This window comes from Lissotriton helveticus, chromosome 6 (assembly GCF_964261635.1).
Source record: "Lissotriton helveticus chromosome 6, aLisHel1.1, whole genome shotgun sequence".
In the NCBI taxonomy this organism is placed as follows: Eukaryota; Metazoa; Chordata; class Amphibia; order Caudata; family Salamandridae; genus Lissotriton; species Lissotriton helveticus.
Genome location: NC_136067.1, coordinates 1,859,618,798 through 1,860,772,230, shown reverse-complemented (window position 1 = coordinate 1,860,772,230; position 1,153,433 = coordinate 1,859,618,798). Strand labels below are relative to the sequence as shown.

General features: G+C 43.8%; 1 long non-coding RNA gene across 1 annotated transcript; it reads left to right on the top strand.

Annotated features, from left to right (window-relative positions):
• The first annotated feature begins 639,748 nt into the window (after positions 1 to 639,748).
• LOC144761927 (uncharacterized) lies at positions 639,749 to 1,153,185 on the top strand. Its single transcript, XR_013595953.1, has 3 exons — positions 639,749 to 639,828; positions 857,197 to 857,259; positions 1,153,121 to 1,153,185. It is a non-coding gene; the product is annotated as an uncharacterized LOC144761927 (long non-coding RNA).
• The last annotated feature ends 248 nt before the right edge of the window (positions 1,153,186 to 1,153,433 follow it).

The following is a 1,153,433-nucleotide window of genomic DNA, read 5'->3' as shown; positions in this document are numbered from 1 at the left end:
GATAGTGTTGGTTTTCATTACTGTTCCGCAAAGAGCTGCTCAGGTGTTACAGAGAGTCGTGGAGCTCCACGTTGCCGGTCGTCACTGGCAGTCACTCTAGCGTTATCAGTCGGGTTCATCAGAGCTTTGTGTTGGCAGTCGTCGCAGGTGGCCGAAACAGGTCCAGGGAAAACCTGGCTTGGCAGTTTGGGCTGGACTGTTCCCATGAGGCACAGGGTCAAGACAAATTTGCATATAGCTGGGTCTGAATGGGGTGGCGAAGTGAGCTAAAGAACGAGGATGGATTCAACCCAGATCTATGACTAGGGGGGAGTGTCTGAAAAGTTTTAGCGCTCTGTCCATCATCTCCTTGTGTTTGCTTTGTTCACCCTAAGTTGGCAGGTTATGCCCAGACGTGGGCCCCTGGCTCACTTTGCCACTGGATTCAAGCTAGCCTGGCTGATGAGGGGTGTCACACCGAAACCAGTCCCAGGATGCTTGTTTCCGGGCCAGGAAAGACCTGGCTTGGCAGTTCGGGCTGGACTGTTCTCATGAGGCACAGGGTCCAGACTAATTTGCATATAGCTGGGTCTGAATGGGGTGGCGAAGTGAGCTAAAGAACGATGATGGATTCAACCCAGACCTGTGACTGAAGGTGAGTGTCTGAAAAGTTTCAGCGCTCCATCCATCATCTCCTTGTGTTTGCCAGAGTCTTGTTACGAACTGGCCTGTTCATGATCGCGAAGAGCCCATAACTTCAGGATTTTACCTTTCTTCACAGCAGGAGGTCAGTTGTTGCCATCCAAGGGTCCAGGTCTTGGGGAGGCACCTCTTGGGGATCAGAAACTCACTCCAGCAGAGGCTAGCAGGGCTCAGGCAGGTCCAGTTGTAGCGGCCAGTGCAGCAGATCAGACAGGCAGTTGCAGAGAGGCCTCTGGAGTTTGTTGTCTCCTGTAGCTCAGACAGGAGGTCAGACAACTGACCCTTGGAGTCACTCATGTTAGAGCAAGTCAGTATTCGAGCATCAGGGCAGCCCTCTGGTGGTCAAGATAGACCACAAGCAGCAGGGCAGTCCTTTGGGTATCAAAGCCGGCCTCAAACATCAGGGAAGTCCTCTGGGGATCAAGGCAGTTCTTATATAATGTTCAAAGGTCCAGGAGTGTACTGAAGAGTGACTCTGGAGGTTCTTGGTCCCCATTCTCAATTTCTGGGCTCTTTATTAGAGGCCATAGCTCCCTTATGGCTCCAATATTCACACTTCACTATTTCAGGGGACTTGAATTGCCATGTTGATGATGCAAATCATGGTGCAGCTATTTCCCTTGTCGATCAGTTAGCAGCCCTAAATCTTGACCAATTGGTGACTGGCCAACACATCAAGCCGGTCATATGCTTGACCTAATTTTTACAAATCTGCAGCCCCTTTGGGCAGGTAATCCGGAAGTACAGTTATGGTTGGACCATAAATTTGTCCCGTTAACTTTGGCATTGATTCTTTTTAAATCTTGCAATCGATGCATTGAAAGGACGGATACCAATATCCATCTTGGCGTAAATTACTTTGAACCTCCTTCACTCAATGGCTGTCTTGTTCCTCTTTTTCTCTCACTGGAGATGTATTCAAGGATCTAGATTGTTTTAATCATTGTCGCACTGAGCCTATTGATGATGTAGTGCCTCAAGGGCCTTGCATCAGAAGAAGTGGACTAACTTGTAGTGTAGTTCCTATATTCCCAATAGGCTCTGTGCATTGGAATAATATAAACAGCAGTGTAGACGTAGGACTGAGGTTGACTAGGTCTCTACTGACTATATTAGACTTAATTAGTTTTGCCAGCTAGCTCAGAGGTCACTAGAAACTTTGTCGAATAAACAAGGAGGAGTTTAACTTCCCTGGATAGAGAAGAAGGGATTAGCTTCTGACAACCATATAACATGACAACTTTGCTCCCTCAGAATAAGAGTGTATCTCTAGAGTCGTGTGAAAACAATAGACAGCTATTTTACTCAGTCAATCGTGCATACTTAGTTTCACCAGAGTGCAGAGAAATAGAGAGACGGGCGTTTTCAATAGAAGGTGTTATTTATTGAACAGTCTTCTTTCTCATGCAAGAGAAATGAATTGCCATAATTCCAATACTTATTATAAAGTAAAGTGCGTACAGTAAAAGTAGTATTATGAAATAATACTGTAAAAGCATTAATATGGTTTCTTAGCCATATGATACTTTAAAATAGATAAAATATATACATACATAAAAACATTGACTAACGTACTCAACTGGTGCTTGTAATCTACGCCTACCCCGGTGTACCTGACCTAAGCCTAATACATGGGAAGGAGTAAGTAAGTTGCAGTTTAAGTTAAGTTGGGTTTTGCCAAGAAATCTGAATCAAGAATTCTCTCAAGGGTTTAGTCAGCTCCGTACCTGGGTAATAGAAAGCAGGAGGTCTGGTATCTCTCTCTCAGGACTCGATATCCCAGCAACCCGCAAGGGCGGCTGGAAACACCGGAGCTGGATATTCTTGGCTGGAGAAAACGACAGCGTCTTTCTCAGTGCGTCAAAAGGGAGGGGCGGCGTCCGTGGGCTCTTGCATCAGCTGGGCTCTCGGGCAAGTAGATAGCCGCTCTGCTCCAAACCACCGTGTGTTTGCTTAAGGCAACATTGGTATATTTATACCTGAAAGGTGCCGGGTTTGACGTAAGGTTGGACATAAGACGTCAATAAAGATGTCACTAAGAACTGGCCGCTCTTTCAGCTCGCAGGAGTTCTAGGACAAATCAAAACAGAAGCATGGGGATTTCCCAGGTTGCTGGAGGTTTGCTTTGTTTAAAGAACGCGTTGTACTTTCTAGGAGTCTGGGGAAGTAGCCTTGCTTAAGTTTGGACTGCATGGGCTATGACTAAATGTGGATATGATTCTTATGTCTTTATAAGGATATTATTTATTATAGCCATACAAGGGCATACATTAGGAATATCGAATTAGGGTCCTAGATAGAAATACAACAAACTCAGCCCCCTGGTTTTCATCCTCCCTGGCTAAAGAACATCTGGGCTACAGACAGCTAGATCACTTGTGAAGAGCATCATACTCTGAGGCTGATAGAACAGTATACTAAATTGCCTTGAAAATACCATAAATTCATCTTAGAGACAAAAAGAATGCACTTTTTTTTTAACAGCGAAGTGGCTAAGAATGATTCTTGTGCGAACTTCCAAATTTACAAAGGTTTTCTCCAGACCCCAAGTTGTTTACCGGTTCCCAACTTGTCACAAGAATTGTGTGACAAGTTGACAGATTTTTTGATCAGAAGATCAATACCATCTGTGCTGGTTTTATTACTAATTGTCATCCTGAGGATGTCAAAATTAAGGTCTTGTTAGCCGATCCTATGGCCTCCTCATTCGCTGGTGTCAATTTGATACCCTTGGAGTATTTCGAACTGACTATTAGATACTATAATCCAGGTTCCCTGTTAGCCTCCTATCATCCTTCGGTCCTCAAAAAGGCTATTGTGGTTATTAACCCAACTGTGAATTCCATTCTCAATCATTCGCTTTTCTCCGCTTTTGTTCCAGATAAATGGAAGTTAGCGCTCAAATACCGTGTTCCCTAGGGCATATCCAACCTTTATTTAATCTATATATGACCACCCTAATAACTTTTATCAAATCCTTTGGGACCTCCGTTATGTCTTAGGTGGATGATACCCAATTTATCTTGCCTGAGCTCGTGATAGGAACTCTTTCACTTCTGAGCTTTATTTTAAAATGTGCTTCTCTGAGGTGGTTAGGCAGATGAACCTGAAATTCTTAAATTGTACAGCAGAGAAAATGGAACTTTTTCAATCTGGAAAAACTTGACAAGCCTCCTTCTTTTGCCAAGCTAGTAAGGAATTGGTGGATTTAGTTTGATATCGATCTATCTTTTCACCAACAGGTCAACTCAGTCTCAGGGACTTGCTTCTCTGTAATTAAGTCCCTCAAAAAGTTTTTATAATTTCTTCCCCTCTCACATAGAAACAGTTGTTGATGCCTTGGTGACCTCAAGAGTGGACTGTTACCTTGGTGACCTCAAGACTGGACTGTAGCAATAGTCTATATTTGGGTCAGTCTAAATATTTAACCAGGAAGCTGCAAGCCTTCCAAAATGCGGCAGTCGGATTGACTCTAAAACTGCTCCGTATCAGTTATACCACTGTGGGTCTTCGCCACCTTCATTGACTTCCTGTTGAAAAATTGATTTTATTTAAATCCTTAGCTATTGCTTGTTAGGCAGTTCATCATATGGGCTTAAGTTTTGTCAGATTGCTTTTCACCGTATGCCCACCTTAGATAGTTAGATAGTTAAGATACACCAAGAACAGATTACTAGGAATCCCCGGGTTCAGGTTATAAACCAGAGGGGGTAGAGCTGTCTCAGTTCTAGGGCTGTACTTGGAAAGACCATCCGCTTACCGTCAAATCAGCTCACAACGTTCAGGTTTTTAGAAAGTTTCTGAAAACTTGGATGTTCTCCCTGCGTTAACTGTATCTCTTTGTTTCCTCTTATTTTATTGTGGTTGTGGACAAAAATTCTTTGTTCTCAGATGGCAGCACTGAAATACCCCTTGGGGTGATGGCTTGTGCTTTATGAATGCCATTCATTCATTAATTCATTCATGCCGGCCTTTGAAGTTGGTGGATTCCCTATACTAACCCAACACCTGGTTCTGGGCAGTTCTTACCTTCCCTCGTCAAGGCTCCAGGAAGTTTAGGGTGACAAAAGACTGGTGCCTGATTCCTTTGTATGTGCTGGAGGCAAAGTCCTTTGAAATGTACGTGGGATTAGGTACAGCTCCATGCCCAACCATCCTGGCAGGATGCCCAACCCTGCCCACACTCACTCCCCTTTTGTCTCACTGTCTGGGAGGAATACACAGGCCCGAAAGGCCGAGCCATTTACAGTCATGTGACCCAGGACACTGGCAGAAGGCACAAATGCTTAGGAAAAGTAAATGACAACTTTTGAAAAGTGGCATTTTCAGAATTGTGACTTAAAATCCAACTTTACCATTAAAGAATTTTAAATTACAATTCCTTTGAGGGTTAACATCATATTTCTAGCTGCTCCCAAAGAAAAGTTATCATTTATTAAAAGTAATAAGGAAACCCTGTGTTAGTTAATGGGAGAGATAGGCCTTACAGTGGTGAAAAATTACCTTAGGAGTTTTTCACTACTAAGGGGCCGATTCCGATCTCGCTCGGAAGGGCTCCTAGCAGGATCCGCCAGTTGCGAGTCTGAGTCAAACCGTGATTTCCGTGCGACTCGTACAGTTGTACAAGCGAGCAAGTACAATGTGATAATCGCCTCGCTACCCGACATACTCTTACCCGTCAGCGATGCCTTCCGAGCAACTCAAAGATGTCCGGCGAGTACGGCACAATGCGTTCGATTACCGGCCGGCCAAGTTCCATGTGTGTTGTGAGCAGCAGGTGTGAGTCAGAGCCTCTGGCTCGAAAAAGCTCTGGGAAGCGTACTTCGGGGGCCTGTGCCGAACCCCCCTTCACCCGGGGCCCTACGTCTGGGACAGCGGGGGGACCCATGGATCCCCCTCACCCATGCATGTACGTTGCGGTTGTCACCGACACCTCCCCACAACAGGGGGCGCCCTTTTCCGCAACGTACCTTTTTTGTCAATGGCAGCCTTTGTACGCAACATACAACAGGCTCCCATTGTCTTCAATGGGGCTCCCAGCGACCCGAGTCTGTCAGTGCATACTCGTATCGTGCTCGGGCGCTCGGAGCCCCAGAGCATGAGCTGGTCGGAAAGCCCTCCGGATCCAAGCCGTGCGGATAGTAAACTCAAATGTCCTGCTTTATAAAATCTCCCGTACCATGCCTTATGGGTATGGGATTTTAAGCCCTACCTTAGGGATGCCTTTAATAAGTAATACATAGGAATGTGTTGTTCTGGCACAATGTTTATTTTGCCAGGTTGAAATGGCAGTTTAAAACTGCACTGCAGGCTGCAGTTCCAGGCCTGAGACATGTTTTAAAAGGCTACTTGCGTGGGTGGCACAATGAGTACTTCAGTCCCATTAGTAGCTTTTAAGTTACATGAAGTGCCATTTACTGGAGACTTACATGTAAATTAAATGTACCATTCAGGTGGATGCCAATTGTACCATGCTTTAAGGCATGAGCTCAGGCACTTAAGGCAAGAGCACAAGTACTTTACCACTGGTTAGCAGGGAAAAAGTGCATAGAGCCCTAAAGCCAACAGAAACAAGCTCAGTAACAGAAGTAAAAAATCTGAAGGAGGCCCTGCAAAAGTGTCCAGGGCCAACAGTCAGTCTCTTGGGAAGGTGTGCTTCTTTATCCAGTGAGACCAGTTCCCACCTCAGGAACTTTCCCCACCATGGGTGGAGTCTGTATCATCCTGGTGATGTTTTGGTGCTATGGTATGCTATTTATCTATTTGAAAAGTTTTATAAAGCGTGATCAAGACCCTTATGGGTATCAGAGTGCTGTACAGATGGTGCAAATGGTGTAGTTAAGTCCACACACTGTCAAACAAAGGGGGAAAACAAACATGCTATGGTATTCTATGTGAATTTCTAAATCACAAGGCTACCCGTAGACTTCCCAGCGCTGGCTAAGACATAGTGTTGCTCGGGACAAGTAGAGAAGCACAGTGGGGCTATTAATGTAGATACAGCCATGCTTTTAGCCTTTTTCGAAACTGTGATTTGTTGTTTAGGCACCTTAATTCTAAGGGGAATGTGTTCCAAAATTTGGGGTTGAGATATGAAAAGGACCTACCGACCCATCGGACCTTGTGATTTCTAGGTACCTTCAAGAATCAACCCGTAGAGGATCTGAAAGCCCTACTGAGGGAGGAGGGGGTCAAGAGTTCCCTTATAGTGCCTCCTTTGATGTTAAGGCCTCCATATGCCAGACAGAGGGCACAACAGTGATGGATATTCTGGCCACCGAAATATAAATCCCAAAGGATATAATAGGATTGATATTTCGGCAGATGGGATATCCGTCACTCTTGTGACAGAGTAACCCGTCCGCTGAGATCTAAATCAGGCCCAGAGTGTTTTAAATTGCACCCCTGCCTCAATGGGGAGCCAGTGCAGATAAGCTAGAACACTTTATGCTGAGGCAAATTGTGTGTCTTTGTGTAGGATCCTTGCTGGCACATTTTGGACAACCTACAGACTTTTGATGACATATTTGGGGAGCCTATTTAGAGAGAGTTCCAGTAGTACAACCGTGAGAGATCAAGGGATTACACCACAATTCCTCTGGACACACTCTGGATAATGTCCTGGATTTTGCAGAGTTTTCTGAGGTTGCCAAAACAAGTTAACACAAGTTTTGTGGCATGTGTATCCATGGAAAGGGACTTGTCCAGCCATATCCCAAGGTTTTTGATAGGGGAGGAGGGGATGGGTGGATTGGCCAAACATTCTTGCCACTCTGAAGGTGGTTCAGGGCTAGGCCTGTTTCCCAGAATCATCAGCTAAGTCTTTTCCCTGTTCAGTTTTAAGCATCCACTTAGATACATTTTCCAAGCAGGGAGACAGTTGATGGGACTCTGAGCCTTTTCAAGGGGCAAGGGAGACAACCAATTGTGTGTTGTGAGCTTATGATACGATTGACAGCCCAAACTCCTGAACAATATTTGCCAATGAGCGCATGTACAGGTTAAAATGTATTGGGCTGAGGGCACAACCCTGCGGGACCACACACTTCAAGGGAAGGGTGTCAGAGTAGCATGAAGTCTCACAAATTTGGGAAGATCTGTTCTTCAAAACTGAGGTGAGCCAATTAAGAGCGCAGCTCTTTATTACAGCTTCACCCATTCTGTACATAAGTGTCTCATGGTCAACCCTGTTGAACGCTGCGCTTAGGTCCAGGAGGATGATAGCAGCTGTAAAAATATATCCTGTAGACGGAGCACAGATTGTCCGTGAAGCTAATGCGAATAATTAAAGCTAATCAAAAGCATTCGTCTGTTGTAAAAAGTGTGCTCAGGAGCCAAAAAAGAGCAAGTCACGAGATTAAAGAGAAGCCAAAATTTTCCGCTATGCCTGCTAAGGGGCACATATAGACGTCGAAAATCTTAGGGCTCAGAGATCCTTCAGAGGCAAAGCAAATATTTATTGAAATGATCATTATCCTTTGCTTAGGTAGCGTGGGCAGAGGTTGCAGGTTTATTCTCAGAACTGTTTTTCAAGGGTGCTAAGCTGATTCAACACCAATAATGCAGTCAACAAATAGAGAATGTAGAAACAATCCAATTTCATAAAATTAAAGAGAAATTTATTGACTAATACTTAAGAAAAACACACTGGAAAGTTTAGGGCCACCATTATTTAGCAAAGTAGCTCAGTCAGGAGCCTAAGCCGGTCTCCAATAGCATTTCAAAATGTCCCCACTGAGAGATAAAGAGCATAAAATAGGTCTCTCTATCAAACAGGTTCCTTCCACTCAAACGCTTCCACTTCTTTGCCATAAGACTAACATTACCTCATCTGGCAAACAATTAAACATCCACTTCTTCTTCCAAGTGTATGGTTTTTAATATTTCTTTCAACCTGACTGTAGTTTTTCTTCTCCCTGTTGCCCTGCATGGCCCATTTGTTCTTTCAGTTCATTATAAAACCCATAAATAAAACCAATTTACAAAATCTTTTAAACAAATGTAAATTGGAGTCACAGTTAAAATGGGCTACTAAGGAAATCCTACAAATCAATCAAAAAAATAAAAGTTATGAACAAATGACTGTGTTTCCATGGATCTTATCATCAGAGCCTTAGTACAAATAAAACATAATAAAACTTTTGAATATACGTGGTCTGAGATTGATTGGCTGCTAGGTCTGGCAAAGATAGTTATCTTCATTATGAATTTTGATCAAGTACAATCTTTACCTGCATGTTCCATGGGTGCTTTGAGGTTGGATAAACACTTGGAGCTCCTACGGTGAAGAAGAAATCTAACCCTGAAAAAGCTCCAAGCAGTAAAACGGTTTGTACGATAGCAAGTGATTGATGCTAGAGCATCAGTTCCAGTGCCCTGCATTTTTTGCTCCTGTTGCTGGACCAGAGTATCAGGACAGTAGACTGAGGAAGAATGCTGTTCCATCACTTTGGACAAAGTTGTCGGCAGTTTGCTTTGGGAGATTTGTGAGAGTATGAGAAGGACTAGAGTAAGAGGAGTTGCTGGAGGAGGCGCATGAGTCTGCATCGTGGTCAGTCAGTTGCAGGTACTTTTGTCCTGTTCAAGTCAATGCAAGAATAACAAAACTCTAATGCTTGGAATTATGCACTACCCGATCATGACATGAAGCACAAGACCTTTAAGCTTCAGATCTGCTCGCTGCAGTCTCTTGAACATTTGAATGTCACAGTGACCAGATGACCTCAGGATATCATGCGCTTGAGTCTCTCCACAGCATGCCAGAATGGCAATACAGAAGTCAAGACCATTGCTTTGGCTCAACATTTAAATTTTTATCTTGTTCCAGGTCTGCTACAGAGCTCAACAAGGCTAGCAAGGTCCTCACTGAGAATACTGGATTTAATATAATAAAGGGTGCCAGTTACAAGCTTTTGCTGAAGAAACTCCCACTTTCAGCACTAGGTGACCTTTGCAAAATGCAGAGAGAGTTATATTTAGACATGATTCACTGTAATCCCAAGTAGACAGAGAAGAGGTCATTTATTTTGGATAAGAGCTAATATGCATCTTTTTCCAGTTTTGTTGTCCTTCAGTGTCATTCCATGTTGTGAAGCAAGCAGAGGTCTTGCTAATAAATAAGATTTAACATGGTTAATGCAGACACTGTAGATATCACTATACAGTCAAGGTTCCTCACAAGCTTGAATCAAGACTGGACAGACTCCTCCCTCCATACTTCTAAGGAAGTCTGTTATTAACTATGTTTAATATTAGGAACATGGAACACGCAGGTGTCCACTAGTTCCTAAAGCTGTTTTATTCTAAATAGCCATATTTTGCTAATTAATGATTATTAATCCACCCATTTCCTCTTCTATGAGTGGTTTCATTCTAAATAAAAGCATATTTTTCAAGATGAATAGAGACTTCATCACAGCAGTTTCCAACCTGTAGGCTGCCTCATGATGTACATTTTCTATGGATCCCTTAAAGATCCCCTTAACTAAAGTCCACTATCAAGTTATGTTTATTGAGCATGTGGTTTTAACCTTAGCACTTCACTTGTTTTCTTGATTTTGATAAATAAATGAAATTAGTTAGGCTCGGTATTAACTCTGCACATTTAAAATATTTACTTTCCTAATGTATGCATCTTATCATACATATGTTATATTAGATAAAAACAATCCCACTTGTGGGGGTGTGGCCACTCGTGGACAAAGATGGACGCGAACTAGCGCAACTCTGCTAGTCCCCAGTGTTCGCCGTAATTAATCCACCTAGCAGATCCCTCTTTGCCAGATAACAGAGCAGCATAAGATATCGAGCGGCTGGAGAGGCGGGCAAGGCCGATCCCGACATCCTAGAGTGCTCGGAACGCCGCGCTCTACATCAAGGCCCAGACTCATCCGCAAGCCGAGGGCTTGCATGCTCAGCCGGGCCACGTGGAAGCAGTCTGAATCCGTATCCCTGATCGTTGGAAGACAAACAAGCACTCTCTTGGTCTCTGAAAGGTCTTGTTGCCGGACCCATCGTCTGGAGACCTGGCGAGGGATTCGGCAGCCTTCCGTCCCTGCTAGTGCGCTGGACCAGAAGCTGCCAAACAGTTGGTAGCGGGGGGAGCGGAGTGAGTTCCCGGCGAGGCCACAGTGTACGGCAGAGAAACATTCGACAGTTAGCTGACTATCCCTAAGTGCGCACTGCCCTGGAAGGAACACAGGAGCTGCCTACCACCTACTGAAGCCCTCGGACAAGGTGAGAGGGTCCGGTAGTTAAGGGCGAGAGACCAGGGGACTGGTGAGCATGGGCCGTGACCAGAGACTATCACATTAAGCGATTTCTGACAGACTGTCTCATTGTTAAACCCTTCCTCTGCCACAATAAAAGTGCTCCATAGCTGGGTGGAAGCGGCCACATGAGCCAGGCAGAGGACGAAATTAGGAGGAGTGGTGAAACAGAGTGATAGCACCTAAGAACAGCCAGAGTCACCCGAACGCCTACTCCCTTGCCCTCTCCAGCCCTCACCGTGGAGTGCAGAGCGACGACCTGTGGGGATCTGCATACCACAAGTGAAGGGGGCACATACACACCAGCTTTGTTCTGGTCCTCCTCCCCCAGGCCTGGCACTAGCAGCAGCAACCTCGGCGGCCACATGTAGAGAAGTTAAATAGAACCCATTTCAGCTGTGAACATACTCCTGGGGTAGTGCAGCAGCCCTGGACGGCCCCCCTCCTGCACGAGAACTGGTCCTTCCCCCTCCGGTGGACCTGACGCAGCCTCCGATACATAGACCTAGAAGGTACGAAAACTCACTGCAGCTTTGCAAAGGAAGCTGGCACTCTCATCCCTGGGGTGAACCCAGAAAGGCCGCGTGGGGCACGCAGTGGTTGCGCTCCATAGGCAGGCAGCGAGTAATAGCCCAGGGGACCGTCGTACCGAGACAGAGTGTAAGGCTGTTCACTCTCGCCCTGTCATCCGGGGTGGCGTCCAGCAATGCCCGGTAATAAAAGCGCCAAGAACAGCCACCGAATCAAGCTTGATCACTATGCTATGTCCAAAACTTTGAGCTTGGAAGGACAGCTGGGACCAGAGGCCAGGCAGAGACTACAAGAGGAGACAGAGGACCTCTCGCTGAAAGACATCATGGGGCCATTCACTGGATTGCGCACTTCACTCCAGACTAGAAGGGATACAATAACGACTGAAGTCACGCTCATCAGTGCAGATCTCCATAAAATGAATGACTGGGTTAAACAATGGAAGTCGCTGCAGCCACCCTTCACTGAGACTCCAAAACAATGCAACAACAGCTTATGCAACTGCAGGAAGTAAGCAAGACGCTGGAAAGTAAACTCGATGACTATGAAGGCAGGTCACACCGAAATAACATCAGAATTATTGGAGTGCCAGAAAGGGCGGAGGGACTCACCCTGGGCTTATTAGTTGAAGACCTAATCATCAAGCACCTCCAGCCCAAGAATCTTTCCAACTTTTTCTCACTGGAAAGGGCGCATCGAGTCCCGGGAAGAAGGCCAAGACTGGGAGCTCCCCCTAGACCATTGCTAGGGAGACTGTTCAACTTAGAGACCAAGATGTGATTCTGCAAACTGTCCGTACGGTTCCACCGACTAAGGGGCCGATTATGATAGCGTTTTTTCCGCATCCTCCGGGCCGGCGGAAGTATCTGCCGGCCCGGAGGATGCGGAAAAACCGCTGCGGAGACTTCAAAGGCCCCCAGGGGTTAGGATGGCTAGGGAGTCAGGAAGACCGTTCGCCGCTTTTCCGCCGCGGTCGCCTTCCGACCGCGGCGGAAAAGCTCTAACATGTCTGTCAGACACCGCCAGGCATATTAGGATGTCTGCTGTTCCATGCCTTTCCACGGCTGCATTTCTGCCGTGGAAAGGCATACGGACTTTTGTTTGGGGGCCCGTTGCGGGCCCCCAGGGGTGAAGGGGGATTGGGGGTGCACATGGGGGGTACCTATGGTACCCCCCTGCCTTTGCGTGCACGAAGCGGCAGGCACCGCGCAGTGCCTGCCGCTTTGTGCATGCAAATGCACTGTTGTCATTTTTTTACATTGCAGCGGGTGCTGCTTCAAGCAGCACCCGCCGCAATGTAAAAAATACAGGATGTGACCGCCAGGGTGGCGGTCACATCCTAATTGCCATGGAGCGACCACCGCTGCCCATGTGGATGGTCCCTCTTACTCAGGGGTGTCCGTCCGCCATCATAATCGACCCCTAAGTTTGAGAATAGTGTTGTGACCTTATTCGCTGATTGCACCATGACTGTACAGAAACTGAGAAGCTCGTTCCAAGATGCCAAAACTCAACTTAGAGAAAAGGGCCTGAAATATTCAATGTTGTTTCCTGCCAAGCTTTGGGTGGAGGTGGAGGGCAAAATATGGTTCTTCGACAACTCTGAGTTGGCGCAAAAATGGATCGATGGGTGGAGACCTGTCATTAGAAATATTACTCAATATCGAAGGGAGAAATCCCCTAAACAGCGCAATGGACTGGAGGGGCCACAGGGACCAACACCTGATGACAGGGATCCGGAAGAAGAATAACCCTGTATGAACACTAGCGACTTGCTGATGGTGCATACAGGACCAAGGAACTTGACCAGATACAGTGGCTGGTGATATCTCCAGCACATCCGAAGTATGAGCTAAGTGACACTTGGTTCATACCAATAAGTATTGTGAGTATATGTTATCCTCTATGGCACAGTAACAGCGGGCACGGTCCCACAGCAGGCACTCCCGTCACTCTTACGTTAGCTATCAATGGGGCGAATGGCGCTCTGCAGAGTTGGTGATTGGGGCAGTTTTGAGCCCAGAATGCAGGGAAGCTGGGACGGGGTTGGGGAAGTTCGTTTTGTTTACAGAGTAGTTTAGATGACAGCCACACAGAGCAGAAATGGGTCCAACAAGCTTACACACCATCGCTTGATGACAAACAAGGGTCTCCCACTATGGAGGGCTTACGCACATGAAGGACGAAGCACTCCGCCTTTTTTCCATGTGAATAAATCGCTAGGGTCCTTAGGCACGGTTGGAACATGTTAAATGACAGGAGAATTAGACTATTGTCCTTGAATGTAAATGGTCTAGGCGACAAGCTCAAAATATGTAAAACGACATGCTCCGGACGTTGTTCTCCTACAGGAGACCCATTGGTGGGAAACACGTGTATTGCCTTGACACAATGGGGATATAAGCTAATAGCTCACTCAGCTTTCACCACTGGCTCCAGAGGAGTCGGAATACTTATAATGAAGAATTTCCTGATGTCTGTAGACCGGATCTGGATCGACAAACAGCGAACATATGTTGCAGTTACAGGGACCTAGGAGGGTAAAACACTCACACTAGCATACATATACATTCCGCCGGGCCTCCAGCCCTGGCCTTTAAGGACTTGGGAAATTTCCTTCTCGCCTTTCCGGATGGGAGGCTCGTGATAGGTGGAGACTTTAATTTGATAGTCTCGGGGAAACTTGATCCTTTCCCTCCGAGGGAGGTGCCCCTCCACGCATACACAAATACATGACTTTCTGGGTGCAATGGGACTGACTGATGTCTGGCGCACACTGAATCCTGCTGAGAGACAGTTTACTTTTCACTTCGGAGCTCATAACTCACTCTCAAGAATTGATTGTATCATAGTGCCTGCAGGTCAGACAGGACAAGTTAAAGAGGTGTGCCACCTAGCGAGGGGTATATCGGACCACTCCCCAATCTGGGAAGGGCTGGGGGTAGGCAAAGCACAGGCAGGGAGAATTGCTCCAATAAATACTTAGTATTTGAAGAACCCCGCAATTAAAACTAAAATGATGCTTGGCATTGATCAGTACTTTCAAGAAAATGAGGGCTCTGTAGAATCTGCCCTGTCACTCTGGGAAGCATTTAAAACTGTGACTAGGGGGCAGGCGATCTCTCTGATCTAGGGAAGCAGGAAGTAGAAAAATGCACCGCTAATCAGGTTGGAATCCGATATTCTTGAGTTAGAAAAAGAGTCTGGAGTGCAGGGTTCGAAGAAGAACGAACACCTACTGAAACTAAAAATGAAAGACTATAAAGATCTATCAACGGACGCAGCACAGGCCCAACATAGAACAGTGCTCTGTAAAGTCTATGAAGCAGGGAATACAGTGGGGAAATTATTAGCTTGGCTTGACCACAGAGAGCAAACTAATAGACTGGTAGTCGAATTAACAGATGGACCAGATAAGCAGATCAAAGACCCCCAGGCAATCGTGGATGAGTTTGCTGAACATTTTAAGAGAAATTATAAATCTCCTGTGGCTTACACAGAGGAAGAGCCGAAGTCCTTATTATCAGAGATGCAAATACCGACCCTATCACCTGATGACCTTGAGACACTAGATAGTGACCTTATTACCATAGAAGTTGAATGGGCTATAAGCGACCTGCAATCCGGTAAGGCGATGGGCCTCAATGGCTTGAACTGTACAAACTTGCCCCTAGCAAAGTAGCGCCCCACCTCACCGGAATGCATCTGGCAGAGAAACATCGATTACAACGCGGGATTACATTGCGATGCCATTACATCGCGATGCCATTACATTGCGGTGTTTACAACGTAAGTCGTTACAACGACTTGCGCTGGATTGCGCTCTAGGACAAGGAATAGTATAATTTACTATCCAACACCTTCCCTACTGTACGTAGACTGGAGTTGGAATAGTAAATTATACTACTCCTAAGTCCAGGGCCCTCCAACGCAAGTTGCATTGTAAAAACCACGATGTAAATGTATGCGTTGTAACGTCATACATCCATCTGGCGAGCCGTGAACAGGGTAGACTCCACCCTGCTCAGAGATTGGCTACTATTGTGGTCATCCACAAGGATGGTAAGCCTAAACAGAAATGTTCTTCTTAGACCAATATGATTACTCAACGCTGAGGTCAAAATCTTGGGAAAACTACTGGCTACCCGACTGCTCCCCATTATAACCAAGCTTGTGCACCCAGATCAAACCGGCCTTTATGCCCTCAAGAAGCACCTCACTTAATATCCGACGTTTGCACGCAGTTCTGAGCAGATCAGATACTCTACGAGAAGATGCAGTGGTGGTTTCCTTGGATACCTCCATCGCTTTTGATACCATTGAATGGCCATACATGTATGCGGTCCGCAAGAGGATGGGATTTGGCCCTTAATTCTTAAGCTGGATACAACTTTTATATATATATATTTATAAATATATATATATATATATATATATATATTTATTTATTTTTATTTGAAAGGTTTTATATAGCGCTGGCTAGACCCGGAGGTATCAGACCATAGTTGCTGGTTACATCGTTACAAAGGTTATACAGTTATTAGAGCATAGCTACATAGTTACATGTTCGGTCGAGACAAACAATAAGGGCATATGCGTAAGGGAAAAAGTAGGCAAGTGGAGCGATTCAGGGGAGAGGGAGTAGGAGCAGGGGAAGTAGACAGAGAATGAAGGAGGGAAAGAGGAGGGGGAGGGTGAGAGACACAACATGAAAGAAGAGGGGGAGGGTAAAAGGGAGCACAAACCGGTAGACGAGTAAAAGCAGCATCCAAAGTCCAGTAAGCTTTGATCCCAACTCAGATGTGAGAGGCTCCCTTTACACAGTGGACTCTCTCAGAGGGGTCTCTGAGACTCCAAGCCCTACCTACTGGATCCTTCCCCAAAAAGGGGAGAGGGAGTGCTTTGGCAAGGTGCGCCATACCATTCCTCAGCTGTGAGTGGCTCCCTTAGCGCTGTGTACTCTCTCAGAGGGGTCACTGAGACTCCAGAGTAAAAGTAGTTGGATCTTTTCCCAACAAGGGGAGAATGAATGCTTCAGGGCACAAGTCCTAAAAAAAAAAAAAGTGGGGGGACACTCCAAGTTAGGTGGTGTCACCGGAAGTGACGTCACAACAGGAAGTGGCGTAACGGAATGTAGTCCCCTCTCATTAACAAAGGTTACAAGGCAGGGGCAGGTTCAAAGGGCAAGGATATGGGGGCAGGTTCAAATGGCATGAGCAGCTCAATGAAAAACGGTAATCACCAGCTCATGCTGCCTTTCGTGGAGGGTTTTGTTGAGGGGTGTGGTGATATCCAGATTAGACTACATGAATGTAGTCTCCACTGGGCTTCCTTCCTGCTAAATGTGCAGGAAGAATCGCTTGAATATACTTGACCTCTAGAGCAGGTGGTGGTTAATAAGCGAAAATCACCAATATTTACCCTCGAGGGGATACTCAACGGGGCTGTCCTCTGTCCCCACTCCTATTTGCTCTGATGCTTGAGCCATTGGCATGGTGGATACGGAAAAAGATCCAGTCATGAGTGGCCTAAGGTGGTCAGAGGGCTGGGAAGATCACATCTCATTGTATGCGCATGGCTTCTATTGTACTTGGCCTCGCCGGAAACCTCCTCGATAGGGCGCTTAAAATCTTCACCAATTTTTGGAAATATTCTATCTACACCATACTGGGTAAAAACCGTCATATATGTGCTGAGAGGGGGTATCCCCCCATCCCAACCGTATCCAATTGAAGAGACAAAAGAGGGCTTCAAATACTTGGGGATATTCGTCACTAAAGATTCTGCGCTATATTATGATCGTCACCTTCTGCCTCCGCTGCAGCAACTAAGGAGCGATGGCAAACTCTGGAAATCTCTCCCTTTGTCTTTACTAGGCCGAGCTGCATATTTCAAAATGATGTCCCTGCCGTGATTCCCATATATAACCTGCAGAATTCGCTGAACCCGATACATGCAGATTATTTCAGGGCTATTGAAAGGGAACAAAGAGAACTCTTGTGGGAACGGGAAGCCCCCTCGTATAGCCATGCATACGTTAATAAAGGAATGGTATGATGGTGGCATTGGGTTACCAGATATATGGTGGTATTATTGAGCAGCACACCTGGCAGCAATAAACCAAGATATATACAGACCCCAAGGCAACCCTAGATACAACATGGATCGGTGGCTTCTCCCTTATGGTAGTTATGTTAAGGCATTATATTCTAACTCAACAAAATTGCATGTGACTGGTCCCGCCGCTCACGCGGTTCAAATAAGGCATACTGCAAACAAAAGTGTCGGTGGGACGGGGACAACCACACAGATGACCCCGCTATGGGATTCAGATAGATTCAGCACATTGAGGAATACCAAGGGTTTTGACAAATGGGATATGATTGGGATCTCACGAGTGGAAGACCTATTGAAGAAGTGGTTCCCTTTGCACAGCTGCAGAAGGAATATGAGCTCGCAGACACAGAATATTTTAGGTATTTGCAAATAAGGCATGTCTTGCAGGCGGTCATCCCGAGGAGAGAGTCTCTTGCAGAGTCCACCCCATTCTAAGATAGAATCCTTGATGGGCACATGCCCCAGGAAGTGTGTTGCCGGGAGGGTACATTCATCCATATCATATGGGAGTGTGTGTACATTCAGCGGTACTGGTTGGCAGTGACTCGCTGTATGGGAGAAGTTTTGGGAACCCAGATAGAGATTGGGGCGGGACTGGGCCTCCTAAATATTTGGGGACCCACTGACCTTGGTAGTAAAGCAAAGACCAGGGTGACACTGGGAATGACAATAGCAAAACGTAACATTGCCAGGTTTTGTGGTGCACAGAAGGCGCCTACACCTACGGCTTGGAAGAAAGACCTAGATTGGTGTATGTTGACTAAGCGAACATTATACTAATCAAGGGGCTGCCCAAAAGAAATGGTCACAAATATGGGAGAAATGGCATGAATACAGGGGACTCATCTGTAAACGGCCACGAGCGATTAATCCCTAAGTCCATGACTCAGATTGAGTAGCTAACCTGGGGACCTCTGCACTAGAGAAAGGATAGGTAGCATGGGGTGGTAAAAGACTCATATCAGGTTTCATGCAATGCTTTGTACAAATGTATGACTTTTATTGTCTTATGTCAGATTTGTCATCAATAAAAAGATTTATAAAAAATAAAAAAAACAATCCCACTTAAGGATCTGAGATAGGAATGAATGAGATAAAAACAGTGTTGATGTAATGGAGTGCAAAAATCACTTTCTGAAATCATTTCTGATAAAGCAAAATTTTAAGACAAAAGGGGTGCTTTTCAGACCTGATGGCCCTTTTTAGGGACCATTAGCACTGTCATTTCCCCTCACGGAACTAATGTTACTTGCATTTTCAACAGCCTAAATGTTCCTCAGTTAACTAGCATGCCATGGGAAATGGATGACAACAATTTGTTCTAATCTTCTTTCAATCACCAAACAATTCCTCTCCTTATTGATCCAGCCGAATTTTCCCAACAACTAACTGCATGCAGATTTAAATGTTCCTTGTGTCCCTTCTATATAGAATTTCTACTTTAAAAAGAATTCCAATATCTCCCAATTTTCCAAATGCTCATCAGGCCTGGCCAAAAAGCATACACACTAGTCACCAAAACTACAATGAGGGGAAGAGGTAAAAATGTCACCTCAACTCGGGTAAGTGAAGCCTGTCCAGAGTATGCTCACTTACCTCCTCAAGATTGCTTCTCTTCTGAGATCACTGGTGAGCACTGAGTAGGTGAAACTTCAGGCAGTAAGGGAATACACCATTCATTATTGGATCTATGAGTGGAGTAGGGGCTGGATGAAAGAGGTCTTGTTTCATCTTAGTTTTCACACCACTCCACCATGTACCAGGCTCTAGAGTTGTGGAACAAAATCAAGTAGCTTAACATGTCAAACTACATAAAGGTAAATTAAACCCTCCCAACCCTTAACAATACAAATCCACCCACATTAGGCAATCTTTTACTCCAGGGAGCCCAGCCTCACATTTTGGCATTAGTGGTCTAATTTCACCGCATACCTTCTTTAGATAAGCTTTTCTCATTGCCTTAATCACTTTTGTTTTCAACAGACTGAACAGTTCTCAGGATATTTCTACTGTGTCCCTCAATTTAACACATTGCATGAGCTGTAGGCAATTTTCTCAGAATACAAAATAGTAGTACCCACATATGGTTACTTCTAACATTCCCACCTTTTGGTAATGTTTATCAACTCATAACTCTTTTTGTCTATTAACCAGCTATAGTAGGCATGCCCTAACCTGTTTGGACATCCACTCAGATTTAAATGTGATATGTGTGCATTGCAAACATGATATTTACAATGTCTTTCAAAAACCTCTGTTCACTTCACTTTTGCCACCTCTCTTATACTTGCCTACAATGTCTTGTTCTATATAGCATACAAGGGGCAGGGCATAGAGAGTGGAAAAATAATAATACCCCTTTAACAGAAGTTTTTTTAAATGTATTTTTTCAGCAGCATTCTTTAATTTGTGATCTTAGTAGCCGAAATAAAATCACTTTTATGTTGTTTTCATTTATAATGATCTATCTTGACCACTGCTTACCAAGAACTGTATGTGTCTCTATGCAGACAGCGGTACTTTACTCGCAATACAATCTCTATGAAGACACCTTTAGTGGATTTGTAGTCATACTTCTTTCTAAAGTGTCTTTTAGGCCATCTTGTTGCTGACAGTAGCACTGAAATATATGTTGTCTCTGCAATGTCTGCGAGGATGCTTGTAGTCTGTCAGTGCACCTGTTGTGCAATGTAATATATAATGCTATTCCTCTGATGTCATGTAATATCTCAAGTTAAGTAATCAATAATTTCTTCTTGATGCTATGCGCAGTAAATGGGATGTGTATTTTAACATAAAGTGTTTTATTCGGTTTTTCCTCCTACTTTTAATTAATGTTTTCATGGATCCTTTTATGTTTTTTTCTGTCATTTGTAACTGTTTATAACAGCTAATAATAATGTCCCTAATGTTTCGTTTTTTCCAGTGAATTTTAGCTTAGTAATAATGTACTTTACAGTAGCTTATATTTGAATGTAACCTAAGCCCCAGTGCTTCGTTCCTTAGTACATGCAGGACACAGGGCTTGGCCTTCATCAGGGACCTCTGCCCTGTAATGCTACCCTTGGTACCTATTTTGCATGGCTGGTGTTCTTTTCTAGCAAAGAATATGAATAGTGTAGTTTTAGGCCATGTCCTGTGGTCAGTAATCTGACCCTTGGCATACACTTGCTCTGAGTGTGGCCTTAAGATGTGTCATCTGATAATGCCCATTCCCAGTGCTTGTTGTGTAGATCCATTATTCATGCCCAATAGGCACTTGGCATATGGTATGGCCTTCTGCCACCTCATGTGCCCATACATTTTGCCCCTCAGTACCATCTGAGTAGTAACTGTAGCCAAGTTCCAGGGTCTTCCCAGATTATTCACCTTTTTCTGGAAATTATTACTGCTGGCTTTAGAACTCTATGAACTTTGCCACTGCTCAACAGTAGTAAAGTGTCCGTGCTACCCCTCTAACTGTGTTGTACATTGGAACTCCCTATTTGGGCTATTTATCTTCCCAATAAATCTATTGTAAATGGGGCTTTCAGTGTGTGTAAAACATCGAAAGTTAATTACCAATATATGGACTGCAGTGTGTAGTTACACCACCCAAATGTTTGACAAAAATATATTTCTACCAGGAGCACCACTGTGCTCTGGCTTGGCTGCACATTCATTGTACAGTAGTGATACATGGCAGGGACAACTGCACTTGACAAGTAGAAAATGACTATTTTTAATATTAATTAGTAACTCCTAATAAATTCCTTGTAATCCTGCAGGGCATAACAATAGGATGCACTGCGTATTCGGGTTAGTGTTTCCTCACAATGAAATAAATCCCAAACCTGACCTTTCCCTAATAGTCCTAGCTGGGATTAAAATCTTTATTTTCTATCTTCACTTAGCAAAGGGTCAGAAAAATGCTTTAAAGTTATTCCTCACTTATTTTCTGAAATCTGTATTAATGGTGAAAGCAGATGTTTGATAACGTAATCAGAAAAGTAACGTTTTAAAAATGTACTTTAGGCTACCCGAGCCGGAACTGTCTTAAAACCGTTTGACACTCATCACACCTCCAGAGCTGGAATACACACCCTTCCCTGGAAGAGTTCACTTATCTGACTCAAGGGACAATGGCTGGCCTATGCGCCCAGGAAAAGCCTGTGGGTGTCAACTGATGATCACTTAGCAGAGATTAGCTATCTGGGAATGGGCTGGAGCAGTTGGCAGAACACAGGGAAACCTTAGTACTTCCTCTTTTGATTTGGAGATGCCAAGGAGGGCTTCTTCTGTTCATTCCCTGGACCCTCCGATACACACTCCCACCAAAATAGGAGGGAAAACCACAGCTAACCCTGTCAGGAAGGGGAGTAGGCTAGAAGATAAAGCCAGGCCTGCCTGGTGGCAGCTGGAAACATGCTATCTCAAAACAGGGACTCCTGGTTAATTTTGTAGTAAGGCAAAGAGGAAGCGCAACAAAAGGAGGAGGGGCACTGTGGGGACATCGTTAGAAGTGGGCAGTAGAATTTCTCTGATTACTGGTTAGTGCACAGGATAAATCTGGCACCTTCATCGCCACCTCCTCAAAACATTCCTAGACCTGATAAGGTCTGACTGAAATAGGAAGCCCTGCTGGAAGAACAATCCTGACTTCTGACTCCTTGCTCTTTCTGTAAGAAAAGGACTCACTCAAGGACTAAAGAACAACTGAATCCTGTTGGTACCAAGGAACTTGAACTGCTCTCTAGGGGTCAGGTGGATGGCATTCTGTTAACCGAATTTAGTTACACAAAAAGCAGAAGCACTCCTAACTCTAAGGGCCCCATTAGGATGTCGGGCGGATTGCCTCCGCCAGGGTGGCGGTGGCCACCGCCACCCTGGCGGAGGCAATCCGCCCGACAAGCACTCTCGTTTTCCCCTCCGCCAGATTAGGATGGCGGAGGGGACAGCGGCGAACGGAAAAAACGTCCGCCGCTTTACCGCCGCGGTCGCCTTGCGACCGCGGCGATAATGGATTAATATGGTGGCGGTGTCCAATGGACACCGCCAACCATATTACAATAGCACCAAATAGAGGCCTTTCCGCGGCGGCAATGCCGCCACGGAAAGGCAGGCGGGGATTGCTGCGGGGCCCCCCTGCAGGGCCCCCAGGTTGCCACCACTGTTGGGGGGCACATGGGGGGTACCTATGGTACCCCCCCACATTTGCATATGCAAAGCGGCAGGCACCGCGCAGTGCCTGCCGCTTTGCATATGCAAATGCAAAAAAGCTATTTTAGCATTGTGGCGGGCGGTGCACAGTGCACCGCCCGCCACAATGCTAAAACTACAGGATGTGCCCGCCACTGTGGTGGGCACATCCTAATTCTCCCCACGGGACCCCCACCCTTATGGCGGGCGGTCCCGTTCCCCACTATGGTGACGGGCGGACAAAGTCCGACCGTCATCATAATGACCCCCTTAGAGAGCCCAGCTGACTAAAAAGAATTAGACCATGCAGGAGACCTAGTTAGTGAGAGAATTGATGTCCAGAAGCCTGGCTCGAGTAGGTAGGGCTGCGGGACTGACAGTAAGAGGCTTTCCTTGCAGTTAGAGGCTTAGGCTGAAGGTAAAACCTGTGATCAGAATAACCTGTATGGTCAGCACAGTCAGCCTGAAATTCGGCCTACATGTTAGTCCACTACGAACTGCTGTCTTTCCATAGTGCTTGACACTTTTTCTAGGCATCTTTGGCTTTAAATATATTAATTAATAAATCCAGTTCGTATCCAACTATATTGATTATCTTGGTGTCTTTTTGCTCATTAAATTATTCTCTATTTTTCAAAATTAGTTTGTGCTATATTCTTTATAATTAAATTTAAAATTGTTAGTACGGCTTGAACTTAGGACACACCTCCCTAGGTATTGCCTGCTGCTTGTGCCGTAGCTACCAGGGGTTGAGCAGAGATTCTCTCAGGGTTGTGTTTTAACCTAACCAGAATGGGTTTAATGAGTTAGCAGGGGCGCTTCCCGACAAATTATTAACCCCATTTCAGACCACTGCTTTTAGATATCCCAGTGGGCACTTTCCTCATTGAAAGTTTTCTTCCATGCCTTGTACCTTGTTCTGTTACCACAGAGACTACATTATCGAGTCTGGTACAATGGAGATCTGCCCAAGGGTTACTTCGGATCACAATCCCATACTTATGTCATTTAAAATATCAGCCGAGTGAAGGAGACTTAGGTCCTTTTCGTACACCGATATCTACTTTCAGATGAGGAGTTTGTAACCCAGATGAAGAGACATTTGAAGGAATTCCTTGAAACAAATATTGATTGAGCCTCACCTACTGTAGTGTGGGACACGGGCAAGGCCAGTATTAGGGGATTTTCCCAGCAATATATCTGGAGACAGAATGGTGAACTTAAGAAGGAAACAGAAAAGACTATCTTCAATATTCTTATGGTAGAGAATCAACAAGCAGAGGCACTTCTTAAGGGCTCCCCAAGCGCAGAGGATCTGGGGTATATTTTAATTGGCTTTAAGGGGCCTATTATGATTGCGGATTTCCCGCATCCTCCGGGCCGGCGGAAGCCACCGCCGGCCCGGAGGATGCGGGAAAACCGCCGTGGAGCCTAGAAAGACCCACCGCCAAATTAGGATGGCTGGTGGGTCTTGCATTCAGTCTGCAGCTTTTCCGCCGCTGTCGCCTTCCGACCGCGGCGGAAAAGCTATAACATGGCCGGCAGTGTCTATCAGACACCGCCAGCCATATTATGATGGTGTAAAATGTATGCTTTTCCGCGGCGGCTTTTCTGCCGTGGAAAAGCATACGGACCTTCACTTCGGGTGCCCTTTGCGGGCCCCCTGGGTGAAGGGGGGGTGGGGGGTGCACATGGGGGGTACCTATGGTACCCCCCTGCATTTGCTTGAACAAAGGAGCAGGCACCGCACGGTGCCTGCCGCTTTGTGCACGCAAATGCGGAGCATGCATTTTTAACATTGTGGCGGGTGCATCTTGAAGCTGCACCCGCCGCAATGTTAAAGATAGAGGATGTGACCGCGACCCTGGCGGTCACATCCTAATCTGCACGGAGGGAACGCCACAGCCCATGCGGACGTTCCCTCCTACTCTGGGGTCGCGGACGGACTCAAGTCCGTCCGCGATCCTAATCGACCCCAATGTCTGCATTGAAAAAGACATTCAGGGAAAAAAGCATAGCTAAACTAAATAAATATCGACTATCTCAATACGAGAGCAGAGAAAAATTGGGAAGATCTTAGCATTTAGGGTAGCAGACGATAAAGCTAAGACTTTCATAAAAGCGATTAAATGGTCTAATAATGTGGTTAATGAGAACCCAAGCCAGATATTAGAGCAATTCGCTAATTACTATTTGGAATTGTATACTCCTGAGAATCGATCGGAATTGGGTGATATAAATAGGTACCTACTGACTAATTTAGTGAATAGGAGGGGGGACGAAATCTCTGAATCATTGATGGCTGATATCCCGAGATTAAATTAGCAATTGCTGCCTTGCCTTCTGGTAAAGCATCAGGAGAAGATTCAATAACCCTCGACCTATATAAGATTTGTATGTATGAACTACTCTCACTTTTTAATCAAGTGATCAGCTTTATTGGGGCAGGAGGAAAGGTCCCTGACTCATGGAACATCACACAGATTGTCTTTTTTTTTTTTTTAAAACAAGCCATCGGAAGAATGTGGGCCATATAGGCCAATATCGCTCATAAACATAGACGCAAAAATTTTTGCTAAAATCTTGGTGACTCGTCTTGCCCCGATATTGCCTGATCTGGTGTATTCTCAACAACATGGCTTTATTTTGGGGAGGGATACTACGGCTAATGTAAACATGGCCGTAACAGCTTTGGATGTTGCAAGGACAAAATCAACCCCACTCAGTATGATTTTATTAGATGCTGAGAAAGCTTTCGACCGAGTGGGGTGGGATTTTCTCTAGGCCACATTATTTGCATCTGGCATCAAAGGCAAGTTCATGCAATGGGTCAAAGCTCTATATGACCATCCTACTGCAAAAATCATATATGCCGCACTACAATCTCCCATTTTTTCAATCTCTCATGGCACTCGTCAGGGGTGCCCTTTATCACCCTTATTGTTTGCGTTATCGATAGAGCCATTTATTCTTGCCCTGCAAAATCAGTCCCGGATAAGACCTTTTGCATTTGGGACGAATAGTCTTAAAGTTACAGCGTATGCAGACGACATCGCAGTATTTTCAACTGATGCTGATGAAGCACTAAAGGGGATAGTCGAGGAGGCTGAGAGGTTTGGCGCAATCTCTGGCTATAAATTAAACACAAATAAAACTCAAGTCATACTGAACTATAAACCCCCCAACTCCAGTTCCAGGAGTTTGCAGTGTTGCTACTTATTTAGGGGTTAGAATATCTGCTAGAATAGAAAAGATAGTGGTACTAAACTATGAGACACTACTGAAAGAAACTGCTAAATCACTTAAGAAATGGCATAAAGTGCCTATGGGTATCAGTGGGCGAATAAATATAATAAAAAGGAAAATTCTGCCCAAATTCCTCTATATGTTCAGGTCTATTCCTTTACGAGTGAATAATTCTTTTTTTAAACACTTGGATGGGGTTTGTAGTACTTTTATATGGGGTTATAAAAAAGTGCGACGAGCTATCGACCTATTGAAGCTTCCATTTAATCAGGGGGGCTCGATTTTCCTGATTTTAAATTATACTTCTGGGCAGCTTTCTTGGGCCCTCTCCGTAGCTTAATAAATCCCATGAGTAATACTTTTTTCCCCATAAATTTATGTTAGGGGTAGCCTAAAATATGTTCCTATTTAGAACTAATGACCCAAATTATTACAAGCGGGTCAAATTTAAGACTGCTCGTGATAGCATAACTATCTGGCGTGCTGTTATGGCCAAATGTAATACATTGTTTTATCATACCAAACTTCCCTTGTGGGACAATCCAGGCCTCCCAGAAAGTTTTCACGATGTAGTGGGAAAGCGATGGGCTAGTACTGGGATTAAATATCTAGGGGATTTGTATGGGTATAATGGGATAATTACATTCAAAAGACTAAAGATTTTATATAATCTCTCAGAAAACGTGCAATTTAAATATTATCAGATTCTAGATTATTTTATACGTACTATGAAATTGGTAAATGTTCTGGACTCTGATATATGGATCTGTTTTTACGGAGCTAATGATCAATCATTGATTAGCATAGGGTATAAAAGTCTAAACACCTATAAGGCAGATGACTGTGCTAGACTAGCAGATCGTTGGAGTCAAAGCATGGGGACAACAATTTCAGCTGACACTATCTCGCATGCTTTAGGCAGTATTAATAGGTCTGTACATTCATCTGATCTGAAGCTGCAGCAGTATAAAACTATATATTTATTATATTATACACCCTAAAGAATATCTAAATGGGCATCTAACAACTTTGCTGGTGATCGGACAAAGTGCCCAAAATGCCAACTACGAGCAGCTGATTTAAAACATATGTTTTTTTTATGCCCCAAGCTAGCAGAATTTTGGCAGAAGGTGACTCAAATAATGTCCCAGAATCTGGGGAGTCCAATAATGCTATCAGTAGCAGATGTAATGATGAGCGGACAGAATATGAGATCTAACCGGATCACTGACATAATATCGACGGACATAATATCGACTACCAAAAATATCGGCGACAAAATATCGACAGAAAAAATATCGAGTTTCTATCTACAAACAGGTAAGTACTAAAATATCGAGTCAAAAATATTGTTTAAAAAATGTAGTTTGTAAAAATATCGAATTTCTTAAAAACAATGTTAAATAAAAAATAAAAAAATTAATAACTAAAATACACTTAAAATACTTAAATTACATTAAACTTATTAAATAATTAATTAAAGTTATAAAAAAATGAAATACAATCATATTTATTAAAACATATATATATATAGTAACATGATATAAATAAAAAATATGCAATATTATTACCGTAGGATAGCGGAAGTGTTAAAATTACTATTCCCACTCCAGAGACTGCAACAGTAGGGAAAGCGTTGGATAGCGTAGGGGGTAAAAATTACTATTCCCACTCCAAAGAGTGCAACAGTAGGGAAAGCGTTGGATAGCGTAGGGGTAAAAATTACTATTCCCACTCCAATGAGTGCAACAATAGGGAAAGCGTTGGATAGCGTGGGGTAAAAATTACTATTCCCACTCCAGAGAGTGCAACAGTAGGGAAAGTGTTGGATAGAGTAGGGGTAAAAATTACTATTCCCCCCCAAAGAGTGCAACAGTAGGAAAAGCGTTGGATGGCGTAGGGGTAAAAATTACTATTCCCACTCCAGAGAGTGCAACAGTAGGGAAAGCGTTGGATAGCGTAGGGGTAAAAATTACTATTCCCACTCCAAAGAGTGCAACAGTAGGGAAAGCGTTGGATAGCGTAGGGGTAAAAATTACTATTTCCACTCCAGAGAGTGCAACAGTAGGGAAAGCGTTGGATAGCGTAGGGGTAAAAATTACTATTCCCACTCTAGTGAGTGCAACAGTAGGTTAAGTAAATACTTCATATATAATTAAAAAAATAGATATATTAATATCTATAAAAAATTAATTAAAAGTAATTACCAATTTAATATAATATAATAATTAATCAATTAGAAATACAAATTAAAATAAATTATTACAATTAGTTACCTATTAATACAAATGAATTACAAATTAACAATTAATTAATTAGCAATTAAAAATTAATTAACAATGAATTCAAAATAAATACCAATAAATAAATTTACATATTTAATTAATTATAATTAAATTACTTCCCACCCTATTCCCCTATAAACCCACAACCCGCTACAGAATTAAATAACGCAAAAATTAAATAACATAAAATTCATTAATTTAAATAAATTATAACATAAATACACACTTTTTACACATATAATAACATAAAAAACACTATAAAAAATTCAATATTATTAAAAATTTGATAATTTTAATAACCTATAATATATACTTCGATATTTTGACTCTATATTTTAAAAATTTGATATTACATTACTTACCTTAAAAACGATATTTTTGATGACTATATTCTGTCCATTCGATATTTTGTCCATTCTATATTTTGAAGTCGATATTTTGTCCATTCGATATTTTGAAATCGATATTTTGTCTGTTTACCTATCTAACCACGCGGGTTTTATTACGATCTTAATAGTTTGTGCTAGGCTTACAATTGCTCGGGTTTGGATCTCACGTGGTCCTCCGTCAGCTTTAGAATGGTGGGGACTGGTTAAAGAGACACATGATATGGAACTAGCATTATTTAAAGTGAGGGGTACCCGCTCATTGGGAAAATTCAAGAAAATTTGGGGGTCATTGTTCTAAGACTAAAGGAATATCACTGTATAATTAGGATGTTTTTTTTTCGAAACTGAAATTTTCTTTCCCGTTCTTTTTGTTATATATTTACTTTTTGGTTAGTTTTTCCTGAAATGTATTATGCTTTGTTATTGTTGTTACTACTTATTTGGACTGCTTAATAAAGAAAATATTTTTATACTTTTGGCATTGACTCATGTTGGTAAATAAAAATAAAAAAATAAAAAAACACAGAGACTCCAGATATATTTTTTTTATCATGAGTAAGAAAAAAGCTGCATACAATTTTCAGTATTTTGTTTGTAGCAGCCTCATTCAAAGAATGCCACTTTGGTGACCATTCTGTTCTCTTCTGTGACCAAAGGCAAATAGCTAGCAGATTATTCCTGCCAGCATCATTGATGGTTCAGATATCTGCTCCAGCTAATTTGTTATCTGCCATTCTGACAAAGATTTACCAGAGACTGAAATTTCTCTTTTAGAGATGTTAGCTCAGTTTGTGGACTACAACCATACCTGTGAGTGTCTAAGCGCTGAAGGCTATGAAAGCCCACTCTCCCAAGCCCACTCTCCCTTGAGAACCCTTTTGAAGCATCACCTAAAATGAACCACAACCCTCCAGATTGGACATTAGAGGTTAACCCCCTTAGTGCAGAGGACAACCCGTTGGCAACCTGTTGACTCCTACAACACTCCCTTCATAGTGAGGAGGTCATCAATGGGATGTCCTTGTACATGTAAAGAAAATGTTCCTATTAAAATCATCAGAAGCATTATCTTTTCAGAAATCAAAAAGCTTCCCTTGCATCCTGAGTTTTTTTTTTAGTTTTGCTATAACACCATCATGCACAGCATGCCGGCGTCACAGTAAAATAAAAGTTAAAGCAGGCTGTGCTAATGGTGTAGTCTGCTTTCATTGTACTCTGTGCCAGGGGCATAACTCCGCTACAAGCACAATTCAGCATGTGTAAATCAGCTTCCTTCCCAACACTGCCTTTCCCTAGTGAAAAGCAAACTAGACACCTGGAAATAAAAAGGCTCTACTTTTTTCTGGGGGAAGTGTTCCCTATGGGTTTTGGCCTGTGCTTACCCCAAACCTGGCCTCAACAGTTTTTCTGCCACCTGTGAGGGGAGATAAAGGGTGTATACCCCCAATCTACCCTATGAAGGAACCAAAAGCCCACAAGATGCTATGGTAGGAGAATGGCACAGCATTTTTGGGAGGATGCGGCCCCTGTGGGCATGGCCCAGTACTCCCTCCAAACTAGGCTGCAACACTCTTTATGCCCCCTCTTGGGGGTAGAAAGGGCATGTTTACCCCAGTCTTCCCTGCTACGGGCAGAAAGCCAAGGAATGAAAACAACACTGCTTCTTTTCAGTGGGAGAGCCTCCATGCAAATGGGACTGTGCTCCTCTACATCCCCTGCTATACCAGTCTCTCTGCCATCCTAGGGCCAGATAAGGGGTGTGTACCACCAATCTGCCCTCATGGGATACCGTTTTTTCTTTCAGAAAAGAATATGAGGTGTGGGTGGCCCACTCTGGTGTTGAGCCTGTCTCTCACCCAATACCCCAACAGTCTTCACCCCACCTGGGGCATAGCATTCCCACATGGTAAGCAAGAGCAAATTTGGATTATTTTGGGTAATCATTTTAACATATGAACTGTCAGAGTAGGGGTGAACCTAAATTTCCGTTTACTTACCTTGATGAATGGCTGCACTATTTGGACCCAGCCTGGAAAACCTACAAAACACAGGCATTTTTAAAAAAAACTAGACACCCAGGTGACTCCAGGGTGGTGGACCTTACGGAAATCCCACTATATTATCATAGCAAGAATGCTCTGCAAACCTCAAACTTTCCATAAAGTAATGCATTTTCCTCACAAATGTGTGACATAAGGTTCCAGAATCTGCAAGAATCCACAAAATTCCTACCACCATACAACCCAGCATTTCCACACATGTCCAGATAAAAACAGTGCCCCCGTTATGAGACTGGTTCTAGTGCCCGTGATACGAAATACCTAAAACACAACATGCAGAAATCAGAAATAGGGGCCGTTGTGGCATTTGGGTCTAGGCTTGGTAACCACCCAAACAAAAATACAGAACCAAGGGGCATATTACCAAGCTATGGCTATAATTATCGCTAAACTTGGTTAGCGGCCAAAATAATATCCTGAGCTTCGCCTATTTTTATCGCTTAGGAGCCTTGATATTATCAAGGTTTATCTCCTAAGCGATAAAAATCGTCCGAAATGCATGAATATTGCTGAAAAGTCAGTGATATTCATGCATTACCGAGAAAATGCTCTCAGCAATGTTATCCACCTACCATTGGATAACATGGCTAAGAACTGCTCTGGGCAGGCGTTAGCTTTTGGAGATAATCGCGCTTAGCGCGATTATTTCCAAAAGTTGGTAATAGGGGATAGCGATGTTAGCGACTGTTTCCAGTCGCTAACATCTTGGCACGCCCACTTTGCATGTCATTAGCGATAATTATCGCTGACATGCAAAGTGGGCCCCTAAATGCCCGCTATCGCCTATTAGCTGTCGCTAACCTGTGTTAGCGACAGCTAGGTAATAGGGCGATTAAATTATCGCTGCTTTAGCGGGAAAAATTCCCGCTAAAGCGGCGATAAGGCCCTTGGTAATATGCCCCCAAGACATTTCTGAAAAGTAGACACCTAAGGGAGTGCCTTGTCTTACTCACTATGCTCTGCAAACTACAAACTTTGCTTAAAATCATACATTTTCCTCACATTTCTTTGACAGAAAATTCCGGGATCTGCTGGCACTATTCCACTTGTTTGGCTGGGCTTAGTGCCCCCAACCGTAACTGATCAAATCAGGGACAATCTGAGTCCTTGCTAAGAACATTTGCAAGATGTTTTGGGTAAGAAAATGTCTCTGGATCAATGACAGGCACACCACCATGGACTCCCCTGGGTGTCTAGTTTTCATAAGTGCCTGGAAGGCTGTCGAGCCCAGGCACAAAATCTAGAGCTACTCAAATAGCAAAAAAAAAGGTTTATCTTTAAGTGAAAAAATGTGCTCTGTCCATGTTGCTTCTTGAGGTCTTTCCTACCATGGGCTTTGTGCCCAACCACACAACTGGGACAGAGTTTTTATCAGGACAAGTGTGGGAATGCTGGGGAGTTGGAAATTTGGGGATTCTCACGGAGTTTGGGAACTTTCTCTCACAGAAAAGTGAGGAAAATGCATGTTTTATTGCCTATGTTTGAGGTTTGAGGGTTATTTTGGGTAAGATAAATTAGGGGTAACCACGCAAGACAGACCACCCTGGATTTCTCTAGGTGTCTAGTATTCAAAAATACCTGGGTTTGGTAGGTTTCTCTGCACGGCAGCCAATCGCAGTCACAAAATCCGCAGCTGTATTTATAGGGAACAAATATTGCTTTTGATAGGTGAAATGTGATATCTCAAAGTTGCATTTTTAGGTGTTTTGTGTCCCACGCGATAGACCCAGCCGCACAAGTGCTGTAACATTTTTATTGTGAGATGTGTGGGAATTCAGAATAGTCGAACATTTGTTATTATTGGATTTCTCTGCATTTATTGCTTCAAAATGTAAGCTAGTGTGCAAGAGAGAAGACATTTTGCAAAATGCCTTCTGAAATACTTGATAGTATGGGTAATCCAAATTTGAGAGGTGTACAAATAACCACTGTTACTAAACTAAGTATTTTGTGCACATTTAAGAAATACATTATCCATTTTTCTTTCATTATAGATTACCATATGAATTTATGTCTGGTTGGTACACAATAACAATTCATTATAAGCAGCAGCTCAATTGTTGGCTTTCTGTATTGTGTGTTTTAGGAGAGCATTTGAACAATATATATCTCCATGACCAGAATGGTATGTCATCTGTCGGATGTATATTGCTTTTGTAAATTGCCTGTCATCTCAAGCACTTGAAAATATTGTCACAATGTCTATTTTTTCTTACTCATTTTAATATTTTTTTATTTAAATGATTAGTTTATATGGGAACATCTTGAGAGATTATTAGAAATTGGGGTCTCTAATTGGCAGAGGTATGCACCTTTGTCCAAGTAGGGAACCTTGCTTCTAGTCAGTGTAAGGGAGTTGCACACTTTAGATAACCCCTGCTTACCCCCTTGGTAGCTTGGCAATATGTAAAGTATTTGTACCCAAAACACACAGTAACACAGCTAAAACACCACAAATGGATACAACATCAGTAAAAATATAAAGTATCTTTATGTAAACCAAACAAGACTAAAACAACACAAATTCAACATACATGTATCAAGTTATCACTTTAAAACAGTTACTTCAAAAATAGAACTTGTAGAAACAAAATAGCTCCACCGGGGTCTATTATGACATTGTGACAGGCATAAATCCAATGTACTGTGTCTACTGCGATGGGCGCGGAGTAGGGCACAGAGTCATACAGACCCCCAAACAACAGCACCTTAGAAACAAAGTCTATGGACGATGCACGGAATCGAGGTTAGGCGTCAGTGCTGAGGCGAAGTAGGTTACCTTCTGCCACGGGGGAGGCGAGGCCTCGAGTCCGTGAGGAGGCAAGGTGTTGTGTCCAGTACAGGGAAGTTAGGATGCGGGGGCAGCTAGGCACCAGTTCCGGTGAGGCTATGCAACGTCGAAGTCACCCTCGTTGGTTATCGGCTCCGCAATAACGTAATGCTGGCGACAGGCAGTGATGGTGCGAGCACTGCTCACTAGAAGGCCGGTAAATGCAGGCATCGGCAGCCATCACAAGGCGTCAGAGCTGCGGTGCAGGAGGGGTGGTGCATTGTGCACTTTACGAGCGGTGCCCGCAGCCTTGGTGCAGGTCACTGCGTCACAAGCGACATTGTTGAATGCTTTGGAGTTGTTATTCCTTCTTTGCAGCACCAACCACAAACTTCTCAGGGCCCAGGAACTGGAATAGGCACCCTTTTCAATACAGGAGTCCACAGAGGAGTACAGGTGCTGGTCAGAGGGTACAGGTGAAGTTTTCTGTCCCTAAGACTTCAGAACAGGAAACCAGCACACACAAGCCTACTGGATCTGTCCGCGGCCTTTGACACGGTCCATCATGACATCTTGATGGACCATTTAAAGGAATGTGGGATGCATGCCAAAGCTTGGGATCTGTTAAGATCTTTTCTGTCCAACAGAAAACAAATTGTTGCTTTGGGTGACTACCAGTCCAAACCGCTGTCATTACCTTGTGGGGTCCCTCAGGGGTCCTCCTTGAGTCTGACCCTTTTTACTGTGTACGTCTGATCCCTGGCCCCTATTATCAGAACATTTGGGTTTGGTCTCCCCTCGTATGATGATGACACCCCACCTAAATGGTTGTTCCAGTGGTATACACCGAAAAGATCACTTCGCTCACTAAGGGCCAAGCTGATTTAAATGCCGCACACAAAAAAAGTTCTGTGGGGTGGCAGAAGTTTTGTCGTAGGTGCAGCAAAAGCATGGAATGCCCTTTCGTTCCACCTAAGGAATGCCACGGGTCTTCCAGCCTTTAGGAAGGGCTTAAAGACCTGGCTTTTTGCTGAATAAACCTCATCTCCTCCAAACTCTTGCCTTCAGCATAAGTAATTAGCGCCAGGACACCCACGGGTAACCGCTGCGCTTTAAAAATACGATTAACATAACATAACAAGCCCTTGGAGATTCTTCTTCAAGCAGGTTCATGGCAAAGTTCCAGTCTGTCCTCTCCTTGGCAGAATCAGCCACTGCAACCCAACCCAGTAACGCACACACAGCAAAAGGAGGACGCACTCCTTACAGCTCTCCAGCTCTTCTCATTGGCAGAGGTTCCCTTTTGAGTCCAGAAGTGATCTAATTATCTGAAGTTTAAGGTCCAATACTTATACCCCATTGTCTCTTTGTTCTCTTCGTGGTAAGGATCTCTGAGCCCAGTGCAAACCAGCTCTTTGGTCTCTCTGGCCCAGCTTCACTATAGGAGGGGGGGACAGCATTGTGCAGAGGAGACACTGCCTATTCAGGTGATAGTGAAAACTCCTCCAAAAACTCTAAATGCAGACCAGGGCTGTTTAGCCCACCTATGAGTCACTCAGGAAAGGCAGGACACTCCTCAACCCCCATTGAGACTGTCTACAGTGGATGCACAACCCCAGCCCCTGTCACTTCAAAACCAGGCGGTCAATACACAAACAGCTGAGGCACACAGAATGGTTAAACAAGAAAATGCCTACTTTCTGAAAGTAACCATTAATATAAATGGGGTAACCCAATAAGTCCCGGACCTGGGTATCTTACAGTATCAAACAACAATGGTCTAAAGGACTCGAGTTTTTTCTTAGTCTCACATTAAATCCACATTTTTTCAATCGAGAAAGCAACAAACCCAACTGAATCAAATATAAGGGTAATTTATTTTCCACTTATATGCATTATAAATATTCTTTTTCATATACTACAAGGTCATGTCAGTTGCCCCGAGGGGAGCGTGCAAAAAGAGAAAAAAGAATTAGATCGGATTTAGTGATAAAGACAAAAAAGGGGGGAAAATTTGTAAAGCGTGTGACATAAAATCAATCCAACAATTCAACAAAAAGGATCAATAATCATCCTAACAAATAGACCTGACCTAACCGCAATTCAACCATATATTTTTATCAATTTGTCAAAACCTATAATTAGGGGGTCAATTTGCACAAGAGACGGGGATTATATAGGTCCAGGTCGGGGGATTATTATGCGTCGACGTTTCGACTCGACTTAAGGCCAATGGTGGATTAAGCCTGGGCCGGGCGAGTCTTCATCAGGACTACAGCGGGCAACCTTATATCATGTAGAATGACCCCTGACGTTGAGGAATTCACTCTGTTGAATTTTCTTCATATATACACATATATATTAATTCTCAGTTAATGAAAACATCCACCTGTATGGTTATGTGTCCACAGAAAAATATCCAAGATAATAAAGAAGTATCATTTCTGTCTTAATGCTCCTTTTACTGAATATTTTATTTGCTTGAGGCACCTGCTTGGGCACCGAAGGCTGTGTCTAAATGTATCAATAACCGGATTAATGCGGTAGTGTAGAAATCTTCTCCCGTTATTCAATTTTGCTTTCTGAAAGTGGCATTTTCAAACCGTCACTTTAAAAACCAACCTTACTAAAAGATGTGTTGTTAAATTCTGAGTTCAGAGAGCCTAAAATTAATTTCCCTATCTTGCCCTAATTGAAAGTTATACTTGTAAGATTATACAAAGCAACTTCCATGTTAGCCTATGGGACAGATAGCCTTTCAACAGTGAAAAATTAAATACACAGTAGTTCACTATCAGGACACGTCACACACACCAGTACATGTCCTACCTTTCATGTATACTGCACCCTGCCCATGGGGGTAACTTTGGCCTACCTTAGGGGTTCTTTACATGTAAGAAAAGGGAAGGTTAGGGCCTGGCATGACAGTTCAAAACTGCACGCACAGACACTGCATTGGCAGGTTTGAGATACTTTTAGAGGGCTGCTTATGTGGGTGGCACAAGCAGTGCTGCAGGCCCACTAGTAGCATTTGATTTACTGGCATAGGGCATAAGCAGTGCACGTTACTAGGGACTTACCAGTAAATCAAATATGTTAATCATGTATGACCAATCATAATAACAAGTTACACAGGGAGCACTTGCACTTTGACACTGGTCAGCAGTGGCAAAGTGCCTAAAGCATCTAAGCCAGCAAAAACTAACCCAGCATACCATCAAAAACACAGGCGATAGAGGCAAAAAGTCAGGGGTAACCACGCCAAGGAAGCCAAGTCTAACATGGATCCTCACAAATGACCCCCTTGTTGAATGCAGAATTGTGTCTACTTTTCGTACATCAATAGCTTTCTGGGATTACCCACGGGTTTCACCCTCTTTTCACCACAAACTGCAAGTAGGTTGAAACCACAAGATGTAGGAAAAAAGCCCAAAAGTGTGGTAAAAAATGTTTTTATACAGCTGTGCTTCCTCTTCAAAGCTGGAAAAATGGTAATCTTAGCGCAGCAAAACGTAGAAAAAAACCATACACTTTCTTGGGCAGCACTTTTTTCCTATTTTTCGCAAATAAATTAGCTATGTTTTGGCAATTTTCTTCCTTCCCTGTTGAGGACTCCAGAATGTTGGACATAGACTGCAAATTTGGTGTGGATACTTTATGTGGAAAAAAGTTAAGACGGCGTTAGCACGAAGTACCCCAAATAAATCAGTTAAAGGAGAAAGTTACTCTTTCCAAGCAAGCATACTTTTGTTCCTCTTTTTTCTGACAAAGTAAATGAAAGTTGTATTTGTGAAAGTTAATCATTTTTGGTGAAAAGTCCTCCTTCCAAATCAGGACATGACATAACCGTTATGGCACAATAAGTGTTTATGAAATTCCTCTCCACCTCCAAATATGTTGGCATGAACTTGTCCATGAGAATTACTGTATAAATAAAGGTAGCACTTACTCCAACAGTCAGTGGCTCTAAACATTTGTACTGTGCATACTTTATAAATGACTCTTCCCTAGGCCTGCCACCTCACTTTTGGAGCTCTCTTACTTATGAGTAAAACTTAAGGTCTTTCTCTTTCTTTGAAACTTTCAGAACGCTGCCGGGTACAACAGTGGCTGTGCAGGCTGGGAAATAAGTAAAGGTGTTTCTCTTGCTACCTCTTTGTGCTGTCTGGGTCAGGAGAATGATAGCAGCAGTGCCTGTTTCTGAGGGCTCAGCTTACCGGATGCATATTGTGACTATAATGCTGCTACCACCATGCTCCTCTGGCACTCTGAGGCCCTCCTAATCCTGTCCAAAATATAGACAACACCAGACAGCCCTATTTCTAGGGCACATTCCTGAGTGAAGTTTAATGCGAGACCACTTTTATGAAAGATAATGGCACACAAGTAGACCTTATTTGTTAGGGGAACTAGGAAAATAAGTTGATAGATAGTGCAGGTAAGAAAGGGCAACTCAATTCTGATGTAATTGTACACAGAACTTCTTGAGTGAGAGTCAAAGTGAAAAATCAAGAGTCTTGGGGTTAGTTTACAGATATGTCCCACAGGTACCATGAAACTTCAAGAGAGTCCTTCACCTGTGGTAGTCTTCCGAGAATTTGAGCTCACCCTTCACAAATCTCATGGAGATTAATCCTTATAACCAAAATACCTTATTGAAAGAATCTCACAAGCACAAAGGACAACTCTCTGAAATTCTTTACTTCTCTCCTTAAAAATCGCACATAACTTGGTAAGATTCAGAACACAGTCTGCATTCAACTCCATACTAGACACCATGGGCCAAATGTACAAAGCATTTTTCTGGTTGTAAATGTCTCGAATTGCAAAATCTGGACATTTTGCAACTTGGAAGAATGCCTTTTCAAATGTACAAAATGTGATTTGCATTCGTGCTTCAATATTTGGAAGGGGCGTGCTTTCGTAGTCTATTACAAATACTGAATCGGTGGGGTGTGTATTACTGTTGTACGAACAAATACCAGTCACACAACAGTAATACTTTACCACCATTTTAAAAGTGGTGGTTACCCATTCATTAATTGGAAGGAAAAATATTTTTTAAGAGCAGGCAATGGTCCCACAGACCACTGCCTACTCTTAAAAAATGAAACTTCGAAGTTTAATTTTTTTCTTTTTAAACACATCCAGTGTTCCTTTAAGGAAAATGAACTGCATTAAAAGAAATAAGATTGCTTTATTTAAAAGCAATCTCAGGCATTGTGGTCTGTTGATCTCAGCAGGCAGTGATGGCTATGATTACTAATGGGTCTCAAATTGTGACCTAGCACATTATTATACATGAAGTAGGTCTATTTGTGGCCCTCTAGGAATTGGTAATGAAATTTAAAAGAGTTCCATACATTAGGATTAACGATTTCCTGATTGCGATTCACAGGAAATTGTAATTAGGAAATCTCTATCCTATCTTTGTACATCTGGCCCCATTTTTCCACACAGTTTTATGATCATTTCAATATATCTGCTGTTAACTGGTCAGATGCAAAAGATCGGATTAGTTCTTTTTGGAGTTCACTTTGGCTTTTTTATATGTCACTCAGTGTTGCAAGATAGCATGCCATTGAATTTGAGGACTCACAGAGGACGTATGATATGACTCAGGGAGAGGTATTTAGATATCTGCAGATTAGACACGCCCTCACCACAGCTATCCAGGACATGGCAGATATACCAGACTCGTCCCCTCTGGAAGACAGGCTTCTTGATGGCCCACTGCTCATTAAGGCCATATCACTCACATACAAAAAACTCTGTAATAACCTACCAGACACTTTTCACAAACTCCCGGAGAAATGGCAACTGGACTTAGGTCCGATAGATGACGATGACTGGCAGGCGGCACTCATGTCCCCTCATGAGGCAGCCATAGCACTGCGGCAAACACTTATTCAACTAAAAATCCTACACAGATCATACCTCACGGGAACAACCCTTGCAAGGATAGGCTCCAGAGCCAGTGCAACATGCCTTAGAGGGTGTCAACAAGACGCATCTTTTTACCATATGATATGGGACTGCTCAGGAGTGAGACCTCTTTGGGAGGGGGCCACGGAGAGTATGCTAGAAGCCTTGGAGAAAGAACACACCCCTACACCTCGGCTGGGTCTTTTAAATGTATGGGGGCCAACAGACCTGATGGTAACTGAACAACAATTTATGGCGCTGGGCTACACGTTGGTCAAGAGGGAGATAGTGAGGAAATGGGGAGTGGCAGACAGTCCCTCGCTCAGGATGTGGACCAGGGAACTTGATAAGTGTATGATTGCGGAAAAAGAGGTGTTCAAAGTAAGAGGGTGCCCCCAAAAAAATGGGACAAGAAGTGGGGCAAATGGAATGCCTATCAAGGTAATTTGTGTGTGTCCCCAAAAACAGAACTGGAATTGCAACGTACAAAACGAAGATGGCAAGTTACACCTAAATGTATTACATAAGAGTACTGTTATGCATGATGAAATATGCCAATTATCTCTTGATTCTGCACGTGATTTGTTATTGTTCAAACTCAATAAAAAGATTTTTTTTAAAAATAAAAGATAGCATGCCATGATATAGTAATATTGATTGTATCAAATCTGGGATTGGATTAAATGATTACCTGTCGATATACAGAGCATTCTCTTTTCGTATGCCCGAAGTAATTATGGAAAAATAAATATGCCAGCCAAGTAAACCTATCAAATTCCTTTGTTTCAACACAATATGCAAACGTATTAAGGCCACTGTTTGAAACTGGGTTGCTGGTTGACTGGGGTGTGAGCCCTGGTCAAGCAACAGCCACAATCCCTTGCAGGGTAAACCACAAAAAGTCACTAAATGAACCTGTGCTTAACCCTGGGTAGCTTGGCATAAAAGCAGTCAGGCTTAACTTAGAGGCAATGTGTAAAGCATTTATGCAGCACTCAAACAGTAATAAAGTGAAAACACAAAACAAGAAAAATTCCAAAACAATTTAGAAAAGAGAGTACATTTTAATGAATTATTTGACACCAAAATGGAAAACATCCAATCAGTAAAAACCAGAGATATGAATCTTTAAAGTTTTAGTAAAAACTAGCATCTAAAATTTAAAAGTGCCAACCACGGACATCTAGTCACGTGAGAATGGGTCAAAGTCGAAAGCTAAGGCCGACCGCGATGGAGTGCGATTTGGATGGAAGAAGTGGATTGGTCCCAGTCAGTGCTTTCCTTCGGACTTGGAAAAATATTTGAAGAAAAATGTCTCTAGGAATGTCTTAGGAGGGCGTATCATTGCGGATGGCCCTGGAGCGAAACCACAGTAAAGATTTTTACCTTCAGACTTAGGGCCTGCTTCTAATGCAGTTTGGAATTTATTCCGACCAAATCGGTTTGGGAATGTTTTCCGACCGACTCGGATCGGGAGAGTCCGACCGACCGATTACAATACATCCGGATGCTTCCAGATACGATTCAGTCGGAGTCCTATTGACTTCAATGGGAGCCTATGTTCCAATCGAATGCATAGGCTCCCATTGAAGAAAGGGGTGGCTGGGGAAAAGCGGGCACCCTGTGGCGGGCACCCCCAGGTGCCTGCCACACTGTGCATGACTGGTAAGGAGGGACCCATGGGTACCCCCACGGGCCTGATTGGTAAGACTTCGGGTGCAGGGGGGGCCGCTATGGGCCCCCAAAGTCTGATTCCGACTGCTAATTCGAGTCAGATGGCACGATTTGGAAAGGCTGTCCAAATCCAGCATCATAACTAATCGTTCAGAACCGCATCCCATAGAGATCCCATAGAGTACGGCTCGGTCATTCCGAAGGCCATCAGGTTCGGATTAGGATATTTCTAACGCCTAACTCGCATCATAATCCGTCAGTCAGAAACATTTCTGATATTGTCGGAAATATACTTTTCTGATCCGATTGGGACAGAGCAAATGCTGTTAGGAGGGCTTCCAAACTGCATCAGAATCAATCAATCAATCAATCAAGAAATTTGTATAGCGCGCTACTCACCTGGAGGGTCTCAAGGCGCCTTGGGGGGGGGGGGGGGGGGTCCGCTACTGCTCGAACAGCCAGGTCTTGAGTTGCTTCCTGAAGGAGAGGTGGTCTTGGGTAAGACGGAAGTGGATGGGGAGGGAGTTCCAGGTCTTGGCTGCCAGGTAGGAGAAGGATCTTCCTCCCATGGTGGCTTTTCGGATGCGTGGAATGGCGGCGAGGGCGTGGCTGGTCGATCGAAGTTGGCGGGTGGGAGTGTAGAAGGTCAGGCGGTTGTTGAGGTACCTGGGGCCTAGGTCGTGGAGGGCTTTGTGTGCGTGGGTGAGGAGGCGGAACATGATTCTTTTGCTGACGGGGAGCCAGTGCAGGTCTTTCAGGTGTCCGGAGATGTGGCTGTGGTGGGGGATGTCCAGGATGAGTCGTGCGGAGGCGTTCTGGATGCGTTGGAGTCTTTTCTGCAGTTTGGCTGTGGTTCCGGTGTAGAGGGTGTTTCCGTAGTCCAGTCGGCTGGTGACAAGTGCCTGGGTGACCGTCTTCCTGGTTTTGGTGGGGATCCAACGGAAGATCTTTCGGAGCATGCGTAGGATGTTGAAACATGAAGACGAGACGGCGTTGACTTGTCTGGTCATCGACAGGGAGGAGTCCAGGATGAAGCCTAGGTTGCGTGCGTGGTCCGTTGGTTTGGGTGCGCTGCCTAGAGCCGGGGGCCACCAGGAGTTGTCCCAGGCAGATGGTGATGGTCCAAGGATGAGGACTTCCATCTTGTCTGAGTTCAGTTTCAAACGGCTGTTCTACATCCACTCGGCTACTTCTTTCATTCCTTTGTGCAGGTTGGTTCTGGCGGTGGCGGGGTCGTTGGTGAGGGAGAGGATCAGCTGGGTGTCGTTGGCGTAGGAGATGATGTTGAGGTTGTGTTGGCGTGCGATGGCTGCGAGCGGGCTCATGTACACGTTGAAGAGGGTGGGGCTGAGTGATGATCCTTGTGGTACGCCGCAGATGACTTCGGTGGCCTCTGATCTGAACGGGGGAGGCGGATTCTCTGGGTCCTTCCGGCGAGGAACGAAGTGATCCACTCCAGTGCCTTCTCTTGGATTCCGACGTTGCTGAGGCGTTGTGCTAGGGTGCGGTGGCAGACAGTATCGAACGCTGCGGAGAGGTCCAGGAGGATGAGGGCCGCTGTTTCCCCATTGTCGAGTAGGGTTCGGATGTCGTCGATGGCTGCGATGATAGCGGTCTCGGTGCTGTGATTGGCTCGGAAGCCGGACTGTGAGTGGTCGAGGGATCCGTTCGTCTCGAGGAAGGCGGCCAGCTGTCTGTTGACGGTCTTCTCGATGACTTTGGCAGGAAACGGAAGGAGCGAGATGGGGCGATAGTTCTTGAGGTCGGTGGGGTCTGCTGATGGTTTCTTCAGGAGGGCGCTGAGTTCGGCGTGTTTCCAGCTCTCCGGGAAGGTGGCGGTGTTGAAGGAGCAGTTGATGATGTCCCGGAGTTGAGGCGCGATGACGGAAGCGACCTTGTTGAAGACGTGGTGGGGGCATGGGTCGGTCGGTGATCCGGAGTGGATGGTGTTCATCGTGCGGATGGTGTCTTCAGTGCTGGCCGGGGTCCAGTCGTGGAGGGTGGTGGTGGGGGGCGTCGGTTCTGTGGTGGGGTGCGGCTCTGTTCGCCAAAGCTGTTGTGTATGTCTGCGATCTTGCTGTAGAAGAACGTTGCGAGTGAGTCGCAGAGGTCTTGTGTGGGTGTGATGTCGTTGTTTCCGGCGCTGGGGTTGGAAAGCTCTTTGACGATGCTGAAGAGCTCCTTGCTGTTGTGTGCGTTGTTGTCTAGTCGTTCCTTGAATGCTGTCTTCTTGGTGGTGTGGATCAGTTGGTGGTGTTTGCGGGTGGCGTGCTTGAGGGCGGCCATGTTGTCTGTGGTCGGGTTCTTTCGCCAGGCATTCTCGAGGGTACGGCAGTTCTTCTTGGAGTTCTTGAGGTCCTCGTTGAACCACGGGGCTTTCTTGCTTCCGGGCCTGCTGGGAGGGGTTTTCAGGGGTGCGAGGTCATCGGCGCAGTTGGTGATCCACTGTGCGAGGTTGAGGGCTGCTTGGTTGGGGTCCGTTGATCTGTCGGGAGGGTTCTGATTCAGTGATGTGGTGAGCTGGTCGGTGGTGATCTTGTTCCAGTTCCTGCGGGGGGCCTGTTGCGGGATGTGGTGGGTAGTGGTCTTTCTGAAGCTGAAGTGGACGCAGCTGTGGTCTGTCCAGTGGAGTCCGGTGGAATGGCTGAAGGAGATGTGCTTGCTGGAGGAGAAGATTGGGTCAAGCGTGTGTCCGGCGTAGTGGGTGGGGGTGTTTACCAGTTGCTTGAGTCCGAGGTTGGCGAGGTTGTCCAGAAGGGTGGTGGTGTTGTTGTCGTTGTCGTTCTCCAGGTGGAAGTTGAGGTCCCCTAGGAGGATGTAGTCAGCGGAGGGGAGGGCGTTTGGGCTGATGAAGTCTGGGATGTCTTCGCTGATTTGTGTGCGGGGTCCTGGGGGTCTGTAGATGAGGGTTCCTCTGAGTGTTGTCTTGGGGTCGGTGTGTATCTGGAAGTGGAGATGTTCAGCGGCTGTGTGGGTGTCTTCGAAGTTGGTCGTGATGCGGATGGTGTTCTTGTGGACGATGGCGATGCCTCCTCCAGTCTGGTTGAAGCGGTCTCTCCGGGTGATCTTGTATCCGTCCGGGATGGCTATGGCGATGTCGGGTGCTGAGGAGGCGTTCATCCAGGTCTCCGTGAGGAAGGCGACGTCCGGAGATGTGGTGTCGAGCAGGTTCCATAGTTCCACGGCGTGTCTGTGGACGGATAGGGTGTTGAGCAGGATGCACTTCAGGTGGTTGCTGTTGGTGCTTGGCTTGGCGGGTGCGGGTGGGTTGCAGGTCCGGATGCAGGCAAACTAGCAGGAGTGGCAGGTGAAGGGTCCGTGGCTGCGTCCTGGGATGGCTTGGTGGCAGCCGGGGAGGCGTCCGGGATTGAGTGCGCTGAGGGTGGGGGCGTCGTACGTCCGGTGGGTGGGATGGCATCTGCGAGGGCCAGGGGGTCTGGCACTGGGCACGGTACTGGCGCGGACGGGTGCAGACGGGCTTGCCTTTGGCGCGCCCGCTGCGCGCACACGCGGACTCTGCCATAAGTGGAGAGTGGAGGGGGCGGAGCGAGGGAGGAGCAGCTGGGAGGCGGGAGCGGGGTGGCGAGTGGGGAGGGGAGCGGTGATGCTGGAGGGAGCGGGAGTGGGGCCGCGGGGGAGCAGCGGCAGGGAGCGGGGTGGGTCGGCAGTGGAGGCACAGGAGCGAGATGGGGCACAGCAGAGGACAGATACAGCACAAAAAATCAGGGGCGCACAGGACAGGCAAAAGAGATACGGCACAATAATATCAGGGGCAAAGAGGACAGATACGGCACGATAATATCAGGGGCACAGAGGACAGGCAGAACAGATACGGCACAATAATATCAGGGGCACAGAGGATGATGCTAAACAACAATTACGGCACAATACTTATCAGGGGCACAGAGGACGAACTGGCAGCGGCAGTGGCGGCGGATACCGGGACCCTCGGGGTGGGCCACGCGGCGGGAGGAGCGACCGGCTCTGACCAGGTCAGGCCAGAATCAGCCCCTTGTCGCTGAAATGGAAGTCAAAAATCTCGAGTAGAGCCAGGAGAGGGCTGTAGCTGAAGACTGTTCCACAAGAGGAGACACCTAATTGGCAAAGGACTGTTGGAAAGGATTTGCGGTTGTGGAGAAGAAAGTTGCGGAGAAGCTGCAAAGTCAATCAAAATGGCGATACACCATGGGCAGAAATGCGATCAGGTTGGTCCCAGTTTTCGGGTTCGCAGAGCACTTTTTGGCCAAATGGTCTAAGACCTCTGTTTTGCTAATTGGCCATCTGGGCACATTTATAACTACCCAACTAAGGGTCCCGGACTGGAGGGAAAACTCTTGCGGATTCAGGACTCACTCTGGCTGGGTCCAGGTGCTTCAAGGTGGTGGGAGCCCTTTGTGTCCCTGTGACTCTGAACAGGAGGCCAGCAAACTAGCCCTTGGAGTCTCACTTCTGGTAGTCCAGGGTGCAGGAAAAGAGGTAGGGCTGGCCTCTGAGGGTTCAAGACGGGCTCCAGGCAGCAAAGCAGTCCTTCCAGGCACAGCAGCGATCTAGCAGAGTGCACAGCAGGTCACTACAACTGGCAGTCCTCTGAGAATCCTTCCACACATCCAGTAGTGAACTGAAGAGTGGGTCTGAAGGTGCTGGTGCCCTCCTTCTGGCAGGTAGGAGAAGTTTCTAAAAGGTTCTTTGTAGTGCCTGGAATATCCTGACTGGCTCCAAACTGGCTGCAGTGACGATACAGGGTTGTTAAGCGCTTTATGTGAAGGCAGGGCACAGGCCATTCAGGTGTAAGTGGGGCTGTGCTCAGCTCCACCACCACATCCTGCCAATGCTTGTCCATTGAAGCATACCTAAACCCTCTATCATGTTACTGTCTGGGAGGAAGTCACAAAGTCTAACTGTCAGCTACACCCAGTCATTTGACCCAAGACAGGCTACAGCCACAAAAGGCTAGAGGCTGGGTTTTCAAAAGTGTAATTAACAATCGTACTTTACCATTAAAGAGGGTTTGTAAATATAGTTTCATATGTACTAAATATGACTTATCCACCAGCTCCCATTTGGAAATTACAGCTTATTAAATAAAATGAGGAATCCCCAATGTTGTCCAATGGGAGGGGTAGACCTCACAATAGGGAATTTGGGAGTTTTTCACTACCAGGACCAGTAAAACATAAAAGTGCACGTCCAACCTTTCATTTACACAACACCCTGCCCTATGGGCTACCTAGGGCCTACCTTATATGTATTATAGGGGGAGTTTGAGGCCAGAGTACAAGCACTTTAGCATTGGTTAGCAATGGTAAAGTGCACAGAGTCCGAAAGCTAACAAAACAAATTCAGCAAAAATAGGAGAAGGAAGGCAAAAGGTTTGGGGGTGACCCAGCAGAGAGGGCCTGGTTCAACAGCCACATGATTAACTCACTATGGTAATGATTACATTAAATAGTTGGATGAGGACATCTTCAGCAAAAACAAAACACACAAATTCCCAAAGCCAACAGTTTATGGTTCTAGTGTGGTATTTTCACACTGTTATGGATTTTATTGTGAGGGTTTCCAATGTATGTACATTAGGCAGATGTGCACAGAATGTAAAGCATAATAAATAGATATCATGCATACTGTGATAAATTCACAGGCATATTTTGGAATTAAAACTTTTTGCACATCTTTACCCAACGGTGTTCTTATTTGAGCAACAGCATTATAATACTAAGTTATCTTAAAGATAGCCCTGTTTTCGTTTTGGGCTCCAAATCTGAATTTCAATTTCAGGGATTTGAGATAAGGTATTCAGTTAAGCTGACAGGTAAAGGACTCTGGTGAAATATATTGCAGGAAATATATCTTTGTTTCATCTTTGGAAACTTGTTTTGCGAATAATTTCCATTTACAAACAGCACTATGAAAATGAATATATCTGTAAAAGTAGGTGTTTGTGGGTGTATTTTTTTTACAGTTGTAAGCATGTATGTGTTTTTTTGCTATGGTAATTAAAGGCAACTTGCCTTCCCACAATATTTAATCGGAAAGTATTAAAAACGCCCAATACATAAAAATTTGGATATGTTTCAGCTGAAAAGCAAGTCGATTGAATAGCTTTAATAAACAGGAATCTAGGTCAACTAAATTAGAACTCCATCCTTACTTTGCCACATGTTTTTGTGTTAATTTAAAGATGGACAATATATTATTTCATATGCCATTAATCCACTGTTGCTATTTACCACTGTAGAAGTCACTGTATTGGTCTTCCTAGGGCGTTATGTTGTATTTGTTTTTCTACATACTATTTTGTTTACTTTGAGTTGCATGTTTTTCAAAGCTTCTGTTTTTTGAGACCATGTGTAATATCTATCTGTGTCAGTATTCCTAATTTTGCGATACAGGTATGCTTTCTGCAGGTCTGCACTCACAGAAGATACCTTTACACACCTTTTCCTCAACTATGGTCGAGATTTTGAGGGACTGACATTAGAACTTTTTTTTAATTTTTTTATTTCGATGAGTTCATATGTTTTCTCAAGCTCTTATTTTCCACCCCTAGTCACACTAATTATATTTTTCTCCGTTTGATTATTTCTCATTTAGGCGGTTCTCTGTTGCAGTGTTCTTTCATGGTCCCATGTGTCTTGCTATTTGTGTTTCAGAATCGTGCCCTAGGGTTATAGTCGGTCTCTTGATGTATGCACCACTTCTTAATTTACAGTGTACCAAATTACTGATAGCAAAGCTTTCTAGAAATGTATGGCCCATTGGTCATTAAGAACCATGACAGACTTCGAGCCTGTCAATGAGCCTATCTTTAATAGAAGAAAGAACAATTCAATTCAATTTAATTTTTATTGATATAGATCTCTTTCGTAATTCTGTTTGTATACATAAAATATTTTAACACCTTCGCTACGGTGGCTATTCCACCGCAGCGCTAAGGGGGCGGGGTGGCGCAGGCGCGTCGGGCGGGCTATGACTGAACCGCTCCGTCATCAGCACAGCGCCACCGCGGCTGATGACGGAGCGGTTCCGTCATCAGCGTCGAAGAGGTTAACCCTTAATATGAAAATCACAGACATTTAAAATAAAAATAAAGCACATTTCATCATTTGTACAATTTATAGTAAACAAATTCTTTCTTATTATCCAATTGCATGCAGGCTACTTCGGGAAAATAAAGGAATGTTAAGCTGCCACACTCCCATCTTTCCGATCATGGGACATGCAGCCCTGTTGATCATGGTGGACCTGTCCGCAGCAGCGTAGAGTATATTATTCAGCTAAATAACTAAATAACTAAGTAATAGGAATATCCAAACTAGTGAATGCTGATACTTCTTCCATGAACTGGTTCACATCTTTCATGACAGTCAAAAACAAGTGTGTTGAAGTAGGACTGTTATTGTCAGGTCAAAACTGAGCCTGATTCATTTACCATCAGGCAGCCCTTTGTTTACAACCCATTATGTACCATCATCAATGGCTACACTCTAGACTATCAGCGGTACGCTCATGACACTGAATGGTCTACCAGAGAGTCTTAACCAACCCAAGATTAGCAGTTCCTCTGACTGCCTCTTCGAGATGGCACAGCCACCTTCAACTTTAAGGAGCTTAAACATTGACTTCTGTCTTATGTCAAAAATCGGTAGGACTGTGGGACATGTTCTCCTAGAAGCACATTCTTAGAAGTAGAAATACAGCTTTTTTGTAAACAAAGGGGCTTGTTAACAAATGCATTTGTGAGTACAGATAGTAGTATTATATTTGTATGTGCTCTAATAGGTCTTTAGCAATTGGCCCAAAACGTCCAGCTCCCCATAAATCGCCTCGAAACGTCCAACTCTTTCTTAATAAAAGTGCAAAGAGGGCACAGTCCTTTTTATATGTCTAAACTATACATGAATATTCATTGGATATTCCAATCAATTTCAATCCTGTTTTAAATCTTTTGTGGCCACATCACAAATGCAAGTAAAAGAATGTAGAAGCTTGCAGTACTAAATGGGCCATATCATACAGAGCTGCTCTGGCTCAGCACAGAGCAGGGCACCTTCATCTCTGCATTTGATGTGTCTAAAGTTCCTATATATTACTCAGAAAATCTCTTAGTTAATGAATGAACGCTGGACAGCACAGGGGCGGAAACTGAGAAGTAATCCTTGTTCACTGTTTCTTAATTGTGCTGTCTGCATTTCCTGCACTATCTCACTGAAATTCCGAGTTATAGGTAATAACTTTAGACGGTATGCAGACAGACTATCGAGTTGGAAATGTCGACTTACACAAATATTGAGTTGAACATATTGTGACACAGAAATATCGATAACAAGAATATTGTGGTCAAGAATATCGATTTTAAGGTATGAAATATTGTTCCTAAAAATATCAAATTCATTAATATTGTTTGCAAAAATATAGTTATTTAAAATATTGATTATTTCATTAGTGTTATGTATTTTAGTATGTATTTTGAATGTATGTGATCTATTTTTTTGTATACGTATTTTTTTATAATATCTGTTAAATTTTTTGTTGCTGTCAATTTTATTGTAAATACATTTTTCATTTTTTAGTTCCATAGCGGGTTGTGGGTTTACAGGGGAGTAGGGTGTGAAGTAATTTAATTATAATAAATGAATGATTATGTTTATTTAGTAATAGTTATTTAATTGAGATTTTTTTAGTGTTAATTGTGGGTAGTAATTTATTAATACTTAATTATTGATTGGCCGTTCATTAATATTAATTAATTAATTGGTTATTAATTATGGTAATCGTGTTTATTTTAGGAGAGGGTTGTGGGGTTTATAGGGGTAAAGGGTGGGAAGTCATTTAATTATCATAAATTAATGATTTATTACATTTATTAATATTTATTTAATTTATATTGTAGGAATTAATGTATTATAAATTGGTTGTTAATTATTATGCATTTATTAATTAGTAATTAATTATGTTAATTGTGTCATTTTTTTAGGAGCGGGTTGTGGTGTTTATAGGGTTAAAGGGTGGGTAGTAATTTATTATTTATTAATTAATAATTATTTGTTAATGAATGCTAAAAAAAAGGAAGGGAAGAGGCACCAAAGTACTAAAGACCCCTTCAGTTTCCAAAGGTGCGAGTGGGGTATATATATTTGGCAATTCTAACTCTAACACCCTTGCCAAATCCCCCGCTGCCACTGCCACTTCCCCGCTGTCTTTATGCGATATTAGCACTCTACTGAAAGATCAATTGACAGCCCTACTTGAGCCGATCCTTCAAAGGTTAGACTCAGTGGATAGTAGACTTTTAAAGATAGAAGAGGCACTAATGAAACCACCCCAAGTAATCCAGACAAATCCTGGCAGACAGGTTCCACCGTGTACGATGCCAGTTAGTATAGGGGTTATCCATAGGGATCAGGGTGGTTTCAACGCACATGTACCAATGGTGGAGGGAGGTAACCACCATGTTGGGAGGTCTAGGAGTCCTACTGTGGCAGCAGCAAGTATGGACAAATCCTTACCCACAAGAAGGCCATTAGAACAGGAGGGGCGACAGAAGTTGGCAGCTATGGGTAATGAGGGGTTAAACTGGAAATGCCCTTTTCTTAATCTACCCCCGGAAGCTACCCTGTATACAGTAATTCTTGCCAATGTCCCACCGTTAGCAAATGGATCTTTCGAACATTGGTCAACCCTAAAAAATAAAGCCCTTCACTATCTAAATAAACAAACTGATTTGGGGGACGCCCTTTTCCAGGAGTTTAAAATGGTTAGACGCATAGAGTGGGTGGGCCATAGTACTAAGACCATGCCAGTGGATTGTGTGGTTGTGAGTTTTAGATCTCCAGGCCTGGTTGGCCACATCCTTGATGTGGCTAGTTATGCTCACTTTGATAAGGCCGCTATTGGTATTCTCCCCCTCGGTTTCTTCTACAAACAACATCATCCTCCCAGACCGAGGGGTACACGAGGATCACAGGAAGTTTCCTTTAGGCCCGACCATACCATCCAGCTTAGCAATCGATATGACGCCCTCTCAACAATTGAAGAAATAGATTGACTGGGGTTGTTTGAACAGGATGGGCTAGTGAGTGGAGACAGGGAGGAGTCTGACGGGGTTACACTGGAACCTGATAACCGAGTGGTTAATCGAGTAGAGTGTATTGTTCCCCCTACCCCACTATCTCCCATGGCAATGACGGCTGCTATACACCATGTGGTGAAAGCTCATGTAGCTGGTATATTAGATCCTGCTTCCTGGAAAATTTCAATGGTTATTTCGTCATGGAATATAGCAGGGTTGGAACCCAAGGTTGTCTCACTTGATTGGTCACTATATATAGAAGGCAGTTATATATGGGCATTCCAAGAAACTTGGTCAATAGAGCCTGTATTTCATGCTGGCTACTTAAGTTTTACAAAACCAGCAACCAAGAGCCAAAGGGGGAGATCAGTGGGTGGTCTAACGTGTTGGGTATGGCAGTGTGAGGGGATTACTGTAGAGGAGGTTTACTTTGATAGCCCAGATATCCAGGTTATTAGAGTCAAATCACAAAAAGGTCTTGATTTATTATTATTCAATGTTTATGCAAGAGGACAGCTGGGTGGTAGGTGCTCACCGGTAATTGCTGCACTGGAGTCCTTTTTAGCAGATGGTTTACATAATGCCAACATTATAATAGCAGGAGACTTTAATACCTGTTTTGAGCCTCTGGGTACAGTAGATGATAGCCTGAGTAATGTGGTCGATGAGCACTGGGGTGTGCCCCAACTGGCCGTCCCTCCCATTAAGAATGGTCTGAGGCTACCCTTCAACTCAAAGGGCTCTGTTTAGAATGGGGCCTTAGGGCGGTCAATGGTAGGACCGCGTCCGATGCTCAGGGGGTGCCGACTTTTGATAATGGTTGCTTCAAAAACCGTATTGATTACATCCTAGTGAGCGTTGAGGTGTGGCACAGGTTCTGGATATGGTAGTCCAAAGCCGTCCAGAAAGTGACCACAACCCACTGGTGGTTCTTACTTGGAATGATAAGAGCTTCTGTAGCAAACCACTTTTGGGGGACACTACATGCCCCCCCCAAATAGTTGTGGCGAATGATTTGCGAAGGGTTCGGTGGGCGAAGGTAGCACTTGACGAAAGCAAAGTCCAAGGGATTCGGACCCTAATTTTGGGGTCATCAAAGGAGTTACATGAATGCAGTAACCAAGGGGCCCTCAATATTAATTTACCTAAGATTTATAATAAGTTATTTGTTGGATTAAAGGAGTTCTTCAATAATAGCAAGTCTACTAGGAAGGATACCACCTACAAACCTAAAACTTGGTATAACGATTCATGTAGGTCTGCCCATAAGGCCCTAGTTGAAGCTATTAAAAAAAGGAACTATAGCTCTATTAAACAGTCCAGGATCGCTTATAAATCTACCCTCCACAAGGCAAAGAAACTTTGGGATGAGGAGCGCTGGCAGGATTTACTTGCAGCTTGTAAAGGCAGGAATTTGACCCAGTTTTGGCAACTGATAAAATGGGGAAATGGGCAAAGGATTAATGTTCCCTCTAATAATGTGGAACCGCAGCAGTGGGTTGCATATTTTGAATCACAATTTACGAAGGGGACAAGTAGCGAGATTCCTGTCCCGCCCTTAACCCCAGATACAACTCTGCTATTTAATACCAAAGAGGTTGAGGTAGTTTTAACGGCTATTCCTAGCGGCAAGGCTCCCGGGCCGTATGGGATTCCAGCCGACTTGTTTAAGCAGGAACCTGACCTCTGGATCCCGTATATCACAAATTTAATTAATGCCATAGCAGGGGGAGCACCAATTCCAGCATCCTGGTGTGGAGCGGAAATAATTCTAATTGATAAGAAAGGTGATCGTTCCATGCCGGCTAACTATAGGCCTATAAGCCTTATTAATGCTGTACAGAAGATCATAGCAAGAGTTATTCTGGGCAGGATCCAGTCGTGGATGCTCGATGAGAACATTCTTACCCCGCTGCAGGCAGGGTTCCGGGCCCACATGGGGACCCTTGACCAAGCTTTTAGATTTGTCTTGTTATACTGGAAGGAGGTCCTGCTGGGAAAAGGTATGATTTTCGCTGCATTCGTAGATTTAAAATCTGCGTTAGACCTGGTCCCAAGATCTGTGGAATGTTTTGCTGGGGCTGGGGATGCCTAAGGAATTGGTTTCCTTATTGATAAGGCTTCATAGTTCTAATTATGCTCAGGTCCGCTGGGGCACACCAGGGGAGGTCACCGAGAAATTTGCAGTAGGGAAGGGCGTCCGTCAAGGGGGTGTGCTCGCCCCCACTATATTTTATTTATTTATTAATGGGGTCGTGCGCTATTTTGAAAACTACCTTACGGACGCGCCCATGCTTGCCGGCCACAGGGTACCCCTGCTCATGTTCGCAGACGATACCTTGATTTTAGCCAAAACGAGGCAGGGGCTTTAACTGGCCCTGTCTCGTTTTGAGGAGTTCTGCAGCGATCATGACCTGGTGGTCAATGTTGAGAAGACTTAATTTATGGTTTTGCACGGGGCAAGGCCTGTAACTTCAAGAGTCTTCATGAGCGGAAGGCTCTTGGAGCAGACAAATGTCTTCACATACCTGGGCGATACCTTTGGCGAAAGATTGAGTTGGTCGCCACAATTGAAGCTAATGGCGCTTAAACATTCACAATTATCAGGCGCACTAATTAAGGAACATAGGCAGTCACTCACTAAGCCTATAGCCCCTGTTGTTAAAGTGTACAATTCAAAAATAATGCCCGCAATTCTTTATGGAGCAGAGATACGGGGAGCCAGTAACCCGTACCCACTTGCACTAGCTCAGAGTAAATTCTTAAGATCAACTGTGGGCCTCCCAAAATCTACACCACGTATCCCGCTTCTGTTAGATCTGGGTTGTCATGCCATAGAGGACATTGCACGATACAGGATGTTGGTTTCTTAGCATAAAATCTTTACTTACAGATAGGGGGATGAGGGACTTGTGGGATTGTCCAGAGTCTGCTGAATTTCCAACTATAGAAATGCTTAGAGCAGCTTACTGGAATCTCATTAAAATTAGGAGGTTCTCTGCTTTAGTTAGCCCCTCCCTGACTAGCGAATTCTGTGAGTTTAAAGACGAACCTAGTATGGAAAGCTACTGGGATTTAATAACGAAACCTAGGGATCGTAAGCTTTACCATCAGTTTCGAGTTCAGTCTCTCCCATTAAAGAAGTTCATGTGTAATTGGGAAACTGGTTCAGGGGACAAATGCCCGTTTTGTCCTGAATATATTGAAAACATTGGGCATCTCCTTTACGGTTGTCCTGCTTACCATGAACCACGCAATAAGTGGCTTAAAAACTCTATGCAGATCCCTGGGAACCAGTTCAGCCCTGTATGCTAAAAGACTGCTGAAAATTGGCTGTAATGACATTCTAGTTGTAGGGGTTGCTAAATTTTTGAGTTGGTCGTGGGCCATCCGGGAGAAAAATAGGGGCGCTCTTACTGTTGGGTAGACCTATCCTTGAATGTGGTATTTTACGAATTGATGTCTTGGTCTTTTAATACAAGTTTTTAATTGAAAAGTCCATGAATGCGATATATTTAATCTGGTCTTATTGAATATTTTAATATGTAATACTTGCTATTTATATTTTTAGCGTGAATAGGTATTTTTTCATAGTGTTTAAGGTGTATTATATGGAATATGTACCTGTATTGTATGTCTTTTAGGATGAATATCGCAATAAAGACTTATTGAATTGAATGCTAATTAACTAATTACAATTTAAATATGGCAATTGTGTAATTAATTTTAGATGTGAGTTATGGGGTTTATTGTGGTAATGGGTGGAAAGTAATTTATTTGTAATGAATCATTAGGTAGTTGTTAGTTGATATTCATTTATTATTTTACAATTTGTTATGGAAATGTTGCATTGATTTTTAGGTGTGGGTTGTGGGGTTTATAGGGGTAGAGGGTGGAACGTCATTTATGTTTAATTAATAATGATCATTACTATTAATTCATCAATTGATAATTAGGGTAATTGTTTATTTTTCGTGTGTGAGTTTGGGTTTTATAGGTGTAATGTTTGGGTAGTAAATTCATTTGTATCTATTTTAATACATTTTTAATTCATGATATTTCTTTAATTGATAGTTAATTATGTTAATTATGTAGGTACATTTTTTTAAATGTAGATGTGTGTTGTGAATAGTGTGGTGTTATAGGGTAGGAAATCAAAAAGATTACATTTATGTACTAATTAATGTTTTTGTATAGATAGTTTCTAATTAAAAATAGTTTATTTGTTTGTAAAATATTTTTAAATGTATTTAATATAATATTGGTAGGCATTTGTCATATCTATGTAACATTATAATGTGTCTATTTTTTAGATTTTTTTAAATATTATTATATATTTTTCATTTGTTTTTAAATATTTTTTGTTGGTGAGATTTTGTTTGTTTTTAATTTTGAACTGGCTTGGCTGAGTGAACTAAAGAATGGTGATGGATTAAAGCCAGATCAGTTGACTGGGGGTGAGTGTTTGATTTGTTCAAACGCTCCGTCCATCATCCCCTTTTGTATCGCTTTGTTCGCCCTAAGTGTGGCAGGGTATACTCAGACGTGAGTCCCTTGTTCACTTGGCCACTGGATTCAAGGTAGCCTGGCTGATGAGGATTATGAATCCGAAACCGGTCCCAGGATGCTTGTTTCCGGTCCAGGGAAGACATGGCTTGGCAGTTCGGGCTGGACTGTTCCCATAAGGCACAGAGTCAGACTGATTTGCATATAGCCATGTCTGAACTGGGGTGGCTGAGTGAACTAAAGAATGGTGATGGATTAAACCCAGATCAGTTGACTGGGGGTGAGTGTTTGATTTGTTCAAACGCTCTGTCCATCATCCCCTTTTGTATCGCTTTGTTCGCCCTAAGTGTGGCAGGGTATACTCAGACGTGAGTCCCTTGTTCACTTGGCCACTGGATTCAAGATAGCCTGGCTGATGAGGATTATGAATCCGAAACCGGTCCCAGGATGCTTGTTTCCGGTCCAGGGAAGACATGGCTTGGCAGTTCGGGCTGGACTGTTCCCATAAGGCACAGAGTCAGACTGATTTGCATATAGCCATGTCTGAACTGGGGTGGCTGAGTGAACTAAAGAATGGTGATTGATTAAACCCAGATCAGTTGACTGGGGGTGAGTGTTTGATTTGTTCAAACGCTCCGTCCATCATCCCCTTTTGTATCGCTTTAATTTTGAACTAACGGAGTAGGAATATACATTTTTACCCAATACGAGAAGGGGCCCCCTGAGCTAAATGTAAGGGAGACTAGCAGGGGATAGAAGACCAAAGACCAGAGGAGATAAGTCTGCCCTATATATTTTAATTAAAGGCTCATAAAGAGTCCAACAATTTTCATAAGCACATAAATTAGCTCACTGTTATTTAAGCCCGCCACATTTTAATTCTTCACACATTGCTTGAAAAAATATATCATTTTATTTTCATTGGTCAGGATATCAGTGTTATTCAATAAATATAACAAAACATAGTTCAAAAGTATACAAATCACAAAAATTTCATCACAATACAGAAAATTATTACAATACATAAACCCCACAATACCCACTCATCTTTCATTCATCATCACAGAATCAATCCACTAAACTTGCCTCACATTCCATCAGTCATACCAGTTAACAAAACATATAGGCCTCAGTACACATGGTGCAATTATATACTGAGGTTGTCCTGCGGAATCCTCTCAGCAACTGGCTGAGGAAACAAGATGGTAATAGCAGGACAAAAAATTCACCACGCCGACGTGCGTTTCAGTGCCAGGCCATATCTACGGCCGCACCTTCGTCAGGGCATGTAAACGATGGGGAGTGGAGGGGGCAATATATCACTGTGATAAACAGAAAAAACATTTTAGACGCATATATAGGCCTATAGGCCTTTTCTTCTTTTTCACATGCACATGACTTTAGAGTATTATGCTTAATAAACATTTAGGTTTGAAACAGAATCAACCGTGTCAGCTTCAAAAATTCATTTTATTTAATTAAACAGTCCTCATTTTTTTAAAATAAAATAATATGCATTTGTGTGTATGTACAAAATAAATTTCAAACAGTGCATACCATGAGCTCAAACCGTGCATAAACTGGATTAATATATATTTTTAGAACAACAAAAAGGATCTATTGTCGGCCCCGTGGGGTCACAGAACACAGGAACCCTTAAAGAAGCAGAACCGGACTCACTCATTCATGCAGTCATTGGGTCAGGATAAACAAGAAAAAGAAGAAAGACATACATATGTGGAAAGAAAGGGTGACATTTCACAATTATAAAACTGGTGCCTGCCATGTTGTGCATGGAACATGCAACCCCCACCCCCCAGAGTCCATGGGGGCCCGCAACGAGGCCCCCAAGCAGACTCCGCATGCCTATCCGTGGCAGCATTCCCAAAAGCACATTGTAATATGGCTGGCGGTGTCTGAAAGACATCGGCACCATATTGCAGCCTTTTCCGCCCGGTCACAAGTCGCCCGGGGCGGAAATGCGGTGGACCTTCTTTCTGTCCGCCGCAGACCCCCCAACCATTCTAATATGGCGGGGGGTCCTTTCAGCAGGGATGGCGGGCAGATCGCCCCCGCCGGGCTGGCGTGGCTACCGCCGGCCCGGCGGGGGCGATCCACCCGTCATCCTAATGGGGCCCTCACTGTTGCACTCGCTGAAGTGGAGAATTTAAGTTTAAAGACTTTTACATAGCTTAATGTTTTCGTTTATAATATAATGTTTTTTAATTAGATTTTATGTTATTGGTGTATGTATTTATATATATATATATATATTCACTGAAAAAACCATAGGTTATAGACCATATATAGTTAGGAATTAGCATTTACAAAACCTTGAAAATTCACTGAAAAAACCATAGGTTATAGACCATATATAGTTAGGAATTAGCATTTAAAAAACCTTATTTTACTCACACAAAACCATTGAAATTCCATATATAGTTAGTTGCACTAACTATATATCGCGCACCCGCAATCCACTGCTGATCATGTCACATATTACATCATTCATGACATGGTCAGTGACATCACTGATGACATCACTGATGACATCTCAAATGACATCACTGATGACATCACTGATGACAACATCCAGTGACTGTATGTTTCTGTAAAGTTAAAATATGTCTTACATATTGAAGAATGAGTGGATGTATAAGTGTCTGGATGAAGGATTTAGTAGGTGCGTGACTGACTGTATGAGTGAGTGATTAAATGTGTCTCACTGAATGCATGGGTTAGTGACTAAACTGTCTTAATTTGTGCATCATTATGTCTGTTGTTCTGTAAACTGCTGCATGTGTTGATCATTAGCTATACGAGAGGCTATATGTGTTATTAATTGGTTGCCCAAGTATTTCTATGGGAGATTGAGTTTGTGTGGGGGTGGCTGGAAGGTGTGTGACTCTATGCATAGATGTGTGAGCAGTTTATTCACTAGGTGTATGAGTTCAAGAGTGCATGTGGAAACAGCTACATGGGCAGTTGACTGTGTGCATGAGTGTATTGATGAGTGAATGGATATCTCAATGCTACATGTCATAGTAAGTACATATGTAAAACACAGTACATGTGAGAGTTGGCATATATAAATAACTGTGCATGAGAGCCACTGAATGAGTGAGTGGTTGTATCGATTATTGTGAACTTGTATCAGGGATTGTATAAGAGAGTAAATATGTGTTAGTATATGTTTCAATAAGTAAGGTGTGTTTAACTGTTTAGTTGAAGAAATGGAGGTGAGATTGTTTCTTTGCATGACTGACTGGGTGTGTGAGTAACTCCATGGATGAGTGGCAGTGTGTGAGTGTCTGTATACACTGAGTGTATCTAAGGTTATATTAGAGTCTGAAGAGATTTATCGTATTAGCACAAGAATGATGTCAAATGAGATGTCATCAGTGATGTCATCAGTGATGTCATTTGAGATGTCATCAGTGATGTCATCAGTGATGTCACTGACCATGTCATGAATGATGTAATATGTGACATGATCAGCAGTGGATTGCGGGTGCGCGATATATAGTTAGTGCAACTAACTATATATGGAATTTCAATGGTTTTGTGTGAGTAAAATAAGGTTTTTTAAATGCTAATTCCTAACTATATATGGTCTATAACCTATGGTTTTTTCAGTGAATTTTCAAGGTTTTGTAAATGCTAATTCCTAACTACATATGGTCTATAACCTATGGTTTTTTCAGTGAATTTTCAAGGTTTTGTAAATGCTAATTCCTAACTACATATGGTCTATAACCTATGGTTTTTTCAGTGAATTTCAATGGTTTTTTAATAGCAAATATCATAAGCTGTTGAATGTCAAGTACGTGGTAAGTGAAAACATTTTCGTGTTTATGCACACTGATCTGCTTTGAATGGTGCCCCCCCCCCTCATTTCTATTAGGAGTACTCTCTCTTTGCAGATAGTGAAAGGTAGTTAACGCAGGCCTTTGCCCCCGTTGTAATCCGTCGTGCCTGCTTCTCTCTCCATTTGATTGATTGTTATCCAAGTATTTACTGTTTTAGAATTAGTTCTCTTTGGTTCATTCTCTATTTACAAACAAACACAGAGTCGCAATACTCTGTTTAGTCTTTGCAGATAACGAAAAATCGTGTAAAAAAAAAGAAAAGGAATCGAGCAAAATCAGTAGGCCACTAATGGGATCTCTTTTTGACCTCGCTAAAATAGAAACATTAGGAACAACCCCTCATTACAAATACAAAACTAGTGAGATGAACTGAACTCCACACAATGATGGCTGCAAAACAGCTCGGCTCCGCCACCCACCCCGCCCAAAATAACGATAAAGAACGGCTGCCATGATTGGTTGCGGAATGACCACGACGGAGCTACGAAATGGTGCTGCTCTCATGCTAACCCCAGCTTCAGTCTGAAACATCCAGAAACACTGTAGACTACCAATTCGATCAGTTCCGGTAGCGCCCCAATGTAACCCGGTAGAGAAGAACTAGCCCTCCCCTCTTTGACTGATGGTTCTTGTTGCCTGTCCCTTCTGTTGTCATTTAACAGAACTATTTAGCCTGCTGAAAGGGGTTGTGTTCCGACCGCTGGTTGGTGGAGACATTTTGACTATATTCTGTACCTGCGTTGTCGCGTAATGCGTCATATGACGCGCCGCGTTAGCGCATCCGGAAGTCATCCGGGGCGCGCAGCGCGTAACGTCAGCATAACAAGTCATGTGACTTGTTAATAAAACTTTTCATTGGTTCATTTTACTTTTCTTATTGTAATGATGAAAGGCTTAGTCATATGACCTAAAAATTACGCTTTTCATTACTTCCGAACATTATTTTTTCTTAAATATATGTTATAATGTTCCAGACTAATGTACTTTCCCGGAAATTTTACAACTGTCCTGCAAGTAAAATATATTCTTTTTTCGAGAAAAAGAGCGTTTCTTCGTCCCATGACGGAGCCGTTGAGCAAAAGAGGGTCGACCTGCTGTCTTAGTCGCCGATACGCCTGAATATGAGATTCTTATCGATCACTTTATGTTGCAGGAATAAAAAACACAACAGCCCTTGACCCTTTATCTTTACTGCGTTCCTTCGTATTATACCTTTTACCCTTCATGTAATTGGTCTGCTTTATTTCACTTGCCTTTTAATGATTCTAAAACAGTCACTATTATTAAAAACTTTACCAATGTATATACTACTACCATGTTTTCTTTTAAAAACCTTTATTGTGAAAATTTCATTATACAAATACGAGCCTATAACCACGTGGGCCTGCCACAGAGCAAACTGTAATCGTATATGATGAGTAGACATTTACACTGTAGAGGAACGTAACGGGCGGGCCATTAGGTTGCAAGAACTAAGGTGTCTAACAGTTACGGAATCGGTGGACGTACATTTTATAATTAAAATACGACAGGGCCAGTTACAATAAAATTATCTAGATATACATTTGCGGGCAAGTACCATGGGTGACGTTAATTCGAACTTTCAATAGTACAGTAATCAATAACACATCAGAACTTAATATCAATAGGGATGTCGAAATATTCAATCAATTCTCGTCCCCGCCCGCCATGTGCTTCAAAACTGCATACGTATCTCGTGATTTCAAGGTTCTGCAACCAGTACACAACAAGGAGTTACGAGTCCCATTTATTCCGGCACCATTTTGGGCGAGGACGGGCAGGTCCAGGATATAGTCAAAATGTCTCTACCAACCATCGACTATGATGATGTTCATATGCTGTATTTATTAGAGTAACACTCATCTGTCCACATGAAATTAATTTGCCACAATCTAAACATGTCATTTTAATCTTTCCAAAGTTCTTCTAAATATTTGGGACCGTTTCCCTTGCCTCTGAAGCTCTCAGTGCCACTTCTTTGATGAATGTACTAGCAGGTCAGGGGTTCTCCTCCAAATCTCTCTTTTATGCAGCACTATAATTAATTGGTGCCACCTCTCCATATGACGATGCATGGTATAGTTACCACAACTATATTTTTTTTCGGTTCCTCTGGAGAGTTCATCGTGGCAGATGAAGCATGTAACGTACCGGGCATTTACCTTTTTTTGCATGTACAGGAAAGGAAAAAAAAATCGAGCGTCCGAGTTCTAAGGTGTCCCAGGGCCATTTTAGTGGACCAGGCCCAAATCCAAAGAACAGCCATCTCACAGGCTAATGGGGCGACCCACGCCGACTTTCAGCATTGTAGAATGACCACACCAGTACAGCAACTTGCTAGACATCACCTCGGTGCCATCCAGATCTCGGCGCCCCACTGCAGATGAAGTGCCTCTCAACTATGAAACCACCACGGTGACATCCGGTTCTTGGCGCGTTGTGCTGCCTTCGGCCTATTCGCACATCGGTCCGCTACTGACGCCATCTCACAGGCTAATGGGGCGACCCACGCCGAGTTTCAGCATTGTAGGATGACCACACCAGTACAGCAACTTGTGCCATCCGAATCTTGGCATCTCAACGCCTAGTAGTATCTTCCATACAAAAAATATTGTTACGCTGCCTTTGGCCCCATTCGCACATCAGTCCGCACCTTAGACATCACCTCGGTGCCATCCGGATCTTGGCATCTCAGCGCCTTGTGGTGTCAGTCAGAAAATATTGTTGCGCTGCCTTTGGCCCCATTCGCACATCGGTCTGCTACTGACGCCATCTCACAGGCCAACGGGGCGCCCCACGCCGACTTTCAACATTGTAGGATGGCCACAGAAGTGCGACAACTTACTAGACACCACCTCGGTGCCATCCGGATCTTGGCGCGTTGTGCTGCCTTCGGCCTATTCGCACATCGGTCCGCTACTGACGCCATCTCACAGGCCAACGGGGCGCCCCACGCCGACTTTCAGCATTGTTGGATGGCCACACCAGTGCGGCAACTTACTAGACACCACCTCGGTGCCATCCGAATCTTGGCGCGTAGTGAAGCTGCAGCAGCTGCAAATAAGCTTCAGACAGTGTTACAACCGCTGTTCAGAACTCTCAACTATGACACCACCTCGGTGCCATCCGGATCTTGGCGCGTTGTGCTGCCTTCGGCCTATTCGCACATCGGTCCGCTACTGACGCCATCTCACAGGCCAACGGGGCGCCCCACGCCGACTTTCAGCATTGTTGGATGGCCACACCAGTGCGGCAACTTACTAGACACCACCTCGGTGCCATCCGGATCTTGGCGCGTTGTGCTGCCTTCGGCCTATTCGCACATCGGTCCGCTACTGACGCAAACTCACAGGCCAACGGGGCGCCCCACGCCGGCTTTCAGCATTGTAGGATGGCCACACCAGTGCTGCAACTTGCTGGACACCACCTCGGTGCCATCCGGATCTTGGCGCGTTGTATTGCCTTCGGCCTATTCGCACATCGGTCCGCTACTGACGCCGCCTCACGTGCCAACGTATTTTCTCCGCATTTTATACCCTATGCCGCATAACAGGCCATGTGACTTGTTTATAAAACTTTTCATTGGTTCATTTTACTTTTGGTTTCCTAATGATGGAAGGCTTGATCATATGACCTAAAAACAACACTTTTCATTGGATGAAAACTTTTTTTTTTTCCCAAACGATGAAAGCCCCACCTTGTTTCTGGATGTTTCAGACTAAACTGGTGTCAGCATGAGAGCACCACCATCTCGTAGCTCCATCGTGGTCATTCCGCGAGCAATCATGGCAGCCGCTCCCCACCAGAAGCCTGCAGGAGTCGGGGCCCCCAAAACTTTTGATGAATTCTCAAGGCGGAGGGGACGCTTTCGAGAATGGGGTCCAAGACCTAGCAGACAAGCGTCCGATTTCCAAGGTGTCCCAGGGCCATTTCAGTGGACCAGGCCCAAAAAGGAAAGAGCCTGCCGCCATTTTGAGAGTCCTGTGACAGCCGCCTATCGCTGCACCGCAAGAGTGGGCGCAACTCAGCTGAATTGCGGCTTTTGACACAGTGGACCAAAAACGGACGGAATGGCAACTGAAACGGTAAAGGGGCGCCCCACTACAACAGATGACACTCCACCTGGAGAGGCCCGTTCACGCCGCCTCCCCCGGGGCGCCTCACGCCGTTATTCGGAGCAGCATTGTAGGATACCAAAACCAGTGCGGCAACTTACTGGACATCACCTTGGTGCCATCGTTCTGCTGCCTTGGAACTATTCGCACAACAGTTTGCTACTGATGACCCACCCCCCGCGACGCCCCACGCCGTTATTTGCTGGGTGGCAACTTACTAGACATCACTTTCGTGTCATCTAGATTTCGGCGCGTTCTGCTGCCTTGGAACTATTCGCACAACAGTTTGCTACTGATGACCCACCCCCCGCGACGCCCCACGCCGGAAATCTGGACGTTGTGCTGCGTTGGGACTATTCGCACAGCCGACCGCTACTTCGTTGTTTTTCCCTAAAAATGTTTATATGTTATTACTATTTTTGTTTTCTTGTATATATTTATAAATTATTAAAGTTTTATAATCTTACTACTTTGTCGGAGTGCTATATATTTTTAATGTGACACATAATTGTAAAAACTTTGATGTACAAAGAGTCATCCCTGGAATCTTCCGCTTCACGCTCGGTCCCCTCCCCAATCACAATACAGGATGGTTTTCAGATAATAGCAACGCTTCTGCTGTGACGGATCTCATCGAGTGTGGGCCTTGATCTACTATAACTCCTTTGAAGAGGGGTGATTCTTTACAGCTGTGGCCATAAACTACATCTGCAGGGCTAGCTGATAGCCTAGGACCGGCCTGGACAATCGGACACAGAGGAAAAGGAGTGTCAGAGGGTGCGGTAGTGAATAGGGCGAAAGGGAGGTGTCGGGCGGGCACAGGGTGTGATTCTCAGGGAAGAGCAGCGCAGATGGGGGGAGGTTTATTACCCATGCATAAGACAGAGAGCGGGGGTGACCACTGCCTGGGTGAGATGCTTGCGAGGGTGGGGAGCCATGCTAAGGATCGACAGCGTGCACAGAGTGGGTCTGGTCAAGGCATCTAAAATGGCTGCCGTGCACGACAAAAGTGTGGCATTTGAAAAAAGACAAGATGGCGCAGACAATGTTTTTCAACACTTCCTGATTTCCTTCGAATCGAACGTTAACAGACGTTGGGGCATATTACCAAAGTTAAGCGATATTTATCCCTAACGATGCATTGCAAAGATTTTTTTACCGTCAGAAATTATCGCAGATAAACCTTGCTATTATCAAGGTTTATCGCAAATACGATAAAAAACGACCGCAATGCATTAATATCGCTGAAAACTCAGCGATATTCATGCATTACCGAGCTAATGCTCTTAGCCATGTTATCCACCTCCCATTGGATAACATGGCTAAGAACTGCTCAGGGCAGCTGTTACTTTTTGGAGATATTCGCGCTTATCTCGAATATTTCCAAAAGTTGATAATAGGAGATAGCGATGTTAGCGACTGTTTCCAGTCGCTAACATCTTGGCATGCCCACTTTGCATGTCATTAGTGATAAATATCACTCACATGCAAAGTGGGGCCCTAGATGGTCGCTATCTCCTACTAGCCGTCGCTAACTGGTGTTAGCAACAGCTAGGTAATACAGATATAATTTTATCTCCGCGAAGCGGAGCGCTGTTACAGATATATATCTTGTTTTTGAACGTTAATTTCTCAAAATGCACTGAAGCACATATATTGAGACCTAGCAAAGGCACATCGGGCTACCAGTCCCTAATATTTTACTAAGTTTCGTGCAAATCCATTCAGCCGTTCGATTAATATTATTATTTTTTTTTTTTTGCCCCGCGGGGCCCTTTTAAAACCTCCACATCAAACCTAGGGGGTCAGCGAGGATCTACTATGCCCCCTTATGGTCATTTGCCCCTTCGCTTTGGCCTCCTCTTGTCTCTCGATCCTACCGACAGACAAGATGGCGGCCGCTACGTACTGTTTGGAATGTTTACAGACACCGGAGAGCCAATCAGCTTCGCTTCGCAAAGCTCCGTAACGCGAAAAGTACGCGAAGCGGAGCGCTGTTACAGATATATATCTTGTTTTTGAACGTTAATTTCTCAAAATGCACTGAAGCACATATATTGAGACCTAGCAAAGGCACATCGGGCTACCAGTCCCTAATATTTTACCAAGTTTCGTGCAAATCCATTCAGCCGTTCGATTATTATTATTATTTTTTTTTTTTGCCCCGCGGGGCCCTTTTAAAACCTCCACATCAAACCTAGGGGGTCAGCGAGGATCTACTATTCCCCCTTATGGTCATTTGCCCCTTCGCTTTGGCCTCCTCTTGTCTCTCGATCCTACCGAGAGACAAGATGGCGGCCGCTACGGACTGTTTGGAATGTTGACAGACGCCGGAGAACCAATCAGCTTCGCTTCACAAAGCTCCGTTGCGCGAAAAGTACGCGTCCTGGAGCGCTGCCCGGTCCGCTGTTACAGATATATATCTTTTTTTAAACGTTAATTTCTCAAAATCCACTGTAGCACATATATTGAGACCTACAAAAGGCACATCGGGCTACCAGTCCCTACAATTTTGCCAAGTTTCGTGCAAATCCATTCAGCCGTGCGGGCTAAAAGTGAGGCCAACCGCCCTATGGAAAACTCAATGTTAAAAACACGTTTTGGGACCCCCCTTTTTTCTCGACCCCCCCTGGACGAACCCCCCCCCAATTTTCAGGGGCTGCTCAGAAACAAAATGTGCCATTTTCCTGAAAATTTCAGCCAATTCCGTCCACAAACGCCAAAGTTATTAGACATAGAATTTTCAAAAAACCCATAGAGAAAAAATCCTAACTATATATACCTACTGGCGACCGCCAGTAGGTAATATATATATATATATATATATATATATCCAAAAACTTGCAGGGTTGCACTCATTGGAAGAAGCCACTCGAGGAAGAAGTATTTTCAACAAATTTATTCAGCAGTCTGTGCACACGAATAGTTCAGGTGCTGATCATCAACTGTTCTAGCTGGACCGGTTTCGAGAGCGAAGCTCCCTTCTTCTGCAGCATTCTCAGACAGGTAGGTGAGCAAAGTTCAAAACGCACACGCTTCATAATGTGCATCCGCCCCTGGGCGTGGTTACACACAAGGCATCCTGGCTCTTGTAGTCCGGCGTTCGTGTCTTTTCCTAGTGGGCTTGCTTCACTGTTCCACATATGTCAAATGTTCATCACTTGTGGGTAGATGCCAAGCACAGGAACTTCCGTGCCCCACTCTATGGCTGCCAAACGAAAAGACGGGCGTTTCCTGCACACGCCTGCCTGCTCCTCGAGCCTTTTCAAACACTTAAGTATGAAAGGCTCCGTTCTTAAAGAAAGGGCGGTGGGCTTCATTCCGCGACCGTGACAGGCCGCAAACATCCAAAAACTTGCAGGGTTGCACTCATTGGAAGAAGCCACTCTAAGAAGAAGTATTTTCAACAAATTTATTCAGCAGTCTGTGCACACGAATAGTTCAGGTGCTGATCATCAACTGTTCTAGCTGGACCGGTTTCGAGAGCGAAGCTCCCTTCTTCTGCAGCATTCTCAGACAGGTAGGTGAGCAAAGTTCAAAACGCACACGCTTCATAATGTGCATCCGCCCCTGGGCGTGGTTACACACAAGGCATCCTGGCTCTTGTAGTGCGGCGTTCGTATCTTTTCCTAGTGGGCTTGCTTCACTGTTCCACATATGTCAAATGTTCATCCCTTGTGGGTAGATGCCAAGCACAGGAACTTCCGTGCCCCACTCTATGGCTGCCAAACGAAAAGACGGGCGTTTCCTGCACACGCCTGCCTGCTCCTCGAGCCTTTTCAAACACGAGCTTTTCATACTACCCACAAGGGATGAACATTTGACATATGTGGAACAGTGAAGCAAGCCCACTAGGAAAAGACACGAACGCCGCACTACAAGAGCCAGAATGCCTTGTGTGTAACCACGCCCAGGGGCGGATGCACGTTTTGAACTTTGCTCACCTACCTGTCTGAGAATGCTGCAGAAGAAGGGAGCTTCGCTCTCGAAACCGGTCCAGCTAGAACAGTTGATGATCAGCATCTGAACTATTCGTGTGCACAGACTGCTGAATAAATTTGTTGAAAATACTTCTTCCTCGAGTGGCTTCTTCCAATGAGTGCAACCCTGCAAGTTTTTGGATATATATATATATATATATATTTATTTGTAAATTGTTTTATATACAATTATAAAATAAATTAAAATAAATAGCTTATTAATTGTTTTAAAGTAAATATATATATATTACATGTTATATACGTATGTTTAAGGTTTTTTAATTAAATGTATTTGTTATATTCGTTAAAATATATATTAAATCTAATTAATTTTTTTAAAGTAAATTTTATTATTTAATATATTTAATAGTATTTTTATACATATATCAAAATCGATATTTTGTACAACTATTTTTTTACATCAATATTTTTTCTCTCGCTATTTTTATACTAACCATTATAAATATAGGATTTTGATATTTTTTACATCGATATTTATCACTCAATATTTGTGTATGGGGATACTTTGATTTATTCTTTCAGTGAACCACTTTAGACACTGCAAATGTTAAAACTAGGTGCATGTCTCTTCAGGAAAGGGCCCGAGGAGCACTACTTTATCTACTGCAAAATGCAGGTAAGAATTAGTCTATGTGTTAATCTATAATTTTTTTTGGGTGTTAAAGATATTACTTCAACTAGGCAGACTCTTTAATCTATGGTAAGGAAACCAGAAACCAGTGGTGGCTTACCTGCTTTTTCAGTGGTGAGGCGGGGGCGGATGGGGGTGGTCACAGGCGCATGGGGGTCACAGAGGGATCATGCGAGGATGCGCAAAACAAACAGAAAATTAAAGTAAATTAACGTACCTTCCCACAGGGTCCCTCGTCTCTGTCCCATGCTTCAGGAATCAGTAGGCACAGCCAGGCCCCATTGCAGCGTTGTGATTGGTTTTGAACGTCCTGGTTTGACGCTCAATCAGGGAATGGGGGCCTGGGAATGTTTTCCATGGAGGCTGTAATGCAGCCTGCATGGAGAATGGGGAAAATGCGCATGACTGGTTTGGGCGGCCCAAGAGGGCCGACCAAACAGTTACTGCACACTTATGAGTGTGCAAACCACTCTTTCCCTGCTCCAAGAGCAGACCAGCCCCCCATCTGCCTGCCCACAAAGCAGCGAAAACATGAAATGATGATAACTGAAAGATATTATCATTTTATGTTTTCTCTTCTTACACTGCTTGAAAACAGTAGGGTGACGGTCTTCCACCATAGCGGAGGAGCCGCCACTGTCGGAAACTCTGTCAGAACATGAGAATATCAACCAGGCTATCCAGAGAGGAGTTCTGATTGAATTAAAAGGAGGGATATTTATTGTGATGGTCATAAAATAAACATCCCCAAATGGTTCTAGAAATAAAGTTGCAACCAGAACACAAACATTCTTTATCACAGACTGTCAAAGCAGTGTTAGAAAATATGGGCTTACTTGGACCTGACACTTTTAGCTGGGTCACACAAAGACTTTTGCCTTCTGTTACTGAATCCGTTTTTGTTTGCCTTCGGACTCTATGCACCTCTTCCCGTCAACCAGTGGTAAAGGGCTTGGGCTCTCTCCCTAAAACAAGGTGCAATTGATAAACACCTTAATGGTACCTTTAATTTATTTGTAAGTCTCTAATAAATGATACTACAGACCGAACTGCCAAGCCATGTCTTCCCTGGACCGGAATCAAGCATCCTAGGACCGGATTCTGGCTATCAGCCGTCTTCAGCCAGGATAGCTTGACTCCAGTGGCTTGGCAGTTCGGTCTGGACTGTTCCCATGAGGCACAGGGTCAAGAATGATTTGCATATGGCTATGTCTGAACTGGGGTGGCGTGGTGAGCAAAATAACGATGGATTAAACCCAGATCTGTGACTCTGAGTGAATGTTTTGCCAATGTGCAACATTCCGTCCATCACCTTGTGTGTTTTGCTTTTCACCCTATGTGGAAAGGGTATGCCCAGACGTGATTCTCGTCCGTACTGCGCCAGTGGAGTCAAGCTATCCTGGCTGAAGACGGCTGATAGCCAGAAACCGGTCCGAGGATGCTTGATTCCGGTCCAGGAAAGACATGGCTTGGCAGTTCGGTCTGGACTGTTCCCATGAGGCACAGGGTCAAGAATGATTTGCATATGGCCATGTCTGAACTGGGGTGGCGTGGTGAGCAAAATAACGATGGATTAAACACCTATCTGTAACTGGGGGTGAATGTTTTACCAAAGTGCAACATTCCGTCCATCACCTTGTGTGTTTTGCCAGTCATCTCATCAGTGAGAGCACCTCCTAAAAGAAAATGCAAAAATCCTGAGGTTTGGTCTCCTCGTGACTACGAACGGGTTGATTTGCACCGAAACTCTGCTGCCTGCTACGGCCCTCAACGCGAAGGTCCAATGAGTCCTGATCTTCGCACGGACAGTCGCCGTCATTGACGATGTTCAGTGCGAGAACTGCGCTTCATGCTACAAGAACGAGAACCAGCAACAACTGCTAACGCAAAACTCCAGTGACAACTGGCTCTTTGTGCTACAGCTACCACTGTCTGCCACAATTTAAATGCTCTTAGCGCCGATAGCCCCCTGCTATCACCCTCCTTTAACATGAATGAAACTGTTCCCGATGGACTTAATGTAACTCTTCAGCAGGACTAACCTAGTCCCTTTACTCAACCTATGCTCCATTGTGGTCGGCCTGTACTTGTAAGTTTCCCCATGTCTAGTGTGACCAGATAATATTGATTGGAACTTTCTGCTTCTTGGCACTAATTTTAATTAAAACTTTATAATTCAATATCTTTGATTCTACTGATTGGGTTTTTGTGTTTCTGGTATAATTTTGTTAATTAAAATTAACAGTACTGTTCTAAATTGGTTTGGGATTTTTTTGTGTTGTGCTTTATTACTGTTTATGTGCTGCATAAATACTTTATACGTTGCCTCTAAGTAAAACCTGAATGCTTAGAGCCAAGCAATCAGGGGGCACGTGCAAGGTATTTTATATATTATATTTTTATTAGGATACAACAAAAAGCCAAAGGGTTTTGACCCGATGTGGTTTTGATCATGGTTGGCATAGCCTGTTTTTTTAAATTGTTATTTCAGTATCCTGTAGACGTTTATTTCACAAATGTACACTTTTGGGGGGTTTATTTGAGACAAAAATTATGTAAATTGTTTCCAATGATTCATCATCATATTTTGTGGCTGTACTTTAATTGTGCTTATTCAGTTATACCACTTAGTGACCTTATGATCACAGCGGAGGGCTTATTAATAGTTAGAGTTCCGCAGACATTACATTTAATCGGCCATTTCTCAATTTTTTGTTTGATTTTTATCCCCCAATCCTTTCCCATTTTTACTTTGATTTGTTGTAATTTTACCCTCCATTTGCATATTCATAATCTGTGTATCCAGAACATACATTAATTTCAATAGTTTATATATTAGCGATCTTTATCTCCTAATTATTAATATTACATTACAACTCATTTATTGCAATTTTATTATTTTTGAATTTATAATTTTTGGCCCCAACTATACCAATATTAAATTGAGGGCCTTTAGTATAATATTTCTTACATCTCACTTAACTTTGGTTCTTTCCTAAAGATTTAATGAGATATTGCTTTCATTCAAATTATACTTCATTCCTTTCGATTCTAATGTACATGCAGTACTGCATCTGCATTAAGTCCAAATGGGGACATGTGTGTAGTGTGATAACATATTTGGATTCCGAATGTCTTAACCTGCATGCTCTGCCCCAACTCCCTCATGTCATGGTTGCTTGCATAATGTTTAGCTACTGCATATGCTTAATCCATGTAACTGTGCATTTTAAATGTCTTATCGTGTCTGTTTTCATGTTTTCTTGTTTTGTCCAATTTTACAGACCTTGTTTTTATTGCATTTCCAGAAGCCTTCTCTTTAATTTACCGTCTAATTTCTTAAGTCTAATTTTCCATATAATGCTGTCCTACGAAAGCCCCTAATTGAAGTTCCTTCTCTGTAGAATACTTGTCAACGTACTGCAGAGTTTTCTCATTGTCATTATGATCTTCAAATTATTCCAAAGCCTTCTAAATATTTGTTTAATTTTCTGTAATTGTCTGAAATATGTTAATATTATTTAGTTTTGTTATGTTCCATCAGTAGAGCTGGGTCAAAATTAGCCTTTTCTTTCTTCATTATCAATATAGCCTGTTTGTGTGTTTTTTGGGCCGTTTTGAAACCTTTAATAATGATAGTTTCTGCTTTTTCCTTAGTAGGTTTGAAGTATCCTGTGTTAAATGAGCAGTTTCGTTGCATTTCAAGCATTTGCCCATTATGGGATACTCCACTTCAAAACAGTTTGATGGAAATGTTCAGCATGCAACATTTTATTGGTAGCTATTTCTTTCCAGTGCAATGTTGTATCAATAGAATTTATTTCGAAATAGATCAAACTGAACACTAGGTAAACCTTCTCTGTGCTAATATGACATACGAAGTTTAGGTTTGTTAATGCCGTATCCCATATGATGAAAAGATTGTCGATGTATAGTAACCAAGTTACTATTTTCTCCACATCATCCTCATTTTGTTCACTAGAGGCCAGTCATTCTTAACCTTTTTATTTCTGTGGACCCCAACTGCTGCACTATTGGAAGCCAGGGACGCCTAAGCAATTTTCATGACTTGAATCTAAAAACAGTAAATAAAATGCAGACAGAAGTATATCTGAATCAAATTGAATATTTGATTTATTTAAAATAAAATATGTGAAAATCAAAATGCTAATAGGAATGTTGGGGTTTTTCTAAATTTTGTTTTATTTCTAAAAGACAGCATGATTCGCTAGACTCTAACTCCTAACTTTGTCTTTTTACCTCATAATGCTTGATCTCAATTTGTCAGCTCATAACAGTGCTGCATTAATTCATTCACAAATATTGCATTCCAAATTCCTTTTTCTGTACTTGCCGTACTCCCACAAATCAAGATAAAGATACCAACTTACTTTTTAGTTTCCATTTTCAAATTCCTTTGCATTTACAAAGTGTTTTAAAACTTTAAATTTTCATTGTGTTTTGCTTTTTTATGTATATGCACTTTATTAATCTGCTAATATTATGTAACTTACAGTTGTCAATCTCCTGAGTAGGTGTCACAGAACACCAGGGATTCACAGACAACAGGTTAGGAACCACTGCTGTTGGCCATCTCCTTCTCCCATCACTCCATTGTCAAAGCCACATAAATTGGGAAGGAGATGCTCTTTGCAGTTCTGTATAGTTTTTAAGTGTGATAACTGAATAGGATAATGTTTTTGTCAAACATATTGCAATGATGTGTAGCATCATATTTATATGCTCCAATCTTCTCATAGTTCTCTGTTTGAGGAAATAGTGATTTGCTTTTAAACCAATCTTATGTTTAATTGATGTGTACAATGAAGCAACATCTAATGTAAACAAAATGTTAAGTCTCAGAGCATGCTTTCTGAAGGCTCTGGGAGATTAGGACCCTCAGGATGGCCCCAGGGACACCAACCTGGCAGGATTCGTTTTTTAATGGGGTGGAGGTATGGGCGCTCGAGCCTTCTAAAGGCCGCGGGACCTCATCCACCTGAGCCAATTATATTTTTTAAGAGGAGCAGGGTGTGGGGCCCCTCACCCCAAGCCTCTTAAGGGTCCAGGGTCCCCATCTCCAGGACCCAAATTATTTTGGAGGGTTAGGGAGCATGATGTTGCTTTCCATGAACCTCTTAAGGGCCCTGGGCCGGTGTGATTTATTTTTTATTTTTATGGGTGGTGTGCAGCCTCTTTCCCAAACCTTTTAAAGGTCCTGGGTACCCCATCCTAATTATTGAATGCCTATTTAGGGGCAGGGTCATGTGGCCACTCTCTCTTGGCTATCATCTGGTTCTTGGGTTCACATTCCCTAGGACCGCAAAACTTGAATATTGTGTAGGTGCCCTAAGCCCACCCAGGGCACTCACAGCCATAGGTGCAGCAAGAGTTGGCTTGAGTGGTTTGCTCCTACCTGGTGGGAACAGCGTACCTTTGCTTCCTCTGGGCCGGAGCAAGCATGTGTACCTTGCCTGCAAGAGCAAGGGTGGGGAGATGACATTTTCCCTACCTGTGCTCTTGCTGGCAGGGAACTCCAGTGTCTCGTGGGACTTCTGCCATTAGGCTCCAGGGCCCATACCTGGCCCAGGAAGGGGCCCCCTCACCCCATTTCCCCCCCAAAAAAACCATAGGGTCTGGGGATGGGATTCAATGAGGAGGCCTCATGCCCCCCTCCCCATTGAAAACCTAATCAGCCCTGGAAATGGTTCTGTGGGGCCTTTAGAAGACTGTGGGTGTGGGGCGACATGCCAAAAATATTAAAATTGGACCTGGATATGGGGTCCTTATCTGGCCCAGGGAGTGGGGCCAAAGCCTCAAAAACAAATTGGCCCTGGGAGATGGAGTTCAGTAACCATGAGAAGTCTTGCAATGTTCTCCAAAATAGGTGGAAATGTTACACATTTAACAGATCTAACATCACCAAGAAGACTCTTGTTTAAACAGCCATTCGTCCAAGTGGGGAGCCCATGCCAAATACCCCTGCCTGTGAGACTTTCTGACAAAACACCATTTAGTTCACTGGGAGGGATGACAAATGAGTGGTTGCCAGGAGATTGCTCAAGGGGAGACAACTCTGCCTCATGTAGGATTTCATCTGTGTGAGAAGATGAAGAGAAGACTGAAGCTGCGCTTAGGTCAAAGGATGGAACAGAATCCCAGTTGCCTTTCTTGTTCCATGCTTGCCGGTTTCCTTAAACTGGCATCTGTGGCATTTTTTGTTGTACCTTGGGAATTGCAATGCAAACAGCTGCCCATTGAGGGATATTGATGGCTGGCAGTAAGGTGTTCTGTGAAGTGTCACCATCAGTGAGGCCATCAATCTCCTCTTCCTCTGTGGTGTTGGTGGATGCTGAGATGGCAGCTTTCAGGAGTAGTGCTTTTTCTCCTGGAACTGCACATCAACATTTCCTTGTGGATTGAATGGCACAATCAGCAGGCTGATTGTCCCCATATTTTGCAATGTAAGAGAAATGAGAGGTTATATAGTGATATTTGAAAGTATGTCGTCATACTGTATACAAGTCTTACTGTAACTTAAAAGAAAGAATGAATCTTTGAAATAGATGGGACATAACCGCTACATATGTTTATATGCAGTACTTTTCATGGAGTCTGTTGACATGAGGTGGTACTGTGTCTTAAATAGCACAGCTACATGTGCTTGCTTTGTGGAAGGACCTTGTGACAGCAGCTGACCCTTAAAGCAGTGGCTGCTGAAAAGAATAATGTGAAACTTTAGAATTATGGCAGTGTGACTAGGGACAACTCGAATAGGTGTGTCTGAGTCAACTTGTGTCATGCTGATAAAGGCAAAAGTAGACATGGCATATTCCTTTCACCTGGACAAACTGATAAATGGACAGGCATTTGGTTGAGAGGAGAGATGGATCTATGAGATGTAAATGGATGTATATAGGATTATACCAAAAATGGCCACAGACTTAACTAACAGACATGTGACAGGGAACTGAAGTGCTCTTGTTGGATGTCCCTTGACGTGGACCAATACTTTGGCTGCAGTGTAGACACCAGTGGGCATTGTGTAACTTAAACTGTAGAGATATACTCATACCAAGTATTGAAGCATGTAACACAAACAGTATCTGGGTATTTGAACTTGTCAGTGTTACACAATGACTGAACATCCACATAATTTCTTGATTTTCCCATCTATCCCTGTACCAGGTCAAATATCCCCCAGAAGGTCTGTGTGCTTAATGTTTCTTTTCATATCAAAGTTAATCCTGGATTCTCCACCAGATCAATGAAGCCAATTCCCACAAAATACAGTTGAGTCAAATCAAAAAATTATACCAGCTGCCATTGATCATTAAGCACCTCATACTTTGAGGTCATATAGTGACATTTCAAATAGTTTAGGTGGAGTTCCACACTCTGAATTATTCCAGATATTTATCACTTCTGAATTGTCCTGGCAAGTCACACCATGTTAATGGGACATTCCATATCACACCTTTCTTACTTAAGCAAGGGTGCAAGAGACTTGTCTAAGCATTCACATGCCTCAGAGAGGATAACAAGATACTTAACTATGCATTGTATACAGTACTGGATTGGCACTCATGAAATGGTTCATTGCTTTATAATCTCTGAAGCCACTCAAAAAAACAATGGTGCAAAACTGCTTTTTATTTCAAAATGTTCTTAGGGAACTTTCTGTAGTAACATATTTTACAGATCAAGTTATCTGAGCATGCACTTTGATGTGGCCATACTTTGTCTCCTTTTACCAGTATGTAATTCGAAGATGCCAGTGAGGACCTCTATATGCAAAAGATGTCCTTCAGATGGTAGGAAGGACCAGCACTGTATGCCGGGATGTTAGACAAATGTTAAATATGAACACTGTATATCAACATCTCCATTCTCATAAAATGTCAGAGATGTCTGACAAATGTCAATGATTGTCCACTAGATATTGAGGGGCAGGCCATCAGATGGGAGGGGTAGCCATCACATACGAGGGATGTCTATCAGATAACAAAATTGCCTATATGGTGCCAGGGGACACAACAATATCTCAGGAATTATATCAGATGTTATAGATAGTTACCATCACCACATGACAGGATGGCTCTTCATATGGCAGTGGTGCCCAAATTAAACCATGCCTTGCCCAACATATACAAAGGATGCCATGGGTGTGACTATAGTTTAGAAATATCTTGCATATTTCTCAAATGCTGCCCATATGTAAGGCATGGCCACCAGAAGTCAAGGTTTACAGCCCCCCATATAACCTGGATAGGCACAACACTCCAGCATTGCTCATCATCATTCACCATTTCCAATGTATGCCCATCATCCTTTACCGTAACACTCGAACATATATAGAGGCACACAAACATATACACATGCAGTTTGATCGCAGTTGGTGGTATTAATTCTAGGTACTGGCGCCACACAGGAAAGTCCACCTATGTTATTCTAAATAGATAATTCTTGGGACGGTGCTATAAGGAGAAGAGAACCACTCTCCCTCTTCTAAAGTTGGCTAGGGCCACTCATAACTTATAAACTCCTTAGCACACGTTTGATAGTTCAAATGATATACATGTATTTCACCATACAAACAAAATGCAATTTAAATAAGTAGATCCTTATTGGTCAAGGTATTCTTTGGTGTTGTTATTTATTTCAGGAGACGTCACCGCCAACACGTCTTTCGTCGTTACGGGAATGTAACCCACGACTTTCTCAAGGCTGTTAGGTAAAGAAAAACGAGCATTGTAACTTATCGATCTGATAGACATATGGCATTGCGAACATTCATAACTATTAAGATACTGTTATTTAGAGACGTTTTAACATTGTTGATGAGATACAGTGGTGTTCAACATAGTACAGTTTCGATATAAAGTGCATTGACTCTTTGTTGTTAACGATGCATTTTTAGAAAAAGTACAACTCGTGATTAACATGATGTCTTCTGTAAAAACAGAAGGTCTATGGCCCATTTAAAAAAATATGGAGAAACCAGTGTTTTAACTTTCACCGTGCCGTGCACATGTCAGCATGCAAAACGATCAAATGTCAAGGAATAGTGCTTCTAAGTTTTAGTTGGACTTGTGATAACAGGCATAGTGTAAGAAAAATTTAGGGTACCTAGTCTTCTTTATATTGTTGTTTCTGTATTAAAAAGAAATGACATAGAAATTAGGCACCGACCTCAATTAAAAGTAGGCGTCTTGTCAGTTTGAGTTCTTGTGTTTAATCAGTATTCCATGTACTCACAGTAGTTGAGGTGATAATTCCAACCCTCAAGGGGTTCTATTAGGGGACCTTATTCGGATCTCGTGATTCTGGTTGAGGTATTCAGTATTATGATTTTCAAATGTTCAGCTGTAATTCAATCGATACATCCAATTACAGGTCTGTCAAAGTTTTTCTTATCTATATTAAATAACGTTTTATTTGGTTCGTATTCGGGATCTCTATGTTATGTATATAATCCGATTTCATATTTATCAAAGCCGTGTGCCCATATATTTGATGGTCAACTGTTCAGGGAGTCAGTAACCTCCAGATTGAACAGATACGTTGTTACTATTTTTTAAGAGAATTTTGTGCCAAGTAATCTTCGCTTAATGCAATGAGGTAACACACGTTCCCGTTTTAAAGTGGAACATTTTATTCTCGTGTTTCGCCTCAATTAGTTGTTATTTCGGATCTGTAAAATACATAGTTACTTCGAAGTATTAAGGGCGGGAGGGATCGTTAGCAGCGCATTAGCATTTCAAGGAGCTACAAGTCTTTTTCCATGTTTCTACAAAAAACCCCGCATCTCGCTAACCGCGTTACATTTATTATTTCGGGTTTATGCAGACTCGCACACTTTCTTACCATTCGCTGTAACTTTTGGTGATTCGATTCCGTCCCCTCTGCCATGTATGTGAAGCAGTCCCTGCCGGTAGTTTTAGTGGACTATAAGTAACACCGGGTTACGTGCTGGACCACGTGATCAGAAGCACTTCCGGTGTATCGAATTGGCACCTAAATGTAGTTTTACTTAGTTTCCAGTGTTATCCGTGGCGGCCATCTTATCCTGTCATCTATGTATATTTACTTAGAGGTCCCGAGTATTAAAGATGTGGTAATACTTTAAGTGCTTCTGATCACTCATATACAGACTTATCAGGGCATTCAACCCTTGCGGACCCCATGAATGTTAGATTACATACTCACACATAGTCAACCGGTTTTGTTGGTTTTTTGGATATTTGTAATGTAGTAGGGTTTGAGGAAGCTGTGATTTGATTCCATCTCTGTCACTCCTAGGTAGAGCTCAAAGTCTTGGGTAATACCCAGGTTTATCTGGGAAGCAGTACCTTCTGTTGATTGCCCATTCCCTGCTTCTGTTGGGCATCATAGTTTATAAATGATTGTGTTGTTTATCTGGGAATCATTAGTTGCAGCAACTCCTCTCCATTATCAACTTTAAAGACTTTGAACAATATTATTTCACTGTACTTGGATCGACCTCATAGATTTTGGGTAATGCTGTGAATCCTCTTGAAAATGATGCCTCCACCAATCATCATCTGATCTCCATAGTTCTTTTAACTGCTATTGCAAGTGAGATTGGGAAGCATCACCTTCCTTTGGGAGCATCCATGCCCCTTCTGAATGGATATCAAAGTACTTTAGGTAATGCCGCTGTAAGCGGAAAGCTGTGTCTTCCTTTGATTTGCCCTATCCTCTCCTGGGATGGATACATACTTTTTGTGTAATATTGTGCCTGTTTGCAGCCATTCTACTTATGGGTGGACTTTATACATTGTTGGAAAAACAGCTGTAGAAGGGTGAGTACAAACTCTCTCTTTGTTGGTCAAACACATACATTTTCATTTGATTACTAACCTTTTCACTCTACTGTTCTGCTAGTTGCGCTCAATCCACCAACATGTGTGCTCATGCTTTGGTGTCCTGAATAGACTTAATAGTGTTTAGGTTTACAGCAGCATCTGTATTGGTGAACTTTTGTATTCTCTTAGTCAAATCTCTCTTCCCAAAAACATGCATACCTGATGGATATTCTCCTATTCCAGTGAGTGAAACTATTAAGCAGGTATCTGTGATCTAATAGTCTCCTCTATGGTGCTCTGCAGTATCACATTCCTACGTACACTTTCTAAGAGTCACCCTCTACCTCACTTCCTCTATCTTATCTATCAATGCCTGATCATCTCTTTCTCCTTTGGCTGTCTCTGATCCTCTTCTATCACCAAGCACCCTCCTTCACACTTCCTTCTATGCGTACACACTCAGTGCCTCACCCAGTACCACCATTAGACCATATACCTCTCCCTATTATCTCTTTCTTTCCCTTAATTATTTCTGCATCTTATCTTTCTCTTCCCTTTAATAAACCTCACTCCACTTACAGTGTAGAATCAAATGTCTACTACTAGGCCATGTCATTGTCCTCTAGCATTTACTCTACTACTCCACCACGTATTTACTCCTTTCTTGGAAAACTGACTCCCAGCAAAAACCTCTTATCCTGTCTTGCTCCCATAATGTAACTAAGGGCATCATTATGATGGTGGGCCGACTTTGTCCGCCTTCCACCACAACGGCAAACAGGACCGCCCGCAAGAGGTGTGGCAGTCCTGCAATGGCAATTAGGATGCCACCGCCACGGTGCCGGTGGCATCCTACATATATTACATTGTGGCGGGCGGTGCTGTAAGCAGCACCCGCCACAATGCAATGTATGCCTGTTGTGCACTGGCATGCACAACGTGACAGGCACTGCGCGGTTTTGGGGGATACCATAGGTAACCCCCAAGTGCAGCCCCCCACCCCTCTGGGGGCCCGCAACAGGCCACCAAAGCAAAAACCGATGACGCCATGGAAAGGTTATTCTCTGCCTACATCATAATATGGATGGAGGTGTCTTGCAGACACCGCCACCATATTGTGTCCCTTTTCCACCCGGTCGTGAATTAGACAGGCAGAAAAGAGGCAGACGGTCTTTCCGTCCACCGTGGTGCCCCAGCCATACTAATATGGCGGGGGGAGAACCAGGGACATTAGGCGGGCGGATCACCACCGCTGGGCCGGCGGTGGCGATCTGCCTGCCATCATAATAAGCCCTAAGTGTCTTCCTTATCCCATTTCAGAACCTACTCTTCCATGCTTTCATCACTCCTGTTAGACCTGATTTTCTTGGCATGGTTTTCCTCAAACTTTTTGCCTTTACACCTCCTGTTTGCTAGAATTGTTTTTCTTGGCTTTAGGACTCTGCACTTTACCCCTGTTAACCAGTGCTTAAGGGCTTGTGCTCTCTCTTTTAAACAAGGTGAAAGTGGCCTATACATGATTGGCACATTAAATGTACTTGTAAGACAATCGTAAATGGTAATAGCCAATTAGCCACGTAATCTGCATTTTCAACGTTTCTAAACCAAACGATCTCTTGTATTTTATTGTTCAATTTAGTTTTTATTAAAATGTATTGTTCTGAGGAATAGGGAAATGAATTGATGTTGATTTTGGGAAAGTGCCTTGAATCTAATGAAGTGTTTCCTTTGCTTATTTGCATTTTAATTGTCAGCATTTTCTTAATACTTTTCTGGCACACGTGCACTCTATTTGAGACTGCTTCCTGACCGGGTTTTCTGCTTTTTTACTCTCAGGTTAGTGGTGTAGAAGCCAGCCCTCCCACCCTCACAGTTGTGGTGCTGGGGAAGATCACCTAACACTTTGCAGAACTTGACATTTTTACATTGTTAGGCGTACCTTTCAGAACGGCCACCTTGGTCTTGGGGCGCTGTAGTCTTTCCTCCGGGCCAATGCCATGTGTAGGCCAGGCTGTATTAAGATAGGGGTTGGTGTCGTGCAGCCAAAGAGCCAAGTAATCTTTATTGTTAACTTTCCTAAACCAAACGATCCTTTGTATTTTATTGTTAATCATAGTTTTTATTAATGTTTACTCTTCTGAGGCATAGGCAAATGATTTGATGTTGATTTTGAGAAATCTGCCTGGAATCTGATGAGCTGTTTCCTTTGCTTATTTGCATTTTCATTATCAGCGTTTTCTTAATACTTTACAGGCACACAAGAACTTTATTTAGGTTTGCTTCTAGACCGGGTTTTTACTCTCTTATTCTCCCGAGTTGGTGGTGGGGAAGCCAGCCCCCCATCACAATTGTTGTGGTTGGGCAGGGTTGGGATCAGGTAACACTTCGTGGGACTTGATATTTTTCCATTGTTGGGCATACCATTTAGAATGGCAATCTTGTCTTGGCACACTATAGTGTTTCCTCCTGCCCGATGCCATGTGTTGGCCGGGCTACATTAAGAAGACATGCCTCTCCATGGACGCAATAGGCCTGGTTGATAGTTGAAGTTTGCTTCACCCAGATCAAAAGCCGTATACCTTCCACTCGGGGGCACACAACAGTCTTTCGCGACTGGACTACTGTCTAGTCCCTGCCGCACAAGCGTCCTACATAACAGAAGTCACACACTTGGCCAGAGGCATCTCAGATCACTCTCCTCTGTGGGTCCAAATAGTTGTAACTCAGGCCACTCCAGGGAGGGTGGCCCTCATCAATCCTTGGTATCTGCATAATCCCAAAATTCGCAAAGACCTCATTGCTACGCTAGATGAATACTTCACAAATAATGTGGGGTCGGTATCCTCTTCCCGGTCCCTGTGGGAGGCCTTCAAAACTGTTATCAGGGGTCAGGCTCTGTCCTTGATAACTGGCTCTAAAAGGGAGAAGCAGAGGGAGGTGGTGGAGCTGGAGACTGAAATTAGTAGGTTGGAGGGAGAGTTGGAACCGGGGGTAACGCATGCTAAACTTCATCTGTTGAGCCTGAAGCAACACGACTACAAGGAACTGGTCACTGACAGGGCTAAGGCTCTTTGCAGGGAACAGCAGGGCAGGCTCTATGACCTAGGGGATAAGGCTGGGAAGCTTATCGCATGGCTGGATAAGAAAGAATGGGCTAGCCGTCTTGTCCCAGAGCTCCTAACGGGGGCAGGGGTATCACTTACCGAACCACAGGACATAGTAGATAAGTTTGCGGACCACTTTCAGATGGTTTACGAATCAGTGTCCCCTCACTCAGAAACTGATTCCCAGGTATTACTCCGGTACATACAGCTCCCATGTCTTTCCCCTGAAGATCGGGACTATATGGATAGCCCACAAGCAGCAGACGAGATTGCCCAAGCAATCCGTTCATTAAATTCTGGAAAGGCACTAGGCCCCAACGTGCTTCCTATTGAACTCTACAAACTAAAACCGGACAAACTAGCACCTTATCTGAAAGCAATGTTTGGGGAATTTAGAGATAAAGGGGTATTACCCAGTGAACAGAGAGTGGCTACTGTGGTCGTGATTCATAAGGAGGGCAAGACTAAAACGGACTGCGCCTCGTACAGACCTACCTCTCTTTTAAATGCTGAACCGAAGATCCTGGCCAAGCTCCTTGCAAATAGACTGGTGAAAGTGATCAGCAGTCTGGTACACCCCGATCAATAGGGCTTTATGCCCCATAGGAATACGGCCCTGAAATTTGCATGGACTGCACGGAGTGATAGACAGAGTTCACACTCTGCGGGAGCCAGCCATATTCGCGTCGCTCGACGCAACAATGGCCTTCGACACAATTGAATGGCCCTATCTGTGGGCTGTCTTGGCCAAATTTGGGTTCAACCCCAAATTCCTCGGGTGGGTGCATCGTTTATACACAGCACCGCTCGCCCAAGTAGTGGTAAACAACAGAGTCTCAACTCCGTTCTTGCTTGGTCGGGGCAGCCGTCAGGGCTGCCCGCTGTCCCCCCTTCTCTTTTCTCTGGCCTTGGAGCCTCTTGCTGCCTGGATACTTTGGGAGCCAATGATTAGGGGCATGAGGTGGTCCTCCGTATGGGAGGATCGCATATCTTTATATGCAGATGACATTTTGCTTTACCTGACCTCTCCCCGTAAGTCCCTTATTGTGATCCTCGATGTCCTGGCCTCCTTTGGGAAATATTCGGGACTCTCAATCAATTGGGAGAAATCCTTATTGTTTGTATTGAGTGTACAGATCAACACAGAAGGGTTCAAATATTTGGGAGTCTTTGTCTCTCTGGTCTCGGTTAGGTATGCCCGGAGTCTCCTTCCCCCCCTGCAGAGGCTTAAGAGTGACATTACCAACTGGAGGAAGCTTCCTCTTTCGTTGTTGGGTAGGGCAGCCCTCTTTAAGATGATGGCTCTGCCTCGTTTTCTCTATGCCTTGCAGAATACCTTGGATGTGCCAGCTGGCTACTTCCGTGAGATTGAGAGCTTTCAGCGGAGTCTGCTATGGGATGGCAGACCCCGCAGCGCTCTGAACAAACTAACACTTACTTGATATGATAGGGGCATTAGCCTCCCGGATATCAGAAGATACTATTGGGCCTCCCAGCTGGCTGCGATTAACCACGGCACATATGGTCAAGTTGATGATCCAGGATATGCCATGGATTGATGGCTTCTCCCCGGGGATAGGGATAGCAGGGCCCTCTATTTCCGACCAAAGAAACTGGCATAACAGAGACAACGAAACATGCATTCCAGATCTGGCATGATGCCACGAGTTCCCTAGGTTGGAGGGACAAATTGACCATGGCCACTCCGCTCTGGGACCTCCGAGAGACTAGGTAAGCTCTGGAGGACAAAAGGTTTCGATAAGTGAGACCTTATAGGTATCTCCACTGTCAAGGATATCTGGGGGAAGGGGAGGATTAAATCCTTCGAGGAAATACAGGAGGAATATGAACTAGCAAACGCCAAATACTTCCGCTATGTACAAGTCTGGCACTCACTTCTCTCAGTATTGCCCGGAGGTATGGAGCCCCCAGAGGCCTCACCTCTGGAGGATAGAATACTGGATGGCCACCTTTCCGAAAAAACAATCTCCTTGATTTATAAAAAACTAATCAACCACAAAGCTGATCCCCTTGAGGCGTTAAGGGAGAAATGGGTACAAGATGGGGTAGAGCTGGATGATGAAGATTGGCAGATAGCAGTGCCATCCCCAAGGGAAGTTGCCATCCCAACCCGCCTGAGATGAGTCAAGTTTAAGATTCTACATAGGATCTACATCACGGGACCCCGACTGGTACGCATTGGACTGTCGGACATGGGGCTATTTAAACGACAATGTGGTCTCGCAGGTACCTTTATGCATATAAGTGTGGAGAAGTGTGGCTCAATGGTTAGAGCGGCAGACCCTGATGCAGAGGTCTAGCCCGGGACCAGGGTTCAATTCCCCGCCTCGGCGGGTCTTGGGCTCAAACATTCCACGGACCTGATAATTCTCGCCTCGGTGCCTATTCCAATCATGGAGTCCCACTCTGCAACTCTGGGCAATAGCTTGCTTAATCTCCACAACGGCCCCCACAACGCTAAGGATGCCTGGCCTCCACCTTGGGGGTGCCCAGGAGTGGACAACTCACAGGGAAAGCCAGGATGGGTTCCACAGCGATATTCGTACAAGCGCCTTGAGACCCTTGCGGGTGAGTAGTGCGCTATACAAGTATCAATTTACATTACATATCATCTGGGAGTGTACACACATTACCACCTACTAAAGGAAAACAGGGTGCATTTAAAAAAAGAAAATGAAACGTTTTCGTTTCATTTTATAAGGGCAGGTAGTAGTCCCTGGGACCACTGCCTGCCCTTTAAAATTATTTTCCCCTTAGTTTGCAAAGGGGAAGTCGTCCCCAGGGACCCCTTCCCTTTTGCGGCCCCATTACCACCCTCTTGAAGAGGGTGGCAATTTGTGAGTGTTTTGCGCCCGCAATTGCGAACGCAAAACATTCGTACATGGACTTGCGCTCGCTATTAGGAAGGGGACACCCCTTCCTAATAGCGACTCACAATACACTATTTTGCGACTCTCAAATTTTTGCGAGTCTCAAAATAGCCTTTGTACATTGCCCATGCTGTTTTTGCATGCAGAAACGGGTTCGCAAACCCGTTTGCGCATGCAAAAACAGTCGTACATCTGGCCCAATATCCATATCTGTCTTCCTATTATAGTGTCCTAAACAAGTCCAAGATCTCTAATGGATGTAGGTTATGGCAGTCTTAGTTTTATATATCTTTCTGTAAAAAAGTATCAAACCCACTTGCAGACCCTCCTTCCCCGTGGCCCTTATGTTTGGCAGTCTTTGCCAAATCTGTCTCCTCTTACTGCCGCTAGACCCTGCAGCATCATATACCTTCACCACATTATTTCACAAAACGCCTCTGCAGCGTTCAGTGTTGAACATGTTCAGTAGCCATGGTTAAAGGGCAGAGATCTTCTCCTTTAACTGTCCCCCCCATGTCATCTCTCCGATACCAAATGGCATATATTATTTATAAGGGTGGGCGGCCAGCTACGCTCCGTGCACGGAGTGCACGTAGTGCACGTAGTGCCGTCTCCTACGCATTTTGCGTAGCGGGCGTAGCCAGGCGGCACTACGCGCGCTCCGCAGATGGTGTGTAGCCGGCCGCCACCCGCCTCCCTCCCGCCCTCCCTAAATACTTACATAAAAGGATAGTAAGCTTTTAAAAATACTTACCTTGTCTGCCGCGTCCCCGGGGCTCCCTCTCGCCGTCCCGCGATTCGCGCCGCCATTTCAGATACTAATGCGCATGCGCGGGCGGCCGCGCATGCGCATTTCTCATGAGAAATGCGCATGCGCATTAGTATCTGAATCGGTGGCGGCGCGAATCGCGGGACGGCGAGAGGGAGCCCCGGGGACGCGGCAGACAAGGTAAGTGTTTTTAAAAGCCTTCTATCCTTTTATTTAAGTATTTAGGGAGGGCGGGAGGCAGGCGGGCAGCGCGTAGTGGGGCTACGCGGAGTGCGCGGGTGGGCGTAGTTCTGTGCCCACTTCGCGTAGCTCCGCGGAGCCCCACTCCGCACACTACGCCCAGGGTTAATTATTTACACCGCTTTCTCTGCAGTGTTTAACAACCATAGATTGGACATTAAGATCTTCTACCCTTACTGCCTCTCCCCTGCCTTGCAACCAATCAATCATTTGAGCACTGTGCATAGACCTCAATGGATTGTGAGACCCGATGTCATCATCAACAGGAATGTCCACTTTGTAAACGCTAAAGTTGAAGCGTCTTATGTAAGGGTGCCTCTCAGTTCCTTCGAAATGAGGGGCTTCATACATTGTCTCACCATGATTTAAAATTTGCACCTAAGAAAGCAAGATGCACTATTGAATTAAAGCCTTTAAAATGTCATGACATGAAGCTAAAGAAAAAGTTGAATGTTAGCGCAGACAGCAAGTAGGGGATAGGATACCCAAGAAGGCTTCCCTGGAAAGAAATTATCCTTGGAATGGAGGTTGAACAAACACCTAGGGGCATGGAGGTTGAACAAACACCTAGTAACAAACCATTCACACACATGTTGAAATAGCAACATTTATACTGAAAAGTGTCACATCTCTAGTCTTTCTCTAAGTACTAAAGTTACACCACAGAAATAAGGTCCAAGAGGTAAGCTGACCTAGCAGTTTGGGCTGAGCTCTTCTTATTGGAGGAGGACTAATTCTGATTTGTATAAGGTTGTCCCTGTTTGAAGTGGTATACTAAGGGAAAAACAATGGCCTTGAATACTGAGGTGCAATTGCCAGAGGCAGAGACGTTTGCAGGAATTCCACTCATTACCTTTGTGTATTATTAAGTCCATCTCCTGCCACATATGAGTCTTAACCCCTCCTGACATATTGTTGTCAGATGTAAGCAAAATGGATAATGAGAGGAGGGAGAATGTTGCAGAATTTCTAATAATCTGGAATTGATAGCCATCAATCATAGAAACTTCTACAAGGGAATGTGATACACTGGGACAGTAATGTAGTGAATAATGTGTATGTCGGTGTGAGGAACATAACAGCAATGGAGCAGTCTGTTTACTTCCAAGTAGAAGCTAAGTAAAAAGATATAATCAAGAATCAACATACTCCTCAACATACCAGAGTCATACATTAGACCCCATCAGACTAAACGCCAATTGATATGTCACGCCATAATCCACTGCAGCATATTCTAAAAAGACAGGGTGACCCAATATTCCATATAAGATATGAGATTTGGGTATCTATATATTAACAAGACACTGTTCCACATGAAGAGTTAAATTGTGAACGGTTATCATTTAAGAATAAATGTGGAGGCCATCAGGGAAACATTCAACTAAACGGAAGATATATTAAACGGGCTGTGTTTCCAAAGGGTTAATTGATATATTCCTCAACTACTTATCATTTATATACACAAATCCTCATAAACATTGTTGACAAGAAAATAATTTATAGGCTTCACACAAACAGAAGCAGTAGGCTCCAAAGCAAAATGTTAATTTGTGTGTATTGATATAATTTATCAATGCAATCCAAAATGAATAATAATGCAATCTTTCTGCCAACATATATTCCATGACTCTGCACTCTTCACTTTATCATATCATAACCTTTCATTCCAAAGATAATATCCAAATAATCAGCCATAAAAGAGTAGTATCTAGAAAGAACATGTACAAATTATGTGAATAGATGTGCAGTTAAAATAAAAATTCTTGTTAATGTATTATAAATAAACTATTGAGAGACAAGTGTAAAACAACATTAAAAAACAATAACGTATACATGATGGATCTGACTTATCAGTTGGATATAGTAAACAAATATGCTTTCCACTAGGGTATATAATATCAGTGAGGAAAATACAATTATTAACAAACTGCGATCCTTAAAATTCCATTTATAATAGTATAACTGTACATGACATAAGCATGTTCCTCATCTTCCATAATAATGGTTGTATCTAATCTGCCAAACTAATAAGGAGTTAAATTGTTTAAGTCATAATGATCAATTTTTGAATATGTTTTATCAAATTTACATCTATAGTGTTTTTATAGGTAATACTCAATAAAGAGATTATATGTTTTTAATTTAATTTATTGAAAGCTACTATAAAAATTAATAAAAATATGAATCAGATTCTACCATGCTGTATTGAAGGATTTACATATGCCTTCATCAATAGTAGATATTTAATAAGATTGTTATTCAGCTTCAAATTAAGACTGGGAACTCATTATAATCGATCGATCCGGGCAGTGGATGTGGACAGAGTAGGTCCGAAGGCGGGCGGTCGTCCAGGAGCTAAGGGCCCGGACGTGAAGGTTTCCCCCTGCCACTAGCCCAAGGGGCGCTACCATTATCTACAGAGTATTTACCTGTCTCTCATGTTCTGGAGAGGCCGTAGGAGACAACATTTGTGCATTATTGCACAGTTAAGGTTGTATATCTGTCTCTGCCCACTCCATATGGTGTTGACTCCTTAGTGTGTGTCATCCATGGAGTGAGGATGTAATTCCTTTTTCTTGGTCCTGATGAATGCTGAGCTGATTATTGGCTCACCAGCAGAAACATGTTGACCTTTCTTATTAATTTTGTTTAGGACTTGCAGGTTCAAATTAACCTAACCACATATAAGTCCGCTATTTTTTCACTGGTTTTAATAGAGCTAGAACTACCCTCGCAATAAAGTTTTGTTCGAGGAGTAGTCCATGCTCTTTTTAAACTCACAATCTTTATCACACTTTGGAATTTTTTCCTTCTAAAAAAGAACCCAATGAAGACAATGGCTACCAACATTTGTGGGTGCCTGAGGGTTCTTTTCTTTTCACGTTGCATGTTCAATTAACCTACCCCTACTTGGTTTCCGTACTTGTCCTGGTGGTATGAACTGTCATTACTCCATGACCTAGTTTTCCTTTATTGATGCGGTCACTCTTCTGTTGATGTTTACTGTTGCTATTGAGGGGTTTAAGAGTGTCCTTCTGACCCTTTCTCTCTAGTTGATTACATTTATTTGCTTTAATACAATCCTCCTTCCCTCTTTAGTACATACAGAAACCTCTAAATAAAACATTCCTCTAGCATTCCTCTAGCATTCAGAATGGTCTGGTCTAGATCTTTTTACACGCACACATGTGCTTAGCCACATACATACACAGACCAAATACACACACACATGCCTAGAACAATGTTGTGGAACATCATGTATTTCTGATGTGGACTTCAGCTCCTTTAATTCTAGTATTATCAATCAGAACCCCTCCCCCCGCTATCCCTTTGTATAATTAGAGGATTTGTTTCCTTCATTTGGGGGACACCATGGCCTTATGATAACCTGGGGGAAATCGCTTTAAGTAAATCCTATGAGCCACCATGGGCACAAGAAGATATAGTTACACATTTGTAAGATATTAGACCAGTGACAGAGCAATCAGACGGAAGGCATATCTAATGCATAGACAGATTTAGTGACAGTACAGTGCACCATAACAATTGAACCCATCGCTGGGTGTTTCACTGTGCCAAGTAGGCTCACAAGGCAAACAAGGGGCAATAAACAGCATTTCTGTAAAAGCAAATGTGCTCAGCACAATAGTGTTAAGAATTGTGGCACTTAATCTCCAAGTATTTTTCTTACATTGAAAGTAATTATCTCTCTCAATAGTTGATATGGTTTTAGGATTCAAAGTCAAGTGTTGTTTTGTGGCACTTAACTTTATTATTAAAATACAACATTTGTTTCATATCTTGGATGAGGATGTGCTGAGTAAAACATAAAGCCCAGCATTTTGAAAAATACTACAAATTGAGCTGGTTATTAAGTGGCTGTTTAATTATGGCGTTTGGGACAGGTGAAATTCACCACAGTGTTTTCTTCTGCCAGATGCATATGTACCAAGAAGCTGAGTGGGTCTGGCTTTGTGCAGACAATTTCAATTTTTTTAACCTTTTAAGAATTAATCCATCAAAGTCAACTATGTCTCAAATTTAAATAGTTAAAAATGTTCACACAAAATTGCTGTTATGTTAAATTGTCAATGTAACCTAGAAAGCATCTTCTGTTACTAGAAAATAACTTTAAACTTCAGAACTTAATGAACATTTCATTGGGTTATAAATTGCCAAAGGTTATGGAATGTTTGACTTCCAAATATCATGTTGTATAAGGAAGCATTTATTCTGTAGTAATTATCAGAGTGACTCTTTTGGGAGAACAAGACTTGCTGTTTGTTTGCTATCATGCCCAGTATCATTGAATCTATCAATTTCTTGTCAGTTCTTTGCCTAGAAATACATATATTTGTTCCTGGAAATAGAGCAATTACTTCAATACTCAGTTTGTGGCTAGAAACCTTAGCATAGAAGGAAGACTGAGAGCAAATTATAGGGGAGATCAATGTTGTAGCAGAAGCCTTTTTTTCAACATAATACGTTAAACTTTCCTGAAATACTTGGAATATAGAGAGAAGTCATTTTCTGTTTTTCTTCAACAAGTATGGAAATATGGTATATAGAAACATGGAACTAGCTTGGCTACAGAGGGAGAGATGATATACAGGAGTGGAAGATTATCTCAAGAAGTTTGTTCCTGATGCTTTAAGAAGCTTGTGTTTAATCAGAATAGGGTTTATCTCATTTATTGGTTGTGTGTTATTTGTGCTGATATGTTGTTGGAAGATGGAGAAAAAAAGGAAGATTCTCTGTTTCGAGGTTTTGGGTCCTGACTGAGGGATCCTACCCATTGTGCGTTATAGGAAACAGGCTAGTCACATTCATTGCGCATGTGTGATTTCTGCTGATGTGTTGCTGATGATCACGTTTTTCTTGGCTGCAGTTAATTTACGATACCTCTAAATATCTAGGTCTTTACAAGGTAACAGAAGTTTTCTAGGTTTGGTTTAGTTCTGCTACCACTTGCCGGTGACGAGCAGCCCCTACTCCAGACCAAACACAGGTTGCCCTCTATAGGGGCCCCTGAGTCCTCTTACACCCCGAGCTTAACCTTAAGAACCCACCTCCACCAGGTAGATGATTTTAAATTGCTATTATGTACAACACCTTTTTGCTGTCCAGATAGTGCTATAACAACTCTACTTACACACTACTAACCTAAAGTACTGAAGTCTTTGTGAGACTACCCAGTTCCCATAACACTGCCCATGTGATTAGCCTTCCTGAACATACGCAAGGCAAACCCTGCCAAATTCAAGCATGCACTGTGTATTCTTCCCAGCTCTATTTGGTATTAGTAAATGTTAATTTTAAACCAGAAATGGAATAAACACAGTTTTACCTGAGTATGTAACAGTACTTTGTTATGCTCTTAGGGACATAAGCAAAATGCACGTCTAACACCACCGGCTGCTCCATTTTGCTCTGGAGCAAAATTTCAGTTTTTATGCCAATTGCCCTGTGATGTTTGTTCTATTGCTTATTCTCCTAGATAATAAAAATGGTGCTGAGAGTGCATTTCAAAGCAGGACACATGAATAGGGACAGCATACAGGAGTAGGAAGACTGCTGCATTATACCTGTGTTCTGTGACATGTGTCTTACCAGAGGAGAATGAGAGTCCTGGGAAGCCCCTTCTTTGTGACCACTCTCACCAGTGGTTCCGATATATATATATATATATATATATATATATATATATATATATATATATGACTGCTCCAAGGTGCCCACGTGGCAGGAAAGCACCCCAGATCCAGCAATGCCTGTAGATGCCCCAGTAGAGGAAAATGCGGCCAGACGCGTTTCGAGTTCATCTCTTTTTCAATGGCCGTTCACCTATGTCCTACGGCCGTGCCCCGCCTTACATACGCTGCTGCTGCCTCCTGATAGGCGAGTGTGTTACAGGCAGTCCCCACAGAATTGTGGTTAATGTAGTGCGGCACAAAATAATACCCTGGATGGGTGCCGTAAGTTCAGGATCCCTCAGCCGCGAGGAGAGCACCACCGCCCATATTACAGCGGGTCGTCAGCTGGGGATCTCCCCAGTTTTTCGAGGGAAACAGCGCCGACAAAGATGCTCACAGAGAGGTCAGCCCATCCAGGGCGTGCATGAGGGATCCTGAACTTACGGCACCCATCCAGGGTATTATTTTGTGCCGCACTACATTAACACACTCGCCTATCAGGAGGCAGCAGCAGCGTATGTAAGGCGGGGCACGGCCGTAGGACATAGGTGAACGGCCATTGAAAAAGAGATGAACTCGAAACGCGTCTGGCCGCATTTTCCTCTACTGGGGCATCTACAGGCATTGCTGGATCTGGGGTGCTTTCCTGCCACGTGGGCACCTTGGAGCAGTCATTTTTACGCGGCTGGTCCAGCCGCGAGGAGAGCACCACCGCCCATATTACAGCGGGTCGTCAGCTGGGGATCTCCCCAGTTTTTCGAGGGAAACAGCGCCGACAAAGATGCTCACAGAGAGGTCAGCCCATCCAGGGCGTGCATGAGGGATCCTGAACTTACGGCACCCATCCAGGGTATTATTTTGTGCCGCACTACATTAACCACAATTCTGTGGGGACTGCCTGTAACACACTCGCCTATCAGGAGGCAGCAGCAGCGTATGTAAGGCGGGGCACGGCCGTAGGACATAGGTGAACGGCCATTGAAAAAGAGATGAACTCGAAACGCGTCTGGCCGCATTTTCCTCTACTGGGGCATCTACAGGCATTGCTGGATCTGGGGTGCTTTCCTGCCACGTGGGCACCTTGGAGCAGTCATTTTTACGCGGCTGGTCCAGCCGCGAGGAGAGCACCACCGCCCATATTACAGCGGGTCGTCAGCTGGGGATCTCCCCAGTTTTTCGAGGGAAACAGCGCCGACAAAGATGCTCACAGAGAGGTCAGCCCATCCAGGGCGTGCATGAGGGATCCTGAACTTACGGCACCCATCCAGGGTATTATTTTGTGCCGCACTACATTAACCACAATTCTGTGGGGACTGCCTGTAACACACTCGCCTATCAGGAGGCAGCAGCAGCGTATGTAAGGCGGGGCACGGCCGTAGGACATAGGTGAACGGCCATTGAAAAAGAGATGAACTCGAAACGCGTCTGGCCGCATTTTCCTCTACTGGGGCATCTACAGGCATTGCTGGATCTGGGGTGCTTTCCTGCCACGTGGGCACCTTGGAGCAGTCATATATATATATATATATACATATTACCTACTGGCGGTCGCCAGTAGGTATATATAGTTAGGATTTTTTCTCTATGGGTTTTTTGAAAATTCTATGTCTAATAACTTTGCCGTTTGTGGACGGAATTGGCTGAAATTTTCAGGAAAATGGCACATTTTGTTTCTGAGCAGCCTTTGAAAATTTGGGGGGGGTTCGTCAAGGGGGGGCCGAGAAAAAAGGGGGGTCCCAAAACGTGTTTTTAACATTGAGTTTTCCATAGGGCGGTTGGCCTCACTTTTAGCCCGAACGGCTGAATGGATTTGCACGAAACTTGGCAAAATTGTAGGGACTGGTAGCCCGATGTGCCTTTTGTAGGTCTCAATATATGTGCTCCAGTGGATTTTGAGAAATTAACGTTTAAAAAAAGGTATATATCTGTAACAGCGGACCGGGCAGCGTCCCAGGACGCGTACTTTTCGCGCAACGGAGCTTTGTGAAGCGAAGCTGATTGGTTCTCTGGCGTCTGTCAACATTCCAAAAAGTCCGTAGCGGCCCCCATCTTGTCTCTCGGTAGGATCGAGAGACAAGAGGAGGCCAAAGCGAAGGGGCAAATGACCATAAGGGGGAATAGTAGATCCTCGCTGACCCCCTACGTTTGATGTGGAGGTTTTAAAAGGGCCCCGCGGGGCAAAAAAAAACCAAAATAATAATAATCGAACGGCTGAATGGATTTGCACGAAACTTGGCAAAATATTAGGGACTGGTAGCCCGATGTGCCTTTGCTAGGTCTCAATATATGTGCTCCAGTGGATTTTGAGAAATTAACGTTAAAAAAAAGATATATATCTGTAACAGCGCACCGCTTCGCGTACTTTTCGCGTTACGGAGCTTTGCGAAGCGAAGCTGATTGGCTCTCCGGTGTCTGTAAACATTCCAAACAGTACGTAGCGGCTGCCATCTTGTCTCTCGGTAGGATCGAGAGACAAGAGGAGGCCAAAGCGAAGGGGCAAATGACCATAAGGGGGCATAGTAGATCCTCGCTGACCCCCTAGGTTTGATGTGGAGGTTTTAAAAGGGCCCCGCGGGGCAAAAAAAAATAATAATAATAATAATCGAACGGCTGAATGGATTTGCACGAAACTTGGTAAAATATTAGGGACTGGTAGCCCGATGTGCCTTTGCTATGTCTCAATATATGTGCTTCAGTGCATTTTGAGAAATTAACGTTCAAAAACAAGATATATATCTGTAACAGCGCTCCGCTTCGCGGAGATAAAATTATATCTGTATTACCTAGCTGTTGCTAACACCAGTTAGCGACGGCTAGTAGGAGATAGCGACCATCTTGGGTCCCACTTTGCATGTGAGTGATATTTATCACTAATGACATGCAAAGTGGGCATGCCAAGATGTTAGCGACTGGAAACAGTCGCTAACATCGCTATCTCCTATTATCAACTTTTGGAAATATTCGAGATAAGCGCGAATATCTCCAAAAAGTAACAGCTGCCCTGAGCAGTTCTTAGCCATGTTATCCAATGGGAGGTGGATAACATGGCTAAGAGCATTAGCTCGGTAATGCATGAATATCGCTGAGTTTTCAGCGATATTAATGCATTGCGGTCGTTTTTTATCGTATTTGCGATAAACCTTGATAATAGCAAGGTTTATCTGCGATAATTTCTGACGGTAAAAAAATCTTTGCAATGCATCGTTAGGGATAAATATCGCTTAACTTTGGTAATATGCCCCAACGTCTGTTAACGTTCGATTCGAAGGAAATCAGGAAGTGTTGAAAAACATTGTCTGCGCCATCTTGTCTTTTTTCAAATGCCACACTTTTGTCGTGCACGGCAGCCATTTTAGATGCCTTGACCAGACCCACTCTGTGCACGCTGTCGATCCTTAGCATGGCTCCCCACCCTCGCAAGCATCTCACCCAGGCAGTGGTCACCCCCGCTCTCTGTCTTATGCATGGGTAATAAACCTCCCCCCATCTGCGCTGCTCTTCCCTGAGAATCACACCCTGTGCCCGCCCGACACCTCCCTTTCGCCCTATTCACTACCGCACCCTCTGACACTCCTTTTCCTCTGTGTCCGATTGTCCAGGCCGGTCCTAGGCTATCAGCTAGCCCTGCAGATGTAGTTTATGGCCACAGCTGTAAAGAATCACCCCTCTTCAAAGGAGTTATAGTAGATCAAGGCCCACACTCGATGAGATCCGTCACAGCAGAAGCGTTGCTATTATCTGAAAACCATCCTGTATTGTGATTGGGGAGGGGACCGAGCGTGAAGCGGAAGATTCCAGGGATGACTCTTTGTACATCAAAGTTTTTACAATTATGTGTCACATTAAAAATATATAGCACTCCGACAAAGTAGTAAGATTATAAAACTTTAATAATTTATAAATATATACAAGAAAACAAAAATAGTAATAACATATAAACATTTTTAGGGAAAAACAACGAAGTAGCGGTCGGCTGTGCGAATAGTCCCAACGCAGCACAACGTCCAGATTTCCGGCGGGGGGTGGGTCATCAGTAGCAAACTGTTGTGCGAATAGTTCCAAGGCAGCAGAACGCGCCGAAATCTAGATGACACGAAAGTGATGTCTAGTAAGTTGCCACCCAGCAAATAACGGCGTGGGGCGTCGCGGGGGGTGGGTCATCAGTAGCAAACTGTTGTGCGAATAGTTCCAAGGCAGCAGAACGATGGCACCAAGGTGATGTCCAGTAAGTTGCCGCACTGGTTTTGGTATCCTACAATGCTGCTCCGAATAACGGTGTGGGGCGCCCCGGGGGAGGCGGCGTGAACGGGCCTCTCCAGGTGGAGTCTCATCTGTTTTAGTGGGGCGCCCCTTTACCGTTTCAGTTGCCATTCCGTCCGCTTTTGGTCCACTGTGTCAAAATCCGCCATTCAGCTGAGTTGCGCCCACTCTTGCGGTGCAGCGATAGGCGGCTGCCACAGGACTCTCAAAATGGCGGCAGGCTCTTTCCTTTTTGGGCGTGGTCCACTGAAATGGCCCTGGGACACCTTGGAAATCGGACGCTTGTCTGCTAGGTCTTGGACCCCATTCTCGAAAGCGTCCCCTCCGCCTTGAGAATTCATCAAAAGTTTTGGGGGCCCCGACTCCTGCAGGCTTCTGGTGGGGAGCGGCTGCCATGATTGCTCGCGGAATGACCACGACGGAGCTACGAGATGGTGGTGCTCTCATGCTGACGCCAGTTTAGTCTGAAACATCCAGAAACAAGGTGGGGCTTTCATCGTTTGGGGGGAAAAAAAAGTTTTCATCCAATGAAAAGTGTTGTTTTTAGGTCATATGATCAAGTCTTCCATCATTAGGAAACCAAAAGTAAAATGAACCAATGAAAAGTTTTATAAACAAGTCACATGACCTGTTATGCGGCATAGGGTATAAAATGCGGAGAAAATACGTTGGCACGTGAGGCGGCGTCAGTAGCGGACTGATGTGCGAATAGGCCGAAGGCAATACAACGCGCCAAGATCCGGATGGCACCGAGGTGGTGTCCAGCAAGTTGCAGCACTGGTGTGGCCATCCTACAATGCTGAAAGTCGGCGTGGGGCGCCCCGTTGGCCTGTGAGTTTGCGTCAGTAGTGGACCGATGTGCGAATAGGCCGAAGGCAGCACAACGCGCCAAGATCCGGATGGCACCGAGGTGGTGTCTAGTAAGTTGTCGCACTTCTGTGGCCATCCTACAATGTTGAAAGTCGGCGTGGGGCGCCCCGTTGGCCTGTGAGATGGCGTCAGTAGCGGACCGATGTGCGAATGGGGCCAAAGGCAGCGCAACAATATTTTCTGACTGACACCACAAGGCGCTGAGATGCCAAGATCCGGATGGCACCGAGGTGATGTCTAAGTTGCGGACTGATGTGTGAATGGGGCCAAAGGCAGCGTAACAATATTTTTTGTATGGAAGATACCACTAGGCGTTGAGATGCCAAGATTCAGATGGCACTGAGGTGATGTCTAGCAAGTTGCTGTACTGGTGTGGTCATCCTACAATGCTGAAACTCGGCGTGGGTCGCCCCATTAGCCTGTGAGATGGCGTCAGTAGCGGACCGATGTGCGAATAGGCCGAAGGCAGCACAACGCGCCAAGATCCGGATGTCACCGTGGTGGTTTCATAGTTGAGAGGCACTTCATCTGCAGTGGGGCGCCGAGATCCGGATGGCACCGAGGTGATGTCTAGCAAGTTGCTGTACTGGTGTGGTCATCCTACAATGCTGAAACTCGGCGTGGGTCGCCCCATTAGCCTGTGAGATGGCGTCAGTAGCGGACCGATGTGCGAATAGGCCGAAGGCAGCACAACGCGCCAAGATCTGGATGTCACCGTGGTGGTTTCATAGTTGAGAGGCACTTCATCTGCAGTGGGGCGCCGAGATCCGGATGGCACCGAGGTGATGTCTAGCAAGTTGCTGTACTGGTGTGGTTATTCTACAATGCTGAAAGTCGGCGTGGGGCGCCCCATTAGCCTGTGAGATGGCGTCAGTAGCGGACTGATGTGCGAATGGGGCCAAAGGCAGCGCAATAATATTTTCTGAAGAGAAGACACCAAAAGGTGCTGACATTCCAAGATCCGGATGGCACCGAGGTGGTGTCTAAGTTGCGGACTGATGTGCGAATGGGGCCAAAGGCAGCGTAACAATATTTTTTGTATGGAAGATACCACTAGGCGTTGAGATGCCAAGATTCGGATGGCACTGAGGTGATGTCTAGCAAGTTGCTGTACTGGTGTGGTCATCCTACAATGCTGAAACTCGGCGTGGGTCGCCCCATTAGCCTGTGAGATGGCGTCAGTAGCGGACCGATGTGCGAATAGGCCGAAGGCAGCACAACGCTCCAAGATCCGGATGTCACCGTGGTGGTTTCATAGTTGAGAGGCACTTCATCTGCAGTGGGGCGCCGAGATCCGGATGGCACCGAGGTGATGTCTAGCAAGTTGCTGTACTGGTGTGGTCATCCTACAATGCTGAAACTCGGCGTGGGTCGCCCCATTAGCCTGTGAGATGGCGTCAGTAGCGGACCGATGTGCGAATAGGCCGAAGGCAGCACAACGCGCCAAGATCCGGATGTCACCGTGGTGGTTTCATAGTTGAGAGGCACTTCATCTGCAGTGGGGCGCCGAGATCCGGATGGCACCGAGGTGATGTCTAGCAAGTTGCTGTACTGGTGTGGTTATTCTACAATGCTGAAAGTCGGCGTGGGGCGCCCCATTAGCCTGTGAGATGGCGTCAGTAGCGGACTGATGTGCGAATGGGGCCAAAGGCAGCGCAATAATATTTTCTGAAGAGAAGACACCAAAAGGTGCTGACATTCCAAGATCCGGATGGCACCGAGGTGGTGTCTAGCAAGCTATGCAGTTGAGTTGTGTGCGCACTTGCGGCGAATAGGTCGAAGGCAGCATAACAATGTTTTCTGAATAGGAGACACCACAAGGCGTTGAGATTCGGTTACCACCGAGGTGATGTCTAGCAAGTTGCCGCACTGGTGTGGCCATCCTACAATACTGCTCCGAATAACGGCGTGGGGTGCCCGAAGGGGGGGGGAGCCAGCGTGAATGGGCCTTCCTAGGTGGAGGCTCGTCTGCTGTAGTGGGGCGCCCCTTTACCGTTTCAGTTGCCATTCAGCTGAGTTTCGGCTGCTCTTGATGCTACAGCGACAGGCGGCTGCAAGAGGACTCTCAAAATGGCGGCCTGTTCTTTGGATTTGGGCCTGGTCCACTAAAATGGCCCTGGGACACCTTAGAACTCGGACGCTCGATTTTTTTTTCCTTTCCTGTACATGCAAAAAAAGGTAAATGCCCGGTACGTTACACGCTTCATCTGCCACGATGAACTCTCCAGAGGAACCGAAAAAAAATATAGTTGTGGTAACTATACCATGCATCGTCATATGGAGAGGTGGCACCAATTAATTATAGTGCTGCATAAAAGAGAGATTTGGAGGAGAACCCCTGACCTGCTAGTACATTCATCAAAGAAGTGGCACTGAGAGCTTCAGAGGCAAGGGAAACGGTCCCAAATATTTAGAAGAACTTTGGAAAGATTAAAATGACATGTTTAGATTGTGGCAAATTAATTTCATGTGGACAGATGAGTGTTACTCTAATAAATACAGCATATGAACATCATCATAGTCGATGGTTGGTAGAGACATTTTGACTATATCCTGGACCTGCCCGTCCTCGCCCAAAATGGCGCCGGAATAAATGGGACTCGTAACTCCTTGTTGTGTACTGGTTGCAGAACCTTGAAATCACGAGATACGTATGCAGTTTTGAAGCACATGGCGGGCGGGGACGAGAATTGATTGAATATTTCGACATCCCTATTGATATTAAGTTCTGATGTGTTATTGATTACTGTACTGTTGAAAGTTCGAATTAACGTCACCCATGGTACTTGCCCGCAAATGTATATCTAGATAATTTTATTGTAACTGGCCCTGTCGTATTTTAATTATAAAATGTACGTCCACCGATTCCGTAACTGTTAGACACCTTAGTTCTTGCAACCTAATGGCTCGCCCGTTACGTTCCTCTACAGTGTAAATGTCTATTCATCATATACGATTACAGTTTGCTCTGTGGCAGGCCCACGTGGTTATAGGCTCGTATTTGTATAATGAAATTTTCACAATAAAGGTTTTTAAAAGAAAACATGGTAGTAGTATATACATTGGTAAAGTTTTTAATAATAGTGACTGTTTTAGAATCATTAAAAGGCAAGTGAAATAAAGCAGACCAATTACATGAAGGGTAAAAGGTATAATACGAAGGAACGCAGTAAAGATAAATGGTCAAGGGCTGTTGTGTTTTCTATTCCTGCAACATAAAGTGATCGATAAGAATCTCATATTCAGGCTTATCGGCGACTAAGACAGCAGGTCGACCCTCTTTTGCTCAACGGCTCCGTCATGGGACGAAGAAACGCTCTTTTTCTCGAAAAAAGAATATATTTTACTTGCAGGACAGTTGTAAAATTTCCGGGAAAGTACATTAGCCTGGAACATTATAACATATATTTAAGAAAAAATAATGTTCGGAAGTAATGAAAAGCGTAATTTTTAGGTCATATGACCAAGCCTTTCATCATTACAATAAGAAAAGTAAAATGAACCAATGAAAAGTTTTATTAACAAGTCACATGACTTGTTATGCTTACGTTACGCGCTGCGCGCCCCGGATGACTTCCGGATGCGCTAACGCGGCGCGTCATATGACGCATTACGCGACAACGCAGGTACAGAATATAGTCAAAATGTCTCCACCAACCAGCGGTCGGAACACAACCCCTTTCAGCAGGCTAAATAGTTCTGTTAAATGACAACAGAAGGGACAGGCAACAAGAACCATCAGTCAAAGAGGGGAGGGCTAGTTCTTCTCTACCGGGTTACATTGGGGCGCTACCGGAACTGATCGAATTGGTAGTCTACAGTGTTTCTGGATGTTTCAGACTGAAGCTGGGGTTAGCATGAGAGCAGCACCATTTCGTAGCTCCGTCGTGGTCATTCCGCAACCAATCATGGCAGCCGTTCTTTATCGTTATTTTGGGCGGGGTGGGTGGCGGAGCCGAGCTGTTTTGCAGCCATCATTGTGTGGAGTTCAGTTCATCTCACTAGTTTTGTATTTGTCATGAGGGGTTGTTCCTAATGTTTCTATTTTAGCGAGGTCAAAAAGAAATCCCATTAGTGGCCTACTGATTTTGCTCGATTCCTTTTCTTTTTTTTTACACGATTTTTCGTTATCTGCAAAGACTAAACAGAGTATTGCGACTCTGTGTTTGTTTGTAAATAGAGAATGAACCAAAGAGAACTAATTCTAAAACAGTAAATACTTGGATAACAATCAATCAAATGGAGAGAGAAGCAGGCACGACGGATTACAATGGGGGCAAAGGCCTGCGTTAACTACCTTTCACTATCTGCAAAGAGAGAGTACTCCTAATAGAAATGAGGGGGGGGGCACCATTCAAAGCAGATCAGTGTGCATAAACACGAAAATGTTTTCACTTACCACGTACTTGACATTCGACAGCTTATGATATTTGCTATTAAAAAACCATTGAAATTCACTGAAAAAACCATAGGTTATAGACCATATATAGTTAGGAATTAGCATTTACAAAACCTTGAAAATTCACTGAAAAAACCATAGGTTATAGACCATATATAGTTAGGAATTAGCATTTAAAAAACCTTATTTTACTCACACAAAACCATTGAAATTCCATATATAGTTAGTTGCACTAACTATATATCGCGCACCCGCAATCCACTGCTGATCATGTCACATATTACATCATTCATGACATGGTCAGTGACATCACTGATGACATCACTGATGACATCTCAAATGACATCACTGATGACATCACTGATGACATCTCAAATGACATCACTGATGACATCACTGATGACATCTCAAATGACATCACTGATGACATCACTGATGACATCATCCAGTGACTGTGTGTTTCTGTAAAGTTTAAATATGTTTGATATATTGAAGAATGAGTGGATGTATAAGTGTCTGGATGAAGGATTTAGTAGGTGCGTGACTGACTGTGAGTGAGTGAATAAATGTGTCGTACTAAATGCATGGGTTAGTGACTAAACAGTCTGAATGTGTGCATCAGTATGTCTGTTGTGATGTAAACTGCTGCATGTGTTGATCATTAGCTATACGAGAGGCTATATGTGTTATTGATTGGTTGCCCAAGTATTTGTATGGGAGATTGAGTTTGTGTGGGGGTGGCTGGGAGGTGTGTGACTCTGTGCATAGATGTGTCAGCAGTTGATTCACTAGGTGTATGAGTTCAAGAGTGCATGTGGAAACAGCTACATGGGCAGTTGACTGTGTGCATGAGTGTATTGATGAGTGAATGGATATCTCAATGCTACATGTCATAGTAAGTACATATGTAAAACACAGTACATGTGAGAGTTGGCATATATAATTAACTGTGCATGAGAGCCACTGAATGTGTGAGTGGCTGTATGGATCATTGTGAACTTGTATCAGGGATTGTGTAAGAGAGTAAATATGTGTTAGTATATGCTTGAATAAGTAAGGTGTGTATAACTGTATAGTTAAGGAAATGGAGGTGAGATTGTTTCTTTGCATGACTGACTAGGTGTGTGAGTAACTCCATGGATGAGTGACAGTGTGTGAGTGTCTGTATACACTGAGTGTATCTAAGGTTATATTAGAGTCTGAAGAGGTTTATCGTATTAGCACAAGAATGATGTCAAATGAGATGTCATCAGTGATGTCATCAGTGATGTCATTTGAGATGTCATCAGTGATGTCATCAGTGATGTCACTGACCATGTCATGAATGATGTAATATGTGACATGATCAGCAGTGGATTGCGGGTGCGCGATATATAGTTAGTGCAACTAACTATATATGGAATTTCAATGGTTTTGTGTGAGTAAAATAAGGTTTTTTAAATGCTAATTCCTAACTATATATGGTCTATAACCTATGGTTTTTTCAGTGAATTTTCAAGGTTTTGTAAATGCTAATTCCTAACTATATATGGTCTATAACCTATGGTTTTTTCAGTGAATATATATATATATATATATATATGTATATATATATATATATATATATATATATATATATATATATATATATATATATATATATATATATATATTCACTGAAAAAAACATACGTTTGACACACGTTATAGTTAGAAATTAGCATTTAAAAAACCTTAGAAGTTCACTGAAAAAACCATAGGTTTTACACCAGTTATAGTTAGCTGGACATTTTACTCATACAAAACCATTGAAATTCCCCCGTTATAGTTAGTAGCCCGCAATCCACTGCTGATGATGTCACATATTACATCATTCATGACATGGTCAGTGACATCACTGATGACATCTGACACTGAAGGGAGTGAAGGTAAGAGAAGTGGACTGACGGTGAGGGAAGGGGTATGAGGGTGAGGGAAGTAGGGTAATAGAAAGTGAGAGATGGGAAGTGAGGGAGAGAGAAGTGGAGTGAGGGAATGGAGGAACTTAGAAAAGGGGAGTGAGAGAAGGGGAGGAAAGAATGGAGTGAGAGAAGGAGAGCGAGGGGGAGTGAGGAAAAGGGAGCGGGAAATTGAAAGGGTCAAAAATACAGACAGGAGAAAGTGGAGTGGGGAAGGGTAGTGATGGTGAGTGAAGGGCAGTGACACTTAGGGAAGGTGTATGAGGGTGAGGGAAGGGAAAGAGAGAGAAGGAAGGAGATTAAGAGAGAGGAAATGGGACTAAGGGATAAAGTAGGAGTGAAGGAAACAGAAAGAGAAAGATAGGAAAGGTGAGGGAGAGAAAGAGAGAGAGAGAGTGAGAGAGAAAGAGAGGGAGAGCAAGTGACTGAAAGGGAGTAAGGCGGTTAGACTGAGTGAGATAGAAGGAGAGAGGGAGAGAGAAATGGAGTGAAGGGGAGTGTGGGACTAAAGGAATGGGAGTTAGCAAAAGTGAATGAGGAAAGAGGAGTAAGGGAAAGGGACTGACAGATGGAGTGAGGGAAAGAGAGTGAGGGGGAGTGAGAGAAGTGGAGTGAGTGAAAGAGAGAGTGAGGGATGATATGAAGGAAAAAGAGTAAGGGGAGAGTGAGAAGAGACTGAGCGATACAGTAAGACAAGGGTAGTGCTGGAGGAAGATAGGAAAGAGAAGTGAGGGACAGAGAGGGAAAAGACAAAGTTGTAAAGGTGTAAAGGTGAATAAAGAGGAGTAAGGAGAATGAGGAAAGGAGAGTCAGATGAAGAAAAGGAAGGTGAGTAAAAGAGAGAGTGAAGAAAAAGGAATGAGAGAAAGAGAAATAATAGTGATGAAAAGGTATTTGTTGCTTGTCATCCTCACCTTATAAATAATGACAAGTTATTAGTACTTTTTATTATAAATATAGTATCTGTGGAAGACAAGAAAAAGCATAGTTATAATCTATAATTCACAATACAAAAGAAAGTAGAAGTGAAAGAAACAGAAAGGGAAAGAAAAGAAGGGCGAGGGAGAGAGAGAGAGAGGGAAAGAGTGAGACAGAGAGGGAGAGCAAGTGAATGACAGGGAGTGAAGTGGTTAGAGTGAGTGAGACAGAGGGAGAGAGAAGAGGAGTGAAGGGGAGTGAGAGACTAAAGGAATGAGAGTTAGCAAAAGGGAATGAGGAAAGGGGAATAAGGGAAGGGTATTGTCGGGTGGAGTAAGTGAAAGAGAGTGAGGGTGAGTGAGGGAATAGATGCAAGAGAAAGGGAATAGGACTGATGCACAGTGAGGAGAACATGAAGTGGGGGAAGAGGACTCAGATTGAATGAAGGGCAGTAACAGTGAGGGAAGGGATATAAGATTGAGGGAAGGGAGTGATTGAAAAAGAAGCATCTTTATAGAAAGAGAGAGAAATCAAAAGGAAGAGTAGTGAAGAGAGAGGGAGACAGTGAAATAGACAAACAGAAGGAGAGTGAGGGAGTGTGAAGGAATAAATCAGTTATAGTGACTGAGACAGAGGAAGATATTTAGACACAGATGGAGGAAAAGAGAGTGAGGGAGGGACTAAAGGAAGGGAACTGAGCGAAAGAGAGTGAGGGAGTGAGAGAAGTGGAGTGAGTGAAGGTGAATAAGGGATGATGTTATGGAAAGAGAGTAAGGGGGAGTGAGAAGAGACTAAGCGATACAGCAATACAAGGGTAGTGATGGAGGAAGATAGGAAAAAAAAGTGAGACACAGACAAGGAAAGAGGGAGTTGGACAAGGTGAGTGAGGGTGAAGAGAGAGTACTGATAGTGACAGAAAGACTGTAAAAGTGAATGAAGGGCAGTAATGAGAATGAGAAAAGGAGACTAAGATGAGTAGAGGAAGGGGAGTAAGAGAGAGATTAAAGAATGGAAAAGAGAAAAAGAGAAGTAATAGAGTGAAGTAAAAGTATTTTCTGTTTGTCATACTTACCTTATAAATAATGCCAACTCAAAAGAATATTTTTATATAAATATAGTATCTGTGGAAGAGAAGAAAATTGAGTTATAATATATATTTCATAATACAAAACAAAGTAGAAGTGAAAAAACAGAAAGGGAAAGAAAGAAAGGGTGAGGGAGAAACACAGAGGGAGAGAGTGAGAGAGAAAGAGAGAGAGAGAAGTGACTGACAGGAAATGAAGTGGTTAGACTGAGTGAGACAGGGGGAGAGAGGGATAGAGAAGTGGAGTGAAAGGAGTGAGAGATTAAAGGAATGAGAGTTACCAAAAGGGATTGAGGTACGGGGAATAAGGGAAGGGGATTGACGGATGGAGTGAGTGAAAGAGTATGAGGGAGAGTGAGAGAATGGTTGCAGGAGAAATGGAATGAGAGGCGATGCAGAGAGAAGAGAACATGAAGTGGAGGAAGAGGACTCAGATTGAATGAAGGGCAGTGACGTGACAGTGAGGGAAGGGATATATGGGTGAGGAAAGGGGAGTGATGGAAAAAAAAGCATATTAAGAGAAAGGAAAAAGAAGTAAGCGAGAGAGAAGGATTTATGGAAAGAGAGAGAAAAGAAAAGGAAGACTGGTGGAGCGAGAGGGAGACAGTAAAAGAGAGAAACAGAGGGAGAGTGACGGACTGTGAGGGAGTAAACCAGTTATAGTGACTGACACAGAGGAACAGACTTAGAGACGGATGGAGGAAAGGGGAGTGAATGAAAGGGAGTGAGGAAGTGAAAGAAGTGAAGAGAGTGAAGGTCACTGAGGGATGATGTGAAGGAAAGAGAGTAAGGGGCAGTGAGAAGAGACTGATCGATACAGCAAGACAAGGGTAGTGATGGAGGAAGATAGGAAAGACAAGTGAGGGACAGACAGGAGAAAGAAGGAGTTGGACAAGATGAGTGATGGTGAAGGAAGAGTACTGATGGTGAGAGGAGTGTAAATTAGGAGTGAATTAAGGGGAGTAAGTAGAATGAGGGAAGAGGAGTAAGATGAGGAAAGGTAAGGAGTAAGAGAGAGAGTGAAGAAAAGATAGAAAGTAAGAAAGTGATGAAAAAGTATTTTTTGTTTGTCGTACTTACCTTATATATATAATATCTGTGGAAGAGAATAAACAATTGAGTTATAATATATATTTCACAATACAAAATACAAAATAATTTGTATAATATGTTATATAGTTTATTTTGCTGTTCTCAGAATATATTGAATTTCATTAAAACTGTGAGTTCAATACTACTCATCATATGACAGCGGGCAAAAAAAAACACAATCAAAAAGATTGTGTTTAAAAAACCCATACAACGTTTCAATAAATAATGTAAAAATAGGAAAAAACATATCTTAAATATTTTCTTCCAAACACCAATTTTTTACGTAAATATCAACAATCACAAAGTAATAAAATATTATTACTTCTTTTTTATACTCTCTAAGTAAAGTTATGTACAAACATATATTAACAACATTTACCCGAAATACTCATTTTTCATTGATATACTTTTCCACATGGCCAAATAGTATATGGAAAGTCCTTTGTTTGGAAGTTACTTTTAATAGTACTCTTAAACTTCCTTTTCCCGACCTTCTGAATCAAAAGCTCCAACGTCTTTTCTATCATCTAACAATAGTTATATCTCCACCCGATGCTATTTATCTTGTACATAGAATCTTAAACAACCAGTAAGCTATCAGAATCTCAACATCATGTGGTATGCTGATGACACTCTGCTCATCCTTTATCTTAGCAAGGAGCTGTATACCATTAAAATAAACTTCTTTAAGAGAATCAAAAATGTCAACAACATCTACAACAACTATAACTAGTCTAAAACACCTCTGCCTCACTCATGATCAACATTTCCTGTAATACTCATATCACTCACTATGTGATACACTTACACTACCTCTATGACAAGTACAAGTTTTTTTGTATCTTGATCACCCTCACTCACAAAGTAATTCTCAACAGCAGACTAACCTTTTTTAACAGTACTAATCTTCCTAGGCCAATTATTTCCCCTAAAATTTGGGTTGTAAAAACACTAGGTAAGAATTTGGTAAGTCAAAAGGCAAACGTTGTTTAAAAGTCAATTGAGTATCATTAAAAAGTGTCCAGCCTATTGGACATTTTAAATAAGCCGTGTAATGTCCTGATGTTGTAGAAGGACCATCATGGAAAATAATTCCTACAGTTACAAAAGTTCTTCCAGAAATTGATAATTGAGAAGCCACAACATTTTTAATTAAAGTTGTCAATTTTGTTCCATCAGTTCTACATCGTTGGAGCATTAAAATTACATACTGTCCATATCTTTGTATAAATAATGTTGATAACATTTGTGAGTTACATTGGGTATAGACCATGTTTTGATTTGCTTCTCTAACTAGAATATTAAAAGACGCTGATTTGCAGTCTGGTAACATCAAAAATATAAATCTTTCAGTGTCTATTTCAGTACTACTTAAAAACGAACAATTGTCACAGTCATGTTGCCATTTATAAAAAAGGCCAAAAAGATTTTCAATATCCATACCTTCATCTTGCTATACAACAAGCATATACATAAGAAATTCCTGACTGAATATTCTGTGAACATTGATTTAGACCAGAACATATGTCTAAAACATTTCGAATATCAGAAACACTTTCTATTTTTGTTTTATCACTGCTACATTTCTCAAAGACGGAATTCAACAAACAACAAAATCTTTGATCCCGATTTTCAACAATCTGTTGTTGTAAAGTTTGAAGAAAAAAAAACAACATTAACCACTACATTAGCATAGCAGTTGACACCAGAACTGTTTTCAAACTGAAATCCAACAACCTCTTCAATACTATCCTTTTTCTTTTTGCTTACAATTACTGGTTCTTCTAGTTTTTTTTTCTCTACAACCTTGCTACAATTTTTCTCATATCTTCTTTTTCGACCTACCACAAGCTTTTCAAATAAAGTATATTGAGGTAAATTTGGAGCATATTCTCTTCTTAACCTAATATACTCTTTCACACAATTTAGATCTGCACTAATCTTTGTCTCATCAAAATCAATCAAGATTAATCCAGATAAAGTTCTGACTCGAGATAAAGCAACATATGCCATACCCTCCTTGAACACAGTACTTCCAATATTCACCAAAGCACTATCTACACTTAAACCTTGAGATTTATGAATAGTCACCGCATATGCCAAACAAACAGGAAACTGTTTTCAGCGGACATATAAATCTTTTACAAGCAAAAATCGAGTCGAACAACTACTCAATTGTTGTACTTCTTCAATTTCATCAAATTTGATTTTCAAAAATTCAATATCATCTCTATTTGGGTAATTCACAAAATCAACAACATGACCCATTGCCCCACTTACTAAACCTCTTTCCACATGTAAATTACGTAGTAAAATTATCTGTCAATTTAAACATGCATACAGATTCTTTTCTAAACCAGCCGTTTTAGATATTGATTTGTCTAAAGAATCCAATTTTGACTTCAACTTTTCTGACAAAATAATAGTAGCTCCTTCATGCTCTAGTCTATCAATAGGTTCCAGTTTTATAATTTCTTGATTTTCTAACTTTAACATTTTTTCATTGAAGATTGAACATTCTTGCAGAGTTGGTATCAAGCATATCACTGATTTATTTTCAGCAATTTTTCTATATATATTCTCTGAGTGAATATTTTCGTTTGGAAACAAATTTGAAAGTAATTGTGCATGTAAAGCTTCTTTGCCATGTTCACTCACTTTTCCAATTCTTATATCTTGAAGAATTCTTTTATAATCAGCATCCTTTTCCTGTCGCATATTTTGAATGAGTTCTGTATATTTGAAATATAACCATATATTAACATTTCCAATGCTTCCCAGGCACTTTCTGGTATCTTCATGTGTAACGTTTTAAACACTGGTTGTCCTTTCACAGGAGTTAGCTGTAGTAGATCTCCAAAAATGATGACGTGTTTGCCTCCAAATAACACATCATACTCTGTTTTAAGAATTTGTTGCATTCTTAAATGCACAAAAGCAAGCATTAAATTTGATACCATGCGTACCTCATCAATAATGAGAAGTTTCATTTTTTTCAGGACTCTGGAAACTTCACAACAAGCTTCTCCAGATAGCTTGTGGTATTCTAATTTATTTTCGTGCTCCACTGGCAGCATCAATAAACGATGTAAAGTAATCCCTTTAATGTTATGTGCTGCTAACCCAGTTGGAGCGGTAACAACACAAGAGAGTGACGACTCAGTTCTTTTCTGTAGATAAGTTGCAATTGCGTTAATTAGAAAACTTTTTCCAGTTCCTGCTTCTCCACTCACGTACAGTCGGACAGGTTTAAATGACGTACATGAGCACTCTTTTTTCATGACATAAACCATGCTCAATCTGCTCTGTCACTTCATCGTATATTTGTTTTTGCTCAACATTTAGTTGTTTTTCCAATTCTTCTAAGTTTATTACATCCTCCTGAGCTTGTTCCATTGCTCTTTCCACCTCTTCCATGGCAGTGGCTGCTTCATTTTGGATAATTGGTCGTCCTGGTGGATCCTGACTCAACGAAGCAGAACTTTGACTGTCTTGAGAACTGTCTCTAGCAATCTCTGCTGCAATTGTAGTCTCTTGCTGTATTTCCTCGTTCAACATTTGTAGATAATTAGTCAAAACAGGACATTCTATAGTGTTTTTGGTTGCGTTGAATGAATCTTCATAACTGAGAAAATCTCCAAGTAGTTCCTCTTCTGTACGCCATGGCTTAAAGAGTTGCAAAAGAGCTAAATAGTAAAATTCCCTTTTGTCAGGAGTTTTGCAACTCAGTTTTCGATGATTAATCAAATGTCCTTTTCTTTGTTTCACCAGACATCCTTCAGATCCAATCACAGCATATACACCTTAAATGATAGCTTCTGTAATATTCCTCTTAAAAGTATAGCTTTGCAGTACTTCATAGAGACAAACGTTCTCAAGATGATTACTTCTATTTGGATAGTATGTATCCAACATATTTGTCTTCAAAATATCTGTACTGTTTGGTTCTTTCTCTGCTAAATACTCAATTTCTTGTACAGATTTCAAAACTCGGTTTCTTGTTCTTGCAAGACCTAAACTCACCCAGATGATTGTTCTAGATTTGGCATATAGACTTACAGATGATAATCGATCTGAACATTCATATGCTCCAATTTCTCGATGAGACAACATCTTCAAACTGTAGCTGTACAATTTCTTACTTAGGCTCTTTTCATGAGAAATTTCCTCCCACATTTCCTTTAGTTCTGTCTTTTCAGATTTCGTAATGTAAGACGTTACATATCGAGCCACAGCAATGGAGTTGTCTGCAACATATTGAATATCCATGTTAGCATTTCACATGGACAAAATGACTGGGTTATAGTAATTTATGTATTTTGACTCTTCATTTCTTCTTAAGTTGTAGGTATTTTTCGCTGACTTTCTTGTGACAGTATGTCACAATGATGACATAAAATTGTTCACTCTTCCTTTTGATATTACTGGTCGTGGAAATCCAAAACAACATTTTGTGTAGAACTTGTTCTTTGATTTGTACTTTCGGCGACAGTATTCCCCACAACGATGGGTTTGAAACCTTAAGACTTGATGTTTTAAATTGTTTTGTTCTGTACTTTTAGGAACAGCACATGTAGAATACTGTTCAATAAAACTCATCACTGTGTCATCCGAATCTGTTCCAAATTTGGGGGCATCTTTGATCCATAGCGGCATATGTATGTGAGGAGCACCTCTTGCTTGATACTCCTTTCTCCAAAAGAAAGCCAGAACCTCTCCAAGAGGAGGATTTGTTTTAGTTTGTAATAAAAGACATCATAGCTTTAAATCTATGATTGAAATACCTTCATACATTAATTGGATCCAAAAGCACAGTTCTCCAGCTGTCTTGTATTCTATATGTTCTATGTTTGCATTTGCCTCTCGAAGAAATTGAAGTAAGTCTTCCCAAGCATACTCAGCACAGCTTAGAGTAAGGAACCATGTAGGAGTTCCTAAGTTTCTTAGCATACATTTCAAATCCCCATGACGAAGGTACCAATACTCGTTAGTACCACGCTGACATGCCATGAGATTAATTAGCTGAGATTCCAAAACAGTGTCTTTCTGTTGGACTTTATCCATAAAGTCCCTTGCCGAAACATTTTGCAGATGTACTCCACTTTTTAGTATATGGTTCACTGCATAAGAAAGTCCAGACAAGTCACTCTCAAACAGAAGATGAAACAAATATGGAATACATTGGCAAAACTTTGGTTCTTCTGCATATAATCTTGATGTCCGGTATTGGGATGCAGGAATCTCCACAGGTCGGTCATCACATCGTCCACCTTGACCTATTGGAAATAACTGCGGAAAACAACGAGCTTCCAAGCTTTCTTCCCATACACTAATGGGACTTCCTTTTGCTTCTTTCATTTGGAATAACTCAATAGCATTCCCCATTACTTCTTTGGATGCAGAGGTACAACACTATAATGTTCATAAATTTGTTCACTTATGGACACATCCACTTTTTCAATTTGCCCAGCTGACAAATCACTGTCCTCTTCTACAGTTGTTTCCTCTTCTCCTACATATACATTTTTGTAGTATTGATTGTTTTTTTACCAAATACAACGTTGCCTTTTTCACTTTCCTAACATCCACTAATTCTTGCCAGATTTTCTTACTCTTTGTAAGAACACCATTAACTAGAATAACTAGAGGTTCCTCTTTCACTTTTTCTACACCAATTGTTTCAATATTTTTCTTTAAATCTAGAGGCAAATAGACAACTCATCCCTTTAATCCTCTCTGTAAATCTGAAGGAGGCAATTTCCCTGTCTTAGGCTCCATGCGAACAATAGCCTAAAATGGATGCACACATTGAATCAGAATAGACTCATAGCTATTTAAATCCATCAGTTCAGAAGGAATATTTACCAACTCAAGATTATTATGTACAGCTCTAGCAGGCATTTTGTTATCATTTAATTTATTATAACAATATTTACAAATACTTTTATCTGAACCCAAATCAAAACAATTCTCTACCAACAAATAAGTTGCAAAATCCTTCCACTCATTATTATTTTCCTTTTCACTTTTTACATATAAATCAACTCACCTAGTCTGATTCCTATAATGAGTTCGTCGACAACACAGACAAGAAAAGTTTGGCCTTTCACCTGAAATGACCTTAAACCTTGTAATTTCTTGGTCAAAATTTTCTGTACTAAAATTCTGTACATTTTCTTCCACATTTCCTTCTATTACTGTATCAGTTTCTGCACTGTCCTCTTTTTCACGAAAGTAACTAACCTCAATTTCTTCACAAATGTTCTTTAGATCTAATACAGATCCATGCAAAAGAACACTGTTTAACTGTTTTAGCTTGGTGCTGGACTTTTTGCATAATACAACCTTCTCACTAATTTCCTCACTTCAGTATGATGCACTGCTAACATCCTAAAATGGTGACAAACACTCTGGCATACTTTTCTAGAAAGACAAGCCAGAGAACGCCCTTGCAAACCCGTTTTTTCTCTCAGTCTGCAAGGATCTAATTCTTGCAATATCTTAATCTTTTGTTTAAGACTTTTCTTAGTATACTTACGTAAGAAATTGCGAAACAAATCAATTGAATCCTTTTGTACACTACAAATACTACTACAATTCCAAGTGTACACTGGACCCTTAGGACGTCTCCCTAAAACTTCATCAGCTAACACCTCTTCTGCATTTCTAGGCACAATTTTCTCTTTTTCAATCGGACAACCGTCCTTCACCTTATATGCTCGACCACTGGTGTCAACTGCATGCAACAAATTATTAGTTTCAAAGTAAGTCTCTTCATTAAAAAATGTCTCACAACTTGAACTATGCTTCCATTCTCCAGAAAAATCATTCCAAAAATTAGTTCTATTAATTAGTCTTTTCCACTTACTTTTCGCTTTCAAAACATTGATTGCCTTGTCTAGTGTACAAATTCTTTTGATTACTAAAATATACAACTTATTTTTTATTTTTTTTATTTCAAACGCCTAATCAACAATACTCTCAATGTTTTACTTTTTCTTATAAAAAGCTGTTTTCCTTTTACAATTCTTTACATTTTTTAATAAATTTAAACCTACTCTGTTATAAAACATTCTCTTGCGAATTTGAACAAACTGTTTTTTTCATCTATTACTATAGACAATTTGATCATCACATACTTTTCCAACTTTTTTTGGGGGTCTGGTTTTTCTTTGTAGTTACAGATAACTTTTTTCTTTTGCACATTATCCACACTTTTTTTCCTTTGTGTTAATTTCCTTATAAATTCCTTTGTTGTCTTACCAGGAGCATTCGTCTTTTTCTCCGTACATTGTTGTTTAGATAAATTTTGTAATTGTGTTTTCTTGGAAATGTAAGCCTGTTTATATTTTTTTCTTTTTGCATTCTTAGTAGGCATGTTGGTTTTTCTTTCTGAAGATAATAACAATCTATTGTGAAGAAAATAAAACATGTTATAGACCTCTACTAACATACTACATAGCAATTAGAACAACTATATGATGTAAACACTTGTTCACTTCATAAGTAAGTTTAAGGTACTGCAACAAGTGTCTGAGCAGAGTAGGAAATCATGCAGTGAGTGCTGTTTCTGAGTTTAGGGCAGGGCAGTGGTGTTTCAACATTATAGGGGAATTTGCTGAGAATGGTGTTTCATGGTTCAGAACAGTGCAGTGGTGTTTATGGCGTGATAGGGGTTCGTGGTGGGATTGATATTTCTGACTTTAGAGCAATACAGTTGTGTGTAGGCAGTGTATGGTATCAAGCAAGGGCTACGAGTAAAAAGCACTGGATGTCTAACTCACTCCATGAGTACATGTATTTCCATGTCTTAAAACACATACACCGAGCAAGTGACCTAACACAATATTTAAAAAACACACTGACTTGCATTCTAAATGAAAAAAGATAGAAATATGACTTGAAATTCACTGAAATGATTACTACATGTTACAGAAGGAGTTGGTATGGCATTTCTACAGCACAACGAGGATCTTCAGTACACAGCATGGAAACTATTTGCAAATTAAGAGGCCTGACAGGCGTACTGCATAGCAGTTTCTAGCACTACAAATCCTAAAGCCTGACTCACTTCATCAGAACATGTATTCCCATATTTTTAAGCACATCAACTACCCAAATTATTACAATAGTACAAAAAGACTCTCTCGAATCATTTTTAATTCTAAATCATAACTTTATTCTTCAAACATTTCATACTGTAATAAAACATCCAGCATGATTTCATCTGTAATTTCGTTTGCATCCTCCTCAACTTCAAAGTTTGCAACTTGAAACTCAATCTCATCTACTACTTCTACCAAGTCAATGTCCAAACTTTGATCAAAAAATCACTGCTTAAATCTCCTTCTCCATTATCTTGTGTATCAATGTTGTCTTCCAAAGGTACATTTAAGTCCTCTATGACTTCGTTGGTAATTTCAAAATTGACTTGAAAGTTGTCCTGATTTTGATCCATTATATATAGTACAATGTTGCTGGTCCTTGCAAAAAAATAAAATCACTTAATTATATCATTTTCACTAATAGATAATAAAACACTACCTTTATCATCTTCATAAGTACACGTATTCCCATATTTTTAAACACATCAACTAAGCAAATTATTCTGCCACATACTTCTGAAATGAAAACTGACTCACACTGTGATCTTAGACACATAACACTATCCCTTGCAATTCAGGAAAATGATTACTACAAAGAAAGGGAGTATTGCTGGGAGTATTCTTTCAGGGTTTACAGCACTGCAGTTGTGTTGCAAGAGTTTAGAATATTTTTCTAGGAATAGAGTTTCAGGGTTTAGGACAAAGAAGTGAAGTTCAAGAAGTGTAGAGAGTAAAGGTGAGACTGAGAATGTACAAATGAAAATTCACTGAAATGATTACTACATGCTACAGAGACAGTTTCTTTTGCATTTCAACAGCACACCCAGCATCTAAATTGCACACCAGAAACACAATTTAAAAATTAAGAGGCCTGAGACACATACTGCATAGGACTTTCTACAACTACATCACCTAAATCATGACTCACTTCATGATTTAGGTGATTTAGCATATAGAGGGGGAGATAGTGAAGACAGAGACAAAATGGTACAGGCAGAGGGTGCGAGACTACAGGCAGAGAAGGGAAAGATTTAACATGGTAGCGCTGTCTAATACACACCACCAGCCATATCATAATAGGCCTCTACAGATGCACATGAGAGGGTGCAGGCAGAGGTTGCAGGCAGAGGGAGAGGGATGGTGCAGACAGAAAATGAGATAATGCAGGCAGAGACTAAACTAGTACAGGCAGAGCATAGATGGTGCAGGGCTGCATGCAGAGAGACATATGGTGCAGTCAGAGAAAAAATGGTGCAGGGAGAGGGTAAGATGGTTGAAGCAGAGACACAGATAGTGGAAGCAGACACAGACATGGTACACACAGAGGATAAAATGGTACAACAGAGAAGAAATGCTGGAAACAGTGAGAGAAATGTTACATGCAGAAGCTAATTGGAGCACACAGAGGGGGAGATAGTGAAGACAGAGATAAAATGGTACACGCAGAAGGTGCGAGACTACAGGCAGAGAGGGGAAAGATTTAACATGGTAGCGCTGTCTAATACACACCAGCAGCCATATCATAATAGGCCTCTACAGATGCACATGAGAGGGTGCAGGCAGAGGATGCAGGCAGAGAGAGATGGTTGGTGCAGACAGAAAATTAGATAATGCAGGCAGAGACTAAACTGGTACAGGCAGAGGATAGATGATGATTGGCTGCAGGCAGAGGGCCAGATGGTGCAGTCAGAGAAAAGATAGTGCAGAGAGAGGGTGAGATGGTTCAAGCAGAGACACAGATAGTGCAAGCAGACACAGACATGGTACACACAGAGGATAAAATGGTACAACAGAGAAGAAATGCTGGAAACAGTGAGAGAAATGTTACATGCAGAGGCTAATTGGAGCAGACAGAGGGGGAGATAGTGAAGACAGAGATAAAATGGTAAAAGCAGAAGGTGCGAGAGTACAGGCAGACAAGGAAAAGATTTAACATGGTAGCACTGTCTAATACACACCAGCAGCCATATCATAATAGGCCTCTGCAGATGCACATGAGAGGGTGCAGGCAGAGGGTGCAGGCAAAGGGAGAGGGATAGTGCAGACACAAAATACATTTCCAATTAACAGCACTATCTCTATACCAGCATTTACTCAAAACATGAGACACAATATCAAAATAAAGAGTACCCTATAAGCAGAGAGATGCTAACTGTGAGGAGACAAAGGTAACATTATAGAAAGAGGTGCAAATATAATTCTTTAATTTACACAGTGTGATCCTAGTCAAAAATTTTAAAACCATACATTTTACCAAAACACATATACCACAGTAAATCGTTTAAGACACAGAACACAGCCCATGTAAATGAGTACTACATTACAGTGCAGAAACCTGAGTCATTTCCAAAATACATTTCCAATATGCACCATTAGTTTTTTGCCAGCATTACATCCAAACATGAGACACAATGCAAGAAGAAAGAGGCCCAATATACTTGTAAATCTGCCCAAAAGTGTATACAGCACTCTATCTATATTAAGTGATTCATTGCTAAGAGGAGGTCTAATAAAACAGAGAGTATTATGAAGAAAGTAGAGGAGGGAGTATAAAAAGAAAGGGGAACATTAGAGGACAGAAAAGACAACCACAACAGAGAGAACACAAGAAACAGTTAAAAAAAATAGCACTCTGAAGAAAGACAAGAAAAAAAAGGAAAGAGTGGAAATTTCAGAAAACAAAGGACAGTATAAGCAGAGAGAGGTAGACTGTGAGGACATACAGGGGAGATTGTAGAAAAAGATCAAAATGTAATTCTTTCATGTAGACAGACACTCAGTGTGATCCTGGACCAAAAATTAAAAACCATACATTACAACCAAAAACAATACATGATGCAGGGATGCAGGCAGATGAGAGTTGCTGCAGACAAAGGGTAGATAAAACAGAGACAGGTTAATATGGTTCACACAGAGAGACAAATGGTGCACACAGACACAGAGATAATGCACACAAAGGGATAACATGGTACAGCAAGAAAGAAATGCTGCAAACAGAGAAAGAAATGTTACATGCAGAGGGGAGATGAAACACAGAGAGAGGGAGATAATACATGCAGAGAGAAAATGGTACAGAAAGAGGGTGAAAAGCTGCAGGCAGAAAGAGAAAAGTAAATATTCTGCCAGAATCTTCTGAAATGAATACTGACTCACACTGTGATCTTAGACACATAACAGAAATCCTTGCAATTCAGTCAAATGATTACTACAGTGAAGGGGGGGTCTTGCTAGTAGTGTTGTATAAAGAGAGCAAGGGTGAGGGAGAGAGAAAGAGGGAGACAATTAGAGGGAAGGAATAAACAAAAGGAAGTAAATCAGATGCAGAGAGGGAGTTAGAAAAGAGGAGTAAAGGAAAGGGATAATAACAGTGAGGAAAGAGATATGAGGGTGAGGAAAGGAGAGTGAGAGAAAAAAAGCATATTAAGAAAAAGGATTAAGGAGTAAGTGAAACAGAAGGATTTATAGAAAAAGAGAGGAAGGCAAAAGAACAGTGGAAGAGGGAAAGGAAGACAGTGAGAGAGAGTGAAAGAGAGGGAGAGTGAGTAACTTCCACATTAGAACACATTTTTATTATTAACTTAAAGTGCACAACATATATCCCCTTACAAATTAATAACTCACCTTTAAAAATGCTTTTGAAGATTTAGAACAGTGTCAATCACACACCAGATTTTCTTAAGCAGAATCTCTGAAATGTACCTCAGACACTGCAACCACAAAATGGCCCTGATTCCCTCTAATTTTTCACACATATCCATGTACATAACGAATGAAATTTCTTCCCACACAAATTCAAAACCAAACTAACATTTTAATTGGTTGTACATTTCAACACTTTCAAACTCACTTGAGGGTCGATTCCGATCCGGTAAAATAATCCGGCGTACGAATCGTATTCGTAGCCGATTCCGTACGAATGGGAAACTACCGTCCGACCAGCGAATTCCGATCCGTTTCAGTTGATTTCCGTACGATTTGCTACGACCCGTACGAATGACATTCGTTTACCCGTACGAATAAGCCTCGTGCAGACCACCGTACGAATCGTTATCACTCCGTACAAACTCACTATTCCGATTCAGAACGAAATGCCTGAGCGAGATACGTACGGGCCAAAGTATTCACGCTTCAACATTGATTCGTACGGGACATTCGCCTCACTGCAAGCTCCACCAATACATACTACACGCACACCCCTCGGCCAAGCCTACGCGAACCCCCCCCGCCAACGGCCCGTACCACTCACTCGCACGCACAAGTACGACACGCACCCCCCCCCAACAAGCCTACGCGAACACCCCCACCCGCCAACGGCCCGTACCACTCACTCGCACGCACAAGTACGACACGCACACCCCCCCAACAAGCCTACGCGAACACCCCCACCCGCCAACGGCCCGTACCACTCGCACGCACAAGTACGACAGGCACACCCCCCCAACAAGCCTACGCAAACACCCCCACCCGCCAACTGCCCGTACTACTCACTCGCACGCACAAGTATGACACGCACCCCCCCAACAAGCGTACGCGAACACCCCCACCCGCCAACGACCCATACCACTCACTCGCACGCACAAGTACGACACGCACACCCCCCCAACAAGCGTACGCGAACACCCCCACCCACCAACGGCCCGTACCACTCACTCGCACGCACAAGTACGACACGCACACCCCTCGGCCAAGCCTACGCGAACCCCCCCACCCGCCAACGGCCCGTACCACTCACTCGCACGCACAAGTACGACACGCACACCCTCCCAACAAGCCTACGCGAACACCCCCACCCGCCAACGGCCCGTACCACTCACTCGCACGCACAAGTACGACACGCACAGCCACCCAACAAGCCTACGCGAACACCCCCACCCGCCAACGGCCCGTACTACTCACTCGCACGCACAAGTACGACACGCACACCCCCCCAACAAGCGTATGCGAACACCCCCACCCGCCAACGGCCCGTACCACTCACTCACATGCACAAGTACGACACGCACACCCCTCGGCCAAGCCTACGCGAACACCCCCACCCGCCAACGGCCCGTACCACTCACTCGCACGCACAAGTACGACACGCACAACCCCCCAACAAGCCTACGCGAACACCCCCACCCGCCAACGGCCCGTACCACTCACTCGCACGCACAAGTACGACACACACACCCCCCCAATAAGCCTACGCGAACACCCCCACCCGCCAACGGCCCATACTACTCACTCGCACGCACAAGTACGACACGCACCCCCCCAACAAGCGTACGCAAACACCCCCACCCGCCAACGGCCCGTACCACTCACTCGCACGCACAAGTACGACACGCACACCCCTCGGCCAAGCCTACGCGAACCCCCCACCCGCCAACGGCCCGTACCACTCACTCGCACGCACAAGTACGACACGCACACCCCCCAATAAGCCTACGCGAACACCCCCACCCGCCAACGGCCCGTACTACTCACTCGCACGCACAAGTACGACACGCACCCCCCCCAACAAGCGTACGCGAACACCCCACCCGCCAACGGCCCGTACCACTCACTCGCACGCACAAGTACGACACGCACACCCCTCTGCCAAGCCTACGTGAACCCCCCCACCCGCCAACGGCCCGTACTACTCAAACGCACGCACAAGTACCGCACGCACACATAACGCCAACACCAAAACGACCACAAGGACCTTGCTAACGAGTCGCACTACCACACTGAACATGTCTCCTGTGTACACACCTTTGACAATCAATGTCCTGGTCACAGCCAAGCAGCCAAACAGAGGACAACACCAACCTCCACCCCATATAACACCCACCCCAACAATTCAAATTAAGCCACACCCACCATTTGACCAATAAAAGGGACCACACATACAACCCATCATCCTTTGCAACATACCCATTCTTGCGAGGAAACTGAGAGCACACAAACTATTGCAGACACATACCTTCACACATACACCCTATCTCATCTACACCCACACCACCCCCTTCACATTCTGACCCAAACACCCTCATTCATACACACCATCAACCCCTCAATCACATACACTACACACCATGACCACACACAAGAATCCAAAATTCCCTAACCCGGAGATGGAGATACTTACTGATGAAGTCATCAGAGTCGAGCCGCAGCTGTTTGGCGCATTGGTCAGACAGACCAGCCTGGCAGAAAGAACACGCCTGTGGGAGAGGATTGTAGACCGGGTCAATGCTGTTGCACCCATCAGGCGCACCAGGGATGAATGCCAGGCCAGGTGGTACGATCTGCGGAGGATGGTGAAGAAAAAGATGGCACAGGATTACGCCAATGCACACCACACTGGAGGCGGTGGTCCCCGCAGACCTCCTGTATACCAGCCCTGGGAGGAGAAGGTCATGGTCCTACTGCCAGCGGTGGGAGTACATGGAATAGAAGAAGCCATTGAGTCTGGTGAGTGTACAAAAAACACAAGTTACATGGGTAGACTAACAACAGTGCCCAGCAGCATGGGGTGGGTGGCCATGAGTCCAAGCAGTACACTACCAAATGGTGGTAGTTGCAAGGGGGAGGCACATAGGGTGCAATGTGTAGGGTAAGAGGCTGCTCTCATGCCATATGTCCCAGGGACACACACAAGCATAATGACCAATGCACAGGGATAGGTAAATATCACACAAGATACAACACCACAGCTTCTAAATATTTACTATTTGCTGACACACCTTACAGAGATGCATCATTTTGTGACAAAGTAAGGCAGTGTAGCAAGAGAGCAAGCACAATGTGCCTGTCTCCATCCCTGTCTCGCCCTCTGTCTCTGTCGCCCTCTCCCTCTTTCTCCCTCTCCCTCTGTCTCCCTCTGTCTCTGTCGCCCTCTACCTCTGTCTCCCTCTCCCTCTGTCTCCCTCTGTCTCTGTCTCCCTCTCCCTCTGTTGGCCTCTGTCTCTGTCTCCCTCTGTCGCCCTCTCCCTCTGTCTCCCTCTGTCTCTGTCGCCCTCTCCCTCTGTCTCCCTCTGTGTCTGTCTCCCTCTCCCTCTGTCTCCCTCTCCCTCTGTCGGCCTCTGTCTCTGTCTCCCTCTGTCTCTGTCGCCCTCTCCCTCGGTTGCCCTCTCCCTCTGTCTCCCTCTGTCTCTGTCTCCCTCTGTCGGCCTCTGTCTCTGTCTCACTCTGTCTCTGTCGCCCTCTCCCTCAGTCGCCCTCTCCCTCTGTCTCCCTCTGTCTCTGTCGCCCTCTCCCTCGGTTGCCCTCTCCCTCTGTCTCCCTCTGTCTCTGTCTCCCTCTCCCTCTGTCGGCCTCTGTCTCTGTCTCCCTCTGTCGGCCTCTGTCTCTGTCTCCCTCTGTCGGCCTCTGTCTCTGTCTCCCTCTCCCTCTGTCTCCCTCTCCCTCAGTCGCCCTCTCCCTCTGTCTCCCTCTGTCTCTGTCGCCCTCTCCCTCGGTTGCCCTCTCCCTCTGTCTTCCTCTGTCTCTGTCTCCCTCTGTCGGCCTCTGTCTCTGTCTCACTCTGTCTCTGTCGCCCTCTCCCTCAGTCGCCCTCTCCCTCTGTCTCCCTCTGACTCTGTCGCCCTCTCCCTCTGTCTCCCTCTGTGTCTGTCTCCCTCTCCCTCTGTCTCCCTCTCCCTCTGTCGGCCTCTGTCTCTGTCTCCCTCTGTCTCTGTCGCCCTCTCCCTTGGTTGCCCTCTCCCTCTGTCTCCCTCTGTCTCTGTCTCCCTCTGTGTCCCTCTCCCTCTCCCTCTGTCTCCATCAGTCAGTGTTCGTCCCTCTGTCACCTCAAAGCACATCCCTGGGGCACACACACAGTTGCTCACAAGCACTGCACAGGCCTCACAAACTCCATAGAGCAGAATGTTAAGGGATGTCTCACAAGTACCAGCAAACATCTGCTATGTGCCTGTAAGACACCCACCATTTGCTGTCAACACTGTACTGTGTCAGGACACACATCTCAGAAAGCTCTGTAGTACACAATGGGCACAGGTGTAGGCAGCACAAGTCCCTCCTGTGCTCATTGCAAACACAAACACCAGGACAAGGTCACACATCCTGTGCACAAACACAAATCCATCATTATGGCAGCATGCCACATGAGGGGACAGCCAAATCATGAACAATGGACGCTTGCAATTCACAAACAAAGTAATAGCATGGCCTGTTGTACACACCCCTTACAGAAACTCATCCCCGGGGGACAGGCGTTGTATTGCAACACTGTCCCAATTGCCATGTACCACAACAAAACACGTACTCATATGAATATGCATACAACTCATACATGCACATAACAGAAGCTCCAGTCCATTGTGCCCCTCTAAAAAAGCACGTGCCCCATCTCATTACCTTTGTGGATGTACATAAGTACCAACATGGACATGGGTATTGACAAGGTGATGCGTCTTAGAGAAGTGCCAAGTTCTAAAGCCATGATCTAGAAGTGGGTGTACAGGTCCAGCGGTGTTGGCATTGTTTGGCCAGCATGGAACAGCAAAAGACATCCAAAGTAGTAGCTGACATGCTAAATAATGATGCTCTGTCTCTTACATCAACATGCTGCATCTAAACTCTGTGCATGCTTGACGCACACATAAGAATTTTCACCGTATCCAGGATGTTGCGTGAAACTTACAAATGCTTTACACGTGTGGTGCCGGCAACACAAGACACAGCAATGGCTGTGTCAGTCATTGTCAAGAGATTGGAAGAATGTAAAAACCCCATCGTACAATTGTGTTTTTCTACCACTAAATACACAACTGTACAATGTCAACAATGTATAGCTTGTGGAACAGTGATGCTGATAATGGATAACCAAACCACATGTCACTTGATATTGCCTTAACAGTGTCTGTCTCTCCCACACACAGGGCAACGTGCGGATCTCCCCCCCAGCCAGGGGGGCCAAGGATCCCAGTCCCAGGCTCAGCAGGACCCAGACCCCACCGGCAGCGCCGTCCCTCAACGCACTGTGGATGACCCCAACCAACCTGGCTCCTCTGGATCCCAAACCCCTGCAGCAACTGTACCAGCTACATCTCTGCCAACCACCGGACCTATTCCCACCACATCCCAGCAGACAGGTCAGAGCCCTGCCCATGATTCACAAGAGAGCCAGTCTGAAAATGAGGGACACCCTTTGTCGGGCGCCCCTGAGGTTGGTGACAACCTCCACCCTCCCAGCACTCGGGGGGCCCGTCGATCGGATGTGCCCACAAGCGCAGGCCGTGCTCATGTGGGTCAGGGTGGTGGGAGTGGCGCAAGGCGGAGGCGAGAATCTGGCCAGTCAGCTGCAGGACCCGGTATGGCTGAACTCACCAACATCCTTGAGGCATACCGGCGGGACACCAGTGAGGTAAGCCAGCTTGCGGAGACCCTCAACCAGCTCAGAGAACAGCAGGCAGAGCAAATAGCCAGGCAAGACCTGCATTATGGACGGGTGGAGGCACACCAGGCTCAGCTCTTGATGGTGCATAGGGACATTGTCCATGTGCTACGTCAGATGGCTGCCAACATGCAGCCCCCTCCCTCTGTCACAAGGCCAGCAACATCACGGCAAAGTGCAACACCAGCCACAGGGAGGGAGGAGAGGGAGGAGGAGGAGGAACCCTCTGACGTAGCGTCCCATGCACCGTCCATGCCTGCACATGAGGGTCCCCCAAGGAAGGTGGGTCGTCCACGGCGAAGACGTTGAGGGCCTGTGGCCCATGGACTTCTCCCAGGACACTGGACCTGGCATATAGCCCCTGGGTGCAACAGCATCCCCTATGAGACTCTCCCACATGGACTTGCTGGTCCCAGTCTGCCCAATGATGTCAGGCACTGTGGGCTGGACTCTGTTGACTGAAATTGTAAGGCATCTCATCTCCAGCTGTGAATTTTGGATTCCCCCCCTATCTGTACAGCACCTATTCACGTTTCATGCACAAGATCACCCAATAAATAATGTAAACATCATACGCATTTGGTGAGTAATCTTTGAAACAACATACATGTATATGTGTCTGCAAATGTCAAAAATGCAAGGTATACAACAAACAGCAGTCATCCACACACTTGGATCAGAATCTGAGTGAGGACACACATTGGTCAGAAATTTCCACAAACTACATTCATGGATGGTAAGACACACCTGTGTGGGACAGTCAATGCTGGAGGGGGGATTGAATCCCAATACTGCTAGCACAGGCAGGCCCAGGAGAGTCACTTTGAGGAGTACATGTCAGTGTCACAAAAGTAGTAGTCCATGTAGGGAGTACCTACAACTGTGTCCTCAGGTATGTGAGCTACCATCAGCATGATGCATTACTGTGTATGTGATTAATGCCGCATAGGATAACGGTGGCAGGACAGACTGTGGGCAATGGGCTGGAGCACTCTAGACAAGCACACCTGATTAGGTGACCTACCCCTATGGAGCTACAAGTACTATACTACTGTAATGGGAGCAACGCATACAGAACAACGACACACATCAGACAAATACCTACCCCTGAATGGCCAAATCACACCACACCCAAGAGACAGGGTCATGGTGTGTGTCCCATGTGCCAACTTGACTGACTGTGACAGCAATGTTGAAGTGGTGTGAGCATGTTGTGTTCTGGCACGTGACTGTAAGCTAACAGTTTTCTGATCTAGTGGTGTTGACAAGCTAACACTGTGCCTATGTAAGGTGTGTGTGTGTTGGACACGGCACATGACCTGGTGGTACGTAGACCCAATGTCATGTGAATCTGCATAGTCGTGCCAGTATGTGTTCCACACACACACATAGCAGCAGCTATGGCCGAGTACAAAGCATTTTTATAGCACTAGGGTGAATGTCTGGTGTTGTCTGTGTGTAGGGTGGCAGGAGCATGCTCTATTAATGGATGGAAGGAGGGTCATCCTGTAGGTGTCTGTGTTCCTGGATAGTGTGCGCTGCATGTTGGCTGTGTATGCAGCTGCAGCAATGAGTGAAGACATGACGGCAGGAGGGGTGTGACTAATTGCTAAACAAACACATAACACAAGGGCACCCGCAATGCACAAAGTGACATGTGGATGTGAAGGCAGGAGTGTCTGCCTCACTCAGGATCACTGACAACAAAATGGGGCACAAGACACACAGCGTCAGCAGGTGTATACAAGAGCTAGTGTGTTCAAATCCAAACTGCACCAACAAAGACATCTACCTCACACACAACATAGTATTCTAGCCTTCACCCACCCCATGCGTGTGGTCAATATACAGTTACACACCTAACAATCATGAGGTAACTACGTTCAAAATAGTATATGTGCACATTAGACGGACATGTGTGTTGAGCCCCAAGCAGGCACTATATTCTGTAGGAGTCAGACGTCATGCACAACATGATAATTTACATTGTGAGCCCATGGAGCTTTCACAAACATACATGTGCATTGTCAATAAGTCCAATTTACACTAATCATGATGTCACCTGTAATGCCGCTTTACGAATACCTACAAGGCTGTCAACGACTGGCCGTACCTTTCTTCATCAGAGTGGTGTGATGCTCTAAGGGTTCCACCTCCAAATAGCCCATTGGTCTGAGTACAAACAACAGACACAAAAGGGTGATCAGGCGAGGGAAGGAGAGGATGGGAACTGCTGGGAGGGAGACCTGAAACAGAGGCAAATAAGCATTAGGACAACATTCTCATGTCACAGACACTTCAAAAACCTCATTAGCTACACTGTACCAGTCACACCTGTGAAGTGTACTGTCTGGTGAAAAATAATGATGATTAATCATGCCATCACATGAGATACGATGCTGTGACACAGACACATAAAAACTGGGACAGTCTGTCATCCATTAGAGTCATGTGTAACGCTCACAAGTGAGCACCCATGCAAAAAGATCTATGTAGTATAAACACATTCCCAGGCACAGATGAGGTGGATCTCAGTAACAAATGGAAACATATGGAAATCCAACTACCGCTAACACTAAAGTCTGTATCTGATATTGGATAGCCATAAGGGCCATGTAGGCTAACTTGAGCAAATCCACTACAGCTGTTAGTATCACATATGATGAGGAAGCTAATGATCGACATGCAATGAAGGCAGTCTGTAGCCAGTCTTTTGGTGTGTCAAGTATGCATCACAATGCTAAACATGATATGCATGTACAATATATATTAAGTGCAAGTGATGTCCATCCAAGCTACATAATCAGACCCTACCATAGCACAGTAATGATGCCGGCGACCAGAGATTCATGTGAATGACCGCACTCCACTGGTGCAACACAAAAATTCACATATGCATCTTTCACAATTTTTACTTAGTCACGCTAAACATACATGGCATCATGTGCATCTAAACATCACTGCTACTCACTGTGAAGGCTGGCGTAGCAGTATTCTCAACCTGCACTGAGGTAACGACATGACAGTGACATGATATACTGCTGCAAGGGGCAATGCATCCATGTTAACTGATTCACAGGACAGTTGTCTTAAGATGTGGAACATACACTGGGCAACACCGACACCACATGGTTTCATGGTAATCACACTGGACTGCCCCACAAGCTGGAGGTGAGGATCCATTCACATTCTAATGCACACAGTGAGGCTGCAATCCCCCACAGAGTCCGTGGTTGTGACCTCTGACACAATGTCATGCCATGGTATGTGCAATGTTGCTGTGGCAATGTCTACACACATTGATGCATTCACCAGAGTATCAAAGTACAACAGATGACAGAAGGGGTGACTATCCTGTCATGGGAGTGGCCATACATGTCATAAGGTACATAATGGAGTAGCATGTATGCAAGGTGACACTACATGCACATGAACATGTACCACACGTTTCTACACATACCAACGCTAAACAGCCTCATATGAGTCCTTACCCAAATTGACTTCTCAACATGTCCAAGCATGCTCCGTTGATGTGGCTGACGTTGCAATCATAATGAGCAGTAGCAGGATGACCACGATGTACCCCAACGGACAACAGGCAGGGCGAGCTGTGGATGAGAGTGGCACACAAGGGGTCAAGTTCTGTATAATGTCATTTTGTCAATGTCTGTTGAATAGCCAGATGTAGTATGACACCTGTACATTCCAAGTGCACACATAGCACGTATGTGTGTAGCATTACAACTGAACATGTGACACAGCACAACACACATCCAAGTGATCTTGCTTACAGTCTGTTGCATACACAGCATGCTACCCATGCAACTCTATAGTCCATCTTTTACATAAAAGATGAAATGACTCACCATCATGAAAAGAAGTTGCGGATGAGGTGACCGCGGATATCATCTTTACCCTCCTCGTCACTGGCATCCTGGCCAAGGCCTTCATCCTCAACGGGCGGATTTTCCAGCTCATCAGGATCCAGGTAGAGTGGCACAGCCTTCTCCACTGCCATGTTGTGTAGCATGCAGCACACGGTGAAGATGTCACACACCTTGCGTGGGCTGTATTGGAGGGCTCCGCCTGTCTTGTCCAGGCACCTGAACCGGCTCTTCAGGAGTCCAAAGGTCCGTTCGATCACCTGCCTGGTCTTCACATGAGCATTGTTGTAACGCTGGTCTGCAGCTGTCCTGGGGTTGCGTAGCGGAGTCATTAGCCACGGCATGTTTGGATATCCAGCGTCTCCTGCAATTTGACATCATGTACAAGAGTGAATCATATGATGCAGATCATGAAGTTGTGACATACTGACATACAGAGCTCACAGTGTATACTCACCAACTAGACATGCCCGGTGGTTGTGCAGCTGCAGCATCATCTGTGGTACCCTGCTACGCCTCATGATGAAAGCATCGTGGCACGATCCTGGATAACGTGCACAAACATGTGAGATAATCATGTTGGCAAGACACACCACCAGGGCATTTATCGAGTGGTAGTGTTTCCTGTTGCGATACGCTTGCTCCTGAGCCTGTGGTGGGACAAGAGTAACATGTGTACCATCAATTGCACCAATTACATGTGGCATGCGGCCCAGGGCATAGAATTTCCCCTTGACATCTGTCAACTCTTCTGGAGTAGGGAATGTAATGAATTCATCAACGTGGAGCAACATTGCTCCCAAAACATCACCCAATACCCGGCTAAACATGGTCTGAGACATCCCTCCCACATCAGCTATGGTAAATTGGAAGGTACCTGTGGCAAAGAAATGGAGGGCTGCCATCACCTTTGCCTTGGGTGTCAGTGCAGTAGGATACCTGTGGCGTGGTTGTAGGTGAGCCTCAAGCCTGCCCGCCAGGTCCTTGATCAACTGTCTGCCGAACCTATATCGACGGATGCAGTTGCGCTCCCTCATGGCTTCCAAGTCAGGCAACGGCCTTTCCAGAGGGGGTGCTCTGCAAGACACAATTTTAAGGAAATGTCTACAACTGTCTGACTAAGACTATAACAATGTACATGGCACAAGCAACACTGCTTCAAATAATGTAGACAATTTGGAGTGTGGCGTGGGATACACACTGATGCCAGCTCCCACACACTCCTCCGTGGCGAAGGAAATACCTGTAGTGTGTGGAATGGATGTGACATGCATACAAACGATCAGATGGAAAGGTCTTAGTGAGCATGACAATGTATCATGTCAGTGAGACACGTCATGTCAATGTCAGTAGGAGGTTGTCTGCACATCCAGATGGCTGACTGCAATACACACACACACCACATGTGCCATCATTTGCACTGTTCAGCCTTAGTCATGTTGCGGTGTGTACTTTCAGTGACAATTACATGACCATCATCATACAGCATGATAATTACATTTGTCACTGATGGTCTGTGATGCCATCACACATGTGAACGGGTCATTAACACACGTGGCATGGTGTGTGTACATTAGTCACCCTGCCATCACAGCAAGGACACAACATAGATGCTCCTACATCAGATGCACAGAACTTTCAAGGACTAGTTACTTACCTTTTGTAAACCAATATCTGTAAGGAACAGTAGGCAGTAGCAAAGTGTCACATTTCAATACATACATAGCTTAGGACTAATTAGCCTCCCTGGGTGCCATCGATCTGACCAGTGAGTGGTGGCTATCCAGGCCACACCAGAACAAAACCAGTGTTGTAGATTGGCATCCGACAAGGGCGTGGCCACGTTTTGGCCGTACCTACAACACATACACTGGCAGCTGTTACACAAACATATCCCACAGAGAGTGTGGGTAGCAGGCAAAGATGGATGTCAAGTAGCTAAACATCACTCCCAGAGTCAGGGAGGATGATGACATCTTTGCGTAGTGCCTGGACCTCTTGGATAACCTATACAGCGTAGCTAACGGGAATGTGTTCTGTGGTTTTGAGGCCTGGATGCAGATGCTTCCTGGGATGGGGTGGTAGGACAGGGAACATGGTCAGTCCGGGTAGGGCAGTGGGGGTCTGACAACGTGCCTATCTACAGACAAACATGCTGCGTGGCTGTACATGCTTGCCAATATACATACAGTACTTTCATCAAGATAGGCATGCAGAGGCTCAGCGTAGCGTTAGTGTAGTTGAAGGACCTGAGTGACAAGTTGGTCCTCACCGCAGCAACAGGGAGATGAAGGGCCATGGTTCCAACCGCCCACATAAACACTACACTGAACGTTGCCCAATCATCCAAATACATCTTTTGAGTTGAGACATCACCAGTGTCTGCCTAGGTGTCCACAACACTCGCATCCCCCTGTCCACCTGTCCTGTGGTCTTGGGACTGACACTCACGTGCCAGTGGGTCTTCATTACCCTCCCAATACTCATTAGCGCCAATTGTAATGAGGTGTGGCCAGCTCATTGATGTTTACATTCCCATGCAGCATTAAGAGCGGTGTTCTGCCACACAGTTACCACAGCGGAGCCGTACAGTGTGTAGTATCGGGGCCAGCACCACCCCAGAATGGCGCCACGGCTGACACCTGGGGGAGATCTGGCAGTGAGGTTGTGAGTTGAACCAGCGGGGACCAGGATGAACATTCCGATCATGTCTGTCACAGCGGTTCTGGGACGTATGCACCGCCTGCGTCCGTCACTCAGCGAGTGATGGCGTCAGGGGCATATCAACAGAGGCGCAACTGCCCCCAGACGGGTACGGTGGGCCAGAAGCTGACGCTGAGTCAGTGGGCGGGGTGAGGGACATCATGGACATGAGGAAGTGCACTTACTCCTCCTGTGTCACATGCAGGGCTGGGACCGTAGGTCGTGGTGCTGGCTACGACGGCTGCAATTCTGATGGAGCCGTGTGGTCGCTGTCACCCTAATCCCATGCAGCATTGCACTTGCATCGTGGTTATTTGTTAATGCAATTACACATCTCTGACTTCTTTTGTTTACCTGACGAGTTTGGCCTGGGGAATGATGTACTAATAAGGGGCTCACATGTCTCCACACCCACACACATGCACTTGTCCTACATCCCAACCATGAGCTATTGTGGTGCTGTGCCAACTGCTGGAGTCTGAGTGGCTTGTGGGACATATCACACCTGGATTCATATGTCTGGTCCCCGCAATTGGAGCAGCTCTTGTTGTTGTGACTGACGTGAAAACCGTGGAGACACAGACGGTGAGGGTCACTCACCAACATGATGCGTTTTCATTCCTCACAGGCTTTGTAAGTGACATCCCTATTGGCACGGTCTTGAGTATGACAATAAAAGGTAAATGCTCAGAAGTGTTAGTACAATGATTTAGGGTACAAAATGTGTAAGCTTTAACTTAGACCGGACCTGCGTTGGTGTTGAGAAACAAACAGAGGACCTGACGTGTGCACGCAGAGGTGACATATGACTACTCAGATAACGTCATCAGGGCACACACAACGCCAAGGATATTTGCAGAGCCAGAGGATTTACACACCAACACACAAGTGTACGGTATTACGGAAATTGCCATGTCCAGGATGACATGTGGGGATATTCTGAGGTGAGTAATACTTTACTGACCTGTTCATGGCATATGCTAACAGCATGCACAATGTAGCACATGGCACACACATGACGTGGTCACACAGGGTCATGCTGTGCGGCTATGACACCTCTGTGACAGTGGGCATGTTCCTGTCATCATGTGCCAGTTCCCTGTACTGAATTGTGGGCCATTCGAGTGTTCATGTGCCTCGCTACATGTTGCTGACGTTAATCGGGTTGAAATTGTTGAATGCATGTAATGCACATGTGCATCATGATTGATGACATGTTGTGCAAGCTATTCACACATCAACTGAGGCACAGGGTCACAATCCCTGTGCTTCTTCAATGTCTGCCACACCTGGCACATACTGATGTATGTGTGCCATGCTGATGTATGCATCCACATGGTTGACATGAGTGTAGACTACATCCCTGCTGTGTGATTTCCTGGTGTAACTCTCCCAATGGTGACATGAAGGTGGACAGGGACGCAGCCTACACAATCGTTCACTTGACCATGTCTGACGCAATGTACCCCAATGGTACGTGCGTGTGTACGCATCGTTTCCCTATCGCATTTCGGCTCTATGCGAGCTAAGCGTACCCCAATGGTACGTGCATGTGTACGCATCGTTTCCCTATCGCATTTCGGCTCTACGCGACCTAAGCGTACCCCAATGGTACGTGCGTGTGTACGCATCGTTTCCCTATCGCATTTCGGCTCTACGCGAGCTAAGCGTACCCCAATGGTACGTGCGTGTGTACGCATCGTTTCCCTATCGCATTTCGGCTCTACGCGAGCTAAGCGTACCCCAATGGTACGTGCATGTGTCGGCCTCGTTTCCCTATCGCATTTCGGCTCTACGCGACCTAAGCGTACCCCAATGGTACGTGCGTGTGTACACATCGTTTCCCTATCGCATTTCGGCTCTACGCGAGCTAAGCGTACCCCAATGGTACGTGCGTGTGTACGCATCGTTTCCCTATCGCATTTCGGCTCTACGCGAGCTAAGCGTACCCCAATGGTACGTGCATGTGTCGGCCTCGTTTCCCTATCGCATTTCGCTCTACGCGACCTAAGCGTACCCCAATGGTACGTGCGTGTGTATGCATCGTTTCCCTATCGCATTTCGGCTCTACGCGAGCTAAGCGTACCCCAATGGTACGTGCATGTGTCGGCCTCGTTTCCCTATCGCATTTCGGCTCTACGCGACCTAAGCGTACCCCAATGGTACGTGCGTGTGTACGCATCGTTTCCCAAATCGCATTTCGGCTCTACGCGAGCTAAGCGTACCCCAATGGTACGTGCGTGTGTACGCATCGTTACACCATTCAATGTGTAGCATTGGCAATGGCAATGTCACCGTACTTGTGTGTGAATTTTAAAAAATGCATAGGGAACAACTAGGGGAACAGTGTACTGTTCAAAATGCAACCAGGTTGTCATGGATACAGAGTTTTTTTAAACTCCTACAGGTGTCCTGGAAGAATCAGTTAGGAAAAAGTATACAATGTTGCGAAAGTTGTTGTTCAGCTCTGGCTCTATTTTCAAACCATGCATATGTGTGACATGGGCTTAGGTGTGATGTGATTGGATGGAACATAGGATGCAAATTATGGTGGCCTATCACACACTACTCCTTGGACTCACAGACCCTCTGCAGCACAGATATAAGGCAGCATGTGGCTGTGGGAGGGCACTTGCCTGCACAACATTGGTGTGCTACCCACAGCTGCTGTCTCTGAATCCTCTGGACCCTGATTAGCTGAACATGGAGAGGGCACCTGCATTCACTGATGGTGAGAACAAGGCCCTGCTGGATGCCCTCCTGCCAAACTTCAGCAAGCTGTATGGGAGACCAGAGGATCAGGTGAGTGATGTGTGCAATACCTTGGAGTGTGCACCTGTTGTGTGTGTGACATCATAGCCACTGTGTAGTAATAGTGGATAGATGCAATGTTGTTGTGAGTGAGTGCCAGGGTGCACAGTGTTGTTAGAAGAGAGTTATTTGTTGTAGTGTGGTGTGTGACAGCATGTCACGTGCTGCATTGCACCCAGATATAGCATATATTGTTCAGTGAGTGCCATGCTCAAAGAGTGTTTTGCAGCCCTCATGTCATCTGTAGAATTTCAATGTCATGCAAAGCAGTTGTGTTTGCACACAGGCCACATACTCCTGGACAATGATGCAAATGTGTGTGCCATACGTTGCCCTGTTGTCCTCATGTATTTTGTGCACATATGGGTGTCTTGGGAACATGCACCAGGTATACTGATGTTCTGTAACTTTACATTTGTGACAGGTATCTGCCTATGAGAAGGGTGAAATCTGGGTGGACATCGCCAGGGCTGTCCGGAGAGAGGGGGGGCCTCACAGGAGGCTTCGAAACATAAAGAAGAGGTGGCAGGACATCCGGTGCTGGAGCCGCCGCATCGCCCGAGTCCAGCTGAAGCTGGAAGCTCCACGCCGGCATGGCGGCAGCCGCCAACTCACCCCCAACATGCTCCGGGTCCTGGAAGTGGTGTTCCCAGACCTCCATAGGCAGTTGCAGGAGGGACAGCAGCACGAAGGGGGTAGGTACATGTCTGTTTGTAGTCATGTGTGTGTGAAATGGTACCTGAAGAGCTCTAAGGCATGGTCACACTCCCATAGTTTGAGTGGTGTGGTCAGACAGGCAGTTCATGCATTGGAATTTGATTGTCCCTCTGTCAGCAGCTGCTTCTTTACATGCCTTGCCCTACTCCACATTAGAGGTTTGCTTTGGCTAATGCTTGTTTTTGACTTGTACTCCTATGGTGCAGTGTCTCAGATTGCATCTTCCTTTGCACATCATCATGTTGTAGGGGGGTATGTGACACCTGTTCGTACCTTAAATGTAGCACCACATGTGCACTATGTCTGCCCTTCTTCATATTGTGGCACTGTTCTTGAGTCTCAACAAGTGTTTTATGCACAAGTCAGCCTCAGTGGCCTTTGTCCATGGTACACTTTCTAATTATCTTGTGTTAGCTACAGGTGCACAATGTACATGTGCTATATTTTGGGCTTCTGCATACTCACACTGGGCAGTGCGTGTGTGCATATTCTCAACATCTGTTGCATGTTCTTTGTACATAGTATTGATGGTCTGCCACACAATGTGACTTTGGATGTACAAAGCGGTGATGGCAGTGTGAGGTGATGGAAGACTTGTTTCAGGTCCCAGGATGGCATCACATGGCAGTTCGCCCAGGACTTTTCTAATGTGGCACAGAGTCAAAGCGAATCAAACATGACCAGGTCTTGATTTGGGTGGCAGGGTTGGCTAATGAACTGTTATGCATCATCAGCTATCCTGTTGTCAGGCAGTTGATCATGATTGTGTCTCTCATACAAGTATTTTCCTTGCCTATACCTTGTCTCCTACCTTACATTGAGCGTTGTGTCTCTGACATTTCTCCACAAGTAGAATTGTCATTATGAAGAGTTCTGTATCATGTGACTCATGATGCATGCCATGTTGAGGAATGAGGCCAAATGATTTGCAGCTGATATGTCTGATGTGTACAGGTGACCGATATGTTTTCTTTCTTCTCCTTGCTCACTGCATCATCATCTGAATCTGGAGGAGACACAGGCGCGGACCAGGCGGAGGGACACACCGACAGTGCCACCTGCTTTGAGGTTTCAGAGGGAGGCAGTGGCACAGAGTGGGAGGAGAGTCTGCAGGCCGGACGACATGTGACTGACACATCTTACCATGCCGACGAATCCGAGACAGACTCTCAGGAGGGGGGGGAATATGCAGCAATGGTCACTCCTTCATCTTTGGCTGCCCTCCCCTCCTCCAGTCCCATCTCCAACCTCCCAGTCCTTGGTGTGCCTAGGGTCCGTGCTAGCCCCCGTGTCTCCTTTGTTCCCGGCACCGCAGCCCCTGCCCCTGTGTCCCCTGCTGCCCTCAGTGCTGAGACAGTGGACCTACTCCGGCAGATTGCAGTAGGTCAGACATCCATGCTGTCTGTCCTCCATGGACATACACAACTGATGACACAGGTGGTGTCGTTCATGGAGGGCATGTCATCAGCCATGTCTGATCTGCGTCGGAGTGTGGCTGCCATTGAATCAACACTGACGGCACCTCTCTACACCCAGCAGCATCTGTCCCCCCCCTCCTTCAGAGCCATCCACCTCTGCCTCTCACATACCTACACAGCATACACGCACACGCCACAGGTCAGACACACCCAGGGCACACACACAGCATAAGAAGCTCAAAGCTCCACGCACACAGTCTCAAGGGCAAGTAGGCACACCCACAGGGAGAGGGGAGACACCTCACACACGCATCCACACACCCAATAGGACAGACTCACAGCCCTGTACCTCCACCCCCAATGTGTCCCCGGGGTTCAGGTGGTAGTTTTTCCGCCCTGGCTGAGGTGTGCAGCCAGGTTTTTGAATCTACTTTCGGCGAAGCCCCAACCAGTGTGGATGAATCCACTACACCTGCACCCACTCCACCTGTCCTTCCCTCTCCTGTCCATGCGGTGCCGGAAGATTCCACAGATGGTGCCCCCATAGTCAGCACAGCTGATTAAACGCCATGTGCAGGCAGGTTTGGGTGAGATGACACCCATGGAGGCACAAACTGTTGCAGAGACTCTATAGGACTGGCCATTGGCCTTTAATGAGCGAGGACTCTCATTTGCTTTTCTTTTGTGATTCCGCTGAATAAAGCTAATTTTTTCCTTTTCAGATTTGTAGTTTGTGTGATAATGTCTGTGACTGCTGGGTGCCTGGGAGCTGGTGTGATGTTCACATTTAGGTCTACTAAAATGAGTCTATCTCCTGAGGGTAATGAGGTTGACAATGGTATGTTTTTGATGTACGAGCTGGGCAGTGGTGGGCACTCTGATGCTGGGCAGTGGTGGGCACTCTGATGCTGGGCAGTGGTGGGCACTCTGATGCTGGGCAGTGGTGGGCACTCTGATGCTGGGCAGTGGTGGGCACTCTGATGCTGGGCAGTGGTGGGCACTCTGATGCTGGGCAGTGGTGGGAAGTGGTGGGCACTCTGATGCTGGGCAGTGGTGGGCACTCTGATGCTGGGCAGTGGTGGGCACTCTGATGCTGGGCAGTGGTGGGCACTCTGATGCTGGGCAGTGGTGGGAAGTGGTGGGCACTCTAATGCTGGGCAGTGGTGGGCACTCTGATGCTGGGCAGTGGTGGGCACTCTGATGCTGAGCAGTGGTGGGCACTCTGATGCTGGGCAGTGGTGGGCACTCTGATGCTGGGCAGTGGTGGGCACTCTGATGCTGGGCAGTGGTGGGAAGTGGTGGGCACTCTGATGCTGGGCAGTGGTGGGCACTCTGATGCTGGGCAGTGGTGGGCACTCTGATGCTGGGCAGTGGAGGGCACTCTGATGCTGGGCAGTGGTGGGCACTCTGATGCTGGGCAGTGGTGGGAAGTGGTGGGCACTCTGATACTGGGCAGTGGTGGGCACTCTGATGCTGGGCAGTGGTGGGCACTCTGATGCTGGGCAGTGGTGGGCACTCTGATGCTGGGCAGTGGTGGGCACTCTGATGCTGGGAAGTGGTGGGCACTCTGATGCTGGGCAGTGGTGGGAAGTGGTGGATGTGTTTACTTTACACCAGTTAGACAAACGTTGATATAGCAGTCGTATGTCCCATACGTCTATTGCACTGGTGATGTGCGGTGACTTACCATACCCCGTGGTCGATGACGTAGGTGCGGCCTGTCACCGTATTACACTAGTGTTGTGCGGTGACGTACCGTACCCCGAGCTGGATGACGTACATGCGGCACGTATAACACTGGTGGAGTGCGGTGACGTACCGTACCCCGAGCTGGATGATGTACATGCGGCACGTATAACACTGGTGGAGTGCGGTGACGTACCGTACCCCGAGGTCGATGACGTAGGTGCGGTACGTCTCCGTATTACACTGGTGTTGTGCGGTGACGTACCGTACCCCGAAGTCGATGACGTAGGTGCGGTACGTCTCCGTATTACACTGGTGTTGTGCGGTGACGTACCGTACCCCGAAGTCGATGACGTAGGTGCGGTACGTCTCCGTATTACACTGGTGTTGTGCGGTGACGTACTTTACCCCGAAGTCGATGACGTAGGTGCGGTACGTCTCCGTATTACACTGGTGTTGTGCGGTGACGTACCGTACCCCGAGGTCGATGACGTAGGTGCGGTACGTCTCCGTATTACACTGATGTTGTGCGGTGACGTACAGTACCCCGAAGTCGATGACGTAGGTGCGGTACGTCTCCGTATTACACTGGTGTTGTGCGGTGACGTACAGTACCCCGAAGTCGATGACGTAGGTGCGGTACGTCTCCGTATTACACTGGTGTTGTGCGGTGACGTACCGTACCCCGAAGTCGATGACGTAGGTGCGGTACATCTCCGTATTACACTGGTGTTGTGCGGTGACGTACCGTACCCCGAAGTCGATGACGTAGGTGCGGTACGTCTCCGTATTACACTGGTGTTGTGCAGTGACGTACCGTACCCCGAGCTGGATGACGTACATGCGGCACGTATAACACTGGTGGAGTGCGGTGACATACCGTACCCCGAGGTCGATGACGTAGGTGCGGTACGTCTCCGTATTACACTAGTGTTGTGCGGTGACGTACCGTACCCCGAGCTGGATGACGTACATGCGGCACGTATAACACTGGTGGAGTGCGGTGACGTACCGTACCCCGAGCTGGATGATGTACATGCGGCACGTATAACACTGGTGGAGTGCGGTGACGTACCGTACCCCGAGGTCGATGACGTAGGTGCGGTACGTCTCCGTATTACACTGGTGTTGTGCGGTGATGTACCGTACCCCGAAGTCGATGACGTAGGTGCGGTACGTCTCCGTATTACACTGGTGTTGTGCGGTGACGTACCGTACCCCGAAGTCGATGACGTAGGTGCGGTACGTCTCCGTATTACACTGGTGTTGTGCGGTGACGTACCGTACCCCGAGCTGGATGACGTACATGCGGCACGTATAACACTGGTGGAGTGCGGTGACGTACCGTACCCCGAGGTTGATGACGTAGGTACGGTACGTCTCCGTATTACACTGGTGTTGTGCGGTGACGTACCGTACCCCGAAGTCGATGACGTAGGTGCGGTACGTCTCCGTATTACACTGGTGTTGTGCGGTGACCTACCGTACCCCGAGCTGGATGACGTACATGCGGCACGTATAACACTGGTGGAGTGCGGTGACGTACCGTACCCCGAGGTCGATGACGTAGGTGCGGTACGTCTCCGTATTACACTGGTGTTGTGCGGTGACGTACCGTACCCCGAAGTCGATGACGTAGGTGCGGTACGTCTCCGTATTACACTGGTGTTGTGCGGTGACGTACCGTACCCCGAAGTCGATGACGTAGGTGCGGTACGTCTCCGTATTACACTGGTGTTGTGCGGTGACGTACCGTACCCCGAGCTGGATGACGTACATGCGGCACGTATAACACTGGTGGAGTGCGGTGACGTACCGTACCCCGAGGTCGATGACGTAGGTGCGGTACATCTCCGTATTACACTGGTGTTGTGCGGTGACGTACAGTACCCCGAAGTCGATGACGTAGGTGCGGTACGTCTCCGTATTACACTGGTGTTGTGCGGTGACGTACCGTACCCCGAAGTCGATGACGTAGGTGCGGTACATCTCCGTATTACACTGGTGTTGTGCGGTGACGTACCGTACCCCGAGCTGGATGACGTACATGCGGCACGTATAACACTGGTGGAGTGCGGTGACGTACCGTACCCCGAGGTCAATGACGTAGGTGCGGTACGTCTCCGTATTACACTGGTGTTGTGCGGTGACGTACCGTACCCCGAAGTCGATGACATAGGTGCGGTACGTCTCCGTATTACACTGGTGTTGTGCGGTGACGTACCATACCCCGAGCTGGATGACGTACATGCGGCACGTATAACACTGGTGGAGTGCGGTGACGTACCGTACCCCGAGGTCGATGACGTAGGTGCGGTACGTCTCCGTATTACACTGGTGTTGTGCGGTGACGTACCGTACCCCGAGCTGGATGACGTACATGCGGCACGTATAACACTGGTGGAGTGCGGTGACGTACCGTACCGTACCCCGAGGTCGATGACGTAGGTGCGGTACGTCTCCGTATTACACTGGTGTTGTGCGGTGACGTACCGTACCCCGAAGTCGATGACGTAGGTGCGGTACGTCTCCGTATTACACTGGTGTTGTGCGGTGACGTACCGTACCCCGAAGTCGATGACGTAGGTGCGGTACGTCTCCGTATTACACTGGTGTTGTGCGGTGACGTACCGTACCCCGAGATGGATGACGTACATGCGGCACGTATAACACTGGTGGAGTGCGGTGACGTACCGTACCCCGAAGTCGATGACGTAGGTGCGGTACGTCTCCGTATTACACTGGTGTTGTGCGGTGACGTACCGTACCCCAAAGTCGATGACGTAGGTGCGGTACGTCTCCGTATTACACTGGTGTTGTGCGGTGACGTACCGTACCCCGAGATGGATGACGTACATGCGGCACGTATAACACTGGTGGAGTGCGGTGACGTACCGTACCCCAAAGTCGATGACGTAGGTGCGGTACGTCTCCGTATTACACTGGTGTTGTGCGGTGACGTACCGTACCCAGAGCTGGATGACGTACATGCGGCACGTATAACACTGGTGGAGTGCGGTGGCGTACCGTACCCCGAGGTCGATGACGTAGGTGCGGTACGTCTCCGTATTACACTGGTGTTGTGCGGTGACGTACCGTACCCCGAAGTCGATGACGTAGGTGCGGTACGTCTCCGTATTACACTGGTGTTGTGCGGTGACATACCGTACCCCGAAGTCGATGACGTAGGTGCGGTACGTCTCCGTATTACACTGGTGTTGTGCGGTGACGTACCATACCCCGAGCTGGATGACGTACATGCGGCACGTATAACACTGGTGGAGTGCGGTGACGTACCGTACCCCGAGGTTGATGACGTAGGTGCGGTACGTCTCCGTATTACACTGGTGTTGTGCGGTGACGTACAGTACCCCGAAGTCGATGACGTAGGTGCGGTACGTCTCCGTATTACACTGGTGTTGTGCGGTGACGTACCGTACCCCGAAGTCGATGACGTAGGTGCGGTACATCTCCGTATTACACTGGTGTTGTGCGGTGACGTACCGTACCCCGAAGTCGATGACGTAGGTGCGGTACGTCTCCGTATTACTCTGGTGTTGTGCGGTGACGTACCGTACCCCGAGCTGGATGACGTACATGCGGCACGTATAACACTGGTGGAGTGCGGTGACATACCGTACCCCGAGGTCGATGACGTAGGTGCGGTACGTCTCCGTATTACACTGGTGTTGTGCGGTGACGTACCGTACCCCGAAGTCGATGACGTAGGTGCGGTACGTCTCCGTATTACACTGGTGTTGTGCGGTGACCTACCGTACCCCGAGCTGGATGACGTACATGCGGCACGTATAACACTGGTGGAGTGCGGTGACGTACCGTACCCCGAGGTCGATGACGTAGGTGCGGTACGTCTCCGTATTACACTGGTGTTGTGCGGTGACGTACCGTACCCCGAAGTCGATGACGTAGGTGCGGTACGTCTCCGTATTACACTGGTGTTGTGCGGTGACGTACCGTACCCCGAAGTCGATGACGTAGGTGCGGTACGTCTCCGTATTACACTGGTGTTGTGCGGTGACGTACAGTACCCCGAAGTCGATGACGTAGGTGCGGTACGTCTCCGTATTACACTGGTGTTGTGCGGTGACGTACCGTACCCCGAGGTCGATGACGTAGGTGCGGTACGTCTCCGTATTACACTGGTGTTGTGCGGTGACGTACAGTACCCCGAAGTCGATGACGTAGGTGCGGTACGTCTCCGTATTACACTGGTGTTGTGCGGTGACGTACCGTACCCCGAAGTCGATGACGTAGGTGCGGTACATCTCCGTATTACACTGGTGTTGTGCGGTGACGTACCGTACCCCGAGCTGGATGACGTACATGCGGCACGTATAACACTGGTGGATTGCGGTGACGTACCGTACCCCGAGGTCAATGACGTAGGTGCGTTACGTCTCCGTATTACACTGGTGTTGTGCGGTGATGTACCGTACCCCGAAGTCGATGACGTAGGTGCGGTACGTCTCCGTATTACACTGGTGTTGTGCGGTGACGTACCGTACCCCGAAGTCGATGACGTAGGTGCGGTACGTCTCCGTATTACACTGGTGTTGTGCGGTGACGTACCGTACCCCGAGCTGGATGACGTACATGCGGCACGTATAACACTGGTGGAGTGCGGTGACGTACCGTACCCCGAGGTCGATGACGTAGGTGCGGTACGTCTCCGTATTACACTGGTGTTGTGCGGTGACGTACCGTACCCCGAAGTCGATGACGTAGGTGCGGTACGTCTCCGTATTACACTGGTGTTGTGCGGTGACGTACCGTACCCCGAGCTGGATGACGTACATGCGGCACGTATAACACTGGTGGAGTGCGGTGACGTACCGTACCGTACCCCGAGGTTGATGACGTAGGTGCGGTACATCTCCGTATTACACTGGTGTTGTGCGGTGACGTACCGTACCCCGAAGTCGATGACGTAGGTGCGGTACGTCTCCGTATTACACTGGTGTTGTGCGGTGACGTACCGTACCCCGAAGTCGATGACGTAGGTGCGGTACGTCTCCGTATTACACTGGTGTTGTGCGGTGACGTACCGTACCCCGAGATGGATGACGTACATGCGGCACGTATAACACTGGTGGAGTGCGGTGACGTACCGTACCCCGAAGTCGATGACGTAGGTGCGGTACGTCTCCGTATTACACTGGTGTTGTGCGGTGACGTACCGTACCCCGAGCTGGATGACGTACATGCGGCACGTATAACACTGGTGGAGTGCGGTGACGTACCGTACCCCGAAGTCGATGACGTAGGTGCGGTACGTCTCTGTATTACACTGGTGTTGTGCGGTGACGTACCGTACCCCGAAGTCGATGACGTAGGTGCGGTACGTCTCCGTATTACACTGGTGAAGTGCGGGAGTGTGTGGTGCAACGTACCCAGACATGACAGTCGTGCAATGGAGATGTGCCCGTGTGGCAACACGTACAGGTATGTTGGAGTTCGTTGTACTCACCTTCTGCGCCGTCGTCGGTTTCTAAATACGAGGTGGTGGGCGTACAGGATAGGGATGACACGGACGATGGCGTTCATGTCCTGCTTGTCATGTACCGGGTGCCGGTTTTGTCGGAGTGTGGGTTTACGGTAGTTTAGAGCTCTCGTAGCAAAAGAGCCGTACGGAGTGTGTTCAACACGGATCGTACTTCCTGGGTCGGAAGGCACGGTCTATTTACGTACGGACGCTGCGTGGTGCGTCAGCCGACTGCAATTCGTATGGATCTCTGATTTGTACGGTGTTTTTTACGAGTCGTACGGAGTGACGCTTTAATTTGTGATCGTACTTGCTGAATCGTACGGGGACGCCTACAGGTGCGATTCGTATGGGGAAAAACGCTCCAAACAGCAATTCGTAGCGCTTTTTACCGGATCGGAATCGACACCATAATGTTCAACCTTCCCCCACTGCTCTCTCTGCCTGTTACCATGGTAACTCTCCATAGAAAACCTATCTGAATTCAAAAGGTGAAAAGTTCATCACTCAATGTTGCAAACCAACCCAGCAAGTGTGTTTAACTTCTCAATATTCCAGCTTATCCTGTGCAATGTTCTTTTCAATGACTTTTTCTAAACCAATAGTATTATTCCTTTTAAAAACCAGTAGTATGCACCCTAGTTTTCAATGTTAAACTATTAGAAACCACCAATAATTTCTTTTTTTTTTCAAGTGCACTGAATCTCATCCACATTTTTTTCTAAACTCCAACTTTTCAAACTGCCATTTCATTTCCAGAGCCCATCTGAGTACAACCAGATCTGCCTTCAAGATGCTTAGAGTGTGGATTGTAGGACACAGTTTTATTTTCTGGAGTGAAAGGTATGCAGCAAATAGATGCTTTTTCAACCTTGGTTTACCAAATGTGGATATTATGTGGATTGGCCATAGAGGATTGAGATGTCACCAATTGATGCCATTGGTAAAATCCTTTTTGCATCTCCCACACCCTGACCTCATAATTGTGCACTGTGGGCAATTGATGTCACTTTTTCCTCAAACTGCCTTTGTATATTCTAATATATGCCAAAGGCAAAAATGGAACTGGTCCAACCAATATTGTCCGCAGATAGAGAAAGCAAGGACACATGTGAATAAGTCTGTTTCTGCTTTCCTCAGAGACAATGGTATGGGTTCTATGTACCACAACAACTTGCGTTACAACATGCAAGGCATCTATAGGAGAGATGGTGTACATTTCACAGATGAGGGGAACATAGTCTTCCTTAAAACTTTAGACTCTGCATCGGTACAAAAAACACTCAATGTTAGAGCCAACCAACATCTAAACACTTAAACTTAAACTGTCTTTTTTTGGGTTTTTTTTTTCACCGTGCTCGCACCTCGCGATTTAAAAAAAAAAAAAAGTTTTTTTTGCCCTTCGGGGTCCTTCAGGGACCCCCTGAGAAGGACTAGGGGGTTGGGGAGACTCTACCCTGCCCCCTTTTCATGTTCTCCACTTTCGTTTTTCACTCTCTTGTGCCTCGAGGGTGCGTGCACCGTGCGCGCACCACGCGGTTAAAAAAAAAATATATAATAATTTCTTTTGGCCTACGGGGTCCTTCAGGGACCCCCTGAAAAAGCCTACGGGGTCAGGGACCTCTACCCTGCCCCCTTTTCATGTTCTTCACTTTTATTTTGCCCTCTTTTCAGCCTCACACTGACAAAATTGCAGCCAACACTTCCTGGTTACCACCGAATCGAATGTTCACAGTCGTCTAACAGCAAATCAGAATTCCGCTCGCACACAACCGATGCGCGCACCGTGCGTGCACGGGTGCACGAACGGTGCGCGCTTATAGATATATAATTTTTTTCACATTTGATTTTCTCAACAACTACTGGAGGGATTTACACCATTTAACCGCTTGGATGCTAAGGTACCTGATATTCTCCCATGCAATTTCCATTGAAATCAATGGAAACTCCATGACGAGCTGAGCTCGTCATGAGCGTCGAAGGGGTTAAACAAAAGGGCGATCTGCGAATCAGACTCTACCATTTTGGCAAATTTCTTGTAATTCCGTTCAGCCGTTCGGGCTGTAGCCGTGTCTAATCGTCCTATGGAAAATAACATGGGGAAAACTTGTTTTGGGACCCCCCTTTTTTTCTCAGCCCCCCCACTTCACCAATCCCCCAAAACGTTCAAGGAAGGAGCAGAGCGGAGCGGGCCATCTTCTTTGAGAAATTCACAAAGATTCATCAACCGGCGCCAAAGTTATTTCCAATAGAATGTTGCTGATTTCCTATGGAAACTAAGTCCTAACTATAACTACCTACTGGCGACTGCCAGTAGGTAATATATATATATATATATATATATATATATATATATATATATATATATATATATATATATACATGTATATTTGATATTTTTCAATCTAATGACATATTTCAACTCCAGCTGTCATAGTGTGTATATGTACATTGTATCGTCAGCTGTCTTAGTTGTTTTGGTCTGTCACCTCCACATTCTTGTTCATTTACCATGTCAATGCCATAATATGTTCTTCAGTTGCTTTCATGGGATTTCAATTGGTGTTTAGCTATCACATAATTGGCAACCTGTGTGCTCCAGAATTATTTTATTTAGGGCTCATGTTGTGCTGCTAACATATTTAGCAAACAAGCAAGTGTTCTACTGGAAGGAAAAATCCAAACAAAATGTCTATTCAAAAGGACATGGATATGCTGTTGACCTGTAGTCTAAGACAATTTCTTGTTTAAAGGAAAACATTTCATACAACCCATTGCAGGTGTTTTTCCTTTTGTATTTTGAATTATAAATGCAAAAGACCGAACATCTCATAGTGTATAAGCAAATACAGAAAGGTGCACCCAGTGACGGTGCAGTGGAAAAGTTATTATCAGTGAGCCATGACAACAAAAGTTGCATAGAAAGATCAATATATTTACAAAATGTACAAAATATACCAAGACTGCACATCCACTTGGATTGTTTAGTTAAGCAAGTGAAACCCAAAGTTCTAAAATATTGGAGATTGTATCCAAGAATAAATTTCAAGGGTGGGCATAAACCATGTTTCAACCCCTTGATTGGGTGACTCCTCTAGGGTCTTCATCAGGACAAAAACAAAGGTAGACACCAGACATGAAGTAATCAGTGGCAAGTTTCCATAAAAGAAATCCCGCTCAAATTTCTTTCTGTTCGAGAGGACAGCAAGGCCATAGTGTACTAGTCCGTGGCAGGAACAAATCTCATCTGCGTCAGAAGGGAGAAACATTTCTCTGTTTCCTTGTTCTAGGTATTTAAGGGTGCCCCTTCCTTTTCTGCCAACATATTTGAGGCCACTTTCACATTTAAAGATATATACACCACACATTAAGATTTATAAGTTTTCCTCTGTTTCATAGTTATAAATTGACTGTTACCATCCATGATTTGTCTCATATTTTTACCAATCTCTCATGTCTTACTTACAGCTGCAGCAGTTCACAACTCTATTTTGGGAATTATCCAACCAATTTGTTTTTGATTTATTTGAAAAATTACTTTTAACCAACTCGCTTTTCTATATGTTTGTGATCCTTAGTGTTGGTCCAAGTCTCTCCTTGATATCTAGATCATTGCAAACTAATGATGTTAATGACTTGACGGCATTGCTGCACCTTAAAATCAATCTTATCATCCTATTGTCTGTCCCATGGAGATTTCTTTCTTTCTTTCTGTAAAGTAATTAAGATTTGCATCTGTGTTGTATGTCTTAATCGTTCCAAACCTTTTTTCACATCAGTCAAATGAAAGCCTCCATTGATGAATCTTTAGGACACTTCTCTACATCTATTTGTCAGATCTTCATTGCTCGAGGAGATTCTCCTCATCCATAATAGCTCCCCATATAGAATGCTCTTAATTAGTGGTCTAGGGGAAAGCTTTCACCATGAAGAATACTAATGGTTGATATGGGTTTCCTCCATACTGTGGTTTCAATCCTGTTATTTTGAATGTAGACTATTACATCCAGGAAATCTATTCTTACTTTACTTGTGACACATGTAAACTCTAAGCTATGGATCTTATTATTCAAGATGTCGAAGTATTCCAGAAACTCTTCCTGTGTACCAAACCATATTATAAATAAGTCATTGATATATTTTGACCATAAAATGATTTTCTCCAAATGTTTTTCATTCTCCGGGCCCCAGGCTACTTCTTTTTCCCACCAACACATGGTGGTATTGGCAAAGCTAAAATAAAAAAGAAATGATCATAGCAGTTCCCCACCTTAGGCAAAATTCTATCACAGCCAATAACATTTGAGAGTGTCATAGTTATCCCACATTTCTTTGTGTTAAGAACTGCGTGCATACCTGCAAGCCAATATCATGTTGAAAGGAGGTATAATGTGAGACATCAATTGTCATTGTGCCACGTGATATTGATTACAATTCTGAGTAAATCCCCCATATCTCTTTTGTAATAGCCCAATGTCTTCACCATAGGTGCTAGATAATTATTTACATATATTAATACCTTTTCATACAAAGAACCAGATGCTGAAGCAATTGGTCTCCCTTGTGGGTTAACCCGAGTCTGAAGTATCTTTGGGTGAAAATAAATTGTAGATAATACTGGATTGGAAGTTAATAAATATTTGTATTCATCATCATTAATCAGGTTTTCCCTGTGCCATTCTTTCAATTGTTCTTCCAATGTTTTTATCAACTTGCCTATAGGGTTGTGATCTAATCTCATGTAGTTTCTTTCATTACTCAACTGATGCATTACCTCTATTATAATCTTTCGTATTCTAAAGTACATTATTGCCTCCTTTGTCCACTGTGTTATGAATATTTTCTCATTGTCAATGATATTTTTGAGAACAGCTCTTTCTTTAATGTCCAGATTCTCTTTGTTTCCTGGTTGTCACTGATGTTTTAATTTGTTATGGCCTGCTAATACTAATTTTACATATGTGTTACATAGTAAATAAACTAGAGCTACTGCCTTTGGACTAACTTTTCATAGTAAACAGATCAGAACTATGGCATTTGAAATATCTTTTCTGAGTGAACCAATCAGTCTCCCTGTCTACAGATTTTATCAATACCAGGTCAGTATAACTAACTTAGGCCTACTATACTGTGGATAGATTGTTGCCTTCTGAGAATACAGTTAAATATTTACAACTGTGTACAAAATGACCTTTTAGAAATGCATACAAAATTACCATTAGCAGAGCAAAATATTATCTGTACTAAGATTACGTAGCAAGGATCCTTACAGTTTAAGTTTACTATACCCATGGCTTGGCAAAAGGGGTAACCAACACCAAAACCCTGGCCTGTGAGATTCCATGTAACAAAATACCCATCTGTAGACTTTAATACAGAGTAATAACAATCCACCCTTAAATGCCTATTAACGTTAACATATGCATTTTACCCGGGCCAGACTGGGAACAGCAGCCAGCCCTGGCAGGTTGCTGCTCGACTGGCCCGGGACTGAGTCTGGGGGGGTGCTAGCAAAAAGGACCGCTCCCGCTTTTCTTACAGGGGGGTGATATTGTAGCACTGCTGCAAAACCGGCTCCCAGTGAGAAAACGGGCCAGCGGGCAAAAAAACGGCCCCACCCTTCCTGCCCACCGGGGAAATGTCCGGTGCCCACTGCGGCCATTCGGCCCTGAATTTTATAATAAAAATGCCATGCCTACTGCCTTTATCGTGACATTTCATAACAAACAATGAGGTATAAATCTGTTTCAATGGCTTGTCACCATAACCAACTCAGGCCTACTGTTTTGGGCATATTCTTTCTCACAATGCAACTATCAGCTATACTGTAATAACATCACAAATCTGTACAAAAGGACAGTTGTCAAAACAATATAGAATCCCTCCTTAGAGACCCAAGGAGATATTATCGTAGTGCACATCTACTGTCCCCACTGTTGTCTGGATAAGTCACCAACACTAAAACCTTTGCCTACCACAGTAGACTGTAAGAGTTCATAAACAATATACATGCTTGCAGGCTTTAGCGCAGTGTAAAAAGAATTCACCCTTAAAAGCCTGTTGCCTTTAGCAGATGCCTTTCGCAATAATTAAATCAAACCTACTGGCCTTCTCATAACATTTGCCAATATGCAGATCAAGCTTATGGAATCCTGCATCACTTTTCCCAGTGAACCAATAAGGTTGATAGCCTTTCCCATTGTTTGACACCTACACAGGCATATTATAGTGCATATAATCTGGTTACCATGCTGCATACAGTAATATAATTACAAATATGTAGAAAAACACAGTTTGCAAAATAATATATGTTAGAAATTGGGTTTCTGATTGGCAGAGGCATGCACGCTGTCTAAGCAGGATAACAATCCTAGTCAGGGTACGTGTAGTAAACACTAAAGATTTACCTGTATTGACCCTCTGGTAGCACCTGTGCTTACCCTTTGGTTGCTTGGCACAGAGCAGTCAGGCCTACCTAAAGAGACAAAGTGTAAAGTGTTTTTGCACACACACACACACACACACACACACACGGTAGTTCAAGTTCAAGTTCAAGTTCAAAAATTTGTATAGCGCACTACTCACCCAGAGGGTCTCAAGGCGCTTGGGGAGGGGGGTACATTACTTATCGAATATCCAAGTTTTTAGTTGCTTTCTGAAGGAGAGGTGGTTCTGTGTAAGGTGGAGGTGGGTGGGGAGAGAATTCCAGGTCTTGGCCGCTAAGTAGGAGAAGGATCTTCCCCCCATGGTGGATCTATGGATGCGCGGAATTGCGGCGAGGGCTTGATTGGAAGATCGTAGTTGGCGGGTGGGGGTGTAGAAGGACAGTCGCGTGTTGAGGCATTCGGGTCCTAGGTCGTAGAGGGCTTTGTGTGCGTGGGTGAGGAGACGGAACGTTATTCTCTTGTTGACGGGGAGCCAGTGGAGATCTTTGAGGTGGCCGGAGATGTGAGCTTGGCGGGAGATGTCTAAGATGAGTCTGGCTGATGCGTTTTGGATGCATTGGAGTTTTTTCTGTAGTTTGGCTGTGGTTCCGGCGTAAAGGGTGTTTCCGTAATCCAGTCGGCTTGCGACCAGTGCGTGGGTGACCGTCTTTCTTGTTTCGGTGGGGATCCAGCGGAAGATTTTCTTGGGCATGCGTAGGGTGTTGAAGCATGATGATGAGACGGCGTTGACTTGTCTGGTCATCGAGAGGGAGGGGTCCAGGATGAAGCCTAAGTTACGTGCGTGGTCCGTAGGTATGGGTGCCGTTCCCAGGGTCGGTGGCCACCATGAGTCGTCCCAGGCCGCGGGGGATGAACCTAAGATGAGGACTTCCGTTTTGTCCGAGTTCAGTTTTAAACGGCTGTTCTTCATCCACTCGGCTACTTCTTTCATTCCTTCGTGTAAGTTGGTTTTGGCGGTGTTTGGGTCTTTGGTGAGGGAGAGGATCAGCTGGGTGTCGTCTGCGTAGGAGATGATGTTGAGGTTGTGTTGGCGTGCGATGGACGCGAGGGGACTCATGTATATGTTGAAGAGGGTGGGACTGAGTGATGATCCTTTTGGTACGCCGCAGATGACTTCGGTAGCCTCTGATCTGAAAGGGGGAGGCGGACTTTCTGGGTTCTTCCGGCGAGGAACGAGATGATCCAGTCCAATGCTTTTCCTTGTATTCCGACGTTGCTGAGGCATTGTATGAGGGTGCTATGACAGACTGTGTCGAATGCTGCGGAGAGGTCCAGTAGGATGAGGGCCGCTGTTTCTCCGTTGTCCAGTAGAGTTCGAATGTCGTCTGTTGCTGCGATGAGGGCGGTTTCGGTGCTGTGTTTGGCTCGGAAGCCAGACTGTGAGGGGTCGAGGGATTTGTTGGATTCGAGGAAGGCGGCAAGCTGACTGTTGACGGCTTTCTCAATGACTTTGGCAGGGAAAGGGAGTAGTGAGATGGGGTGGTAGTTCTTAAGTTCAGTGGGGTCTGCTGTGGGTTTCTTCAGAAGGGCGCTGAGTTCGGCATTTTTCCAGCTTTCCGGGTAGGTAGCGGAGTTGAAGGAGCAGTTGATGACATCACGGAGATGGGGTGCGATAATGGAGTCTGCTTTGTTGAAAATGTGATGGGGACATGGGTCGGTTGGCGATCCTGAGTGAATGGAGTTCATTAGGCGAACGGTGTCTTCAGTGGTGATTGGGTTCCAGGCGCGAAGGTTGTTAGAGGGCGGTTTAGGTTCGGAGGTGGGTGGAGAGGACTGGTCATCTGACTGGATTCCAAAGCTGTTATGTATGTCGGCGATTTTGTGAAAACACAAAATGACGGCGTTACGGCGGTAACAGTGAAAACACCACAAAAGTACTCCAAACTACTTTAGAAAAATATCCAATATGTATCTAAGTAAAACAAGAACAGAATAATAAAAATCCACATACACACATCAAGATATGGATTTTGCAAGATTAAATCAAAATACAGTGCAAAGAAATCATTATCTCCAACTGGGGCTATTTAATCGTGCTTGGCAGGGGCAAACCCAAAAGTTCAGTCCGACTGCAATGGAGAATGGGCAGGATACAGGAGTCATGCAGACTCACTGACAGAACTTTGGATGCATCGAAGCTCAGTGACTATGCATTGAAAAATGGAGGGGATGCGCTGCTGTCAAAGGCAATGCGTCGGTTCTTATGCCGTTGATGTGTCAATGTCAAGAACGACGTGTGGTGCTCCAAAGGGTCAATATTGAACTGCTGGACTTTATCGTGATGCACTGGCATGACCCACACAGGGCCAGGAATGCATCGGGATGGTGCACTGCAGGCATCGGCGATATAGGGCCAGGGACTCACGCAGCAGCGGAGAATCGGAGGATCTGCATTGGCAAAGTTGGGCTGTGTTGTAAGATGAGGGCGCAGTGTCACACAGCTGATGAGCGGTGTCCATGGCTTCAGTGCAGGCAGCGGCATTGTGTCAATATCACAGGGAAGGCACCGTTTCCAAACGGCGCTTCACTTTCGATGCGTTGGTTTCTTGGCTTGCAGCACCAACCACTCACTTCTAAGGGCCTACAACTGGATTTGGCAGCACTTGGCAGAACAGGACTCCCAGCAGAGGAGCCCAGGTGCTGGTAGCAACATGCAGGTGACGTCTTTGCTATTTCCTAGACTTCAGGAAGAGGTGGCAAGCCCAACAAGCCCTTGGCAAACCTTTAGAGATGCAGGTGTAGAGATCATGTCCAATCCTCTCACTCCAGGCAACAAGCAGCAGGGAGCACACCAACACAGCAAAGTGGCAGTTCCTCCTGGCAGCAAAATAGGTCTTCTACCTGGTAGAATGTCCTCAGTTCCAGAAGTGTTCTGAGTATATGGGTACTTATACCATTTTAGCCTTTGAATTAGGGAGATTTCAAAGAAAGGTCTTTGTAATGTGCAAGGCCCTGCCCTTTCCTGCCCTGGCTTCCAGACACACTACAACTAGTGTGTAGGGATAGACACAGCCCTATTCAGGTGCAAGTGTCAGCTGCTCCTTGTCACTGCTCATGAAGACCCATCAGCATGGTGATGGGCCACTAGGATATGCAGGGCATACCACAGCTCCCTTTGTGTGTGACTGTCTGGAGGGAATGCACAAAGGCTAGCTGTCACCTGACCCAGATATTCATTCTAGAGATAGGTGAAGGCACAGAATGGTCAAGGTATAAAAATGCCAATTGTCTATAGGTGGCATCTTCAGACCTGCAATTTAAAAGCCAACTTCTCAAAATGATGTGGGTGGCACAACCAGTGCTGCAGGCCCACTTGTAGCATTTGATTTACAGTCCCTGGGTACATGTAGTGCATGGTACTATGGACTTATCAGTAAATCAGATTTACCAATCATGGAAAAAACAAATGCCATTACATTTTAGTGGCAGAGCACATGCACTTTAGCACTGGTCAGCAGTGAAAAAGTACACGGAATCCTAAAGCCAGTAAAAATGATGTTCTGCGCATAATCCAAACAGGAGGTCAGAATGCAAAAGATCATGGGAAACCATGCCAAAAGATGCCAGGTCTAACAATATTTACCCCCTCCCCCCTTTAAGGTATGTCCTAACAAGAATTATCAAAGTGAAAACTCACAACTTTTGGTAGAATGTGAGGCTCACTATTATAATCTGTGAGATTACATGTAACAAAATAATTGGCTATGGCCTGTGACTCATTGTTATAACAAGCCACTGTTAAAGGCCTATTAATTTAATAAAAATGCTTTTCACAATAAATAAGTTACGCGTAAGCCTTTGTCATACCTTTTCATAAAATCCTGATTAGACTTGTGGCATTGAAAATAACTTTTCTCAGTTAACTATAAGCAACTCAGTCGTACTGTTTTGGGCATAGCCTTTCTCATAAAGCTACCAGCATATCTTCCATATCGACAATGTGTCACAGGGGTAACCAACATTACAACCCTGGACTTTTACAGCAATCTGTGATGTTCCATATAAGAAAATTCTTCTCTGCAGGCTTTCATATAGAGTAATAACAAACCACCCGTAAATTGATTGATGGTGATATACGATTTTCACAATAAATATGATCAGTTCAAAATACTTTATTTGATTATAAATATCATATCCTAAAAGTTTCAATACAATAAATACAAACAGGTTAAAATATCATAGAGTTGCAGTGATGCACAGCTGATTAAAAAAAAGGCATACATTAAATTTGGATAGTATTTGTAAAACAATATAATCCAGGCATACATCTGTTCAATTAATACTTATTAAGCATTGGGATTATCAAACTTTTGTTTAAAATAAACCAAACATAGAAACAAATGTAAAATGCAAAATTGTCCACAAATACGTTGGTCCTAATGCCTTTATCATGGCATTTTATAATAATCAGATGCCATGACCATTAGCATGCCACCATAGCCACACCCAGTCCCGTTGTGTTGAGTATAAGATTTATCACAAGCTGAATTATGCAATGCCAGCACTCTTTCCAATGGAAGCAATCCGCTTCAGAGCAATCAAATCATGTACTCATGGGAGCCAACCTCTTCGTGAAGGCCAAGCCTCTCTCTCAGTGGTATTCTGAAAGTTCTTTTTTAGTGATCATATAAAGTCACGCAACAGATGGGTTTTGAAGCCAGCCCTAAAAATGCATTCAGTCAAATGATAGGATAGTATAAAAATTGGCTGTCAGACTCACAAAATTGCAGACAAGCATGGCAGACTAAATGGCTACAAGATAACATCCGATGCAATCTTAAGGGGGCATTCACTCATTTGAATGGGGGTGTGATATCATGAAAATGAGAGAATCTTTTGTGCTTGTGCCTATGCCGCATTACAGATGCAGGTGCAAAGTTAAAGAAGCCATCAGGAGACACAATGATTGTGTGCCACATACAGGTGTCACACGGTCAGTGCACCCTGGGGAGCGCCTCGTGAAATTAATAGAAGTGGCTCATAGGGACTCCCAGGACTCCTTCTGCAGGTGGGTGCAGGTGCTCACTGTACCTGCCTGGAGATGGATCTCTGACACCTTGTTAAATTATGCTGGGTTGTGACCTGCACATTAAAAGTCAGACCAGTGACTTCAAAGAACCCTCTCAGCTTTCATTATTAAGAGGTATAGCATTTCATACAACCAAACACTCCTTGACATTGTCTTATTTTCGTCACCAACAATCCAATGAGAACACTCATATTCTTGGACTAGGCCAATTGCTTTACCATCCCTGTCTCCCTGCTCAGCAACCCACTAACAGATAAAGGTCAACCCAAATAGAAGACCAAACCTGCAGATTCTTCAAAGTCTTCTCCACAGGAAACCTAATCCTTGAACTCATCTTTCGCACTTTCAGCTCCACGTCCAACGCCAACACCCGTCTAAACAATTTCCACACTTTTTTGGAAAGCTTTTAATTGAGGTAAATATCCACACCCCAATTAAAATACTCAAGTGCACGCCAAAAGGCTTCAGCACTCTGGTGCTCTAAAGACTTTGCTGACAATAAGTAACCTATATGCACACAGAAAAAAAGTGGAAGACAAACAGAACTCTAGTTAACCACATAATACTGTAGTCCCTCTGCCCAATGCTCATATAGCTCATCACATCAGTCAAAGCAAAGTTCTGTACCAACACCTTCAATGAATCTGATATATCTAAGGTTTTATACTATGCATCTTCCCTGTTTCGCTGCCTCTGCTGCTCCCCCAGTGTGAATGGGTTGGGTAGAATGTTGGTGTGGATGGTGATGTCATTGGAAGATTGGAATGTGAGGATTGTTGTGAGATGGAGTGTCGTTTGGATACTGGGCTGAGCAGCAGGGAGGCTGCTCTTGGTGGCGCCTTATTTACTGGAAAAGCTACATAACATCTAAGAACAATAAACGTATTTATCTGTAACTTAACCACGTCTACTGGAACTCCTTCCTATGATACCACATGAATTGGCGACGAGGATGGGATCAAACACTATGCATGAGGACTGAGTTCATGTTACCTTTAAGGAATTTTCATTCAAGATTATACTTATAAAAGAACCCTCTCAAGGATTGTGCGCCCTGCTGCCCCAATAGTGTCCAGATTCACCGGACAGCCCATCATATACTGGGCAGATGCTTCCTGTTTCTGGTTACATCCACTTCAATTTAAGAGGCAAACCTTCAACAACAATAAAAATGGTGGGGACCTGACATTTACAAAGATTGGCACTACATCAAACAACCCACAGACTGGGCATAAATTGAACTGAAGTAGAGTGAGCTAACTGCCACATCATGCAAGTACAATAATGCGGTGTACAGTGACTGTTAGGAATTGCTGCACTGGATTGGTGTCTCGTGTCCTGCTACTTTAATTAACTTTGTTTTGAGGCAAGCAGCAAACCACGACACACAGCTGTGTACAAGTAAGCATGATTTATACATTGGGAACTGAATGCAACTATGGTGCATGTCATTTGATGTGATGTTCAGTGAGAATTTATTTGCTACCATCATGCATGGATATTGCAAGCACACAGGCTGCTCAGTTTCTAAGTTAAACTACTTTAGTCCGCCGTTTTGTTTTAAATTGAGACCAGTTGGGAGCCTGGGCCGTTTGGAGCACGTGCAATCTTTTCAAACGGAGACACGAGTCAAGGTTTGCACACACGAGCCTACCTTCTGCTTCAGGTCGTGTGGAGCTTCTTTTCCTTTGTCATTATTGCTATGCAGCTCTTGGACTGTTGTGGAACACTTGCCAGCTGCAACGCACCTTACGCCATCCTGCGTAACATCATTGGTGTGCCGCAATCTTGCGGTTCGAGTTTTCAAGCAAACTCCGGGGTTATGAAGTTTCTCATAGGATCCAACCTGCTTCAGTCATATGCCAATCACGTGTATATCTTTTAAAGCTGATGTCAGATTATTTTGTGAGTACTTTATGTGAAGCTGCGACTTGTTGAGCCTACTTCGTTTTCTGCTTTGTGTTTGCCATGTCTCTTATGTTATGCCACGTTGGACACCCATCGTTCTTTCTGTTTGCCAATATTCTGGTACTAACTTCTCGCTTTGACTTCAGTGGAGCCATATGTATCTGAGCTACTTTTGGAGACATTATTTTCTGCCTACAGCTTTACCGCCTTCTGATTAGAGACGCTTTGCAGTTTTCCTCTCTGCGTTTCTCTTTTTCACCTTCATGTGCTGAACTTCATGTCATGATTGGTACTTAGACAACGTGTTTTGCTGTCTCATTTTGGCTCCCATAATTACAGCGTTTTTACTATTATGCATTTTTTGTTGCTTCTCGCACCTGCATTTTCTTTCCATCTCTATTTCTTACCATTTCACTTATACTATTCATGGGTTCTCTATTGATACAATATGTTGATCTTCATTTGTTTACTGTAGTACTACCATTATATTTCTGTTTATTCCTGCTACTTATTTCATGATAGTTTGTTTCTACTACATTGACATTTACATATGACAGTACGGTTAACATTTATCTTTATCTGAATTGCAGGTATTTCGTTTTTCTTTCTCCTTGGTTGTCAGTGGGTATCTTTTGCTCCTTTACCTGATATACTTTTACTATGCATTTTTTTGCTCTTGTGTACTACTGGTTGAATATGTGTTTCTCTTAGTTTTCTTTCCTGCGTAGTCTCATTTTGAGGTGTGTCTGCACCATTTATCTTCTGTGAGGTGCGGTCCACCTAGAAACCTCTCTTCTTTGTGTTTTCTGTTTGGAGATTTCCCTTACATCTGTGGATTGTAGATCTCCCTTACTGTATGGTTGGGTGTATGCCACCCATTGCGCGCTTTCTGGTTGGGTGTCAATCACCTGTTGCTTGCTTTATGTTTGGGTGTCAGCCACCCGTTGCTTGTTTCTGGTTGGGTGTTAGTCACCTGTTGCTTGCTTTATGTTTGGGTGTCAGCCACCCGTTACTTGCTTTCTTGTTGGGTGTCTGTCACCTGTTACTTGCTTTCTGTTTGGGTGTCAGCCACCCGTTGCTTGTTTCTGGTTGGGTGTTAGTCACCTGTTGCTTGCTTTATGTTTGGGTGTCAGCCACCCGTTACTTGCTTTCTTGTTGGGTGTCTGTCACCTGTTACTTGCTTTCTGTTTGGGTGTCAGCCACCCGTTGCTTGCTTTCTTGTGTGGGTGTAAGCCACACTTTGCTTGCTTTCTGGTTGGGTGTATTCTCAGCCCCTGCGTATTTTCTGGTTCAGTTGATTTCTCCAGGGTTTTTCACTTTTGGAGTTTGGTTTGTGTTTTTTCTTCTTTTTCTGTGGTCCGGGTTCCCTATTTTTCTGCGCCAGTCTGGCCAGCCGTTGTGGTTTTGGTGGTAACTTGGAGCACTCTTTTCTTGTTTATTTTCATAGAATTTTGTCTCTTATTTAGCTATGTCTCTCTCTCCTTCTCGTTGGTGTTTTTTACATCATCTTTCTTTTTGAAATTTGCTGGTTCCATTTTTGCTCTGCTAAGGAAGAAGATGTGTGTCTTATCTTTCATTGTTTTCCATTTCCTCCTTGCATCTTGCTGCATTTTTATGCATAGTTGCAGTTTAAGTGCCTTGTGTAGTTCGCAAAATTCTGTTTGCAATTTTGCATTTGCGATATCTTCTTATGCAAGTTTTCTTTTTGGTAACTGTAATTTTCTTCTTATATTCTAGTATTTTGCGTTTCCTATTTAATGCTGTTTTCTACTTGTATTTCATTACATTTTCTCTTGCAAGTTTCTTTTGTATCATTGTATTGTTTCTTCTTATATCTGCTAAATTTGTGTGTATTATATAAAGGGGGAAGGTGTGTTATATCTAATGTTTTATACTATGCATCTTCCCTGTTTCTCTTCCTCTGCTGCTCAGTCATTGTGAATGTGTTGGGTAGAACGTTGGTGTGGATGGTGATGTTATTTGAATGTGAGGGTTGCTGGGAGGTGGAGTGGCCGTTGGATCCTGGGCTGAGCAGCAGGGATCCTGCTCCTGGTGGGTCCTTATTTACGTCTTTACTGGGAAACCTACATAACATCTAAAAACAATAAACGTATTCATCTGTAACCTAGCCACGTCTACTAGAACTCCTTCCTATGATACAAAATAATTCCTCAGCAGAAGCAGAATGCTTTAAAGGCTACCAAGCACCGCATCAACTCTCTGCCAGACCAACCTATTTCTTTCTTCACAGAAATGTTCAATGCCATTAATATTGTGTTCAGTGTAAAAATACAGAACACCTGACAGCACTTTGGCAACACCAAACCTGCTTAAGCTATTACACGCATGCCACCCCATAAAATTCCACAATGGTCTACATTCAAAACCTATCAGTTGCAGATCTCACCAACATACGTAACTCCCTCAAATTCATTAAGATGATGTATTACCCTCATCCTTTATCAAGGCTCTCTATGGGGACACTTTCTCAGCCCTACTCACTACTGTCAATACCTCCCTAACTCAAGGCATCTTTCTAGAATGTATAAGACAGAGCTGATCTAGCCACTCCTTAAGAACCCTTCACTAGATCCTGATGACCCTGCCAACTTCCAGCCCATCACTTACCTACCATTCATCCCCAAGGTGAGTGATAAAGCAGTGTATGCTCAACTCCAATATCACATCAATGATAACCGGCTGCTGCATGGCTACCAAATCGGCTTCAGACCATGCTGCAGAACAGACACCGCTACCTTAGACATCATACACAATGCCTTACTGACCAAAGATTAAAGTGACCCATGCCTCCTGATATCACTGGACCTCTAAGCTGTCTTCAACATTGTCGACCATCCCACCACAGAGTATCATTGGGGTTCCTTGGCAGTGTCCTTCACTGTTTCTCCACCTATCTTTCCAACAACAACAGTTTGTTCACTTGAGGATCTCCAGGTCTCAGATGATCACTATCACCTGCAGCGCTCCCCATGGTTCCATACAATCTCCTGTCGTCTTCAGCCTCTACAGGACGCTTCTTGATGCTCTGCTCCAAAATAACTGCATCAAGATTCACCAATATGCAGATGACGCAAAACTTTACTCGAAAGTATCTTCTTCATCAATCTTCCAACACCTGAAACACAGCCTGCATATCAGCCACACCTGGAACAACCAAAGTAGAAATACTATTATTTGCCAAGAACAAGAAACAAGAAACAGTACACACCTGTCTTAATAACATGAAACTTGACAGCTTCGAACCCCAACTTTTAACGAATGTCACGTCCCTTGAGCCAGATGTACGACCCGCCAATTAGCGAGTCGCAAACTGCAGTGCATATGCAGCTCTCAATTTGCGACTCTCTTATTGGGATGCCCAACAGTGTCTGAGACACTGTTTGCGTTTCCCAATGGGGTTGCAAATTGCATGCCTCATGCATGTTAATGGGGCAAGCGCCATTTGCGACCCCATTGGGAATGGTTGGCACTCCCAGGGATGGTGGCCTGCTGGGGTCAGCCGATTTCCATGTCTGGGACTGGTTTTAAATAAAAAAAATTTTTTTAATGCAGCATGTTTTCCTTACAGTAAAACGGAATGCATTTAAAAAATAATATTGAAACTTTTCAGGACCACTGCCTGCCTTTAAAAAATATTTGTGCATGCATTCACAAAGGAGTCCCCTGGGTACCCCTTCGCTTTGCGAGTGCTGTACCACCCTTCTGAGTAGGGTAGTAAACTGCGAGTGTTTTGCGACTGCAATTGCGGTCGCAACACATTCTTACATAGCTTAAGAGGTTGCTATTAGAAAGAGATGCCCCTTCATAATAGCGAATCGCTAACCCTATTTTGCGAGTCGCAAAATAGGATTAGTACATGGGCTACAGGAGTTTTGCAGGCGCAAACAGGCCCACAACCCATTTGCGCCCGCAAAAAACCTTTGTACATCTGGCCCTTGGCTTCACCTGGACACCAACCATACGCTGAAGGAATACATTACCCAAAAAGCAAAGGTGGCCACATACAAGCTCTCTCCTCTAAAGAAGGTGAAACTATTTCTTACAAAAAAGTGACATCAGATCCTTCGTTCAAGCTCTTATACTCTCACATCTTGATTTTGGTAATGCCCCGCTCCAAGGCCTCCCAGACTCCACACTGTAACCCCTTAACGGCATCCCACAAGCCACAGTATGTCTCATCAATGACATGAAGAAATACCATCATATTACCCCTATCATAATTAAACTGCATTGGCTCTCCTTGCTGACCCACACATATTCTATCTAACCACCCAGGATCTGGACCATCATCCACGAAGGCAGACATCAGGCCTACCCTAATGCTACTTCAATTTAGAAAGAGTTGAAGACCCACCTCTTGCATTAACTGTTTACCACCCAGTCAATCAATCAATCAATCATGCCATTTGTATAGCGCACTACTCACCCGGGAGGGTCTCAAGGCGCTTCCTCTCCTAACACGTGTTGACTTTATGCTTGTCTTGCACAGCCCTGCTCTGCTTTTTGGCTAGGTTTGCACTATGGAAAACAAACACAAGTAGATAATGGACGAAGCACGTTCCCAAGATGCTTGTTTCTTGTCCGGGGAAGACCTGGCCTGGCAGTTCGGGCTGGACTGTACCCATTAGGAACAGGGTCAAGACTGATTTGCATATGGCTGGGTCTGAACAGGGGTGGCGAAGTGAGCTAAAGAACAATGATGGATTCAACCCAGATCTGTGACTGGGGTGAGTGTCTGATAGGTTTCAGTGCTCCGTGCATCATCTCCTTGTGTTCGCTTTATACTATAGAAATGCTGTATACATACAATACAATGCTTAGTCACAGTCTAAGTCGAGTGCACAGACCCAGGTTTGCTCAGTGGTGCAGAGTGGGACGCGGCATCATATCAATAATACAGCCTCTGGACCAAATTAGTTAGTAGGACACAATACATCAAACTTATCTGAGTTGCATTTACCAGACAATAATGATCTAGGTTACAGAAATACCGTGTTCAGTGGGATATAAGCTTAGCTAATGATGGTAAACTATACAAAGGCAGAGCAACATTGATTTTCTTGGTTAGGTGAACTATGTCGCAAAAGTATTAAAAACAGGAAAAAATAAATATTAATGAAGATGCAAAAAAATTTAAAGCAATGAATTAAGTATTTATTCTACAGTTAGCTACAGCATATTCATTTCATGCAGTGCTTCGTTTATGCCATCTGATTTGCTGCAGGGTCAACGCATTTCTTTTAGTACAAATGTGTAATTGTTTCTTACTAAATATTTACATTTATATACCAGTTATGTGTTGAAAATTATTTGGTAGAATCATACTTTGCTGGTAGTCTTTCATTCATTTAATTTTTCTATTGTAATTGAGTCAAACAAATGTGTGCAAAACATAAAAATACTCCAAGTGCATAACAATGATCTGGGGCATAAACAAATGTAGTGACCTATAATTTTCCCTCTTATGTAAGAAACCCCTTATTCTTTGCAGATATAGGCAGTCTCTACCTACCATGCGCTGTGCCTTTGAAAGTACTGTGCATCCATTTAAATGCAGATTTTTAGTTTCCTCCAGGGAGCCCTCGATGTCTCTTTCGTTTGAACCTCTTGCAGTTGGAAAATAAATGAAGATTCTCCTACAAACACAATTCAATTTATAGTCTGTTTCTCAGAACAAAGCCTTCACCATTTTAGAAAGTACTTATTGCCTTACATATTAAATGTACTGTAAAATGGGAATTGCCTCTTGCCAAGACACTGCACGTAGTCTGCCTTGCTGTACACTGTGTGTGCTTTTAGCAGTTGACACTTGTACCTCAGAGAGTTTGATTTCTTTTACTGGTTTTCCCATCCATTTTATCAAAAGAGCAAGACAATCATCTTCGAGTTTTCCAGTCTAGGTTTACCGTGATTATTCAATTATGGACGCTCACTACCTGGTTACATCCAGCTGTGGAAGCTATGTAGAATGGGGCCTGTGTGGTCTTATGTACTGTTAACTCTCTCCTCCCTGTATTATCCTAGTTCAGGTAAAAGAGAAAGGTGAATTGAAAAGAAAGGCCCGACTCTTGGCCTGATAGCTAAAAACACTCTCTTCTGAAGAAGAGACAGACATCATTTTTATCAGTGTTGTCTTCCTACAGGAATATGTCCACCCACACCCTTTAATTCTGTTTTTCATGTTGTACTTTTGTTATTAAAAACTTAAGAACCCAGATTCAAATGTTCACAAATCATTTAATACCCTATTGCACACTTTCATGAATATGAGAACAACTTACTAAAGCTGAAAAAAAATGCAGAAGGAAGATGGTTACTGCTTTACATACCTAACACATAACCTTTTTACTTTTGTCGGGCCCCAAAAAATCATTGCGAGAAGTCAGGAACCCTGCATAAGTGATTTCTAAGGTAGGAACCTGAAAACAATGCTCAGAAATACAGTAAGAGGTGTGCATCAAACAAATACACAAATTATGTAAATGTGTTTAATTCAGGAACAAAAATTCAGAAATAGGAATTTTCATTTTAATGAGAGGGTTGAAGCTTGTCAATATATGGTTTTAATTCTAAAAGATGAAACAAGATGTTAGACTCTGGCGTCACTCTTAATCTTGTTTGCTCTTTTTTTGTCAACTCTTCATTGTTTTATTTCAAGCCACCAGTCCTACGTACGAGATTGTGTTTGATGTACTTACGCTGCTCCCACGAATCAAGTTAAGCATACCAAATTAATTTTTAGCCTTCAATTTCAAATAACTTCACATTTACAGAGGATTGCCAAATGTTAAACTTTCTAGCTTGCTTTTTTTATGTGTATAAACGTATTATTCTTTTAAAATTACTTAATTTTGTACACTGTTGCTGACCCCCTAAGTAGGTGTCCGCAACGCATACTTAGGGGGCACCGCGGACCTCAGGTTAAGAATCACTGCATTAGAGTTAATAAGATGCTCGGTAGCTACACAAGATCACAATTTCTATTTGAGTTTGGGAAAATTGAATGTGCTTTCCTTTCGAAAGACCTGTCCTGGCTTTGCGTGTGGTTGTTTCTTTATAGCTTATGCAATTGATTATCCTACATTTATCTTAAAAAAAGAGCACGACAAGAAATCCAACATGATGTTACAGAATAGATCTGCTGCGCTCGCTGCTCTTCAGGGAAATATAAGGTTGCAGGCATCATTTCATGCCCTGCGTGTTTTCGAACATAAATCAAAGAAATTGGCGGGTAGTTACAGATGCTCATGGAGGCTGTAATGATAATAAACATGTGCAGTATATATATTTTTTCCCAAGCTGCTGTACTCTGAAAGGCCGCTGAAGCCAGCATTTTGCTCTAACAATTGAACTTAATTACAGAGCATTTCCTTACCAGTTAGGCTGGCTTTCCATAGCAGGAATACGCTTGTACTGCATCCTTTGCACCTGGTTTCCAACACGTGAATGTGTTTTTGGAGAAAAGGAACCGCTAAATATACTGAATTCAGCATCTGTAACAGTTGATGCATTTCAAACGTTCTGGTACAGATTTACTTTTTTGTTATTGCAAACACATTCCCTGAAAAGAAATTTGATCAAAGCAGAAAAGCCAAAGTGTTGAATTTTGTATGCATTTTATATTTTTAGCCTTTCTTTTTGTTTGCTCTAATCGTGCTCTGCTGCAGGGCCCACGAGCCTACACCTGGTACACAAAGGAGAAAAAAACTGGGAAGAGAACCCAGTGGATCTATCACTCCCTCTTAAAGCTGAAACGCACATAATCTATTTCTTGATAAATCTCATCATTCCACTTATATTTTGCGGCGTCGCACCTATGATATATGCTGATACCATAGGCATGGGCGTCCACAGACATTTTTTCAGGGGGAGCATGATTTAAAAAAAATTCAAGATCGCGCTGCTGGTATTATACCTGCAAAAAGAACAATTGATAGACAGAATGCAGAACAATGTCATACATTCACTCCAGTACAGAGATCTGGGCCTAAATCCATCGTTTTTTTTGCTCACCATGCCTTTCCAGTTTGGACCCAGCCATATGCAAATCAGTCTTGACCCTGCGCCCAATGGGAACAGTCCAGCCTGAACTGTCTGGCCAGGTCCTTCCTGGACTGGAAATAAGCATCCTAGGACCAGTTTCTGGCTTTCAGCCCTCATTAGCCAGGATAGCTTGACACCAGTGGCATGGTGAGCACAGGATCCACGTCTGGGCATACCCGTCTCACTTGGGGTGACAAATGCAAAAAGAACAATTGATGGACAGAATGCAGAACAATGTCATACATTCACCCCAGTACAGAGATCTAGGCCTAAATCCATCGTTTTATTTGCTCACCATGCCATTCCAGTTTGGTATTATACCAGCTGTGCAATCTTTAATTTTTTTTAAAGGGCAAGTGAAAAATCCAGATCTGGGGGGTGGGGGGAGGCAATCCCCATGTCCCCCTTTGCGGACGCCCATGACTGTAGCCCTTGTGGATATGGAACTACTGATATGGCCTCATACTTATAGTGGAAGAGATGGCTTAGGCCTCCCGCAGGAGACAATGCTTATTGAGGAAGTTTTTGTTAGTGCCTCTGACAATGTGTTTAGCAAAGCAGAAGACCTGTATAGTTCATGTAAGCATTTCTACAGGACAAATGCAACAAAACAAGTGATGCTCATGAAACCCAAGCCCAATGCATTCAACCAACCAAAGAGGAAGGGCACCCAAGGAATTGACAAGCAAAATGACACAAGACTACAAATCAAGCAGTCAAAAAAGCATGATCTATGACAGCGGAGTGCAGTAGTGGATGATCGTATCCTGCTGGTGTCATACATAGCCATACCATCAATGAAAATCACAAATAGCAAATTTTGTAGGGAGAAGTTGCAAGTAGGTTTTGAAGAGCAGCTGGAGTTTAGATTTCCATAACTGAGTTTCCAAAACACTCATATCCTACTATGTGCTCTTTAATTCTAAATCACATTACTCCTTAAATACTCTTTCACGGCTATTTTGGTGTCTCAGTTGTGCTTAAAAGTTTAAACCTAGTGAGATCCTAGGACATGCAGTAAACAAGCCCACATATAACAAAATCAAAAGATAAATAACCTACTGTCCAGACAAGGCTTACCATAACTCCAGTTTAAATGTTGGTGGACTTCTAGTAAGCAGATATTGAAGGTCACATTAAATGCTATGAGTGGTCAAAACAGTACTATAAGTTTCCATATGTGTCTTTTCAAAAAGAACTGGATGAGGTGGCAGGTCAGGAGGCTTTATGGTTTAGGTACTCCACCCCCTCTGATCATCTTGGCTAAAAAAGTCTTGTTGATTTTTTTTTTTTTAAATTGAATCGAAGGAGGGTGCTACAAAGGCAAATGTAGGATGCAGCAACATCACTCCATTAATTCTTGTGATAGTAAACCAAAGCAAAATTATTGGTAGGTGGTGATACGGCTTGATCCTACAATATTAATATCGACAAAAGATAAAGTTGAATAGCTTGGACAAATATGTACTGTCAAGTTGCCAAGGTGCATCACAAACTGAGTCAAAAGTTGTCTGATGTTTTCACATCGGCATAATTGTTTATAAAGTTTTCTTGGGACTCTGCAAACAGATAGATGAAAGTAAATGTTCTGGACTTAAGTGAGCTCATCTTTAGGTCTAGAGGAGCCACTGGGATGAGTTCCCAAATCCATATCTCCCTTTCACAACTTTAGGGGTTTCTCAAAGCTCACCAGGGCATCCAGACACATGAGCAGCTAACCAGTCCCACAACTCCCACAGCAATGCAGAAGGGATCACTAGTCCTAGTGATTAAGTCAGAGATGCAGGCATTTTGACGCTGTGAGCCTTAAATACTATGCAGATTCTTAGGCAAGCAACAAATTCTTCAGCCGTCAAGAAGGCTTCCGTACTGAAAACATGTTCCTTGTGCAAAATTGTATAAAAATACAGTAATCGCTGATGCCTTGCAATTTGCAGCAAAAAAGGGGGTGGCGATGAACAGAGTGCCTGAATTAAGCAGACCACTCTGACCCAGTCAAAAGATCAGGGCTTGATCCATCACCGTTTTTTAGCTCACTGCACCATCCCAGCTCAGAACTTGGCTATATGCAAATTAGTCTGTTCCTGTCCCAGTGCATGATGGGAACAGGGCAAACCAAACTACCAAGCCAATTCTTATACTGGGAAGGAAACAAGCTTCCGGGGACCGGTTTCTGCCATTTCAGGCGTCGTCGGCCCGGCTTGCTTGAATCCTGATGGTGCAATGAGCAAGGGACTCACATCTGAGTATACCCTTCCACGCTTATGGTGGACAAAATGATTCAGAAAAGGGGGTGGCGATGAACAGAGTGCCTGAATTAAGCAGACCACTCTGACCCAGTCCAAAGATCAGGGCTTGATCCATCACCGTTTTTTAGCTCACTGCACCATCCCAGCTCAGAACTTGGCTATATGCAAATTAGTCTGTTCCTGTCCCAGTGCATGATGGGAACAGGGCAAACCAAACTACCAAGCCAATTCTTATACTGGGAAGGAAACAAGCTTCCGGGGACCGGTTTCTGCCATTTCAGGCGTCGTCGGCCCGGCTTGCTTGAATCCTGATGGTGCAATGAGCAAGGGACTCACATCTGAGTATACCCTTCGACGCTTATGGTGGACAAAATGATTCAGAAAAGGGGGTGGCGATGAACAGAGTGCCTGAATTAAGCAGACCACTCTGACCCAGTCCAAAGATCAGGGCTTGATCCATCACCGTTTTTTAGCTCACTGCACCATCCCAGCTCAGAACTTGGCTATATGCAAATTAGTCTGTTCCTGTCCCAGTGCATGATGGGAACAGGGCAAACCAAACTACCAAGCCAAACAACCATAGCTGCTCAGGCTAACTCGCCTCTGACGTATTTAGCCTGATTTTCATGCTTGGCAACCGAAGCGAGAATTCTGAATTTCCTAAGTCAGCAACTGGAAGTTACTGTTCTTGTATCTTTTCTCCAAGGACATTTGCGCTCTTCACATTAGAAAACTGTGCACCTACCGTAGTAACTCAGTCTCAGTTCCCTTTTGCTGTTTTAGCGTAAAATGTCTATAAAAACACACACATGTAGAAGAGGATAGGACGAGCACCATTGAATGCCCAACTGTAATGAGGGGGAACCTTTGACGCTTTGCATAGCAATATCATATTGTGTTTGTGTTGCTTAAAAAAATATTTTAAGTAGGCTTGTGAGATATTTTTCTTTGACAATTGTGCCACGGTTTGACAGTAATTAAATAGGGTTATTACAAACTTTATAAATGAAAATTGATGCCTGTAAGTACACAGATGACACTGTTATGCCAATAACAGCTTCAGGATACCTCGAACAATTTACCATATACTGGTATTATATGTTGAGATTTTTGGATCTGTGCTTTAATGGATATCCATTGTATCCGAATAAAGATTTTGAATTGAATTGAATTGAATAACAGCTTAAGGATACCTAAACAATTTGCCTTACTGCATCTTCAAATCGCACACCCTAAAAGAACTGGAATTGTTTCTGGAAAAAAACACAATGCTTATATGGTGTTCACCTACCTATCAGCATAACAAAACAAAGTTGAGGTCTCAGAGTCATGGGCAAGCCACTCTACCGCATATTCTTATGAATTGAGTCAATTTGTTCACCCACATGGTGTGGCATGCGTTATCCTAAGATCCTCCCACCTGGTACTAGACGGCATCCTAATACGTGGTTGTCTGTGTGTCATTCTGACACGAGATTCTTGGTGGTATCTCTTCGTGCTCGAGTGCTGGCAAACTGGAACTACCAGGAGGTTGCCGTACATTAAAAAACACTGTTAGCTCATGAAGAACAAATTATTTTTCCAATACAGTCTACATCTTCCATCAAGAACAACATAGATTGTAAAAGTAGATTTCTTCAAGTCTTTGAGTTTTTATTCCTTGCTGTGACACTCTAAAATAGACACCTCTCACCATTTGCAAATAAAGTTTCGTGCAGAGTGGCGCCATCGCTACTATGAGGACTTACCCTTTCCTCGGACATTCTTGAAGGGGACTCAACCGGCCTACTTCTTGCCAGTCTTTGTCACCCAGGAGAAGTTTAAAGGAAATTAAGAGAACCTGTATTGATATCAAAGTATTGGCTAACTTACCTCCACAGGAACTCAGTAAATTCCTCCCTAGTGAGCCAACATGCATTGAACCCCAACATACCATGCTTTCCTGTTGTTCCCCTTCCTGTTGTAATATCAAGGAGAATATTATATCGTAAAACCCACTTTGGGACAGCTAGAGGTGCCATTTTTTGACAGTGCGGGCTCTAGTTCTTCTATGTCACATGCATATAATGCTGTGCCGACGATGCATGTACTTGCGCAGCGGGCATGCCACTTGTGTGTCAAAGGCAAGCCTGTCTGGGCCGTCAGGGTCCCGAAAGCGGTCAGACACAGCCACTCTGTCAATGGCCCCACAGCAGGTATGTTGTCATTTGCTTCAATAGGGACTTATTTTTGGCTTAGTCCCTGCACAAAGATGTACTCTGCAATGCCCACCCCTTTCACTAAAGGACTGCTACTCTTGTCTTCAATGCACGTAAAACCTCCACTACGGGATACTGTCACTACCACTACCTCTGAAGGTAGTAAAAGTAATATTCAGTTCTCTGCTGCCTTGAATAATGACTGCAAAAACATGCTGGCAATATTTTTGACTTCCTGAGTGAAGAAACTTGACTGAAACGTGGCTATCTGAGTCGTCCAACCCCACAATTGCTAGAAGGACTGCCTGAGCAGAAAGGTAGGCGGGGAAGCTTTGGTGTACAAGGACGACTATGACTTCCTGCCAATCCCTACTGATGACCTTGAAGAAGTAGAGGTGCTGAACTTCCACCTCACCCCGTCTCCCCATTAGTGGCCGGGGATTTTATTTACAGACCCCCCCAGGCCCTGCAGGACCTTTCTTTGAATCTGTGTGCAATGTCCTTACTCATTGGGCACTAATATATGCATATTTTATAATATTGGGGTATTTCAATTTACATGTGGATAAAGTAGAAATGGTTGCTCTATCAGAAGCCATGTCATCTTTAGAGCTTACCCAACATGTGTTCAGGCTTACACATCAAGCAGGTCAAGTATTGGACCAAACTTTCTCCAACGTCATCCTGCAAATAGAAGTGCCAAAAGTTTGGATGAATCATTTCATGATCAAGTTTAGCTGGCCTGTCTTAGCAAAAATGCAATCCCTGACAGTCAGAGCTCCATTTACCTTAAGAGCATTTCATAGAGTTCAGCCATTGGAATGTATTCGCTATCTGGATGAGTGCCTCCTCTCTCTGGCTTAGTTGAGAATGACGGCAGCCTTCTTGACAGCTTGATCCGTAATACATCCAATAAGCTTGCACCAGTTTCTTCTTGTACATTCTGTAGAAATAAGCTACCTGGCCCCTGTGTCACAGACAGTCTCAGGAATGAGAAGAAACACTGCAAATTATTGAAGACACAATGATGCAAAAACTGCAATGCTAATGCCAAGGTCATTTATAAGGCATCTCTTAAAAAATATTATGCAAAAGGCAAAATAGTTAAGAACATGCACTTTGAGGATAGGATAGAGGAAGCAGGCAACAATTCAAGTGACATTTTCAGAGTTGTAAAAATCTTTATGTCCCCGGAGGCCTGTGCCAGAGTCCATCAACCTTCAGCGGAATGGTGTGATCAGCTGGCTTCTTCATTTCAAAATAAGATTTCAACTATCCAAGCTTGCCTTTTCTCTGGCACTCAGTTGGAAGAGAGTCTGATGGACATAGTACGCTCTAGTTCAGCCACTACAACTAAGGCTACACTTTCTAGGTTCTAGCCTATCCCCTTGGAAGGGTCACTGGCAGCTATATGTAGCCTTAAATTGAGATCTCCATCAGATCCCTGCTCTCCTAACCTGTTAGCATTTGAGGCAAACACCATTAACCCATTGGCCAAGTAGATGCTTATTGCTTTGCTGTCCACAGCAACAGTCCCCTTTTCCTGGAAGCAGGCTAAAATCCTGACCCTGTTAACAAAAAACCTAGGCGGACCCTAGTGAGAAGTCCAACTTTATGCCAATATCCTTACTGCTGGCCCTGTCTAAAGAGCTGGAAAATTTTGTAAATCAACTGCTCTTCCAGTTTATTGAAATCAATGATCTGCTCCATCCTAGACAGTCTGACTTTAGACCTAATTTCATAATGGAGAAGGCACTAATGGAAGTCACTGAATATATCAGAGATGCTGGGGGAAAGTCCATGCTGATAATGTTAGACCTTCGAGTGGCTTCAATATGGTCCCCCACTCCAGACTTCAAGCACGTCTCCAAACTATAGGGATTGGTGGACAAGCCTTGCACTGGCTAGCATCCTTTTCAGGGGTAGAGGACAGGAAATATGGGTCCCTCCTTTTTCTTCAAGATCCTCTGAGCAGACAGTGGAGGTGCCTTAGGGCTCTGCTTTGAGCCCCACACTATTTAAGGTGTACTCTATCCCTCTAGCCCGGTTGGCGGAGGCCTTAGGGGTAAAAGTGATCTCATATGCTGATGACTCTAAGCTGCTATTCTCCTGTCGGAGAGGAGAAGAGATCCCTCAACCTGTCTTACAGCTGTATTTCACAGGATGGCCAACCATCGGACGCGGTGATTTGGCCGTAAGATGTGTGCGTAACGCTTTGTTGCTCATTTGTAAAATTACATTGCCTAAAGTGACTTGCCAGCTTTTAATCTGTGTTTTTACCTACTTGGCAAACTTTCTTCTCCACTGCTCCTGACCCCGTTCCGACGCGGCAAGTGCCGATTGTTCGGAGGGTCTCATAGTGAGCATCACAACTTCGGCCTGCTCCCTCACTTCCGGTAGGTTAGCGGGCCAGTTGTTATCGTTATCAGGACTACTAAAATGGAAACTAGATGGAGGCGCAGCGGACGTGCGCAGCGGGTGCGCCAAAGGCAAGCCCTTTTGCGCCCGTCCGCTCCCAGTCGGGACCAGGGACCAGTTATAATGCCCAACTGACCACCTACACCTCCGCTGACCTCCACAACTTACAGCACAACTGGCCCATTAGTGCTAATGCCAGGACAGCTGCCATGAAAGAAGGGATCCTTGTTTCTAGAACTACACCCCCTGAATATCACACCCAATGTATTAAGCGGGATTCCCTCTCCCCCCACAAGGATTCCCCGATGCCCACTAACCCTAACACCCCGATTGCAGGTCCCCTTGCTATCACCTATTTAAACACGCCCTCCATGGTGAAGCATCAGCTTGAGATCTTTCAATTGCTTGACGCTGACAACCCTGATATTTTACTCCTATCGGAAACCTGGCTCACAGGTGATTCCACCCCCGACATCCTTGCAGCAATACCGTCTGGTTATTACATACTCCAAACTAATAGGGTGCCGGGTAGACCAGGGGGTGGAGTAGCAGCTATTATTCATCAAAAACACAAATTTACCAGCCTAGTAATCTATAGTCTTCCCCGTGTCGATAGTCTTATTCTGAAATTTGTCTCCCCCAAGTTCTCCTTCATCTGTGCCCTTTTCTACCGATCCCCTGATCATATGCCCCTGTTCCCTCAGCTCTTCGGTGAATGAATCTCCCAGCTAGTCATCAACCATGCCAGGATCATTATCCTTGGCGATTTCAACTACAGGCCCTCAAACACTCGTGAAAGCATCTCTTCGGTAGAGTTCTCGGACCTTCTTCTAGGCATGAATTTCACCCAACATGTCCACAAAGCTACTCACGCTAAACGGCAAATTCTGGACCAAGTCTGGACCTCCAACATTGATATTACTCTCCCCCTAGTCTCTCCCTGCTCCTGGTCTGATCATTCCCTTATCTCCTTTTTCATGGCTTACACCCCCTCCATTATGCCGCCTTTAGCAGGTAACCTCTTGGCTAGAAATTGGAAACGGGCTAATATGGGCGAATTCCACGCACTGCTAAGAGCCACTGCTCCCAATGAACAGGTCCCCATCTCTCGCCAGGCCTCTAACCTCGATAGCTGGCTAGAATCAGCCAGTGACAAGGTTGCCCCTCTGAAAAAAATTAAAATCAAACGCCCCCACGACGCTGGTTCTCTGAGGACCTAAAAAAGGAAAAGCTGGTCCTCAGGCAGGCAGAGTGCCGTTGGCGGCGAGCCTATGCCCCCAATGAGAAAACGGCTTATGTAGCCCTGTTAGAACATTACAAAAACTCCATCCTTCAGACTAATTCGGCCTACTTCTCGCAAAAAATCACCAACTCATCCGCAAAGGCCAAAGATATTTTCTCAATCGTCAATGAACTCACACAACCTGACCGGATGACTGCTAAATCCGTCCCTGAAAAAACACTATGTGACTCACTGAACTCTTTCTTTATCAACAAAATTACTTCTATTAAGTACAATATCCCTACCCCCACTTTCCCCACCATCCCTCTCACATCCTGTAAGAACCCCTTCACGCTGGATCACATTCCCCTGATCTCTAGGAAAGAGTTCTTGACTCTACTGAACAAAGTGGGATCTGGCTCTCCTAATGATTGTTCCCCCCCCACATTCTGAAAGAGGCCTTTCTCGCCTGTCCTGATCCTCCGCTCTTACTCCTTAACAACTCTCTGAAATCTGGCATTGTTCCGGATACTTTTAAATGCGCCGTAGTTGTCCCCATATTGAAAAAACCCAACGCAGATCCCTCGGTGCTGAGTAACTTTCGCCCCATTTCTCTGCTCCCCTACCTCAGCAAAATATTAGAGGCCCATGTTACAAACTGCCTCAGCTCATGTATTGAGCATTCCCAGTTTCTCGACCCCCAACAGGCAGGCTTCAGGCCAGCACACTCCACAGAATCTGTCATTTTGGCAGTAATGGACGAGCTTAGGAGTGGAGCCGATAAAATCATCGCCCAGACCCTGATGCTCCTGGATTTATCGGCGGCTTTTAACACGGTCGATCATGAACTTCTGGTCGACCGTGTCAACAATGCTGGCATTCAGGGTCTGACCCTCAAGTGGATCAGATCCTTTTTACATCGTCGCTTCCAGGCGGTCCGTCTGTCTACCTTCTCAGCAGGGAAAACAAAACTGACCTGTGGGGTCCCTCAGGGCTCTGCTTTATCGCCCCTCTTATTTAATCTATATATGCAACCCCTGATTGTCTTCCTACGCAACAGCCCAGTCGCAATCTTCAATTATGCAGACGACCTCCGGTTGGTATTTAGGGGCCGATTAGGATGGCGGACGGACTTGCGTCCGTCCGCCACCCCTGAGTAGGAGGGACCGTCCGCATGGGCAGCGGCGGTCCCTTCATGGCAATTAGGATGTGACCGCCACCCTGGCGGTCACATCCTGTATGTTTTACATTGCGGCGGGTGCTGCTTGAAGCAGCACCCGCCGCAATGTAAAAAACGAAAGCTGTGCATTTGCATGCACAAAGCGGCAGGCACCGTGCGGTGCCTGCCGCTTCGTGCACGCAAAGGCAGGGGGGTACCATAGGTACCCCCCATGTGCACCCCCCACGCAACCTTCACCCAGGGGGCCCGCAACGGGCCCCCAAAGTGATTGTCCGTATGCTTTTCCACGGCGGAAAAGCCGCCGCGGAAAAGCATTACTTTCCCTACATCCTAATATGGCTGGCGGTGTCTGATAGACACCGCCAGCCATGTTAGTGCTTTTCCGCCGTGGTCGCCTTCCGACCGCGGCGGAAAAGCGGCGGACACATTGTGAGACCCACCAGCCATCCTGATTTGGCGGTGGGTCTTTCAGGCCTCCTCGGCGGATTTCCCGCATACTCCGGGCCGGCGGTGGCTTCCGCCGGCCCGGAGTATGCGGAAAATCCGCCATCATAATGACCCCCTAAATCTCGATTCCACCAATGCATCCATTAGTAATTTTCAATCTACTATGATTCTTCTTAGTGAATGGATGTATTCCAGTCAATTGAAACTCAATCCCGACAAGACAGAGCTTGTCTTGACTGGAGGGCCCACTAACCCGTGGAATTCCAATTTTTGGCTGTCATCCCTGGGCATTCCACCTCGCCCAGCAGACTCTGTAAAAAGTCTCGGTGTCATCATTTGTAATGACTTGTCTCTGAAGCTACAGATCAATGCTGTAGTTTCCTCGTGCTTCTTCCATCTCCGTAGAATTCGGAAAATCTGCAGGTTTCTGACAACGGAAGCCCTCACACTTGTTATCATGGCCCTGGTCACCTCTCGCATTGACTATGCAAACGCTCTCTATGTTGGCATTCCAGCCTACCAGCTTCACCACCTACAACTTGTGCAAAATCAGGCAGCTAGGCTCATTTTCCGCCAACCTAAGCACCAACATGTCACCCCCCTGCTGAAGAACCTCCTTTGGCTCCCGGTAGCCAAACGTTGTGTTTTTAAACTTGGCTGTACCATCTTCAAAGCACTTGCTGGTCAGGGCCTGTCTTCATCTCTTCCAGGATCCAACGGTATGTCCCCTCCCGTGATCTTCGCTCCTCTTACCATAATCTGCTCATCATCCCTGTCTTCAAACGTTAAAAACATGGTGGTCTCAGGTTTTACTTTCTGGCCCCCCGTTTTTGGAACTCCCTTCTGAATGAGCTGAGACTAGTAACCAGCTACACCCTTTTCAGAACTCTCTTTAAAAATGTTCTGTTCCTGCAAGCCTATGAATAAAGCCCCACAAATCTTTCTGCCATTCTCCTTCCGCTCCTAGCGCCATGATGCTTGGTGTCCGTGCGCTGTACAAATAATTTTAACTTAACATGACATAACATTAACTAAAATGTAATGCAGACAAAACCGAAATACTATTCATCTGTCCTAACTCACTGGAAACATGGCATAACTTTTGGTCTGAAGATGCCCCCACCCCCGGTCCTCAGTGGGGAATAATTAAGAACTTGGGTGTCAAATTCGACAACTGCTTATCCTTCCAACCACAAATCAAATCTGTGGTAAGTATATGTTTTGAGTTACTGTGTATGCTAAAAATCTTTCTGCATTTCCTTTCATTATCTGCAAAAGAAGTCAGTCATCCAGGCTCTTATAACCTCTAGGCTGGACCTTGGGAATGTCCTATATTTGGAACTTCCTAACTATCTGCCCTACAGACTTCAGGTTCCAGCCCGCATTCTTTTTAGCCTACCTCCGAGAATGCATGTGTCCTGTAAGCTTCACTGGCTCCCATTAAGGAAGAGAATTCCCTTTACTTTTGGTCCACAAAGAACTACATCATACAGGTGCAGGCTACCGTAGGACAATAATCAGCTTTTGTGTCCCCTCTAGAAACCTGCTGTCAGCTAGTAGCCTTCTGGCTGAGATCCTTAAGACTCGCTGAATTAGAACTGGCGGTCAGGCCTTCTCCTAACATGGGCCATATGCATTGAACAAACTTCCTCTTTTTTTTTATGCAGAGGTTTATATAGAGCAAACTAGACCCGAACCGAATCAGGTATCAGAGCGCTTTACATAGCACTAGTTATGTTACATGAGGACGGACACACACTCTTGAGTTACGCTCAGTGGATGCCATCTCACTGTTCAAGAAAAAGCGAAAAACCTGGGTTTTTAAACAAGAGTAAACGGTCTGACTGTATTCTGTACAGTGACAGATTAGCGCAGCATCTGGACACTCCTTGGAATAGCGGTGAGCTTTAAAAGTAACATTTCAGGGCCATATTTCGTCATGAACATCACTACATCCCCAAACATGGTGTGGTTACCATGATATACCTTCCCAGACAATCAGTCCGAGTGCAAGACTACTGAAGTGGAAGTTGGTTCCTAATTTGTTTTGCCACTGCTCTAAAACCCTTATTAAAGTCTGTGTGATTATACTGTAACAAATCTGTACTTATGCAAAGACTTGCAGCTGGTTCCCAACAAGTGTGTTACCTAGAGCAAGAGGACTGCATTGGTGTTTTGAGCACCACACTTCTTTTAACTTTTTTGAAGAGCTCATTAATGTTCACAGTAAGCCTGTATGGGATGCATTCTATCCTATGTTAGCCATTTATATTAGTGTACTGGATGAATTAGATGAGTGAATAAAGTGCTGTGAAATGTGTAACTTTAATGAAGGGAAAACATGCCCATAATGCTTAGAATTTAATTCACCACTCCTTTCACATTGGAAAACATTTTTAAGGGTTCAGGAATCCTAAATGTAAGTTTCACAGGACTTCAAGTTTCCACTGGTCTGACAGCTAGGTCCTCTGCAGAATCTATAGGTTTGTGATGTAGAGGTGAGGACTGGTCACCTAAGCAGATGTTTATGCTGCTCCACTGGGCTCATGAAGGAGACCAAGAACACAAAGCAAGAGTCCCCCTCCTGTCAGTGATTCATGGGGGAGACCCTCAGATGCAGGACAAGAGCAGCATCTCCTGCCGGCATGGCCGTGTTGGTCTCTTGGGTGTGGCTCTCTGTCTTTTGTGTAGTTGGGTTGTTTGTGTTTTTTGTTTGCCTGATCTCGAAAGTTCTTGTTCTATTTCCAAGCTTACTAGTTTAAAAGGAGAAGGACTTTGGGCCTGATTTATGGTTGTTATATAGGTTATTCTATCACAAATGTGTAGATATCCCATCTGCCTTATTGCAAGTGCCACATAATGTAATGGACTAGTAATAAGATGAATAGGATATCTGCCACATTTGTGGTGGAGTCCCCATCCACCAAACTCTGAATAGGGTCCTTTGATTGAAACAGGACTTTCAGCATCACCAGGAAAAGGAGCATACAGCAGATGCGCATCAGAGTTTGTGTTTAACCTCTTTGAAAGATTACTGCTGATATTGAACCTTCCTAATATAAACCAGAAGGACCACTGTGCTGTGTGATTCTTACTGAAGAGACTCCAAAATCAAACCACGTTATCCCTTCCTCTGTAGTTTAAAATTCTGACAATCAAAGGCTGAGGCATCTACTTTAGAAGGAGAAGATGGTGAACCCACTCTACAAGAACACCTGATGGAAACCTGTCTCATGGAATGATTTCTTACAGCTACTATTCCACATAGTATTCTGGATTGCCACCATTGGCCACCCCCAGGAATCCTAGGAAGCACAAGTTATTCCTCCTAGCACTCCACTTTCCATCCTCTTCATCCTCTACTCATGCCCTCAGTCTAGTCACCTTTGTTTGCAATTTCTCCAGGACGTCTTGCAGAGTCCTCCAACTCAGATAGGCATTATTATGGTGTTTCTAATGCATTGCTATACTATGGTTACATTCAGTTCAGTCTTGCTAATCTTTGTCTCTTGTGCTGGCTGTGACGACTGCATGTCTTCTTATATGATAATATTCATGGAGGATGGAGAACATCTTTGCAACCACCGTACCATCAGGAGAGGGATCAGTCTTCGGAGAAGTGCTGGCATTTACTTAAAGTTCATTTTTGACCAATTTGCCTTGGTATAGATGTGTCCTACACTCTTCTTCACCGTTTTCATGTCTAAATATTTACAGGATCTCCCAATGTCACCAGCAACACGACGGGGTCTACCTGGAGGGCCACAGATGCTTTCTCTTCTGGTGCAAAGCTGTCATTTCCATTGGCAGAAGCATGATTAGATAGCAAGAGTTATTGTGGAAATGTAGCTATCCACCAGTAAGCAACGATTTCATAGCAGTAAAAACCTCTTCAACCACTTCACTAAACTACCAACATGAGATGACCTTCTCCTGAGGATTATGTCTTAAGGATGACAAAAATATCTAGATGCCAAAAGCTCTACTTGCTGGTCCCCACTGTTGATTGGTTTGCTAATGGGTCATGGGTACACCACCCTTCCGGGTCAGCAAGCAACATCTCCAGTGTGGTAGGGAAAGGCACTTTTCCGCAGTCTCAGTCCAACCAGCAATGGTTGACAACTCCTTGTGACTGACTGCCAAGCGATTTAACCACTTGGATGCTAAGGTGTTTTATGGCTCCGCATGCAATTTCCATTGAAATCAATGGAAACTCCATGACGAGTTACCCTTGTCATTAGCACTGAAGGGGTTAAACATGGGGGGGCATGTGCAGCCGGATTGACACCCTTCTTGTCCAACAGGCTCCTCTTCAGCAGGGCGTGGGGTTTCCCACAGCCAAGTCGTCAAGAGTTTAAATAGGTGTTCTACTCCATTTTAGCTCTGCAGATTCCCCCCTCAACACAGCAGGGAGGGCAGGATGCCAACAGTCAGACCACCAAATGCTCCTGGGACCAGACCCTCCTGTTGACAAGAATAAAAGCACCCTCCTTCAGCCATTCAAGGCATCTCCAGCCATGAACTACAAGATGAAAAGCAGCCGAGCCTCCCAGATTTCCCTACAGGTGCATGGCAGTGTGTGCAGCTCACAAGGGCACATTCAGTTCTCTAGAGGTGGTGTCAACTTGGTCTTCCAAGTGCTGCACCATTTTAGGCCTCTGTCTCCCACTCTGCCACCAGAACGTTCTGTGAGCCCCTCCTCTTACTACCCAGAAAGGCTCTGCCACAGGCAAACAGGTGTAGGGTGGAACCTCTGGCATGCCAGTCTGCTGATTCCCAAAGGAGAAGAAGCTCTAAGAAATCAGTGTTAATTCTATCTCCTGGCCTTCCTCCTGTTTATTGCTTTGTCAGGCTGCACATCATTCAGGATCTGTCAGGGAGTACCAAAACCATCCTGGGTTAACCACTGAATATTCCAGTGTAACATACCCTCGATGGAGGATATATGAGCAGCTGAAGACCATCAAATCCCTCCAGGATTACATAATGAGCACATTCTAGGGTAACATTTCAATGCTTAACATCAGTCTTGGGCCTTGTGGGAAGACGATTGTGTAGGATGTCTGGGTCCACCATGTTGCTCTTGCCAACCATGCCTACAAAACTTGCAGTGTATTTGATGAGATAAGGAATAAATGTTAAAGATTGCTGTAAGTGTTGTCATTGACCTACTTAATATGGGACTGTTGGAAGGGTATTTATCAGTAGGTGCAGGTAAGTACCTACAGCTGGTAATAACAACAAATTCAAATATTAGGTCCAGTCGAGTCTCAAAAAATGAATCCTTTCTCAGTCCTTGGTAGCTTGACAGACTAGCAGTCAGGCTTAACCCCTTCGCTGCTTTGACTCCCCCCCGCCCCCTCCCCCTCGTGCTAAGCCTTTTTTGCCTATTTGGGGTAGTTTGCCCTTAGGTCCCTGTAACATTTTGACCACATAAGGTATCCACACCAAATTTGCGCCCTTTTCTTCCAACATCATGCGGATTCGAAAGGTACCCAGGGTTTGTGAATTCCCCTACAGGGGACCCAGCAATTAGAATAAATACAGCTACATTTTTTTTGAAAAATGGGAAAATAGTGCTGCAAATGAAAGTCTCTGTTTTTTTCCCTGCAAATGGTATCAACAAAGGGTTTGTGGGGTTGAAATCACCATTTTCATAGCTTTTAGTAGCTATTAGGGACAGACAGACTTATGTCTGAAAACCAACAGTTTTTACACATTTTTGACATTTTACTGGGACATAGCCTGTTTTTGCTATTTTTTGTGCTTTCAACCTTCTTCCAGTTATTAGTAGAAATGGGTATGAAAGCAATAATGGATCCTGAAAAGCTATACATTTTAGAAAAGTAGACAAAATTCTTAATTCAGCAAGGGGTCATTTGTGTAGATCCTTAAAGGTTTCTTTCTAGAAACTAACAGTTGAATATAGGAAAAATTGAAAATTTGTTGAAAAAAACAGCCATTTACGCCGTTTTCAACTGTAACTTCTTCTAATTAGACCCTAAGAAAACACTATGGGGTAGGGTGGGCTTTCTGCCCCCGCGGGGGCAGATCAGGGGCTATTGCCCCCATCTGCCTTCTGGGGAGGCTGAAAGTCTTTTGATTTCTTTGGGGGTAGGGTGGGGGCATTTGCATGCCCATTCTGGGCTGCCCCCACCCCAGGCCTATAAAAAAATATAATCCCTGGCATCTAGGGTGAATTCTGCCCCCCCGGGGGGGGGCAGAAAGACTGGTAAATGTGTGGGGGGGAGGGGTGTGGGCACTGGCTTGCTCACATTGGGCAACCCCCACCCCTAATTTAGATTTAAAACAAAATCTATGGCAGAGCTAGGGTTCAAAATCTACAGCTAGGCACTTTGCAAAAAAAAGGGTATGTTTTCACTGTGAAAATGTGGTGTGTCCACGTTGCGTTTTGGGACGTTTCCTGTCACGGGCACTAGGCCTACCCACACAAGTGAGGTACCATTTTTCTTGGAAGACTTTGGGGAATGCGGGGTGGGTAGAATTTTGCGGATCCACGCAGATTCCCAAATTTCAACCTCAGAAATGTGAAGAAAATGTGTTTTTATGGGACAAATTTTGACGTTTGCAAGGGATTCTGGGTAACAGAACCTGTGGAGAGCCAGACAAGTCACCCCATCCTGTATTCCCCTGGGTATCTAGATTTAAAAAATGTATAGGTTTGCTACGTTTCCCTAGGTGCCTGCAGAGCTAGGGTTCAAAATCTACAGCTAGGCACTTCGCAAAAAAAGGGTCCGTTTTTGCTGTGAAAATATGGTGTCCATGTTGTGTTTTGAGCCGTTTCCTGTCACTGGCACTAGGCCTACCCACACAAGTGAGGTACCTTTTTTATTGTGAGACATTAGAGAATGCGGGGTGAGTGGACTTTTGTGGATCCACGCAGATTCCAGAACTTTCCACCACAGAAATGTGAAGAAAATGTGTTGTTTTTTTGCAAAGTTTGAGGTTTGCAAGGGATTCTAGGTAACAGGTCCTGTTGGGAGCCAGACAAGTCACCCCATCCTGGGTTCCCCTGCATGTCTAGTTTTAAAAAATGTATAGGCTTCCCTAGCTGCCGGCAGAGCTAGTGTTCAAAATCTACAGCTAGGAACTTTGCAAAAAAAAAGGTCCGTTTTTACGGTAAAAATGTGTTGTGTCCACGTAGCGTTTTAGGCCATTTCCTGTCACGGGCACTAGGCCTACCCACACAAGTGAGGTACCATTTTTTTCATAAGACTTTGGGGAATGCGTGGCGGGTTTGTGGATCCATGCAGATCCCAGAACTTTCCATCACGGAAATGTGAGGGTAATGGTTTTTTTTTAACTAACTTTAAGGTTTGTAAGGGATTCTGGGTATCAGAACCTAGTGAGAGCCACACAAATCCCCCAGCCTGGATTCCCCTCAGAGTCTAGTTTTTAAAAATATAAAGGTTTGCTATGTTTACCTAGGTGCAGGCTTCGCAAGGACCCAAAATCTACAGGTAGGCACATTCCGAAAAAAGTCAATGCCTTTTTGGCTTTCTGCCGCCCTGGGCTAGGGGGAAATTGGGGGATATTGCCCCAATATGCCCCCGAGAGGGGCAGAAAGACTGTGGCTATTCTTTTGGGGGGTCGGGGCATTGGGGTGGCCATTCTGGTCAGCCCCCACGCCTTTGTATAAAAAAGTCAGCATAATCGGTGGCACATAGTGGACTGTTTGCCCCCCCGGGGGGCAGATCAGAGGCTACTGCCCCCAGCTACCTTCTGGGAGGGGCAGAAAGACTGTGGCATCTTTTGTGGGATGGTTGGGACATTGGCATGCCCATTCTTGGCAGCCCCCACCCCAAACTTTGGAGCAAAAAAAATCCCTGGTGGCTAGTGTGCTTTCTGCCCCTGAGGGTGCAGATAAAGTGCTATAGCCCCATCTGCCTCCCAGGGGGGTGCGGAAAGACTGTAAAAAAAAATTCGGGGTGGGTCATTGACATATCCTTTCTGGTTAGCCCTCACCCTGACCTATATAAAAATAAAAATATCTGGTGCTTAGTAAGTTAGAGTAACTTTATTGTACAGTTAATTAAAACTCACAATTTTTTTAAAATACACAGCTTAAAAGGAGGTATATATCAAGGTTAAACGTAATTATCAAAGATTAAAATTCGCTGATCGCCATGTTTTGCGGTAGTATACAAAGTTCATGTTTCCAATTTACTTTTTAATGCTGTTTGTATGAGTTGCAGTCCCAGTATTAACTCTGGTGCTCTGTCTGCCTAATGGTCTGCTTCCTCATTTTGCTTTTTCTTGAGTCTTTCCGTCGCTGCATCAAAGAATTTTGAGAGATGGCAGTTTAATTGGGTCTCCTGCGGGTTAAAACATAATTTGACTGCCTGTCTGCAGGTTCTGGTACCCTTCTGATTCCATATTGCACATAGTAAGGATCTCCTTTTAGCCAATATGCCTGGGCAAATACATATTATATGGGATAAATCTTCAGATCCAACTCCACAAAGACGGCAAGTCTGATCATCTTGATTCCTTTTCCATGGTGCCAGATGAGGGATGATTGGTAAGACACCAAGCCGCAGCTTTAGAAATTTTTCTTTTGTCTTCTGTTTGAATCCATGATCCAAATAAGCTTGAGGCTTAAGTGTTTTGTAGTCATTTAGGACTATCCATCCATGTGCCCTCTTTGCTAGAGCATACTTATCTTCTGTTAGAGATATTATTTTTGTTACTTTGGTTACTACCTTTTTGAAGCTCTTATGATCTGTTGGCGTGTCCCAGAGATCGGTCAATTTGAGTCTTTCTAATGATTCCATCAGATACTCTCTAACAAGGGATCGTTTTCGTCGTTGCAGCTCAATCCAAAGATGGGCATTTAAGGTACCTTGCTCTGCGTTTCTAATCTTGTGCCAGCATTTTATGTAACTGCCCCTTCTTTCCACGGTTTGCTTTTGGAGACTGAATTCGAGGCATATTTGGGCTGGAGATACATAGCTGGGTAGCTGAAAGATGGATCTGTAGGTTTTACTGATCATTTTATCGAGGATCGGCGCATCTTTTCCAAGAGTTGATTCACTCCCATAGGTCAGCATAGGTTGAAGACGAGCTCTTAGTACTTGTAGTAGCGGTTCGAGCGTACAATCAGGCAGTACTTTCTTCAGGGGCTTCATCGCAAGATAACTCATGATGCCTTTTGGTGCTTAGTGGGCTTTCTGCCCCCCCCTGGGGGCAGATCAGGGGCTATTGCCCCCATTTGCCTTCTGGGGAGGATCAAAGTTTTTTGTTTTCCTTGGGGGTAGGGTGGGGGCATTTGCATGCCCATTCTGGGCAGCCCCCACCCCAGGCCTATAAATAAATATAATCCCTGGCATCTAGGTTGAATTCTGTCCCCTGGGGGGGCAGAAAGACTGTAATTGTGTGAGGGGTGGAGGGGTGTGGGCATTGGCATGCCCATATTGGGCAACCCACACCCCTAATTTAGATTTAAAACAAAATCCCTGGTATCTAGTGGGATTTCTGCCCGCACCAGAGGGATTCCCTGTGCCATTTGCGGGGATGGCCGGTGGCCGTCCTGTGCACATGAGCACTGGTGCGTTGGATTCCCCCCTGCCGTCTGATGCACAGAAGGGGTTAAATTCAGAGACAGGTGAGTAAATATTTAATATCACCAAAACAATAAATAGGTAAAAGACACAACACAGTAAAAATCCAACACCAATTTATAAAAATAGAGACTTTTTTATTTTTAAAATGCCACCAAAACAACAAAAACGCAATGTAGGGAATTTTTAAAGTTTAAATTAAAAAAATTCCTTTCTAGCGCCTAAAAGTATTAGGGTGGAGGAGCGTGGCTCCACTGCTTTCTTGCAGTGTGAGAAGCAGAAACATAAAATGGTATTTTAAATAAAATGTTATGTTTCTGCTTCTCGCACTTCAAGAAAGCAGAAGGGTATGCTTGGTTGGGGGCGGGCGGGTGTGGAGGAGTAGCTTGCCCACTGCTGTAGGCCTTGACTGTTTGGTCGGCCCTCTGGGGGTGACCAAACCAGTCTTGCGCACTCTGGATTTTCTCTATGTAGGCTGCATGCAGCCTACATAGAGAAAATGACCTCCCCATAGGCGTCCGGCTGGGTGCCGTCCTCACCAATCACAATGCTGCCATTGCAGCGTTGTGACTGGCTTAGGGGAGGGGAGGGAGGATGCCTTCTTCCGGTTCCTGTTGAGCAAGAAAGCAGCAGGAAAACAAGAGATCTGGCCAGGAGCGGAGGTGGTGCGGGACCCGGTAAGGTACTTTTAAAAAAAAGTTTTTTAAATTCCCCCATGCAAACCCCCGCAGTTGTCCCCCACCCGCGAGTCATGCCTGTGCCTCAACCGGTCGTTTTCTATCAAGACAGTTAAATAGAGGTAGTTGAACAGAAAAAATTTCTCTAAGCAGAAGCAGACAAGTTCTAGAGCTGATCTCCAGAGCCCACAAAGTACATACACATATAAGTATATACTAAAGTATATACAAGAGGTCTCGAATGCTACACCTAAAAAATGTTCTTTCTCTTTAGTAAGAGGGCTCTATCTCCTCCTTGGTTCTAAATATGGTTTTCTTTGATCCATCTGATCCTGAACGCGACTCCATTGTTAAAGATTGTGGTTTAATTCTGTTTATGCTGCATATGTTTCCACACCAAACTGTTCGAATCGGAAGCAACTCTTTTTAGTTTCTTCAATTTACTCGCCTCTGTATATATTTGGTGTTGTTCTAATTTAGTTCCCATTTCATCCAGAATTATCTTTAATTCATTCTTAACTTATTGATTTTCCCAAAATGTTTTCATTTTACCAGTGTTAAACATTAAGCTATCCCTTTCTTTCACAAGTTCCTCAATAGTAAACATGTTCAGGTCAAATGAAGATTATTTGAGAATCAAGCAGCAGAGTCATGCACCAGTTTTTTGGTATAGTGGGGAACCGCGTTTACAACGCAACTTTTACAACGCAGTACCTTTACCACGCAACTTTTACAACGCAAGTCGTTACAATGACTTGCGCTGGGGGGCGCTCTAGGATAGGGAATGGTTAATTTACTATGCAAAACCTTCCCTACTATCCACGGGGACTGGAGTTGGAATAGTAAATTAAACTATTCACTATCCAGCACTCCCCAACGCAAGACGTTGTAACGACTTGCGTTGTAAAAGTTGCGTGGTAAAGGCATGCGTTGTAAAAGCATGCGTGGTAATGACATACATCCGGTATAGTCGTTTAGTTTTTGCACAATGATCGGGAACCCCTGACCATGTGGCATTCATTTCAATCAATCAATTGTTATCTTTATTCGTCCAAGAAGATATCAGACCATAAAAGCACAATACACCAAATATAATAAATAAGACAATACCTTAGAAACAGGGTTCCAAACACTTACATGTGGAATTCATTTTAATTGTAGGGTACTCCACCAATGTCACTGTGTTTAGTTGTTGATTATTGCTTTAGTTTTAATACATATTCAAAGTGTTTCAAATGTGCTTGTACCTTCAGTTTTGTGGAGAGAAGTTGCTAATGTGTTCACATATATTTCACCTCATTCTCTGTGCAGCCAAATACTCAGACTTGTGTACTTTCATCCTCACCTTCTTTAGTTGCCATTTATTAAAGTGGAGGCTGAGAAAGTTTATAGTGGATCCAAAAATGTATAAACTTTAACTCTTTACCTGCATGGCTTTTAATCAGACAAATAATATTTATATTAGTTTCCAGTGATGTCTCAAACCTACTTATACCATTAGGCTGGACGCTACTCTCTCTACACATTATAGTGTGGACTTCTTTCCACTCCTTAGGTGCGCTTGTCTGTAAGGGCACAATTGTACCTTTGATTTGAATATTTGACTATTTATTACATTTATTGAATTAATCCTCATCAGGTTATCACTTTAAGTTAACGAATGTTCCTCAACATATTTTTGGACAATCACAACCTATTACAGAGCTAAATGTTAACCCCCTCACCCTCTTTTTTAAGGCTACAATTTTGGTATGTTTAATCCCGCACTCCAATTTTGCATTTAAGTATGATCTTAGGTGTCACTCTCACTTTCATTACTACCAGGCATTTCACCTGCTTATCTTTTCTGGTCTCCTATATGTCCATGGGACATTTTATGTATTTCTTTTATTTCTGACTTTTTGGAATGTTATTCAAGGTAACAAGAGAAAGCAAATTCCTTCTTTATTTGTTCAAGGCTCATGGTATTTAACTGTGCAATTCTTACTCAACAAAAATACTGCAGTTACTGTTACATATATATAAACAGTATTTCTTCTCATAGCATTCAGTTTTGTTGGGCCTGTAATGACACACAGAAGTGAGGGTGGTAAGGTTCCACTGCCCTCCTTACGGATTTAATAGGACATTTTGTTCATGATCTCCAGGTTCATTTTCCACAGTAACACTGTATTTCCTTATTACAACATGCAAATGACAGCTATGTTCTGATTGGATACAATCCTTTAGAAACCTGTGATCATTCACAGACAGAAGAGCCGGATTATTAGTACTGAGGTAATTCCATGAACTGGCTCCATCAGAATTACATGTCCAGAGGATTTCCCAGAGGATTTACCACAGCACAAGTAAATTACGCCCACAGACTCTGGCTACTGAAAGCAACCACAATCTCTGGGTGCAACCCTAGGGGTAATGAGAAATTACTAGGAAATGGAAAGTGGATTTACTAGTTTTCTTGGTAATCTCTCATTTTTTTTTTTTTTTATTTATTGGCATTTAACAGACATACAATGTCTAAACTATGAAAATACAAACAAATAGACAATTGCACTACAATATCCCATGTACAGACTGTTACATATCTGAGTTTTTGAAGGTATACATTCTACAACAAGGCAATAATACATCATTAGTCCACTTGATGCGTTTGCAAATATGCAACTAGGAAGTCCCAGTAGTCTTTGGGTTTCGCCCTTGTTGGCAGCTCTTCTTCATAGGTTTTCAAGGTGTCCTTGCAGTATGTCAGGTCTGTTCACCACTGTTTGACCCTTGGGGCCTGTTTACTACCCCAACAAAGCAACACCTGGCGTTTGGCCACCAACAAGGCTATTACACAGAATTTTTTTTTAACCACTCTTACATTTGACCCTAGATCTAGCAAACAGGTATGTACCGAGCATTCAAGTTCAGCACCCAACATTTCCCCCAGTACTTTGGTCACTTCTGCCCAATAGTGGGCCACATGACCATGCTAAATGCAAGAAATCTGCATTGTCTGCTCTACATCTTTGGCATCTGGACTCAGTTCTCAAACCCGTACCTACAGAGCCTTGCCGGGGTGTAATAAGTTTGGTGCAAGTATTTATAATGCAGCATTCATGAATTCCCATTAGGTGTCAGCAGGTCTGTCATTGAACATGTGGTAAACCATTCCTCCTCCGTCAGTGGTACAGTCAAACAGTCATTCCATCTCCCCAGCGCTTCGCACTCAGTATCCGCTAATTCTTCCTGCAATGTAGTGTAAAGTTTAGACACTATGTGTTGGTGCCCCGGAGTGGTGATAAGTAACTGCAGTGTATCCAGTTGTGGTGGTTCTTCGTGGTATGAGGGGTACAACTTTGTAATCGCACCCTGCAATCTAAACAGCAGTGTTTGATTACTGATATATGATGAATCCTCGATCTTTTTAAACATACCATCACAATACAGATCACCCATTTTATCTATTCCCCCCCTGGTGCAATAGTTTCATACCAACCTCTTCTTGAGTGACGGACAGTTCAGGATGTTTATGTAGCAGTAGAGATGGAGCATATAGTGGTAACTTGTTAGCTTTGCGGCCTATTATTCACCATGCTGTATTCGTAGTGTCTATTGTGTTTATGTCCTTGCGGTGTAACGGAGGTCTTTTGTGCGTTATGACGGCATCCAATGGGATTGGTGCCGCATCACCCTCCTCAATCGCAACATGTGTTATGAAAGGGGGTCTATGATATAAGAAATGTGCATACTGTGCTTGTGCACATAATAATAGAGTAGAAAATCCGGCACTCTAAATCCTCCTTGTGAGTACGGTAGTGTCATATTACATAATTTGATTCTGGCATGTTTTCCTTCCCATATGAGTTTAAGTACCATTGAGGAGATTCTACGAAAGACTTCTGTTGGGGGTTTAATCGGGACGTTATTAAATAAATATAGCAGTTTCGGTAAGACCACCATCTTTATGATAGCTAATCTGTCTGCCAAGGACAGAGGCAGTTGAATCCATCACGCTATCTTGTCCTCTAGCGCATCAATTGCTCTGCCGTAGTTCGTTCGAATCACTTCCTCTGGGCCACGATGGAACCAAACCCCCAAATATCGAATCGGTTCCTCCTGCCATTCTAGCGATAGTATGTGGCGTGTGGGAATGTTGTCTCTGTTAAGGGTATAATAATTGACTTAGCCCAATTTATTTTCAGACCGGAATACTGTCCAAATTTGATGTATTCCCTGAGAAGAGGGTTCAAATGACTCTCCGGGTATCGGACATACAACATTATGTCGTCCGCGTAAAGTGAAATATGCAGGGGTCTCTGCGGGAATTGTAATGCTGAGTAGTGGTGATTTTGTCTGATTTTGCAAGCCAGTGGCTCAAGCACTATTGCAAATAATAAGGGCGACAGCGGACATCCCTGCCTGGTTCCTCTAGTGATTGTTATGGGATCTGAGATCTATTTGTTGACCTTAATACGAGCTAACGGAGCTGTGTACAGCAATTTCACCCATTGAAGGAATATTTGGGGGAAGCCCATCCTGATCAATACCGCATGCAGATACCCCATTCTATTGAATCAAATGCTTTAGCAGCGTCTAAAAGGATCGATGTTGCTTTAGTAGATGGGCACATATAATGAGACAGTGCGAACAGCGTTCTGGTGTTATGGGCTGTAGAGCGAGCGGGAATAAATCCAGATTGGTCTGGCAAAATTAGGACAGTCAACAGGGGCTGAAATCTGGTGGCTAATAGTTTGGCTAAAATTGTAGTGTCCACATTTATCAAAGACAGTGGTCTATACGAATCACAATACTCCGGGTCTTTGTTGGGTTTTAAAAGTGTGATCAACATAGCCTCCATCAGTGTCAACAGTAATATCTACTTTTCATGTGCATCCCCGTATAGTTCAACTAAGTGAGGTGCAAATTTATCCGCAAATGTTTTATAAAATTTGCAAGTGAAACCATCAGGGCCTGGCGCCTTGCCATTAGGCAATGACTTTATGACTTCTGTCACCTCTTCTACTGTGATTGGTTTTGCCAAACAGTTTCTACGCACATCAGATAACCACGCTATGGTTACATCCGCCAGATATGCTAAAATTTCCTCTGTGCTTACGGAATGCTGTGTGGTATATAAGTTGCTGTATGTGGTCATAAATTCCTGAAGTATTTCCTGCGTGTCATGTTTAAGGTCACCGTTCACATCCCTGATAGCCTTTACCAACTGAGGGGCATGCCCTGAACAGATTTTGTCAGCCAGCGCCTTACCTGGCCTACCACCATCCCCATAGGCTCTTGCTATCTGTCTTTTCATTACATATCTAAGTTCGTCATCAGCATATGTTTGATATTCCGTCAGCAGAACTCTTATATCCCCAGTACCTTAGTAGAGCCTGTATGCCCATAGTCTAGCTCTAACGCAAATTTTTTTTCTTCTTGCTGTGCTAGTTGTCTCCTTATATCCCGCAATATGCCTGCAGCAGTACTAATACATATACCTCTAATTGTGGCCTTAAAAGCTTCCCACAAAATCCCCGGGTCCTCTGTGCTCGGCTGTTTTAACTTAAAGTAGTCTGTTATAGCCTGACTGATTGTATCTGTGTATACTGGATCCAGCAGTGCTTTTGCGTTAAACCGCCAACTGTATGGTGGCAACATATAATGTGGCATTGTGATAGTCAGCATGACCGGAATGTGATCCAATAGTGTCCTAGCTAAACGTTGCACAGAGTACGCCCATAACTAAGCATGGGCGTAAAATCCGTTCCGCTTGCGGAATTTGCGAATTTTTGACAAATTCGCGTTCCGCGAATCGTGCGAATTTGTCAAAAAATTCGCAATTCGCAAGCTTGCGTATTTTTTTGCTTGTTCGTGAGACTTTTTGTCCGCGAGCACGCAAAAACAGACGCGAACACACAATTGCAAAACGCGAGCATGCAACTAGCCCATGTACGACCGCATGGGTAACCTCGCGGTAGCCGTGCTGAAAAAATCCCGCGAACACGCAAAAAGCCCCGCGAACATGCAACAAAAAAAATTCACAAATTTGTGGATTTCGCAGACCGCGAATTCGTGCAAAAGCAAATTCGCGGTCCGCGAAATCCACAAATTTTGCCCATACTTACCCATAACATGACATCGTCAGAAACTAACCAATAGTCAATACGTGACCAACTATTATTTGCCACCGAGACATGCGTGGCGCGTGGCTTCTAGCGCCGCAGGATGTAGGAATCTCCAGATATCAGTTATTCTGTTTATAGCCATAATCTCTTTCATTTAACCCAGAGCTCTCCTATGTGGTCCAGTTGTCGTCCCTGAACGGTCCATGGCATTCTGCAGTGCAATGTTGAAGTCACCTCCCCAAATTATCAGAATGTCGGGTAATGCACATCATTTTCTCTCTAGAGCACTATAGAAATCAGGATCATCAATGTTCGGTCCATATGTGTTAATTATAGCTAGTTTACTTCCTCTCAGTATGGCTGTTATTATTACATAGCGCCCAATTATATCAGAATCAGTGGTGTCTATATAGAACTGTATACCCTTTTTGACCAATATAATAACCCCCCTAGCATAAGAGGAATATGATGACATGTGCACTGATTCCGCCCAGCATCGCCCCACAGTACTAGTGCTTGTTGGCACCATATGTGTCTCCTGCAGGAGAGCTATATCTATCTGGTGATGGTCTAGGTATGCAAATATTTGACATATCTTTTTCGGGTTGTTCAGTCCCCTTACATTCCAAGTTAACAAAGATAATTTCTTTGAACGTGATGATTCAGTAGACATTTTCAAACCATGCAATTATACATGTCCAATCTTGACACTTGTAGTACACCAAATATTCAATCACCAAAGTGGATCTATTAATATAGCATTGCATAGCATGAGAATGTAACACAGCAATGTCTCTCAAGCGCATTGGTCTAAAAACAAAACGTGCCCAAAGTCCCACCCCCCTCCCACTTCAGCAACCCAACTATGCCAAAGACATGATCCCCTGAACAACATAACTTAACTTTAGATGGGGAACACCTGCTTGGGGGGTTCACCGAGGTCACACAACTCCATCCAACTTAATTGATGTGGGCAGGTATTTTATATAACTACGAGAACATTCCCCGCTACACCACCCGCATATGAGGTAATACTTAGTCATATCTTCCATCGTAGGCATCCAGTGTGCAACATGAAAAGCACTGGAAACATATAGTACAATGTGCATCAATCATATGGATGTCTATTAAACAGTTACTGTGTAATAACATATACTTAACAATCCTTATAACGCAGACGTTACCAAATCCACAGTTTGGGAGTTATAAACAACCCACTGGTGCAGCTGTATTTCCATGATCCTGGCACAGGGCCGCCAGGCGGCATCACCCTTTAGACAGCGGCCTACCTGCAGTCAGGCAGTGCGCCGTTGGGCACCTCGCAGCAACATCGTCGCACAGGAAGATTCATAGTGGAGGACGTCACTTCGTCGTAACATCGGTGCCCCCATTCACAGCCCGACCATATTGAAGTATTGCAGACAATAGACAGTTTATTTATTCTGAATGCGGATGTTGTTCTTCTCTGTGTCGTTCTTTCTGCCTGGAGCTGATTTTCTTAAGATAGTCCTGCGCGGCCCTTGGTGTTTGCAAGAATGTGGCTCGACCTTCGTGGGTAACCCTCAGTTTGGCCAGGTACCGCATGGCATATTCTATTCCCATGTCTCGCAGTTTCTTTTTCATGGGATTGAACTCCTTTCTTGCCAGCTGGACCGTCATCATGAAATCTGGATAAACTCCAGATTATTGCCCTGATTGTTTATCTTCTGTTTTTCACGAGCCATTCTGAGTATTGCATCTCGATCCCTATAATTAAGCACTCGTGCTATTATAGGTCGTGGAGGAACACCTGGCTTGGGTCTTGGGGCTAGAGATCAGTGTGCATGTTCAATTAGGAAAACAGATGAGAGTTGTTCCATACCAAACACATTGTGAATAAGCTCCTCTATATACGTTTTCATTTTGCCCGTGTTGGTGGACTTCGGTATGCCCGCTATTCAAACGTTGTTCCTGCGGAAATGTGCTTCCAAGTCCTCCGCCTTGTTCTTTATGGTTTCTAGCATTTTGTCAATTTCTTTGCATTTTGTGGTCCTGCCACGTGATTCGTCCTCCACCACAGATATTCGCATCTCAGCTTCGACTAAACGCTCTCCATGTTTATTTAGCTTTGCAGCCATATTATCAACCCGTAGTGTGATGGTGTCCAGCTTACCGTTAATGTCTTGCAGACTTTGTTTGATAGCTTGTAACACCCCTTCCATGCCGGCATTAGATCCCACATCAGTATCCGGCTTCGCGTCTGCTGTAGCCGTGGAGGTTTTTGTGGTTTTTTTCGCTTCAAAAGTCAATTTAGGTTGCTGTTTGTCTGGCTTACCCATGGTGACTTAACGCTATTCAGAAGCGATAGACTCTGGACACCAACTAGGCACTTTGTGCTGACCAATCCAGGCTCAAATTCCACACCTGGAAGGCCACCGGCACCCTGGCTCCACGCTTCGTCACGCTCAAAATCACCCCGTTAGGCCATCAGTGCACACCACGTGTCAAAGAGGTGCAACGCCAGATCTCGTATGGGGATTTCGTGTAGAGTATCACACCCGTTATTAAATCCGCACAATGGGCATCGGCACTCCATTATTCTCCACAGCTTCAGCCGAATAAAAGGGGGAAGTGCAGATCACAGGGCCCTTCTTTTGTTTCCCACGCAGCCTGCTCACTGTCAGCTTCATGCACAGTTATATGTTGTTTGTGTTGAGCGCTATCGCCAGGGCATCGGCATCTTAAGATCCTCTAGGCTGGCACTGATAATGACAATGACCACTGCCGGGTTCCGCTCCCCCACTAGGTCAAAGTGCGCTGCAAGTGTCCATTAGTGTAGTTGCCAGGGATCGATGTCAGGGGCATCCGCTATGCTTGCAACAGACGCTTCACGAAATGCTCATAATTTTCCGAATTTTGTTTGTCTGCCATTTTGAACTGTACGCGCTGTATCCTAAGTGTCTACACAATATATACCACGTACAGGTGCTACATCGGGGAATAAATCGTGACACACAAACCCCCTCACCACAAAAAATTTATGACCGGAAACATGTCTAGCAGGCACCAACTTGTGTGCAATGCTCGATGTATTGTTCTGTGCTGTTCCTTTATGCCGCGATACGTACTTTGCTCAGCGCGGGCACCACCATCTTGTCAGCACCGAGTAACGGCCCCCGAATCACAGCGCCTCCCGATAGTAAATATCCACCAACGTTGGTCACAATTACATCAGGTCTTCATGCTCGTATGCCATACCGTAAGGCAATGCTACATCAGTCGGCACAAGCGCTTACCAGGATCACCCCACTTAGCGCACATCGGCATTTAGTAGACTGTCTGTCCACCATCACAGATTTCGAGTTACATCACAACCCAGCGCATTTCGCTCGCGCTTGCCATTCCATGCAGCAAGATCTGCTCAGTCGTTTGTAGGGCTGCCGGAGTCCCGTTTGACTCTGCAAGGGGTATCACGGGCACTCACAGCCTTGCGTTCCGTGCACTAGCGCCGTCCTGCTTCGTTTCCTGTTAGGGCTCCGCCATCTTGTCTCCACCTGGAACGCCACCCAGCCCGCGATTCTTCCTCCTTTTGGCAAATTTCTCCGCGTTTAAATACAGTGCTACTGCTCACACCCGGTGCTCAACACCTTCCGATTGCCATATTCGCCGCTTGGTGAAGGTTACATGTCCTGTAATCGCTGCGATGTCGATAATTATTCCCTGCCCGGCGGAGCTGTCTCAGAGAGCAGCCACCCCTCTAGCGCCCCCTGGTAATCTCTCATTTCTTAGTACATGGTAATTCCACACCTTAGGCGTTTACTGTAGTCCTAGTATTGGTAACTCCACAGTTGTGCCACAATAGGTTGTAGCTTTTGTTTATGGATAATTTGTAAAGACCCCATATGTGAATTTGGGATGTAACCTGGCTGCTTCAAGAGCTGGTTCAAAAATATCCCAAATGTAAGTCGTTCATATCGCTTCTTGGGACACAGAGCTATTGTCATTGTTGTGAGGTAGACCAGGGAGGTCATCTTCCTTGCCTTGTTTGTGATCTGTAGAACCTTCCAGATGTTATCTGCGTCTTTTTAATCCCTTATAGTGAACCTTTATTCCTGGCCTTGAGCGCAGAAATTAAGGCTTCAGGCGGCCTGGGCAAACTTTAAATTATGCCAGTGTAACTCACAAAATTTTGGGAATTTCAAATTGACCTTGTTTGGTGAAATTCCTTAACTTACTCCTTTACACCACATCACGTATTTTCGCTGTTCTTAGCAAAATGAAAGCACGTGAACTCTGGGCCATATGTATGAAGCAAATTCGCATTCGCGAATGCGAATTAGCAAAATTATATGTATGAAGTAAAATCTGGTGCAAAATAAGGAATCGCAAAATTTGCTATTCCTTATTTTGCAATTGCATTTAATGAATTGCAAATTCTGCGATTCCTTAAATGCAATGTATGAAGCCAAAAAAATTAGCAAAATGCCCTTAAGGAATCGCAAATTACCACCAACTTCTAGTTGGTGGTAAGTTGCGATTTCCTTGAAAAATGCACATTTCAGCATTTTTCAAAGTGCCATGTTACGCACATACATGCCCTTAGGGCATGTATGTGCGCCACATGTGCACCCATGCATATTTCAGGGGTGCAACAGGGTGTCCTTTGGACACCCCTGCATCCTTGAAATTATTCTCAATTTGCGATTTTCAAATTGCGAATCGCAAAATTGAGAATACCTTCCCATTCATTCCGATGGGCCTCCTGGCCCATAGAAATGAATGGGAAAGTATTCCTTAATTGCGATTCGCAATTTGAAAATCGCAATTAAGGAATACTAAGAATTCGCTAAAAAAAGCGAATTGGTACATACATACCAATTTGCGATTCTGAAATAGCGATGTCTTAAATATCACTATTTCTGAATCGCAAATCGGTACCTTCATACATATGGCCCTAAGTGAGCTAAAATATAGCGCTCAATGACGGATTGCATTTTGCATAATTACCCATAATTTTGCATACTTTTCCTGCAGTTTTGCATAGATACGCGAAAGCAAATTACGCAAATTTAGCACACCCCTGTTTCAATCCATACCGTTTACTTTAACAATATGTTTGTGCGTGTACAGAAATATGATGAAATGTAAATTTCAAGAATATACTGAAAGTCTGGGATTTTCCACAGTCATCTTTTTATCATTTTCATGCCCTAAAACTATAAGCTTCAAACCTACGCAGTGCTTCACTTACTGAATTCACAAGATAAATGCTTAAAAAGTAATTCAAAATCTAAACTGCTACCTTTCCTTTTTTAATTTAAGAACATAAAGGTGTCCACTTTTTAGTAATCCTTCTCTCTCATTATTCGCACCTATCAACAAAGTAGGCCATCTTTGTTTACTGAAAGCAAAACAACGTTTTTTTTAGCTGTGTTTAAATATTTAACGTTCAAGTCCTTGAATACCTTCATCCACGTTTTGCTTTTAAACACAATTGTCAATTTGCCGTACATTGCACAAATGTGCTCTTGGCCTAATGTTAGTTTTTGTGTGAGTGTTTATCGGTATTTGTATTGATATTTTAAGAGTTATTTATTATTTATAGAGGGCTGTGCAACCTGCGTAAAGTTCAATTCCACGTATTACAGTAGAAAACAGATTACAGTTGATGGAAAACAGTAATTGCTTCTTCTTATATCATCAGAGGTAGGGTTGTCAAAACACTTCAAGGGCTACAAAGTCAGGAAACGTGTACAGTGTGGGAGTCAATTCACTAAAATGCCAGGGATAACGGAAGTGACCTCATATAACCTTTGATTCACTAATGGCATAATAAAGTGGGTCTCTTATTCAAGCGTTGTGTCTCATCAGCCTACTATTTTCTGCATAGGGGTTAGGAAAGAATAGTGTAGACACTATAGGAGGTAAAGATGGCTTAAGGCCAACTGCAGTGGAGCGCAGCTGGCCTTAATCTGGTCCAGATCAGAGAGTTCCCTTCACATATAAAAAAATTCTCAAGAAGGTAGAATCCTCAGCAGGGCAAGACTGCAGGCTGAATTTTAAGATTAGCTCATCCATCATGAGTTTAACCCCTTAGCTGCGGCGGCTAGTCCGCTGCAGCGCTAGAAGGGAGAGGGGCTGCGCGGCGCTCCCGTACTCGTGACGGAACCGCTCCGTCACGAGCCTCGGGTGGGCTGTGCTTGTGACGGAGCGGTTCCGTCATGGCCCCGCCCGCTCAATAGAATGCGGGCCATGACGGAACCACTCTGTCACCAGCGCAGCCCACCCAAGGCTCGTGACGGAGCGGTCCCGTCACGAGCATGGAACGCGTTAAAGAGGACATGGTATCAGTGAAGCCATCGACAAAGTGTCATGTATTCCTATAGGTTCTGAATCGATCCCCCTATTCCTGACCCTATTCTGGTTAAACTAACTATCAAGTTAACTAACAGTCAGCCCATGAGGCAAGAAAAGCCCCCATGATGCAGATACCGTTATCTGACGCAGTCACACTACGGCACAGGAACGTGTTATCTGATTAGGTCATAACGCTTGAGATCTAATTAGACAAGCGACATTCCTCCAGCCCCTGATAAGGCATACGACGTTCTCATAACAAATCAAACCTATGACAACCTGGAAAATCCGTGCGGCCATTGTTTTGATTTCACAGAGAACTTCAGTAAAAGAATGTGCTAACGAGCAAGTCGTATGACATCTTTATTGACGCATCTATGTCCATCCTTACGTCAATCTCGGCACCTTTAAGGTATAAATATTGCCGATCTTGCCCTATGCAAACACACGCGTGGTGACGAGACGGAGCAGCCATACTTGCCGAAGCCCAGAAGCAGAGCAGACCCCGCTGGCAGCAGCCCCGCCTTCCTGACGCGCTGAGAGACGCGCTGCTATCTCTTGCCGAGAGACCCAGCACCGGCGCTTTCGGGCAGCCCTCGCAGGCAGCCTGGAATATCGAGACCAGAGAAAGAGATACCATTCCTCATTCATCCTAACTTCCAGGTACAGAACTGAATAACCCCTCACAGAGAATTCTTTAGTTATTCACTTGGCAAAAACAAACTTAACTTAAACTGTAACTTTCTATTCCCGCCCACGCATTAGACTTAGGTCAGGTACACGGGATAGGCGTATTTAGAAACACCAGTTGAGTACGTTTAGTCAAATGTATATGTGTATGTAAATATATTTTAATCATTTTAAACATCATATGGCTCAGAAACCATATCAATGTTTTTACAGTATTATTTTATACTATTGCTTTTAATGTATGCACTTTACTTAACTATAAGTATTGCAATAATATCGATCCATTTCTCTTGTACGAGAAAAGAGACTGATCAATAAATAACACCTTTTTATTGAACACGCCCGTCTCTTCCTTTTCTCTACAATCTGATGAGACTAAGAATGCACGTACTGACTGAGTAAAATAATTGCCTTGTGCTCACACGACTCTGGAGATACACTCTTGATTAGGGGAGAGCAAAGTTGTCATGTTCTATGGTTGTCAGAAACTAAATCCCTTCTTGTCTAATCAGGGGAGTTAATTCTTTCCTGAACATTCGAGAAAGTTTCTAGCGAACTCTGAGCTACGCTGGCAAACCCAAAACTTAAGTCTAGTATCGACAGTAGTAGACCTAGTTAACGTCTGGCCTAGGCCTTTACTGCTGTAGGTATTATTCCAATGCGCAGAGCCTATTGGGAAGATAGGAACTACACTACATGGCGCCCAACGCGTTTGGAAAGGGCGATAAAACTAACGTAAGACATTTAGAGTAACTCAGTCGTGCTTTCTCACTCAGACCCCTTTTCCCAAATACTCCAAAGACGTCTGGAGTGGGTGAAAGGTAATATCCTCCAAAACCTCGCAGGAGGGAACTCCAATGTAAGGTTCTTGGTTTAGTCAACGTTGAAGGATACACTGTTCCAAAATATTGTGCATCTAATCTTTGTTCCATAAGAAACCTGATCTGCAAACAAAAAAAATAACCTTTCTAACAGTAAAATGTCAGAAAGTGATGACGAAAGAGAGGCAGTTAGATTAGCAGCTGAAATAGTAGCAGCTGATACTGCAGCACTAGATGCGGACGGGGATATAATACTCATCCCGGTCGCCAAAAGGAAATCTATAACCTTAAAACTTATAGAAAATGGACTGACACCTAGAGGTGGCACAGTCATATTCGTAATTGAGGCACACGAATATCGGCAGACAGAGGTATACTATACATGGATACATTTTCCAGCAGCAAATGCTGTAACAAAGTACTTCCACTATTACAAAATAGAGGTTCCACCCGACATTTACACTCCTTTCGAGGAGGTGGAAGTACCACTCAAATTCCAAGAGCATTTGCTCTTATTTGATGGCGCCCTAATACATAATAATCACATCACCAGGCTCGGTCCTTTAGGTAGACCAGGAGCAACGTGGCCGGTCTTAGCCGGATACACACCACACCCAGACATCGAAGGAATGTCTACTGGAGAGCTGTTAACACAGCTAAAACAACTACTAAAAATTCATAGACAATTAGTCCAGTATGTAATGCGGACTTCAACAATTCAGCCAGCGATTAAACTTCCACAGCTGACCCCTCACCAGGGGAACACAAATAAAATCACACCACAGAACATTCAATCCTGCCTAGGTAAAGTTCCGGCTAAACGGGAACAGATACCATTCTGGTTGGCACAGAAAATCACCCAAATAGAGGCGGTGTTTCCTGACACCACCCCGCTAGAAAAACACAGGATTCTGACTATATGTCTCCCAATGGGAATCGCACCACACATAGAGGACTGTGACACTTGGGGTACAGTCTTTGCTTCAATCTACACAAAAACGCACGGTGTTCCATCCATTTCGGTAATACCAGATGTGCTAAAACAAATTCAAGATGAATACGGTCCAGAACCAGCTTTAACTCTTGGTATGAAATTACTGAAAGACTTCAAGCAGGTCTCGGCTATATTATTAGCCAATATAAAAGGTGAAGCAGCAAACGTGGCGATCCGCCAGAGGTTAAAAGAGACAGATATAGCAGACCAACCAGCTGAAATTGCCAGAATCATAGAAAAATCCTATGAAGAACTAGGTAGAGATAGTTTAGGTGGAATACCAGTAAAACCGCAACTGACTGAAAGTCCAGAAAAAATATTTTTTAATAATAATTCACCAAAAAAGAACTGGGATGGAAACAAACAATCCAATCCAAAAGAAAAGAAATTCCAGTCCCGAGGAAGGTCTCCTAGGCGAAGGGAGAAATCTCCGAACCAGAGACACAGGTCACCCCAGAGTGACCCCTCTGGGAAAAGATATAACCTTAGAAATAGGGATAATATTAAAAAACCTGATAGATATCAAGACATTGATACACGTCCCTCTCAATCTTTTCAGACTTCCTCGCAGAAATCGGAAAGAAGAGGACGATCAGAACAAAGAGAAGAGCACGCCAAGTCCAAAGACAAGGAACCTGCTCAACAAAAAAAGAAATTACAATTTCCAAAAAAGAAGGTAGCCAGTATCAAGGTAGTTAACAATGCCGAGAATACTGAGGACACAACTGAAAAACGGAGAGTGGGCTCAGACAATGCTAGACAGCGCAGCAGAAGTGAGCATAGCTCGCAAAGTCCTTATGAATCATCTGGAGACAGTGGACACGAATGAATATCTTCAAGTGGAAACTGCAGACACCAGAGTTAGCAAACCCCACAAGATATACGAGATAACATTACGTATAGAGGGAGATAAGACTAGGAAAATAAGGGGACTATTTTGGGATAACCTCTCCAAGGGTTATGACATCCTTCTAGCTGAAAAAGACTGGCCACCAGAGTTTGTCAGGGAGTGCCCTCATGGCGAAGAAGTAATTATGCCTGCCTTCTCGAATCAAATCCCGATTCATAAAAAATACACACTTGCTAGAAAGTGGGCAGTGGCCTTAGCACCTGCTTTATATAAAAATCATGTAGGATGGGATGAGGATTCTCCTCCTCACAAAATCCAGTTAAAATCGCAACCTACTGCACAAAGGCAGTACCCAATTAAGCAAGAAGCTAAAAAACAGGTAAATGAAATACTAGATCAGCTAGAATACGAGGGGGTGATTGAAACTTGCACCTCACAAATGAACAATCCTTTGTTTCCGGTCTCCAAACCAGACAATTCATATCGTCTAGTTTTGGATTACCGACACCTTAACACATGTTGCAAAAGCTTTGCGGTGCAAAACTCACACAGTGCTGCACTAATGAATAACATAGTGCGCAAAAACAACCTTGGACATCTCCAATGGATTCTTTTGTCAAAACATAGCACCAGAGAGCAGATATTTAACTGCATTCTCAGTAAATGGCACTCAAAAGCAATTTTGTCGGTTAGCCCAGGGGTACAAGAACAGCCCGGGGGTATTCTCAGCGAGAGTAACAGAATTACTACAATTATATGATAATGAAGCATTATCTTATGTCGATGACATTTACTTAACAGATGATGACTTGGATACTCACTTGAAAAGAGTGAACACCATAATACTTGGGTTCGCAGCAGAGGGTTACAAATTCAACTTTAAAAAGTCCAGAATTGCCCATCTGACAGTCCTGTTCTTTGGATATGAATTATCAAGTATAGCCTGGTTGACAATTTTCTAAAGAACTAGAAGAATTAAAAAATCTAAAATATGAAAAGACGTATCCTCTACCAATCGACATTCTGCCTCTACGACATTACGCCTGTGTAATCTATACAGACGGACATGCTCAACCCTCCGTTGGGGGAGAACATGCATACAACCCCACATGTGAGATTACAAAAGAAGTGTGGCGCGGAGGTAAACTAAGACCTCTATTAACAAAAACACACTCAGTTGAAACTAATTCAGAACTACAAACTGAAATAATAGCATTAAAAATGGCGCTAGATAATGCGGATCGCGAATTCCCGACACTTATAGTGTCAGATTCATATTACTGCGTCAAAGCATATAACAAGGATTTGCAGACATGGATTCAGAACGGTTACAAAGATGACACAGATGCACCAATAAAGCAGAAATTGCTCTGGGAACAAATAGCTCTTTTACAAAAAGAACTACCAAAGACTCACGTGACACACTCACTGAGTCATCAGCGTGATGGCGTTCACGTTGTAGGGAATTCATTGGCTGAAACAGCCGCAGCGGCAGCCACTAAACCGGCTCCCGTAGATCGAAAAAAGCGTACATTAAAATACATTGACGGTGAAACAATGCTGGCGGTGAAAACGTCGTCAAAAGGCGACTGCTCAGCGTTACCGATCAACTATCCACTCAATTATACATACATAATCGATGCAAACTCCTTCCCTTTTGCTCGAATCCCTGGAGTGGGGGATAGAGTGATTCCAAACATGGACAGGAGAAGCTTGTTAATCGCAGACGCACACATGGGCGAGGGTCACAGACACCTCAAACTGAAAGATTCTCTGGAAGAATTACAATCACGGTACTGGTGGCCAGGCATGAGCCTGCATTACACCATGTTTGTAAAAAACTGCCCAAACTGCAACAGAGATCGCAGTGGGGAGAGAAACAGTTTAATACCTCGTCGTATCAAGGCAGATAATATGACCAATAAAAAGAAGGGCTTGCGATTAACATATACAGGCTAGTTTCCACTTATAATGTAGATCACCAGCACTCGGCTGACGTCCGGACTGTTATACAAAGATTTGCGAGTCTAAATGGCATATACGCTAAGAGCATGTTACGTTTGACCATAATCTTCACTCTAGCCCTCCGGCCGGGGGGGAAACATGGCCAAATGAGCACAGCCCAGCGGGAATCTTCTCACTTCCTTCCTGAGGGTACGGGATGGTGTAAAGAAAAAACCAAGGCAGAAAGCAATCTATAATGGAAAGGATATTAGGTTCGGGAGCTGGGTGGGTCAAACATCTAATAAGTGTCCAACGTAGTCTAAATAACTTGCCAAGAAATTCTCTGAAGGGATTCAGTCCGTACGAATTATTATTTGGAACTAGAATGATTATATCTGACCTCGACAGTCAGACTTCAGTGGTTAAAGAAAAAAGCTTTGATGTCAAAGACCGTTTGGCTATTTTGCAGGACTTAAACAAAACAAGAAAAGACCTGAGCAACATACAGTTGAAACAACAGCCAACAACCACTGAAGAATCACCACCTGTCCCAGCAAGACCTGTCTGGATTCCAAAAGTCGGGGATCTAGTCAGGGAGAAGATCGCGGTAAAGAAGGAATTTGGGCCTTCTTACAGAAAAGCAGTTCCTGTCTTGTCTGTCAACGGGACAAGATCAGTTGTACTACCGCCACTTGCTGGTAAAAAGGAGAACCGAGTTGTATCCATCGACCTGGTAAAACCACAACATGTGGCCGATAACAAACAGTAGGCCAAGTAGACTCCCAATAAGTAGCAGAACACCAAGGTTTGCTACCAGTACAGAGGTCCTAACAAAGAGGCTCATCACATTCGAAACGCCTACAGAAGAACAACAAGGACTATGCAACGATGCAATAGAACTCAGACCTCTGAAAACCCAAATAAAAACATTTAGCAGAGACACACCAATCTATAATGAAGTACCAAGTGAAAATGCAAGAAACAAAAATCCTGAAGCAATTGGAACAATTGACAGAACTGCATCCGGCTACTTCATCAACTTCGATGATTCCTCTGAAAGCCTCAGTGAATCAAAGACACAGCCATCATCAAAATCCTTTAAAGACAAAGCTAAGGAACTTTTGAACCAACTGAAAGAAACATATCTGATTTCTCCATGGATTGAATTTTGGGTGGGTTTTGGTGCATTTATCCTCATACTTTGGCTCATCATGGTATTAACTTTGGGACGCTTCATTGAGGGAAAATATGCTAAAATGGACACAGCAAGTCAGAACATCAACTTGGTCCTCAAACCACACACATCTTCACACGTCGAGAAAAGAGAACTTTCTTCAGCCAACTTCACAGCCAATCCTATACCTGGTGGGGTAGCCTGGGACAACACTGACTATGAAATTTATGGTCCGGTCGAGATCCTGAAATATCCACACCAAATCAAGATCTCCTTGAGTGACTTTGCAAAACCAAACTCATTTGCTGATGATTGGGACTTCGAAAGCATTAATTACATGATGTCTGACTTAGTAATGTCTGCTAAATGTACAAAACATGATTATTTGCAAGGTTCTACAAATTATGATAGTATGTATTGCTATAACCACTATGGTAACCATTTTTTACATAAATCTGCACAACCTAGAAATGTTTTAAATTATAATCAATGGGAACATTGTGCAACACCTCCAAAAGGGAGCTCAAGAACTGTTTACGACAAATATTCATATTTTTCAGGTTTTAACACAAGTAATGCTGAAACATTTTATTTTAAATTGTCAAACAAGACAGGGATGAAAACCATGATAACCAACACAAAGTTGATATATTCAGATTCATTCTTCGAAGAAATGAATACTTTTGGATTTGATTATTGGGACAAAAATGTTGATTTGAAAAGTGTTTGGGGTACAAAGGAATGGCAAGTACAGGGTTTAGAAGCTTTGTTTAGAGCTTGCATGATCCCAGAACAAATGATATTTTTAAATGACACTGTTCAACAAACCACCTGTCTTGGCCTAGCCAAAATCAAAGATTTAAATAAACCGTCTATTCCAAAGCCAACAATGTTTAGCAATCACTCTGATACAGATGAAGAGATAGACGTAAACCATATATTAAACCAAAACAGAACACATCCTAATTGGAAACAATGGTTGATCTGGCCCACAGATACAAATAACTGTCAAGACAGATTCCTGAATAAAACACAGGGGTTCAAAATGACCAGGCCAGACCCTAGATATCCCCAAAGACATCACCTAGGGATAATAACAACCTACAGTGTGGCCAAATTATGCCTTCAGTGGCTACAAACTTCCACACTGCCTGAAATTAAGCAACACCTAACTTTACTTACTGATGGTGCTGACTTGCGTGATTTCATAATGGGACCACGCAAACAGCGTCAAAAGCGTTTCATAGCAGCCTCTGTATATGCAGCATACAATGAGGCCTGGAAGGTTAATCAAATTGAAACAGCAGAGAGAATACGGGAAATAGACCGTATTAATTTGGAAAAATCACTTTCTGTAGTGGACAATGGGTTAATGACTCTGTCCTCCAGAATTTTTTCTTTGGACAGCATTGTGTCGTCAGCAATCGATATATTATCGCAAGACTTACTGTTATTACAACATGGTCAGTCACAATTGCGTTCTATTTTACAGCTTGACTGGACGTTACAAAATCTGCGTTCAGGCTATGTGCCTTGGCGTTTAATCAACACAACGTCACTATTCCAAATCTTTAACCTTACTGATAGACAAATCGGTATGGCGCAAAAGGGTGCTGATTATACAATCTTGAGCATTGAAAAACTAGAAAGATTACCAATGACAATGTCAGAACGACCTGTCAGTGAATGGATAATCCACGGAATCATAAATATTCCAATCTCAACCTTCAGGTTTCAATACTGCCAAAAATATATACAGGCTGGCATGTACGAGAAATTGGGAAAGGGGTACCTTAAAACAACTTGGAACCTGCCCTATTCGCATGCATGTGTCAGTAATAAAGGACAGAAAGTGTTTCTTAGTGGCAACAATTGTGCTATGTCACTAAGCGGCACGCTTCTGTGTAACGGAATTAGTTTGCATGGAGCCTGTGAAGGGAATTCATACAACCTTTCATGTCACCAGCAAGGCGCACCTGCAACCGAAATAGAACCATTCTTTCAAAGACTCTATAATGGGAGTTGCATTCTTATTGTAGACCGCAAATGTTGTAGTCTTATGCCCGGGACTCCTTATCTAGTCACTACGACTGCGAAGGTCAAGTGCTGTGGACGTTCTTTGTTCCCCAGCTCCTTTCCAGACAGGGAGGCAAGGGCATGGCCCAGTTTGAAAATTACTTCTATTCGAATAGATACTTTAAGCAGAATGAAAACAGTGCTTCTTCAGACGCCTACAAGGCTCACGTCATCAAAAGAAACGTATGATCTACAAGTCGCAAGGATGACTGCAGAGTTACATACATTATTATCGACTAATTCCCCCGTACATTTCGCGGAAATCCTGAGCGAAATCTTAAATATTTCTGATACCACTGGGGTCTCAAAGGTATTTAAGACAGTATTTTCGATGGCATTAACACCATTCAAAGCCATACTGGGTATTTTTCCAGATTTCGTCCATTCGATTTTTGGCGGACTTCCCCTGATACTGGGACTAATTGCAGGAATCCTATTCTTAGTCCTTATTTTTCGTTATGGCAACCCATGTCACAGATCAAACTCTCGCGACAATGGAAGATACAATCCTAGCCATTGGATACCGGGACCGGATATCAAAAATCCTGTGACTATCCAGGCTTAGAGACCTGAACATGACTTGGTTTCTATCATTTCGACCAATGTGGCAAAGATGTGTTTTACCTGTATTGAGATGTCTGCTATGCGGAAAAGAATGCGTGTTAGACACCTGTCTGACGCTACAATCGGATGCGCCAGTGGATGCAGATACATTGTTGGTTCCTACCAAGGTTCACGCTTTGTGCTGCCCTCAAAGGCTGCCAATCCTGATGACGGCATTCGTGGAATCTTCACCACTACGATTGAAGAGTAGTGAAGTTCAAGATGAAAGCAGCATTAATCAGGTACGACCTTCTGTCAGCAATGCGAATCAGAATGTCAATGGAGACAATCATGCGCACGAATGCATGGTTACACCTATTTCCGACTTAGTGGAACTTTCCCATGAAGCTGTTGACAGTTTTTTCGAAAGCCTTAATGATATGATGTTCTCTCCAGAACAGAAATAGAGACTTTTGAGCAAGCTCGCACACGCGTTCCCTGAATTCGGCCTTCAACTTTGAAAATAAAGTCACATGAACAATTTTTCCCACCAGTTCACGGACAACAATTTTTTTAACAGCCCCAAATTATTTTTTTACAAAATTTTCGGGACACTTATCTTCTGCTTAAAGTAAGAAACTATTCCTAGAGAACTAAGATTTCTATTTTTAGATACTTTATAAACTTTAGTTGCCCGCTGGTATGTTCACAAATATTTTATTATGTGATGAAATGGTCTCGAACTTTCTTTCTGTATAGCCATATTAAGAGCCATTTCATGTGTATTTCTCATATACCAAATAAGCAATAATGTCTACAAATGCGTGTTTACTTTAGCGTTTAATTCATAGCTTAAGTGCATACAATATATATGACTGCAATTTTTCAGTATATTTGAAAATTTCAAAATGCATTTATGTATTTTGGGGTGGTGAGGTATACACTATACTCTATAGTATGTTGTACTATGTTATACTATGCATAGATTAGTAAATATGACCATAGTTAGCGTGGAGTGGGTGTCATGTATTCCTATAGGTTCTGAATCGATCCCCCTATTCCTGACCCTATTCTGGTTAAACTAACTATCAAGTTAACTAACAGTCAGCCCATGAGGCAAGAAAAGCCCCCATGATGCAGATACCGTTATCTGACGCAGTCACACTACGGCACAGGAACGTGTTATCTGATTAGGTCATAACGCTTGAGATCTAATTAGACAAGCGACATTCCTCCAGCCCCTGATAAGGCATACGACGTTCTCATAACAAATCAAACCTATGACAACCTGGAAAATCCGTGCGGCCATTGTTTTGATTTCACAGAGAACTTCAGTAAAAGAATGTGCTAACGAGCAAGTCGTATGACATCTTTATTGACGCATCTATGTCCATCCTTACGTCAATCTCGGCACCTTTAAGGTATAAATATTGCCGATCTTGCCCTATGCAAACACACGCGTGGTGACGAGACGGAGCAGCCATACTTGCCGAAGCCCAGAAGCAGAGCAGACCCCGCTGGCAGCAGCCCCGCCTTCCTGACGCGCTGAGAGACGCGCTGCTATCTCTTGCCGAGAGACCCAGCACCGGCGCTTTCGGGCAGCCCTCGCAGGCAGCCTGGAATATCGAGACCAGAGAAAGAGATACCATTCCTCATTCATCCTAACTTCCAGGTACAGAACTGAATAACCCCTCACAGAGAATTCTTTAGTTATTCACTTGGCAAAAACAAACTTAACTTAAACTGTAACTTTCTATTCCCGCCCACGCATTAGACTTAGGTCAGGTACACGGGATAGGCGTATTTAGAAACACCAGTTGAGTACGTTTAGTCAAATGTATATGTGTATGTAAATATATTTTAATCATTTTAAACATCATATGGCTCAGAAACCATATCAATGTTTTTACAGTATTATTTTATACTATTGCTTTTAATGTATGCACTTTACTTAACTATAAGTATTGCAATAATATCGATCCATTTCTCTTGTACGAGAAAAGAGACTGATCAATAAATAACACCTTTTTATTGAACACGCCCGTCTCTTCCTTTTCTCTACAATCTGATGAGACTAAGAATGCACGTACTGACTGAGTAAAATAATTGCCTTGTGCTCACACGACTCTGGAGATACACTCTTGATTAGGGGAGAGCAAAGTTGTCATGTTCTATGGTTGTCAGAAACTAAATCCCTTCTTGTCTAATCAGGGGAGTTAATTCTTTCCTGAACATTCGAGAAAGTTTCTAGCGAACTCTGAGCTACGCTGGCAAACCCAAAACTTAAGTCTAGTATCGACAGTAGTAGACCTAGTTAACGTCTGGCCTAGGCCTTTACTGCTGTAGGTATTATTCCAATGCGCAGAGCCTATTGGGAAGATAGGAACTACACTACAGAAGAAAAGCTCCAAGCACGAAAAGTCAGGAGTTCTCACCCAGGAAGTCGTCAATGTCAATCGGATGCTGCTCGGGATCAGCACTGTGAAGATTTCTACTTTTGGATTTAGATTATTTTCTGAAAGTTGAATTCCTTCAGTGGGGCAAGAATGCAGGCTGTAGCTAGAGAGGGTTCTACGCCATTGGATGCTGGTTGGTGTCAGGATCCTTGGTGAAATCAGGTCCACCTTCACGGATCAGCTTGGCAGATTGGTCCTGGTCTCCTCTCAGTTCTCCAGGCAAAAAAGTTTTGATAACGTTTGTCCCATGTTTTGGGTTTAGCAGGAGGAGTCCTCTCTGATACCGGCCATAGGTTCCACAACCTGGGGAACAGCACTTGGGGGTCATTACTGAATACAACAGAATCCACCAGCAGGATACAGGGCAGTTCCAGTTTAAACTGGTCAGCTGGGCTCTTCCAGCATTAGACTTCTTCTAGCTTTTGCATCTGTGTAAATTAACAGGAGGTCAGCCAACTTAGGGCCATATGTAGGTAATCTCTATTTACCGATTCTTAAATACCGAATTTTACCGATTTCGGTATTTAAGAATCGGTAAATATTATGTAGGTAAAAATTCAGTAAATTTTACCGAATCGTTAATATTTGGTATCACTGATTCGGTATTTACCAATTCGGTAATTCCCATTCATTCCTATGGGCCTGAAGGCCCATAGGAATGAATGGGAAGCCATTCACTATTACCTATTCGGTAAATACTGAATCGGTAATAGGGGGAACATATTCAAGGGTGGCAGGGTGTCACATTGACACCCTGTTGCTCCCCTGAATCGTGCATGTATGTCTGCCACATGGCACTTTTAAAAAAAGCACAAAATTGCTTTTTTAAAGGTTTCCGATATTTACCACCAACTTGTAGTTGGTGGTAAATAACGAATCCTTAAATCAAAAATGCACTCACTTGAGTGCTCCCTATATAGAATTTGAAGGATTCGGTAATTTATCGATTCCTTAAATTACAGAATCAGTAAATTACTGAATCCTTAAATCCAGCCACCTACATTAAAAAAAGCTAAATACTGGTCGGTAACGGCAAATTTACCGATTTTCGGCCGTTATGGACCGGTATTAAACTACCTACATATGGAACTTACTCTTGGAGTCCACTTCTTTGCCTGGGTACATGTGGGAGCAGGTTCCAGCCCTTTTGGTTCTCCTCACAACTCTCAGCAGCAACTGAAGTCCTTCTTCTGTCTTCCACATGTCCAGTAGTGTTCTGAAGAAGGTACCCAGGGGTGCCATATTTATAACTGACAATAGCTGGCACCAGCTTGTGGGTAGAGGTGACTCCTCTCCCTCGTTGACTAATAGAGAGAAAGTTCCCAAGGGCAACCCTATCCATTTTTGAAGCAGTTCCTGTGTGCCTGCCAGCAAACAATCACACAATGCACTTCTCTAACCAAAACTAACATGACAGAAGCTTTCTTCTACACTGAAAACTGTTTTGGGGCCTTGTCACTGTAATGATGTTTTCAATTAAAACTTTAAATGTCCTACTTTTAAATACCATGCCCCCTGCCTTATTTGGCATTAAGGCAAACTAAGGGGTGACTTATTGTTATTTAATAGTGGAATTTAGTCCTGTTGAAAGGGGTTGACAGGTCGAGTTTGTAGTTAAAACCCACACAGCGAGGTGACTGGTGACATGTCTGCAGTCATGTTTTGCATTGTCACTTTAATGGCGGCACAAAAGCAACATTTAACTTACAGACCCTAGGTACATTTTGTACTAGGGACTTGTAGGAAAGTTGGGTGTGCCAATTAGGAGTATAGTCGGTTTCACCATGTTTTAGGGTCAAAGCAAGTGCACTGGGACCTGGTTTAGCAGAGTCCCAGTGCTTAGAGGAAACAAACAAAGCAGCATCAGTCCTAAAAAATATTGTGGCGATCATGTAAAAAGAGGCCTTTTCTTTCATAATAGATGGGTTGCCTTGAATAAATATGTTCTCCCAAACACATTTTTTTCCTAAGATGTTCTTTGGAGAGGTTTAGATTTTTAAGAGAAAACATTGCATAGATTTGTGAACCATTTCCATTATGGCATTCTTAGCATCGTCAAGAAAAAAACAAAGAAATTAAGCAGAGAATTACTCAGAACTAGGTTGTGACCAAAATAGATTGTGTTTATAAAGTTGGTAGGGTTAACATTCTCTCCTAGTCAAGTGACTAAGCTCTTCACCTCTCTTCTAGTGAAGATAAGAATCATTATAAACCACCTGGAACTGAGGAAGACTGTGAGGACATAACACTATTTAAGCAGCTTGACCAGAGTATAAATTAATTAATTAATTTCTACTACTGCTATCATACTATCTAATCTGCTTATCGCCCACTAGAAGGTCAGTCAACTGACTCTTGGAGTCGACTTATTTGTCCTGGCTGCGTGCGGGAGCAAATCCAGCCCTTAGGGTTCTCCTCACAGCTCTCAGCAGTGGTGTGAGTCCTATCTTCTACAGGTCCTGTAGTGTTCCTAAGAAGGTACACAGGGGTGCCACATTTATGACTGGCAATAGATGCCACTAGTTTGTACTAGATGTATTTGTTGTGCACATGCCTGGTTTGAAAGTGCCACTGGCATGAAGTATAATGCATAATAATCTGTACACGTACTACCACATTATTAATCTCTTTAAGCTGCACCAGAATTGAAATCTATTCTTGGACTACCAGTGTTGTATACCTTAGTGCTCATTACATTATTTAATAAGTAAAGTCCACATTTGTAAAGCGCACAATCACCCGTAAGGGTCTCTAGGCGCTGGGGGGCCGTCGGGAAGATTAAGCGAGCTATTGCCCAGAGTCACATGGTGCTGGGCTAACCTGCCGCCGGAGCCGGGGATCGAACCGTGGTCCCCAGATTCCAGCGTCAGTCGCCCTGGCCGCGGCGCCACACCTCTCCCTCGTAATGAAACATAAGCCTCTCTGGAATATACTATGGCTGATTGCATAATGACGGGCCATGTGTTGCTTCATTGCTGACCCATCACATTAAATATTATAGCTGTCTCTATAATGTCAGCCTTATGGGTTGCTCCCTACTGCTTCTGGGTGAATCTCACATAACAAGAACCATTGTTGATTTTATGGTGCCCAAACCTATGGGTTGCTCCCTGTCACTGTCTAGGTGTTCAGCTTCCGCATATGCTATGACTGATAGCATAGTATTTACTACTGATGGCTGTATCAATCAATCAATCAATCACAGCATTTGTATAGCGCGCTACTCACCCGGAAAGGTCTCAAGGCGCTTAGGGGAAGGGGTCCACTACTGCTCGAACAGCCAGGTCTTGAGTTGTCTCCTGAAGGCGAGGTGGTCCTGGGCCAGCCGGAGGTGGATGGGGAGGGAGTTCCATGTCTTGGCCGCCAGGTAGGAGAAGGATCTGCCTCCGGCGGTGGCTCTTCGGATGCGTGGTACGTTGGCGAGGGCGTGGCTGGTTGACCGTAGCTGGCGGGTGGGCGTGTAGAAGGTCAGGCGGTCGTTGAGGTACTTGGGGCCCAGGTTGTGGAGAGACTTGTGTGCGTGGGTGAGGAGCCTGAACGTGATCCTCTTGTCAACGGGGAGCCAGTGCAGGTCCCTTAGGTGGCCGGAGATGTGGCTGCGTCGGGGGATGTCCAGAATGAGACGGGCGGATGCGTTCTGGATGCGTTGGAGTCGTTTCTGTAGCTTGGCTGTGGTTCCGGCGTAGAGGGTGTTTCTGTAGTCCAGTCGGCTGGTGACGAGGGCCTGGGTGACCGTCTTCATTGTTTCGGTCCGGATCCATCGGAAGATCTTGCGAAGCATGCGAAGGGTATGGAAGCATGATGAGGATACGGCGTTCACTTGTCTGGTCAGCGAGAGGAAGGAGTCCAGGATGAAGCCCAGGTTGCGTGCGTGGTCGGTTGGCTTGGGGGCGGTGCCCAGGGCAGGGGGCCACCAGGAGTCATCCCAGGCGGAGGGTGATGGTCCCAGGATGAGGACTTCCGTCTTGTCTGAGTTCAGTTTCAGACGGCTGTTCTTCATCCACTCGGCAACGTCTTTCATCCCTTCGTGTAGGCTGGTTCTGGCGGAGTCGGGGTCTCTGGTGAGGGAGAGGATCAGCTGGGTGTCGTCGGCATAGGAGATGATGTTGAGGTTGTGTTGGCGTGCGATGGCGGCTAGAGGTCTCATGTAGATGTTGAAGAGGGTGGGGCTGAGTGATGATCCTTGCGGGACTCCACAGATGACTTCGGTGGCCTCGGATCGGAACGGGGGAGGCGGACTCTCTGTGTTCTTCCGGCGAGGAATGAGATGATCCACTTCAGTGCCTTCTCTTGGATGCCGGCGTTGGACTAGGGTGCGGTGGCAGACAGTGTTGAATGCTGCGGAGAGGTCCAGGAGGATGAGTGCCGCTGTTTCCCCATTGTCGAGCAGGGCTCGGATGTCGTCGGTGGCTGCGATGAGGGCGGTCTCGTGCTGTGGTTGGCTCTGAAACCAGACTGTGAGGGGTCGAGGGATCCGTTCGACTCGAGGAAGGCGGCAAGCTGTTTGTTGACGATCTTCTCGATGACTTTGGCCGGAAAAGGGAGGAGCGAGATGGGTCGGAAGTTTTTGAGGTCGGTGGGGTCCGCTGTTGGTTTCTTCAGTAGGGCGCTGAGCTCGGCATGCTTCCAGTTCTCCGGGAAGGTGGCGGTGTTGAAGGAGGTTTTGATGATGTCCCGGAGTTGGGGTGCGATGGTGGAGTCGGCCTTGTTGAAGATGTGGTGGGGGCAGGGGTCGGTTGGAGAGCCGGAGTGGATGGTGTTCATCGTGCGGGCTGTGTCTTCGGTGGTCACCGTTGTCCAGGTGCGGAGGGTGGCAGTGGGGTTCGTTGGTTCGGTGGGTGGGTGCGTGGATGGTGCGCCAAAACTGTTGTGGATGTCGGCAATCTTGCAGTGGAAGAACGAGGCGAGGGAGTCGCAAAGATCTTGTGAAGGGGTGATGTAGTTGTTGCCGGTGCTGGGGTTTGAGAACTCCTTGACGATGCTGAAGAGCTCCTTGCTGTCATGGGCATTGTTGTCGAGTCGCACCTTCAGTGATTTCTTCTTGGTGGTGCGGATGAGCTGGTGGTGCTTGCGGGTGGCGTGTTTGAGGGCGGTCATGTTGTCAGTGGTCCGGTCGTGGAGCCAGGCTTTCTCGAGGGTGCGGCAGGTCTTCTTGGAATCCTTGAGTTCGTCGGTGAACCAGGGGGCTTTTTTGCTTCTGGGTCTGCTGGGAGGGTTCTTCAATGGTGCGAGGTCATCGGCGCAGGCGGTCAGCCACTGCGTGAAGTTGCGGGCTGCTTCGTTGCCGTCCGATGTGCTGGCGGAGGGGTTCTGGCTGAGGGAGGTGGTGAGCTGGTCGGCGGTGATCTTGCTCCAGCTCCTGTGAGGAACCTGTTGCGGATGGTGGTGGGTTGTGGTTTTTCTGAATCTGAAGTGGACGCAGCTGTCGTCGGTCCAGTGGAGTTCGGTGGAGTGGCTGAAGCTGATATGCTTGCTGGATGAGAAGACGGGATCAAGCGTGTGGCCGGCGTAGTGGGTGGGGGTGTTGACCAGTTGCTTGAGGCCGAGGTTGGCGAGGTTGTCCAGCAGGGTGGCGGTGTTGCGGTCCTTGTTGTTCTCCAGGTGGAAGTTGAGGTCCCCTAGGAGGATGTAGTCGGCGGAGGGCAGGGCGTGTGGGCTGATGAAGTCTGTGATGTCTTCACTGAATTGTGTGCGTGGTCCTGGAGGTCTGTAGATGAGAGTGCCTCTGAGGGTCGTCTTTGGGTCGGTGTGAATCTGGAAGTAGAGGTGTTCGGCGGTGGCGAGGGTGTCGTCGGCGTCGGTCGTCATGCGGATGGTGTTCTTGTGGACGATGGCGATGCCTCCTCCGGTCTGGTTGATGCGGTCCCTCCTGATGATCTTGTATCCGTCCGGGATGGCGATGGCGATGTCGGGGGCTGAGGAGGCGTTCATCCATGTTTCAGTGAGGATGGCGATGTCTGGTGATGTTGTATCGAGGAGGTTCCAGAGTTCTACGGTGTGTCTGTGGACGGAGCGGGTGTTGAGCAGGATGCACTTGAGGTCGTTGCTGGAGTTTGGCTTGGCGGGCGTGGCGCAGGATCGGAGGCAGGTGAACTTGCAGGTTGTGCAGGTGAAGGGTCCGTGAGTGCATCTTGGGGCGGCTCGGCAGCAGGTGGGGTTTCGGCCGGTATTGAGGCGTTGAGGGCCGCGGTGTCGTAGGTCTGTCGGGTCGACTTGCATCGGTGGGGACCAGGGGTCCTGGCACTGGGTGCGGGCCAGGCGCGGACGGGCGCAGACGGGCTTACCTTTGGCGCGCCTTCGGCGCACAATCGGCGCGCCCGCTGCGCGTGACCACTGCGCGTACGCGCGGTCGCCATTTATGGCGAAGTGGGAGGGAGGGAGGAGCAGCTGGGAGGCGGGAGCGGGGAGGGCACAAAACGAAAAGGGGGCGTGGCCACTTGGACGGCGGCGGGAAGCGGGGAGCGGGGCTGGCACAGGGGGACTAAATAACAGGCAACAATACAATAACGTGCAGGGGACAGCAGCTAACAACAGTCAAAGGCAAAAAACAGTTAGGAAACGAAGAGTAATTCACATACACGCAAAGTGCGGCGGAGGGGCAGGGAACAGTCAGGCTGGCACAACGAGGCTGCGGGCAGCAGCGAGGCGAGGGGCACACACACAGCTGGTGGCCGTGCCATGCGGGGGTGTCCTGGGGACAGGTCACACTCACCTGCGCCGCGCGGTCGCCATTTATGGCCAAGTGGGAGGGAGGGAGGAGCAGCTGGGAGGAGGGAGCGGGGAGGGCACAAAATGAAAAGGGGGCGTGGCCGCTTGGACGGCGGCGGGAAGCCGGGAGCGGGGCTGGCACAGGGGGACTAAATAACAGGCAACAATACAATAACGTGCAGGGGACAGCAGCTAGCAACAGTCAAAGGCAAAAAACTGTTAGGAAACGAAGAGTAAATCACATACACGCAAAGTGCGTCGGAGGGGCAGGGAACAGTCAGGCAGGCACAACAAGGCTGCGGGCAGCAGCGAGGCGAGGGGCACACACACAGCTGGTAGCCGTGCGGCGCGGGGGTGTACTGGGAACATGCCCATTCGCATACCAATGCCACCTGTCATCCCAGAGTGGACTTCTCAGGCATATACTACGGCTGCTGATATTTACATTTCATTATCTGTAGCTCAGCGGTGGACCCAGTGAAACATAGACTATGGCTAGTAGAATAATGTTCATTCCTACTGGTTGCTCCCAGGTGGAATCTTAGGATTATGGCTGGAGGACATTACTATGGGTTGCTCTTCTGCAGCTCTTTCGTAGACTCTAAAGCATATACTTCAGATAATGCAAAGGGCTGCACCCCAAAGGGTGACATTATCTCACCTATGGACACATACTATTGTGACTATAGACAATGTGCCCCTAACTGTAACACACAGTCCATTCAGAAAGAATTAGAAAGCAGAAATACATGCACCACTAGTCTTTTCTCGCACTCTATCTGACACCCACTCGTGGTTGCAGCTACACAATTGCTGTAACGCATAGTTAGGTTTCGTAACCTGGCGAGGGGCGAAGCCACTCCCAGATCGAAATCTGTTGTTTCTAATAGTGAGGTTAGGACAGCCTCTGTTTCCAATTGGCTAGCTCCATAAATGGAGGCTAGCCATTGGGAGGCAGAGGCTGTCAATCGCGTTTTCTCTCGAAAACGCGATTCGGGGCGTTTCTGGTGCTTTTTTTAAGCCCCGCCCCTTTGTCCCGGGCCGCGCTGCCATTGGCTGCCGGCCCGGGACACCCCCGTGACGTCATTCCCGGGCCGCGCTGTGATTGGCTGCCGGCCCGGGACACCCCCGTGACGTCAGCCAATCACAGCGCGGCCCGGGACCTGACTTGTTTTCCCTTGTTCTGTGTATTCGGCTGTTCTACATGTTTGGTTCAATAACCGTTGCATTGAGTCTGATTTTATTTCCCACAGTGGTGATTTGCAGCTGCAGCAGCCCGCACCGCCGCGTGAGTAATCGGAGCAGAGAAAGTATTGCCGGGGTATAATTGGTCTTACAGAGCTCTCAAGCATTAATTCCTAGAAATGCTTGGTGCAAGTGGATTCCCGGCTGTCCAGCCAGCGCCTATCAATCGTGCCCTGTGTTTATTAGGCCTTCCGTCCACATTGATCGATCCCGGAGACGGGCCAGACTTTTGTTCCCTAGCGCTTCCCGCACCAGGCAGCGAGGCCCCTACACCACCACCACCGGAGGACTGGGCGTCTGGGGGGTGGAGCGTCTCGGTTCCGGGGCCGCGGCACATGTCGCCGCCTCGCCCCCAGGGATCGTGCGCTTCGTACCTGGGGGGCCGTAGAGTGTTCTCCCGCATCGCCCCTCCGGTCTCTGTACCGCCTTAGCTCCGGTGCTCGCGGCGAACTGCGGGCGGCGGCTACTGCCGGTGCCCTTGTGCAGCAGCAGCTCCTCTCCCGCCGGGAGACAGGGCTGGCGGGGAGAGGCTGTGGCGGCAATCACCCCCCCCTCTAGCGGCACCATCCCCGCCAGCAGCACACTCACAACGCATACCGCCTGCACTCAGCCCATGTGGCGATCACACGAAGCACCCTCTCAGCCGCGCTCACCGGTTTAAATCCCATACACGCCCTTCAGAGTAGAAGACCTGTTAAGCCACAGGCCTGAGCGTGAACTGTAATTAGAAAATGCAATTAAAATATAATTTAACATTTTGTTGTGGAGTTTTTTTATTCATTGATTTTTGTAGGTGGGCAATATCAGTTTATAGAGTCCTGGGGAAACTTGATACCAGGTTGCACGTAGTAAATGGCTCCATGTCAGTCTCATGTACGCTGGATCGTACTGCTGTACTTTTCCCTTAAACGTGGATTTTGTGTGTACGTTTAGTGGTGCGGTTTCAAAAACTTTATTCACTTTGAAAGCTTGTGATATGTAGATTTCTTTTTCGTATCTGTTTTGCTTCCAGTGGTTGACGGGAACTAACCACGTATTTTTTCTTCCATTTAACCGTTCTCTGGTTTCGTTATGTTGTTCCGGAAATTAAAAGTGCATTTTGCCTACTAAATGCTCTGACTTTAAGCGTGTCTTAACAACAAGGTCAGCCTTTTGGAAAGGAGAAAGGGCTTCTGTCACAAAACAGATGAGCTGGAACGGCAAAGACCTTTAGGAGACTACTCATAGTGAGAGCTTATAGGAGTTGTTTATGTTCTATTATTAGTCGATCGGTATGGATGCATAAGGATGGAGTACCAGAAGACCTGTTGTATTGGGGTACCATTTCATTTACATTATGTTTTACATTTTTGGAAGGAATTTTTTTTCAGTTTGTGGAAATATAAAAGACACATTTCTTGTTTTAAATAAACACTTCGTATATTTTACAAATATGTCCGTTACCTCAAGTGGCAGGCCTTGTTACTAGGAATAGGTAGGTTTAGGTTGGAGGGAATTCTTTTTTGGAGAGGTGTGATTGTGGGACCTGTAATTCCCCTGTGCCCTCAATGGTTTTGTGATTAGAGTCTGGTTGTTTATGTATTGTCTGCTCGTGGAATAATATCGGTATTGTCACAAAGTATGTACTGAATAGCAGTTTCTTTGTCAATTTATTGGGCAATTTTGGATATTTTCGGACACTATGTCATGTCCCATATTTTGGGAGCTAATCTTGAGTAAACTTGCCCAATATTTTGTGTGTTTGAACTTGAGGATTTCAAGTGTGAGGTTTACAATACTAGCTTGGTATATGGCTCTGTTTTTTTGCCAGCTTGTCTAAGAGTGCTGCTGCTTTAAATCAGCAGTCAGCCGCCCATGGATTTATTTTATTTTATACGTTTTATATATAGCTAGCTACATAGGTGCATAACATAGCATGACAGAGGGATCAGACACCTTAAAGGCCATCGTCATGCGCGCCTTGAATGGAAATGGTGGGCAATTACGTAATTTCTCTGTTAATCGTACGCAGTGGCGGGAGGGGGCGGAACTTCGTGCCAGGCATCAGGTGTTTTGGGGGCAGTGGCCTCCCCCTTGCCCCCTTCTACCTGCGGCCGCAGCTCTACTACGTCTACGCCACTGATTATACTCGCTGCTTGAGCCTGGCACTGACAGCCTGCTTACAACATACGATGGCAAGAAGAAGGCCTTGTCTGCTTGAAAAAGGTAAGGCTACTAACGGCTGCAGAGTTTTTTTTTTTGGTTTGCAACTTCTGCAATTTTTTGCAATTTAACAAAGGTCGCGAAATTCTTTTCAGTTTCCTGCTTGTGCATAGAAATTCTCCACAAAAGATAAACTTGCAGAAACAGTTTCTAAAAACATTTTCGAGTCTGTAGTTGAAAGCTTTGCAGCAGGGTGAGCTTTCAAAGAAATGTCCGACACACATTTTACAGCTTTGCTGTGTCTGATTAGAGCGGCCATGTTTTTTGAAATGCCGAAAAACAATTAGTGGAAAAGGCCTATTGAAAAACTTTGCAACCTTCAAGGAGGGAGAAAATAAAAATGAACTACACAAAACTTTGCTGGCGGAAAGACACCTCCTTGGGAAATGTGTGTGTGTGGCTCTGTGTGTGTGTGTGTGTGTGTGTGTGTGTGTGCAAATGCAATAGGTCTCGCATTTGCGAGAGATTAAGCTATTGGCATTGTAAATGACAATGCCATTTATTTATCTGTTTTCAAATCCAACACATTAATAAACAAGCATTTACAATGCAACGGTTTCGCCTTTGGAAAAGTTAGAGCTATTGGCAATGTAAAGGACAATGCCATTTATTTATCTGTTTTCAAAACCAACACATAAATACAAATGTTGTCATTTACAATGCCAATAGCTCAAACTTTTCCAAAGGCGAAACCGTTGCATTGTAAATGCTTGTTTTTATATATTGCTTCAATTTCATGCGACGGATGCCTAGTTTGTATTATTTTGTATTTTGAGCAAGTGTTGTGGAGGCGTCCTAGCCACTTACACGTGCCCCCACTGGCTTGCTCGGGCCTTAAGAAGTTCTTGTCATAAAGGGTCCCTAAACTCCCCACAATGATGGCCAGTAACCTGCCGAAAGTAAAAAGAAACGTGTGTGGTGCCAATATCTTTAGCCTTGTATGTCGCAGCAGTGCTAGCTGGCAACTGACAGCTATCATAAAACTGCTGGAAGCTCCCTTGTGTGCACAGTGCATCTATGCTTATTGCGCAAAGTTGTAAAGTGTGCTTTGCTGTGCCGAGCTGGCATCAGATGAAACGTGATGCTCTGGTTTTCGGTAAATGTTTCTTTCCGCAGGCTGCAGAGATCAGCTGCCTCCACAGTGTACACAAACCTCCCTGCTCGCTTAGCAGGGCTGCTGGACGCGAGACTCCCCGCGCGCTCCGGTTCACCCAGGAAGTGCCCTTCGGATCTTCCCATTCCGCGTGTGCATGCTCTAATGAGACCAGCGCCGCTCCGATCCCTGCTGCAGGGACGTTCCTCGGGACGCCGTGTTCTTGAAGCTGCTCCAAACTCTCGGAACACGCGAACTGTAAGTAGACGTGCTTTGGTCTGTAGTGACGGAGTGTACTCTGGAAAGGACCTGGTGACAAGCCGCAGCAGGGAAGGTTTTGACAGACTGTACGCCTTTCCTTTGATGTCGTTTTCTTAAGTACCACTGTCAAAGCGTTCCTTCTGCTACATCCACTCTTCGCTCTGCTGCGAGGTCTCTCTAACTATTGGCGGGTATCAGTTAGCTTTTTAAGGTGATTGGGTGTTTTATTTAAATCTCGTTTTCTTTAACCCACTCCACAACGAAGGGCTACATTCAACACCTGTGTCCTGCAGCTGGACTAAAATCTTGCATATATTTACTGCCTTTTGGGAAATATTGAATGACTCGGCTGCTTTCTTAACCCGTCATTGTTCCATAAACAGGGCTTTGAAGCGCAGCTATAGTTTAGCTTTGAGTTGACACTGACCCCTCTGCACCCACTGGACATATGTGTTTTTGACTCAAAGACACAGGTCCAAATACCAGAGCATCCACCCAGATTTGCGTCGTTTTAGTCTTAACCCCTCCGTAGTTGACGGGATGTTTTCCAATGAGTTAGGGTATGACGTTCATTCCTTGTCAATAGTGGCAGTGGACCACGCGGGATAAATGTGCACTGTGCGAATATTGCAGTTATGCTATGTAGTAGCATGCTGTGATACGCTCTGCTGGAGTATGTTATTCTGTGTTTTGTCATGCAATGTCGTTTTCTAGACAAAAATTATTTTAGTCTTCGTTCCATATTTCATGTTATGTCATGTTATGTTATGTTGTAAGAGTTATTCTAGTCTTGGTTCCTTATGTCATTTTATGCCATGTGTTGTTATGTTGTAAGAGTTATTTTAGTCTTGGTTCCATATGTCATGTTATGTGGTAAGAGGTATTCTAGTCTTGGATTCTTATGTCATGGTATGTTGTGAGCGTTATTCTAGTCCTGGTTCCTTATATCATGTTATGTTGAAAGAGGTATTTTAAACTTGGTCCCTTATGTCATGTTATCATGTTATGTTGTAAGAGTTATTCTATTCTTGGTTCCTTAGGTCATGTTATCTCATGTTATGTTGTAAGAGTTGTTCTAGTCTTTCCATATGTCATGTTATGTTGTAAGAGCTATTCTAGACTTGGTTCCATATGGCATGTTATGTCGCAATAGTTAATCAAGTCCTGGTCGCTTATGTCATGTTAAGTTGTAAGAGTTAATCTAGTCTTTGTTCCATAGGTCATGTTATGTCAAGTTATAGCATACGAGTTATTGTAGTCTTGGTTATTTATGGCATGTTATGTTGTAAGACGTATTGCAGGCTTGGTTCCTTACGTCATGTTATGTTGTAAGAGTTATTGCAGGCTTGGGTCCACATGTCATGTTATGTCATGTTATGTTGTAGGAGTTACTCGAGTATTGTTTCCATATGTCATGCTATGTTGTAAGAGTTATTCTAGTCTTGGTTACTTATGTCATGTTATGTTGTGAGACCTATTCTAAAAACAAAAGTTGATGGACAGTATGTAGAACGATGTCATACATTCACCCCAGTACAGAGATCTGGGCCTAAATCCATCGTGAGACCTATTCTAGTCTTTGTTTCATGTGTCATGTTATGTTGTAGGAAATATAGTCTTGGTTACTTATATCATGTTATGTTGTATGAGTTATTCTAGTCTTGGTTCCTTATGTCATGTTAAATTGTAAGTGTTATTCTAGTCTTGGTTCCATATGTTATGTTATATCAAGTTATGGCGTACGATGTATTCTAGTCTTGGTTATTTATATCATGATATGTTGTAAGAGATATTCTAGTCTTGGTTCCTTATGTCATGTTATCTTGTAAGAGCTATTCTAGTCTTGGTTCGATATGTCATGTTATGTTGTAAGAGGTATTGCAGTCTTGGTTCCATATGTCTTGTTATGTAGTTGAAGTTGAAGTTGGGGCAATTTATAAAGCGCACGTTTACCAAAAAAGGTTTCATGGCGCTAATCGTGTGCAACTCATGTATACAACTTAGACTTCAAACGCTCTAATGAATAGCCAGGTCTTCAAGCCTTTGCGTAATTCCAAATATGATGGAGAGAAACGTAAGTAGTCAGGTAGGGCATTCCAGAACCTGGGCGCCAAAAAGGAGAAACACGACCCCCCATGTTTCTTCCTGATAAAACGAGGGACGACCAAAAGATTTTTTGATGACGACCGCAGAGGCCTAGAAGGAGTGTAGGCTAAGAGCCTAGATGCCATGTAATGGGGAGCTAAGCCCGCCAGAGACGTAAAAATGAGGCACCCTAGTTTGAATTGGCATCTATGGGTGACCGGCAGCCAATGCAATTGTCTGAGAAGAGGGAGGGCAGGATGGAATCTGGACCGACTGTAGATCAACCTAGCAGCCTGATTTTGGATAAGCTGAAGACGGCGCAACTCGTAGGCAGGGATGCCAAGATACAAAGAATTGGCATAGTCCACCTTAGAAATTACAAGGGCCAAGAGGATGACCTTCAGAGCATCAATGGTAAAAAAGCGAGAAACTTTCCGAATCATACGGAGAGACAGGAAGCAGGAGGAGACAATCATGCTAATCTGAGTGTGCATCGACAGATCATCACTGATTTTGATGCCCAAACTTTTCACAGATTTAGATCCAGAGGGAGCAGGACCAAGAGAGGAAGGCCAAAAATTAGAGCACCAAGGATTAGGTGAACCGCCGATCAAGACGAGTTCCGTCTTGTCGGGATTCAGCTTTAAATGGTTCGTACACATCCAATCGTGGATAAAAATCATAGTGTTCTGAAAATAAGAGACAGAATCAGGGGAAGCAGAAAGAGAAAAAATAAGTTGGAGGTCATCAGCGTAATTAAACACTGTGACCTCCTGACGACGCAAAGCATAAATTAAAGGAAAAATATAAAGATTAAAGAGGAGGGGAGAGAGAGCGGAACCCTGGGGAACACCACAAGTGACCGCACGGGGGGAGGAGCAGAAAGGAGACAGCCGCACCGCCTGTTGGCGATTATCCAAGAACGAGGAGATCCAACTTAAGGCAACATCTGAAATGCCAGCGCATCTGACACGGTCGACCAACAGAGAGTGGTCGACCGTGTCAAACGCCGCCTATAGATCGAGGAGTATCAAAGCCTGGGAAGAGCCGTGGTCAGCACTCACTCTTAGATCATCCAAGACCGAAAGAATAACTGCTTCGGTCGAATGGGTAGGCCGAAAGATGGCCTGGTAAGGATCTAGATAATTGGAGGCTTCAACATAAGAACTCAAACATTGAGTTACATGTCTCTCCAACACCTTGCCCAAAAAAGGGAGCAAGGAGATGGGACGGAAGTTAGAAGAGACAGTAGGATCGGCACCTACCTTTTTCAAGACCGGTACGATCTTAGCGGATTTAAAAATATTGGGGACAACACCTGATGACAAAGATTTGTTAAGCAGGGCAAGAGGAGGGTCAGGGCAGATTGAAAAAACCTGCCGAAGGATGTGTGCGGGACAGCTATCAGTAGGAGAGCCTGATTTTGTAGACTTCACTAAACTGATAAAAGTCTCCGTCGAGATAGGCGGAAAGCGGGTAAACAAGTGAGTACTAAGGGGGGGAGGGGGAGGATCAAAAGAAGAGGAGGGGAGGGCAATGTGTTGTTTTATTATAGAGATTTTTGTGAAAAAGAAATCCTGAAGAGAGTCACATAAATCTTGAGATGGTTGAGGTTTAGCAATCACTCTATCTAGTTTACATAGGCTATTATGTCATGTTATGTCGTAAGAGTTATTCTAGTCTTGGTTGCTTATGTCATGTTATGGTGTAAGAGTTATTGTAGTCTTGGTTCTTTATGTCACGTTACCTCATGTTATGGTATAAGAGTTATTGAAGTGTCATTGGTTCCACATGTCATGTTATGTCATGGTATGTCATAAGAGTTGTTCTAGTCTTGGTTCCATATGTCATGTTATGTTGAAAGAGTTATTCTAGTATTGGTTCCATCCGTCGTTATGTTGTAAGAGTTATTTTAGTCTTGGTTCCATGTGTCATGTTATGTTGTAAGTTATTCGAGTCTTGGTTCCATGTGTCGCGTATGTCATGCTATGTTGTAAGAATTATTATAGTCTTGGTTCCATGTGTCATGTTATGTTGTAAGAGTTATTCTAGTCTTGGTTCCATATGTCATGCTATGTTGTAAAAGTTATTCTAGTCTTGGTTCCTTTTGTCATGTTATGTTGTAAGAGTTAATCTAGTCTTGGTTCCTCAGTTCCTTATGCCATGTTATGTTGTAAGAGTTATTCCAGTCTTGGTTCCATATGCCATGTTATGTTGTAAGAGTTATTTTAGTCTTGGCTCTTTATGTCATGGTATGATGCAAGAGCTATTTTAGTCTTGATTGGATATCATGCTGTGTGTCTTGAGGGTGTTTCTGTGTCTTCTGCCTGTTCATTTAAGTTATTTTGCCTATACTTCACTCTGAGTGGACTTTCCCTTCAAACACTGTTTATGTCCCAGGCACCGCCGGCCACAATAAGGATCTAAGAAAAAATACGAGTTTAAAAGAGATAGGTTTACTACCTTTGCAAGTCTCATAAGTCACTTGATGGATATCTGATGCAAGCCACAGAAACCCATATAGGCACCTACTCACTCAGTCAGACCGCACCGAGTCCACTTTTCCTGCGAAAGCAAACACAAACACCCAGCGCCTGTTCTATGCATTTTTAATTGGCAACAATGCGCATGTTTAAAAGATGCATGTGGCCCCGGATAGGCTGATTGATGGCTAGCGAGCGGTTACTTAAGAGCCAGCCCAGTGAGCCCCGCAGACAGGCTGCATTCCGTTTAACTAGTGCATGTAAAATCTGGTAACCATGGCTTCAGCCTGCTATCTGCGGCGTGCGACGGCTTGTAGTAAACAATACAAATGAGCCGGGCTAGCAGAGGCAACCAGACATGAAATGATTTTAATAGAAATTACGGTAAAGGTCATGTGATACACTGTCTGATTGTGTTCATCATTAAAGGGGACGTGTCTCCATTCCCTCCGGTTCACTCCAAAGATCCTGCAGGCTGTTTTGCAATGAGCACTTTCGTTGATGAAAATAAAGTGCATTCCAGTTCATCACTGTCCGACAATTTAATGCGGCTAGAACTGAGCGGGGGACATTCTAAGAACTGCGCAGTTATGTCTTTTTTAGAAAATGCCCTACCACTTCAGAATACGTGCGTAACTAAAAAAACAAATGTACAATCCATTTTAAGTGGGAGAGGGCATTTCCGGGGGCAGTGCCCGCATGCAATGGCTAAACGTGTATTTTGTGGCAGGTGTAACTTTAGATGCAAGGTTGGCTGTCAGTGTGATCATGCCTGCACTTTAGGATGGAAGCACTCACCAATTGCCCTCTCTCCCCGGCTCCTGTTCAGGATGTTTTTGATGTGTTCCTTTCTCTCTAACTACAGGGCCCCTGAGTTGATGGAGTCGATGTTGTCGAATTCCTAAGCTAACCAGTTGGATTGCACCTCCTGCCTCTTCCTCCACAACCCCAAACTTCCTGTCTCTTTATCTCACTCTTGCAGTTTCGTTTGCACCACTTTCTCTCATGTTCTCTGTTTTCCTATCCCGTTCTTCCTCATTCTTTCTCACTTTCGTGCCTTTCGCTCTCTTGTTCTGAGTGAAAGCCCAATGAGAAAATGTAAGTGTCGTTCCCAAAAATGAGTACCGCTGCTGACCACTGGCAACCACTGACGCACAGGGCCGGACTGGGAACAGCAACAAGCCCTGACAGATTGCTGCTGATGGGTCCTGGGAGCGGCTGGGGGTGAGGGGGGGGGGGCAGTAGAGGGCTAGGCGGGGTGCTAGTAAGAAGCACCACTCCCGCTTTTGTTACAGGGGGCTGATATTGCAGCACTGCAAACAAGCCCCCACGGCCACAAAACCAGCCCCCACCCCTTCGGCCCACCAGAGAAACACCCGGTGCCTGCTATGGCCAGGCCGAAAACCGCCCCTCACCCCTCCGATCACCGGAGAAATGCCCGGTGTTCGCTATGACCAGGCCGGCCCTGCTGATGCACATTAAGCAATGGGTCGGATCCGTCTCCACATTATTGGATTAAGTATGTACCTGCCTTTACAATGTGAGTTGGTTAACAATAGGCATTTGCTTTCAACACCTGCACTTCTTTTATGTCTTGCTAGAGACCGCTTTTGGTGTTTTGCAGATACCAAGTTATCAGTTGGGCAAATAAGTACAATAAGAAGTATAGTGATGGAGTGGGTTTTTGATCGAATCTCTTCATCATTGGCTGTGATATGGCATGGGGTGTGGCACTAGAGGCTGTACATCATGTTGGGTAACAGCAAAAATGGCCCCTTCTTCCTCTCACTGGTGCGGGCTGGGGGGCTAACGTCCTTGTTCCATCATGCGCCCTACGTGTTGCCGGGGCACTAGGGCTCTTGGAGGTAGTGATTTGCATAGAATCACATGATTTTTGGTCTTAGATTACTGCTGAGAAAAAAACTTTACCGCCTCGAGGGTTAGAACTGTAGTCAATAAACCACATCTACACTTCACAGGATTAGAAGTACAAATATTGGACATGAACTTCAGTAGCACAAGATTCCTTACCATCAGAGGAGCATTCTTGACATAGTTAAAGCAGAAGTATGGCCAAATTCCTCTATAATCAGCAGTACAACACCACATGCAGTATCAATAGATTGCTGAAGCGGTGACTCCATGTGTTTAGGACTGTGGGGTCATATGCACGCTGGGCCTTGCCTAGGTTTCCAGCCTGAGAATAGAATTTATTTCTCAGCAGTTTAGGCTACAAATGTCATTAATAGCTGTGCCTTATGAAACTAATTCACAATTCTATGTAGGAAGAAGTGGATTGGTGACTGGTCCATTTCAATTTTACCTACTTTGGTCTGGAATACTCCCTCTCTGAATGTACAACTCCTACATAACTATCTTGCACTCAGGCAGGGCAGTAAAACTATATTGTTATCAGAACCACAATCTGTGTGTTGTTGTCTGGGAAGGAAGCTATGGTTTTTCACTCTTCAGTGCTAACGTTTTACTTGATAGAACTTTGGAAATAAGCTATACGATAGTGCAACAACCATCACTGCAAACGATCTTATCCTTTGCATGAAAAGACGAGCACAATGAAGGAAAACCTTGTACTCATTACTCGTGATCACATCCTCTAGGAAAACCACCCACAGCCTAACACTTGTTGTAGCTCCCTCTACAGCTTACAGAGCAGATGCTACCTTCTCCCTGTATAACAATGGAATTAGCCTCATCCAGTCTTCAGACTCAAAGCTTGCTCTATTCAATGAAATTTTCTCTAACATCAGAAATGCGGTTATCAACAACCAGTATACCCCCTCCCAAACCCATCATAATCCAACAGATTACACATACAATTCTTAAATAGTGTAATCACTTATATGTGATTCTTCCAATGCTCCACACCTCTCACCTCCTTTCGTCACCATGGTGACGTAGTTACATAACACTAACCCCTCACCTCTTATGCTAAAGCATAAGCTCCCCTCAGTGAATCGCCAGACTGAGTTCCACCCACACGTTTCCTGCTTAGCAGTAAATGCAGAAATACTCATCCACGCTTGTAACACATCTGCCCCACTAGTCCATCATCTCCCAAAATCTCCAACTCTGATTTTAGTAGCTTCCCTATGACACTCTCCATGGTCCACTTAACTTTAAACTCGGAGACTGAACCCGCCCCTATGAACAGCAACACAACCTGTATGTCCCCTGTGATCTTACACAGCCAGCCTCTAAGTTATCTTCCACCATCCCTTAAACCCTACCCTAGAGCGAACCCACCCACTTCTCAGTTGGATCTCCATGACCAGAGTTATCCCAACACCACAGTCTTAGGCACCATTACCCGAGCCCACTCTCTCAAAACATGACAGCGCTCTCCCACACTTCACTGGAATGCAGACTCAATAAGCTCTCACAGGACTTGCATCAACTTAAGGATGATTTACAGAGCCTTATCAACATCACTTTAGAACTCACTAATAAGAATTGGCCCAACAGGATTCTAGGAAGACCTGTAACATCCATGCCCAATCTACCTCCTCCCTCACTAGGTGACCTTCACACCTCCCTACCAAATCGATCGTCACAATCACTACTGCTCCTTACCCAAAATGGAATTCCACTCCTTTTCGGAATAACCCCACTAGACTAGTTAGGACCTTAGACCCTATATCAGACAGTGACCTTAATGCTCTCTTTCGCACCAATAATTCTCCATCTTCGGACCACTCTGTACAAATCCAAACAATCTCTTCCAACCCACTCAGAGTACCGAGGATCAACTCTGGATCTGTTAACAACTCAAACCTCATGCAAATCTCCATCACTCAGTCTACTTCAGTTGACACTATTTCTCATCTGATGCATGCTACTCAATTGCAGATTAGCTGTCAAACATGCAGCAGACATTGCTGACCTCATTCTTACAAATTATCTTGAATTTATCATTCGTACTGAGACATGGCTTAACAATTCCTCCTCAACTCTCATTGACCTTCTAGATCCTCCCGACAAAGCAGGGGGTGGTATCGCCTGCATCCTCTGCATCACTTAAATCTCTTTATAAATTGAATGATGGTATGTATTTTAAGTATATGCAAATTCAAGATTTTTTAGTCCGGAAAATGAAAATCAAAGAAATTTGTTAGTCGGATACTCTAAAATGTCTGTATTCTGATCGGACTAAATCACTTATTAGTGAAAGCTACTGTTATTTAAGTCAGGGCAAGGCGGATGACTGCGGCAAATTAGCATCTAAATGGTCGAATAGGTTGGGATTAAACATAACCCCTAATTAGATATCTGCTTCTCTCTCCCAAATCAATCAGGTGGTCCAGTCCTCTAATATAAGATTACAATTCTATAGAACCATCTGTCAATTATACTACACTCCTCAAAGAATTTCCAGCTGGGCATTAGTTAATCGATCAATTGAACGCACAAGATGTCCTAAATGTGATCTAGAGGCCGCCGATATAGGGCATATGCTCTTTTCTTGCCCTGCGTTATCTGAGTTCTGGAAGGGAATAGAAGGTGCTCTAATTAGGAAGCAAATTATATTCCCGCCTCTATCAGCTCATCTGATTCTACTAGATTTGCAGGAAATAAATAGTCCAAATAAAGATTTTAATTCTATTTTATTTGCGTGTGCAAGACTAATAATAGCTAGGTCGTGGATTTCTTCAGAACCTCCTCATGTTATGGAGTGGTGGGTCTTAGTAAATGAAATACATACAATGGAGGTAGCATTAGCAAGGCTAAGGGGACCTAGATCACTGGGAAAAAGAGAGAAAATTTGAGGAATGTTTTTCTGATTAGTTGAATATAATGTAATTCCAAAAGGCTGCTGAGACCACTTCAACATGCATTTATCGTTCTGTTTTTTATTTCGTTAATTCACTATGTTTTTTCTCTTTTCTTAATGAATTCCTCTGTATTAGTAACTAGTATAGGAAAACTTTACCCTATGTTATGAATTATAATGTATTTGTTTTACTATCCTCTTGCAATAACAATAAAAATGTCAAAAAAAAGCAAACAAAGAAAAATGTTTGTGTGGTATTCGCTGCTCTAGAGGTCTTATGTATTTTGGACCAGATGCCTTTCCAAAGTGAGAGTGGCCAGCATACCGCAAATACTTTTTCTCAGGCCTCTTCAGTTTTTGTTTTCTGTCTATCAGTGTCGATGCCTTGTAGGTGTTTGTAAATAGTAGAGGCTTTGGGTTTGGTCATTAACAGGGCATGAAGTCGTAAAGAGGATTCTGTGTTATTGGAGGTAGCAGACATGTCAGGGAGATGGGAATAGGCTTCCAATACAGCTCGTTTAAGTATATTATATTTATGAATAAAGGAAGTCGGTAAGTTGAATACCTGCATGAGTGTAACGAAAGGCAAAAATTCTGAATTTAAGAATAACTGATGAATCCATAGCAAACCCCTGTCTCTCCAAGTATAAAAGAGTCTATTATGGATCAATAAATCTTTATTATGCCAAATTGTGGAATTCAAAAAGGAATCTTTAGAATCAAGAGTAGAGTGAGAAGGCAAGTCAAACAATTTGGAAGTATACTTCAGTACAGGAGTGGAAATGGACTGCTGCTTGCGTGAAAAAGAAAGATATTCACAAAATGAGTAAGGAGACATAAACAGGCGCTCAATTGAAGTCCAGAGAGGGCATTCATCTACAGAGTCAAGCAACCACAGAGAGGCCTGGCGCAGCAAGAAAGCTTTGTGATAAGCCTGGAATTCTGGAAAGTTAACTCCACCTTCTGTTTTAGGACGGATTAGTTTTGATAAAGACATTTGAGATTTCTTGTTATTCCATAAGAAAGAGGATAATATTTAATACATGTTTTTTATTAGTTTGTAAGTAATGGGGATTGGAATATTCGAGATAGTGTATAATACTATGGGTGATAGCATAATCTTTATGGTGTCCAAGCTGCCCCACCAAGACAAATAAAGTGGATGCCATACAGAAGTCAGTTCTGTGATCTTTTCAAGGCACTTATTCGTACATAAAGTTTCTGTTTCTGAGATTGAGGGTGTAAAATGTAAACCTAAATATTTAATATGATTTGGACTGCATTTAAATTGAAAAGCTTGACATTGTGAGCTAAAAGTGTGTTTTGTTAGCGGTAGTATTTCGCACTTATCATTGTTTAATTTGTATCCGTAAATAAGTGAAAACGATTTCACCTCCGCTAAAAAGGTGGGAATTGATTCTTCTGGCTTGGACAAAAAAAAGTAGAATATCATCAGCATAGGCTGCAAGTTTGACGTGGACATTTGGTGTTTGAAATCCTTAAACATTTGGGCTTTGACGTAATTTGGATAAAAATGGCTCAAAGGCCAAGTTAAAAAGGAAAGGAGAAAGAGGACAACCCTGGCGTACCCCTCTGTCTAAGTAAAAAAACGAGAAAATTAAGCCATTGGCACAGATTGCTATGTGAGGATTAGAGTAGAGAAGAAATAGTAAATTTATAAAATTAGGGCTAAATCCAAACCATTCAAGGGTATAAAATAAATATTTCCACTCAACTCTATCAAAAGCCTTTTCGGCATCCAATGCAATTGCCGCCAAAGGATGGTCAAGATGCGAAGACTCAGATAAAATTTCAAAAAAGAGCCATGTGTTGTCTGTAATGACTCACCCTTCGTCAAAGCCAGATTGTTCCTTACCCACTAATTTTGGGAGGCAAGAGTCAAGGCGTATAGCTAAGGCTTTAGAGAAAATGTTATAGTCAATATTGACCAGCGAAATAGGTCTGTAGTTTTTACAATATTTAGAGTATTTACCTTCTTTAGGGATAAGACAGATATGAGCTTCGTAAAATGATCCAGAAGAATTTTTTGAGGTGCAAAAGAAATTTATAAGTGGATGTAGTTGTTAGGATATGGTCTAGTCACCTTTCTATGACCATGCTGCATGCATCACATGACTTACCTGGTAGGGGTTAAATGCGGTCCACGCCCCTTTATCCCTGCTTGGTTTATTTTCCATGTTGGGTTTTGCTCGCTCCAGGTCTTAGCTTTAGTCTTTGTCTTATTGGATTTAGGACTCCAGTGTGGTGTTCACTGGCTCGTGAGCACTGTTCCTGATCCTTTCCTGCATTGGTTCCTGTTCCCTGGCCATGTGTTTCTTTATTTTTTTTGCTCCCCTTCCCCTTTACCCGTATATTACTCTATTTTCCTTCGGAACATTTAGGGGGTTACTGGGGCTCCAGTACCCCGCTTTGGGATCTGTGTGGTTCCGAGGACTCCCGACGGGGCTAGGTTGTGCTCTGTGGTTCCGCTTCCTGATCTGACACGCCGGAGAGTGTACGAGTAGCTGTTTGGACTTCCGCATCTTGGGGAACCATCTCTCTCGTTGTGTGAACAATTTGGTCCTTTTTTGGATTCCCATTCCCGGCACGGCGTTAGCAGCTGCTGCGCCTTGGCCCCGAGTTTTGATTCCCTTTCCTTATGGTCATTTCCCTGTTCCCCTTCGAACTACGGGGGGTTTTTATGTCATACTATACGACTTTTTCCCCTATTAAGAATCTGAGACGGGTGGGGAGTATTGCTTACTCCATTTAGCGTTGCATTGCCGGAAACCCCAACAACTATATTCCGGACATATAAGCACTCCACCTGGACTTTCGGAGACCTCATATACCGGTAAGGAAGTCATCTTTTTGCGATTTTCATGTATGGGTGCAGTGTGGTCATAAGAAGGGAGGGATTCTGTCAGTGTTTAGTATCCCGTGGTAATCTAGTGTTTTGTTTTAGGATCAGTTGTATGGTGGCAGTACAGACTCTCCAGGGGTTCCAACGCTACAATCTGCTGTCTCCTCGTTTTTCTTCCCTTGTCTTATTTTCCCACCCTCTCCCGGTGCTCCTCTGTTTGCTCATTGTATTTGTTCAGTGTGCGACAATGGGGCAAGGGTAGTGGATTGGGCCATACTTCATTCCCACAGTGTTTTGGGCATTGAGGCGAAAAACAACAGTAGTTTGGGTATTAAAAGCGTAGAAAAATGGGTATAAAATTCAATGGTAAAGCCATCCGGGCCAGAAGCTTTATCTTTTTTGAGATTCTGAAGGGCTTTTAGAAGTTCATGCTGGGAAAAGTCCTATTCTAAGGGGGAAAGATGCAAAGGGGCCTGTTGAGGCTTTTGGATGTTAGAGAATAATTGCCATAGTAAATGATCAGTAGGTTGGATTTCTGATGAGTATAAAGATTTGTGGAAGAGAGAGAATTCATGTAAAATTTCAGCATGTTTGAATTTTAAGACTGAGTGCTCATCGAAGACAGATTCAATGTTTAGTCTGTTTTGGCTAAAATTTTTCCTGCTTTGTTTTTACCTCCATAAACTTTTGCGCTAGAATTTAATAAATAAAGTGAAGCATCTTCTGTTGATTTTTTGTTAGACTTCATCCTAGCGTTAATGAGGGTCTTTAAACATTCTTCTGAGTGTGATGTGTAATATGAATGTTCTAATGCCTTAATGTCTTGGAGAAGGTCTTTAGTAATTTTACGCGCAGCTTTTCATTTCCTTGCCACATAATTTAAAATAAAATCTCGTGCTGATGCCTTAAAGGCATCCCAAATGATTGCGGGAGATAAGGAGTCTGTGTTATTCCTTTCAAAATATTCCGTAGAGAATGAAACAAAAGGCGTCATGAAATTGGGGTCTAAAAGGAGTGCATTATTGAAACGCCATCTTCTAGGAGCATTATTCCTGGGGAGTATGTCAAAGCCAATAGAAACCGGTGCATGATTCGATAAGAGAATAGGTCCAATTTCTGCATAAGTAAGGGACTGTGAAATGTTATGAGATACAAAGACATAGTAAATTCTTGATTGGGTATGGTGGGCTGAGGAATAGAAGGAATATTCTCTAGTAGTCGGGTTGCAAAGGCGCCAAGCGTCAAGTAATTTATGTTGATGAATAGTGTGAGTAAAAGATTTATGTGACTTTTTTGGTACAAAGGATACTTTTGAATTTCTATCTAAAAAGGGGTCAAACACATGGTTACAGTCTCCAGCCAAGATAAAATTATCTTCAATACATTGAGAAATATGCTTTGCCAAAGCAGGCCAAAAAGAAGTATCTCCACCTGTGGGTGCATAAACATTAAGAAGAGAAACTAGAACACCTTTTAGTGATAGTTTAACAATGAGCCATCTCCCTTCATCATCTGATTCTTGCGATAACAATGTATCTGGTAAGGATTTATGGCATAGTATCACCACTCCATTTCGTTTGCAAGCCCCTGGGAAAAAAAGGCTCAGCCACCCTGCCCCTTTTCAATGTTAGAGATCTGTAACGTGGGTTTCCTGTAAGAAAACAAAATCAGCATTCAATTTAGTCAAGTGTGATAAAACTCTTTGTCTCTTGATAGGAGAATTTAGACCCCTAATGTTCCATGAAACTAATTTAAGGGACATGAGATATTAAAGTGGAATGATAAAAACAGCAAAAAGTAACAATCCAATTCAGTAAGATAAAAAATAGAACTGCAAAAGAATGATCCAAGCTTGCAGTGCAGAAAGCCAATACATTGCAAAAACATTGTATAGCATTAGAAGAGATAGAAAAAAGAAAAGAGAGTGAAATACATTTAGGACATTGATGAATATAGAAAGTAAATAAGCAGAAACAAGAAAAAGTGAAAGAATCAGAAATGGAAAGATCCAAATTTCAAACACCAAAGTCCAGTTCATTGCAAAAATGTTGGTTAGCATTATAAGAGATATGAAAGAGAAGAAGAAGGAAAGTAAGTTCACAGCATTGAAATATAGGCAATAGATAAACATATATAGAAATGGAGAAAGAAAATAGTCATACGAAAAGAAATTTGTGAAGAGATTAGATGGTAAACGAAAAAGGTAGAAGAATATAGTGCAATACACAAAACAAAAGATACATGAAAGAACAACTCAATAACGTAGGAAATGACAAAGTCAGAAGAGAAGAACAAGAAAAAATCCGCAGAAGATGAAGAAACATGAGGAGATAAATAATATAAGACAAAACAGAGAACAAAAGACAAAACAAACAACATACCTACACGAAGGGAACAATAATGATGGAGGGGTAGGCGGAACCACATGAAGCAAACGAAACATCCAGTGAGGACTGGACTGAACCTGAAAGGGAGCACGCCAAACACAAATGTAACTGCAGAGGCAAAAGAGAAATTAGATGATCAGAATAAAATTAGTTAATACAATAATCATAAACATTGAAGAAGTAACTTTTCACAAGTAGCATTGTTCGAGAACCACTGAAATGCAGAACCAATATATATCTATATCTATATATATATATATATATATATATATAGATATATATTTAAAACCAAAGTTTTCCGGAGCGCCGCAGCTTGTCACAGCTTCCCCCAGGAACACAAATATATATATATATATATATATATATATATATATATATATATATATATATATATATATATATATATATATATATATATATATATATATATATATATATATATATATACAACAGTATAAATCCTGCAATCAAAAAGAAAATGACCACTTAAATACATGACTTAGGTAAATCAAGTAACATGTAAGGATGGTGGTCTTGAAGAGTCCATAAGATCTTTCTTGTGTGCATTAATGAAGCTTTGCAGATGCACTGGGTCATCGTATGAAGCAGTTTTTTTGTTGTAGGTGACTTTAAACAAGCACGATGAAAAAGGCCATATCGGGCACCCATGGAACTAAGGGCTGGTCTCAGATCAAGGAAGGCTTTGCATCTTGATGCCGTGGCTTTACAATAATCCTGTGCAAAGAATAATGTAGCAACAGACCAAGACATTTTTTGAATAGCCCTGGCAGCAGCTAGAACCTTCAACAGATCTCCAGAAAGTACAAAATAACACCTCTTGGCCTCTGTGAAGACGAAACATTAGTGGCAATGCGACCCAGTCTATGAGCGGGTTGTATATTTAACATAGTTCCTTCTGGCAAATGAAGAAACTGAGGAAGAAAAAATTTAAAGACAGCAATAGGATCTGTACCTTCCACGCCTTCTGCCAAATTGTAAATGTGCATGTTATTTCTCCTGTTACAGTTTTCAAGGTCCTCAACTTGTTTGTTTAGAGATGATACTTGAGATTGTAAGGAGGTGACACATTTGGTGGTATTGTGAAAGGAAGAAATATTCTGTTCCACTGTTGTGAGTCTCGTGTCTAGCTGCGACCAGTTATCTGATAGGATTTGCAATTTGGTGTTTGTTTCCTCTACAAAAGGTCTAAGAGCTCTTATTTCCTGAAGTATTAATTCCAATGAAACTGGGGAAGCTGGTTTGGGTGGTGAGGGGGGATCTTTTCTAAATGTTTCACATTGGATTTTCCTGTTGCTGACTGTATGAGCTCCATATTTGTGTTGCACTGGTCTGTAACAAGGACCTCCAGATTTTCCGGCTTAGAGAATTCAGAAAAAACTGTTGAATTTTTGATGAAGATACACTTTTGTTTTGGAATAGTAGAAAGGGTACCTTTTATTCTGCCATCAAACTATAATATCAAAAGTCCAGAAATAGATATAAACTTTAAACGTAAGGATGCCAGTAAAGAGGAGTAAAAGCAGGCTGAAGAGGTGTATAGCTGAGCGGGATACCGTTTTCAGAATGGATGTCGAAGACCAGACAGTCCCAAAAATATTAAGAACCTTTAAATGACCAGAGTTCGTTAGTCACCGCCACACAATAAGCACTTGAATTAATTGAGAAAGTAGAGTAAGTCGTATGAGTCAAAAAAGCATCACATATGTAAAAAGTGTTCTATGTAGGACTGCACAATGCAATATTTATAAAGCTAGTGCGTCTCTCTCAATGTTAAAAAATAATCACACAAAATTTAAAGATGAAACACAAGATGGCGGACTTAACCACATCACCTCATTACCTGTAGAGAAAGTGGAGTAAAACTAGGTTGTCGCACCACATTAGACCCTTGCTGAGGGAAGAAAAGACATTGCCCAAACATGAGGACGTCTAAAAAACATGTTGGTAGTAAACAATGAGATTCAGCAATGGTACATATCAGGATTTGTTATGACCGTTGTTGTAAGGATGCCCTCTCACTGTCTGAAGGATTCCTTACTCCCCAATCAGCACTTGCGCATTAAACGTGTCGTTTCAGCATGAAAATCACAGCAAAGAGAAAAAAAGAGTGCAAGGAAAGCTTTAAATAAGTGGTGCACAGAAGGAGAAGGAGAGTACTTTCGAAAAACATGTACTTCTCTCGTTCCTCAGAGAGTTTGTGGCAGAGATATGAAGAAGTTCAAAATGGCTGCCATAACCTTAAGAAGCAAAAAAACAGTGAGATAATGAGGAGGAGAAAAAGATAAACTTCACTCTAACAAAGTGCTTCTGAAAATGGGCATTAAGCTTTAAGCGCTATGCTGAAATTAGATGCAGCATTGAAAAAAGTAATTTGCTCTGCGATTAAGGGAAAGTGAACGCTCTTGGCGTTAATTGCTAAAACAAAATGGGGGACACGATATGGCGGAGTCGCCTCTGAGTGCTCACCCTGAAATTGTGGTGATTGCAGTGTCAGTAAGCCTCCAAAAAGGCTCACAACCTCTTCATGAGCCTTTCACACACAGGCTCCGTTGATATTCCTCGCACGGAGAATCCTCGGAGCGCGTCCCTGCCGGCTCGGAGCCAGAGCCCCACCGAAGTGTCGCCATGCCCATTAGGTGCCAAGCCAGGCCCCCATGGCTTTCACCTCTATACCGTGTCCAGCAGTACCAGTGAAACTTAGATAGGTTGAAGCTCTATTCCAGAATATCGAGGTTTAGTAGACTGTAAGCTCAACAGGGTTGTTTTGCTTTCCAAATATATGAAGTGGTGGTGAATTGATGGTTCTTGACACATGTGTGCAGACTGCAGCAGTTTACGAACCCTAAACTAGTAAACACAAGAGGGTAGACCAGTCATCTTATGAGGACTAGTATGGCTAAGACAGCACAGACAAAGAGTATATCACTTTTTATATTACCATTAAGTGTTTTTCTAGCAATGGTTTGAAGTATGTTGACCATATCTCTTTGACGGTCTGGTGAAGTTTGGAACCAAGCTATACAACAATTAAATCTGGTTTTAGGCTCCATAACTTGAAGAATCTGAGTTGTATTAAATTTTTAGTTTGTTACCTCTGCCCAGCCGAAGACCCTTTGCCAAATTCGAAATAGCAGAGAAAGCTGCATTGAGGTTGGAGTTGAGAATTGCAGTATTGTCTGCATAAGTGAAACCTTCTGTGGCGTTGTCCAAACACCTGAACAGAGTTATAGTTACTGATTATTTAATTAGAAGAATAAGTTAGTGGTTCAATATATTGAATGGAAAGTCCCAGAGGTGCTAAACAGTCTTGTTGGGTACCCCACAAAGGGCCCTATTATGATGGCGGACGGACTTGCGTCCGTCCGCCACCCCTGAGTAAGAGGGACCGCCCGCATGGGCAGCGGCGGTCCCTCCATGGCAATTAGGATGTGACCGCCACCCTGGCGGTCACATCCTGTATTTTTTACATTGAGGCGGGTGCTGCTTGAAGCAGCACCCGCCGCAATGTAAAAAATGAAAGCAGTGCATTTGCATGCACAAAGCGGCAGGCACCGCGCGGTGCCTGCCGCTTCGTGCACGCAAAGGCAGGGGGGTACCATAGGTACCCCCATGTGCACCCCCCACCCCCTTTCACCCAGGGGGCCCGCAACGGGCCCCCGAAGTGAATTTCTGTATGCTTTTCCACGGCGGAAAAGCCGCCGCGGAAAAGCATGTGATTCCCTCCATCCTAATATGGCTGGCGATGTCTGATAGACACCGCCAGCCATGTTAGTGCTTTTCCGCCGCGGTCGGAAGGTGACCGCGGCAGAAAAGCTGCGGACGGAATTCAAGACCCACCAGCCATCCTAATTTGGCGGTGGGTCTTTGGAGGCTCCGCAGCGGTTTTCCTGCATCCTTCGGGCCGGCGGTGGCTACCGCCGGCTCGGAGGATGTGGGAAAACCACGATCATAATCGGCCCCTTAGTGTGGAATGAAGTAGAGAGAGAGCGCAACTAACACAGAGCATATCGACCAGGTGATCATGTAGTGCCATTGTTATTACAACATAGGCTGTATTACGCTTTTTCATTGTTTGCACTGGGCGAACCTTTTAAAGGTGCGCCGGGCACAAACAATAAAAATACACCCTATTAGGATGAATGTGCTGCCCCAGGGCATCCTTGAATTCGAGCTGTCCTGGGGGCAACACGTTCATGTGATAACATGAAGCAGCTGCTTGCAGCCGCTCCGTTGCTTCCGATTGCAGACGGCAACCCACCTGCACTTTTGAAGGGGATAAGAAATCTCCTTGCAGACGGGTTCAGTCAGTGACTGCACCTGCCTGCAAGGGGATATTTGGGGTCCATAGGACCCCCTTTGCCCCCTTGAGAGGGCTGCTCTCAGGGGGCACACTCACAGTGCAAAACCTAGAAGGTGAGTGCACTCCCTTAGAGCGTCTTTGCCTCTGGACCCGCATCTGTAATATGGCATGAGCACAGAGGCAAAGGATTTCTTTCCTTTGCATAGGGCACCTCCATTTGCAAATGAGAGAACGCCCCCTCAAGGTAGCGCTGACACTTTAAGTGCACCAGCCTTAACAGTATTGCTGAAGGGGACACCCAGGCGTCTGCGTTCCCTTCTGTAATACCAAAGTGCCTCTGGGGTGTGCAAAGCGGGCACAAGCCCCAGTTACACCGCCGGGGCACTTACTTTGATACGGCCCCAGATGTAATTATGCACCTACTAAGATCTCTAGTACATTTTGAGGAAGATGAACAACTATGATAGTGAAATCTGTTTTAATTTGCAAATTCTAGAAGGTCTGTGACAGTAACAAGTGAGGAATCCTGGAGAGCTTTGATCTAAAACAAATGTTATCTCTAAAGATCCTTGTGGCAATGCTTTTAACTGTGATAGAGCTTTTTGAAACACTGACTAGCATATGATCCACATTTGGAATACAGAAGAGGGAACTTATCACCTTGTAGTGTAAGTGGTGTGGCAAATTATAAGTTAAATAAGAAAAAGGAATATGGAAGAGATTGTTCATCCCTTCATAACACCACATTTCAATGTATCTGTTTTTCTTCTGAAAAAGGTGGAATAGCCAATTGATCCACCAAAATGCTTCATTGACAATATTGTTAGGGTCAGTGTTTACAATCAATCACAGTCAGCATCTTAGATAATATGGAAATGACAAGCTCTGTTTTCATTCATGTATTATTTTATATGTTGTGACGATTTTTCCAAAAAAGTGATGGGCGATTAATGTATATTTAGAATATTTTCTTTATAATAAATATACACTAGAGTACTGGGGTTAATGTGCTTACTTGTTTTTTTTTAATGGGATTTTGTTGATATGTAATATTGAAAGTGTGATCTCCTAATTTCACTGCACGTCACACTGAAATTAATTTAAAGCAACAGGACACTTGATGCTTCATACTAAAGATTCTATTAAAACAAGTTAGCAGATGTAGTTAGTTACGTTGCAATAGTAACATATCACTTGAGCGATGGTCTTTAGATCTTGTCACTTTGTTTTGGAACTTTTGCTCTGTTAATACTGTGGAACTTGGCAATTTATATTTATGAAATTCCATGAAATCCTGTCACATGTTTTCTCTGTGTCTACAAGATGGCTCCATGTTTTTTAGGGAATGTGGAGATGTTAGCACATTGTCAAGTACCAGGATTAACTTCCAAATCCAGCCCATAATGCATTACCTTTAGTACAAATGAAGCAATGATCTCCTGGAATCTTTTGTAAACCTCTTATGGAGCCTGTTCTCCCTATCAGCTTTGTTGTTTGAACTCTGTGCCATTCCCTTATGTAATTATATAGGGCTAATTGTTTAAAATAATATTTCTCTTGCTTTTTCAATATTGAAGAAACTGTCTTGTCTCCTAAGCACTCACTTTGTGCTCTTCATGATATGGATCAGTATTTTAACATGGGTACACATCCTGAATAGAGGAGCTTTTACTCAGTTCTTTTCCTCCGTTATCTTTAACTGATTTAATTAGCCCAAGAGATTTTGTTACCACAGCTGGATGGAGTATTAGATTGACTCGTATGAACTGTGACCAATCTGTGATTGTTCTGCCAGAGTCCTTCTTGAAGTTGTACACTAAACTGAGCTATAATCACTTTGATTTGATATAGGGTTGAATTTGCTGCTTGCAACTGTTGGCTCTTCAGCTGGTAATGCTGTATTTGTAATAATCTTAACCTATTTAGATGGGTTTGATGAATGAGCCTCAGCATATCACAAATTGAATAACTGCTGCTGAGATCTTGTACCAAACATTAACTGCATTTCCGGACAATATAGATCTCACATCTACTAAGTTTAGCTAACCTGAAGTGATCAGCCTGTTTGTGTAACTACGATCATAAATCAAGATTACAGAGCTAGCTGCAACTAAAATTCCAAAGTCTAACTTTACAGGCCTTGCCATTCCCAGTGATGTCATTTGACATGTCATCAGTGATGTTATCAATGACGTCACAGAACATATCATGTGTGATGTAATGTGTGAGGTCATAAACCGTGCATGGCAAGGCCACAAATTATGGTTACTCTAGTTAACCATGACTGGTGAATTTCAGTGTTTTTTAAGTTATTAAAATGTTACATCTGACATTTTCACTTAACTATAACACCACATTGTTTTTTTCAGTTAATTTCTGAGCTATTTAAGGTGAAGTGAACTATCATTCCCATACCGAACTGTAATGCCCATTTAACCTTTGGCTCTGTCAGTGAAGTGAATTTCTTGGGTTTCATTAACGTAAAGTAAGATTTTATTACCATACCTAACTTTGCCACCTCAGGGACATGGTCCTCAATTAAATGTATTGGAGTGAAGGCTGTTTTGAGGCTTACAAAAAGAAGCACATATAAGGGGTGATACCAGATTTTAGTTAAAGTATGAATCATTTGTTTGTGGTGTGATAGTAATTTTAGGAATGAATTCTGTTGAGTGCTCAGATAAATTTACCCTGCGAAAGATGCTGACCATCTGCTTGGATTTGATGAACCATGTTTCAGAGACAATGTTGTCTGTCATGATTTTTATCATAGAGGTTATGAAAGGTACTCAAGAAGCTAAAATGAAAGCATATTTTCTAAAAGTTCTGACTATCTTTTCTAGGCATGTGAGAATAATGTCTGATATTTTGAGCATAACCTGTGCTTCCAAAAGCAGTAGGTGATTCCCTAGCTTTCTTCTGTAGCTTCAGTATACAGTGTTGTAATAAACAACTAGAGTGCTAGCATTCTGCATTTATGGCAGAAATGTGGCACCCTGAACACCATCTTGATGGAATCTAGGCTGTAAAACTGAAAACATTTTCTTTAGAAACTAACAAAATGAGATTGTTTTGTCAATGAAATTATGGTTAGTGAAATGAGGACACATTTTCTCTAATTTCTCAGATATATTCCTCATGAATGTTAGATAAAAGTCTGGTATGCTGAGTGAAATGTGTACTTCCAACATCAGCAACAGCCTGCCATTTCTTTCCCTAGTATTCTACTGTAGCTTTAGTATGGAGCTCTAATGAGCCACTAAAGCACACCTGAGCACCACTTTGATGCAACCAAAGCTGTGAAACTGAACAACTAGAGCGATAACATTTGCTACAGAGTAGACAGCAGTAAACACACAAAATGTAGGGGTCATTTTTTGCATTTAAATTATGGTTAGTTCACTAGGAAGCTAAAATGACACACATTTTCTATGAGTTTTAAAATGTCTTCCTCATCCATGTCAGTAAAAGATTCCGAAATGGAGAGAAAAACATATTCTTCCAAAAACAACAGTAGTCTGTCACTCATCTTCCTAATGATCAACTGAAGCTTTACCACAGAATTCTAAAGAACAGCTTGAGCACCAACATTCTGTATTTTCAAAACTGTGGCACACCTGAACACCATCTTGATGGAATCAAAGCTGTAAAACTGAAAGTAACTTACTAGATAGTATGCTGTGGTAAATTAACAAAACAAGCATAGTGCTCTAGAAACCTAAAATTACGACACATTTTCTGTGAATTTTCCAACATCTTCCTCATCCATTTCAGTAAAACATTTTGGCACGCAGATAGAAATACGTACTTTAAATACTAGCCGCAGTCTGTCAGAGAACCCTGTAGTAATTAATTGCAATGTCACCACAGAGCTGTTATGAACAAGTAGAACGCCAACAGTTCATTTTCAAGACGAAAGTGAGATATCCCTGAATGCCACTTTTTTGGAATAGGAGCAGCTGAATTTAAAGCCTTTCCTGGGAAGAAGTCTAAAGCACATGAGCATTGTTATGTTAATGCAGGTATGAAACCAGTGTGTCAAAAATGTGAGGGGATGTAAAGGCATAACATATTTTTAAAGGGTTAAAACAGTTAAAGAGGAATATATCTGCAGATGTACATAAGTATAGCATCCCCTTTCCACATCTGTTTGCTCAGCCTATACAAACAGACAGTGCTCTAATGATGCAAGCAGGGAAACATATCTGAATATTTCTCCTGCCTGCAGGAAACAGCATTTTCAGCTGCTCCCTCGGGGCAGGAGCAATGCCGGCTCCCACTGGATGCGGAGATCCAGCCAAGAAAGGGTGGATGACATGGAGCCCACACAGGGTACCCACATAATCCTCGATTGGGGCCATGGGGGGTGTCTCAAGACCCCATGGCCCCAATCGTGGATTATGTGGGTACCCTGTGTGGGCTCCATGGCATCCACCCTTTCTTGGCTGGGCCTGGAGGGATGTGTGTCCCCTACCCCATAAATCCAGTTGTGGGCCCAAAATGGTCTCAGGGAGGGGGGCCATGTACCTCCATCTCCTAAAGGGCCTAATGGGATGGGGTCACCCGGAGCCAAAATCAGCCCAGTGAGGGGGACATGTGCCCCCCACAAAATGTAATGGGCCCTGGATTATAGGGTCCCCGGGGCCATAATCAGCCTAGGGAGGGGGCTGTGTGCCCCCCATGTGGGTTAGCTGCCTGTGGTGGGTTGCACATGGGGACGAGCTACAGACCAGGCCTTGTGACCAAACACAGCTGAAGGCTGTGCACCGCATGGGGTTAGCTGCATGTGAGGGGTTGGCTGCAGGTCCTGGGGCCGACCCACCATGTTGAGTTGGTTTCATGCAGGGGGTTGGCCTTGGCCTGGCATTAGGCTGGGCCCTGGGGCCAAACCGCCACCATGCACAAGGTAAGGTTTACTGCATACAGGGGGTTGACTGCAGGCCCTATGGCCATCCCCCACTGTGCACGACCAATGGATGTGGTAGTTGGATTAACATATGGTAATTTAATATTACTTTATGTTATAAAAGCACTAGAAATTCACTGAAAAATTAAAACTTATAGAGACGTTATAGTTAGGAAATAGAATCAAGGTTTACAGGGACGTTAAAGTTAGGTTCAGATTTTACACACACTCTGTGGAAGTCCGTGAAGTGGGAGAAAAATTCTGCCGTGTTACACACAGTTCCAACAGCGGCAGAGTCTGTTAAGTCATGCTGCTCGCATTGAATTTTAGCTTCAGGAGTATGTTAGCGTGAACGGCACTACACATCTCGCCAGAGGGTGCTTTCTGCTGCTCGAGTAGGCATTGCGGTACAAAAGGGGGTGGTGATGGACGGGGCATCTGAACCAATCAAACACTCACACCCAGTCAAAAGATCTGGGTTTAATCCATCACCGTTCTTTAGCCCACTCTGCCACCCCAGTTCAGACATGGCCATATGCACCCCCTTTTGTACCGAGTAGGCATTGGGGCAGCTTCCCCAATGCGAATAGCAGATTTCTCAATGTGAGCGGTTGCAATCTTCCACTACCGCCTATGATGAAATATCTCGCTTGGAGGAGGTCAAGTATGTGATTTTGTTTACAAGCGCTCGCCAACTTACAGATGACGAGCTGCCCAAGAGAAAAAACTCCTCTCTGCATCACTTTGCAGAACTTTTTGGAACTCTGCACACTGCAAGGAGCGCGGTGTGGGCAAAAATCTGTGAATTCCGCATGTGGAGCAGAATTCCTTGCCCACCCTTATCCAAAACAATAGAAGATCAGCAGTTATCTCAAGTAACAATATCTCGTGCCCTAAGGTAACTATAACTCACGCCCTCCCCATGTACTGCTAATGACCTCACATACTGCATCACTAAACATCTTTTATGACATCATTAATAGTGTCACTGCAACATTTGCTGTAAAATTATTGATCAGAATGCTGTGAATGGGGGGTTCAAGGTATGGTTTGCAAAACACATGTCCTCCTAATGAATTATAAGTGTGTAGAGGTACTGAACACATTATAACTCTTTGTATTCAGGAGTAAGTCTGTATGCAGGTGACAGTTGACATATGTCCAGTATGCTTGATACAAGTTTTTATGTTCTGCAAAAAACATTTCCAACAAGGCAAACATTCTACAGAGTAGATACTAATGACTGTAAGCAGCCTTGAGTATTTTTGACTGAATCGTTTCAGCATGACAATTTCTACATAAGATAAACAACTGTGCGCACCAAGTACTAGCCTATGTACATGTGCTTGATTAGATTCCGGGATGGGCTACCTGTCAATTTTTCACCATAGTAGCGTAGTAGCACCGAGACACCCTCGGGTATTTGAGTGCTTTATAAATCTCAAAAATAAATAATAAATACATAGTATGAAGGCCGCTGGTAGTGTGACCTTCAGCACCTTCAAACCTTGGGTATTGTAAGTGAATAGTCTCTCTTTGGACAACGTTTGCATAGAGTGAACAATGTTTTTAGTAGATACTTTTTAATGCTGTGTGGTGTATCTCTCATGGGTGTTTCACTGACTGGAAACAGTGTGCTGCAGTGTAAGCTCTCTCCAGAAAGTAACCATTGTTTATAATACCCACTTTTCTAGTCTTATCCACTTGACTTCTTACTGTGGGTTTGGTGACTGTGAAGAGTTTGATACTGGTAAAGCCTGTCAAGTTGAGTATCTGGAGGAACTTACTTTTATTTAAAGTGAAGTTATATACAGAATGAAGATAGTGTGTAGTAGGGGTTACCCATTTACGTGTGGTTGATTGTTAAGATGAACTTGACTACCCGTGAAGAGTTGGGTATAGGGTCTATGTTGTATTGTATCACTAGCTTGCTCCACCTAAGGGTGTGGTATGTGTGAGCTATTTGCCACTGACTTTCAAAACTCTAATGCCATAATCCTTTATATAGTAATTTGTACAGACGTAGCGTGGATGACTTAATAAGTGATATCATCAGTGATGTCATCAATGATGTCATTTGAGATGCCATCAGTGATGTCATTGAACATGTCATGAGTGATATAGAATGTGAGGGCATAAGCAGTGCATGGCTTGGGCACAGGTTATAGTTAGCTGTGCTATCACTGGTGAATTTCTTTGGTTTTGTGAGTTCAGAGCGTTATGTTGGCACTGACTATAACTTTAACATCACTTTAACCACTGTTTTTTTGTCAGTGAACTGCCAAGGTTTTTTTAAAAACATAATCACATCTTTTTATCTCATCTAACTATTATATCACTTTAACCTTTAACCTATGTTTTTCAGTGAATTCCTATTTTTTTTAACACAAATATTATTTTATTGCTGTACGTAAAGCCAACCTCTGCTGCAAAGGGCCTTGACCTTTGGCCAAACCAGTTGGGTTGGTCGTGCATGGTGGGGGGTTGGTTTCACAACATAGTCTGCTGTCAGACCTTGAGGTCAACCCCTTGTGCCCTGCTTCCAAGGTCTTGCAAGCACCTAACCCCCTGCTAAAGGAAGGGGTCGCACAGCCTCCTCACCAAGCCACCACTGGACCTGGGTAACCCCATGGCCATTTGTTTTTTAAAAAGAGGAGGGAGTGTGTGCATCCCCTCTTCCCATGTCACTATTGGCCTTGGGGACCCCACCCCTGGGATTGAAAACATTATTATATGGGAGGGGGACAGGTAGGCCCTCTCCCGAGCATTAAGAGGCCCCGGGTCCAAATACATTAATATTAGGGGAGGGGACATTTGGCCCCCCTCACCCAGGCCAAATGGGCCCCTAGGGTCCCATGTCGTCTCCCAGAGTCAAATACTTTAACATAAGGGAAGTGGGATGCACGGACCCTCTCACCAAGCCCAAATAGGCCCATGGACCTTATAGCATGGGGCTATATTTTAATTCTCCCAGAAAATAAATAGGCTGTGCATACCCCATCCTCTGGGCGAAAATGAAATTAAAAAGGGGAGGAGGCATGAGGCACCCTCCTTGAGCCTCAATGTACCTGGGGGACCCCATCCCTCAGGGCCAAATGCAGTTAAATAGTGGGATGGGTAGTGCAGCCCCCCTTCCCGAGCCTCATTAGGCCACAGGGACCCCATTTCCCAGGGTCAAATGCAATTCTTAATGGAAGGGGTGAATGTAATCCCCTCCTAGAGCCTTCTTTGCCACTGGGGACCCCATCCTCTGGGGCCAGAGGTGCGTTCCCCAGTGTACACCAAGGGCACCCATCAATCAGCACGGTGAGGGCTGCAGGGGGAGCACCAGGGCCCCATGGTCCAAGCTTGATCCCCGCATGGTGTAGGAACCGACATTGCTCCGACCCTGAGGGAGCAGCTATTTTTGCTTGTTCCTTTTGGATGGGAGCAATATCTGTTCTCTTTCCCTGCCTAAGTAGTGTGGGCAGGAAAACAGAAGTTGGCTCCCAACCAGCAGGAGCATGTTTACATTTTACAGCTGGCTGGGGGGTTGACATGCTTTCCCTGTCTGCATTGCTGCAGACAGGGAATGAATGTTTGCTCCCGCTTGGCAGGAGATTTGAAAATGCTCTCACCAGGCAGGAGCCGGCATATGTTTCCCTGTCATGCTAGTGCAAGCAGGGGAACTATTCTGTCTCATGGATAGTCTTCCCGGGACATAGTAATTGAGCCCGGGGGATGGGTTCCCTGGGACCTACAAAGGCTCGGGAGGGGGTCTCATGTTTTTTACTACATTTTGGCACCTGGGGATCAGGTCTCCAAGGTCCTCATTCACTCCCTCTCCCTAAATATGTATTTAAAAATTAGCAGACCGGCATTTTTTTTTGCCCCGAATCCTGTGGGATGACTGCAAAAAACATCAGATTTTTTGGGGGCCTCTGGGGGGCGGGGGTCCCTCGGGGGCCCCACATGACCTACGGGGCAGGGTATCCTTACCCTGCCCCTTATGTTATTTGGAATTTTATACTTCAGAACAGGGGACTAAGTCCCCGAGTCCAGTAATGGCTGCCAGCAACATTTTTCTCATGTTGCTGGAGCGAATTGATCCTTAAGATACATTTCTCTGGGACAATCAGAAGGCTATATTTTTAAAAATTGGGTTCTAGGGACTCTCGTGAAAGTCCCTCAAACCCATCCATCCAGATATACAAAGGGAAACATCCATTACAACACAGTCATTACAATGACCTACATTTACAAGACAACTGTTATAACACAACTGCCTTTACATCGCATGCCATTACAATGCATGCCATAACAACGCATGTCACTGCAATGCATGCCATTACAACTCATACCAGTACAATGCATGCCTTTACAATGCATTATAAGGTAAGAAATTGAGATTTTTTTAGTATTAGGGTGGGTATGGGTGTTGTTGTGGTACATGAGAATAGTACACTAACTAACACTTTCCCTACTGTTGCACTCACTGGAGTGGGAATAGTAATTTTTACCCCCTCCAACAGTTAATAATTGTTATCCCTACACTATCTAACACTTACCTTACTGTTGCACTCACTAGAGTGGGAATAGCAATTTTTACCCCTACACTATCCAATACTTACCCTACTGTTGCCCTAAAAGTACTATGCGCTGTAATGGTATGCGTTGTAATGGAATGCGTTGTAATAGTAGTTTTAAAAAATGCTTTGCAATGGCATGCGTTGTAAAATCATGCAATGTAATGGTATTTCCGATGTAAAGACTGTGTAGTAATTGCATGCACTGTAATGTCATATATTCATATACGATTATTTTTTATCCTTACTTTTTGAAAAACTACTAAACGGTTTTAAACCAAACCACAAACAGCACAATCTATCGACCAAGATATAGCTTTCTGCAACATTTTATGTCATTCTGTTTAGCTGTTTTTGCGATAGTGCTTGTTGAAGAAGTCTATGAAAATGCATGTGGATTTTGCATTTTGAGACTCCCCCTTTTTCTCATCCCTGCTTGGCATATCAATCACCCTAAAACTTTCCATGCACAAATTATGCAACAAAGAACAATTTTTTAGAAAGTTTAATGAAGATTAGTGAATCTCTGAGACAATCAGAAGGCTATATTTTTAAAAACTGGGTTAGAGGGACTCTCGTGAAAGTCCCTCAAACTCATCCATCCAGATACACAAAGGGAAACATCCATTACAACACAGTCATTACAATGACCTACCTTTACAAGGCAACTGTTACAACGCAACTGCCTTTACATCGTATGCCATTACAATGCATGCCATAACAACGCATGTCACTGCAATGCATGCCATTACAACACATACCAGTACAATGCATGCCATTACAATGCATTATAAGGTAGGTCACTGAGGCGGGAGATAAATTACTGTGTAGCTGCCTGGAAAATGTTTGCCTGGGAGCATTTGAGTCAGTACCTCTGAAGAAGTTGGAATACGAAACGCGTCAGGCTGACTTTTTGAAGCTGCTGCTGTATTTGCATCCATTTCGCAGGATGCTTTCTACAATGAATAAAAGCTGAATTCCTTACCTTGCTCGTGGGCTCCTCTACTTTGCAGGCAAACTTTGTGTTTGGATTGGAGCAGCGTGCCTGAGCCGCGGAGGTAGCCCTGGGGCTGTCTCAGACCACCACGGAGACGCTTTACAACGCCACCGGTATGGGAGCAAGGAGCTATTGTAGGAAGGTGATGACAGCTGCGAAGTCGAGATGTGATGAAGCACACCCCACTGTGGTTTAATTGAACAATATTAGGACTCCGAGGCAGGCGACTCACTAGAGAAAGACAGGACACTACATATACCATGAGGCCATCTCTTGGGACACGCCCACTGAGGCGGGAGTTAAATTACTGTGTAGCTGCCTGGAAAATGTTTGCCTGGGAGCATTTGAGTCAGTACCTCTGAAGAAGTTGGAAAACGAAACGCGTCAGGCTGACATTTTGAAGTTGCTGCTGTATTTGCATCCATTTTGCAGGATGCTTTCTACAATGAATAAAAGCTGAATTCCTTACCTTGCTCGTGGGCTCCTCTACTTTGCAGGCAACTTCTTGTTTGGATATATATATATATATATATATATATATATATATATATATATATATATATATATATATATATATATATATATATATATATGTGTGTGTGTGTGTGTGTGTGTGTGTGTGTGTATGTATATATCTATATTCACTGAAAAAAACATAGGTTTCAGAGATGTTATAGTTAGGAATTAGCATTTAAAAAACCTTAGAAATTCACTGAAAAAAACATAGTTTTCAGGGCTGTTATAGTTAGCTAGACATATCACTCGTACAAAACCTTTGAAATTCCTGATCACTGATGACATCTCAAATGACATCACTGATGATATCACTGATGACATCATCCAGTGAATGTGGTTTGGTTTGATATTTAAATATGTATTATATATATAGCAATCTGCATTGAAGAATGAGTGGATGTATAAGTGTCTGGATGGAGGATTTACTAGAGGTGTGATTGACTGTTTAAATTACTAATTCAAAGTGTCTCCATAAATATATGGGATGTGAATAAACTATGTGAATATCTGTATCAATCTGTCTCTTGTTGTGTAAACTACTGCATAAGTTGGTTACTAGCTACGTGAAAGTCTACATTAGTTATTGATTAGTTAACTGAGTATTTCTATGGCAGAGTGAATATGTGTGTGGTTAGGTGGGTGGTGTGTGATTGTCCAAAGATGTGTGAATAGTTGATTTAGTAGGTATATGAGGTTAAGACTGCATGTGGAAACAGTTGTTTGGGTGAATGAATGTCTTTATGGGTGTTGTTATGAGCAAATATATCTCTCAATGGTACATGTCCAACAAAGTAGAAAAATAAAAGGCGGTGTATGTGACAGTTGTATAAAAATAAGTATACATAAGACTCCGTGATTGTATGAGTGACTGTATGTATAACTGTATACTTGTAATAGTGATTTTATGAGACACTAAGGGGGTCATTAGGATGGCGGACGGACTTTGTCCGTCCTCCATCCTATCGTGGGCATGGACTGTCCGCCATAAGGGCGGAGGTCCCGTGCCTCGAATTAGGATGCACCCGCCACAGTGGTGGGTGCATCCCGCATTTTTTACATTGCGGCGGGCAGTGCTAAAAGCCGCAATGCCAAAAATGCATGTTGTGCGTTTCAAAGCACAACATGACAGGCACCGCGCGGTGCCTCCCATGTTGTACTTTGAAACGCAGGGGGGTACCATAGGTACCCCCCGATGTGCACCCCCCACAGCCCCTTCACCATGGGGGCCCACAACGGGCCCCAAAGCAAAGACCGTATGCCTTCCGCCACGGAAAGGCATTCCCCGAAGCACATCCTAATATGGCTGGCGGTGGCTGATAGACACCGCCACCATATTAGCCCTGTTCCTCCACGTCGCCATCCTAATGTGGCGGGGGGTTATTTCTGTGAGGATGGCGGACGGATTGCCCCCACCGGGCCGGCAGTGGCTACCGCCAGCCCGGCGGGGGCAATCCGTCCTCCGGCCTAATCGACCCCTAAGTATGAGTTATTATCTATAAGAGTATTGGAAGTGGTGCTTGTATAAATGTGTAGCTGAGTAAATGTAAGTATGATCAATTGTTTGCATAAGTGAGTAGGATGACTGCATAAGTGAATAGGATGAGTGCGGGTGTGTAATGTCCATATAGGTGTATAAGTATATTTGATAGTGTTCTATTGATCTTTATCAGCATGTATGAGTGAATCTATAGGTAAATGATTAGATGTATGTGTAGATCTAGGAAACACTGAGTGGGTTTTTAGAAACTTGTATTGGTGAGTCAATGGTTTCAAATATGGTACTCTGTATTTTATAGTGAGTGATGAAAGTTTATACTAGTGTATGATGAGGTGTATCAGATTGTCATGTGGATGATGTCATCAGTGATGTCATTTGAGATATCATCAGTGATGTCACTGACCATGTCATGAATGATGTAATATGTGACATCATCAGCAGTGGATTGCGGGCGCGCGTGTTATAATTAGTAGAACTAACTATAACGGAGGAATTTCAATGGTTTTGTACGAGTGATATATCCAGCTAATTATAACAGCCTTGAAACCTATGGTATTTTCAGTGAATTTCAAAGGTTTTTTAGATGATAATTTTTAAATGTAATAATAGTTATATATTTTTTTTGATACTGGTTTTCTACATTTTTACGTATTTTATTTTTTAAATGACATTATATATTTTTAATTTAAATGGAAAAAAAATGTTTTTTAAATATTAAAACAGAAATATTTTTTTTTGTTCAATATTTTTATTTTAATATATTTATATTATTTTCTTCGCGCACCCAAAGCGTACCTTTATCGATTGCTGCGCGGAACCTAGCTGCCATTTTAGAAATGTTGGGAAGGATCCACGTAGGGTGTGCAACGGGTACGTATTTTCGTGTGTGATCGCTATGCGACCGGTACGCGACTCCCACGCATTCGCGACACATGCGCATTACTATATGCGACGCTAACGCACTTCCGTGTGACGTCATATGCGTATTCGGCGTGGTGGGTTTTTCACCTTTCCAGAGGGGCAGAAAAAAGTGAATGCCACCAAAGTAACCTGAAAAATCTGCTAGCGTGTCGTGTCCCGAGGTAGCCCTGACAAAAAATACTCTTGCGGGACTGCCTTGATCTATAAGCACCTGAGGACTCAGCACCCAGTGAATTTGGCTTGTGAGGAGTGCAGGAGAGCACAACAGAACTCTCCACCTGCAGTGCCTGGTACCTCTGGCAGTTCCACATCACCATCACCACCGGACATACATCCTGAATTTGCTCAACTTAAGCAGCACTGCGTCGTGCAATAAACTAATATCGTACGGAGAGCAATCTGTTGACGCAGTGTGTGCTGTGCTGGGCAATCATCTTTTGCTTGCTTTTTTGTTGAGAATAGCTGTTAATTCCTGAAGTTTTCTGGTTTTTTTCATTTTTTTTTAAAATACCAAAAAATAACAAAATCGTCCAAAAAATACAAAAAAATATAAAAGCAAAAAAAGTAGAAAAAAAAGTTCTTCTCAGAACTAGCTTCTCGGGTTAAAGAAAGAACTATATTTGTATGTTAATGTGTGAAAGTTTGTTTGAATGTATGTGTATAGCTTAATTGACTGAAAGAATGCATTAGTAGTGTATGGTGAACGTATAAATGCAGAACTATAAGTTTGTTTATTAGTTAGGGGACTGCATAGGGGTTTGAAGCAGTCCATGTGCTAAGGCCTGGCTCCCTGCATGAGTACTTGGGTACTGACTGAATGATTAGAGTACTGCAAGGAGAGTACCTGAGTGAATTTATAGTTAGGGGACTGCATAGGGGTTTGAAGCAGTCCATGTGCTAAGGCCTGGCTCCCTGCATGAGTACTTTGGTACTGACTGAATGATTAGAGTACTGCAAGGAGAGTACCTGAGTAAATTTATAAGTGGTTGCGTTTTGCCGCAGTGAATGGATTAATACATGGTGCTGAATTTGTCACTAGAGGAGTGTAAGGGGAGTGACAGGGTTTTGCTGGAAGTGTAAGGATACTGACTAGGGAATTGAGGTGTGAAAGACAAGTGTGTAGGTGGTTAGAGGACTGCATGCATAGTGGATAGGGGTTTGAAGCAGTTCATGTGCTAAGGCCGGGCTCAGTGCATGAGTACTTAGACACTGACTGAATGATTAGAGTACTGCAAGGAGAATGCCTGGGTGAATTTATAACTGGTTGGCTTTTGGCCCTGTGAATGGATTAGTACCTGGTGCTGAATGGGTCCCTAGAGGAGTGCAAGGGGAGTGACAGGGTGTTTGCTGGAAATGTATGGATACTGACTGGGGAATTGAAGTTGTGTAAGACAAGTGTGTAGATGGTTGGAAGACTGCATGCATAGTGGATAGGGGTTTGAAGCAGCCCAAGTGCTAAAGCCTGGGTCACTGGATGAGTACTTAGGTACTGACTGAATGATTAGAATACTGCAAGGAGAGTGCCTGGGTGAATTTATAAGTGGTTGGGTTTTGGCGCAGTGAATGGATTAGTACATGGTGCTCAATGGGTCAGTAGAGGAGTGCAAGTGGAAGAGGTTTTTAAGCAGTCATGTGTCAGGAAAGAGATGAAGTAACCACATGCTGCTGTCACAATGATTACACAAGTGGACATAGACTCACAGTGTGATTCTAGACAAACAAGACTATTCCCTGGACTTTACCAGTAGAGACTCACTTGTCTGGAAGGGGTAAGGTAACGGCATACATTCTACATATTTCACTTCTGCACTCTAGTGAGAATGCCTGACTCATTCTGCTAATGCATAAGCAATGACTGGCTTCTAATACTACTGAAACTTGACAACAGTATAGCTTTTTAAGCAGTTCTGTGTCAGCAAAGATATGAAGTAACCACATGCTTCTGTCACAATGGTTGCACAAGTGCACACAGACTCACAGTGTGATTCTAAACAAGCAAGACTATTCCCTGGACTTTAGCAGGGAAAACACCGTAGTCTAATTAAAAACAAAGGCACCACATACAACACCTCTCAAATTAATAACTCACCTTTCAAATTTATTTGTAGATTAAGAAGTATCTGAATCACAAACCAGATTTTCGTATACAGAATGTCTGTAGTGCACTGCTCTTAGCAAAGCCAAAAAATTGCAAACTTTCCCTCATTCTGCACACTTGTACATGTAAATATCAAATCACATTGCTTCCCACAATTATTCAAAAGCTGACACATATTTCTATTGCTTACACATTTCATCCCTTTCCAATTGACATAACTTTGTACCCTACCCCCATTCTGCGTAATGCCTGTTACCATAGTAACAGTTCATTGAACACTCAACTGAACACACAGGTCACAAGTTCCGCACACAATGTTGCAAATCCAAACAGCAAGGCTGCTTGACTTATCAAAATATTAGCTTATCATATGTAATGTTCCTTTCAAACAGTTGTTATTAACCAATAAGAAACATGCTTTTAAAACACACAAACATGCACCCTATTTTCAGTCTATAATGTTCTCAAACAGCCAATCTTTTCTCTTCTTTTTTTAAAACATCATCTTATCCACCATTTTAGAAAAATCTTAGTTTTCAAACTGCCCATTTCACATACAGACACCTTCTGAGTGCATCTAGACCTCCCTTCAAGATGCTTAGAGTGTGGATTGTAGGACACAGCTATATTTTCTAGTTGAAAAGGTATTCTGAAAGCAGAGCTATTGACAAAGATTTAGCTTTGCCAAATGTAGACATTAAATGGATTGACAGAGATGATTAAAGGGGCACCAATTGATGCCATTGGTTAAATCATTTTTGCATCTCCAACACTGGGGTAGGTCTGGAAATGCTTATGAAGGACACCTTTGGAGAATTGATGTCACTTTTCCCCAAAACTGCCTTTGTCTATTCTAACATATGCCAAAGACAGAAATGGAACTGGTCCACTCAATTTTGTCCGTAGATTGAGAAAGCTTGGAAACATTTCAATAAAGCTGTTTCTGCTTATCTCAGAGATTATAGAATGGGGTCCATTTACAACAACAATCTGCATTTCAATATGGACGGCATCTATAGGAGAGATGGTGTACATTTTACAGATGAGGGTAACAGAGTCTTCCTCACCAACTTTAGACTCTGCATCTGTACCTACTTGTAGGTCCCAAAATCTTCCAATAAACACAAGGGCTTTTTTTAGAGCCACCCAAGATCTAAACACATAAGCTTGATGTATATTTGTAAACATTTACTTTTTTTGCATGGAGTCACTCACCCAGTGCGTTTTGGAGTTGCGCACCCAATGCGTTCACACCAGGGGCCGCGCTGGGAGTCGTGCACCCAGTGCATGCACACCAGGGGGCAGCTCTGAGCGCCGTGCTGGGTGCGCGCCTCCTAATTTCACTGTAAAAAGTTTTTTTAGCTCCTATCACTAATTTGTATTCTCCCTGGGGACCACATCTCCCGGTGCCTATATACAACGCTGGGGACCATGAGGGGAGCTTCAATGCCCCCACGGTCCCACTGGCTCCCTGCGTCTTTCAGGAGCCGGCATTGTTTTTCCATATTGGCAGCTGCTAACATGCAACTCCCCGTGTGGAAAAGCAATCAGGTTTGCATTTTGAAAGAGAGAGCAGGTTTCCCTACTCTCTCTTTCAAAATCCAAAACAAGTTTGCTATGGCAGGGTGGAAGCCGCAAGGCTCCGGCCCTGCCATAGCAAACTGTAGTGTCCCGGGGGTGGGCACCCCGAGACACTGCAGGAGCCAGCCCTGGCGGGTGGCAGTCCACAGGGCCAACATTGGCTCCAGGAGGGGGGCCACGCAGCCCCCTCCCAAATAATGCAAAGCCCCGGGGGGTGGTGGTCCCCGGGGCTTGAGGGTCCCCGGGGACCATTGTATAGCGTTTCAGGATCTGAGCGAAATTTACAGATTCATGCCCTTATATAGGTACAATTCACATTGCCCTTATATAGGAATACAAATCATAACCATATTTAGACATAACCCATGCAGTCCAAATACAGGCATGGCTACTTCCACTCGTTCCAAAAAGCCACAACGATTTCTTGGAAAACTCGGCTTTAGCAGTCAGGGACATCCTCTTTCTTGAATATTGATTCGTCCAAGAACTCATGGAGTTTTCAAAGAGCCACCATTCCCTTGGGATTCTTTGATGACGTTATTATGCCCGACTTTACGTCAAACTAGGCACTTTCAAGGTATAAATATGCCTGCACTTGCCCTATCCAACACACGGTGGTTCGGAGCAGCTTGACTATCTACTTGCCCGACGCAGCTCGCTACAGCAAGTGCCGAAGGAAGCCGACCCCTCCAACTGACTCACTGATCGAGAAGCTGTCCTTTCTCTGGCTGAGAATCCAGCTCTAGTGTTTCCAAGCTTCCCTTGCGGGGTGTTGGGAAATTGAGTCCTGAGACAGAGAATACCAGACTTCCTTCATTCTAAAACCAAGGTACGGAGCTGATTAGAACCTAAGAGAAATCTTGGATAGATTCTTGGCAAATAAAAACTAAACCTATGCAACACCACACTTACTTCTTCCCTCGTACTAGACTTAGGTTAGGTATATTGGGGTAGGCATATTTTAGAAGCACCAGTTGAGTACTTTTAGCCTTTGTTATTTATGTATGTATTTATCTATGGTTTAGAAACCATACAATGCTTTTACAGTATTCTTTTATAATACTCTTCTTACTATACGCATTATAATTTGCAAACAGATTGTAGCAGTTCACTTTACTTGCATGAGAAAGAAGACTGTTCAATAAATCCTTCCATTGAAAATGCCCGTCTCTCTATTTCCCTGCACCTCTGATGAAACGAAGCATGCACGATTGACTGAGTAAAATATCTATCTATTGTTTCCACGACTCTGAATATACGTTTATACTTGGGGAAACAAAGTTGTCATGTTTATGCGGTTGTCAGAAACGAATCCCTTTTTGTGTATTCGAGAAAGTGTCTAGTGACCTCTGAACTACCTGGCACTCACAATTAAGTCTAATATATTCGATAGAGACCTAGTCGACCTCAGTCCTACGTCAAATCTATAGGATATATTATTCCAATGCGCAGAGCCTATTGGGAATATAGGAACTACACTACTTGGCGCCCAACATTTGGTAAGGCACTAATTTAACGCAAGATACTAGAGTAACTCAGTCGTGCTTTTCACAGAGACACCTTTTTCCAGTAAAATACTCCAATAGACGTCTGGAGTGGGTAAAAGGATAAAATATCCGCCATAACTTAGTAGGACGAAAATCCTATGTATTAGTTTTTTGGTTTGTTCAACGTTGAAGGATACCGTGTTCCAAAATATTGTGCACCTTATCTTTGTTTCCTGGAAACTTGCTCTGCAAACTTTCAGTCACCAAAACGGCCGACGAGGATAATCCTGGGGCTAATGGAACTGAAGCGTCTACAGCTCAACCAGGTTTAGACGTTACAGGTTTCCAACAAAATGACCCGGATGCGATAATCATCCTGGAAAACTTAAGTCAAACCATCACTATAAAGGTTATAAGAAATGGCCTATCATCAAGAGGTGGTAGGGTAATTTTTGTCATAGAGGCACATGAATATCGACAGACAGAGGTATTCTATTCATGGATAATCTTCCCTGAAGAAAATGCAGTATTGCATGTATTTCACTTCTACAAAGTAGAGGATCATCCAACGGAATACGTTCCTTTCGAGGACATTGAAATTCCACTAACTTACCAAGAGCATCAGCTCTGGTTTAAAGCTGCGCTACAACATCAAAATCACATTACCAGGCTCGGTCCACTAGGTAGACCAGGAGCAACATGGCCGGTACTAGCCATTTATACACCACATCCTGACATTGAAGAAATGTCAAGTGAAGAACTATTAGTTCAACTAAAACAACTAATAAAAATACATAGACAATTGGTTCAATATGTCATGCGGACTTTAACAGTCGAACCTCCTATAAGGATTCCACAGCAAACCCCTCACCAGGGGAACACAAATAAAATCACACCACAGACTATACAATCAGTTATTGGTAAATTGCCCGCAAAATGGGAACAAATTCCATTCTGGATAGCTCAAAAAATTACTCAAATTGAGGCAGTATTTCAGGATACTACCCCTCATGAGAAACACAGAATTTTAACAATCTGTTTACCAATGGGGATCGCACCATACCTGGAGGACTGCCACACTTGGGGTACAGTCTTTGCTGCAATCTACACAAAAACACATGGTGTTCCGTCTATGGCGGTTATGCCAGATGTCCTGAAACAGATTCAAAATGAATACGGGACAGAGCCTGCTTTAAATCTTGGTATGGAATTACTGAAAGATTTCAAACAGGTCTCAGCTATGATACTAGCTTATATTAAAGGTGAAGCAGCATCCGTGGTGATCCGCCAAAAAAAAGAGAAATTGATATAACTGAACAACCATATGAACTGGCCAGAATAATTGAAAAATCCTATGAAGAACTAGGTAGAGATAGTTTGGGTGGGAAACCAGTAAAGCCCCAACTAACAGAGAGTCCTGAAAAGGCCTTCAATAAAAACACTCTCACTACTCCTAAAAAGAAGTGGGAAAATACTAAAAAACTTCTAATGAGAAGCTTTCTCAGTCCCGAGGAAAGTCTCCTCAAAAGGAGCCCTCTGAAAAGAGGTATAACCTCAGGAACAGGGATAATTTGGGAAAACCTGATAGATATCAAGATACTGATACACGTTCCTCTCATACCTTTCAGACTTCCTCATGGAAATCGGAAAGAAGAGGACGGTCAGAACACAAGGAAGAACACGTGAAGTCCAAAGACGATCGACACGTTCCAAAAAATAAGAAAATCCAATTCACCATAAAGAAGGTAGCAGGTCTTAAAATCAGACATGCCGAGGATATTGAGGACACAACTGAAGAACGGGAAGTGGGCCCGGACAATACTGGACAGCGCAGCAGAAGTCATCAGATCCCGCAAGATCGTGAAGGATCATCTGGAGACAGTGGACTTGAATGAGTACATTCAAGCTGAAACAGCCGATACCAGGGTTAGTGCACCCCATAAGTTATATTAAGTAACGCTCCGGATGGAAGGGGACATAACTAGAAAAATGAGAGCACTCTTTTGGGAGAACCTCTATAAGGGTTATGACATTCTTTTAGCTGAAAAAGACTGGCCACCAAAATTTGTCAGGGAGTGCTCACATGGCGAAGACATCATTATGCCAGCCTTCTCTAATCATATTCCAATTCACTTAAAATATACCTATGCCAGAAAATGCTCTCTAGCCCTGGCTCCAGCATTATATAAAAATCATGTAGGATGGGATGAGGATTCCCCTCACCATAAAATCCAGTTATAAACTCAACCAACTGCACAAAGGCAGTATCCAGTTAAGCAAGAAGCTAAAAAACGGGTCAGGGAGATATTAGATCAACTTGAATACCAAGGGGTGATTTAAACATGCACCTCGTCAATGAACAATCCTTTGTTTCCTGTCTCCAAACCAGACAATACATATCGTCTAGTTTTATTTATCTATTATTTTGAAAGTTTTATATAGCGCGAACAAGATCTTTGCAGATAACAGAGCGCTTTACACAGGCAAGTGCATGGGTAGGGAAACGAGGGAGCATAGTTGGAAGGTAGGTCATCACGGTAAAGTAAATAGTACAACTATTACAGATAGTACAGATATGAGGTAGTATGGTATAGTGGGAGGTGGGTCATCAAATCAATGTATATAGTACACATATCACAAATAATACAGATATGAGGGAGCATGAACAATTAGGTAGCTCAATAATACAAGTAAAACACATGTGCATAACAATCGGACCGGTAATACTGATCGACGCAGAGTAAATCAAACGTAGTAGTTCAAGTGTATTTAGCCATGAGGATACTTTTGACTTCTTTCTTAAAAAGAAGAGTGGAGTAGATGAGTCTGGTTTCAGGAGGGAGTGAGTTCCAGATCCTGGGCGCCATTCCTGAGAAGGAGCGTTTGTAGGTTTTTTCCTTCCGGAATCTTCGAGGCTTCAGCAGCAGATTGTTTGTACTTCTGGTGGTTCTGGACCCGCCAGAAATTGTCAACTTCTGTGTGAGGTAGCCGGGTGATTTCAGGTGTATAGCCTTGTGCGTCATGCAGGCAATTTTCAGCTGTATTCTGGCTTCAAGAGGCAACCAGTTCAGGGATTTAAAGTCAGGGGAGATATGTGAATGTTTTTTAGATCCAGTGATGAGTCTTGCTGCCGCATTTAGTGAGGCTCTGAGGGGTGCAGTTGTAGTTAGGGGGAGGCCGCAGAGGGCCACGCTGCCGTAGTCTATGCGAGGGATGACTAGTGCTTGTACTGCAGTTTGGAAGTCTTTGGCTGGGAGGAAGGGTTTAAGTTTCCTCAGGGTATTTATTTGAAAGTTCGCCCCCTTAGTTGCCTTGCTGATATGCTGCTGCATGTTGAGGTTGGTGTCAAGTGTTATGCCTAAAGATTTTGCTGAATCCACAATGGTCGGTTGGACATTGAGTGCTGTTAGTTGCTTTAGCCATGCTTGTGTGGTAGATATTTTCGTGGGAGGTGAGATCAGGAGGAACTCAGTTTTCATAGCATGGAGTTTGAGGTGGTTATCGGCCAGCCAAGATTGGGTGCTTCTGATCGTTGAGTTCAGACGCATGATGTCTTTGGGGGATTGTAGCTTGAGATATAGTTGAGTGTCATCGGCGTACATGTGAAAGTGTACATTGGATGCTTGTAGCAGGGTGGTGAGAGGTTCCATAACTAAGTTGAATAAAGTGGGGGATAGGCATGAACCTTGGGGGACACCTAACGTAACAGGTACTGAAGAGGACATCAAGTTTTTGCTCTTGAATTTTTGAGACCGGTCGTGTAGAAAGGAAGTGAACCACTGAAGAACAGTCCCAGAGAAACCCATTCTTGTGTTTAAGAGTTCGAGTAATTTCTCATGTTTCACCGTGTCGAATGCTGACAAGAGGTCAAGAAGGATGAGGAGGCAGGTATCATTTTGATCTAAAATTTGGAGGGCGTCGTCAATTATGTGAGTCATAGCAGTTTCAGTGCTGTGCCCCGCTCGGAAGCCTGATTGATGAGGGTTGAGGAGATCAGACTGTTCAATGTGCTTTGTCAGTTGAAGTTGGACGCATTTTTCCAACAGTTTGGCGAGAGTGGGAATGTTGGTAATCGGACGGTAGTTGTTTAGATCAGTGGGGTTGGCTGTTGGTTTCTTCAGTAAAGGTGTAACTTGTCCAACTTTGAGGGAGTCAGGGATGGTTCCTTGTTGGAGTGAGCTATTGATAATTTTAGTCCAGAGTGGGAGGAGCAAAGGGGTGAAGTCTTTTACGGCGTTAGCAGGAAGAGGGTCAGTGAGGTGGTTGGATGGTTTCAGGGTGCTGAGTACTCTGTCAATTTCTTCTTCAGAGTAGGTGTCAAAGGATGACCATGTCGCATTGTTTTTTAATTCATTGGGTGTTATGCAGTGGGGCTTTGAGTAAAGGCTTGCGTCAATGAGGAGATCGCTCCTTATGTTGTCAGTTTTTTTGTTAAAGAAAGCAGAGAAATCTTCACAGGAAGGACCAGTGCCCATAATGTCAGCAGCTGGGGGTTGTTCCTTAGATTGTGATCTGATTAGCTCAAACAGTTTACTTGGACAGTTTTTTGCTTGGTCGAGCTGGAGTCTGAAGAATTCTGATTTTGAGCGTTTTATTTTCCTGAAGTAGGCGTTTCTCTTTTTCTTCAGAATTTTTAGGTGCACTGCCGAGGGAACAGCTCTCCAGGTGCGCTCTGCCATTCGCATAGCCCGCCTGTCTTCATTGAGACTCCCGTTGTACCAGGGGTTGGAGATCTTGGTGGAGACTCTTTTCAGTTGCAACGGTGCAGCCTCATTGATTATTGAGGCCATGGTGTTAAGATAGTGGTCCGTTAAGTACTGAACGTCAGTAACTCCGGTAGGGGGGAGTAGGAGATTGCAGCTGTTAGGGGGTAGAGAGTTAGGATTGAGTTTCCTCAGGTCTCTTTTCCAAAATTTGGGCATGGAGTATTGGACCGGGATACGTTTAACTTTTTCCTTGATGAAGAATGTGACAATATGGTGGTCTGACCAGTCACAAGGTTGGATTGAATCAAGTTGAGTAGTGCCTTCTTTGGAGATGACAAGGTCGAGGATAGAGCGTTTGTCATGTGTCGGGCTGTTGCATATTTGTGTGAGGTCAGAAGCGTTAAGGAAATTTTTGAGGCTATTAACCACTGCGTCACTGCAGTCATTCCAGTGAAGATTGTAATCGCCAAGGTAGATTTGCGTGTTTTGCCGTCCTGAGTTGATTGACATTGTGTCCATGAGTTGTTGGGAGAAGATGAAGTTGTCCCCAGGAGGGTGGTATATGATGTGTAGTGAGCATACAGGTTTGTTTTCACTGATGACATCAAGGCAGAAGTATTCACAGGAGGTAAGAGAAGGAGCGGTGACTTTATTAATTGAGAGGTTGCTCTTGTAAATGCATGCGATTCCGCCGCCTGTCTTATTGGACCTGTCAAGTCTAATGATGCAGTAGTTGGGGGGGACTAGGATATCCATGATAGGAGTGGAGGATTCAGTTAGCCATGTTTCAGTTAGGATGGCTAGGTCAAGGTCCAGATACATGATGAGGTCAGCGACCTCCGACGAGTGTTTTTGGGCCGATCTACAGTTGAGAAGTGTGCATTTGAGTCTGGGGGTGCAAGGGGAGGAGGAGGGGTATATAGTGAGAGGGACTTTAGTGAGGTTGTTGGGCACGGAGCCTCTGTTGTTATGCGTGGGGTGTCTGAGATGGTTAGAAAGAATCGTAGGAATGGACAGGTGTGTGGTGGTTAAGGCGTTTTGGGTTGCCGGGACATATGTGCGGAGTAAGGTATGTATGTCGAGGTCCGAGAGAGTCTTGATAGTGCGCTGGGGGCGGTTGGAGGTATTGCGAGAGGGGATAGAGGTCCAATGTAAGGGGTGAGTAGGATGTGTCTTGATAGTGCGCTGGGGGCGGTTGGCGGTATTGCAAGAGGGGATAGAGGTCCAATGTAAGGGGTGAATAGGATGTGAGGGTGGGTTGTTGTTTCGTTCAGGAGTGGTGGTGAGAGGGGGGTGTCTGGGGTGCGTGAGGAGTAACTCTTTGAGGGTGTGGAGTTCTTCATTCACTTGGAGGAGGGTGGTCATGATTGTGTCCAGCGTGCAGTTGGGTAAGGAGTTGGGGGGGCACTGAGGGAGAGCACTTGTCTAAGCGACTGGAGTATGGGGGGAAAGGGGTGGGGGTTTTATTGAGGTGATTGGAGGTGAATTTGGAGTAGGGGGTGTCAGTGAGTGTGTTGGAGTTCGCGTAGGTAGCAGCGATGTTGGGGGGGAGGAGTGAGAAGATAAGTGACGGTGTTGGTGTTGTTGGATAGGGAATCAATGAAAGGAGGGGTGAGGCAATTACGAGACGTGTGGAGTCTGGTTGTTGCGGGGGTGGAAGTGTAGTACAAGGGAGTGAGAGTGGGGGGGAGAGGTTGAGGGAGGAGTGGGGGCCTGGAGTGGCGGGAGTGCAAAGAGTGGGGGGGAACAGTTGAGGGAGGAGTGAGGGCTAGGAGTGGCGGGAGTGCAGGGAGTGGTGGGGGAGATGTTGAGGGAGGGGTGACGGTCAGGAGTGGCTTGAGTGCAAGGAGTGGGGGGGGAGATGTTGAGGGAGGAGTGGGGGCCAGGAGTGGCTTGAGTGCAGAGAGTGGGGGGGAGAGGTCAAGGGGGGAGTGGGGGCTAGGAGTGGGGGGAGTGCAGGGAGTGGCGGGGGTGGGCAAAGTGGGGGGGAGATGGGATGGGAGAGAGTCGTGTTGTGAGGGTCAGAAGCGGTGGGTTGTTCAGAGACGCTAGTTGGAAGTGTGGAGTTCTGGTTCAATTGGAGTGGAGTATGAGTGGAGGTCCGAGGATTGGAGAGGTGCTCTTTGAAAGTGGGGAACAGGTTGTCGAGTAGTTCCAGGTTCCTGTCTGTGGATTGCATTAGGACAACCCCGTTATTGTAGATAGTAATGGTGGTTCTGCCTGGGAAGAGTTGGGATGGTGTGATGGAGAGTGTTAGGCCATGAGCGGATTTCCTGGTGGAGGAGACGTTGAGTAAGGTGAGGAACGCTTTTCTCCATTGAGCTCTGCGTGTGGTGTGGAAGATGATATCGGTGTTCAGGGATCCATTGACCGGTGAGAAGTAGGTGTCGGCAAAGGGGGTTTCAGGGTGGGACCTCAGGAAGTTGTGTTTAAAGCGTTTAGCGGCTTTTTTGGTGAGTGTGGGTGGGTAGTTGATTTTATATGTGTGCTTGCCGATGGGATTCATGTTGGGATGGCGGTATGGGTGGGTGTGGGAGGGTGAACAGTAGAGATATACAAGAGCAGAGGTAAAAGCAAACAGTAAATTACATGGGTCAAAAGTGACACTAGTGGGGGATCAAAATATATGAGGTAGCAATCAGTGCATTACATGAATAAAAAGTGAAATGGGAGCAGCTTACACAAATGTACAGTAAACAAATAGAAGTATACTACTGATGAAATATTGGAACAAAGTACAGATGCCAACAGAAAGTTAATGAGTCAAAAGTGACACTAGTGAGCAGCCAGGAATATATGAGGTAGCGATCGGTGCAAAAAGTGAGATTGGGTGCAAGTTACAAAAAAAAAGAAATATCCAAAGTACAATTAGAAGTATAATACTGCAATAAAAGGCAGACACTCTATCACAAGAGTATACACATATATACCCATACACATAAGAGTATACATGTATATATATATATATACACACAAGAATATACGAGGTAGCGAGCGGTGCACAAAAGTTATACTTATATATATAAGAGTATACATGCATATATATACATATACACACGAATATATGAGGTAGTGATCGGTGCAAAAAGTGAATTGGGTGCAGGTTACAAAAAAAAAAAAAAAAAGAAATATCCAAAGAACAAGTAGTAGTATAACACTGCAATAAAAGGCAGACACTCTATCACAAGAAGGTGTAGTTATAGTGCTATGTAGAGTGCGCGATAGTTGATATTAGCCTAGAGAAGTCCAGTTCTTATGGTAGGGTCAGGTAGTGTGAATGACTAGTCCATGATGGCCGCCAAAGAGAGAGACCAGTCTAAGATGGCAGCCAAATAGGGGAGATAGAGACAGTAGTCCTCTGTTTGTCGTTGTTGCTTCGAGAACAGGGAAGGGTAGTTTCACTTTCTAATTGAGCAAGCCCAATTCCTAGCTTGCTGGAAGTGAGTCTTATCTCTATTTTTGGTGGTCTTGTGTGGAGGAGTTAGGTTGAGGAGCCTCGTGGGCATCGGAGGTGCAGGAGGAGATTTATAGCTACAGTTTTATGACCCCAGCCATTTTGAACAAAGGATGTTTAACCAATGTGGGCAATCGAGTGGGGTGAAGTAAATACCTTTATGTAGTTTCTGCTCAGCATGTACGTTGATGTAGACAGCAGAGATTTGCAGCTGTCAAGGGTCTAGCCAGGGAGTGCACAGCTGCGGTGTGCATTGACTTCTGGCAGGTTGAAGGCTAATCTTCATCGAGCGCGGCCAGAGCGACTGAGCTGCAGCCCCTCCCGCCTCGGTAGGGGATGTTGTGTGTTTCCCATCTGCCTCAGCTCCTCAGCTCCCCTGGGCGGCGGCACAGCACCGCTGTTCGCATCCAGCTCCCGGTGCAGATGGGGGCAAGCTCCAGTCGCCCGTCGTCCCCAGAGATCCCGTCTGCCTCAGGGCTCCACTCCGGCAAGCTCCAGTCGTCCGTCGTCCCCAGAGATCCTGTCTGCCTCAGGGCTCCACTCCGGCAGCTCCCTGGGCGGCGGCGCCACACCTCCGACCGCATCCAACTCACGGTGCAGACCGGGCCAGAGATCCAACCACTGATCCGACCAGAGATCCGACCACAGGCTCCATGCAGCGTCACAGCCGGCTAACCCGCGACCGGCGTTCACAGGCGGTGGCAGGCAGCACTTCTCCGCTGCCCCCGGGCTGCACGGTAGTGGCTGCAGCCCCGGTAGGCAGTCTACAGGCGCTCACAGCAATCCCAGCAGGTCGCACGGAAAGCAGTCACGCCAGCATCCACCGCAAGCTCACCCCCACCGTCCAGGGCTCCGCCGATGCTCCAGTGAGAGTTAGAGTTGCAGGGGTCCAGCCGCCAAAACTGCAGGTACGTGATAATCTTCGATCAATCCAGTTACTTTTCAAAATCCAGTTACTTGTGGTACATCCAGTTACTTGTTAATATTCCAGTTACTTTTTTTCCTCGACGTAGATGGGTGCTATCCGGGATAATTCCATGCAAGGGATCCCCAGCACTGGGAGCTCTGGACTAGAGCTCCTACCAGGCGGTCATCTTGCCTATGGACTACAGACATTTAAACTCTTGTTGCAAAACCTTTGCAGGACAAAATGCACCCAGTGTAGAACTAATGAGTAACATTGTGCCTAAAAAATATAAAACAACATTAGATATTTCTAACGGTTTCTTCTATTAAAACATTGCACCTGAAAGCAGGTACTTGACCGCCTTCTCAATCATGGGGACACAACGTCACTTCTGTCGTCTCCACCAGGGATTCAAGAATAGTTATTTTCAGCCTGAGTAACATAGTTACTACAAACGTATGATAATAAGGAGTTATATTATGTCGATGACATTTATCTAACAGACAATGACTTCGACATGCACCTGAACAGAGTGAATACCATTATACTTGGAGTCGCCTCTGAAGGGTACAAATTCAACTTTAAAAAATCAAGAATTGACCACCTCAACGTCCTTTTTCTAGGATACGAGTTATCAAGTGAAGGCAAAAGCCTGGCAGCCAACTTTTTGGAAAATGTGCGCTGCTCCAACCTCCAAAAATGCTGAAAAACTTACAGTCAATTCTAGGTTTCCTGAATTTTGGAAGAACATGCATTCTAAATTACGCAGAAAGGGTTAAACCTCTCTACGAATTAATCAAACCTGATTTCAAAACTACTAATTGGACTCAAAAACACACAGAAATTCTGTGTTCAGTGCAAACAGACATGTTAGTAACATCACATTTACAGACACGCGTAAACGTACGCAACCTTGTATACAGAACAATCCCAGAAAGATCCGGATTCACATACTTAATCTTTAATGAAGGTGAAAAAGGACCAATTGCTTACAAATCACACTTGTATACACAAGCTGAAATGAAATTCACTTCTACAGAATTTTTTTTGACAGCGGTTCAAACTGCAGTAGCAAAAGAGAGAGCTCTGGCACAGGGTAAACGCATAATGGTCGTTACTCCTGTACCTGCCTTAGAGGCAGTGACAAAAGCAAGCATTCTAAATGCAAAGGATTTACATCAAGATTGATACAATGGGCTAACTCTCTTGCTGCAACAGACTTTGAATAAATTTTTGACCCCTACTTGAAAACACAAGAATTTTTACAATACGAACAAGAATGTCCTCTGCCAGCTGAGATTCTGTCTCTAGAACAGTACGAATGTGTAATTAATACAGACGGATCAGCACATCCCGCAATTGGGGGTAAACAAGGTTATTGTGCTGCATGTGCGATCATTAAAGGTCACTTGCGCGATGGTAAATTCCGACCTATGGTAACAAAAACGCAATCTCTCGGAGAATGTACAGCTTAGCGAGCTGAACTACAGGCATTCAAGATGGCGCTTGAAAATACTGAATGCAATTTCCCCACACTTATAGTGTGCGATTCGTATCACTGCATTCCATCTTACAATGAATACTTGCAGAAGTGGATTCAAAACGGTTTCAAAGATGCAAAGGGTGGCACAATCAAACATAGGCTGCTTTGGGAAGAAGTAGTTCAATTACAGAAAGAACTACAAAAGACTCACGTGATCCATACACTGAGTCATCAGCGTGATGGCATTCACGTTGAAGGGAATTCATTGGCTGATGAAGCCGCGAAGGCAGCTGCAATCACTCAAGGGCTTGCCTCTGCACACGCAGGTGTTTCCGCCACAGTGTCATTATTAAAACAAAGACACTGGTGGCCGCGCATGAGGAAACAGACCAGAAACTATGTGTTGAAATGTGAAATCTGACAGAAAATGAATGCTTCAACAGTGAAACGCCCGGCACAGACGCCCCTTTTAATTTCAGATAAACCATTAGCGTGCATTTACCTGGACCACTGTGGTCCCTTACAGAGGGGTGGTAACTACAAATATATCATGGTCGCAGTGGATTTATGCTCAAGATTAATTTGGATGTGGCCTCAGCACTCAGCTGACGCCCAAACTTATAAAAGATATGTGATTCTTTATCGGCACATACACAGTTGGCACGCTACATTCTGACCAGGGTCCTGCGTTTAGCTCCAAGGCTCCAAAGCTTACAAAGAGGCCATGGCCAATCTGGACCTTGCATTGCGATATTCTAGTCCATTCCATCCTGAGGGAAAATCTGCAGTGGAAATAAAAAACCGGGACATAAAGCAATCTATAACAGGTAGGGTATTAGGCTCAGGTAAAACATCTAATAAGTGTCCAACGTAGTCTAAATAATCTGCCAAGTAATTCTCTGGGTGGAATCACTCCATATGAAACATTTTTGATACTAGAATGCTTGTCCAGGATCTTGATCATCACACTTCAGTGGTAGAACAAAAACCCTTTGATATCAAAGACCATTTGACTTAAATGAAACAAGGAGAATTCAAAGCAACACATTAAAGAAGCCAATGACCACTGAAGAAAAACCACCTGTCCCAGCAAGGCCTGTCTGGATTCCAAAGATTGGGGATCTAGTCAGAGAAAAGATCGTGGACAAGAAGGAATTTGGGCCTTCTTACAGAAAACCAGTACCTGTGCTAGCAATCCATGGATCAAGAACAATGTTACTGCCACCCCTTGCTGGAAGAAAGGAGAACAGGTTCATATCTATCGACCTGGTCAAACCACATCATGTGGCCAATAATAAGTAGTAGGCCCAGTGAACTACAAAGATGTAGCAGGCGACCAAATCTTGCTACTATCCAAGAGGTTCAAACTGTGAGACTCATCGCCTTTGAAGAATCTCCAGTGAAGCATTGTGTTGAGCTCTTGAGGCGGAAGCCGGGAGCGAGCTAAATTTTAAAATTACTTATTGTCACTTGATACTTGTGTTTTTAACTACTCACCCTCACTGGCAACGAGTTGTCCAAGGCAGCGGATCTAGTGCTGACGCGGCAACACAACCCAACACTCCTTGGCACCATCACGCCAAGCCCAGAGGCCACGCCCCTTTCTGAGGCCACGCCTCCCTGGTCGCCAGCTAACGGTAGTATAAATAATGTGTATATTCCGGACGCGCAGCGGACGAGCGCAGCGGGCGTGACGGTTGCGCGCCGAAGGTAAGCCAAAGGTAAGCCCGTCTGCGCCCGTCCGCGACCGACCGAGGTCAAGGGCCACTCCCCCTGCTCAGTCATCAAGCCAAATCATCACCTACAATTCCCAATCCCTTCGTCTATTAAACCAGGCAGCTAAGCCACCCTGCCTACACGCATGGGACCCATCTATAAAACATCCTGTCTGCAACCATTGTGGCTTTCATTTTGCACTTCATCTGTCAATGAAACCCACAACATACACTATGCTTCTGCTCAACTGCCGCTCACTCCCCAAACACTCCACGGAAATCTCCCTAATGTTAGAGGAAATAAGCCCAGACATCCTCTTCGTCACAGAGACATGGCTGCAGGAACACTCAGAACCCGATCTGGTACAAGCACTTCCGCCTGGATACCAAATACTCCGCCGTGACCGTAAAAAAGGAATTGGCGGCGGCCTAGCAGTAATCTATAAAGCAGACTACGAAGTCACCAGCACCCCCGTGCATCTTCCAGACAGTGAATGTCTTCCTTTCTTTATAAAACTCAGCCCCACTCATACCTTTTCGGGTATGCTCATATACCGCCCGCCAGGGTCACAGGGTCAATTTCTCTCTAACCTTGCCCCGATAGCTGCAAACCTTGCACTCAGCTCTGCGAACTTTACAATCCTGGGCATCCTCAACATCCATTTGGATGACACAAACGACCCCACCACCAGAGAACTGTCCTTTAGCCTACATGCCCTTGATTTACATCAACTTGTCCCTGGGCCCACTCACCAAAAAGGCCATCTCTTAGACCCCATCTTCAGCAACTGCCCCAACCTTCACGTTAAAAACCCTTCCCCCCTTCCCTGGTCTGATCACTTTCTCATCCCATTCACCTGGACCCTTCCCTATCACCCCCCTCCTAAACCCCCGACGATTCAACAGTCACGCAACTGGCAAAAAATCCCCCTACCGGATTGGCAGGATTCCTTACAGTGCACAAAACCCATTAACTCATCCAATCCCATCCAGGGCAACGAGAATTATAACAGATGGATTACTAGCTCCTTAGATCTAGTACTCCCACTAAAAAGTATCCATCCCAAGAGGGGCAATCCAACAGCCCCATGGTACACGACTGATCTACGGGAGGCCAAACGTGCCTGCAAACGAATCGAGAGGAAATGGCGCCTCGACTATCTTCCAGCAGATAAAGCCAGCTATAGAGCAGCTATTAAAAAATATAAAGTAGATATCCAACTAGCGCAGGCCAAATACTCCGAACAAAAGATAGATAAAGCAGCGTCTAGACCCAAGGAGATCTACCGGATAGCTAAATCCCTCCTGCACCTTCCCGAGAACCCAAAGGTGTACAACAATACCCAGACCCATTGCGAGGAAATAGCGGAGTTCTTTCATCATAAAATAGAAGTCATCAACTCCTCTTTCCCTCACTCTGCCACCTCGCCCAGAGACTCCACCGACCTAGGCCCCACGACAGTCCCACTCAACGCTCTTAATAGCCTCCCGGCACTAGACCTAATCAACCTAGAAAAAATCATGGGACAGGTCAAATCTGGATCACCCACTGATCCAGCTCCCCCGAGGGTTCTCACCCCGATAACCAGACAGATATCACCCACCATCGAAGACCTGCTCAATTCCTCCCTCCATACTGGCATCGTCCCGCCCCTATGGAAAAGAGCTATGGTCAAAGCCTTATTAAAAAAAAACAGCCTTGATCAATCCAATCCTTCTAACTATCGACCTATCTCCCTCTTACCTTGGCTCAGCAAACTTCTCGAGAAGTACGTCAATTCTGTCTTGACCGACTTCCTGGAATCTAACAACATACTGGACCCCACCCAGACGGGCTTCAGGCCTCGTCATGGAACAGAGACTGCCCTGATTGCAGTGACGGAGGAGGCAAGAAGGATCTTGGACAGTGGCGGGTCTACGGCCATCGTCCTACTCGACCTGAGTGCCGCCTTCGACACTGTAAATCACAGCATCCTACTCCACCGCCTTGGTTTGATAGGAGTGTCAGGAACAGCACTCACTTGGATGAGATCCTTCCTCACAGACAGATCCTTCTGAGTATTTTAGAGGGAGTTCACCTCCTCCAGTAAACCTCTTAATTGTGGAGTGCCTCAGGGCTCCTCCCTAAGTCCCACCCTTTTTAATGTTTACCTCAGTCCTCTAGCTGACGTTGTCCGCCCCTTCGGTGTGAAAATTGTCACCTATGCGGACGACACGCAGCTGGTGGTAGCGTTGGATCCCCCCCTCAACTTCCACCACAGCCTTCACAAATGCTTGGAAGCTGTCGCCGCCTGGATGTCGGGTTCCTATTTAAAACTTAACGGGGATAAAACAGAGGTAATGCTCCTTGGAAATAACATCACGAAATCCATTGATCCCATCTGGCCCCTCTGTTTAGGTGACCCCCCGCAACCCAAGGAGCAAATCAAGAGTCTAGGCATCTGGCTCGACCAAACTCTCACCTTCAACTACCAAGCAACCAAGCTTGCTGCCACCTGCTTCGGGCTGATGAGACTACTTCGAAAAATTCTCCCTCTCCTACCGCTCCACTCAAGACGGATCATGGTCCAAGGATTAATTCTTTCGTGTCTCGACTGCGGTAACACCCTATATCTTGGCGCCCCACAGTCCACACTCACCAAACTTCAAATCATTCAAAACTGCGCGGCAAGAATCCTTTTGAACATCCCTCGTCGAACCTCAGTCAAAGCCGGATTGAAAGACCTCCACTGGCTCCCTGTGAGAGCCAGAATCAAATTCAAGAGCATGTGCATTGCACATCGCTCTTATTGGGGAACAGGCCCTTCCATCAATCGCCCCTTAGTGAAAGCCTATCTTCCCACCCGCCCCCTCAGATCCGCGACCTCCCACCTCACCTCAGTACCACGCATTAGAAGAGCCAGATGTGGAGGCCGCTCGCTTTCTTACAATCTGGCCAAGACTTGGAACTCTCTCCCCCTCCCTATCAGATCAGAATCCAATCTGCTCATCTTCCGAAAACTTCTAAAAACCTGGCTTTTTAATCGGACTTCGATCTAATTTTTTCTCTGTTCCTCAAATTCTAGCCTCTTCTGCTTAACCCACTATTTTTCTTCTACAGCGCTGGGACGCCCTTGGGTAGCTATTGCGCTATATAATTTCTCATTCCATTCCATTCCATACCATTCCAAAAAATAAGGACTAAGCAATAAAGCAATGGAACTTGTGCCTCTTGAGACCCAAATAACAGTTCGTTAAGACATTCCAGTCTACAATGATGTAGCATCTGACTATACTAATATGACAAGGGATCCAGTAGCTCCAGTGATTTCAAGTAATCCGGATGCAATACCTACAATTGACAGAACTGCTTCTGGCTATTTCATTAACTTTGATACGTTTTCTCAGGATCCCAGTGAGCCTGACACGACGCCAGCAAATAAAACTTTTAAAGAACAAGTAACAGAACTTTTTCAGCAACTTGACAAAACCTGGTTTCACCATGGGTTGAATTTTGGATTGTGCTAGGTGTACTTTTTCTCCTACTTTGGCTAATTCTTGTATTGATTATGACATTTATGGCCCTGCAGAGCTGTTGAAGATTCCACATCAATTCAAGGTTTCCTTGAGTGACTTTGTTTCACCGAGCACATTTTCTTCTGATAGGGACTTTAAGACTGTTAATAATATGATGTCAGACTTAGAGATGTCAGCAAAATTCACAAAACATGAATACTTAGAAGGTTCATCAGATTATGAACAAATGTACTGTTATAATTACTGTGGTCATCATAGCACAAATCTGCAAACCCTAGAAATGTATATACTTTCAATCAATGGGAACCTTGTCCAAAGCCACCAAAAGGTAGCTCAAAAACATTCTATGAAAAATGACCATACTTCTCAGGTTTTAATACCTCAAATCCGGAAACTTTTTTCTTTAAAAATGTTAATAAGACAGGAATGAAAAGTTAGTTGACTAATACTAACCAAATTTATTCTGCAGCCTTTTATGCCCAGCTGTCCTCGTTAGGTTTTGACTTTTGGAGCGACAACATTGAAACAAAAACTGTCTGGTGCACAAAAGACTGGCAGGTGCAGGGACTAGAAGCTTTATTTAGAGCCTGCATTATCCCTGAACAAATAATGCGAATTTGATCTTTATTGTTTAGTTAATTAAAACCATAACAAACTTTCTTTACTATATCCTCACCAAGGATAAACTAACCTAAACAGAAAAATCAATTAGACATTAATTAAAATAAAAGCGAATTCCAATAATAATTTTCTTAAAACCATTAAAATAAAAGCTTCCTTCAGGCTTAGTCCTCAGTCTTGATAATTCTTAAGTGTTACATAGTCAATGACGTATTTGCTTTCAAACCTTTTTCAAAGGCCAACAAAAACTTTACCATCTTACAGTTCATTTGAGGAGGTGTTGAGTCCAGGTCTCCGTTTACTGCTGTCCTGCATGTGCGTATTCTCTTGACCAGAAAGATGTTCTTCAAGAACAGCGCACGCTCCCTACTCAGCTTTTTACAAGACATACTATGTGAATTAAATCTTCCTTAGTGTAACCGCAGAGGCAACAATCAGTAGATTCAACGTGCTTCCATGTTGGACCGTCAGCAAGAGTTGGAAATCTGCCGAAACGCAAAGCCATCAATCTTTTTTTGATAAATATAGAATAAGTTGTATCCAAGTAGGCCGCTGGAGTAAGAGTTTTGTAACTGTTGTTGACTGTCCATGAATGGGATCGATGAGAAAAAATGTCTTTGTCTGTGATCAACGAGTGAAATTTAGCGGCTTTATTTAATGCCTGTTTAAATGAGGTAAACGATAAATTTTTATCCCATAAGTTGGTAGTGCAAGTTAGCTCCAATGCACGGGACAGAACTTTATTTGCCTCTGAGTTTTTTTGTATTTCCAGCTCCTGCCATAGGAATTTATTAAGATTATTATTGTTGATGGCATTTTCCTTTATTCGGTACCAGACCTTGATGCAAGTGTACAGTCTACCCAACGATTCATTCAATATTCTGAATTCTAGCCACATTTGCGCTGGTGATGCAGACCTTGGAAGTTGGAAGACCCTTTTATAAATTTGAGTAATTAGATTGTTTAAAAATTTCGAATCCTTACCATGCATTGCAACACTTGCGAAAGCTAAAGTGGGTAACGTTTTACTTGCAATCACAGTTAAGAGCGGTTTTAACGATGGGCCTTCCAATTTTTTTGACAATGTGCAAAATGCGAATTGTAAGGCTCCTGCTCTTTTCGTTAAATAATTTTTCTGCTCATTTAAGGCAAGATTGTCATCAATGTAATAACCCAGGTATTTATAATAGGATACCCTTTCCAGATGTTTTCCTTCATAGAGCATATTATAATGTACATAGTTCTGGTTTTGGATGAGTTAAGAGCCAGATTATTGGTAGTCAGGAAATGTGAGGTTACTGTTAGCAGCCTAGAGGTTACTGTTAGCAGCCTAGACAGTCCAATTTTCGTTAAACTCAGAAGCACAGTATCGTCTGCGTATGCCAGGTGAGTAAGTTGAAAGTTGCCCAATTTCGGAGAGTGTGCATTACAATTATCAAATTCATCGGAAAGAGCAGAAATAAATAAATTAAATAAATGTGGAGCCAGGACGCAACCCTGTTTTTGTCCAATTGTGGTATGCACTTTTCTAGATAAGCGGGATCCATCCCCTAGTTTTACTTGCGTCCATGTGTCTGACTAAAATAACAACAGGCCCTTTAATATGCTCTCCGGAATCGCCCATGCTCTTAGCTTTGCCCACAACAGGTTCCGATCCACACTATCAAAGGCCGCTTGCAGATCAATAAAGCACAGGTGCAAGTCCTGTTTTGTGCGCTGACATCTTTCTGCGATCATTGTAATTGATAGAATGTTTGAAGTTGTTCCGATCCCCTCTCTGAACCCGGTTTGATTTATGGGAATCAGTTCTTTTTCACTCGACCAGTTTACCAGATCTTTTAGGACTAACGATGCAAAGTATGTAGCTTCCACATCACGTAGTGATATTAATCGGTAGTTGAGTGGATTAGATCTGTCTCCACCTTTCGATATGGGCATAATTATGGATCCTTGCCAGCTATCCGGAACTTGGTTGTTAATCTGCACATCTGCAAATAGTTTCTCGAAGTGTAAGCTCCAATAGTCAGGTGCTTGTATGTAGGTAGCTTGCGGAATACCATTTGGCCCCGGTGCCCCATTACTTTTGCCCTTTTTGATTAATTTTTTAATCTCATCCACGGAATAAGTACCATATCTAGCCTTAGGTAAAGCTGTTTCAATTGGGACTATTGTTAAGGGGAGACCACAGTCCCCTTCTTCTTCAGTTATAGATTTGTTAGGATTTTTCAAGGCGAGTTGTTTCCCTGGAAGTTTGGATAAGTTTTCTTTGAATTTTGACGAGAGAAAAGTAACCCATTCTGATTCCTGCACGTTGGAAGTAATAATATTTCGGAGTCTTGTTAATTGATTTATTATTTTCCAAAATGTATTTGAATTTGGGACCTTGGTACTGTAAAGCAATTTAGACCAAAAGCTCTTGTTTTTCCTTTTAGTAAATTCCCAGGCTTCTTTTTTGTATCTTTTTTTTGTTGCAGAAATATATCCAATTGGCGTCCATCTTTGTCTAGCAACTGCAGCTTCTTATGGGCTTTACGCAAATCCCTTCTTAAGTCTAGCAACGCCTTCGGCAATTTACTATTTGGACCGAATCTCTTTGCCTTTGAATCTGATAATTTCCTTTTTGTTTTTAATTTCTCCAAGAAGAGGGAGCATGCTTGTATCCTATTCGTTGGAGCGTTCCCTAAATCGTCCAGCATCTTCTCTATTATCGAGAACCATTCATTTTTATTTGTATTCATCCAGATTATACGTTTTGGATTAATTGTCCCTAATTGGCCCACTACTATGTACAATGGCTGGAATCTTTCTATGAAGAAGTTGAGTTTAATGTGTTGCATCCCATGGTCACTCAAGGGGGTGTATTCGATATAAAAACTCACTAGTAAGGGGATTAATTAAAGACTCATGATGGTAAAGTCCAATATTGATTGGGCATGTGGGCCATAGTAAGTTTTTTTGGGCGGACGATCTTCCTCATACCTACCATTCAGGACTCGCATGCCTAAATATTCAAGGTCTGTAACTAGTTGAATGCCGATTTGGTCCTTGCGAGTCCTCACCCCTCCTTGGAACTGTTGGGGAACACACCAATACATGTTGTCTGCTGATAATATTTCGTCTTCCTCTGGGGAGAATATCAAATTTGAATTGAAATCACCAGTTACTATTATGTTCCCGGATGGTTCTGTGCTGCGAAGGTCCAATATTACTTTGCATAGTAAAGCATTTTTTATTTTTTTAACTCAGAGTTTGGGTTGAGTATAATAATTGATCAAGATTGTCGTCTTATTATTGGCAACATTAAATTCTGAAAATGTAATTATTGGATACTTGAATCGGGTGACTTAAGCTGTTCCGAATTGATTTTTAAACCTGCCGACACATAAACAGAAACACCACCTATGGCACGGCCATAGTTTTTGCTTTTTTCTGCAGCAACCGTATAGTGAATGTAACCGGCTAACGGAAGTTCTTCCTGCATCCACGTTTCTTGCAAGGCGATTATATCACAGGTAGCCCACTCATGTATGGCAAGTCCATCCTCTAACAACTTTTTGGCTCCTGCGATGTTCCATGATAGTACATGAATACCATCACTTGCTGCTTGATTTACCTTGTTTCTAATTGGTCAGATCTTCCGTTTATCATTTAGCAGACTAGGAAGCCATTTCCAATGATCCATTGTTAATTGTGACTCCCGAACTCTTTCTACTTCCTCCTCTTCCTGAATGGAAGAAGTGTCGCTTCTGCCTTTTGCGTTATGTAAAATTGAGTAGACTGACAATTGAGGAGTTTGTTTGTCCCGATTCCTGGTAAGTAGCTTTCTGGAGGATTTTTTTTAGAGGAAACGGGTAACGTGGGATACTGGGCAATGATAGTTGTATGCCCCATGGTAAAAATAGGTCTGAGCTTCCTAATATCAGTTGCACTATTCCTGGAGATTTCCAAGTAGTCAATGTTTGTTCATTTGTTTCTTCATTGACCCGTCTTAAAAATTGGACTGATTCTAGATCTGAAGATTTGATTTTACTTAAGACCCTAATTTCTGCCAAAAGTTTCATGATGTTGCTCCTATTCAGTATGTCGTGACCACCCTGAGACTTATACTCCGGTGTCCAGATGATTTGAAGGAGATCTTCTCCAGGCTTAGGAGCGCCTGTTTTTAGTTCATTACCATCCATCCTATTCGGTTGCATAATTTCCTTATTCGTTATGCTAAAACTTAATTTACCCTGGTTCGAATTGCTCTGTGTTCCTGATGTAGATCTTAATGAATGGCATTGGGGTATTTCTTTGATGGCTTTAGCTCCCGTTTCTGTTGCTATTTGTAATGAAGGTCGATTCCTTTGCCGCTACTTTTCTGCAGATTGCCGTATGTGATTGGCTAATTCCGCAATGTAAAACCCCTTCAGTACCGGCTAAGTTGTTTGCCACTTGCAAGACTTGAGGATTAAAAATAGTTGTAATCTCAGATGATTTTATATGCCCCTCTGCATTATGACTTCCCGGGGCTGGAGGATTATCTTGGTATGAAATGCTTTTCAGGGTAATTTTAGGATGTATGATCTCTTCGCTTCGAAGATCGATGTTTTTTTTCCTGGTTTGTTGTTTTGTTTAAATTTTCAGCAGAGCAAGTGATCAATGTGTCATTGACTCTTGAGTGCTCATTCTGCTGATTTAACCTCGTGTTTTTGTGGCTTACCGCGCTTCCTAATGGTTGGGAAGCCTCGTGTTCCTTCTTGATCATTGATTCGGCGATGTAGGACTGATCGTCTCTTCCTGTAGTTTCCATTGTGTTTTCCGGTGTATTATCCACTTTTGATATTTTTGCGTTAGTTTTTGAAAAGATGGGGTATGTTCTAGTGCCAGACTGTGGACCTGCGTCGCATTTCTTATTCCTGGTTTCCGTTCTTTTTTCCTTTGTCTCTTTGTCAGCATTTGCTTTTCAGGTTCTAAAGCAATAGCCTCGGTCAAATCAATTTCAATGATGTTGTCCCCTCTTATATCGTTTTCAGGCTTAGAAATTTGGTCTTTGTTAGTTTGCCCTAAAGATGGATCATTATCAGTTGTTTGCTTCTTAATTATGGGTGATCCCAGTCGTGCTGTCTCGGGAGCAGGACTGATGAAACGTTTATTTAGAGTAAGTATCTGTTCTAGTATGATTGGTAAAAAACTCAATTTATCAAGAACAGGTCCACAGGTACAGATTGGTTGAGCCTGAGGTTGAGGCTGAAAGGAGGTTGTTTGTGCTCTTATAATTAAATTATTAAGATTGTCCAATTTTGTATTTATCCCGGCAATATAAGATGCAATTATATTCATTAAGTCAATTTGAATATCAAGTTTATCCGATTGCATAATTAAGGTTGTCGTAGATGTTTGTAATGCTTGTAAAAGTGGAGCTACAAAATCCGGAGTCCCATCATACTTGGTGAAGTTTGCCTTGGCCTCACTATTTGTTGATTTATTACCCCTCTCATTTGCTGCCGGTGATGTGTTTTCTCCGAGGTCCGTTGGCATTTGTTGACTTTCTTTATAACACAGGCCTGGGGGTTGAAGATTCACCTCGTTGCTTCCCTTGTCAACCGCTACTAGGGCCTTTTCATTAACTAGATATTTATCAGCCGGTGGTTCATTCACAGAGTTCACCATGTGGCATTGATTAGGCCCGAGATGGGTAGACTTCTCAGAGCTTACAAATGACGATTGTATATGACTTTGGTGATTTTTACTCGTTACTTCCGGACTTGGGCTAGAAGTTTTTGTATTTACAGGAGGCTCATGTTGCGTAGATATTCTCTTAAAATCATCACAGACCGAGTGTACTATCGCTGTGATCATTTGGGTTCTTTTTACCACAATTGGATTTTTTTTGTAATTTGAATTTTCAATAGATCAAGCCCGTTTGGTAAGGCACCGTTTTCGCTGAGTTGAAGGTTTAGGTTCGCAGAAGATGTCGAATGAATAACGTCGTCAGACAGCTGCTAAACTATTTAAGGGAACTATAAGAGTTACTAAACCCGAAACATCTGCTGTTGAGGCGAACAGTGCGGACCCAGGGTCCTTCAAAAATTGAAAGCGTAAATTCTGTGTGAGGCTTTTGTTTGAGGCGGATTTTTCAAATAAAGAGGCTATTGGTGAGATTAATGGGTTTTTTAGGGTGTTGTTTGACTTATTGGCGTTTGTTTAATCAATTCTTCTCCATTTTGCAAGACCCTTTGGGGCTGTTGACCTTTCCCCCGGAGCCTTCCTGACTTTGCCGGACCGCATTATTGCTTGCTCTTAGGCTCCGGCGCCGAATGCCAAATGACCAAATATTCCAATAGCCAAATTCCAAGGGATATGCACGGGTTACCCCCCTTACGTGTGCCGGCCAGCTGCCTCCCGGCGCAACTACAGGGGAAGAAGATCTAACCGTGACTCTTCCGCTTCCTAGATGTTTTAGGATTGCACACTTGTCACTTGTCAAATGCTGGAACCTGGGGTTCGCAGACTGGTGCACTCGCTATTAGCTTTTAGCTGTTTGCGGGGATATACGACTACAAGGGGCAGGGGAGCAAGGGAGCGAGTTCTAGGCTAATCATGTCTGTGCTTCCACAAATGCCACGCGTGCCAACCAGCTTATAACTCCGCACCCAGCACCACAATATACAGTTTAATCATCTGCACAGCCCCGAAAATAAAGGGTTATGACTGCCCTCACTGGATCAGCTCCCCGATCATCCCAAGACGCTCCAGGCTTGCGGTAGTCCCCTCTTGTGCTGCTTACCGAATTCACCACCGGATTCTCCACCGTGATCTCCACAGCTGAGGCTTTGTTTGAAAATGGCAATGGTTATGGCAGTTCACAAAACCCGTTTTCAGCTTCCGGAACTCCTGAACTCCTGAGCTGCAGCCCAAACTCGCTCAGGCTTTCGACTTATGTCTCCGTCTGCGGCCTTACAGAGATGCTGCTGCTGTCCCCCTCCCTACTGGCTTCCACTGCCTTCCACTGACTTGCCTCCTTGCCTCCTTGCAGGAAGCCAGGAGCAGGGAACCGGGAGCCGGGGCCGGGAGGCGTGACCAGGGAGTTGACTGCACACTGCTCGCTGTTTGCTATTGTGGAGAATGGCGACTGGCTACTGGAATTCCGGATCTCGCTGCTCTCAACTGCTCTCTGCCATCTAGAGGTCTGAGGCGCAGCGTGATGGAACAGCAGTAGGGTGTTCTTCTAGTCCAGCTCCTTAGCTTTCCAGCTCACACCATCAAAATGCGGCAAAGAAAATTCACAAAAGCAAAACACTTCATGCTGCACGTGGCTCAGATAGAATGGGCACCGTGTTTGAGCCCCACCGCCTCCCGTGAAGGCTCGAAGGGACCGTTTCCCGCAGGGAAAAGGCTGCAAGACGATGCCTCACTGATTCTCGCCACCACTCGCGGCCCCGGCTTGTGTCACACGCTGCCGCTCACCTCCACACAAAGTCCTTGCTGCTCCTCACTGCCGCTACTGCTGCTGCTGCTACCGCCCTCCACCCACCGCCACGCTACATGCGGCTGGGCAGGGCTGGGCCGGGCTGAGTCTTCTGCGGCTCGCGGCTCCTCACTGCTGCCGCCGTTGCTGCTGCTACCGCCCTCTGCCTGCCGCCGTACTACACGCGGCTGGGCTGGGCTGGGTCTCCCGCGGCTCGCAACTGCTCTCTGCTGCCACTGCAACTGTTGCTACCGCGCCAGGCTGGGTCTCCTGCGGCTCTCACTGCCCACTCAGAGCAAGGAGGCTGGCGGGCAGAATCACCGGCGGATTCACCGTGGGTTCACCGCGCACTCCCCCGACTCTGGTGGCCACTTCTGACTCACGACACGCCTCAGCACCAGCACCACAGCAGCACGGCACAGCTCGGCACAGCTCGTCAAACAGAGAGAAAACCTGTACAAATAATGCTTTTGAACGACACTGTGCAACAGACATCCTGCCTTGGCCTGGCCAAGATAAAAGATTTAAACAAACCGTCCATACCTACACCTGATAGTAAGAACACTACAGAGGGAGGGGTCGACGTAAAAACTATTTTACTTAAAAACAGAACTGATCCTGATTGGAAAAAAATGGTTAATCTGGCCCACAGACACAAACAACTGTCAAGATAGATTGCTGAACAAGAGACAAGGGTTTACACTCACTAGGCCAGATCCAAGATATGTCCAGAGACATCATCCAGGGATAGTAACAACATACAGTATAGGAAAACTGTGCATTGACTGCCTACAAAAATCCACACTAACAGAGGTAAAACAACACTTATCTTTACTTAAAGATGGCGTTGATTTAAGGGACTTCTTACAAGGTCCTGCGAAACAGAGTCATAAACGTTTTATATACGCTGGTATATCTGCCATTTATAATGAAGCTTACAAAGCGACACAAGCAGAGACTGCAGAACGAATACGAGAAATTGATCGTATTAATTTAGAGAAAGCTCTCTCTGTAGTTGACAATGGGTTAACGGCTCTGTCATCCAGAATTTATTCTTTGGACAGCATAGTATCCTCTGCCATAGACATAATGGAACAGGACTTGCTCATGCTATAGCATGGACAGTCACAATTACATTCTATAATGCTTTTAGGCTGGACATTACAAAATCTTCGTTCTGGATATGTGCCATGGCGTCTAATCAACACCACGTCATTGTTTTCTGTATTTAACCCTACAGATAAACAAATCACTCTGGCACAAACAGGAGCAGACTATACGGCGCTGAGCATTGAAAAACTGGAATGATTACCATTAACTGTTTCAGAAAAACCTGCAACAGAATGGCTAATACATGGGACAATCATGTATGAAAGGTTGGGTAAAGAATACATTAAGTCAACCTGGGAATTACCATATACACACAGATGTTGGAGTGGGGGAAAAGAAGTATTTCTTAGTGGTATTAACTGCAAAAGCGCACTAAGCGGTACACTTTTATGTCAGGGTATTAATTTACATGGAGCCTGTGACTGTTCTTCAACCAACTTATCCTGCCACCTGCAAGGTTCTCCAGCTGCAGTGATAGATCCAATTTTTAGGCAGCTTTCTAACGGAAGCTATATTATGTTTAATGATCACAGCTGCTGTGGCATGTTGCCAGGAATAGCTTATCTCGTAACTGTGTCAGCCAGGATCACTTGTTGTATGCAAGTATTGTTTCCTAAAACTAAGACAGACGGGGAGTCGCCATTATGGCCTTCACTGAACATCTCTCCTATTCGAATTGATACCTTAAGCAGAATGAAAGCCATTCTTTTACAAAAAAATGGTGCCACTGAACTCGTCCAAAGAGACGTATGAACTACAAGTTGCAAGGTCTTCTGCAGAGATACATGCACTTGTATCCACAAACTGCCCTGTACATTTCATAGAAATGTTAGGTCATATCTTAAACATGTCTGATACCAGTGGTATTGTACATGTATTTAAGAAAGTTTTTTTGGCACTGTTAGCACCTTTAGAAGCAGTCCTCGGCATATTTCCAAATTTTGTGCACTCTGTGTTCGGCAGCCTGCCTCTCATTTTGGGACTCGTAGCAGGAATACTATTCTTGTTCCTTCTGCTCCGATATGGCAAGTCCGGTCACCATCGACACTAGGTTACCATAGAAACACTCTCCTGGCAATGAAGTGTTATGAGCGCATGATACAGATTCTGGGCTTGGCTCATTTGAGAGATCTGAATACCACATGGTTTCTATCATTCTGACCAATCTGGCAAGATTGCATCTTACCTGTTCTACAATGCCTGCTATGTGGAGAAGAATGCGTGTTGGACATCAGTCTTACACTTCCATCAGAACTGCCAACGGATGTTGATACTTTGCATGGTTCAGTAACGGCCCATGCATTGTGTTGTCCCCAGCGGCTACCAATCCTGATGACGGCACTCGTTGAGATCTCACAGACGCAATCTGCTGACGGTGAGATACGTGGATCGACAGGCACACAGGTACCATCACCATCTCCATCGAACATTGCTAATGCGGCTAATGCTGACGGCGATGCTTCACCTTTTTGTGCAATCGGTTTACTTAATGAAGTGGTCCAACTTTCACCTACTATGGTAGACAAATTCTTTACCAGCTTAGAAGATTTGATGTTTTCTCCAAACAACGAGAATGACTTTTGAAGTTAGCACACACCGTTCTATCGGACTCTGTGTTCGACCTTCACTTTTCAAAACAAAACTTCCTACTTTAGAACTCTATTTTGCTGTGATTTGACTTTTTCCAGAATTGAACTCTTTTTATGGCTCAAAATAGGCTGCTTAAAGTAGAACTATTCTTAGAGAACAAGAATTCTTTGAAACACTTCCAAGAGACAATATTTGACCTTGTCCACAACCTAAACAGTTTATATATTCTGTCATGGAATGGTCTCGACCTTTTTCTGTATTGAAGAACCGTTTCATAAATCTACTTTCATGATTCATTCAGATAGCATTGCCAACATCATACTGTATGATTTGAATGGAATCATTTCTTTTAAAATGCGTACAACACAAATGCTCATCTTTCGTGTACAACCATTTCAAATCCATTTTATGTATTTTGGGAGGGATTTTTACACATCAGGCTTTAGATATGTTTTAAATGCTTAGAATTTAGTAAAATCAAACATAATAAAGTGGAGTGGGTGTTGTATAGCGTTTTAGGACACAAGCGAAATTTACAGATTCATGCCCTTATATAGGTACAATTCACATTGCCCTTATATAGGCATAGAAATCATAACCATATTTAAACATAGCCCATGCTGTCCAAATACAGGCATGGGTACTTCCACTTGTTCCAAAAAGCCACGACGATTTCTTGGAAAACTCGGCTTCAGCAGTCAGGGACATCCCCTTGCTTGAATATTGATTTGTCCAAGAACTCATGGAGTTTTCAAAGAACTACCATTCCCTTGGGATTCTTTGATGACGTTATTATGCCTGACTTTACGTCAAACTAGGCACCTTCAAGGTATAAATATGCCTACCCTTGCCCTAGCAAACACACGGTGGTTCGGAGCAGCTCGACTATCTACTTGCCCGACGCAGCTCACTACAGCAAGTGCCGAAGGAAGCCGACCCTCCAGCTGATGCACTGATCGAGAAGCTGTCCTTTCTCTTGCAGAGAATCCAGCTCCAGTGTTTCCAAGCTCCCCTTGCGGGGTGTTGGGAAATCGAGTCCCGAGACAGAGAATACCAGACCTCCTTCATTCTAAAACCAAGGTACAGAACTGATTAGACCCTAAGAGAAATTTTGGATAGATTCTTGGCAAACAAAAACTAAACCTATGCTATACCACACTTACTTCTTCCCTCATACTTGACTTGGGTTAGGTACATTGGGGTAGGTGTATTTTAGAAGCACCAGTTGAGTACTTTTAGCCTTTGTAATTTATGCATGTATTTATCTATGGTTTAGAAACCATACAATGCTTTTACAGTATTATTTTATAATACTCTTCTTACTGTACGCATTATACTTTGCAACCAGTATTACGATTGTAGCAGTTCCCTTTACTTGCATAAGAAAGAAGACTGTTCAATAAAGCCGTTTATTGAAAACGCCCGTCTCTCTATTTCTCTGTACCTCTGATGAAACTAAGCATGCACGATTGACTGAGTAAAATATCTATCTGTTGTTTCCACGACACTAAAGATACGTTTATTCTTGGGGAAAACAAAGTTGTCATGTTTATGCGGTTGTCAGAAACTAATCCCTTCTTGTGTATTCGAGAAAGGTTCTAGTTACCTCTGAGCTACCTGGCAATCACAATTAAGTCTAATATATTCGATAGAGACCTAGTCGACCTCAGTCCTACGTCAAATCTATAGGATATATTATTCCAATGTGCAGAGCCTTTTGGGAAAATAGGAACTACACTACAGGACCCCCTACTTTAAATATTTGGTGCCTCAGGGAGGTGGCGGTGCCCGGGTCATGTGGGGGACTCCAGCCCCCCCACACAGGTTTATTTTTTTCTAAAAAGAAGCCCCGGGGTGGCGTTCCCCGGCGCTGCTGGGGGGCCGTGAGCCCCGACAAATAAATAAAGCCCTAGGGGTCGTGGTCCCCATGGCTTGGGGGGCCTTGGAGGTCCCCACCTATTTAAAATAAAAGCCCCGGGGTGGCAGGGACTGCGGGGAGGGGGTGGCCGGGCTATGGGGAGGGCTGTGTTCCTCCCCGCAAATATTTGTAGAAAGCCCCCAGGGGTGGCGGTCCCCAGGGCAGTGTGGGGGGACTGGGGCCCCCCACACAATTTTTTAAATGCCCCGGGGACCTGGCCCACCCGAGGGCTTTAATTAAACGAAGCCCGGGAGCCCACACTTCATTTATTTTATTTCTCATCAGGATCTGTGCTTTTTCTTTCTTTTAAAAAGAAAAATAATTTTGGGGCCCTGGGGGTCCTTGTGGGACCCCCTAAGGAGGTCTAGGGGGTCAGTATTTCTACCCTGCCCCCTTTTTGCGTTTTGCGCTCTTGTTTTCCTAATTTCTTGTGCCTCAGTTCTACCGAGGAACAAAATGGCTGCCAACAATTCCTGGTTTGGAGTGTTGACAGCCAATTAACATAAAGCTCAGCTCGTGATCGCGTGGGTGCACGCAGGGTGCGCAGATCCACCATGGCCATAGATATCAATATCTTTATTCCTTAATTTCTCAAAAACTACTAAACAAATCTACACCATTTTTAAAAAGGTCGCTTTCTCAACTAAGCAGTACCTCTTTGCCAAATTTGGTGTAATTCCGTTCAACAGTTTTTGCTATAACAGTGTCTAAAGTTTCCTATGGGAAAATGAATTTTTTCACCACTATTTTTTGATTTTCTCAGGAACTACTGAATGGATTTTAAACAAAAGGGCACTTTCTGAACCAAGGGCTACTGTTTCGCAAAATTTGGTGTAATTCCGTTCAGCAGTTCGGGCTGTAGCCGTGTCTAAAATTTCCTATGGGGAAAACGTGTTTTGAGACCCCCCTTTTTACTCGCCCCCCCTTGACGAATCACCCTCAAGCTTCCAGGATAGGAGCGGACTGGAGCGCCTCCCGAGTCTTGAAAGTTTTGCAAAGATTCGTCAATCAGCGCCAAAGTTATTGCAAATAGAATGTTGCGGATTTCCTATGGAAAATAGATCCTAACTATAACTACCTACTGGCAACTGCCAGTAGGTAATATACATATATATATATATATATGAAGCTGGTCGCCCAAAGCGTGACGGGGGTCATCTGCAAAAGCGCCTCTGGATAGCGCTGTAATTTGTACACACAACTCCTTCCAAACGAAAGAAGACAGCGACCCAGGAGGAAACGGTGGAAACACTGGTTTAATGACACAGATGCGAATGCATTTCGGCAGCCATTCTGCCTTCCTCAGCGCCCAAAGCGTCCTACCAGCGAGATGTCATGCTGCAGGTGAGTCCCTCTTTTAAACGCCTGCTAATGCAGGCCAGCTCCACCCCTAGGGTTAGTTCCCACACCTGTGTAAAATCCCGCATGTAGTGCAGGACTACAGATCCCAGAATGCAACCAAGTGGAGCCTGGAACCTAGGTGCAGGAGGATACCGTTAATGGTGAAATGTCAAAGCGGGGGGGCAGGGAACAGCGTGAGCCTCTGGAGTTGCTGTGATGGAAATACCGCTTTGGCTCATCCCCTGCTTCAATGACTTTTTGGTGTACGTGGCTGTGACGGTATTGGGGGACCGGAGGAGGCACCGGACAACTGGCACACCAAAGCGGTATTTCCATCACAGCAACTCCAGAGGCTCACGCTGTTCCCTGCCCCCCCGCTTTGACATTTCACCATTAACGGTATCCTCCTGCACCTAGGTTCCAGGCTCCACTTGGTTGCATTCTGGGATCTGTAGTCCTGCACTACATGCGGGATTTTACACAGGTGTGGGAACTAACCCTAGGGGTGGAGCTGGCCTGCATTAGCAGGCGTTTAAAAGAGGGACTCACCTGCAGCATGACATCTCGCTGGTAGGACGCTTTGGGCGCTGAGGAAGGCAGAATGGCTGCCGAAATGCATTCGCATCTGTGTCATTAAACCAGTGTTTCCACCGTTTCCTCCTGGGTCGCTGTCTTCTTTCGTTTGGAAGGAGTTGTGTGTACAAATTACAGCGCTATCCAGAGGCGCTTTTGCAGATGACCCCCGTCACGCTTTGGGCGACCAGCTTCACTGGAATTCGGACTCCTGCAGTCCGGTTTAATTTGCCAGCGTTTGTTGGACAGGCTGGAAGCCCGCCACCGAAGCCGAGGAGAAAAGCGAGCAGTTTTGGAATGGACAATTTCATGCTGGGTAGAACACATTGTGGCTCATCCCCTGCTTCAATGACTTTTTGGTGTACGTGGCTGTGACGGTATTGGGGGACCGGAGGAGGCACTGGACAACTGGCACACCAAAGCGGTATTTCCATCACAGCAACTCCAGAGGCTCACGCTGTTCCCTGCCCCCCCGCTTTGACATTTCACCATTAACGGTATCCTCCTGCACCTAGGTTCCAGGCTCCACTTGGTTGCATTCTGGGATCTGTAGTCCTGCACTACATGCGGGATTTTACACAGGTGTGGGAACTAACCCTAGGGGTGGAGCTGGCCTGCATTAGCAGGCGTTTAAAAGAGGGACTCACCTGCAGCATGACATCTCGCTGGTAGGACGCTTTGGGCGCTGAGGAAGGCAGAATGGCTGCCGAAATGCATTCGCATCTGTGTCATTAAACCAGTGTTTCCACCGTTTCCTCCTGGGTCGCTGTCTTCTTTCGTTGGGAAGGAGTTGTGTGTACAAATTACAGCGCTATCCAGAGGCGCTTTTGCAGATGACCCCCGTCACGCTTTGGGCGACCAGCTTCACTGGAATTCGGACTCCTGCAGTCCGGTTTAATTTGCCAGCGTTTGTTGGACAGGCTGGAAGCCCGCCACCGAAGCCGAGGAGAAAAGCGAGCAGTTTTGGAATGGACAATTTCATGCTGGGTAGAACACATTGTGGCTCATCCCCTGCTTCAATGACTTTTTGGTGTACGTGGCTGTGACGGTATTGGGGGACCGGAGGAGGCACCGGACAACTGGCACACCAAAGCGGTATTTCCATCACAGCAACTCCAGAGGCTCACGCTGTTCCCTGCCCCCCCGCTTTGACATTTCACCATTAACGGTATCCTCCTGCACCTAGGTTCCAGGCTCCACTTGGTTGCATTCTGGGATCTGTAGTCCTGCACTACATGCGGGATTTTACACAGGTGTGGGAACTAACCCTAGGGGTGGAGCTGGCCTGCATTAGCAGGCGTTTAAAAGAGGGACTCACCTGCAGCATGACATCTCGCTGGTAGGACGCTTTGGGCGCTGAGGAAGGCAGAATGGCTGCCGAAATGCATTCGCATCTGTGTCATTAAACCAGTGTTTCCACCGTTTCCTCCTGGGTCGCTGTCTTCTTTCGTTTGGAAGGAGTTGTGTGTACAAATTACAGCGCTATCCAGAGACGCTTTTGCAGATGACCCCCGTCACGCTTTGGGCGACCAGCTTCACTGGAATTCGGAGTCCTGCAGTCCGGTTTAATTTGCCAGCGTTTGTTGGACAGGCTGGAAGCCCGCCACCGAAGCCGAGGAGAAAAGCGAGCAGTTTTGGAATGGACAATTTCATGCTGGGTAGAACACATTGTGGCTCATCCCCTGCTTCAATGACTTTTTGGTGTACGTGGCTGTGACGGTATTGGGGGACCGGAGGAGGCACCGGACAACTGGCACACCAAAGCGGTATTTCCATCACAGCAACTCCAGAGGCTCACGCTGTTCCCTGCCCCCCCGCTTTGACATTTCACCATTAACGGTATCCTCCTGCACCTAGGTTCCAGGCTCCACTTGGTTGCATTCTGGGATCTGTAGTCCTGCACTACATGCGGGATTTTACACAGGTGTGGGAACTAACCCTAGGGGTGGAGCTGGCCTGCATTAGCAGGCGTTTAAAAGAGGGACTCACCTGCAGCATGACATCTCGCTGGTAGGACGCTTTGGGCGCTGAGGAAGGCAGAATGGCTGCCGAAATGCATTCGCATCTGTGTCATTAAACCAGTGTTTCCACCGTTTCCTCCTGGGTCGCTGTCTTCTTTCGTTTGGAAGGAGTTGTGTATATATATATATATATAGATATTCCACAAGTTGTTGCTTCTGGTAGGCCGAGAGCTCACCTTCCGTATTCCACAACAAAGAGCCGACCCAAAGATTGCTGGTGCAAAGAAAGTTTATTCCAATAGAGCCAGCGCTGCCGCCATGACGCGTTTCGCCTCCAGGGAGGCTTGATCACATGACAAACTACACAAGCTTGATGAAGCTATTTAAAGTGACAGTGCAATTAATGAAATCATAGGCATGGACAAAATACTATACAATAGGAGCGCCGCTGCGGTGCAAAAAATAGTCAAAAAGTGCTTACAATGAACCACAAATATAAATGACCATTTGCACATTCCAAAAAATCATGTAACCCGACTTTTTAGAAAGAAGAGCATGTTAATAGGGGAAAATTCATATGAGAGAAAAAAAGCAAACAAATTGATATATTTACATGATAATCAACATTATCTATGTACAACTATTGTTCGCTTTCATAGAAAAGAACCCTCTTTAAAAACAATCGCTCTTCAATCAAATGCAGCAGCGTTAGTCAAATGCCTTCGATAATTAATTCTCTGGAATAAAGCCCAAGTGGGCATGTCACATTTGAAAGACTGGAATAGTCAAAAAAGTGCAAAAAGGAGATAGTGCAAAAATCATTAAAGTGCTAGTAGTTATTTAAAATTATCCAATATTAAAAACATGTGCCAACAATCTAAACCATTCTAAAAGAATCAATTCATCATTGAATACAGTTATATGATACAGAAAAGGGAAATATGTACACAGATCAATGAGTAAATTGCACCCGGACAGGTCTTAATAAGAAACTCCAAAGTCCTATAAACAAGTATAAAGATCTTCTCTATCGTTGAGACCGTTTGGGTGCTTGGTGTTGAGCTCCAAGATGTATCTCGTCTCGAGAAGACGGAGTTTGGCCTCATGGTCTCCTCCTCTCCTTGAAGGTTCAACACAGTCAATTAGGAAAAATTGGAGTTTATCAGGGACACCAAAGTGTTTCTCCTGAAAATGCCTGGCAACCGGGTAGTTCTGATCGTGCCCTGTTATTGCTCGTATGTGCTGAAGTATGCGCTTGTGGGCGGGCAGCTTAGTGCTGCCCACATATTGAAGCCCACAAGGGCATTCCAACACATAAATAGCAAACTCAGTTTTGCAGTTAAGCCATTTAGTAATGGGGGTTGGATGTTGTTGGAAGGTGCTTTGGAAATGGGTTCTGTTGGTGCCCTGGCGGCAGGCTTTACATTGGGGGCATGTTTTAAAGCCTTTCCTTAATGTCCCCCAAGTAGTAGAGATCTTGGGCTCTAAGGTGTTACTCACCAAGGTTTTGGACATGGAAGGGGACTTCCTGAAGGTCAGGATGGGTTTGGTACCAATATTGGGACCAATTACAGGGTCACTGCGGACCAAATTCCAATTTTTATTTATGATTTTACGCAAAGCTCCATGCTGACGATTAAAAGCTAGAATAAGTCGTGGAGCACTCATTTGTCCCTCTTCTGAAATGGAATTCACCATGTTATCTCTCCTAGATTTGGGAATAAGAGCCTCTTGCCTGCTTGTAGAGTTAGAACGCCGAATAGCTTTCGTAATAACATCTAAGGAATAGCCCCTTTCAAGGAAACGTCCTTTGCATGCCTCTTGTGCGATAGCACATTCGGCATCAGTGCTGCAAATCCGCCGGATTCGAAGCATTTCCCCGAAAGGAATGCTTATATATAGATATATGTATATATATATATATCTATATAGATATATATATACATATATATCTATATAGATATATATATATTCACTGAAAAAAACATAGGTTATAGACCATATATAGTTAGGAATTAGCATTTACAAAACCTTGAAAATTCACTGAAAAAACCATAGGTTAGAGACCATATATAGTTAGCTGGACATTTTATTGACATAAAACCAATGAAATTCCATATATAGTTAGTTGCACTAACTATATATCGCGCACCCGCAATCCACTGCTGATGATGTCACATATTACATCATTCATGACATGGTCAGTGACATCACTGATGACATCACTGATGACATCTCAAATGACATCACTGATGACATCACTGATAACAACATCCAGTGATTTTTTGTTTCTGTAAAGTTTAAATATGTCTTACATATTGAAGAATGAGTGGATGTGTAAGTGTCTGGACGAAGGATTTAGTAGGTGCATGACTGACTGTATGAGTGAGTGATTAAATGTGTCTCACTGAGTGCATGGGTTAGTGACTAAACTGTCTTAATTTGTGCATCATTATGTCTGTTGTTCTGTAAACTGCTGCATGTGTTGATCAGTAGCTATATGACTAACTATATGGGTTATTGATTGATTGCCCAAGTATTTGTATGGGAGACTGAGTGTGTGTGTGGCTAGCTGGGAGGTGTGTGACTCTGTGCAGATCAATGTGTACTTGTATCAATGATTGTATAAGAAGGTAAGTATGTGTTAGTATATGTTTGAAAATGTAAGGTGCTCTATGTTTAACTGTATAGACAAGAAAATGGAAGTGTCATTGATTCTTTACAGGACTGACTAGGTGTGTGAGTAACTCCATGGATGAGTGGCAGACTGTGAGTGTCTGTATAGGTGTATGAGTGCATATGATAGTGTTGTAAAGATGAGTGATTGTATGTATGAATGATTGTATGGGTGAATGAGTGAAGGTGTGTGTAGACGTAGCAATCAGTGAGTGCGTACGTAGTAACTAGTATTGGTGTGTCAATGGTTTCAAAAATTATACTCTGTATTTAACACTGGGTGAAACAGAGATTATATTAAAATGTGAGGAGATGCATTGTATTGTCACATGAATGATATCATCAGTGATGTGGTCATTGATGTCAAATGAGATGTCATCAGTGATGTCATCAGTGATGTCATTTGAGATGTCATCAGTGATGTCATGAGTGATGTCACTGACCATGTCATGAATGATGTAATATGTGACATCATCAGCAGTGGATTGCGGGTGCGCGATATATAGTTAGTGCAACTAACTATATATGGAATTTCATTGGTTTTATGTCAATAAAATGTCCAGCTAACTATATATGGTCTCTAACCTATGGTTTTTTCAGTGAATTTTCAAGGTTTTGTAAATGCTAATTCCTAACTATATATGGTCTATAACCTATGGTTTTTTCAGTGAATTTTCAAGGTTTTGTAAATGCTAATTCCTAACTATATATGGTCTATAACCTATGTTTTTTTCAGTGAATTTTCAAGGTTTTGTAAATGCTAATTCCTAACTATATATGGTCTATAACCTATGGTTTTTTTCAGTGAATTTCAATGGTTTTTTAATAGCAAATATCATAAGCTGTCGAATGTCAAGTACGTGGTAAGTAAAACAGTTTTCGTGTTTATGCACACTGATCTGCTTTGAATGCTGCCCCCCACCCCTCATTTCTATTAGGAGTACTCTCTCTTTGCAGATAGTGAAGGGTAGTTAACGCAGGCCTTTGCCCCCGTTGTAATCCGTCGTGCTGCTTCTCTCTCCATTTGATTGATTGTTCTCTTTGGTTCATTCTCTATTTACAAACAAGCACAGAGTCGCAATACTCTGTTTAGTCTTTGCAGATAGCGAAAAATCGTGTAAAAAAACAAAAGGAATCGAGCAAAATCAGTAGGCCACTAATGGGATCTCTTTTTGACCTCGCTAAAATAGAAACATTAGGAACAACCTGTTGAAAATAGCAATGTGTATGTACATAAGCGGCGTTCATTTGTGTTCACAGTACCCCTTGTTGATTGTTTGAATCGAGCATTGAATTGTTCGAAGTTGGTTCTCTTAAGGATCTTCTCTGCCTGCAAACAAGGAAGAATAGGAATATTCTCTCTCCCTTTGCAGATAGTGAAGGGTAGGTAACGCAAGCCTTTAACACATCGTACCTATTTCATTCCTCATTGATTGATTGATTGTCCGAACATTGACTGTTTGGGAATTAGTTCTTTTTGGAGGTATTCCCTGTTTGCAAATAAACGTAGGAAAATCTTTGCAAGTAGTGAAAGGGTAGGTAATGCGGACCTTTCTCCCCCGTTGTAATCTGTCATGCCTATCTACTCCCCACTGATTGATGCACCTGTTTCACCCGGACCATTTACTAGAGATATCTGGCCCAACAAGAGAGCAACCCTAGTGAAAAGTACATATGCAATAATAACGAAGTGATCACTGTATCCTGTTAACAGAAACTTTAGCATGAAACAACCTGGAAAGAAAAGAATAGGAAAACGAAAATCAGTAGGCCACTGATGAACTTTTTATTAAATAACAAACAAAGAAACGATAACAATACGTAATGATAAAACCTATTATTGTCCTAGAAACAAGAAACGTTAGAAGTAAGCCCGTAATAAGAAACCTGAAAACATCGCCCCTCACTGCCCCAAAACGTGTCTGTCCCACCGCCTGCCACGGCCAAATAACGGCAAACTGGGAAAGATAGAAGTCAGCAGACATCCGCCCCATTCTAGAAACTTCCAAAGGGCAACAGGTTTTCGGCTACGCCCAGCCGGAAGCAACACATATAAGGCGGGTCCTGCTGCCACGCCTCGGAGATCATCACGTAGGGTGTAGCCAGAGGAGAGGCCGAGGCCGAGGCCAGCGGGACCCGGCCAGGGGGATTGACAACGCTGGAGAGTTGCAGGGGGGGGAATGTCCGTGTCCTCGACCCTCCCCTCTCTCTCCCAGTCCGGCCGCGGTGGCCCTTGACAGTTTCAGGTAGTCCCGCCACATTCTCTACCAGTCCGGCCACCAACGGCCGGGGCCGATGGGATCCGGCTGCAGCCGATAAACCAAGGAACCCGTTCATGGGGCCAGAGCAAGGGGCGTCCGGCCGACATCCACCGGAAGCCCGGCCCGAAGACGGACGGGACACTTCTTCTTTCTTGAATAATGGCTGCGACAACACTGGGGGGGATGTCTTGCACATGCCTCCGACCACCCCCCCCCTCGTCCTCATCGCCTGGTCCGGCCATAACAAATCTCAAGCGAGACGCCGTGGGGTGCACTGGGAGGGAGAGACGGTGCGAACAGGCCTCTCCCGCCTCCCCAGTGGAGGCTTCCCACCTGCACCCTCAGCGCTCCAGGCGCCCGGAAAAGGGTTCTTCCACGGTGGCGATGCTGCAACGTCTCGCCCGGCAGGGTGGAACCCGTCCGCTCATTTGACCCCGCGATCGCCAGGAGCTACCGAACTCTCAAAATGGCGATCGACGTGGCAAGAGCGGGCCCAGCATAAAGAAATGGCCCGGTCACTGGTTGACTCCACCACAGTAGTCCTCCACGACCTTGAAGATTCTAGAGGAGCCGCGGGAGTCTCCGACCCCCGCAGACACCCCCGATGGGGAATGACTGCCATGATCGCCCGTGGAGTGACGAAACTGTATCCGCGGGACGTCGGCGCTCCCATGCTGGCGCCAGCCTCACTTTGAATTACTAGAATCCTGCAAACCTCAGTTCCGGTGAAAGCACACTGTGACCCGGTAGGAAAAATTGTTGCACCCCCTCCCCTTTTTGACTGATAGTTCAAACCACCGATCCTTTCCTTTGCCCTTTTACCAGAACTTTGGACTGCCTCCCCCTCTTTTACATTTTCTAGAGAAAACAAAACATTAACCACTACATTAGCATAGCAGTTGACACCAGAACTGTTTTCAAATTGAAAACCAACAACATCTTCAACAGAATCCTTTTTGTTTCTGCTGTGACCCTGCTACAGCACAGGCATTGTCCCCAGCAGTAATTCTGCAATGCCGGTAAAAATACCTGTGCTGCCTACTGGACTCACTCACCCCCGCGGCGCCCCACGCCGTTATTTGCTGGGCGGCAACTTACTAGACATCACCTTTGTGCCATCTAGATTTCAGCGCGTTCTGCTGCCTTGGAACTATTCGCACAACAGACTGCTACTGACGACCCACCCCCAGGCAACATCTTCTGAATTTTCATAATTTGAAAGAACTAGTAACATGTCCTCATCAGGAATTTCCTCATGAAAAGTCTGCAATGATGATTCTTGTAACTCTATGGTCTCCAAACATTCGATAAATTCGCCATCAAGAGATTGATCAAAAAAATCATTCAAGTCATCTCCTCCTTGTGAGAAAATTTCATTATTGGTGCTGTCAATTTCAATAAATGTATTGGATAATTCAAAAGAAATTGCCACGGTCTCTTCGTTGTTTAAATGTTTTTACTGTTTTTCTTTTGTTGTATATATTTATAAGTTATTAAAGTTTTATAATCCTACTACTTTGTTGGAGTGCTATATATTTTTAATGTGACACATAAATGTAAAAACTTTGATGTACAAAGAGTCATCCCTGGAATCTTCCGCTTCAGGCTCGGTCCCCTCCCCAATCACAATACAGGATGGTTTTCAGATAGTAGGAACACGTGTGGTGTGACGGATCTCATCGGGTGTGGGCCTTGATCTACTATAACTCCTTTGAAGAGGGGCGATTCTTTACAGCTGGGGCCATAAACTACATCTGCAGGGCTAGCTGATAGCCTGGACAATCGGACAGAGAGGAAGAGGAGTGTCAGAGGGTGCGGTAGTGAATAGGGCGAAAGGGAGGTGTCGGGCGGGCACAGAGTGTGATTCTCAGGGAAGAGCAGCGCAGATGGGGAGAGGTTTATTGCCCATGCATAACACAAGGAGCGGGGGTGCCCAGTGCCTGGGGAAGATGCTTGCGAGGGTGGGGAGCCATGTTACGAATCGACAGCGTGCAGAGAGTGGGTCTGGTCAAGGCATCTAAAATGGCTGCCGTGCACGACAAAAGTGTGGCATTTCAAAAAAGGCAAGATGGCGCAAACAATGTTTTTCAACACTTCCTCATTTCCTTCGAATCGAACGTTAACAGACGTTGGTGCATATTACCAAAGTTAAGCGATATTTATCGCTAACGATGCTTACCAACGAATTTTTTACCGCTAAGCATCGTCAGAAATTATCGAAGATAAACCTTGCTATTATCAAGGTTTATCGCAAATGCGATAAAAAACGACCGCAATGCATTAATATCGCTGAAAACTCAGCGATATTCATGCATTACCGAGCTAATGCTCTTAGCCATGTTATCCACCTCCCATTGGATAACATGGCTAAGAACTGCTCAGGGCAGGTGTTAGTTGTTAGAGATATTCGCGCTTAGCGCGAATATCTCCAAAAGTTGGTAATAGGAGATATATATCTTGCATGTTGTAATGCAAATTATTTTGGTATATGGAACTCATACCATAATCTCTCAGGAAAGCAGAAACTGATCCTTTTGGGACCGCCTGAGAAGGCCTAGGGGGTGAGGGGTACTCTACTTTGCCCCCTTTTCACGTTCCGAACTATTTTATTTTACTCTCTTCTGTAATTACACAAAATAGCAGCGATAAGATGCATCAGAGACACACAGTGAGAGAAAGGAGGCCGGAGATGAAGAAGAGATGTCAAATACACATTGGAGATAATATAGTGGGAGAAGGGAAGTAAATATGAGTAAACTTACCATGTAACATAAAAATGTTGCACTCTATACTATAAGTCTCATTTTATACTACAATCACTTCGCTACAACCTCATAAATTAAAAATAAAAATGAATAATGTCTCAAACAATTTTTGATTTCTAAATATAAATTTATTCTTCTGAATTTTCTAAATTTGAAAGAACTAGTAACATGTCCTCATCAGTAATTTCCTCTTCAATCATCTCATCTGGAATCTCCTCATTAAAAGTCTGCAATGATGATTCTTGTAACTCTATGGTCTCCAAACATTCGATAAATTCGCCATCAACAGATTGATCCAAAAAATCATTCAAGTCATCTCCTCCTTGTGACAATATTTCATTATTGGTGCTGTCAATTTCAATCAATGTAGTGGAATCATTCAAGTCATCTCCTCCTTGTGACAATATTTCATTATTGGTGCTGTCAATTTCAATCAATGTAGTGGACAATTCAAAAGAAATTACCACGGTCTCTTCATTGTGAGCCATTTTATTTTCAAATTGCTTGCTGTAAATTGCAGAAAAAAATAATCACTTTCATTTATCGTTTTTAGTAATACATAATATAAAACTAACTTTATCAAGTATTTAGTATAACAGAAGGACTGCAAATAAATAACAGAAAACATTTTTCAAATTATCTTCAAGTGTACAACATAGTTCCCCTTACAAATTAACAACTCACCTTTTTAAAAGTAGGAGAAGTGTTAGTACTGTGTAAATCAAACACCAGAAATTCACCACCAAAAATTCCTCACAAATGTACCTCAGACAGTAGTATCACAAAATGGCTGTGGTTTCCTCTCATTTGAGATATATACATAACCAATTAACTTTCATCACACACAAATACAAAACCAAAGTAACATTTTAATTGGTTCTAAATTTCAACACTTTCAAATGTGTTTTCCCCATGCAATTTTCCATAGGACATTTACATACGTCTACAGCCTGAATGGCTGAACGGAATTACACCAAACTTGGCAAAATGGTACATCAAACCTAAGAGGTCAGGAAGGATCTACTATGCCCCCTTATGGTCATTTGCCCCTTCGCTTTGGCCTCCTCTTGTCTCTCGATCCTACAGAGAGACAAGATGGCGGCCGCTACGGACTGTTTGGAATGTTTACAGACGCCGGAGAACCAATCAGCTTCGCAAAGCTCCGTAACGCGAAAAGTACGCGAAGCGGAGCGCTGTTACAGATATATATCTTTTTTTGAACGTTAATTTCTCAAAATCCACTGGAGCACATATATTGAGACCTAGCAAAGGTACATCGGGCTACCAGTCCCTAATACTTTGCCAAGTTTCGTGCAAATCCATTCAGCCGTTCGATTATTATTATTATTTATTTTTTTTGCCCCGCGGGGCCCTTTTAAAACCTCCACATCAAACCTAGGAGGTCAGCGAGGATCTACTATGCCCCCTTATGGTCATTTGCCCCTTCGCTTTGGCCTCCTCTTGTCTCTCGATCCTACCGAGAGACAAGATGGCGGCCGCTACGGACTGTTTGGAATGTTCACAGACGCCGGAGAACCAATCAGCTTCGCTTCACAAAGCTCCGTACCGCGAAAAGTCCGCGAACCGGAGCGCTGCCCGGTCCGCTGTTACAGATATATATCTTTTTTTGAACGGTAATTTCCCAAAATCCACTGAAGCACATATATTGAGACCTAGCAAAGGCACATCGGGCTACCAGTCCCTACAATTTTGCCAAGTTTCGTGCAAATCCATTCAGCCGTTCGGGCTAAAAGTGAGGCCAACCGCCCTATGGGAAACTCAATGTTAAAAACACGTTTTGGGACCCCCCTTTTTTCTCGGCCCCCCCTTGACGAAACCCCCCCAAATTTTCAGGGGCTGCTCAGAAACAAAATGTTCCATTTTCCTGAAAATTTCAGCCAATTCCGTCCACAAACGCCAAAGTTATTAGACATAGAATTTTCAAAAATCCCATAGAGAAAAAATCCTAACTATATATACCTACTGGCGACCGCCAGTAGGTAATACACACACACACACACACATACAGATATAAGAGTATAGGGGCACCCACTGATGGATATTTATAGTTAGGACCATGTTCCCAAAGGAAAAGCACGTTTTGGTTGGATAATAACTTTGGCAACATTTGCCAAATATTCATTAAACTTTACAAAATAATTGTTAATCTGACTGCACTCCTTCCTGGAAACTTTTGGGGTGATCCATCAAGAGGGGACTGAGAGAAAGGGGATCTTAAAGCGTGTTTTTCCTATTCCTGTTTTCATAGGGAAATTGGACACAGCTACAGCCAAAACGCAATTACACCAAAATTAGCAGAAAACTAGATCTTGGTCCAGAACGTGTGTTTTTTTAATTCTGTTCAGTAGTTTTAGAGATATTAAGGACAAAATAAATATGGATATTTCATGTTGCGGAGGATCAGAAGAGCTGACAGATCTTAAGATAAGATCTGACTTGCACCACAATAACAAAGATGTGGTGCTAGCCATTTTAGGACTTGGGTATTCTGTACCCTGTCCTGAAAAAAGGTTAAAAAAACATACAAGGTTTCAGGGTAGGGATATGCTCCCCTAGGCCTAGTGGGTGGGTCTCAGAGGAAACCCACTGGGGTCAAAAACATTTTACTGTGGTGAAATAAAAAGAAACAAAAAGTGCACTTTAAATAAAACCCTGGGGTGGGCCAGGACCTGAAATTGCAGATTTGATCATTCTTTGGGGTGAGGCATGTGGTCCCCCTCCCCGAGCTGCTTCTGACCCTGGCAATCCCAAACCCGGTGGCTGCATTTATTTAAATGGGGAGGGAGGGTGCAACCCCCACACTCTGAGCTTTTTGAGGCTCCAGGGACCCCATCCTCTGGGCAGCTATTTAATATGTATTGTAGGGGGGTGTACACTCCCCCTCACTGAACATCTATGACGCCCGAGGAACCCATCCCCATAGCAGTTGTTTTAAAATTAGTGGAGGGGCCATGCGCCCCTCTCCCCAACCAATACTATGGCCCCGGGGATCCCATTCCCCAAGGCCAGCACCCTTGTGGTGTCCTGGGGACCCCAACGCCCAGGACACCCTCTTTTATCTGACGGGCAAATAAGTCTTGTGTGCCTCCACCCGACGGGAGCAGAAAGACTCTCACCAGGTAGGAGCACAAAACCTACTCCCTGCCTGCACTTTTACAGGCAGAGAAACCAGGAATTGCTTCCTCCCGGTGGGAGCAAGAAAAGAAGTTGCTCCCACAATGCAATGCTCCTGTCTCATATGGGATGGGTATTGGCAGAGGACCGGTGGGGCTTGCGGGGGTCTTGGGGCTCTCCCTACAGGCCCCAAAGACAAAAATGCTCTGGCATAGCCCTGGTGGTCACCCAAGTTTATAAAAAACAAAAACAAGTTGATGGCTCCTGCTTGCCCACGGGGCTGCTTGCAGGGAGTCAGCGGGGGTCTGGGGTTCCCCTGGTCGACGCAGCAAAAATGTTAAGACATGTGTGTACTAGGTGGGCACCAGGAGACCCCAAAAAGTAAAAAAAAGAATTAGAAAAAGAATTGGCAAGAGCCGCTCATTTATTATTCACTGCTCTGGCATGGGAGTTTCACATAATGCTCTGTAAGGGCTTGTTTGTGATTTTTGTTTGGATCCAGGTGATGTCTCTAGAAGGCATAAGGGCATCTCTAACATATTTTAATGTTGTGGTAAGCTGCAGATAGTGCAGCAGCCCCTCAACAAAATAAAAGAAACAGTGAGCCTGCTGGGTCATTAAATCCATGACTGCATGTTTGTTTGAAAGCTCTCTGAGTTGGAGTTCTATGTTCTGCAGCTGGATTGCTCGGCCCTCATGTGTTGTATCTTTTTATGGCTGCATTTTGTGGCCTGAAAATGTTTAAAAGAAAAACGCGGACATATTGTTAAAAAAATAAATAGTAACAAAATGTTGACAATAATTTTTATTAAACATGCAAAGTGAGTCAAAGAAATATACATGTGATTATAAATATTTGTGACTGTTTGACCCAAACAATAGGTCTGCTTTTTATATGTTGATATGCTGACCCCTTGATAAAACCAATATTCCCACGTTTGGTGTTCTGACCCTTTGAAAAAGTCAGTAAGTTCTGCCTTACTTAAAATAACACACCTTTTAACGCTCTCACCATACACTGCTAACATCTGAAATTAAATCACTAATGACAACACTGTATATGTGGGGCACAAGTTATAGTTAATTTAGAGTATGAATTGTTCTTACTTGAGATAACTATAACTGGTAAATTTCAGTGGTTTTGTTTGTTTGTAGTGGTACATTTTAACTGACATTTTCACCTAACTATAAAATCTCTATGAATTTCTAAGTTAAAAATATATATATTAAGTAACATACTATTACAATTCCTAGCGTCCCTTTCACCTTTGTTTTTTTCAGTGAATATATGTAATACACCTGATGTAGTTTAGTGAACTAAATAACTTGCACCCCAATCATGCACTGGTTATGACCTCACATGTTACATCACTCAATAATTATTAAAGGATATTATTGATGGCATCACTCATGGCATCTCAGTCATAGCTTTAGACCAGACCCTGCATCCAATCTGCATCAGTATTTGGACTCAGTGCCTTAGCTCTGGCTAGACCCTGCATTAAACTTCCCCTGCACACAATTTTCTTCCATGCTTAGGGCATATTTGGCCCAGGGCTCAGCCTGCAGCCTGGGTCTGCACCCACTCCTCCACAAATGGTCAACCTGCACTATTGAGAGACTTTGGACATGCACAGTGGAGGTCGTCTGAAAGACGTAGCGTAACAGCAGACCCTACACCCAAAATTGGATATAGGTTGGGCATTGGGCTTGCCTATGTCCAGACCATGTCCCCAATTCTCTGCATGCGGTCAACTATGCTGTCCACGTTCTTCTAATATGCAGTGTGTGGGGTTGGCCACAAGGCTTTGCCTGTGGCATGGCCACCCACCCTTCCAAGACCACCTAGCATCCTACTGGCTCAGCATTCAGCCCTTCACAGCAAGGTATGACCAAAGGATCTGTTGTTCAAGGGTGTTCTACAGCCAGTTCTCCGCAACTGACTTACCCCTACTGCACCAATCATTTATTGGGCAAATACAAGTAATAAGACAATGACATCCACGAAAGGTGCTTCAGTCCCGAACCATCCAATTTCTTTTGCATCTTCCAAAAGCTTATTGATAAGGTTTTGAGACCAGTCATTAATTTAGGTTGTTGTGTTGCTCGTTCTCAAAGTCTATAGCAAACTGTCAGACTCATTGGATTGTTTCATTAGAAATTTCAACAATGCTGTTATTTAATTAAAATCACCGATGTCATCAATGATGTCAATTAATATGTTATGAGTGATGCAATGTGTGAAGTCATAAGAAGTGCATGATAGGGGGGCAAGTTATAGTTAGTTCACTAAACTTTAACTGGTGCATTCAGTGGCTTCTGGGTTTGCGACCATGTAATCATAGGTAAATCACAATTTCCATAGGAAGAGCGTTTTTTGTTTTGCTAATAATGTTGGCACAGTTTGAAGAATCTTCACAAAACTTTACAAATAAAAAGTTCATCCACCTCAGCTCCTTCCTTGAATGTTTCAGGATAATCCATCAAGTGTCTCAAGTCTTTTGTCTCGGATGGAAGTTGTCTCTAAAGCCATTATTTGGCTGACTGATACAGCTCCAGGCCCTGGCATGGTCCCATCTGACCTATTTGAACTGGAGAGCAGTTTTTTGGCACCTCTATTCACCAAGAATTTAAATGCTTCTTAGATCAGCGAGCACTCCCTCCGGGTCACATTCTATAATAATTCCTTTTTTTAAGAAAGGTAACAAGAATGATCCCCACTGCTACAGGCCTACCTCGATAGATTCTACAGTAAAGGTTCTTGGGTGAATTATTTTATTCAGAATTACGGCTTATGAGGTCTCTTTCCTCAGTTTTTGACTGTACTTCAAAACTGGGGAAGAACACTCTGCAAAAGTTGCTAAAGATAAAAACTGCACAATGGATATTAGCAGTATCATATGTTAGCGGAGTTTGAGGGTTTGTGGATACTTCGCCACAGCAAATTGTTATGAACACTTTTATTAGACGGTTATTGGCCCTTAACCTAAACACTTCATCTCTTATGACCAATGAAAAACTAGGCCTGGGTTACATCTCAGACATGCTCATCCTTTGCTCCTTGATGAAATGGCTTAACAAGTGGATTAAACCTGAAGGTTAAGCAAAATAGATTTTTTAAGGGGCTGCTAGGATACCATGGCTGAAGTATGTTGAATCTGGGGTTGGGATTTTTTGCTACCCAGAACTGTTTTCTCCTCCTGAGTGTATAAAGAAATCCGAATGAAATAATGTCCTTGCTCTTAAAAAGGTCAAAGGAGAGCCTACAAAATTGAACAACTATTCGGTTGGTGCCTACTCTCTGGTGAAAACAACATTGTTTTTTGAAACATAGTTGATCTTTGTTACTAACACTAATCACCTCTTTCTCCTGACTAGCTTTATAATCTGGTTCTTTGTTTATTAGCTGTCCCATAAGGCTGGAGAGAAGTGAAAGATTTAGCCCCGGTGCACGTGCGAAGGCTCCTAAATAGGTCATGTTTTGTGACTATTATGCTGAAGTATATATTCAGATTATTTTACCTTTGTTAATTGGCTTGAATTTTACTCAGGTCAGGTCTGCCATGACGTATTTACAGATGTTAAGAACTGAAAACACATGTTTTTATATTGTTGGTTTTTAAATGGAGCAATAAAAAAAGTCACTAATGAGCAACTAACTGTTTTAAGGGATGTGCATGTAGTACATGTTCTTCTATGGTTCGCTTGAAACTGATATAATTATTATGAACAAATGAATGAATGAACTGTCAAGTCGGGGCCAAGAAAAACGGATAGTCCCATAAGGGGTTTCCCCATGCATTTTCCATAGGAAACATTAGACGTAGCTACAGCAAAAACAGTGAGTAGAATTATAGACACTTTGGAAGAAATATAGAAATATTTCTTTAACCCAAAAGCATTCTTTTTGTGATTTGGTATAAATCTGTTTAGTAGTTTTTGAGAAATTAAGGTTTAAAATTTAGAATTATATGGTGTTGAGGGACTCCTGTGGGACCGTCAGATCAAAATATAAGATCTGATTGGCTGGCGACAACACCAACAAATATGTTTGGCAGCCATTTTATGATGAGAGGACTCAGCTCATGAGTCCTGGAAAAAAAACATTTAGATTGGTACCATGACCCTGCAGGAATCTCTTTTTAAAAAAGGCATGACTATCCTTTTCCAGTAAAATATAGGGAGCAGTACCTAGAGGGGTGGTATATGACTTTTAAAAAAATATGTAATGTGGGGAGGGGGGCATGTGTACGTACCCCTTCCTGAGCCAGTTATTGGCCCAGGTACCCAATCCCCTCAAGCCTGAGCAATATATGTTGGTGTGGAGGCATTTTGTCCTTTTTAGTGCCCCAAGTCTGTGCAGGGGCACTATCTACATGTTTCCAGTGTTGTGGGGGCTGTATGAAATGCAGCAGGCCCCCAGAAATTATTTTAAAGTAACCAGTTGTTTCCAAGGGTCTATAGAATGTGACCCCAGGAAACGGTGATGTTTTTATGCATTCCCAGAAGTACAGCATTTGCTCTTCAAATTGGAACTTCAGGGCCATCTTGTGGTTGATAATGTGGCTGCATTATGTGGCCTGAGGAGGTTAAAAGAAAGACTCTAACATGTGTTTATCATTATTGTCAGGAAAACGGTTTATTGTGTGGTTGAGAAATCTCACCATTTTATAAACTCTCTCCTGTTCTTGGTCCAGTCAGATTTGTTTGAAAAACAGTAGCTCAACCCAGGGTAGCTGTGGCTCTGAGCAGTCAGGCTTTATCAAAGGAACAAGTGTAAAGGTTTAAGAAGTTTCAAAACAGTTGAATAAAAACGAAACAAGGCTCAATAAAAGCCTAATACCCATTTATAAACAGAGGTTGTATATTTATCTTTAAATTGACACCTCAGCAACAAAATTCCACTGGAGGGTTTCAGAGATATGAATTTTTAAGGTAACAATAAATCACTCCCTTGTAATTCAGTGCAATAAATATTATAATGGACCGCACTTGTGATCAAACTTTGGTAAACTTTTACGAAGTGGTAAACTACTACTCTGGTCCACTTTGGGTGACCAACAACCGGCAGGGAAAAAGTCACACAGGCAAAAGGGGCTTGGTTGAGCAGTTAACTCGCCATCAAAGAAGTCTCCTGTCCAGTTCCAGGTTCTATGGACAGACCTCCATAGACTTCAATGGAGAGGTCCTGATGCAATGTGTACAGAAAACTGAAGATGCTTAAGGATGCTTCGGATGCTGATCCGGTGACAGAGGTCTTCCTGGGACTACTGTCATGTATTCCTATAGGTTCTGAATCGATCCCCCTATTCCTGACCATATTCTAGTTAAACAAACCAACAAGTTAACTAGCAGTCAGCCCATGAGGCAGAAAACCCCCATGATGCAGATACCGTTATCTGACGCAGTCACACTACGGCACAGGAACGTGTTATCTGATTGGGTCATAACACTTGCGATCTAATTAGACAAGCGATATTCCTCCAGCCCCTGATAAGGCATACGGAGTTCTCATAACAAATCAAACCTATGACAACCTGGGCAAAACCCTGCGGCCATTGTTTTGATTTCACCGAGAACTTTAGTAAAAGAATGTGCTAACGAGCAAGTCGTATGACATCTTTATTGACGTATCTATGTCCATCCTTACGTCAATCTCGGCACCTTAAAGGTATAAATATTACCGATCTTGCCATATGCAAACACACGCGTGGTGACGAGACGGAGCAGCCATACTTGCCGAAGCCCAGAGCAGAGCAGACCCCGCTGGCGCAGCCCCGCCTTTCTGACGCGCTGAGAGATGCGCTGCTTTCTCCTGCCGAGAATTCCAGCCCCGGCGTTTCTGGGTAGCCCTCGCAGGCAGCCTGGAATATCGAGACCAGAGAGAGAGATACCATTCCTCATTCATCCTAAATTCCAGGTACAGAACTGAATAACCCCTCACAGAGAATTCTTTAGTTATTCACTTGGCAAAAACAAACTTAACTTAAACTGTAACTATCTATTCCCGCCCACGTATTAGACTTAGGTCAGGTACACGGGGTAGGCGTATCTAGAAACACCAGTTGAGTACGTTTAGTCAAATGTATATGTGTATATAATATATTTTATTCATTTTAAAACATCTTATGGCTTAGAAACCATATCAATGTTTTTACAGTATTATTTTATACTATTGCTTTTAATGTATGCACTTTACTTAACTATAAGTATTGCAATAATATCGATCCATTTCTCTTGTATGAGAAAAGAGACTGATCAATAAATAACACCTTTTTATTGAACACGCCCGTCTCTTCCTTTTCTCTACATTCTGATGAGACTAAGAATGCACGTACTGACTGAGTAAAATAATTTGCCTTTTGTTCACACGACTCTCGAGATTGACTCTTGATTAGGGGAGAGCAAAGTTGTCATGTTCTATGGTTGTCAGAAACTAAATCCCTTCTTGTCTAATCAGGGAAGTTAATTCCTCCTTGAACATTCGAGAAAGTTTCTAGTGAACTCTGAGCTACGCTGGCAAACCCAAAACTTTAAGTCTAGTATCGACAGTAGTAGACCTAGTTAACGTCTGGCCTAGGCCTTTACTGCTGTAGGTATTATTCCAATGCGCAGAGCCTATTGGGAAGATAGGAACTACACTACATGGCGCCCAACGCGTTTGGAAAGGGCGATAAAACTAACGTAAGACATTTAGAGTAACTCAGTCGTGCTTTCTCACTCAGACCCCTTTTCCCAAATACTCCAAAGACGTCTGGAGTGGGTGAAAGGTTATATCCGCCAGACCTCGCAGGAGGGAACTCCTATGTATGGTTCTGGGTATAGTCAACGTTGAAGGATAAACAGTTCCAAAATATTGTGCATCTAATCTTTGTTTCCATAAGAAACCTGATCTGCAAACAAACAAAATAACCTTCAGGACAGTAAAATGTCAGAAAATGAAGAAGAAAGAGAGGCAGTTAGATTAGCAGCTGACATAGCAGAAGCTGATACTGCACTACAAAATGCAGACCCGGATATAATACTCATCCCGATCTTTAAAAGAAAATCTATAACCTTGAAACTTATAGAAAATGGACTGACACCTAGAGGTGGCACAGTCATATTCGTAATTGAGGCACACGAATATCGGCAGACAGAGGTATACTATTCATGGATACATTTTCCAGCAGCAAATGCTGTAACAAAGTACTTCCACTATTACAAAAGAGAGGAACCTCCTAATGAGTACACTCCTTTCGAGGAGGTGGAAGTACCACTCAAATTCCAAGAGCATTTGCTCTTATTTGATGGCGCCCTAAAACATAATAATCACATCACCAGGCTCGGTCCTTTAGGTAGACCAGGAGCAACGTGGCCGGTCCTAGCCGGATACACACCACATCCAGACATCAATGGGATGTCTGCAGCAGAGCTGTTAACACAGCTAAAACAATTAATAAAAATTCATAGACAATTAGTTCAGTATGTGATGCGGACTTCAACAATTCAGCCAGCGATTAAACTTCCACAGCTGACCCCTCACCAGGGGAACACAAATAAAATTACACCACAGAACATCCAATCCTGCCTAGGTAAAGTACCGGCTAAACGGGAACAAATACCATTCTGGTTGGCACAGAAAATTACCCAAATAGAGGCGGTGTTTCCTGACACCACCCCGCTAGAAAAACACAGGATTCTGACTATCTGTCTCCCAATGGGAATCGCACCACACATAGAGGACTGTGACACTTGGGGTACAGTCTTTGCTTCAATCTACACAAAAACGCACGGTGTTCCATCCATTTCGGTGATACCAGATGTGCTAAAACAAATTCAAGACGAATACGGTCCAGAACCTGCTTTAACTCTTGGTATGAAATTACTGAAAGACTTCAAGCAGGTCTCGGCTATATTATTAGCCAACATAAAAGGTGAAGCAGCCAACGTGGCGATCCGCCAGAGGTTAAAAGAGACAGATATAGCAGACCAACCAGCTGAAATTGCCAGAATCATAGAAAAATCCTATGAGGAACTAGGTAGAGATAGTTTAGGTGGAATACCAGTAAAACCGCAACTGACTGAAAGTCCAGAAAAAATATTTTTTAATAATAATTCACCAAAAAAGAACTGGGATGGAAACAAACAATCCAATCCTAAAGAAAAGAAATTCCAGTCCAGAGGAAGGTCTCCTAGGCGAAGAGAGAAATCTCCGAACCAAAGACACAGGTCACCCCAGAGTGACCCCTCTGGGAAAAGATATAACCTTAGAAATAGGGATAATATAAAAAAACCTGATAGATATCAAGACATTGATACGCGTCCCTCTCAATCTTTTCAGACTTCCTCGCAGAAATCGGAAAGAAGAGGACGATCAGAACAAAGAGAAGAGCACGCCAAGTCCAAAGACAAGGAACCTGCTCAACTAAAAAAGAAATTACAATTTCCAAAAAAGAAGGTAGCCAGTATCAAGGTAGTTAACAATGCCGAGAATACTGAGGACACAACTGAAAAACGGAGAGTGGGCTCAGACAATGCTAGACAGCGCAGCAGAAGTGAGCATAGCTCGCAAAGTCCTTATGAATCATCTGGAGACAGTGGACACGAATGAATATCTTCAAGTGGAAACTGCAGACACCAGGGTTAGCAAACCTCACAAGATATACGAGATAACATTACGTATAGAGGGAGATAAGACTAGGAAAATAAGGGGACTATTTTGGGATAACCTCTCCAAGGGTTATGACATCCTTCTAGCTGAAAAAGACTGGCCACCAGAGTTTGTCAGGGAGTGCCCTCATGGCGAAGAAGTAATTATGCCTGCCTTCTCAAATCAAATTCCAATTCATAAAAAATACACACTTGCTAGAAAGTGGGCAGTGGCTCTAGCACCTGCTTTATATAAAAATCATGTAGGATGGGATGAGGATTCTCCTCCTCACAAAATCCAGTTAAAATCACAACCTACTGCACAAAGGCAGTACCCAATTAAGCAAGAAGCTAAAAAACAGGTAAATGAAATACTAGATCAGCTAGAATACCAGGGGGTGATTGAAACTTGCACCTCACAAATGAACAACCCTTTGTTTCCGGTCTCCAAACCAGACAATTCATATCGTCTAGTTTTGGATTACCGACACCTTAACACATGTTGCAAAACTTTTGCAGTACAAAACTCACACAGTGCTGCACTAATGAATAACATAGTGCGCAAAAAATACAAAACAACCTTAGACATCTCTAATGGATTCTTTTTTCAAAACATAGCACCAGAGAGCAGATATTTAACTGCATTCTCAGTAAATGGCACTCAAAAACAATTCTGTCGGTTAGCCCAGGGGTACAAGAACAGTCCGGGGGTATTCTCAGCGAGAGTAACAGAATTACTACAACTATATGATGATGAAGCATTATCTTATGTCGATGACATTTACTTAACAGATGATGACTTGGAGACTCACTTGAAAAGAATGAACACCATAATACTTGGGTTCGCTGCAGAGGGTTACAAATTCAACTTTAAAAAATCCAGAATTGCCCATCTGACAGTCCTGTTCTTAGGATATGAATTATCAAGCGAAGGCAAAAGCCTGGCTGACAATTTCCTAGAGAAATGTGCCGTACTCCAAGCACCTAGAACACTAAAAAACCTACAGTCGATTCTAGGCTTCCTAAATTTCGGAAGAACATACATTGCAAATTACGCGGAAAGGGTCAAACCCCTTTATGATCTAATTAAACCAGATTTTAAAAAATCCAATTGGACTCAAATACACACAGAAATTCTGAGATCCTTACAAACAGACATGCTATTTAAAACAAAATTAGAAACACGTGATAACACACGCAATCTTGTGATTCGAGTCATCCCAGGGAGATGCGGATTCACATACCTGACCTCTAATGAGGGGGAAAAGGTACCAATTGCATTCAAATCACACTTGTACACTAAGGCTGAAATGAAATTTAGCCCAACGGAAAAAATTCTTACAGCAACACAGACAGCTATAGCAAAAGAACGAGCCCTGGCACAAGGTAAACGAATAATAATCGTGACACCAATACCAGCCCTAGAGGCGGTAACAAAGGCAAGCATCCCAAATGCTAAAGCACTCCATCCGAGATGGATACAATGGGCTAATTCTCTTGCTGCAACAGACGTGGTGTACGAATTTGATCCTTACTTAAAAACACAAGAATTTCTCCAATATGAATTTGAATGTCCTCCGCCAACCGAAATTCTGCCTCTAGACCACTACGGCTGTATAATATATACAGACGGATCAGCACAACCCGCAGTGGGGGGTAAGCAAGCTTACAGTGCTGCGTGTGCGATCGTTAAAGGTCGCTGGCACGAAGGAAAATTTAAACCAGCAATCACTAAAACACAATCTTTAGGAGATTGTACAGCTCAGCGAGCTGAACTACTGGCGTTCAAGATGGCGCTTGAAAATACCGATCGAGAATTCCCCACACTCATAGTGTGCGATTCGTATTATTGCGTTCAGTCTTACAATGAATACTTGCAGATCTGGCTTCAGAATGGTTTCAAGGATGCGAAAGGTGGCACAATCAAGCATAAAATGCTCTGGGAACAAGTAGTTCTTTTACAAAAAGAACTACCAAAGACTCACGTGATACACACACTGAGTCATCAACGTGATGGCGTTCACGTTGCAGGGAATTCATTGGCTGATGAGGCCGCGAAGGCAGCTGTGCAAACGGCTTCCGTAGCTGCCGTCACCCGGTCAAAAACTAAAATAGACAGCGAAATATTACAAGCTGTCAGCGCTTCAGAAAAGGATTCGATAGAACCACTCCCTAAAGGCTTTCCAGTAAAATACTCATACTTAACTGATGCAAACAATGTTCCTTTTGCTCGAATCCCTGGAGTGGGGGATAGGGCAATTCCAAACATGGAACATAGGTTAGGACTAATAATAGCGGCACATGAAGGGCTTGCTTCTATTCATGCTGGCGTCTCAGCCACAGTATCATTATTAAAACAGAGATACTGGTGGCCACAAATGAGAAGACAAACAAGGAACTATGTTCTAGAATGTGAAATATGTCAAAAAATGAAAGTATCAACGGTGAGACGTCCAGCGCAGACGCCCCTTCTAATCTCGGATTAACCATTAGCCTGTGTTTATCTAGACCACTGCGGTCCCTTACAAAGGGATGGTAACTATAAATATATCTTGGTCGCAGTGGATTCATGCACGAGATTCATATGGATGTGGCCCCAGCGAACGGCTGATGCCAGAACTGTTATAAAAGATTTGCGAGTCTTTATCGGCACATACGCAATTGGCATGCTGCATTCGGACAATGGTCCTGCTTTTAGCTCTCGGGCTTATAAGGAGGCCATGGTCAGCATGGGCGTGCAATTGCGGTACTCTTGTCCATTTCACCCTGAGGGGAACGGAATTGTTGAAAGAAAAAACCGTGACATAAAGCAATCTATAACGGCAAAGGTATTAGGTTCGGGAGCTGGGTGGGTCAAACATCTAATAAGTGTCCAACGTAGTCTCAATAACTTGCCAAGAAATTCTCTGAAGGGATTCAGTGCGTACGAATTATTATTTGGAACTAGGATGATGATCTCTGACATTGATAGTCAGACTTCAGTGGTGAAAGAAAAAACCTTTGATATCAAAGACCGTTTGGCTATTTTGCAGGACTTAAACAAAACAAGAAAAGACCTGAGCAACATAAAGTTGAAACAACAGCCAACAACCACTGAAGAACCACCACCTGTCCCAGCAAGACCTGTCTGGATTCCAAAAGTCGGGGATCTAGTCAGGGAAAAGATCGCGGTAAAGAAGGAATTTGGGCCTTCTTACAGAAAAGCAGTTCCTGTCTTGTCTGTCAACGGGACAAGATCAGTTGTACTACCGCCACTTGCTGGTAAAAAGGAGAACCGAGTTGTATCCATCGACCTGGTAAAACCACAACATGTGGCCGATAACAAACAGTAGGCCAAGTGGACTCCCAATAAGTAGCAGAACACCAAGGTTTGCTACCAGTACAGAGGTCCTAACGAAGAGGCTCATCACATTCGAAACGCCTACAGAAGAACAACAAGGACTATGCAACAATGCAATAGAACTAAGACCTCTGAATACCCAAATAAAAACATTTAGCAGAGACACACCAATCTATAATGAAGTACCAAGAATGCAAGAAACAGTAATCCTGAAGCAATTGGAACAATTGACAGAACTGCATCCGGCTACTTCATTAACTTCGATGATTCCTCTGAGGGCATCAGCGAATCAAAGACACAGCCATCATCAAAAACCTTTAAAGACAAAGCTAAGGAACTCTTGAAACAACTGAAAGAAACATATCTGATTTCCCCATGGATTGAATTTTGGGTGGGTTTTGGTGCATTTATCCTCATACTTTGGCTCATCATGATACTAACTTTGGGACGCTTCATTGAGGGAAAATATGCAAAAATGGACACAGCAAGTCAGAAAATCAACTTGATCCTCAAACCACACACATCTTCACACATCGAGAAAAGAGAACTTTCTTCAGTCAACTTCACAGCCAATCCGATAACGGGTGGGGTAGCCTGGGACAACACTGACTATGAAATTTATGGTCCGGTCGAGATCCTGAAATATCCACACCAAATTAAGATCTCATTGAGTGACTTTGCAAAACCAAACTCATTTGCTGATGATTGGGACTTCGAAAGCATTAATAATATGATGTCTGACTTAGTAATGTCTGCTAAATTTACCAAACATGATTATTTGCAGGGTTCTACAAATTATGACAGTATGTATTGCTATAACCACTATGGTAACCACTTTTTACATAGATCTGCACAACCTAGAAATGTTTTAAAGTATAATCAATGGGAACATTGTGCAACACCTCCAAAAGGGAGCTCAAGAACCGTTTACGACAAATATTCATATTTTTCAGGTTTTAACACAAGTAATGCTGAAACATTTTATTTTAAATTGTCGAACAAGACAGGAACCAAAACCATGATAACCAACACAAAATTGTTATATTCAGACTCATTTTTTGAACAAATGAATACTTTTGGATTTGATTATTGGGACAAAAATGTTGAATTGAAAAGTGTTTGGGGTACAAAAGAATGGCAAGTACAGGGTATAGAAGCTTTGTTTAGAGCCTGCATGATCCCAGAACAAATGATATTTTTAAATGACACTGTTCAACAGACCACCTGTCTTGGCTTAGCCAAAATCAAAGATTTAAATAAACCGTCTATTCCAAAGCCAATAATGTTTAGCAATAACTCTGATACAGGTGAAGATATAGACGTAAACCATATATTAAACCAAAACAGAACACATCCTGATTGGAAACAGTGGTTGATCTGGCCCACAGATACTAATAACTGTCAAGACAGATTCCTGAACAAAACACGGGTTCAAAATGACCAGGCCAGACCCTAGATATCCTCAAAGACATCACCCAGGGATAATAACCACCTACAGTGTGGGCAAATTATGCCTCCAATGGCTACAAACTTCCACACTGGCAGAAATTAAGCAACACCTAACTTTACTTACTGATGGTGCTGACTTGCGTGATTTCACTTTGGGACCACGCAAACAGCGTCAAAAGCGTTTCATAGCAGCCTCTGTATATGCAGCATACAATGAGGCCTGGAAGGTTACTCAAATTGAAACAGCAGAGAGAATACGGGAAATTGACCGTATTAATTTGGAAAAATCACTTTCTGTAGTGGACAATGGGTTAATGACTCTGTCCTCCAGAATTTTTTCTTTGGACAGCATTGTGTCTTCAGCAATCGATATATTATCGCAAGACTTACTGTTATTACAACACGGTCAGTCACAATTGCGTTCTATTGTACAGCTTGGCTGGACGTTACAAAATCTGCGTTCAGGCTATGTGCCTTGGCGTTTAATCAACACAACGTCACTATTCCAAATCTTTAACCTTACTGATAGACAAATCAGTATGGCGCAAAAGGGTGCTGATTATACAATCTTGAGCATTGAAAAACTAGAAAGATTACCAATGACAATGTCAGAACGACCTGTCAATGAATGGATAATACATGGGATAATAAATATTCCAATCTCAACCTTCAGGTTTCAATACTGCCAAAAATATATACAGGCTGGCATGTACGAGAAATTGGGAAAGGGGTACCTTAAAACAACATGGAACCTGCCCTATTCACATGCATGTGTCAGTAATAAAGGACAGAAAGTGTTTCTTAGTGGCAACAATTGTGCGATGTCACTGAGTGGCACACTTCTGTGTAACGGAATTAGTTTGCATGGAGCCTGTGAAGGGAATTCATACAACCTTTCATGTCACCAGCAAGGCGCACCTGCAACAGAAATAGAACCATTCTTTCAAAGACTCTATAATGGGAGTTACATTCTTATTGTAGACCGCAGATGTTGTAGTCTTATGCCCGGGACTCCTTATCTAGTAACTACTACTGCGAAGGTCAAGTGCTGTGGACGCACATTGTTCCCCAGCTCCTTCCCAGACAGGGAGGCAAGGGCATGGCCCGATTTGAAAATTACTTCTATTCGAATAGATACTTTAAGCAGAATGAAAACAGTCCTTCTTCAGACGCCTACCAGGCTCTCGTCATCAAAAGAAACGTATGATCTACAAGTCGCAAGGACGACTGCAGAGATACATACATTATTATCTACTAATTCCCCCGTACATTTCGCGGAAATCCTGAATGAAATCTTAAATATTTCTGATACCAATGGGGTCTCAAAGGTATTTAAGACAGTATTTTCGATGGCATTAACACCATTCAAAGCCATACTGGGTATTTTTCCAGATTTCGTCCATTCGATTTTTGGCGGACTTCCCCTGATCCTGGGACTAATTGCAGGAATCCTATTCTTAGTCCTTATTTTTCGTTATGGCAACCCATGTCACAGACAAAACTCTTGCGACAAGGGAAGAAACAATCCTAGCCATTGGATACCGGGACCGGATATCAAAAATCCTGGGACTCTCCCGGCTTAGAGACCTGAACATGACTTGGTTTCTATCATTTCGACCAATGTGGCAAAGATGTGTTTTACCTGTATTGAGGTGTCTGCTATGCGGAGAAGAATGCGTGTTAGACACCTGTCTGACGCTACAATCAGATGCGCCGATGGATGCAGAAACATTGTTGAGCCCGATCAAGGTTCATGCTTTGTGCTGCCCTCAAAGGCTACCAATCCTGATGACGGCATTCGTGGAAGCTTCACCACTACGATTGATGGGTAGTGAAGTTCAAGATGAAAGCAGCATCGAACAGGTACGACCTTCTGTCAGTAATGCAAATCAGAATGTCAATGGAGACAATCATGCGCAAGAATGCATGATTACACCTATTTCCGAGTTAGTGGAACTTTCCCAGGAAGCTGTTGACAGTTTTTTCGAAAGCCTAAATGATATGATGTTCTCACCCGAATAGAAATAGAGACTTTTGAGCAAGCTCGCACACGGCGTTCCCTGAATTCGGCCTTCAACTTTAAAAATAAAGTCACATGAACATTTTCGCTCCAGTTCACGGACAGCAGTTTTTCCAGCAGCCCCAAATATTTTTGCATATTTTTCGGGACACTATCTTCTGCTTAAAGTAAGAACTATTCTTAGAGAACTAAGGTTTCTAAATTTTAGATAGCTTATAGACATTGGCTGCCCGCTGGCATGTTCATAAAGATATTTTATTCTGTGATGGAATGGTCTCGAAACTTTTTTCTGTAAGAAACCATTTCATGTGTAATTCTCATATACCAAATAAGCAATAATGTATACAAATGCGATTACTTTGGCATTTTTCTACAGCTTGAGTGCATACCATATATATATGTCTGCAATTTTTTTCAGTATATTTGAAAATTTCAAAATGCATTTATGTATTTTGGGGTGGTAAGGTATACACACTACTCTATAGTATGTTGTACTATGTTATACTATGCCTAGATTAGTAAATATGTCCATAGTTAGCGTGGAGTGGGTGTCATGTATTCCTATAGGTTCTGAATCGATCCCCCTATTCCTGACCCTATTCTAGTTAAACAAACCAACAAGTTAACTAGCAGTCAGCCCATGAGGCAGAAAACCCCCATGATGCAGATACCGTTATCTGACGCAGTCACACTACGGCACAGGAACGTGTTATCTGATTGGGTCATAACACTTGCGATCTAATTAGACAAGCGATATTCCTCCAGCCCCTGATAAGGCATACGGAGTTCTCATAACAAATCAAACCTATGACAACCTGGGCAAAACCCTGCGACCATTGTTTTGATTTCACCGAGAACTTTAGTAAAAGAATGTGCTAACGAGCAAGTCGTATGACATCTTTATTGACGTATCTATGTCCATCCTTACGTCAATCTCGGCACCTTAAAGGTATAAATATTACCGATCTTGCCATATGCAAACACACGTGTGGTGACGAGACGGAGCAGCCATACTTGCCGAAGCCCAGAGCAGAGCAGACCCCGCTGGCGCAGCCCCGCCTTTCTGACGCGCTGAGAGACGCGCTGCTTTCTCCTGCCGAGAATTCCAGCCCCGGCGTTTCTGGGTAGCCCTCGCAGGCAGCCTGGAATATCGAGACCAGAGAGAGAGATACCATTCCTCATTCATCCTAAATTCCAGGTACAGAACTGAATAACCCCTCACAGAGAATTCTTTAGTTATTCACTTGGCAAAAACAAACTTAACTTAAACTGTAACTATCTATTCCCGCCCACGTATTAGACTTAGGTCAGGTACACGGGGTAGGCGTATCTAGAAACACCAGTTGAGTACGTTTAGTCAAATGTATATGTGTATATAATATATTTTATTCATTTTAAAACATCTTATGGCTTAGAAACCATATCAATGTTTTTACAGTATTATTTTATACTATTGCTTTTAATGTATGCACTTTACTTAACTATAAGTATTGCAATAATATCGATCCATTTCTCTTGTATGAGAAAAGAGACTGATCAATAAATAACACCTTTTTATTGAACACGCCCGTCTCTTCCTTTTCTCTACATTCTGATGAGACTAAGAATGCACGTACTGACTGAGTAAAATAATTTGCCTTTTGTTCACACGACTCTCGAGATTGACTCTTGATTAGGGGAGAGCAAAGTTGTCATGGTCTATGGTTGTCAGAAACTAAATCCCTTCTTGTCTAATCAGGGAAGTTAATTCCTCCTTGAACATTCGAGAAAGTTTCTAGTGAACTCTGAGCTACGCTGGCAAACCCAAAACTTTAAGTCTAGTATCGACAGTAGTAGACCTAGTTAACGTCTGGCCTAGGCCTTTACTGCTGTAGGTATTATTCCAATGCGCAGAGCCTATTGGGAAGATAGGAACTACACTACACTACTCCTTGGTCAACGAGCATGCTGAGCAACTTTGGCCACAGGGGTCAATGTCCTTTGAAGTTCGGTTGAAGTCCAGCCAAAAAACAGTTGCCATTAGTCTACTGGTCTCTAGTTACAGTGAAACCAGTGGTTCCCTATAACGGGTGATAACAGCGACCAAACTGCACTCCGACGACTCTCCCAGGCCCATCATACTCGTATACAACTTTTAAAAGTCGGACCTCCGTCTCACAGGCTGCAGGTTGGTGGTCAGCAGCGGTCAGGTGTTCTTGGCTATCAACTTACCAATACAGGCTTTTTCAGCTCTTGTGGCCCTTTAGTTGTGAAAGGACGTCAGCCAACTGGCCTTTGGAGTCACTTCTTCTGTCTGCCACATGGGGACTACTTTTCCTCAAGCAGGGCACCACAGGCACAGTCCTCTCTTAGCTAGCCCAAGGAGCAGCAGTTGCAGGTCAGTCTTGGTGCATCCTCTCTTTAATGGGTCCAGGAAATAGCAGGGCAGTCCTTCTTCAGTCCACTCTTCAGTAAAGACATGATCTGAGGTCTGGGTACTAGGGGTGCTACTTTTATGCCCATTACAAGCCCAGATGATGGGTTCTAACTAACCAATTGGGCTACCAGGTCCCTCCCACTTTATGACAACTTCCAGCGAAGGGTGGCATCTAGCTATCCCAGAAAGCACTATTCTGTGAAAGAGCTCCACACACCAAGGGAAGGGTTCTGCCATGCTGAAAGTGGACTCAACATGGCAGAACCCTTCTATTGGTGTGTGGAGCTCTTAGCCCATCCCAGCGTTGTGGGTACTTGAGTGCTGCACTTCTTTTGAAAAACAGGTTTAACATTGGATTTTTCCCACTTATTTCAGCCGTTGTGCAACAACAAAAGAGCAGCTCCCCCTGCTGTGTGGTCCCCATTTTCTCTTAATCGTCAGCTTCCCTCTTAAAGCTCACCTTTTGGTATTACACCTTCTTTAACCTGTCTGCCCGGGGAAAGTCACACTCTTAAAACCAGCAACATCCGTCTAAAGACTTGGGGGTGATCATGCAAAAACCCATTTCTTCACAGTTGTGTTGTATAAAAATGCTTTATTTAAAATTTGTTGTTACACATTGCAGTGGCTAATACTAGTGTCTTTGACTATTTTGGACCACTTGCAATCTATTCAGTTAAGCCTCATTAGCTGAGATCAGAAGAGCATTGTGGCTTAGCACTAGCGCCTGGATGAGGGTTTTCAAATGGTCAGAGGAAGAAAGGGAAATACCCTCCTAAGGATTCTTAACACATGAAAGCAGGCGCCGATGGTAGTTGAAGCGTGCGCCTTTATTATCAATTTCTGGTCCAAGCGGACGCCCAGGTCTTTGACCACAAATCAAGTGATTTTGGATTGTATGGTTTTAATGCCGAATTCTAACATATGATTACTGTTTTATTAAGGTTGGAATTTGTTGACACAGGCAATAGGATTGTCTCCATATATTGATGTTGTGGCCCCGTAGCAAAGCCAATAAGCTTGCCTTGTATTTTGATGCTGTTGCCCCTTGCCAAAGTCAATGGACCTGCCTTTTATATACTGATGTGGTGGCCCCTTGACAAAGTCAGTAGAGCTGCCTTTTTTTTAAATGACACCCCTTCATACTGTGATGAGTGCTCCCATTGGGTGGTCGTGCATGAGGGGGAGGTTAGGCCGCCCCCAGTGGGGTTGCCCTGTCCACAACAGGCCAGTGACTATATCCAGTTATAGATACTACTGTACCCAGTTAGAGTTAGAAATTGACTGAAGAAACACAAAGGTTAAAGTGACTTTATAGTTAAGTGAAAATGCCTGTTAAAAATACCATTTTAAACTAATAGAAATACTGAAATTAACCAGTTATAGTTTACCGAGCTAGCTATAACTTGTGCCCCGGCCATGCACTGCTTATGACCTTGCATATTACATCACTCATGACATGTTCAATTACATAATTGATGCCATCACTGATGGGATATTGGAGTTTCCACATTTCAGTTACTTTACAGCTGTGCCCTTCAGTGTATGACGCCTGCCCTGGTATTGGTGTCCAGGGTGAGTGCAGAGCTTGAAACTTCTTGCCTTTCAGTAGATTGGCTGCCATGCCCTTCAGTTGTTGAAGCTTGCCCTGCCATTTGTTTCCAGGGTGGAGAGGGGCTTTGTGTTTCCACCTTTCAGTGGCTTCGTAGTCAGGCATTTCCCTCATTGAACTTGGCCTGGTGTTGATGTTTAGGGTATGAGGGGTGGTGCCTGAAGGTTGTTCCCTTTGGTGGCTTTGCAACAGGCTCTCTGTTCATGAGGCATGCTGTGGCATTGGTGTTCTGGAGTCAAAGGAAACTTGGTTGTTCCACCTTTTGGTGGTTTCATAGCCAGGCCTTTCAATCTATGAAGCTTGCCCTGACATTGACATTCCAAGGTGGGGGAAGCTCGGTGCTTCATCCTTTTAGCAGCTTCGTACCAAGTCCCTTCAGTCCATGAAGCTTGCCATGGCATTGGTGTGCAGGGGTGAAGAAGAGCTTGGCAGTTTCCTCACCAAACTTGGGGCTAGATGTAGGTAATTGCAATTTTCTGACTCTTAAATGCTGAATTTTACCGAATCGGTAAATGCTATGTAGGTAATAAATTGGTATTTTATACCGATTCGGTAAAATTCGGAATCGGACATTCGGTATTTACCGAATCGGTATTTACCGAATCAGTATTTCCCGAATCGGTATGTACCGAATCGGTATTCCCCATTCATACCTATGGGCCTTTTGGCCCATAGGAATGAATGGGAAATACCGAATCGGTAAATACCGATTCGGTAAATACCGAATCGGAAAACCGAATCGGAAAGCAAACAAAAGTGAAACTTAAGTAGGCAGCCAATCAGGTGCTACCACCCTCCCCCTCCCTACCAGGCAGTGGCTACACAGGCAGCTGCAACTAATTAGAAGCTTCTGGAAAGGCAGTTGGAGCAGAGAGTCCCTGAGCAGCAGAAAGAGTTTTGTGCACTTTTAAATCTGAAAAATAGCAAGCAGCAAAGACAAAGAGCAGCCAGAGAGGAAGAGGAAACTTAAATTCAGCAGCATGGAGCTGCAGGTCCTTGTTGAGGAGGTGGTGAAGGTGCACCAAAAATTGTTTGGCAGGCAGTCCCTCACTGTGGCTGAATCTGCCAAAAGGAAACTCTGTCTGGACATACTTGACAAAGTGAATGCAGTTGGAGTGACTACCGGAGACATAGAGGACCTGAAAAAGAGGTGCTACGACCTCAGGAGCCTAACAAAAAAAAAATTGGCTGAACACCACAAGCAGGCAACCAAAACTGGCGGAGGGAAGAACCCAGCACCCCCCCTTACTGACCTGGAGGAGATGGTGGCCTCAACCATAGAACCTGACAGTGTCTGCGGACTGAGAGAAGTAGACAGCTCAGCCAGAGCTGCAAGCAGAAAAGGTAGGATGCATGCACAGCAATCCCCCCACACCCTCATCCTTCCCTTTACCCTTAGTGGCTAAGTGAACCCCAGTCCAGTACTGTTGGCACTATACAGGAGCAATGCATCATGGGACATGTAGTCATGAAATGAAAGACTATGTCATACATCACAGCAACCAGCAAGTTAGGAAAATGATTGCAGACAGAATGAAGCGTAGGCAACATGTACAATGTTCAAGTGATAAGATTTAATTGTAGTGTCTGTGAGACAGTAGCGCTTAGCTAATGTACGCTCATATGTCCACAGGCGACACATCTCGCAGGCGTTCCCAGGAGATTGAAGGCACTGCACCAGAGAGGGATGAGAGTCAGGAGCCAGGTCAAAGTGCACAGAATGTATCACAGGACACAGGTGCACCAAGTAGCCATCCTCCTTCCCAAGACATAGAAATTGCTCCAGAGTTGAAGGCGTCCCCAGAACGTTCACAATCCCCTCTGTTGCTGTCATTCCCAGAAATGCCAGCATGACTGCAAGATACAACACCTGCATCACAACCAAGCAGGAGGCATGTTGTGGCCCCACTAATGGAAATGGAGTCATCAGCAGTGGACATGGAGGGGGAAGACACACACACCTTGCCTGGGGATGGTAGCTCTGCCACACTGCAGTCCAGGGCAGAGGTGACCCGTACTGGCGCAAGATGCCGCAGAGTCCAAGAAAGCAGTGTAGCTGCACGTGTGGAGGGTTCAAGTGTGTTCTGTGGCCTGGAGGGGAGCATGGTAAAAATCCAGAGGATGCAGGGAAAGGCCATCATGTCTTGCCAACGCCAAATGAGGAACCTGAACAACAACATGGAAGACATGGGAAAGGGCATCAGGGAACTAGTACATGTCAACAAAGAGATGACTGCAGGGATGCGTGAAATGTCACAATCGGTGCAGCTCCTGTGCACCAAACTAGACAATGAAATTGCATCAAGGCGCAAGGAAAAGCAGCGTGCGCATCAACAAAATAAAGCCATCAACCGCCTGGCCACAGCCACATATCTGCTATGCAGGAGAAGCATAAACATGCAGTAACAAAACAGTAATGAGGTCACTAGGGGCATAGCCAGGATGACCAGTGCTCTTGAGGTGCTGATAAATGCACAAACAGCACAAACTGCTGCTCTGGATGTGCCAGAGAGTGAAGGGAGCACAAGTAGGAGCATCATGGCAAGCCCCCTTGTCGTAGAGACAAGGAGGAGCAGCAGGCGCCACGCTGAGGCTACAGCCCAAACGCCAAGTGAGCACAGCGAGCACGAAACATCTGGCACTGGTAGGCATGGACGCAAATGAGTATTTTAGTTAATGGGGAAGTGACCCAGGACTCACAGCATCGAATGTAAATAATTTGTGTTGCACATTTGTGCTTTAGAAACCTACGTAGTGACACAATTAAACTACATTGGGTGCATACTCCACCTGTCTGTGTCTCTTTACTTACTTTAAAAAAGTTGCATGTGAACTCTTCCCGTCTGTGTCTGCCATCAGTTGGTGTTGCAACTCCAGCTGTGTGTGGTTCAGGCAGTGCTTGTTCGTCATCATGGTCCTCATAATCAGATAAATCCACTTCGGTGCCCTTCTTAACCGCAAAGTTGTGCAACATTGCACAGGCTGCAATCATCTTGCAGCAGGTGACTGGTGTGTACTGGCGGGCCCCTCCACTTTTATATAGGCACCGGAACCTGCTCTTCCACAAACCAAAGGTGCGCTCCACAATGTTCCTGGTAGATTTGTGTGCCCTGTTGTATCTCCTCTGGCTGGGTGTTGAAGGGTTGAGGTAGGGTGTAAGGATGAAGGACCGGAGGGCATATGCACTGTCCCTTATTTGTAACATAAAAAAAAACATTACTCACATGCACACAAACACATCCTTCTACAATATGTATCAAGGGAGTTTCACACAGTGTGTTACCTAGCAAGTATCCTTCGCCAAATTCCCCCGCTGTCGGGCGTGCGTAGATCCCACTGTTTTGAAAGATGTAAGAGTCGTGGGTACTCCCGGGAAATTTGGAAACTATGTCCGTGATGATGTACTTTGAATCACAGATCACCTGTACATTTATGGTGTGGGTGGACTTCCTGTTCCTATAAATGTACTCAGTGGCAGCAGGTGGACATATTGGTATGTGGGTGCCATCAATACAGCCAATGATATTGAGAAAATGCGCCATCTGATAAAAGTCTGTCTTGGTCCTGAGCAGTTCTGCATGCGTTGCAGGGAAGCTGATGTAATACTGCATTCTCTGAAACATGGCGTCTAGAAATTTCTTTAAAAAACGGGACAGGCAGCTCTGGGACACCCCACCTACCGCAGCAACCACACTCTGATAACTCCCAGATGCAAGCAGGTGTAGGCTGCACAGCACCTGCACATGGGGAGGGATGGCGTGCGCCCTTGGGGTTATGTGGTCCAACAGTGGGTGGAGGTCCCTGATAAGGTCCAGGATGGTTTGGGGGTCTAGCCTGTACCTTTGTAGGATCTCTGGCTCAGTTAGTTGGAATAGGGTGATCCTCTGCCTGTAGACCTGCTCCTCCCTTCTCCAGACCCTCTCTCCTTCTGCCTGTAGCCGTAGCCGCCTCGCAATTACGTAGAATGCCGCCATTCTGGTGAAACTGTTGCATTTTGGGCCCATTTTTATAGCCTGCACCTGGTTACCACCTGATTTCAATCCATGGTTAATACCGACTCTTAAATACCGAATTTGCTGCAAATTTGGTATTTAAGAGGTCACCTACATCTCAATAGTCATTTTTACCATTTCTTAATTTCCGAATTGGTAAATTTACCGATTCGAAAATGTTACCAATTCGGTGAATTTACCGATTCGGTAAATTTACCGATTCGGTAAGGTTTCCGAATCGGTAAATTTACCGAATCGGTAAATTTACTGATTCGGACGTTTTTGTGTCCCCTACATCTCAAAAGCCAAATACCGGTTGGTAAAGGCCAAAAATCGGTATTTTCAGCCTTTACCGACCGGTATTTGGTTACCTACATCTGGCCCTTGGTGATTTTGCAGCCAGGCCCTTCACTCTTTAAAGCTTGCCCTGGAGTTTGTGTTCTGAGATAGGGGCAGTTCTGCCATTTGTTTGTTTCTCAACTGGTCCATTAGTCCATGAAGCTTGCCCTGGCATTGGTATAACTGTGGACGGTTACTGCCTTTGACTGTGCACAGTACAGTTTCCTCAAGTCCAGGAAGCTTGACCTGGTGCATGCGTATTAGTTGCAGTGTTACTGCCTTTGCCCATGCACATCTGGGCACCGCCAGTCCAGGAATCTTGTCCTGGTGTGGTTATACCGAGTGGGTTGTAAATACTTGTGCCCTTGCAGCAGAGCTGGCCCTCTCAAGTGCAGGAAGCTTAGCCTGGTATGGGTGTAAATGATGGGCCCTAACTACCTTTTACCTTGAGCAGCTGGACCCATCCAGTCTGGGGAGCTTTCCCTGGTTTGGTTGTACAAAGTTGGTGGAAATATGGCAGAAATTGCTTGTGCCCATGCACAGTTGTGCTCCTCGTGTATGGGCAGCCTTCCATGGTGTGGTTTCCCTCAGCGGCAGCTGGCTCAGGTAAGCGTGGTGAGGCAGACGATGGAATATGTATTATTTATTTATTCGATTTTACCTATTCCGTCATATGTTGACTTCACCCCCACCCACCCCTTCCAACTCACCGCATTTACGTGTGCCGGCCGCCGCTGGTTGCACTGGGTGGCTGGTAACTTGGTGGCAACTGATTTTGCCCATATGAAACTTTGTTCCCTCCAGTCCAGGAAACTTGCCTGTACCTGGTGGGCAGTAGCTTGGCAGTTCCTGACTTTTATTGGAGGCAGTTGGGCTATTCAGTCCATAAAGTTGCATTGACATTCAGGTACCAGGTGGAGGAAGGGAGCATGTATCGCAGATCCAAAGGGGGTCTGGCTGTTTTTTTAATTCAATTACAAGGCAAGTCACTCTACTGTCCCCCGGGGTGACCAGGGCGTGCTCACACTGCCCCTTTATGCACCCTTTCATTTTTTTTTCAGGACTCAGACTGCGTCCCCAATCCATCTAATGGCTGCCATAACACTTTCTTTCAGCAACCAATTAGATTCTTTTGGATCTGTTGATCCTCCGCAGGATCCCCAGCTCCAACATGAGTGGTGATATTAAAAGCTCCCTTGGTCAATAGTTTTTGTTTATTTTTTATGTTATGAATTTGAGGATTCTGCAGATCATCAACTGTCAAGATAGCTTAGCTTTGTCTTAATTTTAACACATTCATGCCCAACTTGAACCTCTCTTTAAATGCTGATTTCTCAAAAACCACTGAACAGATTTACATCAAACCAAATAAAATCAAAGACCTTGAGTAAAGTTTTAACTTTGTCTCAAGTTTGGGGTAATTACACTTGTTTCTCTATAGGAGAACAAATCTTCCTGTGGGAATTAAAATGGTAAATCACACTTTTGTTCCCCACTCCCATCCTTTATCTTTGCCCCTTCATTGACAGATCAGCACTAAACTTTGCATGAAGGAGCCAAAGTGTATGAACTTTTTTGTTGGAATGTTTCATGCACATTGGAAGTGTTTCCCCATGGAGAACAAAAATATATAGGCATTTGTACAGTGGGCTTCATTTCCCAGTGTGAAGATATTCACAGTGCATATGTCAGCAGTTGGACATTTTTGCGAGTTCTACTGGAAATGTTTGTGAATTCCTCAGAAAAGTTATGAGTAGGGAGCTACCCTTTCTGTCAGGAAAAGGATTGGGTCGACAATTGTGTGAAAACGGAGTACCTTTTCCTGATTGTACCTTATGTGCGGTGCGCCTAACCCCTTTGGGGTGACCACCTACGTGAAAGAGATTATGCAGTATTGTCTAGGTTACCAAATTTACAGCGTGAAATATCAAACCCTTCTGTGTGATGGGGGACCATATATGAATCAAAGACTTTTTTTTTTTTTTTAATTTTCATACGTTTATTAATAAAATGTTGTTAAAAAGATCATAGTATCACAATACTGTTACATGAAAAAACACTGTAAGATATATATTCAATTAATACAAAAAATATTTATAACACATTCACTAAAACAATTTTAAGTTTAAAAACTGCTTGTATAGCAATGTTTACCAAAGACATATTTATACATAATAGTAGAACAATATCTTAAGAGGAACAAAACTGTCGACGCGGCGTTTCGGTGCCTCTTTTATTCTTGCACCTTCTTCAGGACTCGTTCCCTGACTGATCACATCTACAAAAACATATATCATAAAGCATTTCATTAGGTCCCATCTTATAGCATCGATTACACTTTCTTTGTACATCATTAATTGCATCCTAATATTTGGTAACCTATACATTGACTTGTGCATAAACTCACTAAAGACTTCCTTCAACGTCCTTCACTGTCTGTTATCATTTCTTGTAGACAGATTGACTAGTGGGCAGGATAATAGTGTATTTGTCTTACATCAACACTAATGACTGGCTCAGTTTTCTTTACTTTCCAGGACAGTCCTATTTCAAACCCCTTTCTCAGATCTTTTCATTTTATCTGCATAATAATTTCTCACGGGTCCATTTAACCCTTTAGGTGCTGCCGTCGGCCAACGGTCGTCACGGGCACTACCTCCCCAGTGCTGCGTGCGACCGCTGGACGTCCAGTTCAGCACTGGATAATGGACAGCGCAGCACTGGGGAGGTTTGTTTACTAGCTCCTAAGGTGTTAATATGACCCTGGGGATTGGGTTAAGGTTTCTTTTGCTTAACTGTATCTATCCGCCCATCTCTGTTTCTCAACTTACCCAGGTAATATCCCCTGGATCTTTTTGCTCTAGTTTTATGAGTCCTTTTAGCATCTGCTCATATTTTTCATTCCCTTTGTTTCTATGGAATTTCTGTTTTTAGGGCGAGACAAAAAAGAGCATGTTTTGGTTTTTGCTTAGATCTTCTGTTACATTCAATGTGGGTTTTATGGTTCTACCCCAGTTTTATTACCTTACCACTCGATATTCTCGGTCTTTATTCAGAGTGTATGGAATTTGACCACTTCAGTACTACAAGGCAAAAAAACATGTATTTTTCTATTTATGTTCAATCAATCGCTTAATTCAGCACTCTTTACTTCAGTAATTTACTGGTAGGCCTACAGATTCCTTACCGGTCCTATTTCCATTTATTTTTTGGTCATAAGGAGGACGCCTCTGGGAGCTCCCTTTTGATGTTTCTTCTCCTTTCTCCGTCTAGGGATGGAATTATCTTATTAGTGTCACTCTCCTTTCACTAAGCTTAATCAAGTGTGTCCCATTATTGTTTTAACTCTTACCTTACTGGATGACAAGAGTTACTTTTAATTTACTTCACTCTTATATGTATAGATCCACTCTGGGGTTGGGAATCTTTTTGTTGAAGCCTTTTGACTTGGCTTGTACTTCTAAAAAAGACAAATGTTTTTAAGCTCTATCAGAAAAGTCTGTCCTTAGCATTTTCTTGCTTGCTGCGCACTATTTACCCCATCCCTACTTACTTGATGGTGGGAGCTGAACTGCGTGGCGTCCTCCTTGCCTTCTGAGTCTTCTCGATCTAAACAGACTTGCTCCTCTCTGGTTTTTATACCTGCAGTGATTGGCTGATTAGTACCACCTGGCCATTGTTGGTTAGTGCATTTATTTGGCGTCCTCACTACGGACGCCATCTTATAGTGGGTTCGAATTCTTGGTCACTAATAGGGGTTTATACTGAATCTATTTGTATTAGAGCTCCCTATAGCCAGCTCAACCTTCTAATTAATATCCCCATTGTTTTTCGTTTTAGTGACCCATTTCGAGATTCAGCCGAAATCTATGTGAATTCCTCAGATACATATATTGACACTCATGGGGAGTAATATCTCCATCGGTGTATATGTTTGATGATTCTACGAGATTCGGGATGCCAATGTTTTGCACCGTATGCATAATGATTTAGCATGCTGGTATTTTGTACTAGACTATATGCACTACATTTCATATTTGTATGAAAGTTGTTTCACTTATATGGAACGTTAATATTATCGTTGCTTATTGCATATGAATAAAGAAGGATGTTAAATTCGGGGGTAAAAAGTGGTAAGTTAGTGAATACTATATATATATATATATATATGTATATATATATATATATATATATACATATATATATATATATATATATATAGTTTTTATGTTGGTAGTAAAGTGAATTGATATAGCTATTTCCTCTGAAAATTGAAATAGAAGTTAGACATGTGCACTCGTATACACAAACATGGCTTATGCACATTGGCTCATAATGACATTAAATCCAATTATAATCACCCCTCTTCTGACAAGCCTTTTTATAGCCCTCAGCATGATTGGCTTCCATAAATGATGTGCTAATGAGGCTGGAGTGCAGGTCACAAGTCCCCAAGCATGTGTTAGCAGGCGGTGGACTTAACCCATCAGTTGAAATAAAGGTTAGTACACCAACTGCATCGACACTTCAAAGTCTCCAGTTAGATTTCTTCAGTAACTCAATTATCCACGCCATAGATATGTCTGATGAACAATCTGTGGCACAGCTAATATTACCGCATGGCAGTTCCCAGCTCTGGAATTTTTTCACTTCTGTAAAATTACATTGGTTGATCCTCAGCATGTGCTCCATAAATTGCTTTTCCAGGAACAGCAATTGCTATTTACCAACATCAGAAATGTGTGGATTCTGCGTGTGTGGCATGTAAAGGTTGTGAACTTGTTTCACGTCTCTCCCCGAGTTTTTTTTAACCGCAGTGTTGCTTTTCAGTTGACACTTGCTAGGGATCCTGTTGATGTTCCACTGTCTGGAAGCTATTGAGTGTTGACTTTTCCATAAATAGTGTGATCTAAAATGCAGAGAGGCTGGATTACTAACACCACTCACCCTAAGTAATTGAATACAGTCTCTGTTCCTTGACACTCGTGCGCGGTGTAGTGTGAGTAAGCTGGTGACTTTATAAGAGCAAGAGCAGAAATAGGCTGTGAAGGCAAGGCAGGTCTTAAAAAAGCAGCTGCGGCTATTTTCTGTACAAACGAGGAAGCCAGTGTTTTGCGATATTTATACTTGAATAAAGGAAGTCTACACGTCTTTATTACTATTCAGAGGATTATAAATACTTTAAATGAGTGGTGGAAAGGGGAGATCAGCATTTTATACACCATTAACAGAGTAAAGGAAATTCAACTAATTGTAAGAACTTACCCATGGGATAAAAAATATTTCTTAGGATATCAGTGAGTTCTGTTATTACCTAAGTAAGATCTGCCTATATGCCATGAACTATGTATGTCACACAGCCCTTCAACACTTATATGTCCCTGCCAATGTAGTAAAATATGATTGGCATGATTTTTGGAGTATTGCCGATTTGGAGCCCTATTTAGCACAGGGTGGTAATGTGAAACCTGCTATAAGATTTTAGTTCTTTTTAGAGGTCCCAGATAATGGTCATTCCCCCTGCGGAGGTTCCTCCGGTGCTGACATGGGGTCAGAGATAACTCCTTCTCGATGTATGGAGTGTGATTAGCACCAATTATGCAGAGTTAATTCCGTGAATGACCTCCACTGTAAGGATGATGGGCCGCCAGTGGTAGAATGTTAGAGAGTCCAGGTGCCACGTGTAAATAGGAATAGCGATGTCCAGGTAGCGATTCCATCCAAATCGTTATTTGGAAATCGCGATTCCTCATGTATGAAACTTTTAGTTTCATACTTGCGATTCCTTGCGGCTCCCAAATCGACCTATCCCATGAATATTAATGTTTCTGCCCCATTAGTAATTGCAGCCATCACAGGGATGGTGGCCCTCTGAGGTTGGCAGATCATCATATATATGATTGTGTTGAAGTATATATGTATTTTTTACTAAAATAAAAAATGAAATTTTTTGTTTTCATTTAAGAGCCGGCAGTGGTCCATGGGACAAATGGGGAAAGGGTCCCATGAGAACCGCTTCCAATTTGCAAATGCATTGCCACCTACTTTGTGCTGGGAATGAATTGTGAATATTTTGCGACCGCATTTCGGTCACCAAACATTTGTACATACCAATGAGATGCAGTATTGGGAAGGGATGCCCAAATACCGAATTGAAAAACCCAAATTGCGATTCGGTAACGAGTTACCAAACCGCAATTTTGGCTTTGTACATTTCAAAAGGCATTTCTCTTGTCTCAAACGGGCCGATTCTGCGATTCAACCTGTTTATATTTGGAAAAATGCTTCATACATATGGCCCCAGATGTATTGGCATAGATAGCTTTCCAAACAGGCTTTGGTAGGCTTGCTACCAGAGTTTTTCATCCTAAATCGGTTTCTCTCTTGATAGAGACAAACACTTTGATAGCAAACCCTCTGCCACTAAGACAAAAAATTCAGAATGCAGCGTATTTTCCTGTGCCGTTGTGGCGGAGGGACTAATTCTTTCATAACGGAAGACAATATAAAGCAGAAACTTGACTAGCAAGATTTTAAATCTGGCTGCAAGATGCTGCAAGTTCCTTCCAATATCCCTCCTCCCAGTGAACCTTGCCCAAATATGATAGGCAATACCTTTATAAAGGCAAAATCATGAACTCTCCAAGATAACCAATCAGATTTCAGAAAATCATGTTCAAATTGAGACTAGAAGATTACATAAAGTAATATTTCTTAGAGCACTGATGCCTTTATTTACGGTTCTTTGACTCAAAGTGCATCTCTGTATTTTTAAAAGTCTAATCAGTAGTAGGGGTTAGCATCGGAGCTGGTTTGAAGTGACAATTATTTTCTTTGTAGAGGAGAGTTTTGAGACTTGATAAACAGTGGACAGAAATTGAATGATGATAACATAAAGATACATTGAAACGTTTTTAATGTGATTTTATGAGTTTCATATTATTTTCAATAATCACTTATACTTCTAAATTTAAATAAATAAAGTAAATTCAGCTGCACCTATTCATACTGCAAGAACCATATGGTCAATAACTTGTTTTTGAAATTTCTCAGGAGCCTGATTTTATGTGCATTCTGATTATATCTAGTAGGAGCATAACCATTATTATGACTGTCTTCGACTGCTTTTTGTTACAATAAAGCTCCACATTTCTGTTGACCCTTGAGTTACTTCTCACAGTATCTATAAAAACGCAAGTATCAAGCAGACAACGATCTGCTCTTGATGAAATGTTTGTCAAGCACATAATACACCCCTCCTGTACTTTTCTAAGGATATTACAAGGCTCAGTTCCTTTATAAGGTCGTGGAAATCCAAACTCCCTATGAAGACTTGGATGTTTTCAACCACTAGTCTCTCAACAGGTTAAAGGTTTGGAAGGGATGCAGGTAAGTAGGTCAATCAAAGAAAGAACCTCTTTAACATCCTTGCTTTGACTTGAGTATGCTAAGTGAGGCTAAAAGGATGTACTCCCTTTCAGTCCTAGTGAACTCTTAGATTCTCTGTCTCCAGTTTCAACAGGTGTAGCACCAGTTCTTGGCCCTGAGTGAGGGAGGAGACCTCATCTAAATAGAGGGGTGGTCTAGAGAGAGCCAGATACCTTCTGATGGAAGAATAGCTTAGCCATTACACAGTAAATTGATGCAAAAGCAGGTGGGCATAATACAAGATAGCATAGGGACCAGTCACTGGCTAGTGCACAGAATATGACTGTCACCTCACTATCACCTCCTCAGAACATTCATGAAGATGGCCGGCTGGTAGGAGCTCTCCGGAGATGCTCCAAACGCTTGGGATTCCTATCCTTGTAATATCCCTGTTAGCAGCAGTCACTCTATCGGAAAAGAACGCCCAAGAGTAACAGGATATTTTTCGCTTCGTTTGGAGCCTATCGCACTTGACCCTGGTCACAATTCCTACCTTATCTCGGACACCGGAGTGGACGAACGGCTGGACGCCATTGTCGAGACGGATTATCGGTGGGCAGGCTAGACAGTCCACCGGCTCATGGCAAGCCTCAGAGTCCCCATGTCGAGTCTGCAGCGGGTCCATTTCCTGCTTTGATTCCTACAGAGCGAGATCTTGGATCCAGTTCTGGCCACTCTCGGATGCGACTTTGGCGGGCCCCTGCGACCCCCCGGACGAAGCTGCAGCGGGACCAGTGCGCACTGACTTCCTCAGTTCGAGCTTTCGGGGGCCAGGTCAACTGATCGCCGATGAGGCTGTGGCAGGCCCTGTGACCCTGGATGCAGCAGCAGCTGGTCTATTGCGCTCTGCAATTGTTACGGGCGAAGGTTTAGGCCTCAGATCGGGCTGATCTACTCCTTGCGGCTACAGGAAGGAAACCGGTCCCAGCCCCGCCCCCCCATCTGGATTAGCACACAATAACGCCGATAGCGCGTTGGCTCAGATTCATATGTCTGAAGCTTTCCTCATCTTCAAGGATTTTTTCACTTGGCGACCATGGCAGCATAACCCTCGTTCACCCCTGGATGCACATGAGCTGGACTGCAATTCGTTCAGACGATTAGGAAAATGAGTGCAGCGGCGGCTGCCTTAACGGTACCAGTGCTTTTTGTATTTTCTTTTTTATTGTTGTCCTGTCCCCATTTTTATTTTCGATAGAACCTTACACTTAATTGGAGGGCAGTGGAACTGGACATTATTTCCCAAAATGGCTGATTGCATGAAACAACAGGGACAAAGGGGCCACGTCCATTCATTGGCCTCTCCTCAAAGTGATTAGCAGCAACTACTTCAACTGAAATAGGACTTTCCTCTGGTCAATCCCAGCTCCCTCTCTGTCCCCCTAACCTCTATAACAGAAGTAGGATACATCATTCAAACAGATAAAGAACTACTCTGCCTTTACCTACTCCCTAACAGAAATAGGTCCTGTCCTTGAAACAAACATAGGACTACGATTCCAATTCCTTCTCCTCTCTAAGCTGTCGGCCATCTTGGACTAGTCTCTACCATCCTCAGACTAACCTCTTGGCAGGCAATCTTGGAACATTCTCTACATCTGTTACCCCCCCACTTAACGATTTCTCTTCCCTCCCTTTAGTATCGGCCCTTTCCAACCTGTTTTAACCAATCGCAGCATAGCCCCTCTAACGAGTATTATCTAGTCCCATGATAGCCCCTAATGTCCGACTATTCTGAGACTAGACCCTCAGCAGGCAAGCTCGGAACCCTCTCTTCAGCTGCTAATCCCTCTTTTCTTGCCTCTCTCTTCCCTCCCTATAGTATCGGACCTCTACAACAACTATTTCTTGACTATTCTTAAGACAACCACACTTGATACCTCATTCACACTCCCCCCAGCTGCCCCCCCACCTCCATAGTTCTACACACTCACAGCACCCTCACCCACACCATATCTATGGAACTCTCCGGCACCCACACATACATTATCAGATACCCCCCCAAGCTCTCAAAAAAATCTTCCAAAAACTTCAAACACAACTTTCTGAAATCCCAACCAGAAACACCCTTTGCAGACCCTTATTTTTCACCCCGCATTGGACGCATGACCAACGACATCATCTTCTACACTAAACGCAGAGCGCAATGGAGGAAAGCCTTCCATGCCCTTCTCACAGTCTCCTCTTCAAGGAAGTCCGCACATGGTCTTATGATGACCATTTCTCCATCACAACTCTTCCAAGCGATAGCAACCATCACTATCTACAGCAATGGCATTATTCTCATCCAGTCCACAGATTCTAGCCTTAACCTATTTGATACTTTGTTTCCCACCATTAAAGAGAATGTAGCCAATTTACTGACCCCCTCCCAACCCACCCCCACTCCCAACACCCAATCTATTGCTTCTCCCACTCAGTCCCACACCTTCCCACCCCCTACACTCTTGACTCCTGGATCCCCAGAACCACACTCCACCCTGAACCAATGTACCCCACCCCACAACACACACGCCCTTTCTACATTTATCCACACTGGTTCCCCCAGCCCTCCTCCGCCTCTCACACCACCACACATTCAGCTCCAACCCCCCTACACCTCAAACACCGAGTTGCCCAGAGTCTGACGCAACCCTCAAGCCCCCTATTCCACCTCACAACATACATCTCCTCCCACCATATAGCCCCCTCCCCTCCATCACCCCCCTTCCATCCCTCACACCCAGCTCGCCTCCTTCTCCCACACCACCAACACTCCCCCTCGCTACCCTTGCTCCCCCTTCCTCTACACCCCTCCTCCTCTCTCACCTTAGCTCCTCTCCTCTGCTCACATCAGCACACGCCAGCCCTCCACACCTTGCCCCCCCTCCACCTCCACCCCGCCTTCCAACACCACCCCAAGCTCCCCCTCTTCCTATACCACCCCAAGTCTCCTGTTCTCCTGTACCACCCTCCCCTTCCGCATCACCCCCCCCTCTCCCCATCACGACAATTACCTACGTAACTACTAGGGAAACTCCCACCCCTACCCCTCCTCCTCCTCCTCCTCCACCCTCCCTAACATCCCCCACACCTACGTCTAACTCACACCTAACACTCTACCCTCCCCCCACCCATACCCTTCCCATGCACCCATTGAACCGAATCAACTCTCCTCAACCTACCCTTGGCTCTCCCACTACCCCCACTACTACTGTCCCTAACGACACTCTTGACAAGATCATGTCCACCCTTCACCAAATCAAAGACGAGCTTCAAACATTCAAATTACTTTTCGCAAGCCAACTTAGGCTCTCCACCTAGTACCGTGTTATCCCGCAAGCACCCCAACCATCCCATACTCCCTCACAAACTCATCCCCCCTCATTGTACTTCTATCCCTGCCCCTAATTCTTCCAACCGCCCTCTCCGCTGCACCAATCCTTGGACATGATATGACCTATGGGCTCTACTACATTCCTACGAATCCGCTCCCACCACCCACATAGCCACTACTCATCTCTCCATCCCTACCATCCAGTCAAACCCTCACACGCACCCCTCCCAAAATAGCTCACCACTGTCCTCTCACCTTCCTATCCCCACCATCCTCTCCAACCCTAACAGGCCCCCCACTCAAAATACTAGAGGCACCATCTCTAACAATTTGAAAGCAGTCACCCTCACATTGGACCCCGCCACCTCCCTCCTTAGCCCACGGCTCAAATGCACATTACTTAACTGCAGATCTGCCCCCAGACACGCATCTAACATAGCCGACCTCATTATCGCACATGACCTAGACCTTACCATACTCACCGAAACCTGGCTAACTGAATCCTCATCCCCCCTCATCGACATTTTAGTTCCCCCAAACTATCACATCATTAGATTAGATAGGACCGGCAAAACAGGAGGTGGGATAGCATGCATTTATCGCAGTAGCCTTTCAGTAACCAGTGCCATCTCCCCTACATTCTCCTCTTGTGAACACTTCTGCCTCGACGTCAACAGCGAGGGCAATCCAGTATGCTCTCTACATATTATCTACCACCCACCTGGTGACAACCTCACCTTCACTGAACACCTCATGGACATGATCACAACTAACTCGGGTTGTCAAAACAACAAATATTCCTTGGTGACTTCAACCTTCATTGGAACGATCAGAACGACTTATTGGTTAACAGTTTCAAAAACTTCCTCAAAACCTTAGACCTAACCCAAATCTGCAACAGCCCTACTCATGACAAAGGCTCTATCCTTGACCTCATTATCTCCAAAGATCACACCACCCAACTTGACTCAATCCAACCTTGTGAATGGTCCGACCACCACATTATCACATTCTTCATCAATGAACTGGTGAAACTTCACCCAGCCCAATACACCAAACCCAAGGTATGGAAAAGAGACTTAAGGAATCTAAATCCTATCTCCTCACCCTCCCCCAGCTACAACCTACTCATACCCCCCTCTGGCATCGACGACGTCCAGGTCCTTACCGAGCACTACCTCAACTCAATGACTACGATAATCAACGAGGTTGCCCCCCCTCAGTTAAAGAAAATCTCTTCCAAAAGCTCAAAGCCGTGGTATGACAGTCTGCTTAACAAGGATAGACGAGACATGAGACTAGCAGAACGCAATTGGAGATCCACCCCATCAGCTACGCTCCTCAACACTCTGAGGAAAAAAAGAAATGCTTACTTCAGAAAAATCAAACGAACAAAAGCAAATTTCTTTAGCCAGCAACTAGACCAAGCAAAAAACCGACCAAAAAAAGCTATTTGAACTAATCAAAACTCAATCCAAAGATGAACCACAACGAGTGCATAGTGCAACCAGCATGCTACCATCCTGTGAAGAATTCTCTACCTTCTTTAACACAAAAACAATCAACATCAAGAAAGATCTCCTCACAGATCTTAACCTATTCTCTAACCCCAGCAGCAAAACACCCGCCAAACTAAAAAAACAATGCTACTTGGGAATCCTTTGATACTTACATGGAAGATTCTATAGGCAAGATCCTAGGTACCCTGAAGCCCTCTAACCACCTCTCGGATCCTCTACCTGCAAACGCCGTAAAGGGCTTTAGCCCATGGCTTCTCCCCCTCTGGACCAAAATCATTAATAGCTCTCTCCAACAAGGAGTTATCCCAGACTCCCTCAAAGTGGGACAAGTATCACCCATACTCAAGAAACCCACAGCTGACTCTACTGACCTCAATAACTACCGCCCCATCACTAATATCCCTACCTTAGCCAAACTGTTAGACAAATGTGTCCACCTCCAACTGACTAAACACATCACTCACTTTGACCTCCTCAACCAACATCAATCCGGCTTCCGTGCAGGACACAGCACAGAATCAGCCATGACTCACATTATTGATGACGCACTCCAAATTCTAGACCAAAACAGCACCTGCCTCCTCATCCTACTTGACCTCTCATCTGCATTCGATACGGTCAAACACGAGAACCTACTCGATCTCTTGCATATCAGAATGGGCATCTCTGGGACAGTACTCAAATGGTTCACCTCCTTCCTACATAACCGGACCCAGAAATTCAAAACTAATAACACCCTGTCCACACCTGTTCCAGTACACTTGGTGTCCCGCAAGGTTCCTCTCTATCACCGACCCTGTTCAACTTAGTCATGGAGCCACTCACCGCACTGCTTCATGCCTCTAATGTGCAATTCCACATGTATGCGGATGATACCGAACTCTACCTAAAACTACAATCCCCTGAAGACCTCAAACTTCTCAACTCAACACTTAAAGACACACAAACATGGCTGGCAGAGAACCATCTCAAACTTAATGCCCTAAAAACAGAATTCCTCCTAATAGCACCCCCCCCGCCAAAATCCCCATCGCCCAGGACTGGCTTAAACACCTCACTGCCTTCAACGTCCAACCTATCATTGTAGACTCAGCCAAATCCTTAAGCATCACCCTCGACTCCAATCTCAATATGCAACGACATATCAGCAATGCAACCAAGGGAGCTAATTTCCAAATCAACACTTTGAGAAAACTGAAACCCTTCCTTCCAGCTAACGACTTTAGAACTGCCGTTCAAGCACTAGTTATCCCTCGGATTGACTATGGAATTACCGCCCTCTGTGGGCTCCCTCTATCAACAACCGCACCATTAAGAGCCTCCATCAATGCTGCAGCAAGTCTCATAACCGGATCAAAAAAACTCTCCCACATCTCTCCGGACTTAAAACCTCTGAATTGGCTTCCGCTCGAAACCAGAATACACCTGAAAATCGCATGCATTACTCACAAAGCCTTACATCACAGCTCGCCCAGCTACATTGCTCAAAAATTGACAATCTCAGGAGGCTCAAGAGGCACAAGAAGCTCAGAAACTCTCCTTTTGAAACCACAAAAATTCCACAAGAAAAAAAACTTACCAGCGTTCCTTCTCAAGGATGGCCCCCAGGATCTGGAATGCCCTCCCGCCAGAAACGAGAATCATCTCATCCACTGCTTCCTTCAAAAAAGAAGTCAAAGCTATCCTCATGGATAAATTTACCTGAACGTTAACTTTGCATTTTCTGTTTGCCTGTTTGCCTCCTCATTGTATTTCAGTTGCGTTCTAATTTCCTATGTATGCTCGAATTGCCTTATTAATTTGTCTTTATTGCACTCTCCTCTCACATGTATGTAAAGCGCTCTGATATCTGCAAGGATCTTGTTCGCGCTTTACAAAACTCTGAAAATAAATAAAATAAATAAATGGACCTGGAAAGACTACTCTTAAAGAAAAGTGCACTGCTGGAAGCAAGAAGACACGATGACTCCTGATTCCTGATAGAACCCAGGGAATGGAACTTCTCCTCAAAGGTCATGTATCTGACCTCCTGACTGGCTGCTTTGGAAGAACTCCTGATTTCAAGAAGGGTCAACCGACCTATGATGACTGTGCCCTCCAGCAGCCCTGTGCTGTAGAGAGACCTGCTGCTTAGAAGCCTGCACCTGGAACCTGAGACCTACAAGAGTGGGCACAAGGAACCTTCCCAGCAGTTGGAGAAAAGTGGGATGTTTCATTTCTCCACAGGATTGGGACAAGGTGCTGAGGTATGCCCCGGGGAAAGACACACCCATGGAAGGTAAGAAAAACAGCCTTGTCTTGAATGGAGCTTTCTGGTGTGCTGAGAATGGGCTCAGAGAGACGTGGCTGTAAATTATTCCGCCCTGCCTGGTTTTTAGATCCAAAAAGTGACTAAGGGCTTGATTTAGATTTCAGTGAACAAGTTACTCTGTCACAAACGTGACAGATATTTCATCAGCTGTATTAGAAGTGCACTATATCCAATGGCACTTGTAATATGTTTGAAGGTAATACTTGCCATGTTTGTAATGGAGTAATCTATCCCCTGAACTCTAAATCAGGCCCAAAGTCTGAAGGTGCAACTTTGGTACTCGTTGAGGCAGAGGGACCTCTACAGCTACAAAATCCAACATCATCCTGCTAAAAGCTTTTGCCAGCATAACCAGAGGCTTTAGCGGAATCCCCTGCACAAAGCATCCAACTTCAACAGAATAACTAATAGTGTGTGCAGTAATCTTTTAGCAGCTTCTGAAAGGACACATTGTTTCTTCAATTTTGGGGGCCAGGTATATGAAGGGGACACATTCAATGTCTTCAGAATTGTCTTCTGCTTAAGGAGAGTCATGGATTTCTGTAACTAATATCTTCAATGCACAGGCAGTTCCATCGACATTGACCATGTACTTAAATACCCCTGAGTGCTGGTCCATAGGTTAGTTACCCGGTACAGTTTTCTAACAAGTATATTCAGTAAAATCAAAACTGCTTCAACAGTGCCCCAACCCAGCGTTAGGTCACAGCACTGGCAGCCGCTCACAGTGATGGGAGAAAGGTTGTGTTGCATGTAGGTAGCACTGTCTGCAGAGGCATGAGGCTACCTCTGAAGAAGCAGTGCCTTCCCTGACACAGCCTGGTGAGGGCTCACTTGCAGTGTCTAGGGGCTGAGATAACCTGAGGCAGTGTTTTGTGATGGTGTAATGGGAAATTCTAAATGTCTCAGTTACTCTCAACCACAGAGGACTTTCTCTGAATCTGCATTGTCAAGAAAACAGCCCAGTACACTAGCTGATAATAGGGATTTGAGCTTTTAATGGTATTGATGATATCTTTTTGGCCTGATGTTTTATCGCAGAGCTATTAAGCCTGAACAACTTAATTCGTTTTTATTTTTTAAAAGGGCAGCCTACAACATATGTCTGCTGCTTTTTTAATTATAACATATAGTTTTAACGATGTTTAAGGAAACCAGGGGCAGCTACTATTAGAGGTAATTACTTGATTTCTGCACCTTGTAGTGAATCGTAAGGAGAACCCACCAGGGAACTTTTCTCCACTATACTAATGCATTTAATGAAGCACTTATTCTGCCACCAGACTCACATGTGGGTGAAACACTTAAAAAAGACATACAGTGGCACCTAGTGATCTTCAAAAGTAGTGAGGTGAAAGTGCTGCATCCAAACCCGCCCATCATCTTGTAGGGGGTTTGTAACTTGGTGGCGTATCCCCCTTGAGAACATTTTTAAAAATGGGGCATGAATCGTGAATTTTATCAGGCAATTTTCAGATACATTTGCTTCAAAGCCACAAACCAAGAAAGGTCTCTCGCGAAATATCCCACCACATTAATGGTGTGCAAGCAAGCCTTATTCTAGCTAGGATTGTTGGGGATTCATCCTGCCCCAGAAACCTTTAAGAAAATAGTGATGACACTGTGCATATTTCAGCACAAATTCTCCACAACTATCCATACTAATATTATACAGAGAGAGCCCAAACCTTTGAGGCGGGTAATCTCAGTAACCACAGCACCAATCACAACACCCAATACAGCATTGGAAAGGGCAGTTGCAGCAGGAGGACATAGGCTATGCAGACGGCCACCATTTTTTTTTTTTTTTTGCAGAGTTTTAAACAGCGCGAACTTGACCCGAACTGAATCAGGTATCAGAGTTACGTTACATGAGGACACACATTCATTTTTGTTAGGCACGGGGAGATTAAGTGATTTGCCCAGAATCACAGGATGTTTGGCGTCGTTACCAAGACTCAAACCCAGATCCCCAGGTCCGAGGTCGAGCGCCTTAGTCGTTAGGCCAACTCCTCTATACATTTAAAAGGTAAAAGAACCGTGCCAGCAAAGTAGTCCCTTGTGGGCGTGTCTGTGTTGTGCTGTGGGCGTGGGCTGGGGGCGTGACTAACGTTGGGGGCATGTGGTACGCCCATCACATTGTGGGCATGTGCTGGGGCGTGACAAATGTTGGGGGCGTGACAAACGCTGGGGGCGTGTGTCCGCCCTTCATGCCATGTGAGTCGTACATACAAGCGCCAATTACATTGCTGCGCAGCATCAAGGGTCACGCTGGGGACGTGAGAAACGCTGGGGGGCGTGTGTCTGGCCTTCATGCCACGTGAACGCAATTGCGCCGCATCAAGGGGCACGCTGGGGGCATGAGAAACGCTGGAGGCGTGTGCTACGTTCCGCCCTTCATGCCATGTGGGTTGTACATTAATCAGAAGATCGTCTGCTGTGGCCGTGTGCTGGGGGCATGACAAACGCGTTCACCTGGAGGCCTGGTAAGTAACGTTACTGCAGCCTCTCCTGCGCGCTGTTACTGAACTCTCTCATTCAACGAAATTACACGCGCCTGCTACCATCAACCAGGTCTCTAGCCGGGCTCAGTACACTAATTACACGCACCTGATAACATCAACCAGGGCTGCAGCTGGCCCTCAAGCGGGGGAACACGCGCCTGCTAACATCAAACAGGTCTGCATCTGGGCCTCAAGCGGTGGAACACGCAAATGAGCATGTCTTCGGGTACAATTGCTGCAGCCTCTCCTACTAGCTGTCACTCAACTCTCTCATTAAACCGATTTACCCGCGGCGGATAACTCTCTCATTCAACGACATTACACGTGCCTGCTACCATCAACCAGGGCTGTAGCCGGGCTCAGACGGCGGATCACTACAGCAATTACACGCGCCTGCTAACATCAACCAGGGCTGCAGCTGGGCCTTCTCCGTCCCTATTCTAATGAAACAACATTTTTTGTCTACAGCTAGATTTTAAAATAAATTGCCCTTGCCAAATACACACATTACACACATTCTATTTCATACCCGGACAACGTCGGGACGGGCTGCTAGTATATATATATAGAGAGAGGCATAGGTGATGAAGGTAGTTTAGAAAAAGCATTTCCACATGGCCTCCCATTTTTCACAGCCTCTTCCTTCACATCTACATTCTGCTTCCTTTGACTTTCCACCCAAATTTTTCTATGTAGATTTTCAATCATATGTTGTGCCCAAAAATCTCATTCGGAGGAGCAGGGTGGTGTTAGGCCTGGCTTTTACAGTGGGTTTAGCCCCAGACTTTTTGCTTTGTGGCCTACTGTTTTTGTTGATTTTATGACACTGGGCCTGTAAATCAAATGCTGCTACTGGGCTGCAGCACCGATTGTGCCACCCACACAAGCAGCCTGTAAATGTAACTCAGGCCTGCCATTGCAGAGCATGTATGGAGTCTGGTACTGCCATGTCGACTTGGCAAGTGCACACACTTGCCAGTCCCTAACCTTCACTTTTCTTTCATCTTAGTCACCCCTAAGGTAGGCCCGAGGTATCCCTGTAGGATGGTGCAGTATATGTGAAAGGTAGGACATGCCCTGATGTGTGTGGCATGTCCTGATAGTGAAATACTGGCAATTCTGTTTGTCACTATTGTAAGGCTATCTGTTCCCATAGTATAGAATGGAGAGTTTGCCTATAACAACTTATAAGCATAACTGCTCCTGGGAACCAGATAGGAAAAGAAAGTTTAGTGTGCCTGAAATCAGAATGTTAAAATGCATCTTTTAGTGAGGGTGATTTTTAAATTCTGTGTTTGAAAATAACACTTTTAGAAAGTAGATATTTTCTTGCATAGCCATCCAGTCTGCCTCATTCAACGAAATTACACGCACCTGCTACCATCAACCAGGTCTCTAGCCGGGCTCAGTACACTAATTACACGCGCCTGATAACATCAACCAGGGCTGCAGCTGGCCCTCAAGCGGGGGAACACGCGCCTGCTAACATCAAACAGGTCTGCATCTGGGCCTCAAGCGGTGGAACACGCAAATGAGCATGTCTTCGGGTACAATTGCTGCAGCCTCTCCTACTATCTGTCACTCAACTCTCTCATTAAACGGATTTACCCGCGGCGGATAACTCTCTCATTCAACGACATTACACGTGCCTGCTACCATCAACCAGGGCTGTAGCCGGGCTCAGGCGGCGGATCACTACAGCAATTACACGCGCCTGCTAACATCAACCAGGGCTGCAGCTGGGCCTTCTCCGTCCTTATTCTAATGAAACAAAATTTTTTGTCTACAGCTAGATTTTAAAATAAATTGCCCTTGCCAAATACACACATTACACACATTCTATTTCATAACCGGACAACGTCGGGACGGGCTGCTAGTATATATATAGAGAGAGAGGCATAGGTGATGAAGGTAGTTTAGAAAAAGCATTTCCACATGGCCTCCCATTTTTCACAGCCTCTTCCTTCACATCTACATTCTGCTTCCTTTGACTTTCCACCCAAATTTTTCTATGTAGATTTTCAATCATATGTTGTGCCCGAAAATCTCATTCGGAGGAGCAGGGTGGTGTTAGGCCTGGCTTTTACAGTGGGTTTAGCCCCAGACTTTTTGCTTTGTGGCCTACTGTTTTTGTTGGTTTTATGACACTGGGCCTGTAAATCAAATGCTGCTACTGGGCTGCAGCACCGATTGTGCCACCCACATAAGCAGCCTGTAAATGTAACTCAGGCCTGCCATTGCAGAGCATGTATGCAGTCTGGTACTGCCATGTCGACTTGGCAAGTGCACACACTTGCCAGTCCCTAACCTTCACTTTTCTTTCATCTTAGTCACCCCTAAGGTAGGCCCGAGGTATCCCTGTAGGATGGTGCAGTATATGTGAAAGGTAGGACATGCCCTGATGTGTGTGGCATGTCCTGATAGTGAAATACTGGCAATTCTGTTTGTCACTATTGTAAGGCTATCTGTTCCCATAGTATAGAATGGGGAGTTTGCCTATAACAACTTATAAGCATAACTGCCCCTGGGAACCAGATAGGAAAAGAAAGTTTAGTGTGCCTGAAATCAGAATGTTAAAATGCATCTTTTAGTGAGGGTGATTTTTAAATTCTGTGTTTGAAAATAACACTTTTAGAAAGTAGATATTTTCTTGCATAGCCATCCAGTCTGCCTCTGCTAGGATGTATATTGACTGTCTGGCGTTCGAGTGACAGGGGCTGGGGATGTGCAGTGGCTCCGGAGTGTCTGGATGAGTCAGCACTAGGCTTAATAGGCCTGGTCTGCATTTGGAGTGTTGGGAGGAGTAGCACCCGTGGTGTGTCTGGAGCCAGGGCTCACACTGACAATGGAGGTTGTTGTGCACTTGCAAAGTGCCCCCAGAACTGGTTTGGACAGGACCCAGAGCCCTGGGCCAGGAGAGAACAATAAGATGTATTGTATAAAAAGAGGAACTCAGACCCCATCCCTTCTGGGAAATCAAGAGGAACCTTTGCCAAGGGGAAGAGCTGGTGAAACTGAGGAGGAATACTGCCCCTGTGCTGGTTGTTGACTGGGGTTGGCCTGCAGTGGCTACTTTCTGCCAAGGGAAGGGAAAACTATTTGCTGTGTCCCCTGCTTGAGGAAGCTCTCCAAGGGCTTGAAACTGAGGTTGCCTCCTGTTCTGAAATCTCAGGGACACAAAGACTTCACCACCAACTCCCCTGAACTTTCTTGCTGGGAGTTCTGACCTGCTAAGAGGTGCCTTCTGTTGTTTTGAACCTCTGGCGGCTGTTTGCCACTGAGAGCTGGAAAAGTAACGCAACTTCGAGAAGCACGACGCATCCGCAACTGTTTCCGATGCACCGTCAAAGAAATCGTCGCAGTGCCTGTCTGAGGCTTGAAAAATCACTGCAGGCTGCATCGAGTACACCGATCTCTGAAGTCCGAGATCATGGCTCTGATTCCGACGCAAGGCCTGCAGTGCGGCTGAAAGCGCCCACGCATCATCACGGATCATCGCATCGCATCGAGGCGCCAAGTCTGTCCCATCATTAGGGGATGCAGTAAGGAACTGATGCATCACCTTCCCACGCAGTAAGAAACTGACGCATCACCTCCCCTGCACAGCAGTAAGGAACTGACGCATCACCTTCCCCGGAGCAAGGAACCGAGGCATCACCTTCCCCGAGTGTAAGGAACCGATGCATCACCTTCCCTGCAACCCTTTTTGTTTGTGTGCACAACGCATCCAAGCTACTTTATGTGAAAAGTGTTACATCTGCAATTTGATTTGAACTGAACTATTTCTACCATTTGAAAGTCATATTTTTATTACTGTATTGTGGTTTTTTCTTGTTTTAGTCTTGTTTGGTTTAGATAAAGATTACTTATTTTGCTAAACTGGTGTGTCCATTTGTAGTGTTTTCACTGTATTACTGTATGTGTTCACAAATGCTTTACACACTGCCTCTGAGATAAGCCTGTCTGCTCGTGCCAAGCTACCAAGGGGTGAGCAGGGGTTATTTTTGAAGTGTATCCCCCTTACCCTGACTAGAAGCAAGGGTCCCTATTTCGACAAAGGTACCTCCCTCTGCCAACTAGAGACCCCCATTTTTAACAGATTGGAAAATATGTAACTACATGAATCTCTCGATTTCAGGCCTATGGTTGCAAGTTACAGCATTTACAGGCTGATGCAGCAGTACTATCTCTCATGTTATGGGTGCCTTACAGGTTTCTACGGCAGATAGATTACATCAATCATAGTGGCTAAGGGCATAACATAGAGAGAAACAATGCTTACTACTGAAATGTAACAATGAAATATATATTTTTAAGTCCAGTAATTTTGTCCCTTAACATCAGCTTTACCGTTTATGCAAATCAACATGTTTTGCTATTGCATACACACTTTTCGTTATGGAAAAATACGTTATGATCCCTGAAGCAAAACCTATTTCTTTCATGAAAAATCACAAACTTTAAATCTTCAAATACCATTGATTTTTTTTTGTAAATGCACCACAAACATGAGTTTAATGTTTTCATAAATTACCCACATGTATTACTGTCTGAAAGTCAATTTAGGACCATTTTACGCCATGGATGTCCTCAATGTGAAAGGAATTAACACTTTTATGCCAAGAACATTCTTATGTCAGATGTACTGTGACTTCTAAAAACATACAAAGAATTACCAGCCTATTGCTGGTATCAGCAATATACCAAGCATGGTCACCATCATGCTATGGATGAACACGAAATGCCATGAAATACCACCATTATATAAGAGCCAGCATTATACCAGGGGTGGGCAGCGTCATGCCACCTAAGCCCACAGTATGACAAGAATTCAGATCACTATGTCACGTCCAGCATTGTACAGGAGTGGGCACCGTCCTGCCACGTATGCACACAGTCTACCAGGCATTGCCGCAATTATGCCAAGAACTCTGTTCTACTAGGTTTGTCCCATCAACTGGTCACCATACAAACAAATACAGGTGCTTGTTCATACACTGAAATACAAATGCATACGCATACACAGGCACAGAGTTGCGCACACACACAAACTCAGAGATGTTAACACATAAATACACAGACACGTACTCCCCTCTGTATTTAAGAATATTTTCTGTGTACAATTAACCTTCTGAAAAGTCCCACTTAGCTAGCTTTTGGATTGCGCCCCCTTAAATGGCCTCCTTTTTTTTTTTACTAGGGCCATGTTTCCGCATAAGATGCCATGCATCACACTAATAGGGTGACAGTGTAGGGTCTACAACTCAGGCAATCACCAAGTGGCTATAAGTTGTGCACAGGGCTTGTCGTTGATTTTGCGGAACTTGTTTAATAGAGCATCTGTTCAATTGTACTTTTAACATGTTGCCCAGGGCTAAACTTAGACCACTGCACCATCAGCCTCCATGTTTTCCTCTCACTTCAAGGTTCTGGTGCTGCACTGCAGAGGTGGTAGTGCATGACATTCATCCCTCTGATAGAGTGGAAAAAATGTGGGTAGTGTGGGTCAGATGATTTTCTGATGCTGCCCATTAATAGCATAGCTGGCCCACTCAGAAGTGTGAGTAACGTCACCTTAAAAGTGTCACAGTGTGTTGATATGTCCCAAGTACTGTGTGGCTATTAGCCGCCGGCCTTTCTCTACTTTTGATGTGAGCTCTGTGCAAAGCAAGCACTTCAAAGAGTTTAGCTGACCAAGCCTGAGTCAGAATCAGAAAAAAACTATTGTATTTAAAAACAGTAAATCGTAAAAATACAGAAGAGATAAAATACATTGATAGACCGTCACCTGCAGTTTCTCTTTAAGAGACCATTTGAACGAGTCATCGAAAATATGGCAGCAGTTATTAACTTTCGAATAGAATAATAATGTTATTCACTGTGCATTTGATGTGGCGTGTACCTGTACCGCGCTGCATGCTGGGTAGGGAGTAGTCGAAGTAACTGGAGCTCAGTGTCCTGAGCTCTCGTAAAACCCGTGAAATGTGACTGCCCCAGGCTAGCTGCTGTTTGAAGACATATTGCGTTCCCTGATCAAATGGAAAAAATGACAAGTGCCGTCATATCGAGAAGGCAGCTGGGTAACGTGGACATGTGCCATCGCCGGAGTTCACATGGCTGTCCCTGCTGGACCGTGCAAAGCCCGAGCAGGGCAACTGCAGATTCCCTCGGCCTTTAAATGGTTCTACAGACATCTGCTCAGAGCCGAGGCCCAGGAGATGGAGCCGCAGCAAGAAGTTTATACAGACCAGGCTACTGTTCAATTTCTAAAACTCCCTTGTTCATTTGTAAACGCATATCGATTGCTGGGGGAAGAAATGTCAAAAACTCAATTATAACAAGTGTGCGGATGCAATGCTGCGTTCATTTCGAGTCAAACATTTAAACATCAATCATCCTCTTGGGGCTATGGAAGGGGTACGAATTGATTGATACAACTTTTTGGGACTGCCAGTTTGAATTGCATGTTTATCCGCTAACACTATGAATTAGAATTAAGTGTGTCACCAACCTTCTCTCTTCTGTGGCATCTGAGTCATTATCATTTCAGATTTTTATTTTTGAATGCTTCGTCCTCATTTACCTACTTTAGAACCTGTCCTGAATGTACCGTTTCAAAGCGGTTGATTGGAGTTTGATAAAGGTAGTGTGAGTTGATATGAAGGCCATGATGTTGCTGCTTTGAAGTGTGCACCTGTACCTATTATTATTATTATTACGACTTGTAAAGCGCACGGCTACCCCCAGCGTGGATGTCCCGTCGCTAGCAGCAGCAGGGATGGCAATAGCACTGTGGTTCAGGGGAGGCAAAACCGCCAGGTTTTCAAAGTTTTATTGAACAATCTCTCTGTCTTGGCTTTCCTAATGTGTAGAGGCACGGTGTTCCACATTGTAGCCGTTTTTACAGAGAACGAGCATCCATCAATTCTAGCTTTTTTGTATCGAGTTGATAGGTGGTTCTTAGGGCCCTAATCTGAGTGTACTTCTGTATTCTTACTTTCAGATAGTTAGGACCTTTCTCCCTCAGAGCCCTATATGTTATGGTTAGTGCTTTGAACTCGATTCTTTTCTTTATTGTAAGCCAGTGCAGGCTTCGTAGGTGGGGGAGATATGGTGGCGGAGTGGAACGTTCCTGATCAGCCTTGCAGCCGAGTTTTGGATGATCTGTAGTTTCCTGATTAGATATGCAGGGAGGCCTAAATACAGACTGTTGGCATAGTCCAATGGTGAGGTGATCAGAGCATGCACCACTGTCTTCCTACTGTCCATCGGGAGAAAATGGAGGAACCTTTGTAAGGTTTTTAGTTTCTAAAAACATTGGGAGGAGATATGATTGACCTGTGCTTTGCCAACCTGTCTCACTTGGTGTTCTGCATGGCTCCATCCTCTCCCCTACCTTATTTAACCTATTCACGGAACCTCTCACCCTCATTCTTAAACAAGCTAAAATAGACTACCACCTCTATGCGGATGACACCCAGCTATACTACAGGATTAAATCTCGCAATGACATCCTTCACCTCAACGAGACCCTGATGAAAATACAAGCTTCATCTTAATCATCTCAAACTAAACCAAAAAAAACCTGAAATATCCTTTTCACTCCTAAAAACAACTCCCTCCCCATTCACCTCTGGATCAAGGATATTACAGCTCTCAACTGCCCCCTCTCCCCCTCGAATACGGTCAAAATCCCTAGCATCAGCATTGACTATAGCATGAATCCCATCCCACACATCAAAAATGCCGCCAAGGGTGCCCTCTTCACCCTCCACCTCCTCAAAAAACTCAAACCTTTCATACCAGCTGACGACTTTAAAACCATTGTCCAATCGTTTGTCCTCTCCTGTATTGACTATGGTAACGCCACACTCGCTGGCACCCCCAAAGCCCACCTAGCACCGCTCAAATCTGTCCTCAACCTTGCCGCCAGACTTATCTCCGATTGTAAAAAATTCGACCACATCTCTCCGGTCCTAAAAAACCTCAACTGGCTCCCAATAGAAGGCAGATCCACCTACAAGATTGCATGTATCACTCACAAAGCCCTTCACATAAGCACCCCCTCCTACCTGGCTGAGAAACTGCAAAAAGCGGGGTGCTCCAGGTCCCTGAGAAGCACCAACTCCCTTGTCCTAATCCCTCCCAGACTCAAGCACAAAAAAAAACAATCTTGTGCTTTTTATGGTAACGCCCCTACGATCTGGAACTCTCTCCCCAAAGATCTTCGATGCAACCCCTCCTACCCTCTCTTCAAAAAGAGACTGAAAATCCTCCTTCACAACAAATACTGGGGATCGTAACCTCACTGGTGTCTGTCTCTCTCTACACTCCTTCCTCCCTGATTCTCGCCTCCTCCTCAACCCCTTAACATCCCATTCTTCAACTACAGAGGCAAGAGGGGCAAGATAAACGTTAAAAAGAGTTGGGCTCAGTGCCGAACCTTGCGGCACACCGCATGTAAGGGCTTTCGCCGAAGAAATGTGGGGATGGAGGGAGATTAGCTGGTACCTGTCTTCAAGGAATGATTTGAACCAGGCAAGTATGATACCCGCCACTCCCATCATTTCCAGTCTTTTTATCAGTATCCGGTGGCAGACCGTGTCAAAGGCCGCAGAGAGATCCAGTAGCACCAGCATTGCACAGTTTCCTTGGTCTACTGTGGCGCGCAGGGTCTCTGCCACCTCCAACAGAGCTGTCTCTGTACTATAGCCAGCCCGAAGCCTGACTGGGAGTCATGTAGGAGGGAATTTGACTCCAGGTAGGCCGATCTCTGTCTCTGGACCTCTTTCTCCAGAATTTTCGAGGGTACGGGGAGTAAAGAGATCGGTCTGTAATTTATGACAATGGCAGAGTCAGCATTCTCCTTCTTTAAGATAGGTCTAACATGTCCTGTCTTCCAGGATGCAGGAAAGGAGCCTGATCTCAAGGAGGAATTCCAAATAGAGTTCAGGATCGGGTTAAGGCATGTGGCTAGTAACTTAAAATACCTGGCTGGATAAGGGTCGGTAGGTGAACCTGATCCTATGCTCGTTAGATCAGCCAGTGCAGCATTCAAACTAAAAGGGCAGAATTCTGACCAGTAGTTAGGTGATTAGGAAAGGCTAGGGGGTTTATCTATCTGATCCCACTGTGGAAAGGAAGTAGAAATTGCCTGGATTTTCTCCTGGAAATAGTTGGCTAGATCGTCAGAGAGAGTGACTGAAGGGGTAACCAAGCTCTTTAGTGCCCGTTGTTTGACAAATCCATGCACTAGGTTAAAAATCTCTTTGGTGGAGTTTTTGGAGGGTTTGATGTGTTCTGCAATGTAATCCCTAATAGCATGACATTTCAGTTTCTTAAATTTCTTTAGCTTTATTTTAAATTTATTTTTTGCTGCATTATCGTAGTTTTTCCTCCATGCACGCACAAGATTTTTGCATGCACTTTTAAATGCCTGGAGTTCCGTAAAGAACCAGGGGACGGAGGGTTCATTCCTAGTGCACTTTGTAGGCTTCATAGGGATAATATTATCTAGCACAGATGTGACCGAGTGGAGAAAAGTGGAGTTATCCTGGCTGGGGTCGCCTATAAACTCGGGGAGGGTGTTCAATAGTTCTGCTTCTAGGGATTCTAGTTCAAGTTTATTCCAATTTCTTCCAGTCTCATAGGTTAGATCCTCCTGTTTAGGGCTGAGGCTGCGGGTCAGATTCAAAGGTATAAGTCAGTGGTCTGACCAGGTTAACTGTAGAGGTACTTTGACCTCTAGGGATCAATCATTAGTAAAGATTAGATCCAGTATGTGTACAGCTTTATGTGTGGATAGAGTAACTTTTTGTATTAAGTTTAACCCTTGGAGAGTATCTGTCATTTTGGAGGCGAGGGGGCCCTTTCCATTGTCCATATGGACATTGAAGTCAATACACAAATATATCCTGAGCTTGAATCTGCACAAATAAATGTCCTTAATAAATCAGAACAAAACAGACGATCTTCTATTTATTCCTTCATTTATTCTTCACAATTATATTCCGAACTTGGTCCTATCCAACACGTGTTTCGTCTTTTTTGGTGTCAACCACAGACTTCGTCAGGGCTATTTCAAATATGGGACTCTGTTTCATAATAAAAGTTCCCAAACTCTGCGTATTTGTTGGGGCACAGTAATCAGGTGGTGAAATGTAACCTCTTCATTGTTGTCTTCAATACCAAAGTCCTCTAACATCAATCTCTATCTTCATCGATGTTTCTGCATGTGAAGAACCGGCGTGTTGCTCTATAATGTAGAGAATTTTCCCTACTGGCTGGCTGATGGTGGATGACCATTACCTTATCCTTTGAGCTATTTTTGGAGTGCTATCTTACTGTTTTTCAACTCAGCGCAATTATCACCCAGTCATCTGGCCGCTATTGTATTGGACATTGAAGTACCCTAGTACCGTAAGATTGGCATACGTCAGTGAGAGATCTGCAATATTATCATATAGACCAGGAAGGTGCACTGCCGGAGAGTCCAGTGGTCTATATACTAATATTCTGGAGAAGGATGAAGTACAAGAGAATTTTATACAATACAGAAGGGCCTCGATCAACCCCACATGCTCTATTTTTTGTGAGTGATTGTTCAGTCCTCCCTCAGTATTATCGCAATTCCCCCTCCCAGTCTGTTATTTTCTCTGTTAGGTGTCACTATCCTATATCCCTGTGGAATTGCCATGGATATGTCCGGGTTGTTACTGTTTCTTAGCCAGGTCTCCGTTAGGAACATTATATCCCAGTGCTCAGAGACAAGGGAAACCCAGACGTCTTCCATGTGTTTGGGAAGAGATCTACAGTTGACTAGCAAGTTGTAGGTGCACTCCAGGTCCACTGTAATGCCCTTAATGATTGTTGTGTCAAACTTGAAGGAGCAGAGTTTGCAATCCTCCAAGAAATCAGCACCAAGCTCCAGATGAGAGGCATTATCACATCTGTGTGGCCTAAGTGCTTTTAGTTGTTTGGCGGACCAGGTTAATCTGGGCCGGGGAGCAGGATTGAAATGGGCAGCATGACTGGCGCTGGCCGCGTTACGGATGGTGACGGGTGCAGACAGGCTTGCCTTATGCTTGCCAGTTACAGGAAGTGAGGAGATGTAGTGAGCCTGGTAAAACACCCTCCGTATATTCGGCGCTTGCCGTGACGGACCGGGGTGGGGGCAGTGAAAGGTGAGTAGGATCGCAAATACAGGTACCAACTTCAAAGTTAAATTCCCCTTTTTCTAAATGACGCAGTTAAAATGCAGTTAATTTCAAACAAAACGCTATCAGCAGCGCTAAGTAGTCTCCCTACTGCCCCTGAGTCCACGTAAGTAAGACTGCTGTTTTTAAGGGCTGTGTAGCGGGAGCAACTGACCCGCTCACCAGCCGGAAGCCTAGTTACAGGAAGTGAGGAGATGTAGTGAGCCCGGTAAAACACCCTCCGTACAATCGGCACTTGCCGTGACGGACCGGGGTGCGGGCAGTGAAAGGTGAGCAGGATCCCAAATACAGAAACCAACTTCAAAGTTAAATTTCCCTTTTTTTAAACGACGCAGTTAAAATGCAGGTAAAATTCAAACAAAACGCTATCAGCAGCGCTAAGTAGTCTCCCTACCGCCATTAATTGACACATTTAGTGCATTAGTCCTTAGAAATGGTACTACATGTAACCAGGGCCTGTAAATTGAATGATACTAGTGTGCCTGCAGCACTCATTGTGACACCCACTTAAGTAGCACTTTAACATGCCTCAGGCCTGCGACAGCACCTGTAGTGCAGTTTTAAACTACCATTTCGACTTGGTGAAATAAACCTTTTACCAGGCCAAAACCTTTTTTTTTGCATATAAGCCACCTCTAAGGAAGTTTCTTACAGTTCCAAGGCCAAGGTACAGAGTACTTAGAATGTAGTATATGTGTGCTTAAGTTTTAGTTGTCCTGGCAGTGAAAAACTAATAAAGTTATTTTTCACTGTGGCAGGGGCTGTCTCTCACATTAACTTACACTGGATTACCCTATTACATTTAATAAGTGCGAACTTTGGATTGGGGTCAGATAGAGATATGATGGTTAGACTCAAACAGATTGTAATTTAAATGGTACAGTCACATTTTAAGTCACAGTTCTGAAAATGATACTTTTAGAAAATTGCCATTTTCTTGTCCCAATACCTCCTGCCAGTACCCTGGGTTACATGATTGTGAATGGCTCTGCTGTTGGGGTTTGTGTATTCCTCCCTGGCAGTGCCATCTTTGCTCTTTTACTGAAATGGAATTCATGGTTTTGGGCAGATTCACAAAGTTATGCGAGAGTATGTAAAAGAGCAGGGTTGCCATGAAACCCTCCCTAGCAGTTTGAGCATGAGGTGATGGGAGCTGGTGCAAGTGGGCGATTCTGTGTTTGTGCATTTTAATTGTTGCTATTCCTTATTTAACTTTGATTGGAACAACCTCTTGCAGGGATTGAGTGAAAGGTGGACAGATCAAATGAAGGCGAAGTGGAGAGAGGATAGATGGATGGAGAGATGGATGTACAGATGCAGAAGTGGCTGAAAAAGAATGAAGGACTGAGAAAAAGTTGTATTGAGTAAAGGATGGATGGATGGATCGAAGGTTTGATTGATGCAGAGACTGATAGGTGAATATTGAAAGGATTGAGGACAAAAGGAAGGTTGAGAGATGGATAATGTATGAGAGAAAGAATAGTGCGTGACTTGGCGGAAGTGAGAAGGAAGTAAGGATCAGTGAAAAAAGGTAGGAAAAAAACAAGGATGAAGAGAAGGAAGGATGGATGATTAAAAAGGATGGATGATGGAAAAACTATGGAAAGATGAAACTGAAGAAGGAAATCAAGATGGAAAAAGAGATTAAGAAGGATGGTGAAAAGGAATAAAAAATACTGAAAGAAGGATGGAGAATGAGGCAAAGATGAATGAAACCACAAGGCAAGGAGGAAGACAAAATGTAAAACAACTTAGTGAAAAATGTAAAAAGAGTAAGAAGAAAAAGAGGAATTTGTAGAAAAGGTGGAAGAGAGTTAAGAAGGAGTGCAAAGATAAAAGAGAACAGGAAAAAAACACAAATGAAAACCACCATAAAAACGAAAGATATAGACTTTTTTTTTACTAAAGTATCTTGTGTTATTTTTAGGTCTGGGTTTGGCAGTACAGATGGATCTAGAGTTTCTAAAATACTTACAGTGTAGTTTTGTGTCTACTTCCTGTAACCATTGGCTTTCTTATTGTCAGCATCTTTGAGGCCTTGAGACTGCCAGTCATGCTCAGCGCTGATTCTTACTCGCCTAGTACGACTAACTTTTTGGGTGTTTATTTCCAAGTCCCATCAAGTGCTTGCATTGTAAAGCATGACTGAGAATTTTACATTTTAAAATTACAGTCTAAAATATCAATATCAAAAGTATTTTTATGTTATACCTACATTCTGTACTGAAAAACATTTTTTATTATTCATTTTTAGTTGTATCAAACATTGTATCACCTTTTTGAGCGGCACTATTTGAGTTTGTTTTTAGCATATTGAGACTCCTTACCCGAAGATGGCCACCCTGGTCTTTTTTGCCCTCTTGGAGTCAGTATCTTCTAATACGGAAAAATGAAAAGTCAAAATATTGCTTTCCTTTTTTTACATACGTGTCACTTTTCATTCCTTTCTCCTACAACCCTCTTTTGTTCCTCCATCACGCCACTCTCTCTTTACGTGTGTCATTCTCTCACTCTCTCATGTATCCCAAACCCCATACCACTACTATGTTCCCCAAATTAACCCTTGCTTGACTACTGTAGCCCTCCTTGCATCATCTGACACCTCTTTTACTATACCTTCTATCCTTCTGCTTTCCTTCCGAATCCAAATAACTGACTAACATATCAACCACTTAAAATTTACTTGCATGTTTCACTATACTAATTCAACACTAATCCTCAATGGGTTCCGAAGTAGCGTGCTACTCGCCGAAAAGCGCTTTGACGCCTCGTCAAGGGTAGTAAGTGCTATACAAATGCAATTACAATACAATACAATGCAATTCCTCATTCCTCCCACTTGTCAATCTCTCTCATTGCGCCTTCTTTTCCTGCCCTCCTTACTGAGTGTGGGACCACAGTCCTCTTGTTTGCCCCTCCTTCTCTGAGGCTTAATTTTTGCTTTAATTTTCCAGGGCCATTGGTCAGACTTAGTCACATCTCCATGTTCAGCCTTCTGTTTCAAAATATGTAGAAGTACATTTTTATAAGTTTCCAAAATAACATAAAGAAAAGACTGTCACAGAACACTCTCGTAATAATATTGCTGCCACGAAAGAGGTTGGTTTGCTGTGTATTTAATCTGTGCGGTTGATGTGTAAGTCTTTAATAAAGGTGACCCTGTCTTCATTCCAGTCCTGTTTTTATTTCTGAGGGAAATGAAGGTTCATGTGTACGACAAGGGCTGTATTTAAGCCTCCATTGCCACCTGACCGTCATCTCCTGGACCTCTCCGCTGCCTTCGACACCGTCTGCCACCGCACACTACGCACACTCTTCCACATCGCAGGGATCCGAGACAAGGCCCTGGAATGGACCACCTCCTTCCTCTCTGGCAGAATCCAAAGCATCCGCCTCTCCCATTCCGATCCAAAGCCTCCAAGATCATCGGCGGCATAACCCAGGGATCATCCTTCAACCCGACACTGTTCAACATCTACATGGCCCTGCTCGCACAAGTCGCCCAACAGCATGGCCTCAACATAATCTCCTATGCCAACGACACTCAACTAATCCTCTCCCTCACAAAGGACCCCCTCACTGCCAAATCCAACCTCCACGAAGGAATGAAGGCTGTCGCCGACTGGATGAAGATCAGCCGAGTGAAGCTGAACACGGACAAGATGGAGATCCTCATTCTCGGCTCCAACCCTTCAGCCTGGGACGACTCCTGGTGGCCTACGGCACTGGGAGCAGCCCCGACACCCACCGACCACACACGCAACCTTGGAGTCATCCTCGACTCAACACTCTCCATGACCAAGCAAGTCAACTCAGTCTCCTCCTCCTGCTTCAACACCCTCCTCCTGCTCCGCAATATCTACAGGTGGATCCTGACAGATACAAAAACACAGTCACCCAGGTCCTCGTCAGTAGCAGACTCGACTATGGAAAGGCCCTCTACGCGGGAGCCCCGGCCAAGCTCATCAAATGACTGCAACGCATTCAAAACGCCTCTGCACGCCTGATCCTCGACCTACCATGCCTCAGCCCCATCACCCCTCACCTGAAAACCCTGCACTGGCTCCCCATCAACAAGAGGATTTCCTTCAAGCTCCTCATCCATGCACACAAGGCCCAGCCTACCTCAACAGACAACTCTTCTTCTACATCCCCAACCGCCAGCTCCGTTCCGCCGACCTCGCCCTCGCCACCATCCCTCGCATCTGAAGAACAGCCACCGGCGGCAGATCCTTCTCCCACCTTGCGGCCAAGACCTGGAACACCCTCCCACTGAGCCTACGACAGACCCAGGACCTGCTGACCTTCAGGAGGCTACTCAAGACCTGGCTGTTCGACCAGTAGCGCCTTCCCCCTTTTTTTCCCCCAGCACCTTGAGACCCTCACGGGTAAGTAGTGCGCTCTACAAATTCTTGATTGATTGATTGATTGAATCATGAACAGAGCTATCGCGAAACTAAGGGAGCAGTTTTCATTTCTTAGATTTGTCTGCCTTTAATGAGTTAGCATGGTGTTTCCTTCTGGAAAAACCATACTGTTATACTGTTTTGAGCTCTGCGTAGCTCAAACCCGTGGGGCTTTGTGGAGTGTTCTCCAGGTAGAGCATTCATGATGTCACGGGGTTCCATTGTATTTGAATTGTGCCATGGCAGTTGTATGCTGTGCCTGGCTGGTGATGGGATGAAGGGGTTTTACTTTCCTGATAGAATTAACGTCTGAACTTCAACCCCAACTGCTGCCCTTATTATTCACTACACATACCTAAATCTTTGCCAATATTTGTTTATAAAACTGTTTACTCATGGTTAACTACGAATGAAAAGATGTAGCCACATTCACAAGGAGTAACCATATATGCATTATTTGCCATTTAATCAATTAACCAGATTTTCACAGTTTAAAAGAATAGAAGTACCGGACATACCATTAATGACCATGTTTCAAAATAGCTACCCATATGACCCGACACGTATGAGGCAATTTAATTTCATTAACCAATACTCTGAACTTCTTTAATACAGTATGGTAGACAGCACAACTAGAAAATTGAGGCAAGAGTCAATATAAATACAGTGCATGGCTCATCATAAAATATAAAGCAATTTAAGTGCTTAATCATATAATCTTGAGGATGAACAGATAAATCAGAGAAGACTTAACGTTACGGTCACTAAAATCGTGAGGATCAGATTGCCTCTTAAATTTGATTTCAAATTTGAAAATAAACTTTGCCCAATATCTGATATGGAAATAGAGTGAAAAATGTGGGTGATGTCATTAACATGATCTATCACACAGAATCATAGGTATAGGATACGTTCTTATGCCTGTTGTGTCCTACTCTTCCATACATCCCCTTCGATCAGCTTGAAGCAGTGGTTGTACTCTGGTAAATTCCAAAGGTGACTACAGCTAGATAAATGTGATGTCGTCTAGAGCTGCCGACTTGGAGCTGGGAAACCAAGGTTCTAGTCTGAGGACGACTGCACATCCTGTGAATCTGGGCAAATCACTTAATCTTCCTGTGCCTACCAAAAAAAAGTAAAAAATTAATGTGTACTTGTGTAACGTAATTGGTGCTCATGTAAATTGCTCCAATACCTTCGGGTCGAGTTTGCGCTTTATAAATCTGTAAAAAATGATTAAAAATACAGAGCCAATTTAAATGGGGCTGACACAATTCTAATCCGATAGACTGGAGTGTGTTGGCTGGGTGTTGTTTGGAACCTTCTAACTTCCAAATAATTGCATTTAGTGAGTTGCTTTGTACTATTGGGCAGAAACACATTCTTCTAAGCAGTAGTTCAACCACCTATTCTTTCCTTTAGTAACAAAGTGTTGACCATAACCTCTCATGGGCTGATTTTAGGACTCAACTGCCTGTCAAAGGCACTAATAGTAGTGTTAATCCTCAATGCTCTTCTCCTCTGAAGGGTAAGACTAGGGGTAGTCGGAATGTTTCATTACGTCCACGTAATTTGGTGACTGCGTTAATCTTGCGTTTTCTCCACGTTGCAGATTTGTTTTCCTGTGATGCTCCAGAAATCAGAACAAGATGTGGCGTCTTCTGACGCCATTTTCTAACACGGCCGGTCGCTCTCAGAGTGCTGCTTTTCAAGTAAATTTGCTGCAGCTGAAGTACATTTTCAACTTGAGCGGTAGCAAAATAAACTCAAATGACTGTGCGCTCTTGCACACTGCATGGTGTCATTCATGCTGATTTTTCAGCACTGCCCCCAGTACTGGCGCTAAATTGCAGCACGAGCAGTTCAGCATGCATATTTCCACCCGTTGGCAGAACTCAGTGGAATCTCGCAGGGTTTTTATGTAACCCCGCACATTCTGTCCACCCCTATTTAAGACAGGACATAGGACGTAAATTGTATTACTAAATGTTAGAGATCAATATCTTGTTGGACAAGTGAAATTCCATGATTTTTTGCCCTAATGCTACTGGACCTATTGGGAACTTTTGATCAATCATTAACATTTGCAGAACCGCCAAATGAAAATGGGACATACTCTTTTTGCACCTAGCACACCCAGAAGGTGTTTTTGTGGTTGGTATCATCACCATGAATGAGGGTGTACCATAATGCTCAGCCCTGTTGTGAGACAGTTTTAGCATACTTGGCCCTGTTTTCTGATATCCTAGACACCTATCATATTGGTAATCAATTTTGTGCCAGTTGCACCCTGAGCTATTTTGAGAATGTATAGGGCCCTGGGCATTGACTGATTTTTAACCCTCCAATGTGGAGCATTTAGAATTAGAAGCCAGAGCAGAATGTAAGTCAACATCTACAGAGTAAAAATTTGAATAACAACTTCTTGGAATTCTGTGTAATTCCATTACTTTCAAAAGAATGTTTTGTCAATTTTATGTTTGTTATAAAATATGTAAGTATACTTAAAATCTAAACCTCCTCCATATAGAGATGTTTATGTATAGGCCATACATTATAGGGCCTAATTGATTTTGGCACTACATTGGTGGAGCTCTCTTTGTTGAGACTGTGTATGTCTGCATTGATCTTGTCTAGAGTCGGATTTTGCATATAAAACATATATAAAGTATGTATAATTATATAGTTTGTTGTTGTTGCATTTTACACAGTAATTATAGGGCACATGGATTGTCCTTAAAAGTGGAAATTACTCTAATTTCTGCATTGCAATGGATTCTATCACTTTCTCCTGGATATGAGTGGGTTAGAATTATTTTGACTAAACACAGATTTCAAAGGCTGTGACTTTGGAGAACAGAACTATATCCGATTTACAGAATAAGTACAGGTTAAAACATTTGGTCAGCACTGAAAATTCTCACATTTAGTAGATCATAAAGGCAAGACATTTCTCAGGTTACACAAATTGTACAGGTTGAGGGAGAAATACTTCAGGTTACAGATGGTTTTAGGCTCAGGCATCAGAGCTATCCCCTGGGTTTCCAAGATTACTAAGTCTGTAGAAACACAGGTACCAGATGTATCTATGTATGTATGAATGTGTTGATATTTATATAACATGAGCTTAGCACGATAGTTGCAACGTGCAGATCATAGGGTACGATCAATGGTCCCTGATTGGTTATTATTGAGTGCTGAAGTAGTGTGTCCTGAAAAGATGAAACAACTGAGCTACACAATGCCTTCTACAGATCTCTTTGGCTTTGTATGGGAAACCTATTCTTTCAGGCTACTTGGGCTGTATAAGCTACAACACCGTGTATAGGAACAATCTATTAGCTATACTAATTGCAAAGGCTGAGCCATTAGGCAGCACCGACATTAGCTCAATTATACATGTCTTACCAGTTCTAGTAGTAATCATCCAGGTAACAGAAAACTTTAAGTTTGGTCATTGAAGGGGTCCCTTGTGCTACAAAGATTGTACAGATGGAACAGCTGTTACCCATATTGCACAGATTTTTCAATCTTCGGACAGCAAATCTAGCCCTCTGGTTTCAGAGGACTTGTCTGCAAAGGTCTTATACAGAATCCAACATGTTAAACAGATCTGTTTAGCACATGATTTGAACAGCAAATATGTGTCTTGCATTGCACATATCTTGGTGCCTCAAAAAGTGACCTACCAGCAAAACTATCTCTAAGACCACATAGATCTTAGGGCCATATGTATCAAGATACACTTTTGCGATTCTTAAATAGCGATTTTTAAGGAATCGCTATTTGAGAATTGCAAAATGGTATTGTTGTAGAAATTCTCTATTTTTTGGCGATTTCTTAAAATTCCTTAATTACGATTAGCAAATTGCTAATCGCAATTAAGGAATAATTTCCCATTCATTTCTATGGGCCAGGAGGCCCATAGGAATGAATGTGAAATTATTCTCAATTTGCGATTCGCAATTTGCTAATCGCACATTGAGAATAATTTCAAGGGTGCAGGGGGGTCCAAAGGACACCCTGTTGCACCCGTGAAATAAGCATGGGTGCACATGTGGTGCACATACATTCCCTAAGGGCATGTATGTGCATCACATGGCACTTTGAAAAAGGCAAAAATGGGTATTTTCCAAGAATTTCGCAAATTACAACCAACTTGAAGTTGGTGGTAATTTGCGATTCCTTAGGGACAATTAGCAATTTCTTTTTTGCATCATACATTGCATTTAAGGAATCGCAAATTTTGCGATTTGTTAAATGCAATCGCAAAATAAAGAATCGCAAATTTGCGATTTCTTATTTTGCAGTGAAATTTGCTACATACATACCATTTTTCTCAAATGAGTTCGCAAACCCCGAAATTCTGCGAATTTCGGCGTTTGCGAACCCATTTGAGCTTCATACATCTGGCCCTTAGTCTCCTATTTATGACAACTGAGCTGTTGCTCAGTTTACAGAGGTCTTAGGTCCTCAAACTTTCAACAGCAAAGCTACTTCTAGGTTACACAATAGGTACAGTAAATGGACAATGCAACAGCCCAAGCATCTGACAGCTAAGCAATCTCTACACAGAGCCTAGAGGCTCAGTCCTCTGAAATAGGATTCATCCTTCGAGATATTAAAATACTACAGTCTCAGAAAAAAGAGAGCAAATCTTTGTTACAGAGATCTTATGCTCTCAGAACTCTGAAATTAAAGTCTACTTTTGCAATTGGGTTTCACCCATTTAGTACGTCTGAACTTTTGTGCTTTTTGAACACCTGTTTTTGAACATTTCACTATGGGTGGTAAATTGCTTGCACATGTCTACAGCTAGTGTACGGCTTCTAAGTTAAAGCCACTGTTACACAGCTAAGGTAGGGACACTTGATTGGGTACACATAAACACTTGTTTAGACTCCTGTGCATACAAGTGTGGTATGCGCATGTGAGCATGCCTGTAGCCTGGTCCCGAGGCGGTAATGCAAAGTTAGATATTGACGTTGGATAGGCCTTATAATATTAGTGGGCACTCATAGATAAGATCAGTAGAGTTTTTATCTGCAGTGTCATAGTATTACACATATGGGGGAATCTGCCCTAAAGGGCGGTGTTGTTTCCCTTAGGCCTACAAAGTCCAATAGGTTATCAAACTGGGGTGAAACATGTGTGCCAAGTTTGAATATGAAAGTTCCAAGAACCTACATGTACACATTATGGGTCATCCAGAATTGTTATATTTCTTTGGCTCAGGATCAGATTTCAGGCCATTTGTCACCTTCCTGGGCCAAGTCAATTACTCCATTCCCCAGTAGAGGGAACAAAGGCCTCCCCACCCAAAAGGAGCAAATAATAGTGCTTCACTTCATGAGGAGGAAGGGGTGGGGAAGAAACTCTGCATCTGTTATTAGCTGCCTCACTGTGCCAGTGTTGGGACAGCCACGGTCCACTAAGCAAAGGAGGAGGTCCAGACAACTGATGCCACATAGAAGGGGGCTCCCCTTTGAAGATTTGGTAGGAAAGTCTCTGGCAGTATTGTCAATTAAGGGTGGAGCTTAGGTTGAGCTGGTGTTTAGAGCCCCTCACCAGGAGACAACTGAACCTAATAACGTTGACATTGACTCATCGGGCGTGAGATATCCACTTTTAAAAGATTTGACCTTTGACCCCCAAGCATGTGATGGAGCATGTGGGGCTCCACTGCATTTTGAGAGAGAACCCCCACGGTGTGCCTGGGCACGTGGGTCAGCACACGATTAATTAATTATTAATTTTGAGAGAGCGGTATGTGCGGTTCCCTCTCTCCAGACTTCCGTTAGGCCCAGGGACCCCATCCCCTGGGCAAGACGCCCCATCCCCTGGGCCAGGCGCATGTGAGATAGTACTAGGGATCCCATTCCCTGGAGACCCACAAATCCAGAGATGAGGTGCTGCCTCCTGCTCCCCATGACTGGGTGTAGCTAGGAGGCAAGCAACAGCCTGCCCAAAAGTACGTGGATGGGGAAAGGTGCACAAAGCTCCTGTGTCAGAATGAAAACAATGTGGGCCAGACAGGTACCAGTCCGGAATTAGGCAAGTGGGGTCCCTGCGCTGTCCTAACACTGGCAAACGGCTGGAGGGCCCTGGGTGGGGTCAAGGCAGCCCTTAAAAAGGCAAAAAAACCAAAGAAAAGCTGCGCAGACCCATGCGCAGGAAAGGAACGTGGCGGAAACCACTAATAACATATGCATTGATCCTGGCTGGGAGCACCCCATAATGCTCTTCGAATGTCATTTTGCACATATTCCGCTGCTCATGATGTCTCCAGGATGGCAGAGGTACCACCAACTCATTTCTTGGGGCTGCAGGACCCCCCAAGACATGGGTCCCCCAGAGTTCACTTTTAAATTTAACCCGGTGTATTCCAGGTCAAAGGAAACATGGCCTGGGGGATTTGTTTTTTATTTATAAAACACTTGTAGGGAGTGCAGTGACCCTTAGGGGTAAAGTCTCAACATGTTATTTTGATTCTAAATGCTTTATTTGCCATATATTATTGACATGATAAACATTGCAATGCTTTATTGATTATAATATTTGCATATAAGCATGCCCACTAATTACAGTTGTATGATAGAGCTCTTTAACATGTGGTTATTGATCTTTTTAATGTATTAACTTCCAACAAAGTCAATGGGCTTGCCTTATATGTTGATGTGATGACCCTTTTGACAAAGACAATAGGCCTGTTTCGACGGACACCCCCTTATATAATGCGATGTTCTAAGGGGTCATTGGCCATTTGGGGTCAAATGTGATTTCAGAATGTCAACAAAAGTATTTCTATATGCCTGATGGATATATTTGTAAGTTAAGGTATATTACCTAGTAGTATGTGTGTAATAGATCTACTTAAGTTATATAATTGTGTTTCAAGGAATGATTACAAGCCCATATCACTTCCCCTGAGTAGGCCTTGGACTGCTCTGCTTCGCTACCCAGAGAGAGTCAAGTACTACAGTGAGGTGCTTAGTTTCAAGTAATGAGAAATTGTGGACCTATTATTTGTGCAGACCTCACATCCTGCCCACCTAAAAACCCAATGACTTACATTAACTCTTAGACTACTGAGCTGACTCAGGCTCAGACCTCAAACAACAGATCAATTCCTCAGGTAACAGTGAATCCATGAGCCCAGAGGTCAGACTGCAAAGCTATTTCATAGATAATGCAGACCTTACAGGCTTAGGATTTAGACATCAAACCTATTCCTCAATACACAAAGATCCTATAGACAACTTTCTCACACAGAACAGCTATCCATCACGTTGCAAATATCCAATATGTCCACAGTTCATACAACAAAGCCATTACAATCATTAGCAAATGAACTATGACAATGGTGGTGCTGAGAGTTTTACTACACACTGCAGTGACCTTAATCACCCACCAACATGTTTCAGTTTTTGTTCTGTTTTTATCGTTGTTGTCTTTACAATAGCAGGCCAATTTTATTGCAATTTGACCGACTGACAAAAATTGCTGGGGTCTGCTTATGGTGCATATAACTTACAGGTCACCTTCGGACTGTGAATCTGTTCTCCGGTAGCACACATCTTACAGGTTCAAAACTTTGACGACGGACCTGTTCCTTGGATTGTTAACAATTTAGAGACTCATTCTTCTAACACCAATTCCACGCCTAAGGTTACATTAACTTTATAGACTCAGGTTTATGGCAATGCAGCTATCCTTCTGTTACTAATTTAGCGATATGTCTAGACTTCCTTGAAGACAACTGTCGTAAGTGCCTATACTGAATTGTGGGGCACTGTTCTGGATTCCAAGCTTCCAAAGGCTAAAAAACGTTTCAAGAAATGTAACTTGCCCTGAGTAATAAATGTCAAAGACAAACAGATCAGTGTCCAATATATTTCAAATAATTGTGCAAGGGGTAGGAATACCTAGTATCACAGCATTCAGGACAGTAAGACATAGTGGTTTTTTAAAGGGTATTAAATAGTTATATATTCACTTGATGCATTGTATACAGGTTAGACATCAGGAATGCAACTTTCCTTCATTTTGACATCAGGGCACCGATCAGCTCTTCATGCCTCCTTCGCATCCAGGTTGGCTCAGCACTCCCCCATCTACAATCATACCTAAGAATCAGACTATTAAAGCATCATATCTTTGCTTTATCCATTGATTTGCATTTTCAAAGCCTTTGCTTCCTGATTATTTGCTCTGAGGTAGTTGTTTCAATGTGTTGCACCTTATAAAAATCCAAAATAAAACAAATAAATAAGGGTCTGAGGTACTATTATTCCATTTGCAAAAGGTGTTTGGATTTTGTCACTGACGTTATGCAAATCGATTAGTATTTTCTGAATCAACCTATATACTTGTTCAGTTAAAAAAATACCAAATCACAAACGGTCTAAGAAGGATCTGCTTAATTAATATTCATTAGGAAGGTTGCATTTGCAACACCCTCATCACAGGGATGGAGGTCCACCAACACCAGACCACTATCCCTATGACTGCATTCCAAAACGGAACACTTTGTTATAAGCAACAGAAAAGAGTCCTGTTTTTGTAAAAATTCAGGTTCCCTTGACCACAGTCCACTCCCCCTGAGGTTGTCAACATGATTCCCAAAGGGATAGCGGTCCTAAGAGGACCACTTACCCTTTGTAGATCAATTACCACTGGAACTCAGAGATTGGTAACTCTTCAATGGCTTGAGATCGCAATTGTGGTCTTAAACAATTGTTACATTTGTTTCCGAATCAAAACAAGAGAGAGACACCTCTTTCACACTCTCATATTTGCGATTTGGAAAGGATCGCAAGACTCCTTTTATGAGTTGAAGACAATTTTCAGACTCTTAACAGGGCTTTTGTACAGAAAGAAAAGCACTTTTGCTATTGTAAAATGTCTTTGTATATCAGGCCCCAGCTTGTATTCTTGTATTCTTGAAGGTCGAATGACCAAGAGATAGGGTTTCAACTAGTTGGAGAAACAGGTGCATTTATTTTATGTCCAGCTTTGACATTTCCGATCAAACTGTAATTCAGTAGCTTCTGAACATATTGCTCTTTCAGAAAAGCAGTCATCATGTGTCTTTTTAATTGTTCACCGTGTTGCCCACTTAACACATAACACATGAGGCAAAGTTATAGTTAGCGTTTATCACGTTCTGTGTGCCAGGGAATTATTAGGTACATACTGTGTGCCTTGTGAATGTCAGATCAAATTAAAGCTCTGTGGTCAGCTGCCATGAGCTGAGACTCCACAACTCGTTAGAACAGTCTGCTCACCTCAGTGTCCTATATCTGATCGCCTTCAGACTTCTCTGCACCTCCTCACATGTTCCTCAGCACTTACACAAATACCCTGACACCATCAACACTCTGGTCAAACAACTGCTAATCTTGCGATCAGTGGTGTAGCAAGACCTTTTGCTGCCTGCATGTAAGAGGGGGGAGTGCTGGCGATTCCTGTCCTTGCCTCCCCACGACCACCGCAGGTAACAACGGTGAAAGGGCTGCCCGGGGGGGTCTGCCCTCCTACATCCCCACCCCCCTTTTTACGCCACTGCATGGGATCGAAAAATATCCCAGACTCTCAATTCACAAAATCACAAAATTTACTCTGCATTGCATACTGTTCAACCAGGCAGATGTCATCTCAGCAAATTTATTCAGTTTGGTAATACTTTCTCTTCCTGTGGTAGAGCTCACCACCTCCACAAAAGCCCACCTTCCTGCATCCTCTTTGCCATGGGACTTTGTAACATTTGGCTCATCAATAAGATTTGTTCGGTAATTGATCAGATTAAGGGCCATCCCTAATCCATTGTCATAACATTTACACAAAAGCCTTTCATTTTCCTAGGTCTATGCATGAGCAGCTGATCTAGTCCATTTTTCTTTGAATTCTGAGAATTGTAGACTTGAATTTATAATAGAATGAAATGTACTACTATTCCCAGAATGCACATGACAGAAACTGGGATGGATGAGAGGCTCAAGTCTCAGAAACTTGACTACTTGAATATATTTGCCTTCAGCAAGACCCATACCACTATTATTCTAAAAGTAATATTTCGTGTTCAAATCATTATAGGCATAGCATACTTTAATAGAAGTTTTGTATATAATCTGTAAAATAAGCCAGTCGTTTAAGATAGACACATTATGTATGATTGGAGGCTGTTCTGGTCGTATAAAAAGAAGCAATGTATCGCTGTCCATCAAAAGTAGGTGAATGTCTTCCTTAAGGAAAATATATTGTTCATAAGCTGAATGTAATACGCTTCAGCTGGCATTCTACACTGGCCCGGGCTCTAACGCGCAGTGCATCTATCTGAGGGTTTCCATTATTGTCTGATTAAATGTTTCTGTCTAGAATCAGGGGGATGTGACATGTTTTATAGTAAGTGGGGTGATGTAGAGCTCCTTCTCAATAAAAGCAGCTGCCTCCTACATTAGCAGACTCCCCTAATGGATAACAGCATCAACAGTTTGTGCTTTAGTTTTTAGAGATGCCAGGAAATATTTAATGATCTTGCATTAAAGCTAAACTCGCTCATGAATGGAAAGTGAGATGGAAGAATTCATGTTAGGATATTTTTATTATTTTTGTAATTTATTTAAAAAATACAGGCTGCTTGGCTGGCGTTTAACTAATTTGCGGTACCACGGATCTAGGTACTGGGTTCTTCCTAACTTGTGGGTTTGAAATTGTTGATGTCTCCCTCAAGAAACCAGAAAGCCTAGTTAATACCATTTTGAAGAAGCTGGGATGGAAAGGCAGGCTGTCCGACTATGCCTGTAAAAGGACCTCAACTCTTTCAAAGAGCAGCCCAGCTGCTATCATTTCCAGAGACTCTTTTAGTTTCTGACACTAAGAGTTTTCTCTCTTAGTGTCAAATGTCCATGGAGGTCGCTAATATTAGATACTGCTGATTATAATCAGAAACATTTCCAATTTTAACATGCGTGCAAACACCTGTAAACGCACCTGTTTATCGCCTTCTTATCAACACCTGATCCAGGTAAGGCAAGACATGTTTCAATTAGCATGTCAGTGATGAGAAGACGTCTCATCTGACTCGTGTCTTTCATATAGCCATAACACTTTATAGCCATAACACTGGATATAACCATAACACTTTACATGGTGGGAATTTGAGAGGCAAGTATGCTACGGAAAAATGTTTTTGGATAAAACGTCAGGACTTGCAAAACGTCCTCCTGGTGATAAAGCAATTCTCTGAAAGCACTCACCAGATGCGAAAGACGTCCAGCGAGGAAAGCCTTATCTCAGCAAGGCCTTTGGCCTTGCAGCTGGGAATGGTTTTCTGCTCCAGAGCTCTAAAGTGTTTCTGGTTCAGGAGTGAGTAGCTAATCCAATCCAGGTTTGCTACTTCCATCCTGGGATTTGTTGTCCTGATTTTATATCCTGGGAGAAACAGGACTACAAATCCCTGACCACAAAGAAAAATCATGACTTTGTTGTATGGTACCAAGTTAGTATATCCTTTAAAGGAAGGCCGGTTCTACTATTTGTGGGGCCCTGGGCAGAATAGAAGCATGCGAGGCCCCTGTAAATTGTAACATCACAGGAAGTGGCATCAGTTGACCATTCATTTTCTGTGATTGTGTAAGCAGCTTTGCAAGAAGCTGCTTACCTAGTATGGCTATAACTACACTATACATAATAACCCTAATAAAATAAGTATATGATATGATAACTCCGACGTTTACTAATTGTTTCCTGATTAGTGCTTGATTAACATTTGACTACATATACAATAGCAATTGAAGTGGATCCCCTGCCCTCCCTTTAGGCAAGTGAAGTTCAGGATAATGCATTTGTTATTCAACAGGCAAGGGGTGATTGAACAATAAACACAATAGACCTGACTGTGAAGGACATAATTATATTTCTTATATAGAGCCGGTGGTGGGGGACAGCTTCCTCAACCCAACCACTGTTTTTTCCCAATTACCACTCTTATCCAGTCCTAAATGTCCTAAAAATTATTTTTATATAGACACACGTTTATCAGTCCACCCCATGTAGCTATACCCCCTCATGAAAGGTGTATACATACAAAACATTATGTGAGGGTGAGAAAGTACCTCATGTAAGTGACACCAGCCGAGCTACCGGTACGTTCTCACCAGTTTGCCCATGATTCTCATCATTGTTACTTTCTCACCCATGAGAAAAAAAGGAAAGTGTCCAGTGTAAAAAATAGAAGGCGAAAAACAATAATGTGTTTGTGTCAAACAAGACCCCGTAATGTGAAAACGAGAAACACTTTACTCCAACTAAAATTGACATGAGACTCACATATGCAAGATCCTAGTTTTATTTAAAGCTGTGAGCCTACTCAAGATTAAAAGCAAACTGTATGTTGTAGACCACTTTAGGATGGGTCAACATGTTTCATTGCCTGTCTTCTGTTGCGGCAATTTCGTCAGGTCTCGAGGTTAAAGTTCACCTCACTGGACTTCAAATTTTAGAAGAAGGGTGACAAGTGGTAGCCCATGAAAATCATACCAGCTTCCCACCATGTAAGGGGGTGTCCTTTAGCTGTAAGTCCCCCGGTAGCACCGTACGTTGTCGTTAGTATACCGCGTTTGCATGTATACTGCACTCTGTCTCTTCCCAGCTCCATGGGGTGATTCAACACAAAGAGATACGTGTTAGATTAGGTTAGTGACCTGCACAAACTACAGAAAGCAACAGAGAGCAGAGATTGCAAAAGGTAAGAGAAGAGGACACAATCTCATAAACAGGTGGGGTGGCTAACACATTAGTAGGCAGAAACATCAGAGGCTGGCCCACGCCTGCACAGTGCCTAACCAGTGCAATTACTCTCAAACCCAATTTTTAAGAAATGCAAAGAGCTGAACTAACTTCAAGATATGCACAAGAGATGTAAAAAAATGGACAACAATGTGTGACCAGGGAAAAATGACTCCCAAAAGCTACACTGGGAGCCAGTGACTAAAGATGCAAATAATATTTTAAAGCAACAAAACAAGAGAGACCTTCTATAGTTCACTCCGTGCAGTTTACAACTCTAAGGAAACTTAGCAACATGGCATAGGTAGGCTGTGGAGCTGGTGAGTGACTTTTGAAAGGGCGAGATTTTGATCGATACCTTATATCTATTGATCTAAACCTCGATCTGGTCGACTGAACCTTTATTGCCTGTCTGTAAGGAAAGAAAGTGCACCTCTCTGCAAGTTAGTTCACCCAATAAAGGACTCTGCTCCCAAAGATCACAGACAACTTCTAGCTTTCAAAAGTTTATTGTAAAGATATGATAAGCTGCAAATACAGACATCTCAGAATGAGATTCACGAGATACACAGGTCCAATTACATACATGTGCTCTCGGAAAGCCCTCAGACGAGCAACGGAAATCACTAACACAAGTTCTAAGAATAATAAAGCTATCAGCATTGACGCATATCTCTCCTTCATTTAAGTTGGAGGAAAAGCACAGGTTAGGCTGTCCCTACCCTGCTCTAGATGGTATCCCTACTTAACCAAATCCCAACCTAACAAAGGTGTCAGCAGTGAATGACCCCCAAGGGAAGTCACCCACTCTAAGTCTCTTGGTGAAAACCTATAGTTCTCCAGTCATGACCCCTCTCTGCCTACCCATCCGCTCTCTAAAGGGTCCTCAGGTCTCTGCTCTAACTCCACCCAGGGGTGCTGTCCCTAATACAAAACAGTCAACAACATTTGAGACGCCCCTTGCGAGACGCCCCTCACGTGATGTAGCTTCTGGCTTTTTCCATGATGCTTTGTATGGGGCCTCATACGTTAGAGTTGACCTTGCTTCTCAGACTCTTCTCCGGCCCGCTGATACCCCTCAAACATTCCAGAACCCTCCTCCATGTCTGGGCCGTCTACTGAACAGACCTCTATTCATTCATTTATAATTGGATCCCCCCTCTTCCTTTGCAGACAGATATCTGCAGCCAAGAACCCAACTCTCATAGACTTCTAAAAAGGCTTGCAACATTTCTCAGCCCAGACATGTACGTATAAATCAATGTTAAAACATTTCAGGCCTACAATATTTCTCTTCATGATTATAGCATTCAACTTCTTTATTAATTAAAGCATGTTAATATTCTTATTCTATTATTCAGTAAACATTTCTATAAATCATGGCCTATTTAAAGCAATGACCAAAACATTAATACAATCTGTGTCGTGAAAAGAAACACCTTCCCTTTTAGCTCTGGCCCTGAGGCCTACCACATTCTGCGTTTAACCACCTACCATCTTACATTTTAACAGCTACACGACATGGATTCAGAAATAATCACATCTACTAAAATCATATAATGTCACACATTTCTGTATTAGTTCCACTTCTACTTAAATCTCTACATTAGCTATACATTCAGAATATAATTACAGATACTATTAGCACTCATGGCATTTCTCCTCATGATTTGTGCTTACTACAGATAAGTGTGATGTACTCATACATTTAAGTCAGTTTGCGCTCTCTCAGTTCCCCCCTTTGATGACCTCTCGGGGTCATCACTAACATTTAAACTGCAGTTATTGCTGGCATTCTCTGCGCTTCCAGAGCCCTCAGGCTCCTGTACTGATTATCTTGTATGGCAGCCAATCTCTGCAGCTGTTCTCTTTGGGCCCTTTCTGACCTTCTTGCTCTGTACCATTTGAATACCCTCACCAATCCCCACAATATAATCCCACAGATCAATATTATGATGATGGGTTTTAGGATATACCACACAAAGCTTTTGCCTAAGGTGGAAATCCACCCTCCAACTTCACTCATTCCGTGGCCCACCTTTTCCCAGACATTTTCTCTACTCAAGTCTTCGATCTCCTTGTGAATACTAGTTATGTTCCTAATAACTTTCTCAAGGGGCTTCGAATTGTCTGGAATGTAAGTGCAACATTCCTGGACCTTCAAAGCCTTACAGACTCCGCCCTCTTTTGCTAGTAGGACATCTAATGCAAGACGGTTTTGAAGAACCATAGCCCTTATCGATTGCATCTCTCCTTCTACCAGCATTAAGGACTGAGCAGTGCTGGCAGACAACCTGTCGACAACTGTTGCCAGTCGTCTAATTTTAACATCATTAAGGATTACTCCCAAAAGAGGGAACATAGCTCCAAAGACATCTCCAACCATTTCTGCATCGCCTACATCTCTCCTTCCCCTCGAAGATGTCTTGCCCTCAATGATCACTAAGTCTTGTGCATGATATATTTTGGGGAAGACAATTGCCAGGTAACATGATCCATACCAGTTGTCAGGTAGTCTCACATAGGCATTTCTTCCACATACAAAATACACATTTGGAATCACTTGCATTCCCTTCAGGAAATCTTTAGTATAGTACTCTAGATTGAAAGCATGTTCACAGTCGACTTCTCCAACGTATACATTTTCATAATACGTTTTGGCTCGGTGAAGACATAGCTTTCCTCTCTGCGTCTTATCTAAAGCTATTGGACCACTACTACCCTTTCTCTTGTGTGCCTTCTCTTCCTCGGTCCAATCTGTTTTCCATTGTCCTGATTTTTTCAAAATCTTTTGTCTCCTGTAACGATCATCCACCTGCCCTATGAACTTCTTCTCGACTTCTGACACCTTGCATGTCAGGTTATTTCTACGGGCATGTGAAGTATCCAAGGTAATCCAAGGAATGAAGAACTTGGCCAATCTGTCTTCACTCTTCCAGTAGTCCCATTTGTTCATCTGCTTATAATTTGGGACTTCTGGCAACACTGAATCATAATTGGAGAAATAGTATTCGAAGCTATCTCTCTCATAAAATATACTAAGCAATAAGCTACATGTAATGCCATATGTTAGCGGGAGGTGATGATATCGAATTCCTTCATCTACAGACGCCGGCAACTGCATGCAGACGTAGCAATCCTTAACCTCCATGGCATCCACGTATTCATATAAGAGTTTAGCATAAGCATTTGACCTAAAGTCTCCTTGGGACTCATCTACGTGTAATCTGCGGGCTTCTGCAGCTAATAACGCTTTCTCTTGAGTGTTTTCCCCTTTCTCACCAGCAACAGTAGGTGTAAGCGTTTCTACAGAATTCACATCTGTTACCTTTGCCTCTTCCTCATGTCCCTTTACATAAGAAATTGTTACCACTAAAGCTATTAATATTATCACTCCTACTATTAGTGTACCTATTATACATTTAGCTCTGCGGTTCTGGGTGCCGGCCTCCATTTCGTCAGACAATATAGCTCTCTCTTATCTTAGCAAAAAGTTCTTTTCCTCTCGTTCCTTTACAGTCTCTTTTAATCCTTTTGTCTTTAGAATCCACACAACTGGAAGCTGACAACCTTCTTCGCAAAAGTCCTTTAACAGTTCAATAAAGACAACCCTAGCCCTTCTCCATCAACTCAAGGGAAGTTCCCTAAAATTCTCTGCTTCCTGGGCGCTAGGTAATCTTCTTTTTCTGCTTGCTTTATTTACAAAGTCCTTTAACAGTCTACTATCAAGCCTGTGCCTGCAGCTTCAATAGCATAGTTCAGTATTTCCAAACGAAGATTGTGCTCTTCATGTGCTGTTATCGTTGTACCAAAGTCGGGGAATTGCAATTCTGAAAGAAACATGTGTTTTAACTTGCTGAGGCGGGGAGGTCTGGGGAGCATGAATGTTAGTGACCCTTCTTGTTCGACACCGGGTACCATCAGTCGTATTTCCACGGTGATAATGGGCTCAGAACTGGACACCACCACCGCTCGGATCCTCCCTGTCTCCGGTTTCACAGACATTTGTCGCCAGATATGTCCACTCAGGTGTGGAGTATCTTCTGTTAGGCACACGCACTCTTCTTGACCTTCTTCGGTCGGGTGCTTCAGCGCCCTGAGCACCTTCTTCTTGGTCTGAGTCTTCTGATATCGGAGGAAGGGTTACCTCTGGAGTTGACCTCAGGCTAGAGCTCCTTCTTCGCGGCCAATTAGCTTCTCCACGTGCCCTTCTACTCCTTCTCCTTCTTGTCTGTTCTCGCTCTCTCTCAGACCTGTCAGGGTCTGACTCGTACTCCCAGCTACTTTCTCCTTCTGTAGCGTCTTCCGTTTCGCTGTTGTACTGACCGTCCTCAGCTTGGTCAGACTCGTTCCCTGCTTCCGCTGGCACCTCTACAGCTTGGCTAGCCCCCTCTATGGCTTCTCGGTCCTCTGCTGGACGTCTATCCGAGAGAGGAGCTGTTTCTTCCAGAGGTGCTGGAACCCTTCGCGTATGTGACGCGTGGATCCAATTGGGCAGGCCTCCCACCTTCACAGCTGTGTTCGTAATCAGGATGATCTGGAAGGGCCCACGCCAACGAATATCCAAGCAGCTTCTTCTCACATGTTTTTTCACCAGGACCCAGTCCCCAGGGTACAGGTCATGGCAAGGGCCCTGGCACGCTGGAACCTCGGCAGCCTGCACCTGAAGGGACACAGAACGAATGGCGTCAGACAGCCCCTTACAATAGTCCAGGATCATATCATCTGTGATATTTAACAGTGCAGTAGCTGGGACAGATGGCAGCCTCATTGCTCTCCCCATTAACACCTCATGTGGTGATAACCCCGTTCTTCTGTCTGGGGTACTACGAAGGCTCATGAGAACCAATGGCAGGGCATCAGGCCAACTCAGGGTCGTTGAGGAACAAACTTTGGCTATTCTGGCCTTGATTGTGCCATTGATCTGCTCCACAATTCCTGAGGCTTCTGGTCGGTAACTGCAATGCAACTTCTGGTCAATATTTAATGCTACACAAATCATCTTCACAAGCTCGCTGTTAAAATGTGTTCCCCTATCTGATTCCAAAAAGGCCGGCACCCCGAAGCGCGGAATGAGTTCCCTGAGCAGTAACTTGGCCACTGTGAGGGTGTCGCACCTACGTGTAGGGTATGCCTCAACCCATCTGGAGAACACACAAACAACCACCAGGACATAGCGGAGGCGGTTGCACCTTGGCATTTCAATGAAATCTATCTGCATTCGATTGAATGGACCTCCAGACCTTCCTATGTGACTTAGTGCAACTGGTGTTCTTTTTCCTACATTCAGCTGCTGGCAGGTCACACAACGCTGGCACACTGCTTCTGCTGCTATTCTAAACTTAGGATTGTACCAAGTTTGTCTAAACACTCTCAGCATAGCATCTCTCCCTAAGTGTACGGGACCATGTATGAGTCTAGCCATTGGACTCACCATCTCATTGGGCAACACTGCTCTGCCGTCTGCTGAGACCCAAAAATGGGACTCACCCATTACACATCCTGCCTTTTCCCATGTTTCTTTTTCAGAATCAGGAGCATTTTCTTGCATGTTTGACAGTTCATCCCAAGTATCAACAGTTTCCAGTATCATGGCTAATTCAGTTCTTACATTTATTCCGCCCACTTCCACCTCTGTGAAAGAGTACCCTTGTTCCGCGCAATACCGTGCAACTTCATCTGCATATCTATTGCCTTTTGAAACAAAGTCCTCATTTCTGGTATGTGCGGTGCACTTTACAACTGCGATACCTGCTGGGCATTGCAACGCCTCTAACAACAGGCGCACAAACTCTCCATTGCGAATGGGAGAGCCTGAAGAGGTCATGAAACCTCTTTGAGACCATAACTGCCCGTAATCATGAACTACCCCATAACCATATTGGCTGTCGGTGTATATGGTGACTCGAATTTGATTGCTCGCCAAGCAAGCACGTGTCAGGGCAATAATCTCGGCTACCTGAGCGGAGTGTACTCCTTCCAGGCACCCAGCTTCCACAACTCCAGTAATTGTACAAACAGCATAAGCTGCTCTCAACTGCCCAACCTCGTCTCTTACACATGAGCCATCGACAAAGAAAATTTCATCTGGGTCAGTCAGTGGCTCATCTACGATGTCGGGTCTGGGTTTGGTGCATAGTTCAGTCACATCAAGGCAGTCATGGTCTGTACATTCATCATCATCCTCGATATCATTTGGAAGTGGCATCAAGGTAGCAGGGTTCAAAACAGAGCATCTCTTGAGGGTCACATTCTCTGCAGCAAGAATAACTTGCTCATAGCGCGTGAGCCTGCTGTTGGTCAGATGCTGTGTTTTGGTCCTGGTCATCAACAGTTCAACAGAATGGGGCACGCACACCTCTAACGGGTGCCCCATGACGATATTTTCACATCTCTCAATGCTGACACCCGTTGCAGCAACGGATTTGAGACATCCGGGCAACGCTGCGGCTACTGGGTCTAAAGTAGCCGAGAAATAAGCAACTGGTCTACGGGCATTCCCATGGATTTGGACTAACACAGACAACGCGCAACCTTCTCTCTCACAACAGTAAAGAAAAAATTGTTTATTGTAATCAGGCATTCCCAATGCCGGAGCACGACACAGGTCCTCTCGCAGCTGTAGGAATGCCATCAAACAGTCTTTGTCCCATGGTACCGGGTCGCTCACCTCTTTGTGCGTCAGTTTTTGCAAGGGCTTTGCTTTCAGTGAAAAGTTCACGATCCACTGTCGGCAATAACCCACCATCCCTAGGAACATCCTGACCTCTCTCTGTGTCTTAGGCGCATTCATTTTCATGATCGCCTCTATCCTGTCTGGTGACACCTTTCGTTTGCCTTTCTCTATTCTGTGTCCCAAGTACTGCACTTCTGTCAGGCAGTACTGCAATTTTCCCGGGGACACCTTGTGCCCATTGGCAGCTAGGTGATTTAACAAAGCAATGGAGTCTTCCCTGCAAGCTTCTTCTGTTTCTGACGCCACAAGGAGGTCGTCTATGTACTGGACCAGAACTGACTTCTGGGGCAGCACTAGACTTTCAAGATTTTTCTTCAACAGCTGGTTAAAGATCGATGGGCTCTCTGTATACCCCTGAGGGATACGACACCATGTTAGGACGCGATTTTCCAGCTTAAATGCGAAAAGAAAATGGCTCTCTTCGTCCAGGGGGATCGAAAAGAAAGCCTGACAAAGATCGATCACAGTGAACCACTCAGCTTGGAATGGAATCTGAAACAGTATCACTGATGGATTCGGTACCACTGGACAACATGAAACGACTATGTTATTAATCTTTCGAAGGTCCTGTACTATCCGAAATTTCCCATTTGGTTTCTGCAGACCCATAATCGGGGAGTTGCATGGACTACCCACGATTTCTTTCAGTATTCCCTGTTTAATCATGGACTCGATCACGGGTTTTATGCCTGCAATCGTTTCTGGAGTCAATTTATATTGGGGTGTTCTTGGGAACTCAGCATGCGGTTTCACTACAATTTTCACTGGGTCCACCCCTTTTACCAATCCAATCTCTTCCCCAGTGAAATCCCATACTTCTGATGCCACTGTCTCTCTCAAGTCCCAGGGGAGCTCATCTACTGTTAAAGTAGGATACAGCTCCACGCATATTCTTGAGTTTGCAACTTTGAAGTCTGCATCATCATCATTGGTCAATACCTCCACTCCCTGAGGTGTACAGTATATAGTACAATTCAATTTACACAACAGGTCTCTCCCTAGCAGACACACAGGACTTGAATCGCAAACCACAAACTGGTGCTCATCGCTGTACTTCCCTATTTTCACCTGTACCGGTTCTGTCAATTGGCTGGTTATTCTCCTGTTTGCGACCCCTACCACCTGTATGGTCTCTCCAGACATGGGCAGGTCTGGAACTGCAGCTGATCTGATCGTGGATCTAGTGGCTCCTGTGTCCACCAGAAATGTCGTGGGGCACCCTGCTACTTCTGCTTCCACATAGGGTCCCCTCTGGTCCACCTCCAAGGCTGCCCCGAGAGTGCAGTCCTCTCTCTCCACTCTCTGTCCGGTTAATGGGTCCACATAATAGCACTCTTCCCCTTCTACAAACAGGGGCATTTGTCTATAGGTTTTACCCATAGTCCCTACTCGAGGAGGTTGCGGGAACTGGGCTCGGGGAGGAGCCCCCCCCCCTTTGAGCACCTTTCCTTGGTATGGCGTTCCCCCTCTTGTAGGCGCGCTCTGGACCTCTTCCTCCTCTATCTCTTGTTCTCCTATCTCTACATTGTAGGGACACTCGCGTTTCCAATGCCCCACCTCGTTACACTGGTGGCACCTAGTCGTTTTCTTCAAGGCAGCTATATCTATTCTGGGTCTAAAGGTGGAACTCTCCTCATTGCCCTTGTTCTGACTGTACTGCTTCTTTCCTCCTGTACCTGTTCCTTGCTGCTGTTGCTGTTGTCCCCCCTTCCCTGCTGCCTGCATCTGTACCACCATCAACTTTTCTTTTAGTTTCTTAGCCTTGGAGTCTATCTCATCACAGCAGTACCTGGCATATCTCAGTATTTCGTCTAGCGGTTTAGTTTGCCAACAAATCGAGTGTTGCTGAATCATTAAACTAATATCCGGTCTCAGTCCCAGGACGAACTTGGACACAAATTGCCCTATGTCTTTTGGATCCATTACATCCAAGCCGCTATACTGTTTAAACGCCTTCAGCAATCTCTCGTAATATTCGTGGACTGTCTCTTTGGGTTCCTGTCTTGTTCGGTCTATTCTGACCCAATCTATGTCTTGCATTGGCACTTTCTCTTTCAGCCAAGTCATCACTCTCTCGAATTTTGCCATCACAATCTCGGACGGCCCATTAGTCTTAGCATCTCTCTCTGGCTCCGTTATGGGCCACTCAGCGCTAACCTTGCATGCTGTCCACAGATCTCCTGGTACTACAATGTCAAACAGCGTGTTCAGATCTATCCATAGGACCTTTGAGATTTTTACAAATCTCTCCACTTGCTTGTACCACTCCACTGGGTTTTCCCGTAATTTGGGGAAGGAGGTGGTAAAAGCAGCTAAATCTCCCCTACTCCAAGGGACATGTACATAGTTCCCATTTGCGACTTCACGCAAAGGGTAAGCTTCTATTCCCTGCTGTCCTGGTGTCATACCAATCGTGCTTCTCCTGCCGGTCCCTTTCTTGGACCACCTCTCTTCCCACTTATCTAGTGCCCTCCATGTCCTTATTCCAGTGATCAGTTCCCTTATATGCGTTTTCAGCCCAATCGTTCTCCTCTCATCTAGGTCTCGATCTGTGTAATGTAGCCTGTGGTTACCCTGTAATGCTTTGGTTCTTGACAAGTCCACCATATATTTGCCTGCTAGTTCGACTAACTTCTCATGGACTGCTCTCGCTTTTCGAGTAATGTCCTTTGCCATATACAGTATTTCATCCTGTTCATACATTTCCATTCTTTCTAAAGGCAGGGTACCATCTACCATGTCATCCAGGTCTGACCTTAAACTGGCGACATCGAGTCTCTTGGCTTTTATCTCAGCTCGCAATATGTCTTTCGAAGGGGGCTCACTGGTCTCCCTACCATCCCAACTTCGAGCTCTACGTTTGGGCTCGGGAGAGTTAATGGGTGCCCTCCCTTGCTCCCATCTCTCCAGGTCCCATGCTCGGCCATCCGATCTTGGAAGGTGATGGAACACGGGCCTGTTACCCCTACTCTTGCTCTGCCCACTCTCTTCTTCTTCTCTCCTCTCACCGCACACCTCTCTGTTATTTTCCCTCTGGTCGCTACTCTCCCTTTGCCTAGTTTCGCTCAGTATCCGATACGATCCTTCCTGGTTCCCCATATTCCCTGGGCTGCGCTCATTTCCGTCCTCACAGGGTCTATGGTGCGACCTCTCACAACTCCCATTCAGTTCTCTGGTGCCGGGCACACAGTGTGGACACTTAAAGCTGTTTCTGTACTCTTGCGCTCTCCTCTCCTCTTCACTGAGTATTGGGCGCGCCACCCCTCCACTCCCGGGGCCCCCGTTTTCCAGGTCTGTTCTACCTCCACTCCGGGCCCAATGGGTGACTCCCCTATTATCTCTCTCTCTACAGTCCCACTCCGGGCTGCTCTCCCCAGCCCCGCAGTGAGTCCGAGCTCGGCTGTCCTGACTTTCCCTTTCAGCTTCCGCAGCTATGATGCTCTTTTGAGCCTTCACTGCCTCATCCCACTGCTTCATGTACTCATTTAGCTCTTGAAAGGATTTTCGTCCAGATCCCCTCAGATCCACTGGCCATCTAGGGCCCCCAGGATCTCCTCCTGGGTCCCCTGCTGTGTGCATCGGGGTGCTCCATTCTCTCGGTATCGGCACCTGACTTGGGGAATTGATCGTATCGTTCCTTCTTGCCTTCTCTGCTCTTTCTCTGTCTTTCCGTACCCGTTCTTCCCCTCTTGCTCTCTCTTGGTCATATATCGATATTATAGGACCTATGGTAACAGGTACCTGTAGTGCATCTGGTAATGGGTAGGATGTGGCGCTTTCCGTTTCCGGCGCTCTTTGTACCACAAACCTCCCTACTACCTGTTGCACCTGACTAGGCTGGGACAGCTCTTTCTTTGCCTCAGGATCCCACTCTGAACTGGGAAGCGGTCTATGCTCTCCTGCATTGCCCCCCTTTTCTCCTTCACTATTCTCGACCTCTCCCCCTGCTCTATTATACGGGGGTGGCCTGTCTGTCAATAATCTGTTTATCAGGCTGTCCTCTGTTTCGCTCTCATCATCTTCTTCTAGGGGGCTTTTATTTACGGGCACCTCTAACACTGGGTACAGTTTATTTACTTCCATGTTATGCACTCTCCATCTTTTAGCATCCGCATCCCACCTGGCATCCTGTACTGCCCTTACCGATCGTTTCACCCTTTCTTGTCGTCTGTTCATATTCTTTTCATGCGCTGCCCTAATCCATGCATCAAGAGCTTCAAACTGGGTCGGTCTAGGCAAGGGTCTCATTGAGGTCATGACTGATTTTAATCGATGTAACACCTCTAATCTGAACGTCCCGTACTTCGGGAACGTCAGTTCCTCATTTCCTTCAGTAATCTTACTCCACTCTGATATCCAAAGGATCGTATGCAGCCCAACATTCACTGCCATATAACGAGCTGGCGTACCCTCCGGCGGGGCTTCTTCCCCTTCATACGATCCCCGCTTCTCTTTTTTAAACACCGCTTTCAGCCATTTAAAACACTTCATAATTATGCGCACAATATCCAGCCTCGCTACTCTGTTTACTTCCTGATGACAATCCACCAATCCTGTCGCGGCTTTGCTAGCTTGGCCTATCGCAGCGCGGTCTTTCTCCGGTCGGCCAATCACGTCGCGACCCTGTCTGACGTCTTTGCTAGCTGGCCTATCACAGCGCGGTCTTTCTCCGGTCGGCCAATCACGTCGCGACACTTTCTGACGTCACTTTTCTCCGCTTCGCAGCAGCACCCCTCCTTTCTCAACTCGTCTCCCGGTTATGCATGCGTCCCATTCATACACCGAAAAATGACTACTTCCGACCAAGCGGTCACTTCTCTCGACTGTACGTCCACAGTCTATCTGTAATTGTCAACACAACTGACGAAATGTCTATCGTCTCTCTGATAGGTTGCTTACACACACAGTAACTTCCGACCAGCGTCCGTTACTCACGCACTCACTCTTACGGTCCCCCTATCTCGGTCTTTCGGGTGATCAATGGTACCTCATGACCCCCTTCACACTAGTTGACGATTACTCTGGGTGTCCGATACACCTGAACCACTTAAGCTCTCCTTGAACTTAAGATTTCCACCGGTTGCGCGCGCTCACAACCTGTTCCACAGTCACTCTACAGACATTCAACTCCGCCAGACATTACAACATAGATACAATACAAAACACCGCAATCTAACACGCATAACCCTTTATACTCACTCTCGACCGATACTGCTGCTTTTTCTGTCTCACGTCATCCGGATCTTCTCCAGCGGGCTGTTCTTCCGATCATCGATCTCTAGGGGCCTTGGGGTAAGCTAACCTGGCCTAGGTCACCGTCCTCAAGAAGGCAACCATCCTCTATAGCTACCAACTGAAAGGGCGAGATTTTGATCGATACCTTATATCTATTGATCTAAACCTCGATCTGGTCGACTGAACCTTTATTGCCTGTCTGTAAGGAAAGAAAGTGCACCTCTCTGCAAGTTAGTTCACCCAATAAAGGACTCTGCTCCCAAAGATCACAGACAACTTCTAGCTTTCAAAAGTTTATTGTAAAGATATGATAAGCTGCAAATACAGACATCTCAGAATGAGATTCACGAGATACACAGGTCCAATTACATACATGTGCTCTCGGAAAGCCCTCAGACGAGCAACGGAAATCACTAACACAAGTTCTAAGAATAATAAAGCTATCAGCATTGACGCATATCTCTCCTTCATTTAAGTTGGAGGAAAAGCACAGGTTAGGCTGTCCCTACCCTGCTCTAGATGGTATCCCTACTTAACCAAATCCCAACCTAACAAAGGTGTCAGCAGTGAATGACCCCCAAGGGAAGTCACCCACTCTAAGTCTCTTGGTGAAAACCTATAGTTCTCCAGTCATGACCCCTCTCTGCCTACCCATCCGCTCTCTAAAGGGTCCTCAGGTCTCTGCTCTAACTCCACCCAGGGGTGCTGTCCCTAATACAAAACAGTCAACAACATTTGAGACGCCCCTTGCGAGACGCCCCTCACGTGATGTAGCTTCTGGCTTTTTCCATGATGCTTTGTATGGGGCCTCATACGTTAGAGTTGACCTTGCTTCTCAGACTCTTCTCCGGCCCGCTGATACCCCTCAAACATTCCAGAACCCTCCTCCATGTCTGGGCCGTCTACTGAACAGACCTCTATTCATTCATTTATAATTGGATCCCCCCTCTTCCTTTGCAGACAGATATCTGCAGCCAAGAACCCAACTCTCATAGACTTCTAAAAAGGCTTGCAACATTTCTCAGCCCAGACATGTACGTATAAATCAATGTTAAAACATTTCAGGCCTACAATATTTCTCTTCATGATTATAGCATTCAACTTCTTTATTAATTAAAGCATGTTAATATTCTTATTCTATTATTCAGTAAACATTTCTATAAATCATGGCCTATTTAAAGCAATGACCAAAACATTAATACAATCTGTGTCGTGAAAAGAAACACCTTCCCTTTTAGCTCTGGCCCTGAGGCCTACCACATTCTGCGTTTAACCACCTACCATCTTACATTTTAACAGCTACACGACATGGATTCAGAAATAATCACATCTACTAAAATCATATAATGTCACACATTTCTGTATTAGTTCCACTTCTACTTAAATCTCTACATTAGCTATACATTCAGAATATAATTACAGATACTATTAGCACTCATGGCATTTCTCCTCATGATTTGTGCTTACTACAGATAAGTGTGATGTACTCATACATTTAAGTCAGTTTGCGCTCTCTCACTTTCAAAAAAGCTAGTGTAATTCCAGAGATTAATAGTTTAAAAAATTTGAAGTCAAATGTCTCTAATATTTGAGAAGACACTTGCTATATTAGCAGAGGCGCCAGAACCATGCTGCTCAACTCATATTTAGCCTAAGAAGTAATGACCAAATTGTTCCTGCCTCAAGTAAATTCATTGGATCTTGGTTGAAGAGATAATTCAATGCCAGACCCTTCAAGACCATTTCCATCATCACAGTCACTCCAATCACGTACCAGGCTACCCAACTAAACACTTTTTCAACAATGCAAGTTGTGCCTCTCCATTCCTACTGGCTAACTACTCATATGGTCTCGTTGATTGGCACATCACTCTATGTGCATTAATGTACTTGATGGAATTCTCCCCTCGCAGATCTTTCCAAATTTCTGAGAATTCTTGCTACTCTGACGCCCTTCTCCTGAAATGTGGGATCCCGCCGGGATCGGCCCTCAGCCCCACCCTTTTTGACCACGCTATGTAAAACGGCTGAAAAGACAAGGTGGACCCTGCGTGGCACCTACACTCTAGACTCATCCACCAAAAATGAAAGACCAAGCACTTAGCTTTAATGTCATAGAGATACCCATCTAGTGGTAGAATTGCACATTGATAACCTGGAAGATCTAGGCTCAATCCCGGCATCCCTACTTAACTCATGGGTATGCACTCCCGAATGTTTAAATAGCAGTTATATTCAGCATCTCTATTTTTCTTTCCAAATACATCGGTTTTTGATTTTACATCTATACCGATCACATGGAGACAAGTTTTGACCAACCAGCAGCGCTCAGAAAAGTCCTTTCATCGCTGTGAAGTACACCTGTAATACACAGAAAATAAAGCAAGGACACCTGGGCCTTCAATGTGTGTTAGTTGTAATTCCCGAGGTGCCTTCGACAGATGAGTTCTGGCAGAGTTCGTCCCATGAAAAAAGGCCTGGATTTTGGAAAATACCTGTGGAAATTGGTGCAGTAACATCGATTCCCATTTCTTAGAGTTCAAGGTAATTTCGGATGCAGAATGACTGCATTGGAATTACCAATGAGGGCCTTGGAGTTGTATTTTCCTGAGAGATATCAATAAAGACCACAGTAACACTCTTTTTTAGTAAACTGTATTTGTTTCATGCAAATCCAATGCTAGCTATTAAGATGTTAAACACATGCCCAACGTAATGGGCCTCATACCGAGTGCCCCAGACCCACACCTAGTCGGTCTGCACCCCCTGAGTTAATTTTACTAGGATTCCTATTACCTTCTTATGTACAGAGTAAACTGATAATCTGAGTAGAACCATTGGGTTCCAGTAAAAAAAAAGGGAATTACCAGGTCCGAGCCTGGCTCTTTAGGTAATTCCCCATTCCTTCTTGCAGTTTCTGCCAGATTTTATTTCTGTTTTAAACAGTGGGTAGCAGCGGCGGCTTCCAGCTATGGAGGGGGAGGGGGGGCACATGGGGGCAAAAATATATAACTAAATTCATGCCGACATGCTTTACATTATCATTTTAAAGTTAAAATGTTTAAACGGTAACGTAATGCATGTCAGCGATTTAGGGCATAAAAAAACATAAAATACATTTAGAAAAATGAAATAAAACACACTTACCTTGCTGCATGTCCTCGCTATGTCCTGGTGTTCTCTCCTCGGGCCCAGCAACTCCCCTAACCAATCCTGGCACTGCTCTCATGCTGTTAACCAGCATGAGAGCAGTTCCAGGACTGGATGGAGCAGGCTCTCTCAGCACTCCAATGGGGCTTTGCGGGGGGTGGCCGACCGGAGGGAGGCTCGCCCCCCCCCCGGGATTTTGGGGCACCGGGAGGAAGGGGAGGGGAGGAATAAAATGGGACACAGGAAGGGACTTTGGGCTGGTTGGGCTGGGCGGCGGTTTTTGGGCTCCTTTTGGGCTGGGAGGGTTAATAAGCGGCCATTTTGGGTCACTGGTCACCATTTCATGGGACAGTGACCCAGCAGCCGGGGGGCTCGGAGTATTTTGTAGAGTTTTGGGCTTAGTATTGTTTTAGTGTCGGTTTTGTGGAGGGCAATCGGGTTGTTAGGGCGTCTGGGGATAGCGGCGGTGCTAGGGGAAGTTCGCGAGGACTTGGGTGCCGGTGCAGTGCGAGGTGACGGGCTGTGGTGCGAGGAGGCGGCGGGTTGGCGGCGAGGTACCTGGAAGATGGCGGCAGAATCGCTGTCGGATCCCCGGGTTCGTGAGGCGCTGCGCCTTCTCGGCGAGGCAGGCAGGACGGACCTTCTCCGCAGCGACCTCATGGTAAGGCCACCGCGGCGCGCTGCAGATGGCGCCGCGGCGGCAGTGGCGGCTTGCGAGCCGCCTAGATCACGTGCGCGGAAGGGGAGGGGGCGGGAGCACAGAAAAGAACAGCGCGCGGTGGCGGACAGAGAGTGGCTGGGGCGGCGAAGAGAGGAAGGGGGCCGGGACAACAACGCGGCGGCCGGATAAGGCGCCTTTGAAGTTCGTGACAGGCGCGGATGGCCTGGGGGGGGCGGGGGGAGGCGGGGGGGTGCAGGGAGGAGCGCTGGTGCCCAATGTCGAGGTTGTGAGAGGTGAAGGGGGTACAGGTGGGGAAATGGCGGCGCGCGGGGCAAAACGCTGCACCAAGGGAGGGGGGGTGGGAAGGGGACAGGCGGTGAGTGAGGGAGAGGGAGGGGTGCATGGTCAGGTGGAGGGGGCGGAGGGGGCCGGGAGGGGGACGGAGGGGGAAGAAGGAGTGGGGCTGGGGGTGGGGCCGGGGGGCAATGGGGGAGGTGGAGGCAGGGGGGCAGGGAGTGACAGGGGGGGAATCGCCAGTCCTGATTGAGGAGTCGGAGGGGGGGGGAGAGGAGGGAGATGGAGGTGAGAGTGAGCTGGGGGGGAGGATTCCGCAGATGACGACATTGTGCCTCCCAGTAGGGGGGGGCTCCCCACGGGGCGGGGGGCGGGGTGCGCGGCACGGAGGGGGTGCGAGGGGTGGCAGTGGGGGGCAGTCCGGGGGTCCGGGCATGCATCAATGGTTGGGGGCGGACGGTGGATGGGGGAGGGGGCAGGGGGGGCCTGGCGGGGGGGGTTACGGGGCAGGTGGAGCGGCAGGGGGTAGCGGAGGGGAGACGTTGGGATGGGGCGGTTGGGGGGATTCACGGGGGGGCGCGTGGGAGGGGCAGGGCGGGGCAGGGAGCTGGGGGTGGGGTGAGAGTGGGTGGGGGGGGCGTCCAGCGCGACGAGGAGGGCATTCTGCGGCGGGGGGGAGTGGTGGCTGGGGAGGTAGCAGAGAGGGTTTTGCCCCGGCATGCTGGACTTCCCCGTTTTTCTCTTGGCAGGAGCAGTTGGGTAGGGGCTCGGGTGAGCAGCATGCGGCTCCACCCCGCCGAGTGGATGGGCCGACTCTGCCTAGTACGGGCGGTCGCGCTCCAACGAGGGACCTGGTGTGGACAGACGACCGATGGATGGGCCATAGCTCTCCGACGCCCCCCTCCCGATGGGTCGATCCGGCCGCCGGGGGACGGGGATGAAGCAACGATGTGACGGGTTACTCAGCTTACCACCACGAGAGTAGGAGGAGAGTGAGTGTGGACCTAGGTACTTTAATGAGGGAGTGTAGGGAGAAGGCAGGTCTAAGCAGGGTGTCCACGGGAAGGGTTTTTGCTGTCGGAGAGGGGAGTGCGGAGATGGAGTCAGAGGAAGAGGGGGAGCTGCGGGAGGACGGGGGGGAGGTCAGTATTGTTGTTGGCAGTGTTTTGCAGGAATGCCCCCGGCAAGTGGTGCCGCGAGTCCCCCCAGCTGAAATGGTTAGGCGGCGGGATCCGGTGCGGACGCCAGCCTTGACGCCAGGTAAGACCAGTACGGGGTCGGGGAGTGGCTTGGGCGCGCCTCATGGAGGCAAGGCGGGTGGAAGTAGGGATGGCAGTTGCCAAGTGTCGGTGGGGACGGATGCTGTGGGTGGTGATGAGGTGAGACTGGTGAAGGGTAGGTATGTGATGGATGCCGGGGTGTGTACGGAGGCAGATGGCGCGGCGTCGGGGAGTTCGGGGACGGGCGTGGCGGCTGGCAGGTCGACGGCGGCGGGCGGCGGGGCGAAGGAGAGCTGCGAGGTTCCGGTCAAGAAGCTGCCGTACATGGGGGTAGCGAAGCCATTGGGGGCGCATTTGTCGATGGCAACTAGGGAAAAGATATGGAAGGGGGAGTACGTGGAGATTTTGAAGTTGCTCCACCGGCAATTGATGGCCAAGGAAGGGTCGAAAGAGGAGGAGCAGGAATTGGCGAGGCGGCCGAAAGTGCCGGTTACTATCGAGAATTGGTTGGCGGCTTTCTTGATTTATGCGAGCGTGTACTGTGAGAAGTACCCTGACAGGGCGGTCGCGCTGTTTAAATACATGGATGTGGTGCGGCGGGCGCAAGTGACCTACGGGGGCAATGCTTGGTCGCATTACGATGAGGAGTTCCGGGCGCGCATGGCGTCCGACCCGGAGGCTAAGTGGGGGGAGTTGGACGCGGACCTGTACCAGCAGACGATGAGTGGGGCGAAATGTGGCCGCACTATCTACACGGCCAGTGGCTTGCCGCTGGCTCCTCCCCCCTTTTCGGCCCGCCCCACCCGTGGGGGGGTGGGAACGGGGGGAGCCGGGAGCAGTCCCGGCTTTGGGACATGCTGGGATTTTAACAGGGGTTCCTGTCTCCGGCAGACGTGCCGCTTTCGGCATGAGTGCTCCGCTTGTGGAAAACGTCACCCAGAGGCGCGATGCTGGGGCTTTGGGGAGGCCCCTCACAGGGTCAATTCCCGGCTCCCGTGCCCGGCAGGGGGAGGGGAGGGGGTAGGGGGGGAGCGAGTACCATGGGAAAAGGCTCGTACACCGGTTAGGCTGGATCGGCTGGAACCTTTCTTAGAGGCGTATCCGCGGGCGGATGATGCGACGGTGCTGCGTCGGGGTTTCAGGGAGGGTTTCCGGTTGGGGTACGAGGGTCCGCGGATCGCTCGATGGGCGGAGAACCTGAAGTCCGTGAACGCACACAAGGGTATCATCCGGGAGAAGCTCTTCAAGGAAGTGAAAGAGGGGAGGATGGTGGGACCTTTCGAGGTTGCGCCGTTGAGAGATTTGATCATTTCACCCATTGGTGTGGTCCCAAAGAAAGAGCAAGGTCAATTCCGCCTGATTCAACATCTCTCATGGCTGGGGCATTGCTGGGGCATTTGAATTTGGCGTGCCGCGTTGTGCGAGCGGGGCGGATCTTTTGTCGGCGGTTGGGATTGGCCTTGTCCGGTTTGTCGCTGCCTCACCATCACGTACGGCTATCGGCGGGCGCGAGAGAAGATCTGTGCATGTGGTTGGCCTTTTTGGAACGATTCAACGGTGTTCCCATGGCGCCCCCGGAGGAGTGGGAGTGGGATGTGACGATGTCATCGGATGCGGCGGGAGTCAGAGGTTTTGGACTCTACTGGGCGGGCCGGTGGTGCGCGGAATAATGGCCGGAGCAATGGCAGGCGGGGGGGAGAAGCATTGCTTTCTTGGAATTGTTCCCGCTAGTGGTGGCTGTGACAGTGTGGGCGCGTGAGTTGGCGCACAGGCGCGTGTTGTTCAAGGTGGACAATATGTCGGTGGTGCAGGTGGTGAACCGGCAGTCTGCGAGGGAGCCCCAGGTGCTAAAGCTGATGCGCGTGTTCGTGTTGAGGTGCTTGGTACACAATATCTTGTTTCGGGCTCAGCATGTGCCGGGAGTGGACAATGACATTGCGGATGCTTTGTCTCGTCAACAGTGGCAGAGGTTCCATGGGCTAGCCACGGAGGCGGCGGCGGTCAAGACGGAGGTGCCGGAGGAGATGTGGTTGGTGGGAGAGCGCGGGTCGTTCAATTGGTGAGGTCGTCCATGGCAGCGTCCACGTGGAGGAGTTGCGAACAGGCCTGGCTGGAGTTTCTGCGTTTTGGAGCGGTAAGGCAGCGGGACAAGTGGCGTCGGGAAGAGCAGGTGGTGCAATTCGTGCTGGGGTTAATGGACAAAGGTCTGGCGAAAGTGACAATTGCGGGTAAACTGGCAGGTTTGGCGTTCATGGGCAAGCTTTGGTGGGGTTATGCCCCCTCGGCGGGTGAATTGGGAGGGCGTCTTTTGGAGGGTTGGGAGAGAGAGAGAGGGGCTCAGGTGCGGAGGAGACGGCCAATTACAGAGGCGATGTTGGAAGGACTGGTGGGCTGTTTACCGGTAGTGTGCAGAGATCAGGAGGAGACGGTGCGGTTTTCCACATTGATGTCATGGATGTATTTCGGGGCCTTTCGGGTGTCGGAGTTGGGGGGTTTGAAGGGGCGGGCGGGGCTGACGTGGGGGGAAGTGGAGTTCCGAGGCAGGGAGGTCGCAGTGCGGCTTCAACGTTCCAAGACTGATCAGCGAGGGAGGGGTACTTGGGTGTTGCTGGGTCCTGGGGGAACAGAGGCGGTGTGTCCAGTGGAGTGGGGGAGACGGCTGGCGGACAGAGGGGTGCAGGTTGGGGCGGAGGTGTTTGGCAGGAGAGAGGCGGGACGAGTGACGGCTGCACAGTTGTTATGGGTCCTGCGGCACGCCCTGCGGTGTATGGGTGAGGATCCGAAAGACTTCGGGACGCATTCGTTTCGCATCGGGGCGGCGCCGGAGGCGGCGCGTAAAGGTTGGGGGAAGGAGGAAATTAAACACTTGGGACGATGGAAATCGGACTGTTATAAGACGTATGTCAGGTTGCGAGGGGTAGTGGTGGACTAAGCTGGATTTTAGATTTGCTGCTCATATATGTTTCTTTCCAGGTGCGGTGGCGGGGCCTACAGCGGCAGCAGTGTCTATATACGTGGTGGGCCATTCTTTTGTAAAGAGAGCGGAGAAGGCTGAGTGGGAAAAATACAGGAACCTTAACCTTGAATTGGATGAGCAATTGTTTAGGTGTCATTGGAGGGGTAAAGGGGGCATGCGTTGGCACGAGTTGGTGCCGGTGTTGAATAACGTTGTGCGGGGAGGGGTGTGCCCAGATGTTTTGGTGGTTCATCTGGGGGAAAACGACCTGGTTCAGTGTAAGGGACTGGCACTGGTAAAGCAGATGAGGAGGGATTTAATAGAGATCAGGAGGCAGTGGGCGGGGTGTTACGTCATCTGGTCGGAGTTTATACCTAGGAGATGTTGGAGGGGAGCGGAGAGACCAGGGGCTATTGACAGGACTAGGAGGAAGATTAACAGGGAGATGAGGGCTTTTTGTGAGAAGGAAGGGGTAGGTAGAATGGAGCATCTGGAACTGAGGTATGGGGCAGTCTACTTTTTTATGGAGGATGGGGTACATTTGTCGAGATATGGGATGGAGCTCTATATTGTACAACTGAAGGAAGCATTGGATCGGGCAATAGGGGTGCAAAGGTATCCGAAGGTGCAAGGGTCCTAGGGGGGGGGTCGAAAGCGGTAGGGGGCTTTCGAGTGGCGCTTTTCCCTAGTTATAATGGGGGGGTAGGATAGGAGGAAGGAGCTTTACTGGTTGAAGGGGAGGGAGTGTATATATGGCAGATGTTAAAACAGTTGAGGCAGGCGTTTGGGTAACTGATAAGGATTTTGATGATGTTGTCGGGGAACTGTTTAGGGGTGGGGGTGGGGGTATTGGTCAGGTATATGTATATTTAGTTAGGCCTAGTTTTGTACGGCAAAGGCCAAGGTTGGGGTATGTTTTCAGGATGCACCTGTTTTCCAATAAAAGCGGCCTTTATCACACCTTACACCTGTGTCCGGTCGGTTCTTCCCCTCCCCGTCTCCCGATGGGCCCCAATGGGGCTTTGCGGGGGGTGGCCGACCGGAGGGAGGCTCGCCCCCCCGGGGATTTTGGGGCACCGGGAGGAAGGGGAGGGGAGGGGAGGAATAAAATGGGACACAGGAAGGGACTTTGGGCTGGTTGGGCTGGGCGGCGGTTTTTGGGCTCCTTTTGGGCTGGGAGGGTTAATAAGCGGCCATTTTGGGTCACTGGTCACCATTTCAAGGGACAGTGACCCAGCAGCCGGGGGGCTCGGAGTATTTTGTCCCACCCGCCCTCCCTTAGGATGGGGGGGGTTCCTTTCTTTTCTTCTCTCCAAGGTTGGGAAAATTAAGGGGGTTTTTGTTGGTTGCAGGTGCTTTCTGTGTTAGGGTTGAAAAGTGTTGTCGCTGGAGCAGGTGCTGGAGAATTTTATATAGGATGGCGCTTTTCCCTAGTTATAATGGGGGGGTAGGATAGGAGGAAGAGCTTTACTGGTTGAAGGGGAGGGAGTGTATATATGGCAGATGTTAAAACAGTTGAGGCAGGCGTTTGGGTAACTGATAAGGATTTTGATGATGTTGTCGGGGAACTGTTTAGGGGTGGGGGTGGGGGTATTGGTCAGGTATATGTATATTTAGTTAGGCCTAGTTTTGTACGGCAAAGGCCAAGGTTGGGGTATGTTTTCAGGATGCACCTGTTTTCCAATAAAAGCGGCCTTTATCACACCTTACACCTGTGTCCGGTCGGTTCTTCCCCTCCCCGTCTCCCGATGGGCCCCAAAGAGCACTGGAGGCCTTTGCTCGGTCTTAACCCAGCTGTCCAGCAGTCCAGGACAGCTGGGTTGAGAGATTTAAAGTACACATGTCTGGCTGGCTGTCACAAGAGGGCCGGCCGAAGAGACAGGCACTCTCTAAAGTGCCCAGCCCATCACTCCTCCCTGTTGCTGCCTGTCAGCAGCGGCCCGCCCCGGTTTGAGACTTGGCTCGGGACCGGGGTTTGCAGAGTCAATGAAAAATAAAACGTAATAATGTCTATTACCATTTTTATTTTTCATCTGGGAACATTTTAACTAGGGGGCAACGCTCCTCCGCCTTAACAGAGTAGCTGCCCCTGATGGACAGTTGTGGGGGAAACAAGACAGTTCCACTGTGCTTCTGCGGAACTCTAATGTTTGATGGACCGTGCAATCCCAGTTATGGGGCCCATTAGGATTAAAAGTTCCATTCATAATAAGGGGTTTTCTGTAGAACAGCTTCACTGTACTTGGAAAGAAGACCCTTGCATTCAGAGAAAATATTGATGAGATATCAGAATAAAACGAGTAACGGTGTTTCTTTGCATCAAAACACATTTCTATGGAAGGCCATACCTTATTACATAACTAACATTGACTTTCTCGTGCATCCAGTATAAAAATATAGTACTCACCTGAATCTGTTGCTTATCTGTACAATGAATAGTGCACAGAAGCCCTCTCTGGTAGTGTTGGCGTTGTATAGGAAAGTGGATAACTAGTTGGCTGTAGTGCCCTGATTAGATCCAAGAGAAAAAACAAATCAGAAAACGAATTGAAGAAATATATTTGGTTAATTCAGAAAGATAAAAATTGTGGAAACTGACTGCTTTCGGGTGTGGAAAGTTTAACTTTCAATTTGCACATAGGGAAGGAAAAAATCAATGTATAAAAAGCCGGAAACTTAGAATTGGAAAAAAAATGAAGCTGTTTCCATGTTTACCAGATTCCCCAGACAGTATATTTTGTCACCTGGTGAATGCTTTGGCCTTTGACTTGTACATAAAGATGTGTCATGATAGATACCGGGGTGTTTTGAATGATAATGAAGAGGCTCTTGCCTGTTGGCAGACCTGTTGAGTCTTTAACTGCCCCCTGGGGATGTCCAATGTGTTGTAGGGCTGGTATTTCTGACAGCTTGTCTCGAGACATCAACACCATAGGCGCTGATGCACATCCCTGAAACAGAAATCCGCCGAATTCGACCGTCACAACAATATGTGGCTCGGTGTGCAATGTGTTCGGAATTTAAATGTTCAACTTTCAATTTGGGTTTTATCAGTGTATAATTTTAATCTATTTTAATAGCTATGCTTAGGAAGTCAGTATGCAAAGAACACACACGTTAATATCTAATATATGTTTGAATGAAGGGAGCAATTATGGTTATGGACTATAGTCAGCATTATTCGCTTTAAAACAGTTTCACTTCCCCACTCCACCAATATGAGGCCTCTATTAACAGATGTGAAATGATCGTCTGCAATTCATGTCATGTAGATAGTTTATTCCTATTAACATTAGGTAGGGCAATGTTGGAAGTCTCCAGACCATACTTCACCTACTAAACTTCAAAATGTGATTTTGGGGGCTAGAATAATAAAGATGTACTCTTGATTGAGTGGTGGGTGGATGGGATTTGGGATTTGTATTCAGGGCGGTTTTGTTGAGTGCTGATATACCGTGTTCATGATGTGTTGTGTTTTTGCATTACCGTTGTAGCGTTGTGATTTATTGATGAGTTTTTTGTTGGTATTGATGTGTTTTTGTTGAGTTCTATTACTGTTTTGGTGATGTTTTGCTGTGCCAGTATTGTGTTTTGGTATTGTTGTATTGGCATTGAGTGTCTTTGTCTTATTTCTGAGTTATAATTTAGTTGACTTTTGCTGTGTAGTGCTTTGAAAGTCGTGTCGTAATTATGTTGGAGTTTGATCTTTCCTTTGGTGTTGTTTTGTTGGTAGGTTATTTGTGTATTGCAATTACCCTGTTGTATTGCTGTGGTGGTATTCTGTGGGTGTGCGTTGGTGAGTGATGTTATTCAATTATGAAAAATGAACAAAGTACATGATAGGAAAAATGGTTGTTGAATTATTTTTCGCGTATGTATGCGTGAGCTTGCATGTGTGGGTACGTGTGTGATATTGTTACTCTCATTTCAACAATTATCTATGCAATGAAAAATAGGGAGGTCATATAGCACAGTGTGAATTTAAATGGTTCAGTTTAAAAATACTAGGTTTCTTAAAAACTAACATTTATTTTGCATTGCAGTTAGAGTGTACCAGGTGTACCAAACCTTATAATAGCTGTAAAAAACATAATTGAATTGGAGAGGGTGACCAAGAAGGCGAATGGGGGCCCTGTCCAATGTGCCATCATTCAGCAGGGCCCTTATAGGAAGTATGTGACTCCGATGTTATTTGGGTTTATTGTCTATGTGACTCAACAGTTGGAGGGAGTGAATGGTATTGAAACTGGTCTGCAAAAATCCACAACTTTAGAGACATCACTGTGACCCACGAATGATGATCAGTAAATTGGAGGTGCGCACTTCCACCACAAATTACTGCTAATGCATCTTTTAAGACAATCATGTTTGGAGGATGCTTGTATTGAGTTCATCATAACAAAACAAGAACACTTTTAGTGAGATGCTTTAAAGAGTACATCATTTTCAGCATAGAAATTAGACAAATCCATCATCCGACAGTCTACCTTTGCATGTCTGTTGTTTCTTGGTCACTTGCTGTCTAGGCGCTCCTCAAGTTATGCTCAATTAGATTGCAACTCTTCTAAACTCCTCCTCTGAGTCGTCAAGCTCCCCACTCTTTAATCTTCATACAAGTTCCAGTCCTGCATGATTAAGTCCTTCTTGCATCTGTTTTGACATTTTAACTATTGCCAGGCTCTATTCTAATTCTGCTTCATAGTTAACTCATGAAACACCAGGTTATCCTCTACGAACAGGAAGATCCAGCTAAAACAAGTATGTCTGCAATCAAGAATACAACTAAGGTAGTTTGAATACCTTTGAGGGATTTTAGGTCTTGCTTGACATTGCAGCTGTCACCATATGTCCAAACGAGCTGCCAGGAGCACTACAAAGAGGGACTGTGGCACCACCCAGGTTTTGGTTCATCTGAGTACAGTTTCTGATTTGTCAAAAGCTGTGTGCTTCCACAGGAAGAGTGCTTACCCTCCAAACAGATGTGATCATTTATCCAGCTCAGTGATCCAGGCTCTGTATCTAGCAAAGCTATTGTGTTTGGCATTTCAGGTCACACACATGCCCTTTAAGGTCAGACAAATACCACTGCAATGCTATTAAAACATTCTCTTAGATAATTAGATAATTATGATGGCTGTTTTTCTTCGATTGCCAAGTATGAAAACGTATGCTTAGTAGAGCGTGGTTTTGTTGGCATTGATGGCAAGCCAAAGATCAAGACTTTAAGCTAGATTGTTTTTTATCATGAAACATTCCAATGAAATCTGTGGGCCTGACATTGATATTTCTTAACCCCTTCGGGGCTGATGACGAGCTCAGCTCGTCATGGGTGTAACCTGCGCTACGCGGATGACGAGCTGAGCTCGTCACGTAACGCGGGTTTTATTAAAACGCAGCGCGCAGCGGGAAAACCGCTAGCGCGCATGCGGTTAAAGGGTAAGTTAAGTTCAATGTGCATTTAAGGGTGGATTTTGTCACATGGAATCTCGTGAATGCAAAGCCAGTCTGGCATATCTAGAACGCTAACCCTACGAGATGGCACTCAGATTCAACCAAGAAAATGGTGGAGCTCCTGTCTGCCAGCGAGCGAGGTAAATAAAACAAATTTACCACTAAAATGCCAAGTACAAGCCACAAAACATTCAGGTAGTCTTAATATTCCCCCAACAGACTATTTCAGAATGTTAATGACCCAATTTCAAAAAGTGCAGAGTCTAAATTAAAAGTAGATTCATGGTGATGGGATTTCATGCAGTCTCTCAGAGTATGGTGATCAGTATCCGCCTCAGCACACTTGAGTTGAAAGTGCACTAAAGCATAAACATTTGTGATAAAACATTATGAGAACAGCAGTAGGATCCCCATATTTATTGTGAAAAGCATTTGTCAAAGCCAGTAGGCTTTAATGTTGAGTTGCTGTCATGCTGTGTTGCTGGCAGTAGCCAGGTATTTTGTTGCATTAAACCTCACAGATTGCTATAGTAGGTAAGAGTTTTGGTTTCTGTCAAATCCTGTGGGAAACCTTGGGGTGGTGAAGATTTTCATCATGATAATCTTTGTTAGGCCGTTTTGAGAGAGGTTGTATATTGTTTTGCAAACTGTAATTATGTACATATATGTAATTTTATAACTGTGTACATGAAAGATACTAGCATGTGCACAATTCAGAAAGTTATGGTGTCAGCCAATGTTAAAGGTTACGGACCTTATCGACTTCAATGGGAAAGGTATGCCATATTCCAGATGTTTCAACTATTTATTATGAAACTTTATGACAAAACCAGTAGGTGTGATTTACTTACTGTGAAAAGCATGTGTTCAAGGCAATAGGATTTTCAGTAATTCAAGTATTTTGGTATATGGAATCTCATGGATTACCATGATAGGCAAGGATTTAGGTGTTGGCGACCAACCCAAACCAGCCATGGCGATAAAAGTTGTGCATTATGATAATCCTTATTAGGACCTGTTAGAAATGTAATTCTTGATTTGAAGGCGGTGAGAATCCACTGAGAATCTATTTCAAATAATAATCCCAATCTCTTTCAGACTGAAACACAAAAGTCACTAAATAAACATTTGCTTAACCCTTTTGGTAGCTTGGCACACAAGCAATTATGGTTAGGCTAAAGGCAATAAAGTGAAAATAGAGTAAACTTTAACAAATGAAATTACCCCAAAACTGGAAAAATATATTCAGTAGAACCAGAGTTATGAGTTTTTCAAGTTTTAGATAAAAATAGCTCCAAAAGCCACAAAGCACCATCTGCGGGTATCTAGTCACCCTTGAACCGGGACAATGTTACAAGTTCAGGCTAACTGGAATGGAGCACTGTCTGGTTACAGGAGAAGGTTTGTCCCGGTGGAAACTTTACCTTCTCATTTTGATGTGAAGATGGTGTGGCGCGGCTCTGCTGGGCTCTGTGTCAAACTGTGTTAGATCTTTTGAGACTTTCAGTCAGGAGCTGTGTGACTCCGCGGGGCTCTGCATCACTGCTTATCAGATCTGGAGAATCCACTGATTAGAAGTTGTGCGGTGCTGTGTTGGAAGGCTTTGCATCGGATCCAGAGAAGCCATTGATCAAGACCTGTATAGTGCTGCAATGCCAGGTCCTTCGTTGCTCTGCACCGTTCTGTGTCAGATCCAGTGAAACATTTAGTTAAGCAAGTGTTCAGACTCCAACCAAGGGTTCAGGACATTGAGATCAAAGTCCATCAGAGGGGATCAGGTCAGATCCAGTTGGGTCAGGTCCGCTGGAAAGCAGGAAAGGCCTCTGGAAGCTTGCTGTGTCCCTATAGCTCACACATGAGGTTAGCCAAGTGACACTTGGAATCAGATTTGTGGTCCCCGGTTCAAATCAAGCAGGTCCAGTCTTCCTTCTTCAGACAACGGGGCAGTCATTCTACTGAATCTTCCCAGGTCCATAAGTGTTCCGAATTCATGTTCTAAGGATGTCACTTATATGCTTAGTGCCAGTCTCTGGGTGAGGGGGGGGACAACCCTTTTTCTAACTCTAAAATTGGTTCTGGTCATTTTTCCCCTTTCCCTGAATTTGTCTCCAGACTGATATGCTTTTTCTTAAGTCAGGAACTGGCAGGGTACAAAAGCCCAGGCTATCCTGCTCAGGAGAATAACACCTCTCCCCACACCCAATGCCCTTTTATACAGTGACTGGGATGAATACACATCACACCACAGGAGAACCATTAACTGTCATGTGACCCTGGACACTGACAGAAAGACATATCTGGTTTGGCAGGAAAATGGCAACTTTCTAAAAGCATAATTTTCATTGTAGTGATTTAAAATCTGACTTTACCTTTAAAGAGGCATTTATTTTACAATTAAAAGGAGTGAAAATTGTATTTTTCTTGCTGCTCCTATACAGATGTTATCAGTTAAGAAATATAATAAGGTAAACCTGTATTAGTCTATGTGAGGCTAGCCTTGCTGCAGTGTAAAACGACATTGGAGATGTTTCACTGCTAGGACATGTAAAACCTTAAGTATGCATGTTCTAGCTTTTTAAATACCATGCACCCTGCCATAGGAGCATCTAGAGCCTACCCGAGGGGTGACTTATAAGTATTTAAAGGAAGGTTTAGACCTGGCCAAAGGTTTACTTTGCAAGCTCAAAATGGCAGTTTTAAAACTGTCCCCACAGGTTGCAGTGGCAGGCCTGAAACATGTTTTGCAGTGCAACTTTAGTGGGTGGCACAATTTATGCTGCATCCCTCTTGTAGTATTTAGGCTCAGGGGAACATGTAGAACCATATATTAAGGACGTAAAGGTAAATTAAATGTATCAATCGAGTGTATGGCAATTTAACCAGGTTTAAAAGGAGAGAGCACAAGCACTTTACCCGTGGTTAGCAGGAATAAAGGTTGTAGAGTCCTAAATCCCAAAAAACTGGTTCAGGAAAAATAGGGTAGTGAAGGCAAAAAGCTGGGATGATCCTGCAGAAAGGTTTAATTTCCAACAAGTTCTCTTAGGAGAGAGAATATTTTGCTTTGTCAACTGCAATTGTGTATATATTTGTAATTTTAATGATGTATTCTGGTGGTTGCATTGTTGGGAAATCCTACACTCAGTACAGAAGACCTGAGTTAGTGATGGTGACAAGCCTATGATAAGAACGAGAGGTCTGATTGGTGCACTTAGAAAAGTTATGTCAAACACTATAGGTTCCATCTATTTATTATGAAAGTGGATGACAAAAGTAGTAGGTATGGCTTATTTACTGTGCATAATATAAATAAATATTTAATTTTCCCTCGTGGTCGTGTCTCAAAATACTCCCCTCACCTGGTCCAACGGCCCCACCGCTCTTACCTGCAATGGCCGCGGCTGAAGAAGAGAGAGTAGGACAGCACCATATCTATTTAGAGATAGAGCTGTATCTCGCTCCCACCGTGTGTTTGCACACTTTATGCTGCCTTGCACCACGCACACATCTTTGCACTAAACTGTCCTGGTAGTTTTGTGATGCTGAAATACTTCATACATTTTCTTTGAAGTTGTCCTCTAGGTCTGAGCCACAGCAACTTAGGGAAAATGTAGTATTCATCATCTAAACCTGCTTTTTATTTTTTAATAAATGGTGCCCTTATGTTCATACAATACATTCAGTAAAAGTGGTCACAATTTTTGCGCACCAAATTTTACCAAATACAATTGTTTTTGCGAACCGATATGTTGGTTTGCAAAATTCTGATTCTTAGGAGGTCACAATTTGACCTACCTTATTAATCTGCATGAGGTAGTGCATAAATTGCGACCCACTACAAATCACTGACATCACAGGGATGGTGGTGTCCTGCTGAAGTCAGCAGACCAACAAGTCTGTGACTGCTTTTAAATAAAGCTTTTTTTATAATGCAGCCTGCTTTCCTTTAAAGAAAAACTGGATATGTTTAAAAAATAAAAAGAAAAGTTTCAAAAACTTTCTTTGAGGAGTAAATAGTTGTCCCAGGCACCACTACCTACTCTTAAAAATGTTTTTTACCTCACTGAAAAAGGGGAAGAAGTCCTTAAGAGACCCCTTCCTGTTTTAGAGTGGGATATCACCTTTTTTGAGTCATCAATAGCCTATCAATGATATGCAACTGCAACTGCGGACTCAACCCAATGGTACATACTATCAGAAATCGCAAATAGGAAGAGACACTTTAAACACGTCCCTTTCAATTTGCCATTTAGTATATAGTCACAAACTTGTTTTGCGATTAAGCAACAAGTGACCTAAATGTACTTTGGGTTTTAAATATACCGAAATGCTACTTTGGAAACACAAAGGCTCTGAATCTGTGTATCAGAACCTTTGCAACCTCAAAATAGCTTTTGGTCCTGGAATATGTAACATTGTGGGAGCCCATACCAATCACCGCCTCTAGTTAATAATTCAGTTCTCATAATAGTATGCAGGATGTTACCCAGTTTGTGATGTATATGATATCCGTTGGGCACCGGTGCATTATCAAAACGTGGTGTCAAATCACAGGGCTTGGTTGGAATGATGTTCTCAAAAGACTTTGGGATGCTGTAGGCAATCTCCCTATAACCTCTTTAGAGGGCTAAGCATGTACAAATGTACAAGCTAAGTATGGCGTGCTGTATATTGGTAGTATCCAAAGCCTCCACAGCTGCTGCACAATAAACTCCCTAACAAAACAGATGACCAGTAACACAGAGAATGGTGTCTGTGGTACTACCAAAGGAGATACTTTCACATAGTGGGATTCCCAGAGATTTGAAGCTGCAAAACGTACTCTGACCCTCTGAGGAACATTGTGCACTTGAAATCCCATTTTCATTTTTAAATGTCATGTCTTAGACCCAATAGTTACATTCATCAGAGCTAGAATACTCTTCTCCCTCAAAGCAGATCTTTGCACTTACAATGGCAATAAGTGCATTGTTTGCCTATGTAAAGTGAGGGAGTATGTCCTCAATATGTGGTATATAGCGACACGAGAAGGGAGGTGAGCAGCTTTGTTTTTGTTCTCTGCCTAGTTTAAGATTCCTCTATTTTGAACTATGCACACAGACAGTAGAGACTGAATGATAGTCCAGTATTATAGTTGATTTAAAACCAGCACTCATGCCGGGTAGCCTGGGACAGACGTATGCGGTAATGGGATTGGAGCACTGCTAGAACCATCTAGAAGTTTGTTTGTAGATAGTGCTTTCAACAACAAAGTTGGATATGAATAATTTTATAATGCCTTAGTACAAGATGATTATGCCAGCCAGCTCTGTGCAGAGCTATCACCTGTCATACCAAAGAACACAGTTAGAATAAATGCAAAATGTTTTCACAACAGCAGCCTCTGAATACTAGAGAGTGTTTGCACAGAACTCACCCAACAATATGCTTTGTGTATTTGGTGTATGACTATTGTAAGTTCTGATGAATCACTGCATGAGTGGCTGGACCTTTGTCTCAATGGCAGAATGTGCTGCATCTTTGTATCCGGGATCACTGGTGGGTCCCCTGGTCAGTCACTGATTCTTTCACTGGCACAGGCCAATCCTTCCTGAAATCAGATGATGTTGACCCTCCATTTCGTTTGTGAAGGCAGCCGGGCAGTGCTAAATGAGGTGAAGCATGACTTCCATGAGGTATTTGCAGACCAGGTGAAGTGAGGTTTGGACTAATTGATATTCAGCTTATATTTCCACAGAGAAAATCTGCTGATCAAATGCCAAAGTTATACTGGAGAACAATTGTATTTAGATAGAGATAAATCAGGAGAAATGACCTAACTGAACTTGCTTCTTTCAGTAGATTAGTTGATGATGGTGTGGACGTCAGCTCTGTGTTTTTACACACTGCAATTATTCTATTAGAACTGATAAATAAGACCTCATGTCAGGACATGTATATTCTGATAATTGTGTATTTCATATCAAGTGATTGCTAATGCATCAAAAGGATGTGCAGGAAGACGTCTGAACCATTGCCCCTCCTCCTACCCATTTCCATTTTATCTTCATGTCTTCAGCTTGTTTCTCACTGACAGGCCAGGACAGGTAAGATGAGATGCTTGCATATGATTCAAATAGAGATTTAACTAGAGAAGGTGATATTTTTCTTGCGGCTTACATTTCCACTATTCTGAATTGGGGGTGTCCAAGCTGTATGGAGAATTTTAAATTAGACAGACGTACACTACTAAAATTGCTGCATTTTGATTAGCTCCTGGCTGGTCAATATCTGCTCAGGAGATTCATAGGTCGTACCTAGACATTCTTCATTACATCTTCTTCTCGTAACAGCTGCCTGTGAAGATAACATAATTCTAATAAAGAACTAGAATATACACCAAGCTCACAGAGTGTCAAGGAATACAGCTTTAGAATCATTTACTCTCCTGTACATAAGACTGCATGTTTGCGTTAATTTTTTCTGTCTCTGGTGTTACAAGTTCCTTGAAAAAATGAGTATTAAAAACATTCCTTTCCATGTATTGGTGTTATATATGTAAAGTGTCCTCAGTCTGTGAAAATTGTGAAGTCTAGGGACTGTTTTCATTGTCATTTAAAATAGCATCATTGTTGTTTTGTCTGATTTAAAATATTTATCATTTTGTTTTATGTAATGATCTTCAACCGGAACTTTTCATAAGGAATATAGAAAGTAGTTTTTATTGTCAAATATATGTTTGTAAATATGGTTTGTTGTTTCTTTATAGTTACTCACAATAACAATTAGTTTGAAGCTAGTGCATTTCCATGCAGTGAAACAGAACTACTGACAACAGGATTTGGAAAAAAGTAAAAAGAACAGAAATAAACATGCAAATAGCAAATGCTTCAGTGTGTATTATTACCCATTGGAACACATCTCCATGATATTAGCTCTGTTAGAAATGGGATTTCTGGTTGGCTAGGCATGCGCCTAAGCCAGGCAGAAACCACCACTCAAGTCAGAGCATGGGAGTTACACGCTGAAGATAACCCCTGCTCACCTCCGTGGTAGCTTGACACGAGCAGTCAGGCTTATCCCAGAGGCAATGTGTAAAGTGTTTACACAACACACACACACAGCAGCAACACACTAGGCACACCACAAAAGAAACTCCTCACAAGGTTATATAAAATAAATAGCCTTTGTATTATCCAAAACACATTAGAATCATAATCACACAAACACACTGTGCTAACCATTGCGCAGCATTTATTATTATTATTCCAAACATACCAAACTTGACCACGCTGCTCCTCTCATATCAGGAATTACCGCTGAAACACTTATCAGGGAATCCCCAATGTATTCCTATGACAGGGCAGCCTCACAGCAGTGAGAAACCCAAAATGGCTGCTTGTCACTACCAGGACATGTAGCACACTTAAGGAACATGTCCTACCTTTTACCTACAATGCACCCTGCCCATAGGGCTAGCTAGGGCCTACCTGAGGGGTGAGTGACATGCAGTAATAGTGGGGCCACAGACGTGGCACACACTTTAGGTGTCACCTCACAGCAGCAGTAACACTGCCCACACAGGCCCTGCAATGGCAGAGGCCTGAGACAGGTTTGAAAGGCTACTTTGGTGGGTGGCGCAATCAGTGCTGCAAGCCCACCAGTAGCATTTAATTTACTGGCCCTGGGTATCTGAGATACCACTTTACAAGGGACTGACAGGTAAATTAAATATGCCAAACAGGTGTAGACCAACCTTACCATGTTTACCACAGAGAGCACACTCACTTTACACTGGACAGCAATGCTAAAGTGCCAAGAGGCCAGAACCACCAACACCATCTCGGAAAAAAGTCTAGGGCCAACAAGCTCTCTCTGTAAATTGCTTCCTGCACCTTGAAACAAATTCAGTCACATAAATGTAAATGAATGATTTAAAATTCCTTGTTGTTAATGAAAATGTTACTAATTTAAAATGAAGGAGGTATTGAGCTAAGATGTTAGCTTGAGTAAACACTTATAGAAAGACGATGATGGATCCTCTTTTGAACTTTTTTTAGAACCTTTAAAAAGTATTACGCTTCTAATTTCTAACTCCATATACCTCCCCTCACATTTTTTAACCAACTGGTTTCATATTGCATTAACACATTAATGTTCAATTACTTCAGTCTGCTCCACAGGAAATGCTTTAAGTTATTAAGCTGATATTCCAGCAACACGGCATTCATCTGTGCCTCATATTTGTAGAATGTTAGCGCTCTCGTTGCTCATTAGAACTCTGTGGTGAAGCTGCAGTAGAACACTGGGAATCACCTGACAAATTGCTGCTGCTCTTGAAAGTGCATGTGTTATTCCGCATATCAGATATTTTCTCACAGGGCTGAGGACAATATCTGTTAAATATTATGAAAAAATCAGGAGAGAAAACAGTTTTGTCTGAAAAATGGTTCATCAAATCCCACCGAAGGATCAGCATTTTTCATTGGGTAAAATCACCTTAGAATTCAGCACAATTCTAAAATTAGTATGACATGACTAGCAAATGATATATATTCTAACAACATCTGTATCACCCTATATACTTGTTCCTTTTCGTTATCCTCAAAACAGGCATTCACTACAATCATTTCACAGGGATAACAATTGCAGTCTCATAACCATAAAAAACAAAATCCAGCAGGGATGCTGTATTAAATATTCCACCTAAGTAGTCTCATCCGACAAACTCTTTTGTGAGTTTCAACCTGCATTGTAAGAGTCTGATTTGTTGAAGCAATATTATCCAATGGAAAGGGCACTTCTAGGTAGTTATTGACCAGTTGGAGTAGGGACCTTGGCTTCACCTTGCGCCCCTCAGGCTCCAGCCCCTTCAATAACTACCTGGGAGTACCCTCACCCATTGGATAATATTGCTTAATTAGAACATTATAATACTGAGAGCTCAATTAAAGACAATGGACTGGCTCAAAGCTAATAATGGATGGGGTAGGCCTTTCTCTCTAACATTCCAATGTTTTTCTTTGTGTTCAACCCCTTTTAATTTAGAGCATTGTACTTTATTGGATGGAATGTTCTAATAGCCTTATAGGCATCGGGCTATTGGAGTTGATAAAAAGCCTCTCCCTTGTTTTAGGCCCTCACTTGCAGCTCATGCAAGGATAAAAAAAATAACTAGAAATGTAAGAGAGATTTGGGCTACATGAAGATGAAATTCAGAACATGTTCAGGGAGTAATTGATGGTTGATAGTTGAATATCTCTGGGACATGTGGTTTACCAAAATCTGCCCTTGACCGTCATACACCCCCTTTAAATGCATCCCCCTTAAATATACAATCCTTCATACTCTCCGCCCCCTGGATTCCTCTCTGCAGTACCTGTCAGTTACCCACAGGGAGAGACTAAAGCTTCCTGGCCTTCCCCTGAAGCTCTGGGAAGGCTCAGGCATCTTCTTCATCCACTGCAGACCTGACCTTCCTCCTAACATTTTGTCAGGGGAAAAAGGGGGAATTTCTCACTAGTGCTAACTTCGCTATCTGTGATTTAAATGAAGAGTTTGTACTTTTCATGCTACTCTTGGTAGTTGCTGTACATTCAGAAGATAACTCAAATGCAACATTCCGAACTTTCCTTGAGTGTCAGTTTTTAATATGAAGCAAATAGCATTACATACAGGTTACTGAAAGTATTGTCCCAATAAGGTGCTGATAAATGTGTAGCATTTGTTTTGAGAAGGCCCAAGCTTATTTTTTAGCATTTTAACAGACTGATTGGACATCAAATGTAAATAATATATGTTGCACAACAAATTCTGAGCTGTGTTGATGTAGAATGTAGAATTTACTGCCCTTCTGGTGCATATGGATTGTGCAAATGCTCATGATTGTCCACATCTTTAACTATGTTAACCTTCATATCCTGCTTTTTATCCCAGTTATGCAAACATTTATATAAAGACTGCTTTGAATTAAGGGCTTAAATTAAGAATATCAAGAATCCAATTATTCCTATGAGGTCAATATAATCTAAACTAAGGCATGTACATACCAGTATGATTGTTGCATACTTGGTTTCAGAATCTGCCAAAGAAGAGCATGGGACTTGTGACGGGAAGAAAAATGTTATAAAACCAGGCCCTCACTGATAGGAGGCCCAGTTGTAGAAGATATGCAGGGTTTATCACAATACCCCAGGAGACTGCAGCCAGCAGGCACACCCATTAGATAAAACAGTATATTAGCAACACCACACATTTGCACCAACTGAGTTCATTGATGATCTCTGCCTATAGGCTTCATTGATGCCTACAAGATATTTAGAACAAGCTTCTCGTGTTTGATATTGCAGAATAGACCCAAATATGAATTCAAAGACTGCATTTTGTATTCACGTGAAGTACTACTCACATACCACAAAAGACTATTAGGTAAGCCTATGGCTGGAGAGTTCTGCCTTGCCTACTTTTACTACGCAGTGATCTCCACCCCGGGGCAGAGATCTCCACACAGGGCAGGCTCTAGGCCTGTGCGACTGGTGCCACCGCATTGGGTGCTGAGGTCAGAAGGGAGCCCCCCATTTGCAAGTGTATTATGGTTTTAAAAGCACCTGTTGTCACATTCCTTGCCTCCAGCAATCTACTGGCAACAATAAAAATGTCAAGGTTGATTAATGTTTGTGCTGGAGAGAGATTGAAGTTTTGTCTAGGGGAAGTTTTGACTCATGGTAAGGTAGCGCAGAGGGTTAATATGCCTACTCCAAAGAACATGTGCCATGCAGATCACAAAGTGCAAATTACATAAATAGGTCAGAGAGTTAATGCTTTTATCAAAGAGCTATTTTGTTACTCGCAGTTTGTAAGTTAAAATTCTAATATAGAACAGTGAGCTATGAACTGTGATCAAAGAGCTGCTTGCAAACTGCAAGGTATAGATTAGAGTTTATGAATTATTCCCAGGCTTTCATTATCTTAATGTTGCAAAAAGGTTTCATTTGGGTAGAAATCAATTCTTATTAGTAAAGACAACCCCCAACCACGGTGTTATGTTTTAAATTCTGAGTTTGTGCTTCTCCAGACCAAGCACTCGAAAACTATACTGCCTACCATTATAGATGCCATGTGACTCCAAAACCTTGTAGTCCTTTGTCTTATGTAACAGTTCCTATTCACTGATTTACACACATATGATTGATTGTCTCTGAGTAATGTGTGTGTGATGCAAAGTGCTCTGACACCCTACACTGGTATGAGTGGCGCTATGAAACAAATTAAATGCATCTGAGAGAGAGTGGTTCTGTAGACTTGAGTGGCACTGTTAAAGGGTGTTAGTGAGAGAATCCATGGTGGTGGTCATAGAGGGATGCCAACCGGGCACCACAAGTGCTAAAGCCAGACCTGTCTCCACATACACAGGTATCCTTTTTCGTGGTAAATGTTGGAGGGAGAAGTGGCTGGGAAATGGCCTCAGCCCATACACAAATAACTGCACACTAGCCTTTTGTGACCCCACACTAAGTGGAGCCAGGGTAGGGAGTCAGCAAATTCTAGAACCAGATGCGGGAGGAAGTCTGGAAATTTCTCCAACTTCAAAGCTAGCAGCAGGTATAAATATTAGACCCTCAGACCAACTCTACAGATTACTTCCGGACGACTCAGAAGAAGTACTGCTCTGCTCCCCTGCTATAAGAAGGACTGCCCTTCTGCCCTGCTACCTAAGGAAGTAAGGCTGGATCTTCTACTTTTGAGAACCACCAGATTAACTCTCAGGGTTGGCTGACTGGCCTCCTGTCCTTAGCTACCGGGAGATAGGAAGCTTCAGAGACCCGCAGAGAACTGCAACTGCCCAGCTGCCCCAACTCAACAGGACCTGCCTGTGTCCTCCTGCTGGCCTCTGCTGAAGTGAGTTCTGATCCCCAAGCGGTACCCTCTAGGGCCTAGACCCTTGGCTGGCATCAGAGTGTACTTCTCCTGGCCCAACTATGTTTTTCCTCAGGATGGATGACACTCAACGCAACATGACACAGTACCTCACATTGCAGTCCTTGCAGCTCCTCAACTGAACTGATGCAGTGTGCGACAACTCTACACAGGCCCTCGTATCGCAGCCTTCGTAGCTCCTCATTGAAACCAACGATTTGCGAAGCAACACCCTGCATCATGGACATGAGGTGCAATTCTTAATGGGGCTAACCAAGTCCCTGTATCCGTACCCACTCTAATGCAGTCCAAAGTGCAAACAGATACCATAGTTGGTGCTTTGTGCTTTTAGGCGCTATACTTAACTTAAAACTTTGAAATTGTATATGTGCTGTTCCACTAATTGGATTTTTATTATTTTGGTGTCAATTTATTAACCCTAATTATCTTCTCAATTGGTGGAAACATTTACTTGTCTTGTGTTTTCACTTTATTGCTGTTTGTGTGTTGCATAAATACTTTACATGTTACCTTTGACTTCTTTTGTGCCGAGGTATCAGAGGGTTAAGCACAGGTCACTTTAGTGACTGTTTGTGGCTCACCCTGAGAAGGATTGTTGCTGTTGCTTGAGAAGGGCTCACAACCCCCTCAACCAACAACCCACTTTCTCATAGGTAGCATAATAAAGTTGATGATCCACAGCAAAAAGGCACCAGATGTTGGTTACATAGGTTGTCTGCACTAGGTCAGGGTTAAGGATGGTGATTCAGTGTGGCATAGAAATTACCTATTTGTAGGGTGGCAGGCTTAATGGTTCAAAATGAACCTTTCAGGAATTAATTGATGATTTTGTGGCAGCAGAGCTGACTCAGCATATCATGAGCTGTAGAAAACCCCAAACCCTATCAGACTGAAGAAAATGTAACTGTTGTTTGGCCATTGAAGACATATACAGAATAGTGATAGTAAATATCTTAGTTTTGATGAACATCTGATGACTTACTGGATATGTTTACAGATATGCAGCCCATCGCAAAGTTCAACAAGCAAGAGCTGCATTAGACAAATATTAAAATGTATTTTCAGTGCCATACAAACACAGCCAATCACATGTCTTACATATAACCCATTAATGCTATTTGGGACTATAACTGATGTCATATGCAGGACCCTCCTTTACTAGAAATGATGTGCTTCCGCTCAGTGATTCTTCATGATGCCATGTACAGGTATGAAACCACAAAATTCTTGATACATGTGGTCATCACTGTGCAAAGATGGGGCATCACATATTAGATTAAATACAATGTTTGCGGAGTCCTTTGGTGATGTCCCCATTATTTACACCAAAAACATCTAACTGCAACAAATCACTTTGAAATCACATTGCAAAGTAATAGATTGGTGACAATTGACTAGGTATGGCTGCACCCACTCCCTTGTTGGGTCCTAGCTAATGGAAGGTACTCAGTGAAAGTGACTGGTACACATCAAATGGTTTGCACCCATGTCAGCGATATCCTATGTTCTATACACAGGGATTTGAGTTCTGACTAGCCTCCTAGAGGGGTAAAGCATTTTCACATCTGCCCCTGGGATGAACACTTGTGAATGGCTAAGTAATTGCTGAAAGGCTAGTGGTGTACACACAGTAATCTCAGCAAGCACCATAAGGATTGTTTATGCAGTTTCAAAAATATGCTATGATAATCATTATTGACTAGATTAAAGCATTTAAGAACTTTAACATCAGCAAAGGTGGAAAGATTCATTGCCATCACTGTGGATACTGGGATGTCATGATTGGTAGACAACTTCTGGAGGGAGATAATGAAAATAATTTTTGAGTGGAAAGAAGAGTCTATGTTAGGGTATTCAGTCTAGGGTCCACTAGGGTCCACAAAAATAAACCCTAAGAGCTGCACCATGTCAAAGTTGAGAATATTGTACGTCTGGTGCTGTTCTGGATGTTATAGAGGGACTGCAGGGTGATGAACACCAAACACCATCAATCTCAGGAAGTTGAGGCATGTTAATTACTGGCATCATATGAATAATTTCTGGATATTTGCAATAATGGCAACAAAGCTTCCGTAAACCTTTTGTGATGAAGTCTTAAAATTCACTGCCTATACATTTTAAAGTCATTCAATGTATAGGTAAGTGAGAGGCAATGCAGAATTTCTATGTTCTTGATTTTTCAGATCTGAGAAGAAGACATTGAATGAAAACTGCCCATCAGTAATTTTAAAGCACTTTTCTGGCTCAACAACTTTAAATTGTATCTTGACGTACACTACAATTTATGAAAGTAAATTACTTCATGACTCTTACTAATATAAAGTGCTTAGGTGGCTTTTTATGACCATAATAATCTACATAAATGGATTAACTAAAGCTTAGGCAAGTGGTATAATGAAGTCATCACAGACCACTGCATTGTGAAAAGGTCTAGTACTACTAAGGGCCAAATATGATTTACTATGGTATTCACCATTACCCCCTCCCAACACATGTGATTCCCTAGCCTTTTGTTACACACTAATTTTGTTCACATTCTCTCCTCAACTGGAAGATAATACTGCATGTAAGAAATTGGGTTACTGGTTGAGGTGGGTGAACACCTTCTTAAGCAGCAACCACAATTCTACTCATGGTGAAGTCACAAGCAAACACTAAATTAACCTTTGCTCAACCCTTGGATAGCTTGGCACAGAGCAGTCAAGCTTAACTCAGAGGCAATGTGTAAAGTATGTGTGCAGCACTTTAAACAGTAACACAGTGAAAACACACCACAAAAGGAGCCCACGACAGAATTAGAAAAACATTTTTATACATAAACAAGACCAAAATGACAAAAATCCAATCAGTAGACCAGGAGATATTCAATTTTTAAAATGTTAGTAAAAATAGCACCAAAAGGTGTAAAGCGCCAACAGTGGATATCTGGTCTCACTCGACCGGGAAAAAGTCACAAGTTCAGGCCGACCACAGTGGGGTGCGAGCCGGCTACAGGGACCCAATAAGACAGAGTACCTTAAACCCTGATTTGCGGATCGTTGAGAGGATATTCTTCAGAGATGGGTCACGGAGCCAAAGCGATGCATCGGTTCTCAGATGCGTCGAGGTTGCGATGCGAGGTTCTGATGTGTCGAGGATCCCGTTGACGAGGGCTTGAAATAAGAAGTCCAGAGTGAAAGATACCACACACATTTGGGACAATGCAGCAGTTCCAAAGTGCTGCGAGGCTACAATGTGGAATTTGTCATCATTGTCGAGGCTGCTGTGATGAAGATGCTAGGATCTGTGCCTAAGATGTCTTTAGCCCTCATATTTGACTCAAAGGCTTAATTGTGCATGTACTGTTACCTGGGGCATCACAAAAACAGTTTAAAAGATTCCAGGTTATGTAAATTGCAGAAGCTAAGCTGATCTTCAGGGTTCCCAGATTCTTCTTCCACACCCTCTCTTCAAGGCCCTAAAATGGCTGCATGTAGAAGTTCACCTTAAAATACACTAATTAGTGCATACAGCCCTTCATGACACATCACCTTTTTTTCTGAAAAAACATTTTACGTGCTACACCCCTCCTTCCCCCCCCCCTCTCTCTCTCTTGCTGGTCACCCATGGTCTTCTAACTCTGATCTTTTGATGATTCCCCATTTTTGTCATCAGAGATCAGAGGGTACTCCTTTAATGCCCTTTCCTACGTCATGGCTTTCTTCTGGAGGAGTCTTTAGTCTATTGCTTCCTTTACATTAAGCCCTAGAAGTTTTTTTGCAATGTATTGTCCCGTCTTCCTCTGACTTCTTGGCTGTTGTTTACACCATGAACCCCTTATGGGATGTAGGTACTCTCTAAAAGAAACAAGTAAATGAAAGCTTAGTATAGCATAACAAACAATGCAGCACATTTGCCAGTATAACTTTCCAGATAAAAAAGTGAAAATGTGTCTCTATAACAGTATTCTTGTATTTGCAGTGATTATTTTGTCTTCTCTAGATTTCTGAAGAAATCCTGACGTATTCCTGTATATGTGTGCAAATTATAGATCGCCAAAAGTACTTAGAAGGATGCATGTTTCTGCATACAGAAATATATGTAGTGTAAATATCCATTTGCATTCTCTTCTTAATGAGAAAAATATTTTTTATGGTGGGAAAATACCTTACTGTAAAGCCTCAGTAATTTATGTGGATGTTCCCCCATTACAACTCCTATAACACCCTCACTTCCACATGAGTATGTGTCCAATCAATTTTGAGAGGAATAACTCCCTGCAAACTGTTGGGAATTTACAAAAAATGCTTGTTTGTGATTGTTCTCCAGCTTTTACAGATGGACTTACCCAGGAACACCCACAACCCCACCACCTGCAACTACATTTGCTCTCAGGGAAATTCCACCATTTCCATGAGCATAAATCCTATTTGCAAGGTAGAGTCCCAATTAGAATCAGGGATGGGATTTACAATGGGAAAATACTATTTTTAGCATCACTAAAGTGTGCTTAGGTGTGCGAGCTATTTAATATTGTAACCCTATGTGCTCAAATTACCGAAATCTTACATCTTTAATTTGTGTTGAAACAAATAGGATGCTGCTTCCTTTCGTTTTGTGCAAAAACAACAGTTGATGGACAGAATGCAGAACAATGTCATATATTCACCCCAGTACAGAGATCTGGGCCTAAATCCATCGTTTTTTTGCTCACCACACCACTCCAATTCAGACATGGCCATATGCAAATCAGCCTTGACCCTGTGCCTCATGGGAACAGTCCAGCCCGAACTGCCAAGCCATGTCTTCCTTGGACCGGAATCAAGCATCCTAGGACCGGTTTCTGGCTATCAGCCGTCTTCAGCCAGGATAGCTTGACTCCAGTGGTGTGGAGAGCACGGAACTCACGTCTGAGCATACCCTTCCCACTCAGGGTGACAAAAGCAAAAACAACAGTTGATGGACAGAATGCAGAACAATGTCATACATTCACCCCAGTACAGAGATCTGGGCCTAAATCCATCGTTTTTTTGCTCACCACACCACTCCAATTCAGACATGGCCATATACAAATCAGCCTTGACCCTGTGCCTCATGGGAACAGTCCAGCCCGAACTGCCAAGCCATGTCTTCCTTGGACCGGAATCAAGCATCCTAGGAACGGTTTCTGGCTATCAGCCGTCTTCAGCCAGGATAGCTTGACTCTAGTGGTGTGGAGAGCATGGGACTCACGTCCATCATCTTGTTTGTTTTGCTGTTCACCCTATGTGGGAAGGGTATGCCCAGACGTGGGTCCCCAGCTCACTACGACTCTGGAGTCAAGCCATCCTGGCTGAAGACGGCTGATAGCCAGAAACCGGTCCTAGGATGCTTGATTCCGGTCCAGGAAAGACATGGCTTGGCAGGTCGGGCTGGACTGTTCCCATGAAGCACAGGGTCAAGACTGATTTACATATGGCCATGTCTGAACTAGGGTGGCTTGGTGAGCAAAATAACGATGGATTAAACCCAGATCTGTGACTGGGGGTGAATGTTTTGCCATTGTGCAACATTCCGTCCATCATCTTGTTTGTTTTGCTGTTCACCCTATGTGGGAAGGATATGCCCAGACGTGGGTCCCTTGCTCACTACGCCACTGGAGTCAAACTACCCTGGCTGAAGACGGCTGATAGCCAGACACCGGTCCTAGGATGCTTGATTCTGGTCCAGGAAAGACATGGCTTGGCAGTTCGGGCTGGACTGTTCCCATGAGGCACAGGGTCAAGACTAATTTGCATATGGCCATGGCTGAACTAGGGTGGCTTGGTGAGCAAAATAATGATGGATTAAACCCAGATCTGTGACTGGGGGTGAATGTTTTGCCATTGTGCAACATTCCGTCTATCATCTTGTTTGTTTTGCTGTTCACCCTATGTGGGAAGGGTATGCCCAGACGTGGGTCCCTTGCTCACTACGCCACTGGAGTCAAGCTATATTGGCTGAAGACGGCTGATAGCCATAAAGCGGTCCTAGGATACTTGATTCCGGTCCAGGAAAGACATGGCTTGGCAGTTCGGGCTGGACTGTTCCCATGAGGCACAGGGTCAAGACTAATTTGCATATGGCCATGTCTGAACTAGGGTGGCTTGGTGAGCAAAATAACGATGGATTAAACCCAGATCTGTGACTGGGGGTGAATGTTTTGGCATTGTGCAACATTCCGTCCATTATCTTGTTTGTTTTGCTGTTCACCCTATGTGGGAAGTGTATGCTCAGACGTGGGTCCTTTGCTCACTACGACACTGGAGTCAGCTATCCTGGCTGAAGACGCCTGATAGCCAGAAACCGGTCCTTGGATGCTTGATTACGGTCCAGGAAAGACATGGCTTGGCAGTCGGGCTGGACTGTTCTCATGAGGCACAGGGTCAAGACTGATTTGCATATGGCCATGTCTGAACTAGGACGGCTTGGTGAGCAAAATAACGATGGATTAAACCCAGATCTGTGACTGGGGGTGAATGTTTTGCCATTGTGCAACATTCCGTCTATCATCTTGTTTGTTTTGCTGTTCACCCTATGTGGGAAGGCTATGCCCAGACGTGGGTCCCTTGCTCACTACGCCACTGGAGTCAAGCTATCCTGGCTGAAGACGGCTGATAGCCAGAAACCGGTCCTAGGATGCTTGATTCCGGTCCAGGAAAGACATGGCTTGGCAGTTCAGGCTGGACTGTTCCCATGAGGCACAGGGTCAAGACGATTTGCATATGCCCATGTCTGAACTAGGGTGGCTTGGTGAGCAAAATAACGATGGATTAAACCCAGATCTGTGACTGGGGGTGAATGTTTTGCCATTGTGCAACATTCCGTCCATCATCTTGTTTGTTTTGCTCTCCTTTCATTTTGTGACACCCCTTTGAGCAGAAAGTCTATGCTACCTGTCAAAGCAGAAGGCACAATCCTAGTCAGGGTAAGCTAGCACAGTGAAAGATAACCTGTGCTCACCCTCTTGTAGCTTGGCACAGAGCAGACAGGTGTATCTAACGAGGCAAACTGTAAAGTGTTTGTGCAACACACACCCTAAGTAACATAATGAATACACCACAAAAAGACTCCACACAGGTTCATAAAAATAGTTTTTATATTATAAACAAAACAAGCCCAAAAGGAAAAAAACTATGTATAGAAGTTATAGATAATTATTAATTTTAAGAGAATAAATGCAGGAAAGCACTTAGAAGCAAGGAGCTTACTTTAGGTCGGGCAAAGTCAAAGTCCAGGCTGACCTTGCCAAAGCACAGGAAGGCTACGGGACCCATACAGGCCTTGGTGAACAAATTACCTTTCCTAGTCACAAGCAAAGAGATGTGTTGCTCTTCTCCATGCAGTGAAGGGGATGCGTCAGTTCTGATGATGGGTCGAGACTCATCGAGTGATGTGCCGGATTCTACCACGCAGTCGAGGGGATACATTGATCACATCAAGCTGCCAACGTGGTGATACGATGTCTGATGCATCGGTCTCTGGAGGCAAAGTGCTGGTTCCGATGTGATGTGCCGATTTTACTTCTGCAACTGGGTCGATGCACCGGTTCTGTCACACAGACACGAGATGTGTCGAAATCTGTGTTTCAAGTATCTCGACCAAGCAACAGAAAGCAAGCCAAAAATCCTTTGGAGATCACTTGGAGGGAAAGCAGAGTCTAGCTCTCCTTCAGTAGAGTAAGAGAGCAGCAGACAGCAGGGCAACAAACAGAAAAGCAGGCCTTCCAGATCAGCAGTCCAGTTGAGTCCTTTACGCAGCACAGAAGTTCCGTTCAAGATCCAGAAGTGTCTGATTTTGGAGGGTCAGAGACCCAGTACTTATACCGAAAAGTGCCTTGATGTGGTGGGTGAATTCAAAGTAGCTCTCTGAAGTGCACAGGTTCCCCTTACAGCTTAGTCCTGTCTGCCAGGCTATCTATGGGGGAGTAAATCAGTCCTTTTGTATGGGGCCAGGACACTACCTATTCAGGTGAAGTGTTAGCCCATCCTTTCCATCCTGCCCAGATAAGGTCATCAGAATGCAGATGTTTATAGATGGGTACTCAGACACACCTATACTTCCTGTGTTGTGGCTGTCTATCGGGAATGCACAAAGTATAGTTGTCACCCAACCCACACGTGTAATGGAGATAGGCTGTTAGGCACACAGAGCAGCAAGTGCATAAAAATGTCAACATTCTAAAAGTAGCATTTCTAAAACAGTAATGTTAAATACAACTTCACCAGTAAGGAGGATCTATTATTACCATTCCAAAGGTTTGGACCATGAAAAAGCACTCCTCTCTGGTCAGGATTTATAGCTTAAAAGTGTATTAATGAATTCCAAATGATAACCTACGAGAGGAGTAGGTCTCACAGTAGTGAAAAATAAAATAGGCTGCTTGTCACTACTAGCACAAGTCCTATCTTTTATTTACATTTCACCCTGCCCTTCGGGGTGACTGTAATAAAAGGCAGGTTTAAGGATTGGCAAGTCGTTTTAAATGCCAAGTTGAAGGGGCAGTAAACTGCACACACAGGCACTGAAGTGGCAAGTCTGAGACATGTTTTAAATGCTACTTCTGTGGGTGGCACAATCAGTGCTGAAGCCCACTAGTATCATTTAAGGTACATGGTATACCACCTTACAAGGGACTTACAAGTAAATCAGGTATACACCAATTACACACATGTTTAGGGAAGAAGCACATGCACTTTAGCACTGATCAGCAGTGGTAAAGTACTCAGAGTTCCAAGGCCAACAAAAAGATGTAGCAAAACAAGGAGGTAAAAAGCAAAAAGACAGAAGACCACCCTAAGGCTGACAGGTCTAACATATAGGTTTTAAATGCAGGCACTATTACATTTTACCTTTATGTCTTCACTTTCATTTTCAAGTTGTGTATTTTGTGTACTTCCTTTCTCAATACTTTAATCTTATATCATGATTATATCCATTACATGATAGCTAAATAAGTCATATATTCTTAGATAGATTGCTAATTATCAGTCTAATGTATGACTTTGACTTACACGTTGACTTACACTTATTTTTAGCACTCTGTAATGTGGTGCAACCATATTACATGCAATATATTGTTGTTCAACCATTTATGACAGGATAATTGTGTTTGCAAACGAAGAGGACAATTAAGTGCCTAGCATTATGAAGAAATCAGGGTTCTCTTCCCAGGAATTTTACTTATTTCCAATTACACACTTGATAAAATATTAACATAAAAGACTACATGCTGCTTGGTATATTAGCACCCCTTACCACACAGAGACAGGATTGCTGAAGCAAACAAAAAATACCCAGTTTGGCAGTTCACTGTACATTTCACTTACTCAATGCTTTCAATGCTGTCCATTCACCCTGTAGTTTTACTGTAGATGCTTGAGAGCAGCTGGTTTTAAGTGGTATTGCTGTGCTCTACACTACCTGTATGACTCGACATTTTTCAGTACGAATGCTAGGTCTATTTTTAGATGTGGCACGGAGACAGTTTTAGCTGTTTCACCAGGTTTTATAATCACAAAATCCTGAATAAAAAATGTACAAATGTGATTAACATGAGGAGGGTGGGCGCACACTGCCTTAGGGGGTGCTGGAAATGCTGCCCAAAGAATTTCTCAGGTCTCTGTACCACTCGCTGGGTGCAGGTGCAACACAGGAGGAGGGTGGGCGTACACTGCCTCACACCCCAGCACTCAGTTTTTACTGATGCTTCATAGTAAATGCAGTGCATGATAACACTTACTTTGGTGACAGGCTTTAGTTTTTCACCCTTGTTGGTGCAGCCAGTGCTGTGTATCTTTAAACATGTGTTGCAGAATAGTTGTCCTTCTTCAGTAGGGAGCAATACATTTTCTTAGGCGCAGGTGCATCAACCAGAGCCTATTAGCTCCAGGGAGCCTTTTCAAACAGGAGGAGGGTGGGCGCACACTGCCTCATATCCCAGCACTCAGTTTGCCCCGATGCATCATACTAAATGCAGTGCATGATAACACTTACTTCGGTGACAGGCTTTAGTTTTTCACGCTTGTTGGTGCAGCCAGTGCTGTGTATCTCTAGACATGTGTTTCAGGATAGTTGTCCTTCAGTAGAGAGCAACACATCTCTCAGGGGGTGCTGGAAATGCTGCCCAAAGTCTTCTCAGGTCTTGGCACCACTCGCTGGGTGCAGGTGCATCAACCAGAGCTCGTCAGCTCATTAGCTCAAGGGAGCCTTTTCAAACAGGATGAGGGTGGGCGCACACTGCCTCGCATCTCAACACTCAGTTTGCCCCGATGCATCATAGTAAATGCAGTGCATGATAACACTTTCTTCGGTGTGAGGCTTTAGTTTTTAACCCTTGTTGGTGCAGCCAGTGCAGTGTATCTCTAGACATGTATTTCAGGATAGTTGTCCTTCTTCAGTAGAGAGCAACACATTCTCTTAGGGGGTGCTATAAATGCTGGCCAAAGTCTTCTCAGGTTTTTGTACCACTCGCTGGTCGCAGGTGCATCAACCAGAGCTCGTAAGCTCATTAGCTCTGGGGAGCCTTTTCAAATAGGAGAAGGGTGGGGGCACACCAGATGACTTTCGTTTTTATCTCTACTGATGAAGGATAATATCCAGAAACACATGTGTCTAGAGATTAACAGCACTAACCTGCACCATCTTTGGTGAAACACTTCAGCAAAGTTTCAAGTAAGCATTTAAACTGAACTTCACTTACCAGGATGCTGAGGGGTGAACTGTGCTGGTAGGTGAAGCAGTGTGCTCCCATCCCCCTTCTGTTTCCAAATGCTCCCTTCAGCCACTGAGCTGATGAGCTCTTGGTGGTGCACCTGTGTGCTAGGGAGAGGTACAGAGACCTGAGAGTAGTGTGGCAGCTTTCTCAGCAACCCCAGATGAATTCCGTTTTTATCTCTACTGAGGAAGGATAATATCCAGAAACACATGTGTCAAGAGATTAACAGCACTAACCTGCACCAACTTTGGTGAAACACTTCAGCAACATTTCAAGTAAGCATTTAAACTGAACTGCATTTACTAGGATGCTGAGGGGTGAACTGTGCTGGGTGGTGAAGCAGTGTGCTCCCATCCCCCAAACGGGATTAATATAGAGGGGTCATGTGTCAGCCTTCTTCGTTCGTTGGTCTGTTCAAATATTCACATTTTGCTTCCTCGCACCAAAGCAAACAGCATGATGCCATGTGTCACCCAACTCTAGCCACTGGCCATCTTGCTCTGTGAAAGATGGCATTTTGACTTACCATATGTGCACATCTGGCTAAAAATAGGGGCACATCACTCCAGCAGTGGTGGTCCATCAGTTTAACTTAGCAATGCTTTTTTCCCTTATTAAATCATTTTTTATGCAGTAGTCTTTCTTATTGGTTTAAGCCTTATCTGTGGGTTACTGGGATTCAAACCCAACAGTAACTTATCTTCGCATCAATTATTTTCCTTTGATGTGTGTTAAAAACAAAAAGATTACTATATTTTCTACTTACACCTGCTGGGAAGCACCAGAGGGGTTCTATTAAAATCATATGTGATAGTTTATTTTACATGTAGGCGATGGTACGTGTTCTATTTTTTTGGCATTTGCTTAAATTCAGAAAGGAAATAAATCACCTGTCACACCAGCTTGCCAAGGCCTGGGCGATTGGCTTGACCAGTGCTTGTTCGTTTGCTGTTCTGCCTTTCTCGCACAGAAGGTAATGTTTGACCCAAACATGAGCCTTTAGAATGACAGCCACTTACATCAGTCTTTGTAGATTTCATGCATAAGTGAGGGGATGGATGTGATTTACTGAGCTGTAAGCTGCCTGGAGCACGCTGAAGGAAATGCGAAAATGTTCACCAAAAATGATTCACCTCACTGCTCTTTAACTTTCCAAATGACGTTACAGCTTCGTTAGGCTCACAGCCCTGCGTGGGGATTTTAGCACTTCAAGGTAATTGTTTCAAACTGTATTTTAATCCTTCACTTGCTGTATTGTTTCTGTTTCCGAACATATGTACAATAGGGTGAATGGGAGATAAGTTTGCAAAACGACTTCTTTTATCTTCACAAACGCAATTTTATTTGTATTTCAAACACTTTAAATGTAATTTCTTACAGCCAAATTAGCACAGGTTGGGCTAGTAATGGCATGAAAATCAAGGGCGGTGGAAAAGAAAGTACGTATGTATTTCCTCTTGTTTATGTATAGGATGTTACAGAAAGCATTTAGTAACTAGGAATGCGCAGAACTGAAAAGCTTGAGTACAGGATTGTACAGGGAATACTTAACAAGTAGAGTGCATAGAGATGTATGACATTCTTTGCATCTTCTCACACACAGAAGGGGAGAGGGTCTACACGAAACTCCACCACCCCGAACCCCCTAAGTCAATGTAATATACACAAAAGAGGGGTGGAGAAGACAGGAAAACAAATCAAAAGTCTACAAGCAGTGGCACACTTGTGTATGATGAAAAACTGCCCTCACTCACACACAATGTGTGTGACATGCTTCATCATCGGGTCTGCTACGACGCCCCGGGCGTGGCTACGCTACGGGCGGAGCATAGGGAGGGGGAACAAATAATACAAAAAACAATGTGCAACACGGGACTGAAGGTGGCAACAGTGTTCACAAACAAAAACAACAAATCAAAACTGGGTACAGTGATAGAACAGAAAATTGCAGTAGGGAATAGTGGAATTAAAAGTTGCTCCTGGTTACCAAATATAACTTTATTGATAGGTTCCAAGGTCAGGATTAAAAATAAATGGATGGTAGTGCTAAGATAGGGTGTTAGGACCCCTTAGCGCCCCTCCTTTACTGCTACAGTCAACATGTTTCGACCTATGTGTACCTTCGGATAATAGGTCACCTCGGTCTTCTTCAGGACATCTTACTGTCCCAGTCTCCTGTGATACCCCATATACCTTAATTAGGTGTTACAAGGGTATTAGTGACTCTTGCCCATCAATATAAGGCAATGTTGAGGGAGTTCCGCCAACACGGTGACATAACGAGTTTATTGAAACATACCGCTTGACCTGGCGTATAGAAGGTGAGGTCCCAAAGAACACAACTGTTCAGATGAAATGCTCCCGCACGATTTGTGCCCTTCTCAGACACGCCGCGGCATAGGTCGAAACATGTTGACTGTAGCAGTATATGATTCTTTATCAGATATACTTGCCAGAAAACAACTATATACAGCTATGCACTATGTCAATGTACATAGTAAGGCTCAGCAAACGGTAGTCTTCTAGAGAAAAAACTCTTCATTCATTTACTATTGTGCTTAGCAGAGGCAGCTGGGAATTAGAGCAGGGGAGTGCGGGGGGGAACCACACATGCACACTCACTCTGACCTATGCATTCACTCACACACCCTTTCACATCACACACTCAGATATACACATACATTCATGGAGACATACACACATGCCCATTCACATCACATCACACATTCATATATTCACCTACATTCATACTTGCACACACACCACACATTAAACAAAAACATAACACTTAACTTCAGCAGGATCTCTGGAGGGAAGCTTTGGAGGTTCCAGGAGGATTGGGACTACACCTTCTCTAATTGGCTGACCTTAGGTCAGCCAGTGAGAGAATGCAGCAGCCTCTCACTCTCACAGAGTGGGATCATTGAGAATTGTTGACCACACCCACTCTGAGCCAATCTGTCAGTGATAGACACTTGGCACCCAGGTCCCAGTCTATCACTGATGCTCCAACTCATCATGAGGGGGAGGACCTTGAGGTACTTTGCCAGGCTGAAATGGTCACACCTTCAGGAGCTGTTACATCTTCAGCCCAGCAAAGTTCAGCTCAGGCACCTGCGCATTTAGACCATGTCTAGCCCCAAACTGCCTGACCTTTGCTCAGAGTGACAGACACTGTTTATGCCAACCAAAAGGTGTAGGGCGTGGCCCCCCTCCGCCCTTAAGAACAGGCCTTTTTTTGGCACTTAGGAGAGCTGTGTTGAAGAAAAAATTCTCAGAGAAAATGTCAGCATATATTTTCTAACTTATCTAAGTTCTATGAGAGTGAAAACTATTTCCTTAAACGACGAACATTGTCTCCAATTTTGTATAAAAACGTTGCACTGGTGACGGTAAACTGGGGATCTTTGCAAGTTCTGAAGCTCCGCGAAGGCTGAAAATCATGAAGTACACAAAATTCAACAGGCAAATAGAAACCTTTGCATACCACTATAAGTATCCTGTGGTAAAGATAATGCTTTCTAACTAAGAGCATTAAGATATTGCTGCACCCACTTCCCCACTCAATTTGACGAAGGTCACGATATTTATGTCATTACTGCAAGCATTTTGTTAAGCGTTGGGACTCATGAGTAGTGTGGCCTATATAGATGCTATGACAGAATAGACAGATAGATAGATAGATAGATAGATAGATTGATAGATAGATAGATAGATAGATAGATAGATAGATAGATAGATAGATAGATAGATAGATAGATAGATAGATAGATAGATAGATAGATAGATATATAGATAGATAGATAGATAGATAGATAGATAGATAGATAGATAGATAGATAGATAGATAGATAGATAGATAGATAGATAGACAGATAGATAGTCCATATCAATGCTTTTCCAAACTATACATTTTGAATACCTATAACATGAGGTAAACATGAACAATACACCTAGCCAGACTCAGAAGTTTGAAGAAGTCTGAAGATTCTTATTTTGTGGCTTGGAATGACCATCTCACATCTTCTTCCCTTCTGAAAGCTGATATTCACAGCAAAAAGACAACTTTTGCAAGAAGTGTTTTGTACGTCTCCTCCTAAGGTTGCAACAATCTTGTGAAATCTGGTGGCTGGGTTATAAAAAGCGCCTGCTCATCTCGGTTGTTTCCTGGCGATAAAAACCTACCTCTGTTTCACTGATTTTTAAGGATTTCTGATTCTGATCCATTGCATTCTAAACCCTTTTTAGTTTTGAATTAACCTTGAGCTATCATTCTTAGGTAGCTCATATTCTAGTTCATGCTTCAGGAAGGGTATGACATAGTGACGTAGAATATCTTGTTCATGCAACAGAGAACACCTCTGCACACGCTGAGTGCAAGTGATGAGTTTGTTCACCTTATATGTTGCAATACTGTACTTGCACCTGTGCCTAACCTAAAAATGTATAACTCCAACCCAGCAACTACAGGGGTTTGCAACCGCCCAATTTATAATCAGGCTCCTAGTCTTGTAACGTTTTCCATTTCACTGACACCAGATTTGCCTCAATATCGTAATGTCCTGAAACAGATTGAAAATAATTTTAAAATGCAACATTTTTACTTATTCAGTGCTGCTTTTTTTACAGAATCAGATTTATTTTATTGGCATTACACGATTGGCGTGTGTAATTTGAATTACACTGCAGAATCGAATCCGGGAAAGACAGCTGATGCAGTGTTTTGCATTACAACCTACAAAAATGTTGTTTGTTCATGATTTGTTGTGTAGCGTTTGCTCCTCTTTCACACAGCAGAACAAAGCTATCTGCATAAACACACTTGCCTGGAAGATAGGAAGAAAAGTATGCATAAAATGGCTCAACAAAAAACACTGGAAGTCAGAGGCTGAGGAGTTGGCTTTGCTTTGCTTCTTTCAGCCGATGGGTTCTGCATGAAAACCCAGTCAACCATAATGTGCTGTAGGCTGTTTGAGTACAACAGTATGCTACGGACTGCAAAGTTAATGCAGTTAATATTCAACTGAACTTTTGGGGGGTTGGTAATCCCTCAGGCATGCTTAGTAGAAAGGGCAAGCATATTTTTAGCAGCTGGAATCAGACTGCAGCGAGTGAACAACAGTGTGTGTTAAACCATGCAAATGTTGCACAATTTTAGCAAAGCTCAAGAAAAGCAATTTTTTTTCAAAATGTCCGCCGTGCTGAGCTCTGCCTTTCCCAACCAACCGTTTTTGACGGCATATTTGGCTAACAACTGCCCGCCAGAGGTAATTCATACATTTTCCTGCGGTGATAAATCTATTTGCAGCCTGCACATTTAGAGGGTTGTTTAATTGGGAGCTAACAGCATCTTCAATCTCAGACACTTATATTGTTCTTAAATAGGTTTGGCACCTCTCCCTGCATGACCTCATGCACAAACCTGGAATTGGAAGGGTTGCAGAAGTTATTCTCGGCGGCTGGTGTACTTTCATAAAACTGAAGCCGCAACTGAATGGTGAGGGCGCAGTTCATTCAGAGGCGGGGTGTGCAAAGTTGTGAAGTTTTATGTCGTGAACTCCGGGCAATTGCCTAAAATACCACAATTACTAATCTAGTTGGTCAAAGTTTTCTGCATGAGAGTTGTCACTTAAAAACCCTCAATGCACTGTCAATTTTGATTTATTTGAGAAGAAAATTTTCTGCAACCTCATGTCTTTGTCAACGATATGAGGAAAACAGTTTTAAACTTAACTCGTGCAGAAAGAAAATGGCACATGCATTTTCGTTGTCCACAGCACTCATTTTGCCAGTTTCTGTGGAAAGTATGCCACTTCATAAACTTAGGAAATGCAGGAAACTCAACCAAAAATGTGTGCTATGCTGAATTTTTCTGAAGTTCTAACAACCTTGCACATCCCCAGTTCAGAGTGGGTTGCGTTGCAATACTGAGCCCAAAACAGTACTACAGACTCACACTGTGAGTCAGGGGGAGTTACGACCTGTAGTGGGCCACTGAGTTTCAGTCCATGTCAAAAATTTCAGGATCAAAAATTGACTAATGTGAAGAGAGCAGAAGACAAATGGCAACAGTAAGCTGCTGCATCAAGGCGCTATGAGTTGCCAGACGGACCAAAGCATGACATTCACTTGCACAGTGTTGTTTACCTGTGTGTCTGCTGAAAGCACTTCTTCCTTGAGTAGGAAAGTAGAGTGCCTATAGCAGCGCTATCTGATGTAGTTCCAGGAAGACTGGGCTTGTGGCAGGTTTTCAGGATCGCCTATGGCAGCGTTGTCCAACGTAGTTCCAGGAAAGATGGGCTCACATCAGGTTTTCTGGATTTCATATGGCAGCACTGACGAGCGTAGGTCCAAGGATGGCTGGGCTCATGGCAGGTTTTCAGGATCGCTTATGGCAGCGCTGTCCAAAGTAGTTCCAGGATGGTTAGGCTCACATCAGGTCATCAGGATTGTCCATAACAGCGCTGTCCAACGTAGTTCCAGGAAGGCTGAGCTCACATCAGTTTGTCAGGATCGCTATGGCAGCGGTGTCCAATGTAGATCCAGGATGGCTGGGCTCATGTCAGTTTTTGAGGATCGCCTTTGGCAGAGCTGTCCAAGGTAGGTCCAGGATGGCTGGTCTCATGTCAGGTTTTCAGGATTGTCTCTACCAGTTTTATCCAATGTCGGTCTAGGGCGGATCAGTTCACATCATGTTTTCAAGATTGCCCATTCCTCCACCATAGGCCCTGGAAGGCTTGGCTCATCTCAGGTTTTCAGGATTGCCTATAGCAGCGATGTACAATGTAGATCCATGGGGGTTGGGCTCATGTCAGGTTTTCAGGATAAACACTTATTTGTAAATATATCGAATTGATAGTGTTTTAGAATATCTACTTTTTAATGGTGGCCACCTGAGAGCTCTTCAGTAGCAAGATGATGGAATTCAGTTGCAACTTTGATATGCCTTCACTGAAAATGATTGCCTATATCAATGACTATGGGTGATTTGGGGTGTGGAGGATGACAGATGTTAGGGATGCACTGTAGAAGTGAAGTGTGATGTCTGATTACAGAACTCTAGTGCCCTGATTGTAAGTTGGAGGTTGTGCTGCCAGGTGGAGGTCAAGGAACAGCTATAACACTGCATGTCCATTGCATGCGTTTTCAGGGCAGCATATTATGATGTCATCATTTCTGCCCCTGCTTGCAGCACAGACCTGTTTGTACAATGAAAATTAATAAACCTGCATGCCTGGTTTCAGGCCACACTACCTATTATCAGGTTGGAGCATCATTCCCCAAAAACTGGAGGCATGCACTTCTGTTGAAGTGTGCAAAGTAACTTGAAATTTCACAATGCACTAGGACAATTTCGCAAAATTACACCTTCAGAGCGAAATTTGGTTTGGCAGTAGCTTGCATGACCTTTTTTTAAGCAAGCGTCACGTTGCATAAAATAGTCTCTCAAGATATAGGTGACTGGTATCTTAAAAAATTTTTAGCGGTGGTCGCACTTGCTTAAAATAAAACGTGCAAAATTGTGTAATGTGAAATTTTGAGACTTTCTAGAATTTCACACAATAGTAAATTCAAGAACTTGACTAATTTGGCAGTGCTAGAAATGGAGTCTCTAGTTGGCAGAGGTATGCACCATTTCCAAGTAGGCACCCACACTCTAGTCAGGGTAAGTGTAGCACACACTAAAAGTTTACCTGTGCTCACCCTCTTGCAGCTTGGCACAGAGGAGTCAGGCTAAACTAATGAGGCACTGTGTAAAGTATTTGTGCGCACACACATATTAATACAATGAAAACACCACAAAAGCACTCCACACCAGTTTAGAAAAATAGCCAATATTTATCTGAGCAAAACAAGACCAAAATGTCAAAATTTCAGGATACACAAGTCAAGATATTAATTTGCAAAGACTGAATCAAAATGCAGTGCTTAGACATCAATAGCTCCAACTGGAACTATCGGGTCACACTAGATCAAGGGCAAATCCAAAAGTTTAGTCCGACTGTGATGGAGTGCTGATCACATACAGAAGTCAAGCAGGCCCCCTCACAGTATCTTGGATGTCTTGGAAATCGAAGACAATGTGTGGCGCAGAGGAGGTGAGGATTCGTGAATGCAGGTGATGTGTTGGTTCCTGAAAGCGATGCAAGGCCATTGAAGCAAAAACATTGTTCCAAGTAGTTAACTCCTTGGCCAACCCCCCATCCTGTCCGGCTACTGAGCCTTCCCAGGAGCTATGTAATTCCGTAGCCAATTTATTTTCCTCCAAATTGGTTAATATATACTCAGCTTTTACCACTAAATATCAACCAAAGGAGTCTCATCCAGACTCTGCACCGCCTACTCTGCGACTCATTTTTTCCAATTTCTGCACAGTATCCAGGGAACATATTAGCAAACTTATCACCTGCATTAGGTCAGGCTCTCCCTTAGACCCATGCCCGCCTACCATACTCAAACTTATTAATGAGGATATCACTCTCCCCCTAATGGACATCTGTAATTCCATGTTCCTAACAGGGTCCTACCCGGACATATGGAAAAAGGCAGTGATTAAGCCGCTGATAAAAAAAACCTCCCTTGACCCTTTAGACGGCGCAAGCTACATACCAATTGCTTGCCCCCCCTTTCCATCTAAAATATTCGAATCCATCATGAATCAGCAGCTTAATATATATGTGTTGAACTTGGCAAGGGTGATTAAACAACAAGGACTGAGCCTAACCACCTATGCGGACGACACCCAACTGGTGGTGGCGGTGCACAAGGACGGGCCAGCTGTGGCAACTGGATTTCAGGAGGGGATGCTCGCCATCGGTTCTTGGATGGCGAGTAATTGCTTAAAGTTAAACTCGGACAAAACCGAGGTCATGACCTTTGGAAACCTTCTGCCAAATTGGTCTTCCATCTGGTGGCCAAGTGAAATAGGCCTTCCACCAGTGCCAGTCACTAAGGTCAGAAACCTCGGGATCATGTTCGATAACAAGCTGCTGTTTAAACAACATGTGAACTCAGTGGTATCCGCCTCCTTTCACATGTTAAGGAAAATCAAGAAAATACTTCCATACCTTCCTCCATCTGCAGGAAAAACGTTGATCTCCACGCTTGTATTTTCCAAGCTGGATTATGGCAATGCCCTGTTCCAGAATGCTCAGGAACAGGTGCTCCACAAATTAAAATCGATTCAGAATGCGGCAGCGAGAGTTTTGCTTGGCATCCCCAAACGCCAACCAACCTCAGCGGCCATACGTCAACTGCACTGGCTAAGGGTCGGAAACAGGATTAAATTCAAAGCGCTCTGCATCACCTACAAGGCAATGCACAATGTAGGATCAAAGTTTCTGAGGAATGCATTTCACATCTACACCCCCAGCAGATCGTTGAGATCTGCCTCGTCATGTCTTCTCTCAGTACCCCGTACGAGAACCTCCACTTGGGGAGACAGACGTTTCTTAGTGGCAGCCTCCAAACTTTGGAATTCGCTTCCTTTGTCCCTCAGACGCAGTCCCACTCTCACCAGCTTTCGTAGACTGCTCAAGACATGGCTATTTGACCAGTGATTCTTTCAGCGTGCTTTGTCCTGGGAAATAAATGCGCCGAGACACCTCCGGGTATTTGTGCGCAATACAAATCACAAAAACATAAACATAAACGCCCGGGGAGGATGCGTTGCGCAGAGGTGGTGATGTGACGGTTGCTGGTGCGTGGGCTCGGTTCCTGAAGGCAACGCGATGTCTATGATGCATAGATGTCAATAGATTGATGCATCGATTCTATGGCGTCAAAGTCAAACAGCTGGGCTGAAGGTGATGCATCAATTGAAAGCCACGCAAGTTCGGGGCTGCATTGAAGCGAGGCGTCACAGACTTCGGTGAAGAGGTGCTCGAGACTTATGCAGTGGCGGTTCTTCAGAGGCGCTGCAACAAAGTCGGGGCTACATTATACGTCACGGTTGATACATCACGCTCTTGGCAAGCAGGATCTACAGCTTTGGTGCAGGCAGCGGCAATGCAGTGATTTCCTTGGGATGCTCCAGTTCCAAACTGATGCTTTGGAACTGATGTGTCGATTTCTTGGTTGCAGCACTAAATTCACCTCGAAGGGTCCAGGACTAGATTTGGCACCACTTGGCAAGGCAGAACTCACAGCAGAAGAGCCCAAGTGCTGGTGGCAAGATGCAAGAGAAGCCTTTGATTTCCCTGAGACTTCAGTAACAGGAGTCAAGCTCAGTCAAGCCCTTGGAGAACCTATAGAAAGCAGGATGCAGAGAGTAAGTCCACTCCTCTCACTCGTAGGCAAGAAGCAGCAGGCCGACACAGCAAAGCAAGCAGCGAAGTGGCAGTCCCTCTGAGCAGCACAACAGCTCTTCTTCCTGGGAGATTGTCCTCAGCCCAGAAGTGTCTTGAGTATATGGTGTCAGAGGTGTGTCCTCATGTAACGTAACTGGTGCTATGTAAAGCGCTCTGATACCTGATTCGGTTCGGGTCTAGTTCGCGCTATATAAAACTCTGCACAAAAAAAAAAAGAGGTCAGCAGTTATATCCATTTGGCCCTTTGAAGTAGGGAGACTACAACAAAAGGTATTTGTAGTGCACAGGACCTCTACCCTCGTTGCCCTGGCTCCAGACACACTACAGGGGGTATAAAGCTCTTTGTGAGGGGACAGGCACAGCCCTATACAGGCGCAAGTGTCAACTCCTCCCACCACTCTATCTGAGGAAAACCCATCAGCCTTGTTATGGGCCATAAGGATATGTAGGGAACAACTCAACTCTCTTTTTGTGTGACTGTCTAGAGTGAATTCACAAAGCTCAACTGTCATCCAACCCAGATGTGCATTTTTAGGAAAGGCAGAGGCACAGAATGGTTAAAGTAAGAAAATACCAACTTTCTAAAAGTGGCATTTTCAGATCTGCAATTTAAAAACTAACTTCATTAAAATAAATATTTTTAAATTGTGAGTCCAGAGACACCAAACTCCAGTTTTCTATCTGCTCCCAATTGGAAGTTGCACTTGTACAGTGGTACAAGGCAGCTTCCATGCTAACCTATTGGAGAGGTGGGCCTTGCTGTAGTGAAACACAAATGTAGCAGTTTTCCACTACCAGGACATATAAAACCTAAAAACACATGTCCTACCTTTTAAATACACTGCACTTTGCCCATGGGGCTGCTGAAGGTCTACGTTAGGGGTGACTTACCTGTAATAAAAGGAAGGTTTGGGACTGGCAAGTCAGTGAACTTGCCAGGTTGACATGTCAGTTTAAAACTGCACACAGGCTTTGCAGTGGCAGGCCTGAGACATTTTTGAAGAGCTGCTCTTGTGTGTAGCACAATCGTTGCTGCTGGGCCCCTAGTAGCATTTGATTTACAGGCCCTGGGCACATGTAGCACACTGTACTAGAGACTTATTCATAAATCAAATATGCCAATCATAAAAAAACACATTTCATTGCATTTTGGACTCAGAGCTAATCTACTTTAGCACTGGTCAGCAGAGGTAAAGTGTCCAGATTCCTAAAACCAGCAAAAACGAAGTACAGCACACAGTCATAAACAGGACATCAGAAGCAAAAAGACAGAGGAAACCATGCCAAAAGATGCAGGTCTCACAAGTAGGAACAACCCAAATTTCTCCTGGCATATTTTAAGGTGTCATATTTTGAATTTTAAAAAAATCCACTTGTGAGCACCTAAACAGGGGATGCCCATGTGCCCATAATTGACAAAAATAATTTTAAAACAAATGACGGTTGTACAAAGCAATCTGCTAATGTTTGTGTTGCAGTTTGGCACGAACATAATTTGCAGTCGTTAATGTGTTGTTCAAGGGTGACAGGTGGTTGGTATGAAGGCGTTGCCTCTGCAGATATCAGGACAATGCTGCAAGTGGAAATGTAGCTCAAACTGGCCTCTGTGTGGGAGGTGAGGGGATTCCTCCAATGCTATTGTGGGTCAAATGACAACGTTGGGGTGGTTATGTTGCTTTTCCCACACAGCACCCCATTTATAGTTAGGGACATGAGGCCAGGTCACAAACATTTTTGACTGTCACCATTTTATGTCCTGGGCGGTAGCTTAAGCCAGTGCTTAGTGCAAACACCTGTTACCACTGTATTATGAAAGCAGGTTTGTGAAGGTGGTAAAGTGTGGGAAACATGTTTGTGTATATTGCTCTGTGATGTGTTCGCTTATTTTTTGTGATTTGTTTTTTTTGTGCTGCAATATTGCACTATGATGTTGTATTGTACTGTGGTTGGTGTGTTGTGTTCTATTTTGACTGTTCCATGTTTTTTTTAGTTGTGTTACGGTGCTTTGTGTGTGTTATAGTGTGATCTTCTGTTGGATACTTTAGATACGTCAATATGTGCAGCTGCATTTCAAGCTAAAAGCAGCACATGCCTTGAAAGTCTGTTCAACAAGCAACCACTTACCACTGTCTATGGTTGTAAAATAGCGCTGCTTCAGCTCTTCGTCTATATAAGTCACCAGCCAGCCTAAAACTGTGACCGGGCGGCACCTGTCTTAAATTAGCTCTTCCAATTAGCACTGTCTCAAATTAGCCCTTCCAGTGTTATGTAATATGACGGGAATATTACCGTAAGAGCAGGGAAGAGTGATATCGGTTGGTGAGAGGGAGCAGGACTTGACTGAAGGTAAAAACTGCAGAAGACAAAACTTTTCAAATCGTTACATAACACACTCTACACGGGTCGCTGGCTACGAGGTTACATTAAGATTCTTTGGGCCTCATTTATGAGAAATGACGCATCGCTGCGTGAAAGCAGCGATGCGTCACTTCTCAGTGCGCACTCCTTGCAACATACCTGATGCGTCATATTTAATGTATGACGCATCATGTCGCAAGGAGTATTGCTGACGTATCTGTAAGCGCAAAAGTGACGCATTGCTGGAGTGTGCCACAAAAGTGACGCAACTCCAGCAATGCTTCCTTTCACATGGGGCAAACCCCATGTGAAAGGGCTTGCGTCAGTCTTACGCCTGCTGTGAGGCAGGCGCAAGATTTTGATGCAACGGTGTCCTAGAAGTTTTCACTGCGTAACTTCTACGACCCTTTCTTGCGTCAATACGCCCCCTTTGCATACATTATACCTGGCGCAGGTATAATGTGGCGCAGGGGTTTACAAAGTGGCGCATCTACCTAGATGCGTCACTTTGTAAATATGGCGCAAGAAGGCGCATTGTTTACGCCACTGGTGCGTCACAAAAGTGACGCAAGGGCTCATAAATGAGGCCCTTTGTATTTACTTTTGTCCCATGTAGATAACGTGAATTTTGTCCCTCGTGGGCATCCGTGGACTTCACAAACTATTTTCCAGTCATGGTGCGCCCGAGCCACTGTGTAGTGACTTATGCTTGTTTAAGAACCTTCACCTGACTTTTGCTTTTCAACCATAAGAGGCGTTTCCATTTTACATCACACACGACTGGACAAAGTGTTTGAGTCTGGCGAGTGTCGGATTCCCAGTCAGAATGGCTGGCCTCGCCTGCAGCTGTGAGAGCACTTCATGTGCCTTTGGCGCGGCACCTTTGCCACGCCTGTTCAACAGTGACTTTTCAGTGCCATTCTGCTGTATAAATGGATAGTGCTCAGGCAGCTTTGAATCGATGACATGTTGCCTGATTCGGGACTTCGGCCATTCTGTGCCGTGGACGTGGTACCTGTTGCTCCGGCTGTGGATGGCTGGACAAACTCCGCTACCGGGCCACCGCGCGGACAGCCAATTAGCAGTAAAAGCTAATCAGCGCACTTCAAGGCAGTAGTCAGCAATAAATACGAGCCTCTGAATCTAAATGTTTGCGCTCGCTGCGTGCGCACGAGCAGCTTGCTATTTGCATATGCGAAGCTTGTTATGACAATTTCCGGAAGTGATTTGTTAACGATCGAGTTCTCAGAGCAGCTCTAAATCGGCGCGCGAAGCAGGCCCGAGTGCCGCGGCCCTTCACTCAGCCCGCCGATTTACTGAACATATTTGGCGCGTTCTGGAGCGGGAGGAGAACTAGCCATCAGCGTGATAAAATTTAGGACAGCTGGGACGCTTTGCGAGGAGGGCTTTGGCTCCACGGTTCAAGTAATCACAATAGCAGCTCTATTTAGCCTTTGGCTGGGCAGCCTTGGCAGAGCACAATGAGAAATAATTATTTCATAGCTTGCGTGTTTGTCCCTTAACAAGTCAAATGCCCCATGCATCAGAGCTTGTATAAACATTGCTGCTCTGAGTCAGTAGGCGAGTGCGGTGTCTGCTCTTGCAAAGTTATTACATATTGTCAGTGTGAAACTCTTACTTTTGAGGCGGTTAAGTAAAAAAGTGGAGGTTGAAGCTGGTGGAAAAGGGTCTTCAGAAAAAGCCAGGTAGCCCAGCATCAGGTGTGCACCTTTAGCTAGTCCTGGCTTTGCAGTCTTGCAATTTTTAGGTCCACACGCATGATGTAAGAATCAAAACGTTCCAGCATTCAATGTAGTGTTCATTAATAAAAAATAAAAAAGCAAGCGGAAGGTGCCACATTACGGGCAACCACTTAGAAGCTATAAGATCATTGGTTGTCATGTGGCACACTCTCACACTTCCGTTAAAGGATTGCTTGACACTAACACCAGTGGCGGCTGCCACAGAATAGTATGGGTGAGACGGGCAAGAGCGGAGGCTCTAGAAAATAAAATGTCACCTACAGGGCCGGACTGGCTACCGGGCAGTTAAGGATGCTGCCGAGCTGCTGCCTGATTTTATTGCAGTGGAGGCTGATTTCGTCCATGGAGACCTGCGTGTGCTGCGAAATACTGAAAGCAAAACGAATTTTGTTTAGCTCACGAAGGTCTCCATTAACGAATTCACCCCCCAGCTCAGCAGCATTCCTAACTGCCCGGTAGCCAGTCCGGCCCTGGTCACCTACCTGAATGCCAGCTGGTGCCTCTCCTCCGTCCTCTTCTGTTGACGCACGGATGTCCACAAGCTGCCCTAAGCAAATCATGACACTGCTGTCAGCACCATGACAGTAATGTCGTGATTGGTCTGAGCGGCCTGGTTCGGTGCTCAGACAAGGAGTGGGAGGGAGCTTGTGCATGTTCTCCACCCAGCTGTGCAATACAGCCGGGTGGAAGAATGCTAAGTGGCCATGTCTGTTTAACCGGCCCAAGATGGCTGGCCAAACCGTAATGCACACGTAAGTGCACCAACCAATCCTCCTCACTGTGACGACAGCCCAGCCCAGCCCCGCCCCACCCGCTCCATAAAGTCAACAAAACTGCCTCAGTACAGAAAAATAAAATGATAATAATAAAGTGTTATGATTTTATTTTTCCTTTTTGTACTGCTCAAAGAGCAGTGGGGTGGTGTTCCTCTGCCTCAGCAAGGACCCGCTGCTGACTAACACAATAAACAAGAGTGGAAGTCATAGGCTGTTCCCATCGAACGATTTGAAAGGATGTATCTAGGCCCATAGTACAGAAACTGCATGTGGATAAAACAGCTGTTCAGCCTCATTTTCTATAACTTGTAGCAATTTGGTATTACAGAAAGGGCTGCAGTTGCTTATGCTGTTCCTTTTGCCATATGGATAAAACAGGTGCCAAATTAGGGCAAGGGTAAGCTAAGGAAGCATTCCCTCATTACATGGGGGCTGACCATACGCAAATATGGGAATGCTCTTTCCCCTGCAAATGTGCCGTATTGGAGATACTCGCAAAAAGAACTATTGATGGACAGAATGCAGAACAATGTCATACATTCACCCCAGTACAGAGATGTGGGCCTAAATCCATCGTTTTTTTGCTCACCATGCCATTCCTAATTTGGACCCAGCCATATGCAAATCAGTCTTGACCCTGCGCCCAATGGAACAGTCCAGCCCGAACTGCCAGGCCAGGTCCTCCCTGGACTGGAAACAAGCATCCAAGGACTGGTTTCGGGGTTTCACCCCTCTTCAGCCAGGACAGCTTGATTCCAGTGGCATGGAGAGCACGGGACTCACGTCTGAGCATCGCCTTCCCACTCGGGGTGACAAATGCAAAAAAGAACTATTGATGGACAGAATGCAGAACAATGTAATACATTTACCCCAGTACAGAGATCTGGGCCTAAATCCATCGGTTTTTGCTCACCATGCCTTTCCAGTTTGGACCCAGCCATATGCAAATGATTCTTGACCCTGCGCCCAATGAGAACAGTCCGGTCCGAACTGCCAGGCCAGGGCCTCCCTGGACGGGAAACAAGCATCCTAGGACCGGTTTTGGGGTTTCACTCCTCTTCAGCCAGGATAGCTGGATTCCAGTGGCATGGAGAGCACAGGACTCACGTCTGAGCATACCGGTCCCGCTCGGGGTGACAAATGCAAAAAGAACTATTGATGGACAGAATGCAGAACAATGAAATGTATTGGAGACACTGGTGCAAACCATTTTTCATAAGGCCTAATGAATGTTCACCAAATATGAAGTGGTGCAGTCAAGGCACCCCCTAAAAGCACACATGAGGAAGGGGTATGTTGGTTCCAGGGATTTTCCAGGAATTTTCCCAGAGACAGGTGGTATCACACACCACACCTGTCTTTGGGGGATGTTATGTTATACGAATTTGTAGAGTGCAGCTAATCACCCATGAGAGTATTCAGGCACTGAGTAGTGATGGCCTGAAGGGGGAGGAGGAGATCATGCATGTTTTGTCTGGAAGAGCCATGTCATGAGGTTCCTTTGGAAATCCATGAGGGAGGGGGAGAGTCTGAGGTGTTTCGGTAGGATGTTCCAGGCCTTGGCTGCGAGGTATGAGAAGACGCGTCCTTCACTTCTGGTCTTCTTGATGCGGGGAAGGTGTGCTCTTGCCTGGGATGCAGATCAAAGGTGTCTGGTGGGTTGGTAGAAGTTGAGGTGGTGGTTGAGGTAAGCTGGATAGGTGTTGTGGATAGCTTTGTATGTGTGGGTGAGTATCTTGAACATACATCTTTCCTGGACTGGGAGCCAGTGGATATTGTTGAGGTATGGAGAGATGTGGGTATTTCACAGGATGTCCAGGATGAGTCATGTGGCAATTTTCTGGACGGTTTGGAGTGGGCATAGGATATAACTGGGATTCGGAGGTAGAGGGTGTTCCCATAATCACGTTTACTTATTATAAGAGCCTGGATGACTGTCTGTTTGGTGCTCAGTGTGATCCACTTGAAAATCTTGCGTAGCATTCACAGGATATGGAAGCATGATGAGTAGACGGCGTTGATCTATCTGCTCATGGAGAGGGGTGTCCAGGTTGATCCTGGGGTTCTTGGCATGGTCCACAGGGTTGGGTGGGGGACCAAGTTGGAAGCCCACCAAGAGGCATCCCAAGTGGTTGTTGCCTAAGATTAGAACTTCGGTTTTGTCTGTGTTGAGCTGGAGGCAGTTGTTTTTCATCCAAGCAGCGACGTTTCTCATGCAGGTGGTGAAGGTTGAGGATCACTACCGCCCTCAATATGCTGCCAGGTACTCTACATTGGACAGCCATTTCTTAACACTTGCCTGCTTTTGCTCCCTTTTTAAAGACATCTGTTCCTAGTGCAGGTGTGAGCTCACACCTGCACTAGTAACAGAACAACCTGGATGAGCTACTTATGCATGGTGCATCTGCAATCTCCCTTTTTAAGGTCAAAACCGTAGGGGGACTTTCAGGCTACTGGGCATGTTTGTTTCATGACAGGATGGGGGCCGGTATTACTGCAAGTTGGGGGAGTTTTCGTTGCTGAGAATCAGGACTGGATGATTCCCAGCAACGAAAACGGTCCCCACTCTATCATAAAACAAAAATGTCAGGTAGGCCAGTACCTCCATTACAGCCCTGTTTAAGGCTTGGGTTGACAGGATAGGTTTCTGCAACCTCTGTTGTTATCAATTCTATAATGTATATATAGAATGGGCTTTGGTTGAGCCCAGAGCAGTAAAATCTCTCTCACCGCATGCTATTGGGGGTTTGGTGTATGATTCTGCCTCATATGGAGTGTTTGTATTGTAATACATGAGGGACTGTTATACAGCTCAAAAGTATACAAAATCATTACACATTAAATGTTATATCTGAAAAATGCATTGTGTATAAAAAGCTATTTTTTTGATTTTCAATACAACAGGCTGCTTTTTTATTAATATTTTAGTTGGGACTCAAAATGCAAGCCAAATCTATTGCTTTTTCCAAACTTTGTTTAATGTTCACTTCCCATCAATGCACACTATGGGGCAGATGTATGACCGTTTTTTGTGGTCGCAAACGGTAATTCGGCCCGTTTGCGACCGCAAAATTGGTCAGCCCCATGTACAAACTATATTTTGCTAGTCGTTAACCTATTAGCGACTCGCAAAATATGGTTTACAACTCGCTATAAGGAAGGGGCGTGCCAAGGGAGTCCCGCTATTAGGAAGGGGCGTGCCAAGGGCGTCCCTTCCTAATAGTGAGTCTGACTGTAATGTATGATTGTTTTGCGACCTCATTTGCGGTCGCAAAACACTCGCAAAGTACCACCCCTTTCACCCTTTGTGAATGGGTGTGAAAATATAGCTGAAAAGTTTCATGTACCTTTTTTAAATGCATCTCGTTTTCCTTTGAGGAAAACGGGATGTATTTAAAAAAAGAAAAAACTGCTTTATTAAAAAAGTAGTCACAGACATGGTGGTTTGCTGACCCCAGCTCCCAAAAACAGAGGAATTTTGAAGTAGTTTTCAGTCTTACATGAACTAATGAAAGATTTACCTTCAGGATCCATGTTACCCGCCTGTTACAGCATCCCAGTAGTACTTCTAAATACGTCTCTGAATTCAAAAAACATTCGGAACTTTACTCAATTGGGCGTAATGTACAACAGTAAATATCCAGCTTTTTTTGAGACACTGGCTCTTGGTGGAAGAACTCTTCTTTAAGAGATCCTCTTTGGGTGACTTTCGCTTTTAACATGCCTTGATCACAGTGTTACTTACATCTCCTGCCTTTAAAAGATACTTTCCATCGAGTAATAAGAAAGCAACTATTTTTAGATAGCACTAGCTGCCACTGTTTTTGACGTTTCTAAGCGATGTAAACAACAGGTGTTTCCATCCCCTACCTTAAATGTGAGCGGGTTGATGAAGGAGAAACTGTGCAGTTTTAATAAGTTCCATTTCTTACCGCGTTGTTGAAAAAGATAATCAGCAGTCACGCCATGCACGGGCATGAATTTCTAAATGTAAATGAGATTCACACAGTCATTTATTTACATTTGTTTTCAGCACAACAAATGAGACATCACGTAGCTTCATAATTTCCCGTGACCGAGCCGCCAGCATGCGGTGTGTAATTTACCATGATTTAAGATGCTTATCTCTCAGTATCCTGCATCAGTATCTGATGAGGGGTATTTTTGCAGTTGCATTTTCCATGCTCTTGCTTGTCTCTGCTGGATTTTCCTGTGGCGAGAACACACAGACATCAATTGGCTGTACGTTGAGACAATGCTGAAGGCAGCTCAGTGGGTGGAGCTGTACTGTAGTATAAGACGATGCTGAATGCAGCACGGTGGGGGGGGGGAGGGGGCTGCACTGACATGCTGACAGGTCCTCGCTTTATTCTTTTGCGCGATGTGTTCGATATGGGCAGTGCCACTGGTGAGTTGCTGATCAGAGATGACGAGTTTGCATCACTCATCTGCGCCAATGAGGTACAAGTAGTTAGCAATATTTCACTCATGATAGTATGATAACAGTAAATGGGCAGATCATTTCACACAGAACAGCTGTAGATTTTTACAGTCACCGTTTCAGGGAAGTTAATGCTTGGATTGCAGTCCTAAGAGCCTAATTACGAGTTTGGCGGTCCAAGGAATCACCAAACTCGTGGTAGAGGAGTGGTGGTGGTCGAGGACCGAGCACCAGTGGTCCGACAGCCAAATTACAACTTCGGTTTACAGATCGCCATAGGACCACCGTAACCAACAGGGATCTGTGATCCCTGGCAGTGCTACGACGGTCTGAGGAGCGTAATATGCTGGCGGTGCTGCTGCGGGACCGCCAAGAATATTAGGAGTTTCCTCACTGAAACAGATTTCATGGCCTGAGGATGCAAGCAGGCGGGCACATGGTGTCCCCCTCCCTGTTTGCATGTACCTCCTTTCCTGTGAGTCTTGGACTGCACTGTCCATGCTGTGCAGCAAGTAGCTTTGACGTACCCATTGCGGTGCCTTTTTAAAGGGCACCACATGGAAAATCCATGTGGCCCAGGCCCTGAGCTGAGGCAACCACTGCCTGCTATTGGTAGCATTGAATCACAACACACATGTGTTTACGGGCACTATTGTGTCACCTTATAAACCTGAAGAACAGAGGGAGCGAAGTTCTACAAGGCAGAAGGTTGTACCTTCTTGACATTGTGCCCCCAGGCTCACATGGTAAGTATAGTCCCCAAAACTGTTCTGGTCTAGGGAAGTCCCTATATTGTCTGCATCTTTCATCCCCACTGTATGCGCCACAGCAGCAGTCCCTTCAGTTTGGCTGTCGATATGCCGCAATGTCTTTGGACCATATTGCAAAACACGGCACATCAAGTGTCCACAAGCACACATCAGTTCAATGCATAATAACCAAGCATTTCTGAATGATCAAATGAAGAGTATAATCTACACCATTCATGCAAGTTAAGACCCAGATTTACTAAGGACTTGCGTTCTTTTTGTCACGTAGACATCACATAGCTTCATAATTTCCCTTCATCAGGTTCTCGCAAGGGAACATACGCCCTGAAATGAGATCTATAAGTCCAGAAAAGTGGCTATTTGTGCTGCTTTGTGTGACTTTGTAAAGAAATGTAACTCAACACAGCAGCTTGGGGTGCACTATGTGCATTACTTTATGTAGTGGTAGTCGTTCCATGGGTGGAGCAAGGATATTCCACTGCATTCTCACATGGAATTTGACACGATCCCATATTTGCTAAAGATCGTAAACCTGGGAATTCACCTAAATGTTTCACCTTCCATAGAGAGGTGTAAGAAGGAGAATATTTTGTATTTCTCCTTCGTTCCTCTTTCTATTAATGTTGCATTCTGCATCCACATGGAAATAGTTAATTGCCTCTTTTGTTGTTTTTGCACACAAACAATCCTGCCTGAAACACAGGTACTTGGCAGCCTCAATTGCACCAGTGCAGGTACAGATGTTAAAGAGGAACACATTTCAATATATATGGTCCTATCTAGCCCTCCCCAGTTCAGACAACACAGTGCAGCAACTTTGCTTCTCCCCTGCGTGATCTTTTAGTAAATATGCCCCAAGATCTCTTCTGTAATTTCAATATAAGTCTCAGTGGTGCAGACAACACTAACAGGGTGATTTACACCCTTGGGCAGAAATTAGGTTAAAAACTTCCCAAGCTTTTTATGTCACAATTATAGATCTGTAGAAAACATTGAGAATAACCATTGTACTACGGAATATCAAAGGCAGAAAATCATAACAAGAATATCAAGGGACAAAATATTGAAGAGGTAAGTGAACAGAGGAGGATTACTATTCATAACTCCACATCTACTTACCATGAAGATATATATATATAAATGTCTGGAACCCGCCTCAGTTTCAGGGGGCCCTGAACAGTAGAGGTATTCCACCTCTGTCTGGGCATTTTGCATCTCGCATTTTAGCCCCTGCTCACATGGACGCGCTGACACAGGGGCTGTGGCGATACGAGGGGACTCGAGGGCAGACTTGATGTTTGGGGGACTGCCATTGCCATCATCGGGTCCTGCTTCAGGTGCCGTAGTGGAGATTCAACCCCACACTCTCCCTATTCCACCGGCCTGGGTCACTCTTAACATGTGGCATCCTGGGAGTGGTAGTTCAGGATTGACCAACGAACTTCCACAGGTACTTTCCATTGCTCGAGGGAGGGGCGGACCTACGCCAGTTACATCTAGGCAGCAGGAACTCACGAAACAACAGGATTGCATTGGGTGCAGGGCACTGAAGAAGGCTCTCCATGCCGAAATGCATTTGCCGCCACCCTAGCTGTTTTTTGAACAATATAGCCTGTCCAACCTGTTCCCCTCTGGGTCCTGCTTCGTTCATTCTTGGAGGAAGGTTTTGCGATATATATATATATATATATATATATATATATGTATGTGTCTATATATATATATATATATATATATATATATATATATGTATGTATGTATGTATGTATGTATATATATATATATATATCTCACCAAAGTACGCATGTAGAGTTACATAGAAAATATGTTCAAACGTATCTTTTGACATTTTGGCCCTCCATATTCTCGTTACAATATTGTGTCCAGTCGAAATTCTGCCTTCCATATTCATAACCTACACCAGGTTAAAGAAAGAGAAGAATTGCGTATTCTTAGGAATCACTTAGTGGTTAGTTACACTTTTAAAGTTCACAATGCTAAATAAAGAGCCGCTGTACATTTTACATTTTGATATCCTTTTAATATAGTAGTCTCATCTATAATTCAGGCTCTGAATATGACGGAGGCAAGATGGCGCCCACGCGAGTGAACGCGTAAGCTCACCTCTCCTGCCGGTCCTACAGGGATACTGACAGAGGAACTTTAAACGCGTTTATACTACAAAAAAGAAAGCTGGAAAGGAATATTCGCTGGGCGGACGTTATTAAAGACTCACGTTTTCGGAATCTTCGTTTTGGAGGAGGATAGCGGACAGCGGAGGCGGCGGCCAATGTTGGAAAAGTTCTCGGCGTTCTTTCTCAGGTCCATCAGGTGCCGACGCGCTTGGTGGGCGGTATCCCTTGCAGCTGTTGGCGGTTTTCGGAAATCAAACAGCTCCGCCACCCGAGAGCTGGGAAGAGAGAGCAGCGGATTTATAATGCCCCGAAGGGAACCCGCGGAAAACAGCGGGCTCAGGAGGCAGTCGGCGTCGAGGCTGACTCTGATGGAAATAAGAAAGCTGCCAAGAGCACGGGAGCAGCGGAGCGGAAAATGAACGATGCCGGTAAGGGTAAAACTACTGGCGTCAATAGAACCATACCAGCAATTCTTTCCACCGCTGAAGAGAAACGAAAAGGAAAAAGACTCCGGTGGAGGTCGCACAGTTCAATGCCTGTACCACAGAGGTCGCACCAGAGACCGAGGGGGCAGAAACCATTGATGGCAGTGAGGTGTTGCAAGCCACTAATGTATCACTTAGAATTGACAATGTATCAGTTTATACCCCAGGTTCAGAGAATGTGCTTTGTCAGAGTAAAGAACTTTTTAGCAGCAAGATAAGTGAAGCTGTACAAGAGGATAATTTACAAAAAAGGGCAGGCTCTGACTCATGGGCAAATACAACTACAACTACAGGCACAGGTGCAATTACAGACACAGCCAAAATTACAGGCAATGGATGGGGAGTCTGGGGATTTTTACTCCCTGTCTGAAAATTCTGCTTCATCATGTGAAGATTTAGCATCGCAGTATTCGAAACAGATGCGTATGGCAGATGATAGTGATTTTGAGCTAGAAGATTACGGTGATTTTACTGAAGACAGCCCTGCAACAGTGCAGGAAAGAGGAGAGTCAGCAATGGAGAAAGGGGCTGAAGGAATGAATCAACTGTATTCTGTTAATGATGGGGCAAAAGCACTCACTGAAGAGGATATTACTCTAACAACGATTTACCAAACAATCCTGTCCCATAAGGATAAAACAGAACAGGAGAGTCAAAGAATACAGAATTCTTGTCGGAAGTTATAGAACTCAATAAGGCGATTGGCAAAATCCCAATCCGATTTTGGGGAAAGATTTACGGAAGTTGAAACAAGGATTTCAAATATTGAAGATGAACTCGTTCAACAGAAGGCTGCCACAGAGCTATTGAGCACCAATAAGGAAGATATTCAGTGGAAAATGGCGGACTTCGAAAATCGCGCTCGTCGCAATAATTTGAGACTCATGCAGATTCCGGAAGGGAAAGAGGGGCAGGACTCTCGTAAATTTATTGTAGTGTTATTTAAAACTGCTTTTCCTGAAATTACAAAATGGAATTGGGAGAGAGAAATTGAAAGGGCACATAGATATCTGTTTAATATCCGTCTGCGCCCAGTGTAAGTGGAGTCTAGACCTAGGCCTTTTCTTATCTCATTTAACAGTTTTCTTGCTAGGGAGGATGTGTTTTTGAATACTAGGCCTAATAGGAAAGGAACGGGGGATGGCTTTGAATTTTACGCTGCACCTAATTTTTGTAAATACACAATGGCGAGTCGATGGCAACCCTCCCAGTTGATCACCCAATTTCAGAGTAAAGGCGCTAAACTCAAAATTATTTATAAAGAGAACACACGTTTTTTTTACAAATGCGGTAGCTGCGAAAGATTTCCTATATTCTATGCAGCCCTAGCAGGATGCGTTGTTATAATTAGTACACATAGCTCAAATTATGGGTTTTCTTTTTCACTCTCATCGGACTATGGCCAATTTCTTTTCACCTATATCGTTTTCTCTTTTTGCTCTCAATTTCCAGGTATTTTACTTATCAGTGTCCCTGTGAGGAAAGGCAGGGGGTTTCGTGAAGCTTTACATCTACAGGACCATCAGTCCTAACGCCTCGGTAAGGGGGGGGAAGGCTGGGTTGGGGAAGGGCGGAAGAGAGTTTGGGGAGGGGGGCTTGGGGGGGGTTTGCAGTGTGGTGGGGAAAAAAGGGGTAAAATCTACGGGTGGGGCAAGAGATAACACAAAAGAAATTTGTAAAATAGTCATTAGCTGCTTAAGGCTGTATGGAACAATGTGTACAATGTGTATATCAAATATGATTTATTATGATGTCGTGTAGTATTAAAATTTGTTCCCTAATTGTGTCAGGTCTCAATAATGCAAATAAGAGGAAGAGGGTTGCAGCTGAAATTCGATACATACAACCAGATATTTTATGTCTGCAGGAGACACACTTATCAAGAAATAACAAACATTTAGTAGCAGATTTAGGATATTCACTAATCTCGGCTTCAGAACAAACATCGATGACCCGGGGAGTCATGATATTGTCTAAGCCACAATTCTGTATAGTTTTTCGTAGCTTAACTGACAAATGGGGAAGGTGGGCTATAACAGAACTAAAGATCGGTGGCTCACAAGCTACTCTATGTTCAATTTATGGATCCAATTTGGACGAGGCAGAGGTTTTGGAGGAGTTGAACATAGAACTGGCAACTTGGGCATCACCCCTGATTATATGTGGTGATATTAATATCAATCTGAGTACGCAAGAGTTAGCGGGGGGGCCTGAAAACTACACAGGACGTAAACCCCGGGTGTTTAAAGCTCTTCATAATCTTTTAGTTGATCTTGGTCTAGTTGACGCCTGGAGTAATCTTCATCCTACTAGCCCGGGATACACTTTCTACTCCTTCCCTCATATGAAAATGGCCTGATTAGATTATTTCTTCACTCCTTTGTCGTTATTAACTGGGGCAAATGTCCAATTATTTCCAAGAATATCGTCCGATCATGCTCCAATCCTAATTGAAATACCTGATTTAAAGATTAAACCCATACGGCAAGGTTTTACCTTTGATAGAAAACTATGTCTGGATGACGAATTTAAAACTTACATGTCAAACTGGATAACGGAATTTTTTAATTTTAATTTGCATTCCACTAGCATTGATATTATATGGGAGTCATTCAAAGCGTGTTTCAGAGGTGAAGTCTTGAGTTATGGGAATTTTCATCAGAAAAAGTTAAGGGTAGAAATGTGAGATCTTTATTCTGAATTAAGAATTGCAGAAGAGAATTTAACAAAAGAGATTAAAAAACAATTAATCAAGGGAATATCTCGGATTTTGAGGATACAGTGGCCCGCTGTCGGGCCAAAATATCGGGGGTTTGGAGCAGCGAGCTGGCTAAGAAATATTCGGTATACAAAAGACAATCTCATGAGTATGGGGAAGCAATAGGGAGATGTCCGGCCTTACGGTTAAGGATGCAGGAAACCTCAAGACTTATAGTCAGCTTAAAAGATCAGAACGGAAACTTACGTCATGAACCAGAGAAGATTTTAGATATTTTTCAGCAATTTTACACAGAACTATATACACAGCAGAAGGTTTTGGGAGCAGACCTAATAGTAGACCAGGGGAGTTTTACACAACTAGAGGCTAGTGAGAAGGAATGGTTGGATAATCCCTTCACCATGGAAGAACTAGAGAATGCCATAAAATGTTTGGCTTATGGGAAGACTGCTTTACCCGATCTTATTCCGGGAGAAGTTTATAAACTCTTTTTTGGTCAACTAAAAGATATAATGTTAGAAACTTTTAGAGCAGCGCAGTTAGGTAATGCACCGAAATCATGGGATGATGCCTCCATTGTGGTCTTCATTAAGAAGGGTAAGCCTCCGGAGCTCCCTGGATCATATCGCCCGATTTCTCTGCTTAAGTGTGATAGTAAACTCTACTCCAAAATTCTCGCTAATCGTATTTAAACAATTATCACCCCACGCCGGGCCCCATGCTCTGGAGACCTTTGAGGCCCTTACCAGCCTCAACCTAACTCAACAGATCACCTCGGCTACCCATATTAAGGGCCACATCTTGGACCAGATATGGTCCCAAAATCTGACCGTCTCTCCCCCACTCGTCTCCCACTGCACCTGGTCAGACCACTACTTAGTGGATACTACCCTCACTGTCAGTGGCAAAATGTCCATCCCACTAATGGCAGGCGGCCTCTCTCGCAAATGGAACTCCCACGACTCCAAAGGCCTGCTCGTGACCCTCTCCGAGACCCGACCCACTCTCAACCTGCCCACCAACACCAGTATTGACGAGCTGGACTGTGAGATTGACACCTGGCTGAAGTCAGCTAGTGACATTTTTGCCCCCCTTACCAAATTTCCCCCGACCAGACACCACAACTCCCACAGATGGTTCACGGATGACCTAAAAAAACTCAAACTGAAAGTGCGCCAGCTGGAAAGGACATGGAGACGTAATTACTCTGAAGCTGACAGACTGCAATACACCCTAGCCCGGAAAGATTACAAATTCGCAATCTCTTCTGCCAAATCATCTCACTTCTCCAACCGAATCTCCTCTTCGGACAACAAATCTAAAGAAGTGTTCCGCATCATGAACGAACTCACCTCTGATGATAGAACTCTTCCAGGTCAAACCCCACCCCAAGCAACCTGTGATGCCCTCAATCAATTCTTTGTCGAGAAAATCAATAAAATCAAGGCCTCAATCACCACCTCTCCCCGGACTCCCTTCTCTGATACCCCCCGCAACAATTCATCTGTATGTACTGATTTCCCGGCCCTCAACTCTGCTTCCCTGGCCCAGCTTGCGTCCCAGGTAAAATCAGGCTCCCCGAACGACGTCTGCCCTCCCCCGATCCTGCAGAGCATCTGCCATTCCCTACCCGAATGTATTCTACCTCTGTTGAACGGCTCGCTCAGCACTGGCACCGTTCCCAGCTCTTTCAAAGAGGCCATCTTAGTCCTGCTACTGAAAAAACCTGGCGCGGACCCAGCAGACTTGTCCAATTTCCGTCCCATCTCGCTCCTACCCTTCCTGTCCAAAATAATCGAGGCACATGTCATCCAATGCCTCTCCAAATTTATCGAGTCATCTGGCTACCTGGAATCCAACCAGGCTGGTTTCCAGTCTACCTTTTCTACGGAGGCTGTCATTTTCGCCGTCCTTGACACGCTGAGGAGGAACGCCGACACAGGGACCCTCCAGGCCCTCATACTCCTGGACCTATCGGCTGCGTTCGACACGGTGGACCACAACATCTTGCTCCACCATGTCGAACAGGCCGGCATCCAAGGCCTCGCCCTGAGCTGGATACAATCATTCTTGTCCGGAAGATCTCAGGCCGTCCGGCAGGGCCCCAACACCGCGCCCAAAACCCCCACGACTTGCGGTGTCCCCCAAGGTTCTTCCCTGTCACCCCTATTGTTTAACCTTTACCTCCGGCCCCTACTTCACTCTCTCCACAACTGGGATATCACAGTATATAACTATGCCGACGACTTGCAGATCATTTTCCCCCTTAACTCCCAGAACGCGGTAGCCAACTTCCACGCCGCCATGGCTCATATACAGGAATGGATGAGCTTCAACCATTTGAAATTGAACCCCGGGAAAACAGAGCTCCTCCTCCCGGGCTCCAGCCCCTCTGCCTGGGGGGCGCACTTCTGGCCCACGGAACTGGGCACCCGAACCAACTCCCGCGAACACCGTAAAGAGCCTCGGCGTGACCATCGAAGCCGAACTCTCCCTTCGATCTCAAGTCGGTTCTGTGGTTTCATCCTGTTCCTTTCAACACCGCAAGATCCGCAAAATGAGTCACTTACTCCCCCCTGCTGCACTAATCCAAGTGATCGTTTCCTTAGTGCTTTCCCGCTTGGACTTTTCCAACTCCCTCTACCATGGCCTCCCCAAATCACTTCTCCACCGCCTACAGGTAGTCCAGAACCAAGCAGCCCGCCTCATTTACAAATCCCCCAAATGGCAATCGGCCAAACCACTGCTGCATAAATTACACTGGCTGCCTATAGAGCAGAGAGTGGCCTTCAAGGTGGGCTGCCTCACGTTCAGAGCACTTCACGGCACCAGCCCCGCCTTCATAACCTCACTCATCCATCCTTACCGCCCCACTCTCTTCCCACCTTCACAAGCTTGTCGTGCCCAAAACAAGAACCAACAAATTCGGTGGACGAAGGTTTGCCCTCCTGGCCCCAAAGTTCTGGAATCCCCTCCCTCTGACCATTAAATCTAGCAGCTCCCTCCTTAATTTTAGGAAGCAGCTTAAAACCTTCCTCTTCCCTCCAGCCTGCTAATCTCGTAATCTCCCAGTCTACATCTCACCTCTGTCCTACAGCGCCAGGAAACTCATGGTGTCAGTGCGCTTTATAAATGTCACTTAATAATAATAATAATAGTTTCAATAAATCAACATGGATTCATTCCTAATGGAGGAACTGGCACACACATAAATAAAGTTATTACGGTATTTGATATCGCTCAAGCAGAAAAATGTGAATTAGGACTGATATTACTAGACGCTGAGAAAGCGTTTGACTGTGTAGAGTGGCATTATTTATGGGAGGTTATGCGTAGAGCAGGGTTTGGAGAAAAATTCTTAACGGCTATTCAGGTATTATACTCTTCCCCAAATGCAAGAATAGCCGCTATGGGTTTGAAATCTGAAATGATTAAAATTACAAGAGGGACAAGGCAGGGATGTCCCTGCTCCCCATTGCTTTTTGCTCTATTTATAAACCCTTTTATAGAAAGATTATCTAATATTCCGCGAATAAAACCATTCATTGTGCAAAACATCTCGCACTCAGTATTTGCATATGCGGATGATATTGCGGTGGCTACAGTGGACCCGGTTGAGGCTCTAGCAGAGATTGAGCAACTGGCTTATGAATTCAGTCTAGCCTCAGGATTTAAATTAAATGCTTCAAAAACTCAAGTCTTATGTACGGATAACATTCTAATGTTTGATTCCAGAGTAGTTTCTGAAGTCACTTACCTGGGTATCAAGATCAAGACAACCATGATAGACATAGTAGATGTCAACTGGGTGACCACACTACAACACATAAAACAATCTCTAGACAGATGGGGACGCCTTCAATTAACACTAATCGGAAGAGGAAATATCATAAAGATGAGTATTTTATCAAAAGCACTATATCTATTTAGAGCCATTCCTCTGGAGATACCTTTAATATATCTGCAACAACTGCAATCCCTATGTCCGAGATTTCTCTGGGCTCCGGGGAAACCACGGCGTGCCATGAGATTCATGACACTTCCTGTCGAAAGAGGGGGACGGGCTATTCCAGACTTTATTTTGTATTTTCATATTTGCTTTTTGCAAAGAATGCGTCTGTTATTGACGGGGGGAGCAGATAGACGAAATTGCTGAAGCACCATCCATATTCCAGCTACTTCTAGGGAATCACGCTAGAAGGTGTCTATTTAGAGAACTTGAAGGCAATTACTATAAAATAACTTGATTCAAAGTATTGGATTCGGCATTTAAAGTCTGGAGCAAGGTATCTAGAATGATAAATCTAGGGAAATTAACATATTATACACCCTTGAACGCTAACAAAATACTTCCATCCGTATTTTGGGATTCGGCAGCTAGAGATTGATCGCAAAAGGGCATTGTGCAAATTTAGTATCTGTTTGAATCAGGAGGGCTTATGTTAACATATGAAAATCTAGTTACAAGATATCATTTGACTAATACTCAGTTCTTTAAATATCTCCAGGTTCGCGATTTTTTAACCCGAAAACATATCCAGCCGGTACCCAATGCCTTAGTTGAGGCGATTCGCTCTCAGAAAAAAATTGGTGGCCTATATAAAATACTGCTAGAATATAGATCTGATGACTTACAGAAACATAATACATACTGGCAATCTACGTTGGGGGAACCAGATTTGTTGATAGAGGATGCTATTTTGATATCTAAAGAAGCTTTTTTGTCTGCCAATTTAAAGGCTCCATTTTTTAAAACTTTGTTTAGATTATACTACACTCCAGATCGTATGATTAAATGGTGCACTCAATATGACGGTAAATGTTTTCGCTGTGGGTAGCGATAGCTTGCATATATTTTTTTAGCTGTGTTACGCTGCATATATATATATATATATATATATATATATATATATATATATATATATATATGTATTACCTACTGGCGGTCGCCAGTAGGTATATATAGTTAGGATTTTTTCTCTATGGGTTTTTTGAAAATTCTATGTCTAATAACTTTGGCGTTTGTGGACGGAATTGGCTGAAATTTTCAGGAAAATGGCACATTTTGTTTCTGAGCAGCCCTTGAAAATTTGGGGGGGGTTCGTCAAGGGGGGGCCGAGAAAAAAGGGGGGTCCCAAAACGTGTTTTTAACATTGAGTTTTCCATAGGGCGGTTGGCCTCACTTTTAGCCCGAACGGCTAAATGGATTTGCACGAAACTTGGCAAAATTGTAGGGACTGGTAGCCCGATGTGCCTTTTGTAGGTCTCAATATATGTGCTCCAGTGGATTTTGAGAAATTAACGTTTAAAAAAAGATATATATCTGTAACAGCGGACCGGGCAGCGCTCTGGTTCGCGGACTTTTCGCGCAACGGAGCTTTGTGAAGCGAAGCTGATTGGTTCTCCGGCGTCTGTCAACATTCCAAACAGTCCGTAGCGGCCGCCATCTTGTCTCTCGGTAGGATCGAGAGACAAGAGGAGGTCAAAACAAAGGGGGAAATAACTATAAGGGGGCATAGTAGATCCTCGCTGACCCCCTAGGTTTGATGTGGAGGTTTTAAAAGGGCCCCGCGGGGCAAAAAAAAAACAAAATAATAATAATCGAACGGCTGAATGGATTTGCACGAAACTTGGCAAAATATTAGGGACTGGTAGCCCGATGTGCCTTTGCTAGGTCTCAATATATGTGCTCCAGTGGATTTTGAGAAATTAACGTTCAAAAAAAGATATATATCTGTAACAGCGCTCCGCTTCGCGTACTTTTCGCGTTACGGAGCTTTGCGAAGCTGATTGGTTCTCCGGCGTCTGTCAACATTCCAAACAGTCCGTAGCGGCCGCCATCTTGTCCCTCGGTAGGATTGAGAGACAAGAGGAGGCCAAAGCGAAGGGGGAAATGACCATAAGGGGGCATAGTAGATCCTTCCTGACCTCTTAGGTTTGATGTACCATTTTGCCAAGTTTGGTGTAATTCCGTTCAGCCATTCAGGCTGTAGACGTATGTAAATGTCCTATGGAAAATTGCATGGGGAAAACACATTTGAAAGTGTTGAAATTTAGAACCAATTAAAATGTTACTTTGGTTTTGTATTTGTGTGTGATGAAAGTTAATTGGTTATGTATATATGTCAAATGAGAGGAAACCACAGCCATTTTGTGATACTACTGTCTGAGGTACATTTGTGAGGAATTTTTGGTGGTGAATTTCTGGTGTTTGATTTACACAGTACTAACACTTCTGCTACTTTTAAAAAGGTGAGTTGTTAATTTGTAAGGGGAACTATGTTGTACACTTGAAGATAATTTGAAAAATGTTTTCTGTTATTTATTTGCAGTCCTTCTGTTATACTAAATACTTGATAAAGTTAGTTTTATATTATGTATTACTAAAAACGATAAATGAAAGTGATTATTTTTTTCTGCAATTTACAGCAAGCAATTTTAAAATAAAATGGCTCACAATGAAGAGACCGTGGCAATTTCTTTTGAATTGTCCAACACATTGATTGAAATTGAGAGCACCAATAATGAAATATTGTCACAAGGAGGACATGACTTGTATGATTCCATTAGATTGATTGAAATGGACAGCACCAAGAATGAAATATTGTCACAAGGAGATGACTTGAATGATTCCACTACATTGATTGAAATTGAGAGCACCAATAATGAAATATTGTCACAAGGAGGAGATGGCTTGTATGATTCCATTAGATTGATTGAAATGGACAGCACCAATAATGAAATATTGTCACAAGGAGGAGATGACTTGAATGATTCCACTACATTGATTGAAATTGAGAGCACCAATAATGAAATATTGTCACGAGGAGATGACTTGAATGATTCCACTACATTGATTGAAATTGACAGCACCAATAATGAAATATTGTCACAAGGAGGAGATGACTTGAATGATTTTTTTGATCAATCTCTTGATGGCGAATTTATCGAGTGTTTGGAGACCATAGAGTTACAAGAATCATCATTGGAGACTTTTAATGAGGACATTGCTGATGAGGACATGTTACTAGTTCTTTCAAATTTAGAAAATTCTGAAGAATAAATTTATATTTAGAATTCAAAAATTGTTTGAGACATTATTCATTTTTATTTTTAATTTATGAGGTTGTAGCGAAGTGATTGTAGTATAAAATGAGACTTATAGTATAGAGTGCAACATTTTTATGTTACATGGTAAGTTTACTCATATTTACTTCCCTTCTGCCACTATATTATCTCCAATGTGTATTTGACATGTCTTCTTCATCTCCGGCCTCCTTTCTCTCACTGTGTGTCTCCGATGCATCTTATCGCTGCTATTTTGTGTAATTACAGAAGAGAGTAAAATAAAATAGTTCGGAACGTGAAAAGGGGGCAAAGTAGAGTACTCCTCACCCCCTAGGCCTTTTTAGGCGGTCCCAAAAGGATCAGTTTCTGCTTTCCTGAGAGATTATGGTATGAGTTCCATATACCACAATAACTTGCATTACAACATGCAAGATATCTATCTCCTATTACCAACTTTTGGAGATATTCGCGCTAAGCGCGAATATCTCCAAAAAGTAACACCTGCCCTGAGCAGTTCTTAGCCATGTTATCCAATGGGAGGTGGATAACATGGCTAAGAGCATTAGCTCGGTAATGCATGAATATCGCTGAGTTTTTAGCGATATTCATGCATTGCGGCCGTTTATTATCGCATTTGCGATAAACCTTGATAATAGTAAGGTTTATCTTCGATAATTTCTGACGATGCTTAGTGGTAAAAAATTGGTTGGTAAGCATCGTTAGCGATAAATATCGCTTAACTTTGGTAATATGCCCCGTCTGTTAACGTTCGATTCGAAGGAAATGAGGAAGTGTTGAAAAACATTGTCTGCGCCATCTTGCCTTTTTTGAAATGCCACACTTTTGTCGTGCACGGCAGCCATTTTAGATGTCTTGACCAGACCCACTCTCTGCACGCTGTCGATTCGTAGCATGGCTCCTCACCCACGCAAGCATCTTCCCTAGGCACTGGTCACCACCGCTCTCTGTCTTATGCATGGGCAATAAACCTCCCCCCATCTGCGCTGCTCTTCCCTGAGAATCACACTCTGTGCCCGCCCGACACCTCCCTTTCGCCCTATTCACTACCGCACCCTCTGACACTCCTCTTTCTCTGTGTCCGATTGTCCAGGCTATCAGCTAGCCCTGCAGATGTAGTTTATGGCCCCAGCTGTAAAGAATCACCCCTCTTCAAAGGAGTTATAGTAGATCAAGGCCCACACCCGATGAGATCCGTCACACCACACGTGTTCCTACTATCTGAAAACCATCCTGTATTGTGATTGGGGAGGGGACCGAGCCTGAAGCGGAAGATTCCAGGAATGACTCTTTGTACATCAAAGTTTTTACAATTATGTGTCACATTAAAAATATATAGCACTCCAACAAAGTAGTAGGAATATAAAACTTTAATAACATATAAATATATACAACAAAACAAAAACAGTAAAAACATTTAAACAACGAAGAGACCGTGGCAATTTCTTTTTAATTATCCAATAGATTTATTGAAATTGACAGCACCAATAATGAAATATTCTTGTCAGTAGCGGTCTGTTGTGCGAATAGTTCCAAGGCAGCAGAACGCGCTGAAATCTAGATGGCACGAAAGTGATGTCTAGTAAGTTGCCGCCCAGCAAAAAACGGCGTGGGGCGCCGCGGGGGTGAGTGAGTCCAGTAGGCACCACAGCTATTCTTACCGGCATTGCAGAATTACTGCTGGGGACAATGCCTGTGCTGTAGCAGGGTCACAGCAGAAACAAAAAGGATTCTGTTGAAGATGTTGTTGGTTTTCAATTTGAAAACAGTTCTGGTGTCAACTGCTATGCTAATGTAGTGGTTAATGTTTTGTTTTCTCTAGAAAATGTAAAAGAGGGGGAGGCAGTCCAAAGTTCCGTTAAAAGGGCAAAGGAAAGGATCGGTGGTTTGAACTATCAGTCAAAAAGGGGAGGGGGTGCAATAATTTTTCCTACCGGGTCACACTGTGCTTTCACCGGAAGTGAGGTCTGCAGGATGCTAGTAATTCAAAGTGAGGCTGGCGCCAGCATGGGAGCGCCGACGTCCCGCGGATACAGTTTCGTCACTCCACGGGCGATCATGGCAGTCATTCCCCATCGGGGGTCGGAGACTCCCGCGGCTCCTCTAGAATCTTCAAGGTCGTGGAGGACTACGGTGGTGGAGTCAACCAGTGACCGGGCCATTTCTTTATGCTGGGCCCGCTCTTGCCAGGTCGACCGCCATTTTGAGAGTTCGGCAGCTACCGGCGATCGCGGGGTCACATGAGCGGACGGGCTCCACCCTGCCGGGCGAGACGTTGCAGCATGGCCACAGTGGAAGAACTGTTTTCCGGGCGCCTGGAGCGCTGAGGGTGCAGCTGGGAAGTCTCCACCTGGGGAGGCGGGAGAGGCCTGTTCGCACCGTCTCTCCCTCCCAGTGCACCCCACGGCGTCTCGCTTGAGATTTGTTATGGCCGGACCAGGCGATGAGGACGAGGGGGGGGTCGGAGGCATGTGCAAGACATCCCCCCCCAGTGTTGTCGCAGCCATTATAAAAGAAAGAAGTGTCCCGTCCGTCTTCGGGCCGGGCTTCCGGTGGATGTCGGCCGGACGCCCCTGGCTCTGGCCCCATGAACGGGTTTCTTGGTTTATCGGCTGCAGCCGGATCCCGTCGGCCTCGGCCCCCCGACCGTTGGTGGTCGGACCGGAAGAGCATGTGGCGGGACTACCTGCAACTCTCAAGGGCCACCGCGGCCGGACTGGGAGAGAGAGGGGAGGGTCGAGGAGACATTCCCCCCCCCTGCAACTGTTCAGCGTTGTAAAGGCAATCCCCTGGCCGGGTCCCGCTGGCCTCGGCCTCTCCTTCGGCTACACCCTACGTTAGGATCTCCTGGCCGAGGCGTGGCAGCAGGACCTGCCTTATATGGGCTGCTCCCGGCTGGGCGTATCCGGAACCCTGCCCCACCGTGGAAGTTTCCAGAGTGGGGGTGGATGTTCTACTGACTTGCATTTTCCCTAGTCTATCGATTTTTTTGGCGTGGCAGGCGGTGGGACAGCGAGGGGTGATTTGGTTTCTCTTACTGTTTTTCTGGTCTCTCACCACTGGCATATTTTAACGTTTTCTTGTTTCTAGGACATTAATAGGTTTTATCATTACGTTATGTTATCGTTTCTTTGTTCGTTGTTTAATAAAAGTTCATGTTCATCAGTGGCCTACTGATTTTCGTTTTCCTATTTTTTTCTTTCCAGGTTGTTTCATGGTAAAGTTTCTGTTAACAGGATACAGTGATCACTTCGTTATTATTGCATATGTCCTTTTCACTAGGGGTGCTCTCTGGTCGGGCCAGATGACGTATCTCTAGTAAATGGTCCGGGTGAAAAAGGTGCATCAATCAGTGGGGAGTAGATAGGCATGACAGATTACAACGGGGGAGAACGGTCCGCATTACGTACCCTTTCACTACTTGCAAAGATTTTCCTACGTTTATTTGCAAACAGGGAATACCTCCAAAAAGAACTAATTCCCAAACAGTCAATGTTCGGACAATCAATCAATCAATGAGGAATGAAATAGGTACGACGTGTTAAAGGCTTGCGTTACCTACCCTTCACTATCTGCAAAGGGAGATAGAATATTCCTATTCTTCCTCGTTTGCAGGTAGAGAAGATCCTTAAGAGAATTAACTTCGAACAATTCAATGCTCGATTGAAACAATCAACAAGGGGTACTGTGAACACAAATGAACGCCGCTTATATACATACGCATTGCTATTTTCAACAGGTTGTTCCTAATGTTTCTATTTTAGCGAGGTCAAAAGAGATCCCATTAGTGGCCTACTGATTTTGCTCGATTCCTTTTGTTTTTTTACACGATTTTTCGCTATCTGCAAAGACTAAACAGAGTATTGCGACTCTGTGCTTGTTTGTAAATAGAGAATGAACCAAAGAGAACAATCAATCAAATGGAGAGAGAAGCAGGCACGACGGATTACAAAGGGGGCAAAGGGCTGCGTTAACTACCCTTCACTATCTGCAAAGAGAGAGTACTCCTAATAGAAATGAGGGGTGGGGGGCAGCAATCAAAGCAGATCAGTGTGCATAAACACGAAAATGTTTTTACTTACCACGTACTTGACATTCGACAGCTTATGATATTTGCTATTAAAAAACCATTGAAATTCACTGAAAAAACCATAGGTTATAGACCATATATAGTTAGGAATTAGCATTTACAAAACCTTGAAAATTCACTGAAAAAACCATAGGTTATAGACCATATATAGTTAGGAATTAGCATTTACAAAACCTTGAAAATTCACTGAAAAAACCATAGGTTATAGACCATATATAGTTAGGAATTAGCATTTAGAAAACCTTATTTTACTCACACAAAACCATTGAAATTCCATATATAGTTAGTTGCACTAACTATATATCGCGCACCCGCAATCCACTGCTGATGATGTCACATATTACATCATTCATGACATGGTCAGTGACATCACTGATGACATCACTGATGACATCTCAAATGACATCACTGATGACATCACTGATGACATCTCATTTGACATCAATGACCACATCACTGATGATATCATTCATGTGACAATACAATGCATCTCCTCACACTTTAATATAACCTCTGTTACACCCAGTGTTAAATACAGAGTATAATTTTTGAAACCATTGACACACCAATACTAGTTACTACATACGCACTCAGTGATTCCTATGTTTACACACACATTCACTCATTTACCCATACAATCATTCATACATACAATCACTCATCTTTACAACACTATCATATGCACTCATACACCTATACAGACTCTCACACTCTGTCACTCATCCATGGAGTTACTCACACACCTAGTCAGTCCTGTAAAGAATCAATCACACTTCCATTTTCTAATCTATACAGTTAAACATAGAGCACCTTACATTTTGAAACATATACTAACACATAATTACTCTCTTATACAATCATTGATACAAGTACACATTGATCTGCACAGAGTCACACACCTCCCAGCCAGCCACACACACACTCAGTCTCCCATACAAATACTTGGGCAATCAATCAATAACCCATATAGTTACTCATATAGCTACTGATCAACACATGCAGCAGTTTACAGAACAACAGACATAATGATGCACAAATTAAGACAGTTTAGTCACTAACCCATGCACTCAGTGAGACACATTTAATCACTCACTCATACAGTCAGTCACGCACCTACTAAATCCTTCATCCAGACACTTCTACATCTACTCATTCTTCAATATGTAAAACATATTTAAACTTTACAGAAACACACAGTCACTGGATGATGTCATCAGTGATGTCATCAGTGATGTCATTTGAGATGTCATCAGTGATGTCATCAGTGATGTCACTGACCATGTCATGAATGATGTAATATGTGACATCATCAGCAGTGGATTGCGGGTGCGCGATATATAGTTAGTGCAACTAACTATATATGGAATTTCAATGGTTTTGTGTGAGTAAAATAAGGTTTTCTAAATGCTAATTCCTAACTATATATGGTCTATAACCTATGGTTTTTTCAGTGAATTTTCAAGGTTTTGTAAATGCTAATTCCTAACTATATATGGTCTATAACCTATGGTTTTTTCAGTGAATATATATATATATATATATATATATATATATATGCTCCAAATGTCCAAGCATTCACTGCTTCCACCATATCGAGAGTTGCGTCGTCACCAAGAGACTCCTTGAACTGAGTCTTGCTTACTCCTCCATTAAACGACCACGCCGTGTGAGATTTTCAAAAGGATTTCTTTATTTAGCCGCTGCCATACGCGTTTCGACTACACAGTAGCCTTGGTCACTGGTTACGGTTTTGAAAAGCGCGCGGCCATTATTTAACCCCTTCCACACTCATGACGAGCTGGGCTCGTCATGCAGTAGCCTCCCAGCACGCTCATGACGAGCCCAGCTCGTCATGAATAATGGGTTTTTGCATATTCCAGCACAGGGCTGGAACTCATCGAGCATCGATGTGGTTAAAAAAAAACATTCATGCAACGTCATCGGGACTACCTGTCAATCGACAGGAAAGACAGACTTTCAATTTGCTTTGTTCGTGAATGTCGTATTACACATATGTCTCAACTTAAATAAATCCATTTTAAAAGAATTCATTGCGTGTATCAATACATTAATTTAAGCATAACTATACGTTTGTTGAATTATACGGTGCATGTGATACTAAAATTCAACTCTATGTCAACAAAACTTTATCGACACTGACAAGCAACTCTGAAAATGCACTCTGAGCATTAATATTCTGCGCTCGCTTCCTAAATATCAAGCAATCTCGCCCACGTGGGCCTGCCGAATAATGTATAATCGGTTGTACCATCATAGAATAGACCATAATGTACCAAACAATTGGGATATTATACTCCCCATTAACAATCAACCTTATCGGCATATTTAAAAAAAGAAGCTTTTTCATTATTGCGCAGTGAGTTGTTACATACACATACACCAATTGCACCTTATAAGTGACTCTAATAATGCTCAAGTGAGCTAACATATAGATTATGAATTTATAAACAAACCGGCACTACGATCATTTTCAAACAGTTGTTGACTGCCAAGTGTAATTCACATTATAAAAAGTACTGTCCACAAAATTATACCAGATCAAAATAAATATTAACAGTATTTACAGCAGATGCTACTTGTCGTTACCGACTGACTGAAATCATAAGTGTCTGTGCAAATCTTCTTCAATATTCAGACCGTTAGGTTGCTTAGTGTTTAGCTTGATTATATATCGTGATTCAAGCCTCCTCAACTTATTGAGTCTATTGCCCCCTCTTTGACTAGCTGGAATAGAGTCAATTACACAATATGTCAGTCCTTTTATATCCTTATTGTGCATTATTTCAAAATGCCTGGCTACAGGATAAGCCCTGTCCACATTTTTTATCGCTCGCAGGTGTTGTAATATCCTTTTGTAGGCTTCGTTGATTGTGCTGCCCACGTATCGAAGCCCGCAAGGGCACTCGAGAACGTAGATAGCATAGTCAGTCTTGCATGTATATTTGTTCTTTATCTTTTCCCTTCTATTGGAAAGGCCCAATCTGTACGTACTACAGTTTACGCCATGATTACACGCCTTACATTTTGTACACTTAACGAAACCGTTTTTGTCAAGCCAAGTCTTTTTGGGTTGGGGTTTCTTCGAAGTGTTACTTACTAAACAGTCTTTTTATATATATATATATAATTCAGGCTCTGTTTTCTTTGCTACAGTGTTCATAGTTTATTTTCCATGTTCCATCCATGTTGCTTTCATGTCCTGTTATCTTCTCAGAAGTGTAACCGTCTACTTCTGACATACTGAGAGTTAGTATGCATGATACATTTATGTGGATTTGGTACGATGTTTATGTACAGTTTGAAACAGCTTTGTGCTATCTGCAAACCCAAGTCAGGAGACATATGTATTTTTTGTAGCGCTCACATGAAGTAAGTCGTGGGTGGAAGCTGTGGCGATGGCTGGACTGTAGTATGGCGGATGTGTTTAAATGCTGGTGACAAAGGGGCTGGTTGAGAGTTTGGCAGTCTTACCGGCAGACTTCCACGGCGGCGGTCTTTTGCCGGCCGTATTACAAATCTTCCATGGATCTGGCAGTGTTTAGGCGGTAGACTCATGGCGGTGGCACGCTTCAGCTCAGGCAATGAGCTGGAAGCCAATCCTGACCATACTGCGGTGTCTCTAGTCAGTCGACGCACTGTTTTCTTGCATTCAGTTGTGCAAGTGAAACATTGCATGCACTCAACCTGGAGTTATTAAAGGGCACTGCATGAGCACCAGCTACATTACACATGGGCACATTCACCTTCAAACCATTTCTTCAGCTCATTCCCTGCCTTTCTTCTGACCATCGCATGGCAGTGTCTCTGCCAGGAACAGGTAGGCGGAAAGGCTGGTTGTAAATAGACTGGCAGTGTGCTGCATGGGAGCACCTCCATGTGCCACCTCTTCCATCGGGTAGCTGAAATGTCAGTGGTGGGCGTGGTCTTGCGGCAGTCTCACTACACAGATCGTAATTAGGTGGTCGGACAACCGAGGAGGCAGCTGTCGGACTGCCGAAAATGCGATGGCTGTCCTAAGACCGTCTTTTCAATCAGGTCCAAAGTAGCATAGAAAATCGCTACCAATATGTATACACCTAAACATACAAATACAACTATCATAAAAAAATAAGAGTAGAGGCATTCCCCCACTGGACTTGGTGCACGTCTGACTGATAGGACCAAAGAAGGAGCCTGTGCAGGTGACATTTCTACTTGCAGCAGGGCAGGGCCATCTGCAGTATATGAAGTTCCTGTGCACGGCACAACCGGTCTTCCTGCCAGAATAACAAAATACTCCCCCACACCCAGACCATTGCCTGTGCTCTGGGAGCAGGTTTCACACCTATCAGGGCCATTCACCAGCTGGGTGATAATTGGAGACCGATGAAAATTAGACATCAGGATCTCAGGAAGGGAAAAAAATAACTTCCTACAAGTACCTTTTCCTTAATATTTATTCAAAATCCAACTTGACCATTGAGTTGGAATTTTAATAAATGTTGAAAATTGTTGTCTAATCATTTTTCTAGCTGGTCCTTAGTCCGAGATTGCTGAATTAATACTGACTATTGCTTCAACTGTTTCTCTACGAACCAGTCAAACCCAATAGCCTTTAGGTGCTGGTGACTGTGATGACGTTTTAACTTTGAGTTTCTACATATACTACTTTTAAATATCATGCATCCTGCCTTGTTGGCTACAAGGCCTACATAGGGGTGACTTATTAATATTTAAAAGAAAGGTTTTCTCCTATCAAACAGGGTTTAGTTTGATAGGCTGAGCTTCAGAGTTAAACTGCAGCTCCCAGACTGCAGGGGCAGGTTAGGAGGCATGTTCGTGTGGTCACACTAGTGGATGGCAAAGTAATGTTGTAGTCCATGTGTAACATTTAACTTTCCACATGATCTGCATACTTTAGACAGCATATACTTTGGCCTTATCAGAAAGTTACATATGCCAATTATGGTTTTAGTCAATGTTGACAAGTTTTAGAAGTCAGAGCAAATCGCCCTGGTGAGCAGTGTCCAACTTCACAGTCAAAACAACCTGAAGCATCTCTTCACAAATAAATAGGTGAGACCGCATAAAAAAGGCACTTGTTCTCAATAAGGTTCATGGTGAAGCAACATTGTAGCACAACTGCCTGACAAGGATGCATGAAATACAGGAAAGTTATACTCAACAGTTCAAAATGAGCGCCATATCTACAAATAAAATGAGAGTTTCAAAAGGTCTGGAAAATGTTTTGTTGGCCGGTCCCATCATGCAGTGTATTTTCAGATAAGCAAAATGTTTTGCCAGGCGACACTTACACTCTGTGACCACCTGCTAGCCTTTCCTTCCTTGAAATAAACTCTATGAGTGGTTTTGGAGTATTACGCCACTGCACACACCAAGTCCTGAACAGTAAGCAATGCATCCTGACAGGTAGGCACTGTAGATCTTCTCCAGTGGGCTAGTTTACAAACCTTCAAAACTACTACAGAAGTAGCCTACCCCTTTTCCCTATGACTGGATTCCGTCATACAAAAATAATATATAAAAAATCATTGAAAGAAATGTACAAATCAATGAAGGAAGCTAGGAGAGATTATATAGCTAAATGTATTAAAATTGAAGAAAAACCTGACAAGGCCATTTTTAAGGTTGTAAACGCTTTCCTTAAACCTCGCGAGTTGATGAACTACGCACAACCTTCGGGGCATTATGTGAGAAAATATCGGATTTTTTGGCCAACAAAATCCGTATGGTCTACAATTGCTTTTTGGCAAGAGTCAAAACAGTCAAATCAGATATAATGATAAGGAAAACACCTAGACCTTCCTTCTCAGAATTCATTTTGATCTCACAGAAGGAGGCACTGGCAGCAATCCAGTCCTGTAAGTCAGGTTCACCAGAGGACCCATGCCCTCCTAAACTGTGGAAAGAGCTGGATAACTCCTCCTTCCAGGTGATATCTGAAATTTGGAACACATCCCTCAATACCGGCATCTGTCCTGATCTATGGAAGCACGCCACTCTCCTCCCCCTCAAGAAGAAACCCAATGCTGATTCAGGAGAACTGAATAACTACAGACCGATATCTCTGCTACCTGCACCAGCTAAGATGCTTGAAAAGATGGTGCAAAGACAACTGGCCAATTTGATTGAGAGACACGACACCCTGCACGACACCCAATCTGGCTTCCGCGCAGGTTTCAGCGCTGATAGAGGTGGCAGATTCAATCAGGCTGGCGCTGGCTTCAGGGGCATCAGCCATGCTGGTGCTCCTAGATCTTTCAGCAGCATTTGATACGGTGGACCACTTTGATACGGTTGTCCAGTGCCTCTCGGACACGGGGATAGAGGGCACAGTCCTGGCATGGCTAAAATCTTTCCTTCATAAGAGCACGCAGAGAGTGGCGCTTCAACCGCATAAGTCCAATCGCAAGCACTTATGGTGCGGGGTTCCGCAGTGGTCAGCCTTGAGCCCACTGCTTTTTAACATTTATCTGGCCCTTCTATTTTTGCTGATTGCCAACTAGGGGGTGAAGGTGATCTCCAACGCAGATGATACCCAGCTGGTATTTCCTTTCAAAGATCTGTCTAGTGATTCTTTTGAGAACTGTAAGAGCTGCTTAAAAGATATAGCTCAATGGATGAATAACAATAAACTCAAGTTGAATGCAGACAAAATGGTGGCGCTGTTTTTTGGTAAAAATCAACCCTCCCCTGCAGGCTGTGCAAAAAATCTGGGAGTAAAATGGCAAGCGAGCCTCTCTTTTTCGGCTCAAATTCAGCAGGTGACTGGTGCATGCTTTAGCAATCTGAGAAACCTGCGAAAAGTCATACACCTTTTGCCTGAAAACTGTCGTTGGGTCGTCATCCATGCCACAGTCACCTCTCGCTCGGACTACGTGAATGGCCTTTATCTAGGCCTACCGGCGTACCAGATAAAGAAATTGCAAACTGTCCAGAATGCGGCTGCAAGAGTGATCAAACGTGTTCCATTTAGACAGCACATCTTTCCGCATCTTAAAGAATTGCACTGGTTGCCGATCGCTAATAGAATAGAATTTAAGGCCTTAACCCTAGCCTTTTGGGCATTCCATGGATAATGTGCCTGCTCTCTGAAGCTGAGGCTAGGTGTGCACAAGCTGTCTCGGATTTCTCAGGTCTAATTCTCTGAACCTGCTATGCACCCCCCAGGTTATGAAAGTTCGGATGGGTGGCAGATCGTTCACGGTCAGGGCGTCCATGATTTGGAATCCCTTGCTCAGCGCCCTGCACCAGGTTACCTTGTAAACACAATTTAGGAAAGCAGTCAAAACATGGCTTTTTATTCAGGAATAGTCTCCTGGACCCAGTATGCCTTTGTGCGCCACCTGTTGCTATAGCGTCGGGACACCTCTTTGGAGGTAGCTGTTTGCCCTCTATAAATGGCATACTTAATATAAGCCTCATAAAACGTACACTTCATTGTATTTTAAATGACTTTGCTGCATTAGCTGTACCTACGCCCAACATGAAAGCGCAATCACATGGTGCCCCACCAGCGGCTCCTAGATAGGCTTTCAGCAGTTGGGATTACAGGCCTGGTCTGGAAATGGATTAAATCCTTTCTGGATTACCGCTCACAACAGGTCTGTATGGCCTCTTGTGCCTCCTCTGTCAGGAACTTGCTACCGGGGTGCCACAGGGCTCCACCATAAGCCCCCTCCTTTTTAATATCTACCTGACTCCGCCAGTCTATCTGGTGGAGGAGCTGGGCGCTAAAGTGATAGCGTACGCTGATGACACGCAGCTGCTCCTTACCTGGGGTGGCTCTGACTTGAATACTGGTGCTGCCCAGACGTGTCTAGCCTCAGTATTTTAATGGCTTCCCTCAAATGTAACAGGATAAATCGGAGGTCCTCCTTTATGGCCAGTTCCCTGATGACTTCAGAACCCGCGTGTGGCCTCCGGACCACCCCAGCCCGCAGTCCGAAGGAAGGCCAGCAAAAAACCTGGGTATCTGGTTTAATGAGGGCCTACGATTCAGCGACCATATAAAAAAAACTGACGAGGGTCTGCTTTGGCACTCTCAAAGCACTCAGAAAAAATGTTTTCCTTTTCTCCCGAGAGCAGCCAAGGAGACAGTCACCCGTGCTCTGATCCTGTCTAGACTGGATTATGCTAATGCTCTGTTCCTGGGGCTGCCGGGCTATTTGCTGTGCAGGCTCCAAATTATTCAGAACGCCGCAGCCAGGCTTCTCTTCAATGCCCCAACGAGATCCAGCGCGCAGCAGTATCTACGGGAATTACACTGGCTACCGGTGTCTCAGTGGGTGCAGTTCAAAGCGATTACTCTAGCCCACAGGGCTCTTCATGGTCTGGACCCTCCCTACCTTAGGAAGCGTTTTGCTTCCTATGTGCCAAATCGCCCTCTGCGCTCAGCGGGGCAACGCCGGATGGTCGTTCCTCGCTTCCACAGAGTGCGGTTGGGGGGCCAGTCTATCTCTGTCAAGGCTGCTGAGGCATGGAATGCGCTTCCTCTTGATCTCCAATTCATCTCGGAGTTTCAGCTCTTTAAGAAGCAGCTTAAAACACATTTGTTCAGCATGATCCGCTAATTTGATTCTAGCTTCTACCCCTGCTCTCCCTCGCGCCAGGACACTCTAGAGTAACAGTGCACGCTACAAATGCAATATAACATAACATCAGTGATAGGAATCATCGGCGATCTGATAATTCATACTTTGAATTCCATATGTCAACAGTTCAAACATTATATGTATCAATATGCATAATCACATGATTTCGTTTAGAGTCGAACAAGCAAGAATCAAACAAATATTATATATAAAAAATGATAAAGTTATCTATACATGAAACACCACTGCATATAAGAATAAAATGAGCATATCAAATTGAAATTTATTCAAGAAAACCCTCCATGATATATGTTTTACCAACCAACTGAAAATTTTGTGATAGCCATTTAGAAAATTCAGTAAAGGTACAATGAATGATATCAGTGACCGTCCCATTTATATGATTTTCATTTAACCAAGCAGGAGCGTAAGCTGATTAATAATTACACAAGTATATAATATAAACATTTGTCCACTTGGGTTGTATTATTGTTTTTGGGAATAGTTTTCAATGTAATCTGCTAATTTTATTCTTATACATATATACAATGTTTGAAAATGGTGTTTCCATGCAGTTGTGTATTGCTTAGCATGGGTATGTGTTGATATAGGTGTATTGCATCTAGTTATTGTGTCATTGCAGGTTTGTAGTGACTTATCAGTTTTGTAGCTGCTCATGCTGTGTCAGAAAATGTCAGCTTCTAATAAATCTAGCTTGTATTTCTGTGTGCTTTGCATCTGCCACCCTCAATCCACAATAATATCAACTGCTTGAGTTTTCATGCAACTTTGCACTTTGTTTATAATGTAGTGCCTTATATTTGCTATTCAAAATATTGGAATTCATATCACACCTATGCCCAATGTCAACAGAGCACTGGCTACACCCTCACCAGGCTCTATGTAAGTGTCAGGCACCAAATAATAGCATTGGCAAGGGTATGCTCTTTGCCCTCACCAGCCTGCCTGTGTATGCATAGCACTTGGTTTTTGACTCATGTAGATCATGTTGCATCAGTGGAGTGTTGTGTCTGCCCACACCGAGTTTGGAGTTGATGTTCTCATAGGTGTTCACAATTCTCCAACATTCACAAACATTGAGGAGAGAAGTGCTTCTGGCTCTGCAGAGGGCAGAACTGACTATGTAGGCTAGTGAGTGGCAGGTAGGGCAGGGTACAGTGGTCTACTAGGGTCATCAAGTGGATGGAGGCAAGGTGCAGACCCTCCAGGCGAAGATTGAAACCATTCCGGCTTGGGAACTCCACAAGACTCAGACAGAGGTGAGAGCCTTTGTAGACCTCAGCGGCTGCTAGAGGACATTCGTCAAGAGGTGTTGAAACCTTGACAAAGCTGACTTCCAAACTAGAAACCATGTGAGGTGATCTGAAGAGGGGCATGCCAGATAGCATTTGACACCTTGAAGGACACCTTGAAGGAGACCATGTGAACAGCACCCATGCTCAAGGCCCCTGACGTTTCCCGAGAAATATTTGTCCTGACAGACACCTCAGAGTATGGCAAAGGGTCCGTGCTCACACAGTTAAACGAGGGCGATCATCTTGTAGCCTTCACCAGTAGGAGCCTACGTCCCCAGGAACAGATGTGGAGAGCAATAGAGAGGGAAGCGTTTGCAGTGATCTTTGCACCAAAGAAGCTGAGACCATAGTTGTTTGGTGCTCACGTCTGGGTTCAGACAGACCACAGACCCCTCTGATGGTAATGCAGATGAGGGGTGAAAATCACAAACTGTTGAGGAGGTCCATCTCCCTACTGGAAATTAACTTTATGGTGGAACATTGTCTTGGAACAGACCACACCATTGTTTATGGTCTCTCCAGGTTCTTCCGCTTTAGTGAAGATAATGCTCAAAGATTTGGGTAGTTCTCTCCACTTTCAGCTGGAGGGGGACACGTGTTAGACCTGGCATCCTTGACGTGGTCCCCCCTGACGTTTTGCTTCAGATCTCATGTTTTCGCTGGCCATAGGACTTTGCACACTTTGCAGCTGCTTAAGAGTGGTAAAGTGCTTGTGCTCGCTGCTTAAAACAGTGTAACATTGGCTTAGACCTAGTTGACATATTTAATTTACTTAAAGGGGCACTACATGTGCCCAGGGCCAGTAAAGTAAATGCTGCTAGTGGCTGGCAACACTGATTGTGCCACCCACTTATGTAGCGCTTTAAACATGTCTCAGACCTGACATTGCAGAACCTGTGTGTGCAGTTTAAACTGCCATGTCAAGCTGGCAAAATAAACTTTTGCCAGGCCCAAACTTTACATTTTTATACATACACATCACCCCTAGTCTAGGCCCTGCAGAGCCTACAGGCAGGGTGCAGTGTGTTTAAAATATATATTATGTACTTTTACGTTTTACATGTCCTGGTAGTGAAAAACTCCTAAAGTCGTTTTTCACTGCTGCAAGGCCTATCTCGCCCATAGGATAACATTGGAGTTTCCTTATTGCATTTTATATGTGTAATTTCCAAATGGGCAGAGATCCTTGGTTCATATTTGTTGTCTGATTCAAAGGCGTATGTCTAGAAGCTTCTCCCCACTTCAAAGGCACAACTGTGTATAAAAGAAGGACCTCAGACACCACCACTTCACAACACTTCTGGACCTTCAGATACTCTCCCAGGACGAAGGACTGCTATTCTGCTGAAAGGACTGCCACTGTGTTGGACTGGTACTCTGAAGGAGCTCCAAAGCTACTTTGATGCTGCCTTGCTGTGCTGACCAGCTGACTTCTGTCCTCTTGCATGGAACGGAACAACTGGACCTGGAACCCAACTTGAACCCCTTGATTCAAAAGGCTACTGTCCTGATCTGAACGTCGGGGACACAACAGGTTCCGTAGACTACTTTAGGGAGTTCTTGTCCCCCAAGAGGTGCCTCCTAGGTCCTGGACCCTTGATGTGGCTTTAGAGCTTATAAATTCCAGCTTTTGGACTCTTCACAACTACGAATGGGCCAAGTTGCACATGAACCGTGCCTCTCGCACTAAAAATCAGAGCAAACTGCTGCCAGCCTGATCTTTGCACAGCAGCATTGACCGCTGCTGGGGCACCGCTAGCACAAAGCACCAGCCCGCCTGTCCACGACACCCGGCCTGCTCCTCGCACCATGCCATTTACTGACCGTGACATTCTCCCTGCTATTCACTAGCCCATTCAACGCGAACAGAAGTCCTGGCACAAAGCTTGAGAAGGTAAAACCTCAGCAGGACTAATCTGGGGCTGTATCTGACCCATGTTCCATCGTGGTTGGTTTGAACATTTGACTTTGACCAGGTTCAGTGCGACCAGATAGCCAAGGTTGGCGCCTTATGCTTTTAGGTGCTATATTGCAATGTATTCTTTAAAAATTCATAAATCCTGTCCTACTGATTGGAGTTTTGTCGTTTTGGTCTTGTTTTATTTATTGCATTTGGCTCTATTTTTTTTAACCATGTCTGGTATCTTTTATGTGGTGTTTTCATTGTTTTACTGTTCGAAGTGTTGCACAAATACTTTACACGCTGCCTCTAATTTAAGCCTGACTGCTCTGTGTCAAGCTACGAGGGGTGAGCACAGGTTCATTTGGGCTTTGCTTATGCCTTACCCTGACTCAGATTGTGGTTGCCGCTTGACCAGGGCACACACCCCAGTCAACCATTAAACCAATTTTTAACAGACTGTTTTCCAAACAAAATCACAAATTCAAATACCAAGTTTGAGTAAACGAGTTATTAATTGGGGTGGATGGTAGTCAGATAGGCATTAGGGCCCAGATGTAGGTAAATGCCATTTACCGATTCATAAATACCGACTCATACCGAATCGGTATTCCTGAATCGGTAAATGGTATGTAGGTAAAAAATCGGTAAAAGATACCGACTCGGTCTGAGTCGGAAACCCAAATCGGCAACCACCGAATCGGAAAAATCCGAATCGGTAAATACCGAGTCGGTGATACGCATGCACCCCTATGGGCCACATGGCCCATAGGAATGAATGGGAGTCACCGAATCGGAGAAATGCGAGGCTGAAAAAACCGACTCGGTATTTACCGAATCGGTATTTACCGACTCGGGATTTTGAAAAATGCCATGTCAGCCTGCCAACCAATCAGGGACAGCCTACACACCCCACAACCAAGGCCCTGTGATTCCAACCAATTAGAGTGAAGCACCCCACCCCAGCACCTGGGTGTGGCCACACCCATGCAGGTGGAAACCAACAGAACAAACAAATCTTCAGAGGTGAGAGGAGCACAGCATCCAGAGGCAAGCAGAGTGACAGAATGGAGGTACAGGAAGGCCAAAAGGAAGGTTGTGAGCGAAAAAGGAAGACAAAGTTCAGCCAAGAGGAACTACAGGTGGCTGTGGAAGAGATAGTAGCCCACTATCCCAAAATTTTTGGGAGGCAGTCTCTGCATGTTGCAGAGACTGTGAAAAGGAACACTTGGATTGCAATTCAGGCAAAAGTCAATGCCATAGGTGTCACCCACCGGGATATAGAGGACATCAAGAAGAGGTGGTACGAACTGCGAATTGTGACAAAGAAGAAGATTGCTGGCCAGAAAAAGGATGCTGGTCTGACTGGAGGTGGCAGGAGCAAAGCACCCAAACTTACACCGATAGAGGAGCTAGTGGAAAGCACCATGGAGGCAGAATGCATCCATGGGATTGGAGACCTGGATAGCACAGCGAAAGCAACCAAAAAACAAGGTAAGAGGCATGTTCCCACATCCACCCCCACCAACCCCAACCCCTACCCCACTGTGTACACTCATCACACTGCAGATGAGCTCATACTCACTAACAGCAATGCATCATGGTAGACGTAGTCATGTAAACAGAGATGCAAGGTGTGCAGACTATTTTATTGAGAGACACACACACATGAACAACAACATTGACCCTATGTCAATTTGTTTCTGCAGGAGAGTCCTCACGCAGTTCTGTTCCACCGAGGGAGGAGAGTGCAGCACCAACTAAGAAAGGGCATAAAGCAAAGAGGAAAAGTTGTGAGAGTGCAGTTGAAGGAGGAAACGATCACGCCCAGGAGCCATCAACTCCTGTCCGAGCCACAACACCTGTCCCACTGTCCCCTCTGTTGTTCGGATCACCTGAGCTCACAAACACACCCATACCAATGTCCAGAGGGTCCTTGCCGGGAGGGGAAAGTAGGCATGCGGAGCCCCCGCATAGGATCCTGCAGACCTCTGAATCAGAGGATGAGGAAGATGTGCCCCAAACTAGTGCAACAGTGGCTGACAGGCCAAGACCAACAATTCCAGCAGCAGGCGCTGCACACACCAGTGTCCTTGGCAGGAGGGCACGTGAGGGTGGGGAGGGCCAGGAAGGGGGGAGCGTCTTCTGCGGCCTGGAGGGCACAATGGTAAAAGTGCAGCGCCAGCAGGCCAAATCAATGCAAGCCATGCATAGGCAGGTCCGTTGTATCAACACCAAAATGTCCAGGTATACACCCGTTACAACGGATCTTTTACTCCGCACTACCATTACAACGCGACTTTTACTCCGCATACCATTACAACGCATTGCGCTGGGGGGCGCTCTAGGATAGGGAATAAGTATAATTTACTATCCAACACCTTCCCTAGGGTCCACGGGGACTGGAGTTAGAATAGTAAATTATACTTACCACTATCCAGCGCCCCAAGGCGCTATGCGTTGTAACGGTATGCGGAGTAAAAGTCGCGTTGTAATGGTCTGCGGAGTAATAGTATGCGTTATAACGTCATACATCCAAATGTCCAACATGGACAAGGGCATAAGCCAAATGGCATCTAGCCTGGAGCAAATGGCAGAAGGGATCACAGACATTTCGACATACTTGGGAGTCCTGTCGGACAAGTTAGACAGGGATCATCTCCAGCGTGCCAAGGAATATCAGTACATGCGCCAACATACTAAGGCCATGAACAGGTTTGCTAACAATACAGCTCTCCTCTGCAGACGCTCAATTTCTATGCAGGAAGCATTAGTGCACTGCTGCACTGACTTAACACGGGGCATGGGTAGAGTGACCTCTGCGGTGGAGCAGATGCTGAACTCCAACACAGTCAATGCTGGTGACACGGGTGTGGAGGAGACTGAGGGGTCAACCAGCAGGAGTGGCTCTAGTACACCTGTACAGGAGGTGCGCAGGAGCGGGAGGCACAACCAAGCTGAGTCAGGCACCAGCAGGGAATTGGAAGGTCAGGCACCAAAATCCCGCAATGTAGTGCGAGGACGCAAGCACTGACCTATGTGGAAGATTGACTCTACTGCACACAGTGACTGGAACTGAGAAGGTGCAGCCAGTGACATTCACGTACATTCATGGATCCTCTTCAGTTGTTACAATGATGATGTAGTGCTGATTAAACTATACATGTCATGTAGTAAACCTGTGTATGTGTCATACTTTACCTAGAAATAGCGTTGTGTTATATCTGTCCGTCTCATTCTACCATCTAGTGCTGCTGGTCCTGTTGCCTGGGGCTCTGCACGTTCTTGGTCGTCATCTATGTCCTCATGATGGGTCATCTCAACCTCTGTGCCTTCCTTGGTAGCAAGATTATGCAAGATGGCACAGGTCACTATTATTTTGCAACACAGGATGGGGGTGTACTGTCGCGCACCTCCACTTTTGTGGAGGCACCGGAACCTGCTCTTCAGGAGTCCAAAGGTTCTCTCCACTACATTGCGGGTGGACCTGTGTGCCACATTGTATCGCCTTTCTGGTCTGGTGGTTGGGTTCAGGTACGGTGTCAGCACAAAGGAACGCAGGGCATATGCACTGTCACCTGGGAGAGAACAAGAGGTACATGAGTTACATTCACATTGCACATTTAGATGAGGTCTACTTGAGGGTGTGTACAACTTTTTTACCTAGCAGATATCCATCTCCAAAATCTCCATTCAATAGCCTGGTGTATATTCCGCTGTTCTGGAATATGTAGGAGTCATGCGTGCTGCCAGGGAATTTGGCAACTATGTCTGTGATGATGTTCCCTGCATTGCATATCACCTGCACGTTGATGCAGTGCGTCATCTTACGGTTTCGGTATATGTGTTCGGTGGCTGCAGGTGGGCATAGGGGAATGTGGGTGCCATCGATGCAGCCTATCACATGCGGGAAGTGTGCCAGTACATAGAAGTCTGTTTTAGTTTTGGCAAGTTCCGCAGGTGTGTCAGGGAACTGTATGTAATGTCCCATTCTCTGAGTCATGACATCCAGGAATTTCCTGAAGAAACGGGACAGACAGCTCTGGGATACACCTCCTACTGCAGCTATCACACTCTGGTAGCTCCCAGAGGCAAGCAGGTGTATGCTACACAGCACCTGGACATGGGGAGGGATGGCGTGGGCCCTGGGTGTTGGATGATCCAGGTATGGGTGGAGATCCCTTATTAGGGCCATGATGGTCCTGGGGTGCAGCCTGTACCTCTGGAGTATCTCAGGCTCAGTCAATTGGAACAGAGTGATCCTCTGCCTGTACACCTGCTCCTCCCTTTGCCATACCCTCTGACCTGCAGCCTGTAGCCTTCGCCTCCTCGCAATCACATAGAGTGCCGCCATTTTGCCAACAGTGTTGCATTTTGGGCCCTTTTTATAGCCTGCACCTGGTTACCACCTGCTTTCAGTCCATGGTAATTACCGACTCTTAAATACCGATTTTTGTTGAAATCGGTATTTTTTTCCTTTCCTACATCTCGATGGGCATTTTTTCCGATTTCTTATTTACCGATTCGGTAAATAAGGACTCGGTAAATAAGGTGTTGGGGAATACCGACTCGGTAAATATGTTATCGGTAAATACAGATTCGGTATTTTACCGACTCATATTTTCCGATTCGGTACATTTTAGACACCTACATCCCGTTTTCTAATTACCGGTCGGTAACGGCCGATTTTACCGATTTTGGGCCGTTACCGACCGGTATTCGCCTACCTACATCTGGCCCTTGGTGAGGTCCTATTTAAGATCTTGGTTGTGGCAGGAAAACCTCTCAATGAGAGAAGGTCACATTTCATGCCAAAGGAAGTCCTCTCACTAGCGGGAAACTTTTGGCACCTTTGCCTAGCCAAGGCTTCTACCTTCAGACTTACTGTCCTTTTTGGATCTCGAAACGTGGTTCAGCTGTGGAGATTCTCCTAGCGAGGGAATCCTGTTTCTGCAACCCAAATGCTACGTGCCTTGGGTGGACCAACTTGGAAGGTTTGTCTCAGTCCTCCAGAGGTCTTGAAGTCCAAAAATGTCTCACGTTTTCAGGGATGTTAGGAGAAGTTCAATTTTACATACCAAGGATCCCAGGTCCCCAGGAACAGCACTTGAGGGTCAAGACTTACCACAGCAGAGGCCACCTGCATGATCCAGGTCAGGTCCAGTGGTACTGGTCAGCTGGGATTTTCAGGTAAAGGCCTCTTGTAGCTTGAGGTGGCCCTGTGGTTTACGCAGAAGCTCAGACAACACTCCCTTGGAGTCCACTTCTTTGTACTGGGTAGAAGTGGGAGATGATACAGACCTCCATTTATGTTATGTTATTAAATCTTTTGTATCGCGCTCTGCTACTACAGAGTATCCTGGTGCAGTGAGTTTTAGACAAGGAGAGTGTCAGAACATAGCATTTAATCTCACATGTCTCAAACAGCAGATGCAGCCCTTATTCTGTACTTCTACATTTTCAATAGTGTTCTAAGATGCATGTCAGGGAATGCCACGTTTATGCCTGGCACTAGCTTGTGAGTGGGGTGGATTCTGGCTCCTCACTAACTAATAGGGAATAGGCATCCCGGGGTAACCCTGCCCATGTTTGCTGCAGTTCCTGTGTGCCCTACTGTGAGCAATCCCACTGTGCTCCTCACTCATTAATTTAAAATACATCCCTTCTCCCCTTGCGCACAGTCTGGGTGCCCACCCAGAGGTAATGAGCAGTCACCTCCTCCTTGGTCACTCCAAACTAGTTCTGGGGGAGGCCTTTCCCCACTTGACTTGATGCCTGCCTGACAGGGTAAAAGAAGGAGCCTGTGCAGGTGTCATTTCTACTTGCAGTAGGTCAGGGCTATCTGCAGTAAATGAAATTTCTGTGCACTGCACAACTGGTCTTCCTGCCAGAATAACAAAATACTCTCCCACACCCAGAGCATTGTCTGTGCTCCGGTAGCAGGTTTCACACCTATCAGGACCATTCACCAGTTGGGTGAAACTTAGAGACTGATGCAAATTAGACTGGAGGAGCTTTAGGAAGGGAAAAAACTTCCCACAAGTACCATTTCCTTAATATTTATTCAAAATCCAACTTGACCATTGAGTTGGTCTTTTAATAAATATTGAAAATTGTTGTTTAATAATTTTTCTAGCTGGTCCCATATCTGAGATTGCAGAACTAATACTGAATATGGCTTTGTTAGAAATGGGATTTCTGTTAGGCTAGGGCAAGGGCCGAAGCCAGGCAAAAATCTCCACTCTAGTCAGGATAAGGGAGTTACACTCCTAAAATAACCTCTGCTCACCCCCTTGGTAGCTTGGCACGAGAAGTCAGGCTTATCTTAGAGGCAGTGTGTAAGGCATTTGCACATAACCCACAGTAATACAGTGTGCGCACTACAAAAGGACACCACACCAGTTTACAAAAATATTCTATATTTTTAAATAATTAAAACAAGACTAAAAATGACAAAAATCCACAATACTTTATGAATAAAAAAGTCTGTGGGTATCAAAATAAGTTTCAAACAAAGTTCCTCGATGTCGATAGCTCCGTCCCGGGCTACCACGGCATCGTGAACAACAAATCCAACAGTTCTGGCTGCTCGCTGGGTCACGGGTCAGCTACTGTGTCAGAAAGACTCGCAAACAGTACCTGTGAGAAATGCAGGGCGATGAGGCCCTCGAAGTCACTCGCGTTGCAGGTCGAGCTCCTCTCTGATGGAATCAGGAGCACTGGCGTCGGCAGACGTCGGGTGCTATGGTGCGAAGTGTAGCGGTAAGGCATGTGGTGCCCCCAGGTCGCGATACAAGCACCAACTCGGTGGCGGCTTTGGATGGTGCAGTCGATGAGACCAGGGTCTAAGTGCGAGATGAAGGCGTTGCTCGTCACTGTGCCAGCAGGTCACTGTGCAAGCAGCGGTGTCGTCATTGCTGAAGCGCTGTCGTCGGCTGACGAGTGGGAGTCGATGGTGCCGGCATCGGTGGGCCAAGGCTGTGCTGCGGGATGAGGGCGGTGCTTTATGTGACTTATGGGTGATGCCCTCGAACCAAGGTGCAAGCAGCGGCGTTGATTTCGCGTGAAGCAGCAGCGTCGGGAAGTCCAAGGTGTCCTCGTGAAGCAAGGCGGTGTGGAGTGCGGCACCCACAGGTCGTGGTGAGAGCAGTGGCTCGATGGCAGCATCAACAGGCATTGTCAGTGAGACCCAGATCGTGGTGCGGCATTGCGGTGGTGTGCTCTGTGGTGCCAAGGCTTCAGTGTGAAGCAAGGCGGTGCAGAGTGCGGTGCCCACAGGTCGCGGTGCAAGCAGCAGCTCGGTGGCAGCATCAACAGGCGTCGGTGAGACCAAGGCTGCGGTGTGGTGTTGCGGCGGTGCCCACTGCGGTGCCTTCAGGACACGGAGTCGGCAGCGGCGTCATAGACGTCATCGAGTTGCTTTTCCTATGATACATCACAAAACACACAGTACCCAGTGCTGCGGGCAGAAGAGCTTGAAGTCTTTGCTGTTCCTGAGACTTCGTGAACAGGGGCAAGCTCTACTTCAAGCCCTTGGAGAGACTCACAAAATAAGTTGCAGAAAGTCCAGTCCAGGCTTTTCACTGCCCAAGACAGAAGCAACCACTGCAGGTCAGCCCAGCAAAGCACACAGCAAAGTGATAGTTCCTCCTCACAGCTTTTCCAGCTCTTCTTCTTGGCAGTCTTCTTGATCAAGATGACTTCAGGCATACTAAATTCGAATTTCTACCTTGTTCCCTGGGTCAGTTTAGGATTATAAGATGTTATAATCAAACTGCCCATTCTGGCCTATGCGAACAGGTAGCCTTGCAGTAGTGAAAAACTAAATGGGCTGTAATTCACTGTCAGGACATACCACACACACCAGTGCATGTCCTACCTTTCACATACAGTGCGCCCTGCCCACAGGGGTACTTTGGGCCTACCTTAGGGGTGCCTGACATGTAAGAAAAGGGAAAGTTAGGGACTGGCCAGTGTGTGCACGGGCCAAGGCGACATGACAGTTACAAACTGCACGCAGACTCTGCAATGGCAGGTCTGAGGTACCTTTTCAGGACTACTCTCGTGGGTGGCACAATCAGTGCTGCAGACCCACAAGCAGCATTTTGACTCACAGGCCCTGGCACACTCAGTGCACTTTACTAGGGACTAACAAGTAAATCAAATATCCAATCGTGGAAACACCAATTGACACAGAGAGCACCTGCACTTTACCATTGATCAGCAGTGCGAAAAGTGCGCAGAAACGTTACACCAGCAAAAACAGAGTAAAAACCGGGAGGTCAGAAAGCAAAAACTCGCCAAAAGATGCCAAGTCTAACAGGCTTCAAGTGTTTCTCTATGAACCAGGCATCCTTCCTTCAGTTAAATAGTTTTTGGGTGCTGGTGACTGTGATGACGTGTTAGCTTTAAATTTGGCTACAAAGACTACATAGGGGTGACTTAATAATATTTCAAAGAAAGGTTTTCTCCTATCAAAAAGAGTTTAGTTTGATAGGTGGAGCTGCAGTGTTAAACTGCTGCTGCCAGGCTGCAGGGGCAGGCCTGGAGGCTTGTTCGCGTGGTCACACTAGTGGGTGGCACAGAAGAGTTGTAGTCCATGGATAACATTTAACTTTCCACATGATCGGCATACTTTAGGCAACATATACTTTGGCCTTATAAGACAGTTACATATGCCAATTACAGTTTTAGTACATTTTGACAAGTTTTAGGAGTCAGAGCAAATGGGCCAGGTGGGCAGTGTCCCACTTCAAAGAGTCAGAACAACCAGCAGCATCTCTTCACATATGAATAGGTGAGACCACATAAAAAGGCACTTGTTCTCAATAAGGTTCAAGGTGAAGCAACATTGTAGCACAACTGCCTGGCAAGGATTCATGAAATACAGGAAATATATACTCAACAGTTCAAATTGGGCGCCATATCTCCAAACAAAATGAGAGTTCCAAATGGTCTGGAAAATGTAACTTTCTTGGCAGGTCCCATCATGCAGTGTATTTTCACAAAAGCAACATCTTTCTCTAGGCGGCACTGACACTCTGTGGCCCCCTGCTAACCCTTCCTTCTTTGAAATAAACTCTGTGTGAGGTGTTTTGGAGTATTATGCCATTGCACACACCAAGTCTTCAACAGTAAACAATGCATCCTTATAGGTAGGCACTGTAGATCTCCTCCTGTGGTCTAGTTTATTAACCTTCAAATCTACTACAGAAGTAGCCTACCACTTTTCCCTATGACTGGATTCCGTCATATCTTTTTCGTCTTTTCCCTACACGTGCACGGAATCTTATGTGGAAAATGGTCCCCACTAGCAAGTCTGCTGCACCTCAAACACCTTGTCAAAAGAGAGAACACAAAAAGTCATGCTTAAGGCAAAATTAGCACTCAATGTGTGGGCACAAGCCATGGAAGAGGTGAAACAACATGCCATGTATCAACACTATATAGTAACATGCACACTAATTGTAAGGATTCTTAGCGTGGCTTTGGGCAGACATGATTGACAGCATGGACAGCCACTTCGAAGTTGATCTAATTTCCGTATGTTTTAGTTTCTAAAAATAAAGAAAGGATACAGATTACTTTCTCTATCTATTTCTGTATAAAAATCAGAAAAAAGCATCATAACTGTGAGCCTAATCTTTCTTCATAAGATTTCTTCAAAAACAGCATTACTACTTATATCTACAGTCAACTACCAGTTTAAGAATTAATGCCAACATCTATGTATGTGGCACAACTTTAGGGTGGAATCGTTCTCATTGGGGGTTGGGTTTACCACAGGGCCCAAACTCAAGAATGTTATGCAATTTTCAAGAGTTGGCTACTACAAAAAGAACTTATTTGCAGACAACAATAGGTGGTCACAGTACACCTAGCATCCTGTACTGAACGGTAGAAAAGCTTTAGAAACAAATGTTTACAAAACTAATCCCTCTTTGTTATTTTTTTTATCTTGTAATCTGTTCTACAAAGGTTTGTTGATATGTTCATGAATCATGTATGGAGTAGTCTTCATTCTGCCTCCCCCTTAAAGTCTGTTGTAAGAATGGCAGCCCTTCTGGGTCCATCCCTGCTTATTTGTTTAGAATTCATTCCTCATGTGAGCTTGGGATCCTTCTTCCCTCTTTTAAGGGTATTAGCTGAACCATCCTACCTCCCCATATAGAAGTACAATGAGTTGTCTGCACTAGCACCTGAAGACGGAACTCCAAAAACTCCCACATAGACCACAGTATGTAAACTATTTTGTAGACATAGCTAATGAAAATGTTTAAAGTTGTACTAGGCATGTAGCTATAGTTTTCACCTACTACCACAAGAAGTAGGTTATGATTTGTGCGTAAAGGTAAAGGAGCTTTCCCATCTCCCAGTGAGGGGTGTGTGGTATTTGTGTGGGAAATTGAACATTGTGTAACCTTCTTGCATATGCAAGTAGCGTCGTCAACACATTCTTCGACCATATATAGATGCAAATTTACATGACTCAAAGACAAATAGAATAGCAGTTCATACACTGGCAGGCAGACACACAGAACTCATTCATTCATGCGAGGAACTCAAAGCTTAACTCTCATTCATACAGGCACTTGTGGTTCACTCCCTCCCCCCAGGTATTGCCGCTGTTCTAAGAATTCCTCACCAAAGCGAGAGGCGCCTCCTCTCACTCTGGCTGTAACAGACTAGAAGGTGCCTAAATCTGCAGAGTAGCAACAGGAAGCCAGCAGTGAGATGGCATGGGAACATCTGAACTGGTGGGAGTTCCCTATGTCTTAAGTCCCCTATGGATCGACATGAAATGGCATGCATAGAGTCTATGACTGAGACACATGTTGCTTTCTGACTTAAATATGTGGGCCAAGTCGAGAGCAGACTCACACGTGGACACTAGACCAGTGTGCAAACCAATGGCATATGTCACTCGTCAACATTTAGAAACCATATTGCTGTTGACACACAGTGTGTCATGCACTTTCTACCTTACCAGAGGTTTGGACAGCTGGATTCCTATGACTTCTACGTCATCTGCCCCTTCACATGTCATTATACTGAGGTTAGGTTATTCACAGGAATTGTGAATGATAGTGGCCCTGACCTGGTTCAATTATGGACCATTCAGCCATTGGCTTCAGGAGTGGTCTCACTGCTGCCTAGGTTCTCCAAGGTGGTTGGGCCAGTGTCCTGAAGAGCTGCCCTTTGCATCTGAGACATATTTGAACACTGGAATCTTCAAAGCATTCTTGCTAACGTTCTGAAACCCTTCCACTGCAGGAGCACACATACATTGTGACTCTTCTAGCCTACATTTTACTCCAGACATGGCCCAGTAATACCTGATTACCTCATTACCACTTCTGTCCTCAGGATGTATTGAATGTCTTCATGGGCTCACCAGGGGTGATTGGTCATAGGCCATCAGACTGACTGCATCTCTTGCAAACACTTTCTCAACATCTCACACATCCTTCACGGAAGACACTTTACACATAGGGTGTGAATCACAAAGAAAGTGAGAATATTATGGCCTGGAACCTATACCTGTGTGTCATTTTATGACTTTCATGAATTTGCAAACATTCCCATGCATACCTCAGGAAAGCTGTGCCAATCGCAAGCTTCCGGACATACTTCTGGAAAGGCCATGGGACATTTCCAGTGAGATTTGTTTCCGGCTGCGCAGAATTCTGGATAGCAGACTATTCCACACAGGAGAAATATCATTCCTTTGGAACATATTTTTTCTCATGAGGAAAATACTTTTACCATGGAGAAACTCCTTCCTCCCAAATTTGAGGTTAATCAATTCTCCTTCCCATCCTAAAAAGGGGTTTACACCAGTGCTTGGTTATCCTAAAAATCCTACCATTTCCAAAGTTGAAAGGGGAATGAGAGGAGTATGTGGATTCCCACAAAGTTACATGTTTGTGGTGTTCATGAAGATCCAAGGCTAATTATGCCTTCAAATTGAAGTTTTCTCTCCCATTTGGTAAGGTTCACAGGAGCACTGGTTGTGGTGATCGCTTCACATGTAAATGGGCTTATGTCTGTCAAGTAACCCTTTGTGAATCACTGGCATGCTTAAAAATGTTAATTCAGCAAGGTTGGGGATCAATTGACTGCTATCATCACCAATCAATATTGCCCGGTGCATACATCAAAGATGTCCATTATCCCCACTGTTTTTTGAAATAGTGACAGAACCTTTAATTAGCATTCTGAAGAATAGACACCAAAAGAGAGGGCTGTGTTTCGGGAGGAGAAGACATTTTGCATCCCTATACGTTGATGACGTTATAGTATATATAAAACACCCTGCAGTCAATTTGAGCCCTGACTTGCATGAGATAATGAGATTTGGAATGTCCTCTGGACCTCAAAATAACTAGGGCAAGTCACAGATGATACCACTAACAAGCAATATGCCACATCCAGCATCTGAATTTCTACTAATGTAGTGTGACCCCCCTACACGATACCTGGGAATACAGATGCATAGGGATCCCACACTGGTTTTACAAGCCAATTAAGATCCAGTTGTCCAGAGACTGAAAATCTATGTGCAACGCTGGGCTCCGTTCTAGCTTTACATAGCTGGGGGAATAGCAATATTACAAATGATTTATCTCCCATGGATGCAATACCTCTTTATCAATATTCCACAACTACTCACCAAGGCCATTTTCAACATTATCTGCTCTATCAGTATAAATTTTGTATTGGCTAATAAACACCCCAGAATATGTTGGGCTATACTAACCCCCACCTTATGCCAGTGGTGGTATTGCCGCCCCTGAGATAAAGTTCTATTATCCAGTGGACCACGCCAAATATTACTTCCATTAGATGCATTCCCAATATTGCCTACTGTCGGATCCAAATGAGCAGAAATTGTTGGGTGACACAACATTATTTACCTTCCCTGCAGCATCTCAGAGCTGACTAACACCACACTCCGATATCATTTTATGCATATCGCAAACCTGAAGCTACCTCATGCACAACGAGGTGTGGACAGTTTCTTTTTACCTTGGATCCCTTCTCTAAATAACCCAATCCTACCAGTGGTGTAACACAAGCCCCCATGGTGCAGAGAGGACCGAGCTTCAGGGCCCCCCCTTGTCACTGTGCACAGGAGGCGGGCCCCCTGGCCTGAGAGCTACTGACTGTGTCTGGAGTGCGGTGGGTCCTCCAAGTACATGTACTTCGCAGGGGGGTCCCCTGAAGTTTCGTTACACCACTGTTTTATACTGGTATCCTACGAACCAAAAGCATGACAACAATTAGCCTTCTTCACTATCAATACATTGGGCAACCGTTTCCAAAATGGTAAGTACCTGACACCAGAGGCCTTTTAACAGAAGGGTGGCACCACTCCCGTTGATGTATTCCTATTCTGGCATATCAAACAAACACTACAAATCCATTTTGCACACTTTCCAGATACACCACCCACCTTCCCAGCATTAACACTTGCTTTTGGAGCCACATCCCCTCGGGGATTAATAACTAAACTGTGTAATACAGCAGCGGAGACTCTCATGATCCCAGAACTGGTAGCTCAGGAGAAATGGATGTGAGGCTTAAATATGATGCTTAGCAACACTACTTGAAAAGACTGTTGCAGCAGATCCACATAATATAACTGAACAGCAGACATAATTTCTACATATATTACATTACACTCCTGCACAATTACACGTGATAGTTCTCAGATATTCTCTCCAGGACCTGACTACTACCACATACCATGGGCCAATTTTAGATTATGAAAATACTTTTAGAAATAACTATGATCCTCCTTCCTCCCTCCTTCCCTACTACAAGCATTACTGGGATGTGCTACAAACATCCCTAAACAATCCAGGTGATTTGCAAATCCGGCTCTCCTACTCGCAAAATGTAGGGCCGCTATGAGATGGCGAGGGATCCTGCCCCCAAGGATACAGAGTGGATAAATGACCTTGTCTACTGCAAAGACAACATGGATAGCTATACCACCTCTCTCCCTCACACCTCACGTCCCATAGACATCTGACTCCCACTCCATTCATATTTACTCTCACAAGGTACCTATCCCTCTCTTAATTCATACTGACTAAATTGGACACAGAAGCTATGCTAACCTGGCTATGATCACCAATACTGCATGTTGTTATGGTGAATATATAAAGACTGCCTTGGTATACTACCCCCACCAGTTGGAGGGCTGTACCTCAGTGTATCAATCATGGAAACCCAGTCTGTAACTAATATAAACAATTGAACATTGACATTAAATTGTTTATGGTTTTTATACACATTTTGAAGATGCAAAAATCAAATAAAAAGGGAATTTCAGCTGTTATCACATGTAATGCTGAATTTAGCCATAACAGTTACCTTCGTGATGCAAAATTGTCTGAAAAAACTAACATTTTTTTAAGAGGATGTGACAATCTGTTTCACAAGTAACACTTTTGTAAGTATTAATTTGTTAAAATATTTTATGAATGATAGTATCTACTCAAGTAGTAAGCATGTTGCAATAAAATATCTGAGGTTTGTTTAGGGTAGTCATTATGTTTTTTCCATGTTTTTCCCATTATTTGTCCCATTTACCCCATACCCATGTATCTCCAATGAGCATGTTTATATTCTTGTTTGATGTAGGTACTACGGCAAAGTCTTCAACTGCTCTATGTTCTTCGTCAATGAATGCATCTATGTGCAGAGAATAGACGGATTCCATTCTTTACTAAATTGCCCGTTTCATTTTCAGAACTTCTGGGAGAAGCAGACGATTTTGCCAATACAACATGTAAAGGTAAACATCTTTAAAGTATTTATCATGAAAAGATTCACCGATATGATGAAGTATATAGATTTTACTATTGGGTAATGTTATGGTTTTGAATCATATAAATATATTTTTAGATGGTGCAAAAAAAGAGGGCAAATCCATTTTGCGCCAGGCTCCGAAAAAGTTAGTTTTACAACAAGCATAGCATAAGGCCCGTTGCATGATATTTTGCACTAATAGCAACATTGAAACCAACTGATGTTACAGTACTTGGGCTCCTGATGTAAGGAGAAACTAACAATGTAATATTGCTTTATATTCCAAGTCTGACAAATGAAACTGAGTATAAATAGTCACTTGTTCCACCCCTTGTACGTAGGCTGCAAATATAAAGCCCAATTCTTAAAAACCTTTGCACACCTGAGTTCACGTAATTTGCACATTGACACATCATTACCTTTATTTACATTGGTCCACTCGCCTTCTTGAATCACAGCTGAAGGGGGTTTACCCTCACAAATGGAATTTGCTCACAGAAATTCTGCATGGTGGAGTTTACGTGTGAGTACACCTAGGATTAGAGGTGGTTTAACTGCTCACGATGGGTCCCACCAGTGAAAGTTGGGGAACACCCACGGACAAGCACTTTTAGGGGTGATCGTACAACAGTTGCAGGGAGTTTCCTCTCCTCGAATGGAGTGCATGTAGAAGTGTTCCTGAAAAGTGTGCAGGTGAGAGTAACGTAGGGTCTCCAAACAGTAGCTCAAGAACTACTGTAGCTTTCCAGCTACTTCTGAGTAGCTCACCTGTGTGCAGCCTAGCTTATTACATTAGAAAGTTTTTGCTTGGTTGAATTGATATACATGTAAAAAAATGGAGATTATACATCACTAACAACATTAGTAGCTCTCAATGAGTTTCATTGAACATAAGTAGCGCTCAGTACAGAAAAGATTTGAGATCGCTGGTAAACACAAAATCGATGAGCGGGTAGATAAAGTGATTCCACGATAGTGAATTGCAAGTGCACATTTCTTTTTTGTGTTATATCTCAGTATACAAAAGTATTTAGACCTTTTACATTTCCCCATGCTGAAATAATCATGTTCATGCATACCTTTTGGAATGTGCAGTGGGTCTAAATAATAGGAGTAATCCTGGAATTTTTTGAGAATTTCTAGAAAGTGGAAAATAAAGTGCGAATATAAGTGAGCCAACGCTGAATAGTTTGCTCAGTTCTAATGCCTGTATCGATGAATGATTTATTCTGTCTGTTGAAAAAAGCATTTCTCCTTTCTATACTTAGGAAGCAGCAATTATGATGAAAAATCGAATAAAGAGTTAGCATTTGTCTTCTACAGTGTAAGTCACAAATTAAATGTCTTGAGGAGGGATATTGAATACCTAAACTGGCTGCAGTATCTTGATTTTGATTTCCTAATCTACATAGAATCCAAATTTAATGGTAAATTTTATAAACACGTGGAAATGTAACATCACGATGAAATGAATGTGGCAAAATTCTACACTCCGATCGCAAACCGAGTTTCATGTATTCTAGTCAAAGACCTGCAAAGCACTAGAATATGGTGAGTGTCATGATTTTCAAATACAAGAATGATGGTATGAGACCCTTGAAATAATTACTTGTATGCCTCTAGCTCAGCAATGCAGAAAGTGTTGACAGCTGCTCCAGCCACACCACTAAATGATCATGGCCTACTTCAGTTTTCATTGAAAGCATCTAGATGGGCACTGAACATTAAGAAGTACCACTACAACCTTTCACAGTATATAAACATTCAAGGTTGGGAAGCAAATTTCCTTTCGACATGAGGAGATGTCATTAATCGTCTTTGATCAAGCTATTCAATTAATGCTTTAAAAGTTTGAAAGAAATGGTACTACACGTATTTGTATCAACCCTTTAGGAGTGTGTAGGCCGAACATTAATAAACATTATTTTAGGAATGTCCCCGTTTTTCTCATTTAGTTGGCTTTTGTGCATTTGCACCACCCATATCTAATACTCATTAAGTGGCTATTGGAAAACCTTTAGTTTTCTGCATCTCTACAATCCATGCAGGGTCTTGTAGACTACATGAATGTCCATGACATTCGTCTTTACCTGACTTAGATATGTTTTACTGCCATTCTCATGATCACAATGTCCTGCAATGGGACATCTAGGAAACATTTAGGGATATATTTATTATGTTTTTATTCAAATGCAATTCAGCAGTTTAAAATGCCATGCTGTAGTGTTAAAGGAAGAGGGCAGAATAGCAAATGATCTACTAAGATATGGTGCTATTTCTCTCTGCTCACGCACTTTAGGCTGCCTGGCACGTATGAACACACTCTTGCACCACAATGCAAGAGTATGAGCGTGATCTCAAGCATAGATTTGACATTGGGAGGGTGCTCTTCTAGTACAAAATGCTATGCTTTGATAAATGTAATACTTCCCACTTTATATGTGTGCTGTACAGTCCAGCACAGAAGCAAAATACATCTTTTCTACAATATTACTCCAGTGTAGAGGAAGCATACATTGTTTACAAAAGTCTTTCCTTTTTTAGTACACAGATCTTTGCATCAAAATCAGTGAGTGATTTTATGAGAATGCCCAAGTATCAACCATGGTCCACACCATTGAGGCAAAGTAGTGAACAGTGCTGCTTTGCATTACTTTCTAATGCAAAACAAGCTTGCACTGGAAAGTAAATCTTAATTCTAAACTTTGCCCTGATTTGTGTCACTTTTCTGATGCAAACCTAGTTTTAAGTGTTAATGAATCAGAATTCCCCTCCAAGTTCCTTTGTGGGGGCTGTGTTACACAGTCTGACATATTTTACACCAAACTTGTAATCCTCCTTTAACAAAAAAAGCAGCTATAAGTTCCAGAATTCTAAGAGAAAATAAGACTGAATGAATTACTCACATCTTTCATAGGAAAATTGTTCTGGTCTTTATTGGGATCCCCCAGCTGTACATTAGAAGGGTAATGGAAGCCATCTTGATGGTCAGTGCGCTTACAAATGCACACCGTCTGTTTCTTCATACCACTGTATGCTAACGGATCCCCTCAGTGACTTGTAATATCCTTAGAACGTACCATTGGGGGTACATTATTCTCTATATAACTTCCCTAGATATGGATGCAGGGACTAGTAAGCATCTTAAATTTCTTCTGAATGCTGGATTTCAAAAGCATGCTCCGCCTGCTGCTACATGTAGATTTGCAATGGATTCTCTACATGTTTACAAACACACATCTCCTTCAGAGGTTCTGCTTGGCGATAATCACAAAGTTACTGGGGTTATTTGTTTCCACTGTTCATAGATCTCTTGTGAAAGTGGATCCTGCAGCTGTTCACAAATATTCTAATTGTTCCAAATTTGCAACTTGCAAAACATCTACTGGATTAGTGTATAACACACTGATGACCTGTTCTAGAGTTGAGTGTCAGAAATGTGTGAAGTTCTAGATTTTATGGAGAATGCACTAATGACATTTCCTCCACCATACCATTATGAGTAGAGACAACTCCACAATGATTTTCTTTCTGATTTAGCTTTTTCTTTGCAAATAGAAGGGTCTACCATTAACACCCTACCCTAAAACAGGCCATAAGATTTCAGCATTACTTTTTATATGTTCAGGTATACTCTCAGCACAGTCAGCGTTTGTATTAATTGGCAGAGCCAGAAAAGAGAACTAGAATATTCATAGTCCAGCCAAAGAAAATATGGTTTGGATTATGCAGATGGAGAAACCTAATCCAATTTACGCACAATAAAAAAGCAGAAAAGGCATGGCCATTAACAAGCTTACTCTTGCTGGGGTCTGAGAAAACTTAGGATAGTTGTGTAAGGTTCAAGCAGCACAAAAACATCATTCATTTTTCACTTGAATCCAAATTACGTTGGGGAAGGGGGGCTTTTAGTGGATCAATCATCCTGTTACATTCTACAGAATCCACCATCAATGAATCTGTTGTACTGCATTCTTCAAGACCCTGTTGGCAACAATGAAATGTTTATTAGTACTTGAGAAGGGGAGGAGTAAGACTGAAAACCCAGCACATAACATACAAGAGTTCAGACCATATATTACATCAGATTTGAATCATTAATAAAGCATTGATAACTCTATAATTAGTTTGAAAACCTTTGTAAACATTCTGGCTAAATTTCCATTACCTTGCAAACTTTTTTGCAGATAGCATTCTGTAGGGATTTTTATTTGCTAAGTCCCTAACTACAACTTGGGCGGTATTGGGGGAATGGTAAATTTTCATGTTCACTGTTCCAAAACCCCCATGCCATCCAATCATGAATTAAAGCCCATTGAATGGGGTAAAAATACCTACTTATTTTACCAGGCTTAATATCACACAACATTGCCAAAATGGACAGGTAGTAAATGTATGCAGAGACCTCTGGAGGAGTGTTTGGTGTAGGACGGGATCAGTAAAGTAGGAGAGGGCAAGCAAAGATCTTTTCAGGTAGGGGGGAGAATGTTATCTTTCCCTGTCAGAAACAAATATGAATTAGGCTTACCAGCTGGAAAAAGCAGGTCTGCTTTTCCCTCGCTCAGAAAAACTAGATATGTAAAATACAACCAACCCATAATCAGGTAAAAACTTTCTCCAGTTGTGCTTCCAATCTTAACTGATGCGCAGATGACTCTACACCTCTGAGGCCTTCACTGAGAATGTTATTGACTGTACACCTCATGTATCATCACTCAAGAGCACTGATTACCTCTAAGGAAAGAGATGATTACCATATTGCCTTTCAAGCAAATTTCATATCTACACAATCCTGCAATTCCCTTCTCAGCCTAATCAGCTTTCCAACCCCATCATCTACAATACTCTATGTTGCCCTAAACCCTAAATGCTCTCCTTCTAAATGCTCTAACCCAAGAATCTTAGTCTTATCAACTGCACTAGCTTACAAGCTGCTCCCATATACCAGCACCAGCCAATCTTTAGAATGCATGCTTTATATCAGATGAGAAAATGCACCATGCAGAAATTGCCACTCTTATCACTGATGGTGATCTTGGTGTCACATAATCATGAATCACTATACAGTCACAAGTCATCAGACTCACTAGTTCCCCGCAGCTAGAAAATCATACCTACTGGCAGACAACACAAATCAATAGGAGGTGTGGCATTAAAAGGTCATAAACAAAATTTAATTTCAAATAAATATTGTGTCCGGAATATTGTTTACAAAAATGATGCCCAGTTGGAGTTAAAAATGAAAAATTTACAACGGGGGTGACATTTTTGTAAATTATATTTAGGAAACAATGTTTCGGTCAGACCATATTTTTGCTAACTATTTCTGATATACAAAACTCAATCATAGTTATCACTGTCATTCAAAGCGACACATTGATTTGTTAATCTGTACCCACCACAAACTTCATCTCCCTTGAATAACATATATACGATATGTATTTAAAAGCACACCCTGTCACTGAAGCATTTCTCCACACTGAAATAAGAGATGTTATTTATGAATGCCCTAAAATAGCTATCTCACAATTTATCTAATAACCACTTTCTACCCAACATAACTGAACACCAATATAAGTGAACGGTTCTCATAATATGTAACCTCCTGCCAAAAGCTGTCACCCAGCACGCCAGCACAACCTCAACATCATCTCCTACGCCGACGACACCCAGCTGATCCTCTCCCTCACCAACGACCCCGCCACCGCCAGAGCCAACCTACACGAAGGGATGAAAGAGGTAGCCAAATGGATGAAGAACAGCCGCCTGAAACTGAACTCGGACAAGACGGAAGTCCTCATCCTGGGTTCCTCACCCTCCACCTGGGATGACTCCTGGTGGCCCCCCACCCTAGGCAGCGCACCCAAACCAACAGACCACGCACGCAACCTGGGCTTCATCCTGGACTCCTCCCTCTCCATGACCAGACAAGTCAACGCCCTCTCCTCGTCGCGCTTCAACATCCTACGCATGCTACGCAAGATCTTCCGGTGGATCCCCACCGAGACCAGGGAGACGGTCACCCAGGCCCTCGTCACCAGCCGACTGGACTACGGCAACGCCCTCTATGCCGGAACCACCGCCAAACTCCAGAAGAGACTCCAGCGGATCCAGAACGCCTCGGCACGACTCATCCTGGACATCCCCCGTCGCAACCACATCTCCGGACACCTGAGAGACCTGCACTGGCTCCCGGTCAACAAGAGAATCACCTTCCGTCTCCTCACCCACGCACACAAAGCCCTGCACAACCAAGGCCCAGGATACCTCAACAGCCGCCTCAACTTCTACGCTCCCAAACGCCAGCTTCGATCGACCGGCCACGCCCTCGCCGCCGTCCCCTGCATCCGAAGAGCCACCACAGGGGGAAGGTCCTTCTCCTACCTCGCCGCCAAGACTTGGAACTCCCTCCCGACCCACCTCCCCCTGACCCAGGACCACCTCGCCTTCAGGAAGCAGCTCAAGACCTGGCTGTTCGAGCAGTAGCAGACCCCCCCGCCCCTAGCGCCTTGAGACCCTCCGGGTGAGTAGTGCACTATACAAATGCTTTGATTGATTGATTGATTGATTGACCCAAAAAACATCTATTCTGGGTATATTATCCTGAACTGGGACCAAACAGTAGGTACAAATCTTACATTTGCCTTGGGTACATAGGAAATGATCTGATTCTGCATTTCAATATTTTAAGATGTTTTTGCAATGTTTTTTGACTCCTAAAATGACATTCCTAATGGATACCAACTCAGTTGTTCAAATACTGAATCAAAATCATATGTGCAAATGCTTTAATAATAATAATAATTAATACTGATTTTTATAAAAGCGCGAACAGCTACCTCGCATGGAGGTGTCCCGGCGCTGAAGAGAAACCGCAGCATCATAGAGGAAAGGCAGGAGGAGGTACTAGACTATCTGCGCAAAGAGCCAGGTCTTTAAGAGTTTCCTAAAGATGGCTTCTGACGAGGCAGATTGGATGACAGGGGGGAGGGAGTTCCAAAGCTTCGCAGTGCCTACCGAGAAAGATCTGCCTCCGAGTCTCGCCCTTCTCACTCGTGGTATAGCCAGTAGGATCTGCGAGTTAGAGTGCAGGTGTCTCTCTTGATGGTAGCGGGGGAGTCGGAGTTTAAGATAATTGGGACAGTTCCCTTTTTGTGCTCTGTACGCTAGAGTGAGTACTTTGAATTTAACTCTGCTAGCCACTGGAAGCCAATGCAATTCGTGAAGATGCGGAGAGATATGATGTTTGAAAGGCACGTGTTTTATCAATCTCGCAGCCGCATTCTGCACGCTCTGCAGGCGTTGTGTCAGATATTTCGGGAGGCCAAGATAGAGGCCGTTTGAGTAATCCAGCCTGGATGTGACCGTCGCATGGACCACCGATTTGCGACAATCAGTAGGTAGAAGAGAGAGGAATTTTCGGAGGTTGCGGAGTTTATAGTGGCAGCTAGAGGTGATATGTTGTATATGAGAGGAGAAAGAGAGCGTCTCGTCCCACCATACACCCAAATTTTTTGCCTTGGAGCCAGGGGTGGGGGCAGGACCCATTTTGGTAGGCCACCAAAGGTCATGGGGGGGAGGGGTACTTTTCCCAAAGAATAGTACCTCGGTTTTGCTAGCATTCAATTTTAACTTGTTGGTATTCATCCATCTGGCAACGTCACAAAGACAGCCTTTTATTTTACTGAACGCTGATTCTGACATCTCAACTTATGGGAAGACTAGTTGCGTGTCATCCGCATACGAAATCGCCTTGACCCCCCATTTGGAGATCAAGGTAAAAAGTGGGGCCAGATAAACATTAAAAAGTAGCGGGCTAAGGGCGGACCCTTGCGGGACGCCACACCACAGTTGTTTAGGTTCAGAGGAAAAAGCACCCAGAGCTACTTTCTGAGAGCGGTTCGTCAAGGTAGGAGTGCAACCAACTCAGTGCCATGTCCTCTAAGCCGATATCCTTCAATCTAAGCAACAATCTACCGTGATCCACAGTATCGAAGGCGGCAGATAGATCCAGGAGCACCAGCATGGCCGATGCTCCTGAATCCAGCGACCACCTGATTGACTCTGCTACCTCAATGAGGGCAGTTTCAGTGCTGAAACCAGCCCTGAAACCGGACTGTGTTTCGTGTAAAATGCCTCTTTTTTCGATGAAACTATTAAGTTGCCGTTGGATGAGTTTTTCGAGCATTTTACCCGGGGCTGCTAGTAGGGAGATGGGGCGGAGATTGCTCAGATCATCGGGGGCGCCATTTGTTTTTTTTTTCAATGGGAGAAGAGTGGCATGTTTCCAACAGTCGGGAAACGTGCCAGTCTCGATAGACATGTTCCAGATGTGTAGAAGTGGCTCCACCGTAGCATCCGACATTCTTTTCCATAGTTTGGGAGGACAGGGATCATCAGGAGCACCAGATTTGCATTTGAGTAGTTCTTTCTGTGCCTCCTCATAAGTGATTGGGAGGAACCGAGTGAGGGGAGGGGTAGACATCTCGATGATATCATGATCTGCCATATTTGTTGGCTCGGAGGGGGTGAAGGAATTATAGACCTTCCGGATTTTTTGGTCAAAGAAAACCGAGATATCCTCACACAGTTTACTGGAGGGAATAATTTCAGTTTCGATGGCCTTGGGTTTGAGGAAGGACTGAACTATTTTAAAAATCTCTTTACTGGGTTGTTCCGCTTGTTGAATAGAGGATATGAAGAATAGTTTTTTTGCTTTTTTTATAGAGTGATGAAGACTATGTAGGGCTTTTTTATAGCAGTTTTTTGCAGATTCAGAGTAACTAGCCCGCCACTGACGTTCTAGTCTTTTGCATTTGCTTTTTTCTGCTATCAGTTCTGCAGAGAACCAGGGAGCAGACGGGGATTCTCTTCGAGAAGTGGCTATTTTGGGTGGAGCAATAGAATCTACTGTACTACTAATCCAGTGATTCAGTCGTATTGCATCAGAATTCACATCTGTTGATAATAGAGGAAGGGCGGCTGCTAGTGCTGGACATAGGGTCTCGGTGGATAAGTTATCCCAGTTCCTTCACACGTACGTGCGTTTTCCTGTTGTACGAGAGCAAGCGGGGAAAGAGATTAGGAAGGGGACGAGGAAATGATCTGTCCAAAGAAGTGGCAGCGGGGGTTTAGTTGTAGTATCCGGAATGTTAGAGAAAATGAGGTCCAACATATGGCCTGCCTGGTGCGTGGTACCGGAGGTAATTAGAGCTAGATTAGCTGATTGAAGTGCATTAATGAGTTGGGAAGCCAGTGGACAGTCAGATCTGTCTGCATGAACATTAAAGTCACCCACTACTATATAGTGTTGGTGAGAGAGAGTGTTTTGGACTATGAAATCCATAAGTTCATGAGTATGAGATAGAGGACAGTCCGGGGGTCTATATATAACCAGGCCAGCCAGGGACGTTTGAGGGTTGATTTGGAGGCAGAAGTGTAGTCCCTCTATGCCGGCGAGGATGGTAGGAGTGGAGGAGGACAAGGTGTATTTATCTTTAAAGATAATCGCAACTCCGCCACCTCTTCTGTTCTTCTCTCTATTTGAGAAGCTTAAAGTGAAGCCGAGCGGGACAGCTAGAGCAATGGAGGCAAGGTTTTCTTCGTTGAGCCACGTTTCGGTAAGAAATAGGGCGTCCCACTCGGCGTCAGCTAGCAGCAGATTAATATCATCTGCATGTTTCGGCAGGGATCTGCAATTCAGTAACCCTGCTATAAAGAGGGAGGAGGGAGTGTTGGCCGAACGATAGAGGGATGTTTTTGGGTAGGAGTTTGCTGAGATTAAAACGTCACATAGAGGCTTGTTGCACCGTAAGCAGAAGGGGGGGAGGTCCGAAGTGGAAAGGTCAAGCCTGGGAGCCTGACAGTGATTGGCAGGGTTAAAAGATAAAAGTTCGTTACTAGACCAGACTATCCTTCTTGTGGGGGAGCGGTCATAGGCAGCGTGGCCGGCGCCGGGCGCAGACCGGTCGCGAACGGGCGCAGACGGGCTTGCCTTAGGCGCGCCTTCGGCGCGCAAACGGCACGCCCGTTGCGCTCGTCCGCTGCGCTTCCGGGGTAAACACATTTTTGTACAGGGAGGGGGGCGTGGCCCGATGGGGTGGGCGTGAGCGCAATGGATTCCCCTCAGCTGGCGTCAGCGCTGAGAACCGCTGAGCAGGAGAAGGGCAGATCGTTTTAAAAGTACACAGTATTGGTCACAGGTAATATTTTAAAACATTTAAAAGTCAAACACAATTTCTCCCGGCTTCCGCCTCAGGAGCATGCAATTTCTCAAAGACGCACTAGTGTCTCAGCGCGAGGTTTAAATACTTTTGCAAGGGGGCGTGGCCCGATGGGGTGGGCGTGAGCGCAATGGATTCCCCTCAGCTGGCGTCAGCGCTGAGAACCGCTGAGCAGGAGAAGGGCAGATCGTTTTAAAAGTACACAGTATTGGTCACAGGTAATATTTTAAAACATTTAAAAGTCAAACACAATTTCTCCCGGCTTCCGCCTCAGGAGCATGCAATTTCTCAAAGACGCGCTAGTGTCTCAGCGCGAGGTTTAAATACTTTTGCAAGGGGGCGTGGCCCGATGGGGTGGGCGTGAGCGCAATGGATTCCCCTCAGCTGGCGTCAGCGCTGAGAACCGCTGAGCAGGAGAAAGGCAGATCGTTTTAAAAGTACACAGTATTGGTCACAGGTAATATTTTAAAACATTTAAAAGTCAAACACAATTTCTCCCGGCTTCCGCCTCAGGAGCATGCAATTTCTCAAAGACGCGCTAGTGTCTCAGCGCGAGGTTTAAATACTTTTGCAAGGGGGCGTGGCCCGATGGGGTGGGCGTGAGCGCAATGGATTCCCCTCAGCTGGCGTCAGCGCTGAGAACCGCTGAGCAGGAGAAGGGCAGATCGTTTTAAAAGTACACAGTATTGGTCACAGGTAATATTTTAAAACATTTAAAAGTCAAACACAATTTCTCCCGGCTTCCGCCTCAGGAGCATGCAATTTCTCAAAGACCTTTGCAACTGAAATCTGGTAGCATCATATTGAATTTTTCTGACCCTCAAGTTGGTGTCATAGCCCATTCGCAAAAGGGAAGGTGTCCTCTGGTGATTTGTACCCCTACGCTATCCAACACTTTCCCTACTGTTCTACTCTCTGGAGTGGGAATAGTAATTTTTACCCCTCTGAAATCCAAGACTTTACCTACTTTTGCGCTCTCTGGAGTGGGAATAGTAATTTTTACCCCTACGACAACCAACACTTTACCTACTGTTGCACTCACTGGAGTGGGAATAGTAATTCTTACTCCTCCGCTATCCAACATTTTTCTTACAATTGCGCTCTCTGGAGTGGGAATAGTAATTTTTACCCCTATGCTATCCAACACTTTCCCTACTGTTGCGCTTTCTGGAGTGGGAGTAGTAATTTTTACCCCTCCTCTATCCAACTCTTTCCCTACTGTTGCACTCACTGGAGTGGGAATAGTAATTTTACCCCACCGCTATCCAACACTTTCCCTACTGTTGCACTCACTGGAGTGGGAATAGTAATTTTTACCTCTCCGCTATCCAACACTTTAACTACTGTTACACTCTTTGGAGTGGGAATAGTAATTTTTACCCCTCCGCTATCCAACACTTTCCCTACCGTTGCACTCTCTGGAGTGGGAATAGTATTTTTTACCCTTCCGCTATCCAACCCTTTCCCTACTGTTGCACTCACTGGAGTGGGAATAGTAATTTTTACCCCTAAGCTATCTAAAAGTTTCCCTACTGTTGCACTCTCTGGAGTGGGAATAGTAATTTTTACCCCTACGCTATACAACACTTTCCCTACTGTTGCACTCACTGGAGTGGGAATAGTCATTTTTTATCCTTCGTTATCCAACACTCTTCCTACTGTTGCATTTATTGGAGTGGGAATACTAATTTTTACCACTCCACTATCCAACACTTTCCCTAGAGTTGCACTCACTGGAGTGGGTATAGTAATTCTATACCCTCCGCTATCCAATATTTTCTCTACTGTTTCAGTTAATGTAGTGTAAAATGTATTTAAAAAATATTTTAAAACATTAAGGGGTCTATTAGTATAGTGGGCCCGTATGGTGGTGGCGATCTACCCGCCATTTCCCACCATCCCCCTACCATTACCCTCTGCCATATTACGTTGGCGGGGGAACCCTGGCGGACGGAAAGACCGTCTACCGGTTTTCCGCCTGTCGAACAGGCGACAGGGCGGAAAAGGGCTTCAATATGGTGGCGTGTTTGCAAGACACCGGCATCCATATTAGGATGAATGCAGAGACGTGCCTTTCCAGGTAAAGACATGCAGTATCTGCCGTAGGGGGCCTGTTGCAGGCCCCCAGGGTGTTCGGGGGTGGGAGATGCACTCAGGAGTACATATAGTACCCCGCTACATTGGCATGGATAAGGTGGCAGGCACCGCGCCGTGCCTATCACCTCAGGCATGCCAATGCACAAGCTGCATTTACAGCATTGTGATGGGTGAATGGGGGATGCCACCCCCACAGTGGCCGTGGCATCCTAATGGCCACAGCAGGAGCGCCGCACCTCTAGCGGACGGTCCCGTTCACAATTACGGTGGAAGGCATACTTTGTCCGCCCGCCATCGTAATAGGGCCCTATATATTGTTATTGAAAAAAATATATATATATTTTTTTATGTTATTGGTGTATGTGTCTATATATGGAATTATAATTTTTAACGTTTCTATCAATTTATAATTCATTTCAATAATTATTTATCCATATTATTAAGTAAATATATATATTATATTTTATATATATGTATGTTTAATTTATTTTTACATTATATGTGTTACTTATAATTTTAACAATTTTCTCATAATTCTAACTATGTTTTTTAATTATATTTATTATTTCCTTTATTGTACATTATTGTTTTAACATTTAAAAAATGATATTTTTAACAACGATGTAGATGTTATGTAGAAAGGAATTTGATATTCTTGACAACAATATTTTTGCATCGATATTTTTGTACCTCGATATTTTTAATGTCGATATTCTGTCAGTTATTCATCCATACAACCGATTAACATTATTTAAGCAAATATAAGTAAACGAAAACACTCACTGATAATCCTAGGTTTTCTAATACATGTGCATAGGTTACTCACTTTGAAGTAACATAATCTGCAAGTTTTACAGGTATTCTCTTTTGGCGCACGCTTCTTTAGTGACTCCAATCCCGATGCCTTCTCATCATTACATTTAACCACCTTATTCCCATTCCATTTATTTTCATCTTCCAGGACTACCATAAATCTACCAGCTTCCACCACCTTTCGTTTCACAGACCATTTTGATGTTCTCTTTTTTTCCACCACTCAGCAATCTGACACACAGCCAATCGCCGGCCTTCAAAGGCAATGTTTTTCCTACAGTGCCAATGTTTTTCTATCACATAGGTTATCTCCATACGTGCTCTTTTTTTCACAATCTGTCGCAGTTGCTCTACATAAACCTCCAATGTTTTTTCTATTCACATCCAATTGGGAACTGCTTTGGAAAATGGCATGCAGCCTCTCAGCAATACAAAGGCTGCTACCTTTGTAGTGGAATGTGGTGTGATTCTATTGCTCCAAACCAATTTTTTTTAGCTCTTTCAATTGAGACCACTCTGCACTGCCATCTGCACATTCTCCCCTAAAACCCTGTTGAACCTTTCTACAAGACCATTTTCCCAGGGATGCCCTATTGTATTCTTCCTGTGTTTCACTCCATTCATCCTGCGGTATTCTTCAAATTCTCTAGACACAGCTGTTGTCAGTAATGACTTCATCTGAGTACCTTTCCCTACAAAATACTTCCTCTTAAAATTCCACAATCACCTTGGATTTCACTCCACTCACCAAAGCCACCTCTGGCCACTTTGAAAAGGAATCCATCTAACAATATGACACTCTTTCTTTCACTTCCTCTCAATTCAAAAAGACCACACAGACCCATTGCTACCTTCTGCCATGCCCTCTCTGGACGTTGTAGAGGAATTACGGGGGGTTCCCTTGAAACATGACTATTGACAAGAAACCGGCCACCAGAAATTCAGTCTTACCTTTCTCTTTATGGAGGACATGCCACCATGCCTGTCATGTAAAGTCTCCTATACTCTCTTCCTCAAAGCCCTTGGCACCAACAAATTGCTGAAACACATAACAATGCCAACCAGGAGCAACAGCCCGGGCTAAACTAGTTTGTAGTTGGACAGTCCAGGATGTACATACTGCTTCCAGGACCCAGGTTGTAGTAAAAGCACTTCAGTCCTCTGCATTTCATCAGCCACTTCTATGGCCTGCCTCTATTCTTCCTCAGTGATAGCCTTCTGACTGCAAATCTCCACATCAGCCACTACACCATCATTGTCTTCATCAGCTTCCTCTGCAGGTATTGGAAACCAGGACGGACAGTAGGAATTAACATTTTTCACTAATGGAAGATAGCAAGCAGTCAACACAAATTTCTGCAATCTATACATTCACTTAGCATTCCGAGACATGGCTCTACCCACGCCCCTTGTGGTAAACAAGTCCACCAGAGGCTTATGGTCTGTCCCAAGCTCAAATTCTGTGCCTCACACATAATTCCGAAAGTGTTGAACCTAGCCACCAATAAGCTAGTGCCTCTTTCTCAATGGTGGAGTACTTCTTTTCTCCAACTCTAAGCTTTTGGGAGGCAACTTCGACAATCCGTTCTTGCCCCTTTTCCACTTACATCTGGAAAGAACTGCAAGGTGATGTAGTCTCCTAAGAGGCTGTAGATTTTGCCCAATGGGTTAGAGCTCAACAATTCATTTGCAAGTGACAGGTCTTTCTCTTCTCAATGACTGGTGTCGGGCAAGGACCTGACTTCCCAAGATATCAGGGCACCATGCCTTTCATGTAATGTCTCCTACACTCTCTTCCTCAAGGCCCTTGGCACCAACAAATTGCTGCCACGCATAACAATGCCAACCAGGAGCAACAGCCCGGGCCAAACTAGTTTGTAGTTGGACATTCCAGGATGTAGATACTGCTTCCAGGACCCAGGTTGTAGCAAAAGCACTTCAATCCTCTGCATTTCATCAGCCACTTCAATGGCCTGCCTCTATTCTTCCTCAGTGATAGCCATCTGACTACAAATCTCCACATCAGCCATTACACCATCATTGTCTTCATCAGCTTCCTCTGCAGGTATTGGAAACCAGGACAGACAGTAAGAATTAGCATTTTTCACTAATGGAAGATAGCAAGCAGTCAACACAAATTTCTGCAATCTATACATTCACTTAGCAATCCGAGACATGGCTCTACCCACGCCCCTTGTGGTAAACAAGTCCACCAGAGGCTTATGGTTGTCCCAAGCTCAAATTCTGTGCCTCACACATAATTCCGAAAGTGTTGAACCTAGCCACCAATAAGCTAGTGCCTCTTTCTCAATTGTGGAGTACTTCTTTTCGCCAACTCTCAGCATTTGGGAGGCAACTTCGACAATCCGTTCTTGCCCCTTTTCCACTTACATCTGGAAAGAACTGCAAGGTGATGTAGTCTCCTAAGAGGCTGTAGATTTTACCCAATGGGTTAGAGCCCAACAATTAATTTGCAAGTGACAGGTCTTTCTCTTCTCAATGACTGGTGTCGGGCAAGGACCTGACTTCCCATGATATCAGGGCACATTGAGGTTATGCTTGTGCAGTGTTTACACCCAGAGTTTATAAGAGTATGTTGGTTGTGAGGGAGGTGGGGAGGGGAATGGGGTGGTATTTGGTCCCCCTTTGGCTGAAATGTGTCAGAGGAAGTCCTGTGTATTCTGCCTATCGGTGGGAGGGAGGGGGGGATTTAGGGCAAATCTTGGGACCTGTAGTGTTGTGTTGGGGAGCTCCTACATTCTGATGGCACTCTGATATTGTGAGGTGGCAGACATGGCTTGCTCAGTGTTCCAGATAACTACTAGAAATACCCCTGCAAAACACAGGGACTAAGTTCAAGTTCCTCACCTAGAAGGTGGGCGGGTTGAATTGGCAACAGAAATGCGATAGACTGCATGCCTACTTAAAAAGATATTGGGATGCAGTAGCCTTCTTACAGGAAATGCACTTCCCTCTGGAGGACTGCATCAGTTGCTTGAGGAAAAGACGCGGGGGTCAAGTGTACACCACTTCCTATTCTGGGTTCACACTGGAGTTCTTATAGAGGTAGCCGCTGGTGTTTCATTTCGGCTGATGCATGTCCAGATAGAACCTCAGGGGCAGATATAGTGTGTTGGTGGGAAGGTTGGACGCCCACAAACTTCCACATTGATGTATATGCACCTAATGTGGACAGTGGTGACTATTTTATGCTGGGGCTGGCAGCAGCCCAAGGCCATATGGAGAAGGAGGACATTATGGCTGGAGACTTTAGTTGTGTGCAAGACGGCGAGGTTGACAGGTCCCCACCCAGGGAAGGCACTAAACCCAGTATGACCTCAACACTTAAGCAGAAGATGGTGAGTGTAGGGTTGGTTGATATATGATGAATACAGGATCCATGGACACCAGTGTATTCCTGCAATACCCCAGCAGTAGACACACATAGTAGATTCAACTACTTCCTCATAGAGGCAGTACAGCATGTGACTGGTTCTATACGCAACAGGCGATAAAGTGGGTATTCATGGACCATCTCACAGGGGTATAGGCTGCACCCTGACAGTCTGCTGAAGTCTTTGATCACTGAGTATATAGCAGAACTGTCACTACCATGGCTTTCAGCGGAGGAGTGAGTTGAGCTTGGGACAAGGCTGTCTAAGTAGGAACTCCTCTGGGCAAAAGACTCCCTGATGATCACCAGGGCTCCAGTAGGGGATGGCCTTCCAGCCAAAATTCTATAAGACCTTTCCTGGTACCTTAACCGACAAGTTGTTGCTGGTGTACTTTGAGGCATTGGAGAGAGGAGTGCTTCCAGACTCCATGAGAGAGGCACTCATGGTTTTGGTGCCGAAAACGGGGAAGGATCTGTGGAGGCTGCCTACTACCATCGACTCTACACGTTGAATGTGGACCACAAAATACTCCGACATGATCTAGTGGCATGCCTGCTGATACACCTCCCGCTAATGGTCCATGCAAACTAGTTGGGGTTCATTCCACCCCTGGAACACACTATACAATAGGCCACTCTTACCTCACGTACAATCAATATGTCTTCGCCTTCCTGGATATAGAACAGGCCTTTGATTCTGTGAGCTGGGAATATGTCTGGATGGTGTTGCCGAGAGTGGGGTTGGGGCGCAGATAAGTCCAGTGGATCAAATTGGAATATGAACTGCTTGTGTCATGTATTCAGACCGGGTTATTTGTCTCGCCCGGGATTCTATTCCAGAGGGGCACGCATCAGGGGTGCCCGCTGTCTACCTTGGTGTTCCCCCTGGCGATGGAGCCATTGGCATGTCTCCTCCACCAGATAGTGCATGGTTAAGGGATTCCTATAGGCTGGACACTGCATGTTGTCTTGATATACTCGATGGTATACCTGCATCAGCCAGCCATATCAGTCCCAATTCTGTTGACCACTATAAGGGAATTTGGAGAACTATTGGTGCTCCACGTATAACATTCAAAACCAGTCATGCTCCCTCTGTGGCAGTTAAATGAATACCTCAGGCATCACTTCCGGAGTTGGGCTAAGGTGGAGGGCAGACAGTGTTAAATATCTGGGGATGCACATAGCACACAACATTCAACAGAGTCACGACCTGAACCTAGGGAGGGTCATATGCAGCCTCTGACCTTCTAACGACTTTTTGGAACTCGTTAAAACTGTCCCTGATGGGGAAAATAGCACTAGTCAAAAAGGGGGTGCTGCCAAGTTGCCTACATATTTAGCAGCAAATCATGTATGAGATTCTTCAGCGTGAGTTCCGAGAATTGGATCGGCTGTTGGTGGAGCTCCTTTGGACCAGGGAGAGTGGGAGTGTGGGACTGAGTACACTAAGCTAGAATGGGAGAAGGAGGTGGAGCTACCAGACCTTGAGCTCTACCACTTGACAGCTCAGTTGAAGGATGCGGGTCACTGGCTTAATGAGGGAGGGAATTGGGAAAAGTCTCTTCTAGATTGTACACACAACAAGCATACTCTTGGGGCCCTGTTGTTGAGAGGGAAAAGAATACCTCAGTCCTTGCCACATGTGATCTGACTGGCGTGCAGCTCTGGCAGAGAGCAGTTCATGGAGTGATAAGAAGTGTGCCATATGTTCCAGAATTAGATATCTGAATAGTCCAGGCCTTTGTAAAGATTGCGCAGACTATGGCTGTTTGATCTATATCCTGCAGCCCGATTTATTACCATGCAGGAAGAGTTGAAGGTATCTGGGTTGGGCCTGGGCAATTCTTCCAATATGCAAAAATAGTGGCCACAGCCGGGCAATATGGCCTTCGTTCCCAAATGCCCCTTAAACCACAGAGACGATTTTCTCCATACTCTTATTGGCAGGGGGTCGAAAACGAATCACTGACAGAATATCGACTCTAAGAATATCGACCTACAGATACATCGACCTTGAATATCGAAGGTAAGTATATCGACATCCTATCTACAACAAGGTAAGTACAAAAATATCGAAACTAAAATATCGATGTTAAAAATATAGTAGTTAAAAATATCGTTTTTTTCAGTTAAAAATAAATTTGTTAAATAAAGTAAATAATACTAATAAATAAAATAAATAGTTAAAAATATTTAATATTGTTTAAAATTAATAAATGATACATATTTAATAATAAAACATTCATTAAACATATACATAAAATATATAATATATACTTACCTAATAATAACTTTTAATAATTATTGTAATTACTTATATATTATTTATAAATACTATAAATTACATATACCTACAAAATATTCTACATTTATTAAATACTAAAATAATACAAAAATATTAAATAAAAAATAAATAAAACTTCTATTTAAAGTCCAAAAAATACTACAGTATTTAAAATATTGGATAGCGTAGAATGTAAAATTACTATTCCCACTCCAAAAAATGCAACAGTAGGGAAAACGTTGGATAGCGGGTGGGTAAAAATTACTATTCCAACTCCAGAGTGTGAAACAGTAAGGAAAGCGTTGGATAGCGTAGGGGTAAAAATTACTATTCTCACTCCAAAGAGTGCAACAGTAGGGTAAAGCGTTGGATAGCGGGAAGGTAAGAATTACTATTCCCACTCCAGAGTGTGAAACAGTAGGGAAAGCGTTGGATAGCGTAGCAGTAAAAATTACTATTCCCACTCCAGAGAGTGCAACAGTAGGGAAAGCGTTGGATAGCGGATAGGTAAAAATTACTATTCCCACTCCAGTGAGTGGAACAGTAGGGAAAGCGTTTGATAGCGTAGGGGTAAAAATTACTATTCCAGCTCCAGAGAGTGCAACAGTAGAGAAAGCGTTGGATAGCGGGTGAGTAAAAATTACTATTCCCACTCCAGTGAGTGCAACAGTAGGGAAAGCGTTGGATAGCGGGAAAGTAAAAGTTACTATTCCCACTCCAGAGAGTGCAACAGTAGGGAAAGCGTTGGATAGCGTAGGGGTAAAAATTACTATTACAACTCCAAAGTGTGAAACACTAGGGAAAGCATTGGATAGCATAGGGGTAAAAATTACTATTCCCACTCCAAAGAGTGCAACACTAGGGAAAGCGTTTGATAGCGGGTGGGTAAAAATTACTATTCCCACTCCAGTGAGTGCAACAGTAGAGAAAGCGTTGGATAGCGTAGGGGTAAAAATTACTATTCCCACTCCAAAGAGTGCAACAGTAGGGAAAGCGTTGGATAGCGTAGGGGTAAAAATTACTATTCCCACTCCAGTGAGTGTAACAGTAGGGAAAGCGTTGGATAGCGTAGGGGTAAAAATTACTATTCCCACTCCAGTGAGTGTAACAGTAGGGAAAGCGTTGGATAGCGGGGGGTAAAAAGTACTATTCCAACTCCAGAAAGTAAAACAGTAGAGAAAACGTTGAATAGCGTAGGGGTAAAAATTACTATTCCCACTCCAGTGAGTGCAACAGTAGGGAAAGTGTTGGATAGCATAGAAATGAAATATAACATACTTATAAATAATGTTTGTATTTAAAGTATTTAATAATTTAAATTTGAAACCAACATCACTTACAAATACCCATTAATAATTATTAAAAACATAATTACAATTGAATAATTTATTAACAATAAATTAACAATAAATACCAATACATAATAATTAATCAATATTAGTTGCCAAATAATAAATATTGAACAATGAAATAATTTTCAAAACAAAACACATATTTATTATTAAAAATTGATTAGCAATTAAAAAACTTTAAAAAATAAAAATATTTTTGTACCAAAAAATACTTTTTATAAATCATTAATTACTAATTATTAAAAAATAGTTTCCAATTAAAATAAATTCCTTACCAATTAAAAAAAGTTAATTACCAATTACAAACATTAATAACCAATTACAAACATTAATGATCAATTAAAAAAATTAATTACCAATTCAAATAATTAATTGCCAATTATTAATTAATTAAAAATCAATTTATCAATACCAATAAATTAAAATAAATAATTGTTTGATTACAATTAAAATACTTCCCACCCAATTCCCCTATAAACCCACTAACCGCTACAAAACTTAAATGCAAAAATTAATTAAAATTAATTTGTAATTCCTAAAAAATAATAATTCATTTAATATATTTAAATTACTTCCCACCCTATTCCCCTATAAACCCAGAACCCGCTCCAGTACTAAAACATTAAATTAACTTTAAAATATCATTATTAATATATAAAAATAGTACACATGTAATTTTAAACAAGTAAAATACTTATCAAAAAACATATAACACGTACATATTAAATACATAATAAAATACATAATTTTTATTTATTTATTTATTTTACTGATTTGTAGAGCGCATGGCTGCCCGTGAGCGTCCCAGTGCTAAATGACAAGAACCAGCTGTAGTTGGACCTCACGGGAATAGCCAAGTTTTAAGTGCTCTGCGAAATGAGAGAAGATTGGGTTGGGCTCTGATGTTTGGGGGTAGAGTAATACAAATATAATATAAAATATAAAAATAAAATATAAAAATAGTAATACAAATATCGATATTAGTAACATCAAAATTAGTAACATCGATATATTTGATATCGATATTACTGACTTCGATATTACATCGATATAAATAAATTCGATATTACTTACCTTAGGGTCGATATTCTGTCCAACGATATTCTTGACCTCGATATTCTTTACCTTCGATATTGCAGACTCGATATTTCGGTAGGTCGACATTACAAACTCGATATTTAGACTGTGTACCGTCGCAAACTGATCACACAACTATATTGAATTCTTTGGGTAAAAAAACAGGCGGCACCTTTGAGGGTCGAGGATGCCTGCCAGTGAATCAGTGATGACCCTATAACTGCTATAGAATGGCATAACATACATGACGGAGTCCACAGGCTGTTGATTAATGCACTGTTTAAGCTGGTGCACTATATAATACACATAGTTTACCACTCCCCCAAGTGAATACCTACTATTCATTATCATAATCTTTATTCGATTTTATGGATAAAATCACAAAAGCAAAAACAACAGTTGATGGACAGAATGCAGAACAATGTCATACATTCACCCCAGTACAGAGATCTGGGCCTAAATCCATCTTTTTTTTGCACTCCACACCACCCCAGTTCAAACATGGCCGTATGCAAATCAGCCTTGACCCTGTGCCTCATGGGAATAGTGTAGCCCGAACTGCCAAGCCATGTCTTCCCTGGACCAGAATCAAGCATCCTAGGACCGGTTTCTGTCTATCAGCCGTCAACAGCCAGGATAGCTTGACTCCAGTGGTGTGGAGAGCACAGGACTCAAGTCTGAGCATACCCGTCCCACTCTGGGTGACAAATGCAAAAACAACAGTTGATGGACAGAATGCAGAACAATGTCATACATTCACCTCAGTACAGAGATCTGGGCCTAAATCCATCGTTTTTTTGCACTCCACACCACCCCAGTTCAAACATGTTCATATGCAAATCAACCTTGACCCTGTGCCTCATGGGAACAGGCCAACCCGAACTGCCAAGCCATGTCTTCCCTGGATCGGAATCAAGCATCCTAGAACCGGTTTCTGGCTATCAACCGTTATCAGCGAGGATAGCTTGACTCCAGTGGTGTGGAGAGCACGGGACTCACGTCTAAGCATACCCGTCACACTCGGGACAAGTCATTTAAAAACAGGATACAGAATATGAGTATCATAGTCATTTGTATTTTAAAACTCCCACGAGAAAACGTACCAGTAAAACAATTAAAAGGTGAATTCAACAACTGTAAGAAAAGTAAGGTTGGCCTAACTTGGTTAAAGTTGAGCGGTAATAAAATTGGGCGTATAAAATGATTTCACAGGTAATTATATTTTGGGTGAAGGTCGTATATACACCTTCTAACCCCCGCACTTTAGAATAGACGATGGCAGGACTTTGACTGTGCTCGTTATGCTACTATCTTTGCGTGGCACCGTGCCTGTTAGAAATGGGATTTCTGGTTGGCTAAGGCTTGCGCCAAAGTCAGGCAGAAACCACCATTCCTAAGTTAGGGTAAGGAAGTCACCCGCCAAGACAACCCCTGCTCACCCTCTTGGTAGCTTGGCACAAGCAGTCAGGCTTATCTCGGAGGTGATGTGCAAAGCATTTGCGCACGCACCCACCAGCAACAACCTCCAGGGCCCCCACAAAAGGAACTCCACACAAGGTATATGTAAAAATAGCCTTTGTATTGAAAAACACATTAGATAGGAACACACACTTTACAATGTGCCAGAGGCACGGGCAGAATTTACAGGGGACTATGTACACAGGACAGGGCCACATGGACCACTGTCAGGAATAAGCACTTGGTAAAGAAATAGCACCTTTAGAACATAGAACTTAGAAGTTTCACACATGATGCATAGAACATTCAAAGGTGTAAGGAACAAAGCACATGATGCATCAACAACACATTCAGAGGTGCAGGAGAAACACATGATGCATAAACATACATTCAGCGGTGTAAGGAACAAGGCACATGATGCATCAACAACACATTCAGAGGTGCAGGAGAAACACATGATGCATAAACATACATTCAGAGGTGTAAGGAACAAGGCACATGATGCATCAACAACACATTCAGAGGTGCAGGAAAGAACAATTGCGCAAATCTCACATGAGCCCACTACCTGTGGCAGTCCCTAGACCAACTGGCCTCTCTAGGGCTAGGACGCCCTGTGTCCCCAAATGTCAGGACAGGCTGCAGGTAGCCAAGAGCAAACCTAAACGTGGCAGCTGCCCATGAAGTGCTGGGCAGCTGTAGATGATGGGGCCAACGTTGAAGACTCGCAGGCTCTGAACACAAATGCCAACGGTGGGGACTCGGGGCTCTGGGACCAATATCTTGCAGGCAGGAGGGGGAGGGCACTGGCAATGTGCCCCGATGCCCCCTCTAACTAAAATGGCCTCCGGAGCCTTCTCGTGGGCTCTACTGAACAATGCCCCTGTCGGTGGAGCGGCCCGCTATCAATCGCGGCCGCTCTGCTTTCCATTGGGAGGCCCCAGCCCTCCTTCACTCACCGGCTCTGGCAGCGGCTGTCGGAGGAGAGCTCCCGCTCCTCGGGACCCTCCGTTGCTGCGGACGGCTCTTCTCTCTTCCCCGGGGCTCCCCCTTCGCTCAGGAGCCTTGGAACGGACACCGCAGGCTGCTTCCTGCTCCCTCGCTCCTCCCCAGCCAATCCGAGCGCGGCGCTGGTGCGGGGACCAATCCCAGCGCGGCGTGGCTCGTGACGCTGCGGGCAGGCTTCTCGGGGGTCGGGGACACTCGGGCTTCCGGCGGTGAACTCGGGGGGACGATGAGGGGTAGGCTCCCTCGAGAATCAATAAAATAAGAATGCAGCAAGGTAGGCACTCGCTGGGGGTCCAGGAGACCTACACATGACGGGGAAAATGCCGGGTGGGCACCGGCTCGACAAAAAAAGCGCTCTCAGCGCTACGGCAGAAATGAAGCGCTCCCAAGTGCTAGACAGGAGGAACAGCGCTCTCAAGCGCCAAGGGCCAACGGAAAGCGCTCCCAAGCACTAGGTACACAAAAAGCACTCTCAAGCACCAGGGGCCAAAGGAAAGCGCTCCCAGGCGCTAGGGCAACAGAAAACAGCGAAGTCCTTAAGGAGTCCAGGACCTCAGCAGTCCAGGGGCTGGGCAGGGCCCAGGGAGGAAAGCCTTCCCCTGGGCCCAAGCAGCAGCATGCCCCTGGTAGATTCGAGTTGGGAACAAGAACATTTGACAAGAGGTCACAGCCTCCTTTTATACAGAGACATCCTTTGTCTAAAGGTGCAGGGTGGGGGAAAAACCAGGGGCAGCTGGTTTGGGAGCCCTCTTGATGTGCTCAGCCCCTCACTCTATTCACTGGCAGGGCTAGGGTCGTTAGACGCACCACAGGGGGCGGAGCCAGCATTGTGTGGGGAAAGCCCAGCCCTATTCAGGACCCAGGTGCACTCCTCCCCAGCCATCAGCATGCTAATCTCACACTCACCACCGGGCAGACCCATCCAGACTCCTGGAGCTAGGCTCACCAGCCAGCTCCAGCCAATCACAAGCCAGACACAAATTACACAAACATGCCAACTTCTAGAAGTGGCACTTCCACACTAGACACAATCATGCCGCATACATCTTCTCGCAGCATTTAATCACACGAGTCCGCACATACCAGACTCGAGCCTGCACACCCCACGCATCAGGAACTACCAGGGACACATACATTCCCCATGCATTCCTATGGGAGGCAGGCCAACCTCACTACACGCACTTTCCACTGGGACACAGTGAAAGTGCGCAGAAACCAAGACATCGCTATAATTATTTAATAACACCAGGCAAAATGTCCAAGGGTGAACCTGCCAGAAGGGCCAAGTCCAACACAACCCCCTTCCAGCCAAAACGCAGGGTAGGCCAATCACCACTGTGATGGACTTCCCTGCTTTGGGCGATAGAACACGGACGCGGGCCCGTACTGCAGGGACACCCTTCGGTTCTACGCCACGTTGATCCATAAGACAAGCACATACTTAAAAAAAACAGGCCCAACTAGGCTACCCCATTGGTACTCCTTAGTTGTCCATGGCTAGGACCAGGCCCTAGGCCACCCAGATACCACTGGTCCCTGCCAATCCACAGAGTGGGGGGTAGTAACCCCTGGCCTACACTAGCCACTCTCCACTCCCTTTCTCAGTGTAGTTCCAAACTACCACTGATCCTTCAACCTAGGGTCCGCACCCTCAGGCTGACCAGAGGTCACGGGCAAGAATGCCCCACCCTACCTCTACTTCTGAAGCACCCTCCAGAACACAACTCTCCCACCTGGAGTCCACATTCACCGGATGCACAGGGGTCAGACTCCCTCTGACCCCCTTCCAGAATTCTCCACACTCCCAACTGGAGCGGTACTGCCAGGCAACAGAACTACTGAAACCCTGTTCACTGATGTTCCACATTCTTCAAACACTCTGGGAGATCTTCCTCAAATGACCTATTGGTACAGCCTAGGCCCCGACCTGACTTTCCCTTCCGAAACATTCCAGGCCCTGAAACTGGGTTTCGGGCACCTGGAGACACGCTGTCCCACCCACTCCTTCTACTCTTGAGACAGGACGTGAGCCCCTACACCAAGACCTAGCTGGGCTACACTGAACCTCTTCCACCACACTGGGCTGGAAGACACCTCAGCCACTCCTTTTGGAATCACTCCATACCCTATGTCTCTCTCCTCCCAGAACCTTACCAACCCCAAAATCCTGTCTCTAAACAGACCACAGAAATCAAAAGCAGGCTCCACTTCTGCAGACGTTCTTGGGAAAAGTTTAACACACGGAACTTAGGTATCTGAGCAAAACAAGAGCACACAAGTATTCAACAAGGTCCGCATCCAGAGAACTCACACCATTCATCCACACACGCCCCCCCCAGACTGGTAAGGCAGTTTCTACCACCCCTGATTTCTCAACCTGACCACACGTGACACAGGTACCATTACTCCAGGAAAGGGACAGGGAACACACACATTGGACACATTTTCGCTGCCACCACTGGATCCCACCCTCTTGGTGAATCCAGAAAACACATTTCCACAGAAATGAAATTTTTAGCAAACTTAAAAACAATAATCCCCTTTCCATGTGACCATCTAAAATGCAGAGTTTTGCAGTGAGGTCAGTTATCGCTGTGTTACTGCGCAAACACAAGTCCAAATTCCACTGCTAGCCAACAATGTTAGAAATGGGATTTATGGTTGGCTAAGGCTTGCGCCAAAGTCAGGCAGAAACCACCATTCCTAAGTTAGGGTAAGGAAGTCACCCGCCAAGGCAACCCCTGCTCACCCTCTTGGTAGCTTGGCACGAGCAGTCAGGCTTATCTCGGAGGCGATGTGTAAAGCATTTGCGCACGCACCCACCAGCAACAACCTCCAGGGCCCCCCACAAAAGGAATTCCACACAAGGTATATGTAAAAACAGCCTTTGTATTGAAAAACTCATTAGATAGGAACACGTACTTTACAATGTGCCTGAGGCTCGGGCAGAATTTACAGGGGACTATGCACACAGGACAGGGCCACATGGACCACTGTCAGGAATAAGCACTTGGTAAAGAAATAGCACTTTTAGAACATAAAACTTAGAAGTTTCACACATGATGCATAGAACATTCAGAGGTGTAAGGAACAAAGCACATGATGCATCAACAACACATTCAGAGGTGCAGGAGAAACACATGATGCATAAACATACATTCAGCGGTGTAAGGAACAAGGCACATGATGCATCAACAACACATTCAGAGGTGCAGGAGAAACACATGATGCATAAACATACATTCAGAGGTGTAAGGAACAAGGCACATGATCCATCAACAACACATTCAGAGGTGCAGGAAAAAACAATTGCGCAAAACTCACATGAGCCACTACCTGTGGCAGTCCCTAGGCCAACTGGCCTCTCTAGGGCTAGGACACCCTGTGTCCCCAAATGTCAGGACAGGCTGCAGGTAGCCAAGAACAAACCTAAACGTGGCAGCTGCCCACGAATGCTGGGCAGCTGTAGATGATGGGGCCAACGTTGGAGCCTCGCAGGCTCTGAACACAAATGCCAACGGTGGGGACTCGGGGCTCTGGGACCAATATCTCGCAGGCAGGAGGGGGCGGGCACCGGCAATGTGCCCCGACACCCCCTCTAACTAAAATGGCCCCCGGAGCCTTCTCGTGGGCTCTACTGAACAATGCCCCTGTCGGTGGAGCGGCCCGCTATCTATCACGGCCGCTCTGCTTTCCATTGGGAGGCCCCAGCCCTCCTTCACTCACCGGCTCTGGTGGCGGCCGTCGGAGGAGAGCTCCCGCTCCTCGGGACCCTCCGTTGCTGCGGGCGGCTCTTCTCTCTTCCCCGGGGCTCCCCCTTTGCTCGGGAGCCTTGGGCCGGACACTGCAGGCTGCTTCCTGCTCCCTCGCTCCTCCCCAGCCAATCCGAGCGCGGCGCTGGTGCGGGGACCAATCCCAGCCCGGCGCGGCTTGTGACGCTGCGGGCAGGCTTCTCGGGGGTCGGGGACACTCGGGCTTGCGGTGGTGAACTCGGGGGGACGATGAGGGGTAGGCTCCCTTGAGAATCAATAAAATAAGAATGCAGCGAGGTAGGCACTCGCTGGTGGTCCAGGAGACCTACACATGACGGGGCAAATGCCGGGTGGGCACTGGCTCGACAAACAAAGCGCTCTCAGCGCTACGGCAGAAATGAAGCGCTCCCAAGCACTAGACAGGAGGAACAGCGCTCTCAAGCGCCAGGGGCCAAAGGAAAGCGCTCCCAAGCGCTAGGTACACAAAAAGCACTCTCAAGCGCCAGGGGCCAAAGGAAAGCGCTCCCAGGTGCTAGGGCAACAGAAAACAGCAAAGTCCTTAAGGAGTCCAGGACCTCAGCAGTCCAGGGGCTGGGCAGGGCCCAGGGCGGCAAGCCTTCCCCTGGGCCCAAGCAGCAGCATGCCCCTGGTAGATTCGAGTTGGGAACAAGAACATTTGACAAGAGGTCACAGCCTCCTTTTATACAGAGAAATCCTTTGTCTAAAGGTGCAGGGTGGGGGAAAAATCAGGCGCAGCTGGTTTGGGAGCACTCTTGATGTGCTCAGCCCCTCACTCTATTCACTTTCAGGGCTAGGATCGTTAGACGCACCACAGGGGGCGGAGCCAGCATTGCGTGGGGAAAGCCCAGCCCTATTCAGGACCCAGGTGCACTCCTCCCCAGCCATCAGCATGCTAATCTCACACTCACCACCGGGCAGACCCATCGAGACTCCTGGAGCCAGGCTCACCAGCCAGCTCCAGCCAATGACGAGCCAGGCACAAATTACACAAACATTCCAACTTCTAGAAGTGGCACTTCCACACTAGACACAATCATGCCGCATACATCTTCTCGCAGCATTCAATCACACGAGTCCGCACATACCAGACTCGAGTCTGCACACCCCACGCATCAGAAACTACCAGGGACACATACATTCCCCATGCATTCCTATGGGAGGCAGGCCAACCTCACTACACGCACTCAGAGTGCGCACGCACTTTCCACTGGGACACAGTGAAAGTGCGCAGAAACCAAGCCATCACTATAATTATTTAATAACACCAGACAAAAAGTTCAAGGGTGAACCTGCCAGAAGGGCCAAGTCCATCAGTGCCTAATTAACTGACTGCTGGAAAAGGGTGCCTAATTAACTTGCTGCCGGAGACGGGTGCTGCTCGATCTTAATCTTAGCACGCCCATTAGGACTGTTCCATGCCTTTGTGGTGTTTTAAGATTCAGGATTTTATTTTGAGTTATTGCCTGCAGGAATTAATTTCAACCTCCCCTTAATGCCCCCTACGCATAAGCCTGTCCTATCTATTCTTCCCCACTTCATGAATACACGTATTTAGATGACAGTGGATGTTCTGTATCTTGACCCTTATAGCCCATGAACTCTCATTGGAGGCTGTATGAACTGTTTGTGTTCATCTAATCTCTACTTGTATTGGAACTCATCCAAACCATTGTTTTATTGTAACAGAAGCCCAGTACCTACTTGAATATGGTCTTCAACCAGGAGATGGTTATTTCTAAATATATAAAATAAATTGCGCCCTGAAGAAGGAGCTTGTTGATATACATGGGATCTCCGAAACGCGCGTCGGCGCTTTTTTCTCACTTGTCATGTACTGTATTTCATCACAATTTGCATTGTTTAGCTTATCTATTGTTGGTTTTTTCCTTCATGTGGTGATTGGGGTGGTTACATGTATATTTACTCATAGGTACCCTACAATATTATTTTGCTGGGCTGAAGTCTTGTTTTATTGAATATGTGTTATGTCTTATGCATTATTTAAGAAAATGCAGAAAAATGCATAGAAAAATATGAAGATTTATGTATTTTGATAAAGAAATGAACTATATAAAAAAAATCTTTTATAAAAATATATTTGGTCTGAGGGAGCCTTTTATTAATGGACTCATTGCCAATATTAGATTTATATGCTTGAGGGGAGTTTTTGTGTGCTTTGGTTTAATTATATTTTGGGCACCTACTATATATCCAACTAGGAACCTGGATTGTGGGCGATGTGGGGGTTTGATGGCCGACATCTTCCATGTGGTTTGGAGGTTCCCAGCTATTTCTAAATTTTGGGTAGAGGTGTTAGCTCAGCACAATGAGTCTGCAGATTGGGATGTTCCACTCATGAATAAACAGTGCCTATTGGGTCCACTCCTTGACACACCCAAGAGGAAGTTGAGTAGGAAATGTATTGATGCTTGGCCTCGTGTTGGTTAAAAGGCGTATTGCCATAACTGGCTAAGCCCACGCCTCCCCTTATGTCAGGAATGGTGCAGAGACTTGCTGGAATGGATGGGAGCAGGGAAAGTGCATATGAGAAAGATGAGAAGAGATAAAAAGGTAGTAGATGACCTGATCTAATGGGGAGCTATAATACTGGCCCAAATGGACCCTTCCAATACCAGGCTCCTGTGAAGGACTCACCATACGCCAATTGACAGTTGGTGATGGGTGGATGGTGAAGGCCCAAGATACAGGTAGGCAGGGCGCCTGATACAGGTGGGGAATTGACTGAATATATCTGCTTAAGGATACAATGAAGGTTGACAGAGACAGTACTTTGATCATGATGGCCAGACAGACAGACGGGAGCACGGGGGATTTAGTAATTGTTCTTTGTTATTGACTTGCTCTACACTAAGTAGATCCTGCTTTGTGTAAACTGGCATGGTATATTACATTGCATATAATATTGATCTAAACATAATCCTGAGACCACATTAGCTGCTGTACAGTCCAGTATTCTGTCCATGATATTGTATTTGAAGAAATGCCAATAAAAACAAATTTAAAAAATAATAATTTGAAGCCCTTTGCAGGGGCTTTTTTGTGCTCCCTTGTCTCAGCAATGCACACTAAACGAGCAGCTTGACTGGTTTCTGGAGGCTTTTCTATTTAATGTATGTTGCCTCAAGCTTCATGTCCTGTTTTAGATTCCTAGTTTTTTTCTTCACCCTGGTGCTTTGTGTCCACTTCAGCATCTGGTGCTGCAATGTTCAGTGCCTACAGGGGAAGCCATAAGGCCCCCGTGACCCTGCCGCCCCTTCTCACATTTATCCCACTGTTAGTGCAGCATTCAGAAACCAACACCATTCATGTGTTCCCTGACTGTGATCAGCGCAGGAAATGAGATATTGGTGGTGTGCTTCCCTCTCCTCGCAGAAACGGCCACACGGTGAGGGATCAGCACACCACCACAAGGGGAGCTCCACTTTGTCTTCTTTGCTACCAATAGATGGGTTCCCTCTAGGCAGCTTTTTTCTGTGTCTGGCCACAGGGGATGGTTTTCCTGAGCCGTAGATCTTCTATTCATGGGGGCCCTCGCACGCCCCATCCAATATTGAAATTAAATATAAATTAGGATGTGCCAGCCCTTATTTTGGCCCTTTCAAGGGGAATATTTAGAATTTTGGTAAAGAGCTAGGTGCTCAGTTTCCTGATTTTCAGCCGGGTCCCCTGTAGAGCAGGGCTTCTGATGAGGTTTTTCCAGCCCTCCAGGTACAATTTCACAGATATTGTGCTTACTTTGCTAGTTTTCACAAGCTCTGCCTGCCAGGAGTAGTTTCTTGAGGATTCCTGGCCTCTAAACATTTCTTTGACAAGAAGCTTGATTTTAAGGCTCACTTCACTAGGCCTGTCCTCTGCTTGTGCTTCTCATGCTCTCTCCTGCTTGGGGCACATCTTCCAGAGGCCCTCCACAGCCACCGCGTAGAACACACTCCCTGCTGCACTCTTGGGTCCCAAAGCCTCTTGGCTAATTACAGGAGACCTGTGTGTCAGTGGAGTCAGGGGCTAGTCCACAGAAGTCCTAGAGGCACCATCCACGGTCCCCTGGCAGGTCCCTCCAGATGGCTCATTTCTCCTACTTTGACTCAGGGGGCATAAGGGGGGCAGTAGCCCTGGATAGACCTATCCTAGTCCTAGGTGCCAACTGAAGTTTCAAAGTCCTAAACTCCATCCTTTCAGAGGGTCAGAGGTCTTCCAACTTCCCGCTGGCTATTATTCTGTCGTCCCTGCTCCCAGGTCCAGTGATTTCTTAAGTGTATATCTCTTGTTCAGGGGTTATTAAATGGGGATGGATAGTTCTAGAAGCCAGGCACCCCTGGCCAAACCTCGGTGGCCACATCATTAATCCATCCCACCCCATAGTCACCTGCACTGCTTTCTGGAGATTTAAAGATGGCAAATTTGAAGAGGTCTATAGAAAGAACTTTCCTGGGATCCTCCGCCTCGCATCCAACTGACAGCTGCCTGATAACTTCCCAACCAAAAATTCAAAGGGGAGCCTTTACTGTCTTTGTCTCCAAATGTCTGGCGTTCTTCCTTTGTTTCCATGGGCTTGGACTTGTCCAGACTTGGTGCCATGTGAACAGTTTAGTAACATATGCACCCCTTTCTTTCCCAGGAACTGGAATAAGTACAGCAAAACTAGCTCTAGTGAGTGGGGTGAGCTTTGACATTCCTGCTGGCCAGAAGAGTAATGAATCTGGCCCAGTAGGGGAAGGAAATAGGCCTGGAAACTCATTATGGCTGAACGAAGGACTTTGATAATTCTTGAAGTGCTATAGGAGTACTGATATCACAAATGTGACAGCATCTGCACTCGGTGTACCTGTTTACCCTGAAATTGATACCTGACAGTTATCACTAGGACTAAGTAGGGCAAAACTGGGCAGTAGCGCAGATTTCACATATAAGGTACAATGCAGTGAGCACACAGCCTTTTCAGTAATCACTACAGATGTACATTATGTACACCCACACACATTATAAGGAATACCCCAGGTCATTAGCAATCCTTGAAAAGCCTCTTCTGTGACTGGCTGTGTGTGTGCAGATACACATGCATGGGCTCGTGTGCTCACATGTAACCAATCCAGAATCGCTTACCCAGTTCTTAAGCAGAGTTCCTTATCTAAAAAAGCAGACTCTGGTAGTTAGCACCCTCAGTCAATTTTCCACAAAAGTTACCGTGATTGAGACTCAGTTGGTAGATTCACTCACAATAAAGGTCCAAACCTGGGTATTTAGAAAGCAAAAACTCTGGGGGGAATAACTGTGCAGAACCTATTCTAAAGTTGCCTATCTACTCATGACAAGACTAAGTCCATTGTGATGGATGTGTGGAATCCATGTTTACCTGCAGAGTAATATTAGAGAAGTTGTTTGTGCTCCTGATCCAAAAATCTGGTCCTGAGCTGGGAAAATGGTTTTTGGGGCTAGTGAGGCTTGAGTTTACTGTGATCAGTGTGCTTTACCTTTTGCAAAACTATCTCCTGGAGGTTTTGTGCCTGGAACATGTCCTGTGAAAACAGAGGGATCTGCTGGCCTGTGGCATATTACCATTTTAACTGGCTATAGTAGGCCATGGGGGGATATCAAATGTCAAATCTAGGGAAAAGTAAAAAGGTTTATTAAACTTGCAAAAAATAGTAATATATTTGTATGTTAAATATTAATGTAAACAACATAAAAAAGTTCCAACTTTAATAACTTACTTTAAATATGAAATGCAAATATTTTGAATATACTAAAATAAATTACAATTATTTACTGAAGGTAAAATTAAAAAACATCTAATTATATTTGATTTTAAGAACTAATAATTATTGAAAGTGAATGATGTATTGAATTATTTTGAAGTAATGAAATTGCATTTTAATAAAATTCGATGCCACATAATTTTTTACATTCAGAAAGGTTATTACCATATATTACAAACAAATAACAAAATGTTTTATTTTTAGATATTTTTTAACATTGAAATAAATGTACTTATATGTTTAACTATTTTAAATGTTAAAATTCCTGTGGGGTTTCATTTTAAGACCCTGCTTCTATTATTGTCTTTCGGGGTGTTTCAGTACCAGTGGTTGGCCTTGTGTGGTGCTGGACTTACACGTTCTCTACTGTTTTGGGTCCTTTTTGGCTGTAGTAACTTTAGAGGTGCCGTTTGTGAACAGGAATGGGCTTACTCTTTTGGGGGTGGGTGCACATCCCTCCATTAACCCCTCTTTTCCCATCCCTTAGCCTTTCGCCTTTAGTAGTAAATATTCACCATTTTCCAGGCTTACTGATGCCAAGTTACAGTATGATGCCCCATAGGAAAACAACTTACTATTATTTTTAAGTCTTATAAAATAATATCCTGAAGCACCAGTTGTACTTCAGCAGCCTTTCACTATAACATAACTATAACTATAGCATCACAGGTCCTATAAAATAACATTTAGTCCCTTTTATTACTGGTTTTTGAAAACCAAGTTATGGTAAAGCGGGGTGTGTTGATACTTAAAGAGTTTTGTTTTTACAATGCTTGTTTTCTACAACTGTCTTGGTTACTTTCAGACGTGCTCCCCAAATTGCCTGCCTCATCACAGGGGGCCATTAGCGCACAAACCCAGCTCAACTATAAACATGTCTGTCACTCATGCCAGGACTAAAACCATCTCTCTTTTCTGTCAAAGCAGACATCAGCCCCCCCTCAGCAGACCAAGGAAAAGCTGGGGTTACTATCTGTTCATGGGTTTCGACACAAATTTCAGTGGCACATGCAAAACAGATGCAAGTATCTGCGAAGCAGACATTTGTGATTTGTGGCTTTGAATTTGCCCACTCCTCTATTTGAATCTTCGCACAATTTATTATTTATACATGAGGCAAAGCCAAACATTGCAATGTAGGTGAGACGGTGATCATATTTTGAATGTGATACTGGAATTCGAGGTATACTTTCCTTAGAGAATTGTAGCAAATCACCGTGACGGGGACTGTTGACAATAGATTAAGGCAACCGGCCGTGACTCGTGGGTGATGCTTTCCACGCTTTTCTCACCCAGTGGGACACATTCTAAGTCATACAAATGCATCCTTTTAGCGCCGTGGAAACACGAAGTCGCGCCTTGCGTTTTACCAAACGCTGTCAACTCCACAACCACAACAGCGCCTTGCACTCAGGCACCCTGAGCGAAACAAAACAAATATAAAAAGGCCATACGGGGATGGATTCCTGGCACGGCCTTTCTCTTTCTGTCGTGAATACTGAACCAACCAGACGTGCGCCATGTTGTCAGGCAGCGCTTGTTTCTCAGATTCGCTTAGAATGCTTTTCTAAGTCCGGAAATCAAATAAAGAAATTCCAATATCTGTACATGTTGCACTTGTTGTCCATGCCAATTAAACTGAGTTTTGGGAGAGTTGGCAGCTGGCGCGAACCTGCAGAGCGATGTACATTCCTGCCATTAATGAGAGTGAAATAAACTGGTGCTTCAAGTGCTGTGATGCAGTCCAGGGCAGATCTGCCAAAGCAATCTCTGTTTCTCCTTCTTATGCACATCAAACATTAATAACCCGCATTGTAGTTTCTTTGGCAGGTGGTGCACACTGCTATCTGATAAGTTGATTTAACAGACGTTTCAAAACCAGGCCAAGGAAAACCTTTGATGAAGTGACTATCTCGTTCTTGACAGGACTGCTACATAATTTTCATCATCTGGATATAAATGCAGTTTGACCTCTGAATGCTAAATTGCGTGTCTTAATTACATTATGAAGCAGACACCATTCCAGGTACCGGAAGGAGGGTTCATTTAACAACTGTAAACACAGACACAGAATAATATGATGCACTAATTAGTCAACATGCATACATCAGCTTCAAACGCAACTTTGCATTTTCTGTTTAAAATAAAAAGAGATGTGTATATTTAGAATACTCTCAAAAGGCAATTAAAGCCAAGAATAGACATGTCAGTGTTCACAGGAAATTGAGTTTTCTTTCACTTTGGAGTTCCTTTGCTTTCTGTAATTGATCAATGGTGCTCTTTTTGAGGGCCACTCCCCTCGTGCTGACTCTGACTATGATGTCTCTGTACTAAATTCTACTTATATGATTGCAGGAGTTCTTTCTGATTTGGGTTCTTGCATCACCTTGCTAGTCACAGGCTCTCAAAGAACTACATTTAAACTCTACAGTCCTCCCCTTTGCGGCCAAAGTCACCGAGAGATTCGGAAAAGCCGAGCTGACCACCTTTTTCGAAGATAACGCCACCCTAGACACCTCCCAGCCCGGATTCCGCAGCAACCATAGCACCGAGACCGCCCTCCTCGCCGCCACCGATGACATCCGCATGCTACTCGGGCCACACTGCGGCCCTCATCCTACTAAACCTCTCCGCAGCCTTCAACACCGTCTCACATCGCACTCTCGCAGCCAGACTCCACGACGTTGGGATACAAGGAACCGCCCTCAACTGGATCCAATCCTTTTTCTCCGGCAGAACCTAGAGGATCAGACTCCCACCCTTCCTCTCCAAACCCAGAGAGATCAACAGCGAAGTACCCCAAGGATCCTCGCTCAGCCCCACGGTCTTCAACATCTACATGGCCCTCCTCGCCGCCATCGTCAGACAGCATGGGCTCAGCATAGTATCATATGCCGACGACACCCAGCTCATTCTCTCCCTCACGAAGAATCCCAAATACACCAGACTCTGCTTCCAGGAAGGAATGAAGGACGTCACAGCCTGGATGAACAACAGTTGCCTGAAGCTCAACTCGGAGAAGACAGAGGTCCTCATCCTTGGACCCTCCACAGCTTCGGACAACACCTGGTGGCCCTCCAACCTCGGGAACCCACCCACCCCATCAGACCATGCCCAGAACCTCTGCATCATCCTTGACTCCTCTCTCAGCATGACCCGCCAGATCAACTCCTTCACCGCCACCAGCTTCAACTGCCTCCGCATCCTCCGCAAGACCTTCTAAGGGATCCCCCTTGAATGCAGAAAGACCGTCAACCACGCACTCTTAACCAGCAGACTGGACTACAGCAATGCCCTCTACGCCGGAATCAACAGAACTCTGCTACACAACCGCCAAACCATCCAGAACACCGCAGCCAGACTCGTCCTCGGAACCCCTCGGCACGAACACATGACCCAACACCTACGAGACATCCATTGGCTCCCCGTCGAGAAGAGAGTAACTTTCAGACTTCTCACCCATGCCTACTAATCCGTCAACAACATCGGACCCAAATACCTCAACAAGAGAATCTCCTTCCACATCCCAAAAGGAACCTCTGCTCCATCGACCTCACCCTGGCAGGAACCCCTTGCATCCGCAGAAACAGAGCAGGCGGAAGAGTCTTCTCCTACATAGCAGCCAAGGCCTGGAACGATCTCTCAGTCAACATCAGGCGCTCTCCTACTCTGCACACTAGAGTGCCTCAAGACCTGGCTCTTTGACTGACCTGGAGCTGCACCTCACCCCCCCCCCCACAGTTCCTTGAGACCCTCACAGGTGAGTAGCGCGCTTTATGAAACTCTGATTGGTTGATTGATTGAGAGTTTGAATGCATTAAACTAGTTTCTTTCACAATAAACGTGACAATGCAACTGAGATTGTTAAATCTGGGTACAAATTACATACATTTTGCACCAACATTTGCACCGATTTTGCCAATGTAATAACATCTGGCCCAGGAGCAAACAATGACATTTATATATATTTTTGTTATAGTTTTATATAGCGCAAACTTGACCCGAGGGTATCAGAGCTCTTTACATGAGCACCAGTTGCGTTACACAAGGACACATTCATTTTTGTTAAGCACGGGGAGATTAAGTGATTTGCCCAGAATCACAGGATGTTGAGTGTCATTGTCGAGACTCGAACCCAGTTCTCCAGACTTGAGATCGACCGCCTTAGCCGTTAGGATATTCAGCGAATGCGCAGAGCAAAATTGTATACTTGCCTGTGTTGGCGCAAATATTTATTCTGCACCTCAGTCAGTTCAAATGCTTCAGCACAGTTGCATTAAACTTGTGCAAAAATGATGAGGTCTGGCGAGTATCTTCTGTACTCTGGTCACCATCATATTTGGATGTCATGTGGGCAGTTTTAGTCTGGAATCCTAAAATAGCTTAACAACAGAGCTTAAAACCACATTACTTTCTGCCTTAAGGTGGCCGTGCTTGTCAGAAGCTTGAACTGAAAGTTGTAGTAGGGGGAGTCTGTCTCTGCAACTCTCACTGGCCTCACTAGAAGGGGCCACATTGGGCCCGTGCCCCAGGCCCATCTGCCCCACGCCCTTTTCGCCCGAACACCACAGCTATTAACTATTAGAGACAAAAAGCAGACACCGCACCTTGCCAGCATATAATGCTCAACCACCCATCACTGCACAGATGCGATTGTTTGAGGAAATAAATGAATCTACATGTTTACTTAGAATGTTGAAATATGATTATTTCGGTGTTTAGATATCTGGTATCTATCTATAGATAGATACACAAATACATGCAATGCCACGTTTAAACATTGTAAGCACACGCATATATCACACACACACACACACACACACACACACACACACACACACCACACACACACACACACACACACATATTCTTCATGACTGCCTTTTGCAGTTGGCCCTCGCAACTTTATCTGTGGCCCTTTGTCTACCCCTCCACCTCTAAAACAATCCCTTCTAAAAATGCCACTGGCTGCTCCTAAGCACCCCTTATTTATAACCGCTAAATTTACTATGGACTTTATATCAACACCTCCTGGCCAGTCAGTCTCAGTGCACTCGAGTTATTAGATATTTTTTTTGTGCCACAAAATAAGTACTCTGGGTTGAATGTCACGTTTAGTACTGCCTGCGCTCTCACCTTCCTTCATCACTCCCTGGCATCAGACAAGTGCAGGAAATTCAGTAATGTCAAAGATATGTTGATGACTCCATGGTTTGGGGTTCATTTATTTTCCTCACTTCCAGCACAACGGACCTTTCTGTGGGCATGGATGGCGAATCAAGAAACTGCTAAGGATAGCGGATGTGACTTCACATGACCTTTTAACCCCTGATGATGTCACAGGAAGTGACATCACACGACCTTTGGCGTGGCGGCATCACAGGAAGTGCCATCATGTGACCATTGGACTCCCATGACATCATACGAAGTGACTGCACAACCTTTTGGCCTAGTGCTATCACAGGAAGTGACACATCTGACCTTTTATATCTCTATCAGATATAAATGACATACACTATCAAGAAACATATTTAGTGAAATACACTACGAAGAAACATATTTTAGGCAAATCCTATTGAAAATGCTCCCTCATATACAGAGTTGAGATAATTGGTTAACAATCTTTTAAATAGTGTGCATCAATGGAAAATATGCTGGCCAAGTTGAAATCTACCAATATCAAATACGTGTCCATGGGCATACAATGCTCAGTATTACTTCCATTTCCAATTTGTTTTAGTAACAAAAAAACCATGTCGTGATATCTGTAGATCAAGTGCCATTTATGGCAGGTCATGCTCGTCAAGCTACCTTTCTTTCCAAGTTGTAGTATACACCCTTCCCCAGCTGAGAAGCCTTTGCGCTCACCCAGGTTTCTATGATTAATTTCTTTTCCATATTAATGTGCACGTCACAGATACAGTACTTGTGTCAATCAATAGTATGCGTGTTCCCTATTTAACCTACTGACTGTATTTTAGAGAGTTGAGAAAAGGTGGGCAACAGATTGAGCGGCAAGTTATTAGCTAGGCGAGGGTCATCTAGCTGGTGCAAAGGTAGATATTACACATATGGAAAAAGATACAGGCTGCCACGCTGACGCTTTGAGAGTGTGTCAAGTCATACTTTGATGGCTGAAATTCAAGAGGCTGATAGATGGAGCCATTATTATAATGCTCCTTGGCTTCTTTGAATATGTGAAATAACTGACTGGGTGTTAAATTGTTGCCGGGCTAACAGGAAACACAGAGACCAAGAGTTCACATGCCCCCAGATAGAATATTGTCAGCTGACATGAGTAGCTGTGGTTCTGAGGATGATTGAGTATACAGTTGTGAAGAGACTGACTCGTGGGTGACATTGATGCTTGTCTAGCATGAAATTAAGGTGGTGACTGACAGGGCTGCCTATAAGGTTTACATGTATCTGAATAGGATATCGGTGGATACAAAAATAGTTTCAGTACTGATGGTTGGTCCAATGCTACTTGGTCGCCTAGACAAGAATGAACTGATTGGATGGCAACTTATTGCATGACTATCAGGCAACAAAGAAGAACATGCATAAGTGGTCAATCCTGTTTATGTGGCCACGGTCAGAATGCTGGATTGTGCTAGAAGTTGCAATCCTTAAAGATGCTGGTTGGTCACACTCTGAGCGCCCCATGGCCAAACCAGGAACTAAAAGCATCCCAATTGTCATATGAGCTCCCATTCTGCTTAGAACTAGGGAGTGAGCTGACCGCTGAAAAGGGGTTTAAGGAAGGTCCTCCCACTTAAAAAAAAAAAAAACATGGTATAATTGCCAACATAAACAAAAGATCTTGGATGTCAGCAAGCCCTTAATAAGAACTAAAGACATTTATGAACACTGACTGGGGAGAAAAGGTCAGGCACGCAGAAGGAACACATGATCCAATGAGATGGCAAAACAGAGGGCTATGGTAGAGGGCCCTACCTGGCACATCATGTAGCCCTGAGGCAGCAAAGGCCCTAAGACAACCTCACAAACACAGAGAAGTTCTAGCCATGTGGCCGCATTTGACATATTGTACTTTTACAAAAAAGTTAAATTCAGACTTGAGCATGTGTCTCCACCTAGGGGCATTAAAATATGCATTTTAGCCATAAAGATAGACCCTCAAGCGAGGGTTCAGGATCAACACAGTCCACACAACGCCACATCTCCTTTCATGCAGATAAAAATCACACCAACCGAGCCAACTCATAACGGGGCTATCCAAAAAACTCCACATGCAGTGGTTCCCTCCAAGCTTGCCAGCACACATAGATACGCATAAGACACCAAAGCCCTCCTCAGACCGCTTGCAATTCTGTGCAAATCCCCAGAGCAGTGCATGAACCTTCCTTCCACACAGTCCACAACATTACAAGTTAACATCAATGGCAGATGTGCACTACAATAATGACAACATTATTATAACAGTGCAGCAGAGTTAGAAGTATTTGTGTTGGAGATGTTGCCACTCCCCAAGCACGACAGTAAATACGCATTTTTATTTCTTTATTATTTACAGTTTGAATATTAAAACCATGATTTTATTTTCCCACTCCAAAATAGTTTGAGAGCCCATGAGAGAGAGTACATAAGAACAAAGAAGAAATGAGAGTTACAGGGAATGTGAGGGGAAGGAGAGTGACACATTCGGGAACAAATAGTGAAGAACAAAAAGAGGAAATCAAGAAATTGGAGAGAAAGAATCAGAGGATCACAAATGGGAGATAAAGAGGTCAAGGTAAGAAAGTTGCATGAGGAAGCTGAAGAAGGAAGAAACGTGAAAGGGAAGAAAAAGACAAATGGAGACACCAGAAATAAGACATGGACAAGGGGGGAAATAAATAATGATTGAAAGAGAGGCTGATGAGTGAAATAGAAACATTTAATGGAAACATTGAACCAAAAGAAAGGACATCAGTGAGAAAGAAAAACATGAGGAATAGAAAAAAATGGCTTTCATAAAGTAGAACTCATGGACAAATGAGAAGTGGAATAAACAGAGAAGTGAATGGTAAATGAATAAGAGGGTTTGCAAGGTAGGAGTGAAATATTTGAGTAGTTAAAAGCAAATTGGAGGGAGCGAAACAGCGAGTGAAGAGATGAGAAACAGAATGAAGCCTAAAACTGTGAGGTAGTGAAAGAAAGGGGAGAGAGATAATAGCAACAGAAAAAGAACTGAAATATAAAGGAGAAAAAAAGTTGGGTTGAATGAAAAGAGGGTTTGAAAACTTGGGGCAGAGAAGCTGCAAGAACGTGGTTTATTAGCTGGGGTGGATTGAGGTTCACCAGATGTAATAATAAAAGCACTGTCTTGTTAGGTCCAGTTGGAGGTTTTCAGTAATTTCAGCTCAATCCATGGTAGCTACGGCACAGGGCAGGCAGGCATAAATTAGAGAAAACATGTAAAACATTTAGTAACATAAAAACAGTTAAAAGTCAAAACATCAACAAAATTAAACTAACATGACTAAAATCCAACAAGACAAATCAAAGATATATATTTTAAACATTTTAGTAAAAATAGTGACAAAAGGTGCAAAGTGACAATTATAGTCAATAGTCACAGTAGACTGGCTCCTAGGTACGATTTCAGGCCAACTTCAATGGAGCATGTGTCAGATGCTCCAACGAGGTTTGATGCATTCAGAGGTTTTGCCTTTGGGACTTACGGCCTGATTTAATTTTTGGCAGACAGAGTAGTTTCTGTTGATTTGACAGAGGAATTAAGGTTCGGCAGGCCATGACTGCACCTGACAAATTTAGAAATGACCACTAAGCATACGATGATTTATAAAGCATTGGCAGGAACTGGTGTCACAGCAGTTAATGTCAATGCTTTTTAAACTTTGGCACATAGTTTATGTAAACATTATGGAGCCATCTGTCAAACGTATTGTTTTTAATTTTTAAAAAGAAAACGCTGAAAAAGGAGTTATCGCTTATAGCGAGGGGGACATTATACATTTTTGACTGCCCCTTACTGCCAGGATTTTCTGGGTGGTGTTGGACAGTGAAAACTGACCTGTGTGTCCATCCATCTAAATTAGGTGGGTAGACATAGAGGTCAGCCTCCGGTGGCCTTTACTCTATCAGGACATCAAAGAACTGTAACCATGACAGAGATGGGAAAGTCTCCACCATGGTTACACCTATGGTCCACATGCATATAAATCTGGCGGGCGGTGGTGGTAAGTATACTCCATTAACATTACAATGGAGTATTGTTGCCACCAACATTTAAATCAACCCCTAAATCATTTCCTGGGCATCAAGGTCTTCAGCAGGGCAAGGCAGCAGGCTGTATTCAAGGAGGGCTCCATGGCATCAGACAGGGGAAATCCTGTTTTGTCAGCCCAGTGAGGTCTCACCTTGAGCAGATTGACTTGGTAGGTTTGTCCTCTGGAGGTCTTAAAGACAAAGCTAAGGGTCCCAGAATCTCAGAAACATGCCTGAGAGTCAAGACTCACTCCAGCAGAGGGCACCAACAGTGCCCATGCCAGGTCTAGTTTGGTACTAGTCAGTAGGTACTTCCGGAGAATAGATTCTAGCAGCTTGCTGTGTCCCTGTTGCCACACAGGCAGTCTGCCAACTGACCCTTGGATTCCTCTTCTTTGGCCCGGTACACGTGGAAGCAGTTCTAGCTCTTCAGCTCTCCTCAAAGGTTGAAATAGCAGGTTCAGTGTTTCTTCTGTTCTCCCAGAGGTCCAGAATATTATGACAACTGTGCCTTTGGGTGCCACATTTATGCCTAGCACTAGCTTGAGTGTGGGAGTACCTCCCTGTCCCTCCCTAACTAATAGGGTTAACATTTTCCATGGGCAGTCCTTATCCTACCCATCTTTACAGGTTTTCCTATGTACCCTACTTCAAACAATCCCACAGTGATTCTCACTCATGAAATCAAAGATGGATAAACTCTTCTCCCCTTGTGCAGAGCCTCTGTGCCCACCCGAGACGTCGTCTGGTCAATGAGCAGCCTCCCTTTGTATCACTCCAAGGATTCCAAACCAGTTCTGGGGGCAACTTTCCCCCCACTTGGTTTGGTGCCTGCTTGACTGCGAGGACAAAGGAAGGGGCTTGTTCAGGTGTCACCTGACATCTGCTTGGGACAGGGAAGGACCTTTAGAAGTACATTAGGTTCCTGGGCACAGCCCATCTGGTCTTCCTGTCATGCAAACAAAAATACCTCCCCACACCCAGGTCATTGTTTCTGCTCTGGGTACAGTCTTCACACCTTGCTAGGGCTATTCACTAGGGTGAGATTTGAAAGCTATTGCAAACTAGTCTGCAGGAGCTTCTGGCAGGGAAAAGGCCAATTTCTATAAGTTTGTTTTGCTTGCTATTTTTTAATAATCTGACATCATCATTAAGATGGACTTTTAATAAATATTAAGAAGTGATTTTCATTTGTCAAAAAGGATCATTTTGACAGGTCAGTCTGCAGTTTTAAAACTTCAGCCGGGCTACAGTGTTAGGTCTGCTGTCATGTTTGTCTTATCACTGTAGTGCTCTAGTCTATAGGTGACATTTTTTTTCTCCATGCCATGGTGCTATGGCTTTATAGTAAGGTTTGATAGGTCATGTTGGAGTAAGCCAATTTTAGAGGTCAAAGCATATCCACTCATACGTTGTTAATAGTGTCCCAGTGCACATAGTGAAAAAAACAGCAGCATCAGTCCTCAACAAATGGGGAACTTTCTCACAGAAACTGAAAGGGAGTGAAAGAGGAGGGGAAACAAAAGGGTGACAGAGTGTTATAATATCAAACATTTGTCGACCTTCACACGTAAAGCCATTGCATTCCGGGCCCATGTCATAAAATTAAACATCAGATCTGTGTACATTTTTTGGAGGGTGACACAGGTATTAACTCTGGAATGGAGATCTGGAATGGAGAGGGGAATGTATATTTTTTTATCTACAGCAGACTCATCTATTTCATTGATCACCTCCCGATGTATCACATGCTCATTTATAATACCTATATCGCAGATGGAGGATAACAGTGTCACTGCCACATACTGGGAACCCCAAAACTTTCACTAGGGCAATCCGAATTCTGACTTAATGACTTTCCTGCACTTGTCTGATACTCTACAAATACCTTTTCAGCATTCATGAGTAACTCAATCCCTTGTTGTGAATGTTCACAAATGTTATTTTACTCTTAACCAATTCCCACATGAAATCAATTCAGGGTTATAGAGGTCTTTAAGCACTCACTGGTAGTCCAGGCAGGAATATGATGTTTCACAACTTTAGCACAGCAGGACAGGTGTCAGCTGGGGTAAGAATGGAGACAGAGGAACACTAACAATTTCTATGACTCCCCTGAACTGGAAAGCAGTTGTGAAGCCTGAGCGCTGCAACTTCTTTTTAAAATAAAATGACACATTCTTCCCAAGTTCCATTGGTCGAACATGTCTTTTTAAAGTGGAATTTGGGGCTCAGTGTGCCCTGCAGTGTGCTCTGGCAAGCACCAAGAAACTAGCCTGTCTATAAAAGGGCCAAACTAGCAAGCCCAAACAAAGCAACCATACTTGAGGTAGCATTTAGGGACAATTAGTTGGAGCTGGACTGAAATGCCATGGTCCTATTTGTGACTGATGTGGCCTGACGGCTAGAGCGGTCGACCTCGAAGCCGGGAAACCATGTTCGAGTTTCTGCAGGGATGCTCAACATCCTGTGATTCTGGGCAAACCCCTTAACCTCCCTGTGCCCAACAAAAAGGAATGTGTCCATCTGTGACGCAACTGGTGCTCATGTAAAAGCGCTCTGATACCTTCGGTTCAAGGTCACGTTATATAAAGCTCCGGTAAAAAAATCCCTTATTTGCTACCAAGGCAACAACCATTCTATTTGCCCTGTAAGTTTGTACCACCATTTACATACCTTCCCATGCTTCCACAAAAAACACTTTCCATGGGAGCACACCATCTCCCTGAAGGGTGACTCACTCTGTATGTGTCTTGTAGGACTCTGCCTGGCCCACGTCTCCCATCTGCTGTTGCTGTAACATTGCAGGCAGCACCTCCATGTCTGTAGGGCCTCACCAATGCTAGTCTTTGGGTACTCTGTTACCAGAGCTGGTCTCCGGCCTTCTCACTAGATTTGGCACCCACCTTCTTCCCCTTACATTTCTCCAGGTCTCTGTACCCTACACCTAGAGACAAGATCTCCAGACACCTGTCTTTGGTGTGCCTTGGACAGCCAGCGCCCATGGCTCTTTTCTCAACTGTGAAAGCTCACTGCGAAGGATGCAATCTATGGGCATGTAGGGACTGACAATTACCCTTCTCCGATCAAGTATCCCTTCCCAGTCTAAGGATACCATGGCCACTGGGCTAACAGATTTTCACCTATGGGCATTTTTTAACCTGCACACCTGTCCTGGAAGGTAGAGTTAGGGGGTAAACAGCTTTTCCATTGCCATAATCTGACTAGCACGGGTATCCCACAGAGCAGTGGTTGGGACTCCTTTCACTGTAACCCTCTGGAAGTGATACCTACCAGTCTCAGGAATCACCAGCTTACCGTCATTGAACTTATTCCGGTACTCCTCTGGTGTAAGACCAAACATCTGCATAGAGAACCTTTCACGTGTGTGTGTGTACGAGTCAGTGACCTCCTCCTCCAGAGTCAGGGGTGTATCCCTCTTCATTGAATGTACCAAATTCTGCAATAATGCTCCTAGTGCTGCCTGTCCGCCCTGCGCATTCTTAATGCTTTCTCATAGGAAGCGAACCATTTGTCACTATCATCCTCACCACAAGGCTAGAAATGAATATACCCTTTGCTTTGGAAAGTGAGAGGTCTGTGGACCTTGTGAAGACACTTCACTATTGCAGCTAGTATCTTCGTTGTACTGCACAAGTCCCCATCTGGCCTCTTTTTTCCTCTAAAATAAACTTATTTTCCTCCAGTGCTAGCTTCTTCTCCTCCAGGGCTGTATGTGCCTGTTTGGCCCAAAGCTTCTTTGCTGACTGCTTGTTGCTGTACTCTATCTGGATTAGGCTGTCACTCCCATCCCTAGAAGGTGCACTAGACAGGCCATTATGAGACGAGTTATACCCCGCCCCTCCTCTTTGTAGGTTTTCTAAATCTCTTCATGCTCCTCTGAGTTGGTGTATAGTTAGTGGACCTCCTGCTAGGCCCTGAGGCTTTTGTGTAAAAGCTCCTTCCTAGATTTCTTTCCCAACTTCAGCCCTCTCTGTTTGCACATGCTCCTCTATTCTGCAATTTCAAGGCACTCCATGGTAGACAGATCCACATCCATGTTCCCAAAAGAACTTACGGTCAAATAATGAACTCAACAATAATTTAGAAAAATTAAGAATGGCCCAATCTAAAACCTTCTGCCAATTAAAAAACAAATTATAATTTTTTTACTGTCAGTTAAATTTAAGGATTTTTAATTTCAAACTGTAGAACTGAGGGGTGCTTCTAAAACCAAGTTCTGGGTCCCACCTCAGAACACCAATGTAAGAAAGTGAATTAGTAGTTGGAGTGGATTGGAGTCCACCACCAGTAATAAAGTCACAAATTTGCTAGATCCAGGGAAAGGTTTCAACAACTTAAACCTGAGCTTAACCCCTGCTAGCAATTGCACAGAGCACAGTAGCTTTTCTTAGAGAAAATGTGTGAAGCAATTAGAAACACCAAAACAATAAAAAAAAATCAAAAACAGGACACAATAAAAATCCCACATCAATTTATTGAAATAGAGTAAAATTTAATAAACAAAATTACACCAAAGGAACACAAATCCTGTAAGGGGAACCAGAGATAAACATTTTAGAGAATTAAAGAGAAAATAGTACCAAAAACCCAATGATTGTCTATGGTCACATAAACTGGGCCCTAGACAAGATTTCAGACTGCCCACAACGGGGCACTGGTCAGATCTGCTGCCAAGCAAGTTCATTCCAGTCAGAGATTGTACCTTGGGATTTAGTTTTTAAATGGAAGTCGAAACCCTCCAGCAGGGCAAGATTGCAGGCTGTGTCTGAGGAAGACTTCCAAGGCAACATAGTCGCTAAACAAGGTCCCACTGATGACTCTGATTTTGGTGGGGAAAGCTCCAAGCTGCAAAATTCAAATATCATGCATAGGGAAGTCATCTAATTTGCAGGATAGTTTTGATACCTTTGTGTGTTCAAGACTACTACATGAGGACTTAGGGACTGATTCAAGTCCTGGCGAATGGCCTGTGTTCCACATGGGCGGCAGAGTAATTACTGCAGGGACCCTGGTGGACACACCCAGTGGTCTTTGGACCTTAGGGACAACAGTTCTTCAACAGTCCTTCGCGGACTCCCGGAGGGACGCGCTGGGGCTGCAGTGGCCCTGCAGCGCACTCCTGCTCCGGCGCCCGCCTGCATTAGCGGACTCCCGGAGGGACGCGCTGGGGCTGCGGTGGCCCGGCGGCGAACCCTGGCTCTGGCGTCCGCACGGTGGGAGGCCCAGCAAGAAGCCTCCTCCGAGATTGGAGAGATCCCGCTGGAGTCCGTCCCAGCCCGGCCTAGCGCCTGCTTCTCACTGCGCCGAGCTCCCGCTGTTCCCTCCCCCCTGGGGCTACCGGATCTGCTCCGATACCCGTGCCTCATTCCTGCCTCATTTTAGACCGGCGCCTGCCGCCCACGGCGTTGAGCCCCCGCAGACGTCCCGACGAGGCCCTGGACACGGCAATCACAGGATCTGTTGAAAGCCTGTCCTCCCCACAGAAAGCAGTTTCGGTTTCGCTTTTTGGAGGTCGCCTGCTTTTAACCTGCAAATCACTCTGTGGTAAGCTCAAGGCTCCCTATTTCTATCACTGTAAGGATCCAGTGCTAGCCTCTAAGCTTCTATTGGATCATGAAAATTACCTACTCGTTCTGCCCTCACTCAATGCCTGACTTTAAAATGGCGCTGCCTCATTTCCCTACTGTTCTCTACTGTTCTACTGGGTACCATTGTTTATAGTATAGATCACTACCTCAACTAACCCTGCCTACACGAGGGCACTTCTGAACTTTACCCCTTTAGCCTCTAAAGTGTCGATCCCCAACGATCATGGCACCTCCTGGCTTGTCGTCAACAGGAGAAAATTCCTACATGCTGATCTACCCCCTAAACTCTCCAAAACTGCAGCGCAATCCTTCAAGCATGCCACCCTAAAGAGACACCCTGAGACGCTGATATCTGGCCTACGCTCTAACCCAGGCAATGGCAAGTGCATAAATGACCTCATCTTCTTCTCCAGAAGGACAGCCGCCTGGCGCAAAACCCTGACACTCCTTCTTAACGTTCGCTCTAACAGAAACATCCCGCACGGCACCAAACTCACTATTGCTCCCTCTTCCACCCTGCGAGCCGACCTCACTATCACCCTCTACAAAAATGGCATCATTCTGATTCAAGCCTCTACCACCATTTCACGCTCCTCAGTAACCATGTGCATGACTCAAATAGGGTGTCTAACACCTACTCCAATTACCTACTGTCCTGCCAGTCCACCAAGCCCGATCACCTGCACACCCCGCCAAGGGTCTCCACTACAGATCTCCCCATCCCCCCTAGCATGCCAACTGACCTCGACCATAGACTATCCCTGACACTCCCGATTGCCACCCTCCCAGCACTCCCCACCTATGGGGTGACTAGCACGCTCTCACTGACCCCAGACGCAATCCATACTAACCACACTATGACTCCCAACACAGATCACTCTCATCAGTACAGCTTGCCCTCTGGCAACCCCAGTAGAACCGCCAGACCTCCTACCTCCTCCCAAAATGTTTTCCATCAAATACGCGAGCTAGGTACTCCAAAGACACCGGAATCTGCTCAAACCAACCTACCTTCCCCTGCACCCTTACTTGCCGCCTTGACTGTTCCTGAACCTCGGCCCCTTTGCCCACAAGCACCTGAAGCTCTTACTGATCTTGAAACTCACACTCCAAAGCGACCAAACTAACCCAGAGCATCCATAGCTCCATTCAGGACCTTATGAACCTCCTTCACCTGGCCGAGCTCTCCCTTGCTAACCTCAAGTCACCTCATTTCTCCCCCCCACTGATCACCGAGCCTCCCAAGCGCCCACTACCGCTACCTCTGAGACATCTCCGCCCGCGTAAACATCTCGGCCAACTCTCAGAGGAGGAATCCCGTGCTCTTGCACTCTCCTACACCTCTTCCACCAAGACCTCTCACCCTCCTGACCCTACGGGAAACAAAATCCCAGCCACCCTCCAAGACCACAACTCTGCCCCTACCATACCTTGTCCGCAAAGCACAAGTCCGGGTTACCCCATCAGCACGGTCTCCATTAACCCCAACAAGCCACCTACCCTTCATGACAGAAGCGTGATTGAAAGGAACCTCGTGCCGGTAGCCTTGACCACCCAGACCCCGGTCACCTCTCCTGACATCCCCTTATCTGGTCTCTTTATCAACTGCCGTTCAGCAGTCAAGCATGCCGCTGATATTGCTGACCTCATCCTGAACAAAAACTAGCCCTAGCTATACTAACAGAATCTTGGCTAAACGAATACTCCTCCCCTTGCCTGGACTTATTAGTTCCCCCTAACTACAATATTGCTAGACTAGACAGACGCTCCCACAAGAAAGGTGGAGGCATTGCCTGCATCTATCGATCCTCCCTCCTTGTCACTGAACTCTTGGCAGACTGCACTGACTCCTGCGAATATCTCACGCTCTCCATCTGCAGCAGCTCACTTCATCTCTGCAACTTACACATCTTCTCCACCCTCCAGGCTCCAACGACTCCTTCAAAGATCACCTCTTGGAAATCATCACAACTAAGATTTCCTCCAAAGCTAAAGAGATTTTCCTGGGTGATTTCAACCTGCACTGGAATGACTCTGAAGACCCCCGCGTCAACGCTATCAAAAGCCTACTAACTGACCAAGCCCTAAACCAAGCCTGTTCTCAGCCAACTCACTCAAAAGGGGCCATCCTTGACTGGATCATTTCTAAGGAATCCTACGTCAAGCTTATCTCCATAGACCCATGTAACTGGTCTGATCACCACTCCATCGCCTTCATTTTGCCTGGGACCCGCAAATCTAAGACTTTGCAACCGGTGATCCCCAAACGCTGGACTAGAGATACTAAAACCTTCAACCTTACGGAACTGGAGGCTCGCTGCAAGCTTGACCTCCTACCACCTCCGCACATAACTGCGGTCAGAGACCTAAATAAGCATTACTCATCAACTATCTCAATTATTCTGGACGACCTTGCCCCTCTAAAGCTAAAAAGAACACAAATCAAAGACAGGAATCCTTGGTTCACAGGTTCCCTCAACATGGAGAGGAGGTCCCTACGGCAATGTGAAAGAAACTGGAGACAGCACCCCTCTGCGACGCATCTTAAACTTCTCCGCCAGGCGAGAAACTCCTATAACAAGCACATCCTCCATTCAAAAAAAGAATATTTCAGATCTGAACTGGGCAACGCCAAGAATAGACCCCGTAAACTCTTTGAACTGGCCAAACACCAATCTAACAAACTGGCTAAAACACCTAAAGAATCTCCCAAATCTCTAATTTCATCAGAGGAATTCTCCTCGTTCTTCACGGATAAAATCACAGCGTTAGGAACTGAACTCAGTACCGCCGCCTACTCACAACCCCTTCCTGACCTGCCCCCTTTCCCCGCACCACCCCCTATGGCCTCTCCTAAAAACAAAGCCTGTTGGTCTGACTTTGAATATTATGACGAAGATTCCATCTCCAAAATCCTCTCTACCCTAAAACCAAACAATCACTTTAATGACCCCCTACCCTCCAACTGCCTCGATGGTGCCTCGCAATTCATTGTCCCTTGCTGGACTGCAATAATAAACGCCTCTCTCCAACAGGGATCGATTCCGGACCCCTTGAAAGCTGGCCAAGTCCTCCCCATCTTAAAAAAAAAGCACTGGATCCATCCTCCCCCGAAAATTTCAAACCCATCTCCAATATCCCGCTACTAGTCAAAGTACTCGAGAAATGCGTACAGCTACAACTAAGTCAGCACATCAGTAACTTCCACCTACTTGATGACTTCCAATCTGGGTTTAGACCGGGGCATAGCACTGAAACCACTATGCTCCACATCGTGGATGATGCCCTCCAAGCACAAGATTCCTGATTAACGGCAACCTATCAGCTCCCTCTCCGGTTACGGTTGGAGTCCCCCAAGGATCAACCCTGTCCCCACCCTCTTTAATCTTTATTTAGAGCCACTCACTGAAGTTCTTCGTACCGCCAACATTTCCTACCACATGTACGCGGACGATACCCAAATATACATCAATATCTCTTCATTGGAGGAGATTCTCTCCCTGAACGAGACCTTGAAAATGACTGTCCAGTGGCTAGCCGCTAACCAACTAAAACTCAAAGAATGCAAAGAAAACTGAATTTCTCCTAATCTCCCCTTCTAAAGCCAACCCTGAGATTCAGACGTGGATCAAGGCCATCACAGCACTAAACTGCCCGCCGACCATCGTGGACTCTGCTAAATCTTTGGGCTTAATCCTAGACTGTAATTTGAACATGCGGGATCACATCAACTCAATGGCTAAAGCAGCTAGATTCCACTTGATCTATCTTTGGAAACTGAAACCATTCATGGAAGATTCTGACCTAAAAATGCAAGCACTAGTCATCTCCAGACTGGAATATGGGTTGCTCCACCCTCACTGGTCTACCCAAGATCTCCCTTGCACCCTTGAAAGCTTGCCTCAACGCGGCTGCCAGACTACTCACTGGCACAAGGAAATTCGACCACATCTCTCCACATTTGAAAGCACTGAACAGGCTCCCCATAGAGGTCAGAATTCAGCTGAAACTGGCATGCATCACTCATAAGGCTCTTTACTCAAACTCCCCTGCTTATCTGGCACAAAAACTAGTGATATCTGGAAGAAGCAGGAACTCCAGGTCCACCAGAAACCTCTTAATCCAACCTGCCCTCCACAAGAAAAAAAGAACCTATAATAGGGCATTCACTGGGGCAGCCCCTAGAATCTGGAACTCCTTCCCACCCAACATCAGAAGAATCCCCTCTCTCGCACTTTTCAAGAAGAAGGCTAAAACCTTCCTCTTGGGTAAATTCCTCGTCTAATTGCCTGACATACCTGTTCAACTCCAAGGCTGACCTGGTCTGTATGTTTCGCGTGAAATCTGATGCCATTTGTTGTCTGGAGGTGCATGTTGCAGCATCTCTATGTGATTGTCACCATATTTGTGCCTTTGATCTTCTTAAATAAGTCTGTTGCTCCTCAGACTAGTGCTTCTCCGTTAGACCTCCAACTCTTTTCGCAGAGAACATTCGGGTTCCTCATTTTTACTTTTACTGTTTACTATGTTATTCCTATTTTTTTTTGCTGACTTTAATATGATTGCATTTGTACTGTGTATCACTAGCATTCCCATGTTCCCTACAACCCGGAACATCGCCATCCCCCTGTACAGTTCTGTATGTATCTCATTGCACCTTAACGTTGTTTGTACTCCTCTGTATATCCTGTAAAGCGCTCTGATACCCTCACGGGTCAAGTTCACGCTCTATAAAACACTAAAAATAAAATTAAAAAATTAAAAAATCATGAATCACTCCAGTAGTGGCCACCAGCCGGGTATAGTCCAGGTCAAGTTGCTGCTTGTCAGCTTGTTGCTGCAGAGAAAAGGCCTTTTGCACAGTGTTGTGTCTCTGTAGCCACAAAATAGGTAAACCAAATGAACTTTGGAGTCCATTTCTTTGTCCTGGGTACAAGTACAAGTGGAAGCAGGTCCAGCCCCTCAGGTCTCCTCACAGGTATCAAAGTGTACTTGTAATCATTCTATTTTTCCATGTTCAAAAAGAGTGTTCTGAAGAGGGTGCCTTTGCGTACCACCTTTATGGTTGCCACTTGCGAATGGTTAGGAGTGACACCTGGCTTGCCCCTAACCAACTGAGTAGAAGTTCCCAGCAGCAACCCTACTGACTTTTGCAGAAGTTTCTCTTTGTCCTACTGTAAACAGTTCACAGTACACCTTACTCCTGAAATCTAAAATGAGGGAACTTGTCCCACCTTTTGCTCCAAGAATTTCAGTTACCATGATTACCTAAAGCATCACTTAGTAGTTTGTTCCCCGTCTTGAGATGCTTTCATATGAGGTTTAAGTGCTTTAGAATTTTGCAAGTGGTGGGGTGTGCCTCTAAACTTTTGGGTCCAGCTGTAGTATTCTAGTTAGAGAACTGTGGGCCAGATGTAGGTAATTCTAATTTACCGATTCATAAATACCGAATTTTACCGATTCGGTATTTATGAATCGGTAAATATGAAGGAGGGAGATGTAGGTAATTCTCAAATTTGAATTACCGAATCGGTAACATTCGGTATTTACCGATGCCCATTGATTCCTATGGGCCTTGAAGCCCATAGGAATCAATGGGCAATACCGATTCGGTAATTACCGAATCGGTAAATACCGAATCCTGCAAGGGTGCAGGGGGTGTCACTTTGACACCCTCTAGCACCCCAAATACAGGCATGTGTGACATGTGGCACACAGACATGCCCTAAGGGCATGTCTGTGTGTCACATGGCACAGGTGTGCATGCACAGATGTGCATGCACACCTGTATTCAGTATTTTACCACCCAATAGGATTGGGTGGTAAAATACCGACTCTTAAGGGCCTGTGGCACTCTTAGGAGTGTCACCTACATCTGGGATTTACCGAATCGGTAAAATTACCGATTCAGTATTTTACAGAATCGGTAAATTTACAGATTCGGTAAATTTACCGATTCTGTAAAATGATGGCCCCTACATGCCAAATCCTAAATACCAGTCGGTAATGGCTGAATTCGGCCGTTACCGATTGATATTTCGTGACCTACATCTGGCCCTGTGACACAGAGATTGCCTTCAACTTTTACCTCCTTGCATGCAAGAATGCTGGGCCAAATGAGTGGTTGGGAATTGCCCCAGGTGTACTGATAGTACCAAACAGCACACTGCGAGTCAGGTTTAAAGGAGAATGGCGGTGAACCAACTGGATTCATCATGTGTTCCTATGCTGGCATAGTAATTATCATAATTTGAGTGAGAGGGATATGTAGAAGTGCTGAAACTAAAGGCGGGGAAGATGCTGCAACTTCCTCAGATAACATTAGTATAGTTCAAATGAACCATCTGCAGTGTTTTCAGAAACAGAATATTAAATATCAGGCAAATTATTGTTACAAACTTCTGCCAGATATTTAATATGGAGATCTTTTTTTACTTCTAAGTGAGGGATATTTATAACTCTAATTTACTCACAATGTTACTGGAGTGGAAATGTGTGTTTAAGCAGAAGGCAATTACGGCATGACAAAGATTTTCCAATATTTATAGCAATAGAATACTTTTACAGAACCCTCTTCAGATGGCCACTGGGCAAGCAGGAGCTACTGGGCTCCACTGTGGAAGTTCAAGCATTTTACTGCTGATGTCCCAGGGCCCAATCTACTATGGGTCTTGAGGAACTGTGGCAAGTCCCATTTCAGCAGTTGGTTATGCAGGTATAGCAGTCCAAGACATCTCAGGGGAGATAGATGCAGGGCGTGGGTACACGTTCACAATTCAAAATATGTTCAGTAGTAGCAATAAATGATTGCCCAGCCAAATACTTAATTTGATGAAAAAAGGAGTATTTAACTATGAACATAAAGTGAAATGCAACTGTTAACGCGGGGTTTCTGGTCTCTGGTTACCTTACCAGATCCCTAATCCTGTCGACTGAATCGTTGGTACCTGTCATTGAGTAAAAGACAATCTACTACTAGGTTAGTCAATTAGGAAATTAAACCACTCTAAAGAACCACTTACCACTGGGAAAGGTTAAAAAGTTTTAATTCAAAGTCAAAAGTATCTGGAGATACAAACATCTCAGAATAAGATTCAAAAGGTATACAGGTATTAGTACAAAAAGGTACTCTCTGAATATTCTCAATCGGCAAAAGGAAATTATCAAAACTATCTCAAAAAGCATAAGTGTTGCAAGAATCGCTGTGAGTTGCAACTTGAGAGTCATTTACAGAAAAGAAAAATATAAGTTAGTCTGTCCCTACACTAGACTAAGTGACATCCCTACTTAACAAGATCTTTACCTAAAAAGGTGTCAGCAGTGGTGACTTCCAAAGAAGATCACACACTTCCCTTAGTCTTTGTCTCCAAATTGAAGTCTTTTAGTTCTCTATCTGCCTACCCATCCGCTCTCTTAGGCTCCTCAGATCATCTGCTCTAACTCTACCCCGGGGTGCTATCCCTAATACAAAATTACATTTCCAATAGGAACGCCCATGTCGACGCCTCTCACGTGGTGCAGTTTTGAGCGGCAAACTCCGTACTGGTGCTCCTCTGGACTCTTCATTAAAGTTGACCTTGCTTCCCAGGCTTCTTCTTCAGCGAGACAGTACCCCCTAAAATTCCTGAAGACTCCTCCAGGCCTGCGCCTGGCTCTCTTGAACAAAGGAACCATTCATCATGGTACTGATTAGGGCTCCTCGCACCTGCGACAGACACATGTACTGTGGGCCTCAAATTCCAACCTCCACCATATCTCAGACCATAAAACATGTGTAAGAATTCTCAGTTAGTGCCTAGCACATCTTTCCCCTAACGAGCACATTTTAGATCAAAGAGAATGACTTGGTCTTTTCAGGCCTAGTTGATTTACACAAAGCGGTTTCTGTCTTCTAAAACATTTCCTTTCTTTGGTTTAAACAGTATTTAACTAACACGTATTACTATAATATAATGCAACACATCTATATAAAACATATATTTTAATACTATGCCTAATAATACATTTGCACTCAAATGACATTAGAATCCACGTCACTAAAAGTGTAGCAGCATCTTTCGTTTCCTGTGAAATGCCATGTGTCCTACACATTTTCATGGCTTGCAGAATTACATTTCGTTTTCACTTAGTCATCTAACGTGTGACTCCAACATCATTTTAACATTTCTACAACCTCTACATTAGTTTTCCACACTTATATATGCATCTATTCTAATTAAAACAAACACTCATATATTTTCACTATATAAATTGACACTCTTGTATATTCCACACTAAGCTGATACTACGTGCTTGTAAATATGGTGTACTTATACATTTTTCAGATTTGTGCTCTCTCAGTCCCCCCTTTGATGACTTTCAGGAGTCATCACCATCAAAACAACATCCCTAAAATGTAGGATCTTTCAGATTGAAGTTGTTGCAATACCCCCTCGTTTCATTGTCTCTAGAGCCTTCAGACTCTTATATTGTGTATCCTGCATCGCAGTCAATCTTTTCTCCTGTTCCCTCATGGATCTCTGCAACCTGTTTGCTCTATACCATTGGTACAGTCGCACCAATCCCCACAAAGTGATTACACAAATCACAATTATGATGATGGGTTTCAATATGTACCAAACGATACCCTTTCCTAGGTTGGCAAACCAACCTCCAACTTTACCCATTCCTTGGCCTACTTTTTCCCACACATTTATCTTTGTCAGATCCTCAATTTCGTGATGAATCGCAGTAATATTTCGTATGTACTTCTCTAAAGGTTTTGAATTGTCTGGAATGTAAGTGCAACATTCCTGGACCTTCAAAGCCTTACAGACTCCGCCCTCCTTGGCTAACAGAACATCTAAAGCAAGTCGGTTCTGAAGAACCATTGCCCTTATCGATTGCATCTCTCCCTCCACTAGCATTAAGGATCTAGCAGTACTGGCAGATAACCTATCTACGACTGTAGCCTATCTTCTAATTTTGATGTCATTCAGTATCAATCCCAAGAGAGGGAATGCAGCACCAAATACATCCCCAACTACCTCTTCAGCACCTAGATCTCTTCTCCCTCTTGTTGGTATTCCTCTCTTTGTCGTTTCTAAATTCTCAACATGGTATATTTTGGGGAAGACAATTGCTAAATAGCATGATCCGTACCAATTATCTGGTAGTTTCACATATGCATTTCTTCCACATACAAAATATACATTTGGGATTGCTTGCATCTCCTTCAAAAAGTCCTTGGAGTAGTACTCCAATTGGAAAGCATGTTCACAACTGACTTGACCTACATACAGATTCTTATAATAGGAGTAACTTCTGTGAATGCACAGTTTCCCCCGTTTCTCCTTGTCTAAAGCAATTGGACCAAAGCTACCCTTTCTTTGCTGTATCCTTTCTTCCTTGGTCCAATCTGTTTCCCATTGTCCTGAAGCGTTTAGAATCTTTTGCCTCCTATATCTAGTATCCACCTGCCCTATAAACTTTTTCTCAATTTCTGACACTTGACAAGTCAGATTATTTCTTCGGGCATGTGAAGTATCTAACGTTTTCCATGGAATGAAAAATTTCTGTAACCTGCCTTCGCACTTGTAATAGTCCCACTTATTCAGATGCTTATAATTTGGGACCTCTGGCAATGTCGAGTCAAAATTCGAGAAATAATACTCGAACCCATCTCGTCCATAGAATATACTCAGCAACAAACTACATGTGATTCCATACGTCAATGGAAGATGATGGTATCTGATACCCTCCTCCACAGAAGCTGGTAATTGCATACAAACGTAGCAATTCTTCGCCTCCATGACATCAATGTATTCGTATAACAACTTGGCATAAGCATTTGACCTAAAGTTCCCCTGTGATTCGTCAACATGTAATCTTTTGATCTCAGCATCTAGCAAAGCCTTTTCTTTCTCAGTGTTTTCTCCTTTTACCTCAGCAACAGTGGTAGGCTTTGGTGTTGATGCTTTCTTTGTTTCTAATCTTGCCTTTGTTTCATTTTCATGTCCCACTATATATGATACTGTAACTACTAAAACTATAAGAGAAATCACTACCACTAAAAGTGTGCCTACTATGCATTTTGCCCTGCGGTTCGGGTTGCCAGTCTCCATGATCTCAAACAGTGTAGCTCTGGTCGTCGTTCCCAGCAAAGTCTCTTACTTCTTCTCAATGTCCTTTTTGCTTTGCACAGAGACTCTCTTCATTTGAACCACACTTGGAAGCTGACAATTCTCTCCCGCAAGAACAGTCATTAAGTTCTGTAGCAATAGACAACCCTAGCCCTTCTCCATCCACTAAAAGGGAAGTCCCTAATTCTTTCTTCTTCCACTCGGCGCTAGGTTATCTTCCAATCAATATTTACAAAGTTCTTTACAAAGTCTTTTTAGCAATCTGAAACTATGCGTGTTCCCAGAAGTTCCACCACCAGCTCAAATATTTCCATACGGAGAAGGACTCCCTCCAGTATTGGACTCCTTGAACAGCAACACGGAAACTCAACAGTCTCAAATATCAATTTTCTTATTCCACTCAGGAGAGGAGGATAGACGATGTTGAGTGTCAGCAGTCTTTCGACCTCCAATCCTGGCAACAGGAACCTTATTTCCACTGTGATGATTGGGTCAGTTCTGGTCAGGGTCACTTCCCTCACCCTCCCAACTCTGCGTCCCTCGGACATCTGCAGCGAGGTAGGTCCACTCAGGTGTAGAGTATCTTCTGCTAGCCACTCGTACTCTCCTTGATTTCCTTAGACCCTCCTGCTCTTGGTCCGATACTTCTTCTTCCAGATCCGAGTCTTCGGATATAGGAGCAAGAGTTTCTTCTCGAGCTAGCTTCAGGCTCGGCCTCCTTCTTCTTTCAGGCCAAGTAGCTGCCCCACTTCTTGTTCTCCTATTGCTTTCCCTCCTGCTAGGTTCCTGATCACTCTGTTCCTGATCTGTTTCCAAGTCACATTCACAACAGCTCTCTCCTTCTGTTGCAGCTTCAGTGTCGCTACCGTCTTGCCCTTCTTCTTCTGGATCGGCAACGCTCCCAACTTCTTCAGACACCCCCACAGCTTGACTGATCCCCTCTAATGGTTCACCATCTTCAGCTGGATTCTCATCTGCGAGAGGAGCTGTTTCTTCCAGGGGTGCTGGAACTGTTCGGGTGTGGGAAGCGTGTATCCAATTCGGCAGGCCTCCACACTTGACAGCCGTATTCGTGGTCAGTATGACCTGAAAAGGTCCTCTCCAGCGCACGTCTAGGCAGTTTTTCCGGACGTGTTTCTTCACCAGCACCCACTCTCCTGGGCACAGGTCATGACACAACTCTCTTGAAGATGGGACCTCAGCAGCCTGCACCTGGAAGGACACAGAATGAATGGCGTCAGACAGTCCTTTGCAGTAATCCAGGATCAGGTCATCTGTAATGTTTAATAGTGTCGCAGTTGGTACAGAAGGAAGCCTCATTGCCCTCCCCATCAGCACCTCGTGTGGAGAGAGACCTGTCCTCCGGTCGGGTGTGCTGCGCATGCTCATCAACACTAAAGGCAAAGCATCTGGCCAACTCAAGGAAGTTGAAGAACACACTTTGGCAATTCGACACTTTAGTGTCCCGTTTATCTGCTCCACAATTCCTGAAGCCTCTGGTCGATAGCTACAGTGCAACTTCTGATCAATGTTCAATGCGGCACAGAGCATCTTCACAATTTCACTGTTAAAATGTGTTCCTCGATCAGATTCCAGAGAGCCTGGCACCCCGTAGCACGGGATCAATTCTCTAAGTAACAGTTTTGCTACGGTGAGTGTATCGCATCTACGTGTAGGGTATGCCTCGACCCACCTGGAAAATATGCATACAACCACCAACACATACCTAAGGCGATTGACCCTTGGCATTTCAATAAAATCCAATTGCATTCTGTTGAAAGGCCCCCCAGACCTCCCAATGTGACTCATGGTAACTGGTGTTCTTTTCCCTACATTCAGTTGCTGACATGTGACACATCTCCTACAGACTGCTTCTGCTGCAATCCTGAACTTTGGGCAATACCAAGTTTGCCTAAATACTCTCAGCATGGCATCCCTTCCTAAGTGTGTTGGACCATGTATTTGTCGTGCCATTGGATTCACTAATTCCTCCGGTAACACTGCTCTTCCATCTGCTGAAACCCAAAAATCCATTTCACTTCTCACACAACCTGCTACTTCCCAGGACTTTTTCTCTGACTCGGGTGCATTTTCTTGCATTTGTTTCAGATCTTCCCATGTATCTACGGTCTCTAATATCATATTGACTTCTGTTTTTTCCTTTGCCCCGCCTACTTCCACCTCCGTGAAAGTATACCCTTGCTCCGCACAATAGCGGGCAACTTCATCTGCATATCTGTTTCCTTGTGACACAAAATCTGTATATTTAGTGTGAGCTTTACACTTGACCACTGCAATTTCAGCTGGACCTTGCAATGCTTCTAACAGTAGTCGTACAAATTCCCCATTTCTGATTGGCGAACCAGAGGAGGTCATGTAACCCCTCTGAGACCACAATTGCCCGAAATCATGAACTACACCGAAACCATATTGGCTATCGGTATAGATGGTGACTCTCTTTTTGCTACCTGCTATACAGGCACGTGTCAATGCAATGATTTCTGCTACCTGAGCGGAGTGTACTCCTTCCAGGCAAGCGGCTTCCACAACTCCCGTAATGGTGCAAACAGCATAAGCTGCTCTCAACCGACCAGTATCGTCTCTTAAACATGAGCCATCAACAAAGTAAATTTCATCAGGGTCGATCAACGGCTCATCCACAATATCTGGTCTGGGCTTCGTGCATAGTTCAGTCACATCTAGGCAATCGTGATCTTCACATTCTTCGCCTTCTATATCATTAGGAAGTGGCATCAATGTAGCAGGATTCAAGACCGAGCACCTCTTAAGGGTCACGTTCTCTGCAGCAAGAATAACTTGCTCATAGCGCGTGAGCCTACTATTGGTCAAGTGCTGCGTCTTGGTCCTTGTCATTAACAATTCTACCGAATGCGGTACATACACCACTAATTGGTGTCCCATCACGATGTTCTCACACCTCTCAATGCTGACACCTGTTGCAGCAACGGATTTGAGACATCCGGGCAACGCTGCGGCTACCGGATCTAATGTAGCCGAAAAATATGCAACTGGTCTACGGGCATTTCCGTGTACTTGCACCAACACTGATAACGCACATCCTTCTCTTTCACAGCAGTATAATGAGAAAGTCCTCTCATAATCTGGCATTCCCAAAGCCGGAGCACGACACAAATCCTCTCTCAGTTGTAGGAACGCCATTAGGCACTCGTTGTCCCATGGTACCGGATCACTCACCTCCTTGTGCGTCAGTTTCTGTAAAGGTTTTGCTTTCAGTGAAAAGTTAGCTATCCACTGTCGGCAGTAACCAACCATTCCTAAGAACATCCTAACTTCTCTCTGTGTCGTTGGCGCATTCATTTTCATGATGGCCTCTATCCTGTCTGGAGACACCTTGCGCTTCCCCTTCTCTATTCGGTGACCCAGATACTGTACTTCTGTCAGACAGTACTGTAATTTGTTCGGAGATACCTTATGTCCATTCTCAGCTAAATGATTCAGTAAAGCAACGGTGTCTTCCTTACAAGCTTCCTCTGTTTTTGACGCAACAAGTAGGTCGTCTATGTACTGGACCAGAACCGAGTTCTGTGGCAATACCAGACTTTCAAGGTTCTTCTTCAACAGCTGACTGAAGATCGAAGGGCTATCTGTGAACCCTTGTGGGATTCGACACCATGTTAAGGCGCGATCTTCCATTTTAAATGCGAAAAGATACTGACTGTCCTCATTTAATGGGATGGAAAAGAAGGCTTGACAAAGGTCTATCACTGTAAACCACTCAGCTTGGAATGGTACTTGAAACAGTATCACTGATGGATTCGGTACCACTGGACAACATGAAACCACAATGTTGTTAATCTTTCGAAGGTCCTGAACTATTCTGAACTTCCCACTAGGTTTCTGCAAACCCATAATCGGGGAGTTACATGGACTACCCACGATTTCTTTCAGTATTCCCTGTTGAATCATTTAATCAATCACAGGTTTTATTCCTGCAATTGTTTCTTGGGACAGTTTATACTGAGGCGTTCTTGGAAATTCAGCGTTCGGTTTTATCATGATCTTTACTGGTTCCACCCCTTTAATCAGTCCTATCTCTTCCCCAGTAAAATCCCATACTTCAGCTGAGACAGCATCTCTTAGGTCCCAAGGAAGGTCTTCCACAGTCAGAGTAGGATACAGTTCTATACATGTTTTCTCATTGGCAATCTTAAAGGTAGCATCATCATCTGCGGTCTGTACCTCCACACCCTGAGGTGTGCAGTATATGGTGCAATTCAATTTGCACAACAAGTCCCTCCCTAACAGACATACAGGACTAGAATCACATACCACAAACTGATGTTCATTTGTGTAATTCCCTATTTTCACTGACACTGGTTCTGTCAAAGGACTAGTCATCCTTCTATTTGCGACTCCAACCACTTGAATTGTTTCCCCCGACATTGGTAGGTCAGGAACCACTGCTGATCTCAGAGTTGATCGAGTAGCTCCAGTATCCACCAAGAATGTCATCGGGCACCCTGCTACCTCTGCCTCAACAAATGGCCCTCTCTGATCTACTTCTAGAACTGCCCCGAGGGTACAGTCCTCTTCTCTGTTCACACGTTGACCGGTCATTGGGTCAATGTAATAAAATTTTTCTTCTTCAATAAAAAGAGGCATTTGTTTATAGACTTTTCCCCCTGTCGCGATCTTTGGTGGCTGTGGAAACTGAGCTTGTGGAGCCGAAGTCCCCCTTTTGACCACCTTGCTTCCTGGGACTGTCGCCCTTTGAACTGGAACCTCCTGAACTTCCTGTTCTAATTCTAGTTCTCCACTTTCAGGGTTAAAGGGACACTCGCGTCTCCAATGTCCCACCTGGTGACACTGGTGGCACTTTGTCGTTTTCTTTAAAGTGGCAAAATCTATTCTAGGTCTTTGACTTTCTTCACTATCCTTGTTCTGACCATTTGACTTCCGTCCCATTGTCCCCGTTCCCTGTTTCTGCTGTCCGCCCTTTCCGGCTGACTGCATCTGTACCACCATCAGCTTCTCCTTAATTTTCTTTGTCTTGGAATCTATCTCATCGCTACAGTATCTGGCATACCTTAAAATTTCATCTAGTGGTTTGTTTTGCCAACAAATTAAATGTTGCTGAATCATCAAACAAATATCAGGTCTCAACCCCAAAACAAACTTTGACACAAACTGTCCTATATCTTTGGGATCCATTACATCGAGTCCACTGTATTGTTTGAATGTTTTCAACAACCTTTCATAGAACTCATGAACTGTCTCCTTTGGTTCTTGTCTTGTTCGGTCTATTTTTACCCAATCTATGTCCTGGGGTGGTACCTTATCTTTCAGCCAAGCTATTACCCTTTCATACTTTTGCATGACAATTTCAGACGGTCCATTTGTCTGAGCATCCCTCACTGGTTCAGTAGTTGGCCATTCAACACTAGTCTTGCAAGATGTCCACAAGTCAGATGGGACCACAATGTCAAACAAAGTGTTCAAATCAATCCATAATACTTTCGAGATCTTTACAAACCTTTCTACCTGCTTATACCACTCTACTGGATTGTCCCTTAACTTCGGAAATGAGTTGGTAAATGCAGCTAAATCTCCTCTACTCCAGGGTACATGTACATAATTCCCATTCGATATTTCTCGCAAAGGGAATGCCTCCATCTGCATTACCCTTCCTTCAGGAGACATCACACTTGTGCTCCTCCTGACAGAACCCCTTTTGGACCATCTCTCTTCCCATTTGTCCAGATCTCTCCACACTCTTATTCCGGCTATCAACTCCCTAATGTGTGTTTTTAATCCTGTAGTTCTCTTCTCATCTAAGTCTTGATCTGAATACTGCAACCTATGGTTACTCTGTAATGTCCTCGTTTTGGACAAGTCTACCATGTACTTGTCTGCCAGTCCAGACAGTTTCTCATGAATTGCCCTTGCCTTTCGGGTAACATCCTTTGCTATGAACAGTAACTCATCCTGTTCATACAAGTCAATCCTTTCTAAGGGCAACGTCCCATCTATTATCTCATCCAGGTCAGATTTTAAGCTAGTGACATCGAGTCTTTTGGCCTTTATTGCAGCTCTCAGTATACTAGTTCTAAGGGGTCCATTCACATCTCTCCCATCCCAGCTCCGAGTCCTACGTCTAGGCTCAGGCGAGTTATGGGGAGTCCTCCCTTGTTCCCATCTCTCCAGGTCCCATGCAGTTCCATCCTCTCTGGGTGTATGGTGAAACACTTTCCCATTTCTCGTAGTCCCACCAGTCCCATCCTGCATGATTTCCCTAGATGCATGGTAAGACATTCCATTTATCCCCCTGTCCTCGTCATTTGCTGGTGGTCCCTGATCTCTCGACCCATGGCAAGATCCTTCACTGTTCCCCGTGCTCCCGTGACTCCAGTGCTGTATACTCTCATTAGGTGCATGGTGCGTACATCTAAACCTCTCTCTGTATTCTTGAGTCCGCTGATCTCCCTCGCTTTGGATGAGACGAGGTGTCTCTCCACATCTTGTACTCCTCTCCCTGCTCTCTTGCTCATTCCCACCGTCAGTATGACGTATAACCCCTACTACCAAGAGAAATATTTGGAAAACCCTCATAAACGTTGTGTATAACGTAAGCGGTATATGTTGTTGGCCGCCCCACACAAACGTTATGGCAGTAGTCATTGGGTTTAACAATTTGTAAATTGCCAGCCTCAGAAATGTCAAAAAAGAGCCTCAAATCAACCCAGAGAAAACCTCTTGACAACTTTTGAAAAAGCGGAGAACAAGGACCTCATGACCTGCGTCACAACATTTGGACCTGCATCATATCAGGTTAACAAACTTATAAGCAAGAATTGGCACATTGTAAACACCGGAAAGTTCAACTGGCCAAAACCTCGTTTTGCGAATAGACGAACAAAGAATCTGCGTGACATGCTGGTACATACCCGCCCAAAACAAATGAATCCAACCAATCCTATCAGGAATACCAACATGACACCAGTGACGGGCCATTACCCATGTGGCTCCTGCACTGCCTGCACATCCACCTCAATGTCAAAGACTCTACAGCTGTCTGCAACATTCACTTGGACCCAAAAGCAACACAGTAATTGTAACACCTCGCACGTGATCTATATGATCACCTGTCCCTGCGACAAGAAATATATTGGGATGACTTGCAGGAAGGTTAAACTACGCATAGGGGAACATAAAAGCAACATTCGCTTACACAAGAATACGACCAAGCTCTGTACACACTTCACAGAACAGAAACACAAAATTGAGGACTTGAAGTGGACAGTTATTGAAAGAATACCAGACACAACACCCAATGCTGATAAAGTATTATATGAAAAGGAACAGCGTTGGGTGGACCGCCTTAAGACCAATCAGATCGGTCTAAATGATGATATTTGCTGGCACCACTTTGCACGCTAACAGACCCCAAAAAAGAACTACTTTTTCTGCAGTACGAAAGTCACGAGATTTAGTTTTGTAAATATACGTGATATCCATATTTCAGTGTCATAATTCATTTTTTCAATTTTTATAAATAACGCCATGATAATTACCACATCGTTTTGGAGTTTACTTATAATTGACTTCGAGCGTAAAAAACAAATTTTACATTGTTCTTTTACTTAGTCCTAACTCGTTCTCACCTTGCTATAAGTCCCATTTCTATTTTCATGAAATGCCCTGTAAAAACGCCATTGAAAGCGTGCTCTTGGCGTCCAGGAGGCAGAGTCAGCACAAGACGCGGCACACTTCCAAAGCGGGTGAGTTTCTTCCCGCCTTTGCTAGCGGTGATTCGCCAAGATACGGCACTGTACTAACTTAAGCCTGCTATCATTATAGCCTGGGACAATGTCCTTTCCTCCTGATGAAACCTTGATTCTTCATTTTTAAGGTAAGACCTCACCTGAGGTAACTCGGATCGTCTCTCTGCGATCAACATGGATTAAGATACAATCCCCTTTCTTTACCTTCCCTTGTTTTTTACCTCCGTTAGGTTTATATGAAAGCTCACCTAACTAGAGGTATGTCACAGTTTATGAATTGATTTGGTTACTGCATTATTGTCATCACTAAAGTCACAGACTCACTATGCAAACGCTAGTTCCTCCGTTAGGTTTAATAGCTTACCTAACTAGAGGTATGTCACAGTCTATGAATTAATTTAGGTACTGTACTATTATCATCACTAAGTTACAGACCTACTATGCAAACGCTAGTTTCTTGCCAGTCGCCACCCATTACTCGCCATTAATGTCCCCATTAACCTGTTTCCTTATGTCTCAATTGAGCTTTTACAAAAACAGTATCTAGTTCTGTGTATTAACCATTTCCTGAATATTGGATAAATGCTAGGAGTGACCCCACCTTTCTCTTTAATAATTTTTAGGTGACCTCATATACCGCAAACAGAAGGGTAAGACTAATAAGTTTAAAAATCTACCCATCAACATCACAAGTAGTGATATGTTTTTCTTTTTGTGTTAAATGTTGTATTTGTCCTGACGAATGCTCTTAGACCACCCTGGCCAACAGAGCAGAAACATGTCGACGTTCTTGCAAAACTATTAATCATATGCTATGGATACCTAACTTCCTGCGAGCATACCCAACCTTTTTTAACCTAGCGGTCCAGCGATACTATTAAAGAGTATCTATGTCGTCTGGAAGCTTTTTTAACAAAACCCTTTTTGCACACTCTCAGTGGGGTAACTCTAAATTCTCTGGAGACTGCCACAAAACCAGAGAACGCCTCGGGTGAGGCTGGCAATTTACAAATTGTTAAACCCAATGACTACTGCCATAACGTTTGTGTGGGGCGGCCAACAACATATACCGCTTACGTTATACACAACGTTTATGAGGGTTTTCCAAATATTTCTCTTGGTAGTAGTGGTTACAAGTGTCCTATCCACCTTTGATTAATCCTGCCTAATTCTGGGGAACAGATAGGACAGCTATTCCTCTTCCCTCATCTTGATGAACTTGACGTATAACCCCTCTACTCTCCGGCCTGTTACCTTCACACTCTTGACTACTTGCACTAGCCCCGCAGTGAGACAATGTTCCGTTGCCTCGGCTTCCCCATTCTGCTTCTGTTCTAGGTCTGCTGGTTGGTGCTTCTGTGGACCCCTCCCATTCTCTCAAATCGACCCTCAGCTCCTTAAAGGATTTCGGACGTGGTCCCCTTAGGTCCATCGGTCCTCTTTGACCCCCCTGCTCTGTTGCGGGACTCACTGTCGGTTCGAATGGGGTGTTCCACGTTACCGGTCCTGGCAATTGCTTCCAGGCATTTGTCGTGTCATTCCTCCTCTCCATCTCAACCCTTTCTCTGTCTAACCGTATCTGTTCTTCCTCTCTCACATTCTCTGGGTTGTAAATCGATACTATGGGTCCTATGGTAACAGGTACTTGGAGAGCATCTGGCAATCCAAAAGTTTCAGCCCTCTCTGCGGTTGGCGTTTTCTGTACCACAAACCTTCCGACTACACTCTGTGCTGTACTATGTTGAGGTGTCTCCCCACCTTTGATAGGTGTCCATTCCGATATAGGAAGAGGTACATACCCCTCTATGGCAGCCCCATCTTCCCTTGCGAGTCCTCTACTTTCAATCTCCCCAACTCTCGGAGGCGGTCTATCTATCAGCAATCTATTTATCAAGTTGTCCTCCGAGTCGCTCTCCTCGTCCTCTTCCATGAGGTTCTTTCCTCCTGCCACCTCTCTCACTGTGTACAACTTATCCACCTCAATAGCCTGTACCCTCCACCTCTTGGCGTCCTCATCCCATTTGGAATCTCGCACTGCTCTTACTGATCGCGTCAGCCTTTCTTGACGCCTATTCAGATTCCTGTCGTGCGCCGCCCTAATCCATGCGTTAAGGGCCTCAAACTGGGTCGGTCTAGGCGGGGGTTTCAATGCGGACATGGTTGCTTTTAACCAATGTAACACCTCTAATTTAAACGTCCCATACTTTAGGAACGACATTTCCTCATTCCCTTCCGTAAGCTTGTTCCAAACTCCAATCCATAATATCGTATGCAGCCCAACATTCGCTGCCATATAATGAGCTGGTGTACCCTCTGGCGGTGCCTCTTGCCCGTAAAAAGACTCTCTCCTTTTTCTTTTAAACATATCCTTCAAACATTTAAAACACTTCATTTTCAATCTACTAGTTTCTGTTTTCTCCGGTTTGTTTACTTCCTGATGACAATCCACCAATCTCAGCTCGGTTCTCGCCAACTGGCCTATCAGAACGCGATTTCTCACTGACGTCGCACCAGCCGCCCAATCCCGTCGCGGCTCTTGCCGACGTCACACCAACCGTCCTATCGCGTCGCGGCTCTTCACTATCCACCCTATCTCAGCTCTTGCCGACGTCACTCGTCCCCCTTCGCAGCAGTTCCCCTCCTTTCTCAGCTCGTCTCCGCGTTTATGCATGCGTCCCATTCATACTTCGAAAAATGATTACTTCCGTCCAAGCGATCACTTTTCTTTGACTGCACGCCCACAGTCAATCTGTAATTGTCACCTTAACTGGCGAAATGTCTTTCCGTTTACGTCCAGACAATCGCCTTCTCTGATAGGTTACTTACACACGGCAACTTTCGACCTGCGTCCGTTGCCCACACACACTCACACGTTCCCCCTATCTCGGTTCCACGGACGATCAATGGTACCTCATGACCCCCGTACTATGGTTGACAACTACTCTGAGTGTTCGATACACCCGGACCACTTAAGCTCTACCTTGAACTTAAGATTTTTACCAGGTTGCGCGCGCTCACAACCTTCTCACAATCACGCTACAGGCATTCAACTCCGCAAGACATTACAATACAAATACAACACAAAACACCGCAATCTGTTCACGCATGACCCTTGTTATACTCACTCTCCTCCGATACTGCTGCTTTTCTCGCACCGTCAGCACCCTCTTCGGCACGCGATTCTTCCGCTGCTCATCTCTCGATGTCTAGCTCTAGGGGCCTTGGGGTAAGCTAACCTAGTCTAGATTACCTTCCTCAAGAAGATAACCATCCTCTGCTACCAACTGTTAACGCGGGGTTTCTGGTCTCTAGTTACCTTACCAGATCCCTAATCCTGTCGACTGAATCGTTGGTACCTGTCATTGAGTAAAAGACAATCTACTACTAGGTTAGTCAATTAGGAAATTAAACCACTCTAAAGAACCACTTACCACTGGGAAAGGTTAAAAAGTTTTAATTCAAAGTCAAAAGTATCTGGAGATACAAACATCTCAGAATAAGATTCAAAAGGTATACAGGTATTAGTACAAAAAGGTACTCTCTGAATATTCTCAATCGGCAAAAGGAAATTATCAAAACTATCTCAAAAAGCATAAGTGTTGCAAGAATCGCTGTGAGTTGCAACTTGAGAGTCCTTTACAGAAAAGAAAAATATAAGTTAGTCTGTCCCTACACTAGACTAAGTGACATCCCTACTTAACAAGATCTTTACCTAAAAAGGTGTCAGCAGTGGTGACTTCCAAAGAAGATCACACACTTCCCTTAGTCTTTGTCTCCAAATTGAAGTCTTTTAGTTCTCTATCTGCCTACCCATCCGCCCTCTTAGGCTCCTCAGATCATCTGCTCTAACTCTACCCCGGGGTGCTATCCCTAATACAAAATCACATTTCCAATAGGAACGCCCATGTCGACGCCTCTCACGTGGTGCAGTTTTGAGCGGCAAACTCCGTACGGGTGCTCCTCTGGACTCTTCATTAAAGTTGACCTTGCTTCCCAGGCTTCTTCTTCAGCGAGACAGTACCCCCTAAAATTCCTGAAGACTCCTCCAGGCCTGCGCCTGGCTCTCTTGAACAAAGGAACCATTCATCATGGTACTGATTAGGGCTCCTCGCACCTGCGACAGACACATGTACTGTGGGCCTCAAATTCCAACCTCCACCATATCTCAGACCATAAAACATGTGTAAGAATTCTCAGTTAGTGCCTAGCACATCTTTCCCCTAACGAGCACATTTTAGATCAAAGAGAATGACTTGGTCTTTTCAGGCCTAGTTGATTACACAAAGCGGTTTCTGTCTTCTAAAACATTTCCTTTCTTTGGTTTAAACAGTATTTAACTAACACGTATTACTATAATATAATGCAACACATCTATATAAAACATATATTTTAATACTATGCCTAATAATACATTTGCACTCAAATGACATTAGAATCCACGTCACTAAAAGTGTAGCTGCATCTTTCGTTTCCTGTGAAATGCCATGTGGCCTACACATTTTCATGGTTTGCAGAATTACATTTCGTTTTCACTTAGTCATCTAACGTGTGACTCCAACATCATTTTAACATTTCTACAACCTCTACATTAGTTTTCCACACTTATATATGCATCTATTCTAATTAAAACAAACGCTCATATATTTTCACTATATAAATTGACACTCTTGTATATTCCACACTAAGCTAATACTACGTGCTTGTAAATATGGTGTACTTATACATTTTTCAGATTTGTGCTCTCTCACAACATACACAAATAAAACAAACAGACCTTCTGACTTCAACTCTCTCGTGGTGGATACGCAGGTGCCTGAGTCCCACTTCACTCAATCTAATGCTAGTGATTATATCCCATTCACAACAGGCGACATTCAGGTTAGACCCCACTATTGATATGAGTTCTAGACCCCACTCCGACTCTCTTAAACATCAAAAGTGTTTTCGCACCCACTGCGCTAAATGGCAGAACAAGTTCACCTGGGCTTTTGGGCCTGTGATCATTCTTACCTGCTTCCATGAGAATGCTCTGTCAGAGTCTCTGGGAGGATTCCACTTTAGAGTATCACGAAGTTCCGCAGTGACTGAAAAGTGTTGAGTTGGCAGTCCAAGGTGCTTCGTCCATTGACATGGTAAGTTCCTCTGATCTTTCTCACAGGCAGAAGGACGATTGCTCAGGTTCGGATGTGGCTGTCGGGCTTGGGCACTCTCAGATCACAACGGCGTCCTTCTTTCTCAGCATTGACTAAACAAGGTAACAACTCTTGCTCTCCAATGTGGCTCCCGCTGAAATATGGGGTTGCCGACTTCACTCCGTACATGTGCAGTACCCAGATCGACACAGCAGTAATGCAATTTTACAATGCCTCCCACTGGCACACAAATTTGCTGACTACCTGCACATGGGCGAAGACCTGATCGGTGGAGCAGCAGCGAGCTTCATGGTGGCCCCTTCTGGTATACATAGTCAGTGTCTTGAATCTGCCAAGGGGTGATGGACCAATCGGTGCAACAGTCGCTACCCCACACCTCGTGATTTGGAGCCACTTGCAAGGATCCCCCACTGGACCTTGCTGCATCCAAATGCTCTCCTTTTCCTCACGTCTCACAATGGTCTTGGCAAGCAGGCAGGCGCTGAAGCTCCAGGCTCCAGGGCACATCATCTTGGATTCCCTTGGGTGTTGTCCCCTCACCAAGCTTGGCAGACCTTAGACCCCAGCACTGGACACAGGTAGAAGTCTTGTATAGCTTTTACTCCTCCTCACAAAGCCAGATTGGTTTATTGGCAGCTGACATTTTTTGTGGACCTATGGCAGTTTGGTGTCTGAGTCTTTGAGGTTTTTTTGGAAGCCTGCTCACATACCATGGGAGTGACTAGAGGATCACATCTCAATGTCAGCCACAATAATATGTGCATCAAAAGGTTACCACAGGGCCCTGGCCCTACTCGTTATGTTTCTCTGATCAACCCAATCATCGTCCTAAGATCTGCCCAGGTGCCTTTCAGTGACCTCTATCTGAATCCAAGTGCACCCTTTGAAGAGTAAAAAGGGGCATGGCTCTTCCTTCCTCCAGTGTGTGTCCCATGCAGCTCTCAGCAATGCAGTAATCCACAAATCTATCTGGGGGACATCTACTAACTTCTCATGCTCCTCCAGTCAGCCCTGGATCTTCCAAAACGGAACCCAAAGTCTTCCATGTATTGTACAACTCGCAGGCAAACATACACCAGGCACACTTTTGCAACCACACGCACGCTGCACAGCATTACATACTAACTTGATGTAGGTCAAGGATAGTAACTCCTTCACCTCAGCTGCGATCTTCATCCTCACACACTCTGTAGATCAGTGTTCTAGACATGTAATCTGAGAACTGATATGACAAGTAATATATTGTTGTTACAGGGTCGGGGATCCTGTTTTTAATCACTATTTCTCTCTTTTTAGTCTTTATTCACAGGAGGAAAGGAAGGGGCCCATTCACCAGCAATCACCAGCACGGGCTTCCTACCCTTTCTCTCCTCGAGCACAGGAATATTTTGAGTCACTCCGGTAACCTTCAGTGTGAGGACGGCAGTGTACATTCATTTTGGACAGACATGTGTAGTCGATATTGCACTCATCAATTTCCATGTGTACTAATAACCAGTCAGTACTGCAGTATTTGGATTTACAGGTGCACACCAGATATATACCATGATTTGCATTTAGGACAGTAGGCACTTGCCAATACTGGTCGTTTTGTTGGCACATACACTTGTCAAATAATGGACACTTTGCTACGTATTTTTACCATGACCCATGAGAGTATGAGGACTCCTATTGTGTGTAAATGGTTTGTTGACAACAGGCAAACCATATTTTTGCCTGGTCACTAGTCCACTGGGACATTGGGGTTCAATAACACTGGATGGACCACCGCTAGTGCGTCAGTAATGGTGTATGGCTTTGGTGACTTCATTTGGGGGTATAACGAGCCTTCATTCGCCGATCTGCTGCTCATGACACAGTTCTTGTAAATACGCTATTCATGCACACGTGACCACTGTCAACCGGCGTTTAATTTTTGACATGCACTTGCATTAGCTAGACACTGGGCTGCCTTTGGGTCACATGCAGACTGAGACATTTATGCAATCACATTTCGTGGTGTACACAGGATGACAATCAGAATGTCATGACTTCCATTTTGGAGGAGGCTATCACGAACATTGACATTGTTTTTTGCATTGTGTCAAATATGTTTCAAGTGCCATGCTGCAATACTTTATTTTCAAGCAGTGCTGATTCATAACTGCATACTTAGACATTTATTTATCTGTTTACCTATATTTTATCCATTCCACTAAGAACTGTGTGAGTCATCTCTCGCTGTTTAATACCTCACACTATTTATGTTGCCGGTATTGGATGTTCTTTTCACGTGATCAAGCCTTTGGATAGGTGAAACGCGTTGTAATTAAACAGCAGTAATCCTCGTTGACGCTGGGTCTTTCTATATATATATATATATATATATATATATATATATATATATTCAAAATCCTTTCACAAAAGTCGTACATACGCTCTCAGGAAAATGAGTCCAAACCCACAAATACTGGAACACAGGTTTATTCCACACAACGCGTTTCACCTTGCGGCTTGTTCACGTGTAGAATTTGCCAAGACCAAACACAGTGATAAAGTTACTCGCGAACATAGACAAAGGACCAATGGACATACGGGTCAAAAGTCGGCAATAGACGGTCGCCATCTTGAGTTAGTCAAATTTACATCAAATTTCACAGAATATGTTAAATAATGAGTACATGATTGCATTGCTCATATTAATAAAGCATTATATTATCAGAAGACTCAATGGCAAGTGCGCATTCCTAGCGAAAGTGGCAAGCATGTACATTGTTATGATGTGTCTATCCTCATGACGATGACTCATATCGACAGTCAAATTCTCCTGGCAAGTGCCCAGTCACATAGACAATGATACAGAAAAGAAGAATCACTCGTTGTCCAGTCTGAAATGTTCACAAATATTACAAAAGTGAATAACATACGTGGTCTCAACTAAGGAGTGCAAAGGTTAGGTACGCCCGTGCGGGTGAATGTTCGTGAAGTGGGCCCCTTCCTTTCCTCCTACAGAAAGAAAAAGAAAAGATAAAGTGAGAAAAAGATAAAATAACAAATTAAAGGAAACTGATCTCATATTAATCACATAATTTACATAATCATTTAATGTCTAGAAAGCACATTAAACATACAGAAAACCCAATTTCTAAAAACATACAGAAGGTCAAATGTATGTCATTCTTTCAGATGTATTGCCAGTTCCTCATCCATGTTGAGCCCACCCGGGGTTTTACTCTGGAAATCAATTATATAACGTGATTCTTTCTTTCTCAGAGCCAACACTCTATCACCCCCTCTTGGTTTCATGGGGATATGTTCCAAGATCATATAACTGCAGTCAGAGGTGTTGGAAAAGTGTTGCCGTTCAAAATGCCTAGCCACAGGGTACTTGGGATCGTGATTGGTTATGGCTTGGAGATGTTCAAGAACACGTTTCTTGGCAGCACATGTAGTGCTGCCAATGTACCAAAGGCCACAAGTACACATAATGACATAAATAACAAAAGTCATCCCACATGTCAGGAATTGTGTCAATTTTTTGGTTACCCCATTGTAAGTCACCGTATTCCTGTAAGTGCTGTTTTTGCAGGCCTTGCAGTGGCCACATGGGTAAAAACCGACTAAACCATGTTGTGTACTGGGTGAGAGGCTCGTCACATCGTTTCTTACCACCAGATCCCGTATATTTCTGCTGCGTCTATACGTGATATTGGGTCTTTCAGGTATAGAATTACCCAGTACAGTATCTGTTTTAAGGATATCCCAGTTTTTAGTGATAATCCTTTTAACTCGCTGGGAGTCAGAATTGAAAGTGAGGATCATCCGTGTGACATCCGATTCTTGAGAGTGAATCTCGGATTTGTCAGCCAGAGTGTCACTTCTGTCAACACCTGCTACTCGTTTGAGTGCTTTGTTCAAACCCATTGTGGGTACCCCCTTTTGGAAAATCTATCAATGATGTTGATAGTCTCCACCTCAAATGTTGACTTAGAATTACAGTTCCTCTTTGCCCTCAGCAGTTCACCATATGGTATGCTCCATTTCAGTGATTCAGGGTGACTGCTGAGGGCATGTAGGATACTGTTACCAGCGGTGGCTTTCCGAAATAGCGAGGTATGTATGGTGTTGTTTACAATATCCAATTTGAAATCAAGATATTCAGTTGTGACACTGCTGATGTTACCGGACAAATGGATGTTGAAACTATTGGTGTTCAATTTCTCAATAAAGGATTCCGCTTCCTCCCTGGTGCCACTCCACACAATGAACAAAACGTCAATGTAGCCGAGCCACATGACGATTTTGGTCAGATCCGCCGATAGGGTCGTGCTTGCAAAAATCTTCTGTTCCCAAAACCCCATGAAGAGATTCGCGAAGCTCGGTGCAAAGCACGGCCCCATCGCAGTACCCTTGATCTGCCTGTAGAGGGCGCCATTGAAGGAGAAAATGTTGTTTTGGAGACAAAATAATATCATCTCAACAACCATTTTGGTGTGTTCCCTGTATCTCAGTGCACGGTTTGACAAAAAGTGCTCACATGCATCAATGCCCTGTTGGTGGTCAATAATGGTATACAGGGAATGAACATCCAACACCACAAACAGATAATCTGAGCACCAATCTAGATTCTCAATACGGCCTAGGAAGTCTTTCGTGTCTCTGATGTAACTGGGTAGTTGACAAACATATTCCCTCAGGAAGAAGTCGACATATTTAGAGATATGTTCCCCGACACTTCCTATGGAAGACACGATAGGGCGTCCAGGAGGTTTAGTATCGTGTTTGTGGATCTTAGGTAATAGATACAAGATTGGGAGTTTAGGGTAGTCTCTTTTAAGATAGCAGTACTCCTCCCACGTTAGTAAACCTTTATCCTTCCAATTCACAAGTTTATCCCAGATAGAAGTGATACTTTGGTTGTAGATCTGGTTGGTCACAGGTATATAAAAGTTTAGATCGCTCAGTTGTCGCATAGCTACACTAATGTAATCCTCCCTTTGTAGAATCACTATATTGCCCCCCTTATCCGCAGGACGGATAACTAGAGAGGTGTCATCTTGGAGGCTTTTAAGGAATTTACGTTGGTTAGAGGATAGATTATTCTGGTTCCTGTCATTCATTTTCCCACATTTGCGCCTAAGGTCAGTCAGCCCCATAACCATACATTCATGAAAAGTATCTACACTATCATGAGGAAGTATTGGCATGAAAGTAGATTTCATTCTGAACTCTGTTTTGGCAGATGCGCCATGTTCTAGCTGCATATCATTCAACACTTGTGTCGTGCTCATGTGTGCATAAGTGGTGACATCAGGAGTATCCAACTCCGCTATAGTAACCAGAGCATCTACATCACCAATCTCAAAATTCAAATCATTGACATAAGTATCAGTATTAGACACAGGTCTAACATTTTGTCCCAGTCTTTTAAGTTTGTGCCATTTCTTTAGTTTAAGTTTGCGCACAAACTTGAAAGTATCAATCCTAGTGTCGGTATAGTTAAAATGTGATGAGGGACAGAAGGATAACCCCAAACACAGAGTTCTTTTTTCATAGTCAGTTAACTTTTTCTTAGATAAATTCACAATTGTTTTATTTACCATTGTGGCATCCATTAGTATGTTTTGTTGGAGCGCGTTGTACAATTTCCCATGGCGTCCTTTGTTTTGTCGATGTTCCCAGCGTTGTTTGAGCCGTTTTTTGCGGTTGCGGCGTTTCCCCTTGTCTTGCCTCGTCCGCATCCTCTTCCCCTTGGTGTTGGTGATGCATGTTCTCTCGCATTCTGCCGATCCTGTTGCATCACCCTGAACTCGTCTAAAAAATTGACTTGTTTTCTGGAGGTGGTTTCATCTCCGGACACGCTACCTTCTGTGATGTCAGACTCAGTTTCACTCAGGATGTTACTTTCATTGTGGTTACTATTGGTAGAGTCAATGTTCGAATGCTGGGATTGGTTCCTGTATAGATGATCATACTTCCTACTGAAAGTGAGAATCCTGCCACATTCATAATCGGCATAGTCTCTGTTCATTTTCCTTTGTTTTCTTAGTTTGATATCTTCCTCATATTTGTTTAAACGTTCCTTCATGTTGTCAAGCGTTTTTTTCAGTGCATCTTTGTCCATTGCTTGTGTTAATTCCTCTACAATTGCCTGGATCTGTTTAATAGATCTTCTCTATCCGACCATGCAAATTTAATTAGAATTTCCATCATTATACGTGAACTCGCAGCTGAATGATCTGACCACTCTTTCAACATTGCAGGGTTGGGTGTCTCATATGTAGGAGTTATGAATATCCTGAGACCTCGAGGTGCCATGGCTTGGTCCACATAATTTTGGAGTGAGATAGCTTCCCACCATTTGGATAATTCCATGCGTCTGAGTTTCTCCAACTTTTTGATCTTTTCATCTAGGCTTTGTTTTTGAGGATCTGAACTCTTTGTTCTATTCATGTTAGTAGAATTATTGGGTTTTCGGCTGAAGAGAGTCAAGGCAGCCGCCCTCCTCTGCGCTTCTTCTTCCATGCTGGTATTAGGTTAAATCCAAAAATAACCTGTGTTTAATTAATCATCAGTCTTGTGTGTTGATCAGTGGGTAAGTGACTCACGATCCCCTCTCTGGAAATAGAGAGTTCCCCTTGCCAGACAACGTTCCTTACAGCAACGATTCAGGATGATGCTATAGTTTGTTTAAAGACACACGTGTGTATTTATGCCGGCTGTCACACACAAATAAATAAACTCAAACCGAAAAAAGTCTTCACATTCAAGACGTGTTGCCGGTTGAATGCCAGTCGACCACACAACTAAACGATCCACCCTTGTATAACACACAGTCGTACCCACATGCAGTCTCTCACCGCACCCGGACCGTTAACCCCGGAGGCAGACGCGAAGGCTAGCACGGTGTGCGTACCCAACGCTGTCTCAGAAAGGACGGATTAGAGTGCGAAAAGACTTACCAGGGGGTCGACTCGCCGTGTGTATTTTCAGGTGTGGTCGAAAGTGTCGATTTCCTTAGCGTCCACGTAGCGGCCGGTCCAGTGTATCCCTAGTTTTGGAAACAAACACAAAGGGGCTCCTGCCGAGATACTGGGACCCAATGAGGGGTGGCGTACACTCCGGTGGAGCGTGCCGGTAATCGTAATTCAAAATCCTTTCACAAAAGTCGTACATACGCTCTCAGGAAAATTAGTCCAAACCCACAAATACTGGAACACAGGTGTATTCCACACAACGCGTTTCACCTACATATATATATATATCACCAACAATCCTGAATCAAGGTACTGCTTCCTTGACCATCCCAGGTACAGACCACAAACGCGCAGAAAATTCAAATCATAAGTGCTTTATTCCTCCGTGTATCAGCATGACGCGCTTCGGCTGTGTTACCACAGCCTTGTTCACATGACCCTCTGGATTTTTTTCAAGTGTTTAAATAGTGACTTCCTGTTTCGACTGGTCACATGGCTATGGAGCTAGACAAAATACTATTACAGTACATAGTAATTCTACCTGGATCTAGCATCGTCCTGATTGAAGTTTATAAGTAAATAATTAAAAAAATATATATAAATAACAACAACTAATTCAGGACTATATGCACCACACAAACTCAGTTTAAACTCTGTGCAACATAGTAAAAACAATGAATGCCATTCTTTTCTCATACTATATACACAGATTCTGTAATTGATTGATATGTTATCAAATTGAAGCCCAATGGCTGTGGTGCTATATATGTAAACATCATACATCAGATCCTAAGCTCCAAACGTTTTTGCCATATGACTTCATCAAATAATAAAGTGCTCATGCTATGAGTTCTTAAAGTGCAAAATAGTGCAAAGTGCAAAATGCCATAGATATAATGATATTAAAAACTTCTCATATCAAAATTCCAGGATTAAAAAATGTCTATCAAATTTACTATTAGTCGGTGATAAAAACATCATAGCTTCAACTTCCAACACCCTACGCGTGTTTATAGATGCTTAAATAACGTGCAAGTCCATGAATCATTTGAGCTGACCTTTTATTTCTCACATTCATAGAGGCCAGTCCTACTTCATTTTGCATATAGCCAGGTTCTGAGCTGGGATGGGGCAGTGAGATAAATAACGGTGATGGATCAAGCCCTGATCTTTGGACTGGGTAAGAGTGGTCTGCTTAATTCAGACACTCTGTTCATCACCACCCCCTTTTCTGAATCATCAGTCCTACTTCAATAGCATCATTATATACTGCTAACTCTGATACCCCTCTTATTAAAGTGCAAGTGCATGCTGATGAGATGACCTCTTATTTTTCTCATTGAAAGAGGCCAGCCCTACGTCAATAATATCTTTTTGTATTGCTAACTCTGATGCCCCTCTTAATGTGCTGATTTTACATATATTTGTCAGACCTTTCAGCTACTGATGTTACCTATCTCTAATCCTAGAGTTAGGGTTTAGGGGAAATATGAACTCTACTTGCAGAGACAACATGTGTCAACCATATGCCCACTGGATAAGATGAAATAATGATCCTGGCATAAGTTCTGCAAGTGTTATCCCACTGATCTTAATGCATATACTGTTAGTCGTGCATATACATCTGGGGATTATGCTCCCATACCCTCCTGATTAGAGAAAGTTATGTAGGTCTTCCCCCGTGTTCAGAACTTTAGGGATCCTGGTGTCCAGTAAGAGTTTGGATTCTAACTGCCTGAGTTGTTTTTTCTCTGTTCCCCCCTTATACTTTTGGGTACAGAGTCAATGATATAATAACTCAGGTCATTCAGATTTTTATTGTGGACCAGGCTGAAATATCGGGCTACTGGATAACTATCATTAGAGTTGACAATTGCCCTTAAATGCTGCAGAATACGATTAAAAACCTGCAGTTTCGTGCTGCCAATATATTTCAACCTGCATTGTATTGTATTGTATTGTATTGTAATGTAAGGGGTGCTTATAGAGCGCACTGACACCATGGGTTTCCTGGCGCTGGGCGGACATGGAGAGTACAGAGGGACTAGACAGATTGAGGGAAGAGCCAGGTTTTTAGAAACTTACGAAAAAGGATCAAAGAGTTAGAAACTTTAAGAGAAGGGGGAAAAGAATTCCAAAGCTTGGGGGCCAGGTATGCAAATCTCCGGCCTCCAGATCTACAGAGTTTATAAGAGGGAACAGTGAGAAGGTGAAGATAGGAGGATCTCAGATTCCGGGGCGGACAATAGGGTGTAATCAGAGATTTCACAAACGCGGGACAAGGCCCGGTTTGCGATTTGAAAACAAGACAGCCGATCTTGAAGGCAGACCTGGCAGTGACGGGGAGCCAATGGAGTTTGACATGTACATTCTAATACATAAACAGCATACTCAGTGCGGCAATTATATAGTCCTTGGATCTTAATAGGACTATTGTCAAATGCTGTGTGGTATTCACTGGTGTTCACACCAAATTTGCATGCTCTGCAGGATATGCATTTATGAAACCCAGCCTTATTAGATAGCAAATTAGTGGAACTGATCACCTCCGGACTGGATTTCACAAGTGCATCCCTCATAGAGGGTGTACTTCTAAAGGTGATAGCTGGTTCATTAGGTAATAGTTGGGCTAGGGTTATATCTCTTTTCAGCAATGGCCAATGTTTTTTGATGATCCCCCGGACTTTCCTTTCTTCAGTATTGAAAGTCGTAATCAATCTGATCTGCACTTGTTTAACGGTGGGATCTGATATACCTGTCATAGTACTTCTCTTCCTAGATCCTGTCAAGTTATTCAGGCATTCTTCTCTACTATGACTGTTGGCCTTATTCCTAGCTTGCTCTAACACCTTAGGACAATATCCCCGGGCAAGAAATCTGTCATGAGCTTCTTTCTGACATATTTCTAAATCCACCTCAGAGCTGCAAATTCTGCGCATTCTTAAGAATTCCCCATACGGTATACTGCGGATCAGGTGCCCTGGATGTGTATTGAATTCCCGGCTGTTTTCTTCCTAGGCAACTTAGTCTGAATTACATTGTTAGTCACATAAATTTCCACATCTAGAAACTGGATATTTGTTTTTTCTTATTTCTGCCGTGAACTGGAGATTCAGATCATTATTATTAATTGCCTCAACGAAATTTCTGGCTGATTGTTACGTGCCTTTCCATATCATGCAGATGTCATCAATAAATCTCCAAAAATGGATTTCATTTGACTCATACAGTAGTTTGTGTGTCCCCCTGAGGACATGTTCCTCCCACCACCCAACATGTAAACAAGCATAGGTTGGGGAGAAACATGCCCCCATCGGGACACCCCTCCTTTGCTGATAAATTTCTTTATTAAAAAGTGAAAAAAGTTGTTGTTCAGACTCAGCTCTATCATTCTTAAAATCATTGCATTATGCTGTCTATAAGTAATGCTATGCTGGTCTAAAAAGTACTTCACTGCTGTGAGTCCATCCGCATGTCTAATGCTGGTGTAAAGTGCACATATACCTAAAGCAATTAAAACATAATCATCTTTCCATTCAATGTTTTCAAGCTTAGACAGGAAATGTCCAGTATCTTTTATGAACGATGGTAAGTCTTCCACAAAATCATGTAAAAATAGTCTACATATTTAGAGACCGCCTCCAAGAGGCTCCTTTGGGCAGAGATGATGGGACGCCCAGGGATTGGTGATACCTCTTTGTGGATCTTGGGAATAAAATATAGGGTCGGGATCACTGGAAAATCATTTTTGAGGAAACTGTGTTCATGCTTACTCAATAATCCCTCCCTTTTCCATTTTTTAAATTCTTTATGTACAATGTCTTTAAGGCATTTGATGTTATTAAAAGAGCCCTTACTGTAGCACTCTTCATCACTCAGATGCCGCCTTGCTTCTTCCATGTACATGCTGCGTGGCCAGATTACGATATTGCCACTTTTACAGGCTTTATTGATAATGAGATTGGAGTTATTTCTAAGTTTTTTCATGAGCGTTGCATATTATTTCTCCATGTACTTATAACGTTTCTCTTTCTTGGAGGTTACACATTGCAAATCTTTGAACTCTTCCACTACAATATCATTAAATGCATCAAGTGTGTCTCTGGGCATTAGCGGAATAAAGGTGGACGGTGGTTTGAAATCGGTGCTACACAGGCTATTTATGTTGATACCCATAGCATGCAGATCTTCCTGTATGGACCTATCACAAAATTCCTCTTCAGTTGCCAATGCCTGTGCTGTTCTCAAAGCATTGACATCTCGTGCTTGAAATTTACTGCTAGGTTGTGATGTGATATTTATGGTGTTAGCCTGGTCCTGCACTTTAGCCAATTTATAGTGTTTTTTTAGCTTGATTTTCCGTATGAATTTAAAAACATCAATGCGTATATATATATCGCAGCACTCGGTCATACAGCAGCATCCATGCTAAGACGGAGACGGACCACTTAGATTGGTGCCAACATAAAATATTTATTCGCCTGCTCGGTCCTGACGCGTTTCTGCTCGGTGTGAGCCTTGATCACATGATATATATAGATATATTACCTACTGGCGGTTGCCAGTAGGTAGTTATAGTTAGGACCTATTATCCATAGGAAATCCGCAACATTCTCTTGGCAATAACTTTGGCGTTGATTCATGAATCTTCTTGAAATTGTCCAAGCTTTTGGCCAGCTCAGTTCTGCTCCTTCCCTGAAAGTTTGGGGGTGAATGGTGAAGCGGGGGCTGAGAAAAAAGGGGGTCCCAAAACATGTTTTCCCCATGCAATTTAACATAGGACCTTTAGCCACGGCTACAGCTCGAATGGCTGAACAGAATTACACCAAATTTGGCAGATAGGTAGTCCTCAGTTCCGACTTGTGCCTTTCGCGTATCTGGTGTCAATCTGTTCAGTAGTTTCTTTGAAAATTACGGTTAAAGTAATTTATATATCTATTGGTGCGGAGGATCCACGGATTGTGCGAGGATTGGTCTCGTAGGATAAGCACACCGTCCCGATCACACGCCCAATTCTAATTGGCTGTCAAGCGGTTGTAAACATTCGAAATCAAGAACTGTTGGCAGCCATTTTGTGCCTCGGTAGAAGCGAGGCTGAGGAAGTCATTGAAATCTGTGTGGAACATTTGAAAAGGGGGCAGGGTAGACACACCCTGACCCCCTAGGCCTGCTCAGGGGGTCACATAATAACCAGTAGTGCAAAAAAGTAAGATAGCATTTTTCTTTTTAGAAAAAAGTGGCGGGATGCGCGCATTTCGCTGCCGAAAAAAAAGAAGCATGTATTTTTGTGATATAAATCAAGCTTATGTGTATAGATGTTGGGTGGCTCTAAAAAGAGCCCTTGTGTTTAGAGATTTTAGTACTTACAAGCAAGTACCGATGCAGAGTCTAAAGTTCATGAGAAAGACTCTGTTCCCTTCATCTGTAAAATGTACAGTATCTATCCTATAGATGCCATGCATTTTGAAACGCAGATTTTTGTGGTATATGGACACCATTCTATAGCCTAGGAGAAAAATAGAAACAGATTTATTCACATTTTTTCCTAGCTTTCTCAATCTGTGGACAAAATAGATTGGAGTAGTTCCATTTCTGCCTTTGGCATATGTTAGAATAGACAAAGGGAGTTTGGGGAAAAGTGAAATTAAAACAGAAAAGAAACGATTGGTTGTTTGACAACATTCTACACAGAAAAACAGGGTGGATGTTTTTGATTTTTAAAAGCATGATTCTTATTGGTTATCAGAACATGATTGAGAGTAACATTACGTAGGATAAGGTAGTATATTGAGAAGTCGAGCACACTTGCTGTTTTTTTTAGCAACATTGTGTGATAAACTTTTGCGTTCTCCGGGAGCCAGTATTGCTTTGTTGCATGGGTAGATGCTAATTTGTATATGGAAATGAAATCTGCTTTGGATTTTGAAAGTGAGAATAGATTTCACTGCTCAGTCTTTCAAAATGCAACCTATGTTTGCTATGGGAGGGTGAGAGTCGTGAGGGTCCCGCTCTGTCGAAGCAAACAGCAGTACAGCGGGGATAGGCACCCCCGGACACTGCAGGAGCCGGTCGTAGTAGTTTCCAGGGCCCTCGAGGGAACCAGGTAGAGGGCCACGTAGTCTGCCTCCCATAATACACAAATTCCCGGGGGTGGTGATTCCCGGAGCTTGAGGGGGGTTGTTGAGGCTCACAGACTTGTAATTTTGTAGGGGGGTTGGATGCGAAAGTGGTGCAAGGGGGTTGTAAATCTGGTACAGTGTTTTGTTTTACTTTGCTATCCTTTCTGTCATGTAGAGGTTCCAGGGTAAATATAACGGTTTCTGTACAGTCAGTACCTTTTAACCCTACCCCCAAACGGCTTTCTGCCTGTAACTATAGTAACAGTTCATGGAAGACTTACGTGAGCACAGATGTTATAAGTTCACCACACTATGTTCCTAATGGCATTGTACTTTTTATTCTTCTGAATTGGAACCGTAAGTTGTAGCTATACACTCTGGTAAAGATCTGGTGAAGAACTAGCCTCAGAATTATACTTCAAATTATAAATATAATTTCTGTTGTGGACTGCTACCCCCACAACAACAAAAAAGACATATGTACTTTTTTTATTAACTTTTATTAAAACAATAAATAACTGGAAGTATAACTAAATGATAATAATACAATAAATAACTAGAACCATAACTTTAACAAAACAATATAACAAACAAAATATAATATGGACTCCAATAGAAGTAGTGTAGTTAATCTGCAAAAGAAAAAAGAAAATTAGTGTTTAAAATGAGATCGAAGTGACTAAATGAGGTCACACATTACAAGTCAAAGTAACACTTGACGATATTTTCTATTTTTCTAATGTGTGCAGTGTACCTGATAGATTTCACTTATCTTATAGGCTTGCATTCAAACGGTGTCTGTATAAAAGTGCCTAGTGCGTCATATTTATATTACAGTTGAACAGGTCTTTAAAATGATTCACAGATGAGACAGAATTAGGTGAGAGATGAAGTCATTATGCAGGACAATATTTTTTAGGGCTTATTTACAAAACTTTTGTGCCACTTTTGTGTTACTTTTCTCATGTTGAAAGTGACGCAAAAGTGGTGCAAGGAGTTTGTAAATAAGCTCTTTTATTTCTAATGCATTTAATTGGAAGTATTGAATATCTAGGCTGGCCTGCCTACCTTGTGTAAACACTGTGGCCAACAGAGTTCACAACTTGAACTCCGCTTTGGTTTGTTACTTGCCGGATATGCAAGACTGCTTTCAAGAGGAGACGCAATAAAGAGTACTGGTGTGGAACTGCAAGTATGCAGAAGGACTTGAGGACTAAGAATCGGGTCAACTTTGAGAGGGAAGAGTTAAGGATATTGAGAGAGGCTCCTTTTGCTTCATGAGAAGGCCCAAGTACAAGTGGAGCAACACCGTCAACCTCTACTGCACAGCCCAATATTCGTCCCCAATTTGGAACCCTTTAGGAGAAAAAGTAAGAAGGTTGGGAGCTTTGTATGCCATCCTAATACCTAATCATCCATAGTTATACAGAGATCCACCCTGTATCAGACTCACACATACAAGTGTGAATTGGACATTATCTGATACCAAAAACCCCTCAAGTACTTATATCTGTTACTTTTTAACTTCGCCGACTACTCATATTGAGAGTATTTACCTTAACGTTATCCATTAAAAATTTGTGAATCTCCATGGTTCAGACAACTAGTAAATGCCATATTTGAAACATCGGTGTAATCAGCTGGAAGAGGAGGATATACTTTTTTCAACCTCTGCAATTTGCTGCTGCTTTTATGTAACATTCTGCAAACTGAAAAAAGAGTTAACATCTATATGTTGTACATATGTCCAAGATTAATTTTAATGTACATAAAAACATTTGTTCTCAATAGGATTGGGGTTGAAAAGCAATCATCAGAGGTTATATTTGGCAAGCAAAATAGGAAATAGCATTGCATTATACAAATGTTAGGCCGAGATTGGTCACTCACTTCATTTACAAACTCCTGGCCTTGATCTGATAGCACAAGGAGAGCAGTCAGTGGATCTGGTATGTCGAGTGGTTGACCACCATCTGGTATACTGCATGGGCAGGAATAAACAGCTTGTGGCGACCAGTTCGTCTCATGGTTGAGATATCTGTATAATGAGATAGAACAGGGGTTCAAACCAAGTTTAAGGTTATTAAAAAACTTGGAGAGCATTGTAAAATACAAGATTGGTCAATCGATTACATGTGAACTGCATGGGGAGGAAGCAGCACATGGCGCACTACTTACAAAATTAAAGGTGGCAGGATTAAGTGATTTGCCTAGAAACATCGCCTACCCAGGTAAGGTATTGGAGGTATAAGAGCTGGAAACCATGCTAAAAAACACTATTGCCGAAAACATTACTTTTGCAATGCATGGGGCACGTGACACACTACTTACATGAGAAAAACTACATCTCATTAAGTTGAACAGCATGTAGCATACTTTTGCGGGAACGGCTACGTGGCGCTTGGCAAATTAAAGAAACGTGGCAGGATTAAGTGATTTGCACAGAACTAAGGATAGCAAATCAAGTTTAACGTTATTGAAAAACATGGAGAGTATTGTAAAATACAACATTGGTCAATAGATTACATGTGAACTGCATGAGAAGGAAGCAGCATGTGGTGCACTACTTACAAAATTAAAGGCGGCAGGATTAAGTGATTTGCCTAGAAACGTTGCCTACCAAGGTAAGGTATTGGAAGTATAAGAGCTGGAAACCGTGCTAAAATACACTATTGCTGAAAACATTACTTTTGCAATGCATGGGGCACGTGGCGCACTACTTACACAAGAACAACGGCATCGCATTAAGCTGAAGAGCAGAAGGCACACTGCCGCGGGAATGGCCACGTGGCGCTTGGCAAATTAAAGAAACATGGCCGAATTAAGTGATTTGCACAGAACTAAGGATAGCAAATCAAGTTTAACGTTATTAAAAAACATGAATTGCGTGCTAAAATTCAACGTTGATCAATTGATTACATGTGCATTGCATGAGGAGGAAGCAGCATGTGGCGCACTACTTACAAAATGAAAGGCTGCAGGATTAAGTGATTTGCCTAGAAACATCGCCCACCAAGGTAAGATATTTGAGGTATAAGAGCTGGAAATCGTGCTAAAATACACTATGGCAAAAAACATTACTTTTGCAATGCATGGGGCACGTAACGCACTACTTACACGAGAAAAACTACATCGCATTAACTTGAACAGTACGTAGCACACTGATGCGGGAAGGGCCTTGTGGCACTTGGCAAATTAAAGTAACGTGGCAGGATTAACGGATTTGCACAGAACAAAGGATAAGAAATCAAGTTTAACATTATTAAAAAACATGGAGAGCGTGCTAAAATACAACATTGGCCAATCGATTACATGTGCACTGCATGGGGAGAAAGCAGCACGTGGCGCACTACTTACAAAATTGAAGGCGGCAGGATTAAGTGATTTGCTCAGAAACAAAAGTTACGAAGTCAACTTTAACAATATAAAAAAGTAGGAAAGCGTGCTTAAAAACAACATTGTCAAATCGAACACACATTGCTTTTCCGCGGTATTTAAAGATCATTCAGATTAATTAATTTAATTATTCTTTAAAAAAGTGCTCATCTACAAAGAAGTGGATGCGAACACTATCAATGGCTGTGACTGCGGAATAGGAAAAGTTCGAGAAGGTTGGCAGGTTATAAATGCTTTGGAGAAGGATGATTGGTTGAGCATGATGTCACTGGGTGTGAGAGCTGTCATTGGGCATGTTGTAATTGAGAATGCGCAAAAAAATGAAATATGTTAGGGGTACATAGCCAGACGGTGGGACGTATTGTGCTCATATGTATTATTAACACGGATGCGCTACCACAAACGTGCATGTGCAAAGTGAAGGCAACTCCTAGGTGGTACATACACAGATGGACTTCGGATGTCGATAGAACACCGGCTCCCGCAGGAGGCCGGGAGCCGGTGGGACAGTGGGGGAATTGATGTCGCGATTGCAAGCAGCGCTACTACTATTGCGCGCCACTAACCTGAGAACTTCTTGATCAGCAGGAACGATGCGATGAATGTCCTTCTGACTTATCTGAACACCGCACCCAGTGGTGTTTTTAAGAACACCTCCGGAATGGGTATTTGCGAGAAGCCGGGAGGATAAGGCGCAGGGGGGCACACGGATCGATGGGAGGGTCCTCGGGGTCTGATACGGCAGAATCCGTAGTGAAGGGACGTACTGCAGCGTGGAAATATAAAGGACAGGTATAAGTCCCAGTTCCACAATAGTACACTTCCTTCCCCGACCCCAATCTCTGGCACTTACCAAGGAACACTTCAGAAGTTCTATTAAGGAAATAACAACAGGTTCCTTCGTCCTCTGCGAATGGTGAGAAAGTTATTCGTCACTTTCTCGTAATGGCAGGATTCTCTTAGTCTCGGCTTTACCCCGGGGATAGCGGAAAAGTAGTTTCAATCCGTGTATTTTGCTTCCTCAATACAGCTTGAGAAACAAAGGAATATGTCTTAGCACACTCTACCAAGCTACACACACAACGCTTGGTAATCCGAATGCGCAGCAGGATGCTAGCAGGATTTTGGACAAACAATAAACAGAGAGTAGAAGAACGATCCCGTTCTCCTAGGTTTATACTTGCAGTTGGTCGGAAGTTACTTCACTCCATTGACCACGCTGGCTTTTGATCAGACAAAGGGCTTGAACTAGGCTGGCCACGCAGGCTCTTGATCGGCGATGATTTCCTTGAGACTGAACACGCAGGCTCTTGATCGGCGATGATTTTCTCACTCACACTCCGGCGGGGATCACCATCCGCCTCAACCAAAACCAAGAAAACAATTGTCAAGCGCCGATCTGTTTCCAAGGAGGAGTTATATAAGGCTCCGCCTTCTTTCCTTTTCTCCAGCGCCGCTTGGCCTTCTGGGACATGTAGTTTACAGGGATCCCTCGTACTTGTTTCCCTTTCCTACTGTCCTTCGCTGCGTCTGTGTATGCGATCATGACAGAACCCCCTCTCGAGGACTGCCGACTCGGCGGTCGACCCGGTTTCCCAGGGAACTGCTCGTGAAAGGCGGCTACCAAATCAGGGCAATGCAAATGATCAGCGGGTTCCCATGTTCTGTCCTCCGGACCATACCCTTTCCAATCTACCAGATACTGAATCCGGCCATGCAAAATACGGGAGTCCAGGACGTGTTGCACTTCGTATTCCTCCTGGCCATCCACCTCCAGAGCGGGGGGCCGTACTGGCAATCGTATGTTCAAGGGGCAAGGTTTGAGGAGGGACACATGGAACACCGGATGTATGGACCAGGAAAGCGGAAGAGACAACCTCGTGGCCACTGAGTTCACCACCTCACTGATGCTGTAAGGCCCCACAAACTTAGGTTTAAGTTTATTTACACCTTTTAAATGAATGTTCTTCGTGGAGAGCCACACCTTGTCCCCAACCTGATATGTCGGCTCCTCGGACCTCCTGCGATCCGCAAATAGTTTATGAGCTGCTTGCGCCTTCTCCAAACAATGTCTTACATCTATAAGGATGGCTCTCAGATGGGCATGATGTTCCTGAATGGAGGGAACCAAGGATTCCGCAGGCCAGTCGAATGGAAGCATATTTGGATGGAAACCATACAGGCAGAAAAAGGGGGAACACCCCAGGGTGGTATGAACTGCATTGTTATATGCGAACTCCGCCAACCACAAAAGGGTGGTCCAATCCGAAGCATTTTGCATGGTGAAACAGCGGAGGTACTGTTCAAGCGTTTGGTTCAGCTGTTCGGTTTTTCCGTCCGTCTGCGGATGATAGCTAGACGACAGACGGGCATCGATTTGCAAGATGGCACAGAGTGCCTTCCAGAAATGTGACGTAAACTGCGTGCCACGATCAGTTATAATCACGCTGGGCAAACCGTGAGCACGTACTATGTGTTGCAGAAATACCTTGGCCAATTCCACAGAAGTAGGTAAACCCGGCAAAGAAATGAAATGCCCCATTTTCGTAAGATGGTCTACGACCACCAGAACCACGGTTTGCTGAGCGCAGGGAGGCATCTCCACTATAAAATCCATGGATAAGGTGTGCCAAGGTTTAGGAGGAATGGGCAACGGACAGAGACGACCTGCTGGTTTGGTATGAACCGATTTACCCTGGGCACAAATCGCACAGGTTTGCACGTACTCCTTTACGTCGGTTCGAACCTCCTTCCACCAGAAGGAACGTTCTACATTAGCCGTGGTCTTGAATATCCCCATATGTCCGCTTAATGCTGAGTCATGTGCCCACTTCAGGGCTTGTTGCTGCAATTGTTTCTGGGGGACATATAACGCCTGGTAATGGTACGCCAAGTCATTCTCCACATGTCGATGGTCCGGGTCTTCCTGGATCCAAGAAGCGATATCAAGACCGGCGATGGCTACTTTCAGATCCTCCAGAAAGTCCGCAGATGATACGAGAGCGAGGGATGCACTGTGGTTGTCAGCTTCCTGGAGGATAAAAGGAGGTTCTCCGAGTTCAACAGCATCCTCGACTCCCAAACGGGATAAGGCATCCGCCTTCCCATTGCGTGACCCTGGCCTGTACTTAATGACGAAATCAAAATCGGAAAAAAACAAAGTCCATCGGAGCTGCCTCGGAGTCAAGGCCTTCGCCGTTTTGAGGAACAACAAGTTGCGATGATCAGTGATAATTTCCACCGTGTGACACGCACCGAGGAGATAATGTCGCCACTCCTCGCAGGCTCTTTTGATCGCCAAGAGCTCTTTATCAGTGATAGTGTAATTAATCTCACAGGGTGTGAGTTTTCTCGAATAGTAGGCCACTGGGTGCAGCTGTCCGGTTTTGGGATGCCTTTGTGATAAGATGCCTCCGAGGGCAGATTGAGAGGCATCGGTCTCCAGGACATATGGCAGCTGAGGATCAGGGTGCCGGAGAATGGGGGCTTGCGTAAATCTGCGTTTGAGGAGTTGAAATGCCTGGTCTGCTTCAGTTCCCCATACAAACGGGACGTTTTTTCGCAGGAGGGATGTGATGGGTTGAATAGTTTTAGAAAAGTCTTGAATAAAGCGCCGGTAGTAATTGGCAAAGCCAAGAAAGCTCTGAACTGCCTTAACATTGTGTGGAGTTTTCCAGTTAAGGATTACCTCGACTTTACTGGTGTCCATCCGGAACCCTTGGGCGTCTATGATATATCCCAAGAAGGCGACCTGCTGCACATGGAAAAGACACTTCTCCAACTTGGCGTATAACGAATTTTGTTGTAATTTTCGTAGTACGGTCTTTACATGGACAACATGTTCCGCCATAGTTGTTGAGTAAATCAGGATGTCGTCTATGTATACCACACCGTATGTTTCCAGACATCCTCGCAGAACTTCGTCCATGAAGAATTGGAAGGCAGCAGGGGCGTTGCATAGACCAAAGGGCATTACCCGGTATTCAAATAAACCAAATTTGGTTCGGAATGCCGTCTTCCATTCATCCCCCTTCTGTACGCGAACAAGGTGGTACGCTCCCCGGAGATCGAGTTTCGTGAAGTATTTCGCACCCTTCAACTGGTCCATCAAAACCGGGATGAGGGGAAGAGGATAACGGTTTTTTATCGTCACTTTGTTAATCGCACGATAGTCTATGCAGGGTCTCAACTCATCGCAATCCTTCTTGGAAATGAAAAACATGGGTGACGATGCAGGGGACGTAGAGTGGCGGATAAACCCTGTAGCAAGGTTGTCATCTATATATGACTTCAAATACTGGGTTTCCTTCTCCGTTAAGGCATAAACCCTACTGCAAGGGATATCGGCCCCCGGAATGAGGTCAACACGGCAGTCGTAGACCCGATGAGGTGGTAAGTGGGCGGCCTTTTGTTTGTCGAACAAGGCCTTATACTCTTGGTATTCGACGGGCAGCACCGTGACACAACAGAACCTTTCAAATGTACAGGCGTTCGCCAGATAGGAGGCCGATGAGGGTACAGAGAGGGATGGTAAAGGTTCGTGGGTTCTGCAATGTTCCTTGCAAAATGGAGAGGTCATGTTGACCGTACGAGCTGACCAACTGACTAAAGGATCATGTAACGTAAGCCACGGCATTCCCAAGATGAGTCGGAACTGCGGGGCGTCTATCAGGTCGAACTGGATGTGTTCCCGGTGATCCTCACCAAACTCCATTAACAAAGAAAGGGTGTTGTAAACCACCGGGCCTGAAGAAAGGATGGTTCCGTCAACTGCCTTTACCGTCTCGGGGCGTAGCTTTTTCTCGCACGGGATGCCCATCCTTAACGCGAAATCCTGGTCGATATAATTACCAGTGGCCCCTGAGTCGAGAAGGGCATCAACTTGCAAGGGATCGTTGGTAGCTATCCAGAGAGTCACACTTAGATTTATATGGGCCACTGCGGGATGAAGGGTATTGGCAAGAACAGGGGAGATCATAGGAAACTGGTATCTCGAATCGGAGACCTCCTTCGAACTCGAGATCTTCAGTTTTCCGACGGTTCGGCTTCCTTCTGTGTTGCCTGGACTCGGGGAAGAGTAGAGCGCCCGGGAACGTAATTCCTGGCTCTGCATTCCTTGATAAAATGTCCTCCTTTCCCACAATATAGGCACAGTTTCAGGCGTCGTCTTTTGTCTTTTTCTTCTGTAGTAAGGGGGCCTCGAACCCCCCCAATTTGCATGGGTTTGGCTTCGTCAGACACCTTAGGTTTGTCTTCTCCTCCGGATCTAGATCGAATGGGGGGATAGTAGAAACGGTTCTCTCCCCTTGGTTTTTCCCCTCGTCTTTCCAGCAGGCGATGATCTAACTGAACCGTCAGATCAATGAATTCAGATACCGTAGTAGGTAGTTGCACCACCTGAGCAAGAACATCCTTCAGTTCTCCTCGTAACCCTTGATAAAAAAGGGAAATCCGTTTTTCCGCTGGCCAATCAGTTTCCACCAGCAAGCGATTGAAGGTCGTGATATAGGTTAATAAATCCTGTGAACCTTGTTTGAGAGTCATGATTTCCCGGTCAAGGGTGAGCATATGGGATTTTCGATCGAAGAGTTTTCTCAACTCCATACAAAAATCAGAGAAATTATGCAATACAGGGTCGTCTCGCTCCAATAAGGGAATTGTCCAGCTCGAGGCATTCCCACCCATGTAGGACATCATAAACGCCGTTTTCACTGCTTCCTCCTGAAAGACTACGGGTTTACACAGGAAATGAAGCCGGCATTGGTTCAAAAATGTTTCGAACTTTCGAGGATCCCCGAAAAACCTCTCCGGGGGGGCTAAAGGAATCCCTTGGTTCTGGATCACTTGAACCGTTGGTAGTGCTTCCGTGCCTACCGCTGGAGTAGATAAGGGCAAGAAGAACCCCCCGGGTCGGGAAGAGGAGGGCGGTGGTAATGTGGCCGGTTTGAGTATGGGCCTGACTACTGGCTCCTTCTGTGCCAGGTCAGACATGTCTTTACGCAGTTGGGCCACCTCTAGATATAATGCTTGGTTCTCGGCACGAGAGGTGATGACCCCCTGTCGTAGATCCGAGAAGCTCTCCAACAGTGAAGCGAGAGTAGCGTCGGTATCCATCGTCCGGGCTGAAACGTATTCTTGAGCTTGACAATCTGTCGCGATTGCAAGCAGCGCTACTACTATTGTGCGCCACTAACCTGAGAACTTCTTGATCAGCAGGAACGATGCGATGAATGTCCTTCTGACTTATCTGAACACCGCACCCAGTGGTGTTTTTAAGAACACCTCCGGAATGGGTATTTGCGAGAAGCCGGGAGGATAAGGCGCAGGGGGGCACACGGATCGATGGGAGGGTCCTCGGGGTCTGATACGGCAGAATCCGTAGTGAAGGGACGTACTGCAGCGTGGAAATATAAAGGACAGGTATAAGTCCCAGTTCCACAATAGTACACTTCCTTCCCCGACCCCAATCTCTGGCACTTACCAAGGAACACTTCAGAAGTTCTATTAAGGAAATAACAACAGGTTCCTTCGTCCTCTGCGAATGGTGAGAAAGTTATTCGTCACTTTCTCGTAATGGCAGGATTCTCTTAGTCTCGGCTTTACCCCGGGGATAGCGGAAAAGTAGTTTCAATCCGTGTATTTTGCTTCCTCAATACAGCTTGAGAAACAAAGGAATATGTCTTAGCACACTCTACCAAGCTACACACACAACTCTTGGTAATCCGAATGCGCAGCAGGATGCTAGCAGGATTTTGGACAAACAATAAACAGAGAGTAGAAGAACGATCCCGTTCTCCTAGGTTTATACTTGCAGTTGGTCGGAAGTTACTTCACTCCATTGACCACGCTGGCTTTTGATCAGACAAAGGGCTTGAACTAGGCTGGCCACGCAGGCTCTTGATCGGCGATGATTTCCTTGAGACTGAACACGCAGGCTCTTGATCGGCGATGATTTTCTCACTCACACTCCGGCGGGGATCACCATCCGCCTCAACCAAAACCAAGAAAACAATTGTCAAGCGCCGATCTGTTTCCAAGGAGGAGTTATATAAGGCTCCGCCTTCTTTCCTTTTCTCCAGCGCCGCTTGGCCTTCTGGGACATGTAGTTTACAGGGATCCCTCGTACTTGTTTCCCTTTCCTACTGTCCTTCGCTGCGTCTGTGTATGCGATCATGACAATTGAAGACCCTCGCACGGTCCCCAACGCTGACGGCCATAACAAATAAATAAAAAAAGGCCGTCCCCGGGGAATGGGGTCCCCGGGGACTTGAAGTGGCTTCAGTAGGGGGGTGTGCAGCTCTCCTCCATAAAATATTAATATGTAATTAGCCGTGCCCTGGGGGGTGGTGGACTCGGTGCCCGGAATTGACCACGGGAGGGGCGACACTCGGACCCATTCCCATAAAAAAATGTAATATGGATACTCCGCTTATTGTCATCGTACCATAAGCGCAGCCTTACGATCACGCGCTGAATGCTAATTGGCTGTCAAGTGCTTGTCAACATTTGAAACTTGAAACTGTTGGCAGCCATTTTATGCCTCGGTAGAAGGGAGGCTGAAGAAGCGTGTGAAATGTGAGTTTAAAACGTGAAAAGGGGAAGGGTAGACACACCCAGACCCTCTAGGTCTGCTCAGGTGGTTCCACAAGGACCTCCTTGGCCCCTAATTTTTCATTTTGTTGGTAAAATCGGGGGGTGCGCATATGATCCTCGCATTCTAGCGATATTAAACAAAAAAAGAGACGTGGGCTTCCGCGCATCTTTGGTAATTTGCATTCTTTCAACTGTTTAGAGGTAATGCAGCAGTGCTGGATTCAGGATCCACCCCTGAGTAAGAAAAAGTAATAATAACACTATTTACTTGCTAAGTGAATTTCCTTTCATAGGCTGACATTGACTGGTTTCAGTTGCAAATTCTTCTAAGTGTGCAGTTTTTGAACTTTAAAATATTCACCTTAAGTCATCCGAAGAACGAATTCTGATGTATTCATTTGTTATCAGGGGAGAAACCAGTGCTGCATCTTTTAGCCCAACACTGACCCTGAAAAGTAGTTCCAAGCATACTTACAAGTAACTTGTATTTCCTTCCATAGGAATCCCATTCCTATAAAAAAAAAAATGAATACATTTAGATTTGCGGGTCAGGCTCTAGGGGATGGGGTTCAGGGCCCCAAAAAAATATAAAGGATGGGGGCCACAGAATGTAATGTAATTTAAAAATAAAATATCTAAAAATAAATAGTTTTAAAGAAAATTAGTAAATCAGTATCAAAAAAAAATATAAGAATAAATATATTTAAAAATTGTCATTTACAAAACCTTTAAAATTCACTGAAAAAAACATAGGTTTCGACATGTTATAGTTAGGAATTAGCATTTAAAAAACCTTTGAAATTGACTGAAAAAAACATAGGTTTCAGACATGTTATAGTTAGGAATTAGCATTTAAAAAATCTCAGAAATTCACTGAGAAAACCACAAGTTTCAGGGGTGTTATAGTTAGTTGGACACTCCTACAAAACCATTGAAATTCCCCTGTTATAGTTAGTTGTACTAACTATAACCCACGCGCACGCAATCCACTGCTGATGATGTCACATATTACATCCTTCATGACATGGTCAGTGACATCACTGATGACATCACTGATGAAATCTCCAATGACATCACTGATCACATCATCCAGTAAATGTGGTTGCTTCGTTATTTAAATAAGTATTATATATATATATATATTCACTGAAAAAACCATAGGTTATAGACCATATATAGTTAGGAATTAGCATTTACAAAACCTTGAAAATTCACTGAAAAAACCATAGGTTATAGACCATATATCGTTAGGAATTAGCATTTAAAAAACCTTATTTTACTCACACAAAACCATTGAAATTCCATATATAGTTAGTTGCACTAACTATATATCGTGCACCCGCAATCCACTGCTGATGATGTCACATATTACATCATTCATGACATGGTCAGTGACATCGCTGATGACATCACTGATGACATCTCAAATGACATCACTGATGACATCACTGATGACATCATCCATTGACTGTGTGTTTCTGTAAAGTTTAAATATGTTTTACATATTGAAGAATGAGTAGATGTATAAGTGTCTGGATGAAGGATTTAGGTGCGTGACTGACTGTATGAGTGAGTGATTAAATGTGTCTCACTGAGTGCATGGGTTAGTGACTAAACTGTCTTAATTTGTGCATCATTATGTCTGTTGTTCTGTAAACTGCTGCATGTGTTGATCAGTAGCTATATGAGCAACTATATGGGTTATTGATTGATTGTCCAAGTATTTGTATGGGAGACTGAGTGTGTGTGTGGCTGGCTGGGAGATGTGTGACTCTGTGCAGATCAATGTGTACTTGTATCAATGATTGTATAAGAGAGTAAGTATGTGTTAGTATATGTTTGAAAATGTAAGGTACTCTATGTTTAAATGGAAAATGGAAAAAATAGAAAATGGAAGTGTGATTGATTCTTTACAGGACTGACTAGGTGTGTGAGTAACTCCATGGATGAGTGGCAGAGTGTGAGTGTCTGTATAGGTGTATGAGTGCATATGATAGTGTTGTAAAGATGAGTGATTGTATGTATGAATGATTGTATGGGTGAATGAGTGAATGTGTGTGTAGACGTAGGAATCAGTGAGTGCGTATGTAGTAACTAGTATTGGTGTGTCAATGGTTTCAAAAATTATACTCTGTATTTAACACTGGGTGTAACAGAGGTTATATTAAAGTGTGAGGAGATGCATTGTATTGTCACATGAATGATATCATCAGTGATGTGGTCATTGATGTCAAATGAGATGTCATCAGTGATGTCATCAGTGATGTCATTTGAGATGTCATCAGTGATGTCATCAGTGATGTCACTGACCATGTCATGAATGATGTAATATGTGACATCATCAGCAGTGGATTGCGGGTGCACGATATATAGTAAGTGCAACTAACTATATATGGAATTTCAATGGTTTTGTGTGAGTAAAATAAGGTTTTTTAAATGCTAATTCCTAACGATATATGGTCTATAACCTATGGTTTTTTCAGTGAATTTTCAAGGTTTTGTAAATGCTAATTCCTAACTATATATGGTCTATAACCTATGGTTTTTTCAGTGAATTTCAATGGTTTTTTAATAGCAAATATCATAAGCTGTCGAATGTCAAGTACGTGGTAAGTAAAAACATTTTCGTGTTTATGCACACTGATCTGCTTTGAATGCTGCCCCCCCCCTCATTTCTATTAGGAGTACTCTCTCTTTGCAGATAGTGAAGGGTAGTTAACGCAGGCCTTTGCCCCCGTTGTAATCCGTCGTGCCTGCTTCTCTCTCCATTTGATTGATTGTTCTCTTTGGTTCATTCTCTATTTACAAACAAGCACAGAGTCGCAATACTCTGTTTAGTCTTTGCAGACACCGAAAAATCGTGTGAAAAAACAAAACGAATCGAGCAAAATCAGTAGGCCACTAATGGGATCTCTTTTTGACCTCGCTAAAATAGAAACATTAAGAACAACCCCTCATGACAAATACGAAACTAGTGAGATGAACTGAACTCCACACCATAATGGCTGCAATACAGCTCGGCTCCGCCACCCACCCCGCCCAAAATAACGATAAAGAGCGGCTGCCATGATTGCTCGCGGAATGGCCACGACGGAGCTACGAAATGGTGGTGCTCTCATGCTAACGCCAGCTTCAGTCTGAAACATCCAGAAACACTGTAGACTACCAATTCGATCAGTTCCGGTAGCGCCCCAATGTAACCCGGTAGAGAAGAACTAGCCCTCCCCTCTTTGACTGATGGTTCTTGTTGCCTGTCCCTTCTGTTGTCATTTAACAGAACTATTTAGCCTGCTGAAAGGGGTTGTGTTCCGACCGCTGGTTGGTGGAGACATTTTGACTATATTCTGGACCTGCGTTGTCGCGTAATGCGTCATATGACGCGCCGCGTTAGCGCATCCGGAAGTCATCCGGGGCGCGACGCGCAGCGCGTAACGTAAGCATAACAGGTCATGAGACTTGTTAATAAAACTTTTCATTGGTTCATTTTACTTTTCTTATTCTAATGATGAAAGGCTTGGTCATATGACCTAAAAATTACGCTTTTTATTACTTCCGAACATTATTTTTTCTTAAATATATGTTATAATGTTCCAGGCTAATGTACTTTCCCGGAAAATTTACAACTGTCCTGCAAGTAAAATATATTCTTTTTTCGAGAAAAAGGGCGTTTCTTCGTCCCATGACGGAGCCGTTGAGCAAAAGAGGGTCGACCTGCTGTCTTAGTCGCCGATACGCCTGAATATGAGATTCTTATCGATCACTTTATGTTGCAGGAGTAGAAAACACAACAGCCCTTGACCATTTATCTTTACTGCGTTCATGCGTATTATACCTTTTACCCTTCATGTAATTGGTCTGCTTTATTTCACTTGCCTTTTAATGATTCTAAAACAGTGACTATTATTAAAAACTTTACCAATGTATATACTACTACCATGTTTTCTTTTAAAAACCTTTATTGTGAAAATTTCATTATACAAATACGAGCCTATAACCACGTGGGCCGGCCACGGAGCAAACTGTAATCGTATATGATGAGTAGACATTTACACTGTAGAGGAACGTAACGGGCGGGCCATTAGGTTGCAAGAACTAAGGTGTCTAACAGTTGCGGAATCGGTGGACGTACATTTTATAATTAAAATACGACAGGGCCAGTTACAATAAAATTATCTAGATATACATTTGCGGGCAAGTACCATGCGCGACATTAATTCGAACTTTCAATAGTACAGTAATCAATAACACATCAGAACTTAATATCAATAGGGATGTCGAAATACTCAATCAATTCTCGTCCCCGCCCGCCATGTGCTTCAAAACTGCATACGTATCTCGTGATTTCAAGGTTCTGCAACCAGTACACAACAAGGAGTTACGAGTCCCATTTATTCCGGCGCCATTTTGGGCGAGGACGGGCAGGTCCAGGATATAGTCAAAATGTCTGTACCAACCATCGACTATGATGATGTTCATATGCTGTATTTATAGAGTAACACTCATCTGTCCACATGAAATTAATTTGCCACAATCTAAACATGTCATTTTAATCTTTCCAAAGTTCTTCTAAATATTTGGGACCGTTTCCCTTGCCTCTGATGCTGTCAGTGCCACTTCTTTGATGAATGTACTGGCAGGTCGGGGGTTCTCCTCCAAATCTCTCTTTTATGCAGCACTATAATTAATTGGTGCCACCTCTCCATATGACGATGCATGGTATAGTTACCATAACTATATTTTTTTTCGGTTCCTCTGGAGAGTACATCGTGGCAGATGAAGCGTATAACGTACCGGGCATTTACCTTTTTTTGCATGTAGAGGAAAGGAAAAAAAAATCGAGCGTCCGAGTTCTAAGGTGTCCCAGGGCCATTTTAGTGGACCAGGCCCAAATCCAAAGAACAGGCCGCCATTTTGAGAGTCCTGTTGCAGCCGCCTGTCGCTGTAGCATCAAGAGCGGCCAAAACTCAGCTGAATGGCAACTGAAACGGTAAAGGGGCGCCCCACTACAGCAGACGAGCCTCCACCTAGGAAGGCCCGTTCACGCCGCCTCCCCCCCCCCCCTTCGGGCACCCCACGCCGTTATTCGGAGCAGTATTGTAGGATGGCCACACCAGTGCAGCAACTTGCTAGACACCACCTCGGTGGTAACCGAATCTCAGCGCCTTGTGGTGTCTTCTATTCAGAAAACATTGTTGTGCTGCCTTCGACCTATTCGCCGCAAGTGCGCACGCAACTCAGCTGCATAGCTTGCTAGACACCACCTCGGTGCTAACCGAATCTCAGCGCCTTGTGGTGTCTTCTATTCCAAAAATATTGTTGCGCTGCCTTTGGCCCCATTCGCACATCGGTCCACTACTGACGCCATCTCACAGGCCAACGGGGCGCCCCACGCCGACTTTCAGCATTGTAGAATGGCCACACCAGTGCACCTTACTAGACACCACCTCGGTGCCATCCGGATCTTGGAATCTCAGCGCCTTGTGGTGTCTTCTATTCAGAAAATATTGTTGCGCTGCCTTTGGCCCCATTCGCACATCGGTCCGCTACTGCCGCCATCTCACAGGCCAACGGGGCGCCCCACGCCGACTTTCAGCATTGTAGGATGGCCACACCAGTGCACCTTACTAGACACCACCTCGGTGCCATCCGGATCTTGGAATCTCAGCGCCTTGTGGTGTCTTCTATTCAGAAAATATTGTTGCGCTGCCTTTGGCCCCATTCGCACATCGGTCCGCTACTGACGCCATCTCACAGGCTAATGGGGCGCCCCACGCCGAGTTTCAGCATTGTAGGATGGCCACACCAGTACAGCAACTTGCTAGACATCACCTCGGTGCCATCCGGATCTTGGCATCTCAGCGCCTTGTGGTGTCTTCTATTCCGAAAATATTGTTGCGCTGCCTTTGGCCCCATTCGCACATCGGTCCGCTACTGACGCCATCTCACAGGCCAACGGGGCGCCCCACACCGACTTTCAACATTGTAGGATGGCCACACCAGTGCGGCAACTTACTAGACACCACCTCGGTGCCATCCGGATCTTGGCGCGTTGTGCTGCCTTCGGCCTATTCGCACATCGGTCCGCTACTGACGCAAACTCACAGGCCAACGGGGCGCCCCACGCCGACTTTCAGCATTGTAGGATGGCCACACCAGTGCTGCAACTTGCTGGACACCACCTCGGTGCCATCCGGATCTTGGCGCCTTGTGTTGCCTTCGGCCTATTCGCACATCGGTCCGCTACTGACGCGAACTCACAGGCCAACGGGGCGCCCCACGCCGACTTTCAGCATTGTAGGATGGCCACACCAGTGCTGCAACTTGCTGGACACCACCTCGGTGCCATCCGGATTTTGGCGCGTTGTGTTGCCTTCGGCCTATTCGCACATCGGTCCGCTACTGACGCCGCCTCACGTGCCAACGGATTTTCTACGCTTTTTATACCCTATGCCGCATAACAGGTCATGTGACTTGTTTATAAAACTTTTCATTGGTTCATTTTACTTTTGGTTTCCTAATGATGGAAGGCTTGATCATATGACCTAAAAATAACACTTTTCATTGGATGAAAACTTTTTTTTTTCCCAAACGATGAAAGCCCCACCTTGTTTCTGGATGTTTCACACTGAAGCTGGCGTCACCATGAAAGCACCACCATCTCGTGGCTCCGTCGTGGTCATTCCGAGAGCAATCATGGCAGCCGCTCCCCACCAGAAGCCTGCAGGAGTCGGGCCCCCCAAAACTTTTGTTGAATCCTCAAGGCGGAGGGGACGCTTTCGAGAATGGGGTCCAAGACCTAGCAGACAAGCGTCCGATTTGCAAGGTGTCCCAGGGCCATTTCAGTGGACCAGGCCCAAAAAGAAAAGAGCCTGCCGCCATTTTGAGAGTCCTGTGGCAGCCGCCTATCGCTGCACCGCAAGAGTGGGCGCAACTCAGCTGAATTGCGGCTTTTGACACAGTGGACCAAAAGCGGACGGAATGGCAACTGAAACGGTAAAGGGGCGCCCCACTACAACAGACGAGACTCCACCTGGAGAGGCCCGTTCACGCCGCCTACCCCCCCCGGGGCGCCCCACGCCGTTCTTCGGAGCAGCATTGTAGGATACCAAAACCAGTGCGGCAACTTACTGGACATCACCTTGGTGCCATCGTTCTGCTGCCTTGGAACTATTCGCACAACAGTTTGCTACTGATGACCCACCCCCCGCGACGCCCCACGCCGGATGCCGAAATCAGTGCGGCACCCAGGCAACATCACCTGGGTGCCGTCCAGAAATCTGGACGTTGTGCTGCGTTGGGACTATTCGCACAGCTGACCGCTACTTCGTTGTTTTTCCCTAAAAATGTTTATATGTTTTTACTGTTTTTGTTTTGTTGTATATATTTATAAGTTATTAAAGTTTTATAATCTTACTACTTTGTTGGAGTGCTATATATTTTTAATGTGACACATAATTGTAAAAACTTTGATGTACAAAGAGTCATCCCTGGAATCTTCCGCTTCAGGCTCGGTCCCCTCCCCAATCGCAATACAGGATGGTTTTCAGATAGTAGGAACGCGTGTGCTGTGACGGATCTCATCGAGTGTGGTCCTTGATCTACTATAACTCCTTTGAAGAGGGGTGATTCTTTACAGCTGGGGCCATAAACTACATCTGCAGCTGATAGCCTAGGACCGGCCTGGACAATTGGACACAGAGGAAAAGGAGTGTCAGAGGGTGCGGTAGTGAATAGGGCAAAAGGGAGGTGTCGGGCGGGCACAGGGTGTGATTCTCAGGGAAGAGCAGGGAAGAGCAGCGCAGATGGGGGGAGGTTTATTACCCATGCATAAGACAGAGAACGAGGGTGACCAGTGCCTGGGGGAGATGCTTGCGAGGGTGGGGAGCCATGCTAAGGATCAACAGCGTGCAGAGAGTGGGTCTGGTCAAGTCATCTAAAATGGCTGCCGTGCACAACAAAAGTGTGGCATTTGAAAAAAGGCAAGATGGCGCAGACAATGTTTTTCAACACTTCCTGATTTCCTTCGAATCGAACGTTAACAGACGTTGGGGCATATTACCAAAGTTAAGCGATATTTATCCCTAACGATGCTTAGCAACGAATTTTTTACCGCTAAGCATCGTCAGAAATTATCGCAGATAAACCTTGCTATTATCAAGGTTTATCGCAAATGCCATAAAAAACGACCGCAATGCATTAATATCGCTGAAAACTCAGCGATATTCATGCATTACCGAGCTAATGCTCTTAGCCATGTTATCCACCTCCCATTGGATAACATGGCTAAGAACTGCTCAGGGCAGGTGGTAGCTTTTGGAGATATTCGCGCTTAGCGCGAATATCTCCAAAAGTTGGTAATAGGAGATAGCGATGTTAGCGACTGTTTCCAGTCGCTAACATCTTGGCATGCCCACTTTGCATGTCATTAGTGATAAATATCACTGACATGCAAAGTGGGGCCCAAGATGGTCACTATCTCCTACTAGCGGTCGCTAACTGGTGTTAGCAACAGCTAGGTAATACAGAGATAATTTTATCTCCGCGAAGCGGAGCGCTGTTACAGATATATATCTTTTTTTGAACGTTAATTTCTCAAAATCCACTGAAGCACATATATTGAGACCTAGCAAAGGCACATCGAGCTACCAGTCCCTACAATTTTGCCAAGTTTCGTGCAAATCCATTCAGCCGTTCGATTATTATAATTATTTATTTTTTTTGCCCCGCGGGGCCCTTTTAAAACCTCCACATCAAACCTAGGGGGTCAGGGAGGATCTACTATGCCCCCTTATGGTCATTTGCCCCTTCGCTTTGGCCTCCTCTTGTCTCTCGATCCTACCGAGAGACAAGATGGCGGCCGCTACGGACTGTTTGGAATGTTTACAGACGCCGGAGAACCAATCAGCTTCGCAAAGCTCCGTTACACGAAAAGTACGCGAAGCGGAGCGCTGTTACAGATATATATCTTTTTTTGAACGTTAATTTCTCAAAATCCACTTGAGCACATATATTGAGACCTAGCAAAGGCACATCGGGCTTCCAGTCCCTACAATTTTGCCAAGTTTCGTGCAAATCCATTCAGCCGTTCGATTATTATTATTTTTTTTTTTTTGCCCCGCGGGGCCCTTTTAAAACCTCCACATCAAACCTAGAGGGTCAGGGAGGATCTACTATGCCCCCTTATGGTCATTTGCCCCTTCGCTTTGGCCTCCTCTTGTCTCTCGATCCTACCGAGAGACAAGATGGCGGCCGCTACGGACTGTTTGGAATGTTTACAGACGCCAGAGAACCAATCAGCTTCGCTTCACAAAGCTCCGTAACGCGTAAAGTCCGCGAACCGGAGCGCTGCCTGGTCCGCTGTTACAGATATATATCTTTTTTTGAACGTTAATTTCTCAAAATCCACTGGAGCACATATATTGAGACCTAGCAAAGGCACATCGGGCTACCAGTCCCTACAATTTTGCCAAGTTTCGTGCAAATCCATTCAGCCGTTCGGGCTAAAAGTGAGGCCAACCGCCCTATGGAAAACTCAATGTTAAAAACACGTTTTGGGACCCCCCTTTTTTCTCGGCCCCCCCTTGACGAACCCCCCCCAAATTTTCAGGGGCTGCTCAGAAACAAAATGTTCAATTTTCCTGAAAATTTCAGCCAATTCCGTCCACAAACGCCAAAGTTATTAGACATAGAATTTTCAAAAATCCCATAGAGAAAAAATCCTAACTATATATACCTACTGGCGACCGCCAGTAGGTAATATATATATATAGATATGTATATATATATATATATATATATATATATATATATATATATATATATATATATATAGGACTCTGCCTTGAACACTGAGTGGATGTATAAGTGTCTGAATGGAGTATTTATTTTACAAAGTGATTGAGTGTCTAAGTGACGAATTTAAAGTGTCTCACTAAATATATGGGATAGTGATTAAACTTTGTGAATACCTGTATCACTCTATCTCTTGTTGTGTAAACTACTACATAAGTTGGTTACTAGGTATGTGAAAGTCTACATTAGTTATTAATTAGTTAAGTGAGTATTTGTATGGGATAGTGAATGAATGTGTGTGTGGTTGAGTGGGACGTGTGTGACTGTCGAAAGATGTGTAAATAGTTGATTTAGTAGGTATGTGAGGTTAAGAATGTATGTGGAAACAGTTGTTTGGGTGAGTGAATCTCTTTATGGGTGTGGTGATGAGTAAATATATTTCTCAATGATGTATGTCCAACAAACTTAAAATATATGAGGCACAGGGTCAGACTGATTTGCATATGGCCATATCTGAACTGGGGTGGTTGAGTGAGCTAAAAAGGGTGATGGATTAAACCCAGATCAGTTGACTGGGGGTCAACTGGATTTGCTCAAACGCTCCATCCATCATCCCCTTTGGTATCGCTTTGTTCGCCCTAAGTTGGCAGGGTATGCCCAGACGTGGGTCACTTGCTCACTTTGCCACTGGATTCAAGATAGCCTGGCTGATGAGTGTTATGAACCCGAAACCGGTCCCAGGAGGCTTGTTTCCGGTCCAGGGTAGCCATTGCTTGGCAGTTTGGGCTGGACTGTTCCCATGAGGCACAGGGTCAGACTGATTTGCATATGGCCATGTCTGAACTGGGGTGGTGGAGTGAGCTAAAGAATGGTGATGGATTAAACCCAGATCAGTTGACTGGGGGTGAGTGGTTGATTTGCTCAAACGCTCCATCCATCATCCCCTTTGGTACCGCTTTGCACTGTGTTCCATGCATGACATGGTGCATGATACATAGTGCACCGATGTGCCAGCGGTGCTGCCACAGGGCCGGCATATGCTTCAAGCTCTTTTTTAATCTATATAGGCTTATAACTACATTTTTCAAAATATTAAATTATAATATAGTAATATAATTAATATTAAGTTGTTTTAACAAGCATTGTAAATAAAATCTGTATACCTATATTTTTATATATTATAAACTTCAGAAAATATAAAAAATATTGAAACTATATTCACAAAATGACATCAATTATACAATAACTTAAAAATTAAAATTAACAAACATATATTAATAATCCCGTATATGTAAATTAATTGAAAACATTAAATTAATTTTAAATAGTAAGAATTAAATAAAAATGACATGTTTTTTTTAAATATTATAAACATAAAAAAATACACAATATTAAAAAAATAAAGTAGCATAAGTTGAGGACTTCATATGAGTCAGAATAAATAATGTAACTCAAATTAACACCTATTCCCACTCCAACGTAAGCAAAAGCAGGGAAGCTGTTGTACTTTCGAGGAGCTGGATTTACTATTCCCACTCCAATGTAAGCAAAAGTGGGTAAAGTGATTGACTTTGGATGGATTCAAGTTACTATTTTCTCTCCAATCTAAGCAACAGTTGGGAAAGTGTTGTACTTTTGAGGGGTTAGTTTTGATGTTCCTAATACAACATAAGCAAAATCATGGAAAGTGATGGACTTTGAAAGGGTTCGATTAAGTATTTCCACTCAAATCTAAGCAGCAATAGAGAATGTGTTTGACTTTGTAGGGTTGAGATTTACTATTATCACTCCAATATAAGCAACAATAGGGAATGTGTTGGACTTTGGTGGGATTAGATATACTAATCCTGTTCCAACATAAACAAAATCTGGGAAAGTTGGGGACTTTGGAGGGATTAGATTTACTATTCCTCTTTCCAATCTGAATGACAGTAGGAAAATTGTTGGACTTTGATGGGTGAAATTTAGATTTACTATTTCCACTCCAATCTAAGCAAAAGTGGGGTAAGTGTTGAAGTTTGGAGGGATTATATTTACTTTTCCAACAGCACGGAAAGTGTTGGACATTGGGGGAGGTGAAATTCACTAATCCCACCCTAGTATAAGCAAAATCAGGGAAAGTGTTTGAATTAGAAGGGGTTACATTTACTATTCCCACTATAATCTAAACAACAGTAGGAACAGTGTTACACTTGGAGGGGATAGATTTGTATTCCCACTTCAATCTAAGTAACAGTAAGGAAAGTGTTAGACTTTGGAGATTTTCAATTCAATATTCCCACTTCGATGTAAGCACAATCTGTTTTAGACCTTTTAGCCTTAGGTTGGTTTTCCCCTTCCAAAATGTTTATATTCACCCACCCCCATTTTGCTGAATTTGTTTTTGTTGACCTTAGGGCCATATGCACTTTGCCACTGCTAACCAGTGCTAAAGTGCTTGTGCTTACGCCCTAAAATATGGTCAAATTGGCTTACACCTGTTTTGCATATAGAATTTACTTATAAGTCTCTAATAAAGTGATAAATTATATACTCAGGGCCAGTAAATTAAATGCTCCTAGTGGACCTGCAGCACTTATTATGCCACCCACTTAAGTAGCCCTTAAAACATGTCTCTAGCCTGCCATTGTAGCCTGTGTGCAGTTTTAAACTTCTAAATTGAGCTGCCAAAATTAACCCATTGCCAGGCCTAAAACATATTTTTTATTACATATAAGCCACCCCTAAGTTAGGCCCTAAACAGCCCATGAAACATGGTGCATTGCATTTTAAAAGTTGGACAAGCACTTTTAATGTTTACATGTCCTAGTAGCGAAAAACGTACAAATTTGGTTTTCACTACTGTGAAGCCTACCTCTCCCAAAGGATGACATCGGGTTACCTTATTACCCTTAATAACTGATTATGTTTGTTTCAGAGCATGCAGAAATGCCATGTTTGGTGTCTAGGGAATTGTAATTTAAAATCCTCTTTAATGGTAAAGCCAGATTTTAAGTCACAGCCCTGAAAATAAAAATTTTTGAAAGTTGTCATTTTCTTGTTTTAGCCAATTGCCTGCAGTTTGTTTCCTGGGTCACAGACTAGGTGTAGTTGGCTTTTGTGTATCCCTCCCAGACAGTCACACACAAGAGGGACTTGGTGTTGGCAGGATGGGCCATCCTTCCTGGATGGGAGGGGCAGAGCTGTACACAACCCCACTTAAACTTAAAAGTCTCTGCCTCAACCCACACACAATAATTTTACGCTAGCATTTTGTGCCCCCAAACATTCCAGGATCAGGACAGTGTGGAATAAAATTCCAACACCATCTGTGGGGAGAAAACTCAAGATGTTTCTTACATTTCCAATGCTGTAACCATATAGACAATGAGGGCACTAAGTTCCACTCTTCAGATCACTCCAGGACCTGCAGAGCGCACTCTGAGAACTACCCTGCTGCCTGTGGCCTGTTTTGTACTTTAGAACACTGCCCTGCTGTTTGAGATCAGCTTTGCTGTTTGAAGCCAGGGCCACCACAATGACTCCAGGGGCTAGTTGGCTGGCCTACTGGTCAGAGCCTCAGTGTCAGAAAAGGCTGCAACCATTTTAACCCCACACCTGGACCCAGCCTGAATGAGTCCTGACACTCCAAGCAGTGCTCCTCCAACCCAGGACACTTGTACGTGGTGCTAAAGATGCCTGGATAGCCCAAATTCAAAACGTGGGACTCTGAGACCAAGAGGAAACCAGGACCTACCTGCTCGCTGATGCACTCAAGGTGCATTTCCAGTTGGCCTACTACATGATAGTTCCTCCTACATTCTTCTCCACAGCAGCAAATCCTGTTCAGTGTCTCCTTGCAGAAGGGGGATCTGGCCTTATGGAGTCCTTATCAGTAACAACCTGCAGTTTTGTTCAGCTGGAGATTTTTGACAGCCAAATAAAAGGCTAAAAACCTCATTATTAGTTTGGACTGCCAAACCCATGGCGGCGGTGCAGTTACTGCCACACCTGTGGTCAACTGCCCTATTACAAGTAGGGCAGTCGGACTGCCATGGGACTGCTACTGCCACCAAGGATCCATGATCCCTGGCAGTCTTGCAGAGTTCTGAGGCCCTTAATATGCTGGCAGTGCTGCTGCAGCACCGCTAGGCATATTAGGAGTTTCCTCACTGCCACAGTTTTCATGGAGGTGAGTCCGCCATGAAAAGTGTGGTGTGAGGAAACAAAGGGGGTTCTCTGCGCCACTGGATGCATGCAGGAGGGCACACAGTGTGCCCCCCCCGTGTGCATGCATCCCCAGTTCCAGCAGGGCATGAACTCAGCAGTCCATGCCCTGCTGGAAAGTGCAATGGCATTCCCATTGCGGTGCCTTGCTAAGGCTCCCGAATGAGTCTTAGCACTGCACCGCCATTAGCCAGTCGCCACAGGACCACCCTACCTGGATTCCAGTCAGAATATTGCAGGTGGTCTCAATATGGCTTTAGCGGTTTGGCAGCGGGGCCCTGGTGTGGTGGTCCACTGCCACACCACCGATGTCATCTTCACTGCAACTTCATCCAGTGGCTCTCCGATGATGACGCCACCGTCTCCGACATTGCCTGCTGCCCTGCCACGCTAATCGTTACCTTTTCAGAAATTTTTCTTCAAAAAGTCTGCCAGGTTTGAAGGTAAGAGGAGACCGGGCCCAATCAACTTTGTGTATCCAAATCCATTGAGGTCGGCCATAACTTTCAACTTTGCGCCGGTATCACACGACTAGATATCCACAGATGGCATTTTTCATTTAGGTGCTAATGTTCACTTTAATCTTAAATAATTCATAACTAATTCTACTGAGTGGATTTTGTCTTCGTTTTTCTGAATTAGTGTGGTATTTTTTTGTGGTGTTTTTACCTTGTTGCTTTTTAAGTGCTGCAAAAAGTATTTTATACATTGCCTCTAATAAAAGCTTGACTGATTTTGCGCCAAGCATTATAATAGGGTTAAGTACAGGCAATATAGGGACTTTTGTGGTTCACTCTGATAAGGAGTGTGGTTGCTGCTGGACACCCTCCTCAACCAATAACCCAACTTGTCACAATCAGGGGAAAGAGTTGTACTTTGGAGAGGTTAGATTTTCTATTCCCCCGCACCAATATAAACACCAGAGGAGAAAGTGTTTAACTTTGAAGTGGTTAGATTTACTATTCCTACTCTACCGTAAGCAAAATCAAGTAACGTGTTGGCCTTTGAAGGGGAAGTGTTGGCCTTTGAAGGGGTTATATTTCTTATTCCACTCCAATCTAAATAACAGTAGGGAAAGTGTTGGCGTTTGGAGGGGTTAGATGTATAATTCCTATTCCAATGGAAGGAAAAGTAACAAAGGTGTTGCGCTTTGACATGATTATATTCACTGCTCCCATTTCAACGTAACAAAAAACATTGAAAGTGTTGTACTTAGGAACAGCCGTGGCCCGGTAAGAGTAGTGGGGCCGGGAGGAGGAGGGTTTTCGACAGATGACAAAGAAGGAAATTAAAGAAATAATCAATTTTCCCTCTTCATCATCAGTCGAAATTCTCCCCTCCCACGTGAATCCACCACACCACCGCTCTTACCTACACAGGCCACGGCTGCCTAGGAAGGGTTAAATATAGCATTCCACATCGTCTTAGCTTGTAAACAAACATTTAATTACCTAACAACATAAAATTATTAAAACATATTAATAAAACAAAAATATATACTACAGAAATAAATAAAATGAAAGGTAAAACAATGATAAAACAACAATCATATTAAAAATGCATTTCCCTCTCTATTACCTGAAAATACCCACAAACAATTTGAATACATTATATGTTTTGCTTCTCGGCCTTTTGTCTACAATCAAGTGTAGAATAGATTATATAGAAAACATTAACAGTAAATTATTAATTCAATAAAGCAAATAAAACTAAAACCAAGAATAAATATATAATACATTTTACAAATTCTTTAATGTTTAATTAAATACACTATTTAATAATTAACTAAAGGAACGATATACTTACTTAACAAATATTGGTTAAACATTACTTCATTGATTAACAATTAAACATCAAATAAAAATATACAATTATTCTAAAAATTATTATCTAAATCGCTTCAAACCCTAGTCCTCATAACACCAAAAATCTGCAACATATATTCTAATATATATATTGTACAAATGCTCCTCCGTCCAATAAGTGTCAAAGAGAAAATGTGCACTCTGACAATGTGCTGAAACAGGTTTATTCCATGAATTCAGCCACCAAATGCAGTCGGTGGTATGGAAACGTTTTGGCGTTCCTGCCACCTTACTCACAGGTTTTAAGTTTTTTCTTTGTGTGTATTTAAACAGGACGTGATACAATAAATGAATATACATTTACACAGCAGCCATTTTAGAATTGTGTTGATAGTATAACTTTTCCCAATTAGAGTTCCATGTTGGATACACCTGTAAGTAAAATATAACTTTCTCAGTGATGCAAGTATATCAATTGTAGACTGGGTTGCTACTTACTCTGTTACTAGTTTATTTATTTCAATTTATATAGCGCGTTATCACCTATAGGTCTCTAAGCGCTTGTTCAGGGTAAACACCGGACATTACAGGACAGGCAACCAACTTACATCACGCCCCATGCTTCTTGAAAGAGCACCGTTTTTAGCATCAGACAAAACGGCAGTAGATTAGACTCCTTACGAAGGTGAAATGGCAATTTATTCCAAGCTGCAGGAAGGATGGTCGAAAAGGCACGCCCGCCCAAAGTAGACAGGCGGAAATGTGGGCTGACCAAAAGAGTATCCTCTGATGAACGTAATGTCCTACCAGGAGTGTAACAAGACAGTCGGGCTTTAATGTAGCTGGGCGCATTGCCATATACTGCCTTGTGTGAGATGCACAGACCTTTAAACATTGCTCTCTGTCTGATAGGGAGCCAATGTAATTGGCGCAGGAGGGGCGAAGCATGCGTACTCCTGGGCTTCTTAAAGATGAGTCTGGCTTCATCGTTTATAACTGTTTGCAGTGTCGAAAGTTGTTGCTGGGGGAGCCCGACATAAAGGGCGTTACCGTAATCCAGCCGTCCTAAGATCATAGCGGACACCACGCTCCTTAAAGTAGAGAAAGACAACAGTTGGGAGATTTTACGAAGTTGCCTAAGAAGGCCGACACATGTGCCCACCACTGAAGACACTTGCTTCTTCACAGAGAAATTACCATCAATGTGGATGCCCAGACTTTTCACCACGACTACCGGACTTAGTGCTGGTTCCGTCGTCCACACCAAATCTAAGGTGTGGCCTTTATCGTGCGTAGGGCCTATTACTTGTTGCACCATGCCTAGGGCCGTTAGAGCCTCTTCTAGATGGCTAGCTTGCCCTTCTTTGGGGGATATCTCCCAATGGAAGTTGAAATCCCCCATAACCATCCAATTCTTATAACGAGATCTAAGATCATGGGCCAACTCAACAAAAAGATCCATAAACGCTGGTTTAGCCCAGGGGGGGCGATACACCAATAAGATAACCAAGCAGTCAGTGCCCACCTCAAATTTCACTCCTAAGACATCTGCGCCACCTATACTTTCAGCACAGACTCTTTCCGCCCTCCATCGACTATTGTGGAGGAGAGCAACCCCACCTGCTCTCTTTGTACCTACACGATTTTGACAGATAGCCATAAAATTCGGAGGGAGGGAGGCCACCACATCTGGTGTAGAGGATTCCTCAAGCCACGTTTCCGTGAACCCAAGAATATCAACCTCCCCATCCTGTAGTAGCGAAAATATTTCCAAATTGTGCTTCTGTAATGAGCAAGTGTTTAAAAGACCATAATTCAGAATCATATCTACATTCATTTTTCCCCTCCCCTCCCGTCCTCGCGAAGGTATAAGCAACCCTTCCTGGCGTAACTGTGTTAGGCATTCTTGGCTTAGCTGTGTGCTACCTTGATGAAGCTTCATCAGTGCAGATCTACTATACCTAATGGCTGGGCCAGGGGTTGTGGCCCCTGGTCCCGTTTGGTCGCGGATGGGCGCAGATGGGCTGCGCGCTAGCATGAGGCAGGTTTAAATAGGCGCCTTAGGTGGCCGTCTGACAGCTAGAATGCTGCCCGAAGATGGCGCCCACCAGGCGTCCCAACTATCCCCAAGATGGCGTCCAAGAAATGATCATGAATGTAAGCAGGGGACACGCTAAGCAGCGGTGTAGGTACAATTAAAGTGCAGGTATGCGGAGCATTCTATATTAAAATGATGTTCAGTGAAATATAACCCACCAAACTCCTAATAAAATGCAAAATCCCTAAAAACCAAAATGCCTCGCAAATGAAACAGCGCGAAGCGCTTGATGTCAGAGCCTTAGCAGGTTCAGTGTTACCTTGTACAGCAAGTGTAACAAGTGAATCTTATAATAAAATGAATGCATTTCTTGCAGAATCAGTGTGACCAGGATTTGATTTCCATTACAGCTCTGTGAGAGGGGTACATGGTGAGACTAATCCCAATGTTGTAATTGTGCCCAAGTGGGCGGTGCTCTATATAGGGATTGACCATTAATTGGTTTCTACAGACTCCCTGGTTTCTCACATGATAACAAAAGAGGAAATGTTCAAACATACGACATAATGCAATTCACCGAAGTAATGAAATTGTGATCAAAATTAAGAATCAAAGAAAGGTAAAAAAATGTATTGCCCAAGTTGGCAGTGTTTAGATTGAGGTAGGCATACTCCAACTCTATGGTAACCAATTAATTATAACAGACTGATTCTTAGTCATATGATCTTGATTCTTGCAATTATGTTAATACCCTGTCATTGATTTGAGTTCTAATATCTAAAGCAATTCTGCCCCAGTGGACAAATAATCCAAAAGTGAGTGAGGTTTACAAGGGATCAAGACATTAATACATTCTTAACTTCATGGTCGCCCGGGAATGACAGGTACCCATCTCCTGTATTCTGCAACCATACAAGGAAAAAGTCAAGAGTATGTGTAATATATATATATATATATATATATATATATATATATATATATATATATATATATATTACCTACTGGCGGTCGCCAGTAGGTAGTTATAGTTAGGATCGTTTTACAAAGGAAATCCGCAACATTCTATTGGGAATAACTTTGGCGCCGAATGAGGGATCTGCCTGTAAATTTCCTTAACTGTGCCTCGCTGCGCTCCGCTCCTTCCCTGAAAGTTTCGGGGGGATCCGTCAAGCGGGGGCCGAGATAAAAGGGGGGTCCCAAAACGTGTTTTGCCCATTGTAATTTCCATTGGGCGGTTGGACTCACTTTTAGCCTGAACGGCTGAATGGATGTCCACCAAACTTGGCAAAATTGTAGGGACTGGTACCCCGATGTGCCTTTGCTATGTCTCAAGATATATGCTCCAGTGGTTTTTACGAAAATTAACTTTGAAAAAATATATATTGGGCTACATTGGGCTATATATATGTTAGAGCCCAATGTAGCCCAATGTAGCCCAAAGATGGCCACCAGAGACAAAAAAAAACAAATGTAGCCCAAATATCAGCCAGATGTAGCCCAACTATAACCCAATGACAGAATGTCCCAGAGTGTTCTAAAGAACAACTAGAGCGCTAACAGTCTTACTTATGACAAAAGTATGGCACACCTGGAGTCATCTTGATTGGAATAAAGTGTTAACACTTAAAACATTTAATTTGCAAAGGAACAAAATGAGGGGGTTCATTTTGCCATAGAAATTATGATTAGTGCAGAAGAAAGAAAAATTAGGGCACATTTTAAGTGACTTTTCAAATCCTCTTATATTTCATTAAAAAAATTCTGATATGCAGTCTCCCAAGATGGCCACCAGAGACAAAAGAGCCCAAATGTAGCCCAAATATCAGCCAGATATTGGAATAAAGTGGTAACACCTAATACATTTAATTTGAAAAGGAACAAAATGAGGGGTTTCATTTTGCCATAGAAATTTTTATATATATATATATATATATATATATATATATATATATATATATATATATATATATATATATATGTGCGCTCGCGTGTAAAGACACAGCCACACTCGCGGGGAGAAACTTGAACTCGCCTTTATATATATATATTCACTGAAAAAAACCATAGGTTTCACACCAGTTATAGTTAGGAATTAGCATTTAAAAAACCTATTAAATTCACTGAAAAAAGCATAGGTTTCACACCAGTTATAGTTAGGTGGAAATTTTACTCGCATAAAACCATTGAAATTCCCACGTTATAGTTAGTTGGACTCTCTATAACTTGCGCGTGCAATGCACTGCTGATGACGTCACATATTAATTCACTCATGACATGGTCAGTGACATCACTCATGACATCACTGATGACATCTCAAATGACATCACTGATGACATCATCCAGTGAATGTATATCTTTCTGAAAAATAAATATTTTTTATATATGTATATCTAAAGGTTGATGGAAGAATAAATGGGTAAATAAATGTCTAAATGGATGTTTTTTTTGTGTAAAAATGATTGGTTAACTGACTTATTAAATGTATCTTAGTGAATACATACATTAGCGAGTAATGTTTAAATATTTAAATATCTGTATCTGTGTCTCACTTTGTGTATAAGTGGCTGCATGGGTTGGTGAGTAGCTACACGAGTGTGTATATGGGTTATTAGTTGTTTTTTTGAGTATCAGTATCAGTGTCTGTATGGTTCGGTGGGGGATATTACTTAGAGCACAGATGCATGAATGAGTGACTCACTATTTGTATGTATTTTGAAGACAGCATGTGTGCAAGACTGTATGGGTGGATGATTGTGTGTATATATGTTTCCGTTTCTGTAGAAGTATGTGTAGTGGTGTGTATATAGCAGTATAATCAAGTAAATGCTTTTTTGATAGTTTATTTGCATGTGTGAATTTGTGTGTGAGTAACTATATGGATGAGTATTAGTGTGTAACAGGATGTATAGGTGTATGAGTACATATGATGAGTAAGTACATGCATGAGTGACTATATAGAACTGTTGGTGAATGAGTGGATGTGTATGTAGATGTTGGAATTACCTAATAAGTTGTTGTAATTGGTATTGGTTTCTCCTTTTTTAAGAAAATGTTAGTTTCTATTTTTGAATGTGTGTGTCAAAGGTTATGTTATGCTGATAGGAGGTCTGCCACTTTGTCACAAGGATGTTGTCATAAGTGATGTCATTTGAGATGTCATCAGTGATGTCATGAGTGATATCACTGACCATGTCATGAGTGATGTAATATGTGACGTCATCAGCAGTGCATTGCACGCGCAAGTTATAGTGAGTCCAACTAACTATAACGTGGGAATTTCAATGGTTTTATGCGAGTAAAATTTTAACCTAACTATAACTGGTGTGAAACCTATGGTTTTTTCAGTGAATATATATGTAAATCAATTAAAACATTTATAAGTTATTATTATATACAGTGAATCCATTAAGGAGAAAGACATTGTTAACCATATTGTAATACAGCTCTCTACGAGCAATGATGTACAATTATTCCACATGAATATGCATCTCTTTATCCAAATTTAATCCATTAGGGATTATGGTGTTAAGGTCTAGGATATATTTGGACCTGAGTTTTCTTAACTCAGGCTCCACAGAAAAGCCTCTTCTGGAAAGACATTGTTGCATGCTGCAAGCAGTCACCCCAAGACTTTAATTGAGAGAATCCCCTACAGGGAATTCCACAAAGCCCACAGAAGCTGTAGCACTGAATCAGCATTCCAACAAGAATGTGCTACCATCCTTAACAGATTCAAACAGAAAGGGTACAGACCGACCATAATTAATGCCACATTACAAATAGTACAGAAACTAGGTAGAGATGAACTCTTAGGAGCCTCTTACGATGCCGATTGTAAAACCTCTGACCTTAGCCAGTCGTAATTGAACTCGGAAGGTCATTCCAGCAGGCTTCCGATGAGTCAGAAATGGCCTGTAATCAAAATGGACGGCATTATACGCAGTCCAGATTGCGATGCATGGTTTCCGGCAGGCTTCCCATGCAGGGCTTTCAGACATGAAAAGCCAATTGGAAAGCACGTTTGGGGGCCCCTAGCAGGGCCCCCTTTCCCTCACGCTTTTGGTTTGGGGTCAAGGGGGCTGTTAAACCCTGCACCTTGCCTGCAAAGGCAGTGCAGGGATTAACACAATTTTCCATTTCTCTATGGGAGCTTGTAACACAAGTTCCCACAGAGAAATGGGAGTGCGGTTGTATATCATATTTTTTACTTTAATATAGTTTTATGAAATAGAATTTATCAATTAGTTCAATATATATATATACATATACATATATATTAATTGTTATAATAATTGCAGTGTTAATAATATTAATATAATTACATGTTTTAAATATAGATTTCATTTGTATGTGTATTTATATTGAAAAATGTCCAAATAATTTGACATTTATAATTTAGTAGTGGGTCGTTGGGTCAGTAGGGGAATAGTGTGGGAAGTTATCTAAAAGAGAATTTATTGCTTTTTTAATTTATGATTTATTTTGTAAAATATGTATTGGTGATTAATTAGGTTAATTGCCCAGAACCATTAATATCGATACCATATCGAATATGGTGTCTTACGCATGGTGGATGGCCACGTCCATTGCGGACACTGCATAGCTGCCTCGTGCTCATGACACAAGAGTTGTAGTGTGAGTGGCCTCATGCATGTGGTGATGACTAGAAATGACAAAAGGCCCACTCTCTATAATGGCTTGTCATCGAGTGCCAGTCGGGGCCCAACATGAAAGGCTGAGTGTGGCCTAAAAAACATGCACCTACACACAATTATTACTGGTACTGGCAAAGGTTAAAATGGCTAGGTAGGGGCAACATGATTTAAACCAAACGCGGGGCGTGCTCGCGTTTCATAAATGCTGGCAATGGTTACACAGTCAAACATGGTCATTGTATGCCGGGAAGGGGCCTCCTGAGTTAGAGAAAGTTCCCCGACCGGCAAAGGTTTACAAAATGGGCACATGCTGTTGCGGTATTACTTAAAGGTGGGGGGGCAAACGCCTCCTGATAAATGAGAGAGGTGGGGGTGGTAGGCCATCGTCTAATCCTCAGACGGGATACGCAGGGTATCGTGCAGCAAAAAGAATCAGTAAAAAGACAGTTCAGCTATGGGTGTGTGCCTTGTCTGGTGCAGCGTAGGACAAATGAAGAAGAGGGGTATCGAGCAGCAAGCTCTCTTACCTTACAATGCCGGCCATAGCTCAGGATTTAGAAAATGCTGGTGCCGGTTGAGGCGCCAATATATAATTGGTGTGTGCGCATGGACGCATGAACGTGCAACATCATAATTTCCCACACTTAGGCAGAGTCAGCACAAGACTACAGTATTGGCGTGGCGGCCCCTGGGGTTTGGCGGCCCTGTGCAGGTGCACAGCTTGCACATGCCTAAGGCCGCCCCTGAATGAGGGTTTACACCCAGGAGGAGGCTTCGAATTATGCCCAAAATATGGAAAAGTATGGGAGTACCTATGCATAAAGTGCTTATTACATTGTAGTCACGCACAAAGTAAAAGAAAAGTGAGCGCGGTCTGTCAATGGTGAGCTATAATACTTCTTCTAAATTGTACCCGGTGTGACAAATCAGTGACAGAGGGGAAAAAAATAATTTCCTCCAATGAACCAAAGCAAATGTTTGTTATGTAATTACACGATTCCCAGGGCTGGCATATAAGTTACACGGTGGCATCAGGGATACTCAAGAAGGTAGTGACTATGGCTCCCCATAGAATAAAATGAGAATTACAAGAATGTTTTTGGAATGTTTTAGTACTTGTGTCTTTCTGTTAAGTCTTCCCAGCAACACAGCTAGATAAAATAATGTTTCCCAAAGCTGAAACTATCTAAAACATCTCTATTGTTTACCGAGATAAGGAAGAGAGACCACTCCATCACACTCTCATTATTCAACTTTTGTCTACTTTTAAAAATGTTAGCACAAAGATCAGAAGCTGTGGTATGTAAACTTTTCTCTTTGAAAGTAGCTCAGGTTAAATTGTCACAAATTATTCAGATATATAAATATAAGTGATAAACACATACTCCGCTGTCAAACCGAATTTAATGTATCCTAATGATTCTTCCTCATTGAGTTCTATTTACTGAAATGTATTAGAGATTTGTGTTGAAGGCCAAAGGAAAATGTTCCTGGAATCATCTGAGGGAATAGATCTCTAATTTGGAGCAGTCAAAAATACCCATTAAAATTCTTCTGTTAAATGCAATTCTTGGGCTCGTAAAATAAATGAGGAGCCTGCAGTCCAAATATAGGGAGTTAGCGCTGGTTGCTTTAATGTAATCGATTATAGGAATAAGGAGTTTCCCCGGGAACCTATATGAAGCAAAGAGCAATGCTTATATATCATATAAAAGGATCCATTAGGGATTTTCTTAAAAAAATCTTTAGATCAAGTAATATGCATTAAGGCATCCTTGCAGTACCATATCAAATGTGCTCAGTGATTAGTGTAGTAGGAACCAAGAGCCACATGTGTACCGGAAACATTTTGAGAGTTCCTAATTGTGACTTTTAGCTCCTCATGTCTGAAACTTCCTGCCCCTGGAACTCAGTACCACCTTTAACTATAGGAAGTTTAGACAGATGCTGAAGACTCCTTAAGCAAGCCTATTAATAACTTTGCAGAGCCATGCTGGGAGAGGTACCTAGTGCCAAGAGACTGGTTGGTGTTTGTGCGTTATACAAGCTGAAGTAACATAACATACCATACCATTCCCAATGGGGTCTCAGTTGACCTGCCTTATCAATATTCATGAGGAAGGTCGCAATTTGCGACCAATTGGGAATGGTCTGTAATTGCAGGCATGGTGGTCTGCTGAGTCAGTAGACCACCCTGTCTGTGACTGCTTTTTAAATACAGCAATTTCTTTTTTTTTTTTATGTAGCTCACTTTCCTTAAAGGGAAATGAGATGCATTTAGAAAAGAAAAATGAAAAGGAAACTTTTCATTTTTTAAGAGTACACAATGGTCTATGGGACCCCTGCGCTTAAACAAATTATTTGCCCACATCACAAAGGGGAAGGAATCCCTTTGTGAATGTGTTGCCACCTCCTTCACGGAGTTGGTAAAATCTGAATGTTTTGCGACTGCATTCCGGTTGTACGGGAAATAGTTTCCACTGAGAAGTACAGTAACAAAAGTAAAATATGAAAGGGACTTTTTGATTTGCTACCTTGCGAAGTTGAAAAGGTTGCCATTAATGGTTGCTTTGTATAAGAGTGGTATACTATTCTTATGCTTAGTTTTTCATTTTCTCTGAGACTGCAGTCTAACTGACAACATAAAAAATACCTGATCAACAGTGCTTGGGGTGGTACGTCTTTAGATGTTTCAACACACTTGTGCCACTCACATATTTTTAAGACATAGTCCTGGAGAGGGTCTTTTCATATAAAAAGCACTTCACAAGCATTTACACCACTTTCTTTTGCCTGGAGGGGCTGGTAAAAACCTCCCACGCAACTGATTGCTGCTTTGCTCGGGGTTGCTCCTCCAAAGAACTGCGTTCAACAAAATGTGGCAACTGATCTTCACTGCCACCAGATACTGTTTTATTGGCAAATGATGGAAATCGCAGAAACATTTAATTTAGAAGCGAAAGAGAGCCGGTGCTCGAATAAGAAATGCTTTTTTACAATCTTTATGATTGTTTTTCCTCCAATGTTCTAGGATAAAGCTTTATACACTACCTTGATTATGGGATGCAGATACAAAAGCTGAGAACAGTAAAAAAGGGAAAAGGAAATGATTGACTAATAATGTTAAATACTATTGGAGCATACGAAATGTCTACTGTTAGGTTTATAGTATGAACTTATGCATTGCAGAAACTAAAAGTGTATCATTGAATTTTGAAAAAAGTAATATTAACTTATATTTATGTTCTTTATGTTTTTAAACAGATAAATGACACCATCTATTGCAGTAAAGTAATTTCCTAATTTCTTCTTTCTGTGTAGTTCTACAAAGTGCACCAAGATACAGTATCATAGAGCCACTGAGACATCCAGACACACACTGATAGTGCCATTGATATTCCCAGGCACTTGTACATTCAGCCACTCACATACCCACTAACTTACCAACACAGTCAATAACACACCAAGTCACTTACTAACTCATGTACTCCCGCATGTATTCACTTACCATACAGATAAACACCCATTCACTGACTCATAAAGGTACTAACTCATGCACTAATTCACCCTTACAGTCACTCATGCATCCACTAAGTCTCCTTACAATGACTAACACACTCAGTCACTCTCCTATGTAACTATTGACATAACAAATCGCTCTCCCGTATAGTTCCAAACACATCCACTCACTCACCCAGTCACTTATACCCCTACCCCAGTCTCCGCTACAGGTACTAACACAGCCAGTCAATCACTCATACAACAAGTGATACACTCAATCTCTCATACAGGCAATGACACACTCATTCACTCATCTATACAGGCACTCACAAACCCAATCTCTCACCCATGCAGCTACTAACATATGTACTGACTCAGCCATATAGCAACTCACATACCCATTCACTTCCCTATACACTCACTGACACACCCGCTCACTCACCCATAAATTTACTAACATATGCCGTCACCGATACTCCATTCCAGATACTTACTCCCTCCACATTTCCAGATACTTACTCCCTCCACATACATGCATTTACATACCCTCTCACAGACCTATACACCCATTGACACACCCATTGCCTCACCCATACAGTTACTCTTACTCTCACTCACTCATTTACCCATACTGTCACTGACACACCCACTCACTTACCCACACAGTCACTGATGCATGCACTCACTCACCCATACAGCCACTCACACATCCAGTCACACACCTATACAGTCACTGAAACACGCACTCACTCACCCATACAGACACTCATTCATCCATACACTTACCCAGACAGCTACTCATGTACCTGTTCACATATCTATATACCCACTCACACATCCACTCACTCGCCAATATAGCCACTGCCGCACCCACTCACTCACCCACATACCTACTCACTCAAACACTTACACATCCACTTACTCACTCATGCACCCATTCACTCATTAACACAGAAACTCACTCACTCATTCCGTGTTTATACAAACAGACGCATACAGTTGATCTTTTTTTTATCAAGAAAAACCCAGAAGGGTGATACAAATGAGAACTTTTTTCAAAACTTTTTTGAGTTTTTTTTAATATTTTGTGCTTTTTTTAACAAATGAAATGAAAACTGGAAAATGTTTTAAAAGATAAAAAATTAGGGAAACAACTGGCATTCAAAAAAAGAAAAAATACACTTATGCACTTTTGTAGCATCCAAAAGTGTCGCAGGTCATTGTTCCCCTACAGTTAGAACTTTTTTGCAGTCCAAACAAAAAGTGTTAATTCTTTGGAATTCTGGTGAGTTCTTTGGGAACTGTTGCTGGACATCAGATAGTAGAGGGTCTTCAGAAGTAGTTTGTGTTGCAGTTGAGGTAGACGGATCCCCAGCACTTTACTGCCTCAGTTGTCTTGTCAACTCCTTAGAGTGGTGCATCTTCAGATGATACAACATACTCATTGTGCCGCACAAATACTTCTTGAACATACCCCTGGAGAGGGTCTTCTTGCATATTAAACACTTCATATGCTTAGCAGCCACTTTCCTCCCCTGGAGGGGATAGTACAAACATCCTAAACAATTGATTACCACTTTGCTGGGCGTTCCTCCTCCAAAGAACTGCCTTTGTCAAGGTGTGGCTCCTGATCTTCCTTTATAGTTAGGAAATAAAATTAAATAAAAATAGAAAATCACTGAAAACATCCAAATGTTACAGGGATGTTATAGTTAGGAAATAGATTTTAAAAAACCTTAAAATTGACAGAAAAAAACAAAGGTTACAGGGACGTTATAGTCAGGCTCACATTTCACTCATGTAAAACCATAGAAATTCAGTAGTTATAGTTGCCTGAGCTAACTGTAATTTATGCCCCCAAAATGCACTGCTTATGACCTCACATATTACATCACTCATGACATGGTCAGTGACATCATTGATGACATCACTGATTAAATGACATCACCAATGACATCATCCACAGAATCACTCACACACCCTCTCACACCCCCATACAGCCTCTCATACACACACTGACACAACCACTCACCTACCCATTCATATCCCAGGATAATTAACTACAGTGTATTAAAATAACACATATGCATTTTCAATTAATATTTTACATAATGTTGGTATTGAACCTGATGTATTCCAACATTCACACGCCCAGCCACTCATCAATAGAGCTACTTACAAACCCACTCACTCACTCATAAAGCCACTCACAAAACTACTCACTCACCCATACAGCTACTCATACAACCAGTCACTCACCCATACAGCCACTCACAAAGCCACACATTCATCCAATGTTTCACATATACAGCCACTTACACACCTACTCATTCACTCATACAGCCTCTCCACACAGCCACTCACACACCCATACAATCACTCACACACTCACTCACACAATAACACAATCACTTTTATACCAATGCACACATCCATACAAGCATTTACACATCTGCACACTCACCCATACAGCCATTTATACGGACAATCACTCTCCAATACAGCCACTCATATACCAAGTCACTTAAACAAACACCCACTCAAATAACCACCCGCTCATCCATACAGCCTCTCACACACCAAGTCACTCATTCATACAGCCATTCAGATACCCACTCCCTTACCCATACAGTCACTCACATACCTACTCACCCACTCATACAGCCACTCACGTAGCCACTAAGTCACTGATAAAGCCATTTATACACCTACTCACTCACCAATACAGCCACTCACTCACACACACAGCTACTCACACACCCACCTATACTCCCATACAGCCATTCAGACACCCACACAAACACGGATGCATGCAGTCACACAACCGCTCACAGAATATATGTTAGAAGTAGTATCACTCATTAGTATTACACCTAGTATTCTAATTTAACTTTATTTAGTAGCTTAGTAAATATGTGTAACACTAATAAACTCTTAGGAAACACTTATACTCACTGGATGATGTCATCAGTGATGTTATTTAGGATGTCAGCAGTGATGTCATCAGTAATGTCACTGAGCATGTCAGGAGTGATGTAATATGTGAATTCATAAGCAGTGCATTGGAGGGGGTTACGTTATAGTTAGCTCAGGTAACTATAACTGCTGAATGTCTATGTGTTTGTACAGGTAAAATGTGAGCCTAACTATAACGTACCTGTAACCTTTGTTTTTTCAGTAAATGTTTACATTTTTTAAAATTCTATTCCCTAACTATATTGTCCCTGTAATCTTTGTTTTTTTCAGTGACTAGATAGATAGATAGATAGATAGATAGATAGATAGATAGATAGATAGATAGATAGATAGATAGATAGATGGATATTATTATAAATGGGGTTTCTGATTGGCTAGGTTATACACCTAAACCAGTCAGAACACACCACTCTAGCCAGGGTAAGGAAGTTACACACCGAAGATAACCCCTGCTCTTCCCCTTGGTAGCATGGCAGAGCAGTCAGGGTGATCCCAGGGGCAATGTGTAAAGTGTTTGAGCAACACACACACACACACACCAGTGACACACAAGGCACACCACAACAAGAGACTGCACACAAGGTGATATAAAAGATATCCTTTGTATGTTCACAGAACACATTAGACCGCAATAAAATAAATCACTGTGCCACTAGGCACTTGTCATGACTTCACATAGACCATAAAACCACCATGCCAATTGGGCAATTGTCATAACTACACAAGTAGTGCACTAAAGTGAAGACCTTATAGGTTACACATGTTTCAACAACACCCAACACCATACATGGTATGCAGTTCCTGGAAAAGCACTCATTATTATGGCCAGTAGAAGGCAACAACAAACATCATATGTCCATGTCATGGCACATATGTGAAGTATATGAGGTAGAAACAGGTTATTTCACTGTTACTATCCCTGCCACATACCACTGCAATATGCAACATTACATCAGGGCATAACATATAAGAATTACCAGCATACACATTAACATGCACTACCACAACACTATGAGCGGCACCTGCACTCTTATGATGGTACCTGGTGTTCTTGTGCCCTTCCCGTAGGCTTATGGGCCACATGCCCGCCTACAATAGGGAAGGCAGTAATTATAGAGGTGCTGCGAACGTATGTTCTCCCAATGGCCCCTCAGGACGGAGAAAAGCAGTCAGCAGGATTGTCACGAAGGAACACACTGGTACATCCACTGTATCCCCTCACGACCGTGTGGACAACTGCAGCACTTCAGACATGCTAGGCATCTCCGAGGTGCGGCACTGGAATTTGCAGAGGAGAACACCTCCGTCAGACAGGCCTTCCGCCCTAGCACCCCTAAGCTCTGCTCCGTGCAGAGCAAGAACCTCCGTTGGGTCAGAGCCTTCCACCTTGTCTCTTCGACCGGGGCGCCCGCAACCATGTGGTGTAGCTGCTCCATTTTGGCAAGGGGGCACCTGTTCCCTGATCCTCCTGGGCAACAGTGCTGAATGAGGCCGCTCTGTGGCAGCAGGACATGGAGTGAAGTCTCCGTTGGCTCAACTCTCTTCTGCCAAGCCCCGCTTCACGGAGGGCCCCACCCACAGTGATGTTGGCATTGCTGGGCAATGCAGAGACTTCCTGTGCCACGATGACTTGCTGCTTTTGTGCTCTTTGGCAGCCCGGGGCCACGTAGCAGGGCCCTAGCTGTCCCAGCTGTAGATAAGCCAAAACGGACCGATGCAGGGAACACAAAGGGGGAGAGCACTTCTTCCACCTCCGCTCTCCCCTCCCATTGCTTAGGCCCCCAGAGGAGAGTGCTGCACTGACCACGCTGCAGGGCAGTCAAACGAGCTCCTCTCTAGTTTTGTACAGAATTCAAAGGGCTCACCAAGCACTACCAGCAAAACAGGGAGGGCTGCACTCCCCATTCCCTGGAGAACAAGTGGGGGGCACGTAAAGCAGGGAGCAACCAGCAGGCCACTTGAGCAGGCTCTCTTTACAGCAAAGTGGCAGTCCTTCTTGTGTCCTAGCAGGCCACAAGTCATCCCAACAAAGCAAGCAAGTTCAGATGGCGTTTCCTCCTGGTGCAGTATGTAGACCAGCATCGTCTGGTTACAAGTCCCACACAGTGTCTAAATTCATGGGGTCACAGCACCTGTACTTATACTGAAAACGTCTTTGTTCTGGGGCACTTCAAACACTGTTTAGAAGTGCACCACATAACAAGCCCTGGCCCCAGACACACTACAGGAGGGCAGAGACAGTCTTGTCCAAGGCAGGCACAGGTTTGAAAGGCTACTTCAGTGGGTAGCGCAAGCAGCCCTGCAAGCCCACTAGTACCATTTAATTTACAGGCCATTAGTAGATAGGATACCACTGTACAACGGCCTTGCAGTACATTAAATATGCCAAACAGGCGTATACCAATCTTACCACGTTTACAAGAAAGGGCACATGCACGTTAGCCCTTATCAGCAGTGGAACAGTGCTCAGAGTCATAAAACCCAAAAAAACAGGTCAAATACAGGAGGTAAAAATTTCTGGGATGACACTGCAAAAAGGGCCAAGTCAACAGATATTCAATTAACATTTCTTCTTTTCGGGTATTTTACCTGTTTTGTGAGAATGTGTGGTGCTGGACTTACTCCAAGGTTAAGGGGGAGTAAATTTACTACTGTTTTGGGACCTCTTTGGCTCCCTAAACCAAACCCATTTAGGTGTAAGAAATACCCATTTTCCTGCCACTCATAGCTTCCTCACACATATACAATTAAATCCTACACCTATGCATGTGATCCGCTTCGCACACGAAATGGGGACTCCCTCACAGAAAAGATAGGATTGTTTAAGGCAGTGGTCTCTGTATGTAGATTAGTGAATGCCTTATTATGTACAAGAGTCATAATACTGTAGTATTTATTCACTTGCTAGAAGAAAATGGCCTTATAAATAGGCAATGTAAGATAAAAAACATCACAGAACAATGCTGCATAAAACATTTTGTGCATATGAGCAATCTGTACTGAAATGTAATTATGCCAATTACCAAGCGGTCAGTAATCGAACATGCTGGAAACAGCAGCTGAAGCGACTTGAATGGTATCTGCAGCGGTGCGTATGTCTAGCTGAAAACCGTGAGAAATCCTCCCACCTGTATGGATTATTGATGAAAGAGAGATGCAGGCAATGGATGATGGATGATTACCAAACGTAAGAAGGAGTTCCCTCCGATAAATATGCATGACCTGCTGGATCACAGGCAGAGAAGCATATGTGAAACCAAACCTCCTACCTGGATAGACAGCTTTTAAAATATTAAACTGCATTTATATTCACACAGTATTAGAGCATTATATATGTATTGTCATCACGTTTAACTTTGCATCAAGTAAATACATCTAGGAATGAGGCTCATGGAACTACCTTAGGCAAAATAGTATGCTTTTATATGCTTTAACTTAAGTGTACATTAAAATTTCGCCATCTGTCATATATTAACCCAACATGATGAAGAAAAAAATATGTACTTATAAACACTCTCAAACCCCCAGATACGACCATGTGGAAAAATCCAATTATTTAAATAACAAGATCAGAACTGATTCATGCCACAAGCCCTCACCCATGAAAGTTGTGACATATCCAGGCAATACAGGTCATTTTATATCCCAGTGTAATTAATTACGGCGCATTAAATTAACACCCACATGCATTTTCAATTATTATTTTACTTAACGTTAATATATTGACCCCGTTGCAATCTAACAAGTCACCAACCTTGGTTCCACACTTTCGGTGGCAGGTACCAAGGTCCTCAAAATGCAAACCTACTCACAGCCCTCTGGAACCTTCTAGAACCAGGAGCCCCCTTCCTTTACCTTTCCTGTCAGCCTATAGTAACACAAACCGACCGAGCTCTTCTCACGCTCCATCTACTAACTGTAAAAGGCGATCCACTGATTTTCTGAAGCAATGCTTTATCAGACTCAAACAAAGCAAGAATGCGCTACTGTAAAGATGGCCTTATATATCTCAACCAATGACCCTGAAGACTCATGATGATCTGAAACTGTTCCTCTGAACTCTCTGCTTCGCCTAATGTACCTTCGGTGCATTGTAGGCTGCTATTGTTACTTTAGCATACTTTTTTGTTAATTAAAATATAAACATAATTGCAAATGGGTGGGAGGGGAGTGTGTTGTTTGCCTCTGGTATACGGTAGTGTAAAGGAAGAGTTAAAATGAGAATGTGGTGTTTTTTTGTTATTGTGTTACAGTCTGGATAAAATGTACCTCACAGGAAGAGGTAAAGGTTAAGGGAAGCCCACACAGAGAGCAGGAACTGACTTAGATTGTTCTTTAACAACTGAGAGGAATATACAGTGAATTAAGATTAATTCGAATCATATTCTTTATTTACCTTACCTATATGACGTCTGCAAACATTATGTTAATGGATGTTTTAGCATTTGAGAAAGGGGTAAATCTGCTTGGAGAGATGCTGATAGAAACTTATACCAGTGTACAATAATGTTATCCAAAAAGGTACAGTAGTTTCCAGCAACATTAAGGCGTGTCACTATCAGATAATGTGCTGTTTTTCTCAGTGTAAAGACAGCCCATTGCATCACGTATTTCACTCTGCAATGCACACACTTAAACCCAGCAGGTATTTCTTTGTAGATCAGAAACATGGGCATATTTACTCAATGTAACTCTGTCTGCTGTACCCATTATTCTGAGTAGTGTTAAGCGCAAATTTCAATGACAACTATAATATTTGTCTAATATCAGCACTAGGATACTCTTGCGGGTGATAGTGCGCATTACAAATACACATAACAATTCCTCATTTTTTGTTATGCTTTTACATTTAGTAGATGCATTCATCATTCCGCCTCGTCCACATACAGATTTAGATGTCTGTTTTCAAAAAACCTTGTGTGTATCCAATCAGGACTTATAATTGAATCTGTGTCCTCCACTGGCTCATAATTAGATGTGTTTCTTGTCTGTCATAGTTCCACGCTCCTGATTTGATAGGTTTCTTTCTTATTCCTTGTTTTGCCCACTCAAGGAGCATTTCAGTCTCACTGAATTTTGGTAGATTGAGTTATATCATTCCACTGCAGATGTCAGACTTTGTAGTGCATAAGGGATTATTTTCCCAGCCTCTCTTCGTCTTTGCCTGCTCCCTCTTCCATTCCTGAGCCAACTCTATATCTTTAAAAAAAAGTCCAGAACTGCAAGCTTGATCCACCAGCTCTTTTGCACTCTGCCTGATTCCTGCAAATGTAGCAGTACGGGTCCATATGTAATTGCTTTGTAAACCATTTCTAAATGGCCTCTTGTGCATGTCTTTGCCAACATGGGCCAGAGCCATAGTTCAATGTTCTTCTTAAGCTTTAAGAAAAATTGTTACGAAATGGAATGATTTTTCTTAAAGCAAATTAAAATCCATTCCAAGATGGGCACCATGCATGCGTGCTCATGCATAGCAACAATATGGAAAAAAGATAGCATTGACAAAGTCAATAGCTCTGTCTATCAGTGTCATGGGCAAGTCCGGTTGGCTTTGCCAATGCTTGTTATTTATATATGTGCCTGTTACAATATTCATTGTCTTCTTGAAATATTTATCATGCCCACATGGAAAACACTGAAGGATACAAAGAAATGATGGATAGACTGCTTGAATTAATCTCAGCCACTGGTGGGGCTGCATCCCAGTCCCTGTTTATTTTGCACACCATGCCACCTCACTTTGGACCAGTCATATACAAATCGGTCTTGACCCTGCTCCAGTGGGAACAGTACAGCCTGAACTACCCGGCCATGTCTTTCATGAACCAAAACACAAGCAACCTAGTACCAGTATCACCCACGTTAGTGCTCATCAGCCAGATATAGCTGGGTTCCTTTAACACAATGTGCGCGGAACCCACATCTGTGCATACCTGTCCCACTTAGGACAACAATATGTCTGAGGGGGGGGTGCAAGTCTTCCTCCGAGTACTTTCATATGATGTTAATTAACATTATCTGTATCAGAACATCAATAATTGTATTTCCCTTTTTAAAATTGAGAATGCTGTTTTTATCAATCAACAGTGCCCCACTTTCAACATGTTTTGTCGAGTACCCACTATCCTGTATCTTATGAAGAGCAACCGTGTTCTCCTATGTACTTATCTATCTTTGTGAGGATGGACAACCGTGCATCAGCCTTTTTACTATTAGCATGCATTTTCAGTCACCTAAGCTTTTTAGCTAGGATTGGAAAACTACATGCTTCCTGATATAGGTAAGAACTACTGTACTAACTGCCACAAATAATTCGTAGGTCCTTGCATGAATTGTGCCAATTAGAACAACTACTGCTGTATAGGGTGGTGATATTTTTTGGAGATGTTCAATTTTATTGTTAATGTTTTATGTTAAACTTTTGAGAACATCTAGCCTGACTGGCAACCCTGTAGTTAGTTGTTTTCATGGAATCTTGTTGTGTTACCTTTTGGAGTCATGTGGTGTTTAGAAACTTAGTTAAACTGGACCATACTCTCCTCTTTTTTTGGCGTATTCAGTGAAGGCGTTACTACACTCATTCTAAAATTTTAAAAAAAGATAAATGACCTTGAATGCGCATTCCTCTTTTGGCACGTGCATTACCCCGTGAGAACCTGCGGAGGGCCATGCCAGGTCTGAAACGGGTGTGCCGTCTGGGGATGAGGTTTAAGAAAATGATCCAATTGCATTCGCTGCACGAAGATGTTTTAAAGTGATGCAACCTTGAAATAAAAATTTAATTGTGGATCCATTTCAAACAGAAGGCTGTGTGATGATAACACTTTGAGTCAAAAGACTGGAAGTGCAAATATGGTAGAAGTGTGTCAAAATTTGGTAAATATACACTGGCACATAACAAAACATCTCATTACTTCCAATTTACAGCTCATAAACAAATACAAGCAGTCAGATGTACAGTGATATGTAATAACACACTGTCTACGTAAACTCTTACAAATTATCAAGTGTGTAAATCACTGCCATCCATGTGCCCAGAACTCTGCAAGATACTGGAGTGATTGTATATAACAGGGATTTACCATAGTACCAGCATCCTACTTGCATTAGTGTCTGTGGACTTAGTAGTTAGCTGAATCAGCAGACAATGATGTAAATACCACCTCAATATTGATCACTTCAAGATCTCTCATAGTCCATGTGCTTAAGTAGGTGCATGGACCTCTGAATCATCCCCCGAAAAGGAATTTATGTTTATGACTTAGTCAGACCACAATAAGACTAGATACAGGCCAGTGACACTGAGCAATGAAAATGTAAATTCTGCTCAAAACCGAGCATGAATACATCTGTCCGCCATGAGATGTCCTGGAGATTCCACATCTAAAAGCTGTTATCCTGTGCACCCCGATGCTTGGAAATACAACTTGCCAGATGGCTGGTGATTGGAAACGTTACAACACCAACAGCAGTGAATGGATAAATGTCACTTGACTTGCTGACATGAGTTGCCGAGCCAGCCCTTGGCAGACTTTTAGCAACAACAAAAAAATAATATTCTATCATTTTTTTATTTTATTTTAACAGCGATTTGATCACTGAACAAACACCACTCCGCCTCATAATGAGTGATCTGACTAAAACTATTAAACCAATGACAAGAAATCATACTCTCTCTTTTTATTTTTGAGGAGAGGATTTTGCATGCTTTCGTGTGTATATAGAAGAATAGATAGGCGTAGCAAAGTCATGGCAAAGTTACCAGTACCCAGTAAATTATCGAGGTATCAGTGTCCACTCATTTGCCCACTCCAAAGGGAATGCCCCATTTACACATCTAAGCAGTAATTACAGTTGAAAAGATTATGCATTCTTTGCCGAAGATCTCTGGTTGATGGAGGACAACTCGGCACCCATTTATAGTATTAAATAATGTTTTTGAGACGCACAACGGTTGTCATGCGTAAGCCTTACTTAGCCATAGAATTACCTGCTACATCAGCCCTGTAAAATCTAAATGGTTCTCGGTTAATTCAACAGTTTTGATGGCCCTGCCCGGATTTTTCAGTTCTCTGGATCTGACCTCCCATGCTTAAAACGGAGGAATTCTGTGGCCACCGTGTAATTCCTCACTGCGAGAAGGGCTCAGGTTCTGGTAATTCAGAGACCGTAGCTCTGTTTAACTCCAAATTAGGGCATTCACGGGCAATTCACTTTTCTGCGCCGCTTGACCACAGTAATGCTGTCTTTAGTTGACATGTTTGTGGTTCTGTAGTCTCACGCCACCATTTTGGAAGTTTTGTTAATCTAATGACTTATACATTCCGGCTGTTTCTGAATATGCACTGGTCCCCTTTTTCCTAGAACACGGCCTTTAACCCAAGGTAGGTTCAGTTTTAGCTGCATTCATGTGGAATCCAAGCACATCACTGAGGTCACATTGCTGACTCAACATAGACGTTTCACTTTAATTTCACTGACACTTATAAAAAATATTTATCACATAACTTTCATGAGGATCGTTATGAAGGAAAGGTTTGAGATTTTTAGGGGAAGAGAATTAAGTGAGTTATGTCCACAAGCGTTACACATATTGCTTAACCGGGAGTTAAGAGGCAACGTGGGAGTCTTTAAGCGTAGGGTGCTTGCAAAAGAGTTTATGATAGTTTTAGCTTACGACCTTGTATCATTTTATTTCTCAATTAAAATTGAGGTATTTCTTCAGAGACTGCTGCGTGTTCAATTTATCTCCTTATTCAGGTATTGATTAAACGGCTGGATACCTTCTTCTGCATTTAATGCATGACGTGCGTGAAAAGCAGAGTCCAAAATGACGTATTACTGGCCCACGTTGTAAAAGGGTCAGTCCTACCTGGGTAGAGGACATCCTGGCTCGCTTGGTATGCCACATGGTTAGGAATAATAATAATGCATATGCTATCGGTCTAAAGGCACGCGATTTTGATTCTCATGTGATAGCCTTAACCTCCCAAGGACCAGAGATGGGTACACTGTTCTGTTGAACGAGCTGCCCCAGTAAAAACAGAAACCCCCATCCAGACATAGCCCAATATGGATTAGACCACGGACGTGAGAAAGTCCTAACTTTACACATGGCCACCAGCTTGATATTGCCCTATCTTTGCTGCATATATGTAATAATGTATTACAGGCATGTATAACTGTGTAGTACCACTGCAGAGCCCTGCGTAAAAATGAATTAACTTAGCTCTGATGGTTGCAACTATTGCTCTGGTTTCCGATATCTCCTGGTGGTTCACTCCCTGGACTGAATACTTCAGCAGGGTTTGTTTAAACTGGCATACTTTCCCTTGTTCCTCTCTGCGAAATGCTGGTCCTCGTGACAATTCGATTCCCCTCCCATCTTATACGGCGCTACCCCTACGGGGTTCAGTTTCTGGTAGCCTAATCAGAAGGAGGATTGTCGCCCCACTGCCAAAAATGCCCCCAGGAAAGATCCAGAGATGAAAAATAAAATGGTGATAAGGTTAATTTATTATCATTTTATTTTTCATCCACCTGTACTGAGCCGAGTGTCAGGATGGGGTGAGAAAATTGTTCTTGAGTGGCAGCAGTGAGCTGTGCACTTCAGTTTAAAGTGCACATGTCTTTTTGATCATCTGTATTGCGATTGCCAGCCAGACATGTGACAAGTGGCACATTTTAAACTTCTCTAACTGAGCTGTCTTTTTAGACAGCTGTGTTAGAGAAAGCACAGGCCTCCATTGCTCTTGAGAGCGCTGAGAAAAGCCTCTCCTTCCAATCCTGGTGCTGCTCTCATGCTGGTTACCAGCATGCGAGCAGCGCCAGGATAGGTGAGGGGAATTTGCTGGAGCTCAAGGAGACAGAGCAGGGGAGAATGTCAGATGTCGTGCAGCAAGCAAGGTAAGTTTGTTTTCTTTTTGTTTACACTTACCATTCACCTTGCATGCATGCACCGCCCCCCCCCCCCTGCCTACTTGTCAGCTGCTGCCTGTAGCCCGTTGATCTACTTCGCAACTGCAAGGCATGGACACATATGTATTTAATGTTGTAGGTTTCATCTACATAACTCCCAAAAATTAGGTGTGATTGTGCACAAGCTTATGTGAAGTATTTGTGAATGAGTTCAAACTTTGTAGCGTGCCGCGGAGGTATTACTTTGTGGACCTTAAAGTGTTTAAATATAGTCGTGGGGTGCGTCCTCTAGACTTAGAGTTCGAACCTCTGGGCACTGCTTATAAACTCGCAAGCTGCGATGTATTAATGTAAATCCATTTGAAAAAACGAAAATTGAAGCGAATAATTTTTCAAAAAACGATGTTCACATTTATTCCTTATTCTTTTGCATATGTTGAAGATCACATATTACAGTGTATTTTTCAATACATTTCGTCTTGAATTCACTTTACTGATGATCTCAATGCATTTTGTGCCTCTTGGGCACTTCATCAGGGGAATCTAATGGGAATAAGAAGTGTGTGTATGAGGACACGAGTTTAACGAGTATTAAATAAAAGTATCAAAGAAGTGACTCCTTGCATGCATTCACATAATTCAGTGTCATAGATCATAGTATGAGGACTAAGGTTTATGGCGAATAAATGAAGTAATAAGGTTAGTGGGAAAAATAATGAGAGTTTGTGCCACACTCTATGTACCAAAAGATATAAAATTGTGTTATGCATTTTTCCGCGAAAGATATATGGTACCTAGTATTAACTTGGTTGTAAAGAAAAAGCGGTGCAACATGGAAAATAAGTGGGGTGAATGTCAGAAAAGTGGTGCTCCGATATTACACAGTGTTGTCAAGGTACCAAATACACTGATATGCATTCCACATCTCAAAGATAAAGTGAACTTACTTCTCTCATCTTCATGTGTTTGCATAAATTGGAAAATGTTTAATGTATAGTCTCCCCATGTAGAGGTCTGTGAAGATAATATACAACTAGCAGATAGCAATATAAAGGCCAGAGTGCAAGTGGCGTACAGGATACAGAGTAGATGCTTAGCACAATGAGAGCAGCTGGAATCCTCACAATAGAGCCCCCTTCTACCCCAGAAACTGGTTGAAATGGCTTCAGATCTTTTGGAAATCTCCAGAACACTGCAGTTAACCACCTTCTCCTTAGAGACCAATCTGTCCATCAGGGCTTCAAGTAACCAGTGTTCAACACTGTGACTATCGCAGAATACTTCACCCCTGAGAGAGGTGTAAAGCAAATGAACAGTAAGATAGAGACAGCAGATAAAGAGACAATTGGCCTTCATACAGATATCACATACACCCCCACTTGAGTGCCTTTGTGAGTTAACCTAATGAGTTGAGGTCCCCTTTCCTAAACTGTGGGGAAAGTACAACCACACAGCCACTAGAGAAATGGCCTGCTGCTAAGTGAAGTGTGTCTGCATTGAGACAATCACTCAGCACCCTATGATTGGTAGAGTTAATATAAATCAAAACATGCAGTATACTGGCTATGGAGTAAGTGATGACAGCCAACAGTAACAGTGCTGTAGTAACCATGACAGAGCTGGAGTGAAGTGTGCCAACATCCAGAGCCAACAAGGAGTACCCAGAAAGATCATACCATAGTTGGCAGTGATTCCACAATCCACACTACACTATCTCCTCTTTGGAGCAGGAATGAGTGAGTTCTGTCAAGCTATATGCTTTATCTTATCTTCAGTGTCTGTTGTGTGGTTCACTCATATTTGAAATGTTATGGCTAGGCTTGTCAGGTAAGTAGAATCTAATAAGGATTTAATAATTTCCATAATTACTATTAATTTATATTTAATTGGGGACTTATTGTGTATGTGAAAACAGAATGCTGCTGTTTAGTGGCTCGACATACTCAGCCCCAGTTGGCAAGGCACAATAAAATTGCTGTCTAGAACCTTTGACTAAAGGCTTGGAAGTGATGCTAATTCTAATGACTAAAGTATTACTCTACTTTGTAACACTTACACCTTCCCTGTATTCTCTAAACTAAACCAATGAAAAATCTATTCTATTTTGTTCTTTATACTTCTGTGTCTCTTCGATCTTCTTACTGTTTTATATCAAAGCCACCAAATAAGCATCTAAAAAAATTAAAGTATGCAGGAAATCAGGACACCTTTCCTTTTAAAAAACAAAACAAATAAGGAATTAGATTTTTGCACTGCATTTCATGAGGTTACTCATCTTTCAATTTTAGAGAAATTTAATAGGTATGGGACATGTTTTTGTCATTTGACACTGAATGTGTCTCTAGATCGCAAATGATGGCTCTGCATTCAGTTACATTAAATATTATCGACCTTCAGTATATCAACCATAATTTCACCCATAAATATAGTTTACCAAAATATTGTCACCCTATACACAAACAAGAAATACAACACAAATATTGAAGTAAAAAATATCTAACATACCGTAATATCAAACATAAAAGTAAAGTATACCATAATAAAGTCAAAACATGAAATATATAGTAAACAAAAAAATAACAAACAACATCAACTACATAAATATAGTTTAGAAATTAAAAAAAATAATAATTTTGAAACAATAATTATAGTTAAAAACCCAATAATTAACTACACATCGAAAACATTTTCAAATATTACACTAGTCAACTAAACACAAAACATTATATTTAAAGCTATGTGCACTGACTAAACAACTATATTTACAACGATTTTAGGTAATTAAACACATACAAAGTAAATAAAACTAATAACGTAACATATTTACACAAAACAATAACTACAAATATATACTTATTTATATACACCTAAAATAAATAACCTTAGTATATACAACTAAATGCTACAATTAAACATATTCCTTAGTTAGCATCCACCAAATATGGAACAAACTGACAATAAAATTCAAACTGAAAACAAAGTAACCAATAAAATTAAATATAAAGCAAAGTAACCATTAGAAGTCTTACACTAAATAAATAAACACCATAAAAAGTAGCACACAAAAGACCTAAAACTGGAAGCAAAAACGTTACACTGCTGGATACGTCATTGAAGTTCCAGGAGCTATCCTGCACAAAATTTCCCATCTGCATCAAAAAGTAAGCAAAATAAACCCCTCAGGTAAAAATTAAACCAAGCTATTTTCATAAATGCTAAATTTAAAATAAACCACTTAAATAAATATTTTTCTTTTTATCTCCAAACTTTAGCTGCCTTTACAGGGTTACAAACCAGAACTCCGTCCTGCTCACCAAGAACATCGTTTCCAAAACAGCAAAGTAGACAAGGAGAGTGAAAATATAAGTAAATATAATTACATTTTAAATAATTCAAAACCCCTAAACATAAAAAAAAACTAACAACCAAAGGCCCTTAAAAATAATGCAACTAATATTTTAAAAGTAAAAGTAAAACAAGCCTTCTCTAGCTAACAGACAAAAAAACTCAACCTGACCACCATCTCGACTGAACATAACATAGCATAGAAGAAAAAGAAAGCAGCATGTTAAAAGGACAGCAGACATGTTAGCATAAAATGTAAACAGTGAAAATACATTTGAAACTGTTAACGCTAAATTACAAACATTTTAAACCTAAAGGAATAGATATCTACTTTTGCAGATGCAATGTCAGGAAGAGCCATGTCCCACAGAAGCACAAAAATTATTATCATGTATGGGATATACATACAGCCAGGAGACCACAGAGCACAAGCACCAAGAATGTACATTGTAAATGCTCTAAATACTATGCTAGTGCTAGTTATGTGATGGCTCCAACTAAACATTATGCTGTAATTAATGTTAGGGAGCACAACCACCCCCAAATATAACAAAGATAGAAGTAAGACCTGTTGCAAGATCTGGGTGAAGCAAGCAATAGCACCCAGTAACCCACAACAAGAATCTTTAAAAAAAATTCCCACCAAAGTTCCTGAGCATACCATATGTCAAATGTCAGTATTCCCCAATTTAAAAAGGTTAGTAGCAACAACCAAAAAATCCCCAAGAGAAACATCTGCTGCTCTCAGAAGAAACCATGATATAATCATTCCTTAAAATCTAACCACTACAGGCACTGAAGAACCCTTTCTCCTGTACAACAATAAAAATATGGGCTGCAGAATAAACGTTTATGCAACAGAAAATAACCTCTTTAGTGTAAACCAAACCCAAACGTGGATGATCAATGGCACTTTGAAATTGTTCACACAGCTACAGTAACATACTTCTAATGTATGCTCTGCCTCCCAATAAGTAGAGTGCTAACTACAACAAACTACTCAGCCACATTAAAATAAGGACTACTACTACTACCACACAAATCCTAATATACATTTAGAATGGAATGATACAAACAATTTGAAAAATCTACCCCGCACGGCCATATAAGGTTACTTGTAGCATTTCAATCAAAGCATTTGGAGGCACTTCTAAAAATCTGTACTAAGTGTAAAATATGCACCAACCAGCCTATTTGCTTACAAAACTAAACCATTGAATAGCCCTAAATATGTACCAGTCACAGAAGTATCTAGCCACTCCCAAATCCCCCTTCCACCAAACCCATGAGCAAAAATTATGTCCCTTAATGGACTATTTTGGATACACTTGGGTTATCAGACTGCCCTGTTGTGGCCACAGGTTCCATCCCAAGTTTCATATACCTTGGTGGAATGTCTATGACAGCACCATGGCCCAGCAAGTGAGAACAAACAATGCACAACGCTATGCAAGCCACATAAGGCCAAAGGCATCCTGCCCTGTACCAACTTTTAAAAATCCTAACAAGAAGAGCAAAGCTACCAAGAACTAGGAATAGAATAATGTTTAAAACAAAGTACATCTAAAATATCCAAATAGACCATAGAAATATAAACACAAAGTAAAATTCTTGATAAATAACAAAGACCTTTCTACTTAGAAAAACATAGCAAGAAATCTATCATAAACTACCTAAAAATCAAAATTGAATTTTCATCCAACATTAACCTACACAAAGCAATGCAATATATCTATTTATCAATATTGTTTACATTATTTTGAATATCAGTGTAACTTAAAATTTGTAATTAAATTATAACCAAATGATTTATAAAAAAATTACAATAAAATGAATAAATAAATAGATAAATACAAACATACATAAAAACACAATAATTATACATTTAAAAAAAATTAAAGCAGCAAACATAATATAAAATAAATCACAACATGCAGCATTTAAAAAAACAATAAAGGAATAATTAAAAAACAACCAAAATAAATATTTCCTTCTCAAAATAAAAATGTAAATCAACTTATAGTTCTGTAGTTGATGCCCTTGATACTTCTCCAATCTACTAGAAGCAAATTCACTATCATAGAGGAAAAGTAACTCAAACATGAAATAACCAATACAAATCCACAAAATTATTCTAAAGTCCTAGGAAGCCATACAAAATTTGAAAAACTAATGGGCAAACCACTCCTGCAAAAACCAAACAATAAAGAAATTCAAAAATAATCTCGGTTAAAACCTAACCAAAATAATTTTCTTTAAAAAATGCAACCAAAAGCAATGTAAATTCTTCCACTCTAACCAAAACATCTGTAAAAACACAACATATCCACTCTCATATAATGTACATCCCAAAAACATAACAAACGATATAAAAAGCATTTACAAACTGAACTCATATCATTAAGTAAGTAACTAATGTGACTACACTGAACAAACCCATACTTAATCCTACCTCACTTGACTACATAACTACAACACACAACCTACCACAACAATTCAATACACTATTCAATATTATCTACCCATTCTCCTCACAGCCCTCTACCCCTAGAGCCTAAAATAGGACACTTGAAATTAGTCATACCTGTTCTGTAGACCAGCAGCAGGGAATTGCAACCATCAGGAACCAAAATCATTTAACAGTGATGTTCATTGACGAAAACAAAATATATAGGTAGCGGTAAAATAAAAAATGACAGCTAAATAAAAATGAAGGACTATGGCCTGATTTAGATTTTTACAGTCTTGGTGGTCCAACCGCCCTATTTAGATGTTTAGATGTTAACGGGTGCATAGATGAAAGACCGCTGCAGTCATGCCTTCATCGTCAGGAAATCTCTACCTCGTCGATGGTGGGGAAAGGGAAAAATGGCTGTCGGAGGTAGAACCACCAGTTTCCTCACCAGCCCAATCATTATGTGCCTTCCTGCCAACGTAACTGTAGCAGTAAAACCTCCATGACTAACTTGGCAGAATGGAATGGTTAAAAGGCAAAAACTCACCAGTTCTCAATTTCACGCTTCCTGTTCTGCCATGGATCGAACTTCCAAGTGCTGCTGCTGCTTCTTGATGATGAACAAACCAACACCGTCATGGACGCAATCAACGGTAACCTCCACTTTACCTTTTTACTTGCCAGCTAACATTTGCACAGGGCTCATGCATTTATAAATCTCTCTTGCAGGCAATGGTATACTAATGTGCAATGCATATGTCTGTGATGTTGACGTTTAAGAAATGTCAAGAAACACACCTGTATGGTCACATTGTATAAATTAATTTTGTGCAAGCTGCCTTCAAAAAAATGGACACTTGTACAAAAAAAGATATCCACATAAAAATCAAAAAGTCACCACACAGGTGTATTTAAAGAAATGTCTAACATATCCACATTAAAAACATATGCCACACACATCATAGGGATAAGTGCAATGTTACATGATGTATATTTTGCACTAGACAAGGAGTAACTTTTACCTAGAAATTAACAGTAAATTTAATGTCAGTTACAAATTAGAAGTATTCAACATATGCGTTCATGTAACACTTCCCTTTGTCAAGTGCAAGTCCTGTACTGTATCCAATTTCAATAATCACACTATTTTTTCATACAAATTTGTAACAGCAATTAGTTGGTGCAATTGGCCATTACTATGAGGAATGCCTGCACCTAAATTCAAATGACCATCACATACTATGTTAACCAGTGTATGCACTTAACAAAGTAGACATTTAAAGATTCAGTTGTATTACCTGTCATTATGGTAAAGGAAACTAAGCACTTCACATTTTAATTAGAAACATTGAAGGAATCAAACAATTGCTAAAGAAAAATAATGTTGCGGTTAATTTGGTGAAATCCAAAGTATGGATGTATTCCAAAAAATAAGATAAGGCTCTCAAAATAATATTCAAGCCAAATGGCAGTCCATAAAGTACAACATTCTGCACTGTGCAGTGGTACAAGCTTGCCTCCTACTTCACTGCCAAGGTGAACCTTTTCAGGAAGGGGAAATTAGTGGGCAGAGTAAGCACCTCATAGATCTTACATGGGGGTTGGGTTTGAGAGGGGTGTTCTTGGGATTGGGAGGGGGTGTGTAGTTTAGGGAGGGGTGCACTTGTGTTTAGTAGGGGTGGGTTATGATGTGGACGGGTGGGTTGGGGTGTTGAAGGGGTAAATTTAGCTTTGCTAGGGATGGGTGGGGGTGTAGAAGGGGTTAGGGCAAGCGTAAAATGGACATCCTATATGGGAAAATGGGTAGGGTGTTTGGCAGGGAGTTGGGAAGTAAAGCGAGTGGCAGTGTCTGATGTGCATGTGCCTGTTGAGAGTTTCAAGTGAATGTGGGTCTGGTGTATGTCATACTTGTTTGGCCATGTCTTGCTTACTAGGTGTCTGCTGTTTGCCTCAGTGTGGGTGTTTGAGGTTTGTTGAGGGTGTATTCTAAGGTATGTGTGGATGGGTATGCTGTGGAGGTGCTGGGTGTGGTTGTGGTGCATGTGGATGAGGTGGTGCATGTGGGTGTGGTGATGGCTCTGGTATCTGTGGAGGTGCTTGGTGTAGTTGTGATACATGTGGATGTGGGTGTGGTGATGGCTCTGGTATCTGTGGAGGTGCTTGGTGTAGTTGAGATACATGTGGATGTGGGTGTGGCTGCGGTGTCTGTGGATGTACTATTGGTGGGGGTGGTTGATAGTGTATGCAATGGTAGCTGCGGTGTCTGTGGTTGTGCTGGTGGTGGGGGTGGTGCATGTGGGGATGGTGGTAGATGCGGTGCTTGTGGAAGTTCCTGGTGTTGTTGAAGTACATGTGGGTGTGGTGGTGGGTGCGGTGTCTGTGGATCTGCTGGTAGTGGGGTGGTACATGTTGGTGTGGTGGTGACTGTGGTGTGTTTGTTTGTGCACCTGTGTTTTTTGTAGTGTGTGTGTTTCTGTGTGGGCGTGTTGTTTGTGTCTGATTGAGTGAGGCATGTACAGGTATGAGTGGGCTTGGGACAGGTCTGGGAATAAGCAATTTGGATGGAGAAGGGACAGGAAGTGGGGCACAAGGTTGGGATGGTTGGGGAACTGCAATCAGGAGGCTAGACCTTGAAAAGACCTCTGTAGGCCAGACATAGCACTGTGAATGCCTTCCAAGTACGCTATCATTTGTTGCAATTGGCATCCCAGACCCTGGGTGGCATTCAGTAGTGCAGTCTGGCCAACAAAGATGTTCCAGAGGAGTTCAGTAGCCTCCTCACTCAGCACAGCCTGGGGGACAGGAGCAGGGGTGAGGTGCCTGCAGCGAAGGAGATGCCACCCCTTTTAGGGGGGCGAATTTGGCAAACTGTGGGGTAGCAGGAGGGAGGGTAGCGATGGTACTCTGGGTGTCAGACAAGGATACAAGTAGTAGACTTCTTGTCGTTTCTGACACCACCAGGGAGTGCTCATTGGAGGAGGCCTAAGAAGAAGATGTTGAGGAGCTCGATGCTTCTATTACACTCCCATCACCCTCCGTGCCACTGGGTCCCTCAGTGTCGGTGGTGGCCGCACTCAAAGCACATTGGCCAGCTGATTCCCCACCTACATTGGCAACTTCTCCTTTACTTTCTCCAGATGCTGCTGAAATGACATATAAACATTTTTTATTGATCCTTTGTAAACAGAACTGATCATGACCTTTGATCCTTAAACAGTTTACAAGTTTTCAGATTTCACCTGCTTCATTGCTCTCAAACTTTGGTTCTACATTTGCATAAGCTCATGCATGAAGGCAACATTGTCATAAAATATGCGGTCACAGTCATGTCATTCCCCATGATAGCTCCTATATCATGTATGATCTTGTCTCGTATCCATTATTATGTATTATCAGTAACTGTTTCACACCTCTGAATGGCTGGCCTTCCTAGTATAGAATAGTGAACTGATGTCACCAAAAAGGATATCAACTAAAATGACCTTTCTACAGTGAGTTCACAAGGCTCTAAAATCTGCATACTTTTCATTCTCAATATGTAAAATATGAATAAATGTGTGTCAACAAATACTGCAATGTTGTGCCAATATTAGCATAAACTGAAAGTAGGTTACCTCAAGTCTCTAAAGTATATGTCAAATGACAATAATCATAAATTAATTTTGTACTGAAGTAGTTTAGCAATGTACCACATATTATGTAGATACCTATGCTTTTGTAGACAGTAAGAAACAAATAATTGGGTTGATTGACAAATGACTACTACAGCAGTAAATACATAGCCCATGAAACATTTCTGATACACTTCAGTACAGAGCAAAGACCTTTTCACATTCGACTGGTAAATATCTCTAGTTATTTGCAATTTGTTGTATCATTGTGCAATTGCTTCAGTAAACATGCTGGTTTTCATGGTAGTCACAAATGTGTAGAACATCACAGTACTCAATAAATACACTGATAAATATATAATAATTGCTTCAAAGATTTAAATCTAAATAATAATGTGCAACATATTACACATTGATGCATTTCAACATTTGCCTAATGAGTCATGAGTGTGGTCTGATTCTGAGTTTTCCTGATAGGATACTCCTACATATATGTGATGGAACACTTCCAAAATCCAATTTATCTCTCTCATTGATTTATCATCGACATGACAAAGGGCATTGAGAAATGGTTTTGGGTATGTCTTACTCTGTCACCAATGTGTACACATTCCTGTATGTTTCAACAAAAATTGTATGCCTGTCACAATTAATTGTCCAAAAACAGACTAGCTTACACACACATTTGTGAAGTAGTAAGATATCATGCTAATCTGTCACTTTTAATATGTATGAAACAGGTTTTCTGATGTTAAACACAATTTGGATAGGTTTTGATTCCAAAATGTAGCCTTTAATTCTGAAGTCACTAGTCATTTTGGATCACATGCTCACTCGTTTGTGTAGAATCCCAACTTACCAATGTGACATTTGGTACATCCACTGTATCATAAATGCCTTCTATGCTATCTCATATGTAACAGGGCTACCATTATATCACCCATAACAGTGATGGAGCAACACACCTTACACAAAAAAGACTATTGACCTGCTTGGTACAACTGTCATTTATGAAATTAAAGAACCTGATATATATGTGGGGTTTAGGCAGCCATGGGCCTGCCCAGAAAAATCCTTTGGTTGTGAATCAGGTGGGATCCTTTCCAATAAATTAATAGACAAAGCCCATCATCATACACACTGTGCAAAACGTACACCTTCAAGAACTCTTCTTGTGCATTGGACATGGGTCACCCATAATGTTGGGAAAAAATCCTGTAACAAAATTTTTTCATTTAACATGTGAAACTCTGATAAGAACCTACCCCCTTGTTGCTTTTGTTGGGCCCTCAACTGCCCATCATGCTCTGATAGGCAACCGCAATAATGCGGGGGTCAGGGTGGTCTGGATGCGGCACACGCACTTCCCACATTGGATAGACTGCCCGAGCTGGACTTTGGTTGACTTCCTGGTCCATTGTCGCAGGTCCTGCCACCTTTTGTGGTAAGGTAGACCCCCAGGGTTGTACCGTTCTGACAATGGCCTTCTAAATGTCCCATTTCTGATGGGCGTTGACCTATATGGATACAAGAAATGATAAAAAATATGGTTTTGTGACTTTTTGATTGATTGTTATTGCTGTAACAAAAATGTTCTACATCGATCACTAGCATGACTAATAAGTTAGTATACAACACGTGTATTTTCACATGCTGACCAAAACCAATATCTTAATGAACACTTTTTTAGTGACCTGTTGACTACTGTCATCCCATGTCATGGTTTAAACTCACTACTCCAGGTTTGTGACATCATCTAGGCCATCCACCTACATATTCTGTGAGGTGACCTACTTCTGATCAGTACAAAAGATTGTGAACTACTGACGGCTAAACATAAATACTTATGGTGCAATGAATAGGAATAGTGGCCACTGTGAGTAAGACGCCTACAGATTAGGTAACTCTCCCTTTCAACTGTTGTCCATTTAAAAGTATTCAGGGATATACGCACCTCATAATTTGACCTCAAAAGGAAATATGTTTATGACATATATACTGCAGTGCTTCAGTTGTTTGTCCCTGGGACTCAGCCCAAACATGGCCCTTTGTTCTGACTGAGTACTACTCATTATCAAGCCTTGTTACCGGCAGCGAGATGATCATGATGTCACATGAACACATCCTTCTCTTATCTATTACATGCAATGATGACCTTGTGCCAATCTAATAAAGGACCTCAAAGCTGTGTGTTACACTGAAGGGGTCTGGGAGATACTGGTAGCTCTCATAGAACTCTTTGGAGAGCCCTGATCTAGACTGAGGGGCTTATGACGACTGTGATGGCCCTGTGGACTGCTGTAGCCATGGTGGTGGTGTGGGTAGCACCGCAGCCAGACCGCCAAAGGACTGCTGCAACGGCCAGGGATCCATGGTCCCTCGGTTGTGTTGCAGTTGTGTGAGACCATGATATGCTGGTGGTGCCTCTGAAGCACTGCCAAGCATATTACAAGTTTTCTCACTGCCTTCCTTTTCAGGGCCCCCTGTTGCCACTGGACCAGGAGATGCATGCACAGGGGCACATCTTGTGCACCCCTATATACATGCATCCCCAGTTCCTGCATGGCATGTACTGCAGATCATGCTGTGCAGGAATGTGCTTTTTGGTATATTTCTAAGGCCATGGTACCACCAAGGCACCACCCACCAGACCAGGATTGAACTTCAAATATAGTGGGCTGTGTGAGCACTGCTTTGGCGATCTCGCAGCAGGGCACTGGTGTGGTGACCCGCTGCGAGACCGCCAATGTCGTAATAAGACTCTGAGTGATTTGTGGGTTGATACACATAGCTAACATTAAACATTTTTGTGTACAGTTGTAAAGCGTACATAATGAATGTGTTTTCTAATTTCCATGATGTGATTTTTCAATGTAGCACATGTAATTCAAACATACATAGATATAGCTCTACATACACACCTATTAGAATCTAGGAGCTTTAAACACACAACACATACTAATGTTGTTTTTTAACATTGGAAAGTGCTTAGAAATCCCTAACATCATTGTCATCTGTAAGGAACAAAACATATGATATTTCACATCACTAACTACACTTCACTCAGGAACTCAAAGGAGCATTGTAGCCGATGTTAATGGAGAAAAACAGTTTGACAGATTTCCATATACATTTCAGACATGTACCTGTTCCTCTGGTGAGCCGTAAAGCTGGCCATACAGGGAGAGGGCCTCCAGTATCAGCAACTCCAGCTCCTCCAGCTAGAAGTCAGGGGGGGCCCTCACCTGCTTCACCTGGCATCGTTGCTCCCAGATGTGACGAACAGCAGCAAAAGTGGAGGAAAGCTTGATGGCAGCAGTGTTAGGAGGCAAGTGAGCTTTTTTCCAGCTGCTGCATACATGTACGCTATGTATGGGATCGTCAGCAAAGATGGACACAGCCATTGGCATGGTACATTACTTTCACCAACATTAGCCTATGTCTGTTGTGGAGTTTACCGCCCACTATGCTGTCAACTTCCACTGCGCCCTTCTGATTCTAGATGTCTTTTCAGCGGGTTAAGGCACCCACCATATTAGAAGTTCAGAATAGTGTGTTTGTGACTGTTAAATGTGTCACCACCACTCAAAAAGGGGTCTGAGTTTGTTTACATATTTAAACTTTGATGGACACTCATTCTTTTAAAAATAAACATTTATATGTAGTGTGTTACTGTGCTATTAGCCTGATGTTATTAACACCTCCTTTGATGGTATTTTTGAGGGAAAAAAGAATGTGTAAATAATACGCTTGAAATGTATTAGTGTAATTAATACATTTAAAATGTATTGTTTACATATTTGTTTTATTTAAAAACAAAGCGTAGGCTATAAGTATAATTTGTAAAGAATAAAGGGCAAAAAGCAAATGTTTTATTAAAATATGTAGTAAAACCATATATATTTTGTACAATACATGATATTGGTGTTAAACATCAAATATGTTGATGTGGAAAATGTAAAAAATGTTCAGATGTTTAATCAATGCAGTCATATGAACCCTGGGAGAGTGAGGAGATGACAACCTCAGGTGTACTTCCCATTTCCAGCCCTTGCGACCTTGGAAGAAAGGGATCCATTCAAGAAGTGCAGATTGACTCGGCAAACTATACTGAATTTATTTCATCAGCTGGAGGCAGATCTTCAGCCTCACAACAGAAATCCCACATCCATTATACCAATTGTCAAACTCATGGCCGTAATCCAGTTTGTGGTCACAGGATCCTGCCACTACACTGTGGCAGTATCTGGTGGAATGTCACAACCACCTTTCCGTGAAGTTATATCTTCAATGATGAGACGCATCAACAGCTTCATCCAGTTTCCATGTCAGCAGGTTTTAGCCAATGTGAAGGGGGACATTTATGGTTTGGGTCACCTACCACATATGTTTGGAGCAATTGATGACACACATATTGCCTTAGTGCAACCACACGCCAGAGAACTGGTCTACCGGAATCAGAAACACTTCCATTCAATCAACATGCAAGTTGTCTGCTTACCAGGCTTATACATCACAAGCATCTGTGCACATTTCCCAGGGTCTGCCCATGATTCCTTTGTACAACCGAATGGCTCTATACCCCTGGAAATGTTACAAATTAGACCTGAGAGGGCCTGACTTGTTGGTCAGTACAATCTTTCATAATATTTGTTTGGGGAATTTCTAGTTGAATAATCTGAAATTGTGTTATATTTTTTTCCACTTTTTTTGTTTTCCATCTTGGAGACTCAGCTTATCCCAACCAACCATGGTTGTTGGCATTGCTGAGAAATCTAACCTTGATTAAATAAGAGCAAAGGCCACAGTTTTCATGGCAGCTAAACCCATACCTGCAACCAAGGCTTGAGGCAGGAAAGAAAGGTTGGTGTCAAATTTTACCCCAAGATTTTTTGCAACACTTACAGTGGCCATTGGAGGAGGAGCCAAATGTGGCCATCATTGTGTGGGGGAGAAACAATTGGATTTACCAAAAAGAAGTGTTCAGTCTTTTCAGAATTACATTTGAAATGGTTGTCTTTCATCCACCAAGAGCTGTCAGTCAGGCACTTCTGAAAAGTACTTTCTCAATTGAATGAAGTTTTGTCAAGAGACAGAATGAATTGAGTGTAATTAGCATATCATGTGGTGTCAATCCCATATGAAGCAATTATTGAGATAAGAGGAGTCATAAAAATGTTAAATAGAGCCGGGCTCAAAGAAGAGCCCTGGGGCACACCCATCATCACATTTCTTTCTGATGAAATTAATTGTCAGAAAGATACAGTTAACCTTCTGTTGGTCAGAAATGATGTGAACCACGCTACAGCATTGTGGGATAATCCAATATTCTGGATCTGCTACAATAAAATGGCATGTGGGACGGCATCAAATGCAGTGTCATTTTGAGAGAGATTTAAAGGAGTGCTGATTCAGCTGAACGTTTGGGACTAAAACCAGATTGTTGGGAATGCAGTACATCGGAGTTGTCAAGAAAAGACATGAGTTGTTGGTTGACAATTTTTTTCAGAATGTTACTTGGTATAGGAAAGAGGGCTATGGGCCTTAAATTATACAGAGTGGTCATACCTGTCAAGGACACATCACAGAGGATGGAGACCATGAAGAGCCACCAGGTGAGGATCCTGAAATGCCAAACGAAGATGACAGTGGTGAAGAGGAAGGAGTTGATGCATCAAAATGTCATTGACAACTTTTTCTACATTATAGCACTTTCACTGTTACACCAACTATTGATGTGATAATGAGAGAAGTATGTGAAAATATTTTTTTAGGCATGGCAAGTTCAGGGAAATTTTAGGCATGGCAAGTTCAGGGAAATCCAGGCCAAAGGTGTTTGTTGATCACAGTTTTAACACATTGACTACTGTCTTCTGAAACTGTGTCCCCCAAAGGTTAACTTTGTAAGGTGTCTAATATGTTATGTTTGATTGGTAATCATTCTGTTTTGATCTGTTTTAGGTTCCTTCACCATGACATCTGCATTTGGACATTTCAGATTTGTGACATTTGCAGGTATATGGTGCTGTTTCAAAGTACAAAGGGAACATGTGTTGATCCTGGGAAAGAGAGACAAAGACTTTGGGTGCACACATGTTGTACCAAGGCAGATTGAACTGTGATTTAATTAAAGATTTGAAAATTACATTGGACTTGTTCTCTGTCATGGGTTGGCACTAAGGCAATGTGTGTGCCATCATTAGCTCAAACCGCATATGGTAGTGGAGCCAAATCATGCTAATATCCCCTCACATTGGATACAACCTCATTGTGTGTAAAGTGTATGTAGCTGTTGATGTGTCCCATCATTGTAGGACATACTTCTTGTGGCATACCACTGAAACTTGGCTGTGACATTCTACCAGATACTGGAACAGTGGACTGGAATGATCCTCTATCTACAAAATCTAGTGCTGCCATGTTTTTGTATATTGGTGGTATTGATGTGGGATTCCTTATGTGAGCCATAGGTTCAGGCTCCAACTGATGACATGAGTCAATGATAATTTGCCTAGTCAATCTTTTAGGATACATCCCCTTCTTCCATTTTGTAAAGATCTGAAATCGGAAATGTGAAAACTGGCACTGAGTACTAGTGTCATGTATGGATTGTTATATTAGTGAAATTGTTGAAAGACATTGGTGAAATGGAATAAACATAGTAGTCAATGATTTAATGGTGTACATGTTTGGGAACTTGAGAAAAGCATTATCTACTTTCAAATTATCTATGTTTACACAATCATTTGATTTTTGTCATCGCAAAGTTATGATGGAAGGAAACACATTCATTGGTTGAGTTGAGATGTACAACACCAGTCTATGAGTTTTTAACTTGTGAATTTATTGAACTAAACGTGAAGATAATTAAACAGGGTAACAATGAAAAACCAAACCAAAAACTAAAGAAGTCAGTCATGGTGAATGAAACCATAGTTGGTGAGCCAAAACTGTTTGAAGTCCAATGTTCAAAATACGTTGGCATCAGAAAGGTAAATGTGTCTGGAAATAGTCCACAGAGTGAATAGTAGAAACACATATGAGAAAATTAGGGTCAGGGGTTCTTGCTGGTGGTGGTAGAGATCTTGGCATCCTCTCCCCCTGATAATCCGGATGAACTTCCCCTCATGCAGGTGTGTGGGGGTCCACATTTGCATGGCCTGGGTGGCTGTAGGTAGTTCTTCCTGTGACAGGGCCTTCCTCTTGTGGCCATGGCAGAGGTAGATGGGCCAGATTTTATAGGACCACATGAAGGGGTAGATGTTGCTGGGAAAGCCCTGCACATATGACTGTAAATGTCCTGCAGCACCCCAGTCAGGGAACCCATATTGGAGTTGGAAGCCTCCATCTGATAATTGTTTTCCCTCTACAATTGCTGCATCTTCTATCGGACCTCAGTGAGTACCTGCCCCATGTCTTGGGACTGATAATAGACTCCCAAGACTTGGTCGATGGTTGTCTGGGTGAAAGTGGCCCCAGAGGACACAGTATGCAGGCCCACATAGTCCCTCCCACAACCCATGCCCCACTACCCTGTGCCCTTGGCTCAGTATCCCCATTCAACTGGGTCCTGGGTGAGCTGGAACTGGTGGTGCTGTGGTCTCAGCATTCTCAGAACTGTTGGGCACATGATCAGTGTTACAGTGGTAGGAACACAGGAAGTGTAGGCTTCAGTTAGTGGAGGTGTTACAGCTGGGGTGGGAGGTGGTGGTGTGGGCCCAGTGAGTCTCACTGTAGCCGTCTGCCCAGACTCAGCAGATGGACAAGGATCCTCATCTTCATCCAGAATACCAGGAGTGTTGTCCTCACTGAAGGCTTGATCCTCCGCTGGAATGGAGGCCTCTTCAGTAGCATATTCCTGGCCATCTGCTCTGTTAGTTAGATCTATTGAGAAACTGGGGACATTGTTGTTAGTAAACGTGTGTATTATACATCCAAAAATGTTTGAGACAAACTGTAGATACCCAGAAGAAAACAATCTAGAGACTATTATGATTATTGCTTTCAGTGTATGTCCTGAAATGTTTATGAAGTGATTAGTAAGTATTGCTATCATCTTCCAACCATTCAACCCGCACAGTGGAGAGGTGAAATGTGCAGTGGACAATTCCAAGGCCTAGCTGACTTCACAACAGACATTTACACAACATGAATGGATGTTTGGCATTAGTAATCATGTGAACAGTGCAATTTCAGTCAATTATATTTAGCAAAGTAATTTTCACACACTACATTTTTTTGATTTGTGAAACTCATGACTTTAATTCAATTGGTTTAGAAGAACAGGACAATATTCAGAAAACAAAGCAAACCATTTTCAGAAGAGAACATTATATAGAGATTGATCACTACATGACACTTTACCATATATGGAAATATGTTAGACTAGAGAGAATAAGCAATATGACAAAACAATATTCTTGTGACGAAACAGAAACAGGGCATTGTGGTAGTTGTAGTCATTTCAAAGACAACTTACCAACACTGAAAAATGATTAGAGCAACATACCTGTGGAAAATATGCAGTTGAAATGGGCCAAACACTTATATTATGACACATAAAAAGATAATAGGTTATTTGGTGTTCTAACACGTAGAGGCACCATACCATCATGTGACATGTAATGGAGATTGACCCCTGTATAGAAAAACAACCAGGACATTATCCACTCATTGTTTTTAAATATATCCTGGTTCACGGGGAATAAAGTAATTCAGTTAAAATCCCGGAGATACTTTTAAACCACACCACTTCAGAACATTCACAAAAATCAAATCAGCTCCACTGTAACCAGGTGTCGCAGCACCGCTGAGTAGCATTCGGCTACTCAGCTGGAAACCCAATGAGAAAGGATGACACAAACTAGGTTGGTGTGTGAGGGTTCTTTTACCAAACCCTTGTGGTGCCAGGCATGGCAGTGTTGTATAGCAATTTAGATTGGTCAATCCAAGTTGTTTTTCTATACTTACTTAGGCACAAGGAAGGCCCGGCCCATTCACGGTCCTAGCTCTCTTATTTGTTCTTCCTAAGATTGACTCCTGTAATCTTAGATCCAACACAACACATTCACACAAATAATCCAAATGAACTGATACTGATACTTTGAGGTTTCTATGTTAGGAAAATATGTGCAGAACACATTGGCAACAGCTGAGTTGCAAAAAAAACAGGACATTGAGGTTTAGTGAAACTGAGTAAAGTGTAACTTACCAGACTCCACTCCACCAGGTATTCCTGTCAAGCCTTCCTTCAGGGTGTAGGATCCGCAAGATTGTCTCCTCACAAGCCATGAGTTGCAAGAGGGGCATGGGAGAACCACCACCAATCCTTTGGGCCTCCAGGTGAAGCTTGGAGGCCAGGGACCGCACCCTCACCTGCAAGTCATTGCACCTCACCTTTAATTTCCTCCTGTGTGCACAGGTTGTTTGCGTCAACATTCACTCTGTCGCCTATTCTGGCCCACATTTCCCATTTCTGAGATAGTATGTATTTTGGTCTTGGGCTCCAAACAATTGTGGCTCTACTCTTATGATTTCATGCACAGTGACTGACAATTCTCTCTCAGTAAAATTGGTATTTTTGGGCCCTGGCATTGTGCAAAGAAATATGATGAAATCAAATTAATTAACTGAAAGGAAATATATGAAAGAAGATAAAGGGACAAGAAACAGGGAAAAGCAGGAAAATAAATGTACTTAACTGGCAAACATCCTGATTGAAAATACTGCGACGCAGTGTAATGGCAAAGGATCATCGTCTGAAATGGAGTGTGTTTTACCGTGTGGTATGCAGGTGTTTCCATTTGGCCATTGTTAATCAGGTTGTGTTATACTAGCATCTATCCAATGGACACAGTGATCGTGCTTTGATGCGCGCGTACCACAATGGACTCAATCCATCAGGGCCTCACCGCTAGGAGACAGCCAGCACAACTGTGAGTTCTTAATCTGCTCAGTGGGAACCTGCCGCCTAGACTGCGATGGAGTACTTTTCCACCAGAATTGAAATATGCTGCATTGGCAGCAGTGAGCCGCGACAATGGCAGGAAACGCGCTGTAAATGCAGATGGCGAGCCAGCCTGCATGCATCTAAAGACAGCGGGCAAAAGACCATCAACTTGGTAGAGTACTTGTGACCGCCGCAGGAACGGGACAGCGGTAAGACCCCAGGATCTAAATCAGGCCTTATGTTATGATAGAAATGAATGGCAGCTTTAAAAGTAGGCTTGAAAATATTAAATGTTTGTGTTATAAATTATTGTAGACGTTTAAAAACTCTGTAAATATGTTAAAAGAAATTGTAAAATATATGTTAAATAGTACTATAAAAGTCTAATACTAAACTAGTGTTATTTGATATATGTTAAAAATGTATATATCATTACATAAAACTTTATTATTTTTTCAAATAGAAAATGTATATGTTAAAAAAGTATAAATGAAATAAAACAACCTGTAGCAATGTGAAATATATGTGTATGTGTGACTGACATTACAAACTGTATTACATGTAACATGAAAAAATAAATATGTAAAATGTATTATACAGCAAATGTATATGGAAAAGTGTTTTCCTTTGTTTAAAAATGAAGTAGTATGTAAAAAAATTAAAAACGTGTGTGTTAAATATTTAAAAAATGTATAAATAAAATATTTGTTGAACTATAGAAGTGCATTATTTAAATAACACAACACACAAATTCTACATACTAACCAACTCTACAAAAATACAATACCTCAGTACAACCTATACATTTCCCCTATTGCTTTTCTACAATACATTAGCCATTAAAAACCAAATTACATTGTTAGGATATACTGAACCAAACCTTTTTTTCAAACACGTACATTAAAAGGATAATACATACTATTCCCACCTCAAACTAAACTACACTAGACAGACTTTAAAAATAAAGTGGCGGCATTTACTAGTCCAACTCCAATCTAACTCATTTTAGGGAACATTTTAGAAATTGAAGGGACAATAATTACTATTCCAACGCCAATATAAACTATTTGGGGAAGATGTTGGATGCTGAAGGGATCGCATTTACTGGTCTCACTCCAGTCTAAGCCTTGGGGAATGTGTCAGGCACTAAATGGGTCAAAATTACTATTCTCTCTTCAATCTAAAGCAATTTGGGGAAGATGTCAGACACTTTAGGTGTCAGATTTACTGATCGTACTCCAATCTAAACAACTGTGGTGAATGTGTTGGACACTTGCAAAAGTCAAAATTACTATTCCTACTCAACTCTAAACCATTTTGTGAAAGCAAATTAATTCCTTATTCTAAATTAAACTGTAGGAAAGGTTTAACCTATTAAAGACATCAGAATTACTATTACACCTCATAATAAAGAAGGTTTATATAATTATAAAGAATTAAAAATATTACATATACTATTAACACAAAAAAATTGCACCATAGATATTATACTTCACAAGCAATACACATGAAAAAAATAAAATAGAAAAAAATAGAAATGTAAAATAATTCATACATTTACAATTTAAATATTACTTTTTGTGAAAACATATATTTTTTTAATTTGGAAAGAATATTTGATAAAAAAAGAAATTATAGATTTCTTAATGTATTAAAACATGCAATTAATATTCAACAATACAAAAAAGATATCTAAGGTAATAAAATGTAAAAACACCCAGAAACAATGCAAACTATACATACAAATATATGATGTAACTTAAATAAACAAAATAAAAACACAATTGAAACATTTCATTTGTAAATATATATTATTTATACTTCAATATAAATAAATTTCATAAACATTATTTAAAAAAATTTAAATATATTTTTAAAAATCTCCCCACCATTTCTTCTGTAAAGCCTGCATCTTGCTACTAAAAAATACAAATAAGAAGTGTAAAGTTTCACAAGAAAGCATTAAATATGCAATACAATATTCTATAATAAAAATAAACTACAAAAATAATAAACAATACAACACCAAAAAACATAGGTCCTAATTTAGATCTTGGCAAATGGGTTACTCCATCACAATGGTGCCAAATATATATCGTCCACTGAAATATAAATCTCATTATGGCCTATTGGGTATATATTTCAGCAGATGGGATATCCATTACCGTTCTGACGGGGTAAAAAGCGTCCACCGACATCTAAATCAGGCCTGAACACTAAAGCAAACATTAACATTACAAAAACATTAAAAAACATGATATTTGTAACAATTAAATCACACTAAAAAACAGTTTTCTTAACTGTGATATTCTGATCGCTGATCTTTTCCACATGGTGGTATTCTTGTGACTGATGTTCTGGTATCACATCATTGATAGTTTGTCCAAACACCCTGAATTCGACAGATGATTTTTGTGAAAATTATTCTATCCTAGCGGGCACATTTATAAAAAAGTTCATGCAACATAAGGCAGCAAGCAAAGTTGCATACCTTCCTGCACAAAAACAACCTTTAGAGGAATATACCTCTGTTTATGAATGCAGCACGCATACAAATTGAAGTAATGAGGAGAAATGACAAATATTTCTCCTCACTATGCCACCGTCATGTAAGTGCACCACGTGTCGCTATGTGCTACCTTGAATTACTTTGTAATTACTAAACCATCCAAAGCCATGCAGAGTGGCTTTGAGACGCTTTGTAAATGGCAAAAATGGTTTTGCTCTAAAAAAGTGACACAACCCCGATGCAAAATTATAGTAAATCTGTTCCTAGATGTTATACAGGTGTCCATTTTATCCCCTATGCTATTTATCATCTCCATAGTGATTTAAACTTGGTTCCAGGATGATTCCATGTTATTAAATACATATGATGCCTTTCAGATTGATTAAAGAGAGGTGGGCTTAAAAAGCCAGATTGAGGCCTTGGTAAAATACTGTGAAGACATTTATTTCCATACATGCTTTTAATGAATGAAAAATTATTTATTTTGGAATCCGGTTAAGATCCTAGTATTACCAACCTGATTAAAAGAAGGTGTAAGTTATGAGATTGGTCATGTACAAAGAAATCATACTTGGCTTTAAGCACTAATGGACTCATTATGATTAAGTAAAAGGTAGAGAGTGCCACCATTCAGTTTTGAAAGCTGAGTGAACATTTCTGGCAACTGTCTATTCATGAGTACGTTGACTGTGTTGCATGTGCACATCGATACTTAAATTAAGTGGGGGCATTCATGCGGAAATTATAACTAAAAGATGATGGCCCCCTTAGGCGGGCTGAAGGGGACAATAGGTTGTGTTCGGTCTGGGCTGTCCTAACCATGCTTAGTATGTGAGAGCGTGGTTCGTATAATTTGAGAACTCTAGACTGGGTTAAGTTTTAAGAGCTAATGCTTCACAGTTTTCAAGTCTTTGCTGAAAACAATTTTCTTACAGAAGACAGTAAGAGTGGACATAAAATGTATGCTATCTAAATCATCTATGAGAAAATGTGTTGTTACTGGATAAAGATTAAGACCATGCTATGTAGGAGGTGTTCCTTTACCTAAAATTAATATTGAACAGGATTATTTTAAATTCAAGGGTAATCCTTCCCCTGATCCACGGCACAACATTTAAATTAGGTAAAGTTAACCAACTCAACTAAAACTGTATTTTTTGTGTTTTTCCTACTGATCATCAATTTTTCAATTGTCCAAACTCAGACACTCTTGCAATGCTTCATCATAATTATGCATAAAATACATTTGCACTTGAAGAACACACTTTTTGAAGAGCTTATATCCGTAACTATAACAGCTAGTTAGAGAATTCTAGAAATTATTCAATATTTCTTATTTCCAACATAATTGAGTCAATTTTAGGCCCTAATTGAGAGCGGGCTGAAGATGTCCAACCTTTGTCCAACCCCTGTTGGTGCAGGTTTTGGAATTCTGAGTTTTGAGTACTTTACTACACCTGGTAATTATCAGGTCTCATCAAAGTTGCACCCTTCATTAGCAAAGGAATTTAATAGAGGGAAACAAATACAGTATTTACAGTGACGTGAATTTTGGTGCAGTAAACACTAAAATCCGCATGTTATTCCCCCAAAACATAGAATAGGTGTAATGATTTGCACCTGATAGATTCTGAACCCTGGAGAATCAGATTTTATCTGGTTCGATAAATAGCGCCTGCCCTTTTGGGGCACTCGTAATCATGGCCAAAGACATTCTTGTAACACTCCCATTATTGCCTATGATTCTTTCTTCATTCATAAAAAGTTAATTCATGTGCTTTGCAATTCATTATTTACTCTTTACATAAACGCTGGAACAGGCTCGTATTTTGATGACAGAATGTTGTTGCAGGCCACTTGATTCTTTGCAATATCTAATCTATTTTACATTTGATTGTGCATATTTGATGTAAGAACAGTTGTACTTATTATTAGAGGCTTATTTATTTTTGATACACATCACTAATGAACCGTATAATTATATGACAACAAAGCTGATAAATGTAATAGATCAATTTAAGAGCAAAGTGTTCCTAAATTTGTTTAATACTTTTACATGATGCATAGTAATATTTTCGAGGTTATATTTAATTTGGTGAATGCATGTGGTGTTTATCTGACTTGTAAAAATAAAGAAGGAAAAATATAAATAAATAATACATTTCTATGATACGATCAATGATAAAGATTGAGAAGTAAATACATTATACTGAAACATAAAAAATGCAATGACTATGGAGAGTCTATTACTTGATGCATCTTCAAGTTCCAGCATGTATAATATCCTATTTATAAACTGCATTTAATAGAAATTCAATAGATCACAATTCGTCAGACAACTAATGCTGACAAATTACATCTTTATTTTCAGCCTTACGTGGAAGCAGAAAACAGGAGAGTTTATAACCATCTAGTGTGTGCCACGGCAAAGAATCACGCCTTCAACATGGTAAGATGATACAAACATTTACTTTAACTAACTGAGAGACATCAGTTACAGCACCTCACTGGAAAATAGCAGCAGCTTGGAATCTCAGCACTAGCAAAGTTCACATTTTCCCAAATCACAGAACAGAACAATTGGCAACTCGCATAAATAAATTATGCCACTTTAACACCGCTAACCATTCCTAATGTGCTTATGCTCTCTCCTTTAAACATGGTAAAATTGGATCACACCCAATTGGCACTTTTAATTTACTTGTACAATCCCTGGTAAAGAGGTACTACATTTACCCAAGACCTGTATATTAAGTGTTACTAGAAGGCCCACAGTACTGATTGTACCATCCTCTTAAGTAGTCTTTTAAACTTGTCTCAGGCCTGCCATTGCAGCATGTATGGCAATTCTAAACTAACATTTTGACCTGGCAAAATAAATCTTTTGCCAGGTCTAGACTTAGCTTTTTAATTTTTTTTAATATATATAAGTCACCCCTTGGACAGGGCCTGAACAGCCCATAGGGCAGGGTGCACTGTATTTCCTGACTACTGCAAGGCCTACCTCTCTCTTAGGATAAAATTGGGTTAAATTATTGCATGTAACACATGATGAATTTCACTTGGCAGCAGGTAGGAAGGTCATGTTTGGTGTCTAAGAAATTGTACTTAAAAATCTTCTTTAATGGTAAAGTTGGATTTTAAGTTACATTTTTGAAAATGCCACTTTTAGAAAGTTATTATTTTTCTGCCTTAACTATTTGGTGCTTTCAGCATGTTGCTAGGTCACATGACTGGGCGTAGTTGGCAGTTGCACTTTGTGTTTTCCTCCCAGACAGCCACACAATAGATGGAAGGATTAGGTGTGCCTGGCAGGACCAGCAGCTAGCAGCATGGGGGAGTGGGTACTGGGCACAGACCCATTGCAGCTGAATAGTATGTGCTCTGCCTTCACACAAAGGATTTGGCACCACTGCATTGTTCAAGCATTTAAGCTTGGAGCCATTACAAGGGAGACAGGGAACTTCAAGAACTTCTAAGAGAATGCTCTAGAAACTTCAATGCTTGCATCAAGAATAAATATTGAACCTGCAGACCCAGCTCTTCAGCATATTCCGGGACGTGTGTATGCTACAGAAGATGTACTGCTGTGCTGCTTTGCTGCCAGATGGACCACCACTCTGCTGCTCTGTTACTCTGCAGCCTGCTGCCCCGCTTGCTGAGAAGAAAGATAGGACCTGCACTCTTCATCCCACGCTGCAGTGTCTGCAAGTGTCAGCTGACTGACATCTGTTTTGAGCTACAGGGACATAATAAGCTCCAGAGGTTCCCAGCAACTGCTCAGCTGACCTGCTGTCGGTACCTGCTGCCTGGACCTGCTTGAGCCCTACTGGCCTCTCCTGGAGAGAGTTTGTGAACTCCAATAGGTGCCCCTCAGTTTTTGGACCCTTGTTGTGGCATCAATTGAGCTCTTCTCCAAAGATAAGGAGAAATCCTGATGATTTGGGATCTTTGAAAACTGCCCTTTTGTGCCAACGTGAAGTTCAGGTGAAACCAACTCTTCATACCACAGCAATTGCCAACTGTGTCCAGCAGCGTGAGATCTGCACTTGGTGCTACTGCATCGACAGCTCACTGTGACTGCCAACTTGAAGCTCCAGCAACGGCTGTCCATGACGCCTGACAGGATCTTCGCTCTACATTGACGACCATCTGCGATGCCTGGACTGATTTTCGTGATACCTCAGTGACCATCCACGATGCTCTCCTTACTCCTCACCGCCCCTTTGACTGTGAAATCTTTGCACTGGACTTTGAAGGTAACTCTTTCAGTGGGTCTAATATGACACCGGTATCTGGCCCGCACTCCATCGCGGTTGGACTGAACTTGTGACTTTATCCTGGTCTTGCACAGCCAGATAATCACGAGTAGTGAATTGCGATTTGTGCTTTTTTAGGCGCTTTACTTACCTGAACTCTTTAAAACTGCATATCTCTGGTTCTACTGATTTTATTTTTGTTGTTTTGGTGTTAAATAATTTATTACATTTTACTTTATTTTTCTAAATTAGTGTGGGATATTTTCTGTTGTGTTTTCACTTCATTACTATTTGAGTTGCTGCATAAATACTTTCCACATTTCTTCTAAGTGTAGCCTGACTGCTTTTGTGCCAAGCTACCAGAGGGTTAACCACAGTTAAATGTAGGTTTGATCAGGACTCCTCCCTGAAAGAAATCGTGGGTGCTGCTTGAGTAGGTTTTTCCCCCATCTCAATCAGTAACCCAACTTCCAACATCCAGTTTCAGTTTTTTCTTTTTCCTTTTGAAAATTGCTTTGCTATTGCTTGCTTTTTGTTTCACTGTTCCTGAAGGGGATATGGTCCTGCTGTGGTACCATAGCTAGGTATGTTGGTTCATCATTATTCCTGATGAATACATTCATGTGACCAATTGTGCAGGTGGGACATTTTACTAATTTGTTGAACCTCAAGTGATCACTTTGCTATTAGGTTGAAAATCTTCCATTGAAAGAATTGTCTTGATGAGTATTTGTAGATAAAAGATTAGTCTGTTAATTTCCAGTATGAAGAAGGTTATATATTCTGGCTTGTGGTACATACCTGCTGCAAAGGAGGAATCTGTTTAACACCCTGACCGCGGTGCGAATTTTGCCGCGGTGCTGGTGATTTATTGAGTGGGAGGGGTTCGGACGGCACCCGGTTGTCCTCCGCACACACCCACTGTGACGTCGGACGGCCGGGGGCCGTCCGACGCATGGAAGGGGTTAAATAGATTTCCCACTTGTTGGTATGCAAATCAATGCAGTGAAGGATATGTCCTGGGCCCCTGCCAAGTCACTTTTTCAGTATAAATTCCTTTACGCTACTTACTATTCAGAATCCCTGTTGATAGATGACTATTAAACCGTTTGAGCTTCTCAATTAATATGGTGACTGCATTCTTTATGTTTTTTATTTTTTTATTTATAGCCAATCATAACCCTAGAATCAGTAATACACACTTATAATCAATATACAGCAGACATAAACATTAAGCCATACAATGTAGGACAAGATGAGAATACAATAATTACATCACTTGAACCTCTGCATATGTATGGTAAAGTACCTTATACTTTACATTGCTAGTTACATACAATTAATATTACATATTTACGACATAGTGTCCCTGGAGACAACTTTATTAAACAGGATGAGGTAACAGGTATCAAATTATATCTGTTCATAGAGGCTGTTGTCCCCGGGTGAACTGTCAGGCTTCAGGTTGGCATAGTGCCCTGATAAGATTGTATCTGTATAATATTATTTTATTTTGTCTCACCCTGTACAGAGTAAACAGCAGTAGTGCTTGTCATGTTCAGATACAGTGTATGCTTTCATAGATACATGTCCTATTAAGGCCTAGTCCCAAGCCATCAGTTAGGTATCACCACACCTCAAACAATTGTGTGTATATCAAGTTTATATTAATAAAGTTGTCTCCAGGGACATTGTCATAATTATGTAATATTACATTGTATGTAAATAGCAATGTAAAGTATAAGGTACTTTATCATACATATGCAGAGGTTCAAGTGATGTAATTACTTAAGTACGTATATGAAGAAATAAGAGTGATAAAATGTATATATACAGACTTTGACCATTCCAATATGGATGCCAATTTCTTTGTTGTTACACTTACATCTGTCATAATTATACGAATTAGAGTGTTATACACCAATGCTTATGACTGTACTAAACAATGTATTCAGACCTGTACAACAATCAGTGAATGTAACTGATGAAGGCGCACATACAGCAAGAATTTTACTTTTTCTTTATGTATCTTGCCACTCCAACATGGATGCCAGGGTACTTGTATCACAAGTCCCTTTTTGCCTTCTGTAAAAGACTATGTAGTACTGCCTGTCCCACAGTTTCAGTGTGTGAGCAAGCCTGCATGGTCAGGCGAAACACGTTACTGATAAATAAACCAACTTGTGGTATTACAATCCCCAGAGTGATCGCTTCATTGATGACCGGCATGCTCCGCCGGCACCAAGCGATCCAACTGCCTCGGGCGAGGTGAGACAGCAGGAGCGCACAGACTATGAAGTATATATATATATATTTGTAAATGTTATATAATTTAAAAATTATAAAATACATTTAAAGTAAAAGTTGTATTAATTGTTTTAAAGTAAATATATATTATTATCTATGTGTGTTTAACTTTTTTAAATCAATTGTATTTGTTATATTTGTTAAAAAATATATTAAATCTAATTTGTTTTTTAAATTAATTGTATTATTTAATGTATTTAATATTTATTATTTTATAGATATAAAAATCAATATTTTGTACATCTCACAGACACTGAAAATCAGAGACTGTATTCACTGATTTAGCAAGAGAGGACCTTAACTATGGTTCAATATATAAAGCAAATAAAAGAAGTAGAGCGGGCAACCCTGTATGTTGCCCCTTAAGATCGTAAATGGAAGAGAGCAGTTCTGGCCATACACTAACTTAGCCCTAGGATTCTTATAGAGGGATTGTAACCACTTGGTAAACCTGCCACCAATACCAAGAGCCCTCATTGTTGCCCATAGACATTCCCATATAACCCGGTCGAACGTCTTCTCAGTGTCTAACAATATCAAACCATTCCTTTGAGCGCTTCTTCCAGCCACACCAAATGCCGCAATTCCTGTGTTGGTATGACTTGTGGTATCTCTACCGGATACAAAGACATGTTGTTGAGGCGACACCACAGTCTCAATTCAAGAGGCCAGTCAGGCTGCTAATATCTTTGAGAATACCTTTGTATCTAAATTAATCAAGGACATGGACAGATAGGAGCCCCTATTCTCTGGTAACGTATCCTTCTTTAAAAATACAGCTATGCTAGTGAGATTCCCTGTGGCAGGGGCCTCCCCCACATCAATATGCCTTCTTAAGTTAATGAAGTCCGGTAGTATGATATCTATGAACACTTTGTAGAATTCAAGCGGGATAACATCTTCACCAGCAGCCTTTCTGGAGGAAAGAGCTTTAATAGCAGTCTCTACTTCTAGCTCACAGATTTCTTCCTCCAGTACAGACACCTGCCTAGCTGTTAAGTGAGGAAGTCCACGCTCCTGTAGACTATGCAAGAGATCTAACCAATTGATTAATTGTGGCTGACTATACACCTCTTGCTTAAACAATGTAAACGTCTCTGCAGTAGCCTGGGGAGTAGTGTAAAGGACTGCATCACTGAGTATGGTACCACTACTTGCACACCTAGATCTTTTATCTGAGATCTTGTGGGCTATTATTTGGCCGCCATTTTTACCTTATTCATACTGAAGTACTTTGTTTTTATGAAAACTAGCAGGTGCCTTTTCTCTGAACTCCCAATCTAAGAGACTCCGGTTTTTTATCAACTCCAGATATATAGCTTGCTCCCCCAGATCTCTAGCTAAAATTGCTTGTGCATGCCATTGCTCTAGCTCTACTATTTGCTGCTGCTGCTGATTAGCACCCTTGAGCATAGCCTTGTTTTTTTCCAGAATTAATTGCATCCCATACAACCTGCAGAGGGGGAGTTCCAATATTCGACCTTATAAACTCCTTTAATCTTCTAGACATATGGGTTCGATAATCTAAATCAGAGTGAGTATGACGTGGGAAAGTACATACAAGTATCTATCTGAAGTGTAAGAAATATTGGGTTATGGTCTGAGGCAATCTTAGGACCAACCTCCATTTCAGCACCTTGCACCAACTGTAGCCATGCAAAACTCCAATCTATTCTTGAATATTGCCTATGAGTGGAAGAGTAGAAGGTATACCTTGGCTTAACAGGGTATAATGCCCTCCACACATCAATCACCCCTTGCAAATGGGCAAGTCCTAAGATAGACACCCTTGTATTGATCATGTGGGGGTGATCAGCTCCATTAGTAGAAACCAAACCCATAATCCATTACACAGTGGAAATCGCCCCTCCCATATTAAATCCCCTACACAGTCTAACAATTCTAAGGAAAGCAAATAAAACATCCAAAGATCATGACGATTTGGACCATATATTGTACAAATAATATATTTCTGACCTCCCAGTGAGAGCTGATTAATCCACCCAAATCCCCCTTGAGTCAGCTGCAGTTTTTAGAACCATTACCACAGTGCCTGACCAACATTATAGCAACCCCCGGATAGAAGCAGACTGTGAGGTACATATAAGAGTATCATAGCCAAAGTGCTGTAGTATAAATCGATCCTCATATGCCAAGTGAGTTTCTGTTCAGCATAATAATTGCGGTTTGTTAAACATAATCTACTCTCATGCCAGTTTACGCTTCATAGGGCGGTTCACGACGGCAATATTCCAACCCATCATTTTTAATTGATCCTTCACAACAGACAATACATGCTCAATAAAGCTATCCTGTAGTAACATCTCAAGTGTCTGCCATGACAAGCTGTCCTTTCAGATAGCATATTACGGCCATTCTGACTCTTTTTACCCTTAGCACCCCCCCCACCTCCCCTCCTCAACCAGAGCACCAGCAAGCAACTTTCTGTGACAATCCCAAACCTGCCCCCATTTTTCCCCCGTGTCTAAGGAAAGGAATCAACCCACCCCTGTGCTGTCAGATGGAGTGACAGTGCTTTGTGATCTCTAACCGGCACCTCCACCCCCCTTCACATTCCCACCCCTACAAATCAAAACCGAGAACTTTTTATCCAAATAGTAGGGGAGAGATTAAGAATGCATTTTCAAACCTATTGAACCATCTCAAGCATGGAACGGATGTAAGTCCGGCAGAAGATTAGCTTAAATACCTCAAATATTTCAGATATGAGAGTGACATGTGGATCCTGCCATTTACTAAGAACTTGCGCTGCATCCGATTCAGTGTCACAGAACTGTGTACGACCGCTCTTAATAATCTTAAGTCTGGCTGGTTCCTGAAGAAAAAGCAGCACCCCAATCACTTTCAATGGGTCGATAATTTGGTGTAACTTCGCCGATACATAGTTATCGTACAGAGGTTTGATCATGTAAACACAGACATCGAGTCAACCACAACAGGAATGCTGGGCCAAGCTTTAAGAGAGATCACCTGCCTAAGTACAAAATTGCTCACAAATATCAGGATTGGACGAGGGTGCATTGTGTTAGCATCAGCACGACTCCGGACAATTGGGAGGCGATGCGTCCCTTGAATTTTGGAGTCCATATCCCAGTCCGCCAGGTCCGGGAACGCTTTTCCAAACAGCTTAACAATTAACTGCTTTGGATCATCTCCTTTTCTTCTTTCTGGTATTCCAAAATCCTCAAATTATTACAACGCTGGTGGTTTTTGAGATCTTAATTTTGGAAAAGCTCTGTTCCACTTGACTCATAGTAGACTTAATGGCTGCTGACCATGCTTCCGCAGCCCCTGTAACCCACTGCTAGAGTGCCATCATTTCTGTAGTAAGTGCTACCACCTTTTCAGTCACTGCCAGTAATTGTTGCCATATCTGATTGTCTGCTCTTACTTGGGCATCATGTTGCAGCGCCTCTGAATGCTGTACTTGCATAAGCTGCATAATTGTTGATGGAAATGGCTCCTGTGTGCCCCTAGCATCAGAGTGCTAGTTGATGCAACTAGAGTAGAATGCCCCAAAGAGCTATTATCAGAAGAGCCCAAACCTTTTTCTTGAGGCGGACTTAAGTCAAGGCTTAGGTCAGGACTAAGGAGAGTGCTAGAATGGTGACTCAAAGTGGGAGATGCCAATTAAATTTCCTCTCCAATTGAGAAAGGGCCCCAGTGGTGAACCATGAAATTAGAGCGTATACCTCTCCTTTAGAGGTAACACAGTTCCGCAAAGGACTGCCCTTAGTGCTGCTTTTAATGCTCTTATTGCGGGAAGTTGCTGAGCTGCCATGCTGCACATCTCTTTGTGAGTCCATGCCGTTTCTTTGTATTGCCTCAAACTCTCTGAGCTGGCTACCAGCCTTGCTTCAACTGCGCTGCCTCAACTGCATGTGGTGCAACCGCTGGCATGGTCCTAGAATTTCGTATGGCCTCCTCATCTGCATCGGCATCAGTGTTTACTGTGGCTAGAACCAATGCATAGTCATTGCCCCCAGCATCTGGAGCTATTGCTATACTATCAAGAACCAGGCTGGCTGCCTGTATGGGTGCAATATCTGATGCTGTCTCAAAGGAAGCATGACTGCTGCCAATATCTCCTCATGCTCTGCCATGTGTGCCATTAATTCAGTCTCAATATGTCTGTCCCCCTCTAAAGCCTCCTTGGATGTGAGGATAGATTCCGACCTCACACTATGCATCAGATGTCGATCAGCAGTTTGCCTGACAGAAGGGGGAACAGCAACAGTAGTAGCAGATACTGTGTTACCTTGTTGAAGTATAGTAGTACCGCTGCAACATTGTAGCTGGACGCAGCTGAAGCCGCTGATGTAGAAGAATCCAGATACCCTTGTGGGGCTGCCTCCATTAAGATGTCCCCAAAGTTCACAGGAAGTGACTCTCTAACAGGGTCAGACTCTTCCTCTGCACATGCCTGAAGCAGGTTGGTCACTGTACCTGATTTCAGCTGCCTAGTAATAGGGCGGCCAAATGGGTGACATGCCCCTTCTCCGCCGCTCTTTGGGGACTAATAGGAGCTCTAAGAGCATCTCTTGAGGCTGGAGCAAACCCCACTACCAACTGTCTCGCCCTTCAAGAAGCTCAATTCGGCAGAACATCACCATGCTGCTCGCGTACACCCCTGAGACACCAAAATCGCCAGTAGTACACCAGGCTGCCCCTAGCCTAACAATTGCTACAACGTAGATCACCCGTATTATGACACAGGATTCAGACACTGAAATACGACATCATCAGTAGGCAGCGAGAAAGCCGCATGGTGAGTGGTGGGATGCCATAGGAGAGAATTGTACAGCAACGGCGTCAGCCTGCCATCTTCCTTACCCACCCAAGCACCTGACAGTGTTCTTTATGACAGTGTTGGCTATTTAATTGATAGATTTCTGTGTGCTTAAGTCCCTTCAGTCCTTTAAGTCAAATGTATACAAATGGTAGTTTAATTAAGGACTTGGCATGGAGTGGAATGGGTGTATGAATTTTGTCCTATGAAAGGTGGGCAATGGCTCTGTTAATGAGATGAAACATGGGTTTGGGTGTGCTGGCATATAGTAGGATTTAGGCATTTGTCTCTGACACTTGCGTTTGCATATTGTAATATTAACATTTATTTTGGCCTTAACCCCATGGTGATTGTGCACCTGGCTGATTAACAGGCTGTTAGGTAGTGTAGTGTTCATGGCAACTATGAATCATCTGATCACAGTCAGTTTGCTGGTTTGTGACCTCCATTGTTTGAGAATGCTATTGTTATAGCATTATGTGAGAATGTTGCCAAGAGGTATGGGTAAAACAAGTAAGTGCTCTATATATAAATATGCTTCGATTGCATATGCCCTCTCCCACATTGGCTCTTGAAATGCTCTCTCTCAAGAGCGCAATCCTGCCCCAAGATTACTTTGTAGACAAGGTTGGGCTGGTCAAAGAGATGATACTGCTGCTCTACAGACTAGTTCCTAGCACCAGTGCAGACTGTCACGATCAGGATCCATATAAAGCTTTACACTGTGAAAGAACTACAGTCCACCCGATCTTCACATTAGCTTATCTTATATTTGATTCTTGACAGTACTTGCAAAGACTCTTGAGAAGCTTTTCTTCAAGAGAGCAACACTTCCCCAAGATTTCATTGTGGACCAACAACAAATGTAGAGAGTGATTGCTCAGGCCTTTCAGCTCTGAGGTTCAATTTATATTTTGCAACAAAGAGGAATTCGCCTCCTTTCACAGGGGTCTTTGTCTCCTTCCACTACCAACCTTATTTAGAGCTAGGGTGGAATGAGTATTCTATCAACATTTAATTGCCCTGGCTGTGGGCTTCTGAGCAGAGTCCTGGGCACCCCTACTGATTGTTTTGCAATTAAACCACTGCTTATAACAGTGACAACTGTGTCTAGTCCCCACTCTTTATTCCATCAGGTATTAACACTTATGTAACCAACTAACAGCTAATGTTGTTTGTGATCTGTGTTGCTATTTAAAACATGTATTCAAATGGCTAGCAATTCAAAATCAATAACATCAAAATATTTATTTCCTAGCAGCTTCATGTTGAGGAGGTAATGGGTTAGAATTTATGAGGTAGTGGCTGGCATGTCATTGGACACTCATACTGGCTAACTATAATAGAGTGGAGGGTTTACCAGACTAGGCATGGGTATCTGCAGGCAGACCTTTCTGCTCGCTCATGGAAGCTCTGAGATAGGAGCAGGAAAGCTAGGCTAGGAAATACAGGAAAGCACCGAGTCACCCAAGTTCAGGGGTACTCCGTCTGGATCTTTTTGTCATTTAGTAAAATAATCATTACCTCAAGCTCCTGATTGAGTGATTTCCCAATTCCCTGTGCTGCAACAGCTTGAGACTGGTTGAGTCAATGCTCCTTTCTATTTTCTTCGGAAAATCAATCAAAAGAGACTTATCTCCAAGAAATTTGAGAGCTGAATCAGAACATTTGTATATCCCAGCCATAGACATTGGGACTATGGAGGAAACCTGGTCCCCGCAATACCTTTGTCCCACCATTGTATATACCCTTAGACAAAATATTTGTTACAATATATTATCCATAAGGAATATTGCGGGATAAATCGACAGGTGATAGTTGATTATTTGTTATGTGTATTAGTATGCAGTTACCAAATTATTGCTATGTTCAAACATACGTTCTTTTGAAGTCTCCTAGACAATTCCTTATGGTGTATTTTCTTTCCTGCATTCCTAGTCCCCTAATGTAATATTAAACTTTGCACTAGACTGTCTTACCTCAAAAGATGGCTAGAAGTACCCAATAGATGTGTTTTGCCAACTCCATATGTATAGTAAATATGTGAGATAAACACTGGAGAGAGCGAGGGTTTTAAGGGGCAAGTCCCATCCCCGGATATGTAATAATGAAAACAACTAAGACTGGCCCACTGTGTAGAAGTAGTGGAATATTAGTTGATATTCCAAGTCACTTGTAGCATGAGCTTGTGAGCTGGGCACAATAAAGTTTGTTTATAAACCCCTCACACACCAACCTGGTTGGTGTCATGCTTCATCATCGGGGTCCAACCAGGCAGCCGAATGCCGCCTGGTTGTGCTTCAACGCCTGACTACAGCGGAGCGGGTGTGGTGCAGTAGTGTGATGAGGATGAAGGTGAGTAATAAAATGCACCTCTGGGGATCCTTGCCCAATGTTTTATTCGTGGCGGCCCAGGGTGTGAGATAAAAGTATGTGATGCAACTACAAGTAGAAAAATTATGACCACTTAGTTGGCTAAGTGTTGGCGGTCTACATGTTTCAGTCCCAAGAAAAAGTGTGCGGGACTTTCATCAGGACCAGGTAGTGAGTGGCAAAAAGTAGTGCCACGTGTGATTATTATCCAACACACGCTCTAAGGTGTGTGGAAAAAGGGTAAAAACGCAGTTGTTCAACTTACATATACTGCAGGAAAGCGAGAAAAATCTTCGCTAGGGGTTCTAGTCCAGAGGATCGGGGCGCGGGGAGAGGTTCTCCCGTGTATTATTTGATAGTGAGGAGTCCTCTGCGGTAAACCTAATCTGGTGCCCGCGGCGGGAGATTATAGATCATCCCTACAGATGGTCTGGTACTTTTGTTTTTGCAAATACAATGGCATTAATTCTAATACATGTCATGCCGGGGTGTGGCAGCCTTCTCTACATACATTCCATCACACAGTATGTTTTTTGAGCTGTTATTCACTAATGTAGATCCTATGTATTCTGAGTGTTTATTTTATTTGTATAGAGTTTATAAAGCGCAAACTTGACCCGAATAGGTTATCAAATTGCTTTACATAGCAACAGTTGCATTACATGAGGACACATTCATTTTGTTTTTGTTGGGCATGGGAGATTGAGGGTTTTGCCCAGAAACACAGGATGTTCAGTGTCATTGCCATGACTCAAACCCAGATCCCCAGATTCGAGGTCGACCGCCCTAGCCGTTAGGCCGACTTCTCTCCCCTAAATCCTGTTGGATTTGCAGTTCCATTTCCATTTTTATTTTCAATTTTCTTGCAGTCTTTCAATACAGCTCAAAAAGAATTGTATTTACTAAACTTTGTAATGTTGTTTATGACCTGCTGCTTCATCATCAAGGTGGCATGATCCATCACAGTAGAAGATTCACACTTCCTTGCTGTGGAAGACCAGTTATAAGTGACAGCAGTATGTCTCACAGGAGGGCATCTCACAAATGTTTGCAAGGTGTTGGATACAGTCTGTTTTTCTTTCATGTGTTAATACTTCTATGCCCATATATTTATTAAAACAAACTCTCTGTTGCTGTCTCTGTTTTTCACTATCTTGTTTACAATGCTGTAGCTGGTTACTTTACACCCAAGTAGATAGACCATCTCACCAGATTACCCAGGCTTTTTAGGCACCATGTTGCCCATACTATTCAGCTAGTTTGCGCTGCCAAAATCGTACATCAGGTATATGTGCAGATCATTTTCCTTCATTGCTCGGGTGTACCTTTTAAAAGGTGCATCCCGCACAATGAATGAAAATGCACCGTATTATGATGAATACGCTGCTCACAGGACAGCCGCGAACTCGAGCTGACCCAAGGGCAGGGAATTAATGTGAAAGACGAAGCAGCTGCTTGGAAGCCTCTCCGTGTGTACTTTGAAGGGGGAACAGGGATCCCTTTGCAGGCAGATACAGGTAGAGACTGCCCCCACCTGCAAGGGGATGCCCCTTTTCCCCCCTCCAGAGGGCTGCCATCAGGGGGCGCACTAACAGTGCGCCACCTTGTATGCTGCCTTTTAGGTGGTGTACTGTCTGTGCGCCTCCTGAGAGCTTCCTTACCTCTGCAACAGCGTCTGTAATATGGCGCGGGGGCAGAGGCAAAGGGATTTACTCTTTTGCATGTGGGATGCTCATAAGCAAATGAGGGATTCCCTCTAAAGATAGCGCTTGCGCTTTATTTTCCCCAGCTGTATCGGTATTACAGGTGGGGCAGCACAAAAATCTGCGGCTCCTTCTGTAATACAAGAGTGCCCCAGGGGCATGCAAAGCAGGTGTAAATGCCTGTCCCGCCCCGGGGCACTTGTCTAATACAGCCCCCGGAGACATGTAAATTCTAATCTTGACTTACTGGTGAATAATGGAGTGTCTGCCAGTACATTCCTTCCATGGACTTATCCGTGCGTAGCACAGTCTTTAGTGATGGATGCTTCTCTTTATTTACGCTAGCGTGGAGGAGCTTTAATGAACTTGGTCAGTATATCTTTTCAGGAATCCTTGGGAAAAAATATCTTCTGTTACTAAGGGTCCTATTGCTGGGTTTCCATTGTGTGGCCTGTTAATTTACCCTGGATTTACTGAAACCAGAGGTACCAGAAGATCCAGGTAGTGGAGTTACTGTGAATTAGAAGACGATTATTACCCCCATAGAAATTAGAATTTAATAATAATAATAATAATAATACTGATATTTGTACAGCGCGAACAGCTACCTCACAAGGAGGTGTCCCGGCGCTAAATGAACATTTCTTGTTAGGCAGAATAAGCAAAAAAAGGCGGGAGAGTGCTTAGCTTTTCTAGGCAAAGAGCCAAGTCTTTAGTAGCTTCTTGAAACTGGATTTACTGGCAGAATCTGTAATTCCTTGTCTGATTCCCCCCTATATTTACTAATTTCTCCTTATAGATTCACTCGGAGATTTATCCAGCTGAAACACACATAATCTGTGGTATTCTCATGAATCTCGTAATTCCTATGGGGCCTGTAGTTACTGGCCCCCTTCAGGGTTATTTAGATCTCATAATGGGTCCCCCGGTCTGCCAATCCGTGCAACTGGTAAACTGGGCTACTGAGATCACCATCAGGAAATGTCTGGAGAGTTTGTTATTCCCTTAGTGCGATACAGATTATCCAGATCACAAACATTTAATGGTGTGTGGGTGTACATTGCGGGCAGAAATTTCACAATTGACCCGGACTTAATGGTGGCATGATTTAGAAATTATTCAGAGATGTAACTCTACATTTGTGTAGATCACTATGATCTCCCATACTCTCGAGACACACAGTTCTAAAGATAAATTACACTAGTGGACGATACAGTGCTAGTAGTCATGGACAACAAATGAAAATAAGGTGAGTATCTACTGATTTGTAACTCACAGTATATTCAGAAAACTCTACAGTGCATTTGTCATACGTAATTGTGCATCTAACCTTCACCTGAATGGCCCAGACATGCATTCTGTGTAAAGCATGAAAACGAGCAACATATTGTGTAGGTATCACAGAATAGTTGTCAGAAGTGGTTTTATTCTACCTAAATTCAGGGCCGTGCCTATGTACTGAATACAGGGTTAAGAAAATAGAGGTACATCAATTCAATTCAATTCAATTCAATTAATCTTTATGCGGATACATTTCTTGTGTCCATAAAAGCACAGGTCAAATTAATTATATTACAGAATACTTAAAAGTTCTTTAAAATACATAAAAATACAGTACTCAAAAGAAAACAGAGATCACATCTGGAATATACACATTAATTAATTTGTTGCCATTCATTTGTAGCCATATATTAGCAAGACAAACTAGAGTTTAACCTTCATTCATCACCCATGGTGTTACGTGCATGGACGGCTGCTTTCAGAAAAGAACATACTCGGAAAAATAAAACATCTTACTCCAAACTAAGAATTTTAGTATAGGCTGTTTTATGATCAGTAATAATAGAAATTTCCTTAAAAAACTGAATTAGAAACAGTTTGGTATACATTTGATAAAAATTACAAAAGAATAAAAAGTGAACCATGGTTTGTTTACTCTGATTGTCAGTCACATGGGCACGTCTTTTGCTCAAGTTTAGTATTATATCCTAACGGAAAACAAAGCATATATTTCATGGTATCCGCTCTTAACCGGAACAGCAGTCCTCTTTCCCATCAATAAATATTCTTCAGAAGATAGCCTGATGGCAATTTAGGTGACAAATTCTCAATTGACATATACCTTCCTACTGTTTAGACATCTCTTCAGCCTGTCTTAATATGCTATACTTTTCATATAGCAACTCCTGAAGTGATTCCTTGTTTACAATGCCCGATTTGCTGGGATTAAACAAGAGGTACTCAAGATTTATGCTGGACAGGCTTTCTCGTACAGCCGAGAGCCAGGGTATATCCTTCCCCTTTTCACAATTGAGACAATCTGAGATTATGCTTTGTGTTAGTGTTGCCGCAGTATTCTGTCATACTTTGAGCCAAAAAATGGTTTGCCGGGCTCTGATGAAATCTTCTATGTATGTCAAGTTCAGCTCCCCGTGACAATTAATACTAATAGAATTCCCCCATGGTCAAATCATAATTTCTTGTGTGGCAAAAACTCACAACATTAAACCGAGATCCTTCAAATCAATACAGGTACAACAAAACTCCCTTCTTTCATTTAACATATTTTATTTCTTTTTTCATTAGTTTATCCAAAATATATTTTTTTCATTTTTTTGAGTCTTTACTTATATACATATCTTTTCATAAACATTGATATTAATCCAATTCATATTAAAAAATTACACTGAGAACATGATGTGTTGAAAACATAAAGTGCTTTACAATAAAACCTATCACCCTGTTTGTCACACACTAACCAACATACACACTTACTCATACATACCACTCAACAAATTTACAAACTCAAAAGAAAACCATTTCTAAGGCTGAGGTAACACAGATATTATTTGTGCGATATCCACGCCAGGTCTACGCGTGTTTCGGCGGAATCAAACCACCTTCCTCAGGACCGAACCAGAAAGAGTTTCACTCTAATCTCTCTTTGTGTGTACAGGGTACCTTATATTCAAGAACACCTGGCTGTGTCCAGTTTCTTTTATGTACGGGTAACAACTTTTCCTTATTAATGAGTCTAAAAGGATTTGCCCCAAATTTATGCACGTGATATAGTTGCGGGGACTATTCTCGATATTGATATATGTCACCAATTGGTCCAATCATACTATGGAGGCTTCTACTGTTGGTTCCTCCCAATATTATCTCACAAGTGTCCCTTTTGGGCAGTTCTTTCTTTTCATGTGTAGGGACACACGAGGGACCTATTTCTCCGTAGTTCGTGTTTCTGGTCGTCTATCTTAGTTCGAATGGAGGTAGAATTTTCGAAGGTAGTATTATATACCTACTTAGCCACGATTAATTTCCTTAATTTCTTAACTCTCGACATAAGCAGAGTCTATGAGCATTTTTCAGCCGACATATGTGGTCCTCCCGCCTCGTCTCTCGTGCTCCGTACAGCTCCCCGTGACAAACATACTTAGAGGCAGTGATCGGGGCTCCTAACAATTTTTTACAAAATCTGTTCTCCTCGGTTTGAATACCCTTGCAGCCTGAGCAGCCGTGGTCGGTAGGGGAGTACCTGCCGGGGCGGTGACGTGGGGAGGGGGAGGGGCAGGGTGGGGGTTAGTAATGTATGAATAATGGATGTTTGCAGGTAAGTAAACATATAAATAAATCAAACAAATTTCGTTGCATGCACTGCATTGCATTTGGGGATGCAGTGCACGCAACGAAATTTGTTTGATTTATTTATATGTTTACTTACCTGCAAACATCCATTATCCATATATTACTAACCCCCACCCTGCCCCTCCCCCTCCCCACGTCACCGCCCCAGCAGGTACTCCCCTACCAATCGCGGCTGAGCCTGAGTAGCCCCAAACCTCTGCCCCGTAGGTTGCCACCGGGATACATTGTAGTTTAAAAAATTTAGTGATGGGTAATACTAGCTACCTCAGCCTTTCTAGGTTGGATTACTGACAGTACAGAATTAATAGCCTTAGCAAATTTGCTTCTGCTGTGTTAAACATGAGTGGTCCACAGGTCGTTAGCAGCGAATACCATGCCCAGATAGGGAATATTTAATGGAGTATTTTTTTGGGCCGCAGGCCATTAAAAAGGATTTTTTTAAATTTGTGCGAAGATCTAAGGTAGCCATAAAATCAACAGACCCTTAATTAAAGTGCATAGTGCATTTGAGGTGCGGCACATTAAGACCGCATCGTCTGCATATAGTAAAGCGGGGAAAGTGCTGCCACTAATCTTAGGGACAACATTCGTGAGCTTTGCAGGGGAGTTATGCAACTCATTAAAATATCAAATAAATAACAATGGGGCCAATACGTACCCCTGCCTAACTCCCCTGAAAATATTGTAGTCCTCAGTCACTTCCCCATTTTTACCAATCCGCACTCGTGCCTTAAAGTATGCTAAAAAATGAACTAAAACTTCGTCCAACCCATATTTTAAAAGGATAGACCAGAGATGTGACCTATTTATAAAATCGAAGGTGGACGTTAAGTCAATGAACGCCAGATAAATAGGGGATTTCCGTGCCACACTGTATTTACCAATGATTAAATGATTAAATTAAGGTTAAGGCACTGTTCATCAGTGCCCACTTTACTTCTAAAACCTAGTTGGCAGGGATTTAAAATATCTTTCTCTCATCGGCCCAAGTCCTGATTTATGTTAAACAGGATTCTCCCAAGAAGTTTTAGGGTATTGTTGATCAGGGAGATTGGTCTATAGCAGCTAGGGTTGGAACGATCGCCTTTTTTTAAAATAGGGACTATAATACTAGTAGACCATGTGCAAGGAATTGAAACAACAGTTAAATTATTAAAAACATTTAATAGAAGGGGAGCCCAAAATGTTGGTTCGTATTTTATGAGACCTATTGGTAGCCCATCCGGCCCGGTGCCTTTTTGCCCAAACTCTGCTCTATAGCTTCCTCAAGCTCAGATACTGTTATCTCAATCTTGGCAGGTCTTTGGTGACTGTATGTGTCCTCAATCCCTGTTGTCTCTCTGGAAAATCTTAGACAAATGGGATACCCATACTTCACTAGACATTGTGCAACTTATCAAAGTTAATGTGAGGCCCGCTGATCTCATCTCCTTCACTGCCTGCCAAAAACCTGTCCTGTTATTGAGTTTGGCGGCACATGCGAGGTTATCCCATCTCTCTTTTAAGACAGCATCTTTCCTATATTTTGTAATGGACTTATATTGCTGCCTTAATGATTTTATTAGTGTTTGATCCATAGACTTTGTTGACATGGCCTTGCGAAGAGCTCTATTGACTCTAGAGCAGGCCCCATCAAACCAGCGTGGGCCATGATTGGGCTAAGTTAATGGTTTGGTTAACAAAGATTTAATACCCTCACACAGTTGGGCAAATGCATCAACTACCTCATGGTTATGATCACCTGGAGTGAGACATTTGTCAATAAGTGTTCTATATGTTTTAACCATTCTAAGGAAAAGATCACAACTATTAACACCTCTCCAGACCACTCTTAAATTATCAGTTGTGGGCACTAAATTATTAGCCCCACGTTCTTTCTCGAAGTTTGGCCTATGTGCAACTTTTAGAGTGGTAGCAATAGGATTGTGATCACCTAAAGATGTCTGTATTACGTCAGATTTTACTAATAAATCTTCCAGTAAGGAGGAAATGAACACGTAGTCAATTGTGGAGGCACAGCCTCGCCCTCTGTATGTTGGTACGATTATTCGATCTTTCTGGGGTACTGCCCCAATTTCCATTACATTTACTAGGTTGGAATTACACAGATGAGCCAACAGTTCAGTCCCTCTGTTACATTAGCATTTGTCTACGAACAATTCATTAGCCAACATGTCGATATTTGAGATCTTTGCATTAAAATCACCCCCTACGCATATACCAGCTAATTTGCCTGGGAGTTTTTGCTTTTTCAAATTAGAGATGAAGTTAAACAAATTGTTAAAATTGACATTTGGGGCAGTATGAAAATCATTATAGATCAATGCCTGGAAATTGTCATTCTCAGTTGGTAATACTTTAGCACTACCCCCTGCTAAACTATTGATCCAAATTGAAAGCCCGCCTGAAGGGCGACCCTGCTTGGGGATAGGGGCAGTATTGTTCAAACATGCGAACCCTTCTTGGTATAATTCCCGGGTGGCCCATGTTTCTTGGAGCATTAAAATGTCATATCTTTTGACAGTTGTCACCCACTTATCTAAGACAATTTTAGAAGCCAAACCAGCAACGTTCCAGCTCAAGATAGTTAGATTTGATTCACTTTCAACATTAGTTAGATTAGCCATGCTCGCACATACTGGGCCTACCAGCGGGAAGATAATATCATCTGGGTGGGGTGAGACCTCCAGATTTGGTTTCTCTCAACAATGGTTTGGTTTGACAGACCCGAACATGCTGGGCTTGCCAACGGCAATGTAATAACATCTGGGGGAAGGAAACATCCAGTCAGTATTGATCGTCAAGACCAGAAAAATTGGAGAACCTATTATATGTGGGCATCTGGGTTGTCATCCAGTGTGCCCTGTTTAGCATGTTCGAGTCAGGTTTATAAAAATACCCCAGTGGGAGTGAACTAATGAGGGTTGAATGTGCAATGACTTTTTCCTCCATAGTTGATAACAATCTTTTTACTGGGGGTGTTTTTTTTAAATTAATGACTATACAATCCCCTTTGATATTCTTTTGGGCGTTCCCACCCACCCGACCCTCCGTGCTATGATTATATCGTTAACATTTTCTGCCCGTAATGCCTTATGTTTCCCAAGCCAGTCTGCACATTTATTTCTCAACTTCAGCCAAAATTCTGTTTGGTTGTTTCTGAGCGGGGACATTCCCGCAAGAACCAGCACATATGAGCAGGGAGCAGGAGGGAGGCTAAGAATGTCCCTGCTTCCCTCTGCCCGATCCAAGCTCAAAGAATTGGTGGGTCTTGCCATATAGTATGTTAGGCACACTATTTGAGCTACTCCCTTGGTTTCCCAGATCTGTTCCCGCAGCATTGCTTCCTGCAGCTAAAGAGCTAAGTTGTGAATTGGCTAGTGTAGAGTTTGTTTGCCCTGTAGTGTGTGATATGCCAACACTAGTGATGGATTTGGATAAAAAACATTCCTTAAACTTATAATAGGTCTCACAGGTTTCTAGACGTGAATTAGGGGTTCTAACTGCCCTCTGTGAACCTTCGCCAACAATGGTTGATCCGGCAGGGGTAAGATTTACCCTGTTCTGTAAACTGGGTTAAGGGGCATTTGCAGCAGGAATCAGCTTATTTACAGACATTTCCAGGCTGTCCAAGCATAGCCAGAGGGCGGAAAATGTTTCTTCCAAAATATCTTTTAAACAATCACAAACAGCATTCATAACAGAGTTAATTATGACACTTCACAGTCCATTATCTCTGCACAAACCAAAGTACTATCAGTTTGTGCTCTCCAGGAATGGGCTGTGACCTGATTCATAGTTAGATCAAGTGCTTCTGTTACAGGCCTTATCCGTGTAGCCACCCCAGCACTGCCCATGTCAACCTCATTACACCTAGGCTCCGGGGTGATCTCTGTCCGGGTCACAGCAGAATTTGTGCCAACAGCCTCGCAAACATTTAGGCTACTGGAGGATAGGCCACTTTTAGAATATTTTGATTTAGGTTTGGACTTGGCAATAACAGCGTTTTTCCTTTTAGTTAGTTGTACAACTGGCTTGATGTTTGTATGAGGCCTTGCGGTATGTCCCCGGGTGTTATTACGGTGCACGCCTGAAACAGATGTGTTGGAAGAATCCAAAGATGGTGGGGGTGAGATGGAGATGGCAGGCTCAACCCTCACCGGTGTAATATTTGCTGTATTTGGACATGTTATGTTAGCAGCGGCTTGGCCCCCTAATGACAGACGAGACTGTAGTGTGGCGGGGTCCACGGACAACGTCTCCCCCTCATTTGTATATCATGCATGAGAAGTGACTCAGCCCTTACAATAAAAGCGCCCAAAGTCCCAGCTACCCCTCTTTGTTTACTCATTTTGAACCAGTAGTTGCCGGTTGTCCCAAATGGAGACCCACCAAGCACAAAGATAAAGGCAAATCTAGTGAAGTCAATAGCTAGCAAAGTGCTTCACTTTACCTTCGGCCAGATGTTCCCAAGGTCGGGATCAGAACAGCAACGGAGAATGCTGCCAGAGCCAAGACCAAAACCAAATAATATGGCCCAGCCAGCCTCCTTCGGCCTCTGACGGCCTCAGACGGGCCCGCCCTTGGCCCGGGCTTCATCTGGGCACGCCCGCCACGCGCTACGGGAGCCCGCGGCCACTTAAGAGCGGTGTCCGGTGCTCGAGGTGCATGCCGGCGTGCTGGTGCGCTGGCGCCTCCAAGCGCGAGGGCTGCTGGGGACTGTTGTCTCCCTCCAGGCTTCACAAAGTGCTCCGTGCAATTTTGGGGCAGTGGCAGTGGCCCCAGTCAGGAGCTGTAAAGTGCGGCGGGCGGCGTGCAAAAGTTCCAAGAGGCTCCCCTAGCTGTACTAGTTAATAACATCAGGGGTTATCTTAACAAACGGACCTGCCGATAGTTTCCACTCGTAATTGTACTCATTAGTGGACAAGAATACAATACAATTAGATGTGTACATTATGATATTTATCATTACGATGTGTGTAGGGCCTGAATGTTTACAGATATAGCTAACACACGTATTCTAACATCAGGCATAACCTATGCTGCCTATGTTTTAAACTTTAGTTTCAATAAGCCCCAATGTCATTAAATTTACAGTTGAGCAGTAAGTTGGCCACCCCAGCTTTTATCACCTTTATATTAAAGATACAGGGGCATATTCTCAAGGACTTATCGCCGAGTTATCAGCACTTTATCGCAGCCAAAGTGGCAATACATTTATCACCCTATTCACAAGCTGGTGCTAACAGCCCATGTCACCAGTTTACCTGCGATAGCAGCTGCAAAAAACATCGCCACAGAGGAGCCCAGCAAATATCGCAAATGAGATGCAGAGTAGGCGTTCCCATGCAAAAAGCTGCAACAACACCTCTCCGCAAAATTCTCAACAACCAGCAAGATCGGTGATAAGAACCCAAAACAGGCGATAAGGCACGTTAGCAGCAGGAATTTAACACCTGCTCTGACCTGGTATAAAGTCGGACGACAACCTGCATCAGAAAAGGGAGCCCAGCCCAGAGCCACACCTGAAGAACAACAGATGCCATGGAGCCAACGATCATTCAGCTCGGACACCCAAATGCCACAACACCCTGCGCCACAACCCCCAGGAACCCCCCAGGCACTCTCCCCCCGGACAAAGATATGTTACATCAACTTCACGAAATCATGAACAAAACAATTCGCCTGATGTCGCACAATTACTACAAATAACATGCAAGTGTTGTCATAAAAAGGAGAATCACTCATTCATTTTTGAATTACCAAACAAAACATTTTATTCAATAAAACTTAAAACAACAATTCTGAAGACTCATGGCAGGTCTCCTCAGGACAATCTGTAGGTCACAGCCTGCAAGACAAAAATCCAGATAGAAGGCGTGGCATCGCTCATCAAAGGACAGAGAGAGAGAGAGCGAAAGAGAGAGAGACAGAGAGAGAGAGAGAAAGAGAGAAGCTTACCCCGGAAGTATTTAAGGAAAAGTTTTCACTCCATGATAAGGTTGTTGTTGATCCAAATCCTCAGGACACCGACGGTCTACTGGCCAGATTTAACCTGGCCATGACACAGATCTCTTTAATATATGAGAATGTTCCCATCAAGAGCACCTCCTCTGATAAATCTATTGGTTGTACTGATGCTTTTGTGCCAATATCTGGGTACTTTCTTAATCACTTCGACCCTATTTCACTAGAAGATGTAATCTGCCATCTTCAAGCATCCAAATCAGGGTCTCCTACTGATATATGCCCTCCAAACACTATGGCCCTGATTGCAACTATGTGTGCTCCGCCAATTCAGGAGATCTCTAACTCCTCTATTGCCAATGGCCTCATTCCAATGGTGTGGAAAGAAGCCCATGTCCGCCCTATCCTTAAAAAACAAACAGCAGATCCCAAAGTCTTGAATAACTACAGACCGATATCGCTGCTTCCTTTGTTGGGGAAAATATTGGAAACCCACATAAATAAGCAACTGAGCCACTATTTGGAGGCTAACAACATCTTGGATCTATCGCAATCCGGCTTTCGGCCGGGTTTTAGCACTGAGACTGCCATACTGGCAGTCACAGACACAATTAGATGGACCCTTGACAAAGGAGGATCTGCCATGCTCATTCTCCTGGACCTCTCCGCAGCATTCGATACTGTTTGTCATCGACTGCTTGCGGAGAGGCTCCGGGACTGCGGGGTGGGGGATCTTGCCTTGAAATGGCTAATGAGCTTCCTGGCCGACAGGAAGCAACTGGTTATGTTGGGCCCTTTCAGGTCAAAAAAATTCCAGCTGGATAAGGGAGTTCCACAGGGCTAATGTCTAAGCCCTACTCTCTTCAATGTTTATATGGCCCCATTGGCTAAGATTGTGCGACGCTACGGGTTTGAGGTCGTCTCATATGCAGACGATACTCAACTGATCTTTCCCATTGGGTCAAATCTAGAAGAAGAGAAAGTGCGCTTCTCGGCGGGAATGCTGGCTATTGCAAATTGGATGGCAGAATCCTGCCTCCAATTAAATGCCGAGAAAACAGAGTTGATGTTTATGGGGAAAATGCAGGACTTAAATCTGGCTGATTGGTGGCCTGCCCAGTTTGGCACGGCCCCGCTCCCTCAACATCAGTAAAAAGCCTAGGAATACAACTGGATGACAAACTGACCATTAAGGACAATGTCAGAAACATTATGAGCTCGTGCTACTATAGCCTCCGACTACTACGCAGAATTATTCCATATTTACCACTGAAACATCGTAGAACGGTGGTCCAGGCGATGGTGGTGAGCCGTTTGGATTATGGAAATGCCTTATTGGCAGAAGTAGGAGAGACCTTAATAGCAAAACTCCAAGTCATCCAAAATACGGTAGCCCAGATGGTTTTAAATCATCCTCCGGGCATGCCATCTATTCCTCTGCTGAGAGAGCTTCAATGGCTCCCAGTGAAAAAGAGATCTTTTTTCAAGACGTGTTGCCTTACCTACAGAGCTCCTAATGGAATAGGCCCTAAATACCTACAAAATAATCTCAGTAAACTGACGTCCTGTCGCAATTTAAGATCGAATGGAAAGGCTCTACTGATGATCCCACGTATTTGGCGGACACGCTTGGGTGGCAAAGCGTTCTCTTATGTTGCCCCCAAATATTGGAACTCCCTGCCAGAAGCCTTGTGCAAGTCCACATCCTACCTCGTCTTCAGGAAACTCCTGAAAGCTTTCTTAGATTAATATCTCATACTAGTTTTGACATCCGATTTTCCCCCCTCCAGGTTTCTGTCTAGTTAGCGTGGAGATGCCCCCGGGTGAGTAATGCGCTCTATAAATAATCAATAACATAACATAACATAACATAACATAACATAACAGAGAGAGAGAGAAAGAGAGAGTGAAAGAGAGAGAAAAACAGAAAGAGAGGGAGAGAGAGAGAGAGAGAGAGAGAGAGAGAGAAAGAGAGGTAGAGAGAGAGAGAGAGAAAGAGAGGGAGAGAGAGAGACACAGTGAAAAGAAGAGAGGGATAGGGTGAGAGAGTGCCGACACTGCACACCCAGGCCTCACTGTTCACCTGCTGGCACCCGTGTGTCTCCAACCACGTACCGGTATGCACTGCAGTTCACCAGTTCCCTCATCTGGAACAGAGTCCAGATTAATGAATGGCAGAGTACATACAATTGCACACACCATCAATGCTTGTTTGCCCCTGCGCATCCAGGCTGCTGCACCCCGGCCCCTCCCACCGCCCAGCGGTGACTGCCTGCCCCTGCGCACTCAGGCTGCTGCACCCCAGCCCCTTTCCACTACCCAGTGGTGACTGCCCACCCCTGCGCACCCAGGCCCCTCTGCTCACTTTCCGCCACCGGCGTGTCTCCAAAAGGGCCCACCACATGCAGGTGCAAGACCCAAGCCTGGGGACTGCAAACATGGCACCCTCCACATCAGGCAGCCCCGTTCCGTAGGCCACCAGGTCTCACACTTGATTCTGGGTCTTGATTTTGCTATGACAGAGATCATATTAGTGCACACAGCATCATCGCAGGCTGCACAGCTGCACAGCCCTTTAGGTGCCACTAACTCTTTGACCCGCGAGACGACACCGCATGGTGGTAGGCCAGCACTGCCCGCTGGCTCAGGCCTACACTGCGGTCCAGCAGGGATCACAATGATCGTCACCAGTCCGGACCGCCGGATGGGGCATCATCACAGGCTGCCCACCCGCTCAGCACTTAAGGTGCCCCTACCTCAGTGCACCGAAAGTCACCGTCCAGTGGCGGTGTGCCTGTGCTGGCCGCAGTGTATCCGGTGCCACAAACTCTGTTCAACGCAAGTCATGGACCCTTTCTGATTGAGTCTCATGATGCAGACTCCATCATGTCCCATCCAGCCCTGGGGAATGTGATGTGACATGGCCCTAGGCCCTCATGCATAAATGATAACCACACGGATACACCCAGATAGAGAGTGGAAATGATGTTGAGCATGTGCGCCAGGCCCTTTTTATTGGCAGGGTCACATGTTCTGTGACGTGTGTGCTGGATGGGTGTAAACCAGCCGTGAGGGAGTGGCTGTGGCATGCTGACAACTTGAAAAACTAGAAGATAGAGAGAGGTTCTGAGGGAATATTTAAAGACCTGGCATGGATATGCTCCCCATAGAAGTACTGCATACAAAACACGATATCCACTGGTCTGCTCATACAAACGTAATAAATGTATGTATATATGAACCACATTGGGCCTAAACAAACTGCAACACTTACACCTCTTTACAAACTACAAAATATATCTTTAAAAAGGATGGATTCCCATCACTCACCATTGGTGACATGCTTCATCATCTGGGTCTCCTCCTAGTAACACGCTAGTGTCACTAAGGGCTACAACCCTTTCAGAAGGACACGGGAGCTCATGGATGTTTTTTTGCTGGTGATACTGAAGCGATATAGCATGCTATATTAGATCCTACAGATGTGAGATACAGATTTATGTAGGAGTGATGAGTGCAGTGCAGAAGTGAGAGATAGTGAATTAAAATTGAACGATGAGAGAGAAAAAGTCTTTAATCGGTATCTCTCACTGCTTAAACTTAAAAACAGGGCAATAACAGTTTTCAACAAATAACTGTCTGTGAGTAGAAAACAGGGGTCAACATGGTTCAGTCAAGTGGAATCTAATATTACTATTGCTTCAATTTCAACAGCAAAAAAACATCAGTGAGCTTCCCTTTCCTTAGTGACACTAGCGTGTTACTAGGAGGAGACACAGATGATTGAAGCATGTCACCAATGGTGAGTAATGAGAATCTGTCCTTTTTAAAGAGATTTTTTGTAGTTTGTAAAGAGGGGTAAGTGTTGCAGTTTCTTTAGGCCCAATGTGGTTCATATATACATACATTTATTACATTTGTATGATGCTGACAACTAGCAGATCACTACAGGGAAGACCAGGGACAAGTCACGATGTCGTCCCCCCCTGTGAGCGTAAGCGGAGTGGGCTGGCCTGGTGTATGCCAGTCCAGCGTGAGGGTGTGCACAATGACCCGAGGGCTCTGGACGTGGTTCCGTACTGGGCTGGACAAGGAAGTAACTAATGCGTGTGTCTCTGTTGTAGTGTCATTAAACATCACATTTACCTATACCACTATTATTTCAAGCTCTCATTATTCTCGCTTTTTGGTCGAACACAATTACTTTTTGTTTGCACCAGTATTTTATTTATACCTTACAATTTCAATTTTTCTTTAAATATGCTTTTACCTAACTTTCTATATGAAAAGGAGAAACAGAATTTATTCTGTGCATTATTTACAAACACTTACACAAATAGTTACACCACCAATTCAAATCCACATTTTCAATATGACATACTTTACACATTACATTGAAAATACAAAAATGTTATGTGCACAACAAAAGGAGCGTATCAATTGGAAATTAAATTCTGGTTTTGAGATAATTTGATACTATTTGGTCAAGACTGCTCCGTCAGATTGCAAAATTGGATTTTGATTTATTCAGTAACAATCAAAGATATGTCATTATTGTTTTTTCTTGTGTAAAGCTGTCTTGTGTAGAGTTTATCTATGTAATATTTTTTGTATTTTCAATGTAATGTGTAAAGTTTGTCATATTGAAAATGTGGATTTGAATCGGTGGTGTAACTATTTGAGAGCTTGAAATAATAGTGGTATAGGTAAATGTGATGTTTAATGATTATTATATGGCCTAACCTAGACCACGTTCCTAAAAGGGCCTAACTCCTTGGTTTGTTTCTGTTGTAGTGTCGGCGCCACCCGGACCATAATCGGCAATGTGTCACCATGTGACCCAAATCCAATGACATGAGCAACATGGACGTAAGGGTGAATCACTGACCCATACTTCCACACTTGAAAGATCATAGGCAGGATATGTGTGTAAATATGAATGTTTAATGCACATTCAGTGGAGTGTTGCAGCTGGAGCAGTACCGGGCCATACAAACCCCACTTTACATTGTTGGCCCGTGTAGGGCCAGCCAGAGTCATTCAGGGAATGACAAGTCCAACGGAAGAGGAAGAGTTCAGTCTGTAATCTGAATGCTGTGTCATTGGTGACCAAACAGAATATGGCAGTTCATGTTGAGGTCCAAGGTGAGTGTCGCAGAGTGTATCGGGGGACAGTGGAAGGTGATGATGCAGAGGGCAAAACCAAGCAGAAACCGGCCATATGGTGGAGATGAATGCTACTGCGTCCTTCTTACCACGAAGGCAGGTTCATCCGCATCTTCGTCCTCTGCTGTTTCATGTGCCTCATGTGAGGGTGGTGGTGTTCTGTCTCCAGCACTGTGTGGCAGTGATACCTCAGGGGCCGGAGGTGGAATGTCTGCCACACTGTGTGGCACTGACACTTCAGGGGGCGGAGATGTGGATGTAGTGGTAGCAGCAGCAGTCATCAGCACCAGGCCTTGTGGCAGCAATGCCATGACAATGGTCTTTAGGGCATTGAGGAACCCAGCTACCTCTCACTGGTGTGCAGCCATGGCAGCCGCTCTTACCGCCTGCATCTGCTCTATGGTCTCCATTATCCTCCGCATGTGTCCCAACTCCCGGGAGACATCGCTAGAGCCACTTTGACTGGACAGTTGTTCTTGTCTCTGAGTCAGGACTCCAGCCATGTCAGCCATGGTCCATTGGAGAGCATGGAGCAGACTGTGGGTGTCTGTTAGGGACTGTGAGTGGTCCCTGATGGGACTTAGACACCCACGTATGGCATCTAGTTTGACTGCCATGTGGTCCAACCCCACCCGCACCTGTTCAGCCAGCTGCTCCTGGCACCTCAACACACAGCGTTGGAAGGCCATGTGTTCTTCATGGGGATCCTGGGAGGTAGCACTGATGGTGGGTGCTGCCTGCTGTGTGGTTTGTGCAGGGGGTGGGATCTCATCGATGCAGCTGGTCTGCCCTGCTCCTGGAGGTGGGGTGCAAAGCCTGTCAATAAACTCTTGGAGGGCGTGGGTGTCGAAGGTGTGGTGGTCCTCTTCGTCATCCGAGAACAGAGGTTCCGTCTGCTCTGCAGGAGGTGTTGGTTTTCCCTCTGCAATGTGAGGGGGAGATGCAGTTTAACATTGTGTTCACATATATGTTGTCGCATTGTACATGTTTACATACAGACTGCATGACAGTGTACATTGTGACTATTTGGGAGGAGCTACCTATTTGATGCGGCACAGTGGACATTTAAACAACTCAGATGTGTGTTTGTACTTGTACATTATCAACTCACATTTCCCTGCAATGCCAAATTGTGATTGGCCTGTTTCTACACCCGAGCGGCACCAGTTGGTTCTTCTGTTCTTTAGTGGACATGTTGTGGTTTGTACCACATTGTTGTCAATGTTGATGTGCTCTGCATGTTATGTGTGTGTGCTGCATTTTGGGGGAGTCGCCCCTGCAGCTCTGATTATGCTGCCCCTTCTCCTTTTCATGTGGTGTGCCTTTGACTTCTGTGCTTATACAGTGCTGAGATGTTGCATACTTGGGTACATTGGTCTCTTGGTGGGAGTTGGGGGTCTGGGGCATGGTTTGTCTGCAGACATGCTCTACTTTATTGTGCATGTGTGCCATTGTGCCCATCTCCCCCCGTCCCTCAGTCACTGGTCGTCACCCACCCTGGTGCTGTTGTGTCAGGTCATATTGAGCAGTGTCCGGTCCCCCAACTCCTGCCACCGTCTCCCCACTGATGACCATGGACACCATTTCCTCCATCTCGTCCAGCTCCTCCTGTGGCGCTGGACTCCCACCTCCAGTAAGCATTGCTGCCTTCCGGTAGTTGGCGAGTTTCTGCTTGGTTTTGCGCTTCACATGATTCCAGCACCTCTTGACCTCTTCTATTGTCCTCTTCAGCACTCCGACTGCATTCACTTTGACCACGATGGACTGCCATTTTCCATTTTTTGTTGCCAATGACACAGTGGAGGTGACGAACAGTAGTTGATGGTGTTCTACCACCTCCGTTATCAGGATCCTCTTTTCCTGCAGACTGAACCGCTTCTTCCTACTCTTCTTGTCATTGCCCTTCCCTGACACGGATGTCCCAAGCTGGTCCTCCGGGGCGCTTGTGGGGTTCTGATTGTCTTCTGTACTTGCTCCCGCAACCTCCATTGTGCTTCACTGTTGTTTGGCTTTTGTTTGCATGTTTTTTCTACTTTTAGAATGATTTTTCCTACCTGACGTGAGTATCGCTGATTTTTTTATCGGCGTTGGGCCAATCGCAACTTTTTTTGCGTTAGGGTTTACATTTTTATCGCTGTCCGGTCACTTTATCGCAGACATTTGACGTGTTGTTGTGAGACTATCGCATGGTACTGCCTTGTTGTGAATACAACGTTAACACGGCGTTATTATTTCGCGATAGACTGCGATGTGCAGTGTTGTGTTAAGCTCATTTTGCGATTATTCTCACACGTGAGAATATCCCCCATAATTTCCAATAAGGTCAATAGCCTGCTGTGTTTTGGGGGAACTTGTCTAATTGTGTTTGATGTCTGTCTTCCAAACTATAGCCCTTTCATCATTCATTCAGCAAGGGGTGTATTGTTTAGCAATAAAATGCACTCTACTCTCTTCAATAAAACAATGAATTAACAATGAATAATACTATAATGCAGTTCCTGAAACTAAATTGGTGGTGTGTGATTGATATATGTGATTACCTCATTTGCTGCGTTATTATACCGGTTCTGTGCTGTTGCCTATATATGGTTGTTGGTGAAAAAGATAATGTTTGAGTAAGTGTTTTTACGGAATCGGAATTCCAACATCCTCTCATGTATTTATTAAAGGTCCTATTGCAATTTGCAGCATGCAAATTGTATTCTCTCTTGCAAATCATACTGAAACATGTTTCTATATTTCAGTAAATGGGCATTTTAAGTCTGCATGACATTTTCCCCCTCTAAAAACAGAATAGATACATTTATTTGCAGGATGGTTCCCGCATTTCCAAATGCATATTAAAGTGCTCTCTGAAACAGATGAGTCAGACCTAGACATTGTGACAAACCTCCAGATGGAATAAATGAAACTCTTAAAGTGAAAAAACAGGCTTTTTGGGAAGGATCTGCTCTGATGGAGGGAGAAAGGAGGTGCGATAGCCGGAGAGAGGTGGGGCTAGGATGGAGAGTAATGAATTCATCAAGCTGAAAATGCACAAGCCAACAGAGCGCTCAGGTTTCGATGCGCGGCAAATGGAAAGAGAGCTTCCATTACTGTCGAGATACACAGACATGGCCGCCCTAATCGCTTGGTCACGCTTGGGAGGCCGTAAGTCATCGCAGGCCGTGACACGGGAAAAACAGGAGGCCGGGGGTTCGTGTCAGAAAAAAATGTTTATATAACATCCCCCTACCTAGTTACTCCAGGCTCACCAGCCCTTTTAACTCCTCTGGTTCAGCATGGTTTGCTAAGTAGACAAGCGAGTTAAATGGTGGGTGACATAGTATTCACTTGAACAATAGCATGCTTTGATGACAAAGGAGAATGAAGGAATATGTGTACTTTCTGATTGTATTTTTTCGCTACATCTAAAAGAGTGCAATAGCTATGAATTGTTACGATTTCTTTTTACCTTACATAGCAGTAGAATTCATATGTGCCTTTTTGTAGGAAGCTGCAAAGATCCCTTTCTGGTACTTTGACTGATAAAAGCCTATAACTAGAAAAAGCTGCTGAAATTAGTAAGAAGAGATTGTAGTGGACGGTACCCACAAGTTATTTTTTTTTTCTCATCTGGGTTAATGTGTTTTCCTAAAGTCGTCTTCTGTTGGCTGGCAATGGAAACCATACTCCAAATTTTAGCGACAGCTGAGATTCCGGGGTAAAACACCTTCAGTATCAGTGGCATAAGCCAATTAGCCATACTTTGTCATTGATTTAATTTATTAAAGATTTCTAACATAGTTTAGCCTAATCTTAAAACATTGATATTTTGACCAATAGCCAGAAAGATGGGTTATTTCCCTTCATGCTAGCATTCTTCATACACATTTGTTGAAGGTCTGTGCTGTAATAAATGATTTTGTATTACAACCCATCTAGCAGGCCAAAACGTTTATTATTGTTTCTTATTTTTTATGTTATATTGATATTTATAAATTCATTGGAAGAAATAGGAGCATTCGAGTAAACATTAATCACAATCCTTGCCAGAGTAAAACACAAGCCATTAAATATGTGTTTACTCCTTTGATGGCTTGGCACAAAGACAGTCAGAGGCAATGTGTTTAGGATTTCTGAAGTACTCAAACAGTAATAAAGTGAAAACAGAACACAAGAAAAACTCCAAACCAATTGAGAAAAAGAGAAAATATTATAATAAATAAAGTTGCACCAAAACTACATTACTCCAATAAGTAGAACCAGAAATATGAATTTTTAAAGTTTAAACCAAAAATAGCACCAAAAAGCACGGAGAGCCAACCATGGTTATCTGGTTATGATAGACCGGTTCAACGTCAAAAGTTAAGACCAATCACAATGTAGCGTGATGTTAACAGTCTGCACATGACCGAAGGGCGTAATAAAAATGTGCATGCTTGGGTACTAGGAATTGAGTCCTCGAAAGAGGTTGACAATGATACTTTTACAAGCACGCTGACAAGCCTTCTATTTCTATGTTTGATTGATCTATTATTGCATTATTGCTTTTTCAACTTTATCAATTTATTTTTTTACATAGCACTGCTACACCACTGTGTATCTGAGCACTTTACATAAATTGGTTTTAGAGAGAGATTCTTGAGGAACAAGTAACATTTTCTTGCACCATAACTTATAAGGGCCTGTTTTGATTTTTATAAAGCCAACAAGCACAGAAGAAACCAAGTCAATGCAGCTGATTACTAACTTTTGCAACCCTGTGCAATGAAGGAAGTAATTGTGAATTACTGGGTGTCATCACAGTATTTTTTAGCAGCAAATCCTGATGTAATTATGATGATTGCAATAGTTTCATGTATATATTGTACAGTGTTTAGGCTACTGTGGGGCAATGAAGGTTATAGCAGAACATGACCTGAGTTCATCTTTCTGATCCGGAACAATTGGTGTCCTTTGTTCACGAAGAAAAGTGTGTCAGTCTCCTCTAATCCGTCGTGTTGAGTGATGTGGATATGTGAAGACCAGTGAGAAAATGTGAGGAGCAGTTTCATTCATTCAATCTTTCATTCATTCATTCATTCATTCGTATACTTTATTTCGGTCCAAAGACCATAAAAGTGCAAGTGCAATAATATACAGTACATTAAAACACGGTATTCTGGATATACATCTTCATTGCCACCCCCTAGAACATAAAAAAATAATTATAAGATGCAATAATTTGACATGCTAAACACTAATTGCCCAGAGTGGTCCTTGTTCGCGTGTGCCATTCTTCCCACCATCAATACGTTCTCTTCTCAGCGGGCACCCTAACATGGGAATTCCCATAAAGTGGGGGTACTTAAAATTAGTGTTCACTTATTACACAGATTGATTTAGCTAAAAACATTATGAAACGATAATTAAAAACGAAACACAGATAAAAATAGCCTGCAAATATCCTTTAGTTGATTTCTAAAACTGACTTGTTGACCACATGAAAGGTAAAAAACGTGACACAGCAAATACATTTGGCTTTTGGGTGTTGTGTTTCAGAAGTCTAAATACTTCTTCACCGTGCCTGGAGCCTAGATTCCTACACAGTTGGATCAACCATCTTTGCCTGGCTTTTTTGTATCCAGGGCAAAAGAAGAATACGTGGAGTTCTGTCTCCTCTTCGCAACTGCACCCTAGGGCAGACCTACCAGCGCATTTATTCGTAAATGCACTCAGGGTGTGGGACCCATGCCTAAATTGCACATATAGGGGCATATTCTCAAGGACTTATCTCTGATTTATCGGTACTTAAGCGCCGCACAAGTGGCAATAGATTTTTCGCCCTAGTCTCAAGCTGGTGCAAACTGCCGATATCGCCAGTTGTCCAGCGATAGCTGCCGCAAAAAACATTGCCATGGATATGAGCGACAACTAACGCTAATGATATGCAAAGTAGGCATCCCCGTGCACAAACACACGAAAAACACCACTTCACGATATTCTTAATGACCAGCCTGATCTGCGATGTGATCCAAAAACAGGCAATAAGGTGCGTTAGCAGCAGGGATGTAACACCTGCCTTTTACAGGTGTTAAGCAGGACGACAACCTGCAGTATGAAAGGGAGCACAGCCCAGAGCCCATCTGAAGACCAACACATGTCATGAAGCTACTGATCATGCAGCACAGAGACCCAAGAGGGCCACAACACAAACCGCCGCCATCCCCAGGCTCCCCCCCCCCCCGGACCCATCCTCCGGACTACCACCGAGGCAGCGCAGAACAAGACAGCTTTTATAGTGATTTTTCCCACCTGACTTGTGGGACTTACAGGCCTGGCACTGCTTATCGCTGAATTTTTATCACAGTTGGTCCCATTGCAACTTTTTTCATGTTCGGGTTTAGATTTTTTTCGCCGTCCGGTAATTTTATCGCAGACATTTGATGTGTTATTGGGAAACTATTGCATGTTACCGCCATGTTGTAAATAAGATGTTAACACAGAGTTATTTTCCCGCGATAGACGGCTATATGAAAAATTGTGTTAACCTATTTTGGCGATGATTATCGCACGTTTTTGAGGATATCCCCCATGATTTCCTGGCTAGTGTTGGATGTATCTCGTCCAAACAGGGCTCTAGACTATAATAGTCCTTGATTTTTTTTAAATTAACTGTGAGAGGTCCTACGGATGTGCTCTCGTGCAGCAGGGCAAGTTTCCTCTTCCAGTAGCTCCTAACCAATTGTTTCCCTGAAATTGCAGGACAGGCCTCCTCTGGGTTGCTCCGTAGACTCAGTCTTCCTATGCTAAAGAGTCCTTCCTTTATGTCTACAAACTATGCCAGTTTTCCTGTTGCCGTAAGACCCAATATCTCGATTAGCTCAGTCCTGTATTCAGCCAGTTCGGGGGTCACCCATAGTCGACATCAAAATGTTAGTGGTCTACTGCCAATTTACTCTGCGATTGGCCTCAAACCCAGGTCCAGGTGTAGTGGTGGGAGTGGGGAGCTGAGGGGAAGATGGAATAGCTGCCTAATAAAGTTGTTCTCAGACTTAATGATGATTTTTGGAAAACAATGTCCCCAGAGTTCGGCTCCATACATTGCAGTGCCTCTCATTTGCAGTTTCTTTATCTCCATAACTAGGCCCCACAGGCCTATGGAAAGAGTTCCTGAATAGCCTAGCTAGCCCTCCTGCTGTGTGTGCTAACTTGAGGCTTGATTTGTCTATTTGCAGCCCCCAGTTGATTTTCCGATACTCTTTCAAGTGGGACACCAATTACATGAGGATTGGGACAAGTTGAACTAGCTGGTTTGAAGACCATGTATTTTGTCTTCTGTTTGTTAATCTCCAGGCCCCTGCTTTCTCAAAAATCTCCAAACCTATCAAGGATTCTCTGAATGCCCATCGGTGACTTAGAAAGCAAGAGAGTGTCATTGGCAAACATCATTGTGGGTATTTTCCTATGTGCTAGTTTCACGGCGTACGTTTCTTTCACCTCATTCAGTATATCAACCAGTGCATTGATGTATAAGCAGAGCAGAGTTAGAGCAAGGACACAACCTTGCTGACTCCTCTGTTAACTGCAAGTGGTGTGGTGAGTTCCTTGTGTTTCCCATGCCTAATTGGTCATAATTGCCTATGTGCAACCTCCTCAGCATATTCAAAAGATAAAAGGGAAGCCCAAGATATCTTAATACAACCCAAAGTTTCTCTCCCCGGTACCAGATAAAAAGGGATTTAAAGATCCACAAATATTAAGTAAAAACTGCCACCCTCTAGGGACATGGTTTTCCAATAAAGGAATTGGTGTCTAAAGATTTGATCAATGGTGGAAATTCTTTTCCTAAAACCTGCTTGAAATGTACTCAGGATTTTATGTTCTTCCATCCAAATCTGGAGGTGGTCAAACAGTACCCGGGCAAATATTTTATGGGTTACATCGATTAAGCTGACTGGCCTATAGTTAATGGGCAATAGCGGAGACCTTTTTTATGCACTGGGAGGATCTCAGCTCTGTACCAAGTTGCGGGGATTGTCATTCCTTAAATTATGGAATTAAATGCAACACACAGATAGGGTCCCCAGATTTTTGGCTCAGCCTGAAAGTGGTCCCCTGGCATCTTGTCCAAACCTGGTGCTTTGCACAGGGCTAATTTGTTTATGGCACTGGTTACTTCAGTCAGTGTTAGCTCAGGGGCCATTGTAAGGGGGTTATATGGTAAGATTGGTGCTTCTGCTGTAGCAAAGCCCCTGTCCTCTTGTGTGGTATATAAAGCTTGAAAGTAATCTTTCTAAGTGTCTGCCACTAAGTTTGTTTCTATGTCCTGTTTCCCATCCCTGCAGCCGGTGTTGATTATGGTCCAAAATGATTTCATATCATTAATTGATAGAGCTTGTTTCAAAGAGACCCAGCAGTCCATCTCTCAGGTTTTCTTTGTGAGAATAGTACTGACTTTATAGGATGCCCTTATTTGTTTAATTTTGGTCCTGTCCTTAGATTTGATGGCGTCTATCAGGGCTCGCTTAGCTGCTCGACAGTGATCATCAAACCAAGACCACCTTGCCTTTGTACCCCCCTCCCCAACAGAACCTACTGCCAAAACATGTCCGCAAGATCAGCTGCCTGAGTTTCATAGGTCTTGGCAACTCAATTTAAAGAGGTAAAAGTACCATCTACTGTTATAAACTTTTCTATTTCCAGTAGGGTTGGGATAATGGTTTCATACCCGGATGTCAACCTTTCAGGCGATTGTTTAATTGCCGTCCATCTAATTTTCCTCCTGTTGTTGGTGAGAAATAGTCTGCCATCTACTGGTGTGTTTGTATTGAAATATTCCCCCAAAGGTAGCAGCTCCAGCTCCACAGTCAAGGATTATGATGGCTATCGTGTTGGGGCAAAATATCAAAGTCAACAACCCTACCCCACATTCTGGTTTTTACCATGATGTAATCTAAAGTGGAAGATTGACCAACCCTGTTGAAAGTTTTCTTCCATAAAGTGTCAGATTTTGTGCGGCCATTACAGGCTCTCAAAGCGTAATTTAGGGTGAACGATTTGATCTGGAGGGCCAGTGGTGTCCATGCCCTAATGGGTGTTTTTTTAGGCTCATGGATGGCCCATAGCAAATCTTTTTGAGGGAAGGTGTACCGTTAGAATCGATCAGGGGCTCAAACTGGAGGTACAATCACCCCCTATAGCCATCAAAACATTTTTGTTGAGAGTGGGGATAAAACGGGCTAATTGATCTAGGGTCGGGGATTCTTGACTAAGCCTCACAGGCCTCAAATAGACTTTTACCAATAGTAACCTAATATTTGTCATAAAAGTAAGTAGGATATCCTGGATATCATCAGAGAAAGTCTCCAACTGCTTGGCTGTGCAACCCAGGTAGGAACCTACCCAGATACACAGGCCCCCAGATGATCTCCCCTTTCCCCTTGAGGTGGCGGCTATTCTAAAAAGAACAAACCCCTTGGGCAATACCTCCTCCATTGCCCAGGTTTCCTGAAACATACATATATCAAATTGGTTCACGAAGACCCCCCCACCCAGTCAGGGCAGTTTAGTTCACTTTTAAGGCCAGCGACATTCCAGGATAGTATCCTCAGCTGGGTCAGTTCATTAAGGTATGCTGGGATAGCAACCTGGATGTCGGTAATAGGGGCAGTTCTTCCTTAGTGTTGGCAATAGGGCAATTTCCCTGTGGCCTGGTCTGGCCTCCTTCCTCATGTACAGTGTTGGCTATTAGGCTTGGAGCTTCTAGTGATCCTAGTGCATCATCCTGGGAATGAGAGTGGGAGTTTGGGGGCGATTCTTTCCTAGTGTAAGCACTAGGGCAATTTCCCAGTAACCTGGTCTGTCCTCCTTCCTGGTGTACAGTACTAGCTAGTCATCTTGGGGCTTCTAGTGATCCTAGTTCTACAGCCTGAGAATGGGAGTGGAGGTTCAGGAAATTTGGATGTGCACTCTTTGACCTGGTCTGGTCTCCTTCTTGTTGTGCAGTTTTAGCTAGTTAACTTGGGGCTTCTACTGAACCTAGTGCAGCAGCCTAGGAGTGGGGGCATGGGTTCCGGGGTTCGAGGAACTTGGATCTACACTCTTTGAGTTTTCACTAGGAATCAAGCTCAAGGCCCTAGCCATTGCCCTTGCGGCTCCCTCATCCCTACCTCTTAAAATCGTTTCCATTTACACCTTCCTTGAATCCCCCTGTCCTAGGTGTGGTACCCATACTACATTTACCGCTATTCGGTATGTCCAGCTACATTTGGACCCCTTGCTGAAAGATCGCCTGATCAAGGTCATGTTGTGGCATTAGTCAATCTACCTCTTCCACAACAACATTTTAATTTGCTACAGGTAGATTGAATAATAGGGGTCTGGGTGGTTGGTGCCACTGTCCCAGTTGTGGTTGAATTGGGTACCACTCATCTTGCAACGAGCAAATACGTGCCCTAGTTGGAATTGGCTGGTTTGGAGTGTAAAAATAGGTTAGCGATAGGAACCTGGCCAACCTGCATCTTGGGCAGAACAATTCATATGCAAGAGGTGTTGGAACAATCTTAGTTTTTTTTAATTGATCACTACACAATCTCCTCGAATATCTTTTGGTCTATTGCCCACCCAGCTGACCCTACGGGTCATAAGGATTTCGCCTACATTTGCATAAGCAAACTGCTGATGGCTAACCAACCAAAACAAGCATTTGTTTTTTAGTTCCAACATGGTTTCCCTTTGACCGGCATTCATTTCTGGTACACCCACCAATACAATAAAATACGGTGATGATGCATGGGGTAGGTTTATCGTACGTAGATCACCATTTTTATCCACAGCCATTAAACTGCTCCCTGCTCCCCTTTCCTGCTGTTCTGAAGGCCATCTGTATACATGCTATGCTTCATAGTGGCCTTGTTTGATAGTGCCAGTTTCCCTTTCTTATCCTCCCAGTCAACTCCATTTTTGCCCGAAATCTGGATGGTTTCTTTACTAGAGGATAGAACAGTGTTTACTACAGACAATATGCCGACATTGTCTGTCTGACAAGCAAGGTCTATTCCTCTTGCACTAGATGGAGCGGGCCTTTCATAGAAATTTCCAGCTCTGGTTGCACACAGATCGGCCAGACTATCTAAGCATGCTACCAGGGGAGCGAGCTCTTCTCTCACAATTATTCTGATCTGGCCCTTTAGGTCATCCATCAGATTGGCCACCCAACCTGGGTATTTCACTACCAATTGAAAACTGCTGTTGCAGCCCTTGTCCATTGCCTACTTGTTCGGTGGCTCTATGCTTACAGAAGTCCCATCGTTAGATTTTTTCCACTTTACCCCAGCTCTTGACTTTGTTGTTCTTGACTGGACCTTTGCACTCGCTTTCCTTCCGTATGCATGATTTAGGTAAATCTCCCATTTCCCTGCATACAACTTGAGGGGTCAACGGGGGAATGGTTTCTGGGGCAGCAGTGGTTAGAAGTAGAGCCAAGCCATTTGGGGAAACCCGGAGATCTGGGGTTAGAGACAACCGTCTTTCTGTGAGTTATTTTTTCAGTAGCCGCTACTCCTATTGCCCTCTGGAGCATTCGATCAATTCAAATTTGCAGAAGGGAAGGGAACAATACCTAGGGCTGAGCTTCTTGCTCGTCATGGTTAGGCCGTTTCCTCATTTTGCTCGCCAGTTAAAAATCAATAGGGGGCCCCAATACTAGTCACCAAGATCACAACCATCCTAATGGTGGATTAAGGAGTGAACCACAAAAACACAGTACAGAGTGGCTAGTGCACAAAACAGGATAAAATCATCAAGCACACTTACTGCCAATGATTGACGACTCCCACCCCAGGTGCAGCCGGGCATAGGCCTTAGTTGAGTGTTGGTTGAGATTGCTTGTGGCTTGTGATATGCTGCAGTCAGGTGGTTAGACTCTCAGGTGCCCAAAAACTGAAAGGCCAAGAGAGGGGGCCTAGCCCAGCCTCCTCCGGACTCTAACGGGCTAAGACGGGCCCGTCTTGGCCAGGTCTTTGCCCGGGCTGAGCCCAGGCACACCCCGCTCGCGTTTCACACTGAGGAGTCATGGCCCCTCCTCCTCTGGGCCAGCAGCTGGCAATTAGCGGCTATGCGGGCGGTGAAGGAGGACATGAAGGAGGACAGTGGTGCAAAAAAAGGCACCAGGCGCCTACTAATGGCGTTCTGGCCCCTCCTCCTCTGAACCAACAGCAGGCAGGTTGTGGCAATGCAGGTGTTGAAGGGGAACAGTGGTGTAAAAAAAGGCTCCCATGCTGCAGGATGCCTTGTTGGTTTATATGGCGCTCTGGTGCCTACTGACGCTGTTGTGGAGCCTACTCCTCTGGACCTACAGCAGGCAGGTTGCAGCAATGTGGGTAGTGAAGGAGGACAGTGGTGCAAAAAAAGGCTCAAGCGCTGCGGGACTCCTTGCTGGATTACATGGCACTCCTGCGCTTACTGACAGATTTGTGGCCCCTCCTCCTCTGGGCCAGCAGCAGGCAGGTTGTGGCTATGCGGGCGGTGAAGGAGGACAATGGTGCAAAAAAAGGCACCCGCGCTGTGGGACGCCCTGCTGGACCATATATTGCGCTCCGGCGCCTCCTGACGGTGTTGTGGCCCCTCCTCCTCTGGGGCAGCAGCAGGCAGGTTGCAGCAATGTGGGTGGTGAGGGAGAACAGCGGTGCATAAAAAAGGCTCCCATGCTGTGGGATGCCTTGCTGGATTATATGGCACTCCAGCGCCTACAGACGGTGTTGTGGCCCCTACTCCTCTGGGCCAGCAGCAGACAGGTTGCAGCAATGCGGGTAGTGAAGGAGGACAGTGGTGCAAAAAAAAGGCTCAAGCACTGCGGGACACCTTGCTGGATTATATGGCGCTCCGGCGCCTACTGGCGGCATTGTGGCCCCAACTCTGGCCAGCAGATGGCAGGTTGCAGTAATGCAGGCGGTGAAGGAGGACAGTGGTGCAAGCAAAGGCTGCAGCACTGTGGGACACCTTGCTGGATGTCATGGTGCTCCTGCGCCTACTTATGGACTTGTGGCCCCTCCTCCTCTGGGCCAGCAGCAGGCAGGTTGTGGCTATGCGGGCAGTGAAGGAGGACAATGGTGCAAAAAAAGGCACCCGCGCTGCAGGACGCCCTGCTGGATCATATATTGTGCTCTGGCGCCTACTGATGGCGTTGTGGCCCCTCCTCCTCTGGGTCAGCAGCTGGCAGGTTGCAGCAACGAGGGCAGTGAAGGAGGACAGTGGTGCGAAAAAAGGCTCCCATGCAGTGGGCCTCCTTGCAGGATTATATGGCACTTTGGTGCCTACTGACGGTGTTATGGCCCCTCCTCCACTGGGCCAGCAGCAGGCAGGTTGTGGCAATGCAGGTGGTGAAGGAGGACAGTGGTGCAAAAAAAAGGCAGTTTAAATTCTGTAGGCAAAGTTAAAGTTTGATTTGCTATTTGGAGAGGAGGTAGATTTTCTGCTTTTTTTTATCTCTGACTAGCTGGATGGTTGCACCTTTTCTGTTGTTCTTCTTTGCCGAGGGAAGTTGGTTAAAGGTAAGAAGTTAATGCACAGTCCATCTTTGAATGGGAAGATGGACCAATAAACCAAATTCAATCTATTGAGATTTAGCAATGACACCTTAAAGATGACAAAATGGATGTTGGCCAATGTAGGGACAGCCTTGATTGTGTCCAGTCAGGCTAGAGATCTGCATAAATCAAGTATGTGTTTTACATAAACAATGCCATTTTCCTCCCCCAAATCTTAAAGGTTCTTTGAAGGAGAAGAGTTAAAATCACTGATCGTCGGCAGGGTTCTCATTCACTCTTGCCGAATTCCTTGCTTGGTATGAATACTGACTACCATTTATGGAAAAACCAACTCCCTGAACCTCCACCCTCAAAGATCATATTGAACATTTGTTGTGCCTTTTGTACTAACCACCACGATTTACCTGCCACAACTAACAATGAAATACCCTTTGCTGGCACAATTTAGGTGTAACTTGTAATTGTGTTTTAGGTGCAAATGAGAGTCAGCACCTAAAAATGGATCAACATCTCCTTTCATTCAGGTTTTTAGTCTTCACTAAATAGTTTAGTTTTTTTGTTCGTCCACAGCACTGGTGGAGATTTAAAAATATGGACAACAATGTAAGAGAACTACAACTGATGACAAAATCTGTTAAAACTACAATTATCAGGTTACTAAAGTATGCAAACAAAATGCAAATTAGTGAGTGACTAGAAAAGAGCAAATGATTTTAGGATTATACACAAGACCTCTTTTTATTTGTCTCCTCATTGGGACTGTGCATGTGAAGGCTATGCATTCTTTGATTTCCCTTTTGATTGGGTTCCTTAGTTGAAAGTCATTTCTGCTCAGCTTATTGAAGCATGGCACTGGTTTTTCGCTTTAATGCAAGGAAACATTGTAATGTATATTTATTCATCTGAAACCCAAGAGTATTGGCTATTTCAATACTCACAAAAGTGACCTGAAACCTTAATGAGCCTAATGATTGATATGCATTGCACTATAAATCTCATTATCCAGTAAATTGTGCTTCTCCAAATAATGTCATAAAAACAAAAATGGTGTATTTCGCTCTGGGATTTCTGAAATGTACATATATTTAAGATGCAGAAATGTAAACAAAAGACATGCTTCGGTCCACGACATACAATGTGAATTTTAAATACTGTCCAAACGTTTGTTCACAGCAAAAATCGATGGTATACATCCATCCTTCAAGCTTTTTTCTAAACAGTTTTTGTCCATGTGATGTTATGTACCATCATTATCAATTGCATTCGGAATCTTATCTGTTACAGGCACGGGCGGCTCCTCCATTGGAGTGGAGGAAGGTCGCCCCACTTAAAATCCTCCCCAAAGCCCCATGGATGAAAACTAAAAGGGTAGTTCATTACCCTTTTATTTTTCATCGCCCGTCCCAGTCCAAGCATCAGGGCGGGCCGTTGCTGACTGACAGTAACAGGGAGGAGAGTGGGCTGCCTAATGCACTATTTAAAGTGCATATGTCTTTTTGGCCAGCTGTCTTGCGATGGCCAGCCACACATGTGCACTTTAAACCTCTCAACTGAGCTATCTTAAGACAGCTGGGTTGAGAATAAGTGCAGGCCTCCAGTGCGCTGTGTAGCACTGAGTGAGGCCACTTCCTCTATTCAGGGCACTGTTCAAATGCTGCATGTGAGCAGTGCCAGGATTAGGGAGGGAGTTCCAGCATCTGGTTCCAGTTCCTGCAAAGAAAAAGTCCAGAATGAGGAAGTTGCATTAGATCTGTTTTTATAAAATCTTGTTCACACCCCCCCACCCCCTCACCCCCGCCATTAGATACCGGTTGCCACTAGTCGCAAATTGAGCTGTATTCTGATATGAGGGCTTCACACGACTCATTTTTTGTCTCTTTGAATTAACCAGTACGTATTGACCACTAAGATTAAGGTGAGTTCATTGAACGCAAAGGTTATATTTACTTTTTAATTTGACTACCGCTGTTGTTTCTTTGGCAAGTAATAGGTATGGGTGTGTAAAATGTGCATTCATTTCTGTTGCCTAATCATGCAAAAGTTTGGGAAAATTGCGTGGAATTACACAAGAGCCACAATCTGGCTTATATGCTAAATTTTTAGCATGAAATGATTCATGGTGTCCATTTTGAATGCAATGACACATTTTGGTCTAAAAATGTTTACAAAATTGCGTATAATTCAAACTTTAGCCACTCGGTTACTGTTCTTTTCCTTTGTTCCTGTGGTCCGGAAATAGGATGTTACCAAACAGTAATAATAATATAATATCCACATTTGTAAAGCGCACAATCACCCGTTAGGGTCTCTAGGCGCTGGGGGCCGTCGGGAAGATTAAGCAAGCTATTGCCCAGAGTCACATGGTGCTGGGCTAATCTGCCGCCGGTGCCGGGGATCGAACCGTGATCCCCAGATTCCGGAGTCAGTCGCCGCGGCGCCACACCTCTTGATTATACCACCTGGGACTCATTTAGAAACAGAGAGACCTCGTCTGTCAGTTAGGGGAATCCCCCGAATTATTCCCAACATAATTTTGATTGCACAAATCAGTTTGAAAAAATGGCACAGGACAAATTCAGTTTCTATCAAAAATACTTTAAGCCAATTCATTTCAGGTAAGATACAAAATAAGTGAATATAGTGTAGAAGAAGCAGTGCTCCAGTTGTGAATATATGCACACCACATAAGACACTTTGCAAGGCCTAATGGTTGTAAAACTAATTTTGAGCAAATAAAAACAGGCTAGTTCTGGAAATGTCAAAATCCCTTCATAATATTTGTGAATGTCAAACAAATGGGGGAGCTCGTCGACAACCCTGTGTCTCTTCAGGATGTAGTCATCTGACTACCACACCTTCATATGTAGGAGAAACAATTCAGAAAAAATCTTAAATCCCAGTACTACATATTATTTACTAGACCAGTACTCTTTTAGTAAAATAATTCACAACTCACATGAGTGTCTCCAAGTTTCAGTAACCCGTAAGTCAGTTTGTGTGATTTTGCGCAAAAAAAGTTCACACTATCAATTTATTTCCCAAAAGCTGGCTGGTCTTTACCATTTTAGATACAGTCTCAGTCTTTTGTCTACAGGCCCCATGTTATCTGTTCCCAGGGGACATAACTGTAGCTGCTCTATTCGGAATGCTTTTCGTCTTCATGTCTGCAACATCCTTTGAAGTGGTCTTGGACAATGGATGGCAGCCCTACTCCTCATTAAAGTCACTTGGGTGATCAATCAATCAAATCAATCAAGCTTTATTCGATCATATACATATAATCATAAAAGCAGACATCAAAATCTATCAAAAAGATACATCACAATATAAAAATACAGATCTCAAGGGAATTATAAAACTGTACATTTTAAAATATTTATACAAAAAAGGTTTAAAAGGGGAAAAGCCCGTTAGGGATCAAAAAACAAACTTTTCCTCAGCCACACAGCTTTCTTCAAAAAGCTAGAAACCCTCCAAGCCAAAAATTAATTATCTAAATATTGCAATCGCACGAGGGCTGGATGACATTGTCTTAGGCCGAAGGAACTCAGAATAGGAAGTATCAAGAATTTCCTTAATTCATTAAAAAATGTACAAAAGAAAAGTAAGTGAATGGTAGACTGTTCTGATGTAGAGTCACACATACATCAGGGGAGTTCTCTTGACCAGTCATTCATTAGCGGGATAGTAAAAAGTTTGTGGACTATTCCTAACCAGAATCTCATTAATAACATTCTGTCATGATCTTTGGAGACAAAATTTAAGTAAGGTACCATGTCGAAGATTGTAAGCCTTAGCTGATGGTAGATGACTGTGGGTTTTGGAGCTTCAACCGCTAATCTCTCAGATCCCAATATAGCCAAACAATCTTTCTTCAGGGATTTCCTCGACATGTGGGTCATTGAGTTTGGTTTTAAATAATACTCAGGATGACCAAGATCTTTGGATATATACCTGAGCCAAGGAATTTTCAATGCTCCATCTAGCTTCATGCAATGGTGCAGGATATCGCGATTTAATTGGGTCTGTTCACTAGACCAAATCCCGTGCCAAAGGAGTATGGGCTCAAGTTTAATAAGATTCATAATATATGAAAGACCCAACTCCTCATGACAAACAAAAGAACACGTACCAGGTGGAACACCAAGAATAAAACAAAGAAACAGATTTTCTACTGTTTGCAGGGAGGTGGGATTAGAAATGCCCCAAACCCCAGCCCTATATGCCGCAGCCGATACACACTGAGCCTTGTATATTTGTATAAGCTCCCTGGGTGGTTTCCTCCCTAATCTTTTGGTAAAGGTGGTCAAGGCTCTAATGGATATTTTAAAGGACAATTTTTTCTGGGCGATTGCTTGGCTCCAAGTATCATTGTAGCTAAAGAGGACACCTAAATATGAAAAGGTCCTTGTATTAGCTATCTTGCTTCCCTCCAGAAAAATGTCTCGGCCAGTAGTGCCCCAAGACCCAGATACACAATTCATTGTAAAGGTCTTAGAGAGGTTTATTTTTAATCCCAGGTCACCCATAAAAGCACTAAAACTAGTCAGGGCTTTTTGTAGGCCATTGCCTGTGCGCGCTATAATGACCGCGTCGTCGGCGTAGAGGAGAGCAGGAATTCTCATTAAAAGAGGAGGTGATTTCTTCCGGAGAGGAGAACTCACTGAGGCAGATATCAAAAGCAGTTTTATGGGTAGAGATTAGCCGCTTGATCAATACCTCAGGTTCAACATTCGACCAGCGAATAGCATATCCATTGGTTCTATACAATTCCAGTGTGCCCACCATACTCTTAACAGTTTTATTCCTCACAGGCCCAAACGCTTGCAGGTGGAACTTAAAGCGAAGCGTGTAATGATCACTCAAGTCCACAGTCCATATATCAAAAGATAGCAGACTAGAGGCAAATGTGAGGGAAACCAAAATGAAATCTATAATAGAGGATAAGCCTCTTCCATTAAAAGTAGCAGACATGGGAACAGGAGAAGGAACTAAATCATTGGCTAAACCCAAATAGTAATGAGACATCAGATCATTAAGGTAGTCGCCCAGCTTAGAATGTGTAAAATGAAAATTAGAGACCCCCTGATCCATCCGGTACCCACAGATTTTTTAACTCAATGGTCTACATAATGCACAATTAAAATCCCCCAGCCATTAAATAGTAGAGTCCACAGTAGTCAGGGTACAAATGGCATCCAGGTTCTCGGCAATACAAGAGAACTCGGCCCCCATATTCTCTGCAGAAACGTTATATAAAAGTTCACCATAAGGATTCTTTTTGTACTTGTTACTGAAAATTCAACAATCTGATTGTAACAATCCCCCCCTTTAGTTGAGATCTCGTCCAGGCATAATGAGTTGGATACATACGTACACAATCCTCCCTTGGGCCGACCTCCTAAACCTCTTAGAGCCGGAGTATTAATAGTCAAATAACCCTGGATATGAACTGGTTCCAACGCCCACGTTTCCTGAAGGCAGATGATATCTGTTTTTTCTATATATCCAGTCAATACTGGGTTTGTAGCCTTTTCAGGGAGCCCAGCAATATTCCAAGAGATGATGTTAATGTCAGATTATTCTTTTCTACGACTGAACAACCCTCTCCTGGTAGTTGGATTGATTCTAGCATTGACAGATCTCTCTTCTATCCTGGGCAGGATAGTATCTAGACTACCATGAGTTGGACTTGATGGATGATTAGAAACTATATTAGAAGCTTCAGAATGAAGCTCCAAACTGTCAATTTGCCCCTCGGGGGGTCCCACACATGAGTTATTTCTAGTGACCACCGTAATGTCGCACTGAGTAGGGGTGGGGATAGACATTCAGTCAACCGCATCTAATTACAAAGTGGCTCGTAAATGTTTCTAACTGATATAGAATAACCAGAATGTGGCAAAGGACTGTCAGGCACCCTCACACATGGTTGTTGAAATCTGTCAGGCTTGTGGAAAAAAACCAAAGATACTATGTTGACCCCCTGCAACTTAATTGGAAGAAAAGCCACCCTACTGAGAATTGTACGAACCAGCAGAGGTGAGGCAAAAGTGAGAACAACACAGTCCCCCCACTTCAACACTTCAAGGAATCCAAAGGCAACAAACAAACTGAGTTTGACATTAAGTAATAGCAACCAAATGCAATAAAAAACTAAAACTATGTTAAAATAACAAATAATGAAAATAAAGTTGCATATATATTTCTCCAACATATTGGTACATCCTTTACAAAGAGAAAAAAATGCTGAAAGGAAAAGAAAATAAAGGCACATATTTACACAAAATACAAAACAGACCACCTCAAAGTAAGCATTATAAGCCTCATTATGACTTTGGCGGTCTCAGAGCTGGGCTGCCATGCTGCCACTCCGCGCAAAGTCCACCAAAGCCATTAAAGACCATCCCCCAGATTGACTTTTTTTCACTCTGTTGGGCAGTCAAAGGTAGTTCTTGCTGGGCATGGACCGTTAAGTCCTTGCCCTGCAGGACCTGGGGCCGCATGCACACAACATGTCCCCCCTGCAAGCGACCGATTGGAGCAGAGGCCCTCTTTGTTTCCTCACAGCCACACTTTTCATGGCTGTCACACCGCCATGAAAAGTGTGGCGATGAGGAACTCCTAATATTCTTGGCAGTGGTGTAGCGGCACCACCAGCATATTAGGAGCCTCCAACTGCTGTGCCACCGCCAGGGATCGTGGCTCCCTGGCGGCAGGTGCGGTCCCTTGGAGATCTAACTGGCAGAGTCTTAATGCGGCAGGCGGACCTCCATTCTGGCACCCCGCGGACCACCACCATGGGTTTGGTAGGCCATTGGACCGCCAAACTCATAATAAGGGCCTAACACAAAACTAAACAAAAAGATAATGAATTAAGATATTTAAAAAATAAACTAAAACTAACTCTTTACTACATTTTTAATTCTAAAATAAACTCATACAACTAAGAAATACTTTCCTTTCAACAGGCTGCAGCAAACCAAAGCTATGCCAATAACAACACCAAATAGGTAGTAATACAACATCCAGAATGTAAGTTAAAGTGTGTAGCTGCAATGTAAAAATTTTATAATAAATATAACAGATAATAATTGTAAAAAATATTTTTTCATAGTATGACTCTGCAAAATATATGAAATCCTAAAAAGTGAAGCTGTTAATAAATTATAGTAGATATATTTAGAGTAAGTAGAGTACTACCAATCCGAAAAACACACTGAAAATGCACCAAATAATATTCACATATATGCTATGGTTGGGCTACCACTAAAAATGAAATAGTATAGAGTGTTATGGATCATAACCATCCCCTAATATTACTGAAATAAATTCAGAACTATTTTAAAAGACCTTAAAAATGTCTGATTGAGCCCACAACAACCAACAGGAACAATACTTAAAATTTTGTGCCAAACATTCCTGAACAGGCAACAGGGCAACTTCCAGGCATACCAAACCTAGAAATGTAATTGCCAGAACACATATAAGAGTGAGGTACAAACTTCAAGCATTTACAAAATATGAATAAATAGATATAGCACAACACTTACTAATCATATATATGACAGCATTATGTACCGAAAAGCAAAGACACATAACACATTAAAAGGGTGGCACAATTCTTTCCAAGGAACACTTGGAAGAAACCACCCTACACTAACACAATTCAAACCAAAATTCTCCAAAATAAAGAAATGCATAAATGAGGGGGGCGTGACTAGCAGCCAACGGGGAATGGCCGCTGTCTAAGTGGGCTCCTGCTTCTCCGATCAAAATCCTGCCATATCCGCTGCCATCCACGTCACAAAACAGAAGAAAAGTGCAGTGTCTCATTCCTTTCCTCCTATGGGACAATCGACGGAAGCAGCGGCTTGCGGGGTGATTCTGGCCCCTCTTTGGTGCGTCCCCATCTGCGCGGTAATGGCGGCAATGACGGACTCCCGATGTGTGGAGGTTGAAGCAGCGGCTGTAGGATGGTGAAGTCGCCTGGCTGCCGGGTAGTCCAGAAGGAGTCCTGAGATGCTTCATGCCTAGAGGAATGCTTGGTGGAATACAGAGATCGATCGAGTCCACTCACGCCGAGCAGTGCTGCTGAAGGGGGGAGGACCAGGTGAGTAATTTGATTACCCGAGTCCCCGGCTAAGCGGCCTTCACTCGCAGTGGTCGACACCACAGACCTTGCGGGGACTGAAGGGCAGAGGCTTTAGCGGGCATGCCACGAGCAGAGGAGGCCAAGTGAGGACCCGGCTCTGAGGCTCACCCGCTTCACGACGCCACAAACGAAACCCGGAGCCTAAATAAAGGAGGGGGCGTGGCGGCCTTAGGCTCTGGGACATCAGCATTTCGGAGCTGGACGAGGCGGTGCAGGAGGCCTGGTGAACGACGGCGTGGCGGCGTCCTCTACAGCTGGTGAGGGGTGCACAGCGCTGACCTACAGGTGCGGAAGGGAGCCGCGACAGAGCAATAGGCGCCCGTAAGTAATTGGAAGCTGTATCCTGCCGAGAGTGTCGCCCTGCAGCCTCAGAGGAAAGAAGTGTTAGGCCTCCTCATTTGTGCCCCAGGCCCGAGGGATCAGCTGGGCCTCATTTGAATGTGTAGAGGCTGAATTTACCCTACGAAAGGTGACCGGATGGGGGTAACCTGACATTCGAACTTGCCCGGTAGTGTGGGAAGACTGCAGGGCATGCTGTTTTAGAAGCCCTAACGGAAAGAGTCTGAGAAGTGCTCCGAGGTGCAGTCTAGGTTGTGAAGTGGTGCCCCAAGGGAAAGCCAGTCCTCAGCCGGGGGGCCCTGAAGGTCACTGTCTATTCTCCATATGGCGAGGCGCAGGTTCTCCTAATCCTACCTGTTGGATGCAAAATAAGGCCTCATGAGCCCAGATACTTCAGAACAGGTACGATCTGACCCATGTGATTAATACTACCGGTTGGGCATACAGGGCATACCATACCAGGGGGTCCATTGCAGTGAAAGTGGTGGGGCAACGTGCCCAATGAAAAACATCATACTCTGAGGGACAATACAGAGTGCGGAGGTGCCGCTTGATGAGGACTGACACTGAAGTGACACCACATTGTCAGAGAAACATGTGCGGTGGAGGATTTCAGCCGAAAGACCTTACTCCCGGAGAAGGAACTGAGTGGATACATCTCCAGGGAAGACTCCTATAAGTTTTGCACTCCCTCCGGCGGTGTGCGGGGGGCCCCCGGTGCGGTCCAGGATTCTCTGCTGTAGCGTTGGCTGTCGACTCGCCTAAATGGCAACAGGAGGGAAAGGTCCTAAGGCCAATGCTCAGAAACAACTAGCCAAATTTGCATGGTTCAAGGCTGGAGATAAAAGTGAGCCACCACAGATGGAGAAAGATGGGGGGCAACTGCCTCTAAGCAAAGAACGGAGCCAACCCTATACGACGTTATGGTGGCGATTAATGGGGTGCGTGCCTCGCTGGACTGAGTTACGGTGGAAGTTTCCCTTATTAAAGGTGCATTCCGGAAGATGGATGAGAAAGTCAAGGAGCTGAAGATAGTCACCAGAGCACTACAGACGGATATGTCTGAACTTCAGTCCCAGATGGTCGAATTGCAAAAGAAACAGGAGTGGATGGCACAACAACTTGATGACTACGAAGGCCGGGCTCGCCGTAATAATATCCGCAACCTAGGTATTCCGGAATGGGCTGAGGGACCGGCAGCGGACCTGTATGTAGAAGACCTTGTCACTAAACACCTAAAGTCTAAAACTCTGTCCAGCTACTTCTCCATTGAAAGGGCTCATAGAGTGCCAGGTGGTAGGCCAAAACCGGGAGCACCCTGAGGTCCCTCATAGCCCGTGTGTTCAACTATCGGGATAGAGATATTATCCTCCAGACTGCAAGATCTAGTCCCCCATTGAAAATAGAGAACTATGAGGTGTCCTTCTTTCCTGACTTTATGGCCAAGGTCCAGGCTCAACGTCGCAGCTTTCAGGCAGTGAAGAAGGAACTGCGGGACTGGTAGGTGAAATATGCAATGCTCTTTCCAGTGAAGCTAAGAGTGGAATCAGATGGTAAATCATGGTTTTTTGAGTCATCGGAGGCAGTCTGGTACTAGATGGAAGGATGGAATAATGTGAGTGGTCGCAGAAGAGATCGCCCTGGCAGACCTAGTCAGCATAGAGGCGGCACTACAGAAGCTACAAATGCTGGTCGACGGAGGAAGATGGCCAGATGACGGAGAGGGGCTGATTACCCCGAGGACACTTGTGAAAGCACAAGTATTGGGGGGGAGGGAGACAAGATTCATGTCACCTATCGGTGCGAGACATTGAAGCTGTGGTTTTGCTGAATAGATCAAGACTGATGGGTTTTTAGGGTGTGCTTTGAATTACAATTGACTTTGGGATACTAGTGGATGGCTAAAATTTAAAATCACTGTGATGTGTACATGCGGGATGGGAGTTGACTAACCCCGTGCATTTTCAGCATTTCGGGTGGGGAGAGAGGCACTCTGCCATGTTTGGGAGTGGGTAGTTCTAAATGCACGGGCAGAGGGCAGGGAGGGGGGAGGGAACCAGAGGGTCAGGTATTTGGGGATGTTTCCTTGTTGACTGTTATTAGTAGGCACTGTGATTCTGTGATCCTAATGCGTAAAGTAGCCATACTGAACACTGGATGCCAAATGTTGAGTGGGCAGGTACACGTTTTTTCTCCGTTTACGATAATCCGGGTATTTGGAAATTGTGTAATGCACAGTTATGGGGGGGGTAGAGATCGAGCACTTTCTGTACTGACCTGGAATGTCAATGGTGGTAGTGATAAGATTAAGCGAGGGATAATGCAACAGAACCTAAAAAGACATTCACCTGATGTGGTCTTGTTGCAAGAAACGCATCTCGTGGGCCAGCAATCCAAGGCCCTCATTAGGTGGGGGTACAAACTTCTAGTGCATGCGGACTACACCACGGGTTTGAGGTAGACGGCCAGATTGGTATAAAAGAGTACACCACTTATTGTTCATAAGACATGGGCAGACCTGAGGGCCGATTCGCAGGGACAGAGGCCCAGCGGGATGGAAGAGACATCAACATACTCTAAGTGTATTTACCACCCGCTCTGGGTAAGGCAGCACTGGAGGACCTAGGAAGTAGGCTGACAGGACTCCGGGAGGGCACACTAATCATGGGGGGAGACTACAACATGACATTAAATGACACTATCAATCGCCACCTGCCGAAGTCTAGAGCGAAATCTAATGACCGTATGGCTGATTTCATGAAGGCACTGGGTTTGACAAGTGTAGGTTGTGCGCTTCAACCAAATGGCAAACTCTTCACGTAATTCTGTAATGTCCACCGCAGTTTGTCGCCTATTGATTATTTCCTTACACACCTGTCCTTGATAGGTAACTTCGCCCAGTATAAAGTTCTACCCAGAGGCATATCGGCATATTCCCCAGTCTGGATGGAATATACACACTGGGAACGACAGGCACGCACCACCATTGTTCTTAACCAATGGCTCTTATACATACCGGATATTAGGGAGGAACTCCGCACGCAATCAGAGAACTATTTTACTGAGAACGTAGGCTCGGTCGACTCCGCACAAATAATTTGGGAAGCATACAAAGTGGTTCTGAAGAGGCAAGCTCTGTCGTTAAAGACGGGATATATCGCCAAAAAAGCGTGAGCTCCTAGTCCAGGTGGAGTCTGACCTCCTGGAGCTGTAGCGGGACCATTCACAAGATCCCTCACCAGACACAATTCATAGGCTCCTAATGAAGCAAGATGAATACAGGATAAAAACTAGGGAACACATGGTGGCTAAGTACCGCGCCACCCAACACAGACTCTATGAACTAGGTAATAAGGCTGGCAGGACACTGGCGTGGTTAGAGAGATGAGAGCAGGGATCCAGATGGGTACACAAACTGACGAAACCAGGGGGTGAAACCGTGGCACATCCACAAGAAATAGCAGACGAATTCACGGATCACTTCAAAAAGGTGTACTCCCCTCTACACATTACACGGCTGAAGATTCCCATCAGCTCCTCCAAGACAGTAATGTGCCGGGCCTCTCAGATGTAGAAAGGGAGACCCTGAGGGAGACCTTTTGAATGAAGAATTAAGCAAGGCCTTTGGGCAGATTAAGTCCAGAAAGGCGATGGAGCCTAACGGCTGAAGATTCCCGTCAACTCCTCCAAGACAGTAATGTGCCGGGCCTCTCAGATGTAGAAAGGGAGACCCTGAGGGAGACCTTTTGAATGAAGAAATAAGCAAGGCCTTTGGGCAGATTAAGTCCGGAAAGGCGATGGAGCCTAACGGCATACCAGTTGAGTTTTTGAAAGCCACTGCCTCTCTGACTGTGCCACACCTAAGAGCCATGTATGAAGAGAGCCTGGAAGTGGGTAGGTTACCAGTGAATCCACGGCTGGCCACCATTGTGGTCATCTACAAGCAGGGTAAACCAGCAGATAGCTGTGGCTCCTATCTGCCAATTTTGCTGATTAATTCGGGAGGCAAAGGTGTTGGTGAAAGTCCTGGTGAATAGGCTGGTGACAGTTATTGCGCCATTGGTCCACCCGGACCAATCTGGATTTATGCCAGGGAGGAGTACGGCCCTTAATATACGGCGTCTACACAATGTGATGGCTCGTAGGAAATATATTGAGGAGGACGCGGCGGTGCTATCTCTTGACGCCTCAATGGGATTCGATTCCATAGAATGGCTGTATCTGTTCGAGGTCCTAGAAAAGGTGAGACTAGGCCCTAAATTCATAGCCTGGGGGAAGCTTCTATATACAGATGTGTTGAGACAGGTGAGGGTTAACAGCTATACATCCCGGACATTCGAGTTAGGAAGAGGTACTAGGCAGAGATGCCTGCTATCCCCGCTGATATTCTCTCTTCTGCTGGAGCCTCTTGCGGCGTGGGTGCGCAGGGACGTGATGGTGCGAGGGATGCATTGGGTGGCCGAAGTGGAAGATCGTATATCCTTGTATGCGGACGACATACTGTTATATCTAGTCTCCCCGTACAAATCGATCAAAGTAGTGCTTGACATTTTCACGAACTTTGGCAAATATTCGGGGTATGTGATCAACTGGCACAAGTCCGTATTGTTTATGCTGAGGGGCCAAGTCCCCCGACTTCCAGCTGACTGCACTATAGCGGTGGCGAAGGAGGGGTTTTGGTATTTGGGGATCTTTGTCACATCATACCCAGCTTGTTTTTACAGCACCAATTTGGCTCCCCGTTTGGCTAGGCTACGAGCAGATGTGAAGCATTGGAGGTCTCTGCCTTTAACACTGTTGGGGTGAGCTGCACTCTTTAAAATGCTGGCCCTCCCTCGTTTTCTTTACAAACTCCATAACTGTCCACACAGAGTCCCCGACTCGCTTTTTAGAGCTGTTGTGGGATGGGAAGGCCTCCAGGATCACACTGAAGAAATTGACAAAAGGCTGGTATGATGGAGGCATAGCACTCCCTGACCTGCAGCATTACTACTTGGCAGCGCTATTGGTGTCTTTTAATCACTGGTTATATCACCCCCCAGACGACCCAGCATATGCTCTTGATCGTTACCAAACTGATCGCTCCAGGTACCTGGGGGCCCTCTACACTAGTGATAGGAAAAATAGGGGGAGGTTTTTCGGACCTACCCAGCATATATTGGAAATATGGTGTATAGTAATACAGGCTGTTTTTCCGTCTCTCAAAGATAAACCAGAGTCATCACCACTGGAGGACCATTTATTAGATGGGCCTCTCAGTTCAAAGGCAATATCTCTAACTTATAAGAAGTTGAGTAATAACCTGCCAGACACTTTTCCAAAGCTCCGGGAGCGGTGGCAGGACGACTTAGGTCCGATAGACGATGAGGACTGGCAAATGGCTCTTATGTCGCCTCGAAAAGGGGCCATCACACTGAGATTCAGGCTGATACAGCTTAGGATACTCCACCGATCATACATCACGGGGAAAGTTTTGGCGAGAATAGGATCTAGACCTGACAATCTTTGTACGGGGGGTGTGGACAACAGGCCACGTTTTATCATACCTTGTGGAGTTGCCCAAAGATACATGCCATGTGGGAGGGAGCCTCAGATCACATGCAGGTGGCCTTGGGAAAGGACAAAATATTAAAGCCACAACTGGGACTGTTGAACATATGGGAGGCGACTGACCTCACGGAAGTCGAACAGCAATTCATAACACTCGGGTACACATTGGTGAAACGAGAGCTGGCTACAGGATGGGAGGGGAAATCCACCGCACGTATCCATGTGGGCTAAAGAAATGGATAGATGCATGCTAGCAGAGACCAAGGTTTTTAAGGCTCGGGGTGCCCCAAGAAATGGGATAGGAAGTGATTGCAATGGAATAAATATTGAGGGGATCCTTGTGTGTCGCCTACTGTTGAAATGCAGATGCCTAGACATGCGGGATGGGAGGGAAATGTTTAACATGCAATGAAAATCAATGTCTGCTCTATGTTGACTATCTTGAACATGTGGTCTAATCATGTATGTATGGCTGTGATAAAAACCAATAAACAAAAAAAGAAATGCATAAACACGCATCATGCAAAGCAAGACTATTTGCTAACAAACATGGCCTACCACATCTAGACTCATGAACAAGAACTCTAATTAACAGAACCACACTTAAAAACAACAACATTTAACCTCCATAAAACACAACCTCTTTTGCTTCATTAATATTTATTTCTAAACATTATTAAAGTGAACCTAAAATAACAATCTGAATAAAGAAAATGTAGACGAAGTAAAATAAAGAAGTATAAAAGGCAAAATAACCAACATTATTTTAAATAAACTACCACTTTTCTATCACCTATAAAAACATTCTAGTACCATACAAATCATGTATATAGAGCTCGTGCAGCCCATTATGCACAGGAATTTCTGAATAGCTCTAACCCTTCCAAATTGATATTCAAGGTATTAAAAGACCTTATGGCCAAGAGGATCACTGCAACAGAAATACGTTCAGACCCCCATTGTGAAAGCCTGGCATCTTTCTTTATTGAAAAAGTGCAAGCAATTTATCGCACTTTCCCCACCGACCAGCTAACTCCAGAACCATGCAGCTGCTCCATGGATAGTGGTGTGGAGTTGGTCACTCTACCCCCCCTATCTATGGAAATATTTAACTCTCTGAGCAGGAAAATTAAGTCAGGTTCCCCTATGGACCCACTAAAACCTGTTCAGTTGAGGGATATGCTGCCAGTATGTCGTGCCCCTGTGCTGGCTCTCATTAATTTGTCGCTGGCCTCAGGAACTGTGCCTATTAGGTGGAAACAGGCGGTAGTCACGCCTATCCTAAAAAAGGCTACCCTTGATCCTCTAAAGCCCGAGAACTACCGCCCCATCTCGTTGTTGCCATGGGTTACTAAAGTTGCCGAGGCCCATGTGAATGGGATCCTGGCAGACCACCTTGCCAGGGCCAACATCTTGGATCCCACTCAAAACGGGTTCCGCGCAGGACACAGCACGGAGACTGCCCTACTTTTTATGGTCGAGCATTTGCGCTCCGTGTTGGATACCGGTCGAACTGCGGCACTCCTGTTATTAGATCTGAGTGCCGCGTTCGACACGGTTTCACATGGTATCCTCCTGCAACGACTTGAGGAAGTGGGAGTTAGGGGGTCCGCGCTGTGCTGGTTTCGGTCCTTCCTTACGGATAGATCATTCCAGGTTGCTATCCCACCCGGCAAATCTAAATCGCACCCGCTGACACAAGGGGTCCCACAAGGGTCATCCTTGAGCCCCACCTTATTCAACCTATACGTTAGACCGCTGGCTGCGGTTGTCAAGCGCTGGGGCCTGACAATGGTCTCGTATGCGGATGACACGCAGCTGGCGGTCACGTTGAGTGGGGACTCTGATGTGGAGGCCCTTAGGTTCCGCGAGGGTATATGTGCCGTGGCTAATTGGATGAATCGGAACTGTCTCCAATTGAACACTAAGAAAACTGAGGTCATGGTGGTGGGAAAACAGGTGGGGCTGTGGAACGATAACTGGTGGCCTCAGGAATTGGGGCTGACCCTTTCCCCTGTAATGAGATAAAAAACCTTGGGGTCTGGCTGGATCCGGCTCTCAGTTTCACCTGCCATACCAAGAGAGTGGCAGGCTCTTGTTATGGCGTCATCAGAGGACTTAGGCCAATACTTAAATTATTTGACGCCTCCACCAGACAGTTGGTGGTTCAGGCGTCGGTGCTATCCAGGTTGGATAATGCCAGTGCACTCTTGGCCGGGATTAACCAGGCAGAACTCACCCGACTTCAGCGAGTGCAAAATATCGCAGCCAGAGTGGTGGTGGGACTGCCTAAACGGTGTTCGGCTTCTAAGACACTGCACTCTCTACATTGGCTCCCTATGAGCCAGAGGATTAAATTCAAGGTACTCTGCCTGGCTTTTAAAATCCTCAAAGGCATGGCTCCACAAATCCTGATAAATCTTTTAAGTCCTTATGTCCCTCTGCGACCCTTGCGATCCCTGGGCATGCACTTGTCGACGGTCCCTCGTTTCAGACTAAGCAGAATGGGCGGCCGCTCTTTTCGAGTGGTGGCCGCAAAGTTAAGGAACTCCCTTCCTGTTGAGATCCGGGCAATAGACAACCTACTGCAGTTTAGGCGGGCAATAAAAACCTTTCTGTTTGCCTAATTTCTGACTGAGCCTGCTCCTTTTTAGATGTTGTGTTGTGTTTACCTTCTCAGCGCGCCAGGACGCCCCTTTTCTGGGGCAGCTGTGCGCGGTACAAAAACAAATAACATAACATAACATAACATACACAATAAGTAAACAAATATAACATCATAAAAGTAACTTTACCCACCCAGTAAATTAAATAAATAGGATGCAATAACACGCACAATGTCATAGCTGAGTACAGGTCAGTGAAAGATAGATCCAAACAATACAGTCCTCCCAAAAAATCAATAAAAATGAGCGGCCTCCAAACAATGCAAAAATAAAACAGAAGAAAACAGACCATCGAGTATGACTCAAATAATCCATGGGATCCATCCAAACCCCAAATCATATGAAAAAAATAATTATGGTAAAAAAATAACCAGATCATTTTCCTTGGCAAAAAATAAAAAAGCATCCATGTTAAAATAAGGCCTAGTAGCTAGAAGAAAAACCTGTAGAGTAAAAGCATAATTAAAAACCTACTAAAAAAAACTCACAATTGTCTTATACAAGAAAGATCCATACAAAAAGCAAGAAAACAATGTTTAAGTCATAGAATGCTTATAAAATACAAATGAACATTACATTTCACAATAAGGTCTACTGCAGCACCTTAAATTAACAAATACTACACTAAAAACAATAATCTAAAACAACATCCAAGAACAAATATTGGACTAGCAAAGTCTGAAACACATTCCCCCTGCTGATAAATCCTTTCCAAATATGTTTAAAATACCCTTAGTTAAACTGGAGACCAGCAACAGGAAACAATGACTGCAATACCAAATAATAGCCCAACATGATGAAAGAAGACTAAAAAATCATGATGTAGAGTTCTTTAAAGTGGTTTGTCTTTCATTATTTCCTGTGTTGAAGCAGGTTTGGGGCAGTCCTGATGAACACAACATTGTTGTTTCAGATTCTAGGGACCTAAATGGAGAACGTCTGTTGCCATGTTTTTTTACTTTGTACAATTCATTATATTCATGGTGATGTAACATACTAGTGCTTGATGACAGGGGAAAGATGGATTTAGCTGTAATCTAGAAGAGACTAAATAAGCAATACATTTTTTTAACTTGACAATTTAACAATGACAACCTTGATCCCTGGCGGCAACTTCAGTAGTCCCCTACCTATATTTTATCAAAAGCCTTTAATGTAAAGGTATCGTAAGATCTCAGGTGTATGAAGATGACCTCTTAAAAGCTTTTGCCCATCCTCAAAACCTTCAGGGCCTTACTGAACCTGAAGACGTTTAAGATGACTGACAGGCCAATTGAAGTGGGGATGATGAACTCTCACTTAATAGTAATGATAACTAAGAAGGTAAAAAGAATGTCTATTTTGTAATAAAATAAAATCCCGAAAACGTTTTAAAAAGGTATATATATTAAAGAGATATTTACAAAATGATAAAATCTCAAATAAATCATACTTTAAAAAAAACTTTGTTAATAAACAAATAATTTGTATTATATAACTTTTGAATGTACAAATGAAAGAATACAAACAAATGCTATTAGTTTATGGCTATGGCATTTACTATTCCCAATTAAAACATAGCTACATTGGAGAAGGTGTTATATTTTGGGAAGGGTCTTATTTTTTACTGCCACTCCCAACTAACCACATTTGGGAACATTTTAGACTTTGAGCTATTCATAATTACTATAAACAGTCCAAACCTAATCACATTGGCAACAGTGTTGGACTTTGAGGGGGAAGTTATATTTACTATTCACCACTCCAAACCTAACCACAGTGGGGAAAGTGTTTACCTTAGGAGGGTTTCAGAATTACAATTCACACTCCAAACTTACCCACACTGGCAAAAGTGTAGGACTTTGGAGACGTCCGATTTACTATTCCCACTCCTAACTTAACCACATTGGAGAAATTAATGGATCTTGATGGGGAGGGGGGGGGATTTCCCATTCCAAACTGAACATCATTGGAGAAAGTGCTGGAATTTAGGGATTTCAAATGTACTGTTGACCACCCCAAATATAAGCAAATTGGGGAAAGAGTTGGACTTTGAGGATTCCGGTTAACTGTGCTCAAGGCAAATGTAACCGCGTTGGGGAAAAGTGTTGGACTTTGTTTGGTGGGGGAGTCAAATGAACTATTCCCAAGCCAAACAACCACATTGGGGAAAGTGCTAGATTTGGAGGCATCATATTTACTATTACTACATCAAACTAAACCCCACGGGGACAGTGTTGGATTTTGAGGCTAGGTTAGATTTACTATTCCCACTCAAAATGTAACCACATTGGGGAAAGTGTTGGTCTTTGGAGTGGCTCAGATTTACTATACCGACTCCAAACTTAGAGCCTTATCACGACATTAGCTGTTCACGCGCCAGACCACCAATAAACTGACTGCAGTGTTCATAACGTTGTATCCTGAGTGGACCATCAGGCCGGGGGTCCTAGTAGGCAATCCCACCCCGACGGCATGGCTCGGCCATTGAGAAGCGCCGCAGCAGATGCAGCTGCGGCGCAGCGCCTTCTGCACATCCACGCACTGTGTGTCCTGCACCATGTCTTGTATGGCACACAGTGCATGCTCGACAGTGCATGCAGAGGGCTGCACAACATGTGACCACATTCACTACCCCCCCAGATAAATCAACCGGGCCCTGTTTGGGGCCCCGTCCTTCCCCTTCTGCCATCCTTTCCATGGCAGGGTTCCCCCCATGTAAAGGCTGTGGGAAAGGGACCTTGTAACCTGACGGCGGTGCCTGCCTCGGCTCCGCTGCCATTCCCAGCTGCCTCAGTCTCCACAACACCATTGGCTTCCAGGATCATTGCAGTGGCAGCAGTATAGTAGTGGACCACTTAGGTTGCGGAGGTCAGACCACAACCACAGGTACGGTGGTCCTGGGGCTGCTGTTCTCATAATAGGATGAGAGTATGTGGGCTTACGGCCAGGGCTGCCAACTTTGGAGCTGGGGAACCAGGTTCAAGCCTTGGCAGCGACTCAGCATCCCGTGATTCTGGAAAAATCATTTATTGTCCCTGTGCCTACCAAAAACGAATGTGTCTTTGGGTAACGTAACTGGTGCTAATGTAAAGCGCTCCAATACCTTCAGGTTGAGTTAATGCTATATAAATGTGCAATTTGTTTTTAAAAATAAGCCTCTTAACCACATTGGCAAAAGTGCTTTCATTTTAGGGTTCGGAAATAACTACTCCCACAAAATTAAAATGGACATTACATTAAAAAGAGTTCTTTGTGAGAAAACTTTTTAATCATCCCAATAAAGTATTCCACATTCTATAAATATGCTAAATTGGGAGTACTACCAAAAACAAAATATCAAATGTCAACTATAACTTTATAATTTATATTTATAATTCATTCATAAACACAATAAAGGGATAATTAAACAAATTAAAAAATTGCAATATTCTAAATTATAAAATCAAATAGCATATATCTTACATTCCGAATAAAAAACACACACTACAAAACACCTTTATTTAAGAACAAAATGGAAATTGAAATAATGAAATACATTAATTAAAAAAATGAAACATACTTTACATCACAAGAAGAAAAGGCCCATAAAATTATAATCATAAAAACATTCATATTACGTGTGTTAAAATGCTCAAAAATATAAAAATTCTATTTGAAGTTTTTAAGTCATTACTTACAAAAAATTATTTTAAATAAATAAAACTCAAAAAATAAATAGTAACCAATGTAGATATATTGTTTTATCAAATTAAAAAATAGACTGAAAAAATCACATAAGCACATAAAAATTCTAATTTGTGGTACACTGTATCCCCTACGCACTCAATCATTATGCTCCCAAATTTATTATTCAAAAAATGCAAACATTTTAAAAACAAATACAGTGTACTAATGCAAAAATAACATACGCAACATACACTTACAAAGGATATACATTATAATGATGTAACAGACAACAATATTTTTCACAATATTAAAAAATAGTAATTAGATATTTCGACCTGTGATATTCTGACCCTCAATATTTTAGATTTTTCCATATTTAAGACAATATTTGTTTATGTTGCTATAGCACCTCACCACATGAACTGCATAGGGAGATTGTGTGGCCTTTCACGTCTTCGTAGGCTCTGGCTCCCCTCCTGATGTATTGGGCCTCTCCTGGGTGATTTTCATTCAAGAAATGCAGCTGAGCTTCTCCTCCTGAGCAGTCTCCCCTCCTTCTGGCCTAGGCACTCCCCTTCCCTCTGTGAGTAGCAACGCTTCAAGGTGTTAAGCAGACAGCTTATCTAGAGAGATGTGCAGTCTCCCCTTGTCTCTGGGAGACTGACTGTCATACATGCACCAAACCTGTTGCCACAGCAATACTCTGAGTTCTCTGTGGAACACTCCCTTTCCTGGTCAGTAAAGTAGATTTAATCTGGAACCAAGTGAGATGATTTGGATCCCCCATTTATACTCATTTTCTAGTCAGAGGATGTTGATCTGGAACTAGTATAAGCCTTGCAGATGTAATTTTCTGGCTGTTATGCAGACATAGCCTTCAAGGTGATGGCTCTCACAGTAGGTAGAGATCATGCTGGCTCAAAGAAGGAGTATCCAAACCATGGGCATAATGAAATGTTAAGACTCAGCATCAGGCTGTCATCATCCTCCTTGAAGCATAATTCAGAAAAAGACAAAGGGTCAGGCCATGCCTCAAAACATCCTCAATCTGACCAACAGAATCTAACGACCCTCTGCATACACCCTATAATCCACCGAATGGCATTCATCAGGAAAATCTAATCAACAATCCCTTACTAAAACCGTCCTCAGAGACTTTCTAAGGGAAGTCCTGTCTCCACCCTTCCTGATTTTATTTTTGGGCTTCCACTGCTGGCTTTTGGAAGACAGGCACTACAATTCCATTGTTTGGGGACGCTGTATCCTAGCCTCCATCTTGTGACATGGTAGATCAGGGACCTTCTTAAATGGATTGCACTGGTCCCAGCGCTTGGTAGACAAGGGGCCACTGTAATAAATTGGTCTTCTAGTTGAGGGGGTGAAAACCTCCTGAAGCAGCAACCACTATCCTTGTTAGGGCGTAGTCACAAGCAAACCCCAAATTAACATGTGCTCATCCCTGTGGCCGCTTGGAATGAAAGCAATCAGGCTTAACTTAGAGGCATGTTATAAAATATTCACCTAGCACTCCAAACAGTAAAAGTGAAAAAGAAAAATCCCACACCAATTTAGAAAAATAGAATAAAATGTAATAAATAATTTAAGACCAAAACAACAAAGATCCCTTCAGTAGAATATGCAGCTTTAAAGATTTATGTGAAAATAACGCCAAAAAGCACAAAGTGCCAATTGTGGACATATGTAACCCTGGGCGTAGTGGGCGTAGTGGGGCTTCGCGAAGCTACGCGAAGTGGGCAAAAAACTACGCCCACCCACGCACTTCGCGTAGCCCCACTACGCGCCACCCGCCTCCCTCCCGCCCTCCCTAAATGCTTAAATGATATTATAAAAGAATTATAAAACCACTTACCTTGTCCGCCGTGTCCCCGGGGCTCCCTCTCGCCATCGCGCCGCCGGCGCGCGCGTCTTGGATACTAATGCGCATGCGCCGCCGCCCACGGCGAAGTGGGCGTAGTGTTGCCTGCTTCACCTACTTCGCAAAGGGTGAAGTAGGCAACACTACACGCACTTTGTGGGCGTAGCGAAGTTGCCCGCCCAGGGTTAGATATATGGTCACAGCAGACCGGGACAAAGCCACAAGTTCAGGCTAACCTTCATGTGGTATGGGCTCGCTACAGGGGCCCAGTTAGGCGTTCTGAAAAAGCGTACCTTAAATCATGGTTGCGGAGCATTGTGGAGTCCCAACCAGAGGATGCCTGGTGCAGCAGTAGTTTCCAGGAACTCTGAGGGTGCAATGTGAGGTTCTGCTTCGGCATCAAAGGGGCCATCAATGGGGGGGTTTGCGATGCAAAGTTCTGTGTCAAAGAAGTGTCGTACACCAGCTAGTTCCGACAAATCTGTGGGGGTTGCTGTCAAGGTTCACCTGAGATTTCCACAGGAACAAGAGGCAGGAGGCAGATGAACAGGTCCCAACTTCCCACTACCACTAGCCCGCCCAACAACGTCAAAGCTGAACAAGTGAGCAGGTTTAAGAGGGGAAACAAGGGGAGAAGACAACTGCAGAAGGACCCTCGGCACGACCTGGGCAGCAGAACCTCTGGAGAAGGACCCCCAGCATGACCTGGGCTGCAAGGACACGTCAGTAGAGACGTCGGAATACTGCAAAGGATTAAAGTATTATCAGTGATCTACTTTGAGCTTTTACCAAAACTAAAACATACCCATGCATGGTCATGAAACATATAAGTGAAATGGCTACCTGTTAAGTTCCCCTCTTCCGCTTGTATCCAACAAGTACATGCAGGAGTTCAAGATATAGGCAACTCAGGGAACTGCCAGAGTAAAAATGAAATAACAAGGACTCCTTAATCTCAGGAGTTAAAGGATATCTGAAAGCACAGCTCTCACATATATACTGAATCAGAATGTAGTAGGCCCCCTTACATCAGGAGAGCACACTTCATAACCTCAATAACGCCAAACATAATTGCCCCTTCAGGGAAATACAGATGCTCATAATAACCCCAAATAAGAACCCCAAATCTGAAAAGTGAGGTGCGGGCTATTTACACAGATAGACCTCTGCCAATCATACTTGCGCAAAGCGTGTTACCGCATTGTGTAAAGTGCTCGACATTAGCTTCGTATCGATAGGGAAATGACAAGGCCCCACATAGTGAGAAGCGGTCGATCAGAATCAGGTGATAGAGTGACCCCTACATGGGACTGTAAGGCTTGAGGAGTTATAGCAGGGGTTGAGGAGGTGAGGAGCCGGGCGTCCGCTGATACAGCTGCGGCCGCCGGGACCCCAGAAGTGACGCAGTGAGTATCCGGACGGTAAGGAAATGCTTGGAAGGCTAGAATGCGAAGCACTCCACCCGTCCAGAAGCAAGAATTTACATCCATCAAGCTCCCACCCGCCGGCTGACTGCGGATGGGACGGAGAGATCCTGACACTTGCAATGTGGTCGTGCGTCAGCGTTGAGGGTATAGTTGGCAATTGGCATGAGATGTGAAGGCTTGCTTCAAGGATGCATTTGGCACCAGCTGGTTCTAAAGGTGCTTCAGGGCTTCTCTGCATCAGTGCCAAGATGCCATTGATGCGGGGCCTGCAATGCGGGGACCTGCCTCAAAGATGATTCGCACACTGGCTCTGATGCAAACATTTTGGTAGACAATGCATTGCGTCGGTTCCAATAGGACCACAACTGGCTGGTAGAGCATATTCAGGTCCAATTCCAAGGGTCATGAACTGCGATAGCACCACTTGGGAGTGCAGGACTCACAGCTGGCAGAATCCAGGGGCTTAGTTTAAAGTTTGTTGTGCCTGTTCAGTCCCTGAGGCTCTGATCAGGAGGCCAGTCAATTAACCATTGGACTCACTCCGGTGGTCCTGGGTTCAAAGATGAGATCCAGTCCTTCTCACTTAGGCAGAAAGGCAGCAGGGAAGCATAGTAGGGCAGCAGAGTGTCAGTCCTTTTTGCAGCATTGCAGCACAGATCCAGATCCAGTTGTGTACTGAAGAGTTGAGGGTGTGAGGTTCAATATTTATGCCTGCCATTCCCTTCCTACACTCTCTGGACTCAGCTTGTCTGAGGTCATAAAAGGCGAGTGACAAACCCTTTGTGAGGGTGCTCAGACAGAGCCTTTGTAATGTGCAAGAGTTTTAGGTGACATCTCCTCCCCCTCGTAAGCCAGAGTGGCACATTCCCCTTACTTTGTCTCACTGTCTGAGAGCAATACACAAACACCATTTCCTAGCTACACACACTTAGTCATATGACCTATGAACAGGCTGTAGGCACTAAATGGTTAGGGCAAGAAGATGCCAACTTTCTAAACATTACATAGTCAGAATTATGAATAATAAGGCCAACTTCACCATTAAAGAGGGCTTTTAATTACAATTCTTTAGGCACCAAACACTGTCTGTGTTCCTGCTCCTCATTGAAGTTATCACTTATTAATATAGTATAGTAACCCTAAGTTATCCTATGAGAGAGGTAGGCCTTGCAATAGTGAAAAACTGGGAGTTTTTCTCTACCAGGGTATATAAAACTTAAAAGTACATTATCAAATTTTTTGATGCGCTGCCCCTGCCCTCCGGGCTGTTCAGGGCCTTCCCTAGGGGTGACTCAGACGTATTAAAAAGGAAGGTTTGGCCCTGGCAAAAAAAAAAATTCCAGGCCTAAATGTCAGTTTACATTTGCACAAACAGGCTGCAATGGCAGAACTGAGGCATGTTTAGTCAAAAATGTGCATTTTCAAATTGTAACTTAAAATCCGACTTTACCATAAGTTAGGATTTTTCATTACAATTCCAAAGACACCAAATATGCAATGGTTACCTGTTCCAATTTGGAAATTACACCTTATTAAATGCATTAAGGTAACTTCAATGGCATGCTATAGGAGAGGTAGGCTAGGTAGTGAAAAACAGATTTAAGAGTTTTTCTCAACCAGGACATATAAAACCTAAAAGTATACATCCTACTTTTTAAATACACTGCACCCTGCCCTCTTGGCTGTCCAGGGCCTAACCTGGGATGACACATGTAGTATAAACAATGGTTTGGTCCTGGTAAAACATGTATTTTTCTAGGACGAAATGGCAGCCTAAAACTTTACACACAGGCTGCCATGGCAGGCATGGGCATAGTAAAAAAGCTACTTAAGTGGGTGGCACAATAAGTGCAGCAGGCCTACTAGTAGCATTTAATTTACAAGCCCTGGGTACATGCAGCACCGCTTCTCTAGGGACTCACAAGTAAATTAAATGTGCCAATTTGGTCTAAGCCAATTCTAACACGTTGGAGAGACAAGTACTTTAGCATTGATTAGCAGTGGTAAAGTACAGGGAGTCCTCAGGCCAACAAAAGCTAGATCAGCAAAAATAGGAGGAGTGAAGGCAAAAGGTTTGGGCGAGGCCCTGCAGAAAGGGCCAAGTCGAGCAGCTATCCACAATGGGTTAGAGTGGCCTTAGCCCTCAGACACTCACCATTCACGGACTCTTGCTACCATATATGTGTCCCAAATCTACCATGCATACACACACCCAACGCACACATACTGAATGTCAGGGCAAGAGTCTGTCAGTTACATTTCATGAAGCGAACCAGTAGGTCAGAGTCATCTCTGGAGCAGAAAAAAAATATTTTCAGGGCTTTTCATTTACAAAAATTGGTGCATTGACACCACTACTTTATGCCAACAATACGTGATATGTACATCAGTCTCATGTCATTCTTCAGGCTATAGAAAAGGTTCTGGACCCTTGTGTTACCATGATTAGGTCTTGGCTGTAGCACACATAAAAGATTACTGTGTTAGCCAGGCTAACAAAAAAATCAGGATACCAATTTTTCAATGCAGATTGGTCACTCAGGGCAAGGGTACATGCCTAAATACCATGAAAGGGATATCCCTTCTCATTTAACTTGTAGGGAACATTCTTGTCCCAACAGAATGAAAGCGACTTGATAAAGTACGTAGAGTTCAATAGAGGTGTGTAAGTCTTGAGAGGGATAATCTCCAAAACCATTCAGGGGGGAGTCAACTATTACTGAGACAATCATGCCTAGATGTGACTTGACTAAAACTCAGCACAGTCTGTCCATACCTGAGGGGATTGGTAAACAGATTGAACCGAAATTGCTGGTCCCAAAAGAGGTCCACAATTTGACCATTAACATGCATAGGACCTGTAATAAGATGATGAATGTTTAGAAAGATTAGCAAATCTGTAAGGCATCAGCAATTCTAGTTTGTTAGACACATTGTCAAAAATAGAATTTAAAAGAAATTCTATAACTAAAAAGTGGCTTTGAACAATAGGGTGCACAAAGGTTCACCAAATGCCAAAAGGGACAGTGAGCGGGTCTTTCTATAAATTAACAGATAATAAGCAGTATAAGAATAGTCATGACCACCATGAGTACCACTTCACTAAAAGTAGGAAGGTCAGCTTAAGGGCACATAGGAATTTGTTGATTAAAGCAGCACCAATATCACCCCTGTTGGCTAAGGATGGTCCACTCAAAGAATATAAAAATGGGTAAATGGCATCCATAGCACCAGGGGTGGCCACCTTGTGATAGGATGACTCAAGTAGGGAATCAGGGCATTATCAAAATTCTTTGATTAGAGAATATGCACTAATCAAATTAATATTGCTGTTAGAACATTTGGAACTGCATGGATTCTCTGAAGTGGCGTTCTGGGGCAGGGGCTGCACAGTTCAGTATAAATATTGAAAGAAGGTAAAGTACTTATGGCATTAAGAGGAAGCCAGTGAGTGTGTATATTTTAAGCCACATATTTTACAACAAAACTCCTACTGAGGTGTAAAAACACACCTGAATCGTGGCCCACACATGTCATCTGGGAGCCCCTACTTAGATGGCTCTCTCAGGCCAATCCTTAATGAACATCAGGATTGTATGGCACAGACTTGCCATTTTTTCTATTTCCATTTTTCTTTTTTTTCTGTATTTAAATATTAATCTGCCATTCTAGCCGGCACACTAATAGTCTGCCTTTTGCCTTGTCTTACTCTTTGAGGTGCACCCACTCTTAGAGCTTCCAGCACTGGTCACAAAAAGAAAGAGGTGTTTCTTTTGGTAAAGTATTTTACTGTGTTCGTGTCAATCTTTTGCCCGGGGTAACTGGATAACTAACTTTATCTCTCGTCTTCTTTGCCCTTCCTGTATTTGATTCTTTGATCATGTATTATTGCTTTGGGCTTGGGTGAGGGGGCGGGGAGATGGAAAGTTTTATTCTATGTTTTTTTTCTTGTAATGGCATTACAAAAAAATAAAATAAAATCGTCGCACCAATGCAGCTTCTGCAAGGGTATTTTCTGCTCCCAGAAAACACTGTGTAAATGTCTCCAGTAGTCAGTACTTTAAATGGAAATATAGAAGTGCAGGTATACTCTATTTAGAGTACCCATTTGCTCCCAAGAAATGTCGGTACTTTTATTATGAAATGTGTTGCAGCAGTGCTGAGAAGTGCAGGTACTTGCCCTTTCAAATTAAAGAAATGCACGTACAGTACCAGCCTATTTAAAAGTAAGGCCAAAGTAAGGCCAATAGCATTTTACTCTTTAGAATTATAAAACAGATCAATCTAGAGCGTGGGTGCATGGCAGATATTGTATTTATTTAGAAGATTTCCAAAGCGCTTGACATGAGGCTTGTAAGAGAGCATGTTAACCAACTAGCAATGGTGGAAGCCAGAATAGTGCCCTTTTTTAGTTCACAGTTATTCTTTTTGCGGTGCATCATGAGAAATAATATGTAATACATTTGAATGATAAATTATGCACCAAGGGCCAGATGTACGACCATTCCATTTTGCGAGTCGCAAGTTGCGACATTTTGCGACTCGTAAAATAGAATGTGCAACAGTGTCTCAGACACTGTTTGCGAATCCTGATGAGGTCGCAAATGACCTGCCTCATCAAAATTCATGAGGCAGGTCGCAATGCTCAACCCATTTGGAAAGGCCTGCACTCACAGGGATGGTGGCCTGCTAGGGTCAGCAGACCACCATGTGACTGCTTTTTCAATCAAACTGTTTTTTTTTCACTGCAGTCCGTTTTCCTTAAAGGAGAATGGGATGCATTTTAAAAAGAAAAATTAAATGTTCTATTTAATTTTTCATATTTTCACATCCATTCACAAAGGGGAAGGGGTCCCTCAGGGACCCATTCGTATTTGTGAGTGGCTTACCACTTACGTGAAGTAGGTGATAAACTGTGAGGTTTTCGCAGCTGTAAATATGGTCGCAAAACAATGGTACATACCATTCTGACTTTCTATTAGGAAGCGGTGCCCTTGGAAAGCCATCTTCCTATTAGCGACTCGCAAACACTATTTTGCGAGTAAATAGCGTTTGTACATACCACCACCCTTTTTTGTGGTCGCATAAGGATCGGTTTCCTGTGTGCGACTGCAAAAAATGGTCATACATCTGGTCCCCAGAATTATCAGTAGTGCACAGTGCTGCATTACACTTACCCCTGGTTGAATCTGGAGAAAATTATCCGCACAAAGATTAGGAATGATCTGTATTTCCAAAAATGTTCTAACAAGTGCAAAGTTAAAAACGGTTGTAAATACGTTTGCCCTGGAATTGTTTTTAGCACCAGGTTCGAAAAAAAGTCCATTGGTGTGCAACCAACCTCTCATGCATAAAAACTGGAATTGATGAATAAAAAACATCGTTTTTGGACACGTTGATTTTATGCCTCTCAAATTGCGTTGTTATCTCTTACATATTAGGGTGGAGGGAAAATGTTCAGCATCTTAAACAGTTACTGTTTCACACCACTGATCTGTGCACTTTCCAAATATTAATTTTGAATCCTTATGTTTGAAGTAGGAGTGTCTTATGCCTCTATTTTGAAAAAGGTTGGGAACACTAATACTTTTTATATTCACGTTTTTTAATTAATGATAGATAAAAGGGAATTCTTTCTCTAAAAAGATTCAGCCAAGCCTGCATTTCTAGCCGGGGAAGTGTAAAACAAAAGAGCTTAGACAAATGAGCTCAGGTCCAGTCATGCAGAGGTAAGGGTTGAACATGTGTAAGTGCTGCCCAGAAATGAATGCCTCGGAGAGAATGTTAAAAATTGGTCGCTAATGGCTTTGGATTTTGTCATATGGTCTGATTATAAGGTTAAAATTGCATTTCCATGTTGTGCGTGGGAACAAGATGGGCCGGTAATTATGTGCGCTGAAGGCCTTTCTGCGAAGGCGTATCCAGGACATTCCCGCACTCCATGGCTGCCATCTTGCAGGGCTGTCAAGAGATCAATGAGTGGACAATTCATAACACCCCTTCTGCAGAGCACTGTCAACACAGTCCAAAGGTGTCTGCAAGCAATTGCAACCAAACAACTAGCTGCTACAGCAAATGGATTGTGTTGAGATTTTCTACCACATGTGGGAACTGTATATGAGAGCCTGATTGCTATTGTATTATCAATAATACATAGCTTTAGTAGAACTGTAGGGCCGGATGCACTAAGAGACGGGTCACAAAAAGTGGTTTCAGGCTTTTTTACTCCCTGTCTCTGATTTTGCAATATAATTTTATGCTAATATGTCACATGGAGAAGCGTGGCTCAGTGGTTAGAGGCGGCAGACCTGGAAGCTGAGATCAGCCCTGGACCAGGGTTCGTTTCCCCGCCTTGGCGGGTCTCGGGCTCAAAAATTCCACGGACTCGACAATTCTCGCTCCGGTGCCTACTCGACTCACGGGATCACACTCTGCGACTCTGGGCAATAGCTTGCTTAATCTCCACTATGGCCCCTCGCGGCGGGATGCCTGGCTTTCACCTTGTGAATACCCTGCCGGGGTATCTCACAGGGGAATACCAGGACGGGTTCCCTAAGCAAGCGCCTTGAGACCCCTGGGTCATTAGTGCGCTATATAAATCGAAATACATTTACATTTACATCACCAAATCTCCAGTGACTTGCCTCATGAATATTAAGCAGGCAGGTCATAATTTACAACCCTTGTGACTGGCTTCAAAAAAAGGCATGACAATCTGCAAGGAACAGCAGATCATCATCCCTGCTACATTTCCAACTAAGTTTTTTTTTTTATCTAGCAGTCCTTAAAGGAACCACTGCTGCTTCAAAAAACATTACATTTCTAACTTGGGAAAACTTTGGAGGGAGCAGGAAGTGGTACCCTGGACCACTACCTACTCTCCTCAAGGTCACCCAACACCACTCACAAAGGGTGAGGTGTCCCAAGGAAAGGTTTCCTTTCTGAATTAGTTATCGCCTCCTTTGAGGTGACAGCAACTGAATAATGGTTTGCAGCCGCAAATGTAATTGTAATTGTATTTATATAGGGCTTACCACCCTTGACAAGGCATCAAATCGCTTTTCGGCAAGTAGCACGCTACTCTGGAACCAAAAACGATTAGTGGTGGACTTGTATAGGGAAATATGAATATAGTATTAGTATAGGTCGGTATGAGTTAATTTGAACGGCGGGCATGTGAGTCTGTTAGTTGGATTGAATAGAGTACTGGAAGGATAGAAGAGGGAAAGAAACCAGAAGTGTTAATTGGGAGATCATAGTAGTAAATTGAGGTTTGAGGTGTGTAAAGGAGATATGGAGGAGGGAAGAGTCTGTAGAAAGGGATTAGGGAGAAAGAGAATCAGTAGAAAAACGAGGTCTGGGATGAGTCAAAGGAGAGATAACATGAGGAAGAATCTAGCAGGGTTGTTTGGGAGATCATAGTAGTAAACTGTTGTTTTGGTTGAGCCCGGAGGTGTAGAGGAGCGAGGAGTCTAGGAAGACTTATTTTGGAGATCATAGTAGTAGAAAGGGTTTTGGATGAAAGAGAGTGAAGATAGAGGATAAAGGATAAACTGATAGAGGTGTAGGGTGATGGTAGAACAGAGTAAAGCTTTCAAGAAAGTCATATTTTCTCTAGTACAATAGGACTAAAATAATTAATATATAGATACATGATTACATAGTAAGGGAACATATGTGTAAGGAATATAATTCACTGAGATGTGTGTGTTTTGTTTTTGTGGAGTAGTGAGAGAAGATATCGAAGTAGTGGTTTTCAGTGAATGATTTGTATGTGCAGTACTGCTGGTGAGTGGTATTTGAATAGTACAAGGGTGGTGATGTGTTATGGAGAACAGTGTGTGGTATGTAGAGGGGATGGACAAGAGTTATGAGTGTGTGTGCTACATTTGATCACTGCAATAGGCAATGTGTATGATGGAGTGACATGTAAGGATTGTAAGGTTGTGTCTAATTGGTAAAAATAGGAGGCGGTTGTTGGTGGATGGTGTGATGGAAGGCTGAGTATAGGTTTTGTCATGATAAAAGGGGACTTGTTGGAAGCAAATAGAAGACAGACCTAGTGTTCTGTTTGAACAGGTAGTGTGTGTCTGGATGCATTGAAGTTATCTATAATGTAGATTTGCGTTGTGTTGGTGATGTGTTAGTGGTACAGGACAGAGTTGTGTTTTGTGTGAGAATGCAAGTGCCATAGTGTTGTAGTTGGGGTAGAACCGTGTATAGGTGTGGTTTGTGGGATTTTGTAGTGGTTCAATGCACACTGAAATCTGTATGACATTTGTTTGTGGTGCATGAGTAGAATGCCTTTGCTGATAATGTGTTTGGATGTGAAGGTCTTAAGGTGGTAGCTTGTAAGTGAAAATTGGGCAGCATCTCTGGCCCTAGACCTGACCCAAACAGGCAACTGCCCTTGTCCTCTCCGCCCAGCCTAAACATGCAACTGTTCTTGTCCTCTCTGCCCAGTCCAAACAGGCAATTGCTTTTGTCCTCTCCATCCATAGCCTTGACGCCCAGGCTGAGATGACCTGAGCATAATGCTTAAAATTGCACTGGAATCCTAGCCATAACCAATCAGAACCCTAACCATAAACCCTAGAGCCAATGGGAGACCAGGCCCTATTAACCAATCACAGCCCTAGCCCTTATAGCCAATCAAAGCCCTATTCCCTGAGTCCAATAGGAAATCTCAGTCCTAGTAGCCAATCCAAACCCTTGCCCATACAGCCTACACAGCAACCCTTCTGACAACAAGAACCACATACAACAACACTCAACACTTGAAGGCCACACAGCACCAAGCTTTTAGTTGATATCTCCAAATTATTACACCACATTCATGTCATCTGAGCACACTCAAGCACGAAATACATCAGACGTAAAGTTGAAAAGTAGTAAAGTAATTATACTTCTAGGACTTTGGGTCCTGCCCTGCTACTTACCCAAAAGCGTGAGAGGTCGTTAAGCAGATTTGGCTCGAACTACATGTCTTTTTCTAACTGCATTTCAATATGAGTCATTAAACCCATTTTGCAAGTTGAAAAGGCTTTACTGATTCAAAACATATTTTAATACATACCTAAAAGCCATTTTGCTGATGCAAACCCTGTGATTTTGTGTTTGCAGTCACAAAAAGCTTTGAACATCTGGCCATTATCTGTTCTGATTAACAAACATAAAAAGAGAAATAGCTTTGCATATAGACCAGTTAGTTTTTAATCATTTACAACTCCTAAGCCTGGCTAGATTTAGTTTTAGCTTTTTTCACAGAGCTAATACACAATATATACTGAGAGAGCGGGACAAAAGTTGTCCTCCTTCAGTTCATCAAATTTTGATTTACCCACATTCATTAGCCAGAGAATCAATATAAATGCCAGTCATGGCATATGGAGGTTCACCATTCCACCAGCACATGCCTATTTCATTGGTGTTAAAGTATCCAAAAAGTGATGGATAGAAAACTTTAATAAAATCTCATCCATTGGCAATTACTCGGGCCACATCCCAGTCTGTCATTATTTTGCACAATATTCCATCTCAGTTTCGACCTAGATATTTGCAAATTAGGGGTGGGTGTAATGTTCCATGCCACCTGCAGGATTGGCAGAATTTTGGTCACTCCACATGACTCGTTCTGGCCAAATACTGCCTATCACAACATGGCAGAAATTTTCTTTCATAAAACTCCAGAAAATGCAAGCTGGTGAGTGCGAGCGAGAATTGGCATCCCCTAGCACCATTTTCTAACACAGGCAGTCGCGGGTGGCCACGAACGGTTACAGTCAGAGGGTTGCCGCTCGAGTAATTTGGTGCCACTCTAGTAGATTTTCTACTTGAGTGGCAACAAAATAGACTTGAATGGCCGTGTGCTCTCGCGCAATGCATGGTGCCATTCGCGCAGATTTTTTGGTACTGCTTGTGTTACCAGCACCTAAATTGCAGCACAAGCTGTATATTTTCCTCCCATTGGCAGAACTCTGCAGAATCACAAGGAGTTTTTATGTAACTCCATGGAATTCCGCCAATCCCTAATGCAAATCAGTCTTGATCCTGCTCCATTAGGAACAGTCCAGCCCAAACTGCCAAGCCTCCCTGAAGTGGAACTAAGCAACCCAGGACCGGTTTTGCCTTTGTTATGGGCTCATCAGCCAGGTATATTTTGGTTCTAGTGGCACAGTGTACACGGGCCCTATGTCTGGGTATACCCATCCCACTTAGTGTGATATACTAAATTATAAAAAAAAGTGATGGATGCAATGCTTGAATTCATCTCTGCAACTGGGAATTACTAGGCCTCATTCCGGTCCATCTTTAGTTTGCACACTAAGGCACCTCAGTTTAGACTCAGCTATATGCAAATCAGCCTTGACCCTGCTTCAATGGAAAAGAGTACAGCCCAAACTGCCAAGCCAGGTCTCCCTGAATCAGGACACAAGTATCCCAGGACAGGTTTCACTCTTGTTATGTGCTTGTCAGCAAGATTTACCTTGGATCCAGTGGCACAAGATGCATGGGCCTCACTTCTGCGTATACAAGTCCAACTTAAGGCAACATACTAAAGCCTACAGAAATTGATGTATGAAATGCTTGAACTAATCTCTGCCACTGTTAATTACTTGGGCCGCATCCCAGTCCATCGTTATTTTGAGCACTATGCCACCTCTGTTAGGACCCAGCTACATGCAAATCAGTCTTGTCCCGGCTCCAATGGGAGCAGTCCAGCCTGAGCTGCCAAGTCTGGTCCTCCCTGAACAGGAATACTTGAAACATATTTGACACCCTAAGTGTGTTGGGAGTGTCCAGACAAGGGTCCCGGGCTAACTGTGCCACTGTATAAAACATGAGGTACAGTAATCATTTTGATATTATCCAACCTTCCCCACCATGATACAAATAAGGGTGACCAGGCCAAAAGTAGGGCTTGTATTCTGAATTGTAAGATAGTAAAATTCTGACTAATAAATTATTGAATAGTGGGGGACAACCAAACACCAAGGCATTACATGTGTCAGTGGCACCATGCAAAATTACAATTCGTAAACATATATTGATAACAGAGGGAGTTCAGGGGTAAAATCTCAGTTCCAGTAAAATTACGTTTATAATCCGAGATATTAGAGTAAGCACAATGGCATTTCTTGTAAAAAAAAAGGAGATAAAGATGTAAGAGCATTTGACATGAATATCAAAACAGGAACAGAGATGAAAATCTGCAAGAAAGGGGAAAAAGATTTGATAACCTCATAAGATAACGAAATCAAAGAAGGTACACTAGAAGCAGAATTACAGGCAATATCATACAAGCATTGGAAATGTAATAGGTCTCGGATTTATTTTAGTTTGAGCTAATGGCATGGTAAGTGGCAATGTCTTTTCGCCATGTGTTATGGAGTGTACGCATGTGATGTGTAGTGGAATTATGTGTGTTGGATTTGAATTGTAGCAATGGTGGCATGCTGCGCTTTAGATGAATATGTTTAAAAGTAAAGTGTGCCATACTGTGATTGCTACAATAGTTAATTGTGGATGTGTTAACAATTGATGTGTGTACTGATGGCTGGTGGTGTATGAGCCTGTAGAAATTGTGCACTGATGGCTGGTGGTGTGTGTGCCTGGTGAAAGCGTGCACTGCCGGCTGGTGGTGTGTGTGCCTGGTGGAAGTGTGCACTGACAACTGGTGGTGTGTGTGCCCGGTCAAAGCATGCACAGATGGCTGGTGGTGTGTGTGCCTGGTGAAAACGTGCACAGACGGCTGTGGTGTGTGTGCCTGGTGAAAGCGTGCACTGACGGCTGGTGTTGTGTGTGTGCCTGGTGAAAGTGTGGTGTTGAGTGTGTGGTGGTGAGTGTGTGGTGGTGAGTGTGTGGTGGTGAGTGTGTGTGTGTGTGTGTGTGTGGTGGTGAGTGTGTGTGTGTGTGTGTGGTGTTGTGTGGGTGGTGGTGTGTGTGTGGTATTGTGTGGTGTTGTGTGTATGTGTGTGTGGTGTTGTGTGTGTGGTGTGTGTGTGTGGTGTGTGTGTGTTGTTATATGTGTGGTCTTATGTGTGTGGTCCTATGTATGTAGTGTTGTGGTGTTGTGTGTGTGGTGTGTGTGTGGTGTGTGTGTGTGTGGTGTGTGTATGTGGTCTTATGTATGTAGTGTTATGTGTGTGGTGTGTGTGTGTGGTGTTGTGTGTGTGGTGTTGTGCGTGGTGTGTGTGCGTGGTATGTGTGTGTGCAGTGTGTCTGTGTGGTGTTGTGTGCTCCTCTGTGCACTGATGGCTGGTGGTGTGCGTGCCTGGTGAAAGCGTGCACTGCCGGCTGGTGGTGTGTGTGCCTGGTGGAAGTGTGCACTGACAACTGGTGGTGTGTGTGCCTGGTGAAAGCATGCACAGATGGCTGGTGGTGTGTGTGCCTGGTGAAAGCGTGCACAGATGGCTGGTGGTGTGTGTGCCTGGTGAAAGCGTTCACAGACGGCTGGTGTTGTGTGTGCCTGTTGAAAGTGTGCACCAATGGCTGGTGGTGTGTGTGTGCCTGGTGAAAGTGTGGTGTTGAGTGTGTGGTGTTGAGTGTGTGGTGGTGAGTGTGTGGTGGTGAGTGTGTGTGTGTGTGTGTGTGTGTGGTGAGTGTGTGTGTGTGGTGTTGTGTGGTGTTGTGTGTATGTGTGTGTGGTGTTGTGTGTGTGGTGTGTGTGTGTTGTTATGTGTGTGTTCTTATGTGTGTGGTCTTATGTATGTAGTGTTGTGGTGTTGTGTGTGTGGTGTGTGTGTGATGTGTGTGTGTGTGGTATGTGTATGTGGTCTTATGTATGTAGTGTTATGTGTGTGGTGTGTGTGTGTGGTGTTGTGTGTGTGGTGTTGTGCGTGGTGTGTGCGCGTGGTGTGTGTGTGTGTGCAGTGTGTCTGTGTGGTGTTGTGTGATCCTCTGTGAGACACCAGGGTCTGTTGTCTGGAATGGAAGCTTTGGTCAGATGAAGGGGCATGGAAATGTTGCGCTCCTGTGAAGGAGCTGGCAGGTGATTGGGGTCCCCCTTAGGAGTCAAAGACTCTGAAAGCAGTGCCCCTGTCTTTAACACCACCACACCAGTGTGCCTCAAGTAACATGTGCCAGGTCTTCTAGGTGCCTAGAATAACGTCCCCGTGAAAGCACTGGGCTTCACTGGCACCAAAGCACGTCATTTGTGCTCACCCTGCACACTCACACACTTCTCACTCAACACACTCACACACTGCTCACCCTACACACTCACACACTGCTGGCCCTAGACACTCACATAATGCTCACCCTGCATACTCACACACTGCTCACCCTGCACACTCACACACTGCTCACCCTGCACACTCACACACTGCTCACCCTACACACTCACACACTGCTCACCCTGCACACTCACACAATGTTCACCCTGCACACTCACACACTGCTCACCCTGCACACTCACACACTGCTCACCTAACACACTCACACACCTGTTGCTCATGACTGGCTTTCTCTCTACCTTCCTCCCCTAGGCTGTCCGAAATGTCCCCCAAGGAACTTGTCCAGCTACCCCAAGAGAAAGCAGTGAGCTTTGAGGTGCAACCTCGTGCATCATTTAGATGCTGCAGTACCATGATAACTATTTGGGGTGCACATGCTACCAGATCACAACTCTCCAGGGAGATGCAACAATGGAGGATCAAGATCGCTGGGTCTGCTTCTACTGCGGCAGAAGTGGCATTCTTTCTCCAGGAAGCCCCATGGGATTTGTTGCGAATACTTGCTGTCTCAACTCCCAGGCTCCCGAGTCATCTATTGGGAACCCTCTCAAGCAAGGAAAATGAGCGGTTGGGGGAAGCTAGTAACCCAGAGACCCCCTTTTAATTTGAAAGGGTATCAGGTGTCCACAAGCAGAGCCCAGCCATGATAGCTGCTCTTGGAGACCGGGAGCAGATTTTTAGAGCATTATCACTCGCGTCAACCGACAGGCAGAATTGGCACGTAGCGGGGCGAGCGAGTACTCATCAGACGCCACACTGCTGCAGCTTATGTTGCTCTAAACAACCCTAAAAAAGGGTTTAAGCACACTTTTGTTTGGACTTCAGTTAAAGGGAGGCTGCGACAGGGAGCGCCAGCGGCCCTTCAAGGTCGGGGCCCTGGGCGTGGGCCCAGCTAGCACATGCTAAAACATTGGTGGTGCAAGAAGGGGGGCATGTTGTCCAAGGGCACAGAAGAAGGATGTACCGTCCGAATGCAGGGGATTCTATTGTGCGAGGGCAATAAAGGGGGACCATTGTTGTACCCAAGAAGGGACCCGTACTGTACCAGAGCACAGCAGAAGGATGTACTGTGCCAATGCAGGAGATATCACAGTGTGAGGGCAGGGGCAGCACTATGTTCAAGCAGCAGAGACCCGAACTGTCTCAGGGCACAACAGAAGGATAGCCAGCACTGTACAAGGCCAGGAGAGGGACATCACTGAACCCAAGCAGGGGCCTGCCCTGTGATGGGACAGTGGCCTGGAGTGCGCCGGGGCTGAGCAGTGCATAGCAGCATGCCATGGCAAAGCGTTAAAACGTACCGAGGGGTCTGCGGGGTGGGCCTTCGTTCGAAGATTACTGCGCAGGGTGAGATGAGGACAGGGGAGGGGGCTGGAGTCAGGGGCACTGGCCCGTCTCTCCCCTTCACCAGGCCACCCTTCAGAGCTCTTTATAAAGGGGGCCCTGCCGGCCGGCGCTGTCTGCTGAGCTGGAGCTGAACGGCGGGGGCGGCATGCAGCGCCTGGTGCTCCTCTGGGCCTTGTCGGCCAGGGCGCTGCTAGCGACAGGTGACGCTCAGGAGCGCGGGGGCTCGCTGTGCGTACAGACAACCGTGCTGCCTCCCCTCGGTTACACCCTGCAGCAGGTGTCGGATGGGCTACAGCTGGTTTCGTCCACCCTCTATGCCAAGGGGCAGCTGGTGTCTTGCGAACTGAAGGGGGCGCCAGAGACCATGCGGGCCTTCATGCTCACATGCAGAGCTGGCAGTCGAGTGAAGGCGGCAGCGGTCACCCAGTACCCAGGGTCGGTGGGTGCAGGAGTCACCGAGGGCCACGGGTGGCAGGGTGCAGCGGGCACTCAGGATCCAGGCTTTGAGCGGTTTGCCAGAGCCAGGCTGGCATGCCATATCTTCCTCAAGAACAGGGGTGTGGGTATCCCCAGAGACCAGCCTCACGACGAGGGAGGGGTGCAGCGGTCCAGGAGGGGCTTCACCCTATGGTGCAGGGCTGGGAACAGCGCCGAGAACGACGAGCAACTCGGTAAGAAACCGTATCTGACTGCTTTACAGTGCCTAGAAGTAGGGTAAAGCGCCCACTGCAAAGGATGCCAAACTTTTCACCCCAAACCTCTCCAGTCACTCTCTCTTTCTGGCAGAAACAGTCTGCGCTACTTGTACTTTACAGTTGTTTTGTGAGAACGAAACTTGTGTCGCTCACAACTGACAGGAATATGAATGACTGATGGGGTTTCCTAAACTGCTGTCTCTCTCGCTCTCAATCTCGCAGTCTCTTTGCACTGTTGTGTTCTTAAACTCCTTATCTCTCTGTCTCACCCCTACGCTCTCTCAGAATCGAGTGCCCCCCTCTTCGCCAGACGCCCGAGACTGCACTTCTCTCAGAACACAATGTTTCCCCTCCCTCCTTCCAAAAACACAGCCCGCCGTGAAATGGATCCAAAAAGCCTGTGTGTGGTGCGCGAGCGCGCGCCACTGCGAGCATATGTTTTGAATTATCACGGCTGTCAAGCCGCGTTAATTAAAAACATATGGCCTCTGGTGCGCGTAACAGACACCAATAGGCCATAGGCGGAGCTACGCGACCGCCTATGGCCTATTGCGTGTTCTGTTAAAAAACAGCACGCACGCGAACGCCAATGAAAATGGACCTTGGAAATAACACACACGAACTGCGTGGAATTTCCAGGTTCAATTTCAATTCCCCGGGAAAAGGACTCTCGCTGCGCGACACTGCATGCGCAGTGTACGGCAGGCTCGAGCCCTAAAAAGCACTCATGAAAGAGTGAGAAGAAGTGACAGAAAAAGAAGAGAAGAAAAAACATAAAAAGTGGGGCAAGAAAAGAACAGTAGATCAAGGCTAAAAATCTATAAGTGACCAGATCATGTGAGTGTTTTATTTTTTTTGCTTTAGACATGTTCAAAATGTGAAAAAGGTCGGTGAAGTCCTTAAAACGCTTTATATAGATTTGAGGTTTCGATGGGTTGAGGATGAAGTGATGAGGACATTGTAGTTTGAGAGAAGAGGAATCAGGTGAACTGAATAAGTCAGGAAGGAATTTCTGCCGAAATTCAAGAAGATTAGGACCTTTAATAGCCTCAGCCGACTATATAAGTGAAGAATATTGCAATGACTTCTGTGTTTCAATGTAACTTAAGTTTGGAGATCTCTTGTTCGAGGAGAGGAATTCTCACAGACATATCCTGCAAAGAACTAATACCTTGTTCCAACTCCATCATCTTTGCTTCCATAACAATCCATCAATCCTCAATTTGTAGCAACTTTTCATTGGTAGCACTCATAAAAGGCTGCAGGCATCTAACTTCATCCAAAATAGTATTCAAAATAGGGTTGGTGCAAGAGGCAATAGGTCAGGGTGGATTGTTTTGGTCCTCTTCGATTTAGCACTAGAGGCGGTGGATTTAGCTCCGACGAATGATTCGCTGGCCATTTTGATATGGATTCCAGTGTTTTTTGAGTGCCACTGCAAGGATGTGGTACTGTTCATAAAAGGGACGAGGAGAAATAGAACACTCACAGAAAAATGGCAATAAGTATGTAAACACGTGGTACAATAATAATAAAGGTCAGTCAGAAGAGTTGGAGTATTAAAATGGCAACTCACAGTGAAGTAAATGCTAACACTTCAGAGATGAGCCACAAAGAATAGCATCAGGAAAACTGAGGGAGCAAGTATTTAAAGTAATTCAAATTGAGTCACCATGACTTACATTGTGAGGAAGAGATACTGTGACGTGCAGCCCAAAATGGCTGTCACTCAGTCATCAGCAAGGCGACAGGAGACCGAGAAAGTATAAATTAGACTCACAAAAAACATATGCAGAGGACCAGGGGGAGCAGTTACACAACGAATCCAGGAGAATACATAGCACAGCGCTGAAGAGAAGAGAGCCGAGCGAGGCGCCTCATAAAATCCGTACATAAACCTGCTCATCGGTGATAGAAAGGTTCATCAGGACGCCATCAAATGGAGACCATCTGGAGGGAAAGCGAATCATGCATCGAAGGCAGAGAAAAGGAAGTCGAAAGAGCCCTGGGTATCAGATTCGAAAACAAAATGCAGAATTTCACATATCCGCCACCATCTTGCCAGGCGCGGAAGCCACGCCCCTCACAGTCAAAAGATCATAAACTTGATATTTAGAACAAAAATATTTTTGAAGCTATATTTGTTTATCACAATATTTTTTTATGTTAATAATATGTTATAGAAGATTTTAAACTACTTAATAATTTGTTCATTATTTTTCTAGGCTTTCAGACCTTTACTTTCACATACACGGATGAGGGTTCTTACTCGCTGACTGCATCATCAAATGGCTGATTTCTGTTTGGGAGGGAAGAAGGGGGCAAGCACGACCGACTACCATTTTGTGTGTGTAAAAGGCCGCTTTATTGAAACAGGTGCACATCACATTTATTAAAACTGGCAAACCGCCTTACAAAACTAAAACCTCTCTAAACATCGAGTTACTTGACCCCTTAGGTTTTTCTCCCCCCACCCCTACGATCCCCACATGATAACTCCCCCACCCTGCAATATTCAAATCTACAATTCAATTACATCCTAATAGTATCCAATTTTCTCCCCTGCATCCTAACTGAAACATCTGCAAAAACCTACAGACATATCTGCCTTCTTGCAACTGTAACTAGGTACCCTCTAATGTAACTCCCAAACTATTTACCCTTTCCCCGCTCCCGTTCCCCAACTCCCCAAACATAACGATAAAGAACCGAACTCCAGCCAAACTTGGCCAGCATCAAAAACAACTCCGCCAGCACCTGTTCCAAGCGACAACTTACATGGAAAGACCCCCTGTGCATCTGTCCCATCGCAGCCTCCCTACCAAAAAGAGACCTAGCTTAAAAAACCTCCCCCAAAAAACCCAAAGCCCAGGGAGGGTGGGGGGGGACAAAAACTACTCTGCCGCTCCCAGCCACCAGGTCTCAGTACCTAAAATGGTGGCTGGGGACATGCGACATTCCCTTAAGTAAACCTTGGGCTGCCTACCTCATAATTGGGCTGCCTTTGGGCTATCCCCAGGCAGCCCAAAGCGACAAAATGGCCACTCTCTGCTTATGCCCCCCTTCCCCCTCCCAAATCTGCCCGGGGGGCAGACCTCACGGCTCGGCTGCCCGCCAAATCCCCCTTGGGAGGGAAGAAGGGGGCAAGCACGACCGACTACCATTTTGTGTGTGTAAAAAGCCGCTTTATTGAAACAGGTGCACATCACATTTATTTAAACTGGCAAACCGCCTTACAAAACTAAAACCTCTCTAAACATCTAGTTACCTGACCCCTTAGGTTTTTCTCCCACCACCCCTACGATCCCCACAGGATAAATCCACCCACCCTGCAATATACAAATCTAAAATTCAATTACATCCTAATAGTATCCAATTTCCTCCCCTACATCCTAACTGAAACATCTGCCAAAACCTACAGACCTATCTGCCTTCTTGCAACTGTAACTAGGTACCCTCTAATGTAACTCCCAAACTGTTTACCCTTTCCCCCCTCCCGTTCCCCAACTACCCAAACATAATGATAAAGAACCGAACTCCAGCCAAACTTGGCCAACATCAAAAACAACTCCGCAACCCAGGGAAAGTGGGGTTAGGCGATTACACCGCCTCCCCCTTTACCTGCCCCCCCAAACCCCTCCCCAAACTGTGCAGAATAGACCTCCCCCGCATCCCCCTACTCCCTGCGCACCCCCAACAACCGAGCCAACACTTCCCGAAGCTCCAACAGGTACAAATCCATGCCTATACGGGAGAGGTGAACTCCGTCCCCCCGGAACAGTTCGGGTGCATCCTACTTAATGTCCCTGTGCCAAATGCGGGCAAGCCCCAAATGCCGACAAAAACGCCATCTCGACATTCAACTTCCGCCGTGCCTTGTCTATGGCATGTGGTTTCACTGCCCCCGCCACACTCTACGCGGTACCAACTCGGTCCATACCACCGTACAACCTGCCCATGTCCTCCACAGCTCCGCCAAATCCCTCCTCCTCGCTCTCATCAAAACCAAACCCGACTCCTGCACCATATCATTCTCCCCCAGGTGGAGAACCAACACATCCGGGCACCGCCCCACCCGCACCAAACTATTCAACGTCATGATCAATTCCTTCCATCTCATGCCCCCCTCCCAGACCAAAGCACCTGAAACATAGTCGGGTTGAAACCCAGGTTGTCCCCAAAATAACTCTCTTGAGCCTGTAATTTCGCCCGCTTCACAAAGGAATGGCCCACAATCCAAAGCAACATGTCCCGGGCCAGGGGGCCCGCCATCAAACCTGAAATGAGAAACAAATGTCAAAAATTGTGTCCACCCCCAATCCCTGCGCGCGTTCATGCCAAGTCTACGCTGCGCACGTATCACCGATAACAATTGGAGGACCATCTCCCCAAGCGCACAATGTCCCCCTGCCCGCACCCCCGACGATGCGTTTCAGACGCCGCCCTGATCCGGAACGAGTGCGTACCAAATTGACCCCCATGCACTCCCAACCCGACCAATGCCTTCCGCAACACCCCCAACAGCTGTGACCCCGTTGCCCCTCTCCCATTCGCATGCTGAAACACAAAAACTCCCGCCCACCATTCACTTTCCCATTTCCGCCGCCACCGCACCGGGCACGTCCCCCCCTAACCACCTCCCGCAGTACCACCCACGCCCCGACGCATCGCTGATCTGTCTTGGACTTTCACAACCAAAGGCGCACCTCCGCCTACCCAAAAAACACCTCCGACCACTCCAGACCCCTGCCTCCTTTGGACCCCAACAGTTCCGATACCCTAAATGCCCTCGCAAACATCCACACCATCAAAGTCGTAAACAGGCAGGCTTCCCTTCCGTCCCTGCATACCCGAGGCAGCACCCTCAGCACTCTCTCCAATAAGTCCTCTGACATAGGCTGCCTCACCGCCCCCCCTCCCACATTCCCGTGCCCACCCCTCCAGCATCCTAGTCCCGAGCTCACCTGCGGACGGGGCGTATCCCCAAAACAGCTTCCCCATGAAAGCAATCCCCGCCAGTTTGCCTGCTAGGGTCACCCTCGATAAACCCTTGGCTATCAGGGACAGCATAAACTGCACCAAGTCTTCCTGCCTTCCCAGCCCCGGCAGCAGCCAACGCGCCCCGGGCGCCACAAAATCCCCCCAGGCCGCCACATACGCTGTTCTTGTTGACTCCGCCAAGGATCCTAGAACCAGTATCAACATACGGTGTTGCCTATGTGCCGCATCCGCTGTGCATGGGCGTCGGGTCCCGCTCCGCGTCCTCGGCTCACCCACGGAATCTCCCCCACTGCGAACGAGACAGAGCATCCGCAATGTCATTGTCAATTCCTGGGACATGCACCGTGCGAAAAGCAATGTTATGCCGCAAACAGCCCAACACAAACACACGCAACAACTTCAGCACTTGTTTATCTCTGGCGGACTGGCGATTCACCACTTGTACCACTGCCATGTTATCCACATTGAAAGTCACCTTACGGTGAGCCAGCACCTCACCCCACAGCCAGATCGCCGCCACCAAAGGAAAAAGTTCCAGGAAGGCAATGCTCCTCCCGCCCCCAGCCACTCGGGGCCACCTCTCCGCACACCATTTTCCGTTCCAGTAGAGGCCGAAACCGTCGCTGCCCGCCGCGTCCGAGAATATCTGCACATCCCAAACCATGTCCACGTCCCGCTGTAAGGGCACTCCGTTGATCTGGTTGAAGAAAAAATGCTATATCAGGCGGAACTGGCCAACTTCCTTCTTAGGTACCACACCTATGGGCGACACTATCAACTCCTCCAATGGCCAGTCTAAAAAAGGACCCGCCATGCGGCCCTCCTGCAGCTCCTTGTCCAGCTTACCCTGTACTACGTCTGGGTGTTCCCGAGCCGACCGCAAGTTGTCCGCCCAACGCCGCCGCCGAGGCCCTTCGTAGCCCAACCAAAACCCGTCCCGAAACCCAGTCCGCAAACGCTCCGCGGCCCTCGCATCTGGGTAATTGCGCAGGGCCACTGTCAAGCGATCCAGCCTAACCAGAGTACGAGCCCTTTGGCCCAGACCCCATACCGCCTCGGCCACTGCCCGATGGCTCAGCGGCTCCAGAGCGCCCCGCCCCGACTGACGCCTGTGGACCCCCATGTTGCTGCCCGGGGGGCCCCAACAACGAAGCACTGGGTGCCCGTACTTCCCGCACTCGTGTCTAAAGCGGCAATGTTCCCTGGCACACACCCCTTTATTAAAATCCCAACATGCGCCCACTGCATTGGGCGTGCTCTTCGCTCCGGCTCCCACCCCTCCTTGGGTGGGGCAGCCCTAAAAGGGCTGATAGATTATTGGGAGGCCGTTGGTGGTAAAAATTGTCTTGCCTGACCCCGCCAGCCCCATCGTGTGCTGCCAAAGATCGCAGTCTAACTCGCCCCACTTCGCCTCGGGATCCCACGCCATCCTTGCCCGGAACTCCTCATCGTACTGTGCCCACACATACCCCCCGCCCGTGATTTGCGCCTTCCTGATAACGTCCATGTATTTAAATAGGGACACCGATCGCTCCGGGAACCTCTCACAATACACACTCACGAATATCAAAAAGGCCGCCGTCCAATTCTCGATCGTCAATGGCCCCCGCGGGCGCTTCTGTAGCTCATATTCCTCCTCCTTTGACCCTTCTTTCGACCGAACCTCACGGTGCAACAGCTTCATCAACTCCACATACTCCCCCTTCCAAATCTTCTCCTTAGTCGACGCCATCAAATGGGCCCCCAGCGGCTTTGTAACCCCCATGTAAGGGAGCCGCTTAGTCTTCAACTCCTTGCTCTCTGGTTTCGCTGCGCCACTCCCCTCCACGGACCCGCCCCCGGCCGCTGCGCTGTCAGCCACCCCCTGAATTTCGGGCTTCGTCCCCTCACCTGCCGTCGGATTAACGCCTGCGCCAGCGCCGCCAGCGCTCAGCTTCCCCAGGACCCCTGCTCCCCCAGTCCCCCCCTTGGGATCCCCATCTGCACTCCCCCCAGGCGCCAGCACAGTCTCATCTGGCCCCACACCCCTATCCATCACATACTTTCCTTTGCATAACCGATCCACCCCCCCTACCCTTCCCCTCACTCCCTCCGACACCATGCGTGCAGCGGCCGTGGATTTACCTGAGACTAAGGTATCCCCCCTGACCCTCCCGTGGCCACCAGCTCACCTTGACCCCCCTCCGCTCCCCCTGGGCCAACCCCCCCTACCCCATCTCCTGTCCCACGGCGCTCGCCCCTCCCCGTACCCCCCTGTCGCACCCCTCCGAGCCCTGCTCCTGCCCCTCCCTGCAGTCCCCCTGGCCCCCTGCCGGGCAGGTGAGGGGCTCTCCTGCCGTCCCCTCTGGGCCTGTTCTCCTTCCTTGCCTGGTTCTCCACCCCTCCCCCCCTTCACCCACATCCTCCGGCCAGCCCCCGATCCTGAGGCTCGCGATCCCATCCCGCCCCTCCTCAGCTCCCCTGCCCCCTTCCCCGCCCACCTGTCCAGCCCAGCAGAGGCCCCGCGCACTGGCCGGGCCTCCGCTCCACTGCCTCCCGGGCGGCCAAACAGTGCCTCGCGCGGCCGCTCCTCAATCACACGAGCCCTCCTGCTCCCAGCCATGCCCTCCGTCCGGCCCCCAGACGCCATTGAGAGCCGCGGCGAGGCGCCCCTGGCATTGCGCCTCACCCGCTCCCCCCTGACCGCTTCACCTTCTTCCGACAGGGCCGCGCTCCTGGCATCGGCGCAGCCCTGGAGACTCACCTGCAATCGAGGCGCCTTCCGCCGCGGCGAGAAGGCCAGCACCGCGCCGCCGCCACGCCCGCGGAGGCCCGCCGCACCGGGCGCGCCGCCTGCGGGCCCACCAAGAGGTGCATCCGCCCGCCTCACTCAGCAGGCGGATGGGCTCCAACACTCGGGCATCACCAGAAACCTCCATAACCGTAAGTGGAACAAGCCTGCGAAACAAGCTACAACAAAACGCTAACCGACAGCTAGGGAACCTAACAGGACAAAAACTACTCTGCCGCTCCAAGCCACCAGATCTCAGTACCTAAAATGGTGGCTTGGGAAATGCGACATTCCCTTAAGTAACTCTTGGGCTGCCTACCTCATAATTGGTCTGCCTTTGGGCTATCCCCAGGTTGCCCAAAGCGACAAAATGGCCGCTCCCTACCTATGCCCCCCTTCCCCCTCCCAAATCTGCCCGGGGGGCAGACCTCGCGGCTCGGCTGCCCCCCAAATCCCCCTTGTCTCCAACATCCCTTATTCTTAAGAATGCTTTCTCAATACATATTTCTGTTCTAAGCCTCTGACACTACTGCCGGTTGTATGATGAACTTTACAAAATATCCACGGTAAATACTAAATAAAATAAATTGGACACAATCCCCACCTACTGCTTTTGAGAATAGAGTATAATATCGAACATTACTAAGCTCTCCACACTTCCAAACAGAATAACTTAAAACTGCGGCCCATGGTGTAACGAAAATTGCTAATTGCCTACTGTTGCTGACAAAGTTTACAAAAGGCTCCTCAGTTTTCATTATCCTCAAACATTACATTTTGCAGGTGCAGCTGCAGCATGCAGCGTTGCACATGCATGTTGTGGAGCTGAAAATGTTCTGGTTCGTTTCTAGCCAGGATGAAGTCTCATATTCCCCCAAACCCTCTCACAACCTATGCAACTGACAGGTGAACATAATGCAAAGGCAACAACACTTTTTCAGTGAGACCGACCACTTGTCTTTTTGAGATGCTGCTCTGGCTAGAGTCATTTATAATCTGTGAAAGTTTCGTGTCCCTTCGCTTTAATATGCAACACTGTAAACAGTGCTGCAGATTAGTGCATTTGTAATTTAAATGCAGCCGATAAATCAAGTGGACGACATAACAAGAAAGTTGAAGGGAGTGCATAATTTCTCATGGCTGCAGCCTCCCCAACAAAACGGAAGTCCGACTGGCTGAAGGCAGGGCTGTAGAAATTATTTCCCATGAAACCCAAGGCAACTTCGACCACCGAATCTGCATGTTTTGTAGCACACTAATAAATTCCACCTAATTTATTTTTTATTCTCTCTTGGGAAAGGCTTGCAGATTTTTTGACTCAACAAAGGAAGCATCCTGTTACTTCTTTTAAATAATTAATGTCTTTCACTCCAAACCAGCTGAAAGAAAATTCTCAAAATAGGTACCGATGAAGTAAATACCTTCCTTTTTGTCCCTTCTGCTTCATTTTTACATTCTGGTTGAATGGCAGCTAAAGATGATGTCACTGAAGCTCGGCAGTCTGGGCACTTAACAGCTCTGATTCCCTGTGCTTTTTAGTAAGAGAAGGAAGCTGTTAATTATAAACTGTCTAATGCAACTCATAGTGTTTAATAAATCATGCAATATCTAATGTCTGAAAAAGCAGTTGAGCAGGCCGGTGACCAATGGCGTGGATCTGAATTCGGATTCGATGGTTTTACAGCTATCGCCTCAGCAACATGTATTCTGCTAATAGGACATTTATTTCGCAATCCCTGTTGCTGCGTAGAGGACTCTATTTTCTCTTAAGTGCTGTTTTCCATCTTACACACTCGTATGTATGTTGCATGGTTTTATGGATTCAGCTACTTCAGGGATGTGCAGTATAGTTGCATTCATATACGGCCAGACTCATCATACTAAAATCGGCTCGCAAAGGGCCAGATTCTGAGACTCTGGCCCTTTGCGAGCGCTATTTTTTAAAATCGCTATACTAGAAATCACTATATTGCGAAGAATCGCATTTAAGGAACCTCAATTAGAGATTCTTTAAATGCTATTCATGAACCTTTTTAAAATTGCGAATTCGCAATATGGGGCCGCTATTTACCACGAAGTGTAACTTTGTGGTAAATAGCGAAAACTTAGAAAAATGCACTTTAGTGCATTTTTATAAGTTGTATGTTACACACACACATGTCCTATGGACATGTGTGTGCGCAACACCAGTGTACATTTGCATTTCAGGGGTTCTACAGGGTGTCCTTTGGACACCCTGGCACCCTTGAAATCGCTTCCTTATTTGCGAATCGCTAATTGCGAATCGCAAATAAGGAATGACTCCCCATTCATTCCTATGGGCCTTGAGGCCCATAGGAAAGAATGGGAAAGCCATTCCTTATTTGCGATTCGCAATTAGCGAATCGCAAATAAGGAAGCAGTAGAAATCGCAAAATAAATTGCGATTTCTACATGCATCCCATTTTGCTAGTCTTTATTAGCGATTCCTTAATAATCGCTATTAAGGACTCGCAAAAGAAGTCAATGATGAATCTGGGGGATAGTGCTTCCTGCTCCGTTGATATCAAATGCATAAAGGCTCCCCTGAAGGAGCAAGTAAACAAACAACATTCAACTATGGAGCTGTGACCTTAGCATGGTCCTCTGTATTACATTTTCTTTTTTTTAATGAAAATGTAATAATTAAGAAATAGGTACAGGTGTCGGACAGCGTGGGTTTCAAAGTCAACACTTTCAGACTTTATTCGATGTGCAATAGCGAAACATATTTATTCACATCACAGTTCGTAATAAACTGCTTCCTTCTTGTTTCATGTTAATCTGATGAATAACCTTATACAAAGAAGAGGCTTAATGTAAGTGTAGTGAGTTCGTGGTTGTTAGGCAATTGCTTGCGACAAAAAACTTTGGGCCTCATTTAGAAACCCATTGCGCCGCTGGTGCACCACTTTTTTAGACGCACCGGTGGCGCAGATGTGCTTGCCTATATTTACAAGGCCAGGTAAATATGGGACACTTTCACGCACTACTCTGAAATGGGTTTTGCTGTGGGTGTTAAAACACAACATCCGTGGACCCTGACATATTCCCAGATTTACAAAGTGTCAGAAACCTGGGAATGCATCAGAATCCTACACCTCCTGAGGGGAGGCGTAGGAGTAGTGCAACTTGGAGAAATACTTTTATTTCTCCTCCTGTGTGCTGTATTCTGCAACACACTAAGAAGGGGTAGAATGCCATTAATGATTGATTTTTTTGCAGGAAGGTGTCCCTTCCTGCACAACACCAATCATCCCTGCAACGTAGGCACACTCGTAACATGGTGCAAAGGTGTCTGTGTTGGCGCACAGCTGCTAGCTGTGTGCCGGTGCAGGTGAGAAGAACAGGAATGCTACCTATCTTGTAGATAATGCATATTCCTGTTTTTTTACTTTGATGCACGGCAGCGCAGCCGGCAGCCTTGCTGTGTTGCCGTGCGTTAAAATATAGTAATTGAGACCTATAGTGTTTGGACAAGGAAGACCAGTTATACATTTTTCAATTCATCCATTGTAATAGTTTCATGAATTAATACAATGATCACTTAAACTAATTTTGTTTAATGTATTACAATTTTGCGTGCACAGATAGAGCCAGATGTAGGTAATCCCAGATTACCGATTCTTAAATACCGAATCATACCGATTCGGTATTTAAGAACTGGCAATCGGGATGTAGGTAATTTTACCGATTTAATTACCGAATCGGTATGATTGGGTAATTACCGAATCCGTATTTACCGATTCGGCCCATAGGAATGAATGTCAATTACCGAATCGATAAATACCAATCCGGTAATTGGAGAAAACATTGAAGGGTGGCAGGGTGTCACTTTGACACCCTGTTGCACCCCTCCATTGTGCATGGATGCACATGTTGCAGACATACATGCCCGCAACATGGCACTGTTTAAAAAGCAAAAGAAATGCTTTTTAAAGGGTTTTCATAATTTACCACCAACTTCTAGTTGGTGGTAAATTAAGAATTCTTAAAACCCTGTAGCACTGATTACAGTGCTACCTACATGTCAAAATACAGATTCGGTAATTATACAGATTCGGTAAAATTACCGAATCTGTATTTTCACATGCCCCTACATCCCAAACTCCAAATACCGGTCGGTACTGGCCGAATTCGGCCGTTACCGACCGGTATTTGCCTTCCTACATCTGGCCCTAAGTGGTTTATTGCGCTTGACTGTTTTGATTGACACATTTTGGCCAGTGTAATTTATTAAACTGGCCTTTCAACAAATGGTAATAGACTTATATCAAGGAAGTTATTTACATGTAACATTGTATTGTGTTTACTCGAAAGGTATTCTAAACTGCATTTATTGTTATTAATGATGCCCATATTAACTGCTTAAATATGGTATATGAAACATTCATGTCCACTGCATTGCCTCTGTGTTATGGTGGACGAGAATGGTCTGTCTACCACACTATGGGAGAAAACCCTCCAGATGCAAGCACCAGAAGGCTTTTCTTTTTTTTTTAAAGAAGGAAGTTGAGACATGGGAAGGGCTTCCCTTATGTCCTGAGTTTGTGTTTTATTCTGCAAAGGACTGCTTTTATTGGGAGGAGGGTGGGATTGCTTAGTATTAGGAATTTTGTAGATCCCCACAGATTTCTGAACATTCCTTCACTGTGTAGAAACTGTGATTTTAGCCAACGTTTGAGGTTTGCAATACATTCGGTGTAAAAAAAATGGTAGAGGACTCCCCATGGATGGCTAGTTTAAAGAAATGTGTGAGTTTAGCAGCTTTCTGAGGGTGAGACACATATTGGAGATATTGGTAGCTGTGATGTTTGGGCCCAGGCGTATCCATCACCGAGAGAAACATACTAAACCCAGACATTTCTGAAAACTAGACTAGTTGAGTCCAAGGTGGTGTGACTTGCATGGATCTCACACATTTTTCGTACCCAGAATGCCCTGTAATTCTCAAACTTTGGCAAAAATCATGCATTTTTCACACATTTCTGTGATGAAAAGTTTTGGGATGTGTGGGGATCCAAAAATTCCAATGAACCAGAGGCCGAGCCTGGGCCTAAATACTGCAGCTACCTACATCACTGAAATAAATAATATTTTTATGGCAAAAGCTTGATGTCTCCTTGTTAACTTTTGTGGCCTATCGTGGCCTGGCCACACAAGTTGGTTACAGTTTATATCCATAGAAGTGTGGGAATGCTGGTTCTTGGGAGTTTTTGCTAAAATATTGTGCTCAACGTATTGAATAATGGACTATTGTCAATTAAATCAAATATAGGTAAGTATGGGTTGAGTTACATCTACCTATATGTACCTTAACAATAAATATATCTACAAAGTACGTAGATCAGAGTTATGTGGAGTTAAGATTAGTAAATCTATAGTTACCTACGTAGACTTCCCTTCTGGTAGATATTATTTTGCCCACAATATTTGTTCAGATCTGTATTTTCATGCTTGATATCCTGTCATACAACACAGCTTTCCTTACTTACCTTTGAAGTGCAAACAAGGGTAAAAGTATGTTCAAACAGGAGAGGAATTCTCCAAATGTACCTTCAGATTTTAAATTATTAATTGTGCCCATTATGTGTACTCATTCAATCAATGAATCAGTGTAAATCAATGTAAAGCTTGACTAATCACCTTAGGGGATATCCAGGCACTAGGTCTTCCTGGGTCAGTCAATGAACCAGGCCTTCAGTTCTTTTCTGAATTCCGGGAGTGGGGTTGTTGTTCAGAGGTGAAGGGTAAATTTGTTTTAGGACATGGCGGCGAGGTAGGAGAAGGATCGTCCGGTGCTGTAGCTTCTGAGGATTCGGGGAGTGTATGCGAGGGTGAACTAGGTTCAATCCAGGTGTCTGGACTGCTTGTGGTAGTTCAGGCAGTGGTTGATGTATGCTGGCCTTGGTGGTGGAGGGCCTTGTATACGTGTATCAGAATCTTGAATTGGCATCTTTTCTGGATGGGGAGCTAGTGTGGTGGTTCTTGAGTAGGGGGTTGATGCCAATCCATTTGGGGAGGTAGAGGATGAGTGTGGCAGCTGAGTTCTGCATCGTCTAGAGTCTCTTCAGGAGTTGGATTGTTATTCCTGCATAGAGCACATTGCCGTAGTCCAGCCAGCTGGTGACTAGGGCTTAAGTGACGGTTTTCCTGGTGCTGATGGAGAGTAATCTGAAAATATTTCAGTGCATGCAGAGGGTGTGGCAGCAGGCAAAGGAGACTGCACTGATCTGGCCTTTCATGGTGAGTTTGTTGTCCAGGATGATGCCTAGGATGATGCCAAGGTTGTGGGTGTGGTCTGTTGGTGCGGGTGACGATCCGAGTTCGGAGGGCCACCAGAAGTCATTCCACAGGGAGGTGTGGTTCCTAAAAATCTGCTTGTCAGTGTTGAGCTTCAGGCAGCTGGTCTTCATCCATTTGGCGACACTCGTCATGTAGTTGTGGTAGTTGGTTCTAGAGGTGGAGGGGTCTTCAGAAGGTAAGAGGATGAGCTGGATGTCCTCTGTGAAGGATATGATGTTGAAGCCATGGGTTCAGGTGATGTTGGCCAGGGGTATCATGTAGGTATTCAACAGGGTGGGGCTGAGGTATGAACCTTAAGGGAGAACACAGATGGAACTCTTGGGTTCTGGAGTGAAGCGTGGAATGCTGAATCTCTCGAGTCACCCTGTAAGGAAGGATGTGATCCATTTGATGGCTGTGGTGATGGATGTGTTGAGAATAGAGGTGAGTTTGCCACTGATTTCCTTTCTCCCGAGGTTGAAGAAGTGGTGGGTCCATGGGTGCTTTGGAGTGGATGGAGTTCATGATGTTTGTGGTGCTCTGATGGGGAAGTGTTCCCATGCAGTGAGCGGGTGATTGTGGGTGGCGTCAGTTGGTGTAAGGAGATTGTAGAGGTCACCGGGTTGGGGTTCGAAGTTACTGTAGATTATGGGTACTCACAAACCTTCTCTCGGGGCCAAATTTACAGTGTGGTTTGTGTCCGAGGTCTGCGCCGGTGGGGGAGGAGTCAGTAGGGGAGTGGGCGGGGTTAGAGCAACAAAAACAACTGTGACCATGAGGTTGAACACTGGTCCCTGCAGTGGACGCCTTCATCCACTGAGCCACCAGACCCGGCATACACACTCTCTTTCTCTCTATCTTTCTCTCTCTATCTCTCTCTCTCTGTCTCCCTCCCTCTGTCTATCTCTCTCCCTCCCTCTCTTCCTGTCTCACTCACTCTGACTATCTCACTCCCTCTCACTCCCTCCCTCTCTCCCAGTCTCCCTCTGTCTCCCTCTCTCTCCTTCCCTCTCCCTCACTTTGTCTCCCTCACTCTGTCTCCCTCACTCTGTCTCCCTCACTCTGTCTCCCTCACTCTGTCTCCCTCTGTCTCCCTCCCTTTGTCTCCCTCTATCTGTCTCCCTCTATCTGTCCCCCACCCTCTGTTGCCCTCCTCCGTCTGTCGCCCTCCTCTCTCTGTCTGTCTCCCTCCCTCTGTCTGCCTCTGCCTCCGTCCCTCTGTCTCCCTTCCTCTGTCTCTGTCCCTCTCCTCCCTCTGTCTGTCTCCCTTCCTCTGTCTGCCTCCTCTGTCTCCCTCTGTCTCCATCCCTCTGTCTACCTACCTCTGTCTCTGTCCCTGTGTTTCCCTCCCTCTGTCTACCTCGGTCTGTCACCCTCTGTCTCCCTCCCTCTTTCTCCCTCCTTCTGGCAACCTCCCTCTGTCAACCTCCCTCTGTCTATCTCCACCCTCCCTCTGTCTCCCTCCCTGTGTCTCCCTCTGTCTGTCTCCCTCCCTCTGTCTCCCTCCCTCTCTCTCCCTCTGTCTCTCACCATCTGTCTCCCTCCCTCTGTCTCCCTCCTCCCTCTGTCTCCCTCTGTTTGTCTCCCTGTGTCTCCCTCTGTCTCCCTCCCTCTGTCTCCTCCCTTTGTCTCCCTCCCTCTGTCTGTCTCCTTCCCTCTGTCTACCTCCCTCTGTCTCCCTCCGTCTGTCTCGCTCTGTCTGTCCCCCACTGTCTGTGTCCCTCTGTCTGTCTCCCTCTGTCTCCGTCCCTCTCCCTTTCTCTGTCTCCCTCCCTCTCCCTTTCACAGTCTCCCTCCCTCTGTCTCCCTCCCTCTGTCTGTCTCCCTCTGTCTCTCTCCACTGTCTCTCTCCCTCTCCCTCATCTGTTTCCCTCCCTCTGTCTCCCTCCCTCTGTCTCCATGCCTCTGCCTCCCTCCTCACTCTGTCTGTCTCCGTCCTCTGTCTGTCTCCCTTTCTCTGTCTCCCTCTCCCTTCCTCTGTCTCCCTCCCTCTGTCTCCCTCCCTCTGTCTCCCTCCTCCCTTTGTCTGTCTCCTCCCTCTGTCTGTCTCCCTCCCTCTGTCTATCTCCCTCTGTCTGTCTCCCTCTCTTTGTCTCCCTCTTCCTGTCTCCCTCTCTCTGTATCCCTCCTCCCTCTGTCTGTCTCCCTCTCTCTGTATCCTTCCTCCCTCTGTCTGTCTCCCTCTCTATGTCTCCATCCTCCCTCTGTCTGTCTCCCTCCCTCTGTCTCCCTCTCTCTCCCTCCCTCTCCCTCCCTTTCCCTCTGTCTCCCTCCCTCTGTCTGTCTCCCTCCCTAAGTCTTCCTCTGTTTGTCATCCTCTCCCTCCCTCTGTCTCCCTCCTCTCTCTGTCTGTCTCCCTCTCTCTGTCTCCCTCCCTCTGTCTTCCTCCCTCCCTCTGTCTGTCTCCCTCTGTCTCCCTCTGTCTGTCTCCCTCCCTCTGTCTCCCTCTGTCCGTCACCCTCTGTCTCCCTCTGTCTCTGTCCTTTTGTCTCCCTTTCTCTGTCTCCCTTTCTCTGTCTCCCTCTCTCTGTCCCCCTCTCCCTCCCTCCCTCTCCCTCCCTTTATTTCCCTCCCTCTCCCTTTCTCTGCCTCTGTCTCCTTCCCTTTTCCTCCCTCCCTCTCCCTCGGTCTCCCTCCCTCTGTCACCCTCAGTCATCTCACCCTGCCTGTGTGTGCCCTGGCTGAAACAGCTTCCCGGGCACGCACACACACAGCCGCACCCGACCACTTCATAGGTCTTTAAAAGACTATTTGCATGTTAATGAGGCTTTGTTGTATTTCACCACTTCTTAGGCCCCTGCAGCTCCACTCTGACTATCCCTGGAATCGCCCGGCCCCCACAGAGCAGCAGAGTCTCTCTGAGTTGAGCTGCTGCAACCGGCAGTGTTTGCAGACTCTTTAAAAAAAAATGTTAAACACGGGTACGATGTCTGCAAGGTCCGCGGGCCGCCAAGGAAGACTTGCCGGGCCGTACTATGAGTACCCGTGCTGTAGATGGTGGCTATCTTGTTGTGGAAGGTGTCTTCCAGGGTGTTGCAGAGTTCCTGGAAAGGGAGGGATCGTGCTGTCAGTGTGCTGATGGGCAGGAGAACTCTCTGACGATGCTCAAAAGTTCCATGAAGTGGTTGGAGCTTGCTTGCTTTTTGTGGCTTTTAGCGGTTGGCCATATTTGTTGAGGGCTGACTTGAAGGTGGCTCTGTCTGTGGGTCTCTGCTGGTGTGCCATCATCTTTGTAGCCATTTGCAGTTGAATTTCAATGTCCTGAGTTCTGGTGTATACCAACTGCCTTGTTTGGTGGATCAGCTGGTCTTGGCTGACTTGATGGGGGTGACTTTGTCCAGGCGAAGAAATTCTGTACTGTCTATGCAAGGTTGGTTGTTGGGTTGGAGTGGGTGGTGTTGAAGGCATCCATCCATTTGGTCTTTGTCCCTTTGTTCTAGCTGTGGTGGGAGGCCTGATCGTGGTGCATGAGGATCCTGCGATGGTGAAGTGGACGATGGCGTGGTCACTTCAAGTGAGTTTGGGAACATAACTGTACTTGAATCTGTCGCTGGTAGTGAATATCGGATAAAGTTTGTGTCCTGTCCTGTATGTGTGGCTAATTACCAGTTGGATGAGCCCATTGTTGCTCATGCTTTCTATGAGGTTGGTGTCCTCCAATTTGCTTTCTGAACATTAGAACATTTGTAAATAGTTAAAGATTTTAAGACCCTTACCTGTACACCTGGCAGTAGGATTGCCCAGACAGGATTCATTAACCTTTTTTGTGTGAGAATATTACTCACTAAATATAGCCGGGATACTGCCCAAATATGACAATACAAGCTGCTGCTATTTTTCACAGTTCTGTTGTTCCACGAAGGATTTTAGGTAGAGAGCTGTCCAAAGATGAGTCTGAAAAAGTACTTCAGCTTCCTTGCTAAAATTCAAACTGTAGTTGATGCATTACTTGTGACTGCTGGTCCCCTACTGTGCAACTGCTTTAATAAGGACTGAATAAGGTGGTGCTGCCGTTTACCTCATGCTACTCTATCTTGAATATGGACATGCAAGTACTCTACTGTTGAAGGAACCAGGAAGTCGACCTATACGCAGGGCCTTTGGAATTATGTGGCATGAGAGCACCAAATTACACGGAAAGGTCCACTAAATTATGCATCAAGGAAAGCTCAATTATGCTGCATAATGTTGCACATGTTCTGAAAGCATTGCTTCATAATTTTGTCATTTTTACTCATGGTATTATTGTCTGCACAAATATTTCATCTCATTAGTACCAGTTAACAGCAAAATACTGAAATAAACAACTGAAAGATGACCACTGGACCTTTGCGAAGGGATATGTACTGCACACAAACACGTCACCACATTTTAGTAACTTTTGATCCATTTGAGCAAGAAACAAAATTATTTTTGTTAAAATCTTCAGATTATGCAGCAGATGGTTATGTGGCAAATGCAGCAAATCCTTAATTATGTGAAGTAAAGAAGTGGCCACAGATTCACATAATTCCAGTAGCCCTTCGTGTACGCTTCCTGTTTCCTCTAGTCTAGTAAGAACATTGATGTCACCACTGAAGCTTTGTTGACCTGCTCTGCTACTAATATTTTCTGTGGAGAAGCCACGAGCCTGTACAAGGAATCCAGAAAAATAGACACAGAGACTTGAAGCCCTCTGCACCTCACCGTAGACCAGACAGTGGCTTCCTCAAGAAACATCCTAAAGTGCTGACTTTCTCAAACACCTGCTGAATCTCTGTTTACACCTCAGTAGAAACCAAACGAGGGTGCCCAAGAAACCCATTGCTACATGTGTAGCGGAGGCTGAATGATAACTCTTCCTGGTGAGCACACTTCTCTCTGCACCACCTTTCCTTTCATTGTTCATCATTGACCATGCTGTTGTGGCAGTGCAGCACCAGGGTGTCTAGCCAGATTGCTAGACACCCTGTGTTGTGGTCTGTCATGAGTGTTTAGGTCTTTGGTCTCATAAGTTTGGCTGCGGGTTAGTCTGAGCTTTAATGCCATATTTCTTCATCAAAGTTGGTACCATGAGTGAAGGAGCTGCTGACTCTGAGGGCTAAATTTATCAGCATTTTCAGCTGGTTTTACATCACAAAAGTGATAAAAATTGGTTCAAATTATTAATGTAATGGGTGTGTACCATGGATTGCACATGGGCATTTCCATGCAACCACCTATGGGTTTTGATGCAAATCACCACCTAAAATTGGTAGCTATGGATGTATACCATAAAATAATGCCTTCTTGAGGCAGATGTAAGGTTTGAGAAAGGTTTTCTTTTCTCAAACGTTTTCTAACTTTGCATGTGTGCTGTATTGAAAAGTGTACATATAAAGTTATAAAAATGTTACACGACCTCAAAGCACAGTACTTGGTACTGGAAAGGTCCCCTTCAAGTATAAAATGTATGCTTGACAACGCGCATACCCTCTGTACCGGGATGTGTGCGCTGGCGCTAGGCAGACTCCAATGCACCAACACAGCTAGAGGGAATGAGAGTTCCATATTTTAGATATGGTGCTGTTTTGCTCTCTCTTTTTCACTCAACACAGTGCAGCAATTGCGGCTGCTGTGCTGTGTTGCATGGATTCTTTGTAAATTTGATCTTGAGTATCTAAAGGTTCTTATTTGCTAAATATCCTCGTCTCAATACACTGGTCCAATGCCGCTAAATCTATGAGATGTGCTTATCTTCCTGGAGCTAGTGAATTCCCTATCAGTGCAATAGACTGAGCCATAGAAATGTAAGAGATTGAATTAATGGCCATTACTGCTGATTTATTGAAAAATAATTTAGGTTGACATGGTTAATATATTCAGGGAGCAATGCTATAGTGTTTGAAATCTTGTTATGGTAGCAGGCCCTGAACAGAAGGGACAGCCTTCTGAGGCAGCTATAACTACAGGCACATGCACCCCCAAATTTGGAGATTGTCTCCAGTTCTGTAACACTACAAACCTAAAAGAAAAACACCCTCCTGTTTAAGCTCATAAATATGGAGAGTGAGAAGGTTAGATTCAATGCCAGAGAGAGAGAGTTTCATATGGGCAAGTGGCATGTAGGTAAACAAAAACGAGAAGGACATGGTTCATACACTTATAGAGCTATCCATGAAACTAGAGGCACTGAAAATCTCCCCCACTGTGACGGCTCATGGATCAGCACCTACCTTTACTAATCTCTACCCTCGCATTGCTTCATTCTGAAGGACTTAATGGAGATGTAGCCTATTGAGCAGAACATATTTGGGATTAGAGATTTCATCTGAGAAGCTGAAATAGCCTTTCAATAGTTTGATCAGAAGTAGAACCAGCACTAGAGGTTGAGGTAGGTTGAGAAAAGATTAATTGGAGACTTGGATGTGTGGTTGTACCAAGAACATTATAGGTCAGATGAATGGAAAGAAGGAAATGAGTCTTTTCATGAATTGGTTAATTTGATTGGAGCTAAGCCCTTCCTGGAGAATGTTCTGCCTAATTTGCGTCAGTTCCTTTGTGACAAAGAGTGTCCAATCCCGAAGTTGATCATTGTATGGGTGGACTACTGGGTTAATAACAGAGTGAACCAGGAAGAAAAATATGGTGGACAGTCTCATTAATGGAGTGAATTTTCTGAACAGCCATCCCAGTTGTTCTTAAAATGTCTTCTGGATACAAAGCTGGGGGAAACCCCTTGAGTAGTGGCCCCAAGCCTGTGCCTCTAAAGAAAGATATGGTTCATATGAAGACACAAATTAAGTCCTTTGTTCCATCACAAGCCAATGCAGATCTCTCTTGGCCTCAAAGACCTGTTCACATTTCCAGGGCTCAACACTGTCCTGACTATAGCAGTTTCTATATACTAACAATTGATAGCAAATAGGTTGGCAGGCCACAATACAAATTGTTGTAGTAATCAAATTTTGAAAGCACACAAGAAGCAACTACTAAGTCTTAATTGTTTTTGTGGAAGAAAAAATGAGCTGGCCACTTGCGACTTTAGAGAATATTTTGTACATAGCCCCCCATAGAATTCCATTTGGGGGCAGGCCAAGGTAAAAGTCCACATACTGGAAGGCCAGGGGATGCTGTTCCACCCAGCAATGATGTTTGACATATCAAGCAGCTCCATTTTCTTTGCACTGAGCTTCAGGTAGTTATGACCTATCTACTGATGAATGGGCACAAAATTAATTTTCACCCTTAATGTCGAAGTAGGTTCTTACTTGTCCAGACTACTAATAAGCTGTATGTCACAAACACAGGACATAATACAATAATTGAAAGACGTGATCATGTTGGACAGAGGGCAAAAATAAATATAAAATAGGATGCACTACATAGACAAACTCTTTAACGCCCTACAAAGAACAGCTGCCTTCTCTCCCATGAAAGGGAGAAGTGATATGGTAGCATCTATCCAGAAGGGGCTGACACCATTTTGAGCAGTGCCCTTTACATCCCTCCGCCTTAGTATCCATGATCAAAACCTAGTGGTCCACTGTCTAAAATAACGTAGAGAGATGCAAAAGTAGCTCACCAACTACATCGCCTTCATCCAAGACACTGATCATTGTAGATCAATAGAGACTGCTCTATTAGAAGTTACGGAGGCAATCAAGGAGGTTCTGGATTCGGGGGGAAAGGCGATGCTGGTAATGCTGGATCTCTCGGCGGCCTTCGACACCGTCCCCCACTGCGGTCTCCTTTCAAGACTCAGTGAGATTGGTCTGCGGGGCACGGTGTTCAGCTGGTTCAAGTCCTTTCTAGCGGACTGCCGTCAAACGGTCTGGGCCCCTCCGTACTCTGCCGTAGTGCCGCCATTGGAGGTAGGAGTTCCACAGGGCTCTATTTTGAGCCCTACTCTCTTTAACATCTTTATGGTTCCCTTGGCGACATTGGCGGAGTCATACGGTGCCCAGATCGTTTCTTATGCGGATGACACCCAGCTCCTCTTTTCTTGCATGAAGGGCGCTTATTTTGATGGAGAGAGTATTAAAGGTTGCCTTGAGGCCGTGTTCAAATGGTTCCAGCTAAACAGCCTCAAGTGCAACTCGGACAAATCAGAGGTGCTCTTTTTTGGCTGCCTTTCGGACCCTAGGTGGAAGGCTTGGTGGCCTGCCGCTATGTCTCCTCCCTCCGCCGCTTCTGCCACAGCCAAGCAGGTGTAATGATTGACAACTGCCTCACTTTGAAGCCCCAGATTCTTGGCCTAGTTGGTAAATGTTCTGGCATTCTTAAGATGCTCAGGAGATTTCTTCCGTTGCTCTCCCCTGGCCATAGAAAAGTGACCGTGCAGGCACTCATAGGTTCTCGCCTGGACTATGCTAACGCGTTATATCTCGAACTTCCGGAGTATCTCCTATCACGTCTTCAAATAGTCCAAAATGTGGCCGAGCGCCATTTTTGGCCTTCACCGGAGAGCCAGTGCTAAAGATCTTCTGAAAACTCTCCACTGGCTTCCTATTCGGAAACGTATCGTTTTCAAGACGCTCACGCTGGCCTTTAAAGCTCTCCACGGAGCTGGCGCGAAGTATATCAGTAAGCGGCTGGTCTTCTCCCAGCCATCTAGATCACTTAGGTCAGCTTCACTGGCCTTGGCAGCCGTTCCGGGTATTCGGCGAGTCCATATCGGAGGCCGTTCTTTTAGACGCCTAGCGCCTCAATTGTGGAATTCCTTGCCGGTCACTCTGGGAAAAACTGTCACCCTGCTAGCTTTTAGGAAAGACTTGAAGTCCTGACTTTTCGTTCAGTAGAACCGGCCATCCTCTGCCTGCCCAGCTCCTCATCGGGTGTGAAGCGACGGGACACTCCTCGGAGTAGCTGAGCGCTATACAAAACATACAATAACATAACATAACATAACATTGGAGATGTTGTTCCGTGCCCGGGTGAAAGCCTGTATACCACAGTTCAAGAATGTTGAAATCCTCGAGGTAGGCTGATAGCTACCTGGCCATTGGCATCTCAAGCAGCTTGCCAATGCAGGTGGCAGAGTGATGGGTGGGGCTGGGGACTGCTGCTCTATCGGTCCCTGAAAAGCACTCCTGCTGGCACAAAGATGGCAAAAATACCAGACTGTCATAGTAGACTGCAGGCAATGGCAGAAGCAATTTTAAGCTGGAAGAAGCAGTCCCACCCCACCCTTCCACCTGTGCAATGCCACAGCGTGAATGTGCAAATGCAAATGAAAGTGGGGGTGCCTAGTTAAATAGTCACAAAGGAAAAGGAAAACTAAATAGGCTCTACCACCACTGCTCATCATTGACAGCAGGTGGGAACAGAAAATCAAAGAATATCAATTCACATACCTTCCTTGTTAGCCAGTATACCAGAACAGCTGTTGGTGCAGTACAATTACATGGTTCCAGAAGACCTTTGGAATGTTGGTTGCCCACTAGGGGGTATCTAAGTCACAGACATTACATAATTCAACATTAACATAATTCTGTTAATCTAGTTTAAATTAAACTAGACTAACAAAATGTGACTAAAGGATTCCTGACAACTTTTCACAGCAAGTGTATATTGGCATTTAGATGGATGGAGAGGGAGCAATTCAACATATCCTATATAAACAGTTCAAACATAGAGTGTTGTGATTGGCCCAGGGAGACTTATTTCGTTTGAACAAATTTGCACCCGTGGGAGTCAGACTCTTGGTGGAGCAAGTGCTCTGATTGGCTGCCAGCAACATGAGAAAAATGTTGCTGGCAGCCATTCCAGGAGTCGGGGACTTAGTCCTCTGTCCTGAAGTTAAAACAAAAAGCAATATATGGGGGCAGAGTAATGATACTCTGCCCCACTAGGCCCCATGGGTGACACTCAGAGGTACCCCTAAAACACCAGAAATAAAAAAAATTAAAAACATCTGCAATGTTTGCTGTGATCCGAGCAAAATAAATGGCATCAGGTGCCACATTCTTCAGTTAAAGGCCCGGGGGAACACACCCCACAGCCTGCATTCCATAAGGGAAAGGCGGTGCATAGTGCCCCTTCACTGAGCAATTATAGGCCCTAGGGAGCCCACCCCAGGGCTGAAAAGTGCCCAAAAGGGGGGAGCAACAGATTGCTACTACCCGAAGGGAGTAGCATAAATAGCTGCTGTTGGACTTGGCCCTTTTAGCAGGTTCACCCTGAAACTTTTTGCATTCTCCTAGCCTTTTTCTATAACCTGGTGTTGGTGATTTTAGACCTCTGCGTATTTAGCACTGTGGCCCACTGTAAAGTGCGTGTGCTCTCTGTGTATGCGTGGTGAGACTTGCCTGCCCTCCCATAGGAATGCATGGGGGATATGTGTGTCCATGGTAATTCCTGATGTGAGAGGAGTGCAGGGGCGAGTTTGGTATGTGCGCACTCGTGAGGATAAATGCTGCGCAATGGTGTGCACAGATTGATTGTGACTAGTGGAGAAGTGCCACTTTTGGAAGTTTTCTTAGCAGAAAAGAGGTTCGACCCCTTCACAGTAAGGCTGGGCCCAAATAACAACAACACCAATACAATTGCAAATACTGTTTAGCACTTATTGCCCTACTTTCTATTGCAATCACATCCGTGAGTTAATGTGAACCAAGGCAAATTGAATTACATACTTTTAATTTATTTTTCAATTAGTATTTGTTTTTTCTTAGTATCAAAAGGTTTGAATATTTTAAATCACACAAATTTCATATGTACAACCCACACCCACAATTTTCAAAAATTATACAAAACAATCAAATTAATATTGGACATTACCTACAAACAATACAATAACACATAAACATATTCAAATGAAACATGAAAGAAGTAAACATGAAAAAATTACATACACTGAAAAATTAATGTTTTTCTTTTGATTTGACTATACAATATTGGAGTCAACAGTGCCTGTTTTTTGTATAACCCTCTCTGTGTCCTAATTATTTCATGAGCTTTCTACAGTATCTCAGACAAAGGGGATTCCTCTTTGGTAGCACTTGTTGAGCAGTAATGCGTGGTCGACGCGTTTCGAATTGAGGTGTTATTAGACCCAGTTCTCATCAGGACCAATAGCTGAAAAAGGGGACAATAACACTATAATATAATATTATCAACTGACCAACAGCCGTCATGAAAAAACACCTCAGTTTAAACCTCAGTTACCTCTACGAGACATCAGCCGATCTCCTTTCAAATATTTTTATATGTATGGCTCCACAACTGGTTTTCACCAACGATACTTAAAAACAGGAGAAAAAGAGAAGAGGAAGAAAAATGAGAAGTCCGTCCCAGAATGCCTTCTAAGAGACTAATGCTCCTAAGTGTAAAAAATCTGCACTTACTCATCTGTTTATGTGGGGGAGGGCGCACCAACGGCCATCCTCGCTGTCAAAACAGCTCCTATAAGATTGAAAAAAGCAGGGAACTGTGATCTGCTATCTAAACAGGAATTGACTTGTGTATACATAATGCCAAAACATGTGCAGCACGTACCTTGTGTGTTTTAAATTGTCACATTTTGTGGTTTCTTGCCTGCAAGAGTAATTCAAACATTCTGAGCAACTAGCAGACTTCCGAATACGCAGTTGCTCATGGCGCCTTTTAAAGCTAACACACTCGAAGTGCCAAAATGCCGATATTTGAAAAAGGGGAGGGATAGTGCTGAAAAATTGGCCAAGGGTGGTTTTCCATACTCTTCATTTATGCATTTGCTGCGCAGTAACATTAATTTAGCAGTTCATAGCCGGCCGGAATGCAATTTATAATTATGCTCAAGCCAAAGTCTTGCAAAGTCCGTAGTTTCAAAAGGTGAAGGAGTACCTTTCAAATCAAATTTGGGAAAGATGACAAGAACTTCTCACTGGACACTACATATCCTTATTTGCAGGCAGATTTTTATGCAAGACAAGAATCACGGAGATTTCTCTCCGATAATCAAGGTAGATCAAGAGATAAGTTCATCCCTTTTTCGGACACCTCGTCATCATCAGGAGGAGAATCAGAAAACAACGAAGGCAGATTTAACTCTTTCAATCCGAACAGGAGGGGAAACAATCAACCACAAATCAATTCTTCTTTCCCCAACAGAGGTACTCCTTTTTTAGGAAGAGGCCAAACGAGACCTCCCTGGCGCATAATGGAGTTACCTGGTGGGCTAGTTGGCCGCCAGGGGACCTCAGGTTTCAAGGGGACTTAAACCCCCAACTTAAAACGCACCGCGGGGCGAGTTTGCACAGTGGTGAAGGTAGGGGGCGGGGCCTGAGGTGATATGTGTGCAAACATGCCCTGTGGCGTGTTTTAAGTTGGGGAATTGATTCATCTTCAATCCAGAGGTGCCCTGGGGGTCAACTAGCCCACCAGGTACCTCCAGTATGCTCCAGGGAGCTGCGTTGCAGAGAGGTGTTCAGAGACCATGCCCCTTTGTACAACATTCTGCAACACAGATTCTTGGCCCTTAGTGGAGGTACCTGGTGGGCTAGTTGGCCCCCAGGGGACCTCTGGATTGAAGAGAAATTAATTCCCCAACTTAAAACGCGCCACAGGGCGTGTTTGCACAGATATCACCTCAGGCCCCGCCCCTACCTTCACCACTGTGCAGACACACGCCGTGGCGCGTTTTTAATTTGGGGGATTAAGTCCCCTTGAATCCTGAGGTCCCGTGGCAGCCAACTAGCCCACCAGGTACCTCCAGTAAGCGCCACATAGCTGTGTTGCAGAAAGGTGTAAAAAGGGGCGTGGCCTCAGAACACCTCTCTGCAACACAGCCCCCTGGCGCATACTGGAGGTTCCTGGTGGGCTAGTTGGCCCCCAGGGACCCCCAGTATTCAAGGGGAGTTCGTTCCCCCTCTGCAAACGTGCCAAGGGGCGCGTTTGCAGTGGTGCAAGGAGGGGCAGGGCCTAGGGACGATCACACCTTTTTTATTTATTTATTTTATTTTTTTATATATTTCTTTGGGCCCTGGAGGTCCTTGTGGGACCCCCTGAGCAGGCTTTGGGGGTCAGGGTGTGTCTACACTGCCTTTTTTTGTGTTTTGCGGCTTTTTTTTGGGTTTTTTGTGCCTCGATTCTACCGAGGCACAAGATGGCTGCCAACACTTTCTGATTTTGAGTGTTGACAGCCAATCAGCATGCAGCTCGTGAACGGCAGGGTGCGTGCAGGCTGCGCTTTGGGTATGCGGATAGATACGCGGATCAACCGCACCCATAGATATATAAATGTCATTTTCTCAGGAACTACTGAACTGATTGACACCATATAAGCAAAAGGTACAAGTCAGAACTGAGGACTACCTCTCTGCCAAAATTGGTGTAAATCCGTTGAGCCGTTCTGGCTGTATCCGTGTCTAAAGGTACTATGGGAAAATGCATGGGAAAACACATTATGGGACCCCCTTTTTTCTCGGCCCCCGCTTGACCAATCACCCCCAAACTTTCAGGGAAGGAGCAGAACTGAGCTGGCCAAATGTTTGGTAAATTTCAAGAAGATTCATCAATCGACACCAAAGTTATTGCCAATAGAATATTGCAGATTTCCTATGGATAACAGGTCTTAACTATTACTATCTACTGGTGACCGCCAGTAGATAATATATTATATATTTGCACTGAAAAACCATAGGTTTCAGGGACGTTATAGTTAGTTGGATATTTCACTCATACAAAACCATAGAAATTCCGCCGTTATAGTTAGTAGAGCTAACTATAACTCGCACCCCCGAGCCAGTGACATCACTGATGACATCTCAAATGACATCACTGAATGACATAAAATTTGGCAGAAAGGTAGCACTTGGTTCAGAAAGAACTCTTCTTTATTTAGTGGAAATCCATTCAGTAGTTTTTGAGAAATAAAAAACAAAACAAATGGTATACATAGGGAAGCTGATCCTCAATGCTGAAATGTGATTGTCTGCCAACACTTCAAGCAGAAAGTGTTGGCAGCCATCTTGCGACTTGGCTTCAGCCGAGTCCCACAAAAACCGCATAACAAAATGAGAACGTGGCAGGGTAGGACTACCCTGGCCCCCTAGGCTTTTTGGGGTTTCCAGCAGGGGTAAAAAACATTTTTTTTAAACATTTTTAGCAGTAGATGTACTGGATCTGTGGCTCCCATCTAAGTTTTTTAAACAAAGAAGCATGAACTCTCGCACTTCCTTACTGTTTAGCACTCAGATGGTCCAGGTACCGGGGGCATGTGGGATTAAAAAAGGAGGGGGCACGTGGGATCCCCCTCCTGAGGCCCTTTTTAAGCCCTGGGGACCACCACCTCCCTTGGGCTTTTATAACAATATGGAGGGAGCTGCACGGATCCCCCTCCATGGCCTCTTTTGAGCCTCGGGGCCAACCACCTCCCCGAGGTTTTATTACAAATTTGGAGGGGGCCGTATGGACCCCACTCCTGAGGCGCCGTTAACCTCCACCTCCCCAGGGCTTGATTGCAATGGGGGGTGTGCAGAAACTCCCACGCTCCAGGGACCACCACCTTCCTAGAAGCAGAGAGGGGGGCTTCCACATTCTGGGCTATATACGGCCCTTGGGGGCCATCACCTCCCTGAAGACAGTCCATGCAGACCAAGGGAGGAGGGCCATGCGGCCCACATCCAGGAGCCAATAATGGCCATGGGGTCCAACACCTTGCTGTGAACCCTGGATGCTCACGCCAGGAAATAGCTGTCTGTTGGTACTTGTCTGGAGCTTTGACAGCTCCTGCTCAGTCAGAAAAAATACTCCGCTTCCAGCAAACGAGAGCTGACAAAAGGCCTTCACTTGCTGGAAGCAGACGTTTTGTCTGTTTGCCTGCCCACTATCAAGTGGGCAGGGAAACAGATGAAAGGATTTCTCCTGCATGGAGGGAGCTTCCTTTCAGCAGCTTCATCCATGCAGCAGCAATGCTAACTCCTGAAGAAGATGGGGAGCTGCCAGTGACCACGATGGCCTTGAGGCTGCTCTTGTGGTCCTGGGGGAAAAGAGCAGAAAAATAAAGGTGGGAAATGAACAGAAAGAGGCAGAAAAAACATCTGCAATGAGCAGAAAGATGAAGAATGAAGGTCAGAAATGAGCAGCAAAATGAAAGATAAAGGCAAGAAATGAGCAGAAAGTTCCAGAATGGTCAGCAACAAGCAGAAAGATGAAAGATAAAGGTGAGAAGCAAGCAGATAGAGGCAAAATAGAGAACCGAAGCTAGTAGAAAGAGGCAAAATAAAGGTCAGAAAGAGTAAGAATAAAGGTTAGAAACTAGCAGAAAGAGGCAAACTAAAGGTCAGCAATGAGCTGGAAGGGGCAAAATAGAGATCAGCTATGAGCAGAAAGATGCAAAATAGAGATCAGAAATGTGCAGAATGAAGCAAAATAAAGGTCAGAAATGAGCAGTAAGAGGCAAAAGAGAGATATAAAATTAGCAGAAAGAGGCAGAATAAAGATCAGAAACAAGCAGAAAGTCCAAAATAAATGTCAGAATCGAGGAGAAAGAGGCAAACTAAAGGTGAGCAATGCACAGAAAGAGGCTAAATAGAGAACAGAAACGAGCAGGAAGAGGCAAAATAAAGGCAATAAGTGAGCAGAAAAGGCAGAAAAGTAGCAGAACCTACCCAAGCACTCATACACTTACTAACAGAACAAATAAGACACTCACATACCTACTCAGACACCCACGCACTCACCCACTCACAGACCAACCCAGACACTCATGCACCCACTCAGTGAAACATTCATGCACTCACTCACACACCCACTGAGACACTCATGCACTCACTCTCAAAAGTTACAGTGCAGAAATACACTTTTTTGAGTGGCTCTGTGGTGAGTGAGTGAGTGTGTGAATACTTGTATGCGTCTGTGATTGGGTACATGAGTGGTTGCGTGGTTGTGTAAGTGCGTGTACAAGAGGTTTTATGGGGTGTGAGTGGGTGTGAGTGATTTTGTGGATGATGTCATCATTGATGTCATTTGAGATGTCATGAGTGATGTCTTCCGTGATGTCACTGACCATGTCATGAATGATTTAATATATGAGTTCATAAGCAGTGCATTGCAGGGCGTACGTTATAGTTAGCTAAGGTAATAATAACTGCTGAATTTCATTGGTTTTGTACGAGTGACATCTGAGGCTAACTATAAAATCGCTGTAAGCTTTGGTTTGAAGTGCATTTCTAATGCTTTTCAGATTCTATTTCCTAACGATAACATCCCTGTGACCTTTGGTTTTTTAAGTACATTTCTAGCGGTTTTTCACTAGTAGTCACGTTATGTTATGTTATAATGTTATGTTATAATTGTTTTATATAGCGCACGGCTACTCAAAGAGTGTCCCGGCGCTTTTCACTACATACCAAAAACACAACACAGCTAAAAGACAGGGCAGAAACGGAAAGACAGGGGGCTACAGACTCGCCTAGGAGACCAAAGCTAGGCAGCAAAAAGCCAGGTTTTAAGGCCCTTCCTAAACATCAGTAGGTTGGAGGTGCTGCGCAATGTCAGTGGTAAAGTGTTCCAGAGCTGGGGCGCCAACAGTCTGAAAGAGCGGCCTCCTATGCGAGCCCTCTTAATCCGAGGGACCTCCGCAAGAAACAAGGATCCAGACCTCAGAGATCTTGTAGGGTGATAGAAAGCTACCCTTTTACGGAGGTATTTGGCTCCTGACGCATAAAGAGCTTTATGAGCCAAGGTCAGGGCCTTAAAGGTTATCCGCTTCCGGATAGGGAGCCAGTGAAGAGCCTGCAGGAGACCAGAAGTTCGAGCCCGGCCTGATAGACCGAAAATGGCCCGAGCTGCCGAATTCTGGACCACCTGCAGTCGTTGTAGCAGATACTCCGGTAGGCCAAGATACAGAATGTTGGAATAATCTAGCCTAGAACCGATTATCGCCTGTACCGTAATCTTCCTGTGGTCTTCCGAAAGGATGGGAAGAAACTTGCGGAGCATCCGGAGCCAACCGAAACAGGTACCAGTGAGACCGATTACCTGAGAACGCAAAGACAGGTCCTTATCGATCTTAATACCCAGGTTCTTGGCCACCTGGGAAGAACCTGAAGGTGGAAACATGTTCTCCGGCCACCATTCCTGCCACGTTTGTAGAGTGGTGAAGAAAGGGGGCAGGCCTCTGACCAGCTCTCAGGAATCTTGATATGTGGGACTTACTGGAGGTAACAGGAGGGCTTCTTGCCCTCCAAAGACACTCAGCATCCAAGGGGACTTCATCCTCCAACCAATAGTGTGCAGGAGGTGCTTTTGCAGTGTGGTGGAGAAAGGGGGTGGGTCTCCAAAGACATCGCATCAATCCTGCTGTTTGGGACTAACTGGAGGTAGCAGGAAGAGTTCTTGCCCCCAAGGACCTTCAGCAGCCAAGGGGACTTCATCCCCCAACCAGTAGTGCGCCAGGAGACGTGTTTGCAGAGTGGTGGTTAAAGGGGGCGTGACCTCTGAAGACCTCTCAGCAATCTTGCTGTGTGAGATTTAATGGCGGTAACAGGAGGCCTTGTTGGCCCACAAGGACCTTTGCCGCCAAGGGGACTACACCCCCTACCAGTAATGCTGCAGGAGGTGTGTTTGCAGAGTGGTGGAGAATGGGGGTGTGGCCTCTGAAGACCTTGCAGTGATCCCGCTGTGTGTGACTTACTGGAGGTAATAGTAGGGGTTCCTGGTGCCCAAGGAACCTCAGCAGCCAAGGGGACTTCATCTCCCAACCAGTAGTGCACCAGGAGGCATGCTTGCAATGGATGATGAAAGGGGGCAAGGTCTTCAACAACCTCTCAGCAATCCCACTATATGGGACTTAATAGAGGTAATAGGAGGGGTTGATGGCCCCCAAGGACCCTCAGCAGCCAAGGGGTCTTCATCCCCCAACAAGATGTGCACCAGGAGACACTTTTGCAGAGTGGTAGATGAAAGGAGTCAGGGCCTACGGCGACTTCTCCCGCACTGCGTTTTATTGGGGAAGTGGGGCTGCGTGGCCCCATTTCCCTGGGCTTCTTTAGGACCCGGGGCCAGGCTTCTAGAATGGTGGAGGGGAGCTGCACAGCCCCCTCCCCGGCCAATTTTGGCCCTTGGGACCTCAGACCCTAGTGACAGGCCTTTTCTTTAATTTCTTTTTAAATATAGTGGAGGTGGCCAATCGGCCCCCCTCCGCAGGCCAATTTCAGCCCCTGGGACCCCATCCCCAGGTCCTGGCCTTTTCTTTATTATAAAGTTTTAATATAGATGCAAGGGGGGCCACTTGTCACCCTTCCTTGGGCTAATTTCAGCTCCGGGAACCCATCCCCTTGGGCCCAGCCATTAGGAGATAGGACACGGCTGCGCAGCCCCATTTCCCAAGCTGAATTCGGAACCAGGGACCCCACCCCAGGGCCAAGCCTCCACTCTGGGTGACCCCTCCGTAGGTCGATTCTACGGGGACTCCAGGGACCCCATCCCAAGGGCCCAACCTTTTCTTTATTATTATTTTGTATAGAGGGGAGGGAGGCTTCTTGGCACCCCTCTCCATGGCACAATTTTGGCCGTGGGGGCCATCCCTGGGGCCCGGCCATTTAGAGATGGGGCAGCGGGCTGCACAGCCCCACTCCCAGAGCTGAATTTGTCCCCAGAGACCCCATCTCCCGGGGCCCGGCCTCCACTCAATCACTTTTGTTGGGGACCATGGGGGGAGACTGAAGGCCTATGTGGTCCCTGAATAAACCAGGCAGTGGTATTACTTTCAGGTAAACAGCACCAAATAGAAAATTTACACAAATTCTCCCAAAAGAGCCATGTATTCAACGGTGCTATAAGGTAAGGAGAAACCACCCCTCTCCTTATGACAGGCCACAGCCTTCTTGAACAGAAAATACTCCCTAGCACACGTGATAATTCAAATAGCACAAGTTATGTTATGTTATTGGCCACTTATATAGCGCATGACTCATCCAGGGGCATCTTAGCGCTTACTTAGGCGAAAGCTGAAGAGAAAAGATTATGCATCAAAGCCAAAGAATGATTAAAATAAGAAGGCCTTAAGTAGTTTCCTAAATACCAGATAGGAGGTGGATTTACGTAAAGCTTCTGGTAGGGAGTTCCAATACTTAGGAGCGATATATGAGAAAGCTTTGCCCCCTGAGCGTGTTCGCCGAATACACGGAATCATCAGCAGTGCCCTTTCATTAGATCTCAGGTTACGGCAGGAAGTCTACTTACAAAGTTTCTTTTGCAGGTAGCCAGGACCTGTTCCATTGATAGCTTTAAAGGTGAAACAGCAAATCTTGAAAAAAGACCTCTTTTTCACTGATAGCCATTGAAGCTCGTTTAACAGGGGGAGTGATGAAGAGCCAGGGGGATGGTTTAGGACCATCCTTGCTGCCGTGTTTTGGATGACTTGGAGTTTTCCTACCAGGGTTTCACCCACTTCAGCCAGTAGGGCGTTCCCATAGTCCAGGCGACTCACCACCATCACCTGGACCACCGTTCTGCGATGTTTCACTAGTAGATATGGGATGATTCTACGAAGTAGTCGAAGACTATAGTAGCAAGAGCCCATGATGTTTTTGACATTGTCCTTCATAGTCAGTTTGTCATCCAATTGTATTCCCAGGCTCTTTACTGATGATGAGGGGTTAGGGGCCATCTCCAACTGGGCGGGCCGCCAATCGGCCAAATTAAGGTTCTGTGATTTTCCCAGAAGCATAAGCTCTGTTTTTCCTGGATTAAGTTGGAGGCAGGTTTCTGCCATCCAGTTTGAGATGGCCACATTCCTGCCAAAAAACACAATCTCTCCTCATTAAGGTTGGATCCAATGGGGAAGACCAGTTGAGTATCGTCCGCGTACGATATAATCTCAAACCCAAAAGGTCGAACGATCTTAGCCAATGGAGCCATGTACACATTAAGGAGAGTGGGGCTCAAGCATGAGCCCTGCGGGACTCCCTTGTCTAGCAGGAATTTTTGAGACCTAAAAGGGCCCAACATGACCATTTGTCCTCTATCGGCCATAAAACTTTCCAGCCATTTCAGGGCGAGGCCCCCAACACCACATTCCCACAACCTCTCCACAAACAGTCGATGGGAGACAGTATCGAATGCTGCAGAGAGGTCTAAAAGAACGAGCACTGTGGATCGTTCCTCGTCGAGGGTTAGTCTTTTTGAGTCTGTGACTGCCAATAAGGCGGTCTCGGTACTAAAGCCCGGCCGAAAGCCTGACTGCGAGGGGTCCAGGATATTATTAGTCTCTAAGTATTGCCTCAGTTGTTTATTTATATGGGTTTCCAATATCTTCCCCAACAAAGGTAACAGAGATATCGGTCTGTAGTTATTCAAGACCTTCGGATCTGCTGTCGATTTTTCAAGAATTGGGCGAACATATGCTTTCTTCCAAGCTATTGGGATAAAGCCCGTAGAAATAGAGGAGTTAAAAATTTCCTGGATTGGGGAAGCACAGATGGAGGCAAGAAGGGCCATAGTGTGGGGGGCATATATCACTTGGGGATCCTGATTTTGAGGCTTAAAGTTAGTGACCTATGTCCTCCAGTGAAATGGGTTCAAAATGATTAAGATGACAACCGTGCACTGACGCGAGGACATCAGAACACCCAGTGGGTCTAATATAATTAGTACTCCTGGTAGGAAAATTATCGTATATTAGTAACATTTTATTTTGAAAGTACATCGCTAAAGAATCACAAAACTCCTGTGTTTCTAATGATAACTGTTTACATGCTTGAGGAGAAGCAGAGTCTTTCACAATATTAAACAGTGCCTTAGATGAGTTTCCAGCCTGTTCAATTTGAAGCTGCATGAATGCGCATCTAACCGTTTAAATTTTTGGGTGGTAACAGGCTAAGGCGGATTTATAACTCACTTTATCCGCCTCCTCTTTAGTTCTTCTCCTTCGTCTCTCTAGGACTTTACACAAAGACTTGTCAGTTTTTAGGTCACCTGAGTACCATGGAGCTGATTTACGTCGGGAAGCAGGCTTCTTATTACACTCAGGGATGACTACATCCAGAGTCTGTGTCACGGCCAAATTAAAACTGGCCAGCGTAGCAGAGGTATCCTGTGCGCTTTGTCCGCCGGAGTCCTTATTATAAAGTGGGAACGACTCCTTGAACGCTTCCAGGGTAAGCTTCTGCCAAGGTCTGCCCCTTTGTGATTTTGAAGGATTAGTCGGCTTCCAGTTGGAGGCGTTGGTGTTAAGAGGGCATGAGAATAAAATCAAGTGGTGATCCGTCCATGTTAGGATACGCGAAAAATGAAACTTTAGGCGTTCCATATTTGTGAATATAAAATCCAGCGTGTGGCCTGCGCTATGGGTGGGGCCACATACCTGTTGGAGGAGACCCATATCTCATAAGCTTGAGGTCAGCTGAATGACATCCGGGTCGGACAGGGCTTCTCCATGAAAGTTAAAATCTCCCAGTAAAATAAAGTTACTGGAAGCCAAGACCTGCATAGCTATGAATTCTGTCAAAAAATTGACAACGTTTAGTTTCGGGCCTGGTGGACGGTATAATAAAGCTTCGTCCCATGTTACTGTAGGTGACATGGAAACCCTAAAAATACCCAATTCCGCCATGTCATTGCTAACAGCCGATAGCCATTGGGCTTTAAGGTGATCTTTAAAAGCTAGCCCAATGGCTCCTCCCAATTTTCCCCCTCTATCCAAATGAATGAACTTATAATTATCAGGGATGGCTAAATTAATCGCCGGACAATTGTGGGGGGTTAACCATGTTTCTGTTAGAAAGCATATGTCTGGAGAATAGGTGGACAACATATCCCAGATTTCAATAGAGTGTTTTACCAGAGATCTGACATTACATAAGATATAGTTAGGCCCACTATAAGTTTGCGAAAGATCTTCACTAAGGCAGACCCTCCCGGTGCAACACTGAAACTTACAGGTGTAACAAGTTACAGGCCCTTCTAATGTGGGGCAGATATTTGTCAAGCGTGTGACGTATTTCAACAAATGATGCAACAATGAACAGAAGGAAAATATCCTTTTTTCTCTGTTGGTCACTGTATTCAGGCTAAGTATTCCCGGAAGTTCTCAACAGCCAACACGTGTTTCATCGTAACTGAGAAACTGTCCCACGACTTTCTCAAGGCTAATTCTTGTAAGTATATCTTAATATGCAGTGATAATTCCAACCCGCATAGGGTTTCCTTAAGGGTGGCGTCCTTTGGTGTTATTTAGGTGTCTCTGGTCTTTTAGTCTTGTGGTATAAAAATTCTTTAGTGCTTCATCCGTATTAGAATTCACTGTGATGCCACCACAGCCCCTCAAGTCAGAGTGCGCTCCTGAGCCTGAGGAGCGGTGGTGGCATCACATGAAGGTTGGAATTATCACCGCATATTAAGATATACTTACTTACAAGAATTAGCCTTGAGAAAATCGAGGGACAGTTTCCCAGTTACGACGAAACACCTGTTGGCTGTTGAGAACTTCCAGGAATACTTACACTGAATAAAGTGACCAACAGAGAAGAAAGAATATTTTCCTTCTGTTCATTGTTCCATCATTTTTTGAAATACATCACATACTTGTGCTATTTGAATTATCACGTGTGCTAGGGAGTATTTCCTATGTGGTCCCTGTCGGCTCCCTGCCTCCCATTGGAGCCTGCATTGCTTTCACAGACAGGGAGCTGCTGGAAAGGCCGTTCTGCTCCGTTTCCAGCAAGCTTTTGCTTGCTTGAAGCAGAGTGTTTTGCTGTGGCTTGGCTGGAGCGGTAAAGCTCCTACCAAGCCAAAGCAAGCAGCTATGTAGCTGGAGCAAGCAACCCAGGACATAGCAGGAGCTGGCCCGGGGGGGGGGTGTCCCCAGGACTATCTACACACTCATGAGGGGGGGCACGTGGCACCTCTACAACATACACCATATATATGCATAGGTGCATTTTTCGCTCAATGATATCACCTGCATAGTTATGGTCCAAATGTATCTTCCATTGAAAGTCATTTCTTATGTGAATTGATACAAAATTCGGTACACCCCTAATCAGGCTACATTTTGGCATGCCAAGTATCATGTTGCTCCTTGTAGGTAAAAAAATAAAGTGAAGGAGTCAAAAAAGTAGTATTTCCTATTTTAGATCCCGTCTCTACATTTGCTCTCTGCTACAGCAAAAATCCATAAACAGTTTTACAGTAAACTTGGAATAAGAGTAGAGCTACGCTCAGAAAACATTCACGTTTAATTTGGCATAACTTTGGTATAAATCTGTTTTTGAGATACTAGAGTTTGAAAGAGGTGTCAAGTGAACTTAAAAGGGTTAATTTTTATGTATATCTTGTCCATTAAACTTACATGAAGGACACTCATAAATGTTGTCAATGACATTTGAGTTCTTCAATGACTGTGATTGGCTGATAAGGCACTCCAAATTGTTTTCTGTTCTCTTGAAATTCACGAATTCGCTAAAAATCACGACAATGCACAAAAATATTACCTTAGAAAAGGGAGACTGAGAGTAAATATGTTTTTTCAAATGTTCTGCAAAAATGACAATGTAAACTAAAAGTGTATTGGATAGCTCTCTGAACAAGAATGAAATACCTGTGTTGGTTGATTAGTTTAATTGTGTTGGTCCATCCTTCACTGCATCTTTGTTTTTCTTGTACTTATTTTACCGGTGAGCTTGTATTCTTTACTTTGTCTTTTTTTCTTTTTACTGTTGTATTTGTAAACGTACTATTCACCAGTTGTATGTGAACATACATGTTCATATTAAGGTGCAAATGCAGTGGTTGCAGGACTTAATTTTAGAACTTTTCGTCAGAGGTTTTTAATACGGTGCTTTACCTCAAGGGGCATTATTGTTAATCCATATTTTTTACTTTGTCTAACAATTCCTTTGGATGCTTTTAATTCACTGCCCCCTTACTACCCCTACACACGTCCATCCCTGAACGCCTCACAACCCTTAAACACCATCCATTCTTCCCCCTAAACCCCTCACCATGCCTAAACTACACCCATCTGTGACGCCCTAATCCCATCCATCACTGAGCCCTAAAAACCTCGTGCCAACCCTAAACTCCACTCATTCCTGATCCCTACAAACCTTCACCACCCCAAAACCCTTCCGATCCCTGACCCCTGAAACATCCACCCATCCCTGACCCCTACAAATCCCTCATCACCCCTAAACATCACCTATCCGTGAACCCAAAAAAAACCCTCTTACTCTTAAAGTCCACCCAAGTTGAATGTGAATATGGATTTTGTATTTAAGTTATCTATACTTTAAAATGTTTGCTTTGATTTTCGATGTGTCTTTTCTTAAAATCGGGTGCCATAATTTTGTTTTCTCCAATATGGTTTCTCAGTTTTTATTTTACCGTTTATTAACATGCATCTTAGTTTCACCTAGTCTGATATAAAACAAATTTGCCATGCTTGGGTTTGCGCAATATTAGACTGCTTGTCCTTAAATGTCTGAATATAAAAAAAAATGGTGGTGGGAAAGATGTCAGCGACATGATGTAGGGGTGGCAACTCTGGAGGACGTGGTCATTTGAATAATAAATAATTTTCGTATTTTAGTTCACTTCCTTAAAAAACAATGCCCATGCATAGTTCATGGACACATAGCCACCCCATGCCTCCATGTAAAGATAGGTAGCATTAAGAACTGAACAAATCATATATTTCCGTTTCTGTAATATATAGATGTATGCCTTGGAAGGAGTTGTATATATAAACATATGTGTAGAAATCCAACTATTTCACTCAGTATAAAATCCAACTGTGGCCTCCCTCTTTTAAATCTAGAGAAACCTGAATGCCATTTGGCTTTCCCTGCATATTAGAGGCTGCAAGAGACATTGCACCGTGCTGTTTGCATGGCTGCTTTTTTTCCTCTCTAGTTTTGAAATTCAAATTGAATGCAATTTTCAGCTCATTTGAGTCAGAGTATACTGCGGCCGAGCTTCACTGGCTCTTAAATGCAAACTCTCAGGAGAAAACAGATATCATCTGTCACCGAGGGTGGGGACTACTACAGCTTTCTCGCATTTATTCATGGTAGAAAGGTCTGGAGGTAGTTATTCAGCTATCCAGACTAATCATTCACTGGTCATCTAATCAACTAATCAATAGAAACTGCAGAAGAGAGATTCTGTACGGCTTGCAATGCTTTCCTTGTCATTTTCTTTTTTGTTCGGTCACATTTTGCTGCTCTACTTCCTGCCTTGCAGCGATTCCTCCTGTCGTATTTGTAATGTCACTTGTTTATGTTGTTGTTAATATCTTTAAGTGTCTTCACACTGCATTGGTTTGTCTTGAAAATATACACTTTACCACAGCTCAGATTACAACCTAAAAGGCTGTAATATTGCTATCTGGTGTTGTTCAATCTTATCAGGGCATTGTACATAGCAGTTCTTTAACTTAAAATCAATGTGCAGACGCTCTTCCACTGGGTAAAAAATATGGACAAGATTCACAGACTTCACGGTAAACAAGGTGCACATTTCTTCTACAGTGATACTACTTTTGTACATTTGGAAGTCAATGAGAGTTGCATATGTCCAGTAGTACTCTACTGCGCAGAAAGTGTCCATGTGGAGTTTTCATGAGTGAAAAATTAGGTTTATAAGTGCTGTCTGGATTTTGCAGGGCCACATCCCCATCCATTGGAATATCGTTTCTTCTGCACCAATGAATGTGTACAATTCAACACAATGAGCGTTATTCTTGATCGATAAGTAAAATTCACATCAATGAAGTATAACTAGTTCTGATTCTGTCATTTTGACACTTTACATGTAGTTTGTATATGTCATAAGTATGCACCTCAAGTATGTCTGCCCTCTTTTTATAAATGAGGATTTTAAACATGTTTTGCCGGCTTTGTTATATTTGCTTTTTTTTAAATCTAATGTCAAGGATTGCTTTTATGTATCCAGATTTTTTGCTGGGGTGTTTCATTCTGAGAGGACACAAGTTTGGTGATATTTTAGGACAATTTTTATGATGAATTTTTTGTTCATGTACTTTTATTATTTACTTATTTAAATCAAATGAAGTAATTTTTTGGGCTGTCACTTTGAATGTGGAGTTTAATCTAATGATTTTTTCTTTTCTATATGTAATGGTAAGTTACTGTGGAAATATTTTGTGAATTGTGTCGCTATATTTTATTGCTAGTTGCCCGTGAAGATGGCATACATTTGATACTTTTGCTTTTCTGACATTTTAACGCTCACTGTCATTGCAAAATATTCTATAAAATTCCTTCTACTGGCGTTGGGTGATCTGCTTTTGAAAGTAAAAGATGGCTGGGCTCATCACTTTCCTTGCTAAACACATGGTAACACCCTTTTGGTTGAGCAAATGCTAACTCGACCCTGGTGACACATATGCTAACATCCTCCCCCCCGTCTCCACATACGGCTGCCATTGACGACAAAACACATTTTTGGGTATCACTTGATTATGTTGGATGGGTATTCATATCAGGGAGTTGATCATCTGAGAGGAGAAGCTATATCTTTTGAATCTGCACATAACATCTGCACACAGCTGTAGTACTGAAGACTCATGCTTTGATATTACGTTGTGGCATGTTGTTTTAACACACTTGGAGAAAGCCGTTACATGGAGAAGAGCTCAGCTGTTCCTATGATGTAAATCTTACATTCAGGCTTTAAGGTATGGGGTCTGCTGTCAAAGCCCCGAGATCTTCCTTCATATAAAATAAACGTCTTCTAGTCAAGGGGAGGGTGGTTAGGCCTATTTGCCCCTTTTCCACAGTCTTTATATAATGACTTCTCCCTTTGTATTCTATGGAATTGTAGCAATGCTAACTGTGCTGAGTTTATGCATTTTGCTGCTGGTAGTGGCTCATATACTGTATTGTAGAGCACAATAGTTAAAATAAACTTTTCGAACTATTTTCAGTGACTCTGCTAATTCTTATAGTGGACAGGTATGAGTGAGTAAGTGAAAGAATATGTCTTGCTCCTGCGATTCCTGAGAGAGTCTGGAGTGTTGTGGTCTGGGTTGTCTAATCATTTGTAGCTCTGTGATATTTGGAGGAGAACGAATGAGACACTATAGCTAGTTGGTATTGGGATTTTGGGCACTAATGTGGTAGGTTGGTACGCCCTTATACAATGAGGTCCTGTTTTCTTGTGCATAGTTCTGTGTATGTGCAGAATCCCATCAACACCTGAGTCCCAGCTGAATCTCCAGACATTTTGGGCTCTTTATGACCATGATTGGGCTCCTTGTGTTGCCTAACAACCATCCGAAATGCCTGCCAGCGTGGAAATCCAGCAATTAATTGTTCTTCGCATCAGTCCCGAGATTAAACAGCGCAAGTCTGCATTGCCGCCACCGCGAAGCTCCAGCGATGACCGAATCATCACACCAAACAGTGACCACAGCAATGCCGACAACTGATGCTCATTACAACAATGGTGTCCTTGCGTTGTCCGCTGTTAGACTTGGATTTTTCAGCGGGTTTATCCCCAGATTTTTTTATTTTTGGCCTCCTGCTTCGGACCCTGTTTTTGTTGGTTTTATGACTTTGGGCACTTTAGCACTGCTGATCAGTGTTAAAGTACATATGCTCTCTCTGTAAATTGTTTTTATGGATTGGTGAGTCAATGATTGGCATATTTGATTTACTGGTAAATCCATAGTACTGTGCACCTTGTGTGCCCAGGACCTGTAAATCAAATGCTGCCAGTGGGCCTGCAGCACTGATTGTGACCCCCACATGAACCAGCCAGCCGGTAAACGAAACTCAGACATGCCACTGCAATGTCTCCGTGCAGTTTAGTACTGCCATGTCGACCTGACAACTCCACTTACCAGACCCTAACCTTCCCTTTTCTTACATGTAAGACACTCCTAAGGAAGGCCCAAGGTAGCCCCATGGGAAGGGTGCAGTGTATGTGAAAGGTAGGACATGTTCTGAGGTATGTGAAATGTCCTGATGGTGAAATACAGTGTATTTAGTTTTTCACTATTTAAAGGCTATCGGTCACATAGGATAGAATGGGTGTTTATTTATAATAGCTTATAAATATAACTTCCCATTGGGACAAGGTAGAAAGATGGACATTATGCCGCGTTCCTTGTCGGACCACGCACTAATTTCGGTGACCCTGACTTCTAGTGGGGCTCGTCCACCATCGGCGGAATGGCGTCTCAGAGACTCCCTACTGCACTCCGAGTCAGTTATCGCGAAGGTCAGAGAGACGATAGTTCACTACCTGGCTGAGAATGAGGTAGAGGGCACCCCCCCTAGTGGCGGTATGGGAGGCCCTAAAGTTAGTGGCACGAGGCGAATTTATTGCTCTGGCAGCGACATACTCTCGCCTGCGTAGGGAAAAACGAACGGAGTTGGAGGGTGACATTAGTGGCCTCGAGGCGATCCACAAGCGGACTGGGGTACCGAGGATTTGGAGGGAACTGGAGACAAAGAGGCGCATGTTGAAACATCTAGACACGGACAGAGCTATGCCTGCTCTCCTGCGTCTGCGGCACAAGTGCTATCTCTGTGGGGACAAGGCGGGTCGGATGCTGGCCCACAGGCTGCGGGCGCGCTCTCATATGCATGCCATACAGTCGGTTCGAGATCGGGACGCGGTAGAACACACTACAGATGCCGCCATTGTAGACACCTTCCGACCTTTCTATCAGGACCTATATAGCAAGGAGGGCGCGCCATCCGATGGGCTAGTAGAGTATCTGGAGGCATGTGGCATTATGCCCCTCTTCCAAAGCTCCTCGGAGTCTCTCGACATGCCTATTCGTATCGAAGAAGTCATTTCAGCCATTTCAAGACTGAAAGTGGCCAAATCGCCGGGTCTGGATGGCTTCTCTGCACTTTTTTATAAAACTTTCTGCAGGGAGTTGGCCCCATTACTGACCCGCCTTTTTAATTCCTTTTTGGATACCGGGGTTGTAGCACCATCTATGTCGGAGGCGGCCATCGCGGTTATTCTTAAGCCCGGGAAGGAACCTGGGGAGTGCGGATCATTTAGACCGATTTCGCTCCTCAACATTGATGCCAAGCTGTTTGCGGGAGTACTAGCGGCTCGACTTAGCCCCTTGATGGACGGACTCATCGAGCACGACCAAGCGGGATTCATCCCTACGCGGCAAGGAGGAGATAATACCAAACGATTGCTCCAACACATGGACTTGGTCCATCGCTCGCATTCGCAGGCCTTCCTGCTCTCTATTGATGCGGAGAAGGCCTTTGACCGCGTAGATTGGGACTATATGTTTGCCGTGTTGCAGAAATTCGGCCTGGGGGATAATTACATCCAGTGGATCCGGTGCGCATATGTGACCCCCAAGGCAGCGGTGCATGTCAATGGCTGCAAGTCAGCTCTTTTTCCAATCGCAAGAGGGACGCGGCAGGGGTGCCCCCTGTTCCCGTTATTTTTTGCGCTCTATATGGAGCCTTTTGTTCAACGGGTCCGGTCTAATGTCAATATCTCGGGCATCAAGTTTGGGGCGGACACACATAAGATCAGTCTGTATGCGGACGATGTCATCCTCTCGCTCACTAACCCACACTCTTCCCTGAGAGGTCTCACCCAAGAGCTAATGGAATTCCAGGCTGTGGTGGGCTTCAAGGTTAATTACACTAAGTCACATATCCTCAACCTGTCTGTCCTGGAGGAGGAGGTCTTGTACTTGAAGCAGGACTTTGAATTCCACTGGGTACACACCGACATCCAATATCTGGGAATCCGATTAGCGCCGTCAATTCCTAAAACTGTGTCCCTAAACTACAAGATCTTGGTTGAGCAGGTCGGTAAGGCTCTTGCTGACTGGTCCCGCCTCAACCTGTCCTGGTTCAGGAGATTGGCGGCCCTGAAGATGACTGTTCTTCCCCGCATACTATATTTGTTTCAAATGCTGCCATTGGCCCCGCCGCCGGGCATCCTTCGGAAACTACAGGGGTTCCTTCACAAATTTTTTGGGACAATAAAAAGCCGAGACTGGCGCTGGCCGTGGTGACGGCCCCTAGGGCGGCTGGAGGTGTGGGTTTTCCCCTGCTCTCTGGCTATTTTCAGGCATCTGTCCAGAGGTACATAGTGGAATGGAACAGACCCATGTCCAGCAAGCACTGGAACTTCATGGACCAAACGGTAGCGGGCTGTAACATTTGGCGGGAGCTTTGGTTGCCTCGCAAGCATAGGGCGTGGGGTCTCTACTCGTCTCCGGTGACGGCTCCGACCCTAAAGGCATGGGATCAGCTGGCATCCAGAAAGGGATGGACTACGTTCCCATCACCGAAGACACCCATTGTTGATAACCCAGACTTTCCCCCGGGCCGCGCATCCCCGGTCTTCCACTGCTGGCGTGAGGAAGGCTGTAAAAGAGTGGGTTGCCTCTTCGACTTGGATGGTCGGATTCCGTTCTCCCTGCTGCGAATGGAGTTCTTCCGGCTGCCGGCGACGGATGCCTTCTCCTATACGCAGGTGGCTCACTGGGTTACCCAACCTGCCAACATGGCTGATATGTCGCGACAGCTAACCAAGTTCGAAAGATGGCTAGTCTGTAAAAAAGACAACTGGCGGCTCATCTCGGAGTTATACGCCAGGAATTTGAGCAACCCTAAGAAGCAGCGCACCCCTGCACAGGTTCAGTGGGAGACGGAGCTGGGGCGTCCGCTCTCGAAAAAAGAGTGGGAACATGTGTATTACTGCGCGCAGCACACGGCCTCCAATACCGCAGGAACCGAATCTGCATATAAAGTGGCGGCCTATTGGTATTACACACCAGCGCGAGTCCGGGCCTGGGACGTCACTAAATCGGGCCTCTGTTGGAGGGGATGTGGACTAACGGGGTCCTTGGCACACTTGTTATGGCACTGCCCGAAGCTGGGGTGGTACTGGCCTACGATCCTGGATGAGATTGATGAGGCTTTTCAGATTACATTCCCCCATTTGCCGGAGCATACTTTGCTGGGGCTTTCTCATCCCAAGTACTTCCCACTGCGCTCGCTGAATGGTAAACAGATAGCATTGGTGCTTTTGGCAGCAACGCGAAGAAAATTATTTGGAAGGTTCCCCTGGTTATGTACACAGGGAGGGGAGCAAATACAACAGAAAGTAAAACCCTGTGGTTTGTATATACAAGAAAGTCAAACACGTGTGAGGGAGTTTTGCTTAAGGAGAAATTATACTAGCAAGGGAATGTTAAACACTTATCCCACTATGTGTCACACCATTATTAAATAAACAATTCAGACTAAGAAATAAAAACGATTTGCACAATTTATTGTGGTACCTCCCTTTAGGGTTACACTCTAAATTTAAAAACATTTGCTAAAAAAAAAAAATTTTAATTTTTTTTTCTTCATGGTAAAAAACAACATAGACAATGATAAAAAAGACAGTCAAAAGCAAGAGTCGGCGCGGCATTTCGGTGGCTTTACAATAGTTGCGCCTTCATCAGGACATTTGGCAATATTGACTTGTAATCTAAAAATTGAAAAACAATATTTTAGATACCTATTTTATACACAGTGACACAGATATGGCTATTCTTAATTTCTTTTGCTCAGTAAACTCCTTATGATGGCATGTTTTAAAAAGACATATATTCCCCGCCCACCACACTTTTGTCTTGAGTGAAAAGTCGGGCTTCTACCGACATGATCTCATCTAAACTCAAAAATATGTGAACAAGTATCTCAAATTGGAGACTTTGGTATTTAAAAAACTTCTAAGACGATTGGGGTCTTGCACTATTCTATTTCATCTGGTGGTAAAATACCTTTTGGAGATAGAGAGAAAAACCCCAGATATTATGCAGTTTGCAACACTTCATTTTCCTGTCAAGGATTTTAGTTTGTATTGTCTATTTCTTTGTTACCTTTATAAGTATTTCTGTGCTTGTAAATCGGCACGGAGGAGCCACCGTAGTTTACTTTGCGGCCTTTGTCAGTTAAATTGTCAGATCCCTTCTTCACATTGGAATCACTGGTAATAGAAATATACATGATATAATGGTCTCTATTGAAGATTTATCAGTTTGCTGCCACCTCGGTCTACATTTCCGGCATTTGGAAGCCTAGTCACCAGTTAAGATACTCCTTTTTGCTTGATCGGTGAGGGTAGATATAGAATTATCCGTTACAAGGGGGTTTGATTCACTTCCTCTTGTTCATCAGCCTGTAAAAATAATTTATATATAAAGTCAATTTACTGTTACGGCTGATGTTCCTTAGTTTTATCTGCGCGTTGGTTTTATTTGATTTTTTTTTAAATTATTATAATATTAAGTTTGGCATAGGGTCGTCGGTCATAATACATTGATAGGACGTTAGGTCTAGGGAAGATAATTTGAACTTCTATTAAAGGATTCATGGCACCCTGCATTTTCGTAGGGAGTGTTATAACTACGGTCAAGGTATATGTCATCAGGGCCCCTCCGTAACTTTAAATAGAGAAAGCAGTTAAAAGTACTGTAAAAGCCGCTATTATTTAAAACGCGTCTGACCGCATATAGTCTGGTTTGTAAATGGCGATATATACAACCCCGCAATTCACACAATTCTCATTGATACGCATCCATTAATAATTTAAACCTCACAGCAAGGCAACTCTGTTTAGAGGAGCCGAATGGCTTGTACCCTGATGACATATACCTTGACCGTAGTTATAACACTCCCTACGAAAATGCAGGGCGCCATGAATCCTTTAATAGAAGTTCAAATTATCTTCCCTAGACCTAACGTCCTATCAATGTATTATGACCGACGACCCTATGCCAAACTTAATATTATAATAATTTAAAAAAAATTCAAATAAAACCAAAGCGCAGATAAAACTAAGGAACATCAGCCGTAACAGTAAATTGACTTTATATATAAATTATTTTTACAGGCTGATGAACAAGAGGAAGTGAATCAAACCCCCTTGTAACGGATAATTCTATATCTACCCTCACCGATCAAGCAAAAACGAGTATCTTAACTGGTGAGTAGGCTTCCAAATGCGGGAAATGTAGACCGAGGTGGCAGCAAACTGATAAATCTTCAATAGAGACTATTATATCATGTATATTTCTATTACCAGTGATTCCAATGTGAAGAAGGGATCTGACAATTTACCCGACAAAGGCCGCAAAGTAAACTACGGTGGCTCCTCAGTGCCGATTTACAAGCACAGTAATACTTATAAAGATAACAAAGAAATAGACAACACAAACTAAAATTATTGACAGGAAAATGAAGTGTTGCAAACTGCATATTATCTGGGTTTTTTCTCTCCATCTCCAAAAGGTATTTTACCACCAGATGAAATAGAATAGTGCAAGACCCCAATCGTCTTAGAAGTTTTTTAAATACCAAAGTCTCCAATTTGAGGTACTTGTTCACGTATTTTTGAGTTTAGATGAGATCATGTCGGTAGAAGCCTGACTTTTCACTTAAGACAAAAGTGTGGTGGGCGGGGAATATATGCCTTTTTAAAACATGCCATCATAAGGAGTTTACTGAGCAAAAGAAATTAAGAATAGCCATATCTGTGTCACTGTGTATAAAATAGGTATCTAAAATATTGTTTTTCAATTTTTAGATTACAAGTCAATATTGCCAAATGTCCTGATGAAGGTGCAACTATTGTAAAGCCACCGAAACGCCGCGTCGACTCTTACTTTTGACTGTCTTTTTTATCATTGTCTATGTTGTTTTTTACCATGAAGAAAAAAAATGTAAAAAAAATATTTTTAGCAAATGTTTTTAAATTTAGAGTGTAACCCTAAAGGGAGGTACCACAATAAATTGTGCAAATCGTTTTTATTTCTTAGTCTGAATTGTTTATTTAATAATGGTGTGACACATAGTGGGATAAGTGTTTAACATTCCCTTGCCAGTATAATTTCTCCTTAAGCAAAACTCCCTCACACGTGTTTGACTTTCTTGTATATACAAACCACAGGGTTTTACTTTCTGTTGCTTTTGGCAGCAAGGCAGGTACAGCTGGCTGACTGGGGCTCAAAGGCGGTGCCTGACCCTAGGGATTGGTTTCAGAGGTTATGGCATATTTTGGCGATGGAGAGGCTTTCGATGGGAATGGACGGGAAAGGCACGGAACATGCTATGGTGTGGGACCCGTTCTTACATTTGCTATCTAGAGACCTGAGAGAAGTTACTTGTCCGAAGTACTTGCAGATTCTGCAACTCATCCCCTTAGCACCGGAAGGAGCCGACCCGGGGGTTTGACTTTTTCCTTCGAGCCTTGGTAACCTCTGATAACCCTGCTGTAGGCTGACTCGGAGGAGGGTGGGCTGGGGAGGGGGTTGGGATTGGGCTGGGCCGAGTGCATGTGTGTGAGTGGAGTGTCGGGGGAGGTGGGTTTTCTTCGTTGTTCCTTTTGTTCAGTTTTTGAAAAGCGGTAGTCATCGCATAGGCGGGGCGACAGGTTTTGACTTATAACACTTCGTGGGGCCGACCTCCGGGATGTAGGCCCAGACGCTGTGTGGTTGCTTTTTGGTTACACTCTACCGGCTCGCTGATGTAGGCAGCTGGGCTGTGTATTGCACTCTATCCCGCATAATAAACATGATTGATTCTAAAATGTACTCTATTTTTCTAAATTGATTTGGGATTTTACTGGTATTGTGTTTTCACTTTATTACTTTTTGCGTGCTGCATAAATACTTTGCATCTTCATGCTAAGTTAAGACTGACCGCTTTTGTCCCAAGCACAGGTTTATTCAGTGTCTTTTGTGGTCCATTCTGACAAAGAGTGTGTTTATCAGATAAATCGGGCTTTCACCCCTCTCAACCAATATTCCAGTTTCTTACAATGTGTGTGACTGCCCTAATCCTTATCTAGGAATCTTTGGGCAACACTGCACATCCCATTACTAGAATAATCTAGGTGCCTCTGGTTTTGCTGGACCTGGACTTACTTTTACTAACTAGAATTTCCCCAAGAACTGTCTGTGAAGACCAAACTCATTTATTCTCTCACCATCATTCAGATGTTTTCTTGTCACTCACTGCAGAATTGAGAGACATACATGTCAAACTCTAGGTTAGCCAAAGATATCCCAAGGAAAATCCAAACACGACAAACGTTTAGTACTACATTTCCTAGTTGGTGAAGCTACAAACAGCATCTGAAGAAAGATCAACAGATGTGGTCCCTTCAAACCTTCAGAGCAAATATCTCAGTATGAGGGATGAACAGTGTCATTTGAAAGTGCATCATGAGTGAGGTCTCTCAATATTTCTTAACCGACAGAGCCTGATTCACAAAAGCATTTAAAAGCATAGAACTAGATTTGTATCTGAAAGTTGTTCAATTTATGCCTTTCCAGGTATCCGCAAAAGGACACATGGCAGGTGGAAATTATTTTAGCACTATGGAATTGTATGCCACAGCTGCATCTTCTTACGCAGTGGTGAAAAGTGTTTAGAGTGAGAGGTCAAGGCGTGGTATGCTTTGAGAGTTTTTGAACACCCACAAATCTGTCAGGCTATTAGCATTCAGAAGATCCTCTCTGACCTTTCCCACTTAGAAACAGTTTGTTGTTTACGCCAGCAAAGGTATAGAGTAATTCCCTGCATGTGCTGGAAAGAAGATGGGCATTTTAAACTTTGTTTGGATATAGGGAATGGTGTTTCTCAATGTGTGTTGGAAGGGGGTTTATTTGTGGTGGCAAGTATGCACTTACCACCAGTAACAAGGCCTCTGACACTGTAGTGGGTGCTACAAAGGGTCTCTATAAATTAGCCCCTAGCTCAACCCTTGGTAGCTGAAACCAAGCAATAAGGCTTAACTTAAGAGACAGGCATGAAAAGCATTTAAAAATATCAAAATAGTATATAAGTAAGACACAACACACAATAAAATCCCATACCAATTTATAAAAATGTGAAATATTTTTCTCTTCAAAATGACACCAAGATGACCAAACTCCAAAATAGAGAACTGGAGATATGAATTTTCAAAGAATAAACACTTCCTAATGCATAGAAAACAATAGCACCACTCTGGGATATCTAGTCGCGCTTGCCGTGGCAAAGTCAATGTTTCAGGCCGACCGCGATGGATCCCTGCTCAGATGCACTAAGTGGGAGGCCCCGGTCAAAATGTAACCTTCACAATCAAAAACTTTTCTGGAGCTTTTTTCTTCTGAGAGCCCTCACTGCTCTTCATTAGGCTGGATTCGATGAGACTTCACCAGATTGACTTTCAGGGAGCTCCCGGTCAAATCCTGGAAGTCGGATCTCTGAGGCTCTTTGCAGGACAAACCTAGAATCTGGGCCGGGTAGCAGTTGAAGATGGGTGGCTTAGGGGTTGGTCACCTTATGGAGCTTTTTTCTCAAAAGTTCCCAAAACCTTCCCAAACTGCTGGAGGTCCTTCCAGAATGTCTCCTTGTAGGTTCCAAGGATACAAACCACAAATCCAAGGGTCTGGAATCTACTAGGTGGTCCTTGGCAAGCCTGGACTACACTTCTCACAATGAACTTTGTCAACCCCTTAAAAGTACACTCAACACACTCCAGGAGAGGCACGCCGGACGGAGAATGGTCAGTTAAGCTCCTTACACCTTCTTGAAGGAAGGCAAAGTCGTCCGAGCTGTAGTACAAGATAGCGCAGTGGGCGCAGCGGGCGCAGTCTTCACCAGGCAGGCCCTTGAGTGCAGATCAGGATTCCAGCAGGACAGTCCTCCTTGTTCTTGGAGTTTCAGGCAGCAGAACTGAGAGACTTTGCACCTCTCACATATTTATTCTCAGCTTCTGGGCTTCAAGTGGGGGACACCCCTGACCAATGAGATACAGGGGCTACTCAGGCGTATGACCACTTCCCCAAAGTGTGGCATCATCTTGTCTCAGAAAGCACTATTGTTCCAAAATCCATGATGGCTGAAATTTCAGCAGAGTAGTAAGAGCTAACTAAACCAACTCCCAGTGGCGCTCATTTCCATAGCTCTCCTCTCTCTACCCTCTGAAGATTTCTTCCTTAAGCCTGCTACCTGGCTGGGGCATAGGGGTCTTGTGATAGGTAGGCCTGGCAATCCCTGCATGTCCTCCTATGAAGCCTCATGCTTTATGACCCCTCTCCCTGGCATTCCTGTGTAGGTGCAGAGCTCTCTACAGCAGATAGCCTCCCCCCTGGATAGCCAGTTATCACCTAATCAAGGCAGCTAAGCCTGTTAGCACTGACCAATCAGGGAACACTGCAGGAAGGCAGGATTTTGGCTTACAGACAAGAAAGTGTTATAACATCTTTTCGGTAGAAGTTATGAAAAATTCAACAAGAGCAATCTGTTGGTTTCATCACTACCATTCTGTTACATCTTTGAATTATATTTTCAAATTTTCCTAGCAATACTTATTTGTCGATAACATATTGCCATGTTAGCCTATATGCCAATATGTTATGGACAAATAACTATTGCAAACTCAACTTTGGTGTCAGGGTCACAATAACCATGATAATCTTCATTATTGTAACATATCATGTTCCCCCAAAGTCTACCCTAGGTGTTCCAGGGGTGGGGGTCAGGTAACTATAAGCAGGGTCTCTATCAAACATCTTTAATAAACCCTGATGAAGGCAACTGCCCATTATATTGTAGGTAATCCCCTTCAAAATCAACTTTGGTGCTGAGGGCACTATGAAGTATTCATCAACATAGGTTTTACATAATGGGAGACACCAGGTCTCACCTACGTGTCCCAGGGGTGGGGGGTCCTGTAATTATGAGCAGGGTCCTTATAAATGATGTTTTATAAAACTTGGTGAGGGAGGAATTGCACATTTCATTTTCACCATTGTAGATACATGGTTATCGTGCCCCTGCCACAAAAGGTGAGTTTGCAGCAAATTTACTTTTTAAAAGTAGTGCTGCAACTCAGGGCTGCTTTTGAAATTACCTTAGGCTCTCAGCAGTGCATGCATGTAAGTGCAAAAGAAAGGATGCTGGCCTGTAAACTGCCATGCTGATTACAAATGTACCTCAATGCATATGTATGTGTTTAACAGAGCACTGGCCCTGGGCCTGACTAGCAGGGCTCGTGGCACTATCAGAGTCAGCTACCTTTAGTACCAGTCAGCACACAAAACATTGTGAAAAAATGTTCTGCTGCAGGAAAGGAAAAGGAAAAACATGTGCATTTGAACAACAGGGTGCAGTTCCTGAATGTGGAGTTTTATCCTCCATTCAACTCTGCCCTGAGGAAATAGCAAATGCCACATGAATTTGCCCCATGCATAGAAGCACATGTAAGGGTAAAAATATACAACTACTTTTGTGATTGTGGCTGCCAGCTTTTTCACCTTTATCTAAAGTCCATGTGCCTTAGGTCCCACCATAAACCAACCATAGCTGACTAAGAATTGATTGTGAGGTCTTGAAAAGCAAGCATTTTGCCTTTATAGAAAGTGTTGTTTTCCTCGATGGACTATTATAGGCATTTTTTGTATGGCCCATGGATTGCAGCACTCAAATTAAATGTTGAGCCTGCTATCCTGTTTCTGCTTTGCATTGCCAAGTCTCATTTTCCAACCCACAGGTGCTACAGTGAGCACAATGGTAGATGTTCTATTTTTGTCTAGTTTCCATTGTTTAATTTTTAGAAATGTATTGAATGTGTTTTTGTGAGAGAAGTCTCGTGCTTGTTAACTTTATAAGCCTTTGTGTGATACGCCAAATGCTGTTTTGGCCTGATTACTCATCTTACTTTATAAATCAGTGTGATGTATCTTGGCTTGCCATAACATTGGGTTGTCATATTTAGACTTAAGAATTACAGCAAATAATTTAAAATAGAGTAGTCTGCTTAGATATTGGTATGGTGTCGACTGCAGTTTGAAAGTAAGGGAGAGGCGTAGAGGATGTTTTTATTTGCAGAAAAGAGAGGCGGGTCTTAAAACGAGATAAAAAGGAAATTGTTGTGATTATAAAAGAAGGTGGGCCTGTTTTAAAGGGAGATTATGGCTCAGATTGTGAAAGGTGTCAGGCAACTCTCCTCCTCTCTTCCTAGCCCAGCGCTGATTTCAGGTGCCATGCACCAGGCACAAACGCTAGCGCCATAGTGCTAGGATGCATGCATAAGTCTAGCATAGGTGTTTTACAGGAAGCGTACCCTTACTGTACAAGATACTACACCTAGACAAGTTTAAATCCATTCCTACTTTTATTTGTGCTGTACAGTGCAGCACGCATGCAAAATCAGAAAAGCACAGAAAATGAAAACATTTCTACATTTTACGCCTGATTTTCAGCTGTCTTATTTTTGGCACAAAAGCCTTTCTACCAATGTTATTGAATAGGGTTTAGCATCAAGAAGCATGGATGGTTGCATGGGAAGGCCCATCTACCACCCATGTAACATCCCCTTGATGCAAAGTATTGTAAAACAGTGTTTTACGTTTACATACAACCAATTAGCGATGGTTTGCAAATCTCAAAACAGGTTCAGCATCGGGTTTGCGTTGGAAAAGTAATGCTAAACAGACGTTAAGACTTTGAGAATCTGGGCCAAAGAGATACTGTTGGCCTCACAGAGTATGGCTTTGATCCAACTTCAAGGACCAATAGGAGATGGCACCCAAGTGGAAATTACAGCTGGTGTGCACTTTTTCCCCACACAGATTTAACCATATAAAGCTCTGCAGAATTTGTAAAGGTTAAGTACCTCATATTTTAAGTTCTGATGCTCAGGAATAGGGACAACATGTGATATTACTGTGTGATACTGAACTTGGATTGAGTGGGTTACTTTACCTCCAGTAAGTACAGCAACCAGCTGTATTTGCTTGATGCAGTTTTACTGCAACAATTGATGTGTACTCATAATGAGGCCCTTTATGGAAAAAACCATATTCCCGCTGCTGGGGATTTCAAGTTATTCTCTCTCTGTAACACTAACCACAGCTGTACTCTTTGGAAGATCAACAGTATGTCATCATAGCTCTCACCGTCACGTATAATCTTTAAATACACGCACAGCAGCTGCTGCATCCATAATGCCACTCAGAGCCTACAGAGAAGATGAGAGAAAGCCTTTTAAACAATGCTTCTTGGAAGAGCAGGGCCAGTTGGTATTGGAAATCTACTTCAGCCTTTCTTAGAAACTGATCATGTCAGCAGTTTGACAATACTTTGTGTTCTTGGAATCATGCCCTGAGTACACAGCCATTAACTGAGATCTTTGATCTTCCGTGCCATATAATTGTTTGGCTTATGAGTCCACACGTCTTTTTTAAAATGTCACACTCCTTTATTTCTCCTTCTAAGATTTAACAGCAACTTAAAAAAAATATTTCAGGACATAAATGGTTTATTCCTCAATGTATCTAGTGTATCATGTTACTGACCATGGACAGATATAAGTAAGACTGAGGCGGCTTCACCCATGACCTGAAGTCTGCAGCAGAGGTAAGTGGCAAAACTGAGCTACCTTGCCAGCTAAGTCTACTTAAAAAAAAAAGAAAGAATATATATATATATATATATATATATATATATATATATATATATATATATATATATATATATATATATATATATATATATATATATATATATATGGTTAGGATTGTTTTCTATAGGAAATCCGCAACATTCTATTGGAAATAACTTTGGCACCGGTTGAGAAATCTGCCTGTAATTTTCCTTATATTTGCCTTGCTGCGCTCCGCTCCTTCCCTGAAAGTTTGGGGGGAATTCGTCAAGCGGGGGCCGAGATAAAGGGGGGGTCCCAAAACGTGTTTTCCCCATGTTAATTTCTATAGGGCGGTTGGACTCACTTTTAGCCCGAACGGCTGAATAGATTTCCACAAAACTTGGCAAAATTGTAGGGACTGGTAGCCCGATGTGCCGTTGCTATGTCTCAAGATATGTGCTCCAGTGGATTTTGAGTAATTTAGGTTCAAAAAAAAATATATATCTGGGCGGAGCCTAACCACACATCTGATCTGATTGGCTGTCAGCACTTCATCCAAGAAGTGTTGGCAGCCATCTTGGGACCAATATACATGATATCACCTCATTAAAAAGCATTGTAGTTAATAGAGGGTTTTAGGACTTTAGTTACATTATAAATCATTTGTTGATGGTACCATACTCATTTTAGGAATTGTGGTGTGTTCTAAGGTGATTTTACCATGTGAAAAAGCCTTCTGCTGTGATATCATGAATCATGTTTGAAAGAAAACTAATATCTCATGATTTTCCCACAGTGGTTTGGAAGGGGATCTATAAGCTAAACTGAAAGCATATTTTCTGTAAATTCACATTATCTTTCTCAGTCATGTGAGAATGAAGTCTGACATTCTCAGTAAAACATGTACATCCAACAAGGACAGAAACTGTCAGTTGATTCCTTTGTGTTCTACTGCAGCCTCCTATAGTGTTCTAAAGAACAACTAGAGCGCTAACAGTCCTACTTATTACAAAGGTATAGCACACCTGAAGCCATCGTGATGGGAATAAAGTGGTAACTCTTAAAACATTTAATTTAAAAAGGAACAAAATGAGGGGGTATATTATGCCATAGAAAGTATTATTAGTGCTGCAGAAAGAAAAATTAGGGCACATTTTGAGTGACTTCTCAAATCCTATTCTATTTCATTAAAAAATTCTGACATACAGTCTCCCAAGATGGCCACCAGAGACAAAAGAGCCCAAATGTAGCCCAAATATCACCCAGATGTAGCCCAAGTATAGCCCAATGACAGAATGTCCCAGAGTGTTCTAAAGAACAACTAGAGTGCTAACAGTCCTACTTATTACAAAGGTATGGCACACCTGAAGCCATCTTGATTGGAATAAAGTGGTAACTCTTAAAACATTTAATTTAAAAAGGAACAAAATGAGGGGGTATATTTTGCCATAGAAAGTATGATTAGTGCTGCAGAAAGAAAAATTATGGATCATTTTGAGGGACTTCTCAAATCCTCTTCTATTTCATTAAAAAAATTCTGACATGCAGACTGAAACATGCACTTTGAATACTAGCAGCAGACTTCCCTGGTGAGCAGTAGCTTTACAACAGTGATCTAATGAGCAACTAGAGTGCTAACATTCACAATTTATGGCAAATGTGTGACACATCTGAATGCCTTCTTGATGGAACCAAAGTAAACAAGCATTGAAAATGCAATAGATCTGGCCCTCGTTTAAGTTAAAGGCATTCTGTTTGTAATGAGGTGGCTTTTTAGCTTTGCTTTTATTAGTGTTTTTTAAACTTTCATGTAAATAACATGCATCTGTATGCATATATGTATATGTATGCATGCATTTATATTTGTATTTATATAGATATACAGATTATATATGTTTATATATGTATGTATATATATACATATATATACATACACATACATATATATAAATGCATATGCATATATATGCATATATATGTGTATATGTGTGCGTGTAGAGAGAGGTAGAGAGGTAGAGGTGTAGAGGTAGAGAGGTAGAGGTAGAGAGGTAGCGGTAGAGAGGTAGAGACTAGTAGAGAGAGAAGTAGAGAGAGGTAGAGAGTAGAGAGTGAGTAATAGAGAATAGAGAATGAGTAGTAGAGAGTAGTAGAGAGCAGTAGAGAGAGTAGCAGAGAGCGAGTAGTAGAGAGTAGTAGAGTGAATAGTAGAGTGAGTAGTAGAGAGTAGTAGAGAGTGAGTAGTAGAGAGTAGTAGAGAGTAAGTAGTAGAGTGAGTAGTAGAGAGCAGTAGAGAGTGAGTAGTAGAGAGTGAGTAGTAGAGAGTAGTAGAGAGTGAGTAGTAGAGAGTGAGTAGTAGAGAGTAGTAGAGAGTGAGAGAGAGAATAGTAGAGAGTAGTAGAGAGTGAGTAGTAGAGACTAGTAGAGAGAGAGTAGTGGAGAGTGAGTAGTTGAGAGTAGTAGAGAGTGAGTAGTAGAAAGTAGTAAAGAGTGAGTAGTAGAGCGTAGTAGAGAGTGAGTAGTAGAGAGTGTGTAGTAGAGAGTAGTAGAGAGTGAGTAGCAGAGAGAGAGAATAGTAGAGAGTAGTAGAGAGTGAGTAGTAGAGTGAGTAGTAGAGACTAGTAGAGAGAGAGTAGTAGAGAGTGAGTAGTAGAGAGTAGTAGAGAGTGAGTAGTAGAGTGAGTAGTAGAGAGTGAGTAGTAGAGAGAGAGTAGTAGAGAGTGAGTAGTAGAGAGTAGTAGAGAGTGAGAAGTAGAGAGTGAGTAGTAGAGAGTAGTAGAGAGTGAGTAGTAATGAGTGAGTAGTAGAGAGAGAGTAGTAGAGAGTGAGTAGTAGAGAGTGAGTAGTAGAGAGTGAGTAGTAGAGAGTAGTAGATAGTGAGTAGTAGGGAGTGAGTAGTAGAGAGAAAGTAGTAGAGAGTAGTAGAGTAGTAGAGAATGAGTAGTAGAGAGTGAGTATTTGAGAATAGTGGAGTAGGAGAGAGTAAGTAGTAGAGAGTAGTGGAGAATATTCCAAAGTTTGGCACAGTACCACTTGCACAATAAGTCCAATCAAATCATATCACTTAGAGTCCTTATTGAAGCGCTGAATCTTGGTGTATATTCAAATGCTTTTATTTTCGTTAAGTTTATGTACCACAGCCAGCCGAAACGTTTCGTTCTGTACAACAGAACTTTTTCAGGGCGTTCTTATTTCCTTCAAGTTATGTCGGTATCCTGTTGTCATATAACTAGATATTTCTTCCAAATGTTAGACGAGACGTAAGTACATTCTTATTCAAAGTGACTAGGTATCAATTTTACCCACACAATTCTGGCAGACTTGAGTAATTTATAGCATCCTCAAAGTCAGTCTTTCAGAAATTCCAAAGTATAGGACATGATAATCCAAATCCAAATGTTTCTCAAGAAAAGTCATTTTCAATCGTTCGGAATATCGGTGTTTGGGCAGATATGACCCAGGGACCCCCAGTATGCAAGGGGAATTAGTCCCCCCTCTGCAAACGTGCCAGTGGCCTGCGTTGCAGAGAGGTGTAAAAAGGGGCATAGCCTCATTACACCTCTGTGCAATGCAGCCCCCTGGGGCATACTGGAGGTTCCAGGTGGGCTAGTTGGCCCCCAGGGACCCCTAGTATGCAAGGGGAATTAGTTCCCCCTCTTCAAACATGCATGGGGGCTGCGTTGCAGAGAGGTGTAAAAAAGGGTGTGGCCTCATTACACCTCTCTGCAATGCAGCCCCCTGGCGCATACTGGAGGCTCCTGGTGGGCTAGTTATCTCCCAGGGACCCCCAGTATGCAAGGGGAATTAGTTCCCCCTCTGCAAACGCGGCAGGGGGCTGCGTTGCAAAGAGGTGTAACAAGGGGCATAGGCTCATTACACCTCTGCAATGCAGCCCCCTGGCGCATACTGGAGGTTCCAGGTGGGCTAGTTGGCCCCCAGGGGCCCCCAGTATGCAAGGGGAATTAGTTCCCCCTCTTCAAACATGCACGGGGGCTGTGTTGCAGAGAGGTGTAAAAAGGGGCGTGGCTTCATTACACCTCTCTGCAATGCAGTCCCCTGGCGCATACTGGAGATTCCTGGTGGGCTTTCAGGTCTTATATAGTTAGGAATTAGCATTTAAAAAAACCTATGAAATTCACTGAAAAAACCATAGGTTTCACACCAGTTATAGTTAGAAATTAGCATTTAAAAAACCTATTAAATTCACTGAAAAAACCATAGGTTTGACACCAGTTATAGTTAGCTGGAAATTTTACTGACATAAAACCATTGAAATTCCCACGTTATAGTTAGTTGGACTCACTATAACTTGCGCGCCTGCAATGCACTGCTGATGACGTCACATATAACATCACTCATGACATGGTCTCATGGTGTCAAACCTATGGTTTTTTCAGTGAATTTAATAGGTTTTTTTAAATGCTAATTCCTAACTATAACTGGTGTGAAACCTATGGTTTTTTCAGTGACTCTATATATATATATATATATATATATATATATATATATATATATATATATATATATTACCTACTGGCAGTCGCCAGTAGGTATATATAGTTAGGATTTTTTTGAATAGGGATTTCTGAAAATTCTATGTTGAAAACTTTGGCGTTGATGGACGGAATTGGCTGAAATTTTCAGGAAATGGCACATTTTGTTTCTGAGCGTCCCCTGAAAGTTTGGGGGGATTCCGTCAAGCGGGGGCCGAGAAAAAAGGGGTCCCAAAACGTGTTTTTAACATTGAGTTTTCCATAGGGCGGTTGGACTCACTTTTAGCTCGAACGGCTGAATGGATTTCCACAAAACTTGGCAAAATTGTAGGGACTGGTAGCCCGATGTGCCTTTGCTATGTCTCAAGATATATGCTCCAGTGGTTTTTACGAAAATTAACTTTGAAAAATATATATTGGGCTACATTGGGCTATATATATGTTAGAGCCCAAATGTAGCCCAATGTAGCCCAATGTAGCCCAAAGATGGCCACCAGAGACAAAAAAAAACAAATGTAGCCCAAATATCAGCCAGATGTAGCCCAACTATAGCCCAGTGACAGAATGTCCCAGAGTGTTCTAAAGAACCACTAGAGCGCTAACAGTCTTACTTATGACAAAAGTATGGCACACCTGAAGTCATCTTGATTGGAATAAAGTGTTAACACTTAAAACATTTAATTTGCAAAGGAACAAAATGAGGGGGTTCATTTTGCCATAGAAATTATGATTAGTGCTGAAGAAAGAAAAATTAGGGCACATTTTGAGTGACTTCTCAAATCCTCTTATATTTCATTAAAAAAATTCTGATATGCAGTCTCCCAAGATGGCCACCAGAGACAAAAGAGCCCAAATGTAGCCCAAATATCAGCCAGATGTAGCCCAACTATAGCCCAATGACAGAATGTCCCAGAGTGTTCTAAAGAACAACTAGAACGCTAACAGTCTTACTTATGACAAAAGTATGGCACACCTGAAGCCATCTTGATTGGAATAAAGTGGTAGCACTTAATACATTTAATTTGAAAAGGAACAAAATGAGGGGTTTCATTTTGCCATAGAAATGTTATATATATATATATATAGATATATATAATATATTACCTACTGGCGGTCGCCAGTAGGTATATATAGTTAGGATTTTTTCTCTATGGGTTTTTTGAAAATTCTATGTCTAATAACTTTGGCGTTTGTGGACGGAATTGGCTGAAATTTTCAGGAAAATGGCACATTTTGTTTCTGAGCAGCCCTTGAAAATTTGGGGGGGGGTTCGTCCAGTGGGGGCCGAGAAAAAAGGGGGGTCCCAAAACGTGTTTTTAACATTGAGTTTTCCATAGGGCGGTTGGCCTCACTTTTAGCCCGAATGGCTGAATGGATTTGCACGAAACTTGGCAAAATTGTAGGGACTGGTAGCCCGATGTGCCTTTTGTAGGTCTCAATATATGTGCTCCAGTGGATTTTGAGAAATTAACGTTTAAAAAAAGATATATATCTGTAACAGCGGACCGGGCAGCGCTCTGGTTCGCGGACTTTTCGCGCAACGGAGCTTTGTGAAGCGAAGCTGATTGGTTCTCCGGCGTCTGTCAACATTCCAAACAGTCCGTAGCGGCCGCCATCTTGTCTCTCGGTAGGATCGAGAGACAAGAGGAGGTCAAAACAAAGGGGGAAATAACTATAAGGGGGCATAGTAGATCCTCGCTGACCCCCTAGGTTTGATGTGGAGGTTTTAAAAGGGCCCCGCGGGGCAAAAAAAAAAAATAATAATAATAATTGAACGGCTGAATGGATTTGCACGAAACTTGGCAAAATATTAGGGACTGGTAGCCCGATGTGCCTTTGCTAGGTCTCAATATATGTGCTCCAGTGGATTTTGAGAAATTAACGTTCAAAAAAAGATATATATCTGTAACAGCGCTCCGCTTCGCGTAACGGAGGTTTGCGAAGCTGATTGGTCATTCTGTCACTGGGCTATAGTTGGGCTACATCTGGCTGATATTTGGGCTACATTTGTTTTTTTGTGTGTCTGGCGGCCATCTTTGGGCTACATTGGGCTTCATTGGGCTACATTCGGCTAATTAGCAAATAGCTCATCGCAAACTAGGAATGGTAAAGAATCGCTATTTATTCCTTAAAGTTCGCTATTTAGGAAATGCAAAAAAATTTGATGATATATATGGCGGTTCATCTCTAACAAGATAAGAAGCATAGGGATACATTTATGATGACTGGCGCATCACCAGGGATGTGTTAGTCATTCTGTGCCGCTGTTCCGTCACCTATGGTGTGCTGCATTTACAATGCGGCGCATCATGGGGCAAAAACAGCACAGATGCGTGATGTATCTGTGCCGTAAAGGTGGCGCATTGCTGGAGTTGTATCGCAAGTGTGATGAAGCTCCAGCAAGGGTCGGGGGTGCCCCTGTCGCAGGGTTTCTGTTCTCACACAGAACTGTGGACAGAGGATTGGAACCTCGGCGAATTAGGGTGTCCCAAAACTCACGTTAGTAATCAAAAACTCCTTAGCAAGCTAGGTACAGTGTCACATTGGATATAACAAACTCTCAATGTTTAGACAATCCAGAATATGAACTTATAGTACCTCAGGATACGTGGAACTCATGAACAGTCGGTCGTTATAGATTTCTTAGAAACCAGAACATGGAGTTAAGAAGAACAGATGTGTATTTGAAATGTTTATTTACTAATGCCGTCTTCTCAGGCGTAGTACCTTAGATAATAAAAGTACACATATTATCAGTAGCAAAATTACCAGCATAGTTACTAGTACATAAAAAGTGAATGGTGATAGTATGTTAACATGCTGTAAATGAATAAGAGTTAGCAACACTTATAAGCAGCCGCGGGCCGTGGAGGGAGTTACGGTGAGGCAGGGAGGCGGGGAGGGGGAGAAGCAGGGTGGAGAATACAAGTACACATATTATCAGTAGCAAAATTACCAGCATAGTTACTAGTACATAAAAAGCGAATGGTGACAGTATGTTAACATGCTGTAAATGAATAAGAGTTAGCAACACTTATAAGCAGCCGCGGGCCGTGGAGGGAGTTACGGTGGGGCAGGGAGGCGGGGAGGGGGAGGGGCAAGGTAGAGAGGGCTCCACCCTGCTTCTCCCCCTCCCCGCCTCCCTGCCCCATCGTAACTCCCTCCACGGCCCGCGGCTGCTTATATCTCACCCTCCCTAATACACATATTATATTATTTGCTAAGAAGGTCTCTTTGTGTTGGTTTAGGGCGTGCCCATACTCTAGTGTCTTAGATTTGAAGGAATCACATCACCATACACCAGCTCTCTCTTCATGTGAACCGCATCAACTGTTGTGTATGTGTGTTCGGCAAAGCAATATAAAACCCGCCTCATGCCCAGAATTGGCAGAAGTTGCACTTATGTTATGAGTATGAAGTCGTGGAGATCAGACCTCATAACAATTCTGTATCGTGTTGTTCTTGAAACTTTAGCACTCGCTGTACAGATATAGTTTAACAAGTAAAGCAGATAGTAGACCAATAACATATTATTCTCATGTAAACCACGATGAACTACTAGGTGGAAAGCTAAAGCAACAACTAAGTGTCGTGTGCAGAAGTTGCAAAAAAGGAAAAATGGCGTTTAAACCGGTAATGAGCCCATGCTAACTTAACACGGTGTAAAGATATCCAGGACCTAGATGACACCTCCTCATGATCCGGAAACGAACTGAATAAGATAATAGAAGTGCCATCTCATGAGAGCAGATTGCAAGTTTATATGTGGACGGTCCGCAAGGTAAAGCATTAAAAACTAGGAAAATTTTATGCTAAAGAAAAATAAAACAGCCAAGTACTTTATCGAGTCTTAAGCCAATAGGCAAGGTAAATAATAAAAACTTGACAAATAAGTCAATGAATTGTCAATGAAATGCTAGTACTCAGCATATCAAACATGAAAAAGGTCTATGACATAACTGTGTATGCAAAATAAGCTGCAACAGCCTCCAATAGGAAGTCACCGTCTTCATCCGAAAACAGTTCAGCCATCCAATTTAAAAGCGGAAAAGAACATACGTGCTCTCCCAGCACCGGATCCTCTATCACCATCAGAGGACAGCTCGGTGGGTTTTCAAGAAAGCTCTCTTCCAAGAAAGACTGTGCTGCCGCCAGTAAATTCCAGGGACCAAGTAGTCCATGCATCAATGCCACAGCCATAATCCTTTCGCCAGGACAAACCAACTCGTGAGTAATGATAGGAGTCATCAGCTGATTAAAGTCGACGTCAGGAGAAACCGGTCCGCAGAGACACAAATCAATGGCCCAATCGAAATCACAGGTCAGGCAGTGAAATACAGGCTGGACACAGGTGAAGTAGGAGAACCGAAAAGATAATCCATATGCCGTGCTTAATATCGCCAACGGCATTGTGCCATAATATTCTAGCATGCGATTGCGGAACAGTGTCAGCAGCTGCAGGGTCGGAGGTTGCATAGGAGGGACATCCATATTTAAAAATGTAAAAAAGCACAAGAGCGTCCGCTGGTAATGCAAGTAAAAATGCCAATCCACGAACCAGAGTGCAGAAAATACAATGAAAGGAAGCAGGGATGACTCCAAAGATTTTCTCAAATGAAGTCACGAGACCACTGGTAACAACTTTAAAAAAGTGTGTCAGGGACTTTGTGGAGGATGCGTTAAAGATAGTCGGAAACATGTTGCTGAAATTGAAAGGCAAATCTTAATTGAAAAGGGTGTGCACCTCTGTACGGGTGTTCGCTATGTGAAGTACGAAAGTTTCACGGGCCGAACTCAAGGCCACCTCTCTCTGAGACAAAAGAGCTCTTATTCTTGCCATGCCGTTGAAACGTGTCCCAAGGTTGGTATTTGTGGCCAGATTGAAAACTCCCTATGTTCATGTGTGGGAGGAAATAGAACATTTCTGCAGCAAATAACCCGTTCACTTACTGTTACGATAAAAGGAATACTTTTAATTAACTCAGAACAATCTTCATTATTGAGCATCAAATAACTACCATTTTCCAACAACTTGAACGTGGGGATGATAGCAGGAACTGGCGTGCCTTGCAACACGCAAGCCATATTTGGTCGGTGTTTGTTGCATGAACCGTGTAACTGTATGTGCCTACACATTAGTGAATGATCTGGCGTCTCAGTGCATTCCTCTCCATTCAGATAAACTTCTTGATCATCTTTGAAACATCTGTATGTGTATGGAAGCGACCAGACCTCATGAAGAAAAGCACTACCTAAAGGTTCATAACGACCTATTGGTATATATTTCATACAATTTGAAAACTTATATAAAGCAAAAGGCAGCGTTATTAAACCGTGGATAAGGCATGTTGTCAAAAAACCCGCAATCCTCTGCTGATGATGTCACTGAGCATGTCATGAATGATGTAATATGTGACATCATCAGCAGTGGATTACGGGTAATAGTATCTCTAGTTTACTCCCCTATAGCTGTCTTTATTTTAACATAAGTGTGTGTTTCCCTCCCTTATACTTACTGTTTTTGGTTCGCTTCCAGTTCGCGTACCGGCGAGCGAACTAGGAAGCGAACTAAGAGAAATAGAGGTTGGCACAGTTCCAAATATTGTACCAATTTTTTAATAACGGGGAGGTAGTTCTGAAAAGAACTTTTTTTTTTATTTTTCTGAACATTTTTTTACTGTTTTTGAATTTTTCGGAACAGTTTTATATTTTTTTGGGTTTTTCTTGGAGGGGGCAATGAAAACGATTCATTGTAAAGGGCTCAACAGGAGCAACAAAACAAAAAAAAGAAGTATTTATTATTTTGGGCGTTTCGGACAAACTTGCATATGATAGTCAATAGCTCTGTTGATCAGAGTGATGCTTCTTTCTCCGTAGGAAATGAATCCATCGCAAAATACGCAGGTGTGTTTTACTTCACCAAATCTCATTTGTATATTTGGCACCATCTCCCTGCCCTCTGGTCCCGTTACTTCTGGTACAACAGATCTTCTGGCCATAATAGGGAGATTATCTAGGTCGTTCCGAAACTGTGCAGCACTGTAGTTGTTAGGATGCCACCTAGTCATATGGCGATGCATTGTGTAGTTTCCGAAACTGTATTTTTTCTCGGTTCCTCTGGACAGTCTATCTTGACATATAAGGCAAGTTACGTATCTTGCATTTACTTTTTTCTGACCTTTGGGAATTTTAAAAAATTGCCAAATGAAGTTTTCTTTCCGGTGAGACGTCCTGGGCTGCTCAGGCAAAAACTGCCTCTCTTCGTGCTCGTCGTCCTGTTCCTCTTCTTCTTCTTCTTGTTGAATTATAACTTGAGCAGGTGGTCCACTCTTCCTTGGATGTGGTGGAGGTGGTGGGGAAGCACCAGCTGAAGCTACTAAAGAAGCCATTGCTCAGTGATCACAAAGGGTCTTTCTCTCACAATGATGAAAGTCAGAGTGAGGAAAGAAGGAGGGATTTTCATCATTTGGGAAAAACAAGAGTTCTCAACCAATCAAAAGTGTTCATTTTAGATTATATGACCTAGTCTTACATCATTAGGAAACCAAAAGTGAAATGAACCAATGAAAAGTGTTATTACCAAGTCACATGACTTGCTGTGTTTACGTTAAGCGCTTTGCAGGGCCTCCCGGTTTGCTTCCAGAAACCTGCGCTTTGCGACTCGCTTCGCGTACCAGTTCGCTAACGTAGCACGTCATATGACGTATCACGCGACAACGTGAAACGTCATGCGGACGGGAGGCGTCACGATGTTGTTTTCTAACGCGGCACTTGCGGTAAAGAAACGTTTACCGGCTCGCGGTCTATTTCGCGGCATCAAGGTCAGCTAACGGGAAGCTTCCCGATTCGCGAAGCGGGAACGAAGAAAAAAAAATATTTAAAAAAAAAATTATTCATAAACATATAAAATATATTTTTGGATTTAAAGAAGAATACATTTTACAGCTACAGATATTAGCTGTTAAAAAACCAATGAAATTCACAGAAAAAACCATAGGTTATAGACCATATATAGTTAGGAATTACCATTTACAAAACCTTGAAAATTCACTGAAAAAACCACAGGTTATAGACCATATATAGTTAGGAATTAGCATTTAGAAAACCTTATTTTACTCACACAAAACCATTGAAATTCCATATATAGTTAGTTGCACTAACTATATATCGTGCACCCGCAATCCACTGCTGATGATGTCACATATTACATCATTCATGACATGGTCAGTGACATCACTGATGACATCACTGATGACATCTCAAATGACATCACTGATGACATCACTGATGACATCTCATTTGACATCAATGACCACATCACTGATGATATCATTCATGTGACAATACAATGCATCTCCTCACATTTTAATATAACCTCTGTTTCACCCAGTGTTAAAAAGAGAGTATAATTTTTGAAACCATTGACACACCAATACTAGTTACTACATACGCACTCACTGATTGCTACGTCTACACACACCTTCACTCATTCACCCATACAATCATTCATACATACAATCACTCATCTTTACAACACTATCATATGCACTCATACACCTATACAGACACTCACAGTCTGCCACTCATCCATGGAGTTACTCACACACCTAGTCAGTCCTGTAAAGAATCAATGACACTTCCATTTTCTTGTCTATACAGTTAAACATAGAGCACCTTACATTTTCAAACATATACTAACACATACTTACCTTCTTATACAATCATTGATACAAGTACAGATTGATCTGCACAGAGTCACACACCTCCCAGCTAGCCACACACACACTCAGTCTCCCATACAAATACTTGGGCAATCAATCAATAACCCATATAGTTACTCATATAGCTACTGATCAACACATGCAGCAGTTTACAGAACAACAGACATAATGATGCACAAATTAAGACAGTTTAGTCACTAACCCATGCAGTCAGTGAGACACATTTAATCACTCACTCATACAGTCAGTCATGCACCTACTAAATCCTTCGTCCAGACACTTACACATCCACTCATTCTTCAATATGTAAGACATATTTAAACTTTATAGAAACAAAAAATCACTGGATGTTGTTATCAGTGATGTCATCAGTGATGTCATTTGAGATGTCATCAGTGATGTCATCAGTGATGTCACTGACCATGTCATGAATGATGTAATATGTGACATCATCAGCAGTGGATTGCGGGTGCACGATATATAGTTAGTGCAACTAACTATATATGGAATTTCAATGGTTTTGTGTGAGTAAAATAAGGTTTTCTAAATGCTAATTCCTAACTATATATGGTCTATAACCTGTGGTTTTTTCAGTGAAAATATATATATATATATATATATATATATATATATATATATATATCTATATATATATATATATATTACCTACTGGCGGTCGCCAGTAGGTATATATAGTTACGATTTTTTTGAATAGGGATTTCTGAAAATTCTATGTTGAATAACTTTGGCGTTGATGGACGGAATTGGCTGAAATTTTCAAGAAAATGGCACATTTTGTTTCCGAGCGTCCCCTGAAAGTTTGGGGGGGTTTCGTCAAGCGGGGGCCGAGAAAAAAGGGGGGTGCCAAAACGTGTTTTTAACATTGAGTTTTCCATAGGGCGGTTGGACTTACTTTTAGCTCGAACGGCTGAATGGATTCCTATGAAACTTGGCAAAATTGTAGAGACTGCTTGCCCGATGTGCCTTTGCTAGGTCTCAAGATATGTGCTCCAGTGGGTTTTGAGAAATTAACATTCAAAAAAATATATATATCTGTGACAGCGTCCCGGTTAGCGCCCCGGTTCGCGTACCAGGCGCGTAACGGAACTTCGCGAGGAGAAGCGGATTGGCTCTCTGGTGACTGTCAACATTCTAAACAGTCCGGAGCGGCCGCCATCTTGTCTCTCGGTAGGATCGAGAGACAAGAGGTGGAAATAAACGAAGGGGGAAATGAATGAAAGGGGGCAAGGTAGACCCCTCCTGACCCCCTAGGATTGATGTGGGGGCTATTAAAGGGCCCCGCGGGGCAAAAAAATAAAATAATTTTTTTTTCGATTTTTCGCGGTGGAAGCGCTACCCGGTACGCGAACCGGGTAGCTCACCGGTAGCGTAACGGGAGTCCGCCATCTTGTGTTTCGGACGAATTTAGTCACAAGATGGAGGATAAACAATGTTGGGAATGGGTATAAGGGGGCACGGGAGACATATCCTGACCCCCTAAGTTTTCTGAGGGTGGCTGAGGAGGCCCATATATGTAAAAAAAAAAAACCTTTTTTTCAAATTTTCGCACGGTTAGTGCCCGGTACGCGCACCGGGTAGCGTTCCGGAAAGCGTAACAAGGGGAAAACCAAGGGAAATATTAAAATAATATTTTAGAGTGCTTTGAGGTAGGGTAGCTCTGAATAGAGCTGTTGTGTTGTGTGGGTGATGTAAGTACCAACATGTAGGTACCAATGAAGAGTCTAAAATTCAATGTACACCGTCTCCTCTGTAGATATTTTGTATGTTCTAATAAGGGTTATTTAAATGTAAATGTGTGGAAAAGCACTTCATGCTTTAAAGCAATTGTATTTTTGAACTGATTGTTCTTTCCTCTTAGTCCTCCTCTTTGTTTTTTTCCCCCACACTCTTCTTCAGCATGATAGTTGATAAATTCATTCCCTCAAAAAATTTATATACATAAAAAAATTATATTAAATACATATAAAATATAGTTTTCCTTTAAAAGAAGAATACATTTTACAGCTTTTGATATTTGCTATTAAAAAACCATTGAAATTCACTGAAAAAACCATAGGTTATAGACCATATATAGTTAGGAATTAGCATTTACAAAACCTTGAAAATTCACTGAAAAAACCATAGGTTATAGACCATATATAGTTAGGAATTAGCATTTACAAAACCTTATTTTACTCACACAAAACCATTGAAATTCGCATATATAGTTAGTTGCACTAACTATATATCGCGCACCCGCAATCCACTGCTGATCATGTCACATATTACATCATTCATGACATGGTCAGTGACATCACTGATGACATCACTGATGACATCTCAAATGACATCACTGATGACAACATCCAGTGACTGTATGTTTCTGTAAAGTTAAAATATGTCTTACATATTGAAGAATGAGTGGATGTATAAGTGTCTGGATGAAGGATTTAGTAGGTGCATGACTGACTGTATGAGTGAGTGATTAAATGTGTCTCACTGAGTGCATGGGTTAGTGACTAAACTGTCTTAATTTGTGCATCATTATGTCTGTTGTTCTGTAAACTGCTGCATGTGTTGATCAGTAGCTATATGAGTAACTATATGGGTTATTGATTGGTTGCCCAAGTATTTGTATGGGAGACTGAGTGTGTGTGTGGGTGGCTGGGAGGTGTATGACTCTGTGCATAGATGTGTGAGCAGTTGATTCACTAGATGTATGGGTTCCAAAGTGCATGTGGAAACAGCTGTATGGGCGGTTGACTGTGTGCATGAGTGTATTGGTGAGTAAATGGATATCTCAGTGCTACATGTCAAAGTAAGTACATATGTAAAACACAGTACATGTGAGAGTTGACATATATAAATAACTGTGCATAAGAGCCAGTGAATGTGTGAGTGGCTGTATGGATCATTGTGAACTTGTGTCAGGGATTGTATAAGAGAGTAAATATGTGTTAGTATATGTTTGAATAAGTAAGGTGTGTATAACTGTATAGTTGAGGAAATGGAGGTGTGATTGATTCTTTGCATGACTGACTAGGTGTGCGAGTAACTCCATGCATCAGTGACAGTCTGTGAGTGTCTGTTTACACTGAGTGTATCTAAGGTTATATTAGAGTCTGAAGAGGTTCATCGTATTATCACATGAATGATGTCATCAGTGATGTGATCAGTAATGTCAAATGAGATGTCATCAGTGATGTCATCAGTGATGTCATTTGAGATGTCATCAGTGATGTCATCAGTGATGTCATCAGTGATGTCATTGGAGATGTCATCAGTGATGTCATCAGTGATGTCATCAGTGATGTCATCAGTGATGTCATTTGAGATGTCATCAGAGATGTCATCAGTGATGTCATTTGAGATGTCATCAGTGATGTCATCAATGATGTCATCAGTGATGTCATCAGTGATGTCACTGACCATGTCATGAATGATGTAATATGTGACATGATCAGCAGTGGATTGCGGGTGCGCGATATATAGTTAGTGCAACTAACTATATATGCGAATTTTCATGGTTTTGTATGAGTAAAATAAGGTTTTGTAAATGCTAATTCCTAACTGTATATGGTCTATAACCTACGGTTTTTTCAGTGAATATATATATATATATATATATATATATATATATATATATATATATATATATATATATATTCACTGAAAAAAAAATAGGTTTCAGGCATTTTATAGTTAGGAATTAGCATTTAAAAAACCTTAGAGATTCGCTGAAAAAAACATAGATTTCAGGGGCGTTATAGATAATTGGGCATTTCACTCGTACAAAACCATAGAAATTCCCCCGTTATAGTTAGTTCCGTTAACTATAACTCACACGCCCGCAATGCACTGCTGATGATATCACATATTACATCACTCATGACATGGTCAGTGACATCACTCAAGACATCACTCATGACATCTCAAATGACATCACTGATGATATCATCCACGTGATAGAGTGGCAGACCTCCTCTCACCCTAATATAACCTTTGATACACACATTCAAAAATAGAAACTAAAATTTTTAGAACAATGGACATACCAATACCAGTTACAACAATCTATTCAGTAATTCCAAGATCTACATACACATACACTCTTTCACCAACAGTCCTATACAGTCACTCATACATGTACTCACTCATCATATGTACTCATACACCTATACATCCTGTTACATATATATATATATAATGTTGCACCAAAATGGTGTTCAGAATATGCCATATATCACGAGCCTGGTTGTTGGTCTAGATTTTTAATAGATATGGAAAGGGTACTTTTACTTTGCACTATAAAATAAGGTCTAGATCCCTGGGACTCTATGGTCCAGTGGAAGGCTAGAGTAGCCGAAACGCGTAGGCCGTCCGTTTTTTGATTAACTATATTCTGCACATGGTGTGTAAATAAAGAATAAGCTGTGGAAAACTTACTGCTGCTGTGCTGTGACTCTTGCCGATGAGTGGGGGGCAAGGAGAACTCAGAGAAATTTTGACACGCTGACTGGGCGTGTATCACGAGCACTCTCAGCTGAGGGGAGGCAGTCGAAAACCGATTCCAGTTGGAAGCAAAGGAGCCAAGACGACTGACACCTCTGCTGCTGTTGCCGAATTGCCACGACGGCACACGGGGGAATACTGTGTGTGAAGCACGTCGTGAGGAGACCGGTGAAGTCCCGCTGGTGAGTGCGCTAGCTGGGGGGTTATTCGCTCTGCTCCACTGGTGCGCGGTAGCGTTCGAGTGTTGCGAGGCGAGAGCTCCCTGTCAGCAAACGAGCCGCGGTATTGTAACCGTGATCCGGGAGCCGGGAGCCGGAAAAGTCAATGCGGCTTAAGTGTCGGAAAGTAAACACTTACACACTGTTTTAAAAAACACATCCCGTATTCCCAATTATATTCGGCATCCTCGCGTGAACGCGATTTTTATTAAAACTATGCCCTGAGAGAAGTTAAGAGAGTGAAGAGCGCAGTCTGTGACGAATAAAGACCGGGGAAAACTCTTAAAGGGCTAGTGCAGCATTTTGGGAGCCGATTGAACACTAAGTATTCACGAGGAGCAGCGGATAAACCTGGCAACCTGTGTAACCTAAAGAGTAGGAAGACAGGGGAGCCAGTGTGAAACGAAAATAAATATAAAAGCACACCTAGCAAAGAGTAGTTACATTAATCAGATTCAAGATCACAACCATACTCCAAGAAATATGGCAGATAAATCAAGAAATCGGCAGATGAGGGCGACTGAATTATTAAATGATGACAATCCTCCCGCGGAAGGTATACATCAAAGGGGCAACATGGTGGAGAAAGAAAAGGATAGGACAGTGAAAACCATAGTGCGAGAACTGCAACAGCAGAAAATATTGGAAGTAAATAAATGGTGGGAGAAAACCACTCTGGGAAAATACATTGAGTACAAGAGAATCCCAAGGAGACTGCGAATATTAATCATGCCCACATTGAATGACTTGGATGCAGATCTAATAAAACTGTGGCAAACTGACACCAATGAATGCTCTTTCAAATTAATGAGAACTCTCATTATCCACGCGGAAAGGAAATTAGAGAAGATAACAGCGGTCATCGAATCATTAGAATTGGAACTCGCGGATATTCCCTCATCCGAGGAGAACAAGGAGACCATTGAGAACATGGAAAAGAAAGTTGCAAAACATGAACTGGAGGTAGAGCAACGCAAGGCCAACAAATTTGCTAGAGACAGGTTGGACTATACAAATGGTCGAATATATACATTCGCCCGGAAATATGATAATTTGAGGAGCCACGTAGCAATGGATATAAAGACTGGACCGGAGCACATAGAAGTGGTGGACAGCTCAGAAATAAGCTCTAACGATGAAGAAAGCAATGTAACACCTCTGGATTTTCGTGGGGAGATGCAGTTGGCCCAAATGATCACGCGGCAAAGGGGAAGAGGAAGAACCAATACGTGGGGAAGGGGACAGCAATCACTCCAAAAGAAACCCCCACCAAAGCCACAACAAGAAGGGGCGGCAAGAGGAGCCAAAGCAAAAAAAGACAGAGGAAAGCAAAAGTAGCAGCAAAAAAACATACAGTATCAGACAATATTGTGATCAACCTCTCAAGTAAAGAACTGTCTGATACACAACTGAAACTTTTAAATAGAGGACTTTCCTATTGCCCAAATAAGAACATGGACGTTTCAAACACACGTATTGATCTATATAAATTCTGCAGGAAGGTGAAATTGAAAAAAAATTTCGCAGAAAAGCCCCAGAAGAAATTGGAGAGTGTGGATCCAAAGACAACTACATCATCCATAAGACACAAAGACTTACCAGCAATTGTTGCACTATCAACAATAAAAGACACAATTTCGTTGAGCCAAGAGGACCATACACATACAATCCAACAGGACATTGAATTCTGCCAGAAATCAGGAACCCCCACCAATGTAGGAGGTGAGAGCGGTTTAAAAAGGAAGTCAAGATTTTGCCCACAGCTCCCCCCGGGAAACAAAGTGGATCTCTTTCAAGAAGTTATGACAGAAGAGATAATAAAGATCGCGGGCAAATCTCTCGACCCCAAATGTAAAAGGGAGAATAACCAGAATTTAACAGCAGAGGAATACAGAGCAATGTCTGAACTGAGGAATGACCCCACTCTAATAATAAAAGCATCAGATAAAGGGGGGAATCTGGTCGTGCAAGACGTGACAGACTACATAAATGAAGCAAATAGGCAATTGGATGAAAAGGAACATTACGAACGACTTGAAGTGAATCCACTAGAGAACTGGATGAATGAATATTACTCTCTGTTGCTAATTTGGAAAGAGAGAGGCCTTATAGACTTCAATGAATACATATATCTAAAAACGGATAATCCTATCACGGCTACGATATACTTTCTACCGAAAGTACATAAATGCCTCAGTAAACCACCAGGGAGACCAATTGTTAGTTCCATAGGCTCATTGTTGGAAACAACGTCAAGATTCATAGACATCTTCTTAATGACCTATGTAACTGCTCTACCTTCATACCTGAGGGATACAATGGACTTCTTGAACAGAATATCGACGATTGAATGGAAAACTAACTATCAAATGGCAACCATTGATGTCGCCTCTTTATATACCTCAATACGCCATGAAGATGGCATTGAAGCAGTCAAAAAAAACCTGGAAATGAGATCCATAAGTCATTTGGAACACTCTGTAATGCTCTTGGACATGTTAAAATACTGCCTGACGCACAATGCATTTCTGTTTTTGGGACAACTGTATCTCCAGAAACAGGGGACCGCAATGGGAACATCATTTGCACCCACATATGCAAATCTCCTGATGAGAGCATGGGAAATGGCAGTGGTAGACAAAGAAAAGAAGCAGGGATCGAGAATCAGACTCTGGTGTCGTTTTATCGACGACTTGTTCATTATCTGGGAGGGAGATAAGGCAACCTTACAAACATTCATCGACTCATTGGAGGAAAATGAATATAATCTCCATTTCACGTCCACAATTAGCTCAACCAACCTTATCTTCTTGGATGTGGAAATTTTTGTGAGCGAAGACAAGCTATGCTCCAAAATTCACAGGAAAATGACCTCATGTAATAGCATACTTCACGCCAATAGCGGACACCCGGCTAATTTAAAATGGAGCATCCCGTATGGACAAATGCTACGGGCAAAGAGAAATTGCTCAGAAGTAAGCGACATGAAAGAGGAAATGGAGAGGATGGCACAACGCTTCCGAGAAAGAGGCTATCCTGAAGAAGTCATTTCCACTGCAAAAAACAGGGTGGCTCAAAAGAATCGGAATGATCTTCTAACTCCTGGTGGCAGCAGGAGGGATCGTAGCAATGATGAGCAAACCGGAGACGATGAAGAAGCACGACTAATCATGGATTTTAACAACCAAAGTAGATGTATGAAAAAAGCACTACGGAAGAATTGGAAAATACTACTCCTGGATAACACCTTAAAGCAAGAACTTACTCAACATCCAAGCATCACATACAGGAAAACTGCTTCACTACGAGACATTTTGACCCAAAGCCATCTGACATTGAAGGAACATCCCCCAAAGAAAACAACATGGTTAACAGCCCCAGGTTTTTGGAAATGTGCAAAATGTAAGGCCTGTGAACATGGCATAAATGCAAAAGAATACAAACTACGGAATGGCAAAATTGAAAAAATAAGAGACCATATAACCTGTGATTCAAAATTTGTCATTTATAGACTACAATGCCCTTGCGGGAGATTTTACGTAGGAAGTACGATCAACAAATTAAAGTTAAGAATCCTACAACATTTAAGGGCGATCAAGAACAGGGACCCAAGTTACCCCATGGCTACACATTTTGCCAAATGCCACAACAGCAACCCAGACTTGTTAAGATAATCAGGGATTAAACTGAGCAAACCATCAGAGAGGGGTGGTGACCGTACTTTACAGCTGCGAAAATTGGAGTCCAGGATGATCCTTGGCATGGGAACTGAATACCCAGATGGACATAATCTGGATGCTGAATTATATGTACATCTTCTATGAACTATTGGTATATCATTGAAGAAATTTTGAATCAATGGGGAACATGATAAAGCATTGAAGGTGACTATTTGAACCCATTCATGTAGATAATTGTAAATAGGCGTTCTCATTTGAGATGTCATCAGTGATGTCACTGACCATGTCATGAATGATCTAATATGTGACATCATCAGCAGTGGATTGCGGGTGCGCGATATATACTTAGTACAACTAACTACATAGGAGCAATTTCAATGGTTTTGTATGAGTAAAATGTCCAGCTAACTATAACACCACTAAAACTTATAGTTTTTTGAGTGAATTTCAAAGGTTTTGTAAAAGCTAATTCCTAACTATATAACTCCTGAAACCTATGGTTTTTTCAGTGAATTTCAAAGGTTTTTTTAAATGCTAATTCCTAACTATATAAGGCCTGAAACCTATGGTTTTTTCAGTGAATTTCAAAGGTTTTTTTAAATGCTAATTCCTAACTATATAAGGCCTGAAACCTATAGTTTTTTCAGTGAATTTCAAAGGTGTTTTAAATGCTAATTCCTAACTATATAAGGCCTGAAACCTATGGTTTTTTCAGTGAATTTCAAAGGTTTTTTAAATGCTAATTCCTAACTATATAAGGCCTGAAACCTATGTTTTTTTCAGTGAATTTCAAAGTTTTTTTTAATGCTAATTCCTAACTATATAAGATCTGAAAGCCCACCAGGAATCTCCAGTATGCACCAGGGGACTGCATTGCAGAGAGGTGTAATTAAGCCACGGCCCTTTTTACACCTCTCTGCAACGCAGCCCCTGTGCATGTTTGAAGAGGGTGAACTCATTCCCCCTGCATACTGGGGGACCCTGGGGGCCAACTAGCCCACCTGGAACCTCCAGTATGCGCCAGGGGGCTGCATTGCAGAGGTGTAATGAGGCTATGCCCCTTGTTACACCTCTCTGCAACACAGCCGCCTGGTGCGTTTGCAGAGGAGGAACTAATTCCCCTTGCATAATGGGGGTCCCTGGGGGCCAACTAGCCCACCAGGAGCCTCCAGTATGCGCCAGATGGCTGCATTGCATATAGGTGTAATGAGGCCACACCCTTTTTTACACCTCTCTGCAACGCAGCCCCCGTGCATGTTTGAAGAGGGGGAACTAATTCCCCTTGCATACTGGGTGTCCCTGGCAGCCATCTTGTGCCTTGTTAGAACCAAGGCACAAGAAAGCAGTGAAACAAAGGTGTGAAACTCGCAAAGGGGCCAGAGTAGAAACACCCTGACCCCTTAGGCCTGCTTAGGGGGTCCCACAAGGACCCCCAAGGCAAAAAGAATAATATATTTTTTTTTTAAAGTCGCGGGGTACAAAAAAACAATAAAAAAATATAAAACAACCATAAGAATAAAAAACAGTTCTTTTCAGAACTACCTCCAATTTATATAAAAATGCTACATTTTTAAAAAACTCTGTCTTTCTTTTTTTCTCCAGGGTACGCGTACCGGTACGTGTACCGATACGTGTACCGGGGCGCGCACCCCCTCAAAAAAAAAAAACAATGAGTGTGTGTGTGTGTGTGGTGTGTGTGTGGGGGGGTGGGTGTGGGGTGTGTTTGTGGGGGGGTATGTGTGTGGGGTGTGTGTGTGTAGGATGTGTGGGTGTGTGTGTGGGGTGTGTGTGTGTGGGTGTGTGTGTGTGGGGGGGTGTGGGGGTGTGTGTGGGGGTGAGGAATGTGTGTGTGGGTGTGTGTGTGTGTGTGAGGTGTGTGTGTGGGGTGTGTGTGCGTGTGTGTGTGTGTGTGGGGGGGTGTGTGTCAGAGGTGTGTGTGTGTGTGGGGGGTGAGGTGTGTGTGGGGGATGTGTGGGGTGTGTCTGTGAGGTGTGTGTGTGTGTGGGGGGGGTTGAGGTGTGTGTGGGTGGGGGTGTGTGGGGTGTGTGGGTGTAGGTGGGGGTGTGGGGGTGTATGGTGTGTGTGTGTGGGTGTGTGGGGTGTTTGGGTGTGGGTGGAGGTGTGGGTGTATGAGGTATGGTGGGGGGGTGTGGGGGGGTGGGTGTGTGTGTGTGTGGGGGGGGTATGTGTGTGGGGAGTGTGTGTGTGGTGTGTGTGTGTGGGGGGTGGGTGTGGGGTGTGTGTGGGGGGGTATGTGTGTGGGGTGTGTGTGTGTAGGATGTGTGGGTGTGTGTGTGGGGTGTGTGTGTGGGTGTGTGTGTGGGGGGTGTGGGTGTGTGTGTGTGAGAGGAGTGTGTGTGTGTGTGTGAGGTGTGTGTGTGTGTGTGTGTGAGGTGTGTGTCAGAGGTGTGTGTGTGTGGGGGAGGGGTAAGGTATGTGTGGGGGATGTGTGGGGTGTGTCTGTGAGGTGTGTGTGTGTGTGGGGGGGGGTAGTGAGGTATGTGTGGGTAGGGGTGTGTGGGGTGTGTGGGTGTAGGTGGGGGTGTGGGTGTGTAAGGTGTGTGTGTGGGTGTGGGTGTGTGGGGTGTTTGGGTGTGGGTGGAGGTGTGGGTGTGTGAGGTATGTGTGGGGGGTGTGTGTGGGAGGGGTGGGTGTGGGGTGTGTGTATGTGTGGGTATGTGTGTGGGGTGTGTGTGTGTATGAGTAAAATGTTCAGCTAACTATAACTGGTGTCAAACCTATGGTTTTCTCAGTGAATTTAATAGGTTTTTTAAATGCTAATTCCTAACTATAACTGGTGTGAAACCTATGCTTTTTTCAGAGAATTTCATAGGTTTTTTAAATGCTAATTCCTAACTATAACTGGTGTGAAACCTATGGTTTTTTCAGTGAATTTCAAAGGTTTTTTAAATGCTAATTCCTAACTATATAAGGCCTGAAACCTTTGTTTTTTTCAGATAACTCGCAAGGTTTTTTAAATGCTAATTCTATTAGCGGATAACATTTATATATGTTAATATCCGTATGGGACCACCTGAACAGCCCTAGGGGGGTCAGAGTGTTTCTACAAGGCCCCAAATCTTTTTTTTTTTTTCGATTTTCTTTTTTTTTTTGGGGCCTTGGGGGTCCTTCTGGGACCCCCTGAGCAGGCATTGGGGGTCAGGATGCTTCTACCCTGCCCCCTTTTTGAGTTCTACACATTTGTTTTTCTGCTTTCACAAGATGGCTGCCAACAGTTTCTGTTTTGGAGTGTTGACAGACATTGGCAGCCAATCAGAATGCAGCTCGCGCACTAGAGGTACGCGTACGGTACGCGTACGTGCGCGTACCGTAAGCGCACGGGTAAGCTCACGGGTAAGCTGCTATAGATATATAAAAAATTTGAACCTAAATTACTCAAAATCCACAGGAGCGCATATCTTGAGACATAGCAAAGGCACATCGGGCTACCAGTCCCTACAATTTTGCCAAGTTTGGTGGAAATCCATTCAGCCGTTCGAGCTAAAAGTGAGTTTGACCGCCCTATGGAAATTAACATGGGGAAAACACGTTTTGGGACCCCCCTTTTATCTCGGCCCCCGCTTGACGAATCCCCCCCAAACTTTCAGGGAAGGACCGGAGCGGCGCGAGGCAAAGTTAAGGAAAAATTCAGGAAGATTCCTCAACCGGCGCCAAAGTTATTCCAAATAGAATGTTGCAATTTCCCTATGGAAAACAATCCTAACTATATATACCTACTGGCGACCGCCAGTAGGTAATATATATATATATATATATATATATATATATATATATATATATATATATATATATATATATATATATATATATATGTATATATATATATATATCCTTTCACAATCTCCCAGCAGGAAGAAAAATGGGACGAACTCGCGCTTCCCTTCGTTTTTGCACTTTTTATTTTACAGTATTCAGATCATGGCAGGCAGTCACAGATCTACTCGTTTCAGGACAGCATGTCCCTTGCTCACGATCAATCTGGCCACAGGGCAACCAAACCACATATAGGGAACTATATGTGGTTTGGTTGTGGTTTGGTTGCCCAGATTGATCGTCCACAAAAGCAGCATATATAGAGCCTTTGCCCAAAGTGACGGTTCGCCAATATATAAGAACAAACCTTAGAACCTGGTCCACAGTACTGATACCCTGCCGAAACCTGGCTTGTAAATCAGAAAGAATATGAGAGTTCTCCAGCCAGGCCTGTATTCTTCCTAAAATTACCCTGGCCATGACCTTCTGGATGCAATCGATCAGGCTTATAGACCTGTAGTTTCCCGGTTTGGAGCGGTCCCCCTTCTTAAAAATGGGAAGGATCACCGCCCCAGCCCAGGTTTTGGGAATCTCAGCACCCTTATCGATAGCATTCATTAGGATTTGTATGTACATAGCCCAGGAGTCCAGGTCCTGAAGAAACAAGTCTGCTGGAATACAGTCGAGTCCCGGGGCCCTACCCTTTGGGACCTGTTGGAGTGCAAGTTCCACCTCCCTCTTGGTAATGCAGAGGGCGGGCGGGGAAGATGGCATTACAAAAATAGCTTGGGGAATCGGGTCCCCTGCAAACTGACCACTAAAATGTTGGATCCGCTGATCCGGTTCCACATTATTAGTAGGCACCCTGCTTGGGTAGCCACTCGCCCACTTGACCAGGTGCCAAAATTCGGACACATCTCTCCCAGAACAGGCTCTAAGCAAATCTGCCCAGTGAGCTTCGTCCCAGTCTCTGTTGGCCCGGGTTTGGGCAACCTTATATTCCTTCCTTTTCTCCTTTATAGCATCCCTATCTTGACTCCTGATGGCCCCTGCCAGGGATCTATAAGCTGAGCGGCAGTGTGAGTTATACCAGACTCCTGCCTTGGGGACGGGTGATATGTGTTCTTTTTTTTTATAGTTATAAAAAAAACTCTAAGTTGGTTAAAAAGGGTCTCGTGAAGGTGACCAACTCTATCTCCGTCTACCGCATCTGTCTGTAGTACTGCTAGGGTATTTGTAACTAAGTTACTCATAGCTAGCAGGGATTCCTGGTTTTGCACTACCTTTGCCCAATGAAGACGTCTAATATCATTGGACATATGACCTTGAACAAAATCCACCTGGGAACGCAACCCATCAGCAGGCTTGATCTCGGGAAGCCGCAAATCAACTAAAAGTGTTATCCTAAATGGAGAATAACCACACGAGCCCAGAAATAGAGCTACCCGTTCATTTACTGTATAATTGTCCCTGATTTAGCGAAGGGGGTCATTTACTGTATAATTGTCCCTGATTCAGCGAAGAAAACCGCTGACATTTTTCCTTACTCTGTACAGGCCAGTTGAGGTTTGGAGGAGTGGATTTGGGAGATGATGGACCAAGCCAGGGTTGAGGCAGCAAAGGAAGAGCTTTGTCTCCTCAGGACTACTATGCCCCGCCCACAGTCTATGCCCCTGTACTTGAAACAGTTGCATCAGGTGAAGATGGGTTAAAAAAAAAACATGTCCAGTGTCTTCTTGCCTGGAATTTCTGCACCTGCAGACATCTGACTGCTCGAAATGACCTTAACCAGAATCCACCCAAATGCATCATTACTGGTTGGATACCACTACAGGTAATCAGGGCCTCAGTCTTAAAAACATTGAGCCTTCCCTACTTGCATCCATTTATAAAAAATAATAATTTGATAAAATATGTTTTAGAACACTGGTTTGTGCTGCCAGTTCCTTCTTAATGTCCTCTCGGATTTTCTTTGCTACAATATATTGTATCTCTTATAAAAGAATTTGATTTAGATAACGCATTTGTAAACTCAGTTCTCTTTGGAAATATGTTGAAGCAATATTCCAGTCCTTCCAAAGAAATCTTGATAATGGGGATTGGTTGATTTGTACTTTAAGGAAATTTTGGGCTGCATAAGGTGATCACATATATACGAAAAGGATTTAACAAACAACTATGTGACCCAAAAAACCACATGAATGTTTATGGATATAGCTGTGGGGTTGGATAAAAAATGAAAGTTATAGTAACTGGCTTTGAGAGCAAGAAGTTAAGGGGCCGCTGTTTCGTGAATTACTCCCCAGACACTAATCGCACGACTTGTTCCTCCCCACCGAGACGTATAATCCATAAAATAGTGCAATTGTCTAAGGGCCGCATCAACTTTATTTCAGATCTGTGCTCCTCGAGAGCACGCAGTGCTCAGCATTCCTTCCTGCTGCCCTGTTCCCGCCATTCGCAGATGAAAGCATCTTTGGTAACAAAGGCCTCGCGCCTCTTTTGTCACCTGCGCCGCTCCCTAGAGATCCCTGGGGGAAAACATTATACCGCAGACAACTTCAGCTCAAACCCTGGCCTCTGTGTAACATTGTCTGTTATCCTGATCTCCAACATGCTGCTGCTGTTTCTGCAAAACCCCTCACCAGAATAGCAATGTCACCCCTTCCCTAAACCCTAATGTTTAGGAGATTTTTCGTCAAAGCTTATACGTTGAAAGTGACATCCGAATCGGCATTTAGAGGTCCTGCAATTTAAATGATAATAGCATGAACCTATGTAGTCGTATGTGCATACATATGTTTTGTCTCATTAATATTAGTTTACACATTTGATTTGGATTTGCAAAGCAGATGTAAAGGTATTTAGCAAAAGCTGATTGGTGAGGGCCATCGTATAGATGTGGAACAAAATATATGTTTAACACAGAATCAGTGGACAGGTAGACTTTGTGAGTACAGGAAAAATGTGGAGGAAGGCACGTTTTCTGTGGGAGCAGGGGCCTCGATCCTGGGGTGCATTTCTCCTATGGCAGTCCGGGCATTTTGTATGCTTAGTAGACCCTACCAGATATTTCATGAAAGTGGACTATGGAATAACACCGTTTTTATTAACTAATCATTAGGATTGTTTGGTGGTATATCACATTTATGGCTCCCGGTGTTATGGTATTCAATTTTTCAACATTTCGAACTGTATTTATCCATATTTATTCTTTGACCATTTTTTCTGTATTTATCCAATATTATTTTAGGTTTTTTAAATAAAGGAAGCTGCAATGGGTATTTTTCCACATTTATTTAACTGATAAATGTATACCCGCATTTGAATGTCCAAAAGATTTCCGCAGTATACAGTGCAATAGTGTTAGCTGAAAACACTTGCATTGTAGAATAGCATCAATACCTGTAGATCTGCACTTAATTGGGAAATGTATTGTCTTTTTTCATTTCCCCTACCTCTCAATCTGTACTCCTACTGACCTGTCACACATTATAGACTGTAGAAAAAAATCACCAAAAGAAGACCTATTTTCCCTATTTTTCTGAATTTAAAAATAAATACAGACAGGAAAATAAATAGTTTTCTGTCTGTATTTATTTGTAAAAATCAGAAAAAACGGAAAACAGGGAGCCCTAACCACATTCTAGTACTTCCTCAACAATGCTAACATTGGTATTAGCACCCACTTCTGGACAGGCCATTCTGCCAAATGGGTAAACACCTGGGATGCTGGTGACCCTGGATGCCGGATTCAGTCTCTTGGGGCTGTTTTCAGACAACCAACACCACAGAAAAACAGAGTAATTTCTAAATAGTGCAGTGCAGAGGTATTTTACAAATCTGCGTCTGCGGTTTTTCACTGCAGCTGCTTTATGGCCCATGCAAATACCCCCATACGCAGATTAAAAGTGACTATATTAATGCTGCAACCCCGCATTTACAGGGTCGGTGTAGGAAATTGTGCAGGAGGAGGTAGAGCCAAGTCAGACAGGCCAGTCCTGGATTTAAGACTTCTTGATGGTCGATGAGCTTCAGAGACAGGTAGGAAGCTTTTAACAGCAAGAGACACGCAGAACCTTCACCTGGCTGTGAAAAGTGTAAATATGACTTTCTGCCACCCAGTATTTATAAAATGAATCTTTTGGATAGATACTGAAGTCCAGCCCCCATCTTTTTTTGAGACAAGTGAGGCCCTCAGATGCTCCTGTGGTAGAAATGTGGTTTTTGGGTGGCTGAGGTGCACCCAGGCCAGGAAGAACCCACCACTCTAGTCAAAGTAAGCTAGATAGACAACTAAGACCTAATAACCTGTTCTCACCCTCTGGTAGCTTGGCACAGAGCAGGCATGTTTATCCAAAGAGGCAATATGTAAAGTATTTGTGCAACATACTCATACAGTTTGACAATGAATACACCACAAAAAGACTCCACACAGGTTTATAATAATAGGTTGCTATATTATAAACATATTAAGGCCAAAACAAAAAAGCTGCATTGCGCATTTCAGGCCAGGAGCTAGGGTACTTTAATATTAGTAGAGGCACAAGGCAAGGGTGTCCTTGTTCACCCTTGCTCTTTGCCTTATATATCGATCCATTCCTTGGTAAGATCGAAGGTCATTTAGATATATCACCCATAAGGATCGAAGGTACAGAGTATCGCGTCCTGGCTTACGCGGACGACATTGTGGTATTAACCTCAGATGTTTCTTCCGCACTAGCGGCCCTTAAGTCATCTTCTAAACAGCTCAGTATCAGGGTATAAATTAAATGTAGCAAAAACCCAGGTCGTTCACAACATCTAACATGCCTCACTCTGAAGCCCCTGTGGTGGGTACAGCAATGTATTTAGGAGTTAAGATCTCGGCTGTAGTTGAAACTATCTCGTATTTGAACATTTTGCGGGTTGTAGATGCCGAAACACTAAGAGGCTTATTAGGATGGCGGGCGGGCTTTGTCCGCCCGCCACCCTAACGGAGAACGGGACCGCCCGCCATAAGGGCTGGGGTACCATAGGGGGAATTAGGATGTGCCCGCCACTGTGGCGGGCACGTCCTCCATGTTTTGCATTGTGGCGGGCGGTGCACTCTGCACTGCCCGCCACAATGCAAAACACTTGTGAACGCATTTGCATGTGCAAAGCGGTAGGCACCGCGCGGTGCCTGCCGCTTTGCATATGCAAGTGTTGGGGGGTACCATAGGTACCCCCCCTGTCCTCCCTCTACACCGGCATTACCTGGGGGCCCCGCAGGGGGCCCCCGCAGCAAACACCGCCTTCCGCCGCCGCGGAAAGGCACCTATATGTGGCCATTGTAATATGGCTGGCGGTGTCCATTGGACACTGCTACCATATTATTCCATTACCGCCGCGGTCTTTCCGTCCGCCGCGCTCCCCCCCCGCCATCCTAATACGGCGGGGGGGAATCCGGGCATAGGTGTCGGGCGGATTGCCTCTGCCAGGCCGGCGGTGGCTACCGCCAGCCTGGCGGAGGCAATCCGCCTGACATCATAATGGGCCCCTAAGCTTGAACGATTGGATCATTTACATCCCTCTTTACATGGTCGATGCAATGTTCTTAAAATGTTGGTACTCCCAAAGTTTTTATACCTCTTTAGGACAATTCCCTTAGAAATCTCTCAGAAAAGCCTGTTGAAGGCTAATAGGATTTGTTTTAGGTTTCTTTGGGGGTACCGTCGTGCCCGTAGAGCCGCTAAATGGGTGTGTCTCCCTCGTGATCGGGGTGGTTGGACTGTACCTAATTTGTTAATATATTATTGGGCCACTTTTGTGCAATCTCTGGGTGTACCACTTTTGGGGTCAAGTGCCAAGGTTTACTTATGTAATTGACCTACTGTTTTTAAGATTGGTTTTGGCACGGCGGTCAAGGATATATTGACTCAAGTGTTGGAGCCCAGCTATTATAAGAAGACCAAGTTCAAGGTCATCATTGCCATGTTCCATATATGGCAGAAAGTACGGCGGAGACTGGGCATTCCTAATGTTAATATTTATACTCCATTTAAAGCTGCTCGTCTCCTTCCTTCCATTTTTCAAGATTATACAATTTTCAGATGGCAGGCCTTAGGTATTCATACCATTGGGAACTTAGTTTGTTCTGGGGAAATACTCTCCTTTTCGTTTCTGAAGGTTAAGTTTAATTTGAATACCCATGATTTTTTTAAATATCTGCAGGTCAGGAGTTTTATTCATAAACGTCTCCATGAAACCCCTTCAACCCTAGATAAGTTGGATATCTTTCAATTAATACAAGGAAAAGCTCGAATAGGGACGCTATACCAACACTTACTGACTAGCTTCCCAGATGATCTAGAAGTGCAGAATCTGAAGTGGGAGGATAGATTAGGCAAAATCGGGATCGATCTTAGGCCCACTATGGAGCTAGCTAGTAAGGTCTTGGTGTCTGCCAATTTATGGACCCAAAGTTATATGGCTGCTTTTGATCTATACTATACGCCTGCAAAAATAGCGAAATGGGGCGGAAGGAAGGGGGATCACTGTGCCAGGTGTGGGCTACATGCAGCTGACTCCATACATATGTTCTACTCGTGTCCAACTCTTCATGATTTTATGCTGGATGTTGAGCGATTTATCAATGGCACGCTTAATATCCCTTGCACTTCGTCCACAGAGATGATTATAATGGGCTCCGAAGCCTCATCACAGTCAAGTAAATCTCGCTATGACACTGCTTTTTTGTTTATAGCTATGTCCGTGATCCGTCTCTGTATCACCTCACAATGGTTATCTCCTGATCCACCTGTATTTAGTAATTGGAGAGCTAGGTTGCTTGCTATTTATAATCTGGAGTTCTCGGTGTTCACACGAAAGGGTAGGATGAAGCGAAAGCAGGCTTATAAGATCTGGGCCTCTGTGAGGGAATGGCTAAAATAGCCGTAGCGGCTTCATTATATACATTTAGGTTCTTATTCCCAAGATGCTGTTTATCTCTTGAATACCATCCTTTAATAATATGTTGACTACCCCAGCTGTCATTACTGTATTTTAATTCATGTATTTATGTTTCTGTTTTGCTTTACACAACTGCTTTGTTCGATTTCAATAAAAACCATAAAAAAAGGCCAAAACAATAAAAATTCAATGTATACTTTTCAAGATATGAGCGTTTTTAAAATATAGGTAAATCAAAGTGCTTAAAGAGATGGGTGTTGAAAGAACACTCACCTTTGGCAGTTTATATATGGTCACACCGACCGGGTTACATGGGGGCAGGATCCAAGCAATGGATCACCAGCTATGCAGCCGCAACTGGGTCAGTACATGAGTGCTCAGCGGTAACTGATAAAGAAAGCTTTCGACCAGTCCCCTGAGACCGGTACATGTAGGCAGTCTCAGCCACCTGCGAGAGAGAGAGCGGTCAGCTGCAGGGACCTCCAGGGTCCAACCATGCGAAGCACCTTCCCTGGGCACTGTTAGAAGCAAGATGAGCTGCTGGCATTGGGGGCCTCATAGACGGGGCTCTTGATGCGGCGGTCTCCTTTTTTGGGCTGAATGCAGGGCCGCACTGAGCCGTTCTTGTGAGGTGCTGTGGCAGCCTCCCTTCCGAAGGGCAGGCGGGGCACAATGTTGCCTAGCAATGCTCCGGGTCAGGAATGCGGCTTCCCTTAGTGCAGCTGTGTCTTTGGCAGAAGCAGTGCGTTGGTCTTAATCTGAGGAAGTGCTCTTTCTTTTCACAAGACAAGCACTGATCCTGACCTGAGGCAGTAAGGCACTCAAGCTCTCTCCTTGCTGAGTGTTCATTATGGAACAGCGCAAGCTGGCAATCAGGCACAGTCTGCCAAACAGGCACAGTCTGCTTCTGATTGAAGTGTAGTTGTCAGACTCTCGAATGGCAGAGTCCCATGGCAGTGTAGATTTCTTTGATGGCCCTAAGACTTCGGGAATGGGGGAAAGCCAGCAAGCCCTTGGATAGCACTTTGAGTTCAGCAGAGTAAAAGGTAGCAGGCAGCAGTCCAGCACAACAAGGTAGGTAGGAAAATTGCAGTCCCTCCTCCCACAGCTACTAGGATTGGCGTCCCGCCTGGCAGCACAACAGTCCTTCTGGCAGCTTGAAAAAGCTCCTCCTGTCTGATTAGGAATTATAGCTTAAAATTATATTAAGGAATTCCCAATGCTGGCCTATGAGACGGACAGGCTGCGCAGTAGTGAAAAACAGAAAAGGTTGTTTGTCACTATTAGGACATGCAAAACATAAAGGTACATGTCCTACCTTTTACTTACATAACGCCATGCCCTTAGGGATACCTAGGGCCTAGCTTAGGGGAGACTGATATGAATTAAAAGGGGAGTTTAAGGCTTGGAAAATAATATTAAATGTCAATTTGAAGTGCTAATAAACTGCACACACAGACCTGCACACAGTAGTAGGTCTGAGACAGGTTTGAAAGGCTACTTCTGTGGGTGGCACAATCAGTGCCACGGTCCACCAGTAACATCTGAAGTGCAGGCCCTGGGCATATAGTATACCACTTTATAAGGGACTTACCATTACAACAAATATGCCAATCAGGTATACACCAATGCCATCATGTTTAGGGGAGAAGCACATGCACTTTAGCACTCATTAGCAGTGGTAAAGTGCTCAGAGTCCTAAGACCAACAAAAAGAGTTCAGCAAAAAGAGGTGGGAGAAGCAAAAGTTTTGAGTGACCCTTCAGAGATGGCCATTTTTCAACATCCTACAATTGCACAACCTCAATGGGGAAGAGACAGCGTAAATACCCTCCAGTCTATTGCGAGAGGGTGAGTACCCTCCAGTCTATCAGGCTCAATATGATGACACCCCACAGCCTCAGACGCTACACCTGTCTTCTCCATGTCTTCCTTTCTATTCCCACTCCTCCCCTCTCTGTGATTTCTCTTATCTGTCCGCACCTTTTATCCACTCTCTCCTCCATCGACTTATACTTCTTTTTTCTCACTACTTCTTTATCTTCCATCTTATCATACCCCTTCATTCAGGTGAGCTATATCTGTGAGGCAGCAGAACAGCTAAAATATTGAATTTACTGATGCAAACAAATGCTCCAAATTATGAACGCGATCATTAAGTAAGTTAAATATCAGAAGCAGCGCTTTAGGAGAACCACAAGGCAAGAAGGTGAGCCAGCACTTCACATGGTACTATTACCTGACCTCTGTCACTGGATGGCATGCTTCAACAAGCGGCCAATGCCATTCACCTGTTCAATCTGCTAACTGCACCATCATATGTAGCAGCAAGACCCAAGAGATTAATGGTGAGGTCTGAAAAACCACAAACGGTACTGTTCCAACAACCAAGAGAGAAATACTGCTCCACCTAGTAGAAGATAAAGTGAATAAAAGTGCTAAGCACTCACAGACATCAGCACAGACAGTGAATATGATTAACCCTGGGTGGGGAACTCTGCTCCCAAAGCGGAGTTTGCAGAGTTTTGCCAACTCAGCTGGGAGTACGACGTTTGTAAAAAAAACTCTGACTCCACCACGTGGTGGAGTTTCCCCCCTGACACCCACCCCTAGACCCTGCCAGAGTTGTCCCCTTACCTGGATCTCGCCACAAGGACTTGTCCATGCCCAGGCTGCCTCCTCTTTTCAAACAACATCGGTCCCATGTACATTCTAGTGCAGTATCAATAAATATAGACGAAATCAGTTCTATATTTCAGAATGACATGTCCAGCCGGACAGAGGTCCTTCAAGTTTACTTAATAAACAGAATTCCAGAATAAAACAAGAATACCTTCCACAAAACCCTGTTTGGTGCACAAGCCTGTGCCCAACACTTAGGGGGTGTTGACAGTTAGTGATAAAAAGGAAAGGTTTTAAGGCAAACAAGCGTTCTTCTGTTTACATGTTCATTACACAGAAAATATCAGGAAGCACCATTACAACAATTTAGCAATCAAATATTCGTATATGGTGTTTAAGCAGCGCAGGAGAATTCTTCTTCTCCTCCAGTGGCTGTAAAATGGAAACCCCTTCCGTCAGGACATGCAAGGACTGCTCATGCGCATGCATGCATCTCCACCCTCCATGCTTGAGCATGCGCAGTTCTCGCGAGTCCTGCAGGAAGGGGTTTCCATTTTACAGCCCACTGGAGGAGAAGAAGAATCCTCATGCGCCAAGGAGGCAGGCAGGTAGCCCGGAGTCAAGAAGGACCACCAGCAGACGTAAGTTCAGTGTGGCCTAGGGTGGAGCAGAATGCCACTGAGTTTTTAGGCAACTCCGCAGAAATTCCGTGTAGTGCCACTCTGCCAACTCCGCCCACCCTTATCGATGCAGCATTGACAGCATTAAATGCGTAGTTCAGCACAAAAGCGAACCCCGATTACCAGCAAAGTATCTTACACCAAGCAAAGCAAGGCCCAAATGAACCCATATACACCTTCTATTCATGCCGTTTCCAAATGTCGAAGACACGCTCCTAAAGGAAATTATTTAGAGGTGCTACTCTTCTGTGCTGTGGAAAGAAATTCTCAGAATAGGTTTAACCTGCCAACACGACAACACAGGTATTTAACATATCTGAATATTATCAGATGCGTTAAACATGGTGAAACTCAGAATTGGGAGGGAGGGGACAAGCCAAACCGAGACCACTTTTTGTGTTTGTAAAAGTCTGCTTTATTGAAACAAGTGCATATCACAATTTATTAACACTGGCAACTGCATTACAAAACTAAAACCTCACTATACATAGACCTGACCCCTTGTTCCCCCCACCCCTACGATCCCCACATCAAATCCCCCACCCTGCCGAATACAAAATAACATTACATAACTACCATATTACACAATCTTATACAATATTGCATTTACAAATCCTACCCTCCAATGACCCAACCCCCTACCTGCCTTTGTGCAACTGTAACTAACAAACCTCTAGTCTAAACTTAGCCTACCTGGTTACACTTTCCCTGCCCCTGCTCACAAACTACCAACACTTAACTAAAATCTTCAGCAAATCTTGGCCAACTTTCAACAACCCCGCCACCCAGGAAAAGGTGGGAGGGTAGGTGGAAACACCGCCTCCCCATTTTCCTGCCCCCTCTGCCTCCTAGGTCTGACCCCTTAGCGTTGTTGCACATTCAGCAACCTGGCCAGGGCTTCCCTGATTTCCAGTAAGTACAAATCCATGCCCAGCTTGGATAAATGAACTCCATCTCCCCTGAAAAAAAACGGTGTATCATACCTAATGTCCCTATGCGCAATCCTAGAAACACCCAGATGATGACCGAAACGCACCATTTAAGTGTTGAGTTTTCTCCTGGCCTTGACTACCGCTCCCGGATTAACCGCTCCTCCCCAGACCCTACAAGGAACAAATTCTGTACAAATGATAGCACAATCAGACCACTGCTGCTTTATCAAAGACAAATCCCGCTTCATGCTCCTCATTAAAGCCAAACCAGTTTCCTTTACCATGTCATTCTACCCAAGATGAATCACCAGCACGTCGGGGCAGCTACCAGCCACCAAGACACCATTCAGAACCTGTCGCAACTAGTTCCATCGCATGACCCCTCTGCCCCTCCAAGAAACTTTAAACTAATCTTTATTAAATCCAAGATTTTCCCCAAAATAACTGGCACAGGCCTGGACCTGTGCCCACTTCCCAAAGGAATGTCCTATAAACATGATAGACATCTCCCTGGCGAGGGGACCTATCACTGAACCTGAAACGAGAAAAATGAATGAGCTGGGGAAAACAACAGAACCACGCTACAACCCCCGATGCGCTGCGCACGTAGTGCTGGTAGCAATCAGAAGACCATCTACCCAACTTCATGATGTCCCCTTGCCCCCAACCCCTGTTGCACGCTTCCGACGCTGCCCCAATCCTGAATGAATGCGTCCCAAAACCTTTGCCAAAAATCCGCAGCACCACAAGTGCTTTCCTCAAAACCGCTAAATGCTGGGAAGCTTTTGCACTCCGCCCATTCGTATGTATGAAACCTAAACCCAGCAGTTCAGGAGCAAGGTACCTCCACCTTGCTTCCCACCTGCACTGGCAAGTCAGCTGCGGTTCGGAAGCCTGCAAGGACACCCATTTACCCCCTCCTCCTGATCTATTTTAGATTTCCGCAGCCAAATGCAGATCCTATCCCTGAAAGGGGACACCTCACTCCATAGAAGCCCTTCCCCAGATTTCGTTCCTAACATTTCAGAGACATGAAAGGCCCCAAAAATCATCCACACCATTATAGTGGAGAAAAGACATGCTTCATATTCATCACTACGTAACCCAGGCAAAATCTGGATGACCATCCCCAATAAATTCCAAGACATGGGGTTTCTAGTCCTGCCTGCACAGCCTCATTCCTGGGCCCAACCTTCCAGCATCCGTGTCCCGATTTCTCCTGCGGATGGCGCATAATCCCAGAACAATTTTCCCACAAATGCAATCCCTGCCAATTTACCCCTCATTGTAAACTTGAAAGTCCTCTATCAATCAGATCTAAGATGAACTGTATCACGTCCTCCCCTCGGAGCAATGGTGAGTCCCGCCACCTAGCATCTGAGCACCAAAATTCCTCCCATGCTGTCCTATACGCTATCCTCGTGGATTGAGCAAGGGACCCTAAAACCAGCTGCAACATCCTGTGTTGCCTACATAACACAAATTCTGCAGCATGCTGGTCAGGTGTCTGTCCGCGTCCTTGGCTAGCCCGCGGAATCTCCCCTTCTGTGAATGAGACAAAGCATCCGCTATGTCATCGTCCACTCCTGGCACATGCACTGCTCGAAAGGCAATATCATGACGTAGGCAGCCCAACACAAACACCCTGAACAATTTCAAAACGTGTTCATCCCTGGCCAACTGGCGGTTCACCAATTCAACGACCGTCATGTTGTCAATTCTGAAAGTTACCTTCCTGTGTGCCAACTGCTCGCCCTATAGTGTGACCGCCACCACCAGTGGGAAAAATTCCAAAAAGGCTATGCTCCTACCCCCCGCTGACTCTGGTGGCCACTGCTCTGCACACCATTTTCCCTGCCAATAGAGGCCAAAGCCCTTGCTCCCTGCCACGTCAGAAAAAATGTGGACATCCCAAACCATGTCGCCCTCTCGCATCAAGGGAATGCCATTGATGTTCTGCAAGAAAAACTGCCACATTTGCAAGTCTTCTCTCACACCCGCAGACAGCTGCACATGATGATGAGGAGGTCTCTGTCCTGCTAGCGCCCCGCCCAGTCGCCTGCAAAATGTTCATCCTACTCTCACCACTCTGCAAGCAAAGTTGAGGTGGCCCATCAGCTCCTGAATCTCTTTCACTGTGACCATGTATTTCGACAACATTTTCGCAAGTAGCCCCAACATTTGCTGCTTTTTGTCCTCCGGCAGGCATGCCTCCATCACTTGAGAGTCCAACTCAATGCCTAAAAAGGACAGAACCGTGCAGGGCCCCATAGTCTTTTTCGGTGCCAACAGCACCCGAGTTCCATCATGATCTCATTGAAACTGTCCAGTGCCTTCTGGCAGTCCGTGGAGTCTGAGGTGTCCACAAAGAAAAAGTAATCCAGGTAGTGTGTTACTCTTTGGTGACTCGTCTGTTCCGAAAACAACCATTGAAGGAACGTGCTGAAGCACTCAAAAAGTGTGCAAGACATAGAACAACCCATCGGTAATGCCTTTTCCACGTACCATTTACCATTGAAATGGATACCCAAAAGATCCCAATCATGTGGATGGACTGGAAGCAACCGGAAAGCTGACTTTATGTCGCACTTTGCCATCATCGCCGTTGCGCCCGGTGTCACTACCAGTGACATGCCCACATCAACTGATGAATAGGATACAGTAGCTTCACTTTCGTCGATGAAATCATTCACTGAGCCCCCTCCTGGCCACAACAAATGTTGTATTAAACAGAAATGCCCTTGTTCCTTCTTTGGCACCACTCCTATGGGTGACACAGTTAAATTTTCAAGTGGGCAGTCCTCAAAGGGTCCAGCCATGCGGACCTCAAGTACCTCTTTATCCAATTTATCCTGCACTCTGTCCGGATGCTCATTCGCTGACTGTAAATTGTCTGCCCACCTTCTTGTCCTAGGTCCCTCGTACCCTAGTCGAAAACCTTCTTGAAAACCAGTCTGCAAGCGTTCTGCAGCCTCTGTGTTACTATAACTCTGCAGGGCTGCAATCAATTTATCTGTTCTAACCGGAGTTCGAGCCTTTTGGCCCATGCCCCATAGCCCCTTGCCTGCCTGAGAAAGGCTGCTGCTGCTGTCCCCCCGCCCTAACCCCCCCTGACTGCTACTGCTGGTTCCCTTGTTGCTGCCCCTGCCCTCCCCCAAAGCAATTGACCAATGCATGTCTGCCTCCGCAATTCGAGCAGTCATGCCTAAATCTGCAGTACTCCCGGCATGCACAGTCCCTTATTGAAATCCCAGCAGGCCCCTTTTGTTCCCGACTGTCCTCTTCCTGTGCCACCCACCCCTCCCCGGGTGGGGTGCCCCTGAATGGGCCGATATACGAACGGGAGGCCGTTGGCCGTGAAGAAAGTTTTTCCCGCTCCGACCAACCCCATTGTGTGCTGCCATAAATCTGTAACTAATTTACCCCATTTGGCCTCTGTGTCCCATGCCATGCGTGCCCTAAATTCTTCATTGTATTTTGCTGGTGCAAACCCACCCCCTGTAGTTTGGGCCTTTGTGATCACTTCCATGTACTGGAACATGGCCACACACCTCTCCGGGTATTTCTTGCAGTACACACTCGCATATATTAAGAATGCCGCGGTCCAATTCTCAATTGCGAGTGATACTTTCGGCCTCTTGGCCAGTATGTACTCCTCCTCCTTGGACCCTTCTTCCTTCCATAACTGTCTTTAGTTGTCAGCATTAAATGCGACCAAATGCAAGGCAACCATTTTATCTTTAATCCTTTACTTTTCAGCTTAGTCTCGGGCTCCACTGCTGGTATTTCTACTGTCCCTTTTTTGTCAGTCCTGCTGTCCCCTGTGTTCCCGGATGCCTTATCTGCGTCCTCTGTGCCCACACCCGCATTTGCAGCCCCACCTTCCGCACCCCCTGCCCCCTCCCTGAGTCATCGGTACCAACTCCCATATCCAGCACATACTTTCCCTTCCTCAACCTACCCCCATCCCCCTTCCCTGTCATTTGCCACCCCCACTGACACCATTAGGGGTCATAAACTCGCAGTCTGTTTACCTGGCTCCAATGACTCCGCCCGTTGTCCTTCCGTCCGCCTTGCCAAGGGGGCTGAACGCTCCCCCAACGCGATTTCCGACCCGTGGGCTCAGCCCTGCGTTGTGAAACCTGGAAAACACTAGTTACAGCATTACTCGGCCCCCCGCTCCCTCATCATCCGTGACCCTCAACACCCCCTCCTCCATGCTATCTTCGCGTTAATCTAGTTCCTCCTCCCTGGAACCCCAGGCCTTCTCAGCCGGAGGTGCAGACTGCACCCTCCTAACACCACTTAAATGTCGATCCTTGGAGCTCCGTTGTCCACGATGTCCCTTGGACCGTTGAGGCCCAGTGAGTGTTGGGGCCAGCGAGCCCGCCTGGGCCTTCTTCTGCCGGCCGTGTGGTGATCCCCCGCCGGTACTGGGTATGCCGCGCGAGGCTCCACCCTCCCTTATCGTTGGTGACATCGGACTGCACCCAGTCCACCCAATAGTCTGGTATGATGGGTCTATCCCTCTTCTCTCTCCCATCCCAACTTGTCTTCGTACCTGCCCCCAAAGTGTTGGCTGCCCATGCCCACCCCACCGCACTCATGTTCACCGCCTTCCCTCCCTCCCCTAGCTCCCCCTCCCCTCCGCTCCACTCCCAACCTGTCGTGCCATGCCACCTGGCCCAACTCGGCCCGACCTCTACCCCCACACAGCACCCCCATCTTCCCCCGCTACCTCCTGTCCCCAGTTGCCCCCGTCCCCCCTCCCAAACCCCCTGACCTGACCTTCAAATGACGCCCCTCTATGTGGCTCACCCCCCCTGTCCCCCGAACCTCTTCTGTCAAAGAGGAGAAAATATCCATGCCTCCCCAGTCCCTTTCGCTCCCTTCTGACTCCAGATCAATAGGAGAAACCTCCCCCCTCCTCCACAACCCAGAGGCCACTCCTTCCCGCTTCCCCCACCACCACCCCCTTCTCAGAGCGCACCAGTGAACTCCCCCAATCTCCTACCCCTCCTCCCACCACCCTCTCCCGCTCCACCAATATGGCCTGCCTCAGCGCCTCATGCTAGTCCCCAATGCCCTCCCACTGGGCAGCTGGCTGCCCCCTACCCCCAATGCCAGAGCTACCACAGAGGCCTGGATGACTACTCCAGATTCCATATGCGTGCCTTTCCTCGCCTGTCTCCCCTTGGAACTGGCCCCCTGCTGCTCCGCGGGCAAAACATTCCCCTTCTCCCAACTGCCCAGAGATGCCCCCCATGCTCACAAGTGCCTGCCCCCCCAACGGAAAACGCTCCTGCCTCTACAAGCAGGCGCTTCTTCGAGCAGAAGCTCCGGAACCCCCTCCCGTGTGGGGCCGCTCTTCTCACATACGAGCGGCCCCTGGACTCCCGCGACCTAGGCGGGGAGAAGAGGGTCGCACTACCCCGCTGAGCCCCTCTGCCCCTCACCGAAAAGGCCGCAGTCGCCCACCCACCCCCGTGAGTCACAGAATCGACAAACGGGCCGTGCCCAGGGAACCCGCACGGCCCCCAGCGCTCACCTTCCCCTTACAAGCTTTCCTGGGGGGAGCAAGCAACCACAGCGGCCGCCACCCCCGCCGCAGCACACCTTGCCGGGCGCAAGCCTCCCAAGGTCTCTGGCATGAGGAGAACCAGCCGGCGGGCCTCACTCAACAATCTCACCGCCTCCAACACGCGGTAATCTTCAGCAGACATAATCAAATTCCTACAATACCTGACAATGACCTACACTGCCACTACAAACTACCACAGCCACAAGGCCAAAAGCAGGAAAAACGCTAAACACTGTAGCGCTCCCAGCCACCAGGTCACCAAACCTAAAATGGTGGCTGGGAAAGCGCGAAAACAGTCCTTACACCACTTGGGCCGGAAGTAAAATTGGACTACAATTGGGCTATTCCCAATGTAGCCCAAAACCCAAAAAATTGCCGCTACTTGGCCAGCCCCACCCCCTCCCAATCTGCCCAGTGGACAACCCCCCTTCCGACCCTTGCGTAAACAGAGGTTTACCCAGGGGTCGAAAGTTACCAGTCAACTCCTAATCAGGGCCCTGCTGTTCCATTGTGTCCACGTCCAACCCTTAGCCGAAATTAGTTCTATTTTGTTCTGAAATGTTTGGGGGATGTTTGTCTGAAAATATATATCCCCTGCTGGCTGACACACTTGTTTGGGTCCAAGTGTGTGCTCACAAATGTTATAAATAAAGTTGGCAAGTGTGCGCGCAGTAGTTGGTAACATAAGCACTGAGTCGGCAGGGTGACCAACTGGCATGGTTGTAAATTCAGGACGGTGAGTGTAAAAATTCAGGACAAAGGGAAAAAATTCAGGACAAAAATTCAGGACGGAAGGTGAAAATTCAGGACAAAAATTCGGGACAAAGGTATGTTCTACAGCCACTACGAAGGAGGTCATGCAATGGTATATTACAGGCAGGGCACCAAAAGGGCATGAATCCCGACCACACAGCCCTGAAGTGTCTAGTTTTTGCAAGCTCAAAAGACTCTCAATTCTTAAGAACAGTTTTCTGGCTCTACTGTACTCTGGTCTCCACATCTCTGCACTTGATGAGATCAGATAGTAGAGAACGGAGAATAAGTATTCATCAGAGGTTCTGTGGGACTTTCATTTTTCTGAGGGTAGCCACCCCCCAGAAAGTTCAGACAGTCTTTGCCCACAGTTCTCAACCAGAAACACAATCTTATTTGACTTGCATCCGGCCTAAATGATAAAACTGTGGTGTTGTTGAAGGAAATATCCATGAGAGCAGCACTCCAACCCACAGTACTTGGAAGCTTGGAGCGCAAATTCCTTGACATAGAATTTCCCGCAGAAGTGTTCTTGAACTTTCATTTTTTTGCCATGGGCATCATTTATGGGTGCAACGGTGACCCCCTGGTCTCAGCGGAGTAAGGGTGGTGTCAGAAACAGGAGTGATACAAAGCCCTAATGAGCCTTGTTTACTTTCTGTACCTCCTACCTACATCATTTGAAAGTAAGGTCATGAACGTTCTAACCAGTAGCAGGCTGTAAGCTAAGCTACACACTTGCAAAACAATTATTTATTTCTGAAAGTGGAACCTACCTACTCCTCCACCCCCTGAGCGCATGAAGGGAGCAAGAAATAAGAAGTACAGCAGAGAGGGAGAAATGGGTAATAGAGAAAAACTATGAGGAGATATGAGGGGTAAAATACAGTAGGAAGAGCATGAAGAGGACACTAAAGAGAGACAGGTGAGAGACTGAAAAATAGGAGTGTGATAGAGAGAGGGATTAAATACATAAGAGAAGGGCAACAGGTGTAAGGGAAATATAGACCTGTGAAAAAGAATGAGGCAGGTGACAGCGGTAGGTGATATGCACATAGACAGGTAACAAAGAGACAGCCAAGAATCAGAGAGAGAAGGAAAAGTGACGAGATGGGATGACAGTATGAGAGTTGTGATCTACATAGAGGCAGATGTCGAAGAGAGAACAGAAGAGAAGAGAGACAGATGTGAGAGAGGTGCGATAAAGAGAGGTTATAAAGACCGCTGAAAGGGTGGGGTGGTAGACAGGTGAGAAAGTACAGATGAAAGAAGGGAGACAATTGAGAGTGTGGTGATAAAGTAACAGACAGGTTATGTTGTTTACAGTGAGAGAGAAAGAAAAAGAGAAACTGGTGATAAGAAGACACACGTTAGAAAAAACAGCTGAGGGAGAGGCAGGAAGTAGGAAAGGTGAGAGGTTTGGACCTGATATAGGACTGCTGCAAAAGAGACAGACAAGGGGTTATAAGAGAGGTGGAAGACAGGTGAAATAGGTGAAAAAGTAATAGAACAGGTAAGAAAGTCAGTTGAGACTCCTTCAGTTATAGATCTGCAAAACACCATCAAATATTTTCGCCCAACCACATCTAAGTGGCAGGGAATTCTACTAGATCAGAGTGGTGCCCACCGGAACAGTTTTTTCATATATTGTTTTTAAATCCAGACAAACTATCAGCTGCTCAATAGCTGATAAAGGACAAACCGAGGCAGGATGAGCAAGCACCATTTATTCACAGCTAGGCTGAACATCTTCACCTTTAGAGAGAAAAAAACCATTGATGAGGTTTCTTGCATCATAAACATCATGTACCGAATAACACACTGTGATCTTGCTATGGTATTTTGCTCTTGCTCTCAGGAAGACTAAGGGGCCCAATTCATGTTAGATGTGATATTGATATATGTGATGTGCAGATTCCAGCTTTACTGGGTGCAGAAATGCAGAGAGTAACAAAAATGTGTTTCTGTTGAATGTGCAGGCACAAGGCCTCGAATCAGGACACATGTAAGATTGAACTTGGTAATTCCATATCAAGCATGATTTCCCTGATTTTGGACCCAATAACTCGTGACTCCTAGTAATTGGGAAAGTCCCCTCAACTCGTTAACAAACATTCCTCTTATTTAAAGAGTGAGGTGTAGTTTGAAGGGGAAACGTGTGAGAGAAAGCTAGAGATAGCCTAGGAACGAGTACACTAGGGGAAACTGTGAAACAGCAAACAAACTTCGATGAACTGGAAATAAACGCACACACACTTAAAAGAACGGTAAAAAGCACATTTGAGAAGTTCTTTGCAAAGGATAACAAAGTCCATGGCTGACACAGTGGTCCAGAAACTGGGGCTGTGAGAGCCTGCAGGCCTGGCAAACGACGTCACTCTTCCAAAAATGCAGGAGTCGGACCCTACAAACACAAAACCGAAAGTGTGCTTCTGCATGTACTAAACTAATGTAAGGGCGGTGCCCTAAAGCTGTTCTTGTTGGCCCTGAAGCATCGGTGCCAATGAAAACAGTCCTGCAGTGGAGCCTGGAGCACTAGGATTGGCTGAAGGCTTTCAAGCCAATCCTAGGTTCTCCACACAACGTCTTGGTCAATCATTGAAGAGTGAAAGCCACAAAATTATTGTCTGTCACCCAAAATCTGTAGAATTACGGACAGATGGCGTCCGTTAAAGATGTTGTCACGGACAACGGACAGAGAGTGCAAATGACCGACTGTCCGTGAAATTTACGGACGGTTGGTCATCCCATGAGTCGGTGCATTTATTGCTGCCGGCGCCGCTCCTACCCAGGCCCTGGTAAAAACCCACAGTCCGGAGCCTGTCCTCCTAACTACAGTGACCCTCAGCTCTGCTGATAACTTTTCTCTTTATACTTCCTTTTCCTTTTCCATTTTAATTTTTTGTTTTTCCTTCTCTCCTCCAATTGTCTTTCCTTCTCTCAACCCTCTCTTCTCCTCTATTCTCTCTAATCGTTTTTCCCAATTTCATTTATTTCTTCTGTACTCATTATCTTTCATAATGTTTTCTTCCTCCTTTTCTTATCTTTTACCTGTATCATCTTTTCCGTCTTCTTCCTCTTCACTCTTTTCCCTTCTTCTGCCCTTCTACCTCTCCTCTTGGCTCGCCATGTTTGTTCTTGAGCTCCTTTCGCTCCTGCCACCCTTCTTCCCCTCGCTGCCTTTTCTGCCCTCTGTCACACTTTAACTCTCCTTTGATTTCTTCCTGCCCTCTTTGCCTTCTTTTTGCTTCGTTCCTTCATCTTCCGCCGATAGGTTCTCGCTTCTGCTCTCCCCTTCACTCTCCTATCTCTCTCCTCCTCCTCACCTAGCCTCTCGCCCTTCATCTCGGCTTGCGTTTCTTCTTTCTTTGTACTCCTGCGCAGATTGTCTGAGAAGAATGCAGCTAGGCACCCGCCTCAATTTGTTATTTGGAACATAACAAGTGAAAAATATCAAACTCTTATAACTATGACAGTAAAACTTTTATGTGATTCCACCCACCCATCTACAAGGCATGATTTATTTATTGTTTTATCATACGCATTGCATGTACCACAACACGGTACAATGTACGAAATAAGAACTCTTGGTGGCAATTACGCTTTTTCTGTCTCAGCGTTAGTCACCCGCTGAAGCACGGCATCTTGTGCTGTTTGTTCCCTTATTTCTTCTAGCGAGAGAGCCCGCGGGCATGACCACTGGGTGACCATGTTGACGAATTCTTCTGTCTTTGTTTCCTGCTCGTCAGCCTAGCTGACCTGATGGTGTTGGGTGTCTGGACAGAAAGTTTGCCGGATTCTTTGCACCTGGCCGATATGACAGCTCCATTTGATAATGTTGTAACTGTATAGCCCATATCTCAATTCTGGGGGGCGGGTTAGGTGCTGTCCCTCTGAACAGTGGAACCAAAGGCTGATGGTCTCTTATGACTCCGAATGGGTGTCCGCTTACGTATAGATGAAAGTGTTTGCATGCCCATTTGATGGCAAGCGCTTCGCGTTCTATTTGCGAGTACCTGGCTTCTGTGGCTGTAAGCGCCTTGCTATCGAAGGCTAAAGGAACCCAGGTCCCTGGCTCGGTTTCTTGGCTAAGAAGCGCGCCAAGGCCTACAGGGCTCGCATCTACTAGTAGTTACGTGGTGCGCGAGGTGTCGAAATAGGCCATGGTTGTACTGTCTAGTAGGCCCGACTTCACCTGCTTGAAAGCCTTGTCCTCCTCTGTGGACCAGACCCAAGGAGCGTCTTTCTTTGTTAAGTTCCTTAGTGGTTCCGCAATGGTTGCCAGATTTCAGATGAACCTCCCGCAATATGTTGCCATTCCTAAAGCTTTGTACTTCAGGCACGTTGGTTGGGGCCGGAGCTAGTTGTATTGCCTGAGATTTTTGGGGGTCTACTTTGACGCTGTCTGAACTGAATACATAGCCAAAGAAGTCAATTGTTTTACAGAAGAACTTGCACTTTTCTTTCTGGAGTGTCACCCCATGTTCGGCCAGTCGCTGAAGCGTGGCTCGAAGGTGCCTGTGATGTTCCTCAAGGGTTTTGGAGTGAATTAGGATATCATCACTCACGTTCAGCACGCCTTGGAGACCTGACAGAAGATCCCTTACAGTATTTTGAAAGATCTCTGCTGTGGAGGATATCCTGAAGTTTAGCCTTTTGTACCTAGCAGCCCCAGGTTTGTCGAAAATGTTGTGATGTATCAGCTCTCTTCCGCTAGCATTAGTTGATGATATCCGGCATTGAGATCAAGTTTTGAAAACCATTGCGAGCCATTTAGGTCAGCTAGGATATCGTCGACTGTTGGTGTCAGGTGTCTCTCCCGTTTTATAGCTCTGTTGGGCATTCTCATGTCAATGCAGATCCGGATCTTCCCTGGCTGCTTCTGCTTTTCGGCAATTACCATAGGAGATACCCATGGGGTGGGCCCATGCACTTTCTCAATAACTCCCTGCTGTTCAAGTTTCAACAGTTCTTGTTCCACCAGTGGCCGGAGGTGAAACGGGATCCGTCGGTACCTTAATGCTACAGGTTGAACTGCCCGATCTATGTGTAGTTTCACTGGGGGTCTTTTGATCTGTCCTAACCCTTTGAATAGTTGAGGGAACATGTCCAGAATGTCGTCCACCTGGAGGAGCTTGATTGCGTTAGCGAACACGATGAGATTAAGATCTTTGGTAGTGTGGCTTCCAACAAGTATGTCTGCCTCTCTATCCACGACGTGGAACATGGTCATTACCTCTTGTGCTTCGGACCTCACTCGAACTGACATCTTTCCCTTCAACGGGAGCGGCGTTTGGCTTCCATACGTGAATATGCGGACTTTGGATGGTGTCAACACGGGTTTTGGTTTCTGCTGCTTGTAGTGCTGTGCCCCCATGACGTTGACGGTTGCCCCGGTGTCAATCAGGCCAGTGACAGGGAATCCGTCTATTTCAATATTTCATTTGGGTTGTGGTCTTCGTCTTTTCTTCAGATCTTCTGCAAATGACACAAAATAGCACTCCTCGTCATCTTCTGTGGAGTAGTCTTCCACACATTGGGCGTGGCGAGCTGAGGCTTGGGCTGAACGCGACGTTGTTGGTTCTTCTAGCGCCAGGTGTCTCACGGCTCTTGTTGGTGGCTTCCTTCCCGAGTTGTATCTACCACGTGAACCTCCGCGACATACACTTGCGAAGTGGTTGGGAATTCCACATTTGGAGCATGTTTTTCCTTTCGCCGGACAGCTTTCTGGCAAGTGCTCTTCTCTCCCGCAGTATCCACACTGCGATCGCCGCGATGTTCGGGTTGGCCACCTTCCTCGCCCGCCCCGGGACGATGTGCGTATTGCGTCTGCCCGCTCCGTTTTCACTGGCACCGCCTGCTCAGGCTGTTGGTTGAGGGCTGATTCCATCGCTGTTGCTCTTATGTCTGACAGCTCATGGGATCGAGCAAGGATCAGGATTTCTTCCAGGGTTATTCGGGGTTGTCGCAGGATAAGCGTTCGCAAGGTTTTGTTGCGACAGTCTTGGATAAGTTGTGCTGTGACCTCCTTCGTTTGATCATCCTCGGTGCACGTACTCGCTAGTTCCCTGAGGCGTGCATGAAAGGCGCCCATTGTCTCACCTTCGCGTTGCCTGGCTTGTCGAAGCTTGAACCTTTCATAATGGGGATTGAGCTGAGGGTCAAAATGGGCATCCAATGCTCGGACCACAGCATCATAGTCAGTGGCCACGCCTGTGTTCGGAAGGTTTGCGAACAACTTGTATATTTCATCGCCCGCGAAGTGTAATAACAGTGACCTTTTCACGGCTCCATCGGTCTCTCTCGTCACGATAAAGTAGTTGTTGAGGCGACTCACCCATGTCTTCCACCTCGGTGATGCGGTTGCGGGATCTATCAATTCACTAAATGGCGGGAGCGCCGTGATTTGCATGTGGACTGGAGGCGGGATCGCCATAGGGACTGCTTGTGGTGGACCTGCTTGCGCTGCTGGAACTACCGGTTGAGACGCTTGTTGTTGGGCTGCTTGCCCTGTCGGGTTTGACATGATGTATTTTCACTTGTTTGTGCCCCAGCTGGCGCTGTTCTGCTATCGCCCTTCACTTGACTTTGTGTGTGCGTTTGTCTTTCTTTTTGTTGTATTTGCTGGTGCTTGTTTGTCACCCTCTTTTGGTGCTTGGGATTGCTGGTGGTTGGTGTAATGCCCCTGTCCTCAGGACTGACTGTTTTTGGGTAATTATTGGTGTCTTTTCCTTGTTCACTGCTGTGGGCTCACCATTGGTTTCGGCAATGCTTCTTTGTTTTTCGTGCTCGCTTCTAGGGTTGGGCCTGTCTCTACTCTGTGACAGGTTTCCTTAAGAGGGCCTTGCTGGGCCTCCGCACGCGTCTCCTCGCGCTGTTCCTGGGTGTCGGCTCCCGCCTGCTGTTCCCTGCGCATGCGCGTGACTGTCTCACTCGCAGGTCTCCGGCTGGGTTCCTGGGCTTGCCGCTGGCGCGTACAGCGCTCTGTTCACTGCAGCAGATTTCGGGGCACCACACAGGGTCAATCGCTGCTTAGCTTGGCAGACACTCATCGCGTCACGCTTCCTACCATTCGCTGGTCGCGATGCTCGTTGCAGTCAGCATCAGTTCACGGTCACGATGGACGTTGCGACTCTGGTAAGGCGTGAGTCTCGGCCATCCCACCCTCTTCGCCAGTGTGACTGCTCCTCGTAGCATCTGCAGGAGTCAGGGTAAATTACTGAAAGTGTAGGCCTAATACAATATGCATAATAATGGGACACCACACACTAGGACTGCTACGTCGGCCGGAAGTCACGAGCGACTCCCGCCTGTTTATTTATGCTCTCTGGCCACGCCTGGCCAGAGAGTGATGCATTGTGCGAGGTGTGTTCCGGGGTGGGCTGACAGCCCCTGCACAACTAGACCGCTACAAAAGACAGGGTCAGGGTTGCTGTCATTTCGTGAAGCAGGCTTCCAGCTGGCCCATCTCTATTATTCTCACTCTTTTTGGACACATGGAATGTACTGTGGATGCGGGCGGTACATATGTGATCATAATTCTTACATTGCGCGGGCTCTAACTTTATCACACCAAGGCACTTGCCTGGTCTGCAACTCAACATGTAAACATTCTGTGCAACTCTGCAAGAACGAAGCTGAGGTGACGAGATGGGGAAATTAATTATGACGTGAACATCATAAATGGTAACTTTAATAGGATCTAATTAATAAAAGTAGACTTAAATTACACTTGAGCTTTTCTGCTTGTGCCCCGTGGTAATTATTAGGCGCTTCGTGAATATTTTGAATCTAAATATGAACCCTAGCATTATGTTCAGATTCCATTAAAACTTTGCACACTGACATGTTGGCAGCCGGCCACGCCTGTGTTGCAGAATAAAAGCTCTCACTTAACGGAATCAGTGCGCTTTTCTTCATAGATACGGGTGAGATATTCAGGACGGCGTTACAAATGAATGAGCTTTGATTTGAAATGCTTCATTTGGAAGGTGACTTTTTAGGGACATTGGGAACACTTTTTCTTATCCAGAAGTATCTGTTTTACCTATGACACATTGCTTTTAGAGTGTGCTTTTCTATGGTGAATGCTATGCAAGCTATTTCACTTTTTAAACTTGATTTCTCAATGTTGGAATTAAGGACAGAAAGTGAAGAGAGCAAGATAAGGCAGCTGGGGAGAGAGAAAAAAAGGAGGGGAAGGAAGAAAACAGGAGTAAGATCGAGGGGAGTACGAGAGATCGAGTGTAAGAAGGAAGGAATGCGGTGTGAGAGGGAATCATAGATTTATTATGGTTCAAGGAAAGAAGAGGACAGAATTAAGAAAAGAGATGACAGAGCAAACGAAAGGAGGAGTCAGGAGAAAAGGAGATTGAAAAACAGCTGTTTATGAAGAAAAGGTGTTCTATGCTGCACCTTGGCCCTCATTTTTTTCCCAAAGATTCCTTTTGAAGAGTGCAGCCCCAAACCATTCTTGCAGTAAAGGAGCTCACGTGCAGCACGTGTTCTTCTCAGAATGGGGCTGTTATGATGTAACATGGCAGGGCTTGTGGTTCCCAGTCCGACCCTTTCCACACCAGCTCTGACACAGAGCAAAGTTTTACACATACAGCTAAAGCGCGCTATTCAGGCTTCAAGAGGGCTGCGACCTGATGCACCAGGTATGTAACAACTCTCTTTTCATTGGAGTGATATGGCAGCCAACAGGAACCAATGCATTATTTCAGGATGAATGCCCCACCCATCATTATCCCTGAAATTTCCAATACAGAGAGTTTTGATAATGCTAAACCTCAGAATGTGGGTTGATAGACCAATCATCAAGCGGATGGAAGATCTTCTTGGATGTAAGTTTTTCTCGGGCTTCGGTCAAATAATGAATGCTCCATCACACACAGATGGACATACTATTGACTGTGTGTTTTCTGATGAAATTTAGCTCACTAATCCAATGATGCTGCCAGCAATGGATGTACGTCGTTACAACGCATGCTTTTACAACGCATGCCTTTACGACGCAACTTTTAACAATGCAAGTTGTTACAACGACTTGCGTTGGGGGGCGCTGGATAGTGAATAGTTTAATTTACTATTCCAACTCCAGTCCCCGTGGATAGTAGGGAAGGTGTTGGATAGTAAATTAAAACTATTACCTATCCTAGAGCGGCCCCCAGCGCAAGTCGTTGTAATGACTTGCGTTGTAATGGTTGCGTCGTAAAGGTACTGCGTTGTTAAAGTTGCGTTGTAAACGCTGTTCCCCGCCAGCAATATGAATCTGACTATTATAAATACAATTTACCAACCAAGTCAACACAGAAACCCTAGAACACAGTCGATAATGGTCAGTTAAGTCAGGCATATTCACGAGTATGAATTCAACAAGATCTACACAGCAGTCATGAAAAAACCTCCAGTCTCCACAGACACAGAAGCCATGTTAGAAACCCGCTACCATGAAACAGTCAAATCGTTATACAGATTAGCCCTACACTGATGAAGAAAATCACACCCAGGGACAGCATCAGCCAGCAAATCATCCAGCATTGAAATCGCTGAGCTGAACAGGTTTATCAGCTGAAACAAACTAAGGGAGCAGACACACTGCCAGTGACGCAGAAGGGATTACTACAAAGGTATGAAGACAACCCAAATGACATGGTAGATGGGTCCAGCGCCTTGAGACCCTTACGGGTTAGTAGTCACACTTTACAAGTCACCTGATTGATTGATTACACAGGGAATATTACTGAGGCATCAAACTTCACAATAGGCAATTTTTGCATCATCTTCCCAAGAAATCAGAGCAGCAGTGTCATGAAAACATACCCTCTTTGCAAAGCTGCCATACTGAAAGTATCTAATACCATTGTTGGAACCAAAAGTTTGAAGAAAATGGTAGGCACTACATCGAGCTCTATTCTTTCACCTCATCCCTTCATTACTCAACCCCATGAACTATTTATTTTAGATCTTCTAACCATTGAAAGAGGTATTGGAATTGAGATTAGCAATGAAGATCAAAGCATCCAAACTGTTAGATCAAATCATGATTGCCTGCCCTAAACATCAACATCACAAGCTTAAGAAATCTGTTCCTCCTCGAAGATCTTGTATGCAGAATACTACAACACCTCACTGATAGATCCTTTTAAAAACTGCCATTGGACTCTATACTAACCCATCTACCATGTTCCATATCCCTGAAAAATCTTTGCAGCTTGAGTTGGAGAGATCACCTCATGCCTGTACGGAACAAAACCATTGCTGCTATGACAATGAGTCAGGATTCAGATGCTCCGGTGAAATAAAAGCTTCTGATACACTGTGGACCAGATCTTGAGATGATGTATTTTGGCTGGCAACCAAATGTAGTAGCACATGAACCACAACATTAAAACTCTGGGACACACATTGAACTCTGGGAGTTCTGTTAAATGTTAACAAGACATTCACAATCCAAATCTACTCTCCGGAGTGACCAAAGCTATCAAAGGCTTCGGAAGATTATACAGCTGCTTCAAACTGAATGTCAAATGGAGCTAATGAGAGCTCTGGTATTGAACCATTCAAGCTACTACATCATTGATTACACTAGCCTTTCAATCAAACTCAAAAACAGGGTGCATAGATTGTAGAACCTGGAAGCCAGATTGAGGTTAGTTCTCAGGAACCACCACCATGTTATACCAGCTCTATTGCCCATGAATGTTAAACTCTGTGCATCAACCACAAAGTTTACTGAGTAGCTCATATGCCAGCAGATGCACATTACCCTGTTCCTTTAGGTTGAAATTCTACACAGACTAATACACCACACTGAATAGGGCAAAGATAAATTACAAGTAGCTGCAATAAATAATTAATTACCTACCCATCTTCAACCTGTGAAATGAAGAGCACTCATGAAGAACTTGCCTGTCTGTGACAGCAAGATGGCTCATCAAGCTTATATCAGTCGAAATATTCAATCAGTTCAAACAGAAAGATTATACTCGATTAAAAAGTGACTTTTAACTGAAGCACTCAGAGACAAAAACTTTGACCGCCATCTTCCACAGATTTGAGAATTTTGGATTGGCAAAACTGGGTGAAATTTCAGGACTTTGCCTGGCATCAGTGGGTTGCCTTGCAGCCCAAGGATGTATGGCCAGAGACATGCCAGGGATGGAAAATTTCTCCAAGTGAATTGTGTCTCTTTATTGCAAGGAATGAGGGAGGCTGTGGGGAAATGTTATGAGGGGAGCTTGTGCTGCCACAAAGGCCATTGAAGTGTACCCTCTTTTTTTGTCTAACTGTGTGACCTTCACATTTCACTTTCCTTCAAATATTTGCACACATCTACTTCTGCCTCAAGGACCAAAGGTTTGTGTATGTTTGCTGTTAGACCTGTCATCATTAGAGTGGTCTTCCCCCAACTTTTTGTCAGCTTACCTCCTCTTTTTGTTGTATCATTTGTTGGCCCTAGGACTCTGAACAGTTTACCACTGCTTACCAGTGCTAAAGTGCTACACAAACAAATGTGCTTCTCCCCTAAATATGGCAACATTGTGAATTGAATGCTACTAGTGGGCCTACAGCCCTGATTGTGCCTCCCGCAGAAGTAGCCTTTCAAACCTGCCTCAGGCCTGCCATTGCCTGGCCTGCACGTGCAGTTTACTGCTACTCCGGTTTGGCATTTAAATCCAATTGCTAGCCTAAAATCCTTCTTTATTAACCATAAGTCACCCCTAAGGTAGGTTCTAGGTAGCCCTAAGGGAAGGGTGCTGCATAACTAAAAGGTAGGGCATGTCCTTTTAAGTTTTACATGTCCTGGTAGTGAAAAAACGCAAAAATCGTTTTTTACCTCTCTGAGGCCTACTACTCTTGTCGGCTAGAACTGGGAATTCCTTATAAGCTGTAATTCCTAATCAAAAAAGAGTCGCTGCATCGTGTTTTAACTCTTTGGAATGGTAATGATAAATCCTCTTTTTTGATAAAGTTGGATTTAACATTACTATTTTTGAGATGCCACACTTAGAACGTGGGCTTTAAACTGATCTTACTGCTCTGGTTGCCTTTCATCCTGTCTCCAATACATGTCTGGGTGGGTGGCAGCTACTCTTTGTGCATTCCCTTCAGACAGCCACAAACATAGGTAGGAAGGGCCTGACAGAGAACTCATCTACATTCATCTGCATTCTCATAGCTATTCCTGGGCATAAAAAGAGAGGAGGAGCTCACACACCTGAATAGGCAGCGTCCTGTTCCCCACGCAAAGGGCTAATTAGTCCCTACTGATAGTCTGGAGCCAGGGCTGGGATGAAAGGAGGACTGATGCATTTTAAGGGCCTGCTTTGAAGTTACCCCAACTTCAAAGGCACAACTGTGTTGGGGCTCTGACCCTACCAAGGCAGTAAACTACTGAACCCGTGAATAACTCTTCCAGGAGTAAAGACTGCTGTGCTACAAGGATTGCCAGTCTGCTTGACTGCTGCTCTGAAAGAACGGCTTTTCTGCTTTGCTGTGCTGTCCTGCTGTCTGCCTCCAGCTGATCTCTGCCCTGCTGAGGACAAGGACTGGACCCATCTCACTTGAACTCAGTGTGACTCCAAGGGCTGGCTGGTTTGCTCCCTGTTCTGAAGTCTCATGGCCAACCAAGACTTCCTTCAACTCTGCAACAGCACCTGGACTCTGCTATTTGTGGGTCCAGCCCTTCCAAGTGGTGCTAAGGCAGTCCTGGGCCCTTGAAAGGTGATTCCTGCTGTCCAGAATCTTCAAAATCGATGCAGTGATGACTTTGCGCCAATCAGAACTGACACATTGCCCTTCGGCGGTGATGCAGGAGCGGATCAAAGACATCGCTTCAACGGACTTCACAACTTGATGATGATGTACAGCATGGCTCGACAATGATGACACAGTGCCTACATTGTAAAGGGGTTTGTCAATGAAGCCGTCATTGCCTGCACAGATCGGAACCGACGCACCTAGTCTTCAATTTCGACCTTTTCTCCATCCAATGTACTTTTTCAGTGGGACCTACATGAGTACTGTAGCCGGCATGTCCTCCATCGCAGTCTGCCTGAACTTTGGATTTATAAGCAAAAAATTCCTAGGCAGGCTTTTTTTATAAATACTACCCAGGGGGTCCTTGTTTTTCACATATTGAACTTTGGATTTACCCACTACAGCATGACCTCAAGTAACCCCTAAGCACTATTTTCTTCTATGCGCTACTTTTTAATAAATTAATAACTCCGGTTCTAATTATTAGACTTTTGTCATTTTATTCTGGTTTTAATCTGTTTTTCTAACCCTGTGTGGAGTATTTATACTGTGTATTCATAATGTTACTGTGTGTGTATATTGCACAAATACTTTACACATTGCCTCTTTAGATATGCCTGACTGCTCTGTGCCAGGCTACCAGAGGGGGAGCAGGGGTTATCTTTTAGTGTGCATCTAGCTTACCCTGACTAGATTGGTGGTTCCTGCATACCTCTGCCAACCAGAAACCCCATTTCTAACATTGGCGGCAGCGGTGGGATAGGACTTGTGTTTGTGCAATACCATATAGTAACTCATTGTTCACTACAACTCTATACTAAGTCCAGTTCAAGCCTTTTTCAATTCTCCCTACATTGACAACTTTGATTTTCCCAAGAGACTTTTTGCCCCACACTCATTTTTATCTGTCTGCAATGTCTGTGGCCTTATCTGGCAATATGACATTTGAGCTTGCCTATCTGTAAACCTACAATGTGGCCCAGATGAAGGGGGGTCTCACAGGAAAGAGGGGTTTTAACTAAGGAATGTGCCAAGAAGGCAGAGCCTCAGAAACTTTAATACCATGGGCAGCAGCCCATCAGACCAACACAAAGCATGAGGAGGAGGGGTTCAAGTCTAAGGATGAATTGGAGCAGTGCCTGTCAGGAGTTATTGTCATGCAGCCTACTGATGTGGGGAGAAACATGTTCACAGGACTTGAAGTCCGCAGCAGACTAGACAGCAATGTGTCTTCAAGGATCCGGTCCCCAGAGGAGCTGGAGAACAGGAGGGAGGAAAAAAAGCTGAAGCTTGAGCTTGCAAAATTGAAACTGAACAAGGAGCAGGCCATTGTCATGCTAGAGAAGGAGCAGGCCCTTGTTAAAATGAAGATAGAGCAAGCAATAGAGGAGAATAGCCTTGCCATGGAGGAGATAAAAATTGCCCAGGAACTCATTATGAGAGAGCTGGCCTTAAGAGCCCTACAACTGAGGTTCAGCAACAGCAATGGTGGCAGCATACCTGCAGGGTCCACTGGTTAGTCCAAAGTCCAGATCCCTAAGAATTTGGTGCCCAGTTATGTGGTGGGGGATGACATGAAGTGGCTCCAAGAGTGCACAAGCTCCCAGAGGAGTTCTGGGGTGGTAGTGTATGGAGGTATATGCCCACATCAAGGAGGGACACACTCCTTACACTAAAGGTAGAGCACCAGACATGCTAGACTGCTATGAAGGCCATCCAAGTCAGTAAGTTTGGACTGACTTCTGAGAGGTATAGACTCAGATTCAGGGGCAGCCACAAGATCTCATCACAAGCATGAGTGGATTTCTTGGATTATGCTTGCAACACACTGAAGGGCTGGGTGAGGGGCAGCAAGGTTGATGATTATTCGGGGATGTACAACTTCATTTTAAAGGAACACATGCTTGATATTTGTTTTCCAGACCTGCACCAACACCTGGTTGACAGCAAGCTTACTGACCCTGGAAGCTTGCTGAGGAGGCAGGCATCTGGGTCAGCACTAGAGTGTCCAAGAAGGCATCTGGGGGGAGGGACTCCCATAAGGATGGTCAGGTTTCCTACCAGAGAAAATAGGGGGGAGATAAAAAGACAGAATTCTCTAATGGTCCCCCAAAAAACTCGCAGGGGATATTATCTGGTTCTCATTCCAAATCTGGCCTCCAGAAAAGAAACTACTCTGACAAAAGTCAGCAGTGCAAGACTCTGAAGTGCTTTATGTGCCTTGAATATGCACACTACAAAGGGTAGCCCAAGTGTCCAACAAAGCAGCTCCTCCCACTGGAGGAAAGAATGCAGGGGTGGTTAATGTAGTGCTGGGGGAGGAGATTGTCCCCATGAATGGGGGTGAGTTGATTACCCTAGTATCTCTGACTGACAGCAAGATGATTCCTAAGATCCATGTGCCCTCAAATACTCCCAAGTGTAGGCAATGGGTCACCATTAAGCTTAGTCACCATCAATGGGCAATGTGTTAAGGCTCTGAGGGATACAGGTGCCAACATGACTACAGTAAGAAGTCAGCTGCTGTCCCCAGAGCAGGCCATTCCACATGCATTCCACCAGGTTGTGGTGATTGACAACAGAGAGGGTCACTAATCTGTGGCCCTTGTTCCATTTGAGTGGGGGGTTCAGGACTTCTAAAGGTTGCTGTTAGCCCGGTCATGCCTCTGAACTGTTTGATTGGTAATGACCTTGAGCACACTACCTTGAAGGAAGTGGAGCTCAAGGCTCATGTGGAGGTTTTGGGGTTACCTGACTGTATGTGCTACCACAGGGTCCACGGCTGCACAGGATGGAAATCAAAAAGGGATAGAGCCTGGAATAATGGCCCAGCCAGCTGCTAAGGGGGGGAAAGGCAGAGGAGGTGGAAAACCAGCCCCTGAATGTAATTCCAGTGTGATGGATATGGTACTTGGGTTAGCCACCCCAGAGTTCACTAAAGAGGACGTTGTTTCCCTTGGTGACTTGCCTATACTTGCTAGATGGCATGTAGAACGAGGACCCACCAAGGAGGAGTTCTGTAGGGCACAAAGGGACTGTCCAACCCTTGAGGGTATGAGGCAACAGGATGAAGTCCCAACCAGAGGTGATGCATCTGGGAGTTCTCCCATTAACTGGGAGGACAACTGTTAGAAATGGGAGTCTCCAGTTGGCAATGGCTTGCACCGTTGTCCAAGTAGGGACCCTTTTTCCTAGTCAGGGTAAGGGGGATACACTTCTGAAATAAGCCCTGCGCACCCCCGTGGTAGCTTGGCATGAGCAGACAGCCTTAGCTCAGAGGCAGTGTGTAAAGCATTTGGTCACACATACAGTAGTACAGTGAAAATACTATAAATGGACACAGCACCAGTTTAGAAAAATAAGCAATCTTTATCGAAGCCAAACAAGACCAAAACGACAAATATGCACAATCTACATATAAATAAAAATGTAACTGTTCGTTTGTTCAAAATCTCAAATCTCCGATTGCTTTGAAATTTGGACACAACGTTGCATTTGAATATGCAAATGTTTTTATATAAACAACATTGGATTTGAATACGCGCGTGTCGAATACGCGCATGCTTTTAATCGAAAGCACAAACAGACACATGAAAATGTCAATGTGCGTTTGATAAAAATGTTAAATCTACGAAAGTTCTTCACCGATTGATTTGAAATTTTGACACAACGTTGAATTCGAATAGGCGCGTGTGTATATATACACAACGTTGGATTAGAATACGCGTGTGACAAATATGCGCGTGTTTTTAATCTAAAGGACAAACAGACCCTATCGATTGGGTTGCTGTGCAACAAATACAAGGGACGCATATAGACAATAGTTTACTTATATTAGGATGGACAGTTGGTGTCAGGATGGCAGACCGGGAAGTGGGTGGAGGGAGGGGGGAGGAGTTGGTTCACTTTGCAACATTAGCGCGTCAGACCGGGAAGTGGGTGGAGGGAGGGGGGAGAAGTTGGTTCACTTGGCAACATTAAGAAAGGACGCATAGAGACAATAGTCTACATATGTTAGGATGGACAGTTGGTGTCAGGATGGCAGACTGGGAAGTGGGTGGAGGGAGGGGGGAGGAGTTGGTTCACTTTGCAACATTAGCGCGTCAGACGAGGAAGTGGGTGGAGGGAGGTGGGAGGAGTTGGTTCACTTGGCAACATTAAGAAAGGACGCATAGAGACAATAGTCTACATATATTAGGATGGACAGTTGGTGTCAGGATGGCAGATTGGGAAGTGGGTGGAGGGAGGGGGCAGGAGTTGGTTCACTTTGTAACATTAGCACGTGTTTATATATACAGAACGTTGGATTCGAATACGCACGTGTCCAATACGCGCGTGTTTTTAATCGAAAGGCCGAACAGACCCTATCGATTTGGTTGCTGCGCAACAAATACAAGGGACGCATATAGACAATAGTCTACATATTAGGATGGACAGTTGGTTTCAGGATGGCAGACCAGGAAGTGGGTGGAGGGATGGGGGAGGAGTTGGTTTACTTTGCAACCCGAACAGACCCTATTGATTTGGTTGCTGCGCAACAAATACAAGGGATGCATATAGACAATAGTCTACCTATATTAGGATGGACAAAAACATATTGTATACCCACAAGCAGTGTGAAATTAAACATATTAGAAACGTGCACTTACTGTTTTCTTTCTCTTCCATTTAACCAGACTGAGCCACAGCAATGCGTGGCCGGGTACAGCTAGTACAGTAATACAAATATGACTTTCAAAATGTAGAAACAGTTCTGTTCAAAGCAAATTGTAGATGTAATATTTTCAACACAAAGTACCTTGGATGCGTCAAAATCAAAAGCAAGAACAGCCGCAGGAAGGTGATGTGTCGGTTCCTTACGTGCAGGGATGGTGATGCATCAGTTCTTTACTCCAGTGGAGGTGATGCGTCGGTTCCTTACTGCCAGTCAGGGGAGATGATGCGTCGGTTCCTTACTGAAGGGGAGGTGATGTTTTGCACCAGTTGGTGATGTGTCAGTTTTTTACTCCGGCCACAGTGTCCTTGTAGACTTGGCGCCCGGTGCGATACGTAAGGATCGGGGATGCGTCGGTTCTTGATGCGACGGTGAAAACGGTGCTTGTGTTGGTATCTTCAGCCACGGTCCCACAATGCATTGGTTCTTGCAGCCACACAGCAGTTCCTGCATCGGAATCGGTACGGTGATCTCGTCCATTGTAGATCGGTGCAATCGATGTGGTGAGGGGCAATTTCTCGAGCCGTGGGCAGGCGCTGCACCTGTTTCTTCGGCAATGTGTCAGAAACAGGTACAGATGTGTTGCACGTCTCCTCTTTGCATTACTTTTCCAGATACCAACAGCAGGAGCAACCTCCCGAGGCCCAGAAAAGCAAAAGGCACCACTTGGCAGATCAGAAACTTCAGCAAGGGACTTCAAGGGAGCTGGGGTGAAGTAGTTTGATCCCTGTGACTTCAAAACAGGAGGCAAGCTCTACTTCACGCCATTGGAGATCTTCCTCAAGCAGGGGACACAGCACGCAGCAAAGTCCCTCTCCTTTCCTTGGCAGAAACATCCACTGTAGGCCAACCCCAATCAGCACACAGCAAGGGGGCAGAACTTCTCCTCAGTTTCTCCAGCTCTTCTCCTTTGCAAAGGTTCCTCTTGAATTCCCGAAGTAATCTAAAAGTCTAGGGTCTGGGCCACACTTTTTTAGAACACAAACTCCTTTGTTCTTTGGTGGCAGAGAAACCCTGTGCTCAGTCAAAACCAGTTCTGTCCTCTCTGTGTCCGGCAGTAGGTGGAGACAGCATTGTGTAAGGCAGACCAGGCCCATTCAGCCCAGCCCTGACTCACCCTGGACAGGACACACCTCACCCACCAAGTGGCTGTCTGAACAGAATGCACATCTCCAGCCCCTGTCACTCCAAAACCAGACAGTCAATTCACAATCTAGCAGAGGCACACAGGATGGCTATGCAAGAAAATACCTACCTTCGAAAAGTGGTATTTTCAAACACAGAAGGTAAAAATCATCCTCACTGAAAGATGCATCTTTATACTCTGAGTTCAGGCATACTAAACTTTACTTTCCTATCTTGTCCCAATGGGAAATTGTATTTATAAGATTTTATACATGAACTCCCATTCTATCCAATGGGACAGATAGCTTTCACTAGTGAAAAACAAAATTGGCAGTATTTCACTATCAGGACATGCCACACACATCAGGGCATGCCCTACCTTTCACATACACTGCACCCTGCCCACAGGAGTACCTTGGGCCTACCTTAGGGGTGACACACATAAGACAAGGGAAGGTTAGGGCCTGGCAAGTGGGGGCACTTGCCAAGTCCACATGTCAGTACCAAATTGTGCACAGACACTGCAGTGGCAGGTCTGAGACTCCTTTGAATGGCTGCGTGTGTGGGTTGCATAATCAGTGCTGCCGGACCACTAGCAGCATTTGACTTACAGGCCCTGGGCACACACAGTGCACTGTACTAGGGACTTAGTGGTAAGTCAAGTAAGCCAATCATGGAAACACCAATCCATATACACAATTTACAGGGAGAGCCTATGCACGTTTAGCACTGATCAACAGTGGTAAAGTGCCCAGAGTCAGAAAACCAACAAACACAGGGTCTAAAACAGGAGGGCCAAAAGCAAAATGTCATGGGATAAACCCGCTGGACAAGCCAGATCTAACAACAACCTCCTCCACAATGATTCTAATGCTCCTTTGCATGGGACAAAAAGGACCCTTGTGGGCCCCAATTCTTCAGGGCCTTCCTATTGAAGCTGGGTTATAAATGCCAAGTTGAAATTGCAGTAAACTGCACACACACAGGCTTTGCAATGGCATTCCTGAGACAGGTTTGAAAGGCTACTTGTCTGGATGGCACAATCAGTGCTGCAGGCCCACTAGTGCAAACAGAACAATTGATGAACAGAATGCAGAACAATGTCATACATTCATCCCAGTACAGAGATCTGGGCCTAAATCCATTGTTTCTTTGCTCCCTATGCCATTGCAGTTTGAACCCAGCCATATGTAAATCAGTCTTGACCCTGCTCCCAATGGGAACAGTCTAGCCCGAACTGCCAGGCCAGGTCCTCCCTGAACTGGAAAGAAGCATCCTAGGACCAGTTTCGGGGTTTCACCCCTCATCTGCCAGGATAGCTTGATTCCAGTGGCATGGGGAGCATGAGACCCAGGTCTGGGCATACCCGTCCCACTCGGGGTGGCAAATGCAAAAAGACCAATTCATGACCACTAGTGGCATTGAATTAACAGGCCCTGAGTATTTGGTATACCATTTTACAAGGGTCTTACAAGTAAACTAAATATGCTAAGGGAGGTGATTTACCCTCTTTTAAGTTTAATTTTTTTTACATTCTCAAAGGGGAAGGGGCCCTAAAGGGACTCCTTCCTATTTGCGAATTAGTTACCACCACTTTTAAACTGGTGGTAAACTATTACTATGTGCGACCAGAGCTTGGGGCCATATGTATCAAGCTAATTAGCATTCGCAAAGGCCGAAATTCGGCCTTTGCGAATGCTAATTAGACAAATGGTATGTATCAAACATGTTTCATGCAAAATAAGGAATAGCAAAATTTGCAATTCCTTATTTTGCGATTGCACTTAAGGAGTCGCAAATTTTGCGATTCCTTAAATGCAATGTATCAAACAAAAAATATTCAAAAAATGCCATTAAGGATTCGCAAATTACCACCAACTTCTAGTTGGTGGTAATTTGAGAATTCTTTTCAAAAATCTTTTTTCCATAAAACAAAAGGTGCCATATGACGCCCATACATGCCCTTAGGGCATGTATGTGCGCCAGAAGCCCCCAAATGTCTTTTTCAGGGGTGCAGCAGGGTGTTCTTGAGACACCCCTGCACCCTTGAAAAAATTCCTAATTTGCCTCCTGGCCCATAGAAATGAATGGGTAATTTGCGATTAGCAATTTGCTAGTCGCAAATTAGGAATGGTAAGGAATCGCTATTAAATAGCGATTTTGTACATACATACCGTTTTGCAAATTCCAAAAAGCGATTCCTTAAAATTCGCTATTTGGAATTCGCAAAACGGAAGTATGATACATATGGCCCTTGGTCCCAAAACAGTAATACAAACCATACTGATTTGATATTTGGAAGGTATGTCTTAAACATGTCCCTTCCAAATACCGAATCGGAGAGTTTCTGAAATACATTTTGACTTTTGTACATTTCAAATAGCATTTTTGTGGTTACAAATGTCCTGGTTCCGCAAATTGGGCCATTTGTGACCACAAAAATGCTTTGTACATCTGGCCCTTGGTTTCATAGGATGTGTGACATGAGAGATATTCCTTTATGACATGTCAGCCTTACCCATTTCATAATTTCTATTCCCCACACAGGATAGAAACGAAAGATGAGCATGACACACTGCCTGTGTGAGGGTCCATGTCTTTCATAAAACTAGCATAGCCATACATTGATTTACACTCCGAAGACACTACTCTCTTTACAGAACGTCTTAACTGGCCCTCAACAGTTTTGTGCCTATAAAGAGTGATATTGTATTGGCATGTGAGCAATTATTGTGATATACCATAATAATTTCCAAACGTTTGTGATTTTAAATCCGGAATTACTGAAAATAATGTACTATCCTCAAATTTGGGAAGCTAATAACAAGTATGTAATGCTTGTGAAATGGTAAACATACGACAAAACTTTTACAACGCACTACCATTACAACGCGGTCATTACAACGCAAACTATTACAACGCATTGCGCTGGGGGGCGCTCTAGGATAGGGAATAGGTTAATTTACTATCCAATAACCTTCCCTAGTGTCCACGGGGACTGGAGTTGGAATAGTAAATTAAACTATTCACTATCCAACACCCAAAAGCGCTATGCGTTGTAATGGTATGCGATGTAAAAACCGCATTGTAAAGGCAGGCGTTGTAATAGCCTGCGTTGTAACGTCATACATCCTTGTGAAATACATGTTTTGGAGCCACTGGTGGAAGGTAACGTGGTTGCAATATGAAACCTAAAAAAAAATTGATTTTTCCTAGTTGTGGTTAGCTAAGCTACAACATCATCCTCTGATTAACTGCTCATGCACATAAGACATACACAGTATTTTTATGCCTGTGATAGTTGCTGGGCATGGATGTGACCAGTGATTCTGATAACCCAGTAGTCTTCAATATTATTGTGACAGCAGCCTAGCCCAGGGCTTACAAAGATAAAGATCCTTCAGAGTAAACATTACCAAAGGTATATTACTTTGTCTTCCAAGACATGTTCGAAATTGCACAGTGATTTTCCCTGCTTAAAACAGAAGATCTTCTAAACTCTACAACGGTTTTTTTCTCACCCATCCACTCATCTCCATGGCCCACCTATGCTTTATCATAACCAATATCACATATCCTAGAGCAAGACCTGCGATCAAGTATTTCATTTTTCTTGGTCATCGCTGATGTACCAATGCACTTTTTATTAAATAAGAGTGATGTGAACATAGCCCATCCTCTTAGTGACTGGGGCAAAAGAAACAGGATTCCATTTTATGAATTGCGTAATGCAGTGGATTTGATACTTTTTTGCACTTTAAATAGCAGCTTGAGAAAAAATGTCTTACAATCACTTTTTTACAAAACAAGCACTTTACATTGCACCAAGAGGGGCGATCTTTTTAAAATGTCTAAATTCTCCTACAATTTGTTACTCTGTCCTTAATTATATATTGTCTGCAATAAAATTGAGAAGGAGGTATGCTTCAAAAAAATTTATGTTTTTAGACCTGATGAGATTAATAGTTTTAAATGAACGCCAATCACCACGGGTGCTCATAAAGTAATTTTATACAATTTTCTTTTTTTAATAAAGGCATTCGTTGATGCTGTAAATTCGGTTCAATCAATGTGTGAAGTTTTTTTAATGATCTTGGAATTAGAAAAATTACATGAAATACGTGTATTTTTAAACCTGTGTTTTTATGGTCATTGTTATGATCAAAAAAAGACTATTGAACTGAACTGAACTGATTTGAGTAATGCAACTAAGGCCAGATTTGTGCCTTCCTCCAGCCAAAAAGTTTTTTTTGCAGCACATTTCATAAAAGCATGGATAGTGCAGAATTCCCAGAGCTCCTCATCGGCCCCTCTCAATTTGGATGTCTTGCGACTCCTACTCTTGAAAAAAATTAGTAAGCACCTGTCCTTCTTAAGGCCAATATCTACCTGTTGTCCTCATTCCACTCATCACTACTTCTTACTATCAGACCAACAAACATAGAAAGAGGAACGTTCCCCATAGAATTGATACAAACCTAGACATTCTGCCACTTGCGAGTCCTACGCACTATGGTTCGAGCTCTACACATTACTTACTCTAATCCGATGAATCTACGCAAATTAAACCTTCCATGTCCAATGGGAAATATGTTGGTGTCAAATGAAGCTGGAAGACTTCCCAAAAAGCAGGAGGTGCCTAAATATAAGGTTTTACACAAAGAGGTAATGCACAACCCTGCAGGAAACAGCTGTGGTTGGGGACCCCCAGAATATCTGGTATGAGGACTTTGGGAGGGAGGGGGAGGGTTAATGAAAAGGCTTTGTTGATTTTAACAAATTGAAGACACTGTTGCCAGCATAAATATAATCTGCTTTTTGGATTACTTGTCAGAGATCATTTTACCAATTTGCTGTGATTAAAGGGGCCTCCCGGACTAAGACCTTGACTGCTCCCCGGAGACTCTAGCTTAACTAGCAAAAACAGGGGAAAACAAAGTCGCGGAGCATTAGTTATCTGTAATAAACAGTGAGGATGTTTGGGGGACTTCAAAGAGCACGGCTTTGTACAGCACGAAAAGAGTTTATAATTTGTACAGAGCCGGTCACATCAGGAGGAAAAGAAGAGATGAACCCGACATTGGCAGTATAATGTCACTGCATTTCATTAGCTCATTATCTAGAAGGCTATTCCCTCAGCCATGGCACAAACTCAGCGGAATTGGGTTTGAAGCTAGGATTCGTCATTTCAGAGTGTTTTTTCCCCAAAATGAAAAATATTTACTGGTTTTTAGTAAAAATCAATATGGGGAAAATAAAACAGTTTTTTAACGTATTAATTATAGCACATTACTTCTACATCCTTCCTTTTAGAAAGTAAAGATGTTTTACATTTATATTTTCATGATAACCTTTTAATGGCAATTTTAAGCATTAGATGCCTGCCCATCCGTAGATACTTCATTTATTGTCTCAAGCTTGGCTTCCGTGCCCAATCTGTAATTTTAACTAATCCGTAGATAAATAGGATGGCTGCCGAGTAAAAAAGAAAAAAAAACAGATTGAGTGCAATCAGAATGTAACTTTTGTAAAATTACCACCTTTCAAGCCCATTCTTTATTTTTATATACATTAATTTTTAGCATATTTAGGAACAGGTGCGAAAATCCCCATGTCATGCAAAGAGATCAAGAAGAGAAAGAATACACACTATTGCCCCTGCACACTGGCTGACCCTTCAATACTATCTGCTGGGAAAAAATGCTTGAGTCTTGCAGAGGATCAAATTTAGCCCACATGTTTTGGGGTAGGTAAAGTGCTGTATGCTAAGCTACTTAGCCATCGTGAAGACAAGCTTCATGCTCTTCGATAATTGGTGCTTAAGCAGATCACTCTCACCCTTCAGGTGAGCCCTTCCTTTTAGGAAATGGGATGAAGAATTAAGGCATCCAGGTGGGAAATACGCAATATATGCCTTGCTTTATACAGACAATATGCTTATTTATGTTTGTGTCCCAATACGCCCTGTTAGATGCTCTAATGCAATGCACAGAGCAGTTTGGAAAGATATCAATCAAGCAATCAATTGTGGAGCGCAGCACTGTCATGCATAGGGGCAGCTGGGCGCTGGGGGAGCGAGGTCTCCATCAAAGAGCCAGGTCTTGAGTTTCTTTCTGAAGTCTGCTAGGGAGGGTGCTATTCAAAGGTGGAGGGGCAGGTCGTTCCTATTATTTGGGCAATGTAGGAGAAGAAGTGGTCCCTTCTGCAGCATTGATGGATGTGGGGGTGTGTGCATGAGGGCTAGTGAAGAAGTGCATAGGTGTCTTGCAGGTAGATAGAAGTTGTCTGTGGGTGATCTAAGCTGGTTGTTTAACATTTAGGGCTCTGTAGGCGTGTGTGATGATCTTGGGCTGCCATCTCTTTTGGATGGGGAGCCAGTGGAGCTTTCTGAGGTTCAGGAGTGATGTGGGTATGTCCAGAATTAGTCTGGCTGCAGCATTCTGTATGGTCTGCAGTCTTCTAAGTAGCTGGGTCGGAATGCCTGTGTATATTGCGTTGCCCTAGTTGAGGTGGCTGGTGATGAGGGTCTGGGTAATGGTCTTTCTGGTGTTGTTTGGGATCCATCTGAAGATTCTGCGGAGGTTGCAGAGGGTGTGGAAGCAGGAGGAGGTGATTGTGTTGACTTGTTATTTCATGTTCAATTTGCTGTTGAGGATGTTGACTAGGTTGCATGTGTCGTCTCTTGCTGTGGGTGTAGGTCCGAGTTCTGCTGGCCACCAGCTGTGGTCCCCTATGGGTGTGTGTTTCCTGAAGATCAGTACCCCTGTCTTGTTGGAGTTGAGTTTTATGTAATTGGCTCTCATCCATTTGGCTACTTTGTTCATAGCGTCACAGAATTTTGTTCTGGTGGTGGAGGGGTCTTCGGTGAGCGAGAGTATAAGTTGAGTGCCGTCTCTGTAGGACATTTTGTTGAGGCCGTGGGATCTGATGGTGTCTGTGAGGGGGTCTTGTAGATGTTGAACAAAATGGGGCTGACGGATGACTCTTGGGGTATGTCACATATGATGTTCTTGGGTTTGGAGGTGAAAGGAGTAACCCTGGGCGTAGTACTAGGCTACGTTCGCGGAGCATGCGCAGTTTGCGCTACTACGTAAATTGCACGTAGCACAGTGCAAAAATGCATAGCGTAGCGGGCATTTTTTGCCTGCTCACGGACCTCAACGTCAACTTGGCGACCGCGAGCGAGCAAAATCAACATCCCTGCAAGACATTTCCCTCGTTAGCGATCAGCAACATCAAGTTGCCGATCACGAGTGTGGAAAATAAACCTCCCGGCGAGATTCTCAACCCGGGGAGGTCGGATTTCTCATTGCGAGTGTTCGCCTATGCTCATGACTGCTCGCGATGAGAAACTACCAGTCCACGCTGAAAAAGCTGCTGCTCGAGTACAAATCTACTTGAGCGGCAGAAAATGACCGCTTGCACTGTGGAAGATGCCATTTGCAATGATTGCACATTTACAATGATTGCACAGTGCAGGACAAGCATCCAGCACTATGCAATCAGTGCAAATAGCATTTTCCCAACCTCCCTATGCAGTTTGCAGAGCTACGCGGAGCGTGCGTAGTGCGAAGTGCACTTTGTGTAGCTACGCATAGCGCTACTTCCCAAACTATGCCCAGGGTTAGACGGGAGGCAGCCAAATGCTCTGTGTGCATCTTGTGAGGAAGGATTGACTTGAGGACGCTTTGCTGAATGCCGATTTTGCAGAGTCTGTTGAAGAGGGTGTGGTGGGACAAGGTGTTGAACACCGCAGTGAGGTAGAGGAGGATCAATGCCACAGTCTCCCCATGGGCAAGGAGGGTTTTGATGTCATCTGTTGCAGCAAACAGCATGGTCTTCATGCTGTTGTTCGCATGGAATCCTTATTGGGAGGCCTCAACCAGGTGGTTCTGTTCCAGGTATTCGGGGAAGATACCTGAGGCATTTCAGCCATAGTACACTTCCGACCCTTTCAATGGGATGGCAAAAATTGGCTAGGCTTTCGGATTACAAACTCAGAGGGCTGTAGTTCCTCCCAATCCATAGCTCCTCTCACATTGTTTATGCTACAAGCATCACCCAAAGAAACATGAGCCTCACTTCTATGTGCCCTCTCTAATTTAAGGCTGCCTCATTTCATCGAGTCCTCATTTCCTTCTCCTTAATCAGGACGATGAGGCTAGAGTCCTCTTTCAGAGCCAGTACTTTGGAACGACACACTTGAGTATATACCTTGACATTAAAAATGCAAACTTTAAAGAATTCTTATCTCCTGTGAAGAAAGGATGAGGGGAGCCCCAATCCATGATGGCTACTTAGATTGGGACAGTCACCAGCAGCACAACTAATTTATTGTGTACTAAGGGGGTCCCAGCAGACTATTGCCCATCTACATGGCAATATTCAGATCAATCCCGGGAAAGAAATAAAATACCTCAAGCAGATGGGATATGATTTACTAGTCAAAACAATGATTTCTTTCGGCAAATTAAGGATGGGCATTTTCTTCTTGCTAACAGCATCCCTAAATACATTGATCCTCTAAGCTCTACGGACAAGATCCCATGCTACCACTAAAGGGATTTAAGATTCTCAATCCAGGTAAGTAGGGAATGCCACACTGCTAGCTGACAATTGAAACATACTAAAACCACCAAAATGTTGGTCCATATAACAAATTAAAGATTGAGTTCACAATTATGAAGTCCAAATACATGGGGTTACAGTAAAAAAAGAAGCATATTTCAGCTGTCCAGAAGTGGTACAATAAGATTTCCAACATTAGCTCAAATTATGCTTCTCTTCTCAGTTGATGAAATACTGTGCCCCATATGGCAATTCTGCAAGCTTTGCAGAAGGAAGGAATCTCCAAAGCCTGGGAAAATGCACTACGTGAACGTGCAGGGCCCAGGTTAAGTCATAGGAGTGTGTGTAATAACCAATTTTCCACCATTGACATTTCATGGGTTTCTGTTAGAAACCCAGCCAAGGAACGGCAGACAGTCATACCTGGAAATCCTGAATCATGTGGGTGTCTCAGATTCCCTGAGCTGTGATCATGTAGCAGAAACTCTAAAATTAGCCAAATCTGACATGACCATGTCAAAGAAAGTCAGGGGGTACAGGGTGGAGCCATTCCAACTTTTAAGAAAGCCGATGTCAATTCCACAGAAGTGTTTCCTAACATAGCGCCTGCAAGAACTTCGCCTACCCAAATGATTTGCCTATACCATAAAGAGGTTTTTGTTAATATAGCAAAGCTTTCTAGTGTCAGTACACAAACACACAAAGCTCCCAGAGCTAGAACCAGAGGTGCCTCATTGATGCAAATACTAGAACTTTCTCTATATTCAATAGATTTGTGGAAAATGAGCTAGACCTGAAATTTTCATAATTACTTTTGTAGAATTTCTTTTAAAAACGCCACAAAAATGACACTTTATTACGCAAAATGCAAATGTGACCTTTTGCACTTTCTTTCAGTGCAAAATGCATCATCACATCCAGTTTGGAAGCAAGGACAGGTATTCCTCAAAATAATAATGGAAAATGACACATGACGCCCGTGTTCTATTCGTTCATGTTTTTCACGAACACAATCTAAATTACAGAACATGATGGTATGGTGTACTTTTAGGCATATCTTGTAAGAAGCATAACACTAAATGCCAGAAATTATGCAAAATTAAATTTGCAAAAAAAGGTTCACCAGGGCCCAGAATTAGCATGTTTCATTGAAACAAGCTTCTTATTGAGTGCCTGTGAAATCAGGTACTGCCCAAATAATGTACAAAAATGCAGATTTGGAGAATTTCCAAAGATAAGGTAATCTTCGTGTATTTGATATAAAGAACGAATGGAAAAAAATTATCCCAAAATATTTCTTCTTAATCTCAGTGACTCTTCTCGTTGGAAATCTAACACATACTTACAGTAGATAACATTTGGTATTTTAAACTTGCGATTGATTTTAAAAATCGTTTTGTACTTTGAGATTGATTTAATAATCTATATTGATTCATTGCACCACATTCCCTAACACTCTCCCCCGCACTGCCTGGGCTCGATATTGCAGCCTGCCCGCCCCGGTCCGACTCGGCAATTATTGCCGTAGAGCGGAGGGCGGACAGGCAAGAGCAAGGCACACGAAGATTTCACTTCCGCCAGAGCGGAGGTCAGCGCTCTAGTTGCCAACGTCCTCAGGGCTATTTAGCCACGCCTCCCCTTTAAGCGCGCAGCGGTTGCGCGCAGGGTGGCGCCTTTCGAGCGCGCCTAAGAAGCGCCGAAGAAAAGCCCGTCTGCGCCCGTCCGCGACAGGACGGGGCGTAGGGGCTAGGTCCCTGGGGCATGGCCAACGCATCGGTGGGTACACATTTCATTTCGTATTCTGCTAGGTCTCTACGCCAGTATCAACCCATCAGTTCCTGTGTTATACGTGTACCGGGTGAGCAACTTGAAGGCTGCTTTTCTTGCCGCCAATGTCGCTATCAATCAATGGTGCTAACTGGCAGCTCTCATGTTAAAGCTACCAGATCCACTTCCCCCATAGAACTGAAGTGTTTCCTCCTTAATGTCCGGTCCCTTCCCAAACACCAAATCCAGATTTGGGACTTGATTCATTCTAAGCAACCTGACATATGTTTCCTCACGGAAACATGGATGAAACCCCATACTACCACCGCAATAACATTAGGGGTTCCAGTGGGCTATAAAATTATACACGTGGATAGGCCTATTAAAACTGGCGGAGGATTAGCTATTATTTTTAAAGATACGGTTAAGATAGTAATGATAGAGCAAAGCTTTACCCCTCTTTTGGAAATCATGATATTCAAAATTAATCTGACCAGTAATGTCTCATGGAAGGGTGCACTAATATATCATCCACCGGGACAGAATCAAGACCTTGCACTGTCTCTTCTAGAATTACTGGCCCCCCATGTAAGAGCTAAGGAGGACTTTCTTCTCCTTGGAGATTTTAATATACATATGGATAATCCTGAAGATCATGAATCCATACAGTTAACAGCAGACCTGTCTAATCTCGGATTAGAGATAAAAAATAGGGGAGCAACGCATACAGCTGGTCATACCCTTGACTGTATTTTTTCCAATTGCACCAAAATAAGGTGCCTCCCTGCTACAGAGATTTTCTGGACCGATCACTCCTTGATTGAGTTTTACTTGGCAAGGTCCAGTAAACAACAATCTAGAATACCACCTCCCCCTATCTTACGACGCCAATGGTATAAAATATCAGCTGAAAATCTGCGCCAACATTGGCAACAACCCCAATTTTCCGAAGGTGATTCTGCTGAAGAAGCACTAGGAAAATATAATGAATCCCTTAAGTCTGCTATTGACTCTCTTGCCCCGCTAAAACTTCATAGACAGTTTCCTCCCACTAAACAAGAAAAGTGGTATACTCTTGACCTCAGGAAGGAAAAACAGAAATGTAGGAGGTTAGAAAAAACTTGGAGGAAATCAAAAAATGAGCAGGAAAGGAAAATGTTTTTAGAGGCCCAGGCAAATTATTATAAAAATATAAAGCTTGCTAGAAAAAATAATCTATCCTTACAGTTGGAAGAGGCAGGTAATTGCCCGAGGGAATTATTTAAAATCTTGCTAAGCTTTGTAAAGCCATCAGCTAGTGAGAGCCCTGATGAAGCCTCACAGACATTGTGTGAGGAGATCTCCAAGTTCTTTGAGGACAAAATAAACCTGATTTATGATAAAATCTTGGCCTCACAAGGCGCAGTAACAGTGTCCCCCCCCCATGTACACCTCCGGCACTGTCCAAAAACACCTTTCTTGCTATTCCACCAGTTAGTGATTTAGATCTTCCCCTCCTCATTAACCATATGAAAATTGGCTCCCCAAGCGATCACCTTCCTGCTAAAATGGTGGCCCCTCTTATTTCCATCTTGGGGCCTTCCATTCAGTCAGTTATGAACACCTCGCTGACAAAAGGACAAGTTCCGAGAGAATGGAAGATAGCGGTGGTAAACCCTATCAGGAAGAAGGCGGCCTCCCCCTGGACAGATCTGTCCAACCTTCGGCCTATTTCCCTCCTACCCTACATCGGAAAGATGACGGAGAAGCACGTAAACACCCACCTATCGAGCCATCTTGAAGCAGTAGAAGGCCTGGACCCCTCCCAATCTGGGTTCAGGCCAAATCACAGCACCGAATCAGCCCTACTGGAGGTCACCAATAACATCAGGTTGACACTAGACAGTGGGGGCTCTATGATTCTGGTGCTGTTGGATTTGTCTGCTGCTTTCGATACGGTGTCCCATGAAGTGCTTCTCGGTCGTCTGAGAGGTGTAGGGTTGGGAGGGACAGCCCTGTCTTGGGTGGAAAGCTTTCTTTCCTGCCGATCTCAAGAAGTCAGGCTGGGCTCCCACAAATCCATCTCCAGGGAGCTCACCAGGGGTGTGCCACAGGGCTCATGTCTTAGCCCCACATTATTTAATGTGTATGTGGCCCCCCTGGCCGACTTAGTGAGGCCATATGGGTTTACCCCGATATCCTACGCTGATGACACCCAGCTGATGTTCCCCTTCAAAATCTTCTCACCTGCCCTGCAAAAACCCTTCGCGGAGGGCATGAGGGCTGTGTCATGCTGGATGGCTGAGAATTGCCTGCAATGCAATGTGGGCAAAACAGAGGTGTTACTGTTTGGGGAGGCAGCAAAACTCTGGTCTGGGGATTGGTGGCCCACAGAATTGGGTCCTGTTCCGGTCCCAAAGCAGACTGTCAAAAACTTGGGGGTGTTATTCGATCAAGCCTTGACTTTTAAACATCATGTCGACCAAGTTGCTGGCACCTGCTTTGGAGCCATTGGACTTCTGAAAAGGGTGTTTCCTTATACCGGATGGTCACAGGAAAACCCTTGTGCAGGCACTGGTGATCAGTAGATTGGACTACTGTAATGGCCTTCTTTTGTCAACCAATGAAGGCCAATTAAAAAAACTACAAGTAGTCCAAAATACGGCGGCGAGGCTTGTTCTCAACCTTCCATCTAGAACTCCCTCCCGCCCTTTACTAGCTAAACTTCACTGGCTACCAGTGCGGCAACGCACAAAGTTCAAAATTCTGTGCACCATTCATAGGTCTCTGATAGGAAAGGGTCCTAAATACTTGACAAAAGCTTTTTTACCTTACGTCCCAGCCCGATCACTCCGATCGAGTGATTTGTACCTTTTACTGGTCCCTAAAATAAAAAAATCCCGTCAGGGAGGCCGTGCTCTGGCATACGCAGGTCCCACCCTTTGGAATTCCCTTCCCCTCCAACTCAAACTCATCACTAACCATTTATTATTTCGTAAAACCTCAAAACCCATCTTTTCACCACCACTTAATCAGTTTGTGTCTTACCTCTCTGTTTATGATTAGCCCGGGGTTATGCACGCTCGTTCCATCTTAAGCGCAGAGATATCCCTCCGGGGATCTATTCAGGCGCTATAGAAGCACATAAAATAAATAGATGAGCATGTGGTGGGCATGTAGAAGTAAGCGATTTTTGTAGCTGTGCCCTAGGCAGGATAGAAAGTGAGTCCCTCAGTAAAAAGGGTATGGGAACATGGACAGCTATAAAATTAAAATTAAAACATTAAGCAAAATTGACACAAGCGAAAGAGTGTTTTGGTGTAAATTCAAAGGATAAATTGACTTTATTCAACATGAAATTGTGAATTATCATCCTTATTTTGTCTCATTGCCAAACACACATGTGACCCAAAAACACTGGCCAAGATTTATAAGTCATAGTATTTCCAGATATTGTTCTCTCTCTCAATCAGATTTTCATTGTGGAAGCAACCTTTGTTTTCAACTCTAGGAACATGGTGTACAGACTCAAAGTACACGACTTAGGTAGTGAGATGCTAGTTATATTAGTACAACTGACTTGCAGATGACTCATCCTTGACTCCTCCCTCACGATGGCCAGGCAAGTTAACGCCGTTACCTCCTCCTGCTTCAACACACTCTGCATGCTCTGTAAGATCTTCCGCTGGATCCCCACTCGAACCAGGAAAACAGTCACTCAGGCCCTCGTCACAAGCCGTCTGGACTACGGGAATGCCCTCTACACTGGGACCACCGCCAAACTACAGAAAAGACTCCAGCGCATCCAGAACGCCTCAGCACGACTCGTCTTGGACATCCCCCGACACAGCCACATCTCCGCCCACCTGAGGGACCTGCACTGGCTCCCCGTCAGCAAGAGAATCACGTTCAGACTCCTCACCCACGCACACAAGGCTCTCCACGACTTGGGCCCCGAATACCTCAACAACCGCCTCACGTTCTACACGCCAACCCGCCAGTTCCGCTCCGCCAGCCTCGCCCTCGCCACCGTCCCACGGATCCGCAGAACCACCACTGGAGGAAGATCCTTCACCTACCTGGTGGCCAAGACCTGGAACACCCTCCCCACCCGCCTACAACTCACCCAGGACCATCTCTCTTTCAGGAAGCAACTCAAGACCTGGCTTTTCGAGCAGTAGCAGCCCTCCCACCCCCCCACCCCCCCAGCGCCTTGAGACCCTAGCGGGTGAGTAGCGCGCTTTACAAATACTCTTGATTGATTGATTGATTGATTGATTGTACTTCTGTAGTCCTAATTTGGACAGTCAGCAATTGTTAAATTTCTAGGAGGAACTGGAAGAATGGTTGGTCCCCTGGTAATTTTTTCATTCACTGTCACTGGAACCAAGCTATACATAGTTGATGGGCCCTAACTAGAGCGAAACAGGTCATGAGTTGCTTGAGTTCCGGTTCAGTAAGGACCTGACCTGGCAATTCGGGCTGGACTTTTCCCACTGGAGCAGGATCAATACTGATTTGCACATGGCTGGGTCCAAACTGATGTAGCATGTGTTCAAAAGAACAATGGCCTGGGATGTGGCACGAGTTATTACCACTGGCTAAAATTAAACAACCATTCCATCCTTCACTTTTTAAATATGTTTTTAGTTTATATTGAAAGACATGGGTGGTCCTATAAAATTAATCTTTTGAGCTTGAGTAATATATGAAACACATTATGCTATGCAGAGATTGAATGACTGAATTCCATACTTTCATGATTCAGCAAGGCACAAGACAAGTATATCTCCTAGCCCTGCTCTCTATGCTTTGTACTTAGAGCCTTTTCCGAATTTGCCACAGAATCATCCAAAGATCCCACCTTTACGAGTGAATATTGTAATTGCCATTTGTGTTAAATATATAGAACTACAAACCCATGACCCACAAGAAATGAACTCAGATTCAACTAAAATTATAGTTATCTTGGTGAGGGCCTTAGATGGGGTAATAAACCTATGTGGTGGGAATTACAATCTAGTGGAAAACGAAATAAACTCTATTGTACTAGATTTAGTACAATGCATTTTAAAAATGATAGATATTTACATATCCCTGGAAGAAACAGAACACAAACATGACATTTGGCCCTAATGAAAAAGCACTGTGACCTGATCGAGTACCTTGGGGACTCTATAAAATATGACATCATATCTTTACTTACATATATTTTACAATGGTATAGAAGCCATGGCTGTTGGTCCTGCAACTTCTTTGTGGGCTGACGTGAAGAATCCCAAAAAATTCCACCTAGCATTGTAGTACACGTCCATGCATTAAATAGGGCTGTGTGTAGAAATGTCAAATTCTGGAGCAGGCCAGAAGTGGTGTCCTCCATCACGTGTGACAACAGAACGTCACTTTGCATATCTACTCACCCATATCTGTGTGGACACAGTCTGTTTTGATGCATGACATTGCACATGGCCAGAAGTTGGACACCATGCTTACATTACTGAAGACACGTAGGTGAACAGGTCTGCCAGCAACTATCCCGAACACAATGTCTGGCTTACAGAGGTGGAGCATTCAAAAGGGACCCACCGCCATTGTACATGCGTCAGTCAGTCCCTCCCTGTGTATGGACAATGCTTATTGAGGCACACGATTTGTCATTCTAATCAATACTCATCACAGTAGGACAGTAGTGAAGTTGTGTAGACTTTATTAGTACGCGCAAGGCAAGGGCCAAAACATGCAGGGGAATGCTTAAGACACTTATACGCAGCGTGAGCACATGTCGAGGTGCAAGAAATGGGGAGGCAAAAATAAACACAAATCATTGCGGATGGCGACGCGCTCAGTCAACCTTGCCTTGCTGGACGAGTCATGTGATGTTTGGCTTCTGCTCTTTGCCCTGTGTCGGGGGACGCGACTCACAGCCCATGGGATCGGCATAGTGCTGTCCCACCGGACATTGCCATGTGTGTACTCTCCGCCCAGCAGTGTGTCCGAATTGGGAACGTTGCCAAACGACGCTGTGCAGCTCCGCTCATGGGACTGCCTCACTTTGCACAGGTGTGTGTACACACGCGAAGGTCCCCGCACATTCATTCAGAGTCCAGGCAAAGCCAGACATGTCCACTGTTTTGTTGGGATATGTGTGCATTCCCCAAGATGTAACAAGGTGAGGGGACCTGTGCTGTGGGTGACAATCACATGTGAATGCAGGAAAATAGTTACTCATCCGTGAATGCGATCGCAGCTTCATGTGCAACCTGTTCCAAGAGTACGTCGTTGTTGAGTTCAAGGAACACGAGGGAGAGCCAATCCATTAACTGGTTTGGGCAGATGTGCTCCCGCCACACCGTTTCACCAATCCGAAACACAGCCCAATAGGGGAGCACCTCGATGAGGTCACTGCACCCGAGTAGTTGTGAAATCTCCCATGCACAACTGCCAGGACATATGCCAAAGATCAAGGCATCCCATGCACGGGTATCCCGTGACACTCCTGTTCTGGGGCCAACAGGGGGCGCACAGTCAAGTCATAATCCAATTCTGCTACTGTTGCGTTGGATAGGAGACCTCCAAGGGACACTCGAATGTGCATGATCAACAGTGGAACCAGGGCTGGATGCATGTGACATAGACAAGACGGAAACTCAGATGGAAACTGATTCACAACACTGCCATTGGCAGCTATCCCAACAGATGCAGCATTCGTGCACGGTACAGTTCCACGTGACAGGGGTTGTGCATGTGCCCAGGATGCCATTGTGTTTGTTGGTCTCTTAGCACAGGCAATCCTCAGACCGGCAGCAGTTGTGTGGGCGATATGCCACAGCTCTGGCCAATAAGTCGTATGTGTGTGCAACGTTTGGACGAATGGGTTGTTTTTAACCACTGTGTCAAGGGCATCCCTTGCAGGTATAGGTCGAGCAGGGACAAGTGTGTGTGGGGTGTGGACACGTTGGTCTTTCATTAGTGCAGTTCATGGTGTGGGAGTCGTCGGATGCTCTTATAGTATCTCACGCAGGGTGTGCCAGCCGCATTCAGGGCCAAGGTGAGAGGTTTGGTTGTCCTTCCGCCTTGTGTATTGAGACAAAGGAGCTTTCACACCTAATTTCAGTTTGATTACTGCTTGCATTTCTGAAATGTGATGTGGCCTTCGCGCTGACTTTGAAGCCAGATCTTAGATTTGGGGTGCACCAATTGCGAGACATACGCAGCAGTTGGCATGTATTAATGGGCCAAGGGCCCGATTGGCCTTGCGCTCCTTGTTCAGTCTCTCTCTTTCTCTCTCTCTCGCTCTGTCCTTTGATGAGTGCCTGACACACCTTTTTATCTTGGATATTGTCTTGCAGGCTGTGAGTCACAGATTGTCCAGGGATGCCCGCCATGTTTCTTCAGAATAATTGTTTTGAGACAGATTTGAATGTGATATTTTGTTTGGACTCTCAATGGTGACTAAATAATAAGATTTTCTGTACTCGCATGTATGTTGATTGTTGTAAAGGTGAATGCTTTTGTTCATGACTTCGTGACGTTGATGTGCAATTTGGTCCAGGGAAGGTGGGACGTGCCCGTGGTAGGGCCCAGGGGGGTGTTCTGGGGGTGGTAGCGGTGGGTGTTGTGGCCCTCTTGGGGCTCTGAGCTGCATGTCAGTGGCTCCATGGCATCTGTTGTACTTTTGGTGTGGCTCTGGCCTGGGCTCCCTTTTCTGGTGCAGGCTGTCATCCTACTTTACACCAGGTCAGAGCAAGTGTTGATTTCCTGCTGCTAACTCACCTTATTGCATGTTTTGGATCTTTTCCCCAGTCTGGCTGGTTGTTGAGAATGTTGCAAAGTGGTGTTGTTGCAGCTTTTGGCATGGATAAGCCTACTCTGCATCTCATTAGCAATAGTTGCCGGGGTCATCTGTGGTGATGTATTTTGCAGCTGCTATCACAGGTAAACTGGTGATATGTGCTGTTAGCACCAGCTTGTGTATGGGGAGATAAATGTATCGTAACTTTGGCTGCGATAAAGTGCTGATAACTTGTGATAGCTCCTTGAGAATATACCCCGAAGGGCTTTGTTTTGTCATAGTGCCATAGAAATAGTGGGAAGCTGCAGTCGAACACTGGGAAATCAACATACTGGTTCAAGAAGATAGTGTGACCACCAACAAATGATTTATATTGTGATTAAAATCTGTTATCACCCTTTATATTTGCTTGCTTTTGTAATCCTCAAAAACAGGCTTCTAGTAGATGCATTTCAAAGGACACCATGTCCCTGAGTGCTGCCAAAACATGTTGTGCATGTTAAGGCAATTAAGGGCAGATCACATTGTTATCCCCTCACATGACCCTTGGGGGCAGGCTGTGCTCAGCCTGTGTCCATGTACTTTTGTTTAAATCATTTTCTAACTTTGAGGATGCAGGCACCATGCAAACTCCTGAATGGACGAATCAGGTCCCAAAATTCTTTTTCGATAAAATTAAGTCCATACAGATTCATTTGTCAAACCTACTTGTATGAGTCAGGATGTGGTGTCAGACTCGAAAGGACATTCTAGGGAAGAATTACTTGTGGTTTTCCCCCCTATAATGCTGGATACTTCAATTGCCATCATGAAGGCGCTTAAGTCTGGGTCGCCATCAGATCCATGTCCTGCGAAAATAGTGACATCTGTAGCTGAGGTTTTGAATCCTGCTGTGAATCAAGTCCTGAATCTGTCCATGTTAGAAGGTAGGGTCCCAGTGAGGTGGAAACATGTCAAAATTCTCCCTCTTTTGAAGAAACCCTCAGCGGACCCCACAGTGGTAAGCAATTATAGGCCTATGACACTGCTCCCTTTTTTGCCAAGGCATTGGAAAAGTATGTGAAGGTGGTCATCACTGATTTTTTTGAGACCTCTAATGCTCTTCATCCCAGTCAATCGGGTTTAGAGCTAATTATAGCACCACAACGGCCTTACTGGAGGTTGCTGAAACTATTAAAGCCACCCTTGATAGAGGATGCAAGGCAGTTCTCACCTCCCGGCGGCTTTTGATATCTTGCCCCATGGTCGACTCTTACAGAGACTAAGAGAATGCTGCATCGGGGGCACGGTTTTCAGGTGGTTCTCCTCTTTTTTGGCAGATCGTCAGCAAACTGTATGATCTCCCCCTTTTTCTGCGGATATTCCTCCGATGAATGTGGGAGTGCCTCAGGGCTCAGTTTTGAGCCCAACTTTTTAAAATATTTATATGGCACCATTGGCACCCCTTGTGGAACAATATGGGGCAAAAGTTATAATTTATGCTGATGACTCCCAATTGTTGCTCACTTATGAGAAGGATGAGCCATTTAATGCAAATTCAATCCATCTATGTTTGACTAAACTTTTTGATTGGTTTTGACAGAATAAATTATCTTGTAATTCCGCAAAAACTGAAATAATCTTCTTCAGGCATACCCCAGGTGATGAATGGCGGAATTGGTGGCCTCAGAATCAATTGCCTCCTGCCTGTCCAGTTACCACAGTTAAAAACCTGGGAGTCATGCTTGATTTCGATCTTTTCATGAAGTCGCAGGTGCAATCTGTGGCTGCCATGTGCTTTGGACTTCTAAGAATGATGAGAAACTTTCTACCTCTGCTCCCTTTGTCCCATAAGAAAACTGTGGTCCAAGCCCTGTTTATGTCCAGGTGGGATTATGCTAATGCTCTGTACCTGGAAATCCCTAACTATCTATTGGGCAGCCTACAGGTTGTTCAACATGCGGCCGCCAGAGCTATTTCTCTGGTAGGGCCTAGGATTCATATGACGATTCATCTAAAAGCTCTACACTGGCTTCCAGTGAAGAATAGGATATATTTTAAGTCTCTTGTGCTGGCCTTTAAGGCCCTACATAATAGTGGGGCTCAGCACATCAGAAAGAGGATTACACCGTATATCCATGCCAGGACTCTGAGATCATCCACACAACATTTGCTACTGGTGCATACATTTCTTCGGTCTAGGAAGTGGGCTGATCTTTCCAGGTGGTAATGGGAAGACTATGGAATTCTCTCCCCCTCGCCCTTAGACAAGAACAGGAGCATCTCAGTTTCAGGCGCCAACTTAACACCTGGTTGTTTAATCAGTAGTTGTAGACCTTAGGACTAGAATGCATACCTTCTCTCTTTCAAGGGGGTTCTTTCAGTGCCGGGACACTCCTTGGAGTAGCCGCGCACTTTATAAATCCCCCATAACATTAACATTAACAAAATGGCTGCCACAATATTTTTGTCAGGTTGCGGCCAGACCTTCACAATTGAATAGGCTGCACCTTTGAATAGGCTGCATCTTTCGGCAGAGTTTAGATATACCTATTTTGTAAGCCCTTCCTGTTCACCCAAACACCGTTTTAAATGCGAATTTCTCAGAAATGTCTGAATATAGTTACACCAAATCAACAAAAGCACCCTTTCTGAGTAGAGTTCTAACTTTTTGCCATATTTGGTGTAATTCTCTTCAGTTGTTTTTTTATATTCCTCCAAAATACTTTTCCTATGAGAATTAAAATCGAAGATCAATGTTTTGGGATGGCAACCCTTTTTTCTTGGCCCCAACTTGATGTATCACTCTAAAACCTTTAAGAAAGAATCTGAGATGGATGAACGTTTTTGGGCAATGGCATGAAGATTTGTCAAACAGCACAAAAGTTATTCGTGAAATGAAAAATGCTCTCCCTATCCACACTCCAGCCTATTTATAACTAAAACAGTGACGAACACCACTGTGTATTATAAACATGTTATATAAATTCTCATATCCCAATAGGGAAACTATTCAAAATGTTGTTCAATTCGCAATATAGAATCAATATTAAGGGGCCGATTCCGATTCTGTAAAATCGCTTATGAATAGCCATACGGAGCATATTTCCCTTACGAATCGTACCCTTAAACGTCCTCGGACGTACGATGAAGTACGATTTGGACCCAAATCAGATCTCCGTACGAATCGTACGAAAGACCGTACGACTTAAAAGTACGTACGAATCGCATTTGGAACACGCAGTACGCGACATCCGTACGGATTGAAGCAGCATTTTCCAACCCAGCAAGTACGATTTGTCTCGTCAACACTCCGTACGACTCTTTTTCTACGGGAGCTCAAAACGTCCGTAAAAGCGGATTTTGATTCGAACTGCATACGAAACGGACCCCCCGGGTACGCGAGTGCACCCCATGATTGCAGGGGTACGGTGCATAGGGGTACGGTGCATAGGGGTAAGGTGCGTAGGGGTACGGTGCATAGGGGTACGGTGCGTAGGGGTACGGTGCAAAGGGGCACGGTGCGTAGGGGTACGGTGCATAGGGGTATAGTGCATATGGGTATGGTGCATAGGGGTACGGTGCGTACAACCCATGATTGCAGGGGTACGGTGCGTATGTGATTGTGTGGCTCTCCGAACGAATTGCTCATACAACGTTTCCTGTACAAATCGTGTTCTCATTGCCCGGTCAGGATCGTACTTGTCGGGTCGTACAGCATGTTTATGATTCATACGGTTCACTTTGAGGGTCCGTATCGTAAGAATTTTCCCGTGCTTTTTGTACAGTTCGCAACGATTCGTATATTTTTCCTATGAATCGTACTACGCGATTCATACGGAATTGTATGATTCGTACGGAAAGGGCTCCGGATTTGATTCGTCGTACGGATTAGTTTACTGAATCGGAATCGGCCCCTAAATGTTTTACTTTGTTTTAAATTGATGTTTTACTTGTCCTTCTAATATTTTGCACACTGATGAATGTTTTTAACTGTTCTTCACACCACATTGTACTATGATGGATGTCTTTTCTATTTTTGAACATTTGTAGATTTGTACTTTTATGATGTTATCATGTAAGAATTGGATAAAGTGATTGGACTGACTGACTGAATCAATATGCAATAATGAAATAGATTTCCCTATTCTTTATTTCAGGTTTGGAGTTTATAAACCATGCTGATGAACTCTTAACCGATTTAACCTGAAATTAAATACAAGGTGAGCTCTTATTCAGATTTCATGAATTATTTAGTACGTTTAGATAACAAATTGTTTTGTATATGTGTTTATTTATTAAATACAGATTCTTCTTAGTAAGCTATTTCTAAGATGCTAGAGGGCAAATATGGATTATGTAGGCTTATTTGCCACCACACAGTTTAACTTGAAGTTCTGTTAGTTTATTTTAGTTAATTTATCACTTTAAGTAATTTTGCCTTTCTTGCTCATACAAAAGTATGTTCTCTTCAAACAAATTTAAAATAGTTGTCATGCAAATGTACATTTAACTAAGGAGATGTCCCAAGAGTGCTATCTTTTATCGTAAATAAATAAACAAACTGAGAATGATACTGACTTTATAATTAGTTGCAGCAGAATGAAGTGCAACACCCCTGATCCAATTTGACCAGCATGAAAATGTTCAAAAGTACTCCTTAATAATCAAAGTTTTTTAAAATTCATGTTTAAAAATAGATATTCAAGGTAAATATGAGCAAAGTCATTCAATACGCTTAGGCCCCAATTACGAGTTTTGCCGATGCAGGGCGGCAGGCCACTGCACCGGGGAGCCTCGCTGCCACCCCTGCCAGATTACAAGTTATTTGTAGTCTGGCAGGCGGGCTGCATGGTATTCCCATGGCGGTGCCTTTTTCAGAGGCTGCGGTGGCTTTGAAAAAGGCACTGCAATAGGAACCCCTCACAAGGTTCCTGCACGGCATGGACTCGAAGAATTCTACAAAGTATATGAAATAAAGGATCAAATATCTAAAGATAATTGCTTGTCTTGTCTGTCTATGTTTGGCAACTTTGCCGTTACCTCACTAAAAGTTGGCCTGATTGACTCCCAGATTTTTGTGATTGATGTTAATTATTTGTGGTTCCAATTGGTGGCAAACCATTTCTTGAGGTGGGCAACTGTACCTTTGTTATATCACTTGACACTATTTGCAACACATGATTGTGCGGCAAATGAGTCCCCTAGTCACCATTGTTTGCTTGAACTCTTGAATGCACACTCCATTTTTGTTGTGGGAGTCCCCCAGAGTCTATCACCTTCCATCCCCTTGAACATTGCCCTTATATGACCAAGAGAGTAGACATGAACCAAAAGGGTGGTACATGTCCAAGTTCTCATTACAGACAAAGCCTTATTATACCCATGCCCCTCTTCTGATTGGATGTATGAGAAATGGGTTATGACCGATTTAATCCCTCTTCATTTTTTGGTTTTGGATTACTCGATTTTTGGACTTGTGACATGAGTCTCACCTACTGAGCCTCACTCATTTTAAGCTCTGTTAAAATGGGTTGGGAATGCTAACGACCAGTGTCCACCTTTTCAGATAAAGTCTGCTGCTGCACAGCTGGGTTAAGAATCTTACGCCTGCAGTTGAGCAAACGAGGCGCCATCTATGCCCAGTATTTGTGCATAGATATCCTGTTGCATAGCAGGATAGGTCCTATAATCTGAGTGTCCATACATACTGTGAGTATGTACATCTGTAGAGATTTACTTTAACATCTGTGTGCTTCACTATGTTGTACACTGTAGGCAACATCTGCTTCAAACTCCAATTTATGGTAAATCAGGAGATCAAATACAGATCTGATGTTAATTTTCACTTATCTACATTTCTTCTGGCACCTCAATATTTCTCCTTTTTTCTCTGACTCAGCTCCTAATTAGAGTCCAAAGTTTAAATGACTCCACTGGGCCACATTAATATACTTTGCTGGTCTGCAGGCAAATCAAAGGTTATTTGACAGTGATCCAGCTGACCCTGGTACAGAAAACAACAAGGACGTATCTGCATGTGTTTCTTGTTTTACAACCCTGCACTTTCACTTGCTCTGGAAAGGCTCAATCCCGCAGAAGACTCAACCACCTCACCACAAGTCTCTGGACTGGAGCTAGTCATGGGAGGCCCCCTTTGACGTTTTGGAGGGAAGGAAATAGGCAGCTATGGCAGTTAATAGTGGGGCTTCAACCATCGGAGAAGGTATTTCAACAGGCCACTTGAAGGTGTCATTTTGGAAAATCCCAAAATGTTGTGCAGGTGGGTTGTGCCAGGGGTGGAGTGATGATGTGTCTTTATAGGATTGGGCTGAAGTGCCTACCTCCTGGAACTTTATGTCCCCACTTAAGAACCACTGCCCAAGGGGGATATGGGGAAGAACACTCTGGACTTGAGGGAAGTGACCCCTAGAAAAATGACCTTTTGGAAGAGAGCATACTCATGATTCCCATAGAAATATATTCCATGGCACAGCACAGAGCAGCAAGAATTTTGTTTTGCAGAAAGAGAAACTTTCCTGCATACAAAAACAATCCATAGAGGATTGTACCTCATTCTATGTGTGCTGCACAATGCAGCACATGTGGAAAGATGAAAATACAAGGAGAAATACAGTTATTTCTCCTCGTTCTGCCTTCCCTGGGAAGGAGTGCTTTTTGACGAATTCCCAGGTCTACTACTGATATTAAACCTGAAAATGTGCCAAATTCCACAAGCAGATGCATGGGAACACCCATGCTCCACCCATGGAACACCTTTCCAGAACAGAACAACACAAGACAGTTACTTGCACTGTATGTCGTTACTGCAGATTTACGATGCCACGCCGATCAAAGCAAGGTGGCTCTGAATGGCATAGAAAATCTCACTTTCGGCTTGCATTGCCCTTGTATCACCTTGTGTCATGCAAGGGCTACTCAATCTTTTTGCAAACACGACCCCAGGATTTTTGGATTTCAACCGGCATCTAGGTACTAGGATTTGTCTCTCCAAGCTCAGTCGGGTTGCCCCCCTATGCCCTCTGGGAGACAGTAGAAGGATGAACGTGTTTTTGGGGAACCCTGGAGAATAGTCCTGCAGTAGTCTGATCTCCAAGCCGAGGGGACACCTGACTTCTGCTAAAACCCAAAGGGGAAACAAGTCCTATGTGAGGAGCAAAATGGCAGAAGGACTGGTCCTGGGCTCTCCCTCTTCAGAGGGGCAGCAATACAAAATCGAGCTCCCATGGAAATGAAATGTTTAGAGACCATGAGGCCTAACATAAATACTGCTGGTTGCTGAAGCACACAGCCAAGAATAAAACACAATTCGCCCTATGAAACACTACCCAGTAAGCCTAAGAAATGGTCTGTAGCCTTGCCTTCTTGATTGCTAGTTGTGAGTGTGGCCCCAGTGGTGCTGGACTGAATAATTATCGTCTTGTTGTCCCTGGGTAGTCGGTAGGCATGGTGGACTGTCTGGGGACAGTGTAGGAAAAGTCCAGTGTTATTCAGGGAGGGCCAGGACCCCGGGAAGAAGTTTGCCCATGGGAGACATGCCTAGCCCTCCTCTTATATTCTTATTTTTCCCCAGGGGTCCCTCATCCACCCAGGGATCAATGTTACAAGTGAAAGCTAATGAGAGCTGCTGTGCACTTCAATTTATATCATTACTGGGATTCTTCATCTCCCCAGTGAGGAGTGCCACTGAGCTTCTCAGGAGTCTGCTTCCAAGGAGGCTAGAGCCTAGGTAGTGTGTATTTTCTGTCCCCCACACCCTTGTCGATGGGGGACAGGGAGTACATTTCTCTACAGCATGGGCAAGAGAAGGAGAATGCTAGCTCTTGTGCCAGCATAGAAGAGTGTCAGCCCACCTTGGAGTCAGCAGTGCCTGCGGGCTTGGTTCCCCACATAGCCCAAGGACCCAGTTGCTCAACAGAGAAGCAGGAGCAGAAGGAAGCAGTTAAAAAAAGAAAAATGAGGGTACAAGAAAAGCAAAGGAAAAGCAAAGCTTGATTCCTGCTGCAGCACATAAAAGTGCATTGCTGCAGTCACTGATCAGTGCCCCATAAGCCAACGTTCAAGTTTAGACAATTTGCATATTATGTTGCTTTGGTGCCCAGAAAGGGCAGAGGCACCACCAACATCTTGAAAAGTGTACCTGGAGCTGCCAAAGGCACAGCAGCTTCTAAAGAAGCCCTCATGTCAGTTCATGGAAGTAAAGAATGCAGTGTAGTGTCAACAATCCTTGGCTCCTCATTAAAGAAATCATTTCCATGAAGTGGACTTCATTCTGCATAACCACACAATCTAGATTCCAGATCCAGATCTACGCTACAGAATCTTCCCATGGTTAAGTATAGGCAAGAATAACAAAATGTATTTAACTCGAAAAAAAATATTACAAATATGTTATGCTAAATATTGATGTAATTTCGTTTAATATATTGTAGTTAAATGTAAAACAAAATAGAAAAATACTAAGCACTCTTGAATTAATTTTGAATTAAAACTTTAACTAATTAAATATATTTAATTAAAAACAATTCTTCTGAAGTTTAAATTAAAATTGAATTAATTAATAAAACAAATTGATTACCAACTAAAGAAAAACAGTTTTTTAATGTGCATTGATAATTATTAAATGTGATGTATAAAATTAATTACAATTAATGTAATTTTCTTAAATAAAATGCATTGTTTCATTATTTTTTAAGTTCAAAATCGGGTATTACAACATTTTATAATTAAATAATAAATACATACTTTCTAACATTTTTATAACATGAATTTATATTTGTTCATATTTGTAACTATTTATGTAATTCAATCTAATTTTAGTTTATTTCTGGTGTGGTTTCATTTTTCGTCCCTACCTCTATAATTTCACCAGTGGTTGGAGTGCTGGACTTACACACAGAGGGGGTGATTATAATGGCAGGCGGATCGCCAACGCCGGCTGGGCGGTGGCGATCTGCCCGCCATCCCAACTTGATCTACCCCCGCCATATTATCATGGCGGGGGTATCGTGGCCGACAGAAAGTCGGTCCGCCACTTTTCCGACGGTCGGCAATCGTTACGATTGCTGTCGGACGGAGCTGGGGCATAATAGTGTGGCGGTGCCTTCCATATTATGATGCCTGATTGAAAAGGCCTTTCCATGGCGGCGATGCCACCATGGAAAGGCTGGCAGGGATGTGCTTTGGGAGCCCATTGCAGGCACCTGGGGGGTGGGAGGTGCACTTGGGGGGAACCCATGGCACCCCCCTGCATTTCCATGCACAAGGTGGCAGGCACCGCGCGGTGCCTGCAACGTTGTGCATAGGAATGCACAACATGTCAATTTGGCATTACGGCGGGTGCTGCTGTAAGCAGCACATGCAGCAATGTCAAATATATGTACTACGACCGCCAGGGTGGGGGTCGCATCCTAATCAGCGGTGCAGGACCGCCGCAAGTATGGCGGCCAGTCCCAGCACCGGGAGGATGGCGGGCGGCCTGAAGTTCGCCTGCCGTCCTAATGGGCCCCAGAGTTTGGGAATACCAAAAAGTAGTGAAATTAATCAAAAGTGTAAACTTTTATAAAACTGTAGGTTACCTTTGTGAAACAGGACTTTAGTTTTAACATATTGATAAATGTCCACCTAAAGATTTGTATTTAGCTATTCCTTTTCAAATTCTTATTTTAGAGCGTATTACTTCTATTTGATTAAATGGAGTATAGAAAGACTATAACTACTAGACTTTGTTGATTAGATGAGTGAAAACCCAAGACATGAAACATCAGATGTAGCATATATGGAGCGGTCATTCAGCCCTACTTTCAGATGCAGTTGCAATCATTAGTTGTTCACAGTCACATGTCTAGACCAAGCAGAAAGCCGCTATGCTAAAGAAGAACACACAGTATGCTCAGAGTATTCACGAAACATACAACATCTCCTCCAGTGGACTGGAGCACAGTGAATGCCAGGATCCATTGAGACATAATAAAAAAAATGCATCCACTTGCGGGTGTGCTTTAATTGTTTTCATGTCTGTTGCATTTCAGATCTTGGTCCATCAAAGGTCAAATTAGCAAACCTCTTGTACCTTCCATTAATCTGTCAACAAGAGCTGTGTATTGAACAATCATGGTCACATAAAGTGTAGGTCACATCATCACAGAAGTCCCTCAAAGATCCAAGCAGTAGTCCAATGGGAGAGTGATATTATTGATATCCTTTATGATTGAGAAGAAGTCCTTTGACAAAGTCAGGGCATTCATGCAATTCTGTCATATGTGCAACATGTCCCCAATAAGCACAAGCCCCCAAGCACATAAAATAAGAATTAGAGAAAATCTTGTTCCATTTGCAGAACAGAAATTAAAGACATACCTGCTCTCTCAAAATAGCCTTACAAGATGTGGTGTGGAGGACAGAAAAGCACAAAGTTGAGACACAGCCACACAGAGGCAGGGGTGCCAGATCAGTACATGAGGGAGATAGCTGGAAAACACACACATGTACATAGAGTACTCAACAAAAAAGAAAAAAGTAGCAGCAAATGAACAAGCAGTGTAAGGACACAGTAAAGACTCCATGCTCTGGGGAGAGACTAACTCACAACAGAGAAGTAAAACCTACACAGCTCATCAAATAAGAAGCAAGCAAACGACAATGACGATGAGGCCAACCAATTGTAAACAATGTGTGGGCTCTAAGCCCATTGTAAACTAACCAAATGTCTAGCAACAGAGAGCTCATGGTCTGTTTTAGGTGCGACATAAAAATGAGGGAATTTGCAGACAAACTTATAATACTTCAGATAAAAACATCTACATTGGCTCCCTTAAATCTTGTACAGTGTTCATTAAAAATGTCCAATCCAATCACATTATCTTATGGCTGGAATATTACGGCAGTAATAAAGAGTTCTCAGTGCCTGCAGCTTGTGCTAACATGATTGCTCCTCCTGCTGTGCTATGTAACTCATTATCCAAATTGTTGTTCATCGATAAAATGAATAATATTCATCTGCAATTTAAAGACTTACTTCAGTCACCCTGAATATCAAGACACTCCATGAATGTGTTCCTCTTTTGCACCAGTACTGTGCTTTTAACTGGGACTAACAGATCTGGCTTCTACCTCAACCCCTGTAATGTCCATGTACACTTTAAAGCCTTGGACACATTAGAGTCACTTACTGCTGAACTCTGTAATGCTTCTCCAAGGGCATCCTCATTTCTATACAACTGGGAAAAACAATCATTCCTCTTCTCAAACAAAATGCTGCTTATTCATGTAGTAATCTCCACCTGATTCCCCTTTCTCCTTTTCTTCTACTAATCCTTGAAAACAAAGTCAGTAGTCAGATTTCTTACATTAATGAAGGCACAAACTTCCTAGACACAACTTAAATAAGGGTTTTGCCCCTGCATGGCACTGAGACAACACTTTTAGAAGTTAAGCATAATCTTTGTTGTATTTTAGATAAGGGGTCAAAGCTGCCTTAATCTTGATAGATGTCACGGCAACCTTTAATAATGTTTCCGATGACACACTGACAAGGTTTTGGATTACCTCAAATACATTTTAACAGATAAGTGTGAAGCTATTCACCTTCCCTTTTTGGGTTGTTGTACAGACCTCTTCCATGTGGAGTCCCTTAATGGCCTTTTAGTCCAACCCTGCTCAATCCGCATATAAATGCTACAATCGTTGATTGAATCTTTTGAGTCATATGCTGATGACACCCAAATTATCAGGAAAGACATAAGGTGCTCCCAGATAAGATCAGATTCATGCATAGCAGCAGTTATCTGTGTTCAACCTGAACAGCTACAAAACCAAGCCAGTGATTTTGGGAGTTCTCCTGTCAGTGTAGAATTTGGGCTCTTGGTATGACTCCCTTCAGCCTCAGAAAAAATCAAAGCATCTTATTGGATTGTGCTATTGAATTTGTTGATCAGGTTATTCCTTTCCTCTACTTCAAGTCTTGCAAAAGATTCTTCCTTTGGTATTTGTGAACTCTCATCAATCTGTAGTCCCAAAAATAATTCTCTCTTACCTGGACTAGTGTGAATCTATGTTGGGCCTCCTGCATACTTACATCAGTTTCTTCAGCGAATTCAAAATGTTGTTTCTGTCTATTATTTAGGCGTATTGCTTCTTTTCTGTTTCTCACCATTTATATATTCTTCCTTGGATTCTAATCACAAAACCTCTATATCAGTAGCGATCTGTGTTTGCCATCAGTCTTTTTATAAACATATACTAGTTTATATACTTCACCAACTTCTTCCTAAGGGGTCCAACAGATTGCTCCACTCAGTCGCTGCCTCTCTACCTCAGTGCCCTCAAATCTACTGTATAAGTATTGGTGTTCACTCTTGCTATCATCTTGTGGCTAGGCACTGTAACTGTCTTCCTGCTAAATTTCAGAACGGAGCATTAGGCATCTGAACACCTCACCCTGTCCTTAGCCCTCAATTCTAAACCACTTCGGCTTTGCCCTTTATCCCAATCCCACCGAGCAGTAAGACACACGTTCAGGGTCACAGCAGGCTTTATACATTTTATATCATAACATAAGATAATATAAAACAGCTTACGGCAGAGGTTAACGATGAAGAAAACAAAACTCTGACATGATGAAATTAAGATTTTGTGCTGGGGTGTCTTTCATTGCCCCGAACAGAGATATGCTACAAAGGTCTGTCATGAATATTCAAAGTTCCAAGGCAATATTTCCCAGAAGAAAGCATTTTCCCTATCGTTAGAGGCATATATTGAAACAATTCTGAGTTCCTCTTGTCCAATCTTGCCCCTAATGTTGACTGTAATCTTTAGAGACACGGAAGTCTTCTGCAGCCCCACCCAAGACTGCTATCTCCCTAGACTGAGACCAGTACAACAAGTTGTACTGTACTGTGAAGTTTTGGAAGTAAATCTATGGAATTCTTGTACATGAGGTGGGTCTCCTACTATAGAATTTCATCTGTCTCCATCTCAGGTAACTTGTTAAGAAGCATGTGATGCATCGCAGCTGTGTTATGACCTTCTACATCGACAAACACCATTTTTAGATATGTCATCACTGTACTGGGCAGGGAAGCATAATAGGAATGTCTACAAGATCAAATGCCTCACAAAACCCCACTCCAACATTTCCGGCCATCCAGGAGCTGAAATTATTTAACTAAAGTTAAACTGTGCCTAACAAATGAGAGGGGTATGCATATCCAAACACACTGGGGTACTACAGGACTTAAGGAACAGATTGACGTTGCTAGAAGATCGAGTAGAGCTACTGGACAGGGAAAACATGACAAAAGACAACTGCGACGGTGAGGCGTATTTACACCATAGGGTGGAATTACTGGCAGAATACACAGAGGACGCTAGTAGAGAAGCGCTATATCTAGGAAAGTACGCCGCAACCCAGAGGTATGGAGAAGGAGAGAGACCGGGCAGCACTCTAGTGTGGCTGCTCTAGCCTCGTTCTACCCCAAATTACATCACTAAGCTCCGAGACAAGGAGGATCAGATCATAGCCGGGAATTCTGACATAGGACGCGCTCTCCTGACATATTACACAGATCTATACACCTCAAAATCTGGAACCAACATGACAGATATTAGGAAATATTTAGACGAGATCACTATGGTCTGGCTGCTGGACGCCCACTGGAAATTCCTGAGCGAGCCATACACAGTCGAAGAACTACAACAAGCCATTGATGCAATGGATGGGTCCAAAGCACCCAGACTAGACGGATTCCTTGGAGTCTTTTACAAAACGTACAAAACACTCCTAGCCCCTCACCTCCTTGAGATATACGCTGAAGCATTGGAAACTGGCACTCTTCAACCCTCATTTACAGAGGCGGTGTTGGTGCTACTCCCTAAGCCTGGCAAGGATCCTGAGAAATGAGGATCCTTCCACCCACTATTACTCTTGAATTTGGACTACAAATTAATGGCCAAAATGATGGCAACTAGATTGTCGCTGTTAATGGAGCAGATCATAGCACCTGCACAATCTGGGATCGTGTGACATAGATCCACCTCGCTTAACCTTCGTACCTTCTTTTCAGTGGTCAATAGAATAAACCCTGCCACACCTGCAATAGCAGCATTTTTAGACGCTGAGAAGGCATTTGACTCTGTGGAGTGGCCCTTCCTACATGCTGTGCTGGCCAAAATGAGCATGCCCAAAAGCTTCATAGACTTGGTAAAATTACTTTATACAGGCCCGTCAACTCGTACCCTTTCAACGGCACCATAACGGAACCATTTACGGTGTCGAGAGGCACCCGTTAGGGATGTCCTCTGTCTCCCTTACTTTTTATAATAGCAATGGACCGCATCATGCGCTATTTTCAAAAAGATCATCTACATAGAGGGCTCCAATTCAAACATCGGCCCGGTGCTGGTGACGCTGTACGCTGACGACGTGGCACTATACGTCAGGAAGCCTGATGAGAACTTGCAACCGATATTAAGAGAAATAGATCGTTTTCGTGCCCTATCTGACCTCAAATTTAATTGGGCCAAATCAGAATTATTCCCTTGACCATGAGCCGCTTAGAGACCCAAGTGGAACAGTGGAGCAAACTACCACTATCAATGGTAGGACGCATCGCCATTATAAAAATGATGATATTGCCCCACTTTCTTTATCTATTTGCCAATATCCCCACCCCATTGACTAACCAATTTTTTACGCAACTTCGTACACACCTTATAAAACTGATATGTGGAGGAAAACAGCCTAAAGTCTGCTGGGACACCTTAACTCTCCTGTACGAAAGAGGGGGCTGTGGAGATCTGATGGGCAGCTCTATTTTCTAGTAGCACAATGTGGATATTCATATCACTGGTATCACCCTGATGCGTGCATACGTTATGCTAAGCCGAAGAGAGATTTTGCTGACCCCACTCTACTAAATGCAGTTCTCCCAGTACGGATCCCACGAGACCCACACAACATCCAACCACTATCTATCACATGCTGGGCATAAAAAAAACTGCTTATGAAAACATCAGGGTCCACACTGTATTCTCCAGCCCTACCAATATCCATGAACCCCTGGACCCCCCCACAGCGGAACCTGGGACTAAACGCACTCTATCCCGGCTCGGACTCGAAACCATAGGAGATTTATTCCCGAGAGGTCACGCTTTTATTTGTTCCGAAGACCCATGTTTCACGGCAGCCACATTTATAGATAATTTCTTATTGACTTATATACAGAGTGCACTCTGTATATAAGTCCACTTACCTGCTAGAACCGATAGATGTTAGCCCACTCACACCAGTAATCAAATAACAGTGGAGACCACACAATACTTCCAGGTTATACAAAACTTGCCTAACGTTGCTGCCACAACGGGACTCTAAGGTCAGAGACACCTGGGCTGCTGATATAAAACAACCGCTCACAGATGATATTTGGAATGGGTGTTGTAAACAAACCAAGCTGGTTTCATGTAATCATAGACACAAGTTACTAAGCTTTAAGATTCTAAGAAGGGCCTCCGCCGCACCGCAGCAGATGGTCCAGATCAAAAGCAACACTTTCACACATTGTCCCAAATGTAATTTACAGGCTAGGTCTTTCCTTCACATGACCTGGTCATGCAGCAGAATTAATGCTTACAGGCAGGAAATATACGGTTTAATACAGCAGATGATGGGAATACAAATACCAGCAACTCCCTTAATAGAATTAATGGGCTACATAGAGTCACTGCCTAAAAACACATGCAGATTTACGGCAATAGCCATGCTACTCGTGAAACGAGAAATAGTTATTCGCTCGGGCACTAGGCAGAAACCCACTGTTAATAGTTGACTTAAAATCATGACATACTGCGATACCACAAATGAAATATATGCAGAACTGCAACCTCCCACTTAACGACCCAAAGATATAAGGCAGCCTCTTTGGGAATACCTCCATTTACAGGGTACGCTGAACACACCAGCCAGTCAGGAGGGACAGGGAACGAGTCAAAACGCGCAAGTAATGGGGTGACACATTCATGATCAGAGAGACTGTGCTACATTCAACAGACCATGCAGGCTTCGGACAGGAAGCAAGTATGCAGGAGCAAGAGAGTAGGGAAAACACAAAACACACTCAAACATCCACTGTACACCTTAAAGGAGGGAATGTAACAATTTATCTTTATATGTTAAATCATGTCTGTAATCTTTCATTTCTTTTTGAGTCTGCAAGAACTGTACTTCTACATTTATACACTGTGAATCTATGTATGCTGTTAAAATTTATAAATAAAGTTTTTTTTAAACTGTGCCTAACAAAGGCCTGATACCAGCCACATTCTGAAGCCTCTTGTGTGCAGCATGCATGCCTGGGAAACATTTGTAAAACAGATGATAAATGGTTTTACAAATTGAGTTTCTGGTTTACTGGGGTGTGAGCCCTGGTCAAACAGTAACCACAGACCTAGTTAGGGTAAGACACCAGCAATCCCGAAATTAACCTGTACTCACCCTCTGGTAGATTGGTACAGAGCAGTCAGTCTTACCTTGAAGGTGATGTGTAAAGTATTTGTGCAACACATCAAACCATAAAAACTGTGGAAGCACTGCACAAAAAGATCCCACACCAGTTTAGAAAAATGAAGTACTAAAACAAGACCAAAATGATAAATATTTACTGAGGGAAACCCGAGATAGTGAAGTTTAAAGACCTAGGGGTAAAACAGCACCAAAAAGCACAAAGCACCAACAAGGGATATCTGATCTTGCCGGACCGGGACAAAGTCACAAGTTCAGCTGGTCGCGATTGGCAATACCTTGCTATATGAAGAGATTAACTTGCAGCCACTCGTGCAGCATTTCTGGGTGAGTGATGAGGTTGTGATGTATTTACTATGGGTACTGTATCGATCCCCCTATTTCTGACCCTTGTCTGGTTAATAATTAACTAGCAGCCATTCAACTGCACAGAAACCCGTTATCTGATTAGCCATACAACGGCACAGAAGCCCGTTATCTGATTAGGTCATAGCGCATGCCATCTCATTAGGCAAGCACTATTTCTCCAGCCCCCTAATAGGCATACGGTGTTCTCATAACAAATCAAACCTACAGCGACCTGGGTAATTCCCGCAGCCATTGTTTTGATTTAGCCGAGAACTTCAGTAAAGAATGTGCGAACGACCAGTTCGTATGACATCCTTATTGACGTATTTATGTCCATCCTTACGTCAATCTTGGCACCTTTCAGGTATAAATAATACCGACATTGCCTTAAGCAAACACACGAGGTGGTGACAAGATTGGAGCAGCGAGACTTGCCGAGGAGCCCAGCTGACAGCGAAGCCCACAGACGCTGCCCCTCCTTTCTGACGCGCTGAGAGAGAGACGCTGCCTTTTCTCCTGCTGAGAAATCCAGCTCCGGCGCTTCCAGCCGCCCTTGCAGGCAGCTGGGATATCAAGCCCTGAGATAGAGATACCAGCCCTCCAGCCTTCTAAATCCCAGGTACTGAACTGAATAACCCCTTGCAGAGAATTCTTGAAGCAGACCCTTGGCAAAGCAAACTTAACTTAAACTGCTACTTATCTACTCCCGCCCACGTATTAGGCTTAGGTCAGGTACATTGGGGTAGGCGTGGTTAGAAGCACCAGTTGAGTACGATTAGTCAATGTATATATGTATGTATCTATTTTATCCATTTTAAGTATCATATGGCTAAGAAACCATATCAATGCTTTTACAGTATTATTTTATAGTTCTGTTATTACTGTATGCACTTTACTTAACGATAAGTATTGCAATAATAGCGATTCATTTCTCTTGTATGAGAAAAGAGACTGATCAATAAATAACATCTTTTTATTGAACACGCCCGTCTCTTCCTTTTCTCTACAATCTGGTGAAACTAAGAATGCACTGAACTGACTGAGTAAAATAAGTTGTCTTTTGTTTTCACACGACTCTAGAGATACACTCTTGATTAGGGGAGAGCAAAGTTGTCATGTTCTATGGTTGTCAGAAACTAAATCCCTTCTTGTCTATCCAGGGAGGTTAAACTCCTCCTTGTCTATTCGAGAAAGTTTCTAGTGAACTCTGAGCTAGCTGGCAAACACTAAACTTTAAGTCTAATATCGTCAGTAGAAGACCTAGTTAACCTCTGTCCTACGTCTATACTATTGAAGATAATATTCCAATGCGCAGAGCCTATTGGGATAATAGGAACTACACTACATGGCGCCCAACTGTTTGGATAGGCGATAAATCTAACGTAAGACATTAGAGTAACTCAGTCGTGCTTTTTCACACAGACCCCTTTTCCCCATAATACTCCAAAGATGTCTGGAGTGGGTGAAAGGTTAAATCCGCCAAACTTAGTAGGAGGAGACTCCTATGTATGGTTCTTGGTTTATTCAACGTTGAAGGATACACTGTTCCAAAATATTGTGCATCTAATCTTTGTTTCCATAGAAACCTGATCTGCAAATAAACAAAATCTTCTTGTCAATAAAATGTCAGACAATGAAGTGGAAAGGGAGACAGCTAGAATAGCAGCTCAACTCCTAGCGGCTGACAATAGTCTCCTACAGCAAGACCCGGATGCAATACTCATCCCGGTCAACATAAGGAAATCTATAACTTTAAAACTTATAGAAAATGGGCTGACACCGAGAGGTGGTACAGTCATATTCGTAATTGAGGCACACGAATATCGGCAGACAGAGGTATTCTATTCATGGATAAACTTTCCAGCAGCAAACGCTGTAACAAAGGACTTCCACTATTATAAAATAGAGGAACCTCCTAATGAGTACACTCCTTTCGAGGAGGTGGAAATACCACTCAAATACCAAGAGCACCTGCTCTGGTTTAATGGCGCCCTAAAACATAATAATCACATCACCAGGCTCGGTCCACTAGGTAGACCAGGAGCAACGTGGCCGGTCCTATCCGGATACACACCACATCCAGACATTGAAGAAATGTCTGCACCAGATCTTTTAGCACAGCTAAAACAATTAATTAAAATACATAGACAATTAGTCCAATATGTAATGCGGACTTCAACAGTCCAACCAGCTATTAAAATTCCACAGCTGATCCCTCACCAGGGGAACACAAATAAAATTACACCACAGAACATACAGTCCTGTCTAGGTAAAGTACCCGCAAAACGGGAACAAATTCCATTCTGGTTAGCACAAAAAATCACTCAAATAGAGGCGGTATTTCCAGATACCACCCCGGTTGAGAAACACGGGATTCTGACTATCTGTCTTCCAATGGGAATTGCACCACATGTGGAGGACTGTGACACTTGGGGTACAGTCTTTGCTTCCATTTACACAAAAACACATGGTGTTCCATCCATGTCAGTAATACCAGATGTGCTAAAACAAATTCAAGATGAATACGGTCCAGAACCTGCTTTAACTCTTGGTATGAAATTACTAAAAGACTTCAAGCAGGTCTCGGCAATATTATTAGCCAATATAAAGGGAGAAGCAGCAAATGTGGCGATCCGCCAGAGGTTGAAAGAGACAGATATAGCAGACCAACCATTTGAAATTGCCAGAATCATAGAAAAATCCTATGAAGAACTAGGAAGAGATAGTTTGGGTGGAAAACCGGTGAAACCCCAACTTATTGAAAATAATGAAAAGGTATTTATTAAAAATAATCTAAACACTCAAAAAAAGAGCTGGGATGGAAATAAACAATCCACTCCTAAAGAAAAAAGATTCCAGTCCAGAGGAAGGTCTCCTCGGCGGAGAGAAAGATCTCCGGACCAAGGACGCAAGTCTCCCCAAAGGGAGCCCTCTGAGAAAAAATACAACCTTAGAAATAGGAATAATCTAAAAAAACCTGATAGATATCAAGATATTGATACACGTCCCTCTCAATCTTTTCAGACTTCCTCGCAGAAATCGGAAAGAAGAGGACGGTCAGAACACAGGGAAGAGCACGTCAAGTCCAAAGACAAGGAACCTCATCAAAATGAAAAATTACAGTTTCCAAAAAAGAAGGTAGCCAGTATTAAAGTAATCAACCATGCCGAGAATACTGAGGACACAGCTGAAAAACGGAGAATGGGCTCAGACAATGCTAGACAGCGCAGCAGAAGTGAGCATAGCTCGCAAGATCCTTATGAATCATCTGGAGACAGTGGACACGAATGAATACATTCAGGTGGAAACTGCAGATACCAGAGTTAGCAAACCTCATAAAATATATGAAATAACATTGCGTATAGAGGGGGATAAGACTAGGAAAATAAAGGGTCACTTTTGGGATAATCTCTCCAAGGGCTATGATATCCTTCTAGCTGAAAGAGACTGGCCACCAGAGTTTGTCAGGGAGTGCCCTCATGGCGAAGAAATAATTATGCCTGCCTTCTCAAATCAAATTCCAATTCATAAAAAATATACACTTGCAAGAAAGTGGGCAGTAGCCCAAGCTCCTGCATTATATAAAAACCATGTGGGATGGGATGAGGACTCTCCTCCTCACAAAATCCAGTTAAAATCACAACCTACTGCTCAGAGGCAGTACCCAATTAAGCAAAAAGCTAAAAAACGGGTAAAAGAGATCCTAGATCAACTTGAATACCAGGGGGTGATTGAAACTTGCACCTCACAAATGAATAATCCTTTGTTTCCTGTCTCCAAACCAGACAATTCATATCGTCTTATTTTGGACTACAGACACCTTAACTCATGTTGCAAAACCTTTGCGGTACAAAACTCGCATAGTGCTGCACTAATGAATAACATAGTGCGCAAAAAATACAAAACAACATTAGACATCTCTAATGGATTCTTCTGTCAAAATATAGCACCAGAGAGCAGATATTTGACCGCGTTCTCAATAAATGGCGCGCAAAAAAAATTCTGTCGTTTGCCCCAGGGGTTCAAGAACAGCCCAGGATTATTCTCAGCAAGAGTAACAGAGTTACTACAAATATATGATGATGAGGCATTATCTTATGTCGATGACATCTATCTAACAGATGATGACTTGGATACTCACTTGAAGAGAGTGAACACCATAATACTTGGGTTCGCAGCAGAGGGTTACAAATTCAACTTTAAAAAGTCAAGAATTGCCCATCTAACTGTCCTGTTTTTAGGATATGAACTATCAAGTGAGGGCAAAAGCCTGGCTGACAATTTCCTAGAGAAATGTGCTGTAATCCAAGCACCTAGAACACTAAAAAACTTACAATCAATTCTAGGTTTCCTAAATTTCGGAAGAACTTACATTATAAATTATGCAGAGAGAGTTAAACCTCTCTATGATCTTATAAAACCAGATTTTAAAAGAATCAATTGGACTCAAAAACACACAGAAATTTTGAGATCTTTACAAACAGATATGTTAGTTAAAACAAAATTACAAACACGTGACAACACATGCAACCTTGTGATTCGAGTCATCCCAGGAAGATGCGGATTCACATACCTGACCTCTAATGAAGGAGAGAAGGTACCGATAACATACAAATCACATTTGTACACAAAAGCTGAAATGAAATTTAGCCCAACGGAAAAAATTCGAACCGCGGTACAGACTGCTGTAGCAAAAGAACTAGCCCTAGCACAAGGTAAACGAATAATCATCGTGACACCGATACCCGCCCTGGAGGCGGTAACAAAGGCAAGCATTCCGAATGCTAAAGCACTCCATCCGAGATGGATACAATGGGCTAATACTCATGCTGCAACAGACGTGGCATACGAATTTGATCCCAACTTAAAAACACAAGAGTTTCTCCAATATGAATTCGAATGTCCTCCGCCGACCGAAATTCTGCCTCTAGAACATTACGGCTGTATAATATATACAGACGGATCAGCACAACCCGCAGTGGGGGGGTAAGCAAGCTTACAGTGCTGCGTGCGCGATTGTTAAAGGTCACTGGCACGAAGGAAAATTTAAACCAGTGGTCACTAAAACGCAAACTCTAGGAGACTGTACAGCTCAAAGAGCAGAACTATTGGCATTCAAGATGGTGCTTGAAAATACCGATCGAGAATTCCCCACACTCATAGTGTGCAATTCATATTACTGCGTCCAATCTTACAATGAATACTTGCAGATCTGGGTTCAGAATGGTTTTAAAGACACAAAAGGTAACACAATCAAGCATAAAATGCTTTGGGAACAAGTAGTTCTTTTGCAAAAGGAACTACAAAAGACTCACGTGATACATACACTGAGTCATCAGCGTGATGGCGTTCACGTTGCAGGGAATTCATTGGCTGATGAGGCCGCGAAGGCAGCTGTGCAAACGGCTTCCGTAGCTGCCATCACTCGGTCAAAAACAAAAATAGACAGCGAAATATTACAGGCTGTCAGCGCTACAGTAAAAGATGCGATAGAAACACTCCCGAAAGGCTTTCCAGTAAAGTACTCATACATAACTGATACAAATAATGTTCCGTTTGCTCGAATCCCTGGAGTGGGGGATAGGGCAATTCCAAACATGGAACATAGGTTAGGACTCATCATAGCGGCACACGAAGGGCTTGCTTCTGTACATGCTGGCGTTTCAGCCACAGTATCATTATTAAAACAGAGATACTGGTGGCCACAAATGAGACGACAGACAAGGAACTATGTTCTAGAATGTGAAATATGTCAAAGAATGAAAGTATCAACAGTGAAACGACCAGCACAGACGCCCCTTCTAATCTCAGATAAACCATTAGCCTGTGTTTACCTGGACCACTGTGGTCCCTTACAAAGGGATGGTAACTATAAATATATCTTGGTCGCAGTGGATTCATGCACGAGATTCATATGGATGTGGCCCCAGCGATCAGCTGACGCCAGAACTGTTATAAAAGATTTGCGAGTCTTTATCGGCACATACGCAATTGGCATGCTACATTCTGACCAGGGTCCTGCTTTTAGCTCTCGAGCTTATAGGGAGGCCATGACCAGCATGGGCATTGCATTGCGGTACTCTTGTCCATTTCATCCTGAGGGAAACGGAATCGTAGAAAGAAAAAACCGTGACATAAAGCAATCTATAACAGCAAAGGTATTAGGTTCAGGAGCTGGGTGGGTCAAACATTTAATAAGTGTCCAACGTAGTCTAAATAACCTGCCAAGAAATTCTCTGAAAGGACTCAGTCCGTACGAACTATTGTTTGGGACTAGAATGTTAGTCCAGGACTTAGATAGTCAGACTTCAGTGGTCAAAGAAAAATGCTTTGATATCAAAGATCGCTTGGCTATTTTACAGGACTTAAATGAAACAAGAAAAGACCTGAGCAACATGAAGTTGAAACAGCAGCCAACAACCACTGAAGAAAAACCACCTGTCCCAGCAAGGCCTGTCTGGATTCCGAAAGTCGGGGATCTGGTCAGAGAGAAGATCGCGGTAAAGAAGGAATTTGGGCCTTCTTACAGAAAAGCAGTTCCTGTCTTGTCTATCAACGGGACAAGATCAGTAGTACTACCGCCCCTTGCTGGTAAAAAGGAGAACCGAGTCATATCCATCGACCTGGTTAAACCACAATCATGTGGCCGATAACAAATAGTAGGCCAAGTGGACTCCCAAGAAGTAGCAGAACACCAAAGTTTGCTACATCAACAGAGGTTCAAACTGAAAGACTGATCACATTTGAACAATCTACAGTGAAACAACAAGGACTATGCAATGAAGCAATGGAACTTAAACCTCTTAAAACCCAAATCAAAGCTTTTCATCAAGAAACACCGACCTACGATGATGTAACTACAGACTTTGCTAATGAAACAAAGCAAAAGCCAAAAGCAAAAAGTAATCCAGAAGCAATTGGAACAATTGACAGAACGGCATCCGGCTACTTCATCAACTTCGATGATTTTTCTGAAGATCCAAGTGAACCAGAAGTACAGCCATCAACAAAAACTTTTAAAGACAAAGCAAAGGAACTTTTTCATCAACTAAAGGGGACCTATCTGACCTCTCCATGGATTGAAATTTGGGTGACATTCGGTGCATTTGTCCTCATACTTTGGCTCATCATGGTACTATGCTTGGGACATTTCATTGAGGGAAAATATGCTAAAATGGACACAGCAAGCCAGAAAATCAACTTGGTCCTTAAACCACACACATCTTCACACGTCAAGAAAAGAGAACTTTCTTCAGTAAACTTTACAGCCAATCCTATACCAGGCGGTGTAGCATGGGACAATACTGATTATGAAATCTATGGCCCGGTTGAAATCCTGAAGTATCCACATCAATTTAAGATCTCGTTAAGTGACTTTGTAAAACCAAGTACATTTGCTGATGATTGGGACTTTGAAAGTATTAATGATATGATGTCTGACCTAGTAATGTCTGCTAAATTTACAGAACATGATTATTTGCAGGGTTCGTCTAATTATGATCAAATGTTCTGCTACAACCACTATGGTAACCATTATCTCCATAAATCTGCACAACCTAGAAATGTTTTAAATTATAACCAATGGGAACATTGTGCTACTCCTCCAAAGGGTAGTTCTAAAACATTTTATGATAAATATTCATATTTTTCAGGGTTTAACACAAGTAATGCAGAAACATTTTATTTCAAATTGTCGAATAAGACAGGTATGAAGACCATGCTTACAAACACGAAATTGATATATTCAGATTCATTTTTTGAGCAAATGAATACATTTGGTTTTGATTTCTGGAACAATAACATTGAAACAAAAACTGTTTGGGGTACAAAAGATTGGCAAGTACAAGGTATAGAATCATTGTTCAGAACCTGCATGATCCCAGAACAAATTATATTTTTGAATGACACTATTCAACAAACTACCTGTCTTGGCTTAGCCAAAATCAAAGACTTAAACAAACCGTCTATTCCAAAGCCAACAACGAACAGTAATAGCTCTATAGATGTTGAGATAGACGTGAACCATATTTTAAACCAAAACAGAACACATCCTGATTGGAAACAATGGTTGATCTGGCCCACAGACACAAATAACTGTCAAGACAGATTCCTGAACAAAATACAGGGGTTCAAATTGACCAGGCCAGACCCTAGATATTCCCAAAGACAACATCCAGGGATAGTAACTACTTACAGTGTGGGCAAGCTCTGCCTTCAATGGCTACAAACATCCACACTGGCAGAAATTAAGCAACACCTAACTTTACTTCAAGAGGATGCTGACTTGCGTGATTTCATTATGGGACCACGCAAACAGCGTCAAAAAACGTTTCATAGCGGCCTCTATATATGCAGCTTACAATGAAGCTTGGAAAGTAACTCAAATTGAGACAGCAGAAAAAATACGGGAAATTGACCGTATTAATTTGGAAAAATCACTTTCTGTTGTGGACAATGGGTTAATGACTCTGTCCTCCAGAATATATTCACTGGACAGTATTGTGTCTTCAGCAATCGATATAATATCGCAAGACTTACTGATGTTACAACACGGTCAGTCCCAATTGCGTTCTATTGTACAACTTGGCTGGACGTTACAGAATCTGCGTTCAGGCTATGTGCCTTGGCGTTTAATCAACAAAACGTCACTATTTAATATCTTTAACCTTACTGATAAACAAATCAGTTTGGCACAGAAGGGTGCTGACTATACAATTCTGAGCATTGAAAAACTTGAGAGATTACCTTTGACAATGTCAGAACGACCTGTCATTGAATGGATAATACATGGGATAATAAATATTCCGATAACAACTTTCCAGTTTCAATACTGCCAAAAATATATACAGGCAGGCCAGTATGAAAGGTTGGGTAAGGGGTACATTAAGTCAACATGGAACCTGCCCTATACACACACATGTGTTAGTAATAAAGGCCAGAATGTGTTTCTTAGTGGCAATAATTGTGCAAGATCACTAAGCGGTACACTTCTGTGTCAGGGTATTAATTTGCATGGAGCCTGTGAAGGGACTACAAATAACCTTTCATGTCACCAGCTAGGCACACCTGCAACACAAATAGAACCATTCTTTAGGAGACTCTCGAACGGGAGTTACATTCTAATTGTAGATCGCAGATGTTGCAGTCTGCTGCCCGGAAAACCTTATCTCATAACCGTGACTACGAAGGTCATGTGCTGTGAACGAGTATTTTTCCCAAACGATGCTCGAGACAGGGAGGCAAGGTTATGGCCCAGTTTGAAAATTTCTTCTATTCGAATTGATACTTTAAGCAGAATGAAGACTGTGCTCCTACAGACGCCAACCCGGTTAACGTCATCAAAAGAAACGTATGATCTCCAAGTTGCAAGGACAACTGCAGAAATTCATTCACTGTTATCAACCAATTCCCCCATACAGTTCGCAGAAATACTGAGCGAAATCTTAAATATTTCTGATACAAGTGGAATCTCGAGTGTATTTAAGACAGTGTTTTCGGGAGCATTAACCCCATTCAAAGCCATCCTGGGTATTTTTCCTGATTTTGTCCATTCCATCTTTGGCGGACTTCCTCTCCTTTTGGGACTAGTGGCAGGCATCCTATTTTTGATCCTGTTACTTCGCTATGGCAAACCACGTCACAGACAAGACACCAGCGACAATGGAAGAAACGATCCTAGCCATACGCTACAGGGACCGCATAACTAAAGTCCTTGGAATAGCCTGGCTTAGAGACCTGAACATGACTTGGTTTCTTTCATTTAGACCGATGTGGCAAAGTTGTGTTATGCCTGTATTAAGGTGCTTGCTATGCGGCGAAGAATGCGTGTTGGACACCTGTCTGACACTACAATCGGATGTGCCAATGGACGCAGAGACTTTGTTGGGTCCGGTAACCGCTCATGCATTGTACTGTCCCCAGCGGCTACCAATCCTGATGACGGCATTCGTGGAGACTTCACCACTACGATTGAAGAGTAGTGAAGTACAAGATGAAAGCAGCATCGATCAGGTACGACCTTCTGTCAGCTATGCTGATCGAAACATCAATGAAGGCAATCATGCTCATGAATGCATGTTACAAAATTTTTCTGAGTTAGTGGAACTTTCGCAAGAAGCAGTTGACAGTTTTTTCGAAAGTCTCAACAATATGATGTTTTCACCAGAGCAGAAAGAATGACTTTGAGGAAACTAGCACACGGCATTCCCTACACCCTGAATTTGGCCTTCAACTTTGAAAATAAAGCAATAAGAAATTGTCTCACCAGTTTTTACGGAGAGCGAGACATTTTTTTTCCCCATCCATTTCCAAAAATATTTACGATTTTTTTGGGACACTTATCTTCTGCTTAAAGTAAAACTATTCCTAGAGAACAAAATTTCTATTTTTAACTACTCTAGAGACATTAGCTACCCTCTAGCATGTTCACAAGTATTTATGATTTTGTGATGAGATGGTCTCGAATTTTTCTTCTTATTAAGAGCCATTTCATGTGTAATTTCATGCTGATTTCAAAATATGCGTATTAGATTTAGCATTATTATACTGCTTGCAGTGCATATAGTAACTATACTCATCTTTTCGTGTATTTCGCATTTCCAATTTTCAGAATGCATTTGATTGTACTTTGGGGTGGTTCGGTATACACATGCACTACTAGTTTTGTTTACTATGCCTAGATTTGTAAATATGGACATAGATTACGTGGAGTGGGTGTGATGTATTTACTATGGGTACTGTATCGATCCCCCTATTTCTGACCCTTGTCTGGTTAATAATTAACTAGCAGCCATTCAACTGCACAGAAACCCGTTATCTGATTAGCCATACAACGGCACAGAAGCCCGTTATCTGATTAGGTCATAGCGCATGCCATCTCATTAGGCAAGCACTATTTCTCCAGCCCCCTAATAGGCATACGGTGTTCTCATAACAAATCAAACCTACAGCGACCTGGGTAATTCCCGCAGCCATTGTTTTGATTTATCCGAGAACTTCAGTAAAGAATGTGCGAACGACCAGTTCGTATGACATCCTTATTGACGTATTTATGTCCATCCTTACGTCAATCTCGGCACCTTTCAGGTATAAATAATACCGACATTGCCTTAAGCAAACACACGAGGTGGTGACAAGATTGAAGCAGCGAGACTTGCCGAGGAGCCCAGCTGACAGCGAAGCCCACAGATGCTGCCCCTCCTTTCTGACGCGCTGAGAGAGAGACGCTGCCTTTTCTCCTGCCGAGAAATCCAGCTCCGGCGCTTCCAGCCGCCCTTGCAGGCAGCTGGGATATCAAGCCCTGAGATAGAGATACCAGCCCTCCAGCCTTCTAAATCCCAGGTACTGAACTGAATAACCCCTTGCAGAGAATTCTTGAAGCAGGCCCTTGGCAAAGCAAACTTAACTTAAACTGCTACTTATCTACTCCCGCCCACGTATTAGGCTTAGGTCAGGTACATTGGGGTAGGCGTAGTTAGAAGCACCAGTTGAGTACGATTAGTCAATGTATATATGTATGTATCTATTTTATCCATTTTAAGTATCATATGGCTAAGAAACCATATCAATGCTTTTACAGTATTATTTTATAATTCTATTATTACTGTATGCACTTTACTTAACGATAAGTATTGCAATAATAGCGATTCACTTCTCTTGTATGAGAAAAGAGACTGATCAATAAATAACATCTTTTTATTGAACACGCCCGTCTCTTCCTTTTCTCTACAATCTGGTGAAACTAAGAATGCACTGAACTGACTGAGTAAAATAAGTTGTCTTTTGTTTTCACACGACTCTAGAGATACACTCTTGATTAGGGGAGAGCAAAGTTGTCATGTTCTATGGTTGTCAGAAACTAAATCCCTTCTTGTCTATCCAGGGAGAAAGTTTCTAGTGAACTCTGAGCTAGCTGGCAAACACTAAACTTTAAGTCTAATATCGTCAGTAGAAGACCTAGTTAACCTCTGTTCTACGTCTATACTATTGAAGATATTATTCCAATGCACAGAGCCTATTGGGATAATAGGAACTACACTACAAGGTTTCAGAGTGAAGTGCCCATTCACATTTGTGAAGAGCCCAACATCTCGACTGAAGAGAAACAAGATCATTTCCAAGGGCTCAGGACCTGTGAGATGCCTCTTGGGGATCAGGAGCTCACTGAAGATTGGTCCAGGAGCTGTGGGGAGCCTGTTGTGTCCCTGAGACTCAGATCAGGAGGCCAGCAGACAAGCCCTTTGAGTCACTCTGGGGTCCTGAGTTCATGATGGGTTATAGGTCCAGTTCTTCTTCCTCAGGCAAGAGGGCTGCAGATCAGCACAGCAAGGCAACAGGTTCATCAGAGTAGCAGTCCCACAGAGTGACAGTCCTGTCATCAGCACAGCAGTCCTTCTTCCTGGCAGTTGTGCCTTTGAAGTGGGGGAAACTTCTAAGAGATGTATTTGAAGTGCACAGGGTCCGGACTCACTACAGGAGGTTATGCATCCATTGTGCAGGGACAGAACAAAGACTATTCAGGGGGTGCCGCTCACTGTGCTTGCCTTCTCACCTGCTGTGCCTGATTGAAGAGGACTACGGAGGGATTTGTTGGTGTCTTTTAATGGCCCCCGCTCCCCGGGCGCCGTTCACAGGGCTGAGTACTTTTGAACTACCAACACCGAGGGACTGCGAGGACCAGCAGGCTTTCCCACAAATAGCTGCTGCCTCTTCCCTCGGTGTCCACGCCCCTGCCTGGACCTTTAAAATACTTTTCGCGGCACCCGCGGATGTGCTTGCCTTTGTTCCCTGACATCACCTGCTGTGCCTGATTGAAGAGGACTACGGAGGGATTTGTTGGTGTCTTTTAACGGCCCCCGCTCCCTGGGCGCCGTTCACGGGGCAGAGTACTTTTGAACTACCAACACCGAGGGACTACGAGGACCAGCAGGCTTTCCCACACATAGCTGCTGCCTCTTCCCTCGGTGTCCACGCCCCTGCCTGGACTTTTGAAATACTTTTCGCAGCCACTGCTTCGCGGGAGCCGCTCACTGTGCTTGCCTTTGTTCCCTGACATCACCTGCTGTGCCTGATTGAAGAGGACTATGGAGGGATTTGTTGGTGTCTTTTAACGGCCCCCGCTCCCCGGGCGCCGTTCACGGGGCAGAGTACTTTTGAACTACCAACACCGAGGGACTGCGAGGACCAGCAGGCTTTCCCACACATAGCTGCTGCCTCTTCCCTCGGTGTCCACACCCCTGCCTGGTCCTTTGACATACTTTTCGCGTCCCCCGCTCCGCGGGCGCCGCTCACTGTGCTTGCTTTTGTTCCCTGACATCACCTGCTGTGCCTGATTGAATAGGACTACGGAGGGATTTGTTGGTGTCTTTTAATGGCCCCTGCTCCCCGGGCGCCGTTCACGGGGCAGAGTACTTTTGAACTACCAACACCGAGGGACTGCGAGGACCAGCAGGCTTTCCCACACATAGCTGCTGCCTCTTCCCTCGGTGTCCACGACCCTGCCTGGACCTTTGAAATACTTTTCGCGGCCCCCTCTCCGCGGGAGCCGCCCACTGTGCTTGCCTTTGTTCCCTGATATCACCTGCTGTGCCTGATTGAAGAGGACTACGGAGGGATTTGTTGGTGTCTTTTAACGGCCCCCGCTCCCGGGGCGCCGTTCACGGGGCAGAGTACTTTTGAACTACCAACACCGAGGGACTGCGAGGACCAGCAGGCTTTCCCACACACAGCTGCTGCCTTTTCCCTCGGTGTCCACGCCCCCTGCCTGAAAGGGTTACATTCACCTCACTTCCTCCGCGACGCAGGACGCGCGCGGGCACCGGGCAAAGCCGTCTGAGGCCGTCCGAGGATGGTAGAGGCCGGGCTGGGCCCCCCCCCTTTATCCATCACCCCCCCCCCGAAATTTCTGGAAATTTGACAATGACCCCGAAGCCCGGAAACGTTGGAAAAACGCACTTGGGGGGGAAGGTAAGAGGCACCTTGAATGCATTTTTATCAAAGGCGGTCTCGAACTTGGACCATGAAATTTCTGTTGTTGAGTCGCGCTTGTCCTTTGAACTACAACAAAATAAGCGCTCGTCATTAGGCCCATTAAGACAGATACCCTCACCTCCCGTACACAGCTCCCAGAGCAAAGGGATTCTTTCATCTATGGACACTAGTATTCCTCTGCTCTTTAAGGACAACTCTCCACCTTTATTTCAAGTCCCAGTAAGGAGTCCCAACCATGACTTATCTAATTTGGACCTCTCCTTGGATTTCTCCCCAGCAGAGCCCTCCTTGCTGTAGCTCCCTAATGCGACCCCTGTGAACAAAAAGAGTATAGCCCCACAAAAACCATCTAGACAACTAATACTAATGAAAAGGAAGAGAGGGGGATACTTTCATTGGGGTAGACAAACTAAAGTACCCAGACTAGGCTCAAGCCCCCCATCCGATCTTCTTAAAGAAATACGACAGAAACACTTCCCACCACCAAAGTTTAAGTCAAAGCCCCAGGAAATTCAAAACTCGTCTAAAAACCAACCTCCTGAATCTCACCCAACTGTGAATGACATAGAACATCTAGTCAGATCCCTACCTCTCCCAGTCTTAGAGAGGGTAAAAAGATTGGGTGACCAATTGGATTGCCTAGTGGTAGAAACCACCTTAAACTCACAACTTCTAAAGGGATTGGTAGCCATTAACGTGAATACCAAAACCAGCGGACATCAACTAACAAATAAGGCTATCACAAAAGTTATCCCATCTGGTTTCAACACGACTACTGGGAATGAAAGGTTTTGTAAAGATACTCGACCTGGTTTGAATAACCCTAGCGGGAAATCCGAGAAAGCAGGTACACACTCTACCCTGACGGGGTCTAGAGAACCAGCCACCCTCCCACTTAACACCCACTCATCAGGAACCACTCATCCAGACACTAAGGCCGCTGATACAGATATGCCCCAACCTCTAGTTAAACCCACAAAATCCAAAGGATGTCATATTGATTTGCCACCAGAGGCGGTTCCATACATCATAGTCCTAACAGGCGTCCCAGAACTCACAGAAAGAAAAAAGGAAGGCTACTCTGAGCTAAAAAATAAAGCTATTTATTGGCTCAGACAAAATAGGCCATTTCCCTCCCATATAGATGGAGCGATAGTGTTTGTTAGAAGACTAGCGTGGGTAGGATCTAGACCCAAAGACATTGCTGGGAATATAATTATCATTAACTTTAGAGACCGAAGGGTGGTCCCGCACATCGCTGATTGGTATCAGAATCAGGGATGTAGTAGTATAGTGCCTCGAACCCTAACTTACTTTTATCCTAAGCCACTGATCGTCCCCCGCGGTCAGCGTGGTGTTCCTACGTATCATAAACATAACTCCTACCCCTCTTATCCACCGAAGGGGACTCAGCGGTTTTCCACTTACCCGGTTTTCGGGAATGTAGACGGGCCATTAACACAGCGAAGTGTGACCACTCAGCAAGGTTTTAATTCACCATATTGGTCACTTCCCCTAGCAAACCGTTATGATGCTCTCTCGGATTTAAATGACCTGGATTGACAACACGGAAGCATCATGGTATATTATCCGGAAACATCAAGCCGGCCAACGTTAATAAACTCTAATCAGTGTGGGAGGCTTAGATCTGATCTAGCGGCAGGGGAGATTATGGTTCCAACTGTTCTTGCTGGGAAACTGTCAAAATATGACGATCAACTAGTTAGTTTGACCGTTATAGATGACCCACCCTTGCGTCAGCATAACGCGCCTGTATCTCATCGATCATCTATATTAAAGGAAATGCAAGGAAAACAAGCTCCATTAACTGAAACACTTAAACAAATAAATCTTACCTTTAGCTTCCTTTCTTGGAACGTGGCTGGTTTAGCCGATAAAGTGTTTCACCAACATTGGCTAGACGTTGTTACCGGGCATAACGGTATCTGCCTTCAGGAAACGTGGTCCCTGGAGGCACACCACATTAGTGGTTACCAAACTTTTCATACCCCAGGTGTACAAAGCACACAAGGCCGCAACAAAGGGGTTCTGTGTACATTTGTATCCATTACCGGGGGCATTGAAGTTAACAAGTTCATGGCCACCGAGTATTATCAGATACTGAGGCTAAGATTGGGCCCTTCGCATAATGCAATTATACTAAATTTTTACAATAATATGCCACCTGACAGTAGATAGGCCATACTTAATAAGCTTCTCTCAACCTTAACCTCCCTATATGACCACCTGGTAGGAGATAATGTGATGTTTTGGGTAGGAGACTTCAATTGCATGATCTGTCCACATGACTCGATGGGTTTGTGCGGCCTATCGGATTATGGGGAAGACTGCCCTACCCATTTTAATCACACGAAACTCGGTACTACCCTAATAACATACTCTTTTATTTTAATTTATCTTTTATAAATGAGATTTGTAGACCGAGTATACCATTTCAACCTACCTTCAATGGGAGGGGGTGTAACACTATAATTGATTTTACATTAATTTCGGCATCCCATGCTGGGCTAGTGGCTACTTGGGAAATGGGCCAGGCCCCCCACTCTGATCATTACCCCATAGTCTTCAGCATTAAAGTAAAAAAATTGACATGTAGGGCTGTGGTTAATACACTATACACCCCAGAGATAAGATTAGCCTCATAAAATGGCTATACAATTAAATGGGAAAAAGTGGACCCCTTGGGCTTTTTGGAAAAATTAGTTGCTTCTAACATCGAAGACATAACGATCTGTCTAACACAAGAAGAGGCACCAGAAAGAGTAATGAATTCCTTTTCTAAGATACTAGCCACAGCAAAATCTCTTTTGACAAGAAAACATTGGAATGGGGCCTCAAAACCCCACAGGTGGTCTGATAGTAAGTGCACTAAAGCACTAACACTTCTTAAAAAGGCATTGCAGATAACTCCAAAAAATCCTGATTTAATTCGCACAGCCAGAAAATCTTATAAAAACACAATAAAAACGAGAAAAGCCACATTAAAGAATAAGGTATGGGCAGCTTTGAAAGAAGCATCGACTAAAAGAACCAACACGGCCTTCTGGAAGGTGGTAAACGACCCCTTTCTGCAAACTAAAGAGGCTGATCTCATTGACATGGCAATTACAGGTGATCTATGGGTAGCTCATTTTAAACACCTGTATGGCAGATTGACTTCCCTCGACAACGGAATTGCTTCCATCGACGAGGATAACAACTCCTTGGAAGGTAAACATTTTACCCCCTTCCCATTAGCCATAACCTTCAGCTGTCAGGAAGTTATTAAAGGTATAAAAGATAGTTTGTCCGGCAAGGCACTGGGCCCAGATGGTGTGCCAATAGATACCTATAAGGCTGAGATAGACTTATGGGCCACAATGATAACTAATGTTCTAAATAAAGGGAACCAACAAGGTTTCATACCCACCTGGTTTGACGCAATAGTTATACCCATTTACAAAAAGGGTAATAGGAACAATCCGACCTGCTATCGGCCAATCTCACTATTGGATGCATTGGCAAAGGTGGCAGGCCGAATCATTTTAAATAGGATACAAACTTGGGGGGAGGAAAAACTAATTATTTCCAATTTGCAGTATGGTTTTAGCCCAGGAAAGGGGACAATGGAACAATGTTTAAATCTGGCCCTTCTTATTTCAAAATACACTCAGGCAAAGAGCGGTAACCTTTTTATTTCTTTTATAGATTTAAGTTCTGCTTTTGACTGTGTAGATCACGAGTTCCTATGGTCAACACTTAGCGACATGGGGATTGACAGTCAGATTTTATTATATATTAAGGAACTTTACAGAGATGCAGGTGCAAGGGATAGGTATGGCCCCAGGGGGGAGTGTTCAGACAAATTCCCCATAGAAAGGGGTGTCAGGCAGGGGCGCATTCTGGCACCCCTGTTATTCACCTTATATATTAACCCAATTGGACAATACCTTAGGGATTTTCAGCACGATTACCCCACTATTAAAGGGACTCCTATCCCACTACTATTATATGCCGAAGATGCGGCATTAATGTCACGGACTAGACTTGGGTTACAGAGGACTGTAGACAAATTTAAAACCTACATGAAGCTCCGTGGCTTAAGAATAAATATATCTAAAACCTTTACAATGGTTTGTGGGAATGGCAGAAAAAGTGCCCCCTGCCCAATTTTCCTCGAAGATAAGAGAATTGAAATTACAGACACATTCTCTTACTTAGGGGTGAATTTCGACAGGCAGAGCTCTTGGCAAACAGCGGTTACCGCTAGGAAACTAGCATTTCTGCGCTCCAAAGGCGCTTTGAGAAACTTTTCTACCAAACTGGGGGGAAACCAGCTAAAGATCTAATTTACATTTATAAAGCTAAGTACGTCTCAACTGCTACCTATGGTGCTGGTCTATGGGGCATCGAATACGCACAGGTGATACAAAGCTGCGAGAACCAGTTCCTTGCCTACTTACTGGGGGTACCCAAAACTACATCCTCGTACATGTTGCATATAGAAGCAGGCCTCTCCCACATAATAGATTCCATAAGGATTTCTCCGATACTTCTCTGGCATAAGGTCTGGGTTACCCCAGAAACTTCACTAAACAGGGATTTAATAACTGATTGCCTTCTGCTAGACGGGGCTCCCAAAATCAAATGGTTACATTATGTGAGAAACATGTTCAAGGAGATAGGCTATCCGGAATTTTTCATAAAGCCAAGCACCATGGAGAAGGTATCAAGAAGTTTGCTCAAAAAGATGGCCCTGGAGCACCTCGTGTTATCTAGGTGGAATGTAGAAAAAGAAAAATATACCACCATTAGGTATCAGCAAATTACCTCCCATGAAGGGTTACAAAAATATCTATCCCCTAGTAGCCCCTATGCCCGTATGTTGCTTACTCGCTTCAGGTTAGGTATTTTCTTTTGACTGGTCACATTTCCCCATTGTAACAACTGGTCCATGTCAAATCTCGTATGCCCTTGCAACGATAATTCGTATCAATCAAATATACATTGTGTGCTATTTTGCAAATTTTATCAGGCACCACGCAGGGCGTACTTACTACCTATTCTTAGGACATTGGGGATCCGAACCTGTAAGCTAGCCTTCCTCAAACTGCAACGGCTGGAAGGAGACTATGTTATCCATGCACTGAACTGTTTTTTAAAACTTGTAGTAAAGTTTCGTAACACAATGAGTTGATCACAAATTACTTGATGAAAAATACAGAACTTTTTATTGGTAAAATTAATTTCCTTGACTCGGAAATGTTTTATTAAATGTACCATTTTTGTAATAACTGTTTTTAACGTGTGCTTTTATGATTTCGAATTACTAAATCGAATAAAGCCGTTTTTTACAGTAATTGTGTAATTAGTTTTAGGTGTGTGTTGTGGTGTTTATAGGTGTTACGGGTGGGAAGTAATTTATTTTTAATTTATGAATTATTAATTGGATGTTAATTAATTTTCATTAATTCATTGGTAAATAATTATGGTTATTGTGTAACTAATTTTAGGTGTGTGTTTTTGTGTTTATAGGAGTAAAGGGTGGGAAGCAATTTGGATTTAATTAATTCATATATAGTTGTTAATTATTGTTAATTATTTGATATTTATTTTGGATAATTCTTTTTGGTCTGTTTTTACTTTTAAAGGGGTAAAAGGAGGGTTTTAAATACATTTTAATTACTTTATTATTAGTTGTTAATAGTAATAGTTTTTGATTTATAAATACGTTTTAATTGTGTTTATTATTTTAGAGTTTAATTTATGTGTGTGTTGTGCATATCAAAGTGTTAAAGTGTGTGTAGTCAATTATTGTTTCTTAGCTTTTTTATAAATATTATTTTTTAAATTGATCAATAATTATGTGACATTAATTAAAAATGTTAAAATGATTTGTTATTGGTGCTGTGTTATAGGGTAAGAAATGCAATAAATATACATATGTATTCATTTATTTAATAATTTGAAAATATTTTCTAGTTTAAAAGATGTTTTTGAATAAATGTATTTATTAATTTATATTATATATTATTTGTAGATTTTTATATGTAATTAATAATATAATCTTTTATCTTTTTATATATTTAATATATTACATTTTTAATTTCCAAATATTGTTTATTTATTTTTATGATTTTTTATAATTTGTAATGTGAATAGTAATTTTTGTCTCTTCGCTATCCAACACTTTCCCTAATGTTGCACTTACTGGAGTGAGAATAGTTATTTTTACCTCTCTGCTATCCAGCACTTTCCGTACTGTTGCACTCACTGGAGTGGGAGTAGTCATTTTTATCCCTCCGCTATCCAACACTTTCCCTACTGTTGCACTCGCTGGAGTTGGAATAGTAAATTTTACCCCGTCGCTATGCAACACTTTCTCTACTGTTGCATTCACTGGAGTAGGAATAGTCATTTTTACCCCTTTGATATCGACCACTTTCTCTACTGTTGCACTCACTGGAGTTGGAATAATAATTTTATACCTCCGCTATCCAAGACTTTCTCTACTGTTGTACTCACTGGAGTGGGAATAGTAATTTTTAACCCTCCGCTATCCAAGCGAGAAGAATGTACCCCCAGGATAGAGGTCTGAGACTGTGGAGCGGCCCAGGTGAGTGGCATGCTTGACCATCCTGAAAGAATGAAGAGGAGGAAAGGCGGGGTGGTGTGCGAGTGGCATATTGTTCGCGGAAAGCATGTCAGAGCCAACAAATTTGCGGAGCTGGTCCCAAGCCCAGCGCAGGGTCTCAATCGTGTCGATTTCAGAGCGAAGGAGTTTCACCAGGGCGAATAGGGCAGTCGTGAGCGGCCACGGGGTGGCGAGGACAACCTCTACAGTGACGTGAGGTTGATACAGAGTGGGGTGAAGCCAGAAATGAAGAAAATTGGCTTGAGCGCTGAGAGCATACAACTTGAAATCTGGGGCACCAAGCCCTCCATGTGACATTGGAAGAGTGAGAATGCTGTAGGCAATTCGAGGTTGGCGACTGGCCCAAATGAGGTTGATGAGCAGAGAGCGAACCTTGCGAAAGACGTGAGTGGTTAGAGGGATGGGAATACTGACGAATAGATATAGAAACTTCGGAAGCACCACCATTTTGGCGATGGCAATGCGCCCAGCCAAAGAAAGTGGCAGCCGGTTCCAGAGAGGGATCTTGGACTCGAACCAGTCCACTGCAATTGTAAGGGGGAATAGTACAGACTTTTTCCAGTTTACCCGTATTCCAGAGTAGCCGCTGAAGTGAATCACCTCACGGACCAGTGGGATGAGGTTCTCCTGGGGATTTCAGACATAAAGAGTAACGTCATCCGCATACATGGAGACTAGCAGAGCACGAGCCACAAACCCAATGCCTCTCTGGGTATGATGTTGTCGGAGACCAGCCGCGAGGGGTTCCATGGTGACAGCAAAGAGTATGGGGGACAGCGGACAACCCTGCTGGGTACCGCACCTGATGGGAATGGGTTCAGAGATCTGTCTGTTGATACAGAGATGGGCGGTAGGTAGAGGGTAAAGAAGTAGCACTTTGTGTAAGGAGAGCTGGCTGAAGCCCAACCGGGGTAGGAGATAAAGCAGGAAGGGCCACTCCAAGGTATGAAAGGCCTTGGTGGAATCGAGTAGGGCGGCCACTGCCGGGAGCGCTGAATTCATTTGATGAATGACGGAAAAAATGGTCCGGAGGTTATGAGAGGTCGCGCGACCGGGAATAAAGCCGGAATGATCTGGGCGTGCAACGAGAGGCATGAGGGAAAGGAGAAGGGGAACGAGCAATTTGGCAAATATTTTATTGTCTATATTAATGAAGGATAGGGGACGGTATGAGTCTCGCTGTTCAGGTGGTTTAACCAACTTTAGGAGCTTTGTCAACAATGCTTCGCGCAGCTACTGGGGAACCGACCGGTATCGAGAGATTCATTATACATGGAGGCTAAGTGGGGAATCAAAAGCGGGGCAAAAGCTTTATAGAAGGAGGCCGGCAGGCCATCCGAGCTGGGGGCCTTGACACCAGGCATACTGTTGATTGCCGCGAGAATCTCTTCTTTAGAGCAGGGCTCATCAAGATATTCCCAATGGGAATTACCAAGCCAAAGGGGCTGAAGAGTGTTAAAATATTGGTTGAGTACTTCACATGGTGGTACCGATCCAGCCATGTAGAGTTGTGCGTAAAAAGTAGTGAAGCACGCTTTAATTTCCTCAGGGGAGGTGGTACAATTGGGGCCGCCATCCTGAAGGGCGTTGATGTAGGATGCAGCCGGTGGCTGGCGAAGGAGGTTGGCAAGGGTTTTGCCAGGGCGATCGCCCTCCCCGAAGCGGCATGCCCATGCCTCCCTACCGAGGAATGCAAGTTCTCTGTTGGCCTCGTCAGCGAAGTCAGTATTCAAATTCAAATTCATAAAGCTTTATTCGATATTCAGAAATGAATTCATAAAAGCATACAAGTTAAAAAGAAACATACGATCACAAAATATCACAGAAGTGCAAAACTTTAGAATCCGATTTGATAAAAATAAGTAATTTAAAAAAGCTATAAAAATACTAATGTGTACAAGGGTAAAGTACTTTACATAGAGTTTCTAAACCTAATCAGTAGGTTTAGGAAACTAGATATAGCGTGAGCCACGGAATCGGTTTCCAGCTGTTGCAATCTAACGTAGGCTGTTCTGCATGAGCGGTGGCCCCACGCTTTAAGGATTGGTTTCAAGATGATCCTCCGTGGAACAACATAAAATGTACAAAATAAAATACAATGTAAGTTTGATTGGGGGGAGAAATCATCACCAGGGCAGGTAGGCAATTCCCTCGACCAATTATTGCAGGATGGAAAAGTAATTATGCGAAAGAAGGTTCCAAACCTGAACCGTGTTAATAACATTCTTGAGTAGCAGGTTAGATCACTTACGAGGTACAATTGGGGCCCTGGGTTAATAGTAATTTCCTGAAAGGCCAAAACTGTGTTTTTAAGTTTCTCTGTAGACCATCTTTTGTTGGCTAGATGATTCATGGCCAGTTGTTTCAATGATTTTCTAGCAATCATTTCCATACTAGATGGTCTAGAGAAAAACTCAGGGTGGCAAAGCTCGGTCATCAGAGCTTGCACGTGGGACAACCATTTAATGTTTCTGACACCGTCCAGGGTAAGACAGTCAGAGATTAATTTGCGGTTAAAAGCTGTCTCCGGGGTAGCCCACACCTTATGCCATAAAAGGATAGTTGCAGTTTTTATGGTGTCAGAAATAAAAGGCAGACCCAATTCGATATGGGTGAGGTAATTTGCTGAGGATTTGGGGGGCCCCAGCAGATATCTGAAGTATTGATTTTCAATTAATTGAATAGATGTTATATTTTCTATACCCCAGATACCTGATCCATCGGTGGCCGTGGATATGCCTTTTGCCTGATATATTGTAATTAGTTCCTTGACGGGTCTGCCGCCAAGTTTTGCCGTAAAATTATGCAGTGCACCAACCGCCCTAGAGAAGGCTAATTTTCTTGCTTTAACTGCTGTGTGCCACGTGCATTTCCTGTCAAAGGATATTCCAAGATAGGGAAAGTGATCAATATTCTCTATCCTCCTGCCCTCAAGAAATATAGGACAGGGTGCTTTCTTGGTGCCATACCCACAAGCCATAGTATTTGTTTTAGTAGTATTGACTTTTAGCCCCTTATCTTTCATATAAGTATTACATTTTGTGACCTCCCTCTGCAGACCTAACCTGGTTTGTGACATGATAGCCGCATCGTCAGCATATAAGAGTATGGGGACAGGGTGCCCCTGAGATGAAGGGCAGTCGTAGGGGAAGCCCTTAAGGTGGTCGCCAATAGAGTTTATATATAACGTGAATAACAGGGGTGCAAGAATGCACCCCTGTCTCACTCCCCTCTTGATGGAAAATTTAGACGAGCACTCACCTTGCTTGCCAAAGCGCACCCTGGCCCCAGCACCCCTATATAACTCCTTGATGAAATTTAAAATTGTTTCATCGATGCCCAAGTCAGATAGTGTGGACCAAAGTTGGTTGTGGTCCACACAATCAAAAGCAGAGCTCAGGTCGATAAAAGTAATAAAAAGATTCCCGTTTCTGGCCTGGGTGTACTTAGAAATTAAAAAATACAAATTTAAGCTCTGCTCTATTGTTCCCATAACGATACGGAAGCCATACTGGAGGTTAGATATGATGTATCCTTCCTCGGCCCACAGTTGGATTCGCTTTAGAATAATGCGACCGGCCACCTTCATTAGGGCGTCTAGAAGGGAGATGGGCCGGTAACAGGTTGGATCTTGTCTGTTGCCCTTTTTGAAAATCGGAACCAATATGGCCTCAGTCCAAGTTGATATTAGCCCAACCGAGTTTGCACTATTCATAACGTTAGTTAAAAGTGGGGCCCTGAGGTCGATTTCATATTTGAAAACATCGGTTGGTATGCCATCCGGGCCAGGCGCCTTACCCAAAGGGCTCTCCCTTATTCCCATTATAACCTCGTCACAGGTAAAAGAAATTCCCAGAGGGAAAGCACTCTTGCAAACACTTCCTATATTTCCAGACGTAGTAGTAGGGGTGGGAGGTACCAGAATGGGAGAAGTTTCGTTATCGTAGAGATGTTCGAAATGAGTGACCCAAACTTCCCCATTTATAGCAATATCTATCGCCTCTGTGTTATTTTTATCACGGAAGATAGGGGCATTAACCACCTTCCAGAATGAGGTGGAGTCCCTATTTTTGGAGGCAGTAATTAAAGCCTGCCATGCTTCTTGTTTCAGTGATTTCTCCCTGATTTTCATTGCTAGACGGTAAGAAGGTCTAGCTTCTCGAATATCATACGGGGATCTGGGTGTAGCATGGAGGACCTTTTTTAAAGTTTTTAATGCAGTGGTGCAATTATGATCGAACCAGCCAATTTGGCGATTCGAATCTGGGCAATGGTGTCTAGTCAATAGTTGTTTTAAGGTTAATTGGATATTAGAAAAAGAGTCCAAAATTATAAAAGGGTCGTCACTGGGGGAGAGGCAGGTGTATATTTCCTTCCTCATTTTCGAGAATAGATTAATTAATAGGCTCGCAGGGTCAACCTTGTCCCATTTAAGGGTGTAACCGTTTTTGCACGCCAGGGTGATCAGTTGTTGGTAAGAGGTACTATTTTCCCTCCGGGACCGCTCTGGTTCTACCCTTTTTATGGAGAAAGAAATTGGGTAATGGTCCCCATAAATAACGTCTAGCGTCTCCCATGAAGTTATTAAATGGGCATGCGTTCTGGAAAAAGAGGGTAAAGTCTATTATAGAATTACACCCTCTGCCGTGATATGTTGGCTGGAACTGTATAGATGGCGAGCATAACTCGTTAATGTATGTAAGGTTAAAATAAAACAAGAGATTATTCAAGATATCACCCTGCCTAGAATGGGCAAAGTGACTCGGGTTTTTGTCAGTAGGGTTTCCGAGGCCGCACAAGCCCTTCGGGCCGTCCTGACATATATTGCAGTTAAAATCACCCACCCAGACCAGGAAGAACTCCCCACCTATCCTTTCCTTTATAGAGGAAACATCACAAATCAGGTTATGTGTGACTCTATTCAAGTTATCAGTGGACACATTATTATAAAAGTTAATTAAAATCATGTTGGTAGAATTGCCCCATCTGAGAATTCATTCTGATAATTTTCAGTTAAAAGGTGTTTCAAAACAGTAAGCCCGCTCACAGTACTGAGATATATACATAAACCCCCACTGTTTCTACCATGAGGGCTTGGTAAAGCTGGTGAGTGAAAGGTCCGATACCCTAGCAAGTGTGCAGGATCTAAGGCCCAAGTTTCCTGTAGACACAAAATGGTGTATTTATCAATTAAGTCCCGCCAAGACTGTTGACCAAGTTTGTTTGCCAGGCCTGCCACGTTCCAGGACAAAACTAAGTGGGACAGAGAAAAAGGATTAAGTACCTTGTGTATTGCAACATCTCTAATTTCCTCTTCCCTAAGAGTGGGAGGCGGTGTGGTGGATAAAAGATCCGGCTGTACCCTGGCGTCCGCTGATGGTATCATTTGTTACCCCTGAAGCATGGAAAGAAGCCTTACTGTTTCAGTAGGTTCGGTGGATTCACCGGATGCAGTAATGTTGCTAGGTCTATCAAAAGAGGGGTCACACCCACGCCCATTTTGATGTTCGAGGATCCCAGGAGTAAAAACTAATTGCTGGGACCCCTGTGTAGCCATCGGCTGTCAATCCAAGTCCTCTAGACTAGACAGTGGTTCAAATGGGTTACATAATGGGATACTCCATCGCCCGTTGGAATTTATATGTTGGTGCCTGCTAAAGTGAGGGAAGGGGGGCCTGTGGGTACGTTGGAATGGGAGAAGTGAGGGAAGTTTAATGATGGGGGGTCTCGATATTAAATTATGGGTGTTGCAGCTGGGGGATTGTGAGGTGTTGGAACTTTCAGGAATTAATGAAAAATTTGGGGGGTCAGCAGAGCTTTAGGATAGAAATAGCTCAAATCGCTGGGTGAAATGCCGCCTTCACCTCTCCCCGGGAACCAATCAGTGATGTGAATAACAACTCTATGGTACCTAAAGTTAATTATCACGACATCCCCCTCGATATCTTTTGGTCGGGGACCCACCCAGTTTCGTCGTTTAACAGACACTATGTCCCCGTTTATGTTTGGGGCAAAGGTCTGTTGGTACTCAGCCAATGTATGACTTTATTTTTGAGGTTTGCATGGGGTTCTATCCTACCTCCGGCCAACCCTGGGACTCCCGTCAGAATGATGACATAGTTTGCTGCTTCCGGGGGTAAATCTATATTGTGTCCACTGTTATTTTGGACCGTGTGCAGTGGGGGTGCCTTTGTCAATACTGTATTTTTAGTATTAGAGATATTTAAAGGTCCTGTTAAAGTTATCTCTCTGGGTGGCTGTCGGGCGGCTCCAAGCTGACAGAGGCAGCCTGGGCGAGCCCTGGTTTCAGCTAAGGGCTTTCCCCGTGGGACTTAGTTGGTCTCGGTGAAGGACACCGGGGTGCAGTTTGGTTTTTCTGGATAATAAGTTGCTTTAAAGCCTCTTCATTTGAATGGGAGGTTTCCAGTAAGTGGGTCATTTGATCTCCCAGCCTCTTAACTCTCTCTATAAGAGGTAACAAGAGGGATTTTATGAGCTGTTCCATAACCTCCGTTTGTCCTTCTGATAAAGAGCCCCCGGGGAGTAGGTTTTTAGGACCGGGTGATGTATCCCTCATAGCATGCTTCTTAGTCAATTCTATGGATGGTCTAAATATTTTTGCACGTTTGCCTACATGTGTGTCCCCACCCCTCTTTCGTTTTGACGAGGCCCCCTGTTCGCGGTGTGGGAGGTTTTCCTTCGGTTGATAGTTAAGGCCAGCTTTGTTACCCGGTGTTGGCAAAGGGGGATAATCCTCCCTTGATGAATTAGATGAGTGATCGAGATTTATTGTAGTAATAGATTCCCCCTGTGAAGGTTGTGTTACAGCTGAGCCATCCTGAAGGAGTAAGGGGATCCCTGGATCTTCCATGGCGATGTTAACTGTGCATAGTGTAGGAGGAGTAGTAGATAACTGAAGTGAGCCTAGGGATGATCGTTTATTTGTGAGTAATTCTAGTGAAAGGCGTTTTTCAGCTATGGCTATGTCGTGGTCTAACTTGTTAGCAGCCTTGGTCAGGAATTGGTCTATAGTGCTGTGGGCGTGGGAGTAGGAACAACCGTAACACCAAGTAGTGGGGTCAAAGATGGTTTTATTTTTATCGGTCTCAGGGGTTTTGACATAAACGTCCTTCGGTTCCGCAGGGTCAATCTCTCCCGGGCAAAAGCACTTTGGTCCGTGGCGGTGGTCTTCTCCCGTCTCTCGATGTGGTTGGGGTGGTTGTCACTCCGGATACCGCCGGCTCCGTACCATGCAAGAGACCAACAAAGAGGGAAGCCGTTAGGTCAATGTCCTCAATGGGGGTTGCACAAAAAGGGGGGTCCGGGTGGTGTGAGGGCAAACCCAGTGAAACGTGCTCATTCAGTGTACAGTGCACAGTGATACGGGGAGGGGGTTTTAGGTGAGGTACCGGGGAGGCAAAGGTAATTGAAGGGAAGGAATATACAAAGGGCAAGGATTAACCGGGGTTTTTTACACTATTTACACTCGAGCGCTCCGGCTCCCCACCCAGGCTGCCCAACACTGCCGTACCTGTGACAGCCACACTCCTCCCTCGGGAGTGTGGCACGGCGGTTCACGGGGTCATTGGCCTCCTGGCTTTCCTCTGGTCTCGGTCCCTCCGTCTTCTCCGCGATAATCCTTCAGGGTGCCTCGGTCCTCGTCTCCTCCGCTTCCTCCGCTCTCCTCCGTGCAGCTTGCTTCCGCCTTTCTCTCCTCCGGGGTGATCAAACACCCTGTGTACAGCACTTCCCGTCTTTTGTCCAATCCTGTCTCTCTGACGTCTTTCGGGGGCGGTTCTTCCTCCTCAGATGTGAACGCCCAATTAAAGGAGCCGCTAATGTCTTCCTCGTCATCCAGACCGATCAGCCCGTCCTTCCACGGTTCAGTCTGTAAAGAAGGAGGCGGAGTAAAGTCAGCAGGGCAAGGACTCCACCATTCACGAGGGGTACGCATCCCTACCTTGTTACAAGTGCCTATCAAGCTACCGCCTGCCAAAGACTTCCTTCTTGATGTTTGACCTTTGGGTATTTTGAAATGTTATGACAAACAAGACCGTGTAAAATGGGGACTACTAATAGGTAGATAGCTACTCCAATGGCAATATCACAGTATGAATTCTGTAAATAACAGACTAGGGCGATTACTTAACATCCTTTGGGAGATGATGTCCACCGTTTACGGGTGATAAGAACCGGCCCAGCCCGGCCTCCTCTGGCCTCGGAGGGCCTAAGAGGGCCCGCCCTTTGCCTGGGCTTAGCCCGGCGCAATCCCGCGCACGTCCCACGACGCGGGAAAGGGTCTTGGTTTTCAAGCGCCTCCAGGCGCGGATGTCCGGTGGGGCGGCTGCCTGCCACTATGCTCCCCTGGGAGTTGTAGCCTCCCCCACACAGCGGCCACACAAGGATGGAGAAGGCTGTGGCAGCGGGGGGAGACAGATGGCGGGAACCGGAACCGAAGATCACAGTCCAGGTAGGGCGGTGGTGAGCCTGTTGAGATCAGCGTAGGACCCGGCGTTTGAGATAGTGCACCCGCTCTGCCGCAAAGGGTCTTCGTTTTCAAGCGCCTCCAGGCGCGGATGTCCGGTGGGGCGGCTGCCTGCCGCTATGCCCCCCTGGGAGTTGTAGTCTCCCCCACACAGCGGCCACGCAAGGATGGAGAAGGCTGTGGCAGCGGGGGGAGACAGATGGCGGGAACAGGAACTGAAGATCGCAGTCCAGGTAGGGCGGTGGTGAGCCTGTTGAGATCAGCGTAGGACCCGGGGTTTGAGATAGTGCACCCGCTCTGCCGCAAAGGGTCTTGGTTTTCAAGCGCCTTCAGGCACGGATGTCCGGTGGGGCGGCTGCCTGCCGCTATGCCCCCCTGGGAATTGTAGTCTCCCCCACACTGCGGCCACGCAAGGATGGAGAAGGCTGTGGCAACGGGGGGAGACAGATGGCGGGAACAGGAACTGAAGATCGCAGTCCAGGTAGGGCGGTGGTGAGCCTGTTGAGATCAGCGTAGGACCCGGGGTTTGAGATAGTGCACCCGCTCTGCCGCAAAGGGTCTTGGTTTTCAAGCGCCTCCAGGCGCGGATGTCCGGTGGGGCGGCTGCCTGCCGCTATGCCCCCCTGGGAGTTGTAGTCTCCTCCACACAGCGGCCACGCAAGGATTGAGAAGGCTGTGGCAGCGGGGGGAGACAGATGGCGGGAACAGGAACTGAAGATCGCAGTCCAGGTAGGGCGGTGGTGAGCCTGTTGAGATCAGCGTAGGACCCGGGGTTTGAGATAGTGCGAAGTCAGTAAGTTTCCCTTGTATCTGAGCAAGCGAGTGTCCTCTGTGTGGGAGGCGTCAAGTGCCTTAATTTCCCCCTCCAGTCTATTAAGAGTGCCACGAATGGAGCGGAGTATGCCAGATTGCGTGGAGATACATTCCCTAGGGATAACAGTTTTAAACCCCTCCCACAGCATGGACGGGGAGTCCACGGAACCCACATTGAGCTCAAAATAATTTGTGATTGCAGTTTGTATTTTGTCACAGAAGACCGAGTCGCTTAGCGCATTAGGAAGAAGCTGCCAGGAAAAAGCACGGCAGGCAGAATGTGGGAGACGAAGGCAGAGGCAAACAGGTGCATGATCTGAGAGAGTGCGCGCCATATGATCAACGGAGGTGAGCCATACCATGGCATTCGGAGTAGTGATCCACAGATCAAGACGGGACCAGCAGCCACAAGTACCAGTGACACAGGTGCCCTTAGGTAGAGCAGGATGAGCATGACGCCAAATGTCGTACAGGGAGTTGTCAGAGAGAATGGAGATAGGGGTGAAGCTCAGCGGGTGAGAGGCATGTGTGCCGGACAGGTCCAGAGCAGCGGATAGTGTTACATTAAAATTACTCCCCTAGAGGAGCACTGAGATGGGCATTCAGCCTATGGACATTCCATGTCCAGAGTGTAGTGTCATGCATGGCGCTTTGTCAAGGGGTGTAGAGGCGAAAAAGGTGTGGGAAAGAGCAGAGTCCGTGTGTAAATGCAGTGAGCAGTGCAATGGATGACAAGGGAAAGTAGCAGTGCAATAAACATGCAATCACATTGAAATAGTGCAATCGAAAATACAACAATTGCCTCATAAGGAGGCAACAAAACAAACAATACAATCCCCCAGCAGGAAAATGGAACACAGGAGGAAAAAGGACATGTCAGGAAAGGGCTCGATACGTGATCCCGTGCTGATAAGAACAGTGTGGCCTCATTGGGAGGTCGCAAAGCCCAGGCCCCCAACACCCAACCAACCCGGCCCACCCCCAAAACAAAAGACTCCAAAGATCCCCCCAACCCCACTGCCACACCAACCCCCAATCAGGCTGAGATACCACCCCTACCCACCCCAGGGACCCACAACTAGGAAGGGAAAAGTCTGTGTCCGAGAAGGGAATCATCCCGTGGGGGCATATCAACGCTCAGCGTACACCCCTCCCAGAAATACAGGGCGGCCAAGCCATAGGTAGTGGCAGACACCAAGGAATGAATAGCAGGAGGTATGGGACACCATGCCAACTGCAAAAGATGTGAATCGTAATAGCCTGAGATACAATGTTGAGTCAATAGTCACCATTCAAGCTGAGAGTCTGAGGGACAGAAGGTCCAACAAACTTACAAACATGGCTAGCCATCAGCTCAATCATTATCACTAAGATTATCAGCAACAGCAGCCTGAGAGTAGGAGGGCAAAGAGTGGTGTGGCCTGTCCAGTTTTTTAGCAAACGCCAACGCCTCCCTGGGATCCGGAAAGATGAGGGTCTTGGAACCCTGTTTGATGTGCAGTTTGGCAGGGTATGCCAATGAGTAGGAGATCTCGTTCTTTTGAAGGAGTTGTTTTGCCAGTAAGAACTTGTGGCGGGCCACTTGAACCGCAGTTGTATAGTCAGTATAGAATGACAGGGAGTTACCCTGGTGACGGATTTCTCCCTTCTCCCTGGCATCCCGTAGGAAGGCGTCTCGGTCCATGAAGTTCAACATTTTGCTATAATGGGGCGGGCCAGCAGGCCAGGGCCCAGGCCAGGGCCGAGGGAGCAGTGAGCTAGCTCGACAATGAAGACTGGGGAGAGGATATCGCTAAAGAGTTTGCGTACCAACTGTTCCACAAAGTCCTCCATGCGGGAGATATTGGTGGATTCAGGCACTCCCATTCTTGTTCCAGATGAGATCCAATATTTTGTCCATCTGCTGCAGTTTCTGACGTTCCTGGGTGGCGGCATCCTCCATGTCTGATACCCTGGTCTCTACATGCAGGAGGCGGGCATCATGGGAATCTACTCGGGTCTTCACTGTATCCAGGTGAGCCGACAATTGATCCAGCTGGGCCGTTATGTTGGTAACAGTGGACTTGACATCCAGCATAATAGCCTTTAGGTCGTCCTCGAGGCTCAGAGCCAGGTTGGATGAAGCCAGGGGGTCCCCTCCGTCAGTGCCCGTGACTTCCTGGCGCATCTGACGGCGCTGATCAAAGGCGATTTTGGGCTGCTTAGGGTCGGTTCTTTCCATGACTGGAGGAACAGTCTAGCAGCAGAATAGAGGCAATTAGGAGAGGAGGAGGAAGTTGCGCTCAATAGAGATGGTGCAGCTCTGGAAAGAGCTGATAAGCAGGACCAGCAGGCAGTGGAGACGATGGGCAAAGGCAGTGAGCAGCTAGACCGGCAATAGGCGCGCCGCGTAGGCCCCTGGTGAAGAGCTCAGCTCCAGGGGGGCGAAGCAGGTGAGGAGCTGGCCCACCAGCCATGGGGGGAGCAGTGGAGCCCGGCGTATGCCGGAGGGGTCGAACCGCAGGATTGGTGAGTTAATTACAGGCCGCCGGAGAATCAGTAGGAGCAGCTGCGTCAGCCCAGTCACTGGTGTTGTCGGAAGAATGTAGGACCAGAGCGAGCAATGCCAAATATTAGCGGGCGGTAGGTCTCCGGAACTCAATTCCCGGGTGAAGGGACCCCCCAGGAGGAAGCAGTTCTCAGGCCAGAGGAGCGAGAGACCACGGACACCACAGGCACCGGGCGTCCACAACAGCCGGGCACAGCAGTAGGTGGAGGGCCAGCGCTAAACACAAGTCCAAGCACAGGACCAGAGCAGTGGGGCAGCAGCCAATAGCTCCCAAGTGACAATTTCGGCCGGCCTGATCCCAGCGGGAGGGGCTGGCAAGCGATGGATGTGGCCGAAGGTGCTCAGAGGTGGCGGTGAGTGGCGGAAGACATACCCAGGGCGGACGCCCAGCACACTGGATACCGGAGAAGCCTCCGAGGTGCGGTGAGCCGCTGCTGAAGACTGGGCAGGAAGGGTAGTGCAGCCGATGCAGCTGGACACCCCAGGGTGCCAGCGGGCCACAGCGGGAGGGGGCGGCACACAGCGGGGAGCCAAGGGGGGCGCGCCATCAGCCACGGCCGGTGGTAGGTGTAACTGCAGGGTGGTGACGTAGGGAGGGGGAAGGGCAGGGTGGGGGGTTGTAATGTATGGATTACGGACTTTAACAGGTAAGTAAACGGATGTATGACACTACAACGCATTCTTTTACAACGCATGCCATTACGACACAGGTTTTACAACGCAAGTCGTTACAACGACTTGCGTTGGGGGGCGCTGGATAGTGAATAGTTTAATTTACCATTCCAACTCCAATCCCCGTGGATAGTAGGGAAGGTGTTGGATAGTAATTAAACTATTCCCTATCCTAGAGCACCCCCCAGCGCAATTCGTTGTAATAACTTGTGTTGTAAAAGTTGCGTCATTATGGTAGTGCGTTGTAAAAGTTGCGTTGCAAAGGATGTTTCCCAAGTAAACATATATCTATGGGGCCAAGGCCCGGGACACACGCGGCGGAGGACCGGGACACACGCGGCGGAGGATCTCAGCCCAGCAGCGTCACAGGGAGAAAGGAGTGCAATAAAACTGAGACCCAGGAGCAGGTGAGTGGCAGTGGCGCGGTGTGGAGCAGCGATGGGCGCTGTGTCTGCAGGATTTTATGCAGATGTTTGGCTAAGCCGGCAGAGCCCACTCAGTGTGCAGCCGGCCAAGCCACGCCACCCCCAAGAACCCATCCTATCATTGGAAACACTATAGGAGCTGCACCACAGGTGACATATAGACGATCTTAGTCGCTGAGAGATTCCCTAGTACATAGTTACCAGAAACAGAAAACCCCATGTAGTTAAATTGACAGAAAAATGGAAGGCTCCTACCCATGTGGCTCATGTAAAGCCTGCAAAAAATAGCAAACTCTGCAAGAGTTACATTACTGAAAATGGCAAAGTTAGACATATTCGCAAATTCATCACCTGCAATACAGATTTCACCATCTATTTGCTGGAATGTCCCTGTGGGCTACGTTACATTGGTAGCACTAAATTACCATTAAAAATGAGAATCTTACAACATCTTCGTGCTATCACTAATAACGATTTTAATTATCCCGTAGCCCGTCACTCTAGGATTAAACACAACAGCAACCACAGTCACCTATGGGCTCTTGGGATTGACTGTATCATAAAACACACTAGAGGCAGTGACAGAGAGAAATTGCTGAGAATTTTAGAGTCTAGATACATTATCGATTTAAATACTAGAATTCCATTTGGAATGAACAGCAGCGATAAACTGACAACTCATATTGGCTGAATTCTTCCAATAATGAAAATGTGTCTTAATCTTTTTTTCGTTGCAATATACTGTTAAATATTACAAAGGACAGCAAAAAAAGCAGGTGTTTCTGCTGCAATTAAATGAATTGAAAGTCTTTCCTTCATTTTTCTGACGATTTCTCACGTATTTCTGAAGTGGGTTGAGCACGCAATGTAAATTTGATATAGACTTATTGCTGACATGCGTCATTTCTGTTTGCACATTAAATCCTAGTGCAAAACTACTTGATGTGCCGTCTTCTTCATTTCATATTTGAATTAACTTGGACTATATTTTTTACATCAATATTTTTGGTTAAATATTTTTGTACTTACCTGTTTAGGTATGGGAGTCTATATTTTTGTAGTATATATTTTGTTTCTCGATTTGTTGTACATCACTATTTATGTCATCGATATTCTATCAGTGCACCGCACAGAGCAGACAGGCTTAACTTAGAAAAAATGTGTAAAGCATTTAGAAGGACCGAACAGTGAAAAGTAAAAAGAAAAACGCAATAAAAATCCCAAACCAAATTAGAAAAATAGCATACATTCAAATAAGTTAAATGACATCAGAACAGGAAGAATCCAATAAGTAAAATTGGGGAATTTTTTAAGATTTAAGTGAAAAAAGCACCAAAAAGTGCAAAGCTTTAATGTTGTCAATGACCTCAGTAATACCGGGACTTAGGCAGACTTTGAGGTTGATCACGATGTAGTCATGCCAAATGCACACAGAAGGAGGCTCCGCTAGTACATGGAAGAAGGGAAATTCGCAAATATTTCGAAGTCCCAATCTGAAATGAGACTTTTTAGTTTTTCTGAGGAAAAGCTCTTTGCCAAGTGTGAAAAACATCAAATTCAAACCGACACCAGGGAACTGCCTTAGACATTTCTTTTCGTGGTCGGTCCCCTTAAAACTCTGGAACACTTTTGAAAAAGTTCCTCTGACAAATAGGTTTCGCCCATTTAGTACGCCTTGTGTTTTTGCTTTGGATCACCCAGTTGTTGAATCTTTAATGTGGATGTTTCCCTACCTGAGCTTAATGCCCAGTAATTTCATTGTATATTGGACTTCGCTTGTTTACCTGGGGAAACAGCCACTACAACGCGGCCGTTTCCACGGAAACATTAACCACGCATGCATTACAACGCATGCGTGGTTACCACGAAAGCCTTTACCACGCATACCATTACTACGAGGTACGTAGTAAAGGTATGTGTGGTAAAGGGTAACAAAAAAAAGGGGGGATTGGGGGGGTCTCCCCCCCCAAAAAAGAAACTCACCTCAAAAAACGTCGGGTTGTGTAGGAAAACGGCGTCCTTTAAGAGGAAACGGAAATAATCTTCCGTTTCCTCTTAACGACGTACGACGTCACCACGAAGTATTAGAGGAAAAGCCTATGCGAAGAAAAAGCATTCCGTTGTAACACAAGCGTGGTAAAGGCATGCGTTGCAACGGAATTCGTTGTAAGATCACATATTCGTTTACCTGCAGTGTCCATCTTCTAAGATAAGGCTGCTGCAATGCAGCTAGTTACAGGGAACCGGGATGATTACACATGGAATTGTGTGCACATATGTGTCTAAGCAATCATGCACAGCCAGGTATAGCTTGACACAAGTAACCTGCATGTTGCAGTTTTAAACTGCAAATGTAACATGCCAAAATACCAGTTTTTCGAAAGGCCTAAGCCTTTCTGGGAAAAATCGGTCACCTCTATGTAGGCCATATTGCCCATAAAAGTAGAGTTCAGATATGTAAAAGTAGTACATGTACAACTTAATGTTGAACATGTCTTTACAGTGAAATAGCCCCAAAAACTATTTTCACTGTAGCAAAGCTCGCTGCTGCCATGGGGAATTAAATTGGTCTACAATGTTACATTTATTAAATGCTAAATTCGGATTGGTGACAGCTAGATAAATGCTTTTTTCATTCCACTTATTTGAATTGTAACTTAAAATCCTTTTTAGTGGTATGGTTGGATTCTAAATTATTAGATTAGAACTGTGACTTTTAGGACGTTAGCATTTCCCTGCCTAACGTTTCTGGGGAATTTCTGAGAGTTTCGAGCTGCCTGGACTGATGATGGCTCTCCCCCAGGGAAATGTGTATAGGAGCCAGCCATTGCACAAAAGGTCCTCGGTGTGGGGGAGCGTGGGTCTTCATGACATGGTGGCAGGATGAGGTGTGCCCTGCAGTGATTACACTTCAGAGGGACTTCCACAGTTTCCCTAGCACAAGCAAAGAGGCCTGACTCCAGCCGTTTGTGTCACTAGCCAGGCAAGAGCAAACCCCAGGGAAGAGGGGAGAACTGACCATCACCAATTTTAGAGTTAGACAAAGGGGTGTCCCCACCCACAAGCAGGACTGGGTATAAAAAGAAGCCTCCTCAGAACATGAAGGAGAATAGGAATCTGGACCTGAACTGGACCAGCGGCAACACCATGGAGAGCTGAAAGGACAAGCCCACTGATGCACTGATGGACTGAGAACTTTGTCTGCCTTAAACCCCATGACTAGTGGATCTCTCCTTTCCAGTTATGTTGGCCTACTTAGATGCCCTGAGGACCAGCTGGGGGCAGCCTGAGACATCTGTGCCCAAACATTAAGATGGGAGCACCAGGAGCCAGGTCAAGGAGAAAGCCATGAGACCTGCTGAAACTGCTCCTGATGGCTGGAGCTCGCCACCAGCAGCAAAATATTCCCAGGATTACTGAAATCAACTCATATAGGACCGAGTTATAGACATTTAAAGTATTTGACCTTTTGCCAAGTGTGTGACAATCTGACGTACTTATTTAAAATTACCCCTAGGGTTTGCTTGTGCTCGGGGTAGGTACAACCATAATTTAAATAATTATGGGGGAGAGGGGTGTGCATGGATCCGCCCTCCTGAAGTCACTTCAAACCTGGGGGTTCCATTTCCATGGGCCCAAGTAAACAACAGCACTGCAACAGTAACTGTAAAAGAAAAAATAATTGGGATTCTCTGTAGGGATAAATACCACAAATCATTTTATCAACAATGATCATAACATATTATTGGATAGCCATAATAATTTGGGGAAACAACAGGTCTGCCAGTTGGAAAGCCTCAAATGTTTTTGGCCTGAATGCTAAAGGCTGTGTGCATGACAATGAGATACAATGTTCTTTGGCTAAAATATTTGATAGCTATCCAATAATACGTATTGATTATTGTCGATAGAACAGTTTGTAGTATTCATCCCTATAGCAAACCACAATTGTTTGTTGCTTGAATATAAATTTCCCTTGAAAAAACAAAGACAAGAGGCGTTTGGCTAAACAGGAACAGTTGGTTTAATTAAACACTTAAGCCAGCAGTACAGCATACAGAAACGCGTCTGAGGACTAACTCAAAGAACAATTGTTTTGAGCTCCTTTATATACATTTTTTGGAGCATCATAAAACAATGTATAGATCCTGTTTAGAGAGAGGAATGTGGGCCTAGTCATGGAGCCATAAATGACTCCCTCTTGATGACAAATGCAGGTAGGTATTGACCTTGCGTGGACACAATGAGGGCCAGTGGGTAACATGTCCAGATGTCCAGCATGGGGAGTGCATGATCACTGCATGTGCTTTGTGTGCTGAGTCTTGATTGCCTGAGTGTTCCAGACTTCATGTGACATCTAACTTTTTGGTGTTTTGGGAACGTGTGCCCCTCCAGCTATGTGCGTTTTATTGGGGCCAATCTCCCCGGACCATTGTGGTGTTGCTGCCTATCTGTTTGACTAATCTGGGTTTTTCCTGTCCTCGCCGTTGTGTACTGCTGGTTATGTGCCACCCCACCTGTGATCTGTCAATCAGTTGCCTGACCATGTATTTCTGACTCAAGTTGATCGAGAGGTCATCTCAGGTGATTTCGACAACAGTGATTTGATTTTGTTTTTCTGCACACCTGTTGTATTGCATACATCGACATCAATATTAACATGTTGTACTGTACACTGCCATAGTAACAATGTGTTCCGTGGGCAAGGTGCAGGCATGCCTAGGCAGATGGAGCCACTCCTGCTACAAGCAGGAATAGGAGAGACACTGCTGTCACCAGATAGCAGTAAAGGAAATATCAAGTCCTGTGTGCCACACCTGAGTGGACACTCGGCAGGAAAGCTGGATTCGGCTCTCTGCACCACCCCTCTATGCTGACCTGCATCTGGGTGCCCACTGGGCTCAGGTACCTAGTAAATAAAAAAAAAAACATAAATAACAAGCACTGACTGGGCAAACATTTTTTGAAGGTTACTATTGCATGCCATCGAATGGGGATTTCTACCATATGCCACTTCCCCTGAGTAGACCTTGGACTGTTCTGCTTCACTACACTGAGAAAGTCAAGTGCTACAATGAGGTACTTGGTTCCGAGTAAGAAGACAATTGTAGACCTATTACATTCACAGGAGTCACATTCTGTACAACTAATAACCCAGTTTCAACAAGTTCCCACAGTTTGTGTAGGACAAAAGCAGTGTAATTCAGAAACCGGAAAGGTGACACCCAAGAAATGTCCATGCATCCTATTTTCTCACTTTGAAGGGCTCAAAACTTTTACATGTGCTTCAGTCAGACATGCTATGGAGGATGTGATACTGGGGTGTCAATAGGAGAAGCACTCACTGGCTCGCTGCTGCATATTCTTTTGAGTTCTGAGACTCATCTCTGCTGATTCAGGTCAGTGTATTATGTGTTCCTGGGAGGAATTTTACACCTTAATCACACCTCATTCAAGGTTGAGCATTGCCTAGGAGTAACTTCATAGCTAATGCAAATTAGCATCCCGAAAGCTCAGGCAGGTAAAGGTTAACTTTATAAAAGTTACATTTCCTTAATATTTATCAAATTATTTATTACACTACTGAATTCACCATTGAGTTGGATTTGTAATAACTACTACCATTAATGATTTCATTATTTTTCTAGCTGGACCATTTCCGGAGTTGAAAATAGGTTTTTGAGCTTTATTACTGTTAGGCCATAGTAATATTAATTTTCTACATATCCGCCTTTAAATACCATGCACCTTACCTTAAGGGCTACAGCATGTATTTACTTTTAAAATAATATTTAAAAGGAAGGTTTTTACATTTCAAAACACATTTTCAACAGGTCACAGTTCAGATTTTACACTGCAGCAGCCAGACTACAATGGTAGGCCCGAAGTCATTTTTTCTTTTGTCACACTATAGAATTGCACAATAGGTGCTGCAGTGCACAAGTGACATTGATGCTTTCATGCCATTGTGTATTTCTGCAAAATATACTATGGCCTTATAAAAAGATTAAATAAGCTAATCAAAGATTAGCTAATTTTTAAATGTTTTAGAAGTCAGAAAACATACACTGGGCATTGAACATCAGAGGCACAGTGTGCAGAGTACAAAACCAGCAATAAAAGTCAGCTAAAGAAATGGGGGTGACCATACAAAAAGGGACATTTTCTCACAATGGAGGAAAAAGCAAAGTTAACTTTCTTTAAGGTATAAAATTACATTAATCAATTATTAGTGCAATGGCCTTCAAACTCCTATACTACAGTATAAGGCAGATTGAGGACTAGATGGGTTACATCATGTTGCAAGGCAAACTAGTAGTCTAGTAGACTTCTTTGGAACTTGGGGACCAGGGTTCTAATATGGACTTTGGCTGTAAATTGTGTGAGTCTGGGCAAACCACCTAATTTTTCTGTGTATCAAAACTCTTAATAGGTGAAGTACAATGTAATTGTAAACATGTGACTGGTAATGCAGTTGTGTAATTCATAATTGTGTAAATAGTTACATGATTTTATATCGTCCAGTAACACCAAAACGCATCATGTGCAGCTCTTCGACTTAGTTTGTGCGATGTAAATCCCAATAAACACATGCATTTGTACTCATGTGTAAATTAATGTGCAATTGTAACGTTTTTTTCCATTCTTAAAAAATGAAAAAAGACCACTATGTAATAGGTGGGAGTGCAACAATAGATGAGATCCTGGGGAATAAGGGAATTTAAGGGTGGAGAAAGTGAAGAAATAGGAGCGGGCAAGGGGTGAAAGAAATGGACGAGCCTTGGGTGTTGGGGAGCAGGGAGCAACACAGAGCAAATAAGGGCAGGTATTTGGTACAAATATATAAGGTACAAATACCACTATTTCCATTTGTGCAAAGGTTGTATGGGCAATCACAAGGGGGACCATGATCAGCTGTTTGTAGTTGACAGTGCAGAAAAGGGTGCAACCTAAATGGGTGGCATTAACATTCAGCTCTAAATGACATGCACATTTATCAATATAGGGCAAATGTATTATTAGCACAGTAGAGCATAAGTGGCTTGAGAAAACAGAGGTTTATTAGCATTATTGATGGAGGTATGGCCATCATGACCCACCTGAGACTCCACATGACTCTCCCCATCTTCAACAAAGGTACGAAACAGCATATTACAATCTGTACATCTGTGTATGTTTGTGTATATATTCATGCCTCTGTGTGTGTGTAATGAATGTGCCATTCAGGTTGTTTTATTCTGTGTACAATTATAAAAGCTGCCAACACATCATCAATAAACAGAAATAAATAAAATGCTGGCGCGTGAAAGGCCTTTTATGAAGTCTAATAAATAACAACACATGATGCTGATCAGACAAAGTGAAACATGGAAAATATGTCACGGGCACCAAGGGGCAGAAACTGCTGTGGACAGTATTTTGTTTTTTTAATTGAAAAATGTGTCTTTGAAGTGATCTCACCGTTTCTGTTGTTAAATTTCAAATGGCTTTCTGAAGTTTGATCTGCAGTCTGATGTGCTGCAAAATGGTTACATCAAAGGTTAATGCCCGGATCCAGGCGGGAAGAAGAGGGAGGTGAGAGAGAGGCCCCAAAAGACTTAAAGTCCTTAAAAGTAAGATATGAAAGAGCTCCCTCCCTCCCCTGACAAACAGTTCTGAAGGAAGCTGAGAGTTTGGATGTAGCCTGGCAGGATGCATACAGATGAGGCTGCGGTCCCCAGCAGTCCCCTTTGAAAGTGTGTGATTGTGTGTATATAGGTGTGAAAGGGCAGGAGCCGTGATGCGGGTTCGTGTTCCTGGACATGTGGTACGAGGTCTGATCAATTGGAAAAAAGCGCTAGCAAGCTTTTATCCATTTCAGCAGCTCATTATTTATGTATGGGGCCTCTGCCTCCAGAGGTGGACTGTGCCTCTTTAGCTGCAGAAGCTGTTCCCCTCACTGTTAATGTGGCTGTCGATTACGTTCAGTTATTGTTTTGACTGTGTTGTGTGTCAGACTTGGGACCATCTGTGTTAGTTCTTCACATGCACATATACACTCATGTTTGCTTTGTCACACAGCATTTGGCGATGCAGTGCGCGCAACGAGATTCGTTTTATTTATTTATATGTTTACTTACCGGTAATCGGCCGTAATCCGTAGTTTACTACTCCCCACCCTGTCCCTCCCCAAGTCAGCACCTGGCGGCACTCCCACTACGGGCCGCTACTGGCTTTTTGTTACATTAAGTTACCACTTTAGGTTGGCCTCTGATGTGCTAGTCGAGAGAGTGAGTCCTGGAAGGGACAACTCCTTCCATCCTTCAGAGGTTGGTAAATTGAGTACCATACTTGGTGCCAGATGTACGAAGCCTTTTTGAGTCCACAAACAGTCTGATTCTCAGAATTTGCTAATTTTCAATGGCAAAAAAAGCCTTTTGGTACATAGCAAACCCACATTGTGATTCCATAATGTTACTTAAGTGCAATTTGGGTTTGCAACTACATATCGAATCCTTATTTGGAAGGAGTGTTTTTAGGGCATTGTTCCTAATACCAATTTGGAATGGTATGAATTAAGTTGCAAAACATTAATATATTACCAACTACACAAATGTAGTAGTGTCCCATTCCCAAAAAAGAAAGTGCCCCCAGGGGACTCTTTTTTTCCTTTATTAATGTTGAACATATGTTACTTACACTTTAATTAAAAAAAATTGAACAATCCATTTTCTTTCAAGCAAAACAGGTTTGATTTTGTTTTAAGTTTGGCTTATTTAAAAGCAAACACTGACATGGTGGACTGCTGACCTCAGCAGGACACCATCCCTATGAAGGCTCTGATTCATAGTGGGACACATTTTGAAAATTAGCTCATTTATACTCATGACGTAGGTCTAATTACGACCCTCTATGAATCAGTATTTTGCCAATCGGCTTAATAATGTGTAGGCCATCTATACGAAATGCCACATAGGTCGCAAAAATACTTGTTGCAGATTTTACCCTGATTTGATACATTTGGCCTTTAGAGAGAGTGCTAATAAGAGGTGGAAGTGATACAACGATCTACATAAAATTCATGTTATTTCTAAGCACACACAAAAAAATTGACCCATAACGACATCCATTATCTGCTCTTTATTTTCATATTCTCTCTTCAGTTATCTTCCTCTTCTTTCTCTGTTCTCCTTCCCTCAACGTCTTTGCACCTTCCTTTGTTCAAGCCTACCTTTTATGTACGATTCATTTCTTTACGGATTCCTCTTTCGTACTTCTTGTCATCCTTATTGTTTTTCTTATTTTCTTGTCCTATTTTCACATGCACTGTAGCTTATTCTCTTTGGTTTCCACAAAATGTTTATAATCATTCTTTCTTTCTTTCATTGTGTCATTCTGGTGGTTCTCAACACACTGACACCCAGGACATCAAACTAAGAAATGTAAAAATATAAAAATAGGGCAGTAGACCTTTCCAATGTATGCCCCCAGGATCTGGAACAACATCTATGTATCCAAAAGGACTGCCCGAAAGCCGCTCCAATTTAGGGGAGAGTTAAAGAACTCTACATCACAATACATCAACCAGCCATAACCCAGCTGCCTCTCCTAACACTCACTGACTTTATGCCTGTTTTTGTTATACTGTTCAACGCTCCGCTGCCTTCTCGTTAAGCTTGGCTACAGAAATACCATAACATACATACTTTGTTTATCCTTACCTGTTGCTTATCTTTTGCTTTTCCCTATTTTCTTTCTCATTCTATTTCTTTCTGTTATATTTGTGCCCCTTCCTGTCTTTGTTACTTTCATTCAATAAAATATGTATTTCGGTTGCAAGTAAAAGCATAATCAAACATGCAATTTATGTCACATGCATCCTTGCAACCTTCCCTTCAATATCTTGTTCTTAAACGGCTTTATTGCTGTGATTTATCCACAAGCAAATCACTTGCTCCTTGCATAGAAGCACATTTTAGCGTGATGCTCGTCTGTGCAGGCCTTGCGTGTGTTTTCACATACTGCAGTTTGCATTTGCGCACTCCAGGACAGTTTGTCGGCTGCGGTATTTTTCTGGGTGCCTAGCAGATAGAGTGCGCCAGATTAACTCTCTGAAAGATTCTGAAGGCAAGCCTAGAGCTTGCTGGCTTGTCAGTACAACTGGCTAAAACACTATGCAAGTCACTCAAGCATTCACAGCTAGCAAGGATGTGTTTGCAGATGATTTCACAAAACATAGTTTTCTCTGGAACATTGTCTTTGTTTTGCTTCAGTAACTGACAACGTGAAATGCTCTATTTTTATTATATCACAATTAATTTAGGTCTCTTGGCTGCGTTTGCACAGAGGAACAACAACATTTAGCTAGTGTTTTGCGCTAGAGATGTTCAGTCATGGGGCAGTTCTCTATTATGTTTTTTATGGAAGTAAGACATTTGAAAATCATGTAATTACATTTATAATTTCCGTATATTTTGCAACGTCTGGTTATTCGCCAACTTTTTTTTGGTCTCCACTAGGAAGATTCTTTCGCATATTTTTTAACCATCTTAGTTTTAATTTTTCATAACACAAAGATACCAAAAGCGTGAATGCATTATATCAAATACAAAAGGGAAAAAAGGTGTTGTCATAGGCGAGCAGCTTAATTTACAGTCCAGCAGAATGCAAGAAAACTATCATTGCATGCGTGACCACCACATTTACAGAGCTATATGGAACGATTGCTTTGCCCAAAAACCAAGGAGCACAAGAACCAACATCTATTAAGCATGTCCCAGAGCAGGATCCGTAATACATAGTATTTTTTGCATATAGGGGTCTTGGGCGTTTTGCAAAACACACAAGATGATGGATGGAATGTTGCACAATGGCAAAACATTCACTCCCAGTCACAGATCCGGGTTTAATCCATTGTTATTTTGTTCACCAAGACACCCCAGTTCAGACATGGCCATATGCAAATTAGTCTTGACCCTGTGCCTCATGGGAACAGTCCAGCCCGAACTGCCAAGCCATGTCTTACCTGGATCGGAATCAAGCATCCTAGGACCGGTTTCTGGCTATCAGCCGTCTTCAGCCAGGATAGCTTGACTTAAGTGGCGTAGTGAGCAAGGGACCCACGTCTGGGCATACCCTTCCCAAATAGGGTGAACAGCAAAACACACAAGATGATGGATGGAATGTTGCACAATGGCAAAACATTCACCCCCAGTCACAGATCTGGGTTTAATCCATCGTTATTTTGTCCACCCCAGTTCAGACATGGCCATATGCAAATCAGTCTTGACCCTGTCCCTCATGGGAACAATCCAGCCCGAACTGCCAAGCCATGTCTTCCCTGGACCTGAATCAAGCATCCTAGGACCGGTTTCTGGCTATCAGCCATTCTCAGCCAGGATAGCTTGACTCCAGTGGCGTAGTGAGCAAGCGAGCCACGTCTTGGGCGTTTTGAACTATCTTCTTGAATTAAAACTGAGAGTTGATGCTCATTTGTTTTAGGGTTTTTATTCCATTTTACACAAAAGGCAAGATAAAAGTTATATAACTGCGGGTTGAGTTGGTCGAAGCTGCCCAGCAATCCTGAGACATGTACGTATTTGCAGTTAAAAGCTTGAGTGCAGTACAGAGTGTTGATGACATGGTCACATTATATAAAAAGACATGCACATTAGTTTTATTGATCATTGATGTCTAGCCCTTAGTCTGTCAAAATCATATCGCTTAAGATGTTAAGGATGCCACAATGTCCACAGTTCCCTAGTCTCATAGGCTTGCCAAAAGTCAAAGAGATCTGCATGTCTGCATAACTCTATCAGTACTGCTTTTACAGGTTTCTTCTAGCGTGTTCCAACTGTTTTGAGAGCCATACCATAAACTTCAACCCACCTGTGGAGGTTAGTAGTCCAGTCTGCGAAGCTAGGGGTCACCACCAAATTCCATAACATGGCAATGCAGTAATTCCTGTTCTGAAGCAGTGGCGGCTGGTGCAATTTGAAAGTGGTAAGGCGTAAGACCAATGAAATAACTTTGGCATGGTAGCAATTGGCCTCTTTAGGGTGCAAATGGAGTGCTGGCATAGAAGTACAAAAACAACAACACATGTTTTGTTGTGGTGGCTCCAGTAGTTGACACACACATTGCAAGATGTGTCCATGTCAGGTGAATTCACAGACTGCCTCTTTCAGCCCACCTTCCACACTATATTTAGCTTTTTGGTGTTTTGGAGCGCAGGAAGCAGGCTGGACAACTTGCTGGCCAGTACTGTTTTTGTATCCTTAAGAGCCCATTTACCATCAGCCACCACACTCTACTGCAAACAATAATTTTGGGTGCAACTAAAACACCTAAACCTAGTGCAATCAACGCACCCCAGATTAGTTACATTCGGTGGGATGAGAGGCTGCCAGAAAATGTGTAAAGAGATGTAGTGCTTTTAAAATATATATTTTGGTAAAAGTCAATCAGTTAGTCCCTGGTGCCCACATTTTTTCTAAGATTCCTTTATTAGGACATATTTCAAATCGCACCTGGTAGCATCCTTGCATTATCTCTACATCTTTGACTCCTTGAAGTTTCAAATGAATTCACCATTAAAAGCCATACACATATTGGTTCACAAGAAGACTTTAGATTTGCTAATTAGCCAACTACACAGAGTGGCTTGTTTTTTCTTTCACTTTTTGGCTTTCCAATGGGTTGACAGTAGAGAAGACCCCCTAATCCCTTCCTTTTCAGCTGAAGGACCCCAAGGTCATCATTAAATTATACATTGGATACTACCATTTTTAAATAATGACTTGCATACTCACAGCATGTTTAATCAGAGACTGGGACTCCATAGCACCATATATGAATGTCACTATTTATTCCCCACACTGGGCAACACAGGATTCAATTCTGAGACTGCCTGATTATTCAGTCATGTGCAATGATCACATTAACTGACTGAGCAGTAATTCCAGATGTTCTTTTTTTAAGTTGCATGTATTTTTCTTTTCCAGTATTTGTTTAATGGTTTGTCTAGAATTGTAAGGCTAATAATATAGCTGCAGAACAGTAGCGGTCGGCAGTAGGAGTTACTGCAGGGTGGTGACGTGGGCAGGGGGAGGGGCAGGGTGGGGGGTAGTTAAGTATGGATTAAGGAGTTTTACAGGTAAGTAAACATTTAAATAAATAAAACGAATTTCGTTGCGCGCACTGCATCCCATTTGGTGATGCAGTGCGCGCAACAAAATTCGTTTTATTTATTTAAATGTTTACTTACCTGTAAAACTCCGTAATCCATACATTACTACCCCCACCCTTCCCCTCCCCCTGCCCACGTCACCGCACTACAGTAACTCCTACTGCCGACCGCTACTGCTGCAGAATATTGTGTTGTGTCCTTTTAGCACGTTACATTCCGCTTGGATGCTGACTTTGCACTGAAAATGTGTTCACATAACAGGTGCTGAGTTTTGAGTCCGAAAATGTTTATTAAGCACAAACTCGACCTAAAGGTATTGGAGCACCAGTTACATTGCACAAGGCCACACACATTTTTTGTGGTTTTTAGGTTGGGATATTAACTCATTTGGCTGGAATCACAGGATGTTGAGGGGGCGCCGAGATTCAAGCCTGATTGCCTGCTTCAAAGTATGCAGCTCTGGCCATTACTCCACACATCCTCTGGCATTCCTGCTGTGGAACGCCTGTTGTTTTCTTCTAGTGAGGCGCCTCGTCCTCGGAGGGAATATCCTAATTTCAAAGTGGAATCTCGGTCATTCAGAGAGACTTTCTCCTGCTTTGCCTCCCATGGGATCACTTGGTCAAGTTTCTTTTACTACCACCTCTTCATATGCGTCTTCCATGCATTCACTGTTATCCCAACCTTTTCGCAATTCGTCACAGAGTAGGCCAGTGATGTTTGCTTATAACACCTGACCCCACCCACCGTGTGATTACTTAGGAAAGGGTGGGAGACAGCAATGATTGACAAGCAGCCAAGTCACTTCCGGGCTGTTGCTGAAAATGCTCAGGCTGCCTTAAAAAGTATGGCTTACGTGTGTCATATGGGAGTGGACCCTAAAGACCCCTGATCGTGGACGGCCAGGGCTGGTGTAAAGTAAGCCCGTTGGCCGCTGCAATGGTTGGCACTTGCGCCATAGCGCACGTCTGTGTAAAGTGCAATGTTACTGCCTGATCGAAGCCAGCGTCGGATTGGTAACGCGGGCACTAGGACAATGCCCGGGGGGCCACTATCCTAATTCCAGCTGTTGGGTGCTTTTTAGAGCAGCCTGGGGGGGGGGGGGGGGGGGGGGTCGGTTTGGGCGGTTTCTGTGTTGTTCATTGCCGCCAGCGGCCCAGTAGGTGCCTGAGTATTCTGGAGGCAGATGGCTGCCCATTACCTCCCTTTTATCAACGGGAGAGGTGTCACTCCCTTACTCTCACTGGGCCGGCCCATTAATATATGCATATTGAGCATGGGAAGGATGAGCAAAAGTGGCCTCATTTATTTTCTGGTGTGTTTCACCGGTGTAAACTAATCCATGCATTTAAAAAAAAAAAAAACGCCCCTTTTAAAACAAATATAATTTCGACGAAGTAGTGTTTTGCGGAAAGACAATTAGCAATTTTGGGCCTTTTTTTTTAGCTTGCCCGGGCCCAATCCAACCCTGATCAAAGCATGACAGCAAGGCACAGGAAAAATGGGTAACTTTTCAACATGATATGTACTGCAATTTATTAATATCACAAATGTAGATCCGGATGGTACATAATTACATAAAGGCTTTATCTGCCATCCGAATTGATATTTGTGATAATAAATAAGGCAGGACACTAGGAAGGGCACAGCCCCCATGTTCAAAGGCAGCAGCCGCCCCTGTTCTGGAGTCTGCCCTCCGGTCTCACTTCTTTCTCACTCCTACTGGGCTGACCATTAGTCTTAGCAGAAATAGTTCTGGATAGACCAGGTTATTCCTGTATGTCAGCTTTGAGGTCCTGCTTAGCAGCCTGACTGAGAAACATTGGAGCCCCACTGAGAAATTTCACTTCCTACAGAAATCACCCTCAGGCTGATATCTTGGGAAAGTGTCTGAGTGGGAGTCATGTTCTTTTAAGTAGCTAATCTGGGGCCAGCTAGGTACACTGCATATAGTTAAACAGCACCAATTTGAATCTCACGTTATTATTTAGTCCCGCAGTTTGTTACACAATTCTGTCCCATTCCTCATCTGTTAAGACAGTCCCTTGATCTCTGAACCCAGTAGAGCAGTCACAGTTCAATACTGTCTTGCATAGATTTTCTATCGTTTTTATGAGTGTAAATGCCTTACTGTCCGTGCAAATCCATGTGTAATTGGTCCTAGAGCTCTGCAACCCCTTGCCGTGCGAGCTGACTATGGTTCTTTAGCACATTAGCCACCTGCCTTATTTTGTCGAATATGCACATGGCCCCCAAGCCATACCTATTCCACACAGACAATTCCTGGTTGAATACACTCTTGTATTAATGCTCCATTCCACACCTGGAAATACTGGTGTAGGTTATTGGTGGGGGAATTGTTTCATTCCGCCCGCAGAATTGATGGAATTTGGGGTACCTACATTACTCTTGTAGCGTTAAATTCTGACAAATTCAGTCAATCGCTACATGGCGGAATTTTTCCCCACGAGCATTCAGAAATGTGAACGCGAGTGTTAGTTGGGGTCACCAGGCACCATTTTCTAATACAATTTGGCAGCAAAGTCAACGTGAATGACTGTGAGGTCTAGCTCACCACACAGTGCTGTTCGCACTGATTTATCAGTGTTGCTCACACGACTTGTGCTAAATTGCAGAGTGAGGAGCGGCATGCATATTTCAACCCAATGTCAGAACTCAGCAGAATCTCGTGGAGTTTTATGCAACTCCGCGGAATTCCACAGAGTGAAACTCCATGAGTTCTGCCCACCACTGGTGTAGGTGTACAACTCTGTTGTGATATGCCACTTAGAAACTTTGTAATTGTACCTGTCCATCTCCACCACTTTTCTAATGTACACCTCTGCATCCCACTAGGTACATCCTTGTTTTCATGCAGGTAGGTAGGTTATGGAGGATGGCAGCTAGATAGCTAGATAGCTAGATAGATAGCTAGATAGATCGATAGATAGACAGATAGATAGATAGATAGATAGATAGATAGATAGATAGATAGATAGATAGATAGATAGATAGATAGATAGATAGATAGATAGATAGATAGATCTGACCAGCTTTGCCTACATCAGCATGCAAATGTGCTCCTGGATTTCCAGGCGTAAGGGAGATGACACTGTGTACTATAAACAAAAATGGAGGGAGATGGAGGTAGACGTTAGGTTTATCCTCCAGACCAGAGTTATTAACAAATCTGTAAATTACAGATCAGAGAACCTCACCAGAAGGGAAGAGCTTCTGCTAAATATGTGAAACAACGCCCCAAAAACTAAGAAGAGAAAATTCTCTTCTTGAGTCCCCTCACTCACCAAGGGTTGCCCCAAGGTGACATGCTTCATCATTGGGGCCATCACAGACAGCTACTGTCTGGGGCGTGCTGCAACTTGCGGAACTACGTAGGAGCACTTTTTGTGAAAAATGTGTAGTGCTGTGTTTGGAGGAGGGGTGATGGTGATGCTAAAAATACCTAACTAGTGAACAATTAATTTATTCCTGCTTCTAGCTGGTATGGATATAAAGGGGTTAATAGTAAGGAGGAAGTGTAACTGTTATGTGTATACTTTCCCTAGTATTTGGTCAACATGTTTCGAGGTGTCCCCTAAATCTCTTCTTCAGGACCACATGGAGACCAGCCCCATGCCTACCACTCTGTGGGAAAAACTATCCTACACTAAAGAAGTAATAAAATAAAGAACAGATGCACACCTAATATGTGAGCACCAAATTTAATACATACGGTTGAAATCAGACTTGTAGTATCTGTTCAAGGAAATAAAGTGACAAAGAGATTAGTTCATATTGCCTGCCAACTTCTCACATGGGCAGGTCCAAAACATATGCAGTGCTTAAATCAATGCGTTCCTCTATAATTTGTGTTGGTGCCCGTAGTAGTAACCAATGTTTTTAATGATTAATCATGCTTTCTCACAATAGAGTAGTCCTATGTGTTCCAGGGTGTCACATTGGATACAAGCACTAATTAAATATTTTTTACTACTAAGGGCACCGAGACAAACTATAGAGGAACGCATTGATTTAATGCGCTGCATATGTTTTGGACCTGCCCACGTGAGGTGTTCTTTATTATATTATTTCTTTTATCCATACCAACTAGGAGCAGGAATACATGAATTGCTCACTAGCTAGGTATTTTTAGCATCACCACTCCCCCAAACATTTGCACTACACATTTTTCACAAAAAGTGCTCCTACGTAGTTCCGCAAATTGCATCACACCCCAGAAGGTAGCTGTCCAATGAGGGGACTCAAGAAGAGAATTTTCTCTTCTTAGTTTTTGGGTGTTGTTTCATACATTTGGAGGAAGCCCTTCCCTTTGGTTAGGTTATATATATATATAGATATATATTTTTCAATGGTTGCCAGTTGCCAGTAGATACTTATAGTTAAGACCTGATTTCTATTCAAAAGCTGATGTTTCATTGCTAATAACTTTAAATTCGATTGACAAATCAAACAATTTGCATTTCCCATGTTATTTCCCGTAGAGATTTTAGATACCACAACAGCCCCAACTGCTTAACAGAATTACACTAAAGTTGTCAGAAAGCTGAAATCAAACAATTTGCATTTCCCATGTTATTTCCCGTAGAGATTTTAGATACCACAACAGCTCAAACTGCTTAACAGAATTACACTAAACTTGTCAGAAAGCTGATTTTGGTACGGAAAGAGGACTTTTAGTGATTTGGTGTAAATCCATTCAAATTTTTTTAAGATATTAAAAGAAATATCTAAGGACGCCGATCCTCCTAGGATCCAACAATTCTCATGCTGAGATCTGATTGGGTGCCAACACTTTAACCAGGAAGTGTTGGCAGCCATTTTGGGACTCAAACTCATCCAAGTCCCAAAAGAAAAGTTTTTAACAAAAGAGAAGGAGGCAGGGTAGGATTACCATGACCCCATAGATCTGGTGGTGGGGTCTACCAGGGACCCCGTGTGGGCCCAAAAGCATTTAAAAAGAAATTGCCATGAAAATCAGGGAGGATCCATGCATCTCAGAAAAAAAAAACAAGCACGGTCTCCCACAATTGTTTAAACCTCAGTTCCTGGGTGGCCAGGTCCCAGGGGAAAATTCTAATAATTATGTTGGGGAGGAAGGCCTTAAACTGCCCAAGTTGGAATTAATAGTTGGATAATCTTAGTTGTTCTGGATTACTTTAGTGTAAAATTGGACATACTGTGCCTGGCATTTACCTTTTGTATTGTATTTTATGGTACTTCATTTTATGGCATCACATTGAAAATGTCCCCACACAAGGTGTGGCAGCCCTCGCAGAAGAGCTCTTACTTTTCTGCTTAAGGAGTAGCAGCCCTGTTAAGAGATGCAGACAATGTCTATTTACTGAGGGTGTCCCAGCGCAGTCGAGGACTGCAGTATTGTTAATAGCTACAAGTAAAAAGCCCTGCTGAGAAATGCCAATACTGTGCCCTCATATTGCAGGGTGGCTCAGCGACATAACCATTAATGCAGACACGCAAATTGATCACATGTTAAGTGGTCAACTCCTGACACGGCCAGCTCATCCCTTCCTCCTTTCAAGGTAGCTAACTTGAGTACCAGTAAATTGGGCAACAGAAATTATAACAACCTTAAAATCGACAGAAATGCTCAACTTAAGTTATGAAGTTGTCAAATCAACTCTGCTGAGCGCATGCCAACCTTTAATAACATCTAGAATACTCGAAAAGTGCCAGTGCAATTTCTGCAGTGATGAGGCGCATCTATTCATTAAAATGATATCAGTTATCAGTTGAGAGGCACTGGTGCTGGGTCACAGAGCCGTGTTAAGTACCATGGTCCTTAAGAGAAATACCCCTACTGTACCAGATTAAGTACAGCAACCATGACGGAAAGCACCTGCAGCTTTCAAAAAATCTACAAAAGTGCCAGTGGAAAGTGATGGTTGTGGCAGGTGCTGGTTCTGGAAATACGAGGTAAGGTAAGCCCTCCAAATGGGGCAGATGTGGCAAACTGTCTGGCATCATCAAAGTGAAGATAGCGGAGCCCAGATTTCTCTTTATCTCATGATTCACACCACCAACAAGGGCCCACCTGACATGGTGTGCAAGCCTGTGTTTTATATACCAGGTACTATTTGTATACTGTGTGTGTGTTGATACCTTATCTCCATGGTTGATAATGTTTTCATGGGTATAACGCACCAACCAAGAATAATACACACTTAGCCAAATAGAATACAAACTGAACATTTACAAAAGAGGTGGAACATATCACATGGCACCATCCTCCCCACTGTCCCTTTAAACTGTTCACTACTGACTTAGGAGAGAGTAGGTCTGAAGCAACAACAGCCCCTTACATTGCTTTCAACTTAAACATGAAACACACAAGTCAAGCCCTCCACTTTGTTGGGATCCGTAATTTTAGGAATTCTGCAAATCCAGTGAAATATGAAACTTATGAATTACAAGATTCTAAGAGAGAGAGAGAGAGAAAGAGAGAGAGAGAGACAGAACTACCTTTTAGTGCAAACCTGATACACAAACAGACCTCCTAGCTGTACTATTCGCAGTTAAAGCATTGGTTTAGATCCAATTGGCATATTTAATCTACTTGTAAGTCCCTAGTAAAGTGGTACTCTTTGTAACCAGGGCCTGTAAATGAATTCTACTAGTGGACCTGCAGTACTTATTGTGCCACCCACTTAAGTAACCCTTTAAACATGTCTCAGGCCTGTCATTGCCACTTGTGTGTGCAGTTTTAAACTGTCATTTCAACCTACCAAAATAAACCTTTGCCAGGCCTAACTCCTGTTTTCTAATGGATATTTGTCACTTCTAGGACAGGTTCTAAACAGCCATAGGGCAGGGTACAGTGTATTTAAAAAGTTGGACATGTACTTTTTAGTTTTACATAACCTGCTTGTGCAAAACTCTTATAATATTTTTTCACTACTGCAAGGTCTATATCTTCCTAGGATAACATTGGAGTTGCCTTATAACATTTTATAAGTGTAGTTTTCAAATGGGAAGAGATTACCCCTTCAAGTTTGGTGCCTCGGGAATCACAATTTTAAATCCTAACATATGGTGAAGTTGGATTTTGAATTGAAATTCTGAAAATGCCACTTTAGGAAGTTGGCATTTTCTGGCTTTCGATATTTTGGTGCCTAATGCCTGTCTCTGATCACATGTCTGGGGAGAGTGACAGGTGGGTGTTGTGTGCTCCCCCTAGACAGCCACACAAAATAGGAGCTTAGATGTGACTTGATTGGACATCCTGGCAGGATGGTAGGGAGGAGCTGGGCCCAGCCTCTCTTACACCTTGATAGGCTGTGTCTTGTACCAACACAAAGGGCTTCATACCCCTGAAGTGATTCTGGAGCCAGGACAGGTCATCTGTGCTCTTCAAAGCCTTGTCTTCGAAGTCTCCCCCACTTCAAAGGCACCTCTGGGTATAGGTACTGGATCTCAGACACCATCACTTCTGCCACCTCAGTACACATCTGGACCTGTGGATACTCTGCCAGGAAGAATGACTGCTGTGCTGCTGAAAGGACTGTCACTCTGCTGAACTGCAACTCTGAAGAAGCTGCTGCCTTGTTGTGCTGACCTGTAGCCTACCGCCCACTTGCCTGGGAAGAAGAACTTGGCATTGGACCCATCTTGAACCCAGGACCCCAGATTGGCTCAAAGGGCTAGTCTGTTAACTTCCTGGTCTATGACTCAGGGATATAACAGGCTCCCCACAACTCCTGGACAGGTCTTTAATGAGATCCTGACCCACACCTCTAAAGTCCTGGGCTATTGGATGTGATTTTTAAGCTCTTAAAGTCAAGCTTGTGGCTGTTAATGAACGCAAACAGGCCAGTTTGCTCTGGAACTGCGTTGCTTGACAGTAAATCAGTGTGCACCTCCACAGTTTGTCTCTTCATACAGCAAGCATTGTCCGCTGGGGTAGATCGCCACACCTAGGCTCCAAGCCACCCGTCGGCAAGACCCAGCCTGCTTTTCACACCATGCCGACCACCGCCAGCGAACCTCTCCTTACTCCTAGCAAACTTCTTACCCGTGGACGGGACTCTTGGCACAAAAACCTGAGACGGTGAACCTTCAGTGGGACTAATCTGGGACTGTATCCTACCCGCGCTCCATTGTGGTCAGCTACAACATTTAGATTTGACCCAGTCTGCGGTTAGCATTTTATGCTCTATATTGCAGTTTATTTTTTAAAAATTCATAACTTTGGTTCTACTTATTGGATTTTAGTCACTTTGGTTTTTTTGTTCTGTTCATTCAATTAAGCTCTATTTTTCAAACCTAGTGTGGGAATCTTTTTTTGTGGTGTTTTCACTGTTTACTGTTTCAAGTGTTGGACAAGAACATTTCACATTGGCTCTAAGTTAAGCTTTACTGCTCTGTGACAAGCTACTGAGGGTGGGCACAGGTTAATTAGGGCATTGCTGTTGCCATACCCTGACTAGGATTGTGGTTACTCCTTGACAAGGTCTCACACCCTGGTCAACCAGTAACCTAATTTCTATCACCTATATCTTACAATGTCGCAATGCAAAAACCACACTGCTGAGACACACTCTTATGGACATATGAACATGAGGCCATAACCAGCCACTGTTTCTTTTGATATAACTGAATGTTGAGAAGCGTAATGATTGCTAATATGATTGCTTTCTCAAGATACAAACTGAAATGACCTATGGGTACACACATTTAGTGAATACTAATACAAGCTAAGCAGTTAACTCACACCTGTGCTAATTCTCAACCAGTCGTTTTTTCTCTCTCGCTGTTAAGTCACTGTAGTAATGTGGGAACTGGAGCCACTGCACTTGAATGCTGTAGTGGGGCAAGATCTGCATCCTACAGACCAGGCCACCGTAGGTGGTTTGAGAAGGGAAGTATAGGAACTGGTTTGAGCCCGAAGCGTTGTAGAGCTCTGTTGCTGGACTCCTCTATTGTTGTATGAAGTATTTTGTTTTGCTATGCTACTAAATAGTTTTTTCTTTAACTAAAACAAGCACTACACTGGACAGTATGTTATTGCGTCTGTTGATTGACCTTTGGGCTCTGAGTCTCTGCCCCCCCCCCACTAGCTCCCTGAAAGGCCTTTTATTGCTTGTCCTAACTACCCTGAGGGCCAAGTGCAGAAAGAGTGTATTGGTATCAGTTTGCAAAGTCATGGCAGTATATATCCCAGGACAACACCAGAGGCAAATAACCCCAACCATCATGGTTGTGGACCAGCAGACCCTGCATGTCAATGTCTGTCTTGAAAGATTTCTGACACTTGCACAAAACATTTACCCTAATCCTAAACCTGTTTATGACTGCTACCTTTATTTACTTCAGTTAAGTTATTGGTAATGACAGATTAGGGTGTCAAGGGAAAGATAGTTTTTGAGGTGAAGTTAACAAGGTAAAAGGTAAAACAATTTTTTTTACACAAGAAAATAGTTAATTGCATTGGTATAAGAGCCCTGTGTGCAAACTACCACATAGTTTGCACTGCTGCAGTGCCCTGTCTCCTCTCTAGATAGGAATATCTTAATCTGGTTTCGAACCAACTAGGTTTTCTTGAACTATGCATCTTCACAACCACTCTGCTGCCACCACAACACTACTGTCTCAAGACCAAGTACTTACCCTTGGTGGATCTTATAAACAGGTAGATATATAGTGGGTTCATCAAACTGTTTGCTCACGATAAACAAGACTATCGACTAGTGGCGGCTCCTCAGCTAATGCGGAGGAGCGTCGCCCCACTGCTCTCTGAGCAGTTCAAGAAGGAAAATAAAATGATAATAATGCAGCGTTATTATCATTTTATTTTTCCCACTGCAGTTCCTCAGTTGGTTATGTGCGGGCGAAGCTGGGCTCCATGACCCCAGAGCATTGTAGGGGGAGGAGTGGTGGCAACACTATGTAAGTGCGCATGAAGCTTTGGCCTGTCGTCTCAGGCTGGCCAAAGCATCATGCAAACATGCCCAGGATCCCACTGCCTGTCTGAGCACCGAACCACAGCGCTCAGACCAATCAGAATGTTGCATTGCAGCATTGTGATTGGCTGTGGCGTGCCTGGGAGCCCGGGTGCTTCCTGCTGCTGGACTCAAGATGAAGAGGACAGAGGAGAGGTGTCAGCCCGCTGGAGATGAAGAGGACTGAGGAGAGGCAGAGGCCAGATGGGCAACCGTAGCCAGGTAAGTGGTTTTTTTGTTGTTTTTATCCTTTTCATTCTCCCTCCTCACCACTCCCAGCCAGTAGCATCTGCTGCTGCTATTGACTTACATGTGCCAGTGTGCTGAAGCTACCAGCCTGTGAATGCTCTTATATAGCAGGCCAACTAGGCTTTTTTAGGCTCACATTTGATTGTTGGTAGGCAAAAGGACAAACATAATTGGTAATTCATCACTTTCAGAAACCCATTTGGGGGCAAGAAGAAATACTTACCTAAATTGTAATAGCAGCATTTCTCACTTGTGTGTTTTAGGTATCAAGTAGTTTGATTTGTGCGATGTATTTACGCTTATGTTTTGGCCTGCATTTAAAAATCCAGAATGCTAAAGCAATTCTTTCTGAAAATGGTTGTATTGCACATTCTCATTGTTTTCTATCAGGCACTTGAGTCTATAGACCCATAACTTTCAGAGCAAGGTCATAAAACACCAAGTTAGCTTTGGTCCATATGTTTTCATCCCTTCAGCTATCCATAGGGACAGGAAAGAGTCACATTGAAGAATAAAGTGTGCAGAAATTTGACATTGTCTCTGCTTTTCATATAATGAATTTCGACAGCTGTTTCTTAAATTCATTAGTAACGGTGTTTTGGGTTTCTTATGAACCGTTTACACCTCTGCATTGTTGTGCATGGACTGTTTAAACACCCAATTACACGTCAAAAGACGGCTACATGAGTCTCAATATCCATCAAGTATTGTGGTTCTTGTTTTTTTTTATTCTGATGCTTGCCTTGCAGTTATGCCTCCTGAAATATAGATTGCACGAAATACATCAATTGGCATTCTTCTAAACGCCACGTATTGATTCACTAATGACAAGGCAAGATCCCGAAGTATCAAGTGATTTTATTACAAGTAATATTTTCTAATGATGACTTTTTTGAAGTTTTGATTGTAATTGACACTAGACCAGTGACTTCAAAGAAGGCTGGATCTTGTTACCAAATCAAGATTTTCGAAGGTAATGTAATGAAAATATATTTTTCCTTAGTATGAAAGCAATTGAATGCACTTTTCTCGTGTTGAATAAAAAATAGAGCGTTTTGTGTTCAAAACCAAAAGCTTGTAATCGTATATCTATTTCTTTATTGTAAAATAGTAGACCCCTCTTTGCTAATCACCGTGAACTTAATTCAATAACAGAATCTGTAAACTGTTCAAGCGAGATTCATGAAGGAACTAAAACGAACAAACAGGAGAGGGTCTCTCCCTCAGCCTGGATAATGTGTGATTCCTGCATGAATCATTCTGTAAAGATACCCCATATTTGTTGGCACCGTAAGAAACCCTACTGGAGCCCTGATATCAGCACCTACCTTTGGTTACTACCTACACTCTTCATCCTAAATATCTATGGCTATGGGTGGGCTGGGCTTTCGCAAAGGTTTGAACTTTTGTTGGGTTAGCTTTGCAAAGGACAGCCGGGTTTCATACTTGGATTTTGCCACACTTAGATGATTTCTTGCTGCTAGATATCCTGCACAGAAAGGGTGGGAGTTCCAAGTGCAGGGAATTGTTGAGTATATGGCTATTGATCTGTGCCCCGGGGACAGCGGAGGCGGCTGAGTGAAGGTGATTTGCTTGATACTGTTCATGGTTCCTCATGGGAAATATCTCACCCTAGAAGGCATGCCCTAAGGGGGGGAGGGGGGCAAGGGGTTGTCTACGGATGCTCTGAACCCTTTGTGGTAGTGGTAACATTTGCAAAGCTTGGAAAAATCTACTAATATACAGCCGCGGTCGGCAGTAGGAGTTCCTGCAGGGCTGTGATGTGGGTAGGGGGAGGGGCAGGGTGGGGGGTAGTAATGTATGGATTACGGACTTTAACAGGTAAGTAAACATATAAATAAATAAAACAAATTTTGTTGTGCGCACTGCATCACCAAATGCGATGCAGTGCGAGCAACGAAATTCGTTTTGTTATTTATATGTTTACTTACCTGTTAAACTCCGTAATCCATACATTACTACCCCCCACCCTGCCCCTCCCCCTCCCCACGTCACCGCCCGGCTGGTACTCCCACTACCGGCCGCGGCTGCTAATATACACAGAATTGCGAGACAACACTTTCCCAATTTTGCACTCCCTAACCTACTGGCTAAATCTAAAATAAGCGCGCACATTTACACCTGTAAGATCACTGTTATATTTGGACTGGTCCTTGGAATCCTGTAGCGGCTTATGGCTGGAAGGGTGTGAGGTTTTAGTCTGGCTTTTTAGGGAAGAGTTGGGTGTGGTGGGTGAGAACTGGAGATCATGTTGTGCCAAACCTAGATCTATATCTAACCATGAAGTGGCGTAGGAAGTTCAGAGTATAAACACAGTCATACATGCGAATATTTGACGTCTTCATTAACACTATTCTGCCTCAAAGATGTGATTGTTGGAAGCCGGGTTTTAAAAAACTCGAGATGCCTTATTCTTGTAGAAACAGAGAGCCAGAGCAGTCTCTTAAGACTATGAAAAAGCTTCCACTGATACAAGGCTTTTTGATGGAGGTGGTTGCGAAGAGTGGGTCAAACTAGCCTGTAGTTTTAGATTGGAGGTAGGTGAGAAATGTCTGTTAAAGGAAGAGCATTCCAGTATGATCAGTGGCTTGATGTGTGATTAAAATAGCTTTACAGCCTGGGTTATGATGGCAGGGCTGGTGATATATAGTTCAGTTTATATTGGTATAGGAGTTGCAGAATGCAGCACACATAGAAGTAGCGAATCGCCATTATTGATTGTTTATGTGCAGCAAGGGACACCTTACTGCACATTAACAATCATCCCTGCAATGTAGGCACCGTTGCACAATGGCGCAAGGGTGTCTGTGTTGGTGCTAGCCACCTATTTATAAAGCCAACGCAAAAAAAAGACAGGGGTGAATCGTATGCTCGTAAACATGGTCCATCTCTGCATTTTGGAATCGGCGCAGCACAGCACTGCAATATTTGCCGCAGCGCTGCGCCATTTCCTTGTACATATGCCTCTCTGTTCTGGTTGCCTTAAGTTCATTCGTGCAAGAATACAACGCTGGAAGTGTAGGAGTATGCAGATGGAGGAGGCTATGCACTTTTCTTTACTGAAGTATTGATTTTCCCCTCAAACTTGCTGTTTGTGTTAACACAATAAGAAAGTGGTTTGTTTATGTAATGTGTGCTATATGGCCACCCTTGTGCGGATCTTATTTAAAACACTTTTGGATTGTAGTAAATGAAGCAGGTGTGCAACCATTTAAGCCCAGAATGCAATGTGTGTAGCCAGTTGTATATTGTTAGTTCTGACTTCTCTGCATTTGTTTGGTTCTGCAGAGGCTTAGAGATTGCATGACAGCCTTCGTGTTCCTGTAGAAAATGTTCCTGGTTCCAGCAGTTTAATCACAAATGCAGCGTTTCCTTCCTAATGCTGTGCAGGTTGATAAAGCAGTTGCCGAGCTGGAGTCCCTAAAGAAATTATTAATTATCTGGTTAATGTGCATCAGGCTGTGGGAGTGTGAGATTAATCACCGGCGCTGGGATGAGTTGCTGCAGTGGATTTTGGTTTTCCGTCTCCTGTCACTCGGTAATGGCTTTTCCTTCCTTCACCATCAGGTGAACAGGTGCAGAGATGCTGTATTTTCATTTTCCTGTAGTCAGTGACAGCCGGTGCCAGGAGTTGCCTCTTTCTTCGCCCTGCTGCATGAACAGTTTACAACATAGCGTGGAACTGGGTCAGAAGGCTCCAGATGAGGCGACTTTCTGCAAATGGCAAACTAACAACATGGTCTCCACCACATGCTGTCTCTGTTTATCAACAGCTTTCCTACTTCTGCCTCAATCTATTCATACAAAGAAACATGGGGACACACAGGTACACACACACAGGCGTGCGCAAACACAGGTGTGAATGTGCACACATATGTGATCTCTTGCACACTCACGTACATACATGCACACACTCAGGCCAGAGATGATGTACTGATTAGGAATATTCCAGTACTGGGATATGTTTTCCTAATCCAATTTCTGATTTTTTAAATGGCAAACTTTAAGTAGATAGGAAATAGGCAGACATTGACATGTTGGAGAAGAAGGCCTATGCAGTCTTTATTTAATGCCTCTGCTATCCCATTGTATTCACAGGATCATCACAATTCTAGTTTCTCAATGTACCCTCAGTGTAGGGAATACTGACCAATAAAGCACTTCCTCCGCGTTATTGACCCCAGCCAAGGGCAAAGGACACTTATATGGGCGTAGGACATCATTATCTGTTTTATTTCATGTTGATTGAGGATATTAGAGCATTATACCCTGTGATGGTGGAAGATCCTACTTGAACAAATACCTCTCAATATACGCTGGGACTATTATCCCACCGTGGTACTCTTGCTTTCTTCTCCCTTCAGTCTTTCACAGCTATCTCGGACAGTCACTGACAGTTAAAGTTGGGGCCTTTGGAGTGAGTGTGCGCAATGCTCCCAATGCCCGACAAGCATAGACAGTGGTGCCCATGGACACATGCAGAGCAAAATCCTTTCCTTCTGTAGCTTGCCATGCCAGAAGCAGGGCTGTGGAGGCTTCCCTCTCACCCCTCCTGTGGGTCAAGCTGTCACTGCAAAACAGTGACAGTGGGAGCTGCAGGAGTAAAGAAGTGGCTGAGACCTCTCTCTTCACATAATGACAGCCTGTACCATTGGCACTCCACTGCAAGCCTTCACTTACCTGAAAGGAGGAGGAGAGAGGGACAGTGGCTATGAGCTAGAACATTTTAATGCTGATGGCAACTGGCACAAGCCAGTGTCCATAGGCCTCGACATCTCGATTTTCTTGTATGGAGAACCCTCTATTCTAATGCCTCCGTTCGCGTTAGTCCCAAGATACAATTCAGTTCTTATAGTTCGCTATGTCATTTTTTTTTTATTTATCCTTACTTTTATTATTATTATCATTACGATTATTATTGTTAATATAATCACATTCCTTCATTTGCAAATAATGATAAAGATGCTCAGTGTAGCTTGCTATTTTGTTTTTTTAATAGCAAACAACGAATGGGTTCTACTAGACACCTCATTCTGGGTTGAAGTACATTTGTTTTTGAGGATCTGGGCATATGTTGCATGGTTTACATATTTCATATCCTCTGGACTTACAGATTTTTATTAAATGTTCATCTTTCCTTAATTACTTTCTGACAGTTTTCTAGTTCCTTTACAATAGTTGTGCCTGATTATGGCTTCAAACTATTCTTGCATATTCGCTCTTCACTCTTTTTCATATGCCCTCGCTTTTACCCATTTATGTACTTCCCACCTCTATTTTATTTAAGATTCATCTCTTCCCTGTTGTTGTTCATTTCTCTCTTCTCCTGTTAGCAGCATCTCGAATCCCATTAATCTTGTTTCACTCAACATACAATTACTATTGTACACATTAACCATAAACACAAATTTCATTGGGCCTGATTCACAAAGGTAAACTTACACTACTGTGTAAGTTTACTATTTTTCTGTATTCACAAAGTTAGACTTAGGCCAAAAGTCTAACTTCACTAATTTTCGGTATTCACAAAGGTAAATTTAGATCAAAAGTCTAGCTTCATTGCTTTTTGGTATTCATAAAGGTAAACTTAGACCAAAAGTCTAACTTTACTACTTTTCGGTATTCACAATGTTACTACTAATAAAGTTAGACTTTTGCTCTAAGTTTACCCTAGTAAATACCGAACAGTGGTAAAATTAGACTTTTCATCTGAGTTTATCTTTGTGAATACCAAAATGTAGTAAAAGTTAGACTTTTGGTCTATATTTACCTTTTTGAATTCCAAAAAATAGTAAACTTACACAAAAGTTACTAAGACGGCTTGGGGTTTGGAGATGTGACGACAACTATAACACTTACAATGCTCCACAACTTATTATGGTTGGTTATTTGAAGCACTAGTCCGCGCTGAGTATTCGTATTTGGAATCCGGTTGCATATTCTATAATCGTGACAGAGAATATTATGGATCACAACTTACCATGGTTGTTTATTTGAACTATTACTCGGCACCGTCTGTCCATATTGGGATTCCGGTAGCACATTTTATATGCGTATTTGTCAACTTCCATTTATAACTAGGTCAGCCATTACTTGTGGTGATCTTCTCACCCCATATTCCTCGACCCGCACTTCTAGCCCTTCTTACAACTTATGATTTTGCCTTGAAAAAGTCCTTGTGGAGGACGAAACACGTGTTGGTGATCTCTGATGATCTCTACTTGTTGCTGGAAATACCTGTTTGTTTGAAAAAAGAAAAAAATAAAGATTGAAAAGAAAAAAAACAAATAAGTGGACTATACATCTTTGGAATCCCTGTCTTGATAAAGACATATGCTGATATCTTTAAACAGCTCTAGAACCAACAGAGTTTGATTTAGAAAATTTCCTTTGAGATTGGCAGGGTTTTTTACTTATGCCCTAATTGTTATGATTATTTGGTCACAGGAGTGCTGATATGAATTCTCAAAACTTTGTCTAAATACACAAAAGTGTAAGTTTACCTCTGTGAATTGGAACCCTTGTGTTTGGTATAAGTGCTCCATTATTTAAAACGCTCGAATATAACATTTTATACAGAGTTTATACCTACCCTGCACCTTTTTCGTCAGAGTTATTTATTATTTATAAATGGTTGACAAATACTTAATTTTGTTTCAAATGTGTTTTTGAGGGTGCAGAGTAGGAATATCGACTGAGAAATATTGTGTTACATAAATATCTCCGCAGAAATATCGAGTGGAAGAAATATCGACAACAAAAATATAGTTTGACCAGAATATCGACTGATAGGTAAGTAATATCGATAACAATAATATAGTTGTAATAAATATCGTTTACAAAAATATAGTTTACATAAATATCGATTTATTAATAATGTTATGTATTTTAGTGTTTTTGGAGAGAATTGATTGTCATTTTATTATATGTTTTGGAATTGTATTAGTTATTAATGTATTTTAAGTTGAATTTTGTGTTATTAGTTCCGTAGCGAGTTGTGGGTTTATAGGGGAATAGGGTGGGAAGTAATTTAATTATATAAAATTCATTGATTATTAATGTGTTAATTTATTAATAATTGTTTAATAATTAGTTGTTAATTAATTTCAAATAGTCACTTATTAATTAATTATGTTAATTGATTAATTATTTTTAGGTGTGTGTTGTGGAGCTTATATGTGTAAATGGTGTGAAGGGTAGTGAGTAATTAATTAATTATTAAATACTTTATACATTAATTACCATTAATTAATTAGTAATTATTAATTGTAAATGTGTAATTAATTATAGGTTTGTGTTGTGGTGTTTATAAGTGTGTATGGTGTGAAACCTGGTAATTAATTAATTAATTAAATAATTAATTTTTAATTAATTAATTAGTAAATAATAAATGTATTTGTGTAATTAATTTTAGGTGTGTGTGGTGGATATTATAGTGTAAATGAATGTGTAATTAATTATATTTTATTATCTTTGTTAATAAAAATATATTTAAATGTATATATTAATTATGTTTATATTTGAAATTAAATTTACTAAAAATTTTGATAGTTTTTTTTTTTATTGTTTTGGGTTCCAGCGCTTTCCCTACTATTGTACTCTCTGGAGTGGGAATAGTAATTTTTACCCCTACGCTGTCCAACGCTTTCCCTACTGTTGCACCCCTTGGAGTGGGAATAGTAATTTTTACCCCTACGCTATCCTGCGCTTTCCCTTATGTTGCACTCACTGGAGTGGGAATATTAATTTTTACCCCTACGCTATCCAACGCTTTCCCTACTTTTGCACTTTCTGGAGTGGGAATAGTAATTTTCACCCTTACGCGATCCAACACTTTCCCTAATGTTGTACTCTCTGGCGTGGGAATAGTAATTTTTACCCCTACACTATCCAACGCTTTCCCTACTGTCGCACCCTTTGGAGTGGGAATAGTAATTTTTACCCCAATGCTATCCAACACTTTCCCTACTGTTGCACTCTCTGGAGTGGGAATAGTAATTTTAACCCCTACGCTATCCAGCGCTTTCCCTACTGTTGCACTCACTGGAGTGGGAATAGTAATTTTTACCCCTACGCTATCCAACGCTTTCCCTACTGTTGTACCCTCTGGAGTGGGAATACTCATTTTTAGCCATACGCTATCCAGCGCTTTCCCTACTGTTGCACTCACTGGAGTGGGAATAGTAATTTTTCCCCCTACGCTATCCAACGCTTTCCCTACTGTAGCATCCTCTGGAGTGGGAATACTAATTTTTAGCCATACGCTATCCAGCGCTTTCCCTACTGTTGCACTCACTGGAGTGGGAATAGTAATTTTTCCCCCTACGCTATCCAACGCTTTCCCTACTGTTGCACCCTTTTGAGTGGGAATAGTAATTTTTACCTCTACGCTATCCAGCGCTTTCCTTACTGTTGCACCCTTTGGAGTGGGAATAGTAATTTTTACCCCTACGCTATCCAGCGCTTTCCCTACTGTTGCACTCACTGGAGTGGGAATAGTAATTTTTACCCCTACGCTATCCAACGCTTTCCCTACTGTTGCACTCTCTGGAGTGGGAATAGTAATTTTTACCCCTACGTTATCCAACACTTTCCCTACTGTTGCACCCTCTGGAGTGAGAATAGTAATTTTTACCCCTACGCTATCCAATGCTTTTCCTACTGTTGCACTCACTGGAGTGGGAATAGTAATATTTACCCCTTCGCTATCAAATGTTTTAACTACTAATGTTTTTATTTTGTTATTAAATGTATGTATTATTATTATTTAATACTTTAATGTGTTAATTAAATATAGAATATTTTATTTTCTTCAACATTTTTATATATGTGTTTATTTTATTTGTATATAATTATTAAAGTTTATAAATTAAATAAAGATAATAATAAAATGTATTTAAGAAAATATATGTATATGTACACATTTATTGTGTTTATATTAATTAAATTAAGTTTATTTGTTATAAATAGTTAAAATATAAATGTAATTTAATGTATTTGGTTAATAATAATAATATTATATAATTATTTAATTTAAGTAATATTATTTTTTAAAGTCGATATTTTTTACAACGATATTTTTTACAACTATATTTTTGAGTCGATATTATTGTACTTACCTGTTTAAGTATAGGGAGTCGATATTTTTGTAATCGAAATTTGTACAACTATATTTTTGTAAACTATATTTTTGTTGTCGATATTTAAACAGGGAACCGTTTTTGAGTGCCTCATCCACTAAATTATTTGCAACCATAATTTACTCCAACACGTTTAAAAAGTGGCATCTGCGAGTGAAATATTAGATGATGATTTACAGACTGCATTGCAGGTAGTTGATCAGACAGGTTGGCCTTCTGACTTGAAAATTCTGCTGATGGGAAGAATGGTAAGATAATGACAAGAAAATGGATGTCCCCAAAGTGGTTTAATGGGAGCTGCCAGTGCAAATGTAGTGAATGCACCAAAGTATTATCATTCTGTACATTCACAAGTGTTTGAATGCCTTTTCACACTCAACGCACCCTCATTTTTAAGGGATGAAAGGGAAAGGTTTCCTTCACTTTTTTTTAAAACTTTATTTACTATATTTGAGAAAGAACAAGTCGTGGCATCAACATTAACATACATATACAACCAAATCAGAAAAGTACCATTATGAAAAAAAGACAGTGAAGAAGATACTAAAACATTAAATCAATAAGCAGTCAAGTGTAAAACATAACATATCATAATGGGCAGGACACAGAGAGCAGAACAAAAAAGCTCATAAAAAAACATTGGATAACTACAATTCAGCACTCCTTGATGGGAAACATCCTTTACCACGAAACTTTTACAACGCGGTACCATTACCACGCAGGTTTTACAACGCAAGTCGTTACAACGACTTGCGCTGGAGGGCGCTGTAGGATAGCGAATAGTTTAATTTACTATCCAATTCCTTCCCTACTATCCACGGGGACTGGAGTTGGAATAGTAAATTAAACTATTCACTATCCAGCGCCCCCCAACGCAAGTCGTTGTAACGACTTGCGTTGTAAGACCTGCGTGGTAACGGTACGCGTTGTAAAAGCACGCGTTGTACCGTCATACACCCCTCCTTGATACCATCAAGAGATCTTTCAGCTCTTGGACCATTCCTCTAGAGGGGCCCATATCTTAGAGGCCATCGCCCGCCTTCTTCTCCCCCTTAGTAAATGCACTGAGGACTCCAAATTATACAAAGCTAACATCCTAGCTCTCCAATTCAAAAAGGTAGGAGCTTCTACACTTAGCCACTGTGATGTAATGCAAAGCAGAATTACTGCCATCACTATAAACAAGAAGGCAATAGTATATCTAGATCTTTCAACAGTTCCAGTAGATTCACACCCCATTATGACCAGCTCTGGGGAGATCACAACCGGAGTATCCAGCACCTTGTTTATAAAAACCTCAATTTCACAGAGGAAGTCCCCCAGATTTGGACACGAATAGAACATGTGGTTTGAATCGGCCGCTTGAAATCCACACCTGGCACAGCAATCTCCCTTCTGACCACCCCTTTGTGCAATTTTTGCAGGAGTATAATATAAGTCGAACATTGCCATATAACTTTGCATCCGTAAACTACCGTAGACTAAAACATGGCTTGCTAGTTCTAACGCAAATCGTATATCCACTCCTACCTTATCCAGTTTCCCAGGCCCACTTAATATTCTGTGCATCAAGATCATCTGGAAGACCTAATAAGAAATGTTGATAAAGAGTGCATATTTTAGCCCGCCTTTGGGCCAATTCAATTAAGATAATCTTATCAAATATTGTGGGGGTATTATGATGATATTTATCTACAAAGCTTCTAATTTGGAGATATTTGCGTTTGTATATGAAATTCTTGCCTTAAAGAGGAGAAAGAGGCCATTTGCCCATCCGAGCATAAGTCACCTATAAGATTCAAGCCCGACCTCTGCCATCTGAAGATAACATGATCCTGAAAGATGGATGGTAGAACACCTACAGCATTGAAGGGCGTATAGATATAAACCTTCGGAATAATACATTTATGGCAGATTTTTTGCCAGACTGAGAACATAGCCCCGATGACTTTAAACCTAGTTTTTTTTAAAGTAACTGGGTTCCAATACCCACATTAAAATATCCTTAGCCGCCTCCCCCAAAGCTAACTCATATATGGGTGGCCTAGTGAACAACGGAACATTTGCCCTATCCCCCAGCAGCAGTGGCCCAAAATGTTGTAACATGGCTGACCAATAATAGAATAAGAGATTGGGGACCACCCAGCCCCCTTAATCCCTAGGAAGACAGATCCACTTGGCCACCCTGCGTGATCGACGGTATCCCAAGAGAAACCTAAGACAGATCCTCTCGGCCCTAGCTAAGGTTCTTTGTGAAATCTCCAGAGGGATAATCCTAAAGCTCTTGATACAAAACTAAAACTTCAAACCAAGCATGAATACACAATGCACAATAAATATCCATCCATATCAACATGGCAAAGCACACATTAGGGTACATTATCCTCGTCCGGCCAGGCAGTAGCCAAATTCGGGTGGCCTGGGCACAGACATTAATAGGGTCTTAGTTACATCTCACGCGGGTCCTGGGACATCGCACCATTCAAGACTCCCTCCCCAGTCCATCCTGTAGTAGGTCCCCATCCCCTGCCTCCCCCCCAATGTCTAAATCATAACAGTCTATCCATGGTGCCCATATTTTACGAAATTTCTGTGGGCAACCCCTGGCCTTGTAGGTCACTTGCTCCGCCACCATGTATAAATCAAGACTCGCCCGCCATTCAGTTAGGGTGGGCAGTCGCGGGGCCCCCCAGTATTTGGCAATGTCTTGTCTGGCCACGACCAACCCTAAGTTGTCGAGGACAAACTTGCGCCTCCGGATGTCCACTTCGGTGGGGATCCCTAAAAGGAGAAACTTCGGTTCCAGTTCTAGTTGGACTTCTAGTATATTATTCAGTTCTGCAACAATCTTTTCCCAGGAGAACCAACATTTTTAATACGTTGCAGCGGCCATAAAGTGACAGATGCAGATGATCCAATCTCCTCAACTTAGTATTGACAGAGTCAACCACTGGAAGAATATTTAGGTCAGGAATTTTGGCAACTGCAGCAGTAATTTTGACCCCGAGATACATTGCTTCTGTAACAAAAGGAACGTCAGAGGGGGGCATAGCAGCTGACTGAATGACCTGAGTTTTAGTGATATTTAGCTTATAGCCTGAAAATGCACCAAATTGTTCAGAAAGGATCTCTAAGGCTGCAAAGGCAGGTCCGACATCACTAGTTAAGACCACACTATCATCAGTGTAAGCCAGTGTCTTGTATTCTACCCCCCTGACCCTGATCGGGGAGATATCTAAACTCTCTTCGATTTTACTGAGAAAGGGTTCAATATACAGAGCAAAGAGCAAGGGCGAGCAGGGGCATCCTTGTCTGGTATCCCTGCTGATGTTAAAACGCCCTGACTCCTGCCCAGAGTTCCAGATTGTTGCAGCTGTGGAGATATATAGTGATTGCATGGCCTGGATAAACTCGGATTTGAATCCCTTCCAGCGGAGCACAGCGCACAAGAACCCCCAGGAGACCCTGTTGAATGCCTTCTCTGTGTCCAACAGGATCGCACCGAGGGGAGACCCCATAGTCTGAGCCCAGTCCAGAAGGGCAATGACCCGGCGGGCGTGGTCAGCCGCGTCCCTGCCCGGGATAAACCTGTGCTGGTGCAAGAAGACTAGCGGCGTGATAACCTGTGCAAGTCTAGAGGATAATATTTTTGAATATATTTTGCAATCAGTATTTATAAGTGAGATTGTTTGATAAGATGAAGGATTTAGCTCGGGCGTGCCTTTTTTTTAAACAATACAGTCGTAGTTTGACGCCAGGAATCCGGTATAGCACCACCCTGCGCAGCCCTAAAGACTGACAACATGTCCTGACTGATCATTGAAGAAAACGCCTTGTAAAATTCTAAAGGAATAGCATCCGGGTCAGCAGCCTTCCTGTTAGCCAAGGATTTGATTGCCAACTCAACCTCTACCCAGGTGATTGGAGCAGAGAGTGCCTCATTCTGCCCCAGTGTAATTTCCGAGGTGTCGATATTCTGGAGGATACCATCAACCAGGATCTCACTCTGGGATCTACTACTATCCTCCTCATACAGCAAAGTATAAAAGTTCTTAAAAACATCCATGACCCCCTCCGGCATATCCTGAATAACACCCTGCTGATCCTGAACTCTAACAATTTGATTTGCGTTGCTTTTCTGTTGCAATCTTTTAGCAAGAATTTTACCTGAGTTTTCTCTGAACTCATACATCAGCGTACGATATTGCACATACATTGCGGCCAAATCTTGGCCAAAAAATTCCAACAGTTTAGATTTAGCTATATCCACCGCCTGCTGACTCTGGTCAATCTCAAGGCCATACTGGATATCGAGTGTTAATTCCAGCTCAGCCACTCGAAGCTCCTCAAAACGACCCTTAATCTGTGGCTGAATACTCTTCCATCGACGAGCTGCAAAGCTTTTAGTCTCACCGCGGAGTGCTGCCTTGAACGTATCCTAAACTATATAATCAGATGCAGTTTCCCTATTGATGTTCAGAAATTCAATTATCCACTCTTCCATATGGTCCCGATAGAATTGATTCAGGAGGAGCTTTCTTTCAAATGACCATGGTCTAGGGACTTTACACGGCTGCACCCAGGGACACCTTGGGGATACTGCAATAGAGGCTGCCCCTACCAACTGATCAGAAATAAAAAAATAGTCCAGCCTGACCCTTTTATTATGGGGGGCAGAGTAATATGTATACCCATCATCATCTTTATTATGTCGATGCCAAACATCAGTCAACCCATTGCTCTAAGACTGAGGTCTGAAGAGCCTTGAAGACCCGGGGTTTCCTACCAAAATACTTTTGATCACTTATCAAATTGAAATTGCTTGTCAAATTCATATTCAAATCCCCACACAAAAACATTGGGTGCGGCCATGCTGCAAGTTCTAAGTTTAGACATTTTATAGCTTCTGGGTCATCTAAATTTGACCCATATATCGTACAGACAGATAGGGACCTACCATTTATAACAATTTCCGGTATCACCCACCTGCCTGCAATGTCCTCTCTAACTTTCTTACAGAACCCGACTCCGCGATTTAGCAAAATGGCCACCCTTCTAATCAGAGATGTCTGACGAGAACAAGCTACAAGATCATAACCAGGCATTTTCAAACACTTGCGCTTCCCCCAAGGTATATGTGTCTCTTGTGGACACAAGATTTCTACCTGTATGGTTTGGACAATTTTAAAGAGCAAGGCCCGTTTTTTCCCATCATTCAGACCACAGATGTTCCGTGAACTTAGACGCAATCTACTCTGCCCCATTTACACAAAACATGCATCCTACTCTCCACTCAGAAAAAAACATGCTTTTTAATCACAAATTCTAATATAAAACAAAAATTGCTATCACCAATACCACGACTAAAGGTTAGATCCAAAAGCTTACTCACCCCCCCCCCCCGGAAGCCCCAACCCCTCAACCAGAACCCACCACTAGACCCTCCCAGCCAGCCCCCCTACCGCCCCAACTCCTTCACCCCCCTTATGAGGCATCGGGACCAAAGCCCTTGTGATGGGATAGGTTGGTTCCTCCCACTCTCCCCTAGATCCTACCTCCCATTTATCTAACATCTGAGGATCTGAGCCAATCATAACTAAACAGAGCAATCCAAAAAAAGAGAAAGAAATCAGCTCAGCCCCCATTGCAATACATCAAATTCCCCACCATGGTAACCCAAAGAAGCAAACATTAGTAACTAAATAGAGTTCACAAAATTCCTTCGCCTGGACTTCAGATACAAAAAACCCGGTCTGTCCCTGAAAAATGACTTTCAATTTAGAAGGATAGAGCCAAAAGGATTGGGCTTCATTTGCCTGAAATGGGGCTATTAGCTTGCGGAGCTGCCACCTCCGTTCAACAGTTGCTGGACAAAAGTCCGGTCTAACAAAAAGTCACAATCCTTCCCTACCCTCCTCCTATCTGGCCTAGCTAGATCATAAACCTTCTCCCTGGCCAAAAAGTTATTCAAACAGATTAAAATCGCTAGAGGCTTGTCACCAGCCGGGCCAGAATTCTGCTTCTTCTTGAAGGGGAAACGATGCACACATTGGACTTCCAGTTGCCAGTCCAACTGTGTCACCTCCGGGAAGGCTTCGGAAAACAAATCCACAATGAACTGTCTAATATTTGAACCTTCCTGGCTTTCCGCGATCCCCAAAATCCTTAAGTTATTTCTCCTGGCCCTGTTTTCCAAGTCGGTCAATTTCCAGAGCAAATCATCCCTTTGTACTTTAATCGTATCCGCAAGTCCCTTCTGTGTAGCCATCGCATCCTCCAGGGTGGAAATGCATTCCTCCACCTCTACAATCCTCGCAGCGATGTGCGGACATGTTTTCGCAACTCTTCAAATTGAGTTTTGCATCCTACGGCATGCACCCCGTGTGCGGGCACTCTCCTGTCGAGTCTCCCCACGATGTGCCATAATTATAACACCTCTGGAGACAGAACATATTGAATTGTCTTGAAAAAGATGGTATAATCAAGAGAGAACCATCGAAACGTGTCGACGCAAGAAAGAGTACAATCTAATGAACAATTCGTTTGTTTCTAAATATTAATTCTTTGAAATATTAGAACAAAGTCTTATAGTTTAACTTGGATGTACAATCAACAATGGACACATTTTATGTCGTGTAGTTTTCTGTCTGTTGCAATTATGCTGGTCATAATTATGTCCTATTAAGTGTTTATCGTTCTGTGGATACTGTCACCTCTTGTTTAGACCTCTTTGATATAACTTTCCTTTTATTGTATTTTATAATTTTATAATGATCATTGTGCAATTTTTGGGTTATGCAGATTTATTGTGTTTTAATAAATGTAATGTTTTTAAGCATATCTCAATTGTAAAACTTGTAATTTCAATTGGACAACCTGGGGAAACCTGTTTGTACATTTTGGTAATATTACCCTATTTCCCTTGGCCAGTCAAGGGGTACCTCTCTCTCTCTTGAACCATAATAGTTTGATAAATGATAGACAGAGTTATTTCTCCAGATGGCGCCGGAGGATGGTCGACAATGCCACCTACATCTACAGAACCATTGTTACCAACTAACCCAGGCTGTACACAAAAGGAATAGTCCCACATCATTGAGCCTTGCTTGAATCCAGGGGCCCCTTGGTTTTTCAATTTAATAACTTTGCGGACCGTGTGGAGACCATGCGGTGAAATCTCACCTTTGGATTCTTCGATAGACCGCCTATCTGCAAGTTCACTATAGTCATCTGTCCATTCTCTATATAGACCTTCATCTTCTGATGAGCCAGTGTGGTCCGACATTGAATAAAATGTATCTGTACCTTCGGGCTCCTTTGTATCTCCATTAGCGTCCAAGAGAGGATTTAAACGAGCCCCTTGAGTATCTGAACTTCAATCAGTAATAGATTGGCCAGGTGGTTCAGAGATTTGTTGACCTACGGGTCCCATATTGCACCTCAAAGGGAGAAAAATGCCTGGATGAGATTGATTATTCCCTGCGTTGACAACTTCCAGAGATTCCTCACTTCCCCCAGCCAGCAGCATATTATTATCAGAAATGGCCCCATTAAGGCCCAATAGACTGACCTGGGTATGTTCCTGCGGCCTGGAGCTGGTTTTCTGGAGGGGGGGAGGGGTCACAGCACTGCCAACCTCGACAGCATTAGACATTGGAAGCAAAGGAGTAAAAGCTACCTCTTTCGATTTTGAGGCCGCATCCTTCGGCATCTTTGAAGTGATCAGCGGCTTCCGCTTACTGCTTTCCCCGCCTACAGGCGTCTTGACTTTCACTGTCTGTAGCTTGAACAGAGCAGGAAGGGTCTGCTTACCCTTCCCGCACGCCACGGACGCCGATTCTGAAGCACCTGCATCTCCTGCTACTGCCTCCTCGCATCCACTGGCGGCACGCGGCTCCTTCGTTCCACTGGCCCCTTTGCCGGGACTGGTAGATCGTGTAAAAATTTGTGTCTTCCTGGTCGCGGTCGTATGTTTTGCTGCTACTTTCGGGGCCATAGCACCAAGAGAACAATAAGGCAAACGCAGATGCTGGAGGCTGAAGCAAGTTGAAGTAGACCCAAACGAGAGCCACAATATCTTGCTGGTAAGTCTTTTCTGCAGTTGCACCAGTCGCCTCAGCATGACATTTGTTATTTGCTAGAGCAATGTAAGCTTAGACGTTTTTGCTTCAAAGTTTCACCATCAGAGCGGGAACTAAAGCCCAATGTAGGAGGAATTATCCAGAGGAGCCCACAGCACCTACCTACACAGCCAGAGACCAGCCACCATCTTGCCTCCCGTAATAGGACAACCAAATGTAATCCTATTGGAAGAAAGGTTTTCTTCACATGGAAATTATTTTGCAGGTGAAGATATGAAAGGAAAATATCCAGGCAATTTTACTTGTATTGTACAGCTACACCTGTTGACACAGATGTTCTGTAAGGTAATGTCAGGCTATACACCATATGTCAAGGAAGCTACAAAAGTCTTACAGCCTTATTTAGAATTTGGTGGACAGGATACTCAGTCAAAACATGGCAGATATACCATCTGCCATATTACAATTGCCATAGGCTAAAATAATATTTATTATGTTACATGGTGGATGAGACATTGGACCAAAGATGAAACAATATTTTGCCTACAACCAGTAAGCCTCATATGTTGGTCATTTAACCCGTTGGGTGCTGGTGACGGAACCACTCCGTCACCAGCCTCGGACGGGCTGTGCTAATGACGGAGGGGTTCCGTCATGGTCCCGCCGCCACGCCTGCGTGGCAGCGATTTCGTGCCTGTGCTGAGCGTTCCATTGAGCGGGCGGAGCCGTGACGGAACCACTCCGTCACAAGGACAGAACGCCAGAGGCTCGTGACGGAGTGGTTCCGTCACGAGCATGGAGGCGCCGCACGGCCACCCTCCCCCCTACCACTGCGACAGAATTACTGCCGCAGCCAAGGGGTTAATAGTGTGTTGTTGTGTGAGGTGCTTTTCGTGTGGGTCATAACTTTACTTCTGCCACCGCTCTTGCACGTTTATTTATTGAACTGTTTGCAGTTCCCACTGTCACCCACAAACATTATACTAGTGATTACTTTGGTCATTACTGATGTATGATTTAAGACTTTCTTCAATCCCATTGTGTCCCTGCCTCAGCATTGTCTCCAAAGTCAATGAGCTGTATGCAAATTCGCCTTCAATTCGTCATATTGAAACAATATATTTTAATACTTTTTGTTCTTCCTAATAGGGGATGAAGCCACATTCGCAATGACTCCCCACCCCCAATTTCCAGACTTTATTACCACCTCTAGGGCCAGATGTAGGTAAAACTTATTTACCGATTCTTAATTACCGAATTTTACCGATTCGGTAATTAAGAATCGGTAAATAAGAAGTGGGGGTATGTAGGAACATCCAGATGTTCCATTTACCGAATCGTTAAGAATCGGTATTTACCGAATCGGTAAATACCGACCGGTAATGCTCCATTCATTCCTATGGGCTTTGAAGCCCATAGGAATGAATGGGGCATTACTGGTCGGTATTTACCGATCGGTAAATACCGATTTTTGGCAAGGGTGCAGGGGGTGTCACTTTGACACCCTCTAGCACCCCCAAAAAAGGTTCGGGGGCCATATGGCAGGCATACCTGCCCTAAGGGCAGGTCTGCCTGTCATATGGCACAGGTGTGCATGCACACATGTGCATGCACACCTGAATCGGTATTTCACCATCAAATTGAATTTGATGGTAAAATACCGATTTCTTAGGCCTTGTGGGACTCAGAAGAGTCCCACCTACATATCAATTTTACCGATTCTGTAAAAATACCGGTCGGTAAATTTACCGACCGGTATATTTACAGATTCGGTAAAATTACCGATTTGCCCAGTTTACCTGCCCCTACATCTCGGTAGCCAAATACCGGTCGGTAACGGCCGAATTCGGCCGTTACCGACCGGTATTTGGCTACCTACATCTGGCCCCTAGTTCTTTTTTTTGGTCTGGCACTCCTATTGTGACTTCCTAATGAGAATGAAAGAAACAATTCTGTAAGCGCTGTGAATCGGGTGATGCGAAGCCCTTTATGTTTTAAAAAAGTATCGTTTGTTATCATTTTTAACCTTTGAAGATTTTCTGGGCTGTTCAGTACATTTATTAGAAGCTCTGAACTTATTAATCTATAATATTGCAAAAGTTCTCCTTAGTTTATGTGTGCTTAATATTTCATTGTTATATTTATTGGATGGTCTGCTACTTCGAGTGCTTACTGGCTACTTGAAATAACACTTTTTCATTTGAATACACTAGTTACAGTGTAGCAAATTCTCTACTGTCTTTCACTACAAGTAAAGACCATGGCCTAATATGGTGTGACATTAAGTATATGTTATTTTTCTAATGCTTTATTTGATCCGCTTTTATTGCGTGTATGAATTTGTGTTTTTGCATTTTTCTTTTTGTGCCTCATCTGTCCATCATGTCAATACAAAAGTACGAAAAACTATAAGCCAGGTAATGCAATGACCTAACGAAGGTATGCAGCTTTTGAGGCAGAGTGAGATCACATAATTCATAGCTTCTGTAGAGGAAGAGACTACATTCACTAACGATTCATGGATTATTGAATTCAGGCCTGGTGTTTCATAGCTGAGTAATTGTTTAGGAGATTACTGAAATTATCATTGTTGTTGCTTGATGTCAGCAAAAAGGAGTCCATATTGTGGGACCTATAAAGCATTACTACCCCATCTTATCCTGTCATACATTCACCCTAATAATGATATATTTAATAAAATGCATACTTAGGTACTGCTGTAAATGTGGACTGCGAAGATGTGGCCACTTAAGAAATCAGTGCTTCTGCTGTAGGTGGAGCTTTAGCTTGCCATTTACCCAGTCAGCATGCCAACTAAGCAATACGCAATGTGTTCTTACCTGATGTAGCTACGAGATTGTCTCTGCAAGTGTCCTGTGTGCAAGCCGAACAAGAATTGTAAAGTTTCCAGAATCATGTGCTCGTCTGGCAACACTGCACTGACCGCTGAAAAATTCTCAACCGTGTTCTATGTAACAGTATCTCAAGACCAATTTATGATTTCTTACGTCATCAGGACTCAGTAATTCTCTGAAAGAGCTAGAGTCAGTTCCTAAGGGGTGCCACAGTGCCAGGAGCAGCAAGATTTAGCCAAGAGAAACCACACACTTTTTTCACTCATAAACCTTCCCTTTTTGGACATTTGCTGTGGACAAATTTTACAAATTAAGTCACATTCACTTGAAGTTCTCTGGTAAAAAGTTATTGAACTATTAGCTCCAGGGCCCACTGTTTAAATTGAGGTCAACTTCTGTGAAGCTGGAGTAAGAGACTCTGCAAGATACATGAGAACACAAGTGCACACTGACGTGCAGCCTAAGGAAAATAGTTGTGTGGATCTACCTGGTTCCTGTACACAGGGTGCAATTATAGCTCAGTTTGGGGTTCTAAAGGAAATTGTTTCCTTTCTTTTTCTGTAGTGTTTAACTGGGTTGCACTTTAGGTAAAGTGTGTTTAAAAGGTAACTTTTGATTGGCACCTGGTAGAATGGTCATTGACATGGACTTTCCTATTAATTCATATGCCACAAACTTATGTTACAGGTTTATTTTATTCTACATGTATTCGTTAATGTACTTTTAAACTTGGCATATTTACATGAGCCAGACAGAATTTAGGATGTGGACTGCCCAGCCAGTATATCAAAGCTCTCCTTGAAACAATAGGGTTTTCCTAAAGACATTACATTTCTCCTGGCCAAGGAAAGAGTCAGAGTGAAATCTCCGTAAGCTGATTAACTACACTTTCCTGTTAAGGAACTGCAGTATGTTTCCACAAGGTACAAAGTGAGTACAGTCAGACCTGTAGCTTGAGCCTCTACAGGAGATTTCTTTGAAGTCTTGGAGGGGAAAGAGCAGATCTGAATAGCCGGACATTGGCTAGCCCGAGAGATGAGCTGTACATTTGGAGGCAACTGCCATCTGTCTTTCTTCCTAAAATGCTCTGAAGTTGGACAGCAAGAGGGGTAATCCCTGAAAGAGATTGATGTGGCATTATCGGATTGGGTAGGCTTCTGCGAGATTCTACAACTCTTCACCTCCATTTTGAAATTCTTGCACAGGGAATAGGGCTGAGAAAAACAGGAGCAAGAGAGGAAGTCGAACCAGTATGAACCCCTGTCTAAAGTGTAGTAGGATCACTCTGGACAAGATATCTTTGGTAGAAGCAGCTGCTCATGCAAAGCATAATTCTTGCTGCAACAATTACCCAGTGATCCAGAGCATCCACCACCAGCAAGAAATCAAAGTTGAGTCCATCCATAATCTCTTGATGAGCCTTTAAGAAGCTTGATTCACCCTGGATACCTTGCACACCAATACAAACATTCCCCAATGGTGGTGTTATAACCCTTCTGCTGGTTCCTGTAATGTTTTCAGTGCTCCTTGCAATGCATAGGGATGGGGTGGAGCCCCAGGAAAGTAGAGTGCGGCCCTGCGATACTGGATCACCATAGACACCTAAGAGCAAAGGGGTACTGACTGCCTCATTTCTCCACTTCCCATGCCAGGCAATCATAGTTAAGACAGCTGCTAGAGCAACCTCTACTTGCTCAGTGAAAGTGAAGGTGTGCGGGTTCCCCATAAAAGACCAGGAGAAGCCATTGGATGAACAGACTAACTGAAGTGGGTTTACACAACAAAAACAGAGAAGCAAAACATAAATATTTCATGGCCATGATGTTGCTGTGTCAACCACAACAAGGTGAGGGATGTGATGCTTGAATTAATCCCAGCAACAGGTGATCACTCAGGCTGCACCCTGGGCCATCGTGTTATGCCCATAATGCCACTCTAGACAGAGGCCCACCTTATGCAAGTCAGTACTGATCCTGCTTTTAATGGGAACAGTCCATCCCGAACAGCCACTCGAGGCCTCCTCCAAAATGGAACTCTATTAACACGAGACAGATTTGGCCAATTTCGGCCTCTTCAGTAGGGTGTGGCTTTAGTCATATGGCAGTCTGAGTATGAATAAGCAAAGAAGATTTCTTACACTTACACAACGGAAAACTAGGTAGCTGGTGAATGGAATTAATTTCTATTCAGATTTGGAAGTGTCCCTATTTAACTCAATCCATTTCAAAGAATAGTGTGCATTCTTCTTCTGGATATTTCCCTTTTTTGAGTTGCATGTGCTAATCAATCAAAAGTAAAGATACGTGATTGACAGAATGCACATTTAAATTATGTTTTTCTTTTTGCAACCTGATTACCAGGTTTTCTTGATTATATTCGCAGTATTTAATCCAAAAGCTGGGTGTTCTGTTTTAAATCATTGATATGGAATAATGAACAAAGTTTCTAGAAGGTCGATAATGATGTGTCTTGTTTATTGTTGTCTTTCTAAAGAACATATTCTCTCAGAATTAAAGTACGTAAAAGGGCATCAGGCTAATACATGCTAATTGTTCATTCTGTACGTTTTCAACAATGACTGAATAATATAATAGAAAGTGGGCAATGGTAATGCAGGGTTAGAGAGGAACCCTCACATCAAGCGAAAATGAAACAGACCATGCAGAACACTCCCTTTAACTGAAGACTACTAGGCAAGGCGATCAACCTTTGTTTGCTGTTCTTATCAAGCCCAGCTGTCATTGTATGACAAGAATAGCAGGCTCTGCCGTCTAACTGAATATAAGCCTTATTATTCAAAAAGGTATGCGGGGATAACCCATCTCTGAAGCTCAAATTAGCCTTTTATTTCTCTCTGTGCTCAAATTAGTTTAGTATTATGTTAGACCTGGCACCATTGGTTCCCCTGTATTTTGGCCTTTGCCTCCTGTGTTTATATTGTGTGTTGGACCTCGTTTTTGCTGGTCTAGAGGCTTTGGGCACTTTGCCTCTACTGTTCAGTGCCAAATTGAAAGTGCTCCCTTTGTAAATTATTGTTATGGATTAGTGATTCCATTATTGGCATATTTGCTTTACTAGTCAGTCCCTAGAACAGTGCACTGTGTGTGCCCAGGGCTTGTAAACCAAATGCTGCTAGTAGGCCTGCAGCACTGATTGGGCCACCCACATAAGCAGCCTGTAAATGTGACTGTAAATGTGACTCAGACCTGCCACTGCAGTATCTTCGTGCAGTCTAGTACTGACATGTCGACTTGGGCCCTACCCTTCCCTTTTCCTACATGGTAATCACCCCTAAGGTAGGCCCAAGGTACCCCTGTAGGCAGGGTGTAGTGGATGTGAAAGGTAGGGCAAGCCCTGCTGTGTGCGGCATGTCCTGATAGTGAAATACTGCCAATTTCATGTTTCACTATTGCAAGGCTACCTGTTCCCATAGGACAGAATGGGAAGTTTGCTTATAGCATTTTATAAATATAACTACCCCTGGGAACGAGGTACGAAAATAAAGTTTAGTACGCCTGAAGTCAGAATGTTAAAATGCATCTTTTAGTGAGGGTGATTTTTACATTCTGTGTTTGAAAATACCACTTTTAGAAAGTAGGTATTTTCTTGCTTAGCCATCCAGTGTGCCTCTGCTAGGATGCCTATTGACTGTGTAGCCTTGGAGTATCAGGGGCTGGGGATGGGCATGAGGCTCCAGAGAGTCTGAAGGAGTCAGGGCTGGGCTGAATAGACCTAGGCTGTATTTAGGGTATGGGAAGAAGATTTCCTTTCACCTGAATGGGCCTGGTCTGCATTCCACAATGCTATCCCCACCTCCTGCCATGAAGCTGCACCAGAGAGGACATCATTGGATTTGACTGAGCACAGGGCTTCTCTGCCACCAGAGAACAAACAGTTTTGCTAAATAAATATTGGGGCCCAGACACCAGAACTTTAGATCACGTTTGGTACTTCATGAGGAACCTCTGCCAAGGAGAAGAGCTGGAGAAACTGGAGGAGTAGTACTGCCCCTTTGCTGTTTGCTGTCTGGGGTTGGCCTGCAGTGGCTGTTTCTTCCAACGAGAGGATCTGTGTGTGCATCCTGCTTGAGAAAGTATCTCCCAGGGCTTGAATTGGAGCTTGCCCCCGGTTCAAGAGGTCTCAGGAACAGTAACGACCTCACAAACTTTATCGGCACCGTCTCTGGTTCTGCCGGGTCCGAGTGCCACAGAAGAAAAGAGCAGCTAACTCCGTCACCGAGTCCATAGCAGACTCTGTGTCCTGAAGGCACTGCAGAGAGCACCGCCTCGCTTCGCAGTGCAACCCTGCTCTCACTGACTCCATCAATGAGCCGCTGCTTGCATCGCGTCCTGTGGGCACCGCACTCCGCACTGCTTTGCTAAACGCTGCAAAGACATCACCGATTCCGTGGCTGCCCAACTCGAACATCCACCGGTTCAGTTACCGCACAGTGACCTGCCAGCACCGCATCGAGCACCATCTCACCCTGCAATAAAAGCCTTCGTCTTAACGACTCAGTCAACGAGCTGCTGCCTGCACCGAGCTGCGAGGACACCGCACGCTGCAACGCTTCCATCTCACATCGCAACCGTGAGGGTTGCCCCAGACAAAGCTCATACTATCAGGTCGGCTGCAACAAGAAAGGTAATGTCTCCGAGTCTGTCAACGCTTTAGCTGACCCTTACCAACATGGTTGTCTGGAATTTTAGACTCCCGAGCGGAGCTATCGAGTTGGAGGAACTGTGTTTTCATGTTATTCCTGCAATTTAAAGGTTATTTTGCACAGAAACTATTTTTTTAAATATGGTATGTTGGATTTTTGTCATTTTTGGTCTGGGTGGTTTAGATAAAGTTGTGCTAATTTTTCTAAACTGGTGTGGTGTCCATTTATAGTATTTTCCCTGTGTTGCTGTATGCATGCACAAATGCTTTACACACTGCCTCTTCTCGTGCCAAGCTACCTAGGGGGTGAGCAGGGGTTATTTTAGAAGTGTATCCCCCTTACCCTGACTAGGACAAAGGGTCCCTACTTGGACAAAGGTACCTACCTCTGCCAACTGGAGACCCCCATTTCTAACAGCTTTGAAGTAGCAGAAAGACTGTAGATTGCTAAAAAAGTGTACAGCAAATAAGTTGGAATTTGTTTTATTTACGCTTTTTGTAAACAATGCAAATGCTATTGCAGAACAATGCAAATGGAGATCTAGATACTCCTGAGGCACAGCCGGGAGCTTTGTTTGTCCTACAAAAGCCGATATTTTAAAATTGTTGTGACTTGTGATATTTTTAACCAGCCAACTCTTACCTTTATTCTGGGGCTCTTGTTTCCATTCCCTGACCCTCGCGCAGCCGAGGTAAACGCTGCTGCGGGACAGGTATTCCGCTTTTGCCGCCATCAGCGAGCCTGACCTTGGCCACGCCCACTGATACGAGGCCAGGCCCCCCCCCCCCGCCTACATAACTGAGCTGACTTCGAGCTCGCACTTAGATCTAGATACTCCTGAGGCACAGCCGGGAGCTTTGTTTGTCCTACAAAAGCCGATATTTTAAAATTGTTGTGTCTTGTGATATTTTTAACCAGCCCACTCTTACCTTTATTCTGGGGCTCTTGTTTCCATTCCCTGACCCCCGCGCAGCCGAGGTAAACGCTGCCGCGGGACAGGTATTCCGCTTTTGCCGCCATCAGCGAGCCTGACCTTGGCCACGCCCACTGATACGAGGCCACACCCCCCCGCCTACATAACTGAGCTGACTTCGAGCTCGCACTTAGATCTAGATACTCCTGAGGCACAGCCGGGAGCTTTGTTTGTCCTACAAAAGCCGATATTTTAAAATTGTTGTGACTTGTGATATTTTTAACCAGCCCACTCTTACCTTTATTCAGGGGCTCTTGTTTCCATTCCCTGACCCCCGCGCAGCCGAGGTAAACGCTGCCGCGGGACAGGTATTCCGCTTTTGCCGCCATCAGCGAGCCTGACCTTGGCCACGCCCACTGATACGAGGCCACGCCCCGAGCTCCCCCATAAAAACATGTGCTTTCCACGTACGCGCAGCGGACGGGCGTAGCGGGCGCGCCGTCAGCGCGCCAAAGGCGCGCATAAGGCAAGCCCGTCTGGGCCCGTCCGGGCCCAGCCGGCCCTAGGCCCAGTCACTATGCCCTACTCTCCCGCTGGTCGAACTACTTACACCAGAGACAGGCTCCTTGCACTTAATCCCTCGAAAAACACCAAGTGTAACTATATCTATGCAGGAGAAAAAACATTTACTAACTGTGACCTCTGTAATCCGGCCCCTACCGTCGTAGAATGCCATGGCCTACAGCTCGGCCTCCTTAACTGCAGGTCCCTTCCCAAACATTGTCACGAAATCAACCTCCTGGTACATGAGCGAGCCATCGACATTCTGTTCCTTACGGAAACTTGGCTCACCCCCTGCTCTGACGCTGACTTGTCAATGCTTTACCACCTGGCTACCAAATCCAATCACAGAATAGACCCCTCGGCAGAGGAGGTGGCCTGGCAATAATCTACAGAGAGCAATTCTCCTGCAGAACCAACGATGGTAAGATCGACGACTGCGAAAGCTGCCACTTTGCCATACAGATATCCCCTGTATCCTCTCTCTCTGGTCTACTGATATACTGCCCGCCGGGACCCCCAGCTAAATTCTCAAGTGCTCTTGTCGACATAATCACCCAGATGGCAACTATCACTCCCAACTTTCTAATCCTGGGAGACCTGAACCTCCACCTATTAGACCCCAGGGATATAACGGCTTCGGAACTTCTCCTTGACCTCACGTCCTTTGGCATCCTTTTAGTGAACTTAGAGCCTACCCATGACAAGGGTCACCTTTTGGACCCTATTTTCACCAACATCTCCGATCTCAAAACCCATACCCCCCTCCCCCTACCCTGGACAGACCATTTCCTGATACCCTTTTACTGGCATTTCTTTGTCCCACCCACCCTACCAGCTAAAACCTGGGTCACTGATCGACGCTGGCATAAACTTTCACCAGACGAATGGGCCGCCACACTCAGGCTCACTCCTCCCCCCCCGGTCGCTGACCCAGTCACTGCGGACATCCAGTTCAACTCTTGGCTCATCCACTCACTTGACAATCTCCTCCCCAAAACTACCACCGTAAAACGAGTCAAAAGAGTGAACCCTGCTCCCTGGTACACTCCTGATCTTAATCTCTTACGCAAGGAGTGCAAAAGAACAGAGCGTTCTTGGAGGAAGGATAAATCCCTAGGTGAAAAAGTCGCCTTCCGCACCTCCTTAAAAAACTACAAACTCGCCCTACGCATTACCAAACGCACATACTTTGATGAAAGGATAAAAAATTCCTCCTGCTCTGCCAGGGAAACCTTCATCATTTTAAAAGAATTACTTAAAATCCCAGATCCGCGACCAGAGAAACTTCCAGACCCCAACACCTCTGAAGAGAAATGTCTCAAATTGGCCAAATTCTTTGACGAGAAAATCCAGAAAATTCTCGTATCCCTACCTCCTGTCGACCTCAGTCTTATTGAGGAAGACTGCACTAATTCGAACCCAACCACTACCCAATTAAACTCCTTCGGGCCGGTAACTATTGAAGAGGTTTTAACTACGCTAGCTACAATCAAAAGCGGCTCCCCTAGTGACCCGGTGCCCTTACGCATCCTAAAAAAAGTGGCCCCAACGATCGCCCCTCCTTTAACTGACCTCATCAACTCCTCACTGCTCCAGGGAAAAGTCCCCCCCAGCTGGAAAAAGGCCGTTGTCAGGGCGCTTCTGAAAAAACCTTTATTAGACCCCCTGGACATGGCCAATTATAGGCCAATCTCCCTCCTCCCCGGAATAAGTAAAATCATTGAAAAGCTAGTCAACAGAAAGCTCTCGCAGTTTCTGGAGTCCAACAACTTGCTCAGAAGCTCGCAAACCGGATTCCGCCCAGGTCATGGCACGGACATCGCCCTGCTCGCGGCAGTGGAGGAGGCCAGAATCATTTTGGACGCAGGAGGATCAGTGGCAGTGATCCTCCTGGACCTCAGTGCGGCCTTTGACACTGTTAACCACCGGGTCCTAATCCAGCGACTCAAAAACATTGGTGTGGAGGGCAATGCCCTGGCCTGGCTCTCATCATTCCTAGACCGCCGCTCCTTCCAGGTCTGGGAGAACGACACCCGCTCCCCCACAACCCCCCTCCAATGTGGAGTGCCCCAGGGCTCTTCATTAAGCCCGACATTATTTAATGTCTACATGTCCCCATTGGAGGAGGTGGTCATCCCGTTCGGAGTGAAAATTATCAGCTATGCGGATGACACTCAATTAGTGGTGTCTCTATCTCATCCCAACCAGGAACCGGCAAACCTTCATAGCTGCCTCTCCGAAATTCAGGGTTGGATGAACAGTTCGTCGTTGAAACTCAACGGATCCAAAACAGATATCCTACTCCTTGGCCAAAAGGGGCCCTCCCTCCCACCTAACATCTGGCCCCCCTGTTTGGGCGAACCTCCAGTCCCCAAGACAGAGATCAAAAGCCTGGGAATCTGGCTAGAAAAAGACCTGTCCTTCAAGACACGTGCCAAAAAAATCGATGGGGTCTGCTTCGGGCTCCTTAAATCTATCAGGAAAATTCTGCCCCTGCTCCCTCCCGTCTCCCAGAAATTGCTCATCCAAGGCCTTATCCTTTCAAAGCTGGACTACAGCAATGCCATCTATTTGGGTGCCCCCAAAGCAACCTTAAACAAACTGCATAGGATCCAGAACGCCGCGGCCCGGATTCTTACCAACACTCCGGCCAGATCCTCGGCCAAACCAGCCTTGAAGTCTCTTCACTGGCTCCCAGTGAGAGAACGAGTCAATTTTAAGGCCCTCTGTCTATCCCACAAACTACTGCAGGATAAAGGCCCCCCCATCCTTAAAAAATTCATCAGGTCCTACAAAGCCACAAGATCTCTTCGCTCTGACCATGAACACCTTATCACCATTCCCAGAGTGAAGAAAGCGCGCACTGGCGGGTGGCGCTTTTCTGTCAACGCGGCCCGCCTGTGGAATGCCCTCCCCCTTAAGCTAAGGATGGAACCAGACTACCTCCGGTTCAGAAAACTTCTGAAAACCCACCTATTCCCTTGATCTCCATCCTTCTCTTCCCTCCCCTCTATGTTACCCTCCTGACTGTCCTGATCTTAGCGCTGGGATGCTTACGGGTTACTACGCGCTTTACAAAACCCTAAATAAAATAATAAAAAATATTTGTCTTCGTTGCAGTTACAATTCATATTATGTGTGATAGAATGGGGTTTGGATTTTATAATGCATCTTTAAGATGTAGCCCTCATTTTCTAGTGTTCTTGAGTGCGATCTCCATTAATGAAAGGGGCTTTGGGGTATCATTAAGTAGTCCTGTAATGTCTCATGGGACTGATCATACCTTAAACACATCTCAAATGTTGTTCAGTGAGTTGTAGGGTGCTTGTAGTCAACATGTTTTTCTATCTCGGTGTGGCCCACTGACTGAGTCCTTAGTGACAGGGGGTGTAGAAAATTGAACTCCTTGTCAATAAGTGTCTTTGAAAATTTAGCACCATGTATTACCTGGAAATATAGCCGATTAGAGTACTTAAGAGTTATCATCAGTCTGTTCGCTTATGTTCATAAAATAGTTGTAAGAGATGCAGTTAATGCAAATAATTAAATTGCTTCCATGGAATACTAGCAGGAGTTCAATTTAATCATGGCTTATTAGTCTCTGAGTAGCCTAGCTTAGTGTACATGTTCTACTGTCTTCCTTCCTCTTACCACCAAGCAAAACCACAGGACAATTTCTCAAGTCTGTAAGTAACTTAAGTGAGTGATATAATCCATGTCTGAAGGACATTTCTTCACTAGAGAATGTAGGTAATGGAATGTTACCTACAAAGTTTACTGCAGATGACATTAAATGAGAGGCTGGTTCCACCTACAGTTACTAGTTATGGATCTTATTAAGAAAAGAGAGAGAGCATTTCTATCTTGAATTTGGTTAATGTGCCATAAAAGATAAGCGTTAACTCCTTCCACAAATATGCTACATAGTCAAATAGGCAATACTGCAAGATCATGCCAAAACTATAAAATGTTAGCTACTGAGAAGCAGGACATCAATTACCCACATGATAAAATCACTGAAGATAGTTGATTTTCCAGCGGGGGCTGTGTCCTCATTGACAGTGCACTTATATTGATAGCAATATAATGGAAATATTGAGTGAACCAATGAAGATAATAATAGTGCAGAACAACCTACTGCTAAGCATACTTCAGACAATAGGAAAAGAAATACATTTTTTCTATTTTTTTCTAAGTATTTATTCATAGAGCACTATGTTACCACAACTGGCATCGTGGCACTAAACTAAATTCATATGCTATTTAAGCACAGAACAAGTCAGTTAGGCAGGAAAGAGACATGACAGTAACTTCCTGAAGGGTAAATGTTTCTCCAAGAGTCACAATGACTGAAGAAGTGAATTCAATAATGTGGCTCCTACATAAGAAAATAATCCACCTCTACTTCTACACTTCTGGATCTTGGGTACAGTCAGCAATGCCTATTAGAGAGATCCTAAATTACAGTGGGTATGGTAAGGATCTATCATCCTTTTGCACAAAGGAAGGACTTTGTCAATGCTCTACTATATGATCAGAGGGTTGATGTGCAGGACCAGGTCTGTCTAAATCTTTCCCAGACTTAGTGAGTCTTCATAAGACTAAATCCTAATGCCAAAAAAATAACCTATAGCAGGACAAATTTTAAAGTCAAAACCATAAGGTTTTATTCAAAATTAAGACTACAATAAAAAAGAAAAAAGTAATTAGTCAAATTCAAATAAGAATCAAAAATGAATTAAATAATGCAAATGTATGAGGATCAACATAAGGTGTACCCCAAAGCAAGTAAATAGTCCGTCCCAAAGTATAGTTCAGTGAGCAGACCAAAATAGTGTAGGCTTTAATAGAAAACTAGGGAACGTCTAAATATAAATGATATGAAAGACTACCGCATAATCTGCGCAGTATGCAGATGTAAAAGGCATTGTGTAAATACAGCATGTTTTATAGGTTTTTTGGGAAGAAAAGCATCTTTTATCGGGTTTTAGGAAGAAAAGTCAGACACTCCACAGGGTGAGTTTTGACATAATACGGCTGGTTTAAGAAATATATATGTGAATTAACTGATGATTGCTTAAATAGCAAGATATATCAAATAGATTACATCTAGTAAACATCTACTTTGTTGCATATTAATAAACCAAACATGAATTAAAAAAAAGAACAAACAAATAAAATACCACGTTCACGCAATGAATGGCCACGCCTGAAATGGAGGGATATTATACCTTCCCAGGTCATCGAAAGACTGTTTGACAGTAAGTAAGTGACTTTGAGTCCTGTTTATCTGAGTCAGGAAACTACGGCACTTTCCTTAGAGCTTTTGGAAATATTACTTCTTTTGTTGAGGCCCTACTCACTTGAGGACCTAGGGCATGTAAGCAAATCAGGTCGGCTTGGTAACACCAAGTGTGGTCAGTGTGGTGCCTGAAGTACACACAGAAATTCAAGAAGGTTCATATGAGGGTGCTCTTTATGACAGGCATGTTATACAAAACATATAACATATAAAGAAAATAAATACTCAATAAGGTTTAATGGTGTGGATATATAATACTATATAATAAACAAAGGGGGGAGGGAGAGGAGAAGTGGATTCTGTCTCCCCTGGAGGTATGTATAAACAAAAGGAATCCACAAGGTTGGGTTTGGTGATCCCTACAATTGTGGGGAGCAACCAGTGTTGTTTAAATACCCCTCACACACCAAAAGGCCCCTTGGTGTCATGCTTCATCATCGGGGTCTTCGCAAACCTCTACGGAATGCGGCGTGCTACGACTCACGACTACGCAGGAGCACTTATAGGTGAACTATGTGTTGGTGTGTGTGAGGGTGAATTACTGTGAGTGGTGAGGTGAAAGAGAATTAAAAAATACCTGGCTCGTGGGTTTCCAAAAACTCTTTATTCAGTCCCCGGCTGGTATCATTAAAAAGTGCTAAGGAGGTAGCCTTTTCTATTAAGGGTAAGGCAACCTCACAAGTGCGTCGCCGACATGTTTCGGAGTGAAGAACTCCTTCTTCAGGACAAGGATATGCACTATGTATCCTCACCTTACTCACATGGGTGTGAATGTAAAAGTGTGCTCTACAAAAATAAATCTAGGTGAAATGTACCTATCTGATTAATTCAAGTTCGTTGCGCCCAATTGGCGAAATTACTGAACCTGTGAAGGAACAAAAAGGTCACAGTAAACCAAAATGTAGGACAAAAGTGTAATTACACAACAGGGTAAGAAAAGGAACCAGATGCGGTCCAGGAACCCTAGGAAATAAAAAACCAAAAAACACAGACAAACAAATAGATAGGGACACACATTGATTGTCTCTTGAAAATCATCATCAGGTGCCATACTATGGGATGGTGGGAAAGAAGGCATGCTGTAAGGAAAGTTGTAGCTACAGTTATAGCAATCATCCTATCACGGTGATACTATAAATTGGGCAACCTCTCATAGAACCGACACTTCGTCGGAGCCGCGTTGAGGGGAGGAAGCCAAGCAGGCACTGCTGTAACCGTGAGTGTGTTTGTATGTGAAGGGTGTTTTTCCTGCCTGGATCTGGATGCACCATCTTTGATCCCAATATCCTGATTGCTTAAACACCTTATAGGTTGCCACAGTGGGCAGGACAGGAGACCCCCAATACTACGCATCTGGCTCAGGAGGTTATTAGACCAATGATCTTAAGTAAGCTACAACTTTCCTTACAGCATGCCTTCTTTCCCACCATCCCATAGTATGGCACCTGATGATGATTTTCAAGAGACAATCAATGTGTGTCCCTGTCTATTTGTTTGTCTGTGTTTTTTGGTTTTTTATTTCCTAGGGTTCCTGGACCGCATCTGGTTCCTTTTCTTACCCTGTTGTGTAATTACACTTTTGTCCTACATTTTGGTTTACTGTGACCTATTTGTTCCTTCACAGGTTCAGTAATTTCGCCAATTGGGCGCAACGAACTTGAATTAATCAGATAGGTACATTTCACCTAGATTTATTTTTGTAGAGCACACTTTTACATTCACACCCATGTGAGTAAGGTGAGGATACATAGTGCATATCCTTGTCCTGAAGAAGGAGTTCTTCACTCCGAAACATGTCGGCGACGCACTTGTGAGGTTGCCTTACCCTTAATAGAAAAGGCTACCTCCTTAGCACTTTTTAATGATACCAGCCGGGGACTGAATAAAGAGTTTTTGGAAACCCACGAGCCAGGTATTTTTTAATTCTCTTTCACCTCACCACTCACAGTAATCCACCCTCACACACACCAACACATAGTTCACCTATAAGTGCTCCTGCGTAGTCGTGAGTCGTAGCACGCCGCATTCCGTAGAGGTTTGCGAAGACCCCGATGATGAAGCATGACACCAAGGGGCCTTTTGGTGTGTGAGGGGTATTTAAACAACACTGGTTGCTCCCCACAATTGTAGGGATCACCAAACCCAACCTTGTGGATTCCTTTTGTTTATACGATATATAATACTAGGCGTCAGTCTCCTTGTTGTTTCTGGAAGGCGCTTGAAAGATCTCTGTGCTCTGGACTCCAGGTTGCTCTAGATTCCTCAGGTTGGTCTGTAGTGGTCCTCAATGCATATGGAATAGAGAATAAAGAGGACAATTGGTTGTCAGTAAGATTGAACCTAATGCTGGGCTTAAGTGCTTGAGTGAACATGTCCACCATCAGAAAAGGATACAGAAAGGCTGTGGTGCAGGGTCAGCTCAGTGCAAGCAGGAGTCAATGCCCTTCCCCTTTTCCAGATCCACGAAAACCGCTCCACCACCATGTTAGGAAACCCAATTGCATCAGTAACACTTGCCTGCTACCATGGCCATCCGGGACCGTGGTGTCGTGGGTCACAACGTCTTTGTCTCTTCCATGTTTGCAGGGTTTTCCAACTGTTGTTTGCTTCTCCTGTTCGGCTCCCGCAGGTTCTGCTTCTCTGCCCTCCTCTTCGAACATCATGGTGACCATTTGGATGCTTCCTGTCTCATCTCCTCTGTCACTGTTGTTCCATACCTGCTGCTGGTGGCGAGTCCTGTTCAGTGACAGACTTCCCAGCATACTTGGTCCTTCCTTTATGTCTGTGGCTTCACTACCATCTGGTGCCCACGATGGTAGATGTGTTTGTATCGTTCTTGGCAGTGCTTTAAATGGGCTAGTACTCACTGGTACTGAGTACCGGCATTTTTATATTTTCTCCCCTAGAGTACCAGGACCTTTCCTTGGAAAAGGAGAGTACATGTACTCATGACGGCCTGGTTTTGATGCGGTTAGTGCTGCGCTCCTGAGCAGCTCTTTCTGCACGGCCTGCAATCGGTTAAAGCACCTTTGAAACTGAGCAGAAGCCTGGGCTGCGCTGGTTCAAAAGCACCAGCTCAGCAGCTTGTCTTCAGTAGAACACAGAGAGCTGCGTGTGCCTCTCTGGAGTGAAAGGTTGAGTATTGCTGCAAGGTGTCTTTCAGAGGGGGTCGGAAGGTATCCATAAAACCTAATAGGCGCAGGTGTGGGCCACATTGTTCAGGGAATGCAGCTGGTTAGCATGCCCACTGTTAAAACGCCCGCAAATCTTCGCCCATCAACAATTTAAATGAAAGGGATTTGCATGAAACAAAATCCCTGCCCTCTAGATTAAATCAATGCATTTATGCTTTTTTTTAAACTGCAGCACTAGTACTGTTTCGTCAGTGTGCCATTTATTGATAAGCATTTGTTTTATAACCATAAACTTAGGTAAGTGCTATATAAACGGTTAGACATTTTTACAACGCATGCATATTTTTTGCATACAGAGCTTAGAAAGGTAAAAAACATAGCCCCGCCCCTTGCCCCACCCCAAACTCCACCCCCTATCCACTGCTTATTTTTGGTGAGTACCTGCAATTATTTTTTTCCATTTAAAGCACTGGTTCTTGGAGGCCATCTTAGGGGAGACCAGCCTAGCTCCTTCTGTATTACACCAAGCCTCTTCCAGAGCATCAAAATCATTACGCCTTGCTCTTAGCATCGCCCAGAAATTGTCTTTTAATAGCGGTCTATAGGAAACAGCAAAAGGAGGTGGTGTTAGCTAGGAAAAAGGAGCTACAGGAGAAGGCTTGGTCTAGGCTGGAGGAAGCCGCTGCCACCAATACTTGCATTCTGTTTTGGAAAATGATAAACTTTTGCTTTTTGAGAAACAACACAGCCCCAATCTTGCTTCACATGTACCAATGCAGGCATGGGTCAATCACTTTTTTTTAGCATCTTTATTTCTCCATCTGTATTAGAAACAGTGGTTAAAGATCTACCTTATTTTAACCAATCTAACTCTGATTGTAAACTGTGTTGTTCGCGTTAGACAAAGTTATAAGGGCCTTTTTGAAGAGTGCCAGGGGAAACGTGGCAGGTCCGAGTGGTGTCCCAACCAATATGTACAAACATCTGCCTGACTTATGGGCTGCAGCCCATAATTGAGGCAGAATCGGTATTCTGATCCAGGGCAGCCAATGGCCATATTTTGACAACCTAGGCAAAAACATTGGTAATCCCAATTTTTACAAAGGGTTCTAAAAGCGGCCCTAAATGCTACTGCCCCATTTCCCTCCAAGACTCGTCTGCCAAGATTATGGGCAGAGTAATCCTGAAAAGGTTAGAAGACTGGGCTGATGCCAACAGAGTGCTGACAGAGTCTCAATAAGGGTTTAGGAGAGGATTGGGGGCAGTTGAACAACGTGTCGACCTGAACCTTCTCATAGAAAAATACATGAAGACGAAACCTGGCACTTTATATCCATGTTATGTTGATCTGTCACGCGCCTTTTGACCTGGTTAACCACACAATTTTGTGGCAGGGTCTGGGTTCATAAAAACAACCATATTTGTTTTTTTTTGTCTGGACAGGGCAATGAGAATTCCGTGGCTCCCATGTATTTCCAGTGAGTTGGCCCGGCTTGACGACAACCCGTCTCTAGATTGTCCAGACAGTATATTGTACTTCAGCAAGAGGGATTTGAAGATTTTGCTTCTTAACATAAAATCTGAGGTCAGACTTCCTAAGGTCCTTCTAAGGCCCTATGTAGTCATACACAGTGCTTTAAATGGGAAAAGAAAAGTGCCAGAACTCACCAAATTTATTGGGATGGGTCTTGACGGTCTCGTAGGGGCGTGTCTGGGGGCGTGGCTTTGAGGCAGGTATTTAACAATGGTGGTATTTACGTATTCAATGCAAAAGCGCTCTAGTGTCCTTCGGCCAAATTTCTCCATATGTGCACGTCGTAATTGGTGTTTTTTCAGTTTTATATTGTGTGAACTTGGCCAGAGGACATTAAAGCTCTTTACTTGAGAAACAGAAGTTTTACATGAAAACATATTTTTTTGGTTTTTATGGTACGGGAAGATCACCCAGAATAACAGAATGTTGAGCAGAAGCTGGTATTTCAGCTCTGTGTGCCATAAAAACAAAATAAAGTATGCTTTAGTATAGAACTTGCACTACTCATTTAAAGTGCTTTAAAACCGTCTTGCCAAATGTGTGCTATATATAACTGCAAAAAAGTACTAATAGCGCACTGTACACATGAGCTGAACTTGGCCACAGGCCTTGTGCGCTCTGACAGTGCATTCCAGCGCTGCAGCCTTACACTCTAATTGACAACGCAAAAGTTCCAATGTGGGTAGCTCTGTCCGACAGGCCACATCTCCTTACTCTTGTGAGTGTAAGGCAGCAGCAGCAACCCAGCGCTGGAGTACACTCACTGTTGACTGTCAGAGTGCCTCACAGACACGCTCCCCCTGAAGGTATTCAGCACTGCATGAAATCCCATACGCCAGAGCACGACCCCAGATTGCCTCTAGGAGTACCGTACTCTCTTGATACAATGAGAAGTTCCGGTACTCTAGGGGTGAAAACTGAGAAGTGCTGGTACTCAGTACCGGTGGGAACCGGCCTATTTAAAGCACTGGTCACACATCTTTCAGTGACACTTTACGAGGGGCTACAGCAGTATTTGATGTTTATAACTCATATCCAACACTGCTTTGTGTTGACGCATCTACGCCTGGGCATAACTCAGGCTTTGATGGCTTTCCCCAAAATGAATCAATGGCGGTGTGATGGTATCTCAATCCACTTTGCGCATTTTATTTTATTTTGTAGCTTTTATATTGCCATTAGGACATTTTATTTAAAGCTCTATTTATAACATATGATCTGAGGTGGCATAAAAAGGCCTTCTTGTTTCTATTTTCGTTGGGGGGGGCCCAAATATGTGTTTATGAGCTGCCTCTTTTATCTGAAGAGCAAACCACATTAGAAAACTCATTTTCCCCATGTGTGGAGAAGTGTGGCTCAATGGTTAGAGCGGTAGACCGTGATGCAGAGTTCTAACCCGGGATCAGGGTTCAATTCCTGTCTTGGTGGGTCTTGGGCTCAATTTCCTCGGACCTGATAATTCTCGCCTCGGTGCCTATTCTAGTCATGGGTCCCACTCTGCAACTCTGGGCAATAGCTTGCTTAATCTCCATAACGGCCCCAACAACGCTAGGATGCCTGGCTTCACCTTGGGGGTGCCCAGGAGTGGGCACCTCACAGGGAAAAAGCCAGGAAGGGTTCCACAGCAGTATGTGTACAAGGGCTGAGATACCCTCATGGGTTGATTCGTGCACTATACAAGTACTACTACATTACATTTTTTTTTAACGTAATTTTTAGTCGTGAGTGACCAATGGACACTCACAGCCTTACTGTTCACTTTTGGCTACTGTAATCGCAGGTTCATCGCCATGCTTCACATCAACATAGCGGACCCTAGCCAGAGGATTTGGGGGGGCGGGGAGGGGGATAATGAGGTTTTCTTGCCCGCTATTCAGGAAAGCTATTTGGCATAGCATCTGTCAAACCAGTTTTTAAGAACTTTATATCTATTGGCAGCCCCTCCCCACATGTCTGGAACACAAGCTGTGTTGTGCACCCACGAGATGACGCGTTGCACATTTCATCCTACACATTTGTCATTTTATATACCATTTTTACGTATTATGCATATCATTTTATTATCACTCTTAAGGCAAGCAACCTTTAGAAGGAATAGCGGTGCTGCTTATAGTATAGTTCTTAGTCATTGTTCATCTATTAGGTGCTACCATTTGCAGATAGAGATACAGTGGCTTGTATGGTTCTTATGGACATTCCTATGTTTGATTATTTGCATTGCTGATTATATCTTTTGTACTTTTATAGCGTTTTAATCTTTTTTATAATTATTTTTCGAATTTCCTGCGTTTTGGTGACTTGCAATATGAAACCAAGTGATACTTTGTCATATACACGTGTTTTAAGGCATCTTGACCGAATAAAGCTACATTGAATTGAATTGAATGGCCCACACAAGGGACTTGAGCAAAAGATCTTGAATGTTGCAACATACAGGAACATGCGGGGCATGGCTTCCACAGGAGCAAGGCACATTAATGCAATTGTATTTTATCAACACGCAGACACTGTGAAGAGAACTTCTATTTCATGTATTTTTCTGAAATGGAAAATCAGACAGAGAAATGCATGTGGAAGGCTCTTCCCTGTAAAATAAAAGGGCATATTTCTTTCTGAACGGATGCCAGTGCCAACTGGCTGAGACCTTGTCATGTGGACTGGGGACCAGTTATGCTAACTCAAACATACCTGATTTAAGAATTAATTTCTAATGATTAACAAAACTTTGATTGATTTCATTAATAGCTTTGTGACAGATGCACAGACTTTTACATTTGACTCACTAAGCAATAGACAGCCAGTGCCAGTGCTTCTCTTGATCAGAAATAGGAATCCATCATCGTAGACCGTAAACAAATTTGACTGCCAAATATTTTAACATTTGCAGTTTTTGAGCCTGCTATTTAAGTAATGCCAAGTAAAGCACATTACATAACTTATATTTGCCCTAATAACCAAGAATAGATGATCCAAGGGCAAAAAAGGTACAATCTTCTTCCATGGGGATGAGCCGTGGTGAACTCTGCATGCTATGCTATTACATTGCGAAGTGAAAGGTGGGGTAGATACTTCCTGACTGTACCCCTGTAGGTAAGCTAGCCAGGCATGCACCATATATCTAATACCTGCCTCCAGCAAATGAGTGTTGAGGACTGTATTGGACACTGTGTCAAATCAAGCCGACGGATCCAACAGGATCAGGACAGCAATTTGCCTCTTATGCTCTACCATTCACAGCAGATTCATTAGTGCTGCTTCCATAAGGTGTTGTGTCCTAAAACCAGGGGCGGCTCCTCCGTTAAGGCGGAGGAGCGTCGTAAAGGAAAAAATAAAATGATAATAACAAGCAATATTATAAATTGTTTTTCCTTGGGTCATCTGGTATGGGGCGGGGCGGAGCGGGCTTGGCTCCAACAGTAACAGGGTAGGAGTGGTACGCACTCACCTAAGTGCACAGGACTGTTTGGCCAGCCCTCTCGGGCCAATCAAACAGTTCTGTGCACTTTGCATGTTCTTCATCCAGGCTGTCCTACAGCCTGGGTGAAGAACATCCCCAGGCCACCAGTCTCTCTCTGAGCGCTAAACCACTGCACTCTGACCAATCATGACGACATTCTCCTCTTGACCTTTATGCAGCTGTCAATACAAGCAAATACCAAGTCTTGATGTATAATATGGAAACATAGGGGCTTCTCTGGCACTGCCCTGATGCTTCCTATTTACCAACCACGAGATTCTAGAAACTCACCATTTACTACAGAGCCCAGAGCCCCCATAGGTCTCTATCCTCTCCCCACTGTCTTCAGCCTCTACATGGAACCACTGCTGCCAGCCGCAGCTGGTACATTGGGGCTGAGGGGTCATGCCCCCTCACCTTTGCCCTTCAAGAAATGTTTGTCAGACTGAACAAAGATGGGCCTGACAGATATTGTTCATTTTCAGGTTAGGCAGCTAGGAGCTAGACATGCGCCAAATGCACAGGTTCCTGGCTGCCTGAGCTGAAGTTTGCTGGGCTGAGGATTTCACAGCTCCTGTGGGTGGGACCTCCTCAGCTCAGCAAAGGTCATTGAGGCCCTACCCCTCAATGACAAGGGATAGCATCACTCATTGCCTCGCAATTGGGCGCTTCAGTTTTAAGCCCTGAGGCGCCCAGGTTTGAGTGTCAGTCAGTGACACTTCCATCACAGAGTGGGGTGTTGTCAGCAGTCTTACTGACCCCATCCCACTCTGTGACGATGTATGGACTACTACCTTCTCTCATTGGCTGAACTTAGGTCAGTCCGACAGAAGGCAGCATTCCCAAGCCACCTGGGCCTCCTTGGCAGAGCTGCAGTGTGTTTTTTTTAAATTTTTATTAACGTTTGGTGCATGCATGTATATTTGAATATTTGGTAATGAGTGTTGTGAATGTATGTGTGCGCATGTATGAATGGCAGTTGGGAGTGTGTATGTGTGCGTGTGTGTCCCGTCTGCCCCTCTCGCTCCTAAATTTACTGGCCACTACTGCCTGGAACCCATTTTAACCAATATGATGATGGCACCCAACTTTACCTTAAAATCTCTTCTACCAACGAAATTGTGAGATGAAAACACAGATTTGATGTTGCCAGAGCACCAAGCCATTTATCCAAATTTTCCTGCAACTGACCTTTTTGGTAGCCTAAGTAATGAAAAGGAGTTAACATCATACACAGTTCAATTTACAGTGTAACCAATGTGGCTACATAGTGAGGACCCATAACTCAGTAAATGGGATTAGGTATAGACTTATTCCAAATTCAAAGCCAAGCTGATATACACTAGTTTCAAAAATATGTTGCAAAAGTGCAGAATCACTACTGACAGGCCAAATCGTCTAACAAGGTTAAGTCTTAATAACATGAAGCATATAGGAAATTCAGCAATGACAATGTGGAAAATAAGAAATAATGTTTGATGATCAGAATATGAATGTATTCCTCTTGCCTAGGCATGAGTACATCTAAATGGTATAAGGTAAGCCTACGCTAAGAAGCACTAATTGGGGAAATCCTAATTAGATCCAGTAAAGCAGGAAGGTGTCAGCACTGCAGAGACTTCTGTAGAAGTTCTACAAAATCAGTAGAATTGCATAGCAGAAACCCACACAACAGAAATGTAGCAAAGAGGTTGCATTTTCTTTTGTCTGTCTCTGCAGAATCCCAGTGAGACATCTCTGGTGACAAGATCCTCCAGGTCTCCTCTCCTGATTGGTTCTATGAAATCATCAAAGCAATAACTGTGGTCCCTCTCTGGCTGAGAGTATCTTTGGATGGTTCTGCATGTCCAGTCGGCGTTGTTTATATTTTTCCTCATGAGGGATTCGGATGAGAAGACAAGCATATAATTGCTGGGTTTTTCATTTGCTTGAGGCATGTGGATGTATAAACTGTCCTTGCTATTGGTAACGTTTTGATCACATCCCTTGGAGGCTTCTCTTTGGAAACTCAGCTGTTTGTTGTTATAAGATTTTCTCTGATCCAAGGTTTTCCTCCAGTTTTCCCCGCTCTATGCTTGGAAGACTTATATTTATTGCCATCTGTACTCCATCTTGAGTATCTAGGTTTATGGTAGACATCCAATTCATAAGGCCACTCTTGCTCCAACCTTCTCTGTTCACATTCAGGAACAATTTATAGGGAATTGGATGAACAATAGGGATAAGCCTTAGGGATCTTTATCTGTCGTGCTTAGGATCATCCAACTCTCCTGTCTTTCTGTTCTGGGTTTAATGTGAGGTACTCAGTTGAGAGCTCAGTGATGCATTTGGCAAGAGGCTTTCAGCATGCCTTGCGACTGTACCTTAAAGGTTGTGTGTGTGTGTTTATCACCTCTACTTGTAGAGGCGCTCATTTGTTCTGCTTTTGCAGGTTTGTTAGTGGTTGTTCTACTTGTTGATGAGATGCTTGTTATCCCAGAGGCTACTCTCCCATTTATTCTCTCTCTCACTGCCATGCCCACCTCTAGGGAGCAATTCTGTTTTTTATTTATATTTGCAGTTTTATATAGCTCAACTCAGCCTATGGGCACTACAAAATTTTTCATAGATCAGTTAGATTACAAAAAGTCAGGTACATTATTTTCAACTTCTTGGAAAAATAAGTGATTTGCTCAGAATCACAGGATATTGAACTGACGCCGGAACTCAGAACTGGCTTCCAGTTTCAAAGTCAGCAGCTTTGGCTGTACGCCACATCCTCACCCCATATAATCTAAAATCTCTCTTTGTTTCCTCTTCCTATGGCTGTTGACAGGACCTTGAAGTGGGGCCATCAGCTAGGTCCTCCACCACAAAAAATTTATTTCGGACAGATAGTGGACTGTTTCTTTATCTTCCTCCCTTTACTCTGGAAGTTCGGAATGGAATACTGTCAGAAGGAGAATTAAAGGGGTTTGGGGTCATTTGGAGTCCATTTGAAAAACAAATTGACAAACATTAACATGGATACAAAGTATATAGGATGGCGTGTGTTAAATTACATGTTTGAGATTAAATGGCGGGCCTTGGTTCAATCCAAAAATGGTTGCAGGAAATAAACAAATCACTTGGAATCAACTACGCCCAGATCACTCTGCATAATGGACCAGTGCAAGTGCTTTCATTAAATATGGTCGCTGGATTGCATGGGTGCATGAACAGGTTGAGCCATATCCCCATCTTCTTCAACTGCTTCTAGACCTTACTTCAGTTTGTTCTATAACACTTCCACAGTGCTCTCTCTCAGTCCTCCTGCGTGTCTGACACAATCACTCTGCCAGACGAGACCAACTGACCAGAGCAGATATTCAGCTGCTTGCTCCACAGAATCCACTACAGGCATCCAGTCCCCAGTCTCCGACAGAAAATGTGGAAATTAATTGCCACTGGAAATGGTTTTATTTCAGTAAGTGGGGGTACAATTCAGAACTGAGGGATCCAAAGGTAGATGTGATGAAGGAGACTAAAGGGGAAGGGAGGAAACCTGCAAGGAGCAGCTGCACCTGTTGCTTTGAAGGCTGTTTCCGCTTGCCCTGACAGTACCTCACATAATAGGAACACACCCTGCATGAACCCATTCCTATATATACTAAGTATATTGTTTGAAATGGGGGTCTCTAGTTGCCAGAGGTATGTACCTTTGTCCAAATAGGGACCATTGCTTATAGTCAGGGTAAGGAGGATACACAATTTAGATAACCCCTGCTCCCCCCTGGGTAGCTTGGCACCAGCAGATAGACTTATCCCAAAGGCAATGTGTAAAGTATTTGTACTCAAGACACACAGTAATACAGTGATAACACCACAAATGGACACCACACCAGTTTTAAAAAAAACGTTTAAAAAAACTGGGTCCATAGAAAAAAATGGATGTGTGATTTCTCTCAAAGTACCTGTAATTGCGACAAAATTTAGATGGTCAAACATCCGCAGAGATGGGAAGTGTAAAAAAACAAAGAGATGCGTCTGTTCCTGAGACCCTTGGGAGGCGATGCAACAGTTCTGCTGCACGCAAGAGAAGCGATGAGTCGAATCCGGTCTGTAGGGGGAAGTGATGCCTCGATTACGAGACGGTTCTGGTCCACAGTTGATGCATCAGGAAAACTTGCCGCCCAGGTACCATGTCTTGAAATCCGGGATGCACCAGCGATCAATGCGGCGGCCTATAGCGGCTCTGTGTCAGTTTCTTCAGCCATGATCCCTCGAAGCGTCGGTTTTTGCAGCAGTGACAGGCGATGCATCGGTTTCCTCAGTGGTGCGGCGATGCGTGGAGATTCTTCTAGTATAGCGGTGCTGCATCGGAAAAACAGCAGCAAGAAAAGTGATGCATCGATTTTCTTGTAGTTGTGTTGCTTTTCCAGCTCCCAACAGCAGAAAAAACCTCCAGAAGCCCAACACAGTCGTAGGCACCTCTTGACAGGTCAGAACTCCAAGCAAGGAAGTTCAGGGGAGCTCGGGGTGAAGTCTTTGTGTCCCTGAGACTTCAGAACAGGAGGCCAGTACACACAGGTCCTTGGAAATCTTCCTCAGGCAGGGTACACAACACGTAGAAAGTCCTTATCCTTTTCCTGGCAGATTCAGCAACTGCAGACCAAACCCAGACAGCACACAGCAAAGGGGCAGTACTTCTTCCGTTTTTCGAGTTCCTCTTGATTCCGGAAGTAGTCTAAAGTTCTGGGGTTTTAGGTCTAATACTTATAACCCAAAATGTCTTTGTTCTCTTGTGCAAGGGTCTCTGAGTCCAGTCCAAACCAGTTCTGTCCTCACTGGTGCAGCATGACCGCAGGGGGGTGGAGACAGCATTGTCCAAGGGAGACAGGCCCTACTCAGGTGCAAGGAAATCTCCTTCCACTACTCTAAATTCAACCAGGGTCTATTCAGCCCTGCTCTGAGTCATCCAGGAAGGGCCAGGCACACCTCAAACTCCCCCCCTCCCCAGTGACTGTCTACAGTGAATGCACATCCCCAGCCTCTGTCACTGCAAAACCAGACAGTCAACACTCAAACAAGCAGAGATACACAGAATGGTTAAACATGAAAATGCCTACTTTCTAAAAGTGCAAAAGAAACAATTGCTGGAAGGAATGCTGGACAGTGCAAACATTCACCACCAGTCACAAGGATCTTTGTTTAATCCATAATTTTTTTGCTCACCACACCACCCCAGTTTTGACCAAGCCATATGCAAATCCGTCTTGACCCTGTTCCTAATGGGAACAGTCCAGCCCGAACTGCCCAGCCAGGTCCTCCCTGGACCAGAAACAAACATCCTGGGACCGGTTTCAGGGCATCACCCTTCATCACCCAGGCCAGTGTTAGAAATGGGGTTTATGGTTGGCAAGGGCGTACACCCAAGCCATGCATAACCCATCACTCTGGTCAGGGAGTTACACACCCAAGATAACCCCTTCTCACCCCCTTGGTAGCTTGGCAGAGCAGTCAGGCTTTTCCCAGAGGCAATTTGTAAAACGTTTGCCCAACAAACACACACCAATGACACCCTAGGCACACAACAAAAGAGACAGCATACAAGGGTACATAACAATAGCCTTTGTATTATATACGTATAAGAAAAGCACATTAGACCATAAATCACTGAGTAGCATGTAAAACACATTTAGACCACATAACATAAATCAGTGCGCCACTGGGCGCTCGTTATAAAGTATGAATGGGAAACACGTAGGATAAATCACACAACATAAATTCCTGCGCCACTAGGTACTTGTCATTAAGTAGGCTTCAAAACACATCAGACCATAGCTACATATACTACTAGGCGCTTGTCAGATCACATTTGAGGCAATAATCATTTTTTCAACATGTAAAGTACATACCAGACCAGGATCACATAAGACAGCTTGTCAACCAGGCAAGTGTCATGGGCTAGTCACCTGGGACACTTTCTGGAATAGCTATCAGCTGCATATTTCAAAAGGAGCCCCTCTGCAGATAACCCCGTACTGGGGCCAACCTTGATAACATGAAATGTTGGCATCCTCACTAGGCAGTCACAGCTCTACTGTGCGGCTTCCACAGGAGGTACGGTCATTTTCACAAGAGAACGGGACCTCCATCAATGGTTATCCTCGCACCCTATCAATGGCCCCCACAGCGGTTACCAACAGCAAGGAGTAGGTGGGGGGGAGGGCCCGTTTTGGCTCTCCCCACCGGAGGCTTCCACCGGTCTCCAACATTGGCTGAACTGATCCCTGCAGCTGCCACGAGCCTTCGACTCTGCTGCAGGCAATATCTGCTTCACGCTAACCCGGCCCAGCAACTCACGGGGACTGCTCCTTGATCCACTCCAGCCTTTTCATGACTTAGGAGTCGGATCGATTCTGGTGGCATCCCTTGGTCCGCTGGATGCTGTGGGAGGCTCCCAGAGCGACTGGGACTCGGTCATGCCTCAATTGATCGATGGGACTGCCCCAAGTGAGGCTCTATGCAGGACGGCCAGTAGTTTCCTATCGGCCTCTCCTTTGGTGTGGTTGCCAGGCAATGCCTTAAGTCCTTGCTGCCGGAAGCACTCCGTAGCTCAAGTATTTACTGGGCAGTGCAGCTCTGCATACACAGTGGTGGCCCATGCTAGAGTAGGCAAATAGGGTATCTCACTACGCTGAATGGGAGTTAGAAGCGCTCAGCATGCGCTTTCTTAACAACAATAAAAAAAGCATTTGCAATGCAATAGGTCTCTAATTGACGCGAGACCTATTGCATTGCAAATGGTTGGCAACTTGGCATCATGGACAACGGGAGGGAGGGCTGTGGAGAAAGCACGAACAGTGGTAGGGAGGTGGGAAGGCTGGGAGGGAGAAGGGAGGCGGGTGGAGGAGGAGAGGAGAAGTCACGGATAATGGGAGGGAGGGCAGGGAGGGAAGCAGAAAAGAAGGCAGGGACAATGGGAGGGAAGGTGGAGGGGGGAAGATGGCACGACAATGGAAGGGGGGTGGAAGGCACCAAAACATGTTGTGTTGGATGATTCTAGACACCACATCCCCCATGTTGTTTGGAAAGCTGCATGACGCTACGTGTGCCCCTCTACACACTCCACATTAACCTGGTCAATCTCCTGCAGCAGGCTCCGGCTCCATAAGGAAATAGTACATGTGCCGTGTAACAACCAAGTAAAGGGGCCAGTAGCCATGGGAGGATACAAATGACGACATGGCTGTACTAAGGAGGGAATAACAAGCCTAATAATTAATCCAAAGACAGCATTTACAAAAGACAAACACACAAGCCAATGACAAATAAGGGCTGGGGAGTGGGCGAAGCTTCTCTCCATACTGTACTACCACAGCTCTTCGCAGAGAAGCGCCTGCACGCTGGCTCACGCTCGACCTAAAAAGGGCCAACCACGGCCATCTGGTCGCACTGAACTGGGTCAAAGTCAAAAAGACAGGCCAACAAAACGATGGAGGGCAGGGTAGATACAGTCCCAGATTAGTGTGCTCAAGTTTTACCTCCTCAGATTTATTGGCAGTCCAGTTAGCATTGAAGATGGTCTCAGGGAGCAAGGAGAGCATCACGGGTTGTGATTGGCATGGTACAAAGAGCAGGCCAGGCAGCATGGATGGGCAGGTGGAGCTTCATGGTGGTGGTCCTCCATAATTAATCGATGCTTGCTGTTCGAAGAGATGGGCGAGCACTGAATTTCAGTACAAGTCTCGCAGTTCCAGAGCAAACGGGCCTGTTCGCAGTTGAGAAGAGCCCAAAAGCTTGATTTCAAGAGCTCAAGAGCAACACCAAGGGCCCAGTACCTGAGAAGCACCAAGTGGGGGTCAGGAATTGGATGAAGACAGCTCCAGGTGTTTTGGGGAGCCTTTTATGTCCCTGAGGCACAGATCAGACGGCTAGCAGACAAGCCCTTTAAATCACTCTAGGGTCCTGGGTTCAAGATGAAGTTGCAGGTCCAATTCTACTTCCCCACGCAAGAGGCAGCAGGCAGCAGGTCAGTACATGAGGGCAGCAGTTCCTTCAGAGCAGCAGTCCAGCAGAGTGGCACTTCTTCTAACAGCACAGCAGTCCTTCTTCGTGCAGAGTATCTACATGTCCAGAAGTGTATGGAAGTGGCTGTGTCTGAGATCCTACTTTAAACTGTGTCTGAGATCCTACTTTTGGTGAACTGTTTCAGGAAGGTGGAAGAGGCTTCTAGGCAGTGGCTTTAAGTTGAATTTTCTGCCTCCCCTGCCCTTGCTCCATGCTGACTGAAGTGACAATGCAGGGTTGTTAGGCCCTTTGTGTGAACACAGAGCACAGGCTATTAGGTGTAATTGGGGCTGTGCTCAGCTCCACCCCACCATCCTGCCAGAAGATGGCTTGATCAGGCACCGCTAATCCTTCTATTGTTTGACTGTCTAGGAGCAATTCACAAAGTCTCTCAGTTATACCCAGTCATGTGACCCAGGGCTGGCTATATGCACCAAATGACTAAGGCAGAACAATTATAACTTTCCAAAAATGGCATTTTTAAAATCGTGGTCTACTGAATAGGGTTTTTCACCCTATTTTCAAAGGCACAATAATTAGTTATCTCTTTTATTTTGGAAATTACACTTATAAAATGTAATAAGGCAACTTCAATGTTATCCTAGGGGAGAGATAGGCCTTACATTAATGAAAAACATATTTAAGAGTTTTTCAGTAGCAGGACATGTAAAGGTTAAAAGTACATGTCCAACGTTTTAAATACATTACACCCTGCCCTCTGGGCTGGCAGGGCCTATCCTAGGGATGACATATGTAATTCTTGGAAATAGCCCTCTCTGCAAGGTCACCCCAGACTTTTTGCCTTCCTCCTTTTTTTTTTTTTTTTTGCAGAGTTTTATATAGCGCGAACTAGAACCGAACCGAATCAGTTATTAGAGTGCTTTACATAGCACCAGTAACGTTACATGAGGACACACTTTCATTTTTAGGCACGGGGAGATTAAGTGATTTGCCCAGAATCACAGGGGGTTTTTGGCGTCGTTACCGAGACTCGAACCCAGATCCCCAGGTCCGCGGTCGAGCGCCTTAGCCGTTAGGCCAACCCCTCTCCTCCTACGTTTTGCTGAATTCATTGTTTGGCCTTAGGACTCTGTGCACTTAACCACTGCAAACCAGTTGTTAAGGTCTTGACGCGGGGGGGGTTAAATGCCAAGGTGGCTCAGCAGTGTGACACTGCATTCAGGCTGCAATGGCAGGCCTGGGACATGCTTAAGGGATTCCTTAAGTGGGTGTCAGCATCAGTGCTGCAGGTCCACTGGTAGCATTTAATTTACAGGCCCTGTGTGCAAATAGGGCCACTTTACAAGGGACTTACGAGTGCATTAAATATGCCAATTGGATATAAGACAATGTTACCAAGTTTTAAGCGGAAAGCACAACCACTTTAGCACTGTTTACCAGTGGTAAAGTGTCCAGAGTCCCAAGGCCAGCAGAATTAGGTTCAGCAAAATAAAGGAGGAGAGGCAAAAACGTAGGGGGAAGACAACCATAAGACTGGCAGGTCTAACACCTCCAAAGTAGTTTTCACTTTCTGCAATGATGGCTCTTCCCTAGGATGATACTGGTTTACACAATTACCTTTTATACATGTTACATCAAGTTTGAGAGCAGCTAAGAAATGGTTCATGGTCTTATTCTAATAGTAATTAAAACTCCAACTTAATGGTTAAGTCAGGTTTTATATTTCGATTGTGGAAATGACACTTGTAATAAGCCTTTCTGCCCGTGTCAATTGTCACCTGACTGCTTATGGACTCCCTGTAGTGAGATGTTGACTACTCCCAGACAGTGGACAAAGGGTGTGGGTGGTGTTTTACTTCCTTGAGCAGAATTGAATAGATGCGGTCAACAGCCGTTTCCTGAGCTTCAAAGTAAGCATACCTTGTCACTGGCAGGTGCACCTTACACCTAAGCCTGCCTCACGTTTGTCTGCAGCTCTAACCTCAGTGGGAGAGGGGCCAGCCCCAGACTGATTTAGAATGACCACCAGGGAAGGATTGCCCATTATCATAGCTACACCTCTGTGGCCCGGGGAAGAAAGGTTCTGCCATGCTGGATTTAGGTAGAGAGTGGCACTGTGGGATAGATTACAGGAAAACAAACAGGAAACACATCCAAACTTGGGTAGTATCACCCTTGGGAACTTTTACTCCATTGGTTAGGGAGTGGCCGAGTTTCCCTCACCCACAAGTTGGCACTGGGCATACATGTGGCATCCCCAGCACCTCCTTCAAAACACAGCTGGACCTGATGAGAATCAGAAGAAGGACAGTCCGACTGTCTAAAAAACCTGAAGTAAGAATGGACCTGATTGAGCTACACGGACACAACAAGCTTCCAGAGGCCTCTCTCCCTGTAACTACCTAGCTGACCAGTGAGTCCTAACCCCCAAGCGATATCTCCCAGAGCCTGGACCATTGGCTGGTGTTAGAGTGTACTCCTCCTGTCCACACTCTAAAAGCTGGGAATTAGAAACTCACCAATCTCACATACTCCTTGATGTGTGTGGTAGTCCATCACCTCTGTGGCCATTGACATCCTTGAATCAGCACAGCATCTCAGGTTTCTGTTAGGCATGCCTACATGGCAATGTGAAAAGCTTGGTTTGTGACTTCTCCAAATCTCTCTCCCATGTGGTAGTCACTGACTTAGAACCCCAATGTATTCAAATTTGACCAGAATATCTGCTCCAGCAGTAAGCCATGTTCCATACTCTTGAACTTCTGTTATAATGTATCATTAACCACTGGTTCACTGACTACCAACTGCTCCCCTAAGCTATTCACATAATTTTCTATTTCAACCTGGAAGGACTCGTTAGCACAAACTCCACTATGTTGCTAAAGTTCCCATTTTGAAACATAATCACAAGATTGTTTAACATGAAATTTATATTTGAGTGTCTAATGTGATTGAACTAGCCCTGACTGTGCTTCAGATGCTACCTTGGAGAAGATAAAGCTGGGCTGATTGAGAAGTTTAACATTGTGTATCCCATTTAAGCAAATGAAAAACAACTCTGCAACAGTCCAACCCAATAAATGGCTAACAAATAACATCCTGGCAGGAAGCCTGGAAGAGGTAAAACTACATTGCTAACGGTCTGTATAACATTCCAGTTTCTTAATAAGATTTACAAATGCTCCCATACTTAGAGGCAAGAAAAGTAATTTCATATCCAAACTGCTAAAACAAGCAGTTGATTTAAAGAACTCTAAAATATTTTAAAGTTGACAGATTCCTGCTAAAGCTCAAAATACACTTAAGGGGCTCATTAAAATATTTCTAAGCTGTCAGGCCTCATATGGACCAAACCCACACAGTTATTCCACAAATGTGTGATGGTTTGATTCTCTACTTCTAGGAAAGGGTAATTTCAACATCACATTAATAAAAAAGCCACAACCATCAAATTCCACTGGGATGCAGATACAAAGGCTTCTTCACACTAGTTGACCCCATCACTAAATAAGAGGTCAGGATCCTACATTTCCGCATCAGACTTTGCCCTATCTACTAATGTCTGCAGTGTACGAATGACCAGGGTTAGACTCTCACTATTGGCATTCCCCCCTTAACAGGCTCATTATCTTTTCCCTTTAAAATGTAGTTGGCCCACAGGCGCTCTTCTACTCCAATATCATGCCCATCCTGAACAAAGATTGTGGGCCTTACTGTCCCTATCTCAAGTCGACCCTCCATAACTCCTCTGTTTAAATTACCTGTTTCCTTAAATCGTCTTCCTACTTGTCAACAAGGAACATCCTTACTACCAGTCTTGATTGCACCCCTGCTGAGGCACAAAACTAAACATCATCAACCTCCTGAAAGAGCTGTTTAATACCAGAAACCAATGCAAGACATATTCTTTGAGCACTCCTAATCTTTCGTCAACATTTGACAAGTGGACCAAAACCTTATATTCCACCACCTCCAGGAATGATGGGCATTGAGGGATTAAAATTGGTCTGTTTTTCATCCACCCTGACCAATCACCACCTTTAATTTAGATATTACTTGAGATTATCATATCTTTCACTACAGGTGATCGTAGGGTGTCTACAGGACCCTTCCTAAAAATATTACTTAATAAACCACGCATGACCCGTTTAACATTCATCTGCAGCAGATAAAGTGGCTACCAGAATTTTGCTTATGATCAGAATAAAACAGAAGCAGATTAAATGGGTTTATACAATCAAGACCTGTGTTAATACTTTTCATGGTATATTTATAAGTACAAAGTACTGACAATTATGATGCAACTCAGCAACATGGATTATTCAAATTAGCTAATGCAACAGATGATACATTTTTGCCTTTTACAGACATCTGAGTTCTTTCTAGTTGAGGTTTAGGATGCCATATTTCCACATGCTGAGACATTCCCCATAGATATTTGTTTTGAACCTTACACAATCAGTAATTTCCCTTGACTTTCAGTGTTATAAGAATGACACACTCACTGGGAGCGGCATGCAAGAAGCATGTGGAGACTTAAAATTACTTTGCTAGGTAGGACACCTGGCCCTCTGTCCTGTTTTGAGTGTCGCTGATTTACAGCACTTGCCATTTTTTGGAAGTACTGCAAACAGTACAACCCCTGTGGTCGCTAATCCTTCTGGAAAGCAGAGCTGCAGGAAGTCTTTCCATTTTCAAAATACCCGTTGTTATATATTTTTACCATGCCTACACTGTTCCTTGGTGGTATAAATCCACCTGTATTTACAACATGCCCTCTAAAACAGCACAGATACACAAAATATGTGAAAATGGAATTTTTGAATAGATACATGTAATACCAGCATAAAGATTCAAGTGCTTTTTATGTGGATATTCTACGGAGATGGGAAGCAATGTAGAACTGTGTACGATCAAAGGGAATTTTGGATCAATCAGTTGAAAGGATTACAATAAGTATAAGTCACATATTCAAATGGGATGCTTCTTTGGTTGAAGACAGATGGTAACAGTGATGTCATTGTGAGGTGATGAGCAGTGTATGACTTGGGTGCGAGTTATTATTAGTTTAGGTTACCGTAACTGGCGAATTTCAGTGTTTTTATGTTTTGTTTTCTGTCCGTAACTGAACCTTTTTTTTATAATGTAATTTTGAATGTATCTGTTCTTACAGTAACTGTAGTTTATCTCTGGTTCTTCACACGAATTTATGCTGTTTATTTAAACATAAATGAAGGTGTTATAACCAAAGCTAACCATAGTCACTCTAAACTTGTTTTCCAGTGAATGACAAAATATTTATATTCACAGAAAAAAACAAAGGTTAAATGGAAGGTATAGTTAGAAATGGTAATACTATATTACTTCATATAAAAAAAACAAATTCACAAATAATAATACAAAGGTTAAAGTGATGTTCCTTTTAGTTTAAAAAGTCAATTAAAATATAATGTTTTATACTAACAAAACCACTGAAATTCACCAGTTATAGTTATCGTAAGTAACATATAACTCATGCCCATAACTAACTATAACTTGCACCCTTGACATACTCAGTGTTGTTATCAATTATGTCATTTCAGATGTAATTAGGGATTTTATTATTGCAATATTTGAACATGTCCTGAGTAGTACATTATGCAAGGGTAGGAGCAGTACATGGCGTAGACGCAAGTTATTGTTACATTAGGGCACAAACTATAGTTTCTTGAGATAACTACAGCTGGAGAAATGTAATGGTTATGTTTGTTTGAAACATAATATTTTAACTAACATTTTCACAGTAATATAATGTCCCTTTAGCCTTTTTTTTTAAAAAACATTTCTCAATTTAATTTAATGTAATTTAAGCTATAATTAGAATTACTAACTGTAACGTAACTTTAACTTTGGTGTTTTTCAGTGAATTTCATTGTTTTTGTAATGTAGCTAAGATATCCATTGCCATGCAAGGCGTGGGGTTGGCGCTCAGGGCCTGAGCCCAATCCCCCGTGGGTGTCCAACTCCCTTGGGCATGGAAACAGAAGTCCCATTTTTAAAGCTTCCACCAGCTGAGAGCAGACTTGATGTTTGCTCCTGCTTGGAGGGAGATGCAAAAATGCTCCCGCATAGCCGAAGCAGCAACCAGAGGTTTCCTCCCGCTGCAGGCAGGGAAACTGCTATGCCCAAGGGGTGAGCTCCCAAGACATAGCTAGTGAGCCGATCAAGGGGAATGGGGTCCTCCGGGCCATTCACGGCTTACGGAGGGAGGCTGAGAACCCCTTCCCTTAAAGTAATCGCCCGGGTGGGCTTCCTGGGGCCTTTAATTGCTTGGGGGATGGTTGTGTGGTTCCTCTCTCCATTTTTGGTAATTCTGCAAGCTTTCCGCCCTGTGGGGAGGGCTCCAGGGGCTTGTCATGGGTCGGGAGGGGGCCCACATGCCCCCCTCCCCTTATTTAGAGATTTCATCCCCTGAGTGGGCTTCCCGGGCACTCTGTTGGCCCGGGGAGGGGGGTTGTGCCTCCCCATGCACAATGTTTTCAACCCCGAGGGTGGCTCCCTGGGGTCTCTAAGGGTTTAGGAAGGAGGGCTGCATGTCCTACCTCTCCAAGTATATTAATTTCAACCCTGGGTGTGTTCCTTCCTGGCTCTGTAAATGCTAGGTTAGAAGACCACACACCCTCTCCCAGTATTTAATCAACATTTAATTGTTTTTTTTAATGATCTCTCTAGAATTTTTTGCTATTATGGCCTTGTGGGTAGGGGTAACCCTAACCTGTCCCCTTTATATTATTTTAAACATGTTCAGGACAGGAGACTAGGTCCTGTGATGGATGCAAGACACATTTTTCTCGTGTTGCCAGCAGCCAATCAGAGCGTTTGTTCTTGCAGGACTCCTACTCCATGGAGGCGAAATGGTCCAAGGAAAATAAAGCTCATTGTGCCAATCGAAACCTCTATTTTAAAATTGGTACTCCTGCGAGAGTCTCTTGAGACTTCCGCAAATCTAACAGTCCAGATATGCAATTATTTTTTAACCTTCATTTGTCAAAAAATTCGTAATGAATTTACACCAAATGAAAAAAAGCACAATCTGATGACCAAGATGCTTTCTACCAAATCTATTGTAATTCCGTTCAGCACTTTTTGCTGTAGACTTGTCTAAAGAAGTCTATAGAAAATGAATGGGAAATTTGTGTTTGGGGAAACCGCTTTTTCTTGGTCTTTGCAAGGCAGATAATCCGAAAACTTTCCACATACAAACTAGTCCAAAAGTAGCACCTTTTTGGAAAGTTTATTGGAGATTTGTCAAACAGTTCCAAAGTTATTAGCAATACAAAAAACGTTTTTCCTATAGAACAGCTGACTTGAGAATTACTGGGTAATATATACACACATACACACACACACACACATATATATATTATGAATCTGGATCCTTGTCTTGTAGAAGATCTGTTTTTTAACAAATGTGACTGTTAATAGAATTGTGGTCATAAGCTCATTTTGACACACGCCCAGACCCGACGCATTACATTTAGTATTGGTACTTATGCAGCACTTGATCTATTTGACTCTTTTCACACCTACCATCAAAACTCCTTGAGTATACTCTTGATTTGCGTGCAGGCCATACATTATCATCATACTACACAATACATTGCAGGCCTGTTCACCCGTCGCTTAAAAAACAAAAACATTTTAGCTCCTTATCCACCGAATTCTCTTTTACGATTTGCAGCTAAAAATCAATGAACTCCTGCTCACCGTGTGCATACATACCATTTTCATGCTAAAGCTAAAAAAACACTTTCATCTTTTGAAATATTCCAAACATGACAACAACAAGCATGCCAGTGCAGCCGAGGCAAGTCTTTCCGTGTCTCTAGGTAACATTTGAACCTGCGTGATGCTCGGCGCGCAGCATCTTAAGTATTTTTCCAGGAAATACACTGCTGCTTGTTAAAAGGGATAGGACCCCAGAGAGGCCTTTAAAGATGCCTGCAAAGTGAGAGGTGCCAGGAGAAAGATAATCGGGCTGATCATGGTTATTTACCTTACAGTTTCATTCATCCTTAACTAGGTATAATTTAGTGGCATGAAATGCGTTACTGGGAAGGTATTTGCATCAAACAGCTCTAAGCAAGCATGAAAGCGCAGGAGCTGAACCAATGACAGAATGGTTTTCTGCATTCCTTGGGCAGCATTTCTGTAGTACACAAATAAACACATCAAATAAACACGTTTCGCTTCAGTGGTTTTAAGAAGATAGTCTTTGGAGTATTTTGTTAATTTTGTTTTTGAGTTTAATAAAAAGGGGAACACATCTATCAATTTCACGTGTTTTTCGCCTGTCTCTGGTTTGCAGCTGGTTGACCGGTTCTGAAAATATCCTGAAGCCAGCTGTTGGCATTAAACATTTTTCACACATTTGTTGAGCCTTTCACGCGCAGCCGCATCAGTCTAGTTAAGGACTGCCTCAGCTTTCCATGTTTCCTCTTTGGCTTGATGTCGTTTTAGAAGCATAGCATTGGCAATATAAACGATTATCGAAGAGCAGAAATCAATCTGTGCTTTTAAACAAAAGCACTAAAATCGTGCCGTAATTATTGGACCAAATGTGCACCAGCAACCTTACCTTTGCTATTTTGAGTGTTGCTTTTAGATAGCGATCCGAAAAATAAGAATAATGTTGCATGGCACAAGGTTGGATGAAACATTTCAGAAAAACTACCGCATTCAGTTTAATTTTTCGGTGATTCGTTTCTTTGAGGGAAGAGTGTTGGGTATGGTATCTCAGGCTTTCTTTAAAATGTTCTAACCCGGGATAGGGTAGCCTTCCACATGTCAGTGGCTTTTTGAAGCACCTGTATAGACAGCAAGGCACTGCTGGCCAGTGCAGCATTGTTTCCACTGAGGTCAGGGATATAGCAATCTTTAGTGCAGCAGATGTAGTGATGGACTTTTACGACCTAACCAGGTGCAGGATATCCCTATGTGTTTAATTTACATTATAGCACATGGCAATTTAACCACGCCACGACTTAGGTTGTCCATTTGCTCAGATTCAAAAGTACTGTAGACATTGTAGAAAGACTACTTTGCATTAAAATGTGGCTGAGTATAGCTCAGGAATGGTCCTGTCCATGGTGCTGAAGATGAATCTGGAAGCAGGACAGAGTAACATTGTGAGCCAATGCAGACCACTGGAATGATGCGATTGCGTGGCCAAGCCAATTTTCACACAATTATAGATTTTCCACATAATCCATCATCTGCCACATATTCTGCAGATTTTAACAAAATTTTTTTGTTTCTAGATCAAACATTTCATATGTTACTAAAAATGCAGCAACATGTTTTTCTGTGCAGTGGGAGGCCCTATGCAAAGCTGGACAGGTCAAATTTTTGTTGCCTATTTCTAAATTGGCGTGTTAAACTGGTACTAATGAGGTTCACCCAATGCCCATACAGTGTTACCAAGTGTAAAAATGACAAACTAATGAAGTAATACTATCACAAAATGTGGCCCATTATGAAACATAATTGGGCTTTTCTTACTGCATAATTTGCTCAACCCTGACGGGTAATTTGGCCTTCTCCTGCCCTACGATTCCAATGGCCCTGTATGGAAGGCAAACACCATGGGCCTCATTTATGAGAAATGACGCATCGCTGCGTGAAAGCAGCGATACGTCACTTCTCAGTGCGCATTCCTTGCGACATACCTGATGCGTCATATTTACTGTATGACGCATCATGTCGCAAGGAGTTACAGATTCGTCAGTATTTCTGACGTATCTGTATGGCGCAACAGTGACGCATTGCTGGAGTGTGTCACAAAAGTGACTCAACTCCAGCAATGCGTCCTTTCACATGGGGCAAGCCCCACGTGAAAGGGCCTGCGTCAATCTTATGCCTTCTGTGAGGCAGGCGTAAGATTTTGACGCAACAGCATCTTAGAGGTGACGCAGTGAAATCTCATAGATTTCACTGCGTCACTTCTACGAGGCTTTTTGTGGGGGAACGCCCCCCCCCTGCATACATTATACCTGACGCAGGTATAATATAGCGCAGGGGTTTACAAAGTGACGCATCTGCTTAGATGCGTCACTTTGTAGATAGTGCGCAACAGGAGGCATGTTTTACGCCGCTGATGCGTCACAAAAAGTGACACATCGGAAGCGCAAAACTGACGGAAGGCCTCATAAATGAGGCCCCTAGAGTGTTCTTCAAAGGCCAGGCAGTGCCAACTGAGTTGAAGTTTAATCGGGCATACGTCCTAATGGCATCTGAACTCCAGAACAAAAATAAGTCAGCCATTTCATTTTTCCAAAAGGCCAACAGCTAGAGTGTACACCTGATACTTGCATCTTACAACATGAAGTAGGGGCTATCCATATTGATAGTACTATCCTCAGCATCCATCTTGTGTATGAGCAGAAGTTGAACATTTTTAAATTAAAATGGCAGCCCACCAATTATGGTTAATTTCAGACACTATGAGACTAGGTCAGTGCGCTCATTAGTATTTCACCAACATTCACATATTTACGGCATGGAGAGCTTTAACCTTTTACAGTTTTTACTTTGAAAACAGGACACTGCGCAATCGAGATGCACCACAAGTTGGCAGGTCCATGAAACGCCAAAATGTTTTTTTTTCTATTTCTTCATTAGAGCACAAAGTCTGTTTGACCAACTGCCCATCTGAAAAGGAAAGTGCTAACATGAATTGCACATGTAGAGAAAATACAACACCAGCAAAACCATCTTAATTTGCCTCGTATTTTCCACATGGGTTCTACCGTATGCACAGGTCATAGATGACATACTCCACTTATTCACTTTCTAACCATGTACCCTGCAATCAATAACACCATCCAATGCTTTATGCGCACCAAGGAATCTCTTCCAACCCAGTGGGCTGGGTAATCTTCTATAGCCTTCAACCGCAGAAAGGTCAATCATCGCCACCACGAGGGTGGCAGACCCTAACTGCAATATGCAGGACCAGAGCCCTTCTCCCTCCTGTACCCACTTCAGTTTCTAAATATGCCAGAAAACTTCTACAGTATGCCACTCTGAAACCATATCCAGAAACCCTCACTGCTGTCATCTATACCTGTCCAAACATTTTAAAAAATCAACAAAAATTGCCTCCTCTTCTTTATAACCAACTCAGGTGCATGGAGTGATATGTGTAAAATCAAGTGAAGGAGGCACTGGAGGACTCGGGAGAGGTTTGAAGTAGGTTTATTCCAGAGAATGAAAGGTCACATCCATCAAGCAGAGTGAGCCAGGAGCCAGGTGCAACTGACTCTTGCAAGATTCCATTCCCATGGTGCTACTCAAAGGGAAACAGAGTCAGGCATGAGGGAAACAGGAAACTGCAAGAAGGAGGATATATGCATGGAAATAAGCACAATATTACAATATGCAAATCCAAGATAGACAACGGTTCCTTTAGATTCTTCATGTGGTCAACTCAGAACACTCTCCAAGGTCATGATATTATTATGATCTAAGCCACTTACAGGAAGTTGTTTGCTTATGAAAAAATGTCCTAATGCCTATAAACTACAAACCAAAGTTTTGCTGAGTCTTCTACACCTACCACCTCAGTGCCCTTATCTGAAAATTCAACCTGTAAGCCATTCTTCACACTTGCTGCCCATCACCAGTGTGAATTTTCAATACCTAGTGCCATTGTCCTCTCGTACACTATCATTTTGCTTAGTCCACATGCTCCTTGCACCACACTCAGTTACCCAATGCTGTGCCCCATAATTATAAAATACTTTACCTTCAACACCAATCCAGCTGCCCTCCTCCTTACCACACCATCCTCACAGAGCACCCCAAAGTTGAGGCTTTAGTGGACCTTGACGTATCTCAGACTTTGAACTGCTAATTGAAATTCAGCCTAATAGACATAATCTCTGCCCTGAGACACACTATTGACATGCATGACTTCCATGACAGTGTCATAAGGACCGTAGACACCTATATGTTTACTTTTAATAAGGTACACGCCAAACAAAGTTCTTCTATTAACTGCTAACTGCTGCTGATCTGATTACCCAACAGTTTTTCAAAATTAGAAAAAATGCAGGTCACTGAGCTGTGTAATGTCCTAAACTCTGCAATTCACTTAACCAGCACTTGAGACCTGAAGATAGGGTAATATTTAAAAATGTCAATATTCAGACTGGGCTTTATCGGAACTCAATATAAAATATATGTCAGTAGGAATTCTGACTTCCCTTCCTCTTTTACAGCCATATTTCCTTCTGTCTAGCAGTATGAAGTCATTGGAATGCTACTCAATGCACATTATAGAACTCCTTAGTAAGTAAATGCTATTCACATAAATAAAATACAGATGGCGTAAGGAACAACAGTGACACAATGTCTTAGAAGGACTTAGGCACACCAAAAACAAATGCTCCCTGATTAATCAACCCTAATTCTGGACTCAATTACCCTATCATATGGAGATTCCCTCCATAAGGATGACCATATCCTTACTGGCAACAACACTCATAGACCATCCAGGTGTATGGACGTGTCTAAAACGTTTTGAAAAATTATCTGGATGGCCTCACACACCCCTTGGGTGTCATGCTTCATCATTAGCCATCCCGCATTCGCCAAAGCATCCTATAATGGGGAGCAAGCCCCTCATTCAGGGCTGTGGGAGAATTGTTAGAAGGGAATGAAGGGAAGGGAGTGTCCAATAAAAATCCCTACTGCCTATCATCCATACCTTTCTGGTCTTTATTATTTGGTGGAAGAGGGATGGTTACAAACAATGTTGGACAATTGAGGCCCTGTTATGGTTGGTGATCATGTTCACATCTGGTCAGGTCGAAATCTTTCAGCCCTTATCTGGCCTCCAACGGAGTCTGGGGCTTTCTTCAGGACCAAATTAGGCCCTAAATGACCTTGTAACATTTCCCTATACACTTCATGCATACAATACCAGATTGCTACTTTGTGGTCTGTTCAGTCAGGATTTCTCTGTCTTAACACATTTTTCCTAACTATGGGAAGTTCCAACCGCATGGAGGAGTGTGAGGGATCTTTATAGTCACACTTTCATCAAAGGTCACCCTCACTGAATCACCTATGGTGTATTCATAGGCCTCCACTCGACATAGAAGGACGTTCCTTGCACTCACAGGGCTTGAAAAATAAGATAACATATCTGCAGTAATGCAGCAATACAGCTCTGTCTGTGTTAGTGACACAGCACACTAAGAGGTGGGCTGGTGCACCTGTGTTGCAGTACACAACACTGTAGGATGTGTATGCCTTTGCAGGAAGAATTCATTGGCAGCAAAAAGTTATTGCTGCTAATGTAGCACATCAGGATTGTGGCCTGTTACCAAGGATCGGGTCTGGGATCACAGCTTGTGTCAGCAACATGTATCATGACATCTTGTGCACTTGTTTATTTGGAACAACATCATTATAGGTTTCTCAGTATCTGTGTTTTTCTCTTCTCCTTTTAGTTGATGTCGACAGTATCACTAAAGTCTCTTACTTCTATATGATGCTATTTCACTTTGAGATATAGCATTTTTTTTTTATGTGTATTCCAAAATTTAGGAATATTGGTGCTAGGAAAGAAATATGTGCTTTATGGACAAACTGTCATTCATGTTTGGAAAATTGGTCATGATTTGGGTAGTGTGAGATTACTAGGAATTACAATGAGGCCAAGGCAGAGGAATTTGGTAGCAGTAGGAAAATCCCTTTTTTGGGTGGTTAACCCTATTTTCTGTTAAATGTTATTGCTGGCTTTTACATTGTGCACGCTGGGGCACTGCCATCCAGTACCCAGTGTATGTGCTTTGACCCACCCTAAAAAAATATCTAATCCTTGATTGGCATATTTCGCTTTCTGTAAGGCCATAGTATGTGTTGTGAAGAGGGTTTAAGTGGGTCGGTGACAGGCCTGGTAGTAATTAAAAACGGCCTTTGAAGCATGTTCCTGTTGGGCCCTATATTCATGACCTTAACCTTAATGGAAAAAGCAATGGTCAAGTTCTAAACGCTGAACTTAAAATACAAAGTTATCCATGTCAGTGATTTAGTTCCTGTTTATATTTCACAAGCTTTACTTAACCTTGCATTGTCTAAGAGTGTTAGCTACCTCCAGGCTGGTGTATTTCTGAATGTTTTTCGTGCAACATAATAATCTTGTATAGGGCATGGTTAGACATGGCATCCTTGGCATGATTCTTCCCCTATCGTTTTCCTTTAAACCTCCTGTTTTGCTGACTTTGTTTTTGCTGGCTTTAGGTCTCTGCACACTTTACCACTGATAACCAAAGCTAAAGTGTTTGAGCTCTCCCCTTAAGACACTGTAGAATTGGCTTATGCCAAACTCGGGCATTTAGGAGCCAATTCCGATCTCGGTCAGAAGGGCACCCAATCGGGTTCGGCATTAGCGGATCGGATGCAGAGGCTGAAATTCCGTCCGGTTAGTACACGGGTCCGGACGTCGAAGTACGATGCGATCAAGTGCGAAATCTCCGTCCGAATCGTTTCCGGGTCCGAACCGCTCCGTACGTCTTGTTCGTAAGCTAACCGTGGCGCGCAATGGAGGCGGATTTCGACCGAGCCAGTACGATGCTCGATTCCGACAGCCGGATCGAGTCGGAGCTTCCGGCTCGCAATAGCTCCCGGAGATGGGCTTTGGGGGTGAGCATCGGACTCCCTGTTACCCTCAGCCGTATGACTTGGACACAGGGGGAGACCCATGGGTCTCTCCAACACAGGCAGGTATGGTGCGGATGGCACCAACGCGTACCCACTGTAGGGGGCGCACTTGTCCGCAACGTACCCATTCAGTCAATGGGAGCCCATGTATGCATCGTACGACCGTCTCCCATTGACTTCTATGGGAGTCCGACCGAATCGAGTCCGACAGCATACGGCCGCATCATACTCGCTGGGTCGGACTGCAGCAGTCCAGATCGGTCGGAAAACAACCCGGATCCGGCTCGGTCGGAGAGCTTTCCAACTGAGATCGGAATCGGCCCCTACATTTACTTATAGGTCCCTAGTAAAGTGGTACTACATGTGACCAGGGCTAATGAATTAAAAGCCAGTAGTGGGCCCACAACATTGATTGTGCCACTCACTTAAGTGGCCCTTTAAACATGTCTCAGGCCTGCCATTGCAGCCTGTGTTTGCAGTTTTTAAACTGCCATTTTGACCTGGCAAAATAAACCTTTTGCCAGGCCCAAACCTTCCTTTTTATTACACATAAGTCACCCCTAGAATAGGCCTGAACAGCCCAGAGGGCGGGGTTAAGTGTATTTAAAAAGCTGGGCATGTACATTTTAGTTTTACATGACCTGGTAGTGAGAAACTCTTAAATTCGTTTTTTCACTGCCCCAAGGTCTACCTTTCCCGGAGGATAACATTGGAGTTAACCTATTACATTTAATACACTGTAACTTCTAATTTGGTGCAGGTACAAGGTTGAGTTTGGTGTCCAAAGAATTGTAATTGAAAGCCCTCTTTAATGATAAAGTCGGATTTTTAATCACAATTCCGAAAATGCGGATTTTAGAAAGTTAGTACTATATTTGTTGGGTAACCCAATCCACCCTTGCGTTGATTTTCGTCCTGAAGATGGTCTTTTAGATACATAACATAATACGACCGAAACGTCGGCCAACTAACCCATTTGTCAGCAAAAGAACAAACACCAGTGGATAAATAATTTTGTACTTAATGTTAAGAGTGATTCCTTTTGTGATACGTTATTGGAAATGGGTTATCTACATTGGTAACAAGTAGACATATGTATGTGAAGATTGTTAATGGCTGTCACTCATGTATTTGTGAATATAATCTTGTACCCTTGAAATAATACAGTGAATTATACATTTTTGTAAAAAAGAATACACCAATTTTGCCTTTAAAATAATTAATTTACTGTTTTGATTGTATAAAATTGCGTTGTTATATTTATATATTTGAGGCCACTAGGTTGGGCACTCGCAGATGATATTAAGTACTATTTACTCAAATGAAATCCTTTGTAGGCACTTTGGTTAGATAAAGACTTTTAGAAAATTGGCATTTTCTTGCCCTCTCCATTTAGTGCCTGTTCCTGAATCATAACTAGGTGTAGCTGGCAGTTGGTCTTTATGTATTGCTCACAGACAGTGGCTTTGGCAGAATGGGCCACTGTTAATAAACAAGGGGGAGGAGCTGTCACCTACCACACTTGCACATCACACAGGCCCTGCCTGAACACTCTCACAAAGGGGTTGTCACTAGTCTATAGTGACCCCAGACAACTTGGGGCCAGAACAGGAAGGACGGGGATGGCTGACACCTCAGAAGAGGGTGGAAACCTCTACAAGCTTCCTCCACTTCAAAGTGTGCACTAAGTAAAAATATTGCACCCCAGACCCAACTGTTCAGTACTCTTCTGGACCTGTGAACTTTGCAAGGACAAAGGACTATTGTGCTGCTGAAAGGACTGCCGCTATGCTGGGTTGCTGTTCCAAAGGGTTCACTGACAAAATATTGAAGTAAAAAATATAGAAGTAAAAAATATTGATGTAAAAATATAGAGTGCAAAAATATTGACTCCATATACTTAAACAGGTAAGTACAAAAATATCGGGGGAAAAATATTGATGTAAAAACTATAATTGTACAAAATATCGGAAATATATGTTCCACCAATGAGTGTACACTAAAACCACCACTAGTACTTTAAAAATTGCCTCCTCCCTTGCATGCGTCATGTGATCAAGGCCTCTGTGAAGGCCGAAACGTCATGCTGAGGTGTGCCGTCTCCCCGACGAAATAAAATACACTGCTCACCTGCACTTGGGTCTCCTCTCTTCTTCTGCGCTGCGGTATCCAGGATTGGGCTCCAGGCGAGAGCAAGCAGGGACTGTTTCATCTCTACAAACCGGCAGTGTGCTTCGCTGGTATTTGGATGACCCCTTCTCCTACAAGCGGCGGAGCAACAGGAAGCCAAGACCTCTGGTGATCCGGAAGTCGTTTGTTTCTCCCGTTAGGGAGTAATTGCTCCAGCCCCCGGCTACTGTGAACGCCGATCTGGTACACGGACCTGACAAGGAGCACGGAGAGTGTCTTGCTCTCTACGAGACAGCCGAAGTCGGGTTGCGGTGTTTCGAATCGTGCTCAGATTACGCGGGTAAGAGAAGTGTGTGCCTGACTGCTCGGCGGCTCGCATTTGCTGAATTCGTTGAGTAGTTGTGAGAACGCATTGAGCGTTATACAAGCGGGGAAGCGGCATGTCGGCTGACGCATTGAAAGCAAGGGAACGGGTAGCGCTAAATGCGTTTGATGACTCCCCGGCTGGGGGGTCCTCTGTACCATCTGCACAAAATGTACCAGCAAATGAACTTGGCAGCGTTCGTGACAAATTCAAAAAATTGGAAAAACTAATGAAGCGAGAACTCTCAAAATGGTGGGAGCACCGCTCCCTGAGTAGGTACTTGGAGGTCAATAGGATACCGCGGGGTCTGCGTGTAATGCTGGCCCCAAGTTATGAAGACCCAGACCCAGAAATGATCAGGGAGTGGGCGGACTGCAATTTGGAGTCATCGCGCAGATTAGTCCAGATACTAGTGCGCTATGCGGAGAGTGACCGTCTCAAAACGCAGACTAAAATCGAGGAGTTAAATCAGAACATTGAATCATCCAGTGGGGATTGTATGAGTGAATGTACCAAATTAAGAAGTGATATGATGGCAAGGCTCCAAAAAGAAGAGGAGATAATCAGCAAAAGAAAGGCCTACAAATTTCAAAGAGACAAGGCTGACTATGCGGAAGGGCGCATTTTTACTTTTGCAAAAAAATATGATGCCATCAAAGCCTCAAGACGACTTAAAGCTGTGGCAACAGTAAACCGCCCTACCCAAGGACATGGATCAGGGGCAGCACAGCAGGATGATTCTTCAGAGTCCAATCTAAGTTCTTGTGTAAATAGTGATTCGGACTCCAATTTGTCACAAATTGAGGGGCAATTGGGGTTTATCAAACTTACACCAGCAGAGGAACTCGACTGCATAAGGAAGGATTGGCGCGAGACTCTACGCCCGAGAACCCAGTTGCACTCCGGAATAAAATCCGCAACGCCAAGCGCTACCAACGCCGAAAGGCCAAATCAAGAGGAAGAAAAAAATCAGCAGAAAAAGAAGAAAAAAAGTACGAAAAGATGGAACAGGAAGTGAGCCCTCAATCAGGAGTAATAGAAATTGCCCCTTCCATTATCAATCTGACTGACATGGTCTTATCAGAGACTGAACATCACATTTTGTCAAAAGGCCTTACATTTTGTCCTCCATGCGACTTTAATTATGTGGACACTAGAATTGATTTATACAAATTTGTCCGCAAGATAAAGTTGCAGAAACATTTTATGGGTGGTAAAACACGTAGCACCCCAATGAGGACTGAATCAACCAATGAAGGGCTGCAAGTTCGTGATGCTCCTGGTCTGGAGGCTTTGGAATCCCTAAGAATGGAGCAATCAACATCCCAAGAAGCATCAGGATGTGAGCCAAATAGAGTAGGGGGGTTAACATCTTTTAAACAACGCTCCACCTATACTCCTGTGATGCTATACGATAACCTTGACATCTTTCATGATGCTGCTGTAAAGGACATCAAGTTGTTGCATTCAAAAGTGCTCAATTCTAAACGGAAGAAATACACACAGAATGATCAGTACCTGCGACTCATCCACAAGATCCAATCAAATGAGAATGTCATTGTCAGGCAATCTGATAAGGGAGGGAATATAGTTTTATGGCCGCGAAAACTATATTTGGAGGAAGCCCTCTCTCAGTTGAATGATTCAGACTGCTACAGACACAGTGATATCACCCTGATTAAGAAAGCCCAAGAAGATTTTTATTCTTTGTTGATGGGGTGGAGATCTTTTGGATTATTGAGCATGGATGAGCTCAAGTACCTAAAAAATAACAACCCGGTCATGCCTGTTCGATACCTAATCCCGAAGGTCCATAAGAACCCGGCAAAACCCCCTGGCAGACCAATAATAGCAGCTTGCGGGGGCTTACTTGAAAAGACAACTGTCTTTGTGGACTCATTCTTACAGGAGTTCGTACAGAGCCTACCATCCTTTGTTCAGGACTCTAATGATTTTGTGAGGAAAATTGAAGATATCAAATGGGATTCGGATTCGTGGCTCATTACATTAGACGTCACGTCTTTATATACGAGTATCAACCATCAAGACGGACTGAGAGCCATAGAATTCTATTTAGGTTTGAGACCAATTATCATGGCTGACCATAACCGTATGTTACTATCTATGATTTCATTCTGTTTACACCATAATTTCTTTATGTTTAACAACAGATACTACCAGCAGGTCAGGGGTGTAGCCATGGGGGCCTGTTTCTCTCCCAGCTATGCCTGTCTCCACATGGGCTACTGGGAGAGACAGGTCCTCTTTGGCGAACACTCCGACATTGCTAGGCGGTCTATTACACGGTGGTATCGTTATATAGACAATGTGTTCCTAGTCTGGAAGGGCACTCGTCTAGAAGCTGAGCAATTTGTTGTTATGTTAAACTGTAATGATTACAACTTGAAGTTTACCTCGACTATCAGTAGAGACCAGGTACATTTTCTAGACATGACACTTACACCAGGAGGAGAGAAACTTGAAACTAGGTTGTACCGAAAGCCAACGGCTGGAAATACAATACTCCATGCCAGCAGTCATCACCCTGCTCACCTTATACGCAGCATCCCGTATGGCGAGATGCTGCGTATCAGACGATTGAGCAGTACTGAAGCTCAATGCCATCTAGCTCAGCAAGCTAGTAGGTCTAGATTTTTGGCAAGAGGGTACAAGGCTGCAGTGGTTGATAAGGCCATAACCAAGGCAAATGCCCTGTCACGTAGTCAGGCCTTGCAACGCAAGGTCGCGGTTGCGCCTACTGCTTCCCAGGATCAAAAAGTGAGACTGATCTGGGCGTACAATAGGCAGCATGGGGCGCTTGGCAAAATCATCTCTAAACACTGGGGCTTAATTAAATGTGACCCCGTGATAGGTGACAAAATTCCAACTACGCCATCAATCACCTATAGGAGAGCATATTCTATGCAAAATGCCTTAGTGAAATCCAGCCCAGAGGTTTCGACACGTAAGAATTGGCTGGATAAGAGTAAAGGCTTCAGGAAGTGCTCTTCCTGTAAGGCATGCCAGCATGGGTTAAACAAAACCGAATATGCAGTACCATTCACCCCCAGTCCGCGCAAGATCAAAAAACAGCTGACTTGCAAGAGTGAATATGTGGTTTATGTGCTGGAGTGTCCGTGTGCCCTGCGGTATGTGGGTAGTACCAAGCTGCAGGTGCACAAGAGGATACTCCAGCACATAAGGGCCATAAACACCAACGACCCGGCATACCCGGTGGCCCGCCATTTTAGGGAGCACCACAACAATGATAGCACCCTTCTACGTTACTATGCTGTAGATTGTGTGGGCCCTTTAAGAAGAGGAGGTGATAGGGATGGTGCCCTTAGAAAATTGGAGACCAGGTACATACTGGAAATGGACAGTCGAGCCCCAGGGGGATTAAATTCCACAGAAGATTTTTACACTTGTCTCTGAATTATCTACAGAAGAGTAACTTGAGGCTCTATCCTATCCAGTAATAATTCATCTACCCAGGATTTCTGTCTAGGTATTCGACTGGCAGTGGATATTTGATAATTTCTATCCACTGACCAGTACATGTCTAGATCTGCAGAAGGTTTCAGAGTGCAGTGCAGCCTAGGCTTAGGCTGCATGATGCATCAAATGCTAAGTACAACATCGTTAATGGTAAAGCATGTTTGCATAAAAAATAAGAAGATCTTTAGATAAGAAAACTTTATAAAAACCTAAAAATATGTGCACATAAACTTTTTTCTTCACTTCTCACTCTTATGCTTATTACTGGAATGGTGTTGTTCAATTCATGGTCACTTGCTTCAGTATGGAGGTATGGGAGGTGAGGCTGCGATGTTCTCCAAACCTAGCGGTTGGTTAGCATCTCCTCTCCTCCCAACCCTCTAGCAGTACATAGACACATGATTGGCTAGTGCGTTGAATATAGTCAGGATGTTGCGACCTCGGTGTATAGGCTTAAAATGCATTTATGCAGCTATGGTTCCAGATCACCTGAGGTCTCATCCTGTGTAAATAGTGTATGTCTGGTGTATATATATTTATTGAGAATATGCTTGTACATTCGTGTTTTTATACATATATTTATATATGAATAACTTATAGTCCTTATATTTTTTTACACCTGATTTTAACATGATATTACAAATCAAGTATATTTCTGATATTTATTACGATGACAATTGTTTACAAGACACTATTTGCACTTTATTGACGTGTTGCACATTGCCAATTTTGCACTGCATTTTGAATCTTTTAAATTTGGATTATCCAGTGAAATTTCTTTAAGTGTATTGCTAAAAACGACAATATGGCATTAGCACTTTATTTACTGTTGTTTGCACATTGCTACACAGGTTGGAATCAGGGATTATCCCGTAATGAACTCTGCATTGATATGTTGTCTATGTCTATGATATTATTCATTTTACATGTGACCATGTTCCACCAATGAGTGTACACTAAAACCACCACTAGTACTTTAAAAATTGCCTCCTCCCTTGCATGCGTCATGTGATCAAGGCCTCTGTGAAGGCCGAAACGTCATGCTGAGGTGTGCCGTCTCCCCGACGAAATAAAATACACTGCTCACCTGCACTTGGGTCTCCTCTCTTCTTCTGCGCTGCGGTATCCAGGATTGGGCTCCAGGCGAGAGCAAGCAGGGACTGTTTCATATATATATATATATATATATATATATATTCCAACCAAACACTCTCTCACGTAGAAAAGAAAGAAGTCCGGGCCACTTCGAGTTTGCAAAGCGTACTTTGAATTTACAAACGGCTTGTCTCGACGCGTTTCGCAGGTAAACCTGCTTTCTCACGAGAACGAGCAAACTGAATGACATGTAATATATAGTCACATGGTATTAGCGTCATACCAAAGGTAATGGACAACAGACTTCGTGATTTACATTCGGGCTATGGTCAAAGCAGTGAAATACCATTCTTACATGCACATACATTGTTAAGGCAAAACTGAAAGTTATAAATTGTCAAATAACATAAAGTTTATCTCGTAGAATAAGTCCTCTAAATTCGAGATTACGCTGCCTGCGCGTTGTCAGTGGTCTGGGGTTAAGGTAAACAAAAGACGCTGTGCGCTAAGTGGCCTATTGCGTGGTTGGTTCTTGTTCAGAGAGCGTGATACCGCTATCCCCATGTGGGGATGCAGTGCACAACAAAATGTTCAAATAGACGCGGTTATTCCGCTAGTAATCCATGCAGACATCTGAGAGATGGCAACAATGTCAAAACTCATGTAACGCCCAAGTGGGCAGGGGTGTCAAACCTTTCTCTGCAATACAGCCCCAGTGGCCAAACACACAATGTTCAAAAGCCACATGGCTAATAGGCACTAAGTTCGATTAATCTTGAACACTGAAGCTTCTAGTCTTGCCATTCATTCAACCGTGCAGAAACTCATAAGTGCCGACCAAATTCCCATATTGTGTCATCACCAAGCTCTGTAAAAGTGAAAACAGAAAAATAAATTTGTGACTTATGTACACACATATAACACTACAGTTTGTAAAAACAGAGTTAAAAAACGACATGAGTGCAGTATATCAAAATTCTAGTTACATGGTTAGCCCAGATGCACGGATAATTCCTCGTGTAAATTATGGCCCCCTGGTTGCATGGTCCTGTATTTTATTATGAACCTGGATTCAAGTCTTCTCATCTCTTTGATTCTATCCCCTCCTCTTTCCCTACTGGGAACAGTTTCCAAGACACAAAATGAGAGTAGATTGGCATTCCCCTTGTGGTGTGTGGCAAAATGCCTAGCAATGGGATATTGTTTATCCCCATGATTGATAGCCCGCATGTGCTCAAGAACTCTTTTTTTGGCAGGGTGTTTGGTGCTGCCAATATAGTATAGGTGGCACAGACACTTCAGAGCGTATATCACATGGTCGGTCAGACAGGTGACATGTTTCGTGATCTTGAATTTATCTGTATCTCTAGACAGCTGGACTTCCTTAAGGTTTTTACTGTTGCGACAGGCTTTACATCTGCCACAAATGTAAAATCCTTGCACTGGGTTTCTCTGACTGCTCTTTTCTGTTAATAGTGTGGGACACAGAAGATCTTTAAGGGATTTGGGTCTCCTAAATGTCATCTGTGGAAATTCGGACAATTCTGGGGCTAGATCTTTGTCTAGTTTCAGCACATTCCAGAATTTGCTTAATGCTTTCCTTACTTCTCTAGTTTGAGGATGATAGTCTGTGATGAATCTACTTGTCATGTTAGATTCTGGTTTGCTTTCTGTTTCTCTAGGTTTAAGTAGGCTCACCCTTTCTCTGAGGTTAACTTTCTCCAAGGCCTTGGATGTACACTTGGAGCTGTAACCTCTCTGTTTAAACCATTCTGTCATAACGAGGGTCTCTGTGGTGTAATCAGCCGTACTCTAACAATTCCGTTTTGCTCTCAGGAATTCACCCAAAGGAATAGAGGTAATCAAATTGGCTGGGTGGCAACTCTGGGCATGCAGTAGGCTGTTACCTGCCGTGTCCTTTCTAAATAGGATGGTTGTCAAACTGTTATTCTTGATTTCCACTTTTAAGTCTAAAAAGTCGATGGTAGAGGGGCTGATGTGGCTAGTGAAGGAGAGATTATAGTCATTGCTATTCAGACTCGCAACAAAGTCAGTCGCCTCATCTTGACTACCGCTCCATATGACAAAAATGTCGTCGATGTAGCGGAGCCAACGGACCACCTTGCTGAGATATGCTTCAGACTGGTGAACTACTAGCTCCTCCCACCTGACTATAATCTCTCCTTCACTAGCCACATCAGCCCCTCTACCATCGACTTTTTAGACTTAAAAGTGGAAATCAAGAATAACAGTTTGACAACCATCCTATTTAGAAAGGACACGGCAGGTAACAGCCTACTGCATGCCCAGAGTTGCCACCCAGCCAATTTGATTAACTCTATTCCTTTGGGTGAATTCCTGAGAGCAAAACGGAATTGTTCAAGTACGGCTGATTACACCAAAGAGACCCTCGTTATGACAGAACGGTTTAAACAGAGAGGTTACAGCTCCAAGTGTATATCCAAGGCCTTGGAGAAAGTTAACCTCAGAGAAAGGGTGAGCCTACTTAAACCTAGAGAAACAGAAAGCAAACCAGAATCTAACATGACAAGTAGATTCATCACAGACTATCATCCTCAAACTAGAGAAGTAAGGAAAGCATTAAGCAAATTCTGGAATGTGCTGAAACTAGACAAAGATCTAGCCCCAGAATTGTCCGAATTTCCACAGATGACATTTAGGAGACCCAAATCCCTTAAAGATCTTCTGTGTCCCACACTATTACCAGAAAAGAGCAGTCAGAGAAACCCAGTGCAAGGATTTTACATTTGTGGCAGATGTAAAGCCTGTCGCAACAGTAAAAACCTTAAGGAAGTCCAGCTGTCTAGAGATACAGATAAATTCAAGATCACGAAACATGTCACCTGTCTGACCGACCATGTGATATACGCTCTGAAGTGTCCGTGCCACCTATACTATATTGGCAGCACCAAACACCCTGCCAAAAAAAGAGTTCTTGAGCACATGCGGGCTATCAATCATGGGCATAAACAATATCCCATTGCTAGGCATTTTGCCACATACCACAAGGGGAATGCCAATCTACTCTCATTTTGTGTCTTGGAAACTGTTCCCAGTAGGGAAAGAGGAGGGGATAGAATCAAAGAGATGAGAAGACTTGAATCCAGGTTCATAATAAAATACAGGACCATGCAACCAGGGGGCCATAATTTACTCGAGGAATTATCCGTGCATCTGGGCTAACCATGTAACTAGAATTTTGATATACTGCACTCATGTCATTTTTTAACTCTGTTTTTACAAACTGTAGTGTTATATGTGTGTACATAAGTCACACATTTATTTTTCTGTTTTCACTTTTACAGAGCTTGGTGATGACACAATATGGGAATTTGGTCGGCACTTATGAGTTTCTGCACAGTTGAATGAATGGCAAGACTAGAAGCTTCAGTGTTCAAGATTAATCGAACTTAGTGCCTATTAGCCATGTGGCTTTTGAACATTGTGTTTTTGCCCACTGAGCTGTATTGCAGAGAAAGGTTTGACACCCCTGCCCACTTGGGCGTTACATGAGTTTTGACATTGTTGCCATCTCTCAGATGTCTGCATGGATTACTAGCGGAACAACCACGTCTATTTGAACATTTTGTTGTGCACTGCATCCCCACATGGGGATAGCGGTATCACGCTCTCTGAACAAGGACCAACCACCCAATAGGCCACTTAGCGCACAGCGTCTTTTGTTTACCTTAACCCCAGACCACTGACAACGCGCAGGCAGCGTAATCTCGAATTTAGAGGATTTATTCTACGAGATAAACTTTATGTTATTTAACAATTTATAACTTTCAGTTTTGCCTTAACAATGTATGTGCATGTAAGAATGGTATTTCACTGCTTTGACCATAGCCCGAATGTAAATCACGAAGTCTGTTGTCCATTACCTTTGGTATGACGCTAATACCATGTGACTATATATTACATGTCATTCAGTTTGCTCGTTCTCGTGAGAAAGCAGGTTTACCTGCGAAACGCGTCGAGACAAGCCGTTTGTAAATTAAACGTACGCTTTGCAAACTCGAAGTGGCCCGGACTTCTTTCTTTTCTACGTGAGAGAGTGTTTGGTTGGAACATTTGGGAGTCGCTACCCCGTCCGAGGCCCGCCACTGAAAGCGGCAGGGATCCGAAGCGAACTTGTTTTGTTGGATATATATATATATAATAAAATAATAAATATTAAACATGTTAAATAAGAAAATAAATATTTAAAAAATTAAGTAGATTTATTACAAATTCAAGAAAAATAAAAAAAATTACCTTAAATTAAAAAAGTTAAACACACATACATATTAATTAACATATAATTCCTTTAAAACAATTAATAAACTATTAATTTTATTTCATTTTATAGTTTTAAAATTATGTAAAAGTTTAAAGGTTTACATATACATATATATATGTGTGTGTGTCTTGGTGTGTGTGTGTACCAATAACATACAATCTAATAAAAAACATTCTAATATAAATTAAAACATTAAACTATTTAAAAATCTTCAAACTTAAATAGTAGGGAAAGTGTTGGATAGCGGAGGGGTAAAAATTACTATTCCCACTCCAGTGAGTGCAACAGTAGGGAAAGTGTTGGATAGCGGAGGAGTAACAATTAATATTCTCACTCCAGTCAGTTCAAAATTAAAAACAAACTACATTTTAATGATAAAAATATTTAAAAACCAAAATAAATTATAAAAATATATAAATATGTTAAAAATCAAATACAAATATATGTAATATCGCAATTTGGATAGCAGAGGGGTAAAAATTACTATTCCCACTCCAGTGAGTGCAACAGTAGGGAAAGTGTTGGATAGCGGAGGAGTAACAATTAATATTTTCACTCCAGTCAGTTCAAAATTAAAAACAAACTACATTTTAACAATAAAAATATTTAAAAAACAAAATAAATAAAAATATATATAAATATGTTAAAATCAAATACAAATATATGTAATATTTCAAAAAATTAAATATATATTATAATGTTAAATACATATAACAAAAACCTACACATTTTATATTAAGGTAAATAAAAAACAATTTCCAAACAAATAAATGTTTTAATAAAAAATTATTTAGAAACAAAAACATTAATTATTACATAAATATACTTTTTTTATTTCCTACACTGTAACACCACACAATTCACAACACACTTCTAAATTAAAACAAAAATGTACTTCCTCAACTAACAAAATTAATTACTAATTAAATAAATATTATTAATTTTTTTTAAACTTATACAAATTATTTAACTTTCCACACTTTACCCCTAGAATCCCCAAAACCCAAAGTTAAAAATAAACTATAAAAAAATAATTAAACAATTAAAAAATATACATCACATACATTTAAAATATGAAGTAAAATACATAACACTAATTACAAAAATCTGTATTTTAAACATCTATATTGTTGCAAACAATATAAATGACGTCTATATTTTTTTAAACAATATTTCTTACCTTAAATTCAATATTGTTGACCACGATACTCTAGCGGTTGATATTTCTTAATCACGATATTTTCAACTCGATATTTGTGTAAGTCGACAAATCCAACTCAATATTCAGTCTGCTGCCCTGCTGTATTGACCTGCTTCCCTCCCGTTTGGATGAAAAGGACTGGACCTGCATCTGTTGAATCTAAGACCTCAGAGTGACTTAAAGGGCTAGTTGGCTGGTTTTCTGTCCAGACTGTCAGGGATCGAAGGCTCCAACAAGCTTGAAAATCAGCATTTGAACTCTGACACTTACGAGTCTTACCCTGCCAAGTGGTGTGAACCCAAACCTGGATCCTTGGAAGTGGGCCTGAAGGTGCTCTGCCAGCCCATCCCTGGATCCATCACAACCAACACACCTCCTCTGCTGCATGGCACAACCCTGTGCAGAACCGACTCCTCACCTCTGCTGTATGGACTTTTCAGATGCAAAGTCTTCCCATCACAGCACCATCGGAGCCACCTCTGCACGATGCATGCCCAACGAAGGTCCTTGCATCCCAAGCCTCTTGTCGACGGGATCGCCAGCAACAACGCAGGACCTCGCATTGCAGCTTCACAGCTCCTCAGAACTACTAATCACCTCGGCTGAGCGGCGCATCCTCGACACAGGATTATGCATCACAAGCCCTTGTAGATGGGATCCTTGATGACAATTCAGGATCTCACTCCGCAGACTTGCACCTCCTTGGAACCAGCGTACCAGCTGCAAGCTGCATCCTTGACGTGAATCTCTGCAAAGCTTTGCAACCAAGATTTAAGGTACTCTTGTTCAGCGGGCCTAGCTGGGTCCATGTAGAATGCCCGCACTCCATCACAGTCAATCTAAACTTGTGACTTTGACCCGGTCTACTCATCACAGTCAATCTAAACTTGTGACTTTGACCCGGTTTAGTACGGCCAGATATCCACAGTTGGCACTTCATGCTTTTTGGCACTATTTTCTCTGGAAGTTGTAAACTTTCATTTCTCCTGTTCTACTGGTTCGATTTATGTTGTTTTGGGCTTGATTTATTTAATAAAATGTACTCTACTTTTCTGATTCTGTGTGGGATTTTTCTTATGTTGTCTTTTCACTTTATTACTGTTTGAAGTGCTATATAAATACTTTACACAATGCCTCTAAGTTAAGCCTGACTGCTCTGTGTCAAGCTATCAGAGGGTTAAGCACAGGTTCATTTGGGGTTTGCTTGTGCCGCAAGCTGACAAGGGTTGTAGTTGCTGTTTGAGTAAGGGTTTCACGCCCCCTCAACCAATAACCCAGTTTCTCACCTGCATATTTTGAACTTAGTCACTTTCTCGTTTTTAATGGGCACATTGAGAGCTTTAGAGGTGAGGCAGAAGGTAATGTGCGATTCTCACTGTGCCTATTTGTGGGTCGAAAGGTGTTGAGAATGCATGGTCTTGCAGTCTTTGACCTCTGTTCTGGGCAGAGCACAAAATGCATGTGTTCAAGAGGTACACAGTTGTCAAAATATTGACAAATGTGAAAGTAAAAGAAAATGCAGTGCTTACAGGTGAGTGGGAATCACAGAAAAGCTGTTTACATTTTCAAATCATGCTTTTAGTTGCATAGGCCATGCCCTTTTTAGAGACCCCTCCCATTTTTCATCTAACTTAAAGTCCTGGGTGTGGAAACACACATAGACTTGAAAAGTTACATGTCATCTGTGGGCTGCAGCACTTATTGTGCCATCCACTAGTGTGACAAGGGAAAATATGGCTTCAGGCCTACCATTGTAGCCTGACTGCTGCAGTATAAAACCTGCAGTGCTACCTGTCAAAATACCCCTTTTTGACAAGTAAAATCTTCCCTTTTAAATATTAGTAAGTCACTCCTATGAAGGTATGTAGCCCAAAAGGTAGGGTGCATGGTATTAAAAAGTGTGACATGTAGAAAATGATAGTTATCATGTCAATACATATTGCATAAATTCATACCTTGCAATGTTTAATAATAGTGATTGTGTCAAATTATTGTAAAAAGCATGTAAAAAAATAACTAGGGTTGCAGTCTTGTTTGAACATTTCTCAAGCAACAAAGTGCAGCCATAGTATCCACCACAAGGGGGCTTTGCACTCCAGCCGCAGGATCATACAGCTCCAGCTCGGGGTGGTTAAAAAAATATGTCAGGCTCACCTGGGGTCATGGATTTAATGACCCAGGAGACTCACTGTGTTATTAATGTTGTGGGGAGGGCTGATGAACTCCCTCCAGCCCTCAACGACATTCAAAAAATGCTTGGTGGTTCCCCTGCTCGTTCTTTTGGCACAATCAGCATACAAAAATATAAACAAATAGTCCTTGCTGCTCCTTGTCTGGAGCGGTGAATAATAAATTACCTGCTCTTATTGCTCATTCATTATTCTTTTTCTTTTACTTTTTTGGGTGCCCCTAGTGTTTTGAGTGCCCCTAGTGCCTAAAAGATCAAAGCATCAATCACAGACATCTAGTTGCTTGAGACTGGGACAAAGTCGAAAGTTATGTCCAACTGCAATGGAGCACAGTTCGGATACACAAAGTGGATTGGGTTGTGTATCACTTATTTTCTGACTGAAAATAATTTTTGAAGAAAAATGTCTGATAAGGTAAAGTTCAGTGGGGTAAAGCAGCCAGCAGTGTCCGAGGAGGTGGCGTCATTGGCAGGGAGCCGCTGGACGAAGCTGTGGTGAAGATTTCTATGCTCGAGCATAGCCACTTCTTTGGAAGTCGAAAATCTCCAGCAGGACAAAGCTGCAGGCTATACCTGATGAGGACTCCACAAGGCCAGATATCCTTCTGAAGAGGAGCCATTGAACAGGATTTACTGTTGTAGAAAAGACAGTAGAGGAGTTACAGCAAAATTCCAAGTTTTGGTTGTTGACTGTTTCGGCACATTTTGACACCACGTCCAAGGGTCCAGGGTTGGGTGGGTACCACATGAAGGGTAGGATTCAGTTCAGGAAGAGTCCAGGTGCAGGGTTCAAGTTGTTGGACCTTTTTGTGTCTCCATAACTCAGAACACGAGGTCAGCCAACTAGACCTTGAAGTCACTCTAGTACTCCTTTTTTCAAGCAGCAAAGCAGGCCTCAAGTAGCAGGGCAGTCCTCTAATGGTATAAGGCAGGCTTCAAGCAGCAGGGTTCTTCTCTGGTAGCAGCAAGGCAGACCTCTGAGGTACAAAGCAGGTCCCAAGCAGCAGGGCAGTCATCTGGAGTACAAGGCAATCCTTCTGGGGGTCCTGCACAGCTCATGGAGTAAACTGAAGAGTTGATCTTAGGGTCCCATCTTTATACCTGGTGCCAACTCTTTGTTTCATGGTTGCTACTTTCACAGTAAAATAGTGCATTTAGGAAAAATACATTTTTAAAACTATTTGGGGCTGAGTAAACTCATAACATCAGAATATGTTACTTTATTCCTGGCTATCTCACAGTTCGCCATCGGAGCACCTAAAATGACAGGGCAATGGAGGGTGTCTGCAACCTCAGAACATAACTCTGGCATGCCCAAAAGGAGGCACAAGAAGTACACAAATTGGCATTTCAAACATTTATTGAAGCAATTGTACTCTTGTGTAAAATATGTGTGCTGCAATATTTAATGTTACCAGTATTATAATAAAAGGTGAACCGAATTAAATCATTCATCGTGCCTTTGCACTATATATATATATATATGAATACATAGAATTGCACTCCTGCCTAGCACTGCCTATCCTATAAAGCATAGGGTGTGCAGGTCTGCCAGAATACCTTAGAGTGATCTAACTCCCCTTTTATCTGTGGGCAAGTGTCATCTGGCAGCGGGCCTTAGGGTTGTGAAGGCCACTGTCCTTTTCAGGATGGTGCTGGAATTCAGCTCGGCTAGAATTCAGGCATGGGGCTACCCCCCTAATTCATCAAGATGCCCCTCTGTCTAAACAGAGGCATAGTGTTGTTTGTAAAATAAACTGAACCCATTCTTACAGTGCCTGAGTCCCGGGGCTTTTGTTGTTGTTGATTCTATCCACCCAGAGATGTCGCCGAATGGACACCTACAAACAACGCCGTTTTGCGCAGTGTACTAAGTCCTTGCACAGAATGTTCAAAGGCCAGATAATATACCTATGAAGAAATATTACTGTAAGCAAAGCATTTCTGACTACATTAGCGCACAAGGCAGTGCAAGTAAATGTGTGTTAAAAGTCATTGTCTAAAAAGATGTCAACTTAAACGTGAGCATGTAAAATGGAAGTGTTGGTGCCTGGGCCTATGTAACCTCATGACACTTTGAAGTGGGAGAAACTTCTATACTGCCCCCATATGGTTCTAGAATTTTCCTTCCTCTCCTGCCCAGGCTCCAAGAGGTCTAGTGTGACAAAAGACTGATGTCAAGTTCTTTGTGAGTGTGCTCTGGCAGCCCCCTTTGAAATGTAAGTGGAGCAGAAAAAATCTCTGCTCCTCCCATCGTGGCTAAAGGGCCCTTCTTGCCAGTAGCTAGTTTCCCTTTGTCTCACTGTCTGGGAGGAATACATAAATGCAAACTCCCAAATATACACAGTCATGTGACCCAAAACACCGGTTGAAGGCACCAAATAGTTAAGACAAGAAAATGGCAATTTTCTAAAAGTGGTATTTTCAGAATTGTGATTTACAATCCAACTTTCCCTTAAATATTTTAAATTACAATTCTTTTGAGACCAAACATGATATGTCTAGCTGTTCCCAATCAAAAATTACCATATATTAAATGTAATAAGGTTACTCAATGTTATCCTATCAGAGAGGGAGTCCTCACAGTATTGAAGAACTAATTTTGGGAGTTTTTCTCTACCAGTGCATGTTCAACTTTTTAAAAAACACCCTACCCTACCCTATGGGCTATTTAGGGCCTACCTTAGGGGTGGCTTATATGTAATACAAAGGGGGCTTAGGCCTGGCAAAAGGTTTATTTTGCTCTGTCAAATTGGCATTTTAAAACTTCCAACAGGGGCAATTGCAGACCTGGGACAAGCTTTAAAGGGCTACTTGAACGGGTGGCACAAAAAGAATTAGTCCATCCTCTAGCATTTTATTAACAGGACCCGGTTACAGGTAGCACCACTTTACTAGGGACTTATAAGAAAATGTAATGTGCCAATTGGGTGCAAGCCAACTCTACCATGTTTAAAGGAGTGAGCACAAGCGCTTTAGCAACTGGAAGTTAGTAGGCAAATGTTTGTGGGAAGACTACCCTGAAGGCTGTCAGTTCTAACTGAAAGAGAGAAAGAGTGTTAATGTTAGGCAGTAAGATATCAAATCAAGGAAACAGTATGTGGGTTTGAAGAGTTCTATGACTTTGGAGAGTTCCATTTTGCTGATCCAGGAGACAGAGCTGAGGTGATGGTGATAAGTGGAGGAATCAGGTTAATTAAAGTGTACTAACATATGAGCTATCTGTATGCAACATTCATCTGCTGCTGTCAATGTGAGTCTGCTTAGTTGAAGGCCAGTTTGAAGAATTCCTACAATAGCGGTGTGGAGTGTTAAATGTTTGTTTTAGCTTTCCATTGTGCCCTTAGTATATTCCAGTGTTTTGGGCCTAGCACACCCAGGAACCCTCATTCGTTTTTAATTATTTATAGCTCAAGGATGAGAATGATACGATTTTGGATCTGTTTCTATGTTCTTATCTGTCTCTAGGTCCACGGAAGAAATTAGAGCTATTAACCACATGAAAATAGTTGATTGTAATTTTAGAAACAGCAGTTTTACAAATGCCACGTTCTGGGTTATTAATTCTTTTAAGTGTGTCATAGAAATGTGCGCACTTGTTTTAAGAGTTCAAGAGGACTTGTGTTTCAGTAAACTCAAACCCCTCAGTTTAGAAGAACAACACATTTGTGTCAGGGCTGCTCCAGACTGTTCTCCCTCCTGGCAGCTGTCTCGCCGGCTCTATTATGGCTGCAGAGAACACCCCAGCTCGCAGCTGACACGAGACATGAACACCAGCCCTCTCAAGGCTTAAGAAGAGAATAAAGTGCATTTTAGAAAGATTTCTTTGAAATGAATTGACATTTTGTCGTCGGGCTATAGGAGACTAAAAATAAACAGCTGTGCAGTACTTCATTAAGCTGCCTGCTTGGAGTGATTTGGCCATTGATTAGTCTGGGGGCTAATGCTGGTGCAGTCCTCATTTCGGTCCCAATTAACATCAGTTTCTGCTCCTGACCACTTGACCGCACTCACTCTCGGCACGTCTCGCGCTGTCGAGCAAAAAAACACATCCCTCTCTTTATTTCAGAAGAGATATGGAAGAAATGCTGAATCGGAGGCTCGGCCCTCCACCGGAGAGCGCGCTCGTCTTCGGAGGAGACGTCTCCGGCGCGCGCCGGGCCCCATAACTACTCTTTATAGCACAAAAGGGTTTAATTGAGATATCTGAAACCGCTGATGAGCACATCAAGCCGCCACGTGAACTGACAGCCTGAGCTCATCCGGTGTCAGGCCGGCTTAATCAGACTAGTCCGGAATGATGAGGATTCAGACGGCCCGGCCGAGGGACTCGCTCCGCTGCGCCTTCTGGGGCCAGGGTGGAGTTACGAGGCAGAGGGACGACACTGCTGGAACAACAACAGCGCGCGCCTCTGAAGGCACGCAGCAACCAATCTCCCAAAACCGAGCCTCCATTCGAATGAGAAAAGCATTCTGCAATTTGGTGCAATTTGGACAAAGTCTGAACAGTATGCATTGGGCAACCAGGAAAAAATAATAGAAATGAATGCTTAGAAATATTGGGGCACATGTATCAAGGTAATCATTTGAGATTACCAAATAGCGAATTTCAAGGATTCGCTATTTGGTAAATGCTAATGGCTATGCATGAAGAATTCTTAAATATTTTTGTGAATCCTGAACATTCCCTAATTGAGAATCGCAAATTGTGATGCAATATTAAGGAATGCATTCCCATTCATTTCTATGGCCCTATAGGCCCATAGGAATGAATGGGAATGTATTCGCAATTTGTGATTACCAAATTGGCAATTGCAAATTGCGAATGCAATTGCAAGGGTGCTAGGGGCCCTAAGGTCCCCCTGGTGCACATGTGGCGCACACACATTCCCTAAGGGCATGTGTGTGCGCCACATGGCACTTTGAAAAACGCACTTTTGTGCATTTTTCAAAGGATTCGCAAATGACCATCAACTTGAAGTTGATGATAATTTGCGATTCCTAAAAGCAATGTCGCATTTTGGAAATGCTACATGCATCTTTTTTAGGGAATTGCAAATTGCGATTCCCTAAATTCATTTGTAAATGAGATAATTGCGAAAATTGTGATGACCTATTTTGCTAATGCAATGCCTTTGATGCATCAGAAAAGGCATTTTACTGTCCGCAGATGCGCCGATTTTGCGAATTTGCCTGTTTGCAACCGGTAAAATGCATGCTGCACGTGCCCCTATAAGCCTAATTTATGTATACTCCATCACAATGGTGATGGAGTATGCATACCACCAAGGTGAAGGTCTGCCCACCCAAATTAGATGCAAGCGGACCATAAATGTAACTAGGGCTGAGACTACTCCGTTTCTGTCATGAATAAACACCTCTGATGGCCCTGTGGCATAACAGGGGGCTTTAATCTTTGCAGTCACATCCATGTATTGGGATAAAAATATTTTGGCAGCAGTGTGATGACCTTCAGTGTGTCACAAGAACAAGGGAAATAAAAACATGTATGAGAAGCAAAAGTGAATTCTAAGCCAACATTTCTGGATAGCACTTTCACTTATATCCACTGGAACAACCTCTAGATCCACAATCACTTCTACAGAACATAGCATCCACTTGAACTTGTCAAACTCCTGAACATACTTCGCTTGCATGGAGGCAGGTAATAGACTTCATTATCCCTTTGCACCTGTGGATGCAGAGTCGCATTTTCGGAGCCACTCTGATAGAAGCACCCAAACCAATCTCTGTGTAGCAGTCCCCAGTGTAGGGTTGATGTTCCCCTACCCTATCAAAAGACAGCATAGTTTGTAATCAACGTCCTGCCCTGCATCTGGGACTGGGTCATTGTTTTGTGTCCGTCACATCCATGGCACAACTCCTTAATGGTAGAGGATCTACTATTGAGTGCTTAATTTAGGTACACTTTAAAAAAAAAAAGAAAGTTAGTTCTGTAGGTCAGCCCCCTGTCACTATATATTGTTTTTTATTCTATCAAATAATTATCCAAGGCTACTGACAACTATGAACTGGCATTTTTGGAGAGATAAAGTATGCTTGTCTAGAACTGGGAAACATAAAATTTTTTGAGGAGTGATCCAAAAACCAAACCACACTGAACCCTTCAACCGTGAATAGCAGCCAAGTGTAAAGTCAACATTGCTGTCAACTATCATAATGCATTGTGTTGCATGAATACACCACACACACACAAACTAGACAATCAATTCAACATCCTTTAATATTCTTCACTTGTCTAAATCTATTACTATGTGTTGGGGCTGGTGCTTCTCAGCAATAGTGTAAAACCCTTGTCCTTGTGACTTTCCAATGACTTTCTTCTACGGCAGACATCATTAGGTGCATAGAAATATGTTATCTATATGTTAAACATGTGTTTCTATGCCTTAACTAGGTCATTTCAGGTGAAATAAAATGTCATGTATGACACTAAGATATCCTCACTGTCACAACATCAGAAAGGATGATGTCACTGACTTTCTTTTTAAACGGTAACTGTCTTTTCCATTTTGGTGGGAATTAATCATATGCATTATTAAAAAAAATTTGCAGCTGTAAAATTAGAACAGAAATGATAAACAAAAGAAACAATATGGGTATAGTCAATGATATGGGTTACAATGATCCAAATTGATCGGCGAAATGTATTATCTTGTGCCATATGAGTGTATAATATTGGTGAAGACAGGCACTAAGTAGACATCTGTATCTAATGTTACGTACATGAATAAATGTACAAATTTACAGAGGCTAAGGGCAAGGAGAGGCAGTAATCACTTGTGTTCTTCTAGTAACTATAGATTGCACCTCAATGCTTTAGTAAACACCTGGAGGGTCGGACAGGCACAAAATACTTGGTGATAGAGGTCTCAATGTACATGTCCCACCATTAAGGGAAAAATGACCGACAGTGACAAAAGATGGCTTTAGAATGAATAGGAGATGATGGCTATAAGATTATGGGTTCTGGTTTGTAACATAGCAGAATAATATAGCAAAGAGTTGGAGGAGATGCCATACACTGATTTGTGTACAAGTGGCAATTGCTTATATTTGGCCCTGTTTTTGGCAGAGATCCAGCTAACCAGATGGGTATAGGCTACCATGCCTTAGAGCTACATCCATATTGCCTGGTTTATTGATTGTAGGGTGATGTAACACACTCCTTTTCCTCAGTATTGTTTAAAGTACCTCTTTAGACAAGGTAGGTATCACTGAAATTCGAATAAGCTATCAACAGGAGGTATATTGCATCTTAGTTTAATATCAGTAGCCCCTGTTTCCCCCTTGATGATTAGATTTTTAATAATTTGAGGCATACTATATTTTTAAAGGTGCTAACAATAGTTCGAGAGATGTCTGTATAAGTACAGCATCCCCTTTCCACATCTGTTTACTCTGCCTAAACAGCTCCCTAATGTTAAATTAGTATACATATTTAAAAACAGATATATTCAGTGAAAGAAACAAGGTTAAAGTGATGTTATATTTAGGTATGCTTATAAGATCTTAGCTTACATAAAAAAAATCATTAGATATTCACTGAAAAATCTAAAGGGTAAAGTGAAGCTGTAATTTGGTCTTGAAATAAGGTAAAACTAACATTATTTAAATTTACTATTTATAATTTAGTGAGCTAAATTGAACGTACTCCCTTACCATGCACTTTTTAAGATATCACATTATTCATGACATATAAATTACATAATTTATGACATCACTGATGACCTCTCAAAGGACATCATTGATGAGGTCATTGATGACACCAAAATTATAAGCATCATAAAGTTACTCAGTGCAGTGGACATGTGGGTCAATAGCATGGGAATAGCTTGAGGCCTGGAGGAGAAACTAATTGAACATTTTAAAAGTTATATGGGTGACTGTTTTCAAATCACAAATGTTTGGGGTGAGTGAAGTACTCCATCTGGGGTAAATGAAGTACTCCATCTTAAAGAAGGTGAAGACTGAGTGCACCTGCCGTTGTCACAGAGATATTTTTGAAAGTAAGTTCTAAAAATCTCTGGGAAAGGACAAAGCTGCTGTGGACAACACATCAACCACCAGTGGATATCCATTCATGTGACCATGTTGAATAGTTGTAATACAGTGATATCAAAATGTTTTATATGCTGTGCATGTGGATTTCCAGAAGTTCACTACAGATTTTGAGGCATTACAGATCATTGAATAATGTAGAATTTAGGGATGTTCCAGTTAGACCATCTCATAAGTGATGTAACATGTGAGGTCACAAGCAGTGCATGTGGGCGCGTAAGTTATAGTTAGCTCAGGTAACTATAACTGCTGAATTTCACTGTTTTTTTATGAGTGAAATCGAAGTCTAACTATAACGTCCCTGAAACCTTTGGTTTTTTCAATGAGTATATATATTTTATTTTTTGTGTTTGCACTTATGATACTAATTGCTCAAACATTAGCAAATGATACAAACCCTTTGCAAGATTTTGCAAACAGGGGTGAAATATAAAGTGTGTATTGATGAATTGATATAAAGTTCGTAGCACAATGAACTTTGAATGAAGGATGAATTTTCTATAAAGTTTCATTATTTTAACCGCATGCATGCGGGGCGAATTCCGCCCGTACGCTGGGTTTTGCGAAAGCGCACTTTGCATGACGAGCTGGGCTCGTCATGAGCGTGCGAGGAGGCTACGCCATGACGAGCCCAGCTCGTCATGAGCGTCGAAGGGGTTAAATAGGGGCAGAGGAATACACTGCTTTTTACTTGTAAAATATTTTGTTTATGTTGATGAGGCGTGTCCTGTGTGACGTGAATATATGCCGGTTTGAAGAATTTTGAGGTCAAGTGACCAAGACCGACACAGTTCGAAATGCATCTGTTGCTTTGCTAATAATAAAAATATATATTCACCGAACTTCGTGCTTCGTTGGTGTGACTGCTTTTCTTTTCTTTGAGGAGGAGAAATTCTTTGGAATATATATATATAATCTGTGTGTATGTGTGTGTGTGTATATATATATATTAAACATCTGAGGATGTCTATCTATCTATCTATCTATCTATCTATCTATCTATCTATCTAATTATCTATTTATCTATCTATCTAGCTATGGCTTTGACCCTTAAAACATGTTGAAATTTGCTCACTCCGAATTGGCCTGTTTAACTAACTTTCTATGGAAAGTTAAATGCCATCTATGGACTACAGCAGTATACTGTGCCATCCATTTGAGTGACAAGACAAACATAACCCAAGACATACTGCTATAGCCTGGCTACTGCAGGTTTAAAAAGGCAAACCGACCTGGCAAACTTCCCCTATATAACTAGGAAAGTCCCTTTTTAAAAATAATAAGTCGCCACTATGTAGACCTTGTAGCCCACAAGGTAGAGTACATGGTATTTAAAAAGAGGGCTGCAGCCTGTCTCCAAATTGTGGCAATAACATCACTGATTTAGAGATATTCTCTCTTAACCTATTGCACATGTATATCAAAATTAAGTGACTTTGTGTTTAAAAAACTGTGAATCTACACAGGAGAACTCCATGTGGTGAGTGTTCAAATACCACAGCTACAGGTTTCATGTTGAGGCTGTAGACAAAAAAGAAATCAGGGCCTGATTCACACCTGTAACTTACAAGTAGTCAAGTTACGAGTGCAAAAATTCCATCCACAGTGCGGAGACTCTGCCCTGAGTACAGAGATTCCAAACTCGTAACTTTACTACTCGTAAGTCACCTTTGTGAATATGGACTTGCGTGCGTCATTAGTCGAACAGTCACCAAAGAACCACAAATAGGATGGATTATATTAATTGCTTTGCTTTTTGCAAAAGCATTATTGTTTTAGCTGTTAAAAAATGAAGAGATATGCGATTATTATAAAAGCGAACTTGTACTGTTGAATCTCATGCAGATGGTAGCTGTGGAGTGCAGGTTTGAGATTGTGTTTAGATTTGTAGCATCATCATCCACTGGCAGACAGCGTTGTTCTACTGGGGGGACAGCAATGAATCTGCAAAATTACTGATTCGAAAAGTTGCCATTCCATATGGGAATCCATATGTCTAATCTCAGAGTCCATACTGTTGGTCTAATCAGCCATGTGTTAAGATTTTCCCAAAATAAAATTATACAAGTTTGCAGTTTTTGTCTGTCATTGTTTCTTAACACATGGTTTGTTCAGTGACTGGGAATTTGAGGAGAATTCATTTAAATATTTACAATAAAAGGAAATGTTCGCATTCACGAATAGTTCTTGATCAGCAGGAAAGTGTGAGTGTTAATAAGCAAAGAAGCATACATGCAGCACTGCTCTGTGGGTTCTAGCCTACCGTTTTAGAGCAGCATTGATTTTTTTAATGTGACCTTTTTGCAAGTGGTACCTAGTTGTAAAATACAGATTGCTAAACACTTTTCCTTCTTTGAGGATACAATTGTTGCTAGTGCGCCGCCTGGGTGCGATTGGGTATGTGTTGTGCGCGTTATAAATTAAAGTATAGATGCAAACCTCACTATAAACACAGTCTGGCAAATGCACGATCTATGGATTGAATTAATAGCCATAACATTCAAGCAGTGGAGCGCTGTACAAGATGGTGGGGAATATATGAGGAGTCACCATGATGACATGCAACAGGATCAAGGTTCACGCGACATCTAATCCCGGGCTGCAGCAGCTGTAGTTACTTGAAGAGAAAGTGTCTTTAATTTCTTCTGGATTCTGAGGAAAAATGGAGACTGATGTATCCTTGTAACAACTGAGTTATAGACCCTTGGACAAAACCAGGAAGTATCTCCACTTCTTGTTTTAGTGGGCCATTGTTGTTCGTCCTTTGCTGACTGTGAGAAGTTGGGTTGTTAGCTGACGGGGGTGAAACCCTTAATAGCCACAATCTTTGTCAGGGTGAACCATAAAAAAGTCACTAAATTAACCTGTACTTAACACTCTAGTAGCTTGCCAGAAAAGCAGTCAGGCTGTAGTTAGAGGCAAGGTGAGAAGTATTTATGCAGCACACAAACAGTGATAATGTAAAAACACAACACAAGAAAAAACCCACACTAATTTTGAAAAAAACATACTAAAATGTAATACATTATTTGACACCAAAATGACAAAAATACAATCAGTAGAACCAGAGATATGTAATTTCAAAGATTTAAGTTAAGTATAGTGCCTAAAAGCATGAAGTACCACTTGAGGTTATCTGGTCACTCGTTGAAAGTCATGCTCAGGCCGATGGCGATGAATCGTGGGCCGGATACAGTGACTAGGTTAGTCCCTCTTAAAAAGTTACCTTCTAAAATCCAGTGCAAAGAGGTGAGGCCCTGATGGCGGTGGAGTGAGTTGTGCCATACGCTCCTCTGCCATCCAGACCGATCGTCGTTGACCCTCACAGGGGTACAGGTTACACTTAAGCACCAGGACTTGGGCTACAGGCTACCACGACCCCAGAACACCTCCAAAGAGAGACCCTCTTCAGTGCCCGAAAGCTCTACTCTGCTATACAAGTCCCACGTGGCCAGTGCCACAACAGTCAAGATGGAGGGCGCCATAAGCTGAGGGTTGCTGTACATAATACATGGCCTTCCTGGGAGAGATACCTGCCCGGCACTGCGGCGGAGGGTGGAGATACCTCTGAGTGGACTCTTGTTGACCAGGAATGTCCAAGAGGATTGTGGTGGTCCACGAGTGTTGCGGGCCCCACTGGTCCCCTCACTTGAGGATGTACCCCCCTGAAGAAGCCAGTGCTGAGGCCTGTTCTATAGCATCTGAGCCCGGAATGACACCCTTAAAGACCATGGAGCAGTGACTAAGGCCCTGGGCCAGACATGAGGAGCGGTGTCACCGGGGCCCATAGGTGCTTTATGAATTGCAGGACAAGCTTCACTGCTGTGGTGCCCAAGGTCCATTAGTGCTGTAGATGGAACTCTCAGCCCACTCCTTCACTGTCCTCCAATCCAACCTACAGACAGTCAACCAGCAGTCCTTATTGTACCCTGCCTGCAGAGACACGTCACTGAGCAGCCCAGCCCTGCCTGGTTCCCCCCAGGCTGACACCTCCCCCGCTGCCTCCAGAACAATCTTGTAGGCACAGTGAGTACTGCTTTTCAGGCAAATGGGAAGACACTGAAGCTACCACATGCACCTGTGGGTACTCAGTGATTTATGATAGTGCCCAAGCGCTCTGCCTCCCGCAAAGGTACTACTATGGGTCTCTACGCTGTCCACCCCTTAGACTTGCAGATTGGTCCCTGGCGTTGATTATCCCTGTAGTAAATGCCTGCATCGGCTGATGGATCATGGAAACATTGGGTCAGCAACTCAACTGACAGTGTTTTACTGAGGAGATTGAGCACTTGCATGCCTTACACACTTTTCTCAACCTCCTCCTGGCATAATTGAAAGATAAAAGAGAACAATCAGTCGCCGACATGATTACCCGCCCCACCCCATCTGCCATTAAGGATCCTACATCCAAGTGAGGAAATGGCCCAGGATCAGGTGCCGATGTCCCGTGCCTTTCTAGACTCCCTGTTTGACTCCATCAAGGCTGACATACAAGACCTCTCCCAGGAACTGCAAGCAGTAAAGCAAGGCCTGAGCTCCATGGGAGAGAGAGTATCCTCTCTGGAAGATAGTAAAATGGCCTGGGGCTAGGAGGTCGAGAATCTGAGGCAGGAATCCCTTCACCTACACGAACGACAAGTGGCACTTCAGACCCATGCAGAGGACCTGAAGAACGGGTCCCACTGCAACAACATTTGACTGTGGGGCCCTAATAGCCACTGAAGGCTCTGACATATGGAGCAAGCGCTGTTCTGCTACTTGACAAGGTCCACCAGGTTGATCGTCCAGGAGGTCCCGACACAAGACCCCCAGATATCCTGGCATGTGTCCATGACTTTCAGACCAAAGAGGATATCCTTAATAAGGCCAGAGACTTTCACCCTCTGCACTTCTGAGGTCACCACCTGGCGGTTTTCAGGACATCTCCATGCTAACTCCCCAGCACTGCAGAGTCTTCAAACCGATCACCAGATTGTTATGTTCCTGGGATGCGTCTTATGGATGGGGTCACCCCTTCAGATTGATCTATCAATGGGAAAAACAATTGTTTCAACCCAAGATGCTGGAGTAAGCACGCCTCATCTTGGGCCTACCAGGGGACTCCCATGACCATTCTGAGCCCGGGTCCTCTCAGGCTTCCCCCTGTGCCGCATTCTGACAAAAAGCAGGTAAATCCAAGAAACATCCCTGTCCCAGTCCGAAAGTAAGCGCTAAGGAATGTCAAGTGGTACTGGACAAACTGTTATCGGATACCGGGTACACCTGACGTTTGACACCTCAGTTGCCTGGTTACATCGATATCTATAACTACCCTGGATCTTTCTTTTAATATCCTGGACTGGGTTGGCAGAGGTGCAACACTATGCCTGTGCTTATTGAAGATTGCACTACACCACTCCAACTGAACCATGGACTTGTTTTCACTTTGGTTTTGTTCCTAGTTCTCTTTGGAGTTCCTTACTCACCACTCCTTCACACTATTTGAACTAACTTCAACTACATAAATGAGCAGGGTCCCAGGTACCCCCCTCTACCAATTTTAGAGTCCCCAGTCCTTAGGTGTCAGCCTGCAGGGTGGTGACATGGATTCTATGATCCTCTGCCCCTCTGGAGGGTAAATTTATATCTCTCAATGTTAGAAGCCTCAGCAACCCAACAAAATGGGCAGCAGTCCTATCCATCTTAGAGCGATCTGGCAGTGACATTTGCCATCATCAGGAGACCCATCTCCTCACCCAGAATGAACATGAGATAAGTCTTGCTGGACCAGCGAAGAATGGTTGGGTTGTGATATTAGTTTTCAAGACCTTCCGGGGAGATGTGGTAGGTAAAGTGGCAAAGATTAGGGGTCAGATGCTTGCACATTGGATGCAAGCGGGCTATCTATGTGTTAACCTTGCATCCCTATATGCGCCCAATGACCAACAGGAAAAATGTATTATGGAAGACTTGACTACTATTCTGCACTCCCCAAATACGTCCTTTTAGTGGGGGGCAAACTGAAACTCGTTATGAAGACAGACTTGGATCGAACCAGCCAGAAGCTTGGCCCTACAAGGGCGTTTTCTCCCCAGGGTTCACATTGGTTGACTGAATGTGGCCTGGGAGATGCATGAAGGCTATCACACCCTCATACCCACAACTATACATTCTACTCTGTGGCACATAAAACAAACGACTGTATAGATTACTATCTGGCTATCCTCGTGAAACAAACTTTTATCAAGGAAGTATGCATTACTGCCTAGGTCACTAATTGATCATGCCCCCCTCATGATGGTTAACGAGGTGGACCAGAGAGACAGCCGGCCCTCTCATTGGAGGCTGTGGACTAGCCTCCACCTGAACGAGGCCAATGTAACTGAGGTGGACCAAGTCATCTGAGGCTATCTCCGGAATAATGATACGGGTGAAACTTGTGGCCACTTTATGGGAAGCACTGAAACTGGTTGTTAGAATGGAACTGATAGCTATATCAGCAGCTGCCAAATGCCAACAGAGAGAGCAATGACAATGTCTGGGGGAAAGGTGCTTGAATTAAAAACCATAACCAAATGCACTGAGGCCCTCAAAGTGTGGTGGGATTTAGAAAAGTGCCTGGACCTTGACAGGGCAGAATATGCAATGTCCCGTCCTAAACATAAATTCTATATAGGGAGTATTCACTGTGGCCAGATGTTGGCTCATCACCTTCAAGCAAAAACACAGAGAGATACTGTTAAAATATCGCATGACAATGAGGGTACAGAAATTTGAGAAGACACGCAAATATCAGCAGTCTTAAAAGAATACTACAGGGCTTTGTATACAGCCCAGGACAAACCCCAAATAGAATAATACTGTACCTGGAGGCCTCCTGGGTTACCCCACTCACCTTAACACAGGCTGGAGAAGCCCAATAAAATCGAGGTAGTGATCTTCGGCCATCGTTAGATGGAAACCACTCGAAGCCCCATGGCCTGACGGCTACTCACCCGAGTTATACGTAATATTCTGTTGCACGCCCTGGCTCCACTCCTCACCCGGATTTTTTGTTCATTTGCAACACTGGGACTATCACTGACACTGTTTTCAGGGCTTCTATCTCTGTCATTTCTAAACCTGGCAACGACAATACTCAATGCAGTTCTTGTAGTCCCATCTTCCTTCTCAATGTCAATGCCAACCTATTCACTAGCATACTCGCTCATTTCCTTAATCCTGGCCTGATTGACCCTGATCAGGCTGGATGTATTCCTGATTGTCAATGTGGAGATAATACTAAGCTCATCTTATATCTACCTGATAAAATCCATTGATAGTGGAAGAAAGCCCCCTTAAGAGTTAATGCCATACCTAGGTATTCAACTGTCCTGCATAGTAACTAAGACGGTGGTACGTAGTTATAAAGCTTTCACCTCTCAAGTTCAGACTGACTTAACTAACTGACGATGCCTGCACCTTTCCTGGTTGGGCACAATAGCAGCTGTTAAAATGACAGTTCTTTCAAAAATTCTTTATTTCTTTCAAACTCTATCAGTGATGCCTCCAATGCACATCCTTCGGACTTTGCAGCTGAGGATCAATAGTTTTATCTGGGATGAGAAAGAACCACGAGTACATAGGTAGTTGCTATATCAATCTCCGCCTGAGGGTGGACTGGCTGTCCCTGTGGTAGCTAGGTACTACCGAGCTTCACAGCTTCGATTACTGGTAGAATGGAGTAGGCCCACCTCTGAGAAACACTGTTGCTTTTGGGCCACGTAGTGGCAGGAACCCAAATTTCGAAGGAACCCTGGTTACCTCATAGACACAGGGTCTGGAGTCTCTACTCATCTCTGGTGACCGGGCTCACCTTCAAGGTAAAGGACGCTGTGGAGCTTCGAGCTGGACTGACCTCCTTCCCTTCTCCCATGACACCCATATTAGCCATTCTTGACTTTCTGCCGGGTTTGTAGAAAGAAGGATTTTGACTATGGCAGGACATGGGCTGCAAATGCATAGGGTGCATGTTTGACACAAATGGAGTAATCTCATTTGACCACAGGAAGGAAAATTAAGGCTTAGAGAGAAAAGACATCATCCAATACTCACAAATTCGGCACTGGGTGATTCACCGGTCTGTTAAACCACAAGCGGTGTGCCCCATTAAGCCCGTCAAGAAATGGGTTTTCTTCAAACGGGATGACAGGCGTCTTATTCCGTAGATTTATGCACCCCTAGGCCAGTCTCCACTACTAGATAAAACAGTGGGACTGAAAAGGTAGAAGGTGGAATTCGTTAGAGCAGTCAACACCAAAGACTGGGAAGATATTGATTACCAAGCCAGACACACTGTGCACAACATGGCTAGCACAGAACCAGCATACAAAATTGTCTCATATTGGTACTTCATGCCCAGCAGACTCTAGAGTTGGTGTCCCAAATGCACAAAAGAATGCATGAGGGGCTGCGGAAGGACATGCACCTTATTGCACTTACTGTAGCAATGCCCAAAGCTGGTCTGTTTCTCTGAGAGAATTCTTGACGCTATAGATAGGGCCTTTAACATTACACTCCTGAGGTTTCATGCATAGACTATACTTGGTCTTTCCAACCCAGTGACATTTCCTCTGTGATCACTGAGGGGAAGACAGATTGCTTCGGTGTTAGAGCCAGATCATACTTTTTTCTTCGGGCTCCAATAGGACCCCTGACTACCTGGCTTGGTTGCATAAATAATGGTGCATCTTGTGGAAGGAAAAGCTGTCACTAACAGTGGTATCAAAACAAGACACATACCCCGAGCAGTGGGCTCCCTTCATTTCCATTCTATCTACTGAATTCAATGAGCTGACATGCCTGACTCACCTTAAGTTGTTGCACCTGCTCCCACCCCACCAGAGACAACTGTTGAGGCATTCCCAGCTCTGAACCATTAGGTACCCGTTTTTGTGGACTCTGGTTCATAGCAAAGACTAGGTTTAAGATGCAGGCATTGCCACCTTGACAAATGTGTGACTACAGGGGCATGCCTCCCTTTGACTCGCATGATTCCTGAACCATCTCAAATCAGGGTTATTTCCCAGAAGGATTTGTCACTAGGGGCATATGTGTGAAAATCCATGTTTGCGATTTTCAAATAGCGTTTTTTTGAGAATCGCTATTTGAGAATTGCAAAAAGGGATGCATGTAAAAAATCACACTTTTTTGCTATTTCTTAGTATTCCTTAATTGCGATTAGCAAATTGCGAAATTGCATTTAAGGAATACTTTCCCATTCATTTCTATGGGCTAGGAGGCCCATAGAAATGAACTGGAAGTCATTCTCAATTTGCGAATCGCAATTTGAGAATTGCAAATTGAGAATAATTTCAAGGGTGCAAGGGTCTCATAAGGACACCCTGATGCACCCCTGAAATGAACATGTGTGCGCATATGGCCACATACAGTCCCTAAGGGCATGTATGTGTGCCACATGGCACCTTCACAAATGCCAAAAAGTGCTTTTGTGAAAGAAATCTCAAATTACCACCAACTTGAAGTTGGTGGTAATTTGAGATTTCTTAAGGAGAAATTGCAAAACTTGAGTGCTTCTTGCGTAGCATTTAAGGAATCACATTTTGCTATTCCTTAAATGCTTACGCAAAGTTAAGGAATCACAAATTTTGTGATGCAATTTTCTTCATACATCCCGTTTTCCAAATTTTTAGTCGCAAACGCGACTTTTTTGCAATTCGCAGCGTTTGCGACTAAAAATATTGTTCATACATATGCCCCTAGGTGAGAGCTGTAGACCTCACTTTTTTAAGCATGGCATGAATAAGTAGACAGGCAGGGATGCTAACAGCCCTGATGAGAGCCTATAGGGCTGGGATCCACCAGCTAAATGACACAGCTGAGATGACTCTTTGATGTTACACAAAACACAAAATGAGAAATATTTGCATTTTAGTTCCCACGCGTAATAAAACAATTCACCAGAATGGACTGAAAAGTCATAGCATTCTTCATTAACGCTGAAGATTGCAAAGATGTTTTCAGCATATCATCTAGCAAGTGGCAAGGATCACTTACAGGAAAGCATTTCAGCTCAGGTATCAAATTTGACAGGTCATCACACAACTTTTTCATATACGTAGCTAAATCACTGCATATACAAACAGTATCACTCCAAACTTTGTTGAACTTGGTATGAACTTATTGCAGCAGAATTCAAAGTGACACTGAATTCCATGTACTGCAAAAGTCAGGTATCATGTTTTGACCCCTTCACAAATGCCAAAAAGTGCTTTTGTGAAAGAAATCTCAAATTACCACCAACTTGAAGTTGGTGGTAATTTGAGATTTCTTAAGGAGAAATTGCAAAACTTGAGTGCTTCTTGCGTAGCATTTAAGGAATCACATTTTGCTATTCCTTAAATGCTTACGCAAAGTTAAGGAATCACAAATTTTGTGATGCAATTTTCTTCATACATCCCGTTTTCCAAATTTTTAGTCGCAAACGCGACTTTTTTGCAATTCGCAGCGTTTGCGACTAAAAATATTGTTCATACATATGCCCCTAGGTGAGAGCTGTAGACCTCACTTTTTAAGCATGGCATGAATAAGTAGACAGGCAGGGATGCTAACAGCCCTGATGAGAGCCTATAGGGCTGGGATCCACCAGCTAAATGACACAGCTGAGATGACTCTTTGATGTTACACAAAACACAAAATGAGAAATATTTGCATTTTAGTTCCCACGCGTAATAAAACAATTCACCAGAATGGACTGAAAAGTCATAGCATTCTTCATTAACGCTGAAGATTGCAAAGATGTTTTCAGCATATCATCTAGCAAGTGGCAAGGATCACTTACAGGAAAGCATTTCAGCTCAGGTATCAAATTTGACAGGTCATCACACAACTTTTTCATATACGTAGCTAAATCACTGCATATACAAACAGTATCACTCCAAACTTTGTTGAACTTGGTATGAACTTATTGCAGCAGAATTCAAAGTGACACTGAATTCCATGTACTGCAAAAGTCAGGTATCATGTTTTGACCCCTATCCCAGATGCTTAGGGACAGCACTCTTTTCACATGTACCTGTCACCACATCTTGCATTGAAAGAATAAAGCCTGAGGTGTTTGGCAATTCACCTGCTATCAATACTGGCTTGCTAGAAAAGGGAACTGATGTATCACGGGGTTTTACCAATTCTCTGTGGGTAAATGTGATAGTACATATTGGGAAAGATTCTTATGAAACCAGCCATTTTATTTATCAGTGAAAAAATCTAATGTAGCCAAACTAACAAATATGATTTTCATTTTTCCTGTTTCTCTGCAGTTCATAAAATAATTAAACATGACCTAAAACATGATTCTAAACCCTGCATCTTTAGACCAAAGACCACAAAACTGTAAAAATCAAAAGGAAGAAGAAACAATATTTTTGTGACATCCCTAAACAACAAAACTCAAGCAGAATAATGTTGGCCCAGTCTTTCTTGCTGCTACATTGTATTACAAAGTTATATTATATTGGCTCATGCAGGAAGACATACAAATTACTCTTTTCCTCTCCTTTGCCTTTCTTTGAATGGCATTTAGTTTGTGGTTGTGCAGGTGTTTTTCCAGTGTTTATATATTTACACTGGTGAGGGCTATTTCCCTTTTAGTGGGGGTTTGTCAGTTATTATAAGTTTCAACCTAAAATAGGATAGCCTACCTATGGGAGAGGGAGGCCTCACAGTAGTGAAAAACAAATGTGTGAGTTTTTCACTACCAGGACATGTAAAACTTAAAGTACATGTCCCATCTTTTAGTTGAATTCAACCTGCCCCATGGGTTTTCAAAGGCCTACTTTAGTGGTGAAATATATATTAAATAGGAAGTTTTATGCCTTGGAAAGGGGTGTTTTTACCAAGTCCTATTCGCAGTTTAAAACTGCATACAGGCTACAATGGCCTGGGACATGTTTTAAGGGGCTACTTGGTGAGTGACACAAAAAGTGCTGCAGGCCAACTAGATGCATTTAATGTACCTGTCCTGGGTATTCAGTTTATTTATTTGTGTATGTTTTATTTATAAAGTTTTATATAACATGAACTAGACCCTGGAAGGGTATCAGACCGATTTACAAATGCTACGTCAATTAGATAGATTGAAAAACTAGGAACATATATATGAGAAGATAAAAGGAAAACATAAATGTTGTCAATACTTGTTGTAGATCACGTCAAAGAGATAGAGTGAAAAACTAGGAACATATATATGAGTGGATCACAGGAAAACATAAATGTTGTCAGTACTCAATGTAGATCCGGAAGGTATTCAAGAGTGTGTTAGTCATTCACACTTAGGGCCCAATTATGATGCGGGCTGAAACGGCTCCGACATTCGGTCTAAGCCCTTCGGCCGCATCGTAATTGGCTGGTCAGATTCCTTTCAGGCTGACCCATTTTGATGGGGTCGGTCGGAAGGGAATCCAAATCGGATTTCCGAATGGCCTTCAACGGACTCGGGGAGCCCGTCCACTGTTCGGAAAGCCTTCAGTAATTCCTCGGCCAGCTCATTCTGGCCGAGGGATTACGATGGCAGATTCCCAAAGCCTTTCTGTGCCGGCCTTCCCGACACAGAAAGACTTTGGGAATCTGAATTTGGGGGCCCCCAGCAGGGACCCAAGGGTGCAAGGCCACCAAATAGCAGCCCAGGAGGCACCTATGTTGATCCCTGCATCAAGTGGCAGATACCTTGAGGTGCCTGCCACGGGGTGCAGGGATGTACTGCACCTCTGCTCTTTACAATGAATGGAATGCATGCTCCCATTGTAAAGTATAGGAATGCAACTGAAAAGTGTTCAGTCACAGCCTAACTGCTGGGTTGGGACCGACAAAAAGAGGTTGTTTGGTCCCACTTCCCAGATGATGTCGCACGTACTCAGGTCCGTCCGACATCATAATCGGCATCTTAGAGTCAAGCGCAGATCCTGGTAGGTGAGCTTTGTCTGGTTAGTACCCAACTAGCTCAAGAATTGAGATCAGGGTAGAATTTTGTTCATTAAAAGTAGTTTGACTTCTTTTTTGAAGGAAGTGATTGAAGGGTTCATTCTAATTTGCGGGGACAGGGCGTTCCAGATCCTAAGTGCTAGTCCGGAGAAAGTATGTTTGTATGTTTTCTTTTTTCAAAATTTTTGAGGTTTCAACAGCAATGTGCTGGTGCTTTTCGAAGTTCTTCCACCACCTGATAAATCCAGTTTATTGGCTAGATACTTTGGTGTGTTGAAGTGCAGGGCTTTTTGTGTCATGCAAGCAATTTTTAGCTGTGTTCTTGCCACATAAGGGAGCCAGTTCAGTGCTTTTAGATCAGGGGTGATGTGGTTATTCTTTTTGGAGCCAGTGATGAGTCTTGCAGCCGCGTTGAGGGAGGATCTCGGTGGAGCCAGTTTGGATCTCGACAAACCACATAACTTTGTATTCCCTTAGTCTATTCTGGGCATCACTAGAGCTTGCATGGCTGCTTTGAGGTCGTCAGCAGCGAGGAAGAGTTTTAGGTTTCTAAGAATGTTCATATGAAAGTTTGCTCCACTTATGGCTGTGTTGATGTGTTCCGGCATGGTGAAATTCCTGTTGTGTTATTCCCAGTGATCTTGTGCAATCTATGATGTGTGGGGCACAGATGAAGGCTGATAAGTGTTTCATTCAATTTTTAATGTTTCTGTGTCCTTGTGGTGGGGAAATTAGGAGAAAATCAGTTTTGAGTGTGTTGACTTTGAGGTGGGTTTTTGTCATTCACAATAAGGAGCATAAGAGGGAATTACCAATCATGTTGCCCTCCACCTCAAAACGAACAATATAACAAATAGACCAGATTGTGCTCTGACACAAAAGCTTTTCAAGGATCTTGGGGACAGGATATTGAGACCTTGGCCCAAATGAAGGCTTCTAAAAAAGGCCAATAGTGACAAGACCTGGGTGTGCAATTTTTTATGTTTGTCAGTCCACCCCACTTGTACCCCCACTTGGTAGTGTATACAAGGAGACAAATGAGTGAAAGGTCAGAAAGTACCTCACGTAAGCATCACCAAGGGAGCTGCTGGTAGGTACTTACCAGTTTGCTCACGTTTTTCATCATTGGTGACTTTTGTGACCATGAAAAAATGAATAAAGTGTCAAGCTTATTTTAAGAGGTGAAGAAAAAGAAAAGATAAAAAATGATATGTAGAAGAATGCACAAAGAGTGCTTGTGTCATTCTATCCCAACTAGACCCCGTGATGAGGGAAAGGGTTAACTCACTTCTCCAAGCTAAAAATTTTGTGTGACTCACTTGCAAATAAACCTACTTTATTAGATGCCGTGAGCCCACTGAAGGTTAAAAAAGAACAGCATGTTTCGGACCACTTCAATTAGGAAAGGCCAACATGTTTCATTGCGAAGTACCTTGTGGCAATTTCATCAGGGCTCGGGCCATTCTTCACTTCACTTGAATTTCAATCTGAGCCAAGGATGACATGTGGATTTTTTGGCAGCCAGTCGTGGTTTTTTTGCAGTGTTGTGTTGAGTTAACGGATATCATCCGAATATGATATTTTTAAGTATGTTGGATATCATCTACACACATGTGGTAATGAACAGTTTTGATCTAGTATTCCAAGCGCGTCATCCACAAGGCTGTTTTCATGCTATGGTTCTACCGGAAGCCTGATTGGTAATGGTCAATGAGGTGGAATTGAGTTATGTGGCTGCATAGTTGGAATGGACGCATTTCTCCAGTAGTTTTGCTAGGGTAGGAATAGTGGATATTGGACAGTAGTTATCTGGGACTGCGTGGTCCGCTGTAGTTTTTTTTAGAATGTGAGTTGTTCCTTTGCTGTTTGGAATTCATTCTCTATCTTGTTAGATTTTTCCAGGAAGTAGGAGGCAAATGTGTTTCAGTTTGGTTGTGAGTTGCGAGTCGCGACCTAATGAGAAAGAAGGCGTTGGGTTGTTGAGAGGATTGACGTTTGATAATTTCGAACAGTTTACTTGGGCGATTTCTAGCCTTATTTAGTTGATCTTTGAAGAAATTCGCTTTTGAGGTTCAAATGTGTTTGCCGTAAATGGTCCTCCTTGATCTTAGTCGCTTAAGGTGCTCTAGGGATGGTGAGGTTCTCCATGCCCATCCCGCTAGTCTCAGGTTGCATCTTTGATCATGTAGGCTCCCATTGTACCATGGTTTGGAGTCTTTACTTTACTATGGACTTACTAGTAAATTAAAAATGCGAATCTGGTGTTAGCCAGTTTTACCATGTTTAAAGGAGAGAGCACAAGCACTTTAGCACAGATTAGCACAGGTAAAGTGCACAGAATCCTAAAAGCCATCAAAATGGGTTCAGAAAACAGGAAGGGTAATGGCAAAATGTTTGGGGTGAATCTGCAGTAATGGCCAAGTCAAACACATTCTATCATATATATTGGTCTAGTCTGCCAGCTATAGTGGTGCACCGGAATATACTGCCTTGAAGGTGACCACAGAATGAAGTGCAATGTATGTGGTTTATGTAGAAGTACTCTTTCATGGCTTCTAAGGTACCAGCTGGGTTCTGTGCTACTTGGAGTATGGTGTTGGCACTATTTGGAAGGCAAAGCAAACGGTTCATTCCTAACTTCAAAACTAGATTATGCCATTCTAAGATTAGCCATCTTCGGTGAATTCAGCTCTAGATTAAGCAAACTTTGATGCAAGTACCATATCACACCCCAATGCAACAAAAGAAATTGCTGTGCCATGTTACATCGAAGTGAAAGAGCAGAAATAAGCAAGCTTTGCTCAAATATGGAGCAGGTCTGCTCTCTCAAAGCACTGATGCACCTCTGGATGCCTAGAGCCAATGCAGGAACCCTTCTGCCACGACACAAGTGTGCCTGTGTTGTGGTCAGAATAGTTTGTGTGCAAGAAACTAATTTTAAAAGCTTATTCCTCTTTGTGTGTGCTGCAGAATGTAGCAGACATAAAAGGAGAAGTAAAGAAGAGAGATATTTCACCTTTTTATGCCAGCTTTGGGTAGGTGCCCATGTTTACTCACTTCAGTAAATGTGGGAGTGTGTCAGAATACATGGCTAGATGCACAGGTACACCAATACTACACCCATAAAACACCCCCTCCCCGATGCAAGGTTGTGTTACTTGTTTTTTTTTTAACAAAGCCATTTAAACGTTGATGTTCTAGTCTAAACATAGATGTAGACCTACTGGAGTACATACAAAGCCACTAGGGTACCGAGATACCAATGTATAGATGAGGGCAGTTTTAGAATTTAGGCAGATGTAGAGCGACTTTGGTAGAGGTAGGTGTAGAGGTTTTAGGAAATGGGCAGAATTGGAGGAGAGGGTTCAAAGAATCATAATTGAGGGAGAAGCAAGAGAAATCAACTTATGTATGAAAGAATGGATGATGAAAAGGGGAGTGTGGTAGGGATTCTCCTACAAACAAGAGAAAAAAGATTCCAGATGGGGAATAGGAAGGATGAGCTCTGAATTTATCCCCCATAAAACACCAAAACAGATCTATGCAATACAGGAATAATAAACATTTCATCATGTTTTACACCAATAAGGGCATTTTCCATGATGAATTCGACATCCCTGAACTTCGATTTGTTGTGCATGTAGAAACTTTCTCCAGGAAAGGTTTGCAGACATGTTTTTTCCCAGAATCACCCACAATTTGAAAAAGAGAAATCTTCATAGCACAAGGTAGCCCTGTCACCTGCACAGGTAAATGTTATTTTTGGGCTTAAGGGGTGGTTTAGGGTTGGTTTGGTGTGTTGTGTTTAAGGTGAGGTTTAGCATGCTGCAGCCAGGGATGGTTACGGCCGATAATAGGAGAGAGCTGCTTGATATGGGGGGGAGGGGCTAATGTGTTTAGGTTAGGTGGCAGGAGAGAGCCGATAGTATTGGGGAACTTTTGTGAACTATTAATTTTCAGGAAAGAATTTGTGTGATATGCTATTTACCAGTAATGTGTTCTATTGTCTCTGATCGTTTAGAAGTTATTTGCAAAGATGTTCTTGCTGTTGCCAGCATTCTTTGCTTCCAGTCAGTGTGGGACATGCCCCATTTCTGCCTCATTGTCATCATCATCACTTGTGTTATGCATCTTTTCCTCTACATCTGGCACACACAACATCAATATTGCGCAGCGCACAGTAAATTAGTACTATAGCTCATACATCACTGCTCCACATATACATTTCAGAAACCAGAAACATCCTTTCAGTAGCTAAAATGCCCTCTCAATTGTGGTATGTATTCTTATGTGTGACCTGTTGTATGCAGTAGATAGTTATTGCAGAAGGCCCCAAACCATGGAAAATCATCAACATGATTGCGTATCTGGATAGTATGTCATTCATCAACATATATTTTTAAAAGTCACGGGCATAAGTGGAGGTGTGCTCTTATGTACTCCTCAATTAGGCATTTTATATGAGTGTGCTGTGCCTCCATGGTCCTTGGTGTATGCAGCTCTTCTTCAGGATTATGGGTACAAGCTGGTAATTGATGCCATAATGTGTGAAGCGTTGGTCTCCATTAGCCGGACATTGGTGCATGGCCCTCCTCGTCCTTTCGCTGCTGTCTCTTCATATCTTCCTCCAATGACCTCCTCTCCCTCTCTCGGAACCCCTTTTCTTGTCCCCATCTTCCTTCTCACCCTCTCCTCTGATCCTGACCTTCCGTCTTCTTCCGTCCTTTGTCAGTTCCTTTCTCCCTGCTCCCACTCATTCCCACGTTTCCCTTCTCCCTCTTTTCCCTTAACCCTATTTTTCCCTCGCTCCCATTGCTCCTTAATATCTTCTGTTTTTGTAATGATCTAATCATTAGATGTATTTGTATAGCCTTGTTTTTCCTCTTCCTCGCAACGATCTTTCATGTAAATTTTGTAGCGTTTGTAATGTGCTAAATTCCTCATGTAAAGCGCTCTGATACCTCCGGGTCTAGCAGCGCTATATAAAACTCTTAAAATAAAATAAAGGTACAATCTGCACTCTATCGTGCTATTGTGCTATTGTGCGCTGTATCGTGCTATTGTGCTATGGTGCGCTCTATCGTGCTGTTGTAGAAAAGGTGCTCCTAGGTCACAGGTCTTCAAACTACCTGGTACTTATGAAGAAGAGCATTGTGCTGAAAACAGTGCTGTGTTTTGTATTTTTTTAAGTGTGCCAGTGACCCACTCTGTAATGGGCCATCCTCAGGGCATGAGTCGGGGGGTACACATGGGTGGACAGCATCCACCCACTTTATTCACAGGATGAACGCCGTCCACCCTGCCGAGAATTTGGGCCCCACTGAATAATCTGCTTACCTCGTCCCGGTGTAATTTCAAAACACTGGGACACTTTCAGCAGCGTCTGCACGTTGTCTGCTTTCCATCTGCAACAAGCAAAAACGTGCAGGCGGGACAGGGCTTTCTTATTTAAGACTCCTGCTGGGCCCATAACAAAGGCAGAATTTGAGAGGTCATCAGACCTCTTTATGTTCGAGTCTCTTGGCTGGGAGCAGTCAGGAGCCTCACACATGATGTCAAAGCGCTTTACATCAACACGTGCATATTACATGTACAATAAATTATATACGTTTCTAAAATAATGTACAGGATGTGTTACATAAAACTGGGGGATTGCAAGGTGTAGGAGTTACATATCATCTTCTATAGCTCACTGTGCTATATCCTCACAATGCACTCAGACATACACATGATAGACCTGCTAAACATATATGTGAGGGTTTAGCTCTGATGCCACTTCTTGTGATGCCACTCCCTGTAAAGTTGTGGCTTGTGATGCCACTTTCTATGATGTCAATTCCTGTGATGCCATGTGTGATGTCGTGCGTCGTGATGTCGTGTGCTGTGATGCAATGTGCTATGAGGTCACGCGCCATGATGTCGCGCGCCGCGATGTCACTTGCATCCAGAACTTGATTAATCTTTCCCTCTGTACAGGGCAGGTTCCTATGGACTGGAAGAGGGCGCTAGTAAGGCCACTGAGGAAGAATACCACCATCCCCTGGACGGAGTTGGCGAATTTAAGACCCATCTCTCTTCTCCCCTTTTTGGGGAAGATTATAGAGAAATATGTAAACCGCCACCTATCCAGCTACATTGAGCTAGTAGGCGGTCTGGATCCTTCTCAGTCGGGATTTAGACCAAGACACAGCACCGAGACCACCTTGCTGTCAGTCGCAGACGATCTACGCATGTTCCAGGATAAAGGTTATTCTGTTATCCTGGTTCTGCTGGATCTGTCTGCGGCGTTTGACACCGTGTCATATGACATCATGACAGCCAGGCTAGTTAACATCGGCCTGGAAGGCAAGGCGTTGTCATGGCTGAGGAGTTTCCTGACAGGCCGTACCCAAAGGGTCACCCTGGGCGATTATCGGTCAGAGGAGTTGGAGATCTCTAAGGGGGTGCCACAGGGCTCTTGTTTGAGCCCTACTCTGTTTAATATCTATGTGGCCCCCCTAGCTAACATCATGAGATCGTATGGATTTATTCCAGTGTCATATGCAGATGACACCCAACTCCTCTTTCCGTTTAAAACTCTTACGGTGGAGGTCAGGAACTCCTTTGCCCAGGGGATGAAGGCGGTGGCAATCTGGATGGCATCAAACCTCCTGCAGTGTAATGTTGCAAAAACGGAGGTGATGCTGTTCGGTGAGGCCAAACTTCTATGGACCCCAGACTGGTGGCCTCAAGATCTTGGCCCGGCTCCAGAACCCAAGCAGGTGGTGAAAAACCTTGGCGTCCGACTTGATCAGGAGCTTTCATTAAAACATCATAGCAATCAAGTGGTGGGCTCCTGCTTTCATATCATCGGGATGCTAAGAAAGGTCTTCCCTCTACTACCTGACTCTACTAGGAGAACCTTGGTGCAGGCCCTAGTATTGAGTCGTTTGGACTACTGCAATGGGTTGTTGTTGTCAACAAATGAAGCGGTAATCTCTAGACTCCAGGTAGTCCAGAATACTGCTGCCCGTCTGGTCCTGAACAAGCCCCCTCGTACCCCCTCTAAACCCCTTTTGGAGAAGTTGCATTGGTTACCCATCAAACAGAGGGTGAAGTTTAAGATCTGCTGCACAATGCATAAGTGTCTACAGGGAAATGGTCCAGCATATCTGATTAATAAATTCTCCTGGTATACACCGACACGTTCTTTGAGATCCAGTGAGCAGGCATTGTTACAGGTTCCAAAATTTAGCAAAGTGAGACAAGGGGGAAGATCTCTTACGGTTGCTGGTCCAACTTTGTGGAACAGCCTCCCACTGTATTTGAGACAGTGCAAGGATCACCTTCCTTTTAGGAAGCAATTAAAGACATTCCTTTTCCAAAATTGACTTATGTTTATGGTTAGGGTCCGCTAGTTGCTTTTTGGCTGCCAAAGGCGCGGAGATACTCCTTCGGGAAGTGATCCTAGCGCGGTACAAACACGCAAATAAATAAATAAATAAATACTGCCTAACTAGGTTAGTCCCCCAGTTTCTTTTTTTTTTGGTTCTTGTGCCCAGGCCAGCCTTAATCTCCTCCATCACTCATGCCCTGGCTGGGAGTGTCTGCCAAATCTCTAAGATCTCTCCCCTAATTTCTGATAAAGGATCACACTATGGATGATTACTTTCACATCTTGGGGAGACCAGGTTACCTATAGCATGTTGACACTCATCTATTTGGTTGCATTTTAAAGAGGGATAACTCAAGAAAAATTTTTGAATTGTTAAATACGCTTTGAACTGCAAATTGTATGGAATGTGAAAAATACATTTTTCATTCTGTGGAGAAGAAGAAAATTGTTAACACAGGGGAGGGTGTCAGGGCATTAAAAACTTTGTAGACCAGTGCTTTCAGCTGACATACTTCACATACAAGGGCAGACCTTTTTTTCCCACCAAATGCATATCAGGTATGTCAGTGTGAAATTTTTTTATCTGTAGCGTTTTAAAGCCGAACCCGGAAGTAAACCTAATTGTTTCCACAAGTATAAATCACAATGCATGCATTCCATAATCATATTGCTGGCTTACATTGACCTAGCATGTGTGGCATATCCTGCTAGGGAGCACTCCGTGCGGCAGAAAACTCTGTTGGCCTGAACCATGGACTGTTGTCCGACCCAGCTCCTGCCAGTGTCGGAGAGGAGCCGCAGTTCATCAGGCCTGCCTCCCACCCGGCCAAGGTCCTTCAAACAAGGGCTTCGCTGGCAGTACAACCAATTAAAAGCCTGCGCGCGCTAATATACTCCACTAAATGGTGCGCCGTGGAAGAGTCCCGGGCAAGCCTGTCACCGCAGCATCCCTCCAGGTAGTTATGGTGACGGAATCTCGTCGTAAATGAGGATCAATGCCCAGCACCACTTTAGAATAGTAATTCCGTAATTCTTATTCAAATCCAGCAGGCAGGATAATATAACTTGATCTGAATTAGCCGTGTGATCCTGATGGCATCACGTTAATGGGCTGTTCACCTAATTTATGTAATTTTTAAAAATTAAAGAGTCATATTTTAAGTCCCCACACTACAGTCCTTCAGATTGAAAGTACATGCTGGAAAGTTATAGTGCCTTCATAAATCAGTTTGACTAAACTTTCTGTCTTGTTGACTGTTCTCTCCCAAAGTTTAGCTTCTCCTTGGCTCGGGCTACTTCCTGCCTTCGGGGAGCCATGCCGCAGCAAAGCCTATCGAAGACTTATACACATCCCTGAGCATATGCTGGGAAGCAGGCAGACTGGATTTGTTAACTACTGTTTCATCTGCTAAACAGAAGACTATGGTGCTTCCACCCACACACCTCACAAGCCAGTTTAAAAAACATCATGTTCCAAGTATTTAAACAAAAAAAAAGAACAAAACCAAACAAACAAGATTGCGCAAGTCACACAATTACCGGGTGATCACAGTTATCTGTCCGAATATTTTAATTAAAAAATATATATATATATTTTTTAAATAGGAGGTTTTGAAAAATAATGTATGGGTAATTATTATATGACGCAGAAGCTCTTTTTGGGACTTACAGAAAAATGAGTAGGGAAGATGAAAGAAATGAAAATCGTAAGAAAGATAAGTAACACGTTAATAAAACATTATGAGAAAAGAACAGTGGGTGGAAAACAAAAGGAGAACACATGATCCACCCCTTCGGCCTGGGAAGACTCCTGGTGGCCGACCGCACTTGGAACCGCTCCAACACCCACCGACCACGCACACAACCTATGGGTCATCCTCGAATCCACCCTCTCCATGACTAAACAGGTCAATGACGTCTCCTTCTGCTGCTTCAACACCCTCTGCATGCTCCGCAGGATCTACAAGTGGATCCCCACTTAAACGAGAAGAACGGTCACCCAGGCCCTCGTCAGCTGCAGGTTGGACTACGGAAACGCCCTCTACGCAGGAGCCTCGGCCAAACTCCTGAGACGGCTCCAACGTATCCAGAACGCCTCTGCATGCCTGATCCTCGACATCCCTCGCCGCAGCCACATCACCCCCCCCCCTGAGAGACCTGCACTGGCTCCCAGTCAACAAAAGGATAACCTTCAAGCTCCTCACCCACGCACACAAGGCACTCCACAACACCGGACCAACGTACCTCAACAGACGACTCAGCTTCTACACCCCCACCTGCCAGCTCCGCCGACCTCGCCACAGTCCCCCGCTTCCGAAGAGCGACCTCCGGCGGCAGATCGTTCTCCCACCTCGCCACTAAGACCAGGAACACCCTCCCCATCCACCTACGGCAGACCCAAGACCTGCTGACCTTCAGAAAACTCCTCAAGACCTGGCTTTTCGAGAGGTAGCAGCATTCCCCACCAACGCCTTGAGACCCTCACGGGTGAGTAGTGCGCTTTACAAATGATATGATTGATTGATTGATTGATTGAATACTAGAAGAATCCTAAAAAGGAAAAAGACAATATAAGAGACAAATAGTGCACACTGGTAAGGCATTAAGGGGACACAAATAAAGGTAAGAAGCAAGTCTGAGAGGTGGGAAAAAGAGGAAACAAAGAAAGTGACTTGGGGCATGGATTCAGAAAGTGGCGAAAGGATTTCTATAGCTAATGTATAAATAGTAGCATTGAAAGAAAGACAGAGGCTGTATAAGAAAGAAGGAAGAAAAGACGGAAAGAAGAGAGCTTGAGACAAAGTATGGTAGAAGAGAAGACAGGAAAAAGAAAGGAAGCATGAATGGATGTAAGGAAGGAATGGAGGAAAAACGAAGGAGACAGGGGGAGATTAGGATTTGCCCAGAATCACAGGATGTTGAGCAGACGCTGAAACGCGAATCTGGTTCACTGCCTAGCTCCAAAGTCGGCAGGTCTGGCCGTTAGGCCACATCCTCATTCTCGTTCTTTATAAAACAACTTAAATAAACAAATAATCTTGTATTTTCATTACGAAAATGCACGAAGCACATCTTGCTATTTCTGGGTGACGAGCAGAGTTCATGTTTGTAGATTTGCTGTCTCCAAGAGTGTGCTCGACAGACTGGGCCGAGGCTTCGGCCGCGCATTCCGTGACACCCACACTCAGCCCAGCAGGACAACGACGCGCAGCGGCGGCAAGGAAAAGAAGCCAGTCTTTGACACTAATCTGCTTTGAATATTTTCAAGCACTTAGAAGCCCCAGGACTGGACAATATACAAATTGCGCATTACATCACGCGCTCATTACGTATGATACCCTATTTATAAGCGAGGAAGAATGAAAGTGGTCGCAAGTGATAACTGTTAGGTTCACGAGTCTCTCCCAGCGATCTCTGCTAATGGCTTGTGGGCGCCCCAGAGTCACCCCAAGGCAGGCTTTTAGCGAGCGCCTCTCCTCTCGCAGGCCTCTGTAACGAGTATCGCTCGTCCCTTCTCCGTCGGCGCAGATTCATTTACCTTATCAAATTAAAGTACATGCGAGGAATCGTGTTTAAGTAATAAAACCCCACAAGCAGCTTCTACAGAAATACAAATGTAAACAAGCACTGGCTAAATCAATAGGTTTGGCTGTAATGTTGAGACTTTGAAACACGTTCAAATAAGGAAAGCCCAAATGTATATTTATACATGGTTATGATTGTGTGGATTAGCATATTAAAGCCAGCTTTGGTGAAGTGCCCTTTAAATCTTCGTTGAACGTAGAAATTAAGTTAGGACTATATTGGAGCGTCCCTTGTCTTCATTATAATTCTTTTGTTTGTTACAATGTGACACGAAGGTCGGGTGGTATTCGAGGCCTTCTTTATAGTATGGTCGTTACTATGACAGAGAAGGAAAATGCGTTTAGAAACGATCACATGAAATTAATAAGTGTGTCTTTGCCATCCACTTAGCGAATCTAAAATAAAACACCCGACACCGAGAGAGTTCTGAGCAGCTCCTAGGAGTAGGGAACATATATACAAACTTCTCCATTAACATGGGCATTACAAAATTCTGATTTAGTGATTTGAAAGAACAAATAACAAAACTTGACTAGTGTATGCATATACAATGAATGTATGACTTAAAACATTAAATCTGTAATGGTTGAGGGTTATTTTACAATTAAAAAGAGTCCCCCATGCTTTGCAAAGGAATGCAAAAGAATACTTCCATACGGTCAATTACCTTAGGCAAGAGAGTTATAGTTTTGAGGGTTGGAGCCAAGGCCCACTCAATGTGTTTGTTAAAGTGTTGGTGACAATAGGTCTTGCAAAAAGCTGGGTTGTCAAACTATACCAAAAAAATGAAAAATAGAGGCTTCTATGATATATGAAATAAAAATAAAATAGCAAGAGATAATAACAAGCAGTATGAATTCATGTAATAAATATCAGATCACTGTACAATCAATGCTTAGGGCCTCATTATGATGCGGACAGCAACCAACAGTTTGTCGGTTGCGGTCCAAACCGCTTCTCCTGCTGTGGTCCGACCGACTCATGAGGATGAGTGCAGTCAGAGGCAGCAGTCGAAGGGACCAACCGGCGCCTTCAGACAGGCTCATGGAGGCCATCGGTCGGTCCAACGCTCCGCATAGTCCCTCAAGGATGGCGTTTCCGCAGACAAGATTATGATTTAGGTTCCCGGCAGCTGTTCCATGTCGGCCTTTCGGACATGCAATTGCTGTAGGAAAGCAAAATTGGTGGCCCCTAGCAGGGCCCCTTTTCCCCCGCCCATCCTCATCTAGGCGTGGGGAGCCCCTATGGTGCTGCCCTGGAGATCCCTGCACCGTGTGGCAGACACCAATGGGGGCCTACCACATGGTGCAGGGATTTTCACAAACTCCCATTTCTTAAGGGGAGCTTGTTCTGTGGGCGGTTTCCATATGCCTTCGCATCGTAATCAGTTGTTTGGAACCGCCAACCTATGGTTGGGCAGTTCCTTCACCAAAACGATGTCGGTCGGAGGCAACTCCGACTGACATCGTAATCAGTGCCTTAATGTTTTGTCTGGCTCTAACAGAGAGACATTAGTGTGTATACCAGATTCTAAATCTGGGAATTCAGTGCTATGATGTAGTATCAGCGGGAAACAAAAGTTGTTTCCCACTGTTGCTTTATCATAAAGGAAGGCCTAACTGCATTGACAGGGCTCTCAGAGAGCTGATGGAGAGCAGAGAGCACGATTTCGGAAGCTCGGAGCCCGCAAGTGAGAGGCATGAGGAGGTGTTTCCAGTATTCAGTGAGAGAAACTAGGAGCACTTAGTTCCGTTAGGTGACAATATTAGTGCTATGGACGTCAAGTTGAGCAGCCCTTAGAAATATGTAAGAAGCACAGAAGAGTATTTTTTTTCTTCTGTCCCTTCCCTCAGAAGTGACTGGAGACACTCACTTGGTGACTGGAGTTGAGAGCTGATAGAGAGGGACTTGTCCTGAGGAATGCCTCTGACCCATGTAGGTCTTGATTGATGACAGAAACATGTAGACTCACAAAAACAGGCTTGAATTTTATTATCTATGATGGGATTTGGGTTTTAATGATGGGATTGGGAGGTTTGATCATTAAAAGGGACAAACTAGTAACTATCCTCTATGCATTTTTATAGTGACGGTCCTACTATTAGTGTTGGAATAATTGCTCGTACACTGCAACTGAAAAAACATCTTTTCCAGCAGCTGAGTAATCACTCCAAAAAAGATTCTCACTAAGAGCTCCTAAGGGCACCCACTACGTACCGATAACTATGTTGTGGTAGGAGGAACCGGATGATCGAGCAAGCAACTGGTAGTGGGTGAGGATTTCCATCCTTTTTAAGGAGCACCTAATTTTTTTCTTCTTGGATACCAGTCACTCTAACTAAGGACCTTGCATTTCCAATAATATGTCAATATGTTATTGTATTGGAAGGATAAATAGGGTGGCACAACTCTTATGTCATACCCCTTTCTTTGTTGTTACCATTTTAATGGCACAGGAATCTCTCCTACGCAAAGGATTTGTTATAAGACCTCCACTAACATTATACCTTCTTGTGGCTATTCCAAGGATTCCCACAGAGCAATAAGGAGTGATACGTTTATTTACTGTAGTGAGCCATATGAATTTAGAGATACAGAGTGGGCTATAAGGAGGACACTTGAAAGCCTTAAAAAGTGACATCTTAACGCCAAAGCTCCTGCTCGCCCTCAGCCACTTACTCATTTGGCTTGCATATGTGGCAGTGATCAGCTACATCTGAATGCTTGAGTAGACTGTAGGTGCATTGCTATTTTATGTTTTTGTGCAGCTTCAGCCAAATGTTCATGCTAAAAAGTTTGGTGGCTTCTGTGACTTACATCCTCCTATGTTGTTTGGGAGCAATGTCCAGAGCTGAATGGCTTTTTCTGACTCGAGAGTTGCTGAGCAAACCAAAACAGATACGACAATGATGGCTGCTTTTAAATGCTGTAGCGAATCTTGGAAAACGCAATATATCACACGAACCGCTATCAACATACCCATTTTTGGCGGGAATACGAATATACGGTTAGACATCCCTGAGCCAAGCAACAAACTCTACTTACCCCTTAGAAAAACTTTGGTTAAAACTCATCTATATTAAGATAATCGCGGATTTCAAATTACGGATACATAGATGAAAACATCATCAATTTCTTCAGACCACACAAGCCTATTCACAAGGACCAAAGTGAAGTCAACTATATAAAAAAACGGGACTGTCAACAAATAAATCAACTACATAGGAAGAATCTTACTAAATGTTTCAGCAGCATTATTATTCAGCACCTACGCCAATCTACTGATTGACTGTTATCGTAATCACAACAACTAATCTTTGGAATGGAAATGATGCTAAAGACGGTGTCCTGATGAAGGCAGCAGTGCCGAAACACACGTAGTTTTCATTCTGCTACTAGCCATCATCATATACATCCACTTTCCATGTTTTAAAAAATCAATATGACTAATGAATGTAAATAATGTGTCAAAATGCATCAGATAATAAAATGTATATATCTTTTTACAAAATAAGAGTGAATTTAAAAATTATCAAAAGAACAGAATAAAAAAATATTTTTCTAAATAAATTTCATTGAGGACTTACCCCTTTTTACACCCTCTAAGTTAAGTTGTTTTAGTCACGTTTGGTATTGTTATTTTTCCTAACCTGTGCTATTTCCCTACATATAGCAAACCCATTTGTTTAGTAGGGGTCCCCATTGTTTTACAAAATCTATTCCAAGGATTCCCACAGAGCAATAAGGAGTGATACGTTTAATTACTGTAGTGAGCCATATAAATTTAGAGATACAAAGTGGGCTATAAGGAGGACACTTGAAAGCCTTAAAAAGTGACATCTTAACCCCAAAGCTCCTGCTTGCCCTCAACCACTTACTCATTTGGCTTGCATATTTGGCAGTGATCAGCTACATCTGAATGCTTGAGTAGACTGTAGGTACAGTGATATGTTATGTTTTTGTGCAGCTTCAGCCAAATGTTCATGCTAAAAAGTTTGGTGGCTTCTGTGACTTACATCCTCCTATGTTGTTTGGGAGCAATGTCCAGAGCTGAATTAGTCAACACATCTTGTGGGCGGTTGCTTTTTTACTGCTGAATAATACCAGGGATTTACTGATTCTGAGTGTGCACATTCTGGATTTGATGGCGGTGCTGTTCCTCAGGTGGAGTACACAGAGTTTTGCCCAGTCCGCCCTCAGCTTAGAGCGCTGAGTTCTAGCAAAACTCGACCAACCACTGAGTGGCGGAGTTTTTCTTCATTCACTTACTAATGTTAAATTGGTGAGCGAGAATTTGCATCCCCTAGCACAATTTTCAAGCGCTAGAACGCCTCTCAATGAGATTTCTCAATGATGGCGGGCAGACCGCAACTATTCACGTTGTGAAAGCTCCCAATCGAGTAGAAAATCAACTCGCACAGCAGAAAGAAATAGGCATAGATGCATCAAGGTAAAATCCGCTCGCAAATGGACAGATTCTCAGAATCTGCCCCTTTGCGACCAGTATTTTTGCATTTGGGATGCATCATCCCAAATGCAAAATTCGCAATTTAAGAAATCGCAAAAATGCGATTACTTGCATTTAAGAAATCTCAAATTGAGATTCCTAAATGCAATGCATTAAAGTTTAAAAAATAGCGGTTTCACTAATAGGGGTCGCAAATTACCACGAAGTTGAAATTCATGGTAATTTGCAAAATCTTTGAAAAATGCACTAAAGTGCATTTTTCAAAGTTCCATTTTACACACAAACATGCCCTTAGGGCATGTGTGTGTGCAAGATGTACCCATATGCAGATTTCAGGGGTGCAACAGGGTGTCCTTTTGACACCCTGGCACCCTTGAAATTGCAATCTCAATTTGCGATTCTCTAATTGAGAATCGCAAATTGAGATTGTCTTCCCATTCATTCCTATGGGCCTCTAGGCCCATAGGAATGAATGGGGAGGTATTCCTTAATTGCGACTTGCAATTTCCGAGTCCCAATTAAGGAATTTTAAGAAATCGCTATTTTTGTAGTGATTTCTTCATGCATAGCATTTTGCTATTCCTTATTAGCGAATCGTTATTTTTCGCTAATAAGGAATAGCAAATGGGTTCTTGATGTATCTGGGGGATAGAGGCCTCTGGCACGCTACGTGATGCTGTTTGTGTTGCTTTTACAGCGCGGAACATGGTCCCGGAGATAAAAATCAGAGCAACGTGCCAGAATTCAGCCACTCGCTGAGCTATGCCGAATCATCTAAGTTTTCACTTAACTCCATGGAATTCCACACAGTGAAACTCTGCGACTTACGCCCAACTTTAGTATAATTCTGCCCTGTGAGCATGCTCTGTGTTATGTTTTTTCCGCAGTGGTCTATGCACATTGTCATGTGAGATAATTTAAGACTGTTGTGACTGACACAGGAATATGTGACCCCATGCATGTTCAATATGGTGTGAGGCAGTTGAAACAAAGTAAATTTCCTTGTGCTGAGTATAAGATTTATCCATTTTTATCACTGAAAATTATACTTTTTATGAACACAGTATAACAAATCATGGTAAATTATGATTGCGAAAGAACACAAGAGTGTTTTTCAGCGACAGCTCATGAAACAACAAACTGTCTGCCTTAATACCTAATATGCAACTGCTCATTTTTTCTTGAAACATATGTAAATATGGCATGTAATCCAACCGGAAGTAAGAGTCCGGGCACAGCCACGAAAAACCTATAGGTACAAAAATACACTGAATTTTTAAAGCGGTTTTGCCGCTCGCAGTGGGACTCGTGAGGATTCCTTTCTCTGCTGCCCGTGAGGCTCAAGTGTAACTGTGCATCTGACTTGGGAGCCCGTGTGCTCAGTCAGCCTTCCGACCCAGGAAACCACGTCCAGCGACTGGGACCGGGACTGCGAGGACCAGGAGCGCTTGCAGCAAGATCATTCCGCGCACCTGGTGCCTCTTCCCGCCCCCTCCTCCCTGTGAGCTCAAAACACCTTGCGGCCCCCGCTTCGCGGGTGCCGCTCGCAGTGGGACTCGTGAGGATTCCTTTCTCTGCTGCCCGTGAGGCTCAAGTGTAACTGTGCATCTGACTTGGGAGCCCGTGTGCTCAGTCAGCCTTCCGACCCAGGAAACCACGTCCAGCGACTGGGAGCGGGACTGCGAGGACCAGGAGCGCTTGCAGCAAGATCATTCCGCGCACCTGGTGCCTCTTCCCGCCCCCCTCCTCCTACTTAGCCCAGCCTCCAGACGCGTACGCGGGACGCGCGCGGACGGAGACGCGGGCGAAGACCGGGCAAAGAGCGGGCCATTTGAGGCCGTTCGAGATTGTGAGAGACTGGACTGGGCCATCCCATATACATCAGGTACTATTATAAAATCTACCTTCCAGCTAAAAAGTATCACGCCCTCATTTTATTTGCAACCGAGCCCTATTGCCAATTATGAGCCAAATGGAGACCAGGAGCAAAGCCAATCAGGCAGCTACTGGCCCCACAGTAACGGCCTCAACCCAAGGTACTATCGACAATTACTTCCTGAAAGCAGGCTCTCTCTTGATAGATGACATCAATCTCCTTGAAAGACGAATCTCCCAGGAAATAGAGTGGGTTAAGAGGTCATCGATGGGCGCAATAGCTATGGCAAAAACCCCCGAAGACAGGCGGATTAAAAACACATTACAACATGGTGCCCATGGTGGGGCTCAGCAATCTACTAACATTGATCTCTCAGAGGCAACAATAAGTGATTTAGAGGATATGAGTCTCCTCCCATTGCCTACAATGCCAATTACCCAACCACCCAACCTAGAAAACACGGGGGAGGTGACTGCCATAGTAACCCAATGCTGCACTTCACTTAGGGAGGAATCGACCACGACAAACGATACCCCAAATTTAGCAGGGACAACAAGTACTACCCGGGGGATAAGGGAGGGTGCCATTCAAAAAAGGATACCGGGGAAAAATAGCACTAGGGAAAGGAAGATCAAAAATGCAAAGGGACAAATAGGGAAGACCTCCATCTCAGTCAGCCCAGACTATAATATTCAGGAAATAATCTCTCCAGTGATAGCGATTGACACTTCCCAGCAATTGCACAATAACATCCCCACTGATCTTCCACCTTCCACCATTGAACACAATTCTGAGTTACCAGAAGAGGACATAACCCTAGCTGATATAGGCCACCTTTTGAAGTCAATTATAGGTCCTTTAGAAGCACGCCTGATAAAAATGGAGTCGAGAATAATGAAAATCGAGAAAACAACTCTGCAGATTATGGACAGTTGGAAACCTGGGGCTCTTGGCCCCATGCTTCCCAACATTGACCCAAAACATAACAGTAATTTGGCCATTCCCAAACCTGTAACAGGTAATGAGGCAGGAACAACATCTACAGCAGGTAACAATAACATTAATTCACGTAGTAACCAACCGCTAATATCAAACCCTAAATTAGCTGTGATATCGACCTCTGGTCCTACCAAACAATCTCATGTTATAAAACAGCGATCTACCTCAGACAAGGACAAAGTGCAGCCTAATTTACAACTCACGAATTCCCCCATACCTTCCTTGATTACCAACCATGATATGAATGACCCGAAACATACAAAGGTAAAAGCACCTAGAACAGTTACGGTCAATCTCCCACCTGAGGTTGCTCCATATACTGCTATTCTAGTTGGGGTACCCGAATTAAAATTGGACTCACACGAAACTGAAGAATCTCTGAAAAACAAAGTCATCAATTGGCTTTCAACGCACAGACCCCTCCCTAGAGGCATGACCAGCGATATTCGCATGGTCAGAAGGGTCTCATGGGTAGGTAAGAGACCCAAAACAATTAGTGGTGACTGCCTATTGGTGAGTTTCGGAGATCCAAGAACAGTCACATTCGTTTGTAATCCGTCATTGGAAGATGAAGGTAGCAACATTCACCCAGTCTCCCTCTCGTTTTTCTATCCACCCAATGATCATGTAACTAAAGCCCAGAGCAGAGGACATCATCAGAATTTAAAGGACAACTGGCAGGGTAATCAGGGAAGGAGGAGAATTCCCCCCACTCAACCACGAATACCCCTGTTCCGCTCCAACACATATAGTGATTCCCACGGATGGGAAACTGTCCAGAGAAGAAGGATGGGAGGGGGTGGATTCGATAGAGAGGAGCCATGGCCCCCGAGATTTTATCAGCCACCACCTCTACCTCTATTCAATTATTACAACTGCCTCGATATGGTGGATTGACAGCTGGCCTCTACAATTGGGGTGCAAGCACAATTGACAGGGAATGAATGTGCAAATTATCCCCCCCCTATCTGCAGGCAGGAGAAGGCTACATCTGGGATTTTTGAACCATCTCAGGCTCACATAATGGGGAAATTAATAGAGTTGACCCGCTAATGGACGAGGGGGAATTGGAAAGCCCGCCTCGGTTAGAAAATATAAATCCCACGCCCAAGCAACCGGACAACCAGAAAGCCCCACAAACCCTAAAAATTCTTTCTTGGAATGTGGCTGGCCTGTCCAACCATATAGACTCGGATGCATGGGCCGATCTAACGCAATTAAATAGCGTTTGTCTCTTTCAAGAGACTTGGTCAAGGGATGAGACCTCCTTTCGGGGCTTCCATACATTCTCAATCCCTGCTGCTTGGGGCGGGAAAGGCAGACCTTCTGGAGGCTTAGCAACCTGGGTGGCCTCGGATATAGGATGCCGAGCCTCAAGATATCCAGTAGATTACGTAGACATATTGGCTGTTTTACTCGAATGGCCGGGTCTTTTCAAATTGTTGGTCATTAATATCTACTCAAGGCCAGTCAAAAATGGGTCCACTTCCAAAACTATAGAGTGTCTCTCATGCCTTCTGGAAACTATCCCTGCGGACATGTCTTACCTAATAGAGGGGGACTTCAATTCACATTTCGAGCCTTTACCTGGTTTACTTGATGGACCCTCCCTAGAGGAGGATTCAAGTTGGCAGATTCCTCGGACTGAAGCACCTCCTCCAAGAGCATGGACAACACTTGCCGTACAGATAAACACCCTAAATCTCACCCATGGCTTGAGAGCCTGTAACGGCCGCACTAGGTCCGACATTCCATCCAAATGTACATTTAATAAAACAGGGAGGGAATCCAGAACAGACTATTTCCTGGTACAGTTGAAGGCATGGAAAAGGGTGGTTGATTTTAATATAACACCCAGACATGATAGTGACCACAATGCCTTGGAGCTAGAGTATACCATCCCTTGGGTGAGAGTGATAGGTGAGGAGAAACCGAAAGGAGGAAATTTCCTAGAGAACAATAGGAGGCGGATAAAATGGGAAAAGCTTGCCTCCAGCGGAGAAAAGCTTGCCTCACTATACGCTGGGATTATCCCCATCCTTGAGGAGGCCTTTGACCTGTGGAATCCACACTCCATAATAGATAGAAATGAGGACCTAGCTCAAGTTCACACTCATCTAATCAAGAAGCTTGAAGCTGACCTTTTCAGCAAGGGCCGCCCGAAAGCACAGGGACAAATTGCAAACTCTTGGTATAATAGTACCTGCCGTTCGGCAAAACGAGACCTCATTTCCACCATAAAAGAAGGAGGCGCTAGGGCAGAGATCCGTTCTAAAAGGAATGCCTATAAATCACTTATGGCTAACGCTAGAATGGAGTGGGATATACAGCATTGGGAGAATCTATCGGAGTCCTTAGCCAAAAGGGACTCCCGTAGATTCTGGAGAATAATCAATCATGGGAGCGGGGACCTCCCATCTGCAATTGAACCCAACATTGCCGCCAACGTCTGGCAGGATCACTTCCAAAGGCTATATGCCCCTGAAATTGATGAGTTAGTAACATCAGCATCTACTAGCTTCACTCCATATACATCTGCCCCTTTTAGTTTAAAAGATATTGAGGTGGCTATAGCGGGGCTAGCTCCTGGAAAAGCCCCTGGATTAGATGGGGTGCCAGGTGACCTCTTTAGACAGGAACCTGGGATCTGGGCACCATACTTGATGGTTTTATTCAATGCAGTGCTGGGGGGAATGAAGTTACCAGATACTTGGCTGGGAGCAGAGGTGGTCCCGATATATAAAAAGGGCTTGCCTCTGCTCCCCGCCAATTATCGCCCGATCAGCCTCATTGATGTTACTCAAAAGCTGTTTGGAAGGTTAATCCTAGATAGGCTGCAATGTTGGATGGAAGAGACAGAGATCTTGAGCCCCCTTCAAGCGGGATTTAGGAAGGGTGTCTCAACAGTAGATCAAATACTGAGATTAAACATCCTATTCTGGAAAACAGCATATCTAGAAGGGGGGTCACTGTATGCAGTTTTTGTGGACCTCCGTGCCGCCTTCGACTTGTTCCCTCGGGCCAGGTTGTGGGCGGAATTGGAGGACATGGGTGTCCCTGGAGATATTCTCCAGATTCTTATCAGGCTTCACACAGACAACTATGCCCGGGTAAGATATGGAAAGGGAGGTAGGCTGACAGATAGGTTTCCTGTCCAACGCGGGGTAAGACAGGGTTGTGTGCTGGCGCCGACCCTGTTTTGTCTATTTACGAACGGGGTGATAGAGCACCTGTGTAGAATCCCCAACATTGATGCGCCGCAATTGAACAGCAGTAGGGTGCCAGCGATCATGTTCGCGGATGACACCCTGCTGCTGTCAAAAACACCAATGGGGCTACAGAGGATCCTGGATGGATTCCTGGATTTTTGTAACAAAAGGGGACTAGAAATAAACCCTGTGAAGACCAAATTCATGATCCTGAGCCATAAGCATAAAAGCTGCCCAAATCCCCGCTTGGGATCCACACCCCTAGAGAGAGTTCAAGTGATTGAGTATCTGGGCATAACACTCAATCAAAATTTAACCTGGTTGCCACACAAAACAAAAGCAACCACTAAATTAGTCCAGAGGGCCGGTGCCATCACAAGAATCGCTAGAAAATCCTCCCTTCGTCCATTGGCACCTGCCATACACATTTATAAGGCCCAAGCACGAGGAGGCATCACCTATGGGGCTGAACTATGGGGACACACATCGCTTCAATCTATACAAGTGGCAGAGAACAATTTTATCAGACATTTGACGGCCCTTCCCTCGAGCACTCCACTACTTCCGTTGAGAATGGACTTGGCACTGTGCCCAATCACCGAAGAACTGAGCCTCAAACCCTTGACTTATTGGAGGCGCTTGTGGAGCAGTCAGGATTTGGGCCACTATAGAAGTGAATTACAGGAGCTCCTTAGATCAATACAAGTGTCCAAAATTCCATGGCTCAAGTATATTAGGGACATGTGTATGACCCTCGGAGTTCCAGAGCTATGGTGCAATCCCGAACTTATGTCTGTAAGGCTTCCCAGGAAAGAACTTTCTAAACTTTTCTATGGCTTTATGCTGCAAAGATCTATTAGTTCAATCCGGGAGGGTTCTCTAACTGATATATTCACTAAAGTAAAAGACTTTTATAGTCTTGAATATGTCCTAGATGCTATGTCCCCAGTGCACGTGAGAAAAACTTTCCTCCAATGGAGATATGGCTCTCTCCCTTTGAGGTCACTCACCAAAAACTGGGATGGTAACCAAGACTTGGCCAACTGCCCTGCGTGTAATTACAAGCTGGAAAGTGAGATACACGTGGTCTTATTCTGCAAAGCCTATAGCAAAATTAGGAGCTATTGGCTCGTCCCCTACCTAAGGAACTTGGGCTTTCGAACTTATGCCCCAGCCTACAGAGTCCTTAAAACTGACCTTACATCTCCAACTGTGTTTGTTATGGCGAAATTTTTGACGGCAATGTGGAGATTACGCGCAAGAATTATAAGGGAGTCTACCGCGACACGACCAATCTGTTCTTAATCTAATTTAAAAATGTATTTTGAAACTTAGAAAATGATTTTATGAATTGTAAAATTGATGAATTTATTCTTAAATTGCAACTTTTATTGTTATTGGGCCAATGTTTGTCTATCTGTACATCTTTTAGGATCTTAATGATCGAAATAAAGATTATTTTGATTTGATTTAAAGCGGTTTTGGAGATCGCTAGGTGTGTGTGTGTGTCGTAAAGCTGTTCACCTCTGTGTCCTCAGAACAGTCACATCACTTTCCATCTCAATCATGCCCTCTCCCTCATCATGTCTCTTTCTCACCCTCTGATCTGCTCTCTCACCTTATTTTTCTCACCTCATCTTTTTTCTGCTGATCCTCACCCTGCCTCCTTCTTTCTCTCTTACCCCATCTCGTTTGCTTTTTCTCCCATCCTCCACGCTGCATCAATGGATATATGCAAAGTATTCTGTAGAATGAATGGCAACGCCAAACAATAAAAGGTCACCCTAAGCTGTAAGTAAAGTTCCAAAGTATAAATTAATAATTGCCGCAAACTCAGCATCTACTTCTAAGGTCTGTGTTAATTAATGGCACAAAAAAAGTTTGCTCTTGCTGCTTGTCTTTTTTTTAAAAACCAATGGTAACTCTGCATGAAGTATCTGGACGAATTTCCATATAGAAAGATTAGAAGAATTTCCCTTCCGTTCCTGTACTTCTGCTAACCTCACCTGATAGTACATTAATGCATTTCGCCTCCTCAATCTCTTCTTCCATGTTAAATGAGTAGCTCACTCTGCGCATGTAAGTGCTGAGCCTGTCTCTCTGATGGCCAGTGACAGGGAGAGCTGACTCTTCAAATGTAATCGGGCTACAGAGTAAACACATGTCACTCTCTAGCTCATTTGCTGGAGTGTGCATATGAGGGGGTAATTTAGAAACATACTTTCATACAGGCACATTCCATTATCCACAGCAGACCATACTGCTCATGCCCCACAGATGCGCACAATGTCTGCTAAAGAGCAATGTCAACGAGCTGGCGTAAAAAAATGCCCCTTTACCAATTTTGACCCATGTAGAACAAAAGGGGGCGGGATGACAAGACCTCTCCCAACTCCTTGAAGGTGTTAAACTTCCATCCATTCCAGACGCTGAGATGGTGTCTGATGTATGCTTCTGCCGCTCTATATGTTTTTTCCTTGAGATTGCTTTTACAAACATGTTCTAACAAGAGTGTGTTGTCACTCAGCATGGTTGCTGGAAGGCTTCCCTTAAGATGCCAGTGTACCAAATGTATGTCCTGGGTGGCAGCTCAAAACATATGCTGGAGAAACACTCCTAAACCTTTATGGATAATCCTCTTCTTGTCTATACAATTTTCAGTGCTGTGGAAAAATATCCTATGCACCATTCAATTTTAAGGATGAACACACATTCTTAACACCATTTCAACATTTTGCAAGCTTGTATCATCACTGTTAGAAACAAGATTTCTGTTTGGCTAGCGTATACCTCTATGCCAGGCAGAACCCATCACTCTAGTAAGGGTAAGGGAGTTACGCACCCAAGATAATCCCTGCTCACCCCCTTGGTAGCTTGGCAGAGCAGACAGGCTCATCCCAGAGGCAATGTGTAAAGCGTTTGCAACATACATACACCAGTGACACACAACATACATTACAATATACATTACAATAAGAAACTCCACACAAGGTTATACAAAAATCTCATATATTGTAGATAAAACACATTGACCACATTAGCCCATAAATCACTATGCCACTAGGCACTTGTCATAAAAATGCACTGATCAGCAGTGGTAAAGTGCCCAGAATCCTATAGCCAATGAACACTGGGTCAGAGAAATAGGAGGCAAAAGGCAAAAAGTTTGGCGATAAACCTGTCAAATGGGCCAAGTCTAACAATCACTCTTAAGAAGATGGTCACTGATATACACCACATGAATATAGCCTCAGTTGGGAGTCAGGGTTCTAAGCTGCACCATCTAGATATAAGGTATTTATTATGTGGTACCCTAAATGAACCAACGTCACAATGTGTTTTTCAACCACCTCACCGTTTCCATTACAGATATAATTATACCTTAGTGAATAAACGGGGACAACTTTTATGATCAGAGCAGTCATTGCTCTACTAATGGGTAAGATCTACTGTTTGTCAATGCTTTTTCTAGCAGAATACCCAAAGGTTTTACTGTCAGGAAAACCATCTTTCCTAGCACTCCCACTGTGGCAGAGAAACACACTAGTGGCTGGATGGGGCTCCTGTTTTACAGCTCTCCTCTAAACATTGTACAGTACCATATTAGGTGAATGAAAGTAAGCCCACTCTCATTTGCCTAATTGATCAATTAAAAAAGAATTACATTTTTTATAGATAACTATGGCTAGCACTGAAAATACTGTAGCAGTGGAATGGCTCACTGCTGCAAATGCCCACAATGTCTTTTGGATCAATACAATATGTCTGGTAATGCTGGAACCTGGGGTAGAATAACAACTGTCAACCGGTGATCACTAAAAGTCCTAGGGAGAAATAACAGACTGAAGTAAAAGGCCATCATTAAAATTCCCCTCAACAGTTTTAAAACAGAAAGCAGTTTTGGAAGACCACTTAGATAATATGCAGTCCTTAATATGAAATAGCTAATAATGAAGGGGTAAACTGCTGCAGTTTAGAGGAAGATGCCTTAAATGGCAGGGAAATGGATGGAAATAATCCATTGGTGAATGAAGTTTAGGCTGACAAGATAACAACTGGCACTACTCTTGCTATGACTGTTATCAAGTAAAGAGTTTGCATTGATGGGAATAGATGAGCAAGCACTAGGGGATCATTGTGTCTGCAAAGGTAGGACATTGGTGAAAATGCAGGCCTTAGAATTAAATGCAATGGGGAGAATATAATAATAATATTAATAGGCACCTTTATAAAGCGCAATGGTTACACTATGGCCAGTGTGTCCCCGCGCTGCGGTAACGTTGCCGAAGATTCTACTACCCTCCTCTGCCACCCTATTTATCTCGGGGGAAGAGATACGTTTTTACGTTTTTCCTAAAGTAGCTCTCCTGGACCTCCATCCGGAGGCCCACCGGGAAAGCATTCCAGTGTTTAGCAGCCAGAAGGCGAAAAGACCATCCACCCATCCTGGCTCTCTTGACAGCGGGTACACACACCAGGCCCACCCCACCTGACCTCAGCTGGCGTGTAGGAACATAAGGGGTAAGAAGATCGGACAGGTACAATGGAGCAGTCCCCTGCAGGATCCTGTGACACACGCAGAGTGCCTTGAATAAGACTCTTTCCTTTATTGGGAGCCAGTGTAATGCAGCCCGTGCTGCCCTCGCAGACGACCTTCTAGGGTGCATAAGAATCAAGAGGGCCGCCTCGTTCTGCACTCCCTGTAGTTGAAGCATGCATTTGGTCGTCGCACCCAGATAAAGAATGTTGCCATAATCCAGGCGCGACGTCACCTAGGCATGGACCAAAGTCTTCCTGGCCACCGCAGGCAGTAGGTCCAATGTTTTCCGCAGGACCTTCAGGACCCCAAAACAGGCACCTGCCACCTGCCTGGTTTGATAGTCCAGCCACACTCCCAGATTTTTTGCCTGCGCACAGGGCGTGGGTGTCGACCTCAGATTCTGGGGCCACCACGCCGAGGACCACACCGTCGGGGCCCTTCCCACCACAAGCACCTCCGTCTTATTGCCATTCAACTTCAGGCAATTCTTTGCCATCCGTGCAGTCAGTTCTTGCAGGCATGCAGTGAAGTTGGAGGCAGCCGTCTCTGGTGCCTGAGTCAGGGAAACCACCAACTGCGGGTCATCTGCATAGGATACAACCCTGATCCCAAACCCATCAGCAATTTCCGCTACGGGAGCCACGTAGAGATTGAACAATGTCGGACTCAGGGTCAATCCCTGTGGTACCCCCTGGCTGAGCTTGATGACTCTAGAGTAGTAATCACCCTGTCTCACCTGGAAGCATCGCCCAGACAGGAAAGATTTTAACCAACTCAGTACACTACCCGACACCCCTCCATTCCTCAGACATTGCACCAGCGTGTGGTGGGCCACAGTGTCAATATGAGCAAGTGTTAGAAACTATTTTCAGTGCTGAGGGATGAAGGAGTTGGTTTTTATTACATCATACACTGATGCTGCAGAGACAGCTTTATATCTATCACTTAGATTGCTCACATTTAACCAATCAGCCAAATGGATTGCTTGTGTACCGGTTGAGAGAGGTCCTGGGTTAGCAGTTCGAGCTAGACTTTTAGAGCAGACCAAGTCTAATTTCCATGTGGCTCGGTCTAATCTATGGTGGCAGAGTGGGCAATAAAAGATGGACTAGGGTTTAAGGAAAAATTAATTAGAAGTGTCAGAAAATAATTTGAGTATTCCATCTATTCCGTCTATCACTTTTTTGCATTCCTCAGTGCATTTAACCAAGGGCAGGAGGTGTTACTGGACAGTGAAAAATGTGGGTGAGTAGCTCTTGACCCATGTTTTTAAATGATAACTGCTATACCAGTCAGCCTTAGGGTGGTCTTCCCTCAAAGTTTTAGCCTTATTCGTCCATTTTTGCTGATCTCATTTTTGTTGGTCTTAGGATTCTGGGCACTTTACCACTGTAGACCAGTGCTAAAGTGTATGTGCTCACTTCCCAAAACATGGTAACATTGACTTACACCCAATTGGTCCATTTAATTTACTTTTAAGACCCTAGTAAAGTGGTACTACCTGTACCTGTAAATTATATACTACTAGTACTTTTAGTAAGTGATAACTTTCAGTTGGGAGCAGGTAAAAATTACGAGTTTGGTGTCTAAAGAATTGTAATTTAAAACCCTCTTTGATGGCAAAGTCTGATTTTAAGTCACAATTCTGAAAATGCCACTGTGAGAAAGCTGGCATTTTCTTGTTCCAACCGTTTGGTGCCGCAGCCTGTATCCCGGGTCACATGATTAAGTGCAGCTGGCAATTGTTCTTTGAGTAGAGCTCCCACACAGTGAGACAAAGGGCGTTAACAGGATGGCCTTCTCTGACTTGCTAGGGGATGGGGAAGGATATGTCACCTACCACACGTGCACATCACACTGCCTCTGCATCAGCACACTCACAAAGGGTTTGACACTAGTATTTTGAGCCCCAGACAAGCTGGGGCCAGGGCAAGGAGGCAGGAAATTCCAAACACCTCCTTGGGGCGGGGGATCTTCAGATCCTTCTCCTACTTTAAAGCTGGCAACAGGTATAAAAAGTAGACCCCCAGACTCAACTCCTCAGTACACCTCTGTAAAAGACTCAGAAGGAGCGCTGTGCTGCACTGCACCTGAAAGACTGCTACCCTGCTGCCCTGCTGCTCTGCTGTTCGAGGGAAAAGGACTGGACCAGCATCTTGAACCCAAGACCATCAGAGTGACTCCAGGGATCTAGTTGGATGTTCTCCTTATCATAGCCCTAGGGACAGAAAAGGCAGCAAATCACATTTAAGCAAGCATCTGGACACAGGCTGCTGTGAATCTCCCCCCTCAAGTGGTACCACCTGTGAGAAGTTGGCCTGGCATATACTGTCCACTATTCTAGTGGGCACATTGCACCAGTCCAAACGACCCCTTATTGATGGTAGGTTAAAGACAACCTTATAGAAAGCTATCCTAGTTGTAGCTGTGGAGATACGCCTTCAGGCTAAGTCTTGAAGGAATGTAAATCAGCTTGTTTTACCAGTCTATAATGTCATGTAATGACCAAATGAAAGGAGAACCTCACCAGGTATATGTAAAATATATGTATTTATTCTAAACACATTCCCCTAGTCTTTTTATGAGGCTAGTGGCAAAAGTACACAAGTAAACTTATTCAACACACAGTAAATTAACAAAATATATGATTAACCCTAGGGGAGTCACAAACCATATACTAAGAAAGTGGTATAAGAACCACGACTGACATAGATACAAGGCATAGAGCCTTTAGATCAGCTGGGGCCACCAGGAACCACCCAAGGTAGTGACACAGGCGACCCACGGGGGAAGCGTACAGTGTCTACACACAGCCGCTTATCACCATTAACTTCTATAGGGAGAGTCGCGGTTGGAAAATTACAGATTAAGGACACTTAGGAGTGGACTTGGAAGAAACCACTTGAGAACTAGACAGTTCGAGAGTCAATACCCACGGGAGCACTGGAGTACTCGTGTTACCTCACCCAGGGAAGCCGAGTGCATAGGTGTCTTTTGGTGTCGGGTTTTGACGTCCTTTCCTATGGCGAGCTGCTGAAAAGTGCTGCCGGCGACCAGATGGAAAGTGTCCGGATGGATCCAAGGGTGAATCAAAGATCTGAAGAATCTGAAAGCAGAGAGGACAGAGTATGGGTCACTAGCAAGTGAAAAGGAAGGCAAGGAAACGATGCCAACCAATGTCGGTGATTTCAGGTGAAGAAGGTGAAGCTTGACTCTCCAGCCACGAGGACCAGGAGGTGTCGACGACAACCAGGAGCTGGATTCGAGCTGTCCCACAAAGGATGTCGAGTGCTGCAGTGGCGGTATCCGGATTGGACCCAACAAGCTTTAGCAACAGCAACCCATGCAAAAAGCAAAGATTGGCTTCAGGGCAGACCATCAAAGTCTGAGGGCCTCACCCTTTGGAGGGGAGTCAGGGCACGTCTGGAGCAACCAGGAAAGCCCAAGAAACAGAAGAGTTACCTTCGTGGGGACCCACCAGTTGACGGACCAGGGATCGCGAAGGGGCCTCAAGCAGAAATGATAGAAGCAGGCCCACGGAACACTCGTGGAGTGTAGGCCCACAATCTTCGGTGCAGATGGTGCTCAGGGCTTGGACTATGAATAGCCTAATGCACAACTTCAGGAGGGAAGTAGGTGCACTAGCAAATGTGCACGGTGTCCAGGAGTTCCGGTCCCATGTCTTTCGTGATGGCTACAAGTCTCAGCTTTGCTGGGATCTCGTGTCGGCCTTGGAGCTGTCTGGAAGTCCCTGTCCTATCTTGCAAAACCTTGGTGTTCCGGCAGGAGCCTTGGAAATGCAGACCGGCAAGATGCTTCGTTGGTGCCTATTTGAACAGGGGAGTCACTCCTTGACCACAAGGGAGATTCTTCCGTCTTCTAGTCGAAATAGAATGTTGAAGTTCCAGGATATATCCAGGGTAATCTAAAATCTTAAGGACTGCGTTCCTATACTCATACTAAATTTAGGGGTTGGATTTACTCTAGGGTCCCACCTATGGGAGGACCCAGGGTGGGGGTGGTTACACCCCTTTCCCTTTGTCCAGTTTCGAGCAGAGCAGGGGCTGAGTGCCCATGCAACCGGTTTGAACTGTGGTATGCACAGGGACACCAAGTGTGCCTCCAGCACTGTCTGAAAAAGCATTCTATGAATGCACCCACCCACCCCCAACACTAAAGCCTGTCTGGGAGGTGGTTACACCTCGCTGTGATAGGAAACCTATTGTCCAGGCCTCCCCTGATGGAGTTTTGTCCAACGGCAGGAGGTCAGACCCGTGTCTGTGGCATCCATTTTGTGATGCCAGGGCTCTTTAAAACTATAACTGTTTAAGTAATTGTGTCCATGTCTTCTCCCTCTAGAAGGTTGGAATTCTACCCCCGCCGCCAGGACTGGTGGGGGTGGGGGGGGGGGGGGTAGGATTCCAAAGTGTTTGACACCAAACATGACATGTTTTGATGCAGCCATCCCAAAGTTAGCATTTACCGCGAGGTTATAATGAACTTAAGAGTATATGGTATGGCTGTATCACTGAACAGCTACAGAGAAGTGATTCCGAAAGCTGCAGAGGGGCTCAGCTCATGCTTGGGCACCCTCTCACACAAAACCAAGCACTCTGCCTCAAGCATACCTGGACATACAACATGTATGACGGAGAGCTAGCAATTTGCAGCCAATGCTTTCTGGAGTGATTCGGCAAGGGATTTGACCAGGGATCCTTTGACGGCACAACAGGTACTCCGCAGGCCTTGACCAAGATCCCTGGTCAAATCCCTTGCCGAATCACTCCAGGAAGCATTGGCTGCAAATCGCTAGCTCTCCGTCATACATGTTGTATGTCCAGGTATGCTTGAGGAGGGAATCCCCCTCTCACAGCTAGAGCACCTTACTGAGTGCGACACATAGTCTGAAAAACACTCAACTTAATGTTTTTAATCTGCACCAGCACTTTTTTACGGTCCTGAGGAAAGCCAGCATTATTAAAGGCACTGGCTGAAACATGCCGACCAACACCGGATGTAGGAGGTCTTAATATTGCCACCACAACATCCACTTGCCTTGTTTTTAACCACTGACGGAGGCCCAGTTATTAAAATTTAATTTACCCTCGGGTACTGGGACCACCACCAAGCCGTTTTAATTTCACTTCACAATTCACCGCACTGCACTTTCAGTAAAATACCAGCTCTGCTGTAATCAGGCATTGAAGCACACCCGGGACACATTAGGTGTCACTGGGTGGGCCCGATGATGAAGCATGCCACCAACCAGGTTGGTGGGTGAGGGCTTCATGAAAACACCTAACAGGTTCCTGCTGACAATACAAGTCAGAGTCCTTTAAAAAGTCACATTTAGCTAGTTCTTGTTGATAACATATAAATCCTTGGGGAAACGCACTAGCTATCTAGTCCTCTCTCTCTCCCTTGATACGCTAGCATAAATACTTTACACATTGCTTCTAAGTTAAGCCTGACTACTTTTGTGCCAAGCTACCAGAGGTTTAACCCTTCAGGAGCAGTGGTTGCTGCCTAAGTAGGATTTTACCCACCTCAACCAGTAACCAGATTTCCTACATGAACCTGCAAGGATAACATGGGTCTTACTTAGATTTGTCTCAAGTTTATTACATATATGTTGGTATAAATAGTTATACCACTTGTTATTGTGCAACATGAACTCTTGATTAAAAGTATGTCAAATGGTCCTGATTAGTGTAGTCTAGATAGACTCAAATTGACCTTTAGCAAAACACAAGGCTAATCCAACTTTCTACCTTCAAGAATTGATCCAAATAGCAATTACAAGTATGTATGAGTCATGAGCAATACAAAAACGTCCTCTTGTTATTTAATTTTTTCTGTCCTGAAGGAGTTGAAGGTGGATGCACCCAGCTTTGTGAATTAGCAGTTCCATAGACCAAACATTTAAGTATTATCTTAACAATATATAAATTCTCTAAGTGGTAAATTATTCATTTCAGTTTTCCCAAAATAATTTTTTAATTGATCCATGTAATTTACAGTAATCAAATAAGGTAAATTTGCATTCTTTGAAAAATGTATTATTATTTTACCAGAAATGATCATAAAGGAGGCAAGGAGTATATCAGTACAAACTCATAATTTTTATCAAAGAAACGTATTCATTTTCCACTACCACTATCACAAAGGTCTTCAAACTGTGATTTACGCCCCTCTGGGGGTCCGTTGGTGTATGTCCAGAGGGGCTAATATGCCTCAATCAACTACCAGTAAATGAAGATGGTCTGGAAGTGCAGACTTCATTTTGCACATTTCAAGGCTGTCTTCATTTACAGACAGCCACTGAAGTGCTTAAATAAAACTATTGGAACTGTGATCTAAGGGTGGGCGTAGTTCGCGAAGTAGCGCTACGCGAAGTGCACTTCGCACTACGCGAACTTCACGTAGCACTACGCGAGCTGCGTAGTAGCATGTTCGCACTGTGCAAGATGCGTTTTCAATGATTGCACAGAGCGGACAAGCATCCGGCACTGTGGAAGCATTGAAAACGGCATCTTGCACAGTGCGAGCTGTAGTTTTCTGCTGCTCGAATAGATTATTACTCGAGCTGCAGCTTTCTCAACGCGAACAGGTAGTTTCTCATTGAGAGCGGTCGCGAGAATGCACAACCACTCACAATGAGAAACCTGACCTCCTCACGTTGAGAATCTCACCGGGATGTCATTTTGCTTGCTCGCGGTCGCGAACATGACGTTCAGGACCGCGAACAAGCAAAAAATGACCGCTGCACTACGCTACGCTGCACTACGCATGTTCACACTGTGCTACGTGCAGCTCGCGTAGTGCGAAGTTGCGAAAACTTCACAAACTCCACGAGCGTAGCGTAGTGCTTCGCCCAGGGTTACTGTGATCCTGAGTGCGATTGTGGCAGGGTAAAAAAAATGCCTAAAAAGAGCAAACTATTTTGTAAGTGTCTAGTATTTTCACCTTTAGCTACCTGCATACAAAATAATGAGGAAACCTTAATTGAAAAACAAATGCACGTTAAACTAATTGGCTGAAAATGCCCTCTTTTATGTTAAGACATTTTAATTGGTTAATGTGATCACTGAGGATGTGGGGGACAATGACTTTAGTAGTAGTAGTAGAAAGCTTTATTCGATTTTAGAGCAGCATAAAATCATAAAAGCAACAATCATAGTAAGCTATTTCATACAGTGTCATAAACATACAATAAAATAGAATTATACATTATATATTAGCTTTACAGATTAAAGTCTTTCATTACTACAGTTATTGGCTAAAAGAGTTTGTTTCCTCAGGATACTTTGTATAAAACCAGACATGATTGCTATACACACTTCATTTTCCAACTATAAATATTATAAAACACTGGAACTACAATTAATCATATTTGCAACAAATTTTTAAACAGATTTTAAGAAACATGGCAATGCATTTAGCACTGGATACTGATTCTAGATGTTGTAACGCCATGAGGGCAGGACGGCATCTTCGCAAACCCAGGGATAACAATATTGGAGTAATCCAATGTTTGCGGGGTGATTCATAAAATTTGCAGAACAGTATTACATGGATAGTGGACTGTTCGGAAATACCATCACAAGGACACCGGGTAGTTGGAGTGGACCAGTCTTGTTTCTTTGGAAATGTAACCAAACGAAAAAATATATTGAACCTGAACCGGGTCAACAGGTATTTTTCGTAAGTGGTCAGACAAAAGGTGAGATACGGTTGAATGCCCTGTGTACATTGAATAGTTAAAATTTGTCGGTTTGAAACTTTATTAATTTCTTGGGCTATACGCAATTCCCTTAGATGTGACAAACATAACATTTTTAAGGTCTTTCTTATAATAGTGGATAAAATGGAAGGTTCTTTAAAATATGTAGAAAGGTCAAAATCCTTAAGAAAGTTGTGTACAAAGGACAGCCACGGGATATCTGACCAATTGTCTAGGCCCAAACAGTCTGAAATTAATGCACGTGTTAAACTACACTGCTCCGTTGACCAAATGCGGTGCCATAGTAGTATTGGCTGAATTTTGATGTAGTCGGCAATGTAATCCATGCCCAGTTCGATATGACAACCAAACGTTGGAGAGCACTGCGGGACGGCCAACAAAAAACAAGTAAAATTGTTCTCTACCCTCTGTAAGATGTCCACGGGTACATGGCCCCACACCCCAGCACCGTCAACAGCTACACTATGGCATTTTGCATGATATATTTGCATGAGTTCTTTTGGGGGATGCTTCCCTAGTTTACGTGCAAAAGCAATAAGGGCAGAAGTAGCTCTCAAGAATAGAAGGTGCCTACTACTCATGGCCTGTTTCCAAGAAGAATTATTATCAAATAAAATACCTAGGTATGGGTAGGTGTTAGTACAGTCCAACTTGGCTTCTTCAATGAATATCGGTTTTGTCTTGGCTATCTTTTTACCAAAATGCATAGCAAAAGTTTTTTTGATATTGACCTTAAGGTCCAGTGAGGCCATAAATTTGCAGTAGCAATTTAACAGAATCTGAAGTTGTATTAGGGTTCGCGCCATGATCACCGCGTCGTCCGCGTATAGCAACGCGGGAATGGGACAACGGGCGATAGCTGGTAAGTCCTAACTCCCCTCTAGCATGGCCTTCTCAAGACCATTCGTGTAGAGGTTAAATAAAAAGGGAGCCAGGACACACCCCTGTCTGACTCCCTTAGTGACTGCGAAGGGGGGAGTAAGCTCACCGTTCACCCCAAATCTAACCCTGGCCGATGCTTCAGAATACAGCTCGCGTGGGAAGGATATTATCGGGGGGTCTACGCCCAGTTCTATTAAGATTGACCACAGCCTTGAATGTGAGACACAGTCAAAAGCTGCGGTCAAATCCACATAGACTAAGTTGAGGTTACCTTTCTTAGCCTCTACATATTTCCCAATAAGAAGGGAGAGATTCAGCGCCTGCTCCACAGTGCCCAGGCCCTCCCGGAAGCCATATTGCAGGTCTGTCAAGATGTTATTGGCCTCAGACAAGACCCGCAATCTATCTAGGATCAGCCGACCAGCGACTTTACCAAGGGAATCCAGGAGGGAGATGGGCCTGTAACATGCAAGATTGTTGCGATCTCCCCTCTTGAAAATGGGCAGCAGGGTAGAGGTTGACCAAGATTTTATAAGGACCCCTTTTAGAGCAGCTTCAATTGCCCGGGTCAGTACCGGCGACCAGAGCTCCTGCATATGGGTGTAAATATCCAAAGGTACCCCGTCCAGCCCTGGGGCCTTACCAGACTTCGAGGATGACAGGGCATTAACTACTTCATCATGACTGAAAGATAATTCGATAGGGAAAGTTGATGTGTTGGGAAATACTCCCTCCCCACTTTAGTCTGAGTACAGACTTTCGTCCGAGTACATGACTTTAGTATATATAGTACTACGAGGTCCCAGCTTGTAACACGAAGCACTGTGAGTATGCAAGTCATTATTTGAAAATTTTATTAATTTATAGGCAATATGAGGTAGGCTGCTTCAAAATGACTGTGTTTAAGATAAAAACACGTTATATCAAATTATATATTTTCGTAAAAGCTAAAATCTACCTAGTGCAAACATTTCTATAAAAGTTCTATTAAAATTACACTTTCTAGAGCTCAGTTGATAACACCCTGTCATTACCTATCAAAATGAATAACTTTTTGTCATGTCACCATGAAGTTTTAAGTGACTGCACCAATTAAAGTCTATAATGGCTGGCAAGGCGCCTTTACATTAGGTGATTTACCAATTGCATACATTTATATTTCTTTCAGGTAGCAGGCACCCCAGTGAGAAAGCCTGTTTCTTTCTTAGCTCTCTGCACCTCCCACTCTTGGCTCCACAGAACAAAAAACTGCCTCCCCAATCCAGCCTTGCCCTCCCTTCACTGCCACACAGGCAGCAGCACATCAAGGGCCACATTCAATGTGCAAGGGTGGCTGTTTATTAACGAAAGGTATTAGAACTGCTTTTGAAATAATAAAAAAAGGATGTGCATGTCAATCCACATAGATCTCGCCCACTCCGACCTGTGTGAGATGCATATGTCCTTTATAGTGTCGAGAGGGTGACAGGGAGAAGGCCAGCAGGGTGACATTCAGACACACAGCTATGAAAGAAGGGGCACTATATGGCGGTCATGTTTTGGTTTTGATGCAAGCAGATGCATTGCATTACATTTCTTTACAAAGCCATGCAAGGACAATGCCAAGGCTTAGTAAACCTTGGCTATAATCATAAACTCACAGGTGACCCAAAACCCCCATACCCCAATTGTCTTGCCAATTCATTGTGCTAAAATCATTAGGAATTTCATAGCACTGAACTTCTGATCACACAGCTTAGCACTTTAACTTCTCTTCCCATATATTTCCTGCCCTTTATAGTCCATGGAATGTATTTGCTATAAATTACAATACTCGAAGAATGCTGAGAGCCACATTTTGTCTCCGTTACATTACCCCAAATAATATTAAATCCAGCTCAGTGCTATTCCCTGATTTCCATTATCCTGGCTGTAGGGGCCCAGAACAATCATATAGTTATTTGAGTCAACCACCCCTGATAGATTGAGCAAGTCCTGGACTGCTGGCCTGACTTGTCACCTAACTCCAAAAGCTGTTCTTTCAAATACATCCCCATCAATTTGGTGATTCCCTGAGGATTATAACTGGCAGCCAACAAACTCTCCAAAAACTATGATATCTTTGTGAATATTTGTGAAAAGCTAATGCAAATTGAAGAGGTTAATTGGCATTTTGGGATGTGCCGCTGAAGAAATGTTTGTGAATTTGGCCCCTTTGGGATAATTCCTAAAGATACAGAATTAGAATTGCAAAGCATACAACATTTCCTTGGGACTCCAGTTCAATAGAAAAAGCTATGGAGATAGCACAGTTTTTTTGCAACAACCAATCATAAGAAATTTGACAAAAGACTCCAGCATCCCTCATATCGAAAAGACATACAACCAATTGGGATTCTTGCAAACATCTAAATGTAGATGAACCCCTAAAAATCATCATGGCTACCAATCCATTCTTGCATTCGGAAGATGCTTTTCCAGAAATGCAGATCAGAGCATTAACTGAAGCTATTCCTCTTTTTCTCATTCATTTAAATACTTCACTAATGGAAGGCATCTTCAAAGAAGTGCTTTGGGACCAGTGTCAATTTTACCAATAGCTGGACAAATCATTGTGAAAACAACAACAAAACAAAATCAACCCATTACACACACTACCAATACTAACCTCCATAACAAAATTCACTCTGGATTCAGGGAAAAACTCTGCACATTATTTATGACATCCTCAAATAACAAGAAGAATTAGATTGCTCTCCGCTAGTGTTTCTAGAGATAACAGCAGCTTTTGACACTATAAATCATACAACCTTACAAAGCATCCCCTCAACCAGAATAGGCATTGAAAGCATTGTACTTAAATTGTTCCATTTCTTCCTGAACAAAATCCATTAAACTGGATGTATTCAAATCATGCAATTAGCTAAAACGGGGGATTATTCCTTTCCCACCACTTCTTTACCCGCTGCAGGGAGCACCTGTCCTATTTGCAGGTGCGGCCGGCACAGGTAAGCGCGTTGGGGCAGGGTGGGGCTGGGTCGGAGTGGGGGGAGTTGACACATGGGATGGTTAAAATTAAATAAAAAATAAATAAAACCACTTAACTTGTGCTAAGAGTTTTTCGAATGTACGGTAGTGCAATTTTCACTGATTAAGTGAAACTTGACAGAACTCATTTGGGAGGGGGCTACGGGTAGCTCAACGCAGATAGGCCAGCACTGAGTGTGAAAGGTGGCCCTCTGAGACCCCAACTCAGATCACTCCTGGACCTGTGGAAGATTCAGAGGAAGGACTGTGCTGCTAGCCCGCTGCTAGATGGAATGCACTGGCTGCCTATTGAACAAAGATCCGCTTTTAAGATCGGCTGCCTAATTTACAAGGCCCGGCAGTGCAAGTGCCCGGCCTTTCTGAAATCTCTTATCACCTCGCACTGTCCAACCTGTGATCTTCGTTCAGCCCATCTTCACCTCCTAACCACTCCGGTGGTTAAATTAAAGAAACTGGGTGGCCGCAGATTCAGCTACCTGGCACCCATACTGTGGAACTCCCTCCCCCTAGTAATCAAGACCTCTGACACCCTTCTGAGCTTCAGGAAGAGCTTAAAAACCTGGCTCTTCTCGAACTCCAACTAGCCCTCTGCCACCACCCACTATCATCTTTACCTCAGCGCCAGGAAACCTACGGTGTCAGTGCGCTTTATAAGTGTAGCTTAACAATAACAATAACAATGCCTTACTGCCCTCCTGTCTAAGGAAGAAAGACTGGGCCTGCGCCCTTGAACCTAGAATCACCAGTGTGACTGCAAGGGCTAGCCTGCTAGCCTCCTGTGTGAGCGAAAGGGAGACACCAAGCTTCCACAGGCCTCCCTGCAACCGCTAACCTGCAACTGGACCTGCCTGGGCTGGTCTGCGCCATGCTGCTGGCATCTGCCTGTACAGAGTCCTGATTCACAAGAGGCGACTCACAGGTCCTGGCCCCTTGGTTGGCACCAGAGTGTGCTCCTCCTGAAGAAAAGGTAACAATACAGAAATTTAGGCTATTCACAACCCGTTCGTGCCCACAGTGACTGTCCATGATGACCACCAATACGAGGCCTGAGCTTCACGCTAAAGTGACGATATTGTGCCGTAACCGCCATTGTCAAACTCCAGTGCCATCTTGCTCTTCACACTGCAGCAACAACTGTCCGTGACCCTCGAGCTGTTCTTCATTCCAAAAGCCTCCTTCTTGCAGCCTCCTCCAACGTGAATGGATCTCTTTGCGCCAGACTTGAGAAGGTAGCTTTTCAGCTAGACTAATCTGGTCCCTGTATCCAACCCAAGCTCCATCACAACCTGAACTTGTAACTTATCCCAGGCTAGTACAACCAGATAACCACGTGTGACAATTTCTGCTACTTGGCTTTATTTTTACTGGAAAGCTTAAAACTGATGGATTTTATTAGTTTAGGTATAATTTATTTTTAAAATGTACTCTATTTTTCTACATTGGTTGGGAGTTAATTGGTGTTGTGTTTTCACTTTATTACTGTTTTTAAGCTGCATAAATAATGTACACATTGCTTTTATGTTAAGTCTGACTGCTTTTGTGCCAAGCTACCAGAGGGTTAAGCACGGGTTAATTTAGTGACTTTTTGGTGGTTTACCCTGACAAGGATTATGGTTGTTGCCTGAGTGGTACTTCCACCCCTTTCAAGCAATAATCCAATTTCTTACAAGGATCGCATGAATGTAAATGAAGGATAAGATGAGCTGACAAGGTGGATATTGATTGTGAAGGCATTGTGCCATGACATAACTTTTTTCTCTTTGTAATGCTAGTAGCTCTTTATGCACAATTATGTTAGACACATACCAACACTTAATATGAGTATATTGCTTGTTTGCTCACTTACTGAAACTGGTATTATGTAGCTATGGAACTAATTTACAACAGATTAAGGCCCGGATTTCGAGTTTGGAAGATGGGGTTTTACTCTGTCGGGGTGATGTAGTTAAGTACTCTGTCACCTCGACTGCCACATTTTGAGATGTTACGCAGACCATCTGACATCTCAAGCATTGGTAGGATCTGCTGTGATTTAAAACAAGGACCCCCTGAATATGATCAGAATCCTGGATCAGGGCAAAGCAATTGATAGCATAAAATATATCCAGGCATCAACAAAGTAGACAACTGGCACAAACTAAATATAACACTGTAAACACAAGTAAAGAAAAAATGTCTGAATAATAATCATGATATCACAAAAATTTAATAGCAATCATAAAAATTGATGAACACATTCAATTACAAGGATGATAAAAAGATAATAAAAGAGAATGCAATATTCAATGTGATATTCTCTATACTAATGGGGAAAGATAAATTGTGATGATTTCCCCAGCTGATTGTCGAAGTTGATGTCAGTCTGTCAACGCGTTTCGACACAGAGTGTCTTCATCAGGACAACCACAGCGTATTTCTATAATTAAAAAAGTACCAAATATAAAAATATTTACTTGTGTTTTAACAGATAAACGTTATTTTCCTTTTATATATACTATTTTCACAGTCATATTCTAACAGAAGGCCAGTTATGTCTTACAACAGGAACAAATTATATCATAGTTACGAGGACACACCAAAAGAAACTCGACAGTTGGAACATGAATAAACTTTTCATTGTCTTTCCCATAATAGCAACAAACATTTTCTAGACACTCACAAAAAATCGTCTCATAATGAGGACTTATAATTGTAAATGCACCTTAGACTATTATTAGCAACATTTGATGACATTATGTGAAAAGCAACACATTATAAGTCATGTTATATATATAGTAAAGAGTAGACAGAGATGCACAAAAGATTGAAAAACAAGAAGATCATTGGTACTTAAATCCTACATCATCGTAAATGCTATGCGTACTATTGAGTGCTAAAAAGTGTTCTCTCTATTATTATTTTCCTGCAGAGGAAATCCTATTTATAAAGGCATTGGAGAAACCAATTAAACGTACTAGATTTTTATAATGCAAACATACCAGCAAAATATTTCTCATACGTATCTTCATAGGTTTGTTTCTTTTTCAAAAAGCGTGAGGATGATACAGCATATAATGTGCTGTTCTGTAGCTACTCCACTGTTTATAAAAAGAATTTTATATTGATTAGATACTTTTAATAATTGTTTTTTACAAACGTCGATTTACGACCCTATCAGATTTTACCTTTAATTTTTCAAATGGGTGGGTGTAGCGATTCTGTCAAAATTAATCGTCATGCAAATCCTTCTTGCTTTGAACAATTCTAAAAATAATCCTGCGAGGAAAAGATAAGTCTTTGATATAGTCATTGCTCCTTGCACACGAACGTACACATGCTAGCTTAACTTAATCCTTGGCGAAGAAACTCTTACCTTTGTAATTAAAATCATAATCATTCACAGTAATGTTTAAAGGGTTCCGAAAATTGGGTGAAGCAATCTTTATCAGGCGAACTCTATGGCATGTAATGTTTTTCTGAAATTGATAACAAAAAACAGAAAACAGAAAATAAGTGTCTTCTCGACCACTCTCTTCTTAAATACAAATTGACTTATAATGTCAATTTGTGATAGATATTATACGCTATCATAGCTATCATAAAGAAAACGTGCCTTGCTTACTTGCGGTACGCTGTCCAGATTACTTGGAGAGCGTCCAGATTACTTGAGGGGCGTCCGGCAAGCAGAGCGCAAATATTCTTTAATACGGCAAAACGGCTTCTGATGTAGTAACCTCGTACACAGAGAAAAACACGAATTGCTTGAGGGGCGTCCGACAGGTAGAGCGCAAATGCTCTGTAATACGGCAATCGGCTTCTGATGTGGTAACCTCGTATACAGAGAGAGACACAACTTGTATAAGATATAGCTATGTATTACAAGCTGTTTGCATAAAAACACTTCTCACGAAAGATAAACATATTTTACCATTTAGTACCCGTTTAGATATACGCTCCGTATAGCTATTTTGCAATAGACTTATTCCGATAGTTTAATCCATTACCCAGTTAGGTTAATAAAGCGGAGACATTTAAAAATATTGGATACAATACATCCAACTAGTTTTAACTTTAAAAATTTTAAATTCGAGCCCGTGTCAGCGAAGCGCATACCTGTGCAAACGTCGAAACCCGGCGTGTTCATTGGCGGCGGGTAAGTTCGTGATAAGAAGCAAGGAATTGTAAGGTTCTATTCAATAGGTGTATATATACCGATTTTTGATAGGTGGAAGGCAGAAGCTCCACCTTCTCTTAAAGCCCAAGGTACATAATAAAAAACGATGACACGACTCCGCATGGACATCGAACTTGGATAAAAATAAGAGGGCAGGGACGGAAACCCAAATACGGAGCCGGGTACAGAGAGAAGACGGTTTTCTTCATAAGGCCTAAAAAACAGCAATTCTAATTTGGCAAGATCATTTAATGCTGCAATACTAAGGGAATTCATCATAGCGTCTACAGATGTAAGAGTTGTTGAATTTAATATATACTGAATCCTTTAAGTGATGGCATTTTCCCAGGGTAATTCCATATTCAACCCTCGGTCGAAGGTGCCCAGGGTAAAGATCCAGTACACTTCTTTTTTCTTTCTTATTTTTTCACCACCTTTATTATCAGACAAATGTATTCTCTCCAGGATACACCATTTAATTTCTGTTGGTAAGTGGTTATATTCCACATAGTGACTCACTAGAGGGGCCATATGCTTCTTCGTTTTGATGGCGGATCTGTGTTCTGTCAAACGGGTTTTTATTGCCCAGCCTGTTTCACCTACGTAGCCTAAATTGCAAGGACATACAATTAAGTAAACTACGTTGAGAGTATTACAGGTGCATAGTTCTCTTGCTTTAATGGTTACACCGTTGAGGATCATGGTTCCATCAATGATGATGGAATCACAAGACAGACATGAGCCACAGCGGGATGTGCCACTGACACCGTTTTTTCCATCAATAGATTTTTGTACATAGGGACCATTTATAGACTTTGTAAAGCGAGATCTGACAATAAGATCTTTTAAGTTTTTATTCCACCGGTGGGCGAACATAGGTTTTGTCAGTTTGTTATCATTTTGGTTGACATTAAGCAAGTGCCAATTTGAATTAATCACTTGTCTAATCGTGGCATTTAAGGTTGAATGCCTGGTGATACAGACAAGCTTTTGTTCTTGCACCTGTTTCTGAGAGTTTATTAATGAGTCACGGTCAAAAAACCGCGCTCTTTTGTAGGCTTCTCTCACCAATCGGTGTGGGTAACCCCGTTCCAGAAATTTTCTCTTCATTGTAATTGACTGTATATCATAGTCATTGAGGTTGGTACAATTTCGCCTCACTCTTAGGAATTGGGAAGAGGGGATACTATCTTTTTGGCACCTAGGATGGTAACTTTTAAAGTGTAACAAGGTGTTCCTGGCAGTTGGCTTTGTATATTAGTCAACCTCAATCTGCTGTGATGCCAGTTCCTGTCGCTTCACTGTAAGTCTGACAGACAGCTCTGTCAACATGACGGAGCTGCACAGCAAACTCACTATGTTTTTTTTTTTTTTTCCAAAACAAAAACCCAAAGTGGGATTTTGTTTTGGAAAACAAAAAAAAAGCAATGCCCCCCCCCCCCTCTCACCATAGGAGTTTTCTCCCATGGCGAATGGGGTATTTTGCAGTTTTCACTACCACTTACTACCAGGTTTTACCTGGCGCTTACAGGCAGTGAAAGCTGGCCTTGTGTTTTCTATACACTCTAAATCAGGTGGGCGGACACACGGCCAAACCTCTGACGACTCGTACTCTGTCTGGCCATCAAAGGGTATGTTTGCGGCTGCAACATAGTAGTCTCCGCCGTCGAAGTGGTGAAGGTTCACCAGACTCTAATAGAGACATTTGCGACGGAGTACCCCCTCCACCAAACTCTAAATCGGGCCCTAAGACCACTTGTATTTTAGGGTCACTGCTTTTAAACTTCAATTGTAACTGTCTGTTTGATTCATGGTTACAATGAATACAATTCATGTCCATCTGAAATATTAATTCTGTGTCTCAATAAAACAAATAGTACCTGATTATAAGTACCCCTGCTTTGGATGCCATAAGTGACACACCCTGTATAAACCAAAACAATGGTGAAATTTATCAGGTGCAATAATTGTTGCCTGAATATCAAGGAAAATGGAGCATAACATACAGATTTTCGTTCTAATGCTCCAAAATCTGCATGCTCGTTTTTTAACAGAGCATTTTTCACACCTTAAGTTCCAACAGGTTTGAGCTGTCGGAATTTCACAGGACGTGGAGGCTTTATCGAACCCTGGGATTACTAGGTGCAATAAAGTTTGCAAGACTTATAATTGCAATCCCTGAGCAAACAGGTATTTCCACAAGGATCGCAATTTACAGTCACACTTGTAATAAGGCCCTTTATATAGTGTACCATTAGCCCGGATACCAAGGTATCCTGACACCTAATTTCTGGAAAATGCATTTGCAGAGAGTTTTAACTCAACTGAACAAGAAGATGACCAGTGTCCTGCAGAACTTTTTCAGGACACTCAAGTCAGAGTCCTTTAAAAAGTCACATTTAGCTAGTTCTTGTTGATAACATATAAATCCTTGGGGAAACGCACTAGCTATCTAGTCCTCTCTCTCTCCCTTGATACGCTAGCATAAATACTTTACACATTGCTTCTAAGTTAAGCCTGACTACTTTTGTGCCAAGCTACCAGAGGTTTAACCCTTCAGGAGCAGTGGTTGCTGCCTAAGTAGGATTTTACCCACCTCAACCAGTAACCAGATTTCCTACATGAACCTGCAAGGATAACATGGGTCTTACTTAGATTTGTCTCAAGTTTATTACATATATGTTGGTATAAATAGTTATAAATAGTTATACCACTTGTTATTGTGCAACATGAACTCTTGATTAAAAGTATGTCAAATGGTCCTGATTAGTGTAGTCTAGATAGACTCAAATTGACCTTTAGCAAAACACAAGGCTAATCCAACTTTCTACCTTCAAGAATTGATCCAAATAGCAATTACAAGTATGTATGAGTCATGAGCAATACAAAAACGTCCTCTTGTTATTTAATTTTTTCTGTCCTGAAGGAGTTGAAGGTGGATGCACCCAGCTTTGTGAATTAGCAGTTCCATAGACCAAACATTTAAGTATTATCTTAACAATATATAAATTCTCTAAGTGGTAAATTATTCATTTCAGTTTTCCCAAAATAATTTTTTAATTGATCCATGTAATTTACAGTAATCAAATAAGGTAAATTTGCATTCTTTGAAAAATGTATTATTATTTTACCAGAAATGATCATAAAGGAGGCAAGGAGTATATCAGTACAAACTAATAATTTTTATCAAAGAAACGTATTCATTTTCCACTACCACTATCACAAAGGTCTTCAAACTGTGATTTACGCCCCTCTGGGGGTCCGTTGGTGTATGTCCAGAGGGGCTAATATGCCTCAATCAACTACCAGTAAATGAAGATGGTCTGGAAGTGCAGACTTCATTTTGCACATTTCAAGGCTGTCTTCATTTACAGACAGCCACTGAAGTGCTTAAATAAAACTATTGGAACTGTGATCTAAGGGTGGGCGTAGTTCGCGAAGTAGCGCTACGCGAAGTGCACTTCGCACTACGCGAACTTCACGTAGCACTACGCGAGCTGCGTAGTAGCATGTTCGCACTGTGCAAGATGCGTTTTCAATGATTGCACAGAGCGGACAAGCATCCGGCACTGTGGAAGCATTGAAAACGGCATCTTGCACAGTGCGAGCTGTAGTTTTCTGCTGCTCGAATAGATTATTACTCGAGCTGCAGCTTTCTCAACGCGAACAGGTAGTTTCTCATTGAGAGCGGTCGCGAGAATGCACAACCACTCACAATGAGAAACCTGACCTCCTCACGTTGAGAATCTCACCGGGATGTCATTTTGCTTGCTCGCGGTCGCGAACATGACGTTCAGGACCGCGAACAAGCAAAAAATGACCGCTGCACTACGCTACGCTGCACTACGCATGTTCACACTGTGCTACGTGCAGCTCGCGTAGTGCGAAGTTGCGAAAACTTCACAAACTCCGCGAGCGTAGCGTAGTGCTTCGCCCAGGGTTACTGTGATCCTGAGTGCGATTGTGGCAGGGTAAAAAAAATGCCTAAAAAGAGCAAACTATTTTGTAAGTGTCTAGTATTTTCACCTTTAGCTACCTGCATACAAAATAATGAGGAAACCTTAATTGAAAAACAAATGCACGTTAAACTAATTGGCTGAAAATGCCCTCTTTTATGTTAGGACATTTTAATTGGTTAATGTGATCACTGAGGATGTGGGGGACAATGACTTTAGTAGTAGTAGTAGAAAGCTTTATTCGATTTTAGAGCAGCATAAAATCATAAAAGCAACAATCATAGTAAGCTATTTCATACAGTGTCATAAACATACAATAAAATAGAATTATACATTATATATTAGCTTTACAGATTAAAGTCTTTCATTACTACAGTTATTGGCTAAAAGAGTTTGTTTCCTCAGGATACTTTGTATAAAACCAGACATGATTGCTATACACACTTCATTTTCCAACTATAAATATTATAAAACACTGGAACTACAATTAATCATATTTGCAACAAATTTTTAAACAGATTTTAAGAAACATGGCAATGCATTTAGCACTGGATACTGATTCTAGATGTTGTAACGCCATGAGGGCAGGACGGCATCTTCGCAAACCCAGGGATAACAATATTGGAGTAATCCAATGTTTGCGGGGTGATTCATAAAATTTGCAGAACAGTATTACATGGATAGTGGACTGTTCGGAAATACCATCACAAGGACACCGGGTAGTTGGAGTGGACCAGTCTTGTTTCTTTGGAAATGTAACCAAACGAAAAAATATATTGAACCTGAACCGGGTCAACAGGTATTTTTCGTAAGTGGTCAGACAAAAGGTGAGATACGGTTGAATGCCCTGTGTACATTGAATAGTTAAAATTTGTCGGTTTGAAACTTTATTAATTTCTTGGGCTATACGCAATTCCCTTAGATGTGACAAACATAACATTTTTAAGGTCTTTCTTATAATAGTGGATAAAATGGAAGGTTCTTTAAAATATGTAGAAAGGTCAAAATCCTTAAGAAAGTTGTGTACAAAGGACAGCCACGGGATATCTGACCAATTGTCTAGGCCCAAACAGTCTGAAATTAATGCACGTGTTAAACTACACTGCTCCGTTGACCAAATGCGGTGCCATAGTAGTATTGGCTGAATTTTGATGTAGTCGGCAATGTAATCCATGCCCAGTTCGATATGACAACCAAACGTTGGAGAGCACTGCGGGACGGCCAACAAAAAACAAGTAAAATTGTTCTCTACCCTCTGTAAGATGTCCACGGGTACATGGCCCCACACCCCAGCACCGTCAACAGCTACACTATGGCATTTTGCATGATATATTTGCATGAGTTCTTTTGGGGGAGGCTTCCCTAGTTTACGTGCAAAAGCAATAAGGGCAGAAGTAGCTCTCAAGAATAGAAGGTGCCTACTACTCATGGCCTGTTTCCAAGAAGAATTATTATCAAATAAAATACCTAGGTATGGGTAGGTGTTAGTACAGTCCAACTTGGCTTCTTCAATGAATATCGGTTTTGTCTTGGCTATCTTTTTACCAAAATGCATAGCAAAAGTTTTTTTGATATTGACCTTAAGGTCCAGTGAGGCCATAAATTTGCAGTAGCAATTTAACAGAATCTGAAGTTGTATTAGGGTTCGCGCCATGATCACCGCGTCGTCCGCGTATAGCAACGCGGGAATGGGACAACGGGCGATAGCTGGTAAGTCCTAACTCCCCTCTAGCATGGCCTTCTCAAGACCATTCGTGTAGAGGTTAAATAAAAAGGGAGCCAGGACACACCCCTGTCTGACTCCCTTAGTGACTGCGAAGGGGGGAGTAAGCTCACCGTTCACCCCAAATCTAACCCTGGCCGATGCTTCAGAATACAGCTCGCGTGGGAAGGATATTATCGGGGGGTCTACGCCCAGTTCTATTAAGATTGACCACAGCCTTGAATGTGAGACACAGTCAAAAGCTGCGGTCAAATCCACATAGACTAAGTTGAGGTTACCTTTCTTAGCCTCTACATATTTCCCAATAAGAAGGGAGAGATTCAGCGCCTGCTCCACAGTGCCCAGGCCCTCCCGGAAGCCATATTGCAGGTCTGTCAAGATGTTATTGGCCTCAGACAAGACCCGCAATCTATCTAGGATCAGCCGACCAGCGACTTTACCAAGGGAATCCAGGAGGGAGATGGGCCTGTAACATGCAAGATTGTTGCGATCTCCCCTCTTGAAAATGGGCAGCAGGGTAGAGGTTGACCAAGATTTTATAAGGACCCCTTTTAGAGCAGCTTCAATTGCCCGGGTCAGTACCGGCGACCAGAGCTCCTGCATATGGGTGTAAATATCCAAAGGTACCCCGTCCAGCCCTGGGGCCTTACCAGACTTCGAGGATGACAGGGCATTAACTACTTCATCATGACTGAAAGATAATTCGATAGGGAAAGTTGATGTGTTGGGAAATACTCCCTCCCCACTTTAGTCTGAGTACAGACTTTCGTCCGAGTACATGACTTTAGTATATATAGTACTACGAGGTCCCAGCTTGTAACACGAAGCACTGTGAGTATGCAAGTCATTATTTGAAAATTTTATTAATTTATAGGCAATATGAGGTAGGCTGCTTCAAAATGACTGTGTTTAAGATAAAAACACGTTATATCAAATTATATATTTTCGTAAAAGCTAAAATCTACCTAGTGCAAACATTTCTATAAAAGTTCTATTAAAATTACACTTTCTAGAGCTCAGTTGATAACACCCTGTCATTACCTATCAAAATGAATAACTTTTTGTCATGTCACCATGAAGTTTTAAGTGACTGCACCAATTAAAGTCTATAATGGCTGGCAAGGCGCCTTTACATTAGGTGATTTACCAATTGCATACATTTATATTTCTTTCAGGTAGCAGGCACCCCAGTGAGAAAGCCTGTTTCTTTCTTAGCTCTCTGCACCTCCCACTCTTGGCTCCACAGAACAAAAAACTGCCTCCCCAATCCAGCCTTGCCCTCCCTTCACTGCCACACAGGCAGCAGCACATCAAGGGCCACATTCAATGTGCAAGGGTGGCTGTTTATTAACGAAAGGTATTAGAACTGCTTTTGAAATAATAAAAAAAGGATGTGCATGTCAATCCACATAGATCTCGCCCACTCCGACCTGTGTGAGATGCATATGTCCTTTATAGTGTCGAGAGGGTGACAGGGAGAAGGCCAGCAGGGTGACATTCAGACACACAGCTATGAAAGAAGGGGCACTATATGGCGGTCATGTTTTGGTTTTGATGCAAGCAGATGCATTGCATTACATTTCTTTACAAAGCCATGCAAGGACAATGCCAAGGCTTCGTAAACCTTGGCTATAATCATAAACTCACAGGTGACCCAAAACCCCCATACCCCAATTGTCTTGCCAATTCATTGTGCTAAAATCATTAGGAATTTCATAGCACTGAACTTCTGATCACACAGCTTAGCACTTTAACTTCTCTTCCCATATATTTCCTGCCCTTTATAGTCCATGGAATGTATTTGCTATAAATTACAATACTCGAAGAATGCTGAGAGCCACATTTTGTCTCCGTTACATTACCCCAAATAATATTAAATCCAGCTCAGTGCTATTCCCTGATTTCCATTATCCTGGCTGTAGGGGCCCAGAACAATCATATAGTTATTTGAGTCAACCACCCCTGATAGATTGAGCAAGTCCTGGACTGCTGGCCTGACTTGTCACCTAACTCCAAAAGCTGTTCTTTCAAATACATCCCCATCAATTTGGTGATTCCCTGAGGATTATAACTGGCAGCCAACAAACTCTCCAAAAACTATGATATCTTTGTGAATATTTGTGAAAAGCTAATGCAAATTGAAGAGGTTAATTGGCATTTTGGGATGTGCCGCTGAAGAAATGTTTGTGAATTTGGCCCCTTTGGGATAATTCCTAAAGATACAGAATTAGAATTGCAAAGCATACAACATTTCCTTGGGACTCCAGTTCAATAGAAAAAGCTATGGAGATAGCACAGTTTTTTTGCAACAACCAATCATAAGAAATTTGACAAAAGACTCCAGCATCCCTCATATCGAAAAGACATACAACCAATTGGGATTCTTGCAAACATCTAAATGTAGATGAACCCCTAAAAATCATCATGGCTACCAATCCATTCTTGCATTCGGAAGATGCTTTTCCAGAAATGCAGATCAGAGCATTAACTGAAGCTATTCCTCTTTTTCTCATTCATTTAAATACTTCACTAATGGAAGGCATCTTCAAAGAAGTGCTTTGGGACCAGTGTCAATTTTACCAATAGCTGGACAAATCATTGTGAAAACAACAACAAAACAAAATCAACCCATTACACACACTACCAATACTAACCTCCATAACAAAATTCACTCTGGATTCAGGGAAAAACTCTGCACATTATTTATGACATCCTCAAATAACAAGAAGAATTAGATTGCTCTCCGCTAGTGTTTCTAGAGATAACAGCAGCTTTTGACACTATAAATCATACAACCTTACAAAGCATCCCCTCAACCAGAATAGGCATTGAAAGCATTGTACTTAAATTGTTCCATTTCTTCCTGAACAAAATCCATTAAACTGGATGTATTCAAATCATGCAATTAGCTAAAACGGGGGATTATTCCTTTCCCACCACTTCTTTACCCGCTGCAGGGAGCCCCTGTCCTATTTGCAGGTGCGGCCGGCACAGGTAAGCGCGTTGGGGCAGGGTGGGGCTGGGTCGGAGTGGGGGGAGTTGACACATGGGATGGTTAAAATTAAATAAAAAATAAATAAAACCACTTAACTTGTGCTAAGAGTTTTTCGAATGTACGGTAGTGCAATTTTCACTGATTAAGTGAAACTTGACAGAACTCATTTGGGAGGGGGCTACGGGTAGCTCAACGCAGATAGGCCAGCACTGAGTGTGAAAGGTGGCCCTCTGAGACCCCAACTCAGATCACTCCTGGACCTGTGGAAGATTCAGAGGAAGGACTGTGCTGCTAGCCCGCTGCTAGATGGAATGCACTGGCTGCCTATTGAACAAAGATCCGCTTTTAAGATCGGCTGCCTAATTTACAAGGCCCGGCAGTGCAAGTGCCCGGCCTTTCTGAAATCTCTTATCACCTCGCACTGTCCAACCTGTGATCTTCGTTCAGCCCATCTTCACCTCCTAACCACTCCGGTGGTTAAATTAAAGAAACTGGGTGGCCGCAGATTCAGCTACCTGGCACCCATACTGTGGAACTCCCTCCCCCTAGTAATCAAGACCTCTGACACCCTTCTGAGCTTCAGGAAGAGCTTAAAAACCTGGCTCTTCTCGAACTCCAACTAGCCCTCTGCCACCACCCACTATCATCTTTACCTCAGCGCCAGGAAACCTACGGTGTCAGTGCGCTTTATAAGTGTAGCTTAACAATAACAATAACAATGCCTTACTGCCCTCCTGTCTAAGGAAGAAAGACTGGGCCTGCGCCCTTGAACCTAGAATCACCAGTGTGACTGCAAGGGCTAGCCTGCTAGCCTCCTGTGTGAGCGAAAGGGAGACACCAAGCTTCCACAGGCCTCCCTGCAACCGCTAACCTGCAACTGGACCTGCCTGGGCTGGTCTGCGCCATGCTGCTGGCATCTGCCTGTACAGAGTCCTGATTCACAAGAGGCGACTCACAGGTCCTGGCCCCTTGGTTGGCACCAGAGTGTGCTCCTCCTGAAGAAAAGGTAACAATACAGAAATTTAGGCTATTCACAACCCGTTCGTGCCCACAGTGACTGTCCATGATGACCACCAATACGAGGCCTGAGCTTCACGCTAAAGTGACGATATTGTGCCGTAACCGCCATTGTCAAACTCCAGTGCCATCTTGCTCTTCACACTGCAGCAACAACTGTCCGTGACCCTCGAGCTGTTCTTCATTCCAAAAGCCTCCTTCTTGCAGCCTCCTCCAACGTGAATGGATCTCTTTGCGCCAGACTTGAGAAGGTAGCTTTTCAGCTAGACTAATCTGGTCCCTGTATCCAACCCAAGCTCCATCACAACCTGAACTTGTAACTTATCCCAGGCTAGTACAACCAGATAACCACGTGTGACAATTTCTGCTACTTGGCCTTATTTTTACTGGAAAGCTTAAAACTGATGGATTTTATTAGTTTAGGTATAATTTATTTTTAAAATGTACTCTATTTTTCTACATTGGTTGGGAGTTAATTGGTGTTGTGTTTTCACTTTATTACTGTTTTTAAGCTGCATAAATAATGTACACATTGCTTTTATGTTAAGTCTGACTGCTTTTGTGCCAAGCTACCAGAGGGTTAAGCACGGGTTAATTTAGTGACTTTTTGGTGGTTTACCCTGACAAGGATTATGGTTGTTGCCTGAGTGGTACTTCCACCCCTTTCAAGCAATAATCCAATTTCTTACAAGGATCGCATGAATGTAAATGAAGGATAAGATGAGCTGACAAGGTGGATATTGATTGTGAAGGCATTGTGCCATGACATAACTTTTTTCTCTTTGTAATGCTAGTAGCTCTTTATGCACAATTATGTTAGACACATACCAACACTTAATATGAGTATATTGCTTGTTTGCTCACTTACTGAAACTGGTATTATGTAGCTATGGAACTAATTTACAACAGATTAAGGCCCGGATTTCGAGTTTGGAAGATGGGGTTTTACTCTGTCGGGGTGATGTAGTTAAGTACTCTGTCACCTCGACTGCCACATTTTGAGATGTTACGCAGACCATCTGACATCTCAAGCATTGGTAGGATCTGCTGTGATTTAAAACAAGGACCCCCTGAATATGATCAGAATCCTGGATCAGGGCAAAGCAATTGATAGCATAAAATATATCCAGGCATCAACAAAGTAGACAACTGGCACAAACTAAATATAACACTGTAAACACAAGTAAAGAAAAAATGTCTGAATAATAATCATGATATCACAAAAATTTAATAGCAATCATAAAAATTGATGAACACATTCAATTACAAGGATGATAAAAAGATAATAAAAGAGAATGCAATATTCAATGTGATATTCTCTATACTAATGGGGAAAGATAAATTGTGATGATTTCCCCAGCTGATTGTCGAAGTTGATGTCAGTCTGTCAACGCGTTTCGACACAGAGTGTCTTCATCAGGACAACCACAGCGTATTTCTATAATTAAAAAAGTACCAAATATAAAAATATTTACTTGTGTTTTAACAGATAAACGTTATTTTCCTTTTATATATACTATTTTCACAGTCATATTTTAACAGAAGGCCAGTTATGTCTTACAACAGGAACAAATTATATCATAGTTACGAGGACACACCAAAAGAAACTCGACAGTTGGAACATGAATAAACTTTTCATTGTCTTTCCCATAATAGCAACAAACATTTTCTAGACACTCACAAAAAATCGTCTCATAATGAGGACTTATAATTGTAAATGCACCTTAGACTATTATTAGCAACATTTGATGACATTATGTGAAAAGCAACACATTATAAGTCATGTTATATATATAGTAAAGAGTAGACAGAGATGCACAAAAGATTGAAAAACAAGAAGATCATTGGTACTTAAATCCTACATCATCGTAAATGCTATCCGTACTATTGAGTGCTAAAAAGTGTTCTCTCTATTATTATTTTCCTGCAGAGGAAATCCTATTTATAAAGGCATTGGAGAAACCAATTAAACGTACTAGATTTTTATAATGCAAACATACCAGCAAAATATTTCTCATACGTATCTTCATAGGTTTGTTTCTTTTTCAAAAAGCGTGAGGATGATACAGCATATAATGTGCTGTTCTGTAGCTACTCCACTGTTTATAAAAAGAATTTTATATTGATTAGATACTTTTAATAATTGTTTTTTACAAACGTCGATTTACGACCCTATCAGATTTTACCTTTAATTTTTCAAATGGGTGGGTGTAGCGATTCTGTCAAAATTAATCGTCATGCAAATCCTTCTTGCTTTGAACAATTCTAAAAATAATCCTGCGAGGAAAAGATAAGTCTTTGATATAGTCATTGCTCCTTGCACACGAACGTACACATGCTAGCTTAACTTAATCCTTGGCGAAGAAACTCTTACCTTTGTAATTAAAATCATAATCATTCACAGTAATGTTTAAAGGGTTCCGAAAATTGGGTGAAGCAATCTTTATCAGGCGAACTCTATGGCATGTAATGTTTTTCTGAAATTGATAACAAAAAACAGAAAACAGAAAACAGAAAATAAGTGTCTTCTCGACCACTCTCTTCTTAAAAACAAATTGACTTATAATGTCAATTTGTGATAGATATTATACGCTATCATAGCTATCATAAAGAAAACGTGCCTTGCTTACTTGCGGTACGCTGTCCAGATTACTTGGAGAGCGTCCAGATTACTTGAGGGGCGTCCGGCAAGCAGAGCGCAAATATTCTTTAATACGGCAAAACGGCTTCTGATGTAGTAACCTCGTACACAGAGAAAAACACGAATTGCTTGAGGGGCGTCCGACAGGTAGAGCGCAAATGCTCTGTAATACGGCAATCGGCTTCTGATGTGGTAACCTCGTATACAGAGAGAGACACAACTTGTATAAGATATAGCTATGTATTACAAGCTGTTTGCATAAAAACACTTCTCACGAAAGATAAACATATTTTACCATTTAGTACCCGTTTAGATATACGCTCCGTATAGCTATTTTGCAATAGACTTATTCCGATAGTTTAATCCATTACCCAGTTAGGTTAATAAAGCGGAGACATTTAAAAATATTGGATACAATACATCCAACTAGTTTTAACTTTAAAATTTTTAAATTCGAGCCCGTGTCAGCGAAGCGCATACCTGTGCAAACGTCGAAACCCGGCGTGTTCATTGGCGGCGGGTAAGTTCGTGATAAGAAGCAAGGAATTGTAAGGTTCTATTCAATAGGTGTATATATACCGATTTTTGATAGGTGGAAGGCAGAAGCTCCACCTTCTCTTAAAGCCCAAGGTACATAATAAAAAACGATGACACGACTCCGCATGGACATCGAACTTGGATAAAAATAAGAGGGCAGGGACGGAAACCCAAATACGGAGCCGGGTACAGAGAGAAGACGGTTTTCTTCATAAGGCCTAAAAAACGGCAATTCTAATTTGGCAAGATCATTTAATGCTGCAATACTAAGGGAATTCATCATAGCGTCTACAGATGTAAGAGTTGTTGAATTTAATATATACTGAATCCTTTAAGTGATGGCATTTTCCCAGGGTAATTCCATATTCAACCCTCGGTCGAAGGTGCCCAGGGTAAAGATCCAGTACACTTCTTTTTTCTTTCTTATTTTTTCACCACCTTTATTATCAGACAAATGTATTCTCTCCAGGATACACCATTTAATTTCTGTTGGTAAGTGGTTATATTCCACATAGTGACTCACTAGAGGGGCCATATGCTTCTTCGTTTTGATGGCGGATCTGTGTTCTGTCAAACGGGTTTTTATTGCCCAGCCTGTTTCACCTACGTAGCCTAAATTGCAAGGACATACAATTAAGTAAACTACGTTGAGAGTATTACAGGTGCATAGTTCTCTTGCTTTAATGGTTACACCGTTGAGGATCATGGTTCCATCAATGATGATGGAATCACAAGACAGACATGAGCCACAGCGGGATGTGCCACTGACACCGTTTTTTCCATCAATAGATTTTTGTACATAGGGACCATTTATAGACTTTGTAAAGCGAGATCTGACAATAAGATCTTTTAAGTTTTTATTCCACCGGTGGGCGAACATAGGTTTTGTCAGTTTGTTATCATTTTGGTTGACATTAAGCAAGTGCCAATTTGAATTAATCACTTGTCTAATCGTGGCATTTAAGGTTGAATGCCTGGTGATACAGACAAGCTTTTGTTCTTGCACCTGTTTCTGAGAGTTTATTAATGAGTCACGGTCAAAAAACCGCGCTCTTTTGTAGGCTTCTCTCACCAATCGGTGTGGGTAACCCCGTTCCAGAAATTTTCTCTTCATTGTAATTGACTGTATATCATAGTCATTGAGGTTGGTACAATTTCGCCTCACTCTTAGGAATTGGGAAGAGGGGATACTATCTTTTTGGCACCTAGGATGGTAACTTTTAAAGTGTAACAAGGTGTTCCTGGCAGTTGGCTTTGTATATTAGTCAACCTCAATCTGCTGTGATGCCAGTTCCTGTCGCTTCACTGTAAGTCTGACAGACAGCTCTGTCAACATGACGGAGCTGCACAGCAAACTCACTATGTTTTTTTTTTATTTTCCAAAACAAAAACCCAAAGTGGGATTTTGTTTTGGAAAACAAAAAAAAAGCAATGCCCCCCCCCCCCTCTCACCATATCAGTTTTCTCCCATGGCGAATGGGGTATTTTGCAGTTTTCACTACCACTTACTACCAGGTTTTACCTGGCGCTTACAGGCAGTGAAAGCTGGCCTTGTGTTTTCTATACACTCTAAATCAGGTGGGCGGACACACGGCCAAACCTCTGACGACTCGTACTCTGTCTGGCCATCAAAGGGTATGTTTGCGGCTGCAACATAGTAGTCTCCGCCGTCGAAGTGGTGAAGGTTCACCAGACTCTAATAGAGACATTTGCGACGGAGTACCCCCTCCACCAAACTCTAAATCGGGCCCTAAGACCACTTGTATTTTAGGGTCACTGCTTTTAAACTTCAATTGTAACTGTCTGTTTGATTCATGGTTACAATGAATACAATTCATGTCCATCTGAAATATTAATTCTGTGTCTCAATAAAACAAATAGTACCTGATTATAAGTACCCCTGCTTTGGATGCCATAAGTGACACACCCTGTATAAACCAAAACAATGGTGAAATTTATCAGGTGCAATAATTGTTGCCTGAATATCAAGGAAAATGGAGCATAACATACAGATTTTCGTTCTAATGCTCCAAAATCTGCATGCTCGTTTTTTAACAGAGCATTTTTCACACCTTAAGTTCCAACAGGTTTGAGCTGTCGGAATTTCACAGGACGTGGAGGCTTTATCGAACCCTGGGATTACTAGGTGCAATAAAGTTTGCAAGACTTATAATTGCAATCCCTGAGCAAACAGGTATTTCCACAAGGATCGCAATTTACAGTCACACTTGTAATAAGGCCCTTTATATAGTGTACCATTAGCCCGGATACCAAGGTATCCTGACACCTAATTTCTGGAAAATGCATTTGCAGAGAGTTTTAACTCAACTGAACAAGAAGATGACCGGTGTCCTGCAGAACTTTTTCAGGACACTCAGGCCAACATGTTACTAAGAGCCATATGTATCACGGCCAGATGGGTTCGCAAACGCCGAAATTCGCAGAATTTCGGCGTTTGCAAACCCATTTTCGCAAAATGGTATGTATCAAACAATTTGGGTGCAAAATAAGGAATCGCAAAATTTGCCATTCCTTATTTTGCGAATGCATTTAAGGAATTGCAAATTTTGCGATTCCTTAAATGCAATGTATCAAGGAAAAAATAAATTCCAAAATGCCCTTAAGGAATCGCAAATTACCACCAACTTCTAGTTGGTGGTAAATTGCGAATTCTTTTAAAAAAGCATTTTTTTGAAAATCCAATGGTGCCATGTGACGCTCATACATGCACTTAGGGCATGTATGTGCACCATATGCGCACACATGTCATTTTCAGGGGTGCAGCAGGGTGTTCTTGAGACACCCCTGCACCCTTGAAATTATTCTCAATTTGCGATTAGCAAATTGCGATTCGCAAATTGAGAATAATTTCCCATTCATTCCTATGGGCCTCCTGGCCCATAGAAATGAATGGGAAATTATTCCTTAATTGCGATTAGCAATTTGCTAATCGCAATTAAGGAATTTTAAGGAATCGCTAAAAAATAGCGAATTTCTTCATACATAACATTTTGCGATTTCTAAATAGTGATTCCTTAAAAATCGCTATTTAGTAATCACAAAAGGGTATGTTGATACATATGGCCCTAACACACTAAAATAAATTGCACAAAGTCATGAAAATAATAAAATGCAGAAAATGCAAATAGCTTGCTTACTCCCTCATGAATAAGGATACGATAAATATTTACGTTTTCACTTACAGGCTACATTAGTCGAGAACATTGCCATCTAACATTAATGGAACCTTCCCAATTCTGATTTGCAGGACCATAATACTGCAAGTGCATTTTACATACACAGAGGATTTACCACCTGTCATCACATCTAAGTCAGTCAAAAGCACCACATACTCTAAGCCTGATTTATTTTTTCGCAGATAGGTCGCTCCATCACAAACGCAGAGGATGTCCCGTCCGCCTTTTTACAAATGAGGTAGGATATACCACACTTGTAATAAGTCGGACGGGATAGCTGTCAGGTTTGTGAGGGAGTAACCAGTCCACAAAAATCTAAATCAGGCTCTCAGTCTATAATTAATGATGATGTCATTCTAAGCTACAGAAACCAAGAAAGAAAACAAACACACCTTCATCTGATGTGTAACTGTGCTGGGGCACTTGTGCACACGCATACATGTGGACAGGTGGGCTTCTGCAGGGTTGAACTTAAATGACGACTTCTATCTTTAGAGCTTACAAAAAAGTTCCCTATCTGATTGCGCGAACCCAAGTTAACTCTTCCAAGTGAAAGAATATCCAAGCCCCCAAAGAGCGGGTGAGTGAATGGAAAGCCAGAAATAGAGCCCGTAGATCAATAGGTTTGACTGAGAAAGCGTTTGCATTCTCAAGGGAGAAGATCATTGTGTTTCTAAGTGGCTCTGAGATATGATCCCTGGCTACTGTGAATGGAATGGAAACTGGATGCCATCAGAGGGAGATGCAAGCGCTAATGTGGTGAGGTAATGTGGTAGAGAATAGCCCTGCCGGAGGAATGCGATGCCGCCCCGAAGGATCTCAAACAAATGTTCAATCATGCATCACGAGAAATGGAGACTGTAAAAAACACTCCATTTTGTGTGCACGATCTACAATTTGCAGTAAGAAAATTTGCATATAAAAAGAAAGCTTACAAAATATTGACTTTTGATAGCTGAATAGGAAAGAGTTCCAGTGAGTTGAAGTATGCGGTCAATCATAGATGGTTAATGGAAAGGATCAGAAAGAGGCTTGATATCCAATTGCATAAGCAATATCCCAGAAATAACAAAGGTAACACAAGATGCATGTTGGAAATCAGGAGATGGTTCAGATACACTCCTGACATTCTTTCAACCGTGTTAAGGAATGGATGGGAGAGGTGATCAATATTATCATATAAACGCGGATCGGCTGTCAAATTAGCATAACAATCTTTAAACTTGATCCAAAAACTCTGGAGTTGAGTGGATACGAAATTCCTGATCGAAATGCATGCGCCTTTTCAAGAAAAATGTCAGATTTCCTGAAGGGTTATAAGCTTTGTCTTCTGATGGACATACACACGTGCGACCTGTTATTCACTCCGAAATAACTGCTAATATAGTTATCTGATACAGTGATCCTTTATTTCGGTCCAACTAACTTGAACATCTGCAATTCTTTATTAGTTTGTTTTGTATTGAGTTTAGCCAGCACATTAAAAAACTACTTGATTTGGAAAGGCAAGGTTGTTTTAGTTACTTTCTTCGAATTTTAGACTTGCGTATTAAAAGCACTGCGATGTATAATTAATTGCCCTACCGTACTCCATTTTATACGTATGTCAAGTTTATTTGCCTTTTTATAATTGTTACTGAATGTTCACTTATGTGATAGTAAAATAAATAAACAAAAAATTCCACTTAATGATCGTTTATGAAAAAGTCCTGTTTTTCTAAAATTACTTTGGAATATGATTCTTCTTGAACCTAATATGTCAACTATACGAAACCAATGAGCTATAGGAACTGGTTTATTGCTTAGTTAATTTAGCTATTTATATGTGTACAATGTACTTAACATTTCTGTTTTGTCTTATGCCTTCTTTCTGATGCAAGCAGTAAAAACTTTAACGCAGGTATGGGCAAGCACGTAATACTGTATGTAAATTTGCAGTAAAACTATATTTGATGTTAGCACACATGTGCGTTTTAAACCTTCATGCGGTAAAACGAAACCCATCAATATAAAGCTGGCCGAGCCTCACACAAACAAGTAGAATTGGCCCTGAAAAACTCCCATAGCCAAACACAGATGGTAAACCGCAACAATTAAGGAAAAAAATTCTATTTTGCAACGTGCAAAAAGACATAAGAACTCAACAAATAGAAAACACATTAAATAGAACATCAGCAACACAAAATATAAAAATAATTGAAGGAAGTGCATAAATGTGCAACAGTGATCTTGTGGCTTCAGTGAGGAACAGTGGCAAGCTACCTATCAACAGAAGGGTAAATCTGAAAAGCCCTGGCCTACCAATGAAGTCCTCCCAAAAATTCACTCCAAGCACCGCCCATGCATTTCATTTCAGCTATTTCACTGCTCTTCGGTAGATCACAATGATGATCCAGTGTGACATACTGCTGTCTGAAGAGAAACAGGCTGCATACATAATGCCAAATGGCAATTCCAACCCTTAGATGGAGGCAGAGGCCAAATATTCATTGAATAAAGAGCAGTCCCTTTAACAAATCAGAATCTGACAACATATCACCTTTATATAGAAAGCATATACAACATCCCATCTGAGATGGCCTGCAGTCAAAATTGTATTTTTGTGAGGGGGGGGGTTCATAGTGCCTGGCTCAAAGATGCTTGCACTGCTGTGAGGCACTTCCAGCCAGGGAAATCATCCAGCATAACCCTCGTTTTACAGGCATCAACTAGCATCAAAGAGCAAAGATGATGTTGCTTAAAGGGCATAGACCTCACTGGTGAGGAGTCGGGAGGGCCATATGATGAGAAGTGTGTCATCTGCAGCTTTCCTTGCCTCATCGAATGCCTGCAGAGTACTTGTAGATCATCTTGTGTCTCTTCCTGGTTACAGCTGTGGCCTAGGGTGTTAACAGTGTCTCCCAGCACTGTGCCTAGGGCCCTGCTGTCATACTATGAAAGGGTGTAGGGAAGATAATTTACCCTAACACACCCTGGTACTGTATGTTTTTAACCATATCTAGGAGTCCAATGAGGGAAAACAGGTGTTTATAAGATATTTTTTATATAAAGAGACCCCCATCAGGTGCTATCCAAAAGTTCTCCCTGGAACATTGGTTGAGCCCACCGTGGTTAATAGGGACCAGAATGAGACCCAATGATGAAGCATGCCACTAATAGAGCGGGTGATGGTGCTAATATAAAAAGAATAATGATTCCTGACATAGTTATCTTCCACTCATGCTCTTTCTGTAGGGTATTTGGGCTATACGGTACCTGTTTTTTGTATTATCCTCCTATCAAGTGCCAAAGGCCTTGGAGAGTACATGCTGGTGGGATCGGGTCCCTGCTAGCAGAGGCCACAACTTAATCCATAGAGGCCTGAGTCAATCCTGCTGAGGGCATTTTCTGTGGACCCGGTCTTGCAGCAGGAGATGCCCTGCTGGTGATCTGTTTGGCTGGATAAAGGTGGATACACCCCACACACATAGCCCAGAGGTGAGTGAAGGTCAGGTGAAGGATACAATAAACGTTCACTGATTCTCCCCACACTGCTGCACTGCGATGTCCTCTCTGCCTATGATATTTTATGATACAACAGTGTGCCTAGCAGCTTGGTGGGTGTGCTTGTGCCCCCCCCCCTCCCACTGTTCGCACTTGTAGGGAGCATGCAAGGCTCATTTGTAGCAGTCAAAGGCCACTTCAGGGTCTCATAGGCGGCAAGATTAGGTGACTTTGGCTTCGATCCAAATGAATTTATCCAGGTTAAGCATAAGTATGAGGGGGAAGGATTAGTGCTGAAATTGCAGGCAAGTAACCCTGACTCTTTGAGGTGGGTCATAACATATTACAAAGCCAGCACCAGTACTCAAATCAAAAAGATGATTTTAGAACTTTACCAAAACATTTTTCTCATGAGCAAACGAATTGCACAGGCATCAACGTGAACTGGAATATTTAGGCCCCTCTATCCCCATTGAGTGCTGTAGTTCAAACCACTTTTAAAAGCAGGACTTAAAAGTAGCTAATCCATCATTAAGATGCAAAATAGTGCACTTAAGACCTCCACTTTCACCACCATCACAGTTGGGAGGCAAAATATGGGGGAAATGATCACAAACAAATACATTTGTCTTTTTATCCTAGGAGCAATGCTGGGGAGCTGTCCCTGCCTGGATCTTTCTGGCCCTGCTGGAAGAGCCTGTTGTCAAATCCTCCCTATTCGTAAAGAAGAACAGTCCAATACTTATAGATGACAAAAATACTCCCTCACAAAGAGGATGAAATCAGTGAAAGAGAGACTTGACAAACAGGGAAAACGTATTGAAGCGGCAGAGCAAGGTATTTCTAACGTCGAAGAGGGCCAAAAGAGAAAAATGAGAAACTCAGACACGGAACAGAAAAAAAAGTGCTCCAAATTATCAAAGCTAAAAGTGAGGACCTTGAGTCACCATTGTGCATAAAATAATCTATGCATTTTGGGTCCACCTGAGTCAACTAAACAAAAATAATAGAACAGCACTTTGAAACTATGCTAACAGTTCTATTGAACAGTTTCTCAAAAATCTCAGCATGCACATATCTCAGTTGCCTCCTGCGCTATGTGTGTCCAACTATCATAGGCTACTAAGTTTCAAAGACCCTGCTTCACTTTGTAAGCAAAAAAAAAATACATCATATATGGGCAATTCAAACTCAATGTACCCTGATTTCACAATCATTGTGTAAGTGGAACGCTAACAGTCTCTGTCTGAAATTACAACAAGCAGGTTCACCATACACTATGCGTGTCCACCATACACTATCCCAAACTCATTTAAAGATTACCTGTGACATATTAATCGGGGGACTAGCAGTGTGGGTAATGTCTGGGGCTGTTTCAAAGCTGCATTTAAGGGGGAGGCCCTGAGCTTTGGTTTCTATAATCAAAAACAACAGTAGGCAAAACTACAAGAGCTGTATCAGGAGTTAATAAAGGCTGAGGAATTATTGGCACAGGGTATACGGTCTGGGGGTGATATAGAGGATCAGATGACGTTAGTGGCTAGACTTAAGGCAAGGCTTAACTTGAAATGGTCGCAGGAAAGTGCAATTTTTTTTTCATCAAACAACAAATCCAGTATGAGTATGGGGAGGCAAGTGGCAGATGCCTTGCCCATAAATTACAGTTAAGGGAAGTAACACAGCAGATAGATAATATAAGAGACGCAAGAGGGGAATTGGTAGATAATGAAACAGGCATACTAGAGGTGTTTAGACAATTCTATGAATCACTATACCAAGGAGATGAGTATGACATGGATAGGGCTGCTACTCTCATTGATCAATATTGCACGACAGGTCTATCTGATAATGAAAGAGAAAGTCTAGAGGCACCTATTTTATTAGAAGAACTAGAATTGGCAGTTAATGGATTAGCCAGTGGCAAGGCTGCAGGACCAGATAAGTTACCCCTTGAAATTTATAAGATGTTTTTCTCTGTTTTAAAAACCAATCTCCTGGCAACGATGAGATCTGCTCAGATGGGTGTACCTCCGGGGAGTTGGAGTGAGGCATGTATAGTAGTTTTTCATAAAAAAGGTAAACCTGCGAATCTCCCTGGGTCCTACCGCCCAATTTCGCTTTTAAATGCGGATGGCAAAATCTATTCGAAGATCCGGTGTGATTGCCAACTTAGTCTCTACCACACAGCAAGGGGATTATCCCGCAGCACGGAACGGCGGATCATGTCCGCCGGGTAATTACTTTATTTGATTTTGTTAATGTCACTCACGAGCCATTATGTTTAATTTTATTAGATGCCGAAAAGGCTTTTGATCGGGTCTCATGGTGCTTTTTATGGGACGTAATGAGGCGTAGGGTGTTTGGCCCTGATTTTATTACATCACTTCAGACGCTCTATTATCAACCTACTGCCCGTATTAGCACCATGGGACTCGTATCTGATCTGGTCCAAATACAGAGGGGTACCAGACAGGGTTGCCCCTGTTCCCCTCTTTTATTTTCATTATATATCGAGCCCTTTTTAAGAATGTTGGAATCTAGTCCTAGGATCTCTCCGGTGGCCACACAAAATTATTCTTTTAATGTCCTAGCTTATGCGGACGATGTTGCAATCGTCACGCCTTGTCCTGCAGCTGCAATGCAAGAGATTGAATGTTTAGCTATGAAGTTTGGGACGGTTGCTGGCTATAAGTTGAATGCAGCTAAAACCCAGCTATTATGTGCTAATCTGCCAAAATACTCTGATTCGCGGGTTTGTAAAGAGGTTATTTATTTGGGGATCAAGCTAAGGGCCTCTCCAATGGCTCTGGTTAAGTCTAATTGGGAGGATCTAATATTAGGAGTACGGAAACAGTTAGACCAGGCGGAATGCCTACATCTTTCGTTAGTCGGTCGCTGTAGTCTATTAAAAATGATGATATTGCCACAAATATTATATTTTTTCAGGTGTGTTCCTTTAGAAATCTCTATAGCAAGCCTGGCACAGCTACAGACTCTTTGTATGCGTTTTATGTGGGCCGGAGGTAAGGCTCGCCGTGCCGGTTGCTATATGATCTTATCAAGAAACTTAGGAATTTGGTCGGTTCCTGATTTAACTTTATATTATTATGCCTGTATGCTTCAAGGCATGAACGTTTTGCTAACAGGGATAGGTCCTTCGAACTTAGCAGAGAGTCCGTCAATTTATCAGATGTTATTAGGCGTAAAGGCTAAAAATTGCTTATTTCAATATCAGGAATGGAGTTACTACAAACATACACGTTTTAAGGTTATGATCGCCGCATACAAGATTTGGAGAACACTACGGAGAATGTTTGGTATGGAGAAAATTTCTTGGTATACACCACTAACATCTCCTATATTTTTGCCAATTGATTTATGGGATCAGGTGGTGTATGTATGGTGTAAAAAGGGACTTAGGTTGCTGGGGGATTTCTATAGAGATGGCTCTCTTAAATCTTTTGAGCAACTTCGGGAGCAATATTATCTTCCCAGGGAGGATTTTGTAAAGTATCTGCAAATCAGGAATCTTCTGTCTCAGAAAGCAATAAATCTCCAAGCGAATGCTTTAATTGAAGATAACATAAAAAAGGCAAAAATAGGAGTGCTGTATGGCCATATGTTAAGAACTAAGCCTGACGATTTAGCTCAACAAAATATCAAATGGGGGAATAAACTTGGGAGACAGGATATACGGATAGAAAATTCTCTGGAGATGGCTATGAATTTATTCATTTCGGCAAAGTTATCTGCACAGCATTATAAATCCATTTTTAATTATACTACACACCCGATAAGAGCTCCAAATGGCAGGGCGATATTACAGGGAAATGTTTTCGCTGCGGATATCCATCTGCGGATGACCTTCATATTTTTTTTAGTTGCCCGAGACTAACAACTTTATTATCTCAGATCGAGAATTATCTTTCTGTCATCTTGGGTAGTCAAGTACAATTAAGTGCTACGCAGATACTATTAGGTGTAGAAATGGGTTCATTAGCTCCAGATTTATTACAACAACATGTAAAATTAATATTTCTAGTGACAGCTGTATATCGGCTTGTAATAGCTTCCTGGTGGCTACAACAGGAAGCGCCTTCTTTCGAATTATGGAGGCCACGCTTATTTGCAGTTCATAATATGGAGTATAGCTTATATGCCCTCAAGGGGCATAGGAAAAAGAAGCTTGGCTTAGAAATCTGGGGCAGAGTTACCAACCATTTGGAAGCTGCTATTTGATTGGTGGTTCTATTAACTATTTTTCTATCTTAAATGTATCGATATTAGTTGTATTAATTGACTATTTTATTGTATGGTTAATTTTGATTTTGTTCTAATGTATGTTTTTGTATGCATTGTTATTGATTTTTTGTGTGTGTTCTATCTATCTAGCTCCTGGTTTATGTATATGTATGTCATGATATGTATTCTGTCAATTGTGACTCATTTCCTGACTAATTCATGTATCTTGCAAAAAAAAAAATAATAATAAATAAATAAAGATTACCTGTGAGAAATCTGATTATTAATTGAGGTGGATGGCAATCCACCACAAGTAATAATAGTATTATTCCTGTTCAGTCCAGTGAAGTTTTCACTGATTCAGACATGACCTCAACCCTGGTTAGCTTTGACACCAAAATGACAAAAGCCCAAAAATAACGGGAGAGAAGTGAATGATTTTAAGTTCTAAAAATAGAGTTGTTAAGTGCAGACCTCGGCTATCTGGTTGTGGTTGAATGATACCTGAGCACAATTTCAAGCTGACCATGGTCAGATGCAGAAACCAAGTCGGAAGTTTTACCTTCTAACTAAGTCTCTGGAATAGAAGTAAAAAATCCTCAGCGGGGCAAGGCAGTAGGCTGCAGACAAGAAGGGCTCCATGAGGCCTATGAGTTGTCAGACAAGGTGCTAGTGGAGCCATTGACTTTTGGCAGCAAAGCTTTAAGCAGGTTAAATTCGAAATTCACGCCCAAGGAAGGTGCCTCACCAGCTGGATACTTTTGATACCTACACCCATGAAGATTTCTCTATTCAGACTTAGTCGCTTTTTTAGGTCGAGCTGGAGAAAGCAATGCTAAGCATTGCGTCCAGCTCGACAACTAATATTGCCCGTCTCCTGGGAATCTGAGACAGGGGTCGGCCACGCACGTCGATTGGGATCTGTGGACGCGCACATCCAGGCCGGCGCCGTGTCCATCTCCTGCCACAGATTGCCAGGAAACCGAGAACACATACACACACACACACACACACACCACACACACACACGCACGCACCCCCCCACTCACACGCACACACACAGCCACGCACCCCCCCACCACTCACAGGCTCACGCGCACACACACAGCCATGCATGCACCCCCACACTCTCGGGCTCACGCGCACACACATAGCCGCGCACACACATAGCCACGCACGCACACACCCCCCCACCCCACTCACGGGCTCACACACAATCCCCCCCCCACTCACCGGGTCTCTCAGGCTCCTTGCACGGGCTTGGTAGGCGGCGGGGGCAGGCACCGGCAATGTGCCTCGAGCCCCCTCCGCTTCTCTCCTCATGCTCCTGGCAGCAGCGGTCCAGGCGGGGCTCTCCCTTAGCATGGGAGCCCCGCTGGTGTAACACGCTGGCTCCCTCCTGCCCTCGGCACAGGAGCGCGGGGTAGGCTCCCGTCCGCTTCATGTCTGTGCTGGTGGCCCCGCCCTCAAGCAGGAAGTCCCGGGCAGTCCTGCCTGGCTTCCTGTGTCTCGTCTCAAAATGCAGAGTCCGCCTTGTTCCTCCTGTAATACACCTTTTGCTAGTTTTTTTAATGGAATTATATTTGTTTTCGTATGCGTCTGGGGTTTAATATAATTAATGGTGCCTGCTCCTTTAAATCCTTGCTTGTTTGGTACTTGCAGTCCTTTTCTATGGCAACTTTTGCGGTTACATGCCATGTTATGACCCTTGTTTTGCATCACCCACTTCAACTTGGATCTTTCTTGTGATTTCACGTTTCCATTTTCACTAGTTGAATTCTGTTTTACTGTTCTCTTCACTCACTTTTTATGTAACTTTATTCGCGTGTTGCATCGCGTACATTAACACCGGCAGTCCTCTTTCTATTACCTCTCATGAACTTATTACGCATGCTCACGGCTCACTGGGTTACCCACACCACTTTGCGATGATACCACTGTGTTCGATTACGGCTTCCAGAATTTTGTTCACGGTAAGCCTCTTTCTCCCTCGTTTTACTCCTTATACTGCATTAAATGGGTAAATCTTTCTTGTCAGTTTGCACGCTCATGGAGCACTTTTTTACTGACCACAATGGTAGTTCGATATATTTCGCGTATTACCCACAAGCTCTTTTTAGTACTTTCCATCTGTGCACTTTTTTATTCCAACTTTCACGTTTGAATTTCCGACCATGTCGGGCGAACGCCACGCCCGTTCACTCGGCTGTTTCTTTCTTGTTTTCCGCATTTCTGTGGCACTTTCCGGCATGTTACGCACCCGTTCTTCAGTGCTTTTGCCGCACTCCTGAAGACGGGATGATATTTGAGTAGGCACCTTCACTACCTTGTAGATATTCCTTATTTTAGTTTTTTCACAGTGCTCCAGTTTCTTCCTATCACACCAGCACGTAGATTTTCACAGTTTCACTGGTTACCCTCCACCACTACGGTCGCGTTTCATCACTGGCACGCTCCATCAGATTTAGATGCATTCTTCCTTCGGGCCTCTTGTTATATTTTTCCTACCTTTGTTTCCTCCTAGATATATGCCCCCTGAAGAAGAGCCCATGGCTCGAAATGCATTGGGGTGTTCCTTACGAAATTAAGAATTGAATACATTTCGACACCAGTGAATGCATTGCTACTACTAGAATTCGCCTACTAACAGAATTTTGAATCATATGACAAAATATGACTCATTCAACTGGTTGAATAAAAAATCTGAATATCTACACTACTACCTTTGATGATTTATTTGCGTTACTTCTCAGCAATTGACTTTGCCTACAGGAGTGCTCAAGTTACTATCCTTACACACGTAAGGTTCACCGTAGGTAATGGCTTAAGAACACCACATCTGCCTGTAGATACAATATTGTAATCTATTTGTGTGACACCCGTTGCTCACCTGGTGGCGTTCACAGAATGGCCACTGGTATAGCCGCTGCACCATTGTTTGCTGCTTTCCACAACGGAGGCCATGTAGCAAACAGCCCCAGGTGGCCAAGATGCCGACTGATCTGTAACAACAAACTGACTATGCTAATAGATTTGACTTTAGTATAGTGCTTGCACTCAGGCACAGTGTACGTGAACCCAAGCACATCCAAAGCCTGGGCAGAGATCAGTATACCTACAGCCAGCTGCTATCACAAACCTGTGTCTCTCACGCGCACAGAGCAGCAGTGATAGCTATCGTTTTGTAGGGCTTTAAGTGGGATGAAAAAAGTGGGGGAGGTCTCTCAAAGGGGCGGGCCAATGTAATTAAGGGTGTGGTTTAAAACACACAAGCTAAAAATCTGTGCTTAGCATAGTGTGCCACCGGATTTGTATTTACAGTTCCTGTCATTGCATCCAGATATATGATACAACAAGTAACATCATACCTACAACAAGTCAGGATTATTGGCTTTGTCAATGGTTGTTAGTTGCAGCTAAATAAGCAGCAACTATGGCTTGCATATAATATTGAAACAAGCATTTACAATGCAATTGGCCTCGCATTTACGCAACTTTAAGCTATTGGCATTGTAAATGACAATGCCTTTTATTTAAGTTTTAAAAACAAAAATAAAAGGCATTGTTATTTGCAATGTCAACAGCTCAAACTCACGTAAATGCGAGACCTATTGCATTGCAAATGCTTGTTGTATCTTGGATTCCTCCAGCGGGGCAAGTCTCCATGAGTCACAAGGCCTCACTGAAGCAGATTTGCTGCTGTGGAATAGCTCAGCGCAGGGGCAACCGAAATCTGTGACCCAGCTGTAACACATCTTTTTCAGATTGACTTGGTCTGAAGTCAGGTTAGCTCTTCCACCATAAGTGGTACAGTGGTTCGTCTAGTGACAATTAACTTACAGGCCCTGGGTACAATTTGTACAATATACTAGAAACTCATAGGTAAGTATGTCAATTTGGAGTATAGCCAATTTTGACATGTTTTAGAGTTAAGAGCACATGCACAGTCCCAACGCACAGAGTCAAAATAACTGCAGTTTGAGTCCAGGTAAAAGGGGGTGATCATGTAAAAAGAGGCATTTTCCTACATTACCATTCACAACAAGCCCTGTTTTTTCACTGACCCCTAGATGATTTCATCATTTCCTAAAAAGAATCTGCTACACCATTCTCCCCAGAGAAACTCTGAGAAGACAGCCCTAACCTAGAAGCCATCCTTAGTGATATTGAATAAGTTCCAACTGACATGCAAAATGCGACTCCCTTTTCTATTTAAGTCTTTCAGCACCCACATTTACTACCAGTAAACCTTTTCTAATCTTGATTAATATTATCTATACACATCAAGGTGTGATCTGGCATCTCACTATTTGTAGTTCTCATTGACAACAGACCACTCTCTGTGCCTTGCCACTCAGCCAAATAGTACTACACAGCTTAGGGCCTGATTCGGATGCGGGTTGGAAAGCTTCCTGACCAAATCGGTTTGGAAATGGTTTCCGACCCACTCGGATTGGGAGAGTCCGACCAACGGAGTACAATGCATTCAGATGCTTCCCGATACAATTTGGTTGGAATCCCATTCACTTCAATGGGAGCATATGTTCCTACCTGCATTATAATTGGGCCCTCGGTTGGGAAAATACGTTCCCGATCTGATTCGGAAAGAGCACATGCTGTTAGGAGGCCTTCCTAACCGCATCAGAATCAGGCGCTAGGTGGTAATGCTTTCCTAACCGTTGGAATCAGGCCCTAAGTAGTAAGGCGCTAAGAACACTGTGCAATAATGCCTTGAAATACTCCACTCCTCTGTAGACACTGGCAGAATGATGCCTTTTCTAATTCTCACCAACCCCGGGGACATCCACTTTTTTTTTAGTTACTATCATGTTATTTGTAACACAGACTTGGTTTTACTGGATTGCTTTAATGCTCATAATTGAATGTTTGATGAAGTTGAGTTAGGAGGGTGCTGGATAAGCATTGAGAGTCGGGATTGTCAATGCAAGTGGGTCAAACTTGCGGGTAAATGGAATTTTGAAACTATACGTTACAGGCAAGGTAGCTTTATAAACCTACATCAGAACAGGTTTACCAAATGTAACTTCATCAACAAGAGAGTAAGGGCCAAAGGGAAACACTCTCATGCCCCTCATAAATCCATATACCAAACAACAAGAGAGTGTTAAAACGAGTGACAGATACAGTAGATGGACAAATATCTGATCAGGATGCTATTAAATCCCAGAAAAAGCAGTTATATGCAATAGGAAAAGTAGAAGGAAAAATAGAGTGCACGTGCTCAAAACATCTAGCTAAAAGAACCCTCAGGCTCCAATAGGACATTGGTAGCCAGTTGTCTTCATTGGGTCCTTTTTAATAGCTAGAGAGAATGAAAGTGAGTTAAAAAGAGTATGGACCACTCCTCAAAATTACTTTAATAAGAGGGTGGCTCTAACTCCCTTAAAAACAGTGAGTGAAAAATATAATAAATTTTTCTTGACTAAAAGAAGGTTTATACAATGAACCCTTTAGTCCAATTCAACAAGTGAAAGAAAAGAAATAGTAAAAAAGTATGGTCAACATGTTTCTGCTTTAGGAGCGGTAATTCAGCTCAGCATTCTTCAGGACCTAAAAATACACTGTTCAACCACTCAGTTACCAGAGCACGCTAAAGCGCTCGGACCTGAGCAGTGAACATGAGGAACCATACGACCTGCAGTTGTCGAAGCTCCTTTTAGGAAAATTCTTCCTCGAGATCATTAACCTCCTTGTTGTAGGGGAAACAGTCAGAATCTACGGGGATGAAATAAACACAATAACGTATCCACAATGCGAACTATGGAAGCATACATCCACACAGGTAGACTCTTGATACGTGCACAACTATATTAAATTCAACTCATTTATTAGTTGAAAAAATTATTCCTTTAGTGTATTAACCAGAGGAGGAACGAGAAAAGCTGATAAGGCTGTTTGTATTTCAAACCCTTTTATATCATCAGGTATTTTGTATCAACTGCCTACACAAAGTCAGTAAAAGCGTAAAAGGCATAAGAAAGCAGTGCTCATTTCAACCAGTTTTTTTAAAAAAGGCTAGGAGGCACCCTTGCAAGGAGTGTACGTAGCACAAAAACACTCAAAGAAAGGAGCAGTCAGTCCGACACTCACATTATTTTACGAGGTGTCGTGCCCCATGGGCATAGCGGCAGAGGGAAATCTTCACGTTTGGTCTCTGAATGGAGTGAAGACGAAAGAGATGGAAAAAGAAGAAAAACGAGCTGGGTAAGTAAATCAATTGGACCTTCCGGTCCCGCTAAATTGTAATTACTAAACCAGCGTTTAGACTTTTAAGGGACTTACTAGTCTCCAAACGGCTCCCCGCTTGTGCACCTACACGCGACCACATCCGCCGCCCGAATTGGTAAATGCGGAAGTGGTGACGCGATTGAAGTAAGCGTGGGAGACGCGTGTAACGTCAGGGGCGGTTCTCTGGATCACGTGTCAGACGTGATTATGTCATCTTTCTTAAGGGCGTCCGTTTATTTACAGGCGCGCTCTGAAGCCAAAACTTGCAAATGTACATTATGATGAGTGGAATACCTCTTACGGAAGTGTCAAAACCACACCGGTGTCCATGCAGTCGTCTGCGTGGTCCCGGACAGCAGTTACGTACAGACAATGCACGTGAGGAAAAAGGGGGGAGTTGGTTATGTGGTGGCCAGATGTGTTCAATTGCTCCCATGGTGCAGCGAAAAACCAAACATAAACTAGTTAGGCTGGGGCCATAGATAATAAGATGTTTAAGATCTAGTGTGTGACCCGTCATAATTAAGTAAATCATTCACCCGTATCCCAGGCGATCCACCGTTATTATTCCCATACTAATGGGAAAAGGGAAATTCATGGAGCATACAGGCAGGCAGAGGACTGCAAATTTACCAACATGGGCCGAACGTCTATCTGTGCATGACTGATCCCCACGGGACGTCATCATTTAAACCATTATTGTAAGTAGATAGACGGTATACCCATCGCTGCTCTTTTTCATACAGTTTCCCCTCGTCAGCAGTACTCAATTGTTCAATTATTACCCATTTCACATCATTAGGGCAATGGGCTTTCTCAAGGAAATGAGTAGTCAGCTTCGTAGTATTTCTGCCACACCGAATGTTACTGCGATGTTCTCCTATCCGTGTTTTGATTTTTCTAATGTAAGCAACACATACAAACATTTGTCAAGATGCTTCCTCTCCAATAAAATATAGTGCACTGCTTGCTACAACATGACAGCAAGACCAATAGACTTCTGACCAGGAACATCAAAGGCTTTGATAATCCACATAAATGAGATAGGAATTGATTTACCCAAATAGCCCTCCTGTAATATCTTACCAAAAATACAGAAACTTGCTATTCAACCAAAAGGGGTGCATATTGATAAATGGTCTCCCCCGCCCCCCTTCTCCACACACAAAATAAGAGTTACGATTTTCTTCAGAAAAGGGTTTCCAGTTCAAACCGTTAACTGTCCTTCTGGATACTGAGGGATGATATATAACAATGCACGGAATACTAAGAGGCAATGTCACAATTATAAACATGTCTAACACAGAGAGCCCATCTTTTTTTCAGGAGTCTTGGACCACATTGGTTAGACTCTCGCCACACACGGTCTTCTGGGGTGGAGATTTTACTGTTGTCCTGACTTATCATTGGACAGTCACAATGCTGTATGCCCCCAGCATTTCGAAGCAGCCAAGCTGCTCCTAGAAGTAGACTGATTACTGATTTGTCACCAAAGATATGTACTTTGGGATAAGATCTGTCAAACACATTGCAAGAACACTCACCATTCTCTGCTGCACAGTATGCGAGGTAAGCAACACAGTACCATCCCCAAAGACTATCCACATAGGGTCTCTGCAACACAGTTTTCAAAAATGATGTTAAAATTGCAATACGAGCAAATTTTTCACTTAATAGAGATTCAGTGAAGAGTGCAGGTACACTCTGGGAGACGTTTGAAGTAGTTGTTAGAAGTATATGTATATGTATATCTATTCTAGTCTACTCATGGACATTTGTAGAGTGCATGGCTACCCATAAGGGCCTCCCAGCACTGATATCGCTAACAGATAACAATTTTGACTGGCCAGTTAAGGAAAAAGCGTTGTTTTAGCAATTTTCGAAGTTGTGAATCTGATTCTGTTTTCCTTAATTGAGAAGGAAGAGAGTTCCCGTGTTTTTGAGCCGAAAATGCAAAGGAGTGACCACCACTCCTGGCTCCCTTTATTCTAGGTCTTTTAAAGAGTTGCTGGCTGGTGGAGCACAGAGCGTTTGCAGTATTATACGCCGTTAGCAAGTAAAATTTGGGTTAGCTTAGAACCTTTCTTATGCATGACTTGTGTCCAATGCATAGAACCTTAAAGGAAATTATGCTATATTGCATTTGTAGCGCGCACTGTTACTCTAGAGTGTCCTGGCGCGAAAGAGAGCAAAGGTAGGAGCAGGCACGAGTTAGTAGATCATGCTGAACAGGTGTGTTTTTAGCTGCTTCTTAAAGAGCAGAAACTCCAAGATGTGTTGGAGATCAGCAGGGAGCGTATTCCAAGCTTCCGCAGCCTTGACAGAGGTAGACTTGCCCCCCAGTCGCACTCTGCGGAAGCGGGAGACAACCATCCGGCGTTGTGCCACTGAACGCAGAGGGCGTTTTGGCACGTAGAAAGCGAAACGCTTCCTAAGATAGATGGGGCCCAGACCGCGAAGCGCTCTATGGGCCAGAGTAATCGCTTTAAACTGCACCCTCTGGGCTACGGGAAGCCAGTGTAATTCACGTAAATACTGACGCGCGCTGGATCTCATTGGGACATTAAAGAGAAGCCTGGCTGCGGCGTTCTGAATAATTTGGAGCCTGCGCAGCAAATAGTCTGGCAGCCCCAGGAACAGGGCATTAGCGTAATCCAGTCTAGACAGGATCAAAGCAAGGGTGACCGACCCTTTGGCTGCTCTCGGGAGAAAAGGAAAACATTTTCTAAGAGTTTTGAGAGTGCCAAAGCAGACCCCCGTCAGTTTTTTTATATGGTCGCTGAATCGAAGGTCCTCGCTGAACCAGATTCCCAGATTCTTTGCTGGCCCTGCTTCGGACACCGGGCAAGGGAAACCCGGAGGCCACACACGGGTCTTGAAATCATCCGGAAACTGGCCGTAGAGAAGGACCTCCGATTTATCCTCGTTACATTTGAGGGAAGCCCTGGCCAGCCATTGAAATACTGAGGCTAGACACGTCTGAGCAGTATCAGTATTCAAGTTAGAGTCACCCCAGGTGAAGAGCAGCTGCGTATCATCTGCGTACGCGATCACTTTAGCGCCCAACTCCTCTGCCAGATAGACTAGCGGCGTCAAGTAGATATTAAAAAGGAGGGGGCTGAGGGTTGAACCCTGTGGCACCCCAGTAGCCAAATTCCTGACAGAGGAAGTGCAAGAGGCCATGCACACCTGTTGTGAGCGGGAGTCCAGAAAGGATTTATCTTAACAATTGGGAGCCAGTGCAAGTTTCCCAAAGGCGTTGATACTGACTGACGTCTGGGAATTTACAGTAATATGCATGATGCAGCATTCTGAATGACTTGAAGTATTTGGGACTACGCAATTATAAAGGCGTTCCCATAATCAAGTCGTGAAAGGACTAAACCTTGCACAACCACTCTGCGAGAAGTGTCAGGTAGCCATCTCAAAAGTTTTCTCAAAGAGCTAAGTAGACCAAAATAAGTACCTGCTAGTTTTTAAATATATGTTTCCATTGTGAGGTTGTTATCTAGCCAAAAGCCTGACCTCTTGACCTCCATTTACAGTATGGATTGGTCCCCCATAAAATGTGTCCAATTGAGCTCCATCCAACTGGCAGGATTGTTGCCTACTGCTATAAGCACTGTTTTTCCCCATTAAGTTTCAGACTACTGGATGCCATCCAGTAAACAACATTTTTAGACAGTTATTCAGCTGGTTGAAAGAGTCTTTGGTCGGAAAGGGACAAAATAATCTGAGTATCGTCCGTGTACGTCATTGCAGAAATGTCACAAGTTTTTATGATGTCTGCTAGTGGATGGGCATACAGGTTGAACAAGGTGGAGATCAAGGAAGACCCCTGAAGTACCCACAGTAGGAAGGAGATTAACTAATTTAGGGCTCTGCCTACTATACCCACCTCTTCCTGTCTTTTTATTAGCATTGGATGGGAGACAATGTCAAAAACCACACTCAGGTACAGTAGTATCAGGGCGGATGTCCCACCTCATCCAAAATGTCTCTCAGTTCTTCCATGGCAGCCAGCAGAGCTGCTTCCGTGCTGCTGCCAGATCAAACACCAGCTTGCGATGGATATAAAATGTAATTAGTTTCTAGATATATTCTAAAATTTTACTGAGACATGCAAGGAGGGAGATCAGGCGATAGTTTGCACACTTCATGAGGTCTGCTTAGGCTTTTTAGCAACGGTGTCACAATATCATGTTTCCATGCTGGAGGAACTGTTTCAGATTCAAGAGAAAAGTTGAACATATCTGTTAGCAGTTATCACTGCCTTCCCACCTTTGAACATATTGTCTGGAAGGGCTGGGTCTAACAGAGAACCTGATTTTAAGGGGTTGAGGATCTCAAAGGTATTTTCTGGGAATGCACTTAATTGATCTTGTCTTTTTTTGAGGGGCCATAGCTGTCTCTTCCACTCTACCAAGGTTGTGGTGAATATCATTGACCTTTTCCAAAAATAAATTGTCTAGCATGTTACAGCTTGAATTTGTGGGAAGGGGGCTGAGTGTGCCTTTTACAGGATTAATTAGGATGCTCACAAGATTGAATAACTCTTTTGATGAGTTTTAAGCATTATCAATCTTAGAGGCAAAAACATTACCTCTTCGTTCCCTGATGGCGTAGTGATATTTTTTACAGCCTTCTTATAGATGGCCTTACTAATTTCATTACAACTTTTCCCCAGACCTTTTCAAGTTTTGTTGCCTCCTTTTTCAGTAGTACAAGCTCAGGTGAGAATCAAGATGCCCCTTTCTTAACGGTGTTTTAGTTTGAGTTGCCCAAGAGAAGCCAAGGTATTAGAGGCATTCTCCATCCAAGTTTCAAATGTACTATATCTGCTGGCCAAATCTCCCACCATGGAAACAGTGACCATATTTTCCCATTCTCCAGTGTCCATTTTTGACCAGTTCCATCTAAGGGGCCTATTAGAATTGCGGGCGGATCGCCACCGCTGGCACGGCGGTGGCGATTTGCCCGCCAGATGTCCCTATTTCACCCCACACCATATTAGTATGGTGAGGGGCACCGTGGCGGATGGAAAGACCGTCCGCCGCTTGTCCGCCGGTCGGATAGCCAGCCAGGTGGAAAAGGCACACAATATGGTGGCGGTGACTTGCAGGCACCACCATCCATATTATGATGAAAGCAGTGAAATGCCTTTCCATGGCGGAGACTCCGCCATGGAAAGGCATGCGGGAAATCGCTGTGGGGGGCATGGCAGCCCCCTGGTGGGGTGGGGGTGGGCTGCACTGGGGGGGTACCTATAGTACCCCCTTCATTGCCATGCACAAGGTGTCAGGCAACGCGCAGTGCCTGTCAAGTTGTGCAAGGTAATGCGCAACATGGGCTTTCAGCTTTGCGGTGGGTGCTGTTTACCGCATCGCCCGCCGCAATGTTGAAGGCAGGAATGCGCCCACCAGTGTGGCAGGCACATCCTAATGGGCCTGGAGGGACTACCGCACCTATGGCGGTCGGTACCGTTTTCCGCTACCCTAATAGACCCCTATGTTTGGACCAGTGAGGTGCCAGACTTGAAGTATTTAGGATACAGATCTCGAAGGGGGTTATTATGGTGAGACCATAGAAACTCTTTAGGGCCACTTGACAACAACTCAGTTATGCAGGAGAAAATTGTGTCAAATGAATGGCCATGATGGTGGGTAAGGGCAAAGACTCGAGGTGTTAGATGGACTGCTGCAATGCCCATTAAGATCTTCTGTGTGGTTTCAGAGTTGACCTTTTCCTGATCCATATTTAGATCCCCTAAGACAGTGACATTTTCGGATAGTAAACTGTGTTCTGCCACAATGTCAGGCGAAACCAGTATAATCTGAGTAACTGGACCCGGTGGGCAGTATATGAGCAGACCCGAAAAGGTAAAGGTCAAGGACAATTCTAAAGCAAACAGCAGGTTTTCGCACTGAGGTAAAGATATGTGGTTGGCCTTTATTTTTAACTACTCTTTATGAATAATAGCTACACCCCCACCCCATTTTTTTCCCTTCTCTCTCACCTCTGGCAATTGTTTATCCCTGAGATAATGTCATTGCGATAACTGGTGAGGAGTCCTCTTGAAGCCATGTTTCCGTGAGGAGCATAGCGAGTAGTTTGTTATCCTCTAGTAAAGATAATAATTCACTATGATGCTTGGGTAGTGATCTAGAGTTTGGTAAGTAGAGCCGGCCCTGCTGACTCTTTTCCCCTTCTCTCTCTAGACTGGTGTAGCCAGCATTGTAGCTGAATATAATCTTGTTGCATTTCCCACATGTTGTGTCCCACTTGCAAACATTATTTAGAATTCTTACATGCCTTCTGTTTCCTTCAGATCAAGTACGTGCAGTTCTTCTGCAGTGACGCTGATCCATTCGATGTTTTCACTGGTAGGGGTCCTGGCCCTTGGTCCGGGCTGGGCAATGATGGGCGCAGACTTCGGCCTGCCAGTGGTGCGCCCACTGCAGGCGTCCGCGCCCCGGTGCACATTTTAAGTCCTTGTGGCCTATGAAGCTAGAGCGCTGGCCAAGATGGCACCCACTTTAGGTGGATCTTAGGTGTGGTACTGAACATGAACAACACTGGGATATCCTTATCGTATAGAGTCCTTTCTCTCCCGTTAGCTCTGGCATGGCGTCTGATTCACCCCCGAATCACCAACAACACATGGTAAGTTAAAATCGGTGCAGTGAAAAGTAAAACATTGCAAACCAAAATGCCCCTTAAGAAGATGGTGATCTTTCGCAGACTTCTACATCTCTAAACAGACAATTTAGTAGGCTGCCATTTAACTGACTAACAGGGCCGGACTGGGAACCAAAACTGCCTCTGGCAAAGAGGTCGGCCGGCTCCTATGGGAGCGGCTGAGCTGTGTGCCAGGGCTGGTTTAGGCCGATTTTGTTACAGGGGCCGATTTTGCACCTATGCTGCAAAAACGCCCTGTAACAAAAATGGCCTCCAGGGGCCCAATATTGGCCCCCACCCTAGTGCTCCACCAGGGAAACGCCCAGTGCCCGCTATGGCCAGTCCGGCCCTGTTGACTGACTAACATTCAGACAGCTGTTAAACAGGCAAGCATTTATTTACACATTAACTGAAGCACAAAAAATGAAGCAAAGGTGTCCTGCATCGCATATCTCAGAAAACACCTTCATTTTTTAAGAGATTGGCAAAAACATGGAAAAAGCACTAAAACACTGTATCATAATTAAAAAATAAGTGTATTTTATTAACACGACGAAGCGTTTCAGGCTAGTACAAAGGATTATATCACTGCATTGAGAGACATTTATTAAAATCAATTTATGAACATGAACTTAGAACCATTTGTACCTCTCCCAGCACTGACAACAATGCCATTACTGAAGGATAGGCCAGTCTTGGGTTGGGTTAGCTACACAAAAGTGACGCAAGCCTACACAAAATGTTTATTTTAAAATGTTTCGATTTATTTTCCAAATTGGAACTTGTTTTGCAATTGAAAGTTGCATGAGAGTAACGTAAAACAGTGCTTTGTGCTGTTTTGAATTGCTTTGCATCAAAGCTGCTTTCCCTGGGTGGTACATGTTATGTTATGTTATAGGGATATTTATAGAGCGCACTGCTAGTCAAGACTGTCCTGGCGTGGGAAAGAATTCTGAATTACAGCTGAGAATAGAAGCAGATGGTCTACCAGGTTTGTCTAAAAAGGGGTGTTCCCATGTAACCACAAATGTTTTTTGATGCAAAACCATATCTTCTGACAGTAGCAGGCAGCACTTTGCACCAAAAATAATGCCTCTTTAAAGCAAGAGCAAACAAAAGGAGAAATGCTTTTATTTCTCCTAACTTTCCCCACTTTGCACGAGTTTTACACTGAACAGCACACATCAGAAGTGGGAAAAGTTTTGAAGTTCGTCTAAGCATAGTGTTTTTTACTGGAAATGTACACCTTCCAGTACAAACCCTATGCTAGACATGACACGTTTTATATATTGTGTAAAACATTTTGATCTCTCTTGTACTCATAATGACACAGCAGACCACTTATCTGTGCAATTGTGCAATTTTATTGCAACATTAGTGTTGGGTACGATAAAGTGTCCTCCTACCCATGTATCTAATGGTGCCAATCAGTCAAGTCATAAACAGCTTTGTCAGCACTTAGGGGAAATTGGTGAAAGGTGAGAGAGATAAACACAACAAAGGTGAGAGTTAGACAAACACAAAATTCATCAAGTCTATGAGCAGCATGTGATGTCTCATCTGTCATGGTAACAGTTCAGTTACCAAATTGAAACACTCTTTTTCTTTAGAAGCCCCCATACTTACAAATTAGCTATTCCTTACCTGGGGTGGAAAAATGCAAAATAAGGAAGGCCCGCACTCTTCGAAAATGATTTATAATACATGAAAAATGATATTGTATAGAAATGGAAGGTGTATCTACTTATTGCTAGCATGGTCCGTCTCTGGTGCAGGCATTGCTGAATCTGAGCAGGAGCACCATGGAGGAGCCTTGCATATGAGAAGGCCTTTGCAATTCAAAAATAAAATGACAATTTGGAGAGTAAGCATGGATTATGAGGAGTCACTGTCAGAGGGTAGAGCATAGGCTGGAGTAGTGGTGCGCCATTACCTAACAGCTAATGTTGTATTGATCCCAAAGCCCAGACAATGGGACAGAAAACTACTGCATGTACCCGACTAATTAGTGATTACCCAAACAATGAAATGATTTGGTTGTGTACATTCGTTTGACATGTCCAGGTCATAACCACTTTATTGAGTATGCAAGTCTGTATTTTCCTAATCAACACGTCTCTCCTGTCCACAGGCGTAGGCTTCTTTGAGTCCTCTTGATTCTCTTGGAACTAGATGTGCATTGGTCCTTCTTCTGGCTGTATTTAAAGGTACTTTACATTTTCATCAAAAAAGAGATTGTCCTGTTGAACAAGGATTTTAAATTGAGTACTAGTTCAGTCTAGATACACCAAGTGGTCTCAGAAGAACCTAGAGATGATGGACTTGAGTTAACGAAAGGATAGTAGAGTAAAGTAGCTATCCTAGTGACACATGGAAGGCAAGCATGTATAGCGAACGATAACCCAACAATTGCATATCAAGTTTAGTTTACCTCTAAAGACCCTCACATGAATAATCATCATTTTGTACTCAGAGGTGGTGGTTACCTATTCCAAGTGTGGGTCCATTTACCTTTGTGTCTCACTTTCCAAAGCGATACACAAGCAATGTAGTTGTTAGACCTAGCTCTTTCTGCAGGGTTATCCCCAAACTTTGTGCCTTCCTCCTGTATTTATTCTGGCCTGTTTTTGTTGACTTTAGGACTCTGGGCACTTTACCACTGCTATTCAGTGCTAAAGTGCATGTGCGCTCTCCAACATGTATAAAGCACAGGAGCAAAAACCCATCAACCGTGTTGGGATTGGGGTGTATAATCAGTATAAACAAACAGTATCCCAAGTGGTATTATTTAAAAGACAATTACATATGATATGCAGTAGACATTATCAACAAGGAAGTAAGGAGATTCGTAGCTTATTTGCAATGTGTTCAAGGAATCATATTTATAAAGGAATGGGAAAAGCAAATTACAGTTGTAGCAGCACTGTCGTAAAAACAATTAACACAATCCTAATTGTACTTAGCGCTCAAAATGTGCAAGTGGTAGACAAGGTGGTGACGCAAGTGACAATGTGATCAGCATAAACGGCGCATAGTAACTGGTGCTAACAATGTACAGTGAATCAATGACACAATGTGGCTCCAGATGAATTTACTGAAGTCAAATATTAGTTTCGGTCGGGCCACATTGTAGGCTGCGCCTCTTATTGCGCTGGATGGTCGACGGCGTTTCAATCCTCATAACTTGGGATCTTCATCAGGACAGGGTTGATATGGATACGGTGCTGTACAAGGGGGAAGAGAGGGAATGGTAAGGGGAGGAAAGAGAGGGGAAGCGCGAGCACAGCTAAGCTGGTATACGGTGGATTAACAGTGTGGCTAGCTACCCCGGGGACGGATTCAATGGTAATGGTCAGAGGGAACAAATCGCAGTCAGTTCAGTTTTGAGGATCTAAACGCCATCGACCATCCAGCGCAATAAGAGGCGCAGCCTACAATGTGGCCCGACCCAAACTAATATTTGACTTCGGTAAATTAATCTGGAGCCACATTGTGTCATTGATTCACTGTACATTGTTAGCACCAGTCACTATGCGCCGTTTATGCTGATCACATTGTCACTTGCGTCGCCACCTTGTCTACCACTTGCACTTTTTGAGCACCAAGTACAATTAGGGTTGTGTTAATTGTTTTTACTACAGTGCTGCTATAACTGTAATTTGCTTTTTCCATTCCTTTATAAATATGATGCCTTGAACACATTGCAAATAAGCTACGAATCTCCTTACTTCCTTGTTGATAATGTCTACTGCATATCATATGTAATTGTCTTTTAAATAATACCAGTTGGGATACTGTTTGTTTATACTCCTTTAAACATGGTCTGATTGACTTACACCTGTTTGGCATATTTATTTTCCTGTAAGTCCTTTGTACAGTGGTATCCCATATACCCAGGGCCTGTAAATTTAATTCTACTATTGGACTTGCAGCGCTGATTGCGCAACCCACAGAAGTAACCTTTCAAACCTGTCTCGGGCCTCTGCCAATGTAGTGCCGGTGTGCGCAGTTTGCTGCCACATTGACTCAGCATTTAAAGTTACTTGCCAACTCTGAAACTCCCCTTTTACTTACTTATAGGTCACCCCTAATGTAGGCCCTAGGTAGCCTATGGGCAGAGTGCTGTGCAGGTAAAAGGTAGGACATGTGCCTTTATTGTGTTGCATGTCCTGATAGTGACAAACACACAATCTTGTTTTTCACTCCAATGAGTGCTGCTCCACTCATATGTTAACACTGGGAATTCCCTTAAAAAGTCTTTAAATGGTCATTTCTGATCTGAAAGGAGTAGCGTTGCCATGTTTGGTATGTTTGGAATAGTGGTGATAAATTGTGCTTATTGGTGTAGGTAGAGTTTTTATTACCACTGTAGGAATAGCACTTTTCGAAAGTGGGCATTCCTATCTGCTTATGAATCTTTTTGCTTTGCAGCCTGACTCCAATCCACATCTAGGGTAGAGTGACAGCTGGGTTTTGTGCATACTTTTCAGACAGTCATCACACAGGAAGGGGTGGGTGTAACAGGGTTGCATTTGCATTCATTTGCAGACTGAATGGTCTTTTTGCGCTGGGAGAGAAGGTGGTGGGGTGCACTTACATTTGTATAGGCTGGACCCTTCCCTAGCACAAAGGGCTCATTTACCCCCTACTGATGTCTTGAGTCAGAGTTGGGATTGAATGGTGGTGTTGTGCACTTCTAAAGTTCTTTTGAAGTTACCTCCACATCAAAGACATTTTGAGTATACATACAGAGGCTCTGACCCCATGATTTTAGGCACTCTGTGGGGCTTGTAACCAGACGCTGCTGGCTCTACATGCTGCATGAATGGACTGCTGTACTACCAGAGAAGATCACTACATGGTTTCTGGTGAATGGCTTGCCTGCTTGGCTGCTAGAGACTCAGCCACTTTGCTAAACTCAGTGTGCTGGTCTGTTGCATGCCAGCTTGTGCCTTATGCTCCTCAGTGGTCTCAAAAGACTGTGGGCTGCCCTCTCTGCTCCTGTGGGGTGTGGAAGTATTCGAGTGGCAGCCCTGAATTTGCCGCGGGACACAGAGACAACCTTTCTCCCCAGTGCGTGTTGAGCACTGTTATCAGGCTCTGGAGAGTGCTCCATTGTGGATTTGCTGTTGCCCTGAAGAGGAAGTGCTTCTCTCTTCCCATTTTAAGTGGAGCAATAATCAGTGTGTGTTGGACACTGTTTTCAGACTAGAGAAGTCTGGCCACACCGTACAAGGCCGCCGCCAACACTGCAGGCTTCGCTGAAGAGTCCAGCCCCCCTGGAAAGGTAGTTGGTCCCGCCAAGAGTGGTGTCCAAGCAGCTTCATGGCTGTAGGAGCTTGAGGGTATTTTGTGAGCTTCCATGGTTACCTTACCTGGGGCATCTGGCTCCTCACATGTTGTGGGTCTGAGAGCAAAGTAGGGTTCCCGGCTTGCCCTAACTTGGGGAGCCTTGTTCTTTCCGGCAATGCGCGGTGAGCCCTCCTATTAGGAGCTTGCCACATTTAGGGAAAATTGCCTGAAATTACAGTAGACAGCCTATTAGGAGCACAGGTGTGCCCCGTAGTAGGAGTGCAGGAGCACTGCACTCTTGGCTTATGATATTTAGGGACCCATGTAATTATGATGACCTCTGGTAATTTATATATCTTTTTCCCTAACCAACCTGCTGCATTTCATGCCCTGATGTTATGATATATGTCGTTTTTGCCTTGCCTTGTCAGAATAATGAGTATTAGTTCATAATTTGCATTTGTATGCGCAGTGTTGGTGTTTTCATGACATGTCCAACATATATGTCTTTTATCTTATTGCACTGTGATGTTTTGATAATTGCCTAGTCGGCAAAGTGATTATTGATTTATGTGGTTTTAGTCTATGTTTAAATGCAATACAGAAAAATAGTTGTATATACTACTGTGTGTAGTCGCATATTAATTGTGTCACTGGTGTGAGTGTGTTGCACAACAGCTTTCAACATTACCTCTGGGACAAGCCTGACTGCTCCGCCAAGATAACAAGGGGGTGAGCAGGGGTTATCTTGGGTGTGTAATTCCCTTACCCTGACTAGAGTGGTGGGTTTTTCCTGGTTTAGGTGCATATCTTAGCCAACCAGAAACCCCATTTCTAACAGTAGTCTTTTAAGTCTTCACTTGCAACCCAGCATAAGAATGAAACAAAGGCTAGGAATGGGAGGCATCTTCTTGGTCTAATATGAAATTCAGTTTTCTATTGCAGAATAATACAATTTCTCATTTCAATATCTAGAGTTGAACTAAAATTTGACTTAGTCTTTCTCACTTCCCACTGCTCAGTCAGCCCTAGCAGAAACATTGCTACATCCTCCTTGATTGACAATCTAGCTATGCATGTTGATCCTTTTTGCTTATTTACAATATCTGCTAACCAGGCACCAGTGCATGTGCTCTGACCCAGAAAACATGTTGAATTGGTTATACTTCTAACTGGCATATTTGGTATATGGTACAAAGTGTACCCAGGGTGTGTAAGTTAAATATCACCAGAGCACACATTCTGCTACTGCTACAGTAACAGTGCAAAACATGACTGTAGGCCTACTATTGTAGCCTGTCTATACACTTCTGAAACTGTAAATTTGACCTGCCAAAATAACTCCTGTTGATAGGCCTAAACCCTCCTTTCATCTATTAACAAGTCAACCCTGAGTAGGCTTTAATGCCCATAAAGAAAGAGTGAATGGAATTTATAAGAGGACATGTAAAAGTTTAATCGAAAACATATCCTTACAGGTATTAGGCCCCAAAAGCATTTTTGTTTCTGTAGCAGGGTTAGCTTGGATATATACTAGGTTTATGAATGCTGTAAACACAGTACTCTGAAACATACGTCTTCAGCCAGTGCTTTGACAATATTACTGGCTTGTCTGTTGGAATTAATCCAAAGCTGCGACCTGTACGTTGAAGTCATTCATAGGCTTTGCATTACATTTGTCCAAGATGTAGGCAGCTGTCTTTGATTTTTCCATAGAAAACATTGCAACTGTTAAATGCCACTGGATGCTCCGAAAAGCCTCATTACTGGTGAAACCAACAGTTACCCATTTTTTCACTCCATTGAAGTAGATCCAGTGTGAAATGATGCACATGTAATCTGTTGCTTGACAACTGGTCTACGTGTCCCTCATGAGGTGAGGGCTGAGCAGCGCTTTCCTTCATAGCGTTGTCAACCAATTGCAGCACTTGATGGTGTCTAGCTTGGAACCTTCAATTTTTGGCTGAGGGGCTACACAAATTCAAAAAATCTTTCTCCTTCAACAAAAGAAGAAGGGAAAGAGTCAAGCGCTAATATTTTTGCCAGCTTTCTATTCAATAGATTGACTTTCTCATGGGTTCAGTGGTACAGTGACTTCTTGGTGAAAATAACCTTATTAGTTAGTTATTGTTGCCATTTTCTTTGTGGCACTTCTGCTAGTAGTGAATTTTTGGCATTATTTAGACTAGTTGGGCACTTTAGGGTGACTACATGCCTCTGTCCCTTGTGCCATTTAGAAGTGTGACAGTCACAAGGCTGCTTCTGAAGAGGCTGATATATTCTTCTTATTCCTCACCACCACCCCCTTCTATCAAGTGAATTTCCTCTTCTCTCTCACTACCAGCAGCTATGTTTTAGAGGTGCTCTCTCCACATGATTGCATGTTGAACTTTGAGGTGGGCGAGTTGGCCAACCAGTACCATAGTGTCCACTTGGTTTAGCATGACAATTTTCTTTTTTTGTGTGCAAATTAAGCATTTTGCGATGTGCTCTTAATGTGGTCTGAGTGTACAGAAGTCCAAAACTGGATAGGAGAACTGTCTTATGGTGCCAACGCCTGAATAACTTGTTAAGAGGGAGATAGAAAGTTGTGTTGGCCTTTCATTTGGGCAGGCTGTGACTGCAGTAGGGGTGGTGGTTGCTACAGGTTTTGGAGTCTTGAAAAGAGGGAAGCAGGTGGTGTTGGTGGAACTACATGACTAAGAGCAAGTTGAATGGGGGGGAGCTGTACTTTCGCTGTGCTATTCTCCACACTAACCATAACTGGCTCATCATCACCATTCTCATTTTTAAGGATTTGGGGATTTTGGGAACATTTCTTTTTTCCTTGACTCTCATGACAGGTCTTGGTTGGGGGTTTGTAGTCACAGCACCACTGAGAGACAAGGGCTTTGGTTTTGGTGGTGATGCAGTTGAGCCAGGGGTGATCTTTCCTTAATCCTCTTCCAGACTTCTATTTTTCCTCTCTTGGTAGGAACTTCCTTCTTAAGGGCCATCTATATTACTTTTTTTAGAAAGGTTTATGTTGTGTCTTAAGTGTTGCCATACACCCTTTTCTTAGTCACATTTTCTCTACTGCTCATACACCCTCCCTACTGCGCAGCCAGAAGGAGTGCTGGAGTGCTTGGTGATGTAGAGGAATGCTGACTGCTTGGTGTGTCACAAAATGCATGGGTGCCTGGTGAGGTGCTGAGAGTCAGTTGGAGCAAGCAGGCTGAGCAGCAGGGAGGCTGCTCCTGGTGGGGCTATCTTCTACATACTTACTTGAAACTTACCATCTATATAACCTGTAACTAAGTCTTAATAAATCATCTTCTGCAATCTACTATACAGCTACATAGACTTCTTTTACCCCCACAACAGTTAGCACTTAGCACAAAAGTAAGCACTTAGTTGAAGACTCTAGTGTCTCTGTCAGCTAATATGCAGAATTCTCTCCTTCTCAGTATTGTGCGTGACATGAATTAACATGTACCTGTAAGCAATGAAAGTGAAGCAGGAAGTCAGCGAGGCTTGGGCAATCTAGCAAAGGTAATACAAGTCATCATCACAAATGCTTATCAGTAGTGCACTCATACATAAACTATTTATGGTAGACATTACACAGGAAATCCAACAGGTGCCTCTCCAGGACCATGGGGAGCCTATGTTAGCCCAGAGTGGACAAAAAGTGAATAAAGTAATTAAATAATTGCAGGTATTTTACTAAGGTCCTGTGGGAGGTGGGGGCAGGGGGAGCAGGCAAACATCTAATAAATGAGTTAAATAAGTGCCCCACCAGGACCCAGAATGAACCTATGGGAGGTTGGAGGAACAGGCACATACCAAATATAATAATTAACTCATTTCTAGCATCCCTCCAGGGCCTATGGGGACCCCATGGAATGTAGGGGGGCAGGTAAACATATAATAACTAGATTAAATAATTTCTGGTGTCCCTCTATGGCACATGGAGACCCTATGGTAAGTAGGAAGGGCAGGCAAAAATTGAATCAATAAATTAAATACTTGCTGGTGCTCTTCCAGGGCCCCTAGGGACCCTGCGGATGGGAGGCAGCACAGACAAAAATGTCATAAATTAATTAAATAGTTGCTGGTGTCCCTCCAGGGCCCATTGAGGCCCTATGGGAGGCTGGGGGTAGGCGTAGGCAAAGTTTGAATACATTTATAAAATAATTCCTTATTCCCCACCAGGGTCCATGGGAACTCTATGGCAGGTGTGGGATAGGTAAAAATACAATAGATTTGTTAAATCGTTGCTGGTTTCCTCTGGGGACCTATGGGGAATAAGCCACTAGTAAAATAAGTTAATCATGGCTAGTTTAGGCCTGGGAAAGAACCACTGCAATCTTTACATGCACACATTTCTTAAGTTGCCTTCTTTTCTAAACAATGACTTTTATCACACATTTGCTTGCTTGACAGTGCAGGATTTGTTTCTCTGAAAACACATTGTTTACAATTTCAGTTTATAAGTACACTATCATGACACATTGAATATTTAGTACAAGGCCTGAACATACATTGTGTAAGTGCTGTTGTTTATTACTCTTACATATCGCAAGAGAATAAACAAATTTCAGCCTGGCTGAAGCCTTGACACGGAAGCATGGATGATGTTATTATAAATACACACGCATTTCCGTGTTCACATCAGAGGAGCACTCTGCTGTCATTGCATGTCGGTGCTATTGTCAGAGTCTCAGCCCAGCTGATTCCTGTTTTCCTTCTGCGAGAAGGGCTGTCTAACTTGTAACAAAGATGGAGACCTGCATACACTTACCTTCAGCTAATGGGGAGCTGGATCATCCAGTACTGCATTCCTGGCAGAAAACCCGCCCTAGGCAATTAGATGAGGGAGCGCGTAGAAGGGTTACACTATAGACAGTACCAACTCGTTCAAAGATGGCTACCATTTCTTCACATACATTTGTGGGGCTATTTAAGTAATTGGCAGAAGAAATAGGCTCCACGGTCACAGCATGATTACCAGTTACTCGATATATTACAACACATGTGTAAACCCATATTTATGCATGGGTTGGAATTACAAGTTTGAAGGTATTAATGCAATCGATAACTATCATCCGCTTACTTCCACACCCTTCGCATGCCCCGGTAGGATCTTCAGGTGGCTCCAGTCACGACCAGAAGGACCATCACCCAGGCCCTAGTTACCAGTACACTGGACTATGGGAGCAGACTCTACATAGGAATCAATGCACGCAACGTACAAACCTTAGCGGCAAGACTCATCCTCGACCTCCCCAGGAGAACACACACCACACCCCACCCCACCGCAAGATGCTACACTGGCTCCCGATCCAGAATAGATGCTGGTTCAAAATGCTGATTCGCGCACACAAAGCCCTACATAACAAACATCTGACCTTCCACCAACCTACCAGACACCTATGATCCACACCCCTATTCCTCACAGACAACCCCGGATCCTCTAAACCAACAGCTGAGGACGATCCTTCTTGCACCTGGCCAAGGCTTTGAACAGCCTTCTATTAAACCTCAGGACCGCCCCATCGATCCAGCAATTCAGGAAAGAACTCAAGACCTGGATGTTATAATAATCATACCACCACACAGCAGCCAGAGTCTTGAGACCCTCACAGGTGATTTACTGCACTATATAAATGTCTGATTGATCAGATGTAATAAATACCTCAACCTTTGTTCAATATCGGCAGGTCAAACTAGGTGAAACTTTAGAGAAAAGATCCATATTATATTTACTATATCATGCAGATTTTGGTGTGTTCCCCAGTAGCTCGTAATTGTTGCTATGTTTCTCATCCGATAAAAAACAAACCCCATTATATCATTATTTCCGTTGTGCGATAAATAGCACCTAAACTTGTAATCAGGCCCGTAGTGCTTTTGTCAAAGCATGCTTGATTTGAATTGGTTTTTCCAACCATCTTACTCCAGTCTTCTTCTAATAAGGCTTCCTCTATCACTCCCAACTCACTATTCCACCCGTGGATGTCCTTTCATCTAATTACTTGACTCATTTGTCCTTTTGCTCTTCATTTTGCATTTCCTCCTAAATTCATCAATCGCCTGTTGCTGTCACTGATAGGAATATGTGTGTAGCCTACAGGTCAAAGGGCGCAGCTAGCCCCTCTTCAGCGCATGATTGTTCTCCATTGTTTAATGCAATCTGTAACACTATTATCTCCTGCACGACCATGTGTCGTGTTGGCTAATCACCCCCCTTAGATATATCTTACAGTAATAATAATGCCAGCGTCTCCTGTTCCATTTGCATGACTCCCAGTAGAGGACTATGTGCATCCTGTTTCAAACCCTCTTTGTGTTTTGAAATGAAGCAGGCAAATAGAAACGCTGGTGCATGTAGAATATGTATGGGAGGGATCAGAAGATTAACACCACCAGAGCACACAAAAGAAGGCATGTGCTGTGGAGTTGAGTGCAACAAGGTGGCAGCTTCAGTTACACAATATGGCATGCTGCTGTATTTTCCATGAGGCTGCTAGAGCAATGGATGAAATCAAGTCTTCCTATTTAGTGAATTTATCTTTATAACTCAAGAACGACTTTGATAGCATGCCACCCAATGCTAACGTATTCAAATATATCAACAAAGTATAACCTCCTGTTTTGTGCCTCTCTGCTGGAAGCCTCCTTTCTGTGTCTCTCCCAAATGAACAATTGTCTAGAGTTGTTTAGAATAGATTTGTAAAAAAATTATCCTTATGTGAGTCTGTTTAAGTGAGTATGGTAAGGTAAGAAAACTTTATTCAGCCACAGTGAGCCATAAAATTGCATAACAAATGCAGTACATTTTGAAAACTATCAATCAATCATGAAATTCTAAAATAGGAAAATATCTAAAATAAAATGTGCAAAAGCAGTTGTTTGTCCAAATCAGTATGTCTTTCTAATTACTAGAGAAGATTTAATTAAACTGATCATGGCGTAACATACCTAGGGCTCGCTAATTGTTGTAAAAAAGAGAGAGCTGCCTTATGAAAACTAATATTGGTTTTACGTAAAGTGGAGTGAGGAAACATTTTCTTTGTGTGGCTAAAGAAAGCAGACTAAAATAAAGTGCGTAGTGCTTTGTTGTAGAACTACTGTCACAAGGGCGTGGCGGAAGGGATGCAAACCATGCCCCTTGGATGGTAAAGGCCGACAGAAAATTGACTAAATTAAAACGCAGCCTCATGCGGAGAAATCAATTACATTCTTTAGAAATGAGTTGGAGACAGGCACTGGAGTACGGCTCACAATATTGTTCCATAGGGATTTACCCGATTCCCTGCCATGCAATTCCCCCATACGCACATTAAGACGCCATTAAAAATCCAAATCTTTTACCGAAGCTGAGGCTATGTTGGAGTAGTTGCCTTGGTCTACAAACAGTCCTGGAACTTCCATGCTCACTAAAGCTTTTCTTGGCCTACGCCAGCCTCAGTATTTTCGACGCATTGTCCAGTGCAAGGCAATCCAGTATTATGGCTCTGGTAAAATGTGCTTCTGCTTTCCTCCAAATTCTTGACCAAAGTAGCAGAGGTTGGAGTTTAATATAATCCTCCACAAAGCTAAAACCCACCTCGGCATGGCAAAAAATAGTCGGTGAAGACTGAGAAACAGCCAAAAGCCTACGAATACATTTTTTTCTACCTTTTGATTGGAGAGAACATTAACATAGCCCCAATGTCCAGCTCCAAAAGTGTCAACTGATAGGCACTTACATTTAAGTGTGTGTACTAGTTATTTTACTGGTTTATGTCTTAGCCTTTTGATAAAATGGAAAATGGAGTCAACTGACCTCTGAAATCGCAGAACTCTAATTTTTAGCTGAAATTTCCAATTAAAACCTGCCGAGCGGGATTCCTACATATGTAACATTTTGGACTCTACGCACTTCAGCACCAGAGAGGCGGAATTTTGTAGATTTAGAAAATATGGATCCACATTTCATTATAAAAAATGTGGAGAAATTTGTCTTGAGCTCAAGATTGTTCATAAAGTCGTTAAAGGCATCCAGAAGAATCTGTAGACCATTGGCAGCTCTATCCATTAACACAGCGTCATCCGCATACAATAGCGTGGGTACTTAACAAGAGGCAATCTTTGGCAAATCTCTACCTCTAGATCTCCAAAATTCATCAAGGCCCTTAATATAGAACAAATAAAAGAAAAGGGGCCAAGACACAAGCCTGGAGTGCAACTAACCGGTGAAGTAAATCAACTTAGGCTCTATCTACTCCCATACCTTCCATAATGTCCCAGGGTTTAGAGCATTGGACAGTATTGAAGGCACATGTAAGGCCCATAAATGCCAGGTTCATGGATCCCTTCTTAGCCCATAAAAGTTTTTGGATAATGAAGTATAATTGAGACTCTGATCCATGGTGTCCAAGCCAGGAAGAAACCCTAACTGTACATCCAAAAATATCTGGCTCTCAAGTGCCCAGTCTTCAGGTTTTGACAAAATTACCCCGCTCAAGATTTTAACTTTGCAATCCAGCAACAAGATAGGGTGGTAAAGCAAGGCTGACTTTTATCTTCCTTTTTAAATGTAGGTACAATTACTGCCTCAATCCAAGATGAAACCAGTGGATCTGTAACAGCTGCTCTAGAACATTTGTAATTAATGGGGCCCAGAATGAGGGGTTTTCTTTAAATAGGTCCACAGGAATTCCATCTGGGCTAGGTGCCTACTCTGGAGGACTACTTTCTATGGCTGTGATGACATCTGTCAGTTTGAATCATTGACTCAGGTGGACAGCAGCCTTATGATCATAAACAATTTCTTCCAAGAAGATGCCTAGGTCACATTATTAGGATCAAAACTCTTGGAAAAGTGCTCAACTCACGGATCAGCTGAAATGGCAGTATCTTTCTGTTCACTGTCATAACTAGAAAAAGGGTCATTTTGCTACTTTCCAGAAAGCACTGGGAATCCTTTGTTTTACTTGCAATCTCTAAGTCTTCCCATGCTTTGGTCCTTATTTCTGTCTTCCTCGCTAAAATAGCAGCCTTACAAGCTTTTCTAGCTAGTGCTACTTTAGACTCATTCTGCAGCCGTTCCCCTAGATCTGCCTTTCGGCTTTGTAAAGCGCATGGCTACCAGAGGCCTCCTAGCACTAGGGACAAAGCCATCAAACAGTCAAGCGATCAGAAAGTTCCAGAGAACAGCAGAGTCATGAGAATGAGAAAAAATTTATTTAGAACAACTAGATTTTCTCAGGCCAGGATTTTTTTCATGGTTAATGCTGATGAAGTATAGTTTCGTAACGAAGAGAAAGCCTGGATGATACCTTTAGGGGTGCCCCCTGCTGTAGACTCTGCTCTATTGATGCCTGATTATTCATCACTAAATCGAGCATCAATTAATCCCTGTCCACCTGATTCCATTTAATACGGACCCCCTTGTTCTTGCTAAATTTGTTAGACCTATTGAGCCTTAGAGAGAGCCTGTGTGTGTTTATTGGCAAAATTGACTAACTGTGGAGTAAGAGGGTTGTAGTCACTAATGAAAATTGCCACTACATCATAGTTAAAAAAAAGAAACTAAGTCTGATAAAAACAATATATGATCAATTGTACTATGTGAACCGGCACCATTAAAAATCCTGATGATTTGGTGATGGAAGATTTAAAATCCTGTGCAAAAACCCAATTCTTTAATAAAATTATTCTATTTGGGCGTTGTCATTAGGGGTATGTCCAAAGTGGGTAAGGGGTACTTCTAGATCATCATGTAGCCCACATTCCTTCATAATTTTAGGATTGCAGGTGTAAATGTGAAAACCTTCCATCCACATAATCAGTTTCCCTTTTCTGTGTGCTCTCTATTCTCAACCAGTGTTACATAAAACTGTTATGAAAGACATTAATCAACTTAAACTCAAACAACATTTGAGACTTTCAGCAGCAATATTTGGTGGAGGAGAGTACGATACAGTTCCTTAGCAGTAATACTGGTAAGTGTGACTGAAACAAATACTGACATGCCACCCTTATCCCTGCCTGCTGGTGATGAAATAGTAGGGGTGCAAAATACCCATTTATATGCAGATAATCGCATTCCCATGTCTCCTAGCAGTAGATGATATAATACTATTCAACTAAATGGAACCAGTCAGGATTGTGCAATTTGGTTCGCAGGCTCACCACATTCAATTAAATTAGTTCGAAGTTTGAAAGGGCAAAAGGGGCCCCAATTCCAACAGGGAGGTTAACCACATGGGGGATTACCCCCTGGGTCTTCAGAAACATTCCTAGTAGGCCGTGATGGTCAGTCCATCTGGTCCAAAGATGAGACAGTTTCTATTGGTAACTTGCAAGTTGGACAATAAGTTCTTGTTAGGGTCACAGTGTCCGGTATTAACAACCTGTGGACTCACTGGCCTTATAGAACCACAGGAAGTACCATCAAGGTAGCATAGGTAATGTGCTTTGATGTTCCAATTCAAATTAATTAAAGGGTAGAGACAATGTAGCATCGCTTTAGTGAAAGAAGGATTTTCCAATTTGATTACTATGCAACCCCAAGGCGAAGTCTTGACTTGAGGAACTACCTCGGGACTGTTCTTACAGATAGTATCTCTGCATACAAATTATAGGTCCAGCCAGAGTATTTCCTGAGTCAATTGACCACTTTATTTAATAAGGAAGTGTGAACTTCAGAGTGGGATTTCAAAGGTTTGGGAACATTTTCCAGAATGATGATAATAAGAGTTGCATTCTGGTGGAATTTGAGGCTGAATATCAGAATCCACATTGTGGATTTTATGGTGAGTGATCTGCGAGTGCCAGACCTCCCTCTGAGCTCCAGGACATTCGGAGCTAACCCCTGATATGACTTTGTGTCTGAGGTCTCTGAATCGAGAGTGGTTCATTTGAGTCCCCAGTATAGCGTTACCCCCCGCAGGTCAGCATCAGCATGGAGACTACTGGCAGCTGCACAAGCGGAGATCTGGGGCTACAAATGATCACAGGAAATTCTAGATTGACCACTACTGTCAAGGTTCTGATTATTTGATACGAGGTGCTGACAATTGCTGGAATGTTTATATAGAATCACAAGTTTCTCATCAAGATCTTTCAGCTTGGCCAAAACTAAGGAAACAAAAGTTATTAAACAAATTCTTCATCTTACCCAGTTTACCAAGGAATTCACCACTAAAATCTTTAAAGTTATTTTCCAAATTAATCAGGTCTGGTAATACTTTTGTGCCAGTGGGACAGTCTTGTCTTTTCGCTTGAGCACTGGGGAGAGATTGCATAGTTACAGCAACCGGAGACAATGGTACACCTGCCCCATCAAACCTTGCAGTCTCCTTCCTTGTCCTTTTCAATCGAGGACGGTTAGACAAGTTGGAAGACCCCAAGGCTGTTAAAGTTTGCATATAGTGGGAAACACATGAGTAGATGTGCAAGAGAATGTTGATCCCATTGCTTATGTTACAGCACCGTTAGGTATTATGATGAGCAAATGAGAAAATGAAGGGTAATATTACTTTGGCTGGGAGCTAAGTCTCCCTCATGCGGCATTGGCAGCGTAACCATGAGTTCTTTCAGAGTGGGGCTCAGCCTGACCTCTACTCGGTCAATTTCACTGTCGATAACAGCCATAACTATCAATCAGTAATTGGTGATGGACTTAGATGCTGTATTTTGTTTTCCTGGCGCAGTCTGCAGGTTGGTTACCATTGCGTTTCCCCAATAAATATGCCCACAAATGACAGATTCCTAAAATAAGTTAGTACCTTAGATTCATGATTGGATCCAGTGAGTCAAGAGACAGGGCCCAGCCTGCCTCATCCAGCCACGGATGGGGCCAAGGGGCCCACTCTTGGCCCAGACGTCACCCATGAATGCTCCTGGACGCAGCACATGCACATCCCACACCGTTGGGAGCAACAGGTGCTTATGTAGTGCTCCTCCCCGACTCTGGCTTCACTCGGCCTTGTAGTCTATCCCGTGCTGCAGGGAGCAACTTTTGCTTATGAAGTGCTTGCTGGCGCTAACAGGCTTCTCCCCGCATTTAAAATGACATTGCTCCACTGGAGGAATTGACGAGTGGGGCCTGTTGCCGCAGATCACTGTGTTACAAGGGCTTGTCTCAACTGTTATAGAAGTCGAGAACGTGACTTACTGATTACGGTATTTAAGAACGTGCACCATGTATAATTGAACTATTGAACTTATTGGAATAATGGACTACTGGGACCATAATGCTTTGCATCCCATTAGGGAGGTTCATTGAAGGGCTATAAATAGATCACAGATGTGGGAGTCCTGTTAAATTAAAATGCTAAATGCCCATGATCTAGGCGATACGCTGAAACGCGTTAGGGATGCACATGTCTTAGGATTTAATTAAAGATGATTTTTTCCAGTTTTGAGTGCAGCTCATGCTACTCTGGCTTTATGGGGAGATGCTTGTTGATGTATTTTCACGGCACAGCACAGTGCTGGTAGGAGCTTGCACCACCTTTAAAATGACATAGCGCCGCCGGAGAAATTGACACGAGTGGTGCCTGTCGCCGCAGATCACTGTGTTACAAGGGCCTGTCTCAACTGTTAAAGAAGTCGGTAACAGGACTACTGGACTTACTGATTATGGTATTTATGAACATGCGCCATGAATGATTGAACTTTTGAACTTATTGGAATAATGGACTACCGGGACGATAATGCATTGCATCCCATTAGGAAGGCTCATTGAAGGGCTATAAATTGATCACAGATGTGGGAGTCCTGTTAAGAAATTAAAATGATGCAAACCCGTGATCAAGGCGATACGCTGAAACGCGTTGGGGAGGCACATGGTCACATGTTCTGGGATTTAATTAAAGAAGATTTTTTCCAGTTTTGAGTGCAGCTCATGATTCTCGGGTCTTTATGGGGAGCTGCATGTTGATATATATACATATATATATATATATATATGGATACATCCGGGTCCCGCCTTTCTTTTGGGGTGATCGGAGCGGTTGAGGTAATTTACCTCTCTTTGTGGCATTGCGCCCCTGCTCAATGGTTGCCTTACTTGAGGGGCTGTGATGGTCTGAGGGGGCCCAAGGAGTGACTTTGTGATTGCAGGACTGACACATAAGAGCATCGCGCCCTGCTGCCATTGTTTCCCGCTTCCAAATTCTTTCATCATGTGGACTCTCCCCCATTACGCCGGCCCGATCTGTTTAAACATGAAGCATTTTGGGAGTTGTGGTGCGGTTAGGACTAAACGCACTACAACAGGTGAGCAGTACAGCTTGGGGGAGAAGCGGACAGACGTCATCTGTACAAAGCAGCAGGGATACTTAACGGGACATTCTTGTCAGGTGTTGGGCGCTGAGGAAGGCAATGCGCCGAAATGCATTCGCCGCCACCGGACTGTCTCGCTTTAATAAAGCCTCTCCAACCAGTTGCCCTCTGGGCTTCTGCTTTCTTCTTCTTCGTGTGGAGGAAACATATATATATATATATACATATTACCTACTGGCGGTCGCCAGTAGGTAGTTATAGTTAGGATCGATTTCCATAGGGAAATCGCAACATTCTATTTGGAATAACTTTGGCGCCGGTTGAGGAATCAGCCTGAAGTTTTTCAGCAACTTTGCCTCGCGGCGCTCCGCTCCTTCCCTGAAAGTTTGGGGGCATTCGTCAAGCGGGGGCCGAGATAAAAGGGGGGTCCCAAAACGTGTTTTCCCCATGTTCATTTCCATAGAGCGGTCTGTCGCACTTTTAGCTCGAACGGCTGAATGGATTTTCACCAAACTTGGCAAAATTGTAGGGACTGGTAGCCCGATGTGCCTTTGCTATGTCTCAAGATATGTGCTCCAGAGGATTTTGAGTAATTTAGGTTCAAAAACATTTATATATCTAGAGCCGCGCCCCGGTACGCGTACCGGGGAGCGCTCCGGGCGCGCCACGCAACTTGCGCATGGCAAGCTGATTGGTTCTCGGGCGTCTGTAAACATTCGAAACAGTCCGCAGCGGCCGCCATCTTGTGTCTCGGTAGGATTGAGACACAAGAGGTGGCAAAAATCAAAGGGGGGAAATGAGCAAAAGGGGGCAGGGTACACCCCCCCTGACCCTCTAGGTTTGATGTGGGGGCCATAAAAGGGTCCCGCTGGTAAAAAAATATATATTTTTTTTCGATTTTCGCGGGGGGGAGCGCCCGGTACGCGCACCGGGGAGCGTACCATGGAGATAAAAAATGACAGACTTTTTTTAAAAAAATAGCATTTTTTTATAAATTGGAGGTAGTTCTGAAAAGAACTTTTTTTTGTTTTTGTTGTTTTATATTTTTTTAGACTTTTTAAAACGATTTCATATTTTTTTGGGATTTTTTTCATGGGAAAAACAAAAACTGGGATTCCAAAACTGCTCAACAGGAGCAAAAAAATTTGAAAATTTAGGGACTGGCAGGGAAGCGGTGTTCCTGTTTCTTTATGGCAATGAGTTCAACACTCTGCTCCCCATAGCAGAGCAGTTCGTCACACTGCGTGCACAGAAATTTGATGCCTGCAAACACCGGCTGTATGTTAGGGACCATTCTTCTACGGGGTAGTCCCGAAGGTGTTGCTCCACCAGTGGAGGTGCTGCCGCCATCTGTGGGTAAATTCCGTGCCAGCTCCCTGACACTCTCCCTGGCAAAGTTTTTTGGGTGTCTTCTTTTGACATGCCTGATTAAATTGGCATTTCCGAAGCTATATTTTTTTAGAGGATTGCCTCTGGATAAAGTACTGCCACATATTTTGCAGGTTACTTTTGGAGCATTGACTTTTTTTTGTCCTTCAGGGATGTCATAGAATTTCCAGATGAAATGGTCCTTTTTCTTCTGGTGAGGAGGGTCCTCATCCAAAAATCCGTCGGAATCACTGCTGGATGACTCCCTTGCAGCCATTGCTGTAGATCAGGAAAGTAGGAGATGAAGACAGTACACAGAACAGCTCTTGCTCTCTCCAAGTACAAAGCAATAGTGAGAGAAATGGGTGGGTTTCACACAATTTGGAAGAAAAAAAGTTCTGAACCAATGAAAAGTGTTATTTTAAAGTCACATGGCTTGACGCGCTTACTCTACGCGCCCTGGGGCGCGTCCCGGGGCGTGTATCGTAAGAGCATCGGGGCGCTTACATTGCGCGATCGTATGCGCTTCCGGGTGCGCTTACGCGGTGCGTCATAAGACGCATCTCGCGGCTACGCGATACGTGTCTTATGACGCAAGACGTGGCGGCTACGCGATACGTCACGATGTTGTTTTCGTTCGCGGCAATAGCGCTATCGGGACGCTCACCTGTACGCGCCCCGGGGCACGCCGTAACATTGCGCTTACCCGTGCGTTCACCGGTACGCGCCCCGGGAGCGCCCCGGGGTGAAAAAAAAAGAAAAATGACATAGTTATACAATATAAAATTCGCTTTAAAATTTATTATTTTTTATAACTATAAAGATTTGCTATTAAAAAACCATTGAAATTCACTGAAAAAACCATAGGTTTCACACCAGTTATAGTTAGGAATTAGCATTTAAAAAACCTATGAAATTCACTGAAAAAAACATAGGTTTTACACCAGTTATAGTTAGCTGGAAGTTTTACTTGCATAAAACCATTGAAATTCCCACGTTATAGTTAGTTGGACTCACTATAACTTGCGCGTGCAATGCACTGCTGATGACGTCACATGTTACATCACTCATGACATGGTCAGTGACATCACTGATGACACCATCCAGTGAATGTGTGTGTTTCTGAAAAATAAGTATGTGTTATATATGTATATCTAATAGTTGATGGAAGAATACATGTTTAAATAAGGGTTTACATGGATGTTTTTTTTTTTAATTGATTGGTTCACTGGCTTATTAAGTGTATCTTAGTGTATACATATATTAGTGAGTAATGTTTAAATATTTAAATATATGGATTAGTGTTTCACTTTGTGTATAATTGGCTGCATGGGTTGGTGAGTAGCTACATGTGTATGTATATGGGTTATTAGATGTTTTTTTTAATATCAATATGAGTGTCTATATGTTTGGTGGGGGTATTACTTAGAACATAGATGCATGAGTGACTGACTCTCTGTTTGGATGTGTTTTGAAGACAGCATTTGTGCACGACTGTATGGGTGGATGACTGTGTATATGTGTGTGTTACTGACTGAATGACTGTCTCACTAGTGTCTTTATCAGTAACTATATATGTTTTATTGTAGTATATGTGAATATTGATGTATATAAGTGAGTATATGTGAGAGTAAGGGATTGTAAGAGTTCCTGTTTAAATAAGTATGTGTTTCTATAAGTGATTGTTTAAGAGAGTAAGTATGTGTAAGGTTCCTTAGAAGTAAGGTGGTAGTGTGTGTATAGCAGTATATGCAAATAAATGGATGTTCAATAGTTTATTTGCATGTGTGAGTATGTGTGAGAGTATCTTTTGGATGACTGTCGGTGTGTAACAGGATGTATAGGTGTATCACTACATATGATGAGTGAGTATACGTATGAGTGACTATATAGAACTGTTGGTGAATGAGTGGATGTGTATATAGATGGTGGAATTATTCAATTGGTTGTTGTAACTGGTATGGGTATCTCCATTTTTGAAAAAAATTTAGTTTCTATTTTTGAATATGTGTTTTAAGGGTTACATTACAGTGAAAAGAGGTCTGTCACTCTTTCACAAGGATGGTGTCATCAGTGATGTCATGAGTGATGTCACTGACCATGTCATGAGTGATGTAATATGTGACGTCATCAGCAGTGCATTGCACGCGCAAGTTATAGTGAATCCAACTAACTATAACGTGGGAATTTCAATGGTTTTATGCGAGTAAAACTTCCAGCTAACTATAACTGGTGTAAAACCTATGGTTTTTTCAGTGAATATACATATACATATATATATATTCACTCAAAAAACTATAAGTTTTAGTGGTGTTATAGTTAGCTGGACATTTTACTCATACAAAACCAATGAGTCAGTGATGTCATTTGAGATGTCATCAGTGATGTCACTGACCATGTCATGAATGATCTAATATGTGACATCATCAGCAGTGGATTGCGGGTGCGCGAAATATAGTTAGTACAACTAACTATATAGGAGCAATTTCATTGGTTTTGTATGAGTAAAATGTCCAGCTAACTATAACACCACTAAAACTTATAGTTTTTTGAGTGAATTTCAAAGGTTTTTTAAAAACGAATTCCTCAATATATAATTTCTGAAACCTATGGTTTTTTCAGTGATTATCAAAGGTTTTTTAAATGCTAATTCCTAACTATATAAGGCCTAAAACCTATGGTTTTTTCAGTGAATTTCAAAGGTTTTTTAAATACTGATTCCTAACTATATAAGGCCTGAAACCTATGGTTTTTTCAGTGAATTTCAAAGGTTTTTTAAATGCTAATTCCTAGCTATATAAGGCCTGAAACCTATAGTTTTTTGAGTGAATTTCAAAGGTTTTTTAAAAACGAATTCCTAACTATATAACTCCTGAAACCTATGGTTTTTTCAGTGATTATCAAAGGTTTTTTAAATGCTAATTCCTAACTATATAAGGCCTTAAACCTATGCTTTTTTCAGTGTTTTTAAAAAAAAAAAATTGATTGGTTAACTGGCTTATTAAGTATATCTTAGTGAATACATATATTAGCGAGCAATGTTTAAATATTTAAATATATGCATGAGTAATATGTGACGTCATCAGCAGTGCATTGCAGACGTGCAAGTTATAGTGAGTCCACCTAACTATAACGTGGGAATTTCAATGGTTTTATGCGAGTAAAATTTCCAGCTAACTATAACTGGTGTGAAACCTATGGTTTTTTCAGTGAATTTCAAAGGTTTTTTAAATGCTAATTCCTAACTATAACTGGTGTGTAACCTATGGTTTTTTCAGTGAATATATATATATATATAAAATTTCTATGGCAAAATGAAACCCCTCATTTTGTTCCTTTTCAAATTAAATGTATTAAGTGTTACCACTTTATTCCAATCAAGATGACTTAAGGTGTGCCATACTTTTGTCATAAGTAAGACTGTTAGCGTTCTAATTGTTCTTTAGAACACTCTGGGACATTCTGTGATTGGGCTATAGTTGGGCTACATCTGGCTGATATTTGGGCTACATTTGGGCTCTTTTGTCTCTGGTGGCCATCTTTGGGCTACATTGGGCTACATTGGGCTACATTTGGGCTCTAACATATATATAGCCCAATGTAGCCCAATATATATTTTGGGAGACTGCATATCAGAATTTTTTTAATGAAATATAGGAGGATTTGAGAAGTCACTCAAAATGTGCCCTAATTTTTCTTTCTTCAGCACTAATCATAATTTCTATGGCAAAATGAACCCCCTCATTTTCAAATTAAATGTTTTAAGTGTTAACACTTTATTCCAATCAAGATGACTTCAGGTGTGCCATACTTTTGTCATAAGTAAGACTGTTAGTGCTCTAGTTGTTCTTTAGAGCACTCTGGGACATGCTGTCATTGGGCTATAGTTGGGCTACATCTGGCTGATATTTGGGCTACATTTGTTTTTTTTTTGTCTCTGGTGGCCATCTTTGGGCTACATTGGGCTACATTGGGCTACATTTGGGCTCTAACATATATATAGCCCAATGTAGCCCAATATATATTTTTTCAAAGGTAATTTTCGTAAAAACCACTGGAGCACATATCTTGAGACATAGCAAAGGCACATCGGGCTACCAGTCTCTACAATTTTGCCAAGTTTGGTGGAAAACCATTCAGCCGTCCGGGCTAAAAGTGAGTCCAACCGCCCTATGGAAATTAACATGGGGAAAACACATTTTGGGACCCCCTTTTATCTCGGCCCCCGCTTGACAAATCCCCCCCAATCTTTCAGGGAAGGAGCGGAGCGCCGCGAGGCAAAGTTAAGGAAAATTTCAGGAAGATTCCTCAACCGGCGCCAAAGTTATTCCCAATAGAATGTTGCGATTTCCCTATGGAAAACAATCCTAACTATATATACCTACTGGCTATCGCCAGTAGGTAATATATATATATATATATATATATAGATATATAGATATATATATATATATATATATATCAACGTTCCAAAGGCACGCCGCTAGAACACAGCACCCGCCAGGAGAAAACGGACACTTCACTCCGGTATGTACGTTGCAGAGAAGTTTTTATTTCATATTACAAGTGAATCAAAAAAAGTGCCACGATCCGACGCGTTTCGGCGAACCCAGTCGCCTTGCTCACCATATATATATATATATATATATATATATATATATATATATATATATATATATATATGAATGAATGAATGAAAACAAATTTATATAGCGCTACTAAGCCTAAAAGGGCATCAAGGCACCTAACCAAAGAACTAGCTGGAGCAAATATGTTCTATTACTGGTAGGTCTTGATGAAAAAACAAGTTTTGAGCGCTTTTTTAAAAAGGGACAATGACGGTTGGGCTTTAATCTCCAGAGGGAGTGAATTCCACAACCTAGGGGCAACAAAAGAAAATGCTCTGCTGCCCCACCGGACCTTCCTAACCCGGGGAACCACCAACAGATTAATCTCAGATGATCTGAGGGTTCTACTGGGCACATGGCGAATAAGCAAGGATCCCAGGGGGTTTGTAGGGTCAGCCGCAAGAGCTCTGAAGGCCAGGCACAAGATCTTAAAAGAAATCCTCTGCTGTATAGGAAGCCAATGCAGGCTCTTTCTGGCCGTTGTAGTGGAGGTTGCATTGGGTAGGGCTAGAACAAAACGCGCGGCCGCGTTCTGGACGACCTGAAGGCGCTGAATGAGTCCCTTGTTGGAGTCTGCATATAGAGCATTGCAGTAATCCAACCTGGAACCCACTAATGCCACAACAGTCTGCCTACGTGCTTGGGGAGAGAGATAGTGCAAGATTTTTTGAAGAATCTTGATTACCCCCCAGCAAGTGGTCACTGTTCGATTGACCTGTAGCGTCATGGACAGAGTAGTGTCAAATATCACGCCGAGTTTTCTGGCCGATTGGGAGGGAGATGGACACATCCCCAAAGATGAAGGCCACCACTCACTAGACCAGATGTCCTGGTCCTTGCCAAAGACCAGGATCTCAATCTTATCGCCGTTCAACTTTAGGGAATTTTGGATCATCCAGTCCGAGACTGTCTGCATACAAGTCCTAAAGTTGACGGCAGAGGTGGTAGCGGAATGGGCCAGAGACACCATGATTTGTGTGTCATCGGCGTATGACACAACCTCCATCCCCTGCGATTTTACTAGCCTAGCAAGGGGAGCCACATAGATGTTAAATAGGGTCGGACTCAAGGCCGACCCCTGTGGCACCCCATACTGAATGGCTTTAGCAGGGGAGAGGAACTCTCCGAGCATGACTCTCTGCTCTCTCAGATGTAAAAAAGAGTGCAGAAGGCTCAGGGCCGGGCCCGCAATCCCTGCCTCCCTCAATCGCGATGTTAATGTAGAGGGAGACAGGGTATTAAACGCTGCTGTGAGGTCAAGTAATACCAACACAGTGGTTTGACCCAGATCCACCTTCCGACGGATGTTGTTCACCACCATAGTCAGTGCAGACTCCGTACTATGGGCCTTTCTGAATCCGTGCTGGGAGCTGTCTAAGAACCCAGAGGAATCCAGAAAGGAGGAAAGGTGCGCGTTCAGGTGTGATTCAAGCATTTTAGCGGGGCGGGTAACAGGGAGATGGGCCTAAAATTCTTAAGCTGGTCCGGGTCCAGGGTGGGTTTCTTCAACAGGGGCTTCACTATTGCCCTTTTCCACACCGAGGGAAAGGTACCTTGAGCCATCGCCCCATTCATCACTTCCAGGAGGGGCAGCAAAAGCGTGTGCCTACAATCCTTCAGAGTTTTCAAAGGACAAGGGTCCAAAGGTGAGGCCGACTTTATCCGGTCCAACAGGAGATCAAGCCCCTCAAGAGAAAGTGCAGGAAAATGCGAGAAGATCCTGGTAGGATCTCTTGACCATGACTCTAATTTAACTAGGGTTTGAAGGGAGGAATTTTCCACGGCAGCATATATATCCTCGATCTTTTTATAAAAGAACTCAGAGATATTTTTACACAGCTCCTGCGAGCCCACAACAGGATCAGGCATTTGGAGGGAACAGAGAGAGTCAACAATTTTAAAAAGTTCTCTAGACGAAGACAGAGAAGTAGTAAGATTTGAAAAGACTCCTGTTTTTCCTTTATTACACGAGCCTTATATTCTCTCAAAAGGCGCTTATGTGCGTCTCTTTCTAGGGGGTCCCAAGCCTTCCTCCAACACCTCTCCTGTCTTTTACAACTCTGTCTCAGGAGTCTTAGCGGTTCAGAGAACCATGGGGCAGAAGGTTTATGTCGAGCTGAGTATCGATAAGATGCAGGGGCTAGTTCATCAACAGCAATGGCGATAGTGAGGGCAAGCTCTTGGGCTGCTTCGTCAGCTTCTCTCAAAGGAGAGTGATCACTGGTCTTTATGTAAGGAGCAAGAGCTTCATTAGTGATATTCTTGTAACACCTTTTTGGGCCTCTAGTACCAGCCGTCAGAATCTGCAGATCTGCCAGGCCAACAACCAATTCAAGGGGTACTGCCAAGTGGTCTGACCAGACTAAAGGCACCGGAAGACCAGCTGAAAGTCTGGGGTCATTGGTGAACACACCATCTAAGGTGTTCCCCGCCCTATGGGTGGGATTATTAACCAGTTGGGTATACTCACATGCCCCAAGTGAGTCCACCAACATAGCGGTGTCAGTGTCCCCTAGATTATCTAAATGAAAATTCAAGTCCCCTAAAATGGTGAGATGGGATTTCCCAAAATAGGGTTCAAGAATCCTCAGCAGCTCCATATATATGTAGCTATAGATTTATATTCCAAACAATTAAATTATGTATCATACATTAAAACTAAAACCTAAATTAGCTTTTACCATAGAATGATATAACTAATAAAAAAAAACTACAACTAAACCAAGCAATAAAGTAAATGTAATAGCAACTTTAACCAATACAATCAGACAAACAATTAAATCAGCAATATAAAAGTCAAACTAATTTAAACAACGAAATACCTAAAAAATGTCAAATTCTGCAAGATGAGGAAACTCTTCCGGATTCTCTCACCAGACGATCAAAGAAAAAATATATACATCTCAACAATTACCTAATCAAGTAAGTAAAACATATATATTGAAACTAAAACATACTTGTTATTAAACCTGAAATTGTAAAATAACAAACAATTAATAAAAAAACTCACAGACTTCTATTTCTTTACATACACTTCCTGAAAGACAAAGCTACAACTTGAAAAGGCAATAAGCTGCCAGAAACAAATGACTACCACAAACCAACAAAATGGTATAAGAAATTAAGTATACATAAATTATTACAAAACTGTAAACTCATCCAAATAGCGAGTAAAAATAAACACTACAAGCTACCACCAAATTAAGATATAAAGTTCAACTAACAATGATGTTTCATCCAAAAGAAAGGAAAGCACCTGCTCTACATGATTACACCTCCATCAGCAAAACTCCAAAACTGTATGAAACATATAACTAGAGCATACATGTAAGTATACAAAATAGAAGTAGTTGCATAATTTTACATGTACTTAACAAATGTGCAAACTTTAAAATATTGCATATATTTATGTTGCACTACTTTCAGATACAATGACAAAGGCAGCAAAGTACATAACTTCACGGAAAGGAAATCAGTTACTAAATCACAAGGGCTACACCTATAACCAAGAAAGTGCATCGACGGAAAATATAAATTAGAAATGTAGTAAATATTATTATAATGCATGCTATGGGAGGGCAACTACAAATGATAATGTTGTAATTCATGTAAGAGAGCACAACAACCCTCCAAATGTGACAGAAATAAAGGTTAGGGAGATAGTGCAGGATATAAGAGAGGAAAGCATGAGTTCCTAGGAACCCACAACCAAAACCCTTAAAGATGTACTGCCTAAAATCCCCAAACACATCACAGGCCAACTACCTCCTATCTCACATTAAACCATTTAATTCCACAAACAAAAAAATCCATCAGCAATAGTCCTCATGAAGATATCATGAGGCAACCTAAATAATGAGAAACAAATCCTAATATTCGATGTCAAAGGCGGATGATGGATGGGACCTTCAAAATGTAGCTCAAACAATTAATTTGCATATACACCCTACATGGTGAATATCAAAATAGAAATACTCCTTTTATAAATGCTGTACTACCAAATTAACAAAGCAACACTTACTATGACCTCTTAAACCACATTAAACATAAAACAAATAACTAGTACTCCAAAATATAATCATAGACTTTGAGCAAGCCATGATTCAAACCATATTAAAGCTTTAACCCCACACAGCCAAGCAAGGTTGCTACTATCATTTCAATCATAGCATGTGAAAACACCTAAAAAAAATCTGCACTAAGGGCCTAGTTATGGTGTCAGATGGACCACCACCGACGGCTTTTTGGTGGTGGTCTTTCGGACATCTGGTGCTGTGTACCGGCCACCACATTATGATTAGTACTCAGGTGTAGGGGCTCACTGTGGGGTTTTTTCCCATAAAGTCATTGTTTCCTTGGTAAACCAAGACTTAGCAGTCTGGGTAGAGGTACTGGTGATCTTCGAGGGTACCATAGGACGGTACATTGTGCATCTGGGGAGGTTCCCCCCTCACCTCAGGATGCTCCCAGACTGAAGTAATGGGGTTTGAATGGATGCAGCGGGGATTACAAGTTATTTCCATGAAACAAGAAAAAATGTGACATGGAATATATAGTAGTCAAGGGGGTTGGAAGAAAAGATATAATATAAGTAAAAGGGGGCATATACTGGAGGGCTTAGTTATTATACCAACTTTAATATTTTGGTGAAATTGGAATGCACTTGTCTCAGTCGTTATGTTTTGAGTTCATATTGCTTTGTAAAACCATAAATAAAGACTTTAAATTATGACCATTGACCATCCAATCGTTATATACAGATGAAAACTTTAACATTGTTTGAGTGGCAATTATTTAATTGTATATTTGGACTGCTTTACAAAGATTGCTTATGTCTCTTAACAACTCCAACTCACCACCCACCAAATGACTATGTTATTGCATTAGGGTAAAATGAATTGATTCCTAAACATATTATACGCTGTTGGCTAGTGTTTCTATATTTTCCCTCTAGGCACTGCGTCACCTACTTTTTTCATTTTTGTACATACTATACAATATATGGATTGCATTTATTTTCCATATGGATGCCACAGTTTGCCTTTTTATTGATGATATAAAAAATTACTTTTTCAAAAAGTGTTCAACGCAACACTTAGGGCCCCATAAGGATGGCGGGCGCCATCTCTGTAGAAAAGACCCCCCGCCATATTATAATGGCTGGGGGTCCGCGGCGGACGGAAAGACCGTCCGACGCATTTCCGCCCGGTCGACATGTCGACCGGGTAGAAAAGGGTTCAATATGGTGGCGTTGTCTTTCAGACACTGCCAGCCATATTAATATGTGCATTTTTTAATTCCTTTCTGCCACGGAAAGGCATGCGGAATCTGCTTGGGGGGCCCGTTGCGGGCCCCCATGGACTCCAGGGGCTGGGGGTGCACATGAGGGGTACCTATGGTACCCCCCTGCCTTTCAGAGAACAACGTGACAGGCACCGCGTGGTGCCTGTCACGTTGTGCTTTGGAAAGCACAACATGTATTTTTAGCATCGCGGCGGGTGGTGCTTTCAGCACCGCCCACCGCAATGTTAAAAATACGGGATGCACTCGCCACTGTGGCAGGTGCATCCTAATTTCCCCGCGGGACCCCCGCCGTTATGGTGGGCGGTCCCTTTTAGGATGGCGGGCGGACAAAGTCTGCCCGCCATCCTAAAGATGCCCTATTATGATGTAGCGATACCAAAGGGGATGATGGACGGAGCGTTTGAGCAAATCAAACCCTCACCCCCAGTCAACTGATCTGGGTTTAATCCATCACCATTCTTTAGCTCATTCCACCACCCCAGTTCAGACATGGCCATATGCAAATCAGTCTGACCCTGTGCCTCATGGGAACAGTCCAGCCCGAACTGACAAGCCATGCCTTCCCTGGACCGGAAACAAGCATCCTGGGACCGGTTTCGGGTTCATAACCCTCATCAGCCAGGCTATCTTGAATCCAGTGGCAGAGTGAGCAAGGGACCCACGTCTGGACATACCCTGCCAACTAAGGGCGAACAAAGTGATACCAAAGGGGGATGATGGACGGAGCGTTTGAGCAAATCAAACACTCACCCCCAGTCAACTGCTCTGGGTTTAATCCATCAGTATTCTTTAGCTCACTCCACCACGCCAGTTCAGACATGGCCATATGCAAATCAGTCTGACCCTGTGCCTCATGGGAACAGTCCAGCCCGAACTGCCCAGCCATGTCTTCCCTGGACCGGAAACAAGCATCCTGGGACCGGTTTCGGGTTCATAACCCTCATCAGCCAGGCTATCTTGAATCCAGTGGCAGAGTGAGCAAGGACCCATGTCTGGGCATACCCTGCCAACTTAGGGCGAACAAAACGATACCAAAGGGGGATGATGGACGGAGAATTTGAGCGTTTAAATTTCCAGTGACATACAACTGTTTACCAGTGCCTAAAGTGGCAGCATTCTGCTTCTTCAATTCTTCCACTTTTTAAGGCATCATTCAACCTAAAACTGTGAAAGAGGTTTGTTCTAAATTAATCCTTCCCCTGCTCACTATATCTGATACCACCCATTGTATTTCTTTTTTCTCCTTCATTGAGCACCATTATGAGTGGCCTGGTGTATACCTGGAAACTCTGTCTGCTTGAGTTACTAATAATATTTGTTGTACTGTTAATTCCAATCGGCAGTGTTACTGGGTATGACAGACTCCTAAGAAATAAGGAATTCTCAGTGAAATCGGTAATTATGATCAGTAGCGGCTCGCATAGGTAAGAGTGGTGGGGGCTTTGGGGTGAGAATGGGATTGGGTGAGAAGGGGGAAGTTGACAGATATTGGGATAATTAATAATAAATAAATACATAAATAAGACCACTTTGCGTTCGCCGCATCGGCGATGTGGCGAGCGCAAAGTAGGTGGTTTAATTATATATTTATTATTACTTATCCTGTTGTCTGTCAACTTCCACCACCCTCCACCCGCCCCGCCGCCCTGCCGCCACACCGCTCTTACCTGTGCGAGCCGCCACTGATTATGATCCTAATCTCTCCTTTCATCTTTGAGGCTGTAGCTTCTACCAGCAGCCAAAGTCTCTGGATGAACATGCTGGATCCGCAGCCTTTCTACATATCTTCTAACTCCAAGTACTGTCCCCTTCACAATCATAAAGGCACTCCTACCTGAGATCATAGTCCATAACCATCCTCCATACCACCTGATGTCCAGAGCCAGTGGCTTGACAAGGAAAGTTGAACTTGGGAGAGGAAAAATAGGCTTTGGAGTAATACATATTAGATAAAGTTTCCACTCCATTTCTCTTGGTATTCCTACGCTTTAGATATTGAGGACATAAACCTAGTCCAGCCTTCACATGCACCCTGCTATAAGTGAGATTGGAAGGAGACACAAACAGGAGCAGCCAGAATGTGAAGAGGAAATAAGTCAACAGACTATTAAAAAGAAGGAACACATTTTGTCCCGAACCTCCGACCCAAAAGACCATTCTTATGGAAAACGCAAACTAAAACAATAAATAAGGTATTACGAGTGAACCATGGAGCCTCTTCTATCAAAAAGACACAAACGTCACAATACAGTGGTTAGCAAGACTGCATTAGAAGGACCTCAGATTCTAGGGAAAGAAGAACCCTAGAAATATCAAACCTAAGAAGGTACATGCAGTAGTAGAAGAGAGTTATCTGACAAAGGAACGAGTTCCTTAGTCATTTCCGGCAACATGAAGAAAGTGGGAGCAAGAGCTCCTGTTTTATATAGAGATAGAAGGCTACCTCTCGAACAAACAAGCCAAACTGGCCTTGCGCTGAAACTAAACGAAACTAAACTGGAATACAAGCAATCCAAGACTGGTTTCACACTGATTCAGTCATGTGTAGTTTGGTTCCAGTGGCACAGTGAGCACGGGACCCAGGACTGGGCATATCTTTGCCACTTAGCGCTTTACATCAAAAACACAAAAGGTGATGGAAGGATTGCTTCCAATAAACTTAGCCGCTGGCAATTGCTCAGGATAGCATTCCAACCCACCGTTCTTTTGCCCATTGTGCCACCTCAGTTTGGATCCAGCCACAAGCAGATCAGTCTTAACCTTGCTCTGGTAGGAACAGTCCAGACCGAACTTCTGGACAGGTCCACACTGAACCAGAACACAAGCAACACAAGGCCGGTTGGTGGTGGTGGGAAATGGGAATTTCAAATACATTATTGAGTACATATCTTACAGGTAGATTCATCAAGCATTTTTGCGAGCGCAAACGGTGCGAATCGCAAAATTCGTCCGTTTGCGCCCGCAAAAATGGCATTTGAGATTCATCAATGGTTCATGAACTCGCAATTTGAAAAATCGCAAATAATTGCGATTTCTCAAATTGCGATCGCATTTAAGGAATCTCAATTAGAGATTCCTTAAATGCTAATCATGAACCTTTTAAAAAATGCGAATTTGCTATTTTTTGCCGCTATTTACCGCAAAGTCTGACTTCATGGTAAATAGCGAAAACTTTTAAAAATGCACTTTAGTTGTATGTTACACACACACACATGTCCTTTGGACATGTGTGTGCGCAACATCAGTCTACATTGACATTTCAGGGGTGCTACAGGGTGTCCTTTGGACACCCCTGGCACCCTTGTAATCGCATCCTTATTTGCGGTTAGCAAATTGCTAATCGCAAATAAGGAAGCTGTAGGAATCGCAAATAATATTGCGATTTCTACATGAATCCCGTTTTACGAGTCCTTAATAGCGATTCCTTAATAATCGCTATTAAGGACTCGCAAATCGGGACATTGATGAATCTGGGGTTTAGTGCTGTGTGCATTTTGTTTCTTTGCAACTGTCCTCTCTTCATGCCAAAAACTACTAAACACATTAAATGAAATTAAAATTAAAGTAAAACCCAATCAATTCGGAGGTTCCTCCAGACATTACACAATTGAAGACAATCATATTCCAACACTAATCGGATACTGGACACAAAACTAAGCAGCACATAAGCACAAGAAAACAAAGAACATTCATATCAAATGCATACTAGAAGACAACACGTGTGCATAATGGTATCTACTGAAATATTAATGGCAACAAAGTAAATTACATTAACTAGGGAAATGTTGCCTTAACATCAACCAATGCATACATTTAAAAACAGCAAAATCAAAGAAAGACTTTACTGCCGACAAGTTCCCGTAATATGTACAAAAAACACCTCACGTGCCCTGCCTCACTGTGTATTATTCCTCAGTGCCACTTAGGATACAGATGATCATAAAGCCCCCATTCAGGTGATCACAGAATCCAATTTCACTAAAAACACCTCTGCTGCGTCTGCACTGTTTGTAGCCGACGCAGCTGTTCACAGCGTTATTGTTCACGTGTGCTGCGACTACCAGGTTTGGATTCTTGTAATACAAGATCGACATTGCACGGAGTGAAAGTTTCTCACTGTCTGTTTGTCTATGGCCAGTCCTGAGGGAAACATCATTTCAGTCATAAATAAGAACAGTGCACAGAACGCTTCTAATAAATGTTTTCTCATTCTTTTCTGTGCCCGACAAACTAAAGGAAGACAACAGCCAAATAACGTAAGTATCCATACATTTATTTTTGTTTATTTCATTTACCTGCTTCCACATCCAAACATCGGCGTTTTCTCTCGTACGTTTCGCTTGTAGGCAGATGCTAAAGGGCTTTCCACCTCCCGCACGCAGTCTCTCAGCAGTAATACCAAATGATTGTTACAGGACCTCCATGTCAGTACCCTGGAATAGCCAACTCCAAGGCTTTGCCAAATCATTGAGGCAACCATAATAAAGGAGGACCTTATTTGTCAATCAGATTGCCATTTTTTCTGCAGCATCTTAGCAGATATTGTACGTAAGTAAGTAGTCGACCCTATGCAGCAAAATACGCTATTATATTCTTTAAACATATTTACAAATATTTGTGTTCATTTTTCACAGCAAAAATGTCCATTGTTAAGCTTGTTTACATTTCTTAATGTGACAGATTCATATTTCCTCCATTCATGTATTGTCTGCAGCAGTGGTTATTAGCCATTTGACTTCGTGGACCCAATTTATCATTGCAAGAATTTGAGGACCCCCCACTTAATAATTATTGGAACATGGGGGACACAACTGAGTCATTATTAGAAGCCAGGGACCCCGCCCTAAGCTATTTCGAGGATATGAAACTGCAAGGGCCCGGCCCATAAGTTCTGTGCCTATTCTAGAGTCACAATCCAATGTTTCTTTTTAGCAGCATGGAAGGGTAGAGGGTAGAAAGTTTGTTATTATTGCCAATCAAATCATGAAGAAATCCTTTGAACACATAGTAACCACCGACAACTCTGTAAGGTAAGTTAATTTATTACAATGCCAAAAACAACTGAACATATATACACCTCAAGATGAGCATATAGAAATAAATCGGAATTAGCATAAAGAAAAATCTGCATATCTAATTGAGACGATGAATTATTAACAAGACAATTAGCTCAAGAAACAGGATGCAGAGTATCAGAAAGCATGAGTCCAAGTTTCCTTGCCCTGAGGGTTGATATGTAAAGAGCATTAATCTATCCCTGCTCTAACACTAAAGTGACATCCCTACTTAAGTATTTTCAGAAAGGAAAAACAAAAGGTGTCAGCATGTGGAACCTTCCTAAGAAGTCTCTTAACAATAATGGGTCATGTAGTATAAAGCTACAGAGACAGAGGTTGTTCTAAGATGTGCTCTCTCTGAAGACAGAAGAAGAAATGGGCACTTTCTCTATTCCCAACATCGCATAATTATAGGTATCCTTCCCAAGAGACTTTGCAGGTCACGCCATCTGCTGTGAGTACAATCATAAAGGTAGTTTTCTATGGGATACCGGTGTTCTTGTTTTGCAACAGTTTGTCCTTGCTTCCCAGGCCTTCTCCTGTGTGCAGCACAACATCCTTCTTTTATCGACTATAGTGTATGAAATAACTTCTTACCTCTTTCCCTGACTAATAAAAAAAAGACATTGCTCCAGCTAACAAGAGTGGTTCTTCAACCTGCAATACAAAACATGAGAAATAACAAATTCCACAGCACAGATGAAATTCAGCTATTAATTCTAAAAGGAGAGTTTCCAGGGAAAGGCATCTCAGGCCTGCAACATACAGCTAACATAACAAACTAGCATATGAGCATTTGCGAATTTGCATAGGAAAAATAAGGCCCTTCAAGTAATGCATTTACCTACATTTAAAATGACACCATTTATAACACGTCTAATACATGAATAATTGTCAGTATCACAACACAAACTCTTTGTGTTAATGTTTTCTGCTAGTTACATTCACTTTCTATGTTAATTCTCCATGTTACTTTCACAAGGGACTAAGCACATCACATTTCAGGATGATGAGTTTCAAAATCCTAACACTTCATGTTATTACAACAACGGATAATATGCAGGTTTGCCCTATGCGTGTGATTATAATGCACCCCTACAAATAAAATGAGATTTCCGATACATCAGTTCCCCCCTCTGATGACATTGAGTAATAAAAAAACACCATTAAATCCCTGTAGAGTATACCAATCTAAACAGATGTCGTAGCTAGTCTCCTTTGTCTGAACTCCTCTAACCTCTTCAAATTTTCATAATGACTGTCCTACAGTCCTTCCACCCTTCTCTCTCTTTTCCTAAATAAGTTCTCCATTTGCCTCGTGTTGCGCCATTTGTATGCCTTTATTATTCCTAACAAAATGATAGCACAGACTGCAACAATTATTATTGGCTTTGAGATATATCCAAGGATTCCCTTACCCAGATTAGCAAACAACATTCCAACTGCTCCAAACCCCTTACCAATCTTGTCCCATACTCCTTCAGTTGCAAGGTCATGTATCTCATGGTGTATCTCTGTGATGTTACTTATATATTCCTTTAGATCTTTACTTTTATCAGGAATGTAAGTACAACACTGTTGGACCTTCAGTATCTGACAGACTCCACCCTCTTTTGTCAATAACACATCTAAAGCTAGAGGGTTTTGCATCATCATCACTCTTATTGAAGCCATCTCTTCATCTATGAGCAACAATGACTAAGCTGTGTTAACAGACAACTTATCCACAATGGTAGACAACCTCCTAATCTTGATGTCATTCAGCACCACACACAAACTAGGTATCATCGGTTCAAATATGTCTCCAACAATTTCACCAGCACTCAGTCCACATTTCTCTCCATGGTTCAATTTTCCCTTCAAACTCTCCAGATATGATATATCTTTGGAAACACAACTGCGACATAACAAGTCCCATACCAATTGTTCAGAAGCCGAACATATGCATTCTTCCCACACACAAAATATACTCCTACCAGCACTTGCACTGCTTCTTGAAGAGACTTCTTTGAGAAACCTCAATTGGAAAGATGTGGTCACACATACTCTGTCCCACAAAAACAGTATCATAACAACTCTGAACTTGACAAATGCAAAGCTTGCCTCGTAGTTCTCAATCTAGAGGTATAGGACCATAGCTTTCCTTAGGATTGTGAGCTAACTCCTCCTTGGCCCACTCAAAGTTTCCTTCCCTATTATTAAGCTTAACAGTTAAACCTCTCTGTCTATCCTCTTCTTGGTCTACACATTTCTGTTCTATGTCTGTTAATGTGCAGGTTATGGTGTGTATGCATGTAAGCAGTATCTAATGTTAATGTGGGTACAAAATATTTTTCCATTCTCTCTTCTTGCTTGTAATATTCATATTTGTTCAGGTGTTTGTAGACTGGTACCTTTGAGAGTACCAAATCATAATTCGAGAAATAGTACTCGTAATGACCCTTTCCAGCAAACTACAGCTAATGCCATACGTCAAGGGCAGGTGGTGATAGCTAACCCCTTCCTCAACTGAAGCAGGCATTTGCATGCACACATAACAATCTCTTGCATCCATAGAATTCACGTATTCATACAACAACTTAGCATAAGCATTCAATGTGTACTCACCTTTAGACAAATCTACATGCAGATAGTGACTACTTCGATCTATTAAGCCTATATTGGATCCTAGTGTACCCTCTATTGAGGCAGCAGTGGTAGGTATGGATATCCCATGTACCCCCACTCCCTGACTACAGCTATCCTTAGCCCTCTTTCTTCTTCTAAATGGAAAGTCCCTATTTGTATTCTTCTTCCACTAGGGCCTAGGCTATCTTCTTCAAGCTATTTGTATTTACAGTCCGAAAGTTCATTTACATCCTTTATGAGATCAGAACCAATCTCTACCATGACTCGCTGTAACAGTTTTGCTCTCAATGCTGCAATCTACTGAGGAGGCGGTTGAGCTCCAAAGCTCGGAAATTCAATGTCTTCCAGAATTAGAGTCTGTAAGCCACTCAGCCTTGGTGAATAAGGCACAGTCAATGACAGAATTACATTAGCCTCTATTCTAGGAACTCTCAACAGAATGTCGACAATCAGTATCAAAGTCTCGGACCTCACCGCCCCGGCATTGGTAACTACATAAGTCCACTCGGGAGAGGAATATCTCCAACGCGGCACTCCTACCCTCCTGGACCTCCTTACACTTTCTGTGGCTTGCTCAGACTCACACAGATCAGACCCGGAAGATTTACTGATTGGTGCAAGTTCTCTTTCAGTTGCACGTCTCAGGGTGCCTACTTTTCTGCCTTACAGGCCACATTTCATGTGTGGCATCCTTCTTTCTTGACTGCACACAAACGATTTCTACACCAGTTTCTTCTGCTGAGTCAGACTCTAATCCACTCTCAATGTTACCGTCTCCCTCAAAGTCTATACCAAGGTCTTTTGTAGCTTTTAGCATGACCCCCCTCAGCTTAACCCCTTCGGCGATGTGCACATTTTTGCCCTGTGTGGGCGCTTTAAATAGTAGGTGGGATTTGAACGGCCACCGGCTGTCTTCCGCAAATGCCCACCGAAGGGGTTAATCTTGTGGGTATCCAGCCTATTCAGGAACCTCCACATCTTGGCTTGCCCTCTCCTGTGACCCCCTCGGTCACAGCTGGGATTTCTTCTGGGAGAGGAGCGGTTTCATTGGAGGGACCTGTGACTCTTCAGGTATGGGAAGCATGGATCCAGTTGAGCACTCCTCCACACTTCGCAGCAGTATTTGTCACCAAAAACACCTAATACGGTCAATGCCACCGAGATTCGAAGCAGTTTTTTCTTACATGCTATCAGTTAAGCACCCAATCCACTGGGCGCAGATCGTGGCAGAGGTCTTTCGAAATTAGTGCAGTTGCTGCTTCAACCTGATGAGACACAGAATGAACCACATCAGCCAATCCTTTACAGTAGTCAAGGATCGAGTCATCTGTGATATTGATCAAAGCAGTTGCTGGCACTGCAGGCAAGCGAGTCACCCTTCCCATCACATTTTCATTAGAGGATAACCCTGTTCTCCTGTCAGGAATGTTGCGCAAACTGATCAGAACCAAGGTCAATGCATTGAGCCATTTCAATGATGTTAAAGCACACGCTTTCGCTAGTCTCGCCTTTAAAATACCATTAATTTGTTCCACCATTCCAGAGGCTTCTGGCCTGTAACTACAAAGTGGTCTTTGGTCCACACTCAAGGCGGTACACAGCAATTTATTGTCTTCGCTGTGGAAGTGCGTTCCTCTATCCGACTTCAATGTAGTTGAAAATCCAAACCTAGGCACAGGCTCCTTCAGCAATAGCTTTGCTACTGTAGGACTGTCACACCATCTTGTTGGATAAGCTTCCACCCATCGAGAAAAGATGCACACAACATCCAAGATGTACCTCAATCCATTATACACAGGCATCCCAACAAAGTCCAATTGGATTTGATAGAAAGGAACCCTGATCTTCTAATGTGGCTCAGAGCAACAAGTTTTCTTTCCAGCATTCATCTATTGGCACGTGACACACCAATGACACACTGCTTCCGCAATCACCCAAAACCTCAGATTGAACCAAGTCTGTCTGAACAGTCTCACCATTGCATCCCTTACTATGTGAGCTGCTCCATGAATCTACCTTGCCATTGGATTTAACAGACAATCTGGCAACACCGCCCTACCATCAGTCGAAACCCATATATCACTTTCTTCCTTTTCACAACCTCCTCTTATTCAACCTGCTTGTTTCTGGTCTGTGGATTCCATGTGCAAATGCCTGACTTCATCCCGTTTGTCTGCAACAGCTAGCATCATGCTGAGTTCGGTCTTCTCTGTACTCTTGCCAACATATTCCCCATTAAAAATGCATGCATCTGTAGCACAAAAACGAGCAACTTCATCCGCAAGGTCGTTTCCCATTGTGACAAAGTCGTCCACATTACCATGTGCTGCACACGTAACAATAGCCACGTCCTTTTGGTAACTGCAATGCTCCCAACAGTTGTCTCACATATTTCCTGTTCCTAATGGGAGAGCCTGATGACGTTAGGAACCCTCTCTGTGACAATAGTTGTCAGAAGTCAGGAACCACACCAAAACCGTACCGGGCTATTCGTGTAGATGGCGACTCGGATCAGCTCATAACAAGACATGCAAGGGTCAAGGCATTGATTTTGGCCACTTGTGTGGAGTGTACTCCCTGTAAACAGTCAGCTTCCACCACTCCGCAAATGGTACAGACAGCAAATGCTATTCTCAGATGACCCCCCATTGTCTCTTAAACATGAACCATCAACAAAAAGGACTTGATCAGGATCAGACAATGGTTCATAGACAATATCAGGTCTCGGTTTGGTGCAAGGCTCAGTAATATCCTGACAGTCATGATCTTCAAAATCTTTCCCATCAGCATTTGGAGCAGGTAAGAAGGTAGCAGGGTTTAGCACAGAACAGTGCTTCAGAGTTACATTTTCTCCAGCGAGCAACACCTATTCATATCTTGTCAACTTGTTATTAGTCAAATGCTGTGTTTTGGACCTTGTCATCAGAAGCTCGACTGAGTGCGGTACGTACACAGAAAGTGGATGACCCATCACAATGCTCTCACATCGTTCAATACTGACACCTGTTGCAGCAACGGATTTGAGACATCCGGGGAACGCTGAAGCTTCAGGATTTAATGTAGCTGAGAAATAGGCCACTGGTCTATGGGCACCTCCATGTGTCTGGGTGAGTACAGACCCTCCCTTTCATGGCAGAACAGCAAAAACTATTTGTTTCTAATCAGGCATTCCTTAAGCTGGAGCGCGACACACACACTCCTCAGCTCCAGAAAAGAAAGCAAACAGTTGTTATCCCAAGGTATCAGATTGCAGGCATCCCTGTTGGTCAACATCTGCAAAGTCTTTGCCTTCAAAGAGAAATTCAGGATCCATTGCTGGCAATAGCTAACCATTCCCAAAAACATCCTGACCTCTTTATGGGTAGTAGGCAGATTCATTTTCATGATAACCTCCACTTGTTCTGGTGACACTTTCCAGTTGCCTCTCTCATTTCGATTAAAGTTGGGCGGAGCTCATGGAGTTTCACTCTGTGGAATTCCGCAGAGTTACCAAAAATCTTCTTGAGATTATGCGAAGTTCAGCGAGTGGGCAGGGTTCTATTTTTTCTACCACATTGGTGTTCTTTCAATGATGGTGAATATTTTGAATATTCTATTCCATTAATTGAAATAGTAACAGAGTCCCGGCAAAGAAAAATCCAATAGTTTTGTCATTTCAGTGAGACAGCATGTCTGTGCGCCTTCTCAGTACCCTCTTAGTCATTCATGCCAGCTCTACATGATTTGCACCGCAGCAGTTCAATTTAACAGGCAGTTTGATCATGTCATCCCCGTGCTTTTCAAAAGACTTCTAGTCTATTCGTGCTGGGCTGAATCAGAGCAGATATGGATAGGAGGAGTTCCGGCTCTGACTGTTTAACAAATCTGTGCTTTCAGGGCCTGTCATGGGTGCCATAAGGAGGGTCAATAAGAAAAACTCCCTTAGAGTGAGCAAAACTTACACCTCTCTCCAAGGGAGTCAGCAACATAAATCACTCTTTAGGTACATGGTTTCCCCCTGAAATGCCTGATAAGGTTTCAAATGTTCTGTGTAACAAGAAACTCTTCACCAACTTTGTACATCTACAATTAAAGGGCTTGTTTGTACTCAGTGGATAACTTGATGAGTGAACAGCTACCTCTCTTTCCTTTCTAAGGAGAGACTTTCCTTAATATTCGAAATTAAGCTCACAGAGAAAATAGGGCGTGGTGGTGGGGTCATTGGATTACCACTACAGTAAAAAAATGTTCACAACTACGTTGAACCGCTGACAATGGGGGAGATTATTTGACTGTGCTCTAAAATATGCGGTGTTTCAAATTTCAAGGCTGTGCATGACGATCATCATGTGCTGCTTTTATATTATGCCTCATCAAAGGTAATACGCACTATAATGCAATTTCAATACTTTTTTAAGTACTACTACTACTACTACTATCCAGAAGCAGTAACAACAAATGTCCACCCAACATGATTGCATTCATGTTATCAACGTTAGAAGTGTGAAAGGCGGAATCAGCACTCCCAAGATTCAAAACCCTGTGAATTACTCAGTGTGCCCGCCACAGGGGCTGAGAACCCTGCATGTGTCGCCAGCTTCCCTGGGTAAGATCGGACTGGAAGACCGAAGCCAGGCATGGCTGCCTCCTCTGAACCCTGCTTGGGAGAGGCAGGCAGAGCTGGGGGAACCAATGAGTTGCCTTCCTGGGAGGGAAGTTCCTCCCACCGGCCTAGCCTGCTCCACCCTCCTCTCACCACCTCTCCCATCCGCATGTGCAGGCCACAGCCTCCCTCACTGCGCCCTCCACTGGGGCAGATTGAGAACACTGCATGTGCCACCAACCTCCCTGGGTGATCGGACTGGAAGATCGAGGCCAGACACAGCTGCCTCCTCTGAACTCCTCCTGGAAGAGGCAGGCAGAGCCGGGGAAGGGATGAGAGATGGATGCTCTCACTGAGCTGAACACCCCAAGGACTCACCCAACACGGACATGCTCTTCGCCCTGCGAAATAGTACTGTGATAATATTGTAAATGAAAGGTGTCTCCGAGTTTTAAATGCACACCAACTTCTGTATTTATCAATTTAGAGGTGACGGTTCGGTAAATGCACCTGTAAACTTCATTCCACTTTGTGGAACTCCAGAATCGAAACAGAGTGCGGAGAAAGCAAAACTCTGTTAACTTCGCCAGCGGAGTGGAGTTTTCTGCCCACCACTAATTTCGATGACCCATTTACTGAACTTCAGTTAGATAGTACTGCAGTTTGCTCAGAGACACCTTATGCCCATTATCAGCCAAAGGGTTCAGTAGAGAGATAGTATCGTCTCTACAAGTCTCCTGTGTTTCAGATGCAATGAGGAGGTCATTAATTTACTGAACTAGCACTGAATTTCGGGGCAGAATCAAGGTCTCAAAGTTCTTTTTCAAGACCTTGTTGAATATGGATCGACTTTCAGTATACCCTTGAGGGGTACTCATCATGTTAAGACATGATTCTCCAGACGGTAAGCAAACAAAAATTGGCTTTCCTCGTGCAATGGGAAGGAGAAAAATGCTTGGCAGAGGTCAATGACTGTGAACCATGCAGCCTCACAAGGAATCTGAAAAAGGATCACAGATGGATTCGGTACCACAGGACAACATGGAATCATGGTATTCTTCACCTTTCTACGGTCCTGAACAATGCAATATTTTCCGCTTAACTTCTGCAATCCCATGATGGGTTAGTTGCATGGACTTCCTATGACCTCCTTCAGACTGCCCTGTGCAATCATGGACTCAATTCTGGGTATAATACCTGCCACCATTTCTGGGGTCGGGTTGTACTGAGGTGTTCTTGGGAATTCTGCATTAGGCTTTATCTGTATGCGAACTGGCTCAACTCCTTGAATCAGTCCGATTTCCCCTCCTGTGAAGTCCCATACCACTGGAGAGACGGTGTCTCTCAAATCCAGTGGCATGTCTTCCACCATCAGTAAAGGAAACATGGCTACATAATGATTTTAATTTGCCAACTTAAAGGCAATGTCTTCATCATTAGTCTGCAATTCAGTTCCCTTCGGCGTACAATAGATGGTACAATTCAATTTGCACAAGTAGTCACGCCCTAGTAAATAAACTGGACTTGAATCACCCACCATAAAATGATGTTGATCCTGAAAGTTTCTGATTTAGACTGGTACCTCTTCTGCCAAAGGGTTTGTCATTATTTTGTTAGCAACTCTTACAACTTGAATTGTCTTTCCCAAGAGTGGTAGGTTGGGGACTACTGCAGATCGTACAGTAGAATGGGTAGCAACAGTCTCAATCAAAAACGTAATGGTCTGATCATCTACTTATGGTCCACTCTGGTCTACCTCTAAGACTGTGCCAAGTGTACAGTCTTCCTCCCTCCTCGGGCACCATCATTTTAACGTGTCCTGATTAAATCCATCCAGCACTTCCATTAGTTCTATTGCCCTGCAAGATTCTCAGAGGTTGGGGCACTTGCACTAATTAGTTCTGATTCACTCCCGCCTTAAGAGATCTCGGTCTAGTCACTGTCGGTAACTGATGTAGTTTATGCCCAATTCTTCATGTTGCTCCTCAGAAGCAACATTATTGGGCAGGGACAACAACCTTCTCATTAATGTGTTCTCCTCTAACTGTAATCGTTGTACAGAAGCATATCCCTACACATCACATTCATGAGTAGCAATCGAGATGCACTTGGCATTATACAATTTGATCATTGCAGGGACTGATGTTTGATCTGCATCCTTGGCAAAGTTAAACATACTTTGAATATCCTTTCCCAATAGTTGTTGGGTATTTTGTTTTACTAGTAGGGACTAACTCATAGAAGCATCAAAACGGACACCTAAGTAAGAAAATGAGTTGACCTTACTAATGTGGCTGCCCTAAATAAAAAAGATCTGGATTTATAGTTTTTGGGCTGATAACCATGAAATGTAGTTTATTCATATCTGTGCTTAAAATTCAGATTTTCAATAAAGTCAACAAATAAGTCTAGGAGCTTTTGGAAACATGAAGCACTTCTAGAGATGACCACTCTGTTATCAGAGCACAATGGAAAGGCTAGAGGTGGGTTTCCAATATGTGGAAGATCGTTGCCTTTTTTGAGTAGGTGCAGTTCCAGGGAATCAATATATAAGGAAAATAAAGAGGGGGCTAACATACAGCCCTGACGAACTCCCCTTGTATGCCTAAAATACAGTGTACATTCCCCCAACTACCCTATTGAACCAAAGCAGATAAATTACATTGTAAATCTCTTAGCAGGGAAACTATGCTCTTCTCTACTCCCATGGAACCCAGTACTGCCATGACGTATCTGGGTTCACTCTACCAAAGGCAGAGCTAAGATCCATGAAGGCAAGACGGAGAGAGCCTTCCTTAGCAATCGTTCATTTTGAAATTATCAAGTATAAATTTAAACACTGGTTGACAGTTCCTAGGCCTGACCTGAGCCCATACTGGTTATCCAAGAGCACAATATGCTGTTCCACCCAAAAGCTCAGCCTATCGAGGAAAGCATTCAAAAATATTGGTTAGAGCAAATTATAATTGGAGCAGGGGGAAAAGAGAGAAGGGAGGGAGTGATAGGGATGTGCAAGCCCATGGATCCTTACAATTAAAGTGTGTGAGAAGGAAGTCATGCATAATGGTTAAAAAACTCTCTGGAGAAGTGATTCCAATGCTAATCTTTCTACTCAAAGTCTCTAATTTTTACAAGGTTCCCTAGGTGTGCCCTAGGGGTGATAAGTATGTGAAGGCAGATACACGTGGATATACATGGTGGTGGTGGTGGTTAAAGAACCTCATGCAAAGGTAACACCAATTCCTGTCATCCTGTCCTTGGCCTTGCATCACTGAAGGCTTTCTTGGCCCAACCCACTTGTATATCATTGCATTTAGTTTTGGAGTTTTGTTATTTTAATCTCAGTCCACGTGGGGGGGAGGGGTTATTTAGGGTGAGAGTGGAATAAGCATGGGAGAACGTAAGGAACTGCATCACTGTCTAGTAAATAGCCCATCCTTGGTTTATTTTCCTTGCCTTCCTAGAGATGTATCCCAATAGTGCAGTTGGTTTAGGTCTGCATGTAGATGAGTAGTAAAAGTTTTATACTCCTAATTTCTCCTTCACTGGAGGAATTATCAATGTAATTTTTGATATTCTAGTTTTGTCAGCTGCATTGGGGAAGGCTGTAACTTTCTGGGTAATCTTAGGGAAGTATTCTTCAAGAGCAGTGTTAAAGTGCTTGTGTGGTCTTCTGATCGACTTTGTCTTATCAGTTTCTGCAGGAAGGTCTTTCTGGTCCTTGAGACCCATATGAATTCTAGAAGGACATGAGGAATGTTTTCAGTGGATTTACTGTTGCAGAGTATAAGAAATTGGGTTGTTGCTTTAATGGGAATAATGGGATGGAAACCCTGATCAAGCAGCAACCACAATACTTGTGAGAGTAAGGCACAAGCAAACCCCATATCGACCTGTGCTCTTCCCCACCTGGTAGTTTGGCACAGAGCGGTCAGGCTTTACTTAGAGGCAATGTATAAAGTATTTGTGCAACACTTCAAACAGTAAAACAGTGAAAACCCTCTACAAAATGAGCACACAACAGATTTAGAAAAACACAGTAAGTTTTAATAAATAAAAAGACAAAAATCCTGGCCTGTATTACTCACCTGTAAGAAAAATTATTGTGGAAGTCTTGGCGCAGGGCAAAGCTCATCTCCGACTATTTTTTAGGTCTATGGCCTATCATCTATCAGAGTATAGTCAAACATAAGTATATTTTCAATTTAGCTTTGTAAGGGAATTTTCTTTTCTTTACATTTTTATTTGACTTTGTGTGTGGGCTTATGATGGTGGTAATGTGGGAGTATTACTGCGGGGGTGAGGATATGATGGTGATTGTATGGCTGCATGATGATGGTGTGTGGGCTTCTAGTGATAAATGTGTGGGTGTATGGTGATGGGTCGGTGTGCGTTTGATGATGGTTATATTTTCTTATGATGTTGGCTGTGTGGATGTTTGATGGTGGGTGTATTGGTTTCTGATAGTGGATGTGTCACAATGATTGTAGGAGCGTATGACCATGAGTGTGCAGATGTTTGATGGAGGGTTTGTTGGTGCATTATGGGGAGGGTTGTATTTGTGTTGTGGGCATTTGATGATGGCTGTGTGGACGTATGATGGTGAGTGTCCTGGAGTATAATGGTGGGGTTTATTTGCGTATGATGGCTGGTGAGTAGGTATATGATGAGTGTGTGAATGTTTGGGTGTGGATGTGTTACTGTATGATGGGTCATAGGACAGAATACTGATGGCAAAAATGTAGTCTGGCAATAATAGTAAGCCCTAAATGTAGTTTGCAATCTTATTGCCCTATTTACGTGTATTGATCATTCACACAAATGTGGCTATATTTTTGTCAGATGATATTTAGGCCATGATATTCTGGCATCATGACGTATGAAGGTGGTTGTGTGGCCAAATGAAGATGGCTTTAGGGGCATGTGATGGTGGGTGGGTGAGTTCCTTTGGGATGTGCTTGTGTATAATGGTTGAGGCATGGGCATATGATGGTGTGTTTATTTAAATAAGTTGTTGGGAATGTGGGCGGATGACAGTGGCAGTATGGGCATTTTGGCTATGGTCATGTGGCAGTATGATTGTGAATGTGTGGGTGTTTGATGGCAGATGTGTGGCAACTTGATGATGTGGGTGCTGGTGTATGGTGGTAAGTTAATGGCAGTATGATGGGATTGTGTTGTCATAGGGTGATGGTTGATTGTATTATGTTGGTGTGGTAGTGCATGATTGTGGCAGTGTTGACAAATGATGGTGGATGTGCTAACATACAAAGCTGGGTGAGTGAGTGTATGAAAGTGGGTGCGTAGCAATATGCTGTTGATTGTGTTAACATATTGCGGTGTTTTTGCATTTGATTTTTCACAATGTGTGCAAACATCAGGATAAATTATGATGAACCATTAAGTGGGGAGGTGGAAGTTGTTTATCACTCCCTCCTTGTCTTGCCCAAGGACAGGATATTTTTTTTAATCTCTCCTAATGCTGGCGCACATTGGGAAGAGAGATTACAATTTTGGTGTAGTGGGTACTTTTAATGGCTGCAAAGGTTGAGGGGGACATTGGAGAAGTTAAGCCCATATGCCTTGTTTAAGGGGAGGAGTGACCGGCATTAATCGCGGGTGGGAGGGTCGCGCAGGGAGGGTCACACGTGGAGGGGGGTAATTTAATAATACATTTTTTAAACGTGCTTGTCCGCTGGCCTGGTCCTGCGATTTCTTAGCGCCTTTTCCTGCTCCCCATGCCTCCGCAGGAACAGGAAGCAGGCTGCCTCCCTCACCTCCTCTAAGCCTATCACAATGCTGCAATGGTAGCGTTGTGATTGGTGGGGACGCTGCCCAGCCAGGGGCTTACGGGGAGGCCATTTTCTCCATGTAGGCTGCCTGCACGGAGAAAGGGTAGAGTGTGCATGTCTGGTGTCAGCGGCCCTAGAGGGCCTACTAAACAGTCATTGCGCCCTCAGGAGTGGGTACAGCACTCGTCCCCTGCTCGCAGAGCAGCCCCAACCTCTACTAAAAATACAATTATAATAATGGGCAGTTATTGCCATTTTATGTTTCTGCTTCTTGCACTGCCAGAAAGAAGTGAGGCGACACTCCTCCACCCTAGTGGAGGAGCCGTCCCTGTAACAAACTACCTCAGCCTTGCACAATAGTTGGGTGCTAAGTGCCTCTTACCACCCATCACTTTGCCTAAGGGTGGGGGAGTTGCATAGGCTATAGCCCCGATGGGGGCAGCTGAAACCTACCTTTCTCCACTTTGGCCACAGAGATGTAATAACCATGAACGACACAGGTGTGATCTATGTGCTGGGAGAGTGTAAGGTGCTTACAACTATCCCCGTGCTCAGATCATCATTGTGGTGTGAGTGCAGGGAGAGCTGCGAGCCGTTTAAAATTGTAAAAGCTGAAACATTGCAAAACTGAGCTAAAAATTAAATAATAAAATACAATGCATTGTAACATAATATTTTTATTATTGTTGTGATTTTTATTATTAGTATTATTCCTACTACAAAATGATAATAATTACAGGAATTATGTCATCAATAACTTCAATATTAATGGCAATGCATCTTTTCTGTTATGCAAGAAAAGGAGAACTATGACTGCAAGAAAAACTACAGGTGCAAGGGATTTCCCCTACAGTTTTTGTGCCTGATTCACAGCGCTGTTTGCACACCTACACTGAACAGAAACACAGAGGGAGAACAACACAAAAGAAGAACTTTCCAAGTAGAGACAACCCAAAAAAATCGTAATCTTTTGGGTATTCACGTCCCCCTTGCGGGTAGTTTTCCGTCTCAGAAACGCACGTACTGTTGCTCTCAAATGCAGGAATAAATGGAGTTTCATTTTGGGAATTCGGAAGGAACAACCAAATAATTAATGGAGTGTGATGGTGGCATTTCTCCCATGGAAAAAAACCCTGGTGAGATAAAAAAAGAAAGTTGAATGTGCAAAACCAAACGCTTAATAGATTTGGACATGGAAAATATTCCACCAAACAGAAATTGTGCAAATGTAAAGGTTCGGATTGAAGTACTCTGAAAAGTATACAACTACAATAGATTTCCTGCAGCACTTCTAGAATTGTTTGAGAATCCCTGAAATGGAAATAAAACGTGCAAATTTCCCCATTAGCCCTTTGTGAATTGGGTTGTCGTTTTTTTCTTGCAGGTTTGTTTCTTAATTTGTAAAGCACAACATATGCCAGAAATAAGCTTCAAGGAACTTTTCAAAATATCTCGAATCAAAACATTTGCAATTTAAAGTGTGATTTGAATGTCTTGAAACACTTATATATGCCAAAAAAGGATTATGGAATTTCTTCTGTCTTTCAGTCTTTCCATCATGAATATTCTTTGGCACAGAAGAAGTAATGTGATGGTGTAAAGGTCTATTGCTGCTGGACGTAAAGAGTTGCCACAGGTAAAGTAAAGGGTACACAAAGAGGTACCAATACAGCGATAGATTTACTTTTTTAGTGTTGATGTGATGCGAGACATGTTTCTAAAAGCGGCGAAGTCCCGCCCTCCTTAGTAGGAGGGCATTTGTCAATGATACTCTAATTATGCGGTACTGCACAGGCATACCACACTTTTTAGCGGATGTCCGGCATCTACCAGACTCAGAGTAAGGCCCTTATTTCTCAAT